Source organism: Tamandua tetradactyla, chromosome 11 (genome assembly GCF_023851605.1).
Source record: "Tamandua tetradactyla isolate mTamTet1 chromosome 11, mTamTet1.pri, whole genome shotgun sequence".
Classification (NCBI taxonomy): domain Eukaryota; kingdom Metazoa; phylum Chordata; class Mammalia; order Pilosa; family Myrmecophagidae; genus Tamandua; species Tamandua tetradactyla.
Window position 1 is genome coordinate 55,707,869 of NC_135337.1, and position 1,047,680 is coordinate 56,755,548.

Genomic DNA, 1,047,680 nt, shown 5'->3' on the forward strand with positions numbered 1-1,047,680 from the left:
TTACAAGAATGGCAATGTCACATGGTTATACTTGTATTTACTAAAGTTTTAAGCTTAAACAAATGTCATTTTGTTTTTTAAAATGTACCAATTAAGACCTTACTAGAATTGCTTACACTATATAGACAAAATTCCTTTTGACAAAATTTTTTAAAAACTGCTTACTAAAAACCATAAAAACAATGCTTTTCTATATGGCATTTTCATTTTTAAATGACAGTTAAAAAATTTATACTTGGTTAAATGATGCAAGTTCCATTTTCTTTGAATCCCAGCCACCTAAAACACTACTCATTTCATAAATGAATATACTATTTAGTATTGTACAGTAGATACATACTATTGACAGCTTCAGTACTATACCAGAAAAGGCAAATATTTATATTTCATTGGTAATGAAATGTACTAGATACAGTGAGGGTCATTTGTTTATCCTAAAGCTCATTGTTTTTTCCCAACGCTATTCCTATACCCACAAATGAGAAATAAAATTATTTAACTTAGAGAAAACTGTTTTAGATAGAAACCAATTTTGATGGGAACTAAGTATGGCAACGATGGATTTCATCCTATTACCATATTTAAGTGTGGATAAAAGGGGAAATAATTTGTGAAATGAATGAGGTAAATGTCATACATTCATTAGTGTAAATAAATACAAGTACAGTTTTACAGGAACATGAACATAAGTTTAAGGGTTTTATTATCAAAGTCTTGTAAAACAAATTCAGAAACTGTACATCAACATGGCACAGACTGTAGCCTACTTTTGTTTTTACTGCACAAAAGTGAAGTTTGAAACTTCTGTAACTAAGAAAAGTTACCTAACTACTTTGCATATAACATGAAATCACTGAGTGCATAAGATTACTATTGCAGTAACAGTAACACAAATTTATTGTTTTATACAACTTGAGATCAAATAAAAAGTACATTATCAAGTAGATCTGTCTTATTTTAAAAGTATATGAAGGTCAATTTAAAATGCACTACCCCCTTTTACCAACATTGAGCCTGTAACATGAAAAGAGTGGAAAATTGAAAGTCAGGACAAAATATAACTTTCTTTCAGAGATAGGTCTCAGGATAGGCAGATAGCTCTCACTGATGTTGTGGAATAAATTATTTCAGGGAAAAACAAAACAAAACAAAAAACCTCCCAAACACCTTATGGAAAAAGTATACAACTCTATTTCAAAATATGCTGCTCTTCACTCACTGCCAAGGACAGTTTTATTTGGAATCTTCTGTTTCTGTAATTAAAGCCTAATTAGCTGTCAAAATAAGGTTAGTGCATATATAACCTTTCCAAGTTAAACAAAAACCACAAAAATTCAGCCACAAGGCTTAAAGGATTATCTATTTTCAAATGTTCATTTCCAGATGTAACTATAAGAATGTTAATTTGTCATGTCAACAAACAAGACCATAAGTAGATCCATCATGTTGGAGGATTTAATGACATTTAGGATATTCCTGCCACAATTAACATGCAATCAGTGCATTCCCTACATGGCTCTATTACGGCAATGAATCAAATTCTAGAAATACTATAAGTGAACTTACTTAATAAAGGAGATCATACAACATAAACAATCCATGCCTGCTGTAGATGCATGCAGCTTTTCATTTTTGTTATCAGCAGCACCAGGATAGTAAAACTGCTTGGTTACTCAATCAGATTTCACCATGACAAGAACTGATTACCCATGTACCATTTCCTAAAAGTTTTTGATGTAAATAATATCAATATCAGGAGTTTTATAACCATTTATAACTCAGAGCTGTATACATCTAGGTTTGAGATGAACAAATACAGCATTAAGAAATCACACAAAGGAATGACACTGATGCATGTATACAGTTGGATTCCTTGTAGAGGCAATATTCAGTCACTCATATCCATGTCTTCTTCGTGATGATCATCCCCATTCACTTTGGATTCTCTTAGTGAATCACCAGTTCCCTTTTCCACAGAACATTCCTTTGTTTTAGGGGAACTTGCTTCTGTTGGTTTCTTCTCCTCCTTTTTATCCTTTTCGCTGTCGTACCCCTGTTCTTCTTCATCATAATCCCGTGTAACCTGCTTTGCCAAGGAAAATAATAAAAGTAAACTTCTTCAAAGAAAAATCACTTCTTAAAACTACCAACACCACCAAAAATACCAAAACAAATTAGTTTGTAAACATACTTTTACATCTTTATCACTCTCTGATTTTCTTTCCCGATCTTTTTCCTTATCTTTACTCTTCTTCTTTTTACTTGTTGATCGTTCTCTTTCATCTCTGCTTCTTTCTTTGTCCTTATCTTTCTTCTTCTCTTTTTTATGTCTAGGACGACAGTTACATGTGCTAAAAAAGATGCTTTAAAGGAATCTTCCTAGGTAATGTTGCATTAAATTTTAACCTTGTTTAGCTGGAGTGGCACATGATATGAGAAGGACAGCAAAGACCCAATTTCAAAACACTGGACAGGCTGTGTTTGTATAACAAAAACATAATTTTGCTACGACTTTAAAATGCCCTATCTTGAATCATGAAGGGAATATATCCGTACATTCTTAAGTACTTTAATTCCTGAAAAGGTTGAAAAATTACAGGATAGTTTTAAAAATAAAAACTGACAAATTCTGAAAAACAGAACGGATCTGAATGGTTTAACTTTCTTACCTCCTAGGGGATGGTGAGCGAGACAATTTTCTTTTAGGAGACCTGGGCTTTTTAGGAGATCTTGTTCCACTCCTGCTTCTTCGTCGTCGTCTCTCTCTAGAATCATGAATGAGCAAATGAGGCTTTAATATACATTCTTATATATAAAAATGCAGATACAACGTAGTGTGATAAAGGAACTCCACTTGGGACACCTAAACATGATTCTGATAATGAAAAGGCCCATTTTTAATATATACTGTTTTGGGTTGAATAATCAAATGAAAAATAAACAACTGCAAATCACCTAATGTCTTTTATTGCCCCTGAAAAAAAAATTTATAGCAATTCTTCCTAAAGACATTATGACATCAAGACATTAGAAATATTAAACTTGAGAGCACATAAATTACAGAAGACATTTGCTAATAAAATATCCCAAAAAGCAGCATTTAATCATTAAGTGAAATTCAGAGGACTAGAGATAGCGGTAAAGTACAAAATCAAACTGATTTCCCTATACTCCAGTCAAAACTTCCCACCAACCTGCTTTGAGTAATTAGTTATTTTCAGGGCATACAGTCTTCCACCCTCTTTAAATGGTAGTTTTGTTTTTTTATTGGCCTGGGCAGACACCAGGAACCTAAATGGTACTTTCTAATTTTACTTTTTTGGTATTCTATTCTTGCCACTATTTGCAAAATTCCTTGTAAGATTTAGAAGAGGACTGTTATAGGATTTAGGTACAAACAAAGGTATAAACTCCACGGGGGATACTTAAACATTATTTTGAAAATGAAAAGTCCCATTTTATCTTGTTTAGCTGGAATACACGATATACGAAGGACAGCAAAGAGCTGTTTTAGTTATTATAACTAAAACCCTCCATCTTCGGTAGTCTAATTTTCATATAAAGTTTTCTGTATTTTTTTCTATCACAACAGCCCCCGGTCCTGGAAACATCAAACAACTTAACATTCAATCATCAAATATTTAAGTTTGCTAGGACTGTGTACCTTATACTTTTTGCTACTGTTACAGAGTAATTCTTCTGTGTCCTTTCAGTGGTTGTAGCATTACTATAAACATATAGTAGGTATTTGATAAAAGTTCATATAAGATGCACTGAGATAGAATAATCCAATAATTTTGCAGGCTAAGGTGCTCAGAAATATGTACAGTTAAAGCAACAGGCATGAAAGCACCTCTAGCTTTTAAGGCAAGAAAATGAATTTTGTACTTTCCAACTTCATGCCCTTTTGCCACCTATTCCTCAACCTGGTTTGGCAGTTACATCAGTATTTATATCTGGCTTCACTTTATTTTTCTATACTTAAAACTTACACATTTAAACATTTCTCCTGGCATTTTTTTTTTTTTGCTAACAGCTTTATTGAAATATAGCTCACATACTACATAATTCATCCATCTGAAATGCACAATTTGATGGTTTTAGTATATTCTCAGAGTTGAGTAACCATCATAACAATAAATTTAGGATTTCTTTTTGGGGTGATGAACCAAAAAGAAACCCCCAAATCCCATCTATCCACCAGCTAATCTTCTCATCTTTTCCCAGTCATAGAGAAACACTAATCTACTTTCTATTTCTATATATTTGTGTATTCTGGACATTTCATAAAAAGGAAATCCTAAATGATCAAATGACTGCCTTCTTTCAATAGCATGGTCTTTTTTTTTAACATGGGCAGGCACTGAGAGTTGAACCCAGGTCCTCTGGCATAGAAAGTGAGAACTCTGCCACTGAGCCACTGTGGCCTGCCCAATAAATAGCATAGTATTTTTAAGGTTCTTTCATGTTTTAACAGACATCAATCCTTCATTCCTTTATACCATATTGCACTGTATGGATCCATATAGCAATTTGTTTACCAATTATTAGCAGACCAATATCATCTGGGTTGTTCTGACTTTTTGGCTATTAGGAATAAGGTTGCTATGAACATCTGTGTCCAAGTATTTGAATGAACATATTTTCAATTCTTTTGGACCTATCACTCAAAGTGGAATTTTGGGGTTAGTAGCTCTATGTTTAACTTTTTGAGGAAGAGCCGGATTGTTGTCCAAAGCAGCAGCACCATTTAAAAACTCACCAAGTTCCAATTTCTTCACATCCTCACAAACACTTTTTGATTATAACCATCCTACTGGGTATGAATTTGTTATCTCACTGTAGTTTTGATTTACATTTCCCTGATAATTAATGATTCTAAGCATCCTTTTCACGTGTTTATTGGCCATTTGTATATCTTCTTTGGAAAAATGTCTTAGATCCTTGCCCACTTTTTAATAGGGTTGTCTTTTTTATTACAGCATTGTTAAGAATTCTTTATATATTCTAGATACAACTCCACTATTAGATACATGATTTCAAACATTTTCTACCACAGTTTGTCTTCTCATTTTCTTGACAGCATCCTTTGAACCACAAGTTTTTAATTTTGATGAAGTCCAATTGACAGAGTTTTTCTTTTGTTGCTTGTGATTCTGTCATATTTAGGAACATACTGCCAAATCCAAGGTCACAAAAACTTAATCCTCTTCTTTAAAGAATTTTATGTAGGTCTTTCTAAATTTTGAGCTAATTTTTGTCTATTACTAAGCTTCCTAAGTGAATTTAAACAAGGCTACATTAATAAAACAAACGCTGGAGAAAAACAAGTATAGATGAATTAAGTATAGTTAACCTTATCAATACCGTATGAAAATGCATTTGCTACAGAGTACATTTTACAATACTGAACTTCGCTAGGCAGTTTAAAGGTAGAATTACTAATCTAAAAAGATGAAAAATCAAAACTTACATTGTTTTTCATGAATATAACAATGTTCCACTATATATGGGAAACAAAAACTCCTGAGAAATTAGCATATGGATATTAATCAGTTTAATTCAACAGCTCAGTATGCTTTAGCCACTAAAATTGTTAGGACAGAAAAAAACAGGATTTGCAACATACAAACATGCGTGTATGCGCACACACACAAATGCACACATAAAACCTGACAGTCCATGATGCTTCAAGCATTCTCTATCCTACAAAATATTCTTCAAGTATCCTTTATATCAGAAAATATTAAATAAAAAGAAAGATGAACCTCAGGTTATTCTTCACAAATTGCTTAAACCAAACAAAATCAATATAATGGTAATGCCTAACTTCTTTCAACACTGAAGGAATACTACTTTGGAAAATGCTTCAGAAGGTTCACAAGCAAATGATATTCTTGCAAACAAAGTTTAAAAAAAAATGCAGAGAAGTTATTATGACACCTTACCTGCTTGCACTTCTAGAACGTCTGGCAGTGCTATAACTTTTTGGTGGTGTTTTGGAACGTTTCTTTTCTTTCTCTTCTTTCTTTTTGTCTCTAATAACAAAATTTATGAATGCATTAAAACTTAGCTCATGTAAACTTGTACAGCACTGCACAGCAAAAACATATAATCAGATCTAGTCCCATTCTTCAAAATATTCCACATGTAACCTCTCCCCAGCAGAGCAAAGTGTGATGAGAAAGGAATTACAATGTTGGCCAGTTTCTCCAGTATGCTAGGGGTAGAGTCCAATAGGCTTAATAACTGTCACTAGGTTCTTCATCACTTTCTCTTTTTCATTCAGTTCATTACCAGATTCTCCAAACTCACATGGCTCTGTCCTCTACTATCAGGTCAAAACACACCATGCCATTTCCTAGCCACTCATCAATATCAACCTCCTCATTATCCTTCCAAAGCACAGGTTCCTAATCATGGAAAATGCCAACTTTCAACCTTTTTCTGCTATTACACATTCTGGGTTATTCAGTGCTACTGGAAATATACCTCATAAGTGATTTATGAATATTACAACCATATCTTGCTTAGACTTTAAAGTTAAGTTTACAGATGCCTGTAACATTTTATTCCCCAGAGCATTTTTTTTCCCAAGATCACCATTCTACCTAAGACCCTGGGCAAAAGGCAGATAATCAATATACATACAGCTGTTGAATGAGAAGTCCCTTACACCCATAAACTCATATACATAATTATTATCCTCAACTACTCTATAATTTAAAAGATCAGATTATCTTTTTTGTTGTTCTAAAGTAATCCCTCCATCCTATGTTCTCCAGTCCATTCCTTTCCTTCTCTAGTCAACCTGCTTCATCAGTTATCATTTTTCCTTCATTCAAGTTTTATCATATCATTTCTACATTACTGCAAGAGTAATTGATCTTGTACCAAATTTCAGAAATCTTTCAAAATACAAATCTGAAAGTATTACCTCCTTACTCCTTTTCAACCTCTTTCTGTTGCCTCCTGGACTGAGTGCAAAATCCTTAGTATGAATGACAAAGCCTTCAGAGAACGATTTATTAATTTTTCTGATCTTAATTTTCTGGTCATCTTTATACCAAAATATTTGCTATTTCAGGAATTCATGCTAACTTTGTAAAACAGCATTCTCTGCCTAAAATCACACCCCCAATCAGTCCAATCAATTCAGAGTTTAATATTCAAGAGTCACTTCTCAGTTAAGCCGCTTCCAATATTAGCAGGTGGCAAGAGTTCACTGTAATTACACTGATTTCTCCCCTGGTATAGAGAAAGCCCCTTGAGGGAAGGAATGCCTATTTCCTCTATGTATGACAGCATGTTCCATTAAGTAATTTCGTTTGTCTGACCAACTGGATTAATGGATGATTCCCTCTGCAAAACACAGTAACTAAAGGCGGAACTGTCACCAAGAGTAAAACTACTTGAGCACCTATTTACATATATTGAGTTAAAACAGATGCAAACACCCCTCTACCTCTTTTATTTTTAAGTAGCAAAGTATTTGCGACTTGAAAAATCTGTCTCCTCACCCAAAGTTACCTGGTTTTTGATGTGCTTCTAGACCTTCTACCTCTTTCTCTGGAATGAGATCTTCTCCTTCTAGGACTTTTGGATCGTCGCCTACTCCTTGACTTAGAATGAGATCTTCTTCTCGATCTGCTTCTTGATCGTCTAAGGATGTAAACAGAAGAAAAAAGATTCAAACACATGGGCTAACCATCAGTAAGTAGGGACAATTTTCTGCTAGTTGTTGCAATTATTTAGTGAGATCATATAGCAAATATCTCTGATACTAGAAATTAGAAATTTTAAAAGGAAATTAGCAATTCCTTTTAAAAACCTAGAATCCCTCATTTTAAATCTTTTGCTTAATTTGTCAAACCAGTCCTTCTATGTCCACTCACTCTACCTACAATTCCTAAGTTAAAAATATTACTTAAAAAAAAGGAAATTATAAATATTTGATTCATTTGCATCATTTTTATAACTATATAATAGCACTTAGCATGTATTTCTTATTTGATTCCTTACTATTGCTGGTAAAACTTCACTTATCAGTCATCAAATACATATGCTTACTACATGCTTTACAAATACTAGATCATTTATCCAAAGGCGGAGATTCAATTGTTTGCCAGAGGTCACAGTGCTAGTTAGTAAGTGGCAGAGCTGGATTCAAACCCAGGCAGACCGGGTCTTGAGTCTATGTTTTAACAACTTAGTGTGTTATTTTCTACTTTTATCTAGTTGTTGTTCTCAGAATTCTCTTAATTCAAAACTTAAGAGGAGTCCAACCAACAAAGCAGGCCTAACGTTTTACAAATATACCACTCAGAACAAACTGCCTTGTTTCCTCTTATTTTCACCTCAAAATGCCAGTCTCTGCATGACGATCTCTTTCTTTTCATATATTTCTCTCTAGATTTCTCCCCATCCTATCCTTTCTCTTCCAGAACTTAAGAAGCAAAATTAATCTTTTGATATTGATTTTCCTTCCTGTCTTATAACATTTGTCATTTTAAGGATAATTAAAAATAATTTTCAATTATGTAGATACTGATCACTTAACATCTAGTGACCAGAAGTGACCAAAAAAAATTCTTCTTTCTATGGAAAATCTATAGTATAGTCTAAACCTGCTGCCTTCACTTTGTGAAGGAGCCAGAGAATGGATGTTTTAGAAAACAACCTGTGTTCAAATCTTGGTGGTCTGGTTTATAAGCCAGGCAATTTAAAGAGCATTATTTAACCTCTTTGAGTCCATCACCTCAGCAAAGATAACAGCACTACCTCACAGAAGTTGAAGATTAAGTGAAATTTACAGAGTTCAGCTCAGTGCTTCAATGTAGGCATAAAACAACTGTTGACTACCTTATTTCCTCTTACTGATTTGTTCTAATATAACTTCTGTAGCCATCGTTCTCTAACGGTTACCTCAAAACCTATCAAGAGCTTCTTATCAAATTCAAACTTCTACTTCGTTTCTTATTTTTGGCTAGATTCAAAACTATTTACTGAATGATCCCTCTCAATAACATCTCCGTGTCCTGTGAAACTTTCATTTAATGCTTAACTCCCTTTCTGTAAGCTCCACGAGGAGCTCATCTTGGTAAGAATAAAATTTGATTCGTACCTTAAGGAGCATGAATAAAAACATGGAAGCATAAATAAAATACGGTCAGGTAAGTACTACTAAAAAATTCGGACTGTTTTAGAATGCAAATGACATATGTGGAAAGGTAAACTAAACTAAATGTTAAAGAACCATGAATGCCATTTTAATGTTTTATTTATTCTTTAAAGCAACAGTGAACTACTGGAGGTTTTTTTGTAAAACTGTGACATGATTCAGACTTAGGTTTTCATCTAAGAATCATATGAGTTGAAGGAAGGTATAGGTGAGAGGGAATGAAACAGACATACCAGATTGGACAACTCTATTAGTCTAAAAAAAAACAGCTTGAATTACAGATAAGAAAACAGAAGTAAAAAGGAAGGGCCAACTCTGAGACAGAACAAATGTGACTTAGATATACAGATATGATGTGTGTGTTTGTGTTCAGGGATGGGGTAATAGAGACAAGAGAAAGTCTAGGATTCAAATATATACTACTCTTTCTTGAATCCTGGTAATAAATGAGAAATGATTTTGTTTAAGTAATCTTTGGTGAAAGAAAACTTAGGAGTGACAGGAGATAATAAGAGAAGGTAGACAACTGCTTGAACTAAGTCCCAAAAGAAATGGACCCAGAGTTTAAGACTGGTAGGGCAAATGAGGTATAAGCCAAAAAAGTAGAAGGGATATGATATGTAAGGTGAAGCTGAAACTGACAGATTTAACTGACAGATATCACCGACTCCAGCAGATACATTATAGGGTTGAAAGCTAATCTTTTCAGAGCTCTGACTAGAATGAAAGTGCATTTAGGGCAATCAAGACAGAGTTTACAAATTAAGTTAAATGCAGAATGGCTAAATTACTTAGAGACAAATATCCTAGAACAATCATTCCTGAATTGTGGTTTGTAAAACTCTGGGGATCCAATCAGGTCCATAAGGTCAAAATTATTTTCAAATTAAAAAGACACTGGCCTCTTTCACTGTTTACATCTGTACTAATGGTACAAATGCAATGACTCCTTAGCACAACTCAAGATAGTGGTAACTAAATTGCCCCAGTAGTCACTTTATTCTTTCCTGGAAACCTGCTTTATGTACTTGCGTGAAAGAGGGGTGGAGGGAGAGCCATTTTCACTAAATAGAAAAATTACTAATTTTATTAAATCTTACCTCTTGAATACATTTTATAATAGTTTACATGATGAATTAATAGGTATGCATAAATCCCTTCTAATGCTTACTGATATAAGATGGTGAGATCAGGAAGACACTTGTTACAGGATGAACTAGCTCCCTGTATCATAAACATTGGTATTAGATGAAAGAATGACCAACCAATAGTTATTCCGTCTCGGGTACTCGGCAGACATCTTACCGAAAAATGAACGAAGCAATAATCCTATTGCTTCAGAGCAAACAACTGGATTTATTGCTAACGATGCAATCTAAGCTTTCAAGAGAAAATCATATTTTGGAATACTCAAATCTATGGTCATCTGACAGTTTTCTGATGAGTTCTGTGATGATATTATCAAATGTAACTATCACTTGTCAAGGTCTGGCACTTTACCAATGAATACTATTTATCTGAAAAGGTAATCTAACTCACTTTTCTCTTCTATCTGCATACTTGCATGAAGTCAGAGTTTTTACTTACACTAAACAAAGCATAGCACCATGTGAAGTGTTAACAGGGTCAACATTGATAGATACAACCCACATAAACAAAGACAACTGGATTTTTTTTTTCCTTGAGCATAGGTGGTATACGACCAACATGTATGAGAACTACTGGCCTTGATAAAACCTTACAAATTTATAAAGCGTTGTCAACTGGGAAGAGAACAAACTAATTAAAAAAGGATGCGATACATAGAAATGATCTAAGGTACAACTTGTCTATAAAAGTAATTTAACCTGTGTCTAGAAGATGAAGGAGTTCTCCTCCTTCTAGACCGTGATCTTGACCTTGAATGTCTTCGTTTTTCTTCCTTCTTATCTGGATTCAAAAAAAGAGTAATATGCATTTAGAAATCATCAAGTAAACAGAAAAAATGCAGATTCAGGAGTTTTTATTTTACTAATTTCCTTTTTATCTTGATTTTTAGTTTACATATATATAAACTACCTACATATATATGTGTGTGTATATATATATATATATATGGCTGAACGTCATTAGTGATCATTTTACAACCACAATACTGAAGCTTACTGAAGTTATATGAATCATCCAGGCTGTTGGTAGCTCCAAATAACACTCCTGATTCTCAGCTAAACATTAGTTTGACTATTTCACCTGACACACTGTGGAAGCTATGAAGTACTATCAATAAAGCAATCTATGAAAAGGAGTATCTTTCCAATTCTACTTTTTCTGATTTATTTTTTAGAGGGTTCTAAATAAGAGATCTGTTTTTCTTTTCCTAGGTGCTACATTACCAAATACTGCTACAATTCAGTCAGATTCAAACTATTAATGATTTCTAACATTTTTCCAAACAGCAGTTAACTAAAAAATAAATCTACTCAACAAAAGTTTATGAACAAATGAAAAGATAAAATATTTTAAATGGTTGTTCCTACAAAATGCTCCTTACGTGCATTTCTGTGCTCCTCTGGTAAATACATTCATGTATACTTATATCTCACTAGTTAAAGACAGGCTTAATAAGTGGCACCTAATTCCAAAAGTCAGGAGTCACTCATTGTATATACTCTATTTCTATGACTGAGTTGGTTTTTAGTGTATCAGCTTTCTTCCTCATATCTGCCTCTCCCTCCTCTTCCCCATAAATTTTTAATTAAGTGTAGGAGCCAAATCTAGAACTGAGTTCTTACATTATTTCCTAGATTTTAAACAGCACACAGAAGACCTAAGAACAAAGCCACTGTTCTCAGATGGGCTATCATCAAGGTGAGACTGAGTTCTTCTATCTTAGACATTTACATAATTTCATCAATAATTTTCAACTTACTGTGAATATTATCAACACTAAATTAACAAAAATCTTGGAAAAAAATTTATAAAGAAACTACTTTCAGTCATTCCAGTAAACTGTTTTCAATGAAAAGAGCAATAGTGGCAGCAAGGTGTTCTGGCTTTGGAATCACACACATCTAGTTATGTATCTAAAGCTCCTACCACTTACTAGGTATGTGACTTTGGGCAAGTTACTTAAAATTTTATTCATTAAATACAAATGGCATAAAACAGAGGCATCGTCACTAGATTTTTTTGGTCAAACAAAAGGAAAAATCAATTTGACTGTATCAACCCAGGCAAAAAGAACAATTAAAAACACCAAAATATCACACCAGTGTTAGATAACTGTCAGTACTACTGACTTCTTCGGCTGGGTCAGTCATTATTATAGAGGGTTCTCCTGTAAACTGTAGGGTATTTAGAAATATCTGACCTCTACTCAGAGATGTAGTTGGTACCAGTATGATGACAGAAACGTTTTCACACATTTCCAAGTGTGTAATTCTTTGTTGAGAATCACTGCACTAACATCTTTTATTTATGAGAATTTGGAAAATTATTTCTACACTTATGCTATAATAGCTTTCTGCCAAGAATCATATTATAGTTTAAAATTCAACATGACTGCATAAATATATTTTACCTGGTTCTATAGCAGCAGAAATTAGGGACTGTGCTTCTCGTACTCTTTTCATGGCTTCCTCTATTTCTTTACTAGAGGTATCTGATTTCAGACTCGGTGAAACAAGACCAGCAGCTACATGATTCAACCTGAAACAGAATCAAGAATTGAAATCTAAAATATTTTTTAGCGCAGTCAGAATTTTAAATAAATAGATAATACAACTATGTTTTATTTAACACGATTCTAACAAGATGCTCTTGGAAAAAAGGGGAAGAGTTTCATAATAATTTTGGAAGCAGTCCCTTTTGGAATATTTTCAATGGGCACATGCCTTTTCCAGGTTTGGAGATATCTTAACTGGAATAAGAAATTTTTAAAATGTTGCTACATATCCATAAATTTCTATAAGCAAAAGACATTGAGAAATGTTGGTACGAGAGAATATGCTTATGATGAAAATCTTTAATGGAATTTTCCTTCATAAGATTTTAGGAAATGCTTACAAAATCATGATTTTGTTGGGTAAGAGCATTACTTTTTACTTTGCAGATCAGAAAAGACAATAAGGAAGAAGCCTTTGGTCCATCAAGGTCCATGAATATGAAATTCATGACTGGGAAGGCTTCTTCAGAAGATATGCTCCTTAAGGGTTTATATATAAACTAATGAGGTACAATTATAAGAAGTCCACAGGAATGATAGACAACATATTTAGGATAGTGGTTATTTGTGGGGAGAGCATGAATGGGTACACAGGGAGATTAAACTGTACTGGTGATATTCAATAAGCTGGGGTGGGTACAAGTTTGGTCTTTATTTAATTACAAATTAATTTTTATTTATCAAGAGGCAAACAATATTAGTTACAGCATGAAGAGCATGTATCAACACACCTAAAAGATGATGTTAGCTCTCATTATGTGGTATATATTACTCCCTTGTTTTGGGATAGTGCTTCCTTCATCTCTAACTGGTCAACTCTTACTCGTCCTCCAGGGCTCACCCTCTGATCCTCAAACTAAAGTCGTCCCCCTTTTGTTCCTATAAACTGATGTACTTTTCTAGTTGAATATACATGTTTTACTGTATTTAAATGCTTATTATTAATATCCTCAACTAGAATCAATGCTATAAAGGCAGAAGATGCATAGGTACTCAACATGTACTTTTGACTGAATAAACTAAAAATAGCATGTATCTCTTATCATCTTGGTATAAGACATTTACAATTTTCATGAAAACCCTAATTACACTAACATAACCCTTTACAGACTGGCTTATTTCTAGCTATTGTCTCCTTGTTTCTAGAAAAGGGAATACTGCATGCCTTGAGAGAAGATAATACTCATTTTATCTATTTAAAAAAGTTGCTCTCTAGATATTAACACACCGTATTCATAACACCAATGGAAACAAAGAAAAACACTTACTTGGGATCAACAGTACTCATAAGCTTCAGCAACTGATCTGCGGCAAGAGACTGCAAAAACAAAAATATACGAGTGGGTATATATAAACAAATGACTGCTGTTTTATTTTCTCTTTATGGTTAAATATCCTGAGACAGTCTGCCAAACCTATAAAAATCAATATACTCTGGTACAATGGTGTCCAACAGAAATAATACAAGACATGTTATATTAAATTACCTTTTTTCCTACTTCAAAAAGGTAAAAAGAGGTGACATTAGTGGTTACACTAATATAAAACAACATAGAGCAGCTGTATAAGTTAAAACTGAAGATTATGAGGTTGAACAGTTTAAATTACTGTGAACTATATATATAAAATGAGAAATACTTTAGTAAACAAGGGACCAATTAAATGAGTAACCTTTTAAAACTTTAACAGATTTACATAACAAAAAGCTATTACTGCAATACAGTATTCAGTTAACTCCTGCTCTTGAAACACAAACCAGTACTTAATTAAACATATTCATTATAAAAATGAGCTCAAAGTTGAAAGGTAATAAGGCATACCTGAGAATTCAAGTTTGCACCAGGAAGCCCGAGTGCAGCAAGGGCAGGATCAAGGGTAGGAGCTCCCAATGCAGCCAGTGGAACAGCGCCAATCTGTGAAATTTCAAATTTTGTAGTTTAAAACTTCTCTGATGTTCCTCTTATACCAGAGGTCAGCAATTTTTTCCTATAATGGGCCAGAACGTAAATAATTTGCAGAGCATGTAGTCTCTGACACGCCGTACAAGTCTGTCATTGTAGTGCAAAAGTAGCCATAGATAATACGTAAATGAATGGGCATGGTTGTGCTCCAACAAAAATTTGTCTCCCTTGACTACTGTCTTGATGCTAAGCTTTGTCTGTGAAATGTGCTGGAATGACACTGACTGAGGTTCTCTTTCTGGTTCCTGTGATCCTTTTCTGCTTGTTCCCTACAGTGCTAGGTGGGACACCTAGTGGCCTTCCTTTCTCAGTGAGTATCAAGTGACATTCCCATGGGCAAACTTCTCAGCAGGTACCGTGTGGACCCCAGAGAACTTTTCTACCATCCACCCTTTGGAAGGAGGACTGAATCTTAGCCTTGATGGAAAAAGGAGCCCCTTCACCTAAATGTATTTCATCTTTGTGTTCATTCTCAGCCTGATAGGTAACGGTAGCTTCCTTAGTCTGCTATTTGTTCTTTAGCGTTCCCCAAGTAGTGAGTTCTCCAGTTATTAGTTAATAATTCTTGATATTAAACTTTTCCTGTTCAAATTACTATGTGGAGGTGTCTCCTCTATAGAATTCTGATTAACCACTTTAGAGACAGTTTGATTTTCTCTATAAGTACTTCACTAAATACGCTTCCATTTTCAATTAATATCTAAGCAAATAAATGGTACAAAAATCTTTGTGTTGTAACTGTTACTGAATATAGATAAAAACCCTGTGCAAATACAATAGCTATCTAAATAAGATTATTTTATAATTATCACACAACTTTATACATTCAAAAGGCTCTAGAAATCACTAGGATTTTACAGGTGAGAAACCAGGGATTAACGATTATCAAGGTCATATGCAAAAGGCCTGAGAAACTCATGTTCCATCTATTAATTACACTCTTACAGTTTACTAATTACTTCCACTCTTACAGTTTACTAATTATTTCCACAGACAGGAGGATATAATAAAACTGTCACAAAGTTCTAGTTGAGGCTCATCATTCATTCTTATTTCTGAAACAACTAACCAGTTACAATCTGAGTGGTTAGAATAAATGACATTTAAAAGTGCCTTTTAGTTCCACAGTGATGTGTTCCTTACAGCATTATCCAAGTTAGAAACATTAGCCAGTAGAAATTTCATCTTTCCCATGTCAAACATCTCCATCAAGAGTCTATTTTCAAGTCCTTTCAAATTCAATTCAGATACTACAAAAGATCAAAAAGGCTCTGAGAAAGATAAAATGAGGACTGTATACAAGGTACTGACTAAAGAATTAAGATTCATTTTCTTTCCTAGTTCTAATGAACACATTATTTTTAACATTATGTAATGACTCATGAAACTTTTTCAGTTACTTATGGGGGTTATTTTGAGAGCCAATGGCATAATTCACATTATCATTTATGATTTTCAGAAAGTTCTTAAAATGCAAACTTTCAGGAGATTCTCTTTACTACCTATGACAGCAATGTAGCTTTTTACGATATTGCACACGTGATATATGGTTTATGAACAAGAACTACAATTGTTCTTAAAATGGTCAATCAGGTTTAAATACATGCACAATTCCACATTCCTTTCTAGCTTTTAAGAGAACTAGTACCTGGGTAAGTGGATTAGGAGTAGGCAGGAGTCCACCACCAGGCAGAAGACCTGCCACTGCATTAGCTGGTGCCAACAGAGACAAAGCCTTAGTCTCATCAGGAATAACTCCTGCAGAGAAACATCCTTGCATTAGAACACATTCTCTTGTGAGAGAGAAAACACACAAAAACACCCAGAAAATGTCTCCCTGATACACCACCTGAGTTTGTTGAAAGTACTTATGTTCGCTAAAATATAAAGCTTGATTTCTATGATTATTTATCATTAATTTTATGTCAGAATGAAACTTCAATGTGTGAAAATGTTTCCTTTTTCTCTACAAATGGTTAAGTTTCTAGAATAAAAAAATAGCACAATACACACTACTTTTTTGTTAACACTGCCAAGATTTCATCACCTGTACTCGATTTTTAAGTCATGAACCAAACGTAAGCAAGCACAGTCGGTTCTCCAGGGGTGTGCTCTCAACTTTCAAAAGCTGTTTTATGAACAACGACTCGTGTCGGCTGCTTCACTATAAAGCACACAGAAAAATCAAGATACACAAGACAAAAAAAGTTTGATTTAGGGGTTAATAATATGGTACAGTTACTATGATTTTTTTTTTACACCTACCATACAAATTTTGTAAAAATTAAGAGAAGAAAAGTATGTAAAGGAAATATTCTGTTGGAATCAAGTGTAGGGCTTTTGCTGACTCATGAAAATGAATGTTTCTGAAGGTCTCTGAATACACACACAGGATGTGTGTGTGGGAGTGGGTGAGAAAGAAAGAGAATAGGTAAAACAACATGGCACATTCCTTACCTGTACAGTAAAATGCTTTATGTTCCAGTATGTGCCATGCTAACCATACCAAAAACTGCTGCTATAGTGTCAGTTCAAAAGCTAATTTAGCCAAACTCCTAAAGTCAAAAAGACATGTATGTCTGCTTGCTTTTAAAACCTAATCTGTGTATTCAGATAAAAATCAAGGGTCCTAACACAATTATTTTATATAGACAATTAAAATTCTATCCAACAGCAAAAGCCCTATACAGATGGATTAATCTGTTAATGTGCCCAAGCCCCCAAAATGAGAGTTCAATAATACAATTAAACTACATATTTGCAAATACCAGTAGTATTTCTGTAATACATATTAAGAAACTGCATCTCATCATAAAACATACAATATGTACAGGGCACTTAAGAGAAACTGGATAAGCTGCAGAAGAAAACTGTTGGGTGGTATTTTCAGCAGGGCCTGGTATATAGTTCAGGCTGAACCAGGGAAAAGAACTGTAAAACACAACAACAAAAAAGAAAAACCACTGTTAAATAAAGGTAATGGTTCCTTCCACCTATACTGAGAAGTGCCGATAATAAAACAAATGTATACTACACAGCACTGTTATCTTGCTTGTGTCAGAGCTGTCATCAATTTAGATACCGAGAGTTATGGAGGGGGGGGGAGAAGATCATTTAGATATAGGGCATTAACTTACATATTAACAAACCTACAGAGATTATGGGACAATTTTTGCATGCAAAATTATGTCTCAAGAGGATATATTAAGTATCAACATCTTACTCAAATTAGTGCATTTGTAACATTTCTGACAAACTAAATCCTCTTGAATTTATTGTGAGACACCTGATAGAAGATCTGCATCCATTAAAAAAAATTCATGCATCTGATCCTCTGATTAAAAAAAGACTAATTAAAAATAAAACTACAATTTAAAAATAGCAATGAGGCCCCTCACCAGTTAATTTTCATGCGTCAAGAGTATTTTTTTTACTGCTGCTTTGATAGAACCATGAAATACTGCATGAATGTGTTGAAATGAAAGAAAAAGAAACAGACAAAAGAAACAAACATTAACCAAGGAACCTAAATAAACCCCAAATTCATTACTATTACGAGTTCCTTCCAAATCCAGCTCTCAGTTTTACCAATTAAGACTATTCCTTACCGTAGACTGTGTTTATTGTTCTAAAACACTGACCAAGAGCCAACACCAAAGAGTAAGAGCTAAAACCAGAGTGAATGGTGAAAAACGGATTGAATACATCAAATTACTTAGTGGAGACAACATTAATACAGCATATCATATCAGAAATTAAGTACACCCTATACAGATTTCTGAATTAAATATTTCTGTAATTCTATACATACTTTAAAATATTTTACTTTCAAAAAATCTGAACCATAAAAACTACCATGATATAAAAATAATTACAAAAGCCAGTCATATGATATACTGTATTATGTTCAGGGATTGAAAACTATGACGTATAATTAGGTATTAAGAACTCTTTAAATTTATAGGCTAACTAAAATGTTTTGCACATTACTCACATGATTTGACCATTGTTCCAAGACCTATCATCTATCTTACTCATCCTGAATTTGATTTCGGTAAATTTTCTCTTGGTGTAAGTCTTTCCTACAACAGGTACACTGACATAAAAGAAAATACTTAACCAAAACACACTGAATCAAAAACTGTTTAATTTTTAAATGCAAAACTTTTCTTTTCTTTAAAACCTTAAAACTGGGCCCAAACACTTTGATATCATGGAGACATATGTACTGTTATTACAGAGCATGCCTTAACCAATCCATGAACGTAGTTAATTTCTTTAGAAAACCACAGAGGCAATTTTCTGAGTTTTAAGGACAAGACATTTAACAACTCTTATAAGGCATGGTGTAAATGTTCACACTGGTACTCAAAGATCTTTGATAGCAACTAAAATTAACAGTATCAGGATTCTACTTCCACTGACCAGTTCATTAATAAAAGGGGAAAGCATTTAAATCCTGGTCAGCACATTACTTTATTAACTAAAAATTCAGTAATTCTATCATATGTAAGTGATTTTATTTGATTAAAATTGATAGTTACCAAAAGCAAATCAAGTAACAGTACATTGGGAACAAACTAATTATAAAATATGCCTTAGAAAATTTTACAGAATGGTATTAAAATAGTGCTTTCTTATCACAGTGGCTTTTTTAGATCCAAATAACCTGCTCATTTTTTTTCTGTCAAATTACTTTAACAGCCTAAAATGTAAAAAAAAAAAGAGAGAAAATGTAGTTAACAAATGGTTACACCAGGAAAACACTTGGGGGACTTGAGGGCTTGCTGGCCTTTAGTTAATGTCTAGAATCCCCTGTAGCTGCAGAGGACCCACTGTTTTTCAGTCATCTGGAAGGATTTTGCATTTGCCTTCTCCACTACAAAAATCACACACACAAATAACAGAGAGAAGAATTTATTATTTAGAGATATTCTAGAAAATATAGCAGGAATGAACAAGAAAATCTGGCATAAAAACAAAACACCCAGTGCCCATCTGGCACCTAAGCTATAGGAAATCTTGAACTGTTTGCAAAAACCAAAATCATTGCAACCCTTGGTATACTGGAATTCAATGTGGGATTTTAAAATTTATCAGTGAAAGGAAGCACTAAGGGAATAAAACTAACCTAGTCATTCAGTTAAAAACAGAAGTTAACAGTCATGCATTTATTTGAAGGTTTCTGTAAAGATCTGCATGGAGTGAACCATTCACCTTCAGGGTTTTTTCATAAAACTCAACATTAAATTAACTAAGTAGACGTATCATAGGGAATTATAATTAAGAACAATTAAACTTTAATGAACTTAAAAGTATTTTAAAAGAAAGCAAAAGTTAAATGTCCTATAAAAACAGATCTGTTTTCTACTTTTTGGAATGAAAATATGTATATATATATATATATATATATAGCCGCAAGGAAAAATTACAGACCACAGTATAACAAGGGTTTTGTAATGTTAATAGCTTAGATTCTTAACATGCTACTAACACTCACTCCATTAACTACACTGAGGTAGACGGTCATCATAGGATGCCCATAGAGATAGTTAAAGTACAAACCTTCTGCATATGGTACGACTATCAAAGCTCTGTCAACGAATACAGTGTTTGTCAGATGCTGTGCCACAACTGCTGAGTCTGGATCATGGAACTTAACAAAGCAGACACGGGAGGAGACAGGCAAAGGTGAGTCACTAAAAAATAAACAAGTAAAAAAAAGAGAAAAAGCATGATTATAACACAAACATAATTCACCAACACAGGCATTCCAAAAGTAAGTGGGCAGCTAAAAACACGTAAGTGTAAATATATTAGTTTAATTAATCAATTCAAAAGAAAATGACATTTCAAATAATATAATGTCCACTGAACTCATGTAGCAAATTGAATTGTAGATAAACTTATAATCAAACTGTTAAAATTTACAGTGTATTAGGTTAAAAACAGTTTGAAATGAGAGTCTCATAGTAAAGGGCTTGGTACATAACATATATTAGTTTTGGGTTAGAAAATTTTTCATTATAGCTAACTTTTCAGAGTAAAAATCAAGTTTTCAACTTCAGAGATCAAAGATTATTTGGGGAAGGTATCCACTATTTGATAATCAATGAGTTTTCTTGACTTGCACACTAGAACTGGTTTTAGCTGCTGTCCTCCTTACCCAACAAATAAGCAAATAAGAACTCATGTGCTTTGTAAGCATTTCAAGCTTAGAGCACATTCAGAGAGGGAAAAGAAAAGAAAACACACACACGTATCGGAATACCTCACCCCAGTAGTACTACTATGTAAATTTCTAATAAGCTAAAGAGGCACTTTTTCAGCAAATCGCTTCCTTAGGTAAGGCAACCAACAAGTACTAAGGTATACGTTCTGGCAGTATAAGATAGAAAACCCAAGGAGGAAGGTAATTTTTAAATACAGGGTGAACAAATTTCTGCCACTAAACATGTTAGATGTTGGAAACATCTAACAAATAAAGGCAGGGCTTGCTATCCAACACCACACCAAAACTATCTGGCTCTTCACTCCACAATTATATCAAGATCTGTGACTGATGGGGATGGGAGTGGGGGGATAGGGGGTGAACAAGTTACGGCTACTTTTCTATTAATTCTTCTTGATCTCCTAGTTACATATATATGTTTCTAGTCTTACATTTTTATTAGAGAAGTTGCAGGCTTACAGAAAAATCATGCATAAAATATAGAGTTCCCACAGATCACCCTATTATTAATACCTCGCATTATGGTATATTTGTTCATGGAAGAACATTTTTATAATTGTACTATTAACTATAGTTTATCAGTTACAATAGGGTTCACTGCACTGTACAGTCTAATGTTTTAAGATTTTTATTCTAGCAATTATATATAACCTAAAATTTCTTCTTTTAACCATTCAAATACGTAATTCAGTGCTGTTAACTGCATTCAAAATGTTGTGCTACCGTTACCACCATCCATTACCAAAACTTTACTACCAACCCAAAGAGAAATTCTGTATAATTTAAGCATTAGGCTCCCCATTCCCTACCCTGTGCCCTGGTAACCCATATTCTAGATTCTGACTCTTAGGAGTTTGCTGATTTCCTATCAGTGAGGTTATACAATATATGTTCTTTTCTGTCTGAACTATTTCACTCCACCGGATGTTTTCAAGCTTCACCTATGTTGTCTCAGGCATCAGAACTTCGTTCCTTTTTATGGATGAATGTTCTTTTGTATAAACCACATTTTATTTATCCATTCATTGGTTGATGGATACTGGGGTTGCTTCCATCTTTTGGCAATTCTGAGTAATACTACTATGAACACAGGCATGCAAATATCTGCTTGAATGTCTTAATGTCATTAGAATGAGGCCTCTTGGTTAATTTTTCAAATGAGACATCTTCAGATATATATAAAATGCTCTAACATCTAAGCTTGGATGCAGTAGGTATTTCAGAAATATATATTTGTTGTTGAAAATAACTTTTTTTCCCCATAATTTGGGGACTACAGGAGGCAATATATGGCTTGGAAAATCAAACCCATTAGAACTTTCAATGTAAGTTTCCCTACGACTTACTGAACAGTCTAATCCAAGGTTCAAATCGAAGCTGACCATATATTCAAGTTTAATCTATATCACTCTCATAAAAGTTTACTGCTAAATTATCTTCAAAGGGTACAGTGCAGTATTTGACTATTTTTAAAAATGTGAAGCACTCTACTACTCACCTAAATTAAGTGTTGCACCCAGAATGGTTATAAGGGAGGTATGTTCTATTCAAAGTAATTTACAGATTCAACCAAATCCCAATCAAAATTCCAACAACCTTCAGTGCAAAAATGGAAAGGCCAACCATCAAACTTATATCGAAGGGCAAGGGGCTCTGCAAAGTCAGTCATCTTGAAAAAGAAAAATAAAGCTGGAGAACTCAAACTTCCCAATCTTAAACTTATTACAAATTCAGAATAATCAAAACAGCATGGTACTGATACAAGGACAGACATACAGACCAATGAAATAGAATCAATGAAACTGAACTAAGAGTTTGAAAATTAACCCTTACATATATATGGCCACCTGATTTTTGACAAGGGGGCAAAGACTACTCACTGGAATAAGAATAGTCTCCTCAACAAATGGTGCTCAAAAATTGTACCTCCATTTGCAAAGCAATGAAGGAGGCCCCAACTTCACACCAAAGACAATACTTAAATAAATAAAAATGGATCAAAGACCTAAATATAAGAGCCAGTTTTCTTCAAACTCCTAAAAGAAAATGAAGGGAAGTATCTTCAGGACCCTGTGTTAGGCAATGGTCTCCTTAAGACTTTAAGGACTTTAAGACTTTGCACAAGCAAAAAGATAAATGAGACTATTTATAAACTCAAATTAAAAACTTTTGTGCATCAAATGATTTTGTCGTGAAAGTGAAACGACAATCTACTCAATGGGAGAAAGTATTTGGAAAGCACACATCCAACACGGTTTAATATCCAGAATACATAAAAACTCCTACAACTCAACAATAAAAAAGACAACCCAATTAAAAAATGGGCAAAAGACCTGAATTAACATTTTCTCAAATAAGAGATACAAACAGCCAGAAAGCACATGAAAAGGTACTCAACATCATTAGCCGTTAGGGAAATGAAAAGTAAAACCATGAGATATTTCAAAGACACGAGAATGGCTACTATTAAAAACCAGAATATTGTAAGTGTTGGAGAGGATGTGGAGAAATAGGAACACGCATTCACTGTTGGTGGGAATGTAAAATGTTCAGCCACCGTGGAAGACAGTTTGATGGTTCCTCAGAAAGGTAAATCAAATTTCCATATGACCCATTAATTCCACTTTTAAATATATACCCCAAAGAATTGAAAGCAGAGACATGAACAGATATATTTACACACTGATGTTCATAATGACATTATTCACAATTGCAAAAAGAGGAAGTAGCCCAAGTGTCCACTAATGAATAGATAAAAAAAATGTGGCTCATGCACACAATATTCTTCAGCCATAGAAAGGAAGTTAGTTCTGATATACGTGACATGGATTAGCCTTGAACATATCATGTTGAGTAAAATAAGCCAAACTCCAAAGGACAAATATTATATGATCTCAAAGATATGAAACAGAGTCAGAATCTAGAATATAGGTTACCAGGGGATGGGGATGGGGAGGGATAGGAAATAAGGAGTTAAGGTTTAACATGTACAAAGATTCTGTTTGGGATGATGGAAACATTTTGGTAATGGATGGTAGCACAATACTGTGAACACAATTAACAGCATTTAATTATATATTTGTATATAATTTGTACGTATGTGCTACCAGAATAAAAATCACAAAAAAAATCTTAACAACTGCACAACACAGATAACCCTTAATTAACAATGGTAACCACTGGATCACTACACCAATGCAAGGTGTCAATAATAGTTTGTATATGGGAACCCACTATTTAATGTACGGTATTTCTGTTAATCCACAACTTCTCTAATTAAAAAAAATTTTTTTAAAATGAGGCTAGGAGGTTGAAAACGAACTTAAGAGTAAGACAGGGAACAGTAATCCTTGCATGATGATGCTCTGGGCAGCAGTGTTCCAAATTTTTCTTAAAATTTCCTGAGAGCTCTTTTAGAATCTTCTGGGATGCACAGCAAACAAAGATTTATGCTGCCCATTTCAAATTTACTGACCCAGAATCTTCTTTATAGGAAGGTCCCCATTCTTTATAATCCACAAGTGGTTTTAGGCCATTGATATCATTTTTTCAATTTCTTCCTTAATACTTGCAAACCATTTCTGACTATAGAGAATTCTGAGCTTATAACAAGGGCATCTCCCAAACACAAATAAACAGAAGGTGTATAACTTCTGATCCAAAATTTGACTCTGCTTACTCCACAAGTCCTGTCTCCATGTTTCCTCTGTCATTCAGTTCTGAAGAAATACATAACATGTTATACCCACTAAAAACTTTTCTAAAGGAACTGAGTTCTCTCTTTTAGCATAAGTTATTTATACTTATGTTCCCATTAAAGAAACTATTCTTGGTCATTGAGGATGTACTAATGAATTTTAATTTATCCAGTGTCACTGTGGCCTTCAGTTAGTGCATAACTTGACATATGCTTCATTGGAATCATGACCTGACACACACACACACACTCAAGTTATAATCTCTACTATAAAATCTCATTAAAGCCACCTATTTGAAGAATATGTACTAAGTATCAAGCATGATACCACTCACAAGTTGCTAGGTTAAATCAAAGAACTCTGATCAAGTGATAAAGGAGGGCCATAACCTCGGGGTTCAAAGTCTAGTCCTGACACTTATTGGTAAGTGTTGCCTGGGCATACAGAAGAGCCTCTGTGAACTTCAGTTCACTTATTTATAAAACAGGATCAAATACATTCCCCCTCTAGCTTATCAGGATTGGATAAGATAAAATAGGAAAGTACCTAGAGTATAAATAGACACTTGAAACTGTGCTCAATTTCCAATATGTATTTAAGGAACAACTAAGATAAAAAGAACTATGGTTTTCTAAAAAAAAAAAAAATAATAATAAATGTGGGAAACTAATAGCTGTAGGACTACCATACCACAGAAGGGGTTATATATATTATCTATTGTGAAGACAGTACTTTTCTCATTGGGTGAAATTACAGGTTAGCAGATCTTGGCTTAAAAGAATGAAGAAATAGATGGATTCAATAAGAAAACCAAGGGAGAAACTTTTTGACTTTTAAGCAGGTTGTCAATGAAATGTTTAGCATTAACCCAAGGGATTTCACCCCTACCCCCACCTCGAATATGCATTCAGAACTTAAGCTAGTTTCATTAGGTGTAAGGTAGGTCTCAGTCATAGATAAGTATTTTAAAAATGCCCCCCACGTTTTGCCAATGACCAGGGAGAAATTAAACTTAACATGTCAGTTGGTGACAAGTACTATAGATAAAAACAGTGTACAGGGGCAGGGGTGCTTTATTTTTCTAGCGTGGTCAGAGAAGGCTTCTCTGATTAAGGTGGTATCTGCACAAAAGGAAAGTTATACAGGTATCTAGGAAGACTTCCAGGTAGACACGAAAACTTTATTGACAACACACACACACACAAACATGTATAATAAAACATACTGAAGGCAAATGTGTTTACAACAAACAAAATCTTATGCAAGCTGAACCACTGAATCCTAATAACTATGTAAGAGAGTAAAGATTTTTAGACCAATGAATCCTTTCTGATAGGTAGGGCCACAGTACATTAACCTCAGCAAGCTACTGTTGAAAACTGTAGTGCACTTACAAAAACTGTCAATAAAGTACTTCCATATTGTTTAAACTAGTTATGGAGACAAACTAGTAAAAATCATTATTAGATAAACAAAAGCAATGAAGTACTACTCTAACCTGCTAGGAAGCCCACTAAAATACCTTAACATTCGCAATATTGTAACTTCTGTACATTTTCAGAAGAGAGAATGATCTGTTATGCGAAGCTATAAATAAAGGAGCCAAAAAACATACACGTGTCAATATTTATTCCCACGTCCCAATACAGGGACATAATCTCAATGCACAGAATCTAAAGCTCTCCTGTTTATGACAGAAATACTCCTTTGACTACAAAGCTAAAAGCCAGACTCTGGTATGTCATGAATCCCTCTAAGATACTGTCCACGAATTAGGTTAAAGATTAACTAGTAAATTGCTTTCTGTCGTAGCTTTATAAATGCATCACAAAAAGAGTATCTTCGGAGAATAAACAAAATATTTTAAAGTCAGCAACCACAACAAAATAACTGGGACTGGAAAAACATGTCAGATGTTTGGCATCTCAAACACCTAGGGTAATAAAATGATTACAGTCATCAAATGTGTCAATGACCTGCTCTCATTTTCTGCCATTTTACTGTTTATTGATTGTACTAACAACTTAATAAATCATATGATGTGAAAGAAAAAATTGAATAAGAAAACATCTATTTTTGTATGTTCTTATTTATGCAAACCATGTCTTCCATTACCAGAACAAGTCAAGTTTCTGTTAAAATAAGTACAATAAAAACCTACCCACGTGTTTCTAGCTCTACACCTCATGCAAATCAATAGCTCTGAAACCTCTTTCCATGTAATTTCTTTAAATCTTAAAGACAACATGCAGTTTTAAATCAATCATCTGAAAATACACCATAAAACTCCCAACATAGTGAATACTTACTAAATGTTTACTGATGACATCTGAAATTTCACATTTCCACCAAATCTTTCCAAAGAACACAAGACTATTTTATTTCAACATTTTGTTCTAAAATTTATTATCGGTTCTTTAATATTTTTCTTTAAAATCAATCCACGCACTTAATATTTTCTGATAAAATTAACATGAATGTAAAATAAGATTAAAAAGCTATATTCTAATTCAACACCTTAATAGTCTATAAAATTCCTTAAGAATAATTAAAATATCACAAATGTGCACATTATTTCATACAAGGAATAATCCAGATTTCAGTTATAACCCATTTTTGTGGTTATAAACGAAGTATTCAAATTGCGTGACTTCTGAATTATATTCGCTGGGCCAAAATCATGCCACAGCAACGTTTAGCAACACGAAAACTACCATCTACAAAGTTCAACACCAAATTAATAAAGGAATTGACATTTTTTTGTTAACTTTCTTTCAAAGAACGAACAGATTTGAACATCTAATTTTTAAAGTTTTGTCCAAAGCAAAACAAAATGTCCACGTTGGCATAATGTAAGAAAAAAATACCCTGAAATTAAAGGCCAGTGTTTCTACTCCCCAAAGCGCTGGCCCCTACCTCTTTACATTATTTGTAGGCCTAAGACGCAGACTCCTTAAGTAAATGTAACAGCCAGCCTCAACTAAAGCAGCCCGGCCCAGGGGGAGCAGCGGCAGGGGCCTAGGGAAATGGTGGGGTTTAGGCCCAGGCTGGGGAAGCGTTAGCAAAAACCATGATGGTGGGCGATACTCACTCCGGCGGAAAGAGGCGCAATTCGTCGATCTTGCCAAGGAAACCGAAGAGGGTCCGCATCTGCTCAGAGCTAGCGCTCGGGGAGACATTCGTCACCTGGATTACCTCGGTGCCGCCGCCTCCGCCGCCGCCACCTCCGCCCCCCGGCCCGCCGCTGGGGCCCGGGCCCGCAGTGCCGGGGACGACGGTGGTGTTGCTCATGGCGCTGCTCGTGTTCTCGCTCCTGCTTTAACACATCAAACACACAACAAACAGTGAGAAGGAAGGGGAAGAGGAACCGGTTCGCGGGAGAGGAGAGAGGAGGGGTATCCGCTGCTACAGCCGCTACAGCCGCTGCTACCGCCGCCGCCGCCGCCGTTTCTCCACCCCGCGGCACGCCGTGGGGAGGGGAAAAGAGCGCGCGCGAGTTCGAGATGGCGAGAAAACAAACGGCCGCCCCCACCTCGGCTCCAACCACCTCACTCGCGGGCCCGAGCTCCCCACAATGCTTTGCGGTGCAAGAGTGCGTCACCGTCGGTTCCGCCCCGCGCAGGCCCACCAAGCCTCACCCGCAGCCCGAGAAAAGCGAGACTAACTGCGTTTGGGGGAAAAGGCTTCACTTCCGCCCCTCGCCCCTTATTTTAGAAGACAGGATAAGTGAAAGGTATTAACTTTTTTTAAAGCAAGAATTCACTCTTCTGCAGAAAACTGTACACTTAAGCAAGTATTAAAAGTGCCCACGACAATTTTGTTTTCTCATATGGACACATTTATGGATCTGTATAGTTACCAAATGAAATTTCCACCTAGTTACCAAGATTTCTCTTCCTACATTAACATTTCCTGGAAAATTTATGTACGTAAACTTTGTTAATATTAAACTTGTAACCAATTTGCTTTGCACTAAAACCTTCAGAAAAGATATTTCAGTGTTATGCGTAGCTAATGCTTTATAGGTTAATTTTATTTCACAAAAGTTGACTCCTTTGTGATAGAACAAAATTTCTCATTTTAACCATTTTTAAGTTTAATTACACTCCAGTAGTATTAATTACAATGATAGTTGACTTTTAAAATCACATTTACAGTATTTACATATATTAAAGATATGACCGGAAATTTCTAGAGAAAAATTTGCTTTATATGCGTCTTTTTGCTTACAGCAATTTTGAAACTTTTGATTATAAAAAGACTCTTGCCTAATTTTTCAACCTTTTCTTAACTATTCCCCAGCCTTCATTCTGTATTATCCAAAGACTTGCAGTTCCCCAATCATGGCAAAATCTTTCAATTCACTGTGCCTTTTTACAAGTTACCAAAGCCCTTCCTCATTTTATCCAACTGATATCCTCAGTAGGGACTGCCCTCCCTCACTATCATCACTTCTGCAAGCAGAATTAGGGCTGCTTCTTCTCTGCGTATATTTGTTGTATGTATCTCACCTGTCCCCCAAATCTTGAGCTTTCTGGATCAGTACTTAATCTAGCACAGTATCTTTCAAATGGTCAGTGCCTCAAATAAGTGTGTTGAACACATGCAAAAATACACCTTAATGATGGTGTCATTAATTCTAAGACACTTGCTGCGTAATTTATTTGATCCTGAATATTTTGGGAGCCTAAAATCTGAGGCCCTAAGGAAAATCTACATTAGTGAACAGCTGTATGGTATAATGTAGTTAAAAGTGTAATTTGTGACAGATTAGAGCACAGTTACTGATATCTGGATGCAGAACTAATTGGCTTGGTTTACATACTAGCTAAATGACTTGTTAGTACTAATATTCAGGTTGACTGAATGTGAGCCTCAGCAAAATTAACAGATTACAAGTGATTGCATGTCATTCATAAATGTGTATCTGTGAATATAAAAAATGTTAGATAATTTATTTATTGCAAATCAGACAGGTAACTGCCAGTCACAGATTCTTAACAGTTCAATATTTATTAGATGTGCCTACAATGTGCCTAGCAGAATGGTGTTCAGTGAGAAAAAGACAAATAACAGAAGGGCAGGGTTTAGGCCTATCTTATTTATTATATTCTCAGTCTAAGCACACTCAAAAAATCTCACAAATTCCTTCAAATATTATGCATCTACTATGTTCCAGGGATTTTCTGGCTGCTAGGAATATAGCAATTGAAAAAGATCTCTGATCTCATGAAACTGCACGTCTAGTATGGCAAACTCTCAATAAAAAAACAAAATATAGAAAGGGAGTAACGTGCTGTGATGAAAATAAAATAGGATAAAATATCAGGGAGAGAGTTCCCTGAGCTGAGAACCCAATGAAAATCATCTGAATTTCTGGCGAAGATGTTTCTAGGCAGAGGAAATAGCAAATTAGAAAGGCCCTGAAGGTGAGATCAAGTTTGGAGCTCAGTAAGCAGACTGTAGGCTGATTTCCAGTTTGTAATTCAGACAGAGATTTATAAAGATCTTGTTATTATAAAGTGGAATGTGAATGAAAGAAGTATGCACAGGGATGGGTCACCTAGGGACTGGATCAGGGAAGACTTCTAGTTTTATCTTGAATAAATATTATGTGTTATTAAAAGTTCATGCTGTTCCTAATACAAAGCAAAAAATACCGTGTCATTCTGGTTTAGATGATTATCTCATGGGAAAGTGCAAGATTTCTAATATGGAAAATAGTTTTGAGATATGGAAAATAGTAAGAATTCCCCACAATACTTTGAAGATCCAAAGGGCCTTATTGACTATAGGTAGCGAACCACTATTCTCAGAATCAAGGCTAATGCTAAGAAAACTTTGAACTGTGCTTGATATTGACAGAAAAGTCCGTCAAAGAACATTAGAAAATAATGCTTTCAAAAATTCTCAAAGCAAAACCAATCTTATCAGTAATGTAATGCCGGGCCTTAGTTTTTTCCAGTGTCAAGTTTCCAAAAGATCTCGGGTATTCTGATGGAAGTCTTTCAAACAAAGACAGAATAAGCTCTGTAAGAACAATCATTCTCCCTACTGGATCACCTCTTTCCCAGTGGATAGAGCAAATCACCGTTTTTATTTTTTTTTTAGTTGCCTTTATTCACAATGATGGAAGAGATGGTGAGCCTTTCCATTTGACACCATTTTGCAAATCTGCACAAGCACAGGCCTTTTATCAAATTAGTTGAGCAACTGTTATCCCCATCAAACTTTTTCAGGACAGGGAAGGCAATACATTTATTTTTGTGTTTATGCCACCTAACAATGTTAAGAGTGTAACAAAGTCAGCATTCTGACAACTACTTACTGAGACTCTCCTATGCTAGAAACTTTACAAATGCCTCTCTTTACTGGCTCAACTCTGTAAGACAGGTCGGTTATTACTAAGACATGCACTCTGGTATGCAAACAACAAATGCCTGATGAATGAAGGCGGAAATGTATTTGTTCAATTCACAAGAAAATTTGAGGTGAATTAAATTAGCTACACATATATATTTTTTCCCGTTAGCTAGAGGGAGTAAATTACTGCATACAAATCTGTAACTTCTAAAAACTGTTATCTGCAGATCTACTTTAATTTCCCATGTATTAATCAAAATTTTTAGTTCCATGTGTCCCTCTGTTCTGCCCCAATCAAAATGGAGGGGAGACAATGGATGGAGGTGACTGAAAGATACACTGACTGAGATGTAGAATGGCAAACTGTGATGTATACATATGACCGAATATTGTGCTGCTACAGATAGGAACAAAGTTGTATGGCATTCAATGATGTGAATGAACCTAGGGAACATTATGTGATGCAAAATAAGCCAGACACAAAAGGGCAAATATTGTATGGTCATATTTAGAAAATAGTTATAAGAAAATTGGCACCTAGATTGTAAGCTCTTACAGCAGTCACATAAATCTGGAGCTGTAACTGTTATTTCTAGATTTTGAGAGGCTGGGCTGTATATGTATAACCTGGTATTTCCCTAGAACTTTGGGTACCTGTGTGACACGTAAAACTCAGAATGGGAGTTCTGCAGCTCTGAAAGTCAGCATTGCCACATGCAACAACGTTAAAGAAATTGAAAAAGACATCAGGCTTCAATTAGAGATAAGAATGAAGCCAATCTGGTTGGCACTAAGGTAAATTAGAATACAGGGTTAAGGAAGACATTGTATTTTAGAACTTCACCTACTCTATGAGACCAAAGGAAGAGAGGGTGATTTTGTCCAAAATCTAAATTTTCTGTAGCACATAATCTAACTCCACCTTTCTGGATAATTTAAACAACCCAAACACATGGAGCCCAGAATGGAAATGAGGGCTTGTAATTCTGTATGGTTAAATGTAATGCCCAGATACATCCCAGAGTATGTTGAGCAGGTAAGTGGGGAAACCCCTGATACTGTCTCAAACATCAGGAACTCCCAAGTCAATAAGCCAAGCCCTTGAGCTTGAGACTTGCTCTTTTGAAGCTTATTTATATAGCAGAGAAGCTAAGACTATAGACATGCCCAACTTCTGCAAGTAAAATCATTACCCTCCCTCTGACGTTGGACATCAAACCCAGGGTTAAAAGTCTCCCTGGCAACAGGGACATGACTCCCAGGGATGAGCCTGGCCCTGACCAAAAGTGGGAAAAGAATTGTTAACAAAATAAGGTATCAGTGGCTGAGAGAGTTCAAGTAAGAATTGAGAGGCTTCTCTGGAGGCTACTCTTAACACAAGCTTCAGCTAGGTATTGCAAATACCATGGTTTGCCAAACCCCAACCCAAACCATTTGTGCCATCTCTGAAGTACAACTAGGGCTGCATCTGAGATTCTACAAAGTTTTCATGCACTATGATTATTTTCCAGAAACCTACAACCTCCAGATGGTTTCCTAGGCCAGCTAAGTCCTGAAACCCACTACAGCCAGCCTCTTCAGAAAATCAACTAATTCCATCCCCCATCCCATATTATTGACAGCCCTTTCCAACATTAAGTTAGAATGGGCATAGCCCCCAAACCCTTAAAGATTGAGAGAAAGATCAAAGGAGAAGGTGGAATTATAACAGAGAAGATCAGATTTAACAAGTGAGCATGTCTGCTGAATCATTATATTGATATTTCTTTTAGTCTCCAGTGTCTTGAGCAGTTAGAAGGAAAAATCTAGAATTGTGGAACTGTAACCCACACCAAACTCTGAAATCTGTTCTATAACTAATTGCTATGGTATACTTTGAAAATTTATAGCTTTTGTGTATATTTTCCACAGTAAAAACAAAAAATAAAATGGAGGGGAGCTCCTAAGGGATGAGTTAGCATTAACACACACCCACATGCAATGCGTGGCAGAAAAAGTCTACTTACAAAACTTACTTCCAAACGTTTGTAATGTCTAATCTATTATTTTCTATCTATGGCGGGAATTCTATAACTATGTTTTTAAAATTGACATGAAAAGGTCTGTGAGTGAATACCTTGAAACTTTAGCCAAAAATCTCTATGTGCCCATGTGTATTTTTCTGAGGAAATTCTCTAGCTTTTATCAGATTCTCTAATCTTTTGAGATTTTAATAAAAGATTAAAATCTCAAAAGATTAAGAATCCAGTAGCTGATGGAATAGGAAAGACAAAGTTTCCTTTTCAAAGCTTTGTTTTTATGATTAACAAAGGAACAAAAGTAGTAGTTTGCGCTTTAAGATGCTGTTGTCTATGTGCATAGGGACAGTGATATTAGTGCATATGTGTCACTTGAAAAATCAGTCCATCTGTGTACAGGTTTGTTTGGCTTTTTGGATTAAATGGGGTCAATAGAAACGTTTAGCTGCGAAACTTCCAGGCACCAAGTACTCAATACTGGCCTCAATGATATAGGATTATTTTGCAGTCTCAATTGAGGAAAGACCATTTGAAGAAATACTTCAAAATCTTAAAAAAAAAGAAAAATCTAATTGTTTACTTTCTTTAAGTAAATAGTTTTAAATATTGTAAAATTAAAGTCTTCCTTAAACAGACATTTACCACTTTTGAGCTTTAACTGTCTTTTTTTCTATGCTGCAAAATAAAGTTTCTTATCATGAAGGACAATTATTTTCAGAGCCTTATGAAATTGGAAAATTTGAAAGTGTCCCCAACTCAGTATTGAGTATCTACATTAACTGAGTGCTTTTAAAATAGAATTTAATCATCACAACACTTAAGAAATGCTAAAGTAAATAAGAATGCAGGGCGGGCCGCGGTGGCTCAGCGGGCAAAGTGCTTGCCTGCTATGCCGGAGGACCTCGGTTCGATTCCCGGCCCCAGCCCATGTAACAAAAACGGAAAAACAAAAATACAATAAAGCAAGAAAATGTTTGGAGATGTTTCCCTTTCTTCCTTCCTTCCTTCCTTCTATCCTTCCTTCCTTCTCTCTGTCTTTCCTTAAAAAAAAAAAAAAAAAAAAAAAAAGAATGCAGACAGTCAAACTGAAGGGGCTCTACCTCCAATTAGATAATCATGTGACCTTTGGCTCCTATATTTGTGTTTCAATTTCCTCATCTGAAGAATGGGGATAACAATGTCCAACTCACTGGGATGTTCTGATGATGAAATGAGAATACTAATACAGATGCATAGAAGAGATTAATATAAGGTAGTATTATTCCCTACTCTACAAATAAGAAAATAAGGCTTAGAAAATTTAAGCAACTTGATTAAGGACTATTGAGCACATAATGATGGAGCAGACTGGGATTACAAAACCAAACTAGGAATCTGATTCCAAGTCTGTAACTTGTCACTATACTGTATTGCCTCCCACTAGCTCTTATCATAATAACTCTGGAATAAACTAAATGTGGAAATGGGAATTTAGTCTCAGGTTATCTTTATCTATGATCTGATAAAAATCCTTCAGTTTGAAACATGAATTGTTACCTCAACTGAGCTCTTTTTTGTACCATCATTCTATTTTAGGTTCCTACCTTTGGCTAATTCTACTTCATCATTGACCTGAAAGATATGACTCAGAAGATTCTGAAGTGAGAAGATTATAAAGTAAGAAGAGTTCCTTATTTTAGATTCCATATTTTAATGTAGATTTTCAGTGGCATATTTATTTCTTATTATAAAGTAATAAATGCTTAATGTGAAATAGTCAAATTACTTAAGTGTAAAAAAAAGTAGAGATCTAGTGTATTTTACCCCCATTCCATTCCACTATGCATGTTTTCAGCTATTATAACGGGCATTCCCTCTAGTTAACCAGTCCTTGTGTGAAAAATGGGGATAATGAAACTTACCTTTTGAAATTTCTAAAATGATTAGAAATACTGTAATATATAAATATATGATATACAATATATAAAAATTATAAGTATGATTAGCACATAGGCACTCAACAATGTGTATATATTACAGAAAAGTTAGTCTCCCATTCTCTACTTCACCATTTCAATGGATTAAAGATAATAATATTTCTGTCTTACCTCAGTGTTATTGCCAAAAGTACATTAGGTGTGACAATACTTTGTTAAGTGGTAGAAAACGTGAATTATACTATTAGATGTTCTCTTTCCTTTAAGAGGCTGCTGCAAAGCAAATATGACACCAATGTGAACATGCTTCAAATTTTCATAATCGTTTTACCCATAAGTAGTATGTTACCAATGGCATACATAGATAGATAATTGATAAAAATGTTCTTTTTTTTTTTGATAAAATGCAAATGTTTCCATGGAAAGAAGAAGGCTTCAGTTAACTTTTCTACATTTTTTGAGCAAGAATATTATTATTTTGAGAAGACACAACCACTGCACATATTCTTAATAGTAAAGTATTGCAAAATTCATCAGGTCAATAGACTATCAAATGAATAAAGCACAAATAAAAGAACAAAATAAAATATTACTCACCAAATACATGAAATAACCTGATATCCTAATACATGCTAAAGCACATAAAGTAGTATTTAAAGGCCATAATGCTTTTTTACCCCAACTGCCAACCATGCCACTTGATGAATGGCAGTTATTTCAAGCCATAATCAACACACATTGTCTAAAGCACTTAGAAACACTGATCAGGTAATTTTTTTGAAGAAGGGAGGAAGAGGTGAAGAGGTATATTTCTAGGAAATGGAACAGTTAAAAGAAAAGCAAAAAGGTCTCTAAAAAAGGAAAATAATCAAAGCCGTATGAACAGGTAAATTTCATACTGAGTGCCATACCTCTAAATGATGAAGAAAAAGACTGGGCTCAAAGATTTGCATTTTAGACAATATTTAAATGTTCACTAGTGTTTCAACACTCTGATGATGGATATTTTTCAAACTACTTAGGTATGTAACTGTGATAAAGAATGGGTTGAGTGAGGGAACCTTAAATAGAAAAAAAATTTAGTATCTTGAAAGTATTCTGAAAGTTAAACTAGTATTTATTATAATTGGAATTGTGATATATAAATAACCTACTTCAAAATTTAGGAATCAAATTCTTAACACTCTATTGATTATAGTTGCCAACAAATTGTCAAATTGCTCCTATTTTTTTCCCCTTTTAGTATCAACTTTATTTAGGTGACACTAAAGAAAAGTCTCATGGACAATGGGGTATTTTATTAAAACTGTAGGAGAGCTTTGCTCACATAGAACGATATATGCCATTTATAAATAAATATTTACTCTTTTTAAAGTTTTGTGTGAATGAAGTTTAGAGCTGAATCCAATTGAAGGAGAGGTAATATAAAGTCAAATTTTAAAACTAACAGTGGATTTTAATTAAAATTAATTTTTAAACAGACTTACTCATTAGTGGATTTGTATGCTAACACAAAGATGGAATAATATTATGAGGTGTATTCTACGTTTGGTGCCCTAATTTTATCTCTGTATTACTTTACTGATTTAAAGCAGATAAATTAATAAACCTATAAATTAATATTAAAAGTTAAGTCTTTAAGTCACAGAATACATTGCTCTTAGAAAAGAACTGCATTAGCTATCAAAGGTTAGGAGTAAGAAATCACTAGAGAGGCTCCATCCAGACAAAATGGCAGAGTTAGACGCTTCAGGACTCTATTCCCCCACCAATGCTTTGAAAAACCAGCAAAACCTGGCAGGAACATCCTTCTCAAAGCTCCAGAAAAACTGAAAAGACTGCACAACTAAGTGAGCGCTGAATCAAAAAAAGGTTACTGAAAAGCAGTAGGGTTTGGTGGCAGTCTAACTGGCCTCATCCCATCCCTCATTGGCTTGGGGTGGAACTGGCCCATGCTCCCAGTGAAGGAGAGTAACCTTCAGGCACATACTGTGAGAGAGCAGAGTAACCTTTATGCACATACTGTGATGTTGCCTGTCCAACCCAGTCTACCTGGTGGTGGCTCGAAGGAACTAGCCCCAGGTGTGGAAAGCAGCTCTCAGAGCCTCCTACAGAATGCCTGGGAGGTCATTCACATGTTCAGGGGAGTGCTCTCTGTAGGATATAACAGTGTAGTACCTGGGACCCTGAAGAAACTGTTGCTTAAGGGAGCAGGGACATTTATATCCATGTAAGTAGGAGAATTCCTAGAGCCATATATACATGCCCAAGACAAGACACACAGGCAGAAAGGATCAAGGAAGCGCCTGTGCTTTGGCCTGAACTATTCTCTAAACTCATTATATGGTTAAGCCCTGAAGAGACTAGTACAGACCAATAAATATGCAAAGACTGGGAAGGATCTTTTCTTCTCTTTGTCTTTTGTTTTGTTAGCTCCTGGCATTCACGGCAATAACATTAGCTGGATAGGACATAAACTTAAGGAACAGACACCTCAGAGTTTAAATTACAGTGACAGCACATTAAAATATCAAAATGTCCAGGTTTCAACAAAAGAGTACAAGATATACAAAAGAACAGGAAGTAATTGTCCAGGCAAAGGAAAGTAAAACATTATAAACCATTAATGAGGAGGACTCAAACCTAGGACATACCAAAGACTAAAAAAAAAATCCTAAATATGCTCAAAGAGCTAAAGGAAAACAATAAACACAAAGAGAATATTAATAGAGAAACAGAAACTATGACAAGGTAACAGAATTGAGGACCAGAGGAACAGAAATTGAAAATTCCCTACAAGGGTTCAATAGCAGATCAGAACTGGCAGAAGAATTGATAAATGTGAAGATAAGACAATTGAAATCACACAAACTTGAGAAGAATGAAGAAAAGTGAATATGGCCTGAGGAACCTGTGATACACCATCAAATATACTGACATCTGCATTATAGAACTCCCAGAAGGAGAAGAAAGAGAGAAGGGGGCAGAGAGAATATTCAAAGATGTAATAGCCGAAATCTTCCCAAATTTAATGAAAGACACAAATACACATATCCAGGTTGCTGAGTAAACTTCGAAGAGGATAAAGCCAGATGGATCCACACTGTGCCATGTTATAATCAAATGTTGAATATCTAAAATAGAGAATTCTGAAAGCCACAAGAGAGAAAGAAGCAACATACCACCTACAAGGAAGCTTCAATAAGATTAAGTGCCAAATTCTCATTGGGAACCATGTAGGCAAAAGGCAGCAGGATGACATATAAAAAGTGCTGAAGCAGAAAACTGCCAGCTGAGAATTCTATACCTGGCAAAACTTTCTTTCAAAAATGAGAAAGAGACTAAAACTTTCCAGATAAACAAAAGCTGAGGGAGTTTAGTCCTACAGGAGATACTAAAGAGAGTTCTGATGGTTGAAAGGAGAGGATAATAAAGCTGCATGAAGAAATAAAGGTCTCTGGTGAGGGTGATGACATGGGTAAATATAAATGCCAGTACTATTACATTTTGGTTTGTAATTCCACTTTTTTTACTTCCTACTGGATCTAAAGGGCAAAATGCACAAAACGCAAAGATAAATCAGTGATTTGGGAATTAATGTGTAAACATGTAGTTTGTGACAAGAACTACGTAAAGGTGGGGAGATGGGCACAGGAATATAGTTTGTGTATACTATTAAAATTACGATGGTATCAAAGCAAATGAGATTGTTATATTTAGGATATTAAATTTAGGTTCCACAGTAACTTCAAAGAAAATACTGAATATGCAAGCTCACAGGGACAGAAGTTAGAATACAGGTTGCAGGGTGGGGGTAGGGAGAATGAGAATTTAGTGCATAATGGGTATAGGCCTTATGTTTGGGGAAAGTTTTAGTAATGGAAAGTGGTGAGGTTACTACAATATGTGAATATGATTAATCCCATTAAATATCATGCTTGGGAGTGATGGGATGGGAAAGTTTATGTTGTATATACGTTCCCAGAAAAGAAAGAAAGAAAAAAAGAAGGAAACTAAAGAGACAATGACAATTAAATCCCTGGCTAGGATCTAAGGAGGGAGGAGAAAAGGCTCAAAGGGACATTAATGAGATATATTAGAATACGGACAGTAAGTTTAACTTAAATTGGAATACAGGCAATAAACTTACATCAATATTAAATTTCTTGAACTTTATAACTGTAGTTAAGGTGCTTACATTATTATTCTTAGGATATATATGGCAATAGTAAGTTTTCTAGGAGAAAGTGGATAGATAGATGGAATGATATGGCAAACGTAGCAAAATGTTAAAATCAGTGGATCTGGGTATCTGGGGAGAGGGATGGGGTTTGTTTGAGTTTTCTATGTGGGGTATATATTATTTTTAACTGTTCTATATGTTTGAAAGTATTTTGAAATAAAAAAAATTAAAAGAGTCACTGGGAATGATATGAAAGATTTTCAGCTAATATTAGAGCAACTAAGAAACAAATCTCAACAGCATAATGCTTTTCTTATGCTGTTATATTATGCAAGATTACTTCATGATCACCCAATTTCAGCTTCTTTTTTCCAATGAGAAGAAAATTACCCCCTCAATAAAACAAAACTCAAAGCATTTATGTATAAAATCCTAGGTTCTTCTACTTTTCTTTATTCAAGTACAAAACACTAGCATGTAAAAGTATCTTTTTACTAGAGGAAAATGAAATTTCCCTAAAACCTGTGGATCTTTTGAATTGAATGTAAAGAGAATTATAAGACCCAACATTTGAATCAAATGTTAAACCTCCTAGAGCAAGTTAACTGCTTCATGGTTCAGAAGCATGAAGAGAAGTCAAACTTTCAAGCAGAGGTAATATAAAAAGAATGTATGAATGCATAATCCAAAAGAAAATGTATTTTCCTCTCAGAAAGAACTGCCACACAGATCCAGTTTAAAAAATATTCAAAGCCACATTTGAAGCTATGAATAAAAATACAAAATATGTACTGCCTTCCCAGAAATAGCATAGAATGTTTTCTACTTGTAAACATTTGCAGTTATAGGCCTGAAATAAAAAAACATGTGAATTGAGAATTGAAAATTTTAAAGAAAACTAAGACAGTAAACACCTTTAAAGTTTTTAAAGTTCAATATTCAAAACATTAACAGCCTGTTCCCTATATACTTTTGCTCTCAATACTGATAATTTAAAGTGACTTACTGATAGAGTATGGGAAAGAAACAAGCAGTGAAAATATAAACAATTCAACTAAAATATTATTTAATAAGCTATATATATGTTAGGTCCAACATCACCAATTAAAAAATGTCAGTGTTAAAAACTAAAAATGCTCTTTCAATAAATAACTTTTATCATAAAGTAGCAGCTCTCACAGATAAGGAAGTATTTTGAAAGATAATACTGATTCAAAAGAGAGTAAAAATCTGAAAGATTTTTTTTTTACACTGAAAGATACTCCCTAGGATTGTCTGCAAAGCAAACTCACTTTATTCTTATTCAGTTTTTTAAATAAATGTGTTTAAAAAGCTACAGAAATTAATATCTTTTTTCTTTAATATCCCTGGCTTCCCTCAACAAATCCACCTTTTAAATTGTAACTTCAGCCTTGAAAAAAAATTTAAAACAATGTTCATGAGAGTAATACAGCCATGTTTGAAATATCTTTGTAAATTTTAATGATAAAGTCAAGCCCCCTCTTACTCCGAAGGTGACCTTACTTTCCATTATGAAACAGAACAACATTCTTTGACTGATGTAATTCTTAGACTCAACATATTTGGTTTCTTCACTTTATTTAGCAAAGAAGCTGGAAGACTTAAACCTTCGGTTACATAAATAAAATTAATATAATAATTGTAGATAGACAAATTTTGTTACTAGGTGGCTGTATAGTATAGTCTTCGCAGATTCTACCCAGGAGAAAATCATGCATTTCATATTGCTTTGATAATGTTTATGTAAAGTCCATTTTTTTTAAAAAACTAATACTTTGGCTTAAATGCCAGTGTTGAAAAAGTTGCTTTTTTGGTTGCTTTTAATCATTGGTCTTGAAGTAATACCATTGGTTTAAAGAGCAGGTTTGCACTAATATAAACTATGCTATCATAAAGAAGCTCAGTTCAAGTTGATGAGCTTTCAAAGCTTCCATTAATTTGAGATAAAACATAACTTTCCTGAGTTATGAATACTATTTTTCACTGTTGCTTGCTCAGTCTGCATTTGCTTCATAGGAACAATACACAGTGTACTATAGATATATACTAGTATAATTCTTACACATGTCAGTTTTTATTTTTTGAAGTTTACCAAAGGAATATGGCCACTGATTTTTCATAATTATTTTGCCATTAAATAGAATATACTTCTCTTATACAAAATGAACTAATGTTCAAACATATCATACTTAAACATCAATAATAAAATATTTAACTTCAATTAGAAGTACAATGAACAGGAAATTATGTTTAGAAATGTTTAACTAAAGAATATAAATTGTAGGGAGTGACCTACTGTAAAATTTGATACAATTTTTTACTTTTTGTACTTTTCTGCAATTCATCCCCAAAGAATGATGCTTCCTATAAAACAGTAAAAGGGATTTCTCTAATATATTTTAAAACATAATTGAAGTTCCCTTAAAATGGTTCCCAGGATAAAAGCAAGTTGGAAATTATGAAATACAACCCACTAGGAAGACACAGCAGCTAACAAGAAAGGTTTTGGAGACATGTAGATTCAGATCTCTGGCTATGCCACTTACAAAAGCTTGTGACCTTGAGCAAATTCCTTAACTCCTTTAGACTCAGTTTCTTCATCTGAAAAATGGATGATTGTTAAATAAGAGATAGTAAACACAAGTATTATTATCATTGAGCCTGACACATAGAAGGGCCCAATAAAATTATTATTACTGTCAAGACAAACTGTGGGAGAGCTCATCAGAGACCTTGCAAAAGCTGCCGTGGTGTTTGCTTTAAAACTCATTCTTAACTTGCTAGGTAGGGTTACTACTGGTACTTTTCTGCTGTTCACTTTCAGTGTAACAGAATACATAAATAAATAAAAAAGGAGGAAGTTGTTAAAAACCGAATTTTACAGGTAGCAAGAAACTGGACTCGGGCAAAACTGTGTGATGCAGAATTTACCAGAGGGCGCCTTCTACCTTTCAAATATCCTACCAACCCTCCACAGACTTGACGGAATCAAAAATATATTTCCTGGAATATGCCTCTGAAAACAAAATCACTTCAAGCAAAGAAAAGCATAGCACTCAGGACAGTACCAAACAGGTTGAGTTCTCAATTATTATTGAATGAATCAACAAGGGTGTTTTAGATGGAGACTGTTAACTCCCCAGGAAGTACCGTTATTGAACAAAATTTTTACTTTCTATTATGAACTGGAGTTCCTTCTCCTACCAAGAGTTCAAGATTTAAAGTAAATTTTTATCTCCACCTAATTATTTCAAATATCTTATAGCAATTATCACCCCTAAATTAATGAAAAAGGAGTAACTCTAAAAGCGGTGAATAAAGAGCTTAGTTACATGGTTTGTAAGGTACAGAGGAGCTGGGATGTGAACTCTCAGCTGTACAGCTCTCAAGTCCAAGCTGTTGATGCTACGCTAAAGCTTTTGCCTCCACTTGTCTTCCTAGACATCCGGTACAAAGAACATGAATTAAATTCTAAGGTTTTTTCTCCTACGTTGCCAACCCTTCCATTTCACACTACCTCCCGCACTGGGCTATAAACTCCATAAAACAATGGGGTGTCAGATTATAGATCCAAAGAACAGGAAATCTGTTGTACTCCCTACGCCTGAGGTCTGGCGCCACCACCGCTCGCGACAAACACAGGCTTGGGTCCGGAGAGTCTCCTAACCGCGCCCAGGTTTCGGAGTTACAGTCAAGGCCCAGGTTCACGCCAGGCGCGGGGAACAGAGGATTCTCCTTTCCCGACACTCGCCGCCGCGGGAGTTAGAGAAGACTGGAGTCACAGGAGTAAGGCGCGCGATACACTTTAAAGCCCTTTCAAACCTGTTAAACGCACTTACTTGAGCGAAGTAGTCGCAGGCCACAAGGCTGGCACCGGCAACGGAAAGGGCTCCTCTGTCCTCCAACCTCAGGCGCCGACGGTGACGACATCTGGACCGCGCCGCACACAGGGAAGGCCCTGCGCAAGGCCACGAGCCCAGCGCACCTAGCGCGCGCCCGGGGCCGGTGCGGGCGGGTGGGGTGCGGTGGGGTGGGGGTGCGTTTGCAGTGCAGCGGCGCCACCTTTAAGCGTCACTGCGCGACTGTTGCTGCTGGACCTTGGGTTTGAACATGTCACGCCCCAAGGTAGCCGCGGAGCGAGATCCACGGGCGGGTTTCAGGTCTGACACGAGAGACTGCGGCAGCTCAGTACCGCAGGGGCTGTTAAGGGCAGCGAGGAAGAGCGGCCAGTTAAACCTGTCGGGTAGGAACCTCAGTGAAGGTAAGATCCAGAGGTACGACTGGATTGTGCGATCGGTCACAGAAACCCTTGCCCCGGGCAGTCTCCCTTTCCTCTGGCCTAGCGTTGGCCACCTTTGTCTCATGCTCCTATCCAGCCCTGTATTTTAATCCGGCCTCTCATCACATGTCGACTGGCTTGGTGTGCCTCATCCCTGGTGAAGGGACCCTTCTGGGAAAACGGCTAAAATTTAAACAGAAAGCTTTCAGGCATCCCCCCATCCTATGAGATAAACAGCATTATGTGTGACTAAATTCGCTATCAGATGATAGGCAAGTATTTTGGTTTTTTGGCCTTCAATTTCCTTCTCAATTTGAGACGCTTCGACTTCCAAGAACACTTACCAACCCTAAAACCCTTTATTTTATCTCCCCTTTGTGAGTTCAGAGCGAATGCCACTATACCCTGACGTGACCCTCTTCTTTATGCTACTGGACCAAGCCCTAATTACAAGGCATAATAATCATATTTCCTAAATTTAGGATCAGAATAGATACTGTACAAAGCTTTGAATTTAGGGCCATCTAGAAAAACCCATTAAAGACTAAAAAGGACAAGTCTGGATACCATGAATGAATGGCCAATGCTTTTCTGATGGTCATGTAGCAGAGAGAGAGAGAGAGAGAAAGACAGGCAGGGACAGTAGCATTTTTCCTGCAATGTTTTCATCTATAGTCATTCATATATTAATAATCTGCGATTAAAAGTTACCATTTTCCTTCTAATTAATACTTTCTTATTGTGCCACATATAAAGTAGACTAAGCAAACAAATGCCTGCTGAATGAGAAAAGGTTATATATGGTATAAAATATCTGCTCTACCTGAAAGAGTTTTTTGATCAGTGGGAACATAGACATTTAAATCTACAGAGATGCATATGCACTTACTTTTCTCAAAGCCTGGAGTGCTTTCCTCAGATTCCTGTATAGGGCTCACTCCTTTACTTCCTTCAGGGCTCTGCTCAGTGGTCACCCCTCAGACAGTCCCTTCCTAAATACCCTATCGAAAATACTATTGCTCACACTCTGTTCTCTTACCTATTTAATTTTTTAATAACATTTATCAGTCAGAATTTATATTATTTATTTGTTCATTTATTGTCTTCCCTGCCCTTCAACAAGAATGTTAGTTTCATGAGGTGAGGGAGTTTTGTTTTATTGTCCTATCCCTAGCACCCAAAATACTGCCTTGTACATAATAGTCTCGTTAAACATTTGTGGAAAACAATCAGTAAATGAATGAATATGTCTAAATGCTAGGTGATACATATGTTGGAGTGTACGTATTGACTGGACCAGGGTGGTTTATTCTATTAAGGTTTAGGGTGAAAATAAATTTTGTCTATTAGCTTCATTTTTATTTATTTTAGAATTGTTCAGGTTTTAACTGTATGAACAGAACTGAAAGCAATACCTAGCATATGCTCATACTGGGTACTCAATAAATGATGCTGGATGAATGAGTATACAGGATTTCATAGGAAGGAAGAGATATAAATGAAAGGAATCCTATTACCATGATATAGAAGATCTTTGTGGCTGTAGCCTTCAACTTCATCACTTGTCTCTCAATCTTTAACACAAAAATCACTATAATTCTCAAGTATTTGTAGTCCCTTTAAGGGGCCGTGTTCCTTTTCTCCATATCTTTGTTGTAACTTTGAGATTCTTACTCTCTGTGTGTCTTAGTTTCTAATCACAATGTGAGAGTAATAATAGGACCTGCTGGGGTTTAAGTGAGATAATATAGGTAAAGTGCCTAGTACATAAAAGTACCCCGTAAAGGTCTGCCATTTCTGTTACCATTGTGATAGCCTTTTAACTGGTTTCCTGGATTTTTCATTTTGTATCTCACCACCATCCAAATGTTAGTGTCAATACTGAGTTATCTTTTTAAAACACAGACTTAATTATAACACTCAAAATCTTTAATGACTTTTCATAACCTACAATTTACAATATAGATAAAGTCCTTAGCCTGACTTTTCAAAAAGCCTTTTAAAATCTTGCCCCTGACTATCCCACCCTTTTCCATTTCCTATATTAATGTATATTTATATTAACAGGAAGTTTTTCCCCAAACAACCATCCTTTTTCATCTTTTAAAAACATTTTAATAGTACTATCTCCTCTGCTTGGAATATCCTTCTCTCTTTTGTCCACTGCATTAGTTTCCTAGATTTGAAAGCAAACCATACTCAAACAATGGAAATTTATTGGCTCTCACAATAAATTAGGAGAAGTTCAAAATTGAGGCATCAGCAAGGCAACACTTTCTGCCTAATGACTGTGGCGTCTGGGGCTAGCTGCTGGTGACCCTTGGTCCTTGGTTTTTCTGTCACATAGCAGTGCACATTGCAGTGTATTCTTTCTCTTATGGGTCCATTGACTTCCATTGGCTTCTTTTTCTTAACCCAATTTCCTTTGCTTGTAAGGCCTTCAGCTATATAGGATTAAGGCCACCTTCATTCAGTTTGGGCCCACCTTAACCAATAACATCTTCAAAGGTTCTATTCACAAATGCATTCAACCCACAGGACCAGGGATTGGACCTAAACATGCCTTTTGTAGGGGATGTGATTCAATCCCCAACAGTCCACCTGATAAACTTCCACTTTCTTTTCTCAGCTCCCTTGTCACATTGTCTGTGAACACCTATCTCAGCATTCTCAATATTTTAGTCATTGTTGCTAGGGTTTAGAGTATTTTTTAATATATTTCTTTTATAGACCTTATCACTTTCTGTTATGATTATTTGTACTTCTATATAACCATCTCTGAGCTCTTTTGCTGGCATGCTTGTCTATTTTTTTTTTTTTAGTAGACTTTATTTTTAAGAGAGGCTTTTAGGTTTACAGTAAGATTGTACAGGAAGTACAGAGTTCCTATATATCTTTTCCTCTCACCCCCACACAGTTTTCCTATTATTAACATCTTGCATTAGTGTGGTACATTTGTTACAATTAATGAACCGATATATTGGTACATTGTTATTAACTGAAGTCCATAGTTTACATTAGGGTTGGCTCTTTGTGTTGTACAGTTCTGTGGGTTTTGACAAATTCCATAATGTCACATATCATCACTCAAACAGAATGGATTCACTGCCCTAAAAATCCTCTGTGCTCTACCTTTTCATCCCTTCCCCAAACCCAAACCTCTGGCTACCATGGATCTTTTTTACTCTCTATAGTTTTGCCTTTTCCAGAATGTGATATTGTTGGAATCATGCAATATGTTTATGGAAACAACCTAATCAAAAGTTTTCACCCTATAATATTGAAACAGGACTACAGAACATGGCTGCCCCATGTTTTTTAAATTGGCTTCTTTCATTAATCAATATATATATATTTAAGGTTCTTTGATGTTTTTGCATGGCCTGATAGCTCATTTCTTTTTATTGCTGAACAATATCTCTTTGTATGGATGTACCACAGTTTGGTCATCCATTCCCCTTTTTTAAGGACATCTTGGTTGTATCCAGTTTTTGGCAGTAATGAGTAAAATGCGTGTGGTAGTTTGAAACTATAGGTACTCCATCAAAACATGCTCTTAAATCTAATCCATTCCTATAGGTGTAAGCCCACTGTAAGTATGATCTTTTGATGAAGCTGCTTCAGTTAAGGTGTGACCCACCTCATTCAACATGGGACTTAATCCTATTACTGGCATCCCATGTAAAGGGAATGAATACAGAGAGAGAGAAAAGTTAGGGAAGGAAGAAGACCTATAAGAGAAGGGAGAGACCAACAGACACTGCCATGTTCCTTCCTATGTGGCAAAGGAGCCAATGGTTACTGGCAGCTGGTCTTTGTGAAAAAAGCATCACCTTGATCATGCCTTGATTTGGATGTTTTCTCAGCCTCAAACTGTAAGCTAATAAATTCCCATGGTGTTAGCTTTAAGCAGGCCAGGAAACGGAAACATTGCTATAAATATTTGTGTGTAGATTTTTGTGTAGACATAAGTTTTCCACTCATTTAGGTAAAACACCTAGGAATGCGATTGCTGGATCATATGGTAAGGCTGTGTTTAACTTTACGAAGAAAATGTGAAACTGTCTTCTAAAGTGGAAGTACCATTTCCATTCCCATCAACGGTGAATGTGAGTTCCTGTTCTTCCATATTTTGGCAGCATTTAGTATGTTAGTTTTTTGGATTTTAGCCACTCTAATAGGTATGTAGTAAGTGTATTTCATTGTTTTAATTTGCAATTCCCTAATGATATGATATTGAAGATCGTTTTATGAGTTTATTTGCTATCTATATTTTCTCTGATGAGGTGTCTAATCCTGTATTTTGCCCATCCTTTCATTGGGTTGTTTGTTTTTACATTGTTCAGTAAGTTTGTCTTTATTCTTCTTTCCATGTCTCTGCTCAGTAACTGATGGTTCAGTGAATAAGTAATATGTAAAAGTAGGCCAATGGACTGTTGATTATGGTTCTTAAAATCCCTGTTATATGAAATATAGGTAAAATGTGGAGAAATGTTTTTGGATATAATCAAAAGTAATTGCAGAAAATGTTTACCACACTATTTTCTTACAAAATTCTGCTGACTGGTTCCTGTAGGTCTGTTTTAACCTAGCTTTTGAAGGGCTTTTGTCAGCTCAACTCTAAAAGTAGGCCAATAGACTGTTGATTATGGTTCTTAAAATCCCTGTTATATGAAATATAGGTAAAATGTGGAGAAATGTTTTTGGATATAATCAAAAGTAATTGCAGAAAATGTTTACCACACTATTTTCTTACAAAATTCTGCTGACTGGTTCCTGTAGGTCTGTTTTAACCCAGCTTTTGAAGGGCTTTTGTCAGCTCAACTCTAAGACCAAAGAACAGGATAGGCACAAAGTTAGTCTTGAATTTTATTAGAACTTGCAAACAGGAGATTTTTCCTGGTGGGGGCAGCTTGGGAAATGAAATTATCTCCCTGCAAAGATGGGAGTTGGGGGCAGGGTGGGATGCAGGGACAGCTCTAAGGGTTTAAGGCAAAGACATTCCATAGGGTATGAGAACAGAAAGCAGGGTCTTATGACACAGGGATTTGGAGATTTGTTATCAACGTATCAGAGGAGAGGTGTTTTAATGTTTGTAAGAGAAGTGATTATGATACCATCTGTACATTTTTTTCCTCACTGAGGAGGCCTGTTGATCTTTAACTTTTGACCCAGTCACATGGGCAACTGCATGCAGTAACGTACTCTCAATGTGTGTGTGTGTCTGGGAGCCCAGGCCCTAGGTCTCCACAATCCATCCCCACGCAGCAGTCTCTGTTGCCCCTAGGACAGACATTGCATTCATATTCTATAGGAACAGTGTAAGAGACAACAGAACACTGGGATTCCTTCACACAGAGATAACAACCCTACAAAGAGATGCCAGCATGGCCAGGAAAGGGAATTCAATCATCAAGATAGGGATTTACTGATACTTGATTAATATTATGTATATGCTTTTGCATATGATTTAAAACTTGTGAAACATTGTGCAAATGATTAGGAATATATACATTGCGCTGCACATTAATTAAGGCACAGGTGCTGCCTTGTACGGCAGAAAGGATATCTAAGGCTATTTTATTTGTAAAACTACTTTTTTAAGTTGTGTGTTTTTTTTCATTTAGCAAGGGTATAGTTATTTTGAAATCATTAAGTACTCAGGAGTGTGATTGGCTAAACCTGCTACATGTTTTTCCGCTACTATTATAGCTTTACTTGGTACAAAGATGGCTAAAGGATAATGCTACCAGGGAGTGCATTTTATTTTATATTTAGCTTTAACCATTTCCTAATTACTAAGAGTATGGGGTAAAGAGTAATACAAAGTCACAGGGATGTTCTGGTTTGAAACTGTTGTGTACCCCAGAAAAGCCTTGTTCTTTTGGTTTTGATCCAAACTTGTGGGGCAACCATGTTCTGTAGTCCTGTTTCAATATTATAGGGTGAAACCTTTTGATTAGGTTGTTTCCATAAAGATGTGACACACCCAGTTATGGGTGTGACCTTTTGATTAAATGGAGATGTGACTCCACCCATTCAAGGTGTGTGTTAATTAATTTATTGAAGTCCTTTAAAACAGGAAACGTTTTAGAGAAGGCTCAGACACAGATGTTTGGAGATGCTTGGATAGCTGACACTGAGACAGAGAGAGATGGAACCACACACAGATATTTGGAGATGCTAAGCTAAGAGATGAAACCCAGAAGTTAAGTGAGGGCTAATTAGAAAGAAAGCCACTGGAATCAGAAGGTAGAAGCAGTGAACTGGGAGCAGGGACCTCAGATACCAGTCACCTGCCTTTCCATGTGACAGACATCAGCCTTTCTTTGGAGTCAGGGTGTCTTTCTCTGGATGCCTTAATTTGGACATTTTTGTGGCCTTAGAACTGTAAACCTGTAACTTAATAAATTTCCTTTATAATACTCCATTTCTGGTATATTGCATTCTGGCAGCATCAGCAAACTAAAATAAGGGATACAGGGCTGTCCCCATGTACACTATCCTGTTTAATTATAGGGTAAATAGGGCCACCATGTTGCTTACAGGTCCATAACCATCCCTTAGGGGAAGGGTATGTCCCCTGTTGGTTGGAGTCAGGGAAAAAGACTATTGCTTTGTTGATTAACAGTAAAATTACACAATACGGAGGGTAGCCACTCCTCATTCTAATCCTATTGTCGTTCAGTACAGACAGGGGCAATATGGTCCATTGTTTCAGCTCTGCCATCAGCCACCCTACACCACTGTATGCAGCATAGTTCAATATAGGTTGAGGCTTGTTCACCTGTTCCCTTCCAAGGGAGAAGATATAAGCCCTGGTCTCATTACAGGATGGTAATTGGATTTCAGTCTTAAATGAGAAGTTTATTTTTTTCCCCAGATTTTCCAGTGTATTGAATTCTGCCAGACCAGCAGGGTATTCTACATAGTCCACTTCGCAGGGATCACAGTCCAAGAAAGTCTAGTAATGCCCAAAGATGGCAAGTTCGTGCAAACCTAATATTGGGTTCGATTGTGGGCATAAGTTATCTCTGAAGCCCACTTGTAAGAAGGTGTTTGCTAGAACTCTATGGGCAGAAAAAAAGATGTTTAGAGGGAACAATAAGGGGTGATTTCTGCTGATCAAATAGTATACATGCTAGAGTTCCATTGATTGATAGTAAGGTACCAGGTAGAAGAACATTATATAGAGGTTTTAAAGATCAGATACTTTCCCCTTGCAAATTTGGAGAGTCCCCTATTGTTGCAGTAGTTGTTAATTTGGGCAGTAGAATGGTTGACATAGTTATACATAAAGTTCCCATGGGAACAGGAGGCCCGGGATTGGTGATAAAGATTTAATAGATATTTTCTGAATAAATTGAGGTCTTATTACGATATTTTGGGTAGCTCCTATTCCTCAGGAACTTAGGATTCTTAACCAGTTGTTGCCGCATACGCCAGCACCAAGGCCAATTAACTCTTTCTTTTCCATTTTGTATGGGTCTGAGGCACAGGCAACAACACATTATTATCATTTCTCCTTTTTTCGCTGCAAAGCAGTGGGCCTTTTGACTTGTATTCTCAGGGCCTGCGTTGGTTCAGCTCTCAGCAGTGGCTTTCCGTTTGAACAACTTAAGACCTGACAGATAGAGCCTTTTAGTTCACTGCTGTAAGGACCTTTTGTCATCTTTTAGCATTTCTTTAACAGACCGTACATTCTTTCAATAAGGCCCACACCTATGGGTTGTAGGGCAGGTGGAATGCCCACATGATGTCCTGAGTCATGGCCCAGGATTTGGCCATTAAGTGGTCTCCTGATAACTGTCTATTTGTGTAGGTACACTATATAGAACACTCACCCTTGCCAAACAGTGGATAGTGGCCTGCTTGTTCACCTTCTCCACTTGAAAAGCTTACCAAGTCCTCTTGCTGTGTCCATGGCAATAAAAGCTTATTTCACCCCCTCCAGGAGCAGAAGGAGACCAATGTAATCCACTTGCCACCAGATCGCTGGGATTTGTGACTGGCCGATGTGTCCCCTCTGGTGTGGTAGTCTACATGGTTGACGCAGGGAGCATGAAGAGTACTCATGTGTGATTGGCAGCTGTAACTGCTGGGCCAGGTGCCACAGGGTTTGATGCCCTAGGTGTCCACTTTTTCGATGAAGCCATTTTGACACTTTCCAGGTTTTAGCTGTGCTGGTCCAAACCTGTGTGAATGCATCTGCTTCCACATTCCCAGGTACCATGTTGAGAGTGTAGACAGGAATATGATAGACAGTTACCTTTCATCGTTGGCAAGTGTTCCTGATATTTTTCTACAAATCTTGTCCCCAGAGGGGTTGACCTATGACTGTCCATTCTTCATATTTCCAGATTGCTATTCAGGTTGTAAGGCCTTTGTTGTAGCAACCCAGATGTCAGTACAGATAGCGCATTTCCTGATTCATGCTCTATTACCATCTGTACTGCTTTTAACTAAGCCCATTGACTGTTTTGCATGATGCCAGTCTCCCACCATATAGTGTCAGTACTAGGTTGTCCTGTCACAGCTGCTTCAAATTCATCAGTGTGCCATGGAGACTTGGAATGGTACCCATGTCTTCTATAGTGGGCATTTCAACAGCTGTTTTGGCTGCAACGACTTTAACTGTTCAATCTTTTATATAGGACGCTAGTCCAAGAATCTTGTGCATTTTTGCCCTCAAAGGACTAGTGTTGAAAATGCTGAGCTGTAACAAATAGGCATTCCGTCTGGTCAGTGTGCTGGGTTGGACACTGCCAGAGCATGCCTTAGAAACCATATCAATTATCTGCCCCTGAATAGGAATGGACATTTTCAAGGTGAAGAGCATCTTTGTGTTAGTGCTTCCACTTGCAATAAGGCGTTATATGCAGCACAAGATTGCCTTTCCAGGGGGCTATATCTCAGTTCTGCCCTTTTCCATAATTGTGACCAAAAGCTAAGGAGCATTTGTTCAGAATGTTGCCTCTGCCACAGACCCCACCTAAAGCTATTTAGGTGCTGGCTACATCCAATTTATACACCTCCCCCCTCCCCACCCAGTGTTTGTGCCTGTACTGTTACCCTTTTTGCCTTTTCCAAAGTAGCCTCTTGGGAGGTATACCACTCCCAGGATGGCCTTTCCTAACCAAAGCATATAAAGGTTTTAACATTTGGACTAAGTGAGGAAAGAAAGTTTTCTGGAACTCCAACAACTCCAAGAGCTATTAGTTGTTTTGGCATTTAGTTGTGGGGAAATACTGCATCTTATCGATGACAGCAGAAGGTATAGTTTTTGTCTTACTCAATCATACATCAGCAAAGAATTTGACACAGCAACCAGAGCCTTGCAGCTTGTCACGATTGACTGCCCGTTCCTGCCTCTCAAGATGAGGTAGCAATGAGCCTGAGGCTTCTTTTAATTCTGAAAATATTAACTTTTTCCTGTAACTTAAATCTAAGAACTCTTGAAAGTTTTTAGATACCCCCTTTTTTAATAGGCCCTAATTCTTTTATGAAAATACCATTTATTATTGTCTTGTTGATAAAAGACAATATTTCTTCTATTGAAGAAAAATTATACTCTGTAAAAAAGCATAAAAACTGAATGTAACTGTGCTGGTTTGAAACTGTTGGGCACTCCAGAAAAGCCACGTTCTTTAATCCTCATTCAGTATTGCTGAGTGGAATCTTTTTGATTGTTTCCATGGAGATGTGACCTACCCAATTTTGGGTGGTAACCGTTGATTAGGTGGTTTCCATGGAGATGTTGTCACCCATACAAGTTGGGGTTGCTTACTGCAGTCTTTAAGAAGGAACCATTTTGGGAAAAGCTTTAGAGTCAATAGAGCCCACACAACCAGAGGCCCTTGGAGATGCAGAAGGAAAACAGCTCCTGGGAAACCTTATGAAATGAGCAGAGAAAGCTAGCAGATATCACCATGTGCCGTCCCAGCTGAGAGAGAAACCCGGAACTTCTTTGGCCCCTTTCTTTAGAGTTAAGGTATTTTTTTCTGGATGTCTTAGTTTGGACATATTTATGGCCTTAGAACTGTAAAATTACAACTTAATAATTCCCTTTTTAAAAGCCATTCTGTTTCGGATATATTGCATTCTGGAAGCTTTAACAAACTAAAACAATAACCATTCGGGGTTAATCACTGTTAATATTTTAAAGGTTTTTCTTCAAATAGTTTTTGTGTGTGTGTGTATGTAAATATGTATGTATAATTTGTCTTTAGGTTTTTATTTTTAACAAATTTGAAGTTGTAATGAATCCTGCTTTTTTGACTTCAATTTACACATTCTTCTGCATCACTTGAAAAATCTTATATTTTTAAAATTTGTCTTATAACTGCTGTAACTTACTTAAAACGTTCCAGTATTGTTGCTAATTTTTAAATTATCATTCTGAGTGTCAGTTTTACAGCTTACTTAGAAAGGTGTACTCAAGCAAAAATGGCTGTTAATAACCAACTTCAAAGAAGAGTGTTGTAAATAATCTAGAAATTTTAAATGACAGCTCGTTTATAAGCATCAACATGAGATGTATCATCAGATTGGTTAAATATAGATTCTGCAACTCTTTTTCATTGGGTCAGATAAAATTAAAATGGAGTTGAAAAGGAAGTATTAACTGTTGCTTTTTGGTTGCATGACCATAGCAGAACAATAATGTAAGAATGTTTTGGCTGATTCATCTGAAACTGAGGAATAGTAAAAGGTGCCAGACTTTGGAACAAAAGGATGCTGTAAATTCTAAAGGAAGTCATGCTCTTTTTTTTATAAAGGGGGTTTATTAAATTACAAGTTACAATTGTAAGACAGTGAAAATGTTCACATTAAAGCACCCAACAAGAGGATACCTTCAAAGGCCAATTTTCTCTGTCCGAGGTTTCTCTGTCACATGGGAGGGCACATGGTGACATCTGCTGTTGGAAGCCACACTTTTGAATTGACAGGAAAATAGGTAAGTGGATAGTTTATTAAGTCAGTTGAATTCGTTTGAAAACCATATTATTTGAGAGTAAAATATAGGTGTAAGGCTGTTTTTCCTTATCTCGAAAGTAGTAGTTTAGTTAGTTTCCATTTGTGACATTGCATAACTGGGTCTAGGATTCCTAGGCCTCAAGAAGACATGTTATCTGTTTTAGAGTAACGATAATTTGCCTTATTCAGGGTGTGCAATTTATTATGACAGGATAAAGAGTGTAACACAACCCATATACTTACCAAGGTTTTAGTTAATCACCCTTAAATCTGTGTGAAACGTGCTCTGCTTTAACTATTTAGTTTGATTCTGTACTAGATGGAACTTCTGATATTCTAAATTTAAATACTTGATAAGAATTAACCAAAAAATACAGATTATTTTAATAATAATTAATTCCAGAAAGATGAGTAATTTTTGAATCAAGCTAATTCTTAAACAATTCTTAGAAATGGAAGCAAGAGGACAGTATTTTAATCTTTGTACAATGGTAGAATGTTGAGGTGAACGTTTAATTTTTAGCATACTGAGATCTAGGGAAGTCTACCTGTTTGGATTATGAGACTAGGAATTAAGGTAGTTCATTGAAAATTCCGTATCTGTTTCTTGACCCTTTAAGATAGTAGTTCTGTATTTTAGTGTCTTGATCTTGTGACGTCTGTATCAAGTTATTACCAATACCCAGGTTGTTTTTTTAAAATAAATTCTTGCAGATTTGAAGTTATCCCTATATTAATGTCATGCTTCCTTGCTTGCATTTTAATATGTTTTATTGAAAATGAGAGAAAAAGATGGAGCTAACTAACAAATGAATGCCATCTGACTTAGATGTTGTCACAGGAAAAATATAAGTTACAGAGAATGGCATTATAGTTTCAATGAGACTTATCATATTCACTATAAAACTGAACATATCCTCAAATTAGAGTAATAAATTCATGCATGTTTTTCTCTCAAAGAGATTGCTGAAAGTATTTTTCCTTTTCATCTCTAAAACACTGGTCCATTTTTGTTTACAGTATCCTCATTGGACTAGACTTCAGGACAGAACAGTTCCCTTTATAGTTTCTAAATTGAGAACTGCAACCTCGTCCATATAACTTGTTTTCTCTAGTGTGTGGATATGTGTATGTCTTATTAAACTTTTAAAGAGAATCTGAAAGTGACACTGTGGTACTGCGGTTTGTTGATATGGGGATTCTTTTTTTAATGTGATGAGGCCTTTAGTAGCCATGAATAAATTACTGTGGAGAAAAGAAGAATGCTTTTCAATGAGCTTTCCTTGATCCTTCATATAGTGGCCGGATTTCTTGGTTCAGGTTTTTAAAGTGGTCATAATTGGATAGACAGTTCAGTGAATATTTGTAGGATAGACTGTTATGAAAATGCTACCCTGTACCCAGCATACAGTCTTTTGAACTACTATTGTTGGATTTTAGCATGTAAGTGATAATGAGACCCTCTCATTTAATCAAGGAAATTGGGGACCAGGGATATTAGGTTACTGTCTAATTTAATTAGTTGCACAGTTTAAATCAGAGTCTTAGGTTACTGACTTTTTTTTTTTAGGTCACTGACTCTTAAATCAGTGGTGACCACAACGGTGTCATTAACTGTCCATGATGTCATACTTTTAAAAATAGTTTTAATATATTTGTTTCTTTTCAGAAGATGAGTCTTTGACAAAGGCTAGGATATAGACTTTAAAGGAAAGATAGTGGTTTTTTGCCTTAAAAAAACAATTACTGTATGCTATGGGTGATTAATTGGTATATCTGTGAAGCTGTCAAAATAAGTAAAAAAAGATTGTTAAATATCATGGGTTGTTGCTCCTCTAGGTTATTGGACATTTGGTCCTTTATAGTTCCATATAAATACTATTTTTAATCAAATTTTTAGTTTCTTCATCTACCCATTTCTGAGTATCTTCCCCAAATTAGGCAGTTCTTTGTCATCAACCTATCTGTGTGTCCCCATTTCTGGGATTAACTGTTGTCAGTGGGGAAAAAGTGTAAAGTGCCAAACAAAACAAAATAAAACATGCAAATAAATTTGTTTTCAGTATTTTTTAAGGGCCATGTTGTCCATTGTTGTAGCTTCTAGCTACATGTGGCTATTTAAGTTTTAATTAAATAAATTTAAATAAAATTAAGATTTTCAGTCACTTTAACCACATTTCAAGTACTCAGTAGCCCAAAATGGCTAGTTGCTGGCATATTGGACAATGTGGATATAAGACATTTCCATCATTGCAGAAAGTTCTCTTGTTTGGTGCTGTAGAGTATATTATCTATCCTGTGAGATAAAGTACATAGACACGTGCATGTACACAGGATTACCTGGACATATTACATCTGTATTTATAAGCAGCATTCTTTAAAAAAAAAAGCAAAACTTGTTTTACAAACCTTATATGCATTTCTTTTAAGTGTACAGTTCAACTAATTTTGACAAAGGTATACAATTATGTAACACTACCATACTCAAGATATATAGAATATTTCTGACACCTCAGAAATTTCCCTTGTGCCCTTTATAGTCATTCTACCCCCACCAACTCCATACAACCCCTGATCTGCTTTTGGTTAATATAAATTTGTTTCCCTCTTCTCGTATTTCATACATTTGTAATTTCTTGTGTTAGGCTATTTTTGCTTAGTATAATGTTTTTAATTTTATTCGTGTGTATTTCAGAAGTTCCTTCTTTATTAATGAGTAATCGTTCATTGTATACATGTATCTCAATTTATTTATTCATTTACTTGTTGATGGACATTTGAGTTGTTGCAGTTTTGGGCTAATATAAAGAAAGCTGCTCTGAATTTTCATGTACAAGTCTTGTGTAAACATAATTTCTGTTGAGTTACATATCTGAAAGTGGAATTGCTGGACCGGATAGTACTAGGTATGTAACTTTCTAAGAGGCTGCAGGACCGTTGCACTAGCACTGTGAGAGAGATCCACTTGCCCTACATCTTCATCAGCACTTCACATTGTCAGTCTTAAACATTAGCTTTTCTTTTGACTGTACTGCAGTATTTTCTTGTGGTTTTAAATGTGCGTTTCTCTATTGACTAATAGTGTTGAGTATCATTTCAACTGCTTATCAGCCATTTGAATATCTTCATCAAGTGTTTGTTCACATTTTTTGGTCCATTTTTAATTGGGTTGTGTTCTAGTTTGCTAGCTGCTGGAATGCAATATACCAGAAACGGAATGGCTTTTAACAAGAGGAATTTAATGAGTTGCTAGTTTACAGTTCTAAGGCCCAGAAAATGTCCAATTAAAACAAGTCTATAGAAATATCCAGTCAAAAGCATCCATCCAGGGAAAGATACCTTGGTTCTAGAAGGCCAATGAAGTTCAGGGTTTCTCTCTCAAGTGGAAGGGGACATGGTGAACACAGTCAGGGCTTCTCTCTTGTCTGTAACGGCACATGGCGAACACGGTGTCATCTGCTAGCTTTCTCTCCTGGCTTCCAGTTTCATGAAGATCCCCTGGAGGCGTTTTCCTTCTTCATCTCCAAAGGTCACTGGCTGGTGGACTCTCTGCTTTGTACTGTTGCTCTCTCTGAATCTCTTATTCTCCAAAATATTTCCTGTTTTATAGGACTCCATTAAACCAATCAAGACCTACCCAAATGGGTGGAGACATGTCGTCTCCTAATCCAGTTTAACAACCATTTTTCACTAAATCACATCATCCAGGGAGATGATCCGATCACAGTTTCAAACATGCATATTGAACAGAGACCATTTACCCTTATGAAATGGAATTTTGACCAAAACATGACTTTTCTAGGGGGCATACTTCCTTTCAAACCAGCGCAGGTTGTTTGTCGTCTCAGAGTTAAAGAATTTCTTTATATTTTTGGAATATAACTCCTTGTCAGATATCCTTATCTTTACCTCTATACCCATATTTATATGTATATATTATTTTCTTGCAGTATGTGGCTTGCCTTATTTCCTAAATAATATCTTGCAAAGAACTGAAGTTTAAATGTTTTTTGAAAACCATGTATCAGTTTTTCTTTTATGACTTGTACTTTTTCTGTCCTAAGAAATTTTTGCCTACCCCAAGGATGTAAGATTTCTCTTCTCCTTTTTTTCAGAATTTGTATAGTTTCACCTTTTACATTTAAGTTTATGATCTATTTGGAGTTAATTTTTAGTATCACAAGGTAAAGTTTAAGGTACATTTATTATACATATGTATATACAGTTGTTTCATCACCATTTTTGAATAGATTATTCCTTCCCTATTAACATCTTTTTGAAAATCAAATGACAATAGATTATAGCATAGATATTTTTCTTGTCCTCTTCTTTTCCATTTATTTATATGTCTATCCTGATATAGTACCACACTATCTTGACTAGCTTTTTGGTAATTCTTGATATTAAGTACTGTAATTCCTACAACTTTGTTCTCTTTCAAAGTTGTATGATCTATTGTAGTTCCCTTGCATTTCAATACAAATTTTAGAGTCACTGTATTAATTTCTACAAAAAAAGACTTCTGGGATTTTGATTGGTATTGCACTGAACTATATAGGTTTCTTTGAGGAGAAGTGACATCTTAACAATATTGAGTCTTCCAAACTGTAATATAACTGTAATTTCTCTATTTATTTAGATCTTTAAATTTTACAGTAATATTTGGTATTTTAATTTTATAGGTCTTTGTACATATTTTATTAATTTAACACTATTTCATGTGTTTGAATGCTTTGTATTGTAAATCTTTGTTTATTTCTTATCCCAGTTTATTGCTGATACATAGAAACATAAATGAATTCTATATATTGAGCTTGAATCTTTGATCTTTCTAAACTCATTTATTACTTAAGACTTTCTACATAGATAATCATGTTTCCTAATAGAGACAGTTGTACTCCCTTCCTTCCTTCTTTCCTAGCTCCACCCTGATTCTTCCTTTATTTCCTCCTCCTCTTTCTTCTCCCTTCTACACAATTTTAGAGGGAAAGCATTGAATCTGTTCCCATTAAAGATGAAATTTAATGCAGGTTTTTCATAGATGTGCTTTAATAGGTTCAAGGAGTTCCTGTTTATTTCTGGTTTTCTGAAAGTTTTTGTCATTACTGAATGATAAATTTTCTCAGGTGCTTTTTGGATTTCTTTACATAATCTTGTAATTGTTCTTTTTTTTCTGTTATTAAGATGAATTGCATTGATTTTTTTTTTTTTTTTTTTAATACATGGGCAAGCACTGGGAATCAAACCTGGGTCCCTGGCATGGCAGGCGAGAACTCTGCCTGCTGATCCACTGTGTTCTGCCCACATTGATTGGGTTTTAAATGTTAAGTTGGACCTAAATTTCTGGGGTAACTCCTACTTGGTCATGATGTATTATCCTTTCTATATGTAATATTAAAATTTCATTTAAAAATTTGCATCCATAATCACTACGGTTACTGGCCTATAGTCATCCTGCCCTTTCCCCACTTTAATGTTTTTGTCTGATTTTGGTATTAAGGTAATGCTGGCCTCATAAAATAAGTCGGGAATTGTTCTTTCCTCTGTTTTCTAAAAGAATTTATATAGAATTAGTATGATTTTTTCTCTAAATGTTTCATAGAATTCACTAATGAAGCAAGCCATCTGGGCTGGGAATTTTCTTTGTGGGAAAGTTTTAAGTAGCACATATAATTTTTAAAATAGATACAAAGCTACTCAGGTTTTCTATTGCTACTGTGCCTTTTTTCTTCCTTCTTTTTTTTTACTTTTTCTTTATTTTTGTTTTCCTTTCAAGAAATTAGGCCATTTCATCTAAGTTGTTGAAATATGTGCATTAAGTTGTTTATAATATTCACTTATTCTTTTAACATTTACAGAATCTGTAGTGTTCTTATTTCTTTTATTTCTGATATTGGTCATTTGTTTCTTGTCTTTCATAATTTGTCTTGTTCACTAGGTGTTTATCACTTTTATTGAACTTTAAGAAAAACTATTGGTTTTATTGCTTTATCAGTATTACTTGTTTTCTATTTAATTGATTTCTCTTTATTATTTCCTTGCATCTGTTTACTTTGGGTTAATTCATTCTTTTTTCTAGCTTCTTGTGACTGTAGCTAAAATCACTGTGGGTTGGAGTGCTGTCATGGTTAGAGACATGTGTCAACTCGGCCAAGTTGTGGTAGCTGTTTATCTCACTGGGCAAGTACTGGCCTGTCTGTTGCAATGAGGACATTTCATAGGATTAGGTCATGAGCACGTCAGCTGCATCCACAGCTGATTCCATTTGTAATCAGCCAAAGGGGAGTGTCTTCTACAATGAGTGATGCTAAATCTAATCATGGGAAGCCTTTTAAGGAGGACTCAGAGGAGACAGGCCCCATTCCTGCTTTGGCTGGTGAGCCTCTCCTGCGGAGTTCATCCAGACCCTCCATCAGAGTCGTCGGCTTCACATCCTGCCCTGTGGATTTGGACTCTGCGATCCTGTGGTCACGTGAGACACTTTTATAAATTTTATATTTGTAAGTGTTCCCTGTTGATTCTGTTTATCTAGAGAACCCTAACTAATACATCTTGGTACCAGGAGTGGTTCTTAAGAAACAGAATCTTAAAAATGGGTTTTTATGAATGGTTTTCTACTCTGACTGGACTCAGAGACACTAAGGACTCTGATTCCTGTAATCAGAATGACACTCCCAATCCATGGAGTGAGTTGGCAAAGGAGATAGTCAAAACATCACCATTCGATTCTCCTAATCCTTCGCTTGTACGAAGCCAGACTCTGGGGGATAATGTTTTTGACACCTTTACAGAGTTTTGTAGAAATAAGAGTTATAGAGATGTTGGTTGGTTGTTGTTAGATACACTGTCTACATTAAGGGGTGAAAGGGATGGGCTTAAGGCTTCAAATGAGAAGCTGAAGCGCCCTCTGAAAGATGTAGATGTTTCTATGCGTATCCTGAAGGAAAATCTTATTTCCTGTAGCCGTAGACTTGAGATCTCAGAAAATCAGACTCAGAATCTTATTGTTAGAGTAGCAACTTTACAACGTAAACTGAAATCTTAGTCTTGCATGGTGTCTGCTGTTAAAGTGAGGGCATTGATTGGAAAGGAGTGGGACCCTGAAAAATGGGATGGTGACATATGGATTGATAATAATATTGGGGGCGAGGTTGAAACCCTAGGCCATGCTGCGTCTTCTCTAGATAACCCTGTAATAGTCTGCCCTGAAGACATAACCACCCCACCTCCAGCCTGCCTTGAGGAATTGGCCACCCAACCTCCTCCTGAAGGGATTAGCCCTAGACTGATTAATCCTGTTTCACCAGATGAAACTGCAAATGAAGGCCCTGAAGCAAATGGCTTGGAATATATTTCTAATTATTTTCATGACCCACCCCCACCACCCCTCATTTCTTCCAGACCTATAACTAGACTAAAGTCCCAACAGGCCCCTAAAGGTGAGGTACAAAGTATCACACGTGAGGAGGTATGTTATACTCCAAAAGAACTGTGTGAGTTTTCCAGTTTATATAGACAGAAATCAGAGGAATATGTGTGGCGATGAATTTTAAGAGTGTGGGATAATGGTGGGAGGAAAATAAGGCTGGATCAGGCTGAATTTATTGATATGGGCCCACTAAGCAGAGATTCTGCATTCAATGTTATAGCTTAAGCAGTTAGAAAAGGTGTTAACAGCTTGTTTGGGTGGTTGGTTGAAACATGGATCAAAAGGTGGCCAACATTACCTGAGGTTGAAATGCCAGAATTGCCCTGGTATAATGTAGATGAAGGGATCCAGAGGCTTAGAGAGATTGGAATGTTAGAGTGGATTTATCATGCAAAGCCTGGTCTTACACCCCAGGAATGTCCAGAGGATGCACCTTTTACCAGAACAGTGAGAAATAAATTTGTGAGACTAGCACCATCATCTCTGAAGAGCTCTGTGGTTGCACTTCTCTGTAGGTCAGATATTACTGTGGGAACTGCTGTCACTGAGCTGGAATCCTTAAAAAACACAATGGGATGTCAGGATCCCAAGTTGGCAGAAGCCAGGTGGCAGCACTTATTCACCAAAGACAGGGTAGATGTGGCTATTATAATAGACAGCAAACTCAAAGGAGGCGTCAAAATTATATGACACGCAGAGATTTGTGGCATTGGCTAGTAAATCATGGGATACCTAGAAATACAATAAAAGGGCAGTCTACTAAATTCTTGTTGGAGCTGTATAAACAAAAGAGTTCTAGGTCAAGGGAACAGAAGTCTAACCTGAATTATAAAAACACAGAGTCACGGCCCCTTAATCAATTTCCAGACTTGAAACAGTTTACAGACCCAGAGCCCCTTGAATGAAGGGGAGGCCAGGGCCCTTTGGGGGAGAAACCTGTTACACTGCCACAAATTTGTACTGTTAATCTTCCTCCAGGTCTTCCCCAAGGAGACCAACGGCCTTTTACCAGGGTAACTGTGCATTGGGGAAAAGGAAATGATCAGATATTTTGGGGATTATTAGACACTGGTTCAGAAGTGACATTAATTCCAGGGGACCCAAAACGTCACTCTGGACCACCAGTCAGAGTGGGGGCTTCTGGAGGCCAGGTGATCAATGGAGTTTTAGCTCAGGTTCGTCTCACAGTGGGTCCAGTGGGCCCCCGGACCCATCCTGTAGTTATTTTCCCAGTTCTGGAATGTATAATTGGCATAGACATACTGAGCACCTGGCAGAATCCCCACGTTGGTTCTCTAACTCGTGCAGTGAGGGCTATTATGGTGGGAAAGGCCAAGTGGAAGCCACTAGAACTGCCTCTACCAAGCAAAATAGTAAATTAGAAGCAATACCGTATTCCTGGAGGGATTGCAGAGATTACTGCCACTCTTAAGGACTTGAAAGATGCAGGGATGGTGATTCCCACCACATCCCCATTCAACTCTCCTATTTGGCCTTTGCAGAAAACAGATGAGTCTTGGAGAATGACAGTGGATTATCGTAAACTCAACCAGGTGGTAACTCCAATTGCGGCTGCTGTTCCAGATGTAGTATCATTGCTTGAGCAAATCAATACATCCCCTGGTACCTGGTATGCAGCTATTGATCTGGCAAATGCTTTTTTCTCAATAGCTATTAGTAAGGATCACCAGAAACAGTTTGCTTACAGCTGGCAAGGTCAGCGATCTACTTTCACTGTCCTACCTCAGGGGTATATCAACTCTCCAGCCCTATGTCATAATCTTGTTCGCAAAGACCTTGATCATTTCTGCCTCCCACAAGGCATCACACTGGTCCATTATATTGATGATATCATGTTGATTGGACCTAGTGAGCAAGAAGTAGCAACTACTCTAGATTTACTGGTAAGGCATTTGCGTGTCAGAGGATGGGATATAAATCCAACAAAAATACAGGGGCTTTCTACCTCAGTAAAATTTCTAGGTGTCCAATGGTGTGGGGCATGTCAAGATATCCCTTCTAAGGTGAAGGATAAGTTGCTGCATCTGGCCTCTCCCACAACCAAAAAAGAGGCACAACGCCTAGTTGGTCTTTTTGGATTTTGGCGACAACATATTCCTCATTTGGGTGTGCTACTCTGGCCCATTTATCAAGTGACCAGAAAAGCTGCTAATTTTGAGTGGGGACTTGAACAAGAGGAGGTGCTGCGACAGGTCCCGGTTGCTGTACAAGCTGCTTTGCCACTGGGGCCATATGATCCAGCAGATCCAGCAGTGCTGGAGGTGTCAGTGGCAAATAGAGATGCTGTCTGGAGACTTTGGCAGGCCCCTATAGGAGAATCACAATGCAGACCCTTAGGATTTTGGAGCAAAGCCTTACCATCTGCTGCAGATAACTACTCTCCTTTTGAGAAACAGCTTTTGGTCTGCTACTGGGCCTTAGTAGAGACTGAACGCTTAACCATGGGCCACCAAGTTACCATGAGACCTGAGTTGCCTATTATGAATTGGGTGTTGTCTGACCCACCAAGCCATAAAGTGGGGCATGCACAGCAGCACTCTATGGTAAAATGGAAATGGTATATACGAGATAGAGCCAGAGCAGGTCCTGAAGGCACAAGTAAGTTACATGAAGAAGTGGCACAAATGCCCATGGTTTCCACTCCTGCTGCCACAGTACCTTCTCTTTCCCAGACCAGAGCTATGGCCTCTTGGGAGTTCCTTACAGTGAATTGACTGAGAAAGAGAAAACTCGGGCCTGGTTTACAAATGGTTCAGCACGATATGCAAGTACCACCCGAAAGTGGACAGCTGCAGCATTACAACCCCTTTCTGGGGTGTTCTTGAAGGACAGTGGTGAGGGGAAATCCTCCCAGTGGGCAGAACTTCAAGCAGTGCACCTGGTTTCATTTTACTTGGAAGGAAAACTGGCCAGAGGTACGTTTGTATACTGACTCATGGGCTGTTGCTAATGGTTTGGCTGGATGGTCAGGAACTTGGAAAGACCATAATTGGAAAATTGGTGAGAAAGAAGTCTGGGGAAGAAGTATGTGGATAGACCTTTCTGAGTGGGCTAAAAACATGAAGATATTTGTGTCCCATGTGAATGCACACGAGAGGGTGACTTCAGCAGAGGAAGATTTTTTTTTTTTTTATTAATTAAAAAAAAAATTAACTAACACAACATATAGAAATCATTCCATTCTACATATGCAATTAGTAATTCTTAATATCATCACATAGATGTATGATCATCATTTCTTAGTACATTTGCATCGATTTAGAAAAAGAAATAGTAAGACAACAGAAAAAGAAATAAAATGATAATATAGAGAAAAAATATAAATAAAAATACAAAACATATAAAAAAACAAAAAAAAACTATAGCTCAGATGCAGCTTCATTCAGTGTTTTAACATAATTACATTACAATTAGGTAGTATTGTGCTGTCCATTTTTGGGAGGGGCTCGGGTCGTCGGCCGCCACGGATTGGAGAACCGCTGATCTGAAGCTCCCATCCGGCCTGGGAAGCCGCGTGTGTGGGAGGGGCGCGAGCCACCGCGGCTTTGGGAACCGCAGATCCGAGGCTCCCAGCTGGCCCGGGAAGCTGTGTGTGGGAGGGGCTCCAGTCGCCGACCGCCGCAGCTTGGGCAACCGCTGATCCAACGCTCCCAGCCGGCCCAGGAAGCCGCGTGTGTGGGAAGGGCACCCGTCACCAGCCACCGCGGCTTGGGGAACCGCTGATCCGAGGCTCCCAGCCGGCCCGGGAAGCCGCGTGAGCAGAGGAAGATTTTAATAATCAAGTGGATAAGATGTCCCGTTCTATGGATACAAGTCAGCCTCTTTCCCCAGCAACTCCTGTCATTTCCCAATGGGCTCATGAACAAAGTGGTCATGGTGGTAGGGATGGAGGTTGTGCATAGGCTCAGCAACATGGACTTCCACTCACCAAGGCTGACCTGGCTACAGCCACTGTTGAGTGCTCAATCTGCCAGCAGCATAAACCCACACTCAGCCCCCGATATGGCACCATTCCCTGAGGTGACCAGCCAGCTACATGGTGGCAGGTTGATTACATTGGACCACTCCCTTCATGGAAGGGGCAGTGATTTGTTCTAACTGGAATAGACACATACTCTGGATTTGGGTTTGCTTTCCCTGCACGCAATGCTTCTGTCAAAACTACCATCCGTGGGATTACAGAATGCCTTATCCATTGTCATAGTATTCCACATAGCATTGCTTCAGATCAGGGAACACACTTCACAGCAAATGAAGTGTGGGAATGGGCGCGTGCTCATGGAATTCTCTGGTCTTACCATGTACCCCATCATCCAGAAGCAGCTGGATTGATAGAACAGTGGAATGACCTTTTGAAAACTCAATTATGGTGCCAATGAGGTGGCCAAAACTTGAAAGGCTGGGGTAATGTTCTCCAGGAAGCTGTGTATGCTCTGAATCAGCATCTGCTGTATTGTGCTGTTTCTCCCATAGCCGGGATCCATGGGTCCAGGAACCAAGGGGTGGAAATGGGTGTGGTACCACTCACTATTACCCCTAGTGATCCACTAGGAAAATTTTTGCTTCTTGTCCCTGCTACCCTGAGTTCTGCTGGTCTACAGGTCTTGGTTCCAAAACGGGGTGTGCTTCCTCCAGGAGAAACAACAATGATACCACTGAACTGGAAGTTAAGATTGCCATCTGGTTACTTTGGGCTACTTATGCCTCTGGATCAACAAGCCAAGAAGGGGATTACGTTATTGTCTGGGGTAACTGACCCTGACTATCAGAAAGAAGTAGGACTGCAACTACATAATGGAGTTAAAGAAGAGTTTTCTTGGAATATAGGAGATTCCCTAGGACATCTATTAGTACAACCATGCCCTGTGATTAAAATCAATGGAAACTGCAATAACACAATCCAGGCAGGACTACTAATGGCTCTGAAACTTCAGAAATGAAGGTTTGGGTCACCCCACCAGGCAAAGAACCACGGCCAGCTGAAGTGCTTGCGGAGGGTAAAGGGAACATGGAATGTGTAGTGGAAGAAGGTAGTGATAGTAAATATGAACTTTGACCACGTGATCAGTTACAGAAATGAGGACTGTAATGCTGTTTTGTTCATGTTATACTGTTTAAGTTGTAAGATATCAAGTTTAAGAATGAATGTTGCCTAAGAATTTCCATCCTATTCTGGAGAGATTTAATGTGTTTCCAGTTACATGCAGGACAGTTGAGTATTGTCAGGTAAAAGAAAAAAATGTGTGCTTATTTGTTTTCATCTGGAAATTAAGTATGGTTTAAGGTGGTATATATATAGGTGCCAAGTTGACAAGGGGTGGACTGTCATGGTTAGGGACATGTGTCAACTCGGCCAAGTTGTGGTAGCTGTTTATCTGATTGGGCAAGTACTGGCCTGTCTGTTGCAATGAGGACATTTCATAGGATTAGGTCATGATCACATCAGCTGCATCCACAGCTGATTCCATTTGTAATCAGCCAAAGGGGAGTGTCTTCTACAATGAGTGATGCTAAATCTAATCATGGGAAGCCTTTTAAGGAGGACTCAGAGGAGACAGGCCCCATTCCTGCTTCGGCTGGCGAGCCTCTCCTGCGGAGTTCATCAAGATCCTCCATCAGAGTCGTTGGCTTCACAGCCTGCCCTGTGGATTTGGACTCTGCGTACCTGTGGTCACATGAGACACTTTTATAAATTTTATATTTGCAAGTGTTCCCTGTTGATTCTGTTTATCTAGAGAACCCTAACTAATACAGGTTTTAAATGAAGCAAGACTAGCCATGAGTAGTTGACATTTACAGCTGTTAAAACGGGAGTTTTATTTCATTAAAACTTTTTTTTTTTTTTAGAAATCCTACATCCTAATTCCTGAATGATATTTGCTCTCTTTCTGAAAATCATCTCACCGCAAAATTTATTTAACTATTTCCACTGATATTCTGGTTGTTTCCAATTTTGCTCTGATAAGTTATGCAGTAATGATTATGTCTTTGTATACGTTTCTTTTTCTCAGAAATTGTTAGTTCCCAAGAATCAAATATGATCGGAAACATTAAGATATTTTATTATGAATTATATTACACACATGAGTATATATAACCCAAAAGTATGAATTAAAGAATAATCATATGAACCTCCACAGGCCCCCTGCTATATGCACCTCCCTGGCTGCTGATTTCATCCTGGTCTCTCCTTTAGTGAGGAGCGCTCTCCTCAGTTGTGATTGGCATTCCTTTCCTTTTCTTAATAAGTTAACCATTCATGTTTGTATTCTCTAAAAACACACGTATTTTAATTTTTATGTGTTTTTACCTTTCTATATTTTCATAACTTATGTATTCTATGCTTTTATTCCTTCAATATTATATTTTTAAGACATATATGGATACATTTTTGTTACTTTTCATTGCTATAAAGTATTCCATTGAATAATTGTACCTGGTTTATCACTTTTACTGTTGATGGGATTCCAATTGCTCCTGATTATTTTTTCCTTGAGGTGGGAGCTGAGGTCATTGATTTCAGACCTTTATCTTTTCTAATATAGTGGTTTAGTGCTGTGAATATATCAAGTAATGCTTTTAGCAGTATCCCACAAAGTCTGATATATGGGTTACAGTTCCATAATGTTAGGTTTTTCCTTCTACCTGTTCCAAGACACTGGAGACTAAAAGAAATATATAAATTATATTATTTATTATATTATATAAATATAATGATTTAGCAGTCATACTGATTTGTTAAATCCTATCTTCACTGTTTTATTCTATGTTCTCCTTTGATCTTTCTTCCAAACTTTAGGGGTATTTGGGCTATGCCCGTTCTAACTTTTTTGTATGTGGGAAAGTGCTGTGATAATATGAGATAGGGGAATGGAAGTAGTTGATATTCTGGAGAGGCTGGCCCCTTTGGGTTACAGGACTTATTCTGCAATAAGGAACTCATCTGGAGGTTCTGAGTTTCTGGAAAAGAATCGTAGTTCCATGGAATCTTTGTAGAATCTCGGATAGAACCCTTGGTGTTCTTCAGGATTGGCAGGAATGGTTTTGGTTGGGGTTTGACAAACCATGGTAAATAGCAATATCTAGCTGAAGCTTTTATAAGAGTTCTTGGCCTGTCCTGTTCCACCATCTACCATACATATTCTTTTCAGTGTTTTATATTTTTGGTGTTGTGTTGTTTATTTTGTTCTAGAGCTTTTTATTGGTGATAATACAAGCCTAATTTTTAGTCAAATACATAAGTGTTCCCATTTCTGTTGATTTCTTTGGTGTCAGTATGTTCACATGACAGTTGCTTTGCTGATCTTTGATACTTTTGCTTTCAAAGGAGTTTGGGGGAGTGATGTTTTTGTTGTGCTTTGCTTTAAAAATAAACCTCCATCCACAAAGAGAAACACAGGTTGACAATCTGTGCTTTCAGACATAAAGGCTATAAGAGTAGCCTCCAGAATAGCCTCTCAACTGTATTTGAACTCTCTCTGTCACTGATAACTTATTTGTTAACAATTCTTTTCAACCTTTTGGTCAGGAAGACATTGTTGATCCCACGGTGCCAGAGCCAGGCTCATCCTTAGGAGTCATATCCCATGTTGCCAGAGAGACTTTCACCCCCTGATGTCATGTTCCACATAGCGGGGAGGGTAATGATTTTACTTGCCGAATTGGGCTTACAGAGAGGGAGAGAAGGAGAGAGAGAGATGTAGTAGTTCACTTTTCTCTTGTTGCTTCCAGAATTTTCTGCTTCTCTTCAACATATGACAGACTAATTAGTGTCTTGGAGTAGGCCTATTTGAATTTATTTTATTTGGGGTTTGTTGGGCTTCTTTGATTGGTATATTTATGTATTTTATAAGAGTTGTGAAGTTTTCCCCCATTATCTCTTCAGCTAATTTTCTTAGCCCTTTACTCTTTTCTTCTCTGGGACACTGATGATTCTTTTATTTGTGCACTTTGTGTTGCCCATCATTTCCCTGTAATCCAATTCAAAATTTTCCATCTTTTTTGCCATTTTTTCTCTTGTGCATTCAAAATCAATTGTCCTGTCCTCTGGTTTGCTTATTCTTTCTTCTGTCTCTTCAGATCTGCTGTTGTGTGTCTCTAGTATATTTTTATTTGGTGTACACCATCTTTTATCTTTGTGATATTTGTTATTTTTCTATTTATTCTTTCAAATTCTTCTTTATGCTCTTCTAGTGTCTTCTTGGTCTCCTTTATGTCATTAGCCAACCCATTGAGTTTATTTAGTAGAGTTGTATGAGCATCTTTGATCAGTTGTTCCAAAGTCTGTGTCTTCTCTGGAGTTTTAATTTGATCATGAGATTGAACTATATCTGTCTGCATGTTCATATGCTTTGTGATTTTTCTTTTGACTTCAAAGCACTTAATTATCTTGATAGGGTTACTTTGGAAGTTCCCTCAATCGTCTAAGGTTTTGTATTTGTGGGGTGTGAGTGTGGTGCATTCAAGGAGCATGGCTTGGCTTACTTATTTTTTCCTACCTTCTTGTCCGTGCACTCTGAGGGCTCTGGGCCACCGTTATAAAGGGGCATGTTAGGTTCTTTGCTTTAGCCGATTGGTCTCTGGTCTCTGCATCTCAATTCCTCAACTTTTTCATCTAGAACCTTCCTATGTAGTGTAAAAGACCCTCTCAGGTCATTTGGATATGGAACCACTGTCTCAGACATTTTTCTGTCATTTCTGTAGCTATTCTTTGGAGCAGGAGTGAACTTGGCCTATCCTGTTCCACCACCTACCATACATGTTCTTTTCAGTGTTTTTTATTTTTGGTGTTGTTTATTTTGTTCTAGAGCTTTTTGTTGGTGATAACACAAGCCTAATTTTTAGTCAAATACATAAGTGTTCCCATTTCTGTTGATTTCTTTGGTGTCAGTATGTTCACGTGACAATTGCTCTGCTGATCTGTGGTACTTTTGCTTTCAAAGGAGTTAGGGGGAGTGATGTTTTTGTTGTGCTTTGCTTTAAAAATAAACCTCCATCCACAAAGAGAACACAGGTTGACAATCTGTGCTTTCATAATTGCTGACGATTCAGTGGTGGAAAAATAGAGGAGCAAAGAGTCCATAATCAGAAAGAAAGATGGGAAAGAGATCTTACAGTCTATTCTGATATGAATATTGGTACCTTTTTTTTGAACGAGTATGAGTCTTACAGATTTCAGGCACTTTGTTTTGCTTCAATAAAACCATTCTAATCAGATTATATATCCTGAATTCTAGTTTGTGGGGTGAACTTGAAATTTCGGCCACATGTTTCCATTTAACCTCTGATGGTTTTGAAATGATAGTGAGTGATAGCAGGCCATAACCAGTGAGTGCCATGATTAATATGACCTCAAATTCTAAATCATACCCATATGTAGGCCTCCTTTTATCAAGGAATGAAGGACTGTTTAAAGTAGCTTTGCTATAACACTATAGGAAGTTAATAGCTTCTGTAGCTTTAAGTTTTATAATGACCACATGGACTGTCTCTGTTCAAATTGGACTGATTGATGTGCTGTTTTAAATGAATTACTGTCATTTTCTGCCTAGAATAACACAATGTTGTGTGGTGGGGTAAGATAGAAAATACTAATCAGCGTCAGATATTCCTCCTAAATGTTACCTTGACAGGCAGAACAATTTAGCTCTACCAGGGTTTGAACCCTATTTCTGTTATTTACTAACTGTATAATCTTGGGCAAATTGTACATTGTCTCTGTACCCCATTTTGCTCATCTATAAAAAAAAAGGAGTAGAAATAGTATTTACCTATTAGATTGTTATGAGGTTTATATGGTTAGTATGTTTGAAGATTTCCTGTTATTTATAAGTGTTAGCTGTTAGCTCCTTTTCTTATCAATCCTCTAAGCCTTGGTGTATACTTCTGTTGTAAAAATTGTAACAGTGCATTCTACATATTTCTTTCTATGCTTTCTCCATTATTTATAAGCTTGATAGTAGAATCTGTGTTTTATTTGTCTTGGACAACTACCACAATGTGTTGTATAGAGTATGCACATAGTAAATATAGTTGAAAATGAGAAACTAATATGTAAAATGAATATTATACATTCTGTTTTTGAATAAAATAAACTTTTACTCTATTCTAGTCCTTAATTCCTTGCTGTTCGTTTGACTTAATTGGAAGTTCTAAAACATGTTTCAGTAATATGAATATATGATTTTTTTTTAGTATAAACAATGATGTTAATAGCTATTATAAAAATATGTCACTTTTTACGTACTCACTTCTTGTTCTCATCTTTTTCTGCTGGTGATGGTGTTGGAAATAGTTCCTCAATGTGTCTGGAGAATAAATGTGGATATTCCTGAGAAAGCTAAACAGAATCTTTCATTTGGTGCTACTGAGCGGTGGTGGGAACAGACAGATTTGACCAAACTAATCATATCAAACAATAAACTCCAGGCACTTACAGATGACCTCAGACTCCTGCCTGCACTGACTATTCTTGATGTAAGTTGACTGATTATAAATATGGGTTGTTAGTTAAAGAATCTACAAGGCTAAATTTAATCTTTATTAAGCAGAAAACCTTTTATGTTCAAGGAAGAAATAATAAACTACTGTGTTAGGCCTGGCATAATGTGTAAGAGTACAGTCAGTCAGAACACTGGGTTGAGATTCTGATTCTACCACTTAATAACTATGTGTCCTTGGAAAATTACCACTCTGTGCTTCGTTCCCCACATGTATGAAAAAAGGGGATGTTACTGCTACCTGTTTTTAAAAACTGTTTTTAGAGTTAAATGAATTAATGTCTAAAAACAGAATATTTAACAAGTGATTGCAACTGCTTGCCTTTTTTTCTTAATGACTTATTTTTATCATTATTAAGTACTTAGGATTGATTTTTTTTTTTTTTTTAAACTTGCCTCCAACCTTATTGGCTTGAATTATTGAACTTCAGAATTTGTGTGTATTTTTTCAGTGTCACTGTTTTTAGTGTCTAGGTGCCATGTTGTGGTAAAGTGAAACATGAGTAGTTTATTTTAGAATCTAAAGAATTCTGGTTTGTTTTACTTAGCAACGTTGAAAATCCTTCAATGTGTGTGAAAAAGATGACTCTAGATAAATTGCTAGAGAACTTTTTAATTTCTCCATTTTTAAATGAATGATTACCTTAGATGTTCTCTATGGTTCCTTCTGCCTTGAAAACAGTATGATTCTGTGAGAATATGAGAGGAGGCCCAGATCCTCCTCCCTTTTCTTTGTATATATTATCATGAAGTATACCATCAGAAGGCTGTTGTTAGTTCCTAATCCCCTCATCTCTCAAAATTAAAATCCTATTTAGTGAAGTAAAATATGTTTTTATTGCAATAGTTAAAATTGATGACTTAATACTTTATGATTTCAGAACAGCAGTTTGGTTAGTTTCAGACTTTTTTCTCTTCTACACACAGAATAAATAACCAATAGCCTATCATGTTACCAGTGAATTAGAATAATAGGGAATTATTGTTGAATTGTGGTATAATGGCAAAGCCTGTATAATGTGAATTAAAAGACTATTGACTTTGTCTTTTAATAACTTTTAGATACATGATAACCAGCTGACATCCCTTCCTTCTGCTATAAGAGAGCTAGAAAATCTTCAGAAACTCAATGCCAGGTAAATTTTAAGCTTATTTTTAATATTGCTATTATAAGGTGTGCATGTAATAATCTTTAAAAAAGCCACTCTAAGATTAGAAAGTATCTTGATATCTCGAAGTGATTATGGCAGAATAAAAATTTTACATTTTAAATCACAAATTATTTTTTATTTGATTTAATTAGAATTGCCACATGCTTTCTAGGTCTTGTGAATTTAATTTTTTTTTTCTTTTTTGAAATGATTTTTTTTTAGTGATCTTATTTTAGAAAACCTCTGTTGACATCTAAAGTTTCTAGTGTGATATTCTAAAGACATGTTAGTATTAAGCAATAAGAAAGAAATTGAAAACAGTTCTTTCATTAATGATGAAAAATTCCATGGCTTGTATATTAGTAGTTTTAAAAGCTCAAAACTTGTAAAACTTTTCTGAGGTCTCCTGGGATTAATACCCCTCCACCTCATGTTCCCTATTTTTTTTTTCTAATTGTGAGTTAACTGTGTGTTGCTTGAAATTCGAATTTAATTTGTAGGTGAATAGTTTGGTTGGAATAAATCTGGGAAGAAGTTCAGTTATATATTAATTATCAATAAATGTATCATCCTCTGTGAATTGAGACTCTTCCTGAACCAGTGTGGTAGATATCATCATGGGAGGGTTGAGCTGAAAAATTAAGATCAAGTACAGAGAATAGTGGAGTTGCATATACGTTCAAATTGACATGGCAGGTCCTTAATGCATGTCATACTTTGTTTACAGAAGTATTTTGTGTGGTCATACAAATTAGCTTTCTCAGTTAATTGTCCTCTATAAACAATGCGTGCAGTGTTAATTGTTTAAATATGCATACGTTTATTTATACCACCATGGAGTTGCTTTCACACTGGAAATTTGTGGTGTTTTTCTACGAGAATAAGCCTTTTAACAGGAGAAGATATTTCAGTAACAAACTGTCTAATGGAAATTACTACATTGTTGCAACAGAAGGGCTGGCAAGTAAATAAATGTTCACCACCTTTTGGTTAACAGCTGCTATCACAGTAGCTGTGCTGCCTTAAAATTGGGAGTTGAGTTGTGGTTATTAGGTGTGTGGAACTTTCTTCCTTGAATCAGCATTACTGTCAAATGTGGGTTAATGTGAATTCTACGTAATATATGCAACATAGTTTCAGGTGGAGCATAGAAATTTAAATTTTGAAAATTACAAATCCACAACTTAACTGCATGGTTTGGGGCTGGCTATCTTATTTCATTCATGATTCTACTTCCCAACCAGCTTACAGAATTTTGAATTTTGGTAGTCTGTTATATTTTAAATCTCACACATGTGAGTTACATGTGCAATAAAAAATATGACTTGCTAATTAGCCACCCCCAGGCAATTAAATATCCATTGTCTTCTATAAAGTTTATACCATATTGTAAATACTCAGAAAACTTGTTTTAAAGTTTATGCTTTATAATTCTTTGATTTTTCAAAAGATTAACCTTTTGGAAATTAAGGACTATTGTTTGATAATTATATATATAATTAAGCTTTAACCAAGCATTAAGTTTATTTTTAAATTAAAAAAAAATTGATGTGATGGGCCCCTAAACAGAAATAGATATTTTTGCCTTGAGTGCAACATAATCCCCATATAAGTTGCGACCCAATGTAGTGTGTGTGTGTGTGTGTGTGTGTGTGTGTGTGTGTATATATATATTTATCTTTGTCAAAATTCTAAATGTCAGGTATTGTATAAAAAAATTAAGTTTAGACTGTACTTTCTACACATAATATCAAGAATTGATTATGTGCAAACAAAACATTCACAAATTATTTCTGTTTGGCTTAAAACCTTTATTTTTTTTCCTTTGGAAATCCAAACTTGGTTATCCTAGTAGATTACTGTCATTTTAATAAGTATGTATTTTGGGGATGTGATGTTTGACAAGTACTTAAAAATTAGGAGCCATATTTCATTTTTTTAATGAGCTCATATAGTCAGTTAGCAAAAATGCCTATATAACTTGGTTATTTATTGTGTTTTGACCACATTATTCATTTATTTTATCAATCAATAGCCATAACAAATTGGAAATACTCCCTAAAGAAATTACAAATCTAAGAAACCTGAAGTGCCTGTATCTCCAGCACAATGAACTAGCTTGCATACCAGAGGGATTTGAACAACTCATCAATTTAGAAGATTTAGTAAGTTGTGATTTTTCCAATTTTCATAAAATTTAGGGCTGGTGAGATGTTTCATCAGACTGAGGAATTGAATGTATGATTCAAGCAATGGGAACTTGGACAGTGATTTTATTGGTTAGCTTATCAGAAATCATGTGCTTGAATTAGGCTTTTAAATTAGTAATTTTTAGTTGTTTTCTTATTAAATCCACTTAGTTTTTAATTCAGGAATAGAGTTTGAGAAATGGGCAATGAGGATGACTTTGTTATTTCGGGTTTTTTTCAGCATAGCAGACTAGAGGAAAGGTGTCTTTGACATGTACTAATTCACTTTTCTGTACCCATCTTCACTTCCTCCCTATAGCCCCACTTGCCCTCCTGTCTTCTGAGTGTCCAGATAATCCTTCCATGGGTGCCTTTTTTCTCCATTTTCCAAAATGGTCATATTTTCATCAAAATTTTTCATTCTGTCTGTTTAGCTTTTCTTAAATACAGATGACCACAAAGCAACAAAAATGTTATTTTTGTCTTTAGTAAGAATAATAAAATAATAGGCACTTTGCTTTCTGCTTTACATATGACAAGGTAAATAATGTTGTCCCCTAATATGCATAAGATACTAAGGTTTATAAAAGAAAATTCACCTATCTGAAGTCATGCATCTAATACGTAACAGAATCAGGATTTTTAAGATAAGTCAACTTGGCTCTGTAAGGTATCCCATTTGAAAGATTTCAGCTGTATTAAATCAGAGGTTCTAATATATAAGCTCCACTTTGCATGGTTATTTTATATTATATTCTTATTGTTTTCCCTCTTACATGCTTTGGAAAAGTCACAATTTTATTTTTAATTAAAGGGAAAATTACTCCATATTCTTCTTTATTTTTTTTTTTGTAAATACCTTCTCCTTGATATTTATAGTGTTTGAAACTGCTCTAGTTTTGAGATCAAAAGATATAATCTTCTCAACTATTCCTCATCAGATTGGAAGTAAAAATTAGTGGTGAGAGATAATGTTGATTAAAAAATAGTCCATTTAGACTTGAAAGCTAGAAGGAAACTGTACAATAAACTACAATTGCTGAGTTTTCCTGTATGGGTTCCCAGATAGTCATTTGCATAATGGAAGGGTATTTTAGTTGAAATTGTATTCTTTAGGACTCAGTATGAAATGAATTATGAATCTGAACAACAGTATGCTAAAATAGATTAAAAATAAATCTGTAATCATTTAAGCTAGCAATATTTCTTAAAGTTTTATAAAAACTGCTTAGCACAGTAGTACTAAATAAATAATTATTTAAAGAATGACTCGGCAGAAATACTGATTAATTTATATATAGCATACTAATGCTTTACCTCTAAATCATTAAATATTTACTTTTATTGTTTAGAATTTAGAGAGGAGATTATTGCAATGATTTGGGTTCGTTAAAATGTCTTAAGAATTTCTGGAGTAGTATATTTTCCTTGTCAGTAACATTTTTCATTTAAACTTTTCATTTTGGAATAACTCTGGGTTTGCAGAAAAGTTGAGAGACTTTCTATATACTATTCTCTCACCTTCCCCGATGTTAACACTTTACATAACAATGTTACATTTGTGAAAACTAAGAAATGAACCTTGATACAAGATTTCCCCACTAATGTCCATTTTTGTTCCAGAATCCAATCTAGGATACCACAATGCATTTAGTGTCCATCACTTTTGATGTTATAAAATGTTTATTTATTAGTAATCTGTTGATTCTTAGAGTTCAGAGTATTACGGTATATACTCTTACAATGTAGGTTATGATAACGGTAACCATATTTTTTCTTTTTTAATGAGTTAGTCCAGCATTTTTACATTTTCTTGTTTATTCCAAGCCTCAGAAAACAGTTCTTTAGTGTTCTTTAGTGTTAGAACAAATGAAAGGCTTCAAGAATAGTTCTTTTGACATTCTTTCTTATTCATTGTTGCCACTGACCTTACCCAACATTTTTTTACTTTTTTTAATTGTATAATAGAACATATATACATTTAATTGTATATGGAACGTATATACAATGCAAAGAAAGAAAAAGTTTCTTTTTTATTTGTCATGGGCAATCATGACAAAGTTTGTCATGACAAACTTTAACAAACTTTGTTAAATTGAACAAAGAGTTGAATTGTAGAATTGAAGAGTTCTGTGAAAACTATTGCTTTTTCTTTCTTTGCTTTGTATATATGTTCTGTTATACAATTAAAGCTACCATACCATCCTCTCAGATTTTTCCTTCTAGCTGCTCCAGAATATAGGAGGCTAGAAGGAATAAAAAATTTTTTATCATCACAATCAACTTTTTTTTTCTTTTCTTTGAAAAATAACATATATACAATAAAGCAATAAATTTCAGAGCACAGCTCCATAGTTAGCTGTAGAACATATTTCAGAGTTTGGTATGGTTTATAATTCCATAATTTTAGGTTTTTACTTCTAGCTGCTCTAAGATATTGGAGACTAAAAGAAATATCAGTTTAATGATTCAGCAGTCATATTTGTTTGTTAAACCGTACCTTCTCTGTATCACTCCAACATCACCTTTGATCTTTCTTTCCCACTCTTTAGGGGTATTTGGGCTATGGCCATACTAACTTTTTCATTTTGGAAGGGGCTGTCAGTAATATGGAGTAGGGTGATGGAAGTAGCTGATGTTCTAGAGAGGCTAGGCCCTCTTGATTTCAGGACTTATCTGGTCCAGGGACCCATCTGGAAGTTGTAGATTTCTGGAAAGTTACCCTAATGCATAGAACCTTTGTAGAATCTTATATATTGCCCTAGGTGTTCTTCAGAATTCGCTGGAATGGTTTTGCTTGGGTTTGGCAAGTTATGATGGATAGCAATGTCTAATGAAGCCTAAGAGTGACCTCCAGAGCCTCCTGACTCTATTTGAACTCTCAGCCACTGATACTTTATTAGTTACACTTCTTTCTCCCCTTTTGGTCAGGATGGCATTGTTGATCCCATGTTGCCAGGGCCAGATTCATTCCTGGGAGTCAGTCATCTCCCATGCCACCAGGGAGACTTTCACCCCTGGATGTCATGTCCCACATAGTAGGGAGGGCAATGATTTCACTTACAGAGTTGGGCTTAGAGAGAGTGAGGCCACATCTGAGCAACAAAGGAGGTTCTCCAGAAGTAACTCTTAGGCATACCTATAGGTAGGCTAAGCTTTTCTGGTACCTACATAAATTTCACCACAGTAAGCCTCAGAATCATGGGCTTGGCTTATTGATTAGGGTTTCCCTAATATTTGACAGAGTATCAGGGGATTCCCTGATGGTAAAGTTGAATAGTTCTATATATTTTCTCCCATCCCTGAAGGGACTTTGCCAATACTTTTTGATTATTTGCTTAATATATTCTAGGATGTGTCTAGGCATTACATAAGTAATGCAAGATTAAAGGCCTTCGTTCTTATTCTGGGCTCCCTGTGATTCAGTTGTTCAAATGAGCAGTCCAGACAGGTTGAGTTAGATTATGTGCTACAGAAAATTTAAGTTCCAGATAAAATAAAACTTTCTTCCTTTGGCTCAAAGAGTAGGTGCAGTTCTAAAATATAGACAGTGTCTTCCTTACCCCTGTGTTCTGAATTACCTTAAGCCCAATCTGATCAACTTCATTCTTATCTCTAAATACCAGGTTATAGATATATAAAACAGCCTCTCAAAATCCAGAAATAATAATTACAGTACCACTCCGGACTAAATGTGACTGCTGTAAGAGCTTACAATCTAGGCCCTGGTTTTCTTACAAGTATTTTCTAAAGGAGACCATGCAATAATTGTTCTTTTGTTTCTGGCTTATTTTGCCTCACCAATTATCCCTCAGGTTCATTCACATTGTTGCATGCCTCACGACTTCGTTCCTTTTTGTAGCTGCGCAATACTCGATCATATGTATACACCATTGTTTGCCAGTCTACTTCTCAGTCAATTCATCCTTCAGCCACCTACATTCATAGGCATCATGCTATGATGCCCAGAGTCCACAGTCCATCAACACTCAGTTTTAGATCATTTCTTTGTTGCCAAGAGAAAGAAAACCAATAAACAAACATACCCTCACCAAATAGGAAATCTAAGCCTCCCTTAACTCTTGTCTGTCGCCCCATTATTTTTTGAACATAGCTCATATCGTGCAATAGCAGTTTTTTGCCCTGTACCCTGGACTTAAACCCTCTTTGTACTTGCATCATATCTTTGAAGTAGTTCTTGCAAGAACTTATTTATATTTCTAGTGTTAATTAGTGGGACACAATTTAATGGATTGTAAAATCACTTTCAATCTTGTTCACCTTCATGTGATAATATTACCTATAGATCCATTAGGAAACCACCTTCACTTCTATCTATTCCCTTACATTTGCATTCAACCTCATTAGCTAACCATTCATCCATCTCTAGCTTCTATGTATCTCTAAGTCTCCTATATTCTATATTATAAGCTTCTGATTTTACCTTTAACATGATCATAAAATCGGAGACATAGAATATTTATCCTTTTTTGTCTGGCTTATTTCACTAAACATTATGTCCTCCAGACTCATCCATCTTGCCATGTGCTTTGGGATGTCATTTTGTCTTACTACTGTATAATATTCCTTCATATGTATATACCACATTTTGTTAATTCACTTTTCTATTGATGGGCATTTGGATTGTTTCCATCTTTCGGCGATTGTGAATAATGCTGCTATGAACATTGGTGTGCAAATGTCTGCGTCACTGCTTTCAGCTCTTGTGGGTATATACCAAGTAGTGCTGTTGCTGGGTCATAGGGCAAGTCGATATTTAATTTCCTAAGGAATTGCCAGACTGTCTCATAGCAGCTGTACCATTATACATTCCCATCAGCAGTGCATAAGTGTCCCAATTTCTCCACATCCTCTCCAACATTTATAGTTTTCTGTTTGTTTAATAATAGCCATTCTTATAGGTGTGAGGGGGTATCTCATTGTAGTCTTGATCTGCTTTTCTCTTATTGCTAATGAAAATGAGCATCTCTTCATGTGCTTTTGAGCCATCTGTATTTACTCTTCAGAAAAATGCCTATTCATATCATATCATAGCCCTTTTTCTTATTGGGTTGTTGGTTCTTTTGTTGTTGAATTGTATGACTTCTTTATGTATACAGGATATCAGGCCATTGTCCAATGTGTGATTTCCAAATATTTTCTCCCATTGAGTTAGTTGCTTCTTCACCTTTTTGACAGACTTTTGAGGTGCAGAATCATTTGATTTTGAGGAGTTCCCGTTTACCTTTTTTTTTTTCTTTGCTTGTGCTTTGAGTGTAAAGTTTAGGAAGCTGCCTCCTATTACTAGGTCTTAAAGATGTTTCCCTACATTTTCTTCTAGAAGCTTTATGGTACTAGTTCTTATATTTAGGTATTTGATCCACTTTGAGTTAATTTTTGTGTAGGGTATAAAATGTAGGTCCTCTTTCATTCACTTGGCTACTGATATTCAGTTCTTCCACACCCAGTTATTAAAAGGATTATTTTGTCCCAGTTCAGACGATTTGTCAAAAATCAGTTGACCGTAGATTTAGTGGTCTGTTTCTGTGCTCTCAATTCAATTCCATTGGTCAATACTTTTATCTATATGCCAGTACCATGCTGTTTTGACTACTGTGGCTTTATAATAAGTTTTAGAGTCAGAGAGTGTTAATCTTCACACTTCTTCTTCATTTTTAGGATGCTTTTAGCTATTAAAGGTCTCTTTCCCTTCCAGATGAGTTTGGTAACTAGCTTTTCTAAGTCTTCAAAGTAGGTTGTTGGAATTTTGATTGGTGCTGCATTGAATTTATAGATCAGTTTGGGTAGAATTGACATCTTAACTATATTTAACCTTTTTGTCTCTAAGCAGGGAATGTGTTTCCACCTGTTTAGATCTTCTTCAATTTCTTTTAGCAATGTTATATAGTTTTCGGTGTACAAATCCTTTACGTCCCTAGTTAATTTTATTCCTAAGTACTTTATTGTTTTAGTTGCTATTTTGAATGAAATTTTTTTCTTAGTTGACTCCTCAGTTAGGTCATTGCTTGTGGATATAAATGTTATTGATTTTTGCACATTAATTTTATATCCTGCCACCTTGCTGTTTTTGTTTATTAACTCAAGTAACTTTGTTGTAGATTTCTCAGAATTTTCCAAGTATATCATGTCATCTGCAAATGATGAAAGTTTTACTTCTTCCTTTCCAATTCGGATGCCTCTTATTTCTTTGTCCTGCCTGATTGCTCTTGCTAGAACTTCTAGTACAATGTTGAATAATAGTGGTAACAGAGGACATCCTTGTCTTGTTCCTGATCTTAGGGGGAAATCTTTCAGTCTCTCTCCATTGAGTATGATACTGACTATCAGTTTTTCATATATGTCCTTTATCATATTGAGAAAGTTACCTTTGATTGCCATCTTTTGAAGTGTTTTTATCAAAAAAGGATTCTGAGTTTTGTTGAATGCTTTTTCAGCATCAATTGAGATGACCCTGTGATTTTTCTATTTTGATTTGTTAATGTGCTGTATTACATTAATTGATTTTCTTGTGTTGAGCATCCTTGCATTCCTGGTATAAACCTCACTTGGTCATGGTGTATAATTCTTTTAACGTGTTGTTGGATTCGATTTGCTAGTGTTTTATTGAGAATTTTTGCATCCATGTTCGTTAGGGATATTGGCCTGTAGTTTTCCTTTCTTATAGCATCTTTACCTGGTTTTGATATTAAAATGATATTAGCTTTATGAAATGAGTTAGACAGTGCTCCCTTTTCCTCTGTGTTTTGGAAATGTTTGAGCAGAATTGGTGTTAGTTCTTTTTGGAATGCTTGATAAAAAATCCCCTGTGAAGACATCTGGCTCTAGACTTTTCTTTGTAGGAAGATTTTTGATGACTAATCGAATCTCTTTCTTTGTGATTGGTTTGTTGAAATCTTCTCTTTCTTCCCGAGTCAGTGTAGCTTGATTGTGTGCTCCCCAGAATTTGTGTATTTCATCTAAGTTGTCTAATTTATTGGCATTTAGTTGTTCATAGTATCCTCTCATGATTTCCTTTATTTCTTCAGGGTCTGTGGTAATGTACCCCTTCTCATTTCTGATTTTGTTTATTTGCATCCTCTTCTCTTTTTTTCTTTGTCAGCCTTGCTAGTGGTATCTCCTCTGATGTTTTAATTTGGTCATTAGGCTGAGCTATAACTTTTTGCATCGTGATATGCTTAATGATCTTCTGTGTCTTCGCAGCATGTAAAATCATAATTTGTTTACTTCAGAAGTTGATTTTCTTTAGCAGTCTAAAGCCTTGTATTTGTGGGGTAGTTGTGGAACAGGATGCAGGGTATGGTTGGGGCACGATAATGTGGTGATGTGTTGTAGCGCAGGGATAGGTGTAGGTTGGGGATGCACAGAGCTAGAGCAGTGGGTTGGTGTTGCACCTGGCCTAACACTTTTTGAAAGCTGTTGGAGCTATCAAGGATTTATTAACATAGACTTTTGGCAAAAGAGTTAAAAAAAAAAAAAAAAAAAAAAACTTCTCCTAACTGTTTAAAAAACAAAGATAGAAAGATTTGAAGAAACATTGAGGTATGGAGATTAATTATCTAAGCAAGCTTGAATGAGTGAAAAGTAGAGTCTTAGTCAAAGCAGACTTGCTAAGGTCAGCAGAAGTACCAGAAGGGAATATTTTTTTGCTAAAAATTGAAATAACTATTTTTCAGCTTTATTTTTGTTTCATTCAAGGATTTTTTCCTTGCAAAGGTGTTTTTCATGTGTACCTATAATGTGATTAATCCATTATTCATACTAAATAAATATTGGTTGAAAGAATGGATTTGTACATTGAAACCGTGATAAATGATATAGCATGAGTTAGTATTGATGGAAACCTTTATGTAAAATATTTCTAAAGTCAGAATTCATTCTCATCCTGTGTACTATATTTTTGGACACATGGTGACCTTCAGATGTTGAAAAGAATAATAAGCTAACGAATAATGATCTGTGAAAAACTGTCAGTGAACGAGTATTATAAAACATATCATATCTGCAAATGTTTGTTTTATGTTGCAATTCCCTTAAAATTTTGAAGCCTAAAATGCTCTTTAAGGATCATTTGTTTAGTTAGTCATTCATTTATTCTTTCTTTCTTTTTAAAGGATCTTTCCAACAATCGTCTTACAATTGTTCCTGCTAGTTTTTGTTCTTTATCCAGTCTGGTGCGACTCAACCTTTCCAGTAATCAACTGAAGAATTTACCAGCAGAAATAAGTAGAATGAAAAGTAAATCTTCTCTATTTTTTAATATGTACAAATTTGCAGTTGGTACAATTTACATTTAGAAAAATATTTTTTAAATACATTTAGAAAAATAAAGTACTAGATTTCATGGTGATAAATCCAAATGATAGCAGCTTGTCAGATTTTCTCCTGGCCATTATCCAGCAACTGCCTAAAGAACTGCCATCAGGATACTTTGGCATATCAGAAAGAGCAAAAGAAAATAAGATTATGTATCATAGTAACATTACATACTTGAGAAATTAAGATTTTGAGCTATTTCCTACCTCTTCATTCATTCATACATTCATTTAACATTCACCAAGAGATATTCCCCTCTATTTAGATATACTCCTGTCTAATGATGGTTTATTATAGTTATTGCCACCTTGTGGTCCATAAGTAATGTCAAGTTATAGTCTTGTTTTTCCTGAAGGTCCAAATTGTCAATTCTTTTAAAAAAATAAAGTGTCAAAGTTTAGTGGTTCTGTTAAAGTTTACTTTTTAATCATCTTTAAAGTATTGAAGAACTAATACTAAGGGATTTAAAAAATAAAGGTGCTTTTCAATACTTTTTAAATAAGTTTATTTCATCATCTTAGAATTCTTAATTTAGAGTCCAAAATTGTTAATTTTTTTTGTTTAAAGACAAACTAGTATTATTGCTTGATGGCTGTGTTCTAAATCAAATGTAGACCATTTATCTTACCTAGATATGTTTTGCTAGTCATAAGTCTTCAATTTTTTTAAACCTCCCTCTGTATAGGAAATAATCGAAGTGATTTCCTACATTTGATACTAGATTATTTTGAGGTATATTTGTAAAATTGTGCTGTTTTACTTTAGACTAACAGTTATTTGTCATTTATAATAAGACTGCATCTGTCATAAATTGACTTTACATTTTTGGAGAGACTTTACCTGCCTTTGCCATTTTTCAATAAGGATATTAGATGGTAAAGCTAATTATAAGATATCTAGAAAAAGGATCAGCATGTTTTTTTTTTCATAAATTGTGTCCTCATTTCTTGAGATAAGAGTTTACCAAAAAATCAGTAGAAAAATATTTTGAGTTTACAGCAATGTTTTTAGTACACTGTATAATTAATGGTTAGATTCTTTCCCTTCATCACGACAGTGATAGTTTGAGGCTATCCCCGGTAGGACATATCGTTTTATTTCACTGCCAATGACTGGATTCTAATAATAGCATCTTACATTTGTATGGTCTTTTGCAACTCAAAATGTTTTGCATATATGTTTACCATCACATCAGTTCTATGAGGGAGATGGGACGTATATTATTTACATTTTAAAGATTCTTAAATTTAGGCTTAAAGATGATATAGTAAATTTTTTCTCACCAGATCTTGAATCCTCTTACTCGATCCCTATTGTTTGTTCTTCTATAAACTGTTTCTATCTCAGTCAGTGCTCTTAAATGCAAACAGTTGTGAAACTTATAGTTCCTAACTTTCAAACAGCATTTTCTTTATAAAATTTACTGGATTTGGGGAGTATCAGATTGTGACATTTGTCTAATGATTTAGTCAAATAATATATAGATTATTATATTATTAGTTTAAAGTAATACTGTTACATTTGTTTTGAAAAGCAATTAGCTGCTACAAACACTAAAAGAAAAAGTTTAAGGAGGTATATAAATCCAATTTTGGATAATGTTAAAACTGGCCCTCTTAAAGTACAGGATAAAAATTATAAAATGATGTTCTGTACTCAAATTGTAGGGTTGAGAGTAAGCATGTGGAAAATACATGGTGGCCATGGTAAGTAGAAATCTATAATATGGATTAGGGAGAAAACTGCTTATTTAAGTCTTAAGGGAAGGAAAACTTTTACTTTTTTCCATTTTTGTATTTGGTTCCGCCTTTTAAGAAGGAAAGAACCAAGGGGTAACAGAGAGATTACAAAATAAGAGCATTCTTCTTGAACTATACTAGATATTCTTATCAAAAATGCTAACTAAGACATTAAGGAGAGCATGTAAATTAAAAAGAAAAAGAAAGTAGAGAAAGAAGACAGATGGAGAGGAATGAAGAGAAGTAGCATGGAAGGGAATAGATAGAAATTCAAGATATTTTGCCAGAAAGTCAACTTGCTTGGAAATATAGATGTTTTTAAGCCCCTATTGACCAAAATGCATGCATATTTATATGTCTTTAACTACATTTAACTTTTTTGTTTTTAAATATGCATAATAACTAAGGTAAACACTAATATATCTTAGTAAAATGTTTATACATTTGAGAGCGTGATAATGGTGTGAGAGTACTTTATTTTTAAATCTGTTACAAAGATGACATGGGCTGTTATTAAATGTTAATTGTAATATAATTTCTCTTTTATAATTAAATGTAGAAACAGTTTACTTTTATTTAGTTCATTAGTATTCTAGTGTTCCTGATTGTTATAGCAGTATACCATGACAGAGGTTCATAAACCCTTCTGGTGATTACATGTATTTTGAAGATGTATACAACTATAGGCCAATACTTTTTTTCTTTTTTATTACTGTACTTTTTTTAACCTGCTATATATTACAGGATTGAAGCATTTGGATTGTAATTCAAATCTCTTGGAAACGGTACCATCTGAACTGGCTGGCATGGATTCACTGGAATTACTTTATTTGCGGAGGAATAAATTACGTTTTCTGCCAGAAATTCCTTCTTGTAAACTATTGAAGGTACTGTTTAGTTGATTATTAAATTACTAACTATTTCTCAAAAGTTAATTACAATAATTAATTTTTAGGTGTGCTAATCTTGTTTTACATTGGGAATATATTGATTATAAATACTGCATTTTTCCTATATTAATATCTTAAAGAACCTTAATATGAGCAATAACATTAAAGGTTTTGTTAGTAATAGATATTTTTAAAAGAAAAAATTATCTTTAAAAATTGGAATTTGTCCATTTCATCTGAGGAGTAGTTTACAGGTAGAGGAGTAGTAGATGATGAGGCTATAATGGAAATTGGGGCCATAGATAGGGGATCTGGAATGCCAGTAAGGAATTTGCACCTAATTCTGTTTAAAAGTAGCCAGCTTCCACGTTTATCTGATCATAAGCAGGTCTATTTAAAATTAATTACTTTCTTTTGGTCTTAAGAATACAGTACTAATGTTATCTTCTAAATTTGCCATGCTTTTCTTTTCTTTATGCATGAGTGTTAAGTGAGTTTCTTTTAAGCAGAATGATGGCAGTGATAAAAAGAACTGAAAAAGTTATTTACATAGATTAACTAATTATCAGTCTGGTAAATGTTGATTCTATTAATGGGGAATTATATATAGTGTTCACTAACTAATGAATGACAAACTAAACAGTATAAAATAACTTTTTAAAACTGATTTATTTTAAACTTTATTTTTTTATAACATTGTTAGATTTATAATTTTATTCTATAAATGTAACTACTTTAGGTTGGCAGAAAATTCTTTACGATTTTATTTTTTGACATTTTTCTTTAGCTAATATAATTGAAAATTTAAGAATTTAGAAAATTGTAGGTTTTTTTCTATGTGTTTCTTGAATGATTTGAAATTGAGTACTCCTGATTTTATTTTTATTATCTGGTATAAAATTAAATACAAAAATGCACATAACTGATCTTTGGTTTTGTAGGAATTACATGTAGGTGAAAACCAGATTGAAATGTTAGGGGCAGAACACCTTAAGCATCTGAATTCTATCCTTGTGCTAGACCTGAGGGATAACAAGTTAAAATCTGTTCCAGATGAAATTGCACTACTACAGTCTTTGGAAAGGCTTGACCTAAGCAACAATGATATTAGCAGGTAAGTTGAAGGATCAAATGAATAAGAAATAAAGTGTTTGCATTTGGTTATAATTCATAAGTTAAAATAGTTAAAAGAAATATGCAGAGGTCTCTTATTAAAAATTGAATTCAATAAATATTTATTTAGCATGTATCATGTGCAGATATACAAATTACTTAGATTTTGTCCTCAGCAGCAAGCTTAATATGCTGATAGAATCAGATGTATTTACAAATTACTCTGCACCCTCTAGAACACAATCAGAAGGACTAGATTTTTATCTGTTTTGTTTATTCTTTCATTTCTAGGTCCTAGATCAGTGTTTGGGCTGATCAGTGTTTGGGCTGATCAGATAGAAGGTACCTGATAAATACTTGATGAAATTGCTAAATATATGTAAAACCATAAAAGAAATGTAAAATGCTCTGAGGACTTATTGAAAGGAGTCAGGAAAGATTTCATGAGTGGGATTAGGATGAAGCAAAGTTTGTTGCCTAGAGTGCAAAATTTAAGAAAGTGCTTACTCTGAGGTCATGCCTTACCCTAGTCCTGTCATGGCCATCTTTGAAGGATGACTGGGATTTGCGAGTGCAGAGCTAAGATGGTGAGAATGATCCACTTGACTGGAGGAAGATAGCACAAACAAGCTTGAGAGGTAAACTGAGGCCACATGGAAGAGACCCTAGAAATGCCTGTGATGAATCTGTTTTCATTAGTTGTGAAGTAGAGAGCAATTGAAAGATTATGAGCAAAACCAGCTTTGTTAAAGTGTCATTTGAAAAACAAAAAAAATGAGGTGTGTTGGGTACATTGAACAGGAATGGGTTTGTAGGTGGGAGATCTAAATAAGACCATTTGAGTAATCTAATAAAAGTTTTCACTAGGGAGCAGTTGCAGTATTCAATTCACTGTATTGACAGCTTTGTAGATTTATCTCATGTAATGAGTACTTGAAATCTGGTGGCAGTGAGAAGGGAAGAAGAGGAAGTTGTCAGAGGGATATTGAGTTAGACTAGGTAGAATTTCTCAAGTGATTGATAGTGTTGCAGATGGGGAGGAGAGGCAGTGAGTAAAGAATCATAAAGTGTTATAGAGGGGGCCATGTTCTTGGTGACTCCCATGTCCCTCTGTGCAGGCGGGTGGCCCCCGAGAGCGAGTACCTGCGAAGGTGTTGATATCGTGATGAATAGAAACTTCTGGAAGAGCCACATGTTCCTACCCAAAATCTTTATCCGCAAAATGTCGCCTTCAGAAGCCAAGGACAAGCCTGAATGGCAGTGTCCCTTCCTTCTGGATGAGGAGATAGTGGCCACACTGTAAGAGTGGAAGATGCTCTTCATCCTGTGCGACCAGCTAGAAAACGGCAAGTCCATGCTGGCATGGGTCATCATGGACAGGTACTGAGACGGCACAATAGATGGTGTCTGCTGATGCTTATAAGATTCCCCGTGGAGCTCCCAGAACCTTTCCCAAGGAGTACAAGCAGCCTGACGAGAACCTGGCTGCCTGCTGCCACCAGGATGTCAGAGTTCTTGTGCTAGATGACACTAACCATGAGCAGAGCAGCTGCAGCAGCTCTTTGAGATGGCCAACCAGTACCTGTACCAGGTGGTGCTGGTGGAGCCCAAAATGGAATGGTGGCTCAAGAAGAACCACCAAGCTCAAGAAGAACCAGTGTCAGCTGTCAGGCAATGAGCTGAAGAAGCTGAAGCCTGAACTAGAGACAGACTTCTTGCTACTCTATGTTAGCTGGTTCTCAACCAAGCAGAGTTCTGAGAACCTCTGGCCAGGCCTTCCTGTACAAGCTGGGGAGCCACAAGTCCTTCAAGAAGGAGCTTGGACACTTTGTCTCTAGGGAGAAGATTGAACTTGTCACCAACTTTGTGAAGAAACCCCTGGGCATCCTGCACTACACAACCAAGTTATGTGACTACAGTAAGGCCACCAGGGCAGATGAGTATACCCAGCAGGATGTGGTGAAGAAATCTTACTCCAAGGTCTTCAAACTGATCATCTCTACTCTCAGTGTGACATCTAAGATGACCGGAGCCCAGGTGGAGTTGAGCGATGAGGAAATGCCATTGTGGCCAAATGTTATGGACAAGGTTTCACCCTCTGACAGCCTGCCCCCAGGGAGCCATACTTAAATTGCCCTAGGCTGTGTGAATGACATAGAGGCCTTGCAGAGGGGCACTGACCACCTAGAGATTGTGTGGCAGGGGAAGGGGGGAGGGGGTACCCCAGGTGAGGAGGTGGGTAAGCTAAACCGGGGCAAGCTCTATACCCTGGGCAGTGGGTGCTAGATGCTGAGGCTGGTCAAGAAGATAGAGATCAGGGCCTACGTGCTACTACTGGAAGGGTGAACACAGCAGTCCATAGGGGGGTGCCTTTCGGTCCTGCACCATCATTTGAATGTTCTCACTCAGTATTGCCCTTTGCTGTTTAGAAGGGGGATGGGTAGGGGGAGGGAGACATGCCCTCTGCACCATCTTGGTTTTCAAGTCTTTTTTTTTCTCAAAGTTAACCTGTAACTTTTTAAAAAAACTTGTAAAATACCTGTCCTTTTCTACATGCCCACCCTCTTTTCCTCTAGCACTCAAGTTATCAACACTGGGGAGGTAGGTAGGCACCATCGAGAAATCTGGACCAAAACTGCCAGAACTGGGCAAAGCTGGGCCTGAAGCCACAGCCAGAATCTGCTTCCAGTTACTGGCTAGCCCAGCCCCTACCCGCAGATGTGCTGCTCTGCTAGAGCTGGGCTAATGACCTTAGAGCTGCAGCTACTCTGCTGACTGGTGTCAAAGGTAGTGGGGCTGGAGTGGAAATCAGTGTTGGATTTGGTGGGGAGGATCCTTGGGCTTTGATCCCATTTCTTAATTATTACAGCTCCAGGAAGCCTGGGACTCTCTACCACAATAGAAAAAGGGGTTTGCCTCCCACTTTTGGTCCTAGGTCCCTGTCTCTCCTTCTTCACCCCTTAACTAGTTAACTGTTAGATAACTAAGAAAGAAAAGAGAACAATAAACAGCAGCCACATCTCAGGCTGGTTACTGATCTCACCCCCAAAAGGAGACAGGGTAGCCACTGTTCCAAGGGTGCAGGTTCTGTTGTGTAAATGGGGAGATATCAAGGCCAGAGAGACAGAGCATAGGGGATGCTTCAGTTTTGTTGTCTGTCCAGACCATCTTGCCACCATTGGTGCATCTAGAGGCCTCTGGGCTTTCTTTAAATGTGGATCAGTGTGCTGATTAAGGCTGTTTATCAGTGGCTTTTAAGGATCAAGTCCCACGTGTTGCCTCTGGGAAGGGGTTTTAGTATTCGTACCTGTGCTGAGGTTCTTGGGGTGCCCTCTGCTGCCCTCTGCTCAGTAACGGCCTTACCAGTACCTGGTTGTTACTCAACAAAAGTGCTTGGGGTATAAGTTACCTTCCTAGCTTTACCCAGCTTCACCAACTCATAAAACTGATAGATGAAATAAATCACGTTAATCCTAAAAAAAGTTATAGAACCATAATATTTAGGAATGGAATTATTTTCAGATACTAGAATAAGACTCAGATTTACCTATGATTATATACCAATTATATGTCTGAGGTTTTGATCTTGGATGCCAGAAAGATGGGATGCTTTTCACAGAAGGAGAAAGTTAAGACACATTTTTTACTTTGTGTATATATATTTAAGTATTTAAAAAAATTAGAATTGTTTTCACAGTGAATATAAGGCATATGGTACATCTTGACCATAGATTTAAATACTTTGATAATGACCACTCTTTTTACTCATTTCTATATATGACAGTGTTTGTAAGTGATCTGGCTCACCCTAAAAGTACTTTATCTTACGGGTAATGAATGGAATAGTATCTTGCCTTTTGTAAATATTTACATGTAAATATTTTCCTCATGGCAGTTTTAGTTTACTGAAGGAAAGCGGTGGGAAGCAAACATTTAAAACAAAAATTAAACCCAAAATTAACTAAATAAAGTAAATGTCTATTTAACTTTGAATGATAGTGCTTTCCAAATTGGTTATACTATTTTAATTCTCACTAGTGGTATATGATAATTCCTATTATTAATAGTATTTTGGTTAACCATATAAGTATCTTTTTCACTTTTTTCAGTTAGGAAGTCCTTATGGGCCAGGATCTTGATATCCCTATTCCATTGTAGGTGCTTTATAAATTTTAATGAGATTGAATATTTCATGTATAAACGCAGGTTATCTTTTTGTGTGTCAAAGTTTAAAAAATGACTTCTTATTGAAAGAAAACATGAATTGGTGATTAAAAATTATGTTTTTCCTTTTGCTTGTTTATTTTTCATTTAGAAAGAATTTTGTTTACTCATAGGGCAAAATTAAAGCATTTTATATCAGTGGGGCATAGTTGTCTTGAATCACAGATTAATGCAAATCTGTATTTTAGAATGTTTACTTTTTAGCATTAATACCATTTAGCCAATGTTATAGCTCAAATTCTTTTTTAGCAATCTCTAAATGACAATTTAAAAATAAATCTGGTTTCTCTTTTACATGCTCAGCATTCATTTAAAAGGGAAATACTGAGACTATTATATAATGTATATTTGTCATATCTTTTTGTGTTTATGCTCAAGTATTTGGTGGAATCATATTTAATGTCTTTCCTAAAGTAAATTTAATCTTTTGTAGTCTACCCTATGCATTGGGAAACCTTCATTTGAAATTCTTGGCGCTAGAAGGAAATCCTTTGAGAACGATTCGAAGAGAAATTATAAATGTAAATATATTTAGAATTCCACTTTTTGTGTTGAATTTAAAACTCAGACATACATGTTGATCTGTAAAACTACAAGACATGTTTTGGTGAATGTGTCTTTCTCTCCACCCTTTCAGAAAGGAACTCAAGAAGTCCTAAAATATCTACGAAGCAAGATTAAAGGTACTTTTGAATTTTCTTCATATTTTGTAGGGTATGAAAGATGATAAAGAGTTAGTAATAAATAAGTTTAAATGTTCTGGGTATAAACATTTAGAGAAAATTGTCTGGTCTAATTCTGAATCCATGGAGACACATAAGTGTATGCTGAGGTTATAAAGCATCCTTAAACTCAAGATAATGTCTATTTTTGATCTATTTTATTTGTGAAAATACAAATGATGATAAGGATTCAATAAACACCTAGTACTTTGACTTTGAAAAAGGAGCAAAACTTGCCTTTCAGCATATTTTGGGGTTCTATTGACTAAGAAGAATATTCCCAGTTATTTGAGTATTTACTGTTCATGCATAGCTTTATAAATATCTGAAAAAATTAAGACAAAACTTGTGTTTCAGGATATGCTAATGTAGCATGTACATTCACCTGAAGTGAAAAATGATGTATAATTTAATTTTAATTGTTAAAGCTCCACCAGAAGTGTGCCACATCTCAGTTCTTATTTCACATCTGTCATTATTAGCTACAATGTTAAGAAAAAAGTTAGTAGTTGTGATTGTTGCTTATCAAACCACTCTAAAGCTTTGTGAATTAATACAGCAATTGTTTGGGATGGGCTCTGTTGGACAGTACTTCTGGTCTGGGCCAGGCTTAGCTGAAGCTTAATTACACGTCTGCAGTCAGCTGCTGGTTGATGGCTTTGTTCTCAAGTCTGGCACTTGGTTGGCTGTTAGCTGTAATACTGAGATTCATGTCTCTTGTCATCCCCCAGCTTATCCATATGGTACTAATTGCAGGGACCTCAAGAGCAGCATGAAAGAGGGCAAATATCAATGCACAAGAATTTTTCACATCAAGTTTGCTATTGTCCATTATCCAGAGATCATAACCTTGCCCAGAGTCAGTGTGGGAGAACAAGGTGGAAGAAAAATCGGCAGTATTTTTATTTTTAATATTTACTTTAGAGAAAGATTGATACATGCCTTTATTATATAAATTTAGTTGGGTCTTTTTTTCAAATCATTAACTTGTAGCAAGCCATCAGATGTCTTCATTTAGTACTTCACTGTATTGCAGTTTGTTCTTGCTTGTCAGAATATAAGGACCTGGCTCATCTTAAGCATTTAGTAAATGTTGGTTGATTTAGAAGATTGATGGACAGGTAGATGAGTAGTAAATTCATTGCTCTGGCTTAAAAAAAAAAAGTTCTTTGAAGGTGAAGAAATTGAATTCAAAGTTAACCTGTTGGGCATATTATTTCACTAGTCTACTTTTTTTTTTTTTTTTTTTAAATACATGGGCAGGCACCGGGAATTGAACCGGGGTCCTCTGGCATGACAGGCAAGCGTTCTTGCCTGCTGAGCCACCATGGCCCACTAGTCTACATTTTTATAGAGTAGTCTGACATTGTATTCTTTGAAGAGTCTGACATTGTATTCACTTTGACTACGTTTCCAAAGGTATAGTCCCCTCTCCCCCCTTTTATGTGGTAACATATTCATTGTGTTCTAGTGTGGAGCAGTATCCTCTTTCTCCTTTTTTAATTATAAGATTTGGGGGTGAGATGGGAGCATTTTCAAAGTGGTAAATTGCATGCTATCAGTTTTTCTTTTAAGAACTGTTTTAGTTCCTGAGTAATATTTTTGTTTCCAGTCCATCTTCTGTGTGGCCTTCAGATTGATTTTATTAAAATAAAAATTTGATGATGTAACTTCCCTTGCTTAAAATCTTTTAACGTCAACCCTGTATAAAGAGAGTAGGTTTAAACAATGTAATGTGAAAGTATTAGGTGCCTAGTCTTTCTAACGTCTTCCTTAGCCATGTCTGACTGCTTCAATTATTATAGTACATGCCATGCTCTGTATTTTACTTCTACCTGAAATAACTGTCCCAATGCCAACTCATTCTTCTGAATTCTGTGTAAGCATTACAAACTGTAAGTCATTTTCCCTAACTTCTTTCCATTTTCCTAGCATATTTAATAGCTTATTCCTCTGTAACCACTTTGATTTGAAAGCTTTTTACTGCGTTTGTGCAGTGTTGTAATCATTATCATTTAAAGTAATATCTTCCTTCATAGGCTTTTGAGGCTTTTGATGATGTCATCTTTATATATCCAACACCCACCGTAGTACTGTATTGCCAGTCAGCTAAGATTAAATAAATAAGATAATTGTATAGTTCAGCACTTTCCATTTTCTGTCTTGCCCTTCAATGAAATTATAAAAATAACTTTCTAAGGTTCTTTTTCCCTGTCAATGCAAGAGTTTCCTTCCCTCTCCAAATATACTTTTTTTTCAAAAACACATTTGGTTATCAGTTAGATGAATTGGTTATAGGTCATGTCAGAATAATCATATTTTTATGAACTCAAAAAGTCAGGATGAATCATGTAAGTTACATTTATGTACAAACTCTGTGCAAAGATGGCAGATTGAATCTATGCATCTAATTTCATTCTGTTCAGAAATCCCACTAAAAGAATGGTAATGGACATGTTTTTAAAGGCATATACCTATAAAGATAGGGAGAATGAGTTGAAAGAAAGCAATAATAAATATTTGGAGATTGGAAGTAAGTGAACAAATGGTAATAGTAGATCAGAAAAGGCTAAACTGGTAGGTCCATTGCTATAGTCTTCTGAATACATTTTGGTGGTTCAAATGCAATGGCATTTGGTTTAAAAACCATTATAGAAGTCAGGAAAAATCTTAATTCAAACAATAGTAAGTATCTTAAACAAAACTCTTTTTAGATATTTTCAGAGTAGTTTCATTTTTTGTTTTATAAATAATGACAGCCCCATATAGCACAATATTTTTAACCTCGCACAAAGGTGGAATTGGAAAGCCACATCCTGGCCAATGCTTGTGTTAGACACAGCCATAGTATATTTGAGCTGGAGGAGACCTTAGAAATTGTATTGCTCAAATCTCAAACAGAGAAATCCAGAAAAGCTAATTGAATTTCATGAAATTTTATAACATTTGATTGAGCGAACAAATGTTTAATCATTTAAACATTTTTAATAAGTATTTAAACAAATAGTAAGTACTTGGTACTCACTGTGCTAGGTGCTAGAGATTTATGGGGAGCAAAATTCCATGGTTATTCTTAATTCGCTTTATATAATGCATCCACATAATTGTTTTTCATATAATTATTGCAATTATAAGTTCCTTGTCAGCATATGCTTTGAACAACTATATTTTGAAATCTGAAGAATCTGCTATTTTCTAATGCTCATGCTCCTAGTGATGGAATTGAAATACAAATCTCAACTTTCAGGCCATTCGTTATAAAGACCTTTGAATTGTCTTTGTTGGAAAATAAACTCATTGGTATTTTATGGTGCAAGTATGGTTGAATATATTAGGGTATATACTGAATTGTTGTGATGAAAAGACCCCAAAATGCTATGGTTTAAGCAAGGTAGAAGTTTATTTTAACTAATAGTCCAGACGTAAAAGGTACAGGGCTGATAAGTGGTTCTACTATCTTCAACATGTAAGCTTCTGTTGGGAACTAAGACATCTACTCCAGTTCTTGCCATCTGTCAGCCATCACTAAGGGCCAAGAATCCAAATCTCTATAAGGACAAAATCCAGAAGTATCACACATCACTTCTGATCCTATTCCTTTTGTCAGAGCTTAGTCACATGGCCATACACGTAAGGAAAGCTGGGAAATACAGTCTTTATCTGAATTCAATACAGGAGAGGAACAAAAATTGGTGAAAACTAGCAGTATGCCACAGTAAGGAGTAATTTAATGGTCAAGTGTCAGTTGAATCTTTACTGTGAACTTGTCTGTATTTTCTTGTTCATTTAAAGTTTTCCTCTTTATTTCCCTCTTTTCTCCTTATTTTTGGGGTAGGGATTTTTTTTTTAATTTAAAGCAGGACAGTAAACCAAAGGAAAAACCTATGAAAGCCAAATATAAATAAGGAGTAGCTTTATTTCCTTGTTTAAGAGAAATAAAAGTAGAAATATCTAGTTCAGCTTTTAAACTTAATGAGAGAAAGTATACAAATGCCCAAAGCCTGAAATTTACTTACTTTTTAAAGACATTTTCAGCTTGTTGTTTTGCTTCTTGCCTAAGTCTGATCAGTCATTTTATTAGCATCTATCATTCTTCCTTCTTTCCCTAGTTGCCCAATCACATTTTAATAATCCCTGGAGATCTACTGACATAGCTTCAAGGGCTTAGTTCTCATCTTTTCCATTTTTCTTGATATTGTACAGGTGTACATACTTAGAATATAGCATGACTCCTTTGAACTTCAAGATAGAATTGTTTCAAAGCATATGTTGACAAGGAGGTTATAATTGCAATAACCGTAGGTAAAACAATTATGTGCGTGTATAACCTAAGGGGAATTATAATAATGAGAATCAGTACGTTTCTTCTGAACTGGTCCTCAACTTTGCACATATGTAGAAGTAAAGGTCCCAACACAATTTCCTTATCAAGGTATAAGTTTATTTTCTGTAAGCAGTAGAACAGTTTCTCAGTGAGAAAGAACATAGTACACACATCCCTAGAGGCACGTAAGAATCACCTGTGGAGCTTTCAAAAAAAAATACAATGCCTATTCCAGTTTTCAGACCAATTATATCAGAATTTACGGAATTGGGCTCCAAGCCTTTTAAACAAGAGAGTAGAAATGGATTCAATTGCCTCTGAATATCCTAGAGCTCTTTGAGGAAAAAATTGGACCATTTCATTATTTTTTTCCTCTTCAGCTTTTCTCCCTTGTCCTTATTAACTACTATTTTCAGTTTATTTAACTGATGAAGAGTGAAGACTGTTGATCATTCAATTCTAGAGATATTGGTAGAATGAGATAAAAATTCTGTGCTGAAATTTGGAGACTTTATAATAGAAACTAATTGTTTACTTTGAGGATACTGAACAATCTAGAAACATGAAGTTATTTACTATTTAAAATAATGTTAGAATTTTTGAAAACTATTACAATTGTCTGCAATGGTTTTTGTCTATGGTGTTTCAATATAGAAGCATGTCCTATACATTCTTCAACTCTTTTGGATGAAAGAAAAATCTTTTTTGCTTTAAAAGCTTAATTTTACATGTGGATTAATTTTTAGTCTCCCCAGTGTCCATACAGAAGTCTAATATTCAGCTGGGATTAAGATAACTTCCTGTAAAATACTCTTATTTATCATTTGGCATGAAATGTAAATTTGTCCTATAAATCCTATTTGCCCTAAGAATGAAACTATGGAATTATTATTATTCTTTTAAAAACTCAGTCTTTTGCTAAACCCAGAGTACTTAACCATAATTTTCTACAGATGATCAGTTTTTTTTTTTTTTTTAGATTTTAAATGATGTGTTTGCTATATTGAGCCTATATTTCCCTGTCTGCAAAGTAAAGATATACCTTCTTAAAAGGTTTATTTTTAAGAATCAGAATATCCTGAGGTGGCATATGTGAAAGCACCATACAGTGTCCTTGACACATCTAGAGACTATTTAACATTCTTTTTTTTTTCAGTGTTTTAACATAATTGTGTTACAGTTAGGTAGCATTGTGCTGTCCATTTCTGAGTTTTTACATTCAGTCCTGTTGCACAATCTGTATCCCTTCAGCTCCAGTTACTCAATATCTTACCCTATTTCTATCTCCTGATGGTCTCTGTTACCAACGAAATTCTTCAAGTTTATTCACTAATGTCAGTTCATATCAGTGAGACCATACAGTATTTGTTCTTTTGTTTCTGGCTAATCTCACTCATCATAATGTCCTTAAGGTCCATCCATGTTGTTACATACTTCATAACTGTATTCTGTCTTACAGCTACATAATATTCCATCGTGTGTATATGCCACAGTTTGTTTAGCCACCCGTCTGTTGATGGACATTTTGGCTTTTTCCATCTCCTGGTAATTGTAAATAATGCTGCTATAAACATTGGTGTGCAAATGTCCATTTGTGTCCTTGCCCTCATGTCCTTTGAGTAGAGACAGCATATAGATGGGTCCCATTCCCTAATCCATTCTGCCAGTCCATGTCCCCTGCTTGGGAAGCTTAATCCATCAACATCAGTGTTCTTACTGCCCAGGCTTTTTGCCTTTTGGCTTTTATATGTCCTTCTAATTTTCCTTCTTTTTACCTTTACTCATGGTCTTCCTTTCTACACTCTTCTCCACACCTCTCTCTCCTGCCTTCGTATCTGTCTCTAGTGCTCCCTTTAGTATTTCTTGCAGAGCTGGTCTCTTGGTCACGAATTCTCTCAGTGATTTTTTGTCTGAAAATGTTTTAATTTCTCCCTCATTTTTGAAGGACAATTTTGCTGGATATAGAATTCTTGGTTGGCAGTTTTTCTCTTTTAAGAATTAAATATACCATCCCACTGTCTTCTTGCCTCCATGGTTTCTGCTGAGAAATCTACACATAGTCTTATTGGGTTTCCCTTGTATGTGATGGATTGCTTTTCTCTTGCTGCTTTCAAGATTCTCCCTTTCTCTTTGACCTCTGACATTCTGATTAGTAAATGTCTTGGAGTACATCTATTTGGATCTGTTCTCTTTGGGGTACGCTGCACTTCTTGGATCTGAAATTTTAAGTCCTTCAAAAGAGTTGGGAAATTTTCAGTGATAATTTCTTCCATTAGTTTTTCTCCTCCTTTTCCCTTCTCTTCTCCTTCTGGGACGCCCACAACACGTATATTCGTGTGCTTCATATTGTCCTTCAATTCCCTGAGTCCCTGCTCATATTTTTCCATTTTTTCCCCTGTATTTTCTTTTTCTTGCTGGATTTCAGATGTTCCATCCTCCAGTTCAGAAATCTATGTTCTGTCTCTCGAAATCTACCATTGTAGGTTTCCATTGTTTTTTTCATCTCTTCTTCCATGCCTTTCATTCCCATAAGTTCTGTGATTTGTTTTTTCAGACTTTTCATTTCTTCTTTTTGTTTGTTCCTTGCCTTCTTTATATCCTCCCTCAATTCATTGGTTTGTTTTTGATTAGGTTTTCCATGTCTGTTCATATATTCTGAATTAAATGTTTCAGCTCCTGTATCTCATTTGAATTGTTGGTTTGTTCCTTTGACTGGGCCATACCTTCAATTTTCCTAGTGTGATTTGTTATTTTTTGCTGACGTCTAGGCATTTAATTACCTTGATTACTTTATTCTGGAGATTGCTTTCACTTCTTTTACCTAGGGTTTCTTGCTGGATGAATTTGTTGTCTATTTGTTCTTTGACATTCAGTTCAGCTTTTTCTGAACCTCTAGCTTAGGTTTTGTTTAACATAGGAGAATTTTTCAGTTCTTGTCTTCTTGTTTCTTGCCCTGCTTGTATGGTGCCTTTTCCCCCCTACCCTGAGGAAGGTCTACATAGGTATTATAGACCCCAGCTGGATTTTCCCAGACCAAACTGTCCTCCTATGAGGAGGAAAGATTCACCTGTGTCGGTTTTCCCCAAGGGTGAGACCCAGCAGGTTGACAGACTTTCCTGTGAAGTCTCTGGATTCTGTTTTTCTTATCCTGCCCAGTATGTGGTGCTTGTGTGCCTGCAGGTCCCACCAGCATAAGTTGATGTGGTACCTTTAATTTTGGCTGGGGGCGTGGTGGAGACAGAGGAGAGGTTGTAGGCTGGTTTTAATGGCTTCAAATTACCAAGCACTGGTGTCTGAATTCCTTGAGGGAGGGATTCCACCTGAGTTGGGCTTCACCCCTCCCCTGGGGAAGGTGCAGGCTCCAGACAAGCCCTCAAAACGAGTTTGTTTCTGCCTATGCCTGGGGCAGTTGCACCCTGAGAAGCCCTGCCACTGTATCCAAAGGCAGTCAAGCCTTTGTAGAAACGCAGCCACAAAAACCTCTGGTTCCTTCTCTTTTTTTCCTTTTTCTGTCAGCCCTGCCCCCTTGGCACCGGGGCAAAAATGAGCGACCTCTGCTTTGACCAAGTTCACCTTAGCTGGGGGCCTATTTTTAGTAGTCAGAATTTGTTCATTAATTCCACAATTGGCATTTGATTGGGCTCAGCCCCAGCTGCTGGTAAAGTCTGTTTCCTTTCCCTCCAGGAAGCAGCCTGTGGGGGAGGGGCGCCGGCCGCCATGGCTTGGGGAACTCACAGTTCTGGGGGGGCTCGCAGCCAGTCCAGCTGGTCCAGACTGGGGTATGCTGTGTGTCCAGTCACTGTTGTGGCCCCAGGAACTGTTCTGTATTGTTTCTGGTTATTTACTAGTTGTTCTGGAGGACGAACTAAAAGGCGCACATTGCTAAGCCACCATCTTGGCCCGCAAGTCTGCAGGCAGCTTTTTTTCTATTTAACATTCTTACTGACAGATGAGTTGTGTTAGCGCAGACTTTTTAATAACCCATCTATTGATTTTTTAAAAATGTTTATTATTTTGCAGGTAAAATCAATATCCTCAATAATTATCAGTGGACTACAATTAACAATTTTTTTTTCATTATTTAGGAAATCCTTCCTAGGGACTAGGTTTGAGACTTGCAACAACTAGCGCTCTGCTGTGCAAATTTTATACATACTAGTTGTGGTTTGTGATATATTAAAAAATGTATTTTAAGCAAAGGATAAGAAGACCTTAAGCTGGAGTGCAGCTTCCATAGTCTCCTCAGTTAATTATGGGAGATGTGTTCCAGTGGTGACTATGATATGCCTGTCTGGTGTGAGATCTGCCAGGCCACTAAACCTCCGAAATGGGTGCTTACCCCTACTATGTCACCTTGAAACTTGAGCTTAATTACTTTGATTGCAAAATCTTCCTCTACCCAGGCTATATCAGCTGATTCTAATATTTTGGTTCTGACTTCAGTTTCTTACATGATGCCAGGGCCATTTTGCTTTTGCTACCTGTGGTGAGCAGAATGATAACCTGCTCCACTTCCTCACCCCCAAAGATATTCCTGTCTTATACCCTGCAACCTGTGAATATATTGCATTACATGGCATGGCAAAGGGAAATTAGATAGAATTAAGGTACTAATCAGCTGACCTTAAAATAATATTATCCTGTATTTATCTGGGTGGGCCCAATGTAATCACAAGGATACTTAAAAGTGGAAGAGGGAAGTAGAAGAGGAGTCGGCATGATACAATACAAGACATCAACCCATGGTTAATGCTAATTTTGAAGGAATTTAGGAGAAGGAGAAAGAGGCCAAGGAATGTCAGTAGTCTTTAGAAGTTGGAGAGGGTAAAAAATTGGATTCTTCTCTAGAGAAAGGAATACAACCTGCCAATATGTTGATTTTAGCCCAGCAAGTCCCATTTCAGACTTTTGAACTACAGAACTGTGAAATAATAAATTTGTTTTGGGTTAAGCCATTAGATTTGTGGTAATTTTTTATAGCACCCATAGAAAACTAAAACACTGCCCAAAATTATATAATAATGATTTGGTATCATATTGCTTTGCAATATTGTGATAATAAATCATCTTTGTGCAGTTATTTCCCATATTATCAGACCTTGGATGGATTGTGCACAGCAAGCCTGGCCAGAGTCTCCCACAGCGTCTTACTCGTTTCTGCATCCCCAACACCTAGTACAATAGCAGTTTGTGGGGTAAATGAGTAAATTTGCTATCGATTTAGATCTAGGAAGGTTGCCGGCTATTTACTATAACCTATGTTTATAATCTTTTGTATGATAAAAGTAGGATGCTTGACTAGAGAATAATTTAGGATGGTGGTCCTCAAACTTTAGTATACATTGGAATCATCTAGAGGGCACGGACAAACACGGATTGCAAGGGCCCATTCATAGTTTCTGATTCAATGTATTTTTACCAATACAAATTCTGAAAATTTGTATTGGTAAAAAGTTCCCAGATGAGGCTGTGGCTGTTTTGGTACCACACTTTGGGCCATTTTACTTCTCAACCCCTCCTAGGTGCCCAGTCAGGTGCCAAACTTGCTTCACATGTTCTCCAAGGAGTTGGTCTGCTTCTGTCTCCTTCCATAGCCATTTGTTCTGTCCTCAGGGGTTGTATTCCCAACAAGCCTGGTTAGTAAATTAATCAGTTTGCCAAAGGCACATTCTCTAGCCTTTCCCAAAGGCTGTGACCTCCAGCCTTTTGCCTTAGAAAATAAACATTCAGTTAGTCCATTTTAAGAGTAATAGAGTATAGTAAAATAAAACATTAAAATTTTTGAGAAAATGAAATGGAGAAATACAATAAGTGGCAAAATGTTATAAATACTTGCTGTTATTGATAAGAACCTATATTTTCTTACTCCCTTGTAAGGTGGTTCCTCTCTTGGGAGCTTTACCTAGACTCCTAGATTGTATAAACCTTCCCACCTACCCTTAACAACTGCTGTTCCCTTAACAATTACATTGCACATACCTCTATCGTTGTACCTATCACACTGTTTTGTGATTTTTTATTTTACTTGTCTCCTAGACTAGTACATCTTCTGTCCCCACTTCTTTCTATAATTGGGCCTGCCAATTAATATGTGTTGGATGAATGTTACAAAATGAAGGAACAAATGAGAAAGTGGACTTCAGCGCTTTCCTTTCATTTTTGAGAGAAGAGTGCTATTCAGATTTCTGATCCCTTCCCTTTCATCTTATGCCTAAAATTATTGGCATGTCATAGTAATTGGTGCCTATATGCTTCAAATGATAAATTGCTGCTCTGAAGACTTTTGAAGTCTCTGAAGACATCCTGATTGCGTACATATTACTCATTCAACTAAATCACCCACCATCCCCTCCTCCTGATCCACCAAATGAATATGTTCAAGAATTTGTTAAATAGTATAATTCATTGATTTTTTTAAAATTTTTTAATTTTTAAAAAAATTCACGTGACTCACTTTATTGTGATGTTTGCTTTACTGTGGTGGTCTGGAGGCAAACCCGTATTTTATCTCCTAGGTATGCCTGTTTTGCTTTGTTGAGATCTTCTATTTCTGCTTCTTCTTTTTGAATTGGAAAAGTTGTGGATTTACAGAACAATCATGCATAAAGTACATATATACAACCCTATTGTTGATACCTGGCATTGGTGTGGTACATTTGTTACAGCTGATGAAAGTGCATTTTTATAATTGTATTATTAACCATATAGCCCATGGTTAATCTAGTGCAGTTCCATGAATATTTTTCTAAAATATTCATTCTATTGTCATATATAACCTAACATTCCCCTTTTAACCACATTCAGATACATATTTCAGTGCTGTTAATTATGTTCACAATGTTGTGCTACCATCACCACATGCTACTACTAAAGCATTTCCATAATTCCAAATGGGAGCCCTGTACATTTTAAATCTTAACTGCATATTTCCTATCCATATCTCATTGCTAGTAACCTGTATTCTAGAGTCTGACTCTATAAGTTTGCTTACTCTAATTATTTCAAGGAGATTTTATAATATTTGCTCTTTTGTGTCTGGCTCATTTCACTCAACATGCTGTGGAAGACAGTTTGGGGGTTCCTCAGAATGTTAAACATAGAATTACCATATTATCTCGCAACCCCACTAGTCGGTGTATATGCCAAATAATTGAAAGCAGGAACTCAAAAACAGATATTTGCACATTGATGTTCATAGTGGCATTATTTACAATTGCCAAAAGTTGAAAACAGCCCAGGTGTCCATCAATCGATGAATGCATAAACAAAATGTGGTAGATACGTACATTGGGATTTTATTGTTATAAAAAGCAATGAAGTTATGACACCTGCAACTGCATAGATGAACCTTATAGTTGATTTTTAAGGGTTTCTTTCTTCTTTATGTGATTGATCTCCTATTAGGCTGTGTTCCTGTCAGACATTTACACTATCAACAAGTTGTTTTTTCTCTCTGGAGACTTACAAGTTCTTCACTTTGCTGCTGCTGTTCTGAAATATCATGATGATGCGCCTTGGTGTGGCTTTATTTTTATTCACTCTCTTTGGTGCTCACTGGGCCTTTTAATTGGAATTAAAAAAAATGTATTATTTAAGTTTTTTAATTAAAAAGTAATACGTGGGCAGGCCACGGTGGCTCAGCAGGCAAGAATGCTCGCCTGCCATGCCAGAGGACCCGGGTTCGATTCCTGGTGCCTGCCCATGTAAAAGTAAAAAAAAAAAAAAAAAAAAGGTAATAAGTGCAGATGGCAAAAAAAATCAATCAGTTTAAGAGGATATATAATGAAAATTCAATCTATGTCTCACATCAATATCCTCCCCAGAGATGATAGCTTGCCTTCATCTTTATATTCTCCTTAATGTTGATTGTTTAAAATAACTCTTTGGAAAGTGCTGAGAAAATCCTATCTCAATACATTATCATGATTAGTGTGCATACCATCATGTGTACTAAAACATAATGCTGGATTTTGTAGTTGGTTTAGGGTTGTCTTCTTACTTACGTAATTTTGGCAGTACTTACTATATATTCTTTAAAGTAACTTAACTGCCAATTGGAACTTCTGAATACCAAAGCATTCATTTGCTCTCATTTCCTTTGATGTTTTTTATTTCTATTTGATATCCTATCATTTATTCTGTCCTACTTCAGCTAATAAAGTATTCATATAATATTTGCATAGGAAAAATAGTTTAATTGACCTCATGAGCTCAGTGCAATAGAAATATGCTAAATAATAATCAACAAATATTTATTGAATGCCTAATGGGCAGAAACAAGATCAGGGATACTACTATTCTTTGCACTCTTGGCATACCTTCTGTTCTTATGTGTGAATACTGAAACTTTCATCTTTTTCATGTTGCTGAAAATTAATATTATTATTATATTTCTCTCTAGATTCTTCAAGTCTGTTTTGCCAAGAAATCAGCAATTTCTTTTAAATGTGTAGGTTTCTTGTTTTTTATGCCATACGATGGCAGTGGTAAACAGTCTCTGGAGATTAGTGAGAGGGTTGATGCTATGTGAGTGTATGGGTATGGATGCATGTTAGAAAAATATCTATTGAAAATAAATTCTTGCATTTGATAAGAAAATTTCTTAACATCCTATAATGTATTAAAAAGCTCACTTAATTACGTTAATTGCCAGATTTTAAGTGCTTGGGAGTAATCAGATTCATTGTGTTCTGCACTGAAAAGATAGACAAATGCCTATTTGGTAGAGATCTGTAGGAAATAACATTGTTCCTCTATTAATAAATTCCTTCTAATGGGTCATATTATTTTGTTTAAGAGGAAGGATTGTCATTGTTTCTTTTAAGAAATTTTTCTTTGCAAATTCTTTCCTACTCCTACATTTCCTTGCAGTAAGATTTATTAAAAGGTTTGAAGCCATGCTATAGTACCTTTATTTGTTTTCTGTTCGTTAAATATTAGATTCTAGACCTAAATTTGAGTTATTGAAAATAATGCATTGCCTAAAGACACCCTTACTAATAATATCTAGGAATCATGTTTACTATTTTTATGTATTACCATAGATTAAAAACTGAGTTTGAGTTTATAATATAAATATTGGTTTTATGTAACTTTTATCTTGCCAGATGATGGACCTAGCCAAAATGACTCTACTGTTGAGACTGCCATGACACTACCCAGTGAATCCATAGTCAATGTACATGCTATAATCACACTAAAAATATTAGACTATAGGTATGTAATTCATTTTTTTTTGACATTGCAAAAATGTAGGAGACCTTTTAGAAATAAGCCTTCAAAATATACCTGTGTGAGGATTGGGGTGTTTGTCAAGAATTCTTTCAGTATTATCTTAAGGCAGCAATAATAAAAATAACTTGACACTGTCAGAACTCTTGCCATGATTGGCTCATGTCTAGTATTGTAGCAGAAATACAAAGAAAAAATCAAACACAAGTCAGATAGGTGACTAACTTTGTTCAAGAATCTCCACAGCCAGCATCAGTGTCTGGCCTGTTATCCTTGATGTGCCAGTAAGAACCATCTTCTCAGCAGTCAAGATACAATATACTACAGATTTGATGTATTTCATTCACTTGGTTCCCATATCTTACCTGCCACTTTTTGATATATGCTGATATTACTACTCTAAGCAGCCTCCTCTTGTCACATTATAACTAAGGGTAATACTCCTCTGCTCTTATATTTTGCCCTTCTTCCCTCATAGCATAACATGGCAATTTAGCATGTCTTGCACATGATATACCCATTTATTCAGAAGATATTTTTGGAGCCTAATAAGTATCAAGTTCTGTGCTAGATGTCATAAGTACACTGATATATGAGACGTGATTCCTGCCTTCACGGAGTTTAGAATTTCTTTGATTCCTGCCTTCATTCCCTCCACCGTGAATGGATACCATTTATTGAGAATCTGTTCAGTGCTTGAGCAGTGTGTTTTGTACTTTTTAAATATGCTGTTGGTTTTAATCCTCCAAACAATCTATGAAGGAGTATTAATCCAATTTTATTTGGAATAACCATCCCTACTATTTTTAGATGCAGAGATCACAAAAGTATAATAAATATAGCTAAGACCAAATGTGTTAATTGTCCTAATTCTAAATTTATTGTAATTTTTTTTCTCGGATACTGTAATTGGAAAGAAGTATCCTATTTAAAGTATAAATTATTTCCCAATCTCAAGGCATAAATGCCTTCAGCTGAATTTTAAAATTAGTATGAATCTGTCATGTTTGATTAGCATAAGTCAGTTTCCATGACTTGATCTAAAAGCAGAAGTAAAAGGCATAATAACTATGTATAATTACGAAATTTAGATAGTTCTGTTTACATATCTAAATTATATTTCTTTTCTCATACTCTTTTCCCATATTATATATTATATGTAATATTGTTTTCTCATTCATACAGTCTTCATTTGACATTCTGTTCAAATTTCTCCTAAGTGGACGACATTGTAATAGGCTTTAAAAATTATTAAATAAAGAATGTAACGATAATAGCTAATTATTATTAGCTCCTAAGTGGACGACATTGTAATAGGCTTTAAAAATTATTAAATAAAGAATGTAACGATAATAGCTAATTATAACATCAAAAAATGTCAGTTATATTTCATTGAAAGTAATACTGAAATATTTAATGAAAAGGAGACTATTTTATATTTACATTAGCAGAAGGTGTGGTATTAAGTGACAGTGAATAAGTTCTTCAGATTCTCATTTCACAAAACTTAGGTTTAAGGGAGGTGAATTACAAAGCTCAATTATTGCAGAACCAGAAATAATTTAATCTCAGTCCACAACTTTGTCCAGCTCATCTAAAGGGAGAGAGAAGTTGGTTTATGTTGTGAGAGAAAGTAAGTTTACTTGGTATAATGCTGAACTTTTAAAAGTGATTATCTTGCAGTAAATTCTTTATCTAAAACAAAGTTGACAGATTACCTCTTTTAGAGATTTTTAATAAAAGGGTTAACATCCAGCTCTTAAAATTTTGGATTTTGTCCCATTCAGACATAGAGCAATGCGATGTCCCTTATTATATGACTTCTAAACATCTTAGACTCTGAAACTATAACTCTGTGTTTATCCATATTGAGTAAATGAATGCCAAGAAGATATGGCACAGGGTATTATGGTACAGTATGTTGTCTGAATTCCTAACGGTGAAGATTTTGTGGGTTGGCTGGTTTTTGTGACATTCTTTACAGATCTTCATAATAATTCAACTGACTTGAAAGATGTTTTTCCCAAATTTTTAAAGGTCTTTAGAAGCTAAGAGTAATAATTATATTTTTCAGTACTGCTAAGAATGATGCATTTTTAAACCATTTTTCATTTAGTGATAAGCAAACAACGTTGATTCCTGATGGAGTGTTTGATGCAGTAAAAAGCAACATTATCACAACTGTTAACTTCAGTAGAAATCAGCTATGTGAAATTCCAAAAAGGTAGGAACTGTTCCTGATGTCTTTTCTATTAAGTTGTGATACATTCTCAATTGTATTCATATCTTAGTTGCAAGAATACTTATTTTTAATAGATTTTTAATTTGAAAATACATGCAAAATTTCTTGCATTTTTCACAGTAGAAGAACTTGGCAAAATGTCATTAAGTATTCCCTGAGACACTTTTAACATTTGCTCTGAATTGTATTTGTGTTTCTTCATCTTCTACATTTTTAACTTGGAATATAGGTACTAGAATTATTAAAAATATTAATATTTCCCCATATAACGAAGTTCTAGAGGAAAAGTTTTAGGAATCCATCCAAAGCCAGGTCCAGAAATTTTCATTTGGGACTCTTAATGAATTGCCAAGACATTGGATTTTTTGGTTGATGATAAAAGAAAAATTGATCGAACCTTATGAATATTTTCCTCCCAGAAAAGGGTTTTTCACTTGTATTGGGTAGAAGTTATGGCATTATATCTCACACTGTTTAAAACATCTTTGTTGATGTTAATTATAGCAACATTTTACCTTGCAATTGAAACAACCAAGGGAGTAGAGGATAGGACAATGATAAAGAAATTGAGCAGAAGTGTCAGTTGGCTTGTATCTATATTCCAGATATACTGGCTGTGTTTTGGACAAGTTAACTAGTTTTCTCACTTGTGACATAGGGATAATAATAGTATCTATTTATAAGAATGAAATTAAACAACAGTCCAGATACGGCATTTAACAGTGCCTATTGCTTATTTGCCCTAAGTATTCCCAAGTTGCAAACAATACTTTAAACATCTAATTTAATTATAGATGGTAAGGTTGATTATGACAGTAAAGCTTTTCCTGTATTTTATCTTGTTTCTTTAGGCCATTTTTCCAGAAGAATTACTAAATCAAAGGGCATGGCTTTTAATTCATATACCCAAAAACTTTTATCAGTTATAGATTCTCTTTCACAGCATCTTCTCCAGCACAGCATTTAATATTCTCTCTCCTTTTTTAATTTGCTAGTGGTAGACTAGCAAATAAACAATAAAAAAGATTTGTTGTTATAATTTAACTTTCAAATCTTGGTTACTCATACACTTACATATCTTGTGCTTATGATAACATATGTAAAACTAAGCTTGATTAGGCTTACTTAGAAAGGTTTAATTCTTTCTTTTTAAGTCTTAACATCAGCTGCTTAGTAGTGGTAGTGACACTTGCCCAACCTAGGAATTGACTTAGTGCTTTCTTGTAACTATGATTAAATATAATGGTAATTTTGATAACAAGTACTTTCACATTACTTTACTTTGCAAAAGTTGACAACTAATATCATACTAACTTTAAAAACATTTTAAAAGTACCCAAATATATAATATTATATTATACAGTCTAAAGAGAAAACTACTGTGCTACAGAATATATATCTAACAGTTTAGTTTATGGAGTCAAGTCTTTAACATCACGAAGTATTAAAATTGCCTAGATTTAACTTTTCTCCTTTGTACCATATAGTTTAAATGTGAAATGAATAGGGTTTGTAAATCAAACTTCAGTGCAGTATTAAAGACAAATAGAAACTATCAAATACATGGTAGGTAGCTATTTTTTAAATGAATCTTCTTGAAATTTTTGTGGGGAAAGTAAAAGTTACAGAACTATTTATTTGCACAAGTAAACTATCATCTACTTACAGTTTTGAAGTTTTGACACTGCATTCAAGTGCTAAAGTCTTAAAATTTTTTGTTTCAGGATTGTGGAACTGAAGGACATGGTTTCTGATGTCAATCTCAGTTTTAATAAACTTTCCTTTATTTCACTGGAATTATGTTTGCTTCAAAAACTGACTTTTTTAGATCTCAGGTATTTATTGATACTATTGCTTTACTTTTTTTTTTCATCATTACTTATCTTTGAGTTTTGCCTAACTTTTGTCCCTTCTTTCTTATTTTCTTATGTAAGTATAGAAGCTGGTCTTCAGTTTATTAATAATATTTCAGCAGAAAATCTAAAATCAGGCATTTAGGAAATAGTTTTCAGAATGTGTAAGCCAGTTACAAATTAAGTGATGACAAAAAATTATTTAAAGTATTAGAAAATAATTAACACATTCTTTAGAGACATGCCAAAGCAAACTTGCAAATAATACATATCATAAACCTTCACGATAAGATTACAAATTGTTGACATTTTGAGTGTTAAAGCAGTAATTGGCAGTGGTGTATCTATCGTAGCTCGGTGACTGACGATGCTACTCAAAGATAAGAAAGAATAATATTATTTGCATTTTGTGCTGTTTAAGTGATTTCCTTAAAGAAATTGTTTGCTTCTCATTATTTCTTTTCTGGAATAAATAGCATCAAACTGTTTATGTAACCTTATGCTGGCATAGTGGCTTTCATGGCTTCTATCTAAAGAGCTTACTTGGTTTCAAAATATTGCACTAAACACCCAAGGCCAGAAGTTAAAAAAAAGACACCCAAAATATGTTTAAGACCCTGCAGAGGTAATAGGAAGTTAGATTTCAATAAATTTCAGTTAAAGTGGCAGGCTCAAAAATATCACAGTTCTTTAAGTGCAATGTATGTATGTCTCAGAATTATATAGAGTATTTATTTTATTTGTAAAGTACATTTCCCGTGTCTGGGTTTCCTAGTGTTTATCTTTGTTATTAGGTGTGTTTTTAGTTTATTTAAAGTATAGCTCTGCTTGCCTCTGCTCAAACAGTAGTTAAATAGTAATAAGTTAAATTCTGTCTCTGTCGGGACTTTTTCTTTCTGTAGAGATTTTTGTTTTCCATGTTTGGGTATAAAGCAAAGCTACTAACCTTGCTCCTATTAGGTGTGGAATTGATTCTATTTGCAGGTAGCATTTATACTCTCAAAGCAGTATAAAGCCACATTTTAGTTCAATATTAATGAAGCAGAAAGAATAAAACTGTGTCCCCCTTGCTGCTGTCCTTTTATTCCTTTTGTCCCTATCTCCTGAATGTATGTAAACCTCTGTCTATAATTACATCTAGAAGTTTCTAATTAAAAGATCAAAATCTGCTTTCTTGTTTGATATCAGTAGGTTTAAGGCTTTCAAGGGGAAAAGAGTAGAAACTGGCACTGAGTTATTCAATACAACTTAATAAAGACAATAACTGGAGAAAAGTACAGGGGGAAAAATATTGGTTGTGCTGGAGAAAGTATGACTCTATCATATTAGATTTGCTTCAGAACCCAAAGAAATAGTTATAGAAAAGTTTCATTTGTAGATAACCATCTAGCTGGAGGTAATTTTCTCACAAATATATCCTCTTATTAGGTAGTTATACTGCCCTTGAATCTTCCTGTCTTGTTAGCCTTTCTTCTAATATTGTTTCCTGATCCTTCTAACGTAAATGAGATTCTGTTTACTGCCATATTTTATTGTAAGATAACAAAAAATGCATTATAAAAATTGAAATTCTAAGCTTAAAGTAGAAATGGTCTTGCTTAATACTTATAAAGTAAAAAGCTCCAGATTTTTAACATATTTAACCTCTTTATTTTCCTGTTTCATTTTTTTTTTTTTTTTTTTTTTTTTTTTTTAAAGGAAAGACAGAGAGAAGGAAGGAAGGATAGAAGGAAGGAAGGAAGGAAGAAAGGGAAACATCTTTAAACATTTTCTTGTTTTATTGTTTCTCCGTTATTGTTACATGGGCTGGGGCCGGGAATCGAACCGAGGTCCTCCGGCATAGCAGGCAAGCACTTTGCCCGCTGAGCCACCGCGGCCCGCCCTTTCCTGTTTCATTTTGTTCCTATAATTTTTTAATTTACTTGGATTGAGAGTTCATATTTATGTGATCATATATATTATTGCCAATTGACTGTTTACTTAATGTGGTGTTACAGACATGATCTCGGGGCCCTGACTGAGAATTATTGCTGTACTCAGTTTGAAGAGTTAGGGATTAGTTTACAGCTTTCACCTCGTTAAGTCTGTTGAAGAATTGTTTATGTTACCAGTTGGTTGCATATTGGTATTATTAAGAAGTAGGCACACTAGTCAAATACTTGAGAAAGCTGACCGATTTCAGAATTCTCAGGACTCAGCTTTAAGGACATCAGATTAAGGATTGACAAACTGATGTATGCAATTTTTTTTTCTGTTGAAAACTTTGCTTATAAATTAAAATTATAAAAATTTCCAAACTTTGTAAAGCCTCTACTTTTCTTTCCAATTTAGAAACAATTTTTTAAATTCCTTGCCTGAAGAAATGGAATCGCTGATAAGACTACAAATGATCAATCTTTCATTTAATAGGTAAGAGACAGACCAGACAAAGCTAGTCATTCTGTGGAAAATCTGCAGGTCTTTCTTTTCATGTCTACAGGAAGAAAACAAACAAACAAAAGCCATAAATAGAAAGGCCCCATATTTTTAAGTATCCGGACTATTTTCAAATAATTCTGCTTTGAGTTGAAAGTGATGTTGCATTCCTAGATTTTGCACAACTGATATATGGTAATTTTTTGTTCTTATCATATTGAGACCTCTGCAGGAAGAAGAAAAATATGTAAAAAATAATTATAATATAAAATTGCTATAGAGGGAACATAGTGCATAGTAAAAGGTGTCTCCTGAAATTACCTGAAGAGATAGTATTGAAACTGAGGCTTGAAAAATATATATTGGCTAGGCACACAGGGAGAGAGCATTCAAAGGAGAATAAATAGCATGTGCAAAGACACAAAGGTATGAGCAAATAGTGTATTTGAAAAGTGTTGACAAATGCAGTATGATTCAAGCCATAATGTTAAGAAAGTGGAGAAGTAACAGATGAGGTTGGGCATATAAGCAGTAGCCATCCCTTAGAGCAGTATGGGAGATGACTGCCAGGGATGAGCCTGGCTGTGGCACTTTGGGATCAACAATGCCATCCTGACCAAAAGGGGAAAAAGAAGTATACCAAATAAGGCATCAGCATCTGAGAGCGTTCAGATCGAGTCAAGAGGCTATTTGGGAGGTCACTCTTACGCAAGCTTTAGTTAGACATTGCTACCTATCATAACTTGCTAGGTTTGTAGAATCTTATATAATGTCCCAGGTATTCTTTATGTTTGCCAGTAATGGTTTGGTTTTGGCAGCAAAACCATTACTGCCAAACATAAAGAATACCTGAGACATTATATAAGATTCTACAAAGGTTCCACGCACTAGGGTAACTTTCCAAAACCTGCAACCTCCAGATGGGTCCTTGGACCAGATAAATTCTGAAATGCAGAGGGCCCAGCCTCTCCAAGACATCAAACTAGTTCCATCCCCCTATCCCATATTATCAAACAGCCCCTTCCAACATGAAAAAGTTAGAATGGGCATAGCCCAAATACCCCTAAAGAGTGGGAGAAAGATCGAAGGTGTTCGTAGAGTTAGAGAAGGTATGGTTTAACAAAGAGTATGATTGCTGTACCATTATATTGATATTTCTTTTAGTCTCCAAGTACCTTAGAGCAGCTAAAAGTAAAAACCTAAAATTGTGGAATTGTAACCCATATGAAACTCTGAAATCTGTTCTATGACTAATTGTTGCAATATCCTTTGAGGAAATATATTGCTTTTTTGTTTATATGTTATTTTTCACAAAAAAGAAAAAAAAAGAGGAGTAATATAACAGAGAAGATAAGTTTTAACAAATGAGTATGACTGCTGAATCATTATATTGATATTTCTTTTAGTCTCCAGTGTCTTGGAGCAGCTAGAAGAAAAAATTAAAAATCGTGGGACTGTAACCCATACCAAACTTTAAAATCTGTTCTATGACTACTTGTTAAACTGTAGTTGGAAATTTATTGCTTTTTTTGTATATATGTTATATTTCATTATTAAAAAAAACCTGAAAGCTAGTCCTTCTAGATGTGTTCTGGATGCCAGCCCCTCTTGTTTTCTTTCCTGTCTTGTCATCTCTCCTATACTCATTTTTTTTTGTAGATTCATTTCAGGCTTCAAACAGGCCATAACATCCCATTCTGGAGGGCCACTACATCCTCTTTTAGTGATGTATCTCAGTCCATCATCACATTTAGCTTTTGTTCTCTACATTGCACTCTCACTTTCCAATAACCCCTTCATTCCATACAGTCTGGCTTCCAACTGATTTTGTTGCTAAGTCTGTTGCTATGTATCTAGTCTCATTTCACCGGCCTTTCCAACAATATAGTTGACTATGTCTTACTTTATGAATCACTATCTAATTTTGGTTCCCCTGATACCACAGCTTCCTGTTTTTTTCTCCTGCTTCACTGATAGCATCAAACTCCTTAATCTTATCTGCTTCACCCTCATTTTTCACTATTCCTCTGCTTGGACTTTGAGAAATCTTCACACACATACATTTCATACAAGGTGTACGATCAGTGGCTCACAATATCATCACATAGTTGTTTATTCATCACCATTCTGCTTGAACTTTTAACTCCAGCTAAAGTAGTCTGCTCAATGACATTTAACTAAATATTTTCACCTCTGTGCCTATATGTTCATTTGAACAAGGCTTCCCTTCCCTATTACCACCAACCTCTAAAGTATTGTGAATTCCTTCTGGATTGGTGATATACATTAAATGGGGAAAGAATAAAATAAAATTAGGTTTATAGTGAATATAAATTAGATGAAATGCTTTTTCTTCTAAAATTGGTAATAAAGTTAATAGTTCACACACATTGTCTTAACTTTCCTTAGATGTACAGAATTAAGTCTGTCATCATTGTTCTGATGTTAGTTTTGTAATCTGACAACCTTTCACAACTCCCTTATTAATCCTTGTAATTTTTCTGTTGATTATCTTGGGCCTTTTATATATCTGGTATATCATATGTAAATAAGAAGAATTTTGCCTCTTTCAATTTTGTATACTTCATGTTTCTTTTCTTCTGTGTTACTGCTTTGACCAGGACCCTCTAGTACCATATTGAACCAAGTAATAGCAGACATACTTGTCTTGACAGAGACTTAACATTTCTTCTTTAATTGTGATGATTGCTCTAGGTGTTTGCCAACCTATATAAAGGTGAGAAACATATACTGGATTTCATTGAGCTCTAAATATTTTTCAAATAATTTTCTCTTTAATCCAAGGCTTATTTAGTTATTTTTAAAAAATTTTCCAGCTGTATAGGACTTTTTTGCACTTTTGTTACTGATATCCAATTTTATTATAGTATGACTGTAAGTCTGCATGATATTGATTCTTTGGGATTAATTGAGACTTTATAGCCTATTAAGAAACATATATTCTCTATTTGCTAGGTATAAATTCTGTCTATGTAACAGATCAAATTCTCTATAGTCATATTATTTAAATATTTTATATTTTGACTATTTTTTGAGCTTTAATTATTTTTGAGAGGACTGTTAAAATCTCCAATTACAATCTCATCTTTCTGTGGCATCTTCAGGCTTGCTTTGGATGAAAAAGCCAATAGCTTACGCTAATTTGTCCTTTTCTCAAGAACTAACAATGCCCTCATTTTTGGAAGCTCCAGTTAAAGCAAAATACCAAACTCTAACTTTGCTTAACATTTTGGCAGTGATTATCTATCATAAGAAATAAAAGAGAACCAAGGAAGAATACCTAAATAGTGACATTATATAGAGAATCTCAAGAGGATTCCGTGGTCTCCTAAATGTGACAAATAAAATATGGGAGAACTTATTCCAAACTTTTGTTTGATTTTATATAATAAATAGAATAAATTAAAATTTTGTCCACTAAACATATACCTCAAGGTTTTGAAAATTTGTCCATTTTCTTTAGTTTTTTTTTTAACTTGAAATACAGGATTTATTCCACATAGAAAGGAATTTACACTAAAGAAAACAATATCTCATGATATCAAACTTAAGATCATGTATTTTAAGAATGGTTTTGACCTTTGATTCCAATATATTTAAGTGTACTGTTTTTTTTTGGTTTGTTTGTTTGCTTATGTACATTTTAATAGGTTCAAAATACTACCTGAAGTTCTGTATCGTATTCCCACACTTGAAACCATTCTAATTAGTAACAACCAGGTTGGATATGTGGACCCTCAGAAAATGAAGACAATGGAAAATTTGACCACATTGGACCTTCAAAATAATGACCTCCTACACATTCCCCCAGAGCTCGGTAATTGTGTAAACTTAAGGTAACTATACCATTCTTAGTCTCTCTAGTTATTTCATTGACTTGTTGAAAGTGCTGTTTTTTGTTTGCTTGTTTGTGTTTTCTTTTTGAGGTGATCTTGTAGGAAGTTGAAATAATAAATTATCCTATTAAAAAAACAGACACCAAAACCCAGAACCCAGAATCCTAATTCTGTTTTTCAAATTCTACCAAATATGTTTGAACTTTTTTATATGGTATAATACTATGTATAAATAAAGTAACTAGTTGTTTCTAGAGGTACTTTCCTCATCATGGTGTATATTTATAACCTGAAATTACTATATAAAAATGTCAGGGAAATACAAATTCTTTAGCTTTGTATAGAGAATTTTTAAAAATCTGATTACAGACTGCCACCATTCCATCTCAAGCCCCAAACGGTCTTTCTCACTCTCTGCATTTGCTGTTCCCTCTGCCTGAAATGGTTTAAACCTCGCTTTTCTCAGTAATCAACTTAAATATCATCTTTGAAAACCTTTCCTATTCTCTAGACAGAGTTAGTCTCGCCTATATTTCCCTCCATGCTTTGTTTGAATTTTTTTATACCATTTATTTTTCCTCCTGTAGAAAAGAGAATCCTAGTGCCTAGTACATAGAAAGCACTCAATAAGTGCTTATTACATGAATATAATGGGAGTTCGAGATGTCAGCGGAAATCCAAATAATTAGGCAAAATGTGTCCATAGTAATTTAATTGTTGAAACTCCCTCACAGTTTGGCATTTTAACTTTATGGGGCTGGCACTTGTGCTGCTCTGGTACCTTATATTAGTAAATTATAGGCGGCAAGTAAATAACTTCTTTGACTATAAGTTAAGAAAATCAGTCTTTAAGAGAATTCCCAAGGAACATAGAAATTTGTGAAGGTATAATTTAGATCTAGGGTATAATATAACTTTTGTTTACATAAGCACTATAGCTATTAAAAATATAAAAGTCTCTGTCTTATAGTTGAAAAAATTTCATTAATTATACAAAGAAACAAAACCACAAACTCTTAACTCTTTAATTGAACCTCATTTCACTCCAGAACATTTATTTGTATCTCTGTCTGGTCAAGGGAGATTTAGAGAGCCAGAAATGTGTTAATGTTTGCCAGAGGGTGTGTGTGTCAGAAAATATATTGATTACATTATAGCCTAGTACAGGTACTTGTCAGTTTATTCATTCTAGTATTTGCATAAATCTCATTTGGCCATTTATTATAAGATTGAGAAGAAGCTGGGTAGAATGTTCGAAAATCACAGCTCCGCCACTTAGTAGCTGCATGAGTGCGGGCAAGTTTTCATACCTCCCTAATCTGGTGTTTCCTCATCCATAAAATAGTAATATAATGATACTTACATCCTAGTGTTGTTAAGAGAATTGGGAGAGATAATGTCAGTTACCTAGCACAGTGCCATTCACAAAATAAGTATTCAATTAATGTTGTTTTGGTTATTGTAATTCCAATTGTTTAAATGCTCAGATTTGAAAAGAAACGGAGAAAAACATGCAATTTTAGTTTTTAAATTTTCAAATGAAATTACAAGAAAAGCATCTATAATGAAAAATATTTAAATTTTTACTTTTCTTTTTTTGTTTAGAACATTACTACTAGATGGAAACCCATTCCGCATTCCTCGAGCAGCCATATTAATGAAAGGAACATCTGCTATATTAGAATATTTGAGAGATCGAATTCCTACTTAAATTGTAGTTGTTTCATAATCCTGGTCAAGTTAGTTCTTAAAAAGATAAAACATTTTCTTTTATTGCTCTAATTGGTCTTTTATTTCCCTCAATATCATCTACCCATTGGTATAATTGGCCTGGGCCATATTCACTGCCACTGAATAATTTTACACTGACAACTACTTAACATTTTTGTAAGTCTTGTGTACATTTATAGTGACAGTAACTGTGTATAGTGTTCATGCACTATATTCTGAATGCTTTGCACAGGGTTTATCCTACTCACTTTCATTCCCTTATAACACAACAAGATGTTTCTTCAAAAATGAGTTTTTGTTTAACATGGTTCAATATTTTTATAATGAAAATTTTTTGTAGAAGTGGGTTTTTTTCCATTTCTGTTTATATTACATGTAATGTGGCCAATTGATTTGAATACGACTATTCAGTTTCTACCTTTCTATTCAACATAAAATTGATTTGTATTTCATTAAATACACTTCTTTGACATTTATGGGGTTGGACTCATTGCAAGTTTTTAATTAACATTCACTATTTTGTTTTTGTTTTAATGGAGTTGAAATGTTTCTTTTCTAGCTGTTGTTTAGGGCTGTTATCCCTGTTTTGTGAGATGACTTTTATCACAGTTGTTGATGCTGCAGTAATGCCACACAAGATAAAAACTTATTGTTGGAAAAAATAGTGAAAGTGTTGCTCTAATTGCATTTGCAATTTTGAATTTAAAACTTAAAACATTTTTTTTGTGTATGTGATGTCTTAATACTAAATTTCTGTATGATAATCTAGTACTTTTAGATTCAGGAGATCAGATCTGCATATTTTCACCTCAGCTACACTATGAGCATTTTAAATACCTTTTGTCCCTTAAAAAAAAAGTACTAAAGACCACATCTTTTCAATTCTATCTCAAGTTTGTTATTTCTAAATGTACAGAAATTTAGATACAAACAGCAAACAGCAATTAATAACGTTTATATAGAAATCTTGAAATATACTGCACTTAAACACTAACGAAGCATGCATTTGTTATATTCCTGATCTACTCAGTGAGTGTTTGAATTCAATCCTGTCCATCTTTTTATTTCATCACCTTAACTTTAGAATTTGTTTGCAGTCTTGCTAAGAGGCAAATTTTCTAAAGGCAAACTTGATTTACTGAAAGTCAAATATAAAAATTTTTTTGAAACCAAAAATATCAGAAGTAGGCTGATTGGTCATTATAAAACTTAAGCTTCTATTAAGTAGTTAATACAAAATTATGTGTATCAGTGTGTGTGTGTGTGTAAGTGTGTGTATGTAGCTTTTGGAAGATTGAGGCATACTCATATGAAAAAAAATCAATGCTAATAAAGGTAATTACTACATGTTGATAATAAAGTTACATATTTAACATTCCACAGTTTCAAAAAAAATTTAAATACGATGTTTATGTTTTTTTGTTTAAAAGAAACATGCTCTTTTCATTACCATAACTCTTAAGGCCAAATAAGACGTCTGCTTCAATACTAAACAAAAGACACATTACAATAAGTGACATTTTATTGTTTATACAATAGAGACTTTTATGTTATTCAAAACACTTTTTTAAATACTGAAAAAGTTGAGTACACCAAAGCCGAAAAATGGCTCTGCTATACACTGCACAGCATTATTTTAGTCCCTGTATTTTGTATCTGTACAGAAAGCATCTTCAAAATGCATTCTAATCACATTTTATACCTTTACCGATTAGTGTCAATACATAAATGAAACTGGAAGAATACAACTTGCATTTGCAAATTAACTGACAGTAATTAATTTAAATGATTCGGTAAATTTAAAATATGGATTCATAGGACTTTTTGCACATAAAATGAAGCAGCTTTCAAAGTTGTTATGGTCTAATACTGAAAAAACCCATTAAGTACATTCACAATCTATGTTAATAAAGTAGTAAATATGCCTTCATTCAGTTTATTTACATCAATAGGTACTTCAACTAAAAATTACTGTTGTTTGTGATACAGTCATCTTTTTGACACATACAAAAATGACAATTTTATATATAATTTAAGCTCAAAATCACAATTATCTCAAAATAGTAATTACAATACAGCCATTTCAATTAAACATATCGTGATAACTTTTTATAAAATGGTAAAATTTTTATTAAAGTAAGCAATTTGTTTTGAATTGACTAGAGTACACCCAAGTAGAAAATCTTAAATGCTATGAGGTGTTTCCCACCCCCTCCCACCCGAATTTGTATGTAGCCACCTAAGCTAGCAAAGAGACAGAAAAGGCCCCAATTTTTAAAGTTTTAAAGCCTCTTTTGCTATACTGCTGTGGCTTGTTTATTCTTCCATAAAGCTTTACAAGGGAATGTCAATAAATTATGCAGTGAAATGCATGCATTAATATACAGTATGTCTATATAAAATGTTAGTGTTTACTAATGCACATTAAAATGTTCACAAAGACTGCAAAAGAAAGCATAAGTAAAGAAGCACTTAAGATCTACCAATTGTATATTGTAAACTTGAAAACTACTTGATAATATAATGGAATTTCTTTGAAATCAGATCCCAATTCAAGTTCTTTCTCTGGTTAAAGGAGTTCTGATTACTTGGCCTTAAGATGTCACTGTTGTGCTGCACATATGGTAGTGAAATCAGATATCAAAAAGAAACAGGAATCTAGAGACTCTTCATTTTACTAGAATAATGGCCTAAAGTTACATCACTATTTAGGAATTTTTCTTAAACCTACAGAAGAGTGAAATATTTCACTAAATGACTTCACGTTTATGATCTCAAATGAAAAATGGATAATCTGTGTGTGTGTGTGTGTGTGTGTGTGTGTGTGTGTGTGTGTGTGTGTGTGTGTGTAGCATATAGGAAAATATACATTAACATAGGTGGAATTAGAACTACTTTATATATTAATAAAAGGATTGTGTCCCAAAATCACCAAGGTCAAAAGTAATCATTATCAAATACTTTGGAATGAAAGAGTGTTTTTCATGATACTTAAAAAAATATGAAATCCTAATATCTTTCTATTTATAATTCTTCAATCAATTAAAAACCTATCACTATCTTGGTTTAGAATTGCTGCCGATAGTTTAATTATTTCCTCTCTGAATAGAAAGAGACCGCAGGTCATATTATGGTTTACTCATATACAGATGGGAAGGGATGCCCTTGGGTGGTTATAAAGTTCGAAAAATGAAATTACAAAACTTGCAAACCTTACGCTTACAGGATTATTTGTGATGGTCTTTGAAATTTACAAACAACTTAGTGAATTTACCCCTGATTTCAATTAAACTTTGAAAAAATTCCTCTTTCATATGAAGACAATGTCCTCATTCTTAAGCTACCGTTAGTCCCTTTTACTCAGTGAGAACAAAGAGAAACAATTTCTTCTTTAAACAAAAAGTGTCTGGTATATCTGTCTGTTAATTATTTTTTTTTCTTTTCATTCCAAACAGAAAATAGTAAGGTTTGCATTTTTGAGGAGGAAAATGTACTTGAGGGTGTGAAAGGGAAATGCCTAAATGTCATAAAGCAGAAGTATTCAAACACTTTATTGCATACCATTGACACTAGGTGTCATCAAAGCTAAAATGATTTCCTAAAGTAAAACTTATACAAGTTTCCTTACAGACATGAACAAATGCATTTTCCACATTCAAAGCCATTAAGGGTCCTCTGAGTAGAAAGATTCTAGAAGTATTGAAAATAAAAATTTTTCAGCAATAAATTCTGAAAATAATTTCTTTTCTAGCAAATATGGGAACTGCTTTATGCTGTCTGCCTGAGAGTTGCATCTTGGTTTCCTTATGGACTTTCAAAAAAAATATATAAGGTTTCCTGACTAAATAAGAGATGTTCTTTAGTAGAAGGCTGGGGAAGGGGAAGAGGAGCAGAGAGTTACAAAGAGCTTTGTGATCTCTTTTGTCCATTTGTCAGATGTTTTCCTCAATCTAGCTATCATAAGGGTCCATTGACCTGCATACCTGGGCATTATTTAACGTCATTACTTTAACTGTGCAAAATACATGTGCAAAGAAAAACACCTACCTATGTGTGTCTGCACATAGACACAAAACCTGAGTTACAATAAAAGATTTTAATATAAGAAAACTTTACTTAATGTAGGAAAATAAGCTTTAAAGGGCCAAAAAATACCTTTGTACAATATCGGCAGCTACCTTTAAAACTTCAATGTGCTTAAGTATCACATTTTATAAGACCCAGCAAGAAAAGGATCATTTACACTTGTTAATTTTCTTAATTATAGCTGAGTAACCACATTTCTATTTCTAGCATCTATTTTCATTCCCCTGAATTTATTCTAAAAAAAAACATTTATAAGACCTGTTTCATTTCTGATGAATAATTCCTGCTTTTTTCTAAATATTGAGGACATAGGAGATTTGGGGTTGCTAACCGTAAAACTTAGTGGCAAGCCACAATGGAATTTTAAAATCCAAAACAAAATATTTAATCTATTATTAAGAGAAGCATTTCCTGAAAAACATTTTGTAGACAGTGTTGGGCCAGTCTACATGAAACTAGTCTCTCCTTTGCGGGCTCCCTTTCTGCGGACTGTTAGTTCTTAAAAACCCCTTTTCCAAGCTTCATTTCTTTAGTAAGCTTCCTTAGCTTTCATATGTGAACCCTGAAATGCCCTAACTGAAGCTCACATTCCAAGGTCAGTTAGTGTCCTCTCTTTCCTATCTCTTCCTCAGAGGAGCTCAGTGCTCTGGGATGACTCCTTTGCCTCATATGTCACTTAACTCAAGGAGAAAATCGGCTTACATATCCCCATTCTCATCACTAGACACTGACTTAATCCTGAACATACTTATTCCCTTGGCTACATCGCTGATGCATACTGAGGACATTTTATAGAAAATTCAATGCCAGGCTTCTCCGTGCTGCTCCGGCTAGCCTTTGTCACTGTGTACTTCTGTAAGTTAAATTCCTGATGCTTAGGGAGAAGGGGACACCATCTGAACTAAAGGGTTTAATCCTTGCATCTGCAGTGGATAGAGGGTGGGTGGGGCTTTGAATAGGTATATCAATAGTTGTAGGGAGCTTGGGCAGTGCCCTTGAGAGCTGTCTTTCCTCACTAGAGTCAGTGAGCCTGGTTTGGGGATAAGATGACAAATGCAGGCACTAGAGTAAGAGGTCAGCCAAGGAAACTACTTTCTCCCTGCCTTTTTATATTGCACTTTCCTGAGGATCACTAAAGGGATTCTGTATTGTGCAGAAGGCTCAAAGCACGTCACACTTTGCCAAGAGACTTGTTGCCATGGGAACCAATGCAGAGACACGAAAATAAGGCAAGAAGTTTAGGATTAAATGTGGAGACAAGTGACAGGGAGTTGGTTTCTATGTGCAATTTGAGCTTTGGGGATTAAAAGACAAACAAAAAAACCAGGATATTCCTAGTGTGGCCAGATTAATGGACAAAATGACTTGCCAGCAGCAGGTCCTGGAGGCTGTGGTGTGGGTAAGGCAGGGAGAGAGTAATAAGTTGTAGTTTGGATAAGGCGAACTATTAAAATCAAGCCCCATCATACCTGGTGAAATTGAGCTCTTCAGCCCAAATGTTAAATTAATCATATGGACAAAGGTACCTTTATAAAGGCACATCTATGCTTAGCTTAAAGTCAGCCTGCTGTAGCTGTTCTCTTCACTTTCCAAAGCCAGCAGACACTCCCTGACAATATTATTGCACACATGGGATATTATTGCTTGAACCATCTTCCCAAATATTCCAAACTAAAAAAACAAACGTGAATCTGGGGCCTCTGTCTCAGCAGGACAGCTATTGCAAGTAACCTAGACCTTAAATTAGAATAAGTTTCTCATCAGGTAACAGTTACTTCACTACATCTGGTATAGGTCTTTCCTGTGTAGCCTTCTCTGTCATTAGAAGTTAATAATAAATTCATCAAACTGGACTGTAGGATTCCAGGAAAATCTTTCAAGGATTTGGAGGTTCTGCCTAATCTGAAAAAGGTAGACCAACATTTTGTATATTCAGAGGCTCCTGGGAGACTGTTCCTATGTCCCCAACCTTCCCAAGGGCTATTTCCTGAAATGCTACAATTAATGTCTCATTCCTATTCAAACCTTGGCCCATATTTAAATTCACTTACCCTGAGGAGATGTGCGAAGCTCACACTGTAAACTTACTTTATGACTTGAGTTGACCCTTCCTAGAGTGCAAATTAGCAAGGAGTAGTGACATTCTTTACCTGTCACTCTTCCCCGTTCTACAAACACAAAAACTAGAACACTAACCACACCAAGGCTATGGGTAGGGATGGAGGTCAGGAACTAGGAGATAAAACCATTGGTTAGGTTCAATTTCCAGTGTCTGCCCATGCAAAAAAAAAAAAAGCCATTGGTTAGTTCTCTTTATGGTAGACTAGGTGCAAATGGTCTGAATAAACTGTGCTCCTACTGGGGTGTTAAGTACACTGGTCATAGGTTTACTAGAAATGCTTATTTTCTTTCTCATTAATGACTTCCTATTTTATTTGCTAGAATTCCTCACTGAATCCTTTGACAATCTCAACAATGATCTATTCAAATGCCAAAAGCCCATGAATTTCTGTACTCCCAAGAATACTTTTGGGGTTCTGAAATCCAAGAAGAAGGCTGAATTTTCTACCACTTGCAGAGTTTGGGGAGAACCGTGATAACACATGCAAAACCCTAAAGAGAGATTTGAGTATAATGATCTTCATTATGTTAACAGAATTTCTTGTATCAACAAACCTGTAAATGTCAGGATTTGGGATTTCAATGCTTGGTTTTTGTAGGTAGGAAGGAACTGAACAACTAAGGCAGAAACAACCGAATAATCTAAGGCAGAACTGAGCTTTAAGTTAAAGCTACATGAAACAATGCTTTTTACTTAAGATAGTAAGCAGATCTCTTTTTGAGATAGGTAAATAAAACATGAATCTTCACAATCAGCTATGCCTTTGAATTTGACATATGTGAAGAGATAAATTTATGATATGGTGTTTTTAAAATCAGTGCTGCCTAGAGGAAGAGCTTAGCTGGTTAGGGCTAAACTAAAGTTTGATTGGCTTTTGCTGTGACTTTCTGTAGTTCCTCAGTGGTAGATCACACCTTGGACAAACTTGAGCTCCTCCAGGATGAAAGGGCCCTTGATACTACTCTTACTAGTTTTACCACATTCATTCATTCCTCAGAGAAGAATCTGAAGACCCATTAATCATTGCAAATCTCATAATATATTGAGAATTTAACTTGACTCTTCAAAATTTTAAAACAATTTATTCATCTTCCCAACCTGCTGTTAAGTTATATAAGTGCTTTCCTGATATACCATGTAACCTTCAAGAGTTATAAACATAAGTCTTAGTTCTCTATGGTTTATCTCACAGATCAGCACATAGTCCAACAAGAACCAGCCTTGACCATATTAGGACATTTACTGCTTTCAACTACCAGAAGCATTTGCAAATCAGAAAAGTGACTTCTGAGTGGAATGATGATGTTTGTGTATAGTCCTTATGTTTTAGAGAACTGATGTTTTAAAAGAATGGCTTTCCCATATTAACCACAGAATATATGTAGATGCAGGACTTTTTTAAATACCTTTCAACCTCGACTGCCAGCGATATGCCCAAAATGATACTCAAAGGGCAGGAACTCTGATTATTCAAAAAGCACAGTCTCACTTTCAAATGTCAGCATGCTGCAAAACCCATTGCAAATATTTTTGATAAACTCACATTTTGTGAATTGGCTTATAAAGACACTGCCTCATTGCCAGACCATGGATGAACTCATTCACTTTTTGTACCCACCTCTATTTTACAGTCGCTGTTCCACCTCTATGCTAATCCTAGCCTGGGTAAAAATCCTTGACTTTAATCTCAAAGAGCAAATAAAAACTCTGAGATTTTGTTGGAAATAAAACCATCCTGCTATTTCTCTTGCCCATGTAATCTCTGAAGAGATTCTTCCTTTAGAATGACTTCTGCTAAGTTGGAAGGCTACCATTTCTTAGTGCTTAGAGGTGTTGCAAGGACAGCTAAGTGGTCGGCATTGGAGGAGCATTAGAGAAAGGTCTGATAGGAGACGCCATGCTGGCATTTCAGTTGTCTGTTGAAATCGCATGTCCTGAGACTTGGGCTGTATCTGCATGGTTCCAGGCACTCGGAGTTTTCATCTCCTAGAAATTTCTGTCTTAGATGCTGTTTAAGCTACATTCCTTACAAATCTCGAATAGTGTCCTGTTCTGTACTTAAACACAAAGCAGCCCCTAATAGGAGTTGGCCCACATTAAAGAGTGTGATCTTTTCGTTTTGTGTAGGTGCAATCGTTAGACTACACAAGCCCAGCAGCACTATATACATGTTTCTTAGAAATCATTTTCATTCATTCATTCATTCGGGGTGACACTACAACTATTTTGTCCCCACTGTCACCTGAGACTTGGCCTTTTTGGAAGAGAACATATATGAGGGGCAGGAACCTGCCTTCCTAGGGGAATAGAAAAGCATTCTTGATCCACATTGTAAAAAAAATAAAACTGAAAGGAAGCATTTGCCAACTGATTGGACTGAGAGAAAGTGATAATACACTGTTCTCTGTTCTCCCCTCATGCTTTGTACCTATACAGAGGCAGTGATTAGACAGTTTATGTGTCTGTCTCTCCACTGACCTGTGTTTCTTGAGGGGAGGGGCCATGGCTTATTGATATTTATATCTCCCACTGTTCATATAATAGAACTTGGCACATAATACTTTTCTTGTTAACATTTGTTGACAAGAATGCACAGCATGAGAAAGGTAAATAGGCTTAAACACTGGTAATTAAAAAAAAAATTGACAAAGATTGACTGGAGCACAGATTTTAGAGTTACACAAAAACGTTTCTCTAAGCTAGGTCAGATCTAGTTAAACCTGCAGCAAGTCTGGATGAATATTCCAAATAGGAGCATAGACTGTTGTGGCCGTGTTCATGAACACACTGCGGATATACTCGGAAAAATTGAGAAATAATAGAAGACATCGTTCCTTACCTTTGAGTAGTTTATGGTGATCTAGCATTAGGACACAGGGATAGTAAACTATCATTCTATCATTTTGGGGAAATATGTGGAGACCTATAAAAAAAGTGCCTGATATTGAGAGAGAAAGAGAGATTGATTCTACAAAATACATATGTGAGTTTCTCTGGTAAAAACATAGATCTGTATGTATCCTCAAAGAGAAGAGTGTTTGCTAGCCACATTCATGGTTTTAAAAGAGTATGTCAGAGTGATAGCCTATTGGACAATCTCTCTTGATCATAAGAGTTTGAGATCCTATCTAATGCTAAATACTTATTGCTAAGCTGAATGGCCCCACAGCTATGGCTGAGGAATTATGTCCAAAGACTGGCTATCCCAACTGGATGGTTTAAAACAAATAGAATGATAGCCTGTAAAGACAAAAGAAACATGAAAAACAAGCAGTTTTGGAGTACAAAAATAGGAGCTTTCAAGTAGTTCTCTCATCACTCTGAGAACAAATTCCTCCTAGTGCTCATTCTCATATTTAGTTCTGGATTCTACAAACTAAACCTGTAATGAAAAGTGGGGGAAGTCTGAGAAAGGATGAAAAAGACAATGAAATAGAAAACAAGGTAGAGTTTAAAAAAGCCAAAAGCTTATAGTTGAAAGAATGACATGTTGGTCTTCAGGTGGACACATGCTGCATTTTATTTTTAATTTGTGGACATGTGTACAATTTAAACTTGTTGGGGAGATATTTATGCTCCTTAAAAAGAGAGGAAGTACACTTGGTAAGGAGACCCTGGAGGGTGAGCATAAAATTGTTAGGCTTGAGGTCATAAAAAAGTTACAAAATGCCAACCCCAAAGGGAGGTGCAAAGGAATTTGATAAGCAAGAACTCACTGATGAGTAGCTGGTGGCCATATGGCTGGAAGGACATGTTTCAGCTGGAGGAAGACACCAGAGGATATAAATAGTTTTACAAAGATCGGGAAAGAACATCTTGTATTCCTTCTATCTACTTATGCTCTGAGTTGGAAGAAAAAAGATTAAAGTTTGGCAGAGAAACACCATGAATCAACAAATAAGCAGGGCCTTGATGGAATTAACAGAGAAGCCCAGATAAGGGTGCTGGCTAAGCTGTGAGGGTAAGGATATAATTAACTAAGAAGAAGCAAATGGAAACACTCAGGCTTTTAAAACAATGATCCAGTAGTCAGAAGCCCTGAAATTCCAAATATTTAAGAACCAAAACAGCTTGAGGACAGTGTCAAAGCTGCTGAATTCACACCTACATATTCTGACGGAAAGTGGGAGGCTGAGGAGATTGCAAAATACCCTGGAAGCAGATGATCTCTTTGTAAGATGTTTTTTGAAATATATTCCTTATGCACTTCATAACAAGGTAAAAATCGGATTATAAGAGTATGCTGATTACTTGTACACACAAGATAAAATGACAAATTAGGAGTTTGTACTAGAGGTCTCTTTACTGCCAGATGCTACCTGGAAATAAAGCTATATGCAGATACACACATTCAAATTTGACTAGTTTTATAATTACATAAGGGAGGTTATGCTAGGCAAACTTAGTTTCAGGTATTTAAGTTTTGGAGAGCTCATTTAAAAACTGATTTTAAATGATTTGTAACAAATATATTCCCACAGACTTAGAATCAGCAAACCAGAAGGGAGCCTGGTTAAAATAATGGCAAATAGGCAAAAAATATTTGGAAAACACATGAAAAACTGGTGGGCATCATAATTAAACAGAACAATTAGGAAACATCAAAACTTCAAAGCATACATTTGAGGAAGAGCTCAAGAGTCTCCAGGATGGAGTCATAGAATGGTTGATACAACCTGGGAGGTTTAGAAAAAATATATAGAAGATTCTTAAAATAAGCTCAAATGCTCTTATATTTTTTCTCATGTTGTTTACAGTTAGGGAATTGTTTAGAATTAATTTTACCCCCAAATTATGGAATTTTAGTTCTAGAATATGTATTGGCATTCTCTTAGAATGACCTCATTTAGTTGTCCTGAATTTGGGTTAACCAAATGTTTTTCCTATAAAACTTTAATCATTCTCATTGACCACACTGGTATATTGAGGGGACCATATAAATTTATTGTCCAAACCAGGCACCTTCTGAGAAGGAAAGGGATGCTATTAACAACACACCAGTATAACAAGCCTACAAACTGACTGCCCCAGGCATGTGGTCACCCCGAGAATTGCAAGGTTCAGAAATAAAATAGAAATACAAGGGCGCCATCTGGTGGTGAATTATTCAAACTATCAACTTGGGTCCCTAGAGTTTGTGGATGTGTTCAGTTTATTAATCTATATATGGGCAGTGTATAGGTTGAATTTGAACTCGGTAATTTAAGATGGGGTTTTTACTGTGATGAAACACATAATATGTTGCTTTATTAGGGTGAATTAGTGAGGGAAGTAGTAACCTCATCTCTGGAAGAATTTTTAAAAATCATTCATTCTTTAGAAGGGTGAACCAGACCCTCTCAAGATCCTTTTCTGTCTTATAATAGAACAGTAATTTTCTTAATTTCTCCACAGGCTTTTCAGCTATGGACATATTATTTGATATTGGCTTTATTTCAGAAAAGCACTTTGTTAGTTTTTTTTTCATGATACCTTTTAGTGAGTTTCCTTGTTCTGAGAATTTGTGGGACTAAAAAATTATCTACTACATTTAAAATAGTTTCTGGAAATTAATAGCAGCTAAATTAAATGCTTTCATATTAAATGGCTGACTTTTCACTTCAAATTCTTCTTTCTACTTCTGGAAGAGTGGCCAGAGGCTGGAAACCAAGGGGGGCTGGAAGCAGGTAGTCTTCTGGCCAGCGGAGAGGGGAGGTAGGAGGGAATTCTGGGGCATCGAAACGGATTCGGACACCAGAAGCCAAGTGATAGGAGGATGTGCCTGATTTTGAATCGGATTCCTTTCACCCAGTTTTTCTCTGTTCCTCTCATCAGTCCTTTAATTCTTTTTTCTTTCCCATTCTTACGCCTTATAACTTAATTAATTTCTATCTTTCATCCAGACCTCAAGTCCACTCTCAGTCTTACCCACTTACTATGCTAGAATATTGTCACTCTCTCAATTAATATTGGACTTCATCTTTGTTCTGATAGATACTGGCATTCTTTTCCTGATATAAATCTACAGACACGAGACTATCAGGCTACATAGCAGCCCTGAGGCTTAAGACAGGTCCAGGACCCAGTAGCTTAAAAGAAAAGATTAGTATGATAATTATCTCCAGAAGACAAACATCATGTGCTCATTTAGTGACCCCTACACACAACAAATGCCTTATTGCTATAATTTTTGCTTCCTGCCACTATGTTCATGAATTAAAGTACAGAAATAATTAGTATGGCTTCTTGTGAAGTTGACAATAATGACATTTATTTTGTTCTATTTGTGATGACTTTTTCCATGATAGCTTTGGATCAAAATTAATCTCCTTGGAAAATAATTTCCCTTCTTTATCAAAATGAATTTGTGTCACTAGGATCAACTTTTAATATTTTCATAAGGTTTTCTGCTACAATTAGCAAAATTACACAAAAACAACCGGCCATGGACTGAAACACAAGGAGACGGAGCAAATGGCAGAGGCAGGACACTGAAGAAGCCACTTTTGTGTTCCTGTAATACTTGGGACATTTTGTGCGAGTTCCTGAATGTTGATGGCCACAAAACGTTCAGGCCACTCGAGGTTACTGAGTGTGTGCATTTTTTTAAAGGTTAGTTTCTATTTTCTAGAGAGGGGATGATAAACAGTACAATATTAAAAACTCCAGTGAAAGGACTTTATATATTTTTTTAGATGTACAGTGTTCTTATAAGTCTTAAGGACGACATGGCCCACTTCTCTCTACGGCATGACTTATAACGACCCACACCATACTGTAAGCAGAAGAACACAATAAAATATAACATGGCAACTGTGCAAACTACCCCTTCATCCAACATTAAGACTTTGGAGAGTATGAGGTATCATACTATTAAAGAAAAGGAGCGAAAGTTTCCCTCAAGGGAGATTAAAACTTCTAAATACATAAGACAAAGAAATTGATGGAAACAAATCGAATCAATCAATACAGCTGGTGAGTTCTTCTTACACCAAGGAATTAAAAGGCAGAGGCAGGATGGGGTAATATTATTAGGAACTAAAGCAAAATAATAGATGAGAAGTGGACTTAAAGTTTGAGACTATTTCACTGAATTCTGGAGTTAGTTTTGCATGACACCTGAATAAAAAAATGTGGGAAATGTTTTCGGTGTTTAGAAAGCCAAAAAAAAAAAAAAAAGTGTTTTCATTAGAAGGAAAACAAGATCCCATGAAAAATAAAGGGACTGCGGTTAGGAGCTTACCCACCCGGGACCTCTCCCCACTTTAGACATTTTTCTTTTAAGGGCTTGATTCCATTTTTGGCATATACAAGAGAATGATCTAGTGAAGCTAATAGGGCAGTATAAAGAGATAACCAGCATGCCCCGTCTATACTCTGAGACCAACAATCCAGATTCTTACCCCTATAAAGTTTTGAGAGGGGGCATGGGGTTTTATCAAAGTCACTCTGAAATTTTTGTTGTAGTCTATCTAAATAGTTAATTATTTAGAAATTTAGGTGGTTGGATCTGTCCATGAAATACTGCCAAGATCTGGTGTGTAAACAGCATCATGCTGAACTGGGGGGACTGTGGACAGATTATCCTTTACTCTAGGTAAGAACAGGCAGCATGAGGCAGCAGTTTGATTTAATTTTAAAGCTTAAGTGGAGTTGGAGACTCCCTCCTCCCATCTCTCGCATGATGCCCTTTACTATTCTCCACACTTCCAGATTTTAAAAATAGCTCAGGCAATAGTAATGTATCAAGTCACAATGTATAGGTAGAAGAATATTAGGTAACAAGGGGCTAAAACTTCAGCTCTGTAATTTTGTCCCCTTAGTTCACAGAGTACTTTCCCCACTCTGGATACCAGGGCTTCTGATAAAATGAGGGGATTGGGCTTGATTATTTCTAAGATGACTTGAACCAAAACTATGACTCTGTGAGTTCAGCCTCATACATTCATTTCCCTGAGAGATTTCTGACCTCTATATGCGTGGCTTTTTCCCAGAAGAGAAATAAAACTCAAACAAATCAAAAGAAGAGCTATGATCAACTCCAACTGAACGAACAAAATCCACTGTAAACTTTGTGGACATCCTTAAGGCCCTTAGGGTCCATTAAAGAGAAATAACACAACTGCGAAAGCATAGCACAAAAAACCTAAAAAGTCTTAGAAGAAATGCCAAGGAGGGGAAGAGGATCAGGTTAAAAGGGAGAAATTTTTAAATCCTGGAATGATGAATGGCACCGAGAAGGTGAAAGGTTCATGGTCTAAGGATGTGCAAACTTGAACATCAGCCTCCTGTCTGATTCAGTACTCACTGGGTGCCTTTATGTGCCAGGTCTGTCTTCCATTTAAGCACTGCCTGAGTATTTACTGAGCACCTACTATGCCCCTGACACTGATGGGGAACTAGGGCTCCATGACACGCAAAACCAGGTGTGCCGTCCTAAAATTCTTCTGTTCTAAAAGTCCTCTATTCATTACTGTCCGTGCCTCTATCTTAAGATTAAAGCTGATTTGGGAGAAAACAAAAACCAAATAGCTATGGCCTCAAGTGGAATGTGACAGATACTGTAAAACGAGGCTCCAAAAGAAGAAAAATTACCTCCCATTAAGATTAGGGAAGGTTTCATGGCAGTGGTGATGTCTGAGATGGTGATGTTCAGCCTTGCAGGCTGAATATGATTTTGCTAATTAGAAAGGGAGGATGGAGGACAGAGAGGAAAGCATTATGGGCAGAGGGACCAGTGTGGGCAAAGGCCGAAATGGAAAAGCGCAGGGAGTATTTGGGGAAAGGCATGGAGCTGTCTGAAACACTGGATAAGTGTTGGGGGAACCAAAAAACCAAGGAGTTCCCAGATTCAGAGGAAGAGTTAATAGATGTCTATGATAAAGAAACTATGTGATCCAACCTCGCACAAACAGCATTTTCATGGAATAGGTTGAAGGGCTTGAAGTGACTGTTCTTTACTCCACTGAAGGAAGTTAAGTGAATAAATACAAAACTGGATGAATGACTGACTCCTCAGCTCACTGCACTTCCAAGTGGGTCACTCTAATATTGGACCCCATGAACTCCTGTGCTGAGAATCTGTAAGAGGCATTGGTCTTAGGGGGGACCCTTTAGGGACGCTCATTGTAGGGGACTCTTTGTCAACCAAACACCTCATATTTTTTAAAATGCTGGCTTCCATCTCTTTTGTCATTATGTCAGAGGCCTATAGATAAGGCGGTGGGTTAGATCAGGGGACAAAACTCTTCTTTACATTCCCCTCTCCTCCTTAGAACAAACAATTTGGCCAAATTGTGGCTTCTATTCCAGGAACTCCAGGGATTCTTGTTGCGATTCACCCCATCCAGTAAGGTATCTACCCTTGCCACTTAAAGCCCTAAATCCTAGCAAGCATTCACAATGAACCCCATCTCTCAAAGGCTGGTGGGCCCAGTAGGAAGACCTATCTGAACTTCCAAATGGATCAACCATGTTCAAAAGTGAGGCCTTTTGCAGTAGGATGGGCTGAGGGCAGGGACAAGGAGACTCACCACATACTGCCTTGGCCTGTCTTTGTTCCGGAACGTCTCTCATCTTTCCACTTGATCATGAGATGCTATCCAGAGAAGACCATATTATATCCCTTGCAGTGCCTGGTATGTAGTGGATGCTCAACAAATAATTCTTTTAATATCTGTAAATTTTTTATTTAATATCTTTATTATATTTCTCAAAAAAAAAGTTCCAAAATCTTCTGAAGAGAATGACATACCTTAGGTATCTGAGATTCAGCTACAGTAATCGCTTTCCTGTGGAGGAAATATAGGAGTTTGCTGATGAAAATAAAAGTCCCTATACTAAGATATTTTACTCCAGGTATGGAAATACCTGGCTATTTGGTAGTCTGCTTCAAATTATGCTGCTGATCATGTTATTTTACAGAGAGACAAAACATGCAAAACAATACAGTTGCCCATGAGTGTTAGTTTTAAGAAAAAAAATATATACTTTCAAAACTAGAGAAAGGTTGACTGCTTCAGTTAACTTTTTTGCTGAACACCAATTCCTGTACCCATTGAAAATTATGCTAATTTAAGGAATGAAAAATGAACTATTTTTTTAAAACAGAAAAAGAAAAGAAAAAGAAGAAAATGATGCTAGCTTTGAAAACCTCACTATGGAAATTAGATCCATGGCTTTTTCTTTGAAGCAGGCTTATACTGGTTGCAGTTACACACCATCAGAGTCAAAGACCTTCAGGGCTTTCTACACAAATTCTACCTGAATTTCATATTCTTTTATTCTCTGAGGAACTACCAATGACAAAAGTAGGTTCAAAGAACACATATTTGGTAGTGCAGGGCAGTTTGGGGAGGTACTGAAGCAGCTGCAGAGGTCGCCTCCTCATCTAGTCACGCCTCATATTCAGGCCTGATTCTCATCTTGCTTAGTACTCAATGGGTTATTGTCAGGGACTTGAGATGACTGCTGTACAGCAGAGTCCAACTGGGGACAGCCGTCCCAGATGAAGAAATTGCTCCTGAAGTTGGAACCTGTGAATTGTTCACTGTCTCTCAGGTCTTCTCCCCTTCCTCCTTAATATGCTTTTAGAGCATATTAAGATAACCACATACAATCTCAGGGGAGACAACCTTCCTACATTTTCATTATATATTTAAAAAAAAATAAAAAGCTAGAGTAGACCTTCCCCCTCATTTTTCAGAAATCTCCATGACTTCTCCAATGTAGGAGTCATGCACTGGGCACTCTCACTGGAGAGTGTTTCCCCTCACGGAGACAGTGAGGAAGGTTAAAGGTGAGGAAGGCTGGACAGTTCCAATAACAATCAGCAGGGAGGCTCAGAGAAAGTCCTTCAATACAGTAAAAATCCAATATTATAAAAGCATAAGTGGAACCACAGTTCCATTAAGGCATTGCCACCCTCACCTTTGCATGCAAACTGTGTTTGCTGTTGTCAGAAACATGATGAGTGCTCCCCATCTTTGGGCCTCAGGTAATGCCACTACTCCAGATTCCATAGTCACTCAAGAAAGTTGGAACCATCCGTTAATCATCTGATATTGGTGTTCGATAATGGTCTCCGTATAGCTACAATTCCAGGGGAGGGGCAGGGGCTTTTATCTTCATCTCATAAGGTAGAAGCAGACATTCATTGCCTTTGGAGCAGCATGGAGCATTGGGGGGTGGGGGGGGATATATTTATAGCAGCAAGAGCAGCAGTGAAGAGAGGGCAGTTTTACATTTTATAAATAGAAATGCCCCCAGAAGTTTTGGTATATAATGGGAAAACTTGATCATCACATCTACCTTAGTTTTGTACAAGGGGGTGTCTCAGAAGAGACATTCTCTGAACATTTTAGAGCTGACACTCAGTACACAAATATTGTAGATAGCTGCAACCATAAGAGAGGGCACATCACCAACCCACTGTTCAATAAACATTTTATTAAGCCCCAGAAAGATTTAACATTTCTGTGAGAGGAACTCCACTCTCTTCAGGGACCTCAACCGTGCTTCACTTAATATTAAAGGGATTATCTTATGTACCGATTCAGCTTCATTATTTATTTGTAAAATTTTTTGACTGATGCCTTATTTCAGTAAACCAGCTGTCTGGTCAGTTTATCAGGAATCAGTCAAACATATGGTTTGATTGAATTTTATTTAAGACTTAAGAGTTGTGGTCAATAGAACCATGGTTTTATATTTGGTCATGTGGTATTCCTGACTCTTGATGAGAGCACATTCATCCTCATCAGAGCACATGCTCTTCCTCTGTGTACCAAGTTGGGGCAGACATTTATTAGGGACAGCATTCAAAGCCAGTGGAAGGACCAGTTGGATAGTACACTGTGTTTTTCGAAGCTTCATATTGTGGGTGGAAATATTAAATAATTTTATGATTAAAAATTAAATGCTTTTCTGGTTTCCTTCTTCCAAACATTTTAGCAAATTTAGATACTTCTCACTTAATACTTGAATGTATAAATTTAAGTTCTTAAAATTCACCCCTTCCCCCACCCCCCAATCTTCTCCTCTCTCTTTGACTCCCCTGGTGAAAGATATTTCAGTCTTACATTTAAATAAACAATTGTATTAGTGATGTATGTGTGTAGGCATCTTTAATATAAAAACAAAAAGAATGAGTGCTGATTTGTCGCTGCCTCTTTAAAGCTATTTTCCATCTTGAAGGTGACAATCCAAAGGAAGGTCCAGAGACAACTGTGATTGTTTGATGTCAATGTAATTACAATTCTGAGTACCTAAGAAACATAGTTTTTACAGACTTCAGTGAGCAATGAATGAGCATGATGTATATATTTGTGTGTAACACTGACTTCGAGCATTACTTGCTTAAAATACACTTATATTTTGTTTTAATTTACTTGTGTTGTCTGGAAGCCTGGAATCATCAAAAGAGAGAGATCTTGTGACAAAGTATTATAAGCCTTGTAAATGTTTATTTAAAAATTATCCACTAATGTCTATTTGGCTTGCAAAATCTGCAGCAATTCTACCGATAATTTTCAGTGCTTCTTCTTCCCAACTCTAATCTTTCTTAATCCCCTCCATTATATCTTATTGATCCATTAGCCATAGGCAACTTCCTGAGCAGGAAGATTCCAATACAAATCAAAGACCAGGAGGTAGAGTCTTATGGAGCCATCATGAATTCCACTTTGTTTTTCGTCGTTGTTGATTTTTTCTTTTTCTAAAGGCGCACCCTTGACTTTTTGTAGTTGCTGTTAACATCAACCAGATTCTAATTTCAGGCAGCAAAAACCGTTACTTCAAAAACCAAAGCATAATCAGTTCTGGTCACCTATAGAATCAATTAGATTTCTTGCCCCCCCTTTTTGGAATCGTGATTTTATTCAGTCAACCTAAAGGGAAAAAATGCCTCTTTTCATTATTATCTGCCTTTTCTCAGTATGCAGCATGTCAGTGCTACTGATAATGAGGTACTTTGGCATATCAGACTTCTTTTCCAGTCGCTCTTTTCCTCATTCCTGAAGGAAGTACTAAGCCTTGGCCCAAGACAATGTCGTCACATCAGGAGTGGCAGAGGTGTCTGCTAGGAGCCTGTCCTCTCAGCTTTGTGCCTCAAGAGCATCTCCGCGTACCCTGGCTTTGCTGCTGAAACCTGACATAAAGAAAGACTTGGGAAAGGCCTATATCCAGCTCTTCTCCCACCTCTCCCATGATAGATTCAACGAAACTGATGGGATGATTTGAGATGTTTCATAGCCACCAAACCACACCCACGAGTTTCTTTTCTCCGTTAAGTGATTTTGTGAGGCCAATGAGGGCCGCCATCTTGATTAATGATCATTCTATAATATTGGTTGGAAGCTGTAGTTTGGAATGAGTTTTAGACAAAGAAAATTAGGCTCTGAAAGACATTTCTCATCAGAAACTGTTACTATTTTAAAATGCATTTAAAAGTTACTTCTGAGAAACATTAAACAGGCCAATCATTTAATCATTTGCTAGTTGTCAAACCTTATAAAATCATGGCATAATGTCACCGTGACACAAAGCAACATCAAAATTAGTGCATCATCTGTAAAGTGAAGTATCAGTTGTCCTCAAGTGACAAATTCTATTGCCAAAAAGTACCACTGCACTTCTAGTAAGTGTCACTCATTTTAATAGACCCTACAAAAATACAATATTTTCAATGTCCCTGTAAAACAGTTAACTTACAAATATTATTCTCAGAGCTTTGGTGCTATCAATATGGGATACAACTGTGAAAATACCAATAGAATACTGGCACTTAAAGACATTAAATAGAAAAGAGCTTTGTGGAAATAGGAGAAAGAATACAGATAACTAATTCTAAGAAATTATTCCGGAGTTTCAAATTAATGCTTCAATCAAAGTAATGCCCAATATCACAAATAAATATTTTTTAAAGGATTATAAGTGAATTTTGATCTTTTATAGTGGAAAATAGTTAGAATGGAAAAACAACTAATGCTAAATGCCTGTCATTCTCTCTAAGTGGGACAGAATTTGGGATTTTTTAGATCTTGAAATTTATTTCGAGGGAAAAAATGCTTTAAGTATTTCCCTAATTCTGTCCATAAAACCAGGCACTGGAGTTAATACAGGTCGGCCACAGTTCTGAGAAAATATATTTGAAGTTTCATATTGAAATACCAAAGTTGTTTTTAATCACTCCCACCATAACTTTCTAGTGACAGTCTTTCTTAATGATAAATTTTATCAATCTCCCAAACCCATTTTGAATGATTTAAAAGTAGCAAATTAGATAAAGCAAGACAAAATAAATTCCATATTTACAATTAAATTAATTACAGGGGCTACAGTTTATAATCAACATAAACTTGAACGAAATAAAGCAATAACTTTCCTGCCACCCATCATTCACTGCTTAAATTTGTGGAGAAAAAGAATTATTCTACAATGACCTTTAGTCCACTCCTTGACTCTGTATGTATTATAGTTAGCTAAAGGCATTGAACAAATTAATTAGTTTGTCCTATTTTTATTCAGGTCCCAGAGATGAATGGCTAATTTATGAAATATTTCACTCTGTATTATGAGAATTTAGCAAATGAATATAGAACCAAATATAGACACTTTATACCATATGTACAGTTACTTTCATAAGGCATTATCATGTAATTTTTATTGAAAAAGATTCAATATAGTAAAGTCTTATTTTAAGATATATTTTCTTTCTCAATCCGAGATGTTTAGTTTATGAAAATATTGTTTTTCTCTATATTCTTTTTGTATATATGCCAACATATACCTTGTGCTAGAAATATTTTATGGGAATCACAATTCTTTATATTTGTATTTTCTATATAAAGGCATATACAACTTCGAGGCAGTGTTTCTGATGGAGAGCAGAATTCATAAAGAGCTTGTATGTGCTTCCGTGCTCTGAAATTATATGAAATCCACTTTGAGAAGAAACTGATTTGATTAAAAAAAAAAAAAACTGCACCAATGCACAGCCAGAGGCTGACAATTAAAACTAATACATAACCACGTGAACATCATATTTATAGAGTTAACATTTTTAAGGATGGTCAGTGCTAACATATAGTATTATACATTTGGCACTAATGTTTGCCATTGGTCCAGCAATTGGCAAAATTTGTTTCTATGTATAAATTTATCTTTGAACATTAGGTCTGGCTAGGTATCTTCACTATTTATAAAAAATATTTAGACAGTAAGCTCACGTTGAATAACTAGGTCTACTGTGTTCTGGAAACTCTTCAGTAGTAATACAGCTTTTTCATGTTCCATATGTACAAAACTGTGTCCGTTTGCCTGCAAACACACAAATAAAACAGGGCAATCAGTACCATTTGTTTATCATTTTATCTCTGTCACTAATCATAAGATTCAAGGGAGCGTTCAGCAACAAGTTACCAGTTTTTAGAACCCACAATGTAATTTGCAAACATGGAAACAACACATAACTTGTGTACAGATTCAACTCAATTTATGCATTCAACCAATATTTATCAAGTCTCTCCTATGCTCCTGCCACTGTGCCTATCATGGAGGTACACTGTTGAACCACAGATACATGTACTTGAGATACAGTACTTTAGTTTTTTGTCGTTTGGTTTTTTGCAGGAACTTAATTGAAATGGTTTGGAAAATGTGCCAGGACCATTGCATTCTTGTCCCGTAATTGTTGAAATAAACCCACCAGAAAGGTCAACGAGTTCAGTCATGCCAAACATGACTAGACACTTACAGTATGGCTCAATCTTATTTTGACTCACTGAATGGTTCTTAGTTTATATATTTTTATATTAGAAAAGTCATTTTTATCTCCTCCACTGCTAAACAGAAGTGTATTCATTGTCTGTACCAATGGTTTTCAATCCAGTCCATTATCCCTGAGGGATCCCTAGGGGTAAAGATTGGAAACAGTGGATGTACCCACTGTCTTCTGGTTAAGAATCATTAGTCTAAGTAATCCTAATTCATTTTAAACACAATTAGCCTCAGTTTACAATTTCAGGATTCCAACTGGCTATTATTTGACATTTCTCTCAATGTATTAACTCTTTGTCTGTAGTTAATACTAATGTTTTTTTGTTTTTTTTTTTTTTTACATTAAATTGCACTGTCTTGGTTTGAATGATTTTTATTAATATAGAGAGAAGTGAGTCCCATAAGCTTCACTGCTATGAAGGCCAAAATAAAACAACATTATTGGAACTTAATAGGGATAAATCTTGGAAACACTATGATTGACAGTTATATAACTGTTTTTCTTGCAGACTTAGACGCTGATTCAGAAAAGAAGAATCAGTCAAAGCGATTATTTCGCAAAGTACAGGTAATAAGGTCAGTTAATTGATGACATTTTTCATTCTTTGACTGATATTTATGTTGGGCAAACAATGCCTCTGTTATTTTACGTTTCTTTTTTTTAAAGGATCCCTTAAAATGTGGTTAGTATTTCAAATAATCATTCATTTAAAATATTTCATTGCCTATAGCTTTTCAGAATTTTAAATAGCAGTCCATTTGTAGCAATACTGTACAACCTTTATAACTTAGATGAAAATCATTTGATACATTATATTTCATCACTAGTTCATTAAAATTGGTTGGCTAATGGTATGATGAAGATGAAGTTCCTAAAATATTCATTTTTAAGCCACAATGCATCTACCAATAAGGAAATACTAAGAAATTAAAATGTAAACCCACATAATTAGAACCATAACATTTTTTTGAATTAAAGAAATTATAACTTCATTTCTTAATCACATTTAACTATGAAAATACCTAGCAAAGTTGGCATTAGGTGCTGTGGTGGCAGGAGACAGTAGTTGAGTAGAAATTCTAGTGTGCTACATACCTCAAATTTCTTGCTTTAAATTGTAGTAAAAAGTTTAATTAGGTCCCATTTGATGTTCTTTTTTGGTCACATAGTGATTTGGAGTAGAGAATACAGCATTTCCCCATCTTCTCTCTATCATACTATTAACATTAGAAAATAGAAGACTTGGGTGACATATGCTCGTATCTTGTAGTTTGAGGGAAACCTTAATGCCTTCATTTGACCAAAAGGCATATCTTAATTGTGAAATTAAAATTTAACTTTAGTTCTCAAATGTCAGACCTTGAGAATAACTTTGCCAGTGCTCAGATTTCTCTATCTGAGGACACAAGGGTAGAATTGCAATGAACAACAACAACAACAACAAAAAAAAAACACGGAGAATTTTCAGGGACTTATTCAAAACTTAAATATCCCGTTGTTTCAGGAATGAAGAATGCTCAGGATTTGTAGGCCACAAATGCTATGCTGTCCATCATCAGACCTGACCATTCTGATTTTAGGAACTACCAGTCTCAAAGTAATAGTGTTAAGCCATATGTGGTACAGAATCCAGAAAGACAATGCATCATGGATATTAAGTTTGAAAGACAGTTTTATCAAAAGATGTTCAAAGGAGTTGGGTCGACTTCTACCATGATTATTTTTTTATTTGTTCAATCGAAAATATCTGTTGTGTGTTGAGTCCGAGACACTGTGCTGGACTCTAGGGATTGGAGGTAAGGAAAAGATGAAACAGGGATGCCCCATCAAAGAGCTGACCGTCTAGAAGGGAAAATAAGCCATGCACATAATTAAAAATAATATAGAAAAATGCTTTATATATTATAGTCAACACCCAATAAATGCTTTCTGAATTGAATTAACATCATCAGCAATAAATGGAGTGCTAGGGGAGTTCAGAGGTGGGCAAAGCGAAGAGGAACCTCTTCCCAGGAAGCTGTTTCTCTAAGGCATATAACAAAGGAGTGTCCTGATACTGACCCCTGGCAAAAGTGTGATTAACAGAGGACCACGACTCCACAGCTAAACCGTTGACTATTTTGGTAAAATTCTGTCTGAAGCAGTCCAGGCAGAGAAGAGTTTTAAGACGATCATGTATATAATTATTTTTGTAAGAATTTCAAAAGAAAAATACCTGTGAATTCAGATCATAGGAGGTGACCTAAAGATAAATTAATATCAAGGGGCTTTGGGGGAGGTTGAATTAGTTCATAAAATCTTTTATTCAAAGAAAACGAGACAGTCCAATATATAAAACAAACAAAAAACTGTGGAGGGAGGATAAAGGAGAGAGGGAGAGGGATCTGTGTAGAGGTGGATGGAAGTGGCTTGCCATCCAGAGACACAGTTTACTGCCAGCACCTTCTGACACCCCTGTGCTCCTGAAAACACAAGTGTGAAAACTGCCGATCTAGGCTAATCCCATCATTTTATAAATGAAAGAGCTACATCTCAGAGAGCCCAACCACACCATAATATTCTTTAGTATTGCTCTCAATACTTCACTGAAATAATAAAATCACAGTTGAACTGATATTTCACTGGGAATAATAAAACAATGAATATTTTCTGCCTTAAAAGTTGTTGCTATGTTGCCTCTAACATAGTTCTCTTCTTGATACTGGTTGCAAAGCCATGATTCCTGTTCAGATTCCCTTCAGAATTATTTGAATTTATTCCAAAAATACTGAAGGAAATGACATTTAGTCTTAGGTTCTCCAGAAAGGCTGAATTTTTTCACTCTTATTATAGGTTCAACTCTAGGTTTAATTGGGTTTTGTAGCCATATGTGAGCTTTTTCTCTCTAAAGTTAAAAAAAAAGATGTCAAACTATATGATAGGGCAACGGCAGGATAATTGAAAGGAAATAGGTTAAAATTTCCTTTCCTTCTTACTCTTTATTTAGAGTAAGAAACTTTTAGTATGCGGAACCCATAAATTTTGTACCTGATTGGACAAACGTGTGAGAAACAAGCAGAAATCAAATTGTGATACCATCACTGATGTGTTAGTTGGATTCAGTTGTCAACTTGGCCAGGTGAGCATACCTAATCTTGTTGCTGTGGACATAAGCCAATGGTACGTGAACTTCATCTGTTGCCAATTACATCTGCAGTCAGCTAGGAGGCGTGTCTGCGGCAATGAGTGACATTTGACTTAATTGGCTGGTGCTTAAATGAGAGAATGCAATGTAGCACAGCCTAAGCAGCTCGGCATTCCTCATCTCAGCACTTGCAGCTCAGCCCAGGCCTTTGGAGATGAGGAAAGAAGTCACCCCGGGGAAAGTTGTTGGAACCCAGGGGCCTGGAGAGAAGACCAGCAGAGACCATCTTGTGCCTTCCACATAAGAAAGAACCTCAGTGGAAAGTTAGCTGCCTTTCCTCTGAAGAACCAACAAAATAAATCCCCTTTTATTAAAAGCCAATCCATCTCTGGTGTGTTGCATTCCGGCAGCTAGCAAACTAGAACAACTGAAAATGGAAAATTTGGAGAAACAGCAAGCTTAGTCATGTGAAAACAATGGAGCTTGTGGAACTGGTGTACAAGAGAAATTTGGAAATGGATAGTTCATGAGGGAGGATGAAATTGCAGCATTAGCAACAGGGGTTTGTTTTTACTGAAGCTTGGTCTTAACCACATGAGATGAGCTATTAATCAGAAAACAGGTTTGAAAGGGAGCAATGTGAAAGAAGGGACATCTAATTGGGTGAGAAGCGGGGAGGTGGAATGAAGTTGCAGCTTTGGAAGGGCAAAATAGAACAGAAAGAAACTGGTTGCTATTGACCTGGACATCTAGAAAAATCTGTCTGAAATGAGATAGGAAAAGGTAAAATAGGACCCAATCCTTCTGACGGAAGAAAAAGGAAGAAAAATCCTTTTTCTTTCGTAGAAAGCTGGCTTTAGCCTGATGACTGAACTAAAGTGTTTTCAAGGATACTAAGGCAGTGAGGGGAAGTGACAGGAAATTCTGAGTTACTAAGAGACCCAGGCAGGAGGAGACCTGAAAACTATTCCTGCAGGAGAGCAAGAGAGAGTGTCCTGAAAGTAGCAGGAAATCCAAGAGAATCAAGTATCTTCTAGTGACACTAATTAACATTAGATTTCTGCACTCCAAAGGAAAGAGCAGGGGAAGGGGACAGCTGGATTAAATCTGGGCTGACTCTGGATCCATTTCCAACAATCCAGGTCTCAAGAGGTTCAGAACCACAATCTGGGTTTCCATAAGGAAATCCCTTTATTACTTAGCTTTTAGTATAGCTTTAAAGCACCATTTCTTTTTTTTTTTTTTTAATATGGGATGGGGAGATCTAGGGAACTAGTTGATGTTCTGGAGAGGCTAGCACCTCTGCAGTTCAGGATTTATCTGGTCCAGGGACCCAACTGGAGGTTGTATGTTTCTTGAAAGTTACCCTAGTGCATGATACCTTTGTAGAATCTTATATGACACCCTAGGTGTTCTTTAGGATTGGCAGGAATGGTTTTGGTTGGGGTTTGGCAAGTTGTGGTAGGCAGCAATGTCTAACTAAAGCATTAGTAAGAGTGACCTCCAGAGTAGTTTGTCCACTCTATTTGAGCTCTCTCAGTCACTGATACCTTATTTGTTACACTTCTTCTCCCCCTTTTGGTCAAGATGGCATTGTTGAGCCCATGGTAAAGCACCATTTTTTCATTTTCACATTTTTAAAGCCCAAATGAGAGTTAAATCATTGAAGACACATAAATAGCACTGACCTCCCAGGAAGAAAAAAGCAGATTGCTGAATTAGATCACTGAGTCAAATGAACATTAGGACTCTCCCTGTAATTCTAGTCTCCAAAATGTTATAGATCAAAACCAGAGATTGATGAAAGATCACAGTGAGGGACTGCATGGTTATGGCTTCAAAATACTAGAAGGGCCCCGAAAAATTATGAAATACATTATTTTATAAAATTTATTAAAGATTAAATGAGTTAATACAACTCAAGTATTTACAACAGGATCCTACACTATAAGCACCTAATAAATGTAAAATATTACTACTACTATTATTTTACTAATGCTATTACTTTTCCTGATTAAACCACAAGATTAGAAGGAGATACTGTCAAAAGAAGGACTTTTTTTTTCTTTCTTAGCTAACTCTATACATTTTTTAAAGATGAATACATGGAATAACCCCACATTCCATAGCTAGTGGCTGGGTGGGAATTTATGTCACAGTTGTCAACTCTGTGTATCTTGACATCATTTATTTCTTGGAATGCTGTGAGGTTATAACAAATGTTTTAGATTCACTAAATGAATTCACTTTTTAACATTATTTGAGATTTTTTTAATATAGAACATGTGTTAAGCCTGATGCCAGGGGAGGCAATGAATGGAATGGAGAAGAATGGAAAAACAAGATATAATCTCGGTTCTAGGGCCTTTCTCTTTCCAATCTTAAGACAGAGGTGGAAAGAAGATTTACATCGTATTTGATAAAATGAATACAGCAGGTGGGCAATGGTGGCTCAGTGGCAGAGTTCTCGCCTGCCATGCCCGAGACCCCGGTTCAATTCCCAGAGCCTGCCCATGCAAAAAAAATACACATATATATGGCTAATTGGCTTACATCTTGGGCAGTTTAGACAGTGAATTGAAGAATTATTTTACAGTATTTGTTTAAGGCTTTTCCAATTAAAATGAAGACCAGAAGAATCATAGTTCAATTATTAGGGTTTTTTTGTATGTGAACAGAAGAAGAACCTGAGAAAATAAAGGATGACACCATGCAATATTAATTCCAGAATATATATGCAATGGTGCTTTGAAAAATAGTGCATATGCTTTGCATTTATGTGTATGACATTTTGAATTATATGCATAGCATAAATGCAAATCATATTTTGAAAAACAAATGCTAAATGAATGAAATTTAAAAATATTTTGCAACATTTGGCTACATATGTTTTATATAAACATACTCTCTAATATGGGTTATTATAAAATGGGAAGAATTTTGAGGAAATAGCAACTTAAGAGAAATGAGAAATAAATGAGTGGCTGATTAAACTGAAATGAAGTCAACAAGAAAACAATCTAGGAAGGGAAAAGAGATTATGAAAATTTTATGCTTCAAGAATTGTAATTAATGGTTTCTAAATTTAGCTGATTTGAAAGTATAGGGAAACATTTTACTTATAATCTTTACATTACTTCCAGCAGATATCCCTCTTTATTTTAATTCCGTTTGGTGTCATCTTGCTACAAAATGTCTTTTAATTTCCCTTTTTTTGGTTAATAAAAATGATATCTGCAATCTCAAGAAAAAGGAGAGCTTTGCAATTACAGAGTCATCTTATTCATGAATTTATTGTAAAACACACTGGGCTTGTGGATTTCCTCCCCTTGGTGCTTCTTGGATGTATCTTTGATTTCCTTCAGCCAGTGTTTTATTAAATTGATAAATTATGTATGTTTATATTGCAGAAATCCTCCAGGTGATGCTGTAATTCTCCTGGGAATTCTGTTGCGTCCTTATTATCCAAAGCTTTAAACTCAAATACTTAGCCTCTGAGAAGGTTTGGTCAAAGGGGATTATCTACCACGCAGGACAGCACAGCTCCTTTTAGATTCCAAAGTGGAAATCAGATTACAGACATGGACATGTGATTTTTGGTTGATTTAAACTCACCCTAAAGGGATAAACACATTCAACAGGCCAGTGCACATGTATTTTGTAGGTTAGCTATATATCAGTACATTAATGTCTTACATCTTAAATGCCCATGGTCCTTGGGAGGAGGAGAAATGAAACAATACAGCAACCAAATGAGAGTCATAGGGTGGGCCTTTATGGTGTTGAATCCTGACAGCCAGTCATTATGAGAAACTATGGGAACCTTAGATAATTATGATTGTGCTCCATATTAACTAACTGGAGTCATTTCCCATTTCAGAATTTGAATCTGACAAAGTACTCATTAAATATTGGAATATATTTAGGGCTGAGTACACTCCATAATCAAAATTAAATAGACTCTAAACCAATCATTTGACAAAAGTTCTCATCTATCAAAAATCTGAAGTACAGACCTTAAATTTTTAGAGTTCACCTGAAAAATTTACATTACACTTTTAAATATGAGAAAGTTTGAGGTCTTACTGACTCTTACTGTAGTGTTTTACAACATCTTCATTGAATAAAAAATGTAATAAAGAAGTTCTCAGTTGTCTTACATGTATTAAAATTGGAATGTCTCATAGATTTGGGCTCATAAAAGACATGGCAAGATAGACTAGACTCAACTGAAGACTTTGTGAAGTATTTGTTTAGAAACTCTGGCATGGAAACTGATTATAAATGGTAATCCTGAAGAAACTTACTTACCTGCTCTGATTTTAAAATGCCTATTTTCTTCTTGCCAAACATGTCAAAACAACGTCTTTAACAAACTAAACTTCTACCTTCTTTTGTAAAGCAGTTTTGCAACAAGTCACACTTAATTCCCTTTATTTTTATCACAACAAGAATAACTACAAAATCAACCCCTTACTTTCACGGGGCTCTCGACAGTTAGGCTGGTGTCCATTTTGGTGGAAAGTCTGCTAACAAAAGCAGACAGACTGGGGTTCTAAAATTTTATTAACTGCCTGATAGGCAGCTTTTCCTGTCTCTCTTCCTCCTTTATTTTCTACTGTATAATTTTGAGCATGTCTACTTCCTGGACTAGGTTATGTAAAGGCAGGAGCTTAGTTATATTTATTTATTACATTGTTTCCTTTTGATTGACCCATTCTTTGCACATAACGGGCATTTAATGCATATTTTCCATTAAAAAATAGAAAACACAATGAATATGATACTACCAGTAAATTTTCTCCAATAGAATCAGTATTATATGACAAGAAAAGCCTAAACAAGTTATTTATCCTTTGTTAACAGTAGATACCTTGCAGGGATGTTGTGAGGGTCAAATGATACGGTAGAGATGTGATTTTTATTTCTACCAAAGTGTGGAAGTTAAAGCCAACCTGATGTACAGGGCTTCCCTTTATTGTTTTTCATATTTTATTTAATATTTAGAATATTTTGGATATGCAAAGTGCTTTCTCATTCCTTTTATTAGTGATCTGCTGATGGAACTGTATATTTTATGAGTGAAACTAACTGGATACAAATATGCAGTGAAACCCTGGTACATAAAACCATATGCTTCTTTTAAACCTATTTCTGGTCACCTTCTAATCAAACTGTAAAATTAAAAAAATCTTGTTCTCCAAATATATTACTATAAACAATAATTTTCTTGGACACTAAGAGTTACATAATCACTGCCCCCAAACCTCTCTGGTATTTTTTATTTTCAACAACCAAATAAGATAAACTGTAGAAAATCTGAACTTATCTGGTCTCATTGAGAAATGCTTCATGAATTCCAAAGAATTTAAATTAATTTCTTTAAGGGTCCCAAACTTCATTTTAAGCGTAAAAATGTTTCTCACTCTTTACTTTTTTGGTCAGCTTTTTGGAAGAACTTGTTTAAAGTACAGAAAAATGCACATACTCTAACGCTTTCTAAATGACTCATGGTGCTAATTATTAAATCAACACTCTTGGAAAAAACAGTGGGTCCAGTTGACATCTTCTAGAAGAAACATTTCCCAAAGTGTGTTCTGTGGAAGTGGTTAATTGATGCTCTTGTAGAGAGGGCTACATGGTTAAATGTGTTGGGAAATAGAAATTTGTAAGATTTCTCAGGCTTCATAATATGCTTAGCACATTGTGGGCTAGAGGGAAAGAGTATGAAGGGTTCTAAAATTCACTTGTTTTTAAAAGGTGGCTTAAGGAGCACCCTTTGGGAAACATTGTTCTATACTGAATGCTCCAGTTTGATGTTCTTTTTGAATCTTGTTCGGCCTTTCAAAGGAAGCTGCTCTCTTTCTCTTCCTGGCCAGTGAGCTGTTGGCTATGACATCCTGCTTCTGGTAATGAGTCTGGACCCAGAGGCCTTCTTTCTCCTTCACTGTCTATAAAACCAGGTCAAGGCTCCAAGTATGAAATAAATTCTCCTTATGAGCAAAAGGCATTTGATAAAGTGCATGGACTTATTATACTAATTATGGATTCTCAACTATTTTGCTTTTGTACCTCATAGCTGAGTTGTTGAATAAATGAACTTTAGCTGAGTAAGAGTATACTATAAGCAGCTTATCACAGCTACTGATTATTAAAAGACTTATAAAACTTGTATTCAGACAAGGGCCATTTGATTCAGTCCTTGTACAGAGAGAGCATTGTGTGGCCACACAATTTCATTCAGAATGCTGGTGAGGCTGGTGAGACTCGCATTCTGAGCCTGGAAAGCTCTATCTCATTGTCCCCTACCAAATCACCTCCATGCTTGAAACCCCCAACTCCATGAGTATCTTTAAAATCCCAGGGTCTCCTTTCTTCATGACTCTAACATGGTACTTCCCTCCCCCAAATTCCCCTTTCTGTCATCAGCCTCTTACTCCTTCTTCTGAGTACTCATGCCACTCTAGCCCACAGGTATCCCTTCTTCCTCCTCCTCCTCTTCCCCTCCTTCTCTGTTTAGCCTGGAGGAGGTCCTGATTCATTAAGGATAAACTTCCTCTTCTCTATTGCCTCCATACCCTGGGATCTCTATACTATCCACTTCTCTCTGCCCCTCGTGACTCACCTCTTCCACTTACTCTCTGAGCCACGGGATGGGCTGTGAAGAGGAGGGGTCAGCATCTTGGTTTTTGCTTGTTAAGTGGCCATCCTCTCTGCATGTTAAAAATAATGAAAGCATTCTCCCCATTATACCACTATCAATTTATATTAATCACTTCATTCTCCTAACACTGCTTCAATACCTAATATTTAGGTCATCAAATCAAATACTTTATTAGTTTTCTGATAGGTTGGCATGAATTAATCTTGTTTTCCTAGCTGTGAGCTCTCTGAAGGCACACAACTTCCCTCTCATCTATTACTGGGCTTCTAATGACACTGCTTTGTAAGATCTATCAGGATGTGAAGAGGAGTTGTCAGGGTTATGGGACAGAAGGGATAACAATGCTTGGTGGGAATCAAGCCCCATGGTTCTGGCCTTGGTCTAGTGCTCTGAGCAAACAACTTTCCACCAATGAACCAGAAAAAAAAGTAAGAAAAGCACAGTAATCATGATAACTCTTCTAATATTTCAATTATTAGTCGATAAACTTATTTGTTGACAGTTGTTTCCTGAATTGTCTGCATAAGCTGTAAAGTTCATATATATAGTTTTTGCTGACTAGAAAAAGGCAAATATCTAGTTTGTCTGAATTATTTTTTCCACGATTGTCATATTTTGGTATCTTAGAGATATAGCCATAGACCCAGAATGCATTTCAGATTACAAATTCCAAAACTCATAAAATTAAGGCCAAGTAGAGACTTTCAAGTTATTTTCATTTGGGTACCATATTTATATATGACATACTAGGAAAAACCCTTTTGATGTTTGGTAAAATCAGGATGTGGTTAAGTTATTTTTGTAAATTATTTAATTTCTGCTCTGCCAAAGTTGAACTTTAGTCCAGGAAAGGGGGTGAGGGGCTTTGGGTTACTACTGTGATAAAACATATACTTACAAGGGACCTTTAGGCTAAAGCTATGAATCAAGTTGTTAACTATCAAGCATAATAAATTCTTTTATTACAGCCTATTCATCTTTTCAATAGTGAAACCATAATGAATAGATTTTTCTATATTAAAATTATTTTGAATTGTAGAATATACATATTGAATTAGACTTAATTTTTTAACAGGAAGAACATTAGAAAAAAATAAACTATGGGGCTAAACCAATGAAATTCTCATTAAAAAATAGCCAAATATTGACAAACTTACATGGTTTAAAATCTAATAACATTTTTCATGATCCATTTGCTTTCACTTGTTCTCTCTTTTACTCTTCAATAGTTCAAGTTTACAAAAGGTGAGGCTTTGAGGGGTCAGTTCTAGCAAGCTATGCCATACCTCTCAGAGAAATCAGCACATTAAGTTACCTGAATTTGTTCTTTAATTATAGTATGTTTATCCTGGGAAAATGAACAGTAAGGTAACAGAAATATAGTGTGAATATGTTTTAATTCACATCATCCCTTACTGTAAATGTCTTAATAATATCATATTAGAGTAAGAAGAAAGTGGTAGATTAAAAAAGTTACAGAAAAAAGAAACATGGATAGCTGTTACCTAAAAGATTCTTGATTTGAGGGGTTTTGGGAAAGGTATGATTCTGCTAACATATCTCTTTTGCTATTTGCTATTAGGTCAGATCGAACACAATAACTATCATCACTTGGGGAGCTCAATAGTTTTTTGTTATTTTTTCACTATGACTTTCTAGATTGCACAGTCACTCAGGCCTGCAAGTGAATTTGCTCTGGTGCCAGCAGTTGTTAAAGAAAGGAATGAGCTCAAGACTTCAAATTCCCAGCGTGAATGCCACATGAAAAACATGAAAGTTGCTGTGTGTGCCGTGAAAGAAACTTATTTTGTGTAGCTGCAGACTTGTGAGTTCTGAAAAGCAGACCCAGAGTCTTACTGTATATGTAGCTGAGTTACAATGTAGATCGCATTCACATCCTTGAAAGGTGTTTGCTGTTAAAATGAGGGCATTGATTGTGAAGGAATAGGATCTGGAAAATTAGAATGGGGACATACGACTGATGATGACAGTGGGGGACATTAAAACCCTAGATTCTGCTGAGTCTTCTTTGCCAGATAAACACACACTGGTCTGCCATGATCCATCTCTCCTCCACCTGAAGAGATTAACCCTGCTATGCCTGATAGCTACAATGACCTCCCCTGAGGAAACAGCTTTCATACCTCCATCTGAAGAGATTAACCCTGTTTCACCAGATGAAACTATAATGGAAAGCTCTGAGGTAGCTGGCTTGCGGGACATGGCAATTCATCTCATAACACATCCCCACCACTCCTCTTTTCTTCCAGACTTACAACCGTAGACTGAGGTGAGGTACAAAGTGTGATATATGAGGAGGTGTGCTATACTCCCAAAGAACTGCATTATATTTTCAATTCATATAGGTAGAAATCAGGAGAATATGTGTGGTAATGGATATTAAGGGTGTAGAATAGTAAAAGGAAGACAAAGTTGGAACAGATTGAATTTATTGATATGGGCACACCAAGCAGAGATTCTGAATGTAATGTTGTAGCTCAAGGGGTAAAAAAAGGCTCTAAACAATTTGTTTGGGTGGTTGGCTGAAGCATGAACCAAAAGGTGGCCTACTTTACCTGAATTTGAAATGCCAGAATTGTCCTGGTACAATGTAGATGAGGGGATCCAGAGGCGTAGGGAGATGGAATCTTAGAGTGGATTTATCATGGAAGATTTGCTCACATGCCCTAGGAATGTCCAGAGGACACATCTTTCATCAGAACTTTGAGAAATAAATTTGTGAGACTAGCTCCATCATCCCTGAAGATGTTTGTGGTCACTCTTCTCTCTAGTTCACATATTACTGTGGGAGCTGCTGTCACTGAACTTGGATTCTTAAATACAACGGGGATGACTGGATCCTGGGCTAGTAGGAGCTGAATAATCACAAAAGAAAAGGTGTACATGGTGACTGTAATGGATGGTAGTTTCAAAGCAATAATAAAACTATTCTGATTCGTGGAGACCTTATGGCATTGCCTAGTTGTTCATGGGGTATCTAAAAGTGAAATGGGCAGCCTCTTGAATTCGTACTTGATTTGTATAAGCAGAAGAGTTTTATGTCAAATGAACAGAAGTCTAACTTGAATCACAAAACAGAGTCCCAAACCCTCAGTCTGTTCCCAGACTTGAGGCAGTTATGGACCCAGAACTGCATGAATAAAGGAAAGGCTGGATCCCCTTGGGGAAGAATCTGCTATCCTGCCCAAAATTCATACTGTTAATCTTCCTTCCAGTCTTCCCCAAGGGGTCCTATGGCCTTTTACCAGGGTGACTATGCATTGGGGAAAATGTAACAATCAGACATTTGGGGGATTATTAGAAACTGACTCTGAACTGACATTACTTCTAGGAGACCTAAAGCATCATGATGGTCCACCAGTCAGAGTAGGAGTTTATGGAAGTCAGGTGATCAATGGAGTTTTAGCTCAAGTCCTTTTCACAGTGGGTCCAGGGGGTCCCTGAACCCATCTATGTTTATTCTCCAGTTCCAGAGTACATAATTACAGTAGACATACTGAGCAACCGGCAGAATCCCCACATTAGTTCCCTGACATGTGGAATGAGGCCTATTATTGCAGGAAAGGCCAAGTGGAAGCCACTAGAACTGTCTTCACTTAGCACAATAGTAAATCAAAAGCAATACTGCATTCCTGGAGGGATTTCAGGAATTAGTGCTACCATGAAGAACTTGAAGGATGCAAGGGTGTTAGTTCCCACCACATTCCAATTCAACTCTCCTCTTTGGTCTGTGTGAAAAACATACATATCTTGGAGAATGACAGTGGATTAGCATAAACTGAACCAGGTGGTGACTCCAATTGCAGCTGCTATTCCAGATGTAGTACCATTTCTTGAGAGAATCAACACATCCCTTAGCACATGGAATGCAACTACTGATCTGAAAAATGTTTTTTTCTTGATACCTGTTCCAAAGATCTCCAGAAAGTTTGCTTTCAGCTGGCAAGACCAGCAATACACTTTTACCATCCTACACCAGCAGTAAATCAACTCTCCAGCCCAACGTCATAATCTAGTCTGCAGGGACCTTGATTCCTTTCCCTTTCATAAGACATCATACTAGTCCATTATAATGATGACATTATGCTGATTGGACCTAATGAGCAAGAATTATTAACTACTCTAGATTTATTGGTAAGGCATTTGCATATCAGAGGGTGGGAAAAAAATCCAACAAAAATTCAGCGGCCTTATACCTCACTGAAATTTCTAGGCCTCCAATGGTGTGAGGCATGTTGAGATATCCCTTCTAAAATGAAGCGTAAGTGGTTGCACCTGCCCCCATCCTATAACCAAAAAAGAAGCACGACACCTAGTTGACCTTATTGGATTTTGGAGGCAACATATTCCTTATTTGGATGTAATATTCTAGCCATTTAAAGATTGTCCCAAAAAGTTGCTAGTTTTGAGTAGGGAATGGAACAAAAGGAGGCTCTGCAACATGTTCTGGCTGCTCTGCAAGCTGCTTTGCCACTTGGGCCACATGATCCAGCAGATCTGATGGAGACACTATGGGGCCTTCTACTTCAGTGGCAAAATGGAGACATTGATGGGCCCCTATAGGAGAATTACAGTATAGACTTTTAGGATTTTGGAGCAAAGCGCTCCTATCCTCAGTAGAGAAATACTCTTCTTTTGAGAAATAGCTTTTGGCCTGCTACTGGGTCTTGGTACAGATCAAATACTTGACTATGGGCCACCAAATTACCATGAGACCTGAATCGCCCATCATGGACTGGTTGTTGTCTGACCACCAAGCCATAAAACTGGATGTACACAGCAGCACTCTATCATCAAATGGAATTAGTATATACAAGATCAGCCTTGAGCAAGGTCCTGAAAGCACAAGTAAGTTACCCAAAGAAGTGATTCAAATGCCCATACTCTCATTCTTGCCACATTATCATTACCTTCCCAGCCTGTTGCTATGACTTCTTGGAGAGTTTCCTACAATCAGCTGACTGAGGAAGAGAAAATTTAGGCCTGATTTGCAGATGGTTTTGTATGATGTACAGTTATCACCAAAAGTGGACAACTGCAGCACGATAGCCCCTTTCTGGATCTTCCATGAAGGAAAGTTGTGAAGGGAAATATTCCAAGTGGGCAGAACTTTGAGTAGTGCACCTGGTTATTCATTTTTCATGGAAGGAGAAATGACTGGAGGTGCATTTGTACATGGTTGCATGGACTGTTTCGTGAATGGTTTGGCTGTATTGACAAGACTTGACAGGAACATGATCGGAAGTTGGTGACAAAGAGATAAGGGGAAGAAATGTGTGGATAATGTTTCTCAGTGGGTGAAAAATATGAATATCTTCATGTTTTTTCTCATGGGAATGCTCAGAAAAGGGTGACTCCAGCAGAAGAGGATTTTAATAATCAAGTGGATAGAATGATCTGTTCTGTAGATATCAGTCTGTCTCTTTCTCCAAATATTCCTGTCTTCACCCAAGGAGCTCATGAACAAAATGACCATAGTGGTAGGAATTGAAATTATTCATGGGTTCAGGAACATGGACTTCCACGTACCAAGGTTCACCTGGCTACAGCCACTGCTCTGTGCCCAATCTGCCAGCACAGAGACCAACACTCAGTCCCTGATATGGTGCTATTCCTTGAGGTAATCATTGAAGAGGCAGTGTTTTGTTCTTACTGGGATAGACATATACTCTGGATACATATTTGCTTTTCCTGCACACCATTCTTCTGCCAAAATTACCATCCTGTTGACTTACAGAATGCTTTATCCACTACCATGGTATTCCACACAGCACTGCTTCTGATCAAGGAACCCACTTCACAGCAAATGAAATGCAGGAATGAGCACATGGCCCATAGAATTCACTGGTCTTCCTGTGTTCTCTATCATCCTGAAGCAGTTGAATTAATAGAGCAGTGGAATGGAATTTTGAAGACTCAAATGGGTGGTTATATGTTGCAAGGCTGAGGCAATGTTCTCCAGGAGGTTGTTTATGCTCTAAATCCGTGTCCACTCTGGTGTTGTTTCTCCCTTAGCCAGGATTCATGAGTTCGGGAATTAAGGGGTGGAAAAGGGAGTGTCACCACTCATTATTAACCCTAGTGATGCAGAACAAAAATTTTTGCTTCCTGTCTCTGAAACCTAAAGCTCTGCTGGTCTATAGACCATATTTCCAAAAGAAGGAGTGCTTCTATAAGGAGAAACGACATTGATTTTATTGAACTGGAAGTTAAGACTGTCACCTGGTAATTTGGGCTCCTCATGTCTCTGAATGTACAGGCAAAGAAGGGAATTATTGTACTGGCTGGGGTGAGTAAGCCTGATTATCAAGGAGAAATAGGACGGCTGCTATACAATGGAGGTAAAGAAGAGTTTAACTGGTATACAAGAGATTTCTTAGGGTTTCTCTTAATACTATCTTTCTCTGTGATTAAAGTTAATGGAAAATTGCAACAATCCAATCCAGGCAGGACTACTCGTGGTCCACATCCTTCAGGAATGAAGGTTTGGGTCACCCCACAAGGCAAAGAACCACGGTCCACCAAGGTACCTGAGGAGGGCAGAGAGACTAAGGAACAGGTAGTGGAAGAAGGTATAAATACGAGCTATGCCCACCTGGCCAGTTGCAGAAATGAGAAATATAATGGGTATGAGTATTTCTCTTTGTTTTGTTATGAATATGTTTGAGTATTCATAAATATATAAAGCAAATGAATTTTTCTTCCCTATCTTATCCTCTTATAAGTTGTATTGACTTTATGCAATAGTATTTAAGTTGCAGAGAACCAAGTTTAAGAGTGAATATTGCCCTCTTCTGAGGAAAGTATTAGTGCCTTCTAGTTGTGCATAGGACAGTTGGATTATTTTAGACAAAAGCTTGACTGTTACTGTTTTTTTTTTTTTTTTTTTTTTTTTTTTTTACGGGGGCAGGCACCAGGAATTGAACCCAGGTCTCTGGCATGGCATACAAGAACTCTGCCTGCTGAGTCACTGTGGCCCGCGCTGTTACTGTTTTTATTTAGAGATTAAGTATGGTTTAAGGAGATTGTATGGGTGCCCAATTGACTAAGGGTGAACTGTGATGCTTAAATTCCTGTGTCAACTTGGCTAGCATATAATGTTCAGTTATTCAGTCAAGCAAGCACTGGCCTAATTGTTACTATAAGGGCATTTCTTGGATTTAAAGCAATAATCAGTTGAGTGCATTTTTGGCTTTTTAAATCTACAGTCAACAGAGGAGATTGCCCTTGCCAATGAAAGAAATCTCATCCAATCAATGGAAGGCCTTAAAGGGAGAACTGATGATTTCAGCAGTTGAAATGAAGAATTTCTATCTCTGCTTTAGCCAGCCAGCTTCTCCTGGGGATTTCATCAGAGTTCCCAGTTTATAGCCTGCACTACAGAATTTGGATTTACCAATCCCCACAATCATAATCATGTGAACCAATTCCTATAATCTCTCTCTTTTTCTCTCCATATGTATATATATGGTTCTGTTTCTCTGAAGAATCTGAATACACCATCAGACTACATTCACTTATATACAGCTTATAAATTCACTTATATATAGCTAAACTTTTATTCATCTGGGCAGGAGGAGTAGGGAGATATAACTGAATGCTTCATACCTTTTGAACTGTAATAAGCTTACTGTTGAGAAATTAAATATGGATCAACCTTTTCCTTCATCTTAAGTCACACAGACACACCTTGGGAATATCCTGACTCCTAATTATACTTGAGAACCACGCATAGGTTTTTTTTTTTTCTTCCATTTTTAAAGTTTTATTCATACATCATATAATCCTACCTAAGTAAAAAAATCAATGGTTCCAGGTATAATCCCATAGCTATGCCTTTGCCACAGTGATCTATATGAAAACATTTCCTTTTCTTCCACAAAGAATTCCCTCCCCCTCCCCCATGTCTCCTGCTTGTTGACATTTAGTTTTGGCATGACGCCTTTGTTGCACTCAGTGGAAGCATCTTATATGCTGCTGTTGCCTATAGACCTTAGCTTGCATCAGCTGTACTTTTTCCTGTATGCCATTTCACTTTCAACACCTCCATGCATAGGTTTTTATATGCATCAGTTCTTCTCATATCACCAAGTAATTCCATTCAATTCAACAACCACAAAAGATATAGAACACCTACCATTTGCCAGAAATTATGTAACACATTGGGGATATAGCGTTCTATCAGATTGAACTGGTTTCTGCCCTGCCTTTCAACTCCAGAATGATGAAGGCAAAAAAGAAATGTAAGAAGTACTTAATTCTATCATTTAATCTGTCAATTCAATTTAATGACACAGTTACATATTCATTTCAATATTGGCATTAGCATGCTTTATTTTTATGTCTTACCTGTAGGATCTTATCACCAGGTTGCAGCAGATTGGAAGCTGGTCCATCAGGCTGAACCCTAGTAACAAAGATACCCTATAAGTCAGAAGTAACAGAGGTTAGGATTCTATTACCAAGAACTAGGTTTATTAAAAAAAAAAATTCATCCATATAGAAAACAGTGAAAACAGATTATAAACAGTTTACACATGTAGGTTTCAAAGATTTAAATAGTATTTTAAGTAAGGCAGTACTCTCCAAGTTGAGTTAAAGAATAGCAACATCTTCACTTACTTAAAAAAAGCTCATCTTGTTTTCAAAGTGTGTTTATGAATTATTCTAATGGCATATTCTTAATCATTTGAAATATGGTACGGAACCATAGTTCAGATAACTTCTGGATCTGTCCTGAGTTATTGTGCATTCAATAACCTTTTGATAGGTTATAAATTCAATGGATACTTTGAAATCTTAGTAAAATTATATACACATACTGATTTATTTTTAAATTTTTATATTGAATTATTTTAATGAATATTATTTGTATGTTACTGAGAATTTTAATTTAAAATGCATGTGAACAAATTAAACATAAGAAAATTCCAACATACATTTTAAAGAAAGCTTATGCCTATATAATTATAAAATTCCTAAATTGATTAATTTAGTTTATAAAAGGTCAAATTAATGTAGATAAGGTAAATATTTATTGCCTGTCTACTACTTGTTGAACTTTGATTGCTAGTGATACAGAAATGTACAGTATAAAGTTGCTGATTTCATTGAGCTCACAATCTGGTAGTAAGTTAAAGAAAAACAACAATTACAAAACAATGTAAATGTGTTATGACAGGAGTATAATGGACTGTAAAAAATGCTGTACCCAGCTCATCCTTGGCATGCTTGGACTTCCCTGAGAAGAAGGCACCTGAGAGCTGAATTGTAAAGGAGGAGTAAAAGCCATTCACACAGATAAGGGGAGAGAGGATATTCCAGAAGAAGAGAAAATAGCACAACAAAAGTGAGAGTGCATGTTACATTTCGGAAGCTGCAAGTAGTTCCACCGTGATTGGAGTGGTGGTGGGAGGGTGGGAGTGAACAGGGTTGGGAGCATGGCAGAAGATCATGTCAAATGTAGGCTGAAGTCAGATCAAAAGAAACTTTTAATAGACTCGGTTTCCAATATGGGGAGGAACTCAAGGATTTTAACCATGAGAGTGGACTTTAATTAATAGCCTAAGAGTGAATCTATGAAGTGATAAAGAAAATGTAGTTCATATAGTGAATAGTATTTGGCAATAGAAAGTAGTGAAGGTCTGATACATGCTACAACACGAACTAAACTTGAAAACATTGTGCTAAGTGAAGGAAGCCAGTTACCAAAGGCCACATATTATATGATTCCATTTATATGAAATTTCAAGAAAAGGCAAATCCATAGAAACAGAAAGTAGATTGGTGGATGCCAGGGTGGGAGACTGGGGAGTGACTGGTAATGGGTACAGCATTTCTTTTTGGAGTAATACAAATGTTCTGAAATAAGATAGTGGTGATGGTTACACAACTCTCTGAATATATTAAAATCCACTGAATTGTACACTTGAAACGGGTGAATTTTATAGTATGTGAATTATATCTCAACACAGCTGTTATTAATTTTTTAAAAGTCCTTAGAATTATTAATAGACAGAAGTTTTTTGTTTTTGCATTTTTTTTTTTTTAACCTGGGAAGGCTCTGGGAATCGAACCCGTGTCTCTGGCATGGCAGGCAAGAATTCTGCGACTGAGCCACCATTGTACTGCCCAGATAGAAGTATTTTAATATCTTTATTGTTACCTAGGACATCTGTCTCATTTGTAAATCTAATGATATACTTCTACTGGTATTTTCAGTTAGCTTTTCAGAGGTCTTTGAAGCTTATTAACTTAAGGCTTTTGCATGATTTCTATATTTCTGATTTTAATCTATTGTCCTCATTTAAAAATGAGATGACCGAAAATACAAGAAAACTATAACTTTTTATTTAATAATTCAGCCAGCACTTATTTAATGAAATAATCCGACCAGTATGCAATAAATGTGTATTAAGATGTTCATCACAGTATCATTGTGTGTTAATGCAAAATTACAAACCATACCTAAAAACCTAACAATAGGATATTGACTAAAGAAACTATTGCCTCATACAGTAGAATGGTATGTCATCATTAAAAATAAAGTCCTAATGGCTGATGCTGGACGATATGAATGCTCAGTGAAACAAGCAGGTTATAAAACATTATATATGTTTTATTACATACGTTTTAGGTCATATGTGGCATGTCGCTAATTTAGCTGAAACATGTTTATATGTACATTTGTGTGGGAAAATATCGGGAAGGAGACACTCGTGGGCATCAACAATGGCTATACTGGGAAATGAGACATTCCATCTTTTTTTATGCTTATCTGTGCTTTCTAATTTCCACAATGATTATGCATTGCTTAAAGCATTAAGAAAATAATAATGAAAACTTGTTTTAAGTTTCCAGGTTAATGGTGGCACTATAAGAGAGCTATAAAAATGCTTACATGGCTAGGTGATTTGGTCTATTCAGCTACACAAATGGTCAGTTGGGAAGCAGAAATAAAACTGTTGTTTGAAAGGATTTTAATTCAGGCACAATGATTAATCCATCAGACCAGTGAAAACTGCAGGTAATGGCACTGATTGTGACAACAAACAGAATCCCCAAAGTCCTTCCCACACTGGGCCTACGGTGTTATAGTCTTCCAATCCCAGAGGCTGTATGTGCAATCATTCCATCTGAGAGCCCCGTCCCACCCCCTACTCTGCTTTTTTATTGGAGACTCTGTACAATAGGCAGAATAAAATGATTGCCCAAAAGAAGTCACTGCTTCTCTGACTGCTGGAGGTGAAGTTGTTTTGACTATTATTTTCCAATAGTCAAAGTCTGTGCTACTTAGTTAATTTTGATTGCCAATCTTCAGCTCTTTGTACAGGAACAATTTTAAAAATGTTTGTTTGAATCCAGACCATAGGCATTGAATTATAGCCATCACATCTACAATGCTGGGAAGAGGCAGCAACACTCCACAACCTGACTGCTGAAAGAATACAAATGTGGTGTCTGTGGCAGGTTTAATTTCATCCATCACATGGCCCTGCAGGATTCAACCACTGTTTTGAAGACTTGCTTTGAAGCTTACTACAGTGGTGGAGCAAGTCTTCCAAAGTATTTATTGCTTTTTTCTAAAGCTTTATTATTTCTTTTCAATCAATAAACCTCATCAGCTAAGAAATTGCTACTGCCCATTGTTATGGTTTCCTTTTTTTTTTCTATATATATCCTATCATCCAGTATACTATCATGTTAGTTGAAATAGATAGCAATGAGTGCTATATTTAATAATGTTTTGTGGCATTCATTATCTGTGGAGTTAGAATGTTTCCCAAAAGACTGCTAGCAAAGGCCAGTGCCCTAATTTTTCATTGTGTTTATGTGCATACACTGCCATATGAAAGAGACCAAAGAAATATAACCCATTTTTTAGTCTCTATTAAAGATGAATATTGATGAGAAATATGAAAACTTTGACACTGTTTTGAAAAAGCTCATTGTAGCAATGTGCTACCCATTCAACAAACTCATTTTTTTCTGAGACTTCAAAGAATATCTCTGCCTTGATGATAGAATTTGGCAGAGAATCAACAGAGTGTTTGTATTCTGAAAATGAAAAAAGTCATCTCATAACTTCTAAACAACAGGTAGCCATCTTGTTCGTATCAAATATTCAAATAATAGCATCTTATCAATCTAATAACTCTGCTGGCAAGCTCTCAAATATGTTCAGTTTCTTGCAACATATGTGAGAGTGCTAAATGTGAGACAAACTATCAAGCATCATACTCAAAATTATTGAAACCACCTATACCTATGGTTATAGCAAGAGGGTTTCCTTCCTTGCCTACAGAAGGAAAATACCTTAAAACTCTATTTTCAATAAGGCGACACATATTTGTTTTCTATTGCTACTGTAACAAATTACCACAGTGACTTAAAACATCACAAATTTATTATCTTACATCCTTCAAATTATAAGTCCAATACAGGTCTCACCAGGCTAAAACAAAGGTATTGACAGCGATGCATTTCTTTCTGGAAGATCTAGGGGAGAATTTGTTTCCTTGCCTTTTCTACCTTCTACGGAATCCATGTTCCTTGGCTCATGACCCACTTCCTCCAACTTTAAAGCCAGAAATGCTGCACCCCTCTGACCATTTTTCTGTAGTCACATCTCCCTCTGACAATAGCTGGGAAATATTCTCCTCTGTTAAGGACCCATGTGATTAGATTGGTCCCAGGATAATCTATCTCAAGATCCTAACTTAATCTCTTGTCATGTAAGGTAACGTAGTCACCCATTCTAGGGATTAGGACTTGGATGTCTTTGGATGAGAAATTTTCTGCCTACCACACAGTGTAAGAAGTGGTTAAGAGAAAGGCTCTACAGTTAGCCTGTCTGTATTCACCATTTACACATTGGCAACCTTGGGTAAGTTACTTAACTTTTGTGTACTTATCCTCATTGGTAAAATGGATATTAAAACAATACATAACTCATAGAGTTAGTGGAGTGAGTAAATATATATAAAATAATTAGAATTATAGATGGTTCTCAGTAAAGCCTCAATAGATGTTATTAAAATATATTGAATTATTGGAAGGTCAAGTTACAATCCAAGGTCTTTTCATCCAGCGAAGCCCACATTGAGAATTTCCCCATTATCAACTATACCAGATTTATTAGCATGAAATTATTATTCTTTCCTCTCAGCATGGAGCATACTGAAAGGTCAACATTTTATTTTTTGCCCTTGAATTACCAACAGATGACAGGATTGACATCTCTTGTTTAGGGAGGGGAAAAGGGAGAGATTGGGATGTCTCTTTGACCTCATCTGTGGTCCCCCGGTGGTAGGTCTCAGTGATAATGGCACCCATTATTCTTGAATCTCAAGTAGAGGACATGGGTCCCATCCGGGGTGCTTCTTTATGGTTCTTAGCAACTTTCAAAGGAAGTTCAAGTCAGGAGCACCAGATCTTTATAGTAATGATTTCTAGAATCTACTCTAGTTAATGACTTATGAGGTCTCCAAGTGTGTTTTTCTGATGTTGCTCACTTGAACAGCTCCCAAGTTTCTTACTGCCTTGAAAGTGCAATGGTTTTCTTTTGGTACCACCTCTGGAGGACATCTCACAACAGGGCAGCATGGTAGGTGCTACACATTCCTTTCAAAGAGAAGCAAGTCTATGTTCTCCTGAGACACTAATGTCTGGGTGGGCATGAAACAGACCCAGACCCCACAGACTCATGCTTCATGGAGGAATCTTCTAAGGTTTGAACCAAAGCTAACCTAGAGAGTGCTGGCTGGATGCAACACATAAGCGTGACCTGTTGTCATTTGATATTTCTTCCCCACTTTTAGCCACCCTTTCTGCAAGTCACGATTGGTTAGTGCAAAGGTACCCATAACGGGCTTATAAAAAGTTTTGCTTTTCACCAGTAATTTTGAAAAAGGGTAGTTTGTCCTAGTGGTAAGATCTGACCTTACCTTGTTATTTACCTGCCTCTATACCTGTGGGTATAAACTTTAAAGTATGCAACAAACTAGTCTAGGATGCAGACATTTAAAATTCTAAGTTTAGAGGAAAAGGAAACTTTATATGATTTATAATGATGACAGAGAGTGACTGTGACAGTCTCAGCTATTGTAAATGTAGATACCAAAATAGCACCTGTCTTAAGGGAACTTCAACTTCAATTTATGAAATATGCCTTTCCTTAAAATTATGAAAAGCCTTGGCTCTAACCTGATGCTAAAAATTGGTTTCTAGGAAGGCCATATCTCAAATAAAGATTGCATATTATTACAACTACAATTCAGTACACATTGCTTAACATGTTATAGAATATAGTGTTTCATTCTTCCATGAAATTATAAAAGTTCAAAGACTGTTTCTGGAAGAAAAAGTTATTCATGAAAATAGCACTTAGGTAACAGATTTATTTCCCAGAAAACATGGCAAAAACTAATTCTTTTTCATGAGGTGAGCAAGGATCATACAAAGCTGTATTGCAGCTTTTAGAAGCAGCAGTAAATGTACACAGTGGACTATGTTTACTTAGTCCCTGTGATTATTAGAACACTCGACACAACAAGGATAAAGGTTTTCATCTCCAGGAATAAAAAATGTGGTGTCAAAACATTGTAAGGTTAATTGCTGTGCATCAAATTGTAGGCTTTGAACAAATTCCTACCTTAGCAACTGAGAATTTTAATGCAGTAAGAAGAAAGATTTATCCTGCAGCCAGTAGAAAGAAAAGGAGAGGAGGCAGGTAGGGATGGAAGGAGGGAAGAGAGAGAAAGAAAAATTGCACTAGCAGCTAAATGACATTTCACATTTGACTCATTTTGGTTCACTAAAACCACAAAATGTAAAATCTATAAAAGATGAGCAGAAAGGAGAATTGTTTCACAAACTTAGAAAATTCGGGTTTCAAATGACAGAGATGTAAATATTCTACAACTGACCAAAGGCCTCTTAAAAATTCTAAAAAATTTTAAACACAGACATTAAAAGAAACTTCAAACCCTATTTTCATAAAGAAATATTAAATTGGAAATCACTTGGTTTCATTTGTAAAAAAAAATATTAATAAAAAATTCACTGTAACAAGGAGACAAATGGAACCCATAGAAATTGAGTAAACTATTACAAATATCTTAGTGGAAACACATAATGGAGATTATACTAAAAGAAGTATAAGACATTGCTTGGTCTTTGGTATTTCATCATTCATTAGTTCACTGTAAAAGTCTGCTTAGTAGCCAACTATATATGTAGTTTTCAAGATAATGCCCTTCTAACTTGCAAAAAGATACAAAAAGTAAGAAATGTATCCCCCGTTTTCTAAGATTGCTGTTACTATTGAAAAATTGATGACTAGAATATTTTTTACTAGTTTAGTGCTGATATTTATAGGCTACTCTCTTTCAGGGAAATTGTAAGATCTAAAATTGTACTTAGCTTTGGTTACTTAATAATTTTCTTTTTATTATTCCAATATTCCAATCATTACCTGACAAACATCTCTTTGGGCTGTTGTGATTGTAGGTAACATCCTGTGTATTTCTTGATGAAATTCTTTGCTTAAAAATCAATATTTTCTACTTTAATCATCATATTTTCTTTTGAAACGAGCACACTCTTTCACTAATTGTCTTTCCATACTTCTTGGACCTTTGGGAAGAATAAAATAAATATTTTCTATTTCTTTGATTTCATGTGTCCTTCAAGCCCTGCATTTTATATGAAGCATCAACTTCTGGTGAATGATTTGGATCGCTGAGCGTCGAATACTTTTCTGATTCTGTCAAAGCCTCCAGTGGCTTTTCTTCTAAACTTCATAAATAGCATAAAATAGTAGAAACTATTAAAAACAGGAGTGGGTAACTGTAGGTGGTTGTAGAGTCTTCTTCCTAGGTATTCTAAAACAGTGTCAGCAATCAGCTTTCTGATGCCCATTCCTGTAGGTTCCCTCCAAGCCCCATTAGAAGTATACATTTTTGACATGATGCGCACCGTATCAAAATAATGAGTTTAAAATGAAGAATTTAGTCAAATCTTTTTTGGGCACTTATGCTAATATTTTATTGAAGTGAAAAAATTATTTAATGGCTAACACATTGTTGTGCAATAGAGCATCGCAGAAGTATTTCTTAAAGGTGACAGTGAAATAAGGATGTCAACAAAAGCTGGTGGCAAATGCCAGAAGACACTGTAGTTGTGAATTCTTTATGATATCTTGACCGATAAAGTGACTTACAGGCCGAGGCAGAGCAGGGTAGAGTGAAAAAGGAGAATTCCACCCCCCTTTTTAATCTTTATATTATTTTAATTTTTTATAGTGAGATGTTTATTCTTATTTACTGCCTGTGTAATTTTTAAAAAGATGTACATTAAAGAATGAGGACTTTGCAGTTGAATATATCTGAGACTAAGAATGTATTAAGGCTTTAAAGGATGCTGAATATTTTACCCAGAATAAAAATCCGAAGACTGCCATGTGGCTGACGAATGAATGGGAAGCACTCATTAGGAACCCAGCAGAAGTTTCTTAGATAAAAGGGGTTCTTAATCGGCTCTCTATTTCTTTGCCCACTCACATCTTATGGCCTACAGATGGACACTGAGAAATGAAGCCACCCCAGCTGCTGTGTGCAGGCCATGCTACACTGAACATATCATGGGGTCTTTCTTGCAGAACAGGAAGAAGTAAACCTGCTCAAACCTAGGTGTCTAGGTACTCAGCATCAAGGTAGAAATATTCTTTGGATAAAATATGATTTTTTTCTTTCTCTCAGTAAATAAAGAGACTTCAATAAACCTCAGTAAACAAAGAGAAAAAATTTAAGATATGATTTTTCTTTAATCACTTTAATTTTAATTTAATACTAAAAGAGTTTTTTTTTATTTCCTATTAATGAGTGCTCTTGCTATGGGAATGTGGCTGGGGTTGTATTTGGGCTAAACAATTGGGTTTCAAATATAGGAAGTAGTTTTCTACCCCATAATACTTAAGAAAACAGAATTAGTTACTAAGACTATGAATGGTTATATTAGTTATATTCTAAAGATGATAGACAAATTAATATGTATAATTTGGTATCTTATACAATAATCCTAAACTGTTACTACTTAATGCTTAATCTAACTCTGGATTTATCTTTATACTTAACCAGATATTTTAAATATTTCTATTATATTAGCAATATAAAATATCATATATATTAAATATATCTTAATAATTCACTCTAAATCCTGACCTACTAGTCTATCTCTTTCCAACATAGTTTAGGACTTCAGGTTAACTTGGTGTCTTTTATGGAAACCTCTATTCTCATTTGTTGGCAGCTTTCCCCCAACTCATTTGAAGGATCTCTGGGAAGGTTTAAGTCTAAATTTACAGACTTAAGAATCAACTCTGATTTCTCATGATTGCCTCACACACTTAAGAGAGAAAAATGGCACAATGAAAGTTATGTGCAGTTATCTGGTTCTTTTTCTTTTTCAAACTTATTTTAGATTTCTCTCAACTATCCGTGGTTACTGGACTCTTTTTTTCCACCTGAGGATGCTCACTCCAAACTTTCCTACTCCTGAACAATATATTAGTTTTGCAAACCACTTTCTTTAGCTACCAAAGGATATGAATTTGGTTCAATTAGTGTTACTTTCTCTTAGAGGGACTAGGGGCTCTTTTTATGGAAATAGCAATTTTTTTTTTTGCTTTTATTGTTTTAAGAAAAACATTTAATCAGAAAGATTAACAGGACTTAAAAGCAGGTTTAGATGAGGCTCATAGCAAAAAATCTGACATAGCCAATTTCAGGGTTCAAAGTAAAGTATCAGTTGCTTTGGCTGTCCCTCTCAGATGCCATGATTGCAAGCACATGGGCTCCAGGGCAGTGATTCCCATAAAAAGAACGCCTAAAGGAATCTCTGGTACTAAAGTACTTTTCGTTTGAACAATGGCAAAAATTACAATGGAAAAATACTGTAATGGACATTCTTGGTGATCTGTCCAGAATGGGGCATTCATCCTGCAGGTGCTGCAAAGAGCTCCCATTTGCGCTTTTCTCTTGAAAATTACCTTCGTCCTATAGCCTCTTCCCTGGGAAATGTGCAGCAGGTTATACCTTCCTCTCTGGGGCCTGCAGCCAATGACAGCCTGAAACCAGGACACAAAAGGCTGTTTCCCTCCTCAAGGTGAGGCAACTCTGTGGAACAATTCATGTTACAGAGCAACCATGGAGATGAATGAGGCTTCCATTTTGCCTTGTTTTTTCTCCTACCCTATCTTGCTTCCATCATTCTCTAACAGATTCTCTAACAGATTTTTAGATTCCACTTAAAAACATTTCTTTATTAAACCTCTTGCACAAAATCCCCATGTCAGGTTCTGCTTCTGGAGAAACTGACTTAAGACAAAAATGAACTACAAAGGTGAAAGCACTACAGTATTTCTTGCCTGGTTGGGATATGTAGATTCCCTGGTTTGCTTACCTGTGTACAGAAAAAAATTAAACAATACTGCTAGTAGCTGAGACCTGGCAGGTATTCTTTTAAATTTATTTCTGTTTTGTCTTAGTTCTATTAATTTGGCATCATGATATTTCCAAGAATTCTAATAGGTTATATTCTTTCAATGGAAGAAACTGGAAATACCATGAGGTCCCTCGAATTAAAACATGTGGTAGTAACTTAGCAAATGCAGTCTGAAAGCTTTCACACATTTCCTGAAGGCCTATTTGTCATTTGTCTCTCAGTAATTAACTTTCTCTCATTGATGGACCTGCCAATTCCTGTTAGTAATTGTAAGACATTATTTATGAACTAATTTTAAGTGCTTTCATTTTTTTTATTGAGAAGTGTTTGATATTCTTCCAATGTATAGAACAAACTTTCAAAAATCTCTAAATCCTTTCTCATACCATTTTTCTTGTTTATTTCATGCCAAATGATTAAAATGATGCAGTAGACAGAACATAAATAATATATAACCCCAGCAACTAATATAGCTAGCTACACACTTGGGATTTAATATTATTGAAAAAATATTTTACTGATCATTACAAAATATCATGTAGTGATAGCATTCACAGTTCTAGGGATGTTCTAAATATATTACTTAATTAAAATGTCCCAAAGAATGTTCTTATTTAAAATGGTACTTTTTATTGATCTTGGTTTTCCAAACATATGCCCCAGTGATATTTTCCTTAAGAAGCAAGCCTTTGTTGAGTGATATTTGATTATATGCTTCTATAAACTAAAATCCATGTCTTCTTTATATCACAATGTCTCAATACCAACAATTTGCAATTGGCTAAAGAATGCAGCCATGTTTTAAAAAGCTTTGGATAAGTATTCATATCTGCAGAAATTCTATTAATAGGAAATTTTGAAGGCTAATTTTTGCCAATGTCTCTGAATAGATTCAGGATTTTTCTTGTTTTTGTGAACATCTGAGATGAACAGAATAGGCAAGATTACATTTAAAATCTTTCATCACACTTTTAATCTCCTCAATCAACCAAATGGCATCCTGAACCTCAAATTGCAATGTGACTAAGATGCAGCTAAAGTAAACAGTTGTGTTGTAAAATAATTCATGCTTGAAATTTATTTTTTAAAAATCCAACTTTGTGTATTGTTTTAGTTTCTTAAATGCTGCCAGAATGTGATATACCAGAACTGGAATGGCTTTTAAAAAGGGGAATTTAATAAGATACAAATTTACAGTTATAAGGAAGTGAAAATGTCCAAATTAAGGCACCAATAAGAGGTTATCTTCCCTCAAGAAAGGCCGATGGGTCAGGAATACCTCTGCCAGCTGGGAAGTCAGATGACGAGCAATTGCTGTCCCTTGCTTTTGGGCTCCATTGCTTTCAGCCTCTGTTCCTGTGGGGGTTCCTCACTTTGCTTCTCTGGGGCTGGCTTTCATCTCTTGGCTTCCCTTGGCTCTCTCCAGGTTCTGGCTTGATAACATCTCATGGTGACATCTGCTGGGCCCCCCACATCTCCAAACATCCAGTGTCTGTTCTCCAAGCGTCAGCATCTGTGTTAGCTCTGCTCTGAAGTTTCTGTCAGCTCTGTCTCTTCTGAGGTTTCTCCAAAATGTTTCCTCTTTTAAAGGATTCCAGTAAACTAATCAAGACCCACTTGGAATGGGTGGAGTCACATCTCCATCTAATCAAAAAGTCACACCCATAATTGGGCATGTCACACCTCTGTGAGGATAATCTAATCCAAAAATTTCTGCCCTATACACTGAATTAGGATTAAGAGAAATGCCTCCACAGGACAGAATCAGAATTAAAACATGGCTTTTCTGGGGCACATAATATTTTCAAACTGGCACATATATGAAATTAAGTCTGTTTCAATTCTTCTTAAAATTAACTTCAAGGACCAGTCTATAAATAATATAATCTCTATGCCTTACTCCTGACATAATTTATAGCGTCTCCAAATTACATGATAAGGAGTAGACATATGGTCTGTACCTTTTTTTCGTAGTCAAAAGCACATCTTTTGCAAACTTTGTTTATGAATCACCCAGTGTCACAAGGCTGAGAAAAACTGAAAAATTATTCTTGTGTGTTTTCAAACTTGCCATTGTTATGTGTGTCTTTGGCTATTGTTATCGTCAGGTAAGGATATCAAATAAACCCTTTGATTATGCATGTCCAATCCTTCTTCTCTTCTCGATATTAATCATATTAAAACTCCACAAATAAAATGTCCTATTTTCTTCTAGGGATGGAAGTTGGTGTGAAAAGAAGGGCGGGGTTAATTTCTGCAGACCATTTTGGCATCTTGAGTCAATCATTTTAATGTAATGTAGAATAATTTATAGTAATTTATTTTGAAATTCTATTTTCCAATATTTTTCCCTGACTGGGGATTGCATCTATAACATAGGCAAATTACGGCATTTAAAAAGAATATGGATTTGTTTCTTCTATAATTTCTGTGGCTATATCCCGAGTGTCCAAGTCAGTGCAAATAGGCTGGGCTCTCTGGCATTTGCTGAGCCTGGTGTTTATGACAAACTGCAGAGAGTAAGAGATTCTTTGGCTCTAAAGGTCCAGCATTTCTATTTCCTGTTGACAAGTCCTTTAAGGATAGGTTGGATCCATAATATATTTTTCATTTTGATCCTTTGACTGGATAATTGCTCATTGACTGTTTAGAGTATAAAGAGAAAGGGCTAAGAGTCTTTAATATCTTTCAAAATCCAGGAGCTTAGTCCTTCCTTTCTCAAATGGGGAAAGGAGGGATATGAGTTCCTGAGTGCTGACCTTTTATAATGCATCATTAAAAATCCTTTCATTTGCAGAGTCCTTGGTTGCCTTATGAAATTGCTTCAACAGTCTGGTATTAGTCATCCATTAATCCAGTTTTCTTCTAACAATATCCTGTGGAAACTGTATTGGTAAATTTCTTAAATTATGTAACTGTAAATTATTTTATGAATGTTTAAACACAGGCAAAGAATATTGTGACTTGTTCCTTTGGCAGAATCATCACTGTAATATCTTAGTCCACAGTTATATAATTGCTTAGCAATCCACTCTGTACAGTATGCTGCTAATTATCTAGGTTCAACAGAGAATAATACTGACTTCAAAGGAATTGAAGCAAATATCTAGACTATGATTAATTAGAGGTTTTGGTAATACTTTCCAGTATTAGAATATCATATTAGTTTCAAATCTACAGGGTACACATTTGTCGTGTGTTTCTTCTGCTAAGTGGCATTTGCAGACAGAGGCATGTAGATATTGCTTATTAAGAGCAAACAATTTGAAGTCAGATCAATTTAGTTTAAAACCTTGTCTACCATAGTTCAGCTGTATGACCTTGGGTGATTTAATTAACCCCTCTGGGCCTCAGTAAAATAGACAATAATAATAATGCTCAACTAACAAAGGTTGTCATAAAGAGTAAATGTTCATGTATATAAAGACCTTATACAGTGCTCAGCATGTCATAGATACTCAATAAAAGGATACTATTTCTATTGCTTTTATATTTTCACAGATTTTTTGTTTGATCAAAACTGTTCATCTCTCTCTGTAGCATCTTGCATCTTGACAGTGCTGTTTCATTATTGTAACAAAGCAGAGCATGGCTACCAGTGACTTCACTGGGAGGGCAGACGCAAACACTACATGGGGCCATTTTCATCCAGTACTCTAGTTCTCTCCAAGAATGGAAAAGCAATTTTCACTTGGCAATGAATCTCCAAATAATGAACCCCATGATGAATAGACTGATTTATTCAACTAATGAACATCGTTCTAATTATTATGTGAACATTTTTACATAAAATGTAAGGCTAAATGTGCCATACCTTCAATCCATGGAGACCATATTTGATTAGGACTATGTTGGGGCTTTGGAGGGGAGGTAAATTTGCTGGACCAGATGTTATAAGCTCTCAAAATAGTCCCTTTATCTGGCTTCATCCTGAATCCATCCTATAGAGCCTCATTAAATTTTTTTTTTTTTTTTTTTTTAACATGGGCAGGCACCAGGAATTGAACCTGGGTCCTCTGGCATCGCAGGCAAGCCTTCCTGCCTGCTGAGCCACCGTGGCCCGCCCGAGCCTCATTAAATTTTTTTTGGGGGCAGTTGCATGGTTCAGGAATGGAACCCAGGTCTCTTCCATGAGAGGTGAGCATTCTACCATTGAACCACCCATGCACCCCTGGCCTCATTAACTTTTGAGTAGTCCCAAGTGTTTTTTTTCCCCCAATAATGTTATACCACCGAGAACTTACATCTGAACACCACAGTTCATTTTTGCCCCAGTCCCATACGCCCCAGCTCAAGAGTCAGGCAAGTATCTGTTGAATTTAAACATTTGTTTAATTTGGTTCTTCTCACCCAAGCTGTAAATTAGACAAGCCACACATTGGAGAGAGGGGAATATTTTAGTTTATTTAATTTTCTTACTGTTTGGTATTTTTGAGTAGGTATAGATACTGGGTTCTTGTCTCAATTGTATGCAATCACTACAAAAATGGGAAACATTCCTTCATTTTGTGAGTGGATACTTTGTGAGTGGATTAAATTCTTGTGTAAATTTTCAGAGCCAATATCTTTAGATTCTGCGGGCACTGTTAAACAAGTAACCACAAACTGCTTTGTGTGACACCAAAACTGGTCAATAAATTAAGAGCAGTCTTGAAAGTCTCCCATAGATTTGCAACTTTTAATTACTCCCATCAATTTTATAATAATAGAGATTTGCTTTTCAGATTATGAAGTGTTTCACAGAATGATCAGGCAAATGAAAGTGCCTTTGAGGGGAAATCTTTCAATTGACCGATTATATCATTCAAGCGCTATAGCTGCTACATTTAGCCAAATGAACAAATTACAAGATCATATAAATAATTCAGTCTCACTAGAGTTGTTGAAATATTAGAAATGAGAAATTAAAACAATAGTTATAAAGTGCTCATATTCATCCTAGTAGTGAATTTACAGGCAATGATTTGAAAGCCTCAGGTGCACCGTCCCCTGCAGTTGAAAATAACAACAGGAATGCAACTGTATTCAGATGTGTCTGACTATTCAGCAGTCTGTTCATCCTTAATTTATTACCCTATGCCTTCCAATTATACAGTGTAAACATTTATATGTTGACAAGAAAGGAAAGAGAAACGTGTCTTTTGAATTTCAACTATCTAAGAATGATAAAGTTCTTAACTTTTCATTGAAGGAATTTATGGAGGAGATGTAAAACCAGAAACAAAAAGAGGGGTCAAGATGAATAAGACATAAAGATTTGAGGCTATTAAAAATGCCATCCTATGTTTCTGATAATTTTGAACTTTTCTACATTTGTGTTAATATATATCAATAATTTTAAAATTCAGCAAACCTGTTGGCCCTCCTAAGTCATGAGTATTACACATTCCTTTTATGTGAATAGCTGTTCCAACAAGTCGAGCAAAGGAACTCCCACCTATGACCGGCCACTGAGGATTTTTCTCAAGTCTCTTCCTTCCTAACATGTACAGTGTGAATAATTCTTCCTTTTGGTTGAACCCCTTGTCATGTCCTTCTTCAGAAAGGAAAGGAAGAGGGGCAGGAAGAATGGAAGAAACAGGAAGATTGGGAAGGAAAAAGAAGGATTAAAGGTTCTGCTTCAGGCTACAAAAATATGCGAGTAGGGGAGCTGAGCATTTTTAAGAAGCAGGTCTTCTGATGGGAACTGATCCGTGGGTTACTTTTTATTATAGTAGGGAGTTAAAAGGTCCACACCAGATGACCCAAAGGTAAGGTGGGAGCCAGTGGACATTTTATCTTCACTGTTCTAAAATTTTATGATACCAGCTAATGTAATTAAATGATATATTAGGTCAAAAGAAGATAGTTCCAATTATTTCATCAAACTATAATTACTAATTGATTCAACACTGAGTGCATTCAACACTGATGTTAGCAGGGCAGGTTATATAGCTCAGAGTAAATATCTTTTAAATAAAAATTTCAGATGGTCCACACCAAGGGGTGTCCAGGCAATGGTCGCAGGTAGGGTTGGGGTGGTGACACACCTTTATCCCAGGGTCTGACAAGCAGTTATGAGCCTGGGGGGAGGCTCTGATGCTCCTGCCAATGCTAACTCTGATATTCTCATAGAAAATTTCTTACTGTGGTTTTTCAGTTCTGTAATTCTAAGCACTCTAGTGAATTCTGTATTTTCAGCGCTGAAAAACATTTTAGTTGGCTTCATAGTTAGTTACTTTATTAAAAGGCAGCAAAAAATCCCGAAACTTTTCCTCACTCCTCTTTGTTGCCGTAGTGAGAAACAATGTTTTCAAATTAAAATTATCAAGAAGAAACTGACTTCTTACCTTGTCAGAAGGTTTGAATGGATTTCCTTGTCCACTAATTCCACCACTGATACTAAATCCAAGGCCCGGGTTCTTTTCTATTCTCACACAAAACTATGTAAAAAAGATATGAAAAGGTAATCAAATCAAAATATCATCACAAAGCTAAAGTATCTTCAAATAACTGCATCTCAGCAGAAAAGATATATGAGTTTCTCTAAAGTTCTCAGTGTTAGCCTGTGTTGATTTGGTATACAAAAGACACAGAATAAAACTCTGATGAAATATGTAGTGTTTTTGTATGCCTCAGTTATGATTGAAACTATTTTGGGATTACCCAGGCAAGCAGACATTACTAAATTCTTACTCTTCACCAAATGCAGGACTAAATTTTGATAAGAGTTTTAAAAAACTAAAAGTCTTATGGTGAACATGTAACAAGGTGGGTGGACCTTGAGGACATTATGCTGAGTGAGATTAGCCAGAAACAAAGGGGCAGATATTGTATGGTCTCACTGATATGAACTGACATTAGTGAATGAACTTGGAGAATTTCAGTTAAGAACAGAGGTTACCAGGAGATACAAGTAGGGTAGAGATTGGGTAATTGGAGCTGAAGGGATACAGATTGTGCAACAGGGCTGATTATAAAAATTCACAAATGGATAGCACAATACCACCTGATTGTAGCACAATATTATAAGTACACTGAATGAAGCTGAATGTGAGAATGATAGAGGGAGGAGGGCTGGGGGCACGTATGAAACCAGAAGGAAAGATGGACGATAAGGACTGAGAAGGTACAGTCTAGGAATGCCTGGAGTGTACAATGATAGTGCCTAAATGTACAAATTAAAAAATGTTTTTGCATGAGGGAGAACAAAGGAATGTCAATATTGCAGCGTTCTGCAAATAGACAGTCATTCATATTTTAAAACTTAAAAAAGAAAACACAAAACAATTATACACAGAGTGTAGTTCCAAAATTAGTAGAAATGCCCAAGATGACCTACAGAAACTATAACAAACCTAAGAATTTTTGATGATCTTGAGCTAGGGACTTGTGTGGGGGCCATGGCAAAAATGCTAGTTTTCCATGTAAAGTGGGAAAGGATGACCATGGATAATTGGAAGCATATGTTTTGGTTATATAAGGAAAAAGAAAATGCTTTGATAACTTTTAAGTACGGAACAAGCACTGATCAGAAAACAGCCTGCAAAGGATTGATTAAAGGGTTAAGAAAAAAATCAAGAGATATACATTAGCATATATTTTGTATTTATTTAAATGTATACTGGAAAAGTTCTTAAAGATGTTGGAAACTATTTGCTTTCTTAAGCAGCTTAATGTTTCCTCCAGCAATCTTGCTTAGCCCATTAATTTGCATGTGGGTAAATGCAAATGACCCAAATGCTCTCTACAGTTTTGTTTTCTAGGTGCTTTTAATCTCTTCCTTTCAGATAGATCAAGGCAAGCTAGGGCCCTGTTACTGACTTATCATATATTGTGAGTCACTGAAACCTGGACTAATTAGATTTGGCTGTTTAATGGGACTATCTTAAATACACTGTCGTATTTCATAATAGTAAGTGTAAACCAACTCACATGGCTTGCTTGCAACACAAGGGCAAAGCTATCGATTAATGTGATTTTCATGGTAGAATAATTAATGAACAATTTCTGAATTATGAATAAATGCAATTACCATAAGTATTGTCCTATACTTTAAAGATAGGTTTTATTGCAACTTTTCCTCTAATTGAGCTGTATGTATTAAAACTAGTTATCATAGGATGGTAGGAGCTATAGTTTATAATAGTTTTGGGTAATTATATGGCTCACAGTATATGGATATGAACATATAATAGCTTGATATAGCTAGAAGTAATATTTTAGCTTTATTCAGTACAGCAGTTTACTTTGTACTCCTTTTTTGTTATTGATTAGTAGAAAATGAGGAAAAAGGCACCAATATAGTTAAAACATTTTTACCTTTGTGTTTTCCCATATATCTATATGCTTCCAATTACACTATTTAAAATTTAGGTTAACTCTCCCAATGTGAAAATTTGATTTGTACAATGAAGTACGTAAGGTATATACACTTCTGGTTTTCCCCAGGCCACTATAAGGGAAAAAATGCAACAGGTTTTGCTTACAAAGTAAATTGCTGAGAGTAATTTCTGGTAGTTCTTTTTCAAGATAGTGATTGTATTTGTTTTATAGTACTGTCAATCTTGAAAGCACTAAAACCCAAGGGAAACAAATATGTGCCAAGTATGTGAAGGACTGCCTCAATATATTTTTTAATAATAGAAATAATAAAGAGGACACTGAAGATTTATAAATGTGACAAATAGCCATAAAAACTGATCTGAAGCTGGACTACCCTTGGGCATGATATGGTGTGGCTAATAGGTTGTGTTGTGACTGTTGTATCTTATAAAGCATGTCAGAGAGAGTAGTCGTCTCACATTTAAGGGGTTCCAGCTGCTGGTAAGGTCCAAAGTGGCTATAAAATGTAAAAGGACAGAATACTTCACAGCCAAGAAACAGTCTGAATTAAATCCAAAGAGGATTAACAAAGGGGAAAAGCAATGTTCTAGCAAAAGATCTAGGATACTATTGAAAAGCTTATTTAATGAGAATCAGTATTTCAATTTTTTTTTTAAGAGACTGATTTCAAAGAATGAAATTTCTCACTGTAGATATAAGCAATGACTTGGCAGCACTGGTGCATTTGCTTCTTTCCGAGTTGGCTTCCATCATTTGACTTTACTTGATACTCCTGGCCTGTGTTAATTTTTCCTATCAGTATGAACTATGAAGCTTTTAGTGGATACCTGTGGTTTTCTACCCAGGATCCATTAACCTTCTTCTGGCAGCTATAGTTCAATTTCTCTTTGAGGAATTGCTAATTTACTCACCTTTTCTCAGCTTGCATGCTTTGGGTGAGGCATGTTATCTAGGCCTAAAACAAAGCACTGTACCCCCTCTGAGTAGGTAACCCAATTAAAAAGGAATAATTAGACATCTCACAGGACTTCCAGAAAAAAGAATCTTGCTCTTTCTTATTAGCTTTAAATCTGAGAGTATCTGCAGCTCCTGCAGCATCTTTCTACCATGAGGGGAAAGATTTTCTGAGGCAAGTACTAACCCATAAAAAGAGAAGCCATGACTTCCATTGAACTTAGCATTAAGCCTTATCTGAGGCCTGTCCCATCCCTGGACTTTCAGCTTAACTGAGCCCCCACATTCTCTTTTTGCTTGGTGAGTCTAATTGGGTGGAGTCATTTGTAATCAAAAATCTTAGCTGATAAAAAATTGAGGGGAAACTTCCTTATTTACAAATATGAAAGAATGGACTTTTCTTACTATCTTTTATTTTAAAAAGAACATCACTTAGACACTTACTTGAAAATCCCCTTGGAAACTGAAGCAAAGGGAAAATCAAATATTCTGTTCTGTGTGAAATTCAAGCAAAGTTTTGATATATTGGAGGGCAATTAATTGTTGAAGCATCAAGAAAGAAACTTGTATTGAAAACAGTTTCAATTCTGAGACGTTTTCCAGGTCTGAACTTTGGGAAGATTATTATTAAGCTCTGGTAAATAGGCATCCAAACCCACATGGCTTAGGATATCTGAGTTACCTCCTTATATCTATTACATTAACTCTTCATTGACAACCAAAACGTGGCTGGCATATAGCACTCAATTAACTTTTTAGTTGAGTGAAAACACATAATGGATTTTTAGAAGTAATGCCAGTTATTCAAAGGAGTGCTTCAATTACATAATAAACTGCTTTGTAATTGATTAATGAAAATTGTTGTAGAAATCATGGTTCAAGCCTCTATTCCACAAATATTTATTGATTCCCTACCAAGTGCTAGGAATTGTATCAGGCAGATTAAAACAACAATAACAACAACAAAATCTTTGTCTTAATAGAACTTAGAGTCTAATGGGTAAGAAAAATAATAAACATGCAAATAAATAATTTCAGATAGTGAGATAAGCTGTGAAGAAAATAAAGTAAGAAAGGTGGTATAGAGTGATGGAATAGGACTGAGACACTATTAGGAAGAGTGGACAAGAAAGACCTCTCTGAGGGTGTTACATTGAGTGGAAACATGAATGATGTAAAATATCAAGGGATGGACAATAGGACATTCCAAGCAGAGGGAAAAGCAACTAAGTCCCCAAAGGTACATGGGTCTTTACAAGGTCAATAAATAACAAGATGAAGACAGATATATAGTTCAATGGAATGGAGTTGAGAATCCAGAAACAAATGCTTACATTTATGGTCAGCTGATTTTTGGCAAAGGGTCCAAGGTAATTCAATGGGGAAAGAATAATTTTTTAAGTAAATGGTCTTGAGAGTACTGGACATCCACATGTAAAACAATGATCTTTTTTTTTTTTTTTTTTTTACCCCTACTTCATATCCAACATAAAAATGAACTCAAAATAGACCATATATCTAAATGGAAGAGCCAAAACTATAAAATATAAAAATCTTACCAGAAAACACAGGAATAACCCCATGATCTTGGGTTAGACAATAATTTCTTAAATACAACAACAAGAGTGATAAAAGAGAAGGTAAGTTGGACCTTTATCAAAATTATAAACTTTTGTGTTTCAAAGGTCACCACCAAAAAGATGAAAAGACAAGCTAATGGGAGAAAATATTTGTAAATTATATATTTGATCAGGGTCTTGTATCCAGAATATATAAAGAGCTCTTACAATTTAATAATAAAAAGACAACACGATTTAAAAATTGGCAAGGGATTTGAATTAGACATTCTTTCAAAGGAGACATAAGAATATCTAATAAGTACACACAAAAAATGTTCAAAATCATTGGCATCATTGCAGTAGAGAAATGCAAATCAAAACCAGGTAAGATACTACTTTATACCCAACAGAATGGCCATAATTAAAAAAAAAATACATAGTTGTTATCGAGTGTTGGTAAGGACGTGGAGGAATTGGAATTCTCATGTATTGCTGATGTGAATAGAAAATAGAAAATAGTTTGGTAGTTTCTCAAAAGATTAAACACAGAGTTGCCATATGACACAGCAATTCCACTAATAGTTATATAACCAAGAGAAATGAAAACATATTTCATACAAAAACTTGAACCCAGAATCTTAAAACTGCCAGACTGTTCCTATGCCAGATAAGCCCTGAAACCCAGAGGCACCGTCTCACCAAGGATATCAACTAGTTGTATCTCCCTTCCCTACCCCATAATGTCAACACTGCTTTTTCAACGTGAAGTCGTTAGAATGGTCATTGTCCAAATATCCCTAAAGATTGGAAGAAGAATCAAATGAGAGAGAGAGGAGTTGTAATAGAGAAGATAGGATTTAACAAATGATTGTGACTAGTGAGTTATTATATTGATATTTCCTGTCAGTCTCTAGTGTATTAGAACTGCTAGAAGGAAATACCTGAAATTGTGGAACTGTAACCCATACCATACTTTGAAATTTGCTTTATTACCACTTGTTAAACTGTAGTTTGAAATTTATCACTTCTCGGGATGTTATATTTCGCAATATAAATTGTTTAAGAAGCAGACAATATAGTACAATAATTTCTTTTGAATGAAAAGAGGAAAAAAAATTATACTTTTTTTCCTCCTATGAGAAACTTTTATTTACCCATGCAATAAAAATTAACTTTCACATATATGTGGAGTTTCCTGTAGAATTGCATTTTGCAATCAATTAGAGAATGTCAGCTTTTTAGAATTAGTGTAATTTTACTCACGCGAAGACTATATGCAGCCATCAGTTGGCAGATCTAGCTCTAAGCACTCTGGGAATCAAATTCTGACCAATTGTCTAAGTTATGATAATCTGGTCTTTAAAACCTACCCCTCGATCTGAGATCATATCGGAAAGACTTAATTCACTGTGCTGCTGGGTGATTATTTCATTAAATTGAAATCAAATGTTTATATGGTAGCATTATTCAAAATAACCAAAAAGTAGAAACAATCCAAATGCTAATCAAGTTATGAATGGATAAACAAAATGTCGATATTATTCAGCTACAAAAATGATAAAATACTAATATGTGCTACAATGTGAATGAGCATTGAAAAATTATGCTAAGCAAAAGAAGCAACTCACCAAAGATTACATACTGTCTGATGCCATTTATATGAAATGTCCAAAACAGGAAAATCTATAGCGTCAAAGTAGATTAGGGGTTGCCTAGGGCTGGGGAATAGAAGGGATGGAGTAACTCATAATGAATAAAAGGCTTCTTTTAGGGTTGCCAAAATTAGATTATGGTGTTGGTTGCACAACTGTATAACTATATTAAAAAGTAATTGAATTGTATACTTCAAACAAGTGAACTTTGCGGTATATAATTTATACCTCAAAAAAAGCTATTTTTTTCTTTTTTAAAGAAACAACAAGAAAAGAGCTCTCATAGCTAGAGAGAAAATAGCTAATGAAAGAGTGTAAGAGAGGCAGGCAGGGGCCAGATGTGTAGGACTTTTAGGTCATAGTAAGGATTTAGAATTTATTTAGAAATTTTGAAAGTCATGGTGGAGTATTTTATGCAGAATAGCGGCACTTCTGATTTATGTTTTAAAAAGATCACTCTGACAGTGGAGAACAGACTGAAGGAAAGCAAAACTGGAAGAAAAAGATACAATTAGGAGGTTACTGAAGTGGTCAGAGATTGGAGTGTTGGCTGGTGACAAGTGGTGGATTCAGGATAGACTTTGATGAAATTGTGTAGATCGGGTGTGGATTGTGAGAAAGGAGACCCATGGATGATTGTCTAAGATTGTCTAAGAGTAACAGAGTAGAAGTCTAGGAGAGGAGCAGGTTTGGTAGGGGCAGGGGCAGGAAATTGAGAGTTCCTTTTGACTATGCTAAATTTGAGAAGTCCTTTGGATATCCAGGTTGAGACGTCATGAAGTTGGTAGTCACATATACATCCCGAGTGCAGAGGTGAGGTCAGAGCTGAAATTTGAGTTTTGGAGTCACCTAGCCTAGAATTGAATGAGACCATGTAGGGGAGAGCATGGATAGAGGAGAGGACTGAGGTCTGAGCACCGGACCAACGTGTCGAGGTTAGGAACAGTAGAGGGACGAGCAAAGAAGCCAGGAAAGAATGACTAGCATAGTAAGAAGAAAATCAGTAGGGTAATGGTAGTCTAGTGAAGAAAATCCTTCAAGAAAAAGATCCATCAAGCCACATAACCGAGAGGTCAAATGACACGATGATGATGGAAATTTGACAATGGACTGTACAGAGCAGAGAGAATGCTTCATGGTATTTAAGTTAAACTTGATATTAAAGTTGCTGCTACTTTTACCTCCTGTCTTATGGGTTATTATATAACATGCTCTTGGATGATGGACGCGCAATCCATTTAGAAGGATTGCATTTATTTTTTAGTTTTATTATTGCTTATTGTTGCTCTGACTTACATTTTCTGCATTATATAGCTGTACTAAGACTTGATGAAACTTCTCTGATTCCAACATTTCTAATATGCCTGCTTTTTAAAATAATCCGAAAGGTAATAATTACAAAAAATACATATTTTAATATTAAAAATAATATTTGAGATTTTAGTCCTTTTTCGATCATCTTGTCTTTCCTATTGTGAATGAGAGATGCAAGTCCAGATAAAAGTCCTAATTAAATCTTTTGAAAAGACATACTAATGTCAAGATAGATGGATAAAATCCCCTGATGTAGAATTTTTTGGTCTTTTCAGAAAAAGTAGCCATCTCTGTCCCCATTTATTTAGGTAACAGAAACTTGGGTGCCTTTTTAGGTTGGAAATACATTTTAAAAATTATTTATTTCATTTCCTTTATTTTACACTTGAGGAAATCAACAAGATCATACAGGTATTTAGTGGAACACTGAAAGAGCCTTCAGATTCTTACTGCAATGCAATCTACCATTTATTTGATTGCATACAGTTCTAAAGTCAATCGGTAGATATGTTACATATTATTTCTGTTGAACTATGAATTATAAATTCAGAGCTACAGCATTATATAACATTGTTTTGATGACTGGAGAATAGCATTTTGTGGGGGAAAATATTTACTGACAGTAGTACTTTAAATGTGGCAGGATGAGATATGAGATGTTCCCTAAATCATCTCAGTAAGATACAATTAAGTCATCTGAACACCTATATTTTTCTAACTACCTTTATTAAATTGTTTTTTAATTAAAAGTTTATAATTTAAATTAAACAAAGCCTTCTAATTTCCTTTTACTTCTCATGTTAAACACCCAGCAGAATGCAGCTTATCTCACCTGGCTTCAAGAATGAAAGCCTCACCTGGTCCTTGTGAGTCCTTCAGGCAGCTGACCTGAGCTTCTGATCTAAAGAAATGTCTGCAATCATGTTTTTCAGCTGCTTCGAGTACTCTAGGTATGGTTAAGTATTAAAGTCATCTCTTCCAGAGTAGACTATAACATCTTCTGGGAAGGTTTTGGAACTTTGTTTTTTTCTTGAATATGACAGATATACTTAAATTTGTGTAGCTCACAGAGGTTGACTCCAAAGCAATTGTTCAGGAACTCTTTCAGGCACAGAGTTGAGTTTGCAGGCACACTCACTGGCTCTGGGTACTGTCAGGAGACACCCACAGAGCTCCTGCTCTCCTGATACATTAGACCAATCAATGGGGATGTCCCCTTGTTTTGGGAGCATTTATGGACTGGAGGGTGAATGTTTTCATTGCTTTTCTCTTCCAGCGGAAGAATCTGCAGCAGCTAATGTAATGGATTCATGAGACCGGGTTCTAATTCCAAGTCAGCTTCTAAATTGTCTTGACACAGGCAAGACACTAAATTTCTGTGAGCCTCAGTGTTCTAGTCAATAAAATGGAAACTGCTCTATCTGTATCACAGTCTTACTGATCAGATTATATCGATTAATGTGTATGAAAGGGTTTGAAGCATCATACTGGTGCTTTTACTTCCAATTTCTTCATTGGTATCTATATATTCTACATATTGTGAATATACTCTTCCTCAGATTGTATATTTGCAAAAGGGAAAAGCCAATTTAATATTAGTTTCTTTTAAAACTATTAAACAAGTCATAGACAATGTATATACACTTTTAAATAGTGATCTTAACAATATATAAATATTGTTCAGTAGGCAAATTTGTTGAACTGCAGAGTATCTAAAGCAGTGGTTCTCAGACTTAGCTATACATTAGCATTACCTGGGGAGTTTTTAAAAATCCCATTACCAGGCCATATCCAGACTGATGAAATCATGTTCTTTGGCAGTAAAGCCCAGGAATCAGTGTTTTTTAAAGCTCTAGAGAAGATACTAATATATGACCGAGGTTGAGAACAACTGATATAAAGTATTATTATATTGTGAGGTGGGGGATAAGGTGAATAGGATCTTTAAGTGTCTTCACTTAAATTGGGGAACAAAGGGAAGAGTTAACAGGATAAGAAAGGATGGCTAAGAGATTTTCATATGGAATGGGAGTCAAGTTTCCATTTTCTGGCCATCTTCTTCAGTTCACTACTTAATACAACTCTAAATCTTATCCTCAATTATACTGGTAAAAAATCCAAAGGATTCATACATTAAAATCCCTTTTCCAAGTAAAATCCCCTTGACAGTAGACTTCAGATTCATGCACATATCTTTTTTTACTGTAGATAATTTGTTTAAAAAGACCATCCATTGTTAGAAATCAGGTTTCTAGTCTACAGAAATTAATACCTTGGATCTGTGTAGCATTTTATGGTCTAAAAAATCACTTTCATAATTTCATTTCATTTAATCCTAGAATTGAAAACACAGTTGATACTCATTCTCTCTGAATGTGAAAATAAGCACACAAAACCACCCGACTCTGGTTCTTGGAATTCTTAGATATTTTTGTCCTGTTTTATCATGATGGATGATTTGAAAGTTTAGATGGTTTAATCACTCAAGAGGAACATCAAAGTTAACTGAGTGTCTCTTGATGACTGTACAAAGTCACAATGACAAGTATTCTAATTCACTCCAATGTCAGCAGTAGTGTTCATTATACATGTTCATTACTATGTGGAACTAATTTTAATCAGATTAAAATGCATTATTTCTTTAGATCACCTTACGGGATAAGGAGATATGTTTTTGTTAATAATAAATCTCTTTTTTTTTAGTACTTGACACTTTTTAAACTATTTGGAAGTGTTCTTGTGTGTTCATGACAACACTCCTACTGTGTAAGGCAGTTCAGTAGTTGTGGATGATAGCTAGGACAGGTTTAATTAATACCAGTGGACAGAAGAGGACACTGAGGCCATGGTAGGAAAGTATCTGAGAGCCGGTGGCTAATTTAATGGCAAGATTGGGACACAGGACCCTGAATGTTGGGTCAGACAAACCTCGATAAAAATTCCATCTTGAACAATTATACATCGCAAAAATTACTTATTTCCTCTAAGCCTTATTTCTTCAGTTGTAAAAAGGGACTAAGGTTGTTTTGAGGATTAAATGAAAAAGTATGTGTAAGCAGGACTGTCTACATAATTTCCAGAGCCCAGTGCAAAACGAAAATGTGAAGTTCCTTGTTCAAAAATTATTAAGAATTACAATATGGCGACAGCAAGACACGAAACCAAGCACAGGGACCCTGTATGGAACATATTTAGTGCAAAAAAGAGAGAGGGCACTCAATGTATGGCAATTGTTGTCTCCTTCCTATTTTTCATTCATATTTCTTTCCTCTAAATCAAACAATGTATATTCATTGTCATCAGATTTTTTTTACCTATAGCATCTAACAAGTGATTATTTTTTAAATGTAAGGTTGCCAAATTTTACTTTAATAGAAGTTATTATGCTTTATCATGGTAGATAGTCTTTCTGTACACTAAGTTTATGGTGTCTCCTTCCTTGCTTCTATTTTTATCCGTATTGTCCTTGGCCAAATGTAACATTGTGGTGGTTATATTATAAGCAAAACTTTATTTTTTCTCTTTATGGCTCTTTTAATGTATCACCAGAAATGACCTATGAAAATAGTGTTTTGATTTATATGCCTGAAACCCACTGAAATTTTAGTTACCTCATTGGTCTCTACTCTTAAATCATTAGCCAGTAATAGCCATGTAGTCTTTAAATATTTTAAGTCTTTTCCCCCATTTTTTCCATGTTAAATCTGGAATACAAGTCTTGCTTTAACACACACCCACACAGAAACCCACGCACATATTAGAGGGGGTCTGAGTTTTTAAAAGAAAAAAGTCCAGGAAATATTTTCATTATAAGAATAAATTACATAAACCACCTTGGCCTTTTTTTGTTTGGTTTTTGATTTCTAATTTGGTTTGATTTTTCCATTTATAGATTTAGAGTTGAGACAGATAAGTTTTAAGTTCCCTCCAATATTTAATTCTCAAAATCCTTAGATTATCCTTGGACTTCTGGGGAAGAAATCCCTCAGAGAATCTCATGGACTGTGCCTATATTTGTAGTCCACAGTCTAATGTATACAGTGATTTAAAGGACTGTATTTTCTATTTCTATATTCTCAGAGACAGGCTTACTCTGTGTGTTTGTACGTGCACACACACGTGTGTGTGTAAAAATGAATGCTGTTGGTGGGTAGCAATGTTTTCATCTTGTAAGAGGGAAAAACCTCACAAAGATTTAATGACAAGGGCAGGGTCACATGGCTAAAAAAGGTGAAGGTGAAACTAGAATTTCAAATTCTGTTTTCAGTCCTTGAACACCTTTTCCTTTCTTGTGCAAGGTGAAACAGCGGAGATGTTAGGGAAAGAAAAAGAGATAAAGACAAACTGGGTAGTGGTCAGTGATAAGCTGGTAAATGCTTTAACACCAGCTGGGGTGGCAGCGGAGGTACTGGGAGAAGCCTGATTTGTAGTGTTTGCCAGTTCCCATGGTATAATTATTCTCACAATTTGAAGCTACTGATATGGTGTCACTAAAGCTGGAATTGGGAAGAGAGGCATATGATCGCAGCCTGGTATGACCTGGCTCCACAATGCCACTGGTAGGGAACAAATATTATACAGAATTATGAAAATAGTAGTGAGAATCTGTCTCAAGATTTATAACTGAGGAGGGGAGGAAAGCACAGTTTGGGGCCAGTACTATTTGTCTAAAGATTCCTTAGGCTTTCTTGTAGTTACTTTAATATTTTTATCTCAGGCCTTCCAACTGTTTCAGCCTGAAACCAAGACAGAAGAAACTAAGAAGGCAAAAGGAATTCTCTAAATCCCTTCATTAACCTAGCCATTGAATGTTTAAATTTTTGTCTCTCAGTTTGGTAGGCATCTGATGTTGTCAGAGCTGTGAAACGCAACACTTGAAAGGTACTAAAAATACATTCCCTGAAAGAATCATGCAGTTGTAAATTTAATAAGCACATAAATTTCAAAATTTAGTAATCCTCTCATCAGTAAAAAATTTATAAAATGTAAGTGTTTTTTTGAGAAATAGCATCATCATGACTTTTAAATTCAGCATTCAGAATAACTGCATGTTAATATCAAATTTATTATTCTGAGTAGGTAAAAGCAGAGGACATTGATGTCAGTGGATTTTTAAATGCATAGATTGTGGGAGAGAAAAATATGAAGCGTCTAATAGGGATAGAACCCTCAGGTGGAGGGGGCTTGTGGGGGAACATGAATAATTTTGTAAAAGCTCCTAGGATACTTTGGGTAATGCATAATTTAAAACTATATTAAATTTTTAGAGTCTTGGAGAATTTAAAACCTCACATCATTACCTGATTAAAGACCCTGTTTGGTTTATAATACCTTAAATCCAACACTTTGGCCTAGATTGAGCAGAAACACAGGAAAACTATCTTGATAAAAGTATCTATGATTCTGAAAATGATTAATATATGACCTTAGCTTCAAGGAGTGTACTAAGAAATAAAGGACAAATCTAGAGCAGTTGGAATACAAGTGATAAATGTCTTTTAACAATAAGGGAAAAAACTGGAAAATGAAGAAAATCTTATCTGGTATATTTAGGAGAAAAGATGGGGTCAAATTTGAAGTTTGAGTAAGCAATACTAAGGTGAAACCTTAGGGAAAGCACGTTAAGGAGTTAGTGAAGTCAGTGGTAACTTTGCCAAATGATCGCAGAAACAGATCTGAAAATGAAATAGAAATTAATTTTATGAGAATATTAAGATCTTAATGTCTTACTTTCTAAGCTTTATATAACTCAACAGATGCAATCGTATTCAGAGTTCTGGTCCTAAGGCAGAAAAACAGTTTCCGCAATGGACAGGCACATCGTATTTTTAGATAAGCCATAATAGCAGCAATTTTTTTTCTGCTCCATGGCATTTGTCCAGTAGCTTTGGAGCATTTCAGAGATGTTTCCTTTTAACTGTTCTTTATCATTTCCTTCATAGCAAAGCTTTATCTCTGTACTACTCTACAATCAGATGATAGGATGTTTAAAAAAATGTCTTCCCATAAAGAGAGAAGACAGTTTACTCTTCACACTGTCAATTTTACCAGAGGCCTTTGTAAACACACCCAGTCCACTGAAGCTCTCTGTAATTCAAAAGCACTGAGTGTGGTGGAGCTCAACTGGAGTTGGGTGTAGGTAAGAGAGGGTAGAGGACAGTAATAGAAAAACTATTCTGACCTATTAATTTTTCTTTATGTGAAATGGGCATTTTACCCTTTTTCATATTTATTGCGAGTTGACTACTGAAAATAATGATAAAATCTCTACAAAGATAAGATGTTATATAAATCTTCCACCCTGTTCAACAAGGTGAAAATACTACTGGGCCCCAAACTATGTTAATGAGGGAAGGCAAACCAGGGACTCTTTGGACTTTCCAGAAAGTTTCCCGAAAGTTCACCATTGAAAAAGAACTCTTCTCACCTGCTCTGGATAGCCGTCCACACTCCTTTGCCCTTTAGTTTGAATTAAGCACCGTCCAGGCTGAGGTCCCCTGGTGGCCTGTGAAGAGGGGATCTGAATAGGCAATGGTGACTGAAATTGCTGGATGGTCACTTTGTTTATGTTTCCCTCATATGGCTGCTGCTCCCGGCTGCGATGCTGAAGGCTTTGGGACCCCATCAAGGTCTGGATGTGACTGCCTGCCTGTGGAGAAGATAATCTGTCAGGCAGGGACTCGCAGTGCGGAGAGGGTGTGACTAAAGTAGAAAACACGCACAGACTACCTCTCTGGCAAGTAGCATCATTTGGGCTTTCAGCCATGGCTGGAGAGAATAATGAAAAATCAGTAAGGGTCTGCCTACTATGGTTTGCGAAAATGTTAACATTGGAACAAGGCTGCATTAAGTACATTCATGGACATCGGGTGACTTGCCAAAGATGATGTGAACCCTCATTTTAGGGAACACAATTCAGCCTGAATAATCTCAAGAACAGAAAGAAGTCACAATTTAAAAATAAAGTGGATTTTTATATAGCGTTTCATTTTGAATAATACCAGGGAGAGAGAGGTAATACATGAAACATCAGGGAGAAAACGATAGAACTGGTTCCTAATTCTAAAGCAAAAGAATCAAATCGCTTATTTTCTTTTATGCCATAGTGAGCTTGATCAAGTGCATATAACAGCATTGATATTTTCTTATGTTACCAAATCAAGAGTATGGTTTTTGGACTCTTTAAGTTGCATTAAAATTAATCCTGTGAAAATCCCTGTGAGCAGCTGTAGCCTGTGGAGCCCTTGGATATGGAATGGTCTCCAGAGTGAGCTCTGCATGCAAATCATCTCCTCGTGAGTGTTCAGAGATAGGCATCAGTGCCTCTTATTTAAAGTGATAATGACAATTTCTCAATTCTTAAAGGTGGCTGCTGGAGGAGACGGGGCATGCTCCCTGCAGTCTCCCATCTTTAAATGATGCAGTGCCTGCCTCTGCTTCCTTGTTCAGTCCTATTTTCTCACCCTCTTTCCAACATTAGCTCCTTGAGTCATTCGGCCTGATTTCTTTTCTACCAAGCAAGGAATTTCTGTTTGTGAACTGGTAACCTAGAATATGCACTCTGAGAATGCTTTAGCATGGCATTCTAATGTAAGAACTCATCTTAAGTATACATAGTACAACGCTTGATAGCTCACCCATTATATAACTGGGGGATGTGAGGATTTATTTGCTGGGTTCATTTTCTTTCCTGTTGATCTTTTCGGGGTAAGTAATTTGGAGTTCAAACATGAATTTCACCTTAAAATTCATGATCTAAGAAAGCTGGTGAACTAACTTGATTAATCAAGGCTTTTGATAGCAATGAAAGAGTCAAGTTGAAGGAATAAAGAAATAATTAGTAAATAAGTATTCAAGGAAGAGACTATCTTTAATTATTTTATATTTCTTAAAGAGCAACAGAAGATAAATAAGGAATCTAAAGTGATAATGGAAAACTGAAGAAGAGGGAAGGCATGTTGCTGAATTCCAAAACAAGAGGTAATTTTAGTGAAGGAAATACTGGAAAATATTATTTGGCAATATAAACAATTGCAAAATGATTACATTTTTAGATTTCCAGCTGGCTGCCTTGTATTACACATAGCTTTGTTATTTTTTTGCATGGGCAGGCACTGGGACTCGAACCCGGGTCTCAGGCATGGCAGGTGAGAACTCTGCCGGCTGAAACACCATGGCCCACCCTACCCATAGTTCTTAACATAAAACAACAGCAATTTATTCTTGAGAGATAGAATGAAAAGATGCACAAGAGTGGCAGGCTACCCTAGCACAATGCAAAAACAATTATCGACCCAACATTGTCCAGTATACTAAGCCAGTATTCACAAAGCTATAACCTCACAAATACAATGAAGATAACCTCATAAAGGGCAAATGTCTATTTCTCTGTTGTATCCAGTCTGTTTTCAGAAGTTTTGGGGAAAGGACATGCCATAACCATCTCAGTCATTCTAGAAGATGTAACATCCATCTGTACAAGTTTTTCCTTATTGGAAATTCAGTTCTCTCTTGGGCTTCCATGGAATTTCATGTTCTCTTGTTTGATAGGAGAGGAAAGCCTTGCTCAACCCAGTATCACATTTAGAGCTGTTGCACTCCGAATGAATCCACTGGTCTGCCGAGCTACATAGCTAGAGAAAATGATTTCCTGGCTGTCTGCCTGAGGGTGACTGGCCTGACTACTGAGCAATCAATTGAGTTTTACATTTATTCGTGCATCTCACCTTCGTTGGTATAATATTCTTGGCTCTGCAGTCAATGTTTGTGCCAGTGGCAGAAAGACTGACAGCTTAAATGAACGTGATCACATGGATAAACAAGGGATTTTTACACCCAGAAAAACTTAAAGGATCTAGAACATAGTTTTGGTTCCATGATGCATAATCTACATGAGAAAATCAATAATGACTGCTTAACAATTAATTTTATATTAATATAGAATTGAAACAGCCTTCTGATTTATTGTTCTCTTTCTTCTCTTTGGGCAATTGGAGCTCAAGATCATGCTTGGATTTTGAACTCTGAGGGCAAGCATGAAATCATAATTACCATCGTTAGTGACCAGCACAGTAACTTGTATTCAATAAATAGCAGCTACCACTTAAATGTTCTAAAATACTTTACTGATTATTGCCCCTTTTAATCCTCCCAATAGTATTAAGAGGTAATTATTATTATCCCCCTTTACTGAGGCGGGAACTAAGACTTGGAGAGATTAAATATTTTACCTAAGTCCTTGGAACAACTGGCAGGACCAAGATTAAAATCCAGGCTGATTATTAAAGGCCTGACTCTCAAATACTGCATTACAGTACATCACACTAGTTTATACTGCAACTCCCTCCCCCAATAATTGCCTCCATCTCCCCCTCCACAACACCCACCCCCAGTAAAGTAATTGTGTATTGAAAAGGAAGCAGGACAGTAAAACAAAAGGGTCAGATTTTTGAAGGGAGGATAAATGAAAATTCTTTAGCAGCTCTCTAGTTTGCTTACTGATCATTCCCTTACTTACTACATTAAGTCTATTATCTATTCTAGATCCAGCACAGCTTATTTAAGGCTTTACAGTTCAGCAAATAGGATGATGCACTGTGTGTTTAGTTGTTTTTCTGTGGCCATGATGTAATGAAACTACGTTTTCAAATGGTATGACAAAACAAAAAGTGGGCATGGAAAGAATGTGCTGTAAAATGACTGTTTTCTACAGCACTATTGCTTTCACTCTATCTTGGGCTATAGGCTATGAAGAATGGGGATGGGGAATGACAGCCATAGAAGGCAAAGAATTAACACTAAATTCTATATGAAGTTAAACAAAGATAAATGATACAAGTCATCTAAAGGGACAATTAGGGTGTGAAAGTATCGTAAAGGGTAAGTTTTGTTGACTGCCACAAAGACTTGTAGTAGGTAGTAAGGATGATCATGATAAAGTACAAAGGACTGATGAAAATGTAGAAAATGTCTGATACTGGATTTGTTCAGAGGGCTAGCTATGAGCACGCTGACTCATACTGAAGGGGAGTTTGAACATGAAGGTTCTAAAAAGCCTGTGCTGGACATTCTGAATGATAAAAAGAAACTGAGAGGAGTTGACATTTGTTTTGAACTTTCCAGGGGAGATCGGACAAGACAGCATGTATTTGAGGAGAAAAGTGATGGAATATGGTGTTTTCAAGTTGACTCAAAACAAACTGTCAAAGTTTACAGGGGAAAACTTCAATGTCCATAGGACCCAAGGAAATATTAATGTTAAAACCAGAGACAAGAAACATTGTTTTGATAGCAAATGGCACTGTTCATACAAAATTTATCCCACAGTTAATCAGACTTATTTTTTTGAAATTTGAAATGTTTCGGAGATTTTTCTGTGATATAAAAGAAGTGTCTTACTCACTACAATAATGCTTTGGCTCATACTGTTTTCTTAGATGAGTGTTGGAGAAGAGTACTATCTAATTTGGTCATCTGTTTTACTACCTATCTTGAACTTTACTACCCTTGAACGACTTGGGATTGCTTCCAAAACCAACTCAGCCTCAAAGGAAAATAATGTTAATGAAAATATTTAAAAGAACACAATTTAGCCTCAAAATTAAGTCCAAAGGAATTCTAAATATGTCTGGGAGCAATGTCCACAACCCAGAATCATCCCCAAATGATAACTCGGTAACTGATTGCAAGGAACCAACACTCATTTAGATGAATCAGTTTCAGTAATTTTGTGAACAAATAAAAAACAGTATTATCAATTTCTATTCACATCATGTATTCTGTAGTGTCTTTTTATGTTGTTGCTGTTTTTAAAAGCAGGCTAAATTTTAAAAAGTGAGGAAGTAGGACTTCTGCTTCTGGGGAGATGGAGTAGACATACTTTTCTCTATCCTTCCCACTAAGTACAACTAAACACCTTGAACATGACATGTAAACAAATATACGATGGTGCTGAAAGGTAAAAAGAAGTAGGCAGACGAGCTAGAGACCTCAGGACCCAAGGGATGAGATGGTAGTTTTCTTGTTGCCTCATAAATTCCTGACTTTCAGATAAAGAAGTGGGAAACCCAGAGACACCAACAGGCACAGAATAAAAAAAACCAAAAAGCACCACCAACAAAATCCTGCTCTTTCTAGTCAAAGGACCAGAAAAGTGGCAGTCTGACAAGAAAGAAAACTTTTAGACAATAACCACCCTACAATAGCCAAACACCACAGAAGAAACTGTGGCCTCCATTCCAACACTAAGAGCAAGTGCAGAGTGATAAACTTAGACTTCACCCTCATGAAGATGTAACAAGGCTCCTTAACATCCATGCTGAGATAGAATCTGAGAAGGCCAAGCAGCTGGGAACTTTCACCCCACTGGCTACCAGCAAGGCCCCCACCCACCACCACCATATGGTATTAGTGGAGACCATGCAAGAGCCTGGGCCTCTACTCCTATGTGGCAGTAATGAGATGCCCCCTCCCTTCCCAATGGGATGGTATCATAGAAAACTCAGTAGAAAGTTGGGAGTTTCACAATTTCCCAGTGGTAATGAGACTACCCCCACCATGGTATTAGTGGAGACCATGTGAGGTCCCATCCCCTCCTAGCAATACTGAGGAGCTCTTGCGTCAAGTGTCAATGAAGGCCAAGTAGGAAAACTGGACTTCTACCTCTACCTTGCCACAATGAGGGAGCACCCCATTACTCAAGTGATATTAGAGAAATGGAACTCAAATGGATTTTAATAAAATCCAGAGTCTTACAACAAAAAATGGAAATGTTCACATTCCAATAGAAAGTCACTAATCATACCAAACAGAGATCTCAAACTGGATGAACAAAAGATAATCAATAGAAGTCAACTCTGAGAGGACAGATGTGGGAATGATCTGAGGAGATTTTAAGGAAACCTTAAAAAAATCCCTCAGTGAACAATTTCACACCTGCTTTAAATAAATAAAAAAAAATAGAAACCATCTGCAAAGAAATAGAAGATGTAAAGAAGAGGCAAATGGAAATTTTTGAACTGAAAAATGCAATAAATGAAATAAAAACTCAGCGGCTAGGCTCAACAGCAAATTGTAGGGAACAGAGGAAAAAAGCAGTGAACCAGAAGATCAAACAAGAGAAATTATCCAGTCTGAACAACAGAGAGAAAACTACAGATTGAAAAATAACTAACAGAGTCTCAGGGATGTATAGATTAGACAAAAGTTCTAATATTCACATCACTGAAAGTAGAAGACAAAGTAGGTAGAGCTGAAAAATTACATGATGAAATCATGGTTGAAAAATTCTGAAATCAGGCTAGAGACAAAACCTTACAGAGAATCATAGTGTAGCCCAAAAAGGATATATCTAAAAGAAATCCAAGCACACACACATCACAATTAAACCTTGCAAACAAGATGCAAAGAAAAAAGTCTCAAAAACAGCCAGAGAAAAACTGCACTTTTCTTATAGATGAAAAACAATTGGAGTCACAATGAATGTCTCATCAAAAACCCTGGAAGACAGAAAGAAGTGGTACAATATTTTTCAAGGGCTGAAAAAATAATTGTCAATCTCAAATCCTAAGGGGAAATCAAAACATTCTCAGATGCATGAAAACACAGAGAATTTGTTGCCAGCAGATTTATCCTAAAACTAAAGAAAGTTCTCTAAATAGAAAGGAAACAATAAAAGAAAGAAGTTTGGACAGTAAGAGGTAAAGAGAACATGGTAAACAGACATATGGGTAAACACATTAAGTTTTCTTTCGTCTCTTGAATTTCCAAAATTTTATTTGATGGTTGAAGTAAAAAGTATAGCATGGTATATAGAGGAACTATTTAAGACCATTATCTGATAAATGGAGGGGGGAGAAGGGATATATAGGGAATTATGTTTTTTATGCTTTACTCAAACTGGTAAAAGGATGAGAGCAGGAGATTGTTTAAGGTTATGTGTATATAACATAATACTGAGAACAACCACTGAAAAAGCTACACAAAGAAATACAATAAAAAACATATATATATCCATATATATATATATGGATAGAAGAAAACAAACAAAGAAAAAACAACATATATAAATCAAAATGGAATTCTAAAAATATTCAAGTAACTCATAGGGGTCAAGACAAAGAAATCAGAGCTTGAAAGCACATAAGCACATGAGAGAGAACAAATATAAAATAAAAAACAAAAAAAAAATGAAACTTAAGCCCTAGCATCAATAATTACATTAAATTAAATGGCTTAAATATACCAATTAAGAGACAGAGATTCACAGAGTAGATTAAAGAACATCACCCAACTAATATAAACACTATAAACTATATGCAGATTTCAGATACAGTGATATAGGCAGGTAGAAAGTAAAAGGATGGAAAAAGGTCTATCATGAAAACATTAATCAGAAGAAAGCATAAATGACTTTATTAACATCAATTAAAGTAGACTTCAGAGCAAAGAAGATTTATCAGAGACAGAGAGGGACATTGTACAATTATAAAAGGGTCATGCATCAAGAAGATATAGCAATCCTAAATGTGTATACATCAAACAACAGTACCTGAAAATATGAGTCAAAAAAAAAAAAAAACAGGACTGAAAGAGAAATAGACAAATCCACAACTATAGTTGGAAACTTCAACACTTTCTCTCAACAATAGATACAACAAATAGATGCAAAAGCAGCAAGGATATTGAAAAATTCAACAATAGTACAAGCAATCTCTGGCAAGACTGAAAAAGAAAGAACGAAAGAAGACACAAATTACCAAAATCAGGAATGAAGCAGGGATTAACACTATAAACCCTGCAGACATCATAAGGATATTAAGCTAATATTCCAAACAACTTACATACATAAAATTGGCAACTGGGAGGAAATGGACCACTTTCTCAAAAACAAACAAACAAACAATCAAACAAACAAAACCCCACAAAGTACCACAACTCACTCAATATGAAAGCCACCATTTGAATAGCCCTACTGCTAGGAAACTGAATCCATAAGTAAAAACTCCCCAGAAAAGAAACCTCCAGGCCCAGACGGTTTCACTGGACAATTCTAGAAAATTTTAAAGAAGAATTAACACAAATTTCACACAGAAAATAGTAGAGGAGGAATCCTACCCAATTTATTTTATGAAGCTGGTATAACATGGTTAGCAAAACCATTCAAAGACAGTACCAAAACACACATGCAAACACACACACACACACACACACACACACACACACACACACCCCTACACTCCATGAATATAGATGCAAAAATCCTTAACAAAATATTAGCAAATAGAATTTATCCATACACAAAAAGCCACTAGTGATCAGACATCTGATGAAAGATATTAAAAAGGTTTAAATAAAAAGAGAAACATGCTGTGCTCACAGAGTGGAAGGCTCAAAATAGAAAAGATATCAATTGTCTCTGAAGTGACACCAGGTTTAATGAATTCCTATTAGCATTTCAGCAAGATTTTTGCCTATATCGACAAGATTATGCTAAAATTTAAATGGCAAGGCGAAGGAACTACAATAGATGAAACAATTCTTAAAAAGAAGAAAAAGTGGAAGGAATCGGTCTATTTGGTTTTAAGACTTATCATAGTGTCAGAAATCAAGACTGGGAGGTATTAGAGACTTATAGAGGGACAGAGGGAGAACCCAGAAACAGAGCCACACAAATATGCCCAACTGATTTCTGACAAAGGTGCAAAAGCAACTCAATGGAGGACAGATAACCTTTTCAACAAATGTTTCTGGAACAAAGGCAAAAAAAAAAAAGAATGTGAAACTACGTCTTATACCTGATAGAAGAATTTAACTCAAAATAGATCACAAACTTAAATGTAAAGAATAAAACTATATGACATTTAGGTACAAGCAAAGGAGAAATTCTTTGGGATCTCGAGCTAAGAAAAGCGCCATGTCAAATGTGCTTCATGTCAACAGCACTGCCCATAAACAGAAAAATTGATAAATTTGATTTCAGCAAAATATAAAATGTTTGCTCTGTGGAAGATCCTGTTAAGTGAATGAAAAGATAAGCTACAGTATTGTAAAAATTATTTGCAAATTATATATCTAACAAAGGACTAGTATCTCGAATATACAAAGAATTCTCAAAATTCAATAATAAAAAATGGAATGGGGCGGGCCACGGTGGCTCAGCAGGCAGAGTTCTCGCCTGCCATGCTGGAGACCCGGGTTTGATTCCCAGTGCCTGCCCATGTCAAAAAAAAAAACAATTCATTTTCCAACATGGACAAAAGACATGGAGAGACATTTTACTGAAGAGAAGATACAGATGGTGGCAAATAAGCACATAAAAAGGTGCTCAACATCATTAGCCATTCGAAAAATTCATATTAAAACCACATTGCAGTATTACAACACAACTATCAGAATGGCTGAAATTAAACAGTGACAGCACCAAGTGCTGCTGCTGCTGATAAGATACTGGTTTACCCATCCATACAGTTCTGGTGGGAATGTAAAATGGAACAGCCACTGGGAAAAAAACTTCGGCATTTTTCTAAAAAGCTAAGTATCATATGACAGATTAGGAAGACTTATGATAACACAAAAGCCTGTATGTGAATGTTTATAGCAGCTTTCTTATAATAGTTCAAAACTGAAAACAGTCAAGATCTCTGTTAATGGTTAAATAAACTTTGGTTCATCCACGTCCTGGAAGTCAGCAGTAAAAAGGAATGAACTACTGATATTCCCAAAGACCTGAATCGATCTCCAGAGAAGTATTCTGAGTAAAAAAAAAAAAAAAAAAAAGCCATTCCCCAAAGGCTAAATACTGTGTGATCCCATTTATATAATATTCTTGAAATGACAAGTTATTTACAGAGATGCCATGAATTAAGGAGAGAATGGGGCAGGCAGGAAGTGGTTGTGACTATAAAACAGCAACACGAGGGAGCCTTTGGATTGTGGAAATGTTCTATATCTTGACTGTACCAACATCAATATCCTAGTAGTGATATTGCACTTAGATTTCTGCAAGATGTTTCCATTGGGGGAAACTGGGTGATGGGTACATTCAATCTTTCTGTATTATTTCTTACAACTGCATGTGAATCTACAATGATCTCAAAAATAAAAGTTACTTTTTAAAAAATAATAGGACAGTAAAGATAATATAGTCCTTGGAATCAGAAACCTGGGTTTTAGTCCTTACTCTGTCACTTTTTTGATTTGCAATCTTATGCAGATACCTAAGCTCTCTGCTTAGCATATGAAAATTGTAGATAAATAAACTATTGTGATGATTAAAGAAGATAATGTAATATTATGAACACACTGCTTGGTACACAGTAAGCACTCAATAATGGCAATAGCAATGAAATTAAAAAGTTCTTATATTTTCAATAAATGTCTGATTGCTTCTTGGCCATAGTAACAAATAACCACCCAAAAGAACTGATTTTAAACCTGTTGCAATCAATAATGAGAAATTGTTTTAAAAAACTGCTTCTGAAAGCCAGTCAGTCAGTGACAGCCCCACACTCCAGCCAATCAGTAAAAGTCTCATCCAAGTAACTATTACAGCCCCATTTAGAGGTCAACCCACCTTTAAACGCACCAATGCCTGAATTTCATGCTTTCCAAAACTGTCTTCCTCAGGTAGATTATGTCTTACCAGTTATTTGTTAAGAAGCAATAACTTAAGCATTTTGTTTCAGACATTGAGAATTGGTCTCTTTTTTGGAAGAGGGATGGCAAGTAGAAATAAAAGATAAGAATTTTTTACCATAAGTAGAGCTATTACCTACTCTTCACTACTATAGCTAATATTTTAGGTTGCTGTGACTCTTCATTTTTTTCCTTTTGCTACCCCTCCATCCCCATCACTGCCTGTTTTCAAGACAACTGTGTACGTGAAGAGTGCAGCCAGAGCTCATGGATAACTAATTCACAAGGGATGCTAACCTGTGACCTTGGGCTCATTAACACCCTGCTGCTAGCAATGAAGCTAAATGAAGTCAGCCTGTCCATAATTAATGTGGATTTTTCTAAAAAATAATAACTATTGTAATAGCTACCATTAATTAAACACTTACATGACAAGCACTGTGATAAGTGCTTTACCTCCATGATCTCAGTTAATTTTCAGAACCACTCTACCAGGTATGCCTCATTGTCCTGGTTTCTCAGATGGGGGAACTGAGCAGCAGAGGTTCAGTTTAATCTGCTTGAGGGTCAATTAAAGACAAAGTAAAGGCAGACAGTTTCTTCCACATTCCTACTTAAAGAAGATGAAAAAAGGCAAATCTCAGTGAGAAATTAAGAAAGAAGCTAAGATAATGCTGTTTTTGTATCACAGCTTTTACTAGGGTTGCTTAGTGCATATTTTTCTCATTTATTTGTATTATGCTAGGTCAGTTCTGATGCCAGAAGTTATATTCTTCCATTTGGGCATTAGAGGAAAAACTTACACAAATACTTGGAAGGGAGCTCTCTGCAGCTAAAAAAGAGGTGCAGGAGATGGGCTTTCCCCTGTTCTGGAGTTCTGATGACACCACATTCTGCTGGCTCAATGAAATACTCTTTTTGGGCATTCCACATATTTGATGCTAAATTTTTTAGAGTCAGATACTGATGCTATACATCAGTGCCTCACAAAATAGACAAAAAGATGAGGCAATAGGGCTTTCCACTTTAGTGCACACGCTTTGTGATGGCAGCTGGCTGAGAGGTTCAGGCAGGCATCAACTCTGGCTTACTGGATTACTGGATTTCTATAAACACAGTTTTTTATGATGCAATGTCAACCAACAAAGCTTAGCTATGAAATTGGAAATCAACAAAAAGAAAAATAATGGAGGACACATAACAGCAACAGAATGATATTGGGGTCAAGTAAGTCTACACATTTCAGCCTATAATTTGTTTTGTGGTGATACTAATACTTATACATTCCTGAAGTAAAATACATTGGGGTATGGTTAACCATACAATACATTAAATTTTTTTTATTTATTAAAAATAACATACAAACACAAACATTCTCACCACATGATCATTCCATTCTACAATAAAAATTTTGACAGTAATTTCTTTTACTGTAAGATTTCTAGGAACCCATGGGTAGTGGAGTCACTTAGATAAAAATCATGTGGCGAGAAGCAGAGTCTTACCATTTTGACATTCTCTGGCAACAGCTTTGATCATCTGCCAGTTGTCAGGTTATATAGTTTTTCAAATTGCTTATTCAAGCAGAGACATTTTCATTGCATTGGACTAATTCAGCATTTATACCTTTTCTTTTGGCTTTTAGAATTTTTCCAAAATTTTACTGTTATCCCACTTATCCATAGTAGAACAGACATTTGTTTTAAGGAACTCTTATACCAAATATTGATGGAATAAGTAGTTTTAATCTGCCACTTTTTCTATTGCTTTTATCTTTGGCAAGTTTATTTCTACTCCTGACTTAACAGCCTTTTGATAGACATTTTGAGTTTGTATTTTTATTAAAGAATAATTTAGAGTTGGTCTGGATGATGACAATCCCCTGATTTTGTGACAATGATGTCTGTCACTACTGGAGATAGTTTATTCCACTAGCATTAGGAGATAAAGAGAAGTACTTCGTGTGTTAGATAATAATGTTTTGTCAAGTAAGAAAATCCAAAACAAAAGTGACTCTGAAACAAAACATTTTATTCATGTCACTTTTGTTTAAATTTAGAGAAGAATTTTTCCATTCATATTTCTATAACCTCCATCTGCCTTATATTTTAGAACAAATCTAATTAAATAATATGAATCTTAATTTTTAAGTTTTAAACAAATCTATAAATTAAATAGTACTAAAATCCATGGATTAAAAATACATCATCTAGCTGTTTAGATTAACAAGACAAATATTTGAAATAGACCACTAAATAGAGGAAATTGTTTCATTGATTTCTTCAAACGCTTTTTCCTGATTCAGCTACTAATACTAAGCGCATGGAGCTGCCTCTGAAATGTCTTATTTTCCTGGCATTTTTATTTCTTACAGGTCATCTACTCTTACTTTGGCCAATAATTGTTGTTTAACAAGTGAATTTTCAGATAGATCAATAGATAGATATAGAGATATATACACACATATATACATGTGCAATATGTACATTGTTATATACATATACATATTACATGCTTTTTGTTGTAATATGTACAACATATACACACACACACACACACACACACATATATATATATAGTCAGCCTTCTCTATCTTACATCAATATTTTGCAATTATGGGGTACATTGAATTTTACTGGGATATATTTATTCTTAATTCACTAATATAGCAAAAGGCATGGCTGCATTTCCTGGAAAAGGTAATGAGGTAATTAATTAAGCTATATTATAAAAGAGTACGTTTAATTCATCTGAAAACTACTCTGAAACTGGTTATAATAATAGGAGTGCAACTGAATTTTCAGAGTAGTTTTGAATCCTGTAACTGTTCTTCATATTTTTCCAAGTATTATAATGTGTGCAGCCTCAAACAGTGCATTTTTATCGTTTTCCAGAAAAATAACTGATATTTCTGCTGTAAAAACCTGGCCGAGGTAAATCTAATAGGGGTATAGGGATTAGACTTGTTAAGCACAGGAAGTTAGAGTATCTTAATATGACACAAAAATAGAAGCATCAGAAATTTCAGAGAGTCTCCTACGGGTGTTTGTTGAGTTCCTAACAATGTCATCAAGAATTGATCCCTAACCACAAAGGTTTAATTTTCACCTATCTACCTCTCCTACTCTTAACACCTACTCTGGAGGATACTTGTATGATGGTGAGTATGTTAGTTTCCCAGGCAACTGGTGTGACTGAGACTGCTACTTCAAACCTCCTTTTCAACCAGAGGGTGAAATTAAAGAGTGGACACTTAGTCACACAAATAATCAGTTCCAGATTCTTTCTGGCTACCGAGAAATCCAAGGAAAGTAGTTGTGCTTTATTATAGCTCGAGAGAGTCTTTTCCAAAGTTGCTAGGGGCGAAGTTTCCTTTTTTTTATTTGGACACATTTGGTATCTTTTTAGTGTTCCACTTTTCTTCTTCAACTGTTAGGTTCTTCTGAAAAAAAGATGGCTTTTGGTTAGGAGAAAAACTCAATATATCTGTGTAAGGAATCTCTCTTGAGAGCCACTTACTGGGCTGAAAGCTTTCGTTTTGGAAATTTAAAAATAAATAATTGTATGACTTCATCAATCTGCACTTTCACTGACTCATTTCTTATTTTGGGGCAGAACTCATGGACAGTGAATGCAGTTGTTTCGTTTCTTCTTGAAGCTGCTTTTTCTCAGCAGCCTCGGCAGGCTCTGTGGTCACCACTGCGATGGATGCCGCCTTCCACGGCTCAACGCAAGGTTCTAAGCTGCAGTGGGTGTGAGGGCAGAGAAGGAGGGAAGCGTGGAGAACCTCAAACTACCAACAAACACGGAAAGCTCTCTTTTTCCTAATGTCTAGAAAATTGTTTTGAGTTCAAAATGACTGTATATCACAGATTATAATTTGTTCTTGAGTTTCAGTGACTGCCCAATCTACTCCAAAGAAAATTTACTCTGACCAATAAAATATTTTCTCACATTAGAGGAGAAAAGTGAGGCTCACAAAAGAGAACCAGGAAAGAGCCAGACTTGAGTTTGACAGAGAAGATTGTTCTCATTTGCTTCTGGACTTATGAAACCAAGAAGCTAGGGGTTCTACACTGCTGGTAATGGAGATGCTTTGAGAAGGGAAAAGTACAAAGCATGAGGACAAACCTACTGTATCCAATATATTTCTTTCTGTACGAAAGGAGAGTTTAGTTACAGCATTGACAAATCCCTCAGGTTTCAGTTCATTTTTCTATTTCACTTTTACTCTAAACCAGAACAGTTATTCTTAACTTTGATATTGTTGATGGAACTAAGAAACATTTGTATTGTAATACGTAAGGTTTATCTGGTTGATTTTCATATCTGCTTCCTCACATCATGATTTGCTCTTTCATAGCCTCAAGATCTCTACTTTTTCACCATCTCTAATTTTTACAATAATCAAATTTTCATCTCTTATCTATTCCAGACTTTCCTCCATTTATAAATAAATGAGCTACAGCCTCTCCCCATCCCCACCCCCTTCTCTTTGATGTAAGGAATTAACAGTATCAGTTAAATTACAAATATCGAGAATTGTGTTACTTTTATTTCAATACATGGTAAAAGGTTTTGAAAAAGTTACCTTCAATGACTGCAACCTAATGATTATATATTTTAGATAAGATGCTTATAACAAACAATAAAAGGCTTTTATTTAAATCCCAAAATATATGAGTCAAGGTGATTACATTTCTAAATATCATACATTTAAACATCCACTTCTCACTTAAAAATGACAGTTTCCTCTGACCTTCTAAAATGTTCTACAGTAAACTGACTTTTGTTACCAAGTGAAAAATCAATCTCAGTAGAAGTTTAATTTTGTTGTTTTAAAACACAAATGATAGCTTGGCCAGATGGTCATATTATGGATGGAACCGTGGCCCCATGTTCACATCCTAATTCTCAGTTCTGTGACTGTGAATTCCTCTGCAAATAGGATTTGTGATGATGCTATTAGTTAAGATGCAGGCAAACTGGATTGGGGGGGCCCTAATCCAATCTGACTAGGGAATTTATAAGGAGAAGAAATGTGGACAGAGATGCAGATAACTGATGCAGAGACACACACAGAGAGAGATGGCATGTGTCAGGGACAGAGACTGAGTTCTGGGTTACTGGCAAGACACCAGCAGAATCTACTGACTTCAGAAGTCTGGTCCTGCCAGTACTTTGATTTTGGACTGCTAGCCACCAGACCCATGAGAGGATAGTTATGTTGCTTAAGCCAGCTTGTCTGCAGTATTTTTTACAGCAGTCCTTGCAAGTTAAGACAGGTCAACAGCAAAACAATTTATGATTTTCAAAAGACATTTTAGATCTTATGTTTCCAAATTTGCAAGGAAAGAAATATTAAGCGTGTTATATTAAAAAATGACAAAAGTCAAAACTAATATAAGGAATGACTAGTCCTCCCGAGAGACTTATTAAATTTTTGAAAGACTTCATACAGCTCTGAAACAGCAAACATTTCAATTTGCTTGTGAGTTTGGAAGGATAATAAGAATATGGAAATGAACAACAACAAAAAACATGCCTTAATTTCCTGTTTGTCCTGATGAGTTCCTGGGCATGCATTAGGGACGATGCAATGCAGGCCGTAAAGCTGAGCTGGCTTTGCAGATGTGAGAAAATCATGGTCGCATTCAACATAGGGGTAAGTTTGTAAGCCAAGACTAAATAAATGAAGTTTTTACACTTTTCTCTTCAAATGTCTTCATCCTGATATTGAACCTTCTTATCCATCTCTAGTACTCTAACTGCTGAGTCACTGTGCATATAACGCTCAGTTGCGCTCACCTAGAACCACAGACCAGGAAGAAAGAGTAACTAATGCTAAGGCAGATTTAAGAAGGTCTAGTCTTTTCACACTAAATAATTTTCTGATAATTTTAAAATCTCTTGGTTACCATTCCAGAGGGGAAAAGTTTGAAGTTCATTTTTTTTTTTTTTTTTTTCTTGCATGGGCAGGCACCGGGAATCAAACCTGGGTCTCTGACATGGCAGGCGAGAACTCTGCCACTGAGCCACGGTGGCCCACCCATTTAATTTGTTTTAATATGTTACTTTAGCCTTTTTGCTGCAACTTTTAGTTCTGCTCCAACATTTTAACGTATCCTTAAATTTTACCTGTAAGTATTATTCTTCAATGTTAATCTCAGGGGTATTGGATCTATTTAAGATTCTAAATACTTTTTAAAAGTATCTGTTCTTTTAGAATTAAAGCAAAGCCTTGTATTCCTATGGGATATTCTGTCAAATCAGTGTAGAGTGTCTGATTTAAAATAGTATATATTTTTGCGCTTATCCTTTACACTATAAAGCTGATGCTGTTTTGTTACATATAGGAGAATAATCTAAAATGCCTAATCACCTATGTGTTTAGATTATCTAAACACATGTTATCTGGGCATGTATCCTAAACTCTAAATCTCAGTTTTTCTTTCATTAAATGGATAAAATGATAGTGCTAACTCATATGTTGTGGGGATTAGCTGAAAAAATAAATTAAAACATTTAGCCCAATGCCTGGCATGGAGTAAATATTTGATACATAGAACCTGATCTTACCATGGTGACTGTGGGATAGCCCAGCACAATCTAGGAGTGGGAGCAGTGATGACAGGACTTTAAAATACAAATACTCCTTCTGAGTTCCCTAGGTTTTTGGCCATTACAAAAGTTTTTAATAACAAGTCTTAAAGTATTCATGTAGCAATGCCCAGAATTCAGCAGTAGATTTGCATAGCTGTGTCATGTTCTAGTGGTGATTCCTAGACTTATTGAATTAATGGCATCAGAATCTGGGTTCCTACATAAGAGGGAATTTAAAAACTACCACCTATTATTATACATTAAAGAAATAAGACAGAACGTTTTAACACCTTCAGCATTTTGCCATGGATTGGCCACTCTCAGGTATAATGGACAGTGATAGTAGTAGATACAGAAGCAAGGTTCTCAGAGATGAATTCACTTTGTTTCATTATTTGCTGGGTCTTAATCTCTGGGACCACAGCTGGGAGGGTAGATGCATTTGCTCCCCCACAGCACTTGTAGCACTGCTAGGAATGACCCTAGTATATCCTACATCACTTCAACCAAAGAGCTACGAGGCCAGAAAAGATGGTCACAGCTTTAATCAACGCCTTTCATAAACCTTATTTCCCCATCTAATTCCTATAGTATCATGGTAGTTTATGATGGCTTAGGCATAGTGATAAGATTTAAAAAATTATTCTGCAGAGGCTTTGTGAAATAAACTTGAATGGGGCACTAGCTAAGACTTTTTGGCCACTTGTTCTCCTCTGATTCCTCAAATCATATGTAGGTCAGTTTCTAGTTTCCCATTCTCAGTCTGTCTAGCCTAATACCCATTCACTTCATGACAACCACATAAGTAACATTAAGTTTCCAAACACAGATTTTTAGAGTGTGTATAAACCCAATCCAGAATAATACAACTACTCATATCCAACCTAGGCTAATATCTCTATTACCATTTTCATTTCCCTAGGTTGATTTTCATCGAATATTAACTTGATATATTTAACTAATATATAATAAGAAACAAAATTTGAATATTTAAAGAACTCTTAAGTCTCCACTTTTTGAGGTAACAGGTAGCTATATCTATTTATAGGTAAAATTTCAAATTTTAAACCAAAGTGCTATTACATGGGGTAGGCAAAAGCTGCTTATCACGGTGGAAGAGGATACAAATGACTTTGCATATTAAAGACATGATAAAATTTTGAAGACATATTATATTATTTCATATTTGACAAGAGGTATCAAAGTTTAATAAAGTTTTCAGATAGATTCATCACTTATCAGCCTTTAAAATGGTAAACTGGTTCACAAATGTAAGCAATCATAGGATTGCATGGAGTTCATAAAGCAAGTAAGGAGGCAAACAAATGATCATCATGATTTGTATTGATGGTACAATTAAATGTAATATTATTGACTTTGAAAATAGATTTCATATAAAATGGATGTATGGATAGAGAATGTGAACATTTGTACGTTCTATTTAGGGTAACAAAAGCTTTCCTTTGAAAGGAAAATTATGGGACCCTTTGAAACCATAAGTGAGTTTGCTTGGCCAACCAACCCTTAGCTCTGATAGGTACTCCCTCAATTTCCTGTTATCACACTCACCTCTCCCCTTTCCACATAAAGGAGGAGATTTCCCTCTTTATATCTAAGGCTAAAGCCTACTCTGGTCCTTTGGATCCAACACAGTCCTGCTTTTTCATGGTCCTTGGTTAAAATCTGATATTTCCAACTTCCCCTTTCATTAGCAGCTTCTTCCCATAAGCCTTTAGACATGTTCAAGTGTCTGCCACTTTAAATATTCTTCTTTCTTTATATCCTCTTCTAGATCCCACTGTAATTAAGGGCTTTCTTTCAAAAGCAAATATCTTGAGTTTTCCATCTCTATCTACTCTCCAGTGTAGGTTCATATGAATTCTACCCTCATCATTTTAAAAACTTGCTTTTGGCAAGATCACAAATGACCTCCTTGTTGCTATATCTAGGAAGCTTTTATTCATACTCATTTTGTTTGATTTTTTTTGGGGGGATATCATTTGATACTGTTGATCACCCCCTCTTTAAAATAATTTCTTTTCCTGCTGACTTCCAAGATACCACCTTTCTTTGTTTTTCCTTCTACATTTTTTAGTGGTCATTGGAGTTAAGAACCCCATCTATTCTTCTCCAACTAGTTAATGAAAGCCAATCACAGCATTCCATCCCTTTTCCTAGAGAAGGGAACCCGTAGTATTTTGGACTAATGAGATGTAAGGAGAAGCTTGTTGAGGGATTTAAGGAGGAAAGGTTTTGCACTTAGAGATACTAGAAGCCCCATTTTCTTTCCTGCTGGGTTTGAAAGAGGAAGTTGGTATCACTATCACTGGAAGCCATTTTATAATCATAGGATAATCCAGTATCAGAGAAAAGCCAATAGTGTTCCTGGTTGAGTTGAAGGATGGAAAAAACCTAATTAATTATACAGCATTGAGAACTAAATCTAAGGCTTACCCTAGATTTTGACAGCTTCTTATGTTAGCTAAATATTTCCTTAATTTTCGAGACCATTTCCATTGGGTTTTCTCTAACTTGCAAGAGAAAGCACCCTGTTGACAAAACCCTGATTCCTTCTGGGTCTCTACTTGCTAAGTATATCTCTCAAAAGTTCCTTGTGTTCCTTGGGGTTCTGTGTCATCCTTCTGCCTCATTCATGACTCATTTATAACATATGTTCTGAATGATTCCTGATATTTTTTTTATCTCTAGCTTAGATTTCTGTCCTGAAGTTCAGATAAATATTTCAAAATATCCAATGAACATTTTCACTCAGAAGCCCTAAAAAAACTCAAATCAACATATTAAAACCTAAACTCCTTTTCCCCACGTCCACTAATTACTTTTTCTATATTTTCCATCTCAGTGACTGGCACATCATCACTTGCCCACATTAGAGAGTTGAGTATCAACCTTGGGAATTTTTATCTCTCTCTTATGCTGTATGCCCAATCAAGCACAAAATTCTGCTGGCTCTACCTTTTGAGAATATAATGGGTCTAGGCATTTCTCTCCACCAAAGACTGCTTCTATTTACTTTTCTCTAGATTACCATAGAAGTTTCTGAAGTGGTTCCACTGCCTCCACTCTTTTTTCTATCTAATTCAGTCTCCAAAAAGCAGTAGGTGTGCTCTTTAAATGAAAATTTCATCATGCCCCTCCTCTGTTTTCAATACTTCAATGTTCCCTTTCTCTTTTTCCTCTGGATAAAGCTCAGCATGATCTGGTTTCTGCTCATTCCTTCAGCATTATTTGTCACTATTCCTCTCTCTCACTCCCGGTGCCTACTGTCCCTCAACTTCCTTACTAGTGCTCCTTCCAGGTGCTCTCATAGCCTGAATTCCATCTTCCTAGCATTTGCCACATCATGATATATTTACCTGCTATGCTGGATATTACCCAATAGGCAGATATTAAGAACATGCTTAGCACCTGCAAATTAGGGGCATTAACAATTCTCTTGGGTAAAACAATCTGATACTTAATACTTTAAAAAAGCATATGAAGGGAAAACATCATCTAAGTTATAAACAAAGTACATAATTATGTAGTGTATGTTATGAAATGATATGATAAAATGAACACTCATGAGCTCAAGAACAAGAGTTTAAGAACTACAATTCCACTTAAGAATTAGAGCACTACAAATAAAAATACCTATTTCCTCCCTGCCTCCCCTCTAGCAGTAAGCATAATCCTTAACTTTATGATTGCCATTCCCTTTAAAAATAGTTTTCTTTACTTATGGACTTATGTCTAAACAGTATATTTTTAGTTGTATTTGTTGTTGAGTTTCATAAATATGGTATTACCGATGCAGGCCACCTTCTGCAATTTTTTTTCACTTTATATTTATAAAGTTCATTATCATAATTGTCGTTTACTGTTTAACTTCAGTAAAATATTCTTTCATGTGAATCAAAGAATTCATGTGCACACTATCCTGATGACAGAAATAAATATTTTTCCAGTTTTCCGCTATTTAAAAGTTACAAGTGTCTTGAATGATACATACACAATTTTTCTAGGATAATATCTTAGGAGGGGGATTGTTAGAATGTAATGTATGAGTATGTTCCGCTTACAAGATTATTCATTATCAAAGGAGTTGTGCTTAAATTCCCACAAGAAGTATAAAAGAGTTCTCAGTGCTTTAATAGCTGCAAACACCTTGTATTCCTCAGATTTCTTAATTGTTGTCAGTCTTATCAGGGTTAAATGGCATCTGTTTTGCATTTCCATGATTAAAGGAAGATTCATCTTTTTAAAATAGTTATTTACCATCCTCATTCCCCTTGTATTTTATCACTTTAAAAAATGTGCTGTATGTCAATCCTTTGTCCCTGATATATTGCAAATATCTTCTTCCAGGTTGTGGCTTGTTTTTTTACTCCCTTTATGGTGATTTAATATTAGGACTACCTACTTATCAATCAGCCTATCTCTCTAGACCAGAAACTCCTTCTCAAGGTAAGAGATGATATTTTATTTACTTTTGTTCTCTCACCTCAAGCAAGTACTTAGCACACAGTAGTGCTGCGTGGAATATATAGTTGCTCAGAAGTGCTTACTGAATGAATGAACGGCTATAACTTTAGAAATGGTGACTCTATCCCTTTGTCAGTCATATTTCATTTTAAGCCCACTGATTGTAACGTATAGCTGAAGTCCAGAGAGTTAGAAGTATACGTTATACACTTTCCTATACTTTCACTTCAGAGGTGGGTGGCAGGCTCTAAGAAGAGGTGGTAGTGCCAGCAGAGAGGTGGCAGGATGTTGTTTATAAACATTCATTAGCAATTCTCAACATTAGACAGGCAAAGGTAATTTTTCATTCTTTTCAATGAAGTTGCAGCTAACAAGCTCCTTACAGTGGGATAATATTTAGCCTAAATTTATCACAACATTAGAAATGATATTAAGACACAGATAATGGGTATTACATATTACAATGGATGCACAAGGTTCATGGTTTGTATTATCAATTTGAAATTGGTTACCTTTTTAGTAATGGTGTCCGGAGGTACATCCCGCCTCCCAAGTGGATAAGGATTCCATTGGCCACTAGGAGATACATCTTCTTGTCCATTGTCTAAAATGTTGCTTTGCTGGGACGGGGTCTATTGCAAAAATGGTATGGCATTTTTTTAGTGACGTAATATAAATTTACCATAGTTTTATGAAAAGAGTCCCTAAATGATTAGGGTAAAATTAATTTTTTTTAATTGCAGAAAAACATTGATTCTGAGCTGGAAGTATTATTATACACTATTTACTGGGTTAGATTTCTAAATTGACAGCTTTTTGGAAGCAGTGATAAATACAATTAGATAACCATCTTTGGAGTTATTTACTAAATTTTAAAGAAAAGTTTAAGTTATTTACAGTTCTTGAATAAAGATAATCAGAATAAAATTAATTGTTAACAACCATAACATTTAAAATTTCTTAATTGATTGCTTCTTTAGTATGATCATACCATTTAGAATACGAATTGAATTGAAACCATATAATACATAGTATGTATCATCCAATAATACAAACCATAGCCTAAGATAAATTTCATAAAGTCTTGCACTAATCTGAAATGGTGTCAACACTAGCATAGTGCAAGATTTATGTTAGTATGACATTATCCACAAGATAGCTTGGAGGGAAAGATTAGAACCACATCAAAATATTATACTAATAGATTCACAGTGTGAACAAATCATGACTGCTTTGATTACCAAATTTATTAATTTATGTAGCTCATTTATATATTAAAGTTTAAACTCTTCATATATTTTATTTTGGGGCTAGTTTTCTGCTTATCGTTATTTTTTTTTTAACAATTAACAACACTCCTGGTTTATTATTATTACTATTAGATGTTTGGGAGGCTTCTCTATTCCAACCTAGTAATAGCAATCAATCACACACCATCAGGAAAACAACCTCCAGTTTTGGGGTTGGAGAGATAAAGTAGTGCTATATTTTTCCTGTGGAAGTGAATTAACCTTTTCACAAAAGCTTTCTCCTCAAATTTACTACATACATAGGTACTGCTTGATTTTCTGGGAAATTTATTATATGGATAAGATATTATGCCCCAGTGTATTCAATGTCAATGTATGAACACGTCTTAAAGGACCCCTACTGAAAAATAAAGCTGGTTAGAGATTCTATGTGTAGTTCTGCTTTGTGTGAGGAATTGCCCTCCAGGGCCAGGAAGAGAGAATAGGACTAATCTCTCCATTCTATGTCACAGACTCACTGTTTGCCAGGCTTCATTTGGTTATACTGAAATAGAGAGCGTCTTATTTTGTTCTTTTAAAACAATTATATAACCTCCCCATGTGCATTCTGACCACATGTACTTTTAAAAGCATTGCTTGGAAACATTTTAAAATTGGATTTATTACGACACTAGATGAACACTCCCTCTGGCCTAATGGACATAGTAAAAAGTTAGGGGGTAACAATTTTATTTTTGTACTTGAGTCACATTAATTCCTCCTTTATAAGCCTATCAGAAAGTAGGAAAACAGAGTGCAGAAGTCCCTAGGTAGGAATGAATTTATTTGTTCTTGTTTGAAAAATCAAATGTAGATAATGGATTTAAAGTACATGTTACTCAAAAATAACCAAGCAGCTATTAATTCTTATTTTAGTCTTTACCTTTTCTAGATTAATGCATTCGCATCTGCCCACACCATCTAACTAGATCTCGAAATGTGGCAAATCAAGTTATTAAAATCGACCATCAGTTAAAATATTGTGCAGGTTAGGCACAACTAGTTTTTTCTTTTTGAATTTTTAGTATCCATGGCTTTTCTAGCTCAGCTAAATGCGATAATAAATATATTCAGCTGGCTAGATCTGTCCAATATAGATTTGTGAAAAGTGGTCAGAATTCAATACAAGTTTCTATTTCTTTCCTTCTCCCTATTATCCACATCTCCATTTCTATTTTCTCCACCCCACTTTTTTTTCAGCTGCCCAGACCTGACTCCCATTTACTGTCAGCAATTGAGAATTGTAAAATTCTCTTGGTGTAAATAAAGGCTAAAACCCTTTAGTTAAAATCCTAAATCATGATGTTCTAGGTTCTTCACTTGTTTATAAACTAACCTCTTTCTTTTTAAAATTAATCTTAGTGATTCCTCTATATTACAAGGACCAAGGGAACATATGCATGCAGACACATTAAAAACATGTTCACTAGATAGAAAAATTAAAGGACTTTCCTGAAAGCAATTTGTTTGATGAATTTCAAGAATCGTACTCTGGCCTTTCTATTTCTTGAGTGAGACACTATGAGGTGACTTGGGTTTGCAGAAATAGAGAGACCACAAAAATAGTTTCTTGATATTTGTTTGTGTGCAGTACCTTCCTATTCTTTCCCCAAAAGTATGGCTATTTATAAAAATTGTACTTTTGATAAAAAATACCGAATTGTATATAAATTCAGTTGCTTAACTTAAAATTCTACAAAAGGTTAAAAGGAGAAACTGAAAAATGTGAAAAAAAATGTTATGACGCCATCACTGTAAATTTCTTCTTTCAGGGAAAGTTAACCAAATTGAAGTTCAGTTATTCACTCAATTATTTCCAGTACCACACTCTAGATAGTTTGCTTAGATGCTATAAAAAAGAACAAGTCTCATTGTCTTCACCATATAAACCCAATTATAATAAAAGACACAGATAATCACAACTCACCATTTCCTCACCTTCTAAGTTCTGCAGACCTTTAACATTTTAAAATAATAGAAAGAATGGTCCGTGGGATTTGGAAAAAAAATCAGAAATTATCATATTTGATGAGGACACAGTAATGCTAAGTGGAGGCATTGCAGAATAGATGCTAGCCCTGAAGACAACTGTGGATATTTGTAGATTCAACACTTTTAATTCTGACTACTGTGAATGGTCACAAATATCTATTGTAAGACGTAATTTATATGTTTGCTGAGAATTAAATGTGCATGCATATGTGTGTCTCTCTAAATACCTGGGTGTATGTATACATGCATGTATTTGAGTGTGTATGTGTGTTTGTGTCCCTGTCTGTGAGGATACATGCATATATTATGAACCAAATTTATGTGAGTGAATGAGCGCAGTTCATCCCACAGTTTTGTTGTTGTATGCTAAAGATGGGTGAACAGCATTCCTGGAAAATTTATACTCACTGCATTTTGCTGGAGAAATTATATGAGAATGGTAATACAATTTGGTACTATAGAGAACTTGAGGACCTCTTTTACTGGGTAATGGGCACATAGTTCATGAAGGACAATACCACAGATTTAAAAAATGTGTTAAAACAATGCATTTCCAGTGCAACTATTGGTATTCTTTTTCAGCATGCCTTTAAAAATAAGAATTTCAAAGGCAGGCTGGAATCTAGGTAATTTTTATTTCATGGGGTGTGATTCAAAGGTGATATTGTAATGTCTGAATAATGTTTAAACCAGCATTTCATTATAATGGTGAGGAAGCATCCATGTGAGTACTAACTCATTGGTTATTTTGGTAATTTTAACGAATGTCTGAGGATTTATGTGCATTTACAGTCTGAAGGCTTCTTTTCATAATTAGAAAGATAAGTGTATCCTTCTTGAGGGATCGGTAGCTGATAAACATGCAGCAAAATCAATAGAAACTATAGGTATGGGTTGCCTTGAGGTGCCTCAAGATCTCGATGCGCTTATCTTTTTGCAGGAAAGGAAAAAAAAAGCATTAAACAAGTAACCCTTGGCACCAGATGGATAATGTATACCAAATGTTGGTACTATTTGATCCTGAGTCATTTGCATAATCCAGAAAGAAAAAGCATTAGACATTTTAAAACAATTGCAAACATTACCATTTAAATTTCTCTAGCTCAAAAGATGGTGGCACCAGTATCAACTAATAAAGCAGATAGTGAGGCCATCTGTTCCCAGGTGAAATTCTATGAAAATATTACTTAATACATATATACTTATCATTTCAGCCTCTTCTCCCCTGAAATTATGATTCATTCATGGTAGTGTCTATTTCAAAAAGCTAGTAAACAGTTGATGCTATGATATTATGGCAGGAGAAGTTTAAAAACTGAAAAAAAGTGCAAGAAAAACCCTATGAATTTCTCCAAAGTAGAAAAGACCACACCATTCATACTGGTAGCCAGATACCTGCAGACAAAGAGTTAGAAAAGGCCAGCGATTTCTTCCTCAGCTCTGCCAACATCTGGGGCTACAGTAGCATGAAAGAGTCCCTTGTGGCTTTCTTGTATCTATAACCTTGACCTTTCATTGCTACCAAATGTGTTTCTGGGTGACACTGAGTGCTCAGGCAATGAAAGGGAATGTTACAGAACACAGGATAATCACTAGCATTTATTAACCTCAGCTAAATAAGAGAGCACAATACCTGTAGCACCTAGGAATGATTTAGGGTATGATACATTCTGGATTAGTTAATATATTCTACCTGTGTATCCTTTCCTTCATCCTGTAATATCTATCTCTCTGGATTGCTTTGAAGATGATGTAAAATAAAAAAAATGCATATGAAAGAGTTTAATAGTTTAATCAGCTATTAAGGATTATGTTCTATGAAAATGTTAAATTTTATATACACTTAAGAAGAAGCCATGGTATAGTAGAAACAGTTTAGACTTCACTGCCAGACAGACTCAGGTTCCAGCTCCCCCATTACTGGGTAAGAGCCGGGGAACAGCGTTAAACAGTAAAAATACAGGCGACATCCCTGTCCTTGTACGACATCTGAGCTTCAGTTTCCTCTTTTATGTAATGGAGATAAATGCTTCTTTTGAAGGTTGCCATGAGCAATGAGTATAAGAATATATTTGAAGAATCTCATTGTATCAGGTACATAGCAGACTCTCAATAAATCCTAGTTCTCATTCTCTTCCCCATGGAAATAGTAATTCATGCTACCATTAATTTGGATAATAAAATGCTAGCTTGAACTGACATTTTAAGATGGTATATTTCTCTCTGATAACCTAAAATTTCAAGACATAGCTAAGCTCAATTACAACAGAACACATCTGAAGAAGCACACAAAACCATCATAACATCATAGAAAGTTGCCTTAAATGCTTTTTGGAAAGGCAGTAAATAAATGGATAAATGAATAAATGAACAATGAATGAATGAACGAGTAAATAAACAGATAGAAAATACTAATAACTTCATTCATCGATAGCAGACATATATCTTACCTAATGTTCTGGTTGTAGCTATTAAATTTTCTAGAAAACTTAGAATAACCATCAATAGATACAACAGGTAGAGGAAATTAAATTTATTAAATTAATTTTGTTGGTCTTTTCTCAATATTTTAAGGGGAGTCCACAAAATTATCATAGAAAATATAATTTACTCTTTGTAGTATAGAAAGTTATAATTAGCTTCTAATTCCAGCAAAACATACCACACTGGCATGTAGTAAATATGAAAAAAATTAGAAATAATCAAACTACATAGCAAAATCTGGAATATTTTTTCCTTCTTATCCACATGAATAGTCACAGTGTAAAGACTTTATCAAGTCTAGAGTTATTTAGTCTTAGTTCTTAAACAGTTATATGCTTTAATTAGTTCATTACAAGTTTGTTATAAAAAATCGAGAAAAAAGTAACTAGATATATTTTGGTATAACCTTAAAAATAAAATATGCTAAATTAGGCTTCAGCTAGCACAAATGGTGCCTCTCTGTGAATTACCACTTGACAAGCAGAGGGGGTGGAGATGGGATTTGGATTGAGGGGAGGGCACCAGCTGCCCAAACTTTACCTGCAGTGCTTAATTTCTAATACTTCAAAATATTTAGATTCCTTTGGAAACGTCATTCTTTCTAGGTCACCCAAGAATCATTTGCCAGAACACTTAACTAGACAGGGCCAGTATACTGTATTAGTTAGCTTCAGTTGTCAACTTGGTCAGGTGAGCATACCTAGTCTTGTTGCTGTGGACATAAGCTAACGGTACATGAACCTCATCTGTTGCTAATTACATCTGCAGTCAGCTAGGAGGCGTGCCAGCTGCAATGAAGGATGTGTGACTTAATTGGCTGGTGCTTAAATGAGAGACCACAATGTAGCACAGCCCAAGCAGCTTGGCATTCCTCTTCTTAGCACTCGCAGCTCTGCCCAGGCCTTTGGAGATGCAGAAAGAAGTCACCCCGGGGAGAGTTGTTGGAACCCAGGGGCCTGGAGAGAAGGCCAGCAGAGACCATCCTGTGCCTTCCCACGTAAGAAAGAACCTCACTGGAAAGTTAGCTGCCTTTCCTCTGAAGAACTAACAAAATAAACCCTCTTTTATTAAAAGCCAATCCGTCTCTGGTGTGTTGCATTCTGGCAGCTAGCAAACTAGAACAATACCTTTCAGGATTTTTAGGAATAAAGGAGACAGCTGCAGAATTTTCAAAGGAGAAGAAACAGTATTGTCAATTTTATCTACTGAGACTGCTTGTTTACAAACTGGTCTTCCCTTTTGTTTAATGCAATTCTCACAGCTAATGAGCATTTAGAGCCTGCACAGAAATCTTAAATAGCTGACACTAATTTATATTAACTTAGGTAGCATGAGGTAAAGTGTTGTAATAGATTTATATGCATTTTCAGTCAAAGGAAAATGATTTTTTCCTATCACTTCCCCTGGAGAGGAGGGCGTAGGGAAACTGGGCCCCAGTATGGGATTGGTCAGCAATGGTTAGTGGAGCAAAAAAGGGATAATCTAATACACTGCATCATAAGAGGCCGACTCTAAAGCTTAGCAGATAAGCAAATAAATTTTCAAATCAAAGAAGCTCTGCAAAAGAGACAAATCTGGGCCCAAAGGTGAAGGGACAGAGACTAGACTGGAATCCAAGGGAAGGCAGAGTCTGGAGCTACTATCAGAACTGACTAAGCATCCACTTCCCAAACCTGATAAGGCTCCTGCAGTAATGGTCAAGTAGGAAAGTTGTCCCAAATGGCTAAATGCTGTACATTTACAGGTCTTACATTGATAATTTTGGATTATATAATATTTGGGGGGTAATAGGGTGCTTGCCCTGCCTGTGCACTATTTTCTATCCCTCACCTTCTCTTTTCTCCTTTTTTGATGTGGATCTAATAAACCATTGATGGCAATTCAATTTTAGGTGGGGCCTTTAAATACTTTACTTATTGGGTTGAAAAATAGCATAATTTCCAAAGAGAATTTCTTTAGATGTCTCTGTTCAATTGAAGATGTTTGAAAGTCCCAAAATGCTATAGCTCAGCATTATTTCTGTTGCAGATCATCTTAGAATTATAGGAATTGTAATGAATCTGTTCTCTAGACTACCCCAAATGATATCAGAAAATTAATGCAGCATATAGAAGTACCTAAGTTTTATCTGGAGAATAATTTAGACACTGAGAAACACTGTTTTAATGTTCACTACTATTGCTCAGGATCTGCATATATGTAGACAGATGAGTCAACAGGGCAAACATGATTTCCGTGGGTTCAGGCAACAGCTTCCTTCATATCAAGAACTCTCTAATATGCTCACTGACTTTTGAAATTCCACCATTTTAGTTTAACTGTTCAATTTCTATGTAATTGCTAAACTCTCCAGGAGGGGTGCCTATTTAAGTTGTGATATGTCACCTATTCCTCAGTGTAGATAAGTCTCAAGGCCTTTATGAGAATTGATTTTGCTAGGCAAGAGGAGAAGAATCCTCGGTGTTTGTGGAGACATGAAGAATGGGATCCATTAAGGAAGTGGCTCAAGTAAAAAGGGTTCTTGCTGATAGTGGTATGCTGATGATGACTCATACTGTTCACAAGCACCAACTGTATACATTTCTTACTAATTCAGTGATATTAAGTTGATAGCTTGAAACCAAGCATAGTGGGAATATTTACATCACTGACATTGGCAAATGCTACATAAAATTCTGGGCTTTGTCTCCCTTCCCCTCTAAGAGAAAATTTACCAACACACCACTGATTTTGGACCTGGAAATTGGGGATGGGAAAACCAAAACATTCAGAAGTCCTCAATTTAGTTAGCTACTTTTTTTTTTTTTTAATGATGGTGGTTTATAGAAAAAGCTGTGACTATAAACGTCTCTGATTCATTTCTCTACTCACACTAGGAATCAAGCCACTCAGAGTTAGGGGTTGTTATTAAGACAAATTTAACAATAAAATGCGAATTTGAGATCTTACCCACCCTCATTTTGCTAGGATAGAAGTTTGTTCCATATTAATTTTATGAAGAGATTAGTGGTATATGGAGGCTACTGTCATTCTGCTCTCACTACTTTGTGCTGTCTTTTTCCATAAAACTTACAAAGCTAATGACTTTATTGACATATCGTCATAATATATTGCTTGAAAATGACTTATTAGCCTCCATCAAAATGCAACTAAGACATACAGCATTTATCAATTTAAACAGGTAAAATGAACATTCACAGTTTTGTACATTAACAAGCAGAAGTGCTCCTTTGAAATGGAAATGTTTCTTCTTACAGTATGTTCTCTATGTAAATGAGCCTATGTTTTCATTTGAAATGATGTAAACTTGATCCTGTCCCATTTTGCCTAGGAAGAGTTACAATTTGCTAGCTAAATCACAAACTTGCTCCTCATATATTCTTCTGTGTAATATTTCCCATAAAAAAAGGGCCAGAGAAGCATTTTGAAGTGCCAACCACTTAATCTCTGCCCTAATTTAGGATACTATGTCTTTTCCAAAGGAATCAACCAAAAAATCCAGTAATAATTTCCAGCTCTGTTCTCAAAAAGCATCAGAGATCTCTGAACAAAAACACACAAAAGAAAGAAAAGAAAATAAAAGAAAAAAAAGAATAATAATGAAAATGAACTTTAAAGCAACACAAAAAGCCATGTACCTGCTCAATCCAAAAAGCAAAGCTGCTATGCAGGAACCTGAGAACAGTCTAGATACAAATATTCATTCAGCACCTAAGAGTTTGGGCTCTACATTATTTGCCCTTATGCTTTTTGGACTCATGAGAGTCTATAAGCATGGGCTGTATGTACAGCCTAAACACATTAAGTGAACAAACAACATTAATTGGCTTTTGGTATGCTGACACATGTAGGGCAGTCCATACTTACTTTCTGAAGAGGTAGTTCTTGATGATCAAATTTAGACTTAGTCTGCAAGTTTAAAGTCATGCTTCTGCCTGCATGCATTGCTGAAATACCTCCATAGGGCAGCATGCCAAGGTTAACTGTGTTGTGTTTGTAAGCAGCATTCTGAGTAGAGGAAATAATCATGTGACAGGGTGTGAACACATGCTCAACAAACTGATTATTACATGAACATGTTTAAATTTATAACATTTAACTTTAAGCGGGCAAACAGGAACTTTCTCTTTTAAACATGCACTTGATCGGACAGAAGCATACAGTAAACAGTGTTAGTTATGCACATAATGAGTACCATCCAAAACTACAAAAAAGACAAGAAAGCAAAGAAGGTACATCCTGTTTTACATTTGCTGCTGACTCAAAGGCATCAAATTTATCATTGCTGGTAAATCACGATAGTAGTGTCTTTGTACAGTTATGTACATTTGTGGGAAAGTCTGTTAATTTAAAAATTTCAAACAGTGAGGGCCTAATCAAATTTGGTCAGCTGCAAACATTCTGGCCTCTGTCACATTGTGAGATCATCAGTCACAAAATGCTAGCTTCTAATTCTGCCTCAGGCAAGGCTAAAGCCAAAATCAGTCTCTGTATTGCTCAGTCTATAGGCATAATTGTGGCAATTCACACAAACAGCTGGTTAAAAAATTAATTCAATCTGACCATTGGTTTGATTGAATTTACTGATTTACTCAGTGAAGCTTATCGAATAAGTTGTAGGTGGACTCAAATATTCAACTTTTGTTTCTGAAAAATTACATTTCTAGTGAAACTTCATAATGATATTGAAGGAATTACGATTTGTTGAATTATTGTTAGACATCTAGCAGACCTGAAAACCTATAGAAAACTCTGGTGATATCTGCATTATGACTAACTTTCAACAAGCACATCTCAAGTTATTTCAAGTGTTTGAAACCATTATATTTTACATGAATTTTTTTCTTCAGAACTTCATTTAAAAGTGAAAACATTTTGGATGACCTGTTATCAAACAGTGCCTACCAGTAAAATGTCTACCTCCCTCTTACCATTGTAAGAAATGTAGTCATTGATATTATTTGGCCCCTTTAAATAATTCCCTTATTCTGTGAAAAAATCCACAGAAATTCATTTAATACACTTTTTCTCAACTGAATATTATTAAACATTAACGACAGGCAGCTATTTTATTCTGAGGGCCATTGTTTGCGAAGCAATGATTTTTAACATCAACGTTTCATTGAACTCAACTAAAAGACTATTATACTCCTGATGGGGTGCTTGTCTACTAATCCTATTTGTTATTGATCCCTGATTTATTTTATCCAGAGATTTTTCAATGTCATCATGCCAGTGATGAAAAGGACATTGAACATCTCAATCGAACTCTTGAGTGATAATTAAAGTTTTGAAATTAATCCTGTGGTCTCCCAGTTCCTATAGAAGAGTAGTAGTTGCAGGCATATGGGTTCATGTTTAAAATTTTTTTTAATCACAGGGTGAAAGGATGAGCCCTGGAGTGCTACTTTGATCCAGGGTAGCGCTTGGAGTTGTCTCTCCCAGGTAAATACTGAAATCTTTCACCAGCATTATGTTGGGCTGTTAAACTTCTGCAATGTTCAGGCCTCTAGAAAGTTCTCTTTTAAGTGGAATGGAAGAATGATCTTGTAGTTTCCAATACAAATAACTAAGTTTCCTTTCTATTTGATTACCAGGGCCCAAATGGCTTAAATAAGCTTCACATCGTGTCTTTGGTGCACAGCTAATTTTGGACAGAATGGAGCACAGCTATGTCAAAAGTAGTTTTACATAACAAGTCTGTGCTTCGGGACCCTGGATTTATCTTATTGAGTAAGTAAGTTACAGCCTGCATAGCTCATCAATTCAATTGAGAGGGTGAAAGCAATGTTGCTTGGAGAAAATGAGGAAGAGCTTCCAGGACCCAATAGCTTGGAGCAACATTCTAAGGTGATTTAATTTCTTGGAATTAAGTGAGAAGCTATTGAATATATACTGAAATTGTGCTGAAAAATGAAAGACAAAGAGGGGGTACATAGGAGCTAATAAAAAAAATATTATCACAGCAGTGGAAAATACATATGTGTTCACTTTTTCTGGGACTTGGCAAGGCTTTCAGACATCTGTTGATCCAAATACCCCTTCCCAAACTCTGTCTTCCCGCCCTTCAAATTCCTGTTCCCTCTAGAGGAGCCATCTACTGGTCAGTAGCTCTTTTCAATGGAGAAGAACCATGTATCTGGTCAACCAGTAAATAAATGATGGCATAATGGCATAAAATGTTCAGAATTTTGTCTTATCTCTTTCACGATTTGTTTTCACTTACTCTTCTGTTGCCTCAAATTGCTAGTCATTGTACATATGCTTCAAAAAGCCTTTTATAACCTTTCTCGACTAGTTTAGCTTACCCTGTTACGTATGGTCGTGTCTACACAAGGCCAGAGTTCCCAAACTGTACTGTGTTATTTGGCCCCAAATATTTTCACCCTCCAAGTTATCTGTCTACATGGCGGGCATAACTTGAGGTCAGACTTGGTGACAACCCACCAGGGGTCTCCCCTTGACAGCCAGTCATGAGGTTTTGATGAGGTTCCCTTCAATGGGACTGAGCATACCTATTTGAAACAGACATGCTGATGAAATATTTTGCAAGGCAGAACCAATATCCACATTGAGAAACTAACACCCATGCCCACATTTATTAATTCACCCTTGCCTTAAAAAAGTTGTTTTCTTGTCATGTAGACACGACCTACAAACAATGTAATTATTTATAAAGAGTAAACCTGAAAGCATAAAATTCAATATTAAGGAAACATAATAATTGCAGTGATCTGTGCTTTTAGCAGAACAAAAATAAAAGAATAAAACTATAACATTCTAATGATATATTATTACCCAGATCCCCAAATAACATTGAGGATTCAAACCTAGAAAACAAGAACAAAAGGCCCTATTTTCACAAAAAGGATCTTTAAGTTTCTGATTTCAATGCAGAGAACACAAGCCCTCTACACCAAATTCACAAAGTATGTTGAATGACGATGGTCAATTGATAATAGTTTCAGAAAAGGAAATACCAGATTTCTCTTAGAGAGATCTGGACAGGCAACACAAAGTAATTCTAGGCTTATACGTTTGTTTTATTCTCCCAAATCACTATGCATCCCGTGCTTTATTGTGACTCAAATTTTAACGGAATTGGGATTAATTTTCTTTATTTTTTGCTGCAACATGCACACTGATTTGTAGTTCTGTAGTCTTCATAAAGACATCATCTATTTTTGTTGTCTGCAGTGTGATTTGAATTTAAACAGTTCCTTCTGTATAAAACTAACATTTTAAATGGCAGGATTTTTATTAAATAAAATAATGTGTGGGAGGGTATTCAATCTCTGCTTATTGAATTTTTCTGTTTCTTGCTGGGAAGATTATTGCTCATTAGACGTAATAACTTAATAGTCCTGTAGCAGTAACTGTGTGTGAATTTTATAAACAAATTAGGCCTGACTTCAGTATAAGTGAGTCTGTATGGGCAGGGATGAAATACTCACTACAGATTCAATAAAAATCATATCTTTAGGTCACTAGTGAATAGTTTTGCATCCTAGGAGAAGCATTTTGTCTTAACGGCCAGAAAGCAATCGAAGCACCATCCCATCATAGAGTTGACTTTTTTCTTACTAACAATAATTAGGGTAGATTTGATAAATAATTCACCTGCGGATTATGGACTCTCAGAGAGCATTAAGCAACATTGCAAAGACTATTATGATCAATTTCCCCACAATATGAAGATAAAAAAAAATGCTGATCCTCTCTTTATTCATGTAGTTCATGCTTCACTACATGTGCTTAGAAAAATGCCAATCGAGTCAAACTAAAGGCAAGAAGGATATTCTTACAGAGAAATGCCAAACATACCCTGTCTAACCTCCTAGCTTCTATATGTCTAAGCAGCTGTTGTCTCCAGTCTGCAGGCATTTTACCACAGCTGTCCTCTCCCTTCACAGGAGTAGGCCTCGTCTTTATATCACTGTTATCTGATGGCTTGTCACCATAGTTACCCAAGTTATAGTCAGATGGTATTTTTTCCAAAAGAGCTGCCATAGTAGGCCTAGCTGAAACTGGCCTGGTTTGGGAGGCACCGTAACTCTCTGTACTGTAGCTTCTTGCAGACAGTGGCCTCCTCTGGGTAAGGTTTTTAACTGGAAAACTTCCCGCCTGAGCTTTCACTTCTTGATATGAAGGGTGCTCATCTTCATACCTGCCATTCCTTTTCAGGAACTGGGACTCAGTCACTGAAACGCTGCTCTGACGATCCAGACCCCCTCTATACGGAGGCCTGCCGTACCTATCGCTCGGAGGCAGCTCATGAGGTTCACTGACCCTTCTAAACATGGCCATTTCTGTAGAGCTCGCCAGGGAGTCAGCTCTTCGCAAGAAGCCTGACCTGGCCCCTTGGCTTGCAAACTGGGCGTTTACCACGGCATCCTCATTCACAGATGGCTGAGAAAATGAAAACATTTGCTCCATGGGTGGGTATCCTCGGTAAGCTCTAGGACTAACCAAATCCTTGGCGATGTTTTTGCCGGGCTGCTGCACGTACTCAGAATTGTGTTGAAAAGGGGGTGGCATCCTCTTGTCGGCCTTGACTTCTACCGCTCCTTGAGGATTGAAGCTTTGGTCAAACTGATAGACTTTTTTTGTCATGGAAGCCTTCTGTTGTTGCGGCCCTTTACTGCTTCCATACATGAGCATCTCATCGTCCAGCATTGGGACCGACTGACTGCGAGACATACTGGACATACCATGCTCTGGTCCCAACATTTTATCTGGTCGCTCATGGCTTCCTAAGTGATCACTCCCAGAAGCATAGTTTTCTAACGGTATATTATAAACTTTGTAGGTACCAATGTCAATCTCATCGATACTCTGTGATTTTTTGAATTTATTGGACTTGATATCTTTCATTAGTGGGGAAAGCCTCTCTGTGCTTTTGCTAATTGAGATAACACCTTTAGAAGAGTCTGGGCGGCAGTGGATTTGAGAAAAGACATTACCAAGACTCCTGTTGGGATTGGAATCATGATATTCCCATGGTACTCCTGGAGAAAAAGGACCAGGTATTTCGGCAGATTCTTTGATATGGTCTTTCCTTTCAGGCAAGGGGCTGGTGGTGGGGGTTGTCTCTAATTTGGACGGAAAAGCAGTCCTGTCTTCGAAAGGACTAGGGGTTCTGGTCCAATTCTGCCAAGGATTGGGAGGAGGCACTTCTGTTTCAGGCGTGTGTCTGTGTGTAGACTGCTCAAGTTCCAGGGGAACACCAACAATCCGATCCTGCCTGATCAGAGGCCTGCGTCCGTGCGAAGATGCGCTTCTAGCCTTCGAATTTAAGAGAGGATTATTGTTGGCATTCTCAGCTGCGGCTTCCTCAGCAACAAACCCTGTGTTGTCATAGTGTGAACCATCGGTCCAGTTGTCCGTGAAAGCATCGCTTATTGGCAGCCGTTCAGGACGCTGTGGTAGATTTCCTGGGGGAACAGCCTCCCGTTGGCTGAGTAATGGCTTAGCATCAAGCGGCTGTGGGAAAGATTGTGCAATCCTGTGAACACAATAGGAAGAAGAAATACGAAAATGAGTGGGTTGGAGCTCAGTGAGAAAGCAGACAAGAAGCCATGGAAGTGCCACCATCCTTTCTCTAACTGATCATTCATTCTCAAGTCATGTTCAAGACGGTATTATTATTTCATGTCCCCCCCACCAAAAAAAAGAAAATTCCACCCTTTATCCTGCTCTTTTATTTCTTCTTGGTAACCACCATCTTGTAATATATTATGTAATGTATTTGCCTATTATGTTAATTGTCAATTGTCTTGTGTCCTTTGCTAGAATGGAAAAGAATAGGGGCAGCAATCTTCTGCTCTTCAGGCCTAGAATAGTGCCTGGTACATAGTAGGTAGCAAATTCATATTTATTCAATGAATGAATGAATGAATGAATGAATGAAATATTTAGGTGTTCAGGAGTGGTCTTGGAACCTGGCTAATAGAAACACTTGGAGAATTTTTTGAACACTAAAAATTCCTCATCCTCATCCCTGGAGATCCTGATTCAATGGGTTTCCAAACTACTGGTTGAGAGTACCTTTTTGAAAGATGTTTAGTATATCTAATGAAGCCATGTTTATTGTCTTCAAATAGCATTTATTTGAAGGCCAGGTATTGAAGATACTAAAGCTAGTAGATATTATAAATGCCACTATATAGAGAATATATTCAGGTATTTTTTTCTAAAATCTAGATTATATTAAATTATGACTTTATGTCATTGGCATATTTCTACCAGTGACCACACTTTCTAAGTTTACTCTAAACCGTTTTCATACTAATAATATGGAATTGTATATCTTTTTTTTTTTTAGTGAATGAAAGCTTTTCACGTGATTTTGCTAACTGAAACAAAAAAAACGCACTTAGAAGGCATTTTCTGAAAGTACCTAAATTATTCTCAACTTTTATCGTAAACTGAAAGTGTTCGACAGTAAATTGTAATCATGGGCATCAATGAATCTAAATACTTATTAACTACCAAAGGAGACATTTCCATCAGTGGCAATATCATCAGTAAAACATGTGTAATAATCACTGACTAGATATATTCTATGATGTTTGATTTACTATTTGTAATGTAAAACATAGTAACAAGTTATAGGACGGGGGAATTAGAATTAGGTATATACTACTCATTGAATCACTTAATTGCACTCTGTGGCTTGGGTTTTTCATCGGTAAAAGGGGAGTTACACAGAGGAGGACCCATTCTGGGAAAATTAAACACTTCTATAAACATCCTAACTTTTCCAAGGAATGATAAAATGATGATGATGACAGCAATGAAAATGTAAATGAAAACATATTGACTATTTACTGTGTATCAGGCACATAATACTTTACATATATTTTATTTTAATCCATAACACGATTTAGGGGGGTGAAATGTTCATATGCCTCCTAAACAGGTGTTAGACAAGCAAAATTTTTATTTTAAAAATGTTTTGCCTCGATTGTGACCCTATCCTATTCATCTTCTATCGTCTCCTCTTAAACAAAGGCCTTGCCCTGTAGGATGGGTTCATCAGCTCTTGGAAGTCTCAGGGAGACTATATTTGCTTACCTGCCCCTGCTGTGTCTTCTATGCCATTTACATGCTGAACCCAATTCCCAAAATAAGAAGATTCCGTTTTTTAAAAGGTGTTGAAAAGAAGCATTTGACAAAAGAGGGAATTCTAAACACACCTGTTACCCCACAAAGAATTATGTACTGCGTCTTTAGCTGTTGTCTGCAAGGACCCCACTTTAACCCGGGCGTTAGAGGATCCTGAGGAAGCCTGCGAAGGTGAGTAGTCTGAGTAAGTGCCTGAGGACACACTGTTATTCAGACAGTGAGTTTTGTCAACTTCTGACTCATCGGTTGATTCTGAAATTCAAAGGGAAAAAGTGTTACAAGGTTGTGAGCACTGACAATTATAAATACAGAAAGGCACATATGAAAAGCAGATGCAATACCGATAACTTGTTAGAAATACATAATGGGAAGATATTTTGGTCGACTATTGTGCATCGTAATTTACAACTGGTGATTCATCATGCACATGCATTTGCAGCACATTTTCCACATTGGGTTCACAGTGTTACCTTTTTTGTCCTTCCCTAGCAGAACAAGTTTTGGTGGGTACAGAGGGGTCTCAGCTAATGAAGGGTGAAGTTCCCCAATCCTCATTTCATTAGCTGGATGAACAAAAGAATCCTGGGAGATATAATAATATAGGACAAGGAAAGTAAACATTTAAACAATGGTCAACCAAGATGGCAATATCTTTATTTGGCTTAGATGCTAATATGGGGCTCTAGAATTTAATTCACTATGGGGCCCTGCAAGAACAAATCATATGTATTGCTGAGGTAAACACTACAATGTTCTTGTTGTTTGTTTAAGTGAGTCCATTTATTCATTAGACATTTGTTGAATATTGTTTATATGCCCTGCACTGTGCAAAGAACTGCAGAGGTTCTAAAGAAAGACAAAATGTGGCCCGCACTCTCTGCAAGCTTACAATCTAGTTGGAGAGATGAGATATAACTCATTATAACACTGGGCTGAATTATGATAAACCACATATATGTAACGTGATACATACATATCTAGGATTAATATATATATAAGAATTCTAAGGGGTGAACTCTCTAAGAGGTCTAAGGAGAAAGCATATCACTGACAAATCAGATTTTTTTTCCATTCCTAGCCACACTAATGCGTCATTGTGTCCTATAACTCTTGCTCTTTCCGCCACTCTCCCACTAATTCCTTATGTTTTCCAGTTGATCTTTTTCAATTTCTCTAATGCTATTACACCTTCTTCCTAAGGCTCCTAGACTTTCCCATGACCAATATAACCTGCCACATAGTCATTTTACATCCATCCATTGAGTGTTATGAGCAACACTGGGACAGGAATACAACTTCATAATGACAAATGATCACATAAAAAAAACATGTGTTTAAAACTTCTGTGACTCAAATTTTTATTCCTAGTTAACCAGGTAGTGGAAGAGTATTAGGGAAAACAAAATACCGAATCCTCATTTACTTAAATGTCTTGAGTAAGCAGTGATATAAATTTAATCACGGCAGTTATATCTGTCAGTTTTTCTTTACATTCAAAGAAGAATTTTTAAGCTTTTAAAAATTCTTTAGTATCTCATTCATTTGGAACATTAATGTATCAAATTTAGAAATATTTTGTTTAGATCGAAGGAAAGAAGGGATATATTTGAGGACATAAGTCCCATTTTATAGCTAATTGGTTGGTGTAATGATCACACAGAAATTCTTACCATAAATTTTATATACTACCAAGGCCCCCAGTGTGACTGATTCAGGTCTTATGGTATTGTAGAGAAAGACCCACTTCTTTAACTCTTGATATAGGTTTTGTCTTTTGGTTTGTCTCTGGTTAGGTTTGTATGGGAATATTTGGATGCAAATAACCTGGGTATATAGTATCTGATACTTGTTAATTACTTTTCATATTTAGGAATATTTAAATGGAAAAAGACGTAAAGATCATCTAGTCCAACCTTTCATTTTCTAGAGTAGGATTCTGAGCCTCAGCAAAGCCCAGGTTGAATTGTGCCCACCAAAAGATATATTGAAGTCCTAACCTCTAGTACCTCAGAATATACACTTATTTGTAAATAAAGTCATTGCAGCAGAAATTAGCTAGGTTAAGATGTGGTCATACTGGAGTAGGGTGGACCATTAGTCCAAAATAATTGGTGTCCTTTTAAGAAGGAGAGAAGAAGGGAAGACACAGGAGTGGAAATCACCACCAGACAATGGAAGCACAAATTGACGTGCTACAGCTGCAAGCCAAGGAAAGTCAAGGATTGCCAGCAAACCAGAAGCTAGGAAGAAACAAGGAGAGATTTTTCCCTATAAGTTTCAGAGGGAGCACAGCCCTACCAAGAACTTAATTTCAGACTTCTAGTCCCCAGAAGTAGGAGAGAAAAAATTTCTGTTATTTTAAGCCACTGAGTTTGCAGTACTTTGTTATAGTGGTCCTAAGAAGCTAAGACACACAGACACATATGGATAAATGGTCCTAAGAAGCTAAGACACACAGACACATATGGATAAATTAGACAAAGATCCGGTATAAGTACATGATTACCTTGGCTTCCAGTCCAGTGACATTCCCTACATGTTACTCTCCCCTGGTGAGGTCAGCTGTGAGCATAATGGGTCTTAAAATTTGGTATCAGATTTGAAGAGGGATAGGAAAGAGAGTAGGATAGCTGAGAATAGGGAAATCTTTATTTTCATGGATTTTGAAAATTATTTGGAAGATTCAGTATTATAAACATCATGCTGAAGTTTTAAGTGATTGAATAGAAAATCAAAGCTTTTACACACCTTTGGAGAAATTTACTGAGACAAATGCATGTCTGGGAACTATCACAACAGGCATAAAGTATGTTAAGACTTGTCAAGAAGTTTTCAAATTACAAGATGACATATTTCTATTAGTATCCCTGATTAACCATTTATTAATCAGATTACTTTGGGAAAGTCAGTATATTTCTCTGGTTCTTAAGCATCAGTAAAATGAAGGTTAACAGATGGTAGAATTAGCCAATTCCTGTCTAGCACTAACATTCTCCGAATCTAAATGTAACTTATTTATTTAAAAAGATCTTCTTATGACACCTCACAGAGAAGTAGAAGAATTTTGTTTTGTGTTTGGAACACACAAAAAACAAACAAACCAAATAATTGCACAAACACAGAAACACTGATATAATAAAGGGTTCCATGTTCTCTCATTTTTTTTTCTCTTATGCTTTACCCATTTAGTTCTCAAGTTATCTTGTCTGTATCTATTAAACTTTCAATCTGCATCCTGAAATTATGACCAGAGCTCTGCAGAGCAGCTATGGTCTGAACTTAGGTTCACATCTCTGGCCCTGCTCACGAAAACTTTAGTTTTGAATTAAAAAGAGTCCTCGTGACCAGGAAGAGAATATGATATCAGCTAGTCTGGGGCTCTCTGTCACACTGCTGAAGCAAGATGGTTGGATTTGCACTGATCCAGGTGTACTGTTTTATTTTTATGAGCAAAGTAATGATGATGATGATGATGATGAAGATGATGACAGCCACCAGTATGGGGAATCTGTTACTTGTCTGCTGCAGTGCTACTATGCTAAACACTTTTGCTCTAATGTCCCAACTAAATATTTAAAAGATAGCCTTGTAAGGAGGGAATTATTGTCATCATCTCTTTTACAGATAAGGAAATGGAGGCTCAGAGAGGTAAAGTAATAATTCCAAGTTACAAACTTCATAGATGATTCAGCCAGGATTTGAACGTGGATTGTTCTACTTGAAGGACATGTATGCATGATCCCACGTAGGCTACTTTACCTAACAAAGGGAAACGAAGCAATGCTGGACGTCAGTCAGTCACTGCATGTACTGCTAGCTTGAGGTAGTTCTCAGCTGCAACATTATATTTTACCACCTTCCCTTTGTTGGCATGATATCTTAATGAAGCTGGGATTTTGGTAGTCACTCTGATCAAAAAGCAAATGCCATTGGAAAATCAATGTGAAATAGAAATTAGAGCGGTGGTGTCCAATAGGATGCCAAGGTTTGAGAAGGTAGTTGGTTTTCAACAGGTACACATAGCCCATTAGTAAGAAGTTGTGGTTATTTAAAAATGAGATAAAATATTATTTTTTCAAATAACTCCTAAATAGGTTATAATATTTATGAAGTTGTTTGGATCATCTAATCAATTAATGCAACTTTCAGTTATTTCTTTTGATCTAGGGGCACCATGACAAAATTACTGAGACACTAAGTAGATTTGTATTCTAGAAAGTTTAGGAACCTCTAGCCTTTACTCATTCTATGTCATTGTACCATCCACCTTTTCTTCATTCCCCATGCCTGCAACGCCCTCCTTTTTTTTCCACTTTAAAAGACTCACCTAATCTTTTCTAGTTTCTTACAGCACTATATCCTACATCACATGGTCAAGCATGTGATCATATTTTATATAATGCATTCCATAATCACTGCATGTGGGTTAGACTTAAGTTCATTTGGCTAGACTCTAAATTATTTGGGACTATGCACAATTAATGGGACTATGCACACATTTTATGTTTCTTTTCTCTCAGTGTTTAGCACAGTGTTAAATAAACAGTTGATGCTTAAGAAATGTGATGAATCGATGTTTGCAATGCAGATTTGTAAGAGTTCTGACAATTCATATTTCTGAGAAATAGGTATATAAACTTTTACATGTGCTAATATCAATTATCTCTCTAATGAAGATAACAAGTGGTTAAGTTAGCTGAAGAATTTACGAGATAGTACAGAGGTGGTATAAATGTAGTTGAATTCTTTTCAGACCACACACATTGATAAGGATGGATTTCTGATTTATTCTAAAATATAGGAATTAAGCTTCACATTACTAAATTTCATAAAACTAAATTTCCAAGGTATGCCTTTCATTTTGTCGTTATCAGCAGTGCTTCCTATATAGGTTGTAGCCCCAAACAAAAAGAGTTTTTAAAAAAATTTTGCTTTGAATCTGATCAGGAATTTGAATGAAATTTGCAAAATAAAAAAATTCACTTAGTCCTTTCTAACAACTCCTACAATAAAATTTGGGGATAGCCAAAAGGGTATCACTAAAATGACATAATGCATTCACTGGATATAAAAAAGGAGTAGCTGGGTGAGCAAACTATTTCTTCTGTGTGTGTTTTGGAACTTCTGGAGCTGCATGAATGATTTTAGGCCATAACGGTGTCATTAATCTGTGACTTATCAATGGAACCCTCACAGTTTGAAAGCGTAGAGAAACTCAGTTATATTCTAGGGAACCACAGATGTACCATGAAAAATCTATCCAGTTAAAAAATAACAGATCATTTAGTAATTCCAAAAAATCCAAACCACACTGGCAATTACCAATAACCTTGAAATACCTCCACTGTAATCTCCTTTGGGGCTACCGGCCACTTGTGTTCATATTTTTCTTTCACAGTTTGCTCCGTGTTAGCAGTTGGATTTGAATTCTCAACACGCACTCCATGGCTTGGCTTACCCACCAGATTTTGAACAGATTTTACCATATTCTTTAAATCCTCTGGGTAAGGAGTTGGGTATCGTTTTAGGTTTATTTCAACCTAGAAGTTTATAAAAAGAAATTTAACATAAAATACCTTCAGCAAGAGTATTCACAAAACTACCCCAATTTATATACAACAATATAACCTAAAGCAAGTTAGTGAGTGTTGAGCTAGCTGAGAAACTGTGGTAGAGAGTTGAACATAGTATTATTCTCACATTCTCCCTAGTGATACTTCTTCCCAGCCCTCTGCACCCTCTTAGCTTATAAACAATTTTGAGATTATATCCTATCTAGAACTACCCTGTAGATAACTGAAATCAGTAGGTCAAGCATTTAAATGATGATAATTTCAGAAAAATCTAATCGTGTTAACTTTAAGCTACTTTTATACTTTAAAGACTGTTCCCTTCCCTTTCTTAGTTATTTGCAAGTGATAGTTTTGTTGTGAAGAATATCTTTAGCGTATCAATGCAGGTAATAAGAGGATACCCCCAAATATTTTCAAGTAGGGTTGTCATATATAGAAAATGGGAAGTAGACTATATCTGCTGCCCCAATATACATCAGCTCTGTATCAATTAACGTGTTGCATCAAAAGGTAGGGTGGCTGTTTCTTATTAATACTTAAGGGAAAACATGCTTCAGAGTGGCTTTTATATTTAGGTTTTACTCTAACAAAGTAACATCCTTCTTAGGTAACATCTTACAATAAGGAGAAATAGAAAATTGAGAACAATTTCTAAGGTATTTTAGGGAAACGTGTAAATTTTGGATTATATTTATCCATGTTTATTTCCATTCTTGGATTCATTTTTAGGGTATCAATCTCATTTTAGGGAATACATATTAATGAGTATTCTTAGCAGCCAATTTAGAGGGAGAAATATGAGGTTCATATAGAGTTCTTCCATCATAATTCTTATTATACTTAAAACGGAATAAATAGAAATTGTCCATCCTAATTAAAAGGAAGTGAAAGGAAAAATAAGGCACAGGCTTACATGGCCTGGCTTGTTCCAACAATCATGACTTTTTGCATCTGAGTAGAACCAACTTTAGAAAATGGAATGGTTCATGTTATTGTGGTGGGATGTGTCTGTGGAAAGAGAGTATGTGTGTGCATGTGTGCGAGTGTTGGAGGAAAGGAGAAACTTGGAAGAGCAGCTGAAAGAGTAAGAGTAAGAGTGTGAAACAGAGAAAAGGAGAAGGAGGTAGAGACGCACACATACCCACCCACATCCATCCATGGACTCTGTGGGATATGAGAAACTATGACGGTAGTATAGATCTGAGGATTATGAAAATGAATCTAAACATTTTTGCTCATCCATAGTTTTAGCAAATCCACCAACTGTGTTATTCTTTTCAGTATTTTATCTTGCCTGTGGCTCAATTTCCTTATCTGGCAAACTAAGATTGGATTTCATCAGATGAATTCTAATATTCTTTTCAGCACTAAAAATATCATAATATTTTTCTGAAAAATACTTGGAAATCTGATGAGCAACCAGATAATTTTGCTAAGGAATGCTGTTCAATCTCCTTAATACCCTCAAATAAATAAGGATGAAATTAATAATGTATAGAAGTAAAGCTACCAAGATAAAATGCAAGAAAATGTTGGACTTTAGAGAAAAAAAGGTATATGTTTTTACCATGTAATATAGAAATATCCCAGGGTACACAAGTTATAATGCAATCTAATGCACAAATTATAATGCATTAGAAATGTTAATCACAGATTAAAGTTAATTTTAAGATATATACTTTAACTTATTTAGAAGCAATTGATATTAAAGGCCCCAAAGTAAAAAAACTACATTTTCTACACATATAAAGTATAGAATGGTAATACTATCACACCAATTAAAAACATCTTTTTAAATAACTGATAGTATCGATGAATGAAAAATGATTTTCAAGTAGGAAAATAAAAATTCTATGTACTTTAGAAATCCTCAACACTAAAATTATACTTTTAAATTGAATCAAGTATAAAAGAAAAGTGAAACGTTCTCCCTTAATTGAATTAAACACTTCATTGAATATTGTAGCCTATTTTTTTTTATAGATGATATGTCCCATCTGACATAATTAGGTGGCTATTTACTGCTGCCTCTGGTACCAATATATTCTGGTTATTTTATAAGCACATTGATGGGTTATTTGGATCACATCACTAGAATATGTTCCGACATTTTACCTGTCTAAAAAATACTTAAATCTAGAAACAGGTAGATTTACCCAGGAAGCTAATCAAGTTTAAGCTTTAGGGCTGTCAGTTGTCATATGAGAGGTCCTACTTATGGACTTACATTGTGTATTTCCTTCCTGAAAGAGCTTGGCCCCCTAATTGTGTAAGCTTCAGGTCTCATGAAACTTGTTTCTTTTCCACCTAGAAAATAAGCTTGCTTCCCATATACTAGTCTACTAGCGAAAGTGCTAGACTTGGCGTCAGAAGACCTGACTTTAAGCCACACATTTACCCCCACCTATCTATCAATTACTAATTTTTCTGTGTAGTTTCTACTCATGTAAAATAAATGAAAGGATAATATCTCTTCTATATACTTGAGTTAATCTAGAGCTAAAATGATACAGTAAATGTGAAAATTGTTTGAAATTTAATACGTTCTAGATAGAGATTTGATCTCTGTATGTTCTAGACAGAGAATGGATCTAGATTCCCACTGTATATGGTTACCCATAACAACTGTCTAGACTTTTTTTTTCAGAGTGTACGCAGCAATAGTTACTTACTCCACATCTGCTCTGGGTGAGGCAGCCAGGCTAAATGTTTTATAGGGATATCTCTCTCAACTGTCATAATCCAATGCAGAAGTTATTTATTGTTCCCATTTTACAGAAAGAAATCTGGGACTTAAACAGCGTAAGTTCCTTGCCCTGAGTCAACACAGCTAGTAGGTAGCAATGCCAAGAGCCAAACCCAGGTTTTTCTGAGTCCAAGGCTAATGCTACACGTGTCACTTAGCTCGGAGCTCTTCCCTGGTAGCGGAACAGTGCATAGTTGTATGATCTTCTGGAAGAAATAGTCTAAACCTAAATGTGAATTTTCTTGGGTTAAATAACAAGTTAATTTAAATTTTCTTTTGAAAATAAAGCCTAGTATCACAATGGTTTACAACTTCTTTTAAAATTAGAACATAATATTTTTTCGTTCTATGTTTGTAAGTTCTGTAAAGGCATATTTTATACGCCTTTACAGATTGTTTTACTCTCCTACCATTATGCAGAGCTTCAGAAATGAATAAACATGATCATAAACCCAGTTATATTACTAGTTTACTAAAACCAAATATATAAAATCAAAATATAAAAGCAGTTTCTTTCTATTTCTAAACACATAGGCTAGAAAAACTCCCTTATTCTAATAGGGTTGGAAAAAAGATATAAATTCATTTATTGTACGCAACCTAACAGTGTATTATGTCACTCATCATAAAGTATTTGCTCATTTCACATGGACATTTTATTAAAATGCAATATTTTTACTGAAATAAGATTTTCTTTTAAGTTTGGAAAAAAGAAATATTTCACAACACTATTTCTCAGATCTAAATGAAGGGTAGTAAATGCAAATAGCAACCGCAAGATGTTGGAAACCCCCCCAAAATTTAGAAATGGAGAAGAAAATTACTTATGTTAATAGTGAAGGCATTAAGAAATGACATCTGGAATTCACACTAAATTGTGGTTGTCTTATGATTAAATGCTGCTTTGATTTCATTGCAATTTCGAGTAAGAGAAATTATGGCTAATGATTCAATCATTGATTATTAAATGTCATCATATGTTAAGAAGTAATTGGAATGTTACAAAAAAAAGAAACTCATGGTGGTTTTAATTAGGAAAATGTATTCTCAGTGTGCCTTATATAGTAGAAAGAATATAAGACACAGCATAAGAATCTAGTCCATTACATGTGGATGGTGAGGCATACAAAAAACATAGTATTCTCTTTCACACCCCATTAAGACATGTTTAGTTTTATTAATCAGCCCTTAAACAAGGCCCATTGCTTTAGGGAACCCTGTCCAACACAATTCCCAAACCAATCTTCTCTTACAGGAATGGTTATCAGCTGTTTCTTCCAATTAAAGGGTAACTGATGATTTTCAACAGATGTCCATTTTTGTGTTCAAAGTTCACTCTTAGCAAATCTCAAACTATTTTAAAAAAACCAAGTTTTGGTTATTTTATCTCCCCTAAAATTGAGATTATAAACTGCATGTGTGTGTGTGTGTGTGTGTATGTACGTGGTGGGGCCATTTAGACTGCAGTAAGAGTGTCATCAACTCGTCCAACTACTGATATTCCCCACACTTTAAATCAAAGGAGAAATATCATTAAAAAATAAAAATGTAAATAAAAATGAAACATCCAACTGAAAAAAGAAACATGCCAGATATCCCACCAATAGGCACCTCATATAGATGGCCCTCCCCTCTGAATCCTCCCCACCTCATTGCCAATGCCAATGAACAAAGAAATTAAATTGGGATCAAACACTGGCAATTAGAAGGAAGGTTTCTATGTGACCATTTCTTTCCCAATATCATGCAGAACATACCCCACAAACCACTGTTCCAAGGTTGCCTCTACATGGGGAATTCTCCTACCCCAAACACCTAGGCCTACCTGTCTGCCACTTAGAGAGGGAAGAGTGGTGGATTGTGCTGCAACTGGCAATTGAGTACACATGCTCCTTTCCTGCTGGAGGCCACTTATACAACCCCATGCCAGCTGTGGGTCATTCTGGGGAACTGGCATATCTTGGATCTGCTGATCACACCTGGCCCATGGTGTGCAGCAATCGCCAGACAGTCTGGCAGGTTGGAGAGTAATCCCACGCTGGCCCCTTTCCCAGGGGGCTTGGCAGGAGAGATCCTGTGGGAGAAGGAATCTCCATTTTCTGGGAGAAAGAGGAGCACTGTAGCAATACTTTTCACTTTATCATTTTTCCACTCAATATATTTTTTTCACTCTGGGTAACGCATTTAAAACAACCATCAGAAAATTAGTTTTAACTCTATGTAATAAAACAGTACCAACAGTACCAATATATCATATGAAGCCAAAGGATCACAACTTCTTCACACAATGCAGCATTCATACTATACTATACACATTGTAAGTAGGGCATTATACTCTAGTCCATTTGAAAGTGGATGGCATAGGTCAATAATTTTATGTCAATTAAAGATAAAATGGCGCTAAATTTAATGTACATGTAATGAACCAGAAAAGTGTGACTAATTTAGTGTAAGATTTTGGTGTTATTCCATACATCATGCTTCCATGATGATTTATTTAGAAGTTTGTTTGTGCTCTAATTTGTCCAATTGCCAATGGCATTGGAAATATTCAAATTAGTAGCTGGGATTGTGGAAACACACATTGTTTCACCATGGACAAGTAAAAATAAACTAGAGAAAATACACTCTAAAGTATAATGAACCTACTCTGATTATAGCAAATCAGATCACATCACACACAAACAGGGCTTCTAAATAACTGTTTGCATTTACTATGTTTTATGTTTTCATTGACACCTACACCAGAGTATACTAAATATCTTTTCTTTTTGATTTCTTAGAGTATAGATTTTTAGTAAGAAGCACGTAGTTTTTGACAATTCAGTAAAATATACAAATGAATCAGAGGTCCAACACAGAATGCATAATCCATTCGTTCTGGATTTAATACATAAAATCCTATTAAGACAAGAACTGAAGTGTTTCACAGTTTTTTTTTTTCGCAAGTTAAAAAAATCTTTCTTTCTTTATTAAGAAAACATTAACCATCCAGAAACATTTTTTTAACCCAACTCTTTCACAAAATTGTCATTTTGGATTTGGAAATCCATTTTGGGATCTCCAGAATGATAATGTCACTAAGTGCTTAATTGCCTTATTGTCTACAATTATAGAAAGGTTCTAGAGTATGCTAGTTTAAAAAATAAAATTTAATGACTGTGGGAAGGAGGGCACAGAGAAGAACACATCACACAATCTCGATTATTAATAGAATGCATATGAAATTACTTATGCAATTAGTCACTAAAAGTGAGAGCTGTTAGTATCTACGAAAGTGAACAAACAGTACTATAACATATTAATGAGAGATTCAAGATATTGTCTTGATGATAACATGAATATTTGATGCTGATTAAATCTAAAAATATTTTAAAATTTAAATAATGGGAAATGTATATTTTAAGACTCAATCTTGTTATTTGATTTAGATTCATCCCAACGAAGGATTTTAAAACATATGCTCTTGAGGTGAAAAAATTGAATTATTTTCCGTAAGAGCATCACCTGCTATTAGGCACACATTTCCTTCAAAATCTGTTCTCACATTTAAGGAAATCCATAAACTTTTCTGATATATTTCAGGAATGTAGATATTTTCCGAGATTTTAATGTCAGCATAATATATTTCTTAACATAAATGTATGTTTGGGCTTCATACAGTCTGCATGATGCCTTGCTCAGTGCTTAAGAGAAAACCATTTAAGTGTTTCAAAAATGAAATAAAATTCAGCAACCAGATTTGGGATTTTCTCTTTGGCTGTCTCTCAGCTTGAATCTCTCTCGTGTCGTTTTCTGTAGGACAGGGTGGCATATCAAATTTACGTAGTCCGAGTTGGGACACTGGTCTCATTCTGAAGCTTTGCTTCCAAAGCTACCAGCCTGCCAGAGTGAGAGGCAATACCGCTGTGAGACTTGAAGTGGCATGTGACCTTCAAGCAAAGGCCACTCTGTTTGTCCCAAATTCAGTTTAAAAAATAATGCACAGACTAAAAAGAATAAGGAGAAGAAAGAAGAAACAAAAGCTAAAAGTTTCACCTTAACTTTCCCAGCATTTTCATCATCATCCTTTTTTTCTTCAAATTCAAAGGCAACAGTCATGCGTTGTTGTCTCTGTTCTTCCCACAGCGTAGGGTTAAAGCTGTCACTGTCTGACTGGAAATCTGCAGTTACAGTCCAAAGAATTATTGCTTTCAAAATTTTACATAGATTTTATTAATGGAGCTTAACACACTATGCAAAAAAACAACAAAAAAGATAGGTACTACAGACTAATAAAAAGAAAGGAAAAAAGAGACACAGAAAAGAGTGGATAAAATTCCTTTGATATTTGTTCCATGATCATTTAACATCTGAAATTCAGCTTTTCCCATTAATTACTTGTCAAGATTGGAAAGTCTGGTAAGAATGTGAAAACATTATCTCTTTTAATACTCACCACAGCCCAATGGTAGGATTAATATTGTCCTCATTTTACTAATAAGAAAACTATACCTGAATTTGAAGAGACTCAGTCATGCAGATTCTCTGTGGCCAAGGCAAGATTCTATTCCATGTCTGTGTGACTGCAGGATTTTGTAACCACTAAACTCTATCATGATTCCTTTTATAAATATACCTTATAACATTGGTTTGCAACAAGGTGCCTAGAATGGGAACCATTCTGGGAGCTGGAGAGGAGGGGATGGTGGGACACTTGTGTTTATTTTAGAGAATGTAGAAAATTTTGGCTTTAGCATTAGTTTCAATTTGTCTAAATGAGTCTCAAATTAACAGGGAAATGGCTTATAAATCTTTAATTTAATCAAAATATTCGCTAACATAGTAATCTGCAAAATTATTTTTGAGAAGTTACATGAAAAAGGAACATAAATAGAAGGTAAATTATTTTCCAAAACATGGCCTTTATAATATACTTCTTTGTTTGCTGCAAGGGATTCTGCAAAATTATTTATTTACACTCCTATCTGAAAAACCAAAGGGTGACTTGTTTAAAGTTCAAGCTTTTCTATTGGCAACTATCTGTCTTCAAGAGAAAACAAGCCAACAAACCAAAACCTAGGCCAGTTCCTTACCATTGTACCTGACCTAACTAGATGTACCTCACACACTAGAACAAACTAAAGATTTTATCAGTGTGACTAAACGACCAGAATGACCAGTAAGCATGAGAAACTTCATTTTTCCTATATCCTTTTGAAATGAAATATTATTAAATGAAAATGTAAATAAAGCTGCATGAATAAAAATGTAATCCTTACTTAAGATTTTCCTTATACCATATGTAAACATGGTGGCATTTTTTTCATACGTTTGAAAGATCAATTTTATTGAAGTCTGAAAGAGATTTATCAAAACTATCTTTCCTTTTCCTACTTCTGTAGGCCAAAATTTGGATGAAACATTCTAAAATTTCTCAAAACATTTCATTTACATTTGTAAGCCAAGGACCAAGGCCATTTATTATAATTATCCCTGAAAATACCATATATATATATATAAAAGAAAATATGATTTCTGTTAAATGTTGGTCTCATTCAAGTAACGGAAGCTTAAAATGGGTTTAAACTTTGAAGAGTTATCATTATGGTGACACAATAGATAATGGAGCCTATGCTAACCTCCAAATAGTAAAGGACAAACTTCCTTTAAAAAAATTTATGAATAATCTCATCATAGAATAGAAGATTTAATTATGGAAAACGACTTCGTTTTTTAAAAAAGTATTCCTCTCATCGTTGCTAATGCTATTTCGGGAAACAACTTGAAAAAGAAAGAGTGGTTATTATTTGCAAGTCATCTCTTTATGGTTGACCCATAACATGAGAAAATTTGGGGCCTGAGATCACCTGACTAAATGTTTAAATCGTGTGTGTGTGTGCAATTAGTGAACACAGGAAACAAGCCAGCTCGTTGCACCTCCCTTAAGATCTGATTGCACTTGCTCATTTCAATAGCTGGGTACACTTTGAGTTAGTTAACCCTGACTTATCACGCTCTCAGAGAAGCTGGGTGCCTAAAAAGTCAATATTATTTTCACCCAAAACAAAGAGGAAGAGTTTCGTTTTTCAAATCTTACTAAAAATATTACTGTGTTTGAAGGGTAAGGAAAGATTCGGGCTTAGAGTAAACCCCTCAAATGATTTATGCATATCATGTAATTATCTGTAATAACTTTGCCCATTGGTTGATATTCCTGGACAGGGAACAGAACAAAAAAAAATCACTTTTATTTCATAACCATTATAAAAATAAAATAAATATCAACTGATAATTTACCTTCATCACCGCGAGGTTGTTGGGGAAACATGTAGTTAGTCAATACTCTCTGTTTTGTTTCTGGATGGGCTTCAGTTTGTAAAGGGATAAGGGCTTTGGACTGGAGAAAAAGAACACATGAATTTGATTAATAAAGACTGCAAATCCAAAAGAATATTTATTTTATATAAGACAATAGTCAATAGCCTGGCTTCACCGAGCTGAATGACAGCTAAAAGATAAGAGAAGAAAATAGAGATGGGATAAGAAAGTATACCTAATATAAAATAGGACTATTGTTGAAGAACATTTTCAAATTCTGAGGTTTTCATAATGAGGTTTTCTTCTTTCCTTTTATACTCTTTTGCAAAACTTACCAACACCTATTCATCTTCACTGAGCAATGTCAGTGAAGTAAGTTTAATACTGTAGAGACCAATATGTTATAAATTGCTCAACTAACTTTTTGGAATAGTTCTATATGCCTTTTCATTTTCATGGAGTATTGCCCTAGAAAGACAAATGGAATTTGCTATCAAATTCACGCTGTACAAGAGCATCTACGAATGTAATAGGCTAAAACACAAGCATTTGTTTTTAGGAAATAGTTATGTAACCAAAGACAAGGCCTGCATATAAGTAAACAACTATACTTTTATTTGATATATCACAATATATTTGCATATGGTCACATTTCATTCTTTATTATTAATTTGATTTCAGAAATGCTATCATTTGAAAAGGATTTTAGAACTCGGTTATTATATGCCAGAAATATATTGAAAATGGTTGTTATTCAATGTTCTAAAAAATTTGCTTATTTCATGACATTTATTAACAGGAGTGAAGCACAAAGGGGATTTGGGACACCAGCTTGTCTTATGGAACTGAGTCATGAAACCACTGTTCTAAATAAAAGTTAAATGATGCAGTCACTGTTCTGTCCATTTCCCCACAAGGAGAATCAATGATGATATTGGGAGATGTTTTTCACAATGCATGCCTATAGAATAGAGTATTCCATTAGCATAGTTCAAAATGATTCCATAAATGATTTACTTATAATGATATATTGAAAAAGACATAGTTCATTGATAAGATTTCAATTTGAATGACAATCTAATTTTTACTCAGTAGATGGAAGCAAGTGCTATAATTACTGTAGGAACACAAATATTACTTTGACATTTACATTTTACATTTGGGAGAGGATTGTAAAATTTTTTCACAAAAGTAGTCAAATGCCTAGAAGTATGAACAATTCACTCATCGGTACTGCAGCATTTATGCTCAAGAAATAATAATGAGCTAAATTCAAGACAGATTATTTTGGTCTGGCTATTCATATTTTTGGGTAAGGGTTTCAAAATTTTAGAATTATAAGAAAAAAGTGAGAAAGGACTAATATACTATGTCAAAAATATCCATTACCAGCATTGTTGATAACAAATCAGCTGTCTTGAACTGTTACATGTTATTTTCTAGCTAATAAAGTATTCATAAGCACTCAGTTATTGATTCTATTATAATCTATTTTCATGGGCATTTTTAATAATAGCAATAGAATTTCACATTAAGTACAATACTAATTGCCAAAAGAGATCTACGAGTTCTTTGAATAAAAGTTCTTAATTATAGTTAAAAACACGGGGGAGAAAGAAACACGGAGGATATCAATTCCCTCTTTTTAGAATTGTGGTAATGACATCTTGTTCTTTACCTTCAGAGACATAATTAAGGTAAGACCTCTAAGGACATATATGTACCATCTAGAGCTAAAAAGTTATGAAAACTAACTATTTGGGTATTAAATCTCTGAGAATGTAGAGTAGATGTTAAAGTCTGTAAGGAGGACTGGAACTGTAATATATAATGCAATGAAAGACATTTAAATTGCTAACTTATGATGACTAATTTCATATAGGAAAGTTGGGTACTACTATTATAAATAACTAAAAATGTGGAAGTGGTTTTCGAATTGGGTAATGGGTAGAGACTGGAACTTTACTGGAAAAGCCTAGGTTGCCCTGAGATATTGTTGGTAGAAAAATGAATGTTAAACATGTTTCCAGCGAGGCTAAAGAAGGAAATGATGAGTGTGTTATTGGAAGCCAGAGGAAAGGTGATTCTTATTATAATGTGGCAGAGTACTTGGTGAAATTGTGTTCTGTGTTGGATGGAAGGTAAAACTTGTAAGGAACAAACTTGGATATTTAGCTGAGGATATTTCCAGTCTAAGTGTGTCATGGCAGTCTGGTTTCTCCTTGCTGTTTATAGTAAAATGAGAGAGGAAAGGATAAACTGAGAACTAATTGTTAAATACAAAGGAACCAACAATTGATGATTTGGAAAACTCCCAGCCTATCCAGATAGCAGGCTCTGAGATCAGAACCAAAAGTCACTTTATCAAGGTCCTCCCTGGGCTTCTGGGAAGTGAGTCCTCAGAGCTGGAAGAGGTCCTTGAGAGGGTTTAGCTGAACCACCTTTTGCCAAGGAGAAGAGCTGAATGACTCATAGATCCAGTCAGCTATTTCAGAAGAAGTCAGAATTGGAAATGCAGTATCGGAAGATCCGTTTGTTCAAGGTTTGAACCCCTTGAACTACATGTGAATCTAAAAAGCTTCTGAGAATTCTGTATGATTAGAGGCAGTGCTAGCCTGGCCTGAGAGGTGAAGAGATGGAGTGAAGTAAGGGCAAAATGACTTCAAGGGCAGAACTTTGAAGCAGAGGCCTGGAGACTGAGAGATCTTTTTGGGCCAAGAGAGAGGAGATTCTTCCCATGGCTTTGGACAGGGTGGGTTTTCCACCATGGTACTTGGAGGGGACATGTGTTCCTGGAGAGTTTGGCACCCCTTTAGTGCTTGAGGGGTTGGGGCCTAGGCTCCAGTGTTCAGAAAAAACATGGCTGCTGCCCAAATACTTGGAAAAGGTAGGGCTGCTGCTCCAGCAGACCCAGAGGACAACTCATCAATCCATGGATAACTCTTAGATGATGAAATTTAATGAAAATTGCCCTGCTGGGTTTTAGATTTGCTTGTGACCTGTGACCCATTTTCCTTACTAGTCCTTCTTCTGGGATGGGAATGTCTGTCCAATACCTGTCCCATCATTGTACTTTGTTTTCTAGGTTCCACAGGTCCACAGAGGAAGAAAAATTTTGCCCCAGGATGGACCATACCTATAATTAATTGTGATGAGTCTTGGGACTTGATGACAGTTGTCACTGAAACTTCTCAAGGATATTTGAAAATTGGGAAAAGGCGAATGCAATTTATATGTGGGAAGATGTCTTTTTGGGGTCCAGTGAGTGGGTTGTGGGAGATTGGATTACGTGCTATCAAAAGGCTTTTTGTTAACTTTCATCTGGGTCCCTGTGGTTTGAACTCAGTTTTAAATAAGATCTTTGGGATGTCATTAGTGAAGTTGTGGCCAACCAAAGCAGGATGGGCTTTAATCTGTATGCTGGAGGTCTTATAAAAAGGAACAGAAAGCCAGAAGTCAGCGGAAACAGGAAGAGCAGCTACAAAGAGAGAGATTGTCTTACAGGGGAGTCAGAGAGATACAAGTCAAGGAACCCCAAGGATTACAGCAAGTGGGTACCAAAGCTCTAATGATGGGGGGGCGGGGAACACAAACTTGCTGATGGCTTGATTTTGTATTTCTAGCCTTCCAAATGGTAAACCAACAAATTCCTGTTACTAAGCCAATCTATTATTTGGTATTTGTCATAGCAGCTTGGCAAATTAAGACATGCCAAATTAAGACTTTTTTTTCACATGGTCAGGCACTGGCAACTGAAACCGGGTCTCTGGCATGGTAGGTGAGAACTCTGCCACTGAGCCACCGTGGCCCTAAGACATGGCTTTTAAAAATTTTTTCTCTTCCAGGAGATAAAGAATAAAGTATTTTGTAATAATAGTCAATACAGATGAGTAATTCAAAGATTTAATAATAGTTCATCTTAATAAACAAATTAAAAGAAAATCTTAAAAGTTCTTACCTGATTGTCAGAAAGCCACAAAGCTGCAAGCTCTTTAAGTTTGGTAAAAGAGAATGGTAAATTCTTCAACCTGCAAAAAAAAAACAAACAAAAAAATCTAATAGCATGGGTGAAGGTGGATTAAGTTCACTCTTAAGAATTATTTTAGGGTAGGCCACGGTAGCTCAGCAGGCAAGAATGCCTGCCATGCCAGAGGACCTGGGTTCGATTCCCGGTGCCTGCCCATGTAAAAAAAAAATTATTTTAAGTATTCTAACGTGCTGATTTCAGTCTTCCTCTCAAGTGGTTTCTTTTAAAAATAAGAATCTCTCCTTTATAACCCTTCACACGCTTCCCGTTTCACCTAGGGTAAAGTCCAACATTGTTTACTTTACCTGTAACTAAAAGGCCTGACCCCTAAGAACCCCTCCAGGTGTTTCTTCTGCTACTCTTTCTCTGACTCAGTCCTGTCAGCCCCACTGTCCTTCTATGAGCCAACAAACAGGCCAAACGAAGCTCTTTTCTCTGTCTGGGGTACTCTTTCTCCCACATTTCACATGACTAAATCCCACATTTGCTTTAGCTCTTGGCTTAAATGCCATTTTCTCAAAGAGTCTTTCTCTGACTCTCCATTTTAATTACTTTCCCTGACTAGTCTCCAAGCACCTTTTGTTTTCTTTCATGGAACATATCACAGTTCGCAATCATATATTTATTTTTGTGATTCCCTGGTTAAGGTTTAATATCCCCCACAAAACCGTAAGCTCTCTGAGGGCAAGGGACTGTATCTGTCTTACTTAACTTCCAGTGGAGTTCACAGCCCCCAATGTTATGCTGATCTCCAGAAAGTGTGTCTGTCTGTTCAGCCTTCATATATTGTATAGTAGATAATCAAACAGGGAATCTTGAAACATAGCATTTTTGAACTGTGTGAAGTTTGGCATCAGCTTTGGTATTCAGTTGAAATCATTTATTTCACTTTGGCTTCAGCCTTTGGAAGGCAAAATAGCCAAATGCTTACTTGAACTTGTGCATTTTCAATAAATACTGATCACATGGGTTCCCATGACAACTGTTCAGTAATGCAAATAAGACAAGCTATTGAGCTTAATTGTTCATTTTCTGCAGGTTCACTACTCAATGCAAACAAACATTCTAGATAAAACTTTGAATGAAAATTTCCTTAAGTTTCTAATAAGCTGAAATTTTACCAGTGAAATGAGGAATATGTGTATTTTCATACTGAAAGTAAAAAGGCTACAATGATTAATAATAATTGTCAATAATTAATTTTATATGCAAAATCAGTTAAGCACTTTCAAATAATTTAATAAATATGAAAAAAGATTGACAGCCAGTACAAATATTAACAGAATGTGCATTAGTTAGATAACTTAAGGAAGAATATAATAATCTTTTTGAGATAATAAATATTTATAAATCATAAATAATAATACAATGAAGAATAGCAGATCAAGTTCTATCATAATTCTATTTCTGTATAATTATCTGTTATATCAGCATTCATAATATTAAATAAAATTATCCATAAAAATTGTTTCTAATATTTAATTATTTAATTTTATTTTAGCCAGAAATTATTAAGTAAGGTCTTATTGGGAAATTTTCCACACCAGTTGTGGATAAATTAAAAGCAGACTGTCAACTCTACTACATCAAATGTTTGCAAAGAGAGAACTCTTCAAAGTCATGTGCAATGATATCCATTATAAATCACCATCAATCCAGAGATAAGAATGAGGTAACCCCATTTTTCCTTTCTCTTATATAGTGATTTCCACTGAAAGTGAGTCTTTATTTAGCATCACAAATATGCTATAAATTGACCATAGGAGCAATCTTCAGCTGACAATGTAGGGATATCATTGCTCTTGAATTATAATGCCAAACTTAAAAAATTATATTATATATATAATAATTTAATTAATATAATTTAAAATATTTAAATTATATTTAAATATGAAATAACAATGATCATCATTGTTTGGATAAAATTTCATGCTTAATCTTTTATCTAGCAATTCATTCTCTGGTGGTAATGTTTAACTTTGGCCTCAGTTTTGACTGAATATTGATTTTAACCTCATGCTAAGATTCCTTAATTCTTTAATTTAAAAATATTAATTTCATCCCATACTACATTCTAGGCACAACGTTAGGAGATAAATTAAGCTTATATTTCTGGCCTGATTAAGTATTTTAAACTCCTGACACTATTAGTTCTTCAATGTCTTACTAATGTTTTTTGCCCTAGCACCTTAGCAGGGTGTCTGGGCTATGGAAAAATACTCAAGTATGCTATATTGAATAAATAACTCCTAAGTATTGATAATCCTACCAACTATGGATCATTTGTAAATTTTAAAAACACATTTTCTACATCATCATGCAGCTTATTAATGAAAAAAAAGTTGATCAGACCAAGAATTTAGGAGAGACTTCTACAGCTCATCATGAAAACCTTCTCTCCTGGTTGATAATAATGCAGCGTGCTCAGTTCCACTTGGGACTGTAGTTGAGTCTGTGAGCAGTCCACCTTCTTATGGTAGCTTCATGGCCATATTTTTTAATCTCATTCACAAGAATATAATTAGAGATTAGAATTAGAAAGTCAGGCACAATATTCAATATATTTCCCTCATTTTCCAGTCTGGTAACCCAATCAAAAGAGGAAATGAGGTTCGTTTGACATGATTTACTCTTGAACAAAATTGTGATGCTTCGTTGTCACCCTAATTTGCTATCAGTTCCCAAACCATTTGATAAAATGTCTTAGTCTCTTCCATGAGAATATGATTGCACTAGCAACTGAATAGTTTTTGAGATTCATATTATTTTTTTCTTAAACACACAAATCAGAACACTCAACTTTAGCCTGAAACTTTCAAAATCTGAGCGTTCTTCATGATTCCATAAAAGTTTATCTGTGACAGTTTCATTTGCCAGGTCTCTCAATTCCTCATACTATCATTTATCTGACATTTATTAAAAAACATTGAGTTCATACATTCTGTACTGTAATCAATTTATCAATTTAGCAGTTATCTCAAGTGAATGTTTATTTTTATTCTTCCCTGTTTGAGGATAATTGGCTTTTACAAAGAAGTTGGAAACAAAGATGAATCGCAGATTTTAACTTTGTGATGGATGTTTGTTTTAAGATCCATCAAGGAAACACCTTCTTCCCAAGATTTGTTCTTTCTGTGTTCTTCCTGCTCTGAACAAGAATATATAAGCCTTTTGTTTGTCCTTAGCATAATATGCAAAACTTGTGACTTTTGCCTATTAGCTTAATGCCAAAACCAGAACTCTGATGGAGTCGAAAAAATACACATGGCTAATTAACTTGCTGGAGACAGAAATGAATCCCTGAAAACAAATGCATATACATACATGCATACATACAAGCATATGCACATACAATTTTATTAATACATTTTGTAACTTTTATTACTATTATTTTCCATGTCTTCATATTATGCTTCCTGGGTGTTTTGGTATATAAATAATTCCTAATATACAGAAATATTTTAATAATTTTTAAATAAGCAAAATAATAAAATTTTGGAATATTTGGTTTAAAAAGTCATTTAACTTCTATGATTTTCTAAATGAAATATGGATATTTGCATTTTATATGCTTCATAAGACATGAAAGGTATTTTCAAAGTTATTGACAAAAAACAATTTTCTGTTAGCAAACACTCAGTAAGTGATTGAGAAATGTTACAAAAGTACCTGTTGTCACTCAGATTTAAGACTCTTAATTTCTGCATCTGCCCAATCTCTTCAGGAAGAAATTCCAGTTTATTGGAGCGTAGAGACATAACAGTGACATTTTTACAGCTTCCAATCTATGGATAACAAAAGAAATAGATAAAGACTCATGTTCTAATGTTATTTTTGTGTAATAATTTAAAAAGATTGAACTCAGATTCCCTCGTCACGTTGAAGACTCTTAATATGTGAATTTCTAAATTTTTATACTCTCTCTTAAAATGTGCATAGATTATATTTATTTCACACTTTTTTCTTAAAGTTAGGTAGGGGAACTTCTACTGAGATGTAAAAATTAACAGAGCCCTTTGCTGAATCCCAAATTTAAAATAATATGAAATATGACATCTTAAAAAGCATATTTACATTAACAAGATACTTAGTTCAGAAATATAAATGTAATTACTCCAAAATTCTATTTATAACTGTTCTTGAAAGCAAAACACATAAATTAGATGATTTAAAATTATATTCTTTCACATTGGATTATTTTAAAGTATCTTATTGCTTTTCTTTTTTTTTTTACATGGGCAGGCACCAGGAATCGAACGCGGGTCCTCTGGCATGGCAGGCGAGCATTCTTGCCTGCTGAGCCACCGTGGCCCGCCCTTATTGCTTTTCTTTGATGTGTGCTTAAGTCAAATGCATTTTCTGGTCAACTATAAGCACTTACCACTTGTCATTGAAAATAAAAAGGATTACCAAATATATAGAGAGACATAATTTCTGTATACATTTACAGCTCAACTCATGGGTCTTCATTATTGGTGTGCCTGGTAAGACTTAATCCCAAAACAGATTCATTAACAGTGAATTAGTAGAAATAAGTTTATTCCTCACTTCTCTGGGTAATTCTGGAAGGAAATTCTCATCGACGGCTAATGTTCGAAGGCTATGAAGGTAGCCGATTGTAGAAGGTAGCGACTCCAGTTCATTACAGCTGCAGTCAAATTCTTCTAACAGAGATAAACTGAAAAGTGGAATATGTTAGTTAGACATTTTAAAAGGTTAGCTGGCAAAATAAGATTCCAAAAAGCCATGTCCTAATTCACCAAGCTTATTCATCTAGTGGCTACATATTACATGAGTTAGCTTATTTTAATAATTCAGTCCAGTGGTTCAATATCACCAAACAAATGGTTCAGTTTAGGAAAAGTAAACACAGCTTCTATTTTCTCTCTCTAAATTCATCGGTCATTTAACTGAGCCATTGAAAATGACAGAGGGTTTTGTTTGTTTTTATACAACTTAAGTTGTCCTTTATAGCCAGATGCGGAATGTACGTCCCTGAAGTGAGTATATGTATCCGGGATTAGTAGGTAGAAGGGTATAGAGGGCAGGTCCTATCAGGGAGAAAACAACAAAAAAACCCACAGATCAAATGTTAGGTACTTTACTAAGCATTTTAGAGATGAGGATCACTCAAGGATCATGGCCCTCTAATAGCTTCAGCTGTTAGTTTCATTTTGATGAAGCAGAGCCTTCAGTTTTGATGTAGTAGCTCCTAGGTGAGTGCTGTTTAAGTGAAAATTTTTCCAGTTCCATGGACAAGTCATATAACTTCTCTCTAAACCTCAATGTTTTTGAATTTGCAATGAGAATTCAAATAATTCCTGCCTCATGCATTTGCTCTCTGTATTTCATGAAATACCGTATGTAAAGTATTTCACAGAACCTAGCACAAAATATGTGCTCAGCAAACATTATCTCTATTATTAGCAAATCCTGATAAATCTGGTTCTAAATCCTTTGGGACCCCACATGGACACGTTGCTCAAGTGGCAGGTGAGAAGGGCTGTGTGACTCTGCATGTTTGTGTGCATGGGTGGGGCTCAGGAATCAATGTGTGAAGGAAAGCTGTAACGGAGCTTCTTTGTTCATTTTAAAAATAACTTACACTGTATTTTACACCCCAAACACATTTAATAAAATTTTTGGAATTAAATAAAGTAAGTTTCTATCAATGGTTTGGGGTTGTGTATTTGGTAAGTTGTCATAAGAGTACCAAGGGCTTTTTTTTTTTTTTTCCTTTTTTGCATGGGCAGACACTGGGAAACCAAGCGCTTTTTTTAAAATTAAAAATCTCAGTTGCTGTGTGCTGAGAAATTGGAAGTGAAAGGGGATTCTTAAACAATTTAAGAATATAATTAGGGTTTCTCATTTTTACTTTCTTAAAAAAAAACAAACACGTTTTGAGGGTTCGTCTTGGGCCAAAATAAAGCAGTCTTCATTTTGTACAATTCAATTTCAGTTACCATGGTTTCATTATATAACACCAGCCCCTCAACAACAGGGTTCACATTTCAATTACGACAGCATATTATTTACTACAAGTAATTGCAGAAAGTATGAGCTTCTCTGTTAACTCTTCAGTCCCCAAATCATGATGTAAGTAACAGATGCACACCATGACCAGTGACAGGTCACGTCACCTTTCTAAGTCTGTGGGTGATGGGTCAAAGCACATCTGCCACTCAGCTCACACATGAACAGCAAAGCATGTAGTAGTGTTACCTCATTGTCTACTAGCAAATACTGAAGGCAAAATAATTTAACCTTTAAAGCAACGCTACTGTTGGATAATGCTCTAGGTCACTCTGATTTTCTTATGGAGTTGAGCAAAAATGTGAAAATTTGCTTTTATACCACTAAGAACTACTTCATTAATCCAGCCAATGGCCCAGAGATTTTTCAATGTTAAAGCAAATTATTTTAAGACAGACTTATAAACAGGGTGTTAACACTTTAACTGGAGATCATTTCATTTCTTTAGCTGAGTTTTGGGAGAAATATGACGTAAAGCAAAAATGAGAACATTCGTGCAACATGACAAGAAGTAACAGCAAGCAATATGCGTGTGATACAGCAGAAACTTTTAGCACACTGTGCAAACAACTTTGCAGGATTTGAATTAAAAATAAGTGGAGTTAGAAAAGAAATAGCTGACCATGAGAATGTTGACACTGCCTCTAGTCAAGACTCAGGATATGCTGCCAAAAGAATTGAGTGCGGGCAAACTTATCAACACAAATGGGAAAAGTGGATGTCATGAAAAGGATGATGTCTCAGAGGAAGTGATGCTGGCAATAAACCTCACATTAAATAGCTCAGAGGTATTTCATGCCATTGAAAGTGCAAAGGATACAATTTTGGAAGCTGATCCAAACTTAGAAAAGGAGTAGGACAATTCACCAAGGCAAAGAAAAGATCTTATTCCATATTGTAAGTTACAGGATGAAAAGAAGGTAAGTACTGCTCAAACTATTCTTTTTTTTTTTCACATGGGCAGGCACTGGGAATCGAACCTGGGTCCTCAGGCATGGCAGGCAAGTATTCTTACCTGCTGAGCCACCGTGGCCCGCCCTCAAACTATTCTTGATAAATGCTCTGCAGGGATATAAAAAACACTAATTCTCATTGTTTCTAATGTTTAAATAAATATTAATTTTACTGTTTTTTTTCCATTTCCCTATACATTTATAGCCAACAGTATATAAGTTTTTAATGTTTTTTGTTTTTTTTGCATGGGCAGGCATCAGGAACTGAACCCAGGTCTCCAGCATGGCAGGCGAGAATTCTGCCTGCTGAGCCACCATCGCACCACCCTTAATGCTTTTTTTTTTTTTTAATGTTTTGACAACAATTTTTGAAGGTCATGGAACCGTCATAATTTTTCCCGTTGATCATTAAGACTGTTTTGCACAGCTTCTGCTTGCACAGTCACTTTTATGGTCTCATACTACTGTACAAAGTGAGCACTGTATTACAAAGTTTTTCAACACAATGGACTATATTGAAAGAATAATTTATTGAAGAAACTATTTTATATCTCTGGGTTACAGAGAAGAGCTGGTAGCAATGAAACACACATTCCTCAATGATTTCTGGAATTCCAGAGATTCAAACTTGTAACCTACAATTTTAGTTGACTTTATTGTTGACTATCTTGTTAGATTAATGACTCCATTAATCAGGATCTGTATGAAATCTGTATATTGTCTCAAATTTTAACTAGCATTTGTAATAACTAAGCCAAAAGATGGACCGAAATTTACCGTTCTTTGGAAGTTATATCTGCCCAATGATACACACTAAAAATAAAGACAAGTTGCAAAGGAAGTTTAAAGCAGTACAGAGCAGTGCTTCCCTGACATCAGCATGCATACAATTCACCTGGGGAACTTGCTAAACTGTAGATACCAATTCAGGGGTTTGGGGCGAACCCACATTCTATATTTGCAACAAGCTCCTAGAAGATGCAGGGCTAGAGGCCACACTTTGAATTGCAAGTCTTTAAAGTCCTTGCTAATTTTTCAAGAGTAATATTTAAACATCAAACAATAGACATGTAAAACCCATATAAATATCCCTTCATATGCTTGGTATGGCTTTGCCCGAGGTTATTTATCAATGTAAGTGATGCTACTGGGGGTAGTATTGCTTGAAATAAAAAAAATAAATAAATAACAGTATCAATCTCATTTTCTAAAAATATTCTCTACTTTACACCTTTCTATAATTCAGTTTGGCTTTCCTGAATTATTCTTTTTTGGAAAGATGTTACTGTGCCATTAACCTCAACTACTTAGGCTAATAGGGAAGAGAGACTGTGAATATATTACATAGATGATTTATATCTTCCCTTTAACATCATTTATGACCATTAAATACCATTAAATTTTATATTAATGTACATGCTAATAAGAATAAAAATAAATGCCTTTGGGCTTTACCTTAATTCACTTTTAACTCTAACAGAAGTAATGCAATCCAATGGAAAATAGTCACAAGCTTGGATTCCATTTCTATAATGGCCACTTAATAATTGAGCGGTCTCATCAATGCATAATCCTGTTTTCTTACCATAAAGTAAGCTGATGATACCTAACATATAGAGTTTTAATGAGAATTAAATGAGAGTATGTATGCCACGTCCCTAGTATAGTTATGGCCCTTCAAATAGATGTCAGTGATTAAAATAACCTGTTATGATGTGAAGGCAAACTAGCCTAAAAAAAGAAAATTGTAAACAATCTGTTTCTGAAACATGTAAAAATGATCATTTGATATTCTCTTATAAAAATGTGTGTGTTGTGTAATTAAAACTGCCTGCTTGTGGGCAAAGTGTAAAATCACCAGCAATTGATTGGTGAGATTTGTAAGTGGGGCATATTTCACATGGCTGTGAAGATTTGTTATCATATTAGCAGAGATTTAATAGAAAGGGATATAATAAAGAGAGATATGAAATTTGTTTGGTATAGGCAAGCAATTTAAATTGCTACTGCCTAAATATGAGTGTGGCCACAGTCTTGATTAAGAAGCCAAGTTAGGGATTCAAATCTGGACTCTAAACTTACTGATGCCTAGACCCTAGTTGAGTTACTTAATTACACTTTACCTCAGTTTCAACATCGGGAGAAAGGTAGTGATAATAGCATTTCATCATATGTGATAAGAAATAAACACATGTAGAGACATAAAGCACAGAATGAGCACTGAGTGAACACGATGTAACTTTAGCCATTATCCTCATTTTCAGAGATCATAAGATCAGTTTCATTTGATTTTGAATAGGAATCAGGTTTTAGATTCATCTTCAATTTTTTCATTAACTTTAGGTAAGTTATTTTGGCTGCTTCTATACTATGACAAGAGATTTAAAAATTTAGTGAGATGAATTCTTTCCTTAGTATTTACTAGAGGGAACCCATTCAGTCATTGCATTAAATCCCACAACCTAAACAAAATTTAGTTAATCTTCTTGTGGTGAAGCATCTGTTTGAAATACAGTAAATCATTTAGAGATTTCATCAAGGAAACACCATGTTTCATCGATGAAACATTTTAAGCACAGCTACCATTATTACACAGACAATATACTTTTCCTTTGCTTCAATTTTTCCATCTTTCCAAAGTAATTAGCAACCATCGTTTTCTTTTGTATTCTTTAGGAAGTTAACTAGACTGATTGAAAAGAAATTTTGCAAAAAAATTAATTTTTATATCAGGAGAAGAGTATCTCTCAAATGCAAAAAATAATGTGGAAAATTTTTTTTTAAGGAAACAGATTTGCAACATATATGTAGAAAATAGCTTTACTCATTGCCAAAGATTACCCAAGAATATGATTCTATATGTTTCAAGTTAGGATGTGGAAAGATTTCTTAACTAAATAAAATATAAAAATATTTCATGAAAGATGCATTAGATTAGTATGGCGAGTATAACTTGGGCACAACCCAAAAAATGGCCACAATTTTAAAATGCTGGTGCAGGGAGAGGAGGGGGAAGTAGATAGTGGAGGATGGCTCGAGAAACTTCCTTTAGCTGAAAACCTTACATAATCATCAATTAAATTCATGTTATCATTTTTACTTTTCTCAATAGCATTTATTTTTGTGAGGATACCTCTGTCACTTTCTGAAATACATTTTTTTTTTCTTTTGTGTTTTTGATTTTTCTCTCTCCAGATCCTTTGACTTGGCAACCAAATACTATGATTCTAAACAGTTATTCCTGAGCACTCTGCCAAAAAAAGCATGGAAACAATTTCAAATACATTTTTTTCATAAGAGTAGATTTTATAAATTTAAAATATGCATCATTATCACATTTTAAAACATGCATAAAACACTTTTCTTTTTAAGAACTGAATGTTTTATTCATGTAACTAATCCTCACAAGAAAATGATCATAAACTATGATCAATAAATACATATCTTTTTGCTTATTGCCATTAACATATTTCATTAATATAATTATTATAATGGTGAAACAGGTGAAACCTGTTTTTATTTATTATAACACTAAATCTCACAGCTACCTCTGAAATGTATTATTTTTTTACTTCCACTTTAAAAATTGATGAGAAAACTGAGTCTCTGAGATGTGAGAAATGACTTGTCCAAAGTCAATTAGCTAATGGGTGGAGAAGTCAGGATTGAAATCCAAGATTTGCTCCAGGCCTGCAAACATTTCCCTGGACCATACTGCCCCAGGCAGATTAAAAACGTTTTAAGACATGCTCCTAGCCCTCAAGAAGCCTATATTTTAGGTGGGGAGACATCAAAAAATAATTGAAAAGTTAAACGATGATACAAAAGATAAATAATAGACTAATAAAAGAACTGAAAAAAAAATCACATTAGCAGTTTTTCTAACTTGTATAGAGTGTCCCCAAAACACATTTGTCCATGAAACCTGTTTTTATGACATACCTATTAAACCAAGTCATGGCTTTTCAGAGGCATATAATTTGATAAATGCTGGTCTAGTTTATAATAGCGCTAGAACTTTTTATTTAGGGGAGGAAGCTTCAGTAGTCTGTTCGGAAGGGAGGGGAATGATGTTTTAAAAATGAGTGTGGAGGGTACACAGGTAGTTCAGTGGTTAGAATGCCCACCTTTCATGCAGGAGACCTGGGTTTGATTCCCGGACCATGCACCCCCACCCAAACAAAACAAAAAAGAGTGAAAATATTTCGTGGTCCAAACCCTAGAAATTCAAATTCACTAAGTCGATGAGCTTTTAGTTTACTGGGTTTGATTTTTTTTTAAAAAAAAAAACATTCACTGAATGTGCATTGTTGTGCTGTTCTAAGTGTGCTCCATTTATTACCACATTTAATCTTCACAACATCCTCATGAGGAAAGCATTATTAATCAGGATTTCTATTTTACTGAAGAGGGAACCAAGGCTATATGATATCCAACAGCACAAGAAAGAGACCAAAGGGTTGGCAAATGCAACTACCTTAGACTAAACTTTCTTTTGGAGGCAGCTTCATTTTTAGCAAGAATTCCAGGCAATGGAATAGGGTTTGAGTTACCCGATAATTCTAGCAGTAAACCAAATCTAGAATAGCGATGCTGAAAATTTTAACGAGCACCAGAATCCCCTGCAGGGCTTGTTAATACATAGATTCCTGGGCCCTATGTCCAGAGTCGCTGATTCATTATTTCTGAAAGAAGAGGTCTGGGTTGTCTCTGAGAATCTGCTTTTCTAACAAGTTCCCTGTTGAGGCTGCTGCTGCTGTGCTGGTGGCTACAGATTGAGAACCACTGTCTAGGCTAGACTATGGGAAGACTTGAATATTAGAATAAAGGAATTTCAATTTCATCCAGGGAAGTATGTGTATGTGTTTTGATTTTCATTTTCTGACTGGATGACAACTGCATTTACATGGTACAAAATTCAGCAGTACAGAAGCATATATGATAAAAGCAAGTCTCCATATTTACCTGTTCCATAGCCCCCAAAGTCATAAATGTTACAAGTTTCTTGTCTATCCTTTCATGCTTAGGAACCAGAGGGAAGCTGGTGCTTAGCATTAAGGTATCAAAAATAAAGTTCACTTATTTTTGTTATAACAACGTAGCAGGTAGACTACTGGAATTTACCATCTAGGGAACTAACAGCATATACAGATTGAACATCTGGATCCAAAACTTAAGAAAATTAAGGATGTAGGTGGAAGTTAAAAATGAGGAAACTGAGTCAGAGGGACATTAAATACTTGTCCAACTTCATACAGTAAATGGAACAGTCATTTTTTTTTTTTTTTGCACTTTGATTCTGAGGCCCACAAAGAAGAAGGGACTTCACCAGCTCTGCACAATGACTTAGATTTTCTGACACTAGTCCAGGAATCTTTTTATTCAACTATAATTTATGAAAGAAAGATTGTCAGAAATATCCACTCAGGTTTCTGAGTTTTCACTGTTTTGTCCAAGACTACAAAGCTAAGAAAGAGAAGGCTCAGCATGTGGTTCCCTTATTGTAAAAGTGCCTTAACTGTACAGAAAAGGGCCCATTACATCAGAGAATACGAAGAGTCATTTATAAAATGCATGAATCAACTCTTACATACTTTGAGAAGCATCATTTTATAATTCAATTAACAGTTTGACTTTCAAGTCTGATAACTTTTCTCAGGTCAATTCATCTGTTGATGGGGAGATAAGACATATCAAATAGCACTAATGGAGCCTTTAACTAAGTAAGATAATGCATGTAAAGCAATGGTGTCTGGCACAAAACAACATTGTGTATTCTTATTTTCATTGTACATTCAATTCTTAGAGCTGCTGAAACTCCCGGGCACAGGTTATGGTTCAACAACAAATATAAGCAATTTTAAAAGTCATTTGGCACGAAAGTCATCAGATCTCTTTCAACTTAGAAAATATTGAGAAATGAATTCTTCTAGGATATTTTAATAGTTTTACTGTAAAATATTACAAAACAAAAGTGAAATGTTGAAACAATCTATGTGCAGAGTGAGAATATTTCTGGTCACTGCCTCTGGTCTTAACATTTTTGGGATTTCAGTGCCGAGAGTTCTAGGGAGAATGTTTTACAATAAAATTCAAGCTATTCTATCATTTATAAAACACTTCTTTCATATGAGCCAGGGTGCCATTGAACAAGCTTATAATCAAATTTCATCTCTAGGCCTTGAACTAAACTTCTGATCTAGCAATTCTGAATTCTCTAAGGTAAACAAAGTTGCTGTAAAATACTTCTGATTTCATTTTTATTTTGCTCTTTTTATTGGTCTATTCTTTCAATACTTCCCCTGTATTTTCCTTGAGAAAATAAATACAAGAAGACAATGGCATTGAAAAATCACTAAAATCAGAGCTTTAGAGATGGGATGCCTGACCTTAATACTACTAAACCAGGAATCAACTTTTCAATTAAATAGGCCCATCGATTTTTTTTTTTTTTTGGCAGGGGTGTGCATGGCCCAGGAATTGAACCTGAATCTCCCACATAAAAGGCAAGCATTCTACCACTGAACCACCTGTGCACCCCCCATTGATTTTTGATAAATCTTTTTCATGCTTTTAAGGGCAAGAGCATTTATCAATTAAAAAAAAAAAGAAAACTAAGTATGTTATTTGGAATAACCTTACTCATTTGCATAAAATCTCCATTTTTACATTTTGTATTTTCACTCTGAATCAATCAAGGCATTTAGCAGGAAAGTAGGCGCATAAGAGTCCTAGATTCGCAAACAATCATTTCTCCAACATCATTAATGTTTGATGTCCTCACCCTCTTACTACAGAACACCAATAAACCCAGGACTAGATAGGAATCAGAACCAAAAGTAAATTAGAAACTAGTGTTTGTAATTTGAAAAACAAAAAACTTTTACAATTCTGGAGCTGGAATAGGAAAAATATCATAATTGAGATGTGTGCTACGTGCATTTATGAGACAGAATAAAAGAATGAGATGACTTGGGAAATATAACAATGATAAACTTTGTAAAGTGTTATACAGGAAACAAAGCAGGAACAGGGACAGGGTTAGGTTTGCCAGTGCTCGTGTTGGTAGAAGGAACTTCATTTGAAGGCCTTCAAGGAAAGCCTCCCAGTACAGGTGATAGGTAAATTCAGACCTATAGCCTGGTTTACTCCAAGAGTTGGCCTTGAACAAGCAGCACTGACATCACCTGGGAGTTGGGACTAATGTAGACTGTCAGGTCCCTCAAGAGTTAGAATGGGTGGCAGTGACTTTTTGGATCCCTGGGGCCTGCATCTAGGAGGGCAAAATGTGCCAGCAAGGCCTGGGAAGTGAAATGCGGGCTAAAGAGTAGAGGCTTAGACCTGTGGTCCCAGAAGACTTCCAGATATTCTATTTGTGAATTACATCCCTACTTTGGGTGTTTCGTTTAACTTCTCTTAAGATGTACACACCAAAATTCCTCAATTGTTTCCCCCTGTGAATTTGAATTCCACATCACTCACTACCCTGTTCACTCTCTTGTTTGTTAATCTCACTACAGGTGATGCCCAGAACTGGCAGAGTCAGAAACAGCCGGGAAAACCTGGACTTTCACCACCCATTGATTTTGAGTTAACACTTCTGTCTATACATCTAATACTTCAGTGGCTTTTTGGACAGTTGTATCATGATACTGTTGATTAGTGAACTTATGGTCAATCAAAGCACTGAATTCCCCCCACTATGTATCCATTTATTCTGCTTTGTAATGTTTGAGAATTTAATAAAAATGAGCAACTTTCAACATGAAGGATTACTCTCCTGCCTTCTCAGAGTTCATAAATGCTACAATTATCAGCAACTCACCCTCGTTTTCTGGAATAAGTTTTTTGTCCCAGTAACTGGAATCTGCTGGCAGCAAAAGTGCTGTGTCTAAATCATTTCCTTTTGAACATAGTAGTATAAAGACTTCCATCAAGTCACTATTTGAATATTTCACCTTTGTCCACATTAGTAATTCAACTACCAGGAAGACTGCAAAGGACATGAATAAAAACTGGTGCTAACACAGGAACTAAGACTGACTCTAGTTTAGGGCATGTCCAGAGCTGTGCTGCAATGCCTGGCTTGGCTGCTGGAAAGAAGACAGTGCTGGAGCTGCAGGCTTTCTATTCCTGAGGCAAAGCTGGATGAGGCAGAGGTAGAAGCCCATACTGATGTGTGACAGGTGCTCAGGGCACACGTATCTCCCATGTTCATCATGGAGTAAAGACAAAACTCCAGAAAAAGCTGAGTTTACCACACAGAAGCATCAAGAGGTCAGTATTCTGGCTGAAAATCACCCATCTATTGGTAAGAGCCAGTTCTCAGGATGACCAACGTTAGAGTTCCACTTCCTACTGAGAAAGAAACTTTTCTTTGTCTATTTTTAGTTTATCAAAGCACTTTAATTTTGTCCTCAAGAGCTAATTCAATTATTTTATATAAGAAATGTGAACATAAGTGGCAAAATACCAATCATGACCTTAATAGGGAGAAATGAACTTAAATTCAGTTTCTCCTGAGCATTGACCTCAAGGAGGAAGATGAGTGCCAAAGAATATAATTAGATAGAAAGACTTTCCAAAAGCATCAGCATGATAAAGAGAATTATTTTTTGCATTCCCTAAAAGAGAGAAAAATTCTTTCTACTTTCTTCTGGAGAAAATGGAAAACTATAGAGAGAAATACACTACAAAGTGTAGACATTAAAATATTAAAAAATGATTGATGCTTTTACTATTTCTCCAAATTCTAAACACTTACACCTAAATTTAGCCAAATGTTCCATGCATTAAAAGTGATGCTTTCCAGATTAGTGGTTGCTTGGGGATTGGAAGTGGGGCAGGAAGTAGGTGAAAAGGGGACATGAGGAAAGTTTTGGGAGGGTTATATCCATTCTCCTGACTTTGATGATGATTTCACAGATGTATACGTCAAATCTTATCAAACTGTAGACTTTAAATATGGGTGGTTTATTGTATATTAAGTATAGCTAATAGATCTGCTTTTAAAAAGTGAGGTTTTCCTCTCCCAACTTATCCAAATCTGTTAAATTAAAGATTGATACAACTGATGTGGGCAAGATTCCTATACCATGACCTTAAATAATTTCAGAATGAAGACAGCCTCTATTATCTTCTCACATTTCCCAAATTGTAAATAAAAGCATTTTGGTGAAGTATTAATTATACATATTTCTCATGGAATTGTCAGCTAAATATAATGGTAATATAAAATTAGAAATAAATTGCTCCCATATAAATGAAGTACATTTTATCTTTAAAAGCAATGGCGACTCTTTGGCTTTTTAAAATGCTAGCTAAAGCAGGTGGTTTTCTCTTTAACTTCAAAAATATATTAAATTAAACTTCTATAAATATCAAATGTTACTAATAGTATAATGGTAATGTATACATATTAAAGTGCCTTATAAAATCAATTTTATTCCGAAAGAAATATTCAAGTGAAATTTTAGTGCTGATACGCAGTAAAAAACATCCAATTCAGAGTATCTGGAAAATGTTGGTAAGAATACAATTGAAGGGCTGAGCAGTCACTTTGTTTGTAAAAGATCAATGGTTAAGTATTTCTCATGAAATGATATAATTAAGGTCAATGCAATGTTCCAATATAAAATTAAACATAAGATATATAGTATATGAATACATAAGTAAATAAAATATGGTCTAAAATAAGTTTCTATATGAACAAGATTCTTGTTATCTTTTGAAGAAAATGTTTTAAGGTAGAAAAACAACATAGCTTTTCCTTTCTGGCTTTAGAGATGCCGAGTGGTATGAAATATTGGCACTTACTTTCCAATCGTATTGGGTAGCATTGTAAGTTGATTGTCATCTACTTTTAGAGTAGTTAGTTTTTTCAACAGTCCTAAAACAGAGAAGAAGGTTTATTATTACATAAGAACAAATTTATGACAGGATATGAGATATAAAAAAAATAAAAGGAATCACTTGTAATGAATGTATCGCACTCTGCTGTACTTTGCTTATATAAACCTATAAACTGATTTAAAGTCTGGTTATCGTTATGAACTTCCAGTTGCAAAATGTTCACTTACATCAATGGTTGTTCTAGATGCAGACAAGTAAAGAAAATACAGGGCTTTTTTGCAGAAACTTGAATTGGCATTAGTATTACTACATTTCCCTTTTCTGTTGTGTAGCGAATAGACCAGTTGAAATCTTTCAAGCCAGCTGTGATTTAATATTTAATTAACTCCTAAGCACTAGTAACAAACATTCCTGTTGTGATGCAAATTGAAAGCAAATCTGAATTAAGTCTAATAATCAACGAATGAATGCTGAGGTACTGCAGTACAGGGGTTATAATTACAGACTTGGAAAATTATAACATATGACTTCATACTCATTTTGGTACCATAAATCCTTGACTTGGATCAGCAGTAAGCACAAAAACTTGCAATTTTTAATATACCAAGTAGAACTGACCAAGAATTGAAGTTACAACTATTTATCCATCACTGGCTGATCTCTGCCCTCCCTACTCTTACTGTTTCCTTCTCTCAGGTTTTTAATGAGCAATAGCCACAGAGTTATTCACAGTTGCATTTAGCATAATCGACTGCCTTATCAGTCATAACATAACCTATGGTAACAAGATGGCTTAAATAGCCAAAATCTAAGGTCAAATAATTGACTTTTGAATACAATTCCCTTTTCTTAATTTTTGTTTTATATCTGAACCTAGGAATGTTCGCTACAAACTACTGTGTTCTACAGAAAACTTGTTCTGATGCACATAGTTGGTTCCATGATAAAATGTGTTTGGAAAATGCCAAAGTAAAGAGAACTAACAGGTTTCTTTAATGCAGTTTTCTAGGAGCTTTGAACATACTAATATTGCGATATGATTCTCCAAATTCATTTGTGGAATTCCTGTGGATGTGAAAGCACATGTACGCAGAGTGTTTGGTAAAGCCAATGTTTTCTGAATATGCTTTGAGAAGTACTACTGCAGATTATGCCACCCCATCCCCTGACTTGTGTTTTGGGGATTCCTTAAACTCATAGAGTAGGTCACACAAAGTTTGAAATAAAGTAGTCGTTGCATTGTATGCTTGGTTATGTATTCTTCAAAACCACACAGAATCTCCATTGCAGTGGAGAGAAATGTTATCACTATTAGACTGGTGTGAGCAAACACCTATAATATTTAGAGCTACATGCTTGTGCCCCAGATACACTGCAGAAAGCAGCAGCACCTGGGAAAGAGGACAATCAGATTTCAGCAATTTATCTCTTAAGTCTGTCCACCTACTGCCATATTCACCTATGTTCAAAGGCTGATTGAATCATTTTAGCTTCTCTAGCATGGATGTTAAAATATCAGCCTTGGAAATATAAAAGAAAATCTGAATTTTCTCTCCAATTGTGGGGAAACAAAATGGGAACTGCGAATCACAGCTACATGTTTTATGATTTGGTCGTCCTGATCAGACTATTGGCCCTGCCCCCTGGAGAGGTAGAGAAAGGTGGGCAGTCTCACATCACTTGACTGGGTCGTAACAGGTTTGGGCTGTGCCACAGATGGCTGAGCAAATACATGAAGCCGGCTCACAGCCCACTCTTTAAGAGGATCAGGTCCCAAGTCTGCAGTAGTAGTTAGAAAACACGAGACAGGTTAGAGATGGAGGCTAAAAGATTGCAGCAGACTTTTCTGGAGAACAGAGTAGTGAGTCTGAAAACTGACAGAAACTTCTATAGCTCCAAAAGTTAAATCAAGTTGGACCTTTCTGTTCAGCTCCACATCTATGGATTTAAAAGAACCTCACTCATTTGTGATGTGGCTACCTTACCACTCACAAATTCCATTGAAAGGAATATTCTTCGGTCAGATTCTGGAGTTCTTTAGAAATCTGCTTGTCCCTGGGGTGGAATTAAGCCACCAGCCTCACCCCCATTGCTCATACCTTCCACTGAAAAATAATTTAGTGCATTTTTATATCATATCTACTTTGACTTTCTTTTTCTACCCACAGGAATTAAAGGGATCTGATCCTATTTCACCTCTCTATTTGTGCACTTTTCCAATTTTCCACCCCTTCATCGAATACTCTCAACTAAGAAATAATGGAAAGAAGTAAAAAGGAAAATTTTTTACTATGATTTTAGCTCCTTGTATATAAATAAAAGCATTGACTTATTAAATATTAATATATTATTAAAACAGCTAATATTTACATGGCATTCATACAGATATATAATTTTGAAAGCTAAATAATTGTACATTCACAAATCTAAGAAAATACTAATAATTATATTACTATAATAACTAACATTGATTGAGTGCTACATTCCAGGAACCATGCTAAGCAATTACATAAATTGGATCATTTATTGTTTCAAACCATCCCATGATACAGGCACTATCAGTACTCCATTTAAGAGATGAGGAAACTGAGGCACAGAGAGATTAGGAAACTTGTCTAAGGTCACACATTAGTAAGGTGTAAGAGCCAAAATCTGAGTACAACACCTATGTCTTTAACCAATAAGTAAATAAGTTATTTGAGAATGTAAATATGTATATACAATATATATATATGTATATTTCCCTTATTGAATCTCTCTGCTATCAAAAGATACTGATCTTTAAAACTCTGTCTAGAAGAAGAGAAAAAGTATCCCTGACATTTTTTCCTGGAACCAGTACAAGGAAAGGCTTGATGGCACTGAGTACATCACTCCATTCAAATACCCCACAGCTGCAGAAGAATGAAAATAGGCATGAAGGAAGTAAAGATTTTATTTTAGTTGCCATTTCCCTTTATTAATACACAATATATTTCTTATCTTTTATTCTTTTAACTATTGGTAGTGCAACAGACAATCCATGCTCAAAAGAGGAAGACAAGATTCAATTTCCCAACCTGTTAGCATATGATGAGTTATTTTAGGACCTCAGAACAGAGCTTTTAGTCCTCTATCTCAGATATTCCTTTTGACCAAGAAGGGAATTATCTGAAGAAAGCCAACATTCTACATCTATAATCAGGGGCTCTGGCAACTCTGAAGATAAACAAGATGCAATTTTCCCTGAGAGATCAGTAAGGTACCACAATTGTTCTGAGGAGCGCGTTACTATCACGGTTCTACATATTTTATTACCAGACCCATTCAGATCTTAATTTGAAGATCTTAAATATAACACCAGCTGTCTATCCTGGTCTGTTTAAATCAGCCAAATAGCCAGTCCGACATTCTTTATTATCTATACATACTGTCTGCCCTAGACCAGAAGGCTAATTTCCTAGTCTGCTTTCTTAAAGGAAGATATTTTAAGCAAATGTTTATGTCATACTGCTTAATTTTCCACCTCCTCTTTTAAATCAAACATTCTATGTTTTACTTTTTAAAAGATATATCTCATAACCAGAATATAGCTGAATTTAAAAATATCCAAGACCCAGCAGGCCACACTCTGATAGATTTCAACATCTCAGAGTCATTTATGGAACAATGTTTTGTCCTCTTGGCCTGATGGAGTGGCAGCCTCAACTATTCTAAGTGCAGCTGCCAAGCTCTTGCTGAGCACTGGAGTGAAGGCTCCACCCTTTTCAAGCATTGGGATGGCAACTAGGCTTTCCAAAAATGTCAGGGTAGAGGCTCCGTCTTCTCACACCATTTGGGTAATGGCCAGACTTGGCAATACTCAGGGCACAGGCTCCACCCTCTCAGGAAAATTGGGTGGCGGCCAGAATCTCCACCATCATCTGGGCACAGGCTCAATAAGCTCAGAACATTGGGGTAGTAGCTTTCTTCCTGAACAACAGGGGTGGAAGGTGCCTGCCCTCTCCAAGCACCTGGGCAGACTCATCCTTTATACACTCTTGTGGGTCCACTCTCTTGGCCTGAGATGTCTTCACTCCAGATCTTAACTTCCACGGTTCTACCTTTGAAATTATTTTTTTCCTTCGATTTATCCCTTTCCGATCTCTTTTAAGTCTAGCCTTACAGTGATTCCATTCATACAGAACTTGGTAAAAGCATATTGGTTTTTTATGTACTATACAGGGGTCTAAACCATAAGACAGTAGGACTTTCAAGAGATCCTTCTCAGATAACTGTATCTCCAAACCTGACTTGCACAAAATGGTTAACTGGATACATGTTCAGTTAAACCCTCACATAGAGCACTATTCTCTGGGGACTTACTTTCCAGAGAAAGTGACTCACTTTTCAAAATTTCCAAACCATGAATTTCTTGTTTCCTTGTGCTGAAGCGTTCAGTTCTCAGCTTATCCCTTTCCGCTCACATTTTATTATAAACTTCAAGTAGAAACCAGGCTGCACTTTCAACATTTACCCTAGAAATCTCCTCAGCTAAACATCCAAATTCATCCCTCTCAAATTCTGTCCTCCACCTGTCATCAGAACTCAGTTTTGCCAAGTGATCTGCCACTTTAAACGAGGGTCACCTTCCTCCAGTTTCCAATGACATTCATTATTTTTCTTCTAAGTCCTCATCAGAATTACCTTTAGCATCCATATTTCTACAAACAGCATCTTCAAAGCAATCTGGGCTCTTTCTATATAGCACCTTACAATTCTTCCAGCTTCTCTCCATTACCAAATTCCAAAGCTGTTTGCACATTTTCTGGTATTTGCAATAGCAATACTGCTCTCCTGGTACCAATAGTGGGCTTTAAGTTTCTGTTTTAGTTTCCAAGTCTGCTTTAGCAAAAATGACATGAAATGGGTTGGTTTAAGCAATGGGAATTTAGTAGCTTACAGTTTTGAGGCCAGGAAAATGTCCAACTCAAAGTATCATCAAGGCTATGCTTTCTTCCCAAAGATTGGCTGCTCAGCAATCCTTGGCTTTGCCACATGGCAAAGTACATAGCAGTGTCGCCCACTCTTTCCCTTCTCTTCCAGATTGATTTTAACTTCTTGCTTCCATAACTTTCTCTCTCTATGTATCTGTATTCATTCCATTTATAAAGTACTCCATTAATAGGTTTAAGATGCATCCTGAACGAGGAGGGTCATACCTTAATTGAAGTAGCCTCATCAAAAGTTCTTACAAAGGGTTCACACCCAAAAGAATCGATTAATTTTAAGAACATGTTGTTTTGTGGGTACATACAGTTCCAAATCATACTGGATTCCATTTCTATTTAAGGAGATACATTTAAATTATTAACATGTATTTTTAACTTTGTATTTCCTATAAATTCTAAAGTTATTTAGTATTTCTAGCCTTGTCCTGAATGGCACAAGCACCTTAGAACTCTTTAACACTCTCCTAAAAACTCTCTTCTATACTTTTTTAAATATTAAAAAGTTATTCTTTTACATCACTAGTTCTTCAGATCTACCAACTTATTTGAAAAATCAGTTGCTCACCATTCCTATTTGTTTGAGGTTTTGGCTGTCATAACAGCATTAGGTTTTCTTTGAAATTATTGTTCGCAAGCTCATGCATGAGAACAATTTATTTTTCCCTTATTTATGCTCATCCTTCCCTGTCTAGAAGCTCTCTGGTTACTTCCACCAAATCCTTATATTTCCATAGTTTAGAGCCAGGCTTCATATTAGCAACGTGATGCTCTCATCTCCTGTGGACAATGCATGTCCAGTCCAAACCAGCTTGTGACTTGCCATAGTTTTCAGCAGTGAATCCACATGTGTTCTGTCCTTCTGCCCTAGCTCCATTACTAGTCGTAGGTTTTTATCAGTCACTCTTCACAGAAAAGGGCTTCTTGCCTTGATTGCCTATAATCATTGATTCACATGTTATGCTTAAGATCTTTTCCTTTTTATTTCCCTGCAGGACCTGAACTTGTGGCTGACACTGCTGTTTGTGGTACAGAGCCTATTAGGTCTGGGCTTATCATGGTTTTTCCATGCTATCTCTGGCTCAGGTAGATGTTTATCCTTCCTAAGCAAGGCTAATTTTTTTTTTTTTTTTTTACTTACTAAACGTTTAAGGAAAACCTAACATATACAAGGCACAGTTTTAGGCACTTAGGAAGCATCTATGAACAAAAATATATTCTTTGAAAATATACAGTATTTCTAACTTCACTATGCACTTGGAGTGCTGTGGAGTAGTGATTGTGTAGGGTGTAAGGTTATGTATTAAGTCACTGCCATCGCGAATAGAGGATGCTCTTTTTAACCAATTTATTTCATTAGCTGTCACCACACACACACACAAACATAATATTTCTAAACTTACCTGATTACAAGTTTCACCTAGAATGTTTAACAAAAATACAGATCAGAGGGTTTATCACAGACTTTTGGAATCAGGATTTTCAGAGAAAAGACCTGGAAATGTAGAAGTATTTGATAAAATTCTCAGGTGAGCCTTAAGATGAGGCAAGTTGGAGAAATACTGTTATATAATATATGATTATATAAATCAGAAAGCCAGCAAATTTAGAAAGAAAGAAAAGCTAGACTATTTGCTAAAGCTAGTGTTCTTTTTCAGACTGAAAGTATGCTGAAAATGGAAACTATAAAATATTGAAAAAAAATGTGGGAAACTGCATTGCCTTCTAGGCTCTCTTCAGTCAGAGTTAGGCTTTGACTTAATTTTTAGAAGTATTAAGTTCCAGAACATATGACCCATCTATTTTAAAGTTCATGTTAAATCCACAGTTAAATAATCTGAAGAATGCCCTCCTAGCTGAGTCTTTTCATAAATAATAATAGGAAGACACCTATACAAAAATAAAGATTTCCTCCTTATTTAAATTGAAATATTCCTTCATTATTTTACTCATTTTATATTTACTTTATAAATTAAAAAATGTGTTGAATGCTTGCTACATACTAACAAATTATCTGCTTTCATGAATTTTAACATCATATTAAAGAGATGTCCTACTTTAAGAATAAAACTGGATGCCATTTAATATTTATTATACATTTTTACATGTTATTCCTAAAGTAAAGCAATGTTACAACAACATTACAACGAGAATATAGCAACATTTTAGGGATAGAAGCTACTATAACTCAATGGTCTTAAAAGAATCCATATATAGTTGTCAAATTACTGTAATTCAAAGATATACACTCTTCACAGTAACATTTTACAACTTAGGAGGCCTAACAATTTTTAAATATATTAATTTAATAGGATCGATCTAATAGGAGAGTCTTACTGAATTTGACAGCTATAGATAATATTTCATTACAATTTATTTGTAAAATACTATTTTATGATTTTGAATGGCGAATTTGCTAGCTTACTAACATCAGACTTACAGTGTATTCCCCACATTTATAGATAAACTATACCAGTGAACAAGAAAAACTGTATTTGACACAAGCATTCATGAGAAAAGACTATGTTCTCACCTATAGAGTCAGGCAACTGCTGCAACATGTTGGATGACAGTAAGAGGTCTTCCAGGGCTTCACATCCAGAAACTTCCATGTCAACCGTTTCTATTCTGTTTTTTGACATATCCAGATATACCAACATCTTTAACTTCCCTATAGACTTGATGACATTGCATAAACTCAGGATTAGTTGAGAAACTTTCACAATAATAAAATTATAAAAATCAGAACACTGTAAAATTAATTTTAAAAACAACTACAACAGTAACAAGTGTTTTCTCAAGGACATGGAGAAATTGGAAGCCTTGTGCAATGCTGATAGGAATGTGAAATGGTGTGGCCACTTAAGAAAATAGTTTGGCAATTCCTTGAAAGGTTAAACATAGAGTTATCATGACCCAGAGATTTCTAGACGTATTCTTAAGAGAATGAAAACCTATATCCACTTAAAAACTTACACATATGTTCACAGCAGTATTATTCATAATAGTCAAAAAGTGGAAACAACCCAAATGCCTATCAACGAATGAATGGATAAATATGATGTGGTACATCCATATGATGGGATATTTTTCAGCCACCAAAATAAATAATGCACTGACACTAACCACAGCATGGACTAACCTTGAAAACATGCAAAATGAACAAAACCAGACACAAAATACCACATCGTATGATTCCATTTACATGGAATGTCTAGAATAGCAAATCTAAAGGTAGAAAGTAGACAAGGGTATCCATGAGCTGAGGGGAGGTGAGCTGACAGGTTTATAGTTTCTTTTAGGGGTGATAAAAATGTTCCAAAATCAGATTGCAAGGATGTCTGCACATCTTTGTGAGTATATTAAAAACGACTTAAGTGTATACTTTATCATGGTTTATGAATTCTATCTCAAAGCTGTTGAAAGAAAGTACAAATACAATCTCACAGTTGTCTCTGAATAAAAAAAGAGGCAACCAAAGTTGCCACTGAAACAATGTATGTAGACATGTTGATCCTTACAATTTCAAATGCATAAGAAAGGTTTAAATTGTGATCTGGACTTAATCCTACAAAGCAAATCCAACGTGTTGTCTATTCAATGGTCCTTTTTGAGGCTCTTCTATGTACCAGGCCCTGGTTATACATTGGAGAACAATATAAATAAAACAACGTCTTTATCCTTAAGTAGCTCAGAGGAGCGAAAGAAAATGTTATGTTAAAAAAAAAAATACAATATCCTGTGATACGTGCAATGCAGGGGATGCTACCAAAGCTACAAATTGCCTGGAAAACACTGCCTGTCAAGAAGAGCAGAACCTGTAACTGAATAAAGAACTGCACGCACACTCCCAGAGAAGTGTGAAAAAGCATGACGTGTGAGGAAGATCGGAAAATCCATTCTGACTAAAAACAGTGATTTAATTGGGATTATAGGAAGAGACCAGCTGTTTAAAGGCCTTACACGTCATGCGAGGATATGTAAATTTATCATGAAGTCAAGGAAAGCTTGGAGGCTTTTTGGGTGGGGAAATGATGCACTGAGATCTGTGCTTTGAGGAAAGAAGCCTCAGGGAAGTGGACAGGTTGGCGTCAGCAACTCTAGCTAGGAAGTTCTTGAAGTGATTTAGCTAAGAGAAGAAAGGGACCTGAGTTCAGGAAGAAGGCACGGCGAGGAAGAAGAGATGGATTCAAGAGAAACTTAGCAGTGGGGTGGTTGGATAAGTGGCTGATCTCTGACGACAGGGGACGAATCCAGTTAGATTTTGGGCAAGGAAGAAAGAGTAATCACTCAGTGGGGACATTGACTACAGGAGTTAGAAAAGGGTGAAAGTCCTCATTTTCCTTTTCTTTAGGGCATGTTTTGCAAATAATTGTCCCCCACATATCTAGTGCTCAAGGGTTTATATGTTTGTCTGGTCTACTTGTTTACACCTTATTACATCGTCTCTACTTGTTTGACCATCTCTAAATTGATTATGAATGAACAAGTAAATGTGTGCAACACATCTATTTATTACACACATACATACTTGGCGCTGTGCTAAGCACTCTACATAAAGTTTTTGTTTTATTTAACATTTCCTTTTGTTGCCACTCAAAATGGGTTCTGCAGATCAGCAGTCTTGGCACCACAAGGGAGCTTAGACCCACTGAAACAGATCTGCATTTTAACACACATTAAAGCCTAGGAGTTTGGGTTCCCTGGGAGACAGGGTGAAGGCAGATATTTATGCGAGTGCTCCCCGGGATCAACATGTGTGAAAAGGAACAGATGGGGAGGGAAGAGGCAGGATTGGGCAGACAAAGTAATTGGGTGATGGTGAAGCCCTGCTTAGATTGGTCACTGGAGGCAGGCTGCCCTGGGACAATGGGGATATGACCCTGGGTGACGTCTTTGACTGAATAATTCTTAAAGAGGGTGGAAAGCTGCAATCAGCATTCCCAGAAGCTGGGAGAATGGAGTAAATACTTCATTCCTAAAGGAGGTCACATGAGAAAGTCCATTCCAGGTAACATTTCAGGGTCACCTGACTAATAAAGGGTAGAACTGAAATTCAAACTCACTTTTATCAGATTACAAAGCCCCCTTGACCTAAGTGCTAGTTTATGGCTTCCAACTCCCTAATAAACCCCACACATATCTCTAGCCCTGCTCTGTCATCTCTCTAGTTGGGCAGAGGGCACAGGTACAGCTTGCAGTAGCTGAACTGTTGCCAGGCTAGGAACAGAATATTTAGGGTAAGTCAGGCCAGAGTGCTGAGTCTCTTCCCACACTTAGAGCTATGTTACTTAGAAAATATAGTCACTTTACTTATAGATTTCTGGCCCAAAGGACTGTTATGTTACTTGGCTTACACTTGTTTTCTGGTGAGCAATAAAAGAATTGATATATGTGTTTATGTACGTGTGTGTGTGTGTGTGTGTGTGTGTGTGTGTGTGTGTGTGTGTATGTTATTCCCTTTATCAGGAGAAATTTCTTTCCACCTTGAAGTTTTCTTCACTGCTAGCTGCAGGGTAACTGAGTATTTTGGTGTGCAGTTTATAATCATTCTTTTTGGAAGCAAAATGACAAGTTCAGTATTTACTTTTTTTAGTTTTTCTAAACATTCATTTTCTAACAATAATAGAAGCAATAGTAGTCTGGACTGGCAAAGGCTTCTTGAGGTCCAATGTCTCAAGAGTCCTGCATGATATCAAATATGGCCCCAACATTTTGGGGTATACAGAAGCATGTAGGTGAGCAGTGGAAAGTAACTGAAAGGAGAAGAAAATATAACAAGAAAGAGAAGATGCTGGATTTGTTTTAAAATATGGATTCAATGCACAATTGATTATTCTTAGAGTGATGGTATAGCTTGGTTATAAGATAGAGTTATATAGAAGGATAATTATTTGATCATTATCTATTTGCCTTGCTGATTTATGAAAAACAAAACAGAAGAGGAAATGATATCCCAGGCTTCCAAAAGTATTCAAACATTTATTAATTAACCTGCTATGATAAATGAAATAAGAAAAAAAGTGGACTTACTTTTTCCTGTGTCTTATGAAACTAAATTCATAGGATTAAGTAGACTGTGAAACAGATATGGGTTGCAAATTGCATCAAAATTAGCCTTCCAAAGTCCTGTGTTTCTATGTAATTGCATAACAACTTTTGCCAGCACTAATATTCAGAAAACCATAGCTATTTAAGGCAGGTGGGCATGAGGTATTCCCATGTGAAGTATAGCAAAATATGAAATTCAAGTGTACTAACTAAAGTAAGACATCTGTTTAAAGCCAGCAGTACATATGAAAAATCTATTTTCAAAATAGACAAATTAGGCAGCATTAGCTGTTTTGTAGAAGATTTTATCATCCCCTTTCCACTTAAATATTAAGTCTCATTAAAGTATTTGACATGTGAGTTGATTTGCAAGGTTGGATTTTGTGAACAGAAACATTATGAAAAATAAGATGAACCTAATTCTCCTTCGTGCCTTCTATGAGTTCTACAGAGACAGGATTTTGGAGCATCAGAGCGAACAGAAGTCTCTGGAACTGGTTTGAATTACAGCGTCACCATTTATTGGCTGTTTTATTGGGGGCAAGTTACTTACTTTTTCTATGTTCCAGTTTCCTCATCTATAAAATGGAGAAAGGAATAGAACCTATTTCATGTGGCCATCATAGGGAGTAAATGAGTTTATATTTGTAAAGCCCTTAGGTCATGCCTGACACATGATACAAATTATGTTTTTAAATTAAATATGTTGAAGTAGCAAATATAAATTTTTTCAACTAGTCATAACAGTCTGATTCCCCAAGCTCTTTATTGCATCCATAGTAAATTCATGGCCCTGGTGTAAGCCTTTATCCATCTCTGCACAGGCAACTGATGAGTCTTTACCTGGGTATGGAGATATCTTGAAAAATAGCACAAATCAGATTGTATTATGTGCGGTGGAATCTGAATCTGTCTCATCTACTATTTGTGATTTCCTCAAATGCAAGGTCATTGTATATATTATCTTTGTAACTCTGACACCCAGTATAGTTCCTGATTCACAGAGATGTACTGGTAAATGTTTTTTTTAAATAAATCAATGAATAGAAGATGTGCGAGCTTTTCTGTTTTGTGTCTACACTGAGAATAGAAATGTATCATTTTGATGAGAGAAGGAAGCATTTATTTTTCCCTTATCATTTCCCAGAAATTTTTTTCTTTTATGCAGTCTCATGCTTGTTCAAAGAGAAAATAAGCTGCTTCTTCCTGTTGCTTTGCAATCATTTTAAGACATTTTTAATGTCAGTTCAAAAGTGCAATTAAATTGGCTTTAGAAGCAGACATCATAGCTTCTATGTTCGCTGAAGAATTATTACATTGCCAGCTGCTCTGGCTACTCAGCTCAACGCAGGGGGATTGTTATTGGCCATACCAACTGGACCCTTGCGGTTACTGTGTGTGTCTGTGTGTCTGTGTGTATATGCATATGCTTATTAGGGTACAGCTATCATGGGATGTAAGGGACAGTGCTTTAGATAAGCTATTCTTTCACTGAAAGGAAATGCACAGTAGTCACACTCAATGAGTTGACTGATAAATCTAGTCCTCAGGAGATATTACTGGACTGCCCGTTAGTTTAGGTAAAAATTTGCCTCTAGTTTAACTTTCTCTTTTAAATACTTTGTGGTCTTTGCCATTTTCAAAACTTCAACTGGATTTTTTGAAATCTCCTAATCTTACAGTGTAATTTTTATTTTATGGAAGAGCTCCAACAATATGAATGGAAGACATTATCTACTTACCTTTAAGAGGAAAGCTGATTTTACAAAACCAATACTTTATTATTCATGGAATTAATTTTTAAAAATATAACATGAATTTTTCAGCCTTTATAAAATGGCAAACATGAAAAGACAAATATATTCCTAAGAGAGCAAGAAAAATCTTTCCTACAACTTTACACATCTATACACTCACAAAAGATATGAAATACTCAAAAAACAAATCAGTGAAAAACACCCGGTGACTGAATACTCTTAACAAGTGTCATTTTTGTTTTAACTGTACACACTGATATTAAAGATTATTATTAATTACAATAAATACATAAGTATTTTACATGACACAATAAAAACTTGGACTAATAAAGATATGGCATAATAAAAACTTACATACCCCAGGTAGCACTTGAAGTGCATTATTATCCATCCACAACTCCCTTAGATTTTGTATTTGATCTAGAACTTCAGGCTGAGAGAGAGGGAGAGAGAAAGAGACAGGAAAAGAAAGCCTAATTAATTTGTAATTTCCATCACAAATATAAGATGGGATTTCTCAGATATTGAGCAGAAGATAAATCTAGTATTAATCCTCTAAGAAGCAGTTTAACAGATAACCAGCAAAACTGGTAGTTCTGGGAGGAAGCCAGCCTAGAATGGATCTTAAATCAGTCAGAAACAATTATAATAAAAGTTGAGATCTGTTACCCAGTTACTCTCGTCCTTAACACTGGACTATTATCCTTTGCAGCATTTATGACTCACTGAGGTAGATTGAATTATATACACCACCAAAAGGCAGGCTCATAATCTTTTATCTTTTATTATTTAAATTTTTAAAAATTCTTTTATTTTACTTTTTTAAATACCAAAAAACACCTAATAAACGCAAACATTCCTATTTTGATCATTCTGTCCTACATATATAATCAGTAATTCACAATATCATCACATAGTTGCATATTCATCATCATGATCATTTTGTTGGAACATTTGCATCTATTGAGAAAAAGAAATAAAACACAAACAGAAAAAAAATGTATATATACCATACCCCTTACCCCTCCCTTTCATTGATTACTAGCATTTCAGTCTACTAAATTTATTTTAACATTTGTTCCCCCATTATTTATTTTTATTCCATATGTTCTACTCGTCTGTTGACAAGGTAGATAAAAGGAGCATCAGACAGAGTCACATTGCAAAAGCTATATCATTACACAATCATCTTCAAGAAACATGGCTACTGGAACACAGCTCCACATTTTCAGGCAGTTCCCTCCAGCCTCTCCACTACATCTTGACTAACAAGGTGATATCTACTTAATGCATAAGAATAACCTCCAGGGTAACCTCTCAGCTCTGTTTAGACTCTCTCAGCCATTGACACTTTGTCTCATTTCACTCTTTCCCCTTTTCATCGAGAAGGTTTTCTCAATCCCTTGATGCTGAGTCTCAACTCATTCTAGGGTTTTTCTCAGTCCCTTGATGCTGAGTCTCAGCTCATTCCAGGATCTCTGTCCCACGTTGCCAGGAAGGTCCACACCCCTGGGAGTCATGTCTCACGTAGACAGGGGGAGGGTGGTGAGTTTGCTTGTTGTGTTGGCTGGAGAGAGAGGCCACATCTGTGGGTTTATAATCTTAATCCACATTCCTGTGGGTGAGAACTCATTTCTAAGTGAAGATGTGGACTCATTTGTGAACAGGATCTTCTAAAACCCCATTTCGGTGTGGCTCTGCTGAATCAGGGCCAGCCATTATCTGGAAGCCTTATAAGGAGGAGTCAGAAACTGGAAGTCAGAAGAAACTGGAAAGTAGCAAAATTGGAAGAGCAGACACAGAAGCAAGAGATCACCATATGACTAGAGGCAGAGATTCAAGCCAACAACCCCAAGGATTATGGCACACCAGAACCAGGACAATGCTGACTCTGGGGAGAGAGTGGCCCTGCTGACATCTTGATTATGGACTTCTCGCCATCCAAACTATGAGCCAATATATTCCTGCTGTTAAGCCGACCCATCTTGTGCAATTTGTCAGACCACATCTGACAAACCAAGACATGTCCTAATTACTTTTTAAGTGCCTAGCTTTCTCACTATAGTATAAGGTTTTGAAGGGCAGAACAATGTCCATTTTCTAATCTCTATATTCCCATATCACCATTGCTTAATATGGTATTTTGAACATTATCAGACTCTTATTATTTATGTGTGTATATTAGTACCTACCATACATACACACACAAACACACAGAGAAGCATTATGGCACTATGATATAATCATAGCATAAATAAGATCCATTTTCTCCTTATCCTCTTATTTACTCAACAGCTAATCAGTTGTGAAATACACTCTCTGAAAGGCACAGTGCATGGTCGACACTAATATCAGACCCAGTTCCTGCCTTGAAGTAGCTGATGATAGAGACAGGGAGACAAATGCTTGTACATCACTAAAATCTAAGGGAGCATTTGGGAGAAAAGAATAACCTAGAGAAGTTCACAGAAAGAAAGAGAGCATAGGATCTCTTGCACGATAAAACATCTTCCTTCCCTAACCAGAAGCTATCTCTCAATCCTGCCTCTTGGGCAGCAGAATATCTATAAAGGGTAGATATTACTACTACTGCCAGTATCATTTACCTTCCTTGTGCTAACCTTTTTCTAATTTTTCCCCAGAAATTATCTCCTTCCCCATAAGACCATGTTCTTTCCTTGAAGTGAATTCCTTTCTACCATTCCAGGGAGAGATGAAGGCCTCAATTCATTGGTGCATTGTGTTCACTTGACCACAGAAATTGGTTCAGGGACCATGACCCATTCAGAGCCAGTATGAAGCAATGATTTTTTGACTGGGTCTTCTGGGGAGAAGACTCTCGTTCATCCCTGCTGGAATAGGAACTAGAACTATACATCCTCGGGAGCTTCAGATGTGAAGAAAAGCGATGGAGCCTTCCCCCAAAAAAGTAGAGTTAGAAGTCAGATCCTGGTGACAACATATTTGTTTGGAATTCAGTCACACTTGATTGCAGATTTTCTGTCTCTTGCAACTAAAAGAATTATTACTGAAACCAGGAACAAGAATAGTTCAATAAAATTTGTGACCTAAATAAGGAAAGCCAATGTTTTAGAAGAATATTTATGGAAAAGAATGGAATTTTACCGATATTATCATTAGGATATTGATGATTATGGGTCAGTTGGGGTAAACACACCATCTCAGCATATTAAGAGTACTTCAGAGACATACAGGACTACTTTGGAGATAGTTTTTGCTGCTGTTAGCCTGTGATTGCAATGGAACATGGAAGAAATTTTAGGAGAAGTTCCATTTAATACAGGGACAAAACCCTAAATTTAAAGAACTAGCACTCTGCTTTGTAATCAGATGCATGTGTGAATAAGTGTGGGGAATTTATTTTTGTGTAGGAAAATATTCCCACTGTCATTTAGAACATAGGGTACAGGCAATAAACTGCTCTGCCTGTATGTTAGGCTGGGCAAAGGTGAAAAACATAAATCAAGTGCAGGAAGCAAGCCTGATGTGCAGAAGCTGTGTGCCAGAGGGCTGGTTAGCAAAAAGCAGGCCAGATGGAAAACGTGAGTCATGTGGGGAAGTTTTTCAGAAGCCTCAGCATTATGCAGATTTTATGGAGAAGAGTGAGAATTGCACACTGTAAGGTTCAAAAACCTTACATACGTATGCAATAGGACAGAGAGTGATGTAAAACTTGTGCTGATGTGCGATATGCAGGATAGACTAGATTATGCTGTTGTAACAAATAAATCCTGCAATTGCAGTGGCCTATCACAACAAAGATTTACTTTTCATTTCCACTACATGTCCAGTGTGGGTCTCTCCTCCACGGTCTTGTGATACTACCATCTCAAAATTTCCTAAAGCACCACAGCAGGGGAAGACAGAGTGTAGAAAAGTTGTCTCTGCTCTTATAGGTCTTGGGCGGGCAGTGACCCATGTTACTTCTGCTTTTACTTCATTGTCTAGATCTGTTTACATAGCCCCAGCTTAAGCTGAAGGAAGGCTGGGGAGTGGAGGAGGACGTCCTGGAATGTTTGGTGAACACTTTCACCTCTGCCACATAGTAACACTGTATGAACAAAAGAATTGCATGAATGAATACACAGCACATGTATAATTTATTCATCCTTCACCCAACAAGAACACATTAAACATATTCTAAGCACCAGGCATTGCACTAGAATCATAATATATGGTGTCTGCCCGCAAGAAACTTATGGTCTAATTCTAGAGCAAACAAAGAGTAAACACACGAAATGATGGGAATATAAAGGAGGGCAACCTATCTGCTTTAGGAATGAGGGGGAGTCAGTAAAGGAATTGTAAATCTGAAAAGAGAAGAAGCTAGTAAGTAAAGAGGAGAGGAAGTTTCAATTTAATTAGGAACAGAGTGATGAGAAATAACATGATGAGTGAGCAGAAACTACAGGCAGTTTGCTTTACTGGAGTGTTCAGTTTAAGACAGAGTGAGTAGTAGGAAATGATACCAACAAAACAAAGGAGGTCGGGGTGCTACAGGGGTGCACTGGAGGGCCTTCTGCCTTGCTAAGGACTTGATTGCATTGGTGAAGAGGCGTCATTACAAGATTTTTGATAAGTCGTGACCAGACACATCGAAAACAGGAAAACCTAGTAAGGAGAGTGACAGGGATAAAGAGAAGATATTTTATTCAGGAACTATTTAGATGATAAAATCAGGAGGACTTGATGCCTAGAATGGGAATAAGGGAGTAGATCATGCATGAGTTCCCCAGAAAAAGGTGATGCCACCAATGGAGATACAGAATACCGGGGTGAGTAAGATCTATAGGGGAGACAAAATTAAGCTGCAATCATGATTAGCTTTAGGTTCCTATAAGTCATAGGCGGAGATGTTTAGAAATCAGTGGACTACTGAAATCTGAAGGTTAGGGAAGAAGTATGTGCTGGGGATACAAACTCAGACATTTTGTAGACACGTAGAGCTTCCCATAGAGAATATGAAAGGAACCAGAAGTGCAACCGACTGAGGAAGGAACCCTTGGGAATGCCAACACTTGATGGCTGAAAACAGGAAGAACAATCTACAGGTAAAGTAAAAAAAAAGAATGGAGTCTAGGAGAGTAGGAGTTAATAAAACCCAAAGAATAGAGCTGTGTTAAGAATGAGGAAGTGAACAAGAATAACATACACAGGAGACAGGCCCAGCGAAATAAAGAACTGAGAATGCCCACTCAGTTTTGAAAATAGTAGGTCACTGGTAGCTTTGGTGATAGCCATATCAGGTGGTAATTACATTATAGCTACACTGAAGAGGAGATAGGAAGCAAAGAAATGAGGCCATTACAGGTGGAATATTCTTTGTACAGTTTGGATGAGAAGAAGTTGGCACAAGCTCAGGCGCTGGGAAGAAGTTGAGGGGCTGTGGGAAAAGAAAACTGGTAAGAAGAAACTAGCAAATAGGGACAGATTAAGGTGAGACAAAATGGTATAAATATAATGGACCAAATTCTAAAAGGGGGCAAGGGAAATGTTACTAATAACACAGAGGAGGGGGTGTGTTAGATTCATAGGTAAGGGTTTAGGTATGGATGTGGGAGCAGCGTTAGAAGTTGAGGAGGAGCATGCCTGAATTCAAATTCTCTTGATGAAGTAGGAAGCAAGGTAATTTGTTGAGCAAGAAGAGGCAAAAGGAATCTGTATCCACAGGGCACTTGGGAAGAGTGGTACATATTGGAACAGTTGGAGAGGACTCAAAGAGGGATTAAAAACAATCAAAAGAGCTCAATCAATGACAGTTTAATAAATTACATATTGCAAAAATTATATATATTAGTTATATATAATAATAAATGAAATTAAATTTTATTCTCGGCTAGATGGAGCATTGAAAATAGAAGAAACTAGAGACTTCAGGTTCCTGCTAAGTCAAAGAGGAACATAGTAGTAATGAGGGACTGAGAAAGCTAGAAGAATAAAAAGTTGGAATGAGAGCAAAGAATTTAGGGTTTTAAGATTCTGAAGTAGAGCAGTTCCAGACAATGACAAAATTCAGGTTGCAACCTTGGGTAAAGTTAACTAAGGTACAAAGTATGAAATCTTGGGGTGTGGGTGGAAGAAGCTATAGGAACATAAGACCTTGCACAGTCTGTAAGGATCTGAACAGTCTCTAACATACTGCATAACTTGCTCTCTTGGCCAGGTCAGATCAAGTGACAGATAAAGCTGACCAATCGTATCTGTAGAATATCTCTAATGATAGATTCTACTGGGATCCTTGATTTCTATGACTACCTGACTATCCTGACTATCTAAGAGCTAACTAATGCTAATCTACATTTCTACTTGATTTCAAAAGATCTCATTTAATCTACATAATAAAATAAAAAGGTAGGGATATTCCTGCTTTATGGATGAATAATCTGATAATTATTTCCTAGGGAAAAGAGAATGATTTGATGAGAGCTGCATAACCACAACTGGGATTGCTACCTAGGTCTTCCAGCTCCAAAGATGACACCATATTATAGTTTAAAATTGAAATTCTGGAATAAAGAAAGAGCTGGTGATTACAAATACCCAGTAATTAAAGGAAAGCATGTTGGATTTCTACAAAAAAGGTAATGTTTTCATTACTGGATATTATAATAAAATGTACTATAGAGGAAACATTAAAACTCTCCAATTTTAACAGAGACATTTTCTTTATTTAGCAGATCAATACATAGCCTACTGAAAAGGAAACAAAAACCACTATATGAAGATGATGGAATGGTATTTCATGATCAGTAGATAATTTTAAAGTGAATCTAAATGGCTTATATGCAACCTAATACATAAATTATCTTTTTCATGCTACTTAATTTCATTCGAAAGTCAATCATTTCCACTTAAAATAGTGAATTAACTCAAGAATAGCCTGGCCTATTCAATACTAGTGAAAGTGCTGTGAGATGGACACTCATATGAATGGCTTTGGGGATTATAATTTAGCATAAGCTTTGTGGAAAATATTTTCAAATATGTATCTCATGCCTTAAAAACTTTCTTATCTGTTTCTGGGGAACTGCCCAACTGAAATGGTCTTAAATGTAGAAAATTCCTAGTGAAGAAAAATGTCCATAGCAGAATAATTAATAGTATTAATAAGTTGGGCACAATATAAATAAACAGCACCAAAGGGATCATGTGTTTGTATAGTATAAAACAGTGATAATGAATTATGTATACTTTTATGTGTGAAGATGGATAGGATAGCTCTTAGAAGCAATATTGAATGGAAAACCAAGTACAGAAAATTGAATAAATCACAAGTCAATTTATATACATTTTTAAAATGACATCTATTAATGAATGCATATATATATATATATATGTATATATACACACACAATAAAAATAGGAATAGATGGAATAGAAATATGCCAAATTCAAAGTAGTTATTCCCCTTGCAAGGACAGGATAGTCATAGTTTTGGAAAGGGGAACATAGGAGATTTCTGCAACATTCTATTCCTTTAAAAAAAGCAAAAATCAGGTAACATTTGTTCATTACTTTATATTATATTACCTTAAGTAATTTTTGAGAAGTTGGAAAAAAAGGTTAGAAGACACTAAATTGAAATATTAATTAAAAAATTTCTCAGCTTATGAGTGATTTAAATTTGTAATTCTTTTCCATTTTTGGATAGTCTAAATTTTCCTTAGTATGCATATATTACTTTAATACTCACAAAATTAGTCAACTTTTTGCTGCCTTTTCTTTAAATTGACACTTACCTAAGCCACTTCAGAATCCTGTTTTGAGGTGGACTTATTATAATCAGTTATAAGGGGCTAAGGAAATGATTACATTAGAATTAACATATGTTTTGTGCAACAGCAACAAATTCCAATAACTCATGTCAAATATATGCAATGTGAGGCTGTTCCTGTGACTGTACTATATGTATTACCCTTCTTCCAATAATTTGTATAATTGCGTTTGATTATATTCATCTATACACATGCCTATTACATTTTATCTTCCAATAAGGGTAAAAGAAATGTTAACTATGAAAATATAACATCACTATCTATCTTATTTTGTCAAATTCACATAAGGAATGGGCACAAGAATTTAAAATTTTAAATATCTTAAAATTATATAAGCCTATCTGGCAGACACCATAACAAAAATTTGTTATTCCTAGGAACTATGCAGAAATGGAAGGCAATAGATTGGACCTGTTTCAAAATGTGACTAAGTAAATGCAAAGGTGTTTTTGCAAATCAATAAATGTAAAATAAGCCAATGCAAATTTTAAAAAGTGAAAATTTTCACCAAAATGACCTAATTATAATATTCACTGAGACATGCTGCTTATCACAATTTTTCTAAATTTTGAGATCATCAATACTTCAAGATTTTTTAAATTTCTTTTTACTTTGACCAACTTTGTTTAATGTTTAGAATTTGCAATCTACCAAGGAGGCATGGCTTCTTTTTAATAAATGTTCTCACATTTGTATTTAAATCTTTTATTTAGCAACATACTTGGTTATTACTAGTCCTTTAGCTCTCACAACTGGGAAATATTTTACTCATGAATTTTATACTACATGGTTGACAGTGTTTGTGATACACAAAATAGGATGATTAAAATTGTTCAGCTCTTGATAACAAGCCAACTTGTTCATTCTTTAATTGCTTTGTATTACATCTCTTGAGACTGTTTACTTCTGTAATTTCTTTAGAGATGAAAAGGTTAGCTCTACAGAGTCTGAGCCTATGTCCAGGTTACATTAGTTTTATGTTTCTCAATTTTATTTCAGATGTCATTCTCACTAAAATGTTCATAAAGTTTCACAACTTTGTTTTTAATTTAATTATTTCAATTTGGGCAAAATTTAGGAAAATACATTTTTATATTTTAGTAATTATTATTGAATGAATAAATATAGAAAAATTCTTAATGCCTTAATTAGTAATAAAATACACTTCTAAGGAAATGTGATTGATGTATCATTAATTAGAAGACTTTAAGCCAAGAAACTCATGAATATTTTAATATGGAAATGAACATATGAAAATGACCATTTGACTACTCAGATGAGTATTTTGATGGCACATGGGATAAATCTACAAATGGCATGATGCTGGTTGAGAGATAATACATGAAATGACCATATTAGTATCTAAAATGTTCGAAAATGTTGGAAGACTGGATAGCTCTAACAACATGAAATTTAAGTGGGACAAATAGAAAGTCCTATCCTTATGCCTTCCTCCCTCCTACCACCCACCTCCTACCACCATCATACAAGTACAGATTCAGAAGCAGAAATATATCTGAACAAAATTGGGAGTTTAAGTCAAGAGTAACTTCAGTACTCATTTCTTCATTTATAAGTGCATTAATTCATTAGATATTTATAGATCACGTACTCCATGCTATAATAGGCTCTGGGAAAATAAATAAGATTGAGGTAAGGTTATCCTAAAATCTCTTCTGTCAATACCCTGTCCTATATGCAATCATTACCCACATATGGACTACAGTATTGTATTCTTTTCAAGGTGTCCAAGTGTAAAGATGTCTTCAACAAACCAGGACTTAATCAGAAGATCTGGAAACCAAGCCATAGGGGAAATAGCTAACTGGTTCAAAATGTTCACGCTGGAGAATAGAAGATGTACATTGCAAAGACACCTGTTTTTGAATTTCTGAGGACTGTTGCAAGAAAGAACGGCTGTATTAGCCTTATGTTCATCCCCAGCTCAGAAATAAGCTGAAAAAGAGAAGTTGCAGAACAGTAGATGTAAGTAAGCATCATACATGCAAAGACTTTTTTCATAATTAGAATTGTCTAAAGTGAAATAATTTAGTTTCCTTTGGGAGTTAGGACTCTTTCAAATGAACACATAGTTCCCTAAGAAAGTATTAAATAATAAGACCAATAACACCTACAAAAGCCAACTTATATTAGGCACTTACTACAGTTCAGGCACTTTTCAAAGTGTTCTGTATAGATTATTCTCCATGCCTCTACTGGATTGGCACTACACATGGTGCTTTAGAACAGTGCCTGGTATATTGTACTCAAAGAGTGTTAGCTGGCATCTCAATTTTACAAAGGAGGAGATTTAAGCATAAAGAAGCAAATTAACGTGCCCGAACTCATCTGGTTAATATATGGGGAATGTAAGAGACTCCTCTTGAAACTTTGATAGATGATGAATGTTCAAAAGGAGAGGAGTATTCCAGGGGAAAGTTATAAGTGATTCATACCGAATGTGATGTTACTTGGGGAGGCGGCCTTGGAATGAAGGTGCCAGAGGAGGAAATCAGATGACAAAGACAGACTTCACTACTCTTCTTTACTTATTCAACAATTTTTATTTAATTAACAAATTTTATTTTATTTAACTAAATTGATATTTATTAAGAGCCAATCATGCTCCAGGCACTAGAGAAAGAGTAGTGAACAAACAGACCAATCCTCATGGAAATTACATTCTTGTGGTCATGGGTCCTAGGCTTGGTCTTAAATAATTTTAATAAAGGGACAGGAGAAGCAGTTTGGGTTTCATCATTTTCATTGAATGCATTACTGTCTTCTGGGGAAGTCACAGATACATCTAGCAGCCATCTCCCAACCGTAGCCTACCCCCACCTCTTTTTCTATTGTATACAAATGTTTCAGTAAATTTCATCCTAAAGTCCCCCAGGGAGATGTTAGGTCTAGTGAAAAGGCTTAACCAGACCTTACCCCAGAAATACAGAACAAGTAGTTCCAGCTGTTTATCAGGGTGGGAACTTTCAGTGGCAGGGCCCCCCCACCCCCCACTGAATTGTATAAAAACGGGCTGATTTGTCTTTCCCCTCCTATGCAGGTGGCACTTGTGGAACTGCCATCCACCAATCCTGACCTAAGCAGTTGCTCTCCCTGGGAGATCAGCCATGATAGGATCTCCTCTTCTGCTCTTCTAGGCCCTTTGTAATAAAACAGGCATTTGCTGAACTTTTCTTTTGTGCCTTTGCCTGTGTTTCCTGATGCACCATGTTGCAACTTGCTCCCTCTAGGCTAACCAACTTTGATGACTTTGTCTGAATCTTAAGAGTATAAATAGTATAGCTCATACACTGTCATCTCATATGCACTGGTCTTTATGCCTTCTTTCTCCCCAAGACTTCAGCCACTTTCTTCCTCCACACTCTACACTGCAGCCAGTAGGCATGTTTATTTTGTTCACTCTTACTTGAAACAAAATTTTCTCACCACCCAAAGAATATGAAGTCCAGATTCTTTGCCATATCATACAAAACAACTTTCATTTACCCTTGCTTGCTTTACTAGCCTCATCTTTTGCTATACCCTTATTCAAACACTAGTCTTCAGGAAAACTCAACTCTTTGAATTTCTTAAAAGCATCAGGCTTTCTCCTCCAATAAGCTTTTGCAAATGTTCTCTGAACCTGGAGACCAGATTTATGATGAGCCTAGATATCCTTCCTAGCACATTTCATATTATTTTATAGACTCCTTGAAACAGAGAACTAAATCTCATTCATCTCTGTATCACTAACTTCTTTGGTGTTAACTCATGCATGTGCTAGTCCTCCCTAAATTCCAAATTGGAATTGGATTGAACAAAACAAACAACTCATGTTCATAATAAATTTTTTATACTCCTCCACCTCAGCCACCCATTCCAAGATGACATTTAGACTGTGTCATCATAAGTATCTGCATCACCTCTGAAATCTCAGTTGCAAATAAACCACTGGCCGACCATAACCTCCTGTATTTATAGTTCATGTATTCAAATATTCTCTAAGTCCCTTGCAAAAGTTACTGATGATATGTAGCACTGATAGGGTAAATTTACTTTTTATATAATCATTTATTATTCCTTCCCTACTGAGATTCATCATAAATAGTCCATGATTATAAAGTGTCTCACAAACACTTAGCAAACTTGCCTTCTATCCTTTTTCAAATTCACCTAGCTGAACTTAACTTTATGTGAATATGACTTTCTAACTTTTCTGCTGTTGATTCAAATTCAACTGGAGGAAATAAAAATTTGGCTGATTGGGGTTGCTTTAAATTCATGGGAAATGTTTCAACTAGGGACTGATTACTGTCTGGAAACCTTACAACTTTGGAACAAGAAGTTGTTCTTTAATTATCTGAAAGTATTTCATAGTTCTTCAGTATTGTCAAAAGTATCCTCTTCTACTTCCACTTAATAACATACATTATTGTTCATTTAAACAATCAGATCAGAGGTGGATTTCCTCCAAAACTAATGCAGTTTTCTCTCTCTCTTGCATGGCCCTCTTCCAAGCCTGGGAATGACCCTAGCAGTGCATTCATATGGACATATGTTAGAAAATTTGAAAAAGAAATGTATTTTAAACACAATTGGTTAAGAATACTGTCTCTTCTATACACACACTTTCTCACCATTATACTTTCTCAAGTATGATATGGTACATTTGGGATCTAGCTAAGTTGAGATTGAGTTGAGGATACATTTAGTTTGAATTTAGTGCAATAAATTTATGTGTTTTGTAGTCTCTTATGTGTTTTCTTTCACTAAATAAGTTTGGCCTTCCCAAATTCATGTCCCCTTCATGTACATTTGAGCTCAAGATCACATATCTTTTTGTCTTTGCCAGAGCTCCTTATTACATCAATCTCTGTCTCTATTGGGTCACTTCTATCAGCATGCAAATATGTTTTAATTTCTCCCATCATCTGAGAACAAAAATAATATTTTCATTGACTTTATAGTTTTTTCCAGCTTTTCCACCATTTGTTTGCCCTTCACCCCAGAAATACTTTTGAAATAGTTTTTCATTTATTTCTCTGCTTCCTCATCTCCCATTCATTCTTCAATGCACTATATTCTGGCACTGAAAACTGCTATTATAAAAGTCATTACTGGACTTCTGGGGAAGATGCCAGAATAGAGTGTTACACTGCTGATTCCTCCAAAAAGAGCTAGTGGTTGGGTAGAAATTGTCTGAAACCACTATTTGGGGACTCTGGAGACTCCAGGGAGCATCCCAGAAAGTAAGGGGCAAAGAGGCTGGGATACTGTGGTAAAAAAAAAAACTGTGCGTAAATCACTCAGAGGAGATGGCCAGTGGCCATCCCCCACTCTCGAGGCTAGCCACTTCAGGCCTGGCTCCTAGTGGGTTGCTGTGGATGTGCAGGGAAATGGAAACTCTCTTCACCAAGAATGAAGAAGGGGTCATGACCAAGTACTGATTATGGCTTTTGAATGGCAAATTTGGATCACTGAGACCTAGCTTTGATTCATGGTTTTGGCCTGCCCTTAGACAGAAACTCTTGCAGCCATTGTTGTAACCATGCCCCAAGACAGGGGTGAAGGTAGTAGAGATTCAAAGAAGCAAAGTCTCTTTAAAGAAGCAGAGTCTCCTTAGGGGTGCATGGAAAAGTTTGCTGAAGAGCACCAATATGGTGTAGGCCAGGAAAGTACAGCTTCAGGAGTTGTCAAAAAGCCTTTTGACATTTTTCTTGACCTTCTCCTCAAGGGTTCTTTGGAATTGGTCTGTACTCTCTTCATGGTTCCCTGACTCTGTTCTGGCTGGGAAATTCTGACTTGGGAAAGTCCTCTCCAGGGTGACCCTACTTTTAGAATTGTCCCTCCAGGCAAAAGCAGCTAGAGGCAATGAAAGGAAAGTTATAAAAAACTATAGAGGCAAAAAACCCCAAAAAACAAACAAAACAAAACAAAACAGATCAAGGTTACTGGAGAAGGGATAGAGGAAAGGAAACTTTCTTCTGTGGGGTGAAACAATTGTACAAATATTGCAATCTTAAAAAATGCATTATGTGCCCAGGGCAAGAATCAGATGAAGAAGGGCTGACAAAGCCTAATCGGTTAACCTTGGGCAATTCCAAACATCTAGAATAAATTGAACCAAATGCCAAAGAAGAGCTTTAATACCAAGCCAATTAACAATAAAACCCCAAGCAAGAGAGAGAAACTGATCTTCAGATATCAAGATAATCAGATGTCTAGACATCAGCAAGAAAATTGCAAGCCATACCAAGAAACAGACATATATGGCCCAATCAAAGGCACAAATTAAAACTTCGAAGGAGACATAAAATTTGTAACTACTCAAAGATATTAAAAAAAACCTTCATAAATCAATTTAAGGAGATGAATGAAAATATGGATAAAGAGATGAAGAATATTAAGAAGACTGGGTGAGCACAAAGAAGCATTCAAAAGTATCAAAAGAAACATAACAGATTTATGAGAATGCAAGGCACAATGCAAGAGATTAGAAATGCATGAGAGAGTGCATACAACAGCAGAATTGAATAGGCTAAAGGAAGAATCAGAGACCTAGAAGAGAGAACAATTGAAATCTCACAGATGGAAGAACAAATAGAAAAGAATGGAAATATTTGAGTGGGTCCTTAGTGAATTGGATAACAGCATGAAGCATGCAAATATGTGCATCAGGGGTGCTGCAGAATGATGAGGAAGGAAGAGGGATAGAAAGAATATTTGAGGAAATAATGGCCCCAAATTTTCCAGCTCTTATGAAAGACAAAAAATTACAGGTCCAAGAAGTGCAACACATTCCAAACAGAGTAAATTGCAATAGACCTACTCCAACACATGTAATAATCAGAATGTCAAATGCCAAAGAGAAAGAGAACATTCTAAAAGCAGCAAGAGAAAAGTGATTCATTACATACAGGGGAACTGTAATAAGATCAAGTGCCAATTTCTTATTAGAAACCATGGAGTCAAGAAGGCAGTGGTATGCTATATTTAAGGAACTTAAAGAAAAAAACTGCCAGATAAGAATACTTGACCTGGCAAAACTGTCCTTCAATAATGAGAGAAAGTTTAACATATTCAAAGATAAACAGAAACTGAGAGAGTTCATAAATTAGAGAATAGTTCTACAAGAAATAGTAACGGGTTTTCTGCAGGCTGAAGGAAACAGACAGGAAAGAGAGGTTTGAAAGACAGTGTAGAAATTAAGATTATCAGTACAGGTAACTAAAGAGAGACAAAAATAAGATATGACATGTAAAACCCAAAGGATAAAATGTTTGAAGTACTACCTTTACAGTAATAACATTGAATGTTAATGCATAAAACTCCTGAATCAAAAGACATAGACTGCAAAATGGATAAATAGTATGATCCATCCAACTATATGTTGTCTATAAGAGACTTACCTTGGACCCAAAGACAGAAAAAGGTTGAAAGTGAAAGGGTGGAAAAATATGTTCCATGCAAACAATAATCGAAAAAGAGCTGGGGTGCTATACTAATATCAGACAAAATAGACTTTAAATGCAAATTTATTGTAAGAAATAAAGAAGGACACTATATATCAATGAAAGGGCAGTCCACCAAAGAAGAAATAACAAAAAATATTTATGCACCTAACCAGACTGTCTCAAAATACATGAGGCAAACACTGGCAAAACTGAGGAGAGAAACCCATTTCTACAATAATAGTTGGAGCCTTCTCATCAATAGATAGAACATCTAGACAGATGATAAATAGGGAAACAGAACTTGAATATGAAAATGAACTAGGCCTAATTGAAATATATAGAATATTGCACCTCAAAACAGCAGGATATCTACCTTCTCAAGTGCTCATGGATCATTCTCCAGATGTTGGGCCACAAAACAAGTATCAATAAATGTAAAACGATTGCAATTTTACAGAGCAGTTTCTCTGACCATAATGGAATGAAGCTCATTGTTAATATCAGGCAGAAAACTAGAAAATTAACAACTATATGGAGGCTAAACAACACACTTTTAAATAATCAGTGGGTCAAAGAAGAAATTGCAAGAGAATTCAGTAAATATCTTGAGATGAGTGAAAATGAAATCACAACATATCAAAACTAAGGGGATGCAGCAAAGGCAGTGCTGAGGGGGAAATTTATAGAAATTTGTATTTATATAAATTTAAATATAGAAATTTAAAATAGAAGACTAAAACCAAAGGCCTTAACAGCACACATGGAGGAAATAGAAACACAAAAAACAAACAAACAAACAAAAATCCAGCAAACAAATCCCAAAGCAAACAGAAGGAAAGAAATAAGAAAGATTAGAGCTAAAATAAATGAAATAGAGAATAAAAAAAGAAACAATAGAGAGAATTAACAAATTCAACAGATGGGTCTTTGTGAGGATCAATAAATTTGACAAACTCTTAGCTAGACTGACAAAAAAAAGAGAGATAAGATGCAAGTAAATAAGATCAGAAATGAAAGAGTGCACATTACCACTGATCCCATATAAAGAGAAAGGATCAGAAGAGGATACTATGAACAACTGTAAGCCAACAAACAAGGTAACTTAGATGGACAAATTCCAACCTACACTGACTCTAGAAAAAATAGAAGGCTTCAACAGAGTAATTACAAATAAAGAGATTGAACCAGTCACTAATGTCTTCCCAACAAAAAAATGGCCTGGACCAGATGGTTTCACAGGTGAATTCTAACAATCATTCCAAGAATTATGACAATACTGCTCAAACTTTTCCAAAAAATTCAAGAGGAGGTAACAGTACTTAACTTGCTCTATTAACTCAACATCACCCACACACAAAATAGCTGTGTGTTCTTCATATATGCCCTTTATCATGTTGAGGAAGTTTCCTTCTATTACTATCTTTCAATATGTTTTTATTAAGAAAGGATGCTGGCTGTTGTCAAATATCTTTTCTGTGTCATCAAGATGTTAATGTGTTTTTCCCCTTCAATTCGTTAATGTGGTATATTATATTGATTGATTTTCTTGTGCTGAACCACCCTTGCATTCCTAATATAAAATCCATTTGATCATGGTGTATAATTATTTTAATGTACTGGTAGATTCAAATTGCAAATATTTTGTTGAGGATTTTTTTATCTATATTTATTATCTATATTATATAGATATTAAAAATCTATATTTTTATCAAGAAAAAAATCCATATGCAACAGCAATTAGATGAATGAAATATCTAGCAATAAATCTAACCAGTGATGTGAAGAACCTCTACACAGAAAAATTCAAAACATTGCTAAAAAAATAAAAAAAGACCTAAATAAGCTAGAGGACAATCTGTGTTGAGGGATTGGAAGATTGGATATTGTTAAGATGACAATTCTACCCAAATTCATTGACAGATTCAATGCAACCCCAATCAAAATTCCAACAGCCTACTTTGCAGAAATGGAAAAGGCAGTTATTAAATTTATTTGAAAGGTTAAGAGACCCCAAATAACCAAAACATCTTGAAAAAGAACAAAATTAGAGGACTCATGCTTCCTGACTTTAAAGCACATTACAAATCTACAGTGGCCAAAACAGCAGATAGATAGACCAATGGAATTGAATAGAGAGTTCAGAAACAGACCCTCACATCTATGGTCCAATGATATTCCATATGGTTGCCAAGTCCACTCAATTGGGACAGAGTAGCTTCTTCAACAAATGGTGCTAGGAGAACCATAAGCAAAAGAATGAAAGAGGACCCATATGCCACACCTTATACAAAAATCAACTCAAAATGGATCAAATACCTAAATATAAGAATCGGGATCATAACACTCCTGGAAGAAAATGTAGGACAGCATATTCAAGCTGTTGTAGTAAGGCAATTGTTTCTTAGACTTTATACCCAAAGCACAAGCAATGAAAGAAGAAATAAATAAGTAAGACGTCCTGAAAATTAAAAACTTTCATCAAGGACTTGTCAAGAATGTGAAAAGTCAACCTATTCAATAGGAGAAAACATTTGGAAATCACATATCTAATAGGGGCTTAAAATCCAGAATATATAAAGAAATCCTACAACTCAACAATAAAAAGATAAACAACCCAATCAAAAAATGGGCAAGAGATTTGAGTAGATATTTTTCCGAAGAGGAAATACAAACAGCTAAAAAGCACATGAAAAGATTCTCAAAGTCACCAGCTATTAGGGGAGTGTAAATCAAAACCACAATGAGATTTCGTTTCACACCTACTAGAATGGCCACTGCTAAGCAATCAGAAAACTACAGGTGTTGCAGATAATGTGGAGAAATAAGAATATTCACTCGCTGCTGGTGGAAATGTAGAAGAATATTGTGGATGCTATGCAAGACAGTTTAGTGGTTCTTCTGGAAGCTAAATATAGAATTGGCATATGATCGGGTGGCATCCCATTGCTAAATATATACCCAGAAGAACAGGGACTCACACAGATATTTGCAAACCAATAAAACAATAAAAAGCCACATTAATTCATATCTGTATTATTCACAATTGCCAAAAGATGGAATCCACCCAAATGTCCAACAATGCATGAATAGAAACAAAATGTGGTAAATACATACGAAGAATATTATTCAGTAAGAAGGAATGGAGTCCTGGTGCACGCAACAATATGGATGAACTTTGAAGACAATATGTTCAGTGAAATAAGCCAAATACATAAATACAAACATTATATCATCTCAATGATATAAATTAAATATAATAAGCAAACTCATAGAGTTAGAATGTAGAATACAGGTTCCCAGGGGATAGAATAGGGGTAAAGGAAGGGGAGCTTATGCTTTATATATGCAGAATTTCTATTTAGGCTGATTGTACATGTTTGGAAATGAATAGTGTAATAGTAGCATATTATTGTGACTGTAATTAACAGTGCTGAGTTATTTTGGTGGATGTCATGTATGTTACTTAAAGGAAAGTTAGAAGATGAATCATGGACTATATACACAATAAATCCTGTTGTGTACAATTTACTGTGATTAATAGTACAAATATAAGAACGTTTTTTCATTAATTATAACAAATGTATGACAGTAATACAAGGTGCTAATAATGGGGTGGTATAGGGGAAAAACTACAACTAATTTAAAATATGGACTATAGTTAACAGTAGTATTTTAACATTCTTTCATCAATTGCAGTAAAGGTACCATATTAATGCAAAGGGTCAACAATAAGGGGGTATATGGGGATGTTGTATGTATACAGGTCTTTTCTGTAAACCTACAATCTAATTAGTAAAATAATGATGAAAAACAGACAATCAAGCTAAGTGAAAGAAACCAGACACAAAGTACTTCATATTGTAAGATTCCATTTCTATAAAACAGCAGTATAAATAAATGTATAGAGACAGAATTAGATTAGTTATTACGCAGGACTGGCAAAGAATAAAGCATTTGAGACATGGTTGCTAAAGGCTAAGACATTCTCCTTTTTGGAGTAATGAAAATGTTCTAAAATTGTTGTGATGAATGCACAACTCTGTGATTATACTAAAAGCCATTGATTGTACTTTGAATGTTCTGAATGATATGTGAATATATCTCAATAAAACTGATTTTTAAAAAAGTCATCACTATTTCTATTTTGGAGCTGGGTTCTCTAAAATACAGGTATATAAGTCAGACTTAGTTCTTAGCTTCTAGAGTCAGACTATAAAGGATCAATAGAGAATTAGAGAAGAAAAATAAGTTTAAATGTGGACATGACAAATATACACTACAGTCTAATTTATTAAAGGAAATGTGATGGTTGCAAGCATTTCTAAGATAAAGAATTTGCATTTGTCAACAAATTTCTTCTGTGATCTTTAGATGATGTATAGGTATTCATTTGTGCGAAGTATAATTGCAGTGAATTATATAATTTTTCTTTTTATCTATATATATCTTATTAATGTTTAGATTGTTGAAAATAAGTTTGCATTCTTTTACATGCATTGCATTCTATAACTACACGTTCCTAGGAGTTAACCTTTTAAAATACTTAAAACTATTTTGTTTTCTCCGTAATATGTTTTCTCTCAGACATATTTTCCAATTTAGGTATTTCACTGAATCTATCATTATTTTTTTAATTTACTTGTGTAGCCAATCTTCTAATGTGGATTAATTTATTTACAATAACAGTGAGAAGTGTTTTCAATGGGATGCCAAGGTGTACATAAGAATCCCTGTATAGTGTTAGTCTTATTTTCTATAGATAATGACAAGATTATTTTCATATTATTATTTGATGATAATATGGATGAATTTTACTTATTTAATACAATGAAACATAGCTTATCTGGCAAACCAATAACCTGAAATATCTTTTAACTATTTGTTATACGTCACTATTATGAGCTTTTGGAGCAGGCCTTACATTTCTAAATCCCTAGCACTTAGTGTGCTGCTGCCAAAAGTACCTGCAATGGCCCTTGAAGGTCTTAAAGATGTACTTTGCAATACTTTGGTATTGCAAAACCAAAGTACCTTATGAACCATTAAAGCCTAGTTCTGTTCAGAGTAATTTCAATGCAATTCAGAATTCAACTTCTTTAAAAAATCAGTAATCAACATCTGGTATATAAGGTCATTCATTTTTTTATTAACCTATACAACACTCAATTATTTCAATAGCAAATAAAAGAGAAATTGTATCACCAGTCTGCTGAACAGGATGTGTTGCATCAAACAAGAAGTGAAACTGTCAGGTGTGTACATTACCTTTTCTACCTGAAAGTCAGAAAATGATAAGCAGAAAGGTACTGCTTATGTCAGCATATTGAATTTGTTCAATGGATTGAGGACTTATATTAAAATTTGTAAATCTTTCTACATGAAGGCCATTTATTTTTGTGTGTATTGGTAGGAAGAGTCGGTCACAGAGAGGTAGGCAAGAGCTGAGTTACAAAAAGACACAAAACATTGGAGTTCTAAAGTCATCCTGTCATAACTTTGTGGCTGTTAGGAAATGTTCAACTGAGCCTTCCCCACTGCTTCTTTACCACATAGCCTAGTAGGTATTTAGTGGAACGTTAATATTTGCTAAGTGAGAAATAAAAAAGATGTGTCATCAATAAATGCTTTTAACCTTTCTGTGGTTTAATTTCTCCATTAGAAAAGTGAGAAAGTTTATACTTGTCTTAATCTACTTCACTGCATAGCAGTGCTATGTAGATCAATAAAATCTTGTGTTACACATCATGGGTTTTAAAATCACATTTTGAGGAAGATAAATATCTTTAGAAAGTACTAAAGTTCCATGGGTTAAGTGCAGTTTGAATGATTAATTTTGCATATTTTTAATTTTATTATTCCTGATCATATCCAAGTTTATTACTCTTGAACATGCTATCTTCTATTTTTATATTATATTTTAATCTTTATTCTTCAGTTGTGCATTTATTCTGTTAAGGATCAGGTTGAATATGAATGCTAAAAGTACTGCTGAATATTTATTTATTATATCTGTAATGTGGAAAACAAGAGAATATTTCTAAAATTCTACAATATTTATTCTTCAACCTGGTTTATCTAACATAAATAATAATAATGATAATAGTAATAATAATAAACTAAACCTAACAACCTCTACTTTGAACCTCTGTACAATCACTTATAAAGTTGATTTACAAATTCGGAAAATGTAACAAGTATTTACCTAGTACAACCTGTACTGGTTGTCTAGCACTATGTTAGGGACTATTTATATATATATATATGGGGGGATGAAAAACTCAAAAGTATTTTTAGATGATCTCAGACAAAATATAGGCACAAGTTCATGGAGAGAGAGATGTGATCCAGCACTAAACACTGTGATAAAAATTATAATAGTACACAAGGTCAAGAGAAAAACTAAAGATCAAAATAATATTAGTGCAAAATCTTACTTGTCTCTCTGACCAAATTCTTTATAATAATCAGTGAGAGAGTTAAATAGATTACTATTTAATATTTCATTGCTTCCACATTTGATTTAAAGATTTTTGAAAGTTTCAAGCTTTTCCTCTGTTCAAATTTTTATCAACTACACCAATAAACTTTATGTCTTTTCAGTTTTATACAACAGTTGAACGGGCTGTTTGCCAGGGTATATTAATCTGACAGTATAGTTCTACATCAGTACACCCCAATTATTCTTATGGTACTGTGCTGATTCCTTTATTAATTCCAATTTGAGACCTAATTGCTGTTTTGTAATTTAGCAAAATTATAATATTTATCGGTGTAATCTACAAGAGTCAAGGTTATGCAATTTGAAATTACATATTCAATGTTTTATTGGTCACTCTAAAAAAACTGTTGGTTTATAAGAAAAATTTTTCTTTCATTTTACAAATGGGCAAAGAATTTAGATGTATAACTTCAACCAAAATGTTTGTCACAAACCCACCAGTCTCATCAAACCAATCTTTATGGTATCAACTTTAAATGAGATATTCCCTTATCTATTTTATTTTGTCCAATATTTATAATTCTAGAACTTCTGAAGAGCTGTCTCTACATGGGTTCCCCTTATCTACCCGGCTTTTCACCCACATTTATGTGACTCACTCCCTTGTACTCTATATTACAGCCACTGTGGCTCTCTTTCAGGCCCTTGAATTCACCAGGCTCTTTCCTGCTCCCTCTGCTGCCTAAAATACTCTTCCTGCTTCTATGTGTCTAGCTAATTTCTACTCTTCCTTTGAATTTCAGTTCAAGCATCACTTCTTCAGGAAAGTCTGTATACTAAGCCAAATTCCATTAGAGGCTCTTCAGCACTTGTCATGGCTAAAATTTTACCTTCCTGGGTATATTTGCTATATTTATCCTCCTCACTAGACTATAAGCTCCATGAGGGAAGGAACTATCTCTATTTTCACTTTACTTTTTTTTTGGTATCCTGTATGGCAGGGGTCACGTTACATTCTTTTTTCCATGTGAGTATCCTGTTATTGCAGCACCACTTGTTGAATTGTTTGTTTTTGTTGGTTTTTTTCTTTGCTTGTTTGGGAGGGGCAGGGGCAGGGAATAGAACCCAGGTCTCCCTTATGGCAGGCGAGAGTTCTACCACTGAACTACACTTGCATCCCCTTTGTTTTCACTTTACTTTTACATCCGGAGACAGAGCAATCAATAATTGTATGCATTCAACAAATATTGAGTTCTTATTAGGTATCAAGCTCTGTGCACAGAATTGGGGATATAATAAAAAAAAAAGTCATGGTGTTAACATTAATTCATCCAGAAGCTATTAAATGGATGAATGAATAAATACTTGTTGCTAAGAATTACTCCATATCATTTCTTCCATGTAAGAATAAATCTTTCAATTTGTATCATGTGCATGGTGCTTTGCCATTAACAATTCATGCATAATGTTTGCAAGAAGTAGAATGCTAGTAACGATTTACCAGATTGGTGAGTGAATGAATGTTCAAGCAAATTAATTTTAGATGAATATGTGATGCTAGCTATTCTTAACTTTCTTTTTGGCGGGGGGGGGGGGGGGTATGGGCAAGCACCAGGAATTGAACCCATGTCTCCAGCATGGCAAGCAAGAATTCTACCACTGAGCCACCATCACACTGCCTGATGCTAGCTATTTTATATTACCAAAGGAATTTATTTTAACTATGAATGTATTATCTATTTTGTGACAAGTTAGCATTTTCTACGTGTGCAAAGAATGCTTTTCTTTAATGACCACTTTTACTTGGTCATGATTGTGGTTATTTTAACATTCACATTCACATGAGCAAGCCAGTAACAGGTTTTTATTAAAAATGTGAATTCTTAACAACTAGTATGAAGAAAAGTTGTTCAGACTTCAATTTACAACATATGCTTTGCTCTATTTTTTTTCATATGGAGTTGTGAACAGCTGCTTGGGCAGGTTGATTTTGTACTAAATCTTGTATTTCTACCTGTGTCTTGTAGATAGAAGCCCACCGTGTTAGCACTGTGGCTCCCTTGGTGGTCATTAAGCACATCAAAACTACTTATTTTTCTTTCATTAAGTTAAAATGAAAGTCAGAGTGCTGCCAACAAAGGCTTACTTTATACAAGGGGAGGCAGCCTCATCTCTCATTCCTCTGCTACAAGAACCTTTTGTTTTCCTGAAACTAATCTAATCATCAATCCTCAGCATCTTCTCATCTCCACGGGTTCCTTTGACCTGGTCAATATCCTGTCCAAGATGCTGTCTTTCCTCTCCACTATCTAAGCCCAACTCATTCTTCAAGGATCCAGCAAACCCTGTGCCATAAGGAAAGCTTTTCTTGATTAACCAGTCATACCATTAACATATCAATTCATAGTGTTTGAGAATCCATGATGTTCGAATGGCTAGGCCATACACTTAGGAGGAAACATAAAGATTAAGTAGTCACACGTCCTTCCTTTGAGATGCTAATGGTTTGAGAAAGGGGGTGGGAATCAATATTCATTCAACATAAACTTATTTAACAGTCAAGCATTTTCATATTTACCATGGATAAGAATTATCTGGGGAATATGATAAAATGCTGTTTCCTGGCTCCAGGTACATTTTTACCAAGTGCTGTAGGTAATCTGAAGATATTTCTTTAATACACACTGCTAGGGCGCAGGGATTACTAAAATGAATGCACTGATTCTCTGTCCTCAAGAAATCTGAAGTTAGGCAGCTGGTTATTCACAATCCAAATAAATATTATATACTTACTACATTTTTAAAAATAGAAAAGGTGTGTAAGTTAGTTTCAGAGCCCATAGGCTATGGAAAGAGTCAATAGCATTTGGATGCTCTGAAACTGCAAGTTAGCCTCATTGTGTTCTAAGGAAACTCATATCCCTTTATGGATAATATTCACCCAGCAGTAGGAGAGGAAGAAGGGAAAACTGTGTGTGCTATGATCATCCACCTACATGGACAGGGAAAACTACTTGGATAGGGATAAGTGAGAAAGTTATGTGTGCAGTACAGATCTATTTTTAGAGGAGGGGAGCATTATTTCTAGCTAGTAAGATGAGGGAGCTTTTGAAGTGGTTGATATATTTGAGCTGGGCTTCTAGGAAAGGGTAAGATTTTAAAACCATAAGGTGGAGATAGGGATGAGGGAACACAAGGGTATTCTAGAAGGAAACATTAGTGCAAGCAAGAGCACAGAAGAAGAAACATGGGGCATAGATGGATAATAACAAGTAGTTCAATTTGGCTTTGTGAAGGCTATGAGAAAGACGATTTTTCCAGTAGTTGTAGATTTAGAGAAATGCTTTAAAAAGGTAAACCGGGCCAAATTTTAGGAAACCTTGAGTATTAGATCTTAGAGTATCATTTATTCCTTGTAAAACTCATTTGATATTGAATATATACTTTTTATCCCTTACCCCTTCAATAATCATATATTTATTGAAGGCAGGGACATATTCCATACTTCATTATAAGTCCCTCAGAAAGTAGTGCAGTACCTGGCACACAGCAGGAATAAAAAAAAATCCGTTGACTGATTAAGAGAGAAGTTCTTTTTTTCTTAAAAGAAGGAATCCCATAACGGGCAGGAGGACCACTGGGATTTTCTGTGTTCTCTTGGCACCACATTAAGCATCTGAGGAGACTGTGACTGTTTACAATCACAGAGTCTATACTGTGTATACACTGGAGGTGCCTGAAAATGAATAATTCAATCCCTGTGCATTGGGAACCTTACCACAGATGCATGCTTCTCTTTCATTTTCTCTAAATTAACTATAAATATTTTCCCAAATTTGTATTTCTGTCTTATTTACATAACATAAAAATGTGCACCTGGAATGGAAAAAAAATAGTAACTACCCTACAAAATCAACTGTTTGAACATTTAAGAAGCAATGACTGCTTGTGCAGTTTTATTTGGACTATATGCTTTCTTTTTTTTTGTTTAAGTGCTGAATCTCAAATTCTCTATGAATTGTGTGACTTCAGGAGAAGGTTCTTAGAGCTCTCTCTGTGAGAAGTCATGTTCCCTTATTCACTCTTATGACAAATACATATGTCTCCTTTGTCTAAGATGTTCAATTGTTCCAATAATAGTAATAATAGTAAGAAGAATTTATATCTTTTAATATCTTAAAGTTTATATTTTTACACATTTATTATGTTAATTTACCCAACCCTCTTCTCTTCTAATTCTATAGACTTTTCCTTCTTTTAAGTCCATTTCCATAGGGTCAATTATGTTAGTGATTTTCAACTTTTATCTTAAGCTCAGATGCATTTACAAAGTTCCAGATCTATATTTCTAGCTATCTTTCAGATATTTGCATTTATCTGTTCCAAAGGTAATTCAAACTTCGTATGTTTAGAACTCATTCCCTACTCAACTTCCTCCTCTTTCTATATTCCTAGATTCTTTTTATTTCAATTGATAACATTACCCACCGAATCATCCAAATTACAGTCAAGAGCAATATAGCTGATTATTTCTCCCTTTATCCATTCCTGCCTTTCTGTCAGTTCTTTATTTCTTAAATCCATCTTTTTTTCTCTTCACCATTCCTGGTCACCACCTTATTTGTAACAATATAATCAGTTTCCTAAATTATTATAACTTTCAATTATCACTGTTTTTGGTCTATTTCTTTTATAGTTCCAGCTCTAATCATGATTTCTGACACATTCTAGGTTTCGATAAAATAATCCTTCATAACAGAGCTAAGTTTTAAAATGCAGGCTTGAATATATTCTTCTCCTGCTTAAAATTTTTCAGATTCTTTCTCATCAATGACATAAACAACAAATTCTTACCATAGTGTTCAAAGACTCTGATGATCTTTCTTAGTTTAATTTTCTTGCCTTCCTTTACTCTACAAAAGTATCTACTTTCCAGCCATACATAGCAACTTCAGGCTCTCCAAGCCTACACCTGTTTCACTCCTCTTTGTGACTTCCATAAAAGTTTTCTCTATCTCACTTACTTTTCAAGTCTTTCATTGCCCTGAACTTCTCTGTCTTTTCCCTAGAAAAGTCACCCATTAGTTCTTCTATTTTACTGCCTATTTATCATCTCTTTTTGTATTCTTTCACTTATCTACCTTCGCATATCCAAAGACCCTGTATTCTATATAGCTATACAACTATCTGTTAATTATGGTGGTATCATTTGCATTATTTTTACTGGCTTGAATTTCTGAAAGGTAAAATTTGTATTTTATTCATTTTTGAATCCTTAGCGTTAGCAGAGTACCTGTATAAATGTAAAGAAAATGCGCGGTGAGTGAATAAATAGTAAGTTGGCTTCAGATGTCAAAACTGGTTTATCTCCCACCCATCTCTCTTACAGTTCCACTGAAATGACAAAATGAAAGCAAAAATAAATGAAAAGATAAAATGCGAAGGATAGGTCAAGAAGCCAGACACTTAGAGAATTTTGTAGATTCAATTAGAGTAACAAAAAATATTCAATGCCAATCACTTTGTGATGTAATACAGACCAAAAGTGGTCCCTCTGGCAAGTAAGAATTCCTTGGTTTCTCTAATGAGCTCCAAAAGTTTGTGTAAATTAGTATTGTCTTTGGTGGGGAGGGGAAGAATTCAAAGCATTTGTTGAAATAAAATGTGTTTACCCAAAGACCCAACAACACTACCTCTAAAAATCTATTTTTTAATAATATCTATATGTGTATGTAAAAAGTTGGCCATTGCATTCATCATTATAACTGCAAAATATTAGAAAAAAATAGATATCCAGCAAAAGATTATAGATTAAATAATGAGATGTTCACAGTAGAAAATCATATATAACTCTTACAGAAAGAATAAAAGATATACAGTATCATGATATATTCTTAAGTGAAAACGAAGCTATGTATGTGTACATTCGTAAATGACAAGAGAAAGAAGTGGCATTAAACTGCCAGCTGGGTTTACCACTGGGGAGGGGGATGGCAGGTTGGTGAAGGGGATTTTTATCTTTTCCTTTTAATATTTGTTTGCTGTTATAACCATTTTTACAATTAAAGAGCAACATAAATAATTTAACAATTTAAACAAAGAAAATTTCCAGACCCAGACTTAAGCAGCAGAGGCTGGGAGCTATAGTGAAGCTAACTAAACTGTAGTCTATAAAGAGCAATTGAAGGATTTCTAGAGATTCAGGGCTTAATAACTGGAGTGGCTTCACCAGGTGGGATTGCTCATTAAAGATGTGCTCCATTGACTTCTAATATGTAGTAGAGTCAGACAGAGAAGGAGACAGTCTTCCAGCTGACTAGGGTGGCACAACTAAAAGAGCTGGGAAATTCCATAATGTGGAAGTACAGCATTAACTCTTCCGAATCCCCTAACAATGGCTGGAGGAGGTAGTAATACGAAGAGCTCCTTGCATGTTTTGGAGTGCAACCAGAATGAGTCACACCAGCTGGCATTTATGATCTAAGCATGGATAGTCTATGCCTTGTGGATTTTGACGCCTAAAACTCTATGCTGCCACCCTCCTTTCCTGAGGGTCCCAAATGACATCTTCTTGTTTAACCACTCACTCACCAGAGTCAATATGTGGAATCTTGTTTGGAAGCTGGAGCGAGTAGATTATAGGAATGTCACTATGGGAACTAGAACTGTGTGGGATAGAGTTATTTTATGGTTGAAATGGTTCTGCTCTATGCTTATCTCTGGAGAAGCCTGGAAGTCTGGCACTGACTCTTAGCCAAGATAAGGGCAATAGGTTAACCAATGATTTATAACCTTCTATTTAAAAGTTTGAAACTCCCTTGGCAGCGTCCAGGGCTGGTTTGTTTACTGACGGTGTGTACACCTGCCATCACAGGTTAGACAGCCTGGTTGTGTGGAGAGAGGGACATGAAAAACTCCACTGGAAACTTTTAGGAAGCTCTCTGTACCTAACATTTATCACACAAGTCTTGGTAGTTCAACCTAGAGGGAAAGCACATCTTTATGTGCATAAGAAGGACCTTTGGAAGCAGCTTTAGAAGACTCTGGTCCCCCAATGTTTGCCTGCATTTTCTTTCTCTTTCCCCTCTGTATTCTTTACCTTTATCAAAGGGCCTATGTGAGAATGCTCTTCGGAGTCTGTGAATCCTTTCATTTATCCAACTGTTGGAATCTTTGCAATAGTGTGCAAAACATAACTGTATTAATTTTCTAATGCTACATAACATATTAGCCAAAATTTAACAGTTTGAACCCAAACCCATTTATTAGCTCAGAATAATCAGAAATTAGGATACGGTATAGCTGGGTTCCCTGTTCAATGTCTCAAAGGCTAAAATCAAGGTATTGGCCAGGCTGTAGCCTTCTCTTTCAAGTTCATGTAAGATCCTCTTCCAAGTTCATGTGGGTGGGGCAGGATTCAGTTCCTTGCAGTTGTAGGACTGGGGTCCCTGTTTCTTTGCTGGCTGTCAGGTATTTCCTTGCCAGGCTACTCTTATCTCCTAGAGGCCACCTGGAAAGCTTGCACCATGGCCCACACCAGAGGACCTCTCACACTTCAATCTCTTTCACCAGTACAGGCCATTATTTACTAAGGTATGCCCTGATTAGATCAGAATCCTAAACTCCCTGTCTTAATATTAGCCAGTTAAAGACTTCAATTACATCTTCAGAATCCCTTTGCAGTAGCAATCACATTAGTGTTTGATTAAATAACTGAGTTAAGACATCTGTATATGATGGGGGCATTTATCTTGGGGGCCATCTTAGAATTATGCCCACCATAATAGCCCTCAATTATTCATTGAGCCAATTAACACAGACCGGTGGATTCCAAACTGTGCTCTATGAAGTTACAGAAATTAAGAAGGAGGCTGAATGTGTGGGGTACCAGTCTCCCTTTCTCATTTTAACAAAGCAACTTTACTATAAATGTCATCTTTTAGTTGCTTAGACCCCATATCTTGAATTTATCCTTCTCACTTATGGCATCTAATCTATCAGCAAATCATGTTGGCTCTACCTAGAGGCAGGTTTACCTTAAAGCTAATGAAGCTTAAACTTGAAGGCTTCTTACTTGCATATGTTCCTTTCCAGATACCATGAAAGGTTTGATAAAGTGTTCATAGAGCCATGTTTTTGCAAAAGTAAGAATTTTTTTCTTAATATTTAAGAAATTGCAATATAATTCACACATTACAAACTTAATCCTTTAAAATTGTACAATTAAGTGACTTTTAGTATATTTAATAAGCTGTCTTCTTAGAGAATACCTAAATTGCCATAAACTGTTGGTAGATATTTGGACATTAAAAGGGCTACTGGTGTGAGCTTATAAGGAAATGAAGAATATGCTATCGGAGACTAAGAAAAGGTGATCCTTATTATAGGGTTGCTAAATTGTGTCCTATAGCTATGTGGAAAGTAAAACTTGTAAGAGATGAACTTCAAAATTTAGGTGAAGAGATTACAAGCAAATATAGAAGGTATGACTTGGCTTCTTCTTGCTATTTATAGTAAAATGCAAGAGGTAAGACATAAATTGAGAAAAGAACTGTTAAGCAAAAGGAACCATAACTTGGTGATTTGGAAAAGTCTCAGACTATTCACAATGCGGAAGATGCTAAAATTAGGAGATTCACTGTCTGGAGAGAAAGCCAAGATTGGGGCTGGACAACCTTTTGGTAGTTTTAAAGAGATCAAGAGGTCAGAGTATTCATTCACACACAGTTTAGGCATTTTTTGAAGACATTAGGTTTGAGTCTCTTGGATTGCTAAGCCATATCAGCAGAAGCTGGGAATAGATGTGGGAAAGACCTGCAGAGAAGCCTCTGATCTAATGGAATGGATCCTGGAGACACAAGTGGGAAGGCACTTAAAAACATGGTATCAGTAGAAACATTCCTAGCTTAGACTGAAAAGACAGAAAGAGGAGGAAATGAAAGGAGGCTTTCAGATACTCAAAATTTTACAGGGAGGAGACAGGCTGATAAAACTATAAAGCTGCATGCTCATACTACACTTACTGAAAAACGAAGGACATCTAAGAGGGTGGAAACATAGGTCCATATTTTTGACCCTTGGGCCACAAAGGATTATTCCAAGGCCTCAAAACCTCATAGCGTTCATTTGCCAGACTGGTGTTTGAAATGTTTTCAGACTGGTGAGTCCTTTTGTCCTTCCATTTTACCTCTTTTGAATAGGAATGTCTGTAATTGCTTTCCTACACCTTTCTCATAATTGTATTTTGGGAGAAGATAATTTGTTTTCTGGTCTCACAAGTTCATAGATGGAGAAGAATTTTTCCTTGGATGGATTATACCCAGATCTAATTACCCATATTTAATTCAGATGCTTTAGATGATTATATTTGGGATAAGATTTAAATGAGATTTTGGATTTGAGTTGATACTTTAATGGGTTGAGATTTTTGGGGACGTAGAGATGGGGTGAATGCATTTTTATATGGGTCAGACATGAATCTTTGAGGCCAGAAATAAGACTTATTGTAGGCTGAATAATGTCTCCCAAAGATATCCATGTCCTTATCCCAGGACTCTGTGATATAATACCTTACATGGTATGGTAGATTGAGTTATATACCCCAGAAAAGAAAGACATTCTTTAGTGTGTAAACCCAGTATAAACAGGACCTTTTGGAGATGTTACTTTTTGTTAAGATATGGCCAACTAAATGAGGGTGGATCTTAATTCTAATATTAGATATCTTAGAAAGAGAAAGCCACAAGGAGGAGCCAGAGGCTGGAAGTCATTAGAACTGGGAAAAGAAAGGAGAGGAGAGGAGAGGACCCTGCCATGTGATGGGAAAGCAAGGAACCCAAGGATTGTCATCCAGCCAGAATGCTACCAACTCCGGAAGGAAGCAAGACTTTCAGCCTCTAGAGCTATATGGCAAAAAATGGTCATTATTTAAGCCAAATCATTATGTGATTTTTGTCACAGAAACCTGGAAATTGAGACACATGGTAGAAAAGACTTCACAGATACGATTAAATTAAGGATATCAAAATGGAGAGATTATCCTGAGTTATTTTAGTCATCCCAATGTAATCACAAGGGTTCTTAAAAAAGAGAGACAGGGGGATCAGAGAAGGCAGTAAAAAGATATGAAGATGGAAACAGAAAATAATAGATGTGACATCAGATGAAGAGGTTGACATGATGCGGGGAATGGGCCATTATCCAAGAATGTAGGTGGCCTTTAGAAACTCAAAAAGACAAGGAAATTAATTTCCCCCTAGAATTTCTGGAAAGAATGCAGCCCTGATAACAGCCTGATTTTAGGATTTCTGACCTTCAGAACTATGAAATAATGAATGTATATTGTTTGAACCCACTACGTTTATGGTAATTTATTAAAGCAATAGGAAGCAAAAACAGGTACATACCAAGAACTGGAATTGCTGGGTAAGAGTAAGATATTTTAAACATAATTTCCTTCCTGGCTTCCCCTCTATTGCAATTTTCCTTTTGTTGCACAGTCATGGAGTGGCCATGGGCATTTTTGGGGGCCTGGCTTAAAGGAAGATGCATAATGATAGCTTTAATATAGGATTACCAACATATATTTAGGTGGTTTTCAATCATTTCTGTATATAGTTAACTTGTTACTATCAACCTGGTATAGAAATAGTTTCCAGAGTATGATATTCCACCACGCCAATTCAAATGGCATCATAACTGGTGCAGGGCCAGAGGATGTACTGAGAAATGAACATGTCCTTTGGTGCCTGACAACAGAAGTACGTAGGTTGAGGAGAAGAAACAAGGCTTGAGATGTATGGAGCCAGAAATTTCCCCAAATTTGACAATATTCATAATATTTTACAAGGTACATCAATGAAAAGTTGTAAAGCTGAAATAAACATTTCTAAAGTTATCAGTGCTAGAAGAATGATTGAATTCTTTTCCCATTCATCTTTAGAAAATATAAAATATTTGTTACCTAAAAAGTTTGTCAGGGCAGGCCACAGTGGCTCAGCAGGCAGAGTTCTCACCTGCCACGCCCGAGACCCAGGTTTGATTCCCGGAGCCTGCTCATGCAAAAAAAAAAAAGTTTGTCAAAGAGTATGAGTCCAAAATATAGAAGAGAAAAGTATTAAAGATGTATGCTATTACATAATTTTCTGGATTTTGTGATGTTTGAGGCATTTGTCAGAATTTTATTTTGTTAATTTTAATGTTATTTAAATGTATATTTTTCTTTTTTCATTCTAAACAAATATTCAGTTTTGTACTTAATTATGTATTATTATAATTTTGCATTACGTTTTTAAAGAGAGTGTCTCTAATATACAAATCTCATTAGATCCCACTGGATCTTCTTCTGGGCATACCTTCAAAATAACCCAGAAATTTATTTCTTTCTACCAGCTTCACTGTTACTACTCCAATCCAGGATGCAATAATTTCTTGTCTAGATTGGCCCAATAGTTCCATAACCGGTCTTGCTGCTTTCACCTTGCCCCCTTTTCCATTTATTTTCAACATGGCACTCAAAGTGATTCTGATAATGCAATGTAATGTAATGTAATGTAATGTAATGTAATGTAATGTAATGTAATGTAATGTAATATAATGTTATGTAATGTAATGTAAACCAGAACATAGTTCTACTTGTTCAAAACCTTTCAAAAGTCTTCCTTTTTTACTCAGAATAAAAGCCAAGATCTTTAAAATGCCTTATAGGGATATATATACCTCTTCTTCCCTCCAGTTCATGTATCCCCTACTCTTCTTTCCCTTACTTATTCTACTTCAGCCATACTGGTCTACTTGCTGCCCACATGTCAGTCTTGTTCCCATCTCTTGTTGTATATGTGCCACCTAGAAAAATCTTCGACCCAGATATTTGCATGGTTTTTTTCACTTAAATGCCACTTCTGCATGCAGCTTCCCTGGCCGCCTTACCTAATGAACATTCCTCCACCACCACCATTTCTACCCCCACACTCTCCATACCCTCTTTCCTCCTTTATTTTTCCCCTCAGTTTTTTCAGTGCCTTTTAGTTTGGGTTTGTTGGGAAATCGAAATCCAAATAAGTTTTTCTTTTTTAATTATAATACATTCAGATATTACCATACCAGCACATAAGCGAATAGGAGTGAAGTTCAGATTTGATTGCTTTAAATTCATCTTTTGTTAGATTTTTTTGCATGATTCACAACCCTTATTGACAGCCCAAGAACATTCCTCTTGGGTTTATTCCACAACTGCACAATACTCCTATTTTCTTTGTAAAGTCTCGATTATAAAATTGAACTCTAGCATAGTTTAACTTGGTTCAACAAGGGAATATTTCTTTTACCTTTAATTTCTCTGGTAGAAACTGGTGACAGAACTACCAGGGCACTTGACGACATTGATATATATATATATATATGCTATTCTTAGAAAATTCCTTTTATGGAAAGGCAAGCATAGCTAATTAATTTTATTCACAGTTCCCAGACATGATATTGCATTAATAAGAAATGGCAAAGTAGGAAAACCGCTTTCTTGAAAAAAAGATACAAAGACAACTTATTTTGTTGGTAAGAAAGGGAGAGTTTGAAAAAGAGATCATGAGTTTCTTTATTTATGCGCATTGACAGTGGAGATTGCTTATTAATGCCCCAGGTCAATAGATGTTGCATTTATAAAAGCGGAGAATCCAACTTGTTCTTCCTCTGAAAGAAATAATGATTCCTCAAGGATTCTTTTCAAATTCCAGAGTTAGTGGGAATACAGTTTTTAAAATTTATTTATGTATTTATTTGGTTATTTATTTGTCTACAGTTCCAAATCTTGTACTTTAAAGTTTCATGGAGAAACCCATTTGGAACAATGTTTCACGGTGAATTGAGATTGACACCTCAAAGGATAGCTTGCTATGGAACTACTGCTTTTCAGATTCATGAAAGTATTCATTTTGCCTCTATTACTGTTTAGTTTCAGTGAAAATTTTCCATTAAAAATTTCCTATAATACATAGGCCTGCTTTTGATGATGACAATCGACTGAACTGTTTGCTTTTGAAATCAAATGAGTCAATCATCCATTCATTCAAAAACATGCATTGAGTACCAATTGAGAGCTGGGTGCTCTGCTAGGTACAGGGAATGCTTTCTGGAGAAAATGATGACAACGTTGAGTCAGCAAAGACAAACATTTTTTTCTATCAATTGCATAGAGGACAGTACTAATCTGCTGGCTATGAAGCGCCTGTTATTTAGATTCAAACCCACTGTTCTATACTCAACATTGGGATTGTGAGACTAGAAGTCTTCAAACCACGTTTGTTTTTTGACAGCTGCTTCTACATTAGTCCTTGCAATAAGGATGCTGAAGAGAGACTGGGAATCTGGAGGAAGAAGGATGGACTTGCTTTGCATTAGTTTCCTAGGCCTTCACTAACAAAATGCTACAAGCTTTGGGGCTTAAAACAAAAGGAATTTGTTCTTTCATAGTTCTAGAGGCTAGAAGTCCAAAATCAAGGCGCTGGTAAGGTTGGTTCCTTCTGGGAGCTCTGAGTGAGAACCTGTTCCATGCCTTGCTCCTAGATTCTCGTGGTTGCTGGCAATCTTTGGTGTTCCTTGGCTTGGAGATGCACTGCTCCAACCTCTGTGCCCACTGCGACATGGCATTCTTCTCTTTGTGTATCTGTGTCTTTGTCCAAATTTCTCTTCTAAGGATACCAGCCATGTTAGATTTATGGATTACCCTAATTCAGTATGACTTCATCTTAACTTGATTACTTCTGCAAAGACCCTATTTTCAAATAAGGTCACATCACAGATTCTGGGTAGATAGGAATTTGGGGGTGGGGGTCGTGGCACTATTCAACCCCGGACATGCTTTTCCTATTTACTTCCTGGTTCCATCAACAACTCAACAGCAACACTTCTTCACCCTGGCAGCAACACTAAACTTCAGTAGTGGCAGTAGGTTCTAGTTTGTGTTTCTCACAATTCTAGAATAAGCCTCATCAGGCCCCCTCAGAGACAGGCAATTGGTCCTTAGGGGTCTGAGACCAGCTTCAAGTTTTAATAATTCTTTACACCACTATCTTCCTTTTGTTCCCCACCCTAGGTTGTTAGCCACTTCCTGGAGTTACTGCCTCTGAGATTCTTCAATGTTCTCTTTGTGTCTTTCATTTCTCTAATACATGATTAGCATTCTTTATGCTAAATTTTCTCTGTTAAATAATGGACATAGTTTCTATGTCCTGAATAGACCCTGACTGATAAAGAAATTGACATGTCTCCAATAACTTCTAAAATGTTTCACTTCTCAAGTTCCCTTAATAAATTGATAGCCTTTGGCAATATCTGTGAATTATGGCCAGTTATACAATGACAAATTAGGTTTTATTAATTTGTACTTCCCTGTATGTTTTACTTGAAGAATAATTCCCAAAATTTGATTAACAAGTATGACAAACCTATATTGTAACTATTTATAAAGGAAATTCCTAGATATGTACATATAATATTTGCCTCATGTATACATGCACCCATGGTCATTTGGTAATTAAAAATAAGCACACTGGGAGGGCAACGGTGGCTGAGTGGCAGAGTTCTTGCCTGCCATGCCAGAGACCCAGGTTCGCTTCCCAGTGCCTGAGCACACCATGGGCCATCTAGAGAGATAAAACCATTGAATTCATGCTCTTAGTAGATGAATTTAATTGAATTCTATTAAATTATTCAATTTCAATCAAATATAATTTCAATTATAATCTAATACATTAGCATAACTACTCAACTGTATCAAATTTCTATGAAAACATCATTCATATTATTTTATATAGCCTAAATAGATATTCAAAACAATTACGGCCATTTCCTTCCCATTATATTGCTCAGAGTGCTCCGTTTTAGAAGTCTTTATTTATTTGAAATTTTAGCTTGATTTTATAAATTAAACTGAAAGAAGTCAACAGAAACAAATTCAGTTTGAATATTGAGATAAAAATTCTTGCTTATCAGGATCTGCAGCTTTGCTAGATATTTAAAATGATGGTTTACAGAATGTGATTTTTTAAAATCTTTTCTATAGAGACGTTTTATAGAATGTATCATCCATGATACAGTCTATGGATGGCTGAACTTATTAAAAGTTCTGGCAAAGTCTGTTTAACATAGTATCTCAAACAGTAGATCGTTAAAATGATACTACTCATTTCCCAACGATTTCTCTGAACTTTTAAATTCAATCCATCTTTGCATGGTGTTTAAAATATTAAATGTTGTATTTCTTATCACATAGAATTATTTTCTTTGTTTTTAAAATATTTTTATTGTTATCATTTAGATATTTTGACTTTCAAAGCCCATATTTTGATTTTTAATTTAAAAGTTAGTAGTCTATAACTTAGAAATGTTTCTGTTAGTACTGTAAACTAAATAGTTCAAAAAGTTGAAAACCTTCGCAAATGATGTTACCATCATATCTAAAATTTGGAGTAATGAATACTGTATAATTTTAAGTAGAGAAGTTGAAAGATTTTCCTTAAGGATATGAAATAAATATTTTTAAGTTAACCCCTATCAAATTATTTTTGTTATAAAAACTTAAAAAATAATTAATAAAAATAGCTAGCATTTCTTAAGCACTTATGTTATCACACTCACAGTTACATCTAATCCAGATTTTAGCAGGAGAAACAGAGCAAATAGATAAAAGGCAAAATTTGAAAGACATTTTCCAGAATTGATAACTAACATGAACCCACACATAAAGGGAAAACACAAACATATTGTATACAAAGCTCACTAAAAGTGTAGAATTTTAAAATCTTAAACATAATAGGATTGAGCTGGAATACAGTTTAAAAAGGTCAAATTGAATTTATTCCAGAGAGGCAATGGTTGTTTTACATTATAAACTCTATAACTATAATTCACAGCATTAAATGATTAAAGAAGAAAAAGGTGACCTCAATAAATGTAGAAAAAAGTATTTCATAGAGTTGAGCAAATCTTAATGATAAATGCTTTTAGTAATCTGGAAATAGGAAGGAAATCAAATGCATCATACTTGCAGCAAACAGTTGGAGATTCATGTTTTGAAAATAAACATTTACAGCTACAACCAAAAGATAAAGGAATTAGGATGAAATGATCCAAAATGTGCAAAATCCCTTGGAAAAAAATATATAAACCTTCACCAAAAGACATTAAAACTGGCAGATAAATAAATATCTTGATATTGATGAAAGACTTAATATAATAAAAATGTTAATTTTCCTCAAATTAAATATAGAGTCAATGCATTTCCAATCCAATCCCAGTATTATTTTCTTTTTGAGAAACTTGGTAAGCTAATTCCTAAGTTCTGCAAATGCCTGTCCAGGTGCCCAAGTTGGGGAGACACATCCTATCAGATATCAAGACTTATTGTTTGTGCTAATGAAAACAGTGTGGTTTTGGTACTTAGATAGTTAAACTGACCAATGGAAAAAGGTGAGCTCCAAAACTAACTTACTAACTTAATATATGTATGTAAACCATATATTTTTAGAGGTGGCACTCACATCCATGTGGAACAGTAGGTCTACTTAATAAATGTTGCTTGGAAAACTGAAGATCTATTAAGGAAAAGGTAATATTTCACACAATATAAAAATGAAGCTGAGATGGAAATAAAGTTGACTATGAGAAATGAAACCTTCAAACTTTCAGAAGAAAATAAGATGAAAAAATTCTTTTTGATTTTGGAGAGGGAAGGACTTTTTAAGCAAGACACAAAATGCATTAGACATAAACAATTTTATACATTTGATTGTATTACAATTAAGAACTTCAGTTCATCAAATTACATCATGAAGAAAAAGACTCTCAAGAGACAGGGAAGAGATAACTCTAATCCATATAACCAACAAAGGATTCATTCTAGAATATATAAAAGATCACTGCATGTTAACAACAAATAGACAGCCAATACTAAAATGGAAAAAAAATACATAAACAAGCATTTCACAGAAGAGGAAATATAAATCACCACAAACAAATGGAAAAATCTTCAATGTCACTGGAAATCAGGGATATGCAAATTAAGATCATACAAGATGCCATTTTACAGCCATTATACTGACAAAAATAAGAATTCTGACAATATCAATTTTGGGTGAGGAAGTGAAGCATGGGAATTCTTACACACTGCTTCAGTGGGTATAACTCTTTTGAAAAAAAATGGCATTAATTTAAGAGTTGGACATGTGCATATATAGTGATAGGAAAATTCTACTCCTAAATATATGCCCTAGAGAAAACCTTTCACATATACACTTAATAATAACATTCAGAGAATCCATGTCTGTAATGACCAAAATAATGAACATTGTCCATAAAGAGAAGAATGAATAAATGTATCGAGGTATTGCCATGTTTTTAGAAAGCTCAAGTGAAACAATATAATTTTGAGAGACACGTCAATGTGGAAAAACTACCCAACAAAGCAAGGGACTGTGAAATGCAAACTCAGGACTGTAGCTACCTCTTGGATGCAGCTGGAAACACACTGGATGGGGGATATGAGCCACAGTTCACACTGTTCTAGATCCACCAATCCCACCATCCTATTCTGTGCTCAGTCCACTCCGTTTTCCAGTCTTCTTCTCACTCATGGCGATTTACTTTTGGGGGCTCCATTATTTCTTTCCTTTCTGGGCACTCGTAGTCCAGATAAATCTGTATATACCTAAAATATATGCCTACCATAGGGCTTCAGGGTCCCATGACAACCAAGGAAGCTGCTGCAGGTTGCTGGGAGGCTGCTCTGCCCAGAATATGTGCGAGATCTTTAGGGGTTGGTGGGTTCCAGTTCCACACACGAATCTAATAGCGCCCCATCTCTGACCTGGTCGCAAACAACATTCATTTGAAGGGCATAAGAAGTAAAGGGTGGAGGAGGATATACCACAAAATATTAATAAAGGTTATATATGGGAATGGGAATTATGGATCGTTTTTACCTCTTTTTATACTACTGTGGTTTTCAAAATGTATAAATGAACACATATTCAGAAAAATAAGCCAAAAAAAAAAAACCCAGAATTTTTTTAAAACTCTAAACCTTCAAGAACCTATTATGCTCCCAGAACTTTGCCTGACATATTCTGTTAATTTTGCTGTTAGAAATGTAAGATAATTCCTTTAGTTTAGAATTTGTCATTATTACAAAGGCATCTACAAGTAGATATTTCTACTTCAAATCTCATTTGGGAAATTTAAACTGTTTCTCAAGCAGGCAAATTTCTGTTCTTATTAGGCTTTCATATTCTTTTTTCTCATGGTCATCAGGTGTTTCCATTTGTCTCTTTTCCAAGTCACACAAAATTAATAATCTAAGAATAATCACCTTGGTGTCAATATCCAGCTCCAGAATAGAATTTGAACTCCTATCTCCTGCATGGTGTTTAGAGGCCTCCTATCAGAGCAAATTATTTTATTATCTCATTAAAAGTTGTTACTGCCAGAGAAACGACAGCCAGCTCTACACGACTGTTAACAACCAGACATTTGTTTAAAAGTAAATAACATTAGAAAAGATAAGTTCTATAACAACACACCCCAAATAACAGTATTATCAAATAAAGTCTCCCATGCAGTTATCAAACAATAAAAAAAGATTTTCTTTTTTGTGACTAGCATGGAATAATAGGAGTTCAAAGTAAAAAGAAAATTCTGTTTAGAAGATGATTTCTTAGGTACCATAAAGTATACGTTACAACAAATGTATTTAAATTTTATTCTTAGTAAGTTGAACTCCTATATAAGGGAACAGATAGGAGTGAAGGTGGTTCTCTAGTGAGTCCATAGTAATATTACAATACCGAAGAGGAACAAGATTGAAAGGGGTTGGATAGACCTATGTGTCCCACTGATTTACACTAGAAATATGAATTAGTTCTCACAAGAATTATTTCAAATATATGATTCTTGTATAAAGAGTGTTTAAGACCAGGGTACAGGGGCAAAACCGCTATTGCATTCTATAAGCTATGTTCAAAAGGAAACCATCAGCACTGCCCCAGCAACAGCAGAGGTAAGTACTGGGGGAGGGACAAGAGTTAAGAGGAGGTTTAGAGGTCCTATTTGGGGAAGGTGTGTTTATTGTTTTTCCTTCTCTTGGGAACAAAGAAATTATCTAAAATTGAGAATGTTGATGGACTGCAGACTTTGGGCACTATACATGAAGCCCGATGAATGCAGGTGGCTGAAGGATGCACTGATGGGGAAGTAGATTGGCGAACGATGGTGTATACTTATGAACGAAGGCTGTGCTGCTACAAAATGGAACAACGTCGTGAGGCAGGCAATGAGGTGAATGAACATGTGGGATACTTGGTGAGACAAAATAAGCCAGAAACAAAAGAACACGAATGATATGGTTATCTTTAGAAAATGCTTATAAGAAAATAGGGGCCTAGATTGTAAGCTTCTTGAGCAGACACATTAAGTCCAGAGTGGTGATTATTAATTCTGGACTTTGAGAGTCTGTTTTATGTATATATAACCTGATATTTAGAGATAAGAATGAAGCTGAACAGGTTGGGGTTAAAGTAATTCAGAACATAGGGGTAAGGAAGACAGTGTCTATATTTTAGAACCACGCATTCTCTTTGAGACCATTGGAAGAAAGGTTTATTTGGTCTGGAATTGAAATTTTCTGTAGTGCATAATAAAATTCAACCTATCTGTATAGCTTATTCGTACAATTAAAGCACAGGGAGCCCAGAAAAGAAAGAGGTTCTTTAATCCTGTATAGATTATTATAATGTCTGGATATATTCTAGAGTATATTAAGCAGATAATCAAAAAGTATTGGCAAAGTCTCCTGAGGGAGGGGAGAAAGAATATGGGACTATTAGATCTTACCATCAGGGAATCCCCTGATACTGTGTCAAACTTTAGGGACACCCAAATTAATGAGCCATGCCCTCGATCATGAGGTTTACTCTTGTGAAGCTTATGTAGGTAGCGGAGAAACTTAGACTACCTATAGGCATGCCTAATAGTTACTTCTGGAGGACCTCTGTTGTTGCTTAAATGTGGCCTCAATCTCTCTAAGCTCAGCTCTGCAAGTGAAATCATTGCCCTCTCCTCTACGTGGGACATGACATCCAGGGGTGAAATTCTCCCTGGCGACGTGGGAGATGACTTCCAGAGATTAATCCAGACCTGGCATCATGTGATCAATAACTCCATCCTAACCAAAATGGGAAAAGAAGTGTAATTAATAAAGTATCAGTGGCAAAGATGGTTCAAATCGAGTCGAGAGGCTACTCTGGAGGTTGCTCTTATGCAAGCCTCAGGTAGACCTTGCTACCTATCATAACAGCCAATCTTAAAGAACACCTAGGGCAATATATAAGATTCCACAAGGGTTCTATGCACTAGAGTAACTTTCCAGAAACGTACAACCTCTAGATGGGTCCCTGGTCCAGATAAGTCCTGAAACATAGCTCAACCTTTCCAGAATATCAGATAGTTCCATCTCCTTACCCCATATTGGTGACAGACCCTTCCAATATGAAAAATTAAGAATTGCCATAGCCCAAATACCCCTAAAGAGAGGGATGGAAAGATCAAAGGTGATGGTGGAGTTATACAGAGAAGATAGGATTTAACAAATGAGTATGAATGCTGAATCATTAAATTGATATCTCTTTTAGTCTCCAGTATCTTAGAGCTTAGAGCAGCTTGAAATAAAATTGTGAAATTGTAACCCATGTCAAAGTCTGAAATAAGTTCTACAACTAATTGTGGTGCTGTGCTTTGAAATTTATAGCTTTTTTGTATATATGTGATTTCTCACAAAAAAGGAAAAAAAGTCAATTGTATGATAAAAAAATCTTTAAGCCTCTAGCCTCCTATATTTTGGTGCAGCTAGAAGGAAAAATATGAGAGGATCATATGGAGCCCATGACAGACTCTGGGATCTTTCCTATAACTACTTGTTGAAAAGTGCTTTGAAAACAATTGCTTTTTTATCTCTTTGCTTTGTATATATGTTATACTATACAATACAAATGTTAAAAAGATTTCTGTTTAGAAGACGATTTCTTAGATAGAAAGTATACAACAAGTGTATTTAACATTTATGTTTAGAAAGTTGATTTTCATAAAAAATCTTTTATTCGCTTTGTTGACCCAAGTCTTTACAGTAAAATATGGATTCATAAACCATGCAAACTGAAATGCATATTGAAATTCAGTCAAACATATACTGAGTACGTATTACAGATTCTCTTGCATGAAATTTTCTCAACAAGCCTATGAGATGGGCGAGTTTATATCCTTATTTCATTAATGAGGAAGTTGAAGTTAGAGAGAAAAGTTACAGATCCAAAGGCACCCAGCTGGCCAGAGGTGGAGAAGAGAGTCAAACTTCGGTTTGTCTGAATCCACTGTTCATGTTCTTTCAATTACTAGGTCAAGCCACAGCTTTCAATGGAAGCCTGAGCAGGTCCTAACGTCTTATCAACTAATGTTAAAGCTATCTATATAAACTTTGTTTTGTTACTGTGATTTACCACCATCTCCGATCTCTCCATGTGCATTAATAAATATCTCCTGTACAAAGCCATAGGTGCATTAGACTGTTGAGGGGAGCAGGGAAGGTACTTTTGCCCTAATGTCTGCTGAGGCTGCCTTGTAAACTGCTCTATGAGGTTGGGTGCATTAGAATTCGAGTAGACTTGGTAACAGGATGTGGTCAGGGAGAGGGAGGCTCTGGTGTTAATATCGGCCCTCTTTCAGTTTGCTCACCATGTGGCCTCTAAGTGCCAGCAGACTGGCTGTGGGGCCACTACTGGGGTTATGGCTGGCAAGGTACCTTCACAACAGAAGCTGGGGAGGGACAGCCAAGTCTGGAACTGGTAGGGGTCAGGGATGACTCAGGCATCTGCAGGCAGTGAGAGCTGAGTGATGGCAATGTCAGCAAGGGGGAGATGGCTAATGGTCCTGTGGAGTATTGGCTGAGCTGAAATGACTGACTGTGGGAGACCAGAGATTCAATACAAGGGGCAATATTAGCTGCAGACATCAGCCTAGAGACTGGCAAGTGCTGCCAGCACCCTTCTGAAAAGCAGCTTGAGGCCAAGGAGTCTTTACCCGCAAGCCACAGAGACAGGCAGTCTCCTCTGCACATACCCAAATTCCATTTTAGGGAGAGAAGGAAGAGGGAAAAGAGAGACTGAGGATTTTTATGCAAGGAAGTTAACAGTAATCTAAAGGGATTGTATAACTAGCTAAATAAGATAGACTTCTAGTCTCAGAATAAAAGTCAGTTTTTATCTTCAATAAGCAGCTCATAGAGGCTAGATAAAAACCAGATTAGCTATGGACAAAGCAAAAGAAGTTAATTTTCTTTGCCTTTTTCTAGACGTAGTGTAAATTCAATCCTGTGATTCCCTATACAATAGCATTTACTAAGAATCCCTTTTTACCAGTCACTGTACATGCATTTTTGCATTTAATTTCACTTAAGCCCTGTAAGGGAAGAACCATTGTTATTCCCATTTTATAGCATAGAAAATAAGGCCCAGAGAGAGAAGTAAGGTGCACAAGGTCCCACAGTTAGCAACACGGCTATGATGTAAAAGTGTATTCCTTACTAACCAGATCAAGTACATTTTAGATAAATCAGATTTTTGAAATTTGAAGATGCTTAGGAAGAAGATCTCTGAATTTAAAAAGTTGTGTCGCTTTCTACCTTACATGTCAGACTTTGGTCTTCAGGCAAATTTTAAAGAAAACTTAAGCCTGAAAGGAGCAGTCAGAATTCTGCCAATGCCACTAGCAGGGAAATAATAAGACGTGTTCACCAGAAGGACACTTTCAGTACAATCGGGAACAGAATGCCTTTGGCAACTCACTTCCTCATGCTTTGCCACTAAACAACATCCCAGGCAGAATCTTTAAGGTATGGACTTTGGAGCTTTAATTCTCAATTTAGATCCCTTATCAGACAGTCACTTAATAGCTGTGGTTTTGAGCTTATTTACATAAAATCAATACAGAAACATGCCAACTCAGAATTAAGTCAGGTAGCATATGTAACATAATTATCATAGTGCCTTTTACACAACCGGTGTTCAAAATTGTCCATGTGTATCTGCCTACCCCATTTTTATTAGTGAATTCTAAGATTATCCAGCTCTTTGCAGCTTACTATACAGTCATACAGCCCTTTCAATGCTCAGATTTTATTTTAGTTTAATATTTAGCAAATGTAAATGTGCACTCAATGATTTAATACCCGAGGTTAGAAAGGCAGAGTAAAAGAAATAATATCCTCTGGTATATTTATCATATGTAGTAAATGCATTTGCTTACCAGCTCACTGAATTCATTATTGCCTAGGTCAAGTCTTTCCAACTGGGCCAGTTTGTGCATTGACCTATAACAGATGGAGAAAAATACCATTGTGAGGCAGTACATGACACATTGTTCCAAAACACATTCCACCATCCCCTGTCAGATTTACCTACATGTACTGTGCACAATTACTGACGTGTGACTTAGCAGAAAGCAAACTGCAAATCCACAGAAATGTATGCAAACTGCCACCTGAAAACTTTTAATAGCTTACCATGATCTATAGCATTTATTTGCAATTGCCAATCCATGGCTGGAATACAGGGCTAGCTGCTTAAGAAAAAACTGGGAAGTTTGTTAAACACTTACAACAGTAGAAGGTATGGGGTAGAATCCATAAACTATATTTCTAAGAATCTCCACAGGTTTGGGAACTAGTAGATGTACCCAACTCTTAAAACATTCTTAAACTCTACAATATGGCCACAAGTTCAGCATCAGTCCTATCATTTACTATTCTTTAATTGAACCTCTGTTATAGGCAAATTGTTGTACTCATTGTTTCTGAAACATATTGACTTGAATGCTGCTGCAGCTCTTAACAACTGTAAAACCTTGGGCAAGAGTTGGTGCCAAAAGTTGGGGGTGCCCTAGTACACCTCAAATGCAGCAACTAAAACATTCATCACACCACTGTTAAGTAAACAGATGGTATAAGAGAACAGAATGCTTTTTAATGCCAAAATTTTTAATTTTCCTGTTTGGGAAGGAATGTGGTCCCTAAATTCTGCCTATAAAGGAATTCTGGAGGCATCATTAACTCAAATCTTATGAGCTTTCATTTCTTTGTCTTTAAAATTGATACAGTGATTATCTTATAGGACCTTCATGAACATTAAATGAAATACTGCTGCAATCTAGACAGTGCCAGGTACTCCAAAATGCAAAAATGTGTGTTCTTTTCTTTACTCAGCAACTATTATGGAGTAAGATTCTTTACTCGGGAATCTTTTGGGGTCTGAGGTACAGCAGTGAACAGAACCGATAAAAATTCCTGCCTAGAAGGAATTTCTATTTCAGGGTGAAGAACTACAATAAGCAAAATAAATTAATTAAATTAGCTAATGTATTAGAATGTTATTAGTGCTGTGGATACAAATTAAGCAGAGGCGGTAGTTAAGGAGAATTCATAGAGGTGATTTGCCATTTTTAATGGGGTGATCAGGTAAGGTCACACTGAAATTTGAGCCAAGGCTTACAGGAAATGAAGGAGCATGCTACTGCAAAGCCTTGTAGGGTGTGACATGATTTGCTTGTTTGAAGGCATTGTAGGACCAGCGTGGCTGCTGTAGACTGAGGGAGAGAGAAAAGTAGGAGATCATGCAATGGAGAAGTGGTGAAGTAGGGCCCAAGGGACTTTGGTTTTGATTCTGAGTGAGATGTAGAGTTATTGCTATCTTGCAGATAGACTCAGGAGAGCAAGAGTGGGGCAGGGTGATTGGGAGGTTAACATTGTAGTCCAAATGAAAGACAAAAGTGGTTTGAACCAGGGAGGTGGTAGTGGAGGTGCTGAGAAGTGTTTGGATTCTGGATATATTTAAAATATATTAAAATTCAGGCCAAATGTTTTACTGATAGACTGGCTGTGTGAAGAACGTAGAGTCAAGGGTGACAAAAAGTATGTTTTGGCCCAAGCAACTGGAAGAATGAAGTTGCCATTGACTGACGGAAGAGACAGAATGGAGCAGGATTTGGGGTAGACCAGATAGATATTCAGTTTTAGAAATTATACAGTTAAGCCACGTAGACACTTCAAGCAGGCAGTTGTTTACACAAGTCTGAAGTTCAGGGAAGAGGTCCAGACAAGATATACAATTTGAGTTTGGAAGTGTAGAGATGGCATATAAAGTTTTGAGAGTGTGAGACCAACATGTGAATGTATATAAAGGTATAGGAGATTAGGAATATAACGAGATGCTGAAGAGCCAATGAAGAAAAGATCCGACAACTCACAAGGAAAACCAGAAGATTATTAAATCCAGGCAGCCAAGTGAAAAAGGTGTCTCAAGGTAGAGGAAATAAAAAATTATGACAAAAGCTGCCAATAAGTCTGAGAACTGGTCACTGAATTTTACAACAATGAGATACGTGATGACTTTAAGAGAAGTGATGTTCTAAATTTTAAGCCTTTGTTACTGCTATTTTTTTCCATTCAAAATGCCTCTTCCCATTCATCTTTCATTATCATTTATTCAGTAATATAAATACAATGATTCTCTATTATTTCCAAAGTTTTAGGGTTATCAAGATGAAAAGCATTGTTTTCATTCTCAAGCAGCTCCTATTCATGAAAGAAATTGCTAAAGGAATAGATAATTTTTACCAAATAGGGTAAATGCTACGGAAATTTTAAGTGAAGGCTTCTAGAGAGCACAGAGTACAACTACTTTTCCAGCTTTGGGAATTGGGAGTAAAGAAGAGAAGCCTTTATTAAAAACTTCACTTTGGAGCAGTTGATCAGGTTATAGGGTCAGAGGAGAGCCATTTCAGAATGAAAAAGGTGTGGTTTGGAAAAATCACAGACCATTCAGGGAAGTACAGGTTAGTAACAATGGCAAGAAGAAAGAATTAGCAAGAAATAAGAAAGCAGGAGATAAGAAAATTTGTAAGAAATTGTATGAAAGAAAAAATAAATACTATGTAAGCAAGGGCCAGATCATATATAAAGCGAAGAAGTTTGAATTTTGCCTTAAAGGCAATAAGAGGCCTTTAAGACTTTGGTAGGAAAGAATTGTCAGATTTGTATTTTGAAAGCTCACCTTAGTGGCTTGGGATGGTACTGAAAATGGCAGACGTGCTGGCAAAGAGACCAGATAAGGCAGTAATGTGAAATACAGATGGGATATAAAGGATCAGAAATAAGGCAATGGCGGTATGTATGACATGGTGGCAGGGAGGAGAGATGCATTGGAGAAAGACATGATTTGGTATCTGAGGATGACTTGATTGGATGTGGGAGGGAAAGGAGAGGAAGGAATGAAAGATTTAAGTCTTCAGACAAATTTTCTGTATTAAGTAGCAGTGTGGGAATATTGGAATGGACTAAATCAAAGTAGAGATCAGGTGCATGTAATGCATTCTATTTTAAATACTATACTGACTTTGAGGAGAATGTGAGACACCCATATTGGGGTAAGGTGTGTGTGTGTGTGTGTTTGCAGCTGAGGTAAACATTTGCTTTCTTTTTCATGATTTACTTGACATTTACCCACATCCTTTCTTGAATTCTTAATTTTTATCATATGTATGTGCCTCCTTTTCCTACTCAGATTTTAAAATAAGTTTTGTATGCCCAGAAGGATCTGTGAGGAACCACGAGGAGTCCAAAGAACATTGTAAAACTTCTGCCAGCATTGTAAGAACATCTGCCTCACTTCTTGCCAAATTTATACCACTGAATAGGTGCCTCATGGGAAGAGGTGGTGGTGGCAGCAACCCATGAAGAGTGAGTTTTTCTGAGCCAGGGAATATGGGAATATGGAGGAGGGACAGATTCTATCCCAAGCCATGCTGCACTTGCAGGTGGCAGGACTGTAACGAGAGAGATTGCTTTGAGCCCAACAAGCAAACAAGGAGCCCTGAGAGCCAATGAAGGACCTAGTGGCCAAGCTGGCAAGTGAATGGGAAATGATGGTTGGCAGCAGATGCCACTCGCATTTGAATTAACTACGTAGCCTCAGGCAACAAGTATCCCATTGAGAACCTTAGAGTTCTAAGGCCAGAGGCATTTCCACAATTTCCTGGTTTCAATATAATCCTGCATTTCTCTTTAATCCCCAGGGAGGGAATCAGAAAAAACTGAGAATAGATTTTTTTTTTTTTTGCCAATCCTAATGTTTGAAGACCAAGACAGAGTTAATTTTATTAAATGAAGAAATAAGTGATATCTTATATCTAAGTGTTCCAAAGCAAATTCTATTAGTTATAGGAGTTAGCTTTCTTTTAAATATTAGTTATCTCTTAAGTTATCCCTTGTGTGATAGAATTTCCAGATTCCTAAACACCCAGTCACCCTACTGTAGATTTACTAAAATTTGTCTCTTCAAAAACAAGCTAGCACCCAGAATCAAAAACTACTTTCTAGGTGTGGTTTGACCAAGACAACCCAAATAAAGGAACTATTAGCTCTTGTTCCTATCAGTGGAGTTTAAGTGCTCTTTCTTTTGTGGTACAGGGAGGGAGGGAGCCTCAGTGTCACCTCTAAGCCTGTTTTCTTTCCCTTCCTAATCATGGGCTGCTGCTTTTTTGGGGAAAGACTTCAGTCATAATTCCAAACCTAGAAACGAAACTTTTAAATATATAAATTTATAAGCCATTCCTGCTGTCATTCTTTTGAATGGGCAACATTTTTCCTTTTGTTTGCTCCGAAATAAGGGAAAAAAAAAAAGCTTTCTTATGAGGTTTTCTGAATTATTTCCAGAACCGTTTTATTGAGGAGGAGGGTAGAGGTGGCAGTGTATATGGGCCAGGAATCGAACCTGCATCTTCAGCATGCAGGGAACATTCTACCATCGAACCACCCGTGCACCTACCTGAAGCTTAAGTTCTGTTTCTCAAAATACCTTTTCTTCCATTTTAATTGTATCTTATTTTATCTTTATCATCCTAGTTTCCATCAGTTCTTAATTACCATCACCAATTTCGTCCCATCATTACATTCTTCCGTTTTTGAAGTCATCTTTCCAACATGATTTCTTAACATTTTATATTTTTAAAGGGATTGCATTCTTATTTCTGTCTTTGAAGATGTCACTCCAATATGTTTCTTATATTTTGCACCTCTAAAATTGACTGTCTTTACTTACCCAGAAGATTTTTAGTTAGTCCAAATATAGCCTATTCCTTTTCTTGTTCACTACTGGTTACTAAACTATAGTCATTTGTCAAATTGTCCCAAAAATGTTCCTTTTAGATAAATATATGTGACAGGTTTTTAATTTCGTCAGGCTGTAAATAAGTGATATTGTGACAGAAAAATAAAATAGAATCCATGGTATATTTATGTTAGTTGTGCTCTTTGTGAAAAGTCCCTCATTCACTTAAATAGTTTGTACTTCCTATGGCATGCATCACTCAGGGTACTGAGCTATAAAGAGTTCTGGGAGGGAGGGTTTCCCAACCTCGGCACTACTGACATTTAGAGCTGCTTATTTCTTTGAGGTAGGGAGTTATTGTGTGCCTTCTAGGATGTTTAGCACATCCTACCCAGTCTTTACTCTGAAGGACTAATTTTCTAGGTGGGACTGATCTTTAAATGAACGTTACTTCACAGGGCGATAAGTGCTAGGATAGAAATATGCATGTACTGCCATAGAAGCTCAGAAGAAGGAACAACTAACAGGTCAGCAATTAGGGAAAGCTTTAAGAAGAGGTGGTATTTGAGCTGAGCTTTGGAAAAGTTTGTTAGTGCATCATACATATTGGCATATGAAAATACTAAAAGAGTACTTCTGAAGTCGAGGTTTCTATGAGATTGCAGATTAAGTCCACAATACTAACACATATCCTAGGATGTAAAAGATTTTGATCCAAAGTGAAGAAATTCTAAAAATTCCCCCTAGAGTTTGCTGTGAGAAACTCGACTGCCCTACCCTCATGGTTTAGTGAGTGGACTTCTGGGAGGTAAGATTTCTCAACTTTGGGGTTCTTGACATTTTGGACCAGATGCTTCTTTATTGAAGGAGTCTATTATGGGCATTGTAGGACGTTTAGCAGAATCCTAGCCTCTTCCCTTCAGATTCCAGTAGTGCCCTATCAATTGTCACAACCAAATGCCTATAGACATCGTCAAATATTCCCTAGAGACAAAATAGCCTCCAGTTGATAACCACTGTGCTAGAGGAACACTTCCAGCTTTTCTCACCTCTCCTTATTGTTTAGTGAGTGAGAGAGTGAGAATCCTATTTCCTTTTGTCTACAACCTAGCTCTTCTAGGTGGGTTTCCAGGTGGCCTTCCCTTAAGCTGTTCAAACTGGCCTGCTCGAGGAGTACACTCATTTGGCTCTACTTCTTCCTTATGGTCAACACATGTACCGGTGGGGGCTAGTTCTCTGACCCCCCACGTGGAAATCCAACTAGTTTGATTCCCCTTGCAATTGACTGGCCTTGAAGACGTGACCACCACCCACCACAGTTCAATCAGTAATGTTGACAATTTCATCTTTGGCTGTTTGAACCAAATATCTGGTTGATTATTTAAATGCACTTGTAAATGTACTTAGTTATTTGAATGAGGCAGTTCTAATGCTATTGATACGCTAATATTTACCAACTAGGGTCATATTATATCTATAAAAATGGTGTAAATGTGCAAAATTTCTAAGATTTTTATTTTTAGTGCTGTTGCTTCTCCTCCTTGGAATGTCTGCTTGGAAATCTTCTCCTAGCTGATTTTTCTCCCTCATTTTAGCTCAAATGTCACCTTCTCAGAGAGTTCATTCTCTACCATTAAATATAAAGTGGTCTGTCCATTTTATACAGTACTATGTACCCTATTTCTTTTCTTCTTAACACTTAGCCAAGAACACTATCTTGTTTTTTATTTGTTTGTTTGCTAATTCTTTGTCTCTCCCTGCTAGAGTTAAGTTCCATGACAAGGAATTTGCCAGTCTTACTCACAGCATAGCTTTTCAAACATGTTTGTTAAGTGAAGATATTCAAACACGCATGAATGAATGATGCTTTACCAGTGAGAAATCTGAATTCTAGAATATTTAAAAAGAAAAATAGCTCAATGTCTACCACACATCTGCAGTTAATTAACAGTTGCCAAGGAGAGAGGCCCATTTTAATGACTATTTAATGACTATTGTAATGAACACACATTAGCTTATTTATTGTGCTATACTCAGGGTGGATAAAGACAGGTAAGGCTGAGGTTCACCAGCTCATGGCTATCTAAATCCTGTTTTAAGCTAAATTCCTGATGCTTTGAATGATAGGTTTTTTCTTTTTTTCCTTTTTGCATGGGCAAGCACTGGGAATCGAATGAATAACAGGCTTTTAAAACATTTTAAATAGTAAAAGAAGTACTAGAAGAAATGTTTAGGTAAGTTTTCATTTCTCTGGAGATCTGATATATAGCAACAACTTTTTCTGTCAGAGAGTATGCATAATGACTAAGAACATGGACTCTGGATTCAGACTTCCAGGGTCTGAATCTTGATTTCACCACCTTCTAGCTGACCATGAATAAACTAAATAACGTCTTTGTATCTCAGTTTTCTCATCTGTAATATGGGAATAACGGTAAGAATCTCATGGTTATTATGATGATGAAGAGTTAATATACAGAGAGAGCCCATGGATAGTGTTTGATATATGGTAAATGGTTTATAAGGGTTATGTATAAAAATATTTAAATACATTTTTCTGAGTTAGGAGTCATTTATGAGATTGTCTAAGTCAGGGTTTCCTATGTAGTTTTAGGATCTGCATAATTAAAAAAAAAATTTAAATGGCCAGTACATTTTAGTTAAGTTTGTTAAACAACCTAAGTAGATTTCCTAATGGCAAGACTTCACAAATAAAATATGCAAATATCCATTGCGTATCTCTAATAGATAGAGAAACCACATATTTCCTGTTTACATGATCAAGAAATCTTTATTTTTTCTTTTCTATAGGACATTTCTTATATTAATTGTACATGGAGAAACTTCTCTTTTTATGGATGAAGAAACTGGGGCTGAGTTCTTGTCCATCCCAGTGCATGAAAGCCCAGGTTTGGTGTATTTAAGGATCCCCTTATGGATCACCTTCCCCCATCTGCTTAAGTTACATTTACTCTCTCCTCTTAGGCTCTGCAACTGACTCCCAACATTCACTTCGGGCTTTCCTTACTTTTATGAATTGGCACATGATTCTGTGGTTTGATTTTGACATTCCCCTCAAAGACCTGGTTGGTTTTTGCCATTTGGCTTTACACACTTATAAATCCAGTAAAGGGAAACTCTTCCGTGTTAAGCAGAGGGAGACTTGAGACTCGCTCAAGGTCACACCGAAAGTTAGTGTCAGGGCTGAGAGAAGCTTTTCATTTCTGAATCCAGCCTATTTTGTTTGGCTTACCATTGTTTAAATATGAATGTTTTTATGAAAGGTGTGTACTCTGCAGCTCACTCTAGTCTAAGCCAGGGCTCTACAAACTTTTCCTGCAAAGGCACAGGTAGGAAATATTTCAGACTCTGTGGGCTGTATGATCTCTGCCTCCACTACTCAACTCTGTTGCTGTGGCATAACATAGATGATGTGTTAACAAATAGGCATGGCTATGTTCCAATACAACTTTATTTATAAAAATAAGGTGCCAGACTCTGCCTGCAGACCACAGTTTGCTAGGTTCTGGAAGAAACCAAGTCTTAGAGTTTTACATTTAAATGGCTTTAAGGGTTTATGATACCTACCTGGCCCCAAAAATATTTATGTTTTTAACTGCTTGAATACAGATATGACAGATAAATTAAGGACAGAGACTCAATAACATCCCAAAATTGCCACCAGATAATGACTTCTATTTATGCACTATTTTAAAATATTTATATCTTGGTGTAGAGAACTGGAATTGAGAGATATTTGTTCTCAATATTGTCATTTTGATTGTATTTATGAAAATCAAGTCCTTCCTTTCAAGCAACTACTTTATAACATTTACCCAGTTGCAAATCTGGAAAGAGATTTTGGTTAGAGCAATGATGGAAAATAATGGACTATCGTGCATTTTTCACTCTGATAAAATTGTATAATCTATGATATTCTTCTTACTGGATTCAGGAATTTTACGTATTTAAATACACAATTATCTCTGAAGCCACACAAAGTTGGCAGGACTGTTGCCTTCCAATTAAATTTCCAGTGTAGTAACTTGGGTTTGTTTTCCCTTGCAGGATTCTACAAATTTTTGGCATGGGCTTGAGCTTTCCAGTTTTTAACTTATCTTTCACATGAGCACAAACACTCTCTAATTAATGCCAGCCTAGAGTGGGCCATGGTCCCAGGGTAATGCTGGGACTTTTCAATGCTGACCAAGGCCTCATTTTTAGGGATGGAGAGTGACCATCAATGCAAAACAATAAGGCAGGCACCCACTTCCCTCTAAGAAAAGAAATAATTTAGTGTCCCAATGAAGCAGTGGGAGATGGAACTTGTCTCTTACTTCTATATTTCCTATTCTGACTAATGGCACCACTATCCTCACAGTAGCCACAAGCAGGAACCTGGAAACCATGCTAAATTTCTCCTCATCACCCACCAAATTTGTTAGGTATAAACACCTACTGAATCTACCTCTCGATTGTGTGGTCTTTTTTTAATCCCCTCTACTGTAATTTTAGATTGGTCCTCCTTACTTCTAGGACTATAGTAACCCAGACACTTTAGCAGCCTCTTCAATAGTCGGCCAGCCTACAATTTCAAGTCCTTTCAATCCATCTTTACCATGTTCACCAAGTAATCACCCAAATAACTTGTTGAACATCTTCAACCTGAAACTTAGGTAATGACAAAATGTCCTAATTATTTTAAATGTTTAAAAAGGACAAGATATAATGTTACTTAAAATGAAAAATGCTGTAAGTGGAAGAAAAAACTATTTGAAGTTAAAGAAAAAGATGTGGGGGTATTTAACTGAAAAAAAATAAGAGACAATATTCTGAAACCTGAAAAAATAACTTGGTGATATAATTTCTGGGCTCAAAAACAAAATGAAAAAATGATAGAACTCTTTCTAAAATGCAAGTCATATCATGTCATGTAAAACATTCTTATGGATCCCCTTTGTCAGAATAAAGTTGTCTCTAGAATGTAAATACAAATAATGCTGGACCTCTAATAAATGTTTAGAAAGCTCTTGGGTTAAGATTGCCAAGATATATTCAAGTGTGTTACATGGACGATATAATGGTGCTCATGTTTTTGCCTAACAGATATATATTTTTAATCTTTATTCTAAGCACTAGGTGACTCGGATAGAACTTATTTCTAAAAATCTTTGCCATCCTTGTAGCCATAGTTGTCACAGAATAAATTTATTTTATAAAGCATTCATCCATTCATTCAGTTATTCAACAAATATTTATCAAACATTTCACTACGGACCAGACCTATTCTAGGAGATAGGGATACATCAGAGAGCAGAAGATAATGTCCCTGCCCTCATGGATCTACCATTCTAGTGGGGAAAGACATACATGAAAGAAGTAAACAAAAAACACATAATGTATCAGATGGTGGTAAAGTGCTATGAAGAAAAGAGAGTAGAATGAGAAAGATACAGAGCATTGAGAGGGCTGCTATTCCAAATAAGGTGTTCAGAAAAGGCCACTCTGAGAGGCTGACATTTTAGCAAGGACCTGAAGGAAGTGAGAAAGCATACTGCAATGCACATAAACAAAGAATACTGTGGTGGTTAAAAGATGAGTTCTGGAGCTAGACCATCTGGGTCAAATTTAAATTCTGTCATTTACTAGCTGTGTGATCTAGGGCAAGATATTCAACTTCTCTGTACTTCAATTTCCCTATTTGTAAAATAAGAACAATATTAGTACCAACATTATTGGGTTGCTTTGAAGCTTAAATGAGTTAGAAGATGAAAGGTGCTCAAACAGAGCACACATAAGAACTTGATAATATCAGTTATTATTATTTTGGACAATGGATGCTAAAATTAAGCATGAAACCCTACACAAAAATTAACTCAAAGTGGATCAAACACCTAAATATAAGAACTAGCACCATAAAGCTTTTAGAAGGAAATGTAGGGAAAGATCTTCAAGACCTAGTAATAGGTCCTAAACTTTACACCCTAAACTTTACACCCAAAGCACAAGCAAGAAAAGAAAAAAATAGATAAATAGGAACTCCTCAAAATCAAATGCTTCTGCACCTCAAGACTCTGTCAAAAAAAGATGAAGAGGCAGCAAACTCAATGGGAGAAAATATTTGGAAATCACATATCAGACAAAGGTTTGATTTCCTGTATATACAAAGAAATCATACAACTCAACAACAAAATAACAGATAACCCAATAAGAAAATGGGCTAAAGACATGAATAGGCATTTTTTCTGAGGAGCAAATAAATACACATGGCTCTAAAGCACATGAAGAGATGCTCATTTCCATTGGCTGTAAGGGAAATGCATATCAAGACTACAATGAGATACCACCTCACACCTATAAGAATAGCTGCTACTAAATAAACAGGAAACTATAAATGTTGGAGAGGATGTGGAGAAACTGGGACACTTATGCACTACTGGTGGGAATGTACAATGGTGCAGCTGCTATGGAGGACTGTTTGGTGGTTCCTTAGGAAATTAAATATCAAGTTGCCCTATGACCCAGCAATAGCACTATTTGGTATATACCGAGAAGAGTTAAAAGCAATGGCACAAACAGATATTTGCACACCGATGTTCACAGCAGCATTATTCACAATCTCCAAAAGATTGAAACAAACCAAATTTCCATCAACAGACAAGTGGATCAACAAAATGTGGTATATACATACGATGGAATATTATGCAGCAGTAAGACAAAATGACGTCCTGAAGCACATGATAAGATGGATGAGAATTGAAGACATAATGCTGAGCGAAATTAGCCAGAGACAAAACAATAGATACTGTATGATTCCACTTTTATGACCAGCATAAAGGTATAATCAGAGGCTTATAATACCGAATATAGAGGACTTAGAGATACATAGAAAATAGATATGGGTGAGCTGTTAGCTAATAAGGCTGAACAGCAATGTAAGGGAATAGATTGGAGTGAAGATGATTGTCTAATGGGTCTAGAAGTATTATTACCATATTGAAGATGAATAAAATTGAAAGGGGTTGTATGTATAGACCTACGTGTCCCACTGATTCACACCAGAAATATGAATTAGTTCTCACAAGAATTATTTCAAAGATATGATTCTTGTATAGAGAGTGTTTAAATCCAGGGTACAAGGGCAAAACTGCTATTGCCTGCTATGAGCTATGTTTAAAAGGAAACCATCAGCACTACCACAGCAATAGCAGATGTAAACAATGGGGAGAGGGACAAGCGTTAAGAGAAGGTTTAGATTTCCTATTTGGTGGGAGTGTGTTAATTGGCTGTATTTCTCTTGGGAACAACGAAATTACCTAAAATTGAGACTGTTGATGGACTGTGGACTTTGGGCCCTCTACATGATGCCCGATGAATGCAGGTGGCTGAAGGATACACTGATGAAGTAGATTGGTGAATGACGCTGTATACTTATGAATAAAGGTTGTGCTGCTACAAAAAGGAACAATGTTGTAAGGCACATATGGACATTTGGTGAGACAAAATAAGCCAGAAACAAAAGCACAAGAATGATATGGTCACCTTTAGAAAATGCTTATAAGAAAACAGGGCCTAGATTGTAAGCTTTTGGAGCAGACACATTAAGCCTGGAGTGGTGATTCTGGATTTTGAGATGCTGTTTTATATATATAACTTACATTTAGAAATAAAAATGAAGCCAAACACACTGGGGTTAAAATAATTCAGAACATAGGGGTAAGGAAGACAGTGCCTATATTTTAGAACCATGCATTCTCTTTGAGACCATTGGAAGAAAGGTTTATTTGGTCTGGAACTGAAATTTTCTGTAGTGCATAATACAATTCAACCTATCTGTATAGTTTTTTGTACAACTGAAACACAGGGACACCAGAAAAGAAAGAGTTCCTTTAATCTGGTATAGATTATTGTAATGCCTGGATACATCCTAGAGTATATTAAGCAGATAATCAAAAAACATTGGCAAAGTCTCCTGAGGGAGGGGAGAAAGAACATGGGACTATTACATCTTACCATCAGGGAATCCCCTGATACTGTGTCAAACTTTAGGGACACCAAAATTAATGGGCCATGCCCTTGATCACGAGGCTTACTCTTGTGAAGCTTGTGTAGGTAGTAGAGAAACTTAGACTACCTATAGGCACGCCTAAGAGTTACTTCTGGAGGACCTCTGTTGTTGCTTAAATGTGGCCTCAATCTCTCTAAGCTCAGCTCTGCAAGTGAAATCATTGCCCTCTCCTCTCCATTGCCCTCCCCATGACATCCAGGGGTGAAATTCTCCCTGGTGACGTGGGAGATAACTCCCAGAGATGAATCCAGACCTGGCATCATGCAATCAATAATTCCATCCTGACCAAAATGGGGAAAAGAAGTGTAATTAATAAAGTATCAGTGGCAGAGAGAGTTCAAATAGAGTCGAGAGGCTACTCTGGAGGTTGCTCTTATGCAAGCTTCAGGTAGATCTTGCTACCTATCATAACCTGCCAACCTCCAGTCAGAACCATTCCAGTCAATCCTAAAGAACACCTAGGGCAATATATAAGATTCCACAAGGGTTCCATGCACTAGAGTACCTTTCCAGAAATCTACAACCTCCAGATGGGTCCCTGGTCCAGGTAAGTCCTGAAATATAGCCCAGCCTCTCCAGAACATCAGATGTTCCATCTTCCTATCCCATATTAGTGACAGACCTTTCCAAGAAGAAAAAGTTAGAATGGCTATAGTCCAAACACCCCTAAAGAGAGGGATGGAAAGATCAAAGGTGATGGTGAAGTTATACAGAGAAGATAGGATTTAACAAATGAGTATGAATGCTGAATCACTAAATTTATATCCCTTTTAGTCTCCAGTATTTTAGAGAAGCTAAAAGTAAAAACCTAAAATCGTGGAATTGTAACCCATGTCAAAATCTGAAATATGTTCTACAACTAATTGTGGTGCTGTGCTTTGAAATTTATAGCTTTTTAAATATATGTTATTTTTCACAAAAAAGAAGGGAAAAAAGTCAATTGTGATGATAAAAAATATGCAAACCCTCTAGCCTCCTCTACTTTGGAGCAGCTAGAAGGAAAAATGTGAGAGGATCGTATGGTAGCCCATGACAAACTCTAGGATCTGTCCTGTAACCACTTGTCGAAGAGTGCTTTGAAAGCTATTGCTTTTTATTTCTTTGCTTTTTATATATGTTATACTATACAATAAAAAAGTTAAAAAACAAAACAACTAAGCATGCAGATTAGGGAGAAAACTTTCAACATCACAAACCTATTCAGCAATTTGTAGACAATAGAGGAAGCATGGGACTTCGTAGAAACCAAAAGATGAAGGTTCAGAGGTTAAACTTAGAGCAGGTGCATAAGCAACCACCATGGAAGGCTTCAGATCATCCATCTACCAAGTATTCATTGAATACTATGTTCCAGGCATCATGCCAGACACTAGACAGAAAGATGTGCAATTGGGACATCATCTTTCCTTCAGAATGTGTAATAAGAAAGACACACAGTAAACAAGCAATTATGATAAAAAGGTACTAAAGCAACAGTATAGGAGATACAGGGCACTATCGAATTATATATAGCTAAAATAGTAATAAGGACTATGAAATAAGAAATGGACATATCAGTCTGACCACAAAGAGGAAATCACTTGGAATGAATTACAGACCTTTCATTAGCCTCATTTTAATTTTTTAAATTAAAATACGAGACACTGATGGAAATAAAAAAAAGCATAAGTATAATACTTATTGTCCTATTGAAATGATTACCTATGAAATCAACATTAAGATGAAGAAAAAATTATTACTCAAAGTCTAAAAGCAGCCTCCCTAATATGGCCTTCCTTGTAACTACTTGTGATGGGTTGAATTGTGTCTCTCCAAAAGAAAACCCCCAGGACCTATGAATGCAAAAGTTTTTAGAAATAAGGTCATTATAAATGGAATTAGTGAAGTTCAAATGAAATCATACTAGAGTAGCATCTCGTAATTCAAGATGACTGGTGTCCTTTTAGGGAGGGGAAAGGAGACACAGGGAAGTGGCCATGTGACACAGGTAGAGATTGAGTTATGCTTTCACAAGCCAAGGAATGCCAATGACTGTTGGTCACCACCAGAATGTAAGAGAAAGGCAGAGAAGAGATTCTTCTCTACAGACTTCAGAGGGAGCATGGCCCTAACGACATCTTGCTCTTGGACTTCTCTAGAACTGAGACAATAAATCTCTGTAGTTTAGGCTGCCTAGTTTTGATATTTTGTTACCATAGTTCTAAGGAACTATGACAGTACTCTACTCCTTAAAGGATAACCACTGTTATAACTTTCAAATAGCAAGATAAGGTTTGCCTCATGTCCTTCATATAAATGAAAACATACATTATATTCTCCTTGTGCCTGATTTCTTTTTGCCAACACTTTTTTGCCAGTTTTATTTTTAATAGCCAAAAATTAGAAACAACCTAATGCCCATCAAGAGGTGAAAGAATAAGCAAACTGTCATATATTTATACAGTTGTATACTATTCAGTGATAAAAATTTGATAAACATCACATTATGAATGAATCCCAAAGTAATTACACTGAGTGAAAGCCAGACAAAAATGAATGCATATTGTATGATTACATTTATATAAAACTCTGGAAAATGCAAAAAAATCTTTATGAGAGAAGGCAGATCAGTGTTGGGGGGGTGGCAGTGGGGCAAAAAGGGGCAGAAGGAAACTTTTGGGAGTGATGGATTTGCACACTATCTTGACTGTGGTAATGCTTTCACGGTGTCTATGTATGATGACATTTATCTAATTGAACACTTTCAGTATGGCTAATTTATTATGTGTCAATTATACAACAATAAATCTGTTTTCAAAGGGAAAAGGAGGCTTGAGTATTTGAAGAACAAATGTTAACAAAACTTTCCTGAATTCACCACGCATTCAAACTATGGAAGGTTAAATTATGTACCCCAATGAGACACGATTTTAACTTTAATCTGCATTCCTGCGGGTGTGAATGCATGTGTAAATAAAACTTTTGAAGATGTTATTTTTAGTTAAGATGTGGCCCAACTGAATCAGGGTGGTCTTTACTGGAGTCCTTTATAACCAGAAAATATGAGGATACAGCGAGGCAGGGAAAACTACAGAAAGGAGCCGGAAGCCCAAAGTCAGGGGAATACAAAAGAGCAGACACAAGGAGAGAGAGATTGCCATGTGCCTGGAGGTTAAGAACAAGGCTTCAGAGTCAGGCTGCTTTGTTCAAATCCTTTCTCCTCACCTTTTCAGCCATGTGACCTTGGGCAAGTTACTTTTTTGTGACTCAGGTTCCTCACATGCAAAAGTGGAAAAATTAAAGTAATTCCTTCAGAGAGTTACTGTGAGGTCTATATGATACATGCAGAAAATTAAAACTCAATATATATTAGCAATTATATTATCTATTAGAGTTGAGATGCTGGTACTAGATTAGGTAAAATCAAAAGGGTTAGTATCCCTTGTAAAATTGACTTCATGGGGCTTATTTCCCCTTATTGATCTAACCATTACATTTGGCATACAAAACCCTACTTGAATAGACTGTGATCTACATTACAAGCACAATTGACTTGAAATGCCCAAGTCAATTTGTTTGGGATATCCCAAGCAAATGAGTCTTCTACTACTTTACATAATTCACCAGTTTCTCATTGATCTCTCTGCACACACTTTCCTTGGCCTAGAATATCTCGTCTATTGAACCAAGAACTCATTGAGAGCACTGAATATGCCTTTGAAATTCTCAACACCTAGTACAGTGCTCAACACAACGTAGATCCTCAACAAACGCCGAGCAAGTTTTCCTTGATTCATCTTGTTGCGATTTCTGTCTCTAATGTTAAATATATTTATTTCTTATCTTGTTCCCTAAACTTGATATTTACTGAATATACCATTTTGCTCTTTGTTAGAATTACCAAAAAACCCCTAGTGTGACAGTTTATAGAACTTGAGAATCTTATATTTGAGAATGTTTATTTGGAATTTTATTTAGAATTATCAATGCCCACATAAGCTGGTTAGCCCAAAGCAGGCTGGCAAGGATTCTCTTACCCCACGTTCTTTTGATTTTTCTAAAACTTTGCCTCAAGTTTCTTTATACTTTTATCCTAAAGAGGAAAAATATTTATCAATGATCTGCATCAGAGAAAAAAAAAGTTCTCCAAGTAGGAGAAATTTTGTATTAAAAGCAAATTTAAAAATCTTTTAGAATAGGAAATCCTTCATAGATATCAAAAGCTACATAGTTTTTATATTTATTTATATCAAGGAATATTGAAACTATATTGTTCAGTAATGACTCTGTATAGTAACACCCTGAACTGCTTAACTTTATTTTATGGTAATTTACTGTATAAAATAATTTAGATTTCAAAGTTTGTGGAATCCTTCTGCAAAGCATCAACTTATAATGAAAATTATAATTCTAAATATTTGTCCTCAAGGAAAAATATAACACAGAATTAATATACATCAATAAATAACATAAGCTGACATGTACTATGGAGAATAAATTTAACACCTCTTCTTTTTGAAACAAAACAGTGTATTGTCTATGGCACTAAATATATTATTTGTGTAGTAGTGTATAACATTAGTTGAACAGGAAATATTTCTTATGCCTTCCTTTCCTGGTTCTTGTGCGGGTAAGTTCTTGGGGAGAGAGAAATGGATGTGAATACAGATTCTGCCACTTTCTATCAGGTTGATCTTATGTAAATTAATAAATTTCTCTGAGACTGTTTCCTTATCTGTAATAAAAAAATGAGAATGCATACTGTTTCAGTTTCCTAGGTTGTTCAAGCAATACCATGAAATAGGTTGTTAATGGGAATTTATTTGTTCACAGTTTGAGGCTGTGAAAAAATCCAAATCAAGGTATCATCAGTGCAATGCTGTCTTCCTGAAGACTATGGCATTCTGGGGCTGACTGCTGGAGATCTTTCGTTCTTAGCTTGTCATATGGCAAGGCACATGCAGACATCTCCTGGTTGCTCCGTTCTCTTTTAGGTTCTGTTGATGTTTACCTTCTTGCCTATTGTGATTTTCTCTCTAACTATCTGAATTTTACTCCACTTACAAAGGACTCCAGTAGTAGGATTAAGACTCACCCTGACTGAGGTGGGATACACCTTAACTGAAGTAACCTCATCAAAAGGTCCCACTTAATGTGGGTTCCCACCTAAGGGAATGGAATAAATTTAAGAACATGTTTTTCTGGGGATATCTGCAGCTTCAAACCACTACACATACCATACACAGTTGTTGCAAAATTTTACTAAATCATGTGTGGAAAAAAAGTGTGGCAGCCACTAAAATGAATATCAGTTCTTTTTTTAAGGTCAAGGAATAAGACCCACTTATAGGTTAATCAGTTTTGTCTAATTATTGTTGTGTCAATGGTAGGGAGTAATACAAGGTTTCAGTTAAAATGCATACAAACTCATGCATCCTCAGGCTTATCAAGTACCAGCCACTCAGAAAGGTTCTAAAAAATGTATACTGCACTGTGTTTACACATATCGTTTACTTCATTTGTGAGCTGTTGCTCCAAAATTTCTTTTCTTTCATTTTAGTTTTTAATCCCTGCCTTGAATGCCAAATCTATCTTTGTCACATTGTTATGAATCTTTACTAGCAACCAACACTAGGTCTAAATTCCTCAATCCACTTTTCCACTTTTTATTTTCACTAGTCATTTTAACTTACATCTGCGTTTAGCAAAGCCAGGTCATTCCTTAGTCCATAAACATGCCCATGCCCAGGACTTTCCCACACTCTCTATTTCCTCTACCTGTTATGCCATTGCCTTCTTTCCACTGGTTGAAATAAAAATTCCCCTTTAAAGCCTATATGAAATGTCCTGAATTGTTGTCCTTCCTTCCTTCCTCCCAGTCAGAAGTAATCTCATATTATCTAAGCACTTTAAAAATATTTCTCATCCTTCTCATCTTGCTTTGCTTTCTCTTTCATTAGTTTTTTTATTTTATTTTTATTTTTTTTTTTGGCATAGGTAGACCAGGAATCAAACCCAGGTCTCCAACATGGCAGATGAGTACTCTGCCACTGAGGCTCTGTGGCTTGCCCCTTTTTCTTTAATTTTGAGCACCGTTTGCAAGCCACATTATAGGTCCTCTGGAGGATGAATAAAACACCATTCCTGTCCTTAATAAATTTACAAATCTGAAAGATACAGAAGGCAAGTTCATAAATAAGTATCTATAATCTAGGTAGAAGGCAGAAGACAGAAGAAGCATAGACTTTAAACATTGAAAGGTAAGCCTAATACACTGAAAGGTTAAAGTATGATCATTAAGTCAAGCAGGTGAAGATAGGTGAGAAAGGCTAGAATCATCATCTTATTTAAAAATTATAATTTGCTACATTTTAGAATGATAAGCTAAAGCTGTATTTTAGTAATTTAAATGGATGTGACACCTACACACGTACTAACAGAATGATTCCCCCAACACTTTCAAACTTGCCTAGTAGCATATTCTAGTTGTATATTCAACAAAGACAAATAGCACATAAATACATATATTGATTTCTCTGGGAGCTTTGACTAAAATAATTCTTGGAATAGGGTCACAGTTTTCTGAAGTTATAGGGAATACCTTTGGACAGCTTAATTTGTTGTTTTTATTGTATATAATAGTACTTGAACACCCAACTAAAAATTGTATTTCTTCTAATCACCTTATCTCCTCTATTCATCCAACTAATTTGACTTTGGGTAAAGCATTTACTAGGTCCTGGAGACACTCTCACAAATGAGACATAGTTCTGCCTTCAAAGAGCTTAAAGAAAAAGACCACCAAACAACTAATTATAACACAATAGCATTTTAGCCATATGTGCTCATTTGAAGATATTATGCACCCCAGAAAAGCATGTTTTAATGTTGATAAAATCTTGCAGGAGCAGCTGTTTTTCTTTTAATCCCTATTCAGTATTGTAGTCTGGAACCCTTTGATTAGATTATCTCCACAAAGATGTAGTGTGCCCAATTAAGGGTGACCTTTGATTAGATGGAGATGTGACTCCACCCATTCCAGGTGGATCTTGATTAGTTTTGCTCAAACTCTTTAAAAGAGGAAACACTTTAGAGAGAGTCAGAAATGACAGAAGCCTCAGAGCCAACAAAGAGAGCAGATATAGACTCTCGGAGAACAACTGCTATAGAGAATAGAGACATGGATGCTTGGAGATGCTTGGAGTCAGCAGACATCACCACGAAATGTTAAGCAAGCCAGAACCTGAAGAGAGCCAAGGGAAGCCACAGGATGAAATCCAGTCCCGAGAAGCAAAGTGAGGAACTCCCACAGTAACAGAGGCTGAAAGCAATGGAGCCCAGGAGCAAGGGTCCATCAGATGCCAGCCACATGACTTCCCAACTGATAGAGTTGTTTCTGACCCATCAGCCTTTCTTGAGTGAAGGTAACCTCGTGTTGGTTTGGATGCTTTCAGTTCCTTAGAACTGTAAACTTGTAACTTATTAAATTCCCCTTTTAAAAAGCCATTCCAGTTGTGGTATATCATATTCCAGCAGCTAGCAAACACAACATATTATATATAAAGTGCTAACTGCATATGTGATAAACTGATTGGGTTGGGAACCATGGAAGTCTTCACAGAGGCATTGATATTTGAACTGGATCTAAGCTAAACTAATAAAGGAAGCAGAATTATAGTTAATAAAAAAAGATATTAATGCAAGATACTCTGTGTTTGGCTTTGCAATTTGTTATTAATTGCACTTGGAGTGTCTACCTTGTTTCTAAAATCCTTTTCAAATCAAATCACAAAGTCATGGAACAAAACCCTAAACTAGGGAATAACTTTGAAGCAGTTTGATTTTGCTACCCTTTTTCCTTCTTCCCTTGTATATACCAAGAATAAACAAAACTGTAATGAAAATCCTATTAATTTCCCTGCCAAAAAGTCTCCCAAATCTGTTCTCTTAATTTCATGCCGGAAGTCATGCCTTCATGCTCTCCTGGCCAAATTATAGCAACTGGTCTCCCTGTCCTCAGTATTCATTCATATAACACTGTTTTGAAGGATACAAAAAGAAGTAATTCCTTTCCTGATGTTATTTTCAACATTTAAGGAGATTTACTAACTTAGTGAAGTTAGTGATATTTTCTGTCCTACTCCAGAGAGCATCAAAATTCCTAGAAAATCTATCCTACCTTCTTTCTCATACCTGTCATTATCTCCTCACCATCTTCTATCCTTGATCATCTCTTTCCTCAGTACTGGACAAAGTCTCACATTGCATGCTCTTGATAGGTCATGTCCCCTTGCCTCCATCTTGCACATGTAGCCCACAAGTGAGTACAATTCTCCTATGTCAACTTTGCTTAAGAGAAATTTTCAGTGACTGTCATCTTTTCTCCTCTCATTAAATGGAGGTGAGGAAAGAAGCTAAGTGGGCAACAAAGGTGAAGACATGCAAAATCGCCAGCTTAATTTCATAAAATTTTATGTGCTTCTTTCTTTCCCTGGCCCAGGAGTCTGCAAATTCTCTTCCAATGTCTTTGGACATTTCACAGAGGAACAGCAACTTCTTGCAATTAAACCACATTAGTATTAGAAATTAAATTAAACCACATTAGTATTAGAAGTTAATTTCCTTTCTTTTTAAGACCAGAATCTTAGTTTTGCAGCTGAAGGATGTTCCTTATTACTCTAATAGAAGCAAACAAGAGATCATACCACCTTCACGAGATTCTGAATTTGGCCTATCCATGCATCTGGAGCCCTTATTGGAGGGTCTCCAGCCAGCGCCAGAAGCTGCTCATATCTCACCCTCAGACACGCATCCCTCGAGGGGCAGAGCCTCAGAGGACCACTTTCAGCTTCTGGGGGCTTATGGGCGGGGCTTCCAGAGGCTGAAAGGAAGAGGCCTTTGGGGAGGTCCTGGGGAAATTGCCTGCTACTTACTGAGATCTAACTTCCTGTTCATCGGATGACTTTTGGTGTTGAGGCTGGTGAGTTTTGTTACTCTCTCCTGTTTTGCTGTTTCCTTGCCAATGAGCTTGCCTTTCCTTGTACACCCAAGTGCCCTATTCCTGCCAGCCCTCAAAGTCCTATGATTTTATCACTGGCACTGTAAAGCCTGTGGTTTTTCTAGTAGCTAGTAGCCTGTACGGTGATTCCAAAATTGGCTTTATCTTGGGTCCTACAGTAGCAACCAGATCAGAGAGCAGCCATTCTCAGGTAATGGGTGGATGGAGCTTGGAAACAGACCCAAAGAATCTGCCAGTAGCCTTATCTTCTTTTGCAAAAAAAGCGTTTAATTTCTTTATGACTTGGGTGGTCTCAGAGTGTCACCTAAGTCTGTTTTTCCAGGTGAATAACCATTCCTAAGCCAATACTGCATTCTCCAAAAACATTGCAATTCTCAGTGTGATCACCACATTGCCCTCATGTCTCTTCAGCAATTTTCCAAGGACAACATAGCTTGTTCTGGATTCATTTTTGCCCGTTTATATTTTAATTCCAGGTGTTAGTCAGTCATGATTTAAGGGCACTCTTATCTAAGGTATGCATTCTTTGGAGAAATTATTTTAATCCCAAGAAACTGAAAAAGCATGCGACTTCTAAAGAAGTCATCACAAACAGGAATACCCATCTTCAACCTTCATGAGGAGGAAGGAAAAGGAGGAAATTCAAGTATTTAATCTTCAGCAACTTTTATTAAAATCTATTGACAGGTTTTCTTCTACTTCTACATTACTGAGCACTTCCAGTTCTTCTACTCCAACGGACCTCCCCTTCCATATGCCATCCCATCCTCACATTCTTGGTCTCTGAGTCCCTTGCCTCATCTCCATCTTGCCCAGGCTCATACAATACCCTGCTAATATGTCTTGCTCTCCCAGGGTTCACAGTCTCCTGAGGGAATGAAATGCTTCTGTTCTGTCTCATAAAATTATGGCAGAAACCTCAAAAAGCATTATGTTAAATGAAAGATGTCAGACACAAAAGACTACTTAGTGTATGATGCAATTTCTATGAAATGTTTAAAAAAAGCACATCTATAGAGACAGAAAACAGTTTAGTGGTTGCCTGGGGACTGGGATGGGAACAGAGACTGACTGCAAACAAGCAGGAGGGATAATGGGGCTGGGATGAAGAAAATGTTCAAAATGGTCAAAACTGGATTGTGGTGATGATAGCACAACTCTCTAAATTTACTAAAAAATATTGAACTGTACACTCAAAAATGGGTGAATTTTATGGTATGGAATCCACACTTCTCTCTATATATATCTGTGTGTATATGTTTTTTAAGAAGCTGCTGAGTGGCTTTTGCTATATGCTTCCGTAGGGATTAGGGGCTTGTGAAGCCTTACTAAATTTTGAACCATTACTCACAAATCTAACTATGTCATTCCTCTGCTTAAAACCCTTCAGTGGCTCTCTATTTCACACAAAATAAAGTCTACCCATGACATATGAGCCCCTTCATGATCTCCCCTCTGTCCATTTCATGGTTACTTCTTCCTCTCTTATACTATTTTACACTAACATGGTTTGTTGATGCTTCCTCTAAGACCAACATGCCTTCTCTTTCTGCCCACTTGATAAATTCCAATTTATTGTTCAGAAGATTACTCAGGCTTCATCTCCTTGTGAATTCTTACCTGTTATTTTCAGACAGGATTTCAGTGCTTCTCTATACTATTTCTATGCATTCAGCATATTTCTATAAACCTGTGTACCATACTGGACCGTGTTTAATGCTTTACTGGTCTGTCTCCCTTAGCAAACTGCAAGCTACTTAACGGCAAGGTCCCTTGTATAGTTGGTGTCCCTAAGGTTACTCACAGGGCTTGTCACACAGTAGGCCCTCAATGAATGTTTACTGAACTGGATTGAATCAACATTTTTGTACTCTCTCCAAAATTTGCCTGAGCAGAGGAAGTCACTAAGAGTTTGGAATTCAAATGTTACATCCATATGTAAAACACTGCTGAAATCAAAGCAAGTGTGAGTGTGCGTGTGTGTTTAGTGGTTTGACACAAGATTTTGACCTCAGTGATATTTTGCTGTGTAGTTTTCATGTCCTGAAGTTGTTCTAACCTCTTGTGTTCTGAGCCTATTTTTACTATACTGCACAGCTAGAGTCTACACCTTTGTCTAATATTTACTTTTTATGCCAATAAATAAATATAAACTATCAGTCTTCATCCAAATTATATTGATCACTGTTGACAGAGACAAGCAACATAAAATAAAGCTGGCCACACCTAACATGTCTTATCTGCATTTTATTTTTGTCTAAAAATGGACAGAATTGTCATATTTTTGTGACAAATTGAGATCTTCCAATTTTACTCCAAGGAAAGTTAACTTGGATCAAAAGAAAATACAACATGGCAGGGACCTTAATTTTTAAAATTTGATGTGAACAAAAAACATGGATGGGAGACTATATGAAATTCTTAACAAACTTCCAAGAACCAGTAATTTCTGGGAAATAAAAGGGAAGACGTATTCTATTTGCTAGGGCACTCTTTCAGTATGATTTTGAAAGCCAATTTAGTATGTTGTTGACAACATGTCCTGGGTTCTTGAGAGTGAGAATAATATTGTGAAGGAGGAAGTTTCTTTCCCTTTGGAGCTCTTGTGAGAATCTGTACCTGTTAAATAGCCATTTGATGCTTTGTTTTTTATTATTCCTTGCACTGTTCTTCACAATTTAAGTAGCATCACTTGGTTTTAGATGTGTGTTTTGTGTCTTGGCACATTAACATAGTACTTATCTTAGGTAGCTGAAATTTTTGTTTTCCCAGATTTTAAATGACCTAAATGATTATTTAGAAACATATTTTCAGAATATATAAATGTGAATGTGTGTGTGTGTGTGTGTGTGTGTGTGTGTGTACACTCCTCAGTATTAAGGAGGTTGAATACCTTTTGCTTTGTTAACAGAGTACCTAAGTACCTAGGTTTGGTTATATGGTTCCAATCAAGTCCTGGCACCAAATTCTAGACCCTGATCCCAGGTTCTCACGATTCGTTTTGTTCCATAGTGCTTCCCCCCCCCACACACAATTTTATTATAAAATTTTTAAACATACAGTACTTACTGTTTTTTGAATAGGAAATATAATTATGATTATGAACATTTTAAAATAATAATAGTGAAAAGTATGCATATTTGACCTGAAAATTTTATTTAGATATTGGAAATTCTTTTTGTAACTCCTAGTTATTTACAAATAGACACGCAGAGAAAGAATTAAAAGAGTTTTCTTGTGATATTTTCACTGCATATAATGAAACGCAGCCCTCTACATAAGGAGGTGCTTAAATTGTGCTTTGTTATTTTAATGGTGATTCTCTATTCTTAACAGCAAATTACACTAAGCCAATCTTACTCCAGACATCTTACGTGGTCCTTTTAATGGAATATGTTTCTCTGGAGGGAAGGAATGGTAATCACTTCTAAGTCTACGGATAATTCTTTTATTCTATTTTATGTTATTCCAGAGGAAGGGGTATCCACCTATTGTATTGCCTTCTTAAGGAGTCCTTTTCATTTTTCTTTTCCTCTATTAAGTATATTTAGCCAAATTCTGGTTTACTATGCATTTCCCACTACCCATGAATGCATAAGCAATAGAATGAGAGTTCAGTAGGAAATTATTATTTCAATAACAATAAATATATATAAACATGTTTCATACTCCTACCATTTGATATATTATTTAAAATATATCTAGAAGCAGAAAAAATAGATAACTATCAATTAAGCATATTTAATGTTTTTTGTTAAATTGGTATAAGTGGCTCCTCTCTGTATAAAAGATTAGAGTAATATAAACATTGTGAGTGAATTTACAGTCATTTTATGCTTATTGGAACATTAACAGTGAAATATAATATTTACAATGGGCAAAAAATAAATCAAGCATTATATTCAATGGTATTTAGTTTAATAACTTCTGCTAATGCAGTTTTGAAACACTCCAGCTTATTTAAGCACCTGTTAATTTCTTTTCATTAAGAAAAGTTTCTTCTAGCTTACAATTACAAGCTTTTGATTGTAATATGTTATTTTAAGACCAGAAGCACAAGCAGTAAGGTCATGCCAACAAAAGATGATTATCCAACAGAACTACTGCACATTGCTTCAGACTTTAATTTATGCTGTATAAGACTTTTCAAACTTTACCAAAGGAAAGTCCAGTTTCTCACTTGGCATATTTTAGAAGCAGAACAGCAATACACTTTATGAAGAATGTTTAAAATTATCTCTAAAATGAATTTTAGAGCGCTGAGTAAATTAGTGGTATTTTGAAGGCCATGACAATTTGATAAGAATGTTATGAAATGACTAAACTAGCACAATTTATTTTATAAGTGTCAGAGTTCTACTCTTATATTCTTAGAATAAGAATGTACCTTTTGGTATATAGTTTCTGAGAGGAAAAAAGTGATATTTTAAAATGCCAGAAGTCAATTAGCATATGGCACACACAACTAAAAACAATGTTGTACTGCACAAACACAATTAACTAGATTTATCAATTTTTACATGTAGCTCTTCATAAGTACCCACGGAAAAATCAGCATATGCATTTTAATTAAAATACCAACATCCACTTTCATTTATGTATGTGCTGTTTACAAAAGACTGTACATTCTAGGTCATGTTATATATTTCATGTAACTAAAATGCAATAAATCAGAATAGAAATATTCAGAAAATTACATTTCAGTTCCATAGTATATATTTTGCATAAAATGGCATAGTTTGTAATTTCCTAGATAGTAACATGGACTATAAACAAAAACACTAGTAAAGCTATTAGGCTCAATATATTCTGCTCATATCTGTTTTATAAAAAGAACTCAAAATTATATTTAATCAAGCAATAGTTCCATTGGAGCTATTTTAAATTCTTCACCTCTTCCCTTATTTCAAAAAGGAGTTAAGATAGTAAAGGAGAAATATGTTGCACTGCATTGGGCTTCACCAAGATGATAAACTCTGTATACGAATTTCAAACACTTCAAATTTTCAATACAAGTTATATCTTTTAAAGCATATAAATAAACTGTTAGAAGGAAATGCATCAATGATGTTGACTGTTAGACTGTTATTTATTTTGCAGAAACATCATTACAGAGACTCATTTGACATGCAAATTGAAATGCTATAAGTCATTGAACCGTAAGATAAAGCCAATGTGGTTAATTAACAAATGTGTTTTTACAGCTACAAAATAACTGTTTCACATTAAATTACATAAGATGAAATGATACATAAAACCAATCAATCACTGGCATTTCATATTTTGACTCGGAGCCATCTGGGAATAATCTTCCACTTTGCAAAATAAGTTCACAATGGAACATCACCAGGGAGTATGACAGAAAAACTGGGCAACTGTATTCAGTCTTTGAAGAATTTAACCAGCTAGAGAAATTCTCTTATTTACTGATTTGGATTCATTTTTAAATGATGGCTTAGTCTAATCTATTTTTAAAAATTTCTATGCAAAAATTATACTTGACAGCAGCTTTGCATAACAAATAAAACTGATTTGTGAGAATAAATTTGACAAAAGTCTGAGTATTAATGTTTTTCTGACTGATAAAAGTTCATATTAATTGAAAATAAAGGCAATTGAACACACTTGGGGAAAAAAAATCAGGTTTCTCTATATTAGTCAGAAAAGTCATTGTTAAACTTTAGCAAAGACCAAACATTTTGGACAACGGCAGGCAGTGAGAAGGCAGCCCCAATCAGCAGGTAGCACACCAAAAATGTTTGGTTTCATAATATAGTTTGGGAGAACTACCTCTACAAAGTCTATTCGTGCTGATGCTCCTGATGCTGCCATTTCTGGTGCCAGAAAAGCTGCTGCCTCCACATCCTCTGTTGTAGGTGTCACTGAATAGTCTCAGGCGAATGGGCAAGGGGTACACTCTGGATCTTCCGATGCTAAGATGAGAAAAATCAATTTCAATGCCCAAAAGATGGAACTACTAATGCAGAAGGTGACTAAAATAATTACCAATTGGTCTACCGCACGGGGAGGTAGAAAGTTTGATTGTTTCTTTGTTTTAACATAATTCCATAGAAATAGGTTTTCAATAACATTTTTGTAAAGAAGTACAGCCCTAGGAATAGATGAGGTATTAGATAAAACAGAAACAAAATTAAACTCAGACTGGACTTGGACCACATGACTGAAAACATGCACAGTTTCTGTAAGGAGCAAGCAAAACTTTCACATAGAGATCACTAAGTAATAAGTCATTCTCATGAAAATAACTTGCTTAAGTTAATACTTCCAAGGTTATTTCCGGTCACTTAAATTCATCAAATTAACTCTCTTCAATAAGAAGTATTATTCATGCATGATATATAAGGTAGAAAAGGAAGGGGTCCAATCATATTTTAGCCTGAATATCAATTTCCCTTTCACTCTCTGGAAATGACAAAATTTTGTTTGTGAACTTCCCTTACTCTGTCCAGTCTTCTTTTCAAATGAATTAGTCCCTGGCATATGTAGAATAATTCAGCTTAATCTGTATAGTGTTTGAAAAAAGCTCTTATATGAGAAAACATCACTGGAAAACATCAGTGACAGAGATATGTATAAGTAGATACATGCTGTAAGACAATATATTTTATTATATTAAAAGAATCTTGATTGGAAGAATGGGGATGTAAAAATAACAATTCTTTGGATTTACTATTGATTAAATATTTAGATAACATTTGCATGACAACTGTTTTTATAAAATATGTATAATTTTCAAAAAGCATTGACTTTCCTGTGTACTGATAAATGCATATATTTAAAAAATCATTTACAAAAATGTTTACCATCTCAGAAAAAACTAGTAGTAACTAGCAGTAATGAAAATTAATATACCATGGCAATTTGAAGTTGAATTACTTAAGTAACAATTATTTTCATTAAAAAATTGACATTTTTATGACAGTCATTTTTACAGCTTATGTACCCAAATCCATTATATCTGATATACTGTAAAGTGACAAATGATCACAAATTATAATGACAGATTCTTATTGAACATAATTTTTCAGCGGGAACCATTCTGATTCAGTTAATCATGTTATTACTCTACTTTAATTTTGCTCTCCATTTTTTCCAGAAAGCCACCAATCACATAGTTCTGTTAATGACTTTCACACATTTTGTTTACAATTTTTGATGTACTATATTTTATTCAAATCAATTCAGTGCTACAATTTTACTAATGTATAATAAATTAAATATTGGATATGCTTAAATAGTGAAACACAAAGCAAATTATGATTTTTCAGATAAAAGCAATTATGATTATATACAATAGTAAATGAGGAGTGAATATCCTAGTTTCATTAAAAATTCTCTTTGTTCCATCTAAAGAGATTTATATTTTCAGTTAAATAAAAGAAAATGTAAGAGTTCATACAATATTTTTTGCATACAACTGAATTTAGTACACTAAATTAATTAATCTTAAGCATTAGTTAATTAAAACATTTTCACAAGAGAAGGCAAGTATAGTTCTTAAATCCATGTGATTATTAATTACATTATACGAAATAGGCAAATGCTACAAAAGTTGTACAATTTGATGCATACAGTAGGTGTACTGGGAATGTGCCTAGGTTATCTGAACAAAGATAAGATTACCTAACTGCATATTTAATTGACCAGCAACATATACACAGATTCATTGTGAGGATATTTTTGCTTCATATTTGCTAGAAATTTTGGTTTCATTTATTTAATTTTGGTGTAATATTAAATAGAAATTTAAAAGTGGTTCCTATTTATAAGTCAATACAAATTTTCACCTAATTATCTAATAATTAACTCTCCCAGTGTATGTTTAATTAAATTTATTTCCTTATTTTGCTGATACAAGGAAAATAACATGCAAAATATTACAAGGAATATTATATTTATATTTTAAATATCTTATTACATTTTATAAAGTAGATGTAGATAATGCTGTGTTGCTCAAATTCAAGCTCAAGTTGAATATAAGCATGCATTTTGGGCATTTTTCTTAGATAATTTTGAAATATGCAAATGGATAACTGCCAAGCTCAAAGCATTTAAATCTTAGTATTTTATCCCTATGTTCCTATCAATTACTTTCTCATAGGGCATACAGATTATTTAAGAAAGGAATTTTCCTCAGCAGGGGAACTCACTGCCCTCTCCCCTATGTGGGACATGACTCCCAGGGTTGTCAATCTCCCTGGCAACGTAGGACATGACTCCAGGGGATGCGTTAGGACCCAGCATCCTGGGATCGAAAAAGCCTTCTTGTCCAAAACGGGGAAGAGAAAAATGAGACAAAATAAGATTTCAGTGGCTGAGAGATTTCAAAGAGTCAAGAGGTTGAGAGGTTATGCTGGAGGTTATTCTTATGTATGATATAGATATCCCTTTTCAGTTTTTATTGTATTAGAATCACTAGAAGGAAATAACTGAAACTATTGAACTGTATTCCAGTAGTCTTGATTATTGAAGATGACTGTATAAATATGTAGCTTTTAAGTGTTACCATCATTGTGAAAACCTTATGGCTGAAGCTCCCTTTATCCAGGTTATAGACAGATGAGTAAAAAAAATAAGGACAAAAAGTAAATAAATAATGGGGGGAGGAATAGCAGGAAAAAAGTTGGGTAGATTGCAATCCTAGTGGTCAATGAGAATGAGGTGTAAGAGGTATGGGATGTGTGAGGTTTTTCTTTTCTTTTTTTATTTCTTTTTTCTGAAGTGATACAAAATGTTCTGAAATGAGCATGGTGATGAATACATGACTATGTGATGATACTGTGAGCTATTGATTGCATACTTTGGATGAACTGTATGGCATGTGAAGCTATCTCAATAAAAATATTTTAAAAGGAATGGAATTGTCTAACAATACAGTAATACAGCAGTCAGTATTCTAATATATTTGAACCAGTCAAAATTCAACACCAGCTGAAAGCTTAGAGTATTACAGTTTTGAAGATAGACAAATAGAAATATTGTCTTTAAACATCAAACTGATCAACAGATAAATTTTTACCATGTCAAGCAATGTTTTATGCTTTAAATACATTATATAAATTTTTCCAATATGTTATTTGTAGTATAAGATTATTAAAACAATAAAGAATAAGCTTTTATTACAAAAAGCAGTAATATCCAGAGTTGTCTTCAGCTGTAGAAAATTTAAAACATATGTATTTTTGTGTATAAAAATTTTGTAATCAATTATAGTTGTGTTCAAGTTAAATCAAATTTTGAAATGCCTTGCTCTAAAACATACCTTATAACATTTTGAGCTCTTTTCAAAGGCGATTAACAAATAAATGGATGAATGTTTTATCTGTGGGCTGCAAGTCATTATAGAATAAGAAATGAGTGTGTTGAGAGGGGCAAAGAGAGAGAGTGATTTTATTTGGAGCATTCAATAAATTATTCTAAGAAATAACCTGTGACCTGAATCTTTGTTTGTTCATAGGAGTATACCATACAGAGAATTCTAGGCACAGGGAATTCTATGTATAAATTTATTAAAACTTTAAAGCAAATAACTTAATATGGATGGTGAGATATTGTCATGTGGTAGTTTAATATAGAGGGGAAGGCTGGGAGTTGAAACAACTTGCCATATGTCCTTATAAATCTACTTGTATCATTTACTCTTTCTGTTCAACCTCAAAAAAGTCTTTCTTCACCTATTCAGGTCAAATTCTTGTGCACTTGATCCCAGGTCCTATCAACCTGAAAAGGCTTCTTAAGGTTTTTTTTTTCCTCTTTCTTCTTCTCATCCTCTCTCCTGGCTCCTTCTTGGACTGCATGCAAGCCGCACTTCTGCTCCTTCCTCTTCCATCCCTAACACAGGCACATGATGGTTCACTCAAATTAACATTTCTTGCTCTCTGGACTAGAATTTAATTGATTTATCTACTGAGTGCCAGGCAGTATACTAACACAGGGGGAACAATGCAGAGCAAGATGAACTGGTCTCTGTTCTCTTTTGTCCTCTTCCAAAAAGGCAGTCTATCTTACTTCCTCACCAGACATTTGCTAATTTACTCTACTGCTTCATCTCATAGGTTCATACTCGCCTGTCCCACAAATTTTGGTTTTCGATGTTAAGTCCATTGCTCTCCTCACCTAGAATGTGAGGATCTGCTCCCATAGTTTTATTACTATTTTTTGTATGCTCTGCAGTGGGGGTCACATTTCATTCTTTTCCCATGTGAATATCCTGTTTTCATGAGCCATTTGTTGAATTATTATTATTTTGGGGGGAGTTCATGGGCTGGGAATCGAATCCAGGTCTTCCGCATGGCAGGCAAGAATCCTACCACTGAACCATCTGCACACCCCTACTCCAACAGCTTTAAATTACATATGTCCTAATTAATCCCAAATCTAGACACCCAGCCTAGACTATCTGGGAGTTTCAGATTCCCACACCTAACTATATTCTAGATATCTCTCACTGAATCTCCCCAAACTGAATTCACCATTTACCATCTCTGGATTTTTTTTACCTTCATCGATAAATGTGTGGTGGTGACATCGATGGTGTCACCACCTACTCTATCACACGAGCTAGAAACCTGGAGATTTATTCCTAACATCCAAGTAAGCTTCCTTTTAATTCTAACATCCAAGTTACCTTAAGCCTGTGCCAATTTTATTCCTTAAATATTTCAGTACTCTGTCAGTCACTTTCTGTCTGTCTTTGTTAACCCTGTTCTTCAGAATATCCTGATTTCTTGCCTAGACTGATACAATAGGCTGTCAATCCATCTATTCTCCCTTAAATCCATACTCCACATGGTCACTAGAGGAAATTTAGGCATGTATATACATTCAGCAATTTCCCATTGTGCATAGGATAGAATCTTAGCATAACAAGCCTTCATATTACAATACCTCTCCATTCAGCCGCCGCTCTGACCACTTTCTGCCAGCATACTATGCTCCAACAGCCCTTAACTGCTTGCAGTTCCATGCATACACTGTATTTCTCAGCTTTGTACCTCTGCCAATGCTGAACTCTCCACTTGGCTAATTTCTACATGGTCCTTTAGACTCAGCTTAATCATCACCTTCCAAGAAGCCAACTGTAACCCTAAGCAGATTTTTAAGTAATGAATATAGAAAATTTGGGAAATATAGATACATGGAAAGAGGGAAAAAATCACTATAAACTTTTAAGCCTATAATAAGCCATTAAACTTTTAAGCCTAATATTTTAAATACATAAAAAAAATAACATTTTCCTTCCAGCAGGATAAAGTCTATTTTGTTTGCATGATTGAGATTTCTATGGTACAAACAATTTTATGGTATGTTTGTATATTATTTAATATTATTAAGTATTTCTCCATCATTAAAAAAACAACTTTACAATTTTTATGGCCTTATGATGTACTCCACCATGTTGACTTTCCCCAATTAATGTATTTATCCATTATTCCTAGAAATTCATAAGATCTCATCAATTGCCTGGGTTAATAATAAATCATACGGCATGATTTGCAAACCTCTATTTCTATCTTGGACCTGGTCTCTGGATCTCTATATCATCTGGACCTCTTTCCAACACCTTTCACTGAAACTTAATATCCAAAGCTAAACTCATTATCTCTACCTAGCACCTGTTCCATCCTTCCAGTATCTCCCAAGCTTTCTTATTTCTCCTCCATTTATAACACAGTAATTCTCCCAAACTGGCAATCAGTGGACTATCCCTGATTTCTCTTTTCCTTAAACTCTTCCCAACTCAAATTCAGTTATTTACTGAAGTGTTTTTGGTTCTACCTCATAAGTTTATCTTGTGTCTTTCCTCTCTACTCCACTGCCATTGACTTAAATTGGTTCACAAGACCATTTCACTATTGAAATGGTCTCTAAACCTATCTCTCTGTCTCTTCAATTCCACCTTCCTCCCATTTGCTTCATAACTGTTACTTTTTTGAGAGCTAATTTAAGGTATTAGTCATCTTTAAAAAATGCAAATCTTATCATGTCACTCTTTAGTTTAAAGTTCCTCAATGGATCTCACAGGGTCCTACAGAACCAAGTTTCAACTCCTTGGGTTTCAACTCCTTGGGTTTCAGCTACTTGGCATAGCTACATACCAGGTGTTTTACATACACTGTTTCCTTCAATCCTTGTTCCAACCCTCAGGGGGGTCAGCATGACTTTTTCTGTTATATGTCAATGTTTCTTAGAAAACTGTGTTGTGATTGCTTACTCATGTGTCTGACCTCCACCCCCAGATTGGGAACTTGAAGAATAAGTTATAAAACTATGGATTTCTAAAGTGTCTAAACATCTATGCTAGCAAAATCTTCACTTTAGGTTCAAGGAAGGAAGAATATCAAAAGAGAGGAGACTAAAAAATAAGGAACTTAAAATAAATCATAACCAGAATTGAAATGAAAAACAGCTTTTACATTTCTTAATTCCTTCGGCTTGGAAATGTATGATTATTTGTAAAATTCTCTGTGATGGAGACTTTGACAAACTTATTTACTTATACCAGTGCCCTGAAGGGCTTGAAAAAATGTGACATATTATTCTTAGTGAAATATTATTCTTATTGAGGGCTTAAATATATATATAAAACACACACACATATATATAAAATTTTCAAGGCTTAGTCAATTCACAAATGTTGGAAGAACATAAACATATTGCTAAAAACCTTATTATTCCAGGATTAACTCGTGAAATCACAAGCAGTAATCAATAGAGGTGCACATTTATCATTTCAAACACGGAAACTTAATGGAGCTTTAACAGTAAGCAATAATTACCAAAGGAGCGCTACTCAGCACTAACAAACTAATGTCGAAGCCAACTGAAAATAAATTTTGCTTTGAATAACATGCCTTCAAGGCTGCCTTATTATGATTTTTAACAATGTTCTGATGGGTTCATTATATGGGACACGTGGTAAAATATATCCTCTTAAGATAGGATTATGGTGAGAAGATTTATGAGTATCAAGTGATAGAATAACAGCCTTTGGAATCAGAAGTCCATGCAAACTGAAAAGTCAGAAGGCCGTCAGAATTTTAAACTGGAAAAGTTTTAAAAGTTTACTTGGGAGACTGAAAGGATATACCTCTCTGCATCCTGCCTTTCTGCCTTCAAGTCTGCTGCTGAGAGTCATACACTGCTGTTTCCCTGCTTCTCTCCAACGTTATCCTCCACGTCCAGACCACCTGGACCTCCTTTTCTACCATCCCCAGTACAGTAGTCCCGTCTCGTCTGAAACCAGTGTCCATAAAAGCCTTTTGGGTTTAGTGGAGAGGAAGTAGGGAGAAGATTACCCTTTCTCTTATTGTCACCATCTATTCTTTATGCCTTTTCAGAACAGGTGACTTAAAAATAATAAACACAACATACTGCCTTTGGCCATTAGAAGACTCACCCTCTTGGCACTTCTGTTCCAACACTTGAGCGTTACAACTATTAATGAACCTAAAGGTACTGTTGGGTTTATCTTGGCCTTCATTCATGTGCCTGTTTGAGTGTTTGCCATCTTGTCAAATGCAAAAAACTCACCATTAAAAGTTAAATGAGGTACTTTCAGATGACATTCAGTCAATCCTCTCCAAACATTCCATCTATTGCACAATGTTCTTTTCCATTTGGCAGTAGCATCTAGAAGCTGTGTATTTACTCATTATGCTGGTGGATTCAAAGTTATCCTGGTCACAGGCAGGTTGCCAGGTCACCCAGGAGGTGACTGGTATTTTGTTTTTATAGTTTTACATTTATTTATTTGATTATCTGATTAGTGGCTGTCTCTCTTATTAAATTAGAGCTCTATGAAGACAGGGAAGTGCTTGTGTATGCCAACTATGGTATCTCCTAACACAGTGCTTGGCACACAAGTACTTAACAATGCTATAATGAGTACATTTCTGAAGTGCATTTATATTAAAAGTGTACTTGTATTTGACAATATATTAGACAGTGAGCATACAGCTATGAAGAAGCTTTGCAAGATTTCTGTTTTCAAGGAGAAATTTTAGAAGAGGGAGAGACAAGAAAGAAATAATACAACTTACGATAATCAGTCTTATGAAGAAATTAAAATACGGTTAATGGAGAGTGTGTGGCTACTTTAGACTGGAGGGTTAGCAAGACCTCTTGGAGCAAGTAACGTTTAATTTGAGATCTGAATGATAAAATTGGAGCCAGCCATGGATAGATCTGGAGACAGAGTGTTCCCGACAGAAGAAAAAGCAAATTAGACAGATTTGACAGAACTTGTTGACTGATTGGATGTGGGAGTAAGAAATAGGCCTAGGATGAGTCACAGGATTTAGAAAATGTTATTTCTATTAACTGAGCTTGAGGATACTGGAAAAAGTACAGATAGTGACATAAACGATGAGTTTGCTGTGGAACTGTTGACTCTAAGGTACTTGGGATACACTGAAATAGGTGAAACAATTCATCTCTAAGATTTATTTTCTTTCTAAGAACAGAAAGGACATGGATGACTCCAAAGGACTGTTATAATAGTATTCTCCAAGTGACCCTCCTAATTTGACAAAATCTCCAGTTGACTATATTTGGCAAAAGTTTTCCAAATATTTGTTGCTATTCAAGGCCAATAGACTCTGTTCTGTTGATTCAAAGTTTCTGTTTACTTGAATATCCAAAGCTAATGTGGAGATTAATTATTCTCAGACTTTAAATAGGTCTGATTTTTTCCAGGCAGAAATTTCAAAATCTGAATTCTTCTACTGAATTGTTAACTATAATGCTTCAATGCTCAATTTTAGTTTCTGATTTTCTTGTAAAAATAATTTCACTTCTGTTGCAACAGACCTGATTCTTTCGGGTTCCCACCCACTACTTATGTCCAGCCAAGCGGCCTATATATCATGTTCTTATATGTGAGCTTGCTACCAGTTTGCCATGTTCAGCCTAGACTTGGGGGTCTGGTTCAGAGCTATATGGTATACTGCACGTACTCTTCAATGCTTTCTTGGGCCATAGGTTCTCCTTCTGTGCTACAGATAAGAAGGGTCATAAGTAGAATTCCCTTCTGAGGATACCTTTGCAGTTAATTTTGGAAGGTGTTGTGCTAATGAACATCCAAGTAGAAAGTATCTTTGTGTACATATGTTCCAGAGACTGCCTTGCTCCCTAGCTACTGTGACAACCTCACAATGAAATGTACCCAGCAGAGTAAACTCAACTACAGGAATCTTCCCTGATAAAAGTGTTCTGTTGAAGTAACTTTCAAAAAATGTCAGGAAGCTAGCCTTTAACAACTGATTTTATCAAGTGTGGGCAGAAACTGATAGGTACTTGCCTTTTTTTTTGGACTGCAAGAGCATCTGTAATTTCTAACTTTACCACACTTGGGTGCTGCATGATATAATTGGTAAAACAATTAGCTTTTGGTCTCAGATTAAGATTCTCCATTAGTCTCTTAGCCATGGCTCTGCTAGTGGAATATCCATTAATAGCCAGATGCTGCCTGCTGGTTTCAGTCTTATGGTACCAGATTTAGACTTCAGTCCTGAGAAAGATATCCTTGAATTTGACTTCCTACCTCTGTGGATTGTTGGACCTATCTGTTAGGCTCCTTCTCGTTAGCTTGGTTTCTTCTACTAGTTTTTTGTAGGTGGAACCAGTTTAAATTGCTTGTCACACCCTGCAGGAATGATAATGTAATTGACTCTGTTCCATTTTAGGAGTTAATGTCCATTAAAAAATATTTGTAATTCTCAAGTAAAAACTACAATATTATTACTGATACTCATTTTCCTATAGCATTATGCTCACCCAAAGTCACACTAAGCTGTATTTATTGATTAACATTTAAGAATGATGTTTACTGAACTTCCGGAGAAGATGGTGGCTTAGTAAGGCACGCAGGTCTTAGTTCCTCCTCCAGAACAACTACTAAAGAACTAGAAACAGTACAGAACAGCTCCCGGAGCCACAACAGAGACCAAACACACAGCGTACCCCATTCCAGACCGGCTGGACTGGCTAAGAGACTCTGTTGCAGTGAAGTCCCCGAGAGGTGCGTGCTTCCCTGGGCCGAGGTGGCTGGCGGCCAGAGCCCCTCCCTTCTTCCCGGGCCGGCTAGGAGCTTTGGATCGGGTTCCCCAAGCCGCTGCGACTGGAGCCCCTTCCACACACGCGGCTTCCGGGGCCGGCTGGGAGCTTTGGAGCGGCGGTTCCCCAAGCCGTGTCAGCCGGTGACCCTCCACAACGTGTGGCTTCCCAGGCCGGCTGGTAGCCTCAGAACAGTGGTCCCCCAAGCCGCGGTTTCCGGCGACCGCAGCCCCTTCCACACACGCGGCTTCCCGGGCCGGCTGGGAGCATTGGAACAGCAGTTCCCCAAGCCGTGGCAGCCGGCGACCCTCCCCCATGCGCGGCTTCCCAGGCTGGCTGGTAGCCTCAGAACAGTGGCCCCCCAAGCCGCGGTGGCCGGTGACCGCAGCCCCTTCCACACACAAGGCTTCCCGGGCCGGCTGGGAGCATTGGAACAGCGGTTCCCCAAGCCACGGCTGGTGACCCTCCCCTACAGGTGACTTCCCAGAGGGAAAGGAAAGAGTCTCCAACAGTAGTAGAGACTGAGTCCAACCTAACACTAATAGTGGCATTAAGGAACAACTTCTGACTACTAAAAATAGGCCCTCAGCTCAGGTGAAACTGATCAAGGCGGAAGTCGCCTATTGGGCTAACTGAAAAAGAGGAAAGGGGGCAAAACAGAGCCTTCTGCGGCTGTTTCTATGGAGGCTTCGTTGCCTCTGGGCTCAGTGCTGGGATTACATAGGTTACAACTGCCCCAAACGCAGAAACAGGCTGCTTTTAGGGCTCTCTACCACCTGAACCTTCCCTGTGGGAGGGGTGAACCGCAACTCAGGTGGAATCCCTCTCTCAAGGAATTCAGATCCCAGAACTTCACAATTTGAAGCCATTAAAACCAACCTACAATCTTTCCTCTGTCTCCATCACACACCCAGCAGCGAGAGTCTTCCAAAGTTAAAGGAGCCACAACATCTTTTGCTGGTGGGACCCAGAGACAGACAAGCACCACGTACAGGGCAGGATAAGAAAAACAGAGCCCAGAGACTTCACAGGAAAGTCTTTCAACCTGCTGGGTCCCACACTCAGGGAAATCTGATTAAATGCCCAGACGCCAGCAAAAAATAACAAATCACACCAGGAAAATTGAAGATATGGCCCAGTCAAAGGAACAAACCAATAGCTCAAATGAGATACAGGAGCTGAGACAACTAATTCTGAATATATAAACAGAAATGGAAAACCTCTTCAAAAACCAAATCTATAAATTGAGGGAGGACATGAAGAGGCAAGGGATGAACAAAAAGAAGAAATGGAAAGTCTGAAAAAACAAATCACAGAACTTATGGGATTGAAAAACACACTAGAAGAGAAAAAAACAATGGAAACCCACAATGGTAGATTTAAAGAGACAGAGGATAGAATTAGTGAACTGGAAGATGGAACATCTGAAATCCAAAAAGAAACAGAAACTATAGGGAAAAGAATGGAAAAATTTGAGCAGGGGCTCAGGGAATTGAATGATAATATGAAGCGCACAAATATACGTGTTGTGCATGTCCCAGAAGGAGAAGAGAAGGGAAAAGGAGGAGAAAAACTAATGGAAGAAATTATCACTGAAAATTGCCCAAATCTTGTGAAAGACCTAAAATTACAGATCCAAGAAGTGCAGCGCACCCCAAAGAGAATAGATCCAAATAGGCGTTCTCCAAGACACTTACTAGTTAGAATGTCAGAGGTCAAAGAGAAAGAGAGGATCTTGAAAGCAGCAAGAGAAAAATAATCCATCACATACAAGGGAAACCCAATAAGACTATGTGTAGATTTCTCAAAAGAAACCATGGAAGCTAGAAGACAGTGGGATGATATATTTAAATTACTAAAAGAGAAAAATTGCCAACCAAGACTTCTATATCCAGCAAAATTGTCCTTCAAAAATGAGGGAGAAATTAAAACATTTTCAGACAAAAAGTCACTGAGAGAATTTGTGACCAAGAGACAAGCTCTGCAAGAAATACTAAAGGGAGCACTAGAGTCAGATATGAAAAGACAGAAGAGGGAGGTATGGAGAAGAGTGTAGAAAGAAGGGAAATCAGATATGATATATATAATACAAAAGGCAAAATGGTAGAGGAAAATATTATCCAAACAGTAATAACACTAAATGTTAATGGACTGAATACCCCAATCAAAAGACACAGACTGGCAGAATGGATTAAAAAACAGGATCCTTCTATATGCTGTCTACAGGAAACACATCTTAGACCCAAAGATAAACATAGGTTGAAAGTGAAAGCTTGGGAAAAGATATTTCATGCAAATAACAACCAGAAAAGAGCAGGAGTAGCTATACTAATATCCAACAAATTAGACTTCAAATGTAAAACAGTTAAAAGAGACAAAGAAGGATACTATCTACTAATAAAAGGGACAATTAAACAAGAAGACATAACAATCATAAATGTTTATGCACCGAATCAAAATGCCAAAAAATACATGAGGAATACACTGCAATCACTGAAAAGGGAAATAGACACATCTACCATAATAGTTGGAGACTTCAATTCGCCACTCTCATCAATGGACAGAACATCTGGACAGAGGATCAATAAAGAAACAGAGAATTTGAATATTACAATAAATGAGCTAGACTTAACAGACATTTATAGGACATTACACCCCAGAATAGCAGGATACACCTTTTTCTCAAGTGCTCATAGATCCTTCTCAAAGATAGACCATATGCTGGGTGACAAAGCAAGTCTCAACAAATTTAAAAAGACTGAAATCATACACAACACTTTCTCAGATCATAAAGGAATGAAGTTGGAAATCAATAATAGGCAGAGTGCCAGAAAATCCACAAATACGTGGAGGCTCAACAACATACTCTTAAACAACGAGTGGGTCAAGGAAGAAATTACAAGAGAAATTAGTAAATATCTCGAGGCGAATGAAAATGAAAACACAACATATCAAAACCTATGGGACGCAGCAAAGGCAGTGCTAAGAGGGAAATTTAATGCCCTAAATGCCTATATCAGAAAAGAAGAAAAGGCAAAAATTCAGGAATTAACTGTCCACTTGGAAGAACTGGAGAAAGAACAGCAAACTGACCCCAAAGTAAGCAAAAGGAAAGAAATAACAAAGATTGGAGCAGAAATAAATGAAATTGAGAACATGAAAACAATAGAGAAAATTAATAAGACCAGAAGTTGATTCTATGAGAAAATCAAAAGGATTGATGGGCCCTTAGCAAGATCGACAAAAAGAAGAAGAGAGAGGACGTAAATAAATAAGATCAGAAATGGAAGAGGAGACATAACCACTGACCTCACAGAAATAAAGGAGGTCATAACAGGATACTATGAACAACTTTACGCTAATAAATACAACAATGTAGATGAAATGGACAAGTTCCTAGAAAGGCATGAACAACCAACTTTGACTCAAGAAGAAATAGATGACCTCAACAAACCAATTACAAGTAAAGAAATTGAATTAGTCATTCAAAAGCTTCCCAAAAAGAAAAGTCCAGGACCAGACGGCTTCACATGTGAATTCTACCAAACATTCCAGAAAGAATTAGTACCAACTCTCCTCAAACTCTTCAAAAAAATTGAAGTGGAGGGAAAGCTACCTAATTCATTCTATGAAGCCAACATCACCCTCATACCAAAACCAGGCAAAGATATTGCAAAAAAAGAAAACTACAGACCAATCTCTCTAATGAATATAGATGCAAAAATCCTCAAGAAAATTCTAGCAAATCGAATCCAGCAACACATTAAAAGAATTATACATCATGACCAAGTAGGATTCATCCCAGGTATGCAAGGATGGTTCAACATAAGAAAATCAATTTAATGTAATACACCATATCAACAAATCAAAGCAGAAAAATCACATGATCATCTCAATTGATGCAGAGAAGGCATTCGACAAGATTCAACATCCTTTCCTGTTGAAAGCACTTCAAAGGATAGGAATACAAGGGAACTTCCTTAAAATGATAGAGGGAATATATGAAAAACCCACAGCTAATATCATCTTCAATGGGGAAAAATTGAAAACTTTCCCCCTAAGATCAGGAACAAGACAAGGATGTCCATTATCACCACTATTATTCAACATAGTGTTGGAAGTTCTAGCCAGAGCAATTAGACAAGAAAAAGAAATACAAGGCATCAAAATTCGAAAGGAAGAAGTAAAACTATCACTGTTTGCAGACGATATGATACCATACATCAAAAACCCAGAAAAATCCACAACAAAACTACTAGAGCTAATAAATGTGTATAGCAAAGTAGCAGGTTACAAGATCAACATTCAAAAATCTGTAGCATTTCTATACACTAGCAATGAACAAACTGAGGGGGAAATCAAGAAACGAATTCCATTTACAATTGCAACTAAAAGAATGAAATACCTAGGAATAAATTTAACTAAAGAGACAAAAGACCTATACAAAGAAAACTACAAAAAACTGATAAAAGAAATCACAGAAGACCTAAATAGATGGAAGGGCATACCGTGTTCATGGATTGGAAGACTAAATATAGTTAAGATGTCAATCCTACCTAAATTGATTTACAGATTCAATGCAATACCAATCAAAATCCCAACAACTTATTTTTTGGAAATAGAAAAACCAATAAGCAAATTTATCTGGAAGGGCAGGGTGCCCCGAATTCCTAAAAGTATTTTGAGGAAAAAAAAACGAAGCTGGAGGTCTAGCGATGCCGGACTTTAAGGCATATTATGAAGCCACAGTGGTCAAAACAGCATGGTATTGGCATAAAGATAGATATATCGACCAATGGAATTGAATAGAGTGCTCGGATATAGACCCAGTCATCTATGGACATTTGATCTTTGATAAGGCAGTCAAGCCAATTCACCTGGGACAGAACAGTCTCTTCAATAAATGGTGCCTAGAGAACTGGATATCCACATGCAAAAGAATGAAAGAGGACCCGTATCTCACACCCTATACAAAAGTTAACTCAAAATGGATCAAAGATCTAAACATTAGGTCTAAGACCATAAAACAGAGGAAATGTAGGGAGATATCTTATGAAACTTACAATTGGAGGTGGTTTTATGGACCTTAAACCTAAAGCAAGAGCACTGAAGAAAGAAATAAATAAATGGGAGCTCCTCAAAATTAAACACTTTTGTGCATCAAAGAACTTCATCAAGAAAGTAGAAAGACAGCCTACACAATGGGAGACAATATTTGGAAACGACATATCAGATAAAGGTCTAGTATCCAGAATTTATAAAGAGATTGTTCAACTCAACAACAAAAAGACAGCCAACCCAATTACAAAATGGGAAAAAGACCTGAACAGACACCTCTCAGAAGAGGAAATACAAATGGCCAAAAGGCCCATGAAGAGATGCTCAATGTCCCTGGCCATTAGAGAAATGCAAATCAAAACCACAATGAGATATCATCTCACACCCACCAGAATGGCCATTATCAACAAAACAGAAAATGACAAGTGCTGGAGAGGATGCGGAGAAAGAGGCACGCTTATCCACTGTTGGTGGGAATGTCAAAGGGTGCAACCACTGTGGAAGGCAGTTTGGCGGTTCCTCAAAAAACTGAATATAGAATTGCCATACGACCCAGCAATACCATTGCTGGGAATCTACTCAAAGGAATTAAGGGCAAAAATTCAAACGGACATTTGCACACCAATGTTTATAGCAGCATTATTTACAATTGCAAAGAGATGGAAACAGCCAAAATGTCCATCAACAGACGAGTGGCTAAACAAACTGTGGTATATACATACGATGGAATATTATGCAGCTTTAAGACAGGATAAACTCATGAAGCATGTAATAACATGGATGGACCTAGAGAACATTATGCTGAGTGAGTCTAGCCAAAAACTAAAAGACAAATACTGTATGGTCCCCATGATGTGAATCGACATTCGAGAATAAACCTGGAATATGTCATTGGTAACAGAGTTCAGCAGGAGTTAGAAACAGGGTAAGATAATGGGTAATTGGAGCTGAAGGGATACAGACTGTGCAACAGGACTAGATACAAAACCTCAAAAATGGACAGCACAATACTACCTAATTGTAATTATGTTAAAACACTGAAGCTGCATCTGAGCTATAGTTTTTGTTTGTTTGTTTGTTTTTTATATATATTTTTTGTATTTTTTACTTTTATTTTTTTCTCTATATTATCATTTTATTTCTTTTTCTGTTGTCTTGCTATTTCTTTTTCTAAATCGATGCAAATGTACTAAGAAATGATGATCATATATCTATGTGATGATATTAAGAATTACTGATTGCATATGTAGAATGGAATGATTTCTAAATGTTGTGTTAGTTAATTTTTTTTTAATTATAAAAAAAAGAATGATGTTTACTGGATTTACCTGAAGAACATTATCTATGAATTAAAAACAAATCAGCATTGAAAAATGTGCTGGATTACAATGCAGAAATTTATAAATTAGTCATAACAATTGAAATGATTAATTGGTAGTCAATTTTAAATTTTTTCTATTTAAAATGTTTTACATATACATAAAATAAAATATAATTTTTATATTATACAGACATGACTATGTCATAAATACCTTTTTCAGGGCTTGTTTTATTTACAAATTTCATTTCCCTTTTGTGTTTCTTTTTCTGCCCTCTTCTTTTACCCACTTCTCATCCTTCAGCCCATTCAAGTGACTCAAGTCCACAATCCAGTATATGCTACCATATTTTTCTTGATGTTTATATAATCACATACAAATACAGAGGGTTGTGGTATTGTTTGTTTCTTCAAATTTTATTTGATATCTTTTTCTGCATCTTTCTTTCCATCAACAATAATTTGTAGGAAGCATCATTTTAAAGACTTCATGGTATAGCTGTACCATTATTTATTCAGCTTTCACTCTGTGGATGAATTTTTATTTTTGTAGCCTTTTTTTTTTGCTAATCTAAACAATGCTGCAGTAAACTTGTAAATTAAGTAATCCAATTGACTATTGATTTTGTATAGGGCGTAAGCTAGGGAATCTAATTCCATTTTATTTTAGATGACTCACCAATTGTACTACTGATGTTTATTAAACAATTCATTCTTTTCCACTGATTTTAAATATCAACTTTGTCATATTTAAATACTGGGATCTATTTCAGACTATATATTTTTTTCACTGACTTATTTTTTTAGTTTATAATATATTTATTTGATTAAAGTAGCTAATATTATGTTTTGATATGTGGCAAGGGACTCTTCTATAACTTTTACTTCCTAAAAAAATTCTTGACTGTTCCCCACCATTCTTTTATTCTCATATAAAATTTAAGGTTATTTCATCTAATTAAGAATTATTTGGGATTTTAAATGGAATTGGGTTAAATGAATATTGAATTTCATTAATAAGCAATTTGGGGAGAAATCATACTCCTATATAAGAAATGTCTTTTCATTTATTCGTATCCTCTTTTATGTACCGCAATAAAAAATTATAGTTTCCTTTTATAAGCATTATGCCTTTACTACTGAATTTATTACTAAATACTACTTAGTTTTTTTGCTATTAGTAGTACATGAAGAATCAGATTTGCTAAGTGTACACAGTATGATTAGATGGTCAGCAAAGAATATATATATAACTGTTATTATCAGTTCTTTCTTCTTGAATTCAAAAGTCAGGTCTGTTTTAGAATCCCTAATCTGTCTCTAACAACTGTGCAATATTTGGGGAAGTTGCTCAACCTCCTTAAGTCTTTTTTCCTTGTCTAGAAAGTGGAACTGATAATGGCATCTATATTATAGTGATGGAATGTGCATTAAATGCATGATAAAACACTTTAGTATAGTGCCTGACAGGGATAAAGCACAATTCCTATTACTATAGGTGCTGAGGAATTGTTGAGGAGAAAACCAGTTAAGGACTAAGTATAAATTGTCTAGGAGAAATGCTTCATATATAAATAAATAAATATATATATATATATTTTTTTTTAATGGAGAAAAGGATGCAAGATTTTTTTCTTTTTCACATGGGCAGGCTCCGGGAATTGAACCTGGGTCTGCAGTACAGCAGGCAGGAATTCTGCCACTGAGCCACCTGTGCACCACCCTGGATGCAACATTTTAAATAAGGCAGGCTAGAAGAGGTTGGGTTCTTCTTCTGGGTAGCAACAGGTTTTTCATCAAAATGGAACAAAATATGAGCCAAACCAAAAATACCGACAAAGCTGACAATTTAGCAAAATATAATCCAACAAAGGGAATTCATTTTACCTAACAAAGTTTTTAAAGTTAAACAAAAAACACTGATAAAAAAGCTAATCAAAGATCAGTAGCTTTACAAAGAAAAATAAGACAGAAGCAGAATGGTAAATTATATTTTGTGAATTGTGGGGGTTTACTGGGTGAAAAAAAGGAGAAAATTTCGCTCCTATGATGACCATACTAGAAATGAATATATGCAATGTAAATGTCTACTCACATCATTTAGTTCAATTTAACTTATCAATAAAGGAAGATTTAATAATGTTTCTTCATATACTAACAAGTCTTATTAAAATCTAAATTAACCAGAGTAGATTCTTTAAGAAAGTTTTTTGGCAATGTAGAATTAGGGCAAAATGAACACATAATATTTGTTTGTCTAAAGAAACTTTCATTTTACACTGATTTGAATTCCTTTCCGAGCTTTGCTAGCTCTTAACAAAAGCATTACATTTAGAGAAAGGATGAAAATGTTAAACTTTTTATAATTTAGCTAAGAAAAGCCTCTTCCTAAGTGAAAAATTCACAGTTGTCAAAAGGAAGGAAGCAACTTAAATATCAGAATAGCATGATTGCCAACAGAGCAAAATAAAAGGGAATAAAAATTCTTGGCTCAACTTATAATAAAAGCTTTTACTAACCAAAAAGTGAAAACAGAATATTCAGATCAGCTGCCAGTTAACTGTGTATTTGATTTGGAGATCATAATTCAATATAATAAAAATAGTTTTGATTTCACATATATGATAAATCTACTACATAGGTAAATGATGTTAAAATTACATGTTAGAAAGGCTATTGAATAGATTTAATCTGCATAATGCAAGAATCACAATGCACATATTTATTGTCTCCAAACTGAAAAGTATTTAAATTTGTCTTCATCCTAGTCACAGGAAATTAGCAGAACTCTCAATTCTCATATACTTATTAATGTGCTCTTCAAATATACAGATGGTATATACTGAGCTACTGTCACTGAAAACATTCAGTATTATGGGTTGTATATGGAGCAGTGGATTTGGGTTTGGGTTGATACAGCCAAACTTATTTTTTTGTGGGGGGAGGATGGTTTTATTTCTGTTGCGAATAGTTATATTGATTTTCTGATCAGTTAAGAGGACACTTTTAAAAAAAAGACGTTTCTTTAAAATTAACCTTTCCCAAATCTCTATAGAAAGTTTATCCGCCATTTTCTCACTAGCGCTATTTTCTACCTGATTGGAATATAAAAACAATCCATATTTTACTCTTCTCATTTTTGGTGTAAAAAGGTTCTTTGTTGGATGTTGACATAGAAACTCAACAGAACTGTGTTTTTAAATGTCGATTGAAAAAAGAAATTAGTTCACTCTATGAAAATGGGCAGGCAGTTATCTTGGGACTTAAAAGCTACGATGGGCATGATCATCGTTCTAAACGAGTCTTTCTTCTTTCTATGTTAAAGAATCATAAAAAGGCCTTTTGCTAAACCTTTTCCTCTCCATCAGCAATCATCGATTCTCTTGCCCAGTGGGAAGAATCACTAAGACCACTGATGCAGTAGGGAAGATATAGAATTACTAAATTAAGTCAAACATACGGAACCGCTTTTTAAATTTTCAATTCAAAGGGTTAGTTAGATGGAAGTCCTTAACTTTTTGTGCTTTCTGCGAATTTTCATATACTCTAAATTGGTGGGACACTTTGAACGTATTAAAAGATTCATGTCAATGTTAAACAAGTAAGTAATAATTCAATGCAATAGCTATGACAGTGCAACAATATCATGCAACATTTATAAAAGCATTCATAATCATAAATTATTCCTTATTCATCCTTCTGTACTTTTTGACTGTTTGAGTAAAACTGCTCACTGCCTTTACCCGCACTAGAATATATTCAGGAGAAAGTTACCCCTTGTTTCAATAAACATGCCATCATCCTTTGGCTTTTTGTCTTGATTTTATATATGCTTCTGACTCTGATTTAAGCACATTGTACCCCATTCAGGGCTCACTCAGGGCTGCCACTTACTGCCATGGCAGCCCTAATGCTCAGTGCAGCCAAAATGACACTCATTGACTGGAATTTTATGGTATGATTGTGAAGTGTTCATGGGGCTCCAATGTGCCACAGCATCCCAACTAAAAATAATTTTATTACACTGGCAAGAAATAATTATAAAGGTTTTGAAATTAATATCTGTATGATCTTCATTGATATTCAGGCAATTACATTGTTTTATTTAAAACAAGAACACATTGGAAAACGTTAAAATATAGTTTGCACTTTAACACAGGCAAAGTTCACTTTGAATAAAATAACTGAGAACTATTTGAATAAAATAACTGAATATATATATATATATGCAATACATCTTGACCCTGGCATTAAACATGCTCTTATATTTCCTATTAAATAAAGATGGAAAAATTAAAGTTGAATACTTGAACTTAAAAGTATCATAAAAAGTATAAATTTTATCAAATAACCAAAATACATGTCTCCATTGTCCATAGTGTGAACAAAAAATACTTAGATTGAAAATTTTCAAACTTTCTACCAATAAAGAAACACATCTTTCTTCAGCTACACTATTGACCCATATGTCTACTCAGGGTTTTACTAAATAAGTTTTGAATACGTTTGACAGATTTCAGTATTGAGAATACATGACAATGATGTCTGATTTGGTGGAGTGTGGTATACACAGCGGCATACATACAATACTGCCTTGCTGCAATTATACTATAGATGTATTTCTAGCTTTCTTGTTCCAAGTGAAAATAGGCATTTTGTGAAAAAAGATGACATTTATGTCTTCATTTAGTCAATAATTGCTGATTGATTGTTCTACTACTTGCAAAGCAGGATGTCAGACATGGGGAGGATACTAAGATGAATAAGACAAAAGGATTCAAGGGCAATTTCTCAGGAAGTGTAGGTCAGATAATTCAGAAAATGCAAAATGGGTACTTGTGCCAAGGTCAATTTATTACAAGTATTTTACTGTTTAATGGGCAGGAGGGGGGATTGGAATATCAGTTTTTCTGGTTCCCCGAGTACTTGTTATCTGGATCCTGCTGTGTTAGGTGCTACTCTGAGTTAAAGCAGACAAACTGAGGACAGAGTTGGTAAACTTAGAACCCTGAGGCTCTACCAAAATTCCCAACTCAAAGAATGAAAGAAAAGAGAGACCTTCTAGGATAGTAATGATGGTACAGCCAGGTGGAACGTGACCTCCTCTCGGAATTTCCTTTTATCTTGAGCTAGAACTAGTGCAGTATTTGAGCCTTGCTGAGGAGCGCTTCTTTTGGCTTCCTTTCAGTTCTCTTTCCTGGGCAAGCTACACAAACACTTCCATTTATTGTGATTCAACCCTTTTATAAGACACTATTGGAAACAGTACACATATTCTATTAGAAATAATGCCTAATTACATGATACATGAAGGAAACTGAAGTTCAGAGAAGCAAAATGACTCGCTCTAAGGCAAAATGTTCTGAAGAGTGAATGAGAATTGAATTTGTTTCTTCCACTCCTCAAGGCCACTCCACTTGGCCCCAAAGCTGATCCCACTTTTGCTCCTGAAGGCAGGGAGTCACAATTTAAGAAAAAAAGAATCCAGATTTTACTCTGAAAACTTAAAAAAAAATTGCCAATAACATTCTTAAATGTTTAAAATAGCGGCACATTCAATTAAAAAATAAAACCTCTTTTTCTTTTATTACACCTTTTTTTTCCCAAAACAATAACTTATTTTTTATTACATAGTTTCCAAGCAGTAACTTTAATCTCTATATGATTAATAAAAAGCATCAGGGCACACCACATAAGATGGTTTTAAAATAGTTTAGATATACCGAAATCATATTCCTGTTTCATCTTATTCAGGAATCACAGAGGGAAAAATCAGTGTGCATTTCTATTTGAAAAATACAGAGAGCAAAAAGTGTCAGAAAACAAGAGAAGTTGTTTGGGGGCGGGGGCTATTTATCCTTGTTTCAATTATACCCCAGGGTCTCAACTCAGAAACAAGCTAGAGTAAATGGAACTATGCTGATTTATCTATTTAATACTCCTTTTGGAGCTAGAGTAGTAATATAAACAGTTTATTTCATGGGAATGACTTTGTATCATCTATTTAAAAACCTCATAAATAGAATGTCAGATCTTATAAAGTAATAAATCTTACTCATGAACCAATACTGAATGATAATCATTATATTCGATACAAATACAAAAGTTATGTAAATTATCGAATTGCAACTGAAGCAGGAATTTCAGGTTTCTAATTGTTATCGTGAAAGGTAACAGTTTTCCACTCTCTTAAATCAACTGGATTCATATTTCTCATCTACTTTTCTCCTACAGTTTGTTTAGTTTCAGTTCTGCCTTCATTTGGATTAGATTCTTTCTGGGACAATCCAAACACTTATTTTAAGTGTAAAATTTTTATCAGAAATTATATAAAAAGAAAAAAAATGGATTGTTTCTAATTTCTTATAATAATTCAAGTAGACACAATTCCATTAAAACATAGCTTATTTTGCACTCTCAGATAGAACACAAGTCAAATAATGGTTCCTCCTATACAATGGTGGAACGTATCAGGTATCTTTTGTTAGTGTGCTTTTCACACTACCAGTCCTAAAAGGGAGACTTGCAGTAGTTGCATTTGGGCAACAGGAATGACTTAAAGATTTTATCAATATTCCCAAGCAGATTGCATTTAGTAAACTATAGATACTTTCATAAAAGATGTTTACAGAAAATTTTAATCAAATTATTGATAGTCCAGTAGAAACTTTAAATTGGTTTGCTTCCCAGGAACAACATTTGGAAATTTTACCATACTACCTCACAATAACACTATCATCTTTGTCATTTCCTTCTATAGAATATAATTTCATTTTATATAATGTTATGGAAATTCAATCTGCATATAAAATAGTATTACAAATTTTTACAAGGAAACATAATTTAAGATTTACCCAGAATTGACATTTTTTCAATTAAAATTGATATGATCAATTCATTAATTATAGAAAATAATAAATGAAACCCATGTATAGCTCAATGTCTGTTTTAAGCCATACCATTGTATCACCAACATTTTTTTTAATTAAAGATATGAACAATTTGACACATAATTTTATCTCTGCAAGGCTAATGATGAGTAAACGAGTAAGATGGGTAATTGCTATAAAGTAAACAGGGTGAGATGACAGGGCATATTTAGGGTCTTTTGCGGCTAAGTTGGTCATGGAAAACCTTCGTGAAGAGGTGGTGTTTGCGTTTAGATTTCATTGATGAAAATAATGTGAAGTTCTGGAGGAAGAGAAATCCTATGGAAAAAGAACAGCAAGTACAAAATACAGCAGATTGGAAAATCACCATAGGGTAGAGAATCTGTAGTGTTCATTGTTACATCTTAGAGCCTAGAAACAGAGTTTGATATATTAGAAATGTTGTAAGTACTCAATTAAACTTCACATTTAAACTGACATTCATTATATGGAGTGAGACCTTATCAGTAAATATAGAGAGGCACAAACCTTTAAGTCATATGTAGGGAATTAAGTGGGGAGTGGTGAGAGGGAAGGTGGAAACCAGACTGTGGAGAGTTTTAAGTGCTATATTTAGAGGTTTGGATTTTATTGGTATGATCAAAAGAAGGTCAGAGATTTTTCATTTTGCAATCTCTTTTAAATAGAGCCTTTAGGTTTGAGATTTTTCTTTTATAAAATTGAATTATATAAATATAGTTGTAAATGAATATGCATTTAGATAGGTGTACTGTTAAAGAGATACCCTTTAAGTTCTACTCAGAAAGAAATGATTTTCCTTTCTTTTTTGGAAATTGCATGAAATATTTAAGCAAACTGATGTTTTTGCTTTTAGAAAATGTTTAATTTAGAAATATTTCTTTAAAAGTATAAGTTAAACCATGGACTTCGATTAATACTTGTAGTATAAAAATGTACGATCATGAATGGTAACATGTGTTATCAATGTGCTGATCTGAAACAGTTATGTACTGTTTTGTAGCCCCCCAAAACCATGGTCTTTTTCCTAGTCCAATCTTATTGGGGCATACCTGTTGCTTAGGGTGGGACCCTTTGATTAGGTTGTTTCTATGGCGATTTGACCCACCCAACTGTGAGTGAGATCTTTTTGATTAAGTTGTTTCCACCGAGTTGTGACCCACCCAGGTGTGGGTGGGACCTTTTGATTAAGTGGTTTCCATGGAAATGAATCTCCACCCATTCAAGGTGTATCTTAATCTGCTTACCGGAATCCTTTAAGAGGGATACATTTGGAAAAAAGCTCAGAGCTGACACAGGCAGAGATGTTTGGGTGAAAGAAAACACTATCACAGAAGCTGTTTGAAACCAGCAGATGCCAGCCATGTGCCTTCCCAGCTGACAGACGTGCTCCAGAGGCCATTGGCTTCTCCTGTGTCAGGGTATCTTTTTCTGGATGCCTTAGTTTGGACATTTTTATGGTCTTAGAACTGTAAAGGTAACTTAATAAATCCTCTGGTATTCTGATGTATTGCATTGAGGCAACATTAGCAAACTAAAACAGGTGGTATATAAGGATTTTGTATTTTATGCATGATTGTTCTGCAAACCCACAGCTTCTCAAATTAAAAAAAAAGGGTCAATAGCTTAAATAACATTTAATTTAATTAAAATATTTAACATAACTCATTTATCTGAAGTGGTGCTGAATATGTTCTAAATAGAGAGTGTATTTGACCTCTTTTTTTAGTATAAGCATTTAGAGCTATGAATTTCCTTCTGAGCACTGTATCACTACATCCTACAAATTTTGGAATGCTGTGTTTTCATTTCTGTTTGTTGCAAGATATTTCCTGATTTTTCTTGTGATTTCTTCCTAAACCACTGATTAAGAGTATATATTGTTTAACTTCCTTGTTTTGGATTTTCCAGCTCTCTCTCTGTTATTGATTTCTAGCTTCATTCCATTGTGTTCAGAGAAGATTCTGGGTATAATTTCAGTCTTTTAATATGTATTGTGATTAAGTGTGTGACCAAACATGTGGTCTGTCCTAGAGAATAATGTGCTGGAGTGCTGCCACTGTGTATTTCTTATGCCATGCAGGACAGAGAGTTAGGGAAGGGTCCGGACTGGCCAGTCTGTACCTCTCTTCCACCTTTATTCATTTATTTTTTGGTCATTTTTTTCTTTAATTTGTAATTTGAGGAGTCCTTACCCAGCTTGTATCATCCTCCAGAGTTCCAAGAAAGTTCAATCTTCCCTTTTATTTAGCTATCTCTAAAGAGAAATTTCCTGGGGATTTCACATACCTCATCTTGATAATGCCACTCTTCCCCAATACTGAGACTCAGAGAAGTTAAATAACCCATAAACAGACAGCAGGACCTGAATTATGATTCAGATTTGTCTGATTGAAAAGTATACACACAACTTGTTCCTGAGTGAGTAACCCTTAAGATCTTATGAAACTGAAGCCACAGTGATTTTGACTTCACTATTATATCAGGAAGTTTTCATCCTTTGGTAAATTTAAACATCTAAGATCAGAGTGGCAATTTATTGAAGTACTTTGAGAAGAGTGATTTGGTTACCCTGATGTCATTTGGCTTTTGTGTTCTCTTCCTAGTTCCTCACTAGACCTGACATAACTTTAACTGCCCATAATTTTCACAATCTTAATTATATACTGAAATTATAGAAGGTTAAATAATACTATTAGTTCACAAGAAAGAGTCTTTGTTTTTGTGAATCTTTGGAATAAATAAATTTGATATTTGAGATGGAAATATAAAAATTATGTTCTCATCATGCATTATAATTTAGAATGCTTTTAAGTATATAGTGTCATCACTACCACAGTTCTTTTAAATTAAAAACATAGCACCAGGTGATAAGAAGAAAATACCTGCTCTGAGTACAATTGTCTGAAACCAGAAAGTATTAATATGGTCACCCTTGGTTTGTTAGCTTGTAATAGTGTCACTTTTGACAATGATAATCCAGAATGGGGTGCTATCATGGGTTCTGCAAAATGACCATGCTGCATAATTGATACACATTGGTAAAAGCATAAGGATATATGATAACAAAAATCCATTTTTATCTATTATGTATTACAGTCACACAAACAAAGTTAATGGAAACATCATAAAGCTATTCTGTAAGCTGTGCCTGGCAAAGGAATTTTTTGTTACAGTAGCACTAGGAACCTACTGATGTATTTCTGTGAAATAACAAGTAGAGTTCCACAATGCCAAATGAGATTAATTCATTAATAGGACACTGAAATGAGAACAGAAAATGGCTTAGTCACACCTATCCAGTTCAGAATACACATAAATTTATGAATTTTTCTTCATTATAGTAACAATAAGTGGTAATAAAATAAATAACAAGGGGAAGCAGATGGAAAAGAAATAAAAGATTAGAAGTATATTATATTTTATATGAGCCTATAGGCAAAACTTACTTAAATAGAATAAATGAACATATATGAAAATTAAAAACATATTTGGAAATGAGTACTTTAGAAATTTGAGTGATAATTAGGTTAATAGAGTATGCATTGCCATAAAAGGTAGGTAAGAAAATATATATATTACTCATATATATAGAACCTTTTGCATGAAATGGTGATTTACACAAACATTTAAGCATTTTTGAACATAAACAAAGTTCCCACTCTCAATATTTACAATTATTTCAGAAATGAACCTGATAATTTCCTGTGTTAATAGTGATTTTACTTTTTTTTATTTCTTAAGTACTTATCTTTGAAAATAGCTTTCAAAAATAAGTTTTTATTTTGAAACAACCTTTCAAAAAATTGTAAGCATGGAACAAATACTATCTTTTTGAGAGTAAGTTGCCAACCTGATATATCCCATTATTTCCAAATAATTTAAATGTGTATTTCTTACAAAAAAGATGTTCTCTTATATAAAACCATAGTGTACCCATTCAAATCAGGACATTAATATTGTTGGATGAAGATAATTTATTCCTTAGACCCTTTTCAAAAATTAACCTGTTATTCCAATAATGTCTTTTATAGCAAAAGATGAAGGTCAGAAACACTTCGACCTTAGTTATAATGTCTCTATAGTCTTCAATCTGACATAGATCTTCAGTCATTTTTTAACTTTCATGACTTAATGTCTCTCATTAATAATGCTTTAATGTAGCTGTGGTTTTAATTTATATCTATATTTCAAGGAGAAGTTTTCTTTTACTTAGAGGATTCCAGATAAGGTATAATACATTGGTTTTTTTGTGTGTGTGTGTGTGCGTGTGTGTGTTTGTGAGAGAGAGAGAGTGTGTGTATATGTGTGTGTGTGTGTGTGTGTGTGTGTGTGTGTCATTAGGCATTCAAGAGAGGGAATAACAGAGTTTTTTTTTAAATCTTTGCTTGCAGGGGGAAATCACCTTTATGAAAATATGATGTCTAAGGAGTAAAATCATGCAAATAATAAGTATACCATTATCCAGTTCCAAACACAGTTTGGTATTTCAAAATATCGTATATCCTTGCGCTTGAGAAATTTTCCTTTAAATTATTTCTTAATGATTTTTATTAAGAACAGTTCAAAAACCTTCATAGATGATAATGAAATGTAATCTACTAATAGCTCAGGGGAAACTCTGCCCAATAAAGTGTTTTCTTCTTGAATATTCTAGTATATTTTATATACTAGAAATAAGTGTATGATTAAAATTATCCATTTGACAAATTCAGTCCCCTGAAATTGGGGGAGGGGCTTTCTTTCTTTGGTGTCCTTTCGTAGCATACTGACATATGTTAATGTGGCTTATTTTATATAAAAAGCAAATTATTCCAATTCTGGGTGAAAATAAAAATGTGAAAAATCACAATGGCCCATGAATATAATGAAAATAGATAAAATTGGGTGATTAGAATTCTTTTCTAGATTCCAGAGCTTTTTTGTCAGATTCTCAAAAGAGTCCATGATTCTAAGAGGTTTAGAGTCACAACTTCAGATTTATCTTCATCTTTCCATTTTCAACCCTTTTTTCCCAACAACTTATAGTGTTTTATCCCACAAACCCATGTGCTTTTCCCCTTTCTGGATTTGTTTACCAGGCTCTACTCTATTTGTTAATATTTTTCCAGAAAATCTGTTGGTCAGTGTTTGAAATATCCCCTTTTCAGACAGTATTTTGTAACAGTAGACTGAGAAATCATACTGCATGTATTGTGTATCCAGTCCAGGTATGGATATTATTAACTTGGTTATTTCCTTCTTATCTTACTTCATATTTTCACAATTATCACAGATGCATTTTAAGTAATATCATGGTTTAACTCAGGTTGAAACTAAGTTCTTTATAGCCTTACTTATTCATGGATAAGACCGTATTTTAACATCAAAGTACTAGAAAAGTTCTTGTAAATATAGAACAGTTTTATTTAAAAATAAAACCCATCATTATTGCCTACCATTTACTACATGCTGTTATATTACTTCTATAGAAATGGTTCCTAAATTTCACCTTAAAAAATTGTTCTCATCCCTTCCTTTTATCTTGATATATATTCTATTTCTTGACTAATTTGATCACATTTTAATTAAAAAGCAAAGAAATATTTATGGTACCTTTGGATTGTCTTTAGTTGTTAATAATTTATCTAATTCAAGATTATCTTTGCTTCTTTGTTATACCTTATTATGTATAACTTGAGATCATCTGAGTATGTGCGTGTGTCTAGTTTTAAAATTCAAAACCTTGTTGTCAGCCTTGGAAAACTCTCAATGACTTATCCTTGTCTGATTTCAGTGCCCACCAAAGACTCATGTGATTATAATAATTGATATCCCATATAATTTGGGGGGGAGGGGAATTATCAAGTAACACAAAATATCCAGGTAACATTATGGTATTTCTCAATGTGAGTCAATAAATCAGTATTCAGGTGTGTTTGCTGAGTGCCTACTATGTGGCAGGCACTCTTTTAGACATTGGAGATGCAGCAGTGGCAAAACAGGTAAAATCCTCTTCCTAATGGAACTTAAATCCTCAAGGGGGAGACCATCTCCAAGTAAGTAAAGAGTCAACATAACTCAGAGAGCCATAAGTGCTATGGAGAAAATTAAATGGTATGATGAAATGGTGTAAAGTCCAAGGGAAAGCGATTAAATTTTACATGGTGTCATCAGGAAAGGCCTCTTAGGAGGCAACGTCTGAAGATTGGAATCAAAAGGAAGATGGAGCCACACAGTAGACTGTGGTAAGAGCCAGGGGCTAGAGAATCAGCCAGTAGAAAGGCTCTGAATGGAGGACAGACTTCTGTTCAGGAAGAAGACAATACAGCTAAAGAGTATTGGAAAAGGGGGGAGAGTTATACCAAGATAGGGACTTGTATGAATTTGATTCGTGTGAGTCAGCCTCTGGAATCTGATGCATTCTGCTACAGTGTCTAAATTGATTTCCCAGACCTGCCATGCTGAGGACCAGACCTGGCTACCTGGTGTAGCTAAAAAAGCTCTATGGTGGTCCCCCATGACCCCTGCCTCCTGTAGTCACACTCTTATGTAGCTTCCCTCCCACATCTTTGTTCTGTGATCAATAGCACATGGCAGGACTGATGGTGCGCTACTTCTGAGGTTACACGAAGACTACAACTTTTGTCTATGGTGCTGTTGCTCTTTCTCTCAGATCACTCGCTCTGGGGAAGCAAGCTGCCAATCTGTAAGTTGTCCTATGGAGAAACCCAAATGGCAAGGAAATGAAGCCTCCTGCCTGCAGCGATTGAGAACTGAGACCTGCCAACAACAATGTGAGTTTGGAAGCAAATTCCCCAGCCCAGTCAAGCCTTGATTTGACTGCAGCCTAGCTGACTTGTGAGACACCAAGCTAGGCTGTTCCTGAATTCCTGAACCCCCAAATCTTTTACTAGCTAACAAATTAAATAAATTATTAAGGCTCGGTTTATCTTGCCACTTAGCATTCATTTGGATTGTCTCTACCATTCCCGCATTTTCTGACTACCCCTAAAATGGTACAGTTATGAGGATGGTTCTGCTATGAGGAAAAACTGTACCATGGAATCTAAAGACTTTTTGTTTGGTTGTCTAGCGATTCAGAAACTCTGTGTCCTCCCCTTTATACAAATAATTAAGACCTGACCTTTTCAATGATTTTTAAGCAAATGAGTATCCGAGGAATTTAATTTTCTAACTCATTCATACATCAAGAGGAACAATTATAAAGAAAGAGTGTAAGAAAATTTACACTACTAATTTCTACTTAGCAACTGAAAGAACTGATCCTAGAATCTATCTATATGTATCAACATGTCTCTAATCAGTCTGCTTATTGAATACACATTTTAATCCATTTTCAACAATCATTCTTAGGTATTTTTTTTGTTACTTTTTTTGCACAGGCTGCCAGGCATATAGATTTTAAGAAGGAAAATGAAAAGAAGAACAAAAAAACACTGAGGACCACAGCATCCTATTTGTATCCCTGAGGACAGCATGAGTTATCTTTTCTGAGAGTACCTATAAAACTAAAATTGTTTTTCCTAAAACTTCATCCAAAGAAAATAAAGGATTAATAGAAAGCCCTCGCATAGCTTTAAGTTATAGTTCTTGATAATGATCAAAAGATACTATGTATTTGTGAATTACCTTGTGAAAACACACTTTATTATTATTCAAGACAGAACTTCTTTCCTCAATTCTCACTCCACAGACAACCAAACTAAAATAGAGTTCTCCATATTTTATGGCTGTTCTTAGAATTTTCACAACTTTGTCCATAAGTAATGACATAAACTTACTATATGTTAAAATGACTCTGAAAATGTTTCTTAAAATAAAAAAATTGTGACATAGTCACACGTTATGTATGTATAACAGTCTCTCCAGGTGACCCAGTGCCATTTCTATACATCTTTAGAATTGTATGATGCCAAGCACAGTTAATAAGTATTATTCTACTTATTTTACTTCTGTTTATTACTGGGGTATGGCATCAAAGCTTTCAGAACACCCATGCACCAATTAATAAAATTATTACTCATTACTCTTACCCATTCACACAGCGATCTCATAGTGAGCCCATATTGCCAGTTTATGGGAGTCAAATTTTATTTTGACATCAGAGCCACTCTCAGGGTACAAAAAAAAAGGATTCTCCCTTAAATACTCAATATATTCTCCTTAATCTAAACATATTTAGATGAAGGGGACAATTGCTCTTTGCTCTTTCTCCATTGCTTAGCTTCTACTTAGCCATGTTTCCATCTACTTTAAATTCAGCAAACAAGCATTGGGGATGGAAATGGTGGCACTAGCTGTCTATTGCAGGAGATTAATACTTGAACAAGCAGTAGTCTTAACCTTGTTCCTGTATTTATTTATGTCCCTAGCCTGGGTCATCCATCTTTGTTTGGCCCATGCATAATGCTTTGTTGTAAAGAAAGGCATTGCTTAAAAGTACAGGGTGCCTGGATGTGGAGATATTTCCTCCTTTCTAAGTTTTCTCTTTGTCTTCCACTTATGGAGGAATGGATAAAAGTTTTCTTTTTATTTAAACATTTAAATGAAATCCATACCAAAATTGAAAGATTTATATTTTATTCACATAGTTTTCTTACATAAAATCTGCTTGAAGGCATTTTTATTAATATATTGGCAAAAAACAAAAACAAATTCAATCGAATTTGCCTAGGAAATGAATTTACATAGTAAAAATTAAAATTTTATTTTGGTTCAGCAAAGGATAGTCCTTTTTAAGTCCTGATGATAGATTTGAAAAATTAATCACTGCATTTGACATATTTCTGCAATATTGCAAGAGGTTAGTAATAGCAATATAGTGCTTTCATTATTTTAATTATACTTATATACAACTATCTTAACTTATTTGAGTAAAAGCAACTTTCTACCTTAAAGTTTTCTACTTTCAGAAAGGCAATGTAATGTGAAACAAGGCATTTTATTAAACATTGCATACATTTTGAGCTTTTTTTCTTGTTCACTTTTTTTTCGTAATTAGAAAATTGTAGGTTTATGGAAAAATCATGCATGAAATACAATTTCCCATATACCACACTATCAGAGGGACTGGTTTTATTAAAGGAAATCCTGAACTTCCTACAACCAAATGTTAAACAGACAGGCAAAAAGGGGCAGTTGGAAAGAAAGTATAAATTCAGCCAAACCACTTTAGGATCATTTTGAAGCACGGATCTCTGATTTGTGCTATTTAATCATTTTTTTTCTGAAAAATTCTAGTAGATTCTTGAGTTAAAAATTGAAAAAAATCACAATCTATAGATTAGTTTGAAGAATTACGCATCCTCTTAGGTTAAACCATTTGAAATTTTGAAATTGTCATTACTCCTGAACTATAAAAATTTCAGTGCCTCTGTTTAAGTGCAATAATTTGGGTATGCATTTCCAGCTATGAGAAGAACTTTAAATGGACTCTTCCCACCTTTATTTGTAATGATACAGATTTATAAGACAGAATACACTCTTATTTAATATGCATCTCTTATTGTGTATTGTACTTTTCAGCTTCTAGTAAAAAATACATAGTCATTGTTTGATTTTAGAAAATACAAGATCACTTACTTTGGTAGAGTTTTCAAGTGATTTTCTCTTAATTCCAAGATCCGCAATTTGACAAGTCTACAGAAGTAAATTTAAAAATCATTTCAAATGTTGAGTAAATTTTCGTTATAATTATTCAAACAACTTCGTCCAAACAACCATATACAATGGCTAAGGATTTTAAATAAATATACAGCTTGATTATGAGGAGGGTTGTATCAACACTGGGTAATGACAAAATATCACTTTAATATTAAAAAATAATATCTTTCAAATAATATCATTTATTCCATGTGTCTTAAATTTCATGTTTTATAAAAAGTTTCACTATTGTTTCATTCCATGCATTCAACAGGCATTTATTGAATATATAACAAATATGAGCTGTGTTCAGTGAAACGTGGCAAAACTTTTCCCACAAGAAAATCTAAACGTTCATTTTGTAAAGGGAACTGTACAGCATAATGGTAAAAATTTGGACTCTGTGGTCAGACAGATCTAGATGAAATTCAGACTCTCATATTCTATTTTTGTGACTGAGGGTAAATTAATTTATCTGTCTTCACTTCTATTTCCTCATCTGTAATAAGTACAAAGCAGTACCAAATGTATAGGGCTTTGAATATCAAATAATGCTATTAATATTAGCTTGGCACTTCATAAATTACAATAAATGTTAGCTATTAATATTATAATTAATCACGCGAGCAGAGAAGTGCTACAATATACAGCATTTCATTGACTCTAAGATGTACATTTTAACATTTCTGAAATGGGTATGCCTTTAAAAAGTTATGGCATCTACTGTGCCCTGTGACAGTACTGGGATTGGGTAAATCATGTGACAGGGATGAGAGACATTCATAGTTTCTACTGCTTGGGTAATTCGTAATTAGGAATGTGTTTTATATTTAAAAACAGGTTAAGATCTGGGACATACTTCAGCCTGGGACATACTTCTATTATTTATGTCTAAATTGAGCTTTAAACTATACTAGGTGGAGACTACTTTAAAATATATATTAATTTGATTCTCCAGATTCTTAACTTGGGGGAATTTTTCACTATTTGAACAAGTTCATCTACCTTCTCTTTTATTTACTATGGTTTTAAGTATTCTTCTAGAACTCTTTCCCTTTCCTTTCTGTTTTGTCTCCTATCAAGCTTTCAGTTAATTTTAATCTCATAACTCTAAATCTCTATATGAAATAAAGTGATCATTTCTCTAGAGCATGGGCTTATCACTATTAAAAAAGATTTATATCTCAAATCTTCTCAACATTTGTACTAGCATGATGATATTTTGCAACTGATTTTGGTGTTTAGAAGCATAGAATCCCAAGGTTTGGAAGGAACCTTAAGAGTATATTTGTTAAACTGCTCAGTTGAAAGTTAAAAATAAAAACAATAAAAAAATCTTTTAGACTCTTATAATAAAGTGGAGCATATTTTGGCAGACCCAAAATTGAATTCCAAGTGGCTTTGGTTTTGGAATTATTTTCTGTTTGCCAAAATCTTTCCTCACTTTAGGAAAAGTTCAAGACAAAAAGGTGTATATTAGGGTACTCAGTAAATATTTTTTATTTTGATATATCAAAAGTATATGTGGGCGGTACGATGGTGGCTCAGTGGCAGAATTCTCGCCTGCCATGCAGGAGACCTGGGTTTGATTCCCAGTGCCTGCCCAGGCAAGGGAAAAAAATAAAAAAGTATATATATATATACACATATATATGTGTGTGTGTGTGTGTGTGTAGTTTTGTCAGTATAGGAAGAATCATACTAGTTTACATAAATGAATGATGAAATGACAGGTCTGGTCTTTTGAAGGCTTGTGAATTTAAAAACCTGCCCAGGATATTTTGGGTTCATAGGGGTTGTGATAAAATGATCCATAAAAAAATAAAGGAATCTGGGAAATGTTGCCAATGTGCTCTCACTAGGTAAGTGGAGGCTGCTATATGTTAAGTGGTTTCATTATTCCATTGAGTTCTTCTAATAGTTTTTTGCACTAGGATACAGATAGGTGTTGAGTTGTGCCCATTCTGTTATTTGAGTAATTTCAAAGAGGATCATTTAGAAAAATGCAGTTGAGAATGAACTTAAAATGTCCCAGCTTTTAAGACATATCTTTTATACAAAAACTATACTTCATTGTAGAAAGATTTGAAAATATTGAAAAATATAAAGATGAAAATAAATGATTTATCTCACACATAAGTAGAACCAGGTATTTTTCTCATGCATATTCATGTTGGAGACACAGTACGTACATTTTGTTACAAAATGCTTTAAATTATAATATATCACAAGAATTGGGAAAAAAACCCATATTTCCCTAAATCCCTAAACCAAAATAATAAATTGCTATACAGTATTGTCATATGGTGTACAACATATATTTAATAAATCTTAGACTTATGTGTGCTTCCACTTTTTTCACATTACATGTTTTGTTAAATATCCTTGCCCATAAATTCTAGCATGATCTCTGATGATATAGATTAGGTTTGTAGAAATGAAGTACAAAGATGATGGATGTAAAATTTTCAACGCATACTGCTCTGCATAAAGGTCATAACATTCTGCAATCCCTTAGCAGTATGTGAAGGTAACACTTTCCTCACCCTCTATAAAGTTTTTTTCCTCAATATGTTAGAAGACAAAGGCCCTTTATTATGGTTATAATTTGTATTATTTTTATTTGTGGGAATAAACATTTTCATGTGTTCATCACAGATTTGTATGTTTTATATAAATTGTTTATGCATGTCATTTATTCCAATGAGAACTTTGTCTTTGTATTAATTTGTAAGAATTCTTTATATGTTAAGAATATTGTCTTTTTTTCCTGTTTTATTGTCTTACCTCAACTTTTAAAGTTTTCTTATATTATTTTATGTTTAAAGTAACCAATCACTAATAACAGAAATAAAGTGTTTGCATTCTGTAAAATATTAATGATAAAAGTGAAGCTCTAATGATATTGAGCCAGATGTTTCAGAGAGGGAAAAAAAGTATTTATATAATAAAATCTATTCATTTATGATATTTACTTTAGACAGTATGTATTTAAAGGCCTCTTCCAACTCCAAAGCTATAAATATTCATTTCTTTTGTTTTTCTGGTCATTTTTTGACTTTCTTTTTTATATTTAGCACTTTAATTCACCTAGAATTTTTTTGACTACTAGCGGATTGTAAAGGCCTAATTCTACTTTATTTCTTGCAAAAAAACGTTAATTCATAGATCTGTTTGTTGAATAATGAGGCCTCTCTGATCATAACTGTCACTTTTGAAGATTCATCGTCTGGAACTGGTTAAGTACTTACCTGAAGTGAAATGAATTTGTGCCATTTAAATTTCTTATTCTTACCTTCCAAAATTAGCTGGAAGGAATTCCAGAAAGGCGTCATTCAGGTAGAGCTGGGTCAAGTTTAGGAGCTGTGTGAAGCCATCAGGGAGTCTAGAAAGGAGTTAAAGGTTTAGTCACTGCATCGATGTTGCTATAGAAACAGAACAAATATATATCTCCTAGGAGAAGAAATAGAAGTGTAATACATTTTCCAACTCTGCTTTGCTTTAACAGTAATGGAAGAAGTTGTTGCGCATGTTGTTACAGCTTGAAACTTTCAGCCTGCTATTAAAATAAACGGCATTCAACCACAGCCAATGCTACTCTCATGGGCTGAGATTTATGTCACTGCCAAAGTCTGTGGCATCATCTCTTACTACTGCCTTAAGGTTGTGCACATCAGCTGTGGCACTTTTTATGGAAATTTCAAGTTGTATGCCATGTTTCGTAATTTGAAAATTAATGCTATTTCTCAATAGAATATTCACGTACATAGTCCTGCAAGAATATCTACTTACTATTCATCTAATCATTAAAATCTGTCTAAATTTGTCACAATGATGATGAAAGCTACCTGGTGTGAAAAGGGAAGGAGTATTTTATGCCCTCACCTGACAATTTATCTAATGCAAGCACATGTTTATAATAATGATTAAAAGTGGCCTAATTCATGTTCATTGAGAGTTAGAAAGAATACTGACACAATAATGAAAAGGATTCCAAAAGTTATGAGACATTTTAAAAAATTAAGAAAACCTCCCCAGATGAATTTTACAAGTTAAATACTTACTTGAAATATTTAAATATTCTTTTTTATCACAAATATTTAACTAGTGGATTTTCCAGGAAACTTTTTCTTAGAAGGATATTGAATATTTTCCCTATGACTAAATTTCTCTTGAAAATTTGAAAATGCCTTTATCTAATGTAGTCTAGACTATACTATTTTTTGAAATACTTTAAAATAAACTTCAAATTCGATTTCCCCTCAAATTACAACTTATCTCCTTCCTTGCATTTACTGCCAAATTATTTAAAGGGCTACCTACACTCACTGCTTTTTACTACCCTTAAGCCACTGCCTTCTGGCATCCCCAACTGTACTGCTGAAACTATGCTCACCAAAACCTCCAGTGCCCTTTCAATTCCAGTAGCTTCATTTCAGCACATATCCACACTGCATAGCAACATTTGTCATCACAGACTGTTCCCTTATTGGCTTCTTGTACACCACCTTTGTCTGTTTCTACTCTTACTCCTGATAACATTATATCTCAGTTTCATTCCATGGTTTCTCTTCCTCTGCCCACTTTAGTGTTAGAAAATGTTTTGTACATATAAACGAATATATGTGTAACCACCACAAAATTTAAGAAGTGGAGCCAGTACCTTTGAACCTGAGTATCCCTCTCTGGCTGCATTCTCCTATTTGTCCTACTAATTCCTGAATGATGTTTAGTATTCTGCTTCCTGAAGAGTTTTATTATACCTAATCAAATACTATTTAAAAAACTCATCCATATTTATGTAGTACATTGTAGGATAGTATTCCTTTGTATGAGCAAACCACAGTATATTTACCATTCATCTTCCAATGAACATTACAATTGCTTGTAGATTTTTTTGTTGTGTTATTACAAGCACTGATTCAGTGGACATTTTTGAACATATAGCCTGGCATATATGTCCAAAAGATTACTTAACTTATATCTATAGGAATAACATTATTCGGAATGCAAGTCTAAGTTTACTGGAGGTAGTTAAATTTCATTCAAAGTAGTTTCACCCATTTCTAACCAAATCATCAGAATTTCTCTTTTCTATGTCCCCTCTAGACCTTGGTATGGTATGCTTTTTTTTTTTACTTTTGCAAATTAGATATGTATGAAATAATGATTATCTACATTTCCCCGATTAGCTATGAACAATATTGCATAAGTGTATTGGCAATTTGTCATATCTCTGCTCTGAAATGCTTGTTTATTTCACTCATTTTTTTCTATTGGTGCCCCAGATGTTGATGTCTCTCCTATATCCCCCAGCCTTCATCACTTTGGTATGCATTGGACAAACCACTGACTGCCAGCCCCTTAACCTTGCTTGAACGCTTTTTTTAGATGTGAAAACCTGCTCTGTTTTTGCACAGATGAGCCAGAATTCCAAGGAATTGAAATCTCTTAGGAGGAGCCCTCAACTAGTAACTACCAGGAGCATAAATGTCTCAGTTCCTCATCCCTTTTGTTTGACAGCTCTGTGGAACATGTTTTATACTGCTTTCCAGAGTCCCCAGAGGGAATAAGTTTCAATTATTAATAATAACAAATAGCCTGATACCACATCCATTAAAATATTTCCTGGGATCATCTCCCACATACACTGCTTCAATTCTTTATATATATATATATATATATATATATATATATATATATATATATATATATATATATATATATATATATATATATATTTGCTTGTGGAGGAACCCAAACTAATACAATTAATGTTTTTATATCGATTCATAGAAACTCCTTATACATTCTCAGTATTCCAATCTTATATTGGTTATTTTTGCTTCAGATGCCTTCTTCCAGCTTATATTTTGGAAGTGGATTGTTTGCATATGGTTCCACAGAGGATGTTTCTATGTTTGTTTTAAAGAGGTAAGATTCATGAAAGAAGAAAAGAAGGAGAAGGGAGGCAGGAGAAGACTGAAATTTTTATAATGTACAAGTAAGATGACACGTGGCATGTGAAGATGAGTTTTAGGTGAAATGCTTACTGTATGAGAGTTTTGGGACTTCAGATTTGAGAATATCAGTTGGAGAGAGTTTTTTGGGGGAGTTGAATAATGCTCATGTAACTTAAAAGTTAGGATTTAAGGGATGATTATGATTACTGAATTATTATATAGATATTCATTTCTACTTTTTGTTATATTAGAGTAGACAGAGGGAAATACCTGGAATCTTTACACTGTAATCCAAATGTCTTGATTTCTGATGATTGTACAGCCCTTATCTTGTGCTTTTGTGATTGTAAAAACCTCGTGACTAACCTTCACTTGTACGCAATTATCCAGTTCTTGACTTTAGAGTCTTGTGATCACTAAAGACAGCCCCTAATGTTTATTAGTGGAGGGTCTTGGGTCAGCCTAGAACTAACCCCCCCCAAGTCCAAAGTTATCTTGATGACCGAGACTGGATCTAACCAAAGTGGGCCTGCCTGACATGAGCAGGAGTTTAGATTTTAACCCATAACTCAGCTTTACCTCATTATAATACTAAAAAGCATGCCCATCATCATATTAAGGCCGCCATTTTCTTATTTATTAAGAAGCTACTCTGTAACTAAGCATGCTCAATAATTAAATCACCTCTAATTACATCAGCTGGGGTCACTGTGTTCATTATACTAAAACCTGCTCATCTTTTAGTGCTATAAATCTATCAGAATTACTGCAGTTTGAGGAAAGAGATTTTTTTGGCCAACAGGCCACCTGATTTCCTGCTGTGTGCCTAGCAATAAACATTTTCTCTCTTTGAAACTCCAGTGTCTCAGGAATTGGTCATTTGAGCACTTAGGGTAGAAGAATCCAAAGCCTTTGTCTCATAACACTCATATTAAAGGTCAGAACTTAATCACCTAGGATTAAAAATAATCTGTGATAGCTTATTTCTCTCTCTTTTTTTAACATTAGAACTAACATTTTGATAATACGAGAGTTTCTATGGTAATTACAAATGCTAAACAGATTTGAATCCAAATTTAACTAGTACTTTACTTTCATGTCTTCTTTGGTTTCAGTAGTTATTCAAAGAAGGAATTGGTGATAAATTTTCAAAAAGTAAGATTAATATGACATTTGTAAAATTAGAAGAATGCTAAAGCTATTGATGGGATAGTTTACATTAAAACTGCACTATTAATGAATAAGAAGGAATTTAAAAATCTAATTTTCAAGTTATAGGAACAGTTTGAGCTATCCAACTTCCCTTAATCCTCAGTTCCTTATTTATATATAGGAACTATATATAGTGTGTGTGTATATATATATATATACATACATATATATATACACACATACACTAAATGGTATCATATTGCACTATTTATTTGAACAGAAAAAATATTTCTTCAAGATTTAATGGAGTAGGGAGGTCCAGGACTCAGTCGCCTCACCAAAACAACTATTAAACAGGCAGGAGCTGTCTGAAACAATTATTTGCAAACTTCAGAGGTCAGAAGGACACTGTACAGCATACAGGGAAGAGCAGGAGGTAGGGGAAAATAAATTACATAAAAAACTGTAAATTGTTGTCTCTGCATGGCATCTACAGTGCCTGTCCATCACTTGCACGGCAGGCCAATGTGGAGTCCCAAGATTGAATTGAGAAAGTCCTTTCCAGAGTGACTTTCCTCCCAGAATTTTCACTCCTAGCAAAAGCAGCATGAAACAATGATGGAGAGTAAAAGCTATTGAGCTGGATACTCTGGGACAACCAAACTTCTGTAAATAACAGAACTCTAAACAATTAGCAAGCAAAAGGCCAGGGCAAGACAGAGACCCAGAAAGACATGGAAAACCCTGCACACTGCATTCACCTTGGGCATTATGGTAGTACCACAAAGAGAAGAAAGAAAGGGACAGAAGGAATAGTCAAAGAAATAATTACAGAACAATTCCCAAACTTAGCAAAAGACATTAATATGCAACACCAAGAAAGCTCCAAGAACACTAAACAGGATAAACATGAAGAAAAATACACCCCATCATATACTGATTACATAATTGAATGCAGAGAACAAGGAGAGAGTTCTAAAAGCTGCAAGAGAAGAGCAATGTACTATGTACAAGGGATTTCCAATGAGATCGAGTGCTGCTTTCTCATCAGAAACCATGGAGACTAGAAAGTAGTGGGATGAAATATGTAACATGCTGAAAGAAAAGAGTTGCCAACCGAGAATATTATATTTAGTGAGACTCTTTTAAAAATGAGGGAGAAATTAAGATATTCTCAGATAACAAAAGCTGAGGGAGTTCATCACAACTAGACTGGCCCTACAATCAATGCAAAAAGGAGTTTTTCAGACTGAACAAAAAGGAGTTTTTCAGACTGAACAGAAAGGATACCAGATAGTGGTTCAAAGCAGCAAAAGGAAATAAGACCATTTTGTAAATAGTAATGATCAAATTACCATTTTATATTTACTATCAAATTATTATTATACTATTATTGCAGTGTATTGTTTGGTACATAACTCTACTTCTTACCTCCAACAGGCGTTAAAATGCAAATGCCTAAAAAGCAACAATAAATCTAGTTGTTTGGACATACAATGTACAAAGATAAAAGTGGCAAAAAGTACCAAAAAATGGTGAGGAGATGGAGGAGCATAGGAAAAGTATATGTTTATGCTATTAAAATTACATTGGTATCAAACCAAATATGATTGCTTTATATTTAAGATGTTAAATTTTAACCCCGTGGTAACCACAAGGAAAACAGATGAGAAATACATCCAAATAGAAGTGAGAAAACATTCAAGATGGTACAACACACACACAAAAATAAATATAAAAGTACTTTAACAGAGACTTACAAGGAATAAATATCAAAAAGGCAGAGTAAAACCCTGATTTATCAGCAGTGACTTTAAATATAAATGAATTAAACTCTCCAATCAAAAGGCAGAGATTGGAGGAGTTGATAAAAAAGCATGACCTATATGCTGTCTGCAAGAGAATCACCTTAAAGCCAAAGATACACATAGGCTGAACGTGAAAGGACGGTAAAAACTATTCTGTGCAAGTAGTAACCAAACAAGAGTTGGGGTAGCTATGCTAATATTGGATGAAATAGATTTTAAGAAAAAACAGTCATGGGGGGCAAAGATGATCATTATATACTAATAAGGGGGACAATTAATCAGGAAAATGTATCAATTATACATATGTGCACCTAACGGCAAAGCCCCAATAAATATGAAGCAAATACTGAAAAGGGAGAAGTTGATGGTTCTACATTAACAGTAGGAGACTTTAACACACCACTCTCAATGATGGTAGCACATCTAGTCAGAAGATAACTAAGGAATTACAAGACTTGAATGACACACTAAACCAACTAAGCCTATCAGACATGTATGAAACACTGCATCCAACAAAACAGAATACTATTTATTCTTGCATATACATGGATCATTTTCCAGGATAGACCATATATTGGGTCACAAACCAAGACTCAATATATTTAAAAATACTGAAATCATACAGTGTATATTTTCCAAACAATGGAATAGAGTTAGAAATGAATAACAGAAGGAGAAATAGAAAGTTTATAAATATGTGGATATTGCACAACATATGCTAAAAAAATGGGTTAAAGGGAAAACAATATTAAAATTATGAAATATCTTGAGGCAAATAAAAACTAAAAATAGAACATATAAAAATTTATGGGGGGCGGGCCGCGGTGGCTCAGCGGGCAAAGTGCTTGCCTGCTATGCCGGAGGACCTCGGTTCGATTCCCGGCCCCAGCCCATGTAACAAAAACGGAAAAACAAAATACAATAAAGCAAGAAAATGTTTGGAGATGTTTCCCTTTCTTCCTTCCTTCCTTCCTTCTATCCTTCCTTCCTTCTCTCTGTCTTTCCTTAAAAAAAAAAAAAATAAAAAAAAAAAAAATTTATGGGATGCAGCATAAGCAGTGTGGAGAGGGAAATTTATAACTAAATGCTTACATTTAAAAAGAAGAAAGACTTCACATCAGAGACCTAGCCTCAAAAGTAGAAAAAAAAGGGCAAATTAAAACTAAAGTGAGCAGAAGAGAGGAAATAACAAGAATTAGAATAGAGATAAATGAAACAGAAAACAATAAACATCCATAAAATCAATGAACCTTTAGCTAGACTGACAAAGAAAAAAAAGAGGATAAAAATAATGGTAATCAGAAATGAAATGGAGGCATTACCACCAACCCCTGAACTATAAGGACTTTAAGGGGAGGATACTATGAAAAGTTAATGAACTACCGGTTCATTAATAAACCGGTTTTAGCCAGTAAGTTTGTGGTATTTGTTGTGGCAGCAAAACAAAACTAACACAGTAAGAAAACTAGCTGTTACCATAACTGTTTTTATTTAATATTTGGGTATTAACAAGATGGCAATGTTTAGTGTGTATATTAAGTTTATTGTTGCATTTGGGAGGAGGATAGAAACAAAATAAATTTAAATTTTCAGGAAATTTGAGTTGAAATGTGAATTTAACAACATAACTTATCCACTAAAAGAACAGAAGTACAAATAAATAGCTGCCAAAGTAGCAGAGGAAATATTTGGGAGTAAAGAGAATCCTATCAGTTTAACAGAAGTTAGGAAAGGAGAAAAAGGAACTGTTACCAGACAAACATGGGTGCACTGTCCTATGTGCCCAAAAACCAATCCTGTGACACTGAGGTTTCAAAGACAGAAAGAGCTTTTTGCAGAGTGCAACTTAAGGGGACAGATGGCATCCAGGCCTCAGAGCTGTCTCCCTGAACCAGAGAAAGTCTGAGTTTTATAGCGTTTTCTCAGAGGTGAGTTTATGATAATGAGTTCAGTGGCTCAAGGTGACGAGGTTAGAGGTGGCCTTCTGGTTGAGTATGCACAGGGAGATTACATAGTTAGTCACAGGGCGTAGGTAAGAAAACGGCAGTCTTAACGCAATGATGGGCATGACTTTCAGTATCAACTACTAAGTTTCAAGACAAGATAAGGGGTGAGTAGAGGGTCCCAAGATTATCCTGGGATGATTCAGTTATATTACAAAGCAAGTATCCACCTCTGGGTTACTGTTCAGCGAGTTACAGCAGTTACAAGTGTTAGCTTCAGCTATGTTCCAACAGATCAGAAAGTTAATAGGCATGAATAAGCTATAGTTCAGTAAATTATAATCACATCTGTTAGTCTGTCATCATAGAAGATAGTAGGACATTTCTATTAGAAAGAATAGAATACATAAAAAAATAAGGACATAAAAAATTTAAATTTACATTACAAAATTAACAAATTTGGCCTAACAGAGAGAGAACAAGTATATAATATACATTTTAAATACACAGGGATGTTCACAAAAATTGGCCACAAATTGGATGCCAACAAATTTCGAAGTATCATTTAAGATCTACAGACCACAATCACTGACCATAATGAAAGAAAATAAGAAGTTAGCAAACAGTAGATGGATGATAAACTTGGGTTTAAAAACTCAGAAATACATTTCACAATAAACCATAAATCAAAGAAATCATCACAGAAACTACAAAATATTCTGAACTGAACAAAACTAAACTTTGTAGGCTGCAACTAAAGATTTTCATTAAAAGGCAAAAAAAATTTTTTTATTTAAAAAAACAATTTTATTATTTAAAAATTAAAATGAGGACATTCATTTCAAAAAGCTAAAAAATAAACACTTAAAGTTTAAATGAAGTAGGAAGAAATAAAACAAATAGAAGAAATTAATGAAATAATTACATTAATTCATTATAAAATTGAAAAAAATTACAAAATAGAAAAAAATTCCAGAAATTCTTATTGAGGGGGGAGGTACAAATCAACAATGTCAGTAATAGAAACGAACATTAGATATTTTTAAAACAGCCAGAGATGACAACAGTGAACAACTTTATGCCTATAAATGTGAAAACCTAGAAAAAAAAAGTTAATGAACAACCACATGCCAATTATTTAATAACCAACATGAATGGACAAATTCTTAGAAACACAAAACTACCTACACTGACTCAAGAAGAAACAGAAAATCTCAACAAACTAGTAAAGACATTTTATCAGTAATCAAAAACATTCCAACAAAGGAAACCTAGGACCAGATGGCTTCACAGGGGAATTCTACAAAATATTCCAAGAAAACTTAGCACAAACTCTCTTCAAACTCTTTCAAAAAAATTGAAGAGGAGGGAACATTCCCTAACTCATTCTATGAGGTCAACTTCACCCTCATACCAAAATTAGATAAATATACCACAGGAAAATTATACATAAATATCTCTTTTGAATATAGATGCAAAAATCTCAACAAAATATTTGCTAATGGAATCCAATAGCATTTTAAAAGAATTATACACCATGATCAAGTGGGATTTATCTCATTTCTGTAAATGTGGTTCAACGTAAGAAAATCAATTAATGTAATATACTATACTAACAGAATGATGGGGAAAAACGTGGTCATCTCAATTGATACAGAAAATGAACTTGACAAAATATAGCACTTTTTCTTGGTAAGAAACATTTAGAACAGTAGCAATAGAAAGAAACAACCTAAAAAAGGATAAAGGACATATTTGAAAAGCCTACAGCTAAAATCCTATATAACAATGAAGAACTAACAGCTTTCCCTCTGAGATCAGGAACAAGAAAAGAATGCCAACTGTCACCACTGTTTTTCAACATTGTACTGGAAGTTCTTGCTAGAGTACTTAGGCAAGATAAAGAAATAAAAGACATCTAAATTGGAAAGGAAGAAGTAAAACTTTCCCTATTTGCAGATGATATGATGCTTTTTAAAGAAAATTCTGAAAAATCCACAGTAAAGCTAATTGAGGATTCAGCAAAGTGGTAATATATAAGATCGACACCCAAATATCAGTAATGTTCTATACACAAGCAATGAACAATAAGAAGAAGAAATCGAGAAAATAAATTCCACTAACTATAGTAACAAAACGAATCAAATATCTAGGAATAAATTTAACCAAAATGAATTAAATATCTAGGAATAAATCTAACCAAGGATATAAAGGTTTATACTCAGAAAAATTTTTTTTAAAAGTTGCTAAAATAAATTAAAGACAAATAAATGGGAAGATATTCCATGCTTGTGGATTGGAAGAATAAACATCGTTAAGATGTCAATGCTAACTAAGGCAATTTATAGATAACATGCAACCGCAATAAAAATTCCAACAACCTTCTTTGCAGAAATGGAAAAGCCAATCATCAAATTTAGATGGAAGGATAAAGGCACCAAATTGCTAAAGGCATCTTGATAAAGAAGACTGAAGTTGGAAGACTCACACTTCCTGATTTTAAAACTAATAACAAAGCCACAGTAATCAAAACAACATGGTACTGGCACAGACATATAAACCAATGAAGTAGAATTGAGAGCTCAGAAATCAACCCACACATTTATGGCCAAATGATTTTTGACAATGTGGCAAAGACTACTCAATTGGGAAAGAACTTAACAAATGGGGCTAAGAAACTGGATCTCCACTTGTAAGAAGGAGAACCACTACCTTACACCATTTGCAAAGTCAAATCAAAATGAGTCAAAGATTTAAATATAAGAGCCAGAACCATCAAATTTCTAGGGGAAAATGTAGGGAAGCATCTTCAGGATCATGTGCTAGGCAATATATTATCAGATTTATCCCAAACCATAAGTAACAAAAGAAAAAAATGATAAATGGCATCTTATCAAAATTGAAAACGTTCGTTCCTCAAAGGACTTTATCATGAAAGAAAACTGAGAAACTGCACCATAGGAGAAAATATTTGGAAACCACATATCTGATAAAGGATTACTACCCAGAATATATAAAGAAATCCTTCAACTTAACAATGAAAAGACAAAATAACCCAACATAAAAATGGGCACAATACTTGAACAGACATCTCTCTAAAGAAGACAGACAAATAACCAGAAAGCACATGAAAAATGCTCAACATCAGTAGCCATCTTAGAAATACAAATCAAAACCACAATGAGATATATTCTATACCCATTAGAATGGATGCTATTAAAATAAAATGGAAAATATCACATGTCCGAGAGGATGCAGAAAAATAGAAACACTCATTCATTGATGGAGGGAATGTACAGCCACTGTGGAAGATGGTTTGGCAGTTCCTCAGAAAACCACATCATTGCTTTATGATGTGGCAATCTTGGTCTTCAGTATATACTCAGAAGATCTGAAACAAGGATACAAACAGGCACTTGCACACTGATGTTCATAGCAGCATTATTCACAATTACCAGGGGATGGAAACAACCAGAGAGTCCATCAACTGATGAATGTATAAACAAAATGTGATAAATACATAAAATGGAATATAATTCAGCAGTAGGAAGGAATGAAGTTCTGAAGCATAGGACAACATGAATAAACCTTCAGGTCATTATTCTGAGTGAAATAAGTCAGACGCTAAAGGAAATATTGTATGGTATCACTGTTTTGAAATATTAGAATACACAAACTCAAGGAGTGAGAATCTAGACTATAGGTTACCAGGGTATGGGGTAGTGATAGGGAATTGGAAGTTAGGGCTGAAATGTACTTGTTTCTAACTCGTAATGATGAAATTCTTTTGGTAATGGATGGTGGCAATGGCAGCACAATACTGCAAGCGTAATTAATTGTACTGAAATATATGTATATATATTTTTCTGAACACGATTAAAATGTCATATTGTATATATGGTAACAGAATAAAACTTTAAAAAAAATTCATAGAACTACACTACACCACCAGTGAACACTAAGTTAAACCATGGACTTTAGTTAAAAGTACAATGACAAAATAACATCAATTGTAAACAAATGTTCCACACCAAAGCAAAGTGTTGGTGGTAGGATGGTATAAGGGAATCCTGTGCTTTCCACATGATTGTTCTGTAAACCCACGACTTCTCAAATTAAAAAAAAAAAAATCTTTATTGATGCTTCTCTGGCAAACCTACACTGTAGGAGAATATGACTTATGATATAGAATATTTCTCTGAAGATTTAAGGTTTGACTGTGTTTTGTAGATTCCAATGCCTAATTGGACTGTCAAAAATAAATTATATAGGGTGGGCCACAGTGGTTCAGCAGGCAGAGTTCTCGCCCGCTATGTCAGAGACACGGGTTCAGTTCCCAATGCCTGCCCATGCCAAAAAATAAAAAGTTATATAAAAAGCCAGATGCAAAGTAAGATAATAATTTTCTAGTCTGGTTACAAACAAAGATGTGCCAATATTTCATATTGAAATTTTCTTTATAAAATTGTAGACTTAAGGTTATATTTATATTTAGCATCTATATATTTATTTCAATTTACTTTAACAAGAATTTATTGAATGATTATTTTTTACTTAAATTCAAAATTACTCTCTTTTCCTTCCTTCTCCATATAGAATTTCGTTCATAGAGTTAACAGAATACTTATACTAATTCTGGTTGCACAAGTGTTGGGCATTTTCTACCCCTGAGATAAATTATAAATTCTTTGAGGAAAAGAGACATGATTTCTTTCTGTTTTTGTAATCACCTAAAACAATGCAGTATTGTGTTTGAAGACAAAAGACAATAAAAATGGATTAGATATTACTTAAAAATATATAGTCAATTAACTCTGCTAAAAAATATCTTCAGTCTTTTATATTATGAATTTTGTGGAACAATTTTGTAGTTTCTGCCAGGGACAGTGGTCGCGCTTGTCAATATTGCCATTTCCAGAAGTACGTGTGAGGACCTGTGAAGAAGATATTTCTACAAGACAGATCAACCTGATGAAAATGAAAATCATGGCTTGTATTTATCCTCCTCCATTCTCTTATTAAATAAAACCCAACATTTTATGATAGGTAAAGGAGTGCTCAGTAATGAGATGATTTTACTATACTAAAATAACTGGTGGTGGTCCATATTTGACTTGTTTAAAAAATAAATCAAAGAAAATGTTTTATATATTGTTAAATTATTTCCCCCTATTAAATAAACTCTTAAGTTTTTTAATGTCTTAAACTAAAAGACATACATTCAAAATGCATCCGAGGAAGGATAATAGAACGAAAAACCCATATAGTATAATGATTAAACATATGGGCCTTGATATCAGAAGACCTGGATTAGAACCCATATGCTTCCAGTTATTTTCTCTGTGAACTTAACTCTGTAAGACTCAGTCCCTTTATCTATAAAATGGAGATACTATTACCCACTTCTCAGGTTTCTCCAATGATTAAATGATTACCTGTCATACAGTAAGAACTCAGTAAATGGGAACAATTATATTACTTTACCCTGGTATTTTTATTCTGATCTTTCAAAATAAACTAGAATACTATTTTAAATACTTTTATTATTACTAACTTCAATGTTAGGATTTGCAGCAGGCATCCTTGTTTTAATGCTTTTTCTTTTCTAATTACATTTCCTTGAGAAATAAAATGAAAACATGAAATAGGCATCTGACCTAAAACAGAACAATTAAACTACATGAAATCACAGGTTTTACAAGTTGCAAATAAGAAACCAATGTAAAACTGTCTGCTCTAACTGGAGAGGTATTTCATATCAATTATGATTTATAATTATAGAGCTTAAAATTATAAAATTAATACACAATATTATAAGACATTGGGATAATAAAGAGAAAAGAAAACACTACTCATAATTCCATCTCCTTAACACAACTATAATTACTATTTCATGTATTTCTTTCTAATTAATTTCTAATTAATTTTTTAACAGGGCTGTATACTGGTATCATAATTTCTCACTATATTTTATAATTGTCTTTCAATTTTGCTATGTAACTAGAATGACTACATAATCTATCATTCAAGCTGGGACACTTTTGAAAATTAAAGGGGAGCAATTATTAATTATGATATATCAAGAGATATAAATGAGAATGACTTGGGCAAACAGAAACACATATTTGACCTTCATATCCATGCAGTAGATACACCATAATTTATTAGCAATTTTCTTATTGCTGAGCATTAGGAATGTCTCACATTTTTTCAGAATATATCTTTCAGTTTAAACAAAATCAAAATACTTCTTCAGAATTGGTGAAATAAAATGAAAAAAAAAAACAAGAATTCAAATTCCAGCTTTGTGAATTCCTAACTTTACAAAGTGAATAATATTTGTCTATGTCATAACGTTTATATAAATATTAAAATGTAATAATGTATCTTAAAGCCTGAGAAATGATAGGTTCTCAGTAAATGTTGGTCCTTGCGTTTCACATTTGAGTACTGGCACATCTCAGAGATACAGTGGGTTTGGTTCCAGACTACTACAATAAAGCAAATACTGAAATTAAAGCAGGTCCCACAAATTTTTTGGTTTCCCAGTGCAAATAAAAGTTTAGTTTACACTACATTGTAGTCTATACAGTGTGCTTTAGCATTATATCTAAAAACACAATGTATATACCATAACTAAAATATAACACAGAAACATGAGATGACCATATGCTGTTGGAAAAATGGCACCAATAGACTTGCTCAATGCAGGGTTGTCAGAAACCTTCAATCTGTTTCTGCATTTCACCGAATCCATGAAATGCAATAAGGCATGCCTTGTTTTATTGTGCTTCACTTAATTGCACTTTTCACATTGCATCAATAGATGTACTGACTGCTCCACCAACTGGCTGTTCCCCTGTCTCTGCCCCTCTCCTCAGGCCTCCCTGTTTCCTGAGACACAATACTGAAAGTAGATCAATTAACAACTCTACAGTGGTCTCTGAGTGTCAAGTGAAAGGAAGAGTCACACATTTCTCGCTTTAAATCAAAAGCTAATGAGAAAGGCACATTGAAAGCCTAAAACAAGCTGAAAGAAAGATAGGCCTGTTACACCAGTTGGCCAAGTTTTGAATACAAGGAAAAGTTCTCGAAAAAAATTATAAGTGCACTCCAGTGAACACATGAATGATACAAAAGCAAAACAGCCGTTTTGCTCATATGGAGAAAGCTTTAGCGATCTGGATACTTTGAAGATCAAACCAGCCATAACATTCCCTTATGCCAAACCTAATCCAGAGCCAAGTCCTAACTCTCTTAAATTCTAAGAAGGTTGAGAGAGGTGAGTGAGGAAGCTACAGAAGAAGAGTTTGAAGATACCAGAAGTTGGTTCATGAGGTTTAAAGAAAGAAGACATCTCCATAATATAAAAGTGCAAGGTGAAGCAGCAAGTGCTGACATAGAAACTGCAGCCAATTATCCAGAAGACTTAGCTAAGATAAGTGATGAAGATGGCTACATTAAACAATTGATTTTCAATACAGATGAAACAACTTTCTATTGGAAGATGTCATCTAGCACTTTCTTCGTGAGAGAGCAGTCAGTGCCTGGCTTCAAAGCGTCAAAGGACAGGCTGACTCTCTTGTTACGGGTTAATGCAGCTGAATCCAATGCTCATGTAGCATTTTGAAAATCCTAGCGCCCTGAAGAATGACACTAAATCTACTCTCCCACTCTCCCAACGCTCTATTAATGGAACAACAAAGCCTGGATGACAGCACATCTGTTTATAACATCATCTTTTGAATATTTAAAACCTGTTGTTGAGAAATATTGCTCAGAAAAAAAAAGATTCCTTTTAAAATATGACTGCTCATTGACAGAAAAAAATCAATGAAACCAGAATCTGTTCCCAAAAAATCAATAAAATTGCTAACCCTCCAACCAGAATGATCAAGAAATAAAGAGAGAAAACACACAATACTAATCTTAAGAATGAAAGCAAAGGCATCACTAAAGAACTTGCAGATGTAATAAGTAACAATAAAGGAATATTATGAAAAACGATGTGTCAATAAATTTAATAACATATGAAATGGGCACATTCCACAAAAACATAAACTACCAAATGTCCCTCCAGAGGAAATGGGTAATTTGAATAGCCTGTAGCTATTTAAAATTCAATTTTATGTTAAAAAAACTTTCCCCTAAAGGAAATTCCAGGCTCAGATGATTTCACTGGTAAATTCTACCAAATAGTTAAGGAAGAGATAATTCCAATCTTATGCAGTCTTGTAGAAAACAACAAAGAAGGGAACTTGCTGAGCTTATTTTATGAAGCCAGATTTATGCTGATACCAAAAAAGACAACTTCAGAACAATATAGTTCATGAATATAGATGGGAAATTCCTTAACAAAATCTTAGAAAATCAAAGCCCTCAATATGTAAAAAAGGTAGTAATTCATGGACAAGTAAGATTTTCCCTTGGAATGCAGAGTTGGATCAACCTTCAATAATCAATCAAAGTAATTTACCAATAATCAGACTAAAGAAAAAACCCGTATGATCATAACAATAGATGTTTAAAAAATCATCAACAAATTTCAACATCCATTCATAATAAAAACTCAGCAAACCAGAAAAAGAATGTGTAGTGGACAGATTTTAAGTTGGTCTCCATGATCCTAACGGTCTGGTGTTCATGTCCCGTATAGTACTTTCCCCTTGAATAATGGTGGTTCCTGTGACTTGTTTCTAATCCACGGAATGTGGCAATCATGATAGGATGTCACTCATTCTCACTCTCCTGCTGGCCTAGAAGAAGCAATCAGGTATGTTGTGAATTGCCTATGAAGAGCATCACCTGGCAAGGCACTACAGGTAGCCTCTAGGACCTGAAAGCAGCCTTCCACTGACAGCCAGCAAAAAGCCTGTACCCTTAACCCTATAACTGCAAGGAAATGAACTCTGCCGACAACACTAATGAGCTTGAAAGTATATTCTGCAGTTGAGACTCCAGAGGAGTACACACCTTGATTATAGCCTGATAAAATCTTGAAGCAGGGGGACCCAGCTAAGTTATGCCTAGATTCCTGGCCCACAGAAACTACAAGAAAATAATTATGTGTTGTTTTAAGCTGCTAAATTTGTGGTGATTTTCTGTTACACAGCATTGGAAAACTAATGCAAATTTTGGTTACTGGAAGCAGAGTTCTGCTGCAACAAACACCTAAAGATGTAGAAAGGCTTTGGAACCCAGAGAGTGGTCAGAAACTAGGTGAATGTTAAAAAGTATGATGTAGAAAGTCAAAATCTTCTTAGAAAGATAGTTGGTAGGAATTTAGATTTGAATGATGCTTCTAGTGAGGGCTTAAAAGTAAATAAGAAACATATTAGGAAACTTCTTCATGTTACAGTAGATGGAATAAAATACCCGGCAAAATCTTCACGTTCCTGTGGGTGTGAACCCCTTTGCAAATAGAACCCTTTGAAGAGGTATTAGCAGCTAAAGTGCAGAGTTATTTGTGAATAAGACCTTTTATGATCCTATTTAGGTGTAGCCAATCAGGGTGGATCTTAATCTGTCTTAGTAGAGGCCTTATTTAGAGAAGAAATTTGGAAGCAATCATTCAAGGAAAGCCAGAAAAGGAGACTATTATATTGCTAAGTGACAGGGCGCTGTTATCACCAGAACATCACCAATTCTGGGAGAAAGCACAGCCTTTCCAATACCTTGATTTTGGACTTGTAACCTCCAAACTGTGAGACAATAAATTCTTGTTTTAAAGCCAACCCACTGTGCAATAAAAATCAACTTTAAATGAGTCATAGAGCTAAATACAAAACCTAAATCATAAAAGTTCTAGAGGAAAGTACATGGGAAAATTTTTATGACCGTAAGTTTAACAAAGATTTCTTAGACACAACACAAGAAACATGAGCCACATGAAAAAAAAAAAAAAGGATTTCATCAAAATCTAAAGCTTCTGCTTTTTAAAGGGCAGTATTTAAAAATTGAAAAGATAAGCCACAGGTTATGAGAAAATACTTTCAAACAAATATCTGATAAATGACTTGTATCCAGAATATATAAAGAATTTTTATAATTCAATAATAAAAACACATCAATAAAAATGGGCAAAGATTTTAATACAAAGGAAGGGAAACAGATTGGAAGTAAGTACATGAAGAGATGCTAAGTAGATATTAAAAATTCTAATTGAAACTATAGTGAAATGCCACAATGAGATACCACATCTACTACACTGGCTAAAAAAGAATGCCAAAAAATCCAAAACTGATATTACCAAATTCTGACAAAGATGAGGAACAATAGAAACACTCATAAATTGCTGGTGGGAATGCAAAATGGAACAGCTATTTTGGAAAAGAGTTTAGAAGTTTCTTATAAGCTTAAAAATACACTTACTATACTATCTAAAAAATAATTCCTAGGCAAAGAAAACATGTTCATACAGATACCTGTTACTTAAATGTCTCTATCACTTTATTAATTATAACCCAAATGGGAAACAATCTAATGTTGGATCCAATCTAGTGGATGTGTATCTCACTGTAGTATTTGTATATTTCTATATAATGGGGTACTATCTAGCAATAAAAGGAATGAAGTACTGATTCATGAAACAACATAGATCAATCTCAAAATCATTGTGTTAAGTAAAAGTCAGATGCAAAAGTATGATCCATTTATAGGACATTTTAGAAAAGGCAAAACTAGGAAGACAGAAATCACATCAGTGGATAATAGGGGTTGAGGGAACTTTTTGGGGTGATGGAAATATTATATATCTTGGTTATGTTGGTAGTTACATAGCTGTATACATTTTCCCAAACTCATTGAACTATACACCTAAAAAGAATGAATTCTACTGTATATAAATAATATCTTTAAAATCCCTTAACTTAAAAAAACTAGTACACTATTTAAATTGATTTTTCTGTCGTGTAACTTTTTGATGACTTCCCACACTATTTAATGCTTTTAGCATTTAGCAATTTTGATGAAATTAGTCATATTTATTCATCTGTTTGAAAGTTAAAAATATGACAGAAATTCAGAGACAAATCCAATATGACTACAGACTTTAAACATCTTAACAATATAATTCAAAATTTGACTTCCACTCCCAAAGACCACAATTCCTAAAAAAGATGAGCTGTTAGGATTACATAATTAGAATTGAGAACAATTCGTCATCTATATCCTGTATGAAATGACTCAAATCAAGGACATGGTTGTTAGAGGTTGGCAACATCTATTTTTTTGTTAGGAAACTGACATTATGGGCCAAGAATTTGGAAAAAGCTTTTTCGTCCTTTTTACCCCTTCCATATGCTACTTACAATATAGAAAAGTTCTACCTTTCAACAATTTATTGCCTGATGTTCCACTCTTTCTACCAAAGGCCTCACATTATTCATTAACTTTACCACAAGGCTCTCTAAGCTTGTATCTCATTTTTTTTTTTTTTTACATTCTATTATATTCTTGGTCTCATCCATAGCCTTTTCCCTCTATCCATAAAGAAATCACCCTTACTAATATCTCTCCTCACCTCTATTGGAGAAAAATTTCCCCTTAACTGCTCTTTGACAAACTTCCTTTTTTCTTCAGAAAATACTCCATTCTCTAACAATATAATTGTCTCTCCAGGAATCTCCAGTTTCTCCCAATCTGCCCAGGTCAATGTAGACAAATAACTGAGGGATTTTTCTCAAATGCTAGTGTTTCTTATGGATAATTAAAATACCAATCTTACTCAACATCTCATCATCTGCATTCCAATACCATAAATTTGTTTCAACTGCTTCCAAATATTACTACAACTTTCATTAGGCTGTCTAGGTTTCACTAGACAGTGAAATCCCCTGTTAGGTCTTTAACATTCAAGTTCATGACTCATCCAATCAGTTGAGGTCAGGGTTATTGACCCATCTGATTCCACAGGCATCTGTCACTACCCCATATCAGCAAATCACTAACATGGCTACATGCTGGGTTGTGTTTTCCCATGGCATTTCTCTGCTAACAGATCTTGAACCACAAATATCCTTTTTCTGATCACAGTATCTTTACTGTTCATGTCTTTCTTTCTGTGGTTCTCCTAAGGTTGTCTCATTGTTTTTCCTGTACAAATACACTATTTTTGGTTATACTTAATTCCCTCTCCAACTTGAACTACATGATCAGCTATTTTAATGTACCTACTAATGCCTTAAACTCTTTTATTCCTTGACTGTCAGGTCTTTAGTGCTAATTTCCCACCATGATCATAAATAATAACTGTTTCCTTAGTGCCTTCTTACTCTCTTCTAAAGAAGAGTGCCTTCTTTAGAAGTGCCTGAGAGCCACAGAAAAATTAGTACATAGTTTCCTTGGAGGTAATGCTACCTTGTGCCAATTTAGCCTTCAATTACTCAGCAATGCTTTAACATCTTTTGTTGAATGCCACTCAGCAATTATTTAAACATCTTTTGTTGAACTATTTTGGTTTGATTATTTCTTTGCCATGATTATGTTAAATTGAATTTTAAATGTTACATTTAATTTTCATTCATTATATGACTATCCTCCATATTGGTACATTATTATCCAATGCAAGCATAAATAAAAATAAATTTTAATCACTAATACTCACTTAGAAATGGGATTGACACTGGCTTCAATAATTGTTAAACACTTACAGCACTTTATATTTTCTGGAAATTCTTGTACACCTAAAATGCAAACATAAAAAAGTACATGAAAGCGTTTCAGCAAACATTCTCTAAATTATAGCTCTAAATATTAAGAATACTTAATTAAAACCATAAGACAACACACAGTGTAATTAACATTAAGATAATATATATATGTATATAATATATACATTTCCAATACAATTTGGGTGTCCTATAACATTTTATGATAGTAATAGCTGGAAAATGAATATAAAATTGAGGATAATATATACAGTCAGCATAAGATCAATCTTGCTTCTTTATTAATCTAAAGAAATAAACATACTGCAAGTTGTTTAGTCAGTAACATTCGAGGGCCAATAATGTGGGGTGGGAAAGGTATGGTCAGCAGATATAAAGAAAACATATGATAAAAATCTTTACTTGTAGGAACACTCTAATCAATTGGGAAGATTGAACACATACTTATGAAAAGTACCTAAGGGCACATCACAACAATGATATATAGTCCCAAAGTAATTTGGGGTACTAAGACATTTTAGAAAATTCTTCATTTTTGGTTCCACAGAGTGAAGCTCTACATCTCCCTGAAAGTGTAAAGAGGTAAGCAGCCCTTTCTCGGATCCTCCCTAGAGTCTTGGAAGTAGCTGCCTGACTGCCCTTGGAAAATTGCTCAACTGCTGTCACAGCTGTGCTATTATCTACACGACAGAAAAACATAGGTTTTTCAATGAAACTAAAAATCAGCAATCTTCAAACCTGATTCATAAATATGGGTCAGAGAAACAAAAGATGTGTAGGATGTTTTAACAATTGATACAAAGCCATCAAATATAATAGGTCCTGCAAAAGTTAAAAGAAGACAGCTACATGAAACAATTTTTACATTACCACGGTCTTTTCAAATTTTGAAAGTATTATGAAGGATGTAAAAATATCCATAAAGTTCTGGTCTGGCTTAGTACTTCATAGCTGACTGGGATAGTTTGAAGCTATATGTACCCCAGAAGGGCATGTTCTTAAATCTAACACATTCTGTGGGTGTAAATCTCTTGTAAGTAGGACCTCTTAATAAGGTTACTTCAGTTAAGGTGTGGCCTATGGTGAGGCATAATCTTCTTACTGGAGTCTGATAGTGAGAGTGAGAGTGAAAGCAAGAGCAGGAGAGAGCAGGAGAGAGAGAGCACTGGAAATAAGAAGCTGAAAGCATTGGAACCCAGAAGAGAAGGGAGAGAACAGCAGATGTGCCTTGCCATATGGCAGATGAGGCAAGCGTTACTGGCCACCAGTCTTCAAGAAGAATACATCACCTGATGTGATGGTTGGGTTCAGGAATCAACTTAGCCCAGTTGTCTGGTCAGGCAAGCACTGACATAAGCATTTACTGCAAGGATATCTCATGGCTGGTTGATAAATCAAAAGGCTGATTTATCAAATCACCAGTCAGTTGATTGCATCTGTGACTGGTTATATCTATGATCAACTAAAGGCACGTCTTTCATAAAGGAGAGAATCCAGTCAGGTGAATTTGACCCAATCAGTTGAAGACTTTAAGGGAGAAGAGGGAATTTTCACTATTTCTTTAGCCAGTGAGCCTCTCTTGTGGAATTCATTAAGACCCTTCACTGGAGTTACTAGCCTCATGACTTGCCCTACAGATTTGGACTCTTGACTGATTCTCCATAGTTGCTAGAGATACTTTTATAGATCTATTATACTTTTGTAAATATATTTATAGATATCTCCTATTGGTTTTGTTTCTCTAGAGTACCCTAATACATCTGGTGGTGCCTTGATTTGGACATTTTTCTCAGCCTTAAAACTAATACATTCCCACTGTTAAAAGTCAACTGAAGGACCTACGGTGGTGGTTCAGTGGCAGAGTTCTCTGAGGTGCCAGAGACCCAGGTTCGATTCCTGATGCCTGCCCATGTGAAAAAAAAATTTAACCAATTTCATGGTATGTGCTTTGAGCAGCCTAGGAAACTGAAACAGATTTTGGTACCAGAAGAGTAGGGTGCTGCTATTGTAAATATCAAAAATGTGGAAACAGCTTTGGAATTGGGTAATAGGTAGAAGCTGGAAGAATTGTGAGGAGGTAACAGAAAAGGCCTAAATTGTTTTGAAGAGATTGTTGGTAGAAATATGGACACTAAAGTTACATCCAAGGAAGCCTTAGACAGAAATCATGAAAGTGTTGCTGCATACTAGGAGAAAAATGACCCTTGTTTTAAAATGGCAGAGAATGTGGCAAAATCTAGTCCTTTTTTTTTTTTTTAACATCTAGTTTTGATGTAAGATGGAAGGCAGAATTTGAAAGAGCTTGAATATTTAGATGAGGAGATTTCAAAGCTAAATGTAGAAAGTACACCCTGGTTTCTCCTTATAGTTTATAGTAAAATGTGAGAGAAGAAGGATAACCTGAGAACTGAAATCTGGGGCATGAAGAAACCAGAAATTGATGCTTTAGAAAATTCTTAGTTCTAGAAAGTGAGTTCCCACAGAATAGGGCTCCAAGTAAGGGTTTAACTGAACATGGATCCAGTCAGTCATTTATGTAGGTCAGGATTGGAAATATAATTACCCAGGAAGGATCTGTGGAACATTCTTTTGTCTGATAGTTTGGACTCCTGTGTGCTATAGGCAAAACTGACAAGTTTTTTTGTGAGATCTGTATGAACGGAACCACTGACAGCATGGACTAAAAGGGATAGAAAAGGGACAGATTTATGGAAAATGACTTCAAAATCAGAATCATGAAAGCTGAGGTCTGGACTGACAAAACCTTTTTGGGCCAAGAGAGCTTGCCTACCCATGTGTATGGAAGGTTGAGCTTGCCCCAGCAGTTCAAGATGGTAGGTCTTCTGTTATTCAAGAAGTGTTACCACCCCAGTTTTTTTCAGATGCCTGGGGAATTCAGTGAGCAAAAGCTGATTCATTCCTTTGGAAAGGCAGTAATATCGAGCTGCCCTAATAAACTAGTTATTAAAAGAATAGCAAATAGGTCAATAAGCTAACACTTAAATCAACGTAAGGCCGGTCATTTAACCTCTCAATGTCTTAGCTTCCTATTCTAAAAAAAATGGTGATTATATGAATGCTTTCATCAGAGAGTTGTAGTGAGGATTGAAAGAGATAATATGTATAAAAATTTTGGAAAAAATACTTTATAAGAGATTAAAGTCTAGAGATATTCTCGAGGCTACTTTTGTGCAAGCTTCAGTTAGATAGTGCTACCTGCCATGGTTTGTTAAATCTCAACCAACATCCCTCCTGTTAACTCTTTAGAATACTTAGGACTCTAACTGAGATGGTATAAAGGCTTCATGCACTAAGTTTGCTTTTTTAGAATCTTTAACTCCCAGAGGGTTCCTAGGTCAGATAAATCCTGAAACTCAGGGAGACCAGACTCTCCAAGATTATTGAGTGACAACATTCCTCCATTCTTTAGTGTAGACACTCCTTCTCAACAAGAAAAAGTCAGAATGGGCCACTGACTAAAGATCCCTATAGATTGGGAGAGGGATCAGAGAAAGAGGAGGAGGTATAATAGAGAAAACAGGATTTTACGAAAGAGTGTGACTGCTGAAATCACTATATTATATTCCTTTTAGTGTCCAGTGTTTTGGAGCAGCTAGAAGGAAAAATCTGAGATGGTGGAATGGTAGCACATGGCAAACTCTGGGATCTGTTCTGTAACTATTTATTGAAGTGTGCTTTGAAAATTATTGTTTTATCTTTCTTTGCTTTGCACATGTTATAATTTACAATAAAAGTGTTAAAAATTAGTATTAAAAAAGCTGATAGTGACATTCAATAAAGGAACCAAGACAGGAATTATGCAAAATAAGCTGATTTTGATTTCTAAGTTCATAAAATGTATGTAACTTATAGAATACAGAAAAGATATACCTACACAATATAGTAGCTGAGTTATGCTAATCCAGATGGGATGGAAGTTATCATGATCATAATATATAATACCGGTATATTAATACTTATATACTCATATTTTTTTTACAAAGCTGTTGTTCTTTGAGGACACATCAAATGCCACTCATAAGGTTTACATAGACCAAAGATGAAGGAGAGTCACTTCATTTCACTCAAAATGTTATAGTTTAATTTAGAAGGAAGATTGGAAGAAAACTATAGAAGAGTCAACAGGTATATTCTAGAAAATATAGCAAAACTAGAAAAAGAGAAAATAAGATTAGAAGAATAGTCCAGAATTCTAGTATCTAAACAATAAGAGTTCCTGAAAGAGATATGGCCTCTCTCCCTAAGCCAACTCTGCAGGTGAACTCACTGGTTTCCCCCCTACATAGGACCTGACTCCCAGGAATGAGCCTGGCCCTGACATCATGGGACCTGACTCCCAGGAATGAGCCTGGCCCTGACATCATGGGATTTAGAAAGACTTCATGAAGTCTTCTAAAGTCCCCCTTTCTAAGTCTTCTAAAGTCCCCCTTTCTAAAGGGGGAAGAGAAATGAAACAAAATAAAGTTTCAGTGGCTAAGAGATTTCAAATAGAATTGAGAGATCATTCTGGAGGTTATTCTTAGCATTATATCAATATCCCTTTTCAGGTTTCGGTGTATTGGAGTAGCTAGAGGGAAACGCCTGAAACTGTCGAGCTGTGATCCACTAGCCTTGATTCTTGAGGATGATTGTATAACTATATAGCTTTTATCATGTAGCCATGTAATTATGAAAACCTTGTGCTTGACATCCCTTTATCCAGTGTATGAACAGATGAGCAAGAAAATAAAGACAATAAATAAGTAAATAATAGGGGATATGCAATGTTTTGGGTGTTCTTTTTACTTTACTTTTAATTGTTTATGGAGTAATGAAAATATCCAAAAATCAATTGTGATGATGAATGCACAAATTATATGACAATATTATGAACCATTGATCATATATATTGGATGACTATATAGTATGTGGATATATCTCAATAAAATAGCATTAAAAAATGAGTTCCTGGAAGAGAGAACTGAGAAAACAAAAAATAGAGTACCATTAAGGAATTTATTTAAGAATATTACCCAAATTTTAAAAGAATAGACAGAAGGATTTTCCAGATAATAAAAGTTTACCCAATACCCAGCTAATAGAGTAAAAGTACTCTATATCAAGGAAACACCCATTCCAGTCGACCCACGTGGCAGCATACATGCTTCAGGGTACCCATCCTCCAATAGTATCTTAGAATAACTAGTAAAACTAGCAGTGTCATCTTCTTTAAAACTCTGGAAAACAGTTAAAGGATGGCAACAATGAGGCAGTGCCCAATGAAGAAAATTCAGCTTTAAAAAAATAGGCAACTCTTGAGATGTTCTTACTTGACCATCCTCCAACCCCTCCACCATGCAATATGGACCAAGCCTATGTTCCCACTGTTGGCTTCTGGCTCAAATTCAGAGGGAGAAATGTAACCTCTATATGCATACAGGAGTGCCTATATGTGAAGGCCAAACTATTGGGTGGAAGCCTCAAATACTGAACCAGAAAACTCATCTCAGGCTCACCCTCCTGGAACATGTTCTGTAGGCAGATGCAGTTTGCGAATAATTCAAGCAGTAAGATACAATTAAGTCAAAGTATACAGGTTAAAGGATTACCTGCATTAAACCATATCATACAATATCCAGGAGGTGGAGAAAGTCGATTTCATAAGGAGTGGAAGGGATATTCAAATACCTGTAAATGTAGGAAATCCTAAGTCCACAAGAAAATACAAGTCCAGGACAAGAAAGAAAATGAATAAAGGCTCAGATAAGACTGTAAGGACCCCTAAACGTCACATTTGCCTTGGGTTAATATTCTTGAAAGGATGGCTAAACTTTGAAAGAGACTACTGGTCAAACAGCCAATTTGCAAAACCTGTGAAAAATGTTTTCTGCATTGATTTGTTTGTTTTTGCTAGCTCCTGGCACTCAAGGAAACCCCTGGTACATGATTAGCTGGTTACAAACTTAAGGAACAGACAGTCTGGGACTAAATTCCAGAGCTAACACTTAAGGTATTAAAACATACACTGTACAACAGAAAATTACAAGATAAACAAAGAAATAGGAAATGATGGACCATCCAAGGGAATAAGAGACAAAATTAAAACACCAACAACAAAAAGGACCAGACATTGGAATACTGGACAAAGACTTTTAAAAACTGCTGCTCAATATGCTCAAGGAGATAAAGGAAAACACAGATAAAGAACTAAAACACATCAGGAAAACAATAAATGAACAATATGATGATATCAATAAAGAGATAGAAATTTTAAAAGGAACCAAATGCAAATACTGGAGTTAAAGGCCAAAATAATATTTAAAAAAAAAATCCTTAGAGGGTTTCAACAGCAGATTTGAGTTGGCAGAAGAGAAATAAAACAAAATAAAGTTTCAGTGGCTAGGAGATTTCATAGAGAATTGAGAGCTCATTCCGGAGGTTATTCTTAGGCATTATATAGATATCCCTTTTCAGTTTTTGGTGTATTAGAGTAGCTACAGGGAAATGTCTGAAATCATTGAACTGTATTCCAGTAGCCTTGATTCTTGAGGATAAAGATAAAACAATGAAATGATTCAGGCTAAGGAGCAGAAATAAAAAGAATTTAAAAAAATGAACAGAGCCTAACAAACCAATGTATGAAAAATGGGTCTCAGAGGAGAAGAAAGAAGGGGCAGAAGACATATTCAAAGAAATAATGGCAGACAACTTCCTCAATCTAACAAAAGACATGAATGTGAACATTCAAGGAGTCCACCAAACCCTGCAAAATAGAATATGCCCAGACACATATTATTCAAGATGTCAAACTCCAAGGACAAGGAGAGTGCTTTGAAAGCTGCAAGAGAAAAGCAAGCGTATGTACAAGGAGTCTCAATAAGATGAAGTATCAATTTCTCATAAGAAATTGGCCAAAGAGGCAAGAAGATAATGGGATGAAGTATTTAAAGTGCTAAAAGAAAACTGCCAACCAAAAATTTTATGTGCAGTCTTTCAAAAATGAGGGAGAGATTGAGACATTCCCAGATAAATGAAAGCTGAAGGAGTTCATCACTCCTAAACTCTCCCCTATAAGCAATAGTAAAGAAAGCTCTTCAGGCTGCAAGTAAAGAACAATAGACAATGGATTAAAGTAGCATAAAGAAATAAAGATATCTGATAAAATTAACCATGTAGTGTTTATAAATGTCAGTACTGTTGTATGTTTTGATAGGCAACATGATTTTTTTTTTCCTTCTTATGAGTTCTACAATGCAAATGCATACAAAGTAATAATAAACATGGTTTCGGACATACAATATATAAAGGAATAATTTGTAACAAGTATAACAAAAAGGTGAGGGTTGGAGATGTACAGGAAAAGTATTTGTGTATGATATTGAAGTGAAGTTGGTATTAAATCAAATGAGATTTAGGATGTTAAATTTAAGCCCCCCTGGTAATCACAAAGACAATATACAAAAAATATACACAGAAGGAAATGGGGAAGGAGGAAGATGACAGAGTAGGGAATTCTAGGATTCAATTCATCCTCAAGAGCAGCTAGTAATAGCCAGAAACTATCTGGCTGTTTGAAGGGCTGTTTGAAGGGCTCCAGAGACTAGAAGAATACCATACACCATTCAGAATGAGTAGAAGGAAGAGACTGATAAATTGTGATGAAGAGCTGTGAGTAGATCACTCCATGCTGCAGAGGCTGGTGCCCATTTCCCACTGGCATGGCAGGCTGCCTCAGGAGACTTCTATTCCCTTGAAGGAAAGAGAAGTCTACTTTCCTAGGAATGGGGAGCAAGGGGGATACTTAACCAGGCACCAACTGCAGCTTCTGATTAGTGAATTCAGACTGCCTGGTAAATTTAGCTCTGCTAAATTTACAATTCACCCGGGAAGAAAGTAACAGGTTCTATTTTAGCCTTGATCCCAGCAGGGGAAGAAGCAGGGCAGATAGAGAGACACAGTGACTTCTCAGAACAGCAGAGCCCGGTTTGCAGAAGGATGGTTCTTTCCCAAGAAAAGGAGGAGATAGAGTAATGCACTGACTCTGCCTCTTGACTGGCATATTCCGGGTGCTGGACTACACCTCTGAGAACAGCTACATTTTTAAACTTCCTGTTACAGAAAGCAGCTTGGGGCCTCTGTTGCAGGCCTGCCTCTGGCTGGGGAGGAAGCAGGGTAGACTGAGAGATGCAGTGACTTCTTGCGGTGGTGAGGGAGGTTTGTTGCAGGGTGGCTCTTCCTTGGGGAAAGGGGAAATGGGCAGGGATAGGCACCAACTCTGGCTTCTGATAAGTGAATCTAGAGTGCTGGATTCTAGCTCCGAAGTAACAGCTACAGCTTTGACTAGCCTAGAGCAAACAGTAGCAGGCAGCCTCCTTTTCAACTCTGCTTCCACAGGGGCAGAGTGACACTGATTGAGATATACATTATCATCTTGGGGCAGTTTAGGACAGCTTGCTAAACAGAATCCAGATCCCAAAGCCTGGGATCTGGGCAATGGTTTCAACCCATCCTGACAAAAAAAAAAAAAAAAAGGAAAAGAAAAGCAGATGGCAATCTTTGTCTCACCCATGTCATGTACCTACCAATGGTGGAAGTGGGGATAATTGAGAAGCACTGCAACTTCCCTGGGTGGCACAGAACAGGAGAACAGGGTGCTGAGGGACAGCTCTTGCTGAAGAAAAGAGGAAGGAGGCAAGGCCTAGTCCAGTTTCCAGCTGTTGATTAGAGACTCAGATTCTAGGGTCTGGGATATGAGCAACAGTTTCAACCTGCTACAGCAAAAAAAAAAAAAAAAAAAAAAAAGCAGGTGCACCTTCTATTTCAACCATGCACCTCAAAGGGGCTGAGCTGGCTGAAAATCAATGGCACCTTTGGACGCTGGAGAACAGTTGGCTCAAGAATACCATCTGCTAAGCAGGACAGGAAAGCACGGAATCAGGGAGACCTCATAGAGAAGAGGAAGTTTTCCCAAATCTCTTCCCCAGGACACTGTAGAACTGTTCTACACCCATTTCATGGGATTTTCACCCTGAAATGAACTGTAGTTCATTTCTGAGGAGACCCTCTCCACAGAATTAACCCTTCCAGTAAAAGTAGTTAGAGATAATAAAAGGAGTGTTAACAATATAGAAAGGCAAATCAAAAATCAAACAGTACAGATCAAAATTCCTGGAGGAGGAAGAGAAAAAAAAGCCTTTATCTGGAGGTAAAATAATCACATAAACACTGTAATCGAAAAAATCATGCCATATATTTAGGGCAAGAATCAGATGAATGTGAACTGAAAAAAATTCTGATTGGTTAAATACAAGCTATTCTAAAGGTCTAGAATAAGTTGAAATAAGCATCAAAGAAGACCTATGGCACAAAGTCAATCAATAAGAAAATCCTAAGCAAGATAGAGAAACTAACCCTAATAAACTTGCCAAGAAAATTAGATGCCTGGACACCAGCAACAAGTCACAAACTACACTAAGAAACAGGAAGATATGGCACAGTAATAGAACAAACTAAAACTTGAGATAAGATAGAAGAGTTGAAACAGCTAATTATGTTCAAACAAATCTCCTAAATCAATTCAAGGAAATGAAAGAAAACATGGCAAAAGAGATAAATGATATAAAGATGATGCTGGACAATTATAAAGAAGAATTCAAATGCATGCATAAAAAACAAACAGAACTTATAGGAATGAAAGAAAGGCACAAAAGAAAAGATAAAAATAAATAAATAACACAATGCAGACATGCAACAGCAGATTCAGGGAGGCAGAAGAAAGCATCAGTGAAGTACAGGATAAAACATTTGGAATCTTACAGCCAAAAGAACAGATAAGGAAAATAATGGAAAAATTTGATCAGGATATCAAAGAACTGAATGACAGTATGAAGCACAAAAATATATGCATCGTGGGTATACCTGAAGGAGAAGAGATGGGAAGGGGGGCAGAAAGAATATTTTAAGAAATAATGGTTGAAATTTCCAAACTCTTACACTTGTCCAAGAAGCACAAGGTAGTCTAAACAGTACAAAACCAAATAGACTTACTCTAAGACATGTACTAAACAGACCATCAAATACCAAATGCAAAACAAGAATTTCTTAAAGCAGCAAGAGTAAAACAAGTCATCATATAGAAGGGAAGCTCAATAAGACTAAGCCCCAATTTTTCATCAGAAACCACAGAGGCAAGAGAGCAGTGGTAAGATACATTTGAGGTACTGAAAGAAAAAAATGCAAAATAGCCAAGAATTCTTTACCCAGCAATACTACCCTTCAAAACATGAGGGAGACTTTAAAATACCCACAGATAGACATAAAATGAGGGTGTTTTTTAAGAAGAGACTTACACTACAAGAAATATGTAAGGGAGTGCTACAGAATAAAAGGAAAAGATGGGAGAGAGGCATTTGAAGAAGAGTAGATATGAAGGAAAGTTAAACAACACATAAAAAATCAGTGGGTCTTTGAAGAAATTACAAGAGAAATCAGTAAATATCTCAAAACAGATGAAAATGAGAACACAGCATATCAAAGTTTATAGGATGCAGTGAAGGCAGTGCTGAGGGGTTAATTTATTGCCTAACTGCTACATTAAAAAAGGAGAAATAAAAAAGAAGAAAGAACTTAAAGGAAGGATATAAATGAAAACCTGAGGAACAAGTAAGAGAACAGCATGCTAACCCCAAAGCAAACAGAATACAAGAATTATCAAAGATTACACCAGAAATAAGTGAAATTGAGAATAAAAAAGAATAGAGACAATCAACAAAACCAGAAGTTGATTCTTTGAGGAAATTAATAAAATTGACAAAGCTTTAGCTAGACTGACAAAAGAAAAAAGATGCAAATAAAATCAGAAACTAGAGGAGGCATTAGTACTGTCACCATGGAAATAAAAAAGATCATAAATGGATACCATAGCAACTGTATGCCAGCAACTAGACAACTTAGGTGAAATGAACAACTTCTTAGAAAAAGATGAACAATGTACACTGACTCTAGAAGAAATAGAAGACCTAAACAAACCAATCGTAAGTTAAAAAAATGAGTCATTAAAAACTTCCCAAGAACAAAATGAGATATCATTTCTCACTCACTTATTAGAATGACCACCATTAAACAAACAGGAAACTATAAGTATTGGAGAGGAAGTGAAGAAATAGGTACACGTACTCATTTCTGATGGGCATGTAAAATGATACAGCCACTGTGGAAGACAGTTTGGAGTTTCCTCAGAAAGCTAAATGTAGAGTTGCCCTGTAATCTGACAATTCTGCTACTCATTTTACACCCAGAAGAACTGAAAGAAGTGCTGCAAACATACATTTGCAAACTGATGAGTATAGCAGGCTTATTCACAATTGCCAAGAGATGGAGGCAACCCAAGTACCCATCAATTGATGAATGGAAAACAAAATGTGGTTCATAGATATGATAGAAAATTATTCAGCAGTAAGTAGAAATGAAGTCCTGAAGCATATGACGAACCTTGAGTAAAATAAGTCAGATACAAAAGGAGAATTATTGTATGATCTCAGTAATATGAATTAATTATACTATGCAAACTCGTAAACATGGAATCTAGAATATATGTTACCAGGAGGTAGAATGAGGCTAGAGAACAAGGAGTGTTGTTTAAGGTGTACAGAATTCTTAACTAGGCAGAATTTAAATGAGTGGAAATGGATAGAAATTGATGGCAGCACATTATATGAGTATAATTAACAGTGCTGAATTGTATGTGAATATGGTTGATAGGAAAAGTTTAAAGTCAATAATGTACCAGAAAGAAAGCTAGAGGTTTAAGCATGGGACTGTACAACACAGTAAATCTTGTGGTGGATGATGGCTGTGATTAACAGTTCAAATATTAAAAATGCCCTCCATGAACTAGAACAAATATCTGAAACTATTATAAGAAGTTAATAATAGAGAGGTATATAGGAAAAGGACACCTAATACAAACTATGGTGTATGATTAAAAGTAAAATCTTAAAATTCTTTCATCAGCAGTAACAAATGTACCATACCAACAACAGGGATCAGTGATAGGTGGGACAAGGGATAAGGGAGGTTTTGGGTTTTCACACTCTTTTTTTTGCCCAGAGTAATGAAAATGTTGTGAAATTGATTGGTGTTCAATTCTCAACTATGGGATGATACCATAAGTTACTGAATGTCTACATTCAGTGGCTCAGTGTATACATTCAGTGGATGGACTGTACAGTGTGTTAAAATATCTTAATAAAATTGTATTAAAAAAGAAAAGAAAACTTCCAACAAACAAAAGCTCAGGACAAGGTGGCTTCACAGGTGACTTCAATCAAGTATTCCAAGAAAATTAAATTAATTCCAATCCTGGTCAAACTCATCCAAACAATTGAAGAGGGAACACTACCTAACTCATTCTGTGAAGTCAACATCATCTTAGTACCAAAGGCAGACAAAGATGCTACAAGAAAAGAAAATTACAGACCAATAAATCTAATGAATATGGATGTAAAATACTTAATAAAATACTTGCAACTCAAACCCAGTAGCACCTTAAAAGAATTATATACTATGATCAAGTGGGTTTCTTTCCCACATATGCAAGAGTTGTTCAACACAAGAAAATCAATTACTGTACTAACCACATTAAGTAATTGAAATGGGAAAACCACTTCATCACATTGATTGATGTGGAAAAAGCATTTGACAAAATTCAGCATTTCTTGATAAAAACACTTCAAAAGACAGGAAATATCCTCAACATAGTAAAGAGTACATAGGAAAAACCCACAACTAACATCATGCTCAATGATGAAAGACTGAAAGGCTTCTCTCTAAGATCTAGTGCAAGGCAAGCATGCCCAATGTCAACCCTGTTATTTAACATTGTGCTGGAAGTTCTAGCTGGAGCAATTATGCAAGATAAAAATAAAAGGCACCTAAGCTGGAAAGGAAGAAGTAAAACTTTCACTGTTTGAAGATGATATGAACCTATATACAGAAAGCACCCCCCCCTCAAATTTACAACAAATCTTACTAGAGCTAATAAATGAGTAGATCAAAGTGTCAGGATAAAAGATGAATGCAAAAATCTGTAGTGGTTCTATATACTAATAATGAGCAATCTGAGGGGAAATCAGGGAAAAAATCCCTTCACAACAGCAGCTAAAAGATTCCAATATATAGGAATATATTTAACCAAGGATGTGAAGGACTTATATACAGAAAACTACAAAGCATTACTAAAAGAATTCAAGGAGGCCTTAAATAAATGAAAGTGCATTCCATTTTCATGGCTTCGAAGACTAATAAGATGAAACTTCTATCCAAATTGATTTACAAATTCAATGATACCACTCAAGATTCCAACAGCTTACTCTGCAGAAATAGGAAAACCAATAAAATTTTGGAATGGCAAGGTGACCTGAATGGCCAAATATATCTTTAGAAAGAAAAATGAATTTGAAGGGCTTACACTTTCAGACTTAAAGCATAACACAAAGCTATAGCAGTCAAAAAAGCATGGTGCTAGCATAAAGGATAGATATATTGATACATGGAATTGAATTGAAAGTTCAGAAATAAAGCCTTGTATCTGTGGCCAAGTCCACTCAATTGGGACGGAACAGTCTCTTCAACAAATGGTGCTAGAACTGGATATCTGCATCCAAAAGAATGGAAGAGGACCCATAACTCACACCTTATACAAAAATTAACTCAAAATGGATCAAAGACTTAATATTAAATCTAAGACCATAAAGATCCTAGAAGAAAATGTAGGGAAGCATCTTCAGGATCTTGTGGTAGGAGGTAATTTCTTAGACCTTACACCCAAAGCACAAACACTGAAAGAAGGAATAGATAAATGGGATCTCCTGAAAGTCAAATACTTTTGTACTTGAAGGACTTTGTCAAGAAAGTAAAAAGGCAGCTTACTCAATGGGAGAAAAATAGTGAAAACCACATAGCTCATAAGGGTTTGATACCCTGAATACATAGAGAACTCCTACAACTCAACAATATAAAGACACACAATCCAGTTAAAAAAAATGGCCAAAAGACTTCAGTAGACACTTTTTCAAAAAGGAAATACAAATGACTTTTAGTCACAGGAAAAGATGTTCAACATCACTAGCTATTATAGAAATGCAAATCAAACCACAATGAGCTATCATATCACACCTATTAGAATGGTCATTATCAGAGCAACAAACAAAAAACCCAAAAAACTACAGGTGCTGGAGAGAATGTGGAGAATTAGGAAAAATTATTCACTATGGTGGGAATATAGAATGGTGCAGTCGCTTTGGAAGGCAATTTCATTATTCCTTAGGAAGCTAGTATAAAGTTACATATGATTCGGCAATCCCAACTAGGTATATACTTAGCAGAAATGAAAGCAGGGACTCTAATGGACATTTCTACACCAATGTTCATAGCTGCATTATTCACGATTGTCAAAGACGGAAATAGCTCAAGTGTCCATCAACAGATGAATGGTAAAAAAAAATTGTGGTATAGACATACAATGGAATATTATGCAGTTATAAGAAGGAATGACGTCCTGATGCACGCAACAACATGGATGAACCTTGAAGACATTATATTAAGCGAAATAAGCTGAACACAAAAGGACAAATACTGTATGGTCTCTCTAATATGAACTAATTATAATGAGCAAACTCAGAATTAAAATCCAGACTATAGCTTATCAGGAGATAGAGAAAAGGTAGAGATTGGGCAGATGATGCTTAGGGTTCATAGAATTTTCATTAAGGTAGATTGGAAGTGATTGGAAATGGATAGAGGTTATGGTAGTGTGTCTTGTGCTACCAACAGTGCTGAGTGTGAGCACGGTTGAAAGAGGAAGTCTAGAGTCACGTATGTCACTAGAAGGAATGCTAGAGGACAAAATGTGGGACTGTATAGCATAGAGAGTCCTGTTGTGGACAATGACTGGGGTTAATTGCCCCACATAAGAAAGTTCTTACATAAACTAGAACAAATGTACATCGCTGGTCCCACGTGTTAATAATAGTCTTGTATTTGGGGAAAATATAATTAATACAAACTAAGGACTGTGGTCAATAGTAGCATTGTAATATCCTTTCATCAGTTGTAACAAAACACTATACCAAATCTACAGTCAATATTAGGGGGTAAAAGGGGCATGGGATTTTTTTTTTCTTCAGAGTAACGAGAATGTCCTCAAATTCATTGTGGTAATGAATGCATAACCCTGATCATACCAGGGTCCACTGATTGTACACTTTGGATGGATTGCATGGTGTATGAACAAAACTTAAAAAAAATAATGTGTGGATAAGGGATACAGGATTTTTTTTCTTTTTTTTGAGTAGTGAAAATGTTCTAAATTTGATTTTGATGATGAATTCATAACTATGTGATGATACTCTGAACCACTGATTGTGTACTTTGGATAGATTGCACATTATGTGAATATATCTCAATAAAACTGCTTAAAAATGAGAAGGGACTCAAAATGGTACAATATAATAAATGAAATATGAAAATAGTTATTAATGAAGGAACTGATGGTCATAAAGTGTATAAAATTTATAATGACCAAATCCCAAAATGGTAGAAGAAGATCCTGTGTTGTCAGTATTGCTTGTAAGTATATAAAATTAAACTCACCAGTCAAAGGCAGAAATTGGCAGAATGGATAACAGAGCTTGATTCAAGTATATACTGTTTACATGTGCCTCATCTTAAATTCAATAACATAAATAAGTTGAAAGTGAAAACATGAAAAAACGAAATCTTAGGAGTACACAAACTACCTACACTGAATCATGAAGAGGTAAATCTCAACAGATTTACCACTAGTAAAGAGAGTGAATTACTAGTCATAAGCTTCAAACAAAGAAAAGTGCGGGACCAGACAGCTTCACAGCAGAATTTTACCAAACTTTCCAAGAAGATCTAATATCAACCCTACTCAAACCTTTCCTAAAAATTATAGAAGAGGTACTACTCCTTAATTCATTCTATGAGGCCAATATCATCCTCATACTGAAGTCAAATAAAGAAATGAAAAAAAAAGAAATTATAGATAAATATAATTTCTTATGAATATAAATGTAAAAATCCTTAACAAATTACTATCAAATCAAGTCCAATAGCACATTAAAGAATTATACACCAGGATCAAGTGGGATATATCACAGGTATGCAAGTGTGGTTCAACATAAGAAAATCAATTAATATAATGCACAACATTACTGGAATGGAGGGACAATAACTAGGAATAGAAGGAAATTTCCTCAACATACAAGTGGGTATACCTGAAAAACCCACAGCTAACATTAAACTCAATGTTGAAAGACGGAAAGCTTTCAGGAAAAAGGCAAGAATATCCACTGTCACCATTATTATTCAACAGTAAACTAGATGCTCTAGCGGGAGAAAATAGGCAAGTAAAAGAAATAAAAGTCATATAAATTGGAATGGAGAAAATAAAACTTTCCCTATTTATAGACAATATGATCCTAAAAACAGAAAATCCTGAGAAACCCATAACAAAATTTATAGAGTTAATAAATGAACACTGCAAAACAACAGGATACATGATCAAAACCCCAAAAAAGCAGTAGTGCTTCTATACATTAGTAATGAACATTCAGAAGAAGAAATCAAGAAAAGAATCAATTTACAATAACAGTTAAAAAGAATGATATATGTAGAAAAACATCTAACCAAAGATATAAAGGACTTGTACACAGAAAACTACAAAACATTGTTAAAAGAAATCAAAGAAGACCTAAATAAACGGACATTCTGTGTTCATGGATTGGAAGACTAAATATTGTTAAAATGTCAGTTCTACCCACAGCCACTTACACATTCAATACAATCCCAATAAAAATTCCAACAGCCTTCTTTACAGAAGTGGACAGGTCAATCATCAAATTTACATGGAACAAAAGTATTGAAAGTAGGGACTTAAACAGATATTTGCAAACCAAGTATGCATCAAAATAAAATGTGGTATATACATACCATAGAATATTACTCAGACATAAAAGGAATGAAGTCTGGACACATGAGATAACATGGACGAAACTTAAAGACATCATGTGCAGTGAAATAAGCCAGACACTAAAGGACAAATATTATATTATCTCACTGATTTGAAATAATTATAATAAACAACTTATAGAGTCAGAATCTAGAATACAGGTTACCAGGGGATGTGGTGCGGATAATGAATAGGAAATTAAGGTGTAAAATGTACAGGATTCATATTTGGATTGATGGAAATGTTTTGGAAATGGACAGTGATAGTAGCAGACACTGTTAATGTAACTAAAAGCAATGAAATATATATCTGAGTGTGAATAAAGTAGAAATGTTTGATTGTATTTATGGTAACAAAATATAAATTAAAAAAATGCATGGACCTACACTACACAAACAATTAAACCATGGACTATAGTTAATAGCACAGTCAGAAAAATATATTATCATCAATTGTAACAAACATTCCACACTGTGGTAGTTAGATTCAGTTGTCAACTTGGCGAGGTGAAGGCACCTAGTTCTGTTGTTGTGAACTAGAGCCAATGGTACATGAACCTCATCTGTTGCCGATTACATCTGCAGTCGGCTAGGAGGCGTGCCTGCTGCAATGAATGACGTTTGACTTAATTGGCTGGTGCTTAAATGAGAGAACGCAATGTAGCACAGCCCAAGCAGCTTGGCATACCTCATCTCAGCACTCGCAGCTCAGCCCTGGTCTTTGGAGATGCAGAGAGAAATCACCCCGGGGAAAGATGTTGGAACCCAGAGACCTGGAGAGAAGGCCAGCAGAGACCGTCCTGTGCCTTCCCATGTAAGCAAGAACCTCAGATGAAAGTTAGCTGCCTTTCCTCTGACGAACTAAAAAAACAAATCCCCTTTTATTAAAAGCCAATCCATTGCTGGTGTGTTGCATTCCGGCAGCTAGCAAATTAGAACACACGCTAATTCAATGTGTTAAAAATAGGGTAGTATAAGGCAATCCTGTATTTTATACATGATTGTTCTGTAAAACCACAACTTCTTTAATAAAGCAAAAAATAGTTTACATGGAGGATAAACTTTCAAATAGCAAAAGACATCTTGAAAAAGAAGAAAGTTGGAAGGCTCACATTTCCTTATCATAAAATTTATTACAAAGCTATAATAATCAAAACAAAATGGCAATGGCACAAGGACAGACATATAGACCAAAGGAACTGAGTAAAGAGCTAAGAAAGCAATCCTCACATTTAAGGCTAACTACTTTTTGACAGGGATCAAACACTACTCAATGGGAAAGAGTCATCTCTTTAGGAACTGGTGAAAGGATATCTGGATCTTCATTTTCAAAAAAATGAAAGCTGACCCTCAGTTCACATTATATACAAAAATCAACCCCAGAATGGATCAAAGAACTCTGTAGAATAGCCAGAATTACCAAACTCCTATAATAAAATGTAGGGAAGTAACCTTAGGACCTTGTTTCAGGCAATGGTTTCTTAGACTTTACACCCAAAGCACAAGCAACATCAGAAAAAGTAGACACAAGGGATCTCAACTTTTGTGCATCAAATGACTTCATCATGAAAGAAAAATGCAAGGGGAGAAAATTTTTAGAAACTACATATCTGATAAGGTTTTAATATCCAGAATATAATAAAGAAATACTCCAATACAACAACAAAAGGACAAATAATCCAACTGACTGAACAAATAATTTGAATAGAAATTTCTCCAAACATAATATGCTAATGGCCAAAAACCATGCTCAACATTATTACCTATCAGGGAAATGCAAATCAAAACCACAATGAGATACCATATCAGAGCCACAAGGATGGCTACAATTTAAAAAATTGAAAATTTACTATTGATGGAGAGGAGTGAAAAAATAGGAACACTCATTCATTCTTAGTGGAAATGTATAAGACAATGTTTTTGGTTTGTTCAAGTTACTGGAATGCAATATACCAGAAATGGAATGGTGTTTTAAAAGGAAATTGATTACATTATAAGTTTTCAGTTCTAAGGTTAAAAAAGTGTCCAAATTAAGGCACCAACAAGAGGTTGCCATCATTCAAGAAAGGCTGATGCTGTCCAGAACACCTCTGTCAACTGGGAAGGCACCCGGCTGGCATCTGCTGATCCCCTGCTCCAAGGCTTCACTGCTTTCAGTCCCTGTTTCTATGAGGATTCCTCACTTGGCTTCTCCAGGGCTTGGTTTCATCTTTTGGCTTATCTTGGTTCTCTCCAGGTTCTGGCTTGCTTAACATCTCGTAAGAAGGCACATGGTGACATCTGCTGAGCTCTGCCCTTGTCTAGACATCTCCTCTCTGTCGACACTCCAAACATCTCTAAATATCCATGTCTCTGTCAACTCTGAGGCAACTGTTCTCTAAGCATCTGTTTCTGAGGTTTCCCCAAAATGTTTCTCCTTCTAAAAGACTCTAGTAAATTAATTGAGACCTTCCTTGAATGGGTGGAGTCACATTTCCAGCTAATCAAATGGCCATACCCACAGTTGGGTGAGTCATATTTCCATGGAAGTAATCTAACCAAAAGGTCACACCCAGAACTGGGTGTGTCACATTCCCATGGAAACAATCCAATCAAAGTTTCCCATCCTAAACAACACGTCTGGCCTCACAAGATTGGATCAGGATTAAAACATGAATTTTCTGGGGTATTTGGTAATTCTTCAGATGGTTAATTATAGAATTACCATAAGATCTGGCATACCTGCTTCTAGGTATATTCACAAAAAATGAAAAGCAAGAACACAAACAGATATTTGCACACCTATGTTCATAGTACCATTATTCACAACTGACAAAATATGGATGCAACCCAAATGTCCATTCATAGATCAATGGATAAGCAAAATGTGGTGTGTCTACCGACCCAATGGAATACTTTTCATCCCTAAAAAGAAATGAAGTTTAGATATATATTGCAATGTGGATGAACCTTGAAGACATAAGGTTGTGTTAGAAGGCAGACACCAAACCACAAATATTGCATGATTCTACTTATAAGAAATACCTAGAATAAACAAATTCATAGAGACAGAATGTAGATTATAGGTTAAAAGGGTTGAATTGGGAGTTAATACTTAATAGGTGCAGAGCTTCTGTTTGGGGTGTGTGTGAAAAATTGGGTAATGGTGGTGGTGATGGTGTCACAACATTGAAAAGTAATTACTGCCACTGAACTGTACACTGAAAATGGTTAACATGGTGAATGTTATATTATATATATGTTCCCACAATAAAATTTTAAAAAGAACAGTTTTTGTAAAATTTTTTATAAAATTATTAAGAACAAAGAGAAAGAAGGAAAAACAGGTTTCACACAAAGGATTAAGATCCAGATGACACTGGACTTCTAAAAAATATTTGAAATGAGAACACTATGAAGAAACACATTCAAAATTCTGAGGGATAATGATTTCAAGCTAAAATTCTATAAACCAATAAGTGATTTATTAATGGTGAGGGTGGAGTAAAGACATTTTCAAATGTTCAATTTCTCAACATTTGAAATTTTTCATGCACCATTTTTCAAGAAGCTTTTGTAGGATATTTGACACTGATATGGTGAGGTAAAATAAGAAATGCAGTAACTGGGAACCAGCTGATCCTGGTCCAATTCAAGTGATGAAGGGAATCCCAGAGTGATGGTGAAGGTATGACCAGACAAGAACTTCTAGGAGGCCCAAAGAATAGTCTTTACTGGATCAGGCCAGAAAGCTCCTGGAGAGTATTCCCAAGAAGATGTAAGTGATAGGACAACTCATGTGTTTAATCATAGTGACAGGAAGTATACACAACTTAGAAAAAACCCTGGATTGAATTGAAGATAAATACACAAAAAGCTAAGGAAATAAATAAGAAAATTATTAAATTCAGTAAAAACAAAATTTGGCAGGAAAGCAAGAGTGTGGTGCGTGGTTTCATCAGTTATGTGGAGTTTATGTTCCACATGATTTTTGCTGAGGTTTTAACAGCTATCTTAGTTTTTCTTTTTGGAGAGAGCTGAGACATATTTGGAAAAATAGGTTGCCAAGTGAACATTATTATATACCCTATGCATGGGCCCTAAGATTTAGAATAAGTTCTTAGAGAATATCTTCAACTTGAAGACCAACCCAAACACCAGGAAGTAGTAATGCACAGTGGTTGAAAGCACAACTTGGAAGGGTGACCGAAACCCAGTTCTGTCATTTAACACGTAATCTCAGGCAGACATAATATCTAAACTTCACTTACTCACTTCTTACCTAATTCAGAGGGTTGTTCTGAGTATTAGATGGTATGATGTAAACCATTTAACATCGTGTTTGGAGCCTATAAGTGCCCACTAAATACTAGATAAAATTATTGTGTTAATAAGAGCTATGATAATTTATACTTCTATATACCATTCTATAAATTTACTTCATTATTTTAACATGAGGACTATATATTAGCCAATACTATTTCCATTTCATGATTGAGGAAGCATATATTCATAAAGATTAATTTGGAGGGTAAATATTTATTGATGGGATCTGCTATTTGTGAATAAGGAGCTTGTTTGGTTATGTTTTTTTTTGTTGTTATTTTTTAACCAAACCTGGTGCTTCTCATGTAAGCCTTTTAGAGTACAGTCCTTGTGTGTTTGGTTGTTCAATCTAGGTTTAAATTTCATCTAAAGTATAATGAGTTACAATTGTGTTCTTTGGCCTTCTTCTTTATTTAAAATCAGGTCTCATCATTTGAGAGCTTCCTGTTCAACTCCCAGGGATTCAAGGACCAATTATCCTCTTTGTGAATTACTCTTGTTTTCTTTCCTGCTGCCTTCCATTTGACCATTTCATTGCTCATTAATTCTTCCACCAGAGAGCAGAAAAAGGGAGAAGGGAGGAATCTCAGTCTAACATATATCTTTCCTGCATAGTATGGGAGAGGTTAAAAGACATGCTCACATTTAGGTATTAGGATATTTAGTTAATTGGTTTTTGTTTGTATTTTTTTTTTAACTTTTTTTATCATATAGTATAACATATACACAAAGCAAAGAAATGAAAAAGCAAGTTTTCAAACCACTCTTCAACGAGTGGTTACAGGACAGATCCCAGAGTACGTCAAGGGCTGCCATATGATCCTCTCATATTTTTCATTCTAACTGCTCCAGAATATAGGAGGCTAGAGGGCATAAACGTGTTTTATCATCACAATTGACTTTTTTTTCTTTTTTTGTGAACAATGACATATATACAAAAAGCTATAGGTTTCCAAGCACAGCACCACAATTAGTTGTAGAAAATATTTCAGACTTTGACATGGGTTACAATTTCACAATTTTAGATTTTTACTTCTAGCTGCTGTACAATACTGGAGACTAAAAGATATCAATTGAATGATACATATTCTCAATTTTAGATAATTTCGCTGTTTCCAAGAGAAAGAAAACCAATAAACACCTCCAGGCCAAATAGGAAATCTAAAAATCCTTTTAATTCTTGTCCCTCACCCCATTATTTACCTCTGCTGTTGCTGTGGTAGTGCTGATGGTTTCCTTTTGAACATAGCTTATAGCATGCAATAGCACTTTTTCCCCTGTGCCCTGGACTTAAACACTCTTTATACAAGAATCATATCTTTGAAGTAATTCTTATGAGAACTAATTCATATTTCTAGTGTGATTCAGTGGACACGTAGGTCTATATAACCCCTTTTAATCTTGTTCATCTTTAATATGGTAATATTACTTCTAGACACACTAGAGAATCACCTTTGCTCCTATCTATTTCCTTACATTAAAGTTCAACCTCAGTAGTTAACGGTTCATCTGTGTCTAGTTTCTATGTATCGCTAAGTCCCCTATATTCTGCATTATAAGCCTCTGATTATACCTTTATGTTTGTCATAAAAGTGGAATCATACAGTATCTATCCTCTTGTGGCTGGCTAACTTTACTCAGCATTATGTCCTTAAGGTTTGTCCATCTTATTATGTGCTTCAGGACGGCATTTTGTCTTACTGCTGCATAATATTCCATTGTATGTATACACCACATTTTGTTTATCCATTCATCTGTTGATGGGCATTTGATTTGTTTTCATCTTTTGGTGACTGTGAATGATGCTGCTATGAACACTGGTGTGTGCAAATGTCTGTTTGTGTTGTTGCTTTCAACTCTTCTGGATATATACCAAGAGTGCTATTGCTGGGTCATAGGGCAACTCAGTGTTTAATTTCCTAAGGAACAACCAAACAGACTTCCATAGTGGCTGCGCCATTGTACATTCCTACTACCAGTGCATAAGTGTCCCAGTTTCTCCACATTCTCTCCAACATTTATAGTTTCCTGTTTGTTTAATTGCAGTCATTCTTATAAGTGTGAGGTGGTATCTTATTGTAGTCTTGATCTGCATTTCCCTTACAGCCAATGAAAATGAGCATTTCTTCATGTGCTTTTGAGTCATCTATATTTACTCTTCATAAAAATGCCTATCATATCTTTAGCCAATTTCATAATTGGAATGTTTGTTCTTTTGTTGTTGAGTTGTATTATTTCTTTGTATATACAGGAAATCAAACCTTTGTCTGATATGTGATTTCCAAATATTTTCTCCCATTGAGTTGGCTACCTTTTCACCTTTTTGACAAAGTCTTTTGAGGTGCAGAAGCAGTTTGATTTTGAGGAGCTCCTATTTATTTTTTTCTTTTGGTGCTTGAGCTTTGGGTGTAAAGTTTAGAAAGTTACCTCCTATTACTAGGTCTTGAAGATATCTCCCTACATTTTCTTCTAGAAGCTTTATGGTGCTAGCTCTTATATTTAGGTGTCTGATCCACTTTGAGTTAATTTTTGTGTAAGGTGTAAGATAGGGGTCCTCTTTCATTCTCTTGGTTATTGATATCCAGTTTGTCCATGCTGAATTATTGAAAAGACTATTTTGTCCCAGTTCAGAAGATTGTGGGCCTGCTCAAAAATCAGTTGACCATAGATTTGGTGGTCTATTTCTGCACTCTTGATTCAATTCCATTGGTCAATGCTTCTCTCTTTGTGTCAGTGCCATGCTGTTTTGAACACTGTGGCTTTATGATAGGTTTTAAAGTCAGGGAGTGTTAATCCTCCCACTTCATTCTGTTTTAGGATGCTTTTAGCTATTCGGGCTCTATTTCCCTTCTAGATGAATTTGATAGTTAGCTTTTCTCAATCTTCAAAGTACGTTGTTGGAATTTTGATTGATACTTTGTTGAGTCTGTAGATCAATTTGGGAAGAACTGGCATCTTAACTACACTTAGATTTCCTATCCATGAGCAGGGAATATCTTTCGACCTATTTAGATCTCCTTTGATTTCTTTTAGGAATGTTATGTAGTTTTCTGTGTAAAAGCTCTTTACATCCCTAGTTAAGTTCATTCCTAAGTATTTGATTCTTTTAGTTACTATTTTGAATGGAATTTTCCTTAACTGCCTCCTCAGCTAGCTCATTGCTTGTATATAGAAATGTCACTGATTTTTGCACATTAATTTTATATCCTGCCAACTTGCTGAATATGTTTATTAGTTCAAGTAACTTTGCTGTAGATTTCTCAGGATCTTCCAAGTATAGATTCATATCATCTACAAATAATGAGTTTTACTTCTTCCTTTCCAATTTGGATGTCTTTTATTTCTTTGACTTGACTACTCTAGCTAGAACTTCTTGCACAATGTTGAATAATAGTGGTGGAGTGGCTATCTTTATCTTGTACCTGATCTTAGAGGGAAAGCTTTCAGTCTCTCTCCATCAGGTATGATGATGGCTATCCATTTTTCATATATTCCCTTGATCATATCGAGGAAGTTACCTTTGATTCCTATCTTTTGGAGTGTTTCTATCAGAAAAGATTGCTGAATTTCGTTGAATGCTTTTTCAGCATCAATAGAGATGATCATGTGATTTTTCCCTTTTGATTTGTTAATGTGCTGTATTACATTAATTGATTTTCTTGTGTTGGAACATCCTTGCATTCCTGGTATAAACCCCATTTGGTCATGGTGTATAATTCTTTTAATGTGCTGTTGAATTTAATTTACTAATATTTTATTGAGAATTTTTGCATCTGTGTTCACTAGGGAGATTGGCTTGTAGTTTTCCTTTCGTAGTTTTCCTTTCTTATAGTATCTTTATCCAGTTTTGGTACCAAAGTGATATTGCGTCATAAAATGAGTTAAGTAGAGTTCCTTTTTCCTCCATTTTCTGGAGCAGGATTGGAGTTAGTTCTTTATGGAATGTTTGATAAAGTTCCCCTGTTAAGCCATCTGGCTTGGGCTTTTCTTTGTAGGAAAATTTTTGATGACTAATTGAATTTCTTTACTTGCGATTGGTTTGTTGAGATCTTCTATTTCTTCCTGAGTCAATATAGCTTGTTTGTGTGTCTCCAGGAATTTGTTCATTTCATCTAAGTTATCTAGTTTGTTGGTATGTACTTGTTCATCGTATCCTGTTACAATTTCTTTTATTTCTTCAGGGTCTGTGGTAATGCACCCATCTCCTTTCTCATTTTCTTTATTTGCATCCTCTCTCTGTTTTTCTCTGTCAGTCTTGCTAGTGGCCCATCAATTTTATTGACTTTCTCAAAGAACCAACTTTTGGTTTTATTGATTCTTTCTATTTTTCTCTCATCATTTATCTCTGCTTTAATCTCTGTTACTTCTCTTCTCCAATTTGCTTTGGGGTTAGTTTGCTGTACTTTCTCAAGTTGCTACATGTTTGCTGTTAAGGTCTCAATTTTCGCTCTTTCTTATTTCTTAATATAGGCACTTAGGGCAATAAATTTCCCTCTCAGCACAGCCTTTGCCGGATCCCATAAGTTCTGATAAATTATATTCTCATTTTCCTTCATCTCCAGATAGCTACTGATTTTTCTATCAATTTCTTCTTTGACCCACTGGGTGTTTAAGAGCGTGTTATTTAATCTCCATATATTTGGGAATGTTCTCGTTCTTTGATGGTTATTGAGATCCAGTTTCAACCCATTGGGATTAGAGAAAGTACTTTAAATAATTTCAATATTTTTAAATTTATAAAGAACTGCTTTGTGCCCCAGAAAATTATCTATCCTGGAAAATGTTCCATGAGCACTAGAGAAGAATGTATAACCTTGTGCTTGGGGTGCAATGAGCTATATATGTCTGCTAGGTTTAATTCATTTATCAAGTTATTTAACTTCTCTATATCCTTATTGATCTTCTGTCTGGTTGTTCTATCTATAGAGGACAGTGTGTATTAAAGTCTCCTACTATTATTGTTGAAACATCTATTGCTCCCTTCAGTTTTGCCATTGTCTGTCTCATGTACGTTGGAGCGTCTTGATTGGGAGCATAAATATTTACAATTGTTATATGTTCTTCATGAATTGACCCTTTAATTAGTGTATGGTGTCCTTCTTTGTCTCTTATGATGTCTTTACATTTACAGTCTATTTTGTCCGATATTAGTATAGCCACTCCTGCTTTCTTTTGGTTACAACTTGCATTGAAAACCTTTTTCCATCCTTTGGAAATCTATTTGTATCCTTGCATCTAAAATGAGACTCTTGTAAGCAGCATATAGCTGAATTATGTTTCTTAATCCATTCTGCCAATCTGTATCTTTTAATTGGTAACTTTAATCTGTTTACATTCAAAGTTATTACTGAAAATGTGTCTCTTGATTCTACCATCTCATCTTTCTAATTTTATTTGTCACATCTATATATTCTTTTCCCTCTTTCTCTTGTGAGAGAAATTAATTTAAATTACCCTTAGTGGTACTCTTCAGTTCTGTGCCCTCCTCCAGACCTCCCTCTCCTTTCTTTTTTTTTTCAGCCAGCAGAACTCCTTTTAGTATTTCGTGTAGGTCTGGTCTCTTGTTGACATATTCTTTCAGGACTTCTTTGTCTGTGAAAACTTTAATCTCTCCCTCAGTTTTGAAGGATAATTTGGCTGGGTACAGAATTCTTGGCTGGAAGTCTTTCTCTTTCAGGATCTTGAATCTATCATACCACTGCCTTCTCGCCTGTAAGGTGTTAGTTGAGTAGTCTGAACTCAGCCTTATTTGATTTCCTTTGTATGTAGTAGATTGTTTTTCTCTTGACACTTTCAGAATTTTCTGCTTCTCTTCAACATTTGATGGACTGATTAGTGTATGCCTTGGGGAAGGCGTATTTGGATTTATTCTGTTTGAAGTTCTTTGGGCTTCTTTGACTTATATATTTATGCCCTTTATGAGGGTTGGGAAGTTTTCCCCCATTATATCCTCTACTACTCTTTCTAGTCCTTTACTCCTCTCTTCTCCTTCTGGGACACCAATGATTCTTATATTTGCATGCTTTGTTTTATCTATCATTTCCCCAAGTTCCCATTCGATTTTTCCATCTTTTTTGTCATTTGCTGTTTGGAATCTTCAAAGTCAATTATCATGACCTCTACATCACTTATTCTTTCTTCTGTCTCTTCAGATCTGGTGTTGTGTACCTCTAGTATGTTTTTTATTTGGTCAACAGAGTCTTTAATCTCTGTAATATCAGCTATTTTTTCTATTTATTCTTTCAAAATCTTCTTTATGCTCTTCTACTATCTTCTTGATCTCCTTTATGTCATTGGCTTGCCCTCTTATTTTATTAAGTAGAGTTGTATGAACATCTTTGATTAGTTGTTCCAGCATCTGTGTCTCCTCTGGTGTTTTAATTTGGTCATTAGCCAGGGCTACATTTGTCTGCATTATGATGTGCTTAGTGATCTTCTGCTGTCTTCACGTCATGTAAATATCTTGATTGATTTTCTTTGGAAGTTGATTTCTTTCAGTAGTCTAAGACCTCATGCTTGTGTGATGGTTGTACAGCAGGAAGCAGGGCATGGGGTGGGCACTCAGTGCATGTGATTTGTTTCAGGGCAGGTATAGGCACAAGTTGGGGATGTTACTCTTATGCTTATGAATGTGGGTGCCCAGTGGCCAGGGAAGATGTAACTGTGTGGGTGCACCAGGCTGGGGGCAGGGAATAACCCTGGTGTGCACTGATCTAAGGCATGGGGACCTTTGTGCACTTGTGTAGTGCTAGGGCAGCAGGTCAACCTTATGCTTTCATGGACTGGGGGCAGATGTGACCCTGCTGTGCAGGTCAGCACTGTCTCAGAGCTGGTGAGGCTGAGGACTGTGCACTGGTGCAGTTCTAGGACTGCTGCAAAGTGTGGTTCCCAGAGCTGAATGAGATGATTGGGGCCCATGCACATGCATGGTTCTGGGAGTGCCATAAATGGATGTGCTGAGCTCAAGCAGGGCAGAGTGAAGCTGTGAGACACTGTGGATGGGGCAAAGGGTTGGGGGCAGCTGGGACAGGGTATCCTAAGTATGAAGGTTAGTGCCTATAACCTTTATGCACTGGTAACAGCCTGGAGGGAACAAGGAGGGGGAGGTAGTGCTCAGGAGGGTTGCAGGAGAGGTGGGATGGGCTATACTTGGGGTGGAGGTGGGGGACAGGCATGTGGTAGGTATGTGCACTGGGGGCTGGTGGTGTAGGGGTGCCTGGAGCACAGGGAATGGGAATGGATGATGGAGTTCAGGTGCATGGGGTGTGAGGTGAGTCACCAGTCATGAGGCTGTACTGGTGAGGGTAGCATGCCCAAGGAATGCAACCTGGCTTACTGCCTAGTCCAGGGCTCCCGTCCATGCACTCCCCAGGCTCCGAGCCTCTGCACCAGGCACCAACTTTCTGCCTCTCTGTTCCTTGGCCTCTGCCTGTATTTGTTTTTTATTTGTTATTAATGTAAACAACCAAATCTTGATGGAGGGATTTTAATAGTTTTTAATTTTATAAAATTATTAAAAAAAGATTATTGATGTTCAAATGAAAACAAAAACCAGAGTGTGATTAAAATCTTATGCTAGGCTTTAAGTTGGTTTAAAATTGATTTTAGTGTATGAAGGCAAACTTCTAACAATGTAATAGATAAGTAAAGAATCTACATATAGAAACAATATTGTCACTATCAAACATAATACAGCCAAAGAATAGCAATAGCAGCACAGATCCCTAGAGTGTTAAGTGGAATATTCTTGAAAGACAAACTTGCGTAAGTCATTTGAATAATATGTAACCTTTTTATAATCTTATGGTCTATTGTGTTTGATGTGTTGTAATACTTTCCTGTCCCTACCCACTATCTCACCTTGAATGGCTTTCTCTTTTCTCTAAATCTTCAGTCTAAATACCATGAATTCTTCCAGGCCCAATTTAAATTCTATGATCTCCATGAACATTTACTCAACTATTTTAATTCACATGCTTTCTCTTCTTACTGGCTAGTGTATTAGATTTTATTATTATTGGAATGAAAAAACCTACAATATATGAGACATCTAATGAGATTATGAGGTGAGGGAATCACTGCTTTACAATATCGTCTTCTATAGTTCTCTGATATTTGAGTCGCTAGCTTTAATTACAAGATTTTTGAGAGGATAGAGTTATCCATACATGCAACAAATACTCAAGTGCCTACTCTGTACTAGAAACTATATAAATATTAGGGATACAGTGTGAAAAAGATGGATAAGGTCTTTTCATTTGTGGTACTCATATTCTAGCAAGGGGATACATACAATAAACCACAGAAATAATTAAGTACAAAATATTTAAAACTAGATCATAATTGAGGAACAAGAAGTGCTATGGAAGGAGAATTATAGGAGAGCAAGAGGTATTATGAATGTATTTAGGTTGAAAATTTAAACAGGTAATTTGGATAGACCTCATTGGGAGGTGGCCTTTGAGCAAAGACTTGAAGGAAGTGAGAGAATTAGGCATATGGATATCTAGGGGTGGGGAGTGGGAGCATTTCAGGCAGAGGAAAGAGATGGTAAAGATGCCATACAGCAGCAGTGAGTCCACTATATTTCAAGAAGAACACAGAGACCAGTGTGTCTAGAACAAAGTGACCAACGGAGCAATAACAAGAAATTAGGTCGGAGAAATAATAAGCGCATATTCTGGGGATGGATGTCAATTCATATCAATCCTTTGCGGCCACTGCAAGGACTTTGGCTTTTACTCTGAATGAAATCAAGATATAGTGAAAGACACAGTACAACATGATCTGCTTTATAATTCAAGAGGATCACTGGCTGCTGAGTAGGGGGGCAAAAACAGAAGAGACGCTAATCAGAGACCATAATAAACCATGAAGAAAGTTGATGGTGGCTTGCAACTCAGTGGAAGCAGTGGAGGAACTGAGAGGTGAAAGGACACTAGGAATATACTGTGAATATAAAAACTAACAAGATGTACTGGTGAATTGAATGTGGGGTATGAGAAAAAAAGGAATCAAGGATGATTCTAAATTTTTTGCCCTAACCAACAGTAAAGATGAAATTGCCTTTAAGTTAGATGGGAAAAGCTGTATGCAGGATAGGTTTGGGGAAGAAGATAAGGAGTTCAATTTTGTTCATGAGTAATTTCAGATGTCTATTAAACCCCTAAAAGGCGATGTCAGGTAGGAGTTTTAGGAATGCAGTCTAGACTAGAAATAAAAAGAAATTGAGGGCAGGCCATGGTGGCTCAGCAGGCAGAGTTCTCGCCTGCCATGCTGGAGACCCAGGTTCGATTCCTGGTGCCTTCCATGCAAAAAAAAAAAAAAGGAAAGGAAATTGGGAGTCATTAGTTTATAGAAGATAGTATTTAAATCAGGAGTCGAAATATGAACTTCAATGACCTGTGTGTAGATAATGAAGCAAAGAAAACCAAGTACTGAAAACCATGAAGCACTTCAAAACGAGGGTGGAAAGAAGAGGAAGAATCAGCACAGGATCTGAATAAGAACAACCAATGAGGAAGGAGACAAAAGAATGTTGAGGTCTAGAACAAATCAAATGAAGAAAATGTGTCACATAGGAGGAAGTAATCTACTGTTTTTATGGTACTGATAGGTCAAAGAAGAGGATGACCAAGAATTACCATTTGATTAAACAATGAGGAGGTCATTTTGAACAAAAGGCTTTCTTTAAGATGGAAGAAATAACAATATGTATGTATGCTGATTAGAATAATCTAGTAGAGATGATGTAGTAGAGAGTAGGGAAGATTGCTGGAGTGATATCCTTGAGTAGAGAAGAGGGAAGGTTACCCAATGGAGAGAATTGCTTTACAGAGGATCAGGAATATTACATCTGTGCTAATAGAAAGGAAGCAGAGAATATGGGTGCAGATGCTGGTAGGAGGGTAGATAAGATAATGCAAATTTGTGGAAGTTCTCTTTGAGAACTTCAATTTTCACAGTGAAATAGGAACACCATTCTCCATTAATTCTTCTACTCTCCCAACATCCGTATGTTGGAAGAAGTGTGAGAAGTTTGTTTGAAAATGGAGCAGAGAATTAATGGAGTATAGAATTTTGGGGCAAGCATTAATGCTGTACTTCAGATCTGTTACAATTATGAATTTAAAGTGAAACAAGTCCATATAGTTCTGTTTTTCCAGATCCTTTTAGCAATAAGGACAGAGTTGGATTCATCCAGGATTGTAATATTCTGAGCAAGTACAATTAGATGAGAAAGGATCAAGAATGTGTCCACAGGGGGTGACTTTGATTATTGACATGGAATTCAAGCCACGTAAAGAGAGCAGAGAAAACATCAAGTGTGGAAATAAGAAGATGTGAAAAGGTGTTGATTTTAATGAATTAGAGGTTCTAACTGGGTCCCAGGATAGTTGTAGTTGTAAATAAAAGAGGGAGTGATCTGGAAAACAGGAGAGAGAGATCAGAGGGTGGGATTCATGCAGTTGACATACATTTTCTTGATATTCCCCACAGTGTCTAGGTCAGACCTAGGAGAACAGTGGGAACTCAGTTAAGTATTTGTTAAATTGCATCTAATCATACTTTGGTATCAATACATTGAAGCAATGAACTAAAGCACTCTACAAACATGGAAAGAGACATGAGTTTTGTATAGAGGCTATAGGTTCAAATTAAATATTCTGTGATTGAAAAAGTAACTATCTCTTTGCATACAAACATAATATAAAAGACTTTCTAGAAAAAAATAATAAGTTCAAATTTTGATGAGTCATTGTTTTCTTAACATTTAAAGCTTTATACTTATTTCTTAACATTTAAAGCTTTCAAGTTTCTATATAAATCAATACACTGACAATAGTTATGGGCAATTCATGCTGAAATGCTTATGTTTTAAGGATTTCATAAATATCCACAGCCTAAATTGTTTACTCTGTGAATTGAGTGTCATATCATGGAAAAAAAGATTAAAAACCCTAATATGATGTTTTATGTAAAATAACAAAGAGATAGCATATTTATGAGGCTTTAATATTTTCATCTGATGCTTTAACTGAGATACCTGTGCTGGTTTGAATTGTTATGGACCCCAGAAAAGCCATGTTCTTTTAATCCAATATTCTGGGGGAAAACCTACTGTTGGACAGGACCCTTTATTAGTTTCTTTCCATAGAGATGTGGAAACCTCATCCATTCAATGTGGGTTTTACTATGCTTATTGGAATGCTCTAAGTGGGAGACATTTTGGAGAAAGATCAGATGCTTGGAGACAGAAGATGCCCCCAGAGATGCTAATCTGAGTCATAAAATCCAGTCTGTCCAGGAGAAGCTAAGAGAGGATCCACAGATGCTTAGAGAAAGAAAACACCCCAGGAGAAATCAGAAGCACCCACAGGAGCTAAGAGAGCCATTCTGAAACCAACCCAGGAGAAAAGGGCCAGCAGATGTCACCATGTACTTTCCCAAGTGATAGAGAAACCCCAGACACAGTCAATCTTTCTTGTGTAAAAATATCCTCTTGTTGATGCCTTAAATTAGACATTTTCATGGCTTTAGAACAGTAAATTTGTAACCTAATAAATCCCCTATGTATGTAAAGGCCAATCCATTTCTGTATATTGCATTCCTGCAGCATTAGCAAATCAAAACAATGCCCACATTTTGTATTGTATTTTTCAATACTGAGAAGGCAGACAGGTCATTTGTACATCTAATAAATTGCATTAGTTCTTGGAACACAAAACAGTGAAATTTTTTGAGAAACTGTTACAAATACTTTGCTTTATCTCATTCACACAAAAATCTTAGAAGGTGGCTTAGTATTCCCATTTTATTAATGAAGAAACTGAGGTTTAAAAGATAGCTAGGATCAAAACCAAGCTAACATGATTCCAAATACTATTTTATTTTACCTATGTAAGCTGCCACCATCAAAATGGGATGTGAACTACTTCGGTGTATAAATTTCAGCTGCCCAAGACTGGCAATGCATCATCCATAATGGAGCATGATATATTGCATTTGTTCCATAATTACTCACAAGTTAAATAACTTCAAATTCAGTCATTTTGGAGAAACTCTAAGGTGAAGGCACATTTAAGATTGACCATGCAGAATCTTTAAAAGGCCACTGTAAACTAAATTTGTTCTATAATTACCTTTGGTCACATTTCAAATAATATCAGCTTTCTGGAATTTTGAGTGCAATGCTCAGATAATAAAATCCTTTAGTTAGAAATGTAATGCACTGACAGCAATCTTATAAGCCTAATTTGGAATATTCATACTTTTGCTTTATATACTATTTAGCTTATAGCTATTAAAGTGGCAAATGGGAAGAAAGAGGTACTCAAAATAGGCATGATATTGGCAGGAAAAAATTACAACTGATGGCCTGATAATAAAAAGGAGATGGGGAAAACTACAAAGTTAATACCAGAACTCTTCAGGTCTGTCATTCTTATTTTCATAGAGGTAAAGAGCTACACATACTAGATAAAAGTTCAATAACACATGCAAATCTAGATAAATTCAAGTCAACATGGAAAAGTTAAACTGCATTGATTATACTCATTTATGGAAGATATGGTGATATGAAGCATATTTTTAGAATAATTTCCATCCAGAATGATTAAAATAAAATTTATGACTCTGATATATAAAAAATCAATTTGACTTTGAAAAGTTAGACACATTTCCCAAGGATATATGACAAATAGGGCATTACTTTGTTGGGAGAGAAGTATCGATTAGAGGAAGATTTCAGAGTGGGAATCAATTGTATAGGAGAAAAGAAAGAAAACACCCAGCTTTTAAGTTGGTAAATTCAGAAGAAACTATACAGGTCAATCAGGCCCCAAGAAGAGAGCAAGAGAAAAAAATATAAAGAGCAAAGAGACTTACTGTACTAGTTAGGGTTCTCTAGAGAAACAGAATCAACAGGAAATATTCATAAATAGAAAATTTATAAAAGTGTCTCATATAACCATGGGAAAGTACCATCCAAGATCTGTAGGGCAGGTTGTGAAGCTGACAATTCCAATGGAGGGTCTAGGTGAACTCCACAGGAGAGGCTTGCCAGCCAAAGCAAGAAAAGAGTCTGTCTCTTCTGAATCCTCCTTAAAAGGATCCAGTGATAGATTGAGCATCACTCATTGCAGAAGACACTCCTGTTGGCTGATTACAAATGGAATCAGCTGTAGATGCAGCCGATGTAATCATGATTTAATTCTATGAAATGTCCTCATAGAAACAGAGAGGCCAGCCCTTGCCCAATCAGACAAACAGATACCACCAAATTTGACACATGAACCTGACCATGACAGTCCACCCTTTGTCAACTTGGCAGCTATGTACGTCACCTTAAACCATACCTAATTTCTAAATAAAAAACAATAAAATGCAAATTTTTTCTCTCCCCTAACAATACACAACTGCCCTACATATAATTGGAAACACATTAAATCTCTCCAGAACAGGTTGTAAGTCCTTGGGTAACATGCATTTTTAAACCTACAACTTAAATAGTATAAAATGGACAAAACAACATTACAGTCCTTGTTTCTATAGCTGATCATGTGGTCATAGTTCATATTTATCACTACCTTCTTCCACTATTCATTCCATGTTCCCTTTACCCTCAGCAAGCACTTCAGCTGGCTGTGGTTCTTTGCTTGGTGGGGTGACCCAAGCCTTCATTCCTGAAGTTTCAGAGCCATTGGTAGTCCTGCCTGGATTGGGTTGTTGCAGTTTTCCATTGATTTTAATCACAGGGTATGGTAGTACTAAAAGATGCCCTAAGGGATCTCCTATATTCCAGAAAAACTCTTCTTTACCTCCATTGTGTAGTTGTGTCACAGATTGACCCTGTGACAGTCAGGGTCAATCACCTCAGTCAATAATGTAATCCCCTTCTTGGCTTGTTGATCCAGGGACATGAGTAGCACTCCTCCTTTCATAATTAAAACCTGTAGACCAGCAGAGCTCAAGATTGCAGGAACAGGAAGCAAAAATTTTCTGAGTGGATCACTAGGGGTAATAGTGAGTGGTGCCACTCCCATTTCTACCCTTTGGTTCCTGGATCCATGGATCCTGACTGTGGGAGAAACAGCACTATACAGAGGGTGCTGATTCAGAGCATGCACAGCTTCCTGGAGAACATTATCCCAGCCCTTCAAGGTATTGCCACCTAGTTGGCACTGCAATTGAGTTTTCAAAAGGCCATTCCACCATTCTATCAATACAGCTGCTTCTGGATGATGGGGAACATGGTAAGACCAGAGAATTCCATGGGCATGTGCCCATTCCCACACTTCATTTGCTGTGAAGTGTGTTCCTTGATCAGAAGCAATGCTGTGTGGAATACCATGATGATGGATAAGGCATATTGTAAGCCCACTGATGGTAGTTTTGGCAGAAGCACTACATGCAGGGAAAGCAAACCCATATCCAGAGTATGTGTCTATCCAGATAGAACAAATCGCTGCCCCTTCCATGAAGGGAGTGGTCCAATGTAATCAATGTGCCGCTATGTAGCTGGCTGGTCACCTCGGGGAATGGTGCCATATTGGGGGCTGAGTGTGGGTCTTTGTTGCTCACAGATTGGGCACTCAGCAGTAGCTGTAGCCTGGTCATCCTTGGTGAGTGGAAGTCCATGTAACTGAGCCCATGCATAACCTCCATCCCTACTACCATGACCACTTTGTTCATGAGCCCATTGGGCAATGACTGGAGTTGCTGGTGAAAGAGGCTGACTAGTATTCACAGAACAGGTCATCTTAGCCACTTGATTATTAAAACCTTCCTCTGCTGAAGTCACCTTCTGGTGTGCATTTACATGGGACATCAATATGTTCATGTTTTTAGCCCATTCAGAAAGGTCTAGCCACATACCTCTTCCTCAGACCCCTTTGTTACTAATTTTCCAATTATGGTCTTTCCAAGTCCCTGACAATCCAGCCCATGAGGCAGTATACAAATGCACCTCTGGCCAGTTCTCCTTCCAAGCAAAATGAACAACCAGGTGCACTGCTCAAAGTTCTGCCCACTGGGAGGATTTCCCCTCACCACTGTCCTTCAAGGACACCTCAGATAGGGGTTGTAATGCTGCAGCTGTCCACTTTCAGGTGGTACCTGCATATCGTGCTGAACCATCTGTAAACATGGCCAGAGATTTTTCTTACTCAGTCAATTTACTGTAAGGAACTCCCCAAGAGGCCATAGCTCTGAGGTCTGGGAAAGAGAAGTTAATGTGGCAGGAGTGGAGACCATGGGCATTTGGGCCACTTCCTCATGTTACTTACTTGTGCTTTCAGGACCTACTCTGGCTCTATCTCGTAAATACCATTTTCATTTTATGATAGAATGCTGCTGCACATGCCCAACTGTATGGCTTGGTGGATCAGACAATACCCAGCTCATGAAAGGCAACTCAGGTCTCATGGTAACTTGGTGGCCCATGGTTAAGAGTTCGGTCTCTACTAAGGCCCAGTAGCAGGCCTCCTGTTTCTCAAAAGGAGAGAGTAGTTATCTGCAGCAGATGGTAAGGCTTTGCTCCAAAATCTAAGGGTCTGCATTGTGATTCTCCTATAAGGGCCTGCCAAAGGCTCCAAACAGCATCTATTTGCCACTGATACTTCCAGCATCATTGGATCTGCTGAATCATATGGTCCAAGTGGCAGAGCAGCTTGTACAGCAGACTGGACCTGTCACAGAGCCTCCTCTTGTTCAGGTCCCCACTCAGAATTAGCAGCTTTTTTGGTCACTCGATAAATGGGCTGCAGTAGCACACCCAAACAAGGAATACATTGTTGCCAAAATCAAAAAAGACCAATTAGGCATTGTGCCTCTTTTTTGTTCGCAGCAGGGGCCAGATGCAGCAACTTATCCTTCACTTTTGAAGGGATGTCTCAACATGTCCCACACCAGTGGACACCTAGAAATTTCTCTGAGGTGGAAGGCCCTGTATTTTTGTTGGATTTGTCTCCCATCTCATGACATGCAAATGTCTCACCGGTAAGTCTAGAGTAGTTGCTATTTCTTGCCCACTAGGTCCAATCAACATGATATCATCAATATGATGGACCAGTGTGATGTCTTATGGAGCGAGAAATTATCAAGGTCCCTGTGGACAAGATTATGACATAGGGATGTCCCTGAGATAGGACTGTTAAATTATATTGCTGATCTTGCCAGCTGAAAGCAAACTGTTTCTGGTGGTCCTTATTAACAGCTATTGAGGAAAAAGCATTTGCTAGATCTATAGCTGCATACCAGACACCAAGGGATGTACTGATTTGCTCAAGCAATGATACCACATCTGGAACAGCAGCTGCAATTGGAGTTACCACCTGGTGGAACTTACAATAATCCACTGTCATCCTCCAAGACCCACCTATCTTCAGCACAGGCCAAACAGGAGAGTTGAATGGGGATGTGGTGGGAATCACCACCCCTGCATCCTTCAAGTCCTTAAGAGTGGCAGTAATCTCTGCAATCCATCCAGGAATCTGGCATTGCTTCTGATTTACTATTTTGGTAGGTAGGGGCCATTTTAGTGGCTTCCACTTGGCCTTTCCCACCATGATAGCCCTCACTGCATGAGTTAGAGAGCCAATGTGGGGATTCTGCCAGTAGCTCAGTATGTCTATTCCAATTACATCTGGAACTGGGGGAATAGCTACAGAAATTGGTCTGGGGGCCCACTGAACCTACTGCAAGACAGACCTGAGCTAAAACTCCATTGATCACCTGGCCTCCACAAGCCCCCATTCTGACTGGTGGACCAGAGTGATGTTGTGGGTCTCCTGGAATTAATGTCACTTCTGAACAAGTGTCTAAAAATCCCTGGAATATCTGATCATTTCCTTTTCCCCAATGCTTAGTTACCCTGGTAAAAGGTCATCAGTCTCCTTGGGGAAGGCTTGGAGGAAGATTAACAGTATAAATTTGTGGCAGTGTAACAGGGTTCTCCCCCAAAGGGACCAGGCCCCCTCTTCATTCAAGTGGCTCTGGGTCTGCAAACTGTCTCAAGTCTGGGAACTGATTAGGGGGCTGTGACCCTGTGTTTCTGTAATTCAGTTTTGACTTCTGTTCACTTGACCCTAGGTCAACTCTTTTGTCTATACAGCTTGAACAAGAATTTAGTAGACTGCCCATCTATTATATTTCTAGGTACCCCGTGATTTACTAGCCTACACCACAAATCTCTGTGAGTCAGATTATTTTAACTCCTGCTTTGAATTTGCTGTCTATTATAATAACCACATCCACCCTGTCTTCGGTGATTAAGTGCTGCCACCTGGCTTCTGCCAACTTGGGATCTGGCCATCCCCATTGTGCTTAAGGATTCCAGCTCAGTGACAAGCAGTTCCCACAGTAATATCTGACCTACAGACAACTTCAACTACAGAGCTCTTCAGGGACGATGGCACTAGTCTAACAAATTTATTTCTCAATGTTCTGGTAAAAGGTGCATCCTCTGACCATTCCTGGGGTGTAAGAGCAGGATTTACATGATAAATCCACTCTAACATTCCAATCTCTCTAAGCCTCTGGATCCCCTCATCTACATTATACCACAGCAGTTCTGGCATTTCAACCTCAGGTAATGTCCTGAGGCCACCTTTTGATCCATGTTTCAACCAACCATCCAAATAAACTGTTAATGCCTTTTTCTTACCCTTCGAGCTATAATACTGAATGCAGAAGTTCTGTTTAGTGGCCTGCATCAGTAAATTCAGCCTGATCCAGCCTTATATTCCTCCCACCATTATTCCACACAATTGAAATCCATTGCCACACATATTTCCCTGATTTCTATATAAATCGGAAAACTTACACATACCTCCTTTTGGAGTATAACATACCTCCTCATGTGTGATATTTTGTACCTCACCTTTAGGGGCATCTTGGGACTTTAGTTATAGGTCTGAAAGAAATGAAGGGTGGTGGGGTGGGTCATGAAAAGCATTAGAAGTATCTTCCAAGCCATTTGCTTCATGGCATTCATCTGCAGTTTCATCTGTTGAAACAGGATTAATCACTCTAGGGCTAATCCCTTCAGGTGGAAGTTGGGTGGTCAATTCCTCAAGGCAGGTTGGAGGTGGGGTGGCTATGTCCTCAGGGCATACTAGTACAGCGTTATCTAGAGAAGACTCCAGCATGACCTAGGATTTCAACCTCGCCCCAACATCATTATCAATCCATATGTTGCCATCCCATTTGTCAGGGTCCCACTCCTTTCCAATCAATGCCCTCACCTTAATGGCAGATACCATGCAAGATTGAGATTTCAGTTTATGTTGTAAAGTTGCTATTCTAACAATAAGATTCTGAGCTGATTTTCAGAGATCTCAAATCTACGGCTACAGGAAATAAGATTTTCCTTCAGGACACTCAAAGAAACTTCTACATTGTCAGATGGTGCTTAAGTTTTTCATTTGAAGCCTTAAGCCCATTCCTTTCACTCATTGATGTTTCCATTGCATCTAACAAAAACCAGCCAACATCTCTATACCTTCTATTTCCACAAAACTCTGTAAAAGGTATCAAAAACATTATCCCCCAGAGCTTGGCTTCATACAAAGAAAGCATTAGAAGAATCAAATGGTGATATTTTGACTATCTATTTTGTCAACTCACTCCATGGACTGGCACTGTCATTATGATTATGGGACTCAGAGTCCTTAGTGCCTTTGAGTCCAGTCAGAGTAGAAAACTATTCATAAAGATTCTGTTTCTTAAGAACCACTCCTGGTACCAAGTTGTATTAGTTAGGGTTCTCTAGAGAAACAGAATCAACAGGAAATATCCGTAAATATAAAATTTATAAAAGCATCTCACATAACTGTGGGAACGCTGAGTCCAAAAGCTGGAGGGCAGGTTGTGAAGCTGAAGATTTCAATGGAGGATCTGGACAAACTCCACAGGACAGGCTTGCTGGCCAAAGCAGGAAGAGAGCCTGTCTCTTCTGAATCCTCCTTAAAAGGCTTCCGGTGATTAGATTTAGCATCACTCATTGCAGAAGACACTCTTCTTGGCTGATTACAAATGGAATCAGCTGTAGATGCAGCCAATGTGATCATGATTTAATTCTATGAAATGTCCTCATAGCAACAGACAGGCCAGCCCTTGCCCAACCAGACAAACAGGTACCACAACTTGGCCAAATTGACACATGAACCTGACCATGACACTTTAAGTGGTTTGCTTTACCTTTAATTGCTGAAGTGAGGGGAGACAGGAATTCAGGAGAATCAGCAAGAAGTAAAGGGTTCCTATAAGACTCTTCCTATCTCCACAGCATTTTAAGGAGAAAAACCAAATGCAGATAAGGTAGTCAGTAATTAGAGGCAATCAAGAAACTATGCCCTAGGTATATGTCTTGGAAAGAATTTGTGATATATTTGTGACCTTGACCAACAATTAGTTCACAGGGTAAAGAACTGAACTTAGTATAAACAAATTAATTTGAAGTACACCTGATATCCTTTTATCTTTCTTTGTCAACAACAAATGTATATTGAGTCACTATTATGTAAAGCTTTCTGTTTAATAAATTCACTTCCTATTTGACTAATGAATGTCACCTTCCTTACCAATCAAACAGTGTTTATTGAGAACTTGCTCTATCTTTACAAAGCTAGGTTCTGTTGGGGACCCAGGAACTGTGTAAGATGTAACTCTTGTACTAAGGAGTATATAATGAAGCAAAGAGGGATCATGGCATAGTAGAGAGATGGCTCACAAAGCTTGTTCAGGTTTTTTTATTTTATAATTTTTTTTAGAATTTACAGGAACACAGAAAACAGATTAATCACTCAAGCACAAAGAAGGCTCTGCTACGACTCTTCATTAGGAAATTTAGCAGTTTAGATAATAGAAGGAAACACAGACTCCAGAAGGGTGAAGAGATCAGAGTAGTTTCTTTCTTCCTTAACTTGGTTATATAACCAAAGTTATATAACCAAATTGTAGGTTCCTTAAGGACAAACGCAATATCTTATACTAGTTCTCTATCCCCCAAGAGCTGAGTGCAACTAACAAACAGATAAGCATATTTGTTGATTTTATTTCCTGGTAAAAATATTAGAAAGGGTTAAAAGTTATGGAAGCAGGCTTAGAGGGCGACAAGAGAAACAGTATACTAATTTTTGTCACCATTGCATTCCTTAATGGAAACCAAGGGATTCAATCCTCAGTTCATTTTAATATTATAAACCTGGGCAGAAGTAGATTCCGTAGAAAGAGAATGCCATTTTATAGTAAAAAAGTGCTACTGATTTTCAAATAAATAAAACATTAAGAGAGTTGGAAATGAGAGTAATATTATCAACATGGTGACATAAAACATCTCCTGGTAATGTCTCTCCTTAGAATCAAGTAATAAAAGGACAAATTCCACTTGCTTGGAGCTCTGGCTGATGATAGATACTGGAGAAGGACACCACAACTGCTGAACTGAAGAAAAAGGAAAGCAATCTGGAATATCAGGTAGGAGATATTCTTCCCCAACGTGAAAGTCTGGATCCCACTCTCCAAAATTCGTCCATGGTGCTTGGGAGACACACAGATGTAGCATGGCCCAGATCCCTTCTGTTGTGGGTGCAGACCTTAGAGCCATTCACAACAGTGAGTTAGAACCCCACGCAATACAGGTACAGTGACCCAAGTCTGCAGAGACCCAGGGTGGAATACAAACAGGTAAGGAGTGGTACAAACAAAAAGCCTGAAGAGGGGAGGATAAAAAGAAACAGACTTCAGTAGAACTGTTGGCAAGAGGAGCACATACTCCACACAGTCTTGGTTGGCTGGAGCACCTAAATGTAAAATGGACCTTTCTTCTTGGATTGACCTGGTCAGGGTCCTTGGGGTAGGATACCCTCATGAGGAAGCAAACAGAGGCCTCACAGATGTAAGGAAAAGAAAATGGAGAAACTGAACTGCGGGAAGAGAGTATGGGCCCAAGAATAGAATGGTATAAGGAAAAAAATGCATTGAGTGAGGGAGAGAATTTTAAATGGATCAAGAGGAACTGGCGAGAAAATTCTGCACAAAAACAAATAGAAGAGATCAAGATTCCCAGAGAAGGGACAGAATAAAGGATGCTCTCTCCTGGAGGAGACAGAATTGCACAAAAAGTACAATCTTAAAAATGGTACTGCATATCCCAAGCAAGAATCAGATGAAAAACTAAGAAAATCTGAACAGCTAAACACAGGCTACTCTAAAGGCCCTAAATGAGCTGTAGCTAGTGACAAAGGAGGGCTTTAACACAAAGACAATCAACAAAATAAAAACCTAGACTAGAGGGGAAAAATGACCTTCAGAGTTAACACACCAAAATAATCAGATGCCCAGACATCAGCAAAAAATTACAAGCCATACTAAGAAACAGAAAGCTATGGCTCAGTCAAGGGAAAAAATTAAAACTTTAGAGTAGACCCAGAGTTTGGAAACACTGATCAAATAAATGCAAACAAACATCTAAATCAATTCAAGGAGATAAAAGAAAATATTGATATAGAGCTGAAGGATATTAAGAAGACAACATCTGAGCATAAAGAAGAATTTAGAAGTCTAAAAAGAAACATAACTGAAATTATGGGGATGAAAGGCACAATAATGGAGATCAAAAATATCCTGGAGGCACACAACAGCATATTTGAACAAGCAGAAGAAATAATCAGTGAACTATAAGACAGGACAGTTGAAATCATATGGTCAAAAGAGCAAATAGAGAAAAGAATATAAAAATTCAGCAGTCTCAGGGATTTAAGTGATAACATGAAGTGCACAAACATATACATCACAGGTATCCTAGAAGAGAAGGGAAAAGGGGTAGAAAGAATATGTGAGGAGATAATGGTCAAGAATTTCTGAATTATTATGAAAGACATAAATATACAAGAAGCATAATAATGATTGGATATTTCCTAACAGACTTACTCCAAGACACATTCTAATCAGAATGTCAGATGCCAAAGAGAAAGAATACTCAAAGAAGCAAGAGAAAAGCAATTCATTACATATAAGGGATCTTCAATAAAATTAAGTGCCAATTTCTCATCAGAAACCATGGAGGCGAGAAGGTAGTGGTATGATATATTTAAGGTACAGAAAGAGAAAAACTGCCAGCCAAGAATTCTTTACCTGGAAAAACTGTCCTTCAAAAATAAGGGAGAATTTAAAATAGTCACAGATAAACTGAAATTGAGAGAGTTCATCAACAAAAGACCTCTCTTACAAGACTTACTAAAGGGAGTTCCACATATTGAAAGGAAAAGGCAGGAGAGAGAGTGGTTTAGAGTAGAATAAAGAAATGAATATTATCAGTAAAGGTAACTTAAAGGGTAAATGCAAAACCCAATGTAATTCCTACAAGAGACAGAATACAATTGTACAAGAAACAGACATATTTCCTGATAATGGGCTTGGGGTTATAAAGTGGTAAACAGTGACAAAGACAATAAAAAGAGAGGGAACAGAGGGACATGGAAACAGAGAATATGTATGCTATCGAAGCTAGATTGGTGTCTTTTCACATAAGTAAGTTACATATGTATATTGTGTAATACAAACCACAGGGCAAAAGCAATGAAAGTATTTTAAAAATACACAGAAACAGAAATATATAATTTAATAAGGGCAGTGTGACGGTGGCTCAGCAGGCAGAATTCACATCTGCCATGCCGGAGACCTGGGTTCGATTCCTGGTGCCTGCCCATGCAAAAAAAAAAAATACACAGAAACAGAAATGAGAAAAGGATCAATCAGACATGTTACAAAAGAACAATGATAAGGAAAAGGAGGTTGCTATAAAGGAAAAGAGAGATCAAACAACAACAAAAAAGTTATGACATAAAAACCAAAGGACAAAATGGCTGAAGCATGAACTGCCTTTACAGTGATAACACTAAATTTAATGGATTAAATTCCCCAAGCAAAAGACACAGATTGGCAGAATGGATAAAAAAGCATGATCCAACTATATGTTTCTTACAAGAGACTCACCTTAGACCCAGAGACACAAATAGGTTGAAATTTGAAGCATGGAAAAACATATTCTATGCATACACTAACCAAAAAAGAGCTGGGATAGCTATACTAATATCAGAAAGTATAAACTTTAAATGCAAAACTCTTATAAGAGATAAAGAAAGGCATTATATATAAATAAAAGGGGCAATCCACCAAGAATAAATAACAAAATATTTATGCACCTAAGCACAGTGCACCAAACTACATGATTGAAGGGAGAAACATACACTTCTAGAGTAATAGCTGGTGACTTCAATATATCTAAAGTAAGAACATCTAGAAAGATGTTAAGGAAACATGGAGCATGAATAATAAGAAAAATGAATTATACCTAATAAAATATATAGGACAATATACCCCCAAACAGGGTTATTGCTATCCAGGATAAACCCTACTTTGGATTGCAAAAGAAGTCTTAATAAATTTTAAATGATTGAAATTTTAAAAAGCATCTTACCTAACTGTAATGAAGGGAAGCTAGAAATTAGTAACTGGCAGAGAACTTAAAAATCAAGAAATATAGGAAGGTAATAGCACACAGTTAAGCAACCAGTGGGTCAAAGAAGAAATAACAAAGAAAATCAGTAAATATCTTGAGACAAATGAAGTGATAACACAACATATCAAAACTTAAGGAATGCAGTGAAGGCAGTGCTAAGAGGTAAATATATAGTTCTAAATGCTTACATTTATCATTAAGGAAGAGCTAGGGGAAAAAAAAAAAAAAACTAACTACACACCTGGAGGAACCAATATAAAAACAGCAAAATAAACCCAAAGCAAGTAGAAAGAAGGAAATAACCAAGATTACAGCAGAAATAAATGACATTGGGAATAAGAAGCAATAGAGAGAATTAACAAAACCAGAACTTGGTTCTTTGAAACGATCAATCAAATTGACAAATCCTTAGCCCCTTAGCTAGATTGCAGAGAGAGAGAGAGAGAGAGAGAGAGAGAGAGATGCAAATAAATAAAATCAGAAATGAGAGACAGGACATTACCATAGACCCCACAGAAATAAAAAGGACTGTAGGAGTACATATATGTATAACAACAAATTAGACAACCCGTCTCTAATTTGTTTAGGTATAAATACCTAGAAACACACAAACAACTTACACTGAATCTAAAGAAATAAAAAAATATATAAAATAGAAAAAGAAATAAAAAAATAAGAAATAAAAAAAAATGCCATCAGACCAAATAAATGTAGAGATTGAATCAGTCATCAAAAACCTTCACACAAAAAAGTCCAGAAGATGGCTCCCTATGTGCTGACTACACACATTTCAATAATTAATAGCAATCCTGCTCAAACTCTTCCAAAAACTGAAAGAGGAGGAAACTGAATTTTACATGTGAATGTGTTAAAAGGGAAAATTTTAGGTTATTTATCAGTTAGTAGAATAAAAATTAAAGATAAAGCATAGGACTGTGCCACACCGTGAATCCTATTTTAAATGATGAACTATAGCTAATAGTATAACTATAAAAAGTTCTTTCATGAATTATAAGACTTGTACCACACTAATGCAAGGTGCTAATATTAAGGTGGTTTATTGGAAAAATACACCTTAATGTAAACTACAGACTATGGTTAACAGAATAATTTTAATATTCTTTCAGCAATTAAAATAAAGGTACCATACCAATGCAAGGTGTTAATAATGGAAGGATGAGTGGTATACAGGAACACTGTATTTTTTGTACAGTATGTGATTTTGCTGTAAACCTACAATTTCTCTGAGTAAAATAAACATTTTAAAGAGTGTTGATAGTGAGTATTCGGTAGGGCAAAATAACAAGCCTTATTCTAAACAAACGGTCTTAATGATTTGCCAAACACCAAAGAGCACTTTTATTGCTAATTGAGAAGAGTGTGGTAACATTTTCTCCCCAACCCACGTAAGGCATTCCAAGATAGACTTCTTTTTAAAAATTATAAGAAATGCGAACAACCCAGAGTCAGTCCATTTCTTTTAATATGCTCAAAATGACAAAGATTTTTTAACCTTTAATTGGTTACTCATATCTCCTTTCTCAAGTTTGTCTGGAAGAAGCATCCTCTTTTCACTGCAATGTGAAGATACTGTCTTCAGTGCTTTGCATGTATTTGGGGAAGGGGCGGAATAACTGGCAAGCCAGTAAAGCACACAATAATGCCTTCAACTCTGATTGCCTTTCATTAAAACTAACAATAGTGATTTTGCCCGCTATGATGCTTTTCAAGTCCATTCCTGTATAGAAATAAGTTTTAGAGCATGACAGGAAAAATCACTTAATTGCTGCAGAGTTAAGAAGAACCTTTAAATTAATTCATTTTCATTAAAGTCCTTAAATTATAGTGTCATAGTCTATATGAAGCTATGAAAAATCAACATTTAGACTTGAAACTGAATCACTGCCTAACTGAACTTTATCATATATTATCTTGCTTTACCACATAAAACAATTTACTCCATTATAACCATGTATTGCTCTACAAACAGGCACAGACTATTTACTCAGAGATCACAATATCTCTGATGGACACTGGATTTTTTTATTTTGCTCGTGAATTAAGATGAGAGTAATAAAAGATAAAAGATTCACTGGTGTGGAAAGCTGATGCATAGTAAGCAAATTCACCCACAGAATGATGCATGAAACTTAGATAACAGAAAGATTTAATAGAGAAAAGGCTATTTATATGGTAAATGCCACATGGATATTTATTTATTTCTCTAGACTCTATCTAACATAGCCACATTTCATCAAATTGACTTAAATTTTTTAGAAATATCATGGTTAGGTACTTGTTTTTAGGACCTTTATTGAACACAAGAGTTTACAATTTCATTTTCCAGTTCATGTCTTCCTAGTCTGTCAGGTGCTTTCAATGTTCCAAGCTGGTAAAAGCTCCAAGTATTGTGTGTTTTCAGTGTTTGAAATCGTAAAAATCACTGAGATATGGTATTCATCCTAAAGAAGCTTATAATAAAATGGAGTATTGTGTTAGTAAGTTGTTGGGATGCAATATACCAGAAACAGAACGGCTTTTAAAAAGGAGAATTTATTAAGTTTCAAGTTTACAGTTCTGAGGCCAGGAAAATGTCCAAATTAAGGCAAGGCTATGAAAATGTCCAAATTAAGGCATCCAGGGAAAGATACCTTGGCTCCAGAAGGCTGATGGTGTTCAGGGTTTTTCTCTCAGCTGGAAATGAGAACTGCGAGGCCTGCTAGCTTCCTCTCATTCCTAAAGCTTCCCTGGGGGCGTTTTCCTTCTGTTCCAAAGGTCTCTGGCTCTGTGGGCTCTGTTGGTTCTGGTGGCTTTGCAGCTTTTTCCAAAGTGGTTTCCTCTTAAAGGGCTCCAGTAAGCAACTCCACCTTGAATGGGTAGAGATGCAGTCCCATGGAAACCACCTAAGCAAAGGTTATCACCCACAACTGGGTGGGTCACATCTCCATGGAAACAATAAAAAAAGATTCCACTCAGCAATACTGAATCAGGACTAAAGAACCTGGCTTTTCTGGGATACATAATAGCATCAAACCAGCACAGGAATAAAGATGCACAATCAATTGATCCCTAGCCTGCACCTGATAATCAGAGATTATGTATCTTCATTATAGGGTGCAAGAAACATTTTAAAAGTTGATCATATTCTTGGCCACAATGTGAAAGTTAATGAATAATAAGGACTCAGTATCACTCATTGAAGTATCACTGAAGACAAAACAAAATCAACCAAAGAAAAAGAAAAAATAAAACAGAAAACCCTAAGAAAATAAATCTGCATAATAAAAATAAAGATAGAAATATATGAACTCAGAAAAAATCAGCAAAAGAAAACAATCAAACAGTAGAGAAAACCAACAGGCCAAAAGAACATTATTTGAAAGAGTAATACATTTTGAAAAGATTCGGAAAGACTGATAAAAAAAAAGGAATTCAATGATATATGGCCCAATTAAACAATGTTAGGAATGCAAGGGGGAAAATAGCCACAGATGTGGTAGAAATTTATAAAACAACATATGAACTAATGTATGACAACAAAATTGAAAACCTGGACGATTACATGGATGATTTCCCAGAAATGTATAATGTATGAAAAGGTAATTTAAGAAGATATAATAGTATAAGGACTGGAAATAGATAAACAAAATTGTCATTATTTATGGGTGAACTGATTTTCTATATAAAAAATAGTCAAAAGAATCTACTGGTTACTTATAATTCAGCACCTTGACTGAATTTAAGGTGAAAATTTAAAAATTAACAATGCTTCTCTATAATAGCAACCAAAATTAGAACATTTATTTTTTAGAAAGGGATATGATTTATAAATCTAGCAATTTTAAAGTATTTAGAGATAATTCTAACAAAATGTGTATACAACCTTCATGTAGAAAATCATAAATCTTTATTTAAAGACACAAAATAAGACCCAGATAAAGGGAGAGATATACCATGTTCATGGTTAACAAAACTTTCTATTATAAAGATGTTGATTTTTCCAAAATTAATCTTTGGGCCAATTTCAAAAATCCTACAGACTGTAAATTTCAACAAGTTGAACCTAAAATTCATACAGATGAACAGAGTGCTGAAAATAACAAGACACATTTGAAGAAAAGAAAGAAGAGTGCTTGTCTTACAGATATTAAAACTTAATTTTAAGTGAAAGTGATTAGAAAAATGTGAAAATGTCACAGGAATAGACAAATAAGCCAACGGGGCAGATAGTTTGAGAAAAGGTTTATTGTAAATAAAAAGGTGGAACTGCAAATCAGTGGGAAAATGAGGGATTATTGAAGATATGTTACTAAAGAGTTAATCGCCTATCATCTGGACAGAGATAAATTTTGGTTATACATAGCACCTATGGTAGTTGGAATCAGAATGGATGCAAGAAAAGATCATGACCCATTCCTGTGGGTGTAAACCTATTGTGGGGGGGGGGAGAGGAGACATTTTGATTAGATTATTCCAGCTGAGGCATGCCCTTTTAATCCTTTTAATGGAGTCCTTTATAAGAGATGGAATTCAGAGAAATACACAGAGAGAAGCTGAGAGAAAAACCAGAGAAGCTGAGAGAGAAGCAGCACATAAGCTGAGAGACAAGAACACACAGAAGCTCAGAGAGGGAGCCACTGAAGCCAGAAGCTGGATGCAACAAGACCTAGAAAGGAAGGAAGCAGCAGATGCCATGTGCCTTTCCATTTGATAGAGGGATTGCTGGGTTGCCTGTTGCTGCCTTGATTTGGACACTTTCTCACCTCAGAACTGTAAGCTTGTAAAAGCCACATTTCTGGAATATTGTATTTTGGCAACTTTAGCAATTAAAACAGATTTTGGTACCAAAGAGTGGGGTGCTGATTTTGCAAATACCAAAAATTCTGGAATAGCTTCAAAAATGGAAAAGGGGAAGATTCTGGAAGAATTGTGCGAAGCTTGATGTAAAAGGCCTACATTGCTTTAGAGACTGCTGGGAAATAGGGACACTGAAGGTACTTCCAAGGAGGTCTTAGACAGAAACAATAAATGGGTGATTGCAAACTGGAAGAAAAGTGACCCTAGTTCTAAAGTGGCAGAGAATTTGGCAACATTTAGCCCTGATGTCAGACAGAAGGCAGAATTTGAAAGTGACAAGCGTGGATGTTTAGCTGAGGAGATTAGCCAGCTAAATGTGGAAAGTGTGGCTTGACTTCTTCTTGCAGTTTATGGTAAAATGCAAGAGGAAAGGGATAAGCTGAGAACTGAACTCCTATGTATGCACACATACAAAATAAGCACAAAAACTGATGGTTTTGAAAATTCTGAGCCTCCAGAAAGTGAGTCCCCAGAGAATAGTGCCCCATGTAAGGATTTAATTGTACCTAGAACCAGTCAGCCATTTCAGAGCAAGTTAGGATTGAAAATGTAGTTATACAGAAAAGATTCGTGGAAAGCTCTTTTGTCTGATGGTTTGGAACCATGTGTACTACATCTGAAACTGGCAAGCTTTTTTTTTGCAATACCTGTATGAAGAGAACCATTGGCAGCCTAGACCAAAAGAGACAGAAAAGGGACATATTGAAGGGAAAATGACTTCAAAGGCAAAACCATGGAAGCTGAGGTTTGGAACAAAGACACTTTTGGCCAGAATAGTGTATCTACCCATATATGTGGAAAGGGTGAGTGTTCTCTGAACCTTGCAGAATTGCAGGCCTTCAGCCCAGTTATTCAGGAAGAATGTTACCACCTCAAGGCTCTCAGATGCCTGGGAGATTGCAGAGAGCTTGGTCATCCTGCTGTTTGAGAAGAGTGCTGCTATTTCAGCCTTCAGAAAGGGTGGAAGACATTCCCTGGGATTGGGGAGAATTTGGCCACCTCCCCTGTTCTGAGGGGGTTTGAGCTGTGTCCCGGAGGTTGCAGAGTCTGGTCACCTCCCCAGTGCTGTGATGAGGGGTGGAGCTGAAAGCATGGCCATTGCCTGAATGTTTGGAGATGTTGACGTCCTCACGCCAGTGACTAGAGAGAGCAGGGCCATGGTGCAAGACTTGGAAAACGTAAGGCTGCTGCTCCATCAGGCACTGAGGACAAAACATCATTTTATAAATGACTCTCAGACCTTGAAATAGAATGAAGTATGCCCTGCAGGTTTTCAGAACTGTTTGGGTCCAGCAGCCCCTGTTTTCCTTCCAATTTGTCCCTATGGCAATGGGAATGCTACTCTGACTGTCCCTTCTTTGCATTTTGGAAGCAGATAACATGTTCTAAGTTTCACAGGTCCACAGTGAAAGATAAATTTTGCCCCAGGACAGACCACCTGTAACTAATTTTGTACTTAATGTTGTCACTGAAATGATTTAAAGCTTTTGAGATATTGTGACGGAATGAATGCATTTTAAGTATGGGGAAAAAAAAGATGTCTTTTAGGAGTTCAGAGGGTGGTAGTTTGAAGCTGAATGGACCCCAGAAAACATCAAATTCTTAAAGCTAATCCATTCCTTTGGGTGCAGACTTGGGGGTGGGACCTTTTGGTTAGGTTATTTCAGTTGAGATATGACCCAATGGGTTTTAATCTTCTTAATGGAATCCTTTACAAGAGATGAAATTCAGAGAGGCACACAGAGAAGCTGAGAGGAAATCCAGAGAAGTTGAGAGAGAGGCAGAACATAAGCTAAGAGACAAGGACACACACAGAAGGCCAGAAAGGGAGTCACTAAAACCAGAAACGGTAAGCAACAAAATCCAGAAGATACCAGCAGATGCCACAAGCCTTCCCATCTGACAGATGGATCTGCTGCTTCTTTTATTTAGGCATTTTCATAACCTCAGAACTGTAAGCTTGAAAGTTAATAAATCCCCATTATGAAAGTCAATCCACTTATGGTAACTTTAGTAAACTAAAACAGCACTATACAAAAATAAGTTACAAATGGACCAAAATCTAAATGTGAAAAGAAAAGCTAATACTTTTAGAAAAACTACAGAATACCTTTATAATATTGGAGCAGGGAATAATTCCTTAAATAAGATTTTAAAATAAAATCTGTAAAGGAAAGATTGATACCTTTTAGTACTTAAAATTGGGAACTTATCTATGATAATTGGGATCAGAAACGAATTGAAAAATTAGCCACAAATGGGGAGAAGATATTTGTAATCCATATAACCAAGATGAGATAGTGTTCAGAGTATATAAACATTTCAAATCACCAAGAACCTAAAAGACAAACAATTCAAAAGAAAAATGTATCAAAAACCAACTTATAGAGAAGGATAATTGGCAAAAAATAAAAAGATTAAGGAAATGTCAACTCACTAGTGATCAGGGAAGTGTAAATTTATATATTGAGCTACTCTTATACATCCATCTGATTGGTCAATATTTAGTATGTGTAAAAACTCCAAGTGCTGTCAAGAAAATGTAGTATTGGGAATTTTGGGGCTTTATTGGTACTACCGGATCCACATGGAACACCAAAGAAAACTTTCAGAAACATAATACAGAATGAAAAACCTGCATAATAATATCTACAATATATTAGCACCTCATTGAAATTTTAATTCTTGGAGGGAAGAAGTAGTTTTTGCAATTTCATTTATTTTTAAAAAGCTAGGGTGTGCTATCTAAAGTAAAATATTCACAATTTAATCTGTGATGGTATATTGTTTTCTCATGTTCACCATGCTTAAAATATTTAATAATTTAAAATTAAAATTGTATAAGTATTATAACTGAGCTTCAAGTGTTTCAATTCAATAAGTATTCGTTAAGACAGACAATGCAGAATGTATATCAGCACAGAGAAGGGACTCTTCACTCAATTTTGGCGTAAGGAGGCTTCGTGGAAACAATGTCACCTGAATTGAGTTTTTTTTTTTTTTATTATTAATTAACGGAAAAAAAGAAATTAACCCAACATTTAGAAATCATACCATTCTACATATGCAATCAGTAATTCTTAACATCATCACATAGATGCATGACCATCGTTTCTTAGGACATTTGCATCGGTTTAGAAGAACTAGCAACACAACCGAAAAAGATATAGAATGTTAATATAGAGAAAAAAATAAAAGTAATAATAGTAAAAAAACAAAACAAAACAAAACAAAAACCTATAGCTCAGATGCAGCTTCATTCAGTGTTTTAACATGATTACTTTACAATTAGGTATTATTGTGCTGTCCATTTTTGAGTTTTTGTATCCAGTCCTGTTGCACAGTCTGTATCCCTTCAGCTCCAATTACCCATTATCTTACCCTGTTTCTAACTCCTGCTGAACTCTGTTACCAATGACATATTCCAGGTTTATTCTCGAATGTCGATTCACATCATGGGGACCATACAGTATTTGTCTTTTAGTTTTTGGCTAGACTCACTCAGCATAATGTTCTCTAGGTCCATCCATGTTATTACATGCTTCATGAGTTTATCCTGTCTTAAAGCTGCATAATATTCCATCGTATGTATATACCACAGTTTGTTTAGCCACTCGTCTGTTGATGGACATTTTGGCTGTTTCCATCTCTTTGCAATTGTAAATAATGCTGCTATAAACATTGGTGTGCAAATGTCCGTTTGAATTTTTGCCCTTAATTCCTTTGAGTAGATTCCCAGCAATGGTATTGCTGGGTCGTATGGCAATTCTATATTCAGTTTTTGAGGAACCACCAAACTGCCTTCCACAGTGGTTGCACCATTTGCCATTCCCACCAACAGTGGATAACTGTGCCTCTTTCTCCGCATCCTCTCCAGCACTTGTCATTTTCTGTTTTGTTGATAATGGCCATTCTGGTGGGTGTGAGATGATATCTCATTGTGGTTTTGATTTGCATTTCTCTAATGGCCAGGGACATTGAGCATCTCTTCATGTGCCTTTTGGCCATTTGTATTTCCTCTTCTGAGAGGTGTCTGTTCAAGTCTTTTTCCCATTTTGTAATTGGGTTGGCTGTCTTTTTGTTGTTGAGTTGAACAATCTCTTTATAAATTCTGAATACTAGACCTTTATCTGATATGTCATTTCCAAATATTGTCTCCCATTGTGTAGGCTGTCTTTCTACTTTCTTGATGAAGTTCTTTGATGCACAAAAGTGTTTAATTTTGAGGAGTTCCCATTTATTTATTTCCTTTTCAGTGCTCTTGCTTTAGGTTTAAGGCCCATAAAACTGCCTCCAATTGTAAGATTCATAAGATATCTCCCTACATTTTCCTCTAACTGTTCTATGGTCTTAGACCTAATGTTTAGATCTTTGATCCATTTTGAGTTAACTTTTGTATAGGGTGTGAGATATGGGTCTTCTTTCATTCTTTTGCATATGGATATCCAGTTCTCTAGGCACCATTTATTGAAGAGACTGTTCTGTCCCAGGTGAGCTGGCTTGACTGCCTTATCAAAGATCAAATGTCCATAGATGAGAGGGTCTATATCTGAGCACTCTATTCGATTCCATTGGTCGATATATCTATCTTTATGCCAATACCATGCTGTTTTGACCACTGTGGCTTCATAATATGCCTTAAAGTCAGGCAGTGCAAGACCTCCAGCTTCGTTTCTTTTCCTCAAGATGTTTTAGCAATTCGGGGCACCCTGCCCTTCCAGATAAATTTGCTTATTGGTTTTTCTATTTCCAAAAAATAAGTTGTTGGGATTTTGATTGGTATTGCATTGAATCTGTAAATCAATTTAGGTAGGATTGACATCTTAACTATATTTAGTCTTCCAATCCATGAACACGGTATGCCCTTCCATCTATTTAGGTCTTCTGTGATTTCTTTTAACAGTTTTTTGTAGTTTTCTTTATATATGTTTTTTGTTTCTTTAGTTAAATTTATTCCTAGGTATTTCATTCTTTTAGTTGCAATTGTAAATGGGATTCGTTTCTTGATTTCCCCCTCAGCTTGTTCATTACTAATGTATAGAAATGCTACAGATTTTTGAATGTTGATCTTGTAACCTGCTACTTTGCTGTACTCATTTATTAGCTCTAGTAGTTTTGTTCTGGATTTTTCCGGGTTTTTGATGTACAGTATCATATCGTCTGCAAACAGTGATAGTTTTACTTCTTCCTTTCCAATTTTGATGCCTTGTATTTCTTTTTCTTGTCTAATTGCTCTGGCTAGAACCTCCAACACAATGTTGAATAATAGTGGTGATAGTGGACACCCTTGTCTTGTTCCTGATCTTAGGGGGAAAGTTTTCAATTTTTCCCCATTGAGGATGATATTAGCTGTGGGTTTTTCATATATTCCCTCTATCATTTTAAGGAAGTTCCCTTGTATTCCTATCTTTTGAAGTGTTTTCAACAGGAAAGGATGTTGAATCTTGTCAAATGCCTTCTCTGCATCAATTGAGATGATCATGTGATTTTTCTGCTTTGATTTGTTGACATGGTGTATTGGCATTAATTGATTTTCTTATGTTGAACCATCCTTGCATACCTGGGATGAATCCTACTTGGTCATGATGTATAATTCTTTTAATGTGTTGTTGGATACGATTTGCCAGAATTTTACTGAGATTTTTGCATCTATATTCATTAGAGAGATTGGCCTGTAGTTTTCTTTTTTTTAATATCTTTGCCTGGTTTTGGTATGAGGGTGATGTTGGCTTCATAGAATGAATTAGGTAGTTTTCTCTCCACTTCGATTTTTTTGAAGAGTTTGAGGAGAGTTGGTACTAATTCTTTCTGGAATGTTTGATAGAATTCACATGTGAAGCCGTCTGGTCCTGGACTTTTCTTTTTAGGAAGCTTTTGAATGACTGATTCAATTTCTTTACTTATGATTGGTTTGTTGAGGTCATCTATGTCTTCTTGAGTCAAAGTTGGTTGTTCATGTCTTTCCAGGAACCCATCCATTTCCTCTGAATTGTTGTATTTATTAGCATAAAGTTGTTCATAGTATCCTGTTATTACCTCCTTTATTTCTGTGAGGTCAGTAGTTATGGCTCCTCTTCCATTTCTGATCTTATTTATTTGCATCCTCTCTCTTCTTCTTTTTGTCAATCTTGCTAAGGGCCCATCAATCTTATTGATTTTCTCATAGAACCAACTTCTGGTCTTATTGATTTTCTCTATTGTTTTCAATTTCATTTATTTCTGCTCTAATCTTTGTTATTTCTTTCCTTTTGCTTGCTTTGGGATTCGTTTGCTGTTCTTTCTCCAGTTCTTCCAAGTGGACAGTTAATTCCTGCATTTTTGCCTTTTCTTCTTTTCTGATATAGGCATTTAGGGCAATAAATTTCCCTCTTAGCACTGCCTTTGCTACGTCCCATAGGTTTTGATATGTTGTATTTTCATTTTCATTCGCCTCGAGGTATTTGCTAATTTCTCTTGCAATTTCTTCCTTGACCCTCTCGTTGTTTAAGAGTGTGTTGTTGAGCCTCCATGTATTTGTGAATTTTCTGGCCCTCCGCCTATTATTGATTTCCAACTTCATTCCTTTATGATCCGAGAAAGTGTTGTGTATGATTTCAATCTTTTTAAATTTGTTAAGACTTGCTTTGTGACCCAGCATATGGTCTATCTTTGAGAATGATCCATGAGCACTTGAGAAAAAGGTGTATCCTGCTGTTGTGGGATGTAATGTCCTATAAATGTCTGTTAAGTCTAGCTCATTTATAGTAATATTCAGATTCTGTATTTCTTTATTGATCCTCTGTCTAGATGTTCTGTCCATTGATGAGAGTGGTGAATTGAAGTCTCCAACTATTATGGTATATGAGTCTATTTCCCTTTTCAGTGTTTGCAGTGTATTCCTCACGTATTTTGGGGCATTCTGGTTCAGTGCGTAAATAGTTATGATTGTTATGTCTTCTTGTTTAATTGTTCCTTTTATTAATATATAGTGTCCTTCTTTGTCTCTTTTAACTGTTTTACATTTGAAGTCTAATTTGTTGGATATTAGTATAGCTACTCCTGCTCTTTTCTGGTTGTTATTTGCATGAAATATCTTTTCCCAACCTTTCACTTTCAACCTATGTTTATCTTTGGGTCTAAGATGTGTTTCCTGTAGACAGCATATAGAAGGATCCTGTTTTTTAATCCATTCTGCCAGTCTATGTCTTTTGATTGGGAAATTCAGTCCATTAACATTTAGTGTTATTACTGTTTGGATAATATTTTCCTCTACTATTTTGCCTTTTGTATTATATATATCATATCTGATTTTCCTTCTTTCTACACTCTTCTCCATACCTCTCTCTTCTGTCTTTTTGTATCTGACTCTAGTGCTCCCTTTATTATTTCTTTCAGAGCTGGTCTCTTGGTCACAAATTCTCTCAGTGACTTTTTGTTTGAGAATGTTTTAATTTCTCCCTCATTTTTGAAGGACAATTTTGCTGGATATAGGAGTCTTGGTTGGCAGTTTTTCTCTTTTAGTAATTTAAATATATCATCCCACTGTCTTCTAGCTTCCATGGTTTCTGCTGAGAAATCTGCATATAGTCTTATTGGGTTTCCCTTGTATGTGATGGATTGTTTTTCTCTTGCTGCTTTCAAGATCCTCTCTTTCTCTTTTACCTCTGATATTCTAACTAGTAAGTGTCTTGGAGAATGCCTATTTGGGTCTAATCTCTTTGGGGTGTGCTGCACTTCTTGGATCTGTAATTTTATGTCTTTCATAAGAGTTGGGAAATTTTCAGTGATAATTTCTTCCATTAGTTTTTCCCCTCCTTTTCCCTTCTCTTCTCCTTCTGGGACACCCACAACACGTATATTTGTGCGGTTCATATTGTCCTTGAGTTCCCTGATACCCTGTTCAAATTTTTCCATTCTTTTCCCGATAGTTTCTGTTTCTTTTTGGAATTCAGATGTTCCATCCTCCAAATCACTAATTCTATCTTCTGTCTCTTTAAACCTATCATTGTAGGTATCCATTTTTTTTTCTATCTTTTCTACTTTATCCTTCACTTCCATAAGTTCTGTGATTTGTTTTTTCAGTTTTTCTATTTCTTTTTTTTGTTCAGCCCATGTCTTCTTCATGTCCCCCCTCAATTTATTGATTTGGTTTTTGAAGATGTTTTCCATTTCTGTTCATATATTCAGCATTAGTTGTCTCAGCTCCTGTATCTCATTTGAACTATTGGTTTGTTCCTTTGACTGGGCCGTATTCTCAATCTTCTGAGCATGGACTGTTATCTTCTGCTGGTGTCTGGGCATTTAGTCAGATTTCCCTGGGTGTCGGACCCAACTGGTTGTAAGATTTTTCTGTGAAATCTCTGGGTTCTGTTTTTCTTATCCTGCCCAGTAGGTGGCACTTGTGGCACACGTTTGTCTCACGTGTTTGGAAGGGATCCCCCCGGTCACCGTTCTCCACGGCCTGGGGATTTCCGATCCAATTCTCTCAATTGGTCCGGGGGGCCGCGCGTGGTGGGGGCGTCAGCCGCCGCGGCTTGAGGGGACCCTGTGGCTCCTATTATTAATGCCCCTATTGGTGTTTGGTTGGACCCAGTCCCTGCCCCTGTCGGAAATTCCCTCCTCTCCCTGGAGGGGTGCCGGTTGCCGGCCGCCGCGGCCTCGGAAACTCGCCACCGGACCAGGAAGCCGCCCGCGGGGGAGGGGCATCAGTCGCTGGCCACCGTGGCTTGGGTAGCCCTCTGATCCGAGACTCGTAGCCGGTCCAGGAAGCTGCCCGCAAAAGAGGGGTGCCGGCCACCGCGGCTTGGGAAACCTGCCTCTCCGAGACTCTCAGTCGGCCCGGGAAGGAGGGAGGGAGGTGCTCCGGCCGCCAGGTGCCGCTGCTCGGGGAATTGCGTGCCACTCGGGGATCTCACCGCAGCAGAGTCTCGCAGTCAGTCTAGCCAGTCCAGACTGGGGTACGCTGTGTGTCCATTCCCTGCTGTGGCCCCGGGAGCTGTTCTGCACTGTTTCTGTTCACCTAGTAGTTGCTCTGGAGGAGGAACTAAGACACGCGTACCTTACTAAGGTGCCATCTTGGCCCCTGAATTGAGTTTTGAAAGAGGAGTAAGATTTTTTTTTTTTTTTTTTTAGGAAAGGTGATTCAGGGAGAGGAAATAATATGAAGAAAGGCACGGAGGTAGTGAAACAGCATTAAATATTTGGGGTAGCTCTTCAATATCTAGAACATAAAGTTAAAAGTGAAAATCATCCTTGGTGGGATTGACAGAAGGGATGGAAAGGTAGATAGAGGTCACTCATGGAGATATAATATTGCTAGGAGTCTATACTCTAGCCTAGGTAAACTCCAGTATTTTTGAGAGTAACCCAGTCATATGTGTAATTTTTCAAAGAACACCAAAGCTATTTTGTGGAGGATGGTTTTGATAATGGTGCTGGCAATAATGAAGATGGGAAGACAGTTAAGGGGCTATTCAAGCAGTACAATAAAGAGACGAGGAAGTTTGACCATAACAAAGGCAGTGTAAGGAGGGAATAGAGGGCATGTATTTAGGAGGCAAGTTTGGTAGAGCTCAGTGATTGACTGGCTGTGGGTAATGAAGGAGAGAATGAGTTTTTGCATTTAATGCCTGTGTGAATCATAGTAGCATTAACAGAGACTGGATCATGGAGAAAAAGCAGATTGGAGGTGGATGGTAAGGTTGGTTTTATGCACATGTTTGGGGTGTTTGTAGCTACCTCAAGCAGGCAGCTGGCTATATGAGTCTGAAGTTTAGGGGAAAAGTCAAAGCTGGATAGGAAGTAGTCATTACTCCAAGGAAAAGTATATAAAACATATTACTACATGCCAAATTAGAGCTGATTTTAGAGATGAATTATTACTTATTGTAGTGTCAGTTCTATCTTCACCAGATCTCACTTAAAACATTTATTGGGCCCCAAGTGCAATGAGGGGCAATACATACATTATAATTAAAAAAAAAATGTCTCTCCATAATGTTTGCCTACTAAACATTTATTGGGAACCTACCATATATGTCGGATATTAAGCTAGCAGGACCAAATACAGATGAATAAAATAGTGCCTGATTTAAAGGGTCCCACTGTCTAATAAAAGACAGAGGTATATAAAATTAAATTTAAAAGTATGGTAAGTTCAAAACATAAACAAGATATAAAGGTATCTGTGTCATTTTGAAACTGCTGTGTACCCCAGAAAAGCCATGTTTTAATCCTGATCCAATCCTGGGGGACCAGACCTATTGTTTAGGGTAGAAATCTTTGATTAGATTGTTTCCATGGAGACTGACCCACTCAACTTGAGGGTGTGACTTTTTGGTTAGATAATTTTCATGGTGATGTGACACAGCCAATTATGGTTGCAGCCTTTTGATTAGATGGAGATGTGACATCACCCATTCAAGGTGTGCCTTCATTAATTTACTGGAGTCCTTTCAGAGGGGAGATATTTTGGAGAAAACGGTTGCTTCAGAGTAGAAAGAGACAGACATTTAGAGATGCTTGGAGCACTGATGGAGAGAGCAGATGCCTAGAAATGGACATTTGGAGATGCAGAGTCCAGCAGAAGGCACCATGTGATTTCTCATTTGCTGCTAAGCAAGCCAGAATCCAGACCTGTGTGCCGAAGGAGCTAAGTGAAGGCCCATAGCCTCAGAAGCTTAAGCAATAGAACTGGGAACAAGGACCAGCAGATGCCAGCCACATACCTTCCCATGTCATAGACACTGACCTTTCTTGAGTCAACATATTTTTTTCTGGATGCCTTAGTTTGGACATTTGTATGGCCTTAGAACTGTAAATGTGGAAATTAATAAATTTCCTTTTTAAAAGTTATTTCATTTCTCTTATATTGTATTCTGGCAGCTTCAGCAAACCAAAACCATATCAAAGAGGAAAGAGCAATTCATTTTCTTTGTGTCTAGGATGTTCAGGAAAGTTTCTCAGAATACGTGTCATCTGAAATGTCTTTTTAAAGGTAAAAAGTACTCAGCCTGGTTGATGGGGAGCAACAGTGGTAAGGAAACTATATTTGGGGCAAAAAGAAAAAAAAATAGCATAGATCTTTGTGTCAAAAAGGACAAACCTGATGCATTTGGGAATAAGAATTTGGCCAGGGTTATTCCAGGGTTGTCAAAAGCAATACGGATGCTACATTTAATGTTCACTATCTGCTTTTTCTTCACTTGACAGATTCCCAAAGGGCTTATTATGCTCTTTAAGTAACTGTCCAGGTCTTGGCCATAGAATTCAGAGACATATCTTGTTTTAGGTACAATTTTCTGAAAAGGCTGACATGATGAAATCTTTTACTGTCTGGGTTACTTCTAGCAACGCCTGATATATCATCATGCTAATCAAGCAAGCCTTTAACACTGTACTAAACTTTGCAAAACAGTTCACCATTTCTTGCATGTCTTTTTGTGTAAATACTTCCAGAACAGAGAATCATAAGCACAGCGAAAAGTATCTAAATGACAGTCCAGAGGATTTCTAAGGATGCTCACATAGTTACTTCTGAGTTGAAGAAGTATCACTGGCAATTCACTTCCTGGCAACAAGAATTTCTTGATGCAAGAGGGCCACTGGAGGATTATTTAATGCCTACAAAAAGTTTTATTTCTCAGTAATTTTATATTTGGTCATGAATTTTTTATCTGATCCTCTTCAAAATTAGGATAAATTTCATTTATTTGGAATACCCTACTCAAACCTGTCTGATGGTCAAAGAATGTGGTATTTGGCTTTATAATATTTCTCAGAAATTGTAATTTGAAAAGAGAATTTGATATATTAATGCGTGTGAATATGTAAGCAGTATTAATTACAGAATGAAAGTTATCCTGTTATTAAAATACAGAAATACTAATTCATACAAATATGTGGCAAAACTGTTCTTAAAGAATAAAGCTAGACCTAATATCATCTTTCAAAGGGTTTAAATTCAGTTATGTTCTCCCTAAGTCTGCATACATCTTTTTGCAGGATTGTTTTCCTGATGGCTTTTTAGGATTGTTTTCCTGAAAACCCAGTTGAGTTTTCAGCAAATTGCTTCAGGAGCCGTAATTATATGTTATCACAAGATTTGTCTGGAGGTCTTTAAAACTAGACAGATTCTTATTTATCTAGAATATCAAGCCAGGCTTGCCTAACTTCTATTTTTCCTGTCTGAGCTTGGTTAGAACATCAGCCCCTAACCAGACTGATTGGACTATGTCCCCTTCATGTGCACATCACGTTCCATGCATCCTCACACATTTGCAATTATTTAATCGTGTATAAACATTTGGTTAATGTCTAATGCATCTATTAGAATGCAAGCTTGACATGATTTGTTCATGCCACGTTTTGTTCATAAGGGAACTGTTTTGTTCACACCTGTCCCTTTGACACCAAGCATATTGCCTGAAATAACCAAAGTACTCCACCCTCCCACCCCCCACATGCAAGTTTAGCAACTTAGACTGATTTTAAAGGGGGTATGTTTTATGTCCTTATAGTGCCCATATATAACCCTTTAAAATTTTTTTTTATTATCAAACCAAAACAACATATAAACATGAACATTCTTAACATACAAACGTTCTATGCATAGTGTACAATCAATGGCTCACAATATCATCACATAGTAGTATATTCATCACCATGATCATTTTTTAGAATATTTATATCACTCCATAAAAAGAGATAAAAGCAAAAAGAAAATACTTATACATATCATACCCCTTACCCCTCCCTCTCATTGACCACCAGTATTTCCATCTGCTCAATATATTTTAACTTTTGTTCCCCCTATATTTATTCTATACCCCTTACCATTTCCTTTCATTCTTCACTAGTATTTCAATCTACTCAATTTATTTTAACATTTGTTCCTCTATTATCTATTTATTTTTAATCCATATTTTCTTACTCACCTGTCAATACCATAGATAAAATAAACATCAGACACAAAGTTTTCACACTCACATGGTCACATTGCAAAAGCTGTACCATTATACATTTATCTTCCAGAAACATGGCTACTGGAACACAGCTCTACAATTTCAGGCACTTCCCTTTAGCCTCTCTAATATACTTTAAACTAAAAAGGGGATATCTATAAAATGCATAAGAGTAACCTCCAGAATAACCTCTAGACTCTGTTTGAAATCTCTCAGCCACTGACACTTTATTTTGTCTCATTCCTCTCTTGTCTCTTTTGGTTGAGAAGGTTTTCTCAATCCCTTGATGCTGAGTCCCAGCTCATTCTAGGATTTTTCTCCTATGGTGCCAGGGAGATTTACATCCCTGGGAGCCATGTCCCCCATAGAGAGAGGTAGGGCGGTGAGCTTGCTTGCTGTGTTGGCTGAGAGAGAGATAGGCCACATCTGAGCAACAGAAGATGTTTTCTGGGGGTGACTGTTAGGCCTAATTTTAAGTAGGCTTAGTCTATCCTTTGTGGGGATAAGTTTCATATGAACAAACCCCAAGATTGAGGGCTCGGTCTGATGATTTGGTTGTCCCTATTGCTGGTGAGAATATCAGGAATTTTCCAAATGGGGAAGTTGAATTTTTCCCCTTTCTCACTGTTCCCCCAAGGGAACTGTGCAAATACTTTTTTATTCACTGTTCAAATAAATCATCTATCTTTCCTTCTGGTTTGATTTGTGCTCCCAGCCGTCCTCCCTCTATCATTCTCACATCCAGCTTCACTGACTGTGCTAACATTATTGTGCTACAATTAGGTAGTATTGTGCTATCCATTTCTGAATTTTTACAATCAGTCCTGTTGCACAATCTGTATCCCTCAGCCCCAGTTATCCAATATCTACCCCATTTCTATCTCCTGATGGCCTCTGTTCTTAACTGAAATTCTCCAAGTTCATTCATTAATGTTAATTCATAACAGTGAGACCATATAGTATTTGTCCTTTTGTTTCTGGCAAATTTCACTCAGCATAATGCCCTCAAGGTCCATCCATGTTGTTATATACTTTATGACTTTATTCTGTCTTACAGTTGCATAATATTTCATCATATGTACATACCACAGCTTGTTTAGCCATTTGTCTGTTGATAGACATTTGGGCTATTTCTATTTCTTGGATGTAAATAATGGTGCTAAAAATATTAGTGTGCAAATGTCCATTGTGTTCTTGCCCTCTCGTTCCCTGAATAGATGCCTAGCAATGGTATTGCTGGATCATATGGCAATTCTATACTTGGCTTCCTGAGGAACTGCCAAACTGCCTTCCATAGCAGTTGTACCATTTTACATTCCCGCCAACAGTGGATAAGTGTATCTCTTTCTCCACATCCTCTCCAGCACTTGTCGTTTTCTGTTTTATTGATAATGGCCATTCTGGTGGGTGTGAGATGATATCTCATTGTGGTTTTGATTTGCATTTCCTTAATAGCCAGGGAAGTTGAGCATCTTTTCATGTGCCTTTTAGTCATTTGTATTTCCTCTTCCGAAGAGTGTCTGTTCATGTTTTTTGTCCATTTTGTAATTGGGTTGTTTGTCTTTTTGTTCTTGATTTGAACAATCTCTTTATATACTCTGGTTACTAGACCCTTATCTGATATATAGATTCCAAATATTGTCTCCCAATGTGTAGGCTGTCTTCCTACTTTATTGTTAAAGTTTTTTGATGCACAAAAGTGCTTAATTTAGAGGAGTTCCCATTTATCTATCTCTTTCTTTAATGCTTTTGCATTGGGTGTAAGATCTAGGAAACCGCTTCCTATTATAAGATTTATAAGATACTTCCCTACAATTTCTTCTAAAGTTTTATGGTCTTAGATCTAATACTTAGGTGTCTGATCCATTTTGAGTTAATTTTTGCATAGGGTGTGAGATATGGACCCTCTTTCATTCTTTTGCATGTGGATATCTAGTTCTCCAAGCACCATTTATTGAAGAGACTATTCTATCCGAGGTGAGTTGGCTTGACTGCCTTATCAAAGATCAATTGTCCATAAATTAGAGGGTCTATATCTGAACACTCTATTCCATTCCATCGATCAGTATATCTATCTTTATGCCAGCACCATACTGTTTTGACCACTGTAGCTTCATAATACGCCTTAAGTCAGGAAGTGTGAGACCTCTGACTTCATTTTTCTTCCTCAGGGTATTTTTAGCTATTCAGGGCACCCTGACCTTCCACATAATAAATTTGGTTATTGTTTTTTCTATTTCTGAAAAGTATGTTTTTGGGATTTTAATTGGTCTTGCATTGAATCTATAAATCAATTTAGGTAGAATTGACATCTTAACTATATTTGGTCTTCCAATCCATGAACACAGTATGCCCTTCCATTTAATTAGGTCTTCTGTGATTTCTTTTAGTAATTTCTCATAGTTTTCTTTGCATAGTCTTTTGTATCCTTAGTTAAATTCATTCCTAAATATTTTATTCTTTTGGTTCAAATTGTAAATGGATTTTTTTCTCGATTTCCCCCTCAGGTTGTTCATTACTACTACATAGAAACACTACAGATTTTTGCGTGTTGACCTTGTATCCTGCTACTTTGTTGTACTCGTTTATTAGCTCTAGCAGTTTTGCTGTGGATTTTTTTGGGTTTTCAACATGTAGTATCATATCATCTGCAAACAGTGAGAGTTTTATTTATTCCTTTCCAATTTTGATGCCTTGCATTTCTTTTTCTTATCTAATTGCTCTGGCTAGAATTTGTAACACAATGTTGAATAACAATGGTGATAGTGGACATCCTAGTCTCATTTCTGATCTTAGGGGGAAAGTTTTCAGTTTTTCCCCATTGAGGATGATGTTAGCTGTGGGTTTTTCATATATTACTTTTATCACATTGAGGAAGTTCCCTTGTATTCCTATCCTTTGAAGTGTCTTCGGCAAGAAACAATGTTGACTTTTGTCAAATACCTTTTTTGCATCAACCAAGATGATCATATGGTTTTTCTGCTTTGATTTGTTGTTATAGTGTATTATATTAACTGATTTTCTTATGTTGAACCATCCTTGCATATCTGGGATGAATCCTACTTCGTCACAGTGTATAATTCTTTTAATGTGCTGCTGGATTCAATTCGCAAGAATTTTGTTGGGGATTTTTGCATCTATATTCATTAGAGAGATTGGTCTCTAATTTTATTTTCTTGTAGTATCTTGTCTGGCTTTGGTATGAGAGTGATGTTGGCTTCATAGAATGAGTTAGGTAGCCTTCCCTCCTCTTCAATTTTTCTGAAGAGATTGAGCAGGATTGGTACTAATCTTTCTTGCATGTTTGGTAGAATTCACATGTGAAGCCATCTGGTTCTGGCCTTTATTTTTGGGAGTTTCTTAATGACTAATTCAATTTCTTTTCTTGTGATTGGCTTGTTGAGGTCATGTATTTCTTCTCGAGTTAATGTTGGTTGTTTATATCTCTCATGGTTGTCCATTTCATCTACATTGTTGAATTTATTAGCATAAAGTTGTTTCATAATATCCTCTCATTATCTCCTTTATTGCTGTGGGTTCAGTGGTTATATCTCCGCTTCCATTTCTGATTTTATCTATTTGCATCTGCTCTCTTCTTTTTGTCAACCTTGCTAAGGGTCCATCAATCTTATTGATTTTCTCATAGAACCAACTTTTGGTTTTGTTGATTTTTTATTGTTTTCATGTTCTCAATTTCATTTATTTCTGCTCTAATTTTTGTTATTTCTTTCCTTTTGCTTGCTTTGGGGTTAGTTTGCTGTTCTTTCTCTAGTTCTTCCAAGTGAATAGTTGATTCCATGATTTTTGCTCTGTCTTCTTTTTCAATATAGGCATTTAGGGCAATAAATTTCCCTCTTAGCACTCATTGCCTTTGCTGCATCCCATAAATTTTGATATGTTGTGTTTTCATTTTCATTTGACTCGAGATATTTACTGATTTCTCTTGTAATTTCTTCCTTGACCCACTGGTTATTTAAGAGTGTGTTGTTGAGTCTCCATATATTTGTGAATTTTCTGGCCCTCTGCCTATTATTGATTTCCAATTTCATTCCTTTATGATCTGAGAAAGTGTTTTGTATGATTTCAATCTTTTTAAATTTATTGAGACTTGCTTAGCATATGGTCTATCCTTGTGAATGATCATGAGCACTTGAAAAAAAGGTGTATCCTGCTGTTGTGGGGTGCAATGTTCTATAAATATTTATTAAGTCTAGTTAATTTATTTGTATTATTCAGTTTCTCTGTTTCTTTATTGATCCTCTGTCTAGATATTCTGTCCATTGCTGAGAGTGGGGAACTGAAGTCCCCAACTATTACGGTAGATGTGTCTATTTCTCTTTTCAGTGTTTACAGTGTTTGCTGCATGTATTTTGGAGCATTCTGACTCAGTGCATAAATATTTATGATTGCCATGTCTTTTGCTGAATTGTTCCTTTATTAATACATAGTATCCTTCTTGGTCTCTTTTAACTGTTTTACATTTGAAGTCTAATTTGTTGGATATTAGTGTAGCTACTCCTGTTCTTTTCTGATTGTTATTTGTATAAAATATCTTTTCCCAACCTTTCACTTTCAACCTATGTTTATCTTTGGGTCTAAGATGTGTTTCCTGTAGACAGCACATAGATGGGTCCTGCTTTTTAATCTATTCTGCCTATGTATGTCTTTTGATTGAGGAGTTTAATCCATTAACATTTAGTGTTATTACTTCAAGGGCAGTACTCTATTTTATCATTTTGCCTTTTGGATTTTATATGTTATATCTAATTTTTTCCTCTTTTTACCTTTATTGATAGTCTTCATTTCTACACTCTTCTCCACACCTCTCTCTGCTGTCTTTTCCTATCTGCCCTTAGTGCTCTCTTTAGCATTTCTTGCAGAGCTGGTCTCTTGGTCACAAATTCTCTCAGTAATTTTTTTGTATGAAAATGTTTTCATTTCCCCCTCATTTTTGAAGGACAATTTTGCTGGATATAGAATTCTTGGTTGGCAGTTTTTCTCTTTTTAGTATCCTAAATATATCATATCACTGTCTTCTTGTCTCTGTGGCTTCTGCTGAGAAATCTACACATAGTCTTATTGGGCTTCCCTTGTATGTGATGGATTGCTTTTCTCTTGCTGCTTTCAAAATTCTCTCTTTCTCTTTGACCTCTGACATTTTGATTAGTGAGTGTATTGGAGTATATCTATTTGGATTGATTCTGTTTGGGGTACACTGCACTTCTTGGATCTGCAATTTTAAGTCTTTCACAAGAGTTGGGAAGTTTTCAGTGATTATTTCCTTCATTAGTTTTTCTCCTCCTTTTCCCTTCTCTTCTCCTTCTAGGACAGCCACAACACATATATTCATGTGCTTCATGTTGTTATTCAATTCCCTGAGTCCCTGATCATATTTTTCCATTCTTTTACCTTTATTTTCTTTTGCTTGCCAGATTTCAGATGTCCTGCCCTACAGTTTACTAATCCTATCTTCTGACTCTTGAAATCTAACATTGTAGGTTTCCATTGTTTTTTCATCTCTTCTACCGTGCCTTTCATTCCCATAAGTTCTGTGATTTGTTTTTTCAGACTTTTGATTCCTTCTTCTTGTTCAACCCTTGCCTCCTTTCTATCCCCCCCTCAATTCATTGATTTGCTTTTTTGATGAGGTTTTCCATGCCTGTTCAAACATCCTGAATTAACTTTTTCAACTCCTGTATCTCATTTGAATTGTTGGTTTGTTCCTTTGACTGGGCCATATCTTCAGTTTTCCTAGCATGATTCCTTACTTTTTGCTGGCATCTAGACATTTAATTTCCTTCATTAACTTATTCTGGTGATTGTTTTCACTTTTTTTTTTTTTTTTTACCTAGGATTTTCTTGTTGGATGACTTTGTTGTCTATCTGTTTTTTGACATTCAGTTCAGCTTATTCTAGACCTCTAACTTAGATTTTGTTTAACAGATCAGAATTTTTCAGTTCTTGTTTTCTTGTTTCTTGCCCCCGCTGCATGGTACTTTTTTTCCCCCTTAGAAGGGTCTACTTAGGTACTATAGACCCCAGTCAGATTTTCCCAGACCAAACTTGCCTCCTCTCAGGAGAAAAGAGTAACAAGTGTCAGTTTCCCCTGAGGGTGAGACCCAGCAGGTTGAAAAACTTTCCTATAAAGCCTCTAGACTCTGTTTTCTCTATCTTGCCAGTATGTGGTGCTTGTCTGCCTGCAGGTCCCACCAGCATGAAGTGATGTGGTGTCTTTAACCTCAGCAGACTCTCCCTGCTGGGGGCATGGTTGAGAAAGAGGAGAGGTCATAGGCTGGCTTTAATCACTTCAGTTTTCCAGACCCCCCGGTCTGAATTCTTTGAAGAGGTGATTCCAACTGAGTTGGGCCCCACCCCTCTCCTGGGGAAGGCACAGCCTCCAGACAATCTCTCGGACAAGCTTAATTCCACCTTTGCCTGGGGCAGTTGGAGCCTGAGAAGCCCTGTAGTTGTATCCAAAAAGCAGCCAAGCCATAGAAACATAGCCACAAAAAAGGAAAGAAAAAATATTCCTTTTTAGAGCAGGACTCCCATTCCTTGGATTTGCCAATCAAGAGCTTAAGTTGGTATGTTGCTCTGTGTATCTCCAGGTCCTATGTGCCCCCTCTTTCCTTCAGGGCCCAGACTCTTTCAAGTATTTTGTGCTATGTGATAAAAAAAAAAAAAAAAAAAAACCCTCTTTTTTTCCTTTTTCCATCAGTCCTGCCCCTCTGTGCTGGAGCAAAAACTAGCAACCTCAGCTTTTACTTGAGGTTCAGCTGAGCCGGGGGTCTATTTTTAGAAGTCAGAATTTGTTAATTAATTCCACCATTGGATCTTGTTGGAACTCAGCCCCTTGCTGTTAGTAAAGTCTCTTTCCTTTCCCCTCTGCGAAGCAGCCTGTAGGGGAGAGGCACTGGCTCAGTGGCTTGGGGGACTCAGGGTTTTGGGTGGGAACACAGCTGGTCCAGTTGGTCCAGACTGGTGCATGCTATGTGTCCAGTCACTGATACAGCCCCAGCAGTTGTTTTGTGCTGTTCCTGGCTATTTACTAGCTACTCTGGAGGACAAACTAAATCTCATACCTCACTAAGCCACCATCTTGGACCCCCTCTTCTGTCATTTTTTTTCTACATAAACCTTTTTGACTGATGACTGCCTCATTGTAATAAAATGGTAAGTGGAAGGCAATTTGAAGGAAATAAGATTTAGTGAATGAATGAGGGAGTAGGAGATTTTCTGAAGGTCTAAGTATCAATCCAAAAACACTTAAAGGAAAAACATTAATATCAACATCAGCAACATGATCAAGAAAAACTATTAAATTTAAAAAGTTACCCAATAATATAACAAAACACTGCTGATCACCTGTTATTTACCAAGCCTACATATTACATGTTTGGTACATGTGATGGCCAAAACAGCAAAAAAGCCCTTCCTTTTACATATGATGATGGTTAAAGCAACAGTAAGGAGAATTGAGAGAACAATTTCAAATTGGGCAAATGAGTAGGCCTCATTGAGAAGGTGACATTTGAGACATGTCTGAGAATGAGGGGAATAAACAGGTGTAAAGGTTTAAAATATTCTAGAAATTATTAGCTCACATATCTAATACTAATAAAAATATGCAGAGAGAAATAAAGGCTTTTGTGAGTCAAACACATTAGTAAAAGGATGGCTAAGTAGATTTCTGTCTTTGACATCAATTACCATTCAACTTTTCAACAAATTAAACTCACAGTTATGGTAAAATAAAAAAATAGTTATATCATTTTCTGAGAGAAAACTTTAAAACACATTTTCAGTAAAAACTTTCAAGCTACTTGATGATGAAGGTCTTACCATTTTTGCTGATGTCCAGTTCTTTAAGGTTAACTAAACTAGCAATAGTGGTTGGCAGATTTGAAAGGTCATTATCAGGAATACTTAGTTTTCGTAGAGCTTGACAGTTGAACAATTGCTGTAACAGAAAAAAAACATTAATTAGATCTTAGTTTGGTTCAGTCAGATCACACACAAACTCAAATAGCAAAAGTCCATTGACATGTAAACTCAGTAACAAACTTCAATTCACCATCTTTATAAATGTAGCAGTAAAAGGACAAACTACAAAAAAAGACTTCTCTTCTCCATACCAGTATTCTCAATTATTTTCAGAATGTTTTCATATATTCCATTGTCTCACTATTTTTTGTCACCCTGACTCAAAACTTAAGAGACATATTCTACTTTTTGTTCCCATCTATTTGTTTACTGTTGATGTTCAATTTATCACTGAATTCTACTACTTTTTTTTTTTTAAATAATTACTGAGGTCATCACCAACTTTCTATTTCTACTGTTACCATTATTACCTCAATTCTTTATTTTCTGCAACCACATTAGATTTCATAACATATTACTTCCATTTCATCAGGTTGAACAGTTGCTTATATTGCATGCAAGAACTGAAATAAATTCTAAATGAGTACACATTTCTTTTGCACCCACCCCCAACCCATAACTGCTTCACAAATACCAAGTAAATGAAACATTTAACCTGTGATATTTGGTGAAAAGAGTCACTAATAATTTATTTATTTCTTCCATCAGTCCAAAGTATCATGAGGGAAAGAGCCAAAAGTTAATGCATTGGTTTTCAAATCCAATATGCTTATAAATCACTTGTAGATGGAGGTACTTTTTAAAAGGTGGATTCTTGGGCTTTGCCCAAAGAGGTACTGTTACAGTAGGTCTGAAACGGGGGTCAAGAATTTGCATTTTTAGCCATCATTCCAGTGATCTGGTTATTCTAGTACCATACTTTGAGAAACAATAAATTAGGTTTTTTTTTAGCTATGTTCATGTTATCTTGACTACTATAAGATATGAGCAGCTGGGACAGAATTTTTTATTCATTTATGGAAGAATTATCTTAATGAGATCTTTTCTTTCTCGACATTTCTAATTCTGTTTTGCTGAATTTCCACAGATGAAGTCTTGGGTATGCATGACTATGCAATTGGCTCACAGTACATTTAACTACCACTTGTTCTGACATGAAATTCATTATTTATAGGCAAAAACAATGTAGCACATGGTTGTTATTTCTTCACTGATTAGCTTTTTCAAAAAATAGATTTTGCTGATTGTTACTAAAGATGAAATATGTAGTTTCTTGCCTTTGATTAGTCATATTTGGCTCCTTACCAAGATTATTTGCTATACTTCATATAGCGTTAGGATTAATTTCCAACATGCCACACAGAAATGGTGCTACTTCTTTTTATAAAACTTCCAAAAGAGGACTTGATGGATAGTTCTCAGCAACTATTAATTTTCCCTTTAAAGGAATAGGAAAACAGATGTCTACATCCAGGGTAAAAGTTAATTTAGATTTTTTTCCAGTTCCCATCATCATTCTGTTAAGATTATTACATCTACATGCAGTCGAGTTAGTTACAGATTCATAGATTAAAATAATTGTCTCATAGCTGACTTTGCTAAGATTGATAATAACATTTTAGTCTGGTTATTATAACCATTTTAAGCATTATTCAGGCAAATACTTTTCAAAATAAGAGTTTTTTTTTTTTTAATTCATCTGATAATCTGAACTAAATTCTTAAGGGCTCTCTAGAATTAATAGAGCTCCATGTATTTTTCTTTAATTTCAAATGAAGCCACATCAAGAAGAAAAGATATGGAAACTCCTGGAGTCAGATTGATGATATGGGTTCAGTCCAGCTCCTCTACTTATTAAGCTGTCTGATATTGCTCAAGTTACCCAACATCGCTGCACTCTATCTTTATTCTTGCCTGTGAAATAGGAATAATAGCATTACTTAACTAGGATCGTTGAGAAGATAAAATGAGTCGTATTTCATCAATTCTAAGTACCATATTTTTTTCATATATAGGTATCGCTGATATTTGGGTTGCATTTTGCAATCAGGGTACACTATAATTTTTATAAGCATACATTTTTCTTTATTGTGATAAAATAATGGTACATGTTATACTCAGTGGACTTGGATTTGATGAAATGAGGTACTTTACTCATAAAACTGCATTTGACACATAGTAAGTGATTGGTAGCTGTTAGCCATTATGAATATTTATATACACAGATAAAAAGGCACATCTATTTAATAATAGTCTTTTTTTCTTCCTAGATGATAAGGTGTCCTTGAAGGCTGGAGTCATGCCTGAGTCGTCTTGGTATCAATCCATTTCACCTTTCTATAAACTAAAGTGACCAGGACCATGCCTAATACATAGAATTTGCTGAATAAATATTTTTAAAAACAAGTATAAATAACAAAGAGAAGATGAGGATATGCTAGTTCCAACTGTAAAAGGTACTTCACTAAATAGGAAGCTTCAGATGGGTAAAGAGTCTCCCTGGAATCTAGACTTCATAAACAAAGCAATGAACTGCTGAATATGAGTCATGATGTCAATAAGTTGGCAAAGATATTAAGAAGGCATTTTAATGGCTCTTTCAAGTTGAAGCTTTGAATGAAAATGCAGTGAAGAATGATTATAAAATAGCTGTAATTCTTCAAAACAGTAGAAAATAGCAAATACAATTAATAGCTAATTAGAATAAGGCTGTTAACGTTAATGATCATGGTTATCTTGCCTTTTATTTTCAAATGGTATTTCACACTTCAAAAATAATAAAATTGTTCTGAGTCTTAAAATACTTGTGTACTCAAGTATAATTTAATTATGACAGAAATTGGTTTAAGAAGAGTATGCAATTTAAATTAGTCTCCAGAGAAGTAAACATTTAAAACTGAACACAAATGGTTTGATGTTTTCTAGGAGAGCTGAAACAAAAGAGGAAGGCCCAAAAGTTTAAAATAAAAAACATGTTTGGGGGCTAAACATGTATATTCCGATAAGTATTATTTCATTCATTCATCTATGGAAAACTGTTTCTTGATACCTGCTATAAACAAGACACATAGTAACTGACCTCAGGTGCTTGCATTTTAATGATTAGACAAATTAAATACAGCATGAAAAAATTATCCTAGGGTAGACATCAGGGTGATGGAAACAGACATCTGCACCTGATTTTGCTGGTGTTGGTTTGACTCATGAACATCTAATGATACACACAAAGCAAAGAACAAGTAAAGCAAAGAACAAGTAACTATATATGTTTCAGATATTTGCTTGGTAGGAAGCAAAAGGAAGGAAAAAAAAAAGAGAAGAAACAATGGAAAAGTAAGAAAGGAAGGGATGAAGAAAGGGAGGGAGGAAGAGAGGAAAAGAAGAAAAAGAAGAAAGAAGGAAAGAAAATAAGGGAAGATATAAAGAGACAGAACAAAGAAAGAAAATAGCATTCTTGGAATCATCAACCACAAGCCAAGCTCCCCTTGATGTAGGGGTTGGAATTCACATCTATGTGGCTCCCCAAAATCTCATTCAGAATTATAGGTTACCCTGTTAGTAATGCCCCAAGGGCCTGATAGAATTCTACCATAATCTGGTAGAAAGCGAACACAAATCTCTAAAGGAGTCTAGACCTCAACGAATTCTCACAAAATTCCAATGAACATAGGATCATTTAAAAAAAAAATTCACTAAACATATGACAAAATAATCCATCATGAATGAGATACTGCAGAAAAACAAAGAATCATGGCTACAAATGATGTAGATATCAGAATTATAAAACACAAAATGCAAAATAAGCATGTCTTATCTGCTTAAAGAAATAAAAATGAGATTTGAAAGCATGGTGATAAAACAGGAGATTATCAAAGAGAATTTAATAAATCAGAAGATTATTATGGAAAGAGTTTCTTGAGAAAAGAAGGTGATGTGGCTAAGGAATTCTAGAACTGTTGAGACAATAGATTCAAGAGGCCGAACAAATTCTATCCGAGGAAAATAAAAAGGAATCTACACCTAGATTCAGCATATGAAATTGAAGAATACCAAAGGCAGTGGAGTTTAAAAGTTAAAGTGTGAGAAGAGATTACCTTCAAAAGGCTAAGAGTTAGAACTGAAGAAGTGGCTGATGAGATATTACCTCTAAAGTACTGAGTGTAAATAATATTTACAGCTATCTTTTTAAAAATTGGGCAAAATTCTTTGAATCTAAAACAGCCTAACAGAACAGCCAAATTCTATCCAGCTTTACTCAATCTGGTAAACCCACACAATAGCACAGAGAAACAGTCCAAGAGCCATTGCAGCAGCCAGAAGCTCTGTGCCTGCCCCCCCGATTCTCTGTACTGCCGTGCTGCACCCCTCATTTCCTAAGCCTCTTTGCTGGGCCCTGTTCTGATTCTGTATCTTGGCAGCTTCTTCTTAGGGGTTGTCATCTAAACCAAGCAAATTTTACACTCACAATCCACTCTCAGGTATGATTTCTAACCCTAACTTTGGTGTCTAATAAGACATTTCATCTTAATTTCCAGCCTTCTGAGGACAGCTGAGGGCAAGCCCATACCTTGTTCAGCCAGCTGGGCCTTGACAAGGGAGGGTGGCTAGTTAGCAGTAAGAATTTTCAAGTGCCATGTTCACATAGAAATAAAGTAAGCATGTACTCTGACTCAGAAACACTTACTCTGTACATATAGTGTGAAGCCTAAAGATACATATTACGAAAACCTTTCCAGGTGATTTATATGTCCACTCTTGCTAAAGAGTCAGAGTATTGTACTAAATGACAGCTTAATTGCTCCTTGGAATAAAAAGTACAAACTTGAAAACTTTTTAAATCACAATAAAAATAGTGTTGTCAAAATGTAACCTTATTAAAATGAACTAGTAAAAACCTAACTTTTCTCTCCTTTTCCTAGTCAATATATTGTTATAACCTAGATAGGGAATGATATTCTGATAAGGTTAGGTGCTCTCCTATAAAAAAGGGGAGCTGAAATTGGCCCCTTACCTTCCCCCACTTCCTGATTGTCAATTAAGTAGGCTCTAAGACTCTCACAACATCTCTCACTGCCATTTACCTGTTTATAAAAATAAGGAAACAACCTTTCCTTTGACATATTATAAGTGTTATGAAGGACAAATGAATTAATAAATTTTGTAAATATTTTTGGTGTCCTGGATAAAAGACTCTTTTTTTTTTTTTTTTTTTGGCATGGGCAGACTCTGGGAATCAAACCGAGGTTTCCAGCGTGGCAGGCAAGAATACTGCCAGTGAGCCACCGTTGCACTGCCCCTGGATAAAAGACTTTAAAACTAGAAAAAATATAGGACAAAATAACATGCTTTCAGACAATGAAAACAGTTTACTACCAAGACATTTCCACTAAAGCAACTGTCAAAAGATATATGATATATATATATATATATATATAATATATAAAAGATATATGTATTATTTTTATTGAGATACATATTCACATCCCATATACTCATAATTATATATATATTATATATATAATATATATATATTATATATATAATATATATATATTATATATAATATATATATATATACACAATATTAGAGAAATTGTGGATTTAGAGAATAATTATGCTTAAAATACAGCATACCCTTATACCACCTTATCATTGACGATTTGCACTGGTTTGGTACATTTGTTATAATCGGTAAAAGCATATTTTTATAATGACACTATTATCTATTTTCCATAGTTAAATTTAGGGTTCTCTGTTCATGTGGTGAAGTTCCAAGATTTTTAAAAAACTTATTCTACATACAACCTAAAATTTTCCCTTATTACCACAATCAAATATGTAAACTCAGTGCTGTTAATTGCATTAGCAACGTTGTGCTATCATGATCACCATTCATTACTAAAACTTTTCTGTGCTGGTTTGAAATGATGTATGTACCCGAGAAAAAACATGTTTTAATCCTAATCCCATTTTGTAAAGACAGCCATTTCTTCTAATCCCTATTCAATGCTGTATGTGTGAAGCCGTAATTAGATCATCTTGCTGGAGATGTGATTTAATCAAGAGTGGCTGTTAAACTGGATTAGGTAGAGGCGGGCCTCCACCCATTTGGGTGGGTCTTGATTAGTTTCTGAAGAAAAGGGGAAACATTTTGGAGAATGAGCGATTCAGAGAGAGCAGAGCCGAACAACGTAGCCACAAGAAGCAGAGCAACATCAGCCAGCGACCTTTGGAGATGAAGAAGGAAAATGCCTCCTGGGGAGCTTCATGAAACAGGAAGTCAGGAGAAGCTAGCAGATGACACCGTGTTCGCCATGTGCCTTTCCAGATGAGAAAGAAACTGTGACTGTGTTCACCATGTGCCTTCTCATTTGAGAGAGAAACCCTGAACTTCATCGGCCTTCTTGAACTAAGGTATCTGCCCCTGGATGCCTTTGATTGGACATTTCTTTAGATTTGTTGTTATTGGGACATTATTTGGGCTTTAGAACTGTAAACTAGCAACTTATTAAATTTTCCTTTTTAAAAGCCATTCCGTTTCTGGTATATTGCATTCTGACAGCTAGCAAACTAGAACATTTTCCATCGTCAAAACTAGAAAATATGTACCTTTTACATCTTAATGCTCTATTCCCTACCTCCACAGCATTCTTGCTAACATATATTCTAGATTCTTAATCTCTGAGTTTGCGATTCCTAATTATTTCATATCAGTGATATCATGCATATTTGTTCTTTTGGGGGGGTAGAGGGGGTTGCAATGTCTGGAAATCGAACCCGGGTATGTCACATGGAAGGCGAGCATTCTACCACTGAATAACCTTTGTGTCTGGTTTATTTCATTAAACATCATCTCTCTAAAGTTTCATCCATGTTTTCAAATGTATCAGAATTACAGTAATTGTTATGTCTGAATAAGTATACCACATTTTGTTTATCAGTTCATTGATTGATGGACATTTGGGTTGCTTCCATCTTTTGGCAGTTCTGAATAATGCTATTATGAACATGTATGCAAATTTCTCTTTGAGGCCCTGCTTTTAGTTCTTTTGGGTATATACTTAGAAATGTAATTGCCATATTACATAAGTCCATAGGTAACTTTCTGAGAAACAGCCAAACTGTCTTCCACAGACGCAGTACCAATTTATAATTCCACCATTAAAGAATGAGTGTTATTATTTCTCTAAACCCTCTCCAACACTTGTAGTTTTCTCTCTTTTTTTAATAGCAGCTATTATAATGAATATGAAATGGTATCTTGTGGTTTTAATTTGTATTCCCTAATAGCTAAAGATGTTCAGCATCTTTTCATGCACTTTTTGGTCATTTGTATGTCTTCTTTGGAGAAATGACTAGTCAAGTCTTTTGCCCATTTTTTAAATTGGTCTGTCTGTCTTTTTGTTGTTGAGCTGAAGTACTTCTTTATATATTCTTCATATTAAGCCCTTATCAGATATGTGAATTCCAAATAGTTTCACCCATTGTTTAGGCTGTCATTTTACTTTCATGATAAAAAACTTTGGGGCACAAAAGTTTTAAACTTTGATGAAGTCCCATTTATCTATACTTCCTTTTGTTGCTTGTGATTTTGGTGTAAAGTCTAATAATCCACTGCTTAATACAGAGTCCTGAAAATGCTTCCCTACATTTTCTTCTAGCAGTTTTATCATTCTGGCTATTAGAATTAGATCTATGATACATTTTGAGGCAATTTTTGCATACTGTGATCTTTGTATACTGTTAGGTAAGGGTCCACTTTCATTCTCTTGCAAATGGATATCCAGTTTTCCCAGTACCATATGTTGAAGAGACTATTCTTTCCCAATTGAGTGGTCTTTGCTTCCTTATCAAAAATCAGTAGGCCTTAAATGTAAGGGTTGATTTCTGAATTTCATTTCAATTCTATTGGTCTATATGCCTGTCCTTGTGCCAGTACCATGCAGTTTTAATTACTGTGGTTTTCTAACAAATTTTAAGATTAGGAAGTGTGCATTCCCAACTTCATTCTTTTTCAAGCACGTTTTGGCTATTCAAGGCCCATTTTCCTTCCGTATACATTTGGTGACTGTTTTTCACATTTCTGCAAAGAACGTTATTGGAATTTTTATTGGGATTGCATTGAATTTGTAAATCACCTTAGGTAAAATTAACTTCTTAACAATGTTTAGTCTTTCAAACCAGGAACATAGAATATCCTTCCATTTATTTAGGTCTTCTTTGATTTTTTTTAGCCATGTTTGCTAGTTTTCTATGCACAAGTCCTTTACATCCTTGGTTAGATTTATTTCTAGATATTTGATTTTTTAAATTACTATTTAAATGGACTTTTTTCTTGTTTTCTTCTTCCAATTGTTCATTACTGCTATAAAGAAACACTATAGATTTTGGGGTACTGATCTTGAACCTGCCACATTGATGAATTCATTTATTAGTTCTAGGAGATTTGCTGTGGATTTTTCAGGATATTTCTATATATAGGATCTTGTCATCTAAAAATAGGAGAAGTTTTATTTCTTCCTTTCCACTGAAACATTTTATTTCTTAATTGTGTGTAATTAAGAATTAAGAACTTCCAGCATTGTCTCATATTTTCTAATTGATTTTCTATCTATATGTTCTATCCACTATTGAAAGTGTTATATTAATGTACTATTAATGTAGAACTACCAATTTCTGCCTTCAAGTCTGTCAGTGTCTGTTTCATATGTTAGGTGCATATATATTTATAATTGCTATGTGTTCTTGTTGAACTGATTTCTTTGTCAGTATGCAATGACTGTCTTTGTGCCTACTGGTAATAGTTTTTGACTTAAAGTCTATTATATCTCATATTAATATTGCTATGCCACCTCTCTTTTGACTATAACTTGTAAAAAATATTTTTTTCATCTTTTACTTTTAACTTACTTATATCTTTGAATTGAAGTTAAGCCTTTTAACTATAGAGTTTAATCCATTTACCCTTAAGGTACCCACTGATAATGTAGGACTTTCTTCTGCCATTTTGCTATTTAGTCTTTGTAAGTCATATACTTCTGTCACTCAATTCTTCCTTTCATGGCCACTTTCATACTTATTTGATTTTTGGCATTTTACTATATTGAGTCACTTCTTATTCCTATATGGATATATATTTTTTCATTTATTTTTCCTGTGGTAACCAATGGTTTAAAAGTAACAAGCTAAAAATATGTACAATCATATTTAATTTGATCCTAACTTTACTATAATAGCATACACATAAACTTTTCCTATAGACCTTCCATCCCTCCACCTGTTTTTGTACTTGTTACAAACTACATCTTTGTGCATTGTACATCCAGAACTATAGATTTATCATTACTTTTTAGGCATTTGTCTTTTAGTACCTGTATGAAGTAAGAAATGGAGTTATATACCAAAAAAAAAACAAAACACATAATACAAATAGTACTATTTGTACTACCTGTATTATTTGTACACACTGCAATAGTACTGGCACTTACAGTTTCCTGAGTGGTTACCTTTACTGGAAGTCTTTATTTCTTTGTGCCTCTTTGAACCACTGTATAGTGTCCTTTCTTTGTGGTCTGAATAGCTCCTTTTAGCACTGCTTGTTGGACAGGTCTAATGGTTATGAATATCCTCAGATTTTGTTTATTCATGAATATCTTACTCTCTCCCACATTTTTGAAGGGAAGTCTTGACATACATATAATTCTTGGCTGGCATTTGTTTTCTTTCAGCATTTTAAGCATTATAACCCACTGCCTTCTTCCCTCTATGGTTCCTGATGAGAAATGGGCAGTTCATCTGGTTAAGACTCCTTTGTACGTAACACGTCCTTTTTCTTTTGCAGCTTTCAGAACTCTCTCCTTGTCCTTTGCATTTGATGGTTTGATCAGTACGTGTTGTGTTTCATGGACTTTGGTTGTATACATTCATGTCTTTTGTTAAGTTTGGGAAGTTTTCTATCATTTTTTCTTTGAATAGTCCTTCTGCCCCTTTCTCTCTTTTTTCTCCTTCTGGGAATCCCATAATAACTATATTTGAATGCTTGATGGTGTTCCACAGGTTTCTTAGGTTATTTTCACTTTTTATAATGTTATTTTTCTTTCTGCTTCTCAGTCTGACTCATTTCAATTGTCTTGTCTTAGTGTCCACTGATTCTTCTGCTAGTTTCAATCTGCTATTGAAACCCTCCTCAGGATTTTTCATTTCAGTTATTTTGGTCTCAAGTCCAGTAGTTCTGTTTGGTTCCTTTTTCAAATTTCTATCTCTTTATTCGGATTATCATATTTTTTTTATCATTGTATCCTGATATCCTTTTGTTCTTTCTCTGTATTTTCCTTCATGTCCTTGAGCATATTGAAGTTTACTTTTTTTTAGTCTTTATAAAGTAACCACAGTCTGGTTTTCTTCATCTCTTTTTTTCTTCATTTTTATCCTTTTCTTTTGGGAGTGCCATCATTTCCTGTTTCTTTACTTGCCTTGTCATCTTTTGTTGCACACTATACTTTTTAATATTCTAAAATGTTAACTCTGGGATTTATTCCCTAAGATATCTGGATGTTGAGCTTGTACCCATCTAGTGACATGACAGATCTTCTTGAGTGTCAGAGATAAAAAACAAAACAAAATAAAACAAGGAAACCTAAGCATAAAATCACCTTTCAAAGTCTTTCCAAATTGCTTCTGTGTTGGCTGGCACTATTCTTCAGAGCTCAGCTTTCCTACCATGAAACTCAGTCCAAGTTGAATGCAAAATACAGGGTCTTCCCTGCCTTTTCTGGGCCTGTATCTTTCCCTGGGCTTGTGCTTGCTAGTGACCTTAGGAGTTCCCTCGTTTATGGGAATTTGAATGTCCCCTCTACTGCCCAAGAAACAGATTTTCTTCTTCTTCCAGGTATTCCTTGGCAATGCTTAAACCAGGAAAGTCTTTGTTTCAGGCTGCCTGACTCAAGTGTTTCTTAATCTGCTTTATCTGTTTCAAGCTGCTTTTGTCTGGAAGGCAAATTCTTGGGAGGAGGGGAGGCTTGATAGGGAGGAGTTTTCCAAGTCAGTCTTTCCTAGCCAGAACAAGGTACCCACACAAAGGGGGCACAGGCCAGCTCCAAACCGCTAGGGAGTAGATGAAGAATGGCAGGGCTGGGCACCAGGGCTTCTCCCATGGATCCCCAAAGCTGTGCTTTTGTACTTGTTCCTTGCCCAGCAAATGCAGCCCTTCAACTCTCCTCTAAAGCTCTGAGGCAGTGCACAGCCTATAGTTTCCTCCACCACCTTTGTCCACGGCAGGTCGGAACAACCGTTGCCCTTGAAGCTGGGTAACTGGGATTAGTGCTTATGTTAGAAAGAAACTGGGGAGAATGAGCAAATGCCCAGAGAAGGAAGACAGTTCATCTAGGTATTAAGAGAGGGATACTTCTCCAGGCAGAAAGGCAGTGCGGGGTGGAGTGGGGGAGAGGGTTGGGGTGAGATTAAGAAAGGCAGGGCAATCTAGAAAGCCATAGCAGGAAGAAAGGTTTAGATATAAATTAGGAATGGCAAAAAAGTCCAAGCAGGCCATAATCTAACTGTGTGGAAAAAAATGGAAAAAGAAAAAAAAAAAGAGGCTTTTAGCCAAATATGAAAGGCTGTAAAATGCCAGTCTAAAGAGTCTGGGCTTTATCCTAACAGGAGGTGGTTAGACAGTCACTTTTAATCATTTTTGAGTGGCCCTTACAGATGGTATCCCCAGGAAGATGCTCACGAGACAACATGCACACATGCACATCTGGATAGGCACAAGCTTGCACCCAAATTCCAGGAACTTGCAAATCATCTGAACATGTCACCTAGGCTAAGAGCCTTTTATTCTAAAAAATCAAATGTGCAAATTGATTAGGTCCATCTCTTGTTTACGGTTTTTCAATGGTTCTCTCCTCACTTCAGGATAAAGTCCAAATTCCTTGATGTGGTTTCAGCTTTCTCCTCTTGCCATTTCCCCTTGCCTCTGTCCCATCCTCACAACTTCCTCTTTACTGACCTGCATTACCATATCTCCAGCTACACTCAGCAGTTACTAGTGTTTGCACCTGTTATGCTCTGTCTTGCCTTTGCAAATGCCAGGTCTCTGGCTCTTTCCACCCCACCCTATCCTACCTCCTTTCTACCCTTTCACCAAACTCAGTCCTTCCCATTTTTCAGGTCACAGCTTAAGACTGATTTGTATGCTCCACCTGCATAGCCTCATATCTGAAGCAGGGATATTCCTATTTTGTGATTACTAAACAGCAAGCTTCTCTAGTTCCTGAAACATATACAGTGTGTAACACATAGACTTGCACATTTAGTTCTTTCATCAATGTGCTTATACAGGGGAATGCCATAATAACATGAGAGCTGCCATTTCTTGAGTACCTATTGTGTGCAATTCACTAAACTTGATTTTTAAATATACTATTTTTACTTCTTACAAGATTGCATGGTAGATATTATTACCTCTATTTCAGAGATAAGAAAATTCAACAGGTTAACTTACTCAAGGTCATATAGCTAGAAATTCGGGTCAAAGCCAGCTTTCAAGTCCAGCCCTGTCTGCTATTTCCTCTGCAGCTCGCTGCCTCCTCAGCACCATCGGATCTGTGCTTTGGAAAGATTATACTAAGTGTGGCAGCTGCCTGGGAAGGGAGAGTGAATGAGGCAGGAGAGCCAGTGAGCTCTTCATGACCATCCCAGGGGGATTAGGAGAGAAGACTCAGTTCAATGAATATCTACGGCAGTGAGGATTTAAATTAGGGTAAATGAGAGTATACGCTATAGCATTTTTGATAACCCTAAAGTGCTATATAAATGCAAATTATTATAATTTGGATTAACATTTTATCATCACCTTTATATTCAGTCACGGAAAATTAAGGACACTATAAAAATGTCCTGAATGTGAATGATTGTATCTCAAAATATAGCTCCTTAGAGTAAAATAAGAAAACTGCTTGCTTTTCCACTATAAATTTAAAAGTATTGTTTGTGAATTTTAAAAAGATAAACCCTTTCCTGAAGTATTTCTTGTAAATAATAAATATTCAATGAGAGTCTTATTGATGCCATATGTTGGCACAAATAGATTCATCAAGGGAGAAGGACTGATGGCATAATGAGCTGGCATCGTTGAATAGCTGGTTTCTTAGAAGTTTTCCTTCTACATCTCTTTAATAGTGTTCAGACTACAGTACTTCCAAGTTCATGTGAAAGTTGTTTCAAAGAAATAATTATTTTGTTCATATTATAATAAAATGTTTTAATAGTCTTTAGTTTAATATCTGTTAATAATTATCTTTAGTTAGAAAAAAGCCAACTCTTAAATAAGTAAAAAAATGGCTTTATATATGCACTTGGTTAAATTGTAGGTCTCTAATTATGGCATTCATTTATTTCTTTCCTTTCCTTTTCTCTTTCCTACCTCCCCTTCCTGTCCCTTTCCCTTTCTCCCTCTTTCCTTTCCTCCCTCCCTTCCTTCCTTTCCTTTTTCTCCCCCCTCCTTTCTTCCTTTCCATTTCCCTACTTTTCTGACTCTTTGCATTTAGTGAACACCTCTTGAACATCTTTTCAGCGACAGGCATAGTGCTATGAGTCAAAGATGACTAACAAAGAATCTCCTTCCTCAAGTACACAGTCAACTAGTAGCTATAAATACAGAAAGAACCTAAAGCACAATGTGAGAAATACTGTAACAGAAAGAGGCCTTTGTAAAGTGGATTTAGAACATAGTATCATGCACTAAGACATAGAAGCATATTTTTTTTTTAACATGGGCAGGCACCAGGAATCGAACCTGGGTCCTCTGGCATGGCAGGCGAGCATTCTTGCCTGCTGAGCCACCATGGCTCGACCAGAAGCATATGTTTTGAAACAAGGTTGGTTATTTAGGTTGCTGGATGCATGTCAATGAGTGTCATCTCTATGAGATGCCTTGGGGCCAGATTCTGGATTATCTTAAATGCCTGGCTACAGTATTTGGATTTGATCTCGCAGGTCAACATTTTTAAATATTTATGTGTTTTGGAGAGAAGGCCATAGGTACATAAACAAAGTTTCTTGGATAATTTATTCCAAAATAAGCATCCCTAAACCTTACCCTCAACCTATAGAATGTGAACATGTAGATTTCTGTGTGTCTTTAAAGCTATTTTAGACTACTTCCTCCACATAAAGCCTTCCCCCTTAAAAAATTTTTATGCAGGGAAGTGACTAAGATTTTTTTTCTCCAAGAAACAACTGATACCTGTGACCAAAAGCAGACAGGTGGGAGAGTATAGAAAACACTTCGATGAAAAATAACAAGAGTCTTACTTAAAACATTGTCAGCAGGGGTGAAGAGGGGATACATTTAAGAGGAGAGATCATTAAGACTTGGTTCCAGTAGGACAAGGACAGTCAAAGAAGGGGATATCTTGTGGCCAAACAAGGCTTTGAGCTAGTGTGGGGAAGTGCTGGTGGCATCAAGTAAGATTTGGAATACAGGAAAGAAGAAAAACTGTAGTCCCTTCCAGTGTATTTTAGCAACACTGACTACACTGCTGAGAAGAGTTTTTCTATTCCCTGTGGAAAGAGGGCAGCTACAATAAATACCCAGGCACAATATCCTTAAAAACAGTAAATACCCCCGATGTTGTTTTTAAAATACAGATCTTTTCAACAGCAATTTGTACAAAGGTATTGTTAAATCATTTCCCTCTTTGGAACAGTAAGAATATTTAGCATCTGTCATTGTCTTAGAAGGAAGACTCATTGGAATAATAGCTCTCAGTTTGAATATACAAGCCACAGCACATTGCTATACCTATTCTATTTGATAACAATTTGTCTTTTAAAAATGCAAAATGGAAACATTCTTTAATGTATACATTTGTGGTTATTTTACTTGAGGGCAGCAAGCTAATAACACCCAGAAACAGTATGAAGAAGTGAAAGCAAAGTACGAAGGCGTAGCATTAAATTTTCTTAATTTTGACCTACATTCATCGTGCCTAGGCAGTAGGGAAAATTCCTATTATCTTTAGTATACTCAAAACAGATGATGTATGGGGATGGGTGTGTGTGTGTTTCCCTTCGTGGCTCTTCTGGTAATTTTTGGTTGATAAAAATGCTGTTTAGTTGACATCTTTGAATGTATTGGTTTTGTTCGTAGAGCATTTGAACATGTGAATGACTGGGTTGAATGGAATAAATCTACACTTTCGTACTTTAAGCCAGTAGTCTTTACCTGTCTCAGCCCTGATTAGTTGTGGGTAGCTAAGGTCCCATCCTCTATGACTAGACCTGCCCAGACCCCTGAACCAGAGAGAATATGGCTCAGTGGTTGAAGTGGAGTCCCTTTTCCACAATCTTTTTCATATTGGAAAGATTATAAGCTGTAGAATCTGACAGACGTGGATTGGAATTTCTAACTTCCTTTACTAGACATGTGCTATTAAGCAAGTTACATAAATCTTCTGTAAGGCTAGTTTTCAAACTAAAAAAGTCCAGTTAGTTTTTCTACTCATCTTCAGCAATGCTTTTCTTCCAGGTAGAATTCCTTGAACCCCAAGCAAAGCAGGATTAGTTATCTCTTTTCTATGCATAGATTTCTATAATTCACTCTTCTTTCAACAAATTCTGTGTTCTGGTTTGAAAGGATGTATGCCCCCTCGGAAAGCCATGTTTTAATCAAAATCCCATTTCATAAAGATAGAATAATACCTATTCAATACTGTATGTTTGAAAGTGTAATCAGATCATCCCCCTGGATGATGTGATTTAGTCAAAAGTGGTTGTTAAACTGGATTAGGTGACGACATGTCTCCACCCCTTTGGGTGGGTCTTGATTGGTTTACTGGAATCCTATAAAAGAGGAAACATTTTGGAGAATGGGAGATTCAGAGAGAGCAGAGAATGCTGCAGCACCACGAAGCAGAGAGTCCACCAGCCAGTGACCTTGGGAGATGAAGAAGGTAAACGCCTCCCGGGGAGCTTCATGAAAGCGGAAGCCAGGAGAGAAAGTACCAGATGATGACATGTTCACCATGTGCCCTTCCAGCTGAGACAGAAACCCTGACTGTGTTTACCATGTGCCTTCTCACTTGGAAAGGGAAACTGAATTTCATCGGCCTTCCTGAACCAAGGTATCTTTCCCTGGATGGATGCCTTTGGTTGGACATTTCTATAGACTTGTTTTCATTGGGACATTTCCTCGTCCTTAGAACTGTAAACTAGCAACTTATTAAATTCCCCTTTTTAAAAGCCATTCTGTTTCTGCTGTATTGCATTCCGGCAGTTAGCAAACTAGAACATTCTGCATACATATTTCTAAAATCCTATTTACAATATCCTATTATAATTATTTATGCAGCAAATATTAGTGAGAGTCCCCTTTAGACCAAACACTGTGTCAATTCCTGTTGAAACAAAAATTCCTTTTGAAACTAGTGCCATAGTCCAGTTGTGAAGCAGAGATATAATGGGGTCTTCCTTTTTCATCACTGATTCCTCAGAATAGAATAGGCACTCACAAACATATATTAAATAAAAATTATAATAGGCTTGGTAAGTGCAATTGTAGGATCATACATACGGTAATATGGAGGCATGGAGGAGAGTTAAATAACTGTGCTACTGAGTGATAAATGAGGACAGAGGAGATCACAGCTGAGATGAATTTTAAGGTAGCATACCAGGCAAAGGACACAGCATGAGCCTAGAGGCAAGAAAATGTTTTATGTTTTGGGAAAACTTTCTGAAACAGAAAAAACAAAAAATTGGGTAGGTAGGCCAGTCAAGGAGAGACTTCACCTTAACATTATATGCTAAGTTACTGTCTTTACGTGTTAAGTGGGAGATGAGAGTGAAAGGCCTTAACTTAGGTTAGGGTCTGGTCATATTTACATATGGCTAGACCACCACTGGCTATGTGAAGGCAAAATTGGGTGGGGAAAACAAAAGGCTGGTCTAAGTGATATCAGCAGACCGTTCCAGTACTCCTACCCAAAGATGATGATAGAGAGATGAGACCAGAACTCAGAAGGATTTAGGAGGCAGAACTGATATGATTTGGCTATTGATTTGCTATGGAAGGTAAACAAGCAGGAGAGTAAATGACAGCCCTCAGGGCCCTGGTATGGGGACTGAGCATGTGGTCATTGTGGTAATTTGAAGCTGTTATGCACCCCAGAAAAGGGTGTGCTCTTTTAATCCATTATTGTGGGGGCAGACCTACTGTGGGTGGGACCTTTTGATTAGTTGTTTCAATTGAGATGTGACCCAGCCCATTCAAGGTAGGTCTTACTTTTTTACTATAGTCCTTTATGAGGATAAAAGACAGAAAAGCAGAGAGAGCTTAGCAAGAGAGAACTGATTCAGAGATGCTAAGAGAGAACTCACAGACGCTCAGAGAGACGGTCACAGGAATCAGAAGCTGAAAGCAAGGGAACCATGGGGACAAGGGACCAGCAGATGTTGCTGTGTGCCTTTCCATGTAACAGACAAACCCCAGATGCCAGTAGCCTTTCTTCATGGAAGGTATCTTCCTTTTGAGCACTTAATTTGGACATTTTCATGGCCTTAGAATGCTAAATTTGTAAACTAATAAATCCCTTCTGTAAAAGTTGATTCATTTCGGGTATTACATTCTGGCATCTTTAGCAAACCCAAACATCCACCAAGACAGAGGATAAGAGAGGAAGGCCAGCCCATTTCAAGGGAGGGAGTTAGACTTGTTGAGTTTGAATATTCAAGTAAATCCAGAAAGTGTGCATGCATGCATCAGTCTGAGGATCGAGGGATAGGACCAACTAGCATAATAAATCTGTGGTTTCTTCAGTGTGATAGCTGAGAATATGAGACTGGAAAGTGCAATAGCCCAGGAAGAATGGGAAAATCAAGAAGCTCCCTTCTTCTCCTGAAGTTATTTCTGTGAAAGTCATACATGAAGCTTTATTGCCTAGACTAAAAGATTATTCGGTTGTTGCCTTACTTGGCCAAGATGTTCCATCTGGCAAGGTCATCACTGGGACCTTAGAACTCTCCACTTTTTCAGTGCCCACAGCTTCCTTCTTCTAAATAGTAATTTTCTCTTCCTGTCTGTTAATATACTCCACACCCTGCTTCTGCTGGTAGCTCTGCTCCGTTTCTTCCCTCAGTTAGGATTTCTCTGCAGGCTTGGTGGCAGTGCTTCACTAGCAATGACAGAAGCAGCCATCATTAATGTGAATCTGCAAGTTAATGTGATGAACCTACATTAAAAGCTTTTAAGTAGACAATTCTTAATTATTTAGAAAATAAAGAGAGCCTTTATTCCTATTAAAGGCGACTGACACAAAGAAAAGAATCATTTGAGGGTGTTGGAGCTAAATTCAACATAATTAACTCTTATTGCCACTTCAAAAATAAAAAAAAAAACCTTGTATTCATCCACTTAAAACTTAAAGAAAGCAAAAAGCTGAACTCTCTAGACAATAAATACCAGAAACACACACATATATACACATGCAGTAATGAATGATTAACAGCAAATCTACATCTTGCCAGGAAAGTTAAAACAGAAAAAAAATTCTAAGGAGAGAGGTGGAATATTGCTATTTCTTCCAATCTCTGACTGTCAGGAGATATCATGTAGTGTTCTTTTGGGTTCATTATGGAAACAACAACAGCTTGTTCACACAAATAGGATAAAAAGGACCTTCCTGGCAATGTGGGACAGAAATCCTAGAATGAGCTGGGACTCAGCATCAAGGGATTGAGAAAACCTTCTTGACCAAAAGAGAAAAGAGTAAAATGAGACAAAATAAAGTGTCAATGGCTGAGAGATTCCAAACAGAGTTGAGAGGTTATCCTGGAGGTTATTCTTATGCATTAAATAGATATCACCTTATTAGTCAAGAGGTGATGGAGAGGCTGGAAGGAACTGCCTGAAAATGTAGGGCTGTGTTCCAGCAGCATGTTTCTTGATGATGATTGAATAATGATATAGCTTTCACAGTGTGACTGTGTGATTGTGAAAACCTTGTTTCTGATGTTCATTATCTACCTCATCAACAGACGAGTAAAACATACAGAATAAAATTATTAATAGGGGGAACAAATGTTAAAAAAAAAAAGCTCTAGCATTTTATTAAACATTAATTTTCAGACACATTTTGGTGAATAGGCATCTGCAAAAGATTTTCCCTGTTTTTATATCACTGTTAATTCAGAAAAGAAGGTAACCTCCTGCAGTGGATTGAATCGTGTACATGACTTTGGACCAGTTCTCAGTTTTGGTCCACATTTTGGTGGGTGTGGAACCATTGTAAATAAAATCTCTTCAAGATGTTGCTTCAGTTAAGATGTGGCCCAAATGAATCAGGCTGGGCTTTCATCTGGATTACTGGAGTCCTTTATAGGCAGAATGAAAGTCAGATGGACAGAGAAGCCAGGAGAGGGTGCCATGTGCATCGTCATGTGACCAAAAAGCCAAGTTCCAAGGATCACCAGCAGCCAACTTCAGGATGCCACAGTCTTCTAGGAGAAAGCATCACCTTTTGATGCCTTTTAGACTTCTAGCCTCAAAACTGTGAACCAATAAATTCCTTTTTGCCAACATGTTATATGGTGTTTGTTTTAACAACTGGGAAACAAAAAACTTTCTTTATGGAAAGTTGGACTATCATTTTTCATTTTACAGAAAAAGTCTACTTTTTTTGTGTTTATTATGGTACTGCAGCTAATAACAAATGCTGCCATTTGTTGAAGGTTGATGTTTTGCCAGACCCCATACTCACAGCTGACATATATTATGTTAGTTAATATATAAAATGAAGGGAACCATTACAAGGTCAGCAGATGGCCGAAATAAAGCATAGGGAAAACAATCCTGCAGGATAGATATTCTCATCTCCATTTTACATGGGGAGAAATGAGATTGAGACTCTTCCCCTTGTGGAATTCAAAAGCAAGTCTGTCCTACTAGAAAGTCTTAACACTTTCTGCTACACCAGATATTTCTCTTCTAATTGCTCAGCATATCCGAAACTGGAGGCTTTCGGGGAATTCTGAAGCTGAATTTGGAAATGAAATAATACCAGCAAGCAGGCAATAAGTGTAAGTTTACATTATTCACTTCCCTTCTTCCCCACTGATTCTGAACACCTAAGGAACATCTCTATTATCTGAACCAAGTTTAATTGTCTCTGAAGCCTGAGGAGTCCAGGGCCTCTTAAGCTTTCCTACCAAAATATCTCCAACAAAAGAGTAGAGTGAAAATGATTTAGCTTTGCAATTCAGATGAATTTTGCATTTCATTCCATAACATATTCATGATTCTATGTTAGAAATGTCTAAATTAATTGCCATTCTAGAAAGATGCACCATATGTATGCTAGAGTACATCCTGACTCACGGCCTCATAAACTCTACTCATTTTTAGAACTAAATGTTCATGGAAATGATGAGTTTTGCATATAATAGAAAAAGTCTGCTTTTTTGTGTTTCCAGTTTTTGTGGAAGGTCAACTCCATAATCACTCTTAAATAATCCCATGTTGTTATAACAAGTTAAGAATGGTCTCACATCCTAGGAACCCCTGGGTCACTAACAGGATCTTGAAATGCTTCTAAATAAAGGAGGACATTCCACTAAGGCACCAATTTGTACTCACTGCTACAATGAAATCATTCTTTGGGGAATTGATGGAGTCTTTTATTTCTCCAAAGTGAACACAGTCAAGTCATACATTAGGACTGATTTAGGCAATAAATAATATCGTGCTGGCTTGAAACTGCTATGTACCAGAAAAGCCTATGTTCTTTTAATTCAATTATGTGGGGCAGGGACTATAGTAGGGTGGGACTTTTGATCAGGTTGTTTCTATTGGAGATGTGACCCTGCCCATTCAAGATGGGTCTCATTCCACGTACTGGAGTCCTTTATGAGAGCTCATGGAAAGAGAGAGCTTAGACAGAAATACCCTGGGAGATGCTAAGCAAGGACCCACAGAAACTGAAAGAGCCAGAACCTGGAGAGAACCAAGGTAAGCTAAAACATGAAATCCAGTTTGCCCCGGAGAAACTAAAAGAGGATCCTCAGACACTTAGAGATAGAAATGCCCTGGAGATCTTAAGAGAAGAACTGCAGGGCACAAAGAGAAAGCCACGGGGAATCAGAAGCTGAAAGCAACGGAACGGGAAGCAAGAACCAACTGATGCCAGCCACGTGCCTTCCCAGCTGACAGAGGTGTCCCAGATGTTGGCTGCCTTTCCTCAGAGAAGATATCCTCTTGTTGATGCCTTAATTGGGACATTTTCATGGCCTTAGAGCTGTAAATTTGTAACTTAAAAAATCCCTTTGGAAAAAGCCAACCCATTTCTGGTATATTGCATTCCAGCAGCGATAGCAAACAGAAACAAATATTATAATGTGTATTTGTACACTGTACTTGTTCTTTACTCACAAATAATTGATCCCCCCTGGGGTTGCTTTATTTTTTAGTTGCTTGGTTTTCAATGTGTTTATCCTTATTTTTTTCAAATGCTCCAACAGCTCTGTCAAAAGCCTAGCATTTATATTTCCAAATGCTTAAATGCATCATATAAATTGCTAGTCCCACATTTTATTCTGGAAGACCACACTTCCGTCGCCTTGCAGCCCAGGCAGGTTGCTCTCTCAGGATGATACAAACCAAGCTTCCAGAGACATTACTTTGCCAGTCCTTGAATCAGGTTCAATTTTCCTGGATTTCATGCCTTCCTCTTTTTGGTTTGCTCCCATATCCTTTAATAGAAATCTGAGAGTCACCTGTGACTCATTCTGCTCCTTCCTCCTACATCCTATAGATATTCAAATTCAGTAAATGTTCCTTCTTGAAAGACTTTCCATTCGGTGGCTTTCAATTTACCCCCAGGGCCAATAGGCCAGGGCATCATCAGCTCTCACAGACACACTACTGACTCCTCACTAGCCTTCTTTTCTCTGTGGTTATCCCTTTATAATAGATTCTTAGTGCAGCCAGAACTATTTTTCTAAAGTACTTATCTGGTCTTGCTGCTACCCAGATAAACCTTTAAATGACTTTCTGCAGATTTCAGGAAAAATGTCAAACTCAGCTTAGCACAAGAAGGCTTTTCTAATTTCTCCAGCCTCGTTTCTCCCATCCTTTTTCTCACAACATCTATTTATGCAATACCAAACTTCTTTGGGTTCCTTAGATATACCACTCACTCTCTTCTGGTGAAGTCTTACTTATCCTTTTATCTTGATTGTGATGACATTCCCCAGAGAGACTTCCATTTCTGTTGAATGGTTTAAATTGCTCTACTGAATGTTTCTGAAGCATGTACTGCTTCCCTCCCAATCGTAATAGACTGCATAATTGGTTGCAAGTACTTGTGAATGTATGTTTTTCATGCTAAAGGATACCAAAGTCTACTTGTTATTTTTCCCAACAGCTAAATACTAGGTGCTTGACTATTTTTCCTTCATGAATAAATTAGTGAATGGATCTATTGGGCTACAAACTTAATTTTCCACAGGAGTTAGACAGGTAGCTTAGATATAAGGGCAGCCTTGGAGGAATTTGTGGCAAACTAGAAAATATATGTTTCGTCAAAATGACAGCCCTGCAACTGCTCATTTCTAGTTAAGTGCTATCAATTGGTAATATGGGCCCTGCCAGGTCATATATTAAAAAAAAGAAAAAAAAGACAAGCCAGGAATTTAACATTTTTTGTTAAATCTGATATTTTATAATTTGCTTACTAGCCCATTTAAAAACAACAAATCCAGACAGACCAAACAAAGCACAGCTGCAGACCCCAAAGTCCATGCTGTTTGTTTCTGATCTCTGGATGAAAGGTAGATTTACACTGTCTTTCCTGATAAGAGGTTCAGTTCCAGACCTTTCACTATCTTCTAGAATCTTTCTGAGGATGTTCATCAGATAGCTCATATTTTGTATCTAAAACAGAATTTCTCATGGTTCACAAACAGCCCCTTTTCAATCTTTATTTCAATAGTATAATTGTCCCAGTTCTCTGATAGAAATTTTGGTGTTATCCTTCATTCTGCTTATTTTTCATCTCCAAGTCTAGTTAAACACTAAATTCTAAAAGTCTTCCTTCAGATTTGTCAAGTGAAAAGGCCACAGAATTTGGAGTAAAACAGGCCTGCCTCCACTTGTATCCTAAGAACTGTGTCTTTTCTAGATGCATAAACTTGGGTAAATTATTTAGCCTCACTTTGCTTCATGTCCTTAGACTGTAAATAAGGATAACAATAACAATGGTCAGCATTGTTCTGAAAAAAAAAAGAGAAAAAAAAGAACCATCGCATATAAAGTGCCTAAAACATAGTAGGTGTTCAATAAATATTAGCTACATTTCCTGACCTCCCCTCTTTACTTACATCTTTTATCTGTCTTATTTTCAGTTTCTACTATTAACACTCTGGTCCAGGCATGTAAGGCATATTATTTTAGAATATTTCAAATTTGCATCAGGTATTTGTTGCTCAAGTGGTGGGTATCCACCACTTCTAGAAGAAAGTTTGCAAAATATATTTAATTTATACATATATATGGATATACAAACCCACACACATTCACTAGAAACCCCTCATTATCTTCTCCTCATAGATTATTGTTGGCTCGTCATTGCTTCCAATAGCATTTAAAGCCCTCAATTTCTTTTGTAATTTATATTCCTCTGAAACTCTAAATTTCAAGCACCCCATTCTCAGAATGCCACTTCCCATCCTCTTACCACTGATTCCAGCATTTCTTCAACACAGTGAGACCTCTATTATTTGAACCCAGTTTCACTCTCTCTCAAATTCTCATCAATTCTATCAAGTCCCTCAACTTCTATTAACCATCATAATTTGTACCCTTATTTTCTTCTTTCTCTCTCATTGCAATGGATGAAGTATGTCTGTTCCTCTCAAGGGCTATTCCTCCATGCATTTTGTCAATCCCTGCACTTTGTCTGCAGGAGTTTGCTCCAAACATTATCCTATCACTACCAGGAATCTAGTTTTTATACCTTTCTTCTGGCTCATTCCCATTCCAAATAAATAACTTTTAATGTCATTCATCTTTAAAAACAAACAAACAAACAAACAAAAACCCTCTTCTCTTGACCTCAAACTTCTCTCTATTTATTTGGTTTCTCTCTTTTCCCCCACAGCAAGACTTCTTAAGAGAGACATCTATATTCACCACTGTCTCCTCAACCTCCTGCTCTTATCAAGGTCACCCATTACTTCCCTGTTAGCAAATACATCTTAGTCTCAGTTTGCCAATCCCTCTTCTTAGAATATTTTCTTTTCCTGTCTTAGCTTCAAGACAGTGCCTCCCATTTATTCATTGTAACCCCCTTTCTCTCTGTTTTCCTCCCCTACCAAAGTTCTTTCCAAGTCCCTTTTTCAGTCCCAATTTTCTACTTCCCAAATCCAATCCATTCACAAATCCTGTTCACTTCACCTACAGAATATAGTCTGAAACATTTCTTTCACTTTTCACTACTGTCAGCCTAGTTAAAACCACCAAGGTCTCACCTGAAAAACTGCAATTTTTCAGTTTTTCAGGCGAAAAAAAACAGTCTTTCATCTCTTTGCCTTCATTCTTTATTCACTATAATATATTCCTGTTCTGCAGCCAGAGCGGTGTTTTCAAACATATGTTATTTCACCTTATTCTTTTCTTAAAATCCTTCAAGGGGTCTCATATTAGAATAAAACTTAAATATAAACTTAGAAAAAAATCTTAAAATCTTCCCTGGCTTGCCTGCATTTATATGCTTTAGCTCCTAATGTGTCTTGTATCACTCTCGTCTTCATCATCACAACATTCTAGGCACACAGGTCTTCTTTTGGTTTTTTGAACTTATTATTACTTTTGAACTTATTTCCACTGCCTGGAATAGTCTTCCTAGATCAACACGGATGCCTCCTCCCTGTCATTCAGAATTCAACAAAAGGCCGCTCCCCACAGAGGCACTTAGTGTCTTTCCAATCTAAAGTTAGCCTCCAAACAGTTCCCCATCATGTCATCCTGCTTGATGAAAATTTGCCACCACCTAAGATGTTCTTGTAATTTGTTTGTTACTTTGTCTTCCTGAAGCAATGAAAATTATTTATTGAGAGTTAGAACTTGCTGGTCTTGCTCAATACTGTATCCCTGCACTTAGAACAGTGTTTGCACATAATCAGGATGCAAGGAATGTTTGCTGCATGAATGAAAAAACAGCAATGGTGATATTTTACCTAAATTTGATTCTATTATGCCTTTTCTCAAAAAGTGTTAGTAAAAATTTGCATGAGTTATTTAATTAGATTTCAATAAGTTTTTGTATTTGGGTGTATCTTAAGTTCAACGGCGAAGATAATTCAGACAGTGATTAGTATACCACACATGTCCCAGTTACTTGTTGACAAAGAGTATCAAGAATTTTGGATTGATACATTTTTGAAATAGTAAAATAATTAAGCAAATTTGGGAACCTGAGTAAGGAAAGTGATCTAATAGTTTCTACAGATAAAATTCTGTACTTTTACTAATTTGTCCTTCATCTCACTTTTCCTTGTGCCTCTAGAAAGTCTAAAAACATTATTTATTTATCAAAAAAAAAAAAAACCCAGTTCATTGAACACTAAAATAATTGTAGTTAAGGAAGAGATGTGGAGAAAGATACTTCAGGAAAGAGATTAAGCAGAGTCAAATTTTTCTCATTCAGGTATCACTTACGCATATATATATGTGACAGTTTTATTTAGAACGTGTGGTGGGAAGCCATATGTATCCCAAATCTAATCCATTTATGTGAGTGTGAATCCATTGTAAGTAGGATCTTTTTCTTTTCTTTTTTTGATTAGTTTGCTTCAGTTAAGGCATAGTCCACCTCAGTCAGACTAGATCTTAATCCTACTACTGGGGTCCTTTATAAGTGAAATTAATTCAATAGAAAGAAAGTGAGAAGGAGCAGCCAGAAGCTGAGCATTGATGGAACCCAGAAAAGAAGAGTGGAAAGAATTCCGGGAAGATGGCAAATAGAATAAGCTGAGTTCACTCCTGCTCTATATAACTAGAGAAATGACAGAAAAATGCCAGGAAAACAGTTCCAAGGTGCGAGTGAGTGAGAGGTGCTTCTGCACTATATAGGGAGGTCTGTATGAAAAAGGGAAGAAATTGGGATGGAGAGAACAGGGTGGGTATGCTCAGTCGTAACTTCCCTGGGGACAACAAGCAGCACCTAGGAAAGCGCCTGCCCCTGCAGCTAGCTTGAGAGATCAGCCTCCTCAGTTCTGCAGCCAGGAACACCTGTGGGGAACCTGGATGCATCAGATTTTCTTTCCCTGCAAATAGAGAGCATCCAGCTAATGCACAGAGCCTACTATTCCCCTTTCCATATGGAGGGAGGACCGTGCACCATGCCGTGCCCTCATACCCCACATCCCCAAGCATTGTACTCTCATGATGCACCCTTGTACCCCCTCACCAAGTATTTAACCCCATGCTATTCCCTGCCCTGTGCCCCACATTCCATCCCATGCCGTACACCATAACCATGTGCCCCACAGCCACTGTGCGCCATGCAGACAGTTGAAGCACAGAGTACCAAAGCCCAAGGTCATTCCAAGTGAAAGCCGGGGGGCCACGAGACACACTGGGCCCACAAACGGAATCATTGCCGAGGTGCACACTGCCCACACCGCAACCCTGGGGTTGGTGGTCCCGGCTGGAATTGCATAGGGTCTTCATCCAGTTTAGCCAGCTGCTGAAGCTGGGGAGAGGTAGGCCTGAGTGGAGGAGGAGGTGCAAAAGTGCCACCTGCTGGGGGGAAACAAAAAGTACAGTTTGGCAAATTGCCTATCTGTCTAACTTTAAAGAGATCCTCAAGTAGAGTTGCATCTGCTGCATGGGTCCAGGCCTTGGTTTAGCTGGGAATTACTGTTAAATTGCAAAAGGAAACCTTCAATGCAAATATAAATCCTTGAATCCTGAGGGAAATCAACTTTCAAAATAACTCTATAAAGATAATCAAATGACTTGAAGCCAAGAGAAAATCAGAAAGCATATGAAGACACAGGCAGATATGACCCAGGCAAACGACCAAATTAAAGCACCAGCAGAGACACAGAATTTGGAAAAAATCATCAAAGATGTTCATACAAATCTTCTAGATAAATTCATTGGGTTGGCTAGTGACATAAAGGATATCAAGAAGATGCAAGAAAAGTATAAAGAAGAATTTGAAACAATAAACAGAAAAATAGAAGATCTCACAGAGATGAGAGACACTGTAGACCAAATTAAAAATATTCGAGAGACATCCCAACAGCAGATTTGAAGAGGCAGAAGAAATAATAAGTGAACTAAGAACAAGCCAATTGAATTTGAATGTAGAAAAGAAAAAGGGCAAAAATAAAAAGGAAAAATCTGAATTGGATCTCAGGGAAATGATGAACAACATGAAGCAGAAAAATATAAGACTCAGTGGAGAAGGAGGAGAGAAGATTAAAGGGCTAGGAAGATTAGTTGAAGAAATAATGGGGGGAAACGTCCCAACTTTTAGAGAAGACATAAATATGCAAATCAAAGAAGCCCAATGAACCCCAAATAGAATAAATCCCAAATAGGCCTACTCCAAGACACATGCTAAAAAGTCTGTCAAATATTGAAGAGAAGCAGAAGGTTCTGAAAGCAGCAAGAGAGAAGCAACTCACCATATACAAGGGAAATCACATAAGACTGAGTTTGGATGAATCACCAAGCACTATGGAGGCAAGAAGGCAGTGGTATGATATATTTAAAATCCTGAAAGAGAAAGAGTTTTAAGCAGGAAATTTTTATCCAGCTGAGTTGTCCTTCAAAAGTGAGGAGAGATTAAAATTTTCACAGATGAACAAAGGCTGAGAGAATTTTTCAACAAGAAACCTGTCTGACAAGAAATACTAAGGAGAGTTCTGTTGGCTGGAAAAAAAAAAAAAACAGGAGAGGGAGGTCTGGAGGAAGGTACAAAATTGAAGAGTACCAGTAAGGGCAACTTAAAGTATAAAAACAGAGAGGTGGAAAACAATATGTAGATCTTCAAAATAAAAACCAAAGGATAAGATGGTAGATGCAAAAAATGCCTTATAAAAAAATAACTTTGAATGTTGATGGAATAAATTTAGCAATTAAAAGATACAGAATGGGTTAAAAATATGATACACTTACATGCTGCTTATAAGAAGCTTATCTTAGACTCTAGGATGTGAATAGATTGACAATGAAAAGATGGAAAAAGATGTTCCATGAAAGCTGCAACCAGAAGAAAGCAGGAGTAGCTATACTATACCATAGACTTTTTTTGTGTGTATTTAGCATCATGATCATTTCTTAGAACATTTGCATCAATTCAGAAAAAGAAGTAGAAAGAAAATAGAAAGAAATTCACACATACCATACGCCTTACCCCTGCCTTTCATTGATCACTAGCATCTCAATCTACTAAATTTAACATTTGTTCCCCCTATTATTATTATTATTATTATTATTTTTCATTGGCAGGCACCGGGAATCGAACACAGGTCCTCGGGCATGGCAGGCAAGCGTTCTTGCCTGCTGAGCCACCGTGGCCCGCCCTGTTCCCCCTATTATTTATTTATTTTTAATCTACATGTTTTACTCGTCTGTCAATAAGGTAGATAAAAAGAGCATCAAACACAAGGTTTTCACAATCACACAGTCACATGTGAAAGCTTATCATTATACAATCATCTTTAAGAAACATGTCTACTGGACCACAGCTCTACATTTTTATGCAGTTTCCTCCAGCCTCTCCATTACACCTTAACTAAAACGGTGGTATCTATTTAATGTGTAAGAATAACCTCCAGGATAATCTCTCGATTCTGTTTGGAATCTCTCAGCCATTGACACTTTATTTTGTCTCATTTTGCTCTTCCCCCTTTTGGTTGAGAAGGTTTTCTCAATCCCTTGATGCTGAGTCCCAGCTCATTCTCGGATTTCTGTCCCATGTTGCCAGGAGGTCCACACCCCTGGGAGTCATGTCCCACTTAGAGAGGGGGAGGGCAGTGAGTTTGCTTGTTGTGTTGGCTGAGAGAGAGAGGCCACATCTGAACACAAAAGAGGTTCTTTTGGGGGTGACTCTTAGGCCTAATTTTAAGTAGGCTTAGCCTATCCTTTGTGGGGTTAAGTTTCATACAAACAAATCCCAAGATTGGGAGCTCAGCCTATTGCTTTGGTTATCCCCACTGTTTGTGAGAATATCAAGAATTCTCCACTTGGGGAAGTTGAATTTTTCCCCTTTCTCACCATTCCCCCAAGGGGACTTTGCAAACACTTTTTTATTCACTGTTCAAATCACTCTAATACCATAGACTTTTAAATGTAAAGACATCATAAGAGACAAGGAGGACAATACATATTAATAAAAGGGACAATTGACCAAGAAGAAATAACAATCATAAATGTTTTTATGCTCTCAATCAAGGGGCTCCAAAGTACATGAGGCAAACACTGGCAAAACTGAAGGGAGCAATAGAAGTCTCAACAATAATAGTGAAAGACTTCAGTACACCACTCTTCTCTATAGATAGAACAACCAGGCAAAGCATCAATAAGGAAATAGAGAATGTAAACAATGTGATGAATGAATTAGACTTAGCAGACATATAGGGGTCGTTACACCTCAAAACACTAGGGTATACATTCTTCTTTAGTGCTCATGTAATATTCTCCAGGATAGATCATATGCTAGGGCACAAAGCAGTCTTTATCAAATTAAAAAGATTGAAATTATTTAAAACATTTTCTCTGATCACAATGGAATGAAGCTGGAAATCAAGGACCACCAAAGAACCAGAGTTTTCCCAAATATATAGAGATTAAATAATGCACTCTTAAACAATCAGTGGGTCAAGGAAAAATTGTTAAATATCTGGAGATGAATAAAAATGAGGATACAACATATTAGAGTTTATGGGATGCAGCAAAGGCAATGTTGAGAGGGAAATTTATTGCCCCGAATGCCTATATTAAAAGAGAAGAAAGAGCAAAGATCAAGGACTTAACTGCTTACCTGGAGGAACTAGAGAAAGAACAGCAAACTAACCCTAAGGCAAATAGAAGAAGAGAAATAACAAAGATTAAAGCAAGAATAAGTGAGTTGGAGACAAAAACAATAGAAAGAATCAATGAAACCAAAAGTTGTTTTTTTTTTTTTTTTAGAAAATCAATAAAATTTATGGACCCCCTAACTAGACTGACCAAAAAAATTTAAAAAAAGAGAGAGGATGCAAATAAAATCAGAAATGAGAGGGGTCATTACCATGAACCCTGAAGAAGTTAAAAAAAAATCATAAGAGGATATTATGAACAACTGTATGCCAACAAACTAGACAACTTAGATGAAATGGACAAGTTCCTAGAAATACATAAACAAATCTTCCTGACTTGAGAAGGAGTAGAAGATCTCAACAAACCAATCACAAGTAAGAGATTCAAACAGTCATCAAAAATCTTCCTGTAAAGAAAAGGCCAGAGCCACCTGGCTTCACAGGAGAATTTTATCAAACATTCCAAAAAGAATTCACACCAATCCTGCTCAAACTCTTCCAAAAAATTGAGGAAAAAGGAACACTCCCTAATTTATTTTATGATGTTAACATCACTCTAATACCAAAACTGGATAAAGATGCTACAACAAAGGAAAACTATAGGCTAATCTCTCTAATGCATACAGATATAAAAAGTCTCAAGTAAATACCAGAAAGTCGTATGTAATGACATTAAAAAAATTATACACCATGACTAAGTAGGGTTTACACCTGGATTATAAGGCTGGGTCAATATGTGAAAAAATCAATGTAATTCAGCACATTAACAAACCAGAAGAGAAAAATTACATGATCATCTCAATTGATGCTGAAAAGGCATTCATCAAAATTCAGCATCCTTTTCTGATAAAAACACTTCAAAAGGTAGGAATTGAAGGAAATGTCCTCAATATGATAAAGGTCATATATGAAAAACACATAGCCAGAACTGTACTCAACTGTGAGAGACTGAAATTCTTCCCTTTAAGATCAGACACAAGATAAGGATGCCCTCTGTAACCACTGTTATTCAACATTGCACTATAAATTCTAGCTAGAGTAATCAGGCAGGAAAAATAAATAAAAGGCATCCAAACAAGAAAGGAAGAAGTAAAACTTTCATTATTTGCAGATGACATGATACTAAACTTGGAAAATCCTAAGAAATCTGTGACAAAGCTTCTTGAGTTAAAAAACAAATTCAGCAAAGTGAGAGGATATAAGACTAATATGCAAAAATCAATAATGGTTCTATATACAAGCAATTAAGGAAAAATTTCCGTTCAAAATAGAAAGTAAAAGATTCAAGTATTTAGGAATAAACTTAACCAGGGATGTAAAGGACCTGTTCACAGAAAAACTATAAAACATTGCTAAAAGAAATCAAAGAAGATCTAAATAGATGGAAAGACATTCTCTTCTCATGGATAGGAAAGTTAAATATAGTTAAGATGTCAATTCTACCCAAACTGATCTACAGAATAAACGTAATACTAATAAACATTCCAATAACCTACATTGAAGACTTGGAAAAGCTAGTTATCAAATTCACTTGAAAGGAAAAAGACCTGGAATAGCTAAAAATACCCTAAAAAAGAACAAAGTGAAAGGGCTAACATTGTCTGATTTTAAGCCTTATTATAAAGTTACCATGGTCAAAACAGCATGTTACTGGCACAAAGACAGAAATATTGTTCAATGGAATTGATTCGAGAGTGCAGAGATTGACCACCAAATCTATCATCAATCGATCTTTGACAAGGCCCCCAAATCCACTGATACTCAGACAGAACAGTCTTTTCAATAAATGGGAGAACTGGATATTTATTAATAGCCAAAAAAATGAAAGACGACCCTTAGGTTTACACCCTATAAAAAATTAACTCAAAGTGTATCGAAGATGTAAATATAAGAAGCAGTACCACAAAATATAGGGAAACATCATCAAGACCTAGTAATAGGAGGTAGCCTCTCAAACTTTACATCCAAAGCAGAAGTAATAAAAGAAAAAACAGATAAATGGGAACTCCTCAAAATCAAATGCTTCTTTGCCTCAAAAGACTTTCTCAAAAAGGTGAAGAGGCAGCTAACTCACAGGGAGAAAATATTTGAAAATCACATATTGGATAAAGATTTTTATCCAGTATACATAAATAACTCATACAACTCAACAACAAAAGAACAAACAATCCAATTATAAAATGGGCTAAAGACATAATAGACTTCTTTCCAAGGAAAAAAATAAAGATGGCTAAAAAGCATATGAAGAGATAATAATTTTCATTAGCTCTAAGGGAAATGCAAATCAGGACTACAATGAGATACCATCTCATACCTATAAGAATGGCTGCTATTAGCCAAACAAGAAACTACAAATGTTGGAGAGGATGTGGAGATATGGAACACTTGTTCACTGCTGGTAGGAACGTATAATGGTACAGCCACTGTAGAAGACAGTTATCCAGTTCCTTAGAAGACTAAATATCTAAGTTGCCCTACTACCTGGCAATACCACTACTCAGTACATACCCATAAGAGCTGAAAGCAGTAACACAAACAGACATTGCACACTAATGTTCATAGCAGCATTATTCATAATTTCCAAAAGGTGGAAAGAATGCAAGTGCACATCAACAGATGAGCGAATAAACAAAATGTGGTATATACATGTGATGGAATATTAGGCAGTGGTAAGACGAAATGACGTTCTGAAGCATATGACATGAATGAACCTTGAGGACATAATGCTGAGTGAAATAAGCCAGACACAAAAGGATAGATACTGTATGATTTTGCTATTAATACCTTGATAAAGCTCAACTCAGAGGCTTATAATATAGAATATAGGGGACATAGAGAAGCTGGAGATGGGTGAACTAAGGTTAGCTAATGAGGTTGAACTTAAATGTAAGGGAATGGATAGAAGCGAAGGCAGTTCATTAGTGGGTTTATAGGTAATATTATCATATTGAAGGTGAACATGATTGAAAGGGGTTGTATAGAGCCATGTATACTACCAATTAACACTAAAAATATAAAGTTCTTGCTTGAACTACTTCAAAGGTATGAATCTTGTAGTAAGAATCAATAATAGAGGGCTATAGGGGGAAAACTACTATTGTATGCTATGACCTATATTTAACATTAAGAGATCAACAGTACTGTAGCAACACCATGGATAAATAACTGGAGGTGAAGAACAAGAGTTAAGGGGAGATTTGGATTTTCTATTTGGTGAGGGTGTTTATCTGTTATTTTTTCTCTTTGGAGCAATGAAATTAATCTAAAGTGGAGAGTGTTGATATCACTTAGTTTTGAGGATAATGTGAGACATGGATTGCTTTCTTTGAACACTACCCATGATGCCCAATGGATGGAGGTGGCTGAAGGATACATTGACTGTGAATCAGAATGGCAAACTGTGCGGTATATGTATGATGGAATATTGTGTGGCAAAAGAAAGGAAAGAAGTCATGAGGCAAGTAATGAGGCGAATGAACCTTGGAATATTTATCTGGTACAAAATAAGCCAGAAACAAAAAAAACAAATGTTGTATGGTCTCTTTTAGAAAACACTTCTAAGAAAATTGGGGCCTAGATTGTGGGCTTTTATAGCAGTCACATTTAGTCTGGAGCTGTAATTGTTATTTCTAGATTTTGAGATGCTGTACTATATATGCATAGCCTCGTATTTCCCTGCAACTTTGGGTACCTGTGTGACACCTAAGACTCAGAGTCAGAGTTCTACAGCTATGAAGGTAAGCATTGCTACATACAACAACTGTTAAAGAAACTGAAAAAGAGATCAGGCTTCAATTAGAGGTAAGAATGAAGCAGATCTAGTTGGCACTAAGGTAAATCAGAATTCAGGGCAAAGGATGATACTATCTGTATTTTAGAACTTCGCCTACTGTGTGAGACTAATGGAAGAGATGTTTATTTTGTCCAGAACCTGAATCTCCTGTAACACATAATCTAATTCAATCTGTCTGGATAACTTATTTAACCAACTCAAACACAGGGGGACCAGAATGGAAATGAGGACTTATAATTCCATACAGCTTAATGTAATATCCAGATACATTTCAGAGTATGTTGGCAAATAATTAAAAAGTATTAGCAAAGTCCTTTGAGGGACTGGAGAAAAAAAATAGAACTATTAAACTTTACCACAGGGAACCCCCTGATGCTGTCTCAAACATTAGGTACTCCCAAGCCTATAGGCCAAACCTTTGATCTTGAGGCTTGCTCTTATGAAGCTTATTTCTGTAATGGAGAAGCTAAGCCTACCTATAGTTATGCCTAAGAGTTAAATCCAGAAAACCTCTTCTGCTGCCCAGATGTGGACTCTCTCTAAGCTCAACTCTGCAAGGAAAAGCACTACCCTCCCTCCTATGCGGGACATGACAGTCAATGGTGAAGCTCTATCTGGCAATGAGAGGCATGACTCCAGGGACGAGCCTGGCCCTGGTACCCTGGGATCAACAACACCTTCTTGATCAAAAGGGTGAAAATAAGTGTAACAAAATAAATATCAGTGGCTAAGATAGCTCAAATAGAATCAAGAGGCTATTCTGGAGGCTGTTTTCATACAAGCTTCAGCTAGACATTGCTAATTACCATGGTTTGCCAAACTCCAACCAACACCATTCCTTTTAACCCTAAAGAACATCTGGGGTTCTATCTGAGATTCTACAAAAGTTTCACTCACTAAGATTACTTTTTAGAAACTTACGACCTCCAGATGGTTCCCAGGCCAGATAAGTCCTGAAATTCAGAGGGGCTGGCCTCTGAATTTATAATAGAGGGCTATAGGGGGAAAACTACTATTGTAAAACATTAACTAAAACATCTAAAAACATCAACTAGTTCCATCCCCCATCCCATATTGTTGATCCCACTTTCCATCATGAAAAAGTTAGAATAGGCATAGTCCAAATACCCGTAAAATGGGGAGAAGGGCCAAAGGAGGAGTTATAACAGAGAAGAGAGGATTTAACAAATGAGTATATGAGTACTGAATTATTATATTGATATTTTAGTCTTCAGTGTCTGGAGCAGCTAGATGGAAAAACCTGAAATTGTGGAACTATAACCTATACCAAACTCTGAAATCTATTCTACAACTACTTATTACAATGTGCTTTGAAATTTACTGCTTTTTTGTATATATGTTATGTTTCACAATAAATAATGTTAAAAAAAAAGCAACTAGATACAAAAACTCAAAAATGGACAGCACAATAATACCTAATTGTAATGTAATTATGTTAAAACACTGAATGAAGCTGCATCTGAGCTATAGTTTTTTTTTGTTGTTTGTTTGTTTGTTTGTGTCTTTTTTTCTCTATATTAACATTCTATATCTTTTTCTGTTGTTTTGCTAGTTCTTTTCCTAAATCAATGCAAATGTACTAAGAAATGATGATCATGCATCTATGTGATGATGTTAAGAATTACTGATTGCATATGTAGAATGGAATGATTTCTAAATGTTGTGTTAATTTCTTTTTTTCTTTAATTAATAAAAAAATAAAATAAAATAAAAATAAAAAAAAAAGCAAAAGAAGGGAGGGAAAAGGGACTAGGAGATACTAACATGTAGTTTGCCATGTGACAAACTAAGGCCTAAGGCCACCAACCCTCAGCCCAGAATGCCACAACTCTTAGAGAGAAAGCATCATCTTGCTGAAGATGATTTGGGCTTTCTCTTCACTTCAAAACTATGAGTGAATAAATTCCCATTGTTTAAGCCAATCTTTGCATGGCATTTATTTGAGCAGCCAAGGAAACCAAAACACAAGGTTTCATGTATTTAGATAAATGATGTATTTTGGGCACTGGTGGACAGAATAATGCATCCAATAAATCTGTGTGGGTAGGAGAATTGAAAAAGGTCTTTATTTTCATCAGGGTTCTAAGGAGAGCCCTTAATAGATATTTGGGGGGCTGCTCATGGAATATGCCAAGGTTATGGATAATTCCATGTGTCTGGAAGACAAATACTTAAAGGAAATATCTATTAATGTGAAATGAATGAAAAAAAAACTTTATCAAACAGTAGTAGTTTTTCTGTTCTACATTTGCAAATTTAGGCCATGTTTAATCTAGGGCAAAATATTTCATATTTCTCGATCATGAACACAATTGTTTTAATCAGCAACTATAGAGATACAGGTAGTTTCTGTTGGTTTGGAACAATTTCTTTTGAGAAAAAGAAAAAAAATAATCAGTGACCATTCAAGTTTTGAGAAATTAAAAAAATCACAACTATGAATTAGCATCGCAAAATCTGTTCACCCTAAAGTCCTTCTGTGAGCTCCTTTGATCTCATTAACTCTCTCACAAAATAAGTAATTTTTCTTGATTTCAAAACCTTTTATTTAAAGATCTTAGAAAAACATGGCCTTGGACTCCTAAATCCTAAGTGGAAAATATCAATGAATATATGAAAAAAAATCAATAAAACTAAAGATAAATGATACATAAAATATTGGGAAACATTTTATTTTTGCTTGTCTGTCATCCAGTCCCCTTTCTTCATTAGAACCTTGACTTTCCTTTTAAGGACACCCTTACTCGTACATTATTTTGGTAATAACTGGAACATGAATCTTGAACAAGCATCCTTGTTCATAGGGATGGCTAGAAATTGCATTCATCACAAGACAGCTGTGTACAGCTCCGGCTGTCTCTGTGCTGTGAATTTGGTTCAGCAGTCCAGAGCTGCTTTGGTTCCCTTCCTTTTCTCATGTAAGATTATTCAGGCTCCTATTAATTTTATGAGCTCCAGATATATTCCCTAAAATGTTTATTTTTATTGAAAGAACTGGACTGATTTTGTGGACCTATATTATATAGTAAATCCATAGCTATTAGTAAACCAATTTAAACATGCTTTGTTATTATAATGCTATATTTGTCTTTATATTAAAGAAATAAATCAACTTCATTAAACATAACCCTTCTTTCCTTTCCTCTTAAACTCAGGAGTTGTAGATCACTTTGCTGTTGTTAAAGGGTCTTCATATATTTATATTACTTGATTTTCATAGCAAGGCTAGGAGATAGGCAGGAACACATATATTAGTACCCATTGAAGAGGAACAAGCTAAGTTTCAAAAGGGTTTCATAATATGCCTGAGGTCACATGATTAATAAGTGCTAGAACTTATTAAACCCAGGTCTTCTTACTTCAGTACTTTTTATATTGCATTATAGCGATTCTGTGATAATAACCAGTAACTACAGTTGCTGTTCTATTTGCCAGAATGTTTCCCTCATTATTTCATTTTTGTCAATTAAAAAAACTAGTCAATCAAAAAAACATGAAATTTGGAAGGAATTTTAGAAAACTTATATCCCCCTCCACTTTCAACACATGTAAAAGCATATTCCATGATAGTCTTTGTTTGACTACGTCTAGAGTCAGAGAGCACATTCCTTTATTTGAGAGAATATATGACAGATCTAATTTGTATTGATAAAGAGCTGAGAGTTTGAGAGGAAGCAGGAGTGTAAAAAGTACACTAGACTAGATAATGTATGATGGAAGAGCTATAAAAAGTATCCCACCACAACCCTATCCCTAGGACCAACAACAACAAAATCCCTGTTAAATAAAAGAGTCTTATTTTCTGTGTCCTAAGCAGATCGATCCCAAATCTTCCCTTCCTTCCTCACTTCTGTTCATTGACAAATATTTTATTATTGTAAAATAACAGACAGTATATCAGAGGGAGTCTTTTACCTTGCAAAATATTGTTAATGTTTTACAGCAATGATGAAGTATTTAGACTGTAACTAAATAAAATCGAGTTGCTTTAGAAATCAAGAGACATAAGTAAGCCAAATTTTTGTTGAAGTAAATAAGCGGTGGTGGTGCTGGGGTGTTGCTATTTTGTATAGGACAATGGAAACAGCTTCCCAGATAATGTTATGTTTGAACAGAGCCCTGAAAGAAATGAAGGAGCAAACCCTGAAGGAAATGTAGGATTTCATTTGTAATTCTTCCCTGATGAAAGAGCATAGACAAAGTCTCTGAAGAGAAAGCTTGCTTGGCATTTACATGTAGGCTCAGCTCAGCCACAACAGCTCTAGCACAGTTGTCATCGCTTATTTGGTAGTCATTAGCTTGGAGCTCTATTTTAGTTGCTGGCTGGTGGCACAATTCATGTACATTCTGGTTGCTTGTTGATTTTCTAAAGAGTCAGTGAAGATTTCTACTACATCATGGGTCAGTGACTGGAGTCAGGTCATGGCAAAATTTTCACCAGTCTAAAATATCCCTTTTTGATAAATTTCTGATTGCTTCACATTGGATGCTCAGCATTCAGGCTAAATAGCCCTACAGGAGAGGCCAGCATGGAGCAGTGAGTACCCTGCAACTGCCTCCATTCAGTCCTTGCTAAACGGACATTTGGCTTTCCAGTGTCTGCTTTCTTTCCAGGAGAAACAACTTTAGGTATGGAGTTTTTTTTTGTTTTTTTTTTTTTAATTTTTTTACAACTCAGTTTAGTGATAACACACTGAATTGAAAGAAAGACTAAAAGTTTCAATTTCATTTCACTACAAATCCGCATGAAATTAAATTTTGAACAGTGGCTTCCATAAGAGCAAAACTCTGAAGAAAGTTGGGTATCAGAGCTCAGCTTCATGTGTACTGTAGACTACAGAGCTCTAAACTGTTGGACTTGAATTAAGGAAATAGCTATATATACGTTATGGAAAAATAATATTTTATAGTGTTTTTTTTTGCATTGCAAAAACTTATATCCTATTTTTTTAAAGCAGAGTATGATAGTTCCATGAAATGGAATATTATTTGACAACAAAAAGGAATGAATTACTTATATATGATATAATATAGATAAGCCTTGAAAACATGCTCACTGAAATATGTGAAACACAAAAGATCTAATAGTGTGTGATTCTGTAATAAGAGGTGTCCAGAATAGGAAAATCCATGGAGATAAACGTTGCAAGGGGCTAAAGAAAAGGGGCAGGGGGTATGTGGAGACTGCTAACGGATTTTGGAGTTTTGTAGAAGGACAATGTAAATGATCCAGAATTACATGGTGTGGTGATGATTGCACAACCGTGAATTTAATAAAACCATTTTACTGTACATTTTATAGGGGTGAATTTTATGGTATGTGAATTATATCCCAGTAAAGCTGTTGTTTAAAAACAGAGGGGAATTTATGTTTGCCACCTATCCTTTTTTGTTAAGGAATACCATTTATTCTGAAATTACAAGTGTTTTCTACTTTGGGCTTATAAAGGTATCTTCTTAAAAATAAAACAATAAAATCAATACATGAGAGTTTATAAACATATACTTAGCAATAGAAAGAATCGCTACTACATATCAGTTTCTACATTGGCTTTTTTAAAAATCCAGAAGTCTGGGATACAGGGGTCTGGGTTACGCTGAGGCAAAATAAGAGCCTAAATACACCTCAAGAAATAAACAATTTTTAAGAATACAGAGCTTAATATTCAAATTAATTTGTGTGCTTTGGGTTTCTTGCTAGTTATTTAAAAATACCTGTGTAACTTCTCTACATCTCACTTGTTTATGTCCACATGTTCTATGGCATGTCGATAGGAATTTAGAACCTCACCTACCATATATATAAAATGGTCAGTTTATGCCTTTAAAAGTGAATAATCTTAAATTTCAAATGTTTTAGAAGAGAGGAAATAATTAGAATTAGCCTTGAAAGTGCTACATAGTAAAGGCTATCTCCTTTCCTTCTGGTTAATATGAGCTACTGGGTTTTGTGAGTTATAGAAGTCTAGATCAAAATCACTGGGAACGTCACATTTCTCTCACTCATAGTCTTTTGGCTTCATGAATATAATACAATTTCCAAAAGCTGTTATCACTACTGAGGGGACCACAAGGAACTTTTAGGCAAGTTCCAGCAGTGAGTTTGTATAATCAGATTTTTGCGATAAAGTTTAATATTTGTTCCTCATTAATTTTCTTCCTCCTTTCTAAGAGGCATTATTTTGTCTCCTGGTTTTAGCTCTCACTCTAAAAGGATGACTTAACAATTCATCTCCAACTATGATTTCTATCCTGAGCTTCATTATATTTTTAAAGAATAGTTTTATTGGTAGAGTCTGCACATGACACTATTCACCCATTTAAAATGTACTATTTGTATTAAATTACATAAATTACGTATATATGCAAACAATCACAGTCAATTTTAGAATATTTTCATCACCTTACATATATTTTAACTACCACTCCCATAACTCCCTGAGCCCTGAGCTCTAGGCAATCATTAATTTACTTCCTGCCTCTACAGATTTTTGAACAATTCAAATAAATGTGATCAGAGAATATGTGGTCTTTTGTGATGGCTTTTATACTGAGTATAATGTTTTCAAGGCTTGTGATGGCTTCTTGTAATGAATACAATGATTTCAAGATTCACCCAAGTCAAAACATGTATCAATAATTCATTCCTTTTTATGGCCAAATAATGTTCCATTTTATGGATATGCCACATTTTATTTATCCTTTCATCAGCTGATGGACATAAGGGCTTTTCCTACCTTTTGGCAATTATGAATAATGCTGCTACAAATATCAGTATACAAGTTTTTGTGTGATTGTATGTTTTCATCTTTCTTGGGCATATATTTAGAAGTGGAATTTTTGGGTCATTGGATAAACCATTATTTAATCATTTGAGCAAGAACTTCCAGACTGTTTTTGAAAGCAGTTGCACTATTGTACATTCCCCCCAATAGTGTATAAAGGGTTCTGATTTTTCCACATCCTCACCAACACTTATACTTATCTGCCTTTTTAATTCTAACCATCCTAGCAGCTGTGAAGTGGCATCTCATTGTGCTTTTGATTTGAATTTCCCCAACGAGTAATGATATCAAGTATCTATCCATGTGGTTATTAGTCATTTGTATATCTTTCTTGCATAATTGTCTATTCAGATCCTTTGTTTTTAATTGAGTTATTTGTTTCTTTATTATTGAGTTCAAACAGTTCTTTACATATTTTGGACATAAGGTGTTTTTCAGATACATGATTTGTAAAATATTTTCTCCCTTATGTAGGTTGTCTTTTCACTTTCTTGATGGTATCCTTTGAAGCATAAACTTTTTTATTTTAATGAAGTCCTATTCATCTATTTTTTATTTTCTTTCTCATGCGCTTGGTGTAATTTGTAGGAATCTTTTCTCAAGTCCAAATTCATGCAGGCTCACACCTATGTTTTCTTCTAAGAGTTTTGTAGCTTTAGCTATAAAAGATCTCTGATTCATTTTGATTTAATTTTTTTATATATGTCAGGTGAGGGTCCTTCTTCATTCTTTAAGATTTGGCCATCCAGTTGTCCCTCTACCAACCATTTAAAAGATTATCTTTTCCTTATTAGAAGGTCTTGCTATCCTGGTCAAAAATTAGTTGGCCATAGATGTATGGGTCTATTTGTAGACTCTCAATTTTATTTCATTGATCTTTTGCCCATACTACATCTTTTGGATTAACCTATCTTGTGGTAAGTTTTGAAATTGGAACCTGTTAGTCCCCTCCTTTTTCTTTCTTTCTTTCTTTTTTTTTTTTTTTTGATTACTTTTGCAATTCCATACGAGGTTTAGAATTAGAATCAGATTGTCAATTTTTACAAGTCAGCTGGGCTGATAGGGATTGTGTTGATTCTGTAGATCAGTTAGGGGAGCACAGCTACCTGTTTTAATTTCTTGTGCTGCCCAAGCAAACACCATGCAATGAGTTGGCCTAAACAACGGGAATTTTTAAAGTTCACAGTTTTGAGACGAGGAAAATATCCAAATCAGAGTGTCAACAAGGAGATGCTTTTCTCTCAAAAACTAGTGTTCCGGGGCTGGCTGCCAACAATTCTTGGCCCTTGGCTGCTCTGTCACTTGGCAATGCACACGGCAGCCTCTTTTGGCTTCTTCATTCTCCTCCGGGTTTTAGGTTCCATTGAATTTCACCTTCTTACTTCCATGGTTTTCTCTCTGTCTGAATTTCATTCCATTTATAAAGAACTCCAGTTATAGGATTAAGATCCATCATGATAGAGCTGTGCCACACCTTAATTGAAGTAACCTCCTCAAAAGGTCCTACTTAGAATGGGTTCACACCCACAGGAATTGATTATGTTTAAGAACATGTTTTTCTGGGGTATGTACAGCTACAAACTATGATACCATCCTAACGATGCTAAGTCTATTTATCCATGAACAAGAGATGTTTTTTCAATTACTATGATCTTTAACTTCTTTTGACATTGTTTTTTAATGTTCAGATTGACTTTTGCAACTTATTTTGTAAAACTTATTCCTAAGTATTTTAACTTCTGAAGCTGTTGTAAATGGAATTGTTTTATTAAATTTCATGTTTTTTGATGCCCTATTACATTCTGTTTACTGGTCTGTTTGGGATTTCCACTTGTATAAAGTATTTTTCATTGACAAATCCACATCTAAAACTAGTATTTTGGAGTAGGCTGTGAACTTTTAAAATGGAGAAAACTTTGAAAATATGGTGCATCAGATTTAGTTCTTATTCTCTTTACATATGTTTAAATTTACTTTATTTACCAATTTCATTCTCTATGCCTTTCAAATTTAGTCACATACTGGCTTTTCTGAAGTGATTTCTATTTTTTTCTTTAAGTTTCTCTTTGGTTTCCAGAAGTTTCAATGCAGTTTATTTTTTATTTCTTTTTTCATATTCACCTTCCCACACTACAATATATAATACACAAATTGTTATGGTCTAACACTTTGTCTATATATTTTTAAGTTTCCAATTAAAAATATAAGCCATATAGTATTAAGTTAAAAGCTGTGTGTGGGTTTCTATCACTGCGAAATGGGAATGTCATATTATATTTTTGCCTTTTACCATAGAAAATTAAGCATCATATATTGAACTATTTCTCATCAAAATACTTTCTGTTCTTTCATATTTACTTTTGCATCTTTTCTGACACACTCTTGCCATATATTTTCCTAATGCCATTAATCTTGAATTTTTGTTCTCTACTTGCTGCATAATATCTTACAGTAGAGATTCATTGTCAGCTAGAATATATCCTTATAAAATAACAGAAAGAATAATATGTATATATATATATAACTTAATTATTGCTATATTACATCAAGAAATACAAAGGGATTCATTATTATTTAATAAATCTGAAATCACAATAGTAACAAAGCTAGAGGACTACAAAGTAAATGATAAAGATGGCAGAAAATATTTTTATCTATCTTTGAATATCTAAATCCTTGAGGAACTCAGTACTTTGCCTATGAGTCTTTTAAAATTATATACATAGTCTTTGATTAATAGCAACTTTTCCTCATGAAGCAATCATTTTATAACATCTCATTTGCACTGTCCCTTGTGGTAATCTCCCCAATAATCCTTCCAGCCATATGTATACATATATTGCTTATATTGTTGTCAGCAATTACAACTCCACAGAGATGGCCTTTCATTGTTTAACCCCCTTTTTCTCGACTCCACCCTCTCCAAGTATCGGGGCTCTATCCGGGCTCTCTGCCATTTTCGGGGCACACACTCAACCCCTCCATGTGGTGGCAGCCAGGCTCTCCCCAAAGCTCAAAGAATGTGCTTTACCTTCCCCAAGGCCTGAGGCGGCATGACTATTCCACTGCAATGAGGTGGAAGGCCCATCCTCTGCCTTTGGGCCAAACTCACCCTCTCCATGGGCTTGGGTGGGTCCACTCTCCTGGCCCGAGGCTTCTTGATCCCAGACCTCAGTCTCCATGGCTTTGCCTCTGAAGTTATTTTCCCTCCAATGTGTCCCTTCTTTGAACCCCCCAGTCCAGACTGGTAGCAGCTCTGTTTATACAGGTCCCACAGCACTCTCATTGGGTTTCTATGCAGTAGCCTCGGATCATGTCCATCAGACATAAGGAGTTTCCACAAGTCCTTCCTGGATAACTCCATGTCCAATCCTGGCTTTCTCTGAGATGGCTGACTGGTTCCACATCTGGTCAGATCCTCACATGGAGCACTATTCTCTGGGGTCTCCTTTTGTGGAGGCCCAGAATTTTCCAGGACATCAATTTCTGGTTTCTTTTTACTCAAGAGTTCAGTTTTCAGCTTATCTCTCTCCTGTCGCATTTCACTATAAACTGTGAGGAGAAACCAGGCTGCACTTTCGACATTTAATTTGGAGATCTCTTCTACTAAATATCAAGTTCATGGCTTTTAAAATCTGCCTTCCAGCCAAAGCCACTAGTCAATTTTGCCAGATTATCTGCCATTTTAAAACAAAGCTCATCTGCCTTCCAGTCTGAAATAATACAGGCCTCATTTCTGTCTAGAACTTCATCACTAGTAGTTTTAGAGTCCACATTCCTACCAACAGTCTCTTCCAAGCTTTGAAGGTTAGAAAGGTCTAACCTTCTCTATTAAGCTCCTCACAAATCCTCCAAAATCTTCCTCTTATTCATTTAAAAAGCCGTTCCAACATGTTTGGTATTTACAAACTGCAGCAGCAGCACCCAACTCTTGGTACCAAAATCTGCTCTAGTTTGCTAGCTGCCAGAATGCAATGTACCAGAAACAGAATGACTTTTAAAAAGGGGAATTTAATAAGTTGCTAGTTTACAGTTCTAAGTCCAAGAAAATGTACCAGTTAAAATAAGTCTATAGAAATGTCCAATCAACGGCATCCAGGGAAAGATACCTTAGTTTAAGAAGGCCAATCAAGTTCAGGGTTTCTCTCTCATCTGGAAGGGCGCATGGCAAACATGGGGTCATCTGCTATTTTTCTCTTCTGGCTTCCTGTTTCATGAAACTCCCTGGGAGGCATTTTCCTTCTTCATCTTCAAAGGTCACTGGCTTGTGGACTCTCTGCTTCTTGTGGCTATGTCGTTCTTCTCTGCTCTCTCCGAATCTCCATTCCCCAAAATGTTTCCTCTTTTCTAGGACTCCAAAAACCAATCAAGACCCACCCAAATGGGTGCAGACATGTCGTCACCTAATCCAGTTTAACAACCACTCTTGACTAAATCACATCATCCAGGGAGATGATCTGATTACAGTTTCAAACATATAGTATTTTTTTTTTTATACAACAAAAGCTGCCTGGACCATCAGAAACATATAGTATTGAATAGAGATTATTCTACCTTTATGAAATGATATTTTGATTAAAACATGGCTTTTCTAGAGGGAATACATCCTTTTAAACCAGCACACAGGGATATTATATGGAAGAAACAAAATTGAACTTGGGAACTCAAAGAAACCATAAGAGATTATGTGGAAGATCTTTCAACCACATAAAGCAAACCAATAATAAACATAATTAATAATTTCTCCTTAATTCTAATATACTGGGCAAGTCTATTAAGATTTTGGTTCTTTTTTTTTTTTATTCATTGTCAATCCATTGTTTTAACTAATCAGACCATCATAATATTTTTTATTTTTATTTATTTTTTACATGGGCAGGCACCGGGAATTGAACCTCGGTCCTCTGGCATCGCCGATGAGCCACCGTGGCCTGCCCCCATCAAAATATTTTTAAAGATTTCTCTTCTAAACCTCCTTAGGCTTCTATTGACTTACTTGATATCAAGATTCCAATGACAATATCTGTCTAATGCATGAAGTCAAACAATGCTGTTTGGCTTTCAAAGGCTTCTATAACCTGGGCCCCCCTTACCCTCTCTACATATTGTTGAATTCAACCACATGTACCTGCCTCTCCAGACTCTTCACAGCTCAAATCCTTCTCTCATTCCCCTTCTTCACATATACTATTTTAACTTTTTTACATTTGTGTTTTGTAGTTAAGCCACTTAGCCAGGAATGGGACTCTTCTCTGCCACAGTATTTGGCCCTTTGGCCTGGATTATACATTACCATGTATTCCCTTCTAATGCTTCTCTGTTTCTCTGTAATTAAGTTGTCAGATCCCTGAGGGATTCAGATTTATTTCTCTTATAACGTACTACAGCATCAAATGTAGCCTAGTAGAATAGATGTTAAATAAATAGCAGTTTGATTAATTAATCATGTTCTTAATATTTATCTTATGAAGTCTGCTATGCAACAGACTCTAGAAAAATATTTTAGATGATTCAATTGCCCTAGGATTGCCAGATTTAGCAAATAAAAATACAGAACAAGCAGTTAAGTTTGAATTTTAAATACATTTTTTCATTATAAGTATATCCCATGTAATATTTGGGACATGCTTCTGCTAAAAACATGCTTGTAGTATATCTAAAATTTAAATTTAACTGGATGTACTTTATTTTATCTGACAATCATAGGTTGGTCTGGTTTAAAAAATAAGTATTTATTTAAAATACTTGTCCATATTTTTGTTAAATTAAATGCCACATTTATAAATTTTTAGCCTTATATATAGTTTTGCTCATCAAATCCTAGAATACACGACGTAGTCTGTGTATTTCCAACACTCAGTAACAACAAAATGACTGAGTATCCGTTATGAGAGAGACACGATGCATGTCCATATACGTGGGATGCGAAGATGAATAAGATAGCATCCCTCTCCCAAAATAGTTCAAAATATGGAGGGAGAGAGAGAGTATTTTAGTCCAATCTCTACTTGGTATACAACATTGAGGCAAATCCATGTGTCCAACAATTTTGCGAGGTCTGACAGAGCCTTCTTGTTAAAAGTTCCAAGATGACAATACACATTTTCATGGTCAAAAATTAAATCTATTGTTTCGAAAAACACATTAAATAGTTTCTGCTTTTCAAGTGTTGCATAAAAAATATAACACATACTTATAAATGAAAACAATTATTCATAATTCATTTTGGCCACCACATTAAAATCTCAGATACTAATAGAGAAGTTAGTTTATATGATGGCAAATTCTTTTTCTGATTATTTGATACCTTATGCATATGTTTTTGTAATATAAGCAGCAGAAATGTACTGTATGACATTTTTCTCCCCTCTGGGCCCTAGTACAAGACCTTCACAGGTACATGCCAATCGAACTACATAATCTGAGTCACTTATTTAGTGATCTCTAGGACATCATGCTTATAATTTAGATTTTGAACCTCTCTGCTGTACCTTCTTGTTCTTATTAAGCTAGTGTTTTATCATCCCATAGCTTTTGTACTGGAGTCAAGGTGATGTAAGACATTTTCTTTGCATAGCATAATGTCATGGTGGCAGTATATACGTGTGTGTGAGAGCAAAGTTTGATAATATTAGTAAAAAATTTTAGCTAAACTTTATTAGTTAATATGCCACCTAAATTCAGTAGTATCTATAATAACCAAGTATTTCAAATTTTACAAACAGCAGCATGTTTGCCATATTAGCATTAACTGCAGGTGGTATGTGTGCGTTTGTGTATATTTCTTAAAGTTAGAACATATCATTCAAGATTTTTAATTTTGGCAGAGTGGGAAATGCCAAGTATCAGTTCTTCTATTAGAACAACTATTAAATAGGCAAGAACTGTCTGAATCATCTATTTTGAAAACTATTTTGAAACTGTACAGCAGAGCACTGTGCTGTGTCCAGAAAACAGCAGGAGAAAGAGACTGGCAAATTGGGATAAATATCACTGAATTACACTTTCTGTACAGTAGCAACCATCCCCCATCCCCCAGCCTCATAGCAGGCAGCAGTAAGGTCATGGAGCAGCCTGCGGGTGCTGGAGTGAGACATAAAAGCCCAGTTCCCCACCTTAAGTTAAACCATGGACTACAGGTAATAGTATAATTATAAAAATATGGTATTAACAATTTTAACAAATATTACACACCGACGCAAGGTGTTAATAATAGGGTAGTATATGGGAATCCTGTATTTTATGCAGTATTGTTCTGTAAACCCACAATTTCTCTAATAAAGAAAAATAATAATAAAAATTTAAATTAAAAAAAGGAAACAAAACAAAAACAGGAGGTCTGGAGGCATACAGTCTGAGCACTGATCTCGGCTTTGGGTAAGTTTGATTAGATCACTGCCGGCCTGACTCTATGGGCTGCTATTGTTTCAACCCACCCTCATAAAAGGCAGCAGACACTTAAAGACAATATGGTTCCTCAGAGATGCAGAGGACAGATGAAGGGTTGCATTTGCTTAGCAGGCACAAGGAAAAGAGAGCACAGCTTTGGGGGGCATTGGGGAAAGCTCTTGGTATCCTTCTGTGTTTCCTTTGTCAGTTCCTGGCCTTATTTCGCTAGGAAAGACTGACTTGGGACTTGGGAAACTTTTCTCTTGTGTGCCTCCACCACCCATAGAATTTGTCTTCCAAGCAAAAGCAGGTTGAAAGAGTGAAAGCTGTTGGGAAGCCTGGGGGCAAAGGCTTACCTGCTTTAGGTCCCACAGAGGAACACTAAGGAGAAGGAGAAGTTCGGTTTCCTGAGGAGCAGAGGGAGCATTCAAATTCCCATAAACAGAAGAAATCCTAAGGCCACTAGCAAGCATAGAACAGTTAAGGACACAAGCCCAGAAAAGACAAAGAGGACCCTGTACTTTGCATTCACCTTGGACTGACCTTTATAAGAGCGTTGAACTCTGAAAGTGTGCACCAGCCAATGCAGAGCCAATTTGTAGAGACTTGGAAAGGTGTTTGTTCTTGTTTAGACTTCCTTGGTTTTGTTACATCCTGACACTCAAGAAGATCCGTCATATCACTAGCTGGATACAATCTCAAGAAACAGACATCTCATGGAATGAGTCTTAGAGTCAGCATTTTAAAATATGCAACAAAAGATTACATGAAATGATGGCCATTTCAAAAGAAGAGGATAAAAATCAAGAAAATCTAAATGAAGAAGATCAGACTGGACATGCTGGATGATGATATTAAAAAATAATCTTCAAATAGGCTGAAGGAAATGAAGGAAGGTACAGAGAAACAACTAAAAGATAGCAAGAAAGTAGTAAATATGTTCGAGGAGATAAAGGAAAATACAGAGAAAGAGCTAAAAGAGATTAGGAAAACAATGAATAAAAATACAGGAATTTCAGTAAAGAGAGAAAAATTTTAAAAAGAAACCAAACAGAACTATTGGAGTGGAAGACCACAATAAAAACTGATATGAAAAATGTAAGAGCAACAGCAGATTTGAGCTACTGAGGTTCAACAGCACATTGGAGCTGGCATAAGAAGAAAGAATCAGCAACCTCAAAGACAAGGCAGTTGAAATGAGTCAGGTTGAGGAACAGAAAGAAAAAAATAATTATAAGAAGCTAAAATAGCTTAAGACGTATGTCGGACAGTATCATACATCAATATGTGTATTATGGGAGTCCCATAAGGAGAAGAAGGAAAGAGGCAGAAGGAATATTCAAAGAAATCATGACAGAAAACATCATAAATTTAGCAAATTGATGAATATCCATCCAAAAAGCCCAAGAAGAGTATAAACTTAAAGACAAATGCATGCTGCCACATTCTGGTCAAACTGTTGAATGCAAAGGAAAAGGAGTTCTGAAAGCTACAAGAGAAAAGCAACACACTATGTACCAGGTAGTACTTGTTAGATTAAGTACCAATTTATCATTTAGAAACTAAGTGGCAAGAAGGCAGTGGGCTTAAATACATAAACTGCTGAGAGAAAACAAATGCCAGTAATTCGTATGTATTATATAGATATCCCTTTTAGTTTATGATATACTGGAGTGGCTGGAGGGAAGTACCTGAAACTGTTGGCTGTCTTCTAGTAGCTTTGATTCTTGAAGACGAATGTATAAAGATATAATTTTTACAGTGTGACTGTGAGATTGTGAAAACCTTGTGTTTTATATCTGGCAAACTTTATTTCAAAAATGAAGGAAAGAGTAAAATATTACCAGATAAATAAAAGCTGATGGAGTTCATCACCACTAGACCTGCCCTACAAGAAAGTCAAAGGCAGTTCTTCAAACTGAAAGGAAAGTACACAATACTGGAGAAGAGTAGCATAAAGAAGTAAAGACTTCTAATAAAGATAACCATGGGGTAACTATAAATGCTAGTACTATTGCATTGTATTTTCAGTTTGTAACCTCACTTCTTACTTCATTCAGCTGCTAAAATGCAAATGCATAAAAGTCATGCTAACTATAGTTTTGGATATACAATGTACAAAGTTATAATTTGTAATTTGTAACACGTACAAAAAAAGGTGATTGGATAGAGGGGTATAGGAATAGTGTATGTCTATGCTTTTGAAGTCAAGCTGGTATCAAATCAAATATGATTGTTATGTATTTACTATGTTAAATTTTAACCTATGGTGATCACAAAGAAACTATATGAAAAAATATATCCAGATAAAAATAGAAGGGACTCAATGTGGTACAATACACACAAAAAATCAAATAAATATATTAAGTATCGACAGAAGGATTGAGGGACAGAAAACATATAAAATTTACAAAGACTAAATAGCAAACTGCAAAATAAAATCCTGCATTATAATTAGTTACTTTAAATGTAAATGATTAAATAGTCAAAAGTTAGAGACTGGCAGAATAGATAAAAAGCACGATCCAACTATACGCTGTTTGCAGGAGACTCACTTTAAATTCATAAGCATAAGTAGGTTGCAGGTGAAAGCATGGAAAAAGTATTTCATGTAAGTTGTAACCAAAAGAGATCAGGAGTATCTATAATGATATGACACAAAATAGACGTTAAGTCAAAAACTGTTATGAGGGACAAAGAAGGTCATCATATTCTAATAAAGGAGTCCATGAATACATAACAATTAAAAACACATATGGACCTAACAACAGAGCCCCAAAATACATGAAGCAAATACTGATGGATTTCAAAGGATAAGCAGTGTAATTTAGGAGACTTTAATACACCTTTTCAATAATAGACAGAACATCTAGAAAGAAGATCTATAAAGAAATACAAGATTTTAATGATACTCTAAGCCACTAGACCTAACAGACATATATACAGCATTTCACCCAACAACAAATGAAGCAATCTTCTCAAGTGCACATGGATCATTCCCCAAGATAGACCATATGTTAGGACAGAAAACAAGTCTCAATAAATAAAAAAATATTGAATTCATACAATGTATCCTCTTTGCTAACAATGAAATAAATCTAGAAATCAATAACAGAGAAATGGAAAACATACAAATTTGTTGACTTTAAACAATATGCTCTCTTAGAGCTAATGGGTGAAGAGGAAATCAAAGGGAAGTTAGGAAATATCTTGAAGCAAATGAAAACTGAAACACAACTATGCTAGTTTGGAATTGTTATGTATCCCAGAAAAGGCCATGTTCTTTTAATCCATTCCTGTGGGTACAGACCTGTTGTAGATGGGACCTTTCGGTTAGGTTATTTAAATTAAGATGTGACCCACCTCATTCAAGGTGGGTCTTAATCCTCTTACTGGAGTCCTTTCAGAGAGATGAAATTAAGAGAAGTTCACAGAGAAAAGCCCCAGAGAAGTTAAGTGAGGACCCACAGAGTTTAGAGAGAAAGCCACTGGAGTCTGAAGTTAAAAGAAACAAAATCTGGGGACAAGGACTGGCAGACACTGCACATGTGCCTTCCCATGTGACAGAGGTGTTTTGGATGTCTGCGGCCTTCTTCAGAGAACTTGATGCCTTCAGTGAGACATTTTCATGGCCTAAGAACTGTAAATTGTAAGTTAATAAATCTCCATTGTTAAAAGCCAGCCCATTTCTGGAATATTGCATTCCAGCAGCTTTAGCAAACCAAAATATATAACATACTGAAACTTATGGGATACAGCAAAGGCAGGCTGAGAGAAAAAATTATAGACAGAAATGCTTACATTAAAAAAGAAGATTTCAAATCAGAGACCTAACCTTATAACTGGAGGAACTAGAAAAAGAAAAGCAAATTAAACCCAATGAGGGCAGAAGGAAGGAAATTACAAAAAAATTAAAGGAGAAATAAATGAAATAGAGAATAAAAAGAATAGAGAAAATCATCAAAACCAAAGTTCCTTGTTTGAAAAGATCAATAAAATTGACAAATCTTTAGCTAGGCTGACGAAGAAAAAAGAGAGAGGAGACACAAATAACTAAATCAGAAGGAAAAAGGGAAACATTGATACTGACCCACAGAAATAAAAAAAAGCACTAAAAGAGGACATAATGTACAATTATACATGAAAAATGGGTAACTCCTAGAAACACACAAACTGTCTACACTGGCACAAAAAGAAATGGAAGATCTCAACAAGCCAATAAATAGTAAAGAGATTGAATCAGAAATCAAAATCTCCCAACAAGGAAATGCCCACAACCAGCTGCTTTCAGAGGGGACTTTTCCCATATATTGATAAGATTTAGCACCAATTCTGCTCAAATTCTTCCAAAAAATTGGAGAGAAGGGAACACAACCTAATTTATTCAACGAGTTCCATACCACCATCATAAAAAGCCAGATAAAAATACCACACACATAAAAGAAAATTACAGACAAATTTCTCTTATGAATATAAATGTGCAAGTCCTCATGAACATACTAGCAAACTGAATTCAATAACACATTAAAAGAATTAAACACCATGCTCAAGTGGGATTCATTCCAGTTGTGCAAGGGTGGCTTAATGTAAGAAAATCAAATAATGTAATACATTACATTAACAGAATGAAGGATGAAGAAACTACATGATACCTCAATTGATGCAGAAAAGGCACATGACAAAATCCAGCAGCCCTTTTGATAAAACATTTAGGAAACTAGGACTGGAAGGAAATTCCCTTGACATGATATAAGGGAGTATATGAAAAATTCACAACTAACTTCATACTTAATGGTGAAAGACTGAAAGCTTTCCATTTAAGATCAGGAAAAGGCAAGGACCCCTACTTTTACCACTGTTATTCAACATTGTACTGGAAGTTCTAACCAGAGCAAATAAGCAAAAAGAAACAAAACCCATTAAATCAGGAAGGAAGAAATAAAACTTCCCCTCTTTGCAGATGACATGATAAAGAAACTCCTGAAAAAGCCACAACAAAGTTCCTAGAGCTAATAAAATGAATTAGCAGTATGGCAACATTCCAGATCAAACCCCCCAAATCAAAAGTGTTTCTATACAATAGTACTGAACAATCAGAAGAAGAAAGTAAGAAAAAATTCATTTATAGTAGCAACTAAAATAATTAAATATCTAGGGATAAATTTGATCAAGGATATAAAGGATTTGTACACAGAAATTATAAAACATTGCTAAAAGAAATCAAAGAAGACCTAAATAAATGAAAGGACATTCTGTTTTCATGGGTCAGAAGATGTAATATTGTTAGGATATCAATTCTATCCAGAGGGATTTATAAATTCACACAATCCCAATCAAAATTCCAACCTTCATTGCAGAAATGGAAAAGCAAGTCATCAAATTTACATAGAATGATCTGGGGTATTAACAGCCACAGCTATTGAAAAAGGACAACAAAGTTGCAGGACTCATACTTTCTGATTTCAAAACTTATTACAAAACCATAGTAACCAAAAAAACATGGTGGGCAGGCCATGGTGGTTCAGCAGGCAGAATTCTTGCCTGCCATGCCAGAGACCTGGGTTCGATTCCCAGTGCCTGACCATGCGAAAACAAAAACATGGTACTGGCACAAGGATAGACATACACATCAGTGGAATTGAGTTGAGAGTTCAGAAATCAACCTTCACATTTATGGCTAACTTTTTGACAAAGGAACAAGGATCACTCTATTGGGAAAGTATAAAATAGTCTCTTCAACAAATGGTGCTGGAAAATCTGGATAGCCATATGCAAAAGAATGAAGGTGGAATGCTATCTCAAATCATAAACAAAAATCACCTCAGAATGTATCAAACTCTTAAATACAAAAGCCAGAAATAGAAAACTCCTAGAAGTGTTTTCAGGGCCTTGGTTTCTTATACCTTATACCCAAAAGAACAGGCAACAAAAGAAAAAATAGATAAATGGGATTTCACCACAATTAAATATTCTGTGCCTCAGAGGATTTTATCATGCAAGTAAAACAACAACCTACACAATGGGAGAAAAGTATTTGAAAATGACATATCCAATGAGGGTTTAATAACCAGAATATATAAAGAACTCCTACAATTCAACAATAAAGAGACAAAAAGCCCAATTAAAAGTAGCCAAAAACTTTAATTTTTTCTACAAAGATCTACAAATGGCCAAAAGTTCATGAAAAGATGCTCAATATCATCATCATTAGGGAAATGCAAATCAAAACCACAATGAGATATTACATCTCCTAATACAGCCACTATTGAAAAACAGAAAATTACATTGTTGGAAAGGATGTAGTAAAATGGGATCACTAATCCTTTGTTTGTGGAATGTAAAATGGTGCAACTACAGTGGAAGACAGTTTTTCAGAAAGTTAAAAACTGAATTACAATATGACTCCAAAATCTCGCTTTTAGCTATATACTTAAAAGAACTGAATTGAATAGATATTGCACACTGATGCTCCTAGCACCATTATTCATAATTACCAAAAGATGAAAGCAATCCAAATGTCCATCAACTGACGAATGAATAAACAAAATATGGTATATACACTCAGAATATAATTCAGCTATAAAAAGGAAAGAAGTTCCAAAACGTAATAACATGGATAAGCCTTGAAGACATCATGTTGAGTGAAATAGGCAATTCACAGAAAGACAGATATTGTATGTTTTCTCTGGCATGAAATAATTATGTGCTGGAGCATGTGGCTATTTATTTTTTTTAATATTTTTAACGAAAAATCTTCATGCACATATAGTCCATACATAGTATACAATCAATGGCTTGCAATTTCATCACATGGTTGTGTATTCTTCACCATGATCATTTTTAGAACATTTGCATCACTCCAGAAAAAGAAATCTACCCAATTTTTTTTACCCTTTATCCCCCACCATTATTTATTTAATTTTAATTTAAATTTTTTCACTCATGTCCATACCCTACATAAAAGGAATATCAAACACAAAATTTTCACAATCACATGGTTACACTGTAAAAGCTATATAGTTATACAATTGTCCTCAAGAATCAAGGCTACCAGAACATAGCATAACAGTTTCAGGTATTTCCCTCCAGTCACTCCAATACACTATAAACTAAAAAGATATCTATATAATGTGTAAGAATAACCGCCAAGACAATCTCTTGACTCTGTTTGAAATCTTTAGTCTCTGAAACTTCATTCTGTCTCATTTCTTTCTTCCCCCTTTTGATCAGGAAGACTTTCTCAATCCATGATGCTGGGTCCCAGCTCATCTTGGGAGTCCTGTCTCATGCTGCCAAGGAGATTTACATCCCCTGGAAATCAGGTCCCATGTAAGGAAGGGAGAGCAGTGAGTTCACCTGCATGTGGCTATTTCTTTACACCTGTCTCTTGATGCCGCTGTCCATCATTATTATGAACCAAAAAGAAATAACTCTTAGTGTCAGAATCTAGAATATAGGATATGGTGGAGTAGAAAATAGGGAGTTAATGCTCAAATCGTATAGAGTTTACTTGGGATGATGAAAAAGTTTTGATAATGCATTGTGGTGTATATAGCACTATATTGTACATTAGTATGAATTACAGTGTGAATTAACAGCACTGAATTATATATTAGAATGTATTTAAAAGGGAAATTCTAGGTTTTAGATAGTTACTAGAATAAAATTTTTTCATAAAAATCCATGAGACTGTACAACACAGTGAACCCTAAGGTAACCATGGTCTATTGTTAGTAGAATAGCTATAAAAATGTGCTTTCGTCAACTGCAACAAATTGATTACAGTAATGTAAGGTGTTAATTATAGAGTATACAGGGAACCCTGTATTTTATAGATGATTTTTCTGTGATCCCACAATTTCCCTAATAAACTACAAACAAACAATAAAAGCCTTCTTAAAATAAAACCTACAATTTTTCATATCTGTAATAGAGACCATCATATTTTTCCTTTCTTTTTTATAGAAAGCTATTACCTCCACCCCCTAACCTGTATTTTCATAGAAGCCATTTTATATGAAAAGGACAAACATAATCCACACAGCAACGATTTGCATGGAGTGCAGTTTGTTATTAACATGTCATAAGAATATACAAATTGAGCCATATTAAAAGGTATAGAATATTGCAGGTAGTCATATAAATTTGAATGATATGTCCATTACCCAGATAGAAGGTATTATGATTTGAAGCTTTATGTACCCCAGAAATCATGTTCTTAAAGCTGATCAATTCCTGAAGGTGTGGAACCCATTGTTAATAGGATCTTTTGGTGAGTAGAGTCATGAGATGTGACCCACCTCATTCAGGGTGAGTCATAATTCTCTTATTGGAGTCCTTTATAAGAGGATAGAACATATAGAGAGGCTCAGAGAAGGATGCCCCAAATAAGCAGAGAGAAAAGCCAGAGAAGCTGAGAGGGAAGGACACACAGCAGCAAAGAGAGACAAAAGCTAAAGGAGGGAAACATGCAGAAGCTCAGAAAGAAAGACACAGATGGAACAGCCATAAGCTAAAAGCTAGAGAACCCAGGAGAGAATGCAAAGACCAGGAGATGTGCCTTGTATGCCTTCCCAGGTGACAGAGGAGCTAAGGATTCTGGCAGCCTGTCTTCAATGTCCAGGTATTGTCCTGTTGATGCCTTGATTTGGACATTTTTATGGCCTCAGAACTATAAACTTGTAGATTAATAATTTCCCATTGTAAAAGCCAACCCATTTCTGGTATACTGCATTTTGTCAGCATTGGAAAACTAAAACAGAAGGCTACATTTTGTATTATTATTATGTCAAGTTTTTAAATCATGAAAGACTTATTTCCAATATACATTTTTGGTAGTCAAGAATTACCTTGGGTAGCTCTTCAATTTGATTGGCATCTAGGTAAAGCTCCTCTAATGTCCGTTCAAAGTTAAAGACCTCCTTTGGCACCTGCTGAAGACTGCAGTGGGAGTAATCTAAAACTGAGATGATTTCTTCTTCACCTCGGAAACATCGGCACGGCACCAGACGGCCGATGATTTTCCGTTTGGTGGTCATCTCCAGGCACTGCACTAAAGAAAAACAGAAAGAAACAACTGCTTAATTTACTATTTTTTAAAGACATCATTGTAATATTTAAAACTTAACAATCTAAATTTGGTATGTATTTTACAATTCTATAATGCTTTAAAATTTGTGTAAACCATGTACATACATTATATCATGTAATCCTCACACAGCTCTTAAAGGTATATGAGATATGTTTTATTCCCAAGTTACAGTAAAGAAATGGATTCAGAGAGTTAGGAGACTTCCCATTATTACATAGCCTTAGAATGGCAGAACTGGACTGAAATACCATCCTAATTCTTGGTTCAGTGCTGTTTTCAATATACCACACTTATACTCTCACTAGAAATGTGAATCTGTAATACATGTTTTTGAAAAGTTTACACAGGTCACAATGTATCACAGCAATGTCCAGATTTGTTGGAAGAAAAATGCATTTTTTCATTCGTGCAAAAATATTCAAGTTTCACCTGTAAAGTTTATGATGTTATATTAATTCCATCAGCCAACAGATATTTATTGAAAAATGATTATGTTCCAGGCACTGATCTAGGTATTAGGAATAGAGTGATAAAGTGAACAAGTCCTGATTTTCATGAACCTTACATTCTACTAGAGCTAAATATTAGAATTGCATTGGTTATTTGCTTCAGAATGAGGGTCTAGCTTTATGAATCCTATAATATTTATGGGAGAAAATAACTTGGAACCATCCTAGAAATTTCTGTGATATTCCCCACATATCTTTCTCCTCTTCCCCTAGGTTAACAAGATCAAATTCCAAGAAACCCTGCAAAGACTTGTATCATGAACCTACAACACTTCATTAAATTCATTGGTTTTGATGTCATTCTTCTCCTAGATTGAAACATCTTGAGGGCAGGAGCTGTGTTTTTTTCATCTTAGTGTTGTCTTGGTATTTGATATGTAGTAGAAATTCAACAATAACTATAGAATGAACAAATTAATGCATGAATGAATAATCACTATGTTTGTCATTCTCTTGTACAACTCCCTCCGGCTGGTGCTGAATGTTTGAAAAATTTTTCATTCTAACTCAAAGAACACTGTCTCTGTGTTTGTTCTCCTAGAGAAGAATAAGTAGCATCATTTAAGTTCTCAGAGCACTAATCACATTGCTTCCTAATTGAATTATTTCCCATGTACTAGGCAAGCTCTTTGAGGAGATCTTGTCTTATACATCTTTGAATTCATAGTACCCAGTACAGTTTGCTGACTACAGAATTAGTATTGAATGAATATTAATTTGAAACTTGCATTTTAATAATTGATTTTCACCCAACAACTTACATTTATTGCTGAAACATAAATTAATATGTCTATAAAAATGATATAGCATTTTGCTTTTTTAATTACTTTGGTCAAATCAAATTTGAAGGCAAATGAATACAATATGCTTAAGAGCTATTAAGTGTTCAGCCTGAAATCTTCCTTATTGCCTCCTTTAACTTTTGAAATTAATAAAAATACATTCTGGGGACAAATTTTCAAGTGAGCACTTAAAGAAACTTTCAAAATTTGCACATACAATCTGTAGAAGGCTGACTCCTTTAGAGCATTGTCCTGGAATTCTTTAGGGCAAGGACAGGGTTCAAGTCCCTGACCTGTGTCTGTAAACTCCCCATAGACCTCCAATGGAACTCTCAATTACAAAAAATATTAGATTTGTTCTGTATAAAAAAAGCAAAGTAGCCAGAAATTCACTATGCCCAAATGCTTATGGCTCTCTTATTAAGGCAAGGACCTGAGTGGGACTTGTCACTTGTGTCATGCCCATGTCTCAATTTCCATTAGAAGAAAAAAATCTTCTTGATGATCTTCTTTTAAGTCAATAAAGACCATATATAGACCTGTATGCTAAAAGACAAAAGAAAATGTATCACCAAGCTGGTTAATTGTAATAAGCTAAGAGAGATCACTCAAGAGAAAGGAAACCCCTGCCCTGTTCAAGTCAAAATTAATAGAAATCCTACAAAAGCATATTACTGTAAGCACAGATTCCCAGGAAGGTCAGATTCTGCTGGGCACCCATTTCATCAGCCATTCTACCCTAATATTCAGAAAAAGTTATAAAAATTCCCACTAATGACCTATTAAAAACTGCCTTTTCTGTCTTTAACAATCGAGACAAGGCTAAAGAGGAGGCAAAGGCAAAGAGTGGTAAGAGAAGACCAGAGAACAGGCCCAGCTTATTGCAGTCACTGTCAAAAGTGCCCTGCCCCTTGAGGTAACCCAAATCATGGCTACAAGCTGCAAGGGTCTTGCTTCAACTGTGGGTCAGAGGGCCACTCATGGAGAGAGTACCAGGAACCTCGAAACAACCCTTCAGTTCAGGACCCACCAGGGTCTTGCCCCAAGTCTCATCATTCCAGGCACTGGGCCCAGTGACTACACCATCTCCTGAAGCTGGGGGCAGGATGGATGCCAGAGCCCTGCTCATAACAAGTGAAGAGGACTGAGTGTGTCTGAGGCTGCATATGGCTCCAGTGACTTCACATCTGACCATCAATTTAGAGAGCCCTCAGGTGATGCTTGACATGGCAGGTAAGAATACTGATTTCTTAATTAATATTGGAGCCACTTACTCTGTTCTGAATTGTGCTCTCAACTTATCTTCACTCAGACTACTCTCACTACGGGAACTAAAGGTAAAAGCCCTCATTACAGCTTCCTTTAGTAAGCTTGAGGACATTCTGGGGTCCCATCAGTTTCTCATTGTTCCTGAATATGCTATCCCACTTCTAGGGAGGAATCTACTTCACTCCTTGGAGACCATCTTAAGACTAGTAGACCCAGCCAGTGTTTATCTCATTCTTTGTCCTGAAGTCCCAACTGGATCAAGGCCTCTCAGCATCCCAAAGTTGATCCTTAATCAAGTAGACTGTTGGAATTGGATAGAGGCATCACTCAGCAAGCCCACGTAGTAGCCCTGGTTTACATTCACATTCTCAGTCCTGGATCTTAAAGACACATTTTTTGTATACTTCTTCACCCTTACTGTCCATACTGATTGTTTGGTTTTTTAAAAGACATATTTTTATTGAGAAATCTTCAAACACACACACAGTTCAACCATAGTATACCTTCAATGGCTCACAATATCATCATATAGTTGTGTACTCATCACCATGACATTTTTTAGAATACTTCAATCACTCCAGAAAAAGAAATAAAAAGAAAAAAGAAAAAAACCCATATATCCCATACCCCTTAAGCTCCCTCTCATTAACCACTAGTATTTCCACCTAACCAATTTTTTCTACCCCTTATCTCCCCACTACTATTTATTTATTTATTCTTTTATTATTATTATTATTCATCTGCCTATACTGCAGATAAAAGGAGCATCAGATGCTAGGCTTCACAATCACATGTTCACATTGTAAAAGCTATATAGTCTTTCAAGAATCTAGGTTACTGGAACAAAGTTCAGTGATTTCAGATACTTGCCTCTAGCCACTTGAACCATACACTAAAAAGGAATAATAATAACGCATAAGAATAACCTCCAGGATAACCTCCTGACTCTGTTCAAAATCTCTCAGCCACTGAAACTTTATATTGTCCCCTTTCTCTCTTCCCACTTTTAGTCAAGAAGTCTTTCTCAATCCCACGGTGCTGGGTCCTGGCTCATCCCAGCAGTTCTGTCATGCTGCCAGGGCAGATTCCCTGGGAATCATGTCCCACATAAGGGGGAGGGCAGTGAGTTCATCTGTCGAGTTGGCTTAGAAAGAGAGGCCACATCTGAGCAACAAAAAGGGTTCTCTTTGGGTGTTTTAGGTGTAATTATAAATAGGCTTACCTTCTCCTTTGCAAGAATAAGTTTCAAAGAGTTGAAGCCCAATATTGAGGGCTCAGCCTATTGAATTGGTTGTCCCCCCCTGCTTGCAAGAATATCAGGAATTTCCCAGATGGGGAAGTTGAATATTTCCTCCTTTCTCCTCACCCCCCCAAGGGGATTTTGTAAAATCCTTCTTTACTCTCTGCCCAAATTACTCTCAGACATATCGGGTCATCACACTAACTTGTAGAAAGCAACAAGACCTCATACCCTATTCAAGATTTTGGGTATATATGGCATTCAAATAAACTGACCATATGAGTTAAAATAGATTATGGGCTACCTGAAATATATATTTTACACAAAATAAACATCTCTCCCTTCAGTCTCACACAAATATGGGCAATAGCACCTTTACCCTGTAATCTGATTTACCTTAGTCCTATCCAGATCAGTTTCATTATATCTCTAGTAGAAGTTTTATCACTTTTTCAATGTTTTTAACAGATGCTGGATGGGGTAATGCTAATTTCCATAGCTTCAGAGTACTAACTCTGAGTTTCAGGTGTAACATAAATACCTGAAGATTCTGGAAAGACCAGGTTATACACAAATAGCTCAGTAACTCAGAATTGAGAAAAAACAGTACAACTCCAGAATAGATAACTACTATAGGAGCCTACAATCTAGGACCTTAAATTATACCACCTCAGTCTTATCCTCTGCCTTTTTTGTGGTATCATACATGCCCCCAGCCCTTCTCACTCACCATATACTCACATTCAGCTTCATTCAGTGTACTTATATTATTGTGCTACTATCAGGCAGCACTGGGCAATCCATTTCTGCATTTTTACAATCAGTCCTGTTGCACATTCTATATTCCTTCAGCACCAAATGCCGAATCTCTATCCTTTTTATATCTCTTAATAACCTGTGTTCTTAATTTTAACTCTCAAAGTTCACTAATTAATGTTAGCTCATGTTAATGAGACCATCCAGCATTTGTCCTTTTGTTACTGGCTAATTTCACTCAGCATAAAGTTCTCAAGGTTCATCCACTTTGTTACGTGCTTCTCATGTTATTTTGCCTTACAGCCTTATAATATTCTATCATAGGTATATACCACAGCTTATTCAGCCACTTGTCCCTTGATGGACATTTAGCCTATTTCCATTTCTTGACAATAATAAATAATGCTGCTATAAGCAACGGTGTACAAATGTTCATTTGTGTCCTTGCCTTCAATTCCTCCAAAAATATAAGTAGCAACAGGACTGATGGATCATATGGCAATTCTATATTTAGCTTCCTAAGGAACCGTCAAATTGCCTTCCAGAGTGGTTACATCATTTTACATTCACACCAACTTACCAGTGGGTAAGTATGCCTCTTTCTCCAGATCCTCACCAGCACTTGTTGTTTCTGTTTTTTTTGAAAATGGCCACTCTAGTGGGTGTAAGATGATACCTCATTATGGTTTTGATTTGTATTTCCCTAACAGATAGTAAAGTTGAACACATTTTCATGTGCCTTTTATCCATTTGAATTTCCTCTGCTGAAAAGTATCTGTTCACTTCTTCCCATTTTTACATTGGGTTGTTTGTTGAGTTGTAGAATCTCTTTATATATTCTGGATATTAAACCCTTACCTGACACACAAATATTGTATTCCATTGTGTAGGCTGCCTTTCTACCTTGTTGACAAAGTTCTGGATGCAAAGTGTTTCATTTTGAGGAAATCCCACTTATCTCACACTTTTTTCATTGCTCTGATGTTTGCATGTAAGGCCTAGGAAATCAGTTCCTATGACAAGATTAATTAGATATTTCCCTACATATTCTTCTAAAAGTTTTATGGTTTAGCTCTAATGTTTAGGTCTTTGATCCATTTTGAGTTAATTTTTATGCAGGGCATGAGATATTGATTCTCTTTCATTATTTTGCATATCGATATCCAGTTCTTCAAACACCATTTATTGAAGAGGCTGCTGTCTCCCAGTTGGGTTGGCTTGATCGTCTTAAAAAAGATCGATTTCTGGCCACTCAATTTGATTCCATTGGCCAGTATATCTGTCTTTATGCCAGTACCATGCTGTTTTGACCTCTGTAGCTTTGTAGTATGTTTTAAAATCAGATTGAGTGAGACCTTCCACTTCATTTTTCTTTCTTAAGATGTTTTTAGCTATTCGAGGCACCCTGTCCTTCCAAACAAATTTAGTTATTGGCTTTACATTTCTGCAAAATAAGTTGTTGGGACTTTAATTGGTATTATGCTGAATCTATAAATCAATTTGGGTAGAACTGGCATCTTAACTACATTTCGTCTCCTAACCCATGAACATGGGTTCATGGCCCTGGGCTCGGCGTCAGTGTACAGGTCCACATCATCCTGCATGGAGAAGCAGGGGCTGCGCAGCAGGCCAAGGCCATTACTTGGGGAAGCGGGTGGGAGCTCATCTGGACTGCCATGGGGGGAGCTGGACATGGTCAGAAGGGAAGGGGACGGGCAGATGATTTCATCCTTGAGGTCATCCCCCAATTCTGGGGCCACAGGCTCCTTCTGCAGGCTCAAGAGGCCTTCCATTTACTTCCATTTACTTAGGATTTAAGTCCATTTACTTAGGACTTCCATGACTTCTTTTAGCAATATCTTATAGTTTTCTGTGTGTAGGTCTTCTGTATTCTTGGTTAAATTTATTCCTAAATATTTGATTCTTTTGATTGCTATTGTAAATGGAATTTTTTTTTTTTTGATTTCTTCCCCAGATTGCTCACTATTAATACATAGAAACATTACTGATTTGGGGGTGTTAATCTTGTACCTGACCACTTTGCAGTACTCATTTATTAGCTATAGCAAATTCGCTGTAGATTTTTTTTTGGATTTTGGACTTATGGTATCATAGCATCTGCAAACAATGAGAATTCTACTTCCTTTCCAATTTGGATGCCTTTCATTATTATTATTGTTTAGTCTAATTGCTCTGCTCGAGTGTTTCAGCAGTGTTGAGTAACAACGGTGACAGTGGACATCCCTATCTTTTTCCTTATCTTGGAGAGAAAGTTTTCATTTTTTTCCCATTGAGGATAATGTTAGCTGTAGGCTTTTCACATATTCCCTTTATCATGTTGAGGAAATTTATCATGTTGAGGAAATTCCCTTCGATTCCTATCCTTTCCTATCTTGATGAAGTGTTTTCATCAAGAAAGGATGTTGAATTTTGTTAAATGCCTTTTTGGCATCAATCAAGATGATCATGTGTTTATTCCATTTGGACTTATTGATATGTTGTGTTGCATTAATTTATTTTCTTGTTTTGAACCAGATTTACATGCCCGGAATAAATCCCACTTAGTTATGGTGTATAATTATTTTAATGTGCTGCTGGATTTGACTTGCAAATATTTTGTTGAGGATTTTTGCATCTATATTCATTTAAAAGATTGGTCTGTAATTTTCTTGTAATACCTTTGTCTTGCTTTGGTATTATGGTGATGTCCTATCCTCTAGTATACTAACCCTTTCTTTTGCCTCTTTGAATCTATTCTTGCAGGTCTCTATTATTTTTTCATCTCCTCTATTGTTTCTTTCATTCCCATAAGTTCTGTGATTCATTTTTTCAAACTTTCAAGCTCTTCTTTATGTTTGCCCAATGTCCTCTTTATAACCTCCTGTTCTAGTTTGCTACCTGCCGGAATGCAACACAGAGAGACGGATTGGCTTTTAATAAAAGGGGATTTATTTTGTTAGTTCTTCAGAGGAAAGGCAGCTAACTTTCCACTGAGGTTCTTTCTTACATGGAAGGCACAGGATGGTCTCTGCTGGTCTTCTCTCCAGGCCCCTGGGTTCCAGCAACTTTCCCCAGGGTGACTTCCTTCTGCATCTCCAAAGGCCTGGGCTGAGCTGCAAGTGCTGAGATGAGGAATGCCGAGCTGCTTAGGCTGTGCTACTTGGCGCTCTCTCATTTAAGCACCAGCCAATTAAGTCAAACGTCACTCACTGCAGCAGACACGCCTTCTAGCTGACTGCAGATGTAATTAGCAACAGATGAGGTTCACGTACCATTGGCTTATGTCCACAGCAACAAGACAAGGTATGCTCACCTGGCCAAGCTGACAACTGAATCTAACTAACACACCTCCCTCAACTTGTTGATTTGATTTTTGATGCAATTTTGCAAGTCTATTCAAATATCCTAAATTAATTGTTTCAACTCCTATATCTCATTTGAACTGTTGATTTGTTCCTTTGACTGGGCCATAGTTTTGAGTTTCCTAGTATGACTTGTTATTTTTTGCTGGCATCTAGGCATTTGATTTCCTTAATTAGTTTATTCTGGAGGTTGTTTTCACTCTTTTACCTAGGGTTTTCTTGTTGGATGGCTTTGTTCTCTGTCTGTTCTTTGGTATTCAGTTCAATTTATTCTAGACCTCTAGCATAGGCTCTGTTTAACTTATCAGAAATATTCAGTTCTTGTTTTTCTGTTTCTTGCCCTGCCTATATGAAGCGTTTTTCTTTTTCAATATTTTTATTGAGAAATCTCACACACATACATCCCATACATGATAATACAATCAATGGCTATTTCATCGCATAGTTGTACACTCATCACCATGATCATTTTAAGAACATTTGCATCACGCCAGTCAAAGAAATAAAAAGAAAAAAGAAAATACTCATACCTTCCATACCCTTTAGCCCTCCCTCTCATTGACCATTAGTATTTCAATCTACCCAATTTATTTTACCTCTTATCCCTATATTATTTATTTGTTTTTTATCCATATTTTGTTATTCATCTGTTCATACCCTGGATAAAAAGAGCATCAGACACAAGGTTTCCATAAGCACACAGTCACATTGCAAACTCATACCATTCTACAATTGTCCTCATGAGTCAAGGCCCCCAGAAAACAGCTCAACAGTTTCAGATACTTCCCTTCAGCCACTCCAATACACCAGAAACTAAAAAGGGATATCTATATAATCTTATAATATTGCAAGAATAACCTCCTTTATCACATTTTAATTACTTACTCAATGTAAATCTTTACTAGATTGAAAGCTTCGCTAGCCTGAAAGGAAAGTTACCTAGAAACTGGCTCAGAGTAGATTCTTCATAATTGTTAACTGGAAAAGCAAATGAGTATGGAATTAAAGGTAGTTATAATGACTTTTACTTGTAGAATTTTTGTAAAATTTCAAAAGAATTTAAAATCCATTGCCTTGTAACCCAAGTGTCTATCAAGAGAGGAATGGATAAACAGAAGGTGGTATATATATAGTAGAATATTATTCAGCCAAAAAAGGAATGAAGTTCTGATAAATGCTTTAACATGGATGGCCCTTGAAATCATTGAAGGACAAATATTATGTGATTCATATGACATATCTAGAATAAGCAAATTGGTAGAGAAGAACATAGAGTAGAGAGTTTCAGGGTCTGGGATGAGGGAAAAATTGCTTAATAGGTATTGAATTTCTGTTTGGAGTAATGAAGAAGTCTTGGTAATAGATGGTGATAATGGTAGCACATCATTGTGAATGTAAGTAATACCACTGAGGTATACACTTAAAATGGTTAGACTGGGAAGTTTTATGTTTTATATATATATGTGTGTATATATATAAAACACCACAATTTAAAAAAAATTTGTTTTTTATATACATTATAAATTTTTTGTTTTATATTATATACATTACATATATAAGTTTTATGTAATATATATAATATATATATATAAAATCACAATTTAAAAATCACCCATCACCTTGCATTTTCATGTAGAATAGGCAGTTCATATATTATTTTGCATATTTTAATGATACACTCATTAAGGTTCAGTAGATGTGTGAGTTGATTAAGGTCACATGCAGAATAATTAACAGACCTGGGATTGATCTCATTTCTCCTTACCCCAAAGCCACTAATATTTTCCACTAACAGATACTACGTTATATTGACAGTGATGCAATACATAAGTATATATGAATTTTAGAAGCATGAGTTTACTAGCAATTCTATCACAAATGTGCACACATGCATATTTTACAGTAAGTTAGACTGGAGAAAGTGTTTCAGAAATTGAGTAGAACACAACACACAAGAAGGCACATACAAGTTGCACATTTGATATGTAGGATATTTTTGCTTCTCCTTGTAATAATGACCACTTGCCAGGATGCAGCTAAAACATGCAGCTTCATGTAGCTACCTAGTATTAGGACTTGTACTCAATAGCTATCTGGTTTCATTATCAGATCGTGTTATCAGATATCCTCACAACACATCCAAAAGAGGACTACTTGGGCTTTCGGTTTTCCTAAGTGATTTTAAAAGGCAAGAGGAATACAGGTATTCATCTCTCCCTATTTAGGCTCTTCCAGTATACTCCTTGAAATCAAAGATAAGACTCAATTCTGACAAGACTTCTTCCCTTCTCTCTGGAATCATAGTTTTTCCATCTAAATTAAATACAGGGGATTTTTCTACTACTAAAACTCCAATGTACAGTTAGTCTACCTTTTAACACTTCATACAGAGTCAAATGCATTTAAACAGCAGGATTTACTAGTAGGGACTAACATGAAAGACTCATCTTGTTGCATACTTCAAATCCTTCCTGAGTTTCTACCATTTGATAATTATGCCTGCAATAGAAGACTCAAGCAATAAGAATATATATATTCATTAAAACACCTGACCTTTACTACCTTTGCATTCCCTAAGCTTTTACACCACCGTCTCTCTATGTCATTACTTCATAATATTTCCTGCCTGGAAAGATAAGGGGTCAAAGAAAAGTTCAAACTTTTCAGGATTTCTTGTGACAAATACTCTGACTTTCCTCATCAGTTGGCACAGTCTTGTATTTCTCAAATGGCAAAATGTTCCCACTTTATGCACTGAGAAATCCTTGCTTCACTAAGTGTGCTAGAGGGAGATGGAAATCTGCCAAGCTCTCTCTATGCCCTACTTCAAGAAACATCATTAAACTCTTACCGAATCTCAAGTGTCTCTGAAACCTGCTTATCAAGACAATATACATGGTAGGACTCCATGTGGAACATTTGAGGTTTGTTCATTTGTTTGTTTTGACTGTTAAAATGATCACATTTCAAAAATACTCATGTTTCCTGAATTTATTTTCATCTTATCATCATTGTATCTAAAAGCCTGCAATTGCTGCACCTAACCAGTTCGTCTTCACTAGAATTAATGGACTGTTTTAAAAACAAAGCCTTGTGTGGTCTTTAATGCTAATATTGTCATATCGGCAATCAGAATAACAATCAAGCAGGAAAGCACTGTACCTGGTACTGAGTAGAAGCTTAATATTTCTGAGTTCTGGTTTAGACAAATTCTTTTAAGAACAACAATGCTTCTGTTCATCTTTCTACCATAATTCCTAGACATTTTCATCTACTGGCCTCAAAGAGCCTCTTTTCATGAATGATTTCAAATATAAACCATCATCCTTGGTGTTGGTTCCATTTAATGAACTATAAATAAAACTCAACTTGTTTATTTATTGTCTTTTGAAAAAATTTATTAAGATCCTAGTCTGCACCAGCAATGTACTTTCTGTCTTGATTTCTCATTTTGATTAGTTGTGCTTTAATTGCCTTAATTCTGTCCCTTGCAGTCATTTTTTACTGATCTTTCCTTCCAAAGTAAATATTTTACACCTTTTTCTTCTCTTCCTTTACCAAGCAATCAATCTAATTCAGACTTTTAACATCTTGTCGTAACACTGACACCAAAAAGCACTGTTTTCTGACTTTTTTCCTGTACAACAGTAAAAAAACAACAATTATTTATTAAGCATATACTCTGTGCTAGGTATTGGTTATGTGTTGGGGATATACTAGTGAATAAAAGAAATAGGGTCCCTGCTCAAAGGAATTCACAGAACAGTGAGGGGAACAAATATTGAACGAAATATGCAAATACATTTATAATTGCACATGATGATAACTGTTACAAAAGGAAAGGTCAGAGTCGTATCCATTTTATATATTGATGCATCAATCCCCTAAAATACATGTCCATTCCTCTGTTTTACAAGTTTCACTGACTCTACATTTTCAACAGCAGGATTTCCCAGCCCACGTTTTTGGATCTTCCTCTTGGAAATAATCAGCACATGTTAGCACAGTAAGGTCTTAGAAAGGTCCTGTCATTAAAGAGCTATGCTTATCTTGGTCCAAATCGGTGATTGTTAGGCTATAAATTTTATTGTATAAATTTTAGTTGAAATTTGTCATAATTAGGAATTAATCTTCTGAATTGTACATTTTAGGGAAAGTTGGTCTACATAATCCTTCAGCTTGACATTCAAGCCCTCTTCAACCCAGCTGGTTTTTAATTCTATGCTTTAGCTTACAGCACTCTCAATACTTAATGTTCTTTATCCATGTCCTTCCTCTATGTAAATCTTATCCATCTGTGGTAAAACCATCTTGTCTTTCTAAATCATGTTGAATGATTTAATTTGTTGGTTATTATAATTTGTTTTCAGATCTTAAGACATCCCAGTGGGCGATGTTGTGGAAACTTATGAATTAGAACTTCTTAGTGTATTAAACTTCAATATTATTCTCTTTAATTCTATTATTTTTACAACCTTTGGGGCCACGCATTTTTGGTGTGTGTTAATAAATAAAGTTCTACAGAATTTGAGCTTGGATCACTTATTGAACTTCAAATTATTCTTCTTTTGCAAAGTCCTCTCCAACTATTCCAGACTACAGATAATGCTGGTGTCTTTGTCCCCCTTCTCTTCACCATTATTATAATAATCTTAATGTTTTCTCTAAATAATAGCAACCTAAGATTTATCTGCAAAAATCTCTTGGGAGAAAATTTGTACAATTTAGTGGCACATACATAAGAGCTTACTCAATCCCTTTCCTTTTTTTAATGATATAGGCGAATAATACTAATATTTCAGTACTTTGTCTTTCTCTCTATACTAGGGATTTTTATTTACTGACTTATTTAAATATGCAAACAATTAAGAGGACAGAACAAAGTAAACCTCAACATTAGATTAAAAACAGTGCAAGTTCAGGAAGAAGTTTCAATTCCATAATAAACTACTCCAGCTATGCTATTTGAATAAATTAGCTTCCAAATTGTAAACCTTAGCAAAGAGCATCATGAAGAAAAAAATTTCTAAACATTAGGTAACTCTCAAAGATCCAACTTTCATAAGGTGATAACCTAAAACAATATATTCTAGAATAACATTTGAGGGCTTGCTTATATAGAAACATAGTATCAGAGAATGAAACAGTATTAATCAGATAGAAGCTATTTAATTAAGTGAATCTTAGGTTTTAGAGGAAGCTTAGTCTAATCACTTACCTGATCCTTGAATAAATTACTGAGATGATATTATTACACCTTAATATCTCCTTAGATATTTTTATATTGTAGTACAACATAATGATTTATGTTCTTAATGATGTCTGAGTTATTAAGAAAAAAATCAATTATTTGTCATGATCCACTGAGAAGACTAAAGATGAGTATAGTATATTTAAATGTAGTTTAATCAGATGTTTTATTTAATAAAACTATGGGCATTTAAGTGGTTAATATTTATTTTTGTAAAAAAATTCACTTGACATGAAATGTTTCAAACCTTCTTCCAAGGACTTCAGAAGAGCTTCAGCAGGGGCTAGAAAGAAAGCACTTTCCATTTAGCTGTCTCATCTAAGGGACTCAAATTTTGCCTTTTATGATTTGCATAATATCAATATGGTGCCCTTCATAAGATATAATGAAATATCTATCTTTTCAAGCCCATATACACAACTTTGAAAAAGCATTTTTAAATAATATTTTGTGCTATCTTATACTCATTCTTCAGCCATAACTTGGGATAACTTCTGATTTGTCTGTCTTTTTCAAAATTTTAATCACTGCTATTGATGGTTGTACTTCTATTTTCCAGATAGTTGAGCAAGTGCTGTAATTGTATGACTCGACTAAGTAAACAATTTTTAATGATAATCTTTTCATTACTAGGGTGCTTTGTTTATGAATCTATGCAGCTATTTTATAATTGTCAAGATTTTCAAAGTTTCATGAAATTTAGCCATATAATCCCTCTTAATGTCACTCTTGGCTGAAAGAAGAGTTAAAGTGAAAGAAAAATGAATTTAAGCTTTCTTCAAGGACATTAATGGCATATAATGATGTATTCCTAGATACAACAATTGTTAAATGAAAGCATTATTAACATTGAGGAATATTTCCTATCATTCATTTAAGGTTACACTTTAATAAATACACACATGCATATACAAACATGCATAAATATATACACATATACACATACATACATGCAAATATATGAATAGATTATATATAAGGTGTTTGTAGTGTCTTTTCTTATCATTCATCTTTTATTTTATGTTATAAAAGCAGTTTATTGAATAGACTCAAACTCAACAGTGTATAAATATGAAACACTTTATTTTTCATCAATTACTGTCTTTAAACTCATCTGTGGGAACTTCCTTTTCTACTCCTAGACAAGATGTGCCAATCCCATAACTTTCAAATTATTCAGTTATAGGAACAGCCTCATTTTGATGATTAAAGTTCTTTTTCTGTATAGTTCCAGCATAGTGTGTGAATAATCCAGAGATTTTTGGAGTTTACTGTTGGCCGTAGTTCTTGAGCAGGTGTATACATTATAAGAGAAATTTATTTTACATCTTTATATGTGAAAAATTAGTAGAATTTATACCATTTTAGTTTGGCTGTTTATGGTTTCAGGGCAGTGTTACCACAATAGCATAAATACAAGGGGAGAAAGGTATTTCTAAAATGTTATTTTCCTTGTCACTAATTAGCCCTTTTCAAATGGAAATGCCTCTTGATAGTACTTTCCTTGAATGACCCTGAAATTTTGCACCTAGCCTTAGATAAGAAATATTTTCTTAGTGACACAGAATGCTATAGACCAAACAAGTTTTTTACTAATAAATGTAAATTCAATGTTTTTCTTTCTTTCATGAACTCAGAACTCAATATACCTCTAGCAATACAATGAAATTAACGTATGAATTCCGTCAGAACAAATTCTTCTATTTCACACTTTCTGTATATAGGGAGTACAAAACAAGGTACAAAAATGAACAGCAATGGAGAAAAAATACACCTGGTTTCTCATGAAATAACACTAACTATATTCCTAGGTTGACTCTGAATCAAGGCCTAAATCTAATCGGAAGCAGATCAGTGACATAATTTCATACTTTTCCTGAACTCTCTGCTATGTTTTTAAGGTTACCAGGAAAAAGCTCATTAAATGGGTTTATATTTATCATATTATATATACGCATGTATGTGTGTGTTGAGGTTGAGAAAATGTAGTGTCGAAATAGGAGAAAAGATGGGTACTTCAGAGTAAATAAACAGACCAGATAAATTAAGGTAATCTTTTAACCTTCTTAGACTAAACATTTTATATATATTTATAAAATGCCTTACATTTTCCCCATGTGTAGTAAAGGGAGTAAGTGTAGAATAATTTTTTTTGTTTGTCTTAGAGTCATAGTGAGTATTGATTAATTCTTTTTAAAGATTATAGTAGATACAAGTGGGTAGGTATAAGACTTAAAGGGTATTTTATCATATATTGGGAACACCTTCCACTTTTAAATGGAAACAGGGTAAGTAATTGCAACCTAATATCAGAGAGACTTGAAAGAGTATTTTTTTTCCTTGTAAAAAGTTTTTATTTTTTATAAGACTCACAAGATTGCTTTCTCCAATGAATTTCTCCCCCTACAATATTTTTTATCTACTACTATTCTTACTGTCCTTTTAACTGATAACAGTGTTAAACAGACTGTTTTCACTCCCAAATCTGACTTTCTTAAAGTACTGCCATCTGTTAGTTGTGTTGATTTTCCTCCACTTTCTTAAGCTAAACCATAGGAACCATGCCTCAGTCATGAAAATGTCTTTTCATTTTCCATTTTTGAATAGGTAATATATGAATCAGACTCTCAAATATGGCTCTTCTCTTTGTAGCTGCTGGATTGTCAGATTATACCGTTGTCTTCTCTGGCTTTGACGATTAAAATAGCTTCCTATCTGGTTTCTATAATAGCCCACCCTGTAAATGCTGTCAGCTTCTCATCCAGCACACATCCACAATGTCTCTGCATTCTATCATCCTTTTGTAAATGATTTTCTTTACCAGGTATGACCTTCACTTTCTTAACTTGGACAATTCTTAATTATCCATCCTCAAAAGATCTTTCATTCCCTTTGCATATCCTTTCTAGCTTCTCCAGAAGTAACTTACTCTCTTTTGCTCTAGAGCACCTTGTAGCATTTACTGTAGTATGCTGTCAAAGCTCTATCTGTGGAATTTTCATGATCACTAAGACAATTCCAGAATTCTTTACTCTAAAATTATCCATCTCTAGCTAGCTGGGGACTCAAGTTTATTTTTAAAGTTTCATCAGAGAGAAAAGTCCCAAGTATTTTCAAGCTAACAATTATATGTGGTTGTCTAAATAATGTGTCATCTTTCTTGTGAAATATCTTCTTTAGTAACATTTATGTTCTAAACAATATATTGGCAGACAATTATAGGCATGTCCAAACTCCAACTCTATTTTCTTTAGCAACAAAATATATTGGTGTTTCATAGTTAATCTTTTTGTTCAGGAATGGTATTGTACTTCAGGTACAAAAATGATGCAAATCAATTTTTTTTTCTCATTTACACATTATGACTATGCTCTGTAAATGATATGGAGATGTTTGAAACATTGAAACATGAAAATAATTACATTTTAAGTTATGAAAGACTTAAAATAATGAAGGTCTGTGGCTTATCTCTGTGAAATAGTAGTCAACCTGTTTTTATGCTTTAATTTAGGAATGGTTGACTGTATTAGTGAAGAACTTAGTAAGCATTAGTTAATAAATGAGTCTCTTAAATCCCAATATTGTTCACAGATGGCTGGTTAAAAGAGCCGACCTTTATAATTATACATATATATATATACATAATATAACTATGTATAAATTATGTATATTTTATATAATTATGTGTGTATATATATATTTCTAATGATGATCTGAAATCTGAAGCCATTAAATATACCCCAAATAAAACATATATATATAAATACTATACATGTTTATTTTATTCATAAAGTATTTTGCCTTTAAAATTACTATTAGTTTGGAACTCTTTTCACTGAGACTGTGCATGTAAAATAAAGTGTTTATTAGTTGGTTATATATGACTTGATTAAAAATGACATGGTGCAAATGTACTATTAAAAGATATCAGGAAACCTACATTTTAATCCTAATTAAGTTGAACTTCATCTTAAGGCTATGGAAATGCCCTCAAGGTTCTAAGTAAAGCAGGCTTCTGATCAGATCTGCATTTGTATCTTGCTGCTCTGTGGAGAGTGGTATCAAGGAAGATGAAAAACTAATCAGGAGATTATTGCAGAAGTTGCAGCCAGAAAGGAGATGGAGAGAAGAGAAGCAAACATAGTAAAAACAAAATTAAGTAAGTAAATAAATTAGGCATACAATCAGCTAGACTTGGTGGTCAGCTCATCTTGGGTGAAGTTTCCTTTGCCTCACTCCTATAGCAAATACCTTTGGAGGTTAGTAGAAGTTTGGCAATGATTTCTTCTCTCTTGTCTCATTCATGTCTCTGTTTCGTACTTCTGTGGGTCATCACTATCAATTGTCTGCTTTTCACCACTGGCTCTCAACTCCACTGCACTCTGGTGTTCCCTAACTTCACTGCTGGCTGATCTCCAACATTTCTTTTTCACATGGGTTTCTTTTTCTGTTTTGTTTTCTCTTGGTCTCCTATGCTTTTCCTGCTCTTATTCATTTCTTCAGGTCTTAGGTTACATGTCACCTCCTCGGCAGTTTCCCCTGATCTTCCTGGACTGCATTATAGAGTTGTCAAATTTAGCAAAATAAAACAGATGTCCACTTAAATTAAAATTTCAGATAAATGACAGATTATTTGGGAATGCTTATGCTAAAAAATTAATCTTTATTTATTTGGATTTCAAATTTAACTGGACATCCTTTATTTTATCTGGAAACATAAGATAGGGAGCCCCAGCTTACTGCTTCTATGTAGCTCAGTGGAATCACCTACAATAGCACCTTCCAATTAATGAATTATTATTTAAATGACTTCCTTTCCTACTAATCTATAGAATAAGATCCATTGCTGCCATCATCACTGCATCTTCTCCAGTGCCTAGTGGAAGATCCGGCACATAGTGGGTACTTAATAAAGATTTCTTACATGCATTATGAATGAATACTTCTGCTCCATATTCAGGGCTGGCAATCCTTGATCTTTATAGCCATCACAAATCAATGTACTTCTTTGTTTATATTTAGAAAACTAGCCAATCATACAATAGAGTCCATAACCTCTACATCTCTTATTTATTTTAACCATTTAGTTTTTCTTTGTATTTGGGGTCTTTTTGTGGTTGCTGCTCATATCTGTGAATACTGGGAAGTTATGATACAAGAAACTGACTAATGGATGAATGGGGTATTTTTTACTGTAAACTTGTCAGGTGAATTCAGCTTGCTTATTGATAGATTTTTGTTCAATAGCATAAACTAGCAGCAAGTTTCTACTGTGGTGACTGATATACTGAAAACTCAGATTTATAACCACCTTTGTGCATAAATTAAAATGGGCATTGGCAAAATGCGGCTTTAATAAGTAAGTATTCATTAAATTAAATGAGATGCAAAGTACCTAGCACAGATAACCAGTAAATAGCCCACTTTATTCTCGATAATGAAATGAAAATATTATTCACAACAGTTGAAAGGGGAGAAAAAATAAAACAAAAAAATCCAACACAAAGCTAATGGTGTGTTCTCAATCTCCTTACAATCTTGCTCTCTCTGATGTTGTAGCTATTCTGAGACTGCAGTTTAAATCATTCTGTAGCTGCTAAGTCGCTTTGGCAGTAGAAAGATGGCCTCAAGCCTTTCTGATCCTTGGTAGGTTGGAAACATTCCTCCTTCTATATTCCTGGGCTTACAGCAGATCTGCTGAAAGCCTCATGGCTCTCCCCTTCTAGAACTAACACCTTTAATTACTGTGCTTGCCCTTATCTCAGCCTGCCTTCTGCTAGTCCTCAAAGTGACAGGGAAAGCTATATTATTTGTATTATATTTCCTACCTAGTGCCTATTTCTCTATCTTTCCTTTTCCAAGTCAAAAAGAATAGATGGAGAAAAGCAATGTGATTTTCTTTCTCTATGGCCATAAGCTTGACCTAATCTTCCCGTCAGCATTGGTTCACCTCTGTTACCATAGTGACCAGCTACTACTACCTTGTTTTTAGTTCAAGTCTCTTCCTTTCTCTTTATAAGGTTGCATTATAACCAATAACTTGAAAAGTGATATTTTTGGCATAATTACAGTACGATTTTCTTCTTTAAGGGTACATATTTTTATACCTTCATAAACCAACATAAAAATATATTAAGTATAGGAGCAGGTAATTTATTCCACACCTCTCCCTGCACCCCTTCCCACTCTCCCCTTCACCCCCCCAAAAAAAATAAAGAAAGAAAAAATATGAAACCAGTCTTCCTTAAAAGTGATTAAAAATTAAAACTACACAAAACATTTCTTTTAGACTATTACTCAGCTTTGATGAGATTATAAGGGAAATAGATATTTCATACCCCATTGTGGAACTATAAATTGGTGTAATTGGATCAATTTCATGAAGAGTCCATCATTTTTGCAAATTCTTTGAACTAGTAATTTCACTTGTGGGAACTAATATTATTGAAAAAATACTCATAACCGAAATATTTTGTTAGCAACAGGATACGATACTAATCTGCATGTGGTTTATAAATAGAAAAAAAAAGTAATAATACAGCAATAAAAGAACAGCTGAATAAATTATGGTAGACCTAAACATAGCTAAACAAGCTATTCAAATGTTATATATTTCACATGAGTATTTATTGACATGGAAAGAATGTCTGCTATGATTACTTTAAAAGATACTAAAGTTATTTTACTAGAATAGTGACAGTTTGAAAATACGTACATAAAAACTTTAAGAATGGATTTGTCTGAATAGGGTATTTAAAGGTGATTTTTATATTCATCTTCAGTTAAACTTCATTTAAACATGCTCCCACATATATTACTATTATTTAATATAATGAGATAATCCCAATTCCTTATTGGGCCACCTTTATTCAACAGTCAATTGAAATGCTTGATTTTTCATCTCACTTGCTCTCCAAATTTTAATAATCCTCAGAAGTGGTATATATTTTCTCCAGCCTCATTTTGCTCAAAAATCCTTTTCTCCATTTGCTTTTATCACTTTCTAGAGCCATTGGCTTCTCTTTGATCCACGTTGAAGTTTGCAGGTGAGTCACTTTTTCATCTTCCAGAGCACTAGATAAGAGCTTATTTTTGAAGTATTGGGAAAAAACCAGATAATTTCAACACAGCAAAGAACAGGAGATTTAAAATGGGATAGTAGTATTCAAGTTCCTTGGCCATCCCTGCTATAACAAATTTCTCACCTGACCATCTTTTTCTAAGTTCTGTTTGTTTACAAACTATCAAAAGTCTTCCAAGAACTTAATCTTCCATACCTCCTTTTTTTTCTTTGAGTCTCAAGGTTCCACTTATTTTTTTATCCTCTCTAGCTGGCAAAAATCAAATTTGCAATTTCTGATACTATATTAAGTAAAGTAGTTTAGCCATTAATTGTCTCATTTCTCTCATATAAACTAGTTTTGGGAATCTTGTCTTTTATAACAAAAGGTCCATCAGTGTGTTGTTTTTAAATAAAATAGCCATTTTATTTTCTCTCAAAGGGGTACTATTCAATCTCACTAAGCAAATAGCTCAAGCAAGCAGTCCACTGGTAAACTACACTTATAATAATAATAATAACACAAACTTAAAGGTAATGCATTAAAAAATATGCTTTTTGTTTTAAAGAACTCAGGCTATAATTTCATATGACACTGGGTGAATTGATAATAAGAAAAAAAGAAGTAAAAACAGGCAGGAAAAAATTGTCTTAAAAATAAGTTTTGTATCATTATCAGAGCCCCTATGGAATAGTCAATTGCAGATTAGTACCAGTTCCAGATCCAGGGGCATGAGTAGCCCAAAGTGACTAGGTGGCAGTCTTAGATTCCAGTTCAATGGAATCACTGTTGTTTCTCCTGGAGGAAGCACTCCCCCATTTGGAACTAAAACCTGTAGACCAGCAGAGCTCAGGGTTGCAGGGACAGGAAGCAAAAATTTTCCTAGTGGATCACTAGGGGTAATAGTGAGTGGTACCACTCTCATTTCCATCCCTTGGTTCCTGAACCCATGGATCCTGGTTATGGAAGAAACAGCACCATATAGCAGATGCTGATTCAGAGCATATACAGCTTCCTGGAGAACATTACCCCAGCCCTTCAAGGTATTGCCACCTAGTTGGTGCTGTAATTGAGTTTTCAAAAGGCCATTCCACCGTTCTATCAATCCAGCTGCTTCTGGATGATGGGGAACATGGTAAGACCAGAGAATTCCATGAGCATGTGCCCATTCCCACACTTCATTTGCTGTGAAGTGTGTTCCTTGATCAGAAGCAATGCTGGGTGGAATACCATGACGATGATTAAGGCTGGTATCCTTATCCATCAGATACCATTGGATGCATGCTTGGCAAAAGCAAAGCAAACCGATATCCAGAGTACATGTCTATTCCAGTTAGAACATATCTCTGCCCCTTTCATGAAGGCAGTGGTCCAATGTAATCAACCTGCCACCATGTAGCTGGCTGGTCACCTCGGGGAATGGTGCCATATCGGGGTCTGAGTGTGGGTCTCTGCTGCTGGCAGACTGGGCACTCAGCAGTGACTATAGCCAAGTCAGCCTTGGGGAGTGGAAGTCCATGTTGCTGAGCCCATGCATAACCTCCATCCCTATCACCATGACCACTTTCTTCTATGAGCCCATTGGGCAATGACAGGAGTTGCTGGGGAAAGAGGCTGACTGGTATCCACAGAACGGGTCATCTTGTCCACTTGATTATTAAAACCTTCCTCTGTGGAAGTCACCCTCTGGTGTGTATTCACCTGGAACAAAATGTGTTTATTTTCTTAGCCCACTCAGAAAGGTCTATCCACAAACTTCTTCCCCAGACCTCTTTGTCATCAATTTTCCAATCCTTTCCAAGTCCCTGACCATCCAGCCAAACCATTAGCAACAGCCCACGAGTCAGTATACAAACGCACCTCTGGCCAGTTCTCCTTCCAAGCAAAATGAACAATCAGGTGCATGGATCGAAGTTCTGCCCACTGGGAGGATTTCCCCTCATACCTGTCCTTTAAGGACACCCCAGAAAGGGGCTGTAGTGATGAAGCTATCGACTTTTGGGTGGTACCTGTATATTGTGCTGAAACATCTGTAAACCAGGCCTAAGTTTTCTCTTCCCCAGTCAATTTACCGAAAGGAACTCCCCATGAGGCCATAGTTCTGGCCTGGGAAAGAGAAGGTAATGTGGCAGGAGTGGAGACCATGGGTATTTGGGCCACTTTTTCACATAAACTTAGTTGTGCCTTCAGGACCTGCTCTGGCCCTATCTCATATATACTATTTCCATTTTACAATGCCAACTTTATGGCTTGGTGGGGCAAAAAACACCAAGCCATGTTTGGCATGGTAAGGCAACTCAGGTTTCATGGTAACTTGGTGGACCAAGGTTAAGAGTTCAGTCTCTGCTAAGGCCCAGGAGCAGGCCAAAAGCAGTTTCTCAAAAGGAGAGTAGTTATCTGCAGCAGATGGTAAGACTTTGCTCCAAAATCCTAAGGGTCTGCAATGTGATTCTCCTATAGGCGCCTACCAAAGGCTCTAAACAGCATCTCTATTTGCCACTGACACCTCCAGCACCATTGGATCTGCTGGATCATATGGTCCAAGTGGCAGAGCAGCTTGCACAGCAGCCTGGACCTGTTGCAGAGCCTCCTCTTATTCAGGTCCCACTCAAAATTAGCAGCTTTTCTAGTCACTTGATAAATGGGCTGGAGCAGTACACCCAAATGAGGAATATGCTGTTGTCAAAATCCGAAGAGACCAACTAGGTGTTGTGCCTCTTTTTTGGTTGTAGGAGGGGCCAGATGCAGCAATTTATCCTTCACCTTAGAAGGGATATCTCAACATGCCCACACCACTGGACACCTAGAAATTTCACTGAGGTGGAAGACCTCTGTATTTTTGTTGGATTTATCTTCCATCCTCTAACACGCAAATGCCTTACCAGTAAGTCTAGAGTAGTTGCTAATTCTTGCTCACTAGGTCATTCAACCTGATGTCATCAATATAATGGACCGGTGTGATATCTTGTGGGAGGGAGAAACAATCAAGGTCCCTGTGAACAAGATTATGACATAGGGCTGGAGAGTTTATATACCCCTGCGGTAGGAGAGTGAAAGTATATTGCTGATTTTGCCAGCTGAAAGCAAACTGGTTCTGGTAGCCCTTACTAATAGCTATTGAGAAAAAAGCATTTTCCAGATCAATAACTGCATACCAGGTACCAGGGGATGTACTGATTTGCTCAAGCAATGATACCACATCTGGAACAGCAGCTGCAATTGGAGTTACCACCTCGTTGAGCTTTCAGTAATCCACTGTCATCCTCCAAGACCCATCTGTTTTCTGCACAGGCCAAATAGGAGAGTTGAATGGGGATGTGGTGGGAATCACCACCCCTGCATCCTTCAAGTCCTTAAGAGTGGCAGTAATTTATTATTACTATTATCATTCTATCTATCAGTATACTATCTATTATTCCCTCCATGAATCCAATATTGCTTCTGATTTACTATTTTGCTAGGTAGGTACAATTCTAGTTTTGCTAGGTAGGTGCTTCCACTTGGCCTTTCCCACAATAATGGCCCTCACTGCACAAGTTAGAAAGCCAATGTGGGGATTCTGCCAGTTTCTCAGTATGTCTATACCAATTATACATTCTGGAACTGGGGAAATAACTACAGAATGGACTGGAGTGATGTTTTGGGTCCCCTGGAATTAATGTCACTTCTGAATCAGTGTCTAATAATCCCTGAAATATCTGATCATTTTTACTAGCAAAGTGACCTAAGAATTATAATTAAATTGCTATTGGTTTTACTGAATTAAAAATGAAACTATGGGGTGCAAGTGTAGAATTGGTAGAATTCCCGCCTCCCATGTGAGAGACCTGGGTTTGATTCCTGGTCCATGTACTTCCCAAAAAACAAACAAGCCAAACAAACAAATAAAAACAAATAAAGAAGAATTCAACAAAGGGTGTTGCAATAATGAGATATTCACATGGAAACATAATGAAATGTGACACTGTCATACAGCATACATGCATACATACATACATACACACATACATAAATCCATGAGCTCATAGTGAAGAAAAAGAAAGAGAAAGAGAGAGAGAGAGAGAGAGAGAGAGAGACAGAGAGAGAGAGAGAGACAGAGACAGAGACAGAGACAGAGACAGAGAGAGAGAGAGAAATCAAAAAGGAAATTTCTTGGACCAGCTGACCAAGATGACTGTGTAAAATAATCCTGCATGCATTTCACCCATAGAATCTTCACACAACTATCAAAAACTGACAGGGTCATCTTTCTCATAACTCCAAAAAACAGTTAAAGGTTTGTAGTAACTGGGCAAGTGCCAAATCAAGAAAAACCATGTTGGGCGGGCCACGGTGGCTCAGCAGGTAAGAGTGCTTGCCTGCCATGCCTGAGGACCTGGGTTCGATTCCCGGTGCCTGCCCATGTAAAAAAAAAAAAAAGAAAAAAAAATAAAAACCATGTTTAATGAACAGTAGGAGAAGCTTGCAGCACCCTTGCTAGCCCCTCCTCCACCTCTCCTTGGTGTGGTCCAGCCTGCATTTCCACTGTGTCCCTAGTCCTGTTCTGGAAGGGGAAGAGTAACTCTTATGTATGTATGTGGTATACTAGAAAACTGAATCCAACAGCACATTATAAGAGTTACATGCCATACTCAGGTGGATTATTCCAGGTACAAAAGGGTGATTCAACATAAGAAAATCAATCATGTAATATATAGCATTACTAGAACAAAGGAAAAAAACACACATGATAAAATTCAGCATCTCTTCTTGATATAAATACTTAGAAAACTACAGATAGAGGAAATTTCCTTAAACGTGATAAACAGCATATATGAAAAATGCACAGCTGACATCATTTTCAATAATGAAAGACTGAAAGCTTTCCCTCTAAGATCAGGAACAAGACAGGATGCCTACTGTCACTACTGTTATTCAATACTGTGCTGCAAATTGTGGCCAGAGTAAGCAAGAAATACAAATAAAAGATATCCATACTGGAAAGGAAGAAATACAACTTTCCCTCTTTGTAGATGACATAACCCTATATAAAAAGTCCTGAAAAATCTATGCCAAAGTTTCTAGAGTTAATAAATGAATTCAGCAATGTGGTGGGGTGCAAGATCAACACCCAAACATCAGTAGTGCTTCTATATATTAGAATGAGCACTCTGCAGAGGAAATCAAGAAAAAAAAATCCAATAGCAACTAAAATAATCAAATATCTAGGAAAAATTTAACCAAGGATGTAAAGGACTTATACATAGGAAACTACAAAACTTTGCTAAAAGAAATCAAAGAAGATTTATATAAATGGAAGGACATTCCATGTTCATGGATTGGCAGATTAAAAATTATTAAGAAATCAGTTCTACACAAAATGACTTACAGATTCAACATAATCCTAATAAAAATCTAACAGTCTTCTTTGCAGAAACAGGAAAACTAATCAGCAAATTTATAAATGGTAAGGGACCCCCAAATAGCCAAAACAATCTTGAAAAAGGAGAGCAAAGCTGTCAGACTTATACTTCCCTGATTACAAACATGTGACAGAGCTACAGCAATCCAAACAGCATGATACCAGCACAAGAACAGGTATATAAACCAACGAAATTGAACTGAGAGTTCAAAAATAAATTCTCATATCTATGCCCAATTGATTTTTGACAAGGATGCCAAGTCTACTCAATGGGGAAAGAATAGTTACTTCAGCATGTGGTGCTGAGAAAGATAGATAACCAAATGCAAAAGTATGAAGGTAGACCCCTACCTCACACCATATACAAAAAGCAATTCAAAATGGATCAAAGAATTAAATATAATAACCAAGATTATAAAACTCCCAGTAGAAAACTTAGGGAAGCATCTTTAGGATCTTGTGTTAGGCAATGCGTTCTTAGATTATACATCAACAATGCAGGCAACAAAAGAAAAAAATAGATATTTGTGACTTTGTCAAAATAAAAATCTTCTGTGCATCAAAAGACCTCAACATGAAAGTAAAAAGAAAACTACTCCCATTGTTTCATTTGAAGAAAATATTTGTAAACCACATACCCAGTAAAGGTTTAATATCCAGAATATATAAAGAACTCCTATAACATAACAACAAAAAGATTAGCAACCAGATTAAAAAAATGGGCAAAAGAGTCAAATAGCCATTTCTGCAAAGAAGTTATACAAATGATTATTAAGAACAAGAAAATATGTCTAACATCACAACCATGAGGGAAATGTAAATCAAAACCACAAAGAGATACTGTTTCACACTTTCTGGATTGGGTACCACTTGAAAAATGGACATAAAAAAAGAGATGTTGGAGAGGATGTGGAAAAATAGAAACAGTTGTTCCTTGCTGGTGAAAAAGTAAAATTGTCAGCCTCTGTGAAAAATAGGTTGTTGGTGCCTCAGAAAGTTAAGTATAGAAGTACCATATGACCCCCAAATCCCACTTCTCTGTATATACTCAAAAGAATTGAAGGTAGGAACTTGAACAGATATTCTTCCACCTATACTCACAGCAGCATTACTCACATTGCCAAAAGATGGAAGCAATCCAAGTGTCCATGAACTGATGAATGGATAAACAAATATATTTAAAGAATATTATTCAGCCAGAAAAAGGAAAGAACTTCTGATATATGCAACAACATGGATGAACCTTAAAGACATCACATTGAGTGAAATAAGTGAGTAACAAAAAGGCAATATTGAATGATCTCAATGTTTAGAATAAGCAAATGCATAGAGTCAGGAAATAGAATACCGAGGCTGCAGAGCGGGTAAGGAATAGAGAATGATGCTTAATTGGTGCGGGATTTCTGTTTGGGGTGATGGAAAAGTTTTGGCAATGGATGGCAGTGGTGGTAGCACAACATTGTGGTTGTAAATTACACCAATGAATTATATATTTGAATGTGGCTTAAAGGATACTAGACCAAGAACTCATGTATATATATATAGGACGGTACACACAAACAGTGAACCCTTATGTAAACTATGGACTAAAGTTAATAGTGTAATTATAATAAGATCGTTTCATCAATTGTAACAAAGGTTCCACACTCTTGCAAAGTGTTAACAATAGGGAGAACTGTGTGTGAGGGGTGGAGGTGTATGGGAACTCTCTATATCTTCTTGATTTTTCTGTAAACCTCTAACTTTCATAAAAAATTTTTTTTTCAAGTAAAGAAACTTCTGAAAGGATGCTAATACAATGTAGATAAATAACAGACTGAATATATATCGCCATTTTTTCAATCCCTAATATGAATTCAGCCAAGGATCAGCAATGGATGCTATAATTTCTAGGTAAAAAGTCACTCAAGTCAGGTAATAAGCACACAGCATCAAGGATCTAGTAATCTTGCCCAAATAGAATAACCAAATAAAATAAAGATAAAATTGTAACTAAAACCTGAATTTGGGATATTTTTAAAGATGACTTGCCAAGACATTAAAAATAGTCCATGTCATGAAAAACAACAAAAAAAAAACAGAATAAACACAGAGAAATTTTTAGACTAAGACACTGAAGAGATATAATGGTTAAATGCAATGCATGAGCATCAAATGGATCCTGAGTCCAAAATAAAAAACAAAATGGCCATAAAATGCATTTGGAGACAATTTGAAAAAATTTATATATGGAATATATATTTGATGATATTATGGAAGTATAAATTTTCTTAGGCATGATAATGATATTGAAGTAACAGAAGAGATTATCTTTATTTTAGAAGATGTATGGTTGAATATTTACAGATTAAGAGTCATAGTGTCTATAGCTATATAGAGAGTGAAAGTTAATGTGGCTAAAGGTTAATGATTGGTGAATAGGTAAAGACCATATGAGCATTCCTTTTTCTATTTTTAGTACTTTTTATAGATATGAAAATTTCTGAAAACATGGAATGTTTTTTTATTATTCTCATATCATTTCTTTGTATATTTTCACTAGCTATGCATAGTGTTTATCAACATAACTTTAAAATTTATGTAACAGTCATCTTTTTCATAGTACACCAAAATTGAAGTATAAAATAACCCATCTCAAACATACAAACCAATAGGAAAAAGAGGTAAAGAAATATGAAGTAAAGAGTTCAAAACTATTATTCAGAAATTTTACTTGAACAATAATTCTATCCTTGAAAAATCTATCCATAATTAAATGTCATGTAAAGTCAAGCAGGACTGTGCATATAAGCAAAGAAAATTTAGAATAACTGAATATGTAGCTATAGAGGATTGGCTAAATAAATATGGAACCTAATTAAAATGGAATACTATGCTGCCATTAAAAATGGTGGTGTAGATGAATAATGATAACATGGACATATTGGTTGTGCTACATATACTCTGGTTCATTTATTCATTCATATATAATCATCATCTAAAACCTACATATAATTAGTTTTCAATGCACAAAACAATATATTTAATAAGAAAAAAATTTTGCCATAAATGGTTAAAAGCAAAAATTTTAACAAACCCATGTGATGTGTTTCTATATGTATGCATATATATGTGTGTGTGTGTTCAGATAGAGGTACTCAAGGTTTTTTTTTTATTTACTTGGGCAGGCACCGGGAATCGAACCCGGGTCCTCGGGCATGGCAGGAAAGCACTCTTACCTGCTGAGCCACCGTGGCCTGGCCTCAAGTTTTAATAGAGGTTATCTCTTATGGGTATGTATGCTTTAAATTTTTTTAATTTTGTCTATATATATTTTCTGGTAACTTTTCAACAATGACTGAATTTTGCTTTAGTAATGAGATAAAACATATATATAGCAAAGCAATGTTAGGAAGCTGGATTTATCAAAATATACATGCTAGTCACAACCTTAATCCACACTATTTATGCAACTTTACATGTAACCCCAAATCTTGCAACGTTTCTTTACAATAAATAAAAGCACCACAGCATCTATTTAAATTCTTATAACCTCCAAAAAATTGTGAGAGGAGATAGTAAGCATAGGCGAATCGCTTGCTAGTAAACCAGAACAATTAATAAGGATAAGAAAGCATAGTGGACTGATTTCTGAAATGTCAAACTTCTGCTTCTATAGGTGCATAATTAACACATAATCTTTACTCTTATATGGTACAGCTAAATGCTTTTAATGGAACTGGTGCGATGTTGAGAACAGGAAAAGGTTTTTAGCACTGCAAAGAATGGTGTGATAGATTAATGAAAAGAAATGTTTAGTTTGACATATAATGGCAAAATTCAGGGGACATTCTGAAGGTTTGGTGTTGGATGACCCTAATTTAAAACAAATTTTCCTCTATTATTCAAGAAAAAATCCAAAATAAATTAGGAATTACTTGTGCCTTGGACAGATTGAAGCAGGTAGGCAATAATGCAATAAGGAAACACGGGCTGAAAATCACAAGTAATAAAATCATGCTTTGTCCTTGTTTGCTGGAATACTTAAATAAAAATACTTCACTGACTTAATGTCTGCACTGTCTTCTCTGACCCAGGGTGAATAATTGGCCATCTCATAGAATTTGAAGAAGAGCATGTTCGCGGAGAAGTGGAACAAGGACCAATCATAAGCTTAATTGCATGTCTAACAGGGACCATCAAGTATCATCAGGAATCTTGCCAGAATTCCATTAAAAAGCTTTGGATTATGAGTCAGGACACATGAATTCTAGTTCCAGTACTGCCATTAAATAGCCACATCATCTGAGTCAAATCACTTTTTTTTTAATTTAAAGTTTCTTCTCCTATTAATAAAGTGCATTGGTATGCATTTCTATGATTCAATGACTTTAAAATGTATTTAATAGGTAAGAGAATACATGCTTTGTGTATTTTTTTTTCTTAAATTACATTTTCTACCCAAACTCATCTTGACCTCTTCCTTTCCTGGGATCCTATCTAAGAATTAGATAGCTCTTTCACATCTGGCTGGTACGTAGCCTCTGGATCAATTCCCTAGACACGAAATAGCTTCCACATTTGAAGGAATATATTGAGGCAATATTAACTATAAAATGGCTTTATATTTAAGGCGTTAAAGTGATTAACTCTATAGAAGTATATTTTGACAAACATGTAACTTCAAAAGAGGGTATTGGTTATTTTTCATAGTTCATCAGCATTCTAATTTTTTAGTTCAAGAAAAAACAAAGTATTTTTTGTTTATTAAGAGATAGACCACCTCACACCTCTAAGAATGGCTGCTATTAAGCAAACAGGAAAAAAAAAATGTTGGAGAGAATGCGGAGAAATTGGGACACGTATTCACTGCTGGTGGGAATGTATAATGGTACAGTCACTATGAAAGACACTCTGGTTGCTCCTCAGAAAACTAAATTATCAAGTTGCCATCTGACCTGGAAATACCACTACTCAGTATATACCCAGAAGAGCTGAAGGTAGTGACACAAACAGACTGATGTTCATAAGCAGCATTATTTACAATTGCCAAAAGTTGAAAACAATCCATGTGCCCATCAACAGACAAGTCAATTAACAAAATGTGGTATATATAAATATTTACAGAAAGATGAAATGATGTCCTGAAGCACATGACAAGAGAGTGAACCTTGAGGATATAAAGTTGAGTGAAATAAGCCAGACACAAAAGGACAGATACTTAGGATTTCGTTTTTTATGACGATAGTAAAGGTAAACTCAGAGGTTTATAATACAGAGTATAGTGGTCCTAGAGATATATGGTAGCTAGAGATGGGTAGCTGGTTAGCTAATGTGGTAGTTAGATTCAGTTGTCAACTTGGCCAGGTGAAGGCACCTAGTTCTATTGCTGTGGACATGAGCCAGTGGTACGTGAACCTCATCTGTTGCTGACTACATCTGCAGTCAGCTAGGAGGCGTGCCTGCTGCAGTGAGTGATGTTTGACTTAATTGGCTGGTGCTTAAATGAGAGACTCAGCGTAGCACAGCCCAAGCAACTCAGCATACCTCATCTCGGCACTCACAACTCAGCCCAGGCCTTTGGAGATGCAGAAAGAAATCACCCTGGAGAAAGTTGTTTGAACCCAGAGGCCTGGAGAGAAGGCCAGCAGAGATCACCCTGTGCCTTCCCACTTAAGAAAGAACCTCAGTTGAAAGTAAGCTGCCTTTCTTCTGAAGAACTAACAAAATAAATCCCCTTTTATTAAAAGCCAATCCATCTCTGGCGTGTTGCATTCTGGCAGCTAGCAAACTAGAGAAGATTTCGGTACCGGAGAGTGAGGTGTGCTGCGGTTTGCAAATACCAGATATGTTGGAATGGTTTTTTGGATGGCTAAAGATTTTGGAAGAACTGTGAAGGGAATGATGGAGAAGCCCTGGAGTGCTTGAAGAGACTGTTGGTGTAAATGGAATCACTACCAACACGGATAAAGGAGGACACAAAAGGGACAAATTGGAGTTTGCAGAGTGAGAACCGTGGAAGCTCAGGTCTGAAGCCAAGAAACCTCGGCCAGGAGAGTGGACCCACCCATATACTTGGAGAGGGTGAGTTTGCCCTGAGTCTCCCATCTTGTTGCAGTGGGAGAGTTGTGCAGCCTCAGGCCTTGGAGAAGGTACAGCATGCTCCTTGGGGGACAGGGGAGAGCCTGGCTGCCACCACCTGGAGGGGCTGAGTGTGTGCCCTGGAAATTGCAGAGAGCCCACGTGTGGCCCCAAGAAAAAGGTGGTCTCCTTAATGTCCCCTGAGATTGATTCGGAAAGAGGCAGGCCACTGCATAGGCCCTTGGAAAGGGTGGGACTGCCACTTTCTAAAGCTGAAGGATAAATGACTTTCAGACTTTGAAATCCAATGGTGTTTGCCCTGCAGATTTTTCTTCCAATTTCTCCCTAAAGATCCTGTAACTGTCCCTCCTTTGCATATTGGCACCAGACAACTTGTTTTGAGATTCACAGGTCCACAGCCAGAAGATAATTTTTTGCACCTTAATATTGTTTAAGGTGATACATGTAGTTGCCAAGTTGACAAGGGGTGGACATGTGGCAGTTAGATTCAGTTGTCGACTTGGCCAGGTGAAGGTGCCTAGTTCTGTTGCTGTGGACATGAGCCAATGGTACGTGAACCTCATCTGTTGCTGATTACATCTGCAATTGGCTAGGAGGCATGCCTGCTGAATGAATGATGTTTGACTTAATTGGCTGGTGTTTAAATGAGAGAGCGCAATGTAGCACAGCCCAAGCAGTTCAGCATACCTCATCTCAGCACTTGCAGCTCAGCCCAGGCCTTTGGAGATGCAGAAAGGAATCACCCTGGGGAAAGCTGTTGGAACCCAGAGGTTTGGAGAGAAGGCCAGCAGAGATCACCCTGTGTTTTCCCATGTAAGAAAGAAACTCAATTGAAAGTTAACTGCCTTTCCTCTGAAGAAATAATGAAATAAATCCTCTATTATGAAAACCCTATCTGTCTCTGGTTGCATTCCGGCAGCTAGAAAACTAGAACAGCTAATGAGGTTGAACTTAAATATAAGGGAAAGATAGAAGTGAAGGCAGTTCATTAGCAGGTCTATAACTAATATTGCCATGTTGAATGTGAATATGATTAAAAAGGGTTATACAGACCCATGTGTCCCACTGATTAGCACTATAAATTTAAATAAGTTCTTCTATGAACTATGTCAAAAGTGTGAATCTTGCACAAAGAGTGTATAAATTTGGGTATAGGGGAAACCACTATTGCATGCTATGGGCTATGTTTATGTATATATAGCACAGCCTCTCAAAATCTAGAAATAACAATTAACATTCTGGACTAAATGTGACTGCTATAAGAGATGTGGATGAACCTGTGGGACATTATGGGATGCAAAATAAGCCAGAAACAAAAAAGCAAATATTTTATGGTCTCATTTAGAAAACACGTATAACAAAATTGGGGCCTAGATTGTAAGCTCTTATACCAGTCACATTTAGTCCAGAGCAGTAATTGTTATTTCTAGATTATTTCTAGATTGTGCTATATATGTATAACCTGGTATTTCCTTGGAACTTTCAGTACCTGCATGACACCTAAGACTCAGAGTAGGAGTTCTGCAGTTCTGAAGGTCAGCATTCCCACATAAAACAACTGTTAAAGAGACTGAAAAAGAGATCAGGCTTCAGATAGAGATAAGAATGAAGCCGATCAGGTTCAGATCAATGTAATTCAGAATAAGAGGGAAAGGAAGTCATAATTTAGAACCTCACCTACTCTATGAGACCAAAGAAAGAAAGTTTTATTTTATCCAGAACCTAAATTTTCTGAAGCACATAACCCAACTCAATGTGCATGGACAGATCATTTAACCAACCCCAATACAGGGAGCCTAGAATGGGAATGAAGGCTTCTAATTCTGAATAGTTTAATGTAATGTCCGGGTACATCCCAGAGTATGTTAAGTAGATAATAAAAAAGTATTGGCAAAGTTCCTTGATGGATGGGAGAAAAAATATGGAACTATTAAAGCTTACCATTGGGGAAACCTCAATATTGTCTCAAACGTTAGGTACTCCCAAGTCAATAGTCCAAGCTCTTGATGTTGAAGCTTGCTCTTGTCAAGCTTTTATGTAGTGGAGAAGCTTAGCCTACTTATAAGTATGCCTAAGAGTTACTTACAGAGGACCTCTTTTGTTGCTCAGATGTGGCTTCTCTCTCTCTCTCTAAGCCAAACTCTGCAAGCAAAATCATTACCCTCCCCTCTACATGGGAATGACATCCAGAGAGGAATGAAAGCCTCTCTGGCAATGTGGGAACTGACTCACAGGGATGAGTCTGGCCCTGGCACCCTGAGATCAACAATGCCATCCTGACCAAAAGGGGGAAAAGAAGTGCAACAAGTGAGGTATCAGTGACTGAGAGAATTCAAATAAAAGTCAAGAGGCTACTCTGGAGACTATTCTTTCACAAACTTCAGCTAGACATTGCTAATTACCATGGTTTGCCAAACCGCAACCAAAACCATACCTGTAAATCCTAAAGAACACTTAGGCTTTAATCTGAAATTCTATAAAGGTTTCATGCACTATGATAACTTTCCAGAAACCTACAACCTCCAGATGGCTTCTTAGGCCAGATAAGTCCTGAAAACCAGAGGGGCCAGCCTCTCCAGGACATCAACCAATTCCTACCCACTAATCCATATCATTGACTCAACATGAAAAAGTTAGAATGGGCATAGCTTAAGAAACCCTAAAGATTTGGGGAAAAGATCAAAGGAAAATGTGGAGTTATACAGAGAAGACAGAGTTTAACAGATGGGTATGATTGATGAATGATTATATTGATACTTCTTTTAGTCTCTGGTGTCTTAGAGCAGCTAGAAGCAAAAACTTAAAATTGTGGAATTGTAACCCATACCAAACTCTAAAATCTATTCTTCAAGTCAACGTTGCTGTGTGCTTTGAAATGTATTGCTTTTTGTGTATATGTTATTTTTCACAATTAAAAATTATTTTTTTAAAAGAGATAGGGCCAACTCGTCATTCATTATATCAAAGCTTAGGGTCAAAATATTGCAAGTATATTTAATTCCAATTGGGCATTGCAAAATTCCTCTATGTCTTCCTCAATGCATTTTCTTAAATCCAATCCTTCATTAGATTAGTGTCCCTGTTTATCAAAATGAAACAATTTCTATTTCATTCTCTTGCATCAGAATACTAACATAAAACATTTAAAAATAATGTTTTACAGTACCTGAATTTGGAAAAGATACTGAGATCTTTTATATTTCTACCTTTCAGTTATGTGTTTTTTTTTTTTTTTTTTTTTTTTTTTAGAGAGAGGAAGGAAGGGAAGGAAAGACAGAGAGAGAAGGAAGGAAGGATGGAAGGAAGAAAGGGAAACATTTTCTTGTTTTATTATATTTTGTTTTTGTTTATTTGTTTTTTACATGGGCTGGGGCCGGGAATCGAACCGAGGTCCTCCGGCATGGCAGGCAAGCACTCTTGCCCGCTGAGCCACCGCGGCCCGCCCTGTGTTTTTTTAATTGATGAAAAAAGTTGGTATTTCTGTGATTATACATTTTAATCCTAATTGAATGCATCGATCTTTGGACAATCACATATGCTTCCTATTTCCTATTTGATTGTATAATACTTTCACAGTTTTTACAGTATAAATAACTTTTTAAAAAACCTGCTTATTTGCCATAATGTTAAATGTTTCCTTTACTTAAAAAATATATATCTGTTTTTCTTGAAGTTATGAGCCCAGACCTTTTCTTAAAAAGTCAGCATTTTTAAAATCAGCTGATTATTATTACTCTTATATTGGAATTACTTTGTAACATGTGACATTATAACCCGAGAGACTAGTTTTCTGTTTTATTACATTTTCTAGCCACTAAATGTTTCTAAAATTAGTTCCACAGTTTGCATAAAGGACTTCAAGCAAAACACGTTTTCTAGCATTTCACTAATTTAACTTATTAATGCTAATTTTTCCCCATATAAAGTGAGCAAATATAGAGAAGGTATAAAGGAAAGTTTCGCCTTTTATCCAGTCACACCAAATACTAACTTATTACTGAGAGTAACCAGTTGTTGTTTTTTTCTTATAGCGTAGCTCCTCTTTCAGAGGTGCTTAGAGACTTTTTAGACCTCTCAGAATCTGATGCTATTCTCCTGTCTTCAAAGTGCATCAAAAGGGAATCTTTGGATAGATTAGACAGATCACAGATGGAGACCACCTTCAATAAATTCAGTGTTGAAATTTCTCCTAGATAATGTTTTTCCAATTTATTGACAGCAAAGTGAACACCTTACAAAATTACATTCCAAATACAAAGCTATCTTTGAAGACAGTGTCCTTCTAATATTTTATCATCTCTTTGTTTTCAGAGAGCCAAGTTGGGTGCAATTTATTTTCTCTTAGTCTCCTCCACATGAGCCCTATATTTTGCACTGCATCCACAATTTAGTAAAACAACAGTATATTTATGCAATTGCCATTATCTGGCTTCCAAACATACTCTTTAGAAATTTCTTCCTTTTTACTTGCTTAGAGCTCCAAAAGTTTTTTAAGTCAAGATTCATTTATTTTACTTGCCGAATTGGAAATAACATTAGTGGAGTTGCAGGACCCTTGACTGGAAATAAAAGTTTATTTATTTTTATTTTTTTCCTGGTGAGGAAAGTTGATCGTGTTCCTTAAAATGAAAGAGAATGTAATTAAGTTTCACATGTCCTTGGCTAATGGTCATGGAAGGAGCTGGAATGTGTAGTTCAGCATTCTCCTTCTAATTCTCTTACTCTCTGCAAAGGCAGATATTTTGATAAAGCAGTAACTATCCAATTTGTCTTGTTCACAAGGAATACACTGCACAGTAGGGGAAACCAATGAACTGCAGGATGGCTTTATCCTTCCTTCCCTTGCTGCATATTTTATGGCCTTTAATGTAGTCATTTCTTGTTAAACGTATTCTCCAGGTAATTTGGCAGATGGGACTGACTTTATTTTTTTTTGGTTTTCATTTGGTATTTCCAAAGAAAGAACAAATCTGCCTTTTTCAAACAGTTCTACTTAGAACCCAATAAAGCTGTGTTTGGCTGTTTTATTTGTTATTTATTTATTGGTTAAATTGAGATTTAATATAATAGGGCTTCACAGTTTCTAAATAAAAAAAAAAATACCCTGAACAATCCTGCCACCAATACATCTTAAATATTAAACTACTCAACGCGTAATTTTTAAAAAGGAAACAAAAATATGGTCCTATATATTCTGAGAAAAAGTAATAAAACTGCCAGTAAATGCACATCTTAGGAGAGTGCCTGAGACAGCTGATATTGCATTAAACACCTACAGGGAACATAATGACGTAGGGTGATAAAATTGGTTGACATGATAATATAAGTTCACTGTGACTCAAAACCCTGCTGGGAACTATTTTTATACCATCCCCACACTCAGAGTTGCCATAAATTAATAATCATGAAAATGAGTAACAGCTTTTATTTAACCTTTTTCTATATTCATGAGCATGAGATTATGGTAAGTCTTCATATTTATAATTGGGAAGTCTGTTTATTTAGTGTCTTCTTACAAGGAAATGTAAAACCCCACATTAAATATGTAAAACAAGGCTCTTCAGTGAAGTTAGAGCCCTGCAATGGTACACAGGTCTTGATTTGTAATTTATAAATTCCTTACCTTTGAGCTCCCATGAAAACCTTCTTTCTAACAGTAATTGAGCCAGGAAAAGCAACTCTGTAAAATATGGCAAATTTTAACAGAGCCCGAATGCATGAGGGTGGCTGTAGCTGTTGCCCCTATGTACAAGAGAGGCTAAGAATAATAAATTTGGGAGAACAGGGGAGGAAAAGGGAGCTATTTAGTTGAAGGATCTACAAGAAATGTGAAGTATCTATCCAAGAAGAAACTCTGGCATGCAATGAGTCAGGCTGGCAAGAAGATGGTGGGGAAGGAGTAGAGTTAGGAAGAGCAGAACAGAGGCTGCAATAATGAAATCCCTTATAACATATACATTAAAATAGCAGCCTAGCCCTCCACATGCATTTTCTCTACTCCTCCTCTCCCAGGATGCTCTGGAGGGCTATGCAACAGAGATTTCCTGAGGGATAGAGCCACACACTCCCCCAACTATTAAAATGCACAAAGGTGCACACCTCTCTAGGTACTGCCTTTTGCCGAAGGAGTTACTCACCAAGGTTGCATGCCTCCGATGACAGTTGATGGTGATTTAAAAGCCTGTCTGTCTTGCCTCATTTTGGCATAATCCTGAAAAGCTTTTTCAGCTCTTCAATGTAGTTCAACTTCTCTCTACCCAGCCCTGCTTCCCTCCCTTGTTTAACGATTTTGTTCCTGAAAGCACTACCCAATCATCCTCAGGAACACAGAGGAAACAGCCCGTTTCCAAGGAGTTCAACTTACGACACACTCAATTCTGTAACCTGCTGTTTAGAAGTTCTCCCACAGGAAACCAACCATAGCGTAGCTACCAGATTCTATGAACACTTAGATTCCATTGCAGCGTCTATTTAAATATGTTTATCATTTTTCTTTAGCAGTTTCTCCATTTTGTTTCTGTGCCTCCACTTTACCCTGGTTTTCTTTCACCACTTTAATTTTTATTTAAAATTCTAATCAAGGTTTTACTCTTGGTTCTTTTCTTACTTTTCTCTGTATCTTTTTTTTCCTTGGCAACATAATTTATTTCCTTGCCTTTAGTTCCCCTTTCATGGTAAAACTTCCTGAATCTAGCCTAGATCTCTTGCCTGCATTACAGAAACCCACTGGGCATTGCTCCTTGGGTATTCCATAGACTCCTCCTGCTAACCATCCCTCCTACCTCTCAATATGATTATCCCTTCTCCCCAACACACACAATCTACCCTCTACACTGCTGTAAAGTGAGCTTCAAAGCACCAGGTGCCACATCCCACAGCATCAGTACTACCACCGGCATTATTCCATTGCTGTTGCTTTTAAAAGTTGTTCCATTTCTATTTCATAAAAGTATGATTCTATAGAAGTTTTAGTATGGGGATGAAATTTTGTGATGTTCTCTCTAACCAATTTCTGTAAAGCAAACTCCTTCTTGTTGATGGTATGGTAGAAAGGGAATGGTCCTTCAAGTCGCACAGAAGTAGAATATAATAACGATTTCTTTTAAGTAACTGCGTGAAAGTCACTTAAGTAACATCCCTGTAGCTGGGAATCTTAATAGGGATACCATGAGGACTAAAGAAAAAAATGCACAGATAAGCATACTTGCACAACATAGAAGTTATTCAACAAATCTCAATTTCTTTCTCTCATGCCCTTCTTTTCCCCTTTAGGTTTATGGTTCCAGGTGTAGTTTAAACAACTAAATTCATTTCCTAAATTCCAGCTAGAAAGCACTGGCCAGAGCACAGAGGGGAACCGGGCTTTTTGTTCAGAACAGAAAATTTAAGAATCAAGTCAGGCAGATACGGATATCAGGTAACTCGCTCACCAGGCATCAGAACACCTCAGGGCACAGAAGCCAGTTTGCTGGTTTGTGAAGAGATCTCTAAACCAGCACAGGTATGGCCTGAAGCTAGGGTGTGTACCTGGTAGCAACTTCTCTGCTCTGCCCGTCACAGCCTTGGGAGTCGAGCAAGTTTGTGTCAATCTCCCCACTTGCCTCCAGCTTCCCTCTCTTGTCTTGATGACTTCATAGCTCACTCTAGCATCCCTATCACTTTCTTTCCTCTCATAAAATTCCTAACACATAGGCACCGAAATCACATGTTGGCAATTTAACACCTATACAGGATACGAAGAATTTTATCAACAGTTTCATACTTTAGATTTTGAAGTTCCATCCACATAAATGACATCTGTAACCTGTAACAATTGCTTATCAATTTCAGGTTACTCATCATGAACAGTATTATATTATTTTCAATTTCTCTCTCTGAGTTTTTAAATCAAACGCAATGACTGATGCACTGACAGTAGGATATGCATTAGATGGTTTGGGTTATTATTTTATTTCTTTAAAAACAGTTTTATTGAGATATATTCACACTCTATACAATCTAGCCAAAGTGTATAATCAATGGCTCTCAGTATAATGAAAATTGTTCATTCCTTGCCACAATCAATTTCAGAAAATTTTCATTGCTCCTAAAAGAAGCCCCTCTTATATTTGTCTATTGTTGACACTTAGCATTGGTGTGGTATCCTTGTTACAATTGACAAAAGATATTAAAACATTCTTGTTAACTATAGTCCATAGTTTGCATTAGGTATATTCCCCCCATATACCACTGTTTTATTAACACCTCATAATAGTGACATACATTTGTTATAGCTTATGAAAGAACATTCTTATATTTGTACTATTAACCACAGTCATCGTATACAACAGCGTTCTAGCTTTCCGTCTAGTGACACACACCATCCTAAACTTTCCCTTTTAAGCATATTCAAACACAATTCAGCACTGTTAATTATACTCACAATAATGTGCTACCACCATCTCTATCCAGTTCCAAACATTTATACTCAACCTAATCGGAAAGTCTATACAAAATAAGCATCAGCTCAGAATTCTCTACCCTCATTCTATATTCTGCTAACCTATATTCTATAATCTAACACTGTGAGTTAGTTTATTATAATTATTCCATACAGTGAGATCATACAATATGCATCCTTTTGTATTGGCTTATTTCATTCAACATAATGTCCTCAAGCTTCACCCACACTGTTGCATGCATCAGGAATCCATTCCTTCTTATAGCTGAATAATATTCCATTGAGGGTAGATACCATATTTTCTTTATTCATTTATTGGTCGATAGACACTTAAATTGCTTCCATCTTCGAATAATGTCACTATGAAAATTAGGGTGAAAATATCCATTCACATCTCTGCTTTCAGTTATTATGGATATATACCTAGTAGTGGGATTGATGGATCACATGGCAAATCTCTATTTAGCTTCCTAAGGAACCACCAAACTGTCTTCCACAGCATTGCATCATTTTACATTGCCACCAGGAGTCACTCAGTAGTGACTGAGTGTTTCTATTTTTCCACATCCCCTCTAATACTTGTAGTTTTCTAGTTGTTTTAATAGTGGCCATTCTCATAAGTGTGAAATGATATCCCATTGTGGTTTTGAATTAATAATATTAATCTCTAATATTAGTGATGATGATGATCTTTTCATGTGCTTTTTTAGCTATTTGTATTTCCTGTTTGGAAAAATGTCTATTTAAGTCTTTCGTCCATTTTTTAACTAGGTTGTTTTTCATTTTATTGTTGAGCTGTAGGAATTTTTTATATATTCTGGATATTAAGCCCTTATCAGACACATGATTTCCAAATATTTTCTTCCTTTGAGTAAGCTGTCTTTCCAATTGGCAAAGTCCTCTAAAATGCAAAAATTTGCAGTTTTGAGGAGAAGTCATTTATCTGTTTTCTTTCTTTCATAGCTTCTGCTTTGGATGTAAAGTCTAAGAAACCATTGCCAATACAAGGTTCTGAAGATGCTTCCCTACATTTTGTTCTAGTAGTTTTATGGTCCTGGCTCTTATATTTAGGGCTTTGACCCATTTTGAGTTAATTTTGTATAAGGTATGAGAGTGGATCATCTTTCATTCTTCCACATATGGATATCCAGTTCTCCCCGTACCATCTGTTTGAAGAGACGGGTCTGTCCCAGTTGAATGGACTTGGCTGCACTGTCAAAAATTAAATGACCATAGATGTAAAAATCTATTTCTATATCAATTTGATTTCATTAATCAATATATCTATGTTTGTGCCAGTACCATGCTGGGTTGTTTTTTTTTTTTTTTTCATTGACAGGCACCGGGAATCGAAACCTGGAATCTAATGGGTCTCTGGCATAGTACCATACTGTTTTTACCACTGCAGCTTTGTAAAATGCTTTAAAGTTAGGAAGCATGAGTCCTCCAACTTCATTCTTTTTCATTGGCTTTTGGGGCTTCTTACCCTTTCAAGTAAATATGATAATTGGATTTTCAATTTCTGCAAAGTGGGCTATTGAAATTTTGACTTGGATTGAACTGAATCTATAAATCAATTGGGTAGACTTGACATCAAAATGATATTTAATCTTCTAATCCAGGAACAACAAATATCCTTCCATTTACTGAGATCTTTGACTTTTTTAGAAATGTTTTGTAGTTTTCTGTGTACAATTCTTTTCCATCCTTAGTTAAACTTATTCCTAGATAGAAATACTACAGATTTTGGTGTGTTCATCTCATATCCCGCCACTTTGCTTATACCATTTATTAGCTCTAATAGCTTTGCTGTAAATTTTCCAATACTTTCTATATATCAGACCAAATCATCTGCAAAAAAGTGAAAGTTTTACTTCTTTCTTTCCAGTTTGGATGCCCTTTATGTCTTTATCTTGACTAACTGCTCTAAATAGCACTTTCAGTACAATGCTAAATAGCAGTGGTGACCATGTCTTGTCCAGATCTCAGAGAGAAAGGTTTCAGTTTTTTACCATTGGGTATGATATTAGCTATGGTTTTTTCATATACGCTCTTTATCATGTTGAGGAAGTTTCCTTCTACTCCCATCTATCAAATTCTTTTCATCAAGAATGGATGCTGAATTTTATCAAATGTCTTTTCTGCATCAATCAAAATGATCATGTGTTTTTTTTCCCCTTCAATTTATTAATGTGGCATATTACATTAATTTATTTTCTTGTGTTGAATCACTCTGGCATACCTGGAATAAAATCCACTTGATCATACTGCACGATTCTTTTCATGTGCCATTGGATTTGGTTAGAAAGCGTTTTGTTGAGGATTTTTTCATCTGTATTCATTAGAGAACTTGGTCTGTAATATTCTTTTCCTGTATTATCTTTATCTGGCTTTGGTAACAGGGTGATGTTGGCTTCATACATGAATTAGGTAGCAATTCCTCCTCTTCAACTTTCTGTAAGAGTCTGAGCAGGATTAGCGTGAATTCTTGAACAATTGGTAGACTTCACCTATGAAACCATCTTGTCATAGGCTTTTCTTTGTTGAGAGATTTTTGATGATTGATTATTTAATCTCTTTATTTTCATTTGGTCTGTGTAGGTCTTATATTTCTTTTAGAATCAGTGCAGATTGCTTATAGCATGTGTTTCTAGGAATTTGTCCATTTCATCTAGGTTGTCTCATTTGTTGGCATACAGTTGTTCATAGTATTCTCCTATGATGCTTTTTATTATTGTGGGGTCAGTAGCAATGCCCCCTTCTGATTTTATTTATTTGCATTTCCTCTCTATTTTTCTTTGTCAGTCTAGCTAAGGGTTTGTCACTTTTATTGATCTTCTCAAAGAACCAAGCTTTGGTCTTGTTAATTCTATTTTTTTTATTCTCAATTTCATTTATCTTTGCTATTTTCTTCTTTCTGCTTGCTCTGTAATTAGTTTGCTGTTCATTTTCTAGTTTCTCCAGGTGTGCAGTTAAGTCATTGATTTTAGCTCTTTCTTCAATCATAATGTAGGCATTGCACTGTCTTCGCTGCATCCCATGAGTTTTGATATGCTGTACTCCCATCTTCATTTGTCCCAAGATATTACTGATTTATCTTGGAGCTTGTTCTTTGAGCCATGGGTTGCTTAAGAGTGTGTTATTTAACCTCCATATATTGTGGATTTTCTGATTCTACCCCTGTTATTTATTTCCAGCTTCACTGCAATCTATTTTGTTTGATGTTAGTATAGTCACCCATTTTCTTTCGTGAACTTTGCGTGGCATACTTTTTTCCAACCTGTTCAACCTATTTCTGTCCTTGGGTCTGAGATGAGTCTCTTGTAGAGAGCATATAGATGGATCTTTTTTTTTAAATCCAATCTGCCAAATAGTGTCTTTTCATTGGGAAGTTAAATCCATTAACATTCAGTACTATTAGTGTAAAGGTAGTACTTACTTTAACCATGTTATCTTTTGTTTTATATATCATATCTTATTTTTGTCTCTCTTTTTACCCTTTAGTTAACATTTATTAATAATTTTCATTTCTATACTCTCTTCCTTTCCTTTCAGCCTCTAGAATTCCTTTTACTTTTTTTTTTTTTTTTTGTAGGGCATGTCTCTTGTTGATGAACTCTCTCAGTTCCTATATATCTGTGAAAATTTTAAACTTTCCCTCATTTTTAAAGGTCAGTTTTTCTGGATAAAGAATTCCTTGTTGGCAGAGTCTCTCTTTCAGTACTTTAAATCTGTTATACTACTGCCTTCGTGCCTCCATGGTTTCTGCTGAGAACTCAGCACTTAATCTTATTGCTGTTTCCTTGTATGTAACAACTCACTTTTTTCTTGCTGCTTTCAGAGTTCTTGCCATTATTTGGCATTTGACATTCTGATTAGTATGTGTCTTATAGTTGTATAACTTTATAATTTTATATTCTGTATTACAAACTATGAATGAAAGTTTAGAATAATTTTGTATGTTTTAAGCACACATTTAGCTTTAAATAAAATTTCTTTGGGAATGAATTCATACAATTTTATTTAAATTTTTTGATCCTAAAGTAATTATTGTAGGTAATGCTTATTGTGTTCTTACTATGTGCCTTGTGGCCTATATCTTCCTATTCCAATTCATTTCTTATACTGTACTCCAATTTATCTTTCATATGAATAACTCAAAATACCACATTCACAGGAGCATGATTTTTGTTATTTCTCTTCATTGCTTCATCCCCAACACCTAGACAATCTTAGGAGACAAATACAATTATTATCACCATTTTATAGCTGAGAAAACAGAGGCAATGAAAGGTTAAGTAATGTGCTCACTTTTACACATTCATAAGTGGTGATAATGGATTTGAAACCAGAAGATCCAACTGCAGAGCCTGCATTATTAACCACTAGACTTGACTGCTTCCCATGACATATATTTCTGCTACCATTCATGACTATCTAACATTGTAACTTGTAAAGCTTCGGTGTCTGTGGTAGTTAGATTCAGGTGTCAGCTTGGTCGGTGACCATGCCTAGTCCTGTTGTTGCGGACATGAGCCAATGACATATGAACCTCATCTGTTGTTGATTACATCTGCAGTCAGCTAGGGGGCGTGCCTGCTGCAATGAATGATGTTTAATTTAATTGGCTGGTGTTTAAATGAGAAAGCTCAATGCAGCACAGCCCAAGCAGCTCAGCATACCTCATCTTAGCACTCGCAGCTCACCCAGGCCATTGGAAATGCAGAAAGCAATCACCCAGGGGAAAGTTATTGGAACCCAGAGGCCTGGAGAGAAGGCCAGCAGACATCTCCCTGTGCCTTCCCATATAAGAAAAAATCTGATTGAAAGTTAGCTGCCTTTCTTCTGAAGAACTGTACATTTTTAATGAAATAAATCCCCTTTTATTAAAAGCCAGTCCATCTCTGGTGTTTTGCGTCTGGCAGCTAGCAAACTAGAACAGGGTCCTTATATATCACCTGAGCTGAATAGTAATACAAACAAAAGTTTTATTTTGCAGATAATACCTTTAATGATACATGACAAATATCAGTAAATAATGGAGGAAAGTAAGAAATAACTGAAGAAGAAAATCAACTGTATTCTTCTCCCTTTCATGACATTTTGGGAAACTTTTTAATCTCCTAATATGTTGAATATCAAATTCAGTTGCATTTTCTTTGAGAGCTCTTATCTAGGAAATAACATTTTCAGGATAACTATGTAAAATTATGAAGTTATCTTGGCACACCATATTCAATATAAAATGCTCCCTAATTGTCAAAACTGACTCTTCTACAATCATAGCTGAATTAAAATGAAAATAATTAAATAATTAGTCAAAACCTGCCTCGATTATAATCTTCAAGAGCTACATAATTTATTCCAGATAATTAAATACCATTATAAATTACATGTAGAAGAACTATGTGAAAAATATAAATCATTGGTTCCATTTCAAAATGAAAAGCTGTATTTTACCTCATATAATTGATAAATAATGGCAAAACAACATAAAATCAAATTTTAACCTACATATTAGTTAAATTTATAACCAATATGTTTGTAATATTTGAAAGTAAGAAGGACTGGTATATACAATATACAGAGAGCTGTTATAAATTAACAAGAAAAGTCCAAGACAATCTAAAAATAGTCAAAGGATTTAAATATATATATTTCATGGAAGAGCATGTAACTAACATAAAACTGAAACAATGCGAACCTTTCTAGTAGTCAGGAAAGTGCAAATTGAAGTACAGTATTTTACACTTACCAAGATGAGAAAAGTGAATAAAGAGTGATTACAGGCTACTTATGGTGGCAATGTGAGGAAAGGATACTCACATATATATAATTCTGTAGAAATATTTACATCTTAACCTAAATAAACACTGATGTATTAAATTTTAAAAGTCATGTGCACCACATTGCAGATAATAAATGCTAGAACAAGCTCCATGAAGGGTAATTTTATAAACTCTACCAAAATTACCAGAAAAGCACACCAATATGTATATTTAAACTACCATTTATTTCATGATACACTTGTACATGCCAAAACATGTACATATATGGTTATTTAAAGCAGCAATGTGTGATAGAAAAGATCGAAAGTGATATAAATCTAACAATGTACTACCAAGGAGCTGTAAATAATGAAAACAAAATAAGAAATTTCTTGGAATAGAAATAAAGTTATCTCCAACATTTCACATTAAGTGGAAAAAGCAAGGTGCTTTTTCATATGTTATGATTTGTATGGGAAACAGGAAAAAGAATGCATGCGTGTATGCATCTGTGTGTGTGCATGTGTGTTTATGTGCATTCTGGAAGTTTATACAAGAAACTGACGATACCAGGCACCTCCTTCTAGAGAGGGAAGCTCTGTGGCTCAGAGACAGAGTTGGGAGGGATTCTGTCAGTTTACATCATTTGAAAACTTGATTTTTTGAATTAAATGGTGAGAGTATTCATTAAATGTAAAAATAGTATATATATATGTTTGTGTGTGTGCATTGTTATATATATATATATATATATATATATATATATATATATATATATATATATATATAAATATACATAGCCTTTTATCCTAGCAAGCCTGCATGTGGATATATCTCCCCTTGGAAATGAAAGTTAGTAAATAAAGATGGAGTCAAGTTAGCTAATGCAGCATTGTTTTAGGTGTCAAAAAATTGGAAACAAAGTAAAATATGCCTATTGTAGGAGGCTGTTTAATAAACAATTAAATTTTTAAAATCTTTTATTAAACAATTGGACATCTTGGAATATAGTGCAACCATTAAAAAGATGTGCTATTCTGTGAGTTGCGTTCCATTATCTATTTTTGTCTTCCATACTGTAAAATTCACCTTTTTTTAGGTTTATAGTTTCATGAAAAACCTGTATAATTGTGGAACCACTACCTCAGTTAAGACAGAATATTCCAATTATTCCCCCAAATCCCTTCAAGCTCCTTTATGATTAATCCCTGTTCCTGACCTCAGTCCCTGTCAATGATTGATTCGACTTTGGTTTCTATAGTTTTGTCTTTTCAACAATTTCATGAAATGAAGTATACAGCTTTTTTGCATCTGCATTCTTTTAGATAGCATAGTGTTTCTGAGATTGATCCCTTTTGTTGCATGTATCAGAATTTGTTCCTTTTTATTGAAGAGCAGTTTTCCAGATATGTGTACTATAATCTGTTTATGCATTCAGCAGTTCATGAATATTAGGGTTGTTTCCAGCTTTCGGTGTTTATGAATAAAGCCATTATAAAATTATACTCAGGCCTTTATAATTTTATAATTTTTATAAATTTATAATATTATAAATTATAATATTATAATTTTTATAAAATTTGTACTCAGGCCTTTGTGTGGACATGTTTTCATTTCTCTTAGTTAAATATCTAGGAGTGGATTGTTGGGTTTTTCATAAGCATATGTTTAAATTTACAAGAAACTGCCAAAATATTTTCTAGAGTAGATTTCTATGATTTATTAAGGAGAAAAATAAGATAAAGATACTTATTTAAATAAACTTTTATATATAAATTGATAAATGGTATGTGTGATATGACCTCATTTAACATTTTAAAAATATATATTTGCCATTATATGTAAAAAAATAATGCATGAAGAACTGGTCCCTAAGTATTAATTTGTGGCTTCTGGGTAAAATGGAGTGCTTTGTAGCAGACCACTGCTCCTGTAGAGAACAAGTGGAAAAGCCAGATGAATTTGAACATTTTCTGATTTAAAGCATCAGAGAGCTGAGTAAGCTAAGAGATCATTTGGGCTAAGTATCAAGTGTGGGGAGAATCACAGAGATGTGAGCTGAGCATCAGAAGCTCTTTTTTTTCTGGGGGCAACTGTAAATTCTGGGGGCAGGATAAAAGAATCTGAAAGTCTGGATTTGGTCTGGTCAGAAAGCCACAACTGGGGGAAGATAAATAAGAAGAATTTTTGGAGTTCTTGTAGGCCTGGAGTGAAAATTGGAGATTTGAGGTACCTCAAGTACACAGCTGATCTCCCCTTTGAGCCATTTGCTGGATTCTGATGCTGCATGGCAAAGAAAACCAGCATGTAGCTAAAAACATCTGAAAAGCAGAGCAGACTGAATTGCCTTCCCAACGAAGATTTATCAGGGGTAAGCATCATATGGGCACACCAAGCTTTCAGTTGAAAATACTAGAAGGCTGTACTTCAGGAATAGAGAACAACCAAAGGTACACTGCCACATCCAGCCTCTACTCATTAGTCCTTGAATGAATTAGGTCAGACAGGTTTCCCATTTTATTTGCCTAGATGGTAATACCTGGAGCCTCTAAAATTTTATGGACTCAATGTCTGGCATTCAATAAAAAAATTACTTCAAGAGACAAGACTATAAGGACCAACATTTAAGAGACTATACAGACACTAAAAATAGATGTGCAGGTGATGAAAGTATTGCACACTTTTTATCAGACAAAGGCTTTAAAAAATAACTGATTAAGGGGGTATAAGAATATAGTGGAAAAGATTAAAAAAACAGATAAGATGAAAATAAAGGCAGTTTCATCAGGAAAAAGTATTAAAAAGATCAAATGGAATCCTATATTTGAAAATATAATATCTAAAAATCAGACTTGAATAAATGAATTTAAGACCAGATTGGAAATATATATCAGTGAACTGTAAGACAGGATCAATAGAGAACATCCAAAATGGAGCAAGAGAGAAAAAAAGAATTTGAAATGAAAAACTGAGAATAAATATGGGACACAGTGAAAAGATCTAATATTTATGTAATTGGAGTCCCAGTAGGATAGGGGAGAAAGAATGTAATTTGAAAGAATGCTTGATAAGATGATGCCTAAGAATATTCCAAGATTGGTGAAAGACTTCAGTGCAGAGATTCAAGAATTTCTGCAAACCCAAGAAAAGTGACTATAAAGAAAACCACATTTAGTGCATCATAATCAAACTCCTATAAACCAAAAATAAAGAGCAAATCTTAAAAACCATTTAAACAATAAAGCAGATAATCTTCAAAGGAACAATAATAAGATTGGTGCTTTTCTTCCCAAGAGAAAGGGTGGAAGCTAGAAGACAACAACATTGTAAAGTGCTAAAAGAAACTATAAAAATAAAAATAACCTTCAAAAATAAAGATGAAATACAGCATTTCCAGAGAAATAAAAAATTGAAAAAAATATATTTCCAGCAGACTGACATCAAAAGAAATACTAAAGAGAAATATTAAAGAGAGTGCTGTAAGCATAAGGGAAACATTCCCAGAGAGAAACACAGATATGAAAGAAGAAATAAAGAATAATGGAAATGGCAAAAATGCAGGCAAATATAAACAAATATTGACTATAAAAACAAATAATAAGGCGGGCCACAGTGGCTCAGCAGGCAGAGTTCTCGCCTGCCATGCCCTGCCCGGGTTTGATTCCCGGTGCCTGCCCAAGCAAAAAAAAAAACAATAATAATAATAGAAATATCTTCAATGGGGCTTAATTGTATGCAGTAAAAAATGAATCAACAGCAATGCAAAAGACGGAGCTAAAATGTCTTAAGATTTTAGTATTATCAGTGAATTGTTAAAAGTAACTATTTTTTGTAATAGACTGTAACTAGTCAAGGATGAATGTTGAAATCTCTAGAGTAACCCCCAAAAGGACAGTAAGAGAATGCATATCTAACAGGTTAATAGAGAAAAAATGGAATGATAAAATGTATTTATTTAGAGTGACGGGTGGTTCAGTGGTAGAATGCTGGCCTTCCATGCAGGAGACCTGGGTTTGATTCCCAGACCATGCACCTCCCAAAAGAAGGCAATTAAGAGAGAAAAAAGAGCACAAAGCAGGTAAGTTAAAGAGAAAATAAATAATACAGTAGATGGAAATCCAATTATATCAGAAATAAATATAAATGTAAATGGATTAAATACTCTAGGTGAAAGGTCAATATTATCAGACCAGATTTTTAAAAGCCTTCTTTTCATGGCTTATAAGAAACCATAGATATTAGAACACAAGATTAAAAGTATAAAGATGCAAAAAAACATACTGTGCAAATATTAACCAAACAAAAGCTGGCAGTATTTGTACTAAAAAAGGAAAGAACAGATTTTAAAGAAACCTATTACTTGCAATAAAGAGGGATATTTCATAATGATAAAGGGGTCAGTTCACAAGAAATGCCAATGTTGATAGCGATCATCTCTGTTGGGTGATTTTTCAAGTGATTTTTACTCTATCATTTTTTTTTTAAATATGGGCAGGCCCCGGGTTTCCGGCATGGCAGGCGAGAACTCTGCCGCTGAACCACCATTGCCCAATCTCTATCATATTTTTGTGTTAAAAATTTTGTAGCGATCGTGGCCCATGTATATAACTTGAAACAAATAAAGCTATTTTCTTGTGGATAAAAGGGATAAAATAATAGAAAGATTTAAGAGTAATTTTTTCTAAATGAAAAGTCAGAAAGAATTGGTGGCTATTGTGCTTCAATTACAACTATGAAATTAATTCCACAGTGCCAGCACAAGAAAAATAAAAATAGGACTAATGAGAATCAAGTGTAAAATCTCATATAAAAGTGTTATATAATCTTATTTCCCTCTTAGTCCAATGTACTTAAGGGTTCTGAGATAGTCAAATAATTCTGACTGCATTTTTCTTCAAGCAGATGGTATAACAGTATTTGAAAAGAATTGTGGGAATGAATCAAAGAGAGGAAAGCACTGACTTGTTCATTTAGTAATTACTTATAACTAGCTATTATGTGTCAGATACTGATTCAAATGATTATTTGTGAGACAAACAGAATATCTGTCCACCTAATATGGGAAATAACTTCTGAGACTACCTAACAGAATAATGGCAGATCACGTATACTTTGTAAGATTATCCCGCCCCAAAAAACTTCCTTAAGTAAATTACATTAAATTAAATTAGCTTCTCAAATTATGTGAATTTTTCAGGTATTTTATAACTGAATGAAATACTGACAACTAGTAAGTCTGAGATAAAAGCAAGATAAAATCCTCCAAAGATAAATCATAAAAACAATTCTATCATGGGGATTGATATAGGAAGGAGATCAGGTAAAGAACAAAAGCACTATACTGAAAAGGATCCCTAAATCCACATGACCTCCAAAGATGAATTATTTCTATTAGGGTTCCCAATGGCTAACTAATTACGGTGTCCAAAAGCATTTTCTGCCTCAGTCATCCTCTACCTACACCTTTCAGCAGCATTTAATGCTGTTGACTATGATTTCTTTTTAAAAAAAAAGCCAACTTAAAACCACTTGGAGCCAGTTTTCCTACTACTTCTGACTACTGTTCAGTTTCTGTAGCAGATTCCTCTTCGCCCCTCAAATATTAGCATGCCTGAGAATTCTACTTGTGATAATGTTCCTTTTTCATTCTGTAGTTATTTACAGACTGATTAAATTCTGGTTGATTCAATCACCACCTGTATTACGGTAATTCAAGATTATATGTCCCCCAAGCCTAGAGCTCCATTTTCATGTTTCCATCATCTTTGTGATCACTCCCGTCACGCTGAGCTAGAGGCACCTGAGTTTCATGTTCTAATCTAAAGTTATCATTTTAACTGTCCCTCCTTCAATATTCTAGATCTTAAATAATGGATTCACTCTTTATCCAGTATAAGTTCCAGTGGAACCCAATGAAGAAGACACTTCTTTCAAATCAAGATTCCTCTCTCTGTATCACCTGCCAAATTTTAGTTAGGACTTAAAATTTCTCATGTGGATGACTGTAAACATTAATTTACTGGTTTAACGACAGCAAACTCTCTCCTTGACAGTCTAGTCTCTTTCCAGCTACTATTTCCCCCCTTTTAACTATGCTTTTAAATTCTTCAATACCTTTTAAAGTATGGCCGTCTTCATTTCCTTCTGAGCATCAGTTTTAGCTCAGAAGGAAAAGTATTTCTAAATACTTTTTTTTACAATTTTCTCTCCTTCAGAATACAGTCCAACTGAACTGTTTCAAAAGCCTTGAACTTTGAATGTGCTTTCCTTTTCACCCTGTCATAGTGCAAGTTTACATCACTGTAAAGCAATCCAAGATATAAAGTCTTAATTTATAAAGGAAATATATTAAGGGTTAGTAATTCATATTGTAAAAATGTCTTTAATCTCTTCTGGCTCCTTACCATTCTTATCAAAATATATGATTTTAATTGAATAAATATTTGATAGTTTATATGTGTGGTATTTAGCACCCATGATTTAATTGTTATTCATAACTGCTTAAAAGCTAGATTGGAAGGGAAGAAACTTCTTTTAGCTTATATAAATCTTTACAAATCTCTATAGTTAAGCAACTGAAACACAATTTTACACATTTCTTATATTCATAGAAATCTCTACTACTATAAGATTTTAAATATAAAAATATTAATGCGCAATGTCTAAAATATTTTGATTCTGGATATTGTCACCATTTCTTGTACATTTTTGTTTCCAAATATAGTTTAATCCCCACTAACACTGAAAAAATCAACTAAATTAAGAACTAACTGCATTAATTTTTTTTGAAAATGTATATATATATATATATATATATATATATGCATCTTCACAACATTAACACGTAAAATCAATTTGCAATAGCAAACTTAGTTCCTTAATCCATACCATTTAAAGATTTGTTTTAAATAATTTTTTTAAATACTTTTAACTTTAACATTCTTTGATTCTATTACAACAATTAAGATACATTTTCAGTGAAAGAATCAACTCTAACCGATCTCATTGCTGCATACTAACTCTAACTTTAATATGGAGCAATGAGATTTTTCAAAGTTTCTTCTTGTTGAAATAATCTCATTTACCCTTCCCACATGGTTAAAGGCCTTTTTTATCCATTCACCAAAACATTGCATGTTTCTATCATCGAATCTCTTATTGCCTTTCTTGAAAATGTCAAGGGATACTGATAAATAGAAAGATACCTAGATTTCATTTGATATAATTCTGAAATTTTGAAAAGAGTGAACGTAATTTCACTTTATTTTTCAAAAACCTGATTATAAAATGATTTCCATTAATGGTTTATGAGAGGAATTAATGCACTTATTAGTTGTTAAATATGTCACAGGGTATAGGGAGGTTCATTTACTGTTTTTATAGAGGAAAATATTGTTAAATTGGGGCTCTAAAAATAACACACAATATTTAAACCCATTATTTTTCTAACCAAAATTATTTCAATAGTACTTACTGGAGATGAGGTTTTTTTGATTGCCATTTTTCTTCCTAATTATGTTTGTGATATAATAGGGTAACACAGATACTGCTAAGTATAAATTTAAAGTTACAAGGCTATATTTGGTCATTATAGAGTAAAAATCCAAGAACACTACTGAATTCTATATACTTAAGCGAGTAAAATAACAGTATCTACTTGCTAGTTATTCCTGTCTCTGCAGACTTCTAGGTTGTGACCACTTTGACTTGCATTTTTTTCATGTAGCGGGCTCCTTTAAAAAAAAAGAAAATTTAAAAAATTTTAATTAACCGCGCTTAAAAATTGACATATGCATCTAAATGAACATAATAAGCAAGAATGGAATCTGAAGCGCTTAATCAGATTGCTTTTCTAATTTCCAGGTTGCATATCCTATTAGAACAATTCCAAAAATGCCACCACTTTAAACATTTGAGCTGTAGGTATATAAATCCAATGTGGAACAAAAGGATGATACAGATGTCCAACATTCTTTCTTGAAGCAACATTTCAAAAGCTGCAAGGAAAATGCTTTGTATAGTGATTTCCTACTTTGTCTGTTTTCCTCCTAATAACTAAATAACAAATGTGAAATGTATTTTCCCTTGGCTTATCAATAATGGCCTGGGTTTGCGACAGCATTTTTTACCATGTTAAAACCATAATTTCTACCTCATTTTAATAATACATTTGTAGCCAGTAAATTACTCCAGTTTACATATGCGATTTTCTAAACCTTATTCTGACTGCCCATTTTATACAAGTGAAGAATTTTATCAACTAAATAAATTTATAATCTTCAGCATTTTAACTGCTATTTATGTACTTTCACTAGAGTTTTTGTTTTCCAAAATGTCTTTTAGAGTCCTCATTTCAAGTAGAGATTTTTAAAATATCTAAGTACTTACTACATATAATCGGCTTTCTTAGGTAGATACTGAACATATTCTTGGTACTTTCAGGCTCCCTTTTTCCATACTATTTGGAAATTGTACCACATAATAATGACAACAGAGGTTCCCTTACATACCAGGCTCTGCATGACACTGTACACGGGGCTGGATGTTTCTCTTTTCCACTGATCATGAAGATTTTCTGTAGTCCTGATTTACACATTTCATAATCACATAGACTACAGTTTCCAGGATTTTATAGATAAAAAGGATTTACATGGAATATCCAAAAGAATAATTTCAAAGTATGATTTTCTTCTTTACTTCCCATATCTATCATGGGATTGTAAATTCACAGAATGCACACTGCAATATAAAATAAATGTGCATATCTGTATATATGTAAAATCGTCTCATAAAAGTCACTTTTCTAAAGTAAATTTGATTGTTACAAATGCATATGAATATTTTACTCTAAATTATTTTAATTTTAATACTTTAAACACATTAACTTCTGTCTCCACATGTACATAACTGACAATGTCAAAGTACTTTGCTTTGTTTTAGTGATCAGTGGGAATTACCAAATAAGCTTTTAATATGAAATATAAGAACATAAGACTTCATAAATTCAGTATAATTAGAAAAGACAATTCTGACATGTAAGAATCTAAATTAAGAAAGTTTTTTTAAAAATTCTGCTTTTATAATTTTCAATAATGTTTAATGTCAATAATATGCGATAACATATTACTGACCTTATGTCAATATTATTATTATGACTCCATGAGTTAGCTTATTCTAATTATTTCATGTAATTGATAATAACATGACGATAATAAAATATAATAAAATAAGGATTCTTAGGGCTATATCCGATGAATAGATAAGTGAGTATAATTCATGTTCAACTGTTTACAGATAAACGAGTGCTTATAAAACTCTTGAAAACAATTTTGTATTCTTAAAATGTTTTCCAACAACCTTGTTTACTGATCTATTTTTAATTTTATTATCACAAATATTATTTATGGTAGATAGAGTGAAGAGCTAACATAAACGATCAAGAAATCATTGCCAGTACTGTGGAAACTTGGAGAGATGTTAAAAAATTTCAGAGTTGTAAATACTGAAACAAATTTCAAAGACAGGAGAAAGTATTAAGTTATGCTCTAAATCAATCATTTTTACACCAATTCCCAGTGAAAAGTTCAGAATGGATGTGGGAACATGCAGAAGAAAGTGGTGTTCACCAGAAGTCAATATGCATTCAGCAAGAGTAAGGTTTGCTTAACACCTGTTCCCTGTGTTGGAAAGGGGGAGTTACCTGAAAACAATGGGATGTAATTTAATGAGTAAAGATAAAAATCTAATATAGAAATCAAATAAATTTCACAAGTGTAGGGAAAAAAGGGCACAGTTTAACAGTAACACAGAAAAAAATCACACAACCAACATAAAGCAAACAACACAAAGAAGAAAATGAGGGGAGAACATATTAGTAATGTACAATAGCTTCCCTTATACTTGAAAGGTGTGCACATGGATCATTTACTCATATTATTGCACTGTCATTTGAAAATGAAGAACAAGTTTCAAAATTTTGAAATTATAGGTGATGCATGTTTCAACCCATGGTACTATATGTTTTTTTATTTTTTCACTTTTACACACTGGATTAACTGCTAGACCTGTTTTAACCCACGGTACTATATGTTTTTTTATTTTTTCACTTTTACACACTGGATTAACTGCTAGACCTGTCTCTCCTATTCTCTGAATGTTTCTTCAATGACTCAATATCCTCTTTCTAGCTCCTGAATTAGGTTTTCCCCAAACATCTGCCAATTCTCCAAACTCTTTCTTTGGTATCTCTATTAATTAGAAACCATTCTTTAAACCTGCCTGTTGGATGTATCCACCTGAATGTCCCATTGAAGACTCAAATTCAATATGGTTGCAAACAATCCATGTCCTTTTCATTCTAGCCTTTTGCCTATGTTCCTGATTTCTTTAATGATGGGTCAGACTAGAGACCTAGGCATCATCTCCAGTCCTCTCACCATCTAATCTCTAAAGCCCTTCATAATCATTTTTCTAATTCTGTGCCTGCTACCACCACCACTGAGAGCTTGTCTTAATTACATTTTTTCTTAATCAAATCAGAAGGTTTCTTTTCAGATATTCACATTTTTATTCGGTCTACTCCAATTCACTCTCACTCTTGCCACTGTCTACAGAAAAACTCGAGCTCCTTATCTTGGTTTTCAAGTTTAAATTGGTTCTCTGGCTCCAACCCTACCCACAGTTCTATACACCCTTTATTTATCAGGCAAACTGAAACTTGCTGAATTTCACCTCCAGCCATCTCTTTCAGCTCCTGCTTCCAACTTTGTTCAGACTGCTCCCTCAACTTAGACTACTTCCTCCCTTCTACTGATTTCTGTGTTTCTGGTCGTCCCACTCCCTTCAAAGTCCAGATCATGAGCTTTCTCTTCCATGAAGTCTCCCCTGATTCTTCTCAATTGGAAGTGAGTACTCTCTTGTCTTTGAATTTCATTACTCTTTATCTCTCATATGAGTTATTTATGATTTGTCACATCAAGCAACTAACTATAACTTCTTTAAAGACTGCTATCCTGATTGATTTATCTTTGTATTTTTACAATATTCAGGATGATATATTGCAGATTGTATTTCATACTTTTTACAATATTCAGGATGATATATTACAGACTGTATTTCATACTTTTTTTCCCAATTGAATGAATATTGCCTATGTAGTAAGCTGGGGAAATTTGTTTTGGTAAGAGAATTGCTATCTGAAGGAGACTATATTTTGTTGGGAAAATTCCTTACTAAGTACTCTTGCTGTAGAAGCAGACATTTGGAGAAACCTGAATGAGCCTGGCAAAAAGAAGAATCTCCAGGGAAGAAGGCAGGAGAGAGAGAAGTGACTTGGTAGAAGGCTATGGCTCTCCTTATAACACACATCTCTGCACAGTTCTTAAAATTCTTTGTATAAGAATTTTGTTTGCACTTAGCACCAGGATTGACAAAGAGGCAGAATAATAGGAGCCAATAAAAGTGCCATAAATTAGCAAGAGTACTGGGGAGATTATCTAAGCAAAAGCTCTTAGGAGAGTGTCTAAAATGCAGTAAGCATTCACTAAATGTCAGTATTATTATTAAAATTTTTGTCATGGGAGTTCTTGTTTGGGTAAAACTCTGAACTGATGAGTAACAATTCCATATATTCCCCAGAATTCAAAACCCTTTGCTCAGTTTCACACTAGATCCCATGCAGATTCCAACTCTTTATTTCAGGTAATTCAGTAATGAAGGTTTAACTGCAATGATCCTCAAAACAGCTGAAATTAATAAAATGGATATTCTACAGCCTTAGTTACTACCATTTTAAATAGCCAAAGTCTAGAGATTAAAATCAGCTTTTTAACTTCTTTATCTATAAAAATAGCAATTACTATTAACTGATCTTAATTGTCTCACCAATAAATTTTTCCATCCCTCTCAAATGCTTTTTTCATTTGGTGGATCTCATAGAGATGTAGACTATATAATTTGTATAAAAACAAAATGAGGTGTGGAGACTTAACATCAATCCTAAGGATTTACATGGTATAAATTTCATATGATAATTGAGTTCCATCTAATTTGGTTTTGTTTTACAATTTGTCCCATTATAACAGTATCTATGACTCTCTCCCTGTCATACTTTTAAAATTTTGTATTAGAAAAGTTGGGGGTTTACAGAACAATCAAGCATAAAATGCAGGATTCTTTTATACCAACCCACCACTGACACTTTACATTGGTGTGGAAAATTTGTTAAAACTGATGATAGCATTTTTTTGTAACTGGACTATTTTTTAACAGTAGTTACCTTTGTTACAACTGATGGAAGGTTATTAAAATAGTACTATTAGTTATTATCAATAGTTTATATTACATATACTTTTTCCCATATACCAGCCTACTATTAACACCTTGTATTAGTTTTGTACATTTGTTACAATTCATGAAAGATTCTTAAACTTGTATATTAACTATAGTTCATCATCTGCAACAGAGGTCACTGTGTTACAGAGCCCTATATATATGTTTTTTTTTTAAATGGGCAAAATATTTCAATAGATATTTCTCCAAAGAAGATATACAAAGATATGCAACACTATCAGCCATTAGGAAAATGCAACCAAAACTACATGGAATACCACTGCACACTCACTAGGATGGCTAGAATCAGTAAGACTCAACAAATGTTGGCAAGGAAGAGGATAGATTGGAATTCTCATACACTGTTTTGAAAACAGTTTGGCAGTTCCTCAAAATGAAAACATACATCTACACAAAAACTTATATACAAAGGTTCACAGCAGCATTATTCAAAATAGCCAAAAAGGAGAAACAACTCAAATATCCATCAGTTGATGAATGGATAAAAAGCTGTGATAGATCTATACAATGGAATATTAATTGGCCATAAAAAGGAATGAAGTTCTGATACATGCTATAACATGAACCTTGAAAACATTCTGACAGAGCCCTATATTTTAATTTTTATTCCAATAACATATATGCCCTAAGGTTTCCCCTTTTAACCACATTCACCAATAGAATTCAGTGTTGTTAATTACATTAACAATAAAATACTACCATCACCACCATGCATTTCCAGAACTTTACAATCAACCCAAACAGAAACTCAGTACAACATAGGCACTGAGTTACCCATTCCCTACCACCAAATAGCCCCAACCTATAGGCTCTAGATTCTGACTCCATAAATTAGCTTATTCTAATTATTTCATATCAGTGAGATCATACAACAAGAATCCTTTCATGTTGATTTATTTCATCCAACACAATATCCTCTATGTTCATCCATGTTGTTGCATATATGGGGATTTCATTCTCTCTTACAGTTGAGCAATATACCTTAGTATGTATATGCTATATTTTGTTTATCCATTCATCAGTTGATTGGCACTTGGGTTGCTTCCATCTTCTGGCAATTGTGAATAATGCCGCTATGAATATCAGTGTGAAAATGTCTGCTCAAATCCCTGCTTTAGGTTTTTCTGGGTATATACTCAGCAGTGGGATTTCTGGATCATATGGAAATTCTATACTTAACTTCCTGACCTAAGGAAATCACCAAACTGTCTTCCACAAAGGCTGCTCCATTTTACATTTTCACCAACAATGAATGAGTATTTATATTTTTTCACATCCTCTCCAACACGTATAGTTTTTGGGTTTTTTAAAAATAGCAGCCATTCTAGTAGGTATGAAATGATCTTATTGTGGTTTTAATGTGCATTTCCCTAATAGTTAGTGATATAGAACATCTTTCTGTGGTTTGTAGCCATTTGTATTTTCTCTTTGCAAAAATGTCTGCTCAAGTCTTTTACACATTATTAAACAGAGTGTTTGACTTTTTATTGCTGAGTTGTAGGATTTCTTTATATATTCTAGATTAATATCTAGAAAGATATGTGCTTTCCAATATTTTCTCCTATTATGCAGTTTGCCTTTTCACTTTCCTTTGAAGCACAAACATTTTAAATTTTGAGGAATTGCATTTCTATGTATTTTTTCTTTTGTTGTTTGTGCTTTGGGTGTAGTCTAAGAAACCACTGCCTGACACAAGTGCCTGAAATCTCTCTCCTACATTTCCTTCTAGGAGTTTTATAGTCTGGTTCTTATATTTAGGCCTTTGATTCATTTTAAGTTCATGTTTGTATTAGGTGTGAGATAACATCTTCTTTTGTTCTTCTGCATATGGATATTCAGTTCTCCCAGCATCATTTGTTGAAGAGACTATTATGTCCCAGTTCAGTGGACTTAGCTGCCTTGTCAAAAAACAAATGGCCATAGATCTGAGGGTCTATTCCTGAACTCTCAGTCTGATCCCATTGATCAATTTATCTATGTTTATGCCAGTACCATGCTGTTTTGACCACTGTAGCATTATAATATGCTTTAAAATCAAAAGCATGGGTCCTCCAAATTTGCTATTTTTCAAGAGGGTTTTGGCTATTTGGAGCCCTTTACCCTTACCCTTTCCCTTCCATAAATTTGATAATTGGCTTTTCCATTTCTGTACAGTGGGCTGTTAGAATTATGATTGGGATTGTATTGTAAGCCAATTGGGTACAACTGACATCAAAACAATATTTAGTCATTCTTGCCTGCCATGCTGGAGACCCGGGTTCAATTCACAGTGCCTGCCCATGCAAAACAAATAAAAAAAAACAATATTTAGTCTTACAATCCAGTAACATAGAATATTCTTCCATTTACTTAGGTCTTCTCTGAGTTCTTTTAACAATGTTTTATAGTTTTCTGTGTATGAGTCTTTATAACCTCAGTTAAATTTATTCCTAGATATTTGATTCCTTTAGGTGTTATTGTAAAGGGATTTTTAAATTGACTTCCTCCTCCGATTGCTCATTACTAGTGTATAGAAACACTACTGAGTTTTGTGTGTTCATCTTGGGTCCTGCCACTTTGTTGAACTCATTTGTTAGCTTTAGGAGCTTTGTTGCAGATCTTCTTAGGACTTTCTCTATATAGGATCAAATCATCTGCAAATGGTGGAAATTTTACTTCTTCACTTCCAATTTGGATGTGTTTTATTTCTTTTTCTTGCCTAAATGCTTTAGATAGTACTTCTAGCACAATGTTGAAGTAGTGGTGAAAGTGGGCATCATTGTCTTATTCCTGATCTTAGAGGAAAAGCTTTCAGTCTTTCATCATTGAGTTTGATGTCAGCTGTGGGTTTCCAATACATACTCCTTATCATGTTGAGGAAATTTCCTTCTATTCCTATTTAGTCTAAGTATTTTTATCAAGAATGGAGGCTGAATTTTGTGAAATGCATTTTCTGCATTATGAAGAAGATCATGTAGTTTTTTCCCTTCATGCTTTTATTGTGATATGTTGCATTAATTGATTTTCTTGTGTGAAACCACCCTGGCATACCTGGGATAAAATGCACTTAATCATACTGTACAATTCTTTTAACATGCTAGTTGGATTTGGTTTAAAAGTATTTTGTTGAGGATTTTTTGGCATCTATAGTCATAAGAGAAATTGGTCTATAACTTTCTTTTCTTGAATGATCTTTATCTGGTTTTGGTTGGATGATCTTTATCTGGTTTTGGTATTAGAGTGATGCACAGGTTTGAAATTGTCATGTACCCCCAAAAAGCCATTCTTTAATTCTCATTCAATATTGCTGAGTAGGATCTATTTTATTGTTTCCATGGAGATGTGACCTACCCAATTGTGGGTGTTAACTTTTGATTAGATGATTTCCATGGAGATGGATCTCCAACTTTCAAGGTGGGGTTGCTTGGGGGAGCCCTTTAAAAGGGAACCATTTTGGATAAAGCTCAGAGCCCACAGAGCCCCCACAGACAGAGACCTTTGGAGATAGACCTTTGGAGAAGGAAAATGCCCACCAGGAAAGACTTATGAAATGAGGAGAGAAAGCTAGCAGATTTCACTGTGTGTCCTCCCAGATGAGAGAGGAATCCCGAACTTCTTCGGCCTTTCCTTTGGAGTTAAGGTATCTTTCTCTGAATGCCTTAATTTGGACCTTTTCATGGCCTTAGAACTGTAAACTTGCAATTTAATAAATTTCCTTTTAAAAGCCATTCCATTTCTTGTACATCGCATTCCAGCATTTTAACAAACTTAGACAAGTGATGTTGGCATCATAGAATGAGTTATGTAGTGTTTCCTCCTCTTCAATTTGTTGTAAGATTTTGAGCAGGATTGGTATTGATTCTTATCGGGAAGATCAGTAGAATTCATCTGTGAAGTCATCTGGTTCTGGGCTTTTCTTTGTTGGGAGGTTTTTGATAACTAATTCAATCTCTTTACTAGTAATTGTTTTTTTTTTGAGTTCTTCTTTCCTCTAGAGTCTTTATAGGTTGCTTATGTGTTTCAATAATTGTATATCCTTCATCTAAATTATCTAAATTATCTAATTTGCATACACAAGTAGTTTTTTAAATAATGATATGATTCCTAAAAATCTAATCGCTCTCCTTAGGAGAAAGATTTTTTTTTATTATTTTCTTCTCCAATAACAAGTAAAATCATATGCCTAAAAATCTGTTACCACTGTATCCAAGAAAGTGATGCTTAGAAATAAATTATTATATTATTGCTTTCTGTTACCTGGTTGCCATTTTGCTAAAATAAAAATTTCCCCATTCATATTAGGCAGATTCACCATTCATACACTCAAAGGAATGCACAGCTGATTTTAGAACAATAGTTTTTGTGTCATATTATATTCAGGACTCGATATTACTTTAAGGGTAAGCCAACCTCTTTTCTCTTACGAGTTGCTGCAATCGGGCTGAGCTGTGTTTACTGCAAAGTGCAGAGCATAACACCACTCTTTCAGAGAAGTGAGACATCAGGAAGATGTACATATTTTCAAGCACAGTATTCTGCTTTTCTGTTACAAGATACATAATACACTTAGTCACAGGTACCAACACATTTTTAAGGCTAACATTAAAGAAAAAAAGGACCCTTTGGTTAAACTAGAGACCAGATACAGCCTTAATGTTTTCCTTTTCTTCTAAATAGCTTAAAATAAGAAGACAATTTAGAGTTTTTTCCAGTGCTATCACTGTTGTGGCTGGTATACGGTACACTTGGCTTAGTGCCTGAGCCTTCAAGTTAAAATCCATTTTAAAAGACTCACTGGGAGAGTTTACATATGGAAGTATTGTCTGAAAGCCTTTTCGAAAGGTTACATGCTTTGGGCTATTTCCCTCGTTTTGTGGGATTTCTGGTTTCTAGTTTTTTTTTAGTTAACATTCTTGAAATACAGCTTCCTCCTTCAATTCCTTAATTGCATGTAAAGGATGATAAAAAAGAAGCCCACCTATTTGAGGTAGGAACTGGTCACTAATTCTCACTAGCATTTACTCTTTACTGCAGCACATTCCTTCCCACGCTTTATCATTCTGAGGTTCACTGCTGCGTTTGACCCCCGTTTGACCTGCCTCTTTGACATGTTACTCAAAAGTGGGAAGTACATATTAAATGTCCTTAGGGTATAAGTTCCTATTTAAAACACGGCTTCCCAGGGGCAAGGACCTTGTTCAGTTATGCTTCTAATCAGTGTTTATCACTCTGGAGACACTGCAATATTTAACAAGTGTTGCTTCAGTACTTGAGCTATGACTGCATAGCAAATAGGCCAGATTTGGATGCCAAACACTACAACTCCCAGCTTCACATTTCAATTATATTTAAATGACATCGCCTAATGCAAGTGTTTAAACGCTCATTAAAATTAACCTTTCAAATCCAGAGGGCATACTGGGCCCTCTTGATAATACCAAAGTTTTAGATTATGCTTCCAACTACTTTATTAGTAAAATTCAGTGACTTTGAAATGTCAAAACGCTTTGAAATAGTCACATGGTTAATGTTCTCTTAGTGTTTTTGTGACATGATTACTAATAGTCATTGACTATTTAATGCCAAAAATGTTCTAGGAGTTAATGAAGTACAGGCACTGCATATTAGAGAAATTTGATAGGCACTAGCTCAAGCAAGAATTATGAGATCATATTGAGGTTGTATTACAAGCTTGAAAGAAACTGTAAATAGCCATGGTCAATTCATAATTTTAGTAACAACCACCCCACATCCATCCTCAGAAAGTGAGGCTCTATTATATCTTGAAGGCCAGCAGCAACCCCAGGAATTTATCAGAATTTGTCACATCTCAAAGGTGTTCAGCCTACAAGAATCAGAGTTGGAGACCTTACAAAAAGCATAAGAATATATACTCTAACATTTGAGCTTCAAGATATGGGTAGCAGCAAAGAATGAATTTGACTGTGAGTCCTTTGAATATAAATTCAGAGCTTTAAAACCCAGATACGAAATCCTTTTGGAAACTAGAGGGTATGACAGAGCTTCTAAAATTGGACTAAGGCCTTCTGGGTATCCAGCATATGTTGTTGCTGAGAATCAAATATGAGTAAGCTGACCAACCAGAAGAGTTCTCATTGAGGGGCAGAGACTTTTATGCAGATTTAAATACAATATGAGAACTGAGAGGTCAGAGGTGTGCACATTGTGCTAGGAGAGCAAAGAAGAGGGGCACTAGACCTAATGTAGGTGTTCCTAGAAGGCTTCTGACTCAGTGAACATTCAGTGAATTCCATGTCTCAAGTATTTTACAAACTATATTGATTTTAATTGAATTTCCATCAATTAAATCAAAATTTCTTAAGCTTCTTCAGTGCATACAGTTTTACATAAGAACAAAAGTAAACAGAACAAAGAAATAGTAGAGGATCTCTATCAGGTTTTCATTGTCACTTTCACATCTGACTCCCTCTCTAAATCCCTTAAATCCTATGAATTGAACGCAGAGAGAGAGAGGGGAAATAGACAAACATTGCTTAGCCTGAGTGGTTCTGGCAAGAGAAGAAAGCCTGCAGCGATGGGAAAGATTCTAGACTAGATGGGTCACCCCTTCTGCCTCTTCTCTACTCCAGGTCTCCTGGCTTGACATTTTTGGTTTTTTAAGAGCATATCAATTTAACCATTATCTTGAATAAATACCAAAATCTTTCTTCATATATCCGCATACTTATTTCCATAATGAAACAATCTTTATCTCATTATTATCACAAACAATAATTCTTGCCAAATAACATTATATCATATGCATTTTTGAATCAGAAATTAAGTCATGAACTTAGGGAGTTCCCCAGAAAGTATTATTCCCTGAAAAACAACTCCCTATGACAAAGATTATTTCTTTATTTTTTAGGATAATTCTTTTAGGTAATTATCATTATTCTCTTTTCATAAATGAAAATACTGAATTTGGAGGCAGATACCATTAATTCATTCAAAATGAAGAATTTCTATCTGACAAGCACTGTGTTAGAAATACCTCTTGCTATCAAAGACCTCTCGGTCTTGGGAGAATCAAAGCTATGAGTTAACTGTGCCATTTTCCTGGACCCCAGGAATTTCTCTGTCCCCTCCTTTATAGCTAGACTGGGATCTTGTGGTTCAGTTTAAGACAATGCTGTGTGGAAGTAGTAGAAGTCATTTCCATCCCTTCTTCTTTCCTCTTTTTCTCTAGCACTCTTTACTTCTGTTTTTCTTCCCTCCTTACTTTCTTAAAAAAAAAAACTAAATTAAATTAGAAAAAATAGATCATTTCCAGGCCTAGCCCTGGGGAGAGCAGTGGGAACCTCTATGATCTTTTGGTCCCCTCTTGCCCTGGTAGGGTATGCAGATTCAGCTGGCATAGTTGCAATGGAGCATGGCCTCTCAATGTGTTTGAACTATAACATGAAGAAGATACGAACCTTTATTGTGCCTATCTGCTGGTATCTGTGGCTTAATTTGTCACCACACATTCTTTCATGTCTCATTAAAAAGTTTAATGGGTGAGAAAGACAGTAAAGACGTGATACCAAAAACAAAATTTCTTTGAAGGAACAAAGTGAAAGTTCTGATGGGGAATAACAGGGGAAACCTATGATATTAGAATGGATCATTGTTCAGAAATATTCACTCCTTTCCTCCTATTTCCATGGGAGACATATTCCATTATTTTGGTTTGGGCTCAGTGACTTACTTTGACCAACAGAACAGGTGGAAGTAATGGTGGGCCAGTCCTGAGCCTAGGACTTAAGAGGTCTTGTTTTTGCTCATCACCTCATACTTCTGCCATGGCCATGAAACGGACATACCCAGATTAGCCTACTGGTCCTTGGAAGAAGATGAGAGATGTACAGATCAGAGTTGTACCAGCAGAGGCACATTAGACCAGCTGAGCTCTAACCAACCTCCAGATACGAACGAGCCCACATAAGGTCAGCAGAGCAACCAAGCCCAAACTGGCTTTGCAAACTCCTAACCAACAGGTACACATTTGTGATAAAAAATGCTAAATATTGTGGGCCACTGAAATATTTGTGTTTGTTATACAGCATTGTTGTAGTAATAATAGGTAACTACACTCAGATGAAGTATGGAAGACCTCATTGAGAAGGTAACGTCTATAGGGACATCTAAAGCATAAGAGGGAGCTAGCATGTGAGCAGGGAGAAGGGACAACATTCAAAAAAGCACTAAGGCATGTGGCATAATCTGAAAAACTGAAGAATGGCAAGTATGCCTGAGTCTAAAAGCATGAGAGAGTGGCTCCAGAAGAGGTTGGAGAGACTAGTAGGTGACGGATTAGACCTTGTAGGCACTGATAGGGAATTAATTTTTCACAATTTTCAAGATCCTATAGCAACTTCAGATTGTCTATTTAAAACTAGCTTAGGGGTGCAAGGGTTGTTCAGTGGTAGAATTTTCAACTGCCATGTGGGAGATTTGATTCCTGGCCCAGGCACTTCCCCAAACAAACAAGCAAACAAATAATAAAAATAAAAATAAATTTAAAAAAAACCTTCAACAAATGGTGCTGATATAGTGGGATATTCACATGGAAAAAGAACGAAATGTGACCCCACCATATAGCATACCAAAAAAGAAAAACTAGCTTAGAGGTGGCCAATGGATAGAAGAGAGGACAAGAAATATGCACTTAGAAGTACATTGTTTTCATTTAGATTGAATGTATACAAAGGTAGTGGTTTTGGAAGTGTCAGTGGAGACAAGAAACTCTTCCAAACCTCCCTCTGGGGCTGCCACTGCCAGGTATGCCAGGTATAACAGATGTGAGCAGAGGTCCTGGGGGAGCTCTGACAAATTCACAGAACAGTTTGCTGACTGTTCAGCCTACTTTTGTGGCCTAATAGTGTGTATAACTTTTCTTAACACAGGAGTATCTTTACCCACTATCCTCTTATATCACGTCATAGGACCATGCAGTCCAGCAAAGAATATTATATACAAAGATGGATACAGAAGAGCGTTTATAACTAAATTTCACTGGCATCCTACCTCGGTTTGTCTGGTTCTTTATTGCTTTTTGTCTGTTCTAAATCAATAGCCTTTTTCCCTCACTTGTCTCTGTGACTCCAATTTTATCTACCTCCATGACTCTAATATAGGTTAGAGATGACTTCCTAAAAAAATTCCACCTAAGTTTGAAGCAGGGGGGTGGGAGGAGGATAAAGATGAGGAAAAGGAGAACATTTATGGATTGCATCTTTTATTCCAGATATTATTCTAGGTGATTAGAGATGATATATAGCTCAGGTTGAGTTTTCCCTATTGCATACCCTACCTGAGATGAATATTTGAGAATAAATATTTGATTTGGGAGGCAATCCTAGGAAACATCAGTAGAAGAGTGGAGAAGTGAGAGAGATTGGCAAGAAAGCCAGCCAACGGTATGTCATGAAGCTGATGACCTTTCTGGGGAACTGAGGTCTGTCTTTCTGGGGATCACTGGGAGACAGGGTAGAAAATGTCTCATCGTGTCCCACTGGAGGGGTGATGAAGGTATTCTATTTGTTTCTTGGTTCTCATACGTAAATGACTGATGGCTACCCTGGGCGTATTAACTCCTCAGTACATCCAGGTTGCACCAAACACAAGCAAAAAGAATGTTCTCAGGAGGATTTGCCAGTGCTTGCACTTAGAAGTCATGAGTAAAAACTAGAATGCTAAAGGTCTAGTGAATATGGAAGGGCCCTCAGAGGCAAAGAATCTGTTTCTCACTGATTCTTTATTAATCCCTTTGTTTAGAAGCATCTTTCTATGACCACCCCATTTAAAGACACAAACTCCAGTTTTCCATTCCTGTCCTTTTCCTTCTGATAATGAAACCAAGGACAGAACCAGTTTGGTTCACCAATGTCTTGCACGAAGTAGGAAGCTGATGACAGTTGAACCAGTAAATGAGTGTCAGCCTTATGAGACAGAGAGTATGATCTCCATTAATGGATGAGAATACCCAGGCCACATAAAGGGTGATGGGATTCCAATCCAAGGTGATCTAATATGAAACACCATTCTTTACTTCATTCTGATAATGACACCATGCTGTTTTCCTATTTCCTATCTCAAAAAAGCCCTCAATTTCCTATTTCCTAAATCATTAAATCTAAATTCCTTTGCTTGCCCTTCAAATCATTCTATAATCCAGCATTAGATTAGTCTTACATCATAAGAAAATGTAGTAGACAAATACTTTATAGGATGAATAAAATATTGTTTAAAGCCATATGTGAAAATGCCTTACTTACAGGATGCTTTTTGTCAACAATTAGTTCAATGAGAAAACAATGTGATCTTGTCTCTACATAGTTCAAGGTAAAGAAAGCTGCAGAAATACAATTTCCAGAACAGTCAGAGGGGTGAGTATGGGTGATGGTGAATTTTAGACTTTGTTTCTAAGACCAAGATGACTGAATATTAACAACAACGGCTGAAACTGGATGGCAACATTCCTTTCATCCTGCATAAATGAGTGATTCTGCTCTATATGATTGGGCCTGAACAAAACCCGCATACCTATATAAGCAAAATGGAACTAGTAAGATGAAAATAAAATCAGGAGATCATGAAAACAATTTACTCCTACTTCTACTTGCCAAGGATGTGTAGATACTTTCATTTGCATGATCTCGTTGGAGCCTCACAACAAGGTCATGAGCATGAATGCAGAGCCTGTCAAAAGCAGGCAAATAACTTAGCATTCAGTCATGCAGTAATGAAATCACTGAGGGAGCTGCAGCCTTGGTAGGAAGTTGCAGACTCACATAAGAAATAATTAGATGATGATATGATCACATTCTAGGGGAAGATGTGGCAGACTGTATTGCTTGTTCAAAAATAGGTGAAGCATTTCCCTGTACAACATTCCTTTAACAGTTTTCTCCATACCGGTGCTCCTTCCTATGGGAAGATTATACTTGATAAGTATAATGTAACAAAGATGGGAGCCTTGGTCACATAACTCACTTTGGCCGAAAATGTCAGCCATGACCATGTGACTCACTTTGGTCAATGGAATACACGCCAAGGAGAAGCTTTAAGAGCCAGCCGTAGTTCTACCAGTTCTATTCTTCCTCTGTTTTAACTGCATTTCCCCTCTCGGGTCTCCATTTTCTTCCTAGATTCTGAACAAAGAGGAGGTGGCCAGAGTTTTAGCCAACATGTAATAGGAACAAAAAATAATCCTTTGTCATTGGAAATACTGAGGTTTGGGGGGTTATAACGACAATGGAAAAGGGTATGTAAAAAGAAGTAGGTAAAAGTGACTTTCTAATTCTGGGAAAATTTACAAATTAAAAATTGAGATCGTGAAGAAAACCAAACACATATCATTCATAATTTTGTGTTCATGTAGAAAAAATTTATACATGGTACTTTAAGTGTTTGTTATATTCAAAAGAATTTAAGATGTTAGAGATTCTCATAGGCTATCTTTGTGATACCAAATAAAATTTCAAAGTTGAAAAATTATAGAGTTATGAATTTTAGTTAAAATGTATAGGATAATTTTAATTATTTGGCTAACAACAGTTTTGTAATGTTTGAGAACTTGAAGCTTAGCACAGTTATGCCTGTAATTGGTTAGATTTATTAGAGTGATTTAAGTACCTGAAAGATATGCTTGTTACACCAGTGCTTAATTAAAAAAAAAAAAAAAGCAAGTTATTACATTTATGCAGGAAGTTGAACTATTTAATAAAATTTAAGTAAGTTTGTAAATAACAAAGTTTTAATGCGATTGTTAAAACCTACCAAATGTATAAATAGAATAGTAATAATTGTATATTTAGCCTTTAAAAACTAGGCTTATTGAAGTTAAAATTTTGTAAGATCAAAATTAATTTAGAACTGCAAATAGCATTTTACTGTACACAAAATCCATTCTAGAACATCAAAATCCCACAATGACAAAGACACTGTAAAGTGGTCATATAGCTCCTGATTTACAAATGAGGAAACTGAGGCTCAGAGAAGTTAAAGAAATTACTCAAAGCCAAAATTATGGTAATATATTCAACTTAATAATTCTATAGTTTGTAAAATGGCTCTGAAATGCTTCCTAAAAGGTACATTATTCTGTTACTGCCATTGAAATGTTATACATGTTTACTTATATGTTTTATAAAGAAAACATACATAAAATTGTGACTATTTTAGATTCTATATAATGGAATAAAAATTATTCACTAGTCCCTAACTAAATGGATTATTTTTCAAGATCTGAAGAGAGTTATTCCACAAAAAATGTCTCATAAAAACCCACAGACATAGCAAGTGCTAAATAAGTGCTCACTGACCTAACTGAATAAAGTGCACCCCAAAAAGGCATTTGATTATTATTTTGTTTCCTATTGTGTATTGAAATGATATCCATGATCTTGAATCCCCAAAGCATTGTATGGTCAATATATTGACCATAATTAGAATATAAACAAGTTGGGAAAAACATGTTTTTATTAAAAAGTGAATATAAGACATTCATGTAAGGCTATGATATGGACTGGCTTGATACCTGACAAAGGTATATTCCCTCAATAAGGATATTAATGACCAGAACTCTGAGCCATAATTCAGTGCAGATGCCACTTTGGTGAGCCTCAGGTGGAGGCAGACTAACGCCCAGTTGCTCTGTGCTGTGCCACAAGACTTGCTGTCATCCTTGTCTGGCAAAACCAGGGCCTCCCACCAATGGCTTTCGACCCTCCACTGATGCTGCACTGGACAGGTCCCAAAACCTCTTCCTTAAAGGTAATGCCTGCCATTGTATTGCCCACAGTACAATGGACTTTAGAGACTCTGGTATCCTCCACCTTTTTAAATGTGGCATATGCTCTTAATCCAGTTACTGCACATTGGTGTACTGGCAGCTTGCGATTAAGCAAGCAAATACATTTCATTCAATGTCCAAACTCTAGTCATGCCAAATCTGCTTTCAATTTGCAATCACCTTTCAGGTTACTTTATGATCATTTTATACAACATATATTCTTTTATTTCCTTCTAAAAAGAATTTGAGGATAATTAAACTTAAAGATAGATATAAACTAATTTTAAGTAAAATAAAATATTTATAACTATGGAAAAGGAAAAGAAGCAAAGATCTTTACAGTAAGAGTGATATGTTCACTGTGACAAGACTAAATAAATCTCTTTGGTTTCCGGAAGCTGAAGCAACAAGGGGAAAGTAGAGGCTATAGATTTTCTTTATCTATTACAAGGGAGCACATCAATTCGGTACAAAATTCTTAAAGGTGTTTTACCTGCTGATTTATGTATCTTGTAACCTAGAACACCTGCAAACAAAAGCACTGACTGTGGTAGATTGAACTATGTACCCCAACAAAGGATATGTCCTTAATATCTGTGCTCCTGTGGGTGTGAGCCCATTTGTAAATAGTATCTGAATACATTAAGGAGAATCAAGGTGTGCACTCATTTGTGAACAGAATCTTGAAAGATATCATTTAGATATGGCCAAACTTAATCAGGGTGGGTTTTAATCCATATGACTGGAGGTGTTAAAAGGAGACTAATCCTGAAGCCAGAACTCAGAGGACACCACACAGGAGGAGGTCAAAGACATTTCCATATGATGGACTGACACAATCAGAATGCTACCTACCAACCCCATGCCAACACCATGATTTGGGCCTTCTGGCCTCTAAAACAGTGAGCCATTTAATGTCTTGTCATTTAAGCCAAGCCATTTGAAATGTTATACATGTTTATTTATAAACCTTTTCTAAATAAGCAAGTATACACAAAACTGTGGCTATTTTAGATTTTGTATAGTGGAAGAAAATTATTCACTGACCGAATTTGTTTTTGAAAAGTCTTTGCTTCCTTAACTAAATGGATTATTTTTCAAGACCTGAAGAGATTAATTCCACATAAAATACCTAATAAAACAACTACAGACATAGCAAGTGCTTAGTAAATGCTCACTGAACTAATGACAAGTACCAGCAAATATGGTATTTGTCATAACAGCTCTGGTAAACTAAGACACTGAGCATATCGTGTATTATTTCAAGTTTAAGAAAGAAACAGAAAACATTTAGATAAAATAAAGAATATTGATTAAGTTGAATCCATGATAAACAGGACATATATATAAGATACATATTTAAATACGTATAAGAAAGTTTATATACATTTATATAGAGAGTCTTTTATTATTAAATATTTTTATGTTAGTTAAAGGGAAGATCTCAAAATGAAGTTAATATATTAATTCATGCTATACATACTGTATTAGTTTGTTAAATGTAATATACCAAAAATGGAATGGCTTTCTAAAGGGAATTTATTGTTATAAATTTATAGTTATAAGGCTGTAAAAATGCCTAAACTAAGGCATCCAGAGAAAGATACCTTGACTCAAGAAAGGCCCATGGGTCTGGAACCTCTGTCCAGTGGGAAAGCACATGGCAACTAAGCCTGCTAGTGTTCTCTCTTGGCTTCTCATTTCATTTGATTTTCCCAGGGGTATTTTCTTTCTGCATCTCCAAACGCTTCTGTCTGTGTCAGCTCTGAGCTCTTTCCCTTTCTGTGAACTCTCTTAATGACTCCAGTAAACTAATCAAGACCCACCTTGAATACATAGAGTCACATCTCCATGTAATCAAAAGGTCACACCCACAATTGAGTGGGGCAATCTCCATGAAAATAATCTAATAAAATATTCCCACCCTACAATACTGAATTAGGATAAAAAGACATGACTTTTCCCGGGTACACAATACTTTCAAATCAGTACATGTATATACACAAATACATATTAACAACATTTTGTGAATTTGAAGTATCAGTTATCTACTCTGTTGAAGGATTTCTATAGATCAGAAATTTAAATTTGTTCTTAGAATAGAATAAAAAGTATAGAATAAAATAAAATAGAATAAAAAATTGGGGAAAATCATAAAGTGTTCTAAAATTACATCATCCTTGGATAAATCAGTCAGTGAATACAGTTTACCATAAAAAATAGTCTCCTTGTTCAGTTTTCATAGCCCCATTTATCCCACTGTCCTGAACAAATATATCACAAGAAATAAAATTTTGCTGAGTCTTAGAGTAAATGATATCTAGGAAATCTAAAAATTTTATCTAAAACACTTAGATTTGAAACTGAAATTTATATATATATAAAATCATAGCACCATTCTTATGAAACAAAGTAAAACAAGATTTATTTGCCTGTCTTGAAGCATTAAAAAATTAGAAAAAGTAATCAATCTATTTATTTTTAAACTACTTGTACTGCAAGAAAATGACACTAGGAGAGACACATTCCCATGAGAAATTTCAAGATAGAATGAAACAAATTAGGACAAGGCAAAAGTAAAAGTAGCTTATGAGTCTGAGATAACATATTTAACATTTTGATTGTTTTCTCTTCAAACTTTCCCAGGGTCTCTCAAAAGATAAAATGCAATAGGAGAATAAGAGGAGAACACACATTTGCATAAAACTGTTCATTCTGTCCTGATTGTCATTGGTTTTTTTTTTTTTTTGAAAACACAAGAAACCCACTATGGCTATTAAGTACATTTTATACAATGCTTAGAATACTGCCCATATTTCACATAAATCAGAAATAGTCATCTCAATCGTAAATTTCCCTAGAGCTATAATAGTATATTCAACCAAAATTTTTTTATACTTTACTTTTAAGTTCACTTCTCTATAGCAGTCATTCTTCAGAAGACATTGCAGTTCTTAAAAGTTGGCAAATTGCTTATAAGTCAAGAATTAAAGTGTTAGCCTTTAACACTTTCTTTTCCTTTTTCCCCTCCTTCCCAATTAATTGTATAGTAAGTTCAGTTAAGAGTTTGGCTGTAGGGGAGAAACACTGAAAAACAAAAGGCATCAGAAAATGCTTAAAAATCATTTTGTAGCCAATGATGCAGGAAAGATTGTTCCACTACCGATGATCCCTGATAACACCGCCTAGCCGATGTATTATTAATAACAAGTTGTCAGCTAAAATGTTGCTGATCACAAAAGCTGTCATGTTTACTGTCATCTCCAGTGCTTGGCTCCAAAAGCGAGCAATAAGAGCTGGTGCACTTCATGATGTGTTCTATCTTGTTTGACGGTAAGCTGATAGGCATGTGACATATCAAAAACTATAGGTGAAAATATGGTCCTGATTAAACATGGTGTGGGATGACTTGTGAGCAGATATGTTAACATCATTGACTCTCCAGGCATATGGCCATTTGGCACAGATTCACGTACATTTTCACTTTTAAAATAAAAAGGGAACTGTTTGACTTTGTTTTTGACTACAGCATGTTCCAACCTGCACAAGATAAAACAACTATCATGCCTGGGTTTGGTGAATCTGTTATTAAAAACAAGTTGTAAATGAACGTACAAACAGAATTTAGAAATTACTGAAGCAAAGACTTTCTAAACTTTAAACCAGTAGACATACCATCAATGTAAACAATTAAAATATGTAAAATGGAGCTGCTCCTTTGGCTTCTATAACACTGGAGATACAATTTAAAGAGACTTGAATACAAATACCCTGTCTAACTAATTTGAAAATAAATGAAGACAACTTTTCTAAAATACCCTGCTTTGATTGAATAGTTGTTTTCTTTGATAAAATAAGAGTACCCTCCAAAGGGTGCCAGAATTGTACCCCATGTTTTGAAGACTGTTATTTGATTGGGATATTTATGTATTAAGACACATAAAATGTAGGTCAGAGTTTTAGTTATTAATTGGTCCATCAGTAAACTCCAAGGAACATGAAGTCATAAATACATCACTGGCTTTAAACTGTCATCAATTTTATGACTTCTCTTTTTCATTTAACATGGGAGATGAGAACAAAACTCAAAGTATATGCATTTTTCTAAAATTAAAATGTCTTCTGCTACTCATTAATTAATTCATTGAACGAGCAAGTATTTACCAAGCGTCTCCATGTGCCAGGCAGTGCACTCAGAATTGGTGATAAAGATGTGAGCAAATCTGTATACCTCCACAGAGCTAAGAGTTTAGCAGAGAGAGCAAAAGTAACAACCCAGCATTCTATCAATGGCATTTATGCTCTTTGGGAGAACTTTTGTACCAACTTTATTCTGATTAGCTTTAACATTTGAAATGCATCAATCTTCTGATATGTTGCTATTTTTGTATACTTACTTAGTACCTTTATATGCAACATCTAATTTGACATTTTATACAGGACGTTTCTTAAGTGTTAGTCTGTATTTCTTTGTTTTTTGCATGGGCAGGCATTGGGAATTGAACCCGGGTCTCAGGCATGGCAGGCGAGAATTCTCCCACTGAGCCATCATCGCACTTCCCTGAGCCACTGTCGCACCGCTCATTGGTCTGTATGTTTTATCCATCACTTTAAAGCCACAAGTTCAGTTTTATCTAGCAGAATAAAAATAAATTAAAAATTTAGCCTAATGCAAATCACCTGTGGTTTTGTAACTAGGACTGCGGCAGGTCAAATGCTCGGATTCCAGAGATTAGCTCCCAAGAGGAAGCCACAAAATGTCACAGGAGGGTCATGGATGCAAGCTACAGTAAATACCTCCCTGGAGATTTTGTGCACAAGGAATCCTTCTTTCTGGGCATAGCCTTAATACCATGATCTGATGCATGACCCTGATCTTGGGCCACAGAGGACTGATTGAAATTGGGCTAGTCAAATTCTCTCTCTGCTGAGAAATAAATCTTGGAACAGGGACACATGGCAATTTTGAATCTTTGGAACTGTGTCATGTTAATGGTGGTGCTTGGGAGAGGATACCCATAAATTCTACTGCTGAGCTCCCTGAAATTTTCTAGGTCCGTGTCTCTTCTTTCCTTTTACACTCCTCTCTTCCTTGTTGGCTTGGAAGAAGTAGTTAAAAGTGCTCCTAAGCAACTATTCAGATTTTTTTTCAGGATCTAGTACTGTTATTCTACCAAACAATGGACCCAGCTTCACCAGTATGGAAGTCTCTCAGAAAAGGCCTCACTGCTTTACTCTGGCTTCCCACCACGGCTGTGGGGGCAGGACGTGAAGGTGCCAGGTAAAATGTGGGTTTCTGCTAGACCATTATTACACCACTTACATTAACAGGATATTTAAGTTCAGATTTCAGTGGAGGTAAGAAGATACAACATGTGATATTCCAAGCTCAGATCGACATATGCAGAATTTTCAAAGGAATAATAATAGCAAATAATTATATAGCTAGTGTTTGCTATGTGTTAGGCATTGTCTAAGTGTTTTACATATATTGACCCATTTAATTCTTAAAAATGTCCTTCCATGAGAAAACTGTGACACAGAGAGATAAGTAACTTCCCTGAGTCACTCAACCAGTAATTAGTAGATCTGTCATTTAATCAAAGACAGCTTGACTCTAGGGTTTGTGTTCTAAATTGTTTCTGCCTGTACTATGCTCACTAAACCCTGTTTTGGTAACTTTTGAATCCCTTAGCTAGATCATTGATTTAAAAGGATCAGAGTGTTAAAAGAGAAAGAGAATTTGTGAAGGGATTTCTTTGGTGCAACTATTTCATCCAGGGTTAAGGAGTCGATAATGCTTACTCCATCACTTACTTCAAGTTGGTGAGGAAAGCTTCCTGGGATCCCTGAGAGAGCCTGAAATATTTTCCATGCATTTGAAGACACATAAGCCTGGTGCTTGACTCATGCCTAGAGAGCTAATGTAGCATATGCAAGCAGGTTTCACGTGGCTGCATGGCTGCATCAGAATCTGTCTGCATGCCAGACTTCATCTAAGAAAGGGATGTGAGTGTTCTTTCTGTCAGAAGTACAACAAACATAAGAGAGATCTGGTGCAGGGTCATCTTTATTCCTGTTCAGTATAGCTGCCTGGAAGGACAGATGAACCCCACAGAAGGAAACTAGTGTCAAATGCTGAATTCTTAGTTGCTGCAGAAGGAGTTTCAGGGGTAGTCCTCTGACTCTGCTGAAGTCAAGGGAGAAGTTCTGCCAGTAAAGGGATTCTCCAAAGGAAAAACCATGAAATCAAGTCACAAAACAGCGTGGCCTTTAATCATCTTTCAGAGAGAATCTTAAGGGACTCAAACAGTATTTAGGAAGCTAGAGAGAAGGTGAAGGTAATGGGAGTGAGAACACTTTGACCACACCTAATTGCCTAAAGTCAGACAAGCAGGCAACTACAGATGGGTGGGAGATGAGGAAAGAAAAGTCTTACATTTGAATGAAGATTAAAACATTGGTCAATATTTTGGACTATCATAGACTAGTTACCAAATTGAAGCTGTATGTTGTGACTTAAAGCAGTCACAAAATTGGATATTACCTCAGAATGCACCAATAACATCCTGTCCCATTTAACTGGACAGGATTAGACAAAAACACATTGTGTCTTCATTATGTCAGGAAATATGGGGGCCCCACATTCCAATTATATAGGGGTGTCTAGAATAGAGGCAGAGTACAATGAATCTGTTTGTAGGGATAAGAAAGGATACTAGAAAATTTGTTCATATTTATGGATATTCCCGGAAAGCAGCAAGAATAAAAGAAGTTCTTCAATTACAGAAGGTTTCTTGTTCATTGGTTAACAGCTGCTTTAGATAGCTTTTGCTGCTGGAACAGGTCTGAGAGTCACTCTGGTCTGGGCAGGGGACCATTTCTGTCAAGAGATGGACATCAGCATAGGAAATTATTAAGGACTGAAAACTAAAGTTAGTTAGAAAAGGACAATCCTCATGTAGTTATGATGCCTCATGGGCATGCTAGTCCTACCAGGAGAAGCTCTCTGAGTTGGCCTTTCAAATTGGTATAGCTGTTCTAGACATGCACTCACACCAAGAACTTCTGTCAGAGCTGGTGGATGGTGAAAAGTGCTGTGAGGGCACTGTTAGAAGTGATGCAATTGTTCCTGCTTTTCAGCTTTCTATGAGAAGGAATTTCCCCTAAACTTCCTATGTACTTGCACCATTGTGTTCTCTTCATAGATGGGAAAGTAGTGATCTGATTTGTAGGTTCTGATGAAGGACAGAGCATAGATTGCAGAGCTCAGTCCCTCCCCTCTCTTCTGCCTGGAGACTGCCTGAGGATATTTGGTTTTCCAAGGCCTCATTTTACAGAAAGTGACCCTATGGGATGAAGGCAGGTAGGTTAATTTCTAGGAAGATCACACTTAAGCTACATTCTCAAGCACCTGAAGAAGATCTTAATGGGCCCTGGGCATGTGGCTATGGGCTTGCAGCTTTAGCAAGTTAGCCATGTAGGAATTTGTCTTTGGAATTTACTCTACTCTGTAACAATTTTATTTCTAAGCAAATGGTTATTTTTGTAAAGGCAGGGGTGTTTTCATCAACAATGTATTGGCCCTGAAGGCCTTAGCAGATGCTGGTCATAGTGTTCAAGCTACTGCAGTTTGACCTTGAGCTTTAAAATGGATAATTACATAAGCATAGTCTGTTGCCTTATCATTCAAAGAATCCTTATTGTGAATTCATCCACAGAAGAGCAGTGAATTTGATTAATAAGCAAATGCGAAGTAATTGGGAACACTTATTATGAAGAGAATCTGCCATCTTCTGAGTGGAATTTAAAAAGACAGCAAAAAAGTCATTGAAAATATTGTATACCCAAAGCTAAAACAGAAATAATACTTGTGTTAAGAGTACCAAGCCTTTAAAAATTGAACTTGTGTAGGATATCCAGGAGGAATTGGAGTGGTGTACAAAGAAGTATGCTCCTGTTTTATTATCGGAACAGAATAAGTGGAAAAATAAAAACAAAACAAAAGAAAACTGGTTCATTACTTTGGAGAGGAAGAGAGATTTCCTTAGGGAAAACATTGAGATTTTATGGGATAGATTAGATAAATATAAAGTAGAAAATGGATTTCAAAAGTTAGGAGAAACAGATACTAAAAAAAAAAAAAAAAGATAGACCCATATTTGACAAATCTTAAAGAGGAAAGTAGAAAAGTAGGAGATGTTTCAGTTGTTACCAGGTTAAAAAAAAATGTTACTGGAGCTTAAATAAATGCAACAGAGGAAGAAAGACAGAATTTCAGGTAGCAATCTGGAATGAGTCTCAGACATGAAAACAAGATCAAGGAAACTACTGCTGAGAATATGGCCTTTTGAAAGCTGTAGATAAATAGTTCAAAGTGAAAGCAATTGGGAAAATACAGCTTGAAGAATGGTGACACTATACCAAGTGTCTAGAAAAGCTGGACAGATTTAAGGGGCAGAAGTATCAAAACAACAAAAAATATTCAAATATTCTTAGGTGAGTTTCAAAGTGATGAAATCATTATGAGTGTGGATACAGATATTCCTTTGCTTTAAGGGAACACTCCAAAAATTTATGGAACTAAGGCTTTAAAGGAAAACCCAGTAAAGACGAGGTATATTCTAAGAAAGATAGACAGAACAATAAGAGGTTAAGTGTAGGCTTGGGTTTGATGCTAATTTTAAGGGAAATGTCCTCTGAGTGGGAAGGTAGCGATGGATATGATTTGTTTGAACACTGGAAGCCTTTGGAAGACACAAAACTTGCTGGGTTTCACATCTCTCATATGGGAGACTTCACAAGACAAAATTTAGGGAAATATATATATTTGGGTCAGAAAGCAATGAAAAATGAAAAAGAAGGTACTGGTAAATTGTTAAACAAAGACATCTGCTAAAGGAGCAATTAAACTTGTAGAAACTCAGTTCACATTCCTGAAATACAATGATCAGACTTAGCAAATAAAAATAAAGGACACTGGACTTCCAGGAAGATGGCCGACTAGAGCAGTTTGAGATGAACCCTGCTCCATGGAAAAGTTAGAGAAGGGACAGAAGGGCAACTGAGGCAGCAATTCGGGAGTGTGGCTGACCTGGGAGAGCCTTTTGCACCACATGTGGCAGCCCTGGTTGCAGAGGCCAAGGAACTGAGAGGCAGAAAGCTGGAGCCTGGCGTGGAGGCACAGAGCCCGGCAGGAGTGCACAGACGGGTACACGGGACTAGGAAGTAAGCCAGGCCACGTTCCTTGGGCCACTACCCTCACTGGTACAGCTCCGTAACTGGCAACTCACCCTACACCCCACACACCTGAACCCCCTTACACACTCCTATCTCCATGCTCCAGGCGCCCTCACCCCACCAGCCCCAGTGCACGTTCCTGCCCCACCCCCACCCCCAGTGCAACCCAACTCACCTCTCCTTCATGCCTCCCAAGCACTACCTCCCCCTCCCTGTTCCCTGCAGGCTATTACCAGCACATAAAGGTTGTGGGCACTAACCTCTATACCTAGGCTACGTCCCCCCTCCCCCCATAGTGTCCCATAGCCTCACCCTGCATCCCTGAGCTTAGTGCATCTGTTTAAGGCACTCCCAGGCCCATGCATGCCCCAACCATGTCATTCAGCTCTGGGAATCACACTTTACAGCAGTCCTAGAACCGCACATGCGCACAGCCCTCAGCCTCACTTCCCAGAAAATGTCGACTGGCAAAGCTTGGTCACATCTGCCCCCAATCCATGAAGGCATAATGCCGACCTGCTGCCACAACTCTATGCGTGTGCACAAAGGGCCCCATGCCTTAGACCAGTGCACAACAGGGTTATGTCCCCCAGACGGGGGCACCCTCACAGCTACATCCTCCCTGGCCACTGGGCACCCACATTCACAAGCATCAGTGTAACATACCCAACATGCACCCATTCCTGCCCTGAAACAAATCACTGTACTGCGTGCTCCTCCCCATGCCCTGCTCCCTGCTGTACAACCATCCCGCAGACACAAGACCTTAGACTACTGAAGAAATCAAGTCCCAAAGTAAATCAGTCAAGATATCTACATGTGACAAAGACAGCAGAAGATCACTAAGCATATCACAATGCAAACAGACATAGTCTTGCCTAATGACCAAATTAAAACACATGAGGAGACACAGACATTGGAACAACTAATCAAAGATGTTCATACAGCGCTACTTAATGAAATAAACGGGATAGCAAATGACTTAAAGGAGATCAAGCAAATAGTAGAAGAGCACAAAAAGGAATTTGAAAGAATAAACAGGAAAACAGTGGAATCACAGAGATTAAAGACTCTGTTGACCAAATAAAAAGCATACTAGAGGCACACAACATCAGATCTGAAGAGACAGAAGAAAGAATAAGTGATATAGAGGACAGAACAAAGACTCAAAACAGCAAATGGCAAAAGAGACAGAAAAATTGAAAGGGAACTCAGTGAAATGATGGACAAAACAAAGCACGCAAATATAAGAATCACTGATGTCCCAGAAGGAGAAGAGAGGAGTGAAGGGCTAGGAAGAATAGTTGAGGATATAATAGGGGAAAACGTCCCAACCTTCATAAAGGACATAAATATACAAGTCAATGAAGCCAAAGAACTCCAAACAGAATAAATCCAAATAGGCCTTTCTCAAGGCACATATTAATCAATCTGTCAAATGTTGAAGAGCAGCAGAAAATCCTGAAAATGGCAAGAGAAAAACAATCTACTACATACAAGGGAAATCAGATAAGACTGAGTTCAGACTACTCACCTAGCACCCTGGAGGCAAGAAGGCAGTGGTATGATATATTCAAGATCCTGAAAGAGAAAGACTTCCAGCCAAGAATTCCATACCCAACCAAATTGTCCTTCAAAACTGAGGGAGAGATTAAAGTTTTCACATACAAAGAAGCCCTGAAAGTATTTGTCAACAAGAGACCAGCCCTACAAGAAATACTAAAAGGAGTTCTGCTGGCTGAAAAAAAAGACAGGAGAAGGAGGTCTGGAGGAGGGCACAGAATTGAAGAGTGCCACTAGGGTAATTTAAAGAATACAAAGAGAAAGTGGGAAAAGAATATATAAACCTGACAAATAAAATTAAAAAGATAAGATGGTGGAATCAAGAAATGCCTTTTCAGTAATAACTTAAATGTTAATGGATTAAATTTACCAATTAAAAGATGCAGATTGGCAGAATAGATTAAGAAACATAATCCAGCCATATGCTGCTTACAAGAGACTCATCTTAGACACAAGGATACAAATAGATGGAAAGTGAAAGGATGGGAAAAGATCTTCTATACAAGTTGTAACCAAAAGAAAGCAGGAGTATCCATACGAATATTGGACAAAATAGACTTTAAATGTAAAGACATTATAAGAGACAAAGAAGGACACTATATACTAATTAAAGGGCCAATTCACCAAGAAGACATAACAATCATAAATGTTTATGCTCCCAATCAAGGAACTCCAAAGTACGTGAGACAGACATTGGCAAAATTGAAGGGAGTGATAGATGTTTCAATAATAATAGTAGGAAACTTCAATACACAACTCTTCTGTATAGATAGAACAACTAGACAGAAGACCAACAAGGAAATAGAGAAGTTAAATAACTTGATAAATTAATTAGACCTAATAGACATATATAGGTCACTGCACCCCAAAACACAAGATTATACATTCTTCTCTAGGGCTCAGGGAACATTCTCCAGGATAGATCATATGCTGGGGCACAAAACACATCTTTGAAATTTAAAAATATTGAAATTATTCAAAGCACTTTCTCTGATCACAATGGGATGAAGCTGAATCTCAATAACCACCAAAGAATGAGAACATTCACAAACATATGGAGATTAAATAACACACTTTTAAACAACCAGTAGGTGAAAGAAGAAATTGCTAGAGAAATCAGCAGCTATCTGGAGATGAAGGAAAATGAGAATACAACTTATCAGAACTTACGGGATGCAGCAAAGGCTGTGTGGTGAGGGAAATTTATTGCCTTAAATGCCTATACTGAAAAACAAGAAACAGCAAAAATTGAGGTCTTAACAGCAAACCTGGAGGAACTTGAGAAAGTACAGCAAACTAACTCCAAAGCAAATAGGAGAAGAGAAATAACAAAGATTAAAACAGACATAAATGAATGGGAGAACAAAAGAACAATAGAAAGAATCAATAAAACCAAACTTTGGTTTTTTGAGAAAATCAATAAAATTGATGGACCACAAGCAAGAATGACAAAGAAAAAAAGAGAAAGGATGCAAATAAACAAAATCAGAAATGAGTAAGGGTCTGATACCACAGATCTTGAAGAAACAAAAGAAATCATAAGAGGACACGATGAACAACTATACACCAACAAACTAGACAACTTAAATGAATTGGATAAATTCCTGGAGATACACAAACAAGCTAAACTGACTCAGGAAGAAACAGAAGATCTCAACAAACCAATCACAAGTAAAGAGATTCACTCAGTCATCAAAAGTCTTCCCTCAAAGAAGAGCCCAGGGCCAGATGGCTTCACAGGGGAATTATTTCAAATATTCCAGAAAGAACTAATGTCATTCCTGTTCAAACTTTTCAAAAAAATTGAGGAAAAAGGAACTCTACCTAACTCATTTTATGAAGCTAATATCATTTTAATACCAAAACCAGGTAAAGATGCTATAAGAAAGGAAAACTACAGGTCAATCTCCCTAATGAACATAGGTGCAAAAATTCTCAGTAAAATATTAGCAAATCAAATTCAACAACATGTTAAATAATTATACATCAGGACCAAGTGGGGTTTATACCAGGAATGCAAGAATAGTTCAATACAAGAAATCAATTAATGTAACACAGCACATTAACAAATCCAAAGGGAAAAATCACATGCCCATCTTGATTGATGCTTAAAAAGCATTCAACAAAATTCAGCATTCTTTTCTGATAAAAACACACCAAAAGATAGGAATCAAAGGTAACTACACCTCAATATGATAAAAGGAATATATGAAAAATCAATATCCAGCATCATACTTGATGGAGAGAGACTGAAAACCTTCCCCCTAAGATCAGGTACAAGAGAAGGATGCCTACTATCATCACTATTATTCAACATTGTGCTACAAGTTCTATCTAGAACAATAGGCAGGACAAAGAAATAAAAGGCATCCAAATTAGAAAGAAAGAAGTAAAGCTCTCATTATTTGTAGATGATATGATATTATACTTGGAAGATCCTGAGAAATCTACAGCAAAGTTACTTGAGCTAATGAATTAATGTGCAAAAATCAGTACCATTTCTATACACAAGCAATGAGCTACCTGAGGAGTCAGTTAAGGGAAAAAATCCATTCAAAATAGCAACTAAAAGAATCAAATACTTAGAAATGAACTTAACTAGGGACATAAAGGACTTGTACACAGAAAACTACATAACACTGCTAAAAGAAATCAAAGGAGATCTGAATAGGTGGAAAGACATTTCTTGCTCATGGATAGGAAGGCTAAATATAGTTAAGATGTCGATTCTTCCCAAATTGATCTATAGATTCAACACAGTACCAATCAAAATTCCAACAACCTACTTTGAAGATTTGGTAAAGCTAACTGTCAAATTCATCTGGAAGGGAAAGAGAGCCCAAATAGCTAAAAGGATCCTAAAAAAGAAGAACAAATTGGGAGGATTAACACTCCCTGACTTTAAAACCTATTATAGCCACAGTGGTCAAAACAGCCTGGTGCTCACACAAAGACAGAAGCATTGACCAATGAAGTCGAATTAAGAGTGCAGAAATAGACCACCAAATCTATGGTCAACTGATTTTTGACAAGGCCCCCAAAACCTGTGAACTGGAACAAAATAGTCTTATCAATAAGTGGGCATGGAAGAACTGGATATTAATAGCCAAGAGAATGAAAGAGGACCGCCATCTTACACCCTACACCAAAATTAACTCAAAGTGGATCAAACACCTAAATATAAGAACTAGCACCATAAGGTTTCTAGAAGAAAATACAGGGAAACATCTTCAAGACCTAGTAATAGGAGGTAGCATCCTAAACTTTACACCCAAAGCACAAGCAACAAAAGAAAAAATAGATAAATGGGAACTCCTCAAAATCAAATGCTTCTTCACCTCAAAATACTTTGTCAAAAAGTTGATGAGGTATCCAACTCAATGGGAGAAAATATTTGGAAATCATATATCAGACAAAGGTTTGATATCCTGTATATACAATGAGATCATACAACTCAACAACAAAAGAACGGACAACCCAATTATAAAACGAGCTGAAGATATGAACAGGCATTTTTCTGAAGAGTAAATACAGATGGCTCAAAAGCACATGAAGAGATATTCATTTTCACTGGCTATAAGGGAAATGCAGGTCAAGACTACAATGAGATACCACCTAACAACTATAAGAATGGCTGCTATTAAATAAACTGGAAACTATAAATGTTGAGAGGATGTGGAGAAGCTGGGACACTTATGCACTGCTTGTGGGTATGTACAGTGGTACAGCCACTGTGGAATACTGTTTGGCGTTTCCTTAGGAATCTAAACATCGAGTTGCCCTATGACCCAGCAATAGCACTACTTAGTATATACCCAGAAGAGCTGAAAGCAATGACCTAACAGACATTTGTACACCGATATTCATAGTAGTATTATTCACAATCGCCAAAATATGGAAGCAAGCCAAATGCCCATCAACATATGAGTGGATCAACAAAATGTGGTTGTTCTAGTTTGCTAGTTGCCGGAATGCAATATACCAGAAATGGAATGACTTTTCAAAACAGGAATTTAATAAGTTTCTAGTTTACAGTTCTAAGGCCAAGAAAATGTCCCAATTAAAACAAGTCTATAGAGATGTCCAATTTAAGGCATCCAGGGAAAGATACTTTGGTCCAAGAAGGCCAATGAAGTTCATGATTTCTCTCTCATTTGGAAAGGCACATGAGAACACAGAGTTTCTCTCTCACCTGGAAAGGCACATAGTGAACATGGTCAGAGTTTCTCTCTCATCTGGAAGGGCACATGGCGAACACAGCATCACCTGCTAGTTTCTTCTCCTGGCTTCCTGTTTCATGAAGCTTCCCCAAAGGCATTTTCCTTCTTCATCTCCAAAGATCGCTGGCTGGTAGGCTCTGCTTCTCATGGTTATGTCGTTCTGCTCTGTCCTCTCTGAATCTCCTATTCTCCAAAATGTTTCCCTTTTTACAGGACTCTAGAAACTTATTAAGACCCACCTAATGGGTGGAGACCTGTAGTTACCTAATCCAGCTTAACAACCACCCTTGATTAAATCACATCTCCAGGAAGATGATTTGATTACAGTTCCAAACATACAGCATTGAATAGGGATTATTTTGCCTTTATGAAATGGGATTTAGATTAAAATATGGCTTTTCTAGGGGACATACATCCTTTCAAACCAGCACAGTGGCATATACATATGATGAAATATGAAATGATGTCCTGAAGCACAGGACAAGATGGATAAGCCTTGAGGACATAATGCTGAGCGAAGTTAGCCAGACACAAAAGGATAGATACTGTATGATTCCACTTTTATGACCAGCATAAAGATACAATTAGAGACTTATAATACAGAATATAGGGGACTTAGAGATACATAGAAACTAGACACAGGTGAACCATTAGCTAATGAGATTGAACTCCAATGTAAGGGAATAGATAAGAGTGAAGGTGATTCTCTAGTGGGTCTAGAAGTATTATTACCATATTGAAGATGAACAAGATTGAAAGGAGTTGTATAGACCTACACGTCCCACTAACTCACACTAGAAATATGAATGAGTTTTTCTAAGAATTATTTCGAAGATATGATTCTTGCATAATGAGTGTTTAAGTCCAGGGTACAGGGGGAAAACTGCTATTGCATGCTATGAGCTATGTTCAGAAGGAAACCATCAGCACTACCCCATCAACAGCAGAGGTAAATAATGGGGTGAGGGGCAAGAGTTAAGAGGAGGTTTAGATTTCCTGTTTGGTGAAGGTGTTTATTGGTTTTCTGTCTCTTGGGAACAATGAAATTATTTAAAATTGAGAATGTTGATGGATTGTGGACTTTGGGCCCTCTCTATGAAAAACAGGGGACTAAATTGTAAGCTTTTAGAGCAGACACATTAAGTCTGGAGTGGAGATAATTATTTCTGGATTTTGCGAGGCTGTTTTATATATATAACCTGACATTTAGAGACAAGAACAAAGCTGAACAGGTTGGGGTTAAAGTAATTCAGAACATAAGGGTAATTCAAAACATAAGGGTAAGGAAGACAGTGTCTATATTTTAGAACCACACATACTCTTTGAGACCAATAGAAGAAATGTTTATTTGATCTGGAAGTGAAATTTTCTATAGTGCATAATCTAATTCAACCTATCTATATAGCTCATTTGAATAACTGAAACACAGGGAACACAGAATGAGAAAGAAGTCCTTTAAACCTGTGTAGATTATTGTCTGGAAACATCCTAGAGTATATTAAGCAGCTAATCAAAAAATATTGGCAAAGTCCCCTGAAGGAAGTGGGAAAGACTATGGAACTATTAAAACTATTAAAATTTACCATCAAGGAATCTCATGATACTGTCAATTAATTAATGTCAAATTAATAGGCCATGCCCTCAATCATGAAATTTACTCTTGTGAAGCCTATGTAGGTAGCAGAGAAGTTTAGACTACCTATAGGCATGCCTAAGAGTTACTTCTGGAGGACCTCTGTTGTTACTCAGATGTGGTCTCAGTCTCTCTAAGCCCAACTCTGCAAGTGAAATGATTGCCCTCCGCACCATGTGGGACATGAAATCCAGGGATAAGAGTCTTCCTGGCAACGTGGGAGAGGACTCTCAGGGATGAATCCAGACCTGGCACCATGAGATCAACAATAACATCCTGACCAAATGAAGGAAAAGAAATGTAGCTGATAAGTGGCAGAGAGTGTTCAAATAGAGTTGAGGGGCTACTCTGGAGGTTGCTCTTACACAAGCTTCAGGTAGAACTTGCTACCTATCATAACTTGCCAGTCCCCAACCAGGACCATTCCAGCAAATCCTAAAGAACACCTAAGGCAATTTATAAGATTCCACAAGGGGTCCAGGCACTAGAGTAACTTTCCAGAAACCTACAACTTCCAGATGGATCCCTGATCCAGATAAGTCCTGAAATCTAGCCCAGTCTCTCCAGAACATCAGATAGTTCCATCTCCCTATCCCACATTAGTGACAGACCCTTCCAATATCAAAAATTTAGAATTGCCATAGCCCAAACAACCCCAGTGAGAGGTATGGAAAGATCAAAGGTGATGGTGGAATTATGCATAGAAGCTAGAACTTAACAAATGAATATGAATGTGGAATCATTAAATTGATAACTTTTTTAGTTTCTAGCATTTTAAACTTATTATTATTATTATTTTTTAACATGGGCAGGCACCGGGAAACGAACCCGGGTCCTCAGGCATGGCAGGCAAGCACTCTTACCTGCTGAGCCACTGTGGCCCTCTAGCATTTTAGAGCAGCTAGAAGTAAAAATCTAAAATTGTGAAATTGTAACCCATGTCAAAGTCTGAAATACGTTCTACAACTAATTGTTGTGCTGTGCTTGGAAATTTATAGCTTTTTTGTATATATGCTTTTGTTCACAAAAAAAGAAGGAAAAAAAGTCTATTGTGATGATAAAGTTTTAAGCTCTATAGCCACCTATATTCTGGAGCAGCTAGAGGGAAAAACATGAGAGGATTGTAGCCCATGACAAACCCAGGGATCTATTCTGTAATCACTTTTTATAGAGTGCTTTGAAAACTACTGCTCTTTTATTTCTTTGCTTTGTATATATGTTACACTGTACAATAAAAAAAAAAAGTTTAAAAAAATAAATAAAGGACACCTGGTCAAATTTGAGTTTCAGATAAGCAATGAATTTGTTTTTAGTATAAATATGCCTAAAATATTGCATGGGAAAAATTTCTACCAAACATTTATTTATAGCTTCTCTGAAATTCACATTTAACTGGGCAACCTGTGTTTTTCTGGCAAGCTTACCCTAAAAAAGCAACAGAGGAACAGTTGAGGCAGACGAAACACTATGTGCCTTTCTCACTTCTCTGAAAAGGTGCAATAAAAAGAACTCAACTTAAGGTGTGTTTAGAACAGTCAAACATTGGGGAAAGGGAATTATGAGAAAGAGAAGAGATGTATCCTTATTAGATCCCGAGAGGCACACATTTGTGTAGTTACACAGCTGCTTTGGGTCAGCAACAAATGAGGTTGATTGTCTGGATGGAAAAGACAGGAATGCCAGGAGCTGTGTAGGTCTAGGCATTATCTCAGCAATGTACATGGTAGTTGCCTCTAGGGCACCAGGACCAAAGACAAACTGCTAGCCAGACTCTGTAGAAACCATGTGCTTAGACAGACTTGCATTCAATCCAGCCTTGATGCTTAAAGGGGAAAACCAAATCTGAAAGTTTTAAATATGTTGCACAGAAAAGAGAGACCTGATGACTGAGGTGTACACCATCAAATATTTCTAAATTTTGCAAAGAGGCCAAAGTGTCTTAATAGCCTCTCTTTAAGAGATGAGACAGTAATGCATATGTAACTATCCCCTCAGATACAATAATTTATTGTGCTAAAGTTGGATGGAAGAAGCCTCTCAGTTGAACTTAAATTCACAAGTCATGGATTCTGGAATTAGCATAGATTGGCATAGCTAACTCCATCATCTCCTTCAAGTCTTTGCTCATATATCACCCTCTGAATGAGGCTCATTCTATTCTCCCTACTTGAAATTGCCCTCAAACCCCTCTCTGCTCCAATATCCCTATAAATTTGCTCTATTTTCCCACAGCAAGAATCACCTCATAATGTATTAGAACTTATTTATTTTTATTTGATGTCTGCTTTCCCCAATTAGAGCTTAACTCCACTGAGAGTGGGAATGTTTGCCTTTTCTAATTTTTAAATTTTTGCTCACTATGTGTCACAAGCATCCAGAACAGTAAAGGGCATACAGCAAACAATCACTATTTGTTTAATAGATTATAATAATTTCATACTTCAGAAGTCTTAATAACCACATAGGACATTATTCAGAATGATCAGTAGAATATCAAATTAAATGTCAAGATTTCAGTTCAGAGTGGTCTTGGACAACTGACCCTGTTCTGCTGACCTCCTACCTCGGTGGTCCCAGAAGGATCCACAAGAGTAGAGACTGATATCTGGGCTGCTGTAACAAATTCTCTCCTGGATGTCTAAGGGCTTAATATTCAAGTCCAATAGTTTAAGAGATAAAAATCTTAGGGAGTATTAAAGGCGGAGATGTTTCTTATCCATTCATCTGTTTTCTGTGTGAAGGCATTTTCCCAACTCTCTTAGCTTCTTGTGTCACTCTAACTCCTGTTGTAGGAATTGGAGTGATTTACCTGCTCCATAAATTTTGGAGGGGAACTAGTTAAGTACAGCCCACACCCTTCCTTCATCTTTCTTTTGGGATGCTGCCTCTTCAGGAAGGATGCACTACTAATTGGCTCTAAGTTTTGTGGAGGAATTTCCCACAAGAAGAAGCCTTGGCTTTTCTGGTAGCTGTAGCTGGGAGGATAAGTATGCCCATTTCTAGAAGGTAATATGAAGAAGCTCAGGCTGAACATCTAAGTGATGTTCTACAATCGGTCTTTTATAAGCAATAAAGCTGATGCTTGGTCTCTATTTGACATAGTAGTCAATATCCCAATTGATTTCAAAATTGTTCTAGAATACAGAAGGTATCTACTGGATGCCTTTAAACCCCAATAAATATGATGATATGATTCAGATTGTCTATTCTACAATTCATTTCTATTTTGTTTTTCTTAGTCAACTTTTATTAGAATGATGACTGTATGTCAAATGTTGTGCTTAATGCTACGGGTACACAGCTCAGTAAGATGTGTCCACCTGCCCTTAGCTCACAACACAACGAGGAGAAACTCGACATGCAAGCAACAGAATAAACTACATTGTGATCAGTCCTATATTAACAATCTGTAAAAAATATTTCAGGAAAAAATAAAACAGAAGCCCTGTCCTTGGCAAGGTAGAGAAGGAGTGGCATCAGGGAAGCTTTCAAAAGGAAGGTATGAATTAGCAGGACAATTACTACTAACATAAGAAAGGATGTGAAAAGGGCTGAAATTGTATTTTAAAAAATCCTTCATCAGATCACAGAAACAACCGTCAGCAAAAACATGTAGCTGGTGAAATTCATTTTCAAACTCCTCACCTACATGCTGATTTCCAATTTTTCCCTTCTTTTCTCAGGCATCCAAAGAAAGCTGGCTGATGATTCTTTCCAATTACTGAGGCAATGATTTGTAAACACTTTCATGCTAAAGAGTTTTATGACTTAATCGAAGTTACTTCTCAGAGACATTTGCATTTTTAAAGAAGTCCAATGGGAGTTCAAGCCCCAACACATATGAATAATTTCCTAGGCTACAAGTGTTAGGAAAATAAGTACTGGTGAACCTTTCAAAAAATTGTAGTCTACACAGAATGTCAGGAGGAATCTGGCTGCATAGATAACTAAAGAAAGAATTTCTATAATAAGCTGCAAACTGACCTAAAGCTATGGACATTGCAGAGAAGTACTTTTGGCATGTTCTTTGCCTGAATTTCTTTCTATTACTATCTTGAGTGATAAAGCCATCTGAAGTACCTCAACCCTATCCTAAATTTGCTTTAGCTTGGCCTCAATTTTCTATTGGGTCCAAGAGTGTTCAGATGTAAGTCTAATTTAATCTCCCTTTAATCTTATTTTTATATTATGCTAAAAAATTAGTTAATTAAATGTATTAATTTCAGGTGCACATATAAAATTGAAATAAGTACAACTTCAGTTTTTAATGATTGTTATGGCACTGTATAATCAAAATTTCAGATATTATTAGAAAGCATAACATTTAGTAAGATTTTCCAGCCAACCTTTTGGGACAATGAGAAATCACTGAGCACGTGTTCCTCTTACGTCCACTTGTACTAAAATCATATTCTTTATCCTTTACTTTTATTAGAGAACTTAAGAAAGGGTCACCTTGAAGAAGGAACCAAGCAATGAGGGGTGAAGAAGACAAGTCTTCTGCTATGGTACAACTAACTAAAGAGATAAATAGATAAGGGTAGGAATGTGCAATGCAGCAGTTCTGATGTGGCAGGCATGTACGTGTTAATTTTTAATTCTTCAAAGTGTACCTGTGTGTTATGTGTATTTCTTTGTAAGCATATTTCAGTTTTTCAAAAGGTTAAGGAGAAGGCGAATCCTAGAGAACTAAAATGAGGATGCACTGTGGTATAGGAAAGTAGGCTAGAATAGTAAGAATAAGATAGCTCTTGGAGTCAGAATAGGTTTGCCTCCCAGCTTTGACTTTCTAGCTGTGTGACATTGCATAATTTACTTAACCGACCTGATCTTCTGCAGTCCTATCCTTAAAATGTGACTAACTGTTTAAGGTTGGAAGGAAGAGGTGCTGGTCCTAGAATGGAAAATCGAGGCAAGAGAAATGGATCTGATTCCAAAATGGAAGGAAAAATGATTGTCAAGAAAGTTTAAGGAGAAACTGAAAATAATAGCAACACAAACTATCCATAGATTGCAGGACTCAGAAAAAGAGGGAACAGAATTATTTATAGGGGCCTGTTGGCACCTTAATGTCAGTGTCTAGATTCCTGATCTCCTCTGTTCCCTGCTTCCATTCCCAACCTTAAAACATCTTTGGATAGCTGCATATATAGACAAATCCAAAGTACAAACAGTAATATGGAATAGTAAGTAACTTACTTGCTCCATTACTTGTGCTAGGCCAAATGGTAAATAAATATTCAGAGATTATATTTAATATCTTACTTTCTATATTATTTTAGGAGCACTCGGAGAGTCTGCTGCTTGGGGTGGAAGCACCCTATGTATTCTGTCTGGCATAGCTGATAAGGCCCTCATTTGATTGATTTAAAATATATGTGGGGCTCAAATTCCCAGGAGGAAAAACTTGAATATTGACCAGAAAGATTGTCTCATGTCATTATCTAGAAATTGTGTGGGGAAGAAAGCAGTGGTAGCCACCGAGGTTTAGAACAGATGGCTAGTTAGGAACTATTAACTAACTATCTAGTTAGGAGTAATTAAGACTTCAAAGAGGCAGGAATGGGTTAGGTTTCAATGGAAGGTTAGTCCTGCAGGTCTTCTGGTTAAATCCGCTGCCCTTGTGGTGAATGCCATTTGAGGATGAGCAGACAATTAGAATCCTTACCAGTACAATAGGAATGCAGAGGATTTTATCAAACCACACCAGAAGTTGTCAATCACCTCTCATTTTTGGTGTTCTCTCTAGGACTTGGGGAAAAATGGAAGTGGAGAATTAATTCTTTTATAGAAGTGAAGTTGGTATTGAGGCATAAAGGCTGGGACAAGAATGTATGAAAGAGAAAGACCAAAGTATACTCAGATTCTTCTACAGGCCCCTTGTCATCTTTTCTTCATGAAATTTCTTGGAGAGAAAGAACTCCTAATACTTACTCCTCAGTGTCGTTTTGAGGTTAAACAAAGCAATAGATTGAAAGTACAGTGTGCTGGAAGGATAGAGGACACTGTGGCAGACTCCCTAACAACCATTCCATTTCATTTTTTATCTTGATTATCTTAAACCAGCTCTTGAAAGTTGTTGGTCCAGTGCAACAGGCTTAAACCAATGAATGCGCAGCAATCCCTTGAGATGCAGTTTTAACTGTATAGGCATGGGGATGCAACCAATGAAATGATGGGGAAAATTATCTAAGGGCTTCTGGGAGGTTTCTTAGCTTAAAGAGAAGCCTAGGAAGAGACAGTATCTTTTCCTCTGGACATTGACACAAACATGTATGAGGTGTATAACTGGAGGAGCATCTTGATACCAGCCTGAGGATAAAGCTGACATGTAGAGAATGGGGGAACCCTGAAGCCTGCCTTATTTATGAACTTCTAGTTATGCAAATCACCAATTTTCCTTAATAAATGTGAGGAGTCTCTTGCCTATCATTGCCTACGCTCCTGACCATGTAAATGAGATGAAAGTAGCACCAGGTCATCATAATTGAGTCATTAGGACATGGTTTAGAAATAGGGACATGGTGCAGAACACAAGCATTTGAGGACTCAGTAGAAACCTGAATCAAAGGCAGCCAGAAGATGGAAAACTCCAAGATCTTTTCAAACTAAATCCCCCCTACTTTTTACATTGCACTAATCTCTTTTACTTCTTGTACCACTTATCATAAAACATCTGAGGCTTGGTGGGTTTTCAGTTCTTGATTCACTGACTCATATTTAACCTACAACTATTACTACAATGGTTTATTAGATTTCTCAGCTCTCCAAAGGAGAAAACTAAAATGTTCAACAGAAAAGTCAAAAGGGGTAGTTAGAAAGCAAAAACAATCACAGCAGAAGTGACAGCTGACAACCAGACATGGAGGAAAGCTGACAGACAGACAGACTTCTATTACCAACTTTACTGTAATGGGTGTTTATAACTTTTCCTTGTCAAATCATGTTAAATAGCTTCTATGATGAAGGTAAGAACTGATTAGTCATAATGATTTTTCCCAAACTTGTAATAGAATAATTTAACACTGGCAAGGATAGCATTCAGTTATCTGAAAGCAACAACAGAAATTGTGTTACTTCTTGATAATATTAAACAGAATTTTTCTATTAAGCAGAAGTATAATTTCACTGCCAGAAGGAAAAAGGATATTGTGAATTGAATTTTTTGTAAGATTTTATAAAAAACATTCTTCAGTGATGTTTTGCTATTAATTAGAAACTTCAGAGACAGACTTTGTGCCATTTTAGTTTCCCTAATATTGACTCAGGTTAATTCACAGGAAAAATTCCAATTTCATAAATATTTGTCTATATGAAAACAATGATTTTGGGTTTTGTTTTTAACTATGCTATCAAGAAGTTCTTAGTTATTAAAAACTAAATTGGGCTGAGTAAAAACAAAAAGATAGTAAAGCTAAACTAATGAAATTAAATTTAAAACAATATAGATTAGTAAATTTTTTTTTCTTTCACTGTAAGAGTAATTCATATTCATATAGAAAAGTATAAAAATATTCCAAACAGAAGGGAAAAACTGTCAATAGACTAACTACTCAAAGGTGTACACTCACTGATAACATTTTGCATCTATGTAGTCTTTTTGATACCCATACTTTTTTATATAGCTGCTCATAAGGTATACAAGCACAAACACACACAGAATGTAATGACTTTTAAAAAGTAGTAACTTTTCTTACAAAATATACATAAAAGTTTATAGGTTTCTAAATATAATTCACATTTCTTGAAGAAAGGTTGGGATCTTCAGCAATATAAAGCAGAACAAAATATCCTCCACTATTACCTTGTCATTGAACCCTGCAACAATCGTTTTCCAAGAAACTAATAATGTAAAGGCAAAGTAACTTGCCCAATCTCACATGGCCAGTTAGTAGCAAGGCTGAATCAGAACCTGGGTCTGACCTATTTATTTGACTCTTCTCATAGCCCTTTCACCTTACTGCCTCTTGAATGAGAATCTCCAGGCATGGAGTCATCGCACTGCACAACTACATGTGTTGCAGTGTTTACTACAGTCAAAATTAATGACAGACTTCTTTACTCCATAACTTTATTTCATTTTTACTGCTGATTAATCTCTTGGGGACTAATAATAATTTTGGGGGGAGTGCAAGGTCCGGTCTTCTGAATGGAAGGCGAGCATTCTACCACTGGACCACCTGTGCACCCCAATTTTTTAAATATTTAAAAACTTGGTTGAGGTATAATCCACATACAATAAACTACACAAATTTAAAGTGAACATTTGATAAGTTTTGACACATGTAATCATCTTTAAGTTCATCATCATAATCACAGTTGTAATCATTTGCATCAACTCCAAAAGTTTATGTCCCTGAGTAATCCACACCTCCCACCTTGTCACATCACCCCCTAATTCCCCAGTTAACCTTGCTGTGCTTTCTGCCACTATAGATCAGTTTGCATTCTGAAGCATTTTAAATAAATTGAATTATAGAGAGTATGTACTCTTTTTTTTTGTTTATTTTTTCTCTCTCAGAATAGTTAGTTTTAGAGTCATGTATGTTGTTCATTCCTTTTATTGCTACGTTGAACTCCACTGTCTACTGTACATATGATGCAATTTGCTTTTCCACTCACATATTCATGAACATTTGGATGTTTCCAGGTCTGGGCTATTACAATTAAAGCCACTATGAACAGTCATGTCCAAGTCTTTGTGTGAACATAGGCTTTAATTTCTTTTGGGTAAATAAATACTTATGAATAAAATGGAAGGATAGTATGGTAAGTATATGTCTAACTTCAAATGATACTAAACAAACTGTTTTCAAAGTGGTAATCTACTGTTGCCTTGCTTATTATCTGTCCATCCTTTCTAACAACTGTTGAGAGAGGGTATTGAACTCTATAACTATAATTGTTTATTTTTCATAGAATTCTAACAGTTTTTGAGTAATAAATTTTGAAACACCATTATTGAGTGCATATCCATTTAGGATTGTTATGTCCTCTTGGTGAACTGACCCCTTTATCATTATGAAATGACCTTCTTTATTCTTGGTAGCATGTTTTTACTTTGCAATCTACTTTTCTTTTAACTAATGTTAACATGGTATATCTTTTCCCAAATTTTTATTTAACTTATATGTGCCTTTATATTTAAAGGGGAACTTTTTATATGCAACATGATTTGATCTTTGTTTTTATGGAATTTAACAATTCATGCCTTTTATTTGGGTTTTTATAACATTTACACCTAATGTATTTATTGTTAGGGTCAAGTCTTTGTTATTTTTTTGTTTGTTCTCTTGGATTCTCATTCCTCTGTTTCTTTTTTCTTGTCTTCTTGTTTTTTTTTTAACATTTATTAAGTTCCATCTTGATATATTTATGATGTTTTGGGATATATCACTTCATATAATTTTCTTAGTGGTTGTTTTGTTTTTTTCTTCCCCCATGGGTAGACACAGGGAATCAAACCCGGGCTTCTGGCATGGTAGGCAATTAGTGGTTGTTTTAAATATTATCATATACATACACAACTTACCATAGTCCACTGGTATCAGTATTTCATCACATCACTTTTTATATATAAAAAGTATATAAACTTCACTCCCATTTAGGTCTTTTTGTCTCCACAGCTTTTAAAATAAACTAGTCTCCTAATTATGTTCTCTACGTACTCAAAACGTCATATCAAATGGTTATAATTTTTGCTTAAAGCATAAAATCTGAGGTAAATGTTAATTTATTTCACTACTATTTTTATCCATCCTCCTAGTCTTCTTTCCTTTGTGATGTTCTAAGCCCTCTCCTATTATCATTTCCTTTAAGTTTGAAGAGCTTTGTTTAGCCATTCTTTAAGGGTATTTCTGATAGCAAAAATCTCTTGGATTTCCCTCAGTGGAGAACATCTTTATTTGTCCTCATTCCTAAAGGATATTTTCACTGAATTTGATGCTGACAGTTCTTTTCTTATAATCCTTGAAAACTGTTGTGCCTTTTCCTTCTGGTCCCCATGGTTTTGAATAAAAAGGTCTACCATCACCTGAGTTGGTGTTCCTTTATAGGTAATGAATTGTTCCTCTCTGATTGTTTTTAAGATTTTTTTATTTTTCAGAAGTTTAATTATGACATATCTTGGGGCAATTTCTTTGGGTTTACCCAATTTGGAGATAGCTCTTGAATTAGTAGGTTTATGCTTTTCATTAACTGGATAAATTATCAGCCATCATTTCTTTGAATATGCCTTCATTCCCATGTACTTTCTCTTCTCCTCCTGGGACACCAATAATACAAATGTCAAATTTCTCGTTATTTTCCCACATATCTATGATGCTCTGTTCATTTTCTTTAGTCAATTTCCTCTCTATTGTTCAGATTGAATAAATTCTGTTAATTTGTCTACAAGTTCACTTATTCTATCCTCTGTTATTTATACTCTGCCATTGGGTCCATTGAGTGCATGTTTTATTTTGGTTATTGTATTTTTCAGTCACATAGATTCCATTTGGTTATTTTTTTAAACAACTGATTTATTTACCAGGATGTTCTTTTTTTTTTTTTTTTTCATTTGTTTCAAGAGAATTTGTATTGAGTTTTGAAGCATTTTTATGATGGCTGCCTTAATTTCTTTTTTAGATAACTCCAACACATGATTCATTTCAATATTGGAGACAACTGATTGTTTTTCCTCACACCTATTGTGGCTTTCTCAGGTTTTGGTTTAATGAGTGATTTTCAATTATATTCTGGATATTTGAGTTATTATATTAGAAGACTCCTAATCCTATCTCAATACTTTATTTTAGCAGACAGTTATCCTATTTCTGCTTAGCACATAAGCTCTACCTACTTTTAAGGGTTTTTGTTTGAATGACAGTTTAGTTTTCTGAACCCTTGCAATGCTATTCTAGTTTGCTGAGTTGGTGTATTGTTGAAGTTCTTGCTCAAATACTGCTGGTACCATCAGCTGGGATGGAAGACACTTTCTTGTGTTGCCTGATGAGGGAGATGGGAGGACAGAACCCCTGAACCTAGGTGTTCTTATGTCAATGGGTATAGGGTAGGGACAGGGTGTCACTGCCGCTGTCACCAGATCAGGCCATGTCAAAGAGTGGGGATTGAGATCACACAATGCTTTGCTATTCTTTTGCTGCTAGTAGCTCAAACCACTTGCCAGCAGAGTGTAGGCATTTCTTGTTGTTTTTTGTTTTTTGTTTTTTTGTCTATGCCTGTTAGAAGTACCACACTGCACCCTGTCCAGATATGAGAGATGAAATCAAAACCCAGGGACCACAATAAGTTGTCTTTTCTCAAATCCTACAATAGACAGTCTACCTTCTTCTTTCAAGATTTTAGACTCCTTTTATCATTGTCTGTTGAATAAGTTTTTTTTTCATTGTATTTAGAGGGTGAACAAGAGAAAAGTGAGTCTATGCCATCTTGTTCCAGAATCAGATGTTTTTTCTTGCTTTCATCCTGCCTTCATTTTTTCCCTTCATTTCTCTCTTCTTTCTTTCCTTGCTTCCTTTCTTTCTTTTTCTATTTCCCCCCCTTCTCTCTCTCTGTCTCTCTTTCAATCCAGCAGAAGGTTATAAGGCATTTATTCTGGAGGTTAAATAATTATTTTCTTCATTTATCCTTCATTCATTCTAAAATAGAAAGCACTTAAGTGTGAGGCACTATGCCATGGGCTGCAGAAAATAATAGCAAATAAGCAGAGTTCTTATCCTCAAAGAGCTGATCACTTAATTTAAAAACATTTCTCAGTATGTGCCTGAATGTAGCTCAAGCAAATGATTTTACATGGTATACTGGCAGACATTTGAATGCGCAGTTGAGTGTTTTTATAACTTTGAAAAATATATTCAATTATGTATTTGATGATTATTTTATTTGAATTGTTCTTATTTCTTTCTTAAGACAAACTTATAATTCTTTGGTTGGATTTCCACTCTCTTATTTCCTATATATGTCATTGACTTCTGCCATTATTTATTGTTCAGTCATCTTCATTAGCATTCATGGAGTTTTTCTAGCACTTTTTATTTATATTCCTGACACTTTACAGGGTTAATTCTGCTTTGATTGATGCCAGTGAATATTTTATTTCTTTTAAGATATCAGTTTACTTTCTTTATAATCCTTACCTTCCTCAGCAACCTTCATTTTTGTTTCTTGCTTTTCCTTTCCATAAAATAAGTTTTGTCTTGTTGTTTATTTCGCAGCTATTTCATAAGGTACTTATCTTCTGGTGGTTATTAAAACTTTTAAGAAACTTTTCTTCTGGTTTCTATATTTATTATTTCCAAAGGTTTAATCTTCCTTCTCAGGGTAATTTTTATTTTCTCTAGTTTGGTATCACTTGGCAATACATATTCTGTTCTCCCAATACTGTGTATGCTCAAGGATTAAAGCAAAGCAAAGGGGACATAGTGTGAGATGAGACTAAAGGACTAGTAGAGGCCAGACACTGTAGGGTTTCGTACACTGTAGTAAGGATTTTCCTTTCTACAAAAGAAGTGGGGAGCATTTTATGAGCATGTTAATATGGAAAGCATTCAGAACTGTATACGGGAAAGCCACTTAAGGGAGTATTTGCTAAAATGTTGGACAACAACTTTGCCAAGGAAATTATTTGTGAACAGACCCTAAGCAAATGTATGAGTTGAATTAAGGAGACTTAAAATGACAGCAGGTGTAGGAGGGAAAGGAGAAGACAGTGTGAAAGATGGCTTCTAGGTTTAGGTCTTGTGAATCTGAATGATTACCAGTACCTAACAGTCAGAAAGCACTGAAAGTAGATCAGGCTTTGAGGGAAAGATAAAGGATTTGGTTTTGGACTTGTTGAGTTTGAGGCACTGTTAAGACATGCAAGAGAATACATTGAGCAGGCATTTGGGTATACAGATCAGAGCTTAGCAGGAGATCTGGGCTGGAGATATCAATTTGTGAGTCATCTAATTATAGGAATAACTGAGGCTAGGGTGGAGATGAGTTTATCTAAAGAGAGAATACATTCAAAAAGAAGAAGAGGACTTCAAACAGGCTTCAGAGATTTTAATATGTAATGGCTGGGCAGAAGGCATTGAACTTGCAAATGAGTAACCAGAGAAATGGGAGAAAAATCAGGGAAGTGTAATATGGTAGCCAAAGGATTAGAGGGTTTGAAAAAGGAGGACGTGATCAACAATACTGATTCCTGTTTAGGAGTCAAATAAGAAGCGCACTGAAAAAGTGTCTGATGGATTTATCAAGTTTGGTAGGCAAAATCCTAAAATGATCCCAATAATCACCATGCCCCCTAGTGTTCAAGCTTTGTATAATTCCCTCTATTGGGACGTGGGCAGATCTGTGATTTGCTTCTATTCAACAGAACACGTCAAAGGTGAAAGTGTAATTAAGGTCCCAAATTTGTTGTTTGTGAATAAACGAAAAGCAATATTCTTTCCCAATAGAGCCTCTCATAAGACTAAAGTCTGATGAGACCCCGAAGTATAGACACCAGATAAACCATGTTTGGATTCCTGACTTATGGAACCTCTGAGGTAATAAATATGTTTGTGGCAGTTTGTTACAAAGCAATAGAAAATTAATACAACAACACAGACCATTATTGATATAAATGAAAACTGTTTCAGTATTAATTGGGTAGGAGCCAGATTGAATGGGCTTAGAGGAGTCAGTGGTACAGATAAAAACAGTAAGTATAAATGACTCTTTCAGGAATCTGCCTGGGAGTAGAACAAGAATGTAGGACTGTAGCTGGGTGGTCGAAAGTAACTTGAGCATGTTTAGAAGTCTGCCTTTTAGAAAAAATAAGCTATTTGTACTGAAGACTTGCGTGGCTTTGCTAAATGCAGCACAGGTAGAAATAATTCGACTGAAAGAGTTGGCTAGGAGCTACACTGAATCTGCAGAATCATAGAAAAGATGATGAAAAGTAGATGAATTACTACTTTGCACAAATTACTAACAATGTTGCAAGAATTTCAGTTTTAAGTCATTTGCAACCTGTGCCTTGCCGTATATTTTTGTTTCTAAAAATAATGGTGATAATTTCTGTGGATAGGAAATTTTGCTATTAAAAGCTTGCCTGTTATCCTCAAATAATGGTTAGTTTGAAATAAGAATAACAATAATAGAAAATGGGAATGAAAGAAAAAAGAGGAAGAGAAAAAGAGAGAGAATGAAATATGCTATGTTCATTCCAGTTTCTACAGCAAAACATGTAATATAAATAACTCCCTAAATTTACAACTACCCTATAAAGTGGGCTCTATTACTATCCTAATTTTGCAGATAAGGAAACTGAGGCTTAAATGAAAAAAATTACATGGGATTCTGCAGCTGGTAAATGTCACATTAAGGAATAAACCCATTTGTGCAACTATAGAGTGAATGATTTCAAGTACCAATACCAGGATGTACTGCTGCCAACATAAAAAGATATGGGTGTTTTGGTTTGGGTTTTTTTTCTTTTTGAGTTGAATGCTGGTTTGTAACAGGACAAGCAGTACTGCTCATTATATTTTCGAGAAGAGAATAAAATTTTATAAATTTCTCATTTCCCATTATGTCTTTTCATGTTCAATAACATAATTAGTCCAGCTGGGTTCTTGCAGTGACTTATAATGTAAGCAACAGTGCATTATGTATCTTACATTAAGCAACAATGAACTCTGAGCTATGCCTATCACGTGAGTCTTTTGCATCAACGATGATTTAATGTCATTTGTAGCCAACCATTTACTCAGGCCAGTGTTTTTCAAACCAGAGCCTGATTAGAAACTATTGTATGGTTTGTTAAAACACAGATTGCTGGGGTCAATCCCAGAATTTTGATTCTGTAGGTGTGGGTTACCCTAATATAAAATATAATAACCATATATTAAATTCCTGGGTGATGCTGATACTGTTGGTCTGGGGCCAAACTTTGAGAACCATTGGCCCAGACCAGGGATGGGAAACCTTGTTCTGGAAAGGACCAGACAGTAAGTAATTTCAATTTTGTGGGGCCATGTAGTCTCCGTCACTATTCAACTCCTCCGTAGTGCAAAAGCGGTCACAGATAATACATAAACAAATGGGTGGTAACCATGTCTCAATAAAATTTTATTTATAAAAACAGGCTGGAAAAGTCAGTCTAGATTTGGTCTATGGGCACAGCTAGCCAACCCCCAACCTGGACCAATCCAGTATGCGTTCTGAAGAAAGGGCTTTGTACATATAAATAGCAACTCAGTGACAATCATTTACAGATTTATCCACAAAAATACCTTGCAAAATTTTAAATCAAACCTGCAAAACTAAACCAGAGACTAAGCTGATTGTGTTAAGGCGTCACAGAGGAGAAACCCAAATGTTTACACAATAAAAAGCAGCAACACTTTTATGCAAGAGAGTCTGCATCATATAAATGGTTTTGTTCAAGATGCTCATGAATTCTTTATTTTCCAAGTTGTGTTTTAATTGGATATTGGTTGTATTGTTAGAAGCTATACATTTGCCACTTAAAAGAAAACTAATGCTATACTGGATGACATAAAATCAGCCCAATAAAGTTGTCTACTCACTTCATAATAAAGCAAAAGAAAACAAAACGAAAAACATTCTACTTGCTATGAGAGGCCCATTTTCAATGTATTTGGTATTTACCCAGAACAGCATACTTTAATTTAAAATGCCAATATAATCTTAGAAGCCTATTAAACTACATTCAATGTACCTACTACATTAACTCCATCCTTATAAATTTATAATTTCTTGTAAAAGGACACATTCCAGATAATTTTTGTCATAATGGACGGTGATTTAGTCTCTGAAAATTATTATATGCAAAAAACATGAGGAAAGTTAGCATTATGGGTCATCTTATAAACTTAATTATGCAAACATTATGTCAAAAGTCTCAAAAAATCTACTATATGCTATCAACAAAAGCTATTTAAATAAAATGTCTACAGGAAAATTATATATTCTATTATTTAATAATTTAAAGATGAACTAATGAAGATTTTATGGTGAAATACATGGCTTCCCTCTTTCAAAAGCTTTTCTAAATTTAATGTAATCACGTTTCCCTTTGACCCATGGGATGATATTTACCCCAGATTTTTATTCTTTAGTCAATGCAATGGTCTTCAAAGAGTGCTCAGTATAAAATTAAAGAAAAAAGTTAAAAGAGCACTATGGTCCAATAAAAATAGAAAATGTTACTTTTAAACACTCCAAAAGTTTCTTCACTGAATTCAAGACTTCTCAGAAACATTAATATGCTTACTATTATCTCAGATATTATTAATATATCTAAACAGCTGTATGAGCTGTTTGCAATATCATCTGCACATGGAACTCAATGTTTAGCAGAACATCTTGAAAAAAGAAAACAAAGTTCTAAGCTGTTGCATTCAGAAACCATACAATAATTTGTTTTAAAAAATGAATTCAATTCAGTTTGACAAATATGTATTAAGTACTTCTATTATTTGAATAAATGCATAAATGTTAACCCTTTAGTATCACTATGCTACTCACCACAAGCTACCTAGCACTCAGTTAAGCCTATTAAACATACTTACACTCCTCTTCAGGCCTCTTTCGAAGTGCTGCACGAACCTCTTTACAAGGACTTCTCTGATATTGTGGGGGATTCCTTCCCCTCATTAGATTCTCCATCCTGTAAGAGAAAATCAAAAGAGTATTTTTTAAAATCTTGATAAATGTGGACAAGTTAAAGGATCTAAATCAGGATTGTCGCAGAGGCCTGGTAGACAAAACAATAGTTTCTGCAAGGAGTAAGGCAGTAGGGAGTGGCAGGGACTGGGGTATATTGGAGAGTGTTTGACTTTTCCAAGACATTTCAATTTAAAAAGTTTAAAACACCTTGTTGACAAAATTTATTCTAATTAGTGACTTATTGACTCAAGAGTAATTGCCTGTAGTAATTGCATTTTTCAAAAACCAGGACATCCTTTTGAAATTAAGACCCTATCTTTCACCAGTGTTTCAAATACCAGTTTTTAGGAGTGGAATTGTTGATGTCTTCCATGCTAATGGCTAAATTGAAAGGGGATTTCTATTTCTAATAATGGTGGCTTCTTGTAAAAAGCCATCAGGATAAACTTCACTTTTCAGTTACTGGTTACTGACAACCAGAAAATTAAATTCATAAAATGCAGTTTGCGTGAGCATATTTATTTTGTGGCCAGTGTTTTTTGTTTTCAGTAAACTTTACTTTTTGTTCACTTAATGCATTCTCTACTAATTTTGATAACATTAAACATTATTGAATGTTCAGGAGTTGAAAATTCAGGAAAAAAACTATGACATTTCTTTATCATTTTGAAAACATAAATGACGTTTTTACTCCTACATAATTATGTTCATGGAATCCTGCCAGTTTCAATAACTGCCCTGGCTGAGGGCACATAAACTACCGAAACCTGTGTGGTTTCTATGGTTGGGGGGTGGGGTCTCCTAGGGTTGCTGGCACAGAGGATTAGGTTTCTGATGTCCACGGAGGAAACTAGGAAAAGACTCCATAAAAGCAATATTTAAAATGGTGTGAAATATGAGACAATCTTCCGTACTGGATTAGTAACATAACACACCACTCCTATGGGAAGCTGAAACTGGTTCTTTAAACACTGCTCCCAAATATGCTTTCTGAAAACAATCTATTCATACACAGGCTTTATGTGTGTTTGTGAAAAATAGGCAGAGAGTGAGAGAGAGAGAGAAAGAGAATGGTCATATGTCCACATCTGTGTATATAATGTGCAAGAAAATGTTTCACAATTTGCAATGACAACTGGAACCTTAGTTTCACTTGAAGTTCTTTGCAAATAAGAAAAAAAAGTTACTTTCTCGAGGCTATATATTGTCTCAAGAAACTATAATGACAGGAAGGCAAATGAGAACACAAAGTTTCAGACATAATTTGCTTTAACGCCATATATGGGGAGGGAGTGGGTAAGGCTTCCAGCTCTGTCCCTGCAGTTTCACCATGAGGACTGGCTATGAAAACTGAATCAAATAAAAATTTCTAGTTTTTTGACTCTTGGATTAAGTCACTTGTGCAATTGGCTATATGTATCTGTAAAAGCATGGATTTCCATGATGACCTAGTAACAATTTAAGTGAACTTATTATTATTCACTAGTATTTAGAAGCTCAGGATAATAAACTACAACAAACATGCCCTGTGATACATCTGTATGCATTGTATTACATTGTGATGTAAACTTAAAAACAAATTTTACTCATGATTACACTCTAATGTAGAATGGTAATTTGTCCTGCTTGGAAGTCCATGTAAATCTCTTTTTTGGACAGGCTATTATTTCTCCTTTTACAACTCTGATTATCTAATATGTGAAAACAAAAGTGGACTAATTGATTCCCATATAACCATGATAGAGGGCATGTCAGAAAAATGGAAAAACAGATTAGAGCCTACTTAAAGGGCTCTGAGAAATTTTTACTCAAATGTCTGCCATTGGCATCAAGGATTCCTGAGTCAATCAACCAGGAATCATTGTGCCCAAAGGTTATATTATGGGAACACTCACAAGCAGATATGCAGGAGATTATACTATGTTAATAATATAGCATAGCTACATTGTGAAGGAACTGGATTCTAGAATCAGATTGCTTATGCTCAAACACCCATTCTGCCTTTTACAATGTAATTAGCAAAAGTTTCTTACCTGCTTTATGCCTTAATAATTTTCTCAGTTACAACATAACATTAGCTACCTTGTAGGATTGTTGTGAGTATTTAATTTGTTAATATACATAAAATGCTTTGCATTGTCTCTATCACAATGCAAGAGCCCAGTAAGCGTAGCCGTTCATAATTATCCTGAATAAAAATGAGATCAAATACTACAATTTTACATTTCCAGTATGTTAGGAGAAATATGAACACTCTGGCCTTTATTTAACGAAGAAAATGAACAGATGGCACTGTTTAGAATAAAAAATATTCTGGCTAGAATTATGTTCTGGTTATTAGAGAAATGCAAAACAGGCATGTGCATGAATCCTCAGTTTTCAGAGAAGAACATAATAAAATATATTGCACCATATTCCATAACATTCAAGTGACTATTATATGATCATCTTCTAATAATACTAAGATGAATAAAAGTTGGTCACTACTCTTTAAGAATTAACTAAAGCATTACATAATGTATTCTTTCTTGAGAATTTAGAAGATACTTTAAAATTTTATACTGCACTTTTGGTCTTGGAACAATGTAAATATTTTACAATACATTATCATTTACCATCTATTTCATTTAATCCTCACAAAAAAAACTTCTGAAAAAACACTTCACAGATGAGGAAAACAAGATTCAGAAAGGAAAAATGATTTGTTCATGATCACATAGGAAGGGACTCAAATGTGACTTAATCAAACTCCTTGGTTTTGATGGATTTTCTACCATCTTAGAACAATTGTTTCTGACTCCATTATGTACAAGAGTCCATGATTATTATAATTCTACCAGAAGACTGGATACCTGGGATTCTACTGTAACGCATATTTAATTGAGGTAAAATTCTTATTAAATATATCTTTATATGTATACATATACATAAACATACATACTTAATCAAAATGTAATTAACAATTCACCTTATATATTGATCTGTTGATTGTTAACCATGAAGCTGTTGTGGCATAAATGCTTGCTTCTATTAGTGACATTTTAAGTTTTGAAAATGACCAAAAATACAACTGGTGCAAAAGAAATTTTACTATAAATTATATAAACAATCTCCTAATAGATTTAAAAAATTAGAAACAGCTCTAAAAAAGTGCAGAGCTATATGTTTAACTCCTGGGAAGAGACAGGGAAGCCAGATTGATTCAAACAACACGAAAGCACAATCACAGGTTACGAGCAAAGGATGTCTCCCAAACTTAGCTAGGCCTCCAAATCATCTGAGGAGCTTTAATCAAATACAGACCCCTGACTTGCAATACTGAAGGTTCTAATTTAGTAGGCTGGGTCAGGCCCAGGTAGATGCATTTTTAATATTAATCAAATGCTTCTAAAATACTCAGATTTATGCTGGTCCAGATATTGGCATTTGGGAATCCAAACATCACAAAAAATATGTACTTGGAAACACAGAGGAGAGAGAAGTACAACAGATTCACTCTGGGAGGTAAAGTAATCTGCTGATACCAAGGAAGACTGAGGGCCTGGGAAAGAGACAACAGTTAGGACAGGCACCATCAAAAATAAATGAAAAGGGTAACTAAGGAAGTCCAATCAGAAGGTTTGCCAGTTGCCTGGAAGTTTACCAGATGAATCTGAAGGCTGTCCATGCGTAAGGCTTTTCATTTCAATAATGAAATTATTTCTTATAAAAGGTTTGGAGGGCTAGGTCAGATCCCAAGAACAAGGTTGGTTGATGCAAAATTGTGGAGTGGCATGGGAGTGGCTAGTGAATAAAAGAAGTGAAGCTTGCATGAAAATATGGATAAACTGGATGGAGGAGAAGAAGGGGAATGACTGACTTACTGTAGGATGAGGAAGTTGGTTTAAGAGAATATATATACATATTCTACTTCATCCTTATTTTATCCTTGGTTAATCTGAAGCTCAGAGATGTTAAGTATCTTGTTCCTAAGTTTGCACACAGGGAATGTTTTAGTTTGTCAATGCTGCTGGAATGCAATATACCAGAAATGCAACAACTTACGAAAAGGGAATTTATTAAGTTGCAAGTTTACAGTTCTAAAGCCATTAAAATGTCCAAACTAAGGCATCCACAGAAAGGTACCTTGATTCAAGAAAGGCTGATGGGTCCAGAACACCTCTGTCAGCTGGGAAGGCACATGGCAATATCTGCTAGATTCTTCACATTGCTTTCCCAGGGACGTTTTCCACTACATCTTGAAAGGTCTCTGGCTATACGTACTCTCAAGCTTTGTGCAAAATGGTTTCCTCTTAAAGGAACCCATTCTCCTTGAATGGGTGGAGACACATCTCCATGAAAACCACCTAATCAAAAGGTCTCACCCATAATTGGGTCGTTCACATCTCCATGGAAACAATTTAATCAAAAAAAAAAAAGAGCCCACCTAGCAATATTGAAACAAAAACATGACTTTTCTGGGGTACACAACAGTTTCAAACCAGCACATTCCACCCTCTGGATCCCAAAAAGACACGTTCTTTCCAAATGCAAAGTACATTAATTCCCTCACAATATCACAAATTCTTAAACCATTTCAGTAACAACACAAAGTACAAAATCTCATCAAAAGTCAGCTACAGGCATGGTCTGCCCTAAGGCAAAGTTCTCCTCTGGCTCTGGACTTGTAAAACTCAAAACAAAATATCTGTTTCCCACATACAAAGGACTGAGAGTCATAGGATACATATTCCCATTTCCATAGAGAGAAATTGGAAGGAACACAGGTGTCACCGGACTCAAACAGTTATGAAAACCTACAGGGCAAACCTCATTAAATTTCAAAGTCTGAGAGTCATTTATCTTTGGGGCTTTAGAAAGTGGCAGTCCCACCCCTTCCAAGGGCTTACGCAGCAGCCCTGTTCTCTCCAAATGCATCCTTGGAGGACACTGGGGAGAGCATCCTTCTCTCGGCTCCACCTTCTCCCAATATCGGGGCAGCACTCGGGATCTCTGCCATCTCCAGGGCATACGTTCAACCCCTCCAGAACAATGGGGTGGCAACCAAACTCCTCCCTATCCCCAAGGAGTGTGCTCCATCCTCTTGGAGGATGGGGGCACCATAACTCTTTCAGAACATTTAGGTGAAAGGCCTGCCCTCTGCCTTCTGGGCAAATTCACCCTCTCCATGTGTACGGATGGTCTTTTCCCAAAAGAACCCCAGGAATTCCCCGTGTCCCACAGGCGACGTGGGGGATAAGAAAGGAAAAGCAATTTAATCATGACATCAAAGAAATCAATTGAAAAGTAAAATAAATCTGCTTTACCTACAAGGTATCAAAGACAAGGTATCAAAGACAAGATTCTTTATTTCCACTCATTTAGCTGCTTAGTATGCATAATCCAAACTGGAGATAAATTGTGACTAATGGGCTTATTTGATAAATTGACAATTCAAATATACAATCCTAAATGAAGTTCAGGGAACAAGCCCCTTGTGCTTTGTGCTCTGCAGGCTCCCTAGGTCTCTCTAAGGACTTTTTGTGTGTGTGTTTTAATCAGTTAAATAGACATAAAATAAAATACAAAGAATCAAGTCTCTGGCTTACTTGTTTCTACTAAGGTAAAAAATCTCAATTATGTTTTATTAATTAACTGCCTTTACTTAAACAATCGGGAACAAATTCAAGCCTTTTTAAAATCAAACTGTGGCATTTCATTTCACTTTTATTTAACTTGATTGTAAGCACAATTGGATACAATAAACTACATAAGTGTAAATAAAACGATTCCTTATATTTAGATGATAATCAATATGAGTACGAAGCTTCGCGAGATATTACAGGGAAATATGGTAGCATTTGCAGCCTTCAAATTTCCCAATAAACGCATAAGGAGCATTTTTGCTAAAATAGAAAGCAACACAATATTGACTACAACCTGAAAATTCACCCTATAAATTTTATGGAAAAGAAGTGCTGCCTTTTAATTCACCCAGTGCAAAGACTGAGATATGTCTCATGTGGCACCATTTTTCTCTTTCCAAGGCATCTCCATCTTCCACAGTATCTTAGCATAGCGCCTAGTTTGGTAAAAACTCCATAACTATTTAACAACCGACCTAATGAATGGATGAATGAATGCTGTTCCTGCTTGACAGGAACATTTAGAAGATTCTTCTTTTCCTTTCCAAGTTTTTTCCATCCATTAAAGCCTATTTTTATGTCCCAATTCCATTCAGAAACATTTCTCAACATTTCAAACTATACTCAATGCTTGCTTTCTGAATCTTCCATATTCCCTATTGTATCTAAAAACTTTGGAAGAATAACCAGTGATTTTATTCCTCATTTCAATATTTGTGTCTTTATTTACATAGATTCCAAACTACTTGAGGGCTTTGGTATAGTGCACTACAACTGTCAAAATACTTTCCCATAATTTATTTCATTTTGTTTTCTTGTCAATTCTGAAATAGGTATTAATAACATACATATTTATAGATAAGGCAACTGGAAGTCTGAGCAATTCAATGACAAATGCAAAGTAAAATAGGAGGGCCATTGTAAGAACTTGAACTCTGATCCTGAGACATCCAAATCTCAGTCCTTATTTCACTATGCCCCCAGGCACAGGAAATATGTCAGGCTATTCTTTCTTTTAGTGTCTCATAATTGAGAATTCTTACCAAGTAAGTCATATATAGATGTTAAACAAATCTTAAAATAGTGAATATTTAAGACTTATTCTTATTTTGACTTATGTTTCCATAGGTGTAATACTTCAATAGAAATAATTTGTGGCAAACGGAAATAATAAAAATAGGTATTAAAATGAAAGTATTGACAAAACATGCATATGGAAAAAGAGGGAAGGAGGTTGCTGTATGTGGTGTCTTGAAGCGGTACGTACCCCACTAAAACATGTTCTTAAACCATTCCTTTGGGTGTAGATCCATTGTAAGAAGGACCTTTTGATGAAGCTACTTCCGTTAAGACGTGACCCACCTCAATCAAAACAGGTCTTAATCCTTTTACTGGAGTCCTTTATAAGAGAATGAAGTTCAGAGACGGAGAGAGAAAACCAAGGAAACAAGAAGCTGAAAACAACAAAACCCGGGAAGGCAAGGAGACCAGCAGATGCCACCATGTGCCTTGCCATGTGGCAAAGGAGCCAAGCGTTACCAGCAGCAGGTCTTCAGGAAAGAAGTATTGCCTTGAGGATGTCTTAATTTGGACATTTTCATTGCCTCAAACTGTAAACTAATAGATTCTCATTGTTTAAGCCAACCCATTTCATGTTATCTGCTTAAGCAGCCTAGGAAACTAAAACACTATATCATTGTGGGAAATAATTCATTGCCTGCTTCTGCCCAGGAAAAGAGAAGAGTAAGGGCATTATGCTGTGGCACTCCATCTCCACAAAACCAAGTGAGCTCTCCAGATCTCCATAATTCGTTATATGGCTTCATATTCAGGAAACAGAGGAAAGAGTCAAAGAAGCAATGGAAAGTGCTCTTATTTTATCTCTGAATTGCTGTTATCTTTTGTGGAAAGTTGAGCCTGAAGCATAGTGAACCAAATTCCAGACTAGGATAATGCTGAATGGGGGCATGTGAAGTATATAACAGCCAGTGAAGAGTCCCAAGTGTTTTTAAAGATCCAATTTGAACTACAAATGACAGTGCAAAAATAATCAATACCCAATTATCTTAACCAAATATGTCAAATTGATAGTAAGGACAAATCGAAGATAAGCAGCAAGATTACTGTGGAAAGAAACCATACCTTATTACTTAAACTGTTAGAAAAAGAGTGAAATGCTCAATGTAACAGAAAGGTAGTTGAGATGCTGTCAAGTGGAAAAGAATCAGAATGCCAGGTTTTAAGCCCAGCGATGATCTACCAAAAGTACAAGGATCAGCAAAATCCAGGTTCCACCTTTTGCAAATGACAAACCAGAACTGGAATGTGAGTGGTATATAGTTTACTTTATGGAGGTGGGAGTAAACAATTGCTCCATGAAAAACATAGGCAGTTAATGAGAAGAATATGAGTAGCAATGGAAAAAAAAGTTGCGTGGGTTATAAATGAGGAAATCACAGGACTCAAAAACTAGTTTTAAATAGGGTTTCTCTTACATTTTAAAAAATATTTTAGTGCTTCTTATCCATACATAAAGTAATACTGTATCAAAAGTCTGTTACCTTTATGACAGTACTCTTTTTTAATAAAATTAAAGCCAGCACAAGGATTGCATTAAATAGTAACTTCTCCTTAGTGAAGGTCCATACATAAATAATTGATTTACACGTGGAAGACTGAGCTATATGTTCACTGCCTAAATTACAAAAGAACAACTAATTAAGTTCACTAAATTCAGAGTTATTAAAAAATAATCTCTTAAAACTATAGAATTTAAGTGCATAAACTAATAGAGATATTTGTCTGTATAAATGAATGACATATACAGGGACTGCAAAATTAGGAGGAAGGCTTAATAAGAAAATTTCAAAATTAATGCATCCAAAATACTCAAAGATGTTTATCTTATTCCCCAAAGCCAACAAAGTTAGTAACATAGAAGATATATCATAATTAAAGAATGGCAAGAATTCTTGAAAACTGTCCTAATGCTGAGTTAATGCAATTATGCAAGAATAAAATTGATACATAAAAATATTAGTGCTTTAATAAAATTATTACCACTCAAGTTACAATAATATTACAAAAGAATGCTCATTAACTGTCATTTTTTTAATTTAATGATTTATGGCAATTACACTTTAAAAAAAGGTTGTCTTTTGAATCAAGTGAAATATCAAAATACAAAATAATTAGCTGCATTCTAGATATTAATACAGTTAAACATATTTATAAAATTAATTTGAATCCTTTTCTCCATTGTCTCTCCCTTACACTCCCACAGTTTCACTCTAAAAGAGGAGGAAGACATCTATATCAACATCTGAGTTTCACGCTTTCAGTGGTAGATGTTATTTATGAAATGCCACCAGAATAGAGAATCGTTTCTTTTCTGGGAAGCCTTCTATGATTTCACCTCCACCCACCCAACTGCCTGTCCCTGCCACGTAAAGGTTCCTACATAGCCATCTTATCACCATTGGCTTCACTGAACATCTTTCAGGACAGCAAATGTATCATCCCGCAGGCTCTTGCAGAGTCCACTGAACACGGTAGAAATTAGATTTTTATTTTTAAAGGATTAAATGAATGAACAGTGTACAAAATAAATGCATGCCCTAAACCACTCTATTGTAGTCTATCATTATAAAGCATGTTAAAATATTTATTTCTTATAAGGAGCATGTGGGGTTAGTCTTTTACATAGCCATCTTATCACCATTGGCTTCACTGAACATCTTTCAGGACAGCAAATGTATCATCCCGCAGGCTCTTGCAGAGTCCACTGAACACGGTAGAAATTAGATTTTTATTTTTAAAGGATTAAATGAATGAACAGTGTACAAAATAAATGCATGCCCTAAACCACTCTATTGTAGTCTATCATTATAAAGCATGTTAAAATATTTATTTCTTATAAGGAGCATGTGGGGTTAGTCTTTTACATGAAGAAACTGAGACTCACTTGCTCAAGGTCAGAAGCAAAGTTAGAAGCAAAACCCAGGTTTTCTGGTTTCTGCTGAATCACCTACCCACAGAGGTCCAACTGAAGGAACTGCCCTACTTATGTCCAGATTATGCCATCTTCACCTGGAGCCTTCTTAAATCCCAGAGTACCAGTCTCATATATGGTCATTGTTTACAGGCAGAAAACATGTGTGGAAAGCATGCAATGATTTTGCAAGAAAGCATGCATTTCCTTTTCAAAATGAAATGGGGAGAATTGTGAAACATGAATATTTTTCTTTTCAAAATGTGCATAAATATCTAAAAAAAAATACCATAATGTATTAAATAAATGACATCAAAATCTTGATAACCCAGGGATATAAAGACCAAGTGTTTTCCTGGAGTTCTGCCTTCATCCTGTCCTTCTGAATTCTTGTCCTGATGAACCCCTTTGAGCTCTAGTTACACTCGGCAAGCTAATGGTGCTGCCACAAGGCCCAGAAGTTTTTGAGTACCAGGACAAAATTCTGATAAATTCTTTGGAATTATTACATCTGACACTAACACAAAGCATTATGTTTTGTTTTAATAAATGAACTGTTAGGATGAATCATGTGAGCACTGTTTGATGGCTGTAACTCTCATATATCAGACAAAAGAAAATTTCAGAACATTACCATATTTATAATTTTTCATATTTTTTAAAGCAAAAATAAATTTAATATCTTACTATTTTATACTGAGATAAACAAATAGAACATGTTGTACCATTTCTGGGGAAAGAAGTGTCAAGATGATTCATTTATTTAGGCAAATACTTTTCTGGGGAAAACCCAACTGAGTTCTCATTTCAAAGTGAGCACCTGACAACCTGGATGGCTCTGGTGGACCTCATATAATCCTGTGCTAGGTTCAGGAGCATTTTAAAAAGTTCTGTGTTTTCTAAAATTTTGTAGGTTCACAAGGATCCTATGACACAGTGCACAGAAATTTCGCAATAAAATTCCCTGCCTAGCATTTCTCTTCTCAATTCGTTCCTACTACACAGCCAGAGGGGTCTGCTTTTCATTCTTTCTTTTTGATTTTCTCCTGTTGGTTTCTTTTGCATCTATGCAAAACACATCATCTATTAAAGGAATATAAGTACACATGCGTATGGCCTCTTTGCTGTAACTCTTACTCCACTACGGTCTATTCTCAATTCAGGAGCCAGGACAGTCAATTGTGACTCAAATTGTGTCACTGCACTGTTCCCTACACTCCAGTGACATTCCATTTCACGTGGAGTAAAAACCAAAGTCCTTACAATGATCTGAGGCCCCTTGTGCTATCTCCTCTGTAATCTCTCATCTCCTTCCCTTGTCCTCGTCACCAATCTCTTTGAACATATACGTGTGCTCCTGCCTTTGGCTTTTACCCTAGCTGGGTCCTCTCTCTGCAACCCCTTCACCTCAGACAAGCATTGGCTCAAATGCTACTATTTCAGCAATGCCTACCTGACAACACATTGAATACTACACTTTGAGCCTCTCTCCCAATATCCCACTCCTGCAACCCACTCTTGATCTCCCTTACCCAGTCCTACTTTTTCCCCCTAGTGCTTTTCACTTCCTAACAAAATAACTAAATTATTTACAAGCTTTTTAATTTATTGACTGTCTTGTTCATGCATGCTTCAAAAAGAATGTATATTATCCAAATATTGCTGAGTTTTGTTTCTGTTTGCTCTATTAATTAGTGATAAAATTATGTACGCTTTCTCCCAATATGATAGTGAATTTATCTATTTCTCCTTGTCGTTCTGTTATTTTTTGCTTTATGTAATTTGAGGCTGTATTATTGAGCACATACAAATTATAATATCTTGGTAAACTGAAACTTTCATTATATAGTGATCTTGACATTTAATAATGCCCTTTTTTCCCTTAAAATCTGCTTATCTATTAATAATACCAATGTAAGAGCAACTTTTACTTTGAAAACAATGATTTGCATGTTTAGCTATACCACGTTTAATATTTGCTTACTTTTCTTTATTGTATCTCAGATCTAGCTTTTATTACTTCTTCCTGAAGTACATTCTTTAACATTTTCTTTAGATTGAGTCAGGAAAATTTAAACGCTTTCACTTGTTGTTCATCTAAAAATATCTACAGTTTGCACTCCTTCTGAAAGACAGCTTTGCTAGATGAAGCATGAAATAGTTATATCCTGTAGCTTACTGAAGGTGTTATTTCTAACTTATGGTTTCATTGTTGCTTTTGAGAAATCAGTTATTAACTTAATTGCTCTTCTTTGGTAGGTAATCTTTCTCTTTGGCTGATTTAAGATGTTTTTGTTGTTTTTAGTGTTCTTTAGTTTTGCTATGATACGGTGTGGTTTTTAAAATAATGTTTTGTGGTTTTTTTGGGGGGTTCTAAGATTTACTGTCTTTCAGCAATTCTGAAAAAGTCATCCATTGTATCCCTGAATATTTACTTTGATATTTACTTTTTCAGCATGAAAAAGTCTAAATATGTTTCTGTCTAGAATTCTGATTGAATATAATTTAGACTTTTTCACTCTTATTTTCTATGTCCCTTAGCCACCTGTGGTTGGCATTTTTTGCTCTTCTAGATACTCCACCCTGTTCTGCATCCTCAGACACTGGTCTCTACAGCATGTATAAAAACGTTACCATGCTCTCTGGCTTCCAAGCGTGTTTGGCCAATGAAAGGTACAAACAGGATATGAGGGTGGGAAGAGAGGGGTAGGGGTATTTGTTTCCCCAACTCTCTCCTTAGTGGGTTGTGGATAGGTAGTGGCCATATTCATCGATCAGTGTTTTCAGCTCCTCTCGGTGACCCTTTGCTACAGTAATGTTACAGCTCTCTCTACTGTGCTGGAACCTTTCTTTTTCCATGCTCCTTGAGACAGAAAGGAGAAAGTGGCTCCCTGCTATGTTGACCCCAGGATGCTTCATCAGCCCTTGCTGATTTCCTTGATTCTGCCTCTTCTATTTAGGCAAATCCACATGGTTATTTTTATAGTCTCCTATTCCTTTCTCACATTTTTGCCCCTCATTTCTTGAAACACATACCATTTTGAAAAATTCCAGTACGTCAAGACTTTGCAGTCTAATTCTTCTGACTCTTGTTTCTGCTGGTTCTAATTTATGGTGCTGTGTCTCTTATGGTGCCTCGTTTCTTTGTATGATTTTTATATGGTGAGCTCATGTTTCCTGGACATTTATCTCTGAGGATCCTTGGAGGCTCTGAGTGAGTGTATTTTACTTTAGAAAGAACTTGCATTTACATGTCTTAGAGATGTTATTCTCATGACACATAGTCCGCATTAAATTAACTTTTCCTCTTGAGGTTTGTGGACTGCGCAGGCAATATGAATTTAGTGGTCATATATTCTCTAGAGGTGATTTTCTTTCACTCCACCATTACCAGCCAAGGATTTCCTGGACACATAATTTTAAGCTAATTCAATTGTGTCACGATATATTTTGGAAGTGTTTAAAACAAGCTATAGTTATTATTTAAAATAATGCTATCTGTTAGGGGTGGAATTATGCCCCCACCCCCTGAAAGATAGGTATAGTTCTAATCCCCAGTATCTGTCAACATGCCCTTATTTAAAAATAGGATCTTCGCAGATGTAATCAAGTTAAGATGACATCATGCTGAATTAGGATGGGCCCTAATCCAAAATAACTGGTGTCTTTAAAAGAAAAGAAAAAAAAAAAATCCAACACAGACGCACAGATCCAGAGAGAAGACTATGAGAAGATACAGATACAGACTGGACTTACACTGCCACAAGGTAAAAAATGTTTGGGGCCCTTGGAATCTATGAAGAGGCAAGGAAGGATCACTCCCTAGAGCTCTCAATGCTCTGCTGACACCTTGATTTCAACCTTGGGGCCTCTAGAACTGTGAGAGAATAAAGGAACCACCAGTCTGTGATACCATGTTACAACAGCCCTAGGAAATTCATAACTACCTTATTTAAAATATTAGGAAATTGAACATTAAATATGTAAAGCTGTCAGAGATCACACAAATAGGAAGTAGGAGATAGGATTCAAATTCACATTTTCCTGTTTTCAAAATATTTTTCATATATGACATCTGTTGGCTTGACTTATCTGTATTATTTCAGAACTACATTGTTAAGAATATACAGCACTACTTTAGACTCAGGTAAGAGCCATGAAGTGCCCAAGCTATTAGAAAAGAAGTGATCAGTTAGAAAGCAGCTGCTATGAGGTACTTTAGGAGAATCACAAATTTTTATGCAGATTTAACTGAATGATCTCTATATTTTCAATATTATACATCAAAGGAATTGATTTCACTCAGCAGAAATGTTTTATGAATAAACACAGAAGATAAATAAGTCTGTGACTTTGGTGAACAACCTGAAATAAATGAGTAATATGGGAGAAAACAATGCAGAAACTGGGATGATTTCTAGACCAAAAAGACAAGTAGGAAAAAATCCACCTGCAGGAGCCTTCAAGTCTCTTTTTGACCACTTCCCCCAATTTCCATGCTTTCTATGCCTTTATACTGAAGATAAAGTCAATAGCATCTTGTGAATTAATTCAATATTATCCCTTAGAATATTTTATATAGAGAAGACACGTAGGGGAAAACTAAAGCACATGCATTTTACTTGTGGTGCCTTTGATACACAGCAGCTGGCTGAAGGGGCCCCTTGAGTGACTTCAGAGTACTTTTCAAATCTGACAGTATTGGTAACCTAGTCTTCTTCCCTAAATAGTTGTCTCATGTATCCTGAAGAAATTTTACCTACGATAATATCTCGAAGCACTGGTAACTCTTTACATTAAATCATATATTTAAAAGGTAGCGCTATTAAGAAACCAATACATTGTTGGTTTAAATCATCACATTTTTGACTATCCATTTTACTTAAAAATATGACTATGTTTCTATTCTCTCAGATTACTCATAGAGTAATAGAATCTCAGGCATATTAGTCATTCTTGGTAACACTGAAATGCTAGTGAGAAAATAGGTCAGTGTGAATTGAGGTCAGAAACCAGTAGCATGGACATACAAGGATATACGATGCAAGTATCTAATTTGGGGAGAGTTGGGGGGGGTATAAGATCTGCTGTGGATTTTCATATTATAACCAATCAGTATGGTTTTGCTTCTAATATAATATTATACATTTTCCTTTTTTTTCCCCTTCCCTTCCTTCCTTTTCTTTTTAGAAAAAAAAATAGCTACAATGTAATAAACAATTATGGTAGCTATTTCTTGGGTCTTTCTATTATACTGTCATTACATTTAATTATCTACACTATCATTAACACCATAGATATTTATTAGCATTTAAAAAATCCTATCTATCTAAAGGATCTGTTCAATGGAAAAAACTCTTTGGAAACTCTACTTGTGGTTTGAAACCCTGTGTTCCCCAGAAAGTCATGTTCTTAAAGCTAATCCTTTCCTATGGTTTGTAAACCTATTGTAAGTAGGACCTTTGGATGAGGTTACTTTAGTTTGGATGTAGCCCAGATAGGCACTGTAGTCCCTTCTAAATGGGGTGAATGCCAAAAGAAGCAAGAAGCTGAAAGCAAAGAAATCCAGAAGAGAAAAGAGAGACCAGTATTGGCCACCATCATTGCCATGTGACAGAGGAGTCAAGGAGTGCTGGTAACTGGTCTTTGGGAAGAAAGCATGACTTTGATAATGCCTTGGTTTGAGCATTTTTCTCAGTCTCATAACTGTAAGATTGTTGGCTAATAAATGTCCACTGTTAAAGCCAATGCTTTTTCATATATCTGCTTTCTGCAGCCTCGGAAACTAAACAGATTTCGGAACTGGGAAGAGTGGAGGCCTGTTAATGCAAACACCAAAACTGTGGAAATGGCTTTATAATTGAATAATAAGTAGAAGCTGGAAGAAATGTGAGGTGATTGACAGAAAAAACTGTCAATGGAGACTTGTCCATCTTTTCAAGAATATTCTTTCCCTACTATGAGTACATATTAAATAACTTACATGCCATGCTTTCATTAAACAACAACATTCTTTTTTGAGGTTTTAACTAGAAAATCATTGACATGTTGAGAGTCATTATGCCATTCTTCACAGAGGTCCTTAATCAGTCCTCTTGGTATTCACTGCCTCTGTTTCTCTCTGTCCTTTTTTCTAGATCAGTAGTTCCAAAATTTTGGACTGCAGATGACTAAGGTTTCACTAGAGGAATATATTAGTCAGGAATCTCCAGGGAAACAACAGATAGGATGGATATATATATATATATCCTATCTCATATATTGTACATATTATGAGATTTATTGTAGGAATTAGCTCATGTGACTGTGGGGATGGGCAAGTCCAAATTCTGTAAGGCAGTCCACAAGCCTAGAATTCTGATGAAGATTTGCAATGAATTCCTCAGGAGAAGCTGGCGGGCTGAAATAGAGATAGAAAGACTTCCTTAAATTCATGCTTTCTCTGTCCCTTTCAGTTCAGGCAGTGGTTCCTTTCATATAAATTCTGCAAAAATTATTGGCTTTGTGTAAGTTCACAGGGGTTCAAACCATCAGTCAGCAGAACCTCCCACAGATCCTTCCCACGTAACTGTATTTCCATTTCTACTAAAATGGCTGACTGGATCCATGTTCAGTTAAATTCTCACATGGAATCCTATTCTCCAGGGACTTGCTTTCTGGTCATTCAGGGAGGTCCCTGTTAAGAGTTGCTTCTGGCCCTAGGCTCAGAGCATACTATGTGCAGAGGCTCAACATTTTCTAAGCCATCAATTTCTGGTTCCTTTGTACTTAAGAATTCAGTTTTCAGCTTATACCTCACCTCTTACATTTTACTACAAGCGCCAAAGGGAAAACAGGCTACATCCTGCCACAGTTAGGTGGGAAATCTCTGCAGCTAACTATCCAAGTTCATCACTTTCAAGTTCTGCCTTCCATCTGAATCAGAGATCATGCAATGGGTTGCTAAAGCAAAAGTCATGCAAAGGGTGGCTAAAGCAAAACTTATGCAGCAGGTTGGCTTAAATAATGGGAATTTATTTGCTCATGGTTTTGAGGCTAAGAAAAGTCCAAAATCAAGGTATCATCAAGGCAATGCTTACTTCCCAATGACTGATGTTCTAGGGCTGCTGGTGATTCTTGTTCCCTGGTTCCTCAGTCACACGTAAGTGTATGGAAGCCTCAAATAGCCTCTTCCTTCTCTTCTGTGTTATGGTGACTTTCTCTATTCAGACAGATATCTGTCTGAATTTCATTCGGCTTATAAAGGACTCTAGTAATAGGATAAGACCCATCCTGATTCAGGTGGGCCACACCTTAACTAAGGAGGCCTCATCAAAATGCTCTACTTACTTAATGGAGCCATACCACAGGAATGAATTAAATTTAAGAGCATGGTTTTTGGGTGTACGTAGTTCCAAACCACCACAGGGAATGAGAAAAATTAGCAATGTACTGAGGTTTCCAATAAGCAATCTTGTTGGTACTAAAATATTCTTTCTTATAAAATGGATGGTAATAGAAGGTAAGTTTATTGTCATTATTATTCTAATAAAAATGTCTCTATTTTGAAAATATATTATTGTTCTGTGAAATTCGAAAGTCTGAGGACTGATGACTTGCATGATCTAGGGAAGGACCTATTGGGTGAAATGGCATTCTTAACCAACTTCATAAGATGGAAACTGGTGAAACTTTTGCTAAGGGAAATGATGCAGAAAAGGAAGGGGAGGTACTCAGCACTGTTCCTGGCACATAGTCATTCTAGAAATACTAGCCGGATGAATACTAAATGGTAAACATATAGTTGTAAATTTGGGTGGGATATGTTTGAGTGAGTGTTGCCCAATCAGAAGTTTTTTTGCACACTTAATGAATTTTGAGAGATATCTGCCTGGTAGTACTATAATGCAAACATTATAATATGCACTGATAAATATTAATAACCAAACAAATATTAATAATCAATATGCATCATGAATACTCTTAACCAAAATCTATTTGAAAAGTTGAGAGTAAAATAAAAAACTTTCTTCCCTTTCTAAATCTGTTACAATACCAGTGGAAAAATCAGGGATAAAAATGACAACAGATGGAATATTCCTTCTCAAGTGGACTTTTTCTCACGCAAAAAATTATTTCTCATCTTTTAGCAATATTATTTTAATTGGGATTCTAAAAATGATCAATTGGTAGCTATTTTGCTGGTATTTAATAAAAACTGTTTGCTGGCATCGAATGGTACAATTATTAAACTTTTGACCTAAAATGGCATTTTCTTTTCTAATGGCCAGTATTATGTAAATAGACACTGATAAATTATTACATTAGATAACTAGATGCATTAAGAAAACATTATACGTCCATTTAGTAATCTAATATGAAATAGCTCTCATCACTAGAATTGCAATTTTATTAGACTTGTATTTAAATAAGTTGTCATCTACATTTGTTAAATAATAAACAGATTCTTAAAAAGAAAATCATGCTGTTTTACTAAAAAGTATGAAGACATACTATTTCATATTACTCTTTGCTTTGTACATTTTAGCTAAAGCCTAATGACAAGTAACTGATAGGTTTGCAAGAAAAGTGATCTCTAGATTGCATTTCTATTGGGCTTTTGGGCTAAAGGTTAATTGATTGCATTATTAATTGAAGTTTTGTGGTCTGATTATTGCCAAGATGAAAAACTGCTACCTGAGCTTGTATCTGTTACTTTGGATTGAGATCGGAAACACTATGGAGATTTTTAAAAAATAGAATCTTGCTTTAATATGACTGCTTGACTATTCATTGATCTTTTTAGAACTTTGTCTTGAACTTGAATAATTTTCTGTGGATGGAGTATGCATTGTTTTCTCTTAAATTACTCTCCTGCTTAACCAGTTTTTTTCCAAACATATGAGCAATGATTCTCAATAGGGGGTAAATCAAATACCTTCAGTTGGGATGGGATGGAGGTAACTTTTTAGGAAAGAATCATAGCTGCCCTTTCTATTAAAAGATATCTGTCTTGTTAAAAAAATGGGGATGTTTTTATCTAGAATATTACTGTGAATTTAGCAGTGTCTGTTGCAAAGTCCAAAAAAATTCCATGTTTATCTATCTTGTATTCAATTATTGTGGGTCTCAACTATCTGAATTTCAATTGAGCCTATGCAAGAAAACCAATAACAAAACAAAACAAAAAACCATCTGAATAGCAAAATACTGTTTTGGGAATCAAATGAGATTATATATGCAAAATGCTTAAAGAAGTACTTTGCCATCACTAAGCACTCAAAAAATATGAGCTAATCTTACTGTAGTATAATAAAACATTAAGGTGTGTAATGATAATGAAGAAAATATTAAACTATATTCATCTGCTCTTTTTAATCAAAGGCAAAAAAAACATAAAATGGCTAGGACAATATCCATCAAATTCAGTTTTTTTAAAAAAGAGAATTTGGAAAAAAAAAAAATGTTGAAGGGGATACAACAATAGTTCAGTGGTAGAATTCTCTTCTGCCATGTGGGGGACCTGGGTTCAATTCCCCGCCCCATGCATCTCCCAAAAACAAATGAACAAGCAAAAACAACAAAGGAAAAAACAAACAAACAAAAATTCAACACATGGTGCTGCAATAATGGGATACTCACATGGAAAAATAATGAAATGTGACCCTGCCATACAGCATACAAAAAAAGAAAAGGGATGTTGAGATTTAAATAATTCAGCTTCAGTTAATAAACTAATAAAATGTACTGAGATTGTTTGATTGCCAGAATTATAAAACTCCTCACAGTAACCCTATGAGATCAAGATTTCACAGAGGAGGAAATACCTTACTCAAGGTCACTCACAACTAGAAAGTACTGGAACCATGATTTAAATTCAGGCCATCGGACTCTAGAGTCTACATTGCTAACCAAGTGAATTGGGAAATACTTTTTTTAAAACTAAAATTAATTGCATCTATATGATGCCTATATGTTATCCTATTTAATCCTCAGCACAATATTATGAGGTAACAGTGACCAGTATTTTTCCCCTTGAGAAAACCCTCATTTCACAATTATAGTGGAAAAGTGAAAAGTTACCCAGAATTGTGGATTCTGGCAAACATAAATCACCATTAACATTCACTAGTCCAGACAATCGACTCCTGTTTGCTACTGCAGCCTTAGTGTCAATCAAAGTGGCTGGCATTAAATCAGTTTCAATTTGTTGAATGTTAAATAAACAAATGCTAGCATAAGTAACTGATAACACAAGACCTGGAAATTGAACTACCAAGCATTAAGTTGGCATGTATTCCTGAGGAAGTGTTATCTGGAAATATAACAAGCAGCAGATCACATTGCAAACTGGGACTTGACCCAACTACTATATTGTTTCAAACAACACTAGTCTGCCTTAGTGCTAACGACTCACATAAGTCAAGTCATATAGCGGTTTCTACTTGCAGAATAACTCATCAGGCCTTGTTGACAGTACTGAAATACATGCAATTTTGTTCGGGCTATTATATTTGCTATTCTTCCTGAAGCTAGTAAGTCAACTTGACAGTAGGTAAAATTTCAAAACTTGACAAAACAACAAAGATTGTTTCTATTTTGGTGATTAATATCATTTGAATGCCTCAAATTTGACTACTAATTTTTTCTACTTTTAAAAATATACTAATTTTCTCATTCACATCCCATTTTGTATATATTAATCTAAATTTAAAAATCACTCATTGTTTCTTTTGCAAGGAGTCATTCTCATCAATATATGAAATGCCTATAAGTGTTACTGAGAAACTTGGGCAGCTTACAGGACTCTTTGCCTGGAGAAAGAAATGAAGCATCAATTTCAATATATATTCTGCTATTCTAATTAAGAACATATGGGCCTTTCAGATCTCTAATATTAAATTAGGATATTATTTACAAAGTTAAGTCATCCTTAAGATTTGATGGTTTAACTTACAGAAAGCATTAATATTAGGCATAAACTATGTTTTAAATCATTTATGTGTAGATAATTACAGTATCTAATTTAGAAAACGAAGGCTGAAATCTCCTACTGTTATTAATATACTAGTAATTGTCAAAATCCTAGAAGGCAGTACTAATTATTTTGCAGCCTTTTCCCTCTTCTTTACTATCAGAGCTCCAATTTTGTCCAAGATGATAATGTGTTTCAATATTAAAATTGCTTATCTCCCAACCTCCTGGGAATCTAGGGGTGGCAAGGTGATCCAGGCCAGACTAAAGAGCTGTAAGCCAGTTACTAGGGGTTTCTGGGGAAGCTTTTTAAAAAGGAAAGGTTCTGTTGAGTTCTTCTCTTGTCTTTTCCCTTTGTTCTTTCCCCATTTCCTGCTTGGAATATAGATATGTTGGGGGGTGGGGGGAGGCATGTAACATGCAACCATAAGGCAACAGCTAGAGGACAAAAGCCCCATGCTGAGGGAGGCCAGAAGAAGCTAGAGACCCCAAGAGCTGCCCCACTGGCCTGGAACTATTTACAGTGGAGAGAAGTATAGAAAAATAAAATGCATGCTAGTTTAAGTCAGTTTGGGGAGGTTTGTATTACTAGCAATTGCATGTAATTCAGACTTTACAGATGTCTTAGCAGTAAATGTATTCAAACATTAGTATGAGGTCTGTGAACTCTTTTATCTAACTCCATTAAATATTTATAGACTAGTAATTTATCACAGAAATCTGAGCAGGATCACAGCTTTCTCAAAGTGCTTAACTTTTCCAGGGACTAATTTGCTCATTGGTTAGATGAGGCCAATTAGCTATGAGATATGAAAAGTTGCACCATCAAAGAAGAAAACTTCAGTCATAATGAATGACAACGGTTACTCAAATTGAAGTCATCCTATTTGAAATACTGGCCAGTAAATTTGATATGGGTAATTCTGATTCTGTATCATAAAAATGCATATTTTATTAATTTCATTTCTGAGAAGTACAGTCCATTTATGTTATTAAAACAATTTATCATGTATTAATGGTGAATACGGCTTGCAAGTTGCCATATTCACTAATAACTTGTACCAACTTTTCTCTCCCTTGTTAGCAGAAGGATAATAATGTACAGCTTCTTTTGTAGCCTGATAGCAACAATCATATTTCTTTTAAAAAATGAACCTATAATTTACAAAATAAGTAAATTGGGCAAAGATTCAGAAACATCTTTTTTAAATGGAAAAGTTGGATTTTTTCTATTAAGAATGGTGACTTTACTTCTTCATCCAGCATGACTGCATAAGTTCACTAATATGAAGGGTTCTTGAGGTCTGTTTGCACATAATTCGTGTGGTAAGACAGGAAGCTTCAATAAGGGTTATCATTACTTGTTATACAACTCTTATTTTGGAAGCAAGTATCTCTTACAAATTTACACTGGGAAACAAAAACAGTGATATGACTTTGCTCACCTGATTTGTTTAAATACAAATAAAGAGATTGGTAGTTTTTATTTTTATATGTCACCTAAAATTTTTCTTTGACTTTGTATTAGGGTCCTCCAGAGAAACAGGATAGTGTATTCTAAGTTTGTGTGTGTGTATTTTTAAATATTAAGATTTTTATTGTAGGAATTGGCTTACACAACAAGTGGGGATTGGTAATTCCATATTTGGAAACTCCGATGAAGGTAAGGTTGAATTTCCTAGGTAAAGCTTGCTGGCTGAAGTAAAGTAGAAATTCTTCTTTCTGACTTCTGAAATCCTCAATTCTGGCTATAGCATCTTAGTTATAATCTCAGAGGAGATGGCTAAAAGCAATCTTTGCTGAAGACAAATCTTCATTGTTGATTATAGATGGAATATGCTGTAGATGCAATCAACTGACTACATCCAAATCCACCTTTGAAATTCCATCACAGTAACAGGCCAGAAATTGTTTGACCAAACAACTGGACAACATAACCTAGACAATCTGACTAATAAACGTAACAATTGCAAATTTTATATATACAGTTTTCTTTGGTAAGGTAAAGGAGGAATGCATTGAAAGAAAAAGTAAACCTAACTAAATAATTGACATAAATTTGAAACTTTCACATTTTTGGTTTTGTTTCTAAAGTTTCTGAAATACTTTCATATTTTTATGTTTTTATTCTTGTTGCTAACATAAATATAAGACTATTAGTTGCAAGTCTGTGCTTTCCTCATAGGGTTCTTTGACTTTTAAATAAATTATCCAGTAATTTTATCTGCTACTGTCTTTTAAAATAACTCTGGTAGGTGTTGTGGGGCAGAAAAAAATCTGAGTTGGCAGATATTATTGGAATTTCAAAGTTCAATTTTATGCAAAAATAATGCATAATCTCTATCTGAATTACAAAGAAAGTTACAGCTACTTTTCTTTCTCATTTCAATGCTTTTTTCTAAATCAGAATTATAGGCTAGTTTGTTAAACTTGCCTCAGAATAAGACTTTGTTAAATGTTTTTGTTCTTTAAAAAGACACACAGTTTTGAAATTATATGAACAATATAAATAAAATATTTTTTAATTACCATATTTATCCCTCTAACTTCATGCCAAAACTTATTTATATTCAGGTGGTGCTTCTGGCCTGTCACATAGTTAGAAAGAGTTGACATTCATCACTTATTTTCATGAATCTAGATGTGCCAAACTGTCTCAGGGGCTGATTTAGCTGGAGGAGTTAGTCCAAATTTCTGGAACTGACATCTATCCTTGTCATCACTGCTATAACTTTCATATGAAGGTAGCACTCCTATCAGTGGCAGCTATAATTGAATGAAAAATGTGTTAAAATATACCCATTAAATTAGGTAAACTATTGACAGCATCAAATCAATTATGCTTGCTATGTGCTTCCAAATTCTGCCAGAGTGTATGCAGATTTAAGGCATTCAGAGTATACTTAAAAAGAAATAATTTACATTTTCTGGTTATAAGAAATTGCACATTACGTTTTTTTCCAAGGTATGGCTGGCAACACTAATTGAATACAAAGAAATACAAGTGACTGTGCATCTAAATCCAAAGAACAAAGACATCATCGACAGTAGAGGATGATACTTAATGAATATTTGTTATGTGCATGACACAATGTACTGCTGTGTAACAAGTGAGTGATCCTTGGCTTATCATGATAAAGTGTTTCAAGAACATTCCAAAGAATTTTTAAAATACATAAATTAGCTCTCTTTAAATGGGGAAGAAATAAAAATAATAGTGAATGACTTTGGAATTTGACTTGGAAAAAAGTCCAAAATAATGAAGAAGGGCTATAACTGTTGTATTCACTTGAGTTTCATTAGTAGAGAGCAACACACACTTTAAATTAATATTTGGTTTGGAAAATAGTAATGCATTTTCTTACTGCGATTTACCATGTCTTATTGCACATTTTTTCCTGTCATCCATTCACAAAACGGTTATATCTGTACTGAGATGAAACCACCATGAAAGGTCAGTGTGATGGGTAGTTCTGCTATCAGCTTGGCCAAGTGATGATGCCCAGTTGTCTGGTCAGGCAAGCAGTGGCCTGACTGTGGCTACAAGGATATTTGGTGGCCGGCTGATAAGCCGGAGGGCTAGTATAGTAAATCACCAGTTGACTGCAGCTGTGGCCGGTAACATCTGCGATCAACCAGAGCGCATCTCCCACCAAGGGAAAATCCAATTAGCTAAAGGTTTTTAAGGAAGAAGAGAGAATCTTTCACTGCTTCTTCAGCCCATGGGCCTCTCCTGTGGAGTTCATCAAGAGCTTTCCTCAGAGCTGCCAGCTTCACGGCCTGCCTTGTGGATTTTGTACTCTTCCATTCGCACGGTTCTGTGAGCAACCTTTCTTTATAAATCTCATATTTACAGATATTTCTTGTTGATTCTGTTTCTCTGGAGAACCCTGACTAATACAATCAGTTTGATCAGAAAGTTACTGAAGGCCAAGAACTATCCTGTCAGGGGGACTCCTTTGAAATTCATCTTATTCTTTAAACAATCTTTATTGGGGCATTATTCACCCTCCGGGAAGTCCCAGGAAATTTGCTGTATAGGCTTGGGCAGTTTGTTAATTGCATAAATGCACTCAGCTTAAGGGACTATACACCAAACCATATGCTCTTGTACTGGAGGGAGCTGGAGGGACAGGAGTCTTTTTTTTCAATTAGTACAAACGTGTCATAAGGGCTAGTGGTCTCCCTGCTGTTAACAGAGCTTTTAAAATTCCTCCTAATTTCCACTCTCACCTCCTGCCAATACCTTCATGTAAAGCAGCCACAGAATGTATTTTTGTTTTGTTTCTTTTCAATATTTTTATTGAGAAATTTTCACAAGCAGTCCATCTGTAGTATACAATCAATGGCTCATGGTACCATCACAGAATTGTGTATTCATCACCATAATTACTTTTAGAACATTTGCATCACTCCAGAAAAAGAAATAAAAAGACAAAAGAAAAAACTCATACATCTCATACTCCTTACCCCTCCCTCTCATTGACCACTAGTGTTTCAATCTACCCAACTTTTTACCCTTTATTCCCCAATTATTTATTTATTTTTATCCTTATTTTTTTACTTTGGTGTCATACATGTCCCCAGCCTTTCTCCCTCAACCAAACTTACATTCAGCTGCATTCAGTATACTTATATTATCCATAGAATGTTTTTTTTAATAATTCTTAAAAATGGATCTAACTATTTCCCTTCACTGTTTATGAACCTTTGATAGTTCCTCATATTCATTTGAATTGTATCTGTCATAAAGGATCCTTCAAAATCTGAAACAAGCATTCACTTCATTTCCTCTAAAATCCCTAAGATCTGCTTAGAATCCTGATGAGGAGAAACAGGTACATCATTACTTACTTCTCAGGGTAAAAGAAAGAGTAGCATAAAGACCAAATTGAGGGGAAAAATAAAAACAAGATCAATAATAATAGTTCACAATTTTGGAGTATTCATTACGTTCTAGGTACCATACTAAGCATTTTTTGAGGTGAAGTAGTTACTGTTATTTCCATTTTAGACATAGGGTAACTGAGGCAAAGAGAGGAAAATAATTTATACATTACACAGCTAGTAAGTGGTGGAGCCAGGATTTGAAATGTACAGAGAGCAAGGCAGAGAATCCAAGAATATCTATATGCTCACATTCCAATAATATGCTAGAAAACTAAAAATCTTGAAAAACTGAAATTTAAGATCATTATTAAATCTTTACTTCTGCATCAATACACTATTGGTTTTTCAAAATTTTCTGGTGGCTTTCTTTAATTCCTAGAGACTACACCCCATGTGCCCTCTCTCTCATTTACATCTTCAAGCATACCTTTTGTGCCATTTAGCGAACACCACCAACCATCTGTTTACATCTGCTGTCTCAGGGCATAATTAAAAAACAAAACCACCTCAAATATTTATAAGAGAGAGAACTTAAAGCAGGGAGATTTGCTACACAGGAAGTGGAGGAGCTGAGAAGCCATACAGGAGGCAGAGATTAGCCACAGTAGGAAGCCACTGCCATGACTAGCATGTACAGAGAGAGGAGGCATCTCATTGAATCCCAGGTGCCAATTCATTTGGCAGAAGCTGGAAACAGAGGAGACCCATCTGTCCAAAGCCAGAATCATGGAGAAGATGTAGCTACAGAGCTACCCTAAGTCTGTGACTCAAGAGAAGTTGGGATCTGATTTCATCATAACCATGTTTGGTATTAAATCTGGGCCAAAACATTTACCGAAATGAAAATGTTGGCCCCTGTAGCACACTGGCAGAATTAAATGCAAAACTTGCCCCATCAGGAGAAGTCCACCAGCCAGAACAAGTGGAGCTCTCCACTGGAAAGTCAACACTTTCCAATCTGCCTAGTAGTCCTTGATGCATCTTCATCAGCATATCACAAATTAACTATGAGGATAAAGGAAATATTTAAACACAATATAGAAAACAAATAGACACATGCCATAAACAAGAACTCTCATTGGTTTCATATGCTATGGTGCCACAAAGAGAGAAGCTGCTGGACTTAAAAGCAAGATTATTGGTCTTTGTTCTTTGTTGTACAATCTCCCCTGATGTCAGTACATATTCCTTGATCCCATGATTACTTGGTCCTTGGTTCTGAAAAGTCTTTATTAATCTAAAAATAGTAAACTGAACCTCTACAATAGTGATTCTCAATTCCAACTGCACATAAATATATCTGTGGAGGTTCTTTAAATGATTTGACACCGCCAGAGAGTCTTTTCTGGTAAGTCTGAAATGGGGCTTACATATCTCTATTCTTAAGAAATTCCACTAGTCATTCAGCTCGAGAATCATCCAAAGCAGATGTTGCTTTTTGAGACAGACAGAAATTATTTCCACCAGCCATATATCAGAGCCTCTCTAAATCAATTTCAAGACTGCGACTGTTAGAGAAAGATGTGGGAAAAAAGAAGTGGCATGGCAAGAAACTAACTTCTAGAATTTATGCACGCACAAATAAAGCTTTACATGATGAGGCAAAAGTACCCCTACTCTCAGTGCCAAAAAGTCACAGCAAACTATCAGGTCATCAGCCTGTTCTAGGTGTTAGAGAGACAGGCAAAGAGGATAAAAGAAAATGTCCCATCATTGTAGCAAAGGTATTCCATAGCAAGTGAATTCATACCCAAGCAGCAAACAGAGCCAAGAGCAATCCAAACACCAAAAATGTGTTGGCCAATGCTAGGTCTGGATGAGGCCAATGGAATAGAGAATACTTTAGAAAATAAGAAAGACACCATCATACTAAATACTCAGCAAGTAGCAGAACTCTGAAATTGATTCACTATGAAAGCATGTTGAAATATTGGTTGGCAAATATTGGATGAAGAGTTATGGCCTTAAACCAGAAGTAGAAAACTATAGAGTAAGATAGGATCAAAATAAAAAGTAAATTGTTATTTAATCTTGCATGTTATTGCTGTCTAGCATTTAAGTTCTATTATTGCCTATAAAGTTTACCAATTTAGCCTTATTAGTTTTTAAATCAATGCTTATTTAGATTTACTGATATGAAGTACCAATTTCTTTGCTGACTTGTTTTTTTTTGCAATCTACTTCCCTTACTAGATTTAACTTCCTTCTTACTATGCATCCTTTAAAGATTCTATTAAGCAGGAGAATCTCTTATTAATGAAAATGACATTATTTTGTACAAAATTTTTAGTGAGAGAAGAGTTCGATTAAGAATTATAATTTTTCAGTTATTTTCTTCAACATGAAGAAATTTTCAATTCCGGTTATTTTTCCTAATAAAAAGTCTGCTACCATTCTGATTATTGCTTCTATATTGGTTCTCTATTTTTTTTAATAATGAATTTATTTTTTTGTTTGATGTTTTTCATTTTAACTACAACTTATTTAGGTTTAGATTTGTTTAGATTGCTTGGAGTTTGTGGGCTCCTTCAATTTGAAGTCTTATATATTTATTGGAAGAATCTACATTAATTCTTCGAATACTGCTTCTACCTCATTTTCTCCTTTTCAAAATCCTATTTTTTGTAAATTATCTATAAACATGATGTCATCCCTGTTCCTTAATATTGCTTTCATATCACCTTTAATCTGCCTGCTGCATGTGGCAGATTAAAGGTGATATGAACACCTTTTAATTTAATAGTTTTTCTCTTCAATTGGCTTTAGTCAACTTTTCAACCTACCCACTGATTTTATTTATTACAGTGACTATAGATTTAATTTATATTTGCTTCTTTTTAAAAATACACCTGATTTTACACGGAATAAGTAAATCTGGTCATGGTGGTTTAAAATTGTATATTTCCCAAAAAACCATATTCTCAAATTTAATCCATTCCTGTGGGTGTGAACTCATTGTAAGTAAGAACTTTTAGTGAGGTTACTTCAATTAAGAAGTAACATTAGCACTGAATTTTTGTAGATACCCTTAATAGAGTGAGGTAGTTCTTTACTTATCCAGAATTCCTAAGGGCTTTTATGATAAAAGCAAATCAAATTTTTGAAATACTTTTTCTGTATCTATTGACATGGTTATATGATTTTCCTCCTTTATTTTGTTAATATGGTAAATTACATTTCTTGACTTTTGAATGTTAATCCTCAGATAAATCTCACATGTTCATGATGCATTCTTTTCATATATTGCAGGATTTGATTTTTTTTATTGTATAGTATAACATATACACAAAGCAAAGAAATAAAGCACTCTTCAAAAAGTAGTTACAGGACAGACCCCAGAGTTTGTCATGGGCTACCATATTGTTCTAGTTTGCTAGCTGCTGGAAGGCAATATACCAGAAACGGAATGGCTTTTAAAAAGGGGAATTTAATGAGTTGCTAGTTTACAGTTCTAAGGCCGAGAAAATGTCCCAATTAAAACAAGTCTAAAGAAATGTCCAATCAAAGGCATCTAGGGAAAGATACCTTGGTTCAAGAAGGCCGATGAAGTTCAGGGTTTCTCTCTCAAGTGAGAAGGCACATGGCGAACACAGTCAGGGCTTCTCTCTCAGCTGGAAGGGCACATGGTGAACATGGTGTCAGCTGCTAGCTTTCTCTCCTGGCTTCCTATTTCATGAAGCTCCCTGGGTGGTGTCTTCTTTCTTCATCTCCAAAGGTCACTGGCTGGTGGACTCTCTGCTTTGTAGTGTTGCTCTCTCTGAATCTCTCTGAATCTCTCATTCTCCAAAATGTTTCCTCTTTTATAGGACTTCAGAAACTAATCAAGGTCCACTCAAATGGGTGGAGACATGTCATCCCCTAATCCAGTTTAACAACCATTCTTAACTAAATCACATCAACCAGGGAGATGATCTAATTACAGTTTCAAATATACAATATTGAATAGGGATTATTCTACCTTTAAGAAATGGGATTTATATTAAAACATGACTTTTCTTAGGGGGCATACTTCCTTTCAAACCAGCACACATATGATCCTCTCATATTTTCCCTTCTAGCTGCTCCAGAATATAGGAGGCTAGAAGGCTTAAATATTTGTTGAATCATCACATCGACTTTTTTTCCTTTTTACTTGTGAAAAATAATATATATACAAAAACGCTATAAATTTCAAAGCACAGCACCACAATTAGTTGTAGAACATATTTCAGAGTTTGACATGGGTTACAATTCCCTAATTTTAGGTTTTTACTTCTAGCTGGTCTAAAGTACTAGAGACTAAAGAGATATCAATTTAATGATTCAGCATTCATACTAATTTGTTAAATCCTGACTTCTCTGTATAACTCCACCATCACCTCTGACCTTTCCATCCCTCTCTTTAGGGTGCTTGGGTTATGGCATTCTAATTTTTTCATATTTGAAGGCTCTGTTACTAATATGGGATAGGGAGATGGAACCATCTGATGTACTGGAGAGGCTGGGCAATGTTTCAGGACTCATCTGGACCAGGGACCTATCTGGCGGTTGTAGGTTTCTGGAAAGGTACTCTAGTGCATGGAACCCTTGTGGAATCTTATATATTGCCCTAGTTCTTCTTTATGATTGGCTGGAATGGCCCTGGTTGGGGGTTGGCAGGTTATGATCGGTAGCAAGGTCTAACTGAAGCTTGTGTAAGGGCAACTTCCAGAGTAGCCTCTCGACTCTGTTTGAACTCTCTCTGCTATTGATTATTAATTATACTTCTTTTTCCCTTTTGGTCAGGATGGAATTGTTGATCCCACAGTGCCAGGTCTGTGTTTATCCTGGGAGTCATCTGCCATGTCGCCAGAGAAACTTTCACCCCTGGATGTCATATTCCATGTAGTGGGGAGGGCATTGATTTCACTTGCAGAGTTGGGCTTAGAGAGACTGAGGCCACATGTGAGCAACAAAAGAGGTCCTCCAGAAGTAAGTCTTAAACATGCCTATAGGTAGTCTATGCTTCTCTGCTCCCTACATAAACTTCACAAGAGTAAGCCTCATGATCACGGGTATGACCTATTGATTTGGGTGTCCCTAAAGTTTGACACAGTATCAGGGGATTCCCTGATGGTAAGGTTTAATAGTTCCATATTATTTCTCCCATCCCTCAGGGGACTTTGCCAATACTTTTTGATTATCTGCTTGATATACTCTAGGATGTATCCAGGCAGTACAATAATCTATACAGGATTAAAGGACCTCTTTCTTATCCTGGGCTCCTTGTGTTTCAATGGTTCAAATGAGCTATACAGATAGGTTGAATTAGATTATGTGCTACAGAAAACTTCAGTTCCAGACCAAATAAACCTTCCTTCCATTGGTCTCAAAGAATATGTTCACACATGTTCATGATGTACTCTCCTTTTCATATATCACAGGATTTGATTTTTTAACATTTTGTTAAAGATTTTTGTTTCTATTTCCTAGCAGGTTATTGGTTTCTAATTATTTTTTCCCATAATATCTTTGCAGTGTTCTGGTATCAGGGTTAATTGGGAAGCATTTCCTCCTCCAGCATTTTCAGAAAGAGTCTGTTTCATATTAGCATTATTTCTTCCTGTAATACATGATATTATTCAATTAGTGAAATAATTTGCTTAAAAAGTCTCCATTTTATCTGTTTACAAGAAATAATTTTAAATGTAAAAATGCAGACACATTGAAAGTAAAAAGATGGACAATGATGTATCATGCAAAATGTAATCATAAGAAAATCAGTGGGACGAGAAAGATTCAGAAAATGTAAAATAAAAGACAAATAGTATAACCAAAGACCATGAGAGACTTTTGATTGATAAATAGAATAATTCATCAGGATGACTTAACATTCTTGAATATGCATGCACCAAATAAGAGAGCTTCAAAGTGGCATAAAGCAAAAACTGACAGAAAAAGAGAGAAATAGAGAAATCTATAATCATATCTGGAAATTTCAATACCTCTCTTAGTAACTGAATAAGGAGAAAATCAATAAAGATTTATAGGATCTGAACTTCTTTCTGAATCATTTTAATCTTATTGGCATGTACAGAACACTACATCCAATAATATCTAACAACTGCAGAATACACATTCTTTTCAAGTGCACATATAGCAATCTCCAAGATAAGTCATATATGGGACAATGAAAAAATGAAAACTTTAAAACTACATGTTTTGCACTAAGCGGTATTTTGGCTGAATCCCACAAATTTTGATATATTTTCATTTTTATTCAGTTTGAAATATTTTCTATTTTTTTTTTCACATGGGCAGGCTCCAGGAATCAAACCCAGGTTCCATCATGGCAGGCGAGAATTCTGCCACTGAGCCACCATCACACCACCTGGCATTTTCTAATTTTCTTTGTGTTTTCTTTTTCAACCTATGGGCTACTTTGAAATAATCTGGTTACTCTAAAATATTTCAGGCTTTTCTCATTGTTTTGTTGAGTTTTAATTTACTTCTACTGTGACCAGGGGACATACTTCATAGGCCCTAGAAGACATTACTTGGCCTTCTTCCTAAATCAAGTAAGGAGGAAAGGTATGCTAAAAGGACTGCACAAGTTTGCAATTCTGTCACATTAATCACAGCATGCTGAGTGAAGAGAGCAAAAAAATTGAAACTAATGGCATAATAGAGAGAGGGGCTGGCATAGTTTAGGCTGCATGACCAGCACTTGGACTAGGAAGGAGGCAAAACTTTCCTATGGTCGTAAGCCACATTCTCCTCCCTGTCAGAGAGAACTCAACTGAGAAAGAACAACAACGTGGGCTGTATCTTCAGGAAAACAAAAGCTGTTTTCGGGAGAATGACCTGAAGAGAGATTTCTGTTTTCAGAGAATAGAGGAATGAGAACCTCCCCTCGCAGGCTTCTTTGGAGGATTCATGCTTACATCCCACAAGAAAGCTGGCAACAGGACAATGCTTCACCCAGAGGGTAATCATGGAAGATAAGATGTGGCCATAATGGTCAACAGAGGTCTTTGATGGGGGGGAGATAATTGGGAGTCACTCGACCTGTTTCCTCTCTCTCCTCCATGATCTAAAATATAAGAGGGGAAAGTCTTAGAAGAGGAGGAGGAGGAAAAGAGCAGATCATTCCTCACACTTTGAATAAAAAGCTTTCCTGGATGGCTCCAGGAGAAAGGAAAGGAGAATGCTGCCTTGTCATTGAACTTTTACACTAGACTGAACTTCTAAATATCTGAAACTGACCAGAAAATTATGGACTCTACCCAGGGTGTTGTTAAGGGATGGGAAGGGGAGAGTGTAGTTAAAGATAGCGATTAACAAGAAAAAAAATGCTTGAATTACAGGTATAACAGTTCAGCAAACATAATTAATTACAAAACAAACTTTAATATAAAAATCATGACATGGATGAAATACAAAAAAAGTAAAAATCAATTCCCACTATGATATAGTGAAAAACAGAGTATATTATTATAAACACATGATCAATTGAGAAGAGAAATGGCTGAATGATCCATGCTTTTACAAGGCACTGCATTGGAATTTCATGCATAAAATCCCATTTAATTCTCAACAACCCTCTTATCTTTTGTATCCATTTGAAAAGATGAAGAAATGAAAGCTCAGAAAACTGAAGTAACAAAGTAATTAAGCCTGAATTTAGAATTGGCAAAACTGAGATTTAAGCCTTTATGTGATAGATTTTAACCTGGGCCCCTTGTCATTTTATATTATTTTTATAAATACATGTAAAAGACATTTTTCAATTTATGTTTAATATCTCATCAACCACTCTTTCAATTATCTGGTTTATGGATATTTTTAGTACATATAATGAATCAGTGTAGACCTTATGTCCATTATACGCACGATTTTCTTAATGGCGTTATATACTCTTCTAACTTGCAGTCTAATTTTGTACCATGTGACCCTGAAATCCACTAACAGGATTGGAAGGTCACCATATAAGTGCTATTCTAGAACTAATGCTCAAAAAGCAGTTTAAAATGTAAACACTCCTGAGAACTCATTGCGGCGTGGCATAAGAGGCATTGGGCTAACCTCTGATAAGCAGTGAGACATTTGGCACAGCATGCCAATTAGCAGTAGATTCCTGTTACTAGCATGTCAAACAGCCCAATGGGCATTTATTACAATTATTAAGAGAAGAAATCCAGTGTGATCTATCATAAAAGGCATTACATTTTTCATCATCCAATATGTCAGGCTCTTGGCTCACAGGCTGACTTGTCACTTCAAATCTGCATTATATGCAATTAAAGAACAGTTTATGTATTACTTTCATACTCTGTTGAACTTAGAAAACACAATTTTTCTTTTAAAGCATTTAAGATTATAAAAACATAAATTAGTGTCCAATTAAAGGAAGCAATAATATTGCGCATCTTTTAGTCTTACGGGTTCTTTAAATTTTTTTAAATTTTACTGTGGAAACACACATGCAACTCAAAATTTCCTCTTTTGTGCACATTCAAATGCACTCTTCAGTGGTACTAATTAAATTCAAAATACTGTGCTGCCATTATCACCGTCCATCACCGAAACTTTTTCATTATGCCGAACAGAAACTGCACCAATTAAGCAATAACCCCCCATTCCCTGACCCCAGCCCCTGGCAACCTGTAATTTACGTATGTCTCTATGAATGGGATTCTTCATTTTAACCTATATAACAGGTGTGTAGTGTTATCTCCTTATGGCATTAATTAACATTTCCCTAATGATTAATGATAATGTGCTTATTTCAAGCCATAGTATCTGCTTTAATGAAATATCTGTTCAAATATTTTTTCCACTCTACATTAGGAAGAATTTTTTCTTATTGAGTTTTGAGAGTTCTTCATATATTTTAAAAACAGTTCCTTATCAGATGTACAATTTACTTACATATTCTTCCAGCTTGTGTTTATCTTTTCACTCTCTTAAAAATGTATCTTTTATTGGAGGATGTAGACTGTTTCTATAATATTGGTGAATAACAGGCATTAGGCATGGTTCACAATATTTTGTTACCATCACCAAAATCTATAATCAAAACTTTTCAATCATCCTAGATTGATGTGGACTCTGTACATTTTATGCCTTAACTCTCTATTCTCTATCTCCTACTTGTACCTTGGTAAACTATACTCTAGATTATAAATCTATGAGTATGATTATACCAATTGTTTCATATCAGTAAGATCATACAATATTCATCCTTTTGTGCCTGATTTACTGCATTCAGCAGGATGAATTCTGGTTCATCCATGTTGTCACATGAATCAGAGTTTATTTCCTTTAATGGCTGAATAATATTACATTGTATGTAAATATACCACATTTTATTTACCCATTCATTATTTTTTTTTAAATAGTAGCCATTCTAGTGGGTGCGATATGATATCTTGTTGTAGTTTTGATTTATATTTCCTTGATGGCTAATACTGTTGGGCATCATTTCATGTGCTTTTTGGCCATTTATGTCTTCTTTGGAGAAATTTCTATTCATGTCTTTTACCCAATTTCTAATTGGGTTATTTGCCTTCTTTGTTGTTGAGTTTAAAGATTTCTTTATATATTCTAGATATTAAATCATTATGGTATATATGATTTCCAAATATTTTCTCTCCTTGTATAGTTATGTATTTTCATGATAAATTCTGTAAGGTACAAATTTTTAAACTTTGATGTGGTCCCATTAATCTATTTTTTCTTTTGCTGAATATGCTTCTGATATAAAGTCTAAGAAATCATTGCCTAATTCAAGGTCCTGAAGATGCCTCCCTACATTTTCCCCCAAGAGTTTTATAGTTTTGGTTTTTATATTTAAGTTTCTGATGCATTCTGAGTTGATTTTTGCCTATGGTGTGAAGTAGGGGTTCAACTTCATTCTTTCGCAAATGGACATCCAGTTTTCCCAGCACTGTTTTTTAAAGAGACTATTCTTTCCCAATTGAGTGGTCTTTTCCCCCTTATCAAAAATCAATTACTTAGGGGGAAAAGAAGTACAACAAATAAGGTATCAGTGGCTGAGAGAGTTCAAAGAGAGTCGAGAGGCTACTCTGGAGGTCACTCTTACACAAGCTTCAGTTAGACATTGCTACCTATCACAACTTGCCAAATCCTAATCAAAACCATTCCAGCGAATTCTGAAGAACACTTAGGGCAATATATAAGATTCTACAAAGGCTCTATGCATTAGGGAAACTTTCCAGAAATCTACAACTTCCAATGGGTCCCCGGACCAGATAAGTCCTGAAACCTAGAGGGGACAGCCTTTCCAGAAAATCAGTTAGTTCCATCTCACTACCCCATATTATTGACAGCCCCTACAATATGAAAAAGTTAGAATGGATATAGCCCAAATACCCCTAAAGAGTGGGATAGAAAGACCAAGGGTGATGGTGGAGTTATACAGCGAATGTAGAGTTTAACAAATGAGTATGATAGCTGAATCATTATATTGATATTTCATTTCGTTTCCAGTATCTTAAAGCAGCTGGAAGTAAAAACCTAAAATTGTGGAACTATAATCCATACCAAACTCTGAAATCTGTTCTACAACAAATTGTTGTGCTGTGCTTTTTGGTGTATATGTTATTTTTCACAAAAGAAAAGAAAGTTGATTGTGATGATAAAGAAATATTTATTCCTTCTAGCCTCCAATGTTCTGGAGCAGCTAGAAGGATAAATCTGAGATGATGGTACGACAGCCCACGACAAATTCTGGGAACTGTCTTATAACTGCTTGTGGAAGAGTGGGGTTTTCTTTCTTAGTTTTGTATATATGTTATATTAGACAGTTAAAAAGTCTTAAAAAATCAATTACTCATAGGGAGAAAGGAGGAAATATTCAACTTCCTCATTTGGAGAATTTCTGATATTCTTGCAAACAGTGGGGACAATCAAATCAATAGGCTGAGCCCTCGACCTTTGGGTCACCCCTATAAAACTTATTCCTGCAAAGGCTAGGCTAGGCCTACTTAAAATTAGACCTAAGAGTCATCCCCAGAGAATCTCTTTTGTTGCTCAGATGTGGCATCTCTAAGCCAACTCAGCAGGTGAACTTGCTGCCCTCCTTCCTACATGGGACATGATTCTCAGGGGTATAAACCTTGCTAGCAATGTGGGACAGAAAGCCCAGAGAGAAATTAGATAAATAACTAATTTTATTTTATCTGAGAGATTTCAAACAGAGTCAAGAGGTTATCCTGGAGGCTATTCTTATGCATTATATAGATATCCATTTTTAATTTATGGGGTATTGAAGTGGCTGGAGGGAAGTACTTGAAAGTTGAGCTGTGTTCCAGTAGCCTAGATTCTTGAAGATGATTGTATAAAGATAAAATGTTTACAATGTGACTGTGTGATTGTGAAAACCTTGCACCTGATGTTCCTTATATCCAGGGTATGGACAGATGGGTAAAAAAATATGGATAAAAAAATAAATAAGTAATGGGGGGAAGCGTAAAATAAATTGACTATATGGAAAAACTAGCGGTCAATGAGAGGGAGATGTATGTATGAGTTATTTCTTTTTATTTCTTGTCTGGAGTGATGCAAATGTTCTAAAAAATGATCATGGTGATGAATACACAATTATGTGATGATATTGTGAGCCACTGATTGTACATCATATATGGAATGTTTGTATGTTAAGAATGTTTGTGTGTTAAGTTTTATCAATAAAAATATTTTTAAAAAAGAACTATATCTGAACAAAATTGGGACGCATTACCCTTCAATATAAAGTTGATGATTGGCTTTTCCATTTATGCAAAGAAGGTTGTTGGAAATATGATTGGAATTGTGTTTAATGTGTAAACTGCACTGCTAGAACTGACAACTTAACAAAACTTAGTCTTCCTAGCCTTGACCCCAGAATGCCCTTCCACTTATTTATGTCTTATTTCATTTCTTTTAGCAATGCTTGTAGATTTCTATGTACAATCCTTTATATGCTTGTTAGATTTATTCCTGGATAGTTGATTCTTTTTTTTTATCTTGTAAATAGCATTTTTTTTCTTGCTTTCTTTCTCCCATTGTACATTACTAGTATATAGAAACACTAATGATTTTGGGGTGTTGGTTTTGTACCCTGTCTGTTTTAGTTTCATAGGCTACTCAGGCAAGTACCGTGAAATGGGACATATTAAACAATGAGAATTTATTTGCTCACAGTTTGATGCTGGGAGAAGGTCCACATCAAGGTATCATCAAGGTGATGTTTACTTTCCAAAGACTATGGTGTCCGGGGCTGGCTGCTGGAGATCTTTGGTTTTCAGCTGTCACATGGTGAGGCACAAGGCAGCATCTCATGGATTCTCCCTTCTCTTCTGGGACTCACTGATGTTTGTCTTTTTTTTTTTTTTTTTTTTTTACATGGGCAGGCACCAGAAATCGAACCCGGGTCCTCGGGCATGGCAGGCAAGCACTCTTACCTGCTGAGCCACCGTGGCCCGCCCATGTTTGTCTTTTTTATTCTTGTGTTTTTCTATCTGTCTAAATTTTACTCCACTTATAAATGACTCCAGTAACAGGATCAAGATCTATCAAGACTGGACTGGGCCATACACTGACTAAAGTGACCTTATCAAAAGGTCCTTTTTACAATGGGCTCACATTCACAGGAATGGATAAGATTTAAGAAAAGGCTTTTCTGGAATATGTGAAGCCACAAACCACCACACCACCGCTTTGCTGAATTCATTTATTAGCTCTAGTAACTTTGTTGTTGATTTTTCCAGAATTTTAATATATAGGATCATGTCATCTGTAGATAGGGAAAGGTTTATTTCTTCCTTTCCTATTCGGATTTTCCTATCTGTTTTTATGGTCTAGTTACTATGGCTAGATCTTCCAGAGAATGTTGAATAACAGTGGTGACAGTGGGCAGGCTTGTCTTTTTCCTGATCTTAGAGGGAAAGCTTTCAGTCTTTCACTATTAAGTATGATGTTAGCCGAGGATTTTTCATATATACCCTGTATCATGTTGAGGAAGTTTCCTTCTTTTAGTTGTGTTCTAAGTGCTTTCTTTTAACAAGAAGTGGTGCTGAATTCGTCAAATTCCTTTTCTGTTTCAATTTAGATGATCATGTGTGGTTTTTTTTTTCATTCTGTTAATGTGCTGTATTGAATTATTTTCTTATGTTGTACCACCCTCACATACTTGATATAAATCCACTTGCTCATGGTATATAATTCCTTTAAGGTCCTGTCGAATTTAATTTGCTAGTATTTTTTTAAGGATTTTATATGTATATTTATTATAGATATTGGTCTGTAATTTTCTTTTCTTATGTAATTTTCTTTATCTGGTTTGTTATGAGGGTGATGTTGGTCTCATAGAATGAATGAGGGTGGGCTCCCTCCTCTCCACTGAATTTGAACAGGAATGCTGTTAATCCCTGGAATGCTTGGTAAAATTCTCCCGGGCTTTTCTTGTTAGGAGTTTTTGTTGTTGTTGTTGTTGCAGGGGCAGGCATTGAACCCAGGTCTCAAGCATGGCAGGTGAGAATTCTGCCACTGAGCCATTGTCACACTGCCCTGTTGGGAGGTTTCTGATTATTGATTAAATTTCTTGACTAGATCGCTTAGTTGAGACCTTCCGTTTTTCCCTGAGTTATTATAAATAGTTTGTGGGATTCTAGGAATTTGTCCATTTCATCTAGTTTATATAATTTGCTTTCATACAGTTTTCATAGCAACTACTTAGATTCCTTTTTATTTTAGTGAGGTCAGTAGTGTCCCCCTTTTCATTTTTTATTTCACTTAACTTATCCTTACTCTTCTATGCTTTGTCAGTTTAGCTAAAGGTTTGTCAATTTTATTGTTCTTTTCATAGATGTAATTTTGGTTTTATGATTCTCCCTATTATTTTTTACTCTCTGCTTATCTTCATTTTAATCTCTGTTATTTCCTTCCTATTGCTCACATTGGGCTTCGTTTGTTCTCCTAAGTTTGAGGTTCATTCCCTGATTTGCAACCTTTTTTTTTTAATGTAACCATTAGATCAATTTCCCTCTCAGCACTGCCTTTGCTGCATCCCATATGTTTCTGTATGTTGTATTTTCATTTTCATTTGCTTCAACATATTTCCTAATTACCCTTGAGATTTCCTCTTTAAAGCCTTAGCTGTTGAAGAGTACACTAAGTTCCACATATTTATGAATTTTCCATTTCTTGTAATTGATTTCTATTTTCATTCCATTGTGGTCAGAGTAGATACGTTGTTTGATTTAGTTTCAATCCGTAAATTCTCTAGCACCACATATCTCATCCTGTAGGTTCTACAGAATAGAGGTGGATGCTTTCCTCTTTATGCTCTCTTGTCTCTCAACTATGAAGTAAACTATGAACTCTAATCATAATCCTTCTCTTATATGTGTTCCAGGGATCAAATCTGTGATTTTCAGAATCTGAAATGCTGCTGCAGAGTCACTATCCTACCTCTTCAAATGATGCAACAAATTATTGTTCAACAAAAGGATTAAGAATATAGGGCACTTGCAGGAATTGGAATGACTCCCCTCAGAAACTCTACATGTGATCACAATATATAAACAGTATTACAAATCCTCGTAAATTATTCTTAGACCATAATGGTCTATATTCTAGCTTAGTGTCAGAAATGATCAAAAGAATTAGACTAAGAACAAAAAAGCAATGTAATTCTGACACTAAACAGTAACATGAATTGTATTACTTCCCCGTTCCTAAATAATACTGACATAATGTAGACTTTCCCATTCGTATATGAATACAGAGAACAAGCAAAATAAACTTGCCCATAACTCTAGGAAATACTTGCTTCTGAAAGATATTTCTGTGGATAAATTTTGAAAAAAAACTTGATTTAACAAAACTAATACCTTGCTTATCAAGACTAGCTACAGAATCCTCATCCCATTGTGACTTCTAATCCCAACCTGTCCCTGGCCTTACAAAATCTGCCTTAAAATCATTCAGACTACACTGTTAAACCCTAAAATTATCCTCTCCTGTCCTTCCTATTCTCAGATGCTACTAAGACTCTCTTAAGGTGGTGATTTGTCTTATTGCACTACGTTTAAGAAACTTAGCTTTGCTTCATCAACAAGTTCCTTTGTCATTTAGAAAATAAAGAGTTGCTATATTAAAATTATTCCATGCTGTCAACTATAAATCATACAGATAGAAAGAAATATATCAGGATATGTGTTGGCTTTAGGCGTATGGATTGTATAAGGTTTACCCCAAAGATAATTTCTCAAACAGATATCTACAAATAGGTAAGAAAAACAAACAAACAGGGAAAGAGAACTGTTCTAGTTTGCTAGCTGCCGGAATGCAACACACCAGAGACAGACTGGCTTCTAATGAAAGGGGATTTATTTTGTTATTTCTTCAGAGGAAAGGCAGCTAACTTTCATCTGAGGTTCTTTCTTACATGGGAAGGCACAGGGTGATCTCTGCTGGCCTTCTCTCCAGGCCTCTGGGTTCTGACAACTTTCCCCGGGGTGATTCCTTTCTGCATCTCCAAAGGCCTGGGCTGAGCTGCAAGTGCTGAGATGAGGTATGCTGAGCTGCTTGGGCTGTGCTACGTTGAGCTCTCTCATTTAAGCATCAGCCAATTAAGTCAAACATCACTCATTGCAGCAGGCACGCCTCCTAGCCGACTGCAGATGTAATTAGCAACAGATGAGGTTCACGTACCATTGGCTCATGTTCACAGCAACAGAACTAGGCACCTTCACCTGGCCAAGTTGACAACTGAATCTAACTACCACAAGAACTAACATGAATTTAATAGTATTATGTTTGAAACGTTAGAGAAATTATCTCATTTGATTCTCAAAATGACCCTGCTAATTTTGCAAAATTTGATGAGAGTAAATATCTTGCTAGGCTCCATGTTTAATTCATGAGGGATATGTGATAAGAAATTAGATATTCTGACTACCAGTTCTGTGTTGCTTCCTTTTCTGTCCAACTCTACAATACTCAATTATTTACTTAAACTCAAGAACACGAACAATATTATTCTATTAAATTATTTTAAGTTAAAAGAAATGGCAATTTTCTGGAAAATTTAAATGACTGAAATAAATTCAAGAAAGAATTAAAAAAAACTGAATTTACTTAGAACTATTAAAGACATTCATTCAGTAGTTTAAAATCTACCCCCAAAACACAAAATCAAACACACAGTACCACAAAATCTCCCACAAATCCCTGATGGTTTTTAAGGCAAGGTCCAAAACACTTTCAAGGAACAGATAATCCACCTTATAAAGCAGTTCTAGCAAAAGAGAGAGAGCGGGGAGAAACCAAGAGAAAGAAGCAAAAAAGAGAGAGAGCAAGGGAAGGAAAAAGGGAGGAAAAGACGGGAGGGGAGGGAAGAGACAGGAAGGAGAAAGTTCCCCGACTAATATGAAGCCACTATAATCTTTATATTAAAGAGCAAGACCAGGGCAGTATGAGAAATGAAATTTATAGTCTAATCTCATTCATAAACATAGTTGAAATATCATGAATAAAATATTAGTAAACTAAATCCAGTCAGATATAAATATTTATATCTTTTATGATCAACATAAGTTTATTTTATGAATGCATGGTGGGCTTAACATTAGACAGGTTATTATTGTAATTTCCCCAAGGAACATATTAAAAGGGAATAACTGTGTGACTGCTTCAAGTGTGGAAAAATTTCAGATACAGTTCAACTCTGAATTTCTGGCAACAACAAACTAGGAATACCAAAACTTCTTTGACCTGAACAAAAGTATCTATCCCGATTTTTCAGCAAACATCATACTTAATAAGTGAACATTCAAAACATTCCCTTTGTAGTCAGGACGAAAATAAATATATCCTTTATCAATATTTGTGTTCAAGATTGTACTGGAGATCCTAAACAGTCCAACATAAGAAAAAACATGCTTAGAAAATTTTAGAAGGTCTTTTTTTCTTTACTTCCTAACTACATAAAAATTATAAATACATATACAATCCTTAGTTGAAATTCAATAATGAAAAATGTGACAAAGTTTGACTTAAGGAAAGATCATAGATATTAGAGATCAAGTCTCTGAATCTGTAATGAGTTTAGATTTGACCTTATTTCCTTTTTAGTTGAAGAGAAAATATTCTAAAATTTAACTGGATTTTAAGCCCTTCCTTTTTCTTTAAAAGATACATAAGCTTCCTAACAAAAGAAACTGTCATATGCCAAGAAGAGAAAAAGTATTCAACAGATTAGAACAAAATTGAATAGAGTTATATATATGAAGCATGGCTTAAAACATAATCTAGTCATTCTTTTTTTTAATTTTTTTCATTCTTTTTTAAAAAAAAATGCATTATTAGGGAGGGCCATGGTGGCTCAGCAGGCAGAGTTGTCGCCTGCCATGCCAGAGACCCTGGTTCAATTCCCAGTGCCTGCCAATTGTAAAAAAAAAAAAAAAGAGCATTATTATACACTAGTTGAACTGATACAAACCAGGGAGCAGGCTCAGCATTCCTTTATTTACTAAATCACAAAATAACTATGACCCAAGCAGAATTTGAGCTATTTAATTTAGTCTTTTGCTTACCAACCGATATGATAAGAATTAAACCTGCTTAAAAAATTTCCCAGAAAGGAAAACTGTTTCAATCTATTTGCTAATATTTGAAAGCTATGTAGTTAAAATTGATAAACATTATGTTCATTTTCACTAATTTAATATCATCTCTTGGATTATTTCATATGATTCACATCCTTCATACTGACATATTGCCTTTATAATAAACTTAAGTAGTGTATTACATGTGCCTTAGTTGATATTTCTCTAATTACATTAGTTTTATAGGTACTGGACAGACACCACCAACTTGTATCCAGACAGTAAACTTTATATATTTGACTGTTTTCTTTGAACAAACATTACAACTTCTTTTCTGGATTGTTATGTTAAAATCCAGAATTGAAAAAAAAATTACCTGTAAATACATTTCAACAGCAAAAATTCTAATTCTTTTCATTATGCAAATGTTTTGGATAAACAAAATGATACAAAATATTTCGCCAAATTTTATGTCAACAATACAAAGTTACATAACTTGGTTACCCATACCATTTAATGTTGTTAGCCATGATTTCTGCTTTTCAGATAATATCTTTAAGTAAAATTCTTAGATTCTTACAATGACTGCCTTACCCTATTGAATTCAATGTACCAAAATGATTATTGCCATAATAGAAATTATTTGAAAAGCAGTTTTAGTATATTTCTTCCATTTTTCTTTTATTAATTACAGATTAACCACATAATACAGCTTGAAGCAAATACTACAGTAATTTTAAATACCTGAATATCAGACGCTTCTTGTTCTCAATTTTTCCAGTAAAAATTTTCGTTTTTATTTGCAAATGCTTACAATCCTCCCAAAGGGAGTGTTTTTTGCTTTTTTTTTTTTTTTTTTTCGTACAGGCAGGCACTGGGAATCGAACCTGGGTCTCTGGCATGGCAGGCGAGAACTCTGTCACTGAGCCCAAAGGGAGTGCTTTTAAGTATGTAATCCAGGAACCATAAAGATAAAGATTGACAGAATTGACTACAGAACTATCAAACTTCCAAAGCAACTGGAGAAAGAACTGCATTACATATGGCCATAATAAATAGTTCCTAAAAATGTATATAAAGGGTAAAGGATACAAAACAGATAACTTACAGAAAAATAAATATCAAAGAACGTTTGGGAATGTCCCAAATATCATAAATCACTGAAAAAATGAAACAACTGGTTGCAATATTCAGTTTTTAGATTAACCAAAATTGATAACAAAGCAACAATGGCATGTATGAGTAAATGGAACTTTTTGTCAGTTGATAAACCATTACAAGCATTTTTAGAAGACAATTTGATAATATCTGTCATTACTTTAAACATTCATATCCCACAACCATCAATTTCATTATTATTTAGAGTAGTCCAATATTAAAAGCCATTCAATTAATAGGAAAGTGGAAAACCCTTTTAATGAAGTTTGCAATGAACAGGAGCCAAAGTGGCAGAGGGTAATTTTTAAATATTTTTACATTTTAAAAATTTTTAATGGGCAATATATACACTTTTTAAATGAGGAAGGAAAAGAAAAGTCGAAAGATGTTGAAAATGTGGATAACAGATGGATAGAGGCAGGATACATGGAATCCTGTGCTCAAGCAGAAGGAGACACCTTTATAAGAGATAGGATATAGGAGGGAAGGGAAGAGAAGAAGATACATACACCTATAGTATATTTACAGATCTGGTGACAAGAGATTGGTAAATTTCACATCTGATGGCTTCTATATCCTCTGTGGGTTAAGAGGAAAATTAACAATTGCTGGAAGTTAGAGTAGACATAGTGAAGTTAGATTTTGGGGAAGTGGAATATAAGAAATAGTAATAGAATGGATCTATTAGAATGGCTAGTACAATACAGAAACGTTGACTCTAATGGGGCCAATCTATGCGGTTACTTACCTTCACCCACAGCTAAGACTGGCAGAGAAGAAAATGTGAGTGACTCAGAAGGACAGAGAAAAAGGAATTGAGGATGAGATGGAAAGACATTGAAGTGATGTACTATAGAGTCAAAACCAGGTCAAAACAGGGATGAAACAAAGGGAAGATCAGCAGCTGGGAAGTCTAAAGTGGTCATGGGTGGAGCCTCAATGCGTCAGCTGCAAGAACTTAGCGAAGTACAGGCTGCAAAGTGGGTCACCTAAGTGTAAGGTTTCAAAGAGGTGGTATTTCTAGCTGACAACAAGATCCAAGGCATGAATATTGTGGTCCTGGATGGAAATACTATATAAATACTCTAAAGCTGTCCATTATTCCTAAATTAATTGATAGTTTTATTTGCAGTTTTGATCAAAATCCTAATGCAACTAAAAATGTTGTTAAAGTGCTTATTACAATGCCTTTGTTAGAATATCCAATGATTTTGAAGAAGAAAAAAGCCTAATGCATAATTCATACACCACAATATACTAAGCTGTAATAGGCAGCCAATTCAATTAAATTGTGTATTAGTAAAAAAGTAGGAAAATGAGCCAAAATAGAGAACCAGAAATACAACATAATCTGAAAAAGCATTTAGTGTATACTAAATAGGGTTTCAAATCAGGAATAAAAATAAAAATTATTTAATAAATGATGTTGGGATAATAGATAAGTATTTGGAGAAAAAATGTTTAGATCTTTACCTCACATTACATACCACAATGTGTTCTAAATAAAATTAAATGTTAAATGTAAAATAAATCTAAACAAAAACAATGGCAAAGTAGAAATTATCAGAAGAACATTTCTGTCAGTAGATATTCTGAGAAGAGAAGGTTTTTTTTTTCTAAGGAAAAACTTTAAAAATATGAAGGTAATGATTAGAAGATATGACTACACAAAAATGAAATTCTGGAAGAAAATATAACACCATATGGCAATATGAAAAGCAAGCCTTCTGCTTTCAGTAATGGTAACAGAGATAATTCAGACCAACCCTCCAAACCGAAAACAGGTAAAAAATCAGGACAGAATATTGTTATATGTTTAATTGAGGGCATCAAAGAGCTAACAAGACAGAAAAGAAATATGAACTCAAGATCTGGATCAATAAAGACCCAGAAACCTGAGCCTGGCATTTGGGGCAACTTTTCCTTAGGAGCATCTGCGTATTCCAGAAAGGTCACAGAATTTGAGTTGATTCCCTCTAACATCCCTTTGGGGTTAGTAAAAAATTGAAGGTCAAGGTCATCAGGAGATGTGTCCCTGAGAGTTCACACTAATCATAAGGGTGCCCTGAGAGTTCACACTAATCATAAGGGTGAATCAGATATAGACAGGTTTCGAGAGGGCTAAACCCATCTCTGAATCATTGCAAACTTTATGGACCTAATGATGTAACGTCAAATAAGCTAAGCAAATGTTGACAATACTAACAGCAGAAAGAGACATATTCACAATCATAGTGGGAGATTCCATACAAGTCTTCTGGTAATTGAGTGAATAAGCAATCAAACAATCAGTAGGAATATAGGAGATATGAACAATATGATTTAAAAATGATCTTATTTACGTATGTAGAAAACTGGACCAAGAACTGCAAAATATACATTATTTTCTACTATACACGAAACGTTAACACATTTCTTCAAATTTCAGAGCCTTGAAACTCACACTCCCAGTGAAATTTAGCAAGAGAGTACAAAAGAGCAATAACAACAAAATTCCAGATGTTTGGAAATCTAGTGACAGTATTCTAAATAGCCCAGGGATCAAAGAAGGAATCAAAATGGAAATCAGAGGATATTTTTACATTAACAATAATGAAAACACTACATGCCAAAACCTGTGCAAAGTTTGTAGCTGCAGTTGTTTATGGTTAAATTACAGCTAAACCTGGGAGGAGTATAAAGTCATAAATGCATATATTAGTAAAAATGAAAGACTAAAAATCAATAATCAAGCTTCCATTTACAGAAGCTAGAAAGTGAACAGCAAATTAAATCTCCAAAAATGTAGAAGGTGAGGAATATTAAAGATAATAGAACAAATAAATGAAAATAAGATAGGAGACACATGCATTAAAGAAAATTGTTTAAGTTGAAAAAAATGTGATTTAAAAATTATGAAATGCCTAGGAGTAGACTGAAAGATGGTCACAATCTCTTACAATATACTATAAAACACTGTGAAAATTAAAGAAGATCTAGAGAATTTGGAGGGAGGAAATATGGATTGGATGACATTGGAAGATGTCAATTTTCTACACAAATACAAAGCCCTAGCTCTAATACTTAAAGGTCGTACAGTAGTAGATTTCAACTACTACTTAAATGTCCTATTTAGTCCTATGGGTCTTTGGAATTTGGATAGAAGTTTTTTGTAGTTATTTTTCAATTGATTGAGAAATTGATGCTATTCTATGCCAATAGATAATTAAATGCTCCATCTCTGAGTCATTGAGGACTGTAGGAAAGTATATATTTTTGCCATTAAAACCATTTAAAACTTCATAACCCAGAAAGTATTTATTAATGGCAACTGTATTTTGATCTAATTTAATTGTCCTTCTGAAGCTTTTATAAGACCATGCCTCGTGGCTGGTGCTGGAGCTACCCTGAACGGAGTGTGCATTCCATTTACAGTTGTACTAAGAAAAATTATACTTTCAAATAGACACAGAAGGCAGGAAAAGAGAGGGAAAAATTCTTCTGCCTTTCTCAAAAATCCTAGTGACAGTAATCCTGAATTGTGATTTAGAGATGCTCCGAACAAATCCAGAAGTGGTAGACAAGTTGGTTCCTACACACAGGAGGCAACAAGGAGCCAGGCACTGCTCAGAGGGAACCCTGAGAAAGAACTGAGTCCAGGCCTAGTCGATCATCTCTGAAGACCAGCTACCTCTATAATAGACCTGTTAGCGTTTTCTCTCTGTGCATAGTTCTCTTTAGTTTTCATTTGCTAAAATGAATAATAATATGATCTCTGATGTGTTATAGGTATTGGGAAGATCTTTCTTACACTGGAAAAGCAAAGCACATGATTACAGTACTTTTCTTTCCTCTGAGACCTTGAACCTCTTAAAAACTCATTATTGCTCTTTTCACCACTTCTATATTTTGATGGTGAAGTTCACGTCTCAACTTGGCCAGGATATGGAGTCCAGTTGTTTGTTCAAGCAAGCACTGGCCTGATTATTATTGTGAGGATATGTTGTGGATTTAAATCATCAGTGAGTTGATTGCATCTATAGCCGATTATACCTACAACCAACTGAGGAGATTGCCTTCAACGATGAGAGAAGACTTATCCAATGAGTTGAAGGCCTTACAACGATCAATGATGATTTCAACAGTCAGAATAGAGAATTTCCATTTCTACCTCAGCCAGGTGGCTTCTCCTGGGGAATTCATGGAAAACCTTCATTAGAGTTCCCAGCCTGTGGCCTGCCCTACATAATTTGGTGTTATCCATCCCCTCAGTGGTTTGAGGCAATTTTTTATAACAATATCATAATATTGACATAATATTTATAGCCTATCAGTTCTGTTTCCTCAAGAACCTTGAATAATAGATTCTTGAAGGTGAATTTTTATACAGATCTCCAGAATCTCTTCATTCTCAATATTACATCAGATCTCAGGCTTCAATTAAAGGCAGAACTTCCTACAAGACCCACACCTTTGAATATTGATATATAAAGTCTATCATCTTTTCTTCTGCTTACAGAATAAATTTGGGTAGTCTTGATATCCTTATCAGAAATTCTAGGGCCAAAATAATAATGGACTTTCACAGGCTATAAGAACAGGAACAATTCTGTCTTTTTTGTGACTTTTATGAGTAGACTAGTATGTAGGAAATGGTCCAGTTAAAAAGCCATATGTAGACAAAGTCATCTCGGACACATGTGGACAAGACTGCTTCTGGCCTAGTCACAGTGTCATTCATTACTGGAAAATCAATAGTATTGAGAAGAGCAGAAAACATATTTACCTATAGTTATACAGAATATGGATCAATGTTAATAGCAATGATAATTATTTACTGAATAATTGTTATAGATAAGGAATTATTGGGATAGAAGATGAGAAAGGCAGGATTTCTTTGTTCAAGGGAGTTAAGAGTATAATTTCAGGAAAAAGCCAATTACACATACAGATACAAGGTAAAATAGAATATAATAAAGTCTTTAAGAAAGATATATAAATAATAATCTGGGAAAGCTTTAGGAGAAGGTCATAATTTAGAGGGACACTGAAGGATCCAAAGCGGATAAATAAGGATGAATAGGATGGAAGAATGATGATGATTTAAAAAAAAAAAAGGCATAGGCAGAGATAAAGGGCTGAGGAATATAACATGAGTTAGAACAAGAGTCCAGTAAGGGCTTAAAAAAAGCACATAGGGAAAGAGGGGAAAAAAAAGAACAAAGCATAGGAGGATGATTTGCATTCCAAATCGGAGTTTTTACTTAATTAAGTAGACACTAGAGAAGTACTGAGTGTTTGAACCACAGGAATGGTTCCATTTGTCAGCAACATGTAAGATGAGTTGGATTGAGGCAAATGGAAAGAAAAATTAAACATCTTATTCTAGAAAAGAGATTGAGCATGATTATTAAGCAACCATGATATTTCAACAAGGAAATGTCCCAGTGAGAGATAGCATATTCATGATGTGTTCAGCCGAATTAAGAACACAATCTATATTCAGCTCTAAACATTTCTTAAAATTCTAAGATTCCAAACAATCTGAATTAGAGAAGGGTGTATATGACACAAAATAGAATCTGATATTTTCTAGGAGAACCAAATGTCCAGCCTGATATTTGGGCAGTGAAGTTTCAATAAAGGAGTACAATAAAGTAGAAAACACAGAGACAATGGGATCAGATCAATCTGGGTTTGAATTTTCATTCTAGGGAATGCTGGGCAAGTTACTTGACCATGTTACACCTAGGTTTCCTCTTCTGTAAAATGGGATAACACCACCACATCATGGGATTTTTGTGTTATTACTTTAAATAACACAAGTAAAGCTCTTCATCAAGGTCAATTCATGGTTGAGGGTCAGTAAATCATAATACCAGAGACAGAAGACATACATCCAAAAGTCAGGCAAATGTTAAATTATGAGAATTTAGGAATGAACAGGAGAAAGTAAAAGCAATCTCTCAGCATGGGAGGAATATTGTCAAAAGCTTTACATCTGCATTATAAAGTATATTCACTATAAATTGCAGATGTCAGAGACCATCAGTGTTTCAGCCTTATTCTCCTCTTCTTCCTATACACACAAAGATTTTCCAACTTGTATGCAGCTAAGTGTGCGTGAATCTAGCGGTAAAATAGAAGCACAAGTGATGTATGTCACTTTGGAGCTGATCCATTAAAACCTCCATTTGGAATTCTTACACTCCTTTTCTATCACCAGGTACATGAGGAGTTTATAGCAGCAACTGTCAAGCTGTTTGGTCTCAAGTTCTTTTAAATTCTTAAAATACTAGTGATAATCCAAGGAGTTTTTTTATGTGGATAAATTGAACAATATTTACTATATGAAAAAGTAAAAGTGAGAAAAATACAAATATTTAATTCCTTTAAAATAAATCAAAATAGTTATATTTTCAAAACTAAAAAAAATAGTGAGAAGAATGGTATTATCTTACATTTGCATATTTCTGTAATGTCTGGCTTAATACAAAATAGCTTGCTTCTCACATCTGTTTCTACATGTGAAGAAAATCCAGCCTTACACAGCTACATGATTTGAAAGTGGCGGAGTATTTTAAATGATTTTGGATATTCTTTTTTGATACCACACAGAAGCTCAGGGTTTCTTCCATTGCAATGTAGAATCTGTAACAATATCAATGAACTTCGTATTCTGCTAGGTGAAAATCCATAGCTCTACCTTGCAATTTGAAAGGATCATTTACCAATTTGTGATTTTGTAGCATTACACACTGGTCATTGGAAAATCTTGGTTCACCAAATTGGGCAGATCTTCAAATGTTGACACATCTCATTACACAGTATAAGAATCACGTTTGTTAACATCACTACCAATCTCATCAGAAAACTCTTTAAATATTGGGAAGCTTTCAATCTCAGGGTGGCAGATAGAAATTTTCCAAAATTCTAATTTTTACTTTAAACCTTAGGTTTTATCATTAGTCCAAGATATGCTTTATTGCCCTCGAAGTTATAGGCTTACTTTGTTTATTTCTAAGGAAATGTCTGCCAAACACCCCAGTCTCGATTTCTGTTCTTTTGTGTAAAAATTATGTTCCAGGAAAACAAAAAAGGCTAGTTCAGTTTGAAACTCAAAACAATGGCACAAGTGCTTTTCCTTGAGACAACCATCATACCCTGGGGTACTGGAAGGACTTTGTTCATATTTCCCATTTCATCATGTAGAATATGAAAAAGGTAATTATTCCTCTTTCATCAAGGCTATTATTAAGAGGAACTGGCAGTATTTTTTGTCTGCAAGTGAGTAATAGAAAAGAATACAACGAGTCCTAGTACAGTTTAATGTAACTGCTTTGATTCAGACTAAGGCACCAGCCATTTACCCACCATTGCTTTACCCCACCAGTGTAAATGTCAATATGCTGAAAAAGACGAATAATGTTTAGGTATTATTATGAAAATAATGTTGACCTTGCAGACTATCCTAAAGAGTCTCAGAAACCCCCTAAAGATTGACAAACTCATCTAGGGGGAGTAGAGTCACAGATGAATGGACAGGTCGGGAGTCTCTGAACGACTCAGACAAAGCCTGCGCTTTTGCCAACCCTTCCACCCAAAAAGACCTACATTGGACTGTGTAATACTTCTTAAGTCCCTCAAATGTTAAGATTGTTTATAGCAGCAGTTAGCTTACTCTGAATGATACAGAACTGATACTTTGAAGTTGGGTAGAACCAGGCTCCAAAAATAAAATACGTGGCATTAAGCTAAGGATGAGTGTTTGGGCCATAGGTGGTAAGGAAATAGAAGCTATGAAGCTGGAATGCCCTATTATACCTTTTCAAAGATTCAATAAAATCATCAGCTATGATAACTTAGAAAGCAGGCACTGGTCTGTGAAGCCTATAGCTCTAGGGGAAGTGATAAGAAAGAATCAAAGTGATCATATGTGTCGGGTGCTATTGCAGTATTCAGTAGAATATTACAAAAATTAGATGAGCTTAAGCAAGAATTTGCAGGTTTGTTAGCAGAAATGATAGAGGAGAGAAAGTCCATAAATTTACAATTTTGAAGGATTGTTAAAGCCAACTGTTTCTATGCTACACATAATAGGAAATGAGATTTCTAAAAATTGTCTCCGAGAGGCAAAGGCCTACTAAGACATCCCTTATAGCAAAGATCAGATTAAGAATACAGATAGCTTCCTTACCCATGTCTGACAGCCTCAATGTAGCTACCATTAAGTAGAGAAAGACCGGCATGTATAGGGAAGAACTTTGGGTGTGGTTACTGGAACATAGAACTTACTGAAATCAAATAGATCAAAACCCCACTAAGTATTCACAGAACCATATGGCCAAAGAATCTAGGAGCCGGAACCTGTTTAATATTTGAAATAACTTTCTGACCCCCCCATACTTGCATGTTCCAGAAGTAGGCTATGAGTACTGGACAGTCACAAGGGAAAGAGTAGCCCTCAACATTCACATCAATTCTGGTCATGGAGGATGAAGGAAAAGGAAGACTCCCAGAAAAAAAAGAGAGCAGGGGAAAACATGCAAGTGTCTCCCATTCTTTCTCTGTCTGAAAGGTAGTTTCTATCATGTTTTTCCGATGATGTTGCATCACTACCCATTATTGATATGTATTGGGTTATGGATTACACATCTTTTTAGTTCTTAAGCTGCTGGCCCACAAGGAAACACCTCCAGTTCACGAAAAGAACTGCCTAACATCCAAGTTCCTATACTTTGACCTGAATTCAGTGACTAGATGGAACTTTCGGGTTGCTTTTCTAGAACAGGAGTGAAAATGTCTCCTGTGAAGCAGGAAGAGTGAAATGTACGTGATATTTGGAAGAGTGGATTATAACAGACATTGCTAGTGCTAACCAATTTCCTTGCACTTCTCTTCCTCCTGGGCAAAGCTAGAATGCATTTTTCCATCTCCCTTTCATGTGGCCTTGTGGCTTATTTTTAGAAAATGGAATGTGATGTGTGCCAGTTTCTGAGTACATAAAAGACTCATTCTCTTTCCTCATTTTCAGGCTAATGGAGAAAATACCAAAGATTTAGAGGAAGTGGATTAAAAAAAATAGAATGAGCCTGGATCCCTGAATCACTGCTGGATGTAGAGTCCAATCTATTAGCTGGTACAGAACTGTGAAAAGAATAAAAAATAAAACTTTTATGACAACAACCTGCTGTGATTTGCTTTTTTGTTTGTTTCTTGCAGCAGTCAAGTACCCTGACAACTGTTTAGGGTTGAGATGCTGAATTCTGCAAATAAAATCATTTCCCCTACTTGTAGAATCAAGCTCCCAGAAGCTCTCAGAATATTTCTGATTTTTAACATTAAATATATAACAGCCTTCAGTTCATAGATGTTTTTGCACCATACTCCATCCTTGTTACTAATGAGTTCTTATAACTAAGACTCTTGTGGGGATTCTGAACTTATTACTATTTTTTTTCATGGAGATTCAATACGTACTGATTGGGAACCTATAATGTGCCAAGCTTTGTGGTAAGTGCTGCTGAGGTAATGGTAAAAAAAAAAAAAAAACAGATGTTGTCCCTCCCATTATATAAATGATACACTTGCTTTTATTTGTATGACACATGTCCTTTTCGGCTATGTTAGATGCCATCCTAGTCTCACCTAGAGTTGAACTCTAGCTCCTGCCACCCATACTCCATCAAAATTGGCACACTTATTTTAAGAGTAAAATGTATGAAATCAAAGGGCCACAAAACATTTTCAGATCACATTACTGGTTAGAAACTGAATCTCTTTGTCATGAGGTTTGGGATAAATAGATAATGAATTAAAAATGCAAATGCAACACGGAAATCAAATTCTTCTCAAAAATACTAAATAACCTTGACTACTAACATTCAAATATTATCTAGTGACTTAAAGTTAGTCACGTGTTCAGAATTTATTCAAAATATATATTCTACTCACTCTCCTGCATTATATTCTGAACATGAAGTCAAACTGGGTATGAACAAGTAAGTTCATTGTGGGACAATTCCTAACTTACTTTCATTGGCCTACCCTGGCCTATTCAGGGCCACTTTGAATTTGTCCCTTCCACTTTGAAATACAGATCACTTCATTCCTCTGAAGACCTAGAAAGGCTGACATGTTTGATAACATATCTTTAAAGTACAACCCAAACTAACTTTGTTCATTCATTAGCAACATGTAATACTTTAAGTGAAACTTAAATTCAATGGATTTTTCTAAGCTTTAAATTATTATTTTCCCTCATTGTTAAGTACATGAATATATCAAATCTGCATGCTTTTGGAAAAAAAAAAGCATTTCCCATTAAGCTTCCTATATTATAATTATGGTAACTTTAAATATAAGATTGCTGAATTAACTGAGGAAGCAAACTCACACAGGACCCGAAGGCTTCATTATGCTATTTTATAGTGTTTTCATTTTACTAAACATTTGATTATGAGAGTACCATTATAGATTTTTATACAACATAATAACACTGAAGATTTTTATTTTATCAGGAACTAATTGGTTGATTAATCACTTTAGAACGTAAGTACAAAAGTTAGGCACAGTAATTTACAATAGGCAAAGGGAATGGGATTTAGATAATGAAAATTCCCTTTCTAGGCATCTAAAAGTGACATTAAATTTTATTTGCAGTAGTATAATTACAACAACATATGCAGTATCTATTGTACGATTCTTAAGGACAGGTTCTTTTTTGGGGGGGGGGTTCTTTTGTTTTATTTTTTGTATACCCTGCAATGCTAGCACATCACTGCCTTCGTGTTTGGCCCTTGAAAAAATAATTGTTGAATTGCTTTGATAATCACATTAAAGTTTTCTTGTCTTTTTCTTTAAGGTAAATTAACAGGAGTTTCATAAATAGGAATAGATATAATATATAATTGGAGATTAAGTCCTATCCTATACCCAATCTCTGGAGAGCTAAGATTCTTGTGGAAGTGGGGAAGTAGGAAGGGGTGAGATGTTAAAAAGTAGTTCCTTCCTAATCATTTGAGATTTTCTAAATTCAATGTGGTTAGTTATACTCAGAATAATTTCTAAAATCTTTATGATTATAGTATTTATGTTAAAATAGTAACTTTCAGTAACCTCACAGTAACATGAACTTGTATTTTAAACAATAAATTTTGGACCCCCACACCCATAATTTCTTTCTTCATTAACAATTACATATATGCATGCATATAAAATTACATTACATGTATATTCTTGTTACAGGAAGGATTCTGCTGCAAATAAAATATAACTCCACTTATAGAGGGAGTGCGAGGGTAGTTCAGTGGTAGAATTCTCACCTGCCATGCAGGAGACCTGGGTTCGATTCCCGGCCCATGCACTTCCCAAACAAACAAACCAAACAAAAAAAATTCAAGAAATGGTGCTTCAATAAGGGGACATTCACATGGAAAAAGAATGAAATGTGACCCCCACCATACAGCATACAAAAAAATAAATAAATAAAAAATAACTCCACTTACAGTGGTTAAAAATAAAAAAAATATTTTTCTCATATTCTTAAAATTATCATGGTTGGAATTTTTGGCATTGATTTGGTAACTCAACAAAATGTGCTACACGTTCTCTATTATTATTATTTTTTTTTTCCCGAAGATGGCTACTTTATGACTTTTACTGTCATAAAAGGGAGAAGGAGCAGTGTCAGTAGCCTGTGCTTCTTTCATCAGGAAAACAAAACTTTCCTAGAAACACCCCCAAAGTCTTCTGTTAATGTTTCATTGAACAGGACTATGTCACAAAGCCAGCATTAGTTGCAAGGGAATCTGGAAAACTGATAAATTAGTCTTTCATCCCCTGTACATACAAGTAGAAAGAGGAAGAAACTAGGTGGTGTTTGCCACAGAGTGTTCATAAGTTCTTTATAAAAAGATTATTGGTGATTTTCAATAAAATCTAACAAATGTAAGGAAGAGCAATTTTCATGGATCTATATTTGGCATACTTATATTTAGTTTTATTGTTTTATGCCAAATATTTGACTCAAAGTAGGGACAAGTAGAAGAAAACTACCAGGGCTCCTGCAAAGACACAAATACATTACATTCTAAATCAGTTTTTATCCTGCCCCATGAGACAGATTGCAGAAATGTCTGCATGTTACACTGACATTTTATACAATGTATGTCTATCCCCCATATTTGTGTCAAATTGTTTCTAGTCAGTTAAGTAATTAGTGTTGTCTGGTGTCATTAGGAATTCCACACATTGCCACAGTAAGTAGATTAGTTGCATTTTATAAATGAAATAGATCACATCGGTTAAATTTCGGTATCCCTTAAGTCACAGAAAAGTTAATAGGAGAGCCAAGATAAGTAATCAGTGCCAAGAAAAGGAACATGAATTAAGACAACAAAAGTTGCCTACGGGTGATTTTAAATTGCTCCTGTTCCTTCCTGCACAAAAGAACACAGCCTAAATTGGTGTTGGGTCAGCGATATCAACCTGCCACAGAAGCCAGGACAAATGAAAGCTTTATCTGTTGACAATGCTGAAAGGTAAAAAGGAGCACATCCCCCAGCTGATCTGAATTCAGTTTAGTGGCACAGAGAAGAGTAATACACAATTATCACATACTCCAGAGTTCTATTCAAATTGGATTTAGCATCGCTTGAAATATGTTGACACTGGGATTGGGTCTGGAAATTGTTTGCTATAAATAATTTATTATTATCCTTTTGGTTATTTGTCTTTACATTAAAATTCCCTGAGAAGAGGATTGTTTTCTGTCACATTCCTTTTATACTAGTATCCCATGTGCCACTTCAAAAACAAAGGTGATTAACAATACTCTTCATAATGTAAATAAGCCAATAATTTTTTCCAATGAAGAGGCTGTGTATGTGTATGATATGTGTATGTATATGTCTCAATATGAAATAAGCAATCAAGTCTGCCGTTTGTCAAGAGGTATTAAATGCAAGGCTAGATGCATATTTTCAAATTGCTGAAACTTTATGGATGATAATCATGTTATCATATCAGAATCACACATTAGATAAATATCATTAGACTTTTCTGATTAATCCTCCCTGTTTTCCAGGCTTTTAATGAAGATTCATAATCGTCTTTCAGTAACCCATCCTCTTGGACAAATAATGTTTCTGTCATTTATTCTGCAAGTATAACTTACAGATACTAGAAAAATGTATTTCCAGAATAATTCCTGTTCTCTAGATTTCTCCCATAAGACAATTTTGATTGTTTCAGGCAATCCACCATCTCAGAAGATATCAAAATGCTTCTAGATTCATTTCACCAAATCTAGAAACATGTAGTTTTGCTAAACAACATAAGCAGCAATATTTTAAATCAGATTTGCCTACTATAGATCAGCAAAGACATGCTTTCCCTGACTAATCAGTTAGATAGCAGCAGGATACAGTGTGATAAATAACACAAGGGGATATGCAGAGTATTTAGCAAAGGTATTTGGGAGTCACCTCATGCCAACTGGAAGATGATGCTTAAGGTGAAAATGGAAGGATGAGTCAAAGTTTATCAGGTGGAGGAAGGTAAGATTGTCTCAGGAACTAACAGGTGGAAAGGCCCAGAAGTGAGAAAGACTATGCCATATTATATCTTATAGAACCTGACATGGTTTAATGTAGTTAGAGTATATAATGTGAGAGGTGATGAGATGACCCTTAGCATTAGCACTTACTTGCTATATGATCTTGGGCTAGTTACTTAATTTGGGCACATTATTTAGACCCCTGAAACCTGCTTTCTTGTTCGTGTAAGAGGGTTAATATTTTCCATCTACAGTTTTGCAAAAATGACCATATATGTGTGTGTTTGTGTAAATACATACATACACATATTTTAAAAATACACATGAAATTTATAAAATTAAGTTAAATACATTAAAAATATTAACACTAATTTTTAAAAAGCTGCACTTCAAACCAACACTCTAAAATTCCCAGTACGTTCTTTCACTGTAGTGGGTATTTCCTTAAGTCAAAAAGAAACTTCTGTGTCAATAACAAGAGTTTCAGAATAAACTTAATCTTCCCAATAAGAACCTTTCATGATGGCTTATGTTCAAGCCAGGCAGTGGCCACTTTCCAGTAATTAAATCCAGTATACTAAAACATATAGCAAAATGTCTAATAACCTAATTCTTAAACTTCTCACAAACTTAATTTACATGCATTCAAATATTTTCCAGTAATTAGAATCTTTACTCTGGCATAACAATATAGACAATTAAACAAAATATTATTATTTTTACTGATTGTAAGAAAATATGTGCTAATTTTTGAATCTTAGATTAAAGTTTGATAAAGTAGCATTAACTTTTAAAATCTTAAAAAAATCTATACTACACTATTTTAATGCAGAAAGCACTGGTTTTGATATATATATATTTTTTAACTACAATTTTCTGAATTAGATTTATTTACCTTAAATGTAATAGGAGGCAGTAAATTAGAACAGCATAGGAATTACTCTAAGGCATCATTAAAATAAGTGTGACACAGAAAGGCAAAGCAAAAATCACAAATGAAAATACTGATGTATTTTACATCATAAAATTTGAAAATCACTACAAATTCAAGATAATTAAATAAGGTAAAATGCAAATTACAACCTAGGAAAATATTTGCAGTAGTTAAGACAGGAAAGGTTTTGTACCCATAATATATGAAAAAAAAAAATGATGCCAAAAGATATAGAAATAAAATATATTAAAAGCCACATAATTTTAACTTGGCATTAAAGTTATAATTGAAATCATTGGTGATAAATTTCAAAAGTATTAATGACATACTTGAAGCAAAACAACCTTTTGACATAAGTGTTTTGAGAATGAAAGCAGTGAGCTATTCATTATCTTTTGCATTGAAATGAATGTAGCTAATATATATGTACATTTATCATAAAACTTTATACTTATTCTGTATCTTTTCATCATAAAGTTGGATATCTGCATCTAATAAGAACAATGCTCTTTGCTTTAATAGTGGAAGTTAATAAAAATATTCAAAGATCATTGACATTTTGAGTCTGAAATTTTGAGTCTGAAAACGTTTGCTTTAGAAAACTATATTTGCTACACTATTAGGTATAGAAAGCTGTGTTTTTTCTTTAAATTTGTGAATTTGTTTCTAGGAAATTGAATAGACTCACTAGTATTGTAACAACTAACCACAGACTAGTTGCTATAAGTAATTTAGCCAGTATATAAGATATACAATTTCTTGTTAATAAGTTAGGACCATTTCTTAAAGCACTATTTCTATACATAGTATAAAAATAAAAATTAAATATATTCCTAATCCAATTATATTAAAATACAAAAAAAAATCATTCACCCACAAAGGCAAACACCTCATGATCACAAGACAAAGAGGTAATTTGCTAAGACAGTACAAAAGGCCCATAAGCATGTGGGAAAAATTTCAACATTATTAGAAATCATAGATATGGAAAACAACAATGAGTTACCAATAACAGGTTGTCAACAAAACATGGATGGATGGATGGCTGGAGGAGAGGAGGAAGGGAGAGAGGAAGGAAAGAGGGAGAAACTGAACTATAAGACATGTGCTTTGACATCTATGACCAAATTTGTCCTTATTGAAAATATGCCAACCTGAAATTGTAATCTTCTTGATGTGGTACCTAGCACTGCTACCAATAAAGCATTCGTGCCCCACAAAACTGAACCTGAATCTCATCAAGCCTTTAGAGCTAACCACCAGTTTATGGGAAAATAAAGAGGGATAAAGTTAACAAGTTTAAAAACACCACAAATTTGAGTCAAATCTAGTTCACCCAAATTTTATAATGATCCCTTTCTTCAACTAGTAAATTTAAGAAAGGAAAAGGAAAGAGGGCACCGTTACAGACTCAAGTTCTTATCTGTTAGAGATAACACACTAAAGCACTGATTGATGAAATGGTAGCTACCTGGGATTTTATTTAAAATACTACAATAAACAAAAATAAATATCAAGGCAGATGAAACAAGAGCAGTAAAATTACGATCACACTTGAAGCTGGCTGATGATGTATTCTGAGGTCCATTTTAAAATTCCTTCTGCTTTTTTTTGTATATATCAAAAAAATTGTGGAAAAAAATTTTGGAAGGCAGTTTATAAAATGCCAGTTAATACTAGTCATCTCACTTCTAGCCATAATTCTACGTAAATACTGAGTAAGACGGTTCAGTGTTATTATTGCTTTGTTCACAGGAAAATGAAACCATATGAACATCCAAAATCAGAATATTGGTTAAATAAAGTAGATCTATATCACCCATTGGAAATTATAACTTAAAAGAAAAATTGCTCAAATTGGCTAACAAGGCTTTGAAGTTGCAAATTATAGTTGTCGTTACCAACTGGGGACCATTGTATAAATTACTCAATGCACCTAAGCTACAACTCCTGTTTAATTACAACAGGGCACATGTGCTGGTTTGAAAGGATGTATGTCCCCTAGAAAAGCCATGTTTTAATCTAAACCCCATTTCATAAAGGCAGAATAATCCCTATTCAATACTGTGTGTTTGAAACTGTAATCAGCACATCTCTCTGGAGATGTGATTTAATCAAGAGTGATTGTTAAACTGGATTAGGTGACGACATGTCTCCACCCATGTGGGTGGGTCTAAGTTTCTGGAGTCCTGTAAAAGAGGAAACATTTTGGAGAATGAAAGCGATTCGGATAGAGCAGAGACTGCTGCAGCACCACGAAGCAGAGAATCCACGAGCCAGTGGAGATAAAGAAGGAAAATGTCTCCCAGGGAGCTTCATGAAACCAGAAGCCAGGAAAGAAAGCTAGTGCCTTCCAGCTGAGGGAGAAGCCCTGTGTTTGCCATGTGCCTTCTCACTTGTGAGGAACACCCTGAACTTCATCGGCCTTCTTGAACCAAGGTATCTGTCCCTGGATGGATGCCTTTGATTGGACATTTCTATAGACTTGTTTTAAGTGGGACATTTTCTCAGCCTTAGAACTGCAAACAAGCAACTTATTAAATTCCCCTTTTAAAATAAGCCATTCCATTTCTGGTATACTGCATTCCAGCAGCTAGCAAACTAGAACAGCATGTATTAAGGAATTATTTTTAGGGTGAAAAGTTATGGGTGCTTATTTTGGGGTAATGGGATTACTGTAGATTTTTCCTTATTTCCTTACAGTTTTCCAATTTCTCTCTGTCTAGCCTCGGTGCATGTGTGTATGTATATGTGTAAAAATTAAAATAAACCTAATATGACTCATTTTTTGTTTCATACAGTAACCTTTTCTTAGCTAGGACTGAATAATGAAAATATTAACATATTGAAATATTTTCTATTGTCTTATATTCTGAAATTAATATGAATGAAAATAGCTTTTAATACTAGTCACATTTATGAATATGTAGAAGTGGGTCGATTTGAACAATCAAAGGATAAGCTATATTACCTGACTGTAAAACAGAATAGGAGGAACATTCTAAGAACTGTAATAAACAAAGCCATAGTTGGTGCACAGTAAAACTGTCAAGTCATAGCCCCTTTCCATTCACATTTTCTTCTCCCTCTTGGCTTTTACTGAACAGTCCTTTCCATTCCAACTAAACACCTAATGTCCTCATGCTGCCTTCTGCTCAGCCCTCAAATATCTCATTATCTGGCCATTTTTCTTATGGTGATCAATTTTGTTCATATATTACATGTAAGTGTATGAAATGCTTTCTACCTGCTAAATTTATAATTTTCTACTATGTGAGGTTAAAGATATATATATATATGACCATTTAGGAGAGATGCCAGTTCTTACTTTAAAGCTACTTAGGTAAAAATTTTGGTAAGATATATGATCTTTGAGTTCAGGATTCTTATACGTTTTGTTCACCTGTCCATCTCCTTCACTCAGCATATTGTAAGCACTTAAAATACTTGTTGAATTTGTTGAAGAACTAGCAAAGAAACTAAGCTAGGGACTGAATAGGGTTTTGTGACGTGCGCATGCTTTTTTTCTTTGCTTAAGTAACTTACTGATGTCACAAGTTGGTGCATATATTTTCCAATGTGTTCCAATTCTCCAGTGATGGTAGATGGTGCCACAGTGGTGGGGCCCCAGTGCCAGGCTTCGTGTACGGTGGGACAGCTTCACCAAGCCTTAGAATGTGAAGAAGAGGGACGCGGTAGTGCAGAGGTAGTGGCCTAAGCAGACGGCCAAGGAAGGTGCCTTACCAAGCCCTTTTCAAGATAGTCTTAAAGAGATAAAGAAGCAAACGAAAGAGAAATGGAATTTAAATTTGGCAGAGATTAGCAAATCCAAGTCTGTTATAGCTGCATCATGCCAAATCATCATTAGCACTTCTATACTGCTGAAAAATTATGAGGACAACATTAGAATGTTAGTTTAATTTTGGAAAATGAAAAATCCAAAGTGAGGGAAGCCCAGGAACCATCCTACAGTCGAGAAAAGAATGTTACCACCTCGTATTCAGCTATTTGAATTGAAAGAAAGTTTGATTTCAGAAAAAACAGAAGAAACTCCTCAGAGCCAAAAAAAGCATGTTCTTCTGGAATGGACTCTGACAATGACCTCGATTCCAGGAACTTATTCGTGAAGGAGATACCACAGTCCTCTTCTGGAAGCTGAACTTCCAAGACAAGGAGAATCATTCCAATAAGTCAACACCTGCTAGTTCTTAACACAAACTTAGGTTCGATATTTTAGTTCAAGTGAAGAAATCTACTGATAATGTTTTACTTAGAACAGTCTCCAGAATCACAGATTAAAGCAAAGTTTTAACAATCTTTGTAAATTTGATAACTTGAATGACCTTGAAGACAGTCACCAGCAGGAAGATCTTTTGAACCACCGTGAATTAAATGTGCAGACCCTCTAGTGAACACACACATGCCTCAAAATATAGAACAAAATGTTTGTCAATAGAACTGGGACAGAATTATTTTTACCAAGGCTGATTTACCTAGGAAGACTTACTAAAATAAGTAATTTTAGAGTTTAAATCTGAGCAAACTACAATAAAGCGTAGAGATGCACAAGGACAGTAAAAAAGGAAAGAGAAAATAAAAGTTAGCAGAAGGAGGAAGTCAAAGTCTTGATCAAGTCAAAAAGGGAGCAAAACTGAGGACAAGAAAAAATAACTTGGATGGGTCTGTTTGTTTCAGTGATGTTTACAATTTTAATTTGGAGGAAGGTGTTCACTTCACTCCTTGTAACAAAGTAGATGAGGACCTGTGAATCTAGTCCAATAGAGGATACTGATGACCTGCATTTACCTCCTAAAAGGACTAGGAAGTAAATTTGTAACCTCACCGAGAATCAGATAGAAATTCAATTACCGCCTCAAACTAAAAGAGCACTAAAATATACCAATGGAAAACAGATGAAGGTTTACAAGTCACAGAAACTCTTAACCTGTGCACCATGTGAAATTTATCCGTCACCTCATCTTTGCCTAAAGGATAGCACCAATTTCTCCTTGTTTCCAATAGAATCTCCAGAATCAGAAAATCAACTATTTCTCCAAGAGAAAAAAAAAAAGAAAGACCAGCAGTTTCTCTACCTAAGTGTGCAAAACCAGAATGAATTATAAGGAATCCAGTTGGCTTCAAAACTGAAAGAAGGGATCGTTATACAGATTCATGTTTCCTGAAACCTCCTATTTTCAAGCAGAAAATTAAGAAAAGAACATCCAGATACAGATTTTTAAAAAGCATTAACCAGATACAATGACGCTTTTGCTGGATGTTGCTGAAATTCACCCTACACTCCCTCCTCTATTGCTCAAATAGTGAATCTATAAAATATATAAAAGAATATGTTCTTGACAGAACTCTATAGATCACAAATGTTTCTCCAAAACTATACTTAAAATGTGACATTTTATCTCAAACCTATAATACACATTTTAGAACATTTCAAATATGAATAGTTGTACTTGAGCACTATAATTGTTTAGATACCTTATACTACCTAAAGTCCTTAAATTTAACCAAAATATATCTTTTTTTTTTGCATGGGCAGGCACTGGAAATCGAGCCCAGGTCTCTGGTGCGACAGAAGAGAACTTTGTCTGCTGAGCCACCATGACCTGTCCCCAAAATATATCTTAAACCAATATTTTGGAACTAAATAAGATGTTTTAATAATAAGATTCTGATATCTTCATTATTTCCTTAAGGGACAATATGAGAGGGAATGATTTTTGAAGACAGATATTTTGAAACTCTGTATTATAATATTTGAGGAAAGTAAAACTTTGGCATTCACAATAGAGTGTGCCCTACGTTGTTTGTTGAGTCTGTTATTAACTATTATATTTAATTTCTCAGATAATTTGTGTATGTATCATGATTAGAGGACTGATAGTTTTTTTTAGACTCAAGGACTGGGTAACTGACTAACTCAGAACCTCAAGCTCTAAGAATACATCATTCAAAGTGATGCCTCAGTAAAATCACAAATTATTATGCTATGGACTTTCATAATAGTTCCTTCCTTAATAAAAAATTGCAAAGGTTAAATGTGCAAGGCCAAGGGCTTTTTGCACATTTCTTTATATAATATAAAAGTTTTGATCAACCAGTGAGAAGGAGTTAGGTCAATTCAGAAAATTTGAGGCTGTATATTTTTAATCTTTTAAAGCAACTGCAGTTCATCCATTTTTAAAAGAGCCGAAAATCCTGTAAAAGATAAAAATGTAACTTTTAAGTTTGGTTTGAAGCTCAATTTCTAGAGAATATTATTCTAACTTTTTAGTCTAACATTGAAATCATTCCCTATCCCTAGAAAGAACACTTCCTTTTGCAGCTTGAACTTTCCTCAAGCTGTGGAGGAACCTACATTCTAGCCAAAGTGTTTTTCTTCCAAAATTAAAACAAAGTGTTGCCTCCTACTTCTGTTTCTTTTTTTTTTTTTTCCATACTTTTCTTTAATACAGCTTAGCCTATTGCAACACTTTCCATCTTTTCAGGCCTAAATCAAATCCTCCCTTTTGCAGGAACTATCCTTGAATACTCCAGCCAGCAGGTGTCTCCATCCATTCAGAACTAGAGTCCTCTATCACTCATGCATGTACCTCAGGTGTGATTATAAATATACACATTGCGTGTCTCCTTGTAGATCTAACCATCTAAAGAAAAGACTATATATTATTCATTCTGGTGTCTCTATGCTACCTGACCAAGTGCTTTGCACAAAGCAAGTGCTCTCTTGAACGCATTCTGTATCTCTTTTAAAAGAATAGTCCACTTCTATTGGGACAATTGTCCTCACTGAAGTGAGATGATGCCAGCCTGGCTAGCCAGCACAGCTGATCACTCAGTGTTCAATGGGGCCCTGTGTCACACCCAGATTGCTCTCACACATTTGCTAAATGACTGATTTTAATATCTTGTTACATACAAATGATGTATCTTTTCTACTTCATTTAAGACATGCCATTTAGTAGTAAATAGTCCCACTTTCTTTTACAGAGTAGTCTTTAATTTATATTAAAAGCGGCCAGGCAGTTTCTTAGGTCCACCCTAATTCATGCTATCAGCTATCACCTCAGGGCACCAAACCCAGAGGATTGTGGTAAAAGTGTTAGCAGACCTAGCATACTTATTAAAGAATTACAGCAAGACCCATAAAATAATAAAAAGCAATGCCGAAGACATCAGCTCTTCATCAAAACTTAATCTATCATTTGTGGTGTTCCCTTGGGATTCTGTTTATTGGAGGTAATTCAATAAAAGAAATCATTAAATCAAGTTACGATATAAATGACTGAATAGTTACCTAGTTTTCTGGGGCATTTGAATCTTAATTTAGGAGGACCTCTAAAATTCATCTGCCTTTTACCAATTGAGAGGATTATATGGAAATTTTACAGCCTGTAAATTCTCCCCAGCAATAATTATACTGAAGGCATAACTTGCCATTTTAAAAGTCCTAGATGTACAATTCATTACCCCAAGTCCAAAGAAAAGGAAGGAAAAAAAAAAAAAACTTAAGATGTTCAGGGATTTGATAAGGCAAAAAATGATTTGTAAAGCTTATATTTGCATTTTTACCTTACTCATATGTTTGGAAAAGATTCACTTATTTTCTAACTAAACACTTGGGAATGAAAGTGTCTTTTAGTATCACAAAGGTTTCAACGGCTAAGGATAAAGGAAGAAAAAATTGCACAAGTAAAGCAACTAAGGGGAGTGCTCATTGTAATTCTTAACTTCAGTTATCTACATTCTGATATTCCAAAGTATAAACAATAAATGTTAATTTAAAAACCAAATCAGGGGGAGTGCAAGGGTAATCCAGCGGTAGAATTCTCGCCTGCCATGCAGGACACCCAGGTTCGATTTGCAGTCCATGTACTTCCCCCAAAACAAACAAGCAAGCAAAACAAACAGAAAACAAAACAAACAAAAATCCCACAAATGTTGGGGCAATAACGGGATACTCACATGGAAAAAGAATGAAATGCGGCCCGCCATACAGCATACAAAAAATAAATCAGAAATTTTAAGATTAAAACAGAGAAAAGTGAATGAAGTTTAGAGTTATTAGATACTAGACATCCAGCCCCTCAGGATCTATAAAGAAAAAGTGAACCAAAAAGTTCTATTACTTTTCTTAAAAACTTGTTTCTAACAGTCATGTTGGATTAAGAGGTAAATCAAACAGTAGTCACAGTGGATGAAAAATATCCAGTGTAACACTATTTCAGTAATAAAACATAATATGAATTAGCACAAATGTAGGAATTATATTTTATATCATGAAAAAATTATAAAAATATAACTACTATCACTGAAAAATGGCTTTCAACATACTTAACCTCTTCATCTAACAGGTAGGGAGCTCTTTCATTTGGCACTTCTTCAGCAGCATTACTAAGTCTGGCCAGAATCACACAGCTAACAGAATTTACTGATGTTATCCTCGAATCATCTGAATTCTACTATCTAAGTAACATATCTGTTGGGAAACGAACCATGTTTCTGACCAGACAGGTTCAAGCTCTAATCTCTGGTCTTATGAGTGTGAACTCACTTATAAAGGGGATTTCCAAGTTCCAAACCTGGTCCTATGGATCTGGATTCATTTGTAAATAGGATCTTCAAAGACCCTATTAAATTGAGTCCAAACTGAATCAAAGCAGGCCCTAATTCAATACGACTGGAGTACATTTAAGCACAGGGAGTTCGGATGCAGAGGAAGTTTGGATTTACAGGTTCTAAAATTCCCAAATAATCCTCTCAATTGGTGAAAGGAAGATGAATTTTAGAGGTCCTCTATTAAGATTCAAATGCTACAGGGAACTAGATAACTATTTAGCATTAATATTAAAACTTGATTTATTTTAAAGAGATGTGAATAGGATTAGCTAAATCTCATTTTTTAAAATTTCTAAAGTAAAACCTGATAGAATTTGCCCTTCAAACTCCTTAAAAGTCTCATGAAAAACCAAATAGGATGCAAATGAAGATGTTTTATACATTGCCGAGATTATATAATTCAAAGTTTCATTATTTCAGTAATATTTTGTATAAATAATTTGAAGAAAATACGTGTGTGAAACAGTGGAAGTGCCTTTACAAAAATGAACTCAGCTTCAGAGCAGTGGCTTCTTTTAAAGGTAGAAAAGTAATACTTTAGATTTACAAATTTTAAGTTTGAAAATTATTTTTGCCTTAAAAGAGAAAGTATATTTATTTTATTCTTGCTAATCAATGAAAAAGAGTACCATAAAATAAAACAGTTGGAGCAGAAACTAAATCTTTATTTCTCACGCTAATCTTGAAAAAGTTTTGTATATTGATATTTATTTTTAAATTATGTATAATCAACAATTTAAGATTAAATTGTTTTGTAAAACTTATTTTATTGGAGGGAAAGTTGTTGATTTAAGTAATTTTGAAAGTTAGCAGTCTGTAACAATAAAAGTAAAAAGAATTACAAATAAGGTTTCCCTCTAGGTGATAAAGTTGCTTCTCAGAGGCATATAGTTTAACAGTTCTGAAGCTACTATACATGGATGTTGGGATTGAACAGTTAAGTAAATACAAGGAAAATGGTGGCAATCGGTTTCTCACTTTTGGAATGGGAGGCTGCAGAGAAACAAGAGAAAGCTAGAATGAGCCATATGACAATGGTTTGGAGGTGAAGACAGTATGAACTCATGTTTACCTTAATACAGTAATAGATGGTCTCATATAAAAATATTTATAATATATATTCAGGGGTTATTATACTCACATATGTCTCTTTTTCACTGTCAGCTGAGAGTGCCTAAAAGTAATGACATCCCAGTAGCAACAAGCATACCCATACCCAGATTTTGGTTTCTAATACCATTCTCTAATAAAAGGAACAAGGACTCCTTGGATAAATGGCTGATTCTAGGACTGGGGCAGAAAATATTGAAGATGAGTCTGCAGCATCTTGTAGTGCCAGAAAGTAAGGATGTGATTTTTAAAAAATCATGTAGAGATGTCAAATACACACAAGAGCCAAATGACAGAATTTCCAATAACCAAAGGTGACACAATTTGAGACATACAATAATGAAAGGAAGGAAGGAAGGAAGGAAGGAAGGAAGGAAGGAAGGAAGGAAGGAAGGAAGGAAGGAAGGAAGGAAGGAGGAAAGGAGGGAAGGAGGGAAGGAGGGAAGGAGGGAAGGAGGGAAGGAAGTTAGGGTGGGAAGGAGGGAGGGAGGGAAGAAAGGAAAGGAGGGATGAAGAGAGGGAGTAAGGGAGGAAGAAAGAGAGAGAGGTAGGAAGAGAGGAAGGAGGAAGGGAGGGAGGGAAGAAGGGAAGGCAGAGGGAGGGGGAAGGGAAGGGAGAAAGGAAGAATTGGATTATAATTCAAAACATAAAATAAATATCCATACTTATCTAAATGACATTTTATCTCTGTGGTGTTCCTCCCCAAAACCTATAACGTTAAACTTAATCATGAGATAAGCCCCCAATAGAGAGACTTTCTATAAAATATTTGACTAGTACTCTTCAAAACTGTCAAGATAATAAAAAACAAGGATAATGTGAGCTTCTATTACAGCTGAGAAGAGCCTAAGGAGATGTGACAACTAATCCTCAGTGGGATCCTGGGACAGCTAAAAGGTAAAAGGTAAAAACTAAGGAAACATGAATCAAGTATGGGTATTAGTTAATAATAATGCATCAAATTGGTTCATTAATTGTGAAAAATGTACCCTATTAATATAAGGAAACAGTGAGGGAAACTGGGTGTGGGATATGTGGGTACTCCCTGTAGCAGCATCACAACTTTTCTATAGATCTAAATCTACTCTAAAACTAAAAGTCTATTTTAAAAGATTTTTTAAAAGTCAACAATTATTATGTTTGTAGAATTCAGCAGATTTAATTCTCCTTCCCAATGGCCTCACCTTATATATGACAGAAACTGATACACTTATTTGCACATGGTCGCAATAGTTATTAAATAAGCTAAACTGAGATATTTACTTATTCCAACATATTGTCCCCTACACTACAATACCAATTTGCTACTGAAGACAAATTTCGACATCATGGGTATAATTTTCTGTTACTTGTTGATGAACCCATTTCAGTAGACCCTGTACATAATTCAATAACGCTTTATCTATGTGGCATTGTTTCAGCACAGCTCATGGTAATGTGGTACTAGCAGGTGTAACTAGAAAATGTTAAATAGCAACTAGAGAATATTATATAGTGCAGTTTATTTTTTCATTAACAGAATATACTGAATATATTTTCTAAACATCACGAAGGTACTTTGTTAAAACATGGTGATTCTCTAAGTAGAGTCTGAGCATACATTTTTGATTGCCTTACAATTTTAAACTTGGCTCTTGCAATCATTTTGTGGGGGTCCTCGATCTCTTCCCCTACCACTATATTTCTAGTTTTTACTTTGTCATGTACTTTGCTAGCCTCTAGTAGCCATTTCCCTCCTTTGATTCTATTGCTTCTGGAAAGTTCACTATGTTAAAGAGAACAACAGAAATGGGGTTAGACATCTTGGGTTCTTTCATTTCCTGATAGTGTAATTTGAAGTACATATATAATCTTTTTTAACTTGATAGGATTGTTATAGAGACACAATGAGATATATGCTACATTTCTTTCTATATATGCTTATTTGTTTTCTATATAATTAAGCTTATAAGAAAATTTCTGTAACATACAATTAGTCACAGTAGAAATGAATGGCAGAGAAAGGCAATATTTATTGAGGACTAGCCTTTATTCAGAGTCTCTAAAATGTCCACCACTATAATAAAGTGATTTATGTTCATTATTTTGTTGAATCCCCATAATAGATTTACAACCATTCCCACTCACGGTTGAGGAAACTGAGTCCCAGAGAGGACAAATTAATTCTCCCCACAAGCTTTAGTGTTAGAATTTTGGAGCATTTATTTTTCAGCTTGAAGTAGTTTTGTTTTTTTCTAAATTTGAATTTCTTGGTATGTTCTGGGTAAACACCACCAACAACAAAAAGGAAACAAGGTTCACAGAATCATTACAAAGAAGGTGCCGAATTTTATTCTTCACAGAAGCAGATATGGAAGCTTACAGAATTAAAGTGTTTCTTTCAAAATAATTGTATCAATAAGAATGTATTTGGCTGAAAGTCAGACAAACCTAGTTTATATTGGCTTATGCAATAAAGAATACTGCTTTAGCCTTACATATAAGGCAATCTAGAGGTAGGAAGGCTTTAGACTTGTCTCAGATGTGACACCAAGGAACTGGCTAGTTTCCATCTCTCTATTCTACCAACCCCCACATCAGATTCATTCTAACACTGGTTCTGCTAGTCTTCAAAAGACAGATGTATAAGTTTCAGGTGTGATGTTCAAATCAGAAAATGTACAAAGGTATTCGAGGGGGCAGTTTTTCCTTTGTATATTTTCTTAAGAGTGAAGGAACCTTTCCACAGACCTCCTTTCATGACTCATTTGTGAGAACCAGGTCTAAACCAATCATGGATGAAGAACTCGGGGTGGCAATCATTGGGCTAGACCAGTCATAAGTTACCTGGAACAGGAAATAGATACATCCTTCCTTGAGTCTTTCTGGAGAGAACAGATATCCAAACAACATCAAGGCTCTCGCACCAAGGAAGAAAAAGGGACTAGGAGTCAAGTAAGTAAATAGCTGTGTCTGCTGCTGCCCCACAACCAAACAGAGGAACAAATGCCAAACTCAAGAGACTCCAACTACCACTAGTCTATGATGTGGCTTTTGTCAGATTTGTCTTCCTGATGAATGAAATATTATTTTTTAAAGCTTAGATAATCAGGGGACGTACTTTAGATTTTATTGTGCTGAAAGAAAAAAAAAAACACCTGGAATAAAATGTAATCCTTTGGAATAACTCACATAAATTATCTCATGGGAGTAGAAGAGTCCAAGTTTTGCAGTAAGTTTTCCAGTGAAAATTTAGCAAGTACATATATTCACAAGTTAAAGAAAAATGGTAACAAAGGTAAATGGCTAAGAAACTGCCAACCTCTTTCTCAGTAGTACACCAGAATCTCTGATACCAGGAGCAAATGGAAAGAACGTGCATCAAACAAAAATGGATGTGAACCGCACCTGCACTCCATTCTATTTCTATGATCTAAAGCCTATTAGTTACCCTCTCTGGTTCTTTGTTTCTTCATTGATAAAGAATGAAGAAACAAATGTGCACCCTGTGAGTTACACATTAGCTAAACGTAGGAAGCAAGCAATACATGGTTTTCTTTTTCTACTTACTCTATAGAGACTCATCCTAGAACTTAGGGAAATGATTATTCTTCATTTGTTCTACTAGGTCAAGGTAAGATAAGCATATGAATAAAGTCTACGAAATCCACAGTGACCCTGGAATGGTCTGACACACCATAGATACAAAAAAATGAGAGAGTAAGAGCCTTAAATGGCACCAGAGTTAATAGTTTTCAATATAAATACTTGGAACATGACAATCGTAGAATGTTGGCTCATTGACTTAGCTAATTGCATCCAATATCCTTTTCCTTTTTCTTTTCTTTTCTTTTTTTTTTTTTTTTTTGCATGGGCAGGCACAGGAAATCAAACCCAGGTCTTCAGCATGGCAGGTGAGAACTCGACCTGCTGAGCCACCATGGCCCGCCCCTAATATTCTTTTGCACAGTTTATCTGGGAGCAACTTGACATGTATCCTGGGACTACCTTATGCATTTCATTATATAGTGGAAAGGGCCCATGTAATGGAAGCAGAAGATTAGATTTTAAGTTCCAGCTCTACTATTTCCTAATTCTTGTTAAGCTTCCTTGGTTATTTCTTGGTTGGTTTCTTTAGTCCTAAGGGCTTCAATTTTCTCCATATTTACTATATAGAGAAAATCACATTGACTACACAGGATGAATATAAACACATGTGAAAGGCAGTTTGTATTTACAAGGTATAATGCTGGTTTTCGTAATTATTTTTTCCATACTAAATATCATTATTCATAAAGCCTGCTAGAAAAAAATCAATTGTTTGACAGAGACAAAGAGACTTCTCACTAAGGAGACACAGCTTATATTTCAAAATCTAAAATTGGCTTTGGAAATTATTAGGGAAACAAAGACAATTCTCATACAAGGAAATAAAACCTCATAATTGCTGAGAATAATCATGTGATTGCCTGACTATCAACCAAACACAGCCTATTGTTCAAGAAGGGCTTTGTGGAAGATTATCAACCCAGAATAGTGCAACTGTGCCTGCCCAAGATATTGCCATCACTACATATTTTAATATATTTAAATCAGATCAACACATACTCTCTGGTATTTTACCAGAGACTACATTCCTCAATCATAAGTAGAAAGTTTAATCTCAGCATTGCAGGTAAATGAAACTTTCTAACCAGACACTGCATTGCAGCAGAACAAGAAAAGCTCATACTTCTCTAAAAGTTTTAACTTAGTTGTCGGTGACTAAACACATCTTTTCAGGTTTGCATTAGCTGATGAAACAACACATTCAGATTCAAATGTTTTCAAGTAATACATTGACAGAATTTTGCTTCTCCAATCTATTTACCTCACATATAAAGATTTCATTTTGGTGGTTGATAGGCAGTCTCACGTTAGAAGATTTTCTAATGATTTTTTTTTTTGTCAAGTCTCCCATGCTTTCTCTCTCCTTATTTTCTAGAATGACTGATTTACATGAGCTCAAAGGGTCAAAATGTATTTGCAAAAGTGAAAAATGTAAACTAAGTTATAGCGCTGTGTTATCATGTGATACTATTTTAATTGTATCCCGGTAGTCTATTTTGAAATTAAGGGTGCATGGAGGTCATCTGAAATAGGTAAGTCAGTCTGCAGAGTGCCCACCAGATATCCCCATGTAATACTTTTTCTGCACTCATTCTACAATGTGGCTATTTTGAGGTTTTGAAAGAATCACCTTCTTTCAGTCAATAGCAAATACATGTTATTGAGCATCTATTATAAAGCAGGCATTTTCCTACACGCTGAAGGTACTGTGGTAGATGCTGGGATTCTAGAATATTTAGTACTTATACCACAGCTAAGGAGACCAGGATTATTTAATGGAAATTTTTATTTATAGCATGTGGTAGAAGGGAACAAATCCCAGAAGAAGTAGGGAATAGAGTAAGTTTTCCTTATTTTTAAAACCTCCAAGAACCCAAACCCTCTGAGTAATACCCGATTCCAATAGTTTAGTAAACCAAATGTGATCTTTGGGGTCTCTGGGTCTTTGTATAGGATTTTTTAAAAAATACATCTTGGACTCTCTCTCTCCTCCCAGCATCATCCTGCTGTCTCCCAAGATGTAAATGTCCCTTCCACCCAGGAGCTATCCTTGTTTTTTGAAGCCTGGATTAAATGACAATGTTAACTCACTCATATCATGAACCTTCCCCAATTATAGAATTATCATATTTTGCTTGGCTTTTTTTTTTTTGTCGTCCCTTAAAAATTGATGACACTTTGATAACAGGAGCCAGGTCTTTCTTTATAAATATTTACCTCTAATGCCTAATACGCAGTGTACACTCAATATATATTTGTCAAATAAATAAATAAATGGATCAGTTAAGCCACTATTAGTATAGGAATTACAGGTTCTTCCCCTAAATCTAATGAACCTCACATCCCTCCCCATTCATTCTTTCATTTATTCATTCAAAATTACATAAGTCCCTAAATCTGACTATCAAAATGGTAATTAAATTTGCAACATCTTCTGCTTAAGAAAACATACGTGGCACAAAGATCAGAACATGCGCGACTTCCCTTGGAAAAGCTGCAATTTAGAGTCTATAGCAGCCCAGAACCACCACGAGGGAGCCTGGGAGGAGGTGGGGATTTAGTCCCAGCCATCCAAGCAAAGAGACACTGTACTGAGAGCAATGGATATGGCCCCTTTTTGTAGAAACAAATATTAATCTCATATATTTTCTCTGTGAGTTCTAGCATCTACTCAACTTTTACTACCTTTGCCTGGTGGGAAAGCCTCATATTTATCTTAGAAGAGCAGAGGCAAGAGAAGGAAAAAGATATTTTTGTAAAGTTTACTTCAGTTATTTCATGTGCAGATATTACTTCTTTGAGTTCCTACACTCCCCTTTGGCTTAAATTAAGCCTAATTCTATCAACAGAATAGAAACAAACACATTGAGTCTTATCTCAAAAACAAATTGTCAGTCAGAAAGGGCTGATGATGTTTTTAATTTAACTTAAATTTAGTATTTTTAATACAGAGGTAAGATTCAAAGAGCAGGGCCATCAGTTCACTAAAAAAAAAAATGCATTTAGAAAGAAACCATGAAATTTTTTTACCAGTATCGACAAGAAGCAGCTCTTGCCACAGATGTGTCCCAAAGACCAAGGCTCTCCCCCTTACATGCGCATCCTTTAAGGCTAACAAAATGCACTCAGTCCTCAATCCGGGAATAAAGGCAGTTTAGATACTCTGATTAGAGTAACCTTGCAGTCCAGATGATATGTTTCAAACAATGAGGTAGTCTAAAAATAGGTCACCTGGAATCTAAATTACCTCCAAATTTAGATTAAATTCACAAATACTTGGTTCATCATGGTTTATTAATGAATATTTAAAAAAACCTCAAGATACACCACAAATGCGAAAGGACCAGGATTCCTTTTTTCTCCCCAAAACACAGTTTGACTCTGTTTCTCCAATTCAGATGGTGTGCCCCACCCCCTTTCCTCCAAAAGCTGTATTTCTCATATTCACCTTCTCTTACCCGTAATAATAATGATGATGATGATGGTGGAAAGCTACCATTCATTGGGCACCCATGTGCCAGATGTTGAGCTATATACTTTCATTTGTATAAAATTACAATTGCTTTTCGAAAAATCCTAATTTTCTCATTTTGTAAAGGAGAAAACTGAAGCTCAGAGGAATTTGATAATATCTCTAGGATCACTCAGGAAAGGGAAGAACAAGTACGTGATAAAATAGAGCAATGTAGTCAGTGCATGCTAATTTTCTCTGGTATCTTCTGCTGCCTTATTTACCTTTGCAAGAAAAACAAAAGAAAGCATATCTTGATATCAGTAAATTAGGTAAATAATTATTGATACTGAAGTTCTGGTTCCCCACATTCTATATAAAATACTTCTTTTTAAACTTACTATATATGACCTATTTCCCCCCCACTAGAATAGTGCCTGGCACATTGTAATTAGTCAATATATATTTGTTGAACAACTGTAAAAATGAATGAAAGTAAGAATGAATGAATGCATAGTAGAAGTAACTGATTTGCAGGTCAACAATCTGGATTCAAAGCCTGGTTGTATGACCTTCGAAACATCATATAAACTTCTGATGGTACCAGTACCATGGAGATTTATAAAATTAAAGGAGATAATGGTTTGCGAAACCAAGTTGCAGAACACTAAGCAAGTATGAGGTATTGCTTTAGTTTCCCAGCTGCTGAAACAAATACCATAAAATATGTTAGCTTAAACCATGGAAATGCATTGTTTCATGATTTTGAGACTAAGAGAAGTCCAAATTCAAGGTGTCAGCAAGATACTGCCTTCCCCCAGAAGCCATAGTCATTGGCTTTTCTGTTATATGATGACATCTTTTTCTTCCAGGTTCTGTTGAGTTCTAGCTTTGGGCTGCTCCGCATGGTTTCTCTCTGTGTGACTTTCAATCTGTTCATAAAGGACTCCAGCAATCCAGATTAAGACCCACACTCACCAGAATAAGAACCAAGACCAAGAGCATTCCAAACTGGTGTACACAAATCAACCCACATCAGCTATTATCAGTATTACTGAATTGGGTAAAATATCCTGTTATAATGTCTATAATCATATAGACATTAGCTACCATGATGGTTAGGTTCACTTGTCAGCTTGGCCCAGGTGGTGGTGTGCAGCTGCGTGGTCAAGCAAGCACTGGCCTGATTGTTACTGTGAGGATATTTCCTGGACTTAAATCATCAGTTAGTTAATTTCATCTATGGCTGATTATATCTACAATCAACTGAAGAGACTGCCTTTAACAATGAGAGAGATCTCATCTGATTAAGTTGAAGGCCTTAAAAGGAAAAGTGCTGATTTCAGTAGTCAAAAGAGAGAACTCTCATCAGAGTTCCTAGCTTACAGCCTGCCCTACAGAATTTGGACTTACGCATCCCCACAGTCATGTGAGACAATTTTTATAAAAATCCCATAATATTTACAGATGTCTCCTGTCAGTTCTGTTTCCCTAGAGAACCCTAACGAATATAGCTAACATTTATTGATTCTGTATTTCATGCTAGGCAATATATTAAGTTCTGTGCAAATACTATCCTAATGCACATGCTAATTTTTCAGGGAGATATCCCTATTTATAGATGAAGAAAATGCAGCTCAGAAAAATTAAATAACCCACCCAAGGTTAGCTGGTAAATGGTAGAAAAAGATTTTAATGCCTGGGCCTATCTGGTTCCTACTTCTCACTCCTTCCTCTGTACCACCTCTCAATTACTATAGATATAAAAATTATTTTAAAGCTTGGAAAATAAAATCGAAAAGGTTTTATATCTTAAAATCATAAGTGATCTTTTTTCATTCAATTATTCATCCAAATATTTATTTTAATGAAAGATATAAGCAAATGGATATTTATTGGTTTTGCTTTTTCAGCTTTATCAGCTATTTAATGAAAATTTTAGTGACTTTCTGAAATTAATTTCTCTGCCCATCTCTGTAACACAGTAAGTAACTGGCAATCTAGTGTTCCCTGATTAATGGGCTGTAACTAGTTCTGTGCAGCCTCTGTGCAAACCATGCATAAGCAAAGGAGGTGAAGTGGAGGGACGCTGCCACATCATTCATCGCAGATTCCACAATTAAATCCAAAGGAGCATTTGTTGGAGAACTTGTGAAAATCCGTTTAAACTCTATGGGCATACATCCTATAGATGCAGACTCACAGGTATCATTGTTCATTTGTGTATGATTAAGGAGAATTACATAGAAGGTTCAAGTAATAGGTAATTATGTCCTCATATGAAATCACATGTTAGTCTCCTCTATATGAATAGCTTAATAGACTAAAAATAGGCAATCAGTTAGTGGATATGTTACTGAATATAGATTTCTAAAAATAAAAATATATGCTTTAGCATAAAAGATGACGAGGTTAAAGGAAAACTTACTGGAGACTTAAATGATAGAATTTTAATTAAAGGTAAAATTTTCAATCGGGGAAAATGACGAGAAATCTGTATACATTTCATAATATATTATTGAAATGTCATCTGGCAGAGTTAATTGTTGTTGCATGAATAATGTAAAACTCCATTTCACCGCAATCGATGTGCTGTGAAGTCAGCAAAGGCTGAACTTTCCTATGTGCGGTAGTGGCCACTGAATAGCTACAGTAGGAAAGCCAAGGTAGGAAAAATAATGTTGTAAAGTTAGCAGTTACATTAGAACAATTGCTACTGAAAACAATATGAGTTACCAGGCAGGTGTTGGTCGAGTAGTGGATAAAAGCCAGATTTCCTGGGTTTGAAACCCAGCCCTATCAGGTACTAACTAAAGATGTTGGACAAGTTAGTCAGCTTCCTTATGCTTTAGCACCTTTAGCTGAAAAAAAAATAGGCATTACGATTTATCTCATAGGGTGATTGTGAGGTTTAAATGAATTAATCCAGCAAAGTATTTAAAGGAATACTTGCATATAGTAAACACTCAAAAATGATCATTTTTACAACACTCTCCTTAGATACAGATAATGTATCATCTTGCATGCATTTTTTATATTATAAAGGACTGACAGAACTCTCCTCCTTATTTTTTAATATAGTTCAGGTGACACCTACCAAGTCGAGTAGGAATTAGTCAGCAAATAGGGAGAGTAAGGCATAGAGAAGAGAAACAACATAATGAGTAGAAAGTAAATAATGTGTGCAGGTTAAGATTAGGATTTGACCAGATTTAGGTTTAGAAACTTACCTGTTGGCACCAGAGACTATGATTAGAAGGTGGAAATTATGGGTAGCAGAGACAACTACAGTTAAGATGCTACTGGATCAGAGATTATGGACCTGGAACTGATAATAGAAGAAAAGCAGGTATGAGCATGAAATCTGTATTTTCCATGTGGAACATGGAGAGGACTTGCCAATGGATAAGATATGAGTAGTGAAGAAAATGGAGAACTCAATATTAAACCTCAGTAAGCAGGTTGAAAAATAATTTCAAAGGTGTTATGGAATCATGAGGTACTATGGTAGAATGGTTAGTATGAGGGCAGAGACTTCAACAGGGCTAGTTTGAAGAAGAAAGGACTTATGTGACTTTATATTCTGGAAGGTTTGCCAATTAAAACTGATCACAAGAGGGCAGACCATGGTGGCTCAGCAGGCAGAGTATTTGCCTGCCATGCCAGAGACCCAGGTTTGGTTCCCAGTGCCTGCCCATGTAAGAAAAACAAAAAAACTGATCACAAGAAACACTGAAAATTAATATAATCCCTTTTGAAAATAAGTTGATGGTATACAGAACAAGTCATAAAACATCATAATTTGTCACACGATAGTTTTAGTTCTGTGAAATTATTTCAAGGAGTTTAGTCAACAAAGGTTTAAAGAACTGTGCATACAAAGATGTAATTTGGATATTATCGGTAATGTCGAAAATTTCTGCATGGTTTGAATGACTTCTGGGAGTAGAATGGTTATATAGTATATCAGCTTCATAGAAAAGTATACAACAATAGGAATGATATATGTTAATGATTCCTAGCACTTATTGAGTGCATTATGCTAAACACTTTATAATTTCATTTATTCATCTCAATTATTCTCAAAATTAAGTATTGTTATTCCACTACAAGGAAAAAAATTAAGACACAGAGAAATTAAGAAAATGTCCCAAGGTCACTCAGCTAAAGAGTAGCAAAGAGACCGGAGATATGCTTACAAATCAGTTGTATTCTGGGACTCAGGGGCAGTTGTGTGTGTTCACGGCTCTAGAATTTACCAGCCTTAGCTTCCACATGTAGAGAACAGCAGAACAAACATCCATACTCAGGTCATATCTGTCTGACCACAAAGCCTGTTGCTCTGGGCACCAAGCCTACTTACAAAGTTTAAATGAGAAAAGAACATCAGACACTATTTATGGTTCACCTGTTAAACGTGAATGTCTAAAAGGTAAGTTAAAGAAAAATACATGGAAAAATGAGAACTGTTATGCTGCAAGTTTTTAAAATTTTCTTATTGTTCCTATTTAGTTTTATAACTAAAGGATATTTTAAGAAAAGTGGATATTAATGTTAAGAGAAGTCGTTTATAGTATGTCTCACATAATTAAGTTCCTTGCTGACAACTCCAACTGTAAATCTACTTCTTAAAAATCAAATAACATTTTGAATATCCACCATTTCATAAATAATAAATCTGAAATATTCCCCAGTTACCTGTGAGTTGGTTCCAAAAATAAAACAATATAAAGCAACATGTGTTAGATGTCTAAATACAGTTTTAATTATTAAAGCTATTTGGACTCTTATTTTGGTTAAAGAACTTACTGTATCTTTTGCATGAATTTATTTTTTCATTCATTTGCTTAAAATACGATGAGTCATTATTTCTCAATTACCTAAATTTCTAAAAATAATCAAATTTCTAAATAACTCAAATTATAGAATTCATTTTTCATGTTTCATTACTCATCCTGTTTCCATGCTACACACTTAGAGTCAAACAATTTTTAATTCTCTGAAAAAATTGATTATATGGGAAATCTGTATATAGACTAAAACAACATATTAATAAGAAATATTTATGTAAAAAGAATAATCTAAAACCTTTATAAGGTAGTAAAAGGTAGCATTTAGGCATCAGAATGCCCAGTTTTAAATCCTAGCTCTGCTTCCTCAGGCTTGGGAAAAATCAGTTATCCCCCAAAGCCTCATTTATAAAATTGGGAAGATAAAATTTCCTTTTCTCAGAGATGTTATGAAGCTAATATATATATACATATATATATGTGGCACTGATCAAGCTATGCCTGATAAAGGAAAATATTAGCTGTTATTATAAAATCTATAAAGAAGATGTTTGGTTTTTCTATTCCCAAAGTAAGTTCTTAAGTTTCCACAGTTCTTTAGTAATGCTTTTAGACAAAATATTAGTAGACAAAAAAGTGCCATAAAATTAATCCTGAACTTAAATCAGGAAATCTTTGTTTTCTAGATAGAAAGTTTAGACTGGTGTTTGGTCAGCTTTAGGGCTTTTAATGCAATGACTTAAGTTATGAAAATGGTCAAGTGTTTTTAAAATGCCAAGGTTTTTTTGAGCAAAAAAGTGCTTATTTTATTTTCCCTTTTCTGTACCTTTGCTTGAAATAAAATAAAATTTCTCAATTTTTGATTCTTGATCCCTTGCAGATGACATTCTTATATGTTTTTTTTTGAATTGGCAGATTTCATATAATGGTTTAATTTAATTTAAAACTTCTATTAAATTGGAACATCTGCTCCTTTTTACAGACTGGAGAGATGTAGCATATGTGTTTGTGCAAGCATGCATAAGGCAGGGGAGAGAGAAAAGATAATACGAGGACCAAGATGTGATGTTAGGATTCATGTGTCAACTTGACCAGGTGATGGTGACCAGTTGTCTGATCCAGCAAGAACTGGCCTGTTACTGTGAGCACATTTCATGGCTCACAGTGCATCTATGACTTATTGCATCTACAATCAACTAACAGGAATGTCTGCTGCAATGAGAGGCATTTAATCTAATCAGTTGAAAGCTTGTAAAGGAGAAGTGACAACTTCAGCAGCCAGAAGAGAGATTTTCATCTCTACTTCAGCCAGCCAGCCTCTCCTGGAGGATTCATCGAAAACCTTCATCAGAGTTGCCAGCCTGCAGCCTGCCCTAAGGAATTTAGATTCAGGCATCCCACAGTTGCATGAGACACTTTTATAACATCTCATAATATTTACAGATATCTTCTGTTGGTTCTGTTTCCCTAGAGAACCCTGAATAAGACACAAGAAAACCCATATCACCCTGTCATGGCACTGGGCACAAAATTTTGTAATTGCCTTTATTTCCCTATAAAGTGTAAGGCGCATAATGATAGGGATTAAATTCACCCTCAGCACCTGACACAGTGTCTTGAACATAGGAAACATGATTATATTAATATAATATTTAATAAGCATTTGCAAAACAATAGGAAATAAAAAGAAGGAATGAGAATACAGAGAGAAGGGAAAGTTTCTGTATTACAGGTTAAGACAATAGATCAGATTTAAAAAGATATTATAAATTGCTAATCAGCAATTATTCTTGATGTGTGCAACTACACATTGTAATTATACTAACAGAGCACACTAATAAATATGTATAAATTATAAAAAAAGATATATAAATGGATGTGACAGATTTGCTAATGCCTTGTTATTAAAAATGAAAAAAAATGGTCATTTCTTGTTCATCTGATTCCTTTTTATTATAACTGGATGAAGAAATAAGATATTGTCTCTGATAACACCAGGAATTCTCATCCTAATGGAAAAGACAGACACATATAATTAGAATAAAACATGATAAGCCCTACAGTAGGAAAATATTCAAAACAGAGGAAAAAGTCATTACCTTTGCCTGGTATAAAAGGAGGGAGATAAAGAAAAGCTTCTAAGAGAAAGTGACATTTGGAACTACAATCCAAAGAGTGAGTGGAAGGTGACTGCCAATATTTCTGGCAGAGAGCACAGCTTGGGGCAAGGTAGCTGCTGGGGTTGAATTATTTCTCCCACAAAAGATAAGTTCAAGCTCTAACCCCCCAGTCCTGTGTGAGTGAACTCATTTGTAAGTAGGATCTTTTGAAGGCGTCATTATTAGTTAAGGTGTTGACTCATTTGTGAATAGGATTTTGAAGATCCTATCTATATGAGGCCAAACTGAACATGGGTGGGACTTGAATCCATATGATTGGAGTCCTTAGCAGCAGAGGATGTAGCCAGTAGAAGCCAGGAGTCCACAGAAACCAGAGGAGCAGACACAAAGAGAAAGAGATGGCCATGTGTAGAGGATTGCCACAAGGCTACAAGCCTCCAGGAGAAAGCAAGTTCCGCAAACACTGTTATGTCGGACTTCTAGTATCCAAAACCATGAATAATTTTGTAGCTTCCAGTAACTCAGGAGGGCTAGAATGCTGAATGCATATGGGAGAAGGGTTAGAGCAGGAGTTGTGTGTGTATATATAAACTTTTAGAAAGAATTTGGGTAGCGGGAGTCAGGGAAGGTTTGGAATGAGAAGTGGCCTAAGTAGACCTGTGTTTCACAAAGTCTTAAGGTCAGAGAACCCCATAGAGGTGGGACTGGAGAAAGAAGATTCTGGAGGAAGTCAGGGTCTGTCAGAGGCCATTGGAGTAGAGCTCAGGAGACCTAAAGACTCCTGACCTAGGGGATAATGAGAAGGATGATTCGAAAGCTATTTAGTAATTGGAGATCATAAACTAGACTAAAAAGCATATGCTAATGAAAAGGGAGTGAAGACAAGTTTGGGTGACTGAATAAATAATACAAACAATAATCAAAGAGGGGTGATTTAAGAAGGAAAACATTTTCTATCTACCAGTAAAATTCTCTATAATATTATATCATATTTTACTACCTGCATTCTTAAAAATATCCCAGAGGACAACATACAGCTAAATACACGAACACATACAGTTTATTTCTTCAGGTTAGTACACCAGTGGCAAGGAAATAATGCTTCCTACAAATGACTTCATTTAGCTACAGTTGTAGAAAGAGTATGAAAATGTTAGGAGTTACTAGAGTTGCTTGAATTCTATTTTGCTCCTTGAAATTCAGAAAACAGTAAATTCAAGGTTTAACAATAAATGGAATTTCTTAGGATCTTAGATGTTGCTTAGTAGTGGAGAAAAGTTGGTATTTTAGAAAAATAAAAAACAAGTATGCATGTATCGACCATAAATAACACATAAAATGTCAAGAATAAAGTTAGATAAAAATGCCTTTTTTACATTAATAGTTAAATAAAAAATTATCTCTATTGGCATTTACTAATAAACCTTTTTTTTCAATTACAATAATTAAAATTAAGACTTGTTTTAAAGGTTACTAGAGCTATTTTAAGTAAATGAATGCATTATCTCATCTAATTTCCCCCTATTATGCTATATAATCAACAATATTGCATATTTAACAGATCAGAACACAGAAATTTAGACAGAGACTAACTTGGCCAAAGTCTTAAAGTAGATAAGCAGCAGAGTTAGAGCCTGTTCCAGATGCAGCTGAAACGGAAGCCCAACTTCTACACTGTCTCCCTTCACATTTTGTCTTCGTAATTAACAGAAAATTACCTTCACTATGACCTTGGACAAGTCACTGGTACCACAGGGGGAAGTAGCAACTCAATACAGCAAGTGGTATGAGGACTGGTAGTGATTAGCCCTGAGCTAGTGCTAGCCTCTTTATTAGCTGCTTTTCACAAGTTATCACATGTAATCTTTAAAACAATGCTTTGAGGAATCTATTATAATGATCATTGTAGCCACTCCTCTAATAGAAGAAGAAACTGAAGCTCAGAGGAGATAAAGGAAGAAGTATTTGGCTTCAAAGCATGCAGCTTCCTAGAAAACAGAACTCAGACCTGAGTGACTTCGTAGCCAGAGTCAACAGAGGAATACAGAAGGTCTCTGGAGAATTCAGCTCAGTTTAAAAATAGCAGAACATTTGCATAAGGGAGAAGCAGAAAATAAGTTTGAGAAATTTGTAAATGGTATTTGAACCATCATCAGAATCAACTCAGAAAACTGAGACCCTTTAAAATAAGCAACAGTGAACTTTTGGAGATCTCTGAAAAGGAAAATCAATTTGGCAAAGAAGGCATCCACAAAGATTAATTTGACAGAGGGATGAGGGAAGCTAAAGCCGGAAAGACAAATTAAAATTAAAAGAATATTAAATTCTTAAGCACATGGAAGGAGGGAGAAGGAAAGAAAAAAAACACTTTCTGGTAGTTGAAAAAAACTGAAATAATTTTATTTCAGAATTTTGTATTATCCTCTAATATAATTAGAGACATTCTGCATGGCGGAAAGTATGGCTTTGGTGCCACCAGTATTTAAGAATAGTGGATTTAAGTGTACAATAACTCCATTCCCTACAGACTGGTACAAGGGTCCACAGTCCTTCCATTTTAAGAATCATTTTGGCAAGTGAAGATCTTTATTTAGTTGATATTCAGTTTATCTGTGGTATAGAGGAACATGTATTGCAAAGGTAGTATCTAGTAAAATACATGAAGACTAACACTGGAATTCTCTGCTAATTAAAAAGTTAGAGAATATTTCTTAATAATAGTACATCTAGAGCTTTCTGAATTCACTGGCAAATTGCTATGTCTTTCTGACAAGGTCAGTGGCCCTCATTTAAATGGCTACAAGTGTTTTAGCACATATTCGTCTAAGAAATGTTTACTGTGATCACCACCACTTATCCTTGATATCTGCAGACTCTTTCAAGGCTTCTCTTTTTATTTCTATGGTGCAAGTGAGTATTAGCATCATAGATGTTTCTGTGTATGAAAGGAATAATTTCCATCATATCAATTCAATTTAGAAATATACTATACTATGCAAGATATAGATTATTACTTTATCCAGACTAGTCTATATCATAAATGTATCACTATGTAAAAGAAATGGAATATTCTAAAACATGGAATTTTGTTTAGATAAACCATTCCCAAAATTCCTAATTTTTCAACCAAGGAGAAAGGGATTATTTTAGTCTATGAATTATACATACTTCCCTTTTTGTCCTTGACTTGATGCAATTACCTTTGATGATTATATATTTTATATATTTTGATTCTGTGCCCTAAAATCAAATTTGTTCAAAGAGTTGGTAGGGATTATATGAGAAAAATCAATTTATACAGCAGGCGTACATGAGTTGCTGAAAAGTTAGTAGCTCTCCATTAAATAGTGGCATCTTTCTTTCTTTTTATACCATTTGTTCATAGATTCATTTTGAAGTAATTTCATAAGTGCTCAAGATAAAACATTTAGAAGGATCAGAAAGGAACAATTGTGGATCAATATAACAGTTTATATTCACTGGGCTTGCATGGGACATGTGGTAGAGCATTATGTTGGATATACAGTGCTATGAGAGAATGTCATAGCAGAGGCATTCCCCAGGAAGTTGCCACTCAGTTGAGATATGAAGGTAGAACAAGAGTTAACCAGGTGACAAGAGCTGTTAAAGAAAACAGTACATGTAAAGTCCCTGCAGGGAATGAAGGTCTTTCTAGTCACCTAAATAAGATCAATGTATTTGGATACGTAGGAGACAAAGCTGGAGTGGCAATAATGGCCAGACTGGAGGGCCTCTTAGCCCAAAAGAAATGGCAAACGAATAAACTATTTCGAATGGGGAGGGGATGATGCATATCCCCCTTTCTTTGCATGGCCAAAGAATCTTTAAAGTATTAGTGTGCTAGATTTTTTTCTTCCTTTAAATTATTTAATCATCACAACATTTACTTTAGATGAGTATTATTACATTCACTTCAAATTAGAGGAAGTTATGATTTAAAAGGTTACAATAACTTTTGTAAGGTCACCCAGCTGAAAAGAAACGTAAACCCCTATTTTCAGTCTGACTTCAAGTAAGGTGTGCATGCCACTAACTACAGTTGCCAGTAGAATACAATTTTGACACATACTTGATTAAAACAAAAATTTCAAAGCCAGAGGGTAGATGGCTAGAAAGTAATAAACATTAGGCACTGAAGAGTAATAAGAATTCCATGTCTTCAAAATAGAAGATCCCTTAAATATCCTGAAATATTTCCACCTTTGGAGATGACAAAGAAATTCATTTCTGAGGAAATGATTATTCTGTCCATCTTAGCTTCTAAAGCTCTTTTTTTGCTAGCCAGTCTGGAGTCCCCTTTAGCTAATGTCCAAACTGGTCTCAACAGGAAACTTAAGACAAGGAAAGTAAGTGACCTCAAATCCTGACATGTACTGTATAAAAATCAAAGCCATTCTAATTGGCTGTATTCAGCAAAATGAGTAATTCTTTTCTTCTGCCTCAGATTATACTTGACTTTTTGTTTTCTCTGCCATTTTTCTTATTTAGCTGGTCACAGAAGATATTCATTAAGAGGCAGAACTGGCAATCCCAAACACCTTTCTGTCTTGAAGAGGCCTCATACACACTGCTAATTGGTGTGATAAAGTGAAACCCTCTGAGATTCTTTGTGTGGATAATATCAGCCTCTGTCAATCAGAGCATAAAAAAGGAGATCTAATGCAATACAATCCTGTTTGCACTCATATGACATTTCAAATGGTTTTGCTCAACCCTGAGTTTATTGGTAGTCTGTAATTGAAAATAATAATTCTGATATTTTTGTATAATTTCCCCAATTGGGGGTGACATATTTTTTTTTGTTAAAATAGGAAGTGAGAAATTATAAAATAATTATACTTTGGCATGAATATAAAACATAGTCATTTTCAAACACAGCAGTCTTTCTTTGTCTCCATTTTATGTATAAGGCTTCTCAGTAAATACTTCACTTGATAAAAGCATTCCATGTTCATAAACTGTTTGAAAATCTCTGATCTACTGGTTATTGTGTTACCCTTCCAAGTAGGAAGAGTAACACAGAAGAGCACCTTAGGACATACAAACACTGAATGATCCAATCTACTTCTGAAGAATTTAATTTAATTAGAAATACTCCCAATTTCAATGACTTTGTTTAGTAACAAAATGTAAAATTTTCTTTGTGAAAATATGGTTTATGACATAAATAATGGTTATAAGCCAAAGTTCTGAATAAAGTAGACTTGAACAAGAATAATAAAATCTTAAAGATTTGGAACATTAAAAGGAATTTCAGATTATTACAGTACGAACTGATAGATATCTCAAAAGTTCCAAAATACATTCATTCCTAAAATTTAAATCACTTCACAAATCCTCCATATTTTGATAAATAAATAAACTATTACACTTGAGAAGATAAATTCTGATTATCCAAGCTAAAACTGGCATTGTTACAAAGTTATTCTAAATATCAAGGTAGTTTTTACAAATGCCCCGTAACCTAAGGAAATAGCAGGTCATAATAAGGATAATTTATTTCAGAAATTTGAAAACTTTATTTTAATCAAATCAAGAAGAAAAAAATATGTTATACCTCCAAGTGCATTAAACATATCCCTATGCTGGTCAGGCTAAAAAAAACAAGGATTCCATCTCATAACCACTAAATAGCTATTATTTGAAAAACAGAAAATAACAAATCCTGGTGGGGATGTCAAGAAATGGGAACCTTAGCATATTTTTGGTGGAAATTTAAATGGTGCAGTTGCTCTGGAATAAAGATAGGGGGTTCCTCAAAATTTAAACGTAGAACTACCATATTATCTAGCAATCCCACTTCTAGGTGTCTACCCAAAAGAAATGGAAGCAGAGACTCAAGCAGATACTTGTATACCAATAGTCATAGAAGCACATTTACAATAGCCAAAGGAGAAGCAACCCAAATGTCCATCAGCAGATGAATGGAAAAACAAAATGTGGTATATGCATACCATGGAACATTCATCCTTAAGAAGGGATAAATACTAGCTACTATGTGGATGACATTTGAAAACTTTATGTTGAGTGAAATAAGTCAGACAAAAAAGGGACAGATATTATATGAATCGACCTAAATGAAATAGTTAAGAGTACGCAAATTAATAGAGACAGAAAATAGATGACAGCTTACCAGGGTGAGGAATGAAGGAGAAAGGAAAGTTAATGTACAATGGGTATAGGGTTTCTGTTTGGGGTGATGGGACATTTCTGGTAATGGATTATAAGTGCTATTAATCCTACTGAATTAAATTCTTGGGGGTAGTTGAGATAAGAAACTTCATGCTGTATATAAGTTTCCACAATTTAAAAAAAAGAGAGAGTGAGAGTAAAGAGATAATAGTAACTAAAGGCAATACATGACACCAGCTTTGGTCTCATAACAGAGGAGAAAATGTCCAAAAGGACACTATTGGGACATATGAAAAAAAATGAAATATAGACTGTAAGCTTTATATAAATGTTAAATTTCTTGAACTTGAGAGCGCTACTTAAGGCAGTTACATAAGTGAATTTCTTTGTTCTTAGGAGAAATTTCCCTATATTAAATGTTCAAGGAGCATTACTCTCAAATGTTTAGAAAATGAAAGACAAGTAAAAAAATTGATTGATAGACAGACAGATAGATAGAAAAAATGATAAGGCAAATGTGGTCAACATTAAAAGTTGGCGGATCTGGGTAGCTGGATTAGGGGGTATGTGGGAGTTCTCTTTAAAGGGGTTGTATTATTTTTGCAACTATTCTGTAAGTTTGAAATTATTGCAAAATAAAAAAAAAAATTTTTGTTTTGTTTTGTTTTTTAAAACCAAGGATAAGACCCAGGGCAGTCACCATTGGTATCCTCTGCTGTTGTTACCTTTGATGCCAGTGGTTCCTCTCTAAGCATCTATGGGCCTTCACTTAGCTGCTCCAGGGCATAACTCTGGATTCTGGCTTGCTCAGCATCTCATGGGAAGGAGCATGGTGACTTGAAGGCATTTATGTTGAGGGGACAAAACCATCTTTCCAAGTTTCAATGCTAAAATCATTACCCAGGAGGTAGCCAGGGATTTGGAAAGAGTAGGGACTACTAATCATTTCACTGAGCCATTATAACAACTGGATGCTTATCCATTCAGTTCTTTGCCATGCAACCCTGGAGGTAGAGTACACTTTCCTGTTGCATTGTTACACTTGGTTTTACGATTGCTTTGGCCAATGGAATATGAATGGACATGACACAAAATTTGCCATGTGTAAACAGAGGCTTTCATTGAAATTGAGTGGGTCATTTTGGCCTATTGTTCCTGCCCTCCACCAGGGAAAACAACCCATCCAGATAAGGACTGCTCTTTCAGCTTGAGCAGAGCTATTGCTATCCCACAGATCTGTGAGTGAGAAATAAACATTTTTGGTTGTAAGATGCTAAGATATTTTGGGATTATTAGTTACCACTGCAAAAGCAAAACTGGAAGAATGGGTAAAATAATCTTCTTATTCAGTTAAGTTACAAATTGTTGGTTCTTCTGTTACTTGCAATAGAATACATTTCCAAATGATGTATCCATAATATGTGCATGAATCAAGGATTATCAATTTACTTACGTACCCACTCTGGGCAGCTCTTTAGAGTGTCTTAATTGACAGAACTGAGTACCAGGAAATTGTGAAGGTGAAAGCTCCAGGAAAGGGCCAAACATGGGATAACTTGCAAATGGAAGTCCCTTGCCCAGATAAGTCCATACATAGTATGGGTCCCTGGGTAGCGACAACTACAAGAGGCTAAGAAGTGCTTGAGATGGGTGACTTAAACAAACCCTATAAATGGCTAACACCTGTCTGCACACCTCAGGAAACCAATTATACAAAGACCAAACATGTTTCTTCCAAACTGTAAAGCATAATGGAAAGAGTTGGACATTAATACTCAGAACAAATGGATAGGATTTCTTTTTCATGTTTTCTTTTCATGTCAAAGAATACTTAAGAGAAAACCAAGAAAGCAATATAAAGTGAGATACTTTAAGGCATACCCAATTATCATTTAATTTAAAATTTATTTTTTCCTTAAAAAGAGGTGCCAGTTATTTTCCCCATAAAATATTCAATTCATTGATAGTAATTTTAAATGGGGGTAATGTATTGGTTTGCTAAATGCTGTGGAATGCAATATACCAGAGATGGAACAGTCTTTAAAAAGGAAATTTATTAAGTTACAAGTTTGCAGTTCTAAGGCCATAACAAATTTCTAAAGGAAGGCATCCAGAGAAAGATATTTTGATTCAAGAAAGGCCTGTGTCTGTCACATGGAAAGGCACATGGCTGCTGTCTGCTGGTCCTTTGCCTTATTCTATTGCTTCCAGTTTCTGGTGCCAGTGGTTTCCTCTCTAAGTATCTATGGGCCTTCACTTAGCTCCTCCAGGACACAACTCTGGGTTCTGGCTTGCCTAGCATCTCATAGGAAGGCACATAACGACATCTGCTCGGCTCTGCATCTCCAAATGTTCATGCCTGGGTGTCTGCTCTTTCTGTCAGTACTCTAAGCATCTCCAAATATCTGCCTGAATCTCTGCCGGCTCTGAAGCAACTGTGTTTTCTCCAAAATGTCTCCTCCTTTAAATAAATCCAGTAAACTAATCCAGACCCACTCTGAATGGACAGAGTCAGGTCTCCTTCTAATCAAAAGGTCACACTCACAATTGAGTGGGTCAATCTCCATGGAAACAATCAAATGAAAGGTCTCCCATCCTACACTATTGAATCAGGAATGAAGGACATGGCTTTCCTGGAGTACACAACACTTTCAATCCAGCTTGGGTTTGTGATTAGTTTTATGAACAGATGCTCTGATTCATGTTTCTTCAATATGTTGGCCAGTTATTCTATTTCCTTCATATAAGCATTAATGTTCAACTTATAGTTGAATAGAGTAGCTCTTTCTCTCCAGGATTCCCCAGTTAACAAGTTGTACCTCCATGTACCCAGTCACTCATGTCAGAAATCTGGGAATCATCCTGAATCTATTTTTTCCCACCAATTCTCTCCCACAATCTATTCAGCAATGATATCTATGGATTCTACAAAGCATATCTCATTTCCCTCCATCTCTTTCCATTTCTACTACTAAAACCCTAGCCCCAAATACCTTTATCTCTTGCCGAAACTATTGTACACATATTGTAATTTAATAATTTCTACCTCCACTCTGGCCTTTTAAACATATCTGAACATAGCAGCCCAAGGGATCATTTTGAGATGTCCATCAATTCATGCCATTCATGTTTAAAAATGCTTAATAACTTCCCATAGGATGCAGGACAAAAATATTAAATTCTAACTCTGTTCAACAGGTCCTTAACTGATCTGGCTCATGGCTTTTTCATATTATGTCAATCTCCCACTGCTCCATAAAATCTATCCATACTGGCCTCTTTCCAAATCACACTGCCCTCCAACGCTTTTGTATATGCCATTTGACCTGCCCAGAATTCTCTTGCCCCTGCACTTTGCCTGGTTATCTCCTATTTTTAGAAGTTTTATTTAAATGCCAGCTTATCAGAAAAACTACCTCTTCTTAGTTCTTCATTATATTCATTCTCAGTACTTTGGTCTTTCTCTTCTTAGCGCTTATAACTTGTAATTATATCCTCCCCGGGATGATAAATTTTTAAGATCTGTCCACCACATTAGAATAATGTCTATGAAGACAAGGGCCACATTTGTATTCAGTCTTGCCTAGCAAAGGGCATGGCACAATAGTAAGAGCTCAATAAATATTGAGAGTGAATTAATGCATACATGAACTTGGGTGAAATTCATCAAACTGAGAAACGTTTCCAAATTCTTATAGTTATGGTAGATATTTAACTAAAAAAATTATCCTAACAATGTGCAGAATAAGAAAATATATATCACCTTAGTTTCTCTGATATCTTTGCAAATCAGAGGAGTTGTTATCAATTGTAAAGAACACTAGCATCATTCATAAACTTTCTGGTATACCGATATCCGTACGTACAAATAATTACAAATTGAGAAAGCCAAAGTGCTTAAAATCAATAAAACTTCCTGAAATCAATTGAGTTTTGCATCCTTTAAGTAATAGCTTTCTTAATTACTATAACTTTAAATATAATGAAACATAATACATTTTATATTAAGATGTAAATTACAGGCATGTTCATACAGCATTCTTCTACTTGTGACATCAGAAACTGAACACAAGGATTCCACTTTCATTAAAATTTCACCTTCTGAATTCAATGAATATGAGAAAGACAGGATGGCTAGGTTTTGGAGCAATAAAAACCTTCCACATCTTAACATAACTGTTTATTTCTTGCTCATAAGTGTTCAATGCATTTGTGCTGGGGAGACTTTATTTATTTTAGTTGTTTAAAGAGTAGGCTAATGGAAGCTCCATCACAGCATGTGCTTTTATAATGGCTAAAACAAAGGAAGGGCAAATAGTGACTTAGGTCATCAGTATATCTACTCAGAAAAGACACCACTCAACTTCTGTTCCTATTGCATCTGCCAAAGCAAATCACATGAAATCACAAGGCCATACCCAATTGCAATGTATACAGTCTTAACATTCATTCACTGGTTCATTCACCAAAGCATTTTCTCTGCACTGCACTGTTTGTGAGTTAGTTTGCTAGGGATAAAAAATGGACTCCCCTTGCCCCCCATATATGTGGTGGTGCTGGAGACAGCTGTTTAAAGAAATAATTAAACCACAAAGCTAAGGATGAAAAGCCCACATACTGAAACATCCTGAAAAGATCAACTTTAAGTGATCTTTGGGTGATATCACACAATTTGAAGCTTAAAATCATAACAACAACAAAATGTATAGCATCATGAAATCAAGGAACTTTAGGTTTCATTAAACTATAGTCATATTCAATATATTTTTCATTCAACTTAACATCCCAAAAGAATTTAACAACTTATTGGTGACCTTTCCTCAGCTTCAGCATAAATTTCTCACTTGACTTACATCCAGAAGGAGAGAACATAAAACCCATTGAATAGTTCTGGTTGCCTTCATTTTCAGTGTATATACTAGGACCTATTAAATGGATTTTTATGAGTTGGGTCTACTGTCTATAATTCTGGGCTGCCAATAAAATATTCTATCTTCTATACTAAAAATATGCTGTTTTAGCCATTGTTACAATAATCATATTTAAAATAGTGATATTAAAAACAAGAAAATATTCATGTATCACCCCAGAATACAAAGACACTTTCTTTTTTCTATATTCCTGTCTATTCTTTGCACATGATCATACAAGGAAATTCTACCAGGAAAAGGGGAAGGATTATAAAACAATTTTCCGTTCTAAAAATTATGCATAACTTCACACATGCTAGGAAGAGAAGTACTATTTGGCTTTGGAGCTGTACTGATCTCATGCTGAATCAAAGGAAGTGGCAATTGCATGCCTAATACTGATTGCAGAGAGGCTAAGATATTATTCAGCTAGCAGTTACCATTACAACATGTTTTGGGGCTGAATTAACTTTGATTAGTAAAAGGTATAGAAGATATATTCCTTGCCAACTCTTACAGAACAGAGCTCATTGCCTGGCTCAGGGAGTATATATAGGGTGGGATACTCACGTAGATAAGATATATATACGTAGATAAGATATATATAGGTGGGATACTTTCATGGAATTAAAAGGTGATATATATATATAGGAAAGGAGACATTAAACACAGGCCATACAAACCTTACTCTAACCTTTTCACTTGCCAGCACATTTTAGATTTTTAAGGCAAATGCATTCTCGATTACCAGTTGTTTTCCTAGTTTTTCCAATATTTTCATAAATAAACAAGTACTTTGTCTCAATACAGAATGTGCATCTGCTCATCCATTTATTAACTACTAAGAAAGTTTATCTTTTTTATGATTTTTATATTGGAAATGCAAGATACATAGAAATCCCAGCAGTTTCTTCCTTTACCAAAGCACAAAAGTACACAAGCTTTTGCATTTCCCTTCACAGAACCCTTTTTTATTCATACCCCACTTTGGAGTGTACTGTGTTTGTTTAGGTGATCTGCTTTTTTGTCTGCAGAAAGCAAACATTAGATATATCAGGGTAGAAAAAAGCAAGCAAGCACACAAACAAATACAAAACACCCTTTCCCTTTATATCACCTGTCCAGAGAGCATATCATTAAATAAAAATAGATATTTTGAAAGATAAAACAGTTATTACCTGTATAAACAGGTCATTTAAATCCTGGACTGGTAGCAGTCGACATCTTGTCTTATCTTTAAAACCTAGTTTTAGGACATTCAGATTTCGTCATGTAAAATGGTGTGTGTGGGATTATATTCACAGATACAGAAATATGTTCCGTTCTATCACACCCACGAGCTCCAGAACAGCGCACTGAAATCTGGTATGAATAAGAACCATTCTACAAATGAAAAGCATAGCTCATATGCTGATATATAATGCACTAATTAAGTCCTCATGGTTTTTCTTCTATTTTTAACATTACTGCTGTACTAAGAAGTTTTAACCTGCATTTTCAAGAGGATTATTAAATGTGACTATGTAGATTTATCTTGTTTTAGTCCATGTTTTTATTTAAAATACTTCTATATTCATTGTTTATAAACCAAACACAAATTTAAGAGAGCTGCATCATAATTTCAAAAATACTTCACATTTATTGCTAATATGCTTTTTTTGTAATGGTTGTTGCCTTAAGTTGTCTAGAGCCAAAGTTTCTCTACAAAGTGGACTCAGGATTTTGGCATCAGAAAATACATTAAATGGGAAACCTTTTTTTTTCCAAAAATTTTTCATGAAAGAAGAGAGAATGGAGAACTAAGTCTTAGAAAATCTATGAACAGATATTCCACAGTAGGAGGGAGATTATTATTTTAAAAGTCCCTTCAAAATGCAATTTTGAAATTTAAAAATTCACAGAAATGAGTCTTCTTCACAAATTTCAATTGTGCCATATTTCATTATCCTGATTAGAATATTTTCCTAATTAAACTTTAATGCAACATTTTACAGCTTTTGGTAAGACAACTCACTGACTGGTCCTAGTGAAATCAGCAAATTTAGAAGAGAATTTATTTATTTGAAATGAATGGAACATTTCTTGATCGAGAAATGGATTGAATGGTTTCTCCATCATTCAATATTCATTCAGCAGCATTTTACTGAAATGATCAACAATTTAAGGTTTATTTTAATTTTCATTTAAAAGATCTAGTATTCAAATTTAGAATGCTTCAAATTAGTGGAAATTAATCCCATAATTTTAAAATAAGATATGCTTTTTAAAAAATAGAATGCTTAATAGATGTTAAATTTATAGCAATAGACTTTGCCTAGACAATAAAATCAAAGTGGAAAGAAAGGCAGTTTTCCAAAAACCTTAGGCCAAAATTCAGGCCAAAAATGAAATGAAAAAGAAATGTATTTTCAGTGGTGTCATGCCTATTGAGTGTCTACATTAAATAGACATTACAGTTCCTTTTCCTCTTTCACTTTGCTCAGGTGTGAAGTACTCCAGTGGTTCCAAGGATGTGGTTTTTTACAAGCTGAGGTTCAGAGCCAGGCAATCTGGTTCCACCACTAACAGGTGTGTGACCTTGAAAGTGAAATCAAACTTACCTGGACCTCCATTTTCTCTTTTGTAAAATGAGGTCTTCTAAAGTCCCTTCCAGCTCTGAAGTGTTATGAACTTGTGTAACAGTAAGATTTTAGCTGTGTATGTGTGTGTGTGAATTGTGAAAAAGAATGAGTACAGCTGTGTGTGTATTCTAAGACACAAAACAACTGCAGCTGTATGTGTGCATGTGTGTATGTGTGTGTTGTGGCCAGTGTTTCATGATAGGTTCTTCCCCTAAGGGCATCACTAATATTTAACACTCACTTGAAGTTTAAATAGATATTTGATTTTAATTACAACAGCTTTTATAATTGTCTTAAGAAATTAATCACACTTGGAATAGGGAAGAAAATTTTTCTCATGTCTCAAATTACACTGACTCAGAATAGCACTGGACATTAAATGGAGAATATTCAATGTGATAAGAGAACTTAGGATGCCAGAGGTACATCCCCACCCCACACAAATCTGTAGGATACCTTTGGGGGTAAGAGCTACAATGTCAAGTGCACGACACGCCAGCACACTTAAGCAGAGACTACTCAAAAAATCTATTCATGTGTTTTTCGTATTTTAATTACACTTTTTTTGTGTGTCACATTCATTCTTTGAATTTGGCTGGCACATTTTTAGTTTTATGTCCATTACCTTACCCTTCTAATGGAACAAACGTCATAATACTTAGGCATCATCTCAATAAGGTTCATTTCTCTAACCTTTCTTTCCATTATCAAATAATTTGATAGTATAGATGGCCATCTATAAAATATTTTGCCTCTGCAGAAAAGTATCTGTATTTCTTCCAATATGATAATACATAAAAGCCCTTTTTGTTTAAGTGAATTAAGTCAAACAGGTCTTTTTCAACTTTTTTTCCCATCTCTTTCTCTTTCTCCCTGTGAAAATCTCATAATGATGGTGATAAGTACTTATACTAGCAGGACGTTTCCTTTTTCTTTTCTTTTTCCTTTTTTGGGGGTAGCTAACTACTCCTTTTATTTAATTAAATCCATCACTTCTGCCTCGTTGTCATACAACACTGTAACTCTTGAAAGTCACAAAATTTAATTCTCTCCTTTATTTGAGCACAAATAGAAACACCTGATTTTCGTGTATTAGTTAATCCTCTTGCTCGTCACTTAACAAATTTCTATGATACTCACCTGGGCATAGTTTAACTATCTCCTAACTTTTTTTTTTTTTTTTAAATACATGACTTTATTCATTGATTTTTTTTTTTTTTTTTTTTACATGGGCAGGCACCGGGAAACGAACCCGGGTCCTCTGGCATGGTAGGCAAGCATTCTTGCCTGCTGAGCCACCGTGGCCTGCCCCTAACTTTTAAACATGCTTTCAAAAACCACATATAGAGCAAAAATACCCTCCTGCCGCTAAAGAAACTACTTCTTTAAGATGGCAGTAAATGAGTTCTTTAAACAAAGCAAGTAGCTATTTTATTGTTAAAATATTTAAGTAGATCAGTTACTGCTAATATAAATTGCTATCCTTCATCTCTGGTAAGTGCTATTGCTTTCACATGTACTGAAGTAAAATAATATATCCAAATACATTTTAAGAAATTATTAATCAGAGAACAAAGTGATGACAATTAGTATACATAAGAAATCCTTTGTTTATTAAAATTATTTAATCAAGTTTCCATGTGTCTTTGACCAATTATAATTTTTCTCTTATGATTAATAATTTAAGTAGCATACATGATACTTCTACAGAGACTTATTTATAAAATGAATGATCATAGCTTCAAAATAGACATGACAGCCCAATGAATCAAAAATTTAAAACTTCCTTAATATACTCTGTGTGGCAGATTCTAATAGCTTATTAAATGTTTCTGTTATGAATTAATAATACCAGGAAGATAAGTAATAGTATCTTCTCTATCAATCTTAAGAAAGGGTCACAAAAAGTACTATGGTACATTGCTGCCAAAAATGTACATCACTTTGAAAAGCTGGTTCAAAATATACATCTTCTTTTATTCATTCGGAAATAGCACTATGATCCTCAGATTACATTCAGTTAACAAACATCAATTTATGCTTTTTAAGGAGTGAGCATGGTATAGAGAAAAAGGTACAGGAACCAAATGTTTGTTTAAATCTTGGCTCCATCACTCTCTAGCTATGTGACATGGATGTGTCACTTGTTAACTTTGAGACTCAATTTTCTAATCTTTACAACACTGAAAATGATGGTTCCTGCAGGATTATTTTGAAGTACCGGACTCACAGTAGGTGTTTAGCTGTTATTAAAATTATGATTTCAGGCCAGACCCTATGGTAAGAGAAGCAAGATTATCTGTGATGGTTCCTGATCACAAGAGCTCATAAATTTCTGAGCACAGTATCAGAATTCCAAGACAGGATATAAAAACATTTGTTTTATTCAAACGTCACATTAAAAAAAAAATACTGTTACCATTATGTGTGCACATGCGGGTGCACTCACAGACAAACACTGATTTGGGTCAAAAAGTTTATGTTTCACTCTTCTATTAAAATGGCCAAACCACTTTTCATGTACCATTTTGTCTTACTATTTGCTATATATTAGACTTATAAATTAGTAATTATTACTACTCCTATTTTATAGCATTAAAAAGGTGGAATATCTTACCTAAGATCACATATGATTTCTGGAGGAATGAAGGTAGTCTCAGTTCTCTTTCACTGTCTCGGGATTCTCTAGAGTATTTCTTATAATATTGGGAATATTCCTAATAATTCAAACCCAATTCACAGAACATGGCTAAAAACATCACAAAGGAAAAATATTATTGATTTGTGGTCATCATCACCCAAACTTTGTTGCTTTACAGTACCACTTCTAATTTTGAGTTTTTGTTAACAATTCATGATTCAGCATTTTGACTCATGTGAAACCTAATTATGCATCTCCTTTCTGATTTTGGGTTTGCACAAATTAAAATACAATCGATATACTATAAGGTCAAATTAAGATTTTAATACTAAAATTTCCTTTTTCTTTTTAACTGCTGAAGCACTGAAAAACCCTCTACTGAAGACTGATGGGGCCCCTAGATAGATTAAAGTGATCCCCATTGAAAAGTTCAGAGTTCTCACAAGATCCTAGGTTCCAATGAGTCTTTCCTTGGAGATATGAATTACTTAAATGGGTTGAATTGGCACAAACTAGAGGTCTGTTCTGCATCACAAAGTTGAATTGATAATTCTCCCCAAGTCTTCTCGAAAGACTCATCCAAAAAAGAATATGGATGAGACTCTATGAAACATTTGCTGTTACCTGAGACAGTATCTTTTATCAGTGGCAAGGCTGTTATTATTATTGTACTCAATGAACAGTATATATAGTCTAAATGAAGAAATCTCCCTTAAAAAAGGTATGAAATAATTCATGTGAAGAAAAAATATATATTAAGAATCCAGTTAGGATATAAAATAATTCCAATGATATTTTATTAATAGTTAGTGTCTTTATGTCCTCTGTTTATTTGGGTATGGGATGAAATGATAATATCACTGAATGTGTGACTCATCATTATATTGAAAGCGCAGGCATCCAGGAAATACAATTATAGTATTAATAGGTGTAATTTTGATATATCAATTATAAAGTAACTTATTTTCAATGTTCATCAAGGGGTGAGTGGATAAACAAATTGTGGTACATACATACAGCAGAATAGCATTCAGTCATAAAAAGGAATTAGTACTGATATGTGCTACAACCAGAATGAACTTTGAAATCATTATGCAAAAGGTTATATGTTGTATTATTTCAATTATATGGAATATCCAGAATAGGTCAATCCTTAGAAATAGAAAACAGATTGGTGTTTTCTAGGAGGTGGGGGGAGGGAGAATGAGGAGCAGTTACTTAATGGACACAAAGTTTTCTTTTGTAGAGATGAAAATGTTTTGGAACTAGATAAAAGTGGTAGAAGCACAACATTGTGAATGGACTAAGTGCCACTTAATTGTTCACTTTAAACTTAATTTTATATTATGTCAATGTCACATTAATAAATATAAGTAACCTATCTTCGAGTGTTCAATTGTTTCAAAAAGTGGACATTTTAAGTCATCACTAAAAAGACCAGCTTTTATATCAACTATTACCATATATTTGAATTGAAAATAAGATCTAAGAAATAACCCTGGGAACATGACATCATGGGGACAATACACTCTTATAATGATTTTCATAACTAATATTAATATTAACTTATTCTCACAATTTTTAAATTCCAAACTAACAAAGACATAGATACACAAAACCACTTCAAGCTAGGTCTTCTATTCTATAGAGGAAGTAGAAATATTAAAAGCTTTTAAAAGAAAGGGTTATGATAATTTAATTAATAAAATTTAATTCCATCCCAAAGCAGTGCAAAAAAAAAATCTGAATAAATCGTGACTACTTTAATTGGCCAGGTTTCCTTTCTTTAAGGAGTTGTTTCTAATTCTGAAGCTGCATATGTGCAGTCACACGTGATGGAGAATGTAGGGGTTGCCATGGTAAGTACACATCTTTTCTTGGACAGCCAAGTCTAAAAATGCATAAAGAAACTCTCACCTCATATGATACCATGGAAATTGACTCTGCTTTCCCTAGCATGACATATTGTATGATGCAATGCAGCATAGACAGAAATAGCCTACATTTTAAAACTTCAGCCCATTAAGATGGCTTATAAAACCTGATGGGAAGAGAAATTAAAAAAGCAAATCTACAAGCCAGGTAATGCTAATTAAGCAGTAGTTTTGGACACAAATTCCACTTCCATTAAACTGCCAAATCATCAGACTTCAGGACATTCCACAGGCCTGAGAGAGCTCCAGGAGTCCAAACGCAGACATCACTGAACATCAACCCCAATGTACTTTAGTCCTATAACTCTTATTTTTAAGGAAAATAAAATTATTCCTATATCTCTACTTTCTCATTCTCTCCCGGGTGCCATCAACGGTTTGCAAGAAGCAGTGACATGCCTCCACTATACTGCTTTCTTTAAAAAGATCTCCTGGTGGCTGACTTAGAGTCCTGGAAGTCAGCTTTCAAGACGCCTCCCTGGATGGAGGCGTGACACCTGGACTGGGGAGGTGGCAGAATCTATTGCGAACCGCAGCAGGTTCTTAGGAGCTGGAGAACCCACGTGTGCATGGACTGGAGAACTTTTTAACCGCCTCTCCCAAAGGGAATGCCTCATTTTAAATAGGGCTCTGGATGGGGCGGCTGGAGGGAGGTGGGGAAAGGGCACTGACGGAAGATTACAAGCCCTTTGCAGATATATCTACCTGGGCTTCTCTTCCTGTGACTCTCGCCTTCGGCCAACTTCGTTATTTTTTCCTTTTACAGGAGGAAAGCAACCTGGATGCCGAGCATCTCATAGGCTCAGCTTGAAACAAAGAAAATCGAATTCCTAATACTGTATCTCTCTCGTTAGAGAGATCACGTGTCCTGCTCTCGCTGGAATGCACTCTCCTCGCCCACGCTACAAAATCTCTATTGTGCTTAGAAATTTTGCCCAGGTTAAATACGCTCACATACAAATTGCTTTTTCATCTATCAGGAGAGCCACATTTCAGCATATACAGGTACACATATACGTGCTGACCCAGTTAGCACTGCAGGGTAATTGGATGTGTTGAAAATGCATTGGGAAAGTAACCGAAAAGAGCAGGTGGAGGACTTGTGTGTCTTACTGATCCCCTTTTTTTTCTCATTCCTCTTGAAGGTGAGCTACGAAAGGAGCGTGGGAGTTGCAGATGGTTGCCTTCGAAAACGATTACCAGGAGTTGTGAAAGTGACCCCAACCCTACTCCGACTTGCCTTGGGCCCTCTATCCCAGCCCTGTCGCTTTGTGACTTGTTGGGGAGGAGAAAGAGAGGGAGGAGTGGGCGGAGGCGGGTCCTTTATTCAGCCCTGATGGCTGAGAAGTAGTGTAATGAAGCAATTTTGCAAGCATCTCCGTTATTATGAAGTCACGCTATTTTTCAAAAGCAATCAGTTGAGCCCCCACTCCCCATCCCCTTTCATGACTGCAAACATAAAGACTAGAGACCACCGGTGGCCAATCTAATTGTCTGTGAGCCAGGGTGCCATGATTACCGTAATGCTAATGTGCTTCCCTCCCTCTTTTCACGTAAGACCTGAACTGCGTCCTGCATCCTTAATGACTCCAGAGGAAGACGCAAAATGCTGAAGGGAGCCCAGCGCTGCAACTGGGAATAGTCCAGGTTCACCGGCTTCGCGGTGCAACACAAAGGAGCTGTGGGGGCAGGAGTTGTCTAAGCTTAGGGGGCAGGAGGCATCGTTCTCGCTGACTCTCAGTGAAAGCTTTCACTCCATCGCTCCCCACTTCAGTCTGTCCTCCAGTCTTTCATGCACCTTCGTCCCCCACTATCCCCCCAACCCCCACCCCTTCTCTCGAATCCCCAATGACATAAGGATCTTCTAAATGTATTTTTCAAACAGATATCAAGTCAGTAATACAATACCTTCTAGAAAAAAAGGGCGACTGAGACCTGCCACAAGTGTGTGTGAGTTTACGGGTGTGTGTGTGTGTGTCATGATCAAACAATTGCTTCATCTCTGAGACACCTCCAGGAAAAAGGCTGACTGGAGATACCCGAGATAATAAAGAGGAGCTAAGCCTAACCTCAGCACGACAAACAGTCCCAGCGCCAATGCCCAACACTAGCCCTTTTCCTTCTTTTTCGCAGTATGTAACCCTTTAGGGTCCCCTCCCAGCCCAGGCTACTCGGCGTTCCCATGCACCCACACAAGTAGCACCCTATTTCTGAATGCCCCGCAACCTACCTCCCACATCACCGCCACCTCCGCCGACAACCGAGCCAGCAGCTCCCAGAGAGCGCGGGAGACTCCCACCCTGCCCACCCACCCCGCCCCCGGCCGGCCGCTCGGGTCCCCCACCTCGCGCGCCTACGATCGCTGCGGCCGGAGGCGGCGAGGCCCCCGCAGAGCCCCCTCGGCCACCGCGCGAGGGTGTACTACTCACATAGCAGGCGGGAGAAGCAGCCCATGTGGTTCTCGAGAGCCGTGCAAGCTGCAAGGGTTATTCCTTAAAGTGTTCCGGCGTCCGCAGTGAAGTGGGCGCGAGGGTCCTCGGAGGAGGAGGAGGAGGACGGCAGAAGAGGAGGAAGAAGAAGAGGAGGAAAATAAGGGGATCCCAGGCGGTGCCACGTTAGACCACGACGCCGGTGCCCTTCAGGTGGACGGCTGAAGAGGTTCCCGCCATGAGCCGCCGAGGGAAAGCCCGAAGCGCCAGCGGGAGAAGCGGGCGCGCGTCCACTCCCCAGCCTCCGCCAGCCCTGCGCGCCGCGCTAGCGACCGCAGAAGCGGCAGCGGCGGTGGCGGAGGCGCAGCTTCGTCCCCACCCCCCAGAAGGCTCCACAGACAATAAATCCTGGGCGGAGAAGAGACGAGCAGGAAAGCCGAATCGTGCACCCAACTCCGAGCCGCCCCCCCTACCCCTGCCGGCTGCCGAGCCTCTGCGGGGCGAGGATCCCCGGGGGCCGGGGCGCAGCCGGCGGCTCGGAGGGGCCGTGCGCTCCCGCGGCTGCAGGCGGCGGCGTTGGCCTGAGTGGGCGGCTTCGGGTGCCGCCGGCGAGAACCCGCCGCCCAAGGGCTGGGTGTCCGTGGCGTCAGGCCCGGGGTTCGCCGGGACCGGGGATCTCCTCGGTGCAGTGGCTCCGCGCACAGGTGCCAGGATTGGCAGGCGAGGAGGCGCTGCTCCAGGCTCTTGGCTGTGTCTCCCGCTCTCCCCGCCCCCCCACCCCCCTCCTCTCTCTCTCTCTCTCTTTTTTTTCCACCCTCTTTTCCGACGACACCAGCTGCAGCTGCTTCAAAGTGTGAAAAATGTCAAGGAGATTTTCCAGGGATAGAAGGGGGTGACCACGTCCACAACCCTCAGCCCCTTTTTTGAAATCCTCGCCCGCCCCTCTGACCTCTACTCGGGCTCCCCCAAATTGTGAGAAGAGAATTCCAGTCCGGTCGAGAATTGAAATGCTCGCCTTCTCCCTGCTCCGTCACAGGCTGCCTCTCCAGAGCAGGGCGGGAGGCTAGGCCGAGCCCTCTGGGTTCCTCCTGTCGCCCGCGGCGCGCGAGGCGAGTGGCACGAGGCAGGGCGCCGGGCAGCACGCGGCAGTCGGCTCCTCTCGCTCCGGGACGGGCGGGGGGCGCACGGGCTGCGCCGCGTCCTGCAGCGCCGGCTGCTCCGAGACCCGAGCGGCACGCGGCCTCTGCGCCTCTCTGCGCGCCCCGGCCCGGACACCAGCTCGGTGACGCTGAGCTCGTGGCTCCGCAGGCAGCTGCTCCTGCTATCTCAGCAAAGAGGCAGCCAGGAGCGCCTGCTCGGGGTTTCCTCCCCCGCCCGCCTCCCCTGCTGCAGGTTGTTGGCTGCCGAGGAGGAAAGTCTGTGGTTGCGGGTCCGGTGGCTTCACGTCAGACGCGGAAGTGACCCTGGTGCCTCCTCTTAGGTCCCCTTCTCTTCACGCTGGGGCCGTGGTTTCTGCCCTGGGAGTGCGCAAGAAGAGAATGGGTTTCCCAACTTCCCCTCAAGTGTTCACTGCCCGTCTTCCCTTCAGGAGCACGCACACTCTCACACTCACGCACACTCATATATTTCCTCACAGAGGGCACACTCAGAGACACTTTCTCTTCACACTCTTTAAACTCTCGTAATCAGCGGGTTTTAAAATATATAGCGACGAAGACAATTATGAAACAAGTATTACAGCTAGACTTATTCTTTAAACACATCTGGTGAATTCCCTTTAAAAATTTGTGTCTTAGGTATTATCCTAAATTTGTTCTTTTGGGGGAAAATAGGCTATAGGTTTGTTCTTTCTTCATTCTGAGAGAGCAGTCTTCTCTTTAGCTCTCTGATGATTCAGTCAAACTGTGTGTGGCTTGCAGTTGCCACTCCCAGATGGATGAAGGCTCACAGTTTAGTTTTTTTACAAATGTACTTGCTCATATTATTGTATTTGGAATGTTGACTTTAAAGTCTGCAAGGTCAAAAATCATCTTCCTGGGCTGCTAGGGATTTTCTAAGAAGAGACTTCAGAGACTGACCCCTAATCTGCAGAGTACAGAGGAGAAGGAGGATTATTTTCCATTTTACCTGAGCCATGAAGGTGGGCCTACTTTGGGGACATCTCAGTATGTCATATTGTATGCATATGGGAGGGAAAAGGAGTGAGAGTACATTTTGAAATGTCAGATCACTTGATCAGTTGTAAAATGTGTTTAAAACTCACCACAGAGAAAGTGTCCTGAAATGGCAATGAGGTGAAAATAATTGCTAAAAGGACAAAATTTGGAATTGAACTCCGGCTTTTCTCCCATAGTTTTGTTCTTGTAAATATCTTACCACATCTGAATGTCCCAGCTGGATGACCCAGTGCAATTCATTCAGTAGTGACATGGAAAATTTTAGGTAGTGATTTAAAATCTGCTTAAAAACACAAAACTTGATACATTAATACTGCGATTACAGTGTTCTTTGTAAATTTCCAGTTCTTTGGTTTATAGTTTACACAGTGCTTTCACATATATTCTTCCTAAACTTATCTGGTATATAGTGTTATCCACATTCACAGAAAGGATACAAAGGCTCATCTCAGAAAGGTACCCAGTTGCCCTACACTTGAACTCAGATATTTTAACTCTAGGATTATTGTACTGAAATATTTGACAAAATGTATATTCAAAAATCACAGCCAATTATGAGTAATTGCAGATCCTCGCAAACATGCAAAGTTTACCGATGAAGTTATCGCACGGTGTCACATAGAACTGCTTGCCTAAAAACAAAACAAAACAAAAATAAAAACTGATTCCTTACTAATGGGGAGAAAGATATTTTGGAACCCCAAATGTGGGTTCCAAAAATATCTGCTATAATATATTTCAAACTATTAAATGTAAAAGGATCTTTTGCCCTTTTATCTTATCCTAGATCCTAGATTTCAGACCACCAACACCCAGATGTGTATGTGCAGTTGCGATGTAATGACTATGGGTTTTGATAATCATGATTTTAGCATTACAATAAATAAGAAAGAAGAAGGGTTTGAAGCCTGTTCAGAATAGGCTTTGGATATAGTGGCCCATTTTTCCCCCTAAGATTTATGAATCTTGAACAAAATTTGGCCACCTTTACTATTTAAACAATGAGGCATATTGCAGAAATTTCAGTGGTCACATAGGATTACGGAACTACTGAAATCCAAATGTAGGTGCTGTCTTCAAGCTCCTGGTTGCCCTGTCATCAACCTTTTGGAAATCCAGATGACTGTCTGAAAACTGGTGAAAAACAAATGCTAAATATCCTTAGGCTCTTGTTCAAGAAGAGGTCCAATACCTAAAAAAGTCACAACTTTAAAATTTACATCAAGGCAGTTTTAACAGCTTAGTTGTTCAGATTATATCTACAAATGGTTAGACATCAAGCCTATAAAGTGTAAAAGTTGCTAATCAACTCTTTTGACTCACACCAACTCAATCTTTGAAGGGATAATCTGTTCCTAGGATAAACAGGATTAACCTTATTTGAAAATAAAAGATATTTGGTGATAGTAGCGGCTGTAGAAACAATCAAATGCCAAATAGCTTCCTAATGTTCCTCATTCAAGGCCTGGAATTTCACGTTTGTCTTTTTTATTTCCTCACAACCATTTCTGATGAAAATACAACTACTTTTAGAGAGCATAGGACATTCAGATAGATCAACTGTTATTATAGTAGCATGAGTTAGTTTAAACAGATGTTGGTGCTTGGGGAAATAGAAAGCATTACATTTAAATTTTGGTATGGAATAAATGGAGATACACGTTTGAAGAGCTCAAAGCAGGTGGACAGGGGTAGGACCTGAGCAGCAGGTACAATGACGGTAGGGAGGGCTCACTTGTTGTGATTAGTTTCTTGAGTTTTTGTTTTTTTTTTTCCTTCTTTTTTAAATTAGAGAAGTTGTAGGTTGACAGAAAAATCATGCATAACATACAGACTGTCCATACATCAACCTATTATTAACATCTTGCATTAGTGTGGTATATTTATTACAGTTGATGAAAGAACATCTTTATAGTTGTACTATTAACTGTAGTATAGTTTATAATAGGGCTCACTGTTTATTTTGTGCAGTGCTATGTTCGTTTGACTTTTTAAATTTTTATTCTAGCAGCATACATAAACTTAAAATTCCCCCTTTTAACAATATTCAAATATTTAATAGAGGGCTGTTAATTAAGTTCGCAAAGTTGCGCTGCCATTACCATCATCCCGTACCAAAACTTTATAACCAACCCAAATAAAAATTTAAGCATTAACTCTTCAATCCCCACTCTGACTCTGGCCCCTGATAACCTATATTTCTGATTCTGAATCTATGAGTTTGCTTATTCTATTTATTTCATATCACTGAGACCACACAGTGTTTGCTTTTTTGTGTCTAGATTATTTTACTCAACGTGATGGCTTCAAAGTTCATACACATTACATATATCAGAACTTCATTCTGTTTTTATTGCTGAATAATGTTCTATTGTATGTATTTCAGTTTCCTAGGCTGCTCAAGCAAATATCAAGAACTGGGTTGGGTTAAACAATGGAAATTTATAAGCACACGTTTTGAGACCGGGAAAATGCCCAAATCAAGATGTAATCAGGGTGATGCTACATCCCACAGTAATTTGGGCAGATAATTAAAAAAAAAATTTGCAAAGCTCCCTGGAGGGAGTGAGGAGAAGGGAGGAAATATTAAACTTCCTCACCTGGGAAATTCCTGATATTCTTGCAAACATTGGGGACAACCAATTCAATAGGCCGACCCCTCGATCTTGGGGCTTTCCCCTATGAAATATTCCTGCAAAGGATAAGCTAAGCCTACTTATAATTATGTCTAAGGTTCACCCCCAGAGAACCTCTTTCGTTGCTCAGATGTGGCATCTCTCATCAGCAGATGAACTCACTGCCCTCACCATTTACATGGGGCATGATTCCAGGGGATGAGCTGGGATTGGCATCATGGGATTGAGAAAGCCTTCTTACCACAAGGGGGATGAGAGAAATAAGACAATGCGTTGTTTTGCATTCCCACAAGCAATGAATGAGTGTTTCTATGATTCCACTTCCTCTCCAACACTGGCAATTTTACATTTTTTTAAAAAGTAGCTATTCTAGCAGGTATAAAATCGTATTTCATTTTGGTTTTGATTTGCATTTCCCTACTATCTAATGATGCTTAACAACTTTTCATGTATTTTTTGCCAGTTGCATATCTTTTTTGAAGAAATGTCTATTCAAGTCTTTGCCAATATTTTAAATGAGTTTTGTCTTTTATTGTTGAGTTGTAGGTTTTCTTTATATATTCTGGATATGAAACTCTTATTGGATATGTGGTTTCCAAATATTTTCTCCCACTGAATAGTTTGTCCTTGTATTTTCATTATAAAGCCCTTTGATGCACAAAATTTTTAATTTTGATGAGTTCCTATTTACCTATTTTTTCTTTTGTGTTCATGCTTTGTGTGTAAAGTCCAAGAAACCATTGCCTAACACGAGGTCCTGAAGATGTGTTTCAACATCTTCTTCTAGGAGTTTCATAGTTTGGTTTCTTATATTTAGGTCTTTGATCCATTTTGAGTTAATTTTGTATATGGTGTGAGATAGGGATCCTCTGTCATTCTTTTGCATATAGATATCCAGTTTTCCCAGCACCATTTTAAAAATACACTCTTTTTTCCCAATAGATCTGACTTTGCAACCTTGTCAAAAATCATTGCAATACATTTGAGGGTCTATTTCTGAACTCTCGATTTCATTCAATTGGTCTATATATCTCCACCAATGCCAGTCCCATGCTGTTTTGACCCTATAGATGAGTAATAAGTATTAAAGTCAGGAAACATGAAAGTATGAGTCCTCCAACTTTGTTCTTTCTAAATATGAATTTAGCTATTTAATTATGTAACAGCTATTAAATTTTATGATACCTGTTCAATTTATGCAAAGAAGGCTGTTGGACTATTGATTGGGATTGCATTTTATCTATAAATGGTTTTGAGTAGAAATGACATCTTGAGACTTCTAAGTCTGCCAATGTATAAGCAAGGACTGTCCTACCAATTATTTAGATCCTTTTTTGATTTATTTTATCAAAGCTTTGTAGTTTTTTCATGTATGATTCCTGTACATCCTTGGTTAAATTAATTCCTAGATATTTCATGCCTTTAGCTGCAATTGGAAATGGAATCTTGATCTTGATTTCCTCTTCAGATTGTTCATTATTAGTGTGTAGACGCACTACTGATTTTTGCATGTTGAATTTGCATGACACTGCACTGCTAAATTTGTTTAATAGCTCTAGTAGATTTGTTGTAGATTGTTTTGGTCTATTTATAGGATTATATCTGCAAATAATGAAATGTTACTTCTTCCTTTCTGATTTGGATGCCATTTGTTTCATTTCCTTTCCTAATTACTCTTATTAGAACTTCCAAGTACATTGTTGAAGAAAGTAGTGACAGTAGGCATCCTTGTCTTGTTGTTGATCTTAAAGGGAAAGCTTTCAGTTTTTCACTGCTGAGTATGATATTAACTGTGAGTTTTTCACATTACCCTCTATCATGTTGAGGAAATCTCCTACTATTCTTATTTTTCCAAATGTTCAAGAAAAGGTGCTGGATTTTGTCAAATGTCTTTTCTCTGTGAATTAAGACAACTATGTTTTATTTCCCTTCATTCTATCAATGTGGTGTTTTACATTACTTGATTTTCTTATATTGAACCTCCCTTGCATACCTGGGATAAATCCCACTTGATCATGGTGTATAATTCTTTTAGTGTGCTATTAGATTTGATTTGCTAGTATTTTGCTAAGGATTTTTACATCTATTGTCATAAGTGATACTGGTCTTTCATTTTCTTTTCTGGTAGTATCTTGTTATGGCTTTGGTATTAGGGTGATGTTGTACTCAAAGAAAGTTTTAGGAAATGTTTCCTCTGCTTCAATTTTTTGTAATAGTTTGTGCAGGATTAATGTTAATTGCTCTTGGAATATTTGGTAGAATTCACCTTTGAAGACATCTGGTCCTGGGCTTTTCTTTGTTGGAAAATTTTGATTTCTGATTAAATCTCTTGTAATGAATTTGTTGGTATTCTCTTTCTCCTAGAATGAATGTAGGTTGTTGGTGTGTATCTAGGAATGTGTCTATTTCATCTAGGTTGTCTAATTTTTTAGCATACAGTTATTCATAGTGCCCTCTTACAATCCTTTTTATTTCTGTAGTGTGAATAGTAATGTCACATCCTTTATTTCAGATTTTATTTATTTGTGCTCTCTCTTCATCTCCTCTTGTCTTCCCTCCCCTTTCTGCCCTTCCCTTCCCTCTCTTCTCTCCTCAGTCTCAGAAAGGGTTTGACAATATCAATGACTTTTCCAAAGAATCCACTTTTGGTTTTGTTAATGGCCTCTATTATTTTTTATTCTTTATTTCTTTTATTTCTGCTCCAATCTTTGTTATTTTTCCTTCAATTCATTTTTGGTGTAGTTAGCTATTCTTTTTCTACTTCCTCCAGTTGTGCAGTTATATCTTTGATTTGAGCTCTTTCTTCTTTTATAATGTAAGCTTTCAAGTTTATAAACTTCCTTCTGAACACTTGCTTCCCTGCATCCCATAAGTTTTGATAGGTTGGGTTCTCCTTTTCATTTATCTTAATGTATTTGCCGATTTCCCTTGCGCTTTCTTCTTTGATCCATTGATTGTCAAAGAGTGTGTTATTTAACTTCCATACATTTGTGTATTTTCTAGTTCTCCACATTTTATTGGCTTCAATTATCATTCACAATTGTAGCCAGAGAAGATGTTTTGCATAACTTCAACCTTTTTAAATTTATTGAGACTTGTTTTGTGACCTGACAGGTGGTGCATGCTCCAGCATGATCCATGCACACTTGAGAAGAATTTCTACCTGATATTTTGGGGTGCAATGTTCTGTATATATTGATTAGATCTAGTTCATTCATCATATTATTCACATTCTCTGTTTCCTGAATGATTTTCTGTCTAGACACTCTATTGATGAAGATAGTGTATTTACGTCTCCAACTATCATTGTAGATGTGTCTATTTCTCTCTTCAGTTTGCCAGTGTTTGCCTCATGCATTTTGGGGTTCTGTGTTTGGAAAAATAAATATTTATGTTTGCTATTTTTCTTGGTGGTTTGACCCTTTTATTAAAATGTAGTGTCCTTCTTTGTCTCTTGTAACAGCTTTTGACTTAAAGTCTCTTTGGTCCAAAATTAGTATAGCTATCTCAGCTCTCTTTTGATTACTATTTGCATGGATCTTTTCCATCTTTTCACTTTCAACTTATTTGTCTCTTTGGGTCTAAGGTGAGTCTCTTGTAAGCAACATTGACTTGAATCATCTTGTCTTTTGGTTTTATGTATCATATATTTTTGTCTCTCTTCCTTTATTGCAACCTCCTTTCCTATGTAGTTGATCTTTTCTGATGCATCTGAGTGATCCCTTTTTCATTTCCACTTCTGTATGTTTTAAAAAGACTTTATGATTAATTTGCAGCTTATATTACACAACCTATCTTCATAACCTATTAATTTGAAAAGATGCCAACTTAACATCAAAAGTATACACATTCTTTGCTCCTGTTTCCTTCCTTTTCCCCTGTGTTGTTTTTGTTCATAATGAGAAATTGTTACTTAGTTTTACTGAAGATCCCTTGTATGTGATGATTTGCTTTTCTCTTGCTGCTTTCAGAATTCTTTCTCTATCTTTATCTTCTGACATTCTGAATAGAATGTGTCCTGGAGTGTGCCTATTAGGATCTATTCTGTTTGGAGTATGTTGTGTTTCTTGGACATGCATTTTTATTTCTTTCATAAGAACTTGGAAATATTTTACCATTATTTCCTCAAATATTATTTCTTGCTCTTTATTTTTCTCTTCTTCTGAGACCCCCAAGGGATATATTTGTTTGCCTCCTTCTATCATTCAAATCTCTTAGACACTGCTTAATTTGTTCTTTTCTTTTCTCTATTTTTTGACTATATGATATCAATCATCCTATCTTCTAATTCACTGATTCTTTTTAGTTCGCAGTCAAATCTGCTGTTGTATGCCTCTAGTTTAAATACCCTTTATTTTTCTTTTTGTCTCCAGAATTTCTATACACATTTTCTAATTTTTCTTTTTTCCCTCACGCATTGTCTTCTTTAGCTCTATATCCACCATTAGTTTATTTCTATCCAAATTTTCTTTCATCTCCTTGAATTTATTTAGAAGATTTGTTCACACTTATTCAATTAATTTTTCCAAAGTTGGTGTCTCTTCTGAAGTTTTAATATGCTTCTTTGACTGAACAATGTCTTCCTGTTTCTTAGATAGCTTGTAATTTTTTGCTGATATCTGGGCATCAGATTATTTTGATGTGCTAACTCTGAAGATTAGTTTCTCCCTCTTAGCTAGGATTTCATTTTTGATTGGCTATATGTTAAGGCTCTTCAGTGCTTGGTCTAACATGTATGGAGACTTTAGAGTAGCCTGTGTTTAACTGTTCAGACTTTCTCAGTTTTTCTGTACCTGTCTCTTTTCCTGATTATGTGGTACAACTTTTAAGATTGATCTTTTATGTGCAATTGTTTTACCTCCAGGAGAAAGCTTCCTTTCCAACCTTCCTTCTCTGGGAATCTTGATCAGTTTGATTTGTTTTTGTGTAAATCCCCAGATCCTGATTTTTTTAAACTGCTTTCCCTCATTTAGTGTCCCCTTTTTCATTACACTTTTCAGACCTGAGTCCTGTCCTGCCTTACAGAAATTGTTTTCCCTGTTTTTCTCCCCTATGAGGCTTTCTGTATCCACTAACTTCCTCCTTAAGGTCGGCACCCCAGGAAGCCAGATGTGGTCTATGTTGTAAAAGGCGTCTTTATTTGTTTGGTGTTCTAGCAATTAGAGACACCTCTTGCCACAGTTCTTCCATGGTCTGTTTCTCATGAGGACACTTTTATGCATGTGTTCTCCAACCACTCTGGTTCCACCTTGGCTGGCTGTAGCCTTGGGTCCCTGTGGGCTTCTAACTCACTGCTGTGAGTAGCTGTGTGGTCTGCAGCCTTATCAGGAGGTCCCAGGCCGTGCTGCCACTCTGTGATCCTTAAGCTGTGTGACACTGACTCATGGGGACAGGTCCATCTGACACGTCTGGGATGTAGATCTTTATCTTTTTGGGGGGGGGGTTGTTTGTTTTTTCTTCATCTTTGATTCAACATATGTATAGTCCTTCTCCAGTCTCCATCATCCTCCAGAGTTCCAAGTAAGTGTGATTTGTCCTTCTATTAGTTGTTTCTAAGGGATCCTTTTCCGAGGAATGTCTTCCATTTGCCATGTTGATGACATCACACGTTGCAGTTAGTTTTTGAAAAGCAAGGGAGAAGCTCTGAATAGAAATGGCAGTAGATCATTAAGGTTCTTCTTCAAAATAATTTATTAGATGATCTTTACTGTGAAAATGATTTCTTAGAATAACATTCAGCTCTAGTTACACAATATGAATTTTTATTATGGCTTTAATTGACTTAGATAATTATTTTTAAACATTTTTGCAATATTTGTGATAAGCAAAAATACAATGAAGGGGTGCAAGGGTAGCTCACTGGTAGAATTCTTGCCTGCCATGAGGGAGACCCGGGTTCGATTCCTGGCCCATGCACTTCCCAAACAAACAAACAAACAATTCAACAAATGGTGTTGTAATAATGGGATACTCTTATGGAAAAAGAATGAAATGTGACCCCACCATACAGCATACAAAAAAAAACAAAAAATGAACACTGATGTACCTCCCAGGCACTTCAAGAATGAAAGCATTGCTGATATTATTGAATCCTCTTTCCTATTCTTCTATCCTGTTCCACCTCCAGGTTAATCTCATTTTTAAACTTCATCTTTTTTAACCTAGGTAGTTTACTTCTGATTTTACTGCTAACAATATTTTGTATTGATTTACATATGTAATCCTTTATAAGTTACATAATGAGTATATATGATTTTGTAATTTGCTTTTGCTTCTTAAAAAATCAACATTAAGTTTGTGAGAAAGATTCATCTTGATGTATTTCACTCTGATTTACTAATTTTAGGGCTACCTGGGAGTTGGTTGTATGAATTTATGCCACTCTGGTTTACCAGTTTTCATTGCTGCATGATAGTTGATTGTATGAACTTATGTTCACACTCTGCTGGCAAGTTTTGCTACTATAAGTAAAGCTCTTATAAACACATTCTTTACATCTCTGTGTATATGCATAAGAGTTTGCTGCATTGTAGAGTATAATATATTTAAAATTGCTTTCAAGCAGTTTATATTCCTACTGGCATTTGTAAAAGTTTCTGTTACTTCATATCCTGGAAGAACTTTGAATTATCAGACTTTTGCATGTTATCCAGCCTGAAGGGTGTGAAAGGATGCTTCATTATGGTTCATATTCTTATTATTCTGCTTATTTATGAGGTTGAACACCTTTTCATATGCTTATTTATCATTTACATTTTCAATATGAAGTGTTTTTTGTATATTTCACTCATTTTTCAATTAGATTTTCTTATTGATTTGTGTATATGTCATCAGAATCCTAATCCTTTGTCATTATAGCTAATCATTGATTTTCACTCTTAATATGGTGCATTTTTTCTGAAAACCAATTTCAATTTAATATGTTTAACTTATCAATATTTTCATTGATGGTATGTGTTCTTTAAAAAATCTCATTAAGAAAACCATTACAACTCCAAGGTTATAAATAGATTTTCCTATAATGTATTCCAATATCGTCAGAGTTTTACTTTTGCACCTTTCAGAATTTGAAACTGAATTTGATTTCATGTAAGACATGAGTTAGGGATTAACTTTTGTTTATTTTTTTTTCCATTTTTCCCCCATGGGATATTCAATTGAACCACTGCTTCCTCTATCATACCTATATAATTTTGTTGATCTGCTTTTAGGCATTCTATTTGGTTCCATTTGTCTTTCCTTGTCACAATTTAGAACTGCTCCAATCAGCAGTTTCATAGCTAGCACTGATGTATAAGAGAGCAAGGCTCTTCATCTTGTTCTTCTCCAAAATATCTTTGACATTTTCTTCATCCTTTTTGGGGGGGGCGGGGCTTTTAATTATTAAGCATGATGTAGATCCATGCTAGTTTGATTAATTTATCTCTCACTACAGATCTCTTGAAAACACACTGTGATCTCACAACACCTTTTCCTGTCTAGTGCTATATCAGTTTGGCAATTCTCTCTCACAAGTAGTACAGACTAAAGTTATTATTTCAGTACTCAAATAAGAAGATTATCTTGGATAAATTCTAAGTAAAAATGCAATCCAGTAAGAATGAAACATATTTTTTAAAAACAATTTAGATGCATGCACACATTTAAGTGTAAAAATTTTCCTGAAAATGTCTTTGCTGATCTCTGGGGAGTATCATTGCCATAAAAAATTTTAAATTCATTTCTTTATTCCAAAGTAAGTATTGTGTAGTTAAAGAAAACTAAAGTTCTTTCTAATTCTAAAATTGTATCATCTCATCATCTTTAAATTTAGTACAGTGTATTATTAATTTTGGGAGTTAGGAATTATAAAGAGATGGCAGGGAGGTAATGATTTTCTTTCAAAGATTTTTATGACAGCTCTAAAGTATTGAAGAACTTCCAGTGATTTGAAAATATAGGAATCCAAATTGTACAACTAAAACTAGAGTTCAGAAGGTTGCATGTACACACACACACACACACACACACACACACACACACACAACCTTGAGCACAAACAAAACTCATCTTCCCTTAGATAATGTAATTCCTTAATTCAGGATCTTTACATCATTAGTGTTAATTTATTTGTGCTTTACTAGTTGGTATTGAAATACCAATATCTTCTCTTAGAAGTTAGGGCCAAAAAATATTTACGGCAGTTTTCTGCTTTGTACTTTGTCAAACTTCCAGATGCATAAGTGAAACATTAGCTTCAATGAAATTCTTCTAATGTTTCTATTTTTTCAAATCGCTGCTGGAGTAGTGCCTGGTCATGGTCAATATCATAGTGCCACATAGATCTGTCTGTAACTGTTTTCATACATAATACAAGTCCTGGGGTCTCAGTTAGTGTCAGTAATTTGCTTTGCTCTAGAGAGAGATTTTGCAGGGAAGAATGTCTTCTAATTCATTGTTGGAAGAGTAGCCATGCTAGAGAAATATAATGATTCCGTTTTTGTCACTTGTGACCACATATACACTTCAGTGGGCATGATGGCAGTAAATACAAGTATAATTAAATCTTAATTTGACTAGGACAAACTGTATTAAAATGTTATAACTGACAATTTGGTTTTACAAGTTTTTCCCCATCTTTAATAAACTACACAATCTTTTTGGTCCATTTGCCTAACAGCAAATACTCAAGTAATGGTAGAAAATATATTAAGCCCAACAATTTGATGTGTTTATCAAATTACCTATTTTTAGTAAAAGCAGAGTAAAGGTAGTTTGGACACATCATAAATCGTCAAGAGCTCAGCACTCTTCTGTTAGGTCTCACCTCTTGTTTCAAGACCAAACAAATGCCTTTCAGTATATAAATCACCCAGGGTATTTCAATGCATTCCACAATAGTGATGCTTAGCATATAATTTAAACAGTTTCAAGATAGAGACCTGATTATCTGGATTAACAAAAATAATTGGTGTACAAAAATCCTACCTGCTATTGCCCAATTTTATTTGTTTAAAACCTTCTCAATTTTAGCATCAGAAAAACTTTTTTTGTTAATGTGGAACAAGTAGAAATTCATTTGAATTCAGGGTAATATTTTATTTCAGTGAAATTTTTCTTCCCAATAGTTCTCACCTAATGTCTGGAAATTCATTGCTATAAAAAGCCAAAATTCCAATCTTTTTAGCCTAGATGAAAATGTCTTTTTAAAACTTTGTTCTTGAATAGTAATTTAGCTGGTAAACAATTCAAGGTTGACAGTTATTATCCCTTGGCAATTTGAAGGCCACCGATTTTTGGCCCTTGTTGTTGCTGTTGAGATGTCTGCTCTCAGTTTAATTGTCATGTCTTTGTAGCCAATCATTTCTTTCATTTTGTCTTTTCTTGAAATATTCTCTACTCTTCATATGTGAGGTCCAGCTGTATTTAGACATTGTTTTCCTTTTACTTATGCAGCTAAGTTTTCAAAATTAATTTTGGAAAAATGTCAGCCATTATCTCTTTATGTATTTTCTCTGCTCCATTCTCTATATTGTTTCCTTCTCATTTTATCTTCCCTATATGTTAACATTTCTTTCCTATTTTTCCTTTGTCTCTCTGCTGCATTTTCTGTAAATTTGTGGCCTTTATCTTCCAGTTGGCTAATTTTCTTTTGACTATCTAATGTGATGTTTACCCCATCCTTGATTATTTAATGTTACTGATTATATTTATAATTTCCAGAAATTCCATCCACTGATGTATCAGAATTTTCAGATCTTTTCTGAAAGGAACATATTTCTTACTCATGTTTATGATTCAGTCTTCTATATTATATACTGTACCTATAGTTTTAATATATGAAGTTTAAGGGATCTAACGAGGGAGGTTGATTTATTTTCTCCTGTCTTTTACACATGTTGGTATATTTTCTTGGTTTATGAGTTTATTTTCAGGTGGACATTTTTTGTGAGACTCGTGAACTCTTGATTGACAATGTTTCTTTCCAAAGAGAATTTGTATTTTTCTTCTTTCAGGAGCTTCAGGAAGCTTGTTGTCCAAACAATTTCTGTTTTTGGGTACAGATTTCCAAGATTACACAAATAAATCCAATCCCTTACGAGGGCACTCCTGTGATTATAAATCCCTAGAGAAAATGTCTCTTTCCCAAAAAGATTCAAGGTCAAAACAAACAATATGCCTTGTAATCTCTGTTTTCCAGGGGTTAGATCTTTTCTAAATTAACATTTTATCAAAAATGTAGCTCTTCAAACAGCTTACCTTTAAGTAGATATCTCAGTTACTATCTACTTTTCTTAGACCCAAGGTCTTTTATCCTATTCAGCTGCCTGTTAATGGACACTCTCTAGATTACTGAAATTGTGAATGCCTGCAGGGAAGTTGTATAGTTAATGCTTCTAACAACTGTGATTTCATGTTTTCTCTTCATTTTTGGCCTCCGAGGATTTTCTTTCTTTCTTAGAAGTTCACTGTCCAAAAATAATTTTTAAAAGGCAGTTTATTTTTATCCAACATTTCTAGATGTTCTATCCTATATGAATTTTCATGATCTTTAGCCAGCCGTACTCTGGAAGTGTAACTAATCTAACTGTTTACATTAAAATTTTCGAGGTTATATTTTTGCTACCAAAATCCTGAAATTAGTTAGGTTAAATAAAATTTTTATATTTCCTTTCTATGGTGCATAATATTATAGAATGTGGTGGTAGAAATTAGAGTTGCTTCCATGATGTCGATTCAAAGAACATAATGGGAACTGTACTGAAGGATCACTTCTAAGTGAAACAATCTCCCCCAAAATGATTATTATGATATCCATAATATATTTTCTGATCAGTGTAGACAAAGTTCTCTTTCAATACCAGCTATCTATCAATTAGATAATAGTCATATCTATCTAATGAGTTATTTTTTATCATGTAAAAAGAATCTTCTAGAGTACAGCACTAAGTCTCATTCTCTTTCATATCTCTAGGGTCTAGTGTAGGGTGTTTCTCAAAGTAGTTAAAAAACAAATGTGTGTTGAATGAATAAATGCCCGAAGAAAATTACCCTGGAAAGGTCAGGGGCTTTTAGGCTTTAGGGAACCCCACGCCTGTACTTGAATTCTCACACTTCTTAGTGACTATAGGTGAGTGGATAAAAATAAGAGCTTTGGAGAGTGCACAAGTGGTTCAGTGGCAGAATGCCTGCCTACCATATGGGAGACCTGAGTTTGATTCCAGCACCATGCAACCCCCCCCCCAAAAAATTATAAGAGCTTTGAAACTATGCTGTCTAGGTTCTGCGACATATAAACCAAATAATCTCAAACAAATGCTTAATATTTCTGTACCTCAGTGTTTTCACATGCAAATGGAAACAAGGAGTGCTCAACTCATTAAAGTTGTTGTATTAAATTGTTTATTATGTACAATGTTCTTAGAAGAGTGATTTCAATGTTAACCATCATTATTGTGGCATATCATTTAACTTCTCGCAGCCTTTCTTTTACAAATTATGTATTACTTAGAGTAGTTCAGGTCTATAAAAATGCTGAGTGCAATTTCTGCTGTTTGGTCAGGACACACTAATGGATAACATTAATGATTATTATTTGGATAAATCTCCCCTTATTGTGATAGCAATATATATAAAGAGCTCAAAACATGAATGATGCTCCAAACATTCGTTTACCAAGTAAGGATTTTAATATGAGACATAAAAAATTTTTAAAAATGCAAGTGAATTTGCTTTGGAAAAGATAGACTCTTTCACAAAGGTATAACAAATAATTCAATAAGCTGGAAATTATGGAAGAAACAAGAACTAGCAGTAATATAGCATTGCCAAGTAAAAAATATATACTAAAAATTACCTAATTATTTCTCTGACAAACACTTTCATTTTTATGATCTCATTTGTAATATGTTTGTTAAAATCTTAGGCAATATAGAAAATTTAGAGTGAAATATGAAAATACTCTATAATTCTTCTCCCTGACATAATCACAATTAGTACTGTTTTCTCTTCTGATTTTTCTCAGCATATAGTAATCCATAGATTTATTATTTTATCCCCAGAAATGTATTCTTACTATGTATACTGGCTTATAACTTGCCTTTTTTTTTGAAAAATATATTATGAAACATCCTTCCATTTTTGTTGTAATATAGTTAGTTACATGTGGTTGTTTTTACAGGCTTCATGGAGTCCCATTGCATTTTTCTACCACAAATATGTAGCCTCTCTCATGTTAATGGTTATTAGGTGGTTTCACAATTTTTTCACTATTGCAATAATTTTGCAGTGACTATCCTTGTACATATACATGTCTTTGCATTATTTTATAAGACTTTCATAGCATGTATTTTTGGGAATAGTTTGACAGTACAAAATACATACATTACAAAAGTTGATAGATATTGCCAACATCCCTTCCCAAAATGTTAAACTAGTTCATACTCTCCCCACAGTGTGTCAGAATTGATGTTTCACACCACTGTTGACTTGGGGTATCAATCTTTTGAATCTTGGGTCTAATAGGCAACACATTCCATTTATTTAATTTGTATATCTTCAAAAATTATTGAATTGAAGCTAAGCATTATGCCTTTTTGTGAAACTTTGACATGCAGAAGGTCTACCTTATTAACCATCAATCGACTGGATTCTCTTGTTCCTTCCTATTTTCTCACTGTGGCAAGAAAATCACCAGGAATGAGGTATCAACTCATAAATCAAAGTCTTCCCCATAGAAAATCAGGTTTTAGTTGAGTCCCATGAGATGCTAGTGGTGGAAGGAAAAGGTGCTGTAGTTTTCTAAATTCATTGTATAACCTCACTACCGTCCACCACAAGCTCCTTTCCCTCATTTCTCCCAAGAAAGGTCATAGATCTGAAAATCTCTGATATTTTCCTGAATTTAAACCACATCAATAAACTGACCATTTACCCAGTTGATTTAAAGGAATATTTTAGCTTCTTGACATTACATAGATATAGCCAAAGTGTTCTTGATAACCTTATTCATCCCATCAGACAGTGACAGTTTGCATTGTATAATTGTCAAGCTCAATAATATTTTCTTAGTTTCATTGCTTGAAATACTGTACACCAGAATCTCTAAACCTGGGTTACTTTGTGTATTTTTTCCTGCATAATAAAAGAAAATTAAATAGAATTCACAGTAAATTATTTTGTTTCTAGCTTGATATTTGATTTCAAATAATAAATAGTATTTGCTCCTCTACGGTAGTTTTGCTAAGTACTACAAAGCTATTTAAAATAATAAGACTCTGATAATATTGAAAATGAATAGATAATATAAAAATCATTATTAATGCAGTTTATTCACATTCTTAAACCAGTGAAAGTGAGTTTTGCTTTCATTTTTTATAGATACTGGATTGGAATTCAGATCCTATCTTCTAAAGCCTAACAATGTATTTATTATATAGTGTTAAATGCAGAACTAAGAAGACCAGAAAGATTTTACCATTAGTATTTAATTTTTATGCATTATGTACGGCTAAATATGTCCAGAGCTTTTCCTGTTTCCCTAAAGTATATACCTGGTTAGTTTAAAGTTTTCATGCTTATGATAATATTATATCTCAAGAGATTATTTTAGTTCCTTGGAAATAAATCAGAACTTTACACAAGTAGCAGAAGAGAGCTATTATAATAAAAACTCCATGATTTAAAATTGAACGCTTGCTTATATTATCCATAGCGCATGTTTAAATATCTTTGTACTGCATTCTATACCAATATGATTTAGATAAAAATTCCCCAATTTATAGTTCCACCATTTTCCTATGTTTTGTTTATATGCCCATTTCTTTGGATTTACATACTGTTTACTGATTTGTATAAAATTGATCACAAAATTTAAACCTGTTTGAGTTCTGTTTTAAAATTCTTCTACTGAATGTGTAGTTAATTGTTAAATCCATTTAATGAGTACCAACCATGTGCAAGCACTTTAAATGCAATGGAGAATATCGATTATAATATCAAGACCCGCACACTGGCAGTGACTTGCTTGAGCATTTGAATCTCTTAGAAAGAGGTAGAAGGTCAAAACACAAGCCACAAGGTAACATTTATTCAATTATCTACATAGCTGATGCCAATACCTGGTAATTTGCCTCAGTGTTATGCTGAGAACTACTTTGCATCCACCAGTTAGACTCCATTTTAAAATTTGTTTTATTTCAAAAAAGAGCCATTATTTCCACTTCCAATTAGCTACTCTTTGATGTACCACCTCCAGACAGTTGTTCTCTAATGATATTACCACAAAAGCACAAAGTTTTGTTTTTGTTTTTGTTTTTTGCATTAGACTTACACAACATCTTTCAAGCAAGATAAATCAAAGTGTTAAGGTCTTAAACGTAGTCAGAGTATGTGCATGTACTCTAGCTCCTCCTGTTTCTCTACCCTTGTCCTGTTTCCTCGTAACATAGCAGAGCTGTCCTACAAGTCTTGTATTTCATAAACTTCATCCATGATTGTCTATTCGTTTCTTTGAATGCCATGACCTTTCACAGTAAAGATGAGACAGAACAAGTCTCTGGCTTCAGGGAGCTCATACAGATGCTGTTTGAAAAATGACACACATGGTCCAATGGGCTCTCTTCTTCCAGTGATATAAAACCCAATAATATAACCCCTTCCAGAAACATCAGAAATAAGGGAATCTTCATTCTACTAATCGACTTTCCCTATTTAAATAAATAAACAAGATATATTAGGGCAATTTGCCTATTGCCAGGAACGATTGTGGATATACAGAAGTACATATAATTCCTCAAGGTATGTTAAATCCAGTAAAGGGGCTAAGAGATACACAAGCCTTTGAAAATTATTTGTAACTCCTATTGCTTACTTATATGGAATGGCTCATGATACCCAGATGGGCCTTATTGTTATTATTTTTCTCTGATGACTGAGATGCGCGTGGATTTGAGAGTTGGAGGTAGATGTACATACTAGATGTGTTATACTGGAAAATAAAGTGGGTATAGTAGCACTGACAACTTATATGACCAAGAAACAGAGACAATTGTAGAGGCTAAGATGCTGGACACTATTTTAGGACACTGGACAATTTTTGGCACAGAAGTATGGAAGAGATCGTAGGGAGAGCTAAAAAAACTAACTTTGTGAGACATTTAGGAAACTGCTGCATAGATTGCAATTTGACAGTTGCTGATTTTCTGCATAAATTTATAAGGGCTTAGAAATATCTCTTCATTTATGAAAACTTTCCTGATCATCCCATCTTTGAATTCATAATGTGCTACTTGTTTATACTGTATTTATTCAGAACTGGCCCTTTTCTGCCACAGATTATTATTGCCTTTTTCATATATGTAACCCACATGTAAGCTGACCTTTATCCTCATGCAATGATTTTGAGTCCCTCATTCAGAAGCTGATATACAGTTTTTGGTTCTTTCATTGCCTTTTATAAGAAATCTGAGCAGAATCAGCATTTTCTTGGTTTGGTCTCTTCTATAAAGATTTGACAGAGTCACAGGGCTGAGTCACATTTTGCTGTGCATGACATTTCATTCCCACAATCACACTATGTGATTTTTTCTCCCCAAACTATCTGCTTCCCTGGGAGCATAGTCACTGAGCAAGCACTTGGAAAGGATGAGATTGCCAAAAAGTCGATCTATAGATGACACTCAGCACTTGATCTCTAATGGAGTTTGCTCTGCTGAGTTTTGGAATTGTTTAGGACCTGTGACTCCTGTTTTCCTTCCAATTTCTCCCTTCTAGAATGGAAATGCTTATCCTATGCTTGTCCCACCACTGTATATTGGAAGCAGATAACTTGTTCTCTAGGTTTCACAGGCTGCCCACAGACAGAGGGGTATTGTGCCCCAAAACAGATTATACCCATAACTGATTTAATGAGACTTTGTACTTAACATTTTTACTGAAATTTCTTAAGGCTTTTGGGGTTTTGTGAATGAATGAATGTATTTTGAATGCAGGAAGTACATATATTTTTAGGGTCCAGAGGGCAGACTATGGTGACTTGGAGCTATGTACCCCAGAAAAGCATCCTCCAAAATTTAATCCCTTCCTGTGGGTGTAAGCGCATCACAACTAAGACCTTCTGATGAGATTAATTTTAGATAAGGAGTGACCAACTGAATCAGGTTGTGTCTTCATCTTGTTACAGAAGGTCTCATAGTGAAGGATACACAGAGAGAGAAAGCTACAGAGAGCAGCCAGAATCTAGAAGTAAAAAAAGCAAGAGAGAAAAGAGAAGCCAGAAGTGGCTACCATACGTATTGTCATGTGACAGAAAATCCAAAAGCCAAGGATCACTGGAAACCAGCCCCAGAATGTCACACAGTCTTATGGAAGAAAGCATTGCCTTGATGGTGCTTTAATGTTGGACTTCTCCTAGCCTCAAAAATGTAAGCCAATAAATTCCTGCTGTTTAAGCCAACCCATTACTTGGTAGTTTCTTTGGCAGCTAAGAAACTAAAACACTCAATAAGAGAATAACTGAGTAAACTAATGAATAAATTAATTTTTAAAGTAAGACAATATAATGGATTAAATGATATTTAGGAAGACAAAACTACCAATGTTAGATTAACTTAATTGGGGATGAGAAAATACATTGTAAGAGTTAGGTATTTTTGAATATATTGAGACTTGTTTTTGACTTACCATACAAGATCAATACCCCCAAATCAACAGTGTTTCTATACAATGAACAATCTGAAAAACAAACAAAAGAATTCTATTTATAATAGCAACTAAAAGAATCAAACATCTAGGAACAAATCTAATCAACAATAAGGACTTGTATGCAGAAAGACACAAAATACTGTTGAAAGAAATCAAGAACCTAAACAAATGGAAGGACTTCCATGTTTGTGGAATATCATTAAATCTAAATATCATTAAGATGTCCATTATACCAAATGTGATTTATAGAGTCAACTATAAATTAAAATCCCAACTGCCTTCTTTACAGAAATGGAAAGGCCGTTCATCAGATTTAACTGAAAGACTAAGGGGCCCCAAATAGCCAAATCTCTCTTGAAAAAGACCAGAGTTGGAGGAACTTCACCTCTTGATCTTACTGCAAAGCTGCAGTAATCAACACAACATGATACTGGCACAAGGGCAGATATATAAACGAACAGAATCAAATTGAGAGTCAGAAATCCACCTTGATATTTATGGCCAATTGATATTTTTAAAGGTGCTACATCCCCTCAGTTGGGCAGAGTATTCTCTCAACAGATAGTTCTGGGAAAACTGGAAGTTCGTAGGTAAAACAATGAAGGTGGACCTCCTGCCTCACACCATATACAAAAGTTAACCCAAAATCGATCAAATACCTGAATATAAGAACCCAGACTATAAAACTCCTAGAAGCAAACATAGGGAAGTATCTTTAGGATGTTGTATTTGGCAATGGTTTCCTAGATTTTACACCAAAAGCAGAAGTAACAAAAGAAAAAAAAATAAACGAGACCTCATCAAAATTAATAAATTCTGTGCATCAAAAATTTTATCATGAAAGTAAAATAAAAAGACATTCTCCATAATAGGAGAAAATATTTGGAAACCACATAGCTGACAAGGGTTTAATATCCAAAATATATAAAGAAATCATTAACTACCCAACAACAAGACAATCCAATTAAAAATGGGCAAAAGACTTGAACAGGCATCTCTCCAAAGAATACATACAAATGGCCAGAAAGCACATAAAAAGATGCTCAATAACATTAGCCATCAAAGAAATGCAAATCAAAACCACAAAGGAGAAACAATTTCACACTTTTTAAAATGGCTTTTATTAAACATAGTTGAAGATAATTGAAAATAACAAGTGTTGGTGAGGGTGTGGAAAACACTCGCTCATTCATTGCTGGTGGCAAGGTAAAGTTGTGTAGCACTGTGGAAGACAGTTTGGCAGTTCCTCAGGAAGCAAAATATAAATCTGTACTTGACCCTGCACTCCCACTACTAGGCATATACTCTAAAGAACTGAAAGCAAGCACTCAAGCAAATGTTTGCAAACTGAGTACATAGTGGCATTATTAACAATTACCAAAAGATGGAAACAATCCAAGTGTCCATCATCAATAAATGGATAAAGAAAATGCATATACATGCAATGGGATATTATTCAGCTATAAAAAAGGAACGAAGCTCTGTAACATGTGACAACATGCATAAATGTTGATGACATCTTGTTGGCTGAAATAAGCCAGACCAAAAGGGCAAATATTGCATAATATCACTGATATAGTACAATTAGAATAAGCAAACTAATAAAGTCAGAAATTAGAATACTGGTTATCAGCAGCCAGGATGGGGCATCGAGAATGAGGAGTTAATACTTAAATTGTATTGAGATTCTATTTGGGTTTATGGACAAGTTTTAGTGTTGAATAGTAGTGTTGATAACAAACATTGTGAAGATAATGAGCAGTACTGAAATATATATTTGTATGTAGTTATAAGGGGAAATTTTGATTGCATATACATTACTAGAATTTTTTTTTTTAAAAAAGACAGTCTGTACAACCCAGTCATCCCTAATGTAAACCATGGACTATTGTTTATAGTACAATATAAAATTTTTTTTCAACACTGTAACAATTCTACCACACTAATGTATGGTGCTAATAATAGGGTAGTAAAGGAGTACTGAAGTATTTTATGAATGATTTTTCTCTATACTTGCAACTTCTCTAATAAAAAAAAAATCCAGTGATCTAGCTTGCATTTTTTTTTTTTTTTTTTTTTAAAGGAAAGACAGAGAGAAGGAAGGAAGGAAGGAAGAAAGGGAAACATCTTTAAACATTTTCTTGTTTTATTGTATTTTGTTTTTCCGTTTTTTGTTACATGGGCTGGGGCCGGGAATCGAACCGAGGTCCTCCGGCATAGCAGGCAAGCACTTTGCCCGCTGAGCCACCGCGGCCCGCCCCCTAGCTTGCATTTTGATTGGATCTTTTATGTATGCATGGTTTTATACCATTATGCATGTTCATTTGAAAAATATTGATTTAACAATTTGTCAGCTCATCAAATGTTAACTTGTTTTATCATCAAAAATTACATGTGCAAGTCTTACCACTGATCTCATCAGTAAAATCTTTAAGTATTGGGAAACCATAAAGTTCACAGCAGCAGATACAAGTTTTCCAAATTTTCGATTTTTGCTTGAAAGTTCAAATTTTAATGTTGACAATGATGCTGTCAGTTGCTGTACTTGAGATAGCAGCCTCTCTTTGTTTATTTTTCTGAAAAGGTCTACCAAGTACCCTACTGTGAGTGAATAAGCACAGTTTTTCTGTCACTCAGTTTTCAAATAAAAATAATATTCAGAAATAAAAAGCAGCTATTTCAGCTAGCAACTCAATCACACATGCACTTTTCCTTGATACATTTTTTTTCATTATGCAGCAGAAATGCTTTGGTATACTGCCCTTTTTTTCCACACAGAATATATTAAATTGAAGTGTACTCAAGTATCCAGACTTGATAAAATAACTTTTTACTTATTCATGAAGAGCATATTTAAATGAAATTGACATTATATATATTTTTTAATTTTTTACTTAGAGTGTGTTGTGAAGTATAATGACCAGTACAGTTTGGTGTCCCTTCCTTAATTCTTGCTAAAAAGTCAATGACTTTCCTTATTGTGTTAGTTTCCCACCTGCTAAAAACAAATAGCATACAATGGATTGGCTTAACAGCAAACATTTATTGGCTCTTGGTTTTGAATGTAAGAAAAATCCAAAACTGAGGCATCAACAAGGCAATGATTTCTTTTCAAAGATGGTGGCATGCTGGGGCTGGTTGCCAGAGATCCTTGGCCCTTGGCTTTTCTCTGACATAGTAATGCAGTGGCAATGTCCTGTCCTTTCTCCTCTGGGCTCAGTTGACTTCTTGCTTCTGGTTTGTTCCCTGAGGCTTCTCTCTATGACCTTCTCTAAAGGACTCCAACAGTAGGATTAAGATCCATCCTGATTCAATTGGTCACACCCACTGAATCTAACCTCATCAAACGTCCTATTTATAATAGGTTTAAACCCACAGCATTAGATTATGATTAAGAACTTGTTTTTTTCTGGGGTACATAATTCAACTCTGACATCCACCATTACTTTACACAATCTGTATAAATTTCAGCATAATGAATGGCTTGGTTTTGTTATGAAAATAGTTTTGAATTTATGAATTCTTTTAAAAGAACTGAAGGACATACAGAGCACCACAAACCCCAGTCTGAGAACTATTGCTCTATAGGACCCTTGTAAAGTCAGAAAATCTCATTTATAATTCCGCTCAGTTAAAAACCACAGAATCACTTTAGGGCTAAGATAGAATTGTGAACAGAATGATTACTTTTCTATATTGTAAGTGCTCTGATAGAAAAGCAGAGGCACTGATTGGAACACATAAGAGTGCCATCTATTTTAGTCTGCAGGTTTAGGCAAAAAAACAAACAAAACAAAAAAACAAGCAAAAAACCCTGGAGTTTAATAAACCAGGAGATGGGAGAGTGTTCTAGGCCAGGAAAAAGACAGGAAAAAAACACATGGAGGCATGAGACTTACAAGTAATTCAATATTTAAAAAAGCAAAGTTAGAGACAGGAAAAATGTATAAATTTGGGGTCACTTAAGGCTTGTTTGCCCATTTAAAGTAGCTAAGACTTTAAAATTTTGGTGTTTGAAATAGGGAGGACTAGGGGATAAATTAGGCAAAAAAATATGTTGATATAGTGTCCTAATTTTCTAGAGCTGCTATAATCTATAATAAATAACATAATGGGTTGACTTAAAAACAGGAATTTGAATATATGTACCTGAAGCTTAGAGTGGCTATCATGGGTAGGGATATAGATGTGTATCCTTAGTATATAGATGGCAATTAAAAATCATGAGATTAGATTTTTAAGAAAAGTCTCTATAGAGAAAGGAGCAGACCTCTTGGGAAATGGGAGCTAGCAGGGGAAAAGGAACCTTGGAAATATTACAGAGGAAAACAGAGAGAGTATCACTATGAACACAATGTTATAATGCAGAGTAGCCAAGAACAGTCTTGAGAATATCTCTCTGGCCACATGCTAGTGCATGTTTTTTGTTTTTTTTAAAGGGTTTTGCTATAATCACATCTTGGAATTTCCTAGAACCTTTGCAAATGTATTCAAAATGCAACTTACAAAAATGAGAAACGTGCAAATTTTTTCAAATATTTTCAGATCTAATCTTTCTTGCTTGTCCTCACTCTTCTCAGTAGTTGGTGGGGGTACTTTCTATTAAAAACATTTTAAATTTAAAAACTACCTATTTGTAGTAGTGTTCAATTTAAATTAATCCCTTTTAGGTAAATGTTCACTGTTTTATAGTTCTATACGCTCTCCCTGCTCTTCTCTAAAATGACCTTTTGGGTTTATATGGGAGATTATTGCACCCTTGTGGTTCTAGGGGTGATGGTCAAATGAGCATTATCTCCATGGGATGTCCTTATACTGTTCTCTGGGTCCTTTTTTATGGGGAGAGCAGGGGAGGTTGTGCCAATTTTTCCTTTGTCCACTTTGGAAGTTGCCCCGGTAATTGACATCACCAGTGCTCAAGTTTGCAGCTGGTGATCTTGAGGAAGTTTGGCTGGTTTGTTTTTAAAATGGTTGGGGCCTCTTGTCCTCCTTGCTAACTTAGCCCTACCTTAGCTCTCACTAGCAGAAAATCTGGATGCAATTCCCATTGAACTCTGATCTATGTCTGCATAATCACTTTACCTTGCATAGCAACCTCCCTGGTAAGCTCACTAGCCAGGTTATTTTCCGTTCCTCTGGCAGGGCACTTGGGAATATCTGATACCTGCCAACCATAGGGAAACCTGGAATGACACTTGGGCTCCAGCCCCTTACCAAGCACACCATGTCTCTGACTTCATTGTGTTTAGTAAATTCGCCTCAGGTTTTACAGAATCACTCTACAAGAGAGTCTCCTCCCAAGGACTCCAGACTAGTGAACGAATGGTCTTTCTGTCCCTGAATTTCCCCTCAACTACACAGCAGACATCTCTACTTTGGGATGAAGACGAACGGTAAGGACCTCCATATCCCACCACCTAATTCCTCTATTTCACTACTTATTTTCCTTTCCAACATCTATCTGAGGTCTGAGAAGCAACATTTCCACTGTCCCTTCCCACCTGCCAGGATTTCCTCCAAACCATAGTCTTCCTCTGGAAAAGCCATTTTCCCCATCTCTCCTTCCCCAAGGCTACATTTGACTGTCATGGACATGATTTATATTACAGAGGAGTAAACATATATATCCTCCAATACCTTAGTATAACATGGATAAAAATCTGCCAGATTGGTCCCTGGGACTTTGGGTATCTATATGACACCTGAGACTCAGAGCTAAAGGTCTGCAGCTTTGTAAGACAGCATGACTCTAAAGAGCAACTGTTTAAAAGCTGAAAAAGAAATCAGACTTCAATCAGAGATATGTCCCCTTTACCCTCAGCAAGTAGCTCAGCTGGCTGTGGTTCTTTGCCAGGTGGGGTGACCCAAACCTTCATTCCTGAAGTCTCTGGGCCCTGCCTAGATTGGGTTGTTGCAGTTGACTTTAAGCACAGGGCATGGGAGTCCTAAGAGATGCTCTAGAGGATCTTCTGTATTCCAGGAAAACTCTTCTTTACCTAATTGTAGTTGTTGTCCTATTTACCTTTGATAGTCAGGATTAATCACCCTAGTCAGTACAGTAATCCCATTCTTTGTCTATTGATACAGAGGCATGAGAAGCCCAAAGTGGCCAGATGGCAGTCTAGTTCAATGGAGTCATTGTTGTGTCTCCTGGTGGAAGCACTCCTCCTTTTGGAACTAAGACCTGTAGACTAGCAGAGCTTAAGTTTGCAAGAAAAGGAAGCAAATTTTTTTTTGATCACTAGGGGTAACAGTGAGAAGTGCCACTCCCATTTCCACCCCTTGATTCCTGGACACATGAATCCTGGCTATGGGAGAAATAGCACTACAGAGTGAATGCTGATTAAGGGTACACAAAGCCTCCTGGATAACATTGTTCCAGGCCTGCAAGGTATTGCCATCTAATTGGCAACATAATTGTGTCTTCAAAAGGCCATTCCACGGTTCTCTCAATCCAGCTGCTTCAGGTTGATGGGGAACATGGTATGGTCTGAGAATTCCATGAGCATATGCCTGTTTCCACTCTTCATTTGCTGTGAAGTGAGTTCCTTGATCAGAAACAATGCTGTGTAGAATACTATGATGGTGGTTAAGGCATTCTGTAAGTTTATAGATGGTAGTTTTGGCAGAAGCATTGTATGCAGGGAAGGCAAACCCATATCTAGAGTATGTGTCAATCCCAGTTGGAAGAAATCGCTGCTGCTTCCATGATGGAAGTGGTTCAGTATAATCAACCTGCCACCAGGTAGCAGGCTGATCACCTCGGGGAATGGTGCCATATCGGGGGCTGAGTATAGGTATCTGCTATCTGCAGATTGGGCACTTAGCAGTACTTTAGCTAGTTCAGCCTAGTAAATGGAAGGCCATGTTGCAGAATCCATGTATAACCTCCATCCCCACCACCATGACCACTTTGTCATGAGCGCATTGGGCAATGGAAGGAGTGGCTGGGGGAAAAAGCTGACTGGAATCCACCACAGAACAGGTCATGTTATCCATTTGATTATTAAAAGTGCCTCTGTTGAAGTCATCCTCTGGTAAACATTCACATGAGACACAAATATCTTCATGGTTTTTGCCCACTTAGAAAGTTCTATCCACATACTCTTCCCTAGACCTCTTTTTTCATCCATCTTCCAATCAAGCTCCTTCAAGTCTCTGATCATTCAGTCAAACCTTTAGCAACAGCCCATGGGTCAGTATACAAAAGCACCTCTGGCCAGTTCTCCTTCCAAGCAAAATGAACAATCAGGTATACTGCTCAAAGTTCCACCCTCTGGGAGGATTTCCCCTCACCTCTGTCTTTAAGGACACCCCAGAAAGGGATTGTAGTGATGTAGCTATCCACTTTTGGGTAGAAACATCTATAAACCAGGTTTGAGTTTTCTCTTCCTCAATCAGTTGATTGCAGGAACTCCCCAAGAGGCCACAGGTCTGGAAAGAGAAGATAATATGGCAGGAGTGGGGGACATGGGCATTTGGTAACTTATTTGTACCTTCAGGAATGGCTTGAGCCCCATGTTGTATATACCATTTCCATTTTATGATGGAGTGCTTCTGTGCATGCCCAACTTTATGACTTTGTGGGTCAAACAACACCTAGCTCATGATAGGCACCTCAGGTCTTATGGTAAACTTGGTGGCCCATGGTTAAGCATTCAGTCTCTACTGAGGCACAGTAGCAAGCAGGCTAAAAGCTATTTCTCAATAGGAGGATAGTTATCTGCAGAGGATGGAGAAATTTTACTTCAAAATATTAAGGTCCTGCATTGGCTCAAGACAACATCTCTATCTGCCACTGATACTTCCAGCGCTATTGGATCTGTTGGATCATATGTCCCAAGTGACAGAGCAGCTTGCACAGCAGCCTGGAACTGTCTCAGAACCTCTTCTTGTTCCAACCCCCATTACCTAGCAGCTTTTCTGGTCACTCAGTAAGTGCACTGGAGTAGCACGCTCAGGTGGGGAATATTTTGCCTCCCAAATCCAAATAGACCAACTAGGTATGGTGCCTCTTTTTTGATCATACTAGGTGCCAGATGCAATAGCTTACCCACCACCTTAGAAAGGTATCTCAACATGCGTCACACCACTGGTTACCTAGAAATTCCACTGAAGTGGAAAGCCCCTGTAGTTTTGTTGGCTTTATCACCTATTCTCTGACACACAATAAGTGCCTTACCAATAAGTTTTCAGTAGTGCCTACTTCTTGCTCACTAGGTCCATTCAACATGATATCATCAATATAATGGGCCAGTGTAATGTGTTGTGGGAGGAAGAAAAGATCAAGTTCACAGCAGACAAGATTACGACATAGGGCTGGGGAGTTGATAAACCCCTGATGTATGACAGTGAAGGTAAACTGCTGGCCTTGCCTACTGAAAACAAACTGCTTCTGGTTGTTCTATCAGCTATTGAGAAAAAAACATTTGCCAGATCAATAGCTACATACCAGGTACCAGGGGATGTTTTAATTTGCTCAAGCAATGACACAACTTCTGGAACAGCAGCAGCAATTGGAATCACCACCTGTTTAAGTTGATGATAATCCACTGTCATCCTCCAAGACCCATCTATTTTCCTCATAGGCCAAATAGGAGAGTTGAATGGGGATGTGGTGTTAATCACCACTTCTGCATCTTTCAAGTCCTTAAGAGTGGCACTAATCTCTGAAATGCTACCAGGAATCTGGTATTGCTTCTGATTTGCTATTTTACTAGGTAGGGGCAGTTCTAGTGGCTTCCACCTGGCCTTTCCTACCATAATATCCCACTCTTGGTACCAAGGCTGTATCAGTCAGGGCTCTCCAGGAAAACAGAACCAACAGCAGATGTCTGCAATTATGACATTTTATAAAAGTGTCTCATGTAACTGTGAGGATGCATGGGTTCAACTTTCATAGGGCAGGCCACAAGCTGAAAACTCTGGTCTTCAATAAATTCCCCAGGTGAGGCTGGCTGGCTGAAGCAGAGATGAAAGTTCAAGAAATTGAGGTCAGAAAAGGACAAATAAAATGAATACCATGAATGGAAAGATCAAGGGCCTGGTGGCAGATTGGCACAAGAGCAATGTAAATTGTCGTGGTGGTTTGGGAAAGAAATGTATGTAGGAAAAAAAAATTCCAAGTTGAGGGAACACTGAATGATGAAAAGACCTATGGTGTGCCCTGGGTAAGAATGGCTGTATATGTTCTGGGTGAGTTTTCCTGTAAATGAGAAGAAAATAACAGTAGTTCACTGTTATCTCATATAGATAGCCGATTGTCCCAATGCCATATATTGACTCTTTGGTCTTTTCTTTACAGATTTCCAATATTTGTTATCAATCATTTTCCCCTGTATACGTAACTCCATTTCTCATTAGTGGCTCTATGTTAAATATGTCTATAATAAAACAAATTCAATGAGTTTTAATATCTGGTAGGACAATTTCCTCCTCTTTGTACTTCAAAATATTCTGGGCTATTCTGGTTTATTCAACACCTTTAAATCTGAATTTTTGCTTAACCTTTTCAGAATCTTTGAAAAACTTTTGTGAAATTTTGATTGGAATAACATTGAATATACCAATTAAATTGGAGAAAATTAATCTTTTAACCAGAGTGAGTCTACCCATTAATGAATATGTTTATTTGTCAGACTTATTCAGATATTCTTTCATGCACTTTTTGATTTCGAGAATCACTCAGATTTGTTCTTAGTTTCTCTACAAGTTTTGTCAATATTGTGCGTGTAACTTTTTAAAAAACATATTTTCCAACTGATATTGGTGTTGGATGTAAATTATCATTGATATTTAGTTATTGATCTTATGTATAGAAGCTTGCTGATCTATTAGTTCTAAAATTTGTAGATTCTACTAGCTTTATATGCAGTCATGTCACCTGAGAATAAATGTATTTTTTCTTAGGCTGGGGCACTATTTGAGTAGAAGCTGTATGATGTCAAGAGAGCAAGCGAACAAGCCGTGTAGGAAATTCATGGAAGAAAATACTAGAAAAGAGAGGTTTTTTTTTACAGTTCCATATTATTATTGTATCTGTCAGAGCTGTAGGTATGGGCCCTGTGGTGGTTTGAAGCCTGTTATGCACACAAGAAAAGACCATTTTCTTTTAATCTATGCCTGGGGGGGAAGACCTATTGTGGGTGGGACCCTTTCATTAGGTTGTTTCAATTAAGATGTGACTACCTAAATCAAGGTAGCTTAATCCTTTACTAGAGTCCTTTATGGGATAAAAGATAGAAAAAGCCAAGGGAGCTCAGAGAGCTGGAAGAGAAAGCTTCTAGCAGAGCTGACCGAAGAAACCACTGCAGCCAGAAACTGAAAGCAACAAAACCCAGGAAAGGAGCAGCAGACACTGGTCATGTGCCTTCCCATGTGATGGGGTATCCCAGATGCAGGGCTGTCTTTCTTCAGAGAAGATATCATCCTGTTGATGTCTTAATTTGGACGTTTCCATGACCTTAGAACTGTAATTTATAAACTAATTGTCTTTGTAAAACTAACTCATTTTTGGTATATTGCATCCCAGCAGCTTTAACAAACTGAAACCAGTCCATTTTTATTTCAAATATTTAGAATTTTCTCTTTCCTTCTGTCTCTCTCATTCCACTCTTCCCAACCTCCTCCATCCTGGCCTTTTGTCAATTTTCCCATTTTATTGATGTTTCTATAGATCCAACTTTTTGTTTTATTGATCCTATTCTTTGATGTTCTATTTCAATGCTTTCTAGATATTATCATTACCTTTCTTCAATTATTTCCATTTATTTGTTCTTTTTATAATTTATTGAATTAATATCTTAGTTCATTAATTTTCAATCTTTTTCTTGTTAATGCCATCAATTTTTCTAAGATATCCACTAAGTTTTATTTTAATGCCTTTATCATCATTTTACAGTCTTAATGTGCAACGTGCATTGTGATTTATTCCTTGAGACATATCAATAATATAATTAGAAGTCTGTTCTTTGTTTTAAATCATGTGAGAGTTTGAGGATGTTTCATTATTGATTTCAAGACTGTTTAGTGGTCATAGAGCATTTTCTATTAAAATTTTTATTTGATTTTGTTGACGTTTTCTTTGTAGTTTAGTAGGTTATCAAATTGTGACCATGTTCCATGTGTGTTTAAGGAGCGTCAGTGGAAAACTTGCACTGGACAAGGTTAAACAGTCTACTAGTTTAGCAAGGGCTACTCATATAGGGAAGAGAGAATAAAACTAACTCTGAATTCGACTTGATCCATACAAAGGACACCAGGGGTTTTAAGGGCTGGTGGTGAGCTAGTGAAAAACCATTGGTCGATCTTAGGAGGTTCAATCAGTGGGATGTGAATGATTTACTGTTTACAGTTAGGAATATTTGATCCTGACTGTTTTCCTTCATATGAATATGCAATATGGAGATTGTGAGGGCTGGAAGAGAGAAAGAACGATATAAGGGATTCTTTAGTTAAGAGACTGTCAAGTGACTGGATAGTTAAAGGCATGTATGAGAGGGATGTAAGAGACTTAGGGTCAGGACAAGTTTGCTCAAGCTAAGGAGAATAAGAATTGATTTTCTATTTAAGAATTTTGAAGTTTAAATCTATTTTCTTTTTTTTTTTCTTTTTTTTTGCATGGGCAGGCTCTGGGAATACGACTTCGGTCTTTGGATTGGCAGGCGAGAAAATCTTGCCACTAAGTCAAATTTTCACTATTTTTTGTCTGCTTCATCCATCAATTACTGAGATGAGTGTATTAAAATCTCTTATGGTTGTAGATTTGTCTTCTTTTTGTCAAGTTTTGCTTTATATATTTTGAGACTATGGTATTCAGTGTGCATCTATTTAGAACTATTATATCTTTATGGTGAATTTCATCACTATTTAGTGATCTTCTTTGTCCTCCAAATATTTTGTGTCATTGAGTGAATTTGGTCTGATATTAATAGAACCACACCATCTTTTCATTAGTATTTGCCTGGCATATAATTTTTCCATCCTGTTCTTACTTTTCTCCATGTTTACGTGTTCAGTGTATTTCTAAAACAATATGCCTTGTTATAAAGCATATAGCTGGGTGTTAGTATTTTTCCATACTACCTGAGACTGTCTTTTAATGGGCAAGTTAATTACAATTACATTTTTGTCATTACTGATTTTTTTTACTTATGTTTAACATCTTATGTTTTCTTGTTACTGTACTCAACTTTGTTTTTCTTCTTTCTTGCTTTCAGTTGGATTGCTCAATTATGTTCATTTCATTTTCTTTTATTGATTTGAAGTGTATACATTCTATTGTTATTCTTTCGGTAAATTCTTGACTCAATGAAATCTACTCTTAATCCATATATGTCCTACTTCAGAAAAGTACAAAGATCTTAGAACATTTAAACTCTGCTCTCCATCTTCCATGTTGATATCTGTATTTTAGTTCCAACTTGATTTTTACCCTCAAATTTTTCTTCATCATTATTATCAGTCAGTGCTTCTTTAGATTTGCCTAAAACAATGATTATACCATTATTTCTTGCATCTATTTCCTTATGGATTTGAATTGCTTTGTGTTAAAGTAGAGACTTAAGTAGCTAATTCAAATAGGGTATATCCATGGCAGTATCTTACAAGCTGTTTCTAAGACGAATTTTTTTCTTTATTTTTGATTATCAATTTATTGAGGTATAGAATTTTAGATTAATACATTTTTTTTTCCTTTAGCACTTTAAGGGAGGTATTCTAGTATTTGGGGGTCTCTAGAACTGTTGTTATTGTTGCTGTCTTTTTAAGTGTCATTCTTTATAGGTGACTGGTCTTTTTGTTTCAAGCTGTTTTTAAGTTTACATGTAATTGTAAAAATTAGCTAATTTAATATATATATATAATGTAGAATAGTCCATGGCACATAATAAGCGTAAAATAAATCTTAGCCACTCTTTTTGTTGTTATTTTAACCATAGATATTTTCTCTCTTGTAGGTGCTTTTGGATAAAGTTCTTGAATTGTTAATTCTTTTGTTTGTATTTTCTGCTAATCCCCCTCTCATGATGAATTGTTTCCTTGCATGATAATGGTTTATTAGTTCTTTTCCCTATGCTCACTCCCTGTGGAGGTTTTTGTTTACTTGATTCTTTGTTTATTTTGCTTTATTGATTATATTTTTCCTTCCCTGGAGCATCCCATGAGCCTTGGGTTGTTAGAGTTTCCATAAGGCAAAGCTTTGTTTTTGTTGGAATCCCTGGAATTTTACTGATCTTCAACAGCTTTTATATTCAAAGCAGGGAATTCTGTTTCATGTAGTCAGTGTCTATATAGTTTCTCAAACCATGAATGATCCAGGTTTGAGGTGGGAACTTTCTTTTCCACATTTTAGCAAAGAAATGAGGTCTTCCAGGATATTGTCTAAGTACAAGTGTTTGGGTTTCAGACTTTTCCCTAACTTCATTCCAAAGCCTCATGATCTGCTTCTTGCTGTGAGTTAAAATCATAAACCCTAACCTCTAGAAATTGTATCTAGCCCAATGCCTCCCTAATTTGCTGCAGCATCAACCAATGTCCTTATTATAATGGCATTTAGTTACTTCTTATCTGTCACCTAGGTTTATTAATCTCCTCTATGTTATGTATTTTTAAACATGCTATATTTCATGAAATATTTCTATATATTTGAGTAAGAGGCTTTTTTATGCCAACTCAGTCTGCCACAATAGGAAGTCTATTCATTTTTTTGTCTTAATTCGTATTAAGTGCTCAATTAACACCAGCTTTCAGTTTTATTACTGTATTGGGCAGCTGGGTGTATATACAGATCTAGTGGTTAGGGGAGAGGTTTCCTCCTAATAGATCATTTATTGCATTTAATTGCTGTATTTATTTATTGTATTCATTTACTAAGACAATCACTTTTTTTTTCCAGTTCATTGGAGACTGCATAACAACTCTGTATGGTAAGCATCATCCTCACCCTCACTTTATAGATAAGGAAATGATGAAGAGACTAAATGAACGCCAACTGTCTGCAGGTACAACTGGGATGGTTACCCAAGAGCTTAACTGAGAACATGGACTCTCTCTTTCACGAGGCTGCTTCCAAGTTTAGGTGAGAATATACAGACATGTTTCTATAGTGAATGTTTTACTCATTATCCTCAGGGAGTATTATAAAATCTCAAAACCGTATCAAGGAAAAGTGAGAATTTCTGTCAGTATTTTATGCTATTTCTATTTTGCCTGGCCTGAGATTAAAATGCTGAAATTTGACAAAATTAAAAGTATGTACCTTTTTTTTTGTATATTATACGATGGGGGTCATGTTTCATTCCTTTTCCATGTGAGTATCCCATTATTGCAGCACCATTTGTTGAATTTTTTTTGTTGTTGTTTTTCCCTCTCCCCTTTTTTTTTTCTCCTGGGGTAGGGGAATGCATGGGCTGGGAATCAAATGCAGGTCTCTCACCTGGCAGGCAAAAATTCTACCACTGAATTACCCTTGCACACCCCAAAAAGTATGCGCTATTTATTTTTTTATTTTTTATTTTTTTTACATGGGCAGGCACCTGAAAACGAACCTGCGTCTCCCACGTGGCAAGCAAGAATTGTGCCTGCTGAGCCACTGTAGCCCACCCTGTATTATTTATTTTAAACTGGGGAATTAAAAAATCCATTAACATTGAGATTAAATTATTCTTTATTTACAAGCTCTAGTTCTGTCTATTTTCACAACAAAATTGATTTGTTTGAAAATTCTTTGCTTTAATGTGACTTCTTCATATGGTGAAATCAATTTAATCAGGATACAAAGCTCAAATTAAAATACCCCAAAAGTTTAGATCTAATATTTTTTAATTGGTGTTTTTCAATAAATGAAATTGGAGTCGATGACACCACATATGTGGACTTTTTTCAGTAATAACTCTTGAAAAAAAAATTAAAAGAAAATTAAATAATAAAATAGATCATTCTTTTTTTTTATTAACGGAAAGAAAGAAAAAAAAAAGAAATTAACGCAACATTTAGAAATCATACCATTCTACATATGCACTCAGTAATTCTTAACATCATCACATAGATACATGATCATCGTTTCTTAGTACATTTGCATCGGTTTAGAGGAACTAGCAACACAACAGAAAAAGATATAAAATGTTAATATAGAGAAAAGAAATAAAAGTAGTAATAATAGTAAAAAACAAAACAAAAAAACCCTATAGCTCAGATGCAGCTTCATTCAGTGTTTTAACATGATTACTTTACAATTAGGTACTATTGTGCTGTCCATTTTTGAGTTTTTGTATCTAGTCCTGTTGCACAGTCTGTATCCCTTCCGCTCCAATTACCCATTATCTTACCCTGTTTCTAACTCCTGCTGGACTCTGTTACCAATGACATATTTCAAGTTTATTCTCGAATGTCCGTTCACATCAGTGGGACCATACAGTATTTGTCCTTTAGTTTTTGGCTGGACTCACTCAGCATAATATTCTCTAGGTCCATCCATGTTATTACATGCTTCATAAGTTTATCTTGTCTTAAAGTTGCATAATATTCCATCGTATGTATGACATACATAGAAAGACAGTCTACACAATGGGAGATAATATTTGGAAATGACATATCAGATAAAGGTCTAGTATCCAGAATATATAAAGAGATTGTTCAACTCAATAACAAAAAGATAGCCAACCCAATTACAAAATGGGAAAAAGACTTGAACAGACACCTCTCAGAAGAGGAAATACAAATGGCCAAGAGGCACATGAAGAGATGCTCAATGTCCCTAGCCATTAGAGAAATGCAAATCAAAACCACAATGAGATATCATCTCACACACACCAGAATGGCCATTATCAACAAAACAGAAAATGACAAGTGCTGGAGAGGATGCGGAGAAAGAGGCACACTTATCCACTGTTGGTGGGAATGTCAAATGGTGCAACCACTGTGGAAGGCAGTTTGGTGGTTCCTCAAAAAGCTGAATATAGAATTGCCATACGACCCAGCAATACCATTGCTGGGTATCTACTCAAAGGACTTAAGGGCAAAGACATAAACGGACATTTGCACACCAATGTTTATAGCAGCGTTATTTACAATTGCAAAGAGATGGAAACAGCCAAAATGCCCATCAACAGAAGAATGGCTAAATAAACTGTGGTAGATCATTCTTTTCTACTGTCCTAACAGTTAGAAATGTAGATTCTGGAGCTTGATTGTTGGAGCTCAAATCTGGGCAAATCACTTCAACATTTTGTGCCTCAATTCCATCTGTAGAAAGGGGATAATAATGTGATTGTGAGAATGAAATGAGTTGAAATATGTAAAGACCTTAGATGAGTGTCTGATACAGACTTAACTGCAAATGCTACTAGCTATCAGTGGTGGTGGTATTTTTTTATTGTCATTACAATAATTCTGAGAGTAGAGAGTCTTCATAATGATTGAGAGGTTCTGATAAATTTGAACAGAAAATATATATTGAATTGTTTGGATTACTAAGATTTATAAAATAATCAAGCTAATGTGGACTTTAGTTATCCAAACCAAATGTTGCTGTTTCTAAATGGAAATTTAGTTCCTGGCTAAAAACAGCATTGTGACGTTGTGATTCCAGATGATTTAATATTCCCATTTTCTACATTTGTTTTGCAGTGGTTCTCAACAGCTAAAGAAGGCGAACAGCCACAGGTGGCGTTGATACTCCAGATCACTCTTAAACTTGAGTATTTAGTAAGACCAAAAATTACCGCTATAGTCATAGATTACGAATACAAAGACAGTACAGCCAGGAAAGACAGACTTCCTAAGGCAGCCTTTTCTGAGGCATTGACTAAATGGTCTGTTAACCAGGAATAATAAACTCAATTTAAATTATCAGACTAAATTAGGCTCTTCTTCTCTTCCTTTCTTATTCACACATATGCAGCTTTGTGTGTTCCAGCAAAGGAGATAGATACAAATAGAAGATTGTAAATTCTCCAAAGGGAGACTTAAAGATATCATCAGTTGACCTAGATGAATATAGCTTACTTATTCACTTGTAATGTCTATCTGTTTTTTCTCACTTCAAGGAATTTTCATGTAGTATGTTGCAACGAGTGTACTTACATCTTACTATATTTACTAAAGAAACCAAAAGCTTGTGGGTTGTGCTCCGCTCTTAAACCACGGGGTTGTATTTGTAGTGGACATTGTGGCTGCCTTACTTGTAGCTATTTTACCTCTTTCCCATTATGTAGCAACCACAAGCAGGAATGTTCCTGTTCAGTTAATTGCTAAATATCCAGAGCAGAGTGCCTTTCCTGGCACCGAAACATTGCTCATAAAAACTTATTGTTGAGTGACTCCTGAACCTCTGAATGAAATTGTGCCTGAGGACTGATCTCTTTGAATTTTTATTGATGTAAACCAATGCATTCCTTTGATTATTAAGCCACTTTAAATATAATTGTTTTTCACTTGCAACTGAAAACATTCTAATTGTGACAATAATTAAGCATCTGATGTAAATGACCATTCCTTGAAAGAAGAACTCATGTGAAAGTGATTTATTAAGAAAAACTGCCAGACACATAATACACTGCTTTTCTCTCTAGTGAGGTTCTGATGGTTATATTTATTTACACTACTTGAAGTAATAAATGTGGGAAAAGACTCCTGTTATAAAAAGATAGCTATTGAGCATTTATAAATAATTTTCTGTAGTTTAAGCTAGTCATATTTTATTTGGACATCACGGAAATCAAACATGGGAAGAAATGAATAAGTAAAATTTTAAAAAATGAAATAAAAACATTTATGGGTGGGCACAAACTGTCTTTATTTTAAATAATGTGCATGTGAATCAAATGGATTGATTTTTAATTTGCTCCCACAGCCCTGCAAACACAAGGAAATGATGAAGGACTTAATCATTGTTACTCCAATTTAATCAAGTATGAGTGTTCAGGGACAGAGGCAGTTTCAGTTTGAGTTGCTTGCCTGCAACTGAAGGGCTAAGAGGTATGGGTTTCTAAGAGTTACACAAGGTCTTGATTCCACTGCTTGTTAAAAGAGCGTGTGTACCCAGTTCTAGCAGGGTTATAGAAGAATTGCAGTAATAAAAGACATTGTCACCAACAGTGTGGCTGCTCTTTTCAGGGTGAGAATTCACTGGCTTTCCATGTCATACTAAGGTCAAGATTGTTCTTAAATTTTCATTTGTGACTTCTCCTGAAAGCCTTAAAGGGCTTTTTATCTCTTTCAGGTCTTTATTTTTTATACTTTTGAACAAATTCGTGAACTATTTGACTCAAGTTTCTGACCTTGATAATCACACAAAGGAAGATTTTGTAGCCATATATATATAAAACCTTCGTATTATCTCATTTCTTTATATTGTATGGTACCTTGTATATAGAAGGAGTTAATAAATATTTGTTGTTCTATTATTTTGGCAGATATCATTAGTGGCTTATCAAAGCAGTCATTTCCCCCTTTCTGTTTGTAAAAAAGACCCTAATTTTATTCAAGAAATGAATGTGTCTGGCCAACCACACAGATGAATCAAAATTTGTCAAAATCCATCATAATTTGCCTCCACAATCCCATTCAGTTTAGCCAGTCACTGTTCTAGAATTGCATGGCTTTCTGACCAATGAGGTGCAAATATCTATGGTTAGACTTCTGGGAAGTATCTTTTTCGCGAACTGAGAACTGTAGAAAAGAGAAGGAAATGTCCTTTTGTATGCTGTATGATGAGGGTCACATTTCATTCTGTGAGAATCCCATTATTGCAGCACCATTTGTTGAATTTTTTTTTTGGGGGGGAGTGCACAGGTCAGGACTTGAACCCAGGTCTCCCACATGGCAGGCAGGTAGAGAATTCTACCACTGAACTACCCTTTCATCCCCGATATATATACATTTTTAATGGATGTCGGCAAATTTATTTACACATCCCTCATTATGGACATTGGGGTATTTCCACTCTTTTGCCATTATAGACATCCTTAGTTATTCCTTTGGATAAATTCCTTAAAATGAAAGTGTTGGATCAAAGTGTTCTTATGAGACTTTTGGTACATATTGCCAAATTGAAATTCAAAGATAAATAAAACTTACTTGATTTTTAAACAATCTTTCGGTTGTTTTTATTAAATTATAGGACTTACTGTAATATTCACGGTGCACATAACAGAAAATAGTAGTTGCTTACATCATTTAATAAACTTGAAATGATAACTTCCAATTTGCATTTATAGTGTTTATAGATGATGCCTTTGGGATTTTGGTGATAAAAATAATATTTTAATAAATTGAGATTGACATTTCAGTTCTATTCAGAATCCATATTTTGGGGTCACTGATGATTTAGGACAATAAACTTATATTGCAGATTAGCCTATGTGCAAAATTATTGATATTAATTTTCCACTTATAGAAAATTACCACCATTAAAATAAAGTTTTGCTTTTGTGTTTTTTATAGTAGACACTAATTTGGGGATCATATTTCCACGAAAATATGCAGTATTTCCCCCTTAGAACAAAGAGCAGCATATAGTCACCATTTGCTGCAGTCTGCTGAAAATCTGCAGCAGTTTGTGCCACATGCATTGCAGATGCTGCAGCAGGCATCACGTATTCAGGATGTGTACAGCCACATTGTGACTGAAGCATTTTCTGGATGTGTCTAGTCAACTTATGGCCTTTGCAAGGAACATAAATATAGATTGCTTCATATACTATGCCAATCCTTCAAATATGAAATAGAAAAGACCCCTATAAATGGTAATATAAAAATCCATACAGGGGATGAGGAATAAAGCAATAAGAATTTCATTCAATAAAATTTGAAATCTGACAGGTAACCTATGAGGTATTCATTGATTGGTTGTAGAATGTCTCCTTAATTCAAAGAACTTATTCCATGATCTATTAGCCCAGTCATTCAACAAGTCGAATAATGTTCCTCATAATATTTATAGCTAAATATAATGAAAGACGGGTTTATCATCACCTCAAGGTGAATATGAGTCTTTAAATGTTTAATCGAACTGGTGTTTATAAATCAGTTGAGCTTTAAATAGTGTGGTATAATTAAAATATTTTGATTATTAGATTTATGAAGGTTTTCTTTTTAGAGAGTGTGGTATAGACTGCAAATTTTCCCTTATGTTTGATCTCCCCTATTCCAGAGCAGTGGTGAGTTTAGCTAGGCAAAGCACAACTCGCAATAAAGACTACACCTCTAACCTTGCATTTGTAGTTAAATATGGCCCCTCGAATAAAGTTTTGACCAGTGGAACATGAATAGAATGATGCATGTCATTTCAAGTACTACTTTATTAGGAGAAGCAAAGCCCACTACCTGCCTTTTACCTCTCTCTGCTAGCTGCAATGCCAGCCTAGTGGTAAATCATCTTAGACCTTTCAGATAAGAACAATACTTTCCAAATGATGGCAGCCTAGATGAAGCTATGCTGCAGGGTCAGCATCACACTTTTACATAAGTAAGAAATAACCCCTTTCTTTAAGGGCAGCACACTTCCCAGGTCTTTCACAAAATCTTGCCAAATCTACCTTGTCAGAATTTTAATCACCCTCATTTTCATATTCTCTTAGTGTATAATTAGGGCCCTTCTTATATTTTTATTTTATTTAGTTTTGAGTTGCTTTCATAGCATATGTGTGATTAGTCACCCTTATCACCCTGTGATACAATGAGGGGCTTTCCCTCCTCGATTCCACCAAGAAACAATCAGCATCCTGCCCTGCAATCCCACTAAATTCCTAGAACAAGATAAATGCATCCCTCTTTCAGGCCTTTGTACTTGCTTCACTCACTAACCTAGAATTCTAGAATCCCAGACTATTATATATCATTTTACATTACATTGTACTGTATCATGCTGTATTGTTTTATCCTATATTATTATGTCATGTTGTATATATCATTTCTTATTATATGTAAGAGTATGACTCATTTCATTCGGGTCTCTGTTTAAATGTTCCATCCCCCACAGGCCTTCTATCACCCTATCTACTTTAACTCCAGACCTTGCTTTATTTTTCTTTAGTGAACTTTATCGCATGACATATATCAATTGGTTAATTGTTGGCTTCCTCATGAGAATGCAACTTATTTTCATAACTAACAACCTGGTCTTGGACAATATCATATCTCCCTTAGAGTATTGTCATATTTTTTAACAAGTGCCTCACTTGTACACATTTCTTTCATGGTTTATTCTCCACAAAGGAGCTAGAATGGCCATGTAAAAGTACAACTCAATCACTTCACTTCAAACCCCACCAATAGCTTCCATCTCAATTGAATGAAATTCAAATCCCAATAGGTAAGTTTGCCCCCCACTATTTCTCTGAACTCCTCTCTCATGTCCTCCATGATATGTTTTGAAGGTAAGACAGAAAGCGCGGAGTGTGAAAGAGTGTACATAACAGTTCTGTTTCCCCTATTTTTATGGAGAGCTCCAGAAATTTATTCCCCATGAAATAAATTTTACCTTATTAAGCAAAACTGTATGTAGTGCTTTGGAGCTGTCAGCACCCCAGAAAATATGGTCTCAAATTTAATCCATTTCTGTGGGTATGAACCATTGTAAGTAAGACCTTTTGCTGAGGTTACATTTAAGATGTATCCCACCTCAATCAAGGCGGGTCTTAACCCTATTACTGCAGTCTTTTATAAGAAATTGAAGTTCAGACACAGAGAGAAAACCACAGAGAGAGCACCAGAAGCTGAACAACAGCAGAAGCCAGAAGAGAAGGGAGAGACCAGGAGACACTGCCATGTGCCTTGCCATGTGGCAAGCTAAGGGCCAAGACCTCCAGCAGCCAGCCTCTGAACATCCCAGTCTTTGGGGAACAAGCACCATCTTGATGATGCCTTGATGTGGACATTTTTCCTAACCTCAAAACCATGAGTCATTAAATTCCAATAGTGTGGGCTAGCTCCTTCCATGGTATTTGCTTGAGCAGACAAGGAAACTAAAACAGTGTTACCAAGCTATTTGCAGGAGGTATTTTTAGTTCGATGCATTGCCATGCCCAATGAAATTTGGGTTTGGCTAGAGTGGGGAGAGGAAAATGGATCCTGGGCAGAAACTTAATTGTGACAGCAAGAACATTAAAGTAGAATTATCAAGTGTCAAGTTGTCTGTTGGGAATACAGATACACTCATCAAACAGTTAGAGGAAGGTCCTGGGATGAAGATAAATATTTTGGAGACAAGATTATACAGATGATATTTAAGGCTTAGGTACTATCAACAAGGACACTAAACTAGACATTTTGAGGAATGGTTAAGAGCTAAAGTAAGCAATATCAGGAAAAGAGTCCTGAAGTAGTGGGAATGGTTTTGGAAAACTCATATCAGAGCACAGGGCTAGAAGTGAGAAAAGGGAAGATGTGAGGGACAGTTGGGCGGTTGCAGCTTTCTCTTTTCAGGTTTGGCTAACTAGTGAGCAGCTACAGTATTTACTGTCTGGTCACAGGAGTGTAAGTGTGCATCATAACCCAGGCAATGGGCAGTGCCCACATTAGTTAATAACCCTAGCAAGGATGGGCAGCACCCCTATTCCATATTCAAGGTACCAGAACACCCCTCACTGCGGTCCCCTGCAATCACCAGAGACATACAGGCAAAGAAAAAATGCCAGCACTAGTATGAGAAGATAACTTAAGAACATTGGCTATTAAAGAAAAAACAGCCCCATGAAAGAGAGGCACTAAACTCAACATCAATGTTAATAAAAATAAATAAATATTTTTTACAAAGATAAATACAGCAAACAATTTCTGAGAATACTGTGTAATTTTAAAAGTAGTAATATGAAATACTGGAAATCAAAGTATTGACTATCTGAAGAAAAGAAATTAGTTGATAAGTTAAGTTAGTATGAGATCATACTACTGACTTAGATCATACTAACTTTAGAATGAGATCAACTAAAACAATTCAGCCAAACAATTCCCATATGATGAGTCTAAGATAAGATGTTTAGAGATTGTAAACAGAATTTTATTTTCTTTCCATTTTTTTTCTTGTTCTGTGGCATTTTACCCATTCGTCAGTAGGAGTCATGCATCAGAAAGAAGATATATATTGATTAGAAAAAAGAAGTCTTTGCTTTCAGTTTCAAAATAGAGACTAAATTCTAGGACTGGGACAATGGTTTGAAAGGCTAGCATATTTGATTTTCAAGAACCATGTTAAGTTGAAAGAAAGATTATTCTTGTTTTCATAAGTTGGTTTTTACCTATAAAGAACTAAGTGTGGAGTACTGAGAGTGAAGATTACAACAGAGCAAAGAGGCAGAAAGAAGTTCCCAAGGGAGGAAACTAGAGCTTTTTTGCTGTATATTCCTAAAACAGGGAATATCTTTATACCGCCTTCTGCAAGTCAAATCCAGATGTGCATACATGCGTGTATGTGGGTGCATGTGTATTTGATAAAAACGGCTTCCTGGAATGTACTTAATCAGAGCAGCAGGGATTTGATTGCACTTCCAGATCCAAAAAAGATAAGCTTCTTAGAGAAGCCCACCAAATTTGAGGAGCAATGGGTGAGAAATGAGTCTAGACAGATGATCTGAAAAAAATTGCTACATGATGAAGTAGAGTCACTAAAAAGTCAGAGCCCCTCTTCCAGGGAGGTGAGAGTATGGCAGTCAGATCAGATGGCCCTCTCCTGACATGTGGCTTAGATATATGACTCTGTAAGAGACCTCTTCAGTTATTTAAAACAAAAGGCCATTTTAGCTAATTTAAGCAGAAGAAGATTGAACGATATCCATATTTTGTTTTACAATCTTGGTTATCATAGATATTTAAATTCAATCCTTAATTTAAATAGATTTAATGGCAAATATTGTGTCAGTAAAATAAATACACACATTTTATTTATATTTTATTTTTATTAATGTTTTACTTTTATAATTTTACTCTTATAGGTTCTTTATTTTGATTCATTTTTCAATTGACTGGATTACTTCTTCAAACAAATTTATTTAGGGATGATATGTAGATAATTCTTTGAGAGTCCTAGTGTATTTGAGAATGTATTTTTATTGCCAAGATATATAATGACAATCCAAAATGGCTAAAGGGTTCTTGATGCATCTAAACATGTTGCAGAGACGTCTGAGGTCAGCCTTTTCTTTTTATTTGTTTATGGGATTTAGTTCTTCTAACTAAATGCTTCTCTGATACGCTAAGCCTAAACTTCATAAGCATGAAATTGAATTTGTGATTTTCCATCTTGGTTTATTATTTCTGACAAGGAGACTTCAGTGAGTCTTTTGAAAATGTTGATTTATATCATCTTCCATTTCAGGAAAGTTTTTTTTTTTTATTGTTATAGTTGGAATTTAGCTTTTCTCTTTCACTAGCTTAGTTCTGTTCTCTCCAGGCATGCCAGTAATCTGCATGTTGAATATCTATTGTCTATTACTGTTATAATATTATATATTGCTATTATAATATCTATTACCTTTTAAAATTGTCTTCCAGCATATTACATGGGCTTTTCAAAAGTTTCTAGTCTGTGCCTTTGATTTGATCTTCTGAAGAGTCAATGATTTTTTTTATTTATTTATTTGGCATGCTTGCAGTTTCTGCACTATTATTATTTTTCCCTTTAATTTCTTTATTTTGCTTTAGTGTCTTCATATACTCATTTACTTATTTATAGAATTCATGCTTTCTTCAGTATTCTTAATTGCAATATAAATATTTCTTCTTCTTTTCTCTTTTTGTCATGTTTTTGATGAGGTCTTAGTTCTTTCTGTTCACTTATATTTAAGTAAGGGAAATTCTAGTAAGTCCATTTATCCCAAAGTATTATAGTTAAAATCTCCTTGACTCCCCTTTATGTACATCTGTGCTGTCAATAAACAAATATTTGAGTATCTACTATGTGGCAGACACATTCATTGACCCACTACTCTTGATAAAAAGATTGACAGGACAAAGAGTAGGCTTCCTGCAAGAAGGTTACATTAGAGTGAGGGAACTAAGATAATAAAAATACTCAGAATGATTGTAAATGCCAGTAAGTGCTATGGAAAACCTAACATGAAAATGTGTAAGTCCATGACTATGGAGCTGATGAGTATTTAGCTAGCTTTAGAAAAAGCTTTTCTGAGGTGAATTTTGCAATACTTCATGTGTCTTACTGTTTTTGGCTGGGTATCTAGAAACTAATGTTATAAATTCTGTATTTAACACTTTGGTTGCCTGCTGAGCATCCAGGAGCTGGGATCCTGAGTAAGTGCAGCCAAGATGCTCATATATTTTGTCTCTAAAACTGTTATTGTGTATGATCATTAGATTTATCCCAGTAGACAAGGAAAATGTTTTGTTCCATTGATCGTCCCCATAAATTTTCATTTTCTCTGTTTTGGGTAAACCAGTTACACTGATGAAAGTTTGATTTAGAGAGATGCCATATAGTCAATAAAACTTTTTGCTTCATGTCCCAATTATTATTTAGCACTCTGTAGATATTTCTAAGCAGTTTATCTCTAGCTCTCACTCTTTCTGATGAGAAATCTAGGTCAGATAATAAAATGTGATTTCTCCCCTAGCTCTGCTTTTACTGATAGTGTCAGGAATTCATTCACTTTAACCACAACCAACCAAAAGACCACTCTTACTTTTAGCTTTTATCTATCAGAGTCTGAAGATATGAGTGCAACTTTCATATTAATTCCTCCTAACACTGCACCATGCTCATGAACACCTGAGCTGTAATTGATGTGGTAGGTTGAATTATGCACCTTGATAAATGCATGTAATCAATCTTAATCTGTATTCCTTTGAGTGCGAAGTCATTTTTAAGTAGGACCTTTTGAAGATGTTATTTTTAGTAAAGACATGGTCAACTGAATCAGGGTGGGTCTTAATTCACATTACTGGAGGCCTTAGAAAGAGAAGAAATTGGAAGCCAGAAGTCAGAAGACCACACAGGAGCCAGAAGCCAGTGGCCAGAAGTCAGCAGAAAATGGAAGGGCAGACATAAGGAATAAAAGATCACTATGTAACAGGAATCAGAGATACAAACCATGGAACCCAAGGGCTATGGCAGCCAGCATCAGAAAATACAGACTTTGGAAGAAAATAGATCTTGCCAATATCTTGATTTGGGACTTCTCTTAGTCTCAAGACTGTGAGCCAAGAAACTCCTGTTAAGTCAAAACTTGTTTGTGATATTTGTGATAGCAACTCTGGCCGATGAAAATAATTGATTATAAGCATCATTCTGTAAGTCAAATTCTTTTATAATATGTGAGCTTTCACCAGAATTTGTGGCAAGGGTTTACATACTTTACTGACTTCAGAATAGACTATATATTTTTAACTCCTTTTGGGTCTTTTTATTGATGCTTTTATTCTTAATTTCATTGGTTATGGGGTTGTTTGGCGATGTGTATTTATTCCAAATAAGCCACTATATCTGTTGGAAGTTCTCCTTAATGCTTCCAATGTGCATTTAGAAAGTTTACCATTAATTATTTGGTACTTAATATGTACAAGGTGTTCTTTCTCATACTTATCAGAGGATTTCTAGAAGACCTACAAAGAGAAATGGAACCGACAAAATTGTCCTATCTTTATGAAAAAAACTCAGAGTTTTTTTTTTTTTTATGACCTTTTTCCGCAAGCTATTGAAGAAAATGAAGGCACAGGATATGAACATTTTATGGTAATACATTTAGTGCAGTAAGTCCTCATCATCTTTCAGCAGTACCAAATATAAAAGTATATAGGCATAACACACACTGTGAAAAAGCCACAGCTCTCAATCACCATATATTTAGCATGGAGATATTATGAAGAAAGTATAAGGGAAGATTGGTTAGGGAAAAGTATTTAAAAAATACATTTCAGTTTTCTGCACTCTGAACACTATAAAACTTATCAAACATATTTTATATATAATGAGAAAACTCAAGAGTCTGCACATTTTTTCATGCCACCACAGCTAGTTATTTCCATTATTAATACAGAAAATATTCTCTAGAGAACAGTGGACTACTCTAACACTGTAACACCCATATTACTTATTCCTTTGTAATAGTTCAGAGAAGTGATTTCAGAAAAAAAAAAAAAGAAACCAAAAGACACTAAGACAACCAGACAAAATACACAGAATCCTTAAATGATCCCCCTCTGTTTACTATGATTATCATCTAACTGGTGTGCTTGCATTACACGGTATACAAGATGATATGCTGGGGAGTAGGAAAAAAAATATTAAATCCCCTAGTCATATTTATGCTTTATGACATCCTTTTAAAATTTATAAAGTTTGCGTATGCTTTTCATAATGAGGTAGTACAGTAGAATACACATCTAATATATAAATAGCTGAGTGAGTCCACACATCCTTGGGGTACACACTCAAACATTTTGACTAATAGGATATGAAATGGGATATCTGGATATTTGGATGTGGACCAAATTTCCTACCGAAAAGGTCCTGGATGATTCTGCCTTTATCCACAGCCTCAGCTCATGCTTCCCGCCCACCCCCCATGACTTCACAGTATCCGGTGCTGTAGCCACACCAGAATGCTTTAGTTTTCCTAATGTAGCATTCTTTATTTAAAAAAATTAGCCTTTCTATTTGAAGAAAAATGTAGATTTATATGCAATTGTAAGAAATAATACAGAAAGACCCTACCCTTCTGTACTCTTTACCTGGTTTCTCTCAATGGTAACATCTACAGTAAAATATTACAACCAAAAAAAAAAAACAACAGCAAAGATAAACAAACAAAACATATTATAACCAGGGCATTGGCATTGACAGTCAAGATCAGCATATTACCATAAAGATATTGTATGTTGCGCTATTATAGCTACATCTTCCCTCTTCCTCCCATACTCTTCCTCGATCCCTAGGAACCACTAATTTGTTCTCCATTTGTATAATTTTGCCATTGTAAGAATGGAATCATACAGAATATAACCTTTTGGTTAACTTATTAATCACTTAGCCCAATTCTCTGGGGATTCATTCAGATTGCTGTGTTTATCAGTAGTTCATTCCTTTTTATTGCTGAGTGGTATGCCATGGTATGGATATATCCGTTTTTTCAACCATTCACTCATTGATGAGCATCTGGGTTGTTTCCAGTTTTTGCCTGTTGTGATTAAAACTGCTGTGAACACTGTGTTCAGGGTTTTATGTGAATTTCCTTCCATTTCTCTGGAACAAATGACCAAGAGTGCATTTGCTAGAATATGTGATCATTTCCTGTTTATTTTCTTTTACAAAATCAGCCAAACTGTTTTCGAGAATGGCTATACCATTTTGCATTCCCATGTGCAATTTGTGAGTGATTCAGTTTCTTCACGTTTGCCAGTATTTGTTGTTGTCACTGTCCCTTATTTTAGTCATTTTGATAGGTGTCTAGTAATGTATCATTGTGGTTATAAATTTGCATTTTACTAATGGCTAATAATGTTGAGCATATTTCACATGCTCATGTGCTATCTGTAATATTCTCTTCAGTTGAAATGCCTTTTTACATCCTTTGCTCATTTTCTAACTAGATTTGCAAATACCTTCTTCAAGTCTGTAACTTGTTTTTGTATTCTCCTCACAGGGTCTTTCACAAAGCAGAACTTAATTTTGATGAGGTCAGATTTAACAACTTTACCCTTTCCAAATCATGCTGTCAGTGTTAAATCTAAGAACTCTTTGCTTGGTCCTAGATCCTGAAGATTAGCTAAAATGGTTTAAAGTTTGCTTGAAAACTTTATCGTTGTATGTTTTACATTTAAGTTCATGAATTATCATAAGTTAAGTTTTATAGACGGTGTGATTACACCTATCAATATTTTACCTACAAATGTCCAATTGCTCCAACACCATTTGCTGAATTGATAATCCTCTACCGAACTGACTTTGCACCTTTGTCAAAAATCAGTTGGCTGTATTTATGTAAGCTTATATCTGGGTTCTTTATTCTGTTTTACTGTATTTATGTAAGCTTATATCTGGGTGTCTATCCCTCCACTAAGCCACTAATCGCTGTCTTGATTACTGTAGGTGTATCTCAGAACTGAATATCAGGTAGGGTAATTCCTTTTATTTTATTTCTCTTTTTAAATATTTCTTTAATTATTATGGGACCTGCGTATTTCCATATAAATTTTAGAATGGCATTCTTGATGTCAACAAGAAAATATTGCTAGGATTTGGACAGAAGTTGCATTAAATCCATAGGTCAATTTGGAGACAATTGACATTTACAGTAGGTTGACTATTCCGATTCATGAACTCTAGGACTCTTCATTTGTTTAGTTTTTTTAGTGCATGTTTTCTAACATTTTGTCATTTTTATCATACAGATCATGTACATGATTTGTTAAGTTAATATCTAAGTGTTATATTTTCCTTGGAGTGTTTGTATATGGTTGTGTGCTTTTAATTTTAATTTCCACATGTTTATTGTTGGTATATAGGAATGGAATTGATTTGTGAGTGTTGATATTCTGTCCCGAGAACTTGCTGAATTCATTTATTAGTTCTGGGGTATTTTCTTTTTTTTTAAGATTCCTTGGAATTTTCTATGTAGACAATCATGTCATCAGCAAATAGATAAGGTTTTATTTCTTTTTTTCCAGTTGGTATGCCTTTTCTTTCTCTTTTTCTTGCCTTATTGGGGTGGCTAGGACTTCTAACATTATATTGAATAAGAGTGATGAAAGTGGATGCCCTTGCCTTATTCCCAAGCTTAGAGGGAAGGCATTAAGTCTTTAACCAGAAAATATGATGATAACTGTAAGTTTTAAAAATATGCTGTTTATTAAGTTGAGGAAATTTCTCTCTATTCCTAAATTTTTATAGTTTTTATAATGAATAGATATTAGACTTTATCAAATGTTTTTTCAGAATCACTTGATTTCATCATGTGATTTTTCTTCTTTATCATGTTGATTGATTTTCAAATGTGGAACCAAATTTGCATAGTTAGAATAAATCCTACTTGGTTATTGTTTCAGTTTGCTAAAGTTGCTGGGATGCAATATGCCAGAAATGGATTGCTTTTACAAAGTGGATTTATGAAGTTACAAATTACAATTCTAAGGCTGTGAAACAAGAAGATACTTTCTCAGAAGAACAGTTGCTGGCAGCTGGGGTTCCTCTACCACATGGAGAGGTAGATGGTGACATCTGTTGTTCCTTCTTTCTAAAATGTCTCTGCAGGCTTTTTTTTTTTTCTCTTAGCTTCTCTTGGCTCTGAGCGCTCTACAGAAATGTCTCTCCCTCAGACTCCAGCAAGTAGATTAAGACTCACCTTGAATTTACATCTCCATGGAAAGAACCTAATCGAAAAGTCCCACTCAACATAGGTCTGCCCCCACAAGATTGGATTAAAAGAACATAGGCTTTTCTGGGATATATAACAGATTCATACCAGCACAGTCATGATGCATAATTATTTTTATACATTGTTGTACTTGCTTTACTAATATATTGTTGAGAGTTTTTCATTGGGGTTCATTAGAAAAATTGTGGTTTGCTTGGGTCTGTAGTTTTCTTGTACTGTCTGTGTCAGGTTTTTGGTATCAGGGTAACAACACTCTCATAAAATGAATAGGTAAGTTTCCTTCTTCTTTTTTTCTGGAAGAGATTGTGTAAAATTGGTGTTAATTCTTCTTTTAAAGTTTGGTAAAATTATCCATGAAGCCATCTGGGCCTAGAGATTTCTACTTCACAAGACTGCTTGCTACAACTTCCATCTCTTTAATGGTTATAGGATAATTCAGGTTGTCTATTTCATCTTGTCTAAATTTTAATGGCTTGTAGTTTTCAGGAAATTGATTCACTTCCTCTGTTTTTATATTTATGAGCATGAAGTTGTTTAGAGGATTCCCCTATTATCCTTTTAATGGCTCCAAAATGTGTAGTGATATCCTAAGTTTCATTACAAAATTTGTGATATGTGTCTCTCTTTTTATTTTTGTCAGCCTTGCTAGATACTGATCAATTTTATTGGTATTTTCAAAAAAAATATGTTTTTTCATTGATGTCTCTGTTGCTTTCCAGTTCTCAATTTCTCTGATTCCTGCTCTTATCTTTATTAATTCTTTCCTTTTGCTTGCTTGGCATTTGTTTTGCTCTTCTTTTTCTAATTACTTGAACTTAGATTGTTGATTTGAAATCTTTGAGACTTACACTGGTTTATTGCAGAGGGTGGGATGAAAGTCCAGTTCTCCCCTCAGTCCATTGCCACTTTCCTAGTAAAAGTGGGGCACAGATCTGCACTGTCTCCTTGTCTCCATGTAGCATTTTTAAATCAACTCCCTGTTGGGCCCCAATGCCACCAAATTGGAGGAAGCAGAGGCTGACTCAACATAGGCTTGTTGCTCAGGGTGATGGTGTAGGTTCAACTCACCATTGGTTTTCATTAACCCTACACTGGTGAGGGAATTGGAGCACCATGTGGTTTCGCTTCCCACTATGCCCTGCAGACACCACCTTGTAGGGAGTTGGGAGGACCCCTGTTCTCGTGATAGCAGTGGAGGAGGAAGTGGGAGACCACCAGCCCTTGCAGCCCTGCTCAAGCCACAGGGGCACAGGAAGGGGGGAGATGTATTTTTTTTCTTTCTTAGTATATAGCTGGAGAAGACTGCCTATTGCCAAAAAAGGTTTTCTGTTGTTATGTCAACATTTTCCAGCTTCCTTGGCGAGGGCATAAATGCTTTCTTTGGAGTTTTTGTTTATTTGTTTTTTCTCAGTGATTTTTCATTTCAGGTTTAAGTCTTCCATGGTGCCTTATCCAGGACAAATGAGAAGCAATAAGGAAACCCAGAGAACTCATCCCCATGTTATTCCTAAAGTCCCAAGATCCCTAAGTTGTCCACCTTGTTTTTTTCTGCCATTGAGCTACTTCCTATGCATATTTATTTGGTTATGTCTAAGGTATTTGTAGTTATGTGGAGGACGACATGGGAGGAGTGGGGCCACTTCATCTCCGGCATGGGCAGGCATCAAGAGTCAAACCATCGAGAGTCAAACCCAGGTCTCTGACCCGGCAGGTGAGAACTCTGCCTGCTGAACCACTGTGGCCGCCCAGCTTTTTTTTTTTTTTTTTAACATAATGCCCTTAGGCTAAGATTGCTTCTCTCATCTTGTAACCCATTGAACTCCCACTCATTCTTCAAGGATCTGCCTACATAAAGCCATTGGCAGGTTTAGATAGGAGCTCCTCCACCCACGCTCCAAACCCTATGCAGGCTTTGTCATGTTTCCTGTCATGTTGCATTGACAGTGCCTTTTTTTTTCTTATTATCTCCCCATCTTGGCTGAGGAATTATTTAAAGAAGGGCTTTTGCTACATATATATCTTCATATCCTAATAACTGGCATAGTACATACTCAGTTAATGTTGAATGTACAGGTTACTTCTTATCATTTTTAGACAAATTTTAACTAAAACAAATGTAAGTTATTATATTGAATATGCACTTTTGTTCTACAAATATTTCAGCAATAACCAAACTAAAACATATTTAGATTGGGCCAGAATATAATGTCAAAAAACAAAATAAAACTTGAAAAATGCTTCAGAGAGCTGCAAAATATTTCAGTTTTAACGCATCTAACTAATTGCTTCAAAACACTATGATTTTCTCTGGGATAAATCTAAAAATGATACCAAAGTCTCTAAATGATACTTGAGAAAAGCTATTATGAAGCACATCCTAGGTATTTGATATAGGTTTGAAAATTTTAATTTTTCAATTAAATTCAAATTCTTCATGTAAAATTTAATTAAAATTTAAACTTTTACAATATTTCTTAAAAACTTTGGCTACTGTGTACAGTCATTTGAATGGCCTTAATGAACTCATAACCCTTAAAACTCCACCTATTCCAGACTAGTTATATTTTTACCTTACTTTAAAAACATCTGTTAACCATTATTTACCAGTTATGAAAGAACAAATACAAGCCTCATTCCAACAGTCTTACATTTTTTACACCTTAACGTACAAGCAATAATCTAAACCTGACACTTCCAAGTATTTTAACATATCTTTACTATATCACTTCATCTCCACTTAACTCAACTTCTTATCACCTCTCACCTAGAACATTGCAGTTGTCAGTTTGTCCTATCACTGGTTCTGCCTACCCGCCACCATCCAAATTAATTTCTATACCATGGCTTCCAAAATTGGTACCATGTACCAAAAGCATTGGATCATGTGAGAAAATTTTCCACCTGACTTCAAATAATGATATGTGTAGAAGTGCAGTATACTTGCCAAGACACTAGCATGCCTTGAGATAGAGAAAAGAAATTCCTGTGAATTAAAAACGAATGCCAAGGGTGCATGGGTTGTTCACTGGTAGAATGCTCACCTTCCACGTGGGGAGACCCGGGTTCAATTCCTGGACCATGAACCCAAAGCAAAGAAAGAAAGAAAGAAAGAAACAAACAAACAAACAAATGCCAAGCCTTTGAAGTACCTCAATTTAAATCACACATACAAACATATACATATAAATATAAATATCAATGAGTATAACTATGGCTAGATTGCAAATGGCACTCAAGGGACAGGATGGGTAATAAAGTTTAGCTCCGTTAACTCAGAACTATTAACTTAGTTTTTGCGTATTCTCTCTTTGATGTCTGAGTATGGATTTTTCTTTAAACTCCGCTTGGTTCAATACTTGCAAATCTTCAGTTCATACTCTCTACCTCTAATAAGATAATAAATGTTATTTCTTTCAAGGGGAAGCACTATAGACTAATAGAGTCAAAACATGAACTCTGAAGTCAGACAGAAAGTAATCCAGGCTTTACAGAAACCGATACAGAACGTCCTCAATCCCCACTGCCTACACATTCAGCTTTAGGCATGACCATTATGGCGTCTTCTCTCCTCTTCTCACTTCTGTTAAAGGGAAGACACAGAAAAGAGAGTCAGCTAGTTTTGAAAACACTGTTAAAAGCTACTCAATAATAAAAATATTGGTCTATCTAACAATTCTACGTGAAAAAACAGGTGTGGAAATATATGAAAGAGAAATTATGATCTTTTTTCTCAACCCACCAGAATACAGAAAAACTATCCAACCACCTGTTTGGAAGTGGTGTTATTTCTAATAATCATTTAAAAACAATATTTGCTTAGGTATTGAAGGAGAGGAAGAAGAAAGAGAGAGAGAGAGACAAAATAAAAAGAACAAATGAAATAAACGCATAAAAAAAGACGGAGAGAGAAAATGGAAAAACAAAAGAACAACAAATTTTATTTATCCAAGATTTTTTCAAATGTAATTTTATTGAGATATATTCACATGCCATGTAATCCATCCAAAGTATGCAATCAATGGCTTACAGTGTCATCGTACAGTTGTGCATTCATCAGCACAATCAATTTTAAACAATTTCATTAATCCAAAATAAAAAGAAATATTAAGAAAAAAGAAAGCCCAAGACATCCCATGCCCTTATCTCCCCATAATTATTGTTATTTTTGTCTTTATTTTATTACTCATTTACCCACCACTGGATAAAGGGAGTGTCAGTTACACGGTTGTTACAATCACACGGTCACATAATAAAAGCTATCTAGTCATATAATCATTATCAAAGATCAGCATTATTGGATTACAGTTCAACAATTTCATGTATTTCCTTTTACTGTTCTGATACACTGGACACTAAGAAGACACACACACACACACACACACACACACACACACACATATATATATATATATATAAAATGAGGCAGTGGTCATAATCATTTGTGAAATTCTACTTTCTCAGTTACACCATCTCCTTCTCTTTTGATCATTCTCTTAATCTTCAGGGATATCTGGGCAATAACCATTTACAATTTTTTGTTCTGGAAAGGGGTGTTGACCTTATAGGGTAGAGGAATGAAACTAGTTGATGTTCTTGGAGAGAATGGTTACCTCTGGGTTTCAGATCTTATGTAGCATAGGAGTAATCTGGAGGCCTTCAGTTTCTGAAAAAAATAAACATACTAAGAAAGACTTTTTTTATGAATAATATTTATTTTTTCATACAACTCTCATTCCAAAAATAGTATTTAATAAATCACTAACATTCATGTGCGTCACCAGAAGGAAATTCGGAGGTGAAAACATGGGAATGTATAACACAGTAACTCTTCAAGTGGACAATGACTGTGATTAGCAGCACTTATATGCAAAAAGTTCTCTTATGAACCAGGAAAAACATACACCACTATTATAATAAAGGAGAATGTGGGAAAAATGTGCCTGTTGCAAACTATGGACTAAGAGTATTATCTTAGTATTCTCTCATTAGCAATAACAAGTGTATCGCATCAGTGCTGTCAACAATGGCAGGGGGATAAGGGATATGGGATATTTGGGGTTTTATTTTTTTTTCTTATCTTTTTTTAAATTGTGAAATACATATATACAAAAAAGCAAGAAAATTTCCAAGTACATGGTAATGAGTAGTTACAGAAAAGATGTTCAGGTTTGGTATGGGTTACAGTTCCATGATTTTTCCTACAGAAATATCAATATAATGTTTCAGCAGTTATACTCATTTGTTAATCTGTTATATTCCTCCTTGTTTTTAAATAACATATATATACAATATATAAATATCATAACAATTAGTTGTAGAACAGATTTCAGAGTTTGGTACAGGTTACAATTCCAGTTTTACATTTTAATTTCTAGTGCTCTAAGGTACTGTAGGCTAAAATAAATATCAGTATAATGATTCAGCACTCATATTCATTTGACTCATGCTCATTTGTTAAACCTGACCTTCCTTGTATAATTCCATCATCACCTTTGATCTTTCTCCCACTCTTTGAGGGTATTTGTGCTATTCCCTTCTGTTATGTTCAAAGGGACTGTCAATAGTATAGGATAGGGGATGGAATTAGTTGATGTTCTAGAAAGACTGGCCCCTTTGCATTTCAGAACTCACCTGGTCCAGGGACCCAACTGGAGATTGTAGATTTTGGAGAGCTACCATAATACATGGAAACTTTATAGAATCTTACATAATGCCCTAGGTGTTCTTTAAGATTGGAAGGGATGTTTTTCGTTGGGGTTTGGTAAATTATAATAGGTAGCAATGTTTAATTGATGCTTTCGTAAGAGTGACCTCCAATGTAGCTTTCGACTCTATTTGAACTCTCTCAGCCACTGATACTTCATTTGTTACACTTCTTTCCCCCCTTTTGGTTAGGATGGCATTGTCAGTCCCATGGTGCCAGGGCCAGGTTCATCTCTGGGTGTCATCTCCCACATTGCCAGGGAAACTTTCATACTGGATATCATGTCCCTCGTAAGGGAGTAGGCAATGGTTTCACTTGCAAAGTTGGACTTAGAGAAAGGCCACATTTGAACAACAAAAGAGGTCCTCCAGAGGGGACTCTTAGGCAAAACTACAGGTAAGCTAAGCTTCTCTGCTACATACATAAGCTTCACAAGAGCAAGCCGCAAGATCAAGGGCTTGGTCTGCTGATTTGGGTGCCCCTAATGTTTGACACCATATCCAGAGTTTCCCTGGTGGAAGTTTGATAGTTCCATAATTTTTCTCCCATCCGTCAAGGAACTTTGCCAATACTTTTTGATTATCTGTTCAATATACTCTTGGATGTATCCAGGCATTACATTAAGCTATACATGATTAAAGACTTTCATTCTTATTCTGGGCTCTCTGTATTTGGATTGTTTAAATGATCTATGCAGATAAATGGAGTTAGATTATGAGCTACAGAAAACCTGGGTTCTGGGCATAAAGCTTTCTTCCCTTGGTCTGAAAGAGTAGGTGAATTTCTAAAGTACAGCCAATGTCTTCTGTACCCCCGTATTCTGAATTACTTTAGTCCTGACTCTATCAGCTTCATTCTCATCCCTAAATACCAGGTTATACACATATAAATCAGCCCCTCAAATTCCAGAAATAATAATTACCATTCCGGACTAAATGTGACTGCTATAAAAGCTTACAATTTAGGTCCCAAATTTCTTATAAGAAAGACTTTTATAGAGTCTTAGATAGATCCCAAGAATTCTTTAGGGTTTTCAGGAATACTGAATGTTGGGGCTTGGCATACTGTGGCAATTTTTAGCCCAAATTTTAAATTCTTAATCTTCCACTGTGTTTTCAAGTTCTTTAACATCATTCTTTTCATCTATATAATTGGGCTAATTATACCTATAATGTTAGAAGTAGGTAGTAGCAACAACTATAATAGCTAATAATTATTTATTATTTACTTCATATCAGGTCAGTTTAAATGTTTGCATGCATTATTTCATTTGATCATTCAGGAATATTACTGTGAAGGTTCTGTACTTATCAAAATAAGGAAATTTAGGCTTTCATTGCCTAAGTTCACTTAGGCAAAATTGACAAGCAGACAATTAAAATCTAGGACTGATTCTGGAGCATGAATTTCAACCATTAAGCAATACTGCATTGAATTAAGAGCAAATGTGTAAGTGCAGGAAACTGATAAATAGAATGTATTAAGTGTACATCAGTTTCTTTTTCTCTTGCTGTTTATATATATATTAGCAGCTAAACAAAGAAATAATAATAATATTGATTTTGTTTTACTGACCCAAGTATCAACAATTTTAAAATATTTTTAAATATTGAAAATGGCACACAATTAAAAAATGGACAAAAGAGCTGAACAGACACCTCACCAAAGAAGACATACAGATGACAATTGACCATTTGAAGATACTCAACATGATATGCCATTCAGGAACTGCAAATTAAAGCAAGGAGAGACTATTACATATGTACGACAATGGTTATAGTCCAAAACATCGACACCACCAACCACTGGCTAGGATGCAGAGCGACAGAAGCTCTCATTCACTCCTGCTGAGAATACAAAATCGTGCAGCCCCTTTGAAAGACAGTTTGGCATTTTCTTATGAAGTTAAATACAGAATCACCGTAACATCCAACCATTGCACTCTCAGACATTTACCCAAATGAATTATGTCCATGCAAAAACCTACATACAGATGTTTGTAGCAGCTTTATTCATAATTGCCAAAAAATTAAAAGCAGCTAACACACCCTTCAAAGGTGAATGGCTAAGCAAAGTGTGATGGATCCACATAATGGAATATTATTTAGTGATGAAAAGAAATGAGCTATCAAGCCATGAAAAGACATAGATTCATATTGCTAAGTGAAGGAAGTCAGTCTGAAAAGGCTACATCATGCTGTATGAATCACACTATATGACATTCTGGAGAAGGTATACTACAGAGACTGTAGGAAGAGCAGTGTTTGCCTTGGGTTTGGGGAGGAGGGAGGGATGAGTAGGTGGAGCACAGGACATTTTTAGGGGCATGAAACTATTCTGAATGATCCTCTAATGGTGGATAAATTGCATTTGTATTGAACAAAACCCGTAGAACTGTACAAAAGGAAGGATGAATCCTAGTGTAAACTGTAGACTTCAGTTACTAATAATGTATTAATATTGGTTCATCCATTTTAACAAATGTTACACTAATGCAAAATGCTAACAGTAGGGGAAACTACGTGTGCGTGTGTGTGTGTATGTGTGTGTGTGTGTGTGTGGTATATAGGAACTCTGTACTTCCTGTGCAAGTTTTCTATCAACCTAAAATTGCCCTAAAAAAAGTTAATCATTTTCTTTAAAAAAGGAGACACGAGATCACAAGGAATAGTCAACGAATACCTCCTGAAGAAGGTAAAATATAAAGTGACCTTAATTGACCTTAAAGAAGATGATACATATTAACTGAAAGGAAGGAAGTGAGAAGGTACTTGTCCTATACATACCTCCATATAAAAAGTTTTTTTTTTTAAAGAAATTAGTTGTAGAGATTTTTTTCATTGTTTTTACAGAGCCCTTGTTACAACATTCTTCATTTACTAGTAGAATTTAAGTGCCTGGCCTTGCCAATAAAACTGACTGAGTTGTAAGGACCTATTTTAGTTCTATGAGCCATATTCCTGGGAACTCTTTAAATTTGAGAGGGTTCAGTTCTTCATTAACATTCTGATTTCCATGTCCCTCATGCTGCTGCAGCTGCTTTATTTAGCATAGGCACATTATTGGAAATGCTCTGGTGGAATCAGAGGCAAATGTTCTCGTTTCAATGGACATATGCTGAACAACCAGAGGTAGTCATAGCAGAAAATGCTTAATAAGCAAAACGGAGGTACAGAACGAGACAGTCACAGATTACTTGACAGAGATAATATATTGCTGTGAGTCCATTCACCAAATTAAGTGAATAGAAATAGATTTATGTTTGTTTTATTAACTTATGAGTACTTTTACTTTAGGCATAAATCTGTTGCACTTAGGCAAATAACAGATTCATCTCCATCTATATCCAGACATAACAAGTGTCTGAGTGTAGAATCCAGATTAAAATTCTCCAAATACCTACATTGTGCCGTAATCCATCATTTTATTATGGGAATAGGCTCAGTGAAACTCTAGGTTGAACCCTTGCAAAATGTTCCTGAAGTTTTGGAAAGGGATTTAAGTCAATAATTTTCAAGGAATCCAATTTCCCCATATAGTTATAAATACAAATACACATGCTTTCACTTAAAAGCCTATAAGGTATATTAAAAATGAATAATGAATTCCTGTGAAGGGTAATTAGAGAAAGTAATAATTAGTAATAATTTGGAACAAGTATCTTGGTGGAAACTACAAACCCCTAGAATCTATCTTTCCTATATCCTTTAGTAATAGACCCCAATTCCTACCCCTATCAAATTTAGTCTGAAAACAAGGCTGGTCTGGGATTAACATAAATTGAAGGAATGTGTGCAACATATGTGTCAACTTTTTGAAGATAAGCTGCCTGCTCCAGACATCTAATTCTTTCTTGCCCCCTAAAGCAGGAATGCAGTCATGGAGGTTTGCCAGCTTTAACCACAAAGTCAAGGAAAATGCAAAAGAGCTGGCAGAACAGTGCTATGGAAATAATTTAAGTCCCTGAATGGCCTTAAATAGCAGGACTCATCTATCCACCCTGGTCCAACAATCATTTTAGCTTCCTCCTTGTACCCTAAATAATAAATACCCTTTACATATTTTCCCTCATTCAATCTTTAAAACAACCTGGTGATATCAGTATTTTTTTGTCCATGTCGCTGTTCAAGAAATAGGATTATTAACGTGATCAAAGACATTCAACTCATATGTAGTGGAGAAAAGATTTGAATACATAACCCATGCCTTTAAAAATCATACTATTATTTTCCCCCTAAACTTGTATCTCCCTTCTATTTTCATGTAATTTGCTCTTGAATGTCTTTCCTTTGTTTCTAGGTTTCTAGCTTCTCCATGACTCCTCTCTTTCTATCTTGCTGCTTCAGCAGCTTATCCTCAATCATATCTGGGTTCAGCTTTTCCCAGAACTGCAGTGGTGAGGTGTTTTGATTTGTAATAATGTCTAGAATATATAAAACATATTGGAGGAGCAAGGGTAGTTCAGTGGTAGAATTTCCACTTGCCATGCAGGAGACCCAGGATCAAGTCCCAGCCCGTACACTTCCCCAAAAAACAAACAAGCAAACAAACAAATACAAAACAAACAAATGAAAATTCAGCAAATGGTGCTGTAGTAACGGGATATTCACATGGAAAAAAATGAAATGTGACCCCTGCCATACAATATACAAAAAAAAATTGAAAACATTCCAGTTTTCATGAGCTAATGTAAATGAAGGAAAATGGACCCGGTTGCATTAAAAAGACAAATTCAATGAAATGCATCTCATCTCTTCCTAGTGGATGTGGCTACTGGGATCTGGTTTACAGCACACATTGAGACGTCCCTGGCTCAGTCTTCCTCCTCTCCACATCTCCTTAGTGACATGTAAGTCAGTGATCTCTATAGAACCATGAACCTCAGTTCTTTATGTCTTCACCTCCAGTGATCATTTCTTCCATTCCATATCAGCTGGCTCTTCCTCTAGATGCGCCTGGATGTTGTCATCATGTGAAAAAAACCTTCTCTTTTATCTGGATTTCAAAATCCTAGTATTCAACTGTGACTTTCAATGTGCTAAGATCTCTTCTGTAGAACTTTAACTCTTAATTCTTCAACTTCCAAAAGCAGGGTTTCCACCATTTCTTGCTAAGCCTTTGCCTCTTCCCTCCTGTTTTTACCTTATTCCTTGTTCAAGTTAAAGTGCCTGGTTTATAATAATTACAGCCAGCAAATATCCTCAGCTCACATGCCCTTCCTTCCAACTGTTTCTATACCTGGTATATCCCCCACTATAAAGAAATAAAATTATTTTCTCTTTTGCACTTGCATCCAAGAAATGAATATTACCAGAGAGAATTATATAACACTGGTTTCATTTTTAAACTCATAATTACAAACCTCAAACAGGTCCCTGACTCTGCACATCAGTTCTATGTTTTCCTGTAAAATTCATTTCTCACTGTTCGAACTAATTATTTCACTCCTTGACCCATCTGCCCTCATGGAGTCCTCTTTCCTCCTGTTATGGTAGTGAAAGTTTCCTTCTCTTTCCTTTGTTTTTGAGATTCTTCTTGAGGAGCTAATTCCTTCTTTCAACATCCCTACCCTTTCATCAGCTCCCTTTTCTGTGACATCATTTTATCCATTTCTACTGTATAATCCTATCGATATATCAAACTGCTGGAGTATTTCCTATCTTATGAAGAATCAGCTCTTGATTCCACATGTCCTCTGGTTTTCCCCCATTTCTCTGCTTCCCTTCACAGTAAAACACTTTGAAGGGGCTATCTACCATCTCCATTTCTTCACATCCTGCTCATTTTTCTAATCTTTCTAACCAGTCTTCTTTCCTCACCATGCTACCGAAATTGCCATTCTCTAATTTCCAAAAGACATCCTTGTTGCTTCTAGATCTTGATGGGTGATTTTCTATGTTTATTTTATTGAAACTTAAATCATCTTTCAACATATTTGAGCACTTTCTTATTGAAAAAAGTCTCTTTCAGTATTTAACACTATATAATACTGGTTTTCTTCCATGTCTTTAGCTGCTCCTTCTATTCTCAAATTAATATTCTTTGTGGAGTGCCTTCATTGCTCCTTGCCTTTATGTTTTCTTGCTACGTTGAGTTCATCAATTCTTGTGTCTTTGAAAATCATTTTTTAGCCACCAACTCCCATATTTATGTCTAAAGCACTGACTTTTATTCTGATATTCTTACTTTTATAACCAAAGGATTATTTGACTACTCCACCTTCATATTTCAGGAACTTTTCAAAGTTAAAAATCTTACAGTAGAACTATTGAGTTTTCTCCCAAACCTATTTCCCCACACTCTTCCCTATCTCACTAAATGGTATTACACTGAATCAGTTGCTCAATCCAGAAAGCTGGTAGTCCTTTCAAATATGTCTATTATACTCTGTCATCATCGCTTCTACCTTAGTGTAAGCAACCTCATCTCCCAACTAAATTGTTTGGCTTAACTTCAAACTTTCCATTTATCACCCTTACAATCTCCTAGCAAAGCATTATCTAATCATAATTTTTTCCAACTTAAAACTTTTCTCTCTTTCCCTGCTGTCCTTGGAAAGAGCAGTCTTCATGTTATACATAACCTGCCCATTCTGTTGCCTGCCTACCTCTCTTTTTGCTTCATTCCTCCACTTCAGCCACACCAGCCTTCCCTTAGTCCTGTGAATGTGCTAAGTTCTTTCTTTTCTCAGGGTTCTGCATTTCCATTTCCCCATAACTAGAATCCTCTTTCCTGTGCTTCTTGAAATCTGGCTTCTCCTCATACTTTAGGTCTTAGCTTAAATATCACCTAACAAGAAAACCTTTTTTTTTCTATTTCTGATATCTGGCATTAAATTGAACAGGATTTATTTTTCCCCTAGTTGATGCACATCAGCCCATCCAAGTTATCTTCATGGTGTACAGCATGTAATGTTGTAAGTATTACAGAATTACAGGATAAGTATTACAGAATTGTTCTGTTTTCAAGACAATTCACTAGAAAAAGTGTTAATGAGGAGAAGATTTTTGGACAATTTCTTTGATAAATAAAACTGCAGCACAGTTGTTCAAGGTGAAAATTAATGCAAGGTTTTCTTATTCCTTCTGATTATTCAGGTCACAGGCAAATTCCTTCATCTCACGCTTAACAGTGAAATAGCAACAAAATCTAGTTTGTGCTATGGTTTTCACATTTCTATTAGATACTGTACAGCACTGTTTATCTATTCATTACAATTTCTCACTCCAGATTAGATGATGCAAAGAACCCAGTGGGGAGATTTAAAGCCAAAATGGATTAAAGTCCTTAGAAAACTATTATTCATGTTATAGAGTACAAAATCTAGAGTGTTTCCTGCACAAAGGAGTCCTAGAAATTCAATTTGATTGATAATATGCCTAACTGAAGGTTATATTGGAATGGTGCTGCTATTGTGATAGTAATTAAATGTCTTCCTTACTTTTACAAAACCTTTATAATTTGATTGAAAAGAACTGTCTAAAGGTGAAACTGGACTCGGCAGGGCTGCAATTTTATTTTACAACCTTTCAGAAAAATAGTTAGCTCTTGGTTGAAAAGTGTAAATGACAGAGACATTAATGCTTCGAATGCTGGTTTTTGACTAAAGGAGCTTTGTCCAAAGTAATTCTAGTGTTTCTTCGTATAATAATGAAAAAAAGGTCTCAAACTAAAAGCATGTCTGGAATCACACATTCCTACTAAAATTGTCTATGAGTAAGCTATATGTAATAAGAGATCTAGAATTTTTCCTGTACCTTTCTACAATGAAGAGGCTGAAATTGTGTGACAAATAGAACATTACAGAAATAACAGGGATTTTTTTCTGTGGCTTATCCATAAAAGCAATGACTGCTTTTGCCTTGCTCTCTCTTGAAACACTCTTCGGAAAGTCAGCTATGATATCATGTGAGGTCATTCAAGGAAACCTATGTTGAGGTCCATATGGTGAAAAACTGTGGCCTTCTGACAACAGTTGGCACCAACTTACTATCCATGTGAGTGAGCCACTTGGAAGCAGATCCTCCAGCCTCAATCAAGACTTAACTGTGGCCCTGATCAATATCTTGACTGCAGTATCAGGAGAAACTCTGAGCAGAATCACCCAGCTAATTCTCTCAAATTCTTGACACTGTGTGAGGTAACATGCAATTATTGTTATTTTAAGCTTGCAAATTAAGCTTACAGATGCTAAGATGCTCTGCAGTAACAAATATAAAATACACAATCTTGTGACAAAGCTGCATTGGAAGTGGCTCCTCCAGTCCTAGTTCAGCCACCATGTTGATGCTGTATAGACTGAAGACAAGCCACCTTCATTGAACCTGTCCAATGGCAGAATTGTGAGCAAAATAAATGGTGGTTGTTGTAAGCCAATAGGAGTTGGGGTCATTTGTCATGCAGAAATAAATGACTGGAAAAAAAGGATGATCAAGTAATATATGTCTTCCTACTATCAGAGAGTTTATTGTTCACAGGCAGATAAAGAAATTAATAATAATTCCATGTACAGTGACAAATTGTGCAGTTGGAGCACAGAGGAGCACCTAACCAGACACAAGAGTACAATTTTTCACAGAATAAATTATATCTGAGTCTTGAAAGATAAGAAGCTTTCACTTTGATTTGTGGAAATGTGGCACGCTTGTATGAATGAATACTATTAATTCTTTATCCCTTCCTGTCCTCTGAAATTCAACTTTGCAGCTTTCCATAACTATTGCAAAATAATAACTTTGCTAACTACAAATGAAATTCTGCAATGTTCTCATTATTATTATAATAAAAAAATGAAGTTGATGTTTGAAATTAATAAAAATGTTTAGTAGCTCTGATTTAAGATTTGTATTCTTAACTCTTAAATCTTTAAAATTAAAATTTAATTTAAAAAATTAAAAACTTTAACTTTCCTATCATTGTGTCTGTGAAGAGGACAATCTGACCCATCACTGTCAAAGCAAAAACATTGTATGTTTATGACAGATCTGAATTCAGAAAGTTTGTTTTTAGAATCTTTACTAAACTCCTAAGGTTTCCACAGATTTGTCGGCTCTTCTACCCCTATTACCTCCTCTGGGCCATTCTAAGTCCTCCCAGTTGATAATGAGTGCAAGGGAAGAAATTTAAACAGCAGGCTTCTACAATTACTGTGATCCCAAAGCAGTTAACTCAGATCACCAAGAAAAAGAGTCTACAGCATTTCTCAGAGAAAAGGTTCTTTGAGACCATGGTGCTGATAAATAGAACTGGGGAGACCATATGAGTATGCAACTAAATCCTTAGCATATACATTACCTTTTAGCAAAATTATAGGAAGAAATAGATATGAAATTCACAGAAGCTTTTTCAAGCACAGATTCATTTTAAGCTTCCTTTAACCAATTAAAGATCTTTCATTTAAGACTTTAGTTTTTGCTTAAGCCACAAATACCTGGACCGTCTCTGATGTGGCACTATTTACACAGTATGTGGCTGGTTCTAGCTCTAATTTAGTTCATTTATATGTGTTTATATTCACCATAATTCCATTAGCATAAAAAAGGAGTTTTACTTTCAGGGCAATCATCTGAAGTGATTGGACAAGGGATTTATCCTTGTCCAATACCTTCATCACACTTGGGGAAATATTCACTGTGCTGTTTACTCACTGATTTTTGTGGTTTTAGGAACACATAAATTTTGTGCAGTTTCTCTTCTCATTTAGTCTATTTCTTTCAAAATCTTGGTGAAATATACACTGGCTATCAAACTAAACCATATTATTTCATTTAATTATCTTTGATGCTTTCCCTTACACCTATTCAACAAAATTTTCTAGTCTATACTGTCTGTGTTTGTTAAGGTCTTGCTTTGGGAGCTCTAACAAAGGCCAAACTAACATTGGCTTAAATAACATAGAAATTTCATGCAATATTATGAATACAATGAGTGCAGAGCTAAAGATAAGAGTCCATAATATCAGGGAGAGCTATTCTCACAATCTGACTGCTATCTCATAGCCTAAGATGATTGCTACTATAATAGCTGCTTTACAGCCAGTTGTAATGCGAGAAAAAGGAGAGAGTATGCTCTTTCCCTTTCGTAGCCCAACCTGGAATTCACAAGTAGAACTGAGTCACGTGGCCTCACCTAGCTGCGACGGAGAATGGGGGATGTAGATATTTGCTGGAACATGTGACCAGCTAAAACTTGCAGGTTTTCTTACTAAAGAAGAAGTGGCAATAGAAGTCATCCAATTCTGTGAAAACAAAATAGATTTCTGAATTCCATCTAATGATGACCTCTGGAGAGTGTTTTGGGTGTATTAGCTGTTAAAAAGTATTGTTGAATGGCCATGTAAAACAGATGTTTGAGGATATAATATCTTGTAAAAATCATAATTGCTCTTTCTTCTGAAGTGGAGTCTCCTGAAACTCTCTTAAGATTCTTCTGATTTCAGCGAAGAGAAAATCACTTGAGGAGCTCATGAATCTCAGAAAGGAAAATAGTAAAACTAGAAATTTTAAGAGGAAAGTTAGAGGGTTACTCTGCATCTCTCAGGTACTTTGCAGTTTCTCTTCACTCTGCTGCTTTCTTGAGTTAGCTGCATATATTTCCATCACTAACCCCCACCATGCACTGTCTTTGTTTATGCTTACATGCATATCCAAACAATGACTATCAACCTCATCTCCACAGAATGGCCTCCCAGCTGAAACATACACTAGTAACAATTCCTGCAATTGGAAACAGATTGGACTAACTTATATTTTCCAACAATTCTGTAAATTACTGGCCCAATTACAAGGATTTTCTCTGGGTTGGGTAGTCACCCTTGGTTTACTCAACATTGCTGGGAGTCATTTTGCTTGCTTATTTTTCTCACATAGGAAAAAAAGCCATGGCCTAAAGTCTAAGTTTGTTTAAAAGCAGCTGTTCTGTTAAAATGGGAGAGGATAAGGCAAACAAGGACAAATGCTTCTAGTCCTGTCTGCAAGCCATTTGCCAATCAATAACCACCATTCTTATAAGAACCGCAATTAACTTTATGCTTTACTGAGAGAATTCTCTGTGCTGGGCATTTAAACATATCAATTCAAACAGAAAAATGGGTGAGTTTAAGACCACTGAAAATCTGGATGATGATTTAGTGTCAAGGGCTTGTAAAAATACTTAATACCACACGGAATTGAGAGGACACTGTCAAGCCTAAAACACTGCAAAAAAGAAGAACAATGAAAAGAAATGAGAAATATGAAAGAGAAGTAGAAAAGGAAGGGGTGAGTTAGAGAAAAAGAGAGACCATGCAATGAAGAAAGCAATAACGTATATCTATTTGTGGTGAAAGCGGGGTAAAGGTGCAAATAAAAAGATGAATTTCAAAACTTTTTAAATCTTAGCTGATGCACTACTCAATGACACCAGACACACAAAGCCCAGGCAGAATGATTTTAAAAATCATTTATTTATGAAATTTATGTACGTACAATAATAACATGGATTCTATGCATTGCCAACTTCTATTCATATAGTCCGTGAATATTTATCGAATGTCTTCTATGTGCCATGTACTATTGCCTCCCTGTTGGGCTTCTCAATCAACAGGTCTTTCAGCCAACTGGCCTTGCAGGTGTGTGCTGAATATTAATGAACATTCGAGGCATCCCAGAATATTACGTTGTGTAGAAAGAGAGAGACACTTTTCTAGGAATAGTGGCCTTTCATATTTTCTTTCAGTAGTTGTTAAACAGGAAAATAATTCTGTTGTAAATGGTGAGCTGACTTACTGACCACTGAAACACTGACAGATATGCTTGAAGTTGTCATACTGATAGGAGCTGTGACATGTTTCTTATTTATTTAATCACTGTAGGCAGTCAACGAAATATTTTATATTTAGGAGATCTTCTCTGACAACACGCTTATGATTGGGGAAGAAAGATTGAAAATTTGAAGACAAATGGGTTATACAGAGACAAACATGCGTTTTATGATCCTTTTATTTCCAAATAAGCATTTTAAAATTGAAATAGGCATTTCAAGAGACTTCATTTTTAAGGCAATTTTTTCAGTTTGTCTAAAGGATTTTCTTCTGATGTCATCTCTGAAAGTAGACATTTTGTCTTCCCTTTCAATATCACTCAAAAACTTGTAAGATAACAAATGATGCCTCACATTTTTTCTTAGGAAAAAATACTGAAGCGCTTTTATGTTCTTTTCCAAAGGAGACAGTCTTGGCAAAATTCCTGGGTAACTGAACTGGTGTGGGGCAGAGACAGAGCTACATATTAGAGCTGGTACTCATATCCCTATCTGGATGATCTTATCTTTTGTTGTCAGAAATTTGTAAAATAGTGTTATAGTCACAGATTCATGAATCTTCTCTGCAGAGATCTATATATTTTCAGTTTTGCCTTTGCATTTAGCTTTACTTTATTGTTAATTTCTTCCTTTAAGAAATATTTTTTCCTCCCATAGCCATCCTTAAATTAGTTTTTCAATGTGTTTGTTGGCGTCCTTTTGCATTCTTTGGCCATACCATTTATGGAACATGTAGATAATAATAAACATGGTTTTAAAAATACATTTGGCTCTGAGTTCAACTCAATGGAAAAGGTGGGACTCAAGACCCTTCCTCATCTGGCAGTGTCTCAGGTAAATAGTTTCTTTGTCTACTCTGTTGGTTTGAAGCTGTATGTATACCATAAAAAAATTCTTAAATTGAATTCATTCCTGTGGTGCAAATTCATTATAAGTAGGACCTTTTGATGAGGTTACTTCAGTTAAGGTATACCTCAGTTCCATCAAGATGGCTCTTTATCCTATAACCAGAGTCCTTTATAAGCAGAATGAAACCCAGAAGAGAGAGAAATCCATGGGAAGCAAGAGGCTGGGCATTGACAGAACCTGGAAGAGAAGGGAAAGACCAGGGGAGGCTGTCATGTGCATCGTCAGGTGGCAAGCTAAGGACCAAAGACTGTCAGTGGCCAGCCCCAGAATTCCGTCTTCAGGAAGAGAGCATTGCCTTTATGACACCTTGATTTGGACTTTTTCCCAGCCTCAAACCATGAGTGAATAAATTCCCATTATTTAACCTGACCCATTTCATGGTATTTGTTTGAGTGATCTAGGAAACTAAAACATCCAGTATTTCTGCCACACTTATCATTTATATTGTTGTCTGTTCCATTCTCATAACTCAAATTATCACATTCCTCTACCTGCTAATGGCCACTTGAAGGGTTTAATGTCCCCTGTGAATCTGATTCTTCTCAAAATCTTCAATGAAGGCTCTTTCCTCACTATTTAGTCATCAAAAGATGACTTGCTCTTTGAATATTTTTTAATTGACTACATCTTCAATTAGAATCTCAGAAAGATTGACTTTACACTCCCAGTGGCTTTACACTCCCAGTTCCTTCCAACAATCCTCACCCTGGATACCTGGGATAAATTCTACTGAGGAAAAATGTATATTTGTGTTAGCACCACTCACCTTCCCATCAATGTGTCCTTCTTTGCCAACAAGCAAACAAACTCTCAAGATGTGGCCAAGTGTATTTCACCTCTCTGAGTTTTGGATAAATGCCAACTTATCCACATGGGAATGGCCCTTTCCTTTCCATATTGTTACAGGATTTTAGGCCTGTGTTCTGGAGCCCAAAATTTTCACTTCTAGGACCAATTTGGGCTGCTGGATTCCTACAGAGAAGGCCATTTTTTAAGCAACTTTATTCCCTACTGCATTGGCACAGTTACAGGTGTTCATTGCACAAATCTTTGTTAGGACTTCTCAAACTCTCAAAACAGTTCCACGATTAAGGGAAACCCAAATGTCACCAGTTTCATTAGTACTAAATCCCTATGTTCTCATCACTCCACATTAATACTGTGTATTATGATCCAGTAAGATCTTGGGTTTAGCCACCCCCTTGCTGTACTTGCATGCTAGCCCATATTTTCTTCTCCTTTGATGGAGAGAGTTGCTGTAAGGGATGTAGAGCACATAGTAAAGTGAGGCACAAGCACTGTGTCATGCTGACTGTTTATAGTTCTAGACTTGGTCCTAGGGTTGTATAGTGCATAAAGGCAGGATCTGACAGTCTTTACAAAGGCAAAAGTCATTAGTGCTCAATATATGAGAGCCATGATATATATTATACATGCTAAATATGCATCATATTTTTATATGTATAAATATGTATGTCTGTGGATATATATATATCCACAGACATACATATATATATATATATATATATATACACCCATGACACATATATATATATATATATATATATATATATATATATATATATATACACCCATGAATATAATCAAAAGCAATATGCTCCTTTACTTCTATGGATAAAGTGAAAACATTCAAAAACCGACCGGGAAATTATCTAAAATGAAACAGTAATGCAATGACTTATAACTGAAGAAAAACAAATTGGAATGTAAAGAATATTCTTCAATCAATATCATCATTTCTGGTGAAGGTGGTGGATCATTTACTAAGAGTGTGACCTGCTCCTTTAATTAGAAGAATACAGACTGATGACTAGTGACTTATGAAGGCACATTCCAATTGCTTACCATTTTCTGGAAGTTAAAATTATAATAGCTATGTGGGTCAAAATTTATGGCAAGATAAATAAGCAAACAATGGAATAAGTCCATTTCAAATACATCATTTAATGGTTCATTTTTCTCAAGGTAAAGACATAGATCTAAACAAATTCAGGAGCATTAGGTCAATACTTAATGTGGCCCAATCTTAAAGAATAATTTGGGTACTCTGACACATTATTACATGGTTTGTGCTTTTTCATAAATAGGAAAATATGTTCCCCCAAACTCCAGGGAATTTACTGCTCTTTAAAGTTAAGAAAATAACCATTGTGTGGTATTTGTCAAACACCTCTGGAAAGCTGAGACACAGCTCCTCATGGATAACTCCCTGCCTTGCTCAGTTATGATGTGAAATACAAGAAAATAAAACCACAAGGGAGATGCCTCGTTGATAATGCAGCACCATGGAATGAGTAGGGGCTTTGAAGTCTCTTTGATCTGGATTTTAATTGTAGTTTGACTCTTTGATTGAGCCACATTTTTCTCCTTTGTAAAATAAAAATAAGATTCTTATAAAAATTAAGGAATTCTATAATAAAACTGGCCTAGTACCTGGCAAAGAGTTGGTGCATAGTAAATATTTTTCTCATCTAATGCTCCACTTCTGCACATGCCACACTCAGAATACAGTCCAGGCAGTTGTAAAGGGGTGAGAATGGTGGGGCTCACCACCCAGATATGTTCAGTGAATTAGTTATCTCTAAAGTAAAAGACATGCATAGAGTTACAAAGAAAAAGTTGGTTGGATTATTTTGGTTAAAATGATCATTTACTAGATTGTTATTAATAGGTTATTCCTAAGAAGAAAGACCATGCTCTGTTTTTAGAGTTCCTTATTGAAAGCATTTGTTATTATTTCCTTACATGAAAACAATAATGACATATATACATATGCATACCCTTAAATGTGTGCTCATGGATGTATGTGTATATATAAAGGTGCAGTTGGTCTTATGCAGAGAAATGTCTTTTGATTTTTCTCCTTCATCTAAGTGGAGTTTGCCTTGATACACATGCTATGTTCTTTTATCCATGTTCCTTTATTTTCTGAATTTCATCCTACCTTGAACCAGATTGTGATGCTTTGCTAAATTTTCCCTGTGAGAAAATGATTTTGAGCTTGTCAATCCATCCGTCTTGATGACTAGGAAATATTTGAAAGAAGAAACAAAATGTACTTATCAGGAAGCTGAACATACGAAGTAGTGTTTTCTACTTTTCACTATGGAGGAGCGTGACAAATTCATTATTATCCTGACTTCACAGTTGTCAGCTGTTCTACATACAGTGGTCACATAAGTGTTAAGGTTGTCACTAGCAGTGGAACTCGATGTATCTTTACAAAAGCAGCAAACATTAGTGCACCACCAACAGAGGGAAATGTTTATTATCCCTAGTGAGACAGGAGGTATTAAAAGAACAGTGATTTTTCACCATGTGTTTGGACAACTTTGGCAATGAGGCTAAATGTGAGGTTTTGATGTGTCTTTGGGACAGGATGTTATTTCTTTCAATTTTCATCCCACTGAAAAAATATATATATATATTTTTAGATCCATGGTCGGGTATCCAACCCAGGTCACCCACACGGAAAGCGAGCATTCTACCACTGAACCACCAGTGAATCCAAAACCGATCATATTAAAGAACATTTATCAATTATCAAAATGAAAGGCAGGAAAAGAAATCCTCCAGGAACATCTCCCTCTTGTAACTTCTTCCAGAAACTACTATGTGCCAGGCATTGTGCAAAATGCACGGGATACAGAGGTGGATATGATAATGTCCAATTTCCACAATGCTCACGATCTATGTACAGTTGTTTTGTGCTGCAATGGAGCTGCAAATGGAGTGTTCTGGTAGCATAGAGATGCACCTTACAGAGACTGTGTGAGTTAGAGGAAGGTTATTTGATGAGGTGATAACTATTGGTATGCCTAATTCAGGGAAAGGGTGGTGGCAAAGGGCACTTTAGGCAAAGGGGCTCGTAGGCACAAAGCTACCAAGGCAAGGGTGAGTGTAGGGCTTTGGGGATCATGCCCTACACTGCAGACAATTCAGTGTGATTACAGTTTTGAGTCAAGGTAGTAATGGTAAGGGCTGATGCACATGGGGCAGGCAGGGGTCAGGTTATGAAGGTTCTCCAAATCCTGTAGAAAATTCTGTGCTTTGGTCTGAAAGCTAGAGGTTGTCAGTTTAAAGGTGATGAAGATTTATACAGATAAATTTTGTTGCAGCATGTAGAATGCAGAAGATGGGCATAATATTAGAGTGACATTCCATTGGTCAAGAACTGTAATACTGTTACTCAGCTTTTCCTCTCCCAGATTGATTCCTACAAACATTGAAAAAGGAAGATGTTAAATTATGCAAGAATAGATATCATCACTATTTCTGTAACCAAGGACAAATAACACAACTCACAAAGGTAAGATTCATGTCTGCCTCCAGGGACACTTCTCACTAGGTATGGGCAGTACTGTTAGGGCACTAGATGGGACAGAAAACCGGGCTGCCATGTGTGAACTTGACGGTGGAAAGGCATTTTCAGCAGTGAAAGGGCAGAGTACATCTTGAGCTGTTTAATGCAGGTACGAGTTCTGAGTGCTGAAAAGGAAAGCCTTCTGGCATTCTGTAGGTAAGGACCCTGATTATTGATTATTATTTACTTCAGAGGTGTCCCCCATTATCTCAAGCTCACATATCTGCTTGTGAAATGTGAAATAAGCTAGCCCATTGAAGGGCAGAAATGTTGCTATAAATATGTTCAAAGTTTTGGGTTTCAGAAGTTTCTGAAAATGATAAAACGTGGCATTAAGATATCTAGAAACTACTAGTATGATTTCAAGTTTTCAACTTCAATTACTTAATACCTACAAAAAAAGAGATTGGACTTATTGCAAGTAGTTTCAGAAGTCAGACCTAGAGTACATGGGGGGAAATTTTAGTGATGTAGAATTTATTTCAAAATATTCAAAAATATTTCTAAAATTTAGAGTTTCAAAATATTTCAAAATATTTTAAAATAATATTAATAAAGCCCTTTGTATTTACATTAGATACATATTAGTCTGAGTATTGAATCCAGTCTATGGTGATTCTTTTTTTAAATCGAAACATTTTTCTTTATTGAGACATTAAAACATACTCAGAAATCTGCTGTCATAAGTGTACATGTGAATGGATTATCACAAAGTGAGTATACTCTATGTAAATCAATACTCATTTCCAGTTATGTGATGAAGGTATAAGAGTAAGAAAAATGAAAATTGTGGAGAGTTTTCCACAAAGCTGAATATATTCAACCCTAATACTGAGAATATGCTTTTTTTTTTTTTAGTGTTAAAAGTGCTGTTTCTATTTGTAACTTTTACACTGTCTTGGTTGTTATTTTTAATGTTTTTATCTTGACAAGATGAAGAGCATGAAAAGCTCCATTGACTTCTCTGGAAATTTCTTGGAATGCATCTTTCACTGGCCATAAAATCCCAGAATATAATGACCTATGAGAGATGATGGAAAGGATATTTATTCATTGGTAGAAGTTTGAAATGGATCATATTTAAGGTATCTTCCAACCTAGAAATAAAATGAAATAAATAAAGGGCATTTCCCCTCTGTTTTTACCTCTTCTCTCTCTCTCTCTCTGTCTCTCTTTGTGTGTGTGTGTATGTGTGTTTCTGTGTGTGTGTGAGAGACGCAGAGAGAGAGGGAGAGAGAGAATATTAGCGCTTTTCTACCAGTTCGCATTTCTTGGAGAGAGAATCTAAAGCATATTTGTATTAATATTTTTACTTTACAAAAATGTTTTCTTATTTTTATAAGGTTTAGCCTGCTTCTCAATATCCTATAAGAACTGAGAAAAATTAGAATGCTTAATGTTAAATAGCTGATAGCTTCATATTTTAAAATGTATATATCAGCAAATTCAATTAGGATATTTACAGTTATTGCTTGAAAAGACTAAACTTCTAAATTTAATATGCTATACATGATGGCTTTATAAGCAAATCAAGAGGCAGTTGACACATTTTATGTTTCGAAGTGATTTTAATCCTATAAAGAATTGTTAAAGGATATTGTATATTTCAAGGTGACAAATTTTCTTTTTTTCCCAGAAAGCAGCATTGATAATAAACTGCTTTACTGTGGTTTCATTTTTTCCCAGAAAGCAGCATTGATAATAAATTGCTTTACTGTGGTTTCAACTTGTCCAAAAATTTTGCAGTACAAAAAAAGTATCATTACAAATTGATTAGTACTCCTGGAGAAACAACTCAAAAACGTAAAACCATATGCTGATGACAAGTTTGCTACATTATCTTTTCTTAGAGAATGTAAGGAGCTTTGAGAGTGACGGTTGAGCAGAAATGACTTCTGAAATTCTGGCTGGCATGCCATACCCAGAAACTTTGAATATTGTCCTCATTTTTCAAAACTTGATTATTAGGTGCATGCTCAAGTCCAAGAATACGGCTGTGTCCTCTTTGCCAGTCTCATACGCAGCAATAATGAAAGCAAAAACAAACCACTACCAATATGAGTCTATGTAACAGATATATACATTATGAATCTATTATTTCTCATTATAGCAAAGTAATTCAGAATGATACATCCAGAAGTATAAAAGAACATATATATAGGAAGTGGTTTAAATAAATAAGCCATAATTTTGAACCATCTGAAACTAAAGCCTCTGAAACATTATTTAATAACCATCTAAAATCATTGAAAATGAAAGAAAAATGCTGTTCAGTTTAGCAAATATTTACTGAGCACATCCTATGTTTTGGGCATTATGTAGAATTCTGAGAGGAATAAAAGAAAAATTATAATAAAGATAGCTGAGGGAACGGACTTACTATTCTACAAATGTATACAGCACCTCTATTAATATGCAGTATTTGAAATTATTTCCCCCCAAATATACTAACATTTTTAAATTGGGAAGCTATTGAAGAGAATTCAAATGGAAATGAGATATATTATTTATATGATTAATTTATCTTTCCAAGATGCAATACAATGTTACCAAGAAAATATTACCCAAAACACCAAAAAGCAAATCAAAAAATAAAAACTAAAATAGAATAAAACAAAACTAAACTAAACAAAAACAGGAAATGTGAACCATTCTCAAGAGAAAAGACAGAATGAAGACCTTCCCCAAGAAGAGTCCGATGTAAGCATTAATGTTCAGATACACTCTAAATATAAGGAGAGGAGAAGTGGAAAATAAATAGAATGAAAAATGTACACCATGTAAAATGTAAACAGAGGTAGTCTGGAATCACTGTGTTAACATCAGATAAAATAGACTTCAAAAGAAAGGGTTTTACCAGAGACGAAGAAGAACATTTCATAATGATGAAAGTGTCAATACACTAGAATGACTTAAAATCATATATGTGTATACATCTTCTTACAAATCCTCAAAATAATTGGAAGCAAAGATTGACAGAATTGAAGAAATACACAATTGCATAATCAGAGTTGAATATTTTTACCTTCTCACTCATCAATTCATAGGAAAATTAGACAAAAATCTCAGTAAAGACATAGCGATCATAATAGCACTATCAACCAGCTTGACCTAATTGAAATTTATAAAATACTATATCCAGAAACTGTAGAAAACACATTCTTTTCAAGCACACATTGTATATCCATCATGAAAACCATATGTTGGACCGTGGACAAGTCAGAATAAATTTAAAATCATTAAACTCATGCAGACTATATTCTCTGACCATAAGGAAATTATTTTACAAACCAACAGGCCCTACTACATTGGGTTCACACCCACAGGAATGCATTAATTCTAAGAACATGTTTTCCTGGGGTATAGTCGAATGTGCATATGTCTTATAACCTAGCAATTTCACTCCTAGGTGTCTTTTAACAGAAATACAGTCGTGTCTGCATTAAAAACATGCACAAAAATATACATAACAGCATTGTTTTTATATGCCCAAAAATGACATATATATCCATTGATATATATGAAACAACACAAATATCCAACTATATTAAAATGGAAAAATAAATTCTATATTCATATAATATTATTCAGCAATGCTAACGGACGAACTAGTGCTACGGGCAAAACATGGATGAATCTAATGCTTATAATGTTCAGCAAAAGAAGCCAGACACAAAAGAGTACCAACTATATGATCCATTTCTATACAATTCAAAAATGGAAAAAACTAAATAGACACCATGATATTGGTTACCTTAGAGTTATGGATTGGGTATGAGGGAATTTTGGTGGTGTTGGGTAATGTTCTACTACGTAATATGCAGGGATATTAACATGGGTGTTCACTTTATGAAAATTTTATTGTTTTACTTTTAGAATTTATGAAATTTTCTGTATATATGTTTTCTTTCTATAAGAATAAAGACATATCCTGTAGGAACAATTTGTAAACTAACAACTATCTGCCATTTCTTTCATTATGCTTTTCTAAAAAAATTCTCTAGTGTATGTAGTAGACTAAGTGTTTTTCAGTTATTTTTTGACTTCTACTTTTGCATTTTGCATTTTCCCCTATTGGCTTAATCTCCTTGAGAATTCTCCTTCGCCAGTAAGAGTATCCTATGAAACTCTATCCTTGGAATTTTTCCAAGTTACATCAGCCTCTTCCTTTCCTCAGCAGTTTCTTTTCTTTTGATATCTCTGATTTCCCTCTCATTGCCTTGGCATTTCAGATTGGAGCCTCATTTATATTATCTTTCAGGTTCTTAATTCTGGCTTCACACCTGGATGATAATCTCTTGCATCCACCTTGGTTCCAATTTTAGACTCTGATTGCTAGTTACAGAAATAACATGAACTATCTATCCTCTACCTGTACCTGTAACTATACCTATACCTATACTTATATATCTGAATTTGTAGCATCAGTCTATCTATATCCCAAAGGCAAAAATGCAGTTTTGACTCAAGACCTAGAAATGGGAAAATCTTTAGGGACTCAGACAGTTCTCTGTATTCATTTTGTTTTTGTTTTTGGTCCTTTCTGTAAGTCAATTTTATTCTTTTCTAATAATAGACAGGCTATTTGTGCTTCACATACATGCAACTCAAAGCCTCTAAATCTAACTGTTACAGCTCTGCCCAAAAAGAGATTACTTGAATCTTCGTTGGTCACAATGCCAAATTTCTGCAAAGACCATGGTGGGTCTAGATGGGGTCAACTGCTCACCTTGCTCCAATCAGTTCTAAACGGGCAGAAGTACATAATTATAATAAGGCTCTTGACAGCAAACACCTGCCTGTATTGGGTTGGGGGTGGGGGAGGGTGGTGTTGAGGAGGTGTTTTCCAAGAAAAGTAACTGGCTCTTGGGTTAGACAACCCAAGAAATATCCTATGGCTCTGGATTCCATAGCCTGTGGATCTGTGCTCCCCATTTTTGGGCTCAGTTCCATTTAACCAGACCTCCCAGCTAAATGCAGCGCCTCTTTGCAAATAGTTTGGAAAGAAAAAAATCAGTGAGTTGCTATGTAATGTTTAGACTATCAAACACGCGAGGTCCTGAGTAGTACTGCAGAGAGAGAGAGAGAGTAAAATAAAGAGAGAGCGAACACTGTTTGGATTTGTACCACTAAAATGTATGGTTTCCAACTTCAATTGAGCCTAGTAAATTTTTCCCTTTATTATTGGTCAGCGCCTTCTTTCATTTAATTTTCTTCTATTTGCTCCCTTACAATTACTTTAAAAATCCACCATTCTGCTCACTTTGCCCATTCCCCCACCACCTATCTCACTACTTCTTTTTCAGTAAAGATGATTTCCCCTGATTTCATAGAGATAATTCAGCTTGTTGGGAATGATCATGTGCCTATACCTGGGTGCCCCTATATATATGAACAAATGTCAGTTTTCCTATTTAAAACTTAGGCTGTCTATCTGATAACCTCTATATTAACTGGGATATAGAATATGTGCCAATGATTTCCCCTTTCTTAATGTGCATTTTCATGTTGCATTTTATATGAAAAAAAATTCTATCCTATTTTAATCCCAAAATAAGAAACTTCCAGTCATTCTGGATTCTATCCTCATCCAGAGAATTTCTTTTACTCTTCCATTTTTTCTGTGCTAAGGTCTTTCAAAGAATGTATTGTATTTATTTTCTTCTCCTTTGTCTCTGCACTATTTACTATGGCTGTATAAGAAGTTAATTCAAATGTAGTATCTTAAATCATATAAAATCTTTAATCTGTAATTTGAGAACAGATCAGTGGCGATAGCTCATCTCTGCTATTGATGTGTCAGCTGAAACAGCTCAAAGTCTGGGGACTGAAATCATCCAAGGTCCAAAGTCTTGCTCATTCGAGCAGTTGATGATGGTTGTCCACCGAGATATTAGCTAGGTCTGCTGTTTAGAATACCAATATGTGGCCTCTCATATTAAGCATCCTCACAATATGGTGGGAAGTTTCAATAAACAGATATGAGAGAGGACGAGAGGGAGAGGAGAGACTGGGGGGGGGGGAGAGAGAGAGGGAGAGAGAGAGAGAGAGAGAGACTTATCTCACCAAAGGTGGAAGTAGAGATATCACAAAATGAGTTGGCTTAAACCACAAAAATGTATTGTCTCACAGTTTGAAGATCTGGAAGTCCAAAATCACTGAGTTGGCAAGACCATGCTTTCTCCTAGAAGTCTGTAGTGTGTTTTAACTGGCTTGTCATCATCCTCGGGTTTCTTGGTCTGCTTCTTTGCCTCCAATCACATGTCAATCCCTCCCTATTCATGTCTTTTGGTTTTTGCTGACTTCTGGTTTCCTCTTGTGACTTTTTCTGACTGCTTTTGAATTTATTCTCTTTATAAAGCCTTCAGTCACATGGATTAATATCAACACTGAATCATTCGGCCTCATCTAAACAGGATCTTTGAAGATTTTATTTACAAATGAGTCCAGACCTTAACTAATATAAACATCTTCAAGGTCCTATTTACAAATGGGTTCATACCCACAGGAATGAGGACTAAGACTTGAATTTAATGCAAATTATGACTTTTGTGGGCACATGATTCAATCCCTAATGGAGAGAAAAAGAGGGAGAAGGAGAAGGAAAGTGGGAGAGAGAGACTTACTGACTTCAATGTTCTATACTCAGAAGTCATGCAGCATCCCTTCTACATCCGTACATTAACATTCTTCAATCTGATAGCTCCATTTTTGCAAAGAATCTCCTCTAGCAAAAGTCACAAGCAACTCAATTTCCAAATTACATCGCATTTCTTCTTTCATAATCTTACTTTACTGATGTGCAACATTTGGCAGAGTTGACCACTTCTTGTTGCATACTGATCTTGATTTCTATGGCATCAGAATCTCCTGATTTCCCTTCTACTATCTGGTTGTGCCTTCTAAGACTCCATTTCAAGTTTTACTCTTTTTCTAGCTATCTATTTCATTTTGATGTTTTCCAAGGTTCAATCCTTAATTCTCTTTTCCTCACTTTCCATGTAATCTCTTTGGGGAATTTTTTATGATCCCATAACTTTATCTATCAATTATATGTGAGTGATCCACAAATGTACTCAACTCAAAATTGACATCAATGTGGACAATTGCATAACAGACCTTTGCGCTTGGAAGTCTCACAAGCAATTCGAATTCAACTTCTTCAAAACAAACCTTATCTTATTCCTTTTGTCCCTCCTTCATCCACACACACTCTACTGTAACTTGCTTGAATTTGCTACCCTGATGTTGGACATTCCTATCTTACAGTGGGGGTCATTCTCAATTTCTCCTTTTGCACATTGCAACATTGTGTTAGTGAACGTGCTTCATTATTTCCAACTCATTCTACTCTTGCACCTTTTCTTTTCTCTCTCTTTTTTTTTTGTTTCTGCAGTTGACTTCAAGTCTTTATCATTTCTCTCATGGATCACTGAAATTGTCTTGTGATTATTTTCCCTTTTTGTGTCCTCTAATCCATCTTCCATGCTGCTAGCAGAACGATCTTTTTAAAATGCGAAGTATATCATGGTACCCTTCTGAGTACTGTTCGTAACTTTACATTGTCCATTGCAGGATGAAATCTAAAGTCCTCCATGGCAAAATGGATATTTCAAGCTGTCTTTCTGACCCCTCTAGCTTAATTCTAATTTTTGCTCTAGCCAGAGTAATAATAGTTAACATTTACTATGCTTAAACAATGTGCAGACTGCATCCTAATCTTGATAACATACCTTGATATTAGGAATTAATATTTATAGATATATGTTATATAATTATAATGCATGTTTCACAATGAGTTATTCCCATTTTAAAGAAGAAGCATTTTGGATTAAGAAAAATAGCCCATGGTCGTGCAGCCAGTTAGAAATAGAGCTGGGTGAGATTCAAATACTTCAGTCTACTGCTGGAGCCAGGATTCTAACCCTTGAACTACTACTACCCTTGAACAACTTTCAGTTCTTTGAATGTGCTATGATTTTTAATCCAGCTATTATTTATATCTAGGTTACATTTATATAAGCAAGCGAGAATTGAATCTTTTTTCTTTTTTAGTTTCCATATCTTGTATTCAAAGGAAATTTGTCACCCAATATTTTATCACATCTTAGGAAGTAGATTTAAATCACAGGACAAGTGAGAAGTGGACTAGAAGGCATTCTTTGCATTTTCATATTTTATGCATATAAACTTGGATTTTTCCTAACAATTAGTTAATATTTTTCCAACCCTTACACTGAAGCCATGTCTGATGCATTATAAATATTTTATTAAAAAATAAGCTAAACTAAAGCATGAAAGTTTTCAGATGACAATTACAAAGTCATGAAGTTTATTTATTTTGCCCCTGGGTAAGTCATATTCATAGCAAGCTTCTTGTATAGAGACAGAAAAACAATGCATTCTTTGCTAAAATCGAAAGTATTAGAAAGATTTCAAAATATGCATATAGCTAGGAGATACATATTTATGTCATTTGAAGGGTGTTCTATGTCATTTTGGCAGGGAAATCAGATGCAAGTAGAAACAATAATGAGTCATTGTGGATTTTCTCCTGATCATTTATGAAATAATAATAGTGGATCAGATGCTTATGTTCAATTTAGAGACGTGTGTGTACCTGCATGAGGAATATTTATTTATATATAAATATATGTATAATTATTTACATATATATTTATTTATAGAAATGATTCTTGTTTGTCCTATTTAATACATGCTGAAATAACTTTTCCATGTTTTGTTCTTAATGAAATAAAGGAATGCACAGCAAGCCTTTGCACAGTAAAAATGAACAATAAGAAAAATTCCCATAAAACACTCTGAACAATAAGAAAGAATTCCCATTAAAACAATGTTCTGTTTTTCTAGTTCAGCACTGGGACACCTTCCTGTGTATGGTAATCTATTCCCTATCTAGCCACGCTGCTAACCGTTCTTTGCCTGGTCTTAGCCATAAAAGTGTGTGAATTTCATGCTCAGAGTTTGTAGTCCATTTTTCAAGACTTAAGTGAATCCCTTTCACTATGAACGTGGACAAGTCAATTAATCACATTGAACTTGAATTTGCTTCTCCATAACATAGACTAATGACATCATTTCATAGGATCTGATGTGTAGCAAGAGATACTACTTGATGTGTAACTGACACGTTATGAAGATCCACGAACTGCTATCATGATTTTCCCCAATAGCCCTCTTTAGAAAGAATCATTTTTAAGCTATTTTTATGCTAAAACATATGAAAATATTTGTAATATTTTAAAGAGAGTGTGAAAATCTGAAATATTTAGCAAGACATTTACCATTATTTTCTCATCATTTTGTAGGGGTTCATTGAACAAATGACGTTTAAGTCCCTAAGAGGGATGCAGAGCTATATTGCTATTATTAACATTGCATAACAATGGTCTGCAAGCAAACATTTGGAGGCAAGAGGGACCTATGTAGAAAATAATCTGTTGTTCTCATTACATGAGATCAGTTTGTTTTCTCCAGTGAACATACCCCAAGGTATTAGATATGAATATGTGCTGAACAGCATATATAATGAAACATTTCCTTTTCTCCTTTTGCTCTATTCACTCCATAAATATCTTTTATAAATTTCCCAAGCATGAGGCTTGCTGGATGTAGCCCAGCGAGTAGGACTAATGGGATTTTCTAATTGGAGAGGACAATCTACCACTATGAGGTCAAATAAAGACCAAAAACAGAGAGGATTATTTATTTATACACATATACTTCTTATATGCTATACATTGTTCTCAATGATTTATCAAATATTAATTTAATGATCATAATACATGATTGAGATAGATTCCATTACTTTTTCCTTTTTATATATAGGGAAATTGAGGCACATAAGGATTAAGTAAATTGTTCAAGACCACATCACTAATAACTGGAGTTGATTTGAACCCAAACATGCTGAGTCTTGAGTCCTTGCTCTTAGTACTTCATTGGCTCTTTCTGGAAACTTTTGATGCTTCCTCTAATATAATCTTTTTTTGGGTTCTGGCCAATATGCTACCTTGTCACTCTTGGATTAGAGGGCTATGGGCTTAATCTCCATTTGAGCACATTAACTTAACTCTCTTATCATTACTTGGCCAAGCAAGTATGGTTAGTGGAAAGCACCTAGATTTGCACCGAAAAATTCGTGCATTGTTTTGCTTGTTCTGTGAACTATATTTTATGCTATTTTCCATGATGCTTTGTGTGTGTGTGTGTGTGTGTGTGTGTGTGTGTGTGTGAGAGAGAGAGAGAGAGAGAGAGAGAGAGAGAGAGAGAGAGATTTATTTCACAAGGGGAGATTCTGTGGCTAAATATACTTGGTAAATGCTAGGCTGAAAAAAAAAAAACCAAGTAGAATTTTTAAATCTCAGCACTTCTAAAAAACATTAATATGTTATGTACCTTGGCCATCTCCATAAAGGGATATGACATACATTATTTCACTGACCAGTCTTGATTGAAATTCTTTTTATACAGAAAAAACATCCAACTAATGCTTTGGATAAAGGATTTCAGAAATACTTTGTTACTTTATCTCTGGGCCATGTTTTCTTAGGTTTATAAAGGAGACGTTAGATTTTATGATCTTAACCTCGATAAAAATCCTGTCATTACAAATAATAAAAGTTAAAAGAGCTTGTGTTTACATCTGCTTTTATTTTTACTAGTCTTTGACCCATTATCTGATTGTGTAACTAGAAAAATTCTTTCTTAGGAAGCTGAAAGATAAACTGGAAAATTCTGCTGAAATCCATACTTCAGTGAATGTGGGGCATCATCCTGTAAGTTTGTGTCTCATCTCCTAATGGCAGGAAAACTTTATTATTCATCTTTGCTTCCCTTAGGCATAGCAGAGTTCCTTGCACAAAATAAGCCTGGATTGTATGAAACCAATATGACCATTGTTTTCAGAGAAATTCTAAGTAAGAAAATCTACTGAGTGCGAAGTTTTATTTTTTTTTCCTAGAAATGCTGCAATACTTTCATAATATCAAATGTACCTTTCTCAAATCCAGGGAAATCACAACCGTTGACCAAATACAGGAAAAAAATACACCCATTGACAAATTGAAAACAACATTCAAAGATCTGAATAAAAGTACTTAAAATTAAGTGTTTCGGGTTTGTCATTTTCCTTTGTTTTCTTAAGTTCCAAAATAATTCCTTTTCAATAAATGATTTTTTAAAAATCTCATAATTCTCTAATTATAGTGTACTGGTTTAAACACCTGAAATAACCCTTGTAATCCAGAAACCTCAGTCTATGATGCTCAATGCTTTGTAATGAGTTTCAAAAGATGAGGAACAGCAAACATTTATAAAAACAATCATTACTGAGTGCTTACCACGCAATCATCCATTCTTCCCTTCTCTCACCAAAGTTCCAAAGTTCATAGGTGTTAGGGTTAGCAATTAACACCCCAATATCCAGTCATATTACTTCATACCATCACAAACATACCCTCCAGTTTTGCGAAAAAATCTGTTGAGCTATTTTGTAGGACGTAGAAAGAGACTGAACATTAATTTTATTTTCATAAGTTATATCATTGTGTAACTAGTGGCATTGCTACTAAAAGCATGGAGACCCCTGGAATCCTAGTTTACTATCCCTAAAGCCAACTGGATCAATTCCCAGTGTTTTCAAATTGAGACGTTAGGGGCAGCTCCACCTTCATAGGGCATTAGGAAAATATAACTACTAAATCCCTAGACCATAAGAAAGAGTAGATCTCAAAAGTATGTAGCAGTGGTCCTAAGATGAATTAACCCAGAAGGATAGTGCTGCTTATAAAATATGCTGCATATACATATTCACAGCAGCTATAGATATAGGATTGAAACACAGAAGAAAACACCTTCTTTCACATTGAAGTTTGAAGTCTGCTTCTGTTCCCTGTTAACATTCAAACCCAAGCACTTATATTTTAATACCCTTTTATTCAGCACACTGATTTGCACTGTTAAATCTAGATATGACTCATATAAATCTAACCCTTCCATATGGTGGAATATGGAATTCATTGGAAATATTACCTTTTGTTTTATAGTCCTTTCTTCTCTCCTCTCCTTTTGCCCACAGACATGTAACTGCATAGCTGTTTAAAGACTTTTTCTTCACAATTTTTTTTTCAAAATTTAATTATCTAGCTTTACAACAATAAGCAGTGGTGACATATATATAGGCTTTAAGTATCTACCTTTGTCTAAGGTGCTACTGACTTAAAAAGGTTTACAAAAATTCCCAATGTAGTCCTTTCTTCATTTTAATAACAATTAGAATTTAAAAATAATTTTCTGTTCTATACTTATATCATGAATGCACCAGGAAAACAGCAAATTTGTCTAAACTACAACCTACTCCCTTAGTGAAGATATTTATTTTGAGATTCTTTTTGTATAGACTTTCAAAAATTATATCCTATGCATTTGTACATAGAAAGACATTAGAAGATGTCAAAATAAAATGATAAAACCAGTAAAATATATATCATGGTTCATAACAGTCACTTTAATTATACACTTTAATTTTAGAATTACACCCTATAAAAGAGATGCATGTATAAAAAGCACAGATCAGAATTACAGTTCACTTTTCTTTAGATATGGAATATATGGGATGTTAACTTTTTTGATGGTAATGAAACAAAAACACAGCAAGGAAGTAACTAAAATTATTTTACACAATTTACAATTTTTTTTTATGTTTAATCAAGAATGAACAGACACATCAGGAAACAAGACCATCTGGCCAAGAAAACATGCAACAGAAATAGAACAACTCATGATCCACATTTTGGAGTTATGAGACATGAACATTAACATAATAATTATTAATACGGTCAAGAAAAGAGAAAAACATGAATTTTGCAATAGACCTGGTCTATGTGAAAAAGGGATCATATGGAAATACTATATGTAAGAAATATAATGAAAATAAAGAAGTTGATAGATTGGGTATAACAATAAATTAAACCCTGCAGCTGAGAACAATCGTAAATTACAAGATAGGTCAATAAAAAGTAACAACGCTGATGTCCAGAGATAATAAAAAGGTAGGAAAATACTTAAATCAGTGAAAGGGGCATGATGAAAATATTTAGCATAAATATAATTGCGGTCCTAGAAGAAGAAGAAAAAAGGACCCTTGCTGAAGTAATATTTGAAAAATTAATGGTTGAGAATTTTCTAAGATGGATGAAAGACATTGTCAGTGAGTCAGGAATTTCCACGAATTCCAAAAAGAATGTATGTGAAGAAGATCGCTCCTAGACACATAATAGCAAAAACTGCTAAAAGAAGAAAAGAAAAAAGAAAATTGAAAACCTTAAAAGCAATCAGAGAAAAGGCTCATTACTTTCAAAGAAACACCAATTAGACTGACAGCTAGCTAATTAATAGAGATGGTAAAGTGAAAAGGCAAAAATATGTATTGCTATTATGGCTAAAAAGATGTAATTTCCAGCCTTGAATTCTAGACTGAGAAAAACTATTCATTAATAAATAATGCAAAATACAGCCACTTTTGTCAATCAAAGATTGAGATAATTTATTAGCAGACATGTATTTCAAAAAAAAAATGCTAAAAGGAGATCTTCAGATGGAAGGGAAATTATTTCAGAATCATGGAAACGCAGAAAGGAATAAAAAGCTCCAGAAATGGTAAACGGAATAAGAACTACTTTAACACTTAGGTATATCAGAACTAGTAAAGAGACAGCAACCAGACCAATTATTAGAATAGGGAAAATTTAATATAAAGGATGGTTCACTAGTAAAAGACAGTTAACTACTAAAAGTGGTAAAAGAAGACTGAGGGATCATAAGAATATATGCAAACAAAGCAAAACAAATGAAAAAGAAAAAACAACAAACCAACAATCAAAAACACAACTAATTTTCTAGGCTGAGAAAGAGTTTAGGAATCAAGGCATCAAAGACAGTTCCCCCTGCCCTGAGGATGAGATTCAGACTTTTTCAAAGAGAACATGGTTACCACAGGAACATGTCACTTCGCAGTGGTGAAGAAAGTTACCAGAAGGCAGAGGCCAGAGCTGGTCTTTAGAAATTGCCTACCATTGTGGCAAAGTGCAGGTGAGACTGAGATGTATGTAGAAATACCTCTCTAAAAGGACAGAGAGTTACCTGAGGGCAGAGCCTGGAGCTTTTCAGAAGCAGTCATTGGGTGGGACACAGGGGTTCGGCCAGGACTACCACAGAATTACCCACTTGGAGGTCTAGGAAATGGCCATTGAGTGGAGAGAGTGAGGCCTGAGGGTGTAGTTAAAATCACTATGGTAGCCCCAGGGCAATGGGTTAAATTAAAACCTGGAGGACCCAACCCAGAAGGAAAGTACCTTTTCTGCTGTCACTTTCCTGTGTCACTACAGTGCCCTCTAATGACAAAGTCTAACAACATTGCTCTAAATGATGAGGAGAACTAGAGGGTGCAACTCCACTATTACAAAGCAGGCAAAGAAGGATACATTTGGGAGTGAGAGAGAATAATTTGACAAATGGCTCACTTATTATATATCTTGTGTAGTTTAATAATAAGTATAAAACATGCTGATCACAGCATAAAAGTTGAGAGTGGTAAAGAATTGTTCTATAGTTTTTATAGTGTCTACAAAATGAAAAATATGCTGATACAAGGTTGAGTGTACTAAGTTAAAGATAGTAATTATTATCTCATGGAAACCACTAGAAAGATAATAAATGAGGGCATAATTTAAAAGCTCAATAGAGGAACAAATAGAATAACAAAGGATACATGATGTAATACATAAAAGGAAAGAGAGGAATGAAGAAAAAGAAGAAAAGTAACAACATATAAAAATCACATAGCAAACCAAAATCCTAATAACTCAGTATTTACATAGTTATATGGACTAACTGTCCATTTAAAAGAAAGATTTTCAAACTGGAATTAAAATAATAAATAAAGACACATTAAGATTGAAAGTAAAATGATGGCAAAAAATAATTTTTCCAAACTGTAAACCAAAGAAAACTAGGGGAAGCTATTCTAATAGCAGACAATGTGGAATTGAAGACAGTAAGTCTTACTAGGGACAGAAGGAACTTTTCACAACAGTGAAAGTGTCAATTCAACAGATGTTTATAATATTTCACAATTTGTGTGTAATTAATATCATGAACCCCAAATGTCCATACAAAAAGTTGTAGAATTATCAGAGAAATAAGAAACTTTATAAAAATTTGGAGAGCTTGTCATAACTCTGTCACTAACTGAGAGAAACCACAGATAAAAATTATCAGTAAGGTAGAGAAGATTTAGACACTCTGATTATCAAAAGTCCAGCATATATAAAGCACAGCATTAATAAATGCAAAAAACCCCATATTATATTAAAGTACACATGTACAGTTTACCAACATGGACGTGTCCATAAAGCAAGTCTCATCACAATTCAAAGGATTTTCTGACCAGGGAGGACTTAAGCCAGTATTCAATAATAAAACGATAGTTAGAAAATCCCCAAATATGCTCATTTTAAGCCATTCACATTCTAAATAGCCCGTGGATTATTTCAAAATGAAAACTAGAAACTGTTTTGAATCTGTCCTCTTTTGTGATGATACAAGTATATTTATATATATATTCTGGATATGAGTCCTTTGTAAAATACATGTATTTTTATCAATAAAATTTTTTAAACTATAAAAACTATAGAACAACTCTTTACCACACTCTCAACTTTTATGCTGTGATCAGCATGTTTTATACTTATACATATTATTAAACTATACAAGATATATTATAAGTGAGCCATTTATCGAGAAAATTTTTATTGTTGTATCAAATTGACTATAAGCATTCTAAAAGGTGCTCAGCCATTTTAATCATCAGGAAAATACAAATTAGACCCTCAGTGAGATGCCGTTACACATTCACTTAGCATGTCTTGACATTTGACAGTACCAGCTGTTGGCGGAGATGTAGAGCAACTGGAACTCTCATACAATGCTAGTAGAAGGGTAAATTGGCTTAAGCACTTTAAAGAACTATTTTGCTGTATCTACTGAAGTTAAAATTATGCATGTCTCATGCCCTGCAGTTATACACTGGATATAACCCTAACAAAAATGAGAACAAAAGTCATATAAAAGAACGTTCATAGAAGCATTCAAAAGAGTCCCAAATTGTAAAAATCACATATCATCAACACTTAATGTAGAATGAGTATTAGCAGAAGAAGGAATGTGTGGATTTTATATTCATGCTACTCAGAAATAAGAATGAACAATACAACTATGTGATGGTATTGTGAGCCAGTGATTGCATACTTCGGATGATGTGTGTGGTGTGTGAATATATTTTAATAAAACTGCATTACAAATAAAAAAGGAATAAACAAATTATTGCAGCAGGCTGCAACATGAACAAATTACAAACAGTGTTGACAAGTTTAAGCCAGACACAGAAGAGGGCATGGAGTGCTATTCTATGTATATGAATTATAACAACAGGCAAAAATTAACAGATGGTGATAGAAATAAAAATATTGTTTCCTGAAGGGGTTTAATGACTGGATAAAGGCATAAGCCAGGCTTTTGGAGGCTGATATCTTGATCTAACTGGTGACTATAGAGCTGCTCTCATTTTGTAAAACTTTATTGTGTCATACACTGAAGATTTTATAATGTTTTCATATTATACTTAATTTAAAATGGTTCAACAGTAATAAATATGGTAAGTATTTACTGGTCACTTTTTGAAAATCATGGGTAGAATGCTTTTTAGTCATTATTTTAGAGAATGCTCACATCAGTCTCACAAGAATGTTATACTAATTAGTTAATATTAAATCAACTCTAGAAGGGTAAGCAACCAGCTAGTTAGTGGTAGAGCTGGGATTCAAACCTAGGTCTGCTGACTTCAGAGGGCTTGCTCTTAAATCACTCCATGGTACTATTTCCTAAATGCTATGTTATACTGCACCCATCAAAGAGACACACTGCATGCTGAGAGTCTGTCTGCCTTAGCAGAGAAGATGCAAGTGGGAAGCATGATAAAACATTTAAACAAGAATGACTAAGTACACTTGGGACATAATGTTCAGATCAAGTTATGAAACCAGAAAACATTGGCCAAATTGCTGCTAGCTATTGCGTTTGATGAACTGAAGTCTGAAACAGTGTATCATTGGTTGCCTAAGATGTCAGATGGTCACAAGCACCATCCGTAAAGGATTTGATGAGCAGGAACATGCAGGTAATCGGGGGTAGGAAAAAACGACAATAAAAAAAGAGTCAATGAATGTTGATGGAAGTTCACAAGCAGTACAAGTTGGAGGATGGTAGGTTCTTTTCAACTTCTTTAATCACCCATTAATTTTCCTTATGGTTCGTGGAGTACCAAAGTTTTGAGTTGTAAGCCAGATGGCAGGAAAACCAGGAAATACTTACCCTACAGCCATAGAAATCACCCTAACTTAGTAAAATTAGTGAAATACTTAACCTGATTGATAGACTTCAAATGGAGTAGGTATCAGTGCTTCCCAAATGTTCTCCCTAACCACCGCCAATGGCAGAAGAGAGTGAAGACAAAACTTCCAGTGTTCTAGGCAAGCAGCTTGAAATAGCCAAAGCAAGCATAATGCTTCTTCGAAGTCTGATGTTTTGTCTTAAACTTTTATGCTTATTTTGCAATCTAGCTCCACAACACACCTATTTTTGGCTTCATATGTAACAATGCTTTACCTTACTTCAAACAGAACAAAAGTGATGTTGCAGTAAACTGTGCCAATCCCCGGTGTACATACATATTTTCATAAACATATACCCATGTGATATGAGATGCACAGACTTAAGATAAAGCCTGTGAAACTATTACCTGCAAAAGTCGATGAGAGTACTATTTTCCATTGTTATTACATAGGTTTTATCATAAGGCCACTATTTTGAAGAGAAAATGAATTGCAATGTCAATATGCAGCTGCCTTTTCTCTGGGGCAGCTGCTGTGATGGGCAGATGGGCTGTGGTGAGAACGGGCTACTTGCTTCAGGACCAGGCTCCCAGGGATTCTGCTCTGCTTCCCTTCATGGGGTTTGTACCTATCTTGCTTCTTATTTCCTGATAGTGTACATTTTTGCCCTTTAAAGCTTTAGTCGGTCTCAACAGCTCACTAAACACTGGTATTCTATCAAAGGCAAGAATATCAGATATTCCTTGACAATTTAAGTGCATGTGTGCCTGCCGTGAGCTAGTTATTTGTCTGCTTGTCAATTTATCCATAAATATTATTGCAAAAAAGGGAGATTAATTAAAAACAAACCCACACATGAACCAATAATCCTTCCAAAAGTGATTATTGGAAAGGAGAACTAGGTTGTTCTCCTGTTTAGGTCCTCTCTCCTAACCTGGGGCAGCAGAAAAGTTGTGGAATTAAACAATTCCACGTGGTGGGAAATAGGTAATGCCTTGTGAGATAAGAAGGAATTCAAATCCTTTACTTTCCAGAAGAAAGCATCTTAAATAACAGGTGACTCTGTTGCTGTTTCCTTTCTGCATTCCAAATAGTCCATGGCTCAATAGGAAAAGAAGTGCTGCAGCAGAAAAGCACAAAGAAATTTATAAGATTAAGATTGGTGTCAATTGCACCTGGCTCACATTTCAACTCCCCCACTCACTGATCAGGTGGATTTTGGAAAACTACGTAATTTTCAGAATCTTGGTTTTCCCATTTGTATAGTGGGGAATATAATGCGAAGTTCCTAGGGTTGTTCTACGGGTCAAATTAGACAACATGAGTGCGTAGGATAGTACATTTGTATATGATAAGTGGGGGATGCCGTTTAGTGGTTGTGAGGATAGGGGCAGGAGACAGACTGGTCAGGATTTAAATTCCATTTGCTATATGTGTGACCTTAGGTATATTTCTTAACCTTTCTGAGCCTCAATTTCCTAATTTCTGAAACGAGATACCAAAATTTATGATAGCAGATTAATGGGAAACACAGTGCTTGCCAAACTGAGAGCACTTAGTAAATGGTAGTGACTTGTATTACTTACTCTTCGTTTTTCCAAGTTATCTGATTCTACACAATTATTAATTGAATATGAGACTGGCAAATCATATTTATTCTTCTATTGATTGTATCTTGATTATTATCGAGTCCTAAAACATATTCACGTGTAATTATTTAGCAAGGTTAAACGTGTGGACTAGAACACAGTTCTACTAGGTCAGTGCAGAAGCTAATATTTTAATAATTGTTTGGGACAAGGCTCTCTGGAAAGTGCTGTGGGGAGGTGCACATGGGAAATACAGAGAAAAATAGGTGCTGCCCCTCTGGAGTTAACGACCCATTAAAGGGGATAAGCCACGACTGTACATAAATAAATCAGAAAACAGAATATGTTGAGTGGTACCCAAAAGATTAAAATAAAAGATAAATTTTATCTGAATATGATTGTAAAGGATAGCTTATTGGTGAAATAGCATTTAAATGGAGCCTTGAAAGCTCAGAATTTAAAAGAACAGTGAAAATTGGATAAATGCATTTTATGTGGGGAAAACAATGTGAGCAAAGACACAATAGCAAGAAACTGCAGGTTATTCTTGCAGAATGGTAAATTTTGGCCCGGAAAGGAATTCTCCTCTTCTAGGGAATTGCAACCGATCCCAGGCTTGTGTTGCTGGGGCCAGACAGGTGTGTGTTTTTGCTTGTTTAAGTATGCAAGTGGAAAAGTAAATTGGAAGATAATTAGGTGGGGTTTTCTGTAATGGTACTGCAATGCTAAGGGATTTGAGATTTTTAGAAATGTTTAAAAGGCAGCAGAGAGTTTCTGAATATATATATATATATATATATATATATATATATATTTGCAACAAGAGAATGACAAAATGGATTTTCATTAAACACAACCACCATATATGGAATATATACCATGTACCAGGAACTTTGCTAGATAGTTTAGCAAAGGGGAATAAAGATAAATGAGACCTGAACCTTATCTTAATCACTAAGCTTAATCACTAATATTGACCTATATAACAAAATAAACAAACAAACACACTTATGGATAGGAGAAGGGTGGTCATCAAAGACACACTGATAACCAGAGAAGCAGTGGAGGTTGGCTTCATTAATTATTGAGATTTTTGGAATCCCAATAAGGAGAGGAGCCATATAATCCACTCTAGTACTCAGAAGTGTTGGAAACCTCTTTATACATTGACTTCCTTAAATCTGCCTTTGATAAGAAGAATCCTGTTGGGAAAACAAATCAAGCAACAGAAATGCTGTGGAATAGTATTTCTAGAAAATAGGTGTTTTAGTTTCCTTAGCTGCTCAAGCAAATACTATGCAATGGGCTGGTTTAAACAATGTGAATTTATTAGCTCATGGCTTGAGGCTAAGGAAAAGTCCACATCAAGTCATCATCAAGATGACATTTTCTTCTCAAAGATTGGCATTCTGAGGCAGGCTGCTTTCTATCCTTTGTCCTTGGCTCCCCTGTCATAGGGTAATGCACATGGCAGCTTCTCCTGGCCACTCTCCTCTTCCAGGTTCTGTTGACCTTCCACTTTTTGCTTTCCATGGCTTTCTCTTTCTGTGTCTGAATTTCATTGAGCTTATAAAGGATTCCAATAATAGGATTTATACCCATCTTAATTAAAATGGGTCACACCGTAAGTAACCTCATTAAAAAGATTCTCCTAACAATAGGTTCTTACCCACGAAAATGGATTATGTTTATAAACATGTTTTTCTGGGGTGCATATAGCTCCAAACCATCACAATGGAGTAGGCAGGCTTTTATGTGTGTTCTACTCCACTCTCTATACGCAGTGGCAATGATGAAGGACTTAAGTTTGAATAGCCATTACATGGAGTGAAGACTCTTACGACCACACAGCAGTGGATCTAAATGACTCTGTGAGGAAATGTGTTTGACTCATTCAGAAGAATCAGTGATTGGGGTGCCTGCATGATACTTCTGAAGTTAATTCCAAACTCTAATTACATTTGAATGTGATAATGTTTTTAATCTTATAAAGATTCTGAAACCCATGAAAGAGATACTTTAAGACTTTTGATATTAGTGTTGAGAAATCTATATAAGAGCAAATCTTTGGAATACCCATTCATTAGTTCAAAATATATGTGCATGGTATGCTTGCTCTAAGTCAAACACTGTGCTAGCTCTGAAAATTTGTAGTGTAGCAAACATTTTCTATCAGAGAATATGGATGCTAACTAAATATGTCTCAAATAAATAGTGGAATTAAAGTATAGGATGTAGTTAGAAAACAGTGAGGAAAAATAATTTACATTGGGGTTTATTGAAGGCTTAATTGAGAAAGTAGCAATAAAATTAAAACTTGAAAGATGAATAGGAGAGTCCCAGATAAAAGGAAAAGCATGTATCATCTCCCTCGGTGGGTTAAAGCATGGTGTAATTAAGAAAATAGAAGTGTGTGGTTGAATCTTAGTGAGCATTGAGGATGATGATGATGTGAGAAGAGCTTGGGAGAAAATTGGGGGCAGGAGGTGTCATTCAGAGCATTATAGGTCATGTGAGGATTTAGAATATAATATATTAGTTGCTTAGTTATTTTTAGTAGAATTTTCTTCCTAGTTCTATTTTATTTAGACAATTAAATTGACTTCCCTTTCCTGTGACTGAATCAATTACCTAATGGTGTTTGGAGATTGTGAAAGATACAGGTAATCGTGTAAAGTCCATTCGTGTCCTTATGTGCTGTTCTATAAATAACGGACGGGTAGGCATAGTGTATCAGTCAGGGTTCTCCAGAGAAATATGACCAATACGTTGGTGCGTATGTATTAGTGTGTGATGGATTGCGGCTGTTATATATCCCAGAAAAGATTATGGGTTTGAAGCTGTTATGTACCCCAGAAAAGATCATGTTCTTAAAGCTAATCCATTCTTGTGGGTGTAGACCTATTGTGGGTGGGACCTTTTGATTAGTTTATTTTAGTTGAGGCATGCCCCAGGTGGGTCTTAATCCTCTAACTGGAATTCTTTATAGGAGGATGGAATTTAGAGGGAAATGTACAGAAGATAGGAAAAAAAATGCAGAAGCTGAGAGAGGACATACAGAGCTGAGCAAGAGAGCCAGAGAAACAGAGAGGAAGCCAATGAAGACAGAAGCAGTAAGCAACAAAACCTAGAAGAGAAAGGAGAGACCAGCAGATGCCATTTGCCTTGCCATCTGACAGAAAAGCCTAAAATCACCATCTTAGTTCATTGTCTGGGAGAAAGCATCACCTGTTGATGCCTTGATTTGGACATTTGCATGATCTCAGAACTGTAAGCTTGTAAGTTAATAAGTCCCCATTGTAAAAGCTAACCCAGTTTATGATATCTGCATTTCTGTAGTTTTAGCAAACTAAAATAAAAATGAGTGTGTGTGTATAAAGAAATTTATGATAAGGAATTGACTCACATTATTGTTGGCCCTGGCAAGTCCATATTGCATTTTTCAGCACATTCCTGAGCGAAGCAGAGGCTGTTGGTCATGGTGCCACAGTTTGAAAATCAGCTAGGCGAGGAAAGAGGACATTTTCTTTCACTTAGGAACGTCGCCATTCCTTGGTAAAAGGGAGCACCAGCATCCATTAAAAGCCTTACAATGGATGTCCTCTGCAGACCAGGAATGAAAATTGGAAAAGGCCACCAATGAATTGTGCTTCTCAATTTCATAAAAACAATAGGATTATGGAGAAATGAAGGCCTACTGGCAGTACTTAATACAAGATGGTGTATGGTTCACATATAAGCAGCAAAGCCAAAGTGTAATCAACATGGTGACATGCAGGGCTTTTTAACAGTAACCAATTAATCACATCGCTCCTAGGAATGGTAGAGATGGACAGCCTACTAAAATATTACTTGATCTAAATAGCATAAAAAGAAAACTCTAGGATCAAGTCAGAGGCCATTGTAGCAACTCAAGTCAGGGTCCTGGTGTTCAGAACTCTGACTTGAGTTGTTACAATGGGCTCTTTTACAGATTTCACACCTCAAACAGCTCACAGACAGAAGTCAGTTTATTGAAGGGGAGGTCAAGTACCAATAGCAATGCTACCACACTCATATTGCAAATAATCTTCAAACTTTCTATAGCAACCGAGGAAAGGGAAGGAAATAATCAGGCTTTTGGGAGATTATTAAAGAATGGCTCTGATTTGACAATAATCTTCGAAATCTAAAGTGCTATTGTTGTCCAACAATAGAAATAGAGGCACATGGAGGTCAGTATTAAGTGGAATTTTGGTCTAAAATATTCTCAGTGAGCCCAGTGATCATACAGACACATCTTGTTGTTATTTCCCAAGTTCCTGAAATTATGATTGAAATAGACATACTTGACAACTAGTAAAATCCCAACATTGGCCTCCTGACTTCAGTAATATAATGGGTCAAGTAGAAGTCACTGAAATACTATCAATTTAGAAAAACAAATGTAATACTGATTCCCTAGGGGAGTTTCAGAGCACAGTGTTACTACTGGAGTTGAAGGGTGCAAGGCAGTGATACCTGTAAAATGTCCACTTCCCCTATTTTTTGACCTCTGAAAAAGACAACTGGGTCCTGGAAAATGTGCATTCTCATAAATCTTCAAGGTGGTGATTCTAAATGTAGCTTCTGCTCTAGGCTGATTTCTTAACTGGAGTAAATGAGCACATTCTCTAACATTTGGTACAGAAATATTGAGCAGAAAATGCTTTTCTTATATTGTTTATCAAGGATCTTGATAAGTAAGTAGTTTGCTTTCAGCTGGTAGTACAACTATACAAGTTTACTGTTTCTATGTCAGAACCATGCTAACTCTTTGGCTGTCTGTCATAATATAGACAACAGAAATGTCGATCATTTTTCCATTCTAAAAACATCTTCCTGGTCCCCTACATTGATGATGTCATGTTAATTGGACAGCACATACTTCGTAAGACATATAAATTCTAGTATGGAAGATACATGTTCAAAAATAAGAGTCATTTAATAAAGTTTCTTTGAGTACATGAACAAATGGAAAGATAAATTTCACTTCTTATACAAGCTACAGCTAAGAAAGAGGCACAATAATTGGTAGACCTATTTAGATTTTAGAAGCAATATATGTTTATTTATGGGTGCTTCGTTGACTCAGTCACTAAATAACATGTAAGTTTTAATGGTTTTGAGAGGTGACTGTAGTTAGAGAAGACTTTGTAACAGGTACAGTGAGCAATACAAGCTTCTTTACACTTGGTCCTTATAATCCAATAGATTAGGTGATGTTGAAAATATATATAACAGATTGGGATACTGTATAGAAACTGTGACAAGTCCAGATAGGTGAATCACAGGATTTTGGGAATAAACTCATGTTCTCTTTAGAAAACAACAACTTTCCTTTGGAACAACAGTACCTGGTTTACTACTGGGCACAAGTAATATCTGAATAGTGTCCCAGACCATGGGACACTAAGTGACAATAATTGGGCTTATCTGGTCACAACCCTGTGAGCACAACAGCATTTCTCACCAAGTGTATGTTGATATACAAAATTGAATTGAGCATACCCTGAAGGTGCAAGTAAATTGCAGACCTCAGACTAATGTGGCAAATATTTTTGCTATATTGAGGACTCTCAACTCACTTCTATGACCCCATGGAACAGCAGTCTGCAAACTTTTTCTAGTTTTCTATTTTAGACTTTGTGGGCTATATGGTCATCGTCTGTTTATCTCTGCAATTGCAAGTAACCCTATTACTATAAAACCAAGTGTATGTGGCTACATTCCTATAAAACTTAATTTATAAAAGTAGGCAGTGAGCTGGACTTGCTCACTGGCTATAGTTTGCCTATCCCCATCCTACAGAGTTGTAGAATTACAGGCCCACTTCAGGACGGTTATGAAAGATAGTAGAGAAGGAATTTTCCCAAAGAGTAGAAGGAGATAGGAATTCTCCCAAAGAGTAGAAATTCAAGCAGTATTTCTCATTGACACTTTATCTTGATGGAAAGATGATAGACATAAAGCATTCATAAACTTCAGTAACTTCAATCACCAGCTACAATGCAATCCAATTCAAATCTGAGTTAGATGAGATTAAGGACAATCCTTTACAAAACTACCCCCAAATACCAATTGAAAACTCAGCAATCCAGGCCACCCACATTTCTGAAACAACTGGCTGCAAATTTGATTAGATTCAATAACACTTTAGAATTACTCAGAGAACTCACTGAAAGCACTATACTTACAGTTTTATGATAGTAAAAGAATGCAAATACTAAGAAGTGAAAAGGAGAGATGCATAGAACAATGTCTAGGAGAGCTTCAAAAGCAAACATCTATGTCCTCTCCAGATGAGTCAGGATGCATTACCCTGTAAAATTCCTTATAAATCATGGAAGCTCATATAAGCTTCAACTGCTCAGAGTTTATATGGCTTTCATTAAGTAGGCATGATTGGTGGAATAAATGCTCACCCAATTGAACTCAATCTCCAGTCCTCCTCCCCAGCTAGAGGTCAGGCTGGCTTGACATGGCTCATGCCCAACCCCTTTATTGTTGGTATTTCAGGTGCTGCCAAACCCCACTTTAAGACTACAATTTATGGCTAGCCCCATCCTATATATCATTAGCATCTGAGCTATCAGATGTGGTCTTGGACCCACCATGAATAAAAAAGACACTGCTACTAAAATAGGAAATTCCAAATATTTAGAGGATCTCTCCCTAGGAGCTGGGACAAGAGCCAGACCTTCATGTAGAGGCCAAATTCTTTTATCGTACAATGGATCTACATTGTGTGGATCTATACTGGGTTTGGCCAGATGGTCAAGACTTTGAAAGAAACAGGTTGACAACTTAACAAAGAGCTCTACATATGAGGTGTGTGGGTGGACAATGTAGGATAGATATTAGGATGTGATGATATTTGTGTTGCATATAAATAACCAACAAAGGGCTTTTAGAGTGGAGGAATCTCTCAATATTCAGAGAGATGAGACAGATCAACTTTGTTGCGATGAACCAACTTCTTTCTTCAACCTGGTGCTTGCTCAATGGCAAAGTGGATGCAGCATGAGAGGATGAAGTCCTTGCATGTGCTCAACCACACCAAGATTAATCTGGTTGCTACCCATGCAACAAAAAGACCTGCCAACAAAAGAGACTGATGTAGTGAGCCATCTGGTGGCAGATTGATTACCTTGGACCCTTTCCCTCATTGTGTAGGCAGTGGTTTATCTCAACTGATCAGAAATTTGTTCTGTATGAACACCCCTTCTATACTTGGCAATGCTTCTGCCAGAACTTCCAAATGTGAATTCATGGAATGGCTTTTCAGGGTCCCAATATGCCACAAAACATGGTTTCTGACTAAAGAACTAATTTTACAGCAAAATAAGTTTGACAATGGCTTAGAACCATGAAATTTATTGTTTTTCCATTATATTGAAGCAGCTGGCCCTATAGGAAGTGGGAATGGCCCATTAACGAATCAATTATTATGCCATGTAGAATGCAATATTTTGTGAGGTTGGGGTGATGTCCTTTAAGACCTGCAATATGTTTTGAAGCATGATGCTATTTCTCCCATCGCCATGCTTTATAAATGGACTTCAGAAAAAAGCAGTTGAGGAAGGGTTGATAAGAACGAAAGTTAACAGAAATGTGAAGAGGGATCATAGCCTACATTGGAAATGGCCAATTTGGTTTCAGGGCATTTGCACACAGAAAATTCCACAGAGGCTCTTTAAAATAAAAAATAATAATAATCTTTTTTTCATAGATGGACAGCTAAGGTGATTAAAAGACAAATGCTTCAAAATAAATTAGCATAATGATGCAGAATGGGAGAGTTATTTTATCTAGCAGATGTGAATCCCTGTTAATATGAATTTAGAGTTATTTCAATATTAATAATTGTGTGAACATAGCAGGCTGTTCTGTTTTGGTTAACTAATGAGTTCTTGGTAAAATACTATATTAGAAATTACATATGCCAATGACGGTGTCTCAGGATTTCTACTCCCATCCTTGGTACCACTAGTTTTTGTATAGTTAAATTATAATTGTTGAAAACTTTTAATTTCTTTGCCCTGATATGCTTACCTTTTAGAAATTACCCCACTGTTATAATATTGGAGCTTTTGAAATCATATTTTCTGCTTTTATTTAAAATTTTTATTGTGTACTCTATCCTCATTATTACAAGCATAGCTACCTCCATTCTCTAAGCTAACGATAGCTCAGATAGAAAATGATGAAGCACACATATTACCAGTTGTAAATATCACTTTCAAAAAGTCATTGTGCTACACTGAATATCAAAGTGTTTCTAATCACATCTATAAATCTTAGCGATGTGATTAGATTATACAAGCCAAAACAATGATTTCCATAATATGCCTAGAATTGGAACATAATAAAATACTCAATTTGTAAACTTACAGAACCTAAACATTCTTATATGATACAATAGAATTCCAAGCCAAAGAACAATGCCATTACTTAAATGAAGCTTTTAAAATAAATGCATTGCATGCTGCCTTTTATAATGATGACTCAATTAACGAATATCCTGGAAACAGGACCCTTTCAGAGAGAATCTTGCAATTTGAAAAAAAATCGTCAATCACACTAAGTAGCTGCCTAAGATTCTAGCCTCTGCACAAAAATCCCTCAGTGCACTCATCTATATATCAAGGCCTAGTTGAAGGTAAGTAAAGACATTTTTTAAAAGCTAGTCAAACATTTGTATTAGAAAATTCTCCTTTATTATTTTCTGCATTTTTCTTTCTGAAAATCCTAGGGGACCGTTCCCAGAAATGGAAGTACTTAATGCCTTGTGTCTCACTCTAATAAAATTAAGAAAGTTCTGTTAATTGGTGATGTACTCTTGTAAATTGACTGGTTCTCATAATGTAGTCTCAATCATGATACATGATACTTATTCAAGTAATTAACCTTTAAGTTCTAGTTTCCTCCAATTTTGTTCAGAAGTAAAATACTTAGCAATTTCTTGGTCCATAGTAGAAAACCTACACAATGAATGATAGGTGCTTTGTTCATTACTCCCTTTATCACTCTGTACTTAATAAATTGTCATGAAGACTAATTCTGTGATGGTGCTGAAAAAAAAATTATTGCAGTGGGCACTACATTTGGGAAAGAAGGAAACTATGACTTATCTATCTCTTTATCTTTGCTTTAGTACATAGGAAACATTTAATAACTGTTTATTAAATGAATTACTAAGAAATGTGGAAAAATCTGCTTTTAAACTGAGATGCAGAGAGAAAAAAAAATAACTTGCCAGTGGCCAGCCTAGTTTACTGCATACCCCGATTTCAGGTGTTTTTCATCCACACACTTTAGGATCAATTAAATCAGTACAATATTCAAGCTATTTTATGCTGCACAGCCTTAAATAGAATCAATCCAAATATCTGAATCATGTATTGGAAAACTACAATCCCAACTGAGAAGGATGGAATAAGATCCATGGCAAACCAGGGAAATTAGTTGCTTTCGTCCTTGGTTATCTCATTATTTTGCTTTCTGATCTTCCCCAAATTATCTGAAGTCTCCTTTCACATCCACTAGCCTCATGCTGAGTTCTAGATGTCATCTAAGCCTGCATTCACCAGAAAGTGCCCTTCCTCCCATAGCCTCCTTTCTTCCCTTCCCTAAAGTTACTCAACTCTACTAAAAACCTTGTTATCCTGTGGATTACCCTTAGAAAATAATGTTTCACGCTAATTTGCTAATGAAGAGGGAGAGAATGAACTCAGCACAAACACTTGGATTCTAAACAAAACCACAAGGTTTGGCTTCTGACTTTACTGCTTATTGGCTGCTTGATTCTGGAAAATTCCTTAATTTTCTAAGACTCAAAGAAATCAATGGATCTAGGAGGGTTTCTCAGGAAAGCTGGTGAAGTTAATTGGGTACAACTGTGACCTGCTTTGCTTTAGTGAGGCAAATCCAAGGAATTGTTTGCCTTTCTGCAGTGAAGAGGAAACATGTTATATCTGCAATTCTCTTAAAATTCCCACTTTGTATGCGAATTATGCCTGCTTTAATTTTATATATGTATTTAAAATTATGCTGTAGTATCACCATAGATCCTGTCAAATGAAAAAACAAATTTGGACTTAGGTAAAGAGAGACTCTGTTGGAAAAGACCCTTGAGGGAGGGGTGGCTATTGCCTAAGAGGAAGCAGACAATTGCAATAGGGAGAATGCTCCAATGATAAGATCTGAAAGCATCCAAAGGCTTTTCTTGTATAAAGAAGAATAAACAAGGCTAGAAAGAACTAGGCATTGGAGAGTGAGATGAGTCAGTGGCAAGATCAGACAGCTGAGCAGAAAATATCTTTTTTTTTGCAGTCAGCTGATTCTCAGGAAGAGCCATTAAGGCAGGATTGTTCTGTGTTCCAATGCTCGATTAAGCTCCCAGTGCTTGCTAACCCTCAAGGGTGGGTCAGAGTTCGGGAACCTAGGAGACAAGAGACATCTGAATAAAATTTGATTCAATCAAGTTAGCAGGCATTTTTTTTTCCAGATTGCTCAGTGGGGACTAACAGTTCAGCTAATCATTTTGAGACAAAGAATGGGAATTTGGAAGGCCTGAGTCTGCCCTTCCTATTGTTAAAGAAGATACATGGGGAAGAGTGATTCTTTTCAGTAAGCCATTTCTCAGAACACAAAAGGAGAGGGGAATTTCTTAAGTGTTACTGTTTTCCATGAGCACAGGGCTCAGGTAAAATTCAATACTGTCAGGCCTTAATATCTCCTCTAAATACAACAGTAAAAAGTTAGAAAGGATACAGGCTCCTTTTTGAATAATCAACCCTTTATGCAAACAGAACTTGATTACAAGTCTCGGTTAACTATGCATCATCCACTCCTGTGACCAAGTGGTTGCATTAGCTCCAATGTCCAGGAACTCTTTGGATAGTTATAGAATTTTACCATCAGACAAAGTCAGCAACAGCTCAGGTGATATCCAGGTTCTTCAGGATATAGCATTTAATAGGGTCTTATAATTTCTGCTTCATTGAAATCAAATGAAGTTATAGAAAACAGTCCCCAAATTTGTTGGATGTTTCTAATGTAAGTCTAATAATATATTATATTATACAGTCTTGTTGTAAAGATTTGAGATAATGTACAATGATAGTAGTTCAGATGAGAATAGAAAACTTGGGGAAGAAATATTTTGTCACATGGAGGTGGCTTAAACCCTTAAACAATCCCAAATTAGTGATTCTAGCATTTGTTAGTTTCTTCTTTCATTCAATGAGTATTTACTGAGCACAAGTGCGTGCCAGGCACTGGATAATAGCAACACATGGATGAATGGGATGTTTTTCCCTACTTGCCATGACTTTATAGCCTAGTGGAAGTCTAGTAGAGAGGACTGACATTTAATATGTGTTCATAACCCAATGTGATAAGTAAAATTAGAGGTTAGTACAGGGTCTTAGTGAAACATAAGAGAGGATATAACTGTCCCTGAGAGAACTTGGGGATCTTCTCATGGAAGAGACCTTTGAATGTAATGCTGAAAGGTGAGATTCAAATTAGTCAGGCAGCAATTGGGGAAGGGCCATCTAGGAAGTAGAAATAGTGGGTGCAGAAGCAAGAGGCATATCAAAGCATGTCATATTTGATGAATCACCCATGGTCCAGGGTGGACAGAGAATCTGTATAGGAGAGAAATGTTCAGCTGTGGGGTTAGAGAGCAGAGTATTTCTCAAAGGATGATCTCCAAACCCTGCATCAGAATTTTCTGGGTTGACTGGTAAAACTGCAGATTAATAAATCAGACGTAAGAGACTGCCCATGGAGTAAAGATTTAAAAATCTGCATTTTAAAAAACACTCCAGAGAACTCGGATACATTTTGAATTTTGATAGTCGCTGCTGTAGAGGCTGGCAAATTTGGATGATGAGGTTTATACCTACTAAACTCTAGAGTTTAAACTTTATAAGTATTCAGGAAACAAGGATTTTTTAAGTGGTATTTGAACTGATAACAGTTTCCACAGAGTCCGAACACTGGCTGCAGTGTAAATAATGAACAGGAGCATGAATACGTGTGTGTGTGTGTGTGAGAGAGAGAGAGAGAGAGAGAGAGATGACACTAATAAAAAATATAAATTAAGATGTGATTGTCATAGGCCAAGTGTTGCCAGATCTGGTTTCTAGGTTCTTGGCTATGCTGCAAGAAAGAATTCAAGGGCATAATACAGCATAGAGTAAGCAGATAGAAAGTGTATTGAGAATGCATGTGTTCTGGTTTGCTAGCTGCTGCAATGCAGTGTACCAGAAATGAAATGGCTTTTAAAAAGGAGAATTTAATAAGTTGCAAGTTCACAGTTCTAAGGCCATGAAAATATTCCAATTAAAGCAAGTCTATAAAAATGTTCAGATTACAGCATCAACAAGAGGTTACCCTCACTTGAGAAAGGCTGATGAAGTTCAAGGTTTCTTTCTCAACTGGAAAGGCACAAGGCAAACATGGCAATGTCTTCTAGCCTCCTCTCCAGTCTTCTTGCTTCATGAAGCTCTCCCAGGGGCATTTTCCTTCTTCATCTCCAAAGGTCACTTGGTTGGTAGACTCTGTAGTTCTCGTGTTTCTGCTGCTCTCTTCATTCTCAAAAGGGACTCTCTCTAAAATGCTTCCTCTTTTAAAGGATTCCAGTAAATTAATTGTGCTTGTTTGAAAGGATGTATATGCCCTTGAAAAGCCATGTTTTAATCAAAATCCCATTTTGTAAAGGCAGAATAATCCCTATTCAATACTGCATGTTTGAAACTGTAATCAGATCATCTCCCTGGAGATGTGATTTCATCAAGAGTCGTTGTTAAACTGGATTAGGTGATGACATGTCTCCACCCCATTTGGGTGGGTCTTGATAAGTTTCTGGAGTCCTATAAAAGAGGAAATATTTGGGAGAATGAAAGAGATTCAGAGAGAGCAGAGCAGGATGACACAGCCTTAAGCAGAGTCCACCAGCCAGGACCTTTGGAGATGAAGAAGGAAAATGTCTCCTGGGGAGCTTCATGAAACAAGAAGCCAGAAGAGGCTAGCAAATGATGCCCTGTTCACCATGTGCTCTTCCAGATGAGAGAGGAACCCTGAACATGTTCACCATGTGCCTTTCCAAATGAGAGAGAAACTCTGACTGTGTTCACCATGTATGTTCTCAGTTCAAAGAGAAGCCCTGAACTTCATCAGCCTTCTTAAACCAAGCTATCTTTCCCTGGATGCCTTAGATTGGACATTCCTATAGACTTGCTTTAACTGGGACATTTTCTCAGCCTTGGAACTGTAAATTAGCAACTTATTAAATTTCCCTTTTTAAAAGCCATTCTGTTTCTGGTATATTGCATTCTGGCAGCTAGCAAACTAGAACAGTAATCAAGACCCACATGGAATGGATAGAGTCACATCTCCCTCCATTCAAAAGTTAATACCCACAATTAGGTATATTTCCGTGGAGATAACCTATTCAAGTTTCCAACCTATAGTACTGATTAGGGATTAGAAGAAACGGTTGCTCCCACAAAATTGATTAGGATTAAAACAAGGCTTTTCTAGGGTACATAAATCCTTTCAAATGGGCACAGCAGGTGAGAGAACATGTGGGCACCCTCATAAGAAAAGAGATGTGAGAGGCGAGAGACCAATCTGCTTTTATAGATTTTTGTTTCTTGTGTAGTTTTTATTAACTATTTTACCACCCTCCCTTTTCTCTCATCTGTGGACGCTTGCTTGCAGATGACTCACTCAGGTGGAAGTCGTTTGAGCCCTTGCTGCTGTTTATCGCTGTTCTTCTCAGAAATAACTTTCTCCTGGAGGTCTGACTGCTTCTGGGAATTTGCCCTTGGCTTCTCCAGCCACCACCCTAATTCATATCCTACCTCACAAGCAAGAGATGCTGTTGAAGGTTTAAAATAATGCAGTGGCAAAAGATAACAGCAGAAGGAAAATATCTGAAAGATATTTCAAAGTTATAATTACACAGATTTTGTGAATAGTTAGACATAAATGAAGTGGAAGAAGGGGGCTGGGGGTTTCTTAATTTGACGTATTTCATCAGCGTGTGTGTGCATGAATGCACGTTTGTGTGTTAAATGTTTTATACACATCACCTTATTTAATACTTTCAGCAACTTTGAGGAAGGCAAAATTTTTCCTTTATTTTTATCTCTTTTATAGCTCATGGAACATAGCCTTAGAAATGGATTCTGAGCAAAGTTGTCCAAATTCCAAATTGCACCAAAATTGAATGTCACTGACAGGATCCAAATGCAGGAAGGATGAGTCCGGGCTCCATAGTTTTGTCCACTATATCCATCATTTCTCTATAGAGTTCATCAAAGCACTGGTTAGGAAGGGAGGATTGCTATTGTTCCTATCTCACGGAGGTCTTCACTAAGGAAGCTTGTGGGGCCCTGGCTTCTATGCCAGATTATCAAGCATAGTAAAATGCTTGTTTCTCTGTACATATTAGACTTCTGTATTGATTATGTAATGCCACCTTTTAGGAGATTAAGTTTTCAGGACTAAAAAGTCTTCCTTTGAATGTCAGAATGAAGAGCAAATTGTTCTGCTTAAATCCACAATATTGACAACCACTTCTACCCCTATGGGGATGGCATAATTTCTCTTCAATATAGATCATCTTTCATTTAGCAAAATATCTTCAGAGGTTGTTTCAGGTAGGGAAAGTGAGAATCTTTTTGTCTCCCAGAACTCACCACAGGTTGAAGGAGACCATGGAATTTCTGTTCTACGTGCGAAATGATAAGGGATTGAGAGTTGGAAAGAAAGGAAGGAGAAGACAGGGAAAGAGGGGATAAGAAGGGTCAAGAGAAGGGCTCAGGAAAAATTTCTTGCTGCCCAAAGTAGTGCTAAATATCCAATTTTGCCATGTGCTGCTGCAATGTAATCACAACCCTGTTAACCCAAAGATTTTTTAAACACAGTGCCTTGCAAGAGTGCTGTTTTGAGTCAATTAAAAGGGCTATTCTCCATATATTAGTCAGTGTAGCTCAGAGAGCATATTACTCTATAAGAGGTGATCGTGTTCTCATAAACCTCTAAGACTTCAAAATAAAAAAGAACACTGAGTAGGCTTTGGATTTCCTACTGGGTATGAGACTGAGGTTACCAGATAATTTTATGCAAATTTCAATGAGCATTTAAAACGGTCTTCTGCAGCATGTTTTACAGACAATAGATAGATAGATAGATAGATAGATAGATAGATAGATAGATAGATAGATAGATATTGAGAATTATTTGATCTATTCTGTGCATGCTAGGTTTCCTGGGGCTTACAAAAACAATAATACTAAGTTACTTTCAATGACCCTATGAAACATGCTTATAGGAAATAGGTGACTTATATAGATCCAAATAGGTAGTATGGACTGATTATGGGTGCTCTCTGAAGGAACTATATGTCTGAGCAAAGTTGTCCACTTTGGAAGTGGCTTACTTACCCCACCGGGAATATAAGCTGTTACAATTACTTTTGCAGCAAGACAAACACACTTTGACAGTCTTGATCTGTCTCAAGTGGAGGGTCAATTTCTAGGCCTTTGAGTTTGACTTAAGGTGAGTCTTTCATTGTGCAAATCTGTTTCTGACTTGGCAAGGTTCATGATATAATTGTTTAGGATGAGTAGATTCATGGATGGACTTAAAAGGAGTCTTGGTGAGTAATCAGTTATTTGATAACTGTGCAGATTACCCATTACAGTGATCTATTATTCTGAGGAGTATTTGTGCAGGTAATTATTTAGATAAATGGATTTCAAAAAATTACTGAAACAAGCAATAGATTTATTTGTGACTTTATCTTCCAGAAGCTGCACAGTCATGTTAATGTAGCTTGTCATAGGTCTTTACCCTATTAAGCTGTGTGAATGCATATTGTTCTCTTGAGTCTTAAAGACAGTAGTAGATTTTAGACAGAGGTAAGGTGGCAATTTCTCTAAGCGAGGAAAGAACCATAGAAAAGCATCGCTATAGGGATAGAAAAGAAAATGAGATAAAATCCACTGAGCACTAACCATGAATAATCACATTTAATCCTTTAAAAAACCTTATAAGGAAGAAATTACTATTGTTCCCATTTTACACTGAGGAAACCGAGATGTACGGAGTTGAGATACAGATACAAATAAACACTAAAATTACCTAATTCATTAATAGTGGATCTTGAATTCCACTCTCTATCTTTATAATGCAAGTGCCTCAGTTCTTAATCTGTATGCTAGATGCCAATTTATTAGTGCTGGGTGAAAAACAATAGGCATATCATTTTACTAGTATCAGAGTTCAAAGATAGTTTAATGTGTAAATGATCCCAGACTCCCCTCCATCTGATTAAAAACATTGCTACAGTGAACCCTAAATTAAACCATGAATTATAGTTAATAGCACAATTATAAAAAGTGCTTTCATCAATTACAGGAAATAATCCACACCAATGCAAGGTGTTAATAACAAAGAGGTTTTTGGGAATCCTATATATTATGCATGGTAATTCTGTAAACCCAGGACTTCTCTACTAAAGAAAAAGAAAAAGAAATGCTGTCTTTGCTCACTCAACTTTTCACTTTTCCCCACTCTCTAATAGTCAGCTTCTTTAGACTCATTTCTGGATTTTGTGCTATGCAAATAGGTAGGAAAAAATAATACGGATGATGGAATCAAGGAGTAGAAAAGGAGGACTCAATTAAAGAAATTAAGTTGAGTTACATAATGAAGAGGTAGGTAAGAGGGAAGGAGGTAGATAAAGGACCAAAAAAGGGGCAAGTCTGGAGACACACTGAAAGGCATTTGGCAACGGGGGATTGGTAACTGAAAGATGAGCATGGGGTATGAAAGCTCGGAGGTGTTAATAAAGGGAAACTTTCCTCGGTTTTAAGAATTATAACTCTTCTACACTTTAAGCGAACAAAAATTGGGGTGCTGATTTAGTTTAATTTTGTAAACAGCAAAGTTCTAGGATTTCCTGTTTCATAGGGGCTGAGAATTAAAATTTAGAAGCTGCATTCTTCTGATTCTCTTGTCTTCTGGGCTTTATTTTAGATTTATGTCCTATCAGTGAGAGGCATTTGAGCGTGATTTGAAAGGGGAAGGAGGGTGAAAGCCAGATGATTTTTTTCTTTGGCAGTGAAAGGCAAGTGCATGGTCTTCAGCAGTTGTGAGATACTATAAAAGTTTTGCTGTGACCATCAACAGTAATGTCAGCAGACAAAGGCAGTGGATTCTTTTGCCCAGTGAGCTCAAATGACCAATTCCTGAGACATCTGGGTTTCAAAAAAAGGAAAAGGTTACTGCTAGGCATGAAACCTGAAATCAGATGGACTTTCAGCCCAAAAATCTGTCTCCCTGAACTGCAGTAATTCTGATAGTTGTACAGTATCAAAAGTTAGGCAGGTTTTAGGATAATAAGCACAATGGTTCTAGATTATGTAATTACAGGTGATTTAACTACTGAACATATGCAGATTGATTACAAGCTTAGTTGCAAAACATATGTGAGAAAATGGTGGCCATAATGTGAAGACAGGTGTGATTTTTAGTATTATAATGAGGTGTAGGTGACTTATAGGTTAAAGTCCAAGCTACTATGCATGTCATGTGGCCCCATTTTGGTTATATCCGGTTTCGGTTATGAAGATAACTTTGGCTTTGGGGTGGGTTAGTTTTGGACTGATCTAAGACCCTTCATTAATAAACATGAGGGGTTGTATTTAGTGATCACAAGACTCTAAAGTCAAAAAGCAGGATAAATGGGTACAAGTGAAGGTTAGTTACAAGACTTTTACAATCAAAAGGGCATGTGATTAAGCCTATGCAATCACTGTCAGAGATCATGGTAGCTGATTAAAGTTCAAAGATTTCAGGTATTTCCCTCTGTCTAATATGTCAGAAAATAAAAAGAAATATCTATATAATGATTCAGTAAGTATAATCATCCCTTTAATCCTAACTTCCTTTAGTTTCTTTTCCATGTTGGCAGAATCTGGTTACCACCTATTTCTCCAGACCACACCTGCAGAGGTAAACCTGAAAGATGGTGTCAGCCTCCCCTGACTTTGCATCTTCAGCCATTCTGAATGTTTTATAAGTGGCTATTCTCTGTATTACCCCCTTTTAAAAAAATATCTAGAATGGCATTTTGGTTTGCTAATGCTGCCAGAAATTTAATATACCAGAAATGGGTTGGCTTTTATAAAAGGAATATATTGTTACATATTTACAGCTCTAAGGCCATAAAAATGTCCAAACTAAGGCATCCAGGAAAAGATACCTTGACTCAAGAAAGGCCAGTGGGTCTGGAATACCTCTGTTGGCTGGGAAGGCATGTGGCTGGCAACTGCTGGTCTTTTGGCTTCAGGTATCAACCACTTCTGAGGGGACATGTTCTTTCCTTATTTCCAAAGGTGTCTGTCTCTCTGGGCTCTTTGGCTCTGTTGGCGCTGAAGCTTTTTCCAAAATGGTTCCCTCTTAAAGGACTCTAGTAAAGGACCCACCTTGAATAAATTGAGACACTTCTCCATGGAAACCACCTAATCCAAAGGTCTCACCCACAACTGGGTGGGTCACATCTCCATGGAAACAAATTAAAAAAAAAGATCCCACCCACAATTGGGCGGGTCACATCTTCAAGGAAACAATCTAATCAAAGGGTCCCAACATAAATAATATTGAATCAGAATTAAAGATCATGGCTTTTCTGGGGTACACAGCAGTATCGCACCAGCGCAAATGGCTTCTGTAAACTGATTGAACCTTCACTGCTATAATTGACATTCCCCCTTCCTTACCACTCTGGATTTGGAAATGGCAATGAAATTGACCTGAGTCCTGTGCAGTTGGAAAATAGTACCATTCATGATATCCTTTCACTCTTTTGTTCTCAACCACCCCACCCTCACATATTCCGGGATAAGACCAACTTTATGACCCCCATAAGAGTTGTGGATGATTCATCTTTTTTCTCTGCCACTATAAAACCCCAAAATCCCAGCCCTTCCTTTACTTTTCTTTGAGATGTTCTTCCTTAACGAAAATTCTCACTATGGTATCACAAGGACTATATTATAATAAAATGTAATAAATGTAAGATTTAGAAGGAGTAAACAATTGCTTTAGGTTGGGCAGAGAAATAGCAGTAGAAGGGATCATAGTTTTATTGAATTTTGGATAACAGATAGCATTTGAAAACTTGTAGAAGGAGGAAGTGAATATTTTGAAGAAAATCAATGGCATGAATAACAGACTATTGGTAGAAGAATGTAGTCTGTCTGTGAGAAAGAGACTAGATAAGCAAAGAATGCATGAAGGGAAGGAGGTGCAGCAGAAATATGGGAAGAAAAAAAATGAACTTAATTGCAATAACCAACTATTGCATCACATGCCATGAAGTTTAGAAAGTGATCTAGGGAAACTCAGGTTGGCCAAAAGATGAAATAATACCTTTGTTTTCTGACATGGACATTAAGGAAATTAGGAAATTTAGCTATGAATAAATTTTGAAAACTGTGTTCTCAGGGCAAAAATTCAAAACGATCTAAGCAAAAGTTAACTCTAGCACATTTGACACATGGGTCTACCCAAAATTAGACACAAGTGATTACCAGGTGGGCCGAGGATGAAATAAGAATAGGAATAAAAATTCACTTATTCATTCACACGCACACATTCATTATTTTACCAAATATTTTCTGTACCAGGCACTGATTTAAATGATATCTGTGGAGAAAGAAGACTTTTAACCTAGTGGGGAAGACTTCATTGAACAAATGTCAGTAAATGTGATAAGTTATTATGAGAGGGGAAATGCTATAGAAACAAGAGGCTGGGTTCCTAATCTAAATGAGAGATCAGAAAAAGACTTTTTAAGAAGTGAAAGAAAAATATTCTATATTTGTTCTAATGTTGTTTACATCCAAAGTTTAGTGTTATAATCTTGTCTCTATTGTCTCTAATACGGGAAAGCAGAGGAGGTGTGAGTGGGCTAGAATCCTAGAAAGCAATTTTTGTTTTACTAAGTATACAAGTCAGGATTATTGACTAAACACAATAGAAACCAACTTTTGGTGATTAAGGAGTAAAATGATTTTATTGAAGAGTTCAGGTAGCTCCCAGAAACACCAGACAGCTGAAGGAACAAGTGAAGAAAATGAACAGAAACAAGGGAGATATTTTAGGCAAAGCCACAGCCAAAATCATGTGGCAGAACTGGTTTGATGACACCATTTCCTTGTGCGCCTGCAGATGACTACAATTTTCAGCAGCATACCCTAAAAAAATGTTGGTACTGGACACTGGTGATTGCTGACAGCACAGCTGCCCGTGCTGCCACTGGGAGCCTGATACTGCTGTCACCACCTCTACTGACGCAGGATGGAATCCTCATTCTCCTTTACTCTCAATGTCACCATTTCCCAATTTAAAGTACAGGTATGTCTGACTGTGTGGACAGACTCAAAAGTGGTCCCCAAAGTTGAGGTTCATGTTTATGTCACTAGAAGGACAGGATAAAATATAGGACCATATAACATAGTGAAAGTTTTGGGGGATAAGGACTGGTTAATTGTACAGATAGAAGAATGTTCTTTCATGAACCTGAACAAATGTACATCGCTAATACAAGGTGTGAATAATAGGAAGGTATGTGGGAAAAAGTACAACTGATGCGAACTCTGGACTATAGTTAACAGTAACATTGCAATATTTTTTCATCAGTTGTAACAAAGGTAGCATACCAGTGCAAAGTGTCAATTAATGGGGGATTGTAAGGGGTATGGGAATTTTCTTTTTGGAGCAATGAGAATATTCTTAAATGGATTGTGGTGATGAATGCACAGCTCTGTGATGATGTTGAGATCCATTGATTGAATACTCTGGATTGTATGGTGTATGAATAAAACTGTTAAAAAAAAAACAAAAGAGGGGGCCCCCATCGTCTCTGTCTCTGTCATTCAGGCTTTTCTGTAATCTACTCTCTTCTGAGTGAGGGTGATAAATCAGATTTGTTTGTAAACAATAGCATATAACAAAGGAGACAGGATATACGTAATTATGCTACATAAAATAGTAATGCCCATCTTGTGGGGAAATGCTGTCCCTTGCTGGCTTTGAGGAAATAAACAGCTATGTTGGGAAGGCCCACTTGGCAAGGAACTGATGGCAGCTTCCAGTTCACTGCCAGCAAGAAACTTGGGCCATTAGTCCAACAATCTGAAATAACTGGATGCTGCCAAGAACCACATAAAAAGGGAAGCAGAGTCTACCTTAATCAAGTCTCAGAGGGGACTGCAACGCTGGCTAACACCTTGATTGCAGCTTTAGGACACTCAGACAGAGAGGACTCAACTAAACGGTGCCCAAATCGTTGAACCATAGAAACACGGAGACAAATGTGTGTTGTTTTAAGCTGCTAAATTTTTGGTAGCTGTTTTGCAGCATCAGATAACTAATACAGTGGCTGAGCCTAGATCTTGAGCCTGCATTCTGATTGCAAAGAAGACTGGAAAAATGGGTATCTAGACTTTTTAGTTTCTCAAACACAGGAAGGTGTCTCAGAATCTGGGAATCCCCTCCCTCAAAGGAAGTCAGTAAATATTCATACATGATACCTTGGAAATGTATGTTAAAATTTTATGATACCTTGAAATATGATTTTGTATTTCAAATTTGAATATAGGTCGGACTGGTCGTCTATCAATTCACTTCTGAATATGCAGTAAGAAAGTCAGATTGCAAACACATCTCTTGGGAGGTTTTAGGAAGTGCTTAACAGTCATTAATATAATCTATAGTTTAAATTTCTTGTGAAAACCACCCTCTCTGAATGAGTTGAAATAGAATGCTCCTTTGACATACAAAGACATTGTCCATTGATTTTACCCAATGTAGCCTTGAGAGAAAGAGAGATTAAGTACAGTTAGACAAGTTAAGAGTGGCGCTTACTATTTTTCCCTTCCAGCATGAAATAAATCATTTGAACTTGTCAGATGTATAAAAAAAGATTTTTTTATGCTGTTGCTAGCAAGTGCTTAATCAATAGGGGGGATTTAAGTGATACATGCATATCATTGTAACCAATACAGAATGTCTAAAAATAAAAATGAAATAGAATGTTTCATATTCATGCAAGCCTTACAATTTTTCCGGATTGTCATTGAAAGAGAAAAGTGGTAAAATGTTTGTATATCAAAGGCATCTGCATATGGTAAATACAAATTAAAGTTTCAATTCAGAAAAAAAAACTGTCATGAATAAGCTTGTCAAGAACTTGCTAAAAGAAATTGAAGTATGGATGATCTATCTCTGAAGAATTGATAGTGGATTGCTCTAGGAAAAAAATATAACATGGAAATTGACTAACAACACTCCAAAATGAATGAATGGCGGCAATTAAGTTCTGAAACATGACCATAATATGGCAATGCCTAATAATAATTAAAGTTAACTTGGGGTATATGGTGATGGGGTGGTTTCACTTGAAATTTCCATAGATACAGATGTGCTTCTAGACCATGAAGAGGTTTTCCAAAGGCATTGCCTTGCTGACTAATTTACTGTATCCTAATTTACTGGCAAAATTTGAACTGGCAAAGGCATTGTATTCAGTGTGGTGTGAACTAATTGTTTCAAATCAAAATACACTTGGGGGCTGGAGGAGGCTTAGGAGAGATTTTATCCTTGCAGAAGAAAATTTTGAAAGTCTAGTACCAGGGATTGCAAGGGTAGTTCAGTGGCAAAATTCTTGCCTGCCATGTGGAAGACCCGGTTTTGATTTCTGGTCCATGCACTTCCCCAAAAAACAAACAAACAAACAACAACAACAACAAAAAAACAAATAAGCAAAAATAAGCAAAAAAAAAAACCCACAAAAAACGAAATTCAACAAATGGTGCTGCAATAATGGGACACTCACATAGAAAAAATAATTAAATGTGACCCTACCATAGAGCATTTAAAAAAAAAAAGTCTAGTACTAGTCTCTGATCTGTTTAAATTAGAATTCTGTGTTGTGCTGGTTTGAAAGGATGTATGTCCCCTAGAAAAGCCATGTTTCAATCAAAATCCCATTTCATAAAGGTAGAATAATCCCTATTCAATACTGCATGTTTGAAACTGTAATCAGATCATCTCCTTGGATGATGTGATTTAATCAAGTGTGATTGTTAACCTAGATTAGATGACGAATGTCTCCACCCATTTGGGTGGGTCTTGAGAAGTTTCTAGCGTCCTGTGAAAGAGGAAACGTTTTGGAGAATGAGAGCGATTCAGAGAGAGTCAGAGCAGAACGACATAGCCACCAGAAGCAGAGTCCACAAGCCAGCGACCTTTGGAGATGAAGAAGGAAAGTGCCTCCCGGGGAGCTTCATGAAATAGGAAGCCAGGAGAAGAAGCTAGCAGATGATACCATGTTCACCATGTACCCTTCAGATGAGAGAGTAACTGTGACTGTGTTCCCCATGTGCCTTCTCACTTGAGAGAGAAACCCTGAACTTCATCGGCCTTGTTGAACCAAGGTACCTTTCCCTGGATGCCTTTGATTGGACATTTCTATAGACTTGTAATTGGGACATTTTCTTGGCCTTATAACTATAAACTAGCAACTTATTAAATTCCCCTCTTTAAAAGCCATTCCGTTTCTGGTATAGTGTATTCTGGCAGCTAGCAAACTAGAACATATGTCCTTGCCCAAGTCTAGGTTTATATGTGAAGAAAGAGTCCACATTAAAGTCTGCTGAAGTAAAGAAGGGGATAAAACGATATATACACAGCATGGACTTGAAGACCCTGTGAAAGAGGGGAATAGAATTTTTTTTTTAATATGAAGTTGTTTGAACTTGAACTCTGAGGGTATTTCTGGTTGCTCTTTATTCAACTTCAAAGACAAAAATTTTGTCAGTATTCATTGAAGTGAAGTGATTCTTTCAGTTGTGACATTAAGGCCAGTGAGACCATGTTTATTGCTTAAAGATTTAATCTAGGATTTGATATTAAGCCCCAATAAAGCATTCTTCTAGACTTTCTTCTAAGTTTTTACAGCTTCAGCAAGGTTGAGTTCTGGGGCAGAACAGTTTATAAAGGAAAAATCATGTTGGATGTGATTTAATATGAGATGAAATAGCCTATTTTTGTGACTCAAAACAGAATCAGTTTCAGAAATTCCACAAAATGTTTTCAAGCATCTGGAAATGAATCCAAGTGGCCATAGATTGATCTTACAAGAAGATATTGACAAATGATATGATCAATTAAAAGCTGCAAGCTACATACCTTGCCAGATCTTTTTTTAAAAAATATTTTTATTGAAAAATCTTCACATACATGCAGTCCTTACGTGGTATACAATCAATGGTTCACAATATCATCACATAGCTGTGTATTCATCACCATGATCATTTTTAAAACATTTGCATCACGCCAGAAAAAAAAGAAAAGAAAAAGAAAAACTCACACATCCCATTTCCCTGAACTCTCCCTCTCATTGGTCACCAGTATTTCAATCTACCCATTTTTTTACCTTTATCCCTCCATCTATTATTTATTTATTTTTATCCTTATTTTTCACTTATCTATCCATACCCTGGATAAAAGGAGCATCAGGCACAAGGTTTTCACAATGACACAGTCACATTGTAAAAGCTAAATTTTTGCTATACAGTCGTCTTCAAGAATCAACTTGCCAGATCTTTTGAACTGTGGTTTCTACACTTCTTGATCTGGAGGTTGGGTATTATCCACTGCTTATGTAACAAACTCTTAAGGATAATATTGATGGAGGGAGGGTGGTGATTTAATGTCAAATCATCCCTTCATGTAATCTCTTAGTCTCTGCTTTTATTAAGGATTAAATTAAGAAAAGCCTTATTGTATCAGTCAATATCATGCTGTAGCTTGGTGTTATTTAATAGATTTATGATACAGCAGGGAGCTTTGAAAAACACAATTATGTTTCCTATACAATGTTGGAAGTTGACAGCATATCTGCTATTAAGTAAACTCTTATGCAAGGCACAAATAAGCAGGCAGTATAATCTTACATCAATGAAGAAAAAAGTGTCATTAGTGTACTATTCCGAAAAATGTGGAATCACAACAGCATTAAATTTTAATATATTTCTCACCTATTGATTACCAAGATTGACTTAGTATCAGATTCTAGTACATGTTATAGACCACAAACTCAAGATGCTGTCCCAATCATTTGTTTAAATATAAACATGAAACCGATCTCCAAATCTATATTTGGATTGTTGTCAAATGTTCCTTAGAAAGCCAACTTTTTTCTAATGGCAAATCTATATTTGGACTGCTGTCAAATGTTCCTTAGAAAGCCAACTTTCTTCTAATGGCAAGAAAAGATCCCCAACAGTATTGTTCCAACATACATCTAATCTGTCACCCAATGAAATTTAATACTATTCAAAGTAGCTTCTTTGAAGATTGGTTATTCTATTCATTCATCCATTCATTTATTTTTAAATATTTATCTCTTACTATGGGCCAAGCTCTATGTAGGTGTTTGTGCTCTGTATAAAATGTTTTTTTATTGCTTTTAATCTTCATAATTCTTCCAGGATAAGTGGTTTTCCTCTTCTTTTGCTGATAAAGAAAATGATGGTCAAAGAAGTCTGTAGAGTTCAACAAATAAGTCATTTGTCTTTGATTAAACATATTCTCTAGATTTATATAAAGTCAAGATTTATGTAGAGTAAGTAAACATTGTAATATTGGTTTGGAACATTTTTTGGCAGTAAGTAAACAATGTATTAGGCAATTGGGGGTTACTTTTCTCATATAATTAAATATCTAGAAATAGTCTGATAGCGTTGGTTCAATAACTAAAAGACATCAGAACCAATATTGCTGAAATCACCTTATGTCTTTTCCTCATGGCCCCATGATGACTTGCACAATTATAAGCATCACATTTATATTAGGCAAGGAGGAAAAGAGGAGAGAAGTGGTGCCAATGACATCAATACCTTTAACCTGGAAAGCAAAACCTTTCCTATTCATCCCATCAGATTTCTTATACATCAACACCTTTATCACATGGCCACTGCCTATTTGCAAGAGAATCTGGGGGAGTGAGTATTTGCCTTCTCCCAGATGCTAAGATAGAAGAAGCAAGAGGAAAGACAGGGAAGGGGCATTGGCCTTCCCACACAATGCAACCAGCTATCATCACAATACTTTACTAAAACTATCACTTATAGTTTCATGGTAAAGAAAATAAAGACAATAACAAAATATCACACAGCAATCCAGCCTGGAGAATTGCTTGCCATTGTATGAGTGCATGTGTTCATTTTTCTGTGCCTTGTGTTCAGAGAGGGAGGAAAGTAAAATATCAACATTATTGTCTGAAACCCAAATAAAAGAGTTTAGAAATAACAAACAGAACAAAGGAAGAAAAATAAGAGTTAGTTTTTATACACGAAAGCATATTTTTAATCTATGAAAATTTAATCCATGAAAAGTGGTGGAAAACATATTCCATAGACTTTCATTCTCTTAGTATTAACTGATCTTTAAGGTGTTTCAGTATCTGGCTTTGGACACATTTTTGGTTTATTTTTGCTCCAAATAATCCAATGTTCTAGCAGCATAGGACAAACCTACTCCCAGAAATGCCCATATTTTTTCTAACTTACTTCCATTGATTATGCAGTTCTCCATCGTATTGACCCTTATATGGATTTTGTTTTCACTAATGAGGTCTACTATTCAAAGTCTTGGGCATCCTCTTAAGATTTGTCTTGGATAATAACTTCTCTGTGAAGATCTCTGATATCTCCAACTGAAGGTGAACACTCAGGTAACTGAATCTTCATAAACTTTTTTTAAAAATTATTTCTTATATGGCTCTTGGCATGCATTTTTATATCCATTCAATTCTATACGTGTTTTCCTTGTATATGGATGTTTTTTTTTTTTAACTGTTTTGCTACCCTCAACACCTCATCTAGAAACTTGAACCAAAAAAAGATTCAGTAAAATAAGTGTGTTGAATCAAAGTAAAACATAGAATTTTATCCTGATGACATTTATTGATGTTTAATTATATCTCATCATACCAGAGAAGACTATCACGACTCTTTGGTGAGAGTAGATATCATTCACACTTGCTGGTGAGTCTCTATTAAAAAACAAACAAACATCCAAATGGAATATAGATTGTGAGGATGAGACTTAGTACTTAGCCTCGTAGGAATGTAAATGGCCATTTATAAAGATGAACTTGTAGGAACAGCACTGGAAGCATCCCTCTTTCTTTGCCTCCCAAATACCCTGGTGTTATATGGAAATTAAAAATGACCTTGAAGTCTTAATTCTATGGCATAAGACCAACTGTTAGATATAAAGGAAACTGATTTTATTTTAATAATAGTCTCCTATTTTTTTTTTTTGAGTTCCAGGAGGGACCTTTTTTAAGAGTTAACTTTCCTATAGCTTTATTAATCCCTAGATGTCAAGTTCATGCAAAACTTGTGAGTTATGGAGATGGATTCCATAGTCTCCTTTTAATGTAGGGCTCTTATAGAAAATACAGCTGCTGTCCTTTAGAGCAAGATTAAGGCCATACCAGTAACCTATCAAATATGTTACTCTTTTGCAGCAGTAGTACTTCCATCTGCAGTGTGCTTAACTGAAGAATCAATCATTATAATACTTTTTCTATTGAACTACCTTCCTCAACCACAGCAGCTCAGATTGGATCTTATTCTACTAAACTAGCTCATTCTTTGAGTTGTACTGATTGCTTGACATTAAGCATAGCAATGGCATTTCAGAGTGTTTTATATGCTTCTGTAGCTTATATAATATTGAGTATATGATTATTACAGATTTTTTTTTTTTTGCTGGGCTGCCAAAGATAGTAGGGTGGAGTAGAGAACGTTCAATGAAATAACTCAGTACGTTTCATAATATCCACATTTCTTCCCCAAAAGGGTAACCAATATCATAAATAGAAAATTAAAAGTCAGTTCTTTCGTAGGAATAGTCAAGTTCCCTTCTCTGTTGCACTTTATGCAGAATACAGAGGTGACTGGAGGAGAAATATACATACACAGAACAGTGCTAGAAAATGCAGAATGGTGCAGGAAAGTGTGAAAAGCATCTTAAAGGAAAACAAATCTCAAGGGTAGTATTTGAAATATTTACCAAGGTGGTTTCTTCCTATATTCTTGTATCCTTTGCACTTCCCACTTTGAAGGGACAATATAGTACAAAAGCATTACCTTCAGGCATTGTTAAAGAGAGATGGTTGATGAAAGTGTCTCCCAAGAAACTTTTATAAACAGGAATGCTCTGACTCAGCAATATTCAGCAACATAATTTAATAAACATTACTTTATCAAAGTTTATTTTCCTTCTGGATTTGCTTCATTCTAGAGCCCTTGGACTTCACTTTTCTTTGGCATAGATGTCATAAAATCTTGGCCTTCCAATTAAACATGGATTGATACAATTTCCCCTAAATTTTTATCAAGTCCATATTTGACAACAAGTAGAGTTTATCAGTCATTGAAGAATGACATTAAAGCAACTTCCCTCATTCTACTTTACTCTAACTCTACTCTGCTAGAAAAAATAAAAAATATAAACAAAAAACTTTTATAATTAACCTATATTTCCCGTGGAGAAGCCTGATGTTCTCTGAAAAGTATTCAGTGTACAGCAGGAGGGTGTGGGAGAAAAAAAAGAAAATCAATGTTTGCTTAATGCACTTTCCCACTTGGAACATGAAATGTGTATCAATGGAAGGAAAATGAAATTTTAAAATGAAAAAGGAATTAGAAGAAGACTGAACTATCCAACATATTTAAACACCCCAAATAAAAAAGTATCTCAAAATAAGCAGAATGATATTCTACACAGCACATGGCACAGATATTTAATCGGGAATGTGGGGGTGGTAGGTAGGATGAACTGGAGTAAGTATACCTGGCTACAACAGATTTTTTCTTTATTCTGAATCCTTAAGCCCAATATTTAGATGAGATAAACAGTTTTGAATTAGTCACATATTCAATGTTTTAACTATCTTTGGAGAAATCTTTCAAAATTCAGAGACCCGCTTAATAAAGGAGAATAGCATTTTAACATTTGTTGTTGTTGCCCCAGGTATAAATATACAATTTCAAGAAGGGTCAAGAAACTGGGGTCAAGAAAGTTTCATATTTTGCTGTGAAGACTTTGGTGTTAGAGTTTGTTACCACTTGCCACATTCTGGGGAAAGCAAGTGGGCCTCTTAGGTAAGGAGTGGGGTCACAGAGGTCAAGATGGGAGTGAGGAGTTGGGAGCCACAACTTCCTGCTTTGTCCTTGCCTGGCAATCTTCTTAGTCCTGGTTTTCCTTCACAACTCCCTTTTTATTTTCTTCTGAAGGCCTTTTTCCCTTTTCTATTTCTTGTCATGACTTTTGACTTCTGATCAAGTTTTCTGATCTTCTTGGAAAATAGCAAACAGTAGTATTCTCCCACCATATACTGTCCTAAGACCTAAGGGTATTCTCTGCTGTAGATCACGCAGTTGTCTTTTATTTACTTCACTATGGCAGGTGTGGATTTTGAGTGTTTATATTAAAGGTGAGCTGGGGGGTTAGGGAAGAGAATTGGGAATTGCTATTGTCAATTTATTGTGTAGGGTGAAATCAATAAAGAATAAATAAAACAGCTGTAGTTGTAACATGCTAAGAGTTACAGCCTGAACACCAGGAATCTAGGATTGACTTGACACCTTCCAGGGATAGGACCTGGGGAAGGTCACATCAACTCTCTGGACTTCAGTTTCTCCATTAGTAAAATTAGAAGTTTGGATTAGATGAATTCTAGTGTTGCTTTCAATTCTATTTTGGAATAGGGTGACTATTTTGGCTTTGACTTGTGTCCAGCAAAGTTTTTATTTTAAAAACAATATAGAGCTCCTTTATTCACAGGTTGTTTTTTTGGTTTTGTTTCTATCAACTGAGCTGGCCCTCTATACATTAGAAGTCTTGCAACACAGAATCCTAGACTTTCTGAGTTGAGAGGGCATTGAAAATTCATCCAGTTAATTGCACCCAGTGCAGCCTACACACACGAAAAATGCAGATTTGATATCCAATGAAGACTTGCTAGGCTATTATTTAGCTGCTTCTTGAAAATGTTCATATATCATTTCGGAGAAATAATTTCATTGACAGGTCAAGGTCTTAGCTTTGTGTTTTAAGTAGTGATTTGTATTTCTTTAGTCCACCCATTACTACCAGTCCTTTAGTGAACACATAATATGCATCATGTCCGCTTGATTAGACATCATCTCTTCAGTCATTTCTCATAGTGACATGGTTTCTAGTTGCCTTAGGACTATGTTAAAATTATGGTTAAAATGCTGAAATTGGTTCCTAATTAATTGGAGGATCTATGGCTGAGTGCTTGTACCAAAATTCGGAAAACCCTACAGTCAACAGAGAACCTAGGAGATTCTTTCATCTCCCTAAATCCAGGACAAACTGTCATCAATTACAGAGCAGGAAACTATCATCTGCTAGGGAAACCATAGCAAGGTTTTTGGGATTATAAAGCACAAAACTCTGGAATTTGTTACACCAAGGAAAAAACTGGCCTCACTGTGGTTGAATATATATTACAATAAAACTCTGGGGGAAATGGAATCCATTACAATTAAAATAAGAGATAATTAAAGAAAGAGGTTCTCTTAATTTGTACTTTAAGAAACTGTCACAGATGTAATATTGATGAGATATTTGCCTTAAATCTACAAGGAATAAATTAATGCAAATGTGTCTATTTATATATCCATTCTTGACATAAGGGGAGAAAGCTTGACATTTCTAAAACATCAAAGATTTCCTGAAAAAGCATTTCCAACCCAAAGAGTCCAGCAAAAGGCCAATTCCAAAATTATTAATGAGCTAGGATCTTCACATTCTACTCTGTATTTATAAAGTCAGCTCAGACAAAATATTAAATCTTTTTGATCATTTAGTGATTGTATAGTGTTTTTTTTTGTAGATTGTATAGTGATTTTTTTCTATTTTTTTTAACGATGTCTCATTTCACATACAATTTTCAAAAATCCCTGACTGTATTACAGTATCAGAGGCTTCTTTAAGCATTTCTTGAATTCTGTCATTTCCATAATTTTCTGTGGTTCCCCACTGCCTATAGAATACTCAACTCCTTAATTTGACCTTAAAGAGCATATCCTTTTGGTCCAACCTATGCCTTCTTCTTCCTTGATCCTGGCCAAATAAGTCCTTTTCTTCTGGAAAAGTCTTTCCATTCTCCCTACAATTGGATTAATTTCCAATTCTGTTTTAACTTTTGCTTTCTGCTCTTATTTAGAATACCTTCCTATAAAGTTCCTCTTTCTTAGTCCATCTGCTTAAAATCTTGCTCACAGCAGATCTCTAGTCCATTGTGATGTTTTCCATTTTTGAATTTGAATGCATAGACTTTTTATTGCCCATATTATAAAATGCAACACTTGACTATATGAAATGGACTATGAAACAAAGGTGACACTCAATTGCCTGTATTTATCATATTGTCTAATATTTTATAATCACATTCCTTTTTATCATAATTGTATAATTTTAAAATTGATGACTAGATTTCATGCTCACAGAAGACAGGAATACTTTCACATATTTCTCTTATAGTCACTTCAGATTATTTTGCTAACAAAGATCTGTTCACAGTAGGTCAGATGTCTTTACTTAGCACAAGCTGAATTCTCTGCTCAAGGTATCACAAGGCTGAAATGAAGGTGTCAGCCAGTCTACTGTTCTCATCTGATTCACAGGGTTCTCTTTCAAGCTCAGTAGTGTTTGAATTTGGTTCCTTGTGATTGTAGGACTGAGGCTCTCCTTTCCTTGCTGGCTGTTAGTTGAGGGCTATTCTCAACTCTCCTCAAGTCTTCCCCTCTCTCCATTGGCAGTTCACAACAGGGATGTGTGTTTTCTTCTAGGTCAGATGGAATGCCTTTCTCTTCTTCTGCTACCAAAGAAAACTCAGTTTTAAAAGGCTTATGTGATTATGTCATGTGTACCTAGATATTCTCCTTTTCTTAGAGTGTCCTGCATTGTATACACTATATAAAATACCCTAATCAGGTTTCTTGGGGTTGTGCACAGCATGTGCACTAGAAAGGTAGGAAATCTTAGGAAGCATCTAAGAATTCTGCCTACCATTACAGTTACAGGTTAAATAATTTTGAACCCTACCTTCTAGCCCAATGTCTGTCTCCAAAGGGCTATTTAAACCAGATAAAATTATTTCCTGCACTATAGATACATTGTCAAGGACACATAAATGATAGTCCTAAAGCTTCTAAAATCATTGCATTTTTAACTTATCTATTTGAGTAATGTCTGATGAATTCCAGTGAAATCTATGTTGAGATTAAAAAATAATTTACTGAGTACTATACAACAGAAATCAAAACTCTTCATATTATCATTTATGAAAAAAACTGTCTTTAAACACAGGCAATTCAATTTATATGCACAAATACACCATTCTTTTTTTTGCAAAAATGTGAGTTTGTAGAAATATTTATGGAAAAGAAAAATTTACGTATGCTCTCACATTATCCATATTGAACATGTGAATATTCTTAAATAGCATAATAGATATTGACTACCAAATGAGACAAGTTGCTTTGTGAACTTGAGAAAGACTTTGGGGCCCTATGGTAGTGGCTGTCAATACTGGCTGCCAAAAAGCATTCAAAGAGATTAAAAATAAAAAGAAAGAAATCTCCTGTGTCCCATTCCTAAAAATTTTGATTCAATTGCATGTCTTAGCCATAATTAATCTTGTAAATGGAACTAGTTGGGGTCCCCAGGGAGTTCTCAATCTGAACTGTGAAAGAAGACACTTCAAAAATCAGCTGCACACATCAAGGATTTAATGTTAACTTTTAAAATTAAGGTTTTATATAAAGAAAAGTGGAAAGTTGTATGTGCACAGCTCAATGAATGCACACAAAATAACAGGCCCATGTAACCCCATCTACATAAAGAAATACATAGTGCCAGTTGTATTATTTTGCTAATGCTGTCAGTATGCAATATACCAGAAATGGAATGACTTTTATAAAGGGAATTTAATAAATTGTAAGTTACAATTCTAAGGTCATGAAATGTCCAAACTAATGCACCAACAAGAGGTTACCATCACTCAAAGAAACCTGATGCTGTCTGGGGCACTTCTGTCAGCTGGGAATACATGTGGTTCAATCTGCTGGTCCATATTCCTGGTTCCATTGCTTCCAGCTTCTGATGCCAGTGATTTTCTACCTAAGCATTTGTGGGGCTTCATTTAGCTCCCATGGGATACACTCTGGGTTCTATCTTGTTTTGCATCTCATGGGAAGGCACATGATGACATCTGCAGGGCTCTGCTTCTGTCTGGGCATCTGATCTCTCTGTCAGCCCCCAAACATCTCCCAACGTCCATGTCTCTATCAGCTTTGAAACAACTGTTTCTAAGCATCTTTATCTGAGGTTCTTCACAAGTCTTCCCCCTTTAAAGGCTTGCAGTAGACTAATCAAGACCCACCTGGAATGGGTGGAGTCACATCTCCAACTAATCAAAATGTCACAGCCACAACTGGGTGCATCACATCTCCATAGAGATAATCTAATCAAAAGTTTCCACTCTGTAGTATTGAATCAGGATTAAAAGAAATGGCTCCCCTATAAAATTGGATCAGAATTAAAACATGGCTTTTCTGGAGTATGTAATAGTTTCAAACTGGCTCACCAGTGTTTGGTTGGTTAAACCTGAGGAAATGCAATACATTAGAAATGGGTTGGCTTTTACAATGGGGATTTACTAATTTACAATTCTAGAATTTATAATTCTAAGGTCATTAAAATGTCCAAATTAAGGCGCCAACAGGACAATATCTTCTCTGTAAACTAGTTAGCAGTGAACTTGGGTCCCTGTGTCAGATAGCAAAGCACATAGGATGTCTGCTGGTTCTTTTCTCTTGGGTTTTGTTGCTTCCAGCTTCTGACTTCAGTGGCTCCCTCTTTCAGGTTCCGTGGTATGCTCTTATCTCTCAGCTTCTCTTTGGCTTCTTTGAGCAATCTGGGCATTTTGTGAGTGTCTTTTATTCTCTTATAGAGAACTCCAGTAAGAGGATTAAGACCCATCTTGAATGAGGCAGGTCACATCTCAATTAAAATAATGAAAAAGTCCCACACACAATATGTCTACACCCACAGGAATGAATTAGCAATCTTTTCTGAACATGATTTTTTCTGGGATACATACAACTTCAAACTACCACACACAACCTTTTGAATCCCTCCCAAAACATATTTTTTCCATTAGCAAAATGCATTCATTCCATCACAATATCACAAAAGGCTTGAATCACTTCAGTAACAAAATTAAGTACAAAGGTTCACTAAAATCAGTTTTGGGTGTGATCTGTCCTGGGGCAAAATTCCCCACCAGCTATAGACCTGTAATACTCAGTACATTTTATCTGAGTCTAATATGCAGAGGCCAGACAGCCATAAGAACAGCAAAATTCCCATTGCCATGGGGAAAAACTAGAAAGAAGGGCATCACAGGTTTCAAATAGTTCCAAAAACCTGCAGGGCAGACTTCATTATATTTCCAGGTCCTAAAGTCATCTAGAGATTGGTGTTTTGTCCTCAGGGCAAACTCACCCTTTCCATGAAAGAGTGGATCCACCCTCTTGGCCCAAGATGTCTTTGTTCTAGACCTCAGCTTTCCATGGTTCTGCCTTTGAAGTCATTTTTACTTTATTCTGTCCCTTTTAGTCCAGGCTGTCAGTGGTTCTGTTCATAAGATCTTATTAAAAATTTGTCCATTTTGCATGCTGCACACAGGTGTCCTACCTATCAGACAATAGGACTTTCCATGAATCCTTTCTGGGTAACTGCATTTCCAATCCTGACTGATGCTGAAATGGCTAACTGGTTAAATCCTCACATGGGTCTCTATTCTCTGGGGACTCACTTCCTGGAAGCTCAGAATCTTCCAAATCATCAATTTCTGGTTTCTTTGTGTTCAAGAGTTCAGTTCAGCTTATCTCTTCTTCTCACATTTTACTATAAACTGTAAGGAGAAGCCAAGTCACACTTTCCATTTTTAGTTTGGAAATCTCAGCTAAACCAAGCTTGTCAATTTAAAATTCTGCCTTCCATTCAACATCAGGACTTAGCTTTGCCAAATTCTCTGCTGCTTTAAAACAAGGATTGTCTGTCTTCCAGTTGGTGGTGACACATTCATCATTTCTAAGTCCCCATTAGAAGTACCTTTAATGTCTGTATTTCTAACAACAGTTTCTTTAAAGCAATCTGGGACTTTTCTAGCAAGCTCTTCACATTTTTCCACAATCATCTCCTTATCTATTTATAAAGTCATTCCAACCATTTTTTTTTTAATTTGCAATCATAGCACCCCATTCTTTTGGTACCAAAATCTGTTTTGATTTGCCAAAGCTGACGACATGCAATATGCCAGGAATGGGTTGGCTTTTACAATGGGGATATATTAGCTTACAAGTTTACAATTCAAAGGCCATGAAAATATCCATATTAATACAACAGCATAATACCTTCTCTGAAGACTGGTTACCAGCAAGTTTGGGCTCCTCTGTCAGAAAGGAAGGAATACGCAACCTATACTAGTCCTTCTCTCCTTGGGTTTCACTGTTTCCAGCTTCTGGTTTCCTCTCTCAGCTTCTGTGGGTGTGTCCTTGTCTCAACTTCTCTGAGCTTTATTTTTCTTTTGTCCTTTATTCTCTTATAAAGGACTGCAGTAAAGTATTAGGATCACCTTGATTGAGGTAAATCACACCTAATAACCTAATGACTCAGTCCCATGAACAATAGGACTATGTTCATAAGAATGGATTAGCTGATCTTTTCTGAACATGATCTTTCGTGGTGTAAAATACAACTTCAACCTACCATAGCCAGAGAACTTGAAGTCCTCCTCCCAAAGGCTGATCTGCCACCTTCCCATGAGAAGCCATTTTATTGAAATCTAACACCCAAAAATAGTTTTGACATTTAAAAATTTCATACAAATGAAATAATAGAGTATTTTTAAAAATATAGATTATTTCATTCATTATTATGTCTTTCTATAAGAATCATCCATGCTTTTTTTCCCAGAGTACAAATTGTACAGTGACACTCACGGCTCGGAATCAGTTTTTTTTTTTTTTTTTTTTGGAGAAAATAATTCTGTGATATGTTCTCATATATTGATTTTCTGATTGCTTTGGCAAAACCTTTGTTATTAGGAAGCACACAGGTTATTTCTGAGGACATAGATGTATGGTTAATGAAAAGCCACAGGCCAGTGGTGTTGCCAAGTTTACTGAAACTAAAAAAAAACAGCATGATTTATATTACCCTCTGCTCCCTCTGTCTCTCAGTCTTTCTATCCACATTCAAGCATTAAGTCTACTTGGGCACATGGTATTATGATGATTAGGGCATTAAAATTATCTTTGTTTTTTGGCACATTCATATTTTCATCCCTTACTTCACCCTAGATTAGAATAAAGGTGCTGAAATCCATAGTGAAGAAAGAGACATTTGAATCCATATAATTCTCTCACGGATTTTCATATTTGAAGTATTCAAACATTAAGGAATAATTTAGTCTATTTGCTTCTTTGATGGCTCAAAAGATAAATTAACCCAAATGCCAGAAAAGATATGAAAATGAAAGGCTTTCTCCAAGTCTAGTCCACAGAAAACCTGCTTCAGAGTGATGTGGAGTGCATGTTAAACATCTAGATCCGTCTCACTTAGGACCTACAAAGTCTGGAAGTAGGTCCAGGAATTTGACATTTTAACATTTCCTATGCAAATATGATTCTTATACATGGTATTTAATGTTTGCAGTGGGAAATGACGCCAATACAGTACCTTACAGAGCTCTCTGGATTGGGCATAATTATTTTCAATTTCCAAATGAGGAAACTGAGATACAGAGAAATAAACCATTGGAAGAAGGTCACGTGGAAGTGGAGCTAGAATGCCAACAGTTCACCTGATGCTGAATTCTGTGCTCATCTCACCACATCAGCCTTACTTTCAACAAGAATTTTCATCTAAAAAAATAGATTTTTCTTTACCATATGCGTGTTTCAAGTCACATAAACCTAAATAGCCTAATGTTTGCTTTCTGCCTGCAATTATAGTAATAGTGTATTTAAAAACCAAAACTTTCGGGACACACACTGACTTTTTGGTTTTCAAAGTGCCTAATTTTGTCAAAGCACCTTAGTGCCAGCTTGAAAGTTCTGCACATAAAAGTCATATCGTGAAAAAAGCATGTTTAATACCCATGAATAGTAAGCACAGTGTGAGGGAGAGAGATGCTGGCACTATGAGAGCAATATAGATGACTTCTGTTTCAGTTTGCTAAAGCTGCTGGAATGCAATATACCAGAAATGGGTTGACTTTTACAATGAAGATTTGTTAATTTATACTTTACAGTTCTTAGGCCATGAAAATGTCCATCTCAGAGGATCAACCAGATGTACATGGACTCTGAAGACTGGCTACTGGGCTTTGTTACTTTTAGTTTCTGGATTTAGTGGTCTCCTCTCTCAGCTTCTGTGGGTGTGTCCTAGTCTCTCAGTTTCTCTGGGGCTTCTCTGAGCCCATTGAGTTTTTTCTGTGTGTCCTTTAACATCTTATGAAGGGCTTCAGAGAAGGAATTAAGGCCCACCTTGAATGGGGTGGGTCACATCTCAATTGAATAACCTATTCAAAAGGTCTTACCCACGATAGGTCTACACCCACAGGAATGGGTTAAAATAATGTGGCCTTTGCTGGAGTACATAATGGCATCAAACTAATACAACTTCTAACAGCCTTTGATGAATAACTTGGCCACAATTTCACAAAGTTCAAACTCCTCAAATCCTCTCCACAATTACCTTCTATAACAAATAAGCCAAAAGGAGAATTCCCTATCTGAGATCTTAATTATTTTGTCAGGCAGTAATAAATTACTGATAATGACCTGTCTTCTGTTAATTTAGTGAGATGTCTAGAGTTTTGGGGTAGTTTTTAGTTTCTTATTCCTTCAAGCAAACATATGAAGAAAGAAAACACGGTCACTGTTATTGAACTCTCACTACATATCATTCTCAGCTAAGCTTATAATTTGATGTTTAAAAAAGCAAAACTAAGACTAGAGAAGATTTTAACTTGCTTATAGTCCTTGTGCTGGCTTGAAAGGATTATGCACCCTAAAAAAGCCATGTTTTGATACTGATCCAATCTTGTGGGAGCAGCGTTTTTAATCCTCATTCAGCACTTTAGGTTCAAAGCTTGATTAGATTATTTCCACGAAGATGTGACTCACCCAATTATGGGTACTAACCTTGATAAGATGGAGATGTGACTCTACCCATTCCAGGTGGGTCTTGGTTAGTTTACTTTGGAGATGAAAATGGAATATATCCTGGGGGAGCTTTATGAAACAAGAGGTCTGGAGAGAAAGCTAGCTGGTGCTGCTGTACTTACCATGTGCCTTTTCCATCGAGAGAGAAACCCTGAACATCATCAACCTTTCGTGACTGAAGAAGGTAACCTCTTTTTGGTGCCTTCATTTGGATGTTTTTATAGACTTGCTTTAATTGGCCATTTTCACAGCCTTAGATCTTTAAGTATGCAAAACTTAATAAATTCCCCCTTTTAAAAGCTGTTCCATTTCTGGTATATCATATTCTGGCAGCTAGCAAACTAGAACAGTCCTTTCGGTTGGGAACTCATCATCTATCTGAATGTAGAGCCTGTTAACTTAGCCACTTAACTACAATTTATTCCTCAATACATTGAGAATATATTCCAATAACTGCAGATAATTCATGATTAAAACAAGGCTATGACTGAGGAAACATATTTTCTTTTTTCCTCTTGGGCGAGAGTTTTTCCAGTAGCATAATGCAAAAGAAGGTTATTCCCTCTTTAACCCATGAGGGCTGGGATTGAGTAGAAGTTTCATCCATTTGACATCTTTGAAAGAGTTGTTTGAAACTGATTAACTGGTCAATTAGGCTAAAGAGATATATGGTGGTAAACTAAAGAGTAATTGACTTGTGCAACCATTTGGCCATATATAGTGAAAAATGCAAGGAATCAAAGACCTCTTACAACTCCAAATAGAAAGTATAATTTTGAGAGTTTGTGTGAAATTCAAGACAGAAAGGAACATAGGGAAAAATAGGTCTTGCACAGCTGAATTAAACTCTTAGATGTGTAGAGCATGAAGAAAAGGGAGAAATATAGTCAACGTGGTCCAGACAACAATGGCATAAAAAAAAATCTCTTGGGAATTTTCCAAGTCTGCGTTAGGAGACAGCCATATTTCAGATGGGATCATGATCAAAACATGGCTTTTCTAGGGTGAATAATCCTTTCATTTTCAGAGGGAATTAGTTATAATTTAGGAGCTACAACCAAGTAGCTCTGACTCAAATATTTGGAGCAACTTAGTGGCCCTGCTAGGCACTATTATTCTTTCATAATATGGTTCTGCAATGTTATATAAAATTGTCCAATTGATGGTGATATTGGTATCTACCTTGCACTTTTTTCTTCAGCCTGTAATGACTTTGGTACCATTTAGTTTCTGATCATTGTTTTATAAAGTTAAATGCATTTTGTTCTCCTGTTCCAAACACAAAAATCATAACAATGAGAGAATTTAAATTCTAACTATTATAGATTCTGAAATGATTTGAACAACCCGGAGAATAAAATTTATTAAAATAAATATGGATAGATCAACAGTAACATAAGACATCCCCTGAAAAAACTTCCCCAAGAAATTCAATGAATAAAAGGACAGACCCCACTTGCTTATAATTTTGAGAATGGAAGAGACTGAAGGAGGATTCCACAAATGCTGAATTGAAGAAAAGAAAAATATCAGGTAGGGAATTTCCATCCCAAACCCTCTGGTCAAATTCCCTGCCCCTCACTCGGTCCTGCACAGCTTGGCATTGCTCAAAGGCAGCAGCTCGGGTTTTTCCCACGGGGGACATAGACTATAGTGCCACTCACAGCAGTGAGTTAGAATCTTACACATATCCAGGCACGGGGACATTAGTCTGCAAAAAAGCCAGGATGGAAGACATGCTACTAAAGGTACTGTATAGAAAGGGCTCTGGGAGAGGTTACAGGCAGTGCGAGACTGCAATAGAAATGCTAAGTGGTGCACACACTCAATCCAGTTTCTGTTGGCTGAGCAACCTAAAGGCAAAATTGACTTTTCTGGAGTGACTCACCTTTATGGAATAGCTGCAATTTGAGAACCTGGGGTGGGATACTCTAATAGAGTAGAAACTGGAGGTAGAAAAGCATTATGTTGAAGAAAAGTGTGGGGGAGGGCAGGTCTTAAAATGAGCTGCTATGAGACAAGGGGGTCCCAGAATTGAAAATATAACTGAAATGGGGCATGCATGAGGAAGAGAGTTTAAACAAATCATACAAGGTGCGGAGGAAATATTGTACAAGAACAGAATAGATCAAGATTCCTGGAGAAGGCATAGAGGAAAGGGACCTTTCTCCTGGAGGTGAAGCAACTACACAAAAAGTACTATCAAATTGTACTGCACATCTGGGGCAAAATTCAGACGAAGAAGATCTGAAAAAATCTTATCAGTTAAACATGGGCCTTCTGCAAGACTAGAATAAGTTGGACTAAGCATCAAAGAAGAGCATTAACACAAAGTCAATCAAGAATACAACCCTAAACAAAAGGGAAGAACTAATCTTCCAATGTAACTCATCAAAATAATTCTGACGCTCAGATAACAGCAAAAAATTACAAGCCATACCAAGAAACAGAAAGATATGGCTCAGTCAAGGGAACAAAATAAAACTTCAGAGGAGATCCAGAATTTGAAAGAATAAATTAAAGAAGATCAAACAAATGTACTAAATCAATTCAAGGAAATGAAGCAAAATATAGATAAAGAGATAAAGGATATTAAGAAGACAATGTAGGGGGTGCAAGGGTAGTTCAGTAGTAAACTTCTTGCCTGCCATGCAGGAGTTACGTTCAATTTCTGGCCTGTGCACCTTCCCCCGCACCAAAAAAAATTCAACAAATGGTGCTGCAATAACAGGATAGACACATGGTAAAAGAATGAAATGTACCCCCACCATAACAGCATAAAAATAGAAGGAATGAATGAACATAAAGAAAAATTCGTACGTATACAAAGAAGCATAACAGAAATTATGAGGATGAACCTCACAATAATATAGATTAGAAATATTTTAGGGGCATAGAACAGCATATCTGAATAGGCAGAAGAAAAAATAGGAAAACTAGAAGACAGGACAAACAAAATCATACAGTCAAAAGAACAGATAGAGAAAAGAATAGGAAAATTTGAGCAGTGTCTCAAGGATTTGAGTGACAGCCAGAATCACACAAACATACATGCCATGGGTATTCCAGAAGGAGAAGAAAACAGAAAAAAAACACTCCCATTTATGGCCAATTGATTTTTTACAAGGCTGTAAGTGCACTCAGTTGACTAAGAATAGTATTTTCAACAAATGGTGCTGAGAGACTTGGATAATAATATGCAAAAGAATGAGAAAGTACGCCTTTCTCAGATCATATACAGAAATTAACTCAAAATGTATCAAAGACCTAAATATAAAAGTCAGGACTATAAAACTCTGAGAAGAATATATAGGGAAGCATATTCAGGATCTTGTGTCAGGCAATGGTTTCTTAGACTTTACACCCAGACCACAAACAACAAAAGAAATAAAACAGATAATGAGACCTCCTCAAAATTAAAAACTTTTGCACATCAAAGGATTTTGTCATAAAAGTGAAATGACAACCTTCTCAATGGAGAAAATATTTGGAAACTACATATCCAATAAGGGTTTAATATCCAGAATATGTAAAGGAATCCTACAATGCAACAATAAAGAAAAACAACCCAATCGAAAAATGGGCAAAAGAACTGGATAGAGATTTATCCAAAGAGGATACACAAATGGCTGAAAAGCACATGAAAAAGATGCTCGACATAACTAGGTATTAGGGAAATGCATATCAAAACCATAATCTCATATGATTTTATACCCACTAGAATGACTACTATAAAAAAACCCAGGAAACTACAAGTGACGGAGAAAATGTGGAAAAATGGGAACACTCATTCATTATTTGTAGGAGGGTAAAATTGGTGCAGTCAGTTGTGAAAGATAGTTTGGAAGCACCTTAGGAAGTTACGTATAGAATTATCATATAACTGAGAAATCCCACTACTAGGTATATAGCCAGAAGAATTGAAAGCAGAAATTCAAACATATGCTTGAACACCGATGTTCATAGCAGCATTATTCACACTTGCCAAAAGATGAAAACGACCCAAGTGTACATCAACAGATGAATCAATGAAATGTGGTATATTCATACAAGGGAATAATATTCTGCCACGAAGAGGAAGGAAGTCCCGATATATGTTATAACATGGATGAACCTTGAGGATGTTACGTTAGGTGAAATAAGCCAGACCCAAAAGGACAAATATCATATGATCTCACTGATATGAGAGCAAACTCAGAGAGTTAAAATCTAGGATATAGGTTTCCAGGGGATTGATTGGGATTAGAGAATGGGAGTTGATGTTTAGTGTTCTAGTTTGCTAGCTGCTGGAATGCGATATACCAGAAATAGAATGGCTTTTAAAAAGGGGAATTTAATAAGCTGCTAGTTTATAGTTCTAAGGCCAAGAAAATGTCCCAATAACAACAAGTCTATAGAAATGTCCAATTGAAGGCATCTAGGGAAAGATACCTTGTTTCAAGAAGGCCGATGAAGTTCAGGGTTCCTCTCTCAAGAGAGAAGGCACATGGCAAGCACAGTCACAGTTACTCTCTCGACTGGAAGGGCACATGGCTAGCAAAGCATCATCTGCTAGCTTTCTCTCCTGGCTTCCTGTTTCATGGAGCTCCCTAGGAGGCAATTTCCTTCTTCATCTCCAAAGGTCACTGGGTGGTGGGCGCTCTGCTCCTCGTGGTTATGTCGTTCTTCTCTGCTCTTTCCGAATATCTCTCATTCTCCAAAATGTTACCTCTTTTACAGGACTCCAGTAAACCAATCAAGACCCACCCAAATGGGTGGAGACATATCTCCCCTAATCCAGTTTAACAACTGCTCTTGATTGGGCTACATCTCCAGGGAGATGATATAATTACAGATTCAAACATACAGTATTGAATAGGGATTATTCTGCCTCTACAAAATGGGATTTCGATTAATACATGGCTTTTCTAGGGAACATACATCCTTTCAAACCAGCACACTTAGTTTGTACAGAATTTCTATTTAAGTTTAGTGTAAAGGTTTATAAATGGATGGTGGTGCTGGTAGCACATTATTGTGAGAGTAATTGACTGCACTGAATTGTATAGGTGAATGTAGTTAAAAGAGGAAACAAGTGGTATATGGTTATTTGAATAAAAATTTAAAGAAAAAATGTAGGACTCTATAATATAGTGAACTGTATTGTGGACAATGAACTATAGTTAATAGTATTAGAATGTTCTTTCATGAATTATAACAAATATGAGACACTAACACAAGGTGTTAATGGCAGGGTGGTATATGGGAAAAATACAGCTAATGCAAACTATGGATGACAGTTGATAGTGCTATTTTAATAATCTTGCATGAATTGTAACAAAGGTAATCATTATTAAAAAATAGTACAATAATGAAAAGTGCAGTCATCAATTGTAGCAAATGTTCCACACCAGTGCAAGGTGCTGGTGGTAGAGTGGTATATAGGAATCCTGTATTTTATGCACGACTGTTGTGTAAACCCTCAACTTATTTAATAATTTTTTTAAATATATGGATAAAACATTACATGTTGGCACTCTACCATTGCAATTCAGGATTGTGCTTTCAGGAGACAGCATCATCAAAGAATATCAATGAATCAATGAGCTATTGCTAATCACCCCATGTCAAAGTAGATTAAAATACTTCGCTCACAGTTTTGTGGGCTGACTGGATGGTTTTTCTTTCACCACCTTGTTCTAAGCCACCTTCAATCCCATCTCTTTACTAACACATTGAAATAGCCTCTGTGCTTCTGATCTTGCCCCTATTCTCCAAAACCAGCCACAGATCCCATTAAAATACATTTTTAATCACATCATCCCTCTGCTCAAAATTCTCCTCTGGCCGAAGTTGTTGTTCTGACCTATAGGGCCATTCAGACCTGGTTCCTTGTTACCGTTCTCTTTCCTGCTTCTCTCTGCATCACTCACTGAGCTGCAGCCACGCTGACCCCATGATGGTCCTCTAACAAGGGGCTTCTCAGCCTCAGCACTATTGACATTTGGGACTGATAATTCTTTGTTGTGGGGTCCCTCCTGTGTGCTGTTAAGAGATTCAGTAGAGCAGTATCGCGTGGGACTTTAACCCCTGATTGAAGTAGCACACCCCTACCCTCCCTAGTTGTAAGAACTGAAAATGTCTCAAGTCATTGTCAAGTGGGAGTAGGCAAAATCATCTCTGCTTGAGAAATACTTTTCCAACACAAGAGACAGCCATCATCTTGCTTTAGTGCCTGTTTTTCTTCTTTTTATCTCCTGGAATTTCTAATGATGTTAACTTATAAGGGACTGTGATATCATTACCAATGTTTTGTAGGCTTGATTCTTCAATTATTTAAAAATGCAACAGTTTTTTGCCTGGATTCAAATATATTATGAACCTACATCTGTGCTATGCCATGCAAAACACCATAAAGATGCTTCAAAAATTCCTGTTCTATGCATCCAGTTCGAATTTAGATGTACCCGTGTACATTCAAACTCAATGTTGAATACTCTTTTTTCTAAATTCATCAGTGATGAAAACAGATTCTTTTTATACCACTTGTTCACAGGTGCTAATGTTCATGGTAATATTTCAGAAATGTGTAAAGAAAGTTTGTATCTAAAGTTCATCTGAAAATGTGGCTTTTAAAAAAATTGCCTGTTTGCATTTGCATTTGCCTCAGTCTAGAATGTTCTGTCTACAGAATATGGAATCCATGGGATCGGTTCTCACAATTTCCTGACATCATTGTTCAAAAGTCACCTTCTCAGTACAGCCTTTCTTACTTACCACATTTTACATTTTAACCTCCACCCATTTCCTGTTTTGTTTCTTTCTTCCTTTAGCATTGTGTTGTTAATTGTTGGCCTTCCCTTCAGGTAGCACATCAGCATCGTTAAGGGTGTTATTCTGGTCCATTTCTTTCCCTGCTATATTTCCTATGCCTACAGCAGTGCCTAGTAGAGAGTCTATGCTAAAATAAAAACAAAAAAAGTCAGCAAATGAACAAATGAATGGACATTGTTTAATTAATATAATGAAACTTTGGGAATGATTGTATAATTAAGAAAACAAAGTAACAATAGAAAAATGTCCCAGCCAATGCACACCAAGGAAGACAAGAAAAAATGGTAGGCTGTTTCCCAGCCATTATGAACATTTCAGAATTCTTTCTTTCCTTGCCACTAATAACTCTAAAATATGACAGTCCATCAGAGAAAAAATAAACCAAAGAAATGGAAAATGAAAGACTTTTATTTTTCACAGTAGTAGGAAAAAGGTTTTTCAAGATACACGATATTGAAATATACTTTGGTTGTTAATGAGAGGGGTAGCTTCAATATTGATGTAGTACTCAAAATTTTCTCCCTTTTTAGAGTTCAAAAAGGCTTGAAAGATGTAAGGCTAAGAAATAAATGAGAATGGCACTGTTTTGGTTTCTTTGGCTGCTCAATTAAATAGCATGAAATGGGTTGGCTTGAAGAATCAGAATTTATTAGCTTTTAGTTTTGAGGCTAAAAGAAAGTCCAAATCAAGGCCTCATCAAAGTGCTGTTTTCTCCCCAAAGTCTGCCATATTCTGGGATTAGCTGCCAGCAATCTTTGGCTCTGTCACACAGCAAGGCACCCAGCAGTATCTTACCCTTCTTTTCTGGGTTCCATTGATGTCCAGTCTCTTGCTTTCTGTGTTTCTCTCTCTCTGTGTTTGAATTCCATTCCGATAATATAGAATTCCAAGAATAGGATTAAGACCCATCCTGATTGGGCTGGGACATGCCTTAACTCATTAAAGTGTCCTATGTACAATGGGTTCATTCCCACAGGAACAGAATTGAGTTAAGAGCATGCTTTTTCAGAGGAACCCATAGCTTCACATCACCACAGTCACCTTGATGTTCTGGCAGCAACTTCAAGATTGAGAAATTTCCAAGTAATCTTCCATCAATTGGAAATATACTGAAATTACCATACATCTACCTGACACATAGCAGGCTTGGAAAGCTCACTAAGGATGGGGAGTAAATCAGGAATTGGCATAACAAGGGCTCAGGGAGATGAACTCAGGTTCTGCTGAGGGGCTAACATGACAAAACTCTAAGTCCAGGGGTTGGGTTGGAGCACAGTAAACCAGAAGTTTAACTTAATTAATGTCATTTTCTAAAGGATGTGATACCTGAGGGTATGGGACTGTACATTGCTGAGTCTTCAAGATAAATGAAATTTGGGGCATCAATCATGATGCCAGTTAGGGACTACTGTCCAAGCCAACATAACTCAATACGAAAATCAGGGTCCAGCCTTAGGAATCACAGCTGGCAGCTATCTAATTGGTGGGTCAATTTGTGTGCCAGTCATCCTCACTTGAGTCTGGCTTTAGACTGAATTTGCTAGTGTGGAGTTGGTGCAGGGAATATATATCAGAAAATCAGACCAAGCAAATAAGCCTGCCAAAAAAAGTAAGGAAGTTCTAGCCTGGTGCTTTCTTGGAGATGAAGTATTTAGTTGACCACAGTTGCTTAGCATATTTGGTGTAGGGAAAACAAGCACATCTGTATTCATAATCCTCAAAGGCTAATGAACTTCTGGTATTTCAATGGTTCTCCTTCTTATTGTCTGAGCATCTGGGTGAGGTGAACCTTCCAGGTCACTGTCCATAACTGTTGGGAGAATCGAGAGGGAGATGCTGATCTTATCACCTGACATCTTTATCAAGGTATGAATTTTGCTTTTAGAGTGAAAATAAGGTGAATGCTTTTAAAATGCAAAAAGATAACAGAGCAGTATATCAGTGTTTGGAATGTAAATGTATTTTTGTAAACTATATATGCAGATGATGTGAGAATGAAAGACTTGTGAAATAATTTGTAAAATGTTAACAGGGTTACATTTGAAGAAATTATGGTCAATTTTATTTTATTTCTTTTATTAAATCTTTGGACTTTAAACTTTCACAGGTTTACATTTATCACTATTATTTAATTAGAGCTGAACTTAGTCTAGGAGAGTGCCAGTGCAGCAATATTTGATGTTTGTTTCACAAATATCAAGGAGAGATCATGTTCTATATGATTAAGTCATATCAGTCCACAATTCTGCCACATGTTCAAAAGCAGTGACTCTTTATTTAAAAAGATTTGAGAATTCAATAAAAGTTTTCAAGAATTTCTCTTGAAAAACTGTTAATCTAAAGTAATACAAATTTTACATGGAATTTCAGAGTTAACTACTCCCTGAAATCCAACTGAGGATCATTCTTTGTACTGAAAATTAACATTTCTTTTTTGAAGGATGGAAAGAAATATAAAACTTTATGTATGTTCATAAGTTTTTATCTAATCTTGGAAACCAGTCATAAATCCATGAAAAGTTAAACACCAAAGCTGGAGAAAATGATGAATGAATAAATAAATACTCTTGTACATAAATACAAAATTTCCGTTAGGAAGTATACACTGCTAGCTAAATGACAGCAACAAGTATTAAGTACTAACAGCAAAGGTAACAACTGCACAAAAAAGAATGTCATCAGGTAAATTGACATATAAAAAAGATTAACCTAGTGCCTCAACACTAAACTTTAAAAACACATATACCCCAAACAGGGGGTGCAAGTTTAGTTTAGTGGTAGACTTCTACCTGCCATGCGGGAGACCAAAGCTTGAGTCCTGGTCTATGCACTTCCCCAAAACACAAACAAGTAAACCAAACAATCAAAAATTCAACAAATGGTGCTACAATAATAGGATGTTCACATGGAAAAATAATGAAGTGTGACCCCGCCATACAGCATAAAAACGAACAAAAAAACATATATACCAGAAGCTGGTTCTATAAGAAAATCAATAAGATTGATGGACCCTTAGCAAGATTGACAAAAAGAAGAAGAGAGAGAGGATGCAAATAAATAAGATCAGAAATGGAAGAGGAGACATAACCACTGACCCCACAGAAATAAAGGAAGTAATGACAGGATACTATGAACAACTTTATGCTAATAAATACAACAATGTAGATGAAATGGACAACTTCCTAGAAAGGCATGAACAACCAACTTTGACTCAAGAAGAAATAGACGACCTCAACAAACCAATCACAAGTAAAGAATTTGAATCAGTCATTAAGAAGCTCCCCAAAAAGAAAAGGCCAGGGCTAGATGGCTTCATATGTTAATTCTACCAAACATTTCAGAAAGAATTAGTACCAATCTTGCCCAAACTCTTCAAAAAAATTGAAGAGGATGGAAAGCTACCTAACTCATTCTATGAAGTCAACATCACCCTCATACCAAAGCCAGACAAAGATATTACAAAAAAAGAAAACTATGACCAATCTCTCTAATGAATACAGATGCAAAAATCCTCAACAAAATTCTAGCAAATTGAATCCAGCAACACATTAAAAGAATTATGCATCATTACCAAGTAGGATTCATCCCAAGTATGCAAGGATGGTTTAACATAAGAAAATCAATTAATGTAATACACCATATCAACAAATCAAAGCAGAAAAACCACATGATCATCTCGATTGTTGCAGAAAAGGCATTTGACAAAATCCAACATCCTTTCCTGTTGAAAACACTTCAAAGGACAGGAATAGAAAATAACTTCCTTAAAATGATAAAGGGAATATATGAAAAACCCACAGCTAACCTCATCCTCAATGGGGAAAAACTGAAAACTTTCCCCCTAAGATCAGGAACAAGACAATGATGTCCACTATAACCACTGCTATTCACCATTGTGCTGGAAGTTCAAGCCAGAGCAATTAGACAAGAAAAAGAAATACAAGGCATCAAAATTGGAAAGGAAGGAGTAAAACTCTCATTGTTTGCAGATGATATGATACTATATGTTGAAAACCCCGAAAAATCCACAGCAAAACTACTAGAGCTAATAAGTGAGAACAGCAAAGTGGCCGGTTATAAGATCAACACTCAAAATATTTCTACAGGGTAAGATAATGGGTAATTGGAGCTGATGGAATACAGACTGTGCAATAGGACTAGATACAAAAACTCAAAAATGGACAGCACAATAATACCTAATTGTAAATTAATCATGTTAAAATACTGAATGAAGCTGCATCCGAGCTATAGGTTTTTGTTTTGTTTTGTTTTGTTTGTTTTGTTCTTATTATTATTACTTTTATTTTTTTTCTCTGTATTAACATTCTATATCTTTTTCTGTTATACTGCTAGTTCTTCTAAACCGATGCAAATGTACTAAGAAACGATGATCATGCATCTATGTGATGATGTTAAGAATTACTGATTGCATATGTAGAATGGTATGATTTCTAAAAAAAAAAAAAAAATGGTCAGCACAATACTGCCTAATTGTAATGTAATTATGTCGGAACGCTGAATGAAGCTGCATCTGAGCTATAGTTTTTTTTGTTTTGTTTTGTTTTCTCATATATTTTTGTACTTTTTATTTTTATTTGTGTTTTCTCTCTGTGTTATCACTTTCTTTTTCTGTTGTCGTGCTATTTCTTTCTCTAAATCGATGCATATGTACTGAGAAATGATGACCATACACCTATGTGATGATATTAAGAATTACTGATTGCATATGTAGAATGGATTGATTTCTAATGTTGTGTTAGTTAATTTTTTTTAATTAATAAAAAAAAAGACAAAAAAAAATCTATAGTGTTTCTATACACTAGTAATGAACAATCTGAGGAGGAAATCAAGAAACTAATTCCATTTACAATTACAACCAAAATAATAAAATATTTAGGAATAAATTTAACTAAAGAGACAAAAGAAAAAAAAAACCATATACACCCCAAACAGTAAGTGAAGCCCACTCCTATTTCTTAGTTGTAATAGTTCTACTTTGTTTTGATGTTGCTATATCTAGGATAAGTAGGGAATGATATAACAAATGAGGGTCCCAATCAACCCAGTATTCGATTTAAGTATGGTATAGTGAAAAGAATTTAGAGTTGAAAAAAATCCGTTTTAAATATTTTCCATCATTTGTTAAATATATTTTCTTGGGAAAGTCTTAACCTTTCTGAACTTTTGTTTCTCATATCTAAAATGGGGGATATTCTGTTTTATTTCATTGCTGTGTAACAAATTACTCTAAAATGCAGTGGTTTGAGGGTGGGCAATGGTGGCGCAGTGGCAGAGTTCTCACCTGCCATGTTGGAGACCTGGGTTCAATTCCTGGTGCCTGCCCACGTTAAAAAAAAATGTAATGGTTTGAAACAACTATTCCCCAATTTATTAAAATAATCTTATGCTTTCATGAGACATTAATTTGAGGAAGGCTTAGCTGGACAATTTTTCTGCTTCTCGGAGGGTCCACTAAAGTCACTCAGTGGGTGCTTTTGGGAGATGGTCTGGTCTGAGGGTCCTAAATGGCTTCATTCACTTGTGTGGTGGGTGGTTGGCTCAACTGGGGCTGGACGACTGAGGCATCCTACATTTGGCCTCTCTAGCATGTCATATTTAGGGTAGTTGGACTTCTTCACGGTGTCTCAGTAGGAGAATTTTCCAAGAGAAGGTGGAAGTAGTCAGTCTCTTAAGGCCTTGGTCTGGAAACCTGGCATAGCAACATTTATGTAGCAGTCACAGAGACACCCAAATTCAAACATAATCTCCACTTCATCACGGAGGAATGGCAGAGAGTTTATGGCCATATTTTATTTGCACCAGGGAATAATATCCCCTACCTTATTAGAGCTATAATGAGAAGTAAGTAAATATATATGAATCATTTAAAAAATTTTTTTTTAAAGATTTGGAAAAGTTAGGAAGCATGCATGCTACTTTATTAACTCCCAACTATTCTTGTAAACTTTCATCTTTTCTAGGGCTCACTTTTTTTTAATTCCTCATAAAACCTCATGCAAATAACATGGAACATTTGGACATTCTCAGGTACTCTATGGATAATTTTTTTAATCCAAGTTTCAATAACAGATCAGTATATTGGAATTTGAAACACTGAATTCTCATTCAATTAAAAACTTTTCTTTACCCTTCTCCTGCAGAGGCAATGGGATGGGAAGGTTCTATTCTTGTTTTTACTTGACATATTCCCCTACCAAATAGTTGTTTTGTGACACCGTGAGAGGCAGGAAAGATATGAGGTCAGAAGAGGTCTGGTTTGTGCTTGCAATCTTGCAGTAATGCTCCAGGTGTGGCAGATGTCTGAAGCTGTTTATTTCCTGTGTTACTTCTGCAGATCTTCCAGCTGGCCACATCTAACACCCTTTGGCTTTTGCTTCTAACACCTCTAACCTTTTTATCCCAAGATCTCCCTGGTCTTTGAAAGATTGGGTTAGAGACATTTTCAAGATGACTCATGATATCTGCTTTCTAACATGTGGAAATCATATAGGCACACTTGCCTCCTCAAACTCTGGACGTGTGACTTGGTTTCTGCAAAGATTCCTTTATTCTGCTGCTGTACTTTTCTTTAACTAGTTAAAGCCACTCACCTTTTACACTTTCTAGGCATGAGTCAGATATCACTCCCCACATTCCTTAAATTCCATGCAAAGCACATCAGGCTGTCCAAACTCTTAAGCCATGTTTCTCTCAGGTGAGAGCAAAGAAGTCTTTAGTTTTCACAGGAGTTGATATGAGCTGTTGAATAGAGGGCATAATGACATAATGATAATTTCTCCAAAGGAGCCTTTATGTCTGTTTGCTTTACCTTTACATGTCTTCTGTTTTTTATCCTTGAGTTAGGTGATGTGCTGAGGATTTCAATACCATTTTTCAGTTTTTACAATGCCCTGTTTATGTGAGCTGGCATTTTGGCAATTTGGAAATAAGGTCACCAACATTTTGATGCCTATTGAGAGGAGGGTCTATGTCCCTGCCAGTAGAATGTGGGCAGGCTTTGACCAATAGAATATGGTAGAAGTAGCACTGTGTGACTTTTAATGTTGGGTCTTTTAATGTGACTTTAATAAAAGATGATGCAACTTCTGCTTTTTTGCTGGAACACTTGATTGGGTTCCCTGAATCTCTGCTTAAGTAATCCAAATACCCTGAGGCAGCCTTACTGTAAGGTAGTGAAACATCCTGGAGAGTGTGTTTTGGCACTCCAGTTGACACTTTTAATCTTTGTGTCTTCTTATCCCAGATGCCAAGCATGTGTCCAATTTTTGTTTTGGTCTCCAGATTTTTAATTACTCCCAGTCTTTGAATGAGCTAAGGCTCTAGCCATTCTGAAACAGAGATAAGCCATCCTAGCTGTATCCTATCCCAATTCCTGACCCACAGAATCTGTGAATATAATAAATAGATGTTTTAAACTGCTAGATTTTAGGTTAATTTTTAACCTTGTAGTAATAGAACATGTACATTTTGTGGGATATTTTCTCCCCAGCTTAGAGATCTTAGCCAAAAGAGAGCAAGAAGGAGCCCCATATTGATATACTATTATACAAAGCCTCGGGGACACAACATGTACTTAATAAAAGATAGTTGCTATTTTTTTTCACTTGTGATAGCACACAAAAAAATGGAGATTTCTGCAAGTACTCTTTCCTCTCAATATCACAGGTTCCAAGGGTTTTAAAAATATTTTTTCTCTCTAAAATATGTCATTGGAGTATTTGGGACATTAAGAAAGGGCCACTCAGCCAGTCTGCACTGTTCCATGCTTTGCAAAATCATTTGTTTATTGATGTGTCAGCATTCATCATACAAATTACTTGTGATCTGAACCATCACCAAGGATCAATGCTTCCATTACACATATCCTATCAAATGCAGATGAGATAATTGCAGGACTGCATCTAATAAGAACATAAGACAACCTCATTAGATCGGAAACTAAAATGCCAAAAGTGAAGGGAATGCTTCAACAGCATCTGTTCCCACCTACCGATTCTGTTAATTCACATCAAGTCTGAAGAGCCATAAACTTATGGACAGCTCTTTAGAGACCAGTGTAGTCCTAGATGAGAATTAATCAAGTCTTAAAACCTGGTGATGGAAACTCCAAGGGGACTTTTACGTACAAGAAATGGCACTTTGCTTTGGCAATGAATATGCTCCTGATAAATTGCAAGCAAATGGGAATTTTGCAAATTTTAAACACACTAGGGAAGTCCACTAGTTTAAGGAATATTTTTTGTAATTACTTTCATGAAGTGAAGAATTTCAGGCACTTTGATGAATCTATATTTCTATATACTATAGTTCAAATGCCTCAATATAGTTTACTATATTGTAGTGGATACCCATGAAATTGTTTGCTTGACTTGTTGCCGTATCATTAAAGAGCTTTTGGTATAATCCTCATGGTCATATGGTGGACCTATATCAACCCAACTGAAATAGTTTTCATTCAAGAGATTGGCCATGGGGAACAATTATTATTTTCTCATCTTAGGTCAGCTGCCCATTTCTGCATCAAAAATTCATGTACAAAATAGCTACTGGGGCCCACTGTTATCACCAATAACTCTATAGAACTCTTTCAGAATAAGGCAAGAAGCTGAGCAGATAACTCAACAGGTATCCACTACGAGGTACAAGGAAGGATGAAATCATGCAGGCTGTTGAATAGGAGAGTCTGGCTGCTATGAACACAGAGAATGAAGCTAACCAAGAGAGTGAAGTGGAGATGAATGATGAAGAGGGAAACCTGATACTGCTTAAATTCTTATTTTGCTTCTTTCTCAAAAAAGAGATCCTTAACCTTTAAATTCATAAGGCATTACATTAGACTTATAACACAACCCTCCTTTTCTTACTTAAGCTAAGAACAAGGTATTTCTGGATCTTTCTTCAGACAAATACTAAGTAATCTTATAACAGCAGTCTCATCTTTCAATATTCCTAATTCATACTCTGAACTCTAGCATACCACAGTCTTCCAGATCCTTGAATTTGATGCCCTCTTTCCTCTTGTTAGGTATTTACATATGTTGTTCTCTTCGTCTTCTACCTTCCTATCTGTTCTAGTTTGCTAGCTGCCGGAATGCAACACACCAGAGACAGATTGGCTTTTAATAAAAGGGGATTTATTTTGTTGGTTCTTCAGAGGAAAGGCAGCTAACTTTCCACTGAGGTTCTTTCTTACGTGGAAGGCACAGGATGGTCTCTGCTGGTCTTCTCTCCAGGCCCCTGGGTTCCAACAACTTTCCCCAGGGTGACTTCTTTCTGCATCTCCAAAGGCCTGGGCTGAGCTGCTAGTGCTGAGATGAGGAATGCCGAGCTGCTTAGCTGTGCTACGTTGCAATCTCTCATTTAAGCACCAGCCAATTAAGTCAAACGTCACTCATTGCAGCCTCCTAGCTGACTGCAGATGTAATTGGCAACAGATGAGGTTCACGTACCATTGGCTTATGTCTTCAGCAACAAGACTAGGTATGCTCACCTGGCCAAGTTGACAATTGAGTCTAACTAACACGCTATTTCTCCTGAACTCATCTGACTTATTCTTACCCATAGTCTCTATGTTGGGAAATGACCTGTATTAGTTTCCTAGGGCTGCTGTAAACAAATTACCACAAACTCAATGGCTTAAGTAACAGAAATTTATTTGATCAAAGTTTTTGGAAGCAAGAAGTCTGAAATCAAGGTGTTGGCAAGGCTGGTTCTTTCTGGAGGCTCTGAGGGATAATCCATTCCTCGCCTCTCTCCTAACGTCCAGTAGTTGCCAGCAATCTTTGGAGTTCCTTGGCTTATACATTACTCCAGTCTCTGCCTCCATCTTCATATTGCTTTCTTCTGTGTGTGCTCTGGATTCTCTTCCTCTTCTTATAAGGACACCAGTCACTGGATTTAGGGCCTGCCCTAATCCATGATTGTGCCAGCTTGAATCTGTGTGGACCCCAGAAAAGCCAGGTCCTTTAATTCTCATTCAATATTGCTGGATGGGAACATTTTGATTGTTTCCATAGTGATGTGACCCACCCAATTGTGGGTGGTAACTTTTGATTAGATGATTTCCATGGAAGTGTGTCTCCACCCATTGAAGGTGGAGTTGCTTACTGGAATCCTTTAAAGGAGGAAGCATTTTGGAGAGAGTCCCTTTTTGGTAGAGCCACAAGAAAACCAGCAGATGCTGCCATGTTTGCCATGTACCCTTCCAGCTGAGAGACAAACATGAACTTCATCAACCTTCTTGAACCAAGGTATCTTTCCCTGATACCTTGGTTCAAAATGCCTTTGATTGGACATTTCTACAGACTTGTTGTAATTGGGACATTTTCTCAGCCTTAGTACTGTAAACTAGCAACTTATTAAATTCCCCTTTTAAAAAGCCATTGTTTCTGGTATATTGCATTCCGGCAGCTAGCAAACTAGAACAATGATGATTTTACCTTAACTTCATTTCATTTGTAAAATCTGATCACATTCACAGCTACCAAGTATTAGGACCTGGAACATATCCTTTTAGGGGACATTCATCCACATACTATGACCCTTCTTTAACCTTCACATGAGACTTACGTTCCTGGATGCTCCCATATTTCCAGTATTTCTCCTGTAACAGAATGCATTTCACTACCTCTGCTTATATCTTCCAGATGTTTGTAAACTCTGTAAGGAACAGGGACTGTGTTATTCTTACTCATTATCAAATTCAGTTCCTGTAATACTCTCTGATACATGTAGGTGTTCAGTAACAATGCCTATATAAATAAATAGGTTTACAGAAAATGGGATATAGGAAATTTATTTTTGGTTTTCTTCTGTCCTTACATATAATGAAGTTTTCTGGTTGAAAATTTAAGGTACTCTGTCCATAAATAAAAGATGAATATATATAAAAAATAGATTATCTACTAGACAAAAGCTGTCAAAAGCACACTGGCTACAAGGAAATGTACACCACTGTGCTGGTTTGAAGGGATGCATGTACCCTAGAAAAGCCATGTTTTAATCCCAATTCCATTTTATAAATCCAACCATTTCTTCTAATCCCTATTTAGTACTGTATGCTTGAATCTGTAATTAGATCATCTCCCTGCTCAATCAAGAGTGGTTGTTAAGCAAGATTAGGTGGAAACGTGTCTCCACCCATTCAGGTGGGTCTTGATTAGTTTACTGGAATCCTATAAAAGAGGAAACATTTTGGAGAAAGCTGGAGATTCAGAGAGAGCAGAGAATGCTGCAGTACCACGAAGCAGAGAGTCCACCAGCCAGTGACCTTTGGAGATGAAGAAAGAAAATGCCTCCTAGGGAGCTTCATGAAACAGGAAGCCAGGAAAGAAAACTAGCAGATGATGCCATGTTTGCCACATGCCTTTGCAGATGAGCAAGAAACCCTGACCATGTTCACCATGTACCTTCTCACTTGAGAGAGAAACCCTGAACTTCATCGGCCTTCTTGAACCAAGGTATCTTTCCCTAGATGCCTTAGATTGGACGTTTCTATATCCTTTCTTTAACTGGGACATTTTCTTGGCCTTACAACTGAAAACTAGTAACTTATTAAATTCCCCTTTTTTCAAAGCCTTTCTGCTTCTGGTATATTGCATTCGGGCAGCTAGTAAAATAGAACAACCATAAAAATTGTAAAGCAAACAAAATGTTTTCTTTTTACTCTAAATAGTTTGCTTCCCTGACCTTCTGAACTCAATTGCCTTCCTTTCTTCCAACTGCAGTTCTTTTCTCTCTTTTTTTTTTTTCAGTTATTTTTTTTTCTTTTTAGTAGATCTGCCTTTCCTGAAAGGCATCTTATACTCACAAAGTTCTTATTTTCCTTCTTTTTATAGCAAAATTTTGTGTCCTATTTCTTTGTATCCTTCTTGGGATGGGACACTCATTAACACATTAGCACATTAGCTATTGCCAGCATGCCACTGGGCCCTCCTTTTCCCATAAGTTCATGTCTAGTGAGAGTAATTTTCTGAAAAAGAAGCCTTAAGCAAAAATCAGGACTTAAATAATAAGAAATTCATGCAAGGCAGCCCCAGTGGAGAAGTAATATTTTCAAGCAGGTGAGATCCTATAGAGCTCGAAGCAAAGAAATAATTGCCAATTCTACTCTTTTGTAAGATGAAATATATATGTACATAATTATCAAATGTCTCTGACACGTGTAAAGAGAGAACCCACCAATTGTGTTTCATTTTTAAACTCATAAGAGCACTTTGTAGGTCATCAAGCCCGAGAATATGTACCATAAATATTTATGATATAAATTAAATCATGCTCTTCATTTGATTTTATTCTATTTAGTGAATTGTCCTGTCTCCTCGGCTTCCTTTAGTAGATATTTTACTCAATGAAATATGAGAATATGGAAGATCTCTTCATATTAATAAATAAAATTTGCTACATTTAGTTGAGGAGATATGTATAGTGGTTGTTTTGGTTTGCTAATGCTACCAGAATGCAATATATCAGAAATGGATTGGTTTTTACAAAGGGACTTCATTAGGTTACAAATTTACAGTTCTAAGGCTATGAAAATGTCCAAACTGAGGCATAGACAAGAGGATATCTTCACTCAAGAAAGGCCAATCGCATCTAGGGTTTCTGTGTCACAAGGGAAGGCACAGGGTGATATCTGCTGTCCTCTTCTAGGTTCTGATTTCAAGTGACTCTCTCAGCTTCTGGTATCTCCTGGGGCATTTATGTTCTGCATCTCCAAATGTCTGTGCTCTCTCAAAAATATCCCTCTCTTAAAGGACTTCAGTAAACTGATTAAGACCCAACTTACATGGGTGGGATCATATTTCCATGGAAACTTTCTAATCAAAAGATCCCTCCCATAATAAATCTCCATTCACAAGGCTGGATTAGAAGAACATGGTTATTCTGGGGTACATAATAGTTTCAAATCAGTACTGTGGTCAAACTCTGACTTTCAGAATAAGTTATACTCTTCAATCTCTTTACTATGTTCTTTGGTGAAATTAAAGGCTACCTCTGTTGTACTTTGTCCATACCCTTTCTTAGCACTTTGCCACATTGTGTTAGAATTCATTTCTCTATCTATGTATCTCATGGAATTATTATGTATTCAAGGATGGGATTTTGAAAAATATTTTTATTGACTAATCTTAGCACATATACAGTCCATACACAGTGTACAATCAATGGCTTTCAGTATCATCACATGGGTGTATATTCATCACCATGATCATTTTTAGAACATTTTTTGCATCACTCCAGAAAAAGAAATTAAAAAAAGAAAAAACGTATACATAACATACCCATTACCCTTCCCTCTCATTGACCACTAGCATTTCCATCTACCCAATTTATTTTATTCCTTGTCCCCCTTATTATTTATTTATTTTTATCCATATTTTTTATTCATCTGCCCGTACCCTGGATAAAATGATCATTGGACAAGGTTTCAACAATCACACAGCAACATTGTAAAAGCTGTATCATTAAACAATCATCTTCAAGAATCAAGGCTACTGAAACACAGCTCAACAGTTTCAGATACTCCACTTCAGCCACTCCAATACACCATAAACTAAAAAGGCATATCTATGTAATGCATAAGAATAACCTCAAGGATAACCTCTAAAGTCTGTTTGAAATCTCTCAGCCACTGAAAATTTATTTTTGTCTCATTTCTCTCTTCCTGCTTTTGGTTAAGAGGGCTTTCTCAATCCCATGATGTATGGGAGTTCTGTCCCATGTTTGCAGGGAGGTTTACACCCTTGGGAGTCATGTAGCGGGGAGGGCGGTGAGTTCACCTGCCAAGCTCATTTACTGAGAGAGGCCACATTTGCACAACAAAAGTGATTCTCTGGGGGTGACTTAGGCTAAGTATAAGTAAGCTTAGCCTACCTTTTGCAGGAATAAATTTCATAGGGTGAACCCTAAGATCGAGGGTTGTCCCAACCCTTGCATGGGGATTTTTGTTGAATTAATTTCTGTATACTCAGTACTTAGTACTTCTTACACATTCAATAAGTCATGAGGAAAAATAAAAAGGGATGCATTCTCCATATTATTATTTATATGGATTTTTTAAGAGCATAATGTAAGTCTAGCAGTCAGATGATCTTTATTACTTACCCTTAAATTGTCTCCTTCTGAAGTTATCAGGCAAATTAACCAGTGTCCTGTTATCATTAGCTATGAAAGAATGAGCATCAATATGTTAAGGGACAAAAGTCAATGATGTGACTTTCCTACTAATTTTCCCATCTGTAAATTGCCCTTTCAATTCATCCCCTGGAGGCTTCCAGGAGACATTATTCACATTTGTACATACAGTATGTAAAAATTGTTTAATTAAGAAAGGGGTCTCTGCACATTTCAAAAGTGTGAGACCCTTATGACAGTCTGAAATTTCAAAATCTTGAAGCTTATCTTCTAAATTAATCCTTTTCTAACCACTTGTGTTTGCGTTTTTATTTTTATTATATTTTTATGTTCAAGTCCATTTGTTTTTCCTCTATATGTCATATGGTGCTATTTTGAGGTTATTGTGTACCTCAGAAAAGCCATGTTCTTTTTCCCAGTCCAATCTTGTAAGGGCAGAGATTTATTATAGAGTAGGATCTTTTTTATTAAGTTGTTTCCATGGAGATGTGATCTACCCAAGGTGGTTTCCATGGAGATATGTCTCCACTCACTCAAGGCAAGTCTTAATCTGCTTACTGGAGACCTTTAAGAGTGAACCATTTTGGAAAAAAACTTCAGAGCTGACACAGACAGAGATGTTTAAAGATGCAGAAAGAAAAATGCTTCCCTAGGGGGGGATGCCAAAGGACCTCGGCATTTCTTGAGTCAAGGTATCTTTTATTGGATGCCTTAGTTTGGACATTTGTATTGCTGTGAAACTGTAAACTTGTAACTTAATAAAGCTCCTTTATAAAAGCCAACCCATTTCTGGTATATTGCATTCTGGCAGAATTAGAAAACTGAAACATATATTTTTGATTTTACTTTTAATTACTAAATAAATTAGCTGCTACAGATTGATCTTGATTATTTTGTTTGACAGGCATATTTGTTCACCTACCTATTTGTTCATTCACTCCTTAAACATTTATTAAACATATATTTTGTAGTAGGCATTGGGTTAGGTGTTAGGGACATAAGGACTAAGAAAGCAGTCAAGGAAAACTACAGATTTGAAAAAAAAAAGGACTTTAAAGTTTATACCTTTCAGAACTTTTTTTAATTATAAGTAAAAAATCTCAACTTGAACTTGGCTAAGCAAAAAATGGGAAGTTATTATGGGTTCTGAGTGGCCTATTTTGGGTCATATGGGCATCCTAAAACAATGGCCTGTTTCGAGGTGGCAGGAAGTGGAGAATAGTCTCTGACCGGCTGAAGTTAGGTTACAAATCACTCTTTTACTAATAACTGTGGCTATTGCATAGTGCTGCTTCTGTGCAATATGCTTCCCAGGTCAACATATAAACAGTGGAGAAAAGTTTCCTTAAAAAATGAGTATAGGTGGAGGAATCAATTTTCCTAGCACGTTTCAAGTGATAGTATGTTTAGTGAACTGTGGAATTGCAAAGTAGGAAGCTGTTATTTCTAAATATTAGGGGATAAAGTCAGGGAAACATCATAGATAATATGCATGTAGAAAGAGCTTAAGTGATGAACACGTTTACTAGGCAGGCAAAGACTGAAGGTAGAAAATAACTTCAGACAGATGGCATAGCTGGAGCAAAGACATTGAGAGCGAAAGAGTTGATGAAAGAAGGGTGAGGTTTGTAGCTATTGGAGCATAGGTTATATTTGTGAATGGAAGTAAGATGACTGAAAAAAGCATTCAGAATGAGACACAGATTGGAGGAAAATTCAGTGGTCAGAGAATGGATATGATCTGTAGAGTAGTTACTTTCATATTTTTAAAGCAAAAAAAAAAAAAATTCTGCAATTAAAATTTTACATGGAAACCCAAACTGTGAACTAGATAAAACATTGAGATGCTGTGGTTGAAGGCAGAGAGGTGGGTCCAGTAGCTCAGCTGGCCCAACTTTGCTCTCAACCTCATTAGTTTCCCCAAAACACTGAGTACTACTGCTGAAGGCAATACGACTTCATACAAGGGCTGACACAATCCTATTTAAAAGAGCACTCTTAAACAGTATGGCCTCAAATGAAGAATTTAGATAGGGGACAATTTTAATAGTCCTGCTGAATGAAAAAACTCAGGCTTTTTAAGGATGGAATGGAGAGAAGGAAGCATTGCAGCACAGTCCCTTGGAAACTAAAATAACCTAGCATTCAAGGATCTTAGTTCATAATGAGATACACAAAAATATGAATGAATCTCAATTATATGCCCAACCAAAACAGCAAGACAGAAAAACGTACATCAGCATGATTTTATATATATTACATTTTAGAAAAGACAAAACCAATCTCTAGGGACAGAAAAACATCAGTGATTGCTTAAGACTGCAGGTAGTGATAAGAGGATTGATTGCAAAGGGGCACAAGGGAATTTGTTGGGTTGATGTCAATGCGATGTATATTGATTGTAATGGTGGTTTCATGAACTATATCAAATTGCACACTTCAAATGAGTGCATTTTATTATCTGTAAATTATACCGCAAGAAAGTTAAATCAAATGAAAAAAGAAAAAAACCTTTAGTAACAAAGGTCCATTACTAAGTAATTTGGTGTCATTAGGGAATCCAGTACACATTTGTGTGCCTCATTTTCTACAATGGCCTGATGGGACCAATGAATAACACTTGTGCAGACTATGCAACAGGTTTTTGATGAGAAATTTGAATTAGGTGATATTTTGTTCTTATAAAGGGCCTGAGAGTAAGCATATTTTGGAAGGTTAGTGAAATGTTTGAGTACAAAGCCTAAGATAATCCCCTGCTCTTGACTCAAACTTGAATCAGATTTTAAAGGGAGAAAGAGATTATGTGGTAAAAAATTGTTATTTCTTTTCTTTCAACTGGGTTACAGAAGAAAATTATGAAAGCATATAATTCACACATTATGATATTCTTGTTAAATACCCTTGCTTCATCATTAGCAAGAAGCATTAATAAACCGTCTGCTGTTCATGTAGTCCTGTGTGGTTAAAAAGAAGTGTAAGACCTTTGAAAGTTTAGCTTAAATTTCTTTTTGAAGAATTCATGATTTAATACTAAAGCCATCACATAGGATCATTCAAGAGTATAAAGAGATGGTGAGCATGCAAGATATTCTGGATTTTTAGAGTTGGAAATTACATTAGATATTATCTATAATAATTCTATAGGAAATATGCACTGCCATTGTCCAATTATCTACAACAAAGTATGGATATCCTGCCTCAGAAAAGCATAGATAAAATGGATTAGATTTCAATATACATATAGAGTACAGATAAAGAAAGGAGTTTGGGCATACCTTTGGTAACTCTTGAAGTACAAGATAAATGGATGACTAAGTAGAATAGAACACCTAAGAGTCAATCTCCTATGTTCTTATAAAAGTAAATGTTATGGGAAAGAAAAACAAAGACGAAACAAAACACCTTTAATACTACTTGCTATATCACAATATCTGGCTTATGTCCACTTCCTGTGGATAGATGCATTAGTTGTCTTAAAAATAGGGATCACAGGGTGCCATTAGTAAATTTTCAGTAGTATAGTCTCTAACTCTCAGTTCTGAAGTCTCAAAAGTTGATTTTATAAGGCTATCAAGAAATAACACCCCTTTTAATTGATATATTATTTCTTAATAGTTATCAATATATTCAATCTAATAACTCTGAATTTCTATGCCCTGACTCATTATGTACTAGAGATATAATTCACATATATTGGCTCTTATAGGTACTTCTTGCTTTCTTGGAGGACAATCATTTCTCTAACTTTAAAGTTCTTCATTTTCCTAAAAATAACAATAATAGCATTTTCTTTAGGGAAGTTTTGTCATGTATTTTTATGTTTTACAGATTAAAAAACAGATTTCTAGTTGTAATCAATACATTATTATGAATATTCAATCAATTTCTCTGCCTGACTCAAAGTGGACTCCCTTCTCAGTCCAAACCAGTATCCATCATACATTTAATATGTCAAAAATTGAAAATAAATAAATGCATAAATAATGCTTCCTCAGTAAAATTTGTTTCAGGTCAATTCTGGAGATAAACTGAAAAACTCATTATTTTAGTCTTTCTTTTCCTTAATATGGGGATATTCTCTGTTATTATTAGATCCTGTTGCAGGTATCAGAAAGGCAGAAAATAAATTATGTACTAAAAATTTAGTTGGAAGGGCTACAGGACCAGGTTAAGGGTGTGGCCAAGATTATTTTCATAATTGTCCACTAAGGAGCTAAGGCCTCTGTCTGATCTGGAAGCTCTTGCAATAACTCCTGGCTCCAAGACTATTCCAGCCCTGCTGAGGTCTGTAGATGGAGATGTTGCCATGAAACTCTTAGCATTAGGACCCCATCACCTCAGCTGTAGGCAAGAAAGAAGAAGCCACATCAGCTACTAGCTCCAGTAGCTACACCAGCTACTAGCTTCAGGTACATGACTTCTCAGTTGAGCTTCATACCTGCAAAATAGATGTCATGTATGCTCCGGGTCTTCTCCATTCCAATGCCTACAAAACTGGAGTCAAGTTTCTGGAACTTCTGATCAAGCTAATGAAGGAAGCCCAAACTCCTCCTCATTCTTGCTTGGCCAAGTAGAAACACAACAATTGCTAAAAGAGGGGACTCCACATGCTTTTGACTTCCGAATTTACAAGGATGTGTACCTGCTGGGTCTGATATGAAACTCACAACTAGTAGAGGCTAGATCTCAGTGCTGTCAGGGGGTGTTGAGGAACATGGCTGGGACTAGATTGTGGCAAGCCAGGCAGCTGGGACAAGAAAAGTTAAGGAAACCCTTATTCTCAAATGTCAATGGTGTACTTTATGAGCCTGAGAGTGAAAACCTTAAATGTTGGGGCCTTGCTAAGGAGTCTTAAACTTTCCAACCTCTTGAATGGAGTGGTTTGGAACACAGTTGATGAGCCGTTGTGCAGTATTGGCCGTGGTCTGTTCTTTGTTTTTTCAATATCCTCACAGCCCTTCCTCCCATAGTGAAATAACCAGCACAAAATCCAATGGCCATGTACACCTTTATGAGTTTTTATGTCTACTACAATGTAATTCTCCCTCAAATATATGAAAGCTCATTACCTTCCATTCATTTTAACTAATAGATAGTTTATTTTGCTTTTCAGATACCCAAAGGAAAATAAAATGCACTGAGACCACAACATCCAGTATTTTGCTTGTTATTTTACCTCCTTTTGTTAGAGAATCTGAGTAGCCATAGAGACATGGTTCTGATCAATATATTTCATGTTGAAAAATAACTTTTTGTTACTATAGATATCATTTTTTACTAGAAAAAGAACTGTGTTCTCCTGTAACTGAGTCATTATCTTGTAGATAAAATGTCAAAAAAAAAAAAAAACAACTAAAAACATGACTCAACCCTAGTGCCTACTAGAAGAGAATGTGATCAACAGAAGAAATTGCTGCCGAGTTCCACAGATAAGTAATCTCAGATGTTCAGATGTTACTGAAAGCTCCTTTAATAGTTTTCCTCTTAACAACGGATACTCAGACAGCTCACCTAGGATAGTAATAAGCATTTAACGGAGGAGACAAAATCAAGTCTATTTCCTTTAGAGCAATTTCTCAGCTGATTCATTTGTGAAAGCAGAGATCCATACACATGGGGAAAATTGCCCTTAATAAAACTCATTATTTTCATTTATTGAATTACTCATTCTATAAACACTCAAGAAGCCCTTGCTACATACTTAACATTATGCAAGTTACTGAGGTGCAGTTCAAGATGAAAAAAAAGTAAAAAATTCAGAGGTCCAAGATGTATTTAGGGCAGGAAGAGGCTAAGGAAGAAATGGACAATCATTGAGCATTTTCTAAGTCTATACTCGACCATAAATCAAAACACACATCTACTTTGCATCAGAACCAGAATGAAAAGAACCTTTGTTAGTGAAGAGCAATTATTAGAGCAATGATTCTTTATGAGAATGTTATCTCCAACTGAATATAGGCTCCATGAAGACAGGAATATTGTTTGTTTTGCTCAGTATTGTTTTCCCAGCATCTAGTATAGTGCTTGTCTCATTATAAAGGGTCATTTTTTGAATAGATAACTAAATAAACATATGAATGAATATGTAGTTGAATGTAATCACACAAGTGAAATTTGAGTTAATGCACATGTTAAAAATATTTTAATCCCACAAACTATTTTTTTTAAGTATAAGGTTTATTTATGCTTCTATTTCTAATTGTTCATTCTTATTCCTCATTAATATTTCTGGAGAGGAGGACTAGAATAAAAATGAGGGAGAAAAAAATAGAAGTTCAATTAAAATAAAAACTATCAGACTATTCTTTTTAAAATACATGACTTCTACTGATACATATATTTTAATATTTTAACCTGACACAAAGTAAGCAATCTGAATTTTTCTTAAAACTGAATAGAAATGGGAGTCATGAGATACATCACAGATGAAAAGCTGATATTCACCCTAAGAGTTTCTGCTGAGTGCAAGAGGCTGAACTTCCATGCTGATTGCTGCTTGAGGTGAGGAAGATAGGAGATAAATTCTAAGGCCAACTGAGGGTTTCACACTTAATAAAAGTTCCCAGTTAAAACTGGAAGCTCAAAGGACCTTACCTTCAATATAAGGATGGTTGAAAAATAAATCAAGTTACAGAGAATGAACAGCAAGGACACATATGTATTTCAACTGTAGCGCTTAGTGAAGGGGGAAAAATTCCCATGAGGATTTATAAACATAGACAATCCTCATGTGGTTTTTTTGGTTCAAAACTATGCCAGCTGTATAATCAATTAAAAAATAAAATTCAAGTGGATAATTTAATTTTCAATGAAATCTAGTTTATAGTGTCCCTAAGAGATGAATAGAAGTCAATAAATATCCTAAATGGAGGAACATAAATCTGAGATTCAAATAATTCCCTCAGAAACAATTCTGAGGACAGTGAGAAGCTTATAGTCAAAAATCACAAAATATATAAGGAAATGATGTGCCATGAGTGGCAACGAGGAGAAACGTATCAGTTTCTTGGCTGCTAAAATAAATACCATATAATGGGTTAGATTAACAACCAGAATTTATTGGCTCACAATTTTGGAGGCTCAAAGGTTTACTTCCTAACAGGGTCAGAATTCTTTGACTGGAAGGCAATCCTTGGGTTTCCTTGGCTTCTCTGTCACATGGAACTGCACATGGTGGTGTCTTTCTTCTAGTTTCCATTGACTTCCAGCTTTTGGCTGCTCTCCATGGCTTCCTCCTTTCACGTCCAATTTCTATTATAAAGACTTCAGCCATATTGGATGAAAGCTCATTCAGTTTCGGCATACCTTAACCAATACATCTTCAAAGGTCCTGTTTGCAAAACATTTCATTCCCACAGAAACAGTGGTTGGGACCTGAACATGCCTTTTGTGGGGGACATGATTTAATCCCCAGCATATGCAATATGAAATTGGACATTGCAGTTAACAGAAGCAAAATGTATATAAATCTAAGTTTAAAGAAAAAAAAGAGATGCTTGCCAATATAAACAGGAAACAAGGCATGAGACGGAGTGAACAAGAAAATTTGAAAAACAACAAAACAGATCTAGAAAACAGTCGGTGTGAAATTTTAATTGAAATTAAATGTTTAATGGAGGATAAAACGCAGTTTGCACGCAACCAGTCAAAACAGAATTGGAAAATAAAACATTATTAAGAACAAAGCCAGAGAGAAAATATAAGCTACTAAAAACATAATAATGATGTGAGGAGGTAATTGGAGTTCTAGTGGATAATGGGGAAAACAAATTTTTTAAATACATGAAGCCCCCAAATTTTCCAAAATTGTTGAAAGAATCAAATTCTTAGATGCAGAGGGTCAAAGTATCACTAATAGGATAAATTGAAAAGAATGTGCACCTAGACACATGTGAGTGAAACCTTAGAACACAAAAGACTAAAAGATATTAAAAGTATCCAAAAAGAAAATATAGATTACCTACAAAGTTACAACAATTGTATTGAATTCTGACTTCTCATCACAGCGTTGGAAACAAGAAGTCAGTTGAATGATGAATGTTGAGGGAAAATCTAAATCTATAGCTCTATATCTGACAGAGCTATCTTGCAAGAACTAGTGTAAAAAAAAAAAAAAAAAGACCTTTTTAGGGTGGGAAATAACCTGAGAGATGTTAGCAGCAAAACATCCACATGTAAAGAATTTGCAAAAGACAAACCTCAGGAGAGTGAAAATGATTTCAGGTGTCAGATCTGAGATGCAAGAAGGAAGAGGTAGTAAAGAATTGGTAAGGTGTTGGCTACATAAAACAATTACAAGGATGTGTAATTTGTGGGATGATTATAGCCTGGAACCCAAAACCAACATAATAGTACAGAACTTGGAAAGGGTAATCAAAGTTGAAGCAATCAAAACTCGATATAGTTTGGAGAGGAGGGTAAAGTATTAACTTCATATTTTGTTAAAACAACTTGGGTATTCCTTTAAAAATGGACATAGATTATTTAAATTGAAGGCAGAGGGAGCATTTTGAATGAGAAAACTATATAAAAATAATAAATCTGAAAGAAGCAAAGAAATGCTGGGGAACATATACATCAAAAACCCCAGTAGAGTTAGGAAGCAAATGAGAAGTTTTAAATAAATCCATACATCAGTAAACATATGTAAGTGGTAAAATGTTCTATTTAAAAGACAAATATTGTCACAGTGGATAAGCTTTCAGCTATATGCTGTTTAGAAGAGACATATCTATAAAATAATGAAAATGAATTTTAAAAAGCATATTAAGGAAACACTAGCTAAAAGAAAACTTTCTATTAATATCACATAAAATAGATGTTAAGACAATGACTTTTATTAATTAAAATAGAAGCATTTTGCATAATAATAAAAAGTTCCACTCATTAGTAAAATATAACAATTTTTAACTTTGTATGTACTTGCTAACATGGCCTCAAAATACATTAAGGGAAAGATTCATAGAACTACAGAGAATACATAGAATTTACAAATTTGCAGGGAAATTTGAATTCAGTTTCCTCAGTAGAAAAAAACAGCTAATAATTGAAAAATATAAAACACTGTATGCACCAATTGGAGAACAGAATCTTTCTTTTTTTTCAAACATTTTATCTTGAAATAATTTCAAACTTACAGACAAATTGCAAAAATAATACAGAAACAATATATATAACTCCAACTTTCCTCCAACCCTGATGATCAGACTTTCAACTGTTAGCTGTTGACATCATTGTATCTGTCTATATACTTTATCTATCTGTTTATCTGTTAATAGGGCAGACCTATTGTTTGGTGGGACCTTTTGATTAAGTTGTTTCCACTGAGATGTGACCCCCTCAATTCAAGGTGGATCTTAATTCTTTCCTGAAATCCTTTATGAGAGGACACAGAGAGCTCAGAGCTCAGAGATGTTTAAAGAGAGAGAGAGAGAGAGAGAGAGAGAGAGAGAGAGAGAGAGAGAGAGAGAGAGAGAGAGAGAGAGAGAGAGAGAGAAATGCCCACAGAGACATTTCGGAAAAAAGGACCAGCAGACATTGCTATGTGCCTTCCCATGAGGAATAGGAACCCTTGATACCAGCAGCCTTTCCTCCAAAAAGGTGTCTTACCTCTCATGCCTTCATTCAGACCTTTTCATGGACTAAGAACTGTCAACTTGCAACCTGATAAATCCTCTCTGAAAAAGCCAATCCATTTCCGGTATATTGCATTCCAGCAGCTTTGGCAAGCCGAAATACAGCTTAATACTTCCTTAATACTTCCATGTATATTTCCTAAGAAAAGAATGCTAGTGCAATGTAACCACCTTAAATGTAGCTATCAAATTCAAGAAATTTGACATTGATATGAAACATTCAGTCTATATTAAAATTTTTTTCAACTGTCCCAATAAGGTACTTTTGGGCATTTTATCCTCCATTTTTAGAGTCAGTCCAGGATCATATTTTGCATTTAATTACCATTGTCCCCTTAGTATCTCTCTTTTTTGTTTTTGACTGTGGTCACATAGATGTAACATGCCATTTCCTATCTCAACCACTCTCAAGCATTAGTCACATTTACAATGCACGCTACCATCACCACCATGTAATACCAAAACTTTTCCTCCACCCAAACAGAAATCCTGCACCCTTTATTCATTAACTCCCCTTTTCCCTTCTATCCCTCTCCATGGTAACATGTATTCTATTTTCTGTCTCTGTGAATTTCTCATCATTTCATTTAAGTGGAATCATACAATATCTATCCTTTTGTGTCTGTCTTATTTCACTTAATGTGACATCCTCAAGGTTCATTCATGTTGTACCATGTATCAGAACTTCATTCCTTTTCATGCCTAAATGATATTCCATTGTATGTATGTATCACATTTTGTTTAGCTATTTATCTGTTGATGGATCCTTGAACTGTTTCTACCTTTTGGCTATTTTGGGAATACTGATGCTATGAATGTTGATGTACAAATATCTGGTCAAGAAACTGCTTTCAACTCTTTTTTGGATAGTTTCAGGAGAGGATATTCTAACTGTAGAATATTAAAAAAAATAGAGAAACGATAAGCCATCAATTTGGTTTTAGGAATTTTCAAAAGATTGGTAGTATACAGAATACATCCTTGGATCATAACATGAATAGATTATAAAGCAATTATATAAAATGATAATTGGGGAAAAATCATACATTTTGAAAACTAAATAGTACATTCTAAATATTTCATTGGTCAAAGAGACATCATAATATCAATTGGATAATGATTGAATAATTAGGAATGAACAATAACAAAACTACTGCATATTAAAATGTCTACCATGTAGTTAAAGCAGGATTTTAAAGTACGTTTATAACTTTCAGTGTTTATATTAGAAAAGAAGAAAGATGAAAAAAGCATTTTTAGCAACTATCTTAAAGCGTAAGATTAAAAAAATAGTCAAAGAAAGTAGAATAAGAAAATAGATACTCTAAAAGATGAAATTAATGACAATTTAAAAATACAATAAGAGGATCAACAAAGCTAAAATTCTGGTTCTTTGAAACAACAAAATTATATAGACAAAAATGCAGTAATATATATTAAAACGAAGAAAGGGCAAATGAACAATATTTGAAAGGATTAGATAAGCATAACTATACATTTTGCAACTTTATACCAGAACAAAAGAAGATATTAATAGTAAATGTGAAAACTTGTGTGATGAATACATTGAAAAAAAATGAATTATCAAACAATTCAAGAAAATACGAAGCTTTGAATATTCTCATAACCATTAAAAATTATTTTTTGTTAAGTATCTTTCCATAAAGAAAATACCAGTCCCAAAGATAAATACACAAGGCCCAGAAATATCCTAACAAATATTAAATTAAAATATTCCCAATCTTACCAAAACTCTTCCAGAGAATAAAGAATGAAGTATCAATCCACAACATTTTTCATGGACTAGTGTAATTTTACAAAACACGCCTGAGGAAAGCAGTTGAAAACCTGATATTATAGGTCAATTTCCAACATGAGTATAAAATAGCCTTAAGAAAATATTAGCAAAACTAATCAAGTAATGCATCTTTATATTGTGACCAAGTTGGGTTTATCTAAAGAAAGTAATTTTACTATTTAATATAGGAACATGGACTAACATAATTGACCACATTATCAAATTAAAGAAAAAAAGTCATTTGAGCATCTCAATGTCTGCAGCAAAAGCATTAAATACTATTGAACATTCACTGAGCATCTCTTATGAACCAGCTATTGTGCTGAGACTTGGGATACAATAGTGGTTAAGGAAAACCAAAGTCTCTGTCCTTCTGGAGATTTCCTCCTAGTGAGTTAGACAATAACAAGATAAAAACAAATACTTTTATTAAATATTATGAAATGAAGACAAAGGTAGAATTAGAAAGGAGGACAGAAGTGTTGGGATTAGATCAAAAATTACAATTTTAGATGGGGTTTCTGAGAACGCATCCTGTAAAATGAACTTTCCAATAATTATTTAAAGACTGAAGGAGAATCACTTCTCAACCTTTTGGCTAAGATCAAGTGTAGTATCTGTTCTTATCAGTTTAATATCTGATACGACCTCTATGTGAGGACAGTATATTAAATGGATTCTTGGCACTGGGAGGTGGAAGAGGAGGTTGCTCCCTCTACTCCATGCATCGACCTGGTATTGCAGTACTTCCAGGAACGGTGCACCCCCCTTCCCGGGGAAACAATAAATGTACAAAAAACATCAAAAAAAAAAAAAAAGACTGAAGGAGGAGGGAGCAACTTATGTGGATATTTTGGAGAAAAGTTACAGAAGTACAAAAGTACTGAGATAGCAGCACATTTGGAGTCTTGGAGGAGTAAAACAGGACACAGCATGCCTGGAGTTGTGGGTGGGTTTGAAGTGGGAAATGAAGGCAAAGAGATAATAGGGGCCCTAATCATGTAGTGTCCTATAGGCTTTCACAAGGCTTTGACCATCTGTAAAGACTTTGTAAAGACTAGTCATTTAAAAATTATTCATTCAAGACTTAAAAATAAACGGACCAAAAAAAAAAAAGCACAGAAATTTCCTTTAGCTGATATAAGACACAAAGTTATCAAGATCATATATCATATTTGTGATATCAAGATGAAATGCTGAACTCATTTCCTTTAATATTAGGGACATGTCAAGGATACTCATGCTCACCACTTTTAGTTGACATTGCACTGGAGGTCCTAGCTGGCAGAGTAAGGAAGCTAAAGAAAACAAAGCGTAGTGAATAAAAGAAAACTGTACACTATCAGTAATGCTGACAATATGACTGCTATTAAAAATCACAAACAAATCTACTGATAAAATATTAGAGTTAATAAAAAAGTTTAGCAGGTATAATGGGTACCAAATCTGTATGCAAAATAAAAGCAATAAGTGACTAGAAAAGGTCATTTTCAAGAAACTATTTTCTATATATAGGCAGGGGAAAATGCAACTACATAAGAATAAACCTAAAGGTAACAAAGTAGTTTATATAAGGAAACTATTATGACACTTATTTGAGATATTATAAAAGATCTAAATACAGATAGACATCCATGTCTTAGTTAAGAAGTAGAACACAATAATCATGCCACTTCTCCCAAGAGCGATTCTAATCATATACCCAACAGGATCTTTGTGAAACTTTGCCAACTAGTTTTTATTAAGCGAAGTAAAAGGTGAAGAATATCCCTGAAGAAGCAGATTTCGCTTTGCAAACTAGTTCTTATTAAGAGGAATAAAGGGTAAAAAACATCCCTGAAGAAGCAGTTTTGCTTTACCATAACAAAATTTATTATAAAGCTATAGTAATCTTAACAGCTCGAGGCTATATTTGCAGGCAAATGAAACAGAACAGACAGACCAGAAATTATCACATGCATATATAAAAATTTAACTTAATTATGACATACTTAGCAGTGCAGATCAATGGAAAGGGATGGGATTTTCAATAAATGCTGCTGAGATCATTGTTTATTTGGGAAACAAAAATATCAAATTAAGTCCCTAGTTCACATCATTCAAAGAAACAATTCCAGATAAAAATTTGAATGAAAATGAAACTTCTATGAATACTATAGGACAATTTGTAATGTTAGGGCAGGTAAAAGTTTATTGAGTAACAAAAGATACAAATTCTAAAGGAAACATTGATGAAATCCAATCCATTGAAATTAATAATTTTTGATGAACACAAGACAGCATAGAGATGACAAAGTACAACCTAAGAACAGAGAAAAATTTTACATCATAGATAAGCAACAAAGCATTATGAACCTACCAATAAATCAATAAGAGAAAAGAAAACAACCAACTAAAATTGGGCAAAAGCCACAAGCAAGCATTTCATAAACGAGATCTATAAATGACCTTTGAATACATGAAAGCATGCTCAAGTTCATTAGCAGTCCCAGAAGTAAACATTGATATCTTAACAACACACCATTATATGATACCATGTGTTGGCAAGAATGGGAGGGAGTGGGGCCATATATTCACTGCACATGAAGTGAAAAATTGTACAAATATTTTGGCAGAGCATTTGCCGATATGTAGAAGAGATGAACAAGCACAATTCCACTCCTAGGCATACATGCTGGGGGAAATCCTGCACAAGTGCAGAAGATAATCATTAATTTACAAGGGAGCAGTGTTTGCAATAGAAAAAAAGTTAGCATTTCAAATACTGATCAGTTTTAGGATGGATGAATAATTGTGCTATATTCATACAGTTTAATAGTATACAGCAGTGAAGATTAATGAACTCCATCTATGAATTGGATTCGTCCCATTCCTAAAAACATAATGTTGGGAAGAATAATTCACAAAACCTCCTATGATATGACTCCATCATTAAAAAGTTCAAGACTAGGCTACTAATTATATATATTTATATTGATATATATATAGAGAGAGATTAGCACTACCTTTGGTAAAATATAAAGATTTTCAAGGAGACTGATTAACATAGAACTCAGAATAGTGGTTTCCCTTTGGAGGTGAACGAAGCAGAAATGATTGAGAAAGGATACCTAGGGATGCAGAGAGGAAGCTTCTAAAATACCAGCTCTGTTCATTTTTAATCTGGATGATGAGTTTCTGGTTATTCCTTAATTAATATTGTTTAAATTTGAATATATATTTTAAAACTCACCAAACAGAAGATATATTTAACAATAAAGTATTTTTAAATGAAAGTGAAAAATCATTTACATTTGTTATCCTTATAAAGATTTTGAGGTTTCTATATGATTTCAATGCACATCTTTACATAAAGTACTTTACAATTATGACTCATACAAGTCTCCCATTTTATCTGATCAATCTGCATATCACAATTTTTTAGTTTCCCCCAAAAGTCTGCATTGACTTATAGAACTGTACTTTTTGATTACCTATGAAACTCATTATCTGGCAGGGAAAAGTCAAATAAAAGGAATTTTATCATCCTATAAACATCCCCTGTTATGTCTACTTCAGCACAAAGAACCCAAGAATCCTGGGTTAGATGTTGTTCAGGAAATTTATAGATAGTATCTCAAGATTCATGATTTCATGAGGATCTGTGATTTTTTTCTTTTTTACAGATGAGAAATTGTCTCAGGCAGATTAAGTAATTAATGCACGTGGAAGGGAGAATTAGTTTAGACTGTGGTCTGCCAGACTCCAAAATCAAGCTCTTCCTATAATTCATTGCCAACTCCACCAGGGAACAGGGGTTGCCAGGTATCAGAGACACCAACTTCAGTGCTTTTGACTGAATTAGAGTTTAATAAAAATGTCCTGAATGAAAGAATAAATAAATGAGTTTCCTGAAAATATAGTCCATAGCTGAATATTTGATTTTATTTTTCTTCTAGCTCTATGATCTTCCATCCACCTTTAATTTTATCACCACATAGCTCTGGGCCATCAAAGTTCATATAGTAATTAGAAACCACACTTTATGATACCTGGGACATTTTAGACAATAAATTAAATAAATAATTTTACTATAATCAAGCTCTTTTACCTGTATACATATATATATATTTTTTCTTTATGATACTATAATGGACCCAAGAGAATAACATTGTAACAACACACTTTCCTAGTAGTGGTAGAGATTATTGATAAGCTCTGCTATGAAAATTTCATAGGTAGGATAAAGACTTCAAGTTATAAAAATTGCATGAGGTCTCTGTGTTACTAACTGTATAAATTTAAAATATTGTATATTATTTGTTTCTATAAGAGCTATGTTGTGCTGCATGGAAGAAACTTTCTATTTTTGTTAGCATAATGTTTCTTCAAACTCAGACTGTACTTAGTTCAAAAGTCTAGATATTATCTTTTCCTTTCCAAATAAGTAGCTATGCATGTTAAATAATTACTGTGGTCCAACAACTTCTTAATTTGTAAGCAAGATTAATTTGATAAGCAAGCATCTGTACTATTCCCCAAGTCCTTTATACACCAGCTTGAGAATGTTTTGCTAATAGAATCACAAGGCTTTTATTGCAGAATTAGGGAACTGGAGAAGAATATTTATTTGCATGTCCTGCAAGTAGCATTCTTTAACTTATAAATAATGAAATAAAGTTCTTAGAATTTGTGTGAAAATAATTTCTAGGTGATGAAAGAGAATTGACGCTGATAAAGAACCTGCTCCGGGGCTAGCTGATGATTTTCATGATTTTTATAATTAAATATGCACAGATTAAGGGTCTTCCACATTAAACAATGAAAAGAAACAAGACCTTCATCTTCTGGGTATTTTATATTTAATACTGATGAAATGATAAATCTGAACAATCTCATATCTTCTTTCTCCATCTCTTTCTTATATCTTTCTCTCACCTTTCTCTCCTTTAATCATTCACTCTTATTCTTTTCTTTCCATTCCTTCTCTTTCTTTCCATTCTAATATAAGAGGAAAAAAGCAACAAAAGCAGAACTCCCCCATTATTACAATAGGTAAAATAATATGTAGATTCTGAATAATAAAATAATGTTAATAAAAGTTTAGTCCTGAAAATAAACAGTCACCTTCACCTACCACATAATTCCTAATTTGCAAGTAGTATACTCTGGAAATACTAGAGAAAGTTTGACACAGAAGAAGACCCCTAGATTAAGTAGAACAGTTTTCTATTTCCGGCTCTGATAGTGCCCCATTCTGGTTGTATAATTTCAGGGGATGATCAGATTGCACCTACACAAAGTGCAGTGTTTATTAATAGAAACTCAAATAAGCCTGCTTGTGTCAAAGCAAGTTAAACATCACAAAGCTTCATATAGATAGAGGACATTATTAACTGAGGGAATGGGAATGCTTCTTTTCTACCTCCTAATATTTGGAATTACAATGCTGTAAAATTTCCTGGATTTTCTGTAATTGTATTTGGCTATTTGGAGAAAAGAAGCAATTTGAAAATGGAAGTGTTCCAAATTGGCCTTTTGACAGCAAGTTGATATATTCAATGTTGGGAAGATTCACATGAAAATATCACTTTACCTAAGGCAAACTAGAAGAATGTTTTTCATTATAGCAGTAATCCTGTTCAGTATTTGACTTGTCAGCTAGTTTTTCAGGAATATTTTAACTGGATTTTACATTAAATTCAAAAGTGTAATGCAGTGTACATAGATATTTATCTAAGCCATCAAATGAACCAAATTCTCAGAGTGATAGTAAATGTATATGGATATATTTTAAAAGACTGAACCTATTCTCATTCATTTTTACTGTCCTTACCTAATCCCTCTCATTTAATATGGTTTATTGATCTGTGGTTGCAGTTTTCACTCCCTGCTCTTCTCTAACTTGGACATGGTCAGAAGGGCAGCTCTTCATTGTGCAGTGGAGCTCCTGAGCCTGCAGTTATGGGCTCAAGGACACCAACATTTTCACTGCAGAAATTTTACTTGCTAATTGAAACTGATTTTTTAAAAAATAAAAATAAAAAAGTAAGAAAAGAGCTCTCAGAAAATACTATGAAGCTATTAAAGTCTTTATTAAGTATGTCAAAAGTATTTATAGAATATCACCAAGAAATTCTTTTGTGATTTTGGTTGTATTGGTCAGCATGTTAAAATCTCATATTCTGGCTTAGCTACACATGAACTGTTGTGGAGACTTTTGTTTGAGTTTTAGTTTTGTTACTTATTTCCATAAGACTTTAGGTGAAACCCATATACTCTCTGAACCTCATCTATAAAATTATCATAGCACTAAAGCACTGGAATGATGAAAAAGGTAAAATATTTCCATTATTATCTACCAACACATACATTGAGCTTTAATCAGATGGTTAATTGTACATTATTTATATTTATTTTATTCATATGAACAAGCTTTACTCCCTGGGAGCCATGAGAAACAGGATGCTTCATTTACACATATAATAACACTCATTTTTCTTTGCATCACCAGATTTTGAAGCCACATGTAGCCAATTAAGGATTTAGAGATTCTGTTGCTAGAGAATCCCAAAACTGATAAAAAAGAGACCTGTCATTGCTTAATACCTAAGGGAATCTTTCCCCTATGTCAAAGTAAAGGAAGTTGCTAAAATATAGCTACAAAAATGAGGAAATCTTTTCTGGTGCCTATTGCCTATTTCATGTATGGTAACAAAGAGCTATTGACCTAGAAATTCTCTTGGAGAGAAGATTGGCAGGGCAGAGAGTTTCTATTCTTTTTGTCTAGCAGGATTAGGTATATACTATGGCTCGTTGACAACTGTAGCTATTATGTTGTGATTCGTGGTTCAAATCTTGAGAAAAATCACATAAATTGTTAATGCCAGCCAATAGAAAAGCCTTTCTTGGTCAACTGAATGCTATATAGCCAATTTGTTGTGGCCAGGAGATAAACAGACACATTCAAGGATGCTCCCAGCTACAATAAGATGTAATTCTTAGAGAAGAGGATGTCAGAGATGCACAGCCCCCTTTCCACATTTATAGCTGAGGGACTCATTATTTCAGCTGCTCAGAGTGTTGGTTGCTGACAGCTCATACGTGTGTCTTCCCCAGGAATGAACCTCTTCAGAAAGGAGCTGCTGGCCCAAGGCTATACTCCCTGTTGGCTCTCTGCCCACATCCAGTGACTGACTGATGTAGGAGATTTAAAAGCCCTGCCAGCCTACTTGCTTGAATTTAGGACATCTCTGCCAAGCTATATTGGCTCTGGAGCTTAGCTTAGAATTCCTGATGCCTTTGTTCCAGTAGCATAGCAATTCAAGCACCTCCTTTGCCCAGTATACTTTCCTGTCACCTCATCGGAGCTGTGTTCCAGAGCATTCTCAGTAAACTTCCCACCCACAAAGTTCTATACCAGCATCTACTTGCTAGGAAATCTGATCTGAGTCATGGGGTATGTGTCCAGGTTCCCAAAGACCACTCTCAGGTGTGGTCATTCCTTTGAAGGACTTCACTGATTGTATCTGAATTTTCAAGGTTAGAAATGTAGTTCTTGGCCACGTAGTTATTTGCAAAGTAGAAGGAGCATGTACCACAAAAGAGAGAAAGACAGATGGCCAGTCCTTGTCTTGAAGGAGGAGATACGTCTCTAACTACTTAAGGTGTTCAAGTGGAAGAGGAAAACCAGCAGTACTCCATATCAGAGTTAACTAGCATTACATGTACTTTGCAATTTTCATCCCAGGAATTAAGCAATGTCTACATTTCAGCAGGAGTATTTTGTTGTTCTGGCACCAAATTCATTTGTGGATTACACTGTATAAGGGGAAAGAATAAGGAGACCTAACCGTCTCTAAAAGCAAACAATTATTATTCTCTAAATAATCAGCTCTCCCTTATATATTCCCAGCCAAAATATTGGGAGATATTTTTCTCAACATTTTTCCTCTAGAGGATTCCATGCTTTTAAATCTCATCTATATGCTGATGACATTAAAATTATCCTTTCAACCATAATTTCCAAGCTGGCATATCTTTCTGTTTCTTGTTTACTATAACGAGAACCTTCTGTTTTTCCATCTTATCTACCTTGCCGTTCATGACCAAAACTTTGGAAAAATCTTTCATTCATCCTTTTTAATTCATTAGACCTTTTGATTCTATATTCAAAATCCCCAGTCTCTTCATCTCTCTCCTTCATCTGTCCACACCCCAATACACCACTCCAATACAGGATATGTTACCCTCTTGATCTAGATCTTTGCAAGCCTTCCATTTTCTTCTACTCAAGCCAGCTTCCCCTTTCTTCATACAGAGAGATCTTTCCAAATAATATGATAAAATCCACATGAAAGGCCTTTGTGATTTATTTCCCTTCCACCTTTAGTAGACACAACTTTCCCACATGACCAGTGACCTAGCCATAAGGAAATATATCCATTTCCCACAAAGTGAACACTTTTTATATATTATTCCTTATGCTTGGGATTGCCATCTCTTTGCCCATTTCTTGGTATGGAGACTCCCCATCCACCCTTTAAAACTCAACTCAAGCATTGTCTCTCTCTGAATTGGCCCTGATCTTCAGAGTTGACTCCCTTTGGTTGCCTTAGCATCTTTTGCCTACTTCTATTAGAGAGCTATTTAAACAATATGATAATTTGCTTCTATTCCCCATTAAAATATGAAGTCTTTGAGATTAAGGATTTTTGCTGTTGTTTTTCATCTTCTCGTCTTTCTTATCTTGAAATCAACTAGAGCCCTGCAAAAGTGGGTGCTGAATCAATATTTGTAGAAAGTATAAATAAATATTACCACCTAAAAAGATGATTTTATCCAATCAGTATAAGAGCTTTTGAGGAGCATTGTATTCTGTTAAGTAATCCACTAGGAGCTTGGTAGTTACGCTCCTCTATCAACATCATCTTCTCTCTTAAACCCTTTAAAAACATGTCTGCAAAATAAAATACTTTTTTAACCTTTGCTATGATGAGATAAAATAATTTAGATGAAAACCATATTTAAAGGGAAAATTATTAATTCTCTGGTGTATTTTCAAGGTATCATACCTTTATCTGAGAGTTGAACTATGAAATATTTTCATAATAGGAGATTTGAGATTTGAGTTTGCAGTGGTGTTAAAAGGAGCATCCCTACAAGTCAAAAGATGATTTAGTCATCTATATATAAAGGAGAAAGCCCCAGGGCTGAAAGAAAAATGAGAAGCTCTGGCTCCAGTTAAACAAAGATCATTATCCCTGTGCAAAATTAAAGTTGAGAAATCTGAGCCTGGAAGAGATCCTCGTGCCAAAAAAACTATTTTAAAATATTAGTGAGAGAGAGGAAAAAGCAATCAGAGAAAGAATAAGATACTGAAAGTCATCAGATCTCGGCTCTGCACTTTTTTTATGGGGGAACCTTATGGAATTGAGGGGACCTCTCCAATTTGCCCTAATGGCCTAAGTAGACCCCAACATGTCTGCCTTCACTTTCTGCCTCATAATAAGCAAAAGATAAGATGGGGAATAAATGATGAGACACTTTTAAGAAATGAAAACACTGTATGAACTTAAACCACTAATATTGTCATCATTAGCAATAGTAATAATAAAGAGTATAAAAACAAGGACATTGAACAAAAATTAAGATGATTAGTGATGGTTTCTCTGGCTTAAGGAGAGTCTGCCAATGGATATTAACCTTGTGGGGTCAAGATACTCCCCAGATACCAGAAACAACCGTGTGTCCCTTTTTCAACCATCTATATCGTCAATCTCACAAACTCAGATCAAATTTTGCCACTTTAGAGTTAGAGATTTTTAGAAGTCATTACTCTAAATCTAATTACCCTTCTATTTTACAGAAAAGGAAGGATATAAAACCCAGAAACATTAAATAATTTGTCCTAAACCACACTGTCAGGATGAGAAAGGACACATGTCTGCCTGTAGCTCTCCTGTCCACTCCCAGCATGAAGCCGGGCTATTTGAACCCCCACAGCAGGAGACTGAAAAGGAGGATTTATCCCATCCCTCACTCTGGATTTGACTTCGGAAAATCACTTATTTCCTCTAAGCATCAGGTTTTGTTTTGTTTTGTTTTTTTTACTGTCAATTTTACAGATGAAGGAATTGAGTCTTGGGTCAGTTAGGTAAATGGCTTAAGATTATATATCTAGTAAATACCAGGCGTCAGTATTCAGCTCAGTCCTATCTAATTGTGTGCCTAATTTCTTAAACTCTTGATACACTATTCTGTTAGGGCTTATGGTGGGTTGAATTATGTAATCCAGCAATAAAACATATTTTTAATTTTAATTCTATATCTGTGGGTGTGAACTCATTGTAAATAGGATCTTCTGAAGATGTTACTTTTAGTTAAGGTATGGCAGTTGAATCAGAATTTGCCTTAATCCCATTCTTAAAGGCTTTACAAAGAGAAAACATTGAGAAGAGTTGGAAAGTGGAAGTCAACCATACCTGGAAGGGAAAGGAGAGGGCATCAACATGTGACTGAAAGCCAAGGCACCCAAGGGTTGACGGCCAGCCAGAAAGCTACCAGTCCTGGGAGGAAGCAAGCCTTTTAGCCTCCAAAACCATGAGACAACGCATTCCGGTTTCTTAGGTCAATTCATTGTGGGTTATTTGTAATAGCACCAGGAAACTAAGACAGGGCTAAATTCAGTTGGGAAAAACAGAATTGCCGTTTTGTATGGAGTATACAGTGTAGTGACGTAGGCAGACTCTAAGCAAAGATAAATAAATGAAATAATACCAGAAGCTAATGCAATAAAAATAACATAAGTTAATGTGATGGTGACAAGGGCACATTAGAATGTCTCTCTGTGGAGGCAACATTTCTGCTGAGGTGTGAATGATAATAGGAAGCAGCTCATGATGATCAAAGGGAAAAATTATTCAAGCAGAAGAACAGGAGGTGAAAAGTCCCCTTCAAAAGAAACATCATGTGTATAATTGAGTCACAAAGACAAAGTGGACAAATTAGACTAAAGAAAGGGGAGAGTAACAGGAGATGAGTTCGGAGTATAGTCAATGGCTAAATTAGGAGACAATTTGAAGATCATAATAAAGATTTAGGGTCCTATGTTACAACTAATCAGAAGCCATTGAAAGATTTCAAGACAGGAATGATATTAATAATATTATTATATTGATTAATGATAATAATAATTTTTGACCATCATTAAATGTTGGACATTTTAAGAGACAATAGTGGCAGCATGGATTGATTGGAGTAGAGAGAGGGAAAAATAACTTTGGACATTGTTAAGTTAACTCTGATGATGATCCAGATCAAGGGTTAGCAAACTATTGCCTACCAGAAATCCAAACAGCTGCCCATTTTTTATAAATAGAATTTTATTGGAGTACAGCCAAGCTCAGTTTTCAGATTGCCTGTGGCTGCTTCTGTGCTCCAATGGCAAAGATGAGTTGTTTTGACAGGGACCATAGGGCCTGCAAAGCCCCAATTGTTTACTATTTAGTCTGTTACAGAAAAATTTTGCCTGCCCCTGGTCTAAATAAATGCTAGTAAGGAGGAAAATATAATGCTGCTAAGGGTGCAAAAGAAGAATCTACTGGATTTGGCCATAAGAAGCTGGATAGAAATAGGTATGTAAAAGATAAATCTAAAGTTCTAAGCACCAATGACTGGTAGAAAAATGTTGCCATTGTCAGAAATGAGGAAGTCAAGAGGAGAAGCTGGTTTATAAGAATAGAAAAAAGAGGAGGTTGGGGATAGTTGAGGATTAATTAGGTGATGCCTAGTTAGAAATATTCTATAGACGCGTGAAAAATGAGGACTTGAAATCTGGCAATACTTCTGGAATGGTTCATTATGATCATTATTTTGAGTTAAAATTTATATAGCGTGAACTGTAAAAATCTTAAGGGTGAAATTTGATAAGTTTTAACAAAGATATAGAGATTAGTATAGAAAACACACTAGTCAAGACATAAAATTTTGGCAGCATCTCAGAAAGCTCCCTTTTACTTTTTTTCAATCACTCCCCACCACTCCTCACACACAACCATACTTCTAATTTTTCTCACCGTGTATTCATTATGATCAGTTCTTGAACTTCATACAAATGGAATCTTGTGGTAGGTATGCTACTGTCCCTGGCTTCCTTTGTTCAGCAAATGTTGTTGAGATTCAACCATATTTTGTCTATAGTAGTTCATTATATGAGCATCCAATTATTCATTTTCTTGTTGATGGACATTTTTGTAGCTTTCAGATTTTGACTGTTAAGAATATATGCTGCTATATACATTTTGTTCAAGATTTTCATGGATATATTTTTTCATTTATCTTGGGGAAACACCTGGGAGTATATCTGAGTGTTCATTTCCATTGAGTAAATACCCAAGAGTAGAATTTCTGGGTCATAGCACAGGTTGGTTTAACACTAAAAGAAACTACTGACATGTTTTCCAATGTGCTTATACTGTTTTACACTCACTCCAACAATGTATAAGAGTTCCATTTGCTCCACATTCTTACCAACATTTGATATTTTTAGTCTTTATCTGTTCTAGTGTGAGTAAATTGCTATCTCATGGTGGTTTTAACCTGCATTTCTTTTATGAAAAAGTGGTTGAGTATTTCTTTGTCTTCTTTTGTGTTTATTCAATTCTTTTGTCTATCTTTTGTAGTATTGTTTTCTTTTTATTATTGATTTTAGGAATTCTTTATGAATACTATACACAAGTCTTTGGTTGAATATGTGTACAAACATATTTTTCCAATTTTGCGTATTGTCTTATCATTTTAGATCATCTTTTGATGAGCAGTTTTAAAATTTTGGTGAAGTATGATTTATTAATTTTTTCTTTTATGCTAGTGCTTTTTGTGTACTGTCTAAAAATCTTTCTTTATACAAAGTCACTCAACTAGACTACTGCATTTCTTCTATAAGAAGTATGCTTTAGCTTTTACATTTAGGTCTATGATCCACCTCAAATTAAATTTTGTGTATGATGTGAAGTAAAAGTTTAATTTTATATTTTCTATCCACTTATTCAAGGTGTTCCAGTACAATCTGCTGAAAAGACATTTTCCCCCATTGAGTTGCTTTGGTATTTTGTTGAAAATATGTTTTTGGACTCTAGTTTGTCCCATTTATTTATTTGACTGCCCCTTTCACTGTGGCTTTGTAGTAAATCTTGAAGTATGATAGTTTTACACTCTGTGCTGGTTTGAAGCTATTATGTACCCTGGAAAAGCCATGTTTTAATACTGATCCAATCTTGTGGGGTCAGCCATTTATTTTAATCCTGATTCAATACTGAAGGGCAGAAACATTTGATTAGATTATCTTCATGGAGATGTGGCATGCCTAGTTGTGTCACTTTTTGAAAAGATGGAGATACGACTCTGCCTATTCAAGGTGGGGGACTTGATTAGTTTTCTGGAGGCCTTAAAAAGGGAAACATTTTGAAGAAGCAACAGAGCCAACACGAGACCAAGATATTTGGAGATGCAAGGCCCAGTAGACATAGTCATGTGCCTTCCCACGAGATGCTAAGCAAACCAGAGCCCAGAGTTGTGTCCCAGAGGAGCTAAGTGAAGGCCCACAGATGCTAAATGAGGAACCCCACAGGAAACAGAGGCTGAAAGCAATGGTACCCAGCAGCAAGGTACCAGCAGATGCCAGCCACATGCCTTCCCAGCTGACACAGGTATTCTGGATGACATCACCTTTTCTTGAGTGAAGGTAACCCCTTGCTGGTGCCTTAGTTTGGACATTTTCTCAGCCTTAGAACTGTAAACTTGCAACTGAATAAATACCCTTCATAAAAGCGGATCCATTTTGGGTATATTGTATTCCAGCAGCTTAACAAATGAATACACTCCCCAGCTTTTTGGGGGTCAAGATTACTTTGAGTTATCTTGGCTTTTGCCCTTTCAAATAAAATTTAGAATCTACTTTGCCATTTCTTCCAAAAAAAATCTCAGTGGAACTTGTCTTGGGATTGTATTGGATCTGATAATCAATTTTGGAAGATTTAATTCCTTCAGCAATATTATGTCCTCTACCTATGAAAATGATTCATCTTCCTATTTAATTAGACCTTTAACTTCTCTCAGCAAGCTTTCATAGTCTTTAATGTAGAAGTCTTGCATATTTTTGTTAAATTTATATCTAAACATTTTATGTTTTGATAATATAGTGTTATATTTTTGAAATTTCATTTTCCAATTATTTGCTGCTAGTTAATAGAAATATAATTTTTGCATAATCATTTTGTATCCTAACACCTGGCTAAATTTACTTATTGGTTTTTGTAATATTTTTTGGTTCCTTAGGATTTACCACATAAACAATCACGGCATCTGAAATTAAAGGAAATTTTACTTCTTCCTGTCCAGTGTATACTCTTGTTTTCCCAGTGTATATGTTTTATTTCTTTATCATATCTAGAACTTTCAGTACAATGTTGAGTAGAATTGTTGAGAACAGATATTTTTACCTTGTTCTCGATTTTAAGGGATAAACATTTAATATTTCACTGAGTATAATGTGATTAACTATAGGTTTTTAAATAGAGGTTCTTTATCAGGTTTAGAAAGTTTCCTAATAGTCCCATTTTACATTTTTTATGATGAATTGGTGTTGAATGTTATCAATCTTCTTTAAGGCAACAATAGAAATGATACTATGTTTATCAGTTTATCTGGTAAATGTAGTTATTTAAATTTATTGATATTTGTATATTAACCCAACTTGCATACTAATGATTAAGTCAACTTATCATTTTATGATAACCTTTTTATTTATTTCTGGATTTGACCTGATAATATTTGTTAAGGAAGTTCAATTCTATGTTAATGAAGAATAGTGATCTATACTTTTCTTTTCTGGTAATTTCTTTGTCACTTTTAGTATTGGAGATATGGTAGCCTCATTAAAACAAATTGGAAACTGTTCCCTTTCCTCTATTTTCTAAAACAATTTGTAAAGATGATTATTTTTCTTCCTTAAATATTTGATAGAATTCAAAAAAATATGCTCTGAGCCTGAAGTGTTACCTTTGGGAAGTTTCAGATAATGAATTCTTTTTATATACAATAGCTATTCATATGCTGTGTTTCATCATCTTGTGGCAGCTTGAGTTGTATGGTTCCATGTTTTTTTTTTTTCATTTTATCTAAGTTGTAGAATTCACTGGCTTTATGGTGCTAATAAAATTTCCTTATCATTTTTTAGTATCTGTAGGATTTTTAGGCAGTCTATCTTTTATTCCTGATATTATTCATTTACATTTTCTCTCTTTGCTCTTCATCAGTATAGCTAGGATTTTAGAAATTGTATTGAATTTATCAAAAGACCAACTTTTGACTTTATTTTCTGTTATTATATGCCTGCTTCCCATTTTATTGATTTCAGTCCTCAATTTTATTTTTCATAGTTCTACTTACTTTGACTTAAAATTTCCTTACCTTTTCTAGCTTCTTAGGCTAGAAAATGAAAACACTGGATTTAAACTTTTCTTCACTTCAAATGTAAGCAATTAGAACTATAAATTCCCCTCTAAGCACTGCTTTGTTTCTCAAAAATGTTTTCATTATTATTCAGATTGTCAAATATACCTATTTTATCATTTATTTATAGACCTTTGATTCATTTAGATGTGTGTAGTTTAATGCTCAAATAAAAGGGCCTTTTCTAGATATCTTAGATGTTATTTTTTATTGAGTTCTAATTTAAATTAATTATCCTTTGGCCAAAGAACACACTCTGCAAGACTCAATCTTTTGAAATTAATGAGAGCTATTTTATGATCCAGCACGTCATCTATCTTGGTGATGCTTATGTTGTAAAAAATGTGCATTCTGTAGTTGTTGGATCCGTGTTCTATATCAATTTGGTTTAGCTGGTTGATTTTAGTCCGTTACTCCAACAATTAATGAGAAAACAACACTAAAATCTTTGTGTGATGTAGATTTGCCTTTTTATCTATTTTAGTCAATTTTTGCTCCATATATTTTACTGTCATCTATTATTATATATTCAAAAACAAATGTTATTAATTTTAATCTATTCTTGTGGGTATGAACTCACTATAAATAGGACCTTTAAATGAAGTTGCTTCAGTTGAGGTGTGGCCCAAGTGAATACCTTATAAAGGAAGGCCACAGAAAGAGAAGCCTGAGGGAGCAACCAGAAATTAGAAGTGAACAGAAGAGCGAAGCCAGGAAATGTTACCATGTGTATTGCTATGTTACAGAAAAGCCAAGAACTAAGGATCACCAGTAGCCAACCCCAGAATGCCATAATCTTCTGGGAGAAAACATAGCGTTGATGATGTCTTGATTTTGGGCTTCTCCTAGCCTCAAAACTGCAATCCAATGAAGCCCCAATTTTAAGCCAAAAAACTAAGGTATATATACATACATATATGTAATGATTTTTTTTTTTTTTTTGCATGGGCAGGCACCGGGAATCGAACCCAGGTCTCTGGCATGGCAGGCAAGAACTCTACCTGTTGAGCCATCATGGTCCACCCTATGTAATGATTTCTTGATGAATTGTCATTTTGTAGTGATATTATTGATCTCTGGTAAAATGTTGTCTAATACTAATATAGCTACACTTGTTTTCTTGTGATTACTGCTTGTGTGGTATATATTCTCTATTCATCTACCTACTAGTGAATTTATGCTTAAAGTGCGTCTTTTGTAGACAATATATAGCTAGGTTTTGTATTCTTAACCAGTCTGATAATCTCTGTCTTTTAATAATAGTGTTTAATTCAATAACATTTAATGTAAATTCTATATAGTTTGATTTAAATTTAAATATCTTACCTCTTGTATTCTTTCTGTTCTGCTTTTTTCCCTTCTTTCCTGTCTTCTGTTTAATTCAACATTTTTAATAGTCCATTATAATTTATCTAATATATTTGTCATTTAAATGACTTTGTTACCAAATTACAAAATGCATTTCTGACTTTTCTTAGTCTCTCTAGAGTGAACATTGTATCATTTAACATTAAAGAACAACAACAATAACAAACACTCACAATAGTGTAATTCCATTTCCCCTCCCTATCCTTAATGCTGTTTTTAGTCTATAAGTCTATAATCCCTTAAACATTATGAACCCCACAATACAATGCTTTTATTTTTGTCTTAATAGTCAATTATCTCTTAAAGAAATGACAAAAAAGTAGTCTGATACATATTACCCAGAAATTAACAATATTTAGCATTCTTCAACCTACTCATAGATCATAGCTTCCATCTGGTATCATTTTCTTTCAGCCTGAAAGAAATATTCCCTTTCAGCCTGAAAATATTCCCTTTGTCATTTTTTTCAATGTTGATTTGTTGACAATGAAGCACCTGAGATTTTTCTTTCATTCTTATTTTAGGGATATTTTCACTAGATATATAGTTCTTGTGGATGACACTATATAATATGTTATGGAGAGTCAGAATTATGATGTCTTCTTTTAACTGGTTATATATTAAAGAATTTGGCCTCCAAACCCAGGTCTGGCCTTTGTCCCTGCTCCTGGGGGTGGGGGGCAATTTATTACCTCCTTGGAATTTCTCATGATACAAGTGTCTTGGTAATTCTTAATGGGCCCTCCAGACCACTTCTGATAGTTTATGCTAAGGAGATGACTCAGGGTGTGGTCAGTCTCTCTGTTAGTAAGGGCCGGTTATACCAGACAGTCCAACCATGTGATTAGGGGTTTGGGCTTTGAACCATGTCATACTCAGCCTGAGATTTAGTTGAACCATCAGTGACTCAATCAATTATGCCTACGTAATCAAATACCAGTTAAAACTCTGGATGTTGTAATTTGGCCAAGCTTTCCCTAGTCATTAATGTGCACTGATATGCCAGGAAGATGACACACCCTGACTGCATAAGGAAAAGAACATGGAAGTTTTGCAGGTGGGAGGTCCTCCCAAACCTCACCCTGTGTGTCTCTTCTTATTTATATCCTTTCTGCTATAATAAAACTAATATAAGTATAGCACTTTCTGGAGTTCTATGAGTAGTGAATTACCAAACTGAAGGGGTGATGAGAACCCCTGACTGTGTAGTGAGAGAGTAAGGAACCCTGCCTTATGGTTGGTTTCTGAAATGAAAACTGTCTTGTGGGGACTGTGGTCTGAACCCGTTAATGTGAACTAAATCCTGCTGGAGTCGGAGCTGCATTAGAGTCTTTTTGTTTTATTTTTTGGGGTGCATGGTCCAGGAATTGAACCCGGGTATCCCACATGGAAGGCCGGTATTCCAACCACTGAATTACCCATGCATCCTGCATTATAGTTTTGTATCAGAAGATGTTTTTTTTTTTCCTGATAGAAAATCAAATTGCTAGAGATACATTTGATCCCAACAAGCTTGGTTTTATTCTTTATTAGGTTGGGTCAATTTTGTTTTGTCTTTGTTCCTAAGGTATGTCTATTATTCTAGTTTATGGTCCTTATTCTTTCCTACTTAATGAGTATCTAAGGTGCCCAGCTTAGGGAGATATCTCTCTACTTGTTAGGCCAGAACTTCAATTCTCTAAGTACAGCCCAGATTCTGCATTTTAATTCAACTTTCAGACCCATAGCACTTGCTCTCCTGTAGTTATCTAGGGGTCTTGCCTTGTACATGTATAGTACCATCCTCAATGATAAACTACATGGAAACCTCTTCAGGTTTCTAGGGCTTCTCCTCTCCTCAGCCAACTTTTGTCTGGCTTATGCCATATGAGTTACAGGTCCAGGCTCTGCTTCTACACCTATTGGTGTTGCCATTGAAAGAATGCTCCAGGCAGAGATCTGGGACAACCATGGGGCTCACCTTCTTATTTCAAGGATCCTGTCTCACAACAGACTTTTGGTATTGCATATGTTTTGTCCAATTTTGTAGTTGTTTATGACAAGATGGTCATTTCAATCCACCTACTCTGTTGAAGTTCCATGATCAGTTATTCTTTACTTGCTTGAATCTTGCTATTTTAATTTAATTCTCAGAAAGCCAGGGATTTAAAGTATATCCAAAATATGCTAACCAACTTCTAAAATCAGAATCAATTAGAAAATTCAAAAAGGATTATGTTTGATTTCTGTCATTAATAAAGAATATCATTGACTTACTTGTTGGAAATGGCAGTGGAGTCATATTTTATAAAGTAGATGCATTAAACAAAATTATACATAAAACTATAAGTTCTGTTTCAGAACAAAAGCAAAGAAGTCATGATTTTCTCAAATTAAGCAATTTTTTCCTGGGTATGTGTGTCTTGTCTAACAATATTTCCATTAAAAAGTCTACAGTTTGAACTCTGGTTTCTCTTGAGATTGTATAAATCTTTTGCCTTTTACTAAAGATTTCCATGGAGAGAAACAAGCATGAGTTCTTAATCAATTTTTTGAGGCTCTGTCTTTACAGAGCTTATTAAGGCGTGTTGTAATAAAAAATTTTGAAAGTGAAAAAAAGTCTCTAGTTTGATGCATTCTTCCTCATTAAACTCATCCTTCCTCCTTCCTTCTTTTTTGTATTACTCTTTCAAAGCATCCCTCTTTCAATCTTTCATCTCCTTTCCCTCCCCTTCTTTATACACTCCCCACATTTTTTGTGTTGAATCCTTTTCATTCTTTGTTTCTATTTTCAGGACTGCATAAATAGTCTGCTTCTCTAAAATGATGTTCTCCTCTTTTGCCTCATCAATGACTTTATATGTTTACCCTGCTGGCTCAAAATGCTCTGGACTTCCTCTCTATACACTCTGTAGGTATATCTACTCCTTTAAAATTAGCTAAATGTAAATTTTATCACTGTCCTTAATATCACAGTTGATGTACTCATTGCTTTTTCTATGATCATCTCTGATCTCCATTTGGGAATATTCCTGACATAAATGGGCTAACCCATGAAAGTTGAAGACATTATCTCAGACATCTGGACAGAGTTGCAGTTTTAATTAACCTTTGGACAATTTATTTTGCAGATGAATATTTAAGATAAAGAAGGCCAAACTGGAGGAAATAAAGAATCTTCTGAAATGGGCTTTAAAATAATGATAGTAATAATAATAATAATAATAATAATGACTAATATTCCCTATTCTTTTATGTAGCATCCATGTAGCTATTAAATCACTGCTGCTAATTCATTAATTTTCAGAAATGTATTCATTTATATGAGGCAGGAGAATCTTGCTCCCTGATAAGTACTTCATATTTCGATTCCAGGTGAATAGAAATTGCATGGAAATACAGGTCATAAAAAAAATGAAAGCTGCAAATAAATAGGCTCCTGACATTCAGTAGAAATGGCAGCTTAGATGGAAGACGAAAATTTGGTTTATATCCAGCTTTGGATTCATCTGCGAGATTATTGGAGAAGTAATGAAAATTTATCTCCAGGAGTCATATAATACCCATTACTTAAGCAGTACTCAATTACTTGAGCTGTGGGCCTTTAGTGATACACCAAAAAGATACATTGCAATTATGCTAACCACATTTTCTAAGCCAAACATTATGTCACATGATCTGATATCAGTATATAATATTGCAATCAAGATTCTTTTAGAGAATCTAGAATGCTATGATCATCATAATGTAAATGGAGTAGAACTGAAGAGGAAAACTGATATTAAATGAACATGTATTATCACGTATTAGACATACTGTATATTGCTTTATTGATTGTTAACAACATTGGTATTGCTAGGTAGGAATTATTAGCTCCTTTTTAAATATACAAAAACTGAGATAGAGCTAATAAGTGAAGAAGACAAAACATGAATCTAAGTCAGTCTGATACTGAAGCCCATAGACTTTAAACTGTATAGGGTGGGCCATGGTGGCTCATCAGGTAGAGTTCTTGCCTGCCATATCAGAGACCCTGGTTCGATTCCCGGTGTCCGCCCATGCAAAAAACAAACAAACAACAAAAAAAACACATTAAAACTATATAATCTCGCCTTTTTAAAGGAAAAAGATCAGTTAGATAGCCATTACCCAGCATTCAGATTATGAGTTGTGTAAACTGAAATATAGGCAATGTAATGCATGAATAAATATTTAAGACTGTCATGAAAATAAAGTTTATAGAATATAACAAATATGAAATAACAATAACATCATCAACAATGCAGTCATTAGTTATTTGTACATTATGTGCCAGGTATTGTGATAAATACTTAATATTAATCTTCATAGACACTCTGTAAGACAGTGATTATTACCTACAGGTTAAAGGGAATCAAATAATACTGATTAGGACCAAAGACTCTAGAGACAGAGTACTTGGGTTCAGGTCTGTGTTCTGCCACCTACTAGCGGTATGTTATGGGGCAATTCACATCATGTCTTTATACACCCATTTTTTCACCTGTAAATGGAGATAAGAAAGCTATCACAAAAATTGTTCAGAAAATAATCCATGTAAAGTAGTGTTATTATTCTTATTGCTGATATTATTCTTAAGTGATGGTGTCAAGATGATTAGATCCAATGGCATGGCATTTCATTGTTTAATTTCTAGGCTGTTACCAGCAGATAAGGAGAATTGACTACTTAAGAGAATAGGGGTAATTAATAAATCAAGGTCTCAGGTAATAGGATGCCATGGAGCTGTCTCATTTCTTTTATGATTTACACTAACATTCATAGCAGTACAGAGTAGCTGATCTCCTTTTCAGACATAATTTTCAAACTTTGTCTGTTCTCAGTGAAGCAAGAGATTTCACATGAGGTATACCTAAAGGCTCTGCTTGGTACTAGGAATGAGCATGTTTGAGCAGGTTTAACACAAAGAGTTAGCAATGCTTTTTTGGAGGTATCAGTGAGACCATATTTTTCCGTTCTTCAAATATCATACTTGATACTCCATCCCTCCAGTAGAAGGATGTGCAATTTGCCATATGTGTGAAACCAGTCTGTCTTAGTTTGCCAGGCTGCTCTGACAAACATCACACAATGGGTTGGTTTAAACAACAGGAACATATTCTCAGTTTTGAGGCTAGGAAATGTCCAAAATCAAGACATTGGGAAGATTTGCCTTCTCTGAGAGTCTAGAGGGTTGTAGTGGTGGCTGCTCGTAGTCCTTGGAGTTTCTTGGCTTGTGTCTCTGTCTCCTGGTCACATGGCAAAACCCTTCTGGTTTCTTCTTTTGGTTTGTTCCTGTGTGGTGTTTTCCCACTTCTGGCTTTGGGTTTCTTCTCTTTATCAGCCTCCAGTAACATGGATTAAGACCCACCCTCATCCAGTTGAGCACACACCTTAACTAAAATTCACATCTTCGAGAGGTTGTAATTACTGTGGGTTCACATCCACAGCAATGAGGATTAAGAACATGTCTTTATTGGAGTACTTAATTCAATCTAGCATATAGTCTATGTACCAAGTAGGGTTCATAGATGGCTATTATGTTCACTTGAGAATATTTTAATCTTAAAAGTTTGCAAGTATTTTTCAAAATTTGAACGCATTTTCACGAGATAATTTGAGTATGTATGAGAGACTGGTGAGTGTCCATTAACAGTCGGGAAATAAACAGGTTGTTCATAACTTGATGGATATTTTCGAGGCAGTGTAAAGCAGTAGTAGTGATGGATTTAAGAGTCAGCATGTTTAGTCTTGCCCCAAAACTGTCACTCACCAGCTATGTGACCACGGACATGTTACCTAACCTTTGTGCTTTAGTTTCATCGAGCTCAAAACAGAGCATTATTAATATTAACGTCCTAGGAATTTTAAAGTTTAAGTAAGTTAATATATACAGCATGTTGTTCTAAGAAGCATGGCAGAAACATAGTACTATTTAATGCTAAATATTATAATTAGCAATTATTCTCTTACTCATTGATGATTTATATCAGAGGAATTCATTACAATTGGACGAGGGTGTAAAAAAATTTGTGAAGTTAAAAAATATTTGCTTATTTAATGTATAGTGATTATTTAAAATTCAGTGGAACACACAATTTCGTTGTTAGATGGGAGAAAAGAGTGGAAGCTGATATATAATTTTCAAGTTGGGTATAGACTAAAAACATATACACTTTTGAAACTGTAATTCACTTCTAGATATTCCCATAAAAAAATCATTGTAGATGTGCATGAAAAAAAGATGTGTGTTCAGAACAGTATAATTAATAATATGAAAAACATGGCAACAAACCAAATGTCCAAAAATGGGGAACTGATTACTGAGTCTTGGTATATCATGATGAAATATCATGTAGCCATAAATAAATCGTCTTATTCAGCAATATTTGCTGAAAGTAAAATGCTAAGTAAAAAAAAAATTGGTTATGAAACTGCATTAACATGATGCATAAAGAGAAACAAATGTATTGACATTTGCATACAAATTGCACATCCACCATTTGGTTAGTGGGATTATGCATTCTTTTTCTTTTGGAATTGAATATACATGATTTATATTTATAAAGGTTATTTAAACAAATTATGTCTATAAATATGGGAACATTTATACTTTGTCAGATAAATAAGAATATTAGTGATGATGAAATAAAATCCAAAATAAAAATAATAAGTAAATATAAACACATTTTTACCTCTGATAAATTCAATAAACACAACACTTAATAACTCTAAAATAGACATTTTAAAATAAAACTATCAGTTTGAGAAACATCACAGGCCTCTACTGTTAGAGATTGCTATTAATTGGTAGACATTACCTGCTTTACAAACTTAACTGTGTTTGGTTATTCATAATAAAGGATAACATAACTATAAACAGATCATTATGTGAATTTACTTGCATGCTGAAAACATTGATGGTCATTTCATTACCAGAGACTTTATCTATTAAAGATGTGAATAATGACGAACTCTTTTACATATACTGATTTATTTATTTCTTCCCAAAACTTTTACCAAATATTTTCTAAACTTTAATGTCCTGAACTTGGCGATTGAAATAGGGAAATGAATTGCATGGTGCTTGCTCTAAAGGGACTCACAACCAAATCAAGAAATAGGAAAGAATACAACAAGTTATAATGCAATGTGTTACAGTATATTGTGTTATATGTTATTTGTATTATATATAGTCATATATAGTTATATTACAAGGTGTTGTACTCTGGATTAGCCTTCAAAAGGAAATGCATTTTGTTGCATTGTATTAACTCTTTTCAGAGGCTTGCATCATTTGAAAAAATTAACACATCAAATCATTCAATACCCTAAATAGACATCATATCACAGGTGATACAGTAATTTTTAATTCCTTTATCATTTTAATTTCACCAAAACCAGCATAAACCTACTTCAGTAGTCATTAGTCACTTTTAGATACGTAAAAACCCAACTAGAGTGACACCTGAAATTTTTTAACTGTAGCGAAGGTGTAAAACTATTCAATTCACTGGCTTTAAAACTTTTCAAGTTCTTCACTTGGAAGACAGACGTCTAAGAGCTTGACATAATCAGGGTTAAATATTTTAAGGTATAAAAGGATGAGAGCATATTTGGAGTTGCATACCATTGACATTCCATGGGAGACTGCACAATCAATCAGTCATCATTTTGAGTTGTAAAACGATATTGTGATTCAAATTGGAAAAAAATTATGAAGTCATCACAAATATAGAAGTGATTTTGACTTTGATAGCACTCAAAATTAGTGAGAAAAATAATATCTCAAAATCATATGCAAACATCAAAATATTAACATTGCATCAGCAGGCATGGCAGACTACCCATTCTAGAACTGTTCCAGCTTCAAAGTTCAAAAGAATTCATCAGCCTTTATCTGCCTGGTGCAATATGCAAACCTCTCTGGGTCAATGCCAATCTTTAGGATGGATGCAAACTGATTAGTGTCTCTAAAAGTTATAGTAAGGACAGCTCAGGAGCAGTTCAATAACCTTGAATAAACTTATGGCAAACCTTAACTATTATGGAAGTGGATAAAATAATAGAATCAGTGATTCTTGGTCATTAATGGCCAAAAATATTTTAGTGAAAAATAGCACACAATAATCTTGACAGCCAAATCTGTTGGACCATGCCCTACAATATTCTCCTGTCATGATCAAATCACCTAAATGGACTACAGCTGAAACTAATTGACAGATATATAAAAACTACCAAGGAAGCTTTTTGAAAGGGAAGTCATACCTGCATGAAATAAAGGGATTATCCTTGAATAAAATAAGTCTGCTTTCCTAGCTTATAGAAGGCCCTAGGTTAGGGAAGAAAATAATGATGAGAATTATGATGGTGATGAGGAGGATGATATTGATAATGTTGTTAATAAGAAACACTTATATAGTTCTCATTCATTAATAAGTACTGTTCTTAACTATTGATACATATTTAATTAATTTAATCTTTGTCTTAATTTCCTGGGATAAGCAAGCAAATATAATGCAATTGATTTGCTTAAACAATGGGAAATTTTTAGCACATGGTTTTAAGGCTAAGACAAAGTTCAAGTCAAGACATGATCAAAGAAATGCTTTCTTCCCAAAGACTGGCATTCTGGTGCTGGCTGCCAGAGATCCTCGGTCCTTGGCTCCTCTGTCACTTGGTAAAGCACATGATGGCCTCTTCTGGCTTCTTTCTTCTCTTCCAGGTTCTGTTGACTTTCAGGTTCTTGCTTCCTGTGGCTTTCTCTTTAACTGTCTGAGTTTCATTCTACTTAAAAAGGACTCCTATAATAAAATTAAGATCCATCCTGGATCACACCTTAACTGAAGTTCTCTCATCAAATTGTCCTACTTACAATGGATCCATGTGCAGCAATGAATTAAGTTTAAGAACATGTTTTTTTCTGAGGTACATACAGCTCCAAACTATCACAATCCTTTAAAAAACCTATAAGGTCAACTCCTTTTTAAAGGATTCTTGTATACTACCCTAGCACCAACACCTTGTATTGGTGTGAAATATTTATTACAATTGGTGAGAGCAGATTTTTATAATTGAACTATTATCAAATTTCATGGTTTAACTTAGGATTTACTGTTTGTGTGGAGTAGTTCTATGGAGTTTTTAAAAAAATTATTCTGTTACTGTGATGGTTAAATTCATGTGTCAACTTGACTAGGTAATGGTGCCCAATTTCTGGCCAAGCACTGGCCTAACTGTTACTGCAAGGACATTTCATGGACTTAAATCATCAGTAAATTGATTGCATTTATCTCTGATTACATCTACAATTAATTTAGGAGATTGCCTTTAGCAATAAAAGACCTTTAACTCAATCAGTTGAAGGCTTTAAAAGGAGAAGTGATAATTGAAGCAGTAAGAAGAAAGAATTTTCATCTGCACTTCAGCAAGTCAGCTTCTCCTGAAGAATTTATCGAAAAACTTTCATTGGATTTCTCAGCTTGCACTTTGCCCTTTGGAATTTGTACTCATGCATCCCTTCAGTTGTGTGAGAACTTTTATAGAATCTTCTATTTATAGACGTCTCCTGTTGGTTCTGTTTCCCTAGATAACCCTGACTAATACAGTTACAATATATATAACCTAAAACTTTCCCTTTTATTTGCATTCAGATATATATTTCAATGCTATTAATGATGTTCAAAATGCTGTACTATCATCACCACCATCTATAACCAAAACATTTCCAGCATTCCAATAGAAACCCTCCATATTTTAAGCCTTAATTTATCATTACAATTCCCTTCAAGTTTGGATGTCTTTATTTCTTTTACTGGCCTAATTTTTCTGGCAAGAACTTCCAGCACAATGTTGAGTAACAGTGGTGACTGTGGGCATCCTTGACTTTTTCATGATTTCAGAGGAAGAGCTGTCAGTATTTCACCATTAGGTAAAATGTGGGATTTTCATATATGCTGCTTATCATGCTGAGGAAGTTTCCTTCTATTCCTTGTATCTTAAGTGTTTTTATCAAGATGTGGTGCTGCATTTTGTCAAATGCCTTTTCTGCATCAATTGAAATCATGTGGGTTTTTCCCTTCATTCTGTTAACATGGTGTATTACATTAATTGATTTTCTTACATTGAACCAAGCTTGCATACCAGGAATAAATTCCACTTGATCATGCTGTATAATTCTTTTAATATGCTGTCAGATTCAGGTTGCTAAGATTTTGTTGAGGAATTTTTCATCTATATTCATAGGAGATATTGGTTTGTAGTTTTCTTGTGGTATCTTTATTCACTTTGGTATGAAAATGATGTTGGCCTCATGGAATGAGTTAGGCTTATTCTCTCCTCTTTAATTTTTTTTGGAAAAGGTTGAGAAGAATTGGAAATAAGTCTTCTTAGAATGTCTGGCAGAATTCTCCTGTGAGCAATCTGGTCCTAGGGTTTTCTTTGTTAGGAGGTTTTCGGTGACTGCTTCAATCTCTTTACTTGTTACTGGTCGAGATCTTCTCTTTCTTTTTGAGTCAGTGTAGGTAGTTTATATGTATCTAAGAATTTGTCCATTTCATCTAGGTTACCTAATTTATATGCAAACAGTTGCTCATATTATCCTTCTATAGTCCTTCTTATTTTAGTGGGATTCTTAGTAATGTCTCCCTTTTCATTTCTGATTTTTATTATTTGTATCCTCTGTCTTTTTTCCTTTGTCAGCCTAGCTAAAGGTTTGTTAATTTTGTTCATCTTTTCAAAGAACCAACTTTTGGTTTTGTTGATTCTCTCTGTTGATTTTTTTCCACTTTAGTCTTTGCTATTTCCTTCCTTCTGCTTGCTTTTGGTTTAATTTACTCTTCTTTTTCTAGTTCTTTCAGGTCTTGGATTTGAAGTCTTCTTTTTTATGTAAACATTTTAGAGCTATAAATGTCCCTCTCAACACTGATTTTTGCTGAATCCCCTAAACTTTGGTATGTTGTATTTTCATTTATGTTTACTTCAGGATATTTTCTAATTTCACTTCTGATTTCATCTATCACCCACTGGTTGTTTAAGATGATGTTGTTTAATTTCCACATATTTGTGAATTTTTTTATTTCTCCCTCTCTTATTAATTTCTAACTTCATTCCACTGAGGTCAATGAATTTACATTGTATGATTTCAATATATTTTTTTAAATTTATGGAGAATTGTTTTGTGATCCAAAATACAGTCTATCTAGAGAAAGAGCCATGTGCACTGAAAAGAGTATACATTCTGCATTTGTTGGGTGCAGTGTTTTGTCTATTTCTGTTAGGTCTAGTTGGTTTAGTGTGTCTTTTAAGTTCTGTGCTTCCTTATAGATCTTCTGATTAGATGTTCTATCCATTAATTAGTGTTAATATCTCCTGCTATTCATGTAGATCTGTCAATTTCTCCCTTCTTGTTTGTGAGTAATTGTTTCATAAATTTGGGTGATTGCCTGTTAAGTCCATATATATTTATACTTGTTACATCTTCCTGTTGAATTGTCTGCTATACAAGTATATAACAGCCATCATCACCCCTCATAATATTTTATGGTTTTATGTCTATTTTATCCAATATTAGCATAGCCATTCCCACTCTCATTTGGTCCCAACTTGCATGGTATATATTTTTCCATCTTTTCGCTATCAACCTACATGTATCTTTTAATTTTTGATGAGTCTCTTGCAGACAGCATATAGTTGTATAATGTGTTTTTTACCAATTCAATGAATCTCTGCCTATTGACTGGAGATTTAATCCATTTACATTTAATGTCACTCTTGATAATATAGACTTTCCTCTGCCATTTTGCTCTTTAGCATTTATAAGCCTTATACCATCCCCCTACTTCCTTTAATACCTAATTTATATTTACTTTCTTTTTTGTGTTGTATCCAATTGAGTACTTCTCATTTGTATCTGGATATATTTTTCATATTTTCCTTATGGTTACAGTGGGTTTAAAATTTAACCTAAAAATTTAACCTCCTAAAAATATAACAAACCTACTTGGTGTGATACCAACTTAACTTCAGTAGTATGCACATGTACTTTTTCTTTACCCCTATGTTGCCCCAGCATTTTTTTTAATACTTCTTACCACTTCTAGTTACCCACCCCTTGTGTTTTTTTAATTTCACAGGAAAGAAAACCTTCTCAGCATGTGAGACTGCAGAAGACTCTCTCTGACTTCTCATCTTCACAAAGCCCTGCTATGAATTAGGCAATGGCTGGCAGGAAAAAGTAGTATGGACATTTATAGTTACCTCTCCAAATTTTTACTTTCTCTGAGATCTCAGTCTCACAAGACCTCATACTTGTTAGCCCTCTAATACCTGAAAATAGATATTCTTCATAACAAATTTCTTTCCAGATTTTTAAAACTCTTCTCAGTGGGAGGGGTGGTTCAAATCAAGGCCTGTTAGTACACCATTGGGATTCACTGGCTCCTTTTATACTTAAAGTTTTAAGAGAAATGATTGTCAAGGATAGAAAACAGAAAGTCTTGATCATTTAACCCTAGGGCAATTCTCTGACTTCCAAAACATCACTAAATAGTCCCGGGAGGCTAAAACAATGTATTCTTGTGTACCATTCTGTATTTTCTTTTTTTCTCTTTTAAAATAGGTAGTTTTATGCCAAGTATTATTTGATGTTTATGGAGTATGTTAAGAATTGATTAAATGTATTTATCTTTAAATTATGTATTTCTGTTTGCTAAAGTTGCCAGAAAAATTTATACCAGAAATAGGTTGGCTTTTACAATGTGGATTTATTAACTTATAATTAACAGTTCTTAGGTGGTGAAAAGTCTCCACCCAATGCATCAAGAAGACAGCACTTGGACTCTGAAGAATGGCTTCCAGCATCTTGGACACTTTTGTCACATGGGAAGGCACATAGCTGATATCTGCTCTTCCTTCTCTCCCAGATTTCTTTGCTTATAGCTTATGGCTTCAGTGGCTTCCTCCTTGTTTTATCATGAGTTCTCTGTTAGCTTCACCAAGTCTTTTCTCTAAACTTCTTTAATTTTATCACTTAGCTTCTTTGTGGCTTTTACCCTCTTTCAAAGGACTCTGGTAAGAAGATTAAGACCCACTTTGAATGAGGTGGTCACATCTTAATTGAAATAACCTAATTAAAAGGTCCCATCCACAATAAGTCTAATCCCACAGGACTGGATTAAAAGAATAAGATCATATCTGAGATACATACAATCTCCAAACCACCACAACATAGATTCCTGGAACATGAAGTCTTACATCAAGACCTTACAAGAGAAATAGTATACATCATCGAGCAATCATGAATTTGGAATTGGATGCAATAACCATATGGATCTTTAATTATCTTCTTATGGAGGAGAGAGCTTATTTTTTAGTTCTAGGAGAAATAGCTGCATTACAGTATTTATGAACATTACTGAAATGTAGATATATGGCAAGATGTGTATGCGTGTGGGTGTGGGTGTGTGCTTGGCAGCCAAGAGACTGATCATGTTTTATATATTTTTTGTTTTTACAAATAAGCTTCTGTGCTTCCTTATAGTAATTGAATAGCAAATTTTCTTTTGAATATACTTTTCCCTACTCTCTCAGTTCAAGTGAAAATAGTATAGATAGTTCCGACTTTCCCTGCCAGCTCTACAGGTGGATCAAGGCTTGACTGAGAAAAGCACAAAACCTTCTAAATGCAGCAATTATTAAACGTTTGTACACAGAACCCACTCTCTTCATAACAATCAGGTCCAAGTCTTTTGATATGATTATTAGGAAAGAAGTACTCTCTGTTGTTGCATTTGTTAAGGTGGGATGATGTAAGTTTGAAGCTACCCCATGAAGAGTCTGCCTGCATGTGAAGATGCCACAGAGAAAAGTACAGCTGAGGAATGGAGCGAGGGAAATTACCAATGACATGTTCACTACCTTAAATCCACATTTGCCTAAAGGAACAGGGTAATATTATAAAATAGAGATTCCAGGGGTCAAAAAGAACAGATTGTGTGCTATCTGATTTTATACATTTTTTTCTTTGCTCAAGCTGGTCTGAATAGGATTTCTATAATTTGCATCTGAAAGAATCCTGAATAATTCAGTAGGTAAATATTTTCTAATTGCTGAATGTAGCAGAAATTGAAAGAAAAAAGAAATCAAAGAAATTTCAAAGGAAAAGATATAAAGAGTTCACTGATGACAGCAGATTAAATCCACTGTGGTTTTCCCCCATAAGGCCCTTGAAATTAGGTTGCTCTATGTGAACTAAACAAAGATATCAATGAGTAATGAATAAGAATTAAAGTATACAATATCACAGTACTGATAGACCATGGATTTTATTCTGGTGAATAGTATTCTGGTTTATAAAGAAGGTATATGGCTTCCTATTTGTCAAGCCTGGCTTGTTAAAGGGATAGTTGGAATGCCATACAAAATATCTTCATGGACATTATCATTTTCTGATCTAAGAACTCAAACCCAAGCCATCTCACTCAAATACCACACAGGTATTTAGTGCTGTAAGGTTAGGCAATCAATTTGCAAAACTGTGTGGAATGCAGAAGCTTAAGAAAAAAAAAAAAGACATTCCTCTAACATGTTGCAAAACACCAAGGAGCCAAGAGCCACGTGATGGCAGAGAGGTTGAATAAGGCTATTTTCAGTGAGCTGAAAACACTGTATTTTAATTATAAAATTGCAGGTTAAATAAGCCAACAAAAAGGAGGACAGAAAATTAAGACAGAAGCCGTTTTGGAACTGAGGGATTTCTCATGTCGCTGTAGCAGATGCTGGATTTCCTGCTGAGTTTCCTGGGAGAGACTTCTGCATTTTCTAAAGTCAGGTTTCTAAAATAAGTTGAGGAATTACATAGTATGCCTTTTTTGCATTCACACTAACATATAACATGGTTTGTTACATTCTGGAAAAACAAAGTTAAACTAGGCCAATAAAGTCTTTGGTCTACACGGTATTGGATAATTGGCCCAACTGATTGGAAAGAAATATAACCATTTCAACTTGGTATTTTAGTATCACATATAGATCCCAGATAGACCCCTGAACCAAAGTGATTCAATGCAGTAAACAAACAATATTTAAGCCAACTCACACTCTCCTTACCAAAGGCTGGACTATTTGCTTCATCAAATTTGCAGTTGGTTTTATGGAATTAATTAGTCTAGTAAGTTAAAATGTTTTATTCAGTTACTTTCTGTTGAGTCAGCTATTAAGATAAATGGTTGTACCACAGCCCTGGAAGAAAAGTAATAATAGGAAGTTTTCCTGGGAAAAAAAATACCAAGACAGCTTAATTTTAACTGCCTCTACTTCATGGTGCAAAAATGAAAACAACCTCGGTCACACAACTAACATATGAGAAAAGGATTTATTTCCATTCCATGTAAATGATTACCCTGGGGTTTCACAATGTTTGTTATGACTTTAATGTGCTGATTGAGAAACCATTTTCAGAACTAGCAAATAGTTCAGCCTCCTTCAGTCCCTCTTCGAACTCTGAAGTCTGTACATGGCCATATCAAGTGCCCACAGCATTATGTTTTCTGCCTGCTTTCTCTGACCCCTGGGAACTTTTGCAGTAATGATGTTGGTCCTTTCATGTCTACTCTCAAACTTTTTGATCTTGCAAGAAGAAAATAAGTATATCTGCTGAGTTCTCAAACCATTTTCACATACATTTCAATACAGGCTTCAATACAGAAGAAGCCTGTATTCACCTGCTGTTTGTTTCTTTGAATGCTTTTGTTTTCCATTGAATTCTTTCTATTCATAAAATATAATAGAATGGAGCAACCATGTTATGATCTTTTGGATTTCCTTTAGCACCCCAGTTAATTGGCAAGCAGCAATAGCTAGGTGTTTGTGCAGTGGGAGCTAAGGGTCAGGAAAGTAAAATCAAAGGGATTGCTTAGGCAAGAAATGTTAACAAACTGGTATTAGAAAAACAGCATCTACATGGAAACCCAGCAGGAAGCTGGCAGTTAGAAGCAGCCTGGAAACCACATTAATAATCGTTCAGTTTGAACCTGCAAGGGCCATGTCAGCTACTTACCTCCAACCCGCTTTGAGCAGATGGTTCTTCTGCCAGGAAGCTCAGAAAATCAGATTAGATTAGTGCCCAAACTAAAATCACAGTACATGCACAGAAAGGGTCTTCTCTTTATCATCAGAGAACCCTCTCAATTTCACAATTGTGGAGAATTAATGAGTTAAGTTTGCACAGGCAGTTGCCATAGAGATTTAAGATTAATTGCAAAAGATACCTATAATTCAGGCAGAATTGGAATTTACGAACAAAAGAATAATTTCTAAAAGACAAAATCATGACCTTCATATAATTGCAGAATAATATTTGTCCAAAATTCATTCAGCTCACTAATTAATGAGTGCATTGGTAAAGATGGCTCACTGGACATTTGAGGAGCTGGGTATTTGTAGGACACATGATAAAGAATAGTTTGAAAAAGATTACTAGGTTAGATTTTAAGGCAATGGTATAAGCACTGCAGTTAACCTTTACAGTTAATTTTCTATGACAGAAATTATTTGCATCTTTATCAGATAAGTCTACAAGTTCACAGGTAACTTTCAGAGTCTTAACCCTTAATAAATGATGAACAGCAAAGTCAAATTATGGTGCATTCTCCTAAAAACTTAACCTTGGATGATTCTGGTAAACAATGCTTTAGTAAGACATTGAAAGCATGTACAAGCATCCTTTTTGCCTTATTTCCAGGTTTTGGATACTTTTTTTTTTCTAACAATACTAAGCAGATAGGCAGGAATTATTTCTTTGTGTTTGTAACTGGGATATACATTATCTCCTCAATGTGGAATAGCCTTAAGTGGTTGGTCCCTCATTTTTCCTGTTGTGTCAACTAATTGTTTTGGAACACTATTTCGATTTATTGCATTTTTCTTGCCTATAATATTCTATTCTTTGAGAGGAACTCAGTTATCTCCTCCTGTAAGATCTATAATCTTCAAAGACATATGGTTGAACTTGGTTCTGGGATATCTGAAATGAAACCATGTAATCACAGACAAAAGACAAAGACTAGACAGAGAATTTTCTCTTAAAAAGTGGAATTTTCTCTTTTGGCATAGTTGATGTAATACGAGAGAAAAGAATTAGAGAGACACTGGGGAAAATGCTGTAATATTGAAATCCAAAGAACTTGGTGAAATTTCTTTCTCTGAGCAAGCTTTGGGTTGGGATGTTATGCTTTCTAATAGCTAATAAAATTTTCCAAGTGCCTGTGAGAGAACCCGTCTCTGTTTTTCTCTAATTTTCCTTTAAGCCCTAAGGGGCAATGGCTAGTACAGGCAGAAATTCAGACATCGGGTTATCTCCAAATATTGACAATATCTTGGGTAGCTGATTTACTTAAAATTTTGTCTCAAAATATATCATTCTTACCTTTGAATATCACTGGGACTAAACATGACAATAGGCCTGACTTAATTTCACTTATTTTCAGAAAAATAAATCATCTAATAAGCCTTGTTCTCATGCTGTTGAAAGCAAAATAAACAGACATGACTTTGCATTTATACAGTTCATCTTTGGCAACCAATGGCACAGGCAGGATTTTCTGGTTCTGAACAAGTTTGAAAATGAAAGCAAAATTTTCCTGTGTCTGAATAAATAATTGATGTATTAGAATTTTACATACTGTTATATAAAAGTAACTAATACTTTTATCATTTAAAAAATTCATTAGTCATTCACCTATATGAAGTCATATTTAACACCTAGATGTAGTTTTTCATTCCTGTCACTCTTCCAAGAATTAATTTATGTCAGTATATGTTTCTGCATAAGTATATGTGTGAAAGACATACACAAAACTTTTGTTTTGTTTTTGGAAAATAAAAGTCAGTCTGGGTGAATGAAGCAAGATCGGAAAGTAAAGTCAGGAGAACCAGTATGACTTGAAAAAATATGTGGGCACCAAGGTCCCTGACATGTGACCTATAATCTAGAGAAAACTCCTTCCAAAGCCTATGTGGCCTAAGAATTCTCCATTGCAAGGGAGACGTTTGAGAAGCGGATATAAAGGACATAACAAGAAAGTATGGTTTGGTGTAGCTGGATTAATACTATGCAGACAATAAGTCTAGCAGGATGTGCAGGGCAGCAAGTATTCAGTGTAAATGTTCAGAAATGGAAAAAAGCCTTTAAAAAGTAACATAATAGAGCCGTTTTTATGGAATCGTTATTTTTGCACATCATACCATAGACCTTAAAAAATGTTAAGGCACTAATCATTCTAGAGTCTTCATAGCCAATCCTATAATGACAACCAGGACCCAAGGATAGAAGAGTGATCCAAATACTTGTTTGTCAAGTCTGGCAGAGGAGAACAAGCCAAGTAAGTGAGGGGGTAGATCGGTAGGAGCCAAAGACAGGTGGGATAGCATGTCATTGAAAGAACAGAGAGGAAACTAAAAGAAGATGTGAAACCAGTGGATAGGAACTGGGTAGACTTAAAAATGAACTGTGCAGGAGGCAAGACCAAATAATGGAATCATGAACATGAGGCTGCCCATAAATCCAAGCACTAGAGTAGCTCAGGAGGAACTCAGGAGGATTTCAACATATATGTTGAAATGAGATATCTGGGAAAGGGTTCATCATGATGGAGTTGCATCATCAGGTTTTGAAAAATATTAGGGCTTTACTAGATTTATTAAGGGGACAGTTACAAAACAACAAAATTAAAATTTTACTAAAAAGCAGTGACCAAATTTTTAAAAGGCACAAAATGTGTAAGAGACAACAGAAAATTATAAAACAGGGATTTTTTTTTCTCAATTCTACTGCACACCTCTTTGTTTCTAATGAGTATCAACAGGTAAAAATCAGATGTTATATATATTGTACTTGCAATGATGTTCTCTTCAGAAAGGAGGATATTTTTCAAATGCCAAAGAAATATAGTTTAATCTGATTGCCAGCTACTTCAAGATTAATGTAAAGGAAGGTCAAGTCCAATAAAACCTAGACAACAAATGAATGGAGATTCTGAGATTTTATCTAAATGAAAGCTATTGCATTGAATAGTTGCCCTATAAAATATTTCCACTTAATAGTGGTTATTTAAGACCTGCAAGAACTGTTGAGACAACACTGATGGTGATGAATTAAACTTGTTTATTCCCAGTAAGATTGAGGAAAACATTCAGCAGAGCTATGACAAGTCTATTATTGGATCTTAAGTATGAAGGAAAATAACATACTTTTACCGCAATAAAGTGCTAATAAAATGTTGAATCTATTATGATGAATAAATGGAGGGAAAATCATTTAATGAAATTTCAGCTAGCATTGTGAAAAGATTAAATACTGGGAATTAAAGCACACAGTGAATTTTAGTTCACCAAATTATAAACTAATAAATTGCAAAAATATTTAAACAAATACAAATAATGAATGATACCTGTGTGATATGATTATTTAAGTACCTGGGAATTTCTGATTAACCAGATTTACCAAGAAAAGAAAGAAAAATGACACTCAATTTTCTTTAGGGGGTGAGAGTTGCTCTTCATTAATCTTTTAAATATCATGGTTCTATAATTAGACCCACTGGGTGTCTATTTGAAGTTTTAGAAAAACCTGTGTGAGACAAAATTAAATTCAAAGAAAATTGAGACAAAGAGTATCACTTTGTAATTGTAATGGGCAAATCCACAATGAGGATATAGCTGTCATGAATACTTAAATGTCATAACATCTAAATACTGAAAGTTAAATAGTCAAGTACATGGAGAGATAGATAATGAATATCGACATGTATCTCTGTTAGATTGCATAGACAAAACTATAAGTAAGAACAGAGGAAAGTTTAACAAATTTATTTTAAAAGTTGAATAAATATAGATCTACAGATATACGTAGTAAAAACAGGAACCTACCAAGAGAAAAGTTCAGTTATAAAAATGGACCACATATTAAACTATAAAGAAAAAGTCATTTAATTTCCTATTTGAAATAGCACAGGCTGCATTATCAGATGATAATACAATTAAACTAGAAATTAAGAACAGGAATAGAAACCAGAGAAACTCTTCATTTATTTCAGATGGCCGCTGAAGAGGCAGTCCACCCAGGGAGTAGCATTCGAGTCTTGTTTTTGTTGGTGTGGATTCTGGAGCTTAGGCATTGCATTTGGTAGGAGAGTAAGATTTCTTTGGCAACCCAGTTCCTTAAAACTCTAGAAGGTATCAGGGCTATTGAATTCTGGGAAATTCTGTGAGGGATTAAACCATATCCAGAGACACAGACCTGAAATGCCAGAAATTGTATCTGTTGGTCACTGGTCTTCTTGTCTGACCATTAGTCAATGACCATCTTACCTGACAGTGCACTCGTTTGGTTTGGCACAGAAAGCTTTAAGAGACATTCTGGAGAAAATCCTGGAACTTGAGTGTTATCAATTTCATGCTTGCTAGCTTGGCTATTTCCATAATGTTTAGGAAAGGTTAGGGTTCACAAAACAGAAATCACTCTAGCTAGTTAAGTAGAAAGGGGTTGGAATAGAGGGAATTTGGTGCTTAAAAACTCATCAGAAGAGCGAGAGTTCAGCCAAGCAGGCTCTAGACTGGATTTCTGAGAATGAGTCATAGAGCAGCACTGCAGAGCTGACCTGGCCCAAGAGCTCCTGCCTCTACTGCAGTCAGGAGGCTAGGGTATCAGAAAATGCTGGCATTACAGTTGTTAACTACAAAATCCCGCTGTTTTTTCACAGCTGGGCCAGCCTCAGTTAGCTGCTTGCTTCTCAACACTTACAAAGAAGCTTACTAATTCAAATAGCTTCATGCTCTTTTTCTGAAGGTTAAAGTTCTGTTCTACATAGTAGTGGCTGCATTTTAAATTAAGCCTCCTTCTCATCCCCACCCTTACAATCAACCATGGAGGTTTCATTCTGAATAGCTGACATGTGATTATTATCAAGTGGGGCAAAACATTTCAATAGCCAACAGAACAATTAAAAAGCATCATTGCTTTGATTCATCTTACTTTTGTTTTTTCCTGCTGGATAGTATGTAGTTGTGTGGTTACACATAGGGCTTTGATGTCAGACCACCTGGTTTCAAACTCTACTGTTAACAAACTGGAAAAACTTGGGATGAAGTAATCATGCTAAGCTTTAATTTCTTCATCTATAAAATAACCACAGTAATAATAGGGACTATTCATAGAGTCATTCTATAGATTAAATGACACAGGGCACTAAAGTGCTCAGAGCACTACCTGGCACATCTTAAGCCCTTAACGATGGTGGGACAGGTTTTATAATCACCATATTATTTGCCATTCCCCCTTTTTGCTTCAAGTGCACTCTCTCTTTAATTTATAATTTCACATCTGCCACTTCATTCTAGGGGGAATAACTGACTTCCTAAATGCCAAAACCTAGTCATCTTTTTCCCAGCTCTCATTCATCATGATTATCTCCTGACTTTAACTTTGTTCATTATTCTTGAGAGTTCTCACCAGTATTGATTGACACTGATGGCACACATGGGCTTTCACTTTTTTCTCATTTACCCTGCATGTTCAATCTGTCTTTATGGCAACATTTGTGGTCCTCCTTTTCATCTATTATAATAGTGCTAACCTCCATTATCTTATGCCTGTACTAATTTTTAGTCCCTTGCCGATGGTTGACTCCTTTTCATTATCTTTGCTTGAATTCATTTTGCACACCGATTGAGAAATGAATATTTTTCAGACACTAATTCTATCATTCCAATGCTCAGAGATTTTCAGTGACTTCTGTTTACCTACCAAATTAAGTTCAATTTGTCTCCTATTACATCTTCTAGTCTTATATCTAAGCATTTTCTGAAATGTGGTGCTCATCACAGACTGTCATCTGTTGAGGCCTTTGCTTATACAGAACCTTACCTGAAATGCCTTCTCCTCAACCATTTCCACATCCTGAATTCCTATGAATCCTTAAAGGACTGATTCAAATGCTTCCTGCCTTAGAAAGGTTTCTCTGATAAGCCTCTCCCTTTTCAGGGTGGTATAATTTATATCCATCACTGGATATATCATATACAGTCCTATATTGGAGTCAATTTTTGTAAACATGCCCTAACTAACATGTTAGATCAGGGGTCATCAAACTTTTCCATAAAAGATAAGATAAAAAAAATTATTTCAGGAGATGGTGCAATGGTGGCTCAGTGGCAGAATTCTCACCTGCCATGCCAGAGACCTGTGTTTGATCCCCAGAGCCTGCTATGCCAAAATATTTACATCTATCTATTACCAAATATGTATATCTATATCTATCTATCACAAAAATAATTAGATCATTTCAAATATGAACTGTATACATGCTAATTCTTAACTTCCCACCCCCTATTTCACTCCATCCCCTGGAAACCTTATATTCTAGATCCTGATTCTCAGAGTCTGCTCATTCTAATTGGCTCAAATCAGTGAGGTCATACAAGATTTATCCTTTTCTTTCTGGCTTATTTCATTCAATGTGATGTTTTCAAGGTTCATCCATATGGTCACACATATGAGGAGTTCAGTACTTTTTATGACTGAATAATATTCAATGCTATGTACATATTACATATTCTTTGTCCATTCATCGATTGATGGATGCTTAGGTTGCAGACATCTTTTGGAAATTGTGAATAATGTTACTATGAACACCAGTGTGCAAATATCTGTTTGAGCACATGCTTTCAATTATTTTGGTATATACCTATGGTGGTATTACCAGGTCATATGGTAACTCTACACTTTGCTTTATAAGGAACCATCAAGCTGTCTTTCACAGTGGCTGCACCATTTTACATTGCCACTAACAATGAATGAATGTTCCTACTTCTCTGCATTCTCTCCGACACTTGGTATTTATTGTTTTTTTGTTTTTAATAGCAGCCATTCTAATGGGTCTAAAAAGGTATATCATTGTGGTTTTGATTTGGGTGTCTCTGATGACTAATAATGTTTAGCATGTTTTTCATGTATTTTTTTGCCATCTGTATGCCTTTTATAACAACCTGTCTCTTTAAGTCTTTTGTGCAATTTTAATTGGGTTGAAAGTATTATATAGCTGGAAAAGCCATGTTCCTTATCCTAATCCAATTCTGTGTGAACAGACCTATTTTGGGGTGGGATCTTTTTGATTAAGTTGTTTCCATGTAGGTGTAACTCATCTAGTTGTGGTGGGATCTTTTGATTAGGTGATTTCTATGTAGAAGTATCTCTGCCCATATAAAATAGGTCTTAATCCACTTACTGGAATTCTTTAGGAGGGAACCATTTTGGAAAAAGCTTCAGAGCCAACACAGACATTTGGAGGGGCAGAGAGAAAATACCCCTCAGGAAGTTGTTTGAAACCAGAAGCCAAAGGACAAGCTTATGCTAGCCACATGCCTTCCCAGGTGACAGAAGTGTTCCAGATACCCTCAGCCTGACAGATATCTGGAGTTAAGATATCTGTCACTGGATGCCTTGGTTTGGAGGTTTTTGTGTCCTTAGAACTGTCAACTTGTAGCTTAATAAATCTACCTTATATAAGCCAACTCAATTCTGGTATATTACATTTGGTACCATTAGCAAGCTAAAACAAGTTGTTTGTCTTTTTGTTCTTAAGCTGAAGGATTTCTTTATATATACTGGATATAAATCCTTTATCAGATATATTGTTTCCAAATATTTCTCACATTGTATAGGTTGCCTTTTTATTTTCATGATAAAGTCCTTCAAAGAACAATTTTTTTTCTTTATTTTGATGTGGCCCTATTTATCTATTTTTCTCTTTTGTTGCATGTGCTCTGGGTGTAAAGTCTAAGAAACCATTCCCTGACATAAGCTCCTGAAGATGCTCCTCTAGGTTTTCTTCTACAAGTTTGATGGTTCTAGCTCTTCTATATAGGTCTTTGATCCATTTTGAGTTGATTTTTGCATAAGGTGGGAAGTAGTGATCCTCCTTCTTGTTGCAAATGGAGATCCAATTTGGTATGAAGGTGATGTTGGCCTCATAGAATGAGTTAGGGAGTGCTCCCTCTTCTTCAATTTTTGGAAAATTTTGACAGAATTGGAGATACATCTTCTTAGAAAGTTTGGTAGAGGTATTAGTCAGGTTTCTTTAGAAAAGCAGAATCAATAGGAGGTATACATAAATATAAGACTTATAAAACTGTCCCACATAACTGTGGGAATGTAAAGTCCAAAATCCATAGGGCAGGCTGCTAGGGTGACAACTCTGATGAAGGGTCTCAGTGAACTCCACAGGAGAGGCTTGCTGGCTAAAGAAGCAGTGAAAACTCTCTCTTCTCCCTTAAAAGCCTTCAACTGATCAAATCCAACCAACTGGATTATCTCATCAGCAGGAGACACACCTAGAGTTGATTATAGATGTAAAATCAGCCACAGATGAAATAAACTAACTGATGATTTAATGAACCAGACTTCTGGTTTATCAAAAATTCCTCAAATAACCTTGCAGCAATGGTTAGGTCAGTGCTTTCCTGACCAGACAACTGGGCACCATCACCTGGCCAAGTTAACACCAGAACCTAACCAACACACTAGAACTCCCCCATGAGTCATCTGTTCTTGGGCTTTTCTTTGTTGGAAGGATTTTGATTTCTGTTTCAATTTCTTTACTAGTAACTGATTGTTGAGATCTTTTGCTTCTTCTTAAGTCAATATAGGTAGTTTTCTTGTTTTTAAGAATTTTCCTATTTCATCTAAGTTATCTAATTTATTGTTACTTTTATGTCCCTTACTATCATCAGTGGTGGCCAGGGATTAGACCCCCTGCCACAACAGTGGGGGATGGGTCCAGTAGCTGCCTTGTGAAAGAGCATTACATTACATTACTGTAATTAATCAGCCTCACCCTCTCTTTCTTCCCTGGATGCTATATATTGTTATTCTGGCTTATGGCATTTCAAAGTAGTTGTTTCAGGTATTTAATGCCTGTTTAATAGTTGCTTTCATGGTAGGATTGAGTCCCAGAGTTCCCTATTCAACATCTTCTCCAGAAATACCCATAACATCATCTTCTTGAAGATAGAAAACATTCACTTACCTTCTATAATTTTTCTTGAACTTAGTTACTAATATTCCTAGAATGAATAGGCTTGCAGTTCACATCCTCATGTTTTGACATCTTACATTGATATTCCATTTCATATTATTATGATTTAGTAATACATACAATATTCTGCTTTCAAGAAGTTCTGTCATTTTATACATTATATATCAAGTTTCTCATTGGAGAGACATTAATCAATTTTTATCTTCTCCTTCAGTTATTTAAATATAGCATTCCTTCATTTCTGGACTGTACATTAAATCTGTTCTATAAAGACAAGTACCTTTCAAAAGAAAATTTGAGTCATATAAAATAGATAAAAGATTTTTAGTATGTCATTATTTAAAATCATGGCTATTTGGTTACATATTCATATCATTATCTTTTATTTAGAAGGATAATATTGCAGATAGGGATTAAATTGCTTAAGCAAATAATATCTGGCATTTAAAAATGGACTACCTACCAACTGAGCTGTAAGAAGTTTCTAATTTAAAAAAGTACATGCAAGTGAAACCACATTGATTTTTGATGGCTGCAGTATAAAAATTAATTATATAGTTATATTATGTACCATGAATTTATTAATTTTCTTAAATTATCTTTAATTGTTGGTCTCTGTTTTCCCTATTTAATTGCTGTTAATTGCAAATGCAATAAGTATCTTTTTTTTAATGTTAAGGGCAATACCAAAATGTCATATTTCAAAAGAAAAAGATACATTGGAAATGGAAAGTGATCTGTTCCCGATGGGACCATCAGTAGAATTCCCTACACCCATTATATGCTCTACAAGTTTTATGTATGGAAAACTGCAAGCCCATAGCAACCACTTTTACCTGAAAAAGCAATGGAACTTTCATGTATATTTTATTGCCTGAGTATCACTGGAATGTTAGGTGTCTCTAGGTTGTTTAGGGGGACAAGCTTGATCAGAAGCAATTTTGGAGACTACCAAATTACCAATCTTCTCATCAGGGAAAGTTTAGGCTAGGGTGTGAGTAAAATATATCAAGATACTAATCTTGGCAAGGACATCTTTCCTCAAGTTCCTTAGAATCTTTTCCAGTCCAAAATGCCTCTGGCTTAAAAAGCTGGGTGGTAATGGGGTTAATGCTGTTCAATCAGAGTTCTGCAGGGAAAACGTTGATGCTTGAGCAAAATAAATGAAATGCAGCCATACCAACACATAAAATAGAAAGATATAGTCAAGTGAAGGACATTTTCCTAACAACTGTTAAGTGTAGTAAGGCAAAAATAATATTTCCAGCTTAGGGCAGAGTTATTCATCTATTAGGTGCTCTATAAATAATTGTTGAATAAAAGAATGAATAAATGAGTGAATATTGCACTTAAAGTTTAAACATCCCTTGAAATAAAGCATTATTATAAAAAGATGACTTGTAGATGTCTATCTGGCATATGTATGTTCAAATCATAACATTTTGCAGTTGCCCTTCCACTGTGGAAAGATCAAAAACTCCATGAGGGCTAAATCTGTTTGTTTTAGTTCTCTATTGCATTGACCATTCAAAAACAGTGCCTGGGACCCATTCTATTTTTAATAATTATATCTCTGATGAATGGGTACTTGAATAGCTTTCCTTGAATATTACTTCTCCAATTCCCCAACTATCCCTTTCTGAGAAATGTAGACCCCACAAAGAAATTTGGAAGAAAATATTAGTAATATACATTAGATAAAGTCGTTTTCTTAATACCTCCCCAATTCCGAGACAGAGAACCAGGCAAAATGACTAAGAGGATACCCAGTTTTAAGCCAAAAAAGTTAGTTCAATGAATGCCAATTAGTCTATGCAAATTTTATCCAGTGAAATGTGCATTCATATCCTCTTGGCACTGGCGCGCTGTAATTATTGAAGTGTTTCGGAGAGGAGGGGTAAACCAGGATTTGTGACCCTTGCTGATTTCCATGATGTATTTTAAGAAGATAAGTCTTAATGCAGCACTGAAGTTGGCTCCAGCACCCAAGTACCTCCAGGTACAGATCTGAGAATGGGCTTCTACATAATCTTAAGTGGACAGTGAATGGAGCCAAATTAAATCCCCTCATCCTACACGTTTGCAAACAGTGAGTCTGGATCCCTTTCTCTTCATCAGCAAAAAGGAAAACGAAATGAAAAAAACTCAGTCTGTAGCCTGGAGGTATGGAGGGGTGAAAAGGAATCAGAAAAGAAAAAGTATTCTCCAAACAAAAAGTTTACATCTATATATACATTTTAAAAATCTAATGCAAGTTCCTTAAAGAAGAGTTTACTTATAATACCATAATAAATAAATTCACACCCACATATTAATACATGCTACTCGTTTCTTATTTACTAAGCACTAAACAAGTGCTTTATTTGCTGCCTGTCTATTAAATTATTGGGGTATTTATTCTTCCCTGTATTTTGTTCCAGCACTCCTCTGGAAGTGAAATACTTATGTCCACAGCAGGTTATGTGTTCCTTGAAAGCAGAAAAAAATTAACTCGGTAATTTAGTCAGCAAATATTTATCATCTGTTGACTATGGCAACCACCTATTGAGCTTACTACAGAGTGGGATTGGGAAAATGTTTTTTGTAAAAACAATTCTCTTGGGAATCTCTGCTGTCCTGTCAGCTTCCTCCCTTTTGTCTCATGCGTTCTCATGTATGTTTGCTGATCACACAACTCACGGGGGAGTTACTCTTTTGCCCATTTTAAATGTTGTGATACCCTATGCCCAAAGTAAAATAAGCCTCTTCTAGGGAAAGACTGAATTGAACTGTTCTATATCTTCAGAACCCTTCTGAGGACTGTGGATACAGAGGAAGATTTTTGATGACCCAACAATTTTTCATATCTCCTATGGTTTCTAGTAGACAGATTAGATTCTCAGTAAGTGTTGGTTGCATGTAATGGAATGATTTTAAAGTCTTAAATAATTATACATCCAGTTTCTTGATGTAGTTTAAACATTTATCTGAAAAATCAACACATTATTTTAAAAATATTGTAGAAAAGCTCAATTTTTTCCATTTTGAAAATATGTATACGAAGTATATTGATTTTTGGTATACAATGATAAAACTGGATTTTCCTGATTGATCATTGAATTTGGGCAGAAATTATGTCTGTATTGCCAAAAGACAAGAGAAAAATAAATTGATAAATCGTTGAAGTAAAGTTGTTAGCCTTTCTGTTAACATATTTTCATATAAACAAATGATATTCAATGAATATTTCCAAGTGTGCTACATAGTTAGGAAAAAACCTGATCCTCATAAAAATCTTTAATGTTACATCCATATTAGCTCTATCTATATATTCTATATGTTGCTGAACTAGAAAAAAACTAAGTCAAATTGTAAACAAAGAGAAGTATTGTAACTAAAGCATTATTTTTAATTTTTCATCCAGATATGAGATATCTTACAGACACAGATACTGTTGAAAAGCATGTCTCTGCAGTATTTCTTTTAAATTATGAAGAACTGGAAGACAGACAGGCTACTGCAAATTGACTGTATGCTAGGTAATCTATTTTCTTTTCAATTCAATGAATAAAGAAGTAGACATGATCTTAAATTGACAATGACACAATCCAATAAATATACCCTCAAGGGTATCCCATAAACTATTAAGCAATAACTAAAACTGCCTTTTCTTAATGTCTTCAATGATTTATTAAATCTCACACTTTGATATAAGGTGTGATTTTAGAATACTGCATTTGTACAGTATGAATTTTTTACACTTATTCTAGAGAAGAATAGGTATGTTTCCCCAACGAATGATGTGATTTTTATTTTTACATTGTATTTGAATTTTTGAATAGGTAACCCATTCACCTATTCAAATACCAAAAAGATCAAAGAGTCTACTATAGAAAATCTGTTTACTACTTTTGTTGTTCACTACCCACTCTCCTGCCTGGAGATATCCAATGTTACTGGTTTCTTCTCTCTCATTCCCCATGTATAAGCACGTATTATTTTAAAATAAATGGTAGCACAATATTCAGTCTTCTTGCACATCACCATCATTTTTATAATTTAACTATATATATCTTGGTTATTGTTCCATGCCAGTGCATAAAGCCTTTCTCATGCTTTGTTATAGCTCCATAATTTTCTGTTGAATAGATGTTGCCACAATATATTTAACCAGGTCTCCATTGATGGCCTTTGAGATTCTTTTAATTTCTTACAAATACAAATACTGCTACAATGAATGACCTTGAACATACATCATACTGCTCATGTGAAAGAATGTCTGAAGAATAGACTCCTCAATGTGGAATTGCTGGAAAAAAGAATATGTGCATTTGTAGTTTGGGTATTTGATAGGATAAAGATTGCCTTCTACAGAGGTTGCACTCATTTACTTTTATACCACCACTGTAGGAAACCATTTTTCTTTCCATTCCCTAGCCCAGATACTATGAGTATTTCTGTCATTCTCATAGGTGAAAAGCAGCACCTTCATTTTTTAAACTGACAAATAATATATGTACAAAAAAATGCATAAAATCACAGTCTGAACAAACCCATGTAACTTGCACCCAGATCAAGAAATGGAGACTTACGAGCATCTCTGAAACCCACCTTGACTTACTGACTCCTGTCCAAGGGTGCCCTCTCTCTGAGTCCTAAACCCAGAGATTAGCTCTAGCTGTTTCGGATATTTTTGTAAATAGAATTAGTATACTTCATGTGTCTGAATTCTTACACTTAAAATTTTGTTTGTGATATTCATCAATATTTTTATATAGTTATGTTTCGTTCTTCTTCATTGCTATGTAGTGTTTCCTTAGGCAATTATTCCACAATTTATACTCTACTGTTGATGGAAATTTGGGAAGTCTCCAGTTTTTCTGCTATTACAAATGATGATTCCATGAACATTCTTAGATATGTCTTTTGATGATCGTATGTACACATATCTCTGCAGGGTATTTAACTATAAGTAAAATTACCAGATTATCAAGTACCCATATGTTCAGCTCTAGTAAATTCTACTAGACAGTTTCCAACAGTTTACCAAGTCACATTCCCACCAGCAGTGTGTATGAGTTCTGGGGGCTTTTAGTACGTTACAGTTATTTGTATTTCTTCTTCTGAAATCTGTTGACTCTACCATCAAGAGAATGTGTATGCATGTGTGTGTGTATAATCACTTTTCATCACCTCTGCTATAACCATTAAAGAGAATCACTAACATTACTTTCCTGGAACATTGGAAAGCCCCTTACTTGACTTCCTTATTTCCATCCTTGCTGTACTACAATTCAATCTCAACATGGCGGCCCCAGGGATCTTGTTAAATAGTGAGTCAGATCTTGTCACTACTCTCTGTGAATCCTCCCATGCAATCCATTTTACACAGATGAAAGCCAAATGCTTACAGTGACCTACAATTCCCTGAGTAATCTGGCCCAATTACGTCCCAGAATTAATTGCCAACTACTCTTGCTTTTCTCTATTCTGCTCTAACACCCCTGACCTCCTTGTTTTTCCTCAAATATTCCAAGCACACTCTTGCCTTAGGATATATACACAAGCTCATCCTCATGATATTTTTATCATATCTTTAAGGTAGCCTAGCTGACTTCCTCACCACCTTTAAGATTTCTTCTCCAGGCAGCTTTTCCTGACTACCCTTATGCTTAACTCTGGTTCTTCTGATCTCCATTTTTCTGCTTTTACCCCATAGTTTTTAAGTTTTTAAGCATTTTGTCTCACCCACAATTTACTCATATAGAATATTTACTGTTAAATGCCTCTCACTGCCAGAGTATAAGCTAGGTAAGGGCAAGGCTTTTGTTCTATTTTCTTCATTGATGAATTCTTAGTTCTAGATCAGTGTCTGGGACATAATAAATGCTCGATAAATATGCACTAAATTCTATAAGAACAGAAAAATAAATGTTCTGTAATATGAATTAAAAATACAATTTTACAATTTATCATTTGACATTTGCCTTTCTTAGAAGTTTTTGCCTTGCAAAATACATGAAATTTTTTTGCAGTTTAACTTATATGAATTTTGTATTTAGTGTCAATCTTAGAGAAGAGTTGCTCCATTAAGTTTATTTTTTAAAATTACCAGTACTTTTATGATTTTGGTTTTCATATTAAATCTTCCATGCATCTGAAGTTTATATTTTCAGATGATCTTAATTGTTTCAGCAGTATCCACTGAATTATCCATATTTCCATTACTGATCTCAAATTCCATCTTTGACATTTAATGAATTCTTGTGTGAATTGGTGTTTGTTTCAATTTGTGTTTCTTTCTTGACATTTTACTCTGTTGCATGGGTCAGTCTGTTTATTTATCCACCAGGACCACAGTTTTCAAAATTTATTGTAATTTTATACTACCAGTTTCCTCTTTTTACTCTCCCTTTTAAGAGTTTCCCTGGCAAATTTTCCATACTTAAGAAAATAATATTTCTCTCTGTTTCTCTTAATCTCTTTACCTTCCTCAATAACATTTACTTTTTTTATATATATCTTATATATTTCTCTTTATTTTCAGTTATTTTTATTGCTATTGTGAATAGACTTATTTCCCATTATGTCTTTTGCTTTTTATCAAAGACTATTGATTTCTGTACATTAATTTGGTACCTAGCCCAGTGCATTAATTTTTTTAATATTAGTAGAAATTCAATTGATCCTCATAGGCTATAGATACATGCAATTTTACTATCTTCAAGCAATACTTGATTTTTACTTCTTTTTCATTTTTTACCATTAATTTACTTCCTTTGTCTTAAAATGAACTGATATATAGTACATTCCATTTACCATACATTGATATTCTATAGATACTGAGTTTTGGTTTACTTGATTAGTCATGGACTGAGACACAAATTTCAGAATCAATGGATTTCTGTTTTACTTCTTATAGTTCCTATAAGTTATGCTTTATTAAATTGATATTATGTTATTTAGTACAAAGTTATTAATACTCACATTTTATTTGTGAGCTGATATTGTTACAAAGTGACTTTTTCTCATTTAATGCTTCTTTTTCCCTGGATTGTGATAGTGATCCTATTATAAGTAAGACACTCTCTTTTTGCTTGCATTTGCCTCAGGTAACTTTATCCATAACATATTTTTAGTTCTATTTTACTGAATCAGTTGTCTTGAATATAATGCATATTTAGGTTTTGCAATATGATCCAGTTGCTCTGTGGTTTCTGCTTTGTTTTCGGTTGTCATCTCTTCTGTTATTTTGGAAGGTTTGCATTTGTGTCCTGTTTAATTTTAAATATATATATATATATATATAATTTTTTCTATGTAATATCTTTGATCTTCTATTTCTTTAGGTTGTATTTATTGATTTCTCACTTTAATAAATGATCATTTTATATTCCTCTCTTTTCTATTCCTTCTCCCTTTCTTTCTTTTCTCATTCCTCTTTGCAGATTATATGATTTTTTTATTAGTGTTTTCTTCATTTTACTATTATGTTTCTGCTGGATATTCCCCTTTTGTTTCTCAAGAACCACTGTCTATACTTCTCACCCTGCTCTGTGCCCTGGAAAGCTGTATGGGGTTCTGTCAAAATGCTATGTTACCTTCTGTTTTAGGTCTAAGGGCAGTAACAGCTCCCCACTGTTGCTAACTCCCAGCCAATTCATGATTACTTTCTGGTTTCCTTTAATCTGGCCAACATTCCTTCATTAATCTCTTTTCAATTATCTTATTCAATAATGTGATCTGCTTTCTGCTGGGACCCTCACTGATACACCATTTTGACCTCTAGTTATTGATTTATTAGCTTCACATGGTATCTCTTGATCTTTTGTTATTATATTTGAGGAACTCAGCATTCCTTCCCACCATCTCCCATTACTGTGACTCCCATCATCTCTCTTCCTTCCTTCTCAGCTTCTATTTTTAAATGACAATTTCTATGTTGTCTCAGATTATGTACATTATTTTAATAAGCATATGTCCTCACTTATGTAATATTAGATCCATTATGAAATAATTTCAGTGTTCACTAACAGTTCTACTGCAACAATTTGCTCAGCCATCCTTTGATTATTGAAATCTGCTCTGCATTGTTTTGTTTTTTAAAAAGGGTCATGAGAACAATGTCATCTGATTTCTCGCATGTTGAAGAAGATTCATCTGTTCCTTTACACTTGAATGATTTTGATCTGAGTATAAAATTCTTAGGTCAAAATTTCTTTGAGTACAAAATTTCTTTGCTTGAAAACTTTTTAGGAGTCTCTTTCACCTCCCACTTGTATTTATATATTTAATCCTGTTTTGGAGAAGTCTAGATCCCCATGTTTATTTTTTCCTCTTTTTTTTCTTGTATGTTGGATATTTTTAAAAAAGGATTCTTTCTTTAAATTTGATGTTTAACAGAATTAACAAGATTGACTATTTAGTACCAAGTTTTACTCAGTAGACTTTTTCAAATCTTCTTTTATTTCTTGAAAATTTTCTCTGTTCCATTATTTTGCTGTCTTTTTTTATTGTGGAATTCTATAATGTGTATTTTTAATCTCCTTTGTTTATTTCCCATATCTCTGATTTACCTCTGCAATCTTTGTCAAATATTATTTTCCATTTCATTTTGCTCAATTTGTTTTCATTCCTGTCTTCTATAACCCATACGGTATCTTTTAGCACTTTCTATTCTTGAGCTTTTTCCAATTTTGTTTGATTTCTCCTACTCTTTGTACCATCTCTTTCCTGCTCTTGCATCTGTTTTGTACTCTTGTTTTATGAAGATTATTGCATCACCAACATAAAAAAAATCATGCAGACATATTGAAGCCCATTTGATCTGTTCCATGTTAACATCTTTCTGGTAATAACTTTAATTTGCTATTTGTTTTCAACTGTCATTCTTTTGTTTTTTATTGTAAAGATCCTGTGCTCTTGCTTTTGGATTCTTTACATTTGAATGAGATTTTTTTTTCTCAACTTGTTCTTTGTAAGAAATTCATATTGAGAAGATGCCATGGCCATATTTAGAGTTAGGAGTTTTGTTGTTGTTGTTGCTGCTTTTAGGTTTAGGGAATCCTTTAGCCTTACTTGCATACTAGAGATGCTGGGTAGCTATAAAGCTGCTCACAAAGCAGATTATCTTTGCTACTCTGGTACTTAGATCCAGAGCAGATGAAGGAACCCTTTCATTGCTAAGCCTGCACATCCCATTTGCTGTGCTTACTTCGCACCTTTTCTGAGATATGTAGCCACTGGTATTCTTATTTTATTCCTCCTTTACCTTTGTTAATTTTCATTGCTTAAGGCAACACTTACACATATTTTGTGGATTATAAAACAGCTCATATTTCATTATAGGGAATACTTATGTCTCTACTTTCATTCTTCTTGCTGATTAATTTTATTCTATCATTTTGAACCAGAAGTATTTAATAAATTCTTGCTGGCAACAAAATTATCCAGAGATGCTCATAATGCTATCAGTGCTAAATTAAGTTTTATTTCTCTCTCTCATATGTAAACACTGAAGATGAAATTTAATTTTCAAAGATAAAAAGAAAAGAACAATTATTAAGCATCTCTTATAATCTGGGTTGGATGTTTGGTACCTTAAAAAGTATATTTTATTATTTAATTTACTTAATTTAATGTTCAGAGCAAGCAAGAATACAGTCGTTATTATTGCTCCTACTTTAGAGATAAAACTCTGAAGCCTACACAGCTTAAGCAAAATACCAAAGTTTTAGATCTAGCAAGTTGTCTGGTTGGGAGGTGTATCCAGCTCCTTCTGACTCTATAACCCATCTTCTTTTCTTTATACCAATTTCTATCCACTGCAAAAACTAAGTTAGTTTTCACTAAAATGGAATACCTCAGCTCATAACATCAAATATTATATATAGACATTAAACAGTCAGAAACGTTTAAATATATGTTCAATCATTTATTCCAATTCAGGACTCTATCCACATACCCTGATTGAAAGGAAGCAAATTGTTTGGCTTGCCCATTGCATTCTTATGTGTCCTCTTGGGAGACCAAACACCCACTTAAAATGAGGAAAACATAATTTCCCCAATTGCCTTGCAGTTATCCACTAAAAGATTGCCTCTTTCTGCAATGCTTTAATTGCTCTTCTTTTTATATTTCTCTATGTGTCTTGTGTACATCACAGCAAATCAGTGAATATTGACTAATGGTAGTAATAAAGACTAACATTGCACGCATTTGTGAATACCACCTCTGCTATAATTATACTTTTCTTGGCATTAGTAAGATTTTGTCACCCTTTCTTGACAAAGCCAATTAATTAATATGCCTAAGTGAAAATATATTTTCAATTTCAAAATTACATTTGACTGTTATACACTTTGAATGCCATAATATGTGCCCTCAACTCAGTGAAACTCATTATGATTCTTACAATCAAGTTAGAAGTCCTAAGTTGACAGTAAATTGTCATTTATAAAGAATTATGGAGAGAAATCTAATTTAAGAAAATGTTCACTGGTTTTCATTATTATACTTTAGTTGGTATTCAGATTTCATTGTTTAATTGGACCTGAGAAATACATTATATATTTATATATTGTCTTTTTCCAGAAATAACTAAAAGCAATATACAAGGGAATATGTAAAATAAAGTAAGATAAGACAAATAAGTGTAGGGGCAAGCAAAGAAAAAGTACTGTACTATATAGGTGGGCTTTATCAATTATTGAATGGTGAAGTACTTTTCTAAGAATATAACCAAAGTTACATGCAAGTAAAAATTCTCATGAATTTAAATAAATTACAGCAACAATTTTCAACCCCTTAAACTACGCCTTACAAAATAAAATTGACATTAATAAAAGTAAATTGATAAAATTGTAATATATAATGGATAAAGATATTAAACACAAGAAAAAGATCAATATTTAAATAAATTTGATAATTTATTTAATAAACACAAGATCTATTTCTTGTGTTTAATATCTTTAAATAAATATTTAAATATTTAAATAAGGCAGTTTTTAGAAATTTTTAGGTATCTGGCCCAACTGCCAGCTCTTAGCATTCTAATTCTACCTCAAATGATAATACAATTTTTCACAGCACAGTTGGGCAAAGACTCACAATTTCTAAAAATTTATATTATGTAAAGGCAACCCAATAAACAAAAACAAAAGAAACCAAAACTAAAGTGGGAGTACACATTAATAAAATACTTCTAAAGGGAAAATTGAATTGTTTATGAGGAAAAAATTTTGAAGGAACATAAATGTAGAAAAATATGCCGTTGGATAAGTAAATTATTGTACTTTGGGAGGATAAGCTGTTATGTAGCCACAAAAATTTTTTTGCCAAAATATATTTGAAGATGTAGGAAGTTGTTTATGATGTATCAATAAATAAATATGTTAAACTATAGTATAGCTTCACTTTAAAAATCTATATCATCTTTTCTATTTCAACCTTCTAGACATATATATGCATATGTATATATATCCGCAATATTCAGATGTAGTTTGAAGGTCATTTCTGGATGATTTATTTTCATTTCTGACACTTTGTTGATATTGCTTTTTCAAAATTTTCGACAGTGAGCATGTATTGCATTAGAAACCAGAAAATATATCTTCAGGAACTAAATAGGTTGCAAGATAAAAGGAAAACAAGGCTAGAAAGGTACATTGGTGTCAGAAAATAAGCAAAATATGCATTTCATAATGACCTAACCATTTGATCTAAACTCTCAGAAGCCAAATAAGTGATTTAACCATGTCCATTAATCAGTTGGCAGGTTTCTTTCGGTGGTAAGCCTCTCCTGAAGCCGCGGCCTGGGCTCCGTGCTCCAGTTCTGGGTTCCCAGGCGCCCTGCCACCCCCACCTCTGCACTCTGAGTTGCAACCATCTCTATCCTTCTCCAGGCTTCACAAGAATGGACCTTCTCTGTTTCATTCACTGTTGTAGACTCAGAGGTTAGCCCACTGGTTGGCACACAGTAGTTACTCAGTAATTTGTGAACAGAACTAATTTTCAACAGATTATCTCTTATTATGAATTGCAGTGTAGGCTGAAGGTGTCATCCCATGTGAAAACATTTCAGGAAATGTGAGGTTAAGCTCTTCACTGATCTGGCTTGCTATTTTAGAATGGATAACAGTGAATGGGCCACACGCTCTTTATGTAATTCTTCTTTGTATATTGTATCTCTCAATTGCAGTTTGAAAAGAAATACTGGTTTACAGTGAGCCCATATTTGTGAAATCACTGACAATTCCTGGTACACCACAGATATTTTATACTGCCAGTCACATCAGGACCCGTGTGTCTATATGGATAGTTAATCAAGGGAGATAGGGACAAATATCCATTTTGAAAGTTGCTGTCTGAAGCTCATCAGTAAGACCAACTTTTTTCTTAGGAAAATATTTTGATTTCCTTATTGCACATAAGTAAACAAAACATTGAAATCTGAATTTGTTCCCTTATGGCATGACCACAGTAGTTCTATCATTAAAATACAAATTAAAAAATTCAAACACACAGCTGTCCCTCCAATCATGAGAAATATGCACCAGAGAGGGTGAATAACTGGTCATTTTATTTATAGCATTGCTCTTTATAAGAGAGTTACAACTTAGAAACCATTAATAGCAAAACCATTCATTTTACTGGTAAAATAATAAATGTTAACACTGTTGTTTTGTTTTGTTTTCTTTTGATTTGGCCACATTATGGACCAGAGCCTAATCAAATGCTCTAGCCTAGACTTCATCATGTGTAGCACAATTTGTACAGCTGAACCAAGGTCAATATTAATCCTTTAATTTTAGTGTTTACCAGGCATGAAATGTCCTCAAACATGATTTTTCTTGTTAACCAGTGAGGGTGAAATATTACCAATTACCAGAACTGTTAGGAAGATTGACAGCATTAACTCAGGGGACAAGAAAAGTACAGACATTTCAGACTTCTACCAAAAAAAGCCAGGTAGTGAGACCATTAATTAGAAAAAGAACTAATACCTATATAGGCATATGTCGTTTTATTGTGGTTTACTTTATTGTGCATCACAGATACTGTGTTTTTATCACAAATTGAAAGTTTGTAGCAACCGTGCATCGAGCGAGTCTATTGGCACCATTTACCCAGCAACATGTGTCTCTGTGTCACATTTTAATTTAAGTTATGCATATCAGTTTTTTAGACATAATGGCATTACATTCTTAACAGAGCAAAGTATAGTGTGAACATAAATGTTATATGCACCGAGAAGCCAAAGACTTTGTGTGATTCATTTTCTTGCTATACTCACTTTATTGTGTCTGGAACCAGACCTGCGATATCTCCAAGCTGTGCCTGCAATCAATACGTATTAAAATCTATCTGATACTTTGCCAATTTCATGAGCTTGAACTTTGTAAAACACTCACACACAATATATCATTCGCTGAACGAAAATGGGATCATTGTTGCTATACATGTTAACTGTAGTATAACTACAATTGCTACAATTCACCGGAAATATTTAATTACGTTCCACAAGAATTATTGCTTTTCAGTATCATCACTCAATCCATTTAGGGTCAATTATCTTATTCTTCACTTTATTAATTCAATTTACATGAAATAACTTTTTTTAGTAGTTAATGCTTTCACAGGAACTCACTTTTAAATACCTTTAAGGAACATTTACTACCACCTCTTCATTCTACATCTGAAGATACTGACATTTGAGTGGTTTAGTAATTTTCCCATAATCCAGTGCTAGCTGGTGACAACGCTGAGACAATGTCTTAGTTACCTTAACTTCCAATTTAGCACTTATATTTTCCAGAAAAGAAAATTAAACACTAGATGCAGATTGCTTACCTATGCATAAATTCACAGTCATTTTGAGATATTTTTTTAATTTACTGAGTCCAAGGACTCTCTTTTGAATCATTAAGTTAACTGTTTATTTGTAAATAGTTGGAGGAGAGGTCTACTTCTTTGTAAATACAGAACACAATTTAATAACATAGTTTTAATAATGTAGATTCAAGGGGGGATACCTTGAGAGAGAGCTAGAAGTCTTGAAAAACATTAGTATAAGTTAATCAATTTGTCTTTCCTTAAAAAAAAATACAGTCCGTGTATATACTGGGATCCTTAAATTTAATTTGTTTTCCACATTGACCTGAATTGTTGTTCCTATTTTTATTATTTTTTTCTGAGAGTTTTAGATTACAGATTGCCTCATCCTGTAGTTCTAGGTTGTTCTGCCATTTATTGTTCCAAAGTGTATGGTTAGATATAAAGTTGTTTAAACAATTGCTTTTCAAGATACTGAATTTTAATTGCTGCTATCTAGGGGGTGTAGCTATACACTGAACATGTTCTTTTTAAATTCAGGATGAACATAAGCTTAAATCAACCATTTTAGAGGAACACAAATTATTGTTTCACTATCTTTTTCACCTTTAAAACTGTTATTTTCATAAATCATAGGAAGCATATTTTGGGAACAAACTTATTAGAAGTCATCTTTATACGGAAGAGTGAACTAAATTGAGTAAAAGGTACATAAAAGACAACCATTCCCTGATTTTCTCCTAAGAATTTTCAAAGGGCTGAACAGAATTTATGGAAAATGTGATGATCAACTTTATATCATTTCTCTGAAAAGCATGGGATAAATCATTTTTAACTAAAAGCCACATATAATGTGTTAGTTTCCAAGATGCAAACTCTGAATTCTGTATGCAGCAGCTGCTGGATCCTCTCCAACAATCTGAATTTACTTACTTTGCTTAAAAAACAGTTCCCTATATTCTTAACCACAGCCTTTCACAATCAAAACTGCCATATTCCTCACATAATTACATCTAAACACATCACTAATCCTCCAACAATTGTCTCCATGCTGTTTCTTTTAAATTCTACAGCTGAAACCCACAACTTAACTCCAAATTTCTCTTTGTGCTCTGACATTTAAAAAGCAGCATGCTGCATTTACCGCTCTCCACTAATTTCTCTGACTTCGTGAATTCCCTCCAGTCTTTTATTTTGTTCTCTACTTGTTCCAGAGTTACCTTCGATCTTCTGTGCCAAGTCGTCTACCTCCAGAACATTCCATTAATGTTCTTGTCTTCCCTTTAACTTCTTCTATGATACTTTCTGTCTGGTTTCATTGATCAGCTCTGCTTGCTGTTTTAATCCTTGAAAACAACTCTTCTGCTTTATAGATCGTTCATTTCTCTTCCATATGCTTGAGACCCAGAGGAGAAAGGAGTAATAAACAGGAACTCCCCTTCCAGCACATACCCTCTAATACCCAGTCATTTGCTGAACACACACACACCTAGGTGACAGGTGAATGGAGAGGAATACTGCACAGCTCTTCCCTTTGTTGGGAACTAGTTTAATGATGAAAACAATTGTAAATGCATAAGTGCAACAGTATAGTTTTAATCTATCAGTTAATAAAATTTTCTACATGTGACTGATTGTGAGCCTTTGATGGGGCAGGCACTGTGCTAAGCACTGGGAGATGGTAGAAAACAAAATAAACATGATCCTCTCTTTTGTGGAATTTATATTTCAATGAGTAGCCAGAAATTGAATGCAGTCATTTACCTTTCACTTGGGAGACCACACATTTGTCACCTCTGTTTCTTGAGTGCTGAAACACTCTCATACTTCATGTTCTGAAGATAAATATGGCATTAGACAGAATGCTTTGACCTACATTTTATGTATATCAGGCTTCTGGTAATAATGGACTGAAATCACAATAATGAGCACTTGCTTGCTATTATTTGCCACAGCTGCGTCTGCGAGCAGCGCTGGGTCACTTAGAGGCCTCCAGCCCTAAGGCCATTTGAAACTGCGATTTGTTATTATTCTGCATGGTAATATTTCATCTCACCAGTATCTCCAGATTGACAAAGTTTACAGCGGCTGTTTTTGTTTTGTTGGAAATCTCTGGACACTGGAGACTGAAAAGAATCTAAAGAGAATTTTAATAATTCCTAGATTTCATGAAATTTGTCAAAAGAAAATCAAGGCTAATGGCAGTCTGATTTCCTAGAGGGAAAAATTTCCAATGACTTCACGTAATGATGATCCCTGAGATCGTCTAGGACTTGGAAGTAAAATCCTCAATTCAGTCATTAACAAAGCAGTTCCATCTTTGTTGTCTCCTTCGCTCAATCCTTTGCGAAAGGTAGCGCAGGTGCAAGGAGCTTCCGGTTCTAAAGAGGAATCTGGATGGCTCAAAATCATTGTCAATAAGGGCCCTTTGGATTCCCAGGTGAGTGTCCTTGCAACTACAGCAAGAGAGAGGAATGGGATGTTATCTGGAGAAGGGAGAAGTTCTGCTTCCTGTCAGGAACTGTGCAGGTGAATTATGCAGATAATTCAATTTAATTACAGAAGAGAAATAAAAAGAGATACAAGGATGTCTAAGAAGTTGATATCCAAAGGAGTCTTAATGAATAAGAATATACAAATTCCCCAGGTAGTTTCAAGTAGTAGGTCTCTTTGATCCTATGTTCACGCCTTATCATTGCACTTGGAGGTATGCTCTCTATGAACGAACCTCAAAATGTTTGTCTATCTCATACCATAGTGATGAAAATGAATAAGAGGTACATATAAAAGAAACCTGACTGGCAAGAACTATATTCTCACTCAGGCTCCTACACACACACACACACACACACACACACACACACACACACACACACAGATAGCAATGACTAGACCTGTGACTTTGAGTGACGCAAATTTCTTTGAACTTCATTTCTCATTCAATCATATCTCATATTATTGTTATTTTTACTGGTAATTGTGTTTTGGCACTAGAGTAATCATAAGAAGATTAAAGGTCCTGACTTGTTGGGTTTACTGAACTAAAAACAGTTTAACTGGCAGGGTCTGGAGAGAGGTTTGCTTCAGTGTGAAAAAATAATCTACAGCAAAATGAGAACACATGTTCATTTTGTTCCCTACTCTTTGTTCCTTCGAAGGCATACGGGAAACTTCCGAACCTGATGAAATAATGATGGCTGGGAAATAATTCCCTGGTGCCAAATCTTGTTGCTGTCTCTGCAATCTGTATAATTATATGCATGATTTTCCTCTTTGTTAGTAATAAAGTTAATGACTAGGCTGGCTTATCCATGGGCATTCCGGCAGAATTCTAGGGTTGCTGCCTCGCTTTACTGTTGCAGAATTCTGTACAAACAGAACAGATAGCTGTATTGGCAAGATGCATGGAGCAAATGATTGACGGAGCTGATGAAAAGCCTTTTAAAGTAAACGCCGTATGAAAACAACTCTACCAATTCAACATAGAACTATAGGATGTTTTGGTGTTATTGCTAGTCAGAAATTCCCTATTGCTTTCTTTCCCATGCAGAATTTAAAAATTGACATTGCTTTTGCTGTCAGTTACTCCCACGTCCCCATCCTCTAGGCACAATTTCTTCCTTTGAGATGAAAGCACACTTTGAACGGTGAGAGTACTCACCATTGGAGCTTCCTTTATATGACAAAGCACTGTTGATATTAAAGCCTATACATATACAACATCCTTCCTTTTTCTTTACCTTTGTACACTTTCTCCATTTCCTTCTCTATACCTTGCTTTCATGGGTAACCTTGATGGGAATACAAGAGCATGCTTTTCAAAGGATGAAGGATACTGCAGTTGCAACATCCTTTGCACAGCAGGGAAACAAAATAAATAAACATTCTCCATTTCAATATTGCGCCTAACTGTTCTCAGGAATGTTAATTAATTGAGAAATACTGCCAGAAATAGAGGTGCAGGCATTCGACTTTGAACATTTCACCTACAATCGTATATGTGTTTGTTAAAGGATAAAAGAAGAAAAATGCTTTCAGGAAGCATTGTGGGTTTTTATAAGCTGTTAAGACAGTTTGGATATAAAAGGTTGATATCTACCAAGTACATTTTTCTCAGTTCTTGTTCAAAACAGCAGTACTCGGAATGAATGACACCAGCTTGAGATATTATATAATGTGATATCCTAAAAATAAAATGTCTGAACATCAAATTTCCTCAGTGTCCTGAGGTTCACAAGATGAGTGAAAAAGGCTCTGAAATAGGACACAGGACTGAGGGCTTTGGAAAGAAAGTTAAAGCACACAAAACAAGGGCAAGGAAACTTAGAAAGCACTTTTATCTATATATTTCTTTACTTTTCTGCTAGTGATAGACTTTCTACCAATTAACTTCTACCAATCAATCTTTTTCTTTGATCTCAGAAAGTATAGGTATTTTTTAAATTTAATTCAAATATTGGCTTTCCTATATTTTATGGGTAGTGCTAGCAAACTCCCATGGATTTGTAGATTCACATGCCATCAAGGGAAAGATTCTGAAGTCAGACATGTATCTGTCAGTTTCTCATCAGTCCAATGTACCAAAGTTATATAGATTTAACTAGGATGTAGATTCAGCCTGGTCCATAACTTCCTTTCTGGGGGGCTATTGCTCCCCCATGCCCTTGCCTTGATAACTTTCCTCACTTACATACCCCAGTTTTATCAGTTAGCGGTCCTATGACGCTGTATATTATAATTCTTTTCTTTGGGCACCAACTGAAAAAGAGGAAGTAAGGAAATTGAATCTTTTTAGTAATATTCCATGTAGCAAAAGCAATTTGTGACCTTTTTTTCCTATTCTTTTACTCATTAAATATTTTTTTCAAAAATTCCTTCAAGGTATTCTGTGTTTCAATAGTAGCCATAATTGCAGCATAAAAATTCTGTCCATGTCCCAGATAGAGTATTGCAGGATTTGTTTGTTTATTTAATTTGCATTATTTTATCTGATATTGCCTCCCAGCAATACTGAAAATATCTAATTCACCCTTGATATGGGTTGTGGGGAAGGAAAGAAAAGGAGAAAGGGTAAATTTCTCCCCTGTCATTTCTTTTCTGCTTCTCCCATGTCCTTAGGGCTGTCAGTCTAAAAGATCTGAGGGTTGATTTCATGATTATAGAGTTTCCTAAAGAGATCTCTCTAGAAATCTAGATCTCTCTTTAGAAAACTCACCCCCGTGTTTCCCTTTCTCTTTCCTTAGCACTTAACATAATTTGTTAAACCATTTGCTGGAAAGGGGGCCAAGAGAAAGCTCTTCCTTAGAGATTTCCAAATAAACAATCTGAACTCTTCCCTTGATTGGGGGCAAAACTCAGTGATTCCTTTCTAATTAATAAAGTATGGGAAGGTAAAAATATTGACTTGAGGGTGGAGAAGCAAGGCTCTCTTACTGTGTCCAAGTGACAGAGGTTAACAAAACCAGTAAGTCTTCTTGAGAGCATACACCCTTGATATGATGTGAGAAGGGCATGTCACCTCAGTAACATTCTTACCCCAAACCTATAACCCCGTTCTAATAATGAGGAAAACATCATACAACCCAAATCGAGGGACACTCCACAAAATACATTACCAGCATTTTTCACAAGTGTTAAGGCCATAAAAAATAAGGAAAAACTGAGACACTGACACCAACTGAAGAAGACAAAGGCGACATGACAATTAAATGTAGTACATTATACTGAAGTGGATTGTAGAATAAGGAAGGACATTAGTGAAAAAAGTGGGGAAAAAATCCAAATAAAGTCTCTTGTTTATTTAATAATATCATACCAATGTCAATTTCTTAGCGTGGACAAGTATACCATGGTTATGTAAGTTGCTAGCATGAGGATGTTGGGTGAAGAGAATAAGATCTCCTGGTACTATCTCTGCATCTTTTCTGTAAGACTAAAATTATATTTCAAAATAAAAAGTTTATAAAGAGAGAGAAAAAAAATCATTGGGTATATATTTGCTTAATGTCTGCCTCCCTATGTCACTACAAACTTCGAGAAGCCAAAGAACATAACTGCTTACCTACTTACTTATTTCTGGGGCTTAAAATTGTAAGAACTGGTAAAAACTCAGGAAGTATTTGTTGACTGAATATGCCAAACTGCATGCTGAGGACTTGCCCAATACCTACTGCCTGGTGACTCTAACAGGATCTATGAGCACACTAGGTCGAATCCAAAATACAATTGACACAATGTGAGATCTAAGAAATGCTCTCAGGAAGAAAATGTCTTCTCCTATATTTTCTCCTATATCTTCTCACATTTTCCACTGGTCCTTTTCCTTCATTCCCACTTCTCAGGACAAATTTCCTCTGGCCTGTTTCTGTCCACCTACTGAAAGGCAATTAAGACTGCCATTTAGAATCTTAGAATTTTAGAGTTGGAAACACAAATAATTACATTGTTAGAAGCAAGTAAATATTTTTTAGAGGTGAACACGTATTTCTTTGTATTCAACAAATATTTATTGAATCTTATAATGTGCCAGTCATTGGAACTGAAACTGAGGACACTTGAGTAACCAATCACAATCCCTGCCCTCAAAGAGCTTGCATGAACCCCTATTTTTAAACACAGCCATCAGTGAAATTCAAATATTGTTATAAAGAGCCAAAAATGCAACTGACCTACTTATCTTGAAGCCCTACCAGTGTGCTTCCTCTTTTCCAACTCAGTCCTTCAAGAGAAATCCCGGGACCCTGGGAAACCCAGTCGGAAAACAACAAGAACTGGCAGGAAACACTAAAGCCCCAAGAGGTGAGGTGATTTGGTCAAAAGTCACTTACAGAATTTTGGATAAAATTAGGAGAAGAGCCAAACTTTCTTGAGGACCTTTTCCTAAGGAGTTTGGTATGGCTTGCTTACACGTAAATGGTGCATTTTCTCCATCATTATGAAATTCTCATTTATTCTTCCTACACGCACCCAAAATTCTTCGACTAAATAAGATAAGAAAAAGATTACTCTCCATATCCTTAGTGCCCACCAACACCTCCACTGAGTTGAATAAAGATGAGGCCTATGGTTTGAACTTTGCATATTATATTTCTCAAATCTAATTTTCATGACTGTTATGTTCATATGAAGATTCATGAATTTCTGTCAAACTAGGTCTACTCAGTATATAATGCTGAGAGTGAAACAACTAATTTAGAATTTGCATCAGCCTAACCACATAACCCAGAAAAATAAATAAGTGACCTCAGGGCATAAATTATATAAACTGGAAGCAACAAAGTATGATATGGTTGAGAACTCACTTGAATCACAAAATCTGGGGTCTACTTCCGATTGCATCATAAATTCTGCATTTCCTTTTTGTAATTATTAAGGGTTGGGGAGCGAATAAGTGTAAAGAACCCAGTGCCCCCTCTCCATTTAGAGAGAAGTACATGGCAGCCGATGTGACCAGGACAGACATCAAAAGTCAAAGAATTAAAGCCTCCCTCCACTAATAAAATCTCACAAGAGTCTGCTGAAACTCCGTGAAATCTCACGAGACTGTTAAACTTTATAAGCCATTCTTGGGCACACACCTCTCTTTCTTTTTCTCTCTTGGCTTTGGGTGGAGTGCAGACTTTCATCTCTCAACCAGCCACCATTGGGAAGCTCTTCCTTCTGTCCGCAAGCCCCTAATTAAACTCATGGGCAGTCTTCTGTCTAGCGTGTTGCTTGATCTCGGGTTGTGCTGGACTGGAACAAAGAGTTCGCAGGAAGATGGATCCTTTTGCAAAGCTGCGTCCTGAATCTGAATTGATAACAACATCTTTGCTGGAGGAAGCAGGTTGGAAAAGGAGAGTTGCTTTTAGGATAGGCATTTCCTCTGCTCTTTTAGGAGTCCGGGAATACTTCATATATGACTGAAGAGTGCTGATTCTTCACTTCCCTTTCATGCAGTTCTCATACCATTTACCATCCTTACACTAATGGGGCTTTTCAGTTTTTCTTGTTAGTGATGTCTAAAAATTGAAGGCCAAGTAATGAGCAGATCAATAGCGTCCACTAAAGCCTTTGTAGAGGCTCTTCTAATTATAACTCCTATTATGTGACCACCAATCTGCATAAGAGAGAGGCTCAAATTTGCAGGTAGGATTGATTGACTGAACCTGACAAAAGTGGGGAAGCAATTGCTTAATTTAAATCACATCCAAAAGATAGTGAAAATGATTAACAACTGTGCTATAAATACTCTTATAATCCTCATTTCTGCTGGTTTTTAAAATTAACCCCTCATATATTTCCCTTAGATCAGGGCTTAAATATCACAAAAATAGTTTTGGGTCAAGGAACAGTGAACAAGGCAGCAGACATTTCAGTTATTGGGGGCAGAAGAAGAAATAGCTTAACCTAAGACATTTGGCCAGCTAGTGTCAAAAGATTTACATTCTGGTTTGTAACTTGGATACTTTGAGTATTCTTACTAAATTTCCACAGTTAATGGTTTTAATGTTAAAGAATTGGCCTTAAGAACCCTCTACCCCACTCACTTATCTTATCCTTCTAATGTTCTCTTTGCTGTCAGTGGCAAATTTTCCTTTTTATTTAGAGCCTCTCTTTGCAGATAATTCTCTGACCCCAGTCTTTCTTTATGAAATATGTTTGCTTTACAAGCCTGTTGTTGACTCAATCAGGAGATCCTATGAGTGTTTTTTTCTTACCTCTCACCTTTTTCAGTTGTTCCTATTACCATTACTGAATGGCTGGGTGTTCAAGGTTTAAAGGACATTAGTACACAGAAGAGCTTAAATTGGTATTCAGTATAATAACAACTAATATTTCCTGGGTGCTTACTATGTATCTGGCATTGGGCCAGGTGTTTTATATAAGCAATCTGATTTAATTCTGATAACGGCCCAGAATCAGAAGTGGGTGAAAGTAAACACCCACTTTGCTCCAGTTTACAGATGGGGAAACGAATGTGTAATGGGTTTTTATCAGGCAGACTTTGGTCTAAGAAACAGAAGCCATTCCTAGCAGTTTAAACAGACTTGAATTTAATACATGGATTTAAGGTGCTTAGAAAATCCTGAAGAGTGGGAGGAGTAGATTCTAGATGGTGGGAGATCAGGAGGTGACTGCTGGAGCCACCGACCATAGAAATAGACAGCTGTGCCTGCACACTAGGAAACTGGAAGGACCAGGAAGCCCTTGCAATCGTCACAATTCCTCTTGATACTTACAAAGCTGGACACTACGGCACTGCTGCAGAAAAGGCCTGCATTTCCATGGTGTTTTTAGTTGACAAAAATTGCTAAATGCATTTGGGAATGTGATAGTTCTTCTATCCTTCAAAACTTGGATGAGCATATCTACTTTGGGATCCTAATTGTCTCCAGAATCCTGACTGCAAGGAAATCTGAGAATTGTAGTTTTCAGCCTTCTGGCCTCCAGTGTAAAGGAACGTCTCCTGGAAGGAGGTGGGGCTAGATACTCAGTACAAATCAAATACGTTCTAACACAGAGAATAAGAAACTTGTGACATGAGTTAGAGCTTCCCGATAGAGCTGAGAGTACAACTTTGAGTATAACCTGTCTTCAAAGTTTGACACTTAATCACTGTGCTACACTTTCCACACCACAAAAGGCCCAGATCGCCAAATCCACCTTTTGTGGAAATTCCATGTGTAGGGTTTAAGAGGAGAAATTATTCTACCAAGAAAATGGCTAGAAAATGGGTATCCTATGAGACAATATCTTTCCTTTCTTCCAAGTTATTAGTTTATTTCACTAGTTAATAAGTTAAATATGGATAGATAGGTAGATATGGATAAAATTATCGCTTGCTTACACTTATTGCATGTTAATTATGCTAACCCAGAGAACTCAGTATCCTTGAAATGTTTTCTGTTCAAATCCGTCATACTGTGATCAGAGGCTGATTCTTTGGGACTGTTGTTATGATTTTATAGGCTTTGTGATCTCTATTTTAAAAGCTTAAGTAGTTATTTCAAGGTTAGGAACTTCTGTTAGATTCTCTAGGTATCTAAGGCTTTGGGAAAGCTATCAACAATTGTGAAAATGTTTCTAACTCTCTTGACTCATGATATTCAGAAACGTGCTGGACTGACAGCGTTTCTTTGCCTCTGGAAGTAAAAGAAGCATGAAATTATAGGAGGGCCCTCCCCTTCGCCAGGCAAATTAGAAGTGGAGTGGCAGGTACTGCTAATGCTACTCTACCTTTCTTACATTCTTTAAATGTTTTTATGTGTCTTTTGTTCCTTTCAGATTCACAGAGCAATTTTCTGAGATTGAGAACTTTTCCTTAGCCTTTTAAAAACTATATTATTACCAGCTTCAGTGACTGTCCCCATACATTGATATGTTTGGGAGTGAGTTGATGACTCTATAGTGAGCATATTCACGAGAACAGGGAATATTACTATTAATAATAACACCCATGACAGTGTACAAACTTGAATAAGTCACTAAACTTTTCTCAATCTTATTCATTCATCATAAAACATGACAGACCCCTGCTTGATAGTTGAGTGGAATCATTATTTAAAAGAATCTGAGGATACTATTTCACATATCTACTTGTCTTCTTATTTTATTAAAATGATAAAAATAGAAAGTCTTTTAATATAAACTTTATAATAAGAATAAAAAAATAGAATGCTACTGAACCATTTGCCATATTTATTAATTGCTTTATTTTTCTGAAGTTGTTTTTTGCTGAATTTTTGGGAGATGTGTCGCAAGGAGACTACTGTTCCCAGGAAGACATAGCTTGTATGCGTCTTCTGAGGAAACAAGGACAGATGCAGAAGCTAGTAAACCTGCTTGAAGGAAATGCATTAGAAGGGCATGTGTGAGAACTGACCTGGTTTAAAAAAAATAAAATTCCAATTCCCAGCTGGCTCTTCCCTTTGCTGTGGCAGGATAATAAACAGACTGTCAGTGAGTGTATAAACAAATTCCATTCACACGTAGCTCATAAAATGAGAGAAATGATTCACTTGTGATCTTTAAGCGCCTACCATGTGTAAGAAAATGTGCAAGGTTCTAGAGTCCTTTTTCCTTTTTTTCTCTTTGCCATAAATTTTCTGTGACACTATAAGCAAAATCTTTGTATCAATCTTACCCAAAAGAAGCCAGGTGCCCTGTTTTTGGTTTAGGTGGTCCAAGAACTTTATTCTTCAAGTAGGTGTGGATATACAGAAAAAATAACAAAGAGAGAGAACTAACAATAGAAAACTTAACTCCTAAAAGTTGCTTGGCAAATATACCAGTTCACTTAGTCCTGAGAAAATCTGTCAAGTTGGAAGTACCTCCCAAGTTGTTTTAAATGCATATAAACTTCTGGAACCTAGGAATTATCAAATTGGAAGATCAGCAGGGAACTCTTCTTTTTTTGTCTCTCATTTCCTTTTGGAACAAAGCCAGTTTATTTGCCTCTTTTGTGCCAGCTGGAGCATTCTGCCTTGTTCTTGTGGTCACTGGATAGGATTGTGATTCTGACATAAATAACATCTCTGGTTGGGGGAGCCTATGGAGCCCACCAGGTTGGTGAGGCAGGTTCTGTGCCTCTTATACCTCTTTGCTCTTTCATCTAGAAGCAATTTGAGAGGAATGCTGTTCTGTAGCCAAAGGTACTTCTGCCTCCCCACTCCTCATTCTACATTTTAAACTCATTGTAGTAGGGAGCAGACAATGAGCCACACAGACCCTTTATTTTCCTGAAACATCAGAGTGCCTCAGCCTTTTATACAATGAAACTGCAATAATTAATCATCTTTATCAAGTCAAATTTTTCAGTCTGATGTTTTTGTTGTGTTAAGCACGCTATCAAGTCATTGAAGAGGGTTTTTGAGTAGGGCATTTTTCTTGGGTTAAGCTTCCCCCAAGCAATATAAGGAAGAATGACTTCTGCCCTGATCAGATTTATTTTCCACAACAAGCACTGCATCGAAAAATAGTCCTTGGTGATGGAGAAATCATAAAATATCACCAACATGGCTGCTGTGGCTGATGCAAGGCAACACAAAATGGCCTAACCCGCCACCGGCTTTCTTCCCAGAACTCGTGGTGGTTCGAGCCAAAAGCTCTAACCTTAAATCTGCCCTCCACCCTAGCAACAATGGTGACCAATCCCAGAAGTCTGCCCTCCACCCTAGCAACAACGGTGACCAATCCCAGAAGTCTACCCTCCACCCTAGCAACAACGGTGACCAATCCCAGAAGTCTGCCCTCCACCCTAGCAACAACGGTGACCAATCCCAGAAGTCTACCCTCCACCCTAGCAACAACGGTGACCAATCCCAGAAGTCTGCCCTCCACCCTAGCAACAACGGTGACCAATCCCAGCCCAGCACGTGTCCCTGCATGCTCCCAGCCTATATAAGCCTGTGCACTTCCTCAATAAAGCCAAAGCCTTCCACTCACCCCTGAGGGTTGTCTCCTGAGTCCTGTGCTGTGTGCTGTGTGTCTGTGTGATTGACAGTACAGCCACTTACCCCCCAGCCATCAGCTTCCCAACAAGTGGCACCCAATGTGGGGGCCCCCTTGGTGGTTTCTCTGTGCATACCGCCCCCTCTAAATTTTCCCTATCATGGGCAACACTCCCTCCTCTGATTCTGTGCCTCAGGCTCGAGCCATCCACGCCTTATTGGCCCTGAGGCAGGTTAAAATCTCCAAAAAAACCTTACATGAGTACTGGGAAGTCCTTAAGTGATCCAACCCCTGGCTCAAAACTGCCTCAATATGGGACCCAAATACTTGGTCCAAACTCCTTCAGCGCGTCCACTCTGCTGAGGAACATGAGGGAAAAACCTTTCCTCTAGGTCTCACTCCCACCCTCCTAGCGATACATGCATGCCTCACGGGAGCCCCTCCTGTAGCACTTTCGCTTTCGCCCGCCACACCAGCTTCATCTTCTTCACTCCCCACCTCTGTACCCGAGCCTCCCCCACCTCCATAGCATCATTATATCCTCCCTTACCCTCACCCCCTGCGGCCACTGCTGCCATGGCTGCCCCACCACCTGCTCCTCCTTCACTCCCCCCTCCTTCTGCTCCTCCCCCTCTACCTCCTCCTCCCCCTACCCTATTCCTTGCAGTAGCTGAGGTATGATAAAAACCCCCTAGCTTGAAGGCCTGTTGCTAAATTGTTTGTTTAAGATTCATTGCAGATGTGGCTGAGAGGGAATTAAGTGCTGGAGAAGTTGAAGATTTCCATTGCTAGCTGCCGTCAACAACCCCCTGTGCACCCTTCACCCCTGCTCTCCTACTGTGCACCCTTCCCCCCTGCTCTCCCACTGTGCTCCCTTCCCCCTGCTCTCCCACTAGCTGCTGTGTACCCCTGAGTCCCAAGGAAGTCCTCGGGCTCCTTGAGGCCCCCATTCCCCTCCCGAACACCGCCCGCATACACTCTCACCTCATACAACAAATGTTAAGCTTTGGCCTTGTCGCAAAAATGCATTGCCTGCATAACCATGGTCTCCATAACAGCCAGCCTGAGCTGCACTTCACAATCCTCCTGTGTGATGATCAGCAGGCAGCCAATGACGGGTAAGACCTCTTGGGGAGGCAACCTAAGACAGGCACTGCTGCCCCTCGCTTCCGGTGGCTTAGCTGGTAGCCAAAGATGGGTAAGACCTCTGGAGGGGGCAACCTGAGACAGGCACAGTTACCCGGAAAGCTAAAAAACAAAAAAAGGAGGAATTGATGGAGAGATCATAAAATATTGCCAACATGGCTGCCATGGCTGATGCAAGGCAACACAAAATGGCCTAACCCGCCACCAGCTTTCTTCCCGGAACTGGTGGTGGTTGGCACCAAAAGCGCTAACCTTAAATCTGCCCTCCGCCCTAGCAACAATGGTGACCAATCCCAGAAATCTGCCCTCCACCCTAGCAACAATGGTGACCAATCCCAGCCCAACACGTGTCCCTGCATGCTCCCAGCCTATATAAGCCTGTGCGCTTACTCAATAAAGCGGACGCCTTCCACTCACCCCTGAGGGTTGTCTCCTGAGTCATGTGCTGTGTGCTGTGTGTCTGTGTGACTGACTCAGTACAGCCACTTATCCCCAGCCATCAGCTAACCAACACTTGGCATTCTTCATGATATCTTCATGATTAATTCATCATTTTTATATTATCTTATCATTCATGATATTTTGCCCAATTGTCCGTTCTCCCAACTAGATTAAATTCCATGAGAAAGGGGCCATGTTTGTTCTGTTCACCGCTCCATCACCAACGTTGTGCTACTTGATTGGGTGTGTGGAGAGAGATGCATAAAATAGCAGTTAAGCATCAAAAGCAGCCTGTGACTAGGAACCATCATCTTCCTTTTGCTGATAGGAAAATCAAGGCTCTTAGGTGCTAAGTATATTCTTGAAAGTCACCCAGGAAACAAGAAGTTCATAGAAAGTGGGAGACTAATGAATGCTGCCCAGCTACCTGTGAATCTCATTCCATTCCATAACATCTTGCTGTTACTGGAGTTTTATAGGGATAGGGAACCATGTTCTATATAAGATACAAGACTCAAGTTCACCTGTAATTCTAATTCAGATTTATAGTATTGCAACTGACAAAACTCATTTTTATCAAACATCAACTGAGGTTAATAGCTTTTCTTAGCCAGCTGTGATTCAAGCATGCTAAGGAGTGCAGATGAAAGGAGTTATATAAACAAGCAGCATTATTTCCAATCCAATAAGGTAACAGGCAGCAACAGAACTGGAATGGATCATGATACAGCTTTTGATTTTTATTGTTTTTTTCCTTATATGTAGTCATTCTACTTAGTTTCTGAATTATACACTTTCAACAGTGATGTCACCTGATTTCATTTTCTCTAGAAAATATTTTTTTTGTTATTTAAATGCATATAAATGTGTTATAATTGTAATACCTAATATACTACCATTAATAGCTATCCTTCATTGAATATTTACAATGTGCCATCCTCAGTTGGTGAGTATCTTCAGTGTAAGTCTTTAATACTTTACACTACCTTATGGGATATGTGCTATCCTTGCCCTCATCACCAGAAAAGGAGGTTGAAGTTTATAGAGAACAAGTGAGTTCTCATTCAAACCCCAGCTCAAATGTCACCAACTCAGAGACCTTGACTAATTGCCTTATATGAAGTAGAATCTCCAGTTTTCCAAACCCCATTTCCTCATATTCTATCCCTGCTGGCTTCTTAAAATGCATCACCTATCACTGTGTAAAATTATATCTCTTCCATGTTTACTTTTTAAAATTGCTGTTTCTCCCGATTACAAACTAAGATCCGTAATGCTGCAGTGCCCCTTTCTTTTCAGCAGTTACATCCCCAATTGCCGGAACAGTTCAAGGCACAGAGTTGATACTCGGTAAATTCTTGTTGAATTACTAAATTATTGAAGCATTTGGCTTGGGAGCCGTGTTGGGATTTGAGAACCCAGATCCTCTTGTCTCTTATCTGTACTGTGTAAGATTAGACAAGAAAACCAAATTTGTGCATTTTTAGAATTGGGGATTTGAAATAGTGAGATTTTCTTTTTTGTTTTATTTATGGACAAAGTCGTTTCTCTTAAATTGTATTGGGTTAATAAGATTAAAGAGGAAGTTTTTAATATGCTAAAATAACCATGTGTTTTGAAAGACTGCAGATTGATACTTTTGTTTTACGAATTAATCTTATATATTTGTGAAAGCAGGAATCATTATAGCACAGTAGCCTATCATCACAAAGTTAAAATTACTATCCTCTCCGGAATATATTCTTTTAAATTTCTTTTAGAAGTGCCTAAAATTCATACTTTGACTTTCCTTTCCCTGATTAGTCTGGATTAGTAAAGTTTTACTCTGTGTCAATATAGACTTCTTTGATGTGACTTACCCTCTTTAAGTCTGAAAATTGACCTTTGATGAAACTTCTGTCCACTCATTTTGCTACAAATTAGAATTTAAGGAATAGGAGCTCAGGAATTGAATTTGAGAAGAACGACTTTTTAAAATATGAGTCAATTAACTAAGAAGGTAGCAGAGGTAAAATCATTACATTTGTGATCATGCCCTCAGGGGATCCTAATGGCTTTATCTGATTAGTTGGGCCGCTTTACTTCTCCAGCAACCTCTACCCAGATGGCTGAGACAGGGGCTACACTGCATCAAGAATTTGTGTGGCACTTCTGCAGACGTTCTCAGTAAAGTGTATTAGCAATGGATGCCAAAGGAGGACAATGGGCTTTATAAACTCCTGTTCAAAAACACTGTATTTATAAAAACATGTAATGCTTTGGCTTTCACTCATCCTTATTTTATTTTGAAAATCTTGGTGGGTAGAAACTAGAGTTGTGGTAGGATATCTCAGTAAGTGAATATTATGATGTGATTTTAAGGTCTATTTGAGGACATGAACTTGGCTTTTCCTAATACATAGAGGATACTACATGCACCACTGAGCTTGGCCTTTAAGTATCTCTCATTGGCAATCAGGAAGTGTATGTATTCAGGGTTATTATTTTTGGAAGAGCACAAATTGTTGGGTGCCCAATCTGGGGGCTGGCATAAACATGTGTGATCTCAGAGTTGAGTTGAGCCTAGAGGGGATATTTTTCCCCAAGAATGGAATGAGGCAGCATAACCATGACTGTGAAGCAGAATTACTATTGAAAAGAGCCAATTCAGGAAGCGAATTCAAAGGGTAAGGGAGTAAGTGTGGCAAGACAACAAGAGACGTTTTATAAACCTAAGTTTGCATCCTGGAGCATCATATTACAGAAGTGAAAGTGGCTGAGTTCAAATCCTGAATGTGGAGCATCTTTTTTATGTGATGCCCACTTCCTGCAAGGAGGGTGAAGTGAGGGCCACCTGGGAAAGGAGGAAAGGACTCAGCATTTTGGGAAGTCACCTATTCCCCAAATGATGATCCTGAAAGCTAAATATCTTGTTGAGAACCATAATATATTCCTACTACTGCCTGTCTAATTTGTGAATGATGGAAATACTAATGCATCTATTTTCCCAAAGCATTTTTATCAAGCCATCTGGAACCCCACAGAGGGACATTAAGTTCGAAAACAGAGTCATCATTGGTTAGTTTAGGTGATTGGCGTCTAAGCCAAAGAAGCCATGTGAACAGAAAAGTCCCCAGAAGGGTCAGTGGATTTTATTATGCTCTAGGGTCAGAGCATACCTGATCCTAGACTCCTGACTGGACATAACACGACACCAGAGAACTATGACCAATGGATTAATGGATTGGTTAATAACTCATGTATGGCCTACTTTTTGACATGCACAAAGTTACAGAGGATTTTAATGACAATGTGTTCCTGGCTTTAAACAGTGCAGTATGGAAATTGATGCAACGTTATGAAATGAGACCGGAGTCCGTAGTCTGATGTGTAAGGCAGTGGGTCACAGGATGGCAGCACAACACAGTGGTTAGGACACAGACTCTTGAGCCAGATTGCCTGTGCTCAAATCCCACACCTGCATTGTATAATCTGTGTGACTTGAGCCAAATTTTTCAATCTCTTTGTATTTCAGTTTCCTCAACTGCAAAACAGGCAAGGTAATAAAAGAATCTGCCTTGTGTGACTAGTTTGAGAATTAAATGGATTAAGATTTCTCTTAAATCGTAAAAAATGGCAAATAGTAAGCACTAAAGAAAGTTTTGTTCAATAAAAAGAAATAGGGATCAGGAAAGACAGGAAATAAGGTTGGAAAAAGTTACAAAACTGACATTTTTAAATGCCTACAAATGCTATGCACTTAGAGTACTCATGTGAGTTGTTACGTTTTTGATTCCCATCGTGCAGGTTTTCTCAACCACATTGACGTATGGGGATGGATCTTTCTTATATTGTTGGGTGTCTGCCCTGTGCATTGTAGGGTGTTTAGCAGAATCCTTGGCTCCACCCTCTAGATAGAAGAGCACCCATCCCCAGCAGAACACGCAATATCTCTCCAGCCATTACCAAATGTCCCTTGGGAAGCAAATTACCCCTGGTTGAGAACCACAGCTCAAGTGAGGGAAATGAGACTGAGAGAGGTTAATTAATTTTTCCGAGTTCACACAGCTGCTAATGGTGGAACTGACATGAAAAATTAGCATGTGTGACCCCAAAGACAAGGGTCTTAGTGTATAAGTTTAATAAAGTTTCTAGTCAGAGGTTGTAGAATCCATGCTACATAGTCTCATTTGGTTATCCATTAGGCAATGGGAGTAACTCAATTGGAAGTGTGTTTAGTAGATATCTTGTCACAGGGAATGAGGGGAGGATGAACTGAAGAGTGAGAAGTTCTGCAGTTGTCCTGGTGGAGCATAATAAGATGCAGACAAAGTGAAAGGAACAACAAGCAAAACAATTTCAGACGGCGATTTGTTAAGATTCTTCATTATTGGACTCAGCCTACATGATAGACTTCAAATGCTTTTTCTGACTTTATTTTAATAGCCTTGTTGCAAGATAAATAAAAATAAAACAACTATTACTGAGCTCCACATTGTACAGAAAGTAGCTAAGGTCCTGATAGTTTAATTATATTCACACAGGGTCATACATTCTGTAGTTCTTAGCCCTTCCATTTAATCCCTGGAATGCCCTGTCTCCTCACGCTTCTTTCTAATCTAATGATCTCCTATTACTGACTGCTAGAGAACAGATATTTACAAAGCTAATCAATACTAGTTTAAATTTCAGACTCAATCCACTTTACTTAAAGACATGGCACTGCCCTGAATAGCTTCTCCAAATTGGCTAAGTTTAGATTCTCTCAAATATATGGCTGGTATTAATCTTGTCCTCTGCTTTTATCTCCCTGCCATTCCTCTGCCTCATCAACCAACCCATTTCTTCCCCCTTTTCTTGCAGCATGATACAGCCAGTATAAAGTACACTGAGATAAATAATCACAATAATAGTATCAACAAGAATAACTAACATTTACTGGACATTTGCTATATGTTGGTCACAGTTTTAAGCTCCATGCATTTAATTGTTTAATCCCCAGAACAACCTCATAAAGAAGACACAATTCTTATCCCCATTTTACAGATGAAGAGTCAGATATACTTATCTCCCAGAGTACTCAGAATCATTTTAGCTAATATATGCAATAGCAAATTGCAAAACAAGACAGATTTTCTGAACTGTTATTAATTCATTTTTTCTCTCTTCATTATCCAACAAAGTAAAATCTGACAACTGTACTTAACCTAGACCCTAAAACCTATGAACAATAATTGGAGTGGAGAGCAGATGCTCTCCATTTAACGAGGCTTGTTCTAACAAATAATAGAAGCTCTGAGGTTCCTGTTTACTTAGTTGAAAATGAATTTCAGTTCACTTTAAATCAGGTCAAGCATAATTAGGATTAAAGACCAACTGGACTTGAAAAATGATTGAACGTAAGTGTCAACTACCTGGTCAATATATCTGTATTAAATGGATTAACCTGAATGAATGAAATGTGGTAACCTTGTGTATTTAATTTCTGTTCTCTACTCAAAATATTGAAGGATGGGCTTAGTGAGAAATAGAATTACACCAAGAGGCTAATTTTGTCATCCCACCATATTCATCACAGCTATTAATGCTAAGTACAGAAGTGGGACTAAAGAGAATATACTATTATGTTGTAAAAATTTGATTTTCTCTTAAAATCCTGAAATGTTTCATTCATATGCATACAACTTAAATCTCATCTGACACTTATCTCTGCTATCATAAATATCATTTCTAAACTCAGTGACTTCTTTTACATTGCATCTAAATTGGGATGTTTATTTAAGTGGCTCTCTGAGAATCACCAAAGAACTCCTGGTGGTCAGGTCCAGTGGTCTCACCTCTGCTATCATTCCTTCAACCACTTTCCGTTGAACTTGTTTTACTCTTCTCTTCTTTCATTACTAAAATTCTGTTCATTCAGAGTATTCATTTTAAGATTTTTCATCTTGGCTTCTTTCTTGAATGCTTATTTCATCACCAGGGCTCTAGAGATAGTTTTCTATTTTATATGGTCTTAACCACTTTCCATTTCTACTTCTCTCTCTTTCTCTCTCTGGTTCTCTTCAAATGATGTATCTGTCCAGATGATGCTTAGATTTGTAAATATTCCAAGGCCTTCTAAAACTATTGAAGCTGCTCTCTCTGAGCTATACTTTGCTTCCTTTGTTTGAAATTAGGTTGATATTTTAGGACATCAAGAGGCCAAGTCCAGCCAAAGGTTTTCACTTTCCCTTTATTGCCCATTAAATGAATGCCAAGTAATACTGCATTCAGGTCTTTGTCAAAGGTAGGATTTGTCAGTGTTTTAAGAAGTTCTGCATTGAACCTTGCAGGGCTGGCTTAGTGAAAAGAGGGGACATAGAAGGATCCTTCTTGGCAGTCCAAAGACAAGTCCCCATGGGCAACTCATTCATTCAGGGACAAGGGGTTGTTCTGATTCCTTTCATGATCCTCCATGTATAGAAGTTAAGGAACATCCAAACATAATTTTGTCTTCTTTTATTCAACATTCAAAGGGATATATTTTCCTGCAGGCTATTTATTTAGGCATATACATAAAATATTAAACAATCATGATTCCTCAATAAAAAGGCTTCAGCTAGGAGATTTGCAGATGCTGTGAATTCTTTTCTTTGAATGCAGAGAAACAGCCAACTTTTTTGGAAAGGGCAAACACATATTGGCAATCTCTTGCTTAAGAACAAAAGACAACAGTGGCCATTCATTAATCCCATTTGTTTTCCATGAAAAGGAAAAATTGCTACATGTTGGGAGGAATTTTCCTGAGGTCTGCTCTTAACACTATGAGTTTTGAGTTCCAGATTCAATTTTCAGCCTTTCTGGAAAAGACAAAGAGACAGCAGGCAGATTTCTTAAACACATTGTGTCCAAAATTAAATTGACTAATTTATCCTCAAAATCTACTCAACAACTATATTTCCTGTCTCAAATGATATAGTCAACATCAATTTAGTCCCTCAAATGAGGACCCCAGGCCAATTCTATCTTCTTTTTCTCTTTATTCCACATGACCAATCATTCTCTAAATCCTCTTGTCATGCACTATTTATTATGGAATAAAATGAGTAGCTGGCAGTTACCAAGATGTCCCCTCTTTCCTTTCTCATTGCCACTGCCTTAGCCCATCTCTCATGAACTATCGCAACAGTCACCTCACTAGGATTCTGGCATTTAGTTTCTCACTTTTCCAGTTTAATTTTTCATCTTTTTCCTTTCTACATTTTCAGGATTAACTCTTTCTTGTGGCTACTATTAATGCTCTGCTAAACTTTTCTCTCTTCTAATCCTTTGCTCACAATTTTCCCTTCTCCCCAGCTCCTGCTCTTATTTCATGCTGTTATGAGTTGAATTGTGCCCCCACCCCCCCAAAACAAAGAAAAAACAAACAAATATGTTGAAGTTCTGATCCTCAGTTCTATGAATGTGATCTGTTTTGGAAATAGGGTCATTTCAGATGGAATTAGTTAAATTAAAATGAGGTCATACTGGAGTAGGATGGGTCCTTAATCCAACAGGACTGGTATCCATATGAGAAGAGAGAAACAGACTTAGGAGGTGCTGTCATGTGATGCAGAGACTGAAGTCCAAAGATTTTGGGTAACTCACCGGAAGCAAGGAAGGATTCTCCCCTACAGATTTCAAACTTGTAGCTTCCAGAAACCTAAGGCAAATTTCCATTGCCTTAGCTATTCAATTTGTGGTAATTTTATCCAGAGCCCTAGAAAACGAAGATGTATATGTTTACATAGATGTCACTTTTTCCCATTAACTCTCTTTCGCTAACCACTCTCCCCTGAACAATTAAAAATAAAATAAAGTGAATACCCACATGGCGAGTTAGGAAATCTTCCTAATATGTTCCAAAGAACTCTGTACTTCCAACACAGCCCTCATCTCACATAGCATTGCCATTGGTCATTGACTGGTGTGCATCCCACATTAGAGTGGGAGGGATGTGATGACAGAAATCATTGACAAAGAGCAGTGTTCAATGAATATTTGTTAACTAAACTGATGAATATACTCTTTTCCTCTTTTCTTTTTCTCTTTTTAATTTATTCATTTATACAGCAAACACATATTATGTACTATTGTTTCAGATTCTGTGATAGGTGCTAGGTGCTAAATGTCACTGGTAAGTAGCTTCCTTGTGAATTTGCTTCAAGCTTTACATTAAAAGCAAAGCTTTCCATAATTTTGGTTCCCCTGCTTTTCAAGCATCATTCCCGCCTCCTTCCACCCATAGCCTTTGTCCTTAAATCCTGACACACAACTCACCATTCATGCTAAAAAACTAAAAGACTACTCACTACACAAATGTTATGTGGACATAGTCCTGTGATTTTGGTTTTTCTCCTTGTCCAATATTACATACTTGCCAACAAAGTAACTTCTATATTAATTAATTTAATAAATACTATTTTTGTTAATCAAATATATGCTAGTTACTATATTAGGTGCTGTGGATTTGGAGATTTAAAAATTAAGAGTGTGTCTTCTTTTGGAATTCATTTTCATATTTTGAAATTTTATTCATTGAGAATAGTTCTCAGCTTTCTAGATTTCCCAGTCACATTTAAGTCACCTTCTCCCCCTATTCTATAATATTTCCAAATTTGCTTACTATTTATTTCATTCTGCTTTGTATTTAGAGTTAATTGTTTATATATCTGTCTCTCAAAAAGCAGAAAGCCAGGGAACACGTCTTATTCACTTCCTGCTTTCACAGTACCAGGCTGATACAGGTTCAAAATAAAGATTAAATAAATGCAGTCCAAGCAAATCAGAATTATTCAAAATAACAATTGCCTGCCAAAGAGAAAAGTTGCCTGAGAGTTTTTCCTAGAATGCAATAAAGAAATAGTTTACCAACTCCTGGCTAAAATATTACACTGTAAACTTTATTCTTCATTTGTCGCATTTGCATTATTAGCACATAGCACAGTACCTGAACATATTAGATACTCAATAAATAACTCTGCAATTAATTAATTAATTAACTGATCTTCCATTTACTAGCTATGTGGCTGAACCAAACTCAACTCTTTGAGCTTTAGTTTCTTCATCTGTAAAATGGTGAAAGAAGTCACGCAAATTCTTGGTGAGACTCAAATAACTAAATTAAACTTCTCTTACAGAATAAGTTTGTTGTTTATTATTATTATTATCACTTGCTAATTTTAAAGTCATGCCTTGTCTTGGAGTTATTACCACAATGAAGATTGGAATGATTTATGTACTCATCAACAGAACAATTTAAGTGGGAACACTCCATCAGTCTTCTACAATTTCTCTTCATTTTCTAAGCTCAAAAAAGTTTAAAGATAATTGAGAGTAGATTCTTTTCCTGTTATCTGTTTGATTTCCTGGAACTCTGAAATGTGGGTCATTTTTGGCAAGGAAGTTTCAGCATATTTCGTGAATGTGAAATCTTAGGATTGGTTCAGACCTTTCTGCTCATCTCATTCTTTCTCTTCTTAACAAATGCAAAAAGCTTTACTCAAAAATCATGACTTCGTGGTCACCAAGTCTTACCTTTTCCATCCCAGATGCTGGGGAGTTCGCACGTTATGATGCCTTGCCTTCCAATGTTGTGAAATTCTGTTAGTTCTCCTTCTGGTACTGCACTGGAAAATTCTACTTTTCCTTTGAACTATCCTAACTTTCACTACCTTATGGCTGTTAGTTCACTGATTCTTATATTTTCTTAATCAAATTAAGTATTTCTAGGTCCTTCAACTAGGTTTATAGTCCCTGAATCTTCCAGTATTCTGATTTTCTCCCTGTTAAAATACACCTAAAGCTGTATTTTCTAAGCATTATTGGCTACATTATTTGCAGAGTCTAATACACAATAAAAATGTGTGCCCTCTTCTTTAAAATGTATTGATAATTGTAATAAAATGATGATGGAACATTAAATCACGTATAGAGCCCTTCTAATCATGACAACCTGTACAACTGTGCAGGTTCCCTGCAGATTAAATGAGCCCTGGTTCTATTGGAAAATTCCATTTTAATAGCCTTCTTTGACATCTCAGAGATAGTTAGGAATCACCCTGCCCCCCATTGCACAATGATATTTTCCTTTGTATCTGGTGCCATGAATTCTAGTCTGCTCAAGACAATCTTGATTTACCCTGTAGGCACAGAGAAATTATTGATAGTGCCCCTTTGCAAAATCAAAGTTTACTCATTTGGATGATAAATTATATGAGCACTCTATTTCTGGAGCACGTAGTATATTTGTATTTGAATAATATTAATGTGGTTTTTGGTTTAAATTTTATCTCCCCTGCTAGACTGTAAGTTAAAACAGGAACCAAATCTATATTGTTTATCCCTGGGTTCCCAGGGTCTTCATGATGTCTGTAAAATAATTAACTGCTTTATAAACATTGAGTAATATATATTGTAATGTACAATCCAGGGGAACAAAATTTGATATATTACCAACTAGTGGAAAATTTCAATTTTCTTTAATTCCTATGGCATAATTAATGTTCATATCAACATCCATGCTTATGCAGAAATACTTGTCTCCTTTCATGTACTTTTAATTCAATTCATATTCTACCACTACATTGAGAGTTCCTGGACTCCACTAAAGTAATGATCAGTTCTAATGTTTTGTGTTTCTCTAGAACTTTCTTGTTCTTATCTGCTTAATGACATTTACTGCAGTTAATTGTAAATATTTATGACCCTAATTCCACAATTATCCTGTAAGACTCTATTGGACAGGAATTTTATTCATGATGATAATTTTGCCATTGTGGGTTCTCCAATTTATGCTGGTGGAAGAAGCACCTGGAAGCAAAAGAGGTAGGAGGCAGTTTCTGTTTTATTTTCTAAGACAAAATTCTGCTTTCCTAGCTCTTATATATATATATATTTTACACATACATAAATCATGGGGTTTGCAAAATTGTCTTTTCTGCATGTTGGAAAAGATCGCACTACAGAAATGTAGGGCTCAACTTTGAAAAGAATTTATTTATCAGACAAAAAATATGCTCAGAATTATCAACTGAGATGTAGAGGAAACTAGAACTTAATGGACCAAAGTTCAAAGGCAAATCACTCTCAGGGTTTAAAGGAATATTAGCAAAGTGCCTGACATGTGGTAAGCATGCAACAAAGCATGTGTCCCCATTTGATTTAATTTGATTGCTGATGTTTAAGTCAATAAAGCAATCTACTATGTGCTGAGCACTAGCTCTGTGGTCAGGGTACTGGAGTGGGCATAGCGTAGCCACCTTTCTAGAACTCTTTCTACTACTGATTTAGTATATTACTTTGGGCAACTCATTTAGCTTCTCTGGGCTTGAGTTTTCTTATTTTTAAAATTATGTAATCACGCTATTTACTTCATATGTTACTTTTGTGCTTTACTGTTCTCTGATTCTGTGGATTTAGCACTATTGCTGTACTACAGGTACATATGACTTGATAATGGAAGACTGAAATCATAGCCTTAATTAGTCAGTTATTTATATTTAATCAGTTGATCATAATATAGAAGACAAAATAGATTCATGCTTGCTGCATGAGAATTGGTAAATGTCAAATGTAGCATTAGGAATTACTGCAAATTATAGGCTATTAATGAAATTGGCTTATAAGTAGAAAAATAATATTACTATCCTACCTCTTATCATATAGAAATGCAAATCCTAGATTGATTAAAGTCTAAAATATGGGGAGCAAAAACGTTAAACATTGAAAAGAGAGCATGGAAGACTATAATTATGCCTTAGGGGCTGGAAAGGATTTCTTAAATGAAGTGGAGAAAAAAAGCACAAACCATAAATGCAAATCTTGATAAGTTGATCCCATAAACAAAGTTAAAAGAGAAACCACACACTGGAGAAGATATTTGCAATACATGTATCAAGTAAAAGCTTGCTTTTCCGAACATAAAAAAGAATACCCACAAATCAACAAATAAAATACAAACAACACATTAGATGAATGGAGAAAGGATATGAAAAAATTTGAAAGTGAGCAAAAATTAAATAGACATAAACATATGAAGGGATGTGCAACATTTTCACATACATCAGATATGTAAAATTGAAAATCTGCTGACAGCAAGTGTTGTGCAGGATGCAAAAAAGTAATAACTTCCATATATTCCTAGTAAGTATATTGTACCAGAAAAAACAATATTCTATTAATCCATTCCTGAGGGGGCAGAACTGTTGTGGGTAGGAACTTTGATGAGGTTATTTCCATGGCGATGTGACCCATTCAACTCAAGGTGGGTTCCTTAGCCGGAGACCTTTAAGAGAAGTCATGAAGAGAGAGAAAGTTTAGACAGAAATGCCCTGGGAGAAATAAGCAAGGACCCACAGAAGCCCAGAGACATTTTGGAAAGTAGGACCAGCAGACATCACCATGCGCCTTCCCATGTGACAGAGGAACCCTGGATGCCATTGGGGTTTCTTCAGTGAAGTTATTCTCATGTCAATGCCTTAATATGGACTTTTCCATGGCCTTAGAATTGTACCCTGTAATTTACTAAATCCCCATTATTAAAAGCTAATGCATCTCTGGTATATTGCATTCTGGAAGCTTTAGCAAGCCGAAACAGATTTTGGTACCAAGTAGTGGGATACTGCTGAGTTTGCAAATACAAAACATGTTGGAATGGCTTTTTAAATGGATAAGGAGGAGATTCTGAAAGAATTGTGAGGCATTTAATCAGAAAGGCCTAGAAACCTTTGAAGAGACTGTTGGTAGAAATGTGGACTCTAAAGACATTTCTGATGAGGGCTTAGACAGAAATAAGGAATGCATTATTGCTCAACTGAAAGGAGGACAATTCTTCTTTTAGGGCGGCAGAAATTTGGCAAAGTTCAATACTGGTGTTGGAGGGAAGCGAGAATTTGGAAGTGATGAACTGGGATATCTAGCTGAGGAAACTTCCAAATTAAATGCAGAAAATGCAGTCTGGCTTCTCCTTGCAGCTTATGCCAAAATGTGAGAGGAAAGGGATAGTATTCTCAGAATGTGAGAACTGAACTCTTGGGTACAAAGAAACCAGAAATCAATAGCTTGGAAAATTATGAGTTACCAGAAAGTGAATCCTGAGAGAATACAGCCCCATGTCAGATTTTAACCAGTCAGCCATATCAGGACAAGTTAGGATTGAAGATGGAGTTATTCAGAAATGATTTGTGGAAAGTCTTTTTGCCTGATAGTTGTGACCCCTATATATTGCATGATTAACCAAGTTTTTTTTGCAAGATCTGTATGAATGAAACCATGGCCTTAGAACTAAAAACTTGCAATTTAATAAATTCCCTTTGCAAAAGTCCATTTCTGGTATATTGCATTCCAGCAGCTTTAGCAAACTCAAACAATGGGCCTTCTGCTTCATTGTTCAAGAAGAGTGTTGCTGCCCCACAACTCAGAGAGGGTGTAGTTCATTCCCTGGGGATGGCAGAGAGCCTGGCCATGACCCCACTGTTCAGAGAGAGATGATCCTGGGCTCCAGAGATGGCAGAGAGTCTCAGTATCACCTAGATGCTTGAGAAGGGTAGAGTGGAGAACAAGAGGTCTCCCCAGTGCTTCCCAATGTTGCACCCCTCACTCCCATGTTTGGAGAGATCAGGGTGACTACATAAGCCCTTGGAAAGGGTGCGGCAGCCACTCTCTCAAGCCTCAAGGATAAAATATCTTTCTGTATTTATTTCTCAGGCTTTGAAATCTGATGGAGTTTGCCTCAGAGGTTTTTAGAACTTTTTGGAATATTTGACCCCTGCTTTCCTTCCAGTTGCTCCCTATGGAAATGGGATATTTTTGGAACTATTCCTTCTTTGTCTATTAGAAGCAGATAATTTTTTTGAGTTTCACAGGTCCACAGCCATAGGGGAATTTTGCCTTAGGACAAACCACATCTGTAACTGATTTTGATAAGATTTTGTACTTATTTTTTGTTACTGAAATGGTTTAAGCTTTTGTAATATAATGATGGAAGGAATGTGTTTTGCATATGGAAATGACATGCCTTTTTGGGGTTCAGAGAGCGGAATGTGCTAGTTTGAATCTATTATATATCCCTTATATGTTATTTTAATCCACTCCTGTAGGGCCAGACCTATTATGGATGGGACCTTTTGATTAGTTTTTTTTCCATGGAGATGTAACCTACCCAATTCAAGGTGGGTCTTAATCCTTTACTGGAGCTCTTTAAGGGAAGTCATGGATTGAGAGAGCTTGGAGAGAAATGCCCCAGAAAAAACAAGCAAGGACCCCCAGAAGCCCAGAGACATTTTGGAGAGAAGGACCAGCAGATGTCACTATGTGCTTTCCCATGTGACAGAGGAACCCCAGGTGCCATCAGCCTTTTTATTAGTGACAGTATCCTCTTGCTAATGCCTTAATTTGGACATTTTCATGGCCTTAGAATTTTAATTTGTGACTTAATAAATCCCCATTGTTAAAGTCAATCCATTTCTGGTATATTGCATTTCAGGAGCTTTAGCAAACCAAACAAAGGTTGAAATATAGTTAGAAATTAAATAGATTGAAATTTTGACAGGAGAACCTCTAGAGCATTTAACCATAGAGATAGTGAGGTAACCACTTTATCTTGTAGCAGCAAGAGAGTTAGAATGCAAATGGTTAAAAAGTCCCGGATAACCTCCTGCATCCCCTGCCATTTTCCAGTCACAGATTTCTTTCATGCTTGTCCTAAAATTTCTTTCTGGTATCCTAGTTTGCTAACCATTCTTATACCTTTGCCATAATATTTCCAGTAATAGCTTTTCCCCAGTAGTTCTGGTTTTATTACTTGGTACTATCTTCCTTTGGCTGACTGTTAAAACTCAACAAACTTGACTCTGCTCCCAATTCCCCCTCTCCTGTGACCTAATCATTTCTCCAACTTTGTTCATCTCTGGTTTAACCCTAGCTTTAGTTGATTCCTAGCCCCCTGCCACAGCTTCAGACCTAGACCATCAGTTCTTGTGTCTAAGACCCAAAATGTATGGCACCTTTTGGGCAAACATAAGCACTCTAGACTGGTCCACATAGTTTAGATCCATAAAAGGAGACCTTCTTGAAAGGTATCTTCAGGTATTTGATGAGTGACTTGATAGCAGACTCATGGCTTTGCATATACTTGTGCTAGCACATGGAAAATTTCTTTGGTTGAATTGTTTGTTTTTCAACTGTTTCACTCTTGTGTTTCAAATTCAGCAGAATTCCTTCTAGATAAATTTTTTTCATTTCTCTGCTTTGCTTAGAAAACAAGACTTTTTTTCACCCTTCAGAATTTATCTTATCCTATGTGACCCCTTTGCTTTCTTTGATAAATCAGATAGCTACACTACCTGCTTCTGTCCCTACTGCTGAGAGGCTTTCCATGTCACTGCTGACACCAAGATTTTATAGCTTGATGAATTTTCTCTGTGTGACAATGTTTTACTTTCATATGAATGTGTATTCCTGGGTATGCAAATGGAATTAGGCTTGCTAGGCTGATTCAAGTCTAGTTCTGAGAATAGTGGAAAAAATGACCAAATTTTACATGAGAAAACAGAAAGTGGAAGCCCCAGAGACTTAAGTTTGAATCCTTGGCTCAGTAATTCATGGAAAATTGAGTAAATTAATTAACCTTTCTCAGCTTCAGTTTTATCATTTAAAAAATAAGAATATTGCCAAATTTTCCTTAACAGTAAGACAAAATCAAACATAAAACATCAGCAATTTAATAATAGCATTTCATGAAAAATGACAGATTATGTCAAGTCCAATAAACATATTATTAAAATATAAACAAATAGGTCATGGAAACCTAATACATAACCTGCAAGATCCTGTAATGTAATGAAATAAAAAGAGAAGTCTTACTCATAGTAGGCACATAATATAGGTATATATGGTATATGGTAAGCATTCAAAAATGGTAGGTATCATTGTCTAATGGAAACATTATTTGATGGCATGCTATTGCTTGAATTTTAATAAAAATTGACTTGATCTCATAAAGTCTATGTCATATCTAATGTCCTGATATTTCTGCACATTCCTGTGGGTTTATGCTCTCTCTAATACTTCTTCTAAGTCCTTGCTTCTCTTGAACTCTTGACTCATGTCTTATTTTCTGTGACTGTTCTCTTCTCCTTGCTGATAAAACTAGACATTTTCCTTTGATTTTCCCCACATTCACTCAGGTTTTTGTGTATATGGCAGACTTTATTGAATGTTTAGAGTAGTTGAGTTTAAAATGGTAAAAATAGCTTATAATTGGAAACTAGTCATTTTTGTTCATAAATCTTCTTGGCTGCTTGGGCACCAGGAATTTCTCTTTAGTAGGCTCTGGATACTTGCAATATTACTGATCTTTTCTTTTATCACACCCTCCTCATTTTCTATTTTCTACAATATCAAAACCTTGAAAATTTCTTATGCAGAAAATACATTTCTCCTTATATTTCATTGGAGTCTCACCTTCTGCATCCAAAGGGCCATTTAATATACTTATCAAACATAGATTATTTTGTTCCTCCACACTAGTCTGATGATAGTTATTCATATATTTACCCACACAGCACTAGTTCCTGTGAGGTATTTAATGTCTAACTTGTTAAATTCACTTTCCATCTAGAATTTACTTATACCCACACAAGTGAATAGAACTGGAGGAAAATAGAAACCTTGCTGACTGATCTCACTTTAAATTCATGACCATGAACCTCAGAGAAGACATACACTGAATAAAAGAAATCCAAGTTTTTGTCAGCTCTGCATCCCCTTTGAATAGATCTCTGCTTGGCCTATGGTTTTATGTATTATCATTGTTAAATACATTTTCCTGCATTCTATCTGCTTTTTATGGCTATAGATGTAACTAAATTGCAACACAGGGTTACAAGAAACACTCAACAGAAATATTTTTAAAAAACTGCATCTTTTCCAAACTACTATTGCTTGTTCCTTGTGCTCAAAACATCCTTAAGAGCTATGGTATGCCAAAATAAATACAAAATTAAGACAGATTTTATTTCACATAAATTAGATATACCGTTCTCAGGTAGGATGTAATGATTTCACTAGAAGATAGTATTTATGCTGGGACCTTAGAGACTGTTTTTTTTTTCAACTCAAAAGCCTTTCAGGTTGGTGCGACAGTGGGTCAGTGGCAGAGTTCTCGCCTGCCATGCCGGAGATGCAGGTTCGATTCCTGGTGCCTGCCCATGCAAATAAAAAAGAAAAGAAAAAAAGCCTGTCAAACCAGCTGACCCTGCTCCATCCTCCCCACAGTAGTGCCACTGGAGTGAAGTCCCACAAGGCAGGCCATGCTCTGAGCAGGACCATCTTGCACTGGCCATCTGCTGCGGGGGATGGGTAGATAGCTTCATTTGAATTATTTTACATTTATCTTCTCTCGCAGTCTTAGCATTTGATTTTTCTTTCCTTTGTGCAAGTGCTTCCAAACAAAATTAGAACAAAGAGGAAGGCTTCATTATCAGTACCATTTCCCTCAAAACTGCTTATGCTTATTGGAGAGCTGGTTTCTAGACATCTGGTCACCAAAGCGAAAGCTTTTGAGTTATAACTTAGCATTAAAAATAGAGCTTAGGAAAAATACAATAAAGATTGTGTACAGTGTTCTTAATGTTCTTTAATTGAACATGCCTGGTTGACCTGTCATTCTAAAAGGAGGTGATGCTTCTGCGAACTACAAAATAATCTTAGGGGACAAATACCTAGAACATTATCCTGCTGCCACTGTGTAGGAAGTGAAAAGGAGGACTAATGGTTCCCTGGAGCTATACCATGGTACTCTGCACAGCCGGAAATAGGATTCACAGAAGACAGGGCAAGGTGAATGTCATTATATCAGAGTGATGGTATTTATTCCTGTGCTGTACAAAGGGAACAGAAGGAATACCTTCTTTTTGGGTCTCCAGGTGGTACCATTGCCAATTGCTGCAGTCCAGGTTTATTGAGCGACGTGGCTATCCCAAAATTGCACAGTAGTGAGCGCATGCAATTCTTTAGTCATTCAGCAAATACTTGCTGAGTTCCAGCACTGTACAGTTGCCAAGGATACACTGAAAAGCAAGGAATACAGAATCTTTGCCTTCAAAGATGTGATGTCTTAGAAAACAGATAAAATGAGAAGTAGAGTTGCTAGAAGGCTTATAACAGGGGATGCTAACTTAATCAGGGGAACTGGGGTTGGGGAATTAATTTCCCATTCTTCTTATTATTGTGTCTTGCTGACACTTCAGCCCCCTCATTCACTTCTCTCCAAGAAAGTAGTGACTGACTGACTGGTGAGTTGCAATGGGGGATGGCAGGACTTGGTACGTTCAAACCCTCTGGCTTCTCTCTCCCTCTTGTTTCTTGGGACCTCAAAAGAAGGAGTGACATGATCTTCACTTCACCTTCAGTTTAGTTCAGTAAAGGGATCTTTTCAGGGGGAAAGCAAGACATAGTAAAGGAGTCGAGGATTGGTTCAATTCAGGCTTCAGCATTAGAGCTAAACCATTTTCTCCAATCAGTTTTAAGTAACTAAAACTAAGTTAATATTTTGATCTATATCTATATAGCCCTGGACTTTATTTCTCAATAGATTCTAAATTCAAAAGGGAAAATAATGAGTTTTATGAGTTTTATTTATCAGCACCCCTTATACCCCACATCTTGGGGACTTTGCCAGGTATTTGAGAAGTAGATGCAATGATTTGGCATGAAAGAACTAAATCAGTCCATTAATGAACACAGAGATTGGGGGTTTGGGTTTAAGCTGAGGAGGCATTGATATCTGGCCATGTGGGTCTTTGCCCTTTGCAATCAATGATGATAGTATTTTCAGGGTCATAGCCCAGCACTTTGTGACTGACTTTAACCTGAACTAAGAAGGTATAACTAAAGGATTAGATTTTAGGGAAAGGAGTGTGTTTCTTAAACCTTACCTTAAGATAGGCAGAGCTTCAATACAGAGGCCTTTTCAGGTCTTGGTGGGCAGACAATGTTTTTCCTGTTTTTACTAAGTTTCACACTGATGGCTATAGCCTAAATGAATCTTTAAACCCTAAATACAGCTAAATTCCACAAGATCTATAGAGCATCAGTGTTTTGTGCCAGGTGTAGCGAAATAAAGCAGGTTCATGTGCTCCAAATTCTGCACTGTTTTATGTATCTGGGTTTTTTTTTGTTTTTTGTTTTTTTTTTTTCCGCATGGGCAGGCACTGGAAAGCAAACCTGGGTTTCCAGCATGGCAGGTGATATCTCTGCCTGCTGAGCCACCGTGGCCTGCCCTGCTTTATGTAACTTTGATCAGGGTTCAGAGCTAAGTGGGAATCAGTAGTAGAGTTAGACTCTAGGATTCATGTAGGTTGTCCATAGGTTTCAAGGGTCATCCTGCCTCTGCCTAATAGTCTCAGGCTATGCATTTGTTGAATCCTTAAGCTTTGGCTATGGTTTTAGATGTCAGAGGCTTATATTATAGGATTGATCCCAGAAGTGTGTTAGTTTCTATTAATTAACACCTTTTGAAAGGAATGGGAAATCTGTATTCTTCTTGGATAGAGGTAGAGAAACAACTCCATAATTTTATTTAATGATTGATTTTGGCAAACCCAGGAGCTAAGAAGCGATGTACATAGAATGCTCAGCCTTTACAAATCCAGCTTGCTGAAGAAATCAAGGAAGGACATAGTTCTACAGTATGTTTCTTTCTTACTCTCAGAACAATAACAAAGGGAAAAATAAAAATCCAAAGAGATGAATATTTAATAAAGAGCAGGATATTTTATTCTGGATCAGTGATGAAGTTTAAAGAAGAGAAAAAGCAAGTTTGAATTAGAGGACTGGAGTGACTTCTCTGAATAAAGAGCCTGGAAAGTCAAAGTCACGGACATCTTGGCACTCGTTGGACCCATGTGGTTCAGGCCTCAGAAGCTTTGATAGCATTTACAATGCAAGAAACTTCACGGGGATGCTCCAGCATAAATAAAAAGGAAGAAGACAGAAATCTGCCTCTAGAAGCAAGTTTCAAATGTCAGCAGGCGGTGACAATAACTATGAAGGCACAAGACTAAAATGCCCCATCACCACAAAAGGGTGAAGCCTACACCATTAGACAAAACATGAACACAACATAGCAGTGCCAGGAATGTAGAGGAGGCAGCTGAAATGAGAGGCTCTGCATATGCCAGATGGGAAAGAAAGGCATGTCTAATAAGATCTGGTTTCCGAACCTGCCACTTATGCTCAGTTCTAATGCCTTTGAAAGAGGGCAGGGATCCTCATGCTGCTCTCTGAGAGGTGAGATGGTGTGCACAGGTGGGTCTTCTGCATCTCCTAACCCCCACCTCATAAATGGTTCATGTGGTGCTACAATTAAACTTCTGGGAGATTTCCTCAGAGGAGTTTAATTTCACAGGCTGTAGCCTTCAGATAAGTGACACTAGCTGACAGGCATCTTGAAAAAGCTCTAAAACCAAGATTTTCCTGTAATTCTTCTCTTTCCCTCAGCCACTGAGTCTGCTTTCACTCCTGCCACCAAAAACGTAGACCCAGAATGCATAAAGTACTGGGTTCTGGGAACAGTATTTCTCTAGAGGCTGGAGATTTACTTGAGTTTTAAAAATGCTTGTTTGGTGGGGTTGATGTAATATTCTTCTGTATATGAATGTTCAAAAAATTATGGCAATGCAAGAGGCTTTGGTTTGGATTAATTTTACTTTGAACATGTGTCGGAAACTATGCTTTTTAGCAGAAGATAATCCAAGCTGCAGCTGCTGAATAAAGCCCAACTGTACCCAACCATTGGATTGGGAATCCTTTTGGATCAGGCTGAACACACTAAGAAATTGAGCAATTATGATTAAAGAATTTTGGACTTTAGCTGTTATTAACTTTTAAAGAAAAAAGTGATGTCATTTTGGGATTTTGTTTTTTACCCATATTCTTCATAGTAGATGTTTGTTATTCAAATTTGGAACTTATTTAGGATTGTTATTTGACTGCATGACTAGTTGTAAATAAGGATGGAAAACTAAATAAAGAATGGATTTTCTACACAGGATAAAGAACGATTTTGAAGTTAGTTCAATTCTGGGCCATTTCCAAGCCTTCTAGAGGCAAAGGCTAAACTATCTACCAGTTGCCTAGATGGATCTCAAAGGATCAGTGGTCAGTACTGCGAAGTGATCTCATGAAAGTAACAATATCAGGGTCTCTGCTCACCAGAGAGCCAGCCACACCAATGACTGGCCCTGCATTTAAGGGCTAAACTCAGAGGTAAATTAAAAGAATTAAAAAATTGGAGTGAATGAAAGCAGGCACTTATTCCACAGTCCTAATTTTTCAACAGGGGGTGGAAAGGAGAGGGGATTTCTAATTTCTCAAGAAGGAAAGTTTTAGAAGGAACCAGTTTCTCTCCAGTCCCAGTCCCAGGGAAGGAAGAGTGACCTGAGTGACTAATCAGTTTAAGAGAAGACAACTCAGCTCAGGCTTCTGTTTTTCCTCTCCTTTGGAAAGTTGCCCTTGGGTTTGCTCTTCATAATGTTCGCATTTTGAAGGTTAGACCCAAATTTAGGGTGAGTATTGGTCATCTGTGCAGTTGCAAAATTATAATCATATTTCTCTGTTTGTTTTCTGTGTGTTATTTCTCAATTGTCTCTAAACTCAAAAGGTCAAGACAGTGGGTTTTGTTTGTTTTAAAATTTTGTTGTGGAGATATGTATACATATATATTATATATATATATATATATATATATATATATATATATATATATATATAACAAAATTTTAAATTTTAACTATTTTAAAATATACATTATAGTGACATTAATTGCATTCACAACATTGTGCAACAATCCCCACCATCCATTACCAATACATTTTCATCACCCTAAACTATAATTCTGTACTCAATGGACAATAACTTCCTATTCTCCCCTAAGTCTAGTCCCTGGTAACCTCTAATCTGCTCCCTGTCTCTAAGAATTTGCCTGTTACATATACTTCATATAAGTAGAATCATATGATATTTTTCATTTTGTGTCTGGCTAATTTCACCTAGGATAATGGTTTCCAGGTTCATCAATGTTGTAGCAGATATCAGAATTTCATTCCATTTTAAGGATGAATAATATTCCATTATCTGTATATATCATTTTGTCTATCCATTCATCCTATTGATGGACACTTGGATTATTGCTACCTTTTGGTTATTGTAACTAATGCTGCTATGAACATGGATGCGAAAGGATCTGCTTGACTTTGATTTTTTCAATTATTTGGGTATGTACCTAAAAATGGAATTGCCAGTTCATATGATAATCCTCTGTAACTTTTGAAAGAACTGTCAAACTGTTTTCTAGAGTGGCTGCAACATTTTGCATCCCTACCAGAAATGTACAAAAGTTCCAATGCCTCCATATTCTTTCCAACACTTGTTTTGTTTTTGTTTTTTTTTTCTTAATTAATGGCCACCATAGTGTTATCTAGCCGTATGAAGTGGTACCTCAATGAAAGATAGGGTTTTTATTCATTGCCCCCACCAAAGCCCTAAAAGAGACAAGAGTATACAAGATGGGCCTTTCAGGTGAACATTTGATTTTGAACAAATGCCAGTTGGCTGGGCAAAGAAATAGTATTGGTGTTTGGTAGAGGGTGCAGTGATTTTCTAGGCTAAGGGGATAGCTGTGCAAAGGCATGGCATTGAGAGAATACATAAAATATTTAAGGAATTGAAATATGGTATATATAGCAAAAGAGGTAAAGAATTAGTGATTTTTAGTGATATAGGGCCTGTAGGTAGAAGAAACATAGTATAGAGTTTGGCAATAGTTTTTCGTTTGTATCTTATGGTAGGTCTGCCAGATAAAGCAAATAAAAATACAAGACTTCTAGTTAAATTTAATTTCAGATAACAATGCATAATTTTTAGTTTATGTTCTATGCAATACTTGTAATCTTTGGAACATACTGATACTAAAAATATTGTTTATTTGAAATTAAGATTTAACTTGATATCCTGTATTTTATCCGGCTATTCTATCCTAAGGAAAATAGCAAACCACTGAAGGCTTAAAAACATTGAAGGAATATGATCAGAAACCAGAGAGAAAGAAAACTAGTCATGCAGCAAAAGGCAAATATCTTTTTCCAAATGTGCTCAAGTGTCTTTTCAACATGGCCTCACCATAAAACCAATAATAATGAGAGCCTGCTATATCCTGCAACTCATGATAATATTGTAAATACAGCCTGATGAAGATAAATTACAGTCTCAATAATATGGCAAACAAGGCTGACTTACAACAAAAATGGGAATTTGGATTCTCTCCCTTAGCATTCAGGCTCTGCAGAGAGAAAGGCAATAGACAAAAGTGACTGACGAACACGGAAATTTCACTTGCAAAACTAAGCAACTCATTTTGCCTCCATTGAAATCTAGATTTCATACCTCCCTCATCCTCCAAAAAGCCTGGGTTTTTTCTCCCTGCCTTTTTCAGAATGCAATGACTTCTGCTGAGTTTGTGGCTATCTCAGTCAGATTCACAGCAAGGTATTTTAAACTGACTGACACTGTGATTACTAAAACATGATCCATCAGAGGAAAAATAGCATCCCATGCTTTCTGCAGAGGCAATGGGCAAGCTGCCAGGGAGCAGAAACCATTCTCTTGATTTACTATTCATTTTCTAAGCACAAATTCTCATTTTTAATCATGATTCCATGTGTTTCTTAAATATGCCTGTTTCCATTCTTTGTAACCTTTTCCCTAGGAATTCTCTCTTACAGCAATTGTTGAAGTTCTAATTGCAACTCTCTGAAACAGAGTTATGGTCAGATGGGAACGAGTCGTTCTCACCTACTGATGGGTCAATTTATGGGCTTGCAACTACACAAGTACATGTATCACTAGGAAACCAGTATCTCCTTAGGAGCCAATAGCCATAAACTGTAGGGGCAGCATTAAAATGGAAGAGGAAAGAAGAGGCCAAGGATAAAGTGAGAGAAAGCATTGGCATTTTATCACAAGACTTGGAATGTGGTTGCAATACATAGTAGGCATTTAAAAATAACTTCCTGCCCAAAACTCCATGCATTCAACACATGCTGTTGTCAATTTTTAGCATCCTCATCCAGTCCTAGGCTCAATAGTAAGTGAAACTGAAATATAAAATCTGGGCATGAGTAAGTGACTAGAATTACTACTACTTTTCAGGACAAGTCAGGACCATAATAAGTGAATAGTGTTCATCAAATAAATATCAGTTTTGGTTAACATTTGATGAGTGCTTACCACATTCCAGAAAACATTTTCAACACTTTAATCATGACAACTATTTAACCTTTACAACAATCCTACAGGGGAGACACTATCCTTTGTAATATTTTATAAATGAAAGAATTGAAACAGAGTATAGATGTCCTTAGCTGAGGTCACACTCTAGAGAGTGGCAGACAGGAGATTCAATCTAAGCAATTTGGCCCTAAAATTGTACTTTCAATGACTATACTACTCTTATAGGATTGAAGCTTCTTGTACTGATGGAGAACACTTTGTGGCTTGCAAAATCTGAATGCAGAGCAGCTTGGGCTTCTTTGCCTTGGTGAGTTCAAGTCTAACAGCATTAGACTATTTCATAATTCTGTGCAACTTTGCAAGGAAATTTATGATACACAAAGAACAGTTAATGTAGTTGTGAACAATACCTGCTTGAACAAAAATAAGTTCTGCGCTTTAATTTAATCTACATTCATTCATTCATTCAACAATCATGCATGGAGTGCCTGCTGGGTGAAGTCCACTAAATTTGATTAACAAAGACATTGCTCTTGATCAGAAAAGTTCACAACCTAGAGGAATATATGGATATGCAAGAAAATAACTACAATGTTAATCATGTTGGCAAAAGGTGCCAGGATGTATGCTAGACTTTTTAAATTAATTGATTAATTTATTTTTATACTAGACTTTTAATGCCCTATAGCATGGATAACTCAGTGTCCCCAAGATTCCCACCCTTTGGATAATGAGGTCACATTCACATTATCACTCAAATGTCTCATTGCCACTTAAAGGGAGAGAAAATTTTGCTTTCAATTTCGTTTCCTCAATATGACTCTTAGGCTAGATCTGGAAAAATGAGCAGGTGTTCATTGTTCAATGAAGAAATATGGCATGTCGGAAAAAGAGAATGGGAAATCTAAAGGTTTAGATGCATGAAAGAACTTGGTGCTCTTGCATGATGGTGGGAAGTATAATGTGCTTGGAGCATAAGTTCTATGTTAGAGTATTTATGCGGGGAGGCAGCTTGGAAAAATGAGACCAGAGAGACTAGAGTAGGACCAGATTGGAAAGGCCATGTTCTAGTTTGCTAGCTGCCGGAATGCAACACACCAGAGATGGATTGGCTTTTAATAAAAGGGGATTTATTGGGCGGGCCGCGGTGGCTCAGCGGGCAAAGTGCTTGCCTGCTATGCCGGAGGACCTCGGTTCGATTCCCGGCCCCAGCCCATGTAACAAAAACGGAGAAACAGAATACAATAAAACAAGAAAATGTTTAAAAATGTTTCCCTTTAAAAAAAAAAAAAAAGGGGATTTATTTTCTTCGTTCTTCAGAGGAAAGGCAGCTAACTTTCCACCGAGGTTCTTTCTTATGTGGAAGGCACAGGATGGTCTCTGCTGGTCTTCACTCCAGGCCCCTGGGTTCCAACAACTTTCCCCGGGGTGACTTCTTTCTGCATCTCCAAAGGCCTGGGCTGAGCTGCGAGTGCCGAGATGAGGAATGCCAAGCTGCTAGCAGTGCTACGCTGCAATCTCTCATTTAAGTACCAGCCAATTAAGTCAAACATCACTCATTGCAGCAGACACGCCTCCTAGCTGACTGCAGATGTAATTGGCAACAGATGATGTTCACGTACGGTTGGCTTATGTCCGCAGCAACAAGACTAGGTATGCTCACCTGGCCAAGTTGACAACTGAATCTAACTAACACAGGCCACCTCTCTGGGATATCATCAAAAATTTTCTGACTGTCAGTAAAGTTAGATTTCCATCCACACTTATTTGCAGAATACTCATGAACTCTGTTTAGAAAAAAAAAAAAATTAAAAGGAATGTGCACCAAAGATGCACCATAAATACCCTTATAATGAAGTGATGACTTCAGGGCGAACTGAACAATACCATATGAACCGGGAAGTTTCATCTTAAGCAGACTCTTTTTTTGCAGTTCTAAACGAACATAAAGATCTCAAAATTTTCTTTGACCAAATGTTAGTGTTTTAAATTTATTTATCTGAAAGAATAACAAATATAGCCGCTGGCATTTAGGTTACTACTTGAAGATGTTTCTTACCCACTCATCTGATTTGCCTTAGGAAAGTTCATCACTAAACCCTGCTTTTGCCCCATCCCTTACTTTTCCCACCAGGAGGTGGTAAAGAAGAGCATTTTGTCTAAGATTTTATATCAGGTACAACTCATTTAATCAGAAGTCCTGAATGTGGGGGATTCCTTCTTTCTGACCTCCTTTTTCCCAGGCCAATATGCTGCTGATCAGGAGTAAGGAAATTCTCTGCAACCTCAAATTTCCCTCTGTTTGTCCTGCACAGGTCTTGACTGGGTTGTAGAGAGGATTAGGCAATCTACTTTTGCTAAACACCTAAGCCATGTCTTTCCTCCCATCACCATCTAGTGCTGATATTTTGATTTCTATCTGCCTAACCCTTTGGTATCCCTCTTGATTGAGTCAAATCATAAGTGAGGGAATGGAATACTATTTATGGTCCCCTCCAAAATAAATACTCTTCCACTTACTTGACTGGATGAACTAATGCTGTAATTTTAATATTATTTTATATTTAGTAGCAGTCTTTACTGCTCAGGCTGCTCTCACATGCATTATCTCTTTGGTCTTCACAATAATATCATAGAATTGGCAAGGCAAAGACATTATTTCCACTTTACAGATGGAGAGACTGTGTTCCGAAAGATGAAGTGACTTGCTCAGCCAACTCAACCCTCTGAAACTGATGTAGAGAAATTCATGTGAGTGCTGGATTCATAGTCCACAATAGGAGTCTCCACCATGACACTCAAATCCAGACTCCCAGGAAACAAATTTTCACTTCCACCCATACGTTCTTGAGTTTCAAAGATTCATTAGCTTTGTTCAGCTGCTATTAATGCCAGAGTGTTAGTTGAGCTTGCTTTCTTTACATGGATCTAGAGAGTTAGAAAAAAATTCCTGAAGCATCATTGTGGGGACCATGTTCATGAACTATTACATGTATTGCTAGATCACTGTGAGAACTCAGAATTATTTTTATGATCATGCTCACTTTCCTATAACCTTGGATCTTTTATGTGGTCAGTTAATGACTGTAGTGAAAGAATGGAAATGAACTAACATCACTATTCCAACAAAGTGATTCAGCAATACTCATTTTAACAACATTGCTATAGAAAATCTCTAAGAAATGTTTTGAACATATATATCCATTGTTCTCAGAGGAAATTTTATTGTTCATTTATGTATGTCGATGAGTAATGAGACTAAATTCTTCTTCTTTTTCTGTGGATAAATATCCATGTAATTTGACCTCCTGTCATTGAAAGTAAACATATTAATAAAATCATAGTAGACATTTTCCAGTGTGATCTGAAACTTCATTTTTACTTGCTGTCAGAAGAGGGCTGTTGTTGCAGGAGATGTATGTCTTAAAGACTTTGCTTACATTTGATACCTTGGGTAAGTTCCACAGCAGGAAATGTGAAAAACTAAATTACTCATTTCTGTGCTGTATGTCTATTGCTGTCATTCAGTTGAATGCAATTAGATTCGTTACTTGTATCATCATACAGCAAAAACTTATTGAGAAGATTTTCAGTGTTATTTCATTTAATTGAAGAGCAAATAGAATTCTGTTCTACTTTGTTTGGTATAATAAAATAAAGCATTGAAGAAAAAGGAAAGAAAAATAGTAAGTATCTATGAGATGTTCAATAAATGACATCAAAATCAGAACCGGGCACCACCCCACGTGCTATTTATACCACTGTCCTTTCCACTTTATTTGCCAGGAAGGCTCACCAATAACCAAAGTTCTGTCATTTCAATTTCCTTGTTAACCATCGCTCTCTGCCTTTGTGGGATAGAGGGTGGGGACTCGTCTTTTGAAGTGGCTTTTTGTTTGGAGAAAATTATGATTAATTTCTTACACAGAAAGCAATAAAGTGGTCATTTGGCATATCTTTTCCTTGCTATGTGCACTTCCTTTTTGCACATGCATTTAAACATGGTTAGATTTCATGTGAAAACTGGGTCTAGTAAAGTAGTAGATTTGAGTACCCCAGAAAATCCACTCCTGTGGTTGTGAACTCATTGTAAATAGGACCTTTTGAAGATGTTATTTTTAGTAAAGGTGTGGCCCAATTTAATGAACTTGGGTTTTACTCCTTTTGCTGGAGACTTTATGACATAAAGCCAAGGGGAAAAAACCACAAGTCAACAGAAACTGGAGGAGAAAAGAAGACATTGTCATATGCAGCCAGTCGCAGAATGCAACTGTCTTGGAAAGAAAGCATCAGTTTGCTGATACTGTGATTTTGGACTTCTCCTAGCCTCAAAACCATGAGCCAATAAATAACTTGATAAGCCAGCACATTTCATGGTATTTGTTTTAGCAGCTAGGAAACAAAGACAAGAAGGCTGTCTAAAACGCAGGAAAATCTGGCCACACTGAACTTATGTTTTCACATGATAAATTTCAGCAGGAGCTGAGTGGCAGCTCCCCCTTTACAAGAGACATTTGAGCTCAAACTGGCTACAGTTTTCACCAGTCTCCATTGTCTCTCCACTCCAAGAAGCCTGCTGGACTCAGTTAAATTGCTGGCATGACTCCTGAAATCACTTGCATTTGAATAGATAAATATACTTACACTATGAAAATATATATATTATATATATATATATAATTTCATTTTAAACTTCAAAAGAATGCTTAAGTGGGAGGTACACAGCCTCAAAATATACTTGGTTTCTTCAAAAGCTTTCTAGGGTAAGTGTGACCTTAGGTAAGTTACTAAGGCAGATTTTCTCATTTGCAAAACTGGTGATGATGTTTGACATTCCTATCTTTTGTAGTTCTATGATGATTGCTAAGATTATGCCTATAAAGCATTTATCATACCTGGAGCCCAGCAGGTGCGCAAAAAATGTTAGTTGCAAGTCTTTTATGATATAACAAAATATATGCGGCTGAAGGCATTTACTGTGAGTTTCTATCGCTACACTTCATGCATAAAAGGGTCCTTGATTTTCAGTTACACTTTCCCCTATTGAATGGTCTGGGGTAATTGTCAATGGACATGCTTTCTCTGTCTTTCTGTGTGGATCTCTTGGTTTTGAGTTTTGAACAGGATAATGAATGAATTAGGAAAGCTGAAGAAAACATGTGGGTGGATGTTTCTTGTCAGAGCTTTGTTTCAGATTCCTTGCAGAATGAAAGAGATATTCATTATATTTTCATTCCTTTCAAAATGCGAAGAATAGCAGAGCTTCAAAAACAGAACCGTAATGCGCCTGCTATAGGAATTTGTTTTAACAAATTTAAAAGCAGCCTCTAGGAATCTGGGCATAGATGTTTTCCTTGTTATTTTTCCTGCACATTATTTGGCACCATGATCTGTTTTGATCTCTTCCTACAGATTTGCCAAGGCCAGTGCGCTACCAAATGTGATTATTGGACCCAGCAAAGGATCTGTGGCTCACGTAGAATAGAGTAGATCATTAAGCAGATTTCTGACGGACTGTCTTTACTATGTTCTTTGGGGGGCAACAAGAGAAGTTTTTGGGTGGGGGTGGAGGATCTCTGATTATAATCATGGATAGAGAAATGGTTTCTTCTGACATTTTTCTTTCAAAGAGACTAAGCAAAATTGCAGTACAGTTTAACAGTACCCTTTTTAACTCCCTGCAGGTTGCCATGGAAACAGGAATCTCGCATCAACATGAAAGGCATTTAGGGAATCTGTTAGGCATTACCATTAGCATGATCTAAGCAATCTTGCTTACCACTAACAAGTCTAGCATCTCTCTTTAAATGTCATTAATACTCAAATTTTGCTTCATGTGGTTTTTGGGGATTTCATATTGTATTTAAGGTCTTTTTTGGGGGGTGACCAACTCATCAGATAATATGCATTTTTGTAGAACTATACTTAGCTGATCTAGCACATGAAATAAGACCCATCCTACTTACACAGTTATTTTCACATGATCCTGATTTAGATTTTAATAGAGAAGAACATGATGGCAATGAAAATTAAGAAAATCTGCTAATATTTAGGAAGATTATTTATAATAAAGAAGAATCAAATGGAAATTTTTTTTTCTAGAAACAAAGTTTAGTAAAAACTTAACCTTTGATCTCTTACTTGGGCTAGGCAACTTTTAGGTTAGTGCTCATATTTAAATTCAGTTTTGCTAAATATAAATAAGTTTTTAGTGTTAACTTTGAGGACAGCCTACTTAGGAATTTTAAAACACTAAAAGATTATGCTGTTGGTAAAATTGGTTAGATTTTTTGATCTTTTACTACCCCCAAGGGCTATAAAATGTGATTAAAAGGTCATCAATTTGCTTAAAACAGTTATAGTTATGGCTGAATCATCATTTTCTTTTATTTCACAAGAAGAGAATTCGGGTGTTCAGTTTGGAGAAACAAATGAGTGAAGTGCCATTTGAATTATGTTTTGAATTCTTCTGGTTATTTTTTACGTGATTTGAAATAACTCACTAGTTCAGTGATTAAACTCCTTCTGTAATTGAACAATACCCTTTAAAGCTTGTTGTGTGTCTTCTGATTATTCAAAGATTCTTGGTGGACCTCAATTCCTATTCTTAGCATAAGCAGCAAGGTTTTCTAATGAAAACGTCACCTTTGGAATCAGAATTCCAAGTTCAATTCTCAGTTCCATCACTTGCCAGCTGGATGACATTGGACAAGGTACTTAATCACCAAGTACCTCATTTTCTTCATAAGGTAGTTAGGAAGATTAGGTGAAATAATGCACATGTAGCACTGAGCAGACTTCTGGCATATATACTCCGTGAATTGTTGTTATAAATATCATTACTATATTGATTTTATAGTTTGGATAATTTGACAACCCTGCTAAATCTAGTATTTCTTTTTTAACTAAGAGCAGGCAGGCGGGAGAATACAACTGAAATCGAGATGCATGTATTGGGTACCTGCTTTAGCCAAGAGCAGACCAGAGCACATGCTCTCTGGAGGTAGGCCAATCTAAAAGAAGGAGAGCAAGAGGGGAGGGTCAAGCTATCCTTACTTTTTATCCCCCAAATCACCAATCAGATAAGGAAGAATGACTGGCAGAGTAGAGAGAAGCCAAAATTGCTTCTATAGTGCATAGTCCTCCTAATAGCAATTAATTTTTTCATTGCAATTAATACTTGAGTGAAGTCCTCCTTCCTTTTCTTCATTAAAATAAAAAAAGTGAGAAAGGAATTCTTGCTTCATTTCTTATACAACTTTTTCAGGAACTATACTGCCTTCATAAGGAAGGGCAAGCCTGCAGCCCATAGCTTAAAGCTTCAATGAAGTACAGAAGCAAAATGAGGAATTGCCAAGTCTATCTTAAAATGGACATTTGTCACATATTTTCTGGATGGATGTATTTTGTTCCAGAAAGTTCAAAATGTTCCCAAGTGGCTAATAATTCTAGAAATGCCAATTAGAAAATGAAAGGACAGGGCATTTTTTTAAAAAGGAGGGATTATATTTTAACAGAGATTGGTTTTGTTATATTTCTATGTGACATGGGTTCTAAAATCATGTTTAAATAATTTCCTTCTAGAGAATGGTTTGTTTTAATAAAGGTGAACATTGTTAGAGAGTAAGAATAAAGATAAAACCTGTTAGCTTTGGGTCAAACAAATAAAAGTGAAATGAAATTAAGAGAAGCAACAAAAAAGCTCCATTTGTTCTTTCACATCATCTTTCCATGGAGACAGCAATAACTCTAGAAAAGCTTATTAGATGATCTGGTATACTGCACCTTGACTATCACTCCTTTATTCAAATCAAATATCTCCAGATTATGCAACTTAATTCCCAAGCAAAGAGAAGGAAATAGAAGCTTCTTTAAAAATCCCCAGATCCAGGTCTAAGCCCCTCCCCCCTACTCAGCATTAGTTCTGCTTGTCCTTTGACTATGTCACATAAATGGGAGAGATTTGGGGCCAGCCTTGTCCAAAACATCTGGATTCTACTTCAAGCCACAGTAAGATAATGAGTAAAATAATTTAAGAAAATAATCTCTGCCCCTATGTTTTTAATCTTGCTAAAATTACTATTATTAATATCAAGAGCTAAGGTTTGCTGAATCCTAACTATGTCAAGCTCTGGTAAGATATTTTAAACTTTTTACTTCATGTCTTTCTTGAATGCATAATCCCCATGATACTCTGCTAAGGATGACAGAAATACCAAAAAGAATAAAACATGATATCTGGCCCCAAGGTGCTCACAGTTTAATTGTGACTGTATAGCAACTACATAACTGTAGTATTTGCTCATAATTGCAGAGGCAAAAACTTCATTCTATCTGCATGACCAAGGAAAGCTTAGAGGAGATGACATCATCAAGAAGAATTTTGTTGGAAAAGTTTTTCCTACAGCAGAACGTAAGATAAGGACAATATAACAGAATAATGAATGAGGAGACATAGTGAACGGTATATTGGGTTTGAAAACCAGTTTGCTATCAGATCATGGAGAATCGTGAATGAGTTTTGTAGAAATGGGAGCAATAAATTATGATTTGTGCTCATGGAAAACAGTTCTGGAAGCATGTGAAGGGTAGCATGTAGCTATAGAAGCAAACAGGTGGACAATTTATACATGTCTTTTCCCATGAAAGTGTCTACTAGCCAATGCTAATCAGGATTTCAAGGGCAGTCTGGACATTGTGCCCCATCTCAAGTTAATTTCTTGATTTACATATTTGTATTAGTTAGGGTTCTCTGGAGAAACAGAATCAACAGGGAACACTCGTAAATATAAAATTTATAAAAGTGTCTCATGTGACCGCAGGAACACAGAGTCCAAAATCTGCAGGGCAGGCTGTGAATCCGATGATTCCGATGGAGGGTCTAGACGAACTCCACAGGAGAGGCTCACCAGCTGAAGCAGGAAGAGCCTGTCTCTTCTGAATCCTCCTTAAAAGACTTCCCATGATTAGATTAAGTATCACTCATTGCAGAAGACACTCCCCTTTGGCTGATACAAATGGAATCAGCTGTGGATGCAGCTGATGTGCTACTGATCTAATTCTATGAAATCTCCTCATTGCAACAGACAGGCCAGCACTTGCCCAACCAGGCAAACAGGTACCACAACTTGACCAAGTTGACACACAAACCTGACCATGACAATACTCAAGAGATTTGTCACGTTTATATAACATCCTCCAGCATCTTGTACAGCATAATGCAACCACAAAGAGAAAAAAAAAAATACTAGTTTGTCTAATCAGTACTAAATCTAAATCCTTTCCAGCCAATTCCTTTAACACTTTACATGATTTTATCTTAAGTGTATGATCCTCTGTTCAGCTGTATCTACTTGTATTTTGTTCTCTAGTCAGACCATGAGCAAGATCCTATCCAAAATTCATGTAGTGGATGATAAATAAGGCCTGTTGCCTCCACCTTATAAAATTTCCTTTCTCAGCTTTGTTTAAATAATATTATTAAGTCTCTTATTTCACCATGCTGGCCATTATAAATTTGGTCCATGTGCCATTAAAAGTGCAATCAAAAGTTGGCTCAAAGCCGTTCTCAAATGTTTTAGAGAATTCAGAAGTGATCTCAATCAGTTTGGGCAGCATCCACATCAGGTTTTTTCCCCTTTTTCAGCTGACGGAGATAAGCAGAGATTTTGGCTTCATTCTAAGGGTTTTTCTTTTGAACGACTTCATGCTGTTTGCTGACTAATGTTGCTGAAATAAATTATATGGAAGTACTAGACTTTGTATATGTGTTACCACATCTTTCTTAAATTTTTATTAGTCTTCACCGAATAATTATTTAAAGTATGTGGAAGTCTCCTTAGCATATTGTCTCTAGTATAACCAAATGCCTACCTGACATCTCCCCTTAGATGTCTAACTGGTATCTGAAATGTAATATATCCAAGTACAGCTCCCACTGCTGTCTTCCCCACTTCATTAAATGGAGCCACTATTCACCCAGTTGATTGTTTGAAATTAGGAGTCAGCCTATGCTCCTTTCTTTGTCTCATATTTTAAAGGGTATCTGTTAGCAAGTCCTATTAGTTTTAATTTTCAAAATATATCTCAAAGCTAACCTCGTCCTACCACCTTCACTGCTACCTGCCAAATACAACCACCTGGACTGCTGCAGAATTCTTCTAATTTCCCTGCTTTTATTCTTGTTCCCCACATTCTATTCTCAAGATAGCAGCAAAAGAATCAAGTTTCTAAACCTATAAATCAGATGATGTAACCTCCCTGCTCGAAATCCTCCAATACCTTCTTTTTCCAATCAGAAAATTATCTCGCCTCGTTTCTGTGGCCATAGACCCCACGTGATTGTGCTCTTGTCCGTCGCCCCTGCTGTATGCCCCACACCCTCTTCCTCGCTCTTCTCATTCTGGCCATGTTGGCTTTTTTCGCTGATCCTTAATATTTCAAGTTATTTTCTGCCTTAAGCAGTTTGCAATTGTTGTTCTTTCTGCCTAGAGTGTTTTCCTCTCTCACTTCACTTACATCTGCTCAAATGTCACAGCCTCAAATAGATTTTCCCTCATTACCCTACAACTTATCCCATTCTATTCTATGCTATTTCTATAGCTTTTTCCCCTACATAGCACAGAATATTACCTGAAATTATGCTACATATTTATTTATTTGCTGTCTGTGTAAATGTAAAATAGTTGAATTTTCAAAGCATACTCATAAGAGCACCAAATCTTGCTAATTAAAGAACACAGGAAACACACAGCCCAGACAAAGCATTCTTTTCCTGGAAGAACCCCAAAACATCAGAACTAACCTCCAAAAAAAAAGCTCCTAATGTTGAAATCAAACTTTAGGACATGTCTTGATCCCAGATTAACAAAAGAGCTAATATTAATTGTTCTAAAAGGAAGATTTTCAGTTTTAGAGCCCTTTCATTTCATATTCCACTAGGTATATCAGTTTTCTATTGCAGCTGTAACAAATTATCAGAAACTTAGTGGTATAAAATAATGGAAATTTATTAAATTATAGTTTTGGAGCTCAGAAGTCCAGAATTTTATTCAGGGAATAAAATGTAGGGATCCTCAGGGTAGCACTCCTCTGGATACTCTAGGGGAGAATCCATTTCTTTGCCTTTGCACCTTCTTCCTGGCATTCCTTGACTCATGGTCCTGCATCATTCTGACATCAGCTTCAGTCTTCATATGTCCATCTCTTACTCTGACCCTTCTGCCTCTCTTTTATAAGCTTCCTTGTGATTACATTGAACCTGAATCTCCTTATCACAAGATCCTTAACTTAACCACATCTGCAAAGTGCCTTCTGCCATTTAAGATAAAATATTCACAGGTTCTGGGTTTGGATGTGGCCATCCTTTGGGGGAGGGATTATTCTGCCTACCCCACTATGGAAAGGCTCAATGACAACCCTATCCTCCAGCCAGCTATGCCCCAGAAATACATGAATTCTGTATTTGTTTACAATAGATCATATGAGCAGACCAGGTGCCTCTTGTTGTAAAAAACAAATACCTCATGCTATAAGGACTCTCCAGGATCTTTCCAGTAGCAAATAGGTATGGGTCACAAGTAGAGGTCACTAGTAGGCCCAAATAAATGTTTGCTAAATAAATGAGTGCAATAAAGTCTCTGACTGCATTTTCTGCTGTTTGTTGATAGCTTTTCAGCATCACTCTTCTTCCTGTGCTTCATATCTGGGCAAACTGATAAGAAAGGCTGAGTTGCTCCCTTCTTTGGCACAGGTGGGAAACTCAAACTTCACTAGTCTCTGGCTGTGTGAGGACCCTCACCTGGCCACAGCCCCAGTGAAACCCCAAGCCATCTTCCATTCCTTGCTCTCTCAAGCTATTTTTTGATCAGCTTGGGAAGTCTACCCTGTTCTTTCCATCAAGCCTCATCAGGTAAGTAATAAACATTTTCCACATGTTCTTGGTATTTGTTATCAGTTTGAGTCTCCAAACCAAATTTTGAGTGATATCCATTTATTTCTGTAGGATGGCTACAAGAATTGGTATAACAAGTAGGATTGTCTAGATGGTGATTCTCACCACTGGGCATCTATTTTCTCTTGCTTTGGCTTGATAAGTGATTTTGCCCATGTGCTTTGAGCTGCTGTTTGTTCGCTAGAATGCTCTTTGAGCTGTGTTACTTTGTGCTGCATTGACTGAGTTCTACTGAACTCCTGTTATAGATTTAACTGACCTAAGTCAATTATTAATTGGTGTTTAGGCACAGGAGTATGGGATTGGGGCTCTCCTTAAAGTGGCCCTGGGCATGCATCTCAGCCTGGACTAATAGGTGTGTCTTAGAAGAAAGCTGTGACAGGCATTAGGCTCAGGAGAAAGAGTCTTATCCTGTGATAAATTAGTTGTGTTCCTCAACCAGGTTTGGACCCTTGATCTACAGAGCACAAAGGGGAAAGGTTATATACCTTGTGCAATATATGAGCCTATTGGGTGAATGCTTGCATGGAGGAAGGGTCATCACCATTTAGAGAAGATTAGTCACTATTTAAAGATTTGAAGTACTGAGGTTCACATTCATAAAGGCAGATGGATCACTAGGGTCCTATGGAATACTTTTGCTGCTGCTGCTGCCTGTGCTTCTGTCCCAACAAAAAATCTGATCTTCAGGGATAGGGACAAATGCCATGGCACTCCTGTGGAATAGTAAAGGATTTTATTCAAACCTGACCTAAACCAGGGTACCTATACAGCACCCAGTGCCATAAGAGAAGTCCCTGACCCTAATGATACTGCTTTAAGGCTTTCTAGAGGAAGAAATTTATAAATATTAACAGGGTAGGGAGGAGTTCCCCCAAAAAACATATTAAGGAAAGAAATAAAGAGGGAGAGAGAAAGGAAGAAAGGAAGAAAGGAAGGAAGGAAAGAAAGAAAGAAGAGAAAAGAAAGATCAAGAAAAAGAGAATGAAAGGAGGGAGGAAGGAAAGAGGAAGGAGGAGAGAAGAAGGAAGGAAGGAAAGAAGGAAGGAAGAAGATCAAGAAAGAAGAATCTAGATACATTGGATATAGTGGTAGGATATAACTAAATTAACAAAAACCTGAAATAAAGGTCCACCGTTTGTTGCAATTGGAATATGAAAATTTACTAAAAGAATTTATACAAGTGAGTGGATGTCAATGGGAATTTGTACATCTTATGAATGGCTTCACCACCATCACACATGACTGAGCTTGCTGGAGATCTGCTACTTTCCATCCCTTAACCAAGACATCCCTGATAGAGGATGGGACCCAAGGGTCAGCGCCACTGACTCAATTTCAGGAAATCATCTCATCATCATTGCCCTGGCCAACAATTCTCCCCATCCACATAGTTTTACACTCTTGGGTCATTGCCAATGATCTGGCAATGTATTCCAGGCAATGGCAGTAACAATTCCTTGTTCAAGGTTATTCCCTTTGAGGAAAAGAACTCTGAGAATTTCTTGTCTGACAGATACTAAAATATTAATCAAGGTCACATATATCATTGCACATACTAATGCTATTATACAAGGTCTCACTAAGACATTCGTCATCCCCTTCATTGTTCCAGGCATTGCTGATAATAACCTAGATATTCATTTCCACTTCTCCGAATGTGTAATCCTGTGCTCTTTATCAAGGCATTAAAAATGTTTTACCTTCACCACAGGTTTCAAGCTGCAAGCCTCATAGTATACCATAGTGGCATAATATTGCAGTCATCAATCAAACATCAAGAGTAAATTTTGATAGAGTCCCATTTCATTTTTCAGTGTTTGGTTGCTGACAGCTTTTAAGCATCACCTTTTTCTTGTCGCACTTGCCCAAATCAGGGTAAGCTGATAGGAAAGCTCAGGTGCTTCCTCCTTTGGTGCTGGAGAGAGATTCAAACCACACCAGGCCCTGCTTATGTGTAAACCCTCGCCCTGGCCTCATCTTCAAATAGCAGTGAAAACACCAAGTCATTCTACTTTCCTCACTCTCTCAGGTCATTCTTGGATCAGCTTGGGGAGCCTACCCTGGTCTTTCCCTAAAGCCTTATTATCAAGTAATAAGCCTTTTCAACACCTCTTAGTGATGTGTGGTGTCATCAGTTCAGTCTTGATATCTAAACCAAATATTGGGGCGAGGATCCATCCTGCTGCTGCAGCATGTCTGTAGTAATGAGGGCACGCATGAATGAATGATTTCTTCTATGTGCTTTGTTTTGCTTCCAAAACAATTCCAAAGTGATTTAACCATTCTCTTATCCATCATCTCTCTTTTGATACTTTTGTTTGTTTGTTCTCTTGTGTGCTCTAAGAAGGCTGTGTTACTGCTTGTAACTATATCTGCCTGTATCTATCTATTCGTCTGCCTATATCATCTGCATATTTATTTATTTTCTTTCGTCACCACCTTGGAATAATCCATCATACTTGCCTCATATATTCTCAGTCTTGTGCATATTTTTTGCTCCAATTTCTTTACTATTTTTTCACTTCATTTCACTCTTTCTTTCTTTAAAAATTCTGTAAGACACCTTCATAATTTTTGCATACAGGTTTGGAGTTTGGGGCTTTATTCCTTTTCCTGAGAGCATTCTCAAAATCATTTATTGGCAGGCGTCATCACTCTTGGTTAGTTTGAGAGGAGAGACAGCTTTCCCTCCTATTTATCAACCTGCTTACCATTAAAAACAATTCATCTGCTTTAATGGGAATTTGACCTTCTTCGATTTATCTCTGTCAAATTTTCTAGCTTTAGAGGAATTAATATTATATGTGGTCAGGAAACACAATGCCTCTCACTTTATTACAGTCTATTTATAATAACTCCATCAATTCCTTTGGTCATCACTTCACCAAGTGATAATATTGACCAATCTATGAGCACAGATACTCAAATCCAGACTTGTCAATCATATTCATGTACAAATCAAACCTGAAGATGTTGTTTCCCAGTCACTTTTGTTTATTTCAAAACCAGGAGTGCTTTCCCCAGAAGGAGATGAATTTACTGTGCATTTCATGCTGTAAGTTGTATGCAGAACAAGTATTGTACTTCCTAGGAAACTTCTCTTTTTTGCATATATTCACAAGCTTTGTCCTCATACTTCCTTAATCATAGCTATGGTTGCCTGCCTTGACATCTTATGTCTTTCTAAACCAAACAAATGAAAAATAACTCTTGTCTGTGGTTTGGTGATCAGTGCTGACTCATCAGTTCATGATCTACCTGCTATTACATGCTTTGTCTTTTCCCTGTGGCAGCCCCCACCCTCCTTACCAATCTCTGAACAACACTTTGGGACTGTTTTCTCAAGACAGTCCTACTCTAAGTGACCATTCCAATATACTGAAATTATCTCAGAAGATGAAGTCTACTTCATATGTCCAGGAGTATCAAGAGCCACAGTCTCAGTCTCTTATCAAAACTCTTTGTCCTTTGTCTTCAATGTTTCATAGTCAGGGCTGCTCAGAGACAGAGTTTGCTGGGCTTGTCAGATCAGGCTTCATCCCTGAGGTCAGATCATGATCCAGAAATTAATGCTCTGTTTCATTGGTCAAGATGGACAATTCTATTGGCTCTCTCTGAATTGAGAAGGCTAAGACTCCTGCTAACTGTGCCGCAGGATATTGAGATATCAAATAGGATGCTTCTTTATTAAGAGATATTGTGAAATAGAACTACTCAAAAGAACAGAATATTTATGCTGTTTGATTAGTACATTGCATTCCTCTGAGAACAACTGTATAAGGAAAAGCGGGGTTATTATGTGAACTCGTTATGAGAACATGGGCATCATGAAGGCTGGAATAAATGACCTGTGCTGTCATGGTGAATCACTTCCTTTGTAGAGACAAGCCTGGCAAGTAGAGGGTCATGACTTCCTTCGAATGGTTTTCCTCTGTTCTAGTCTCTATGCAGACCACTCTCTCAATTAACATTATTTCATGAGACAATAGCTTAATAATGAGAGCTACCTTTTATTAAGTATCTACAATGTTACTAGCATTTTAATAATGCAAAAAAAAAAGTTAACATTTATTAAGTACCTACTATGTCCCAGACACTGTTCTAAATTGCGTGTTTCATCCTTATAACAACCTTATGAGGTAGGTATTTATTATAATTCAATCAAAATGTTCCAAGGAATATATTCTTTGCAAAAGAGTGTATAAATGGGAATAATGATAAAATGAACACCTCAGTATCTACCACCCAGTGTAACAAATAGAATTGGTATCTCCCTCCTTCCCATCATATCTCCAAAGAAACTGCTATCTTGAATGCATTGTTAACTCCCTTTGTTCCCTATCCCTCCATTAGATTGATTGACTTTTTATCAATTTGTAAGAGACTTGCTTTTATTATATCCGTAATATCGATATTTTATGTTGTATATGAGTTGTAGATTCCTTCTCCCAGCTTGTGGTTTTTCTTTTCACTCCCTTTGCAGTGTCTTTTGCAATTAATTTTAATGCAATCAAATACATCAGTCCCTCTCTTTGTGATTTATTATTTTTGTTTCTTGTTGAAAAGAATCCTTTCTAATCCTGAGTTCATAATGATATCATCCTATATTGCTTAATAAAGCTTTGATAGCTTTGCATTTCACTCCCCAGAGGTGATTTTTATGAATGGTGTGACATATAGCTAGTTATTTACATTGTGCCAAAAAAGAAAATGAAACAAAGAGATTACTTAACTCATCTATGGTTCATAGATGGTAAGTTGTAGAAATAGGATTTGAACCCAGGCAGTCTGATTCAAGAGCCTGCACTCCTACTCTGCCTCCTAGAATACACTATGCAGATATGGAAACTGAGACTCAGGGAGGTGAGGTGGCAAGGCCAAGGTCACACAATTAATAAAAACTACAGACAGTATGAGAACTTCAATAATACCTTATCCCAGAGTTCACACATTTTCCTTTAATCTGACCTGCATTCCAGGACTATAGCCTGCTCCACTTTTTCCCTTGCCACAAACTCTGTTCTCTCTGCTTTGTTTTGGGAGCAGTTTTATTCTCTAATAACTTGGGCAGACAACTGGTTTTATCCAGACTCTGTATTTAACTGGTTTAACCCCCAAAGGGGAACCTTGGCTTCTAGTTCTGGGTTCACCTTATCTTATCTTTCCCTGAGTTTATCACATAGCCTTATTTCTTAGTCTGAATCTATGTGTAATTTTCACCTTTTATAGCCCCATCTGCTGACCTTCTAATATTCTGCATTCAAATGTTATTTATAGCATATCATCTCCCTTTCAGCTTCATGTTTTCTCTTTTTCAGTGATTACAATTAACATTTCAAGGATTTTTTTATCTCCCTCCTTTCCTTCTCCCCCAGGCTCATCTTTTACTGTTCTTTACATTTAATTCACACTGAGCTAGTTCCATAGAAGTCAAGGATAATAGCTGACTTTTCCCTCTCATGCCTTGCAAAGGCAGAGTTAAAGGTAAACTTTTCAATAAAAGTTGGCCACTGTTTCTGACACCTGAAGATGAAGCTTAAATGCTTGCTTTTGCATTTACTTTGGGTTCCAATGAAGCAAGCTTAAGTCACTTCTGGAATTTTAGAAGGTCCATGACTCATCCTGAATTATCTCTAGTAAAACCTCTTTGCACATGAATTGTTCTTCCTATTCTGCTAATACATCTCCCTGTGCTCAGAATGCCATGTGCTTTATTTTCCCTATTGAAATTGTGTTCATCCTTCAAAGCCCAAGGAAGATATCACCTTCTCTGTGGATACTTTTCTGCCCACCCAAAGCAGAATGCAGATATCTTTTCTCTACATGCTCAAAGCACTTTGATGCCACTCTTGGCTTTTTTTGCTCAGTCTTGCGGTACATTAGAATTGTGCATATGGAACCCATTAGTATATTGTAAGTTCCTTATGTGCAGAAATTCAGAATTGATTACAAGGGAACTGCAACTACAACAAAACTTTCATATTTGTAATTTATTCCTCCTACAACCACAGTTCCGTAGACTTTACTGCATAGAACTTCAGAGGAATTTATTGAGCTGAAAGGAACTAAATAATTAGTTGGGCCTACTTACTTACTCTGTGCCTAGAATTAAAGATAATAGCATGAAGATAACATAGTTTCTGTCTTATAGTCTAGTGAGGTAAATAGATGAGAAAATAAAAAAGAAAGTACATGGTATAATAGAAATGCATATGTCAGAGAGTTGGCTCAACCGTTTAGTCACCAGTTTGAGTATTTGCTGGCTGTAGGTTGCTAGATATATTTCCTAATCTAACAGTGCCTCAACTCTTTCATTTGCAAAATGAGGGGAGTAAATGCCTACCTTAGAAGGCACTTCTAGAGAAGATTTCAGGTATAGAGCTAATATACAGAGCATAATTATCAATAAATGGAAGCCATTATTATCACCATCATTGCAGTATAATATTGCATATTAGCAAATGCAAAAGCAGTTAGGGCTATTTTCAATCCTTTTGGACTGGAGGATTTATACAGATGGCTAAATCACTGTATTCAGTGATGTGTCCACCCCAAACTCAGGCTTGTTTTTTTGGGTACAGCAGTGTTTGTAGAGGAGATTTTTATTATATAAGAAAATGGGGAAGTAGCCAATTTTTATTGAATGATTGTTGTTTGTCATGTTCTCTATTAGGTGTTCATGTGTATTATATCATACAATATTTACATTATCTTTGCAGGTAAGTAGGTATTATTTTTCCCTTAATGTAGACATAGAAAAACTGAGATTCAGAGGACCCAGGTGACTTACTCATAGTCACACAGCAGCTGTCTTTAATATTGTAGTCTAAAAATGACCAATTATGCTTTGAGTTGTGTTTATAAACATAAAACAATAGCCATTTTACTAGGCAAAATGTTAGCAGAGAGTAACTTTGAAGTTCTCTCTTTAAATAGATTTCAGGTGTGTTTATAGAACTAGAAGAATTATCTCCTAGTTTAATCTAATAAGACATAATATAGCATAGTATCTAGCATAATGATTGAAATCTAAAGTATCCTTTGGAAATTTCTTATTTGATTTTTCAGAATGTATACAGTATTTGATTACTGGCAAGTCGCGGAGTCATCTTAGTCCTTCTATGTGAGTCTCTATTGCAATTTCTAGGTGTATTATTATAATAGTAGAATATTATTTCTACATGAAGTTGTCTGTTGGGAGTCAGTTTTATTATATAATCCCGGTTAAATTGATTTAGAAAATTAAACATTGTTATGAATTTTGTGTTTGCCCCTTGTGGCAAAGCAAAGGCTAGTCCCCTGCCTTCTTTTTTGTTTTTAAATTACTGGAATATTGCTAGCTGTACTTTATATTCCACATATACTATGATACATTCAGATTCTTGGTATTGTGGTGCTTCAATTGGTAAAATATTTAAAATTGTCATTATGACAGAATATTACTGTATATTCATGGCTAAAGTATTAATGATATCCTGTTCCTCTTCTATATGTATATATATATGTGTGTATTTAAACATATGCACACATATATATGTATAAATACACATATACACACATAAACATATCTATACTTTATATTTATATAAATAAATATATACTTACCATGCATTTTAAACACACTTGCACACATATGTCTAAGGTATTCTTTTCAATGAAACAAGCAATGAGATAATAAATAAAGCATAGGATATTTTTTAAAATTTTGAGCATAGTTATAATGTGCCCAAGTCTGCAAATTTGAAGACCATCTCACTAGAGTTTTTACTGTCAAAGATAAAGTTGACATGTAAAAGGGAGCATCTTTTCCTGTGGAAAAAAAGTTAGTTGACTATTCTAAACTAGGACCTGTCATAGCTAGTGTAGCCTCAACTGAATGACATACATATTCCTTGGCAAGAAGGGCACTTGAGGAGAAGGAAGAATCTAGAATTAAAGGAGACAGGGCCTGTCCCTGTGATCCTGAGTCTGGTTGGCATACAAGCCTTGGCATGGTTTGGCGGACCTCATTGTGCTGTGCCTAGGGTCCATGAAGGAAGGAGGAATGCCAAATCTGGCCTGTGAGGTATAGCAATTGGGACAGGATAGGTGGCAAGCAGCAATATAATCCACTGAGTGGTGGTATTCTGAGGTCGATGACTTATATCTCACTGTCTTAATGGTGTTGGGGTTTGAGTTATGTCCCCAAGACACATGTACAAGTCCTTACCCCTCCTATAAATATGAACTCATTTGGAAATAGGATTTTTGAAGATCCTATTTTGATGAGGTAAAATTTCATCAGAGTGAGGTTTAATCTGGTATGACTGGAAAGGAAATTTGGACACAAATGCATAAGTCACAGTAGACAGAAAGTGATCAAGGCAGAGATTAGTTGCCAGCAAACCATCATTAGAATACTATAGCCTTCAGAGATATCACGGTCTGCTGATATTCTGATTGTAGATTTCCAGCCTCCAAAGAGTCATTCAATAAATTCTTGTTGTTTAAGCCAATGAATTTATGGTATTTTTAAATATCAGCTCTGGAAAACCAAGACTAATGGGAAATCAAAGGGATATTAGAAAAGAGGACAAATGAGCTGATAGTAGTTGGGCAGGTTTAAGAGCAGCTCAGGGTCTAGTAAGGATCAGTGCCTTCCTATTAGGCAACTGGAACCATAAGAAAAGAATCCAAGGAAGATACCACGTTCTCTGGAAATAAAAGCACTGATATGGTAAAGGAGTTGGGTAAGAGAGAATACTGTGACACAGAAGCTACTTGGGTTCAACCAAGAACTTATCCATGGCACACTAGTCACTGAGTCCATTGACCACACAATCTGATCCAAAGCCCATTACATTTGGAGACAAACCTCTAACTTTGTCATAATTGGCTCAGGGAGAGAGCTAGGCATGGGCCTGTAGTGGAAATCACCTTCTGAGAGGAGATGGAAAGTTAGAGACCATTAGAAATTAGATTGACCAGAAACTGCAGTCCATTACTGACCCACCAGTTAATAGGAGAGAATAGAAATGGGAGGCAGGAGAACTAGCCTTTGCTCCACTTGCAAAATTAAAGGGGTGTCCTTTGCAGTTGTTATTTCAAAATTACTTATCTGAGGTTTCCCAGTTTGAAAAACAAAACCTTCCTGTCCAAGTGTCCTATGCAGGCTTCTCAGGGTCCAAAACCAACCTGAAGAAAGAATTACTGAATGAATGTAGAAAAGGAACAGCTTCAGAATAAAGAATGAAGGCAAAGGCAACCTTTGTTTCTGTGATGTTTGTCACATAACTGAATGTTCCCAAGCACTTCACAAAGTACCAACTCTGGCCCACATAGAACGGGACTGTCAAGAGAGCTCACTAAGCTTACTCATGGTCTTTTCTCTTGGAAAACATGAACGTCTCATGTTTTCCAATCTGAGCACACACATATTATGGAGAGTGAAGCGGTCTATCCACACTGTTTATACCAGGCCATCATGAAGACAGGATGGCAATCAAGATGAGGCAATGAAAGTGGGTGACATTGTCAATCTAAGATTCTTGCAGGGCCTTGTGATGCAACTACAGATACGGCTAGAAAACAGCTAGAGCCCTGTGTATCCACAAAAGACCGGAGCGCCGGGGAGTTGTCTAAGAGAGTAGGGCAGGGAACCATTTGAGAACTTCAGCTGGAAAGAAACTGAATTGGTAAGGCCTGGGGTGTATAAAAAGGGCCAAGAATGTTTTAGATGTTGTTATTAAAGGTTGGCCTACATTTCAGCACACCCACTCTCCCTCTTTAAATCCTTAGGTAACAAAGAGCTCCCACAAGCCCGTTCTCATCTGGCCCTTACTGTAGGGATGGTATGACTGGCCAAGTCCTGGAAATAGCTCAACTGTAAACTATAGATACTAAAAATGTCACTTAAGATTGGCTCAGGACTATTAAGATATAAGAAGAATCAAAAGAGAAAGAAAAAACCATGCTAACTTTAATAGAGAAACAAGCAGATGGAAAAGAGAATTCATGGTTTGAGTGATCATTTGATCTCTTCTTGTTTATTGATTTCACTCATTTGTTACATACATAAAGACTTATTGAGTGATTACTATATGCTAGCTGCTGGATTATGACTATTAGAGAGAGATAAGATTCAGTTTCTTGCATTCTTGATGGCAGGACAGGCACAAATTAGTGCAATGAACTGTTCCAAGTGCTGTGGATGAAAATGTGCACAGGTTAAAGTGGAGCACAAAAAAAAGGAAGTTAGTTCTATTGTTCAGGGGATGGAGGGATTCAAGAAAGTGTCCCTAGGAAGGAACGGCAATACATGCAATGCTGAGGGTAAGATAGGGATACCTAAAGCCAAGTGAACAGCATGAGCCAAGGCCTGGAGGGTCAAAACACTAAGACCTATTTGGGAGAATTGCTTCTCTGTTAGTATAACAGGATCATGAAGAAATTTTTGGACACAGCAAGATATGAGACTATAGATCAAGCAAGGTCCTTATAAAGCAGAGCTGGTTACTCCACTGAAATTAGTTCAGGCTTTATTTAGTACAGAAAATTACTTAAAACACTTTAATTTTAAAAACTTATATTAAAAATTTAAGCAATTTTGCTTAAAACCTTTCAGTGATTATTGAAAGACTCAATAATCAATAATTACTGATTCTTTCTTTTTCCAGTAAGCATGTACTCAGTGCATACTATGTACTAGTCACTGGGGTTGAAGCAAATACAGCTCTCAATTCCAAAGAATATACAATTTAGTAGGAGTAGACTCTTGTGCAAATAAGTAAGTGCAGTTAGGTATTGCTAGTACTATAGTAACATCATACCTTATGCTGATTTAAGGAAAAAAAGAAGGATGAGGGATTGGTCAATTAAACCAAAGTGTTGAAGGTAAGAGGTTTAAGAAATACAAGCTAAAAGAAGTCGCTGTTGAAATGATTTTGAAAAGTCAGTAAGAGCTCTTTAGGTGAAGGAGTAGGGAAAGGGCATTTCTGATACAGGCAGAAACATGATCAGAGGCATGGAGCTTTCAGTCAGTCTGACTTTTTCAAGAAGTTGTAAGTAGTTGAGAGGAGCTGGGGTGCAGGGGTGAATGGGTGAGGCAGGAAGCAGCCAGAGAGGCAGATTATTGTCTTAGAGATATGGAGTTCTGACTTTAGCAGCAATATGGAGAACATGTGACAGTTGGGGTCAATAAACCAGTTAAGAGGTCATTGCAATTGCCCATCCAGGATAGGTAAGAACTCAAAACACAATGGGGATGGAGAAGAATGGTGAGATGACAAATAGTTAAGACTGTAGACATGAGGGAGGGGGAATTTCCTAGGTTGGTATTTTGGGTTTTGACTAAGTAACCAAAGAGCTGATAAGGACATCTATTTCTTTAACCTTTTTAGTCAGTAACAATATTTTTTGATCCAGTAACAATTGTATTTCTCCATAATACTGAGACTATTGTATCATTATTAATAAAAACCTAAATTTTTTTATGTACTTGTTGTTTTAAATGTATACTTTTATGGACACATTTCATTAATCTGCACAAGTTGAATTCACTCATTCAACAAGTGATTGCATAAATGAGTGAATGAGCAAATGTACAATGATGTTGGAATTGAGTATCATGCCTGTAATTTGAATCTTGATTGTGAATATTTTTAAACCTTGCGTATTGTGTCATCTCAAGTGTTGTGTGTGTAATTTGAATCCAAAACTGATTCAAAGACTAGTGCTTATTGCATTAAATCACAATTCAGATCTAGGCAGACGGAAAAATAGAGAGATCAAGCTATAAACTCAGGATTGAATCTATCCTACCACTTGCTACTCTTGACCTCCACTTATAAAAATGATAATCATCTCTTTCTCATGAGGCTATCTTATGTTTAAGGCATATGGGATGATTAAAACTCACAACATGTGGGAGGTATTGGATACATGTTAATGAAATCTGCTTTGATCACCTCTTTCCCTATTTTGTAACAATTTCATTTCTTTTACATTCTTACCAGTTTCCAAGATGGCTAGCACAGAATCTGTTCATTAAATTATGACTAAGAATCATGTGGAAAACCTTCCAAGAAGACTCTTCCACTTTATATCTCCCTCAAAAATTTCCCCTCCACTTATTTGACTGATAAAAACTACATCAGAGGGTGGTGCGATAGTGGCTCAGTGGCAGAATTCTTGCCTGCCGCACCGGAGACCTGGGTTCAATTCCTGGTGCCTGGCCATGCAAAAATAAATAAATAAATAAAACTACACCAGAACATTATCCTTTTTGGTGTGGCACTACAGGCCACCTTATTGCATCACCCTAAGCCAAAAAGGCAAACACATTTATGTTTCTGAGCACATCATCAGAAATAGGACTTAGACAAAGCCAGGAGACCTGTGTCAGAGCCATTAAGTCAGGCCCAAAAGTAAGAGGAGAGGACAGAGATTACCCAAAGAAAGGTCTGAAACTTCTATATTAGTCTGTAAAGATGTTGCCTACTACCCAAGCCAATTTGTTCATTTAAAACTGTCAGATTCTTTCTGATAAATACTTTAACTTCCATAATTGATGAAGGTGTGAGATATAGGTACCTTCCCTCAGGACCGAGCTTCATGAATTAAGTTTCCATGAAAACAAGTTTCAGGTGAATTCTGCAACATATACAATTGCGCATTTGCAGCAGAAATGACAGTAGCCATCCAACAAATATGATATGCTAAAGGAAGTCCCAGGTCTCTATCATTTTAGGTGCTCTGATAGTACCCGAGTGAAAAATTTACTCCAGTTATGAAAAATTCTAGTATCATGATTTTATACTCTTCTTGTTGAAGCCTAGTAAAAAAATCATCAGAAAAAATGACCTAACAAAGTGTGTTATGAATTCTAAACCTTGACCACTTTTAGTATGATAAAGCTAATGAGCTCAATAGAATCTCATACTGGTTCATGCAAAGTTGGGAGAACCAATTTGATCTTTCTAGCCAATCTGCACTTCTCTGGTGCCACTCACTTCATCTAAATCATTTCTAGCATACATTATACCAGCTAATGCCATAACCCCCTAGGGATGATTAGAGATAAAGATACCCAAAGACTTCTACCACCTACCTGTACAGTGGACCTTTCCTTGGAAAATTTTGATACTAACTAATGCAGTGTACATTCTTGATTACGGTACCTCTAATGCTAACTAGCCCTCCTTAAGGTATAGATTAAACTAACTTTTTAAAGATGGGCAGAATAACGTTGGGCAAATTATTTCATTTCTCTTTGTTTCAGTGAATTTCAGAGTACAATCTCAGTGATTTATAAGGTTTAATAAAATTTCTAGAAAGGAATGTTTGTAAACCTTAAATTCATGTAAGTAGTAAGACTAAGATATTATCTTTGCCATCACAACCATCATTATCATAATCATCATCATCATATCAAATAGACTCAAACTGAGTTTCAGGTTTAGGGTATCGATTGAAACAGGGGCACAATTAGCCATCAGTGGGCACTCTTTTGAGGAGCACTGTCCAATGGAAATATAATATGAGAAACTATGCCATTTTTAATTTTATACCAACCACATTAAAAAATTTAAAAAGAAATAGGTGAAATTAATTTTAATGGTTTATTTTATTTGACCTATTATGTCCAAATTATTATCATGCAATCATTATAAAATTTAAGATTTTTATATTATTTTTCATACTGTCTTTTAAATCTCGTATTATATTTTATACCTCTAGCACATTTCAATATGGATGCTAAATCTTCATCAGAAATACCTGATTTGTGTTGAGAGTTCCAAAAATTTAGGGAAAAAGAAGATTCACATATCCAAGTTGCCCCAAATATAATTAAAGTTTTCCAATAATTGACTTGCCCATTTAAAAATAATTTACATTAATTAAAATGAAATAAAATTAAAAATTACACTTTTCATTTGCACAAGCCCCATTTCAAATGCTAGACAGCACAAGCTCCAGAAGATGCAGAGGTTCAAGATGGCTTGTGGGTCATAGGGGTTCAGGAGCACAAAAATCAATCCATAAGAGGAAGAGTAATTATAGTTCCTCACATTTCACTTAAAGAAGTTCTTTGACATTAACAATGTGCCAGGTTCTAGGTATTCACTGATTCCCCTGCCCTTGAGGAACTTGGTAGCTAATTTGGAGTGAGAGTCATAAACTTTTTATACCAGGCTTCAGTTTAACTGTGCTTATGCAGGTGTTGTTTGATCTTTGCAACAAACTATGAGCTAAGTAGAATTATCAGAGTTCTTTCTAGTTGAGTACAGCTGAGGCTCAGAAACGCTGTAACCTTGAAGTGAAACTTGGAAGTCAAGGACACCACTCAGGGGTGGCAGGAACATGTCTGAGTGGAAAGTGTTTCAGGAAAGCACAGCACCGTGTACAATGGACCACTTTTTCTTTCAAAGTTATTTATGTTTCAGTCCTTTGGCGGTTGTATTAAAATCATTGGATTCTGGTCCACCATGAAAGATAACTCTAGAGTTTAGTGGGCCTTATCTTTCAGCAATTAGTCCTCATTTCCATCAGCCAAACACAACTATTCCCCCTTAACTCAGAGACAAGTCCTGATGTTGAATCTATCATCCCTTTCTCTCGGTCATAACTACTGTAAACTTATTTTTCCAAGGTAGAAGGAAAAGCCTAACCTATTTTGAAAGGAGAAATCAATTTCAAGGCTCAGAATCTTCCCAAGCAGGGTGGAAGTTTTTAAGGCTCTAGTAGAGAATTCCTTCAGGAAGAACTACATCCTATAAGGAGTTTCCCCCATAATAAGCCTTCTCAGCTCCATTGATCGCAACTTATTTTCCTCAAAAACTTGCAGCTTTCTTGCGCTATGCTCCTCCTATCAAACGCACCTATTTGATAACCCTAGGCACATTTGCTCTACTGCTCCAACTGTCTTAAGTGTCAGATAGAGACACTGGTATAAGTTTAAGGTCTTCTTTCTCTGGCAGGGAAAATTTATTCCTGTAGTGGTCTTGATTCTCTCCTTGATAGCCTTTCTTCATTCTGTTTCACTGGCTTTGGTTCTGAATCCCTAAACATAAACCCTAATCATTATTTCCCATGTCCTACTGGAGTAGCAAAAGAGTTAAAAAATGTAGACCATTTTTTTCTAATTTGCTATCTGCTTTGTATTCATTGCACTTATCCGTGTTCTGTGCTGCAAGTGGCACTTCACGTATCTCACAACACAATGTTTTCTGCCCATTGAAAAAATGTCAGGAAAGTCAATTCTGGTAAATATGTGTTCCTTCTGGGAAAAAACAGATATAGAACTTAAGAAATGGAGTTAAAAAGGGAGGGCTTCATTTCTATTAAAGCTCAATTGTATGTTTGTAAAACGATATGTTTTATTCTGGATGACAACAGCATGAGTTGTATCAAATTTTTTTGTGTGCTGTGTTAAGAAAAAAACGATAACCTCAGAAATGGAAGAAGAATTGAAATAAAAGAAAGAAAAAAACTCTGAGCACTTCTTCCTCTATGTTCACATGTAGTCTTACTTGTATTTTTATCATAGAAAGCTCCTCATTATTTTAATCAAGATTGATTCTAGTACTGCACAATACCTCTTACTACCTGTAGTGGTTAGGCTCAGGTGATGAACTGGAATGGTTTATCAGGTGATGGTGCCCAGTTGTTCTGTTGCTGTGGACTTAAATCATCAGCATGTAAATTTCACTTACGGCTGATTACATCTGCAGTCAGCTAAGGGGAATGCCTTCCGCAATGAATGAGGCTTAAAAGAAGGAGTCAGAAGAGAGCAGTTCAGAGCAACTCAGACCCAGATGTTTGGAGATGCAAAAGGAATTTTCCCAGGGAATGCCGTTTGAACCCAGAAGCTGTAGAAAAGGCCAGAAGACATTGCCGTGGGCCTTCCTATGTGACAGAGAAACCCCAATGAAATTTAGCTGCCTTTTCTCCAAGGAACTGTAAATTTGTAACTAAAAAAGTCCCCTTTATAAAAGACAGTCCATTTCTGGTGTAATATATTTTAAAAGCATTAGAAAACTAAAACACTATGAGTCCTGCCTTACTCCACAAACCTTCTTAACATAGAAGTGGGCTTCTAGTATTCTCCCATAGGACTTAATTCTAAACTGCTATTCTGGACTCAGGCTGTATACTACACCAAACTTTCTCCAAATCCCCCTTTTTTTTTCTGGCTGGGGTATATGGTGGATGTGTTATCCTGGTTACAGCTTTACTTCACCCTTTGAATCTTATGCTTAGCATAAGGTTTATGACTTCGACCCAAGGTTCCTTCTGGGGTTGTGATTCACTGTCGTTATATTACCTCAGACTCTCTTCATGCCATTCTCCCCTTTTATAGCTCTGGACTTGCTCACCTCCAGGGCCTGCTCCTCAGTACAGCCTACTCTGGGTTACTCTCCTCTGAGTCCAGAGAGATTCCACGTCTGTGTCCCCAACTAAAGGACAGAGAGAACTCTGGATCTTGTACCTCCAATGCTTATTGAACAAGTGATGGATGGATGGATGGATGGATTGATGGATGGATGGATGGATGATCAATGAGAGAAAGAAAATGCAAAGGAAAGGGAAGAATGAAGCTAAAGACAAGACAAGGTAACTATAAATGCAAGAAGCTCTCTATTACCCAGAATTCTGTCAACTGACACTTCAGCAGTTCTGTAGCACAATGATAGTTGATGCACTCAAAGCAGCTCTGAGTCTCTGACTGAAACTAAAGTGGCTTATGAAATCTCAAAGGAAAAATAAAGTGCATTTAAGGTAATTCAGTGCTCTGAAGATTAGGTTGAACTCAAATATTCTGAATTGCATTCCATGTAAATATGGGTTATATAACATGGATATAATTTTTTTAATCATAGAAATTAGAGATGACAGGAAATTCAAAAATTACTCCGACAGTTTTGTTTTATGAAATATATGCATGGTCTGTGTCTACTTACTCTCTAATTTTTCACGAACTCTCTTTTATCAGATTTGCTCCCACTACTCTACTGGATTGTACTTGTCAGGGTTATTGGTAAATTGTACATTGCCCGAGTCAGAGGTAAAGTCACAGTTCTCATCTTGTTCAACCCATTAGCAGTGCTTGAAATACTTTACAGCTTCTTCTTTGACCTCTTTTCATTTGGTTTTCAGGACAACATGTTTTCTAGCTTTTCCATGGACTCAATAGACCCTTTCTTCTCTCTGTGATGGTTTCATCCTGGCCTCTAAACTTGTGCTCATACTCTTCTCCTCTGTTTCTACTCACTCCCTTGGTGGCTCCATCCCATCCCATGGCTTTAAATCCATCAAACTTTGAACTCACCTACTCTCTAAACTCATTAATCTTAGTGCCACCTCAAGATTTCCACTTCTCTCTCTCTCTCTCTCTCTCTCTCTCTCTCTCATCTCTACCTATATCTAGCACTTTAACATCTAACTCTGATCCTTTGATTCTTCTCTATCCACCCTGAATCTGCCCTTTTCACAATATTTCTCATCTCAATGACTGGTCTGAAATTTTAATCATGACTGATTGTTCTATTTTTCACATATCTCACAACCAATTCCATAGCAAAATCCTATCTTATTATATGCACCTTCAAAATATAAAATCCAACTAATTTCTCACAACGTCCCCTGCTGTCATCCTAGTCCAAGTCATCAGCAGTAGCACCTTGACTTGGTTCCTTGCTTCCATGCTTGCCTCTCCAGTAATATCTACTCACAGTGCGGTCAGAGTAATGGATGGATTGATTGCTTTGCAAAAAATCAATCAGATAATATCTCAATTCTGCTCAAAATCCTCCAGTGGTTTCTCACTTTACCCAGAGTGAAAAAACAAAGAGTTACTGGGCCTGCATGGTCTGGACCTTAGCAACTCTCTGATCTCATCTTTTGTACTCACTCCTCTTTCACTGCACTGCAACCATCCTGAAGTTTAGCTGTTGCTGGAACCTACTGATCTTGCTCCAGGATCTTTGACCTTGTTGTTCCTTCTGCCTGGAATGTTCTTTCCTCAAAAATCCATATGCTCACTCCTTACTTCCTTTTGACCTCAGCTCAAATATCCATCTTATCAGAAATGCCTCCTCTGACCATCATTTAAAATTGAACACCTTGACTTCTTTAATCTCTACCCTGCTTCACTACTCAAACTCCTATAATAACTTGACTTACACTATATATATCTATGCCCTGGTTTGTTGTCTCCCCAAATAGAGTGCGAATTTCATGAGAAAAGGACTCTGCCTATTTTGTGAACCCTACATCCCAAGCATCCAGAACAGTGACAGCACTGAGTAAGGACTAAATAAATACACACTTTTCCATTTATGAATGGAATAGAGTCTCACACAGTGGCTTGCCAAACCCACCCATTTCATTAGAATAAGAGAGTCAGGAATAAGACCTGGGTGCTTTCTGACTCCTGGTTCTCCTAGTTTGGTGGTATTATGCTCAATATCCAGTGTGATTATAGAAAGAGTACTGCACATGCTCATTACTAAGCATAGGAAATCAATAATTCATTTAAAACTCATTTGCTGAGTGTCCACTGTGCCAGGACAGAATGAATAATACAGAGTCTATGTCCTCAAAATACAAAGAAATGCTCAGATAACCATGGTGTCCTGTCCAGATATAGGGCTTTTATCCCAGAGTCATGATATTTGTATGGTCAGGGATAATGATCCCTGGATAAAACTTGTAGAACAAAGAGGTGTGACCAGGCAGAAGAATGGACATCTTGAGCAGTAGAAGGACATGTGTAAACCCCCAGACTCAAGAAACAGCACAGGAAGTTTATGAAATTGCAAGAAATATGGATAAAAGAAAGACTGCAAAGGGAGGAATGAGAATGGAGAAATAAACAGGCACATGGTGGAAGGCTTTAGAGATAGCCCTGGATCATTTGGACTATAATTTTAAAGGCCATTGGAAAACTGAAAGGTTTTACCGAGGAGAACAATATGAGAAGATCTGCATTTTAGAAAGGTAATTCTCTTTGCCATTGTTGAGAAAGACTCTTTGAAAGGAGGCAGAGATGCCAGTTAAGAAGCCATTGTGATAACATAGGCACAAGGTAATAGGGACTGATCTGAGGTGATGACAGCAACTCATTCTATTGTGCAAATCCTGATGAAATTACAGCATTTATAGTAAGCATCAACATTCTGCTTCTATGTCCCTTAGAGGAAGCAAGGATGGCAAGTAAGTCAAGGTCAGAATCTAGACTTCCTCTCATTCAGAGAATTGAAGCATATATATATAAAGATTACAATCTTGATAATCAACACTGACAACAGGGGTTGGAGACAGTGACTAAAGTAGAAAGGAAGAGGAGCTTGCTATAGTATATCTCAGATAAGCACCTATGTTTTTTGAAAAGGCAGAGACAAGCAGAGGCAATTCAGACACAAGCTTGTAAGATTAGAGAGGACTGAGATGTGGGAAAAGAGGTGAGACCCTTCCAGGGAAACTGGTATCATGACACTGAAAATGATATCCTTCTCGGGACTGGAAGCAGGCTAACACCCAATGGTAATATTTTCACCCTTTATTCCCCTTGGCTTATGAAGCCTTGCATCTTTTATAAAAAAAAAAGAAGAAGATTGCAATTGTGAGCCAAAATGTACAACAAAGGAACAGAAAGAAGGATTGGCAAAATAGTCTGACTACAGAGAGATGGATTTCCAAATGTAAAATCCATTGAAAAGTGACTTTTATTTTCCCAATAAAGATCAAAGTTTTGTGGTTCAATTTCTAATGTCTAATGACATATGAGATAGCACAGAAAGAGATTTGGAGAATGTCAGGGAAATTGAAAGAAAGAGTTATGCATGTTTGATGTTCTAAACCATTTAACTTTCCTATTCCTTTTTCCCCTCATTTGTAACGTAGGAATGATGAGCCCTGCTCTGTTATCTCCATCAGTTGTAGGACAATTAAAAGATATGTGAAAATGCTTCAAACATTATAAAAACAACTGTATATTATTAAATAACCTTCTCAGATTTTCCTAGATGGTAAATAAATAACACAATATTTAAAAATTTAAAAGCTCAAATTGAAAAACACTTTTGCATTTTACTTTTGTGGTTCATTTCCCCCCATGAAATGCTAAAGCCATCCTTCATTGTAAATATTCAGACAGACTCACATATACAGTAAGGACTTGGCTTTCTGGAGAAGTTACTGTTCTATCTTCTCTTGTCCTTTTCTTAGCTACTCTTAGATTGTTCATTCAACATGGACATTGGTCAACAGGGGCCATCTAAATAGAATGTGCAACTTCCAAGACAAAAGTCACACAAGATGAGCAATGAATAGTTATAAAGGAAATGCGAGTAAACCTCAAGTGCTATCATTCCCCACAGTCTCTGGCTGCAGGAACCTAAATACTGTCCATGACAGATGCTCCTCAGCAATTATACAGCTAGGACTCAAATGCTAGGAAACAGACTGATGCCAGACACCCTGTTCTGATGTAAGCAAGTAGCCTGAATCTCAGTTTGGTACTTTTAGATTTAGGAATTCTTAGAGGTTTGCATGGATAGCCGTGTCTTGTTTCTGCTCCCTTGAGACAGTCATTGTTATTTCAGAAAGGTATAAAATCTTGGGAAATGTAATTGGATGGAAGTGCAGCCCTATTGCCAAGGGCAAACAAATCTTGGTTATTAGAAAGGATCATTAGTTCTGTAGCCTGGACATGGCTTTATGGGCAGAAGATTAGTTAGCCATACTTTAGGGGCTGATGAGAAAAAAAGCATGGAAGGAATATTGTGTCAGAGGGAAGGACTATGCAGACAGTTGACAGGAGTGAAAGAAGGCCCATTCTGGGACATTAAAGTGATTTAGTATGTCGGGGGCTAAGGCTGAGAGAAAACATGTGAGGCACTAGTGGAGAGAGACGGGATTAGAGAGTAAAACAGAGAAAGATTGTGAAGGTCTTTGAATCCATTTCAGGAGGAGTTTAGTTTGGACAGTGCTGTGGCCATGTGTGCAGAGCTGCTTTGTGTTACAATTCACATTTGTTCAGGGCTTGAAGAGTAGCTGTTTTCAGAATAGGTTGGTGGACTTGGCCCATCACTGAACAGTTAGGAAGACTTGTAAGAAGGAAGTACTATCCAGAATAGTCTATTTCTGGAATCAGATTGCCTGATTTCAAATCTCAGCAGGCTATGCGAATTTGAGCAGTTTTAACTTCTTCAGTCTCAGTGTCTTCAACTGTAAAAAATGAGAAAAATAATGGCACCTCCTTCGTATGTTTACTGTGGGGGTTAGAAGAGTGTTCATTTTAGTGCCTGGAACATACATGGAAAAGCAAACACGTGCTTGCCTGTATCATCAGAGTTGTTATTTTTGTAAGTGGCTTTCATAGTTTCTCCAGCATGAAACATGGACCTATAAATACCTACAATGTGCAAGTGTAACCGGTGCCCTGCTGGCAATGGTGCCAAATGAGCCCCGATCCAGGCTCAATAGTCTTGAAACTAAATTTAGAGACAAGAAGGCCGGTAGGAATAAGTAGTAAATGAAAGGTTTAGGAGGCGAAAGGGCGAGAAAGAAAAAAGGTAGACCAGGAAATTTAAAGTGGGTGAGTTTATTTCTGCGCTCCCGGGCAGAGCTCACCGAACCCAAGATGGAGAGAGGTGAGTCCGCGCGCGCGGGCAGCTTTTAAGGATGGAGGTCAGGTGACATCCGGAAGAGGCAGTTCATTAGTTCCAGAAGTCATGTTGGGAGGGGTGACACAGCCTCCGCAGCTCAAGATGCAGTGCCCTTCCCGGTTCCCCCGACCTAACAGTAAAGTTTATTAAAAAGAGAAGTTGATTAAAAAGAGAGAGTACATGTTAGAGAGGCTAACAGGGACGTGCCCAAGGGAGGGACACACACACTGATTGGAGTGGGCTAACTTGTTTTATAGGAAGGATTTCCATAGTAACATTTGAAGACTGGGTGTCTACTTTGTTCTAGGGAGAGATAACTAGCAGAATTTGTGGTTTGTTCTCACATACCTAACCTTTGTCTTTGGGCAAATGATTAACAATCTTTATGACCCTATGCTTCCTATTATTAACTAAGAGTTTGCTTTTGGCCCAGAATTTTACAAGCTTTTATGGTTTGGGGAGGTTTCAATGGTTTGAGGAAGTTTGGGAAGTTTAGGGAAATTTTTGTCCTAGGAAGTTTACAGCTGAAGTTTGCAGCTCCAGATTAGTTCCTTTGGAGCTAGATAAGAAACAAGGGATTTGCACTTGTTCGTTAACTCTTTCAGAGCTGATTAGGAAATAGGGACTTGCAGTTGTCCTATTTTATCCTGCTTCAATCCCCCCCCCCCCAAAGAGTTAAATCCCTTTAATTTTAAAGGGAGTTTGAGGGCTAAAGCTTTTGTATTTTCACAGAGTTGAGAGAGTACATGAGGGATGTGCATAATTGCTGACAATGTTGGAAGGGTTGGGGGATATTGAAAAATGCAAAAACATTAGTATGCTACACCACTCTTACAACCTTTCTGCCACCTTTTCTGCAAAAGGCCCTGAGCATGGGAATGGAGGTTACAGGTTTGCAGCTTACAGTGTTGAGAAATGAGAAAACAGTAGCCTTTGGGAGAAGGCAAGTATGCTCTGGCCCACTTAGGGCTGCTCTGCCCCCCTGTTCATTTATTCTGTCATATAATGGTGTCCCGGTCCCAGGTGAATGTGGACAGCCTTCCTGTGTGCTGGTGTGTAGCTGACAGGAGTCCTGCTGCCCAGGATGCCACCATTAGTGATTATCCAGATTGAGTTGTTCCAAACAGATGTCACAGATGGGCAGGTCCTGTTTAGATGTTCTCTGACACTAAGGATAACATATAGAGCAGAGAGGGGATGGTTACGGAGAGCATTAGGATTAGTTGCCATTTTGGGGAACATTAGTGATTGAGAGCTATTATTTAACTGTCCCAGTTAAATGAAGACAGTGGAAGAATATTCCATGGGAGGCTAGAGTTACTTGAAGTTGGAGCATATGTGAAAAATACTTAGTTAATACAGAGGCTTAGCTTCTTTTTCTAACATAACTAAGGTTAGGTTAGTTAACAGATAGAACATAATTTATATACTTGCTTTATTTCTTTTGAAAGCTTCTTGTTGTGGAAGATGAATTTCTGATTTGTAGTTACTACAAACACTTTTACAGAAACATTAGAGTGAAACAAAGTGTTGACAAGAAAATTTGATAACACTTTCCATTTCTTATGCAGATTAATGAATTTAGTTATTTTAACAACTAATTTTATAAAATGAAAGAATAATGCATTTTTGCAACTTTTTGGAATAAAAGATATCCTTTAGATTTTGACCTTAAGAAAGCTAAATGTTAAAGGTAGTTAGGTTTGAAACAAGCCAGTCTGGGCTACTCTGGGTGCCAGCCCCTCCTGCAGGCCCCCCGCAGCCTATTCCACCAGAACCCGGGCAGGGGGGCTGCCAAGACCTGGGGGCCATGGGGGTGAAGGCGTCAGCTCGCCGCAAGTGGCCTTCCAGGCTGTGACCGCCCTCTCCAGGGAGCCCCTCTTCCATGTCCTTTGGTGAAATGGTTCCGGGCCCTGAGGGCCTGCTCGGGGCAGCCGACAAGGCTTCTGGAGAGGCCTCGCCCCCCCCTTGGGGGCCTGACACACTCTCTGGCCGGTGTCCTGCCTTCCCGCCTGGTGGTCAGGGCCCTGGAGGCTCTCTCCATCCTGGGGACTCCTCTGGTCTTTGGGGCATCCCGCCTCCAGTGCCCTGACTCTCCATATCAATGACAGGTTCCTGGTGGCTTCTGCTCCTAGTGGCCCTGAGGTGGCTGCTCAATGGTCACAGCCAAAGCTACGAGCCTCGCCGTATCCCAGTGTCTCCTTGCTCTCTCCTCCTCTGCAGCCTTGTCCAGGTTACTAAAGACAGAAAAGGCAGTACTTATATGGTCATTTACAGGTGTTTGCGGTACTGGGGACATCTTTTGCAGTTTTCTCATGTCAGAAGCTGACTGGCTTATAAAGCAGGTTTTTATCATGATTTGTCCTTCCTCAGAGTCCATATCTACATTAGTTTATTTTTATCATAGCTTCTACTAGTCTCCCCTGTCTGCATTTGGGGCAGTTACAGCCCCTGCTGTTCCTTCTATAGGTTGTCTGCATGCCCTGGAGCTTTTATCCAAATCCTTCATTTCTCTCTGGGAATGCAACAGGGGGAGAGAAGAACTCAGATGTCTCCCAGTGAACTCATAGGTGAGAACTACGTATTTAAATTCCTCCAGAAACTTGGAGGGTTCCTCAGAAAATTTTCCCAATTGTTTCTTACACTCTGCTAAGTTGCTTATAGAGAAAGGAACATGGGCCTTTATAGTTCCCATATTTCCACTGGCTACTTCCCAGAGAGGATACATTCCATTTCCTTTTTTCCTTCTCCAGGGGGTAGTAAGGGGCTTTGCTGTGAGTATGTCCCCCAAGACTTGCATAACGAGGGGTTGCAGTGAGCTTGGAAGCCTTTTCCTTTAAAGAAGGAGGGTCGATGGGAGCCTCAGGTCTGGTGGGCTCAGGGTATAGGTTTGAGGAAGGATCATTCCTGAGTCTTTTTGAGGTTTCATGGAGGTTTATCTAACAGTGGTTCATTTAAAATATCTGCCTTCTTCTCTTCCTGAGGTGGAAAGGATTAATCTCTTAATTCTCCCTTTAGATAACACACTTTACAAACTCCCCTCATGCCCTTGTCCTGGTATAGAGTCATATAAAGCTGGACAGAAGGAATTTCACACCATCTCTCTTCTCTTTTACAAAAAAGATCTATTTGGAGAATGGCACTAAAGCCAAGTGCCATTCTCTGGCCATTCTTCTCCACCTCCCAATTTATATTGAGTCCAAGCAGCATTACAACAAGAAATAAACTTTTTCTTTTTTTTGTTCAGTGGTCAGCAGATAATTCCAATATTTCATGATCCAGCCCAAGGGGCTATAAATCAGAATGCTGGAAATGCTGCCCATTATTTTAAAAAGAGACAGTGACTGAGGGGTACTCATTTACTGAGGTCCAATGTCTCATCTGCCAGCTGAGTAGTATCCTTGAGACACCTTCCTACCCCAGGGAGTTTCTGTGGGGAAGAAAACCTTAGACATTAGGAGATGGGCTGCCTGGATTCACCCCTTGACTCCTAAGTTGGATCCTAAGCTGGTGAGCCAGACATCTCACTGCAGCAATTGGGCCAGATTCAGTGGGCTGGTGAGTTGAATTTCTTATCCTGGTGGCTCTGGAATGGACTCAGAGGGCTGGTGAGATTGATTTCTCACTGCAGCAACTCTAAGCAGGCTTCAGAAGGATGGTGAGACTCCTCATTTCCACCACTCTGAGCTGAAACTCTATTCCTTTCCCAACTCTGGGGGCAGAAGGTAAGCTTTGTGCATGACCTGATCTAAAAACCACTACAAAAAGAGAAAAGGGATGGAGGTCCAGTTTAATTAAGGCCTGCATTCTCCTTTTGGAGATGGTTGATATTATGAAGATTATTAGAATGATACATAGGCCATATACAAAGGAGGAGGTGAACAAGAATACTTGAAGAAATTCCATTGGAGAAAAGGAAGGGAAAAGGAGGGGGCATGGCCAGGAATGAATATATCTCTACATATCCTAGGAAATCTACAACCTTTACACTGCAGGATATGTCCCAGAGAAAAACCTTACTGCAAACCCAGCATCATGTTTCCATGAAAGATAGAGAGCAGTGGAGGAGGTGAAGGAATAAATACCTGGACTTAGCAGTTGGCAACAAAGAGAGGAGAGAATGCACTGAAATGGGGAAGGAAGGTATTCTAGATTGCAAGCTGCCAGAATGCAATGTACCATCAGTGGAATGGCTTTTAAAAAGGGGGAACTTATTAAGTTACAAGTTTACAGTTATAAGGCTGTGAAAATGTCCCAATTAAAGCAAGTGTACAAAAATGTCCAAACTAAGCACCAGCAAGAGGTTACTTTCAGCCAAGAAAGGCCGAGGAAGTTCAGAGTTTCTCTCTCAACTGGAAAGGTACATGGTGAACATAGTGACATGTGCTAACTTTCTCTCCAAGCTTCTTATTTCATGAAGTAACCCCAGGAGCATTTTCCTTCTTCATTTCCAAAGGTCTCTGGCTGCATGGGTTCTTGTGGTTCTCATAGCTCTAAAGCTTTTTCTAAAATGTTTAATCTTTTAAAGTATTCCAGAAAACTAATCAAGACCTACCTGGAATGGGTGGAGTCAAATCTCCCTCCAATCAAAGGTTAATGCCCACAACTGGGTGTGTCACATCTTTGTAGAGAGATTCTAATCAAGTTTCCAACCTACAATGTTGACTAGAGATTAAAAGAAACAGCTGCCTCCACAAGATGGATCAAGATTAAAACATGTTTTTTCTAGGGAACATAATCCCTTTCAAACTGGCGCAGAAGGGAAGGGACCTAGGTGGGGAATGGATGCTGAGTAACTTACCCAAATAGGAGAAGGCAGAGGCTAATGTGAGTGACAAGAATAAAGAGCACAATGGCTAGGAAAAGGTAGATAATGAGAAAGGACAAGGCAGAATGGCAAGAATTAGTATTGAGGGGCATGACTTATGAAACACAGGTTTCAAGGGCCTGTGTCTCACATGGAAGATGATGATTTCCTGGAATCTTCTGAAATCACTCCTGGCTGGCTCGCCAGAATATGTAACTGGTGCCCTGCTGGCAGTGATGCCAGCTGAGCCCCGATCCAGGTTCAATAATCTTGAAATTAAATTTAGAGACAAGAGGGCCAGTAGGAATAAGTAGCAAAATTCATTAAAAAGAGAGAGTACATGTTAGAGAGGCTAACAGGGACATGCTCAAGAGAGGAACATGAGCTGATTGGAGTGGGCTAAGTTGTTTTATAGGAAAGTTTTGTTTTTAGCAGGTTTCCATGGCAACCTTTGAAGACTAGGTATCTTCTTTATTCTAGGAAGAGATAACCCGCAGAATTTTTGGTTTGTTGTCACATACCTAAACTTTGTCTGTGGGCAAATGGTTAACAATCTTTATGACCCTATGCTTCCTATTATTAACTAAGAGTTTTCTTTGGGTCCAGAATTTCACAAGCTTGTATGGTTTGGGGAGGTTTCAATGGTATGGGTGGTTTAGGAGCTCTAGGGAGATTTTTGTCCCAGGAAGTTTGCAGCTCATATTAGTTCCATTGGAGCTAGATAAGAAACAAGGGGTTTGCACTTGTTTATTAATTCTTTCAGAGCTGATTAGGAAACCAAGGACCTGCAGTTGTCCTATTTTATCCTCCTTCACAAGGACTACACAAGGCAGAAATCTCTCAGCTGCAGGAGTTGCAGAATATTTGGGAGGTAGAAGCCTTTTGTTTGGCTAGGGCTCACTGCCCCATTGACACTGTACTCCACCAAAATCAGTTAACAGGATCTGCCTAAAAGAAATTAAGTTTTTCTTTCATTGTTACCTAATAGTCTAAGCTGGATCCTGTGTTTAAGTAGGGCCAATTTTTTTTTTTTTTTGGTTGTTGTTGATTTTTAGATCAGTCTCCAGCAGGATCATCTTTAGACCACTGCATTATATCTCATCTACTCTGTGATCTGAGATTAATTGCAACCTTCTTCTTTGTGCCTGAAGAAAGTATGTGTTCAAATCCAAACATTTTTCTGATGGTCCAGATATTTAGAAAATTTTATTTGGGTCCAAATAATTCTTATAACAATTAAAAAAAAAAAACAATGATCAGACTTATCAAATCAGTGGAGTATCTGGGCAGTTATCTATTTTACTCCTAGGATGTCAAGTGGGTATAGTTCACATTTACTGTGTTCCAGGTACTGTGCTAAATGCTTTGTGTGCATTATCTCAATTTATCCTCACAGCTTAATTGTTCTTTCTCCAATTTTAACTATGTTAAAACTAAGGTTCCTTGGTTTATCAGAGGTAGAGCCAGGAAGACAACCTGAATCTGTCCTATACAAAGCTTACAGTTGATAACCCATGTGTTCTTAGAATGCCTGTCATGAAATGATGAATTGTAACCTTTAAAGATTATAGTCCAGATTACTACTGAGACCCCACTGACATTCCTCTCTTTGGAGTCAGCACATACATAAAATGTAGTATAGTATATATGTACATATAAACCTGCACAGCCTGCACTTGTGCCTTTTTTTTTTTTTTTTTTTTTTTTGCATGGGCAAGCACCAGGAATCAAACCAAGATCTCCGGCATGACAGACAAGAATTCTGCCATTGAGCCACCATTGCACTGCCTTACACTTGTGCCTTTTATGAATGAAGATAGCACCATTGAAGATAATCCCTGCAGTCAGATGGTTTTAAAGACCAATGTTTGATAAGAAATATGTATATATAGAAGCTTTCAATTAACCCAGTTACTAGAAAGGCCTCCCATCAATAGATAGCTATCTCAATATCAATTCGTCTCTTACACTCATTAAAAGCTTTTGCCATGTTATGAATCTTAATGATTTCTTACAATTTTACATATAGTCTGTAGGATAAACAATGAGATCAACAAAACAGCAACAAGACTGATTACTACACTAACACTGCTAGGATACGCCAGACACTACCTTACCCTTTATTGTCATAATAGTGAGTAAAAATTACCTCCTATTTTACATATAGGAAAGTAAGATTAAAAGTTAAGCAATGTACACAAGATCATATAGTCAGTAAGGGACTGAAGTTAGGTTTCAAACCGAAGGACATCTGAATCTAAAATCTATGCATGTTCTTTCTGCTGTGCTTACCATAAGAATTTTTTCATTCAAAATCTTTCCAGCTTGATACTACTAACACACACTACAGCGATCACTATTCTGGACATAATTAGGAGTATTATTTTCCTCAATCTTCCTCTGATATTCAATGCTAGCATCATATATAGGGTTTTGTAAGGACAAAAATAGAGACTTTGAGGGAGGGTGTTGGGGAGCAAATGGACAAAATTGTAAACCATAACTGACCAAATAGAACACAAAAATTCGGTAGTCAAAAAACAGACAAACTCAAAATGTGTGAAAATTAAAAAAAAAAAAAATTTAAACTGAGAGGGACATAGAAGGTTATAACAACTGTTATTATATGTATATTGTTTAACGTATAAACAGATAGATAATAGGGTGTGTGTGTGTGTGTGTGTGTGTGTGTGTGTTTGAATTAATAACCCAGACAGAGAGAGTTAGTTCAGGAATTCATAATGTGCAGTGATTCAGAAAGGCCCTGTTCCAGGGCTGGTAGTTATGAGTCAGCTATCTTTATTGCCAATCAATAGGAGAGTCTTGCTAATAAGCTTAATAAATATTAAAAATGCTTTCCAGTTGTGACAAATTAGTGGTATTCATGATCCATCCATTCTCTAAAATATTTTAGAGATACTCCTCATGTTACCAAGAATAAGATGTCCAATGAGTCCTTCATCACTCACTCTCAGGTTGCTGCTGGGTGACTAAATTGTGAAATGGTATCCAACTATGACATAAAGGATTATGTGCCATTAAGATGTGAAATTTTAAGAAATCATTAAATTTTCCTAATGACTGTAAGGCTAACTGCATCCTGCTTCCTGATTATTCCATCAGCCTCTAGTATACCTCATAGTTTTGTTATGCTCAGAGCACTTAAAACGACAGAGAATTGGGTCATCTTTGAGTTACAGAATAAGCAAGCTGTTGAGCAACTATTGTTGCTGCTTTTAAAATAAATATTTCCAATATATCTTTCTAAATGTGCTGAATTTGCTATAATTGACTTTTTTATAGCCTGGTATCCAGGTATTGATGTTGTCAGGGAGTAGTAAACCCTCATTCCATCTAACTATAGTAACAACTAAGGTCGACTACAGATAATCTAATTGTACTTGAGTAACGTGGCATATGCTAGTTCTCAAGAACTGCCAAAATTCTGATCCTGAAGTATCAGCGTTGTGGATAACGTGGCATATGCTAGTTCTCAAGAACTGCCAAAATTCTGATCCTGAAGTATCAGGGTTGTGGAAATGACAGCAAGAATGGGGGATGAGTATCAATGGAGAAAGTTCTGGGGCAATTTGATAGAAAAGGTATTGATGTCTACTTCTTACATTTATGAATGAGTCCTGTTTTAGTTTTGTTAATGCTGCCAGAATGCAATATACCAGAAATAGACAGCTTATAAAAAATGGAATTTATTGCATTATAACTTCACAGTTCTAAGGCTGTGAAAATTTCCAAATTAAGGCACTAATAAGAGATTACCTTCACTCAAGAAAAGCTGATGTTTTCCACAGCACCTCTGTTAGCTGGGAAGCAGGCTGCTATTTGCTGGTCTCTTGCTCCTAGGCTCCAATGCTTTCAGCCTCTGTTTCCTGTGGGGGTTCCTCACTTGGCCTCTCCAGGGCTGGGTTTCATCTCTTGGCTTCTCTTAGCTTTCCCCAGGTTCTGGCTTGCTTAGCATCTCATGGAAAAGCACATGGCAATGTCACTGGGCTCTGTCCATGTCTTGTCATCTGCCTCTCTCGGCACTCCAAGCATCTCTAAACATCTGTGTCACTGTCAGCTCTGAAGCAACTGTTCTCCAAGCATCTGCATCTGAGGTTTCTCAAAAATGTTTCCCCTTTTAAAGGACTCTAGTAAACCAAGACCTACTTTGAATGGATGGAGTGATATCTCCATCTAATCAAAAGTCACCCACAACTGGGTGTGTCACTTCTCCATGGATAAAATACAGTCAAAGTTTCCCACCCTAAACCATAGGTTTGGCCCCACAAGATCAGATCAGGATTAAAACATGGCTTTTCTGGTGTTACATAATAATTTCAAACCAGCACAAGTCCATTTCAGCAAATACACCAGCTGAGAAGTTGAGATGAAAGCTCTGGGGTTGAATTTGATGACTTTCTCATATAGCTAAGATCTCTTTACTGATGATTTTAACTTGCCAAAATAATTACAAGAAAAATGAACAATTGGCAGCTGTTCTATTATATGACAAATACCTAGATATTTCTATGAACCCAATTGTTTATCTCCATGTTGTCCTACCATGCAGGCAACCAATTCTTTCCATGAATATCTGCCTAGCTTGGCCTCATTTCATTCCTATATTACCTTTTGGGTGCCTCTGTATGTTAAATGTATATCAAAGATTTCGCTGGTGAAAGTCCTTAATAAACATGATGTGGCTCTACAGATTGTTCAGGCCATTTAAATGACCATCTAAAATGAGTTCAGTGCAGTGTGGAAGTGGATGCTCCACCTGAACTTCAGGCTGCTTCTCCATTTCCCCAGACACATGAAACTTTTGGGGCTCATTTTTCTATTTCTTTTTCCAATAGTGAAAACAGAGGTTATATAATTTCTAGGGAAAACCAAAGTCTGTATGTAGACTTTCACTAATTGATTTAGGGTGAAACATGATCTCAGTTCTTTTAAGGCTGTGCCATAAGTGCATCAAAACATGGCAAAACAATCTTTTTCAGGTCTTTCTTTTCTTTCTGTCATAAAAGAAAAGCAAATTAAACAAACAGAAAACAAAAATAAACAGACATATAAACAAAAAATGAAGAATCTCCTCTTTAATGCTTTTCTCTAGGATTCCAGAGATCTTTTGCCAGCTATGTTGAGAGATGGCCACAAACCTGGCCCTTTAATGTGCTGTTCAACAGGCATAAGTCAGACTAAATCTGTTGTTCTTTTTCCAGTGTATCAAAACAGAAGCAGTAAAGCCCATCAAAGCATTTACCTGTTCTAAAGAGAGGCAGCTTTCTGTTATGACTCTACCCTGTTTATGCCTGTGCTTACCTTTGCATTCAGCACAGAAAGGTCAATATTTGGAATAGAGCAAGAAATATATTTATGAAACTGTAGGGAGACACACTTCATTTGGAAGTTCTAACTGTGCTTTCCACAAATTTTCTGAGCCATCTCCTTAGGAAGCCAGTATAAATGCTACCTATTATTTTTGTGAATTGAGCTCTTAATTTGCATCTGTTTTCTATTGGATAACTCCAGGAAATTGAGATCACCGAGTCTACAAAGGAAAATACCTGTTTAATGTTCCATGGCAGATTTTGTGCTTTATGTTTGCTTACAGCAAATGCCTTGCAGGCAAGAGGGAGAATGAGCAATTTAACCAATCATTGACTGCTTGAGTCCATTATAAAAATGTGACATAAGGCCATTGTATTAATGGAGGAAAAATAAAAGTCTTATCTTGAGCAGTTTATTGTTTAAAGACTTATTTTAATATCTGTCATATAAAATGGGACTTTTAAAGCAATAAGTAAAATTCAAAAAGGAAGCCTATTTTGGAATAATAACCATACAAAATACTGACATGAAGTGCTCTAATCTAGCATTTTCTTTTTACTTTTTAGATATAGTAGATAATAATTATAAACATTAAGCTGTATTGTGCTGTGGAAAGTGTTTATTTATCGAAGGTTGATTTCTTCAGTCTCATTGACCAGCACTTAGTAGCTCTTCAGTGTCAGTACAACGTATATAACTTGTCTACTTTAATCTTTAGAACCTTCTTAGATGTTAGGTGTAACTTTTATTTTTTCTGACAAGGATGCAATGTCATATCTTCCTGATGACATATTGGTTAGCTACTGCTAAGTAACAAACGACCACAAATTTCAGTGATACACATCGGGAAGTTAATAGCTAATACATGTAGTCATTTTTCCTGGGCTTTGCCAAGCTTCTTCACAGGCTTCCAGGCTTCCTCACTATCAGCTGAGGAAACTGGAGCAAACTGCCTCTGCTCCTTATGTTTCTCAAATTCCCTCTGGATAGTCTAGACGTATTCTTCTCATGACCACAGAAACAGTAAGAGGAGAAGTGCATAGTTGCTTTTGCAAGCTTTTTTTTTTTTAACTCATTTCTATTAATACCTCACTGACCAAAGGTGTGTGTGTATACATACACACACACACACACATACATATATATGTATAATATACTCTGCTTCTTCATAGGAGCTCCAGTTTCATGACAAGAGGTGAAGAATTGAGCCCATTAATGCAATTAATCTCCCATGGAGGATAAAATATTAATATTGTCTATTTCACTAAACTGCTGTCCACATTCTGTTGAATTAACTTTCAACCTACCAGAAATACTTGCTATTTTACTATAGAAAAACTAGAAAAAAAATTAGACTTTCAACAGCCATTACATGGATCATTTAATTACTTCAAAATCTTCTGAACTCATTATTTTTTTTATAAAGATGATGGAGTAGGGGCAGTCACCATTTATTGACATTTACTATCTGCCAGACACTGACTAAACACTTTTAAATATTGCAATAATCCTACTGATAAGGTGTTATTATTCTGATTTTATAGATGCAGAAATGGAGATACAGAGAGCTGAGGAAAATGAGATGCAGAGAGAGTAGGAAAGCTGTCCTATTTTGTCCTGCTAGGACGTATTGACTTTTGGTTTGAATTCCAGGATGTCAATACCTGGACTTTCGACTGCTAGTCTATCCACATTTCAGTCTTTCCAAATACTAATACACTGAATTTCCTACATGTTGTAATCTCATTCCATTCCTCTGTTAGGAAAATTTTGAGTATTTCCTCTTGCTTCTTGACTGGCTGAAAAAGGTTCTGTTACTCTAGTGGCACTGCAATTCCAACATACTTTGGGCTCGATATTATTGTCCACTCTTTACCAACATACAGCATCTGTTTTAATTATGCAAAAGACCCCTCCCCCACCACCTCAGGAGGCTTATCCCTTTCTACTTCCCCATCCCTGTTCATATTGTTTTGTGCCCCCTCCCACAGTGTCTGCCTTTGCCCATTTGTATCTAATAAAAGAATACAGAATATCAACTCTAGCTAAAATTGTGTATCAGTTTGTAGAAAATTTAGATTTAAACAGTGCTTTTACATTTATATTTTATTCTTCTAAAAACCAGTAAGATAAATATTGTTATACTCATTTGACAGGTTAGGAAACTGAGGACCCAAGAGATGAAGCTATAGGCAATTTAGACAGTCAGTTGTAGCCCTAATGGGTCCATAAGCATCAAGAGCTCAGGGAGCATGTATGTCTTCTGACCATTGTATTCCCAGGGCTCCATTCAAAATCTGGTATATAATAAGGCACCATTAGGATTTGGGAATGAATAAATAAAGCCCTGTAGCCCCAAGTCCTTGCAGTATATTTGCTGCTGTGGTGGTTATTTAGAGTCACAGAGTATGGTCCACATCTGCTTGGAAATAAGGGGAAAGATTATCATGTGACTGTGAACTTCTGAGAATAACATAATGGATCAGAGAAGGACTAAACAAGTCTAAGAGAAAATATACCAATACCTATTGACAAAGCTGTACTTTGATTAAATATTTTAAAATATGTAAAGAAATAATGAAATGACATTTGGAAGTAGGGCATAGACAGGCATGGAATCATCGAAAAAAAGATAATAAAAGCATATTCTGGCAGAGCCATTCTGGTGCTGGTCAGAAGAAAGGAAGTTTAAGCCAATAATAGCATTGGCAAAATCATACCTGATATGAAATGGAAATTTCAGATGATTTTTGTCTTGATCCTGTTGAATTATATAACCTTTCTAACACTTGTAGATCTATTCACATGGAAAAATTGTCTTGATTAGTTGGCTATAAATTCTTTCAGTCCCTGTTTATTTTTTTATAGTAAATCACCTGATAGCTTTGGATTCACATTTGCTTTTCTATTGGGCATGACTATAGTAGGAGAATAATCTAGTCATGTAGTCATGCTATGCAGTGTTTTTATGTCTATCTCTATTTCATATTTACTTCAGTTGGTATGAGTTAGTCACACTCTCAGAATTTTACTTTCTCTTGGCACTGACATGAATGAGTCTCTTAGCCTTCAAATCAGAAGACCAGATTAGATGGGCCACCTCATACCCCATTGGGTCTCAAACTATTTTATGCATGGCATGGCAAAGCAATTTTGTCCCCAGGATGTATGCGTTCACTGTAACTTTTCCCCTTTCTTGCCCACTCAAGGAAATGCATGGAAATAAAAATAAGAAAATAATAAAGCACAGGGCAGTCTTTCATAAAGATGTCTCCAGCAATACATTTTCACTTTACTAAGAGGAATGCTGTTAAACAAAAGTTAGGGGTTGTTTAATTTAGAAAATTCTCAGATGATAAAGTGGTAATTTCCTGAAGCTAGTTCATAGCACCTCACAAGAAGTAATTCTACTTGTCTTTTCCTAACTCTGCATCAATGATGTCTTATGATAGCTTGAAATAGGCTATAGTGGGAGTACTGACACCATGGAAATCTGAAAACACAAGAAATTAGAGATTTTTTTTTCCCAGAGAGCCAGTTTACTTTGGATGATAGTTTCTGTATCATATGACTTTTCAAAGATTTTATATGATAATACCCATTATGACTTTAAGATATTTGGACATGAGATGCTATATCAGAATAAAATTGAATCCCTTACAAATTGTTAGAAAAAATGTATTAATTTAAAAACCAATTATCAACTGTTTCATTGATCAATCAAACATGACTAACCAATTATTGCTTCACTTACTCAACAAATGTTCAAGAGCCTTCTAAGCACCAGGCACTAATGTATCAAGATACTATAGGTGAATAATGTTCCCTGGTATTACTTCCAGATGTAAGCCCTATCCTGGGTTTTTCACTTTTCAATGTCAAAATATTCATTTACATGTCCCTGAAACAAGCCCCTCTTTATCATTACCAAAATATATGGGATTTTCCTTGCCTTTATGAAATACCTAACATTTGTTGCATACTCAAAATATCCTGGGCACCGTGCTAATTTCCCTGAATACAGTTCTATGTCCAAGTCTCATACTTTGAGGGTGATAGTACTTCATTATGCCAATTTTTACAAGTGAGAAAATTTAGGCACAAAAAGCTTAAATAATGTGCAAAAGGTCACATTCTAGCAAATGTTAGTGCTGCGATTCAAACCTAAATAAACGAGTCTACAACTCATAAGTATACTTAGAACTATGCTTTGCCGCCTTCCATTAAGACACTTAAGGTTATGCTATGTTGTGACACCCCAAGTGCTCAGAGTGGAACAATATGAATTAGTTCACTTGTCTTTTCATTAAGCATTTATCCAGTGCCTACCGGGAATTATGTTAATGGTGTTTCTCAAAATGACTTGTACTTACTTGCCCAGATGTGCTCAGAAGTGCTCCATGGGAGTTCCCAATAGAGCCTCAGAAGAAATATAGTTCAGCTTCCCAGAGATTCAGAAATTTTAACGGAGAGGTTAGTATTCTTAGGTTGAAACAAAGATATATTAGAACTAGAATGCAAAAGTTATGTCAGTTTTAAGAACTCTGGACAGTTCTCAGAGATTTTATACTTTCAGGCAGCTACCTTCGCTTAAGTCTCAGAACTCTCATAGTCCACTTTTATGCTGGAAACACTTCTGTGGCTGAAAGTATGCTAAATGTTAGCTATTACATAACAATAAAAGTTTTATAGTCAGAGGACCTGGGTTTAAGCACCGTTACTTGCCAGTGGATTGGCCTGTTTCTTGTTATCTCATGTGCATTATTCCTTAAGTACAAGCCTTCTTTCTGTTCCAGTTCTGGCTGAAACTCTTTCCCCTAAATTCTCTCACAGCTCATCCTGCTCACATGGAGCGTTCAGCTCAACTATTATTTCTTGAGACTTACCTTGACTCTCCTATGTAAAGCCACTACTACCATTGTTATCACTGTATTCAATTTATTTTTCATAGCATATATCAGGATTGGAAATTACTTATTATTGTTCTTTTTATTTATTGCCATTATCTGTTATAGGACTTTAAACTTTATGAGAACAGGAAATTTATCATCTTCACAGGCTTATCCCTAGCTCCTAGAATGATGCTTAACATAAAGGGAGTATTCATTAATGCTTATTAAAGGAGTGAATAAATGATGGGGTGAGCAAACCAGTTGCAACTTCATTAATACCTTTCACTCAGTTTTCATATATATATAATGGGGGAGGGTATAGTCTTTTTTCATAGTTCCATCATTCAGGTTGGCATAATATATAGAAAG

General features: G+C 35.8%; 3 protein-coding genes, 3 long non-coding RNA genes, 2 other non-coding genes and 2 pseudogenes across 23 annotated transcripts; 7 read left to right on the forward strand and 3 right to left on the reverse strand.

Annotated features, from left to right (window-relative positions):
* Positions 1-686: 686 nt before the first annotated feature.
* On the reverse strand, positions 687-43,222 carry SRSF11 (serine and arginine rich splicing factor 11). 4 transcript variants are annotated; one of them, XM_077120637.1, is made up of 13 exons: positions 43,116-43,222; positions 27,867-28,088; positions 20,411-20,544; positions 16,494-16,603; positions 14,705-14,797; positions 14,153-14,202; positions 12,741-12,868; positions 11,029-11,110; positions 7,531-7,662; positions 5,949-6,038; positions 2,670-2,765; positions 2,192-2,330; positions 687-2,083 (listed from the first exon to the last, which is right to left on the reverse strand). In XM_077120637.1, exons 2-13 carry the CDS (start codon positions 28,064-28,066, stop codon positions 1,889-1,891), a joined length of 1,449 nt encoding a protein of 482 aa, XP_076976752.1. In that variant the 5' UTR covers positions 28,067-28,088; positions 43,116-43,222; the 3' UTR covers positions 687-1,888. The 4 variants fall into 4 exon arrangements, with proteins under 4 accessions (XP_076976752.1, XP_076976749.1, XP_076976750.1 ...); XM_077120634.1 differs by having other exon boundaries at positions 687-2,086; XM_077120635.1 differs by having other exon boundaries at positions 687-2,086; positions 27,867-28,091; positions 43,116-43,220.
* Positions 28,264-72,376, forward strand: LOC143650169 (uncharacterized). The gene is made up of 3 exons (XR_013159406.1): positions 28,264-28,508; positions 34,732-34,812; positions 72,264-72,376. It is a non-coding gene; the product is annotated as an uncharacterized LOC143650169 (long non-coding RNA).
* On the forward strand, positions 43,299-118,972 carry LRRC40 (leucine rich repeat containing 40). The gene is made up of 15 exons (XM_077120633.1): positions 43,299-43,537; positions 72,277-72,458; positions 73,544-73,617; positions 75,668-75,797; positions 83,954-84,077; positions 86,639-86,781; positions 87,726-87,898; positions 92,555-92,642; positions 92,759-92,804; positions 106,275-106,383; positions 108,515-108,622; positions 110,365-110,475; positions 112,825-112,902; positions 116,580-116,765; positions 118,371-118,972. Exons 1-15 carry the CDS (start codon positions 43,387-43,389, stop codon positions 118,474-118,476), a joined length of 1,809 nt encoding a protein of 602 aa, XP_076976748.1. The 5' UTR covers positions 43,299-43,386; the 3' UTR covers positions 118,477-118,972.
* LOC143650168 (2',3'-cyclic-nucleotide 3'-phosphodiesterase pseudogene) lies at positions 87,905-92,498 on the forward strand (annotated as a pseudogene).
* Positions 118,973-139,762: 20,790 nt separating the features above from the next.
* On the reverse strand, positions 139,763-740,111 carry LRRC7 (leucine rich repeat containing 7). 2 transcript variants are annotated; one of them, XM_077120640.1, is made up of 27 exons: positions 740,069-740,111; positions 636,931-637,028; positions 532,416-532,618; positions 475,450-475,567; positions 404,883-404,961; positions 384,708-384,797; positions 381,353-381,409; positions 320,485-320,548; positions 275,811-275,885; positions 270,178-270,322; positions 262,642-262,714; positions 250,388-250,517; positions 249,509-249,624; positions 245,771-245,840; positions 241,792-241,891; positions 239,551-239,675; positions 237,338-237,586; positions 232,533-232,733; positions 227,664-227,775; positions 227,265-227,445; positions 223,891-225,571; positions 219,934-220,074; positions 210,814-210,933; positions 189,006-189,227; positions 175,104-175,196; positions 158,620-158,694; positions 139,763-140,001 (listed from the first exon to the last, which is right to left on the reverse strand). In XM_077120640.1, coding segments are annotated over exons 1-27 (4,728 nt in total). In that variant the 5' UTR covers positions 740,071-740,111; the 3' UTR covers positions 139,763-139,893. The 2 variants fall into 2 exon arrangements, with proteins under 2 accessions (XP_076976755.1, XP_076976754.1); XM_077120639.1 differs by lacking the exons at positions 139,763-140,001; positions 158,620-158,694; positions 175,104-175,196; ... (5 more) ...; positions 636,931-637,028; positions 740,069-740,111 and having other exon boundaries at positions 227,278-227,445; positions 532,416-532,613.
* LOC143650172 (uncharacterized) lies at positions 410,554-415,656 on the reverse strand. Its single transcript, XR_013159419.1, has 3 exons — positions 413,815-415,656; positions 413,529-413,717; positions 410,554-410,634 (listed from the first exon to the last, which is right to left on the reverse strand). It is a non-coding gene; the product is annotated as an uncharacterized LOC143650172 (long non-coding RNA).
* Positions 415,866-533,908, forward strand: LOC143650171 (uncharacterized). 12 transcript variants are annotated; one of them, XR_013159413.1, is made up of 5 exons: positions 415,866-415,979; positions 446,647-446,763; positions 495,488-495,567; positions 530,797-530,912; positions 533,380-533,657. It is a non-coding gene; the product is annotated as an uncharacterized LOC143650171 (long non-coding RNA). The 12 variants fall into 12 exon arrangements; XR_013159408.1 differs by having other exon boundaries at positions 530,797-530,895; positions 533,380-533,655; XR_013159409.1 differs by having other exon boundaries at positions 530,801-530,895; positions 533,380-533,655.
* LOC143650953 (shugoshin 1 pseudogene) lies at positions 682,141-700,803 on the forward strand (annotated as a pseudogene).
* A 165,075-nt stretch (positions 740,112-905,186) lies between the features above and the next one.
* Positions 905,187-905,377, forward strand: LOC143651130 (U2 spliceosomal RNA). Its single transcript, XR_013159867.1, has one exon. It is a non-coding gene; the product is annotated as a U2 spliceosomal RNA (small nuclear RNA).
* Positions 905,378-923,907: 18,530 nt separating this feature from the next.
* LOC143651143 (U5 spliceosomal RNA) lies at positions 923,908-924,023 on the forward strand. Its single transcript, XR_013159876.1, has one exon. It is a non-coding gene; the product is annotated as a U5 spliceosomal RNA (small nuclear RNA).
* Positions 924,024-1,047,680: the final 123,657 nt, after the last annotated feature.

Coding starts and splice junctions, on each gene's coding strand:
- SRSF11 (XM_077120634.1), bottom strand. CDS start 28,066: ATGAGCAACACCACCGTCGTCCCCGGCACTGCGGGCCCGGGCCCCAGC. Junction 12,869..14,152: donor ATGAGTACTGTTGATCCCAA/GTAAGTGTTTTT, acceptor ATTCTGTTTCAG/GTTGAATCATGTAGCTGCTG. Junction 2,087..2,191: donor AGAGTGATAAAGATGTAAAA/GTATGTTTACAA, acceptor TCCTTGGCAAAG/CAGGTTACACGGGATTATGA.
- LRRC40 (XM_077120633.1), top strand. CDS start 43,387: ATGTCACGCCCCAAGGTAGCCGCGGAGCGAGATCCACGGGCGGGTTTC. Junction 72,459..73,543: donor CTGCACTGACTATTCTTGAT/GTAAGTTGACTG, acceptor AATAACTTTTAG/ATACATGATAACCAGCTGAC. Junction 110,476..112,824: donor CTGACTTTTTTAGATCTCAG/GTATTTATTGAT, acceptor TTTCCAATTTAG/AAACAATTTTTTAAATTCCT.
- LRRC7 (XM_077120640.1), bottom strand. Junction 241,892..245,770: donor TGTGGCTTTCTGACAATCAG/GTAAGAACTTTT, acceptor CTTTTTCTCCAG/TCCAAAGCCCTTATCCCTTT. Junction 189,228..210,813: donor CGGACACCATTACTAAAAAG/GTAACCAATTTC, acceptor TCTTCTCCACAG/GCAGGCAGTCACATCCAGAC.